This window comes from Camelus ferus, chromosome 7 (assembly GCF_009834535.1).
Source record: "Camelus ferus isolate YT-003-E chromosome 7, BCGSAC_Cfer_1.0, whole genome shotgun sequence".
In the NCBI taxonomy this organism is placed as follows: Eukaryota; Metazoa; Chordata; class Mammalia; order Artiodactyla; family Camelidae; genus Camelus; species Camelus ferus.
The window spans coordinates 52,551,695-53,705,127 of NC_045702.1; the positions used below are offsets into that span (position 1 = coordinate 52,551,695).

At 36.9% G+C, this 1,153,433-nt stretch overlaps 2 protein-coding genes, 3 long non-coding RNA genes, 1 other non-coding gene and 1 pseudogene across 15 annotated transcripts in view; 5 read left to right on the plus strand and 2 right to left on the minus strand.

Annotated features, from left to right (window-relative positions):
- The first annotated feature begins 35,942 nt into the window (after positions 1 to 35,942).
- Positions 35,943 to 37,286, plus strand: LOC102515966 (annotated as a pseudogene).
- A 48,868-nt stretch (positions 37,287 to 86,154) lies between these two features.
- LOC116665122 lies at positions 86,155 to 86,319 on the plus strand. The gene has a single exon (XR_004321693.1). It is a non-coding gene; the product is annotated as a U1 spliceosomal RNA (small nuclear RNA).
- A 102,486-nt stretch (positions 86,320 to 188,805) lies between these two features.
- Positions 188,806 to 777,301, plus strand: DGKB (diacylglycerol kinase beta). 6 transcript variants are annotated; one of them, XM_032483924.1, is made up of 25 exons: positions 188,806 to 189,240; positions 243,033 to 243,293; positions 314,225 to 314,301; positions 329,260 to 329,413; positions 342,109 to 342,249; positions 349,197 to 349,246; positions 352,481 to 352,555; positions 355,547 to 355,666; positions 364,192 to 364,309; positions 366,869 to 366,957; positions 367,039 to 367,155; positions 377,053 to 377,151; positions 402,399 to 402,434; positions 410,558 to 410,674; positions 419,943 to 420,016; positions 423,331 to 423,405; positions 443,095 to 443,180; positions 444,669 to 444,758; positions 450,407 to 450,567; positions 523,077 to 523,141; positions 614,558 to 614,648; positions 624,980 to 625,175; positions 746,660 to 746,780; positions 747,733 to 747,793; positions 773,507 to 773,614. In XM_032483924.1, the coding sequence occupies exons 2-25, from the start codon at positions 243,224 to 243,226 to the stop codon at positions 773,612 to 773,614; spliced, it is 2,391 nt and encodes a 796-aa protein (XP_032339815.1). In that variant the 5' UTR covers positions 188,806 to 189,240; positions 243,033 to 243,223. The 6 variants fall into 6 exon arrangements, with proteins under 6 accessions (XP_032339815.1, XP_032339813.1, XP_032339814.1 ...); XM_032483922.1 differs by lacking the exon at positions 188,806 to 189,240 and adding an exon at positions 317,981 to 318,001 and having other exon boundaries at positions 243,224 to 243,293; positions 773,507 to 777,301; XM_032483923.1 differs by lacking the exon at positions 188,806 to 189,240 and adding an exon at positions 317,981 to 318,001 and having other exon boundaries at positions 243,224 to 243,293; positions 402,402 to 402,434.
- On the minus strand, positions 307,114 to 328,416 carry LOC116664947. Its single transcript, XR_004321502.1, has 3 exons — positions 328,405 to 328,416; positions 323,651 to 323,658; positions 307,114 to 307,258 (listed from the first exon to the last, which is right to left on the minus strand). It is a non-coding gene; the product is annotated as an uncharacterized LOC116664947 (long non-coding RNA).
- A 113,416-nt stretch (positions 777,302 to 890,717) lies between the features above and the next one.
- ETV1 (ETS variant transcription factor 1) lies at positions 890,718 to 980,565 on the plus strand. 5 transcript variants are annotated; one of them, XM_014563381.2, is made up of 14 exons: positions 892,424 to 892,699; positions 892,798 to 892,994; positions 893,127 to 893,258; positions 894,095 to 894,182; positions 895,581 to 895,628; positions 905,182 to 905,235; positions 938,520 to 938,649; positions 941,264 to 941,452; positions 945,889 to 946,136; positions 962,525 to 962,593; positions 964,195 to 964,263; positions 967,481 to 967,650; positions 972,761 to 972,862; positions 977,794 to 980,565. In XM_014563381.2, the coding sequence occupies exons 3-14, from the start codon at positions 893,214 to 893,216 to the stop codon at positions 978,013 to 978,015; spliced, it is 1,434 nt and encodes a 477-aa protein (XP_014418867.1). In that variant the 5' UTR covers positions 892,424 to 892,699; positions 892,798 to 892,994; positions 893,127 to 893,213; the 3' UTR covers positions 978,016 to 980,565. The 5 variants fall into 5 exon arrangements, with proteins under 5 accessions (XP_014418870.1, XP_014418867.1, XP_032339819.1 ...); XM_032483928.1 differs by having other exon boundaries at positions 892,798 to 892,957; XM_014563384.2 differs by lacking the exons at positions 892,424 to 892,699; positions 892,798 to 892,994 and adding an exon at positions 890,718 to 891,071.
- A 74,639-nt stretch (positions 980,566 to 1,055,204) lies between these two features.
- Positions 1,055,205 to 1,153,433, plus strand: part of LOC116664951 — a 191,412-nt gene continuing 93,183 nt past the window's right edge. The window contains exon 1 of the long non-coding RNA XR_004321507.1: positions 1,055,205 to 1,055,376. This is a non-coding gene — a long non-coding RNA (uncharacterized LOC116664951). The remainder of the gene's footprint in view (positions 1,055,377 to 1,153,433) is intronic.
- Positions 1,112,588 to 1,153,433, minus strand: part of LOC116664949 — a 370,748-nt gene continuing 329,902 nt past the window's right edge. The window contains exon 5 of the long non-coding RNA XR_004321504.1: positions 1,112,588 to 1,113,352. This is a non-coding gene — a long non-coding RNA (uncharacterized LOC116664949). The remainder of the gene's footprint in view (positions 1,113,353 to 1,153,433) is intronic.

Below are 1,153,433 nucleotides of genomic sequence, written 5' to 3' on the forward strand. Positions count from 1 at the left end.
AATCACTGTCACAGAAGCAACATGAAAGGAGGGGGGAAAAACCCTGAAAAGAACACAAAAAGAGGAACAGCACTGACATTAATTGTACTAGCCCTTGGCACACCTGGCCATATAGACAGTTCTTCTTGCTTTCTGGCTAATCAGGATAATGACCACCTTTCTATGTTAGGGCTTTCTCTCTGCTCCTTGGATCTCTGAGTGGATAGAGCCTACCTCTCCCTGTGCAGCTGAAATCGTCATATTATTTCCCAGCCTCCCTTGCAGGAAGAGCACAGTTTCATACTCATTATTTCCCAGATGCCCTTGCAGGTAGAACACAGTTCCATACTCATTATTTCCCAGACGCCCTTGCAGGTAAAACACAGTTCCATACTGATTATTTCCCAGCCTCCCCTGCAGGGAGAACACAGTTCCATACTGATTATTTCCCAGCCTTCCTTGCAGGTAGAACATGGTTTCATATTCATTATTTCCCAGATGCCCTTGCAGGGAGAACACAGTTCCATACTCATTATTTCCCAGCAGCCCTTGCAGGTAGAGCAGAGTTATGGGACTTATGTGCTTCTAGACTATGAATTGGGTGCTAATGATGCAAAGAAGCGGGAGCTACAGAATTTTGTCTGAAAGAGTGGTGGGTACAGGGAAACTGAGCTCCTGAGGTAGAGTGCTGACTATGTTGACGGCCATTTCGGGCTGTGGGAGTTACAGTTTGTAGTGCCTGGGTTAGAGCGAGTGTCCTCCCTAGTTCAGTGCTCCAGCACAGTTCCAAGCATCATTGCTATATCATCTCTAATCTTAGTTCTTTAGCCCTTCTCATGAGGCTGTGTATTATTCAATATTTCATAAATTCATTTTGCTGCTTATTTCAGTCAGAACTGATTTATTCTGATTATAATTAAAAATACTAACTGATATACCAAACAATTATTTCTACATTATATAAGGAGAAATAATGTTAAAAAAGTCCATTCAAACCATTGGAAATTACTTTCCAGTCCAAATACTGTATAATGAATACGTTGAAGAATGATTAAATTGTTGTATGATGTGACTCTTTCAGGAAATTAGACAGAGCTGTTTGTGTGTTTAAACCATTCCCACTCTGAACACTTCTTTAAAATTTACTGAGTAGGTTGCTACATTTCACATATTAGGAATAGTATATTGTGAAACCATGTGCTCTCATATGAATTGCATTATTTTCTCCTTACACTCTTCACAGCACCAAGGCCAGTATTTTTTAAAAACATTTTATACTAAATTAATGTTTGATTATTAATTTATTGTTTGATTCTTTTGGAAATGTGTGCAGGCAGCAGAATAAAAAAATCACCATCATAGCTGTGAACATATGATCTGTTATTCTTACCTGTGAATGCCAGTTCAATATGGGATCTTGAATACATTACATAGAAAAAAAAAAATAACCTAAAACATTTTCTGTCGAATGAGCATTTAAATGTTGAAAGAAATTAAAATACTTTTGTGGCCAGTATTTGCAATTGATAATTATGGGATAATGTCTTAGAGTTATTTGGGCTCTATGTTGTGGAAACATGCTTAGAACAAACTTATGCAAAAAGGAGGAGATAAATTTTGAGAGTCCAGAAGTGTCTTATCCAAGCTAAGAGTAAAATGTATACTGGAGATTCATGATGGAAGTGAAGGAGCTAGAGAATCCAGGAAGTCAGTCTTTGATCTCTTTTTTTTTCTTGTCTTTGAGCCAATGTATCTCGTCACAGCTGCTCTTTTACGTCTCCTACATTGTTCTTTCTCTAGTTTAACTTTTTTATTTCTCTACAGACAGGTTTCTTGGGTACCAAATTTTTATCACCTCAGTACCAACTACCTTCTTGGTGCAAAATATCTGCTGACGTCATTTTCCCATTTCTTGGAGGGCATTTGGCTACAACTGAATCAAATGTTCACCACTGGTATAACCAATGTGGCTCAGATGGTGCAGTCACGTTTATAAATATGACTCCTAGGGACCCTTCGTATGAGGTTTTTGGTATGGAAGATGTGGATCTCAGGAAAAATGTTGGAAAGTTGGGAACTGGGTCAAAAATTGCGTTCTACAGATTTTAATAAAAGTTAAAAGGCATTCCATTTTGTTCAATCACTTTGCTATTTAAAACTCCTGGAAGGCAAAAATAACTCTTGTAATTCATAATACTTACAAAATCAATGCTTAAATTGCACTTAACATAAAATCATCAACTTGTGCTTGTACTCTGTACATTACTTCAGGGACTTCACTTGTATTCTCATGTTCCGTTTCAGGAAGAGCTCAGGAGGGAGCAGTGAGGAAGAGTAAGGTACGCCTAATCCCAACAGCAGGAAAATTTTATTGTCATTTCCCTCAGGAACCAGAAAAATATCTAAGTGACCTCTGCCTCTATCATTTCTAAAACCTGTGGAAAATGTTCTCTGAACATACATAATAATATCTTAGATATATCTAACACCCTTATGAGGTGGAAAACACGTTCTAGGAATAAAACAGCCCGAGAACTGATACATCAGAAGTGTTTTTAACGGACGTGGTGTAGCAAACCGCCAGCTGTTAAGTCTCTTCTATTTACGCAGGTCTCTGTGTAATCACACCAGGATAACCAATTATGATGCTTGGATGTACATTTTCTTTTCCTTTATTGCTTTCTTTTTATGTATTCTGAACATCTTATGTAGAACTTCTTATTTATAGTGTGCTTTGCAATATTTTTTCTAAGAATTCCCAAAATAACAAAGGAATATAATTGCATGATGCAATACTTAAGGCTGGGACAACTGGAAAATCTCTGAAAGTATTATTCCTCCCCCTTGTGCAGTTTGTTAATATTCTCTACCCATTAGGACAAGTAGAAAGAGACACCTCTCCAATTGATACCAGGTACCAGTTTTATATGTGTCTTGCTCACTCTTTTAAGGCTTTTCTGTTTCTTATCTGGCTCCTGTTTTCCCTAGGAAAAGCAAAGATAGGATTTTTTTTTTTTTTTAAATATGCATGCTAGCTGAGGATGAGCATAGGGAGAATGCACTAACCCCTGTTCTTTTCAAGTCCTGGACGTTTGCCCTGGAAACATGTAGTGAGAAGAAACAGAAGAAATGGAATCTCAGCAGAATTAAAAACAAAGCAATCAATCTCTACTGTGTCTCCCAGCCCTTTTTTAGAGCTTAAAGATTTTTTTCAGAGTTAAAACTTGAGATATTGTGAAAAGTGTATTTTAACTAAAGTCTTTGTTAGAGAAGGAAAAAGATTTCCCTCCACCCTTTTTTAGATCTTCTGGCTGGTCTAAGAATGAAATTGTCATGGGACAGATTAACATGAGAAAATCAAATTTAATAAGATCCACCTACATGCAGGCAATTGACCGTTATATGCAGTCCTGAACTAAACAGAAGGGGGTGGTAGGGGCCTGGGACTTCAGAGGGGAGAAAGATAATTTACAGGATGGGGAAGGCGAATATTTGGTAAGCAGATGTTTGCTGCACCATGCAGAAACAATGGGACACTTCAGGCCCTGCCCAGTTTTAACTGCCACACCCAGACCCATGTTCCTTGCAGACATCTCTGATGCTAGGGCTTTCCCTAGAGAGCTCTCCCTTTTATGTAAATTCTTTTAGGGAGTTAAGGGGGAGGTAAAAAGAAAGACTTCTTGAGTCTTCCATTTCTTAAAAATAATCAACAGATGACTGAATGAAGAAGATGTGGTATATACATACAATGGAATATTACTCAGCCATAAAAAGGATGAAATAGTGCCATTTGCAGCAACATGGATGAACCTAGAGATTATCATACTAAGCGAAGTCAAACAGAAAGGCAAGTATCACAAGATATCACTTATATGTGGAATCTAAAAAAAAGATACAAATTATATTTACAAACCAAAAACAGACTCACCAGTATAGAAAAGAAACTAGTTACCAAAGGGGAAAGGGCAGGGAGGGATAAATTAGGGGTTAGGGATTAACAGATATACATTACTATATATAAAGTAGATAAACAATAAGGAACTACTATATAGCACAGGAAACTATATTCAATTTCTTGTAATTACCAATAATGGAAAAGAATCTGAAAAGAAAATATCTATATATGTATGTATATGTATAACTGGATCACTTTGCTCTACACTTGAAAGTGAAATTGTAAATCAACCACACTTCAATAAAAATTTTTTTAAAAAAAGAAAGCACAAAAAAATAATAAATCAACTTAAAATAATCCTTATGTCAAAGAGACACATTTGAGAGGGTGGCAAATTTTGCTCCCCTACACCTGCAAACTTGCCCCATTCTAAATAGGTTTAACTCATTTCCCAGCCCCCACAACAAATAACCCAAAATATATTTTTATAATCTATCTTAAATTTTTTCTTTCATTAAGTACAAAAAGCTAGTTGTTTTGAGGGCCCTCAACTTTTGTGGTAATATATAGATGCTATTGGGAATCATATACCAAAAAAATATAATCAAGAAACCATCTGAGAATAGAGATGGGATATAGGACATATACACATATAAGTTGCTTAAGAACATATAGTTTCACCAAAACAACAACAGTTCAATCCTGAATACTGTACTTGGTTCTGCTCAGCATTTTGTATTTATTTTCAGGACTAAATGAAACATTACATTTACTTGTATTCTTGGTGTTTATCATTAGTGTTTGTATGGTCAGGCCACCCAGGAAGCCTGTTCTCTTACTCTCTGTATATCCCCTGCTCCACCAGTGCCGGCTTCACCTACACCCTACTCACATGACTGACCTTCCTACATCCTTGCCCCTACTCCAGCTATGATTGTTCTTACCAAAGGGGCAGTGACGGGCATCTGGTTTCCCTGGTAACCAATGAGCCAACCTGAGGTCAATTTCCCCTATAACTGTTAACCTCCTCCTGCCCCCAGAGCAAAGCCAGCCACCGTGTTCGCACACAGTGGGGTGTCACTCCAGGACTTTGCTTCAGACGTGTGAGCTCCTCGGATCCATTAAACCATTCACGTCTCTGTCACTGACTCCAGTCTTCCTTCTGTCTGGAAGCTGGGCGAGTACAGGCCTAGTAGCCCCGCGCGTGCAGCCCAACAGTGTTTCTTAAAAAGTCCCCATCGATTAAAGCACTGTCCTAAGTCCTGGGATATAGTACACAACTTATTTCCCTCCAGGAAGAAGATTAAAATTTAATTCAGAGTGGAAACATAAAAACAAATCAATTTTATGCCAGATCTTTATAAGCACAGCAGTCTGGGAAATTCTGCTTTATGAATGGACCTAGTTTATCTTAACTTCCCTTTGCTTTTGGATGTTAATTCTCAGAGGGGCTTGTAAGATAGACTCGTTGGTCTAGAAGTATTTCCTGCAGCAATAAAACTATTGCGATTCCATTGTAAGACCAATTCATGGGAAAGAAACAAAACTTGAAAAATCCAATGTGTTATAAGCATAAGATACAGGGTGAGATATCTCTTGCTATCTTTCATGGCTCGGTTTTGCTTTTGTTAATGTACTTTAAAAAAAAGAGGTTTCCCTATGAATGTGTTGCCCTCCATATGAAGGTTGGTTTTTGTTGTTTATCCTTTATGACATGATCAGAGAGTTTCCCTGAGGTCCCAAGGCCCCCCTATCCTCTAGCAGCCTTTCTCAAACTGGCCTAAGGAGACGAGTCACCAAGGGAGGGTTACTAAAATGTATATTCCTGGCTCCTCGCCAAAGTAGTGGAACAAGGGCCTTGTTCTCTATTAGCCACAATAGACACACTTCCTAGGGTCCACAATGCTTTTAGGATCCCCAAAATAGTTCTAATTTCTTTCAAAATTGGAAGAAAAATAAGCATAATCCAGCTTGGATACATATGTCTTTATATCAACAGTTATAAAATATAATGTTTAATAGTTTTTTATGGGTAAAAGAGGCCTCTGAAAGCAGAAGTCAGAACCTGGCCTTGCGTAGTAACCAGAGTATCTGCGTTTTAAGGAGCACAACGAGAACGGTTTTGAAACACTATTTGAGGAGTATTTTAATGGTATACCGCCTCTGGGTTCAGGCAGGGTTAGGGATATGTGATCACTGCGTTTAACACGGGATAAGAGACATTAGAGGGGGTAGACCACACACGACTGTGGGAGGCCCAGAGAATGACGGTGGGGAAAGGGGATTTGGAGGCCAGCCCTCCCGAGCACGGGGCGTGGGTGATAGGGTGGAGGCTGGCGGAGGAATCCAGGAAGCATGCTTGTCCCGCCGAGGGAGTAGCACCGAGCAGGCCGAGCCAGGAGAAGTCTGCACAACTGTGGCCTTTGCATCTGCTGGGGTGGGAGGCGGGCGTAGAGGTCACTGTCACCAGGGCTGGCAGCCTGCCAGGAGAACAGCGGGACAAGGGGCCGGAACAGCGGGGCAAGCTGGGATGCAGCGGCACGTACTCTGCGCCCGATCCTGCCCTCAGCTAACTGGATGCCCTTTGGAGAGTAACGACCATTTCACTCCGGCTCCCGAATCTCCCGCCCATTCCTCGCGCTGACACACAGCGGAAGGCCTGTAGGGGAAGGGCTCTGGGACGTGTAGTTCCCGCGTTTGGCTGAGCGGGCTGCAGGTCGCCGCGCCTGCTGGCTTTCCGACGAGGAGGCGCTGTCACGTGCTGCATCACTTTCACCTGCGCGGGGCCCGCGCGCCGCCCGCGCGCCTCCCGCCCTCTCTCCCCCCGCCCCGCGCCCGCAGTCAGCCCCGCGGGGCCGCGCCGCCTGCCTCGGCCTCCTGTCCCTCACGCCGAGCGGAGGCAAGGCGGGCTTGCGCCGCGAGAACTACTGTGAAAACGAATGAGCAAAACTAGTCGGTGTTTTGGTTTGGTTTTCAGTTGTTTGTTTTTTACCACAGTGTCGGGCACATGGTAAGTACTAAACAAACGTTACTATTACTAGTCTTTCTAAATTAGACCACAATTCAAGGAGTGACTGTAATAGGACTATAAAAATAGTTCTAAGTCTGCATCAAGTAACAGTGTTGTTTGCAGTTTTAAGAATTTAAATGCAGACGGAAGAGTCAGACTACCCAAAAGGAACAGTCATTAGAGGATTGACTTTGTACCAGCAGCTGTGAAAAAGCCATAGAAATCAAGGGAACAATATCTTCAGTGTGCTGAGATAATACAGAGAGAGTAACTGTCAACCTAAAACTATTTATGGAGAAGAAAAGCAGTATACATTTCATGCATAAGGTATTTACTGCTGGAGAAACTTTTCTTAATGGAAATTGTATTTTAGGTGGAAGGAACATAATTCTAGGAGAAAAAAAAACCCTGAAATGTAAGGATGAATAGTAAGCACAGATATTAAAGGTAATTAAATTTAAAATATTAACTTTACTAAAAACAGTATTACCACTAACAGTTTTAGTAACTGAGTCCTGATATACTTTCCCACTGAACAAGACTCACTTGGGTTTCTGTGACTTCTTTTGAGCCTTTGCTGTAGCAGACCTCCCCCAAATTTAGCTGTCTTGCTTTAGTTGGGGCCTCCCTCCTAACGGGTTGGAAAAAGATTCCAGAAGCTATGACAGGTGTATTCTAGGTTGAATAAATGTCAAAATAATAATGCTCAATCCAGTACAGGTGTAGTTTCTGAATCAAGAAAAGATTCTATGTTTCAATATTCTTTTAACCATTGCAATTTTTCAGGGACTGGACTCACACACACAAGACCCACACCCTGCCTCTTTCAACTACCAGTCTGTTCTCTGATTGTATGCCTGATTTTTTTTTTTTGATTCCACACATGCGAGAGATAACACCATATTTCACTTAGCATAATGCTCTCAAGGTCCACCCATGTTGTTGCAAGTGGCAAGATTTCATTCTTTTTAATGACTGGGTAGTATTCCATTGTATATATATTCCACAACTTCCTTATTCATCTATCCATCAGTAGACACAAATTGTTTCTGTGTCTTGGCTGCTGTAAATAGTGATGCAGTGAACATAGGGGTGTGTGTATCTTTTTGAGTTAGTGTTTTTGCTTTCCTCAAATAAATACTCAAAAGTGGAATTGCTGGTTCATATCATAGTTCTATTTTTAATTTTTTGAGGAACCTCTGTACTGTTTTCCATAGTGGCTGCGCCAACTTATATTTCCACACACAGTGCACCAGGGTTCCCTTTTTTCCACATCCTAGCCAACATTTATGTCTTGTGTTTTTTATAGTAACCATTCTAACAAGTGTGAGGTGATATCTTATTGTGGCTTTGAGGGACTAGACTTTCTGAGGTTATGTAAATCTAACTATGGCAGAGGCTACTACTTTTCTCCCAGTAAATATTCTTCTCTTCTTTGATAGAGACAGAGTTCCTCATTTTTAATTGGTCACATAGCCACCCAGAGAAGAGACCACAGTTGACAGTCTCTTTGGAAGCTAGCTGCAGCTCTGACATTAAATTATGGCTAATAAGATACATTAAAAGGTAGTGGATGCAATTTCCAGGATGTGCCCTGAAAAAGGAGGACTGAGCTGTCCACTGCCTGCTGCACCCAGTTATTAAGGCTAGACTGTGAATGTGGTGGTGAGCAGTTTTGGACCCTGAGGAGGAGAAGCCCACCCAAGAGATAGCAGAGCAACAAGAGGGAAGGAGCCTGGGTCTTTGACACTGTAGAGTACCTCCTCCATCTGGGCTTTCATGCTTCTTTAAGCCATTCTTATTTTATATCCGTTATACTTAGTTGAAATATATAATGTTAAATAAGTAATGGAGTGACTACAAAAGAACACGTGTAAATTTATAGGCACACTGAAATTCTTTCCTGAAAGCACTGCTTTAATCTGTATATTTTGTGAAAACAACATTAACTTTTTCTTATATGCTGTAAATAGTTCAGTAATTTTTCAAATAGTACTTTATATTTTAGAAGACAATACCATGATCATGAAAGCACTATAGAAATCTAGAGGGGAAGTTCTGTGTTGATGCTTTTATCTGTAAAGTGTGTGTCCTCCAGAAAAAAAGTGTGTGCCTTTAAGACTAAATTTTTGTGCCCTGTCCATATGTGTAGGTCATTTTAAGTAATAACCAAAATAATAGAATATGATCTTTTTGGTTTTGATTTTAATAAAACTGTAATGGAGTCTAAGAAACAACGCAACTAACATATCTAATCACTTCACTTTAATGAAGATAACTTTGACAAAAAATACCTACCTGATTGTTTCTTTTGTGTAGACAGACTCACTGTATAAAGCTAAGCTTTTTAAAAATATTAGGAAATGATTAAATTACACAATATGTAAGCCTACCTTTCGTGCAACACTAAGTAATTCCATCACATCTTTCTTTCCTTTAGTAATTCATTTAGAACTACAGTATTTGAGCCATATGTTAAGCTTTGTGTTTTATGTATAAATTATTTACATTCTAACCTTCTCTTAAGAAGCTAGTGACTTAAGTTAGATTTATGATAAAAAAAATACTAACTTTACAGATTAAGAATCAGTTATCAAAATCTGAGTCTACACATTTTATAGCATTAACTTGACAAGACTAAATGTTTATATTTCAAAAATTATAAAGCATATCAGAATGAACTATGTGGTTGAATTAACCATTTTATATCAGGATTATTGTTACTTATGTTTGAGTGCAGGATTGGATCTGCGCTTTATTTTAGTTTTTAGTATATTTAATAAATCACTTCTATCCTCAGAATAGAAAATCTTCAGTATCTTAATTTTCATAGGAAAACGCGGTTGTACAGATATTTTAATAAGAAAAATACCATCTTCTTTGTTTGTAATATAAGTTTTCCTTTCAAATCATTCTTATGAGCAACAGATTAGAGCATATTATCCCTAAAATTTGAAAATGAAATCAGAGGTTTCCAATTTGCTCCGTCTTGGAAGACAGTGGATGTAGGTCATAGCACTTGCTCTATGGTATGACCGTAAGATAATCATTAAATTTCTCTGTTGCAGAATATCCTGAAGAGACACGGGATGATAATCCTAGCATCTTCTCTTGTGAGAATAATGGAGATTGACAGTGAGAAGTATATGGAAAAATAGGAAAGGTGAGACTCGTTTAACCTAAGATTTGGTAAAAATAACGTTTAGGTTTCCTTTTAAACACTACAGTTTATTTTTTAAAAAATATGGAAAATACAGAAAAGACATTACCCGTAATATCACTCTCTTGAGATAACCATCATTAATATGTTAATATATGTCCATTGTGTTGTTTATTCTGCACATATAAGCCTTTATGTCTGTAACTTTAATACTAAATTTACAGTGTATTCATAATTTGATAGGCTGAGCATTTTCATACATTTTAAAATAGGCTTTTTAATAACTTTATTTCATAGGATTTTTGTAATCATTTTTTATTTTGGAGGTGTTCAGGAAGCAGTTATCTTTTCAAATACTATTAATAGGAAGCAAGTTGAAGATGGCACTTAAGACATCATGTATTTATTCAATATCTTACTTCATTTCTTTTGAAAAGTACAGGGCAGTAATCATGTGATGTTTTGACCCTACTGATAAAAATAAAGTTATTACGTCGCTTAGCCTGCTCCCTTGCAAATAAGACATAAAAATGACTGCAAGCACCAGTGACTCCTCAGAGCACCTTGGCACTTAAATTGTGATGATACTCAAAACTTTGTAGCCTGCTGTAAAGGAGCAGGTGTAGACAGGCATGTAAACACATCATTACAATTGAGGAAATGCTACTGTAGGTAAATATGTTTGGAAGCACCTGTCATTCTTTACTAAAAATATTCATGGACCACTTCCCACACACATACACACCATTGAGAATGTTAGGGATTTGAAAGAGTCATGAACTTCTTTTGTTTGTTTTATTTGTGTTTTGTTATGCTTTCCTGGGTAACAGATAAATAACCTTTGGGGTATTTAATTAATTTTTTAATCTTCAGTTTCTATGCTGTGAAACAGATTTAAAGAAAGTACTGTACTCTAAAGTTATTTAATTCAAATTTAATGTTTCCTTATAGATCAAAGATAAAATGTCAAATGGTATTGAGAAAGTCAAACAGGTGCTAATTACTTCGGATTATTTTACAGACTATTTGACTGCGTATTTATAGCATACTCATCTGCCTAATAATACCAATTTTAGCCCAAGTTTCCAGACTTTAAAACAGCAGTATGCTTTCTGGGTCTGCCAACAGTTTATGCATGTGAGAGAGAAATATTTGTAAATAAGATATTCAAGTTTAACATTGATGTATATCTTTTTATACAGGCCAAGTAATAGAAATGTAAAATTGTTCAACAGATCAGTGATAACAGCAAATACATGTTTTATCATAATTTGTTTATACTATGAAATTTCCTGTTGTATAATTTACAATGTATGCTACTTACCCATTTTTAAAATGTTCTTGCATTCTAATTCCTGCAAACTCCACCCTATTTTTGAGCATTTGCAAAATGAACAATACTGGGGAAATGTTCTCTAAGATGTAAAGTCATTCTGCAAATCTTCCCATCACTCCTTCCGTTCTAAGAAAACATGACATTTTAATGAACAAGCTGTTCTATGGTGGCGGAAACTCTTACCGTATATGTTTTACAGATTTTTACGTAAAAGATTTCCCTGCCAACTCCCTCTGTAAGCCTTGCTTGACTGAGTAGAAGTGTATTTTTGTTACTTCTGATTATGAATATGGCACCAAAGACCAAATGTTGGTATCATGTAAATATTCACTCTTTGACCAAAATGAGTTTTACTGTTACCACGCTAAGCACGTATAGTCTATGTGCTTTTTCGTATCTTAGCATCTGGTGGGCAAGGTCAGGTGTCTGAAAAAGGGAAAGAGCGGGAGAAAAGACAAGTGTAAAATACAGCCCTACTGATGGGACAGACAGATTGAGTGGCACGTGCTACCACCTCAGCTACCACCTCATGTCACACGTGGGTTTAGGGCAGCAGCAGCAGGATTTTCCAGCAAGTTCACAGAGCGTTACCTTGGGGATTCTATGGCTGTGAATAGAAGTTGACCTTAGAGAAGTCTGTCAACAGACAGTAAGATTTCCAGTTATTAGTCTGAGGTTCAAATAATAGGAGGACTCCAAATCCTTGGAGAAAACTGTCAGAAGAAGTACACACATCTCATCTAGTTGGAATTCCTAGATCGGTAACTTAGGTAGTTACTAAAAGAAGAACTAGGGAACAGGCAAGATTACAGGAGCCTAATAGTTGACCAAAGGCAATGTAATTTACAGTTGGATTGTTGAGGTTTAAATTCCTGGCTCTTCAGTTTAGTAACTGGGAGATCAGAGGCTGTGATTTAAACCCTTTTTAGCCTTTTGTACAATGGAGATGATACTAGTACCTATTTCATAAGGTTGTTTTGAGGATTAAATAAGATAATGGCTGCAAAGTAAGTGTCTTAGCTTCTTTTCTGGCACATACCAGGACATTCAAGAAACATTCAATAAATATTAGCAATATTATTGTGGCAAGATAACCACTCTGGTCTGTTGCCCCTGCAGTCCCCCTCTGCCTCTGTTTCCTCGACAAAGCCAGTATCCTTGGTGTTCCACAGCCTCAGGGGAAGTTGCGTTGCCGGGCCAAAAGTAAAAGCCATTTAAAAAATACATCTTTTGCCATTTGATCTCCAAAAGCCTTGGGAGGAAGGAATTAGGAGAAGAGGAAAATTTGAAAGAGCAGAAGAAAAGGCAGAGGTGTTTCCTCTTATCTAACAGTGGGTGAGAAGACACCAAAAATGAAGGTTATTAGAAGGAGAGTCTTTGGAGGCTGAACAATACATATCGGAATTCCCAGCCTCAGGACCGCATTCTTACTCCAAACAAACCGTGAAAACAGCGTTTCTAGATGAGAGCCTCTTCACGCCTATACAGTAACATGTTTAGCTGTGACTACTGTGGTTCAGATGTTAGTGTTGGCTTCCTTTTCCAGGCTGTATTTCACCAAGACCTTGACAGAGGATGGGGCCCTGATGATGGCTTAATTAGAATTTATTTAAATTTGATGATTTTAAAAGTGTTTAAAACGGCAATTTCCTGTGTACTTCAGTTTGTGGATTGTGATTTATATGTTCTACATTATAATCATTAGCACACACATGTGAGTAAGGACTAAGAGATTAGGAATATTACAAGAGTTCTGAACCTTTGTACTGAACCCCGCTACATAGAGCTGGAATTAAATGAATACCGCATGGGTCAGGTGATTTTTGACTTTGGAAATTAGCTGACAGGCAAAGACATACTGATCAACTTTTTGGGAGGAAGGAAAATGCTGGTTTAGGTTATCTTTACCATGTGTTTTAAGGAGCTCTGTTACTTTACAGAGTAAGAGTCTTAGTTCTAAGCATTTACAAAAAAATTACATATCACTTATGCTAATATCAGGTTAATTTTCAAAGACGATTTTTTGCTATACTTAGCAGTATTAAAATTAACCCAAATAATGTAACCACCATTTTTTACTTGGAAGTACATATCAAGTGTACTAATCTCGAAAAGAGTTGAATTTATAGAATTTCCTTTCCCAGCAATTACTTTGAATGGCCTTTAGGAACACAAAACAAAGCTAGATCTTGCCTTGTACATCGTTCTATTGTATTACTGGATTAATCAGAAGTTGGGGACATCTTCAACGAGACAAAACAAAAACAACAATGATAGAGAAAAGGAGACTGGACCTGGAATTGGGGCCTGCCTATTAACACCCGAAGGGTGAGGTTCCTCTCCAGGTAAATGCCATCGGGGCTGGGGTCAGGTGGCCAGACAGTGATCTATTTGAAAGATAGAAGTCCTTAGGCTCCTTAATTAAGGCTGGGACCCTAACAGGTGGCTAAATTGTTCCCAGTTGGCAGCTCCCCTGATTGCTGGGAGGAGGAAATGCATGTATCTCCTCTGGAAGATCACCAGTTATGTTTGACTCAATATAAGGCTGTAATCAAAAGCACCAAACACATAAGAAAACAAAGGGCCGTGAATGAGTCAGCAGGAAAAAAAAGCTGTTAGTTTAGGATCCCCCACAACCTCAGCTGCTGGAATTGTAGGGGAGGCAAACCTTTACCTTTACCTTCTTAGGGTTTTCTGATGGGCCTAAGAATTTAATTGATGTAAAACAGATTACCAGGAGAAAAGCAAGCAAATGTAAGTTTTATGTGACAGAAGGAATGAGCCAAAGAAATAATAAAACCTAAATACTTTTATACTAGTTCGAACAAGGAGAGGCAATTATGGAAAAGGAATTGAAATATATAGGGAGGCTAATAAAAGATAAGAAAATATTTTAGCAAGGTCTTTTCCCTAGTCTTTGACTCTCCGTCAAAGAATGTTTCATTTCTCCTGTTACAGGTGGGGACATCTTGCTCGTGGGGTTTTATCTCCTGTTCTGGGAAGAAAGAGGGAATTAGAATGCCTTTCTTACCGCTGCTGTTTTCCAAATACCTTTAACTGAAACTTATCCTTATGCCAAGGTGGCATATTTTGGGGTGGCATATTCTGACACCCTTCAGAGTCATCATATGTAAAATATAAAATAATCATATATGAAATATTTAAATAAAAACATGAAATTATAAAAAGAAAAAATGTAAAAAACGATTCAAAATTATTGGGAAATCTGGCAGAGCCAAAGTAAGCTTTAAGAAAGAATATAAGTATAGAAATAATTTTTTAAAAGTCAGTGTATGGTTTGAACTGTAGATTAGACAAAGCTAATGAGAGACTGGTGAACTGGAAAACGGATCTGAAGAAATTACAATATGGCTTAAAGAAGCAAAGGTATTGAAAAATTAAAAGACCAAACTATTTTGAGAGTAGAAGTCATGGTATATTTCTAATTTAAATCCCAGAAGGACAGAATAGGTGAGAGAGAATAGCTCAGAAAATGACCACTGAATAGCTGCTGAAAGATAGAGTAAAATGTAACCAACACTTAAAACTATTGTAGGGGAGCACAAAATGGGAAAAATAAAAGAAGATATTAAAAGATATGAGAGAGAAAGAGAAATCTTCTCAAAGGAATGTCAGTTTGCTGGACAGTTGTTTGCCTAAAGCAGTAATGGATGTGATTGTTATTAGAATAATATTTTAAAAGTGCCAGGAAAATAAGTGTCAATCTAGTTCTTTGCAGTTAACCAAATTAATTTTTATTCACTGTTGCATTAATTCCTTCTAGCTCAGTTTCAAACCCTGCGTGACTCATTTCCTACATTTCATGGCATATTTTTTATTCTTACGTTACATTTTTCTATTTATATATGTAATAACATACAAAATAGGTAATTTGCTTTGCATTTTTATTATGTCAAGTGCAATTTCTCTTTTTGTTAGTTTATTTTGACTTATTTTTAGCCTGACTCTCTGATTTTATTCTATTCTCTACCATTTCCTAACATGGCCAGCATCTAATATATTTAATGAATATCCTGTATTTGAATACATTTAGCTAAAATGCTAATTAATGGCAAGGATGTGAATCATTGGCAGCTCTTATACATTGTTGGAGTACATTGGAAATCAATTTGGCACAATCTTGTAAGATTAAATATTTACATACCAAACGATCCAACAATTTTATTTCTAACCTTCACCCGTTCTCTGCTCCCAAAAGATTCTCATCCATGACCACCAGCTGACAAGAATATTCATAACATTGCTATCAGGAATACAAAGTTGGAAGCAATTAAAATGCCCATTTTCAGGAGAATAAATATTATAAACAGTGAAAATGAATGAACAACAGTAACAGTTAACAATTTATATGAAATTTAGAAGCAATTGTGAGTAGAAGAAGGAAGTCAAAGATGACAATATACACTATATACTATCATTTTAGAAAATTCCAAAACAAAGTAAAAAGTACATGTCACCTAGAGTTGCATATGGTACATGACAAAGATAACTGAAAGTATGGCAAGAGAGTGATAATATAAAATTCCATCTAGTGGCTCCTTGTTTCATAGGATGCAGAGGAGTGGGTGGGAAGACAAAGATGGAATCAGCGGGTGCGCTCGATCTTAATTTGGGTGGTGGATTTGGGGAGGGACGTTTATTTTGTTATTGAGCTTCATAATTTACACATGTGATTATGTATATTTGTGTCAAATAGTACCTAATACCATTTTACAGACTTTAATTAAAGAACTGTCTTACCATTTTTAAGAACTGCATATAGTTTATGAATTATACCTTCGTGGGCATTTTATCTTTATTAGAAAGAGTTTCATTTTCCCTTGATCAGCTTCACTGAAGTGAGTTGATATTTTACCATCTCGGGCTACACCTTATTTGTGAAAAGCTGACAGTATTGGGGTAACAGTTTGTTCTGCTCCTCCTCACGTAACTGTTGGTTGTATGTGCGGTAATGCATCACCCAGACGACCCAGTTGTTTTTTAATGCTTTCAGGTTAATTTATGTCTCTGCAGTTTTGTATAGGATGCATTTCTCACATAGAAAATTGGAATTTTGTCTTGTCTGACCAAACTTGACGAATACTGATTCAACAGCTCATTGCCTCAGAATGTAGACAGTATTTAGGATGTCACGATTGTGATTTATCTTGTCCAGGTGGTACAGGGAATCTAATTACATGCCGTGTCTCTTACTCTTTGCTTAAATCATCCAGGAGTAAGTCAAGTCATCAGACACACAACGTGTACCTTGCCATTAGTAGTTAACTCAGATGTCACAGTTTTTCTGCGCGCATGAGAGACTAAAACAGTTCTCTGTCTTCAGGATGATCTAGAGGAACAGGTTCAGATATAAGTAACAATTATGGAAGACATAGGTACCAATAGTAGATGTGCTAAAAAAGAGATGTGTAATCAAGGGGGGAGGGGGTCGTTCTAATCAGTTCAGGGGGCTGGGGAGGTAGCAAATGGGTAGCAAACTTGAGAGTTGAGCTAAATTTGAAATGGGTGTAAAACATCATTTGTTGAGTAAAGAAGACAGAGCCTTACAGGGCCAGGCTGCAGCAGGAGAGTGTTGGGGACTCAGAAGTGATAAGGAGACTGTGGTTCACAGAAGGCAGTGAAGCAAGGAAGCAGTTTTTCAAGTTAAGTCCCTCTGTATTGTTTCACTGTCTCTTACCTCGTCTCTCTACTGTTTTTCTTCCTCAACACTATCAGATCACTCTTTCAAAAATACTTTTAGTCATGTCACTCCCCAGTAAAAATATTCACTGATCTCCCCTTACATGTGATAAAATATTTTCTGGGACTTGAACTCAAGGACCTTCTCAGTATGATCACGATAGTTCTTTTGCATCATCATTCCTCCCAATCTCCTACTACAAAACTATTTCATCGAAAGTGAATCTGTCCACTGTTGTCAGTCTTCTTTGATTTGCATTCTCTTCTGCAATTGATTTTATGTGTCTGTCACCCCTACGTTTCTACATGAGTCTCCCCTCACCACAACTTCACTCCCTTTATCATGTGTTTCAAGACCTGTATCAAGTCCTACTTCCTCCAAAACATTCTCCACATGCCTGGGGAACGATTTCCTCTTCAAAATGATCTGCAGTATAAAAAGTACAACACTAAACTATCAGCAATTTAAATAATAGAAAACAGAGAACATGGAAAGGGTGAAAATCACAAATACAAATAAAAATCTTCAAGGCTGGAGATCGTAAGTTGTCAGACCAAAAGTACCTACTGCTTTCCAAGTAAAATGTAGACAAAATAATTGCTCCAGTAGGTATCATTTTGAAATTTCTGGACAGCATGAATGAAGAGCATATTTAAAAATTTTCTAGAGGTACAAATTACTGACAAATGGGCAAAAAAAAAATCATCAGAAATTCTGCATTTTTGAAGGCTCTGAAAGAAAACCTTTAAATTCTAAGAAAATAATTTTCAACATAGGATTCAGTGCTCAGAAAAATGTCAGCTGTTTGGCGAATGTAAAAACCTAATTCTCAGTGATGAGTTAGCATAGCTCAACCTAGTTCTAGAGCCCAGGGAATGACTAGCATCACATCCTGATATTTCAGTTAGTTGCTGAGCTCTAATTTCATTTTGCAAGTGATTAAGCAATATTCTACCCTTCCTAGAGCACTGTTTCATTCACCAGTGATGGAAACTATTGTACAAATGAAAAAAATCTTCATTTGTTGATGGATCCAGTGTTTAAGCCAAGACTCTCAGCAGGCTGTGGAAAGAACCTCCTTCTGATGACTTTCTGAAGTTGCCTCCTCTTTAACAAAGTGGTTTCATCTATCCGCAAAAAGGATTTGAAACAGAATGATGAAACTATTGTCATTGAGAAGTTTGAGTTCTTGAAGCTTATTATTTTTATGTTTTAAAATTATTCTGCATAAACCAAGGTTCTATGTTCAAGGAAGTGAATTATTTTAAACAACACAACAGATGTGATACTCAAGTTAAGAATGGAAAGCATTGCTCATTCATTACTCACTCCTGGTAAATATATGTGTATATTCATAACACGCACATATGCCAGATGTCATATCTTTGAAATTAAAATGATACCATCATTTTTAACACCACATTTTTCTCATTTCTCTGTTCTTTTAAGCAATATTTCAAACACAAAATTTCCTTCATAGAACCAATGGCCAAGTGTATTAATTGCAACAGTTATGTAGATTACATGAATGAAATATTAATATCCTAATCTGTTCCCTTGTTTTCATATATTCCTTTCCTTGTTCATTCTTTGTGCTGTCATTTCCTTGATCACACCTCGCAGTAATTAGAGAACTTTTTTTCACATTGGAGCATTTTTAAGATGATTTCCAGGCTGAATCACTTTTGAAGGGGAGGGAAGGTATTGGGAAATGACATTGAAATGTGATACCAGCATTCATGAATGTGTTCCATTGTTCTCAAATATTATTATTTGTGGGATAGAAAAACAAAACAATAACAACGATAAAAAAAAGATTGAACCATATGTAGAAAAAACAAAAGTAGATTATTCATGAGTAAAGAAGCAAGCTTATTTTAAAAATGAGAAAAGAAAAAGAAAATAAATATTAAGAGTTTCTGAAGTATAATTGTCATAATAAATTTGGGAACCATTGCCCTAAACTAACTCAGGTAGTCAGAGTCAAATTAAGTATATTTTATGCTATTTAAAATGAAGTACATTTCTAGTTTAATTCATACACCAAATAAACTAACACATTACAATGCAAAAAGGAGGAATTGTATGTAGCATTTTACAATTTCCTATTTCTAGAACATATGTCCTGGATCCCCAACTTTTGTACAATGCAGGTTTTCTATTCCCCTCTTTAAATTAAACCTTTGGGATTACTCAAGCATGACTGATACACTTGGATACTATCAGGCATTCAATACACACTATGTGCCTTTGATTTACTTGACAAGTGACAACAAGGCTGCATTGAGCTAAGCACAGACACTGTCACTAAATGAATATTTGCGGGACCTGCCTGTGGTTATTGTCAGACCAGAGCAGAACTCTTGTTCAATATCCTGTCTGGGAAGCAGCCTCTACCAGATGCTTTGAAAGAAGGGCACAACCACCCATAATGCAACAGGATGGATATGCAGTTCTATAGCCCTGAGGAAAAGTGCTTCCTGTTGGCCCCAGGTGGGGAGCCACTCCTACTCTGTTCGTATTCCTATGAGGACTGGTCTTCTCAAATAATACATTTTTAAAGGACGTTTTTAGTAGTACAGACTTTACTTTTGAAGCACGAATAATACCTCCGTGATTAGGAATCAGTGCTGTGGGAAATCTTCAATTGGTCAGAATGGATTGCTTTTCCCCACTTTTCACAAAAAAATGATTATTTTATTTTAAATGTGATGTACAATACATACCGACTTTTGATGTTTTATTTCTTCATATCACATATAAAATAATTGGCTAAGCTACAGAATAGAAATCAAATGACTCTATATGCAGATTGAGAGGCAGGACATACAGTGGCCAAACAATGTGAAAAAATGTAACAGAACTCCAACCTGCAGCTCTGCGGTAACCAGCTCAGGAAGCCAAACAGTCTTTGCAGCGGCTGGTGCAGGAAGTCAGACAGCACCTGTGTAGCAGTCGCCATAATATGACTAACTTGGCCAGAGACTGCCAGCTTCCCTGTCCTGTCCCCTTCCTTGCCCGCCTCCAACTCAGGCTCAGCCTGAGAAAGCCAAGTGTGCTCCCCAAACTAATGCCATATGATGCCCCACTGTGTTAGCCCTCTTCCTGCCTCCCCCTTCAAACGATGTCCAAACAAAACAAAACAAGTACTCAGCAGCCTCCAATCAGTGTGTACCATCCACCGAAGCTTTTTCCTTTTACGCTAGAAAGGTCTCCACTCTGCCGACTGCCTCTACGTATCTGCCAACTGGAAGTGATGGTGACTCACTCCCAAGCTCTGAAAAACCTCTCTTTGTTCTCATTTGGGTGGTGTCCATCTGTTTCTATAGCAAGTTAATGTTCTTAAAATGTATAGATGAATTTCAAGTGTACTAGATTTAAATTAGTTTTGAGAGACTTTCTGAACTTTCAGGTGATTATTTCTGAGAAATGGATTAGATGTTATGGGTAACTTTCATTTTTACTACATACGCATACACACATATGTATTGTATGTATTGAGTATCATTTCAAACTGATTACAGAAGTATTTTGAATAATAAGAAATAAGGTTTGTTACATCAGAGAAGTCAATTTTATTTACTTAAAGAGCTAAGACAAATCACATGTTCAAAAGAATAATCACAAAGTTCCTAGCAGGCATATAGATGCATAATAGTTTCACAGACACACTACTAGTAACACAGTAAAATAAAATTTGTACGGAAAAATGAGGCGGAGGGTTTACCTAGGTTATGCTCTACTTTACTGGTGACTTTGATAACTGAGTAAGTACTTCGACTTCACTAAATTTACGCCTTTTTTTCTTTCTGTCCTTTTCCCTTGAAAGTACCCCCCCAACCCCGCGCTGGCCCCGGCCCCCAACTACATGGAGATAAGCCACAGCTGCTGCTTTTTGTCCCCCAGGGCATCAGGCATGTCTGTTATCACATGTGCTTGAGTTGCAGCCAGCTGTCTTCTCCTTTAAGGAGGTCTTCCTGGGGAGGAAGCACTACCAGCCAGAGGCAAATTGTTGGGTGGCGCTGTTGGGATTCAGGGCAGGCAAGACAGGAGCTGTGCTGTAAAACAGAGAAGAAAATAATCAGGAACTTCATTGAAGCCTTGTGGTTATTTCTCAAAACTAACAAGCAGTGGTTTAGAACAAGGTGGGTTAGATAAGAATATGGATGGCAAGAATCGAAGGCTGGGGACAAGGGCATCACCAAGGGAGAGAGGAGTGAAGATGAACACTGTCAGTTCCTGAAGATACAACTAGACAGAAAAGAAACTAGATGAATTAAAATCAACCTCTTTCACTACATTTCCAGGAATGAAAAATTAAGATAATTAGCAGACAAATTTACAACCACAGACTATCAGACTTAAAAGTTTCTGTAGGAAAAATGAAGTGAGATTTTGTGAAAATACTGACTTTAAAATAGAAATATTTAAATAAATATACCAAACCCAATTATAGATAATAAAACACTATTCTTAGGAATAATTCTAGTTTAAGCCTTCAATTTTACTTTAGTGATTTTTTTTTTGGAGTGCTTTAGATTTTTTTTTTTTCTCTAGGCCAGCAAAAGTAGATTATTATCATTCAGTCTTTGAAGGGGGAAAAGTTTGTTTCCAGTCATTAATTTACAACAGTTTTCCCAGTATCTTCCATTAGAGCTGATTTAATAAACATTTTCTCTATGTGAAAAGATCCTGTAGACCCTGTTACATATACTGGGGAATAGATTTGTTGGTAATTTATTTACCTATTACTCTCAGTAATTTCCAAAATTAAGAAAATGTTTGTCATTTCGGTACAAAGGACCACAACAATGCTACATTTTGAAAAGGATGTCTTGGGAAAGAATGAGTCTTAGAATTATATATTTACAAGTTGGTCTTTCATTTTTAGATTTGATCACTTGAATTTTATTTTTATATGGTACCTAGCAGGAGTACACAATCTTTTATTTCCCATAATTATAAACAGCAATAGATTACAATACGAGGTTATTGCAAGGATTTCATAGATGTTGTACTTCTCCTTAGCCAGTAGGCATGCCCTATGACTCATTACACTTGGATACTGTTTTTTACATCTTTCTTACACTTTACCGTGTACACTCTGTTTTACAAGCATCTCTTTTATAGTTACATTGTTACTAAGGTATATTACTATTAGCTTCATATATGAAACACTTCAAAGAGTTTAAGTATTTTTATAGAAATAAATAATTAGTGGGTATAAATGTCTAAATCAGAGCCCAAGTCCAATTTCAAACTGTGTGTAACTTTCATTATGCTATTTGTGTCTCTCCAGAAGGGGTTTAATATGTGCCTGGGTCCCAGCTCTTTCTTAGTGTAACATGTATGACTTCACTGAATGCCTGAGCCTAATTGTGAACAATCCTAGCATTTGCATTACGTTCTTTACTAATTCATATGCTACAGCATATCTAGGAAATACCAGGCGCTATCTTTGATGGTTTATAGATATCCTTTTTAATGCTTGCAGTAATTGTAAAAGATAGTTGATATTATCTCCATTTTTAGGTAACAAAATTGAGATTCAGAGAGATTAACATGTCTGAGGTCACACAGCTGAGAGAATTCACAGTCATGTCTATTTAATTTTATCCTTCTTTCAGGATCTCCTGCTTACTTCCTTATTTTTATGTGACTCTACTGTAACATCTTTTTATTTGCCCTGCACCCCAAGGACCTACCACTTGGTTAACTTATTTAACCTGACTATTTCTGTAATCTATTGATTTTATATAAATATAAAAATGTATATACACACACACACACACACACACACATATATATATATATATATCTATCTGTGTATGTATACCCATTGTCTGGAAGACAAACATAAGACATCTGGTTAACATAAACATTATTGCAAGAGTGTTCTTAAAAAAGAAGCATTGCCAAAGAAAGAGATTAATGATAGCTGAAGCATTCTAGAGTTGAGGCTGAGCAAAAGGTAAATCATGGCTGGGAGAGGTCTATCAACAGTTTATCCAGGGACTCACCTTTATGTATTGTTCTTTTTGTCAAAATCAGTCCCTTCTTTGCAATAAATTATGGGTCTCTTGACAGTGGTCTAATAATAGAAACCTACCTTTCTGGCCCCAACCTGCAGACCAGAAACACTCAGTGCCCGTCTCCCTCACTGGTCTCTGTGAATAGGGTGTGGAAGCGGGGTAGCGGAGGGCTCAGTTCTAGCCCCTGTGCTCCGAGGACAAACTTATGCATCTGGTTGCCGCCTCAACTTCCCAACTAGGAAGGAAGCTATTAAATACGTTTCCAGAGATACACGTGCTGTAGCATACTGTAGATTACTGATTTTACAGATTAGAGAAAGATTTGAGCTTGTACATGGAAGTATCTTGGTCTTGGGGGTAATGAAAATACTCCCAGTTGGTGATTCGTAGTTCAGTTGTCATTTGTTTCCTGAAGCCATCCCGCTCCAAAACACTTCCTTCTGTTGTCTAAATTCCACAGTATTTCATAACTTCATTATAGAATGTATGAAGCCCTGCTGCCATGACTCATTTGTGTGCCCTTCTCTGTTCGCTCTCAGCCATTATATTCCTGTTCTCCTGGGCAGCAGCTCCACTGGTGCTTATTCACTTATGTGACTCAGATGGGGCCATGACTTCAGGCTTTGTAGGAGCCACTACTTTTACGAACATTCATTGAATGTCTGAATGCAGCTACAAACAGTTCTAGGATTTTCCTAACGTCTTGAGAAGTGGTTAATTGATATTAGTTATCCCTGAATCTAATGTAAACTCTAAGCACTACTCCAACATTGTTGAAAAACGTTCATGTTTGGTTCTATGTAAGAAATTATGTGAATACTAAAGGGGTGGAGCGGAGGACAATACTATTTCTGGCTTCCTTCCAGAAGTCACAAGAATCTGTCAATGAATTGAACATTTTATAAACACCAAAAAGTTTTATATGATTCACATTAAGTGACTCTGGCCTCAAAAGTGTGAATTGCTCCAGTTTTTGTCTAGGGTCTTTGTATATCCTGGATTAATTTAGGCCAAAACCAACACAGTATGGACTAATGGAAAATTTTATTGTTATGATAATTGACAGTCCAAACAGGCTGTGAGAAAAGATCTGGGCTCTGCCTGTTGGGTTACACAAAAGAACGTTACCAAGGAGACGTCATGGCTACCACAGAGATAAGTGGCTTAGGTAGGAGAAAGCTGGTCAGCCACCAACAAGCAAAGGACAATGCTGTTAGCTGGTTTTTTGTTTTGTTGTCTTTGATTTTTTTCTTCCTGCCCGTTACTGCTTGTAACCATAACACGCTGAATGATTGTTGTGCAGTCACTGCCTTTAAACCAGTGATACCGTCTCCACCGAAGGTCTTCATCACAAATACAGTGAAAACTCTGAGCGTTTTAAAACATTCAGGCTATGCTATACATTAACTGGTTTGAGGCATTTCATAAGAATATTTGGGATTGGCTCGGATGCAGATTTAATAGAAAAGCTACAGAAAGTTGTGTAAGAAAAGTGTCTCAGCAAAGAGTACATCTACTTTATTATGGTAAATACTTGGTTTTACTGCTGCTCATACCACAGTTCTTATGTAACTAAATGAAGTCATCAAAGATGTATTAAAATCTGGGCCAGTTAACTTATTTCTCCAGTTCAACAGAACTAAGATAAAATCTGTTTTTTTAAAGCATAATGTACACGTTTGACCTTGTCCCATTATTCATCTGTGTTAGCAGACAGTAAGGCAGAGAACCTGAGAGGAGATGCTGGGAGATGGTACACGGGGTGATGGGAGAGTGTGAAGTTCCTTTTTGATTGTTTCAGTTTTCTCTGTAGGACACAAAATAATTATCTTAGATTGAAGCTTGGTTGGGATAAATGTTGGGAATGAAGTTACAGAATATTTGTCTTTGGAAGTATAATATAATTGCATGGAAGCATGAAGGGCCTGTGTATTGGAGACAGATGGTTAGTAAATAGGTCATGCGTCTCCCTCCAGCTGTATTCAGCTGCAAGGGTTCAGGGGTTAATAAACTGGATTTAATCAGTCAGGCAAGTTTGACAAAGTCAGGGAGGTACAAGGAAGCTGATGATGTATGCAGGGAGGTGTTTGTAATGACTGACCTTAGAATGAAAGCTGGGAAAGGAAGGAAGAGAGGCATCCACAGAGTGAAGGGTAGTAAAAAAGATGGTAGGGTCAATTTTAACATTGTAGAAATTAGAAGTATCAAATTAGAGAAAATTATCTTACCCGTATGAGTCTGAATACCCATTCTTTTTTTTTTTTTCTTATTTTAATTGAAGTATAGTCAGTTTACAATGTTGTGTCAATTTCTGGTGTACAGTGTAATGTTTCAGTCATACATACACATACATATATTCATTTTTATATTCTTTTTAATTATAGGTTACTGCAAAATATTGACTATAGTTCCCTGTGCTATACAGAAGAAACTTGTTTATCTATTTTATATATAGTAGATTATATCTGTAAATCTCGAACACCCGACTTATCCCTTCCTGTCCCCTTTCCCCACTGGTAACCGTAAGCTTATTTTCTATGTCTGTGAGTCTTTTTTGGTAAATAAGTTCATTTGTGTCTTTTTTTCTTAGATTCCACATATGAGTGATATCATATGGTATTCTTGATGTAATCAATAATAATCTGTCACTTGATTTAATTATATTCTCTAAGATAGGGTGAGCACATCTTAATGCTGGGCATAATTTACTATAAATCAATTATTTATAAATTATATGTATAAAAATTGTCAGGTAGCAATATTTCCAATTTATCTTAATTTCAGTAACCAGTCACAAACCAATTTACAATTCTTATATTTTAATCATTTGCAATTATGTTTTCCATTTTTTATTTCATTTGTCAACATTCCTAAGATTTCAAACATGGCAATACTTATACTATTATATATGTGTACAGCCTATAAATGGATTTTTTCCAGTTCTAAAGTGATATACGTATATTTCCCATTATCTGTGCATAATCAAAACGTCTCTGTAGCTAGAGGTGGCTGTACCAGTCAGGGGTACAAACAGCCTCACGCAAGTGAACATATTCAGTTTGTAAGGTATACTCTACCTAAGTCAAGTCTATCCATCTGTGTATCTATATTTGTATCCATTATCTATATTTCATTCTTCTATCTTGGATGCCTAGCATTCTTTCACTCCTTATTCATTTCTCCTAAAGCAAGTAGAAAGAATCACTCTAGTGAGATTCACATCAGTCAATGTGCTGCTCATATTAAACTCTTACAGAGGTCAAAGGAGAGATATCAGTAGCTTAACTCAGTGTTTTCCAGTGTTGGATACATGACAATCACTTGGTAAGCTTTTAAAAATTACTGACAGCTGGGCTCTGTCTCAGACCAGATCAAAATATTTGGAGTGAGGAAGGTGGAGGTATGGGCTTGAGTTCCCCACTTACACAAATCAAGTAAGATTTTCTAGGCTGCTCATCTGTTTCAGTTGTGGGGACACCAGTGATCCACTAGCCAATACGAAGATCTCTGTGGATCAGACTGTTTTGATGAACGTTATGACTTGGTGTCTAATAAAATAACTATGTTCACCTTGTGCTTGACAATTAAGTGTTGCCCGTGGGCCTCTGAAACCCCAGGATCTTAATTGTATTTAGAGATTCCTGTTTGATTACAGCACTTTCCTCTATAATAAATAGCTTACAAAGAAGAGGCACAATAGAGTTCCTTAAAAATGGAGGTGAGGGGCTCCCTTCATTATTTTTCTCACAGCCCTGGTTAAGAGAATGTCATTTAGACCCCAGGGGATATAGTTAAGGAGTGGGGTGGGTAAGAAAGCCTTACATGGTCAAGTCACTTTACCATTACAGTCATACTAAGCCTTTCATTAACTTCCTTTAAAGTATTCTAAGGAAGATATGGCACTTGAGTTTTATTTGATATAGATTATCTTTGGTCCATATTTTCATCAACCAACCAAACACACATACCATTCTCAACTCTTCAGACTAACACAGTGGATCTGGAATCTCAGCCTATCAATAAATTCAACCTAATCAAGCATTGTGTTTCTTCTACCCTAGTCCCACCCATGTTCGTAGGTTTCCACTAATACAAATGGTAAGATCATTTCTTTTTTGTGTATACTGCACTGTCTCATCAGTCAAACTTGGTATGTGATCTTTTGGTGCCTGCTGAGCCTGGAGTTTGATTATGAAGTCTGGAAGCATGGAGGGGAGGGGTAGTTGTAACTCTGAAGAAGATTAACACCGTTGGCAAGGCAGCTACTTCCGGGGATAGCCATTACACATTCTTCAGGTCAGGGAAACCTGATCTCTTCTGCAGCGTTAGAAGGGCTACTTCTACTGGCCAAGTGATCATGGCAGAATTTATGGCTTCAAAGTCTTAGTTTCAGTGAAATTTGCCCAGAAGCTTCTGTCCCTATTCCAGGGTCCTATTCCTTCCCAAACCATAAAGGTAACTTTAACAAAGGAAACTTGGAGAGGTTAAGAATTGAATTTGTGTTGTAATTCAGCCATCCATAAAATGAAACTTAGAGTTTGGTTTTCAGAAATCTTGCTGACTGAAGGAAATAAGAGGAGTCACAGAAACTTTGAGGTCCCTTATGTGGTCTTTGTGCTGAGAACCTAAATCCCTCTGCTCATGATTTTCCTTCTCCACATTCTACCAGCACAAGTGGGAGGCAAACAACCCCATTAGTCTCCTCATTTTCACTAACACATTCTACTGCAGCAAATACTTGGTCACCCAGAGTTGTGTCTTTAGACATTTAATTGAAGATTCTAGAGGTGAAATTTGTGTAATTGTTTTGCAACTGCAGCTGTGAATTACTGCCCTTTTCCCTGGGAAGCAGAGTTATTACTGACTTTAAATTTAATCTCATCAGAGAACCAGGGACATAACCCAGGATCAATTCAGAGAAACCAGCCTTAAGATTTTGTACCTTTAGAATCATACTTTGTACGTTCAATCACAAAAGTAGAATTAGTTTAGATATAGGCATAGAAAGATAGCTAGTGCAGGTATATATTATGGAGTTTTAAAATAAGAGATTTATCACAAATATTTGGCCTTATACAGGGTCAGGCTGTTAGGAAGAGAAGACAGATGAATAATATAAAAGTTGAATCTATAAAATTTCTATCAGAAAGCAGTGGAGATTATTGGGTAATCCCAATAAATTGGGAATACAGTTTTGTCCCCCAAGACTTTCATCCCCTAGTCATTCAACAAAACACTAATCTAGTGAAAGGAAGCTGAATTTTCCACCCCAAAATGTGCTGCTTTGGCATAAGAATTATATTGAACTGATTATTTTAAAAGAAACAAACAAACAAATAAAAAAAGAAGATACGAGAGAAGTTTGGAAGACCAAGTAGAAGTTGCCCTTTCAGAAGATACACTTAGAAGGGAATTCTCCATTTATAAGCGTGTCTCCTTCTCTGTTCCGGGCAGAGAAGGTTGCCTCTATATCTTTAGAGACTTCCTACCAATGGAGAAGACAAGGACTTGAATCTGCACAACGACCATACCCTTGTTTACTGTGCTTTGCTTGAAAACCTCCCATAACTGCCCCTCAACATCTCCTTTTGTCTTTAGCTCAGGATGGTATTTAAGGTAGTGAATTAGGCCATTTCAGAGAGTTACTCAGTTTTCCTAGGCCTCTTCCATGTGTACAGGAGCTATACATGCTATTAAACTTGTTTATTTCTTCCTCTGTTAATCTGTCTTTAATTACAGGGGATATCTCCACCAAGAATCTGGAAGAGGAGAGGAAAGATTATTTTTTTCTCCAACACTAGCTACTGCTGTGGAGAAATTTCGCAGATGTAATTGAAATTCTGTAAACTTTGTAAGGTTATTGAGGACGACATATGTCATTTGCAAATGAAGTCTTGATAATCTGTAGAAGTCTATTGAAATATATTTAGGTGTTATAGGTTACTGGGAGACAGGATGGGTTAAGGAATAGAATAAGAATTTTAAGATACACATCAAGATATTGTATTTTATCACAGTTTGTAACCATAATTAATAAGATAGTTATCAGGATTTCAGAATATTTAATTAGTAAGTAGTCAAAACCTGAAGTAAATTTTTGTACATCAAATAGGGAGAGCAATAGAGAAATGCCAGGCAACTTTAAGATTATAAAATGGTGATCTAAAATATTATGTTTCCCTGATGTATTTTCAAAACATTGTAAAATTGGTTGACTGGACTTTGAAGTTATATCTAAATGTATCTTGAATTTTATAGCTAGAATTTAAAATAAAACCTCAAATGTTATATTTTAAAATATTAAATTTCCCTTTAATAAAACTGAATTATTAAACCCACAATTTTTACATTACTCTAATGTAGCAAAATTGACAAGATCCAAGACTCCCCAAACCAATTGCCATCTTTACACTTAAAAGGTAAAACTACAAAAATTGCATCCATAAACAAAGCTAAAATGTGATGGAAAGCCTACTGAAGATACTGAAAGTAGAACAAATAGGAAGAAAAAGAGTATATAAAGAAATTACATCATGAACATAAAAACATGTAGGAAAAATATTAAATTAATTTGTATAAAAGGAATAAAGTGAGGGACTCTAATTAAAACTTGACTCCTGAATTGTTTCACATTTATCACCATGGCAATTTTCATGGGTATGAAACAGACTGTTTTAACTTCTGGCTTAAATAGAAGTTCAAGTATGTGAATGACAGTTCCTATTTAAACATTTGGTATTTTGCTAATTGTATTTGCCTTTGGTTTGGCGAATGTGTTTGAATGTCAATACACATTTGTACATCATCCTTTGGCGTAAGGAGACAAAGCTCTTCTGTAATGGCCTTCTCAGGAAAGTTAATTGGTTTAATTGAGAGAATGTATCTGTAAGGAAATCTCTGAGATATCTGTATAAATAAGGTACGAAGCCAAGGGCAAGTCTAGATCAAATTGTGAAGTGTAAGAAATGTTCTCAGTTCCTACCTGCCCTACTCAGGTGATAATTCCTCAGTGGAGCAGAGACCATGTGTTCAACAAATGGCTTCTGTCAAAATTTGCCCTGTGGAAACTTCTGGAACATGTTTGTCTTATATGGAGATAGAATCATGTGTAAAATGTGGCTAATAATATACACCTAGATAAAAAGTAACAGAATCCAGCATGACTTCATGTTTTAAAGGATCTCATAAAATATCCTTTTAAGCAAGATGTTAACCTTCATTAAGCAAAATGAAAGATTATTATTGAGAATTCAAACATTGTCCATCAAAATTGGGTGGTTCTATTTGCTTAGTTTGTAGTTTTGGAGTTTAGAAGAGTTGTACCATTATTCCCTGAAATTTTATTATACAAATAAAGGATTGGTCCACATATGGGTTTGACTGAGTATAAAAGTGGTGTTTCCTAAGTTTCTGTTGGAAAATTCACTTTGGGATAGATCCACACAAAAGAGTCCCTTTAGATAAAAAGTACAATGGAAGAGTGTACCCTTTAGCCAGTGTCTTCCTTCATAGTCTCAGCCATTTATTGAGGTAGTATTTAACATATGCCTGGCAGGTGAAGCCATATGGCACATGTTATTTGAATGCTTGCATGTTATCTACAGTGGGTGTGAAAAAAAAAAGCACTTAACCCAGAGGAGAGATTAAAATGAGCTTTTAAAAAAATGTACCTAAAGCACAGGTATATTTACAGGCACGGTCTCAATGTGATCAAGTAACTTCAAAATCCTTTTTGGAAAGAAATAGGTTACTTTTTTTTTTTTTTAAGCAGATTAATCATTTTTAGCAAGATTACATCTCTGAAAAAAATTTTTTTGAAAATGTATTTTATGCCTAGAGAAAATTGATGCCCAGCCCTTGTTTTAAGATAAAATTTTATTATCCTCCCAAGAAGATTCTCAAAATGAATTATTTAAATTCATATCAATATTCAAGAGATATCCATGGCAAATAGGACTTAAAAGAATGGAGGTGGTTTTTCAAAATAAAAAGTAATTTCGCAGCTATCAAAGGTTTAGAAATCCTAGATAAAGTGAAGTCATTACCAAAAACTGATAAACTTTTCTATTTGTATGTCCAATAAGTTTAAATTGAGTTAAGGAGGTGTGTAAGACTCCTCTTTGCAGCAATCTTTAATCAAGAAAATTTCCATCTTGATGAGCCTGTATTTATGAATGGTTTTGGGTTTTTGACCTACTAGTCCAGACTTTTCTAATACATGCTAATAATGTGTGATCCTGTTGTTTCCTATCTCAGATATATGACATCAAGTTGTGTTCATTCAAGTGAAATATGAACTCTAGCCTTGACTAGAGATTCATCAACTATTTTAATGTATACTTTTAAATAACCATAGTTGGAAGAGAGATATAAAGTTGATTTGTGATTTATGAGTAGCAAGTGATACCTGGACTACAAAACAATTACATCCTGCTCCTGACACTTAATGAAAAATTACCACTAACAACAGAATAACAAGATTGTAGTATTATTAGAAAAAACAGTCAACATTATCCAAAACGCCAAGAGAAATGGCAAGAAAATATTCTGCTACTCTGAGTAGAACCTTGATAATATCTGAAGTATTTACATCAGGTTTCCAGTAATAAGCAAAGTTCCTTATCCATGGCTTTCAGTAAAATACACAATTAAAACCCATACAGAATTTAATTTATTTAACCTGAGGCACCATAACAATTTTAGCCTTCTTTTTAAGGACGGAACTAGATTAAGTAAGTAGTTCATTTAGGCTGAAAAGCTAATATAAAAAGTAGAACATACATGTTTTAAGAGAATAACAAAGTCCTCTGAGGATCCTAAGGAAATCACATAATTGCAAGCCCATGAATGAACAGGGATAGAAAAGTTTTTGTTGTTATTTTCAGGAGGGAGCATATGAGTTGGAGTTGTGCATCTTATTCGTAATATTTTGACCAGTTAAGTTTGTGGAATGAGAGCATTGCAAACTAAAAAACACAGTGAAGAATGGCATGCATTTAAGAGGAGAGTCAAGTTACAAAAGCGAGGTGGAAGTTTGACTGGAAGCTTGTGTGTGCATGCGCATGCATATGCACCGTGGGAGTTCAAATAGAAATGAATATTGAAGCAAATATGAGGAAAGCAGGGGGAAAACACTGACAGGTGAGTCCGAGTTTGAGTAAATGAATGCCTCCCTCTGCCTTTGGAAGATCAATTCCAAAATAGTATAGAGGTCCACTAGATGAAGGAGGAAATAGAGAACAAAGAAATTGAAAGCTAATGTACATTAGTTGGTGGCATCAGAAAGGATTGGGGTGGGATGTGCTAGTCACTGAGAAAGTTACATCTGTAGGTTTTTGGAATAATTTGATGTAGTTTGTTGGAGACAATAAGATCAAGGACAAGGAGAAGTCTTTACCAAAGAAAATGCTGGAAAAATTAGCATTCGTTTCCCATCCATGTATGTTTCAGCTATGCAGGAGGCACCGTGCAAGGACTAGCGATACAGAGATATACACAGTGTGTAGTCTCTGCACTGTGAACCATAACCTCTACTTGGGAAGATGGACAAATAACTACCAGACAATGAGGTGAATGAGAGAGGTGTGAACAAAGTGCTTTGGAAGCACAGAAGCACGTATCTATCTGGGGAAACAGAGAGTTTCTCAGAGGAAAAGATAGCAAGTTTTCTCCATTTAAAAATGGAGCTGTGGCTGGATGGAATTTTGTGTTAAGCAATGCTTGCACTTCTGAAACACCTGGAGCAGAGTTTCCTTAATAGATGGAGTATATTAGATGAGTCAGGTGCGGCATAGAAACATCAAGTCATCAAACCTTGTGTATTCAATCACAGAGATGGGTTTTGCTATACATACGTTTTAAGTAGGGGAGAGACATGATCAATTTTCATTAAAAAAAAAAAACTTTCAAAGAGTAATAAGTTTGAAGATAGGAAGACTAATTAGGAATGTATCTTATCAGCCTAAGGTCAAGAGATCGAGATCAGATTAAGGCAGAGGAAGTGGGAACAGAGAGGTAGGAATAGATTCAAAATGATGATTACGATAATGATCACGGTGCTGATGGTAGTGATGCTGATGAGGATGGTGGTGCTGTTCCTCCTGCTCCTGCTGATGATGATTACTTTGGTGCACTTACTATTTGACATGTTCTTTGGAAAGTTTATCACACAAATCATACCACATAATCCTTACGACAGCCCCATCAGGTTAGACCTATGTTTATCTTCATTTGGAAAAAGAAAAAGAGGAAATTAATCGTTACAAAGTTTAAGTAACTTTTTTCAAGACTTTAGAAACATTAAAAGTTGAAAATGGCTTTTTAACCAGGGAATCTAGAGCTGCTGTGTTAGGGCCACTTTGTTATTTCATGTCTCAGCAAATACTTAGCAGTTAAAATGGTTAACTGGATGGTAGGGGATAAGCTGAATTAGGGTGGAATCTAGGATTTCTCCCAGTATTCTCACTTAGGTAAATAGGATAATGGTAGTCCCATTTACTGAGATAGATTGTTGGTAGATACCAGATTTGCTAGAATATTATTAGTTTTGGGGAGAACTCTCTGGTAAGATCTAAGCTGAAAATAAATTTGGATTTATCTGTCTAGAGAGAGAACCAAGTTACAAATTTTCTAAGGAGAGACTGTAGGGTGAAGAAAAGTATTTTACAGATGTGCAAAATAGGACCAGGAACTGATCATTACTGTATTGAGTCAATGAATTTTGAGGGTTTTCCAATTCTTTCCTTTTTTCAGTGTCTTGTGATGTTTTCTTGCTCTTTTGGTGACTTATTTTTTAAATAATCTGAAGGAATTTAACTCAACATTGCTTTATAAGTAGCCTTACCAGTAGTAGCTGCAAAGTTAGAACAAAATGTTATCCAAATCCCTGAGACATATAGGTCTTCAAACACATGTTTGGAGAATAACTTTCCCAGTACAATGACAATAATGTGTACTCATCCTGCAGTTCTACCTGAAATAAGAGATACCTGCCCCTTGTCATCTAATTTGGATGCTCATTCCTGCTCCTGTACTGACACACTGTAATCATGGTGCCGTCTCTAATTTTTACATCTTCACTAGCTTTCATGTGAGAGCAGCTGGACTGATAATTACAATTCTGTTGCTTCTTTCATGGGCATCAATTTTCATGTTCAAAAAGGAAAAACTGAGAACATCCTTTGAAAAATATCTTGAGCGCCTATAATTTTCCTTGTAGCAAACGTATACATTACGATGATTTTTATTATTAAAATTTAGGGTGATTAATCTCTAAAAGAAAAAAGTCAATTGTTTATCATGTAATCTTTCCATCAGGTTAAAAACTTAAAGAGACTGATAATTTAGATTAAAAACTTCCACAGGAAAACCAATAATTCTAAAGTTTTACTTGAATGGCTTCTTGCATTATCAGGATCACCTCTTTGGCAGCGTAGATAAAGAACCTTGCATGGCTGCAAGCTTGATAATGGCATTCTGTCACCATCGAACTCGCAAGGTGAATTCCCTGGAGGGGAAAGAGAATGTCTTATCCTAAATGGGCAGCTAATGACATACTTAAAAGCACAGCCAGTGAAAAGCGTTACTGGAACAAGCACTATACAAATTTGTTTGAGGCCTCGGATTCATTGATTTGTTTATGGAGGTGTCTTAGATTGATGTATCTTTTACTGCCGTTGCCGAGTATAGATTGAAGACCTATCGAGCACATCTTATTTGGTGAGAGTTCCCAGAGGGAGTATCAGAATTAGCGGCCTCCATCAATAATGTATGAGGGTATCCTGCTTGGTTTAAAACAAAACAAAACAAAACAATTATATAGGAATGGTTTCTCTAATGTTGTTTATATTGCAGCCAATTCTTATTGTCAGTGCTTTACCCTGAAGAAACAAACAAAACTGCATGTCCTTAACATTGACATGACTGTCCATCTCATTTGTATGTAATTTAGCTGTGTGTAAACAAAGAAAGTAAGTGAAGAATTAAGCAATTAAGGAGGGAATTGATTTTCTACCAGCCAAACTTGATCACCGTATTTTTTGTCAACTTTTCTCTGTAATGGCATTGATTCCCCACTTCCATGTCCTATGAGTATAAGTGAAAACACAAATTAAAACTGAAGCACATCTTTATACAATATGCAATCTTGTGTTTGAGCAGAGAGCCGATTAAGGTAGAAGAGGGTAGGAAATGAGACCAACAGTCCTAGAGGAGAGTGAGTACAGGTCAGTACACACATGGCCTTCAGTCGAGGATCTGTGAGACACCCAAGTGATGTAAGCATGAAAGTGACAGTCCCTTCATCCTGGAAGAGTTTAGAGTCAACTGAGACAAACTGACACTTAGGTATTTTTAATAGAATTTTTTACATAACTATTAGGATGAAGATGTACCAGAATCCCACACAAAACACTGAACAAACTAGAGGAGAACTCTAAAATGAAAAGAAATATAAATAGGAAAACGACAAACACATTTAAATACACTCCAGTGCACATATCCGTAACTTGTTAGTAAAAGAGAACATTTACTATATTTACCACATACTATATATTTCAGTGTAGTAGGAAATTATTAATGATAAAACAGATGAAAATTTCAGTAATTTTAAGCTGTCTTCATGTCACCTTATAATTGAACTATCTCAGTGATACACTTTTGGTCAGGTAGCTAATAGTTGTAATGATTTGGAGTTTATTGCTGGAAATTGCAGAAAAGAAGAACACAGTAATTTAGATTTATTTACAGATTATAACCTGTAATCTCTACTGCAGATTTAATCAGCATTAATCATCATACATTGGTGATGAAAATCGGACACTTACAGTTACTAAAAGTACAACAGTGTGCCCACATCTATCATACTATCTCATTTCACTTTTGGGATCTCTGTGATCTCCTTACTGTTGGACCAATTGAACTAAGCATTTGAAAAAAATAATTTTAAAAATATTTTATTGGTTTCTGGTCAAGAAGACAGAGTAGTAAGACCACCAGCTCTCCCTCTGTCACGATCACAGCAAAACCACAACTGACTGCTAAACAACCATCGATTAAAAAAAGACTGGAACAACCATTGCAGTACATTGAGCTCCATAGAGACAGCGCGGGGGCACATGAGAGCCGGACGGGCACTGGGCGACTCTGTGCCTCGCTGAGGAAAAAATAAACATGGGCAAAAGAGATCCTAAGAAGCCGAGAGGCAAAATGTCATCGTATGCATTCTTTGTGCAAACTTGCCGGTAGGAGCACAAGAAGAAGCACCCAGATGCTTCAGTCAGCTTCTCGGAGTTTTCTAAGAAGTGCTCAGAGAGGTGGAAGACCATGTCTGCTAAAGAGAAAGGAAAGTTCGAAGACATGGCAAAGGCGTACAAGGCCCATTATGAAAGAGAAATGAAAACTTATATCCCTCCTAAATGGGAAACAAAAAAGAAGTTCAAGGATCCCAATGCACCCAAAAGGCCTCCTTCGGCCTTTTTCTTGTTTTGTTCTGAATATCGTCCAAAAATCAAAGGAGAATATCTTGGCCTATCCATTGGTGACATTGCAAAGAAACTGGGAGAGATGTGGAATAACACTGCTGCAGATGACAAGGAAAAGTACGAAAAGGATATTGCTGCGTATCGAGCAAAACGGAAGCCTGATGCAGCAAAAAAGGGAGTTGTCAAGGCTGAAAAAAGCAAGAAAAAGAAGGAAGAGGAAGAAGATGAAGAAGATGATGAGGATGAGGAAGAGGAGGAAGAAGAAGACGAAGAGGAAGAAGATGATGATGATGAATAAGTTGGTTCTAGCGCAGTTTTTTTTTCTTGTCTATAAAGCATTTAACCCCCCTGTACACAACTCCTTTTAAAGAAATAAATTGAAATGTAAGGCTGTGTAAGATTTGTTTTTAAACTGTACAGTGTCTTCTTTTGCATAGTTAACACACTACTGAATGTGTCTTTAGATAGCCCTGTCCTGGTGGTATTTTCAGTAGCCACTAACCTTGCCTGGTACAGTATAGGGGTTGTAAATTGGCATGGAAATTTAAAGCAGGTTCTTGCTGGTGCACAGCACTGATTAGTTATATATGGGGATAGTAGTTTTTTCATCTTTAGTTGTCTCTGATGCAGCTTATACGAAATAAGTGTTGTTCTGTTAACTGAATACCACTGTGTAATTGCGAAAAAAAAAATGTTGCAGCTGTTTTGTTGACATTCTGAATTTGTCTAAGTAAATACAATTTTTTTTAACAACAATAAAAAAAAGACTGGAACCTATCAAAAAAGATCTTCTTCAACTGGAGACATAAAGAGGGAACCACAGTGGGATGATAAATAACAAGCTTATACTATATAGCACAGGAAACTATATTCAATATATCATAGTAACCTATAATGAAAAAGAACATGAAAAGAAATACATGCATGTACATGTATGACTAAACATTATGCTGCACACCAGAAATTGATAACAACATTGTAAACTGACTATACTTCAATTTCTAAAAGTTATTAAAATATTTTATCATTTATCTTAACTATTTTTAACAGAAGGATTGTGATGGTTAATTTAATGTGTTGATTGTGCCACGGGATACCAGACTACAAATTATTTTTGGGTGTATCTGTGAGGGTGTTTCTGGGGAAGATCAGCATTTGAATCAGTAAACTGAATAAAGCAGGTAGCCCTCCTTAATATGCGTGAGCATCATGCAATCTTGAGGGGCATGAGTAACAGAACAAAAAGGTGGGGGAAGGAAGAATTCACTCTCTGCCTGGCTGTTGAGCTGATACATTGGGCTTCTGTCCTCAGACTAGGACTTAAACCACGAGAGCTCCCTGTGCACTTGAACTAGAATTTGTACCATCAGTTCTGATTCTGCTGGTTCTCAGGCCTTTGGACTGAGGCTGAAACTACACCATCTGCTTTCCTAGGTTTTCAGCTTGCAGACAGCAGGTCATGGGACTTCCCAGCCTCCTTAATTACATTAGCCAATTCCTTACAATAAATCACATGTATATTATATAATAAATCATATCTCATATATATATATTCCTTATGGTAAATCGTATATTGTATATATGATCAGTGTCAAGATATCAAGATGTCTAGTCTTTCATGCTGCTAATAAAGAATTCTCATGTTGCAGGTCATCTGTGTGGAGGTACAATAGTAAGTTAACAACAGTTTCTCTGTTGATGAGCATTTCAGTTCATCTTTTGTAGCATGTATATATCATTGGATTTGTTATCTCACAAATATGAGTTAATTTGGTTGTATATTTGAGATTATCATTTTGCTTTACAAAAAGTTTGCAACAATTGACACTCATTTTTATCTTCAGGATATGCTAGGTTATGTTGACTTAACAAAAAAAACAAAATCTCAGATTAAAACCAGGTTTATTTCTCATTCATGACACATCTCTTTGATGGGTAACTGAGGGTTTTACTCCAGCTTTCCTCACTACAGGAACCCAGGCTAATCGAGTAATGTTCATCCAATCCGTGATTTGACAAATTACAGCCCACATGTCAAATACAACATGCCATCTGTTCTCATAAATAAGTTTTTGAGAAACAGCCACACCCATCTATTTACATGTTCTTTACGACTACTTTTGAACTAAAACAGCACAGTAAAACATGTGCATCAGAGAGCCTAAAGACTGCCAAGCCTAAAATATTTGCTCTGTGACCCTTTTCAGAAAGTTTATTGACCCCAATCTGTACATTTCTTTTGCTGACTGTGGTAAATGGAAAAAAATTGGGTCTGTTTTTTTTCTGGCTCTTAAAGTTTAATTCCTAAGTTGATTGAATTTCATCGCATTTTATCTTTTAAGCAAGGGATCATGTGTTCTATTTACTTTGACTTATTTTCAGGTTAGCAGTATCTGCCTGTTAATTTTATTTTGTAAGGACAGCTAAACTGAGGATAAAAAAATTGGATCACATTATTTTTCCCTTAGAAAATTTCAGTCTTTATTGTTTTATGATATTGAATATTGATAAGAAGTCTGAGACCGGTCTGATTTTCTCTTCCCTACTTCCCACAACTCTCTCCCTCTTACTTTTGTATGCAGAAACTATTTTATCTTGAAAATACAGCATTTTAACTAGGGTGTGTCTCAGTGTGTTATTTGTCCTGAATAAGCCAATCAGGCTTTTTTTTAGTAACACAATATCGCTTTTCAATATACTTACTTAATTCTTCCTTCATTGGAAGAAAATATTTATGTATTTATGTATCATAGTCAAGTTGATGCATAAATATATAAATATCTCTTATAGCCTTTAATATTTTTTCTATTCCATGTGTTGGGTAGATATCTTTGTTCCCCTCACCCACAATATTCTTTCTAGTTACCTTAGTTAGTTCTTTTTCCAATATTTGATGTTCACTGTAATTTTTAAGTCCTTTCCCTATGCTGTTAATTTATTTCAGCCATTTTAATTTTCTTTCTGGTCTCAGACTCATTGTTTTTATAATATTGTTGCTTGGTTCATGATTTTGTTCTTTATTTCTAAAATCTCCTATTCATTTGATTTTGTGCTTTTATCATTTCATGTTTACTCTCTCATTTCATTAGGTATGCTGTCCTTAAGTTCTTCTATGGAAACGACCAAAGCAATAGGGTTATTTTTGTGTGTCTGGATTTTGTTTAATCTGAAAATTGAGTATTTCATCACTTTGTGATTTTTACTTCTTTAGGTTTCTTTCTTACAGTGTTGCGGATAGATGTCATTCTGCCTCTTTTCTCCTTTCCTTTGTTTCACACTTGAACAATTTTACTAATATTTTGTTTTTCTGATACGATATGGTTCAGTTCTCCTTAACTCTTTTACTGCGTTATCTCAGACTTGCTTGTCTCCCATCTAATATTTATTTAAGAGATATGAATTGTTTATTCTCTCTGGTTTCCTAAGAGCCTGATCATGTACCAGTATTTGTGTCAGAAAAAGTAGGAGTGGGTTAGGGTCGAAAGTGCTAAATTAGAACTGTGTATTTAGTTTGAGAAGTGGAAACTTGTCAGGAGTTCTGTTACAGGGCTTATACCACCTGGTTGGAAAAAACTGTATCCTTTTTTGAGATAGTCTTGAGCTTTGAATTTTTTTCCTCAGTGCATTTGGATCCTTTCCCTTCTTGAAAACACACAGCCAGATATCCTTATCAATTGACTTTGTTGGTTTCTGAGTTAGGGAATTCCAGGATCAGCCAATCTTTACTCTGTCGCATTATCTAGGATGTTAAAAACTATTACAAATGTTTTAGTTTTGTCAATTTTGGAAATGTTTCAAATCATTTTTGGAAGCAAGTAATATAAAAAGTGATAGAAATGTTCTATCTTTTTGGGAGAAATATGGTTCTCCCATGTAAAATCTTTATCAGTAGTTTGAAAGTGTGACTTCAGGTTATGCCAACAAAATATCTTGAATTAAATTTAAACAAAGCCTTTTAAACAGATTTCTAGCATAGTTGTTTTTTTTTTTTTAATAATCAGTTCACTGCTTATTATGAAAGTAGTAAGAATATTAGCTGGCAAGGTAATATAAAATTACAATGGAAAGTTCATACTTGAGTCAAGTAGACTTGGGTTCACCGTTGGTTGCTTCTGACCGATTGACTTTGGGTGCCTCACTTTACATCTCTGAGCTCTAGTTTCCTCTTACATTATCTGTATCTTTGGGTGTTTGTGACTTCAACTGTTGGTGAAGTGCCTGGTATAGTCTGTCATAGAATGTCCTCAATAAATAGTAGTTGTTATCACTAGTTAATAATTTAGGGTTTTATTGAGTTTTAATAGAAGTGTAAAGTGACAGCTATCCTGTAACTTTGCCATAGATGTAAAAACATAGAGATTTACATACATGTTGTAGCTGCATCTTGCCACAGTAAGATAAGAAAACTAATTTTTGAAAATTCTGGAAGTCTGAAAATAAAACAATGTGTGTAATAGACCTGAAATAGTTCAAGTAAATTTCACTGTGCAGTGGAGGATAAATGATTTTTAAATTTTTCAGTTATTTTTTTAAACTTCCCCATTGATTCTCATTTGTTCCCACGTGAAATAGTAATTTCAGTTGAAAATCTCCTAACAAATTTGTATCCATTTTAATTTAGTTTAGAAAACTGAAACTTTTAACAAAATATCTTTTGGAGTCACATATTTTTCAGCTTTTCTTCTTTGATAATCAATTCTCTCAAACTTCCTTTGCTGCCAGTTATAGATGGAGACATGAAGTACATGAATTGATTAATGTACATTAAATTAACAAAATTGACTATTGAACTCTTCAAAACCCTTCAATGTCTGCCAAAAAAATAATTAAAAAATGTTTGGACAGAGCCGTCTTGTGCCTAAACAAACTAGTAATAACTAAGGATGTTAACATTTTTCTCAGTACATTTGTTAGTTTCCTACAGGATAATCAGAAAAAAGATATCTTTTCATACACTGGTTATGGGTGGTTCATTTTTTTCTGCTTATATTTATTCGTTACTTTTACATTTTAAAGAAATCAATAGAAAACATTTTAAAAAGCAAAAGCAAATTTAGTTTAAAGCTTTCTATAGGAAAAGTACACTTGAAAATAAGAACATGTGATTTACGGAAACATTTGATTTTACAGAGAAAAGAAGTTCTATAAATGACCCCTACCTAGTTACATTATTTCAGTGTTCATAGGAATTATGTTTGTCTGTTACTCATTGATTGCTTTATTTTGAATTTTTACCTTTTTTAGATATTCACTTTCTACTTATATACATCAACAAATCTATTTCCTTAGATATCCTTAGCATATCCTCCCAGTGATCTGCTAAAATCAAATTCAGAGGGACAGCTGCTATGAAATTTTGGCAGATTTTGTTAAACTTGAATTGCCTTTTTAGTGTCGCTATGGACCTGTGGGCCTGTGACTTTTAATCTGTTGTGGAAACAGAAATATTACATTACATCCATATTTATATTTTTCTATGAATATTTTTCCTGAAATAATTGATTTCTGCCTTATAATGCAAAATAAGGCTTTATGCATTATGAAGTGTTATTCATCATTTTACTGAGAAACTTATTTTCAGGATTCTAATAAATCAATGTTTATGTACAGAAAAGTTTTATGGGCAGTTCTTAATCTGTAAGTGCAGATTTCACAAAGTACATAACTTAAATCCTTAAGTGCAGGTTTCACAAAGCAAGACAACCTGGCTTTGAACCTCTGAGAAGTGCTTCCAAGTGATAGCCGTCCACCCTTTAATATCATTCCACCAGTGTGTGTCACCTGTCTTTCAGCACTAGTTCCTGCTAAGGATGCTGCTGTCTGTGGCAGGCTTACCTCTCACAGGGCAGCTGAGCTTCTCAAAAAATGTAATCACTATGTATGAAGCAATATAAATAAAAAGATAATGCATACTTACTGATGTAGAGGGTGTTCAGACTCTTTCATTACCTCTGCCTTTGTCTTTTCCCCCACTTTCAGACACTGTAACATCTCAAATGCATTCTGCGATGGGGAGATTATAAGCAGCATTCTCATAGTCATTACCCATTGACTTTAGACTTTGACAGTAAGGATAAAACTCAGCTGAATGCTTATGGGACTAAATATGACCTTTCATATTGTATATATTCAACAGAATCAACCCAAAATACATCATCGGAAAATGAATATTTAGTAATCCATTTTTTAGATCCAAGAGCCATTGCTCTTTGAAGGATCAGCTTATAACTATTTTTCCCATTCTTTATCTCACTCATATGACAATTATGATGTCGTACTTGGAAAAACCAGAGCCCTCTCTAAAATGGCATATGGCATTTAAAAATATAAATCTCCATTTTCAGTGCTTGAATAAATCTAATGATTTTTTTCTCTTGAGCAAAGAGACTTTAATGCCTTCCTGGTGTGTTTTGCAGAGCACTGGATCAACATCACACATGGAATATATTTGTAAAGAGACAGACAGAATTATGTCATACCCAGAAGGGATAATAATCAGGTAACAAGCCTGCATTTGCTGCATTAATCATATTTTTGTGACTAAGAGAATTAAGAATAGAGTTGGTTATTAGACTCACGATGACCTTGTTCTCAGTCTCCAGTTTTGGTGTTGCAAGTCTGTTGACCTGTCTGCACATTGTGTCATTGGTAGAGTGAGGGTAATAGTGCATAATACCTCCTCATTGGCCTAGGTTTGGAAAGTAAAATTCCACATTTTGTGTATTACTTGAAAACTTTCATACTACTTGGGTGCTGATGGCTCTCCCTGGCAAAGAAAACTGGCATATCCTCTTTATGATGATTTGAAGAGGATTTTAAGTGAATGATTACATTAATATTTTAAGGAAATTGCACATCATCTTGATTTAGGGTTATTAGCATTAAGTAAAAATAAAAATGTAGCTATTAGGGGTATTAAGAGTGAGGAAAATGATAAAATGAAATTTTAAGGAGAGGATCTGGTTTTACGTAAGATAATGTTACATTACACCTGGTAAAATATAATTTAGTAAATATTTTTGCATATAATTTAGCATCTAATTGGAAATGATAGTGACTAGAAATATCAGGGTTTGTTAATAAACTTTTGGGATAAATTTGATGAGACAAGTGTATTGAACAGGGTGATTGGGATACTCATTGTGAACAAACTGTCAGTTGAACTAGAATTACAAGCACTGCACTTATAAGATAATAATTCACATTTGTTAATTAAAGTCATGTAATAGTGATGCTCATAATTGATAAAACTCAAAGGAGTTTGAAAAGCCATGGATGAAGCCATGGAAAAGGCATGGATGACCTATTGAGAGATGGTCAATTTCTTAAATGATACCTCATTGCAAAGCAGATGCACGTGTCTGTCAGTGTTTGCTTGCATAGACAGAAGAATGCAGGATGGAGTAGAACCTATGTTTCCTTTTAAATTAAAAAAGGTAGATTTCGCAGCCATTGCTCATTTTTCTTGTTAGCAGAACCCCAATTCTATTCAGGCATTGGATAGTCAACTACTAAAGAGAAGGTCAGTCGTATATTTCAAAATGCACATACCACTGGCTAATTTTGCTCAGCTAAGCCAATGACTGTAATTCAATTTCCATGCTGATGGCTGAAACATGTAACTGAATTCTGGCCAACAGATACGAGAGAAAATCTGCAAGGGGGATTATGGAAAAGACTGTTACTCTCACTGATAACAGGGAAAAGTAGAGGCAAAATCAAATCTTCTGTCTGATGGATTCTTTCGTGACACCTGAAATTTTGGCAGTCATTTTGGGGAACATGAGTAGAGCTAGTATAAAAGAATTAATCAACATGCATGTAGTCAGGGAAGAATCATAGAAAGAATGACTCATTATGATGTAATATAGCCTGGTAAGTTAGCCAGCCATTCTGCCTCTGATCTTCTTTTTATATGCAGTATTGAGTTTCTGTGCTGCAAAGTCAGTTTGGTGTGGTTCTTCTCTTACTTGGTATTCAATGTATTGAAGCACTTACTTATGTTAGGCATTCTTTCTATCAGAGTGAGTTTGAAAGTACTGAAAGTTTATATCAGCGGCAGGGTTATATAAATCAGGATTGCATTCGTCTAAATTGTAGGATGACTTTTAGTTAATAGTACTCAAGTTTAGAACGGAGAGAACCTTAGATAACATTCCGATTTTTTATTTCCACCTCACCATTTTACAAAGAATACAGTGAACTCCAGAAATAGTAAACCAAAGATAGCTTAGCTTTCTGTATTTACAACTTTATTTAGAGCTATGTTTAAACACTTGTTTTTATTTTTAGTTCAATTTTATTTACATACACTGTGCTTTTTCTAGAAGCATAGCAACTAAATCAAATACCTGACTTTAATTATTGCCTCAAAGCCTTGTTGTGTAGTTGAGCCTTCTTTATAAAACTTGGTGATATTTATGAATTTTCCGTATTAACCAACAGACTGGGCTTAACTAGTGGTGTGGGGTAGTCACTGTCCATGGTGCTATAGTAGTGGAAAGAAGAAAAGAACTTTCTAATTATGACTTGATTCTTACTTTTTGATAGTCGACAGTCATAGTCCCACGGTATCATCAAAATAAAATTTATATACTAATTATTGCCCTTTTAAAAAATAACAAATTCATTACATGTGTCTTGAAATTAAGATTCTTAAATTGTCCTTATTTATTGTACTGGTAAGAGTTTAAAGATCTTCTTAATACATTAGTTTCTAGATGGTCTGTAAAATTTTTAAATTATAATGGGATAATATAGTAATTACACAATTGAGTTTTGCTTAGAAGTTGTCAGCACTGGTTTAGAAATTGCAATTAGATGTGTTTTCTTTAATTTTTTCACATATACTTAATTCACTATTATTTAGATTAAATTTAAGGAAAGTTTTGAGTTTCCTCAACATACTGTAATGTCCTTACAATGGCCAAAGAGACACTGCATGATCTGACCCCCCTAACCTCTTTCATGATCTACTGAGCTCCTCCTCTTTCACTTGTTACGGCAATAGTTGCCTTCTTGCCATTCCTGGAATATACCATATGCTCCAGTTTCCCATCTTAGCTCTAAATTGTTGCCCTTTTTCTTCAGGGATGCATGAATTCACTTCCTTCCAGTTGAAATGTCACTTTCTCTGGGTAGATGGCTGAAAATAAAATTGGTTAAAAATATTGACCATTTGATAAAAAGTCATATGAACTATGTTCATAAACCCCCTGAGCTGTTTTAATGTCACAGGTGATAGATGTACCATAAGCTTCTTTGACCCTAATAGCACAAAGCAGCTCCTTGTAGTTATTTATTCAGCTCATGTACTAAGACTTTACATATTGTTTTGCATGCATACAACTTGGTAAAAGGACTAATCTTTCCCTCACTTTAGAGATGAAAAAAGGACCAGGTAACTTTCCCAAGGCCAGTTGGCTTGGAAGTAGTGGAACCAGGGAGGGTACATGGTTTGAAATAATACATTTTTCAAATATCTAAAAAGCATAACATTTATTTTTAAAAATTACAAAAGGGATAATTGAGCTTCTCTTCTTCTCCCTAGCAAACTTTACACTTTTTTTTTTCTTTGCAAGTACTTTCGAATACTTTTCCAAGACAGGTCATATTATTTTGCTTCAAAATATTTTCTTTTTTTCCCTAAACTACTTTAAGATACAAGAATCTTTGTTCAGTCTTGTGAAAATTCAGTAAAGCATGACTTTCCATAAAAATATAGAATTTTGTGTTATCCGGATCTACAAAATTCTGTAAATTTAAGGCTGCATTGTTGAGTCCCAGGAACATCAGTTCTCACACTGATTCTGGACTCCAGCTCAGTTTCGGTTATGGCTGTATTTTTTTGTAAAGGATATGAGCAGTACCATTATTTAAAAGAGAAGAGATTGCAAGAATCTCTAATAATCCTGAAAGAGGAATTAAGTAAACTGTGAAGATCATGTCTGGGTATGATCCCAGTGCATCCAAGAAAAGATTCATGGTAACACAGGAACTTCTAAGTATCTCTGTATCACCTGAGCACAGTGGTATCAGCCTAGCTAATTTAGAAACTTCAACTATATTGAAACAACTGACTTCATTAAAACATGGTAAATTTATACCATGGAAATTCAGCTTTTGTGTGAAAATGACTTACATTAGTCCAAGACTACATTCTCTGCCCAAAAATATAAAGGCAATTCTTGAAACATTGTTATTTACTGACCCTGAAATAAACAGTTTTTAAAAATCAAAATTAAGATGAGAGTTTGAGAGGAATTTTTTTTTAAACTTAGGGAATATCTGTTATCATGATACTGGGCAAGCAGGAAGACTGAAGGGAAAATGATGAGGGCTTTTAAAATGAAGAATTTCTGAGGCACATATGCATAGGTGAAAACAAATGTTTTTCTCCTAAACTCCATGATTATTTGCTTTGAGAGACAGTTAACAGTAGTTTCCCACATATCTACTTGCTTTGATACGTTGCCTATTGAAGAAGCAATTTTGTGCCAAATAAATGGTTTTTCTGACCATGAACCTGATGGCTTGGGAGTAATTGCCCTGCCACAGTTTATTTATATACTTCATTCTACACTTCACTTTTTCCACTGCCTCTTAACCATCCCGCTTCAATTTGTAATAGTGGTTGATGTCTAAAATGTCTAGCCCTGAGGAGACAATCCTGAAATGAAATAAAACACTAGGAGCATAATGCCACCAGTAAATTAGACTCCTGATAGTTGAGTTGCCTCAGTCTAAATGGAATGAAGGTACAGCTTGTCCTAAAACAAAATTAAAAAAAAAAAAAAACTTAAAAAAAAAACCTGCATTAAACTGACCAAAAAAGAAAAATGGCTTGATTATTCAGATAGGATACTGCTCAGAAAATGTTGCCCAGGACTTGGTCTCTCTGCTTCTTAGCACTGATGGCAAAATCGCCTTCTTTTTGATCTAAGAAGAGCATGTGCCTTAACTTGATGCTTCGGTTACTTCTTATCTGCTGGCTGAATGGCATTCCCAGAGCCCCCTAGCATTACTCTAACAGCAGAGGTGAGCACAGGATAGTGGCTGAATAGCAACTGACATTTTAGTAAAATCTTTAATACCATTCAGACCTACTTAGCTATAAAATAGCTTTGCTTTTCTTTTCATCTTTTTTTCTCTTTCCTTACTCTTTTGCATTGTCATGAGAAAAGCTGAGGTCACCTAAATGCTTAAATATAGAAGCTTTCAGATATCATTATTGGTAAGAAAAACTATACAGCTGAATGGTTCATTGAAAATATTTGAAACCCAAAACTCAGAAAATGAAGTTTTAGGCATAAGGTTCATAATTTCTATAGAAGAGTACATTCTAGGTAGCTATATGGGCTTGAATTCTCTACTCCTTGTTAATTTATATACTTTTTTTTTTTTTGTCACTTTCGTCATCTGTCTTCCCCTGCTGCCACATGTAGTTTCCACAAAATGCTCCACTTCCCCCACACTCTGGGTTACTAGAATTAGAACTCTACTTTTTGTAGTAGCTCCAAAGAAAAAGCAAGACATGGTAAGCTCACTGAATTCAAATTTTATTTTGACTTTTTCTGTACGAGGAAACTGTAGACTAGATTAGAACAGTTTTTTAAAAATCAAAATTAAGACAAGAGCTTGCAAGGGAATTTTTGGGAAAAAAAACGTAGGGAATATCTGTTATCATGATTATCATGACACTGTGCAAGCAGGAAGACTAAAGGGGAAGTGGTGAGGATTTTTAAAGGAAAGAATTACTGAGAAGCATATGCATGGGTGAAAACAAGTGTCATTCTCCTAGTCCAGAAAACAAAATTTCTGAACAAATTTTCAAGATCTTACCTAGTCACCTCAAAGTTACCCATGCTTTCCATCACTATAACATGACACATTATGTAGTGATCTTTAGATCTCTAGAATCTTTAAATTGGAAGACAGAATAAAATTTCTGATATTTGCCTTTAAGGTAGTTTTTCTCCCTCCCTCCCTCATTCTGTCCCTTCCTTCCTTCTTTTCTTTTTCTTTCTTTCTTTTTTAACATTGTCTACACATTCTATTTCCAATTACCCCAGATTTTTGGACTCTCACAGTCTTTTAAATCCACATGTGACTGCCAACCATTTAATACCCATTCTTCACCAATCCCACCTTCTGAGACCAAGACACTGGAGCTAATTAGATGATACCTTAGAGACAGAGGCAGGTATCTTTGGTAGATTTCAGTGTGTTCCACTGTGTTTAGTAATTCACTCTCCGCTCATTGCTTTGTATATGTTCTGTTTCCCAAAGTGGGGAAGTGACTACCACCTCCTCCTGGGTGTGGCTCCCATGAAGATTCATGACTTTCAGCAACAGCTCACAGAGTTGACTGCTCCCTCTTTTGGAAACACTGGCTTCTCTAATTTACAGGACATCACACTTCCCTGATTTTCTTCTTACTTCTCTGACTTTTCTTCCTCAGTTTTTTTGTTTGTTTGTTTGGCTGTTTGTTTGCTTGTTTCTTCCTATTCCTCATTTTACCCTCTAATCTAAATATGGAATGTATTTGACTATGTTTTAGAACTTTCTGTTTACTATATACTACATAATAATGTATACATGATAATATATTTCCTCTCCATATACAATGTATCATCTCTCTGAGTAATGCATCTCCATATATGTAATATAGCTTCTCTACGTAGATGCTAACGTATCAGTCATTAAAATGCTATTGAAAAAAGGAACATTATATCCAAACAGATTCATGTGATATTAATTTCTAAAAACTTGGAAAACAGTTGTGATCAAATAGCATGTTATAAAATGGGTAATTTCAATATTAAGATTGTTTACATTTTTGAGAGGTGGGATAAAGATTTTTTTATCTTTTTTATTATTTTATATATTTATTTACTATATATGGTATATGTGTATCATAATTCACATAAACTTATACACAATAGAACAGCAAAAAAAGTTATTCTTTAAAAAGTAATGGATTAAAGAATAAAATAATTCTTAAAAATTTTACACATTACTTCATTAATGTTTATTTAGCTTATTTTTAGATACAGGTTTTATTAGACTCAATAGATATTACTATGACACTTGTGATGGAATGATAAGTGATTAACACATGATACATATTATAAAAATTTTAATCATATTTGGTAGTTCAAGTGACCAGATCACTAAGTTAAAAATATTGTTTATTACTCACTAAATATGCTCATCTACCTAACTGTATTTTCCATAACTCCCCCACACTACTTTGAACTTTTCCAAAGATTTGGAAATTGGAAGTTGGAATTGGAGAATTGGGAGACTGTAATTGGAACTGTAAATTAGAATCAAGGTAACATAACCTTTCTTAAAATGGTGTATCAGCCTTCTTTTGACACCCTTAATGCTGCATAACAAAAGACTTGAAAATTCAGTGACTTAAAATAAGAAGGCTTTATTTATTAGCTCATGAGCCTGCAATTCAGTGATTTAAACTGGGCTTGTCTCGGCAGTTCTGCTCATTTTGGCTGGACTTATTCTCGGAACTGGGAGTCAACCAGCTGTAAACTGATGTAAGCAGGCCGTGGGAAAAAGGGGGAAACCAGCTCTTTTTCACAAGTCCTTAATTGTCTAGACTGAGCTGTTTGTATTAGTGATGGCAGAGATGCAAGGGCACAACTGAAAGCTTGCAAGTGCTTCTCAAGCCTCTGTTTTTAAAACTCTTGCTAACATTCCATTGACCAAAGCAAGTCTCATGCCATAATCCACAGTAAGAGTCGGAGAGTACTACTTGGTTTTAAGTCAGAAAACATGGACATTGGGTGGGGAGTAGAATAAGTAATAAAAACAATCTACCTCATATGTTGTGAACACATCTTATGCTACTATAAGGGGCCACAGTCCACTGCGGATCATATTAAACTAAACATACAAAACATTGCTCCTTCAAAAATTCTCATTCAAGATGTATAGGTGTTCAGAAATCCATACAGATGATTGAAATGTATAACCTGTCTGAGAATCATTGGTCAAATAAAATTACTACCAGGATGGCAATTTGATTGACTTAAGCAGAGTATGCTTATATTTTTGAAATTGTCAAAACTGTTTACCAGGTTCAAACCATCCATTAAAATTTTGGGAGAAGTAAGCCATGGCTACAAGGGAAACTTTCTTCATTAGGTCTTGTGATTTATCCCCTGTGCTTTTCAGAATAAAAAAGTCAAGAATAGTAATATGTCTAACTTCAATAAAATGTTCCTCCTAGATGCTGTTTCGTGTTTTCACTTGTTTTTACTACGTACTTCATCTTATAAATCCTTTTTTTCCCCTTTATCCAGACTTCCCAAGGGATCCATCTTCATTCTATGACTTGTTCTGATTCAATGGCCTATTCTAATAATAACTTAGTGATAAACTCTGACTAAAGCCTGTGCCACAAAGTAATTTTATCTTTAGTATTTTAGTGTCATTTGGATTAATGATACGAGAATGTCATTTTCCAATTCCATCATAAAATGTTATTTTAGTATAAATGTCTACAAGCCAGGTTAAAATTACAAAAATGAGAAAAATATATATGAAAATTGATTCATGAATATATATAAATACATAGCAGGGCTCTACAAAGTTTTAATATAGGCAGAAACATAAACTACTTTTTTCTTTCCTCTTTTCCATTTTTTAATGTACTTAATTGGCTGGCTTTAAAATAATTTCTAATAAAGAAACTTGAATTCTTATTTAAAAAGGTTATTTTTGGTGGTCAAGAATATTATTGGTATAGTCACATTTTTTGTCTATCTTTGCTTTTGTTGTCTGTGCTTTGATGTTTTGTCTGTGAAATCATTTCCAAGACCAGTGTCATGAAGCTATTCTGCCTATGTTTTCATCTAGAAGGTGATGTTTAAGTCTTTAATCAATTTTAAGTTGATTTTTGTGTGTAGTGTAAGATCATGGTTCAGTTCTATCATTATGCATGGGAATATCCATTTTTTTCAACACCACTTGTTGAAGAGATAATCCTTGTCTCATTGTGTATTTTTGGCACTTGTGGAAGATCAGTTGATCATATGATGTGTGAATTTATTTCTGGGTTCTTTATACTCTGTGCCATTGGTCCAACTGTCTTTCCTTATGTGAATACCATACTTACATACATACAGTTGTAATTACTGTAGCTTTGTAATACATTTTGAAATCAGGAAGTGTGATGCCTCCCTCCAGCTTTGTCCTTTCTTCTCAAGATTTCTGGGTTATTTAGGGTCTTTTGTGGCTCCGAATTTATTTTAGATTGTTTTCTCTACTTCTATGAAAAATGCCTTTGGGATCTTGCTAGGGATTGCACTGAATCTGCAGATTGCTTTGGGTAGTATGGACATTTTAAATGTTAGGTTAATTTAAATGTTTACTTCCAATCAAAGTAAAAAGCTTCGCCACAGAAAAAGAAACAATAGATTGAAACAACTAAGGACAGCAGTAAAACAAATGAGGCCTTGAATAGACATTTCTCCAAAGAAGACATGTAAATGAACAAGAGGTTTATGAAAAGATGCTCAATGTCATTAATCATTAGGGAAATATAAATCAAAACTAATTAATATCAGGTGGATATTAAAAGGAAAAGACAGTAAGTTGTCACTGAGTATGTGGAGAAATTGGAACCCTTTACACTGTCGGATGGGATACAGAAATGAGGAAGCCGCTATGGAGAACAGTATGAAAGTTCCTCAGAAGACTACAGATAAAACTGCCTTATGATGCAGCATTCTCACTTCTGAGTATTTATCTTAAAAAAAAAAATGAAATTAGAGTGTCAAAGAGATACTCGCACTCTCATGTTCACTGCACAACCCAAATACCCATCGGTGGGTGACTGGATGAAAAATGTGATATAAACATACAAAGGAATATTATTCAGTCTTAGAAAAAAGGAAATCCTGCAATGTGTGAAAACGTGGGTCACCTTTGAGGACATGATGCTCAGTGAAATTAGCCATCCGCTGAAGGACAGATGCTGCCTGAGTCCACGCTGGATGCTTTAGGTACCTACAGTAGTCAGACTCACGGGAGTAGAGAGCAGAATGGTGGTTGCCAGCGGCAGGAGGGAAGGGAAAGTGGGAAGCTTCTAACCAATTGATACGAAGTTTCAGTAATGCAAGCTGAATAAATTCTAGAGACTTGCTGGGCACTGTTACACCTAGAGTTAACAGTGCTGAATTATATACTTAAAAATCTATGGAAGAGGCTGGATCTCATGTTAAATGTTACCACACTAAAATACAAATAAAAAAGAGTATTACTGGGTAAAGCAGAATTAAATGCCATATTTGAAGAAGCTATTTAAATGCTTGATCTACCTATTCAAAAGTTGAGGCCTGGTTTTGGAAAGTTGGGCCAGAGAAATTCTGAAATGCTCGAGGCGTGTTTCTTGGCACCATCTTGCATCACCTTTTCTGAGTCTGAAGCCAAGACTCATGGCTTAAAGAGCGGGATGTTGATTGTCAATGTGTTACTAATCAAAAGCTAAGCCCTCGGATTTCTAAACCAGACATCTTTGCAAAACCATTGCAGTTTCTTATTTTTCTTCCTGTATCAGCTATTCATCTCATACTCTGAAAAGCAGTGCATGACTTCATTCATTATGATCTGTGCTTCAGTTTGAACAACTCAGGAATATTCATCAAGATTTGCCATTAATCAGTTAAAGATGTTCATAAACAAAGCCAATGAATAATTCACATAAAATGGGGTACATGTGCTCTAACTGATGAATAATCATGAACTGATCTGGAATTTGTTAATGACTGATGAATATTTATCTCTAGATGGTACTCCTGTGCAATTCACAATTCCATGAAAACTGTCTCCTTTTAGATTTCACTGTGTACTTTTGCTGAAAATGCCTCTGGGACCAGTAAGTATCTTTCCTAAAGGATTATGATACAATGAAAATTGTGAATGTGATGTCATCTGCAGAACTTAGTGAACACACAAAAAATTGAATTTATTTCCAGAGTCTCAATCTGGCTGATTTTTACCTTCCCCATATGATCTTCCTATATGACAGGGAGATTGCTATGTGAAGTTCGCTTAGCTAGTCAGATGTGAAAAATTTGAAAAAATTAATCAAACTGAAAACCAAATGCCGGAAATAACATTTTCCTCAAGCAGCCACTGATCTTCTGCCAGGTGCAGAATGGGCTGCCCTTCAATGAATGTCTTCTGAGTGAGAGTGCCCTCTGGCCACTTGCAAATTGGAAATTTCACAACAACTTTGGAGTTAGTATTTATTAGACAGGAGATACTTCAGCCCAGAATTGTCATCAGCTGGCCCTTCTCAGGACGAGGAGAATTAACAAGCATTGCTTTTGGAACACTTCAAGTGTTCCAAGTGCTTGGCAGTCGTTTACCAGTTAATCCTCCTTTGAGGGAGGTCAGCCCTCGGCTTGAATTTTCACATGAAGTATTTCACACAGATGTGAAATCATCTCTGAAAGGCCACAGTGCAGCAAATCTGGGGTAAAAGAAATAATCAGAGACAGATCTGGGTCCAAGTGAGGAGCAAGAAATGTACGCCTTTGGTTTGCCCATGTGGACGTTCTTTCTGCTTGCTTCTCCTATTCCAGACACATCCAGGAGTCAATGGAGTCTTCGCTGCAATCCTGAGAGGTTGATGCCAGCATTGTCTCTATGGCACTGATGAGGAAACTAAGGCACACGGTGTCAATCAGTTGTTCAGTACACAGCTAGTAAGTGGTGGAGCTGGAATTCAGATCCATTCAGCAGGGCTTCAGACTGGGCTTGTAACCACTATGACATATGCCGCCTCTACTTCCCTGTGGTGCCTGTCCTGCTCTGCCTTTGTCCTGCCAATCATGGTCACGCCCCCGTATCCAGTCCACCTCGGCAATTAACTGTATATATACATTTCTGCCAAGTTTTCCCAACAAAGGTTGTTCTACGTCCAGTTACTCATTGCTTTTCTCTGGTAGGGAACTGCTGAATTACCCCTGCAGTGCACCTCTGGTTGTTCCCTTGAAGTCTTTTGAAAGAGAAGCCTTTGGAAATTCTTTTAAAACACCACGTAAGTAGAGACATACTGTGTCCCTTTTAAAAGTCTAGCTCTTTGGAAAAAATGTGGACTTTTTAGATCTTTTTTTTTTTCTCCAGAAGAATCCTGAAGTATATCTAGCCCCTTAGAAAACTGGGAAGCTTTGGTAGTTAAGCCAGGAGAGAGGATGATAGCTGACGGGGTGTGCACACGGTGGTGGTGAGGGGGCACGGCACCAGCAGGGCAGGTCGCGTGCTCTTTCAGACTTTCTGTCCACAATGCCAGGACGTTGTCAGAAGGGCAAGTGGGGTGTTCTTTTGGGTGATTTCAGGCAAATTACTTTGAGACTATAAATTCCACTGATGTCACACATTGGGTGGTTAAATTCCTCAATTTATAATGAAAGTCAATGGTTGCTATGAGGTCAATCTTTATTCATAATAATTCTTCCATCTGCGGAGAGATGGGGGAGACCTATTCTGCTGTCCTTAGAGATCAGGACTTTTTCCCCTCTTTAAGTGTTTATCTCTGGACCAAGCTTTTAGGTGTATACATACATTTTAAAGCATTTCTCCCCAACTACTATATACAAAATAGATAAACAACAAGGTCCAACTGTATAGCATAGGAAACTGTATTCAGTATCTTATAATAGCCTATAATGAAAAAGAATATGAAAAGGAGTATATATATATATAACTGAATAACTGTGCTGTACACCAGAAATTGACACAATATTGTAAACTGACTTTTCTTCAATAAAAAACTTAATTTTAAAAATAAAAAATAAATTTATAGTTAGCGTCAGGAAAAAAAGTAAATTCACAGTTGCCATTAAAAAAAAAAGCATTTCTCCCCATTTCATCAAAAAGATATTAGTGTTTGCATAATATTAATTATTTATAAATATTAGTGGTACAGTGGTAATGATATCTGATAGCTTCAAAAGGGCTGTGAATATGCAGTGGTAAATAGCATGATACGACAGAAAAAGGAAGTATGAAATCTATTTAAGAGGCTGAATTGGAAAAACTAGATTCCTAGAAACATTTCTAAAGTTACCCAAAATGCTGATGTTCATAGAATCTCTTTCTTTTATATGTAAGTTTAACATTGTCTCCCTAAGAAAGAATATCTGAGGATCCGTAGTCTTCTAAATAATCTGAAAATTTTGTGATAATTATTTTAGTCGCCTTCTTCATCAATATCCTGTATGCATTTGTCTCCAGATAAAACAGTCTGATTCAGCAGCATAGAGACATACCTTTTATTATTATAATTAATAACAATTTTAAAAGACTGATTTCATATTCAGTATTTTTCAAAAATGTTCTCTCAGTTTGTAACACTTTGTATGGGTCTCATCCATTACTCATACAGATGTTTCTTTTGTAAATCTGTTGTTGTGAAGAGACAGTTTTCTCATTTATATTTCTTAATTACTTTTAAAAATTATAATTGTTATTTCAGCAAAGTGAAATATGTTCTTAAAATAAATGTCTTGCTTGTATTAGTTCATTTACCCTCTGATATGCCTCTCTTATGTGGTTGCTTTTATTATCCCTATTTTAAGAAGGAAAAAAACGGAGACACCTAGACGTTTATTTAGTTACCCAGAGTTGTAGTTAGTAAGTGGCCAAGCTCAGGTTATACATAGGCTTTTTAAATATAGAACTTGCATTCTTAAGCAATAATTTATTTTTGTTTTATTTATTTTGTTTTATATTACATTTTCTCCAGCTTTATTGAAGTATAATTGACAAATTGTTTTGTTTTTAAACATCTAATAGAAGAACAGAACTGGTAATAAAAATGCCCCCTTTTTTTTCCCATCACCAGTTACTACTTCCCTTATGCCTTCCATCTTCCTCTTTTTAAAAACTATCTCCAAATTCCTAGCTAATGCAGTCTGTAGAGCTGTGCCTTTATTTTCCACTGTGAGACGTTACTTACTGACTTCCATTGTAGAAGAGGATTTAGCTTATAGAGTTCTTCCCTTTGGGACTCTTCTCGCCATTCTCCTAAAATATTAGTACCCAGCTTCCTGGTTAAGTCAAATTTCAGTGTTTACATTTTTATGGTTTTGCAAAGATTGCTCTCCCTTGAGCCATTGTCAGAACTCTAACACTTCATTGCTGTACTAAAGACACTAACACTTCATTTCTTGTGGAGTTTTCTTTTTCCCGAGTTACCTCATTGACTTTAGTTGCTTTTTTCTACACATTTATCACTAAGTCAGCACTCAGATGCTTTGACAGAACTGTAAAATTGTTTTCAATATGGTCAAGTGCTTCATATACATCTATAAATTTCACTATTTTTCCCTTGTTATGTCTCTCCTAGACTTCTCTGTCCCACTGCTCCCATCTGATCTGTTTATTCACAAAGCCTACTGAACATATGGCTTTGAAAAATTACCATTTATTCATCATCCTGAGAATTTTCTTCTTCTGTCTTCTCTTGGATCTCATGTCTTGCTTTGTGGCTTTTATTCCCGAATTTTAGTGGAGTATATTTTCTAAGAGATCAGGAGTAAAGCATTTAAAGAACTTCTATGTCTAATTATGACTTGGCTTTACATTAAATTCATAGAATTATAGTCTGGAATTATTTCATCAGCTGTTAGTTTTCTAGGTTGATTTGAGAAATATCCTACCAATTTTATATGTAATCATCTTCCTTCTCCGGAAGTTTCTTGGATCTGAATGTAGTTCTAAAGTGTCGCCATGATCTTGTCTGGCTTGCTGTGGTGTTTTTCTTCTTGTGTTATGCAGAGTAATCACAGAGACCTTGTAATGTGACAGCCTATGTGCTTCAGGTCTGAGAAATTTTCCTTCCCATGTCTTTCTTTGTTATCCCTTTTTGAAACTCTTAATTGCTGGTTAAACAATTTGATTGCTAAGTATTTATCTTGATCAGGAGTCAGTAAATGTTTCTGTAAAGGACTAGTTATTAATGTTTTAGGCATTGGCAGGCCATACAGTCTCTGGCACAACTACTTTTTCTCTGCCCGCAAAAGCAGTCATAGATAGCACTTGAAGGAATCAGCGTGGCTGTGTGCCAATAAAACTTCATTTACAAATACAGTCAGTAGACTGATTTGGTCTGCAGACAGTTTTTTGTCAACCCTGATCTTTATCCACATCCATTACTGAAGTCAATCATTAACTTTAATTTTAATAATTTTCCAAATTATTGCTATGGATTGTTGAGACAAAATAACTTAGGCACAAATATTTGCATAAACAAAACAAAACAAAACTATATATTCTTTCTTTTCATTGATACAACACTCTTATTTATTTATTTATTTTTGGCCCGATGTTCCAAATGAGGGACTTAATAATACTATTGGTGGCAGTCATCTAAATTTAATGTGAATGACTCTAGTATCATTTTAGCTCTTAGATTAAGGGGATTTCTTTCTTTTTTTCCAAATAGTTTTGTCTCTAAGAGCAACTTAATTGAATTTACTAGAGGCAGACTTCTATTACGGTAATCATGGACATTTTTTCCTGGTCACCTGGAATATAATGCAGTGCTTTTACAGTTTAATCATTATTTAATTGATTGGCTAAATCTAGGCTCATGAAGGTGTTTGATTTCAGTTGCCTAGAATTTAAGTGAGGTTTTAACATCTATATGTATCTTATTTTTCCTATGCAATCTTTTAAATATTTAATTGAACCTATGCTTTGAGCATATGGGACCTACCTATATTAAAAAAATTAACTCTACTCAATCTAGGTAAGCAGTAATGGATGTTGACTTACCAAATAGTTATGTATATTTTTTTGTCCCCTCTCACCATGAGGTATTTGAATTCAAAGCTTACAAAGAGAAAGGAAGTCATTAACACAAAAGTAGATTAACAAATAAAAGTGGTTAGTGTAAATAAGAGATGCTAGATTAGATAATAATAAATACCTGCCATGGATAGGGTAAGATATATTGGCCAGTAGGGGTATTTTATGCTAAGCAATCAACCAGTTCTTACTCTGTGAGATTTGATGGTTTAGGTATTTTAAACTTTTAACTTCCTTATATATCCACATAATAAATTCCTATCACCTGAATTTGGTTTTAGATATACTGGTAACCTAAAGAAACTTTAAAATGTATGTACAAATTATATAATGTATGATTAGCTATTCTTTTAAAGCTTGAAAGAACTCACTGGTAAGTTATATTATTCCAGAGTTTTATTTGGATGTAATTTTTGAATTTTTTCCCCACATTTTCTGCACTTGTTGATGTTTTCGTATCTTTTCTTTCTTGAGTCAGTTTTGTCGTTATATATGTTTAGAAAAACCAGTAACTTACTGAGACTGCAAATTCATTAGCCTGTGTATGGGCATGGTATTTCCTTAAAATATTCTGAATCACCTTTAAGTATATTGGAACTGTTCAACCATCTAAACTCTTCAGAGCAAAGGAAGTGTTACAAGAGGGGGGAATCTGGAATGACAGTGGTTTTTATTGTCTCTGAAAGTTAAAGTATTCAGTCACCTGGAAACATGGCAGAACTCTTTTGAAGGTTACGTGCTCAGATTACCTCAGAGTTGAAGGTGGCTTCTCGGTTGTTTCTTTGCAGATGTAAATAACACTTTTCACATGCAGGCAGGTATTATTTAACTGGCGTAAGTACAAAGGCAATTACGGCATAAATTCACCTTGAAATTATTTGAGAATTCTGATGTTCCTCAACACAATTTAGAACTGTTCGGCAAAGAGAGCTTGATTTTTTTGTTATTTTTGTTGTTCTCACATATAATTATGAGTCTGAATTTTCAGCATATATGGCCATTTAAAATAAAAATAAAATATAAAATAAAAATTGGTTAAATAGAAACAACTACATGTATATTTCCATTTTTCAAACTCTTCTACATTTTCAAATACTTATTTAAACTTAGATACTTATTCTGAAAATAACTTTTGACCAGAATTAAATTTTACTTTTGCTTTATTGTATAACTTGTGTTAATGGTTCTTTTTTTTTTTTCTGAAATGGTAATCTACTTTTTGACAAAAAAAGAAACTGTAGGAGAAATATGACTTTGTAATACTGTTTCTGTATTGCATGTAAGTAATAACTGAATTTAAAAAAATAATGTTTTATGTAAAATTTTGTAACTTTGAGAATTCTATGGCATTTTTCCCCAGGGAAAATAATGATCATCAGATTCCCAAAGGAGACCAACACACAAAAAGTTTTAAAATCACTGAATTACTTTGTGAGAGTGCAGTAATGTCCACATTGATTAAATAGTTTAGCTCTTATTTTTTTCTCTCATCCGTATTAGCCAACAGTTTCAGGTAAATAGAAGTACTCCTAGCAGCAGCTATTGCATTGTTTTTTCAATTAATAAAAATGTCTGTTTTTCACCATATACCCTGATTTATCATCCGATTTTAAATTATATTAAGTAATATTCTTCCATTGATACTTTACTAAGAGTTTTGCTTTGTAGTCAGGAATGGATGGTGATTTCTATTACAAAACTTGGTATCTCTTTAGTTCATGATTTTTGGCCTCCTTTGAACCATGTAAATGATAAATCATACTCATAGATTTCCTAATAGATGTTCATGAATTTCTAGATTAAAGAAGGAAAAAATTATCATAGGGCAAGTACAATAAATTTTTTATCCATTTATAGTGTCAACTGAATAAATGCACAGCCTAAAAGTTGAGAGTTATGTTTTATTTGGCGGGAGGACTGGATCCAGGATGACAGCCTCTCAGATGCCCTGAGGGACTGCTCCGAAGAGGTAGGGGAGGAGCTAGGATGCATAGGAGCTTTACAACAAACACCAGGGAGTTGGAACATTAAAAGATCACTTGTTATCTAAAGATAAACCAGGCATCTCAAGTTAAAGAATTTAGTGCTTTTCTATGTATGGGAGGAAGCAAGCATTTGGGCTCATTGAATTCATTCCTTTGACTAGCATCTAGCTCTCAAGGGCCAGTATCCTGTCCTTTCTTATTCTGAGTCCCCTCAGGGTGCACCACTGTGAGTGGCTGCAGAGGCTGGGCTGCAGGCTTGTCTTCCCTGGGGGGTGTCGGGAGCCGCTGATGACTTGATGGTTTCAGCATTCTCTGTTTACTGATATGGTTTGCAGTATTTTTCATTCACAATAGGCATATGGTATCAGCAAAGGGTTAGCTTTCATGCCTTTTTTCACTCTCAGTGCAAAACAAACCAACCATTAGCTAAATTGATGAAGAAAAAAACAGAAGGCATAAATACTTAAAGTAAGATAACAAGGAGAGAGAACCATTGAAACATAAGAAATTTAAAGAGACTACTTGGCAGATCTCTATGCAAATAAATTTGAAAACCTCACTGAAACGGAATAATTTCCTAAGAAAATACAGATTAACAGAATTAACTCTAGTGGAGTTAGACAGCTTCAACAGTGCAATTTCCTAATCAAGAAAATTATTACGGAACTACCACAGAAGTATCAGGTTCGTGTGGTTTCACAAAGGAATTCTACCAAACATTCCAAACCAGATAGTCTCATTGCTCTATGTATCACTCCAAAACGATGACAATGAAGGAAAAAACCTTTTAAATTCTTTTAAAAAAAAGCAAGTAGAACATCAGTAGCTTAGGTTCCTTCCTCTGTCTTCCCTATGGTTTTTCATCATTTGCTTTCATTCCCATAAGCCTATTGATGGGGAAGAAGTAACGTAGCGTGAGAGATCATAGGCTGCTATGTGGTGAATTATTTTTCTTTTTTATTCAAGTTGTATTAAAGCCTTTGCATTCACTGTTGTCAAACTATAAAGGGGGTATTATTTGTACAGAATGTAATTTTTCATTCTGGTTTGCTGCTAGGTGATTATTAGAGGTTAGAGGTGCATAGGCTGAATCAGGGCTCATTTTCACTAGGTGTATACTGCGGTTGCTTCATTGTTGGCACATGTTTTTAGTCCTTATGCCTTTGATGTACGTACTTGCTTATATTATAGTGTGACTTCTTTTCACATTTATTCCTTTTTGCTGTGAGTGCTACTTTGGCTAATAGTTATAATTCACCATCTTTATTTTTCATGATTTTCTTATGCAGCTTTTTCTCTCCTTTTATTTTAAAACTTTCTAGGTCATAATATTTATCTCATAAAGTTTGATGAGGGTTAAATGGTTTAATATATGTAAATCACTTAGAAAAGTACCAGATATATAATAAGTGCTTGACATTATTATTTTGTTTCAAGTAAGCAAAATGTAATTTAGTGTTTAAATTTAGTCCGTTGTGAAACTGTCAGTTTTTATTATGGATGTAAGCTGGGCACATCTCAAGCATGGTGGTTGTCAGATTCCTTCACCCTTACATGCCTCCTGGTCTTTTAACTGCCTGTTTCACCAGCTGGTACCATGGCAAGCACCCCACTTGGCCATGCTCTTCTGCCCTACCTGAGGCTGAAACCCAGTCTCATGACCCTCCCACTACTTCCCAAGAAGTCCCATGCCACATGGCAAGAAATTGACTTCCCCAGTAGTTGTCCAGGGACCAGCTAATACAACTGAAAGTCAGGGATAATCAGGGACATTAACTTCCCATGTTGTGAAGTTTGACCATCAAGGGTAGGTAGTTTGACCATCAAGGGTTTGACCATCAAGGGTAGGGGGGAGGGGTTGGGGAAGGGAAGAGATGCAACTAAGTTAAACTACCCTTTCCATATTTTCCCTACTTTTCTGAAAGGCAGTATTGCATAGCTTACTTAGAACTGTCTTGTTTAGCTGAGTTAATGGATGTGCCTCTTTGTGAAACAGTGGATGTTCATGTTATTTACTCATACTTTTTGGTCCTTGGTGAGTTATGTCCTAATTAGATGATTTCCATTGCATGATGATTTTCTGAAATACCCATGATCTCATAACTTAATAACTCAGTAACATGCAGTTTATGGGTGGAGTTTCGACTCATACTTGTTTTTCCATGATCAAATTATATGTCTAGAAAAACTCAATCGCATACTGATACATACATACATACATACACACATACATACATACATACATACATACATACATATATATATATATATGTATTCTCCCCCCCCCCAAAAGAATCTTTTCTCTGTCATGCTGGACCTGTTTTGGTACAGATTCCTAAGGTTCTGTGTTGTAGTTCCCCTATTGAGACTTACCAGAGACTCCAGTGGGCAGCCCTCTTCACCCAGGAAAACTCCAGCCCTGTCAAATGTTCTGGACAATATAGCATAGTTGGCAGGGGAACTTAACATATATTTTGGATTTGCTTCAGAACCCTCTTCCACTGAGATCTACCCACAGCTAGCAACGTTCCGCAACTTTTGATAAATGAGGCAGGACATTATTCTCAAGAGCTCCTTTCTAAAATCTCAGAAGGCCCCAAACTGTTGTGCTTAGTTTTCAGTGGCAGGGAGTACAATGTACAAAAACTTGCTCTTTATCTTAGATACTCCCTATCATCACAGACCATTGTCATTCCAACCCCCAAATTTCACCAAAGCTGTAAACCCCTCAGTGTCTATAGAATTTCTCCAGTAGTGTGCTGGTAAATATTTAACAGTCAGTTCTCTAGGCAAAGAAAAAAATGTAGTGCTGGTTTTTAGCTTTGTAAATTCTTTCCTGGAAATACTGCCACTGTGGCTGATTTCAAATTATCAAAAGGGCATCCCAAAATATGTACTTGGGAAAAGATATGCACATGTGGCTCCCCCAAGTCATTGTAAGCCAGCTCCAAGAAGTATCTTCTATATTCTGACAGGGAATTACCAGGGCATCTAGGGTCCTTGCAGGATTCTGCTCGTCAGGATCAATATGGTGGTGCTGGTAGTAGATTGTGAGACTCTACAGACCACATGTAAGAACGTCATGTGTGATGGCGTATGGAGTACCGAGGAAAATCAAAGTGTGTGGATATATTATGATAGAAGAGAACTAACCTGAACCTGAGATCTACATTGTACAGCTGGCCTTAACATAGAAAAGCAAACTGCTTTTGGCCTCCCCATCATGGAGCTCAGGAAGAGAATTTTTGCCAGTCGATTGCTGCATACTTAGTTCCAGAAGACTATGCAAATCCGAGTCATTCCATAATGGGCACAGCAGTTTTAATTACGATCACCATTTTGATAACACTGGACCCCTTTGCACCATCGTCCACCATGATCCATCTGTTTTTAACTGGAGGCCATGTAAGGGAACTGAAGAGGATATAATGGAACCTACCGCCCTGAATCCTTCATCTTCTTTATGTTGGTATACTCCTAATTGCTATATTATACATTAATATATTTTATAAGGGAAACCAAATATAGGTACAATAAAACTCTGATTTTTATTTTAATTATGAATGACAATTGTTTGGAAAGAAATCTGTGGTTCAAAGAAGTTTGTCATACATATATTTTTGAAATAGTAAGAATTAAAAACAAATTTTTTATATATTATTTTTTACAAATACAATTCTCTCCACAATATTTTCTTTCTTTATTCTCATGTAAGTGTTCAGAAGATAAGCTTTTACTTTTTAAACTTTCGTCAAGTATAATACATCAGCAAAGAATGTATCTCAAATGTCAAACTCAGTGAGTATTCACAGAATTGAACACAATAGTGGGCCTAGCACTTGGGTCAAGAGACAAGGCATTATCAAGACGACAAGAACCTTTCTTGGGTGCCTCCTTATACTTGATACCCCCATAAGAATAACTGATACCTGGACTTCTAAGAGTTTAGATTAGTTCTGCCTTTTTTTTTTTGGCTAATAATACAAATGAAATCATACTTAACGTACATTTTTGTTTCTGCTTTGTTTCAACATTTTACTTGTGAAATTTATCCATGTTGTTGCATGTAGCTGCAAGTCATTCATTCCTATTACTATGTAGTATCATTTTGTAAGGATATTCCATTTCAGTCACTCTAGAGATTTATAAGTAACAATGAATAAGTTGAATATCTTTTCAGATATTTACTGGCTTTTTAAATATTTAGCTTCTTTTGCAAATGCCTGTTTAAGTCTTTTGCATGCTCATCTATTGAGTTTTCTGTCTTTCTCTTACAATAAATTATGTTGAATATCATTTCTTTGTTATATATATGTGTGTGTGTGTGTGTGTGTGTGTGTGTGTGTGTACATGTACACATAGTGAAAATGTTTTCTTCACTCTCTGGGTTGTAGTGTCTTTTGCCAAATTTTAAAATGGTGATGACAGTTTGATTAAAAGAGGAGCTCTGAAAATTATATTTATGTATCTATCATTCCCTATTTATTTTCTTAAAGAGCTGATTTTATCCCTTGATATAGTCAAGAAAAAACATATTTTTTTCCAATATCTAAAAGAAAAGGTTTTTAATCATGGATTCTAAATTACCTGAATTATCAGACTGTTTTTCCCAGGAAGGGTCGTTAGTATACTGAGTAGTTTTTTTACCAAATGGTTAAAAGTTCAGATATATCCCAAATTAGCTGATTGTAGGTACTCGAATCAGTAATGTCACCAACTAATTTCCAAATGTCAGTACTTTGAGCAGATTATCTCATATATTGAATTCATTTTCCCCAAAGGATAAGCAACTTACTGTAATTGTCTCCTCTCACATTTTTTAGTAGACAAATTAACAATTCTGTCACTTTTTGGAGAATGCATATGTGTGTGTATGTGTGTGTGTGTGTGTGTGTGTGTGTGTGATGTATAACACACATACATACATATAATCAAAATAGTGATTTATTAGAGAATAAGAGGTGAGTATTTCAGGCTTGGAGAGTATTTAATTACTGGTATGAGTTTGAGAGCATTTATAATTATGATTTGCAACAAGCATGCAGGATTAAAATACAAGGATGTTAAATTTCCTCCAAGCAAAGACATTGATCTAAAGATTTTTAACTTCTTATACCCATTCACATATAACTACTTTCTCCTTGAGAGAATAAATTGGAAAAGTGTGGAAAAAGCCAACTGGAGTTGTTATTAGATACATTCAAGTACTAAATTTTTTGAAGTATGCCTCTAGAACAATCCTTATTTTTTAAAAAATCATTAAATAGTAGTATAAATAAGAGTGAGAATAAAGCAGAATAGGGAGGTAGTAATACCAATATTGTTTAGATTTTACAACTTTAAAATTTCTAGTCTTCCAAAACAACCTAAGATTTCTTGCAGATAGTGTTAAAATAATTGCATAACATTACTTTCTTCTTCATTGACTTCTTTTTTTATGACCTAGTGGTTTAAGAACAAAAGTAAATGTTTATTTTTCAGTTTCAATCCATTCCTTAGAGGACATCTTTTTTATTTTTTTTTTTCTATTGAATTGGAAATTTTAAACCCAAGGCCAAGTAAGTTCTCTGATGCATTAGAAACATATTTTTCCTCCAAGACCTTGAATTTGCCTAGGTGAATAAGATAAAGTCATAAAAAGTGGAGACATAAGATGTTTTTTAAAATTGTCTAACAGCCGGCTACTTCTCTAAATTGAAGTACTCTTTCCAAAGAAAATTCTCTTCATATATACACACATACACATACTCATGTATAAGAATCAGCTAAATTTAGTCACATGAGACACATTTTTCCCCCTTGGAGTTTTATTTCAGAAAATATAAAACCCAGCTGAAAGGAAATGGATTGCAGAAAATATATGGCATATTTATTGCCAAATCCATTCAAGTCAAATGGCTCAGTGGAGCCAGCAGTCATCGAGAGGACAGAGGGAAGTGAAGGAACAGAAATATCTACAGTTCATTATGTAACCAACAGAGAAATGTGATGCAAGAAGAGTGAGGGAGTTCTGACTGGGGGGCTCCCTCTGGAGTGGGCTAGGGCTCTTGTTACCCTCTGTTTTATAGGAGAATGCGACTGGGCCTCTGGTCAGTTCATCTGTGCTTGATCCTTTTTGGGGTGGAATGTTTCCTAATCTCAGTGTTTGAAGAGTATCTGTGGCCTGCTGGGAGCAAACATAGGGGTAGTGTCTAGCTCAGTGGTAGAGTGCATGCCTAGCATGCACAAGGTCCTGGGTTCAATCCCCAGTACCTCCATTAAAATAAAAAAAAAAAAAAGTAAATAAACCTAATTCTCCTCCACCCCCAGAAAAAAAAACTGAAAAAAAAGTTTAAGAGAAAGATTTTTTTAAAAGAGCAAATGTATAAATGTCCAAATGACTATTCTACTCTTCATGTTTTCACACCTGAAATGTTTTTGGACATTTCATTCTGGTAATTCTATCAGAATGAATACAGGTGGTTTTTAAAATTCGTTTGGCTAATGAATCAGCATATTTATATTACTTTTTTTTTATATTACTCGTCTTACAGTTTAATAGCTTTCTTCTCTGAAGTTCCAAACAAGAATTTCTACGTCGGAATATATATTCCAAAACCTTGTAGCCCTTTAGAAATAAGTTCAGCATCTGGATGACACCAACATCTTTGAATTATTAGAACAAACTTACAGTTTCAAAAATAGCACCAACATGTCATGCACTCATTGTGCAACACAGCCTACTTTTCTTTCCTTATACCATCCTTTGAAGGTGGCACAGACAATTGTCTTGTGTTTTTCCTCAAACTTTTAAATGTTATATAAAGACCCTTCCATAAAAGACTGCTAGGCCTACAACTACTGTTTTTGTAAATCCTTAAAATTTTTCTAGTGGTTGATAGAATTTGTGCAAAATGCAAATGAGGGCAAGGAAAAAAAAAATCACTAGAAAAAATTTAGAAACTCCTCAAAGCCAGAAAGCAACCCAACATACAGTCCGCTAGTCTACAAATTGGATTCTCTCTATTTTAGCTGACAACTTTCATTGCTACAGACAATTCATATTTTAAAAGTTTCCTCAGTCTGATACTCATAAACCCAACAGGAATGCAGAAAAAGATGTTTTCTTTTTCCATTTAGTGAATCCAGTACTTGAAGTAAAATTCTGATAAATCTATTTTTATTCAGAGTTTCCTGCTTCACCCAAAATAACAGAAAAATAGTCTGCAAATTTTTTTCTGGGAAACTTTTTATTGCTTTGATGCAACTGGGCTTCGTTGTAATGTATTTTGTAGGACAAAGGCATACAGCCCTTTCCTTCAAGGGATTATTCAGAAAGTGGACAGGAAAGGTGAGCAAGGTGAGTTTCTATTTTCAGCAGACTTTAGGGTATAGGATTGGTCTGTCTGTTCTCCATCACTCACTCACAGACCACCACTCTCTGACAGACCCAGTTGACGTGACTTAGTAAGTAGGCATGACCCATAGTGTCCGGGAGGATAAAAATACTTCTGATCAATGCAAGAGAGCAGCAGTGCCCTTGAGCATATCTGAGAGATTGCGTACTACCACTACATCTTGAATCTCTATCTTAGGTATTTCACATATATTTCAAGTGGACTTGGTGCTCAATTCCAAATAGCTGTGACCGTTTCTGGATACGAAAGAACAAAAAATTGAATTTACTTGTCTTAAAATATTACAACAAGAGAGAATTTAATTTAGCACCCTCCCCCCTCCTCCGCAAAATAGCTTTGCTGTACCAGATAAAAAATAATCTATTTTAATTTTTTGTAACTTTTTTCTGATAACAACGCTATGTACAGTCGGTGTAAACATTAAAAAAAAACCCAGAAATTAGAATGTCAAATTCACCTTCTCAAAGCATATTTTTCAAAAATACGAAAAGTTGACTTTTACATAGAATAAACATGTCAAAAAAAATTTAACTCATTAATGAAGGAACCAGTAGGATGTTAAATGTTAGTTACCAGTGCAACTGAGTATTTATATGCATTTTTTAAAAAGAAATGTTAGAAGATTTCTAGTTTAGATATAAAACTTGTTTATGTTTTACAGGCAACAAAATCACAATTGGGTGTATCTTTTCTCCCAGACAGAAATCTAGTAGTTACCGTGTCACATCATAGTTTTTTGAGCTCAACTTAAGTAATAAATTGCAGCGTCGAACTCAGGTACATTCTTCTGGAGAATTTAATAACTCTTGACTGAACCTATGAAAACAGTGCTTCAGTATGTCTTTGAAAGAACATCACGTACTTTCTTTTGCCTTTTTCCCAAATTTTGAATAGTTTTTCTTACCGGTTCCCCCATTTTGCTAAATAATCTCTAAAGAATACTCTTGATCATGAAGTTTGACCACATGGTTAGACTGCTTATTTATACAGTTACAGTAAGAGGTATTCGTTAACAATGTGTCTCCTTAAGCACACAGTTTGGCACAGTAGAGTAATTACTGAGCACCTACTGGAGAATTGAATCTGCCTAGAAATTTTCATAAAGGAGCTCAGTTTGGATTTTCACAAGCTTTCACATAATTTTTTCTTTTATACCAAGATCAGGAAACCAAGACCAGGAAAGTCTCTCCTGTCAGTTTTGGGGGATTCTACTTCTCTGAGGTATATAAAACCTGTTAAGGTCTACAGTCTGTGAGGAAGGAGCCTCCTTACTGGTGAGGCTAGAAGTGTGTAGCAGGTTAGCGGACCAGTTCACCTGAGAGGCCTCTGTGAGCCCCAGCTCCACATGGGAACTTGTTCCTGAAGTGTGGGCTTGGTGTACTCTGATTAAATGAGCAGCGTTCTCAATATGACATTCTAGCTATGATCTTGGATTCACTAGTGATGTCTACAGTTATATCTTAGTTAAAGGATAAGAGAATTTTATTTAACCTCTGCAAATAAGTATATTTTCATGAAAAGTGCAGACACTCAGAAATATTTTTCTGAAGTATGAGGAATCAAAGAGACTAGTAAATTGAAGATAGATAGAGATTAAGAGGAAGAGAATGGGCTTACTTATATACCATACCCATCAGAAAATACAACAGTGAAACTAAATCTATAATACTGCAAACAAATAACCACAAGTAAATTTCCCTTCTTAGTTCATTCAGCCCAATGAGATTAATTCTTTTACCGAGTCTTAGGTCAGCTTTCATATTTATAAAGTTTTCTGCTCCTGCATTAAAAAAAAAAAGGCCGTGATAGTATAGGTTTCCTGATATGTAGATTGAGTCTCCTGGTACAGTCTGACACTTGTCTGAATGATGGCAGCTTTAAGCTCCAACACCTTCAACTGTAAGTCTATTTCTTGAAGCATCAGTAGTTAAAAATACCTGCCTCATTACTTTCCAGGAGACTGAGCATACCGTTCTTTGTTGAAGACAAACATTTGCTCTATGTTCTATTACAGAGCCTTCAGGAAAGCATGGCATAAAAGCAGAAAACATCTGTAGATGAGACTGAAATCCTGTGCTTAATTTATTACAGAACCAATGATGTCAATGTGGAGAGAAGTCAAGTTTTTACTGAGTACAATGAATAACTCTTTCATAGGAATTTTATCAGTGTTGCTTCTGGGAATATATTAAAGACAGCGAGGACATTGACAAATCTTTAGGGTCTTCAAATCCATTTTGTAAATCGTAGAAGTCTCTGAAATATTTATATAATTCACAATTTACTTGTATAAAGTCATCATTTGGTTTGAAATCTCTTTCCATGCATTTTTTAATAATAGTGTTAAGCTAGCCAAGAAATATGGAGCATATCAAATGAATCTAATTTTTCTATTTCTCTTTTGATTAAGATGGGAAAAAAAGCCTTTTTTATTCCTAAAAACTCTCTGAGAATGCTAAACTTTTGTTTTAGATTTAAGAGACAAGCATTTTTTCCCACTAAATTTAGAGTCTGATTTAGAGGAAAGCAAGATAGAAAAGATTTAGCAAGGATTGATTAAAATAAGCACTTGGATGCTTAAGAACAGTTAATCAATGTGACAATATGATATTTTAAATAAACGTGAGTGAAGGAACCTCAGCTCCTCAGATATGAGTAAAGTCTTGTATAAATCTCCAAGACATGATAAAATCAAAACAAAAACCAGAAAATTATTTATTTATTCTGGTGAGGCAGGAAAACAAGCTGTTTGGGCATACCATTTTAATATCCCTTATTAAGAAATGACTTCATACTTCAATTATCACGTTAATTGATAACAAAATTCAGTTTCGCATTAATATGTGGCAACAGAAAGTACACAAACTCATTTTAAACTCTATTATTAATAAGACCATCATACTAAAATTATGCCAAATTTTTAATATGTTTCTTTGCTTTCCAGTTTTATTGTTCGCAGGCTGCTTATTGCTAAGTTAAATAAAATCGGCTTCTCTCAAATCTTTTGCTCTGCACACTAAAGTGTTTCCATTTACTTGACTTTTATCAGCTCTGGTAGTTTTTGTGTGGATATATAATATCATGTCATCCACATATAGTGACACTTTTACCTCTTCTCTTCCAGTTTGGATCCCTTTTATTTCTTTGTCTCGCCTGATTGCTGTGGTCAGGACATCTAAGACTGTGTTGAATAGAAGTGGTGAGAGTGGGCATCCTTGTCTTGTTCCAGATTTTAGTGGGAAGGCTTTCAGTTTTCCACTGTTGAATATTCTGTTGGCTGTGGGTTTGTCATAGAGAGCTTTTATTATGCTGAGATATGTTTCCTCTATACCCACTTTGGTAAGAGTTTTTATCATAAATGGGTGTTGCATTTTATCAAATGCTTTTTCTACATCTATTAAGATGATCATGTGATCTTTGTCCTTTCTTTTGTTGATGTGGTCTATCACATGGGTTGATGTGCGTATGTTGAACCATCCTTGTGTCCCTGGGATGAATCCAGCTTGATCATGGTATATGATCTTTTTTGTGTACTGTTGGATTCTGTTTGCTAATATTTTGTTGATACTTGACTTTTATATACTGTGAAATGACCTGACAAAATTACTTGAGGACAAACTGCTCTTTTTTTTCTTAAAATGAAGAACTTACGGTGTACCTACAGAGTCATTTTTCCATGCCATTAACATTCCTGGTCTAATCTCAAACATCAATCCTAATTATAACTTTCAGTTAGTGTAAGTTCTATTGCAAGGAGGAAACTGGAAAGTAGTGATTGATAACTGACAGTCAGTGCCAGGGATGTTGACAGACAGCAAAGGATACTGAGTGAAATAATGACTACCTGCTGATACCCACATCCCTTTTATTCATTCTTAAGGGTCTAAACAGACATGTTCATTAACTTGACCCCCAAGTATGGCCACTCTGTAACATATCAAAGTAACAAATAAAGGTATATATATATCCACATACACACACACACACACACACACACACACACACACAGTATTCAGTTTTATTTGATATTTCACTAGGTATCTAAATATTATTTTTTAAATTATTTGATTTAACATTAGTCTGACTCCTTAAGTTAAGTAAGGATATTGGATATTATATTAAGCTTACATATCAAAATGATACTGAATATTTGTTAATTCTTAATTAATAATGAATACTTACCAATTCCTAAAACACTAGCATATTTAAAGTTTCAGATGTCCAGTTGTTTTATTCCCCTAGGTTCCCTAATTCTTGGGTTCCCTGATATTTATGTGACCTGTGTTAGTCTCTATAAATTAATTAAACAAAGCCCCTTCAACTTAGGAGATTTTATAGTTCGATATATTGATATACTATGAAGGAAGAAAAGATTTCAAACTCACATCAAGAGGTACAGGTGTTTGCTAATTACAAACATAGATATATAGAGAACATGCAGGTTCCTTTCTACAACCTCAGTCACAAGTTAAAAATAAACACAAAAAAAGAAGAACAAACAAATCACTCAAAGGGCTGTTCTCCTTTCTAGTGGGCAAGAAATGTTTTCTACATTGAGATAAGCTCACAAATAGAAAATAACAGAAACAAAAGAACTAAGTAACAAGAATTCTATCATCTCTCACCTGACCGAAAGAAAAAAAAAAAGATTGCCCATCATCTCAGTAAAGATTTTCAAATGTTCCAGTCTTAAAACCAGAATCCTAATCATTGCTGCCACCCAGTGAGGAATTAGTTATTGGGCCATACACAGACCAGAATCAGAACCACACTTGATCAAGTATTTGAAGCAAAACAAAAGCAGAATCAGGGGAGAGCAGGAGCAGGGGCGAAGAAGAAGGGAGAGAGAGAGAGGGAGGTAGGTTAAAGTACTGTTGGCATATTGGCACTTGGAAATAACTAAGGATCCACCCACACCTCAATAAAATATCAAAGATTTAACATCCATTAGTGAGGAAATCACTTAAATGGAAGCAGTAAAGCTTATTTCAAGAGCAGATTATAGTTTATAGGCGGAGAAGAAGGCGAAAGAGGAGCAGGAAGAAGAGAAGAATGCTGCTGTAAGGATAATCTTGTTAATAGGTGCAATCCTGGGTAATGTCCTACAGGGCAGTACACACATAACCGTTTGGCTAGTTTGGTCTACCAGACAGAAATGGATAAGTTAATACGGGACATCACAGTTTGTGGGCTACAATTAAATAATAAATAGAAAAATAAAAAAGATACATTCTCTGGGGATCTAAGATCCTTCTTAGAAACGGTAAACAATGGCAGTAAAAGGGCATGCAGTGTTCTGTTTTTTTTTTTTTTTCCTATTTGCACGTTTGTGTACTATTCCTTAATGTCTTGTAATTTCAAGTGCCAGAGATTACTGTGTGGTGTATAGATTGTTTTTTCATACATATATATACTTATATTTTGGAAACTTACATGAGATCATCTAATATGCAGTTTAAGGGCTTCCCATTTTTCATGGTGGGTTATAAACTACCTGTTTCATATCAGATCTCCTAATTCATTAATATGGCCAAAAGAGTACGTATTTTCCACTTTATCTTAATATGTCTCCATTCCATAAATTACTACATCAGATATACATAGTAAATGTGTAAGTTTTAATCCTTTTAATCTTAAAGAGAAATAATTTTAGAACACAAGTATCTCTAAATTTTTCCTAGTAGTATAGTGGGAGGTGTTTTTGTCTTTTTGTGTTATTTTCAGTTGAGATATCTGTCTCAGTGGTCAGTGACTAAGTGATTTGTTAATACGCAAGTCTTTGAACCATGTTCGTTCCATTCAACCATTTTGTAAGAAAACGACAGATATTTGTGTCCAGCTAGTTTCTCAGTAATCGTGTGTATTCACTTACTTTTTCTTTAATTTGCTTCCTCTGCCAAGCAAGAGAAGATTGTGTTATTCTCTACAAAGACTCTGTGCAGTTTATCTAGTTTCCCTTAGGGGAAACCCTGAAGGCTACCAGTAATGTTACGATTTAACTAGAAATTCTTGAGATGAATAAGGAAGTTTTGAATGTTAGGAAAGGATGTGCAGTAATGGAGTGGGAGGAGACTAGAACGGGGAAAGAGGGAAAAGGAAAAAAAAATGCTTCAGATTGTCAAACCTCAGGAACAATATATATACTATCATCCCTAACACAATAAATTCATTTAGGTTTCTTGCTGAGCTCTCTTCTTTTATGATCTCTACAAATAATTTTAATATATTAGGAAATATTTCTATTGAAAATAATACATTTTTATTCTGTCCTTTTAATCCATAAAAGAAAACATTTCTTACAAAAAGTTTTAAATTGCCACAATTATTTTAAATTTATATTTATAGAGTTTATCTCCTAATAGTCTTAAAATTTGTGGGCTACTAAATGACTGAGATTTTATAATCTCTCCTCCTAAAATACACACACAATTTTTTTTTCATGTTATAGAGTTTATTAGGACGATTCTTTCAATTCAAGTGAATAATTTTCCCCAAGCATCTTTATACCCACTAAATTGCTGAGTTGGTCTGATTCTGGTTCTCAACACCACCAATCCTGGTCTAAAACCTATATCCTGATGCTAAACTGGTCTTTGCTATGCCAGACATTTTCCATTATGGTGAAATCTGTTAAATATCTCATTGGTTTCCTTCAGTTTGGTTTCCATTTGTTTTCCAAATCTGTCAAATCTATCTGTGTATATCCTAATGTCACTGATGGATTTGATTAAAAGTGATTTCCCCCAAAGTTCTCCCCAAAGGTGTCCGTATAAATGAGTGAGCACTATTCAATACTTGCAAGTTCACCTGTCAGGTGTTCTCCTTCTCTGCTCTTACCTAAAATAAGCACATTGCTACATGGGAATTTAATGCATAGAATAATAATTCAAGCTTTTTTTGATTTTTAGTATTATTTACATGATTTATTCTATGATATGATTGCTTAATATTTTGTTAATAAAAATAGAAATGTATAAAAGTTTCCATAATTTTTTCTTAAAACAATCAACCTTCTCACAATGTATTGCACAGAGTGTAACAAATTTATAGCTTGACACATTTCACAAGAAATGACGCAAATCATTGATATCTGGGGGCCTAGAGCTGATTACTAAATATTTGTTGAATACAAATATGCTCCTTTACTCCAGAAGCAAATTAACTGAATAATTTGTTACTGACAAACACGTTAAAATCAAACAGTTAGTTTTTAATTTGAGCAGTGTATTTTGAGCTGATGCTTCATAGTACTTTTCTACCCTTTATTAATATTACTGTCCATGCTCTCTGATACAATTGAAATATCTTTATTATTATTATTGATATGTTTTTATGTGTTTAAGTTTCATAGATACCTTATTTTTAAGAGGCCAAACACAGCTGTTAAAATATAGACACTTTGGGTTTTGGATGATATTATGATATGCACAGATAAATAAATACAAATACACTCTAATACCTGTATAGTGCCTATAGTTATTTCCATTGAGAGTCTAAAAGGAACTCTCCGTATTTTCATTTCCTTCTTCATGCTTCATAGTTTCCTTTTTCTACTGGAGTAATTCTATCAAATAAATCTAAAACAATGTTCAACTTTTTTATATGTGAATATATAATTAATACGTGTTACACAACATAAAATATTTTTGTAAGCCTGCTAAGTGCAAGTCCCCGTGAGAAGCTTGAAGGAGATTAAGAGAGAAAATAACACTCTCTTTAGAATACAAAATACTAAATAAAATATCGTAATATAAATCTAATTTATACATATTTTACACATTGGAAATTGAGATAAATTGCTAGGCTGGCTTCTTGGGTCCACACTTGCCAAATCATATCCAAAGTCATATCCAGTCTTAGGAATGCTTAATACAGTTCCTGAATGCCTTACACTTTTCAGTGCTCTATGTATTTCAAGGAGCTTTCAAAGAGAGTATCTTATTTAACTTTTACACCCTTATGAAGGAAAGTAAGTGGGAAAATAAACAGATTCAGGGTTGTAAAGTGACTTGTTTGGGGCCAAAAACGGAGTAAGAAGTGCCTGTGAACTAGCTTTAGACTTTGACTCCAAGTTCAGGCCTTTTTTTATGATGACTTTAGTTTCTTTTTCAAATATACATTGTTTATGCTGAAAATGAAACTGTCGGTGGATGCCTGGGGCCAGTTCTCTCCTTCACGGTCACTGGCCTCTTTGCTCCCTGGTAGAGAGGACACTGACATGCTTGAAGGACTATGTGTGGTGCACAGAATACAGATACATGGGAATCCAGATTCAGCTTTGATATTTTCTCACACTAACATTGAGAATTTGGACAAGTGTCAATTTCTCTGGCCCCAGTAGTCTGTGAAATGAAGAAACTGATCAACTAAATATTTGTTCAAGTCCATTCCAGTTTATTCTGTTCTACAAACTGGTTATTACTCTGTTACGAACTTGAACTTGTCAGCCAAATCATGGACCTTATTTGTCAGGAAGAGTTTCCATGGCTAACTCTTTATTTCTGTATGTTTCACTATGCAGATAAACGTCTAAAGTGTACATAATAAAATGATAAGCCTTCAGTTTGGATGGGAGGCCTCAACTGAAGAGCAACCATTTGTATAATCGTAGCACTTACATACCCTGGAGAATATCTTGAAAACACATGTAATTATTCTAAAAGTCGGTGTTGACCTTCTCTAAAGATACTACCTCCCAAACAATAAACAGGATAAATCATTTATTTATGAAAAGCTAATATAGCAAAATGACTGACTTTTATTACAAACTTGAGATGAAAAAAATCCCCCAAATCTTGCAAAGTATGTAAATATTATCAATATCTTGACTTGCCAGTCTTTTGGACAAGAACGTTTCTTTTCCAGATACGCTCAGCCTAAACTACTGTTATGTGACATATCAGATTGAGTTACATCATGTCATAAGACATACTTAGAAAGGTACATTACTTTAGAGTACAGTGGTCTCCCCTTATCTGAGGTCGCATTTTCCGTGGTTTCAGTTAGCTCATACTCAACAGAATTCTAAAAATATTCAATGGAAAGTTCTAGAAGTAAATAACTCATAAGTTTTAAATTGCGTATCGTTCTGAGTAGTGTGATGGAATCTCACACCTTCCCACCCAGGATGTGAGTCATCCTTTTGTCCAGTGTATCCTGCCCGTTAGTCACGTAGTAGGTCATCAGATCTACTGTCCTGGTGTTGCAGTGCCTGTGTTCAGCAGACCCTTATTTTACTTAATGTCTCCACTGCACGAGAATAGTGATGCTGGCGATTTGGCTGTGCCAAAGAGAAGCCAGAAAGTGCTTCCTTTAAGTCAAAAGGTGAAAATTCTCGACTTAGTAAGAAAAAGAATCATATGCTGGGGTTGCTAAGATGTACAGTAAAAATGTCTGCTATCTGTGGCATTGTGGTGAAAGAAAGAGAAATTCATGTTAGTTTTGCTGTCCCACCTCAAACTGCAGAGGTACAGCCACAAGGCATAAATGCTTAACTAAGATGGAGAAGGCATTAAATTTGTACAATGAGATAATCTGAGAGAGAGAGACCACATTCACATAACTTTTACCACAGTAGATTATTACAGTTGTTCTATTGGTAATTATTGCTGTGAATCTCTTACTGTGCCTAATTTATAAATTAAACTTTACCATATATATGTCTGTATAGGCAAAAGCACAGTGTGTGTGTGTGTGTGTGTGTATAGGATTTGGTATTGTTCTCACTTTCAGGCATCCACTGTGGGTCTTGGAACGTAACTCCCTCAGATAAAGGGGAACTACTGTGATACCCTTCTAAAATTTAGAGAAAAAAGCATCTCCTATCAAAGATATAGATGTGCATATCTTAAATTTCTCCACCTACATTTTTTTCACTAGGAGAAAAAATCAATATACCATAAGTATACAAGCAGATCATATATAAATTGAGGCACCCCATTACTGTGTCTTTATTAAACTCTTTAAAACGTTACTTACTGAGCAATTGCCTATATGAAATTTTTTTTCCTTGGGAAATAAAGGATTTTGGTAAGGAACATTTGGAAAATGGAGTGTTTAGAAGAAAGTGTCATCGCTTCATTCACAACAGATATACGTTGTCAACAAGGATTAGTTTTCATTCCTTGTTTGACAGCAAGTTAATCCTGTCTGCTTCTTCACTGCAGAGCAGTTCCATATGAAACCAGTGAGCAGATACACAAGCTTGCAGTCACAGAAGGTTTGGACATGATTACAATTTATTTGCCCAAATTTCTAATTTGTCTCACTGTGAAACTTTGTCTCTGATTAGATGTTTTTTTGTTTTAAGAGAGGCCAATATGTAGAAAAGATTATATACCAACTGTATCAATTTAAAATTTCTCTTGTTTGGATGTATATTTGCAATGGATTTGCTACGGCCAGGTTTTAGATTTCTAGAGACTCTTATCTACACTTACATTTAAGAACACAAGTGTAGAAAATTTGGAAACTATTTCTAGAAATATGAAGAAGATCGTGTTGTAATAGTTTTGAACTCTTGAAGATATGCTATAGAATAAAGCAAATAAACAATCTTATTAGTGATGTTTAACAGTTCAAAAGAAATTACAGCATATGTGGGGGAAGCGGAAAAGTTCTTCTTACCACTTAACTATTTCCTCAAGTACTTACTAGTCTTGGTAACTCTCTGATGCCTTCAAAAATAAGGTTTTATTTCTCTTTTTCCAGCTTTACTAATTGTTCTTGACAAGAAAATTGGTCCTAGATTAGCAACCCCCCCCCCTTCAGGACGCACATGTCTCTTTCTGAAAGTTAAAGATGAAACATTAATTATAAGATGATTTGACGATTTCAACTATATCAATAAACATGAACAATCAAGACTTCTGGTATAATAATAGGCAAAACTGAGTCATTCGTTTCAAATGACTCGACTTACTTCAAATTCACGTGTAGAAATAAAAGTCCTCATTACTTAAAGCCACACTATATTTTCTACTCAAGTCATTTGTTGATCTTAAGAGGCATACTTTATAATGGAAAATGGAATTCATAACAATTTTAGACACGTATGCACATCTTTTTATTTATTCTTTTTATACATTGTTGGATTTGATTTGCTAATGTTGTGTTAAGGATTTTAGTATCTATGTTCATGAGAAATATTGATCTGCAGTTTTTCTTTCTTGTCTGATTTGGGTTTTAAGGTAAAATTGGCCTCAGAGAGTGAGTTAAGAATAGTTCCATCTGCTATTTTCTGGAACAGACTGTAGAGAATTGGTATCATTTCTTCTTTAAATGTTTGACAGATTCACCAGTGAACCCATCTGGGCATGGTACTTTACCCTTGGAAAATTATTAATTAGTAATTCAATTTTTCTAATTTGTTTAGGCCTGTGGAGTTTAACTGTTTCTCCTTGTGTGAGTCTTGGTGGATTGCATTTTTCAAGAAATAGGTCAGCTTCCTCTTAAGTTATCAAAGTTGTGAGAATAGTGTTGTTGATAATATTCCTTCATTATCCTTTTAATGTACACGGGATTGGTAGTGATGGCTGGTCCTTCATTTTTATATTAATAATTTGTGTCTTCTTAGCATTTGCTTTGAATTCTTTCTTAGAGTCTTCATTTCCCTGGTTCTATTATCTTTCTGGTCTTGCATATTGTCCACTTTTCCCAGTATATCCCTTAGCATATTGATCATAGGTGTTTTGAATGCCCAGCCTTATAATTCTACATCTCGGCCACAACTGAGTCTGGTTCTGATACTTGTTTTGTCCCTTTAGACTGGGTGTCTTGACTTTTAGCACATGTTGTAATTTTTGTGAAAAGCCAAACATGCTGTATCAAGTTAAGGGAACTAGGGTAGATAGGCTGTTGGTGTGAAGTTTAGTGTTTAGCTGTCTAGGAATAAGACTGGGTTTACTTTTTGCTGTAGCTGTGATAGTAAAGGCTAAATTTCCTTTCATATCCTATTTCTATCTTCCCATATTGTTTTGGGGTGTCCCTAGAGAGTCCTTGAAGAGGGTCTAAGACTTGTAGTTCTTTTAGTTGTGATCCCTCGCTGTTACACAAGAGCCCTGTAGATGAGGTGGTGAGGTGTGGAAGAAAGGGAGGCATTCTATATGCCCATGATAATAGTATTTCTCTTCCCCCGTATTAAAGGCTGGAAAAGGCTGTATTTGTGTATTTCTCTTCCTCCAGGAATATTAGGCTTTGGTAAAAACCCCAGGTAGTTAGGCTCTGGTAAAATAGATTCTCCTGAGGGCACTTCTCTTGTTAAATGACAGAGAGCGCTCTCAGCATATTTCAAAACACACTTTTTCAGTTTTTTCTGCTTGTTATGGTGCAAGGACTGGAGTGATAACTTCCAAGCTCCTTACACGTTGGACCAAAAATCAAAAGTCCTCGCCAAGTTTTTACTATAAGTGCTCCTCGACAGTGTGCTCCAGTGATACCCTGTCACTTCAGTTGTCTTGCCCAGTGCTTCCACTGTTACAGCTATTTGTAGTTTTGAAAATCACAGGTTTACTTTTTTGACTGTCCTTAATGTACTGTTCCCATTACCTTGAAAATCCTGTCCTCTGCTCATAGCACTGACATTAAGGTAATACTGGCCTCACAGAGTGAGTTAAGAAGCTCACTTCATTGTAATTCTCACTGCGCTCTTGCTCTGTCTCCAGCCCCACCTCCCGCTTGCCGGCTGTCCTCCCTGGGCTTGTGCTAGCAGTCTCTAATAGCGCTTGTCACAGATGTTGTGCTGGTCCTTTAACTTGCTTGTCTCCTTGACCAGCCTATTTCTGTAACACTAGTACTTGTCACATAGGGGTTGTTCCATTACTGATCATCAAATAAATGGGTGAATAACACATGTAATAGACGCTTCACTATTGTATTAAATAGGTGAAAAGAATGATGAGGGGACTGAAGAATTTTTGAGTTTCATGGCCTATAGACATCATTTACCAGTCTCTTTATTTTAACAGTAGAGGGTGGGTGAGTAGGTTGTTCCTATGAAGCAACATAGAAGTATTTCTAAAACCACTGAACTTCAAGTCAGTTAATTTTTATTCAAAATCCAGCTCTGCACCTTAATAGTTGGTGTCCTTGACCAAGCCATGTAACCTGTCCAAGTGTAGGTTTATCTGTTTAAAGAGACATAACAGCCTCATGGAATGATGGCCTTGATAGAATTTTCACCCTCATGGGATTGCCAACCTCATAGGGTAGTTGGGCTTAACTAGAATACTCCAAAGGAGGATAATTTATTATCTGCATTGTTTTCCTCATGTTGGTTGTGATTTTGAAGTCTCAGGTCGTGAGGTTATTGAACAAACAGAAACAGAACTGGAAACCCAGTTTAGTTCACTTTTAGTTCTGTAGGTTTGATTATGGCATGGTTCTGCCTACATCCTCATGGTTAACCTGTGGGTCCCAACCTGTGGACTGGTTATCTCTGGCTATGCTCAGACTTGTTCATTTTCCCCAGTATGCTGTAACCTTCTCTACTTGTGCAGTGACCACAGCAAAGGTAAAGAGTACTAGCTTATAACTTGCCCTCTTTCCTTGTCCCATAGCCCCCCTGATGGTCTGTCCTAGTTGTCAGGGACTCATTCCAAGGTGTAATACTCCAGGGCTCTCTGCGGGACGTTGTAACCCCCAGGGTGCTGGCCAGAGGCAGTGACCACTGGAGCCACAGGGGACATGCCCTGCTGAATAGTCACACAAAAAATGTCTTTCCAGCCAGGCTTGTGGTAGCTGTGCAGTGTTCTGATGGTGGTGTCTCAATTATAGACATGAAACTCAAATGTACTTGATTTTTCCCTTGGAAATTTTGACTTGCTGCTTGAGTCGGAGAGTCACTTAAAGTCAGTGAGAAGGTTCGACCCACTATATACACCTTTGAAGCCCTCAGGGTCACCTGCGGTGGAGGCCAGTCCCTTGAAGTTACAAAATCTGTATTTGGTAGTACTTCGTAGAGATGCAGACAGGTCTACCTTTTCCCTGTGGGATACAGTGGACTTTCTCAATCAAGAATAGAAAAACAGAGTTGCCAAAAAGCTCATTTCAGGACATGATGGCTAGTCTTGAAGGACAGACACAGTCACTCAAAGGAGGCATCCAGCTCCCTAGTCTCAGATGACTGAGGCCTAAAATATCTGGAAGTCATTTCAGAAGAATACTTACTGAACAGAATCAGGAAGAAATGGTTAATAACTTTGATGAAAATGTTCAGCTTCAGGTAGGTTTTTAAAGTGGCTTAGCTCTTTGCCCAAAAAAGATGCTGAAAAGAAAAAGAGTACAAAAATTGAAGTAACAGGGAAAAAAAATTATAGAAAACATTGACAAACAAAGGGAACAGGAGGTGAGCTATAAGATTAAGGTGATAAACTTACCTGCTCTCTTTAGAGAAGATTACACAATGATGACAAGTTGGCCCTGGACAAAAAGGGTATCAAAAATGGAAGCCAAGATTGTCAGTCAGAGGTCAGTTTGAAGAAGCTCACTGATGCTGTTAACTTAAGTGTCTCCTTAAATAAACTTAAATGAAAGAAAGAGCAAGTCCCCAAACAAAGCAGGCGCCTTTCTGTGCAGTGAGAAAATGCACAGTTTGGAAGTGAGATTCAGAAGCTTCCCCTGCTTCCAGACATTGCCTGGGCTAAATCAGAAGATAAAATGCAGTTTTGCAGAAAATCAATGGAGGAGGGAATTTAGTTCTTAGAAATGGAGGAGAAACTCTACATAGCATGTGAAAACATTAGCCTTGTAGATCAGAACCTTGGCTTCTGTAGAAAGACGGCCAAAGACCTGGAGAAACAATTGGATATTCCATTTCCTTCAGTCCAAGGTGAATCAATTCCCAAGAGAAAAGAGCTCAAGAAAATGTGTTGGCTGTAATTTCGACCAAGAGAAAGCTCAATTATCTATGGAAAGAAAACGGTCACAAAAATTGGCTGAATTCGAGTTTGAAATGCAACTTTTTCCAAGTGACCCTTTGTGTCTACTGTTCCACATGTGGCCCAGAATACCCTTTCTCATCGGGTCCCCAGGAGAGCAGGAGGGATGCGATTAAAGGCTCAGGGATCCAGGGTGATGTGTAGGTCTGACTGAGGCTGACAGGAGCCAAATCCCAAACATTTACACACTCAGCAGGGTATCTGATTTGTTTTCTCTCTTTAAATTAAATTAATTCTGGTGGATGCCTTTTTGGTTTAACGTATTACTTAATTGATTTTGCATTTACTCTTTTGAAATTTTATACAATTATAAACTCTAAGATACTGTTTTCAGAATATAAATAGCTTTACTGTAACTTTAGGATATCTAATTTTATTGCTTTAGACCCTCTAGAATTAGATCATGTGATTATTATATTTTAATTTTCTTAATTGACGCCCTGTTACTTAAATTATAACTGAAGTTGGACCTGACCAGGTGGACATTTGAAAGATCGTTTCCATATGCTGTGAAAGGATAAACCATCTGTAAAAGTAACTTAATGCTTAACCTCAGTAAATATTGATGTCTTAAAACACCATAAGAAAACAACAACAAAACAAAATAAATACAACTACATCCCTGCTAAACTTATTAGTATTAGACAAATGATCAATATTTAAAATCCTACTGCATTTCCAAATAAAATCAATTTATTTAGGAGTTATTTTTAAGTGATAGTATTTAAATTGGCGTCAAAAATAGGCAATGTTTGGGAATATTCAAAATATGCAAAATATGTGTAAGAACTTTACAGTGGAAATCTACAAAATGTTACAGAGAGGAATCAGCCTAAATAGATAGCAGGTCACACGATGCTCGTAGCTAGAAAGCTTATAAGGCAAAGAGGTGATTTCTCTCTTAATTTTTCTATACAATTAATAAAATCCATATCAAAATTGTAGCAGTTTATTTTTGTGAAAATTAACAAAATTTTTCTAAAAGAGATACAGAAGTGTAAAGCAAGACTACTAGGACCAGGGGGTAGGGGGTGGGGGATGCGGAAAAAAAAAAAAAAAAAAAAAAAAAAAAGACTACTAGGACCATGGCCAGGTGAATTTTCTTTTCATAGATCACTTTCTTATTTTGGGGTCCCCTTCTTCTTATGGCAGTACTCTACTTCTACAACTTCAATGCTCTTTTTTTAGAGTTTCCCACATCAAAGCATCCACATTTCATTTGGTGAACCATACTCCACTTGGTGATGCCGTGGCCAACGCTGGAGCCAGCAGCATTTAGAGAAAGAACAGTTGTTTGCCACCGTTTGGCAGACCACATAAAGCAAAACGGTCCTCTGTCCCCTTCTGATGTTGTTTCCAGGGCTCTGTGGTGAACGCTCACCTTTTGAAGCTAGTTCCTATCTTTGAGCAGCATGGACTCACCAGTCTAAAGTTACCTTGTTTCACAGTCACACTGTCCCCGTATTTAATGTGCAGGCAACTCTATTAATTCATCAGTTCTCTTGTTTCCTGAGTCTTTGCAATCTGTTGAGGCCACTAGCACAGTTATTATTTTATTAGTATTTATTTTGGGCATTTCAATAGGCTTTTCAAAAGGAGTAGTGAAAAACCCGACTGTTTAGTCACCCATCTTGACTTAAGTGTTTCATTACGCAGATACATTCTACCAGTCTTTAACTACTGTTCAAATTGACTTTAAAATAATAAGCAAATTCCTGACTCCCAACTGTTGACTGAAAGTCAATGGAAAAACAAAAGAAACCAAAGCAGCTTATGTCCTTCAAAAACTTCACCAATGTTTTCTGATTATTTAGAGTTTTTATAAGCTTCACACTGAGTTTTTTCATTTTTAATGGAATTAAGCATCTCATACTTTACAAAAGGATTATATAAAACAAAGCCCTCAGTAAAGGACCTCTAATTTATATACCTATTGATTTAAGCTCTGGAATTTATTATTAATACAGCAAAATACAAGCGAGCATACCCTAAACATTATGACGTGCATTTATGCATCTTTATGAATTGGTTTCTTTCTTAGCTGGTTGCAGAACTTCCATAAAATTGAATGCCTGAAGGATTTTAATAGCGAATGATTGACTTTCCATACATTACTACTACTCCTCATCTCTATTTTCTTGGCACTAAATAATCTTAACCATAACAGAGTATGTTGAATAGTTTTGACATAAATGGAAAGTTGACCTACTGTTTGCAAAAGTAGAGCATTAGTCAGTTATAATAAAAATATTTGACTGCCTTCCTATAGGTTAAATATAAACTATCATGTATCCTCATTCAAGCATTTTTTAATATTCTTGGTCCCGCATCTCTCTGTCACTACCACAGTTCAGTTTCAGTTATTTCCTTTCTAGATTCTTATAAGACCTCTCTCTGTTCTCCTTATATCCATCTTGCTGTTGTCCACCATTTCCTACTTAGGAGCCAGAGAGATTCTAATAACATGCAAAAGAAAGCATCATTTTCCTACTTAAAATTCTTCAATATTTGTTCATTTCTTTTAGGACGAAAAGACAAAATTCCCTAAAAATGAAGAATAAGAACCTGCAGAATCAGATCCCTTCCAGGCTTTGCACCCTTGTCACCCTCCATGTTTCACTCATTGTAGTTTTATTTTACAAAACGCCTCCCTTTAGGTAAGATCCTAACTATTTCAGAGTTGTTGCATATGCTGTTACCTCTGCTTGGAAAATATTTGGCCCTTTATAACCAGGTTAGTCTCAGATTTATATTTCATCCCTTATGTTGACTCAAGAAACTTCTGATGGCTGCCTACAACCTACCAGGTGCAATGATAATATTGCAGATACGCTGATGAGAACATCAGGCACAGCCATTGGCCCCAAGGATGTCAGAGGCAAAACAGGAAAACAGGCCTGGAGCAAACACTTGCACAAATAACCCGACGATTATGGAAGTGCTCCAAAAGGAAAGCACATGGCAGCCTGAGAGCATAAAGTAAGAGCATAATGAGGAGGTTTCATCCTAATCTTAGAGATCAGGGAAAGCTTCCATGAAGAAATGATGATTAGTTGAGCTGTGGATGAGCAACAGTGAACCAAGCAGAGCAGAGGGAGCAGCAGCATAAAAGCACCAATATGGGGGAGATCTGGCAAGAGTGAAGAAGCTAATTAACTCTGTGATTGCTATGGAGTGACCTGTTCCCCGCAATCTACATATGTTGAAGCTGTATTCCTGGCAATGTGATTATATCTAGAGATGGGACTTTTAGGACGTAATTAAGGTTAAATGAGATCATAAAGGTGAGTTTCTAATCAGATAGCTTGGTGGCCTTATAAGAAGGGGAAAAAGCAGAGGACATAGCAAGAAGGTGGCTTCTACAAGCCAGGAAGAGAGGTCTCATCAGAAACTAAATCTATACTTACCCGGCAGGGGAAGGAGACACCATGGTCATGAAAGTGGTTTCCCAGGGGAGGCTTATCCTTGCCCTCTGGATATGCTGACTCCTACAGTTTCCCCAAATGTGGGAAACTCGACTGTGTAATTTGTGGTAATGGGGGACTGCGTTCTTGCTTTCCCCTGGGGAAAAAAAAAAAAAAAAACACAAAAAGAAAGAAAGGAATCAAATATGCCAGCACTTGATCTTGGACTTCTAAACTTCTGGAACTGTGAGAAATAAATACCTATAGGTAATACTAATGGTATTTTGTTACGGCAGCCCAAGAAGACTAATTGACTGATCAAAAGCCTCCTTGACACCCCCGACTACATCACTGTGCCCCCTGTAAACCAGTTGCATTACAACCTCCCCTTCTCTTGACCTCTTTTCTGTTTCTCAGTTCAGTTTCCCTTGTTTTATTTCTTCCTTCCATTGACAAACTTTTGCCCTGTGGCTTGGGAAAATGGCTGCTCCAAGTTCCACATTTACTTTATGAAGATTAACTTCCAGAGCAGGAATAAACTCCCCTTTTAACCCCCAATATTCATACAAAAATTTCAGAGAAGGGCACTGATTGGTCCTGCTGGGTCACGTGTCTGGCCATCGTAGGGGAGCTTGCCTGGGTTCTGTGCCTACTCTGCAGCCAGGGTCAGAGTCGTACTAGAAGAAGGCACCAGGGTGAGAACTGATTGCTGGGCAATCCGAAGCCATCGCCATGGTAGCCCAGCCCCTGCTTGGGCTTAACACCTTCCACCACGTTTGCGTCTCTACTTGACTCATTTCTTTGAGAGTAATTCCCTTTAAAAGGTGGCTCAGTCTTCTTTCAATATTTAGAAAAACATCACACTTTAAAAAAAACGCTGAGAATCCATTTACAATGTGGCTAGTGTAAACTTTTTTTTTTTTTTTTTTTTTTTACTGAATTTCAAGTATGTTACAGTGGAATACCTGAAATCATGTTGCACATTAGAATTCAAAAAGCATTCTTTAACTGCAAGAAAAACAGAAAATTGTAAGCCAACTTTTCCAGCTTTTGTAAGAGCCAAACCTTTTTCTGCACTCACTCATAAGACAAGAATTGGTTGTACTGACTTTTCCATTTATATTCAAAATTATCATTTCACCCATGAAATCTCTCAACACCTGGTAAATTCCTCCATGGAGAAAATGGTATATTTAAATATGGAAATATTTCACCAACGCTTGACAAAATCTATAATGAATAAAAATACAGATGAAGAAAATAAACAGTTGATAGTAAACTAGATGATTTTAGATAAGTTGGAATTTTAACTGTGTTATTGTAAAGAACTGCCAATATATGTGGCTTAATAATGAATTCTAGTATAGAAGGTGATGTTTTGCTCTATGCTTCGGGATCTGTAGGAATCATTCAAGGGTACAAAGAATATAAATAAATGCATAATCCTTGATTATCTGTGATAATGTAAGTTTAACTAAAACTTAAACTAAAACTAGCAACAGTTTTATTTAATGAGAGTGAGTGATTAACAACACATACTTACTGAGTGCGTACTCTGTGCTTGGCACTGTCCTAGGCACTTGGGATACATCAGTGAATAAAGCAAAGTTGCTTGCACTCATAGAGCTTACATTCTAGAAGATTCTAATAATGATTCATATTCATATTTATGTGAAAACTTCAAAGATATCGCAATAAATAAGGGACCCCTATAAATTGGCCCATATCTTGGCAAAGTCGGCTCATTTCATAGGCCAGCCTTCAGCCTCATAGGTATAGAAACCTGACGTTGAGTATACTGAATGATTCTACATCTCTCACAGCTGGAATTCAATAAAACTCACAGACACCAGTGTCTATAACAAAAACACTGATTTACTGGTTTCCATTAAAAACTACAAAGGCTGCTACATAGGGACTGAGCTCCCATATGCATTCTTTCTCTGTGGACAAAATAAAAGCCAAGCTCTAATCAGAAGATTGCTTGTAGAACATAAAATTACGGCATGGGAGTTGAAGAGCGATTTCACATATTTGAAATATCATATTTATAAAGATCTGCTAATATTAGCCTTCTATGAAGTGCTTAGCTTCAAGGGTTTTCTGCAGATTATTTTGCCTTCTCTAAAATAGACAGGTAGATAAACACAAACATGTTCACTTCTCATGGCTGATTCTAAAAAAAGCTTTCCGATTGTCCAGTTAGGACCATGATCCCTCAGTCTTCCCATTGTCCTTGCCTCAGACCCACCCACCTGGAAAAAGAAAAGGAGAAGGGTGCAGAAAATGTGCTTGTCTCTGCTTTAGACAACTGTATGATCTTCATGGCTTTGACCTGCCTTAGCAAATTCAGTGCAGGATTTCAATCTGGAACTCTCTTGTGTCTCTAAATATCCAATCGATGTCCTCTAATATCTAATTGATATGTTTTTCTAATTTTCCCCTCAATCTGTGGGATTTTCTTTATCTCTGAGTTTAATCTCCGAAAAATGGATTTTGCACATCTTAATAATCGTCCTCACTTTTTCTCCCCCATCACAGGTTTGTTATTATACAGACCTCTCACCAGTCCTTTCACTGTCAACTCTACTTTAAAGCTACTCTTCTTACATGTTTCTGGTGCATTCTCTGTAGGTAAGTTTGTTGTGTTCTTCAGTAACATCCCCAGTTATTGTGTCCTATGACTTTGTGAGGAGCTGAACTAAGTCTGGTTTTTGTACCTAACATAGTAAATGCTCCCCGCAAAAGACAATGCTTTTTGTGCAAAGGGTGGCACTTTCAATAAAGTGCAGCTGGAAAAAGCATTTGTGATACTGAATTACATTGTGGATAATTCATATACAACAAAGTTAATGGGGGCACTTGCCCTTAACGGATGACTATGAAACTGGCTTTTGATTCTCAGTGCATCCCAGGCTTCTCAAATTAACACTGGGAGCTCTGCTACACATCATTACCCAAAGTCTCCACGCCACGACCTGGAAGATGAACCTGACTTGACTTCTGGTTATCAGTATGTCATGGACTTACCCAGGACATGTTGCTTTACTAGTGAAATCATTGTTGCGGCTAGAATACTTACTTTTTCTCCTTTTCATTTGTTCATTGGTTTATTCAGTTAGTTGGTTATTTAGCTACTTATAGTAGAGATAGGGATACACCACTAAGGTCCCCTTTCAGGATCGTGGAGAGCCTGACAGCTTTAAATCCATCACGTCAGCCTCTGTCTTCGAACTGAGGACACGCTTTCCACAGAAGGGCCCCAGCCAATGAATGAGCGAGACTGTGGGTGCCATCAGGGTGTAGTCATTCTGCTCAGTGTGGGACTTCTCCATTAGGTAGTATTCATTTCCTGTTTTGTAGACTGAGCTACACCATGAATTGATGACTATCCCTTCCCAGTCCTGCCTCTTCCAATTTCCTTTCCCAGGTATGTCACCTCAGTAAAACTCTTGTCATCCTAATTCCATAGTCAGTGTCTCATTCTCACAGGGCTCAGTGGTACCAGAACAGGACTTTTAGAACTAGATCACTTCTTGCCCAGCTGGACATGATGACCATATATCAAGAGGACTGTGGGGCATGGACAGTCCTTAGCTCAAGCTGGCAGCCCATGTCACTGGTGCAAATACAGAGAAAACGCTGCATACTAAGTCAGTAGAATCTGTTCTTTGAAATTAAATATCTCTGATACACTAACTAAAAGGTATTGAAAGCCTAAAAGCTGTTAACAAATAACTGAAAACTAAATGTGAAAGTCAGAAGGCTTTATTGCCTACGGGAGAGAGAAGAAAAAGATAAACTCAGGATTTAATAGAGTTGCCAAGTTTCAAGGATATTTTAATATTCATTTGCTCAGGTCTGTTGTGCCAAGGTCATGACCCTGGTTGGGAGAATGTGGGACCCTAATACATGGGATCTTGGTGAACAAAGCCAAACATTTCAACTCCTCAGATTTCTCTGAACCCTCAGAGTCTCCCTAGGTGGCCAGTCCTCGCTATTAAGAGCTTGCGATCTCCCTGTGCGTGAAGGGACTGAGTCAGAAACCTCTCCCGACCAAGGCAACAGGGGCTGACCTGACGGTCTCTCCTGACCTCTTGTCTTGTCTTCAAGACCATCAGCAAGGGATAAGTAACAGCATATCTTAGGAATATGCCGCATATCTTAAGAGAGAAGGACTGTATATCAAAAGAGCTATAATAATTAGCTGCCAGGTATTGGCAGGAACTAAGGGGGTAAAAGTAGGACTCAATTTTGAGGGTGCCTGATCAAGAGGGTCACAGAAGATTGGATAAGAAAGCCTTTATTGACTTGGGACCTCTTTTGTGATACAGGATTTAACACACAGCAAGAACTTAAAAATTTACTGCTGGGGTGGTACTAGGAACCTTTAGAAAGTGATGGCTTTGCTGAAACAAGTTGAAATGCCAGAAATACTTTGGCAGACAGTTGAGAAGTGAATTAAAAGGCTCAGGGAAGTAGGCACAAATGAGTGGATATTCTGGGTAAAGCCTGATGGCCTACGAAAAGATTACATTTCTGGGAAGACCCAGAAGACACGCAGTTCACCAAGGTCATCAGCAAAACACTGGTAAGGGACACTAGCCTCACTGAGAAATTCAGTGATGCTTTTCTTCTGTATTTCCTGGATCAGAGAAGAAGAGGATGTCACAGAGCTTGGCTCATTTAAAAATGAAGAGGATGATAAGTCCATGGAATCATAGAGGCCGAAAGGAGGGGCTAGTCACAAATTGTAAATGATTCACAAAGTCAGAGTGGCAGCCTAGTGTGTCTGACCCTCAGAAAGTTGTGCAGGTGATTATGTTAACGTGGTGGCCCTAAAGGCAAGACAGACAAAATACTGCTTTAAATATATCTAATCTAAAGCAAGAACAGATGACATTGCTACTCTAAAAAAAAAAACATACTTTGCCAATTTTCTGGACTTGAGCCAGCTTTCAGACTCACCAGCTGCTGACCGAAGAGCTGAGTGTATCTCTGAGGAGGGACCCTGCAGTCCTGTAGTACGACCATGAATGGAGCTGTAACGATTCCCCATAAGTGGTGTTTTTCAGATGCTATCTTGACTCGGTCTTGAACTCTGGCTAAAGGCCAGTTAGTTTCTGACTGGTGTGAGGTGATACCTCATCGTAGTTTTGATTTACATTTCTCTGATAATTAGTGATATTGAGCATTTTTTCATGTGCCTATTGATCATTTGTATTTCTTCCTTGGAGAATTGCTTGTTTAGGTCTTCTGCCCATTTTTGGATTGGGTTGTTTGGTTGCTTCTTATTAAGTCATATGAGCTGCTTATATATTCTGGAGATCAAGCCTTTGTCAGTTTCATTTGCAAAAATTTTCTCCCATTCCGTAGGTTGTCTTTTTGTTTTACTTATGGTTTCCTTTGCTGTGCAGAAGCTTGAAATTTTCATTAGGTCCCATTTGTTTATTCTTACTTTTATTTCTATTGCTTGGGTAGACTGTTCTAGGAGAATATTTTTGAGATGTATGTCAGATAATGTTTTGCCTATATTTTCTTCTAGGAGGTTTATTGTATCTTATCTTATGTTTAAGTCTTTGATCCATTTTGAGTTTATGTTTGTGTATGGTGTAAGGGAGTGTTCTAGCTTCATTGCTTTACATGCTGCTGTCCAGTTTTCCCAGCACCATTTGCTGAAGAGACTGTCTTTATTCCATTGTATATTCTTGCCTCCTTTGTTGAAGATGAGTTGACCAAAAGTTTATGGGTTCATTTCTGGGCTCTCTATTCTGTTCCATTGGTCTATATGTCTGTTTTTGTACCAATACCATGTTTATGATAAAAACTCTCACCAAAGTGGGTATAGAGGGAACATATCTCAACATAATAAAAGCTGTATGTGACAAACCTACAGCCATCATAGTACTCAACAGTGAAACACTCAAAAGCTTCCCACTAAAATCTGGGACAAGACAAGGCTGCCCACTATCACCACTCCTATTCCATATAGTCTTGGAAGCCACAGCAATCAGGCAAGAGAGAGAAATAAAAGGGATCCAAATTGGAAAAGACGAGGTAAAAGTGTCACTATATGCAGATGACATGATACTATATATAGAAAACCCTAAAAGGTCCACACAAAAACTACTAGAAATAATCGAAGAATTCAGCAAGGTAGCAGGTTACAAGATTAACGTTCAAAAATCAGTTGCATTTCTTTACACTAATGACGAATCAACAGAAAAAGAAAGTAAAGAAACAATCCCCTTTAAAATAGCACCCAAAGTAATAAAATACCTAGGAGTAAGTCTAACCAAGGAGGTGAAAGACTTATGCAGGGAAAACTATAAAACACTGATGAAGGAAATTAAAGAAGACTTAAAAAAATGGATAGATATCCCATGCTCCTGGATTGGAAGAATCAATATTGTTAAAATGGTCACACTGCCCAAGGCCATCTACAGATTTCATGCAATCCCTATCCAATTACCCAGGACATATTTCACAGAACTAGAACAAATCATAATAAAATTTATATGGAAACACAAAAGACCTAGAATTGCCAAAGCATTACTGAAGAAAAAAGACAGAGGCTGGAGGAATAACTCTCCCAGACTTCAGATAATACTACAGAGCTACAGTCATCAAGACAGCATTCTAGCTTTATTAATGCTTTAATAATAGTTATGTTAAACATTCAAACAGCTTGATGCCAACAGTGTACCTAAATACACTTTGCCTTCTGTAATCAGCTCATTGACCAGCAAGTGTGGGTCGAGCACCTTTGTGCATAGTACTCTGCCCGGCACTGTAAAGAAGGGGAGAAGTAAACAGAAAACATACCTTAAAAGTAATCAGTGACTTGATCCATATGATGATTTGGAAAGTACCTCCCTTACACTGAGAAAATAAATGACAAATGTTCTTCTATAGAGTTTCAGTTAACGGTACAAAACAGTTTTAAATACAGAAAGCTGAAATAGTGGAAGTCGACTTTTGAGAAAAGTGGGACTCGTGTAAGTCCTGAAAGATCAGTAGCTTTCATTTTATCCCACCAGATCTATGTCTTAACAGGCTAACGTCATGCCCAATTTTTGTGTCTGCATGCATGCCAAAAAATCAAATCAAATCGAAATAAACCCAGTCACCAGGGACAATTTACAATGCAATTTCTTCAAAGCTAGTAAGTTTCTTTAAACTTTGTGTTATGTTCATGAACTTAAAGGCTTACACACACACACACACACACACACAGTTCTTTTCACATACAAAGTTCATTGATACAGCCAAAAAAATGGGGTTTTGAGTTTGATGATTGGTTGGTACTATTTTCTGTGCTTACTCTTGGAGATTTCTTAAAAATCTCCAGAGTATTACCCAGAAGAGTAAGAATATATGTACAAATGTATGCAAATATTCTAACAAGACATAGGTGGGGAGTGAAGTTATGATACAACTAAAACTGATTCCATTTTCATCTTGTTCGATGGCCCGCTTTACCATCCCCTGGGTAGATGGCATTCCTCTTCCTTCTGCTGGTCCTCCCTCTGCCTCCATCCTTCTCACAATAGAGTTACCTTGTGCTTTCCTCTGCTATATGCTGTGCTCTCTCCTCCCTCCTGTGGACTGTTCCTTAGTTGGTTTGCTTTTCCTATCAATTTTGGGTGACACCTAGTGCTCTATTTCTGAAACTGCTTGCAGTGACACTAGACTTAAGTTTATCCTTTGTACAAGGGCTGGTCAGGAAAGACAGATGTAGTTAAAAAGGAAAAGAAAAACTTTTAAATTAATTTAAAAACAATGACTTTTTAAAAAGGCAGTCAGAATAATTGTACTGAGTTGTTAACTATAGATATACTTGTGAATGAGGTTTTACAGTTTCCTCTATTTTTCAGATGTCTAATAATGTCCTTATATTTTTGCTCTTATTTTTGATCGATTTTTCCTTAGCTTGTTGAAATTTCTCTAATGTGCTAATATACAGTTTAGAATTTAATACTTAAATTTAACATTCAGTTATGGCATGGGAAGAAAAAGGATAGAGCAGTCTTTTATGGAATATTTACTTTGTAATTTATTTTTTATTTTTATACAATTTTGAAAGGTTACTTTCTATTTAGAGTTATTACAAAATATTGGCTATTCCCTGTGTTGTACAATGAATCCTTAAGCCTATTTTACACCCAATAGTTTGTACCTCCCACTCCACCCTCATACTGTCCCTCCCCATCTCCCCACTGGTAACCGCTAGTTTGTTCTCTGTATCTGAGAGTCTGCTTCTTTTTTATTATATTGATTAATTTGTTGTGCTTTTTAGATTCTACATATAAGTGATAATGATACAGTATTTGTCGTTCTCTTTCTGACTTATTTCATTTAGTATAAGGCCTTCCAAGTCCATCCATGTTTCTGCAAATGGCAAAATTTGGGGGCTGAATAGTATTCCACTGTGTATATACCACATCTTCTTTATCCATTCTTTATCTGTTGATGGACACTTAGGTTATTTTCATATCTTGGCAATTTTAAACAATGCTGCTGTGTACATTGAGGTGTACGTATTTCTTGAATTAGTGGGTTTTTTTTCTTTAGATAATTCCCAGGAGTGGGATTGCTGGGTCGTATGCAATTGCCTGGTAGTTCTATTTTTAGTTTTCTGAGATACCTCCATATTGTTTTCCACAGTGGCTGTACCAGTTTATGTTCCCACCAACAGTGTACAAGGGTTTCCTTTTCTCCACATCCTCACCAACATTTGTTATTTGTGTTCATTCTTTTTGATGATAGCCATTCTGACAGGCATGAGGTGATACCTCATTATGATTTTGATTTGCATTTCTCTGATGATTAGTGATGTTGACCAACGTTTCATATGCCTGTTGGTCGTGTACGTTTCCTCTTCGGAAAAATGTCTATTCAGTTGTTCTGCCCACTTTTTTTTGTTTGTTTTTTGGGGGGAGGGGTGGTGGATAGTTAGGTTTATTTATATTTTTTTTATTTTTTAAAGGCAGTACTAGAGATTGAACTCAGGACTTCGTGCATGCTAAGCATGCGCTCTACCACTTAAGCTATACCCTTCCCTTGCTTCTGCCCACTTTTAAATCAGGTTGTTTGTTTTTTTTAATGTTGAGTTGTTTGAGCTGTTTATATATGTTGGATTTTAATCCCTTATTGATCATATCACTCGCAAATATTTTCTCCCATTTGATAGATTGTCTTCTCATTTTGTCGATGATTTTCTTTTCTGTGCAAAAGCTTTTAAGTTTAATTGGGTCCCATTTGTTAATTTTTGCTTTTATTTCCTTTGCTTTAGGAGACAGATCCAAAAATACACTGCTGCAATTTATGTCAAAGGGTATTCTGCCTGTGTTTCCCTCATGAAGTTTTATAGTGTTGGTCTTATATTTATGTCTTTACTCTATTTTGAGTTTATTTTTGTATATGGTGTTAGAGAATGTTCTAATTTTACTCTATTACACATAGCTATCCAGTTTTCTCAGCACCATTTATTGAAGAGCCTGTCTTTGCTCCATTGTATATATTCTTGCCTCTTTTGTCCTAGATTAATTGACCATAAGTGAGTGGGTTTATTTCTGGGCTCTCTGTCTTGTTCCATTGATCTGTGTGTCTGTTTTTGAGCCAGTACTATACTGTTTTGATTGCTGTAGCTTTGTAGTATAGTAGTATAGATATCACACAGGGAGTGTGATTCCTCCAGCTCTGTTCCTCTTTCTTCTGACTATTTGGGGCCTTCTATGTTTCCATACAAATTTTTAAATTTTCATTGTTCTAATTCTGTGAAAAATGCCATTGGTATTTTGATAGGATTTCATTGATGCTGTAGATTGCCCCAGGTAGTGTGGTCTTTTTCATAAAATTGATTCTTCCAATTCAAGAACACAATATATCTTTCCATCTGTTTCTGTCATTTTCAGTTCCTTTCATCAGTTTCTTATAGTTTTCAGAGTATAGGTCTTTTGCTTTCTTAGGTAGGTTTATTCCTAGACATTTTATTCTTTTTGATGTGACAGTAAATGGGATCCTTTCCCTAATTTCTCCTTCTGATAGTTCATTGTTAGTTTATACTTTAGAATTTAAAACTTACATATAACATTCAGCAATACATAGGAAGAAAAATGACAGAGCAGTCTTTTGAGTGTCTAGCAGGGAAAATGGTTTTATCGCTTATTGGTTACACTGTTTTAAAAGAAAGAGAAACCTCAGTGACTTTTGTGAGTAGAATTTAGACACTGATGAGAAAATTTTCAAGACATAGAAAATGTATAGGAGATGCAGATTGAAAAAAGATGATATAAAGGAAAGAAGGAAGGGGAGGTAAAATTACATCATTTAGTCTTGATTCTCTTAAAATAAAAATTGAGATGGGAAAATGAGGTCTATTGTGATTTTTGCATATTTTTATCAATTTTATCTATCAGTTCTAGAATACTCCAGTGTATTCTCATTTTTTAATAGCTTCAGATTTTATTTTCATAGTTATCTTCCTATAGAAGCAGTAATCTGCATTTCCATAATTTAATATTCTACTCATCAAAGATCTGGAAAAATAGGAATAAAGCACAGTTTCCATACACAAGAATATTATTTACATCAAACCTCCCTCAACTACAGTGACATTCCAGTTAAAATAAATGACAAACAACTTCTCCATCACTCCCTTCTAAAAGGGAGCTTGAAAGGGAGGGTTTTTTCATAGATACTTATTAGGTAGAATCTTTCAATTCTCCACTTAAATATTATTTATTTTTACATATCGTAATCTAATATTCCATTTGGTTGTAAAACTATAAAAAAATGCCACTGTTTCCTTTATTTACGTTCATTATGCCACACACTTATATATTTGGCATGATAAAACTGACCAAAAAAGTGCTCAATAAATATCACAGAATTGCTGATTACTTGTGAAATGTACCATCCATCATAATAACATTTTATAGATATTTTCATGTAAAATTTTATGTGTAATCATAACCGTAAAAATATTGACAGATACTTTTTAATCTCCTTTTGTTTTAAAAATAGTGAAGCAAATCCGGGAATGACACTATTTGTACACCAAATTGCACTGTCTTACATTTAATAGGGCTCCCTGGAAGCATACATTCAATAACCCTGCATCCTTGTGTCAAACTCAGTCCCCCTTTTTAATTTTCTTTTGTTCTCTATTCCTCCTAATAGTCCTCTCACATTTTGTGTTTTGGCCGCCTGTTTTACACCCTCATCTCCATTTATTAATAATTCACTTCTAGTCACATTTTCCTCTAAGACTTAATTTGGTTCCCTCATCAACACCTGCAAAGCAGTGTATTTCGTTAGCAAAGAATTACTGAAATATGTGGACGTGTGAGTCTGTCTGAACTTTCAGCTGTGGAGGTGCTGTTTTTCCCTTAGCCTGTCTTGTTGAACATCATGTGATGCTCTGTAAGATCATAATTCTTTTGTCATTATGCTTTTGTTTATTGTTATGTTTCCTTGACTATGTCAGTCACAGCTGAAAATAATCAAGGGATTGACTCCGTCCCTGTTAAGTGGAAAGTCCCTCTGTGGTACTCACTAGGATTTTTAATGATGAGGGTGGCATATACACATTATAATTTAAGTCTGTCAGTGGTAACACACACATTCCAGCATCATTTAGGACTGTGCAGTGACTGAAATGTGAATGGACAGTAAGCAGGGCATTTCAAACACACTGCTGAATAATTCATTTCCAAATTCATTGCTTTAGGAATATACCGTATATTACAAAGTCTTGTCATAGAAACTGAAAAAACAGAATACATTTTTTATACAGGGTTAGAGAGACCTTTGAAAGTATCTTAAAATTCCACCTCTTTTTTCCTTTATTTTCTTTGAGTTGTTTGGCAATGGGAGATTTAATATAGATTTCAACACTATAAAAATTCTGAGACCATTACTGATGAAAAAAAGCATAAATAGAAAAATAATTATCTCCTAGTGAGCAATGAAAATGAGAGTGGGGAAATGTTTTGTAATTTAACAGTTGAACTTTCAGGAAATTGAGATTTTTCACGTATCTTTTATGATTAATTTTTTATTTTAAGTAGACAGTTGTGCAGCTACTTCATTGAAAAGTTTAAAATACACACAAAAGCGGGGAGGGTATAGCTTAAGTGGTAGAGCACATGCTTAGCATGCATGAGGTCCTGGGTTCCATCCCAAGTACCTCCTCTAACAAATAAATAAGTAAACCTAATTACCTCCCCCCACCAAAAAAAAAAAAAAAAAAAAAAAAGAAGAAGAAGAAGAGGAAAATACACACAAAAAACTTGAGTTTAGTTGTCCAAAGAGACTTAATCGATTTCCTGAGCATATAGTTTTTAGAATTAATAGAATTAACTTTTTACAGGCTTTTATGTATTTTAATGCACAGTATGAATATTGGCCTACTTAGTCTTTGTATTGTTATGCAGATCTACCAAATATGTTGGTACTAGAAGCAAATTTAACAATTACATGAGGAGTGTGGTATTTTTTCCCTCCCGTGTTTTTCTGTTTCATGTCTCCCAGCCAGGCCCCTGTGTCAGCAGGTAGCTGAGCTGTCTTCTTGTTCTCCCCGCTGTCCTTCTTTTCCTTCTACCTTTTTTGTTGTTGACTGTTTTTCCTCAGACCCTCTCAGCCTCTACTGACAGTTAGATTCCCTGCTCATTTAAAAACGAACCAAATTTTTTATATTGGCAATCACACTCCATTGGTCAATTATCAGTGTTTTTGTTTGCTTGTTTTTACTGCAAGTCTTCTATTATCAGTGAAAGGTGAACGTTCAACGTTCAGCTCTTTAACTCTGCACCATGGAACCTCAAGCACATTGAAAGTTTAGGGTGAAAAAAAAGCCCCCGAAAACCCACAGCGTCACAGTCCTAGACTGTAGTATCATAGGTCTACGTCAGGAATGCCTGCAGGACCAGTTGTTAACGTGAGCCATCAGATCACTAAGTGGGCTCACATTGCCCTCCACTTGTGGCTGAATATCTTCAAAACGTTGCCTCGCGTGTGCCCTCGATCCATTGACCCATCATTGAAAACTTCACTGAGTCTCTCGTGAAGAAGCAGTTCTATAAATTTTAGGTCTTTTATCTCACAGAAGCAGAGTTCAAGAATGTTTACCATATCATCATCGCTATTCATCGCCTGTCTCTACCCAACAGCCTGTTCGAAGTGGGACAGTGAGAGGAATAAGAGCAAAGAGCATCTCTCCCTAATGCTAGCAGAAACCAGACTTCAGTTAAACAAGATAAAATTTTAGTTTAGTCTATTTCCCATTGGACTAAAACTCCTGTAAGAGAGCAAATTAGGAAACATGATGTATCACAATGACCAGCAGAGCTCTGTGTCCATGTTAGTCCTTCAAAATGGTTTTGGATGTTATTGACAAAAAAAAAAAAAATTAAGTAAACAAGTACTATAAAGAAGTCTTTTGAAAAGTAAACCCAAGTTTTCCATCTGGAGAGTAAAGGTTTTTGTTTTGTTTTGTTTTGTTTTGTTTTATAAACACTGCAAAGAATAGTTTACATACACGGTTAATTTTTAGGAGATGCTTTCACCTGTAGATAAGAGATAACAATCAATAGACTGTTTCCATTCAACAACAAAAAAAGAGCAGAATGATTTTATTTATAAAAAAGATGAGAGGAAAACAAACACATATTGTTTTGGTAAAAGTAGTTTTTTTTTTCCTTTTAAATTAGCTAGCAGCCAGCAAAGAGGATGTTCAGAGTGTTCTGCCCTTGGGCAGCTCAGTGGGTCATGAAAGAAAACCATTTTAATTGTTTTCAGATTCTCCTCACAATCTTGGGCGCACATCTAACAGGGTGTCTCTATAATGTCTATAGTGTCCTTTCTTAATCCCGCCTTCTCAGGACTACACATGCTTCTCTTGTCAGAATTTCCCAAATTGGAGCTGAGAGTCACGTGACATGGCTTTGCTTCTTAAGGAAAACGATCCCATCTTTTGAAATGACATACTTGTCATTTCCTTATTCTTTGACTGTATTTTATAAAGTTGGGATGAGATTTCCACATCTGTCAGTAGGCAGATACGGTGTTACTGTGAATGAACAGGTATTCCAAAGTCCTGATTGCAAAACCAAACTTATGAATGAAACCCCTGCCACTAACAGATCTTCTCCTCTCTCAGTCTTCTCCATGCAGTTCACTTATTTATTTATTTTTAGTGGTCTGAGAAAAGAAACTCGGAAAGTGTTAGATGTGTGAGCGTAGCGAGCGTGCTCACTGCACAGCAGGGAGGTCCGTGTGGCTGGGCCAGTGTGGAAGGAAGGGCAGCAGACGCAGCAGCAGGTGAAGTCTCGTGTCGGGGGGGCCCTGCTCAGGTAGGGTTTTTAGGGCGTCAAAGAGCTCTTACTTTTGCTTGGGTGGATTTGATGTGGTTTGTATTTTAATAGGATTGCTCTTGTGGATATTGAGAATAGAATGCAGGCTTGAGAGGATGGAGTAAATGGAATCTATTGGTAGAATTCATTTGTAATAATCCAGGCAAGAGCTGACACTGGGACTGAAGAGGGGCCATGGAGGTGATGAGGATAGTCTGGATGCTGGATAAAGGATCTGTTGGTGGAAAGCATGCAGGGTGTGAGAGAAAGAAGGAAATGAAGACCGAGTCTAATCTTGTGCCTTGAACACTCGGTTGAAGCAGCTTTACTTGGATTGTGTGTCTGAACCTGCTGTGGAAATAGCTCACGTAATTTGACCAGCTGCATTCATTTGGATTACTCTGGCCATCTAGATGGTGTTCCAAACTTTTAAAAGGATGCTCAGTCCTACTTATAGTTAAATAAATGCAATTAAAACAACAGGGAGATATTTTTATCCTATTACTTTGGCAAAGGCCCCGTTTGATAGTACACAGAGTGATAAGGGCGTGGGAAGGCAGGAATTTTCATCCACTGTATGAATGTGGGAGACTAGTTTGGTAGGACCACAATGAGGGTGACATGGCAGTATCTATAAAAATTAGAAGTTCATATCTAGCTTTTAACTGGAACTTTTACTGTTCAAAATTTAGCCCAAAGATAGATTTGCAGATGTTTCATGCATATATATTGTGGCTTTTTTTCCTTTTGCAATAACAAAACACTGAAAGAGACCTAAGGACCCATAGGTTATTGTTTGAATAAACCATTCAGCCATTTTATATACATCCATTTAATACATTACTGTGTAATAACTTTTAAAAGGTACATAATTTATCTCTAAGATATATTTTAAGTAAGAAGTTACAGGTAGAAAATGCTTATACTCCGTTAGTGTTGAAAGATTTATATACATATTGTTATATAATATCTATGTATGTATGCTTTTATATGCATAGAAAATTTCTTGAAGAGTACACAAATGGTTAACAGATACAGCCTTTGTGAGGAGAATTTATTACCTCAGGAGAGGTCCTTTGGTTTGACCTCTTTTGCAGTGCTGGATTTTTTTCATGTATATGTATTATACATTTAGTTAATTTAGTTAAAAATACAAAATTTGACCATCACATAGAGATGGTATGACCTAATATGGACCACATTAATCTATAAATGTCCATCTCTTAACTGTTGACTTGTTTTAATTTTAATTTATTTGAAAATATATGCAGTGTCTAAGGTATGTGGTCAAAATTACCTGAATAATTGTTTTATTAAATATCTCAAGTTCTATTTTGTGCTCAAAATGAGCATTGAGTTCTTGTATGGCTGATAGAGACTAAAACATTGAAACACCAATGGCTTCTTATTTACTAAATGTGTTTGCTTTTCAGACTTGATTTGATCTTCTTGAAGCATTGTATTACATTGGCCACCACCTACTGGTAGTTACTGTATTCTAACCTTGCCTTCAAGACGACCACTTTTTCTTGATTTTATTTCTCCGCCGAATTCTTTTCCCTTCAGTTTTTTTGAATGGCAGCTGCTTATCCTATATGTCCTGCTTAAGGATTACTTCTCCCAGGATTCTGTCCAGGTTAGGTATTCTTAACTTGAAGTTCACAGACCTCAAAGTTGTTCTTATAATTCAATGATCTATGAACTTGGTTAAGAAAAAGAATTACAATTATATTCATTAACCTTTAGTGTAAATTTTGAATGCTGACAAAAACCACAGCAGTAGTAATAGTACCTGTATTTTTGTGATGAATAGAAATGGAATATTTTTATATCACATGACAGTGATTGTAGACACCTCATGTATCATTTACACCCACCACTAGTTTGAAATTACAGGAGCTATTCGGTTTTCTACAGGAGCTAGTTATTGATTTATTAGTAAAGAAGTGGATGTGTTTTATAAATATTTTGACAATTGTGTTTGAATAAGTGGCTTTCTTTGTGACCCTTTGTATTTAATTCTACACATTTAAATGAGTTGTGTAGGGCTCTCTTAGATTTTTCCAGTCGGGCAAAGGAGTTAATAACACATAAAAGGTGAAGAAAGTTAAGTCTTTCCATGGATGAGCACCTCACTTCCCGACTTCAGTTTTCATCAAGATTCTAGTGATCCCTGAATCTGTATCTTTAATAAAGGCTTCTTTCCTGAACTAGACCAGCCAGAAGTCTCACGGGCATGTCAGATTCAACTTACCTGAGTCTGGACTCACTGTCTGTCTACCACACCTCCCTCTCCCCATCTCTGCCCTCAGACCTGAATCCTCCTGTGTCCTCTCTATTTATTCATATTGTCTACATTCATCTAGCTTTGCAAACCAGATCACGCAGTCATTCTTTATTTGAATGGCTTAACAAGAAGGAAAAAAAATGATTCCATCTGGCAGTTTTTGTGCCAGGAGCTCTTTGGGATTTGCATCTCAATTTCCTTTTATCTTCATAACAATCCTACACGGAAAGGTTATTGGGCCCTTGATAGGCTGAAAAACACTGACATGGAGAAACTAGGAATTATTAAATGAAAATATCAAGAATCAAGTTCAGGTTTGTCTGGTTCAAAACCATGCTGTATCACAGAGGCGGCCCGTGCGGTCCATTGTCGCCGTTACTAGAAACTCGAGGAAGCAGGAGCCGTGCTTCTCCCGTTCATTTATTCTTTCTTTAAACTTGTATTGATCCCCTACCCTGCTCTAGAGGATCTCAGCTTTTTATTAGGAGGAAAGGTAAAGTTGAATGAAACAAGATAGACACTCTTAGGTACCTTATAGCTTAATCTTTTTACTATTTAAATATCTTTAGGCAGAGTGATTTGCAAAAACTGGAAAAATGTTTTAACAATTAATAGTGTAAAGCTAATGATACCAATTACTGTTAATGCCAACTAAAATAATGCGAAAAAAGTAGGTATGGCTTTAAAGCAGCGGTTACAGAATTTGTTCTGCTATCTTGAATCTGTTACCCAATCACGTTCTTATATGTGAACCCATTCCACTCAAAGTTTCCAGCACGACCACAGATGATAAATTTGCTTACAAATATGTAGACTACAATGACAGAAACCATATATTATTGTCAGTGATAAAATCTGAGTTTCTAAATTTTTCTCACTGTGATTAAAACAAACAAAACTAGACACATTAGTAGGTCCTTGAGAATTCCCATTATAATTGTTAGGCCTATATTTGGATATTCAAATAGTGTTTTCAAAATGAATTTATTATTTTCTAAAAAAGAATGTGTGCTTGCTATTTTTAAAAAGTGCACCAAATCCAAAAGGAAAAAGTAAAAGATCGCTTGGTATCTTGTATGAAAGTAAATACTGTTAAAAATTCGATTAGCAATATTCCAGGCATTCCTCTCCTGTGCCCTAAGAGGAGAGAGCATGGATAGATAGCTAGAAATACAGAGATGGAAACATTTTAATAAAAATTGGATTATACATGCCATTTTAATACAAAGTATAAATAAACAGTTGGTAAGCAAAAATGTATTTTTTTCTCTCTGAAAGAAGTTTAGTTTCTTAGTGTTTCGCAAACAAAAGGAGAAAACCTACTGCAGAGTCTGAAAATGTGTGTAGTTTCCCAATTGAATGAAGAAAATCTGTTATAATTGTTTATTTGACTGCGTCAAATATTGTCCACAAGCCATCCAGTAACACTAACTAGAGAAGAAAACATTAGCATAGGGTTGGCCCTCAATCACTGGGGAGAAGGAAAATCTTGTCCTGGGAAATAACCCTAGGAGCGGATCCATTTCCGTCGCCACCTTCACTCTCTCTTTTTCTCATGCCTAGCCTTGTTGTGGGCCTTTCTCATTGTCTCCTTCTGTGTTTACCACCATCATTCCTCCATCCATTCTCTCTTTGTGGAGCCAGAGGCCACCACTTGACAACCATTTGTCACCTCCCTTAACTTCCTCCTCCACTCACAGCCATAATAATTACCTTTCGGTTGACAGTGTCTGTTTCACTTGAGATTTATACTTTAAACATGACAGAATTAATGCGTCTTTAAACCCACGTAAGTTACTTCCACAAACTACGTGTCCTCACTGTGGCAAAAAGAGGCAGTTGCTGAACATATGTCGTTTTACAAATATTTAAAGGTGCTTTGTGTTTTTTGTTTCATTACAGTCTACTAGTCTCACAGAAGTTCTCAGAAAGAAATAAGTCTATTGCTCCCTTTTAAAAGAGAAATTTAAAGGGCGGTAGTTCCACGATTTACTGAGGTCCTAGAATATATTCTAACAGAAGCAGAACCAGGAACCAAATGACCTGGTTTGTAAAGCAGGACATTCCCCAGTACATCAGGACTCATACTTTGATCGCTGTTGCCTGTAAGGATGCAAGTAGTAAGACATTTGTAGGCAAGTACAGGGGAGAATATCACTTACTGCGTTTTAGTCTATATGAACTATTCATGCTACCACAAATGTATTTGAACTCCAGCAGATTATGGTTAATTTGATTCAGGAAAGGCATTTTACTTGATTTCTTTTAATTCACTGCAGTCATTTCCTTTGAGAAAGCTCATTAACTGAACCAAAAATAGAAGAAAAAGTTGTTCCATGCCATTTAGAACATTTGTAACTAGGTGCAAAAAAAATTTTTTTTCACAGCTGATTCTTAATGGAACCAAATATGATTATGCCTGCTAGAAAAAGAATTTTGTGTAGGCAAATTAAGTCTCTTAAGTTTGATTGACTACATTTTTATATAAGGTTCTATTTTTCTTCCTGAGCTACGAGGCTAATTTTAGAGACTTATAATTAGGTCAAAAGCTGAACAATTTAAGTATCCCTAACCTCTCAAATCACAGATCCTTAGTCCTAACTTAGAATGATTAATGATTTGTCACTCTGAAGTATAAAAGCAGGCTTAGAGAAATTGTTAATGTCGGGAAGTTATCTTAATGGGAGCCCCAATCTCTCTGTTCTTGGCACCTTTGCCCAGCCCTTTATGTATTCCGGGACCTGTATGTTTGCAGTCTGGCTGTCCTTCCAAATCCATTAAGACCAAGTCATTATCTTCAAATGTGATGACGATTTATCTAAAAATAGGATCTACTGATTGAGGGACTTCATTTTCCTCTGAGTTCTGTTCATTGTAATTGCTCTGTTGAGCTTATATATGAGGTAAGAGTGTGCCTCGTGGCTGCTTGGCCTTTGACACCTCCATGCCTGCTGGAAACAGAACTGCCAGCTGAAATCTACACTTAGGTTTCATGGCTTAACAGGCCCAAAAGGATCATTTTTGCACCATGGTTTTGTTTCAGGTTCATAATCCTTACAGAACTATAGACCATTCACTATAGCAGCTGTGGGGCAAATCACCAGGTTTTATATATTGAATCCAGGGGCCTAGAATGTCGAAGTGTGTGGCCTTGGCAATGATTTTTTTTTTTTTTTTTTTAATAATGGAATGAGAATGCTTCAGCAGATCTAGCCCTGAATTGTCTGGGAAGTGTTTTCACTGTACTGAAGGTCAGGTCTCACCACAAGGGTTTCTGATTTAACTGGTCTGGGCTGCGCCTCAGTCGTGGGTAAGTGTTACATGATCCTCAGGTGAATCTCACTTCTAGCCAAGGTTCACGCCCGCTGAGAGAGGCTCAGTGATCAGAGGTGTTCTTCAGCTGAGCAGGAGACGAGACACTGGGTATGGTCTAAGCTAGGGACCCACTTGCTTTCCCCTTCAAACAGGATCGCTGAAGAGTACACACAGGGTAAGGTAAATCTCGTAACCACTCTGTCTACAGGTTTTAGAAAAATGACCGGCACTAGTTATTTGACTTAGAATTCCTTCTTTTTGGTTATGATTAACCTCCAAATACAGTATTTATTCACTCCATTGATGTCACCAGGGTTTGGCTTGTTTTCTTTAGTTAAGTAGGTTAGGTTTAGTGGCCTTGGCCGCCGGCACTCCGCCATGCCAAAAGCAGGCACAGACATACAAATATCACAATTTCAACTTGTCTCTGTCCTCATTTGTTTCAAGGATAGTCTCGCTACCAAGTACTGTGAGTGTGAATACTTCAGGCATAAGAAACTGAGTTTGGTTTTATATACATATATATAAATTGCATAAGAACAAAAACCATGCCTTCCACGTAGGTTATTTTTTTAAAAAGGACCTATACTTATGTTGAAATTCAAGAGAATGAGCTCACAACTGAGCAAACAAATCTGAGGTTTTGAGATTTAAAGAATATTAGAAACTGGAAGAATGGAAAAAGATACCAAAGAAAGGATAGGAAAGCAATTGGAAAGCCAAGGTGTGGTAAAATATCTCAGTTCCCATTTGGGATGTGCATGTGTGTGGGCTGGCAAAGGAGTAGGGGCGGATAAAGAAAGCTTTCCCAGAAAAGGAAAATATTTTGTTAAAAAGGTAATATGTTTTTAAAAGTACTGGGTGAAGTGTAACAATTTAGAGGGCGGCATATGAGTTGTATTAGACCTATTTGATACAGTGAGGTTGTAAAATATATAATTTTGTTTGGATAAATACAATGATCAAGTAACTGTAACTCATGTATCCTTAGAACAAAGTGTTACAATCTTTTCAAACTGAGATTATTTTTAAAGAGTATCCTAATGCAAAATCTCTCCTTCCTTCATCTCCTTTCCCTAATCCATGATACTTCATACTAAGAAGGGGTGAAGTTTCCTTCTGGTACTCAAAAAAGACCAGCTGCTTTCAGTCACATAAAATGCATTTAAAAAAAACCCCCAAAACACTATGATCATTTGCAATACCTATTCTATCTTGAAATAGTTTTAGAGAACCTTGGCTAGTAGGTATACAGATTTTATACATGAACTAGAAAACTTCATGTATATTTCTTAAACATGTATGTGTATTTCTGCCTGGTGCTGCCTTGGTACCCTGCCCCTCAGGAACAACACTGAACAAGGGTGTGGCTGATACCAGGTTTGATGCTGCCGTCACCTGGCATCCAGGGGGAGTGCTGTGAAACTAGAGGAAAGCTGTAAAGCGGTGGCTTTTAACTGAGCATCGCACACTTCATGACCACCGTCAGTCCTAGCCCCTGCCACTGACGCGTTTGCATTTGAGTATCTTTGGGTGAAGGGCCTCCAGGGGGCGCTGCCTTTACCCACTCCCATGTTATTTGAATCTCAAATGATGACTAAGCAAGTTTTTCAAGAAGTTTTAGAGTCAGGCTGAAATTAAATGCACAGGGAGAAAAAGTGTATTTTGTTCTTGAAAAGCTTAAATGGATATCCATATACATGTGAATTATATACATGTTTATAAATCCACTTACTCCTACTGTAATTTAGGCATCATTGGTCCTAATTAGAAACTTGACTTGTTTTAAATCATATTTCTTACACCACTAAGTGCTTTACTGCAAAGAAGAAACTGTCCTTGATTTGCCGTCTATTTATTATGGAAATAAACGCTCGTTCAGGGCTTCATGGATTAATCATAGGGATGATCCTCAGAAATCCTTTTCCTACAATGTAAAATCAGATACTGTGCAAAAGGGAAGAGAGATGATGAGCTGTTTTTCTCGTCATGTGGACAATCCCATAGTCTAATCAATGCCTCGAAGAGAAAATTATTTTTTCTAGAGGACAGCTGTGGATGGGGATCTGGCTTAGAATTAGAAGACCAGGTGTTACTTCTGGCACAGCTGTGTGATATTTTGGGCTCATCATTTATCTTCTCTGACTCTGAACTCTCACTGGTAAAATGCAAGTGATCATTTTGCCTCATAGAGGAATGTTAAGGATTAAATTTTTAAAATCCTTTGTAAACTGTAATGAACTATGCAAATACTCGTTTTCTACTATTGTTATTACAATTTATTAAGGGCATATGATGTATCAAATATGTAACACTGCACACAGTTTTGTGCATCAGTAATTTGGAAAGCCTCCTCTGGGAGGTGTGTCTCTGGTCCTCTCGGTATCAGATGGAGCAGCTGGGACCAGAGGATCCACTTCCAACTTGGCTTCTTCACTCACAGGTCTGGTATCTGCTTGCCCCTTGGCTTCCCTCTCTCCACCTGGCATCACATCCTTTAGGACCTCTCCATGTGGCTTTGACATCTCACAGCATGGTGATCTCAGGGAAGTCACTCTTCCTATGTGGTGCCTGGATTCCAAGAGAGAGGAGCTGTCAACCCCAAGTCAGCAGAATTGGCACAGCATCCCTCACCCTGTATTCTACTGGTCAAAGCCACCTTAAGGACTGCACAGGTGCGATGGGGGGGAGAAACAGATTCTGTCTCTTGATAGAATCAGATCTGGCTTTGAATCAGATCTGACCCATTATCTCCTACTGCTTATATTCATTTTTCCTGATATGCATTTAATAAATGAACACTTACAGCTTCTTACTTGTACACAGAACATGCATGCACACAGAGCATGGTGTGCCAAGGCAGCTATGACCTGCCATTTTATCATCTGGAAATACCCAGTCACTTTACATTTGCACCTGTTTTTGTTACGTTGACCACTGAGAGTTGTGTGATGTTGAATGGAATGTCGAGGTAGGGGATTGTCACTGTTTTGGTGACGCCGCTCTAAATCTAAGGAACAATAGAAGTGTGATGCGTAAGACAGCCTGGTGATGAAAATATTTTAAGTCTTTGGTACTGTGGAGGCAGCTGCCTCCTCTGCGTGAGACCTGTCATCCTTTTCCTAAGTCTGAAGTGTGGAAATGCATTTGTGGCGTATGTGACATGTCAAAGTGGGCCACGTGGCCACTTCATTCCTTGGGATAGTTGACTAACCAGAACACATTCTTTCATTATGTCAGAGAGGACAGGATTTATTTTTCTAAAACTGACATGAATTTTCTTATTAGTGCTCACAGCTACAATAGCATGAGCTCTACATTGCGCTTTGTAACCATGACAGAATCTTGCTGTGGCCTCCCTTCAGTGTTCTTAAGTAGATGTTGAAGGGACCATTTGCTGTGTGTGTGTGCCCTTTACCTCATCCTTTTCCATTCATGCTACAGAACTTCCAGTACCAGTTTTCCTCTGCTGTTCCTTCTCTTTCCTTCTTGAGGTCTGTTTCTCCTAGCTTTCTCTGTTCATCTTCTGCTGACTCCCTTCCTGATAGGATCTGACCGCTCAGCGCAGTAAAGTACACCCCAGTAAGATTCGCATTTAAAAGTGTCAGGACCTTGAACCTTTCAAGGGACCCACTGTTCTCTGTCCACATTCCCATTCTCTTCCATGCTGTGAGATCTGATTTATACATGTGAGGGAATCACAGTCTCAAACACCTGTAAGTGCCTTACAGGAAACATGGATGAATAAGATGAATAATGCAGGCTGGATAGAAATAAAACAGGGTCTTCAGGGTCATCTGTTTTCCCCCTGTTTGGTTCAGTCATGAGTAAGTGGAAATATTTTTCTATTATAAGAAGAAATATTACCACAGACAGCTGACATTCAGGGTCACTGTGGAAAAGACAGTAGGGAGGGTTGGGGAGGATGGCAAATGGAACGGCCTAAGCCCTGTTGAAGAGGCCTAGGCATTACTCAGCTCCAGGTCACTAGAGTCTTGTGACAATGCAGGGCTGTTACTACTAGATCCCATTTTATTTAAAGTCGCCTGAATCGTAAATGTCGGTGACTCTTTAAAAACAAAATAAAATTCTATGTAGGTCAACAAAACATATCTTCAGGCCAGAATTTGCCCATGGACCTCTAGTCTATAAATTTATTCTTTTGGGGGAAGGGTAATTAGATTTATTTATTTATTCATTTTTTTAATGGAGGTACAGGGGATTGAGCCCATGACATCATGCATGCTAGGCAGGCACTCTACCACTGAGCTATACCCTCCCCCCTATAAATTTATTCTTGACTTTTGACTGTCATCTTCCTCTTTAGCTCTGAGATCATACCCATCTACTCCTGTGACAGCTTTGTCAAATGTCTAAAATTCGTCATGCTTAATACATCCAAATCAGAGCTCTTACTTTTCCCCGCTAAATCTTCCTTTCTCTGGAAATGGCACCATTATCAGCTTTGCAGCTTGCCTTCATCATTTTATTTCTATTCTTTCGCATAACCCAGTTTATCAACAGGTTATGCTATTTCTAATCCCCAAAATTTAGCTAGAACACACATTCACTTTTCCCCATCTTCACTAAAAGACTTCATGTTTGTTCAGTTTCACTTTCCTGGACCAATGCAATAGCCTTTAGGTGGTTCTTTCTGCCTCCATTCTTTTCTGTTTCATCCGTACTCTGTCAGCACTGGAGAAATACTAGACAACAAAAACAAAGACAACAACACGATGCCTCCGGCAGACTCTTTCAATGACTTCCCACTGCAGCTGGAATAAAAGCGACGGACTCCTCCACTGACCTCCTCTTTGTAACACCACTCCCTCGCTGAGTATTTTTGAGCCACATCAGTCTTCCCTGTGTCATTGAAGACAAAAGCTCTTGTCCATCTCAGAATCATCGTGGTGGCTTTTCTCCACTGGAGCTTTGAATAGTTGGCTGCTTCTCCATTTCATGTCTCAGCTCAAATGTCTCCTGAAGGAGGCATTCCTTGAGCATCTTGTCTCAAGTAACCCCTTCCACTCGGCTTCTCTCTATCACTTCACCTAAGTTACTTTCTCCATTAATAAACTACTGTTATTTTCTACTTTTATATGTTTTTATTAATTAACAACTTCCCCCCTGAAATGTAAACTCTGTTATTAAGGCAGAAATCTCATCGGTCTTGTTTGCTAGCAAAGCCATAGTAGCTAGCCTGGTATATGGTATTTTAGAACAAATATTTGAGGGAATAAATGGTTTGAATACTTAGACACATTTAGCGTGGAGACATTGACTATTTCACAAAAAGCTTTCATTCTTCACCTGTCCTGTGCTATCTGGCCCTGCCTACATGAATCACTGCAGTCAGCACCAGCCTGCCTCACTCTCTGGGAACCAGCCACGTAATTTCCCCCCCTCATTACAGATGTATTTCTTCTGCCCAGAATGATCTTTCCACTCAGACTCCTGTTTTTGCTCCTATTCTATTCTTTCAAATCTTAAGTGAACGTTGCTTCACAGTGAAAACCTTTCTGCCTGCTTCACATCCCATCACCTGAGACTTGTACTGGTTCCTCCAAGTGTGTGCTTTCATGTACTCGTCCTTTGTGTCCCTTATCCCAGTGATAATTAGCCCCTTCTCCTCTTCATACCTGTTTGCTGCCTGTAAGGATCAAGTCTGTCTTGTTTACTGCAACATTACAAAATTCCTAGGGCAGAGTTGAAACTAAATAAATATTCACTAACAAAACTTTGTTAATTCATACTTGAAAATATGGAACTCACTTTTCTGCCATTTCCGTCCCCCTAGAGTACACATTAATTAACAGTAACAGAAATAAATTAACATGTCACCCTGAATTACTAACACAGGACTTTCATTCCCTAAAAAAAGTCCTCCTCCATTATTTTTGAAAAATCTTGGGGGATTTGCCCGTGCACTCATGAACCGAGCCTGTCAGTCGCCGTGAGATCTTCTGTTTCCTCTCCTCCTCTCTGACCCGCTCCCCTATTAATATTTGTCACTTGAGCTGGGTGAAGGTGTTCCACTGCTGTCCCCCAAGCCCTCAGCAAACTGACATCCGTCTGTTCCTTTTTGGTACCACTGCCAGCCTCTGCTGCCGTCTGTGCTCTGGTTGCTCTGAAAGTGGCGAGTGCTTTAGCACATTCTGTGCGGACTCACTCACCCCGTGGAGTAATAATACAGAAAAGAGCAAAGCCTCCTTACTCCTTCCTGAATTACACCTCGTAACAGCAATGACCTCTTGTCAGCCAGTGCTCTGCAGATGTTTTAGAGAAGCATTTGACTATCTATTTCCTTATACTTTTTTAAAGTAATACCCACCTCTCTTAGGATTCAGGGCAAATCCATGAAGCCCTGAGTGAGACACAAACTCAGCGACCCATTCTGTGTTTTTCTCAGAATCGCTTTACCCTTCTGACAGCTGAGGCTTTGATGTGGTTCAGACACATCTCTCTGTTGGGAGGGTCTTCTTATATCATTCACACACACAGATATCTGGAGAGCATATTTCATCCATTTCCCAGGCTTCGAATACAGTTGAAGATCATCAGGATCCCCCCCCCCCCCCACCAAACTGTTTCAGTGAGAGAACAGACATGGCAGCTGGGCAAATGCAGACCTGTGTCGAAATGTAATGGGAAATGTTTGCAATTGTCGGGTAGGACAAATCATTTTCCCTCTACTCTTCTAGGTTCTTGGCTGGAACCCACCCCAACTCCCTATAATAAAAGACAGATTTAACCGGAGAAAAAGAAACAGAAGTTTAATAACATGTATTCCTCCTGTAGGCATGAGAGATAACCACGAAAACTTAGTAACTCTTCAGAGTGGCCAAAGGCGCCCCCTCAAATACTTTTTCCAGTTGAAGACAAAGGAAAGATGTGGGCCGGGAGGCTAGTTATGGGAGGCTACCAAGAAAAACGCTGTAAACAAGGGTATGAAGGGTTCGGCGGCTAAGCATCTATAGGTTGTTGCCTTCTCCACTGATAAGAGTTTCTAGAGATTTAGAGGAGGTTTCCCTTACAAGTGTCAGTTTCTCTTACAAAAGGGTAACTTCTACTCAGTTTTTAGACTCATGTTTTAGGGTGATGAATTCTGCCGTGCTTCCCGTGAGGAGCCACCCCATATTGTTCTGCATGCTGACGCTCTACAAAGGCGAAATAATGAATAGGGTTTCAGGAGCACAGAGCTTGTTACAGGCCAGGTTTCTAATGCCTTTATAGCAAATCTATCATAATTGTCAGGGATCCCAGCCAGAGTCTCCTTCTTTCTCCCTTTTCCCGTACCATCCCTGATGACTGCAAGGAATTTCATACGCTTATAAAAAAGGAAAAACACTGACGTGAGACCAAAGATTAGGGAATGGCGTGGCGTCTGCTCTTTGGCAGGGAATGTTTTTTCAATGTGTCCAGTGACTCAGTTTTTCCATAGAAAAAAAATTTCCACTCAGATAAATCTGACGTACTTTATGACCAAATGCAAAACAGGATGATGGACACTGAGCGGCCTAGAGACGGCCTGGCCAGGCCTTTTACAGCTTTCCAGGAGCCAATTTGAGCTCTGAGCAGTGAAATGCGTCAGTGCTTGAGAAAGAGAGAAACACCAGGTGAGAATTCCAGAGAGATCTGTTGTTAAAAAGGCAAGAGTTGGAACAAAATAGAAACCTTACTCTTAGAAAATTAGTAGCGATGAAGCAAACGGGGAGAGCAAATGTTTAAATCAAAGGGGATAAAAATAATTAAGGGAAACAAAATTAAACTGAAGAAAGATTTTGCCATGTCTAAGGCTCTGCTTGTAAATAAAGATCAAAGGGAAAAGTGAGTATGTCTAGAAAGGAAAAGCATTACTGTGAACAACCTACTTTAGCATGGATCTCCTATGTATTACTTTTGAAATATTTCTACTGCACGACTTACGAATGTGTCCACTTAGGAGTTGAAAGCGCAAGCTTTGTAATGTCTTTGCTGATTTTTACCACATGCAAGAGGTGATGGAATCTAACACTTCAATTCAGTGATGGAGGCTATAAGAAATCATTATTCACAGTAGGTACAGATGGATGTAAATCAGTTCTTAGCCTCAGATTCTTATTGTAATTAAATGAAACTCCCACCAGGGGGAGCAAGGGAACAAATCTCAAAGCCCTGTCCAGGCACCTTTCCAGCTGAAGGTACACTCGATTCCAGAGGGAACTGCTCAGTATTTTTCCTCCCCCCTCCCCCCGCCCCGTGAATCACTTGCAGCCTGTATTTCACTGTGGGAAGTTTCTTTGAGATTTATTTTCTCCGGTTTTTCAGCTGCTTTTTTTAGTTGTAAATCCATGCTATGGTTGAGCAGCAAAGCAATATTCCAGCAAACTCCAGCAGGGAAATATTTTCCTACAGGATTTCTAAAACGTCACATAGTCAGTTACAGGGGAGCCTTTCCTAGTGCCTTGCCAAAGGTAGCACTCTGGTAACTGAGCCTGGGGACTGGGAGAGAGGATAAAATTAGATAGGGAGGGGACACACTGTGTAGGGAAGTTCTGGGAATGCTAAGTGACTCAGAATGCTGAACTGGGGAAGCAGGCAGGTCAGCACAATAGATGCAATTAGCAAATGCAATTAGCATCAGCATATAAATCCCTCCCTCTTGACTTTCTTCTCTGTATTGCCAAGGCAACCCAGGCAGCCTCCTCCTTTCCCGCCCCCTCCATTCCAACAGCCCCAGTCCCCCGCCCCTCTCACTTACTGCCTCTGCCCTGGGAGTTGGTTTTAAACAGGTTGCACCTGGATTAGCACGTGTCTGGGGGTGGCGAAAGAGAAAATCGGGCGAGGAGAGTGAGGACCTGGGCTCTGCAGTTGAGATTTTTTTTGTTGTTGGTTCACATTCTTTGCAGGAGATAGCCTGTGCCAGTTTGGGAATATTTTATTCCTTTTTGTGATCCTCGGCTGTCATGAAAAATGCCTTTCTTTTATTGCAACATGGGAGTTTGCAGATGGAGAGAAGTTAACCCAGGCACTTCCCTGCCTGCTCCAAGTGTACCTTTTGCATATTTGAATCTGGCGTTAGAGCTAGTTTGTTGCAAGATGAGCAATGTTTTGAGTTTATTTTCATGGTCATTGATAGGCAGAAATTATGAAGAGCAAAGTAACAACTCAAGAAAAAGAAATGGGAATGACTAAAAAAAGTTACATATCTATGTCTGTATGTATAAACAGTAGTAACATCTGAGTGAGAGGTAGAATTGAAGGAAGAATGTGGGCAATTGAATTTTCTGAATTAAACAGTTTTGCCTTTTTATTAAGTGAATATATAATACTTTCAAAAATACAAAACTAACCCCAAAATGAAAAGAAAATTCATTTAAAAATAGACATCCTGATCAGATGGGGGAAAAAAGTAAGATGTAGAATCAAAATGAAGCCAATAACTCCAATAATAGCAAAGCCTTTCCCAAATGTTTCTGCGTGCCAGGCAGTATTCTAAGCCCTCATTTGATTCTCACAACCACCCTGGGATGTAAGTATTTTTATCTCATTTTTTTCAGATAAGGGAACTGAGGAACATAGACAACTTGCCCAAGATTACTTAGTGCTGTAAACTACCATGCCATACTGCCTTTGATTTCTCAAATTTATCTGCTATGATTTGTTTATAACACTGTTTGTTGATTATTCCATTAGGAGAGAAAGAGCAAAAGAAAAGTAGGCAGCTTGATAATATTAAACGTAATTAACCCTCAGGTCAACTTGACTTTGGTCTAGCAAATGGATTTTGGAGTCAGCCAGGAGTGAGTACATACCTAGGCTTCACCATTTAGTTGCCTGGCTGGCTACCTTCTCAGCCTCAGTCTCCACATGTGTGAAATGGATCGAATAATAGCTGCTTCTCTTCCAAGCTACCCACTCTCCTTTAGGTTCTCACCCCACCCAACCAGTACCCGCCTGCCGCTACCCCCAGACTTTGGGTAATTTCTTCCTTCTTGACAGAGAAAAAAGGACTTGATAAATTCATGCAGGTATCATTTTAGTTGCACCATGCCTTTCCTAGGGGAATTGCCACTTTAAAATAGAATCTGACTGGGAACAAAAATGCTTACCCCAAAGGCAAGGTTGATTGTGAAATATTGTGAGGATGAGATCCTTACTGCAACCACTCCCTGACTTGCAGTCTCTTTGTCTTTTGCATTTATCTACCCAAGCCCTCGCTGTACTTTTCTTCACATTAGTCATACATACAGCACACACAGAAATGTGATAATGAAGAAACAAGTGAGAGACTTTTAGAACATGTCACATACTTGCGTGGTCTCCCCATAAGTGTGTTGAGTCTTGGCTGACATGGATGACAGGACCCCAAATCAGGGCTCCCCAGTTTTTCAGTTGATTTTCCCTCCAGAAGCTATTTTACGGGGATTTCATATGCCCATTTCATTTTCCAGCTGTATTGAGACATGGTTGTTTTTTGTTTGCTTGTTTGTTTGTTTTAAAGGACCATGTTTCTATAGTGATGGAGTCCTCTACTGCAAAATGGGCTGGGGTTCTGTCTTCCAGCCCTGGCACTGATGGTGTCTAACTTTGTTACCTTGGGCAAGTCCCGTCGTCTCTCTGGGTCTCATTCTGTTCCATTTGCAAAAGTAAAGTGGCCTTAACCAGATTATCTGAGGTCTGCTTCAGATCCAATGTTCTTTAATTCTTTGTGTCTGTTACCTGAGGAGGCAAACAGCTCTCTCTTCATACGTAATTGAGAATAATTGTAAAAGTATCACACAGAAGATTGTCAAATGGCTTTCTGTCAGGAGGAGTTGGGGAACTATCTCATTTCTGAGATGGAAGCAGTATTATTTTAAAGCATTCTCAGTTTATAAATTGCCGACTTTTCTAAAGGTCAGTGTATTGAGCCTCAGAAATAAGTGTTTACAAATAAAATAATATCAATAACATGTTTTTGTAAGTTGGAATAAATTGCAGGTTTTGCCTCCCCCCAGGAAAAAGTCTCCTGTTGATCTTTTTAGCCTAATGGTAAACCATCAAGAAATGTCAATTAAAACCAGATGCATTTCTTATAACTCAGCGAAATCTGAGTAAGAGTTAAAGAAAACATCACTCCAAACAAATAGATCATTGACAGATTCCCCAGTTTGTATCATCCATTAACTTAGTTCTGTAATATTTATTTATTAAAAATCCATCACAGATGTAAATTTTCTGAACACAAAGGATGCATTTTATAGTCAAAATCAGCCTTCGATGAGTAATTTCTAAAAAGAATTTTATGCTCCTGCTCAAGGATCTAATTACATATTTGCCAAGGAAGGAATTCTTTTTTATAGGTGATTCTCACAGATTGGCTGTTTAAATGGTATTAATTCTTTTGTTCACTCAGTATACATGTAATGGGCCTACTATGCGCTGGGCACTATTGTACATATTGAGGACAGATCTGCAAACAAAGTCCCGAGGTTTATGGAACTTTGCGAGTTTATTTCATGTTCTTCTACGTGTCAAATGGACTAACTTAGAAGAAACTAGGGTGTGATATTGTATATTGATAAAATACATTTAGAAATATATATGTATTTTTTAATTGAAGTCTAGTTGATTTACAGTGTTGTGTTTCTGGTGTACAGCAAAGTGATTCAGTTATATATATATATGTACGTGTGTGTGTGTGTGTGTGTGTGTGTGTGTATACATTTCAGATTCCTTTCCATTATAGGTTATTACAAGATATTGAGTGCAGTTCCCCGTGCTCTACTGTATAGAAATGTCATTCTTAAACAGATCTTGCTGCCATCAATACATTTCGATGCTCTCTGTTATTGAGTACTCCTTCTCATGTTTCATTCTTTAACTCTCAGTGTCCTTGCCTGGCACTGCTAAGGAAGTTGACATTTTTAATTAGTTTTTCATAGACAAAGAATTTTTCAACTAGGCCAGTGAACCTTGTGTAGTTCAATAAACAGAGGTCCCGTGGTTGAGAGGAAAGAAATTGGATTAGGAATCAGAAGTTTAAACTCTGTCATGTACTGTGGACTCAAGGAACTTGGTTAACTTTCCTGAACTGAGAGGCCTTATATATAGAATGATTCGGTACTTCTTGAGGTTTTCTTAAGGCTTGAATGAAATTATATGTCCCATTATTCTAAACCCTAACAGGGCATCCTGTCATGCTAAGGTCTAAAACAATTCTTAGTTTTAAAAATGGCAACCAGATTTGTTGTAGACCTATAACATAATACATATACATTAAGGAGAATAAAAAAAGATAAACAGCTTTTAATTAACTTGAAAATTGTAATCCTTGCATCATTATGTTCATCAGATATATTGGATCAGAAAAGTCCCCACAACATATCGACCCATTTCTCTTTTCTTTAACTTGGTCCTGGCAAATCAGAATAGCACACTCCAAACAGAGCGTGACAGAAAAGAAGCTGTGTTTACCTCTGTTCATCTAGAAGAGGATGAGCATGGATAATTCATTTTAAAATGAGAGTTTTATGCATTTATAACTGCACACATGACTTATGGGCACATTTTCCTCATTTCTAGCATGACATTACCCTTCAGAGATGTACTCAAGGTGACAGAGGTACCACAGGTACGACAGATCAGCTCATCAGGATGTCTTAGGCTCAGTGAGATAATGAAATGAGATCCTCACTGAGAGATTTTAGAGTCACAGTAGAGAATGGAAAATGAAAAGCACTGTCCCTACAGATAAGTTAAAACGGCCTTTGAGCCTTCCACAGTAAATTTAAGGCCTCCAGTGGGCGGGCTGAGGTGACAGCAGTGCCCAGGGCGGAATGAGAACAGGTTACATACCAAGGGCCCGCCGCTCACCTCACGCAGAGCAAGCCATCATTTTGAGCTGATGTTAGCCTCATATTTTACCCTCTCTGTTTCCAAGAATGTCCTCCTACTTCTAATGTCTTTCTAGGCAAAGTGTTTTATCCTAGAATGTATCCTTTAATTATTTGGGGGGAAGCATTTTTTTCTTTATTTAGCATTCCTCATAAACAGTACAAGGCTTTGAGGAAACATCACAGAAACTTGGTGACTGAAAGAAAAAAACCTAAACATGATGGAGCACGTTGTTAACGAGCATTTCTTATTATCAAAGAAGTTGGTACCTAGTCATGTAATCCACATTCGAAAGTAATTTATGAAATCTTCATGTCGGCTTGGTGAAGTACCAGACGTAGCCTTTATGGACCTGGGAACAGCAGCAGGAAATAGACTCAGGTGGATCAACATTTAGGAGATTTTCAGAAATTGAATGAAGGAAAAACAAAACCAGATGCAAACACCACAAACGGTGGTTTTACATCATATCACCATGTAAATAAATGGATCAAATGGTAGCAGTCTCATATATAAACCAAATAAATGTATCCAGGGAAAGTTCCAGCTCATAAATTGGTATGTGATGTACATCTTGCATAAACGCCTCTGAAAACCGTTCCTTTCTTCCATGCACTAGCGATTCAGTGTTCAGTGGAATTATTTTAATAGCTATGCTGCGCTAAACGAACCACTTGTCTCATGCAGCCTTCCACCAATTTTGAGTAAGAAAAAGAGCCAAATTAGAAGTAAACTGTTAGACCATGGACGAAATAATAAGTAGGAGCCCACTAAAAATATGATTAAAGAACAAAAGCGTGAGCAACGCAGTTCTTAAGACGTTCATCTCCAGCACACGCAAACCGAGTTTAATATTTCAAGGAATAAATACAGACAAGAGTGAGTTGGAAATCATTGTCTAACCACAGCACACCATCTACATGCACAAACAGGGAGAAGGTAATCATTTTAAGAAAGTCTTGTTACTGGATCTAATAATATAGACTCATTCAAACTTCTTTCCTCAAGAAATCTTAGATTAACATTTATTTTGTCTCCTCAAAGGGCAACTTGAAGACAATTAGATAATGTGTCCTAAACACAAAAGTAGATCAGTTTGTGAATTCACTGTAGTGGATGTTGAGGTGCACGAGATAGAGCTCTCCTTTAGAACCAGTGCCCCAGTTCCCTCGGGAGCTAGGAGGAGGGCTCACAGCCCTCCCCAAGAATTGCCTCTGTCAAAGGGATCTGTCTCTCCAGGACAGGTGAAAGGGTGAAAGATTACAAAGGCTGAGCCTCCTCGCCTCAGTCTGGGAAATCCCTTAAGGGGACGCCAACTCCAGAGCTCCCCAAGGAATCAGGTCAGTCTTCCATGGTCACTCTTTCACAGTCTGCCTTTTCCCTCTGCCCAACCCTGCTTCCTTACCTCGTTTTTCAGGGGTTGTTCTGAAGAGTGCCACTCAATGCACCACATACCTACAAACGCCAGAACCTCCGGGTCTGCCTCCTGGGGTGTTGACCTTGGCATTACCCTTCTCCCTAGTTAATTATGGTTTGAACCTGCCTTCATTATAGCAGGAAATTGGAAATGCTCTGCATTTTCTCATTACTTTAGCATCATTTCAGTGAAATATTTTGCTCTTTATCTCAAAAAGTCTTATATTGCTTCCCTCTTTTTCCTCTTTCACAGTCTTGATCAAATTCTGATCACATTAAGAATCCAGGGCACTGACTTTTTCTTTTCTAGATGCATGATTTAATAAGGACAGAAAAATTTGAAAGGTCATGGAATCCAGTTTTAGTTGTAGTTTTCAAAAGGCAGTAGACCAAGAACACTCTTTGGTCTTCCAAATTAGCATTCGTCATCCCTACTCAAGACGCCCCTGTCTGACAGTTCATTCAGATTTATATTCCCAGACATGGGCTACTATAAAAATTAAGTTTAAAAGAAATAAACCAGGAGTTATATTAGGAGCAGTGCCAGTTGTATTAGGTACAATGTATATTTTTTGAAACAAATATACTAATAAAATAATTATCCAGTGGCTACTAATGCTTACAATCTAATATATGTACTTCACTAAGTACTTTTTCTATATTGTCCCTAAAACTCATTAATTACGACAAGATAAATAACATGAGTATTGTACAAGGAAGGAGAAATGAGCTTCATGACTATTAAGTTCCTGACCAAGATTTCATGTTTAGTTAGTGGCAGTTTTGAAGCCCATTGGTGAAGGCTGTGGGAACATACTGGTAGTAATACAGGGCCAAGTTTATTTAGCTTGATACAGTAAGGGAGAACACTCCACAGGCGAGCCTTGGGAGTTCATCAGTCTGCAGAAGTAATGACCAGCTTTTACAGGGTTTGGGGGCTTCGTTTGAGTGGTTTTAAGATGACTTACAAAACAGTGTCAGTTAGGATTAGCGGGCTGGAAGGAAGCAGGAGATATTTACTGATTGGTTATGGGCTCTTAGAAGAGAGATACTTTAACCATGGGGAAGTGTTCTCTGTACTTTTCCTTGGTCCACAAGTCTGTTATTGTAATATGTGAGTTAATACCCTCTAGAGGACCCATCAAGCTGTTTCTCAATTGACTTAATCCCCTTTGCCACGATCTGAAAGCTGCCACCGGACAGGAGCCCATTTTATCTATTCAGCTCTATCATGCTGCCTTCAACCTGGGCACAAATTCTAGAATATGTATGGATTACCATGTTTTCTTTAATATTTAAAACTTCATTTAAAATAATGTATAATGTCTGTTGATATGAGCCTCACCTTAGCCTTCTCGTTAGCCAGATGAGAATGTAGAATTTCCTTCTTCAGTGCTGGATGTCATTTACCACAGTTAGATGTACTGACCAGCATTAAGAGGAAAAAAAAGGGAATTTGGGAGTAGACAGCAGAAAAATGCTGTAGAATCATAGAAGGATGTGAAAACAAGGATGAAAAGTTGATTTTTAATCTCATATATAGTTAGGAATTATTGAAAGGTTTGCAGGTAGAAAATGGTATCATGAAAATACTAGTGAAATGAATCTGAAAAGCTACGAAAAAGATAATGAAGACCTGAGACCAGTAAATGGGGCTGAGGCAAAGACACTGCAATAGGTTTTTTAAATGGTAGGTGCTACAGAGCTCTGATATTAATTTTACTTCAGCTAACACAGTAGTTGAAAATGGTTCTAAAGTCTTGAACCTAACTGACTGAAGTCAGTGTTAGCTCTTTTCTAAAGAGGAAAATCAAATTGATCTGCTTTAGAGCCACTGATTTTGAAGTAAGTACAGGCTGACACATCTGCCTTTCTCGGTTTCTCCTAGACCTTGTAAAGCAGAGCATGAGGGATTTTGCATGCTCGTTATAACATTACAGAGTTTTGATTGACTGTGCAAGCGTGAGACATTCCTCTCCACAATTCACCATTGTGGCCACTGCAGAAGGATAGCACGGATCATCTAAAGACAGTGTATCCAGTTCGGAATTAAAATCTGGTGACATGGCTTGACAAGGGCTGTTTTCAGACATGTTAAGGTGATGACGCTGAAGTCAGGTTGACTTATTTAGGAGATGTTGTGGTTACCTAATGCTGTCTAATAAACTCCTCTACAAGTTAGTGGGTTAAAATAACAACTACATTAATAAATCTCCTGATCGGGGGTCAGAAATTCAGGCAGAGCCCACCTGGGCAGTCCTACTGTGCATGGAAATGAGTAGGATTCCCTGGGTGGCATGCAGCTGATGGCAGAGCCGAACCAGTGGGTCTGTGACGGCTGCACTGCCATGCCTTATGCTGGGTGGGGATTGCTGGAGGGCTGTGTTCAGCTGGGCTTCTCTTCCTTTCTTCCGGCGTGTAGTGTTAGGGCATAACCACATGCTTTCTCTGGCAAGGTGCTTGAACTCCTTATGTGGATGTCCAGGGCTCTTAGAGACCAGAGTGGAAGCTGTCCAGACCTGGGATAGTTTCACTGTGCCAAACTCTTGTTAGTCTCAGTTGTCATCAGCCAGCCTACGTGAAGGGGAAGGGCCACAAGACCCCTGTCTTACCAGGAAGAGTGCCATTTGCGGTCGTATTTAATTTGCCGTAGGAGAATGAGAAATTAGGTGAGGCCTCCGCTCACCGCAGCCTCCACCCTGGCAGGACCTTTCCCGGCTCGAGCAGAATCTGCTCACACCCTGAACACATCAACCCCGGGACCTAGGGGTGCTTGAAAGGCCCTACTCACGGAGGGTCACCCATCCTGAAGCCTCTAATGTTTTTTTGCTGAAAATATAATATTGGACCTTATCATGGAAAAAATGTAGCTTGCAAACAATTTAGACTGCTCATATTTACCAACTCTGAAAATAACCAAACTGACCTATAACACAGACAGTTAGAAATAGTTGAATGTCTGAGACAGCAGTATGTATTTAAACAGTATGTCAACTTTGCTTGTAATTTTTGGAGATCAGATGTTTTAATTTATTTAGATAACCTTTACCAGTCTCAACTGGGAAAAGAAATTGGATTCTTGAATGAGATTTTTTAACAATCAACTTCTTTTTCTCTTGAATATTTTTTACTTAAAGATATTTCCAAATATGCATACACATATATATATGTGGTGACTAATTGAAATAACAGGTAATTACCTTGTGCTTTTATTTTAAATCTGCAGTTCATTAGCAAGAACCCCAGTTTAAATGACAGACATCTTAAAAATGGGAAAGAGTTGCTGGTTTGTAAACATGTCACCAGGTTAAATTGTTAATTGTATAAGCTGTGTAGTTGGAAGTGAATCACAACTAAAGTACTTTTGTTTTAGTTAAAGGTTTTCATTGCTTTCATTTTAAGAAATCTGGGTTTTTGTGAATTATCTCTATTAATTGAATGTAAAAATGCCATAGATTATGATTTTCAGTCTAACTAGAATAGAAATACTTCCATATTTTCATAATTCTAAGAGGTCTACGTCCACGTTTGTAAAGCTGTGTGCTTCCTACCTCATTTATGGTAAAATAACCTCTCTCCTGCATACATTCTATAGTTGCTCAATTTTCAGAAAAAGATTATGAGAGAAACATTGTGAACAACTTTTTTCAAGTATCGGTAAATTATATATATGTGGTCTTTAAAATAAATGATATACACAGATCATCTCACTTTTTTTTCTTTTTGGACTGGAATCTCTTTCAGTTCATTTATCCTCTGGCATAAATGTTGTAAAGGGAAAAATATAAGTTTCTGATAAATAGTCACACAATTTACCATTTTTACTACGATCTTTGGGCAGATGATACATGTACTTAATATGTTACTTGTTTATCCTACCAGTTAAATATGAAACAATTGCATGTCTAGCACCGTTTCTTAAGAGAATTAAATAGAACTTTAGTATTAGTATTTAAAGAGATTTGTACAGCCCCTTAACTCACTCAGTAAACATTAATTGAGCTGCTACCCTTGTCAGACTCTTCTAGAAATGTAATAATGAACAAGACCAAATTAACCCCCATTGTTCTGAAGCTTACATTTGTACTAGAGGGAGCAGACGATAGAGTAAATAAAACAAGTGTATATAATTTGAGTCCATAATTAGTGCCATGAAGTTTGGTTCAGGGGAAAAGAGAGAGGATGATGGGCAGGGGGTGTAGGAATACTCTTTGAGCTCATGTGGTCAATCCAATCCTTTCCATGGAGGTGACATTTGACAGGTGCTAAATAAATGGAGAGAGTGGCACAAGGCATGCTCCCGCCCTCCCCCATCATTCTCTCTCTCCTTCCCTGACTAAATTCTTGTATGGCACTAATTAATACCATGAATGTATAACCGCGTATGTCAATATATGTCATATGTATCATAATATTGATATATAAAATGATTTTATTGTCTACTCCCTTGAATAGAATATGAACATAAAAACTGAAGGATGGCAGACATTAAGTCAGTCCTACTCACCATTATGTTTCTAGAGGGAGTGTTAAAAACATACCTAGTTTTACAGATGAGGCTACAAGGGCTCTTTAGTGATCAAGTGTCTTAACCAAAATCATACAACCTAGTAGAAGGAAGAAAATGAACATGTGCTGAGTGTTACCGTGTGCCAGACATCGTGGTAGGGTCTTTTGTATCTTACCTGATTTAATCCTTGAAGCAGCTGTCGTAGGCTGAATGCTGGCCTCTAAAATATCCACATGCTAATCCCCAGAACTTATAAATGACACCTGATAACAAAGAGACTCTATAGATGTGATTTAACTAAGAATCTTGAGATGAAGAGACTGTGTTGGGTCATCCAGGTGGGCCACTGTAATCACAGGGGTCTTATAAGAAGAAGGCAGGTGATCAGAGAGGAAGCACGTGTTACTTTGGAAACAAGAGGCTGAGGGGATGTGAGGAAGCCAGTATGAGCCAGCGAATGCAGGTAGCCTCTAGCAGCTAGAAAAGGCAAAGAAATGGATAATGCCCTGGGGCCTTTAGAAGGGGTAAGCTTGACTTTAGCCCAGTGAAACGAATGTGAGTCTTCTGGCCTCTAAAACTGTAAGAGGAACAATTTGCTTTGTTTTAAGCCGTCAAGTTTGTTAAAGCACTTACAGAAAATTCATACGGCAGCCCGGCTGGGGAACTCAGGTTAGGTGGAGGTAACTTGGTGAGTATCATCACATCTAGATGACAGAAAGTTGTGTCCTACACACTGAGACAACACCCCAAAGCTTGTAACTATGGGCGGAAATTGCTCTCATATTTTAGAGTGTCACGCAGTTATAAGTAATTCTTATAAGGACTTAAAGATTGGAGGGCAAGTTTTTGTTCTGCTGAGGTTTTTGATGGTGAAATATTTCTTCATGATAGGTTTTCACGAGCTCGGCATCCAGTCCGGTTCTTAGTGTCAGAGACCACCTGCTCCAGAGGGTCAGAGCCCTTTATTAATTAGACACCCAGCAGCACTCTTCAATCCCAAAATGCTCTGCCTCCTTCTCTGCAAAACAAGCCTAACGCTTCCAGCCAGGTAATTCCACACATGATGGCGCAGCGGTAATAATGCTTACTGGGATCTGAGATTATTCCAAAGCCCCGTGCTTTCAGCTTGGAATGATTGAGTATCAGTATTAGTGGGGTGAACTAGCTGAAAATTCTGTGCTGATAATTATTGAGGGGAGGCTGTCAAGCGGATGCACAGCACCTAGTCCTCTTTTCTGGAGGTAAGCGAGGCAGTTGACCGTGGTCCACGTGGCTTCTGTTTGGTGTGTCGTCCTCAAATCGAATCCCTTGTCTTGAGTGGACTTGCCTCTCCTCTGAGCCTTTCTTGTGGCTTTGATAAAACAGAAGGAGCCGCACCACGTGTTTCTTACATGTTTCTTCCCATCCACTCAACACAGCTCTTAAGACCCTCACGCTCGCCCAGCCCAGTCGGCCTGAATGAGGTCTAGAGGAGTTTGCAGACAGAGGTACTGCATCTGGGTTGTTGAGCTGTGAGCTCAGGCTCTTTCCCTCCCAAGGCAAGGTGATCTCAGAAAAGCATACAGAGACAGGCAGTGCCTTTAAGAAAGGTAGAGCGCATCTCAGGCCATGGTTGAAGGCTTAGGACCCACAGAACCTCATGGTCCCATCTTGCGGCTTCCTTTGGAGTAGAACACAAGATATTGCTTGGTTGAATCCCTCCAGGGTGGAAACATTCGTGTACATGATGACTTAGGCCTGTTTATTGCCTGTTGTCTTCTCTGGGTGGGTATATGGCTGAAAGAGGCCACCTCTGCAGAGAGCTCTGAGGGGGTGAAGTGGCTTGCACTCCCTTCGTTGAAGATGACAGGGATTCGTAGGCCAACAGATGCAGAACAGAGTAGCCCAGCTTGAGTCTTCTTGAATGTGCTCTGTCAGAGGGAAACTGCCAAGAAGAGGGTCCCCAGAGTCTAGCCCCCACATTGCTATCCTGTGCATTATGGAGATCTCCCCTAGTCCCCTGAAAAAATCCACACGTACACTCTAAGAGAGCCACCACATAGGAATGCCGTCATGAAAGACAACAAAGGCCAGGCGACAACAGTATGAGGAAGGAGAGACTTTCCTACATCTTCCTCCGGTTCCCCCTTTCTCACCTCAGTCCTAGAGGAAGCAGGGAAAGAAGGAGGATGATGAGGCTAAAGTGAAAGATAAGTAAAAATACTCTTTGTCACAGAAAGACTGAGCCATGGGCCAGTCTTGAGCTGTGGAGAAGAGAGAAACTCTGAATGGAATCAGAGATTGGAGCTCTGATTTAGACTAGATTGAACTTTTGAATAAAGTTGACTGAGGGTGAGTCATAATGATTGAAAAGGAAATAGCAGTGACTTGGAAGTTACAGGATTTGCATAATGTGCCATCAGGGCGTAGGGAAGGTTGATCAAAACGGAATGATAAGAGGAATAGTTGGTTAAAAATAAAGAGACTTCCAGAACACATTTTCATCAATTTTAGTTCGCTTATTAAACCAGTTAACCTCGTGGGATGTGCAGTGGAACAGCCAGGGCTTGAGACCAGATTTCCCACTGTTACTTTGAATGTGTTTTTATAATACCTTGTACAGTGCACTGATTTCAGTGGTCATCTGTCAGTTCTCTTCCTCCTGCCTCACAAAATCAGATTAACTTTAGACTTCCTTGGTGTGTGTTTCTTTTTCAATTTATTCCTTTAATTTCTGGTTTGCCTAACTTGCCACATTTTGTTCTTGGAAATTTTTCCATTTTTTTCATGCAACGGTCGAGTGGGAGAGAGACATTAGATGACAAGAAGTAATAAGATCTACTTCCAGGAGCAAACTTAGAGTATCTTTGATAACACAAAGAGAAGATTTGTGTTTCTTTAGGATTTAAGATTCTGTAATCTAAGGAGAGAAGGAATGAAGCTGGAGAACATTACTTTGTTTAAATCGTTTCTCAAGAAATTTAAGGTGTCCTGAATATCAACCAATAAAGAGGCTGTCATTTTAAATGATTCAGTCTTGGTTCTGTGAAATAGATGAAGAAGAATAATGGGAAACGAAAACCCTATGTTCAGTCATTAAGTGGCCTAAGGATATTTAGAAGATAATTAAATAAAAGCATCTCCCAAATAAGAGACAAATTGAAACACTAAATATTAGTAAAGCTGTTATACGAAAGTATCTTTAAAAAACGAAAGCTCTCTTCTTGGTCCCTTACTACTTGGGAATTGCTAAGAATCAGCATGTCTCAACTTTCCATTTCCTGCCTTAAGTTGTATTCCCCCTCCAAAAAAAAGAAAAAAAAAAAAAACCCAAGGCATTTAAAGTAAAATATGTTACATGTTTAAGGATGGAAATCTTTCTCTGTTCTAGTTAAATGCCATTGAAACATAGAGGTCCATCAAAAATGTTTTGAGCCTACTATATACATGTCATTACAGGATCATAAAGGTCTGTTCTTTTCCCTGTTACAAAATAAACAGTTCAGCAAGAGTCAGGTTGTCAAGTTTGGTTGGGATCTTAGAGATTATCTAGATCACTTCCCTTCCAGTTGAACTCAGTAGTCCAAGGTCTCTGATCTCATCAGTTACAGATTTTGAATCAGTGACCATTTCTGCTGACTCCTATCCAGTGCACCCATTCTCTCTGAATAGCATTTGTCATTTTTATCCTGGCTCCAAATTGCATATACATTCTTCCCCAGATCCCCCCCCCCCAAATACAAAATAAATTTTGGAATGAATTTTATTTTTCTATTTCTTATTTTCAGCATCCAAAATTCTGTCACTTTGTAAAGTGCCTTTTCCACTCCATCTTTGGTCTCCCTATTTCTTTTCCTGTAACCCTTAATGCCTTAATTATTCACACATTTGATCATCTTTGGGTGATACTGTGGCCTAGAAGCTGGGTGTCAGTTTTAGGAGAAATAGGACAGTCTGTAGGAAGATGACAGACCAGAGAACTTAGAGAGTTTGACCCATTTTTAAGTCACTCAATGTGCTTACAAGGCTGTGTTGTATTTTATGTCAAATTAGGTACTCATACCAGCATGAAAATAAGATAATTTTGATCAAGTTCTTGTAATCATTTCTGAATTAGATGGGGGAGCCTGAAGTTCTTTAACAATAGACTCAGAATGTAATGGCTGAAAAACAAGAAAAAGGTAAAAAAGACATTTGGTTCTTTCTATGTAATCATCTAGGGCAGCACTTCCCATAGTATGAGAGCTGTTAGGAAAGAAGATTCCTGAGTCCCACTCCAGATATGGAATCAGAAGCTCGGGTTTTGAGGGCTGGCAACCTGTGGTAAACACCTTGCCAGGTGTTTCTGATGCACATTCAAGTTTGACATCTATGGGGCAGTTTTCCAACCCAGGGAGATGCTTGTGTGTGGTGATGAAAGGGAGGTGTCTCTGCTTCACTTAGTCATTAAGGGACCCAACCTGACTGCATCTCTGCCATCCTCAACACGCCCACAGGGAAGAGGCAAGAGCACAGAGCAGGATATGTGCGAAGACTCATAGGACCGTTGTCAGGCTTCTCACCTACCTTTCGAGGAAATTTCAGCACGTGGTTCACAGCCACCTACAACAGAGGCTCAGAAATGTGATAAAACTAAGTATATTATGCCTCGTTACCACAAAAGAAGGGAGACAGGATTTCTGTGGACAGCTGGTAGTCTCTGCGACAATCACACAGTTATCTCGGGACGTTCGGGCTTACTGGGGGTTGGGGGTGAGTTTTAACTCTTCCTTCTTACCTTCCTACTGCTGCTGCTTTAGCTCAGGTGCTTTTAATCCTGGCACTGGACGAGAGTATCGTACCATGGGAGCTACAGTGAGAGGGTAATCAAGAAAGTGTAAAGGTTACCAGCACTGCTCGGTGCTGCCGAGAAATCAGTGAAATGAGCTCTAAAAGTGTCCCCTGAATTTGGCAAAATGACATAAGCTGTGTGGGCATGACGTTTGTTGGCAAATGCACAGGAGATGAGAAAATGAAGACAGCAAAACAAATAAATGGAGTAGCAGAGAGCTAGGGCTCTAAGGAAGGATGATACGGTTTAGAGGCCTAGGAATGATCTGATGGAGAAGACCTAGCTGAGAAGGTAAGATTGAATATCCAGGGAGAGGAAGTTGGGTAATATTCCTGAGAAGGTATAAGGGGGTCCGAACACACAGATGGGAAGTGTTACCTTAGATAGGAAAAGGGAAAAGTGCCTCTAATGGAAAAGGAAAGAAAGAGTCATATAGAGAAAGAGGGGAAAAAAAGTTGAAGTAATCATTGGGAAAACTGAGAGAGGAAGTTTCTAGAATAACACAGATGGATTGTTGAGCAGTCTTATAGACCTACTTGAAGTCACTGTACAAATCTACATAAAATCATTGTAATAGCTTGTTAATGTTATATTGGTATGCTATAGTAATTTGGGTGCTGTAAACTCTAAAAATTACATTTATTGGAATGTCTCTGTTAATTTTTTTTAAGCATTAAAAAACTGACCAAGGATAGGAAAACTATGATATTTTATTTTTTGTCTAACTCTGCTTAATTAATCTGTGGTAGGAATTCCCTAGTTAGCAGGTTTATTATAAATATAGCACTTTGTGAAATTCAGTAAGTCTCTCAAGTCTTCAAAATGAATACTCATGTGGGAGGTTTTTAAGAGTTGACATCATTTCCTCACATTTTATTGAAATTTTAGAAAATTCTGAAGAGAATCTCATCAAATGAATCAATATTTCATGTTTATAAAAAAAAGTAATTAAGAAAATTGAGTGCCTAATTTAAACATGCAGTTTATATGCCAAGAAATGAAAAAAATAGGCCATTCTCAATCATTAAATATATTTTTTAAATGAAGTCTCTAGATGCCTATAAATTGAGAAGGGATCTGGATATTTACCCAATGCCCAGCTTATACCCTTGTAACCTGGTTGCTGTAGGTTCTTGAACATAGTATGCGCTTCGCCAGGGCCCACCACGTCGCTCTGAAAAGTTAGCTTCCCTTTCTGGGCTCTCACACTCTGGTCCGTGTAGCATCACCCTGATCACTGCAAGTACCAGATGACCAGGGGTAACCCTTATGCTAATGATTCAGATCAGCCAGTCCTCACTCAGGGAGCCTGCAAAGCCTAATTCGCCCCACCCTGGCTGCCAAAGCTCCCCTACATAGCTGCCCCCACAGCTCTGCTTTGCTGTCTCCCCCTTCCTGGGTGCAGTTCCCGGGGTGGCCCTGCCCAGCGGCTGTCTCTCCTCGGTAGCAGTAGGTAACAGGACACTCAGCCTCTCATCTGCATGAGTCATCGCTTTGCATCCCACCGTCAAAAGGATTCTTAAAGTCTTATAAAACAATTGGCACTGGGGCCAGCACCACTGACTCTTGGATAGCTTCTTGGGAGACGGCTCTTGGCCCACTAATTGGCTGCAGACCACAGAGGGAGCTGTTTGGGGTGGAATTTGAGCTTGGGCGTAAGTCTTGTTGCCTGAGGCCACTTGAGCTGTGCTTTCCAGGCCTGATGGTTCAGTGGCTGTGCTTTTAGTCACCGGCTGTGTCTGGCAGAGGCTTATTCCAGGGGTACCGTCTCTTCCTGACAGTGTGTTTCTTTATTATGATTTGGGGCAGAGCTCTGGTTGGCCTGCGTGTGTCAGGGGACCCCTGCGCAGGCACATACTGGCTGGGCCACCCCCATGGTAGAGAAATGCCCCCCCCCCCCGTCTCACGTTGGCATTGCTCAGGCAGGGTTAGCAGCCACCTGTCTTTGCTGCTGCTGCTGCGTGACGTGCTGTCCCCAGGGAGCTTTCCTTTCCCTCGGCTCTCAGGAATGTCACAGGGTGCGCCCTTGGAGACTAGCTGCCCAGTATGTAATCCAAAGGGGGCCTCTGGTGTAAGGAAACCAGTATTTTATCCCAGCAACCCCCTTCAGAACACCTACCGGTTATCCAGGTACTTCAGTAACGCGAGGCCCGTGAGCCGTGTGCTTTGGCCTTCGTAAGGGCCCCAACAGAACATGTCAAGGGACTGATACTTATGACAGTGGGTGTCCCTGCACTGTCCCAGAGAGAGGCCGCTATTGTTCTCAAGTGCAAACCCTAGCCCTTTAGTGGTGGACTGGGAAGGCTTGGGGTAGAAGCCAGTTGTCTACAGGGCAGGCCGTAAGCCCCTTCCCCCACCACACTGGCAGCACCCACTGGTTGCCTCTCCTGAGATGCTGGACAGCTGGGCATGAAACGTTTGATGCTTTTTTCCTTTGCTGTTAGGGACTGCAATATGTTTCCTGAGCTTGCTGTTTACTTAGCTTGTGGTATGCTCTTGCTTTTTATCTATACTTGCATACCTAAAGGGAAATCTTATAAAGGTTACTGTTATCTGTGCCATTCTAAAAAGTAATGGAAATTATCGCTTCTCCCAGTGGGGAACTGCCTCATATTGGTCTACCCTTCAGTTGAACCTCCCCACAACACCCAGAGCCTTCTCCAACTTCCCCTCCCCCTCCAGCTTGCCACCACCACCTCCCACCCTGTTTCTCTGACCACTGCAATCACCCTTTCCCCTTGGTTATAAACAAATGTCGCTAACCTTTACGTATACCTTACTAAGCTGTCAGTTCATATTCTCCAACAACAAAACTGTACCTGCCACCGTAACTCAAGGAATACACCAAGATATTATTATCAAATACATATATATATATATAAAATGCGTTCTTTAACACACTTTATGACTCCACCGTGATGTTGTTAGAGACCTCCACATTTCAGATCTGTTTTTGCCGTATTAACAGGAAACATGGTTACAGGTTAGTAACCTACTTAAACTTCTACTTGTTTCCCTCCTTTTGACTCTCACAATAAAATGTTTTCCTAGGTAAATTAAGCTCTAAACGTCTCCTCTACTATTTTGGCTACTGGAACTCTTCAAATAATTGAGCTCAAAACTGATGTCAGGACAACAAGACGTCAGATGTAATACAGTTTTGTGTTTGAGCTGTTTTGATCCAGTTTTGAGGAGCTCATTAAAAGCTGGTCAGTTCACCTTCCTGAGCAGCTAGGCCCACAACCCAACCACTTCCCTCATTGGGCTTCCATATTTAGGACCACTGTACATCCATCCTAGCTGCTTCAGGGCCAGGAACCAGACAACTAAGGACAGCCCGTGTGCCCTGAGCCTGAAAAATCATTTAAATTAGCCAATCCACAGGGAACCCTGTAAACCTAGCTAGCTGCAGCCCCTTCCCCACGACGGTTATAGCTTGCTGTCACCCAGCGGGGTGGTGGGAGAGAAATCCTTGTGTGTCTCTGCCTGGCAGCATCTCTCCTCTGGAGCTCTGTGTAACCAAGAGTTCTCCTTTTCATCTGTCTGAGTGTCAGTGTGTTTTGTTCCTCTATCAAAAAAATCTTTAAATCTCATAATACATGTGGTTTATTTTCTTTTACTATACAGCAGTTACAGGAATGTTCCACCCAAATGTGAAGTTTCTAAATTCTTAGAATTGTCCCAAAGCAAAAAAAAAAAGTCACATTGAGTTACCAAAAAATTAGATAATACATTTCTGCATTCAATAAAGCCTTGTAAGCAAAATGTCAGAAGAACCTAAATGTCAAAAGAAGATTAAACTTTTATAGGCATTAATTCATCATAATCTTTCTCCTTTTTTGTCTCAGTATTTCTTCTATCCTTCTGTTCGAATCAGTTTTATGTTTCCTCTAATCTCGATTTCTTTGAGTCATTGGTATTCTGTCATTGCACTCTTCAATACACCAGCTAATAGTCAAAGTTAGATAAAATTAAAACATTCAAAGTTTTTTAATTAATTAAAAATAACTTTAAAATTAATTAAAATTGAAAATTTGTTTTCTGAGTTACACTAACCACATTTCCAGGTCTTCTGCTTGTTGCAGTTGTATCGGTCACTGCAGGAGAGCATTTCCTCCATCACAGAAGATCCTACTGGGCAGCTCTCTTCTAGAATACAGGTGCCTATTAATTCCCTTAATTACTTTCTGAATTATTTGTCAGAATAGATTTATGGAATATATCAGATATTTTAGGTGAATGTATGTTATCTGAAGAATAAGATAGGTCAATCTGGGAGAAAAAGTGATGGGAACATGTAGTTGGGGGAAAAAACATTTTTAAACCATGAAGACAGATATACCAATTATGATATAAAAGATTCTGTGCAAGCTTGATATCTCTAATCCTTCTAAATTAGTCTTTCTTTTTCCTTTTTTTCTTTTTCTTTTCCTTTTTTGTCTTTTTTTCTTCCTGAGATACTGTGTTATCTTGGATTTGATCTCTACTCTTTAGGGTGGTAAATGTTTTTCTGAACCTGTGTTTAGTAATGCAAAACACAAAAAAAGCAAGCATATGTTCTTCTGCAACCTCAAGAAGACTTCCTGGATGGGTCTGAAAATACGCTCCTGACAATATGGTTAGCCCTCCAAACAGAGCACGTGCACGATGTAAGCAGGCTATATCATGCATCCTTTAGGAGCGTACCTTCTAGCAAGTCTTGCTGGGTGAAAGTATGGTTACTTTCTCAAATATATGTGCTTTGTGGCAGGATATATTCATCTCAGAGACTGGGACATCGTGCTGTACACCAGAACTTTACCACATTTAAGAAACACTGTCTAGCACTGGTATTGGTTTTGAGCTAGCCTGAGCATGTGTCTGAAAATTGGGATGGCTCACCACACACCTGGCTTAAGAATAAGCCTTGATAAATTACATCTGCTAAGATGCAAATTATTTGATCTGCTCTTCAGAGCAACAGAATGTGGTCATGACCGTCAGCTCATTGCAGCTTTATATGTCCTGCGTGTGTACGTGTGTGTGTGTGTGAATGAGTGTTTCTAAACCTTGGCACTACTGATATTTGAGGCATGGGAGACCATGTTAGTCTTTGTTGTGAGGGTGTGTTCTATGCATTTCAGAGTGTTTAGCCATGTCCTCTACCTACTGCATGCCAGTAGCACCCCTCAGATCCAGTTGTGACAAACAAAAGTGTCTCCAGATATCAGCAGGTGTCTCCCGGGGGGGCCAGAATAGCCTGCATTTCAGAAGCTCTGGTCTATGATAATTTCTCAACAGTATGAATACATTCATTTATATGTTTCTCTAGGTGTAAATACAGCATGTGAACATGTTACCGACAGCATAGATTCAATATTCCTTTTGGCCTCCAGTCTCTCCACACTAAACCAGTCTAAGATGGTGCGGCATAAAGTAAATGCTCAAAACAGCAAATATCAAATCTATGACTTGTGATTGACTAAATGGAAATAGAACCCTTGATTGATAATACTGAATCAAAATAGCTCTATTAAACCTATCTTTATAACTAGAACCCTGAGTAAACTAATCGTTTTTAATCAACTAAAAGATGGTCCTTTCAGTGCAGAGAGAGGATGATGTTTGACCGTATCTAAGTCATTGTTTTTGAAGTGAAATTACAAGGCTGACACAGAAGCAGTGTTACTTTTTAGAGTCTAAACAATGAGAATGATTGATGAAGCAAATAACTGACTGAAAGTAATCCTGTTGTGGTTTTCATAGTTTATCTTCCACAAATTGATAGATTTTATACAAATCAGAAAATGTAAAGTAGGAAAAAAAAAGAACAAAAATAAACTTTTATGATTCTGTCATTTAGGTATGGTAGGGTCTACTTTGCCCGAGAGCCTCTGATATCTCTTTATTTGAATTAGACTTAATTACTTTTAGATAAAGGATTGATGAACGGCCGTATTCACACATTCATGAAGGACATTAAGGTTTCAAAATGAGACTGCACAACCAGTTACAGAGATATGTAGCCTCAATTAGAAAAGGGAGTAATTTTCCTCCAGATTTTAGCAAGAGATCCCAACATCATTCAACATTGATGAATTCATCAGTTCTTATGAATTATTATTTTAAAAATAAATCCTATCATCTTATGTGAAAAGTGTAATTATTGTATCATAGTTCATTCTTAAAATAGTTTATAAAAAGAAGATATTGTAAGTACACGAAAAACTATGACCCTTTTCTGTTTATGTAGTTTTCCATTGTTAATGTGCCGGTGACCTAAAAATGCATCTCTGAGAGGTTCTGTCAATGTTCTTCTCATTGCTTATTGTGATGTCAATCTGCAAAGCATCAGAGTAAGAGGTAGCTGAACTACTGTTAAGCACGGCATCTGAAGTTTCAGTAACAGCCCTTTGGCATGAAAGGTGAGGACTGGAAGTGTTTTGCCAAGATGCTGAGGGATGGAATCCAGAATTCAGGACTGTCACCACCATATCGCTCTTGGAGTCCAGAAAAATTAAAAAGGATTTAACGAAATAATTAAACTGAGCTCATGACTTGAGAAGCTTTGCATTTGGCAAAGGCGCTTGAGAGCAGGATCTTCCTTAGCAACCGGTTAATCGTGATCTCTTGGCTTGTTCACCAATATCTGCATCATCCATTCAGATGCTTGTGTTTTTAATCTACTTTTCATAAATACCTATATCCATCAAATTAGTCTACAGTTTTGGTCTGCTTTACCTGAGTACAGCCCATTTACCTGGAATATATTAAGTAGCATAATTGTCAGCATTTTAAAATGTAAAATGCATCAGGAATCAGCACTGATATTTTTCTCAGATAAATCGCTGCACTGATTACCATGAAGTACATTGATGTCACTATCACTATGACAACATTATGACAAGAACTAGTCACTCCAAGCTACCTAGTAAAAGGAATTGTCATCTATAATTCCGAATAAAATGTAACACATGTTAGAGCCTCTACTTTGTTGCATAAATTAGTACCTTAACGCTTAGGGAATGTTGAATCACAATTGGACGAAGACATCATTCACGTTCATGTTTCTCTAAAGGTAAGATTTGAATATTTGAGAATTTGTATCCTTTAACTTTTCAGTCAGTTTGAAAGGAAGCAGTTGTTTTCTCATCATAAGGAACTGTTTGAGGCAATAGGTGCCCTTCTCTTTACCTGTCTTTTTGTTCTGTTGGCTTATTTGTTTTGCATTTAAGAAAGCACAATGCTGTGATATCAGCGGATTAAAGAGGTGAGCTTTGGGATCTATTTGAAGGTTTTTGTGTGAAGCAATGTTTGAATCAGTCTTACTTACACCATCCTATACTTTCAAGATATTGCATAATTTTTCATTTTCAGCCTCTTATGATAGGAGTGAGTCATCCTCTTGTACTGTTCCATTTTTAATTAAGCAAAGATTCAAAATCTTCTCTGATTGTTAACTTTAAAAGTGACTTGACTCTCATATGTTCTCTGTTGCTCTCCCACCAAAGATGCCCTATAGAAAATAAATAAGGGTACGCTAAAGCCTTAGTAGGAAGGTCTTAGTCATCACAAATGCCATTCATCTACAAATGCACTGCTGCCAGTATTTTTAGATTATCCATGCTCAATTCTGTACTTGTTTTAGTTTGTACAGTAGCGTGTCAGCATTCCGACATTTGTTGTTTAGAGAATTGTATCACCACACGATATGACACGGAACAGTTGACAAATGGCAATTTTCCCAGTAATGTTTGCCTTTTTATTTGATCCCAAATAGAAACTCTTTAGAAGAATTCCTTCCTACTAAGACATGGTTGATTGCTAAAAGAACAAAAGGTGTAACCTATCTTGATTTCAAATGTCTACTTTTTATTCTGAGCAATAAAGAGAATATGACTGAAACATCATGTATAAATAGGAGCTGTAATTATAGCGATGGACACCGTGTTCCCTTATAACTTCTTAATTACAAGATTCTTGTAATGCATCATTTGGTGCTAGAGACACTGAAAGAAAAAGAAACATTCTTGGCAAAGGGTGTGCTACTCGGAGTATATTATTTGATGCAAAAAGTCAAGTATGTTTTTTTGTGTTTCTCAAGTGTCTATCTGGAACAATTAAGAAAAATAATTGCAAAAATTCAACATGGATAACATTTACTTATAAATAGCCTGAAGTTTCTCTGAGAAGTGACATGGTTAACTTAACATTCAATCTATATTTTTGGTGTCAGTCTCTGTATTAGAAGACAGATATACATGCTCTGATTATACTATTTTTGACTAGACAACTTTTGTTTTCCAAATGACTGTATTTGCATATACTAAGTATAGTACTATACTTACTATGGCTGTATTATACAATGCCTAGACCAAAAAGAAAATAAATATCATTTCAATAGAAGACATTTTGAATGTGCCTCAATAGCATTTTAAACATAAACTAAATACAGCTACAAAGAGAAGAAAAATAATCAAAAGTCTTATTGGGTATGCAGAAACTTCATGAGAAGAGAATCTCACACTTGTATTTGTAGTGGGGAAAAATCCTTCAAATTGATTGCTTTAAGAGATTTGTTTTCATGAGGCATAATTCCCTTGCAAATTGTAGTTTCTATTTTAAAGTAAGATTTAGCAGAGCATATTGTATATCACTAAAAAAAAAAATCTGTTCAGCACCATCCATCTAATCTATTTTTATCATATAATAACACAAGCATTCGATTTCCTTTATCTTATATGAAGTTAACCTAATTTCTACTATCTTCCCCCTTACACGCATACACAAACATACACATACGTGCTTTTGTGTTTATTTTCTGTAATCCAAATGATATATTTTACCATAATTTTATTTTTTACATCTCTCCATTAAAATTTTTATAGAAGTAAACCAATTTAAAACACAGTTTCCTAAGAACAATTTTTTATTTGAAAATTTAAGCAATGGTAGGTTTTTTTGGTAATCTCTGAGAGATCTACAACATCAAAATCATAAAGGAGTTCAAATCTTAGGAAATTTAGTTCAGATCTAACAGGATATTAATGATGTATTAAACGAATCACTTTAGTATGATGATTACTCCCCTCACCTGTTTTTTCAAATATATTTAAGTTCTGTGATTTTAGAGCAAGTCAGAAAGAGACTGGCAGCAAAGCACTCTTTTTTTTTTTTTCCCTGTCTTTTGTATTTAAAAAAATAAGTGTTTTGGTTAATTGCTCTGGAAATAAATAAAATTTGCTGTATTTGCTAGTTATAAATTTAGGACAAAAGGGCATCAAAATCTCTATGTTATAGATGGACTCTGATTTATTCCAGTTTGCCAGCTTAAATAACATCAAATAGCTTTTGTAGTACACAAGCAATCCTAACATTTAAAAAATATTAAATTTAAAATGGAAACTTTTTCTACGATGTATGTTAGGGTTATAAATCAAACTTTAATTTATTTGCAATGTGTGGTAAAAACTGCATTTGTGAGCAGAATGACAGGGGTTCCAGACACTGATGTTTATCACACCCAGATCCTACGGCAAAGTAATTCTATCATTATTTTACTTAAAGCAATATCATCTTGATTTACCTTAAGATTATGTTCTTTTATAAACAGTTGTCAGCATGATTATGACTTTAAAAAAATAAAACATTTTCATCAATCCAGGAATTTTTCCACATACAGTATTTTATTGCATTTGACAAGCTTAATGCTAATACACTTGATTATTTTTGCTTTCTTTTTCTTGAATAAACCTAATTGGTTTCACAAATGTTTGTTTTAAATTCAGCTGATTCTGTATTGTAGTTAGGAAATGGAAAATAGACTAAATCTTTTTACTCATCTACAAATCTTGAACCAAATAGCCAGTTAAAAAGTACTATGTTTAGTGTCTACAAAGGAGGTATCTTGTGGTCAGCATTTTCTCCCAAGAATACACTGGAAGTCTTTTGTTAGTATCATGCAGAAGTGAGAGAGGGGCAGGAAACTTTATTTTCTGCACCATAAATGAGATTTTTTTTCTTCTAGAAATCTCAGAGCGTGGTAAGCATAGGGACAACTTAAAATCTATTTATTGATGATATTTTTTTTTCGTGAGCCCAGGCACTCCCCAGCCTCTGAAGTGCATAGGCCTTATTTACTTGCTATGTCACCATCTGCCAGGAAATCTTTTGAGCTGAACAGAAGCAGCAGAATAATCCCACTTGCAGATGTTGTTCAACTGAGAAATTAATTCCAACAATTGAAATTGTCTTTTGGAGAGCACGGGTTTATTTATTTATTTTTCATTGTGATACGATAGTTTACCTTATCTGACTCCTTGGGATAAAGAAAGAAAATGCTGATTATTTTTCATTCAGATTTGCATTTGAAACTTCACTTTAGGGCCTTATACAAAATTGGTTCAAGTGTCCTGTGACACCTCCACACCTCGCCCTGCATTCTGCGCCAACCTAGTATGTATGTTTGGTGGGCACTCCAGAGAGAGCTCTGTGAATGGTGTCCATGGCAGGAGGAGGGCAGGGCCATCTTTTGGAATAGAGTCTAAGGAATACTACCCAGTTTGTTCTCAACAAAATTTGTTCCCCTGTTAAAACATGGATAGACTTCAAGGGGAAAAATCATGAAAAGGCAACTTTGGGGAATGGGCAGGAAAATCTGAGGGGCAGTTTTATCTGTTTGCTCTGTGAGATTCATGGGTGGGTGTTTTGAGGATGATTTGTGTCCTGTTTATCTTTTTCTCCTCCAAATCATGCATTCCTTAATTCTCTTTTTCTCTTGTGTCATTCAATTTTTAAGTTATTTATTCAGCTAACATTTATTGAGCATTTTAGCATTATAAGCCACTTTACTTTTATTTTATTTACCAAATTTGTTCCTTCCATAAGACTTTACATTTTCCTTTTACCATATTTTTATTTCTTCAACGAATTTGTCACGACTTGATACCATCCAACCAGATGTCTACATTGTCTGTTTCCCTCTTACAGATTGTACTTGGTGAGAAAGAAATTCTCAGTGTAGTTCATTGCTGAATTTTTCAGATCTAGAGGGTTGCCTGGCATCTAGTAATTATAATATGGATAGTAAATAATAATAATAATAATAATAATAATAATAATAATAATAGTAGTAGTAGTAGTAGTAGTAGTAGTAGTAGTAGTAGTAGTAGTAATAATTAATAGCAGCTACCTTGTGCTAAAATTTGTAAATGTTTGTTCAGTGAATGAATGAATGAAGCCAAACTGGAAGATTCATTGCGCTTAATTAGACTCAAATCATGTTACTGTACTTAATGACCAATTGATCTTATAAATTTTCACTTTCAAATAACTCAAAGTTGCTGTAATCAGAGGGTATCTGCAGTCACTTCTTTATATTATCCTTCCAGCACTTTTGTATTTGTCAGGAATTCGAATTACTTTTTGTGTATGTGAGACCTTAACTACGTATTAAATGAATAATCACTTGAGGCCCCCGGACCCGTAATTGTCTTTATACTTTTTAAGATGTTACCAAGAGAAGGGGAAAAAAAGGCCTCAATTCTTGTCTTACTCGAGAGAAAGTATTCAAATGGGAGACTGAAAGCATGATATAAGCAGAACATTTTATTGGTAGAGCAGAAGTTAGGAGAGTACACCTTCGAGCATTGAAGGCGGGCCCACCCAAGAGAGGGAAAAGGGAGCCGCTCCTGTGTTTCTCCTGTCCTGTATCCTGGCTTAGGGGTGTTCTTGTGATTGATGGACAGCTCACGTCCCTTGAGTGCTCAGGCACGTTCCTTTCCTTTGCGCATGCTCTTACCCATGATGCGCACAGAAAAACCTATGGCAGGGGCCCAAACCGCAATGCTAATTACATTATAATGAACGCTGAGTTATGTTAAGCTGGATCCTTCTTTCTACTGCACAGCCACAGCATCCAGTTCTAACTGGCTTCTCTGTCAGCACTCATTTAGAGAGAGTAAAACTCTGAAGCCCCTTATCCTAAGAGCAGGTGTACTGTTATCTTCTGGACTGCTCCCTCCTCTTTCCTCTCCCCCTTGCCCGGTGCTCATGTCTGTCTAACTGCCTAACAGTTAGACAAGAATCCTTAAAGAGAACTGATGGTGACACTGAGAGTCTACTACTGCTTTGATTCCACCACCATCTGCTGCTGGTGCGGTTGTTATTAGAGTTTCTGTTCATTCTTTTGCAAATGGCGTAATGCTGGACAGGACGGTGAATACCTGCTGAAGTGAGCAATGAACAATCAAGATAATTTTGACACATGGAAAATAAGTCCAGATAAAGGGCTAGAATTTTACAAAAATTCATAGAAACTCTTATATGTAGGTTAAAAAAAATAGTTGAAATATGTAATAAGAAAATGCCCAGAATGACAGTATTAGCGTGAAAACAAAAACATCACTGTCTTTGAATGATGCCAGTATATGGTGAATATGTGAAAAACATGAAATTTTATTGCTTTGATAAAAATATATGCTCAAATAAAGGATACCACACATTGCATTGTAAGATGGATACTAAAAATTTACTTCCGTTTTGAGAGGGTCATTTAAATTTAGTCTGTGCTTTTCCAGAACAAAGGGCCTGAAGTTCACCACAGGGAAGTCTTTGGGTAAAGAATGAGTAACTGCCTCTCAGTCAGATTACAGGGCGAATCCATGCACTGGAAAGTAGAAAGGTGTGGATGATACTCAAGTCCCTTCCAAGTCTGAGAATTGATTATTGGGTAAATTATTTCAGGCTAAAACAAACAAAAAAACCACTACAACATTAAAACCCAAGAAAGTGAACAGGAAAAGACAGGATCTTTTATTTCCAGTCTTCAAAGGTAGAGAATATATTAAATTTTTTTTCAATACCTGCTATATTTTAAAGAGCTACAAATGGGTAATTTGTTATCACGGTATTTTATTTTTCACTGTGAAAACAGCACTGGTACATGTAGCTTGATTCAGTTAGCCATCCACACAAACACAATCAAAGGTCTTTCCAAGGAAATGTTCTAAAGCCTCAGGTTAGGAACTCCTTAAAAAAAAAAAAAGTTCACATTCTTATTGTTGCTTATCAACTAAGAGCAGGCTTGTTTTATTACTGTTTCTTGACTTATGTGAGAGTAAGTCAGTGGAAGCTTGTTTTTACTATCTTAATATGTATTTTAGTGTTTAGTGGGGGGAAAAGAAGGGAGAAAAAAGATGAAACTTGTCTGAAATAAAAAGATAGGCGAATAATAGAAATATTTGTGAATTCTCTACTACGAATACCATTAGGCAAAAGGTGGACACAGATATTTCAGTCCTGAATTTTTCTAATACATGGAATATGGCTGACTGTGCGTCCACACTTGTATCTCCAGAATATTCCCAGGTCCCCAGATACTATTAGAGTAGTTACTGCTTTGGACTAAACTTAGACCTGTCTTGCTTTCTCTCGGTCTCTCAGTTTCTCAATACCTTTTCCTATAGTTATTTTTCTGTCCTAAATTCACCTAGTGATATTCATTAGTTTACATACTTTACTAATTTTTATATTTTAAAAAGATTGTTTACCAGCAAGAATAATTCAGATCTTTTAAAGCTCTCCAATTGCATTTTGCACCTGAAATTGCAAAATCACTTCTGAAATTTTGTCTAATAATTTTTATAGTTTTTTTTTTTAATTATGAAAAACATCTACTTTAAGAGTCAACTACATCTTCTAAAGTTAGAAAGCACTTCCTGTAGGGTGTGCTTGTAGGGTGAGTTTGTTTACATTATGTGGGAATTTTAAAATCCTCTTAAGATTTTCCCTGGCACATTTGGATTAAATTTTTCATTCAAAATTATTTCCATACGCACTACTATATATAAAATAGACAAACAAACAAAAAGACCTACTGTGTAGCATGGGGAACTGTATTTAATATCTTGTAATAACCTATAATGAAAAAGAATCTGAAAAAGAATAGAGAAATTTATGTATGTGTGACTGAATCACTTTGCTGTGCACCGAAACTTAACACTGTAAATCAACTACACTTCTGTTAAAAAATAAATAAATAAAAGTTTCCATCTTTCATGTAAAAAAATTCTGCAGATAACCAGCTGAAGTTTCAGTCTAAAACTTAAACTTAATATTAATTATGTAGTTTAACTGAAGCAATAACTTGCCATCAGGCATATCACTAAATTGGTTCATTTCAAGTAACCAGCTCCTCCCAGAATTTGCATTATATGTAGAATGAATTAAATATCTCAAAGTCGATTGTAAAATGTACAATTTATGCATATTATGTCTTTAAGAAGAAATTTTAAAGGATTTTAAGACTCTTCCATCATTTAATTTTTATATAATGTTCTATAATATAGATTTTATATGTTACATTTTGACAAAATTGTGTTACTGATCAAATGGAAGTATTTCCTTCTCTGATTCTCAGCTGTTTGTCTTTACAGCATCTCTGTACTTGAGTTGACCAAAAAAGGAAAATTAAAAATTAATTAGGCTGCCAGAGGTTATCATGGAGTGGGGCCAAGGGAAAAATCCAGCTCCGTCTCTCATCTGGTCACTCTGTTCTATGGAAGCTGCACAGACTCAGGCAGTATGCAGCAGTGATTGAATATATCCTCTTAAAAACGTCTACCATTCCTGTCTAATCAGGTTTTTTCCTTGAAGAAGGAAAATGATGCCAATCCATTCTGATATTACCAGCATGAATCACTAAAGAGTTATTTAGCAAAATTTTCCTATGCCTTTTGTGCTGTGCTATGTGAAATACTTAAAAAAAAAAAAAAAAAAAAAGACTTGTAAGACTTAGTCCTTCCATCAAGACCTATGTGTCTAATTAGGGAGACAATTTAAAAACCAAATGGTGTCTTACTCATTCACTCCTAGGAAATAAGAGAAGGAAGTGATTAGCATGGGCCGTTATAGTAAAATCATCATGGAAGAGGAGACTCGAGCCAGGCCTTGAGTGTCTGGGAGAATGGAGTTTGGTTGACAGAAGAAAGAAAGGCATGTCATGATGGGGGAAAATGTAATTAAACACATGGGGTCAGGAAAAAAAAAATTGAGAAAATCGAGTCAGGGAGTTTTTGAGTGTGCCTAATGTGTGTGAGTTGGAAATGGTTTTTAATATATAGAAGTGCTGTCAAATAATGGAGAGCACTGAATAGGCAAATACACGATTTTAGAGCTGGTGAGGTTTTTTCATGATGTTTTAAATTCATTTGATGGTAGGCCTGTATGAGTTTAATAGTGTGTGGATGGTTGTGCACATATGTTACTATCACTCAGTTCTATTTCATTTTTCTGTGTTTTGAACCAAATTGGATGTTTACTAATGATAATTAAGCAGTGTGTATATATGATTAATACAAACCACCACTGATCCACAATTAAGAGACACATGTTTCGGTTTTGTTTTATTTAATGTCTGTTCTAAAATTTGGAACATATTTTTCTTACAAATCATCCTATAATGATGCTCAGGTTTCTACCATCAGTCTTCAATCTCTAGTATCACTGATTGGGTTAAAGAAATGATACTTCTTGTCCTCTATCTCATTTAATAGGCAACAGTCAGTTACTTATCGGTCTTCTACACTGTTGCCAGCAGGATCTCTTTAAATAAAATTAAAAAAAAAAATTGTACTGCCCCCTTGGTCATCTAACTCCTGTTTAACGATTTTTAAAACAAAACACAAGGCCATTTTCAAAGTATACTAAGAGTCAAGAATAAAAGGAAATAGAAAAGGAATGTAAGTGGAGTCATGCTGGAGGAGAATTGAATAAAGAAAGAACCTAGAAAGAATAATTCCTTAACTAGAACGCACATTAAAATAAGCTGTATAATTCGTGTAATAACTATCACCTCCAAGAATGAGATTGCCAGATACGCAAGTGAGTTTATGGAATTGTAACATCTAATAAATCTTGAAGTTGGGATGTCATGTTATCTGATATTTGTCCTTAGCCCTTCTGCCTGAGATCCTAAGTCATGAAAAATTTACCAATGGCTTATATTTGATTTGACTTAATAGCAAAAGAAGTATTTGTTAGCATAACTTTTAAAATCTGGGCAGAGAAGATACGTGGATTCACTGTACTAAGCATACAGCATTCACATCAACTTTAAAATGAGTAAACAGATGATGAGCTATGTGGCATTGACACTAGGATTAGACTAGTCAGTATCATTTGAAGTTTTGGAGGAAAGTCACCGTTGTCATTGTCATTTTCATTCCTTGGCTGGATCTGACTTTTTTACACAAAATGGTATTTGTAGCTTAAATTTTCTCAAATTATAATTTAGACAAGTTTTTGCTGACATTGTTTTTTACTTTCAGTGATGAAATATAATGTTTAGAGGCTTTTCTTCTTCAAACAAAATTGATTGTGGAGGAATAGACCTAAAATGTTTAAATTACTGAGATTTCCAGTGACCTCTTTCAGATTGGCACGTTGGAGCAGATACTTAGTCAGCTAGCCTGGCAATATGTAATTTAGTAACAAAAATGGTTACTAGGTTACAAATGAGTTATGCTGTCCTTAGTGAACTGTAGGGCTGTGAATACCCAAATTAGTGTCCTCCCCCAAGCTTAAAAATATTAAATTCAAGAAACTGGATCAGAATGGCAGATTGAATGAATAAAGGCCTATAACTCTTGTCCACCAAAAATACCTTAAAAGGATGAAAAGTGTATTTAAAAGAAAAAAATCTCTACTATACTGGAAAACAAAAGAGTCATGAATCAGGTATAAAATCATTTTGTCAAAATCAACAGTCTTCATGTAAATCAGCTATAACCAAGTAGACAATGTAACTGAAAAAAAAACCTATAAAACATGTAGATATAGACCTATCAATAAATATGCACTGATTCTGTGAAGAAATTTACAATATTTTACTAAAAAAAAAAAAAAAGATCTGAGCAAATGGAAATGTATTCAATACCCCTAAATGTGAAGACACATTTGTAAAGATGTCAGGTTTCATCCAGCTTCCCTTCCCTTGGATCTCTAACTCGGTGCCATCACAGACAAAATTCCAGATGAAGTACTGAATCAACATCAGTGATTTTTCCACTGAAATATGGATTCCGGAAACAATGTTCAGAATGAAGCTTTGAAAGGATGTAATTAGGTTCTTTCTTGGCTTCTGACATAAGAATATAGATTATTATTGATTAAGAGGTGAACTGGGACATTTCCTTCTGCCTAGAACGTTAGCCCATCTGAAAGTACCTTCTCGAGAGAAGCTTCTGGGGAGGAGGAGGAGACCACAGTACAAACATGTGACAACAACATGTGAGGAGATGATAAACACTGGCCAAGGATGTGCATGGTACTCCTGTAGAGATGTTCTGCAAAGGCGCAGGTAGTTGAAAACCTTGAAATAATGAAAATGTAGGTTACTTTAAGAAAATGGAAATGGCATCTTTGGGACATTGGTTCACAAAAACAGTCGTTAAAGGAAGAAAATCAGGTGCTTTTGCCTTAAAATACTGAAACAAATTTCCTGAGGCTTAGACTTTCTGTTTTTTGTTTTTGTTATTTTAGTAACATCTTCTGGAAGGGGCTTGTGCGTGTGTGTGTGTTGGGGGGGGTAATTGGAGAGCTAATGTAATTAAACAGGGCGGCCATGAGACTGAGGTGGCTCTAATGCCTTGGTAGCCAAAATCAAATATGAGGAAACAAAACCCAAGAACAGCCCATCACAAACAGCCAACTAGGCTTGTCCATCTAAGGCAACGGCTTAAGCTGTAGCCAATCATTTTCCTTGCTTTGCTTCTCTGTAAAGGTCCCCCCTAACTCCTGTTGGCAGAGCACCCCTAACTGCATTTGGTTAGGTGCTGCCCACTTCAAACTGATGTATGCTCAAATATACCCTGAAATTTTAATGTGCCTCAGGTTTATCTTTTAGCAGTGGGTGCTTAACAATTTAGGAAAACCCCTGATTCCTTTTTATGTGCTCACCATCTGCCATCTCCTTTGTGGTAAAACTAAACTACTGTCTCTTGTAAGAGTCCTTCAACTGAAGAACCCATCCTCATGAGGTCACAAGAAACTCCTGGAGGCTTTCTTAATTACATCACAGAGAACTTTGCAGATGGAAGGGGAACAAATGCCTGTCACTACATTTGGAGATGCTGATGGATACGGTGATGTGGGTGCCAGGGTTGACTGGAAGTTGATCTAATTCTAGTGAACTGCTGCCAAAATGGTTTGAATAATATAAGAATGATTTAGCATTTGTATCAGGGTTTCAAATCAGTGCATTTAAATTGTACGTATACAATGTAACAGATTCTACTGTTTAACAGACTGTATAAACACAAGTGTTTATAAATAATCACTGATTGCCAAGTATATTTTTAAAAATATTTTAAAGCAGTACTTCTCCAGTTTTTGCTTTTATAGCACTATGGATATGAACTAAATTTTGAAATTTCACTCTACGTTAGTATTCACATATCATTCATATATAACTCTATAAATGAGACTGTTGGCTTCATTGTCAAATTATAGATTTTTAGGCATTTTATATATAATATTTTGGGACAGGTATAAAATCTGTAATATACAGAAATAGGCATGGTAATAAATCATAACAGTCTCATGCAAAAAAAAAAAAAAAAGAAAAGCTTAGAAAACACAAGATATGTTGATAGGTAACATGAGGAAACAGTGTCAAAAGCATTGTTAGGTGAATAACGGTTAGTCTCAGAAAATGCGTTCATAAGTTCTCCCCATCCTTTTAGGCACTCTTCTGTCATCTTTCTCAATCTTCCTTAGTTGGAATTAATCTCTCCATTTCTTTCTTCTCATGTTCTTTTGCTCCCCAGTGCTCACTTGTAACAAATTCTACGTTATATTATGATTGATTGTAGAAGAAAATGTCTCCAATGGTACGTAATGTTATTTATTTTATCCATCCCAAATGTATCACAAAATAAATAATTCGTTAAGTGGGTCAAAGCCACGTTCCACACCTTTGTTCTTGGGACATTTCTGGAAAGCTCCAAAAATAATATAGCAAGAAAGAAAAATAGGGAGTGTCAGCAATTTTCAAAGTTTGTCTAAGGATTACGAAGCAAAATATTTAATGAAACAGGACATGTAGAAATAGAAAATTTTGAAACCTTGAAAGGCTCACAAATTTGGGCCTTTGATAGACACTGAAAAACGTTAGCATGTGATTGACACGTGTCAAGCTAGGGATTTTATTCCTTTTGCTCTGGAGTTGTGAAGGCTGAATTAGAGGAAGCAAGGATGAGGGAGACAGGAAGTAAGGCTACAAGAATGTTTGTCTTTGTTTTCTGCTCATTTGCCTTTTTGTGTTTTTTTTTTTCGTGAAATGCCTTTTCTCTCTTCTTTTTACCTAAACGAAGTCTCATGCTTCAGACAACCAAAATTTCATCTTAACATCTGCTGTGCTGCACTCGTGGGTAACCTTATCTTTTTTCTCTGCGAACCCATATATTTTTATGCAATTTAATATTGGTCTGTGATGTTACGGTAATATTTCTTGCATAGAGACTGGAATGCTGTGAGAAGCTGAGCGTCTTAATTAAAAGCCGAGAAGCTGTCTTACTCATACATGTAGCCTCTTTGGTACAGATAGAATGCATATTAATTTGGGGATAAATGGAATTCATTAGACGCTCACCTTGACATCCTCTAAAAATTTGGGCCCCTGTAATATGTTATTACTCTGCAGCAGATTTTAAATTTTCACAAAGGCTTCCTAAAATCTTTACCAGTTATTGAGCAAAACTTCAATTGAACTAATTAAATCATGTCATATAGGTGTGCTGGTAATCTACTTTACTATAATAATACTCGGTCCTTCGGCAGATTTAGAGCTCTTTACTGTGTGGACATCAAGGTCATTGTGAGGAGGCAGAAGTGATTTCAATTTTGGGAAGATCTCATTGCATAAAGCACTGTATTTAAAATTCTTTAAAAAGTGTCAAGTATCTTACACATGGATGGCAAAGGCAATTATTTTAGTTAATCTCTCAATCTCTATCCAATTTTGCACTCTGTCAAAGCAGCCATTTTTCTTAAAGTTACCTGACATGGGTTTTAACATACTTTGAATTGTATTTTTGATACATCTGGTTATTGCCTGAGCTTTGCCAACCTTAGTTTCAGTATCTCTTTTAGAATTACCACTTTTTTCTACACCTGTCACTCTCCTCCAGACTGCATACATCTCACACTTGCCTCTTCAGTGTAACTTCTAGTAGTTCTTTCACAATACTTAAACTCAAGTGGCCTGAAATCAAATTAGAAGATGCCCACTTTCAGATATACTTCTGCTTATAGTGTTTGTAATGGTTATTACCCTACGTGGTATATTCATGATCGTATGTCTCATCTGTGTATATCACCCTGGCACAGTTTCAACTACTGTACCTGGCTCTCTTAATCATTACCTTCCTGTTTCTGTTGGGTGCTGAAATTTTCAAGTGTTTCTTTCTGTTCCTGCAGCTCCTGCACTCTTTCTTTTCAGGTAGTGTCTACTTGGACAAGCAACTTTTGGTTTTACTGAAGCTGAATGATCAGATTAATATTATGAAATGCTTTCCTCTGACTTCTGATGTTCCGCAGTCCTCTAAGATGCCTTTAAGATGTTATTGGACTCAGTCGCTTTGGACCGGAGTGATTCTGATGCCTCTTTGAGGGGCCTTGATTGGCCTTCAAGATAAGCCACCATCACTCCATGATGTAAAATTTTATAGGACTGGCTTTTCTGTTCTCAGTCAAGAAGGTTGACTCTATCTCCCAGTGAAAAGTTGGACCTATTCACATCGATATTAAATTCTGCCAAATACAGAGTTTGCAGCATCAGAGAACTGGACTCCACTGCAGATGGCACCAGGGCAAAAAAAGACATATGTAATAAGTTTCTTCCTCCCATTGACTTTAAGATACTCTACCATTCAGGAAGCAAATCCTTTGGCCAGGTCATTTTCCCTCAACGTGTGTCAACTTTTTACTGTACAAACAATCAAAACAGCATAAACCAAAATTTTCAAGGGAAACTCAAAGAGATTGAGCCTTGTGTTCATAATTCAGACAACACCATCAGACTACCATACAGCTGCCACAGGACTAGTTGGAGAGACATTTTCATAACCATAAATAGGCCATCCTTGGTTCCAAAGTGCACTGCAGCTCTGCCTCGGGTCAGTAGCTTCAGGGTTACAGCTGCCTCCCCAGAACTCTGTTAGTGTTCTACTTTGAAACCAAACAGTGCCTGGCAACCAGACAGGACAGACCATCAGTGGGGTTGGGGAAGGTGACCTGGTTTTATAAAATAATGATATCTAACTTTGATGTGGCCATGTCATAAGTAAAAAGAGTTATAATTTGTATAGTACATTGGGGAAATGGAAATGCCGAAGCAGATGAACTGTGACCACTCAAGGCCCATGTGGCCCAACTGGAAACCAGAGATTCAAGCAGTGCTATGCTCAAACCAAACCTATAGCACTAAGAGTAAATAAAACTAGATTTCTGGTCCTGGTGCTTCCTCTTCAATAGCTTCATGACCTGAGTCTTCAAAATTATAGCCAATATTTGATGAAAGCAATGCAGAAGATTAATCATTTTCTTATTCAGTATCTTATTTAAAAGGCTGACTATCCTATGAGGTTGATCATTGTCTTAACTCAGCCCTCAGTATCAGAATCTGAAAACCTTGGTAACTTAAACAATAAATATTTCTCACTGTTCTGGAGGCTTGAAGTTATATGATGTAGATGCCAACATTCAGTTCTTAGTGAGGCTCTCTTCCTACTTTGAAGATAGCCACCTTCTCCTTGTATCCTCTAATGGTGGATATTAGATATTTCAAGGAAGGGAAGTAAGATGATCAAATTTGATTCAAGTAATGCTCGTAATTTGGAGAATAAATTTTGAGAGGAGGAGAGTTGTAGATTGGAAAAACAAAATTCATTAATTGAAAAAAGAAAGATTGAAAAAAAGATTTTAAAAATACAGGTTAAAAAAAAGACTGATATATGAATAGAATACTTGGTAGAGTGGTAAGGGAGGCAAAAATCAACAGGACATACGAACAATTGGATTTAGTCATGGAAAAGACTGAAAAGTCAAAGATAACTTCCAAGTTACTGAGTTGAGCAACTTTGTTTAAGCTTATGCCACTCACAAAAGAAAGGAAAACAGAGGATGATCAAGAATATGTGTGTTAAAAAAAAAAGAATGTGTGTGTTTATTTGGGGTGAGGAGCTGGGGTTGAGGTGCCACTGAGAATTTCAAGATAGAAATCCATTTCCAGAAAGAAGTTAGATGAAGGTAAATTGCTCTGAGATCAAAGTTTTGCTTAAAACAAAAAGGTATGGTTCAAATAACTTATGAAAAGTTTGTAGAATGAAAGTGAAAGAGAGAAATCACAACATTTAAGAAATTAAGAGAATTGAGCTTGTAAAAGAGATTGAGAAGTGCTGAGTTTGACAAAAATTGTTCACACAGGTTCTCTCTGTTTCTCCTCCTATTCGCTCTGCAGTTGAAAAAAATATGGTTTCCGCCCTGAAGTTTCCATTGGATTTGCTCTTGCAAGTGATGTTTGTCGTTAAATCAAACGTGTGCTTTCAAGTCCTAATTTTATTTGACATCTCAACAACTTACCACAGTGTTGGTCTCACCTTCCTCCAACACTTCCTTTTCTTGCCTTTTATGACCTGACAGTCTTCCTGGAGTTCTTCCTAACTTTGGCTTCTTCTCTTTGTTTTCTGCTCTTCCACTAGCAACTCTCTTAATTTTAAATTTTCTTCAGGTTCAGTTGTATACTAGCTTCTCCTTGTATATGTTCCCCACAGCTTCCATGCATTTGGGAAAATATCTCTTACATACTAGTGACACCCAAATTTGATCTTGAACATAAACTTGTCTCCAGGGCTCCAGACATACACAGACAACTCCTTATCTCCACTTGGCTATCTAGTAGGCATCTGCATTATATATTTCATACTTTATAAATTTAACATATTTATTATACATATATTATTCATATCTCCTTTTGCTTTTACCTCATATCAAGGATATGAATAATTAATGGATTTGGTCTTCTTCCAGAATATGTCTCAAATATGTTCACATTTACTTATCTTGACACCATATCTGTAATCCAAAAAAATCACCACACCTGGATGACTGTAATAGCCTTCTATTAATTTTCTAACTTTCACTTTTTCTTTCCCTGCAGTTTTTTTTTTTTTTCTTTTTCCTCAAATCAGTGACTGGAGTGATTATTTGAAATGCAAATCTCATCATATCTGTACACTGCTTGAATCTGTTAATGACTTCCTATAACTTAGTATAAAATTCAAAACCTTGGTGTTCCTTACCAGGCTTTCATAATTTTACTTTTTATTTTTTAGCCTCACCTTAAACCTTTCTACCTGACATTTAATGTGTTTTTCCAAACTCTTTCCTCCTCAGTGCTCATCAATCTGAAGTGCTCTCTGCCCGCTACTAATAGGCTGTTCTCCTGGTTAGCACCATGGACATCAGCTGTCAGCTTACTAGAAGCGCAGAATCTCAGAACATAGTGAGCAATTTAACTGGGAGGTTGAAGTTCAGGGAACACTCCTAGGTTTCTGACTTGAGTAAGCAGACCTATGTCATTTTCCCTCTTCACTCCTACTTAAATTTGAAGTCCCAAAATAGATTAAAAACTTCTTTAGAAAAGCCTTCTTCTTCTTTTCCCCTAATAAATTGATTCTCAAATTAGAGCAGCATCAAAACCATCTGGAGGTCTTAGGAGACAGCGCATTGCTGGGCCCCACCCCCAGAGTTTCTCATTCAGTAGAGCTCGTGTGACGGGCTGAAATCGATGTTTCCAGCAAGTTCCCAGGTGATGCCAATGCGTCAGGCCCAGGCACCACACTTTAAGAACGCTTGCTCTGATCAGTAGTTCTCAGCCTTGGCTGCACAGTAGAAAAATCTGTTGGAGTGTATAAAAAACCCTGATGCCTGTACCACACCCGAATTCAACTAAATCAAAATTTTGGGGACCTTTCTACGGGTCCTGAAATTAATGCGGCAGGCTTCAGCCTTTTCAGATACCTGGGAGACCTATAATTAGCACACCGATCTCTGGTGGCTGATATCTTAAGGTAGCACACTTTATGTTTTATATTTCCTTGTCTCTTATCTCTGCTGAAAGTTCTGCTCTGTACTTGTTGTTGTTGTTTTACAGTTTGGAAATTTCCTTTACACTCTAGTGAACCCGGTAATGCATTACACCTTTTGCATGTTGTGGTTAATATGGAGACAATATATTTTAGCAGAGGGAGGGGGTTCTAGAGGATTGCTCTGCCGAATCACTATTTTAAACACTGTACTAAGTTCGAAACTTACAAAAAAAATTCAGTAGAAACTTAAGAGGGAAAAGTTGTTAAAAATGTTCATAATAGGTGAATTTAAAATAAGTGATCTTTTAGTTCTTAGCAAGAAAAACGTAAGCGAAGATAGAAAGGGTAAGATTAGGGTGTTTGTAATCTCTGTTTTGGATTCTCTGATATATTTTTCCACCTGAATCTCATTTTCTAAGACCCTATAAAAAATATTTTCATTCTGTTGACAAGTTTCTCCTCAGATAAGGAAAATGCAATTGTCAATATGTTATTCTTAGCTTTGGGAGCTACTCATTTAAAGAGCATTGCTTCAGGTGTGTTGGTTGAACCGGTAACTTTTTTTTTTTAATGATCCATTTAAAAAAGATTTTTTTTGTCTGTTTTAAAACAAGGTACTGGGGATTGAACCCAGGACCTTGTGCATGCTTAGCACATGCTCTACCCCTGAGCTATTACCCCTCCCTTCAACAAGTGGCTTTTCCTTCTTCTTTTGACCTTGAGAAGGGGTGCTTTTCCCTTTCCCTTTTCATAATATACCAGTTTGATGTGGAAGCCCATGAATGGGAAAGAATATTAATATGAGAAGTTCTGCAGTGACAGCAGTGGATTAATGATAATGGGCTGAGTGGGATGACTGCATCCATGGATATAAGGAAAACATGAGAGATGCTTGGACAAAAAAGATTTGGGGAAACTGAGTACATGCTGCTATATCTAGTAAAACTCGTTCAGCACTTGCTTTTCCCCAACTTCTCTTTGAAAGCACATGATAAAATATATATGATATAAATTAATATAAATATGATATTTTCAGGTTTGCTTGATTTTATAGCTCTTCACATGTATAAACCTAACAGTGTATTTCTTCTGTGGATATTACTCAGTACACACTACTATATGATCATGTAATTATATCAACTTGACTCCAGTGTGCTCAGAATAATTTCATTCATATAAGAATTCCAGTTAAATATGCATATACATAATTTCTGTATGTTTCAAAAAGTTGAGGATGCAAAAATTCTTATTAAGTAAAAGTTTACATTTGAATAATGCATCCAGAAACAAATGGAATGCCAGAAACATAAATTAAAAGATTCATAACAGAATGGTTTTGTTTTTCCATTTCTATATAAAGGAGTTTGTTTTACAAGCAAAGTAACAAATGGCTTAAAACAATTTGCTTGTTGCTAGGCTCTTAGATACTTAAACAGACCTTATACTTTTTAGGTTTAAGCATAACAAACTGAAGCATTAGAAAGATGCTTATTAGTAAAATAAAAAGGTGCTTCACTACAGAAATTAGAATTTCTCTTTTCTACTAGAAGTTCTTGACGTTGTAAACAACAAATAACTCATTTTTCAGATTTTCTCCCCTTTTTGCTAATCCTTGTCTTAACAACAGCCTAGCTATGTGGATTAATCTCTTTTTAAAAATATATCCTATAAACATCTTCTTAGCTTACAGCTTATTTTTTCTTGCTTGTTAGAAACAAGCCATTTTACACATATTTTTCAATTATTTCTATCTGATAATAAATATAAGGTGGTTAGTTTAAATTAGCAATCAATCAAGTTTAATAAAAATAGATTAACTTCAAGGAACTTGATTCAAATGTTTGAAGAATTTTGCCAAGGAGTATAGATACAGTGGTAAATAATATGGAGAAAGGAGCTTCAAACTGGACTTTGAAAAGACTGAGTGACATTCCTTTTTTGATTACTCAGTGGCTTTGGAATTGTGGACAAGTCATGTCTCCTGAGACTTCTCAATTTTCCCACTCATATGATGACATAGATTCTTTTGGGTGACAGACTTGAAGGAACATAGAGGATCTGATATTTGTGTGCGTGTGTGCGTGCGTGTGTGCAGGGACATAGTTTTTGAAGTGGGGTAAGAATGCTTTACTGAGCTATATCACATTTAAAAGATACAGGATTAAATTCCAAATTAAGAAATGGTAGATTTTATTTTTATGCAGTATGTGTATGTTTTGGAAAGGAAGTGAAATCAGTTTGAACCCAAAATTGCCATAAGTAGGATGGAGAGATATATATTAATACACCATCGTAAAAGCAAGTGGAGTTTTGCCTAAATAAAAAGGTGGTAGGTGAGGAAATGGTGAGGAAATGGAGAGTTCATTGATTTTCTCTGCAAGAATCGGTCCATGAATTTTTTTTTTTCTTTAAACTCTGTGTCAGCTTTCAAACTTAAATTCTATCAGAGGTGATAAGCAAATCGTGAAAAACGAAAAGCACAAATACTATAGAATCTATATGAACTTAAACTACAAAATCAATTAGGTAAAAATATGGAAAACTTAGCAAGAAAAATAATAGGTAGTATTTACATTCTCAACAAATCAAGATTATGAGTACAAAAACTTGTCTGTCAATATTTTATCTGTTAATAGCACAATCATATTAGATGCTTAATACATCTTCATTCTGGCCCATCTAAAAGAAAAATATTTAATTTACACACTGCTACAGTAATATCAATGCTAAAATATTTTCCCCTTGAAATTACAGTTTTTTTAGAACGTTAGAAACATGGGAAACTGCAGAAGAAAGTTATAACTCGACTACTGTAATTTGGTCATTTACCTGATGTAGATATATTACTCATGATATTGATAAATCATCAAAGATTAAGAATTTTGTTAATTCTTAATGATGACCAAAGTACAATAAACAAACATTAGTATTTGGAATATTGATGTTTGACACTACCTTGCTTTTTCATTTATCTTCATCTATGTCTAAAATGGTTGGATTTTTAGCAATAGAATATTTGTACTGTCTAATTGAGGATTAGGAGAATGTGTTCAGATTTAGTTCCTTTTGTGATGTGCGTACTTGTGTTGGTGTGTGTGCTTGTGGGTGAGTGTATGAGAACCAGTATAAATAATAACAATCATAGTATTTATAAAAGACCTGATTTTGGTATGTTTATTACTGGACCCATTTTTAATTTTGTACATAATTGGTTAGTTAATAACGTACAAAGAAGAAAGTGGGCAAATCATGAGTATATAGATCAAAACGTTTTTGCACATTGAACACACATGTCACCAGAACTGAGTTCAAGAAGCAGGACGTTACCAGTGCGCCGTAAAGTCTGCATGTACTCCCTTTCAGTTGTTACCCTTCTCCGACTATAAACACGCTCCTGACTTCTAACCCTGTAGATGAAGTCTGCCTATTTTTGAATTTTACATAAATGGAATTATATGATGCAGACATTATTGTATCTTTTTCAGCATGTATGTGTGTGAGAATTCATCCCTGGTGTTACATGTAGTTAGAGTTTATTAATTTTTATTGTTCCATAGTATCTGTTATGTGATTATACCACAATTTATTTTCCCATTCTCGTGTTCTGAAAATTGAGGTTATTTCCATTTTTGTGGTATTATAAATAGGCGGTTATAATCATATGTGTACTTGTATTTCAGTGAACATATGTAACATTTCAGTAATGTATACACTGAAACATTTCTTACTAGATTTTTTTTTTTTGAAATGAGAGGCAGTATTTGGGAAAAAAAATTGATTTTTCTCATCCTTTCTAAAAATTATACTTCCAACCTACCCTTCTGGTAAATTCATTGTACAAACAAAATGAGGCAGATTTAGTTGAGGTTTTTCCAATCTTAACATCATTGACTTTTTTGCACAAGAAATTTATTGGGTCTGCAATTCTGTCCTTTGTGTATTTTAGGACGGTTAATAGGATCCTTGGCCTCTACTCATGAGATGCCAGTAGCTACCTCCACACAGGCATAATCAAAATTATCTCCAGACATTGCCAAATGTCCCAGGAGAGGGGAAGGAGAGGAATGGCCTTTTGCTTAGAATTACTGGAATGGTATTTCTGGAAAAAAATAATAAATAATGTTGATTATGTGTACCACAGAAAAGAAATTCTGTGATTTGCTTCTCAAAAAGAGTTTCATAAATACTTTGAAATTTTTATTCTACATCAGATTTTAATATGAAACTCCCATTTCCAAAAACAATCAATGCCAGAAGAATAATTATTAAACTATTTATCTTAGGTTCCCCCAAATTTCATCATCAGCAGTGATTGCCCACTGTATCTCTTCACACATATCACCAATTCTTTATTAGCTAACTGCAGCATCAAAAAATTCTAATGCAAGCTATTGTGGTTAAGCGGGACCAAATAAGTCTGGGTTCCTGAATCTACCATTTACAGATTTTATAATAGTGGGTGAGCTAGTTCATCTCTCTATTTCTCGATTTCTCCCAGGTATGGGATATTGATGCCATTCGCATGTAGAGTTATTAGGAGGTCTAAATGTGATTCTCTGTATAAAGTGTGTAATAAAGCATTGGGATGATAAAACATGCAACACTAAGTAATTCGTTGTCAGACAATAAAGGATAATTGTTTAGATGTCATTGACAGTGAGCTTGAATTCACTTATTGGCTTCAAGAAATAACCTGCTGCAATAATAGAGTGACCTTTGAAGGGCACATTTGTTGGCAGAGTGAGGAACAGCCTTGTAAGGTAACAGGTTAAGAGCAATCCACCACTAAAAAGAAAACAGATAACGTTGTGAAAGCAAGGGTAGAGTTCTGTGGGCCAGGAGAGGAGTGAATTTGACTCAATAATAGTAAAATAGTAGTAAAATAATTAAGAGGTGATGGATTGGGGTATTTATTCCCTTTATTTTTGATGTAACTTATTTAACTGTACATTACTTTTAACGATAGCTGTGTTTGACAACTGCATCAAAACATTGTTGAAAATTCACTAATACAGTCAGCACTCATGAGCTGGTACAGCTGTCTTCATCAAACCACTCCTCAGTGATTTCACTGATTGTGAGAATCCATGAGTAATACATGTAAATGTGCTTCGTTAAGGCAATACAGGAACAACAAAGTTTTTTTCAAGAAATGTCTGGCACAAATATCACTGTAGTACCAAACTATCTAGAAACCTGTGTCTAAGACTCATTTCATAACAATAAAAATAAGGTGGAGGATTTCTTCTGGTCTGTGTGCTAAACATTCCATGAGCACAAGAATGTGTCTATAAAATAACCATCCAGAAGTAATCATTGTTATCTATGGTAGGCTACGCTTGATTTATTACTCATTATCTGACATCTTTATGGAGTTTATTTCCTTATGACATATTTTGTATAGTATTAGAATTCAGAAAAGATATTAACTGATATGTATAAACATGATTTAATCTATTATAAAACTAAGTCTTCATTAATAATAATATCTAATGTTTTCATCTTTCTAAGAACAATGTTATAATACAACAGAAAAATGAGCTTTCATTGTGTCTCAAGTGAAAGAATGTGAACATGGAATATTAAAAATACTTTTCTATATTAAATACAAAAATAAAGAAAATAAAATTTGCACATTTATCAGTAAGCCAATAGGTTATCCAGTTAACGTGGAGTAATTACAATGTGCTCGTTAAATTATTTCAAGTGTGAATAAAGTAGATTATATCTCTGTATTCATAGAGCTTTCATTCTGGGGCCTTTCATTTATTTCATATTATGTCATTTACATTTGTTCACTAAAAAGACATTGAACAAATGTTTTAAACTCCACATAAAGCACTAGCTCTGGCTTTGAAACGAATGAGGTAATTGCTAGGTAAGTAATTTGTGGTAAGAGGGTTGCAAATGAAATGGAGAGGGTATTTTAGATCAAGTGATAAAGGAAGCACTTGTGGAAAGATGACATTTGAGTTGAGGCCGAAATAAAATAAGAAGCTGAGCCATGCAAATATTTAGTGCTAGAATATCTGGAAGAGAATTCCAGGCAGAGAAATTTAAAAATTTTAAAAGCATGTTTGGAGAGTTCAAAGGACAGAGGGTAGTGTGTAAAGCAGGAGCAAACTAAGCCAGGGATGAGGAGTAAGTGGAAGGAGTAAGTGGAATATCCAAGGACAGAATGATAGATTGAAGTTATGACAGTTAAGCCCTGTTAGTTAGGATATGTCCCAGTATTAAAACAAAAACAGGGAAACTATGACCCACAATTGTCCCTTCGTCAAAAAAATACAAACATAAGAGAACTTTAAAATCAGATTGTTATTATTATTAATAATATAAATATAAACAATGCAAGTGAACAAGAATGAAAATAGTGTTATTTCTGTTAAATAAAGCCTTCTATATGCATTTTTATTATAGTAACCTTTCTTTGGAGAAAGTTACTTTGTTAATTCATTTATTTACTGAATATTTTTATGCATTATTTTTGTGTCAGGCTTTTTTTAGGAGTAAGAAATAAGAAGTGTAAAAAATATATCCTATTTTTTGTAACATTATATATTCAATTTTATACTTCAAAGTATTACATAAAGACACTTTCATATTCATGTGATATTCTAGCCTTCTAATATACTTTTGAAATTTTATATGCAGTTTTTAATGTTATAACTAAAAATTTAGAACTTGCATCCTTATAATAAATATTTCTGTATCTGTGGCTGAAATTATATTAGATTATTTTTGAAATATTGCTCATCAGTAGTTTGAAACATTATGGATAAGACTTAGAGTTTGGTTTTGTGAATATTTCCATGTAAGCAACCTGAAGATGGTATGCCATGACACTCATTTGGGATGCTTTAAGCTGCAAGTAATAGAAACCTCTCTGAGTATCTTGAGCAATAGGAATATTCATTCATTTATTTTTTCCCAAACCAGAAACTGAAGTTAGACAATTCTAGGATGGATTCAAAGATTCAAAATGTCAGAACATCACTGAAATGGCTATCATACAATTTTTTATTCTTCTCTCTGATGGTCCAAGGATTGCTTTTGTTGCACTGTGTAGCATGTCTTTGACCAGTCTGGAAGAAATGAAAGTCCCATTGCATGCTTCACTTCCTCATGTCTCTCTTTTTTTTTTTTTGAATTTACATGAAAACCTTCATCAGATACCAGTAGAAATTAGTCACTGGCAAAGGAGGACAGAATTGCCTATTTGGGACATCCCTGATTCAGAATCTAGGGTGGGGAAGAAGGCCAAGGTTACTTAAACAAATTATTTGCCTAATCTAATTTTTGAAAACAAATCTGTGATTCTGTTAACAGTGAAGTAAAGGTTGGGGAACATAGCTGTTGCGTGGGCAAGCAATAATAACTGTCACTTTATATTCCTTAATGTATTTGAATTGGTAAGTCTTTCACCCAATTGCAAAGATAAATCTGTGAACTAAATTAGCACAAATGAGCACAGCTCCAAAGAAACTATTACTAATTGGATTCTAAAATTGACTGTTACTAAAGCTGAGTTGGAAGTAATAATTTAATAAATTATGAAATTGCATCTTGTCATATCTATACTGCTTCCAAGCATCCCTTTATTAATTTTTACCTGGACTATTTCATATAATTTGATATCTTTCCATTGTAATTTAACCTAAAATCTAGTATAATTTTAAAACTTTTATGCAATCTCTATTGTAAGTGATTAGGAATTGACCTTTTTTGTTAGTTACTTCCAGAGGGTTTTTCAGAATCAAGAACAAGAAACCTAAGTTTGTATTTGATATTATTCACCTGTATTTAAATCATCATTATTAATTATCTAAAGACCACTTCAAGAATCTTATGTAAACTATAACCTATGACCATGGATAACTGTGTATGTTAGTAAATTATGAATACAATTTCTACAGTGAGCACTCACCATGAAATCCATTTAAGTACCCCTTAAGTCTGTGGACCTCAGGATAAGAATTCTGATTTAAATTAATATTTTTAAAAATCAGCTTTTAAAAACAAAATCCATCTAAAATCCATCTAAAAAAATCCATCTAAAAATCACACATTGAGTTATTTAATGAATAAGACAGTCTCTTCATAAAACCTGCCCCTTACAATCTCAGGCTAAGATTCTTTTTCATGACACAGAGCACTACTCTTTCAATAATTTATTTTTTACAAGTGCTGAAAAGATGCAATTTTTATGATGTGATCAGTTCTATTTGTAATCATTTCGAGCTGTCCATGCCCTGTTGAAGTTAGTTGACCTTTGCTCAGAGCAAGAATAAGTATGTCATCTCATAAATTTTCATGAAAAAAATAGAACTTTGTCTTCCTCACATCTAGTACTTAAATCATGCTCCTTACCATATGATCTGTACAGTTTAAGACTTCAAATAATAAATTTATATTCCCTCCTATCAAAGTTTTATTTCAGATATATGTTACTTGAACAGTCTAAGGAGTTATTAAAGCTCAATTAATATCATGCTATCATAAAATAAAATGCCTAGAATCTCACCTTACTGTCCAAAGATACATATCTAAGTAGAAATAGGATTTATCAATGTCCTCAGTCATTAAAAATGATAACGTGGGAAATGTTAAATTTTGAATAGTGATTTTGTGGTTTTGTCAAAATGTGGTCCCAGACAAATGTGTCTTACAGTGAAATATTTGTTGAGTTTCAAAGAAATGTTTATCGTTGTCTTTACAGCTTGGTTTTTACTTTCTACTTTATCAGACGAGGAAAAAAATGCAACTGAAAGTTTTATGTATTTCTTTTAGCTATGGGAAAAACTCAAGCCTAATCATGTGCTCACTCCTTCAATCAGCCCATCTCAGATGCCTAATAGTGAGTGTTTTCTCTAGGGCTCTGACTTGCTCTGTGTTCTGTTTTATCTCTTAGACATCATTTCTAAAATTACATTTAAAAGCCTTACAGGGCCTTTTGGAAATGGGCAACAAATGCATATTTTTAAGCAATTTAAAATTGTATGTATTTTGAATAGTTAGAAATCACATGAAGAATGTCCATGGATTTCTATATTGTTCATGGCATGTGTGTGCACATAAATATATGTGCCTGTTTGGGTACATGTGTGTTGTGTGTATGTTCATCTGCAGTAAAGCTGGGCAGAGAAAGAGGCCGTAAAAACAGTAGAGGAGAGGAAAGATGAGGAACAAATGATTTATTTATTGCTTAGTTTGTGTCAGCTTCTGTCTAGGCACCCTATATACCTTATTTCATTTAATCCTTGCAACAACACTGTGAAGCTGGTACTAATCATCTTCCTATTTTACAACTGAAATAACTAATTAGAGAACATGTGTTTTATATACATATGTATCTCTCACATATTTTGGGGAACATGTATATTACATCAATGTTTTTTGGAATGTTATAAAAGAAAGAACAATGAACTTGAGTTAGGAAATCTACATCCATATGTACATGTGAGTGTGATTGCCCAGAGACTGGAGCTGACTTGCGCAATTATGTTGACCATCCAATCTGGCTAGAGTTTTATAAATGTAAATATGTATGATGTCTTCCCTTTCAAAGGGTAACATCTTTCCTTAGGAGACCCCTCCCTCCATATAAACTGTACAGTCAATCAGGAGACCCTCCCTCCATATAAACTTTATATTCAGTTAGGATTTGAATACATCTATAAAAATTAAACTGGATGTACAAAAATAAATACGACATTTATTTTTATCTTAACTCCATGAGTAATAAATGAATCAGTAGATTAGTGTGTTGACAGTATGTGTGTTGTAAAAACCCTGGCTGCATTATGTATTATGTGAAATAATAAATATATGAAAAGTTAGGTTAATTATAAATCTAATCTTGTAAATATGATAATGTCATTACCATGATGCTCAATAATCTAAGGACGAAGTCAGGTCAGGTTGACTTGGGGTGAAAAACAATGAATCAGATCAAAAGTGGCATTTATAATACTCAAGCAGAAAGTCATCATAAGAAAATACTTAGTTAGCTCCAAAGTGAATTGTTAATGGAGTTCTGTAAAACTAAAATTGTATTTTATCACGTAATCTTCTAAAACTACCTGAAAGACAAAATTGAGCATGGTATCATTTATTTTTGCAAACTAACATGGGAGGCCCATAATTCTACTTGTCTACATTAATGAACTTTGTCCCCAAATTTTTAATTATTTTAGAAAATAGTTAAATCATGTATGTTGCCTTTCTTTAATAACCATCTGCTTTTCACCAGCCAAAGATTTCTGAGATAGCCAGGAAAATTCATTGCACTAAAATTTTTTTGAAACTTCTGAGTTTATCAGCTTCACCATTACTTCAGGTTTCTCTGTTCTGTTAAATTTTCTCAGAATTTCAGCATGGCATGCAGAATATTTTACATAGACAAAAAAAATCATTTTTACTACCAAGGTTAAGAATAAAACACTTGAGGGAGCTTTGGATATTACATAAACCACTAAATAGATATTATCAAAAATAAGTCCAAGTGATGATTTTAATATTGAAACCAGCTCTTTATAACATACAGAAAAAAGGTCTCATCTATTACTGTCTCTTTCATACTGTGGAAAAATACATGTTTACTGAGCACCTACTTGATGGTTGACACAGAATTAAATGTGTGGAGCAGAAATACAATTAAGGGATAGTCTAGCTCTGAAAGGTTAAAATTTAGTGGGGAAGTTCTTGTAGAAGCTTAATTTAATATGATATAAAGTACACACAGACTGCAGGAGGAGCCAGCAGGAAGAACATTTACCTGTCTGGAGGCTGCAAGTTATCTTTCCAGTAAGAATGAGGAAAAGTATATTTCTCTATGTTAAATCTATGTTAAGTATCTCTTACTGTTGCGTGTAAGAAACTACCGAATAAGTCAACTTGTCACCTCCAGTACTCAATGCTAAGTATGTTAGGTAAGATTCTATGGTTGCAAAATTTGGGGGAAGATTTATTTTAAAAAAGAACAAGAAGAAGAAGAAAATTAGGATCAAAGTTAAACCTTCACATCACATCACAGGAGGAAAAAAGTCAGGGCAGGGAGCTCAGGGATAGAAACGGGAGGCCAGGCTACAGGTCGCACCAGTGGAATGATTTTATTTTAATCATTCTCTATCCTGGTAACACTGCTAGAATATTCCTGAAAGGGCAAGTCTTACTGGCCCGGAAACTTGGCTTCCTTATGAACAGTTTCAGCAGGATCACAGGGAATGGGAGAGGGTTGGTTTCCCAAGGGGAGGTCTACGTCTGCTCCCAAATGAAGGGGCAAAGTACGCTGAGCAGGCAAACCGGGCTGCCCTAGGTTTACGTGCAGCCCTCACCTGTGATCTCTTCCCTCCCGAGTTCCTCTTTTCCTTCCTTTCCTGTTTCTTTTAGAGGGTAGAAGAATGATCTGTACAGACAAATCAAAATTGAGCAAGACATTTAAGGAGTGATAAAGGAACAGAAAGTACACTCTAGAGATGCCTGTCTCCAGCTCCCCTAGTCCGTCCTGTGGTAACACATGGAAGCTTCCCAAGACTTTCTTTACCTTCATCCTCCTTTCCACCCTGCTCCTAAAATAGGAGTCCCTGTTCATTCATGTGCATTACTTCCACTTGTGGTTTTGATCCAGTTTAAACAATTTTCACAAGGACTGTTCTCCACCCGTTTTCTTTATTATCATTTGTACAGTCTCTCCCCATCCAGGGTGTTCAAGCTTGCCCATTGCAGAGAAAGCAAAACAAATCTCTTTCAACCTCGTTACCTTCTCCATCAGTCTCTTCTTTTTTTTTCTCTTCATTGCTTTTTTATTAAAAATAAAATAATACTTTCTAGGTTCATTTACTCTTCCCTATTACCTACTTGTTGGTGTTTGATAAGGAATACTCCCTAAGTTGTTTTTAAAAAGATGCCTTAACTGACAAGTTAAATCATTTTATGTAGTTTCTTGTTCCTTATACTCTCAAGTTCCCTGTATTTTCAGACAGCACCAGTCTGAACCTTTTTTCTCTCATTTTTCGGGCACTTGGTATCTGATTATGCTCCTACCTCTGGCAGCTCCTCCTCTGCCTCTTCTGAGATGTTTCCTACATGACCCACCTCCAAAATACCAGTGGTTTCTAAGCCCTGGTTTTCAACCACTTTTGTTTCATTCCACTAAACTTTTCGTGTTTAAACACTCACTAAATTTATAGGTGTAAGTCTGACTTTTCCACTGCAGACTTTATTTCCAGCTGTTGGTTAGGGGTCTTCACCCACTATCATGCTGATGCCCCAGCCATGCCAAAATGAAACTCCTTTTCCAGGTCAAATCCAGTGGTCATACAGACACCTCTCTTTCTGCTAATAATATCACCTCTTTTCTTGTCAGCCTTGTTAAATACCTGGAGATAGTCCACATCACTCAAACTCCTGGCTCTGAAGAATCAACTCTTCTCGGTCCCTGATTGGCTGCCCATTATCTTTGGCCTCGATGAGCATGTCTCAGAATGAATTCCATAGTCTCACTACTCAAGGTGTGGTTGACAGACCAGCAGTATAGACTTGACTAGGCAGTGTTTAAGACATGAAGACTCCCCAGACCTTACTGAATACAAATCTACAATTTAATAAGATCCTTTGTTTTAAGGTGACTTGTTTTGACAAGCACTTTTCTGTTAAATACGAGCTCCATGAAATTTTGGAGTGGAGAGAGAGAGAGATACACAAAAATGGAGAAGGAGAGAGGAAAAGAGGGTGGGAGAAAGAGGGAGGGAGGGAGGAGGGGGGAGGGCAGAGGAAAGGAAGGGAAGAGGGTGTGGCAGAAAAGGACAGAAGAAGGTGAAGAGAAGAGCGAAAACATGTTGTTTTTCCTCTTAAATATTCACAGTGTAATTAACCTACTTAATGCCTTTCCATAGAGAAATAATATTCTGCATATAATATACTTAGAGGTCTTGTAAAGTGCATCGTATACACAGCCATTGTTCTACATTCACAAATCCTCTCATTTTCTATTTTTAAATGGAATCATTGCACTTATTCATGATTACCAAACCCAACTACAAACAACCAATGGAAAGATTTATTTGAATGCTTTTAGTCAAAAATTCATGTAATAGTTTCATTATACTATTTTTATTTTTTCAATCTTTTTAATTTTTTAGTTGATATTGTATTATTTTTACATAAACATTTTCAGCAAGAATTGTGTGGTAGGATATTTTTAGGGAAAAAAAAAATCCTTGATCGACATTCTCATGCTTGAGGCCTGTTGTGGAGTCTTGGCGAGACTCTTGCAATCCATCAAAACTTACACAGTTCATCCCACTGTTGCTGTAAGTGGAATTTTTTTTTTTTTCCTTCTTGACTTAAAAAATTCCACAGCGTGACACACTTACCTCTCTTACACATTTTCACAATAAATTCTGTCTTTCTTTTTGGAGATTTACTATTAAAAGCACCGTGAATTCACAGGTCAATAAGGCTGCCAAAGCCACTTTAAATTGGGATCCCACTTGCAAGCTCATTAAAGCCTACAGTGAGGCAGAACCTGGTCGCCGCTGATTTGTCAGCTGATAGTCCCAGAACAAAGAAGGCACTTGGATGCTTTCTTGTCCAATAAAACTCAAATAGGCTTTATGGCTTGTCTTAGCATTAGTAATGTGCTTTTAGAACCGCAAGACTCCAAATTTAATATTAGGCTGTAGGTAAAATTATGACTGCAAGGAAATTCAGTTATGTGGGTTTTCTTTTGTTTGTTTCAGTCACTGATAAAAATCATTGAATTAAAAAAGTTGGGCAAATGTCAAGAACAGATCAATATACCGCATGGAGTTTTAAATCAAGTTAAAGGAACTGATTGAAACAGACATTTCTTATTGTAATTTTTTGGCCTTGTCTGTTTTTCAGCTGCTTAAGTGAGTATTCATTTGGAAATACACCCACTTTTGCATATTATTTTCACAAGATAAAATGTATTATGTTAGGCAGAATATATTTTAGTGATACAAACAAACAAATTATGGTAAAATGTATTTTAAAAGACTCATTCTTGATTATTAAAATGAGCGTTTAATGATTTCTTATTGCTTGTATATTCTCCGTTTTAGGGTACTCAATCAGCACTTTCAAAAAGCAGTAGCTTAATCACACAACAATGACTGAAAAATAAATAGATGAAAATTAATTTTTAATGCAATGAGAACATGAATTGATAACTTATAGCCGTGTACTCCTGCCGTGTACTCCTGCACTCAAAGAGTTGATAATCAGATTATCAGATAATTGCTTGCATTTGTAAATAGCATACTTTTTATTCTCATTTCAAATGCTTGTTTAGCATATTGTAAATATATTTTTAACATATATGCGTACAAATAAATAAGGTTTGTTGTTAAAAGTTTTAAAGTGATATTCCTCTCCTATGAGCAGTTTATTCAATTAGTCATTTTAAATGTTAGAAATGTCAGAAGGGAAAAATAATTGAAATTATTCCTCTGCTGGTCAAATGGAAGTTGGAATTATTCATGAGGTTGCAGCACTGAACCTTGTTTATTGAATTCAGAGCTGACAGGTAATTCGAATGCTCACTTTTTCCTGAGGACATTGATCATCTGCAGATATAAAACAATGAAAGGGTATTCAGAACGGGTATCATTTTTTGTGATGCCATGAAGAAAAATTACTACTGACAGGACATTCTTTTTCTACAGAGTCAGGGGTGGATTCCAGAGAGGAACATATTGAGATGTCACATTGTTAGGTTGTTAGGGAGTCAGCCTTTCATGGTTCTACACTTATGTGCCACATTGATAAAAACAAAAAACGGCAATGCTTTGTAATTTTCAAACATCAACTGAATAGAGAAACTTTTCAGGACACTTGAAAATTGGATATGTTTGATCTGTTAAATATTAATCATAATTAATGAACAGAAAAACATCAAGTAGAAAAATTGAAGAAATTTATGTTCTGAAGCTAGTTAAAACTTTGCCTTCCTAAAATTAATGTTTGTGAGTATATGAACTTTTTCTTTTTCTTTTCTATCTTGGTATACATCAGTTTTGGAAATTCTATCACTTGATGAGCACTTAACATCTGCGGGACTGAAGATTTTAGCCAATAGTGAGACCCCTGAATTAGGAGACCTACTGAAGTGTGGGTCCTCGCCTACTGGCTGGAAAGAATTCACAGCTGAAGCAGAGGGACAGAGCAAAAACTGCTTTTATGTCTCAAAAGAGGAAAAGGAAGGAAGGTGCAGCAGCAGCAGGGAGATGGAAAAAAAAAAAACAAAAAAACAACACTCAAGTAAGGAAGTGGCATGCAAGCAGGGAGCCGTCAACCAAGATGGCCAGCAGAGACAGCTTTGGCCTGGGTCCGGCCTCGCGGACTTTTATGGGAGGATTCTGCCTTCGTGTTCTCATTCAGGGTATGATGGAGCCAATCCGTCCTTCTAGGGGCTTTTCAGTCCTTGTGCAGACTTTTCCGGTTGTTATCATGGCAATCATCAACTGTCATGGTGCTGAGGGTGTGGCATTTAGCATGCTAATACATTACAGTGGGCGTATAATGAGGCTCAAGGTCCACTGGAAGTCAAATCCTCCCCCATCTTGGGCTCCTTGGTTCTGAGCAGCTTTTGCTTCTTCTCATTGAAGTTGCCTCCTGAGACTTAGATAAGAGTAATTGGTTTCTATTTGAGGGAGGGGCAGGTGTATGATCCTGGGGTCAACAGCCTTGGTAACAAAAAGGGAAGTTGCTTTTAACCAGGATGGCTGCAGTCTGGTGGACCCAGCACCATCCCCCCAACTCCCCCCACCAAAAAAATCTCCAAAGATTCTGTTCAGCCATGGAAGTTTTAAAGGGAAACGGGGGAGTAATCTCAGTTAATGGTTGATATAGGTGGTCAGAGTCCTAGCCATCCCCCATGCCTGCAGGCTTGCCCTAATCAGCTGCTTGAGCCTGCTCTTCTATGACCCAGGGAGGCCCGGGACACGTCAGCTTCTCTGTAAACAAGAGGCGGGCGTTGTGGGGCAGGATGGGGGCAGGGGCAAACCACTGCGTCCTGCTCGGTATCAAAGACATCATTTCTACCTTGAAGGAGCTTGTGAAGTGATACAGTTGGCACAGTAATTATTTGAAGAAAAAGGCAGAATGTAGTCGCTTTGAGAGAGAGAAAACGGTAGATGGTAAATGTACTTTATTCATGCAACACACAGTTCCCATAGACTAGAATGCCAAGCACTACGCTAAGAATAAAAATTTCACTCTGGGGATAAGGAAAATCTTTATAGATAAATCAAATTTAAGAGAGGAACTGCCAAGGGTTGATACGATTTCCAGTGAGAAAGAACAGGAAGCGTACTCCAGGCATACAAAGTTGTCAGAATATAATGTGTGTGATGTTTACGTGTGTTCGGGTGATAGAGAATAATCTAATAGAGAATAAGCAGTGATGCTGTAGTAGATTCATCTGGAAACAAAGCTTTATCCTAAGTGGAGCCATTGTTTCTCAGCGCCAGGTTCACCACTTTTATAACATTCTCTGTAATACTGGGACTGGGAGTCTGCAAACTCCATTTCTGTGGTTTTCTTACTGTTTGGGAAGCAATGCTATGTGACTGGAAGGTAGGAGAAGAGAAAGAGCTCTCTTTCCGCCCGTGGCTTCTGTCAGTATGCTTTCAGCATCAGCAGACAGCGGCAGCTCAACTGCTATTTGGTTCTTCAAGAACCAGCTACATAGCACTTTCCAAGGCAGCCCAGTCATTATCCACAGAGTTCCCATCACACTCCTTCACCTCTTTGTCCTTTAGCCCGATCCCCAGCCAGGTTCCAACATGCCACCTAAAAGCCCCTTGGCTGTCATCACAGCAGCTTTGCTGAACTCTTGGTTTCTGGTGATACCTCGGGGACTTTGTTAGACTTAGGGACCTAACTACTACTTTTATATCCCATTTTGCTTTAGCCTTTTAACATCTGAGTAACCAATTATCTCTAGTAAATGATCTGTGTTTGAAAAGCCTAGCTTGGTTTCTAATTCTTGAATATCCCTTAACAGATAGGAAAAGCATTAGGAAATACAACAAATTAGTGACTATAACAAAAAAGAAACAGGCTCAGAGATACAGAAAACAAACAAACGGTTACCAATGGGAAGGGGGAAGGGGGAAGGGGGAAAGGGCAGTATTGGAGTAGGAGACTGAGAAGTACAAACTACTATGTATAAAACAAGCTGCCAGGATGTGTTGTGTTACACAGGAAATGTAGCCAATGTATATTTGGCAATATACATATCTTTTATAATGACTATGTAGCCTTTGGAATTGTGAATCGCTTTATTATATAACTGTAACTTACATAACGTTGTACGTCAACCATACTTCAATTTTAAAGAGTTGTGAGATTTTGCCCACGGAGGTGGCATAAAACAGTCATGTGTGTTATAAAGTCTTACAGTTTGCAGGATTACTAAAATGTATGAAAATCTAGTATGGTATTCATTTGGGAAGACTAAAAGTAATTCAGGTAAAGAGAAAAAGTGAATTGGCTTTGACAAAAGAGAGGTCTCTGGTGACCTTGTTAAGAGCGGTTTCAATGACACACAGAACACAGGAGGCAGAGAAGAGTGTGTTGAAGCACTGAGGACATTAATCCAGCATGTGTATCTCACTATTTAAAAAAAAGTTTGCTTTGAAAGAAGAGAGAAACTCAATAACATATGAAGAAGTATCTGTGAAAAAGGAGATTTTTGTAATCTCACAGAGAAAAGAACATGTTTATTTACTATTTTGACATGTTAATGGCTTACGTAAAATTCTGAGGAAATTTTGGTAGAATATTGCTAGGGTAAATAGGTATTTATATGGTTAACATTTTTCTGTGTATTTGATAAGTCCTTATGTTGCCATAATTGCTATTAAATAAATTTCCATAAACTCACCTACTAGGATGCAAGTTCCATGAGGTTAGGGCCTTATGTTTACTTCTGAATTACTAATGCCCAGCAGATAATAGTTGCTCACTAAATATTTGTTGAAAGACTCAATCTATATTTTAGTGTATCTATTTTCATTAACTATTATATGTAAATATAATTTAAAAATTTTGTATATATATATTTTTACAGACGTTAGTCAGTTTATAATGTTGTGTCAATTTCTGGTGTACAGCATAAAGCTTCAGTCATACATGAACATACATATATTTGTTTTAATGTTCTTTTTAACAATAAGTTACTGCAAGATATTGAATATAATTCCCTGTGCTATACAGAAGAAATTTTCTGTTTATCTATTTTATATATATATATATATATATAAGAAAATCATATCTATATTAGTTAGCATCTGCAAATCTTGAACTCCCAATTTATCTCTTCCCAGCCTCTTCCCTCCTGGTAACTCTAAGTTTGTTTTCTATGTCTATGAGTCTGTTTCTGTTTTGTAAATAAGCTCGTTTGTCTTTTTTTTTTTTTTTTTTTAAGACTCCACACATAAGTGATGTCATACTATATTTTTCTTTCTCTTTCTGGCTTACTTCACTTAGAATGACAATCTCCAGGGCCATACATGTTGCTGCAAATGATACTATTTTATTCTTTTTATGGCTTAGTAGTATTCCATTGTATAAATAGACCACATCTTATTTATCCAGTCATCTGTCAGTGGGCATTTAGGTTGTTTCCATGTCTTGGCTATTGTAATTAGTGCTGCTGTGAACATTGGGGTGCGTGCATCTTTTTAAGTTAAGGTTCCTTCTGAATATATGCCCAGGAGTGGGATTGCTGGATCATATGATAAGTCTATTTTTAGTTTTTTAAGGAACCTCTGTACTGTCCTCTGTAGTGGCTGTTATCAATTTACATTCCCACCAACAGTGTAAGAGATTTCGTTTTTCTCCACACCCTCTCCAGCATTTATTATTTGTAGGCTTTTTAATGATGGCCATTCTGACTGGTGTGAGGTGATACCTAATTGTTGTTTTGATTTGCAGGTCTCTGATAATTAGCAATATTGAGCATTTTTTCATGTGCCTATTGACCATTTGTGGGTCTTCATCGGAGAATTGCTTGTTTAAGTCTTCTGCCTGTTTTTAGAATGGGTTGTTTGGTTTTTTTTTGTTATTAAGTCATATGAGCTATTTATATATTCTGGAAATTAAGCCCTTGTCAGTCTCATCTTTTGCAAATATTTTCTCCCACTCCATACGCTGTTATTTTGTTTTGCTTATGGTTTCCTTTGCTGTGCAAAAGCTTGTAAATTTAATTAGGTCCCATTTGTTAATTTTTGCTTTTGTTTCTATTGTCTGAGTAGACTGCCCTAGGAGAAAATTGCTAAGATATATGTCAAAGAATGTTTTGCGTCTGTTTTCTTTTAAGAGGTTTATAGTGTCTTGTCTTTTGTTTAAGTGTATGGTGTGAGGGAGTGTTCTAACTTCATTGATTTACATGCAGCTGTAAAGTTTTCCAGCATTTGCTGAAGAGACTGTCTTTACTCCCTTTTATATTCTTCCCTCCTTTGTCAAAGATTAATTAGTCAAAAGCTTATGAGTTTATTTCTGGACTCTCTATTCTGTTCCACTGATGCATATGTCTGTTTTTGGACTAATACCATGCTGTTTTGATGACTGTAGCTCTGTAGTATTGTCTGATCTCTGGGAGGGTTATTCCTCCAGCTTCATTCTTCTTTACTGGTAATGCTTTGGCATTTCTGGATCTTTTGTGATTCCGTATAAATTTTAGGATTATTTGTTCTAGTTCTGTGAAAAATGTACTGGGTAATTTGATAAGGATCGAATTAAATCTGTAGATTGCTTTGGGTAGTATGACCATTTTTAACAATATTAATTCTACCAATCCAAGAACATGGAATATTTTTCCATGTCTTTAAGTCATCTTTAATTTCCTTAGTCAGTGTCTTGTATTTCTCCATATACATGCCTTTCACTTCCTTGGTCAGATTTATTCCTAAGTATTTTCTTTTTTGGATGCAATTTTAAAAGGGATTTTTTTCTCTACTTTCCTTTTCTCATATTTCATTGTTAGTGTAAAGAAATTCCACTGATTTATGTTAATGTAAATGTAATTTTAAGTAGGTTACTGTTGCCAAGTTGAAAGGACTTCTGCAAGAAAATTTTATTTAACTAGATTTTTCAAGTTCCCAAGCAGTTCCACTAGTTATTCTTGTCATATCATCTAGAAATAATATTATGAGAGGTATATTTGTAATAGCAACAGGAGAGAGAAAAAAAGCATAGGGCCCACTCATTGTGGAGAACATCACTCAATTAGGAAGCCATGGTCCTTCCCAACTCTGCAAAAAATCAGAACCCACAAAATCTAAATCGTCATTAAACAGGAGAGTAGAAATAGTCACCTTCCAATGAGGCCTACAATAGGAAACTCTAAAATTTCCTGTCTTGAAACTTGATGCTTAGTATAGAATGAGAAAAGAATAAAGCAAAAAAAAAAATTTTTAATGATTAAACAGGCTCCTTCATGAGTCTGAAGGTGAAATTTTCTCTAACTGGATGGTTTAAAACCTGACGTTCAGAATTGATATTCAGATAGTCCTGGGTTGGAAGAGTCTCTATTACCCTTCCAACCAGATGGAAGCAAATGAAAGTCTTTTGCAGAAAATCACATTGAGCAAGGTGACAAAGAACTCCTGTGATAAATTTTAAGGTAAAAATGAGATTTCTAAAACTTATGAACACAAAAAGAAACAGGCACAACCAACAAGAACCAGAAGAAATAATAGATACCAGATTCAAACTTGGAGATATTAAATACTGGGTACAGCAGACATAAAATATAAAACACTCTTAGTAAATATATTTACATACATAATATTAAGGATTAAATATATGAGAAAGAAGCACAAGAATAAAAAGTGACCAATCAGATTTGTCACACACACACACACACACACAAAAAACCATGTAAAATAATCTAGAAATAGAAATATTTTCATAGACGAAAATAAACCACACCAGGACTAGGCTTAGAAAGGTTAGGAAACAGGCTGACTTGAAGGTCTAGGTAGAAACATTTGAGGGTGTTTTACTGGAATTTTATCAACTGCAGTATCTTCACATGGTTTGGGAAACTCAAATTCCTAGGAAAAGAGTGTGACTGGCTTAATTTAGGTCCTGTTGGCCTTTGTAACAGGGTGTTTTTAATTTACATTCCAACAAATTGTATCCAAAGGAACCTCAATGTTTGTTGCCAGAAGAAGACACTAAATAGAAGTAAACAGAAACTAAAACAAATCCAAAAATCAACTCAGATGTGTTCTGAACATAGTCCAAAGATCTTAGCCTGATAGTCAACCTCTTCTTTTTTCTGACTTCTATATTTTGTTTTAGTGTCATACAGTATTCTAACACATTGTTGTATAAATAAAGTCAGCACATGAATAATAGAGTATGGTCCATTAATTTAATTATTCACCTTCAGTTTATTTTAACATCTGTGGTCTCCTGTCTTTTTTTTTTTTAAACGTTTTTTTATTGAGTAATAGTCGTTTTACAATATTGTGTCAAATTCCAGTGTAGAGCACAATTTTTCAGTTATACATGAACATACACGTATTCATTGTCACATTTTTTTTTTTCGCTGTGAGCTACCACAAGATCTTGTGTATATTTCCACAAGATCTTGTATATATTTCCCTGTGCTTTACAGTATAATCTTGTTTGGTCTCCTGTCTTAAGTTAAATGAAATACAGTGTTGTTGCAACTTGGCTTCTCTGGCTCATGGTACCTAGATGCTGACCCAGTAGCTTAAGGTACTCCTGACAGCCTTAGGTGAATATGCACATTTTTCTCAGATGATGTATTCTTGGAAAAGACAATATGTTTTTTGAAGGGTAAGAAAGAAAAGATTTACCAACTTATCCTGAATTTATCAGTTTTATTTATGTGTTGGTAATTAATAGATCATCCAACTTGAGTGACCGTCTGCCAGGCATTGAACTAAGTGTTGGAGCCATAATGGTTAAAACACACACAGACACACACACACACACACACACACAAACACACACACTCAAAATAAACAAACAAAAACCCTTTCACAATCCTGCCTCTCATAGAGCTTAAAATTAGTGAGATTGACAAATTTTAAGCAAATAAACAATAAATATACTATATAATTAATAATTATCCTAAGCCCTCAAAAAGAAAATATACTTATTCTTCAACCCCAGACTGTAATGTTTACATAAAGTAAAACCAACTGAAGTATTTTCAGCATTTGGACAGATCCTTACACAAACATATTTATCCATGCTGTGATAATTCTGGCAATGCTTCTAATTCCAATTTTTTTTTCAAATAACTGAAGCTACAAAGGCAAATAAGATACAGCTTTTTCCTCACTGAATTTACAGTGTACTGAGCCACAGTAAAACTAATTACAATGCTGTAACTGTTTCATTACGTGTATTTATTGTAAAGTTAACATAGTTATTAAAATGCAAAATTAATGGCTTTATTAGTTATTCTTTACCTTGGTATGAAATGTATCTGGTAGATACAAGCTGTGTTATAATAAATATATATATATTTGAAATAAATTATAATGCAAGAAAAGCATAAGAAATCCTGAATTTGTAGTTTAATGAGGATATTAAATTGTCAAGAATTCTACTTCTGAGTGATTTAAAGTTAATATAAATTACTCCATTTCAAGTGTTAGTTACATCCTGTACTGATTAAAAATAGATTAATCAATTATCTGTTATATTGCCTTAAGCATTCTAATTTCATAGCTTAAATGATATTTATCTGTTGAAGTAGAGAAGTGATATTGCAGAGCTATTAAGAATATGACATCTGGATTATAAAGATTATAAAGATTCTTGCCTTTGCCACTCATCCTTGAATTTGGTCCTTGGATAAATTACTTAAATTCTTGGTACTTTGTTTCTTCATCTGAAAATTATAAGTAACAACAGTATCTTCCTCAAAAGATACTTCTGATTGTTAAAGAGGTGCCATGGTACATTATATAGCTCTTAGATTAGTACCTAGCATAAAAGTATTTGTTCGTATTGAAAGTGAATATATTTTGCTGGACAAAAAGGAAACAGTTAACATAAATGTGTATGCTCTACCAAGCTTTAAAAAAAAATTTTAGAATAAATCTTTCCAGGAAAAAAAACTTTGCTTACTATAGGTGTTAGTTTTTCTGCTTTTAAAAGAATATCATATTTTTTGTTTTTTATAAAGTATCGTGACATCACAGCTTCCCAGGATTATCATAATGGGTGAAAATTTTTCCCTAAGAGTTTGAAGTCAATTCCGATTGATGTGAAAGTGCTTATATGCCAGTGATTCATGAAACTATTCAACCTCAAAAGCCATTTTTAGATAAATCATCCAGGGCAAATACAATGCCTGAATTCAGGTCATGCCAACTGAGGAAAAGTGACTGATTTTTTAAAAATATATTTAGTCATTGTCTGTTTTAATTATGCAATTTATTTTTAATTTGCAAGCTGACATGTAATGAAGCCCATTTTCAAATTCAATTTTTCATACTGGCCAAGGCACTTTAGTTTTAAACATTGGGCTGGGTATATTTATAACTATTTAGTAAGTCTGCAGTGAAAATTATTGTTCTTTCTGTTTCTTCTTATAATACTCTAAGAAGAGCTACAAAGGTGAATCCCCGAAAAGTAATGTATATGTGATATTGGTGTAGACAGGAAGAATGACAAAAGGCTAGAAAAAGGCAACACTGCACAAAACACCCCTTCTTTCAGATCTTTATGTTGTTTTTAAGAGTCTGACATTCAAAAATATGGTTACAGTATGAAGACAAAAAATTAATTACTGTAGGGTGAAATGAATTAGCTTTAATAGACATAGCTGTTTGGGAATTGTGCAGGTCACATACATGATCAAACTTTTCCTCCTTCAAACTCTTCAAGCTGGACACAGGGAAACCATAGAATAGAAAGCCATCACTAAGAAATAAGCATTCAATTAAAAAAAAAAACAACACATTTATCTGAGACTTAGAATGAGCTTCTCTATTTCGTGAACATGCTTTATTATTTCAGCATTTATATTTATCTCTTAGCTAGGATAGACTGAGAAGCTTAATTGAAAACATTCATCCTCAATTTTTCAAACTAACTTCAAGGACCAATACCACATAGATGACTGATTTCACGGTAGTGAAGATAAAGATGATAAATCTTGTTATTAAAATTTTCACAATCACACAGCATTTGTCTTTCCACAAAATACTCTGTTAAACCCTCCCAAGCCAATCTATATGTATATATATTTTTACTGCATAGTGCAGGTGGTTATAATTACTAATACAAATTTTAATAAAGATCTTCCTTTCAGGTTACCTGCTATTCTAGAAGTTATAGAAATCTCAGTTTTAATTTAATAAAATTTTACTCTAAGGGTAAATGACATGTAAGATATAATAGGAAGCTATTCAATCTCTTCCCCCACCAAAAAGTCTACACTGTAGACAATATAAACTATATTTAACCAGTTAAATAGCTTAAAGTATGTATTTGCTTGAAATTTATTGAATGCTGTTTAAAATATTTAGCTATTAAATGAAGACTTGTATATTCTCTTTCAAAAATGACATTTAAAAGGATCATTTGTTACGACACCGTATCAATGCAGTTGAAAAATCTTTGAGTGCCCTCTGTTTGTAGGCTCTGTGCAAGTATAAATATAATTTGGCCTTTAAGTCCAGTGAAAAGACAAATACATAAATGGCCTCTAGAGTGTTAAGGAGGATTGGGTGCTATTCGAGGGTTAGAGAAGGCATAGAAGAATTAGTTATATCTCCCTATCTGGTTGTTTAGAAAAAAAGAAAGAAGAATGTCATGACAGAATATGTATGCTTTGCCCTTTTTTAAGCCATTGGTCTAAATAATAAAATGGGTCAAGCAATATAAGATAAGGCCATTTTCAGGAATTTGTCCTGAAATTCACTATGTGGATAAACATTGCTAAATTAATTATAGTGTAATCCATGCCTGTCATGGGGACAGCCAGATGAATAGCTAGGCTGTATTAGAGTCTGCTCATTTACCATATAAAAGTTCAATTTCAAAACTATTGTTTCTTTATCACAGGCTTTCTATTTTATGCTTTAAATCGTGTTTTGCTGCATTTTCTATGGTTCTTTAAATGTGTATGTAGCTTAGGACTTCCGGTGGCAGCTTAAAAAGTTTAAATGAATGGTTTCTTCAGTAATTCATGTTATCCCTGCCAGTCAGACCTTTTTACAACACCACTTATCTTCTTTGAAGTAGGGGGGAAATCTCCCTGATTTTAAATAGTGTCTCTTAGGTCAGCAATATGTTTGCTGCCCCCGAAAGTGAATCATAAAAATTTTATCATCATTATTCAATTAAAAAATTAACTGGAAAGTTATGTACTTAAACATTAACGTCAGAAATTATGACTCCAATGAAGAGGAGAGGTAATCATTATAAAACCTGATTGTGTGTGTGTGTGTGTGTGTGTGTGTCTGTGTGTGTGTGTATGCACAGGCGTGCATGCATATAGGCACGTGTAGGACTCTACCAGGCAGTGTGCTTTACATGTGTCAGATTCCTTGCTTCTCTAAAGCACTCTGTGGGGTAGGTGCAATTATTATCCTCGTTTTGAGAGGGACCACGATGGCAACATAGGAGGCTCCTGAACTTCTCTCCTCTCATGGATATACTGAATGTACAGCTATGTACACAGAGCTGAGAGAAATCCAGAAACTAGCTGAGTGACTCCTCGACATCAGGGAACTGAAAAAATACCCACATCAAAATGGATAGAAATGGCTGAGACATGCTTTCCCCATAAATTCCATGCCTGGCACAGTGTCATACAATTAGGAGTGAACCCCTAACTCCCACCTTCTCCTTGAGGAGTGAAAGGTTTGAAACACACATCTAGTGCCCCAGCTTTTAAGGCTCCCACTCAAGGGATGAGTTCCCCAAACACTTAGCTCTGAAAGCCAAAGGCGCTTACGTCCACAAGACCAGCAGAACTACAGCAAAGAATCTGTTCTTAACAGGCACTTGAGCACTAACCACGGCTATCAGTAGGGCTCAGCACAGAGGGGGCAGGCAAAAAGACCATCTCTCTCTTTTCTTGGAAAGGATTTTGTTACATACATTACACGCTGCTGCCTGATCATCTAGCTTCTCATTTGCATACATCTAGGGGCTGGCTGTGATCTTCCATGTCGCCAGGGGGAGCCAGTGGTCACTTCCTCTGCTGCTGCGGCTTGTTCCCTCCAATGCACTCTAACTATAAAACCAGGTCACCACCATTTTTCTTGAAGTAGCTCATTTACATATCCTAGTGTCCCAGCTTTTATGACAGCCATCTAAGGAGTGTGACCCTCAGATCACCTGGCTCTGATAGCAAATGGGGCTTAATTCACAAGTCCTACATGACTACAAAAAAACAGAGTGGTTTTTAATTATTTACTTATCTTTTTAAATTTCAGCCTCATTGAGGTATAACTGACATGTAAAATTGTGAGATATTTAAAGTGTATATTGTGGTGATTTGATATATGTATATATGAGAAAGGATTCTCATCTAGTTAATTAACACATTCATCACCTCATTTTTTACTGATTCATTCATTCATTTTAGTGAAAACAAAGTTCAATTTTTTTCAGCAGATTTCAGTTCTACAATACATTATTGTCATCTATAGTCACCATGTTTTATATTAGACCCTCAAACCTTATTCATCTTATAGCTGAAAGTTTGGACCCTTTTAGCAACCTCTTTCCCTCAGTACCTCTCTGTCCCTGACTAACAACTTTTCCATTCTCTGTCTCTGTGAGTCTGACTTTTTTTTTTAAGATACCACATATAAATGATACCATGCAGTATTTGTCTTCTTTTGTCTTATTTCACTCAGCATAATACCATCGAGGTACATCCATGTTGTTGCAAATGGCAGTATTTTCTTCTTTCTCATTGCTGAATAAGGTTCCACTGTGTGTGTGTGTGTGTGTGTGTGTGTGTGTGTGTGTGTGTGTGATAAATACATACACATTGCATCTTCTTTATCCATTCATTCATTGATGGACACTTAGGTTGTTTCCATATCTTGGGTATTATGAATAATGATGCCATGAACATGGGAGTGCAGATGTCTCTTCGAGATCTTCTCATTTTTTATGGATATATATGCAGTAGTGGGAATTCTGGGTCATATGGTAATCTATTTTTAATTTTTGAAGAAACCTCCATACTGTTTTCCATATTGGCTGCACCAGATTATATTTCCACTCACACTGCACAAGTATACTCTTTTCTCCATATCCTCACCAATACTTGCTATCTCTTGCCTTTTTAATTATAGACATCATAGGAGGTAATATCTCATTTAGTTTTAATTTGCATATCTCTAATGACTGGTGATGTTGAACACTTTTTCACATATCCGTTTGTATATTCTCTTTGGAAAAATGTTTGTTAATATCATTTTCCCATTTTATAATGGGGTTATTTGTTTTTTGGTTATTGAGTTATATAAATTTCTTTTATATTTTGGATGTTAACCCCTTTTGGATACGTGGTTTGCAAATATTCTCTCCATTTCATAGGTTGCCCTTTTGTTTTGTTGATGATCTCCTTTGCTGTGCAGAAACATTTTAGTATTATGTAATCTCTCTTACTTACTTTTTGCTTTTGTTGCCTTTGCTTTTGGTGTCAAATCCAAAAAATCATTTCCAAGGCCAATGTTAAGTAGCTTACCCCTTTTATTTTCTTCTAGAAGTTTTAAGGTTTCAGTTCTTGAATGTGCGTTCAAGTCTTTAATCCATTTTGAGCTGATCTTTGTGCATGCTGTAAGATAGGAGTCCGATTTCGTTCTTTCACATGTAGTTGTCCAGTTTTCTGAACACAATTTATTGAAGAGATTATCCTTTCCCCATTGCATTTTCTTGGCTCTTTTGTTGTAAATTAATTGACTATATATTCGTGGGTTTATTTCTAGGCTCTTTATTCTATTCCACTGCTCTATGTGTTTGTTTTTATGACAGTCCTTACTGTCTTGATTAATATAGCTTCATAATGTAGTTTGAAATTAGAAAGTGTGATGCCAGCTTTGTTTTTCTTTCTCAAGATTGCTTTTGGCTATTTGGAGTGTTTTGTGATTTCATACAAATTTAGGATTGTTTATTCTATTTCTGTGAAAAATATCATTGGCTTTCTGATAGGGGCTCTATTTAACCTGTAGATTGCTTTGGGGAGTATGATCATTTTAATAATATTAATTCTTTGAATCCATGAACACAAAATATCTTTCAATTTATTTGTGTCTTCAAAAGAAGCCACTTTTAAATGTGACAAGGAGCGCCCCACCTCCATACTGTGGTTACACACTCATACTCAGCACAGGAGAAGCAGACAAAAACTGCTCATCTCCCAGTTTTTCCCTGAGAGAGGCTTAACTGCATGATTTCCAAGCTGCCGCCTGAGAATCTGGCTTCTAATTACCCTGTATCTGGGTGCTGACTTCAGTCATCCCCCTTGGGACACTAACAGGTCTTCACACACCCTCAAATACTGGGAGCCACTAAGAACAAAGACTGCAGCTTGGACAGTCACAAAGGATTGAGAGACAACCCAAAGCTTGATCAACAAGGTATATCTCCTACAAGAGACCAGTCTGTTAACAACAGGAGAGGTGACTGTCTTACCTTATGTTCAGAAACCAACAGAGAGAGTCATGGAAAATGAAGAAATAGAGGAGTATGTTCCAAACAAAAGAAAGAGATAAATCTGTAGAAACAGATCTTAATGAAAGATAAGTGATTTACCCAATAGAGAGTTCATGCAAACAAGCCAAAGAAAGCAGAGGTATCTATATTTATATCAAACAAAATAGACTTTAAGCCAAAGATGGCAACAAGGGACAAAGAAGGCCATTATATAATGATAAAGGGGACAATTCATCAAGATTATATAACAATTATAAATATTTATACACCAAATGTCAGAGTACCTAAATATATAAAGCAAATATTAACAAGATCTGGAGGGAGATATAGACAGCAATGCAGTAATCATAGGCAGTTCAATACCCCATTTTCAATAATAGTTTGAGAGAAAATAAGGAAACAGTGGACTTAAACCACACAATAGATCTAACAGGCATACACAGAACATTTATTCCAGCAGTGGCAGAATATACATTCTTCACAATGCCCCTGGAGCATTTTCAGGGATAGATCATATGTTAGGCCACAAAACAATTATTAATAAATTTAAGAGGATTGAAATCACATTAAGCATCTTTTGCCACCACCAGTCATGTAAAACTAGAAATCAATTATGAAAAGAAAATGGAAAAATTCACAGATATGTAAAGATTAAATGACATATTCCTTAACAATCAATGGATCAAAAAGAAATGAAAAGAAGAATAAAAAAAATCTTGACACAAAAAAAAGTGGAAACATCACATACGAAACTTATGAGATACAGCAGAAGCAGTTGTAAGAGGGAAGCTGGTAGAGATAAATGCCTACCTTAAGAAAAGGGAAAGACCTTAGATAAGCAACCTAAATTTACCCCTCAAAGAACTAAAATAAGAACAAACTAAATCCATCAGTAGAAGGAAGGAAATAATAAAGATCAGAGCAGAAACAAATGAAATAGGGAGTAAAAAGGTAATGGAGAAGATCAATGAAACTAAGTGTTGGTTTTTGAAAAGATAACAAAATTGCCAAACCTGAAAAGGTGGTCAGCATCACTAATCATCAGGCAAATGCAAATCAAAACCGCAATGAGATATACCTCCACCCTGTTAGGATGTCTGTTATCAAAATAAAAAATAAGAGTTAAATGCTGGCAAGGATGTGAAAAATGAGATCCTTGTGCATCACGGGTGAGAATGTCAATTGGTGTAGCCACTAGAGAAAAGAGTATAAAGGTTCCTCAATAAATTAAAAATAGAACTATCATATGGTCCAACATTCCCACTTCTGTGTATATATCCAAAGGAAAGGAAATCATTATTTGAAGAGATACCTCTGCTCCCAGATTCATGACAGCGTTATTCACAACAGCCAAAGTATGAAAACAACCTGAGTGCCTGTGGACGAATGAATGGATAAAGGAAATGTTTTATACACACTCCCCCCCCCCCCCCCCCAGATAACAGGACGCGCCTCCACCTCAGCATATGAACCTTTTCTGGCCACTGCAGAGCATCTGCTTCTCCTTGGCCTTTACCCTGTGTTGCACTTGCCATCCTGGACTCCCTGTCCTGTGTCCTTGGCGGGTGCCCTCCAAGAACCAGGAGGCAGTTCTCACTCAATGGGCAGTACTAACTGGGATGCCCTCCGGAGTTAGCAGCAAGGTCACTGCCAACAATGTTTATCCAACTGGAACTTTCCTCCTTTCTGTGGCCCCCAACACTCAGTACTTACCCAGGATAAGATATATATGTATAGTAGAATATTATTTAGCCTTAAAAAGAGGAAAATTCTGCCATTTGGGGCAACATGGATAAACCTGGAAAGGCATTATGCTAAGTGAAAAAAGTCAGACAGAAAAAAAAAAAATACTGCCTGGTTTTACTTATATATACAGTCCCCCAAAACATAATTGAACGTAACAGTAGAATGGATGTTAGCATTGGCCGGGGGTGGGGGAAATCGGGAGTGTCTGGTAAAAGGATACAAACTTTAGGTTTTAAGATGAATAATTTATGAGGATATAATGTATAACATGGTGACACAGTTGACAAAACTATATTGTATAATTGAAATTTGCTAAGGGAGCAGAACTTTTGTGTTCTCACAGAAAAGGAATGTCAGTCAAATGTGTGACGTGATGGATGTGGTAATTAAATCGATAGTGGGGATCCTTTCACAATGTATATGTACATCAAATCATCACATTGTACATTTTAAATATATTCCAATTTTGTCTGTCAATTATACCTCAATGAAGTTGGAAAAAAAATCCTCATTTTATAGATGAGAAAACTGATGTGTAGAAAGATAATTTTCCCAGAGTCACGCAACTAGGCCTTGACATACTTGGGAATCAAAGCATGCCTTTTTGTGCCAAAGCTTGCACATCTAACAACTGTGCTATTCCTAGCCAGATGGTCCAGTGGAGAGAGTAAATGGCCTTTCCAGCAATAAGCCATGGTGAACTACTCTGTTAGTTTCCTGTCATATAAAGTATGAGAATTCCACCCGATGAGGTCAAAAGGCCTATCCTAATTCAACAATTTTGACTATTACTCTTTTAAAGATAGTTCCACAAAATTATAACTTTTCTGACCTTCCCCTAACCTGCCAGCCTACATTTGCTGATTCACACATTGGAAACCAGTTGAAAATTTCCCATGACAGTCTGATCAATTTAGGAAATGTCTCTCCTTTCATTGTTTATATCACATTTGGTGAGGATATAAATTACGTTTGATATAGATTATAGCTATTGTATGTTTCTGAAACATAATCTATTTAAACAAAAAAATTAACTCCGAAGTAGGAATGCATTTGTTTTTGAGACCATATGTCCTTTAAAAGCAGTTGCTAAGACTGATTGGACTGTTTCTCTTTGCAGTGCTTTGCACTGAAACGATGCTCAATAAATGTTTGTTGAAAAAAATTAACACGAAAGGTGTTTTTAAGCACAGTTTGCATAAAGGTCTATGACTGAATGTGGATTCATATTGTAAGTACTGTAAATAATCTATGGTGTTTCATCTTTTAAGCTCTGTTTCTCATAATTTTTTGTTTGTTAATCTCAGAATTACCTTAGTTTGATTTGTAAAAAGTCAGTGAAGGTTGCCTTGACTGTAATCCCTGATTCGGGACTTACATTTTAGGAACACACACACACATAAATGTCTGAAATCCCATTTTCTTTAATCGTCTGCTGCAGTACCCACTAGACTCATTGCAGGTTTAGAAGTCATTAAGTGGGAGAAATCATGCCTTTCTTAGGGATTAAATAGTCCTAATGCTACTGGTTTGTAAAATGCTCAGGAAATGAAATTCTAGGGAATTGCATTGATTGTATAGTAGGAAACCCATTTTGGAGGCATACTGGGGACAGACATTTATTATGCAGTTTTGTGGAGTCTGTGAGTGATACGCCTGAAAGGATGCTTTGAGACCACAAGAAGTGAGTCACTTCCTTAAAGTGCCGGTTATTTAGCAGCAGAGAAAAGCCTGGAAGAAATTAAACATCTTTATTCCCAGCTCACTTATCTTCTCAGTGTCCTGCATTCATAGGTTAATTCATTTACTCATTTTCTCATTTATTAAAAAACTATTTGCTATGCATGCACCATATTCTGAGCACTTTGGTGGATGCCGGAGACACGTTAGTGAACTTAACAAAAAGGGCTTCTGCCCCTGTAGAGTTCACAGTCCTTTCACTTTTCTTTAGTGAACGAGTACCATTAAATTACTGAATTTAGTTTGGAAATACATGTTTCCGTGATAAAAGAGGTTTAGTTGAAAATTAAGAAATTATTTCCTTCTGTATTCCCATAAATTCTTGATGTCATTGATTAATGGGAATTTGTAGAGCAAGTTCATTTTTCTCCTACTGTCTTTTTTTAAGATTGGTTAATTATACAGCGATCCTTATGAAGTTTCTGAAAATTTAGTGGTGGGGCCAGAGAAGCATCTTAGAAAAATGGGCATGGGGTTACAGAGGGGTTATACATATTTGTAAGTTTTCCTACAAAGCGCAAAATCCTGAGTTAACGGTGTTGAGATACGGAGGGTCAGCCATCAGTCTCCAACTGAAGGTTTTTTCCTTTCAATACCAAATGTTGGGGATTGTGTGGGAATTTTTTTAAGAACGCTGTTTCTTATTTAAATCTCAGTAATGTTGTAAGCAATTTTTAATGTTTACTTAATTTTTTATTGGAGTATAGTTGATTTACAATATTGTGTTTCTGGTGTACAGCAGAGTGATTCAGTTTTATATATATATATACACACACATATACATATACATACATGTACATATACCTACATACATATTCTTTTCCAATGGTTTATTACAGGATATTGAATATAGTTCCTTGTTCTATACAAACACAAACGAACTTATTTACGAAACAGACACAGACTCACAGACATAGAAAACAAACTTATGGTTACCAAAGGGGAAGGGGATGGGGGAGTGATAAATTAGGAGTTTGGGATTAGCAAATACAAACTACTATATATAAAATAGACAAACAATAAGGCCTTACTGTAAGCAGTTTTTAAAAAGCCAACCACGTATGCCCATGACCAATTATTTCACTACCTCCTGACTCTTCCTTCTCTACCAAGACTGGATATTTCGTTTCCTGCTTGTCTGTAATAGATATATCTAATAAATTCTCTCTCTTAAGAATGTTTAAATTATAACTGCTCTTCCTAAATATATTTGATTTTTAAAGTAATAGTAAAAGTTAAGCCACCCCCACCCCCAAATTCTAAACTATGGAATTTCAGATTCTGATAATTTTAGTATTGAATAGGTTTGAAGGGCAGGATAACCTTCAGATCACATCACCCATGAATAAAGTTGGTCTCTGTATGCAATGTGTCTCTAAGTGGTGTATACCACTTTGGACAACTTCGTTTCATTGCACTGTGTAATAAGTATATAAGTTGCTCTTCGCATTTTTAATATTGATTGTGTGTGGGGTTTAGTAGTTATTTAATAGACAAACAAAAATATGTGGCTATTTGGCATCATTTTCATCAGGATTTTGACATTTGAAAATATAAATACTCTGAATTTACTACATTGCATGATTTTAAAAAGAAAACATTAACCTCTGTATTATTCTATTATAACTGCAGTTATGTTGGTTTTGGTAAATTGTTATTTATTGGATAATCAGGAAACACTTTGCACATTAACTGGCCTTTGTTTAGCTAAAGGCAGTGATTTTCTAATTTAAACAGATCAGGAGAAGATGAATTACTTAATCCTTTTGGGTTCCTCTCCTCTTTCTGGGTTGTATGTTACATTTCCAGGGGCTTTCTTCTTTCTGCGTTAACATCTGTCCAATTTAATCCTGATTTATACAACCCCTAACAACAGGGAAAATATATGGCAAATATGAAAATTGCTCAGAGCAAGGCGAAAATAATTAAAGGTGTTCATTACTAATAAAATCAAAAGGAATTAAGTTTAGTTTTAGCTCAGAAAATTGAATGCTGAAAGTAGATTAATAGTACTATTCCATTAAGGGGTGTATGTGTATGTGTGTATGTGAGAGGGGTTGTTCATGGTTTCCCCATCTATTACAGACTGTGAAGACAGACTATTGCTAGAGCAAATTAAGTTAATCATCAAGAAGTATTCTAATCTTTGGCGGTTTTGAGGACTTCTTTAATTTCTAAGTTCTGCTGAATATCACCTTATGTGAGAATAATCTGGAGGTAAAACAGGGTAGAGAATGAGCAACCAATAAAGAGAAAGGGAAAGTTCATAGACAGTCCTAACCTGTAGGTTTCACTAGAATTTGTAGCTAACAGAGATACTAATGCGTTGAAATCTCAGTCCACTGAGATTATAAATCTACTGAGATCATATATAAGCCAGGGAAGCTGAGAGCCACCAAGGCACGTGTATATCAAGATATTTTGCATTTAAGCTGGTAAACACACTCCTTAATCACTATCTGGTTTTGCACACATGCTATAAAATAGGCATGATTATTTACTGGCTTACATTTTTATTACCCTAGTGCGTTATTTTGCACAGCTGGCTTGAAATTTTCATTTTTATCTGTGCTCTGATTGGTTACCCATACATACAACTTTTAAAATATTCACCTACTCTCTCTTCTCCCATCTTTTCTTCTTTATCCTCATCCATCCTCCAGTCACCTGTTCCGTGGTTGCCAAGTTCGAATATAGCAATAGAGTGTGCAGCTGCTACAATTGCTAGAAGTGGCTTAGGCAGTCGGTTGATGAACAATGACCCGTCAGGGACCATAGTTAGTGGAAGGGGGAGGGGAGACAGGTATCAGGTTTCCTGATGGAGGGGAAATGTATCTGAATGGTAGTAATCGCTGTGAATCGAGCTCAGTCTTTCAGCACCAGCCACTCATACCTACACAGTCTCCTCCCTTATCTTAGAACTGGCCCAGCAGTTAAATAGCTGTAAAGCCCTGTCTCCCTGTCTCATTTTCCCTGAGTTCCAACAGCAATAGTAGCAACAGCAGCTGTAGAAGCGGCAGCCAGAGATAGGCAGGGCTGTTGCTTGCAGCCGCCGCGCAGATTCCCTCCTCCTCGACAGACACACACACACACACACACACACACACACACACACACACACCCCACAGAGATTTTCAATATCAACGCGTCTTGATATGAATCAAGGACTCAAAGAGATGAGAGAAGAGCATTAGTCATGGACAACAGGTATTTCGTCTCGGATAAATTCCTTTCGATGCTTATTGGTATGGATAATCAAATCATCATTCGTGATACCTAGCTTGAGTGGGAGACTGGAGGTGGCCGCAGTAGAGGAGGGGGAAGTGGGAGGAGTGAAGGGTGGGGAAGGGGACTGCCAAAGATGACTTTCAGGCTCCGGAAACCCACATCTTTCAGCCTCCGCTGTTTTTGAGTTGCAAATTGTCAGGAACTGGTGGACTGCAGGCAGCCCGCCGTTGTTGACTGGAAGTCAATTTCCATCTCTGAGACACTAGTTCGAATGGGCTGTGTGTTCTGGGAGGGGGTGGAAGTAGAGAGGAGGAGATGCTGGGAGCAGAGTTCTTGAAGCTCCACTCCTCTGGGGAAGCCGAGCTGTGAGGGAGCCTTCTTACAGAGCGGAGCGTGTGAATCGGAAAGGATCCTGAGAGCTGGCTAGTCCCAATTCCTCTCCGGAAAAGCAGTCGCTCCGGCTTCAGAGATGTGCCCAGCCTTCGCCTGCATCACGCTGCAGTAAGTTAAACTCGACACGGTTGGCAATGTGAGTGGCTTCTGGGTATGTGATGCGGGGGAAGGGAGGCTGACAAGAAATGGCGAGGAAAGTTAGGAAAGCAGAGCTTTGAATTCTCCATGAGGTATTCAGTCGGTTTGTCCCCCGACCCTTGTCCTAGCTATGCTGTAGTCAGGTTGCTCTCAGTTATGTACACACGGATACAGCTTGTTGGTTAGGTACGCAAAAAGTGCCCTTTTCACTGTGATTTTTGGCAACAAAACTGGTAAATGCGTTCTAGATTTAATGACCAGAATGGGATCCTGAAAGTTACTAATGGATAGCAGCTTGCCTTTTCAACAGAAAATTTGTGAAGAATCAGGCTTAGATTTTCTAGTGCCCAGTTAATTGTTACAAGTTTTATTCCAGACTTATCCCTAACCTGTAAAATAAAGAATTAAACAAAACAAAAGTCTTTGATTGACTTTAGTAAAGAAATTAAAATGTGAAGTGGGTCTCTAGATAACTGCTAGGCAACAGCCTAGAGGACACTGATGATACGATAAACATTCGAATACTCTCTAGTGGGTGGGACCGTGCAGGATTCCCCCAATTTCTTACTACTGCAATAATCCCCTCCAATTGCTAAACGGTGCCTTCCTTGTGATATGTGATTTCAAAGTGGTTTTTTCATATAAATGGCTTTATACTTGGAACCAAGCAGAGTTGTGTCCACTGGCAAAAAAAAAAAAAAAAAAAAAAGAGGCTTGAAAAACTTTCAAAGAACGACTTCTGAGTACTTAAGTTGCAGATAACCAACTTTTAAAAGGAGGTAAAAACAGGTCAGCAAGGGCCAGCCCATTGAAAAGCAAATGGACCAAGTGAATGTGCATGCAGGCAGAATACTAAAGCTCTTTTTAAGAAGGGAAACCAGAAATAATGAATCTAAAAGGTTGGGGTATTTCTAGCCAGGTCCTTTTTTATAAATGACTAGATTTTTATGATGGAGGGAAAAAAAAAAAGGGAATCTCAAGCAGAAAGTTCACACAAAAATACTAGACTTAGCTACAGGATCCTTGAAAAAATTACTGTATTAGCTGTAGTTTTCTCCAAGAAGTATTAGTGGAAAAACAGAGCTTATCTAAAAGAGAATCCAGGATTTTAAGCTGAACACTTTTATATGCTGCCATAAATTCCATAGGATAAAGGGGTATGTCAGCTTATGAAATAACTACTGTGAAATGTGAAAGTAATTCTGAAATTCTCCATCATTTGAAAAGAGGAAACTAAAGGTCCATCTTCTCCAATTATTTCAGTTTTAAATTGTGTTACTCTTTCTCTTATCCACCTAATCTTTATAATTTTATTTAAAGTAAAACATACTCTGAAGGTAATTTGAACTACTTTGCCTACTCACCTCGGGAATCTCTAGATATAATATTTGTGTTCTTATTGAAATACCCAATTTGTTAGAGATAACCAATTCTGCACATACATAATTGCTTGGTGCAAAAACTCTGCATATGACTTTGTAAATCACTGACTCAGATATAATTCAAGGGATATATTTATTATGATAGTGCATGCATAATGGTGGTTAAAAATTTTAGACAGTGAAAGAAAAGAAAAGAAAAAAAAATGAAAAGGTAACATCTATGAATATGTTTGGACAGAGTTTGCAAGCAGTTCTCTGAGACACTAGAACAAATCATTACCCAGACCTAAAGAGAATTTAGCTGAAGAGAAGAAAAATCAAGCTGAGACCCTGGTTGCAATCGATAAGAATGTAGATTGAGTAAGAATCTGTCAGAATTTCTTTACAGATGAAACTTAGGTAGGAGGCATTGAGTTTGGGGAATACCTTTGCTTTGCATTTTGGTTGTCCTTCTGGTAAACAAACCTCATATGCTATCTGAGGAGAAGATTTTCAATACTATGTTTGAAATAAAGCAGTTGTCTTAAGATTTCAGCCATTGGTGAGGTTTGCTGGAGTGACATCTGAACTGGAAAAGTATCCTATGACTCATGCTTTCCCTTGTACACTTGAAAGAAGGAAGAGTTGTGGCCAGACAAGCCAGACAAAGATCAGCTGGTCCCTCAACCTAATTCTGCCTGCTAGTAATGACTGTGAGCTTGATACATAGGCTTCAAATGACATTTTAAGAATATCCTTTCCTGGACACTTCTCTTCCTGGCCAACCTCAGGAATAGAATTGTACTTATGTATGCATGAGATTGTTGAGCACTAGTCTCTTTAAGAGTAATACCTTTAGCTTAGGAGCAACCATCTGGCAGAAGCTCTAGACAAGCTATTGAAGGAGCCTCTTCCTCCTGGCCCTCTCCTGTCTATGGCTTTTCCTTTCTCTTGTAAAACACCAACACAAAATCAGACCTCAAGTAAGAATCCCATGCACTTGTTCACCTTTAGGTATTCACTGTGAAATAGGTTCAGCTCCTTGATAGCTCCTTGGGTTATCTGCACGTATGACTTTCTCATCGCACAGTGCGTGAGTAGTTCCTAGTTACTGGGAGTGCACCAATGGCAGGCCCTGTGTTAAGCACCCTGTTTCTTTGTTGTTTAATCGAAATGTATTTGATTTACTGTATTATGTTAGCTTCAGGTGTACAACATAGCGATTCAGTATTTTTATGATTATACTGCATTTCAAATCATAAAATATTGGCTCTATTTCCTGTGCTGTATATTACCTTTTTTGCATCTTATTTATTTTATATCTAGTAGTTTATACCTCTTAATCCCCTTCCCCTATCGTGCCCCTCCCTAGGTTAAGCACTTTGAATGTCTCCTTATTTATGGAATAAAAGCTGTAGGAGGGAGATGACATTCTCTGCCATCTGTAAGAAACTCAATCCCAGAGGGTGTGAGCTAATTGCCTAAAGCAACGTATTTAGCAAATAGTGGACTAGGATTAGTCTCCAGGAGAGATTTTCTCTAACTCTTAATCGCTTTGCTAGTTTGCCTTATTAAATTGGTACTCTGTCATGGATCATGTGAAATGAGCTTACTGTTGTGCAGGTGAGTGGGCTGAGACTGCTTGAGAAACCATGTTAGTCAGGGGAGATCTCCAGCTCCACTGATACCCAAGATTGGATCTACCTAAACTGGAACCTAAATCAACTGCAGAGCCAAACTTGGCATACTTTACAATTCCAGTATCAGTGTTGTGCTCTGGCTTCATGAACTGTGGAAATGAAGCTGGGGACATCTTTGCCAGGAGGAAAGATGATGGAGTTAAGGGGATCAGGTGGTGGGAGGCTGGTACGAGAACTTGTCTAGATTCTTTGTTCTGAGAGATCCTGTGAAATGAACTCTCTGGGCTGTGTGTGAGGTAGGGATCTTTAAAATCACAAATAAAGCAGAGGCTCAAAATGCATCCTTAAGTAGTTATAAGGTCTGATTACAAAACTTAGAGTAGGCTTGTCTTCAGATAATCTCCTTTATATGTGTGTGTGTGTGTGTGTGTGTGTGTGTATGTTTAAGAGTAAAAATGATGATTCAAAGGAAAGTGGGGAGAATGGCCAGATGATGACTGAAGAGGTAAAACAGTGCTTGGAAATATCACTGGTTCTTGCATAAGCACTTTCTGAAAATTAGCCAGGAAATGAAAGGCCATCTTTAACTGGTGAGGATAAAAACAAAACGGTTCATTTAGGTAAAATTTGAAGTGTTAAGGAGACTAATGTGATTACTGTCACTTACCTTCTTATCATAGAAGACAAATACTAACAAGGGATAAAAAGAAAATGTTATGGGCATAAAGCCAAACAGTATTTTAAGATTGGTCTTTCTCAGCATGCTAAATTTAAACATTCTTCTGAAATTCTTTTTTAAGTATTTTCTGAGTCAACAATTTGAAATGGAGAACTTGCCTTTTAACAGGAAGTCTATATTGCCTTGTAAGTTTGAAACACAATGTCCTTGACTCAGTTATTTTTGATTGGCAATATGCCGGTCACTACAGATACAAACCACAAAAGCTGTCATCTTCAAAATCAAAGTACAGAGGTGAATGCTGCGTAAGGAGAGTTGATGCTACTGAACTGTTGTCATGTATCTGCGTGGTGATGGAGCTTTGCAGATACATTCGCGTTGTCAGCCCTGATTCTTTTGCCCATCTCTTGTCATTTGTGACACTGCAGGTTGAGGTTAGGGATAGAGTTCGTTTCAACGGTTGATTTTTTTTTAATTTTTAATTTTTAATTTTTATTTTTTTTAATTGAAGTGTGGTCAGTTACAATGTGTCAATTTCCGGTGTACAGCACAGTGTTCCCAGTCATGCATATACACACATATATTTGTTTTCATATTCTTTCTCATTAAAGGTTATTACAAGGTATTGAATGTAGTTCCCTGTGCTATTCAGAAGGAACTTTTAAAATCTATTTTTATATATAGTGGTTAACCTTTGCAAATCTCAGACTCCCAAGGGTTGATTTTTTGAAGATGGTGCCTTGGCTCTCTTCCCCTCATAGTTTAAAAATAATGACATATTTTATTGTGTGCTTACTACATGCCAGTTGCTTGTATAAGCATCTGGCACATTTAATCTTGGAATTACCCTTCAGGGATAATCCTATTACCATCTTCATTTCCATTTTATAAAAAAAAAGAACTGAGGCAGGAGAGGATTAAGTGACCTCAGTTCGGGATGCGTGGAATTGCGCTGGGTGTGAGCCAGTCTGGCTCTCGAGCCCATGCTGTTAACCAGAAGTCTCCAGGTCTGCTTTTCACTATCCCTAGCTCGTTACAACCCTCCGCCGTGCATGCTGTTTGTCCATCTCTTCTATCTTTGCTCACGCCTGTCTCTGTCTCTGTTTTCTCTCTTGACATCCAGATTGCTCTACTCTACCCTCAACTGTGAATGCTTAAGCTGATGATGCATTTGCATCCCTTAACCTTCTACTCTAGCGTCATGACCACTGGCCCAAGCACCTTTCTCTCTGCATCCATTGAAACGTGTGCTTGACTGTAACATTGGGTATGCTACAGAGAGCTGACATAATCTTATCTACATTGAGGAAGGAAATCAGGCCTTATTTATCTCTGGGACTTCAGTGCTGAGCATAGTAGTGACTTAACACATTATTGGAGCTCAAGTACACCCTTCTTTTATGAACTGAATGCAAAGCTCTAATTCAATTCTCTAAAGAAATGAGTAGTTCCACTTTCACAGTCTTTACCCCCCAGAAGACTAGAGAATGCTCTTTCAAATATGAGTTACAAGATCTGAGCCACATAGTAAGTTTTAATAAGTTGAACTCATGATAAGTGTTAAATCACTCAAAAGACATTTACCACCTTCTCTGGTATTGCGTATTTAGAATATATAAGGTAATGTTTTGGAATAGGACAGATGGCATACTTATTTTTAGGTCACAGTATTGAAGATTTTAATGATACCTAATTTCTGATACTATTGTACCTTTAAGGGGGGAAAAACAAATATTAGAATAAATGGTTCATCAAAGATGTTTTGCTGTGTGGGACAATAAAGCTGTGAAATGGTGCTTTTTATAAACTGCTTCTTGAACTCTTACTTCTTTTGAGGAAAAATCCTGAGGAGATTTTGGTTCAGTCATAGCTGACAAATGACTGAGTCATATGTGTGAGCAGGCATTAGAAACTTGATTACCACTAGAGAAAAATAAAGAAATGGATCATGGCAGGAAAATCAATCCCCGTTCCCCCTCCCCCAAAGAAGCATGTTCAGTTTATGGGATAATTTGCTTTTTACTTATTAACAATTCTGTAAGTTTCTCACAGTTAAGTATTTAAATACTATAGCAATGTGCACTGGGTGGACATCATGGAAAGCTGTCCAAAATACAGTATTTTTTATTAAAGGTGTCATCTTAGGTCAAATAATTCTATTTTGTTCTCTTTCTAATCCACATGAATTAGTTATGAAATGTGAAATTATAACCACAGAAAGGACAGATGGGATGAGAAGTGTGGTGGCTTTTTAAAATCTCCTTTAAATTTCATCAGCAGAGTAATCTCAGGGTGAGGTTACCCCAGTGAGGTAGCTAGACCTTCCTTTATAATTTATTTTCTTTTAAAGAATCTCAGCTTAGATGATTCATGATGAAGGTGAGGAGAAACTGATTCCATGTAAGATTTCTCAATATGCAAAGATACTGATTTGAATTTCATCGTTCTCTTCTTAAGCACTATGATGTAGGGGTTCAGACTTATTTTTTGCATTCAAATTGCCTAGCCGCAAATCTTTACTACTTGGATGACCTTGAGCAAGTATCTTGCATTCTGTGTTTTAGATTTGTGTTTGTAAATCAGGGGTAATGAAAGTGATACCCACTTTATGAAATTACATGATTTAATCATGTGAGGGGCTTATGACAGAGAACACATAATAAATACTCAGAACCTTAGCTATGCATTATTTCCTGTTTATTTGGGATGTTGTCTCAGATAAAGATTAAAGAATCAATAGCAAAGAAAGTGTTCCCAATAAAATCTAAACCTAAAAGTAGTTTTTATTTTAGTTTTATATTAATAAAAAAAAGACTCATAAATTCTATTAAATGTGATAATAAACACCTTCTACATAGGATCATCTTTACTTATTTTGTCCAAAAAGGTTTTATTGAATTACAAAAAAAAAAAAAAAGAAGTTAACGAAGGTCAGGTAGATAACCCATGTCCATGCCCCTAGGAGAGTGACTGGCATACAGTGAACCCTCAGAAATTTTAATTCCTTTCCTCTTATCTAAAACTAAAATGAAAAATCTTCCTTTTTTTTTGTCCTCTTTTTAAAACATAGTTGCAGCTACCCTTCACTGAGTGTCCAAAATGATCTTCTGTTTTCACCTATATTGACTACTCCGCTGTTTCTACCCAAGCAGACTGGGAAAATGTGACCTCTTAGGTGAGGAAATCTATTACTACCGAGATCAGCTCCTTTTGAATTATATGAACTGGAAAGGAGGAAGAAACAGAGGTGCTGTGGAAAAGCATTACAGGATCCTTGACCTGAAAACAGACTTCAAGCACAGAAGATGAGTTTGTAGTTTATTCAGCAACTTGTTTTGCTGAGACAGAGAATGTAAGGCCATGCTGTTCCTGGGCTTTTGACCAAGGAATCCCTTTGCTGGTTCTTTAGTGAAAAGAAATAAGATCTGGGGAATTGTCACTTGCCTGCCTGTCCTGGTGTGTATTTTAGAGATTATAAGCAACACTCATCTACTTCTGGGACATTTAAGGTTAAATAGGCATAGTTATTAAGACCATCACCTCCGGCACAGAACTCCTAACACCATGACGCTCTACTCTCTCTATCCCTCAGTCATGGATGGGCTACTGTCATTATCAGGCACTGGGCCAGGCTCAAGGAAGGAAGAGTAAAACGATGGACAGGTTCCTACAGTACTGAACTTCAGTGAAAGAGAAACAGAAGCAAACACACTGAGCAAGGAAGCAAGGACATGAGTTACTGTTGTAATAAGTTCTATGAAACAAACAGAAAGCTGAAATAGAGGACAGAGTTCCCATTTATTGGGGGACAGACTGGTTTCAAGACTCATAAGAACTCCTCCCCCCCTTACACTTTTTCTTTTATTATTGAGCAGGTCTCTGGTGTTAACAGTGAGTAGAAGGGGATTGTGCACCTGAAGGAATCCTGAAACCAAGACAGGTGAATTCACGGTGAATCAGAATTTCAGAATTATCGAGCAAAACATTTTCATTCCGTCAGAAACATGACTCCCACATCGCCTTTCCCTTTATCTTTATATTATTACAGGATTATTCAGCTTGTGGCAGTTTTTAAAGATTAGAAAAATGCAAGTACTTAATGTTGCTTAGTAACTTCTGTGGCCTGTCATTTTGGGCTGCACACAAACAACTTGTAGCTTCCCCACATTTGTCCCAAATGACTAGGATCGGGAAAGCGCACACACGCTGATGAGTCACTTTGCTCTCCTGTTGCTCTTAATAAGAGTGCTGATTACCAGGATGGGTGCTTTATTGTTATATAATGTTATTTGCCACACCATATGTCAGAACTTTCTAGCTGGCAAGTCGAGTTTCCTTTCCTCTCACACGTTGAAGAAAGCAGAGCATAAAAGCCATTCAGGGGAGGACTACTGTTTGGTTTCTGGTCTTTGGTTTTAAATGTACTCTATCCAAACTCTACTAGACAGTGTATTGTGAAAGCTAAGCGATAAGGTTTTTGAGCTTCAAGTGGAATTTTTGGAGCTAGTAGTGCTTCTACCATAAGCTACCTACATACCTGCTTGGTGGCACATTTGATGCTTGGATAACTATGTTACCCTGCTAAGAGCCCTTTCGGAAAAAAACAAAACAGAGGAATGGTTTCAATGTGGCTGTAATAGTATTGCTATTCTTTATGATTAAGTTCTTGAAATTAGTAACTCTATAAAAAAAAAGTAAACATTAAGAATCTTTTAGATTTGATGTATATGTCAACAGAATGGCTGTACTATCCTGACAGACATTTCTTCTCTCCTAAGAAGTGTCAAAACTGTACTGAAGGAATGGGTACCTGTATCTTACTATCAAGGAACATCCTGGATAAAGAGAATGTATCATACCTTCTTCCTCTTTAACATCTGTTTTGCTAATCCTAATGTGTTAAAATCCAAACTGTGTCAAGGCACGACAAAAAAATTGTTTGAGGAATGCTAATATGTGTGTTAAAAGAAGAAAAGGGAAAGAAAGCTTTCCTTATCTAAATGTTAAGCAAAATTAAATCATTTTCTATTTTAAGGACTTCTTATGATTCTCCCGATGCAAGTGTGTGTTAGACTATCTAGGAGTGGGATTTAGAACAAACTTCCCTGATCTGGTTTAATCACAGAATCCCTCCTTCTGAAAGCATCTATTAATATATCTTTGAAAACCCCAGAACACAATTTATTGTTCTATTGGCATTTAGTTATTCACTTAAAATTTTTCAAGCATCTACCATACATCAGAGGAGCAAGTTCTGGGAAAAAAAATTGTAAAGAGAACTTGGTCCTGACACTAAGTAGCTCCTGAATTGGGCGTTGGAGGGAGAGACATAGATGTAGAAATTATAACACGATGGGCTGTGTGTGGCATTAAAAGTAGATGCAGAGGATGTACATGTTAGGTTGCTATAGGAGATGAGGCAGTAAGACACTAAGAAATTAATCACAGGTAGTTTAGAACTTGAGTTGAGTCTTGAGGGAAATTTAGAATTTACCAAAAAAAAAAAAAAAAGGACAATAAAAGCATTACAAAGATATATTTAGAGATTATTATTCTTTCACCCCTCATGTGGAAACCGGTACTCCTTTCATTTATCAAGCATAACTCTTGAGTGAACAGTTGGCTACATGAGTAAAGAGATGAGAGCAGCAAACAGGAAAAGAGATAAATAAATTTTGTGGTACTAGATGGTAATCCATTCCTTGGGGGTAGATAAGAATCCATGGGATGAGAAAGAAGATAATTTTAGGAACAAATCCTGAGGAGTTCTAATATTTTAGAGTGTATTAGAGTAGATGATATTGTAAAGAATGAAAGTGAATTGTCAGCAGAGGAGGAAAGCAGTAACAGAAATTGTGGTCTTCCAAAGACCAGAGAAAAACATCCCATAAGAAAGACAAAGTAATCAGTGCTGCCAGATGTTGCTGAGGGGTCAATTAAGATGAGGAATGAAAAATACCCTTTGAATTTGAACACAAGGAGATCATTGATGATCTTAGCTGATAATGTGTTGCTTAAGTGATTGGGGTGAAACCCAAATGAAAATGTGTTTGAAGGTTGCACAGGCCCTCAGAAGATGGAGATTCAAAAGTTTGTCTATGAAGGTTTTGTAAAAAGATAGACTTGGTTCTGGAGAATCATGGAAGTTTGAAGGAACTTTTACTTTTCTAAGATGGGGTTTTTTTGAGTATGTTTAAATATGTATGAGAAATTGAAATGATTAAAACTGTAGAAGTGAAAAGGAACTGTTTGATGGATACCTCAGAATGTGGCATTGAATAGATTCAAAGACATAGGGGATATGAGCTGACTGTGACTAGAAGTAACAGTGTCTGAAAGCGAGGAAAGGAAGGAGAAAAAGTGCAGTCCGAATAGGTGTACACGTGTCTTAGTGCTAAATTGAGGATATTTCTGGAATTTAAATTTGCTTGGTAGAATTGGAACAAATGGAGAAAGTCTGAAGTTTTTGGACTGTGTTGGAGCACTTAATGACCTGAGACATCTACTAGAATGTAGACAATATTGGGGGCCATTTGAGTTATGAATTTACAATGGTAACAATTTACCTCAATGTATGACTCCTTTCAGTAGCTCAGGATGCTTCATAAACAAAACAGAGTTCATCCAAGATACATTGTTTTATTTTGCTTTGCCTTTTATGGTATCATCAGCTATCCCCTTTAGTATCATCTGCCATTTTCTTTATTACTCTTTCACGTTTAGAAATCTGGATGACAGTCTTCCTTTATATCTCCTGTCATTATTGTAATTGACAAAGCATATAGTTTTACAAGTCAATTAATACCCTACTGAAATTCCCTAACCACCTTACCTTTATCCATATTCTACTCTATTCCATGTTAACCATTGGTCAGTGACTCTGTTTGGACCTTAATATTACCTGAAACTTACATCTTTGAAATAATGAATTACAAAACAACCATCACCTCTTTCTCTCTACCTCCCACTAGTCTCTGGTACCTTGTTTTCTTCCAGTGACTCTGTACTATCCAGACAAGACCTAATATACAACCTAAATAGCTCTTTTCCCAAATCTCCATTCCTTTGTATTCTTTTCTTTCCATTTTTACATCTGGCAAAATCCTTACCCTTTCTCAATTGAGCAGTCTGGCTTTGCTTTTGCACTTGGGGTATTGAATGCTATTGAAAATCACAAAACCATGAAAACTAATGTCATCATAAATTTGTGATTTCCCATCTCAGTCTGACGTTGGTAATTCTTCTAAGTGCCCGTGTTTTATTTTCCTTTCCATTCTCCAGAGCAGCCTTCTCATAAAACCCTTCCACCCATGTACTTCATATTATATTTAAGAAAAGAAAGACTTGAGTATCTCTGCCCTCTTCCTCTTTGTATCATTTAGTTTCATTTCGGGGTATTGGCATTTAAATATTTTAATGAAATTTAGTTTTAATCTAAAAAATATTAACATTCACAATTACTTCAACCCAATTCCTCACTGCCGCCCACCTTCATTGATTTTAGACGAAGCTTCATTACATGGCCCCTCTTTATCTCTTCCAGAATGACTATTGCCACTCTGTTCTCTTCCAATTCAGTGTTCCTTTGACATTAAGCTGCTTAAAATACCCTTTCTGTCATGGCTCCTTTCTCACCTTACTTATACTCCATTGTATCTGCAGTTCTTTATTTTCTCAGTACTTAGAACAGTAGCTGGTACAAAGCAGGTACCTGGGAGAGAAAAAACCTGAGTGAACTTTGAAAATGCCTCTTTCTTGACTGGCGGTAGTAAGTTATCTAGTCAAGCATCTCTCTGGGTCAACAGTGTTTTCATCCTTCATTTTACTGTTAGAGAGACAGGTAACTATCTCCTTCGTTCTTGAAATAGTAATACTGTTTGTTACCTCCTCTCTATGTGTTTTTCCGTATGGTTTGTACTGATTCTGAACAACTGTCTGTGCTTCACATGTGTTTTCTCCTTGGTGCATAACAGTAATAAATACATTTGCTCATTCTGGAGGTAATAATTGTATGATTCTATTTTGAGAGGATGATATTCTTAATTTGACCAAATGTAGTAATTGAGACTTTCTTTTTCCAATATTAGCAGCCCAAGTTGGATTTAGGCCTTTATTTTATTTGTGACACATTCTGTGAACTGAGTATTGGCTTTCAGTTGTGAACCTGGATATAAGGAAGTAAAAGGGTTGGGGTTACTTTCAGTGCTTGACAAGAACAGGCATGGAGGCTTTGAGGCTTTCAGGAGGTAAACAGAAGGCTAGGAGGTCACATGTGTGGCGAGAATAGAAAGTAACCCAGTCTGTTTCCCCCAGCGCTAGGTCACTTTCTCAGAGCCTCGTTTAAAGGATGATGCGCCAATGACAGAGAAAATATTTTTCTCAGCCACATCGAATATTAGAAGAAATGTGGGAAAATTCTCTGGAAAGATTTGATTGTGATTTCCAGGTATGATTGGTGCGCGGGTGATCACTGGTTCAGATTCTTGGTTTCTGAAGCCCTGTCCTCCCTCCATTCTTTACATAAAAGCAGGTGTCAACTAGGGAGATAAATGAAGGCATTTCTTAGGGGGAAACCATCCTTTGTATCAATCTGACCTTGAGGTTGATGTATTCATAGCGGGACACCAGTCTACTTTGCAAGTATGCATTTTTCACTTATGTGTAGCTTTAGACATCGTAGACTGAAATTGTCTCTGAAATAGCTTTTGAATTTCTAGTATTTCTTTTCTATGTAATTTTACCTAAGCCATATAAAGAAGGTTAGCTCTGACCTAAAAAAGTATAGTCGGTCATTTTGCTTAGAACACAATATAGTATGTGCCCTCATTAACTTTATTTGTGGGATTTAAAAAAACACAGCTTCACGAGGAAGTTAAAACTGTGTGGAGAGAGAAGGCTTTCAGGCTGGGAAACAGATTTTAGGAATAGGTAAATTCTGGTAAGCTGATACATTGTTAATGCATGTATGTTTGATTTTTTTCACTTTTTTTAATTGGTTTTGTACATTACTGGAAGAGGTTAATATATTTCTGTATGCTATTTATTCCAGGCCAAGCAGAAAAAGAAATGAAAAACTAATTTTTGCTTTTGAAAAATGATTTTCTTCATAGGTCTCAGTTGAAGTTGGTGGAGGTCAAGTCTCCCTCTGTCTTCACTTGTCTGGATTCCGCTCATTCCACAGTTTGCATTTTTGTAGTTTGGGAGTGGGGTTTTCTTTTCTTTGTTTAAGACTTTTTCTTTCCCTTTCTACTTTCTGTTGCTGAGAGATTAATTACAAACTACTCATTGATTCTGCTGAAGACTTGTTCTTTCTTATACAATGAGCAAAATGTTGGTGGCCTGTTACTACCCAAGGGATGTTCATTGCTCTGTTCGCTAACAAGCAGTTCTGTTTCTGAAATCGAGTACTAATTGGTGAGATGGGCTTCCTGTCCCACCCACTTTGGGGCTGGAGGCAGTTTTCCAAGTGGGGTATGTGTTAGGCTAGAGCCAAGTCTGCGGCATTAGAGGTTTGAGGGGCCTGATGAAGCACAAGAAACAGAACACAGAAGCGTACATCTGTGGTGCAGCAAGAATGTCACTGAGAGGAAGAGGGCTGGCCCTTTAGTGCTGGCATGGCCCCCCACCTGGATGGTTATAAAAAAAACTAAAATCCTAGGGCTTGCACTGCATTGACTGGGAGGATTCCTCCCTCAGCATGGGATTCTGGTGGCACTGAGCTTCAGCTATGCCCTTGTGTGGAATAAAACAAAGCCTCAGGGAGCATTTACTCACTTGTACTCGCAAATCCTGTGTTTACTCTTTGCAAGGGTTATTTGCTGGCATAATTGTAAATTAAAGTGAAAGCCAAATGGAGCTGAGTCATGGTCCTAATTCTTGCCAATGTCAGAACCTGAACCAGATTTTCTGTTCTGACCCGCTCGGAGTCTATGATGAAAAAGATCTTCACTGGACTGGGCGTAGATTTCATGCCGCTTCCTGCAGAGCCTCAGCACTTCCTGGCTCTGGTGGCTCCACGGCGCTCTTTTAATTCATATTATACCCCCTTAAGTGCAAGCTGTATAGTTCTTGTTAACTGTTTCAGAAGTCGTTACATTTTTAAAAACTCTGACAAGCCAGTAAACATAGTTACCAACCCATATTAACTTACAGTTTCTAATTTCAATATTTAAATAAGAGGTTTCAAACACCATCTACGTGGAGCCAGTTTTGAAACTTAACTTCATAGCAATGTTCTGCATATAAGCAATGACCTACCCTGATAGCTTTCAGATGTATGGCTCTTTATTCACACAAAGATTGAAAAATGAAGAGGGCTGGTCCCTTCAGATTTCTCCCAATGGGTAAAAGAACTCTTTAAGTGCAGGGAAGAGAGGAGTTAGAGCCCTAGTTGATACAATGGTGCAAGAAATGTCAACACTCGCATATAGATTGAAGGGAACCCAGGTGCCAATAGTAATATCCACCACAGAGAGCATTCTTTGGGCATCTGTCTTTGTACCTCCACTAATTCCTTATTATTATAATTGTCATCAGTATGTGCCCTTACTAAAATTGGCCTTAAATTTATTAATAATTTTCTGATTGTCAGCTGTATTTACCTTTTATCATGTCTTGTTATCTTTAGCCTCTTCAGCATCTGCCATTTTTTGATGGCTCCCCTCACTGTTGCAACTATGTCCTCCTTTGTCATGGGTCGGACTGCACTACCATAATATTATTTCTCTTTATTCAAGCAGTCAAAAAGTATTTAATGACTATTATCTGCCAGGCACTCAAAAAACAGTGCTAGTCAAACACATAAATAGTTTCTGTACCCAGTGACTTCCCAGTTTAGTGAGGTAGGTTGGTATTAATAATCTGTTATTTAGTTTAATAAATATATTTGAGCACCTGCTTGTGCCAGGTTCTGTTCTAGGCGTGAGAAATGCAGTGTGAAAAATAGTCCTTTCAGAACTTACATTTTCTTGGAGGAGATGGAAAGTAACAAATATATAATGCACTTTTATATATAAGTGCCATGAAAAGTAATAAGCCAGGGCAAGAGTGAAGTGTTTGTTAGAGAACAGGTGCTAATTTAAATAATTTACTATTTTATATTTATTTTAAAAATATGTCTCATTCTTCTGTGTACATACTGCATTTGAAATGTCTTTAATATACCCAAGAGGCGCTGTTAAGTAGGCAGTAAGATAAACAAGGCTTAAATTAAGTGAAGCTGTTGAAGACAAAAATGTGAGCATCAACAAAATAAATGAACAAACCAAGTCAAACAAACAAACATGAAGATACAGAGAACAGAGTAGTGGTTATGTTACCAGAGGTGGAGAATTGGAAAGGAGGGCAAAATAGGTAAAGGGGATCAACTGTATGATGATGGGTGGATACTAAATTGTTGGCTGTGATCATGGCTATAAAATATATAGAAGTAGAAATACAGTATTGTATACATGAAACTTATATAATGTTATAATTCAATGCTACCTCAATATAAAAATGAACATTGTGTATTGTCCTGAAACCAAGAGGGATCACTTAGAGACTAAACGTAGATGGAGAAAGTCCAGTGCTGCACCTTGGGGTAAGCCAGCATTTCATGGGGTAGAGAAGAGGTGGAGGAATCTGCAAGGTAAATGAGGAGGAGCAGCAGGAGGAAGCCAGGAGAATGTACTGCCTGGGATGTCAAATAAAGTGTTTCGATAAGAAGGGGTTTTTGAAATGTGACAGTTGCTATTGAGAAACCAGCAAGATGACTGCAGATTGACCACAGGACTGGAAAAGAGAGGTCTTCATTGACCTTGACAAGAGCCGTTTCAGGGAAGTGGTGAGCACAAATCAGACTGAAGCAGATTAAAATTTGAGTTGTTGGTGTTAATGTAGAGAGAAGACAAATCAAGTACCAAGATACAGTGAATACGAGTATATAAATTGAAAGTTGTACATAAAATGAATGGTCCAAATACAACAGTATTATTTGACCTAATCAAAAGAGTTTGAAGGCTTTACCAAGTGATTATAAACTGAGGTCTGAAGGATGAGTTGGTATTGACTAGATAAAAAGGCCAAAATAGAGAAGCATGTAAGAAGGCTTTACTGCATGGCAAACTTGAGGGCTGAGGTGTATGCAGTTTGGAGTGGGTATTACGAGTTCAAAGAGGAGTCCAGTGGTACAAGGCTGTTTTGTCTTAACCTTAGAACATTGGGCATACTTGATGGTTTAAGGGAGGTGGGGATATGTGGACAATGTTATTTATGCTTTGATGAGATTCCTCTAGCTGTAATGTGTACAGGACAAATTGCAGGTTGGCCAGATGGAAGTTGGGTAACCCATTAGCAAGCCATTGTGGTAATAAAGGCGAGTGCTTATTTTAGCTTAGATTGTAGCAGTAACAGTGTCAGTGGGGAGAAAGATTAATCTGAGTGATGTTTAAGAAGTGAATAGCACTTTCGACAATCTGGATATGAGTAGATGAGGAAATGAGGTAGAGAAGTCAAGATGACCTCTAAGTTTCTGGCATTTGCAGTAGAGAGGCAGGGCTTTGGCACCAATTGAGAGAGAATTGGAACAGGAGTCCATGGGTTTTCTGTTTCTTTTGGGGGCCTTAATCAATTCAGTTTAATCACGTTGAATGTGAGGGACTTTTGAGCCATTTTCATCTGCCTGCTACACTTTTCTGTCTGTATATCTCACTGACTCCTCAAGGATGTTATTAAAACTGAGTTTATATTCGTCCTCCAAACTTTGTCCTTCCCGTGATCCAGACGTAGTCGTCTTGAGATGTCCCCTCTTCCTAGTACCCCCTCAGCTTCCGTATTAGTTGACTCAGTTCCATCTCTTGATCTTTCCTGTCTCTGTTCTATCTCATGTGTCTTTCTTCTTGTCCATTTTTACCCCCATCAGGCATTTTCAGATGCTTAGCTTTTACTCATCTGTACTCTTAACCTTCTATGTGGTCTCTCCATTTTCAATCCATTCCTTGCTTTACACTTCTTGTTTAATCCTCAGTATCAATATCAATATTAGATTCTGATTTTCTCCTGTCCTTGCTCAAAATAATTTTGTGTCTCCCCTTTTCTTTCTAAATAAGCTGTAGATTCACCTTGGCCTGGCATTCGGGCTAAAAGCAAATAAAACTTGTAGATTCTCCTTCACCTGCCGCACTTTATAAGGCAGGTGCTTAGGACTTCTTGGTTTAAATCCTGACTTTAACACTTACTAGTTGTGCAATTTTGGTTAAGTTGTTTAATTAGAGTTTACTGTTTTTCAGATGGGGTTAGTAATAGCAGCTCATTTACATGGTTGTTTTAAAGTCAGAATCCATGAACGTCTCTTCGCACAGTCCCTGGCACAGAGCTGGCTCTCAGTTAAGCTTCTGTGGTTATTGTGTTAGCCTCTCACTGCGCGTTTTACGCTCCGTGTTAGACTGCTTGCATCCTTCCACCTAGAATGCTTTCTCCTTCTTCTCTTGGCCGACTCTCCCCGCAACATGATTACTTCCTGTCTAAATTCTTTCATCCTCAAGGGCCAGCTCCATTCTCTTTCTCCAGTAAACATTCCGTTCTTACTCAGCCCTCCCCACTCCCCCACCTCAGGGTCTCCTCCCCACATTTTAAATACTCGTCAGCTCCTTGTCTGTAGTTGCACATGTCGCTTTCTTAGCTTTTTACCACACGTGGTCCTTGAGTACAGGAACGGTATTTGGGTAGCATCCGTAGCGCTTCCAGTATTTGCGAGCAGATGGCCGCAGTGAAAGTGGGCAGTTCCTTCAGGCACCTGCACAGATTCTCTCTTTTCCTTCTCACCCAGACTGGCTTTGGCTCTACTCCCCATCAAGAAGCATCAAGCTACCTGTCCCAGATCTTTTTCCTTAAGGATGGGAGCTTTCAAGTTGGCAATCTTCTAAACCAATCATTGCTAATGTGTTTTCCTGTGCTCTCAGGAACTCTTAGTACATTTAACTAAGCCCTTCTGGCAACAACGGCCCTCCTTTTGTGTTCCAAGTCATTAGTTAGGGGGATGTTTTTGGTGTTTTTTCCCCCAGTTATACATAATTTGAAGAAAGCAGTCTTAGGAGAGGCAGCTCAGCACCGAGCTTAATACTGTTCCACTCGGAGGTCTCCAATAATTGGCTTCTTTTTTTAAAAAAAATGTGCCATAAAAAAGAATATTAAATATCTTTTCTGTTTCCTGCCTAATTTCCTGCGGTCTGAGCACTGCCCAGCCCTGGCCTTTGGAGCATGAGCGGCCGTGTTTTAGGATGTTCCAAAAGCATGAATCAGGATTGATGCTCATTTTATTCATGGCTATACTTGGTGGTAACTTACACAGCCTGAGATGAGGGTTTATTTTTCCCCTCTGAAGGTTTCGGGGGTGTTTTTGTCAGATTTTGGAAAATGTGCTCTAGGAGCAGTGATAAATTGAGTGCTGCCTCAGAGAAAGTCAGGCTGTCAGAGAACATATTTATCTCAACGTTTGGGAAGCAGAGCAGGGTAAGTACCGACCTTTTAAAAAACCAGTGTGAAACTGTTCACAGGTAAGGGAGAAGGTCAGTCTGACACGGCTTTACAACCATTTTATTTATAATTTATGGACTGCCTTGGTGTAAAGAATATCTGAGATCTATTATTATTCAAAGATGAACTATCCCCCCCACCCCCACCCCGTGGTAACGTAGTACTGGGGAGAGAGCTTGCTAGCTAAATGGGTCTGTTCCATTCTGTTTTGAGAATTAATATTATGCTATAAGGGAAATAAATAATTATATATATTAAAAAAATGATCTCCCAGGTTTGCCTGAGGCAGAGGTAAATACGATGTATTGGAAAGTGGCTGAGTTCGTTTGTTTCCGTATTGTTCAAGGCTGCTTCCGCACTCCCACAGCAGAGCTGTGTGGCTGCAGCAGAGACGTAGGTCTGCAGCCCTAATGTAGTTACTTTCTGGCCCTTGAAAAAGAAAGTTTGTTGCCCCCTGGCCTAGCAGGAAACTGTGTCATACAAGGAAGTTTGTACTCTGTTGTCTGTAATGACATTCATAGGAAGCTCGTGATCAATGTCTCGTGATCGATGATAGACTTGTGATGGGAGCTTCTACTTATTAATTGGTATCTTAGTCTACTGATTCATTTGTTTGTTGGGTATAGTTGGATTTCAAATAGGGCTACAAGTGAAAAGACAGTAAATTTACACCTGCCTTAGTTACCTCAGGTATCGCGGAGTTAGGTATCCTTTGCAGAGCAAAATGTCAGTGAAACCTCTAGGTTCAGGTCCCCTCTTACAAGAGGTTTCCAAAAAGTGACTCTCCGACTTGTTCAAAAGTAAAGACGGTCTCAGTGGTTCATATGAAACCGTGAGACTTTGAGTGCAGACCCCTAGGAAGAACTTAAAGGTTATCTCTGCCTCTGTCTCTCCCTTTCCATCTCTATCTAACATCTCTTTCTTTGTGTGTGTATGTGTGCATGTAGTCTTCCATTGTAAATATCTGTTTAAAGAAACTAAAAAAAAAATGAATTTATTAATATTTCCTGTATCCATATATTTTGTATTCTAGTTATGTATTGTTTACTAACGCTCATTAATAATCATCTAATCAAATATTAGCACTGTGATAGGTACTAAAAAGGAGCAAAAGGGCATGGTTCCTAACTTCATCAAGCCCTCACAGATGGAGAGTGTACATATTTAATACATGGCAAACAAATTATTTATTTATATATATACACACACATACACATATATATATATATATACACACACATATATATGTATTTTTCTCTTTTCACCTTTTTATCTGAGAGGAAAGGTGCAAATCTTAAGTGTATGTCCCCATAAAATATTCACAAACTGCACACACCCATGTGACCAACCCAGATCAAGAAACAGAAAGTCGCCAGTGATCTCCTAGGAGTCCCCTCCTGGTCATCCGGACCCTCCAGGGAAAACCAATGCCTGCCTTCTAACCTCAGCGAATCAAACCTGAAGTTTCTAAATCATTGAGTTGCTAATATTTATAAATCAGGAAATTTGTATTTCTGCATCTTTTGAGAAAGCAGCTCTGGGCTATCCCGAGCCTGTGGACTCCCTTCTCAAGACTCTAGCCTGCGAAAGCAGGAGCAGCTGTCCCTTGGGGAGGGCGTGGCCAGCCACTCCAGGCCCACCTGGCTCACCTTGTTCTGTCACCTGCTGGCCAGCTGGTGGAAACACTTGCCGTTTTCCATCTCTTGGTGACAATTTCAATGTCTTTGAACTTTTGAGCACTCTGAGCCTTTTGTCTTTTGTACAAAGTAGTATTAGATAAATAAATAAGTACATCAAAAAGGAAAAAAACCATTTAATTACATATATAAAATTACAGATTTAGCTTGTGCCATTTATAGGAGGTAAAAACAGTTTGTTAACAACGGTCATGGTGTGGATAGAAGAGTCACAGATTATAACATAATCTTAACAAAGTAATGATTCAGCTAAGACAGAAAATGAGAAGTTAGGCAAAGACAAGAGGAGAGAAGGGAAAACATACCCCAGCGAATTCTCTATACATACATGATTACACTAAGTACTTCACTTTAATAACTAATTTTTTTTCTGGAAAGCTTGTTCTTATATGCTTACAAGTCACACAACTTTTCTATTCTTCTTAAAATTTCAGCCTTTGTGTTTCATCTAACTCACAGTTGGCCATGGCTTATATTTCGTATAGAAACATATATCAGAAGTTCAGATATTAAACAGGAAATTCAACATTGCCTATCAGTCTATAAAACAATCCCATCCCTTCCCCTCCTTCTTTCTGCTAGTGTGAGAGAGGAAGATTTGGTCCCCATATGGAGTTAAGATCTCAGTATATACTCTTGCCAAACACTCTATGCTTCTTGTGAACTGCCTCCTTCATTTATTCATTCTCATTCTTTCCCTCTAACCCTTGATTCCTCTTTCTCCTTCATACACTCAAATATATTTGTACTTAGTTTTTGTCTTTTTATCTCCAAAATCCACTACTCTTTATTCTCATCACTCTGCTTGAGACCACCAAAATCTCATCTATTAAAGTTAAAAATATGACCTTCATAGAAATAATAGATGAACACTTTCCAAAGATTTTATTCGACTCACTAATTAATGAAGTAACCAGTAAAATGCCTGGAATGATTCAAAAGAGAATCAGATGATGTGAAGTTTACAGAGTCGATCAAGGTTAATTTCTCTAATGCTCAATGATGTACAAAAAACAAACCAAAAAAAAAAAATGACAGAACCATAGAAATGATTCAACAGGATAAGAATAGTCATACACGTGATACTAATGGCTAAGCCTGTGAAAAGATGCCCAATCTCAACTGTCATGGAAACGAAATAATGACCATGTCACTACCACCACCAACAGCAATATAATCCAAAACTCACCCGTTAGATTGGTGAAATTTAAAACCATATAATAGCATCCAATATTGACAGGAGTGTAAAGAAATTGCTCTCTTAGAACTATCAGCAGTTCTGTAAATGCTATGGAATATTTGGAAAACATTTTGCCATAACTTACTAAAATTCAAATTTCCCATTATTTTTGGCCCATTGGCCCCATTATATCTTATGCAATAAAGTAAAAGTACTGGAATATAAAATATGGCAGGGATTTTTTTTTTAATCACAGCATTATTTATTATAACATGAAACTGGAATAAGGGCAAATAAACATCAGTAGAGATACGGTTGAGTGAATTACACTTCCATACAATGTAATGTTCAGTGGATATCATGAAGGATGAGTTTTAATTCCATTCTATTTTAATTTAATTTTTTTAACTTTCTTTTTAAAAGTTTTTAATTGTTTTGTCCAACTATTTTACTTTTTTAATTTTTATTTATTTTTTAAAATCTTTTTTGGGGGTAAGTAATTAGGTTATTAATTTTTTTATGGAGGTCCTGAGGATTAAACCCAGATCTCAGGTATGCTAGGCATGTACTCTACCACTGAGCTATATACCCTTGCCCTCTGTCCCCTATTCTATTTTTAAAGTAAGAATGGTGAGTTATAGAATGTGTAGTTTATGATCAAATTTTTTTCCGTCCAGTTTTATTGAGATATCACTGACATGTTGCACTGTGTAAGTTTGAGGTGTACAGTGTAATGATTTAACACACACAGTGATCATATCTTTAAAAAATAAAAACTAATACACAAGCAATATTTCCTATATATGATGAGGTTGTATAAGCAAAGTTATACACAGAGTTTACCAGTGATTAGATTAAGGCTATGAGGTTGATACAAGGCTCCTAAAGACATTTTAAATTTTGATACTTTAGCATTTTGTTAAAAAGCACATTACTTTTACTATTACACATATTAATTTTAAATAGTATAATATTTCTGCCCCCATGATCAAAAATTTTCAAGGGGCTTCTTATGGCATTAGGATACAATCCAAAGTTCTTACCCCCATCTGTAATTCCTTTGTGATTCAGTTTTGTTCTATCTATCTATCTTCAACAATTCTAGCATTCCTTAATTTTTCCTAGAAACAATTTCCTGTTTTTAGTTTGTTTTGAAAGTGTGATTCTTTCTGACCTTAAAATCTTTTATTCACTACCATACACTTTAAACCCACATTTCCCATACTTTGTTTGGCTGATTCCATTTAAATGTCACTTCCCTAAAATTATCACTTTGCTCCTTCAATAGAAATTATATCCCCTAGTCATGAACTCTCATAAGGATTCTGAAGAATGTAGTTTTTAATAGAAACCCAAATTGACATCTTGTGACGCTCAGAATTGCTAATATGAAGATTTTGAACATGCTGTGCAAGGTGAACTAGATAAATATTCATTAAATGTAATTTTTTAAAAGTAGAATCCTATTATGAGAGAAAACAAAGATTGGGCATCCAACTGTCACTTATTTCTTACGGTGACAACTTCTGGATTATTTCACTTAGAAAGAATTTCGACTTATCATACAAAAGTCTTACGTAGCAGGATTATTTCAATATGGGGTTAATTTACTTTGGTGAAGAATGAGTACCCTTGCTTGGTTTTTTTTCCCAGCTATTGGGGCAGTTCCTATAAAAGTTTTTGTTGGATACCAGAAAGGAGTTTTACAAGTTTGTTTACTGACATAAATATTTAAGGTCATAGGTGTATTCTTTGGACTTTATAGACCTCAGTCATTTCAGATAGTTAAAAAAAAAGTTCTAGCCACTTGGGTTAGAACCTTCCAAAGACATAAATATTTAGATAGAATGCAAGCACTGTTTGAGATGTTCTGACAAGATGAAGTATAAAATATCCAAATAACTTGGAAGAAGAGTTAAGTGTTTTATATTTAGGGAGCAAACTCCCATCTGAAGTGACAGAAATAGTCTGTCTCTTTCAAGTGATGTATCTGACCACATTCATGTACTGAATGCAATGAGTGGAAGTTTATCATATTAAATTGTTTCATTAGGTAGACCTTGCTAGCTAACCATAGATCAATCGGGCATCTAAACAGAATATCCTTTACCTCAGGTCATGAATATTTTGCAGCACATTAATATAGATCATTTGTATTTGTCATTATTTGGGAAGAGTTATATTACCTTGAGTTGTGAGCCCTTGTCTTGATACACAATACTTTGTTAATAAACAAATATATCAGAAATCTGTATGATATATTATTCTGTCTGGTAACATGAGACCTTGAGTATGTAATTTATTATTATCAAATAAAAGCATGGAGATTTGAGCCCTAAAATATAATGATTTATAGGTTTTATTTGTTGTTGGTGTTAATTTTTAAAAAAAAATTTTTAAATTTTTTATTTTTTGATTGACGTATAGTCAGTTACAATGTGTCAATTTCTGGTGTACAGCACAGTGTCTCAGTCATGCATATACATACATATATTTGTTTTCATATTCTTTTTCATTAAAGGTTATTACAAGATATTGAATGTAGTTCCCTGTGCTATAGCAGAAGAAATTTGTTTATCTATTTTTATATATAGTGGCTAACATTTGCAAATTTCAAACTCCCAAATTTATCCCTTGTCATCCCCCTCCCCCAGTAACCATAAGGTTGTTTACTATGTCTGCAAGTCTGTTTCTGTTTTGTAGATGAGTTCATTAGTGTCGAATTTTTTCTTTTCTTTTTTTTTTTTTCAAGAGCCCACATATGAGTGATATCATATGGTATTTTTCTTTCTCTTTCTGGAGATCCTCATTCTACGTGTAGGTGGTGTTTAAATAGTTGTTGGCTTTTGATATGAAGTTGAATGGCCTGGGGGATCTTATGACCTACAGCCCTTGAGCTAGAACATTTACAAGATACATAATGAATTCAGTAGGAGGAAAGTAAAATTAGTTTGTAAGATATTTGAATAGATTACATGATATAAATATCTATCTCTGGATTTTTATACCCAATGAAAATGTAGTGTATAAAGCCTTTTCACCAACTTACAAATTGTGCAGTAAAACGTGTGGTCATATAACTACCCTAGTGGCTGACATCATTTAAAGCTTCAGTGAAGGAATGATAGAACAATTGCAGAAGAGAAAGATAAAGCAATTGGGACAAGTTTTACTCTGCATTACTATTAATGAATGCAGATGAGATTTATAAACATGGTAGAAGTATTAACTTCTGAATTATTATTGGCATGAATTTTTCACTTCTTAGCTTGATTTATAGATTCATATGTCTAACAGTCAGACATAAAGAATTTTTGTTGACAGGCTGTATTTGTACATGTCCCTCTTTCACTGATAAAATATTATTGGCTTTTTTCCCCCTTAATTGGACAATTCCAAAGTCACCATAAGTTAAACAAAATGAAAAAGCTCTTTTTGCCCTTCTGTAAAAATTGGCACTAATATGAATTCTTTTTAGGACACATACTTACATAAACGAGACACTAGAGATACAAAAACAAAAAGTCATAAAATGATAATCAGTCCCTCAAGGCTAAGGGTTTGATTTAATTCTCCTATAGATGGTTTTTCCCCATAACAAATCAGCATATTTTTAAAAGCTTCAAGGCCCTATTACTTGTAGCACTCTGCATTGGGGGGAGTTACATAATTATTCCTTGGGAAAAGTTTAACATGTGAAGTTACCTTAGTAAATAAACATTTATTAAGCATCTATCACAAGCTTGATTTTTTTGGAGAACATTTCACAACAAATGAAGTTGTATATAAGCCAGCCACTGACATAATGCAGACCAGCATAAGCTGTGCACAAGGACGACAGAAATGCAATGCCAGAGTGATTGCTCTAAACTGAATTTTTCAAAAGAATATTTGAGTAGGGATGAGGCCAAAAATTTGGCAGAATTTCAGCAGTAATATTGTAGAGGGTGAATCACACATGGGACTTCTCAGAGACAGCAGTGCCAGTATGTGGTACACAATTATGAAAGCTCCCCTAGCATCTTAGCATTGTTTCGTAAGGAAAAAACTCTCAAACTGTGGTCACGTAAGTTAATTTATTTTTTTCACATGCAAGTCTACAAATATCACAGTTTTCATATTATCTTCTCAGCACTAAGCACAGTTCTTAGCAAAGAAAAAAGCATGGCGATCTTGACATTGTAGACATCGACTAATTTTTATTTCCTGGAAACAGAATTCGGTGGATGTTACCAATCTTCGTTAAATAATATGCAGTATATGAGAGAAGTAATTTGAAATATAAGTTAAACTTTTATTTATGATTTGATTTAATTGATTACAAATTTTTGCACCAAGCGTATTATAGCAGCGCTAGCACGTTTGACTTAGAAGTGCAAAATACGTAGTCCGGCTAGGCGAGGAGACACGTCGGTGTCATTGAATGATGATATGGAACATCATATGGTTCAGATTGAATATCAGTTGTAAACAAAAAACAAGTCCAGAAACGCAGCTAAGTTACATTGAGTTGAATTTGTGGCAACTTATAATGCAAACAATAACAGTTTAAAACTGACATGGTAGCTCTGATATAAATAAACACAAAAACCTAAGATGTATAAGAAGAACAGGTTAGGACAGTTGGTTGAGTTCTAGCTTGACTCACCTTAGTAGTAAAGGCAAAAATGTAGCCATGATAATTTTAAAGGTCTTATTATTTACTTGAATGATGCTGAACAGTGTGTTAGGAAAGATAAGTTCTTTTTATCATAATACTGGTCATTTTGAGATAGAGATATGGTGTGTGCATGCACACACAACACACACACACACATACACTTAGAAACCCAACATTTAGCATGTATGTGCATATTAATTCACATAAATTTCATATGATCTTTATTGACATTTTATGGAGCAACAAGATTGATGGTGATCTTGATGGTTTTGCATTATATATTTTTACAAATAAATGTGAAAATGCAAGACATCATACCAACTAATAGTTACCAAAAGTATTTTTAAAAAATTTTACAGAGGGGTACCAGTTGGGATAGTTCAGATGTAGAGTGTTCAGTTATCTCTGTGGCTTAATAAGAAAAAGCATGATGAATTCTAAGAAGTGAATGGTCAAAGTATTCTTAGATTTTTAAGCTACAAGCAGACACAGGAAGCAGAATTTCCCTTCTGAATAAGTAGCAGCATTTGGCATTCAGTGAGGATGTTTGAAAAGAAAATACAGTCCTAGATGGCAAATAGCTTTAGAGGAATAAAACTTATTTGTCTGTGACTTGTAGAGACAGCTTCATTTCTTCATAACCACTTCTCTTAGTATGATGCCGATCAAACTGTTGTTAAAGTATCTTATTCTTGTATGCTGTCCTGGCTTTCAGGGAAATTCATTTTAACTCCATCACATTGAACTTCTTAATGACACACCAAACTCCTCTGTAGATGACCATTATTTTCTCACACAGAAGAAAAATCCCTTACTATCCAAAGATGCTTATGGAATTACACAAAATATCTAGTTATTTTATTTTTTCCCCTTAAGCTAGCAAGATGAAAAAGAAAATTTAGGAAGGGAAGATATTGCAAAGCTATTTTTGCCTCCTGCTTATTTTGGAGGAACAACTTGAAAATTTACATGCAGGGGACTGTGTGATCTTAGTTTTATATTGTATCTAATAATAAATCTATGTAAGGGAATTGATTCAGAATAATGCCTGCAAGCTCAGGATACAGTGAATTTTATTGCAATTCATACTTTTTTCAGTTGTTACTAAACAAAGCCATATTTCAGATGACTTCAATCTTTTGTAGCAATACTCTGCCACTTTTTTTTATCATATATGTGTATATAGTATTATATATGTTCATATTTAGTGTTATATTTCAAGTTTTCTGTTAGTTACTGTACTTTAAAGTAGTGTAGTGTTTTTCCTCATTAGAATCTCATCGTGAGATTTTGTAGATAGAAGATTGGGATTCTCATACATTAGTCACATCTGATATAAGCTAAATGAATGAGAACAATGTGTTTATATTATTTACCTTAATGGATTGAATTTGGAATGTGGAAAAATATATCCTGTTTCCATTGCTAAGCTCTATCAACTAACTTTTCTCCACAGAAATTGTGTTATTGTAAATGCATGTTTGCTGAAATGATCCAGGAGTTCAGTTGTGATAACATAAATCCTGATTAAAGAGAAGTAGATGAAGCATTTAGAGTCTTGAGGCAGAGCAGAGGAAGTCAGGTCCTGATTTTATGAGCACTTTCAAAACAGAGCTCTCCGGGATAAGTGTGTGTGTGTGTGTCTGTGTCTGTGTGCATGTGTGTGTGTAAGTAGTAGTGTGCTGCGTAACTGGGTACGTGTCTTCTTCACCTTCAACCTCTGTTTGATGCATTGCTGTACTGGTAGGATTTTATTCAAAGAAGGAATGCTATTACTGAAAGTATTTTTAAATCACTGTTGTATATTTTTGTTTCATTCTTAATAACTCAGCATTCTGTTTTTTGTCACTTTCACTAATTAATAAAAATTATTATTCCATATTTGTGTACTAACTACCTATGTAATATTTAACAATTCAATTACCAATAGAATACATAAATACTGCCACTACTGAATTCTATTAGTTATACTTCTTTAAAGAAACTGAGTGACTTTTAAATACTTTTCACTCAATTCAAAGATCTTCAGTAATAACGAATATATAATTTTGGACTATAAGGTAACTTTGCCTAGAAATAGTGGAGTTCAGAATTAACTAAGTCGCTGTGCAGATACGTGTGTAAGGGCATGTGCGTTTGCACGTGTATGTATATGTAAGCATGTGCTTGTGTGGCTGTGTATGTCTATAAAGAGTATGTATAAAAAGTTAATTGGGACAGTTGATATTAGGTTGGTGATACTTATATTTGTTCTGCCCATTTGAAACATGTCCCACCAAAATCATAGGTATATTGTTCAAAATTTAAAAAAAAAAAAACAGTAAACCTAATGGGCTTCAACTTTTACTATTTGGTAAACTTGAGTTACTTTCTAAGTTTGTAGAAGCTGTGCTATTTTCCTGCCTTCTCTCTTTACTTTGTCATTGCGGTGGGAGTGTGGGGCACTAATACATTAAATATGTTAAGATGTTAATTATGGTATTATTAAGCAGGCTACTATCATGATTCAGAACAAAATGTGAAAATGTTTATTTGTTCCTTATACCAGAACAAGTAATGGCAGCTAAGTTGAGTGAGTGCGTATTTGAATGGAAGACTGCAGAGGGGTCCTAGAAAGGGGCTGGCTGTGTTGATTTGTGCCAAAAGAATAATTACCAAACAAGACCTTCCTGAAGGTAATTTATTATTTCTAAGAAGTTTACAAAAAGTTTTGAAGTTCTATTTTTGAGTCCGGGTACTTTTCTTCCCTTTTAAGGGGATTTGAATTTTCCATCACGTGGGTCACTTGTCGTAGGTGATACTCCTCTTTGATTACTTTTTTGAACTTACATTTTGGCATTAGATGCAGGGGATTACGTTTCAGTGTGATATGTTATCACTAAATAGTTGTATTCCTACTCTGTTGATGATTATCAAATAAAATGTTGAATTCTTAATTCCTTTCCCATTGGCTCCCATTTCAAAGTTGAAGAAACTTCGCAAAAAATATGTATTATTTCTAAAATGTAAATATTTCAGCAGGCAGATTTCTTTACTGGGAGCCAGGAGTGAGGCTTGAATAGTGTCTTAGAGAAAAGGTACCTCTAGAGGGCACATTTCTGAAAATATAAGATGGTAGACAAAGAAGCAAAGTTCATTTTCAGTGTTTTTGGAGCCATTCGGGTTCTCTAGATAGTGATGATGAGAAAAAAACAAAAAACAAACAAAGAACAGTGATGGTGTCACTGCTATAGAGACGTTCACCAATGTTGTACATTATTCATTCAGCCAGCATCTATCTAGTACCTATCCTAAATCAGAAACTGTGGCAGGCATTTGGGGTATAATACGATATATGACAGACACTTTGTCTAGCCACTTTCTGTAAATTCTGTGATTCTAGAGCAGATGAAAAATAAGTTTCATTACATATGCCAACATTAATCAGTTGGTAGTATTTGCCTCTAGTGCTTTGTACAGAGGAAACTTCTGGGCCTGCCTCTTGGCTTAACAGTAAAATATTTTAATTACTTATTTATTATCCTGGCTGTTTGAGTGCCTAGTGGTGGCAGGAGTATCGTGCATTTGTTAACCTTGTTCTATTATTTTCTTATTTTGAATCAGCATTTCATCAAAAAATAGGTATATACTACTGTATAGGCAGCATATTTATATAATGAACAACATGAGCAGATTAATAAATGATAGTTTTTATTTGAAACTGCAGAAATGACTTACTGATGCTGGGTTCTTCATCCTTTACAAACTCATCTTTATTTTTAGATCTCGTGAATCACCGTTTGCCCTTTGCTTCACAAAGAACTCAGGGAGGTTAAAATGTTCTTGAGAATCTCAGTTCTGTCTTGACGATAGCTTTATTTTTGGCAAACTGCCACATCCACGATAGAAGTTTTAGCAAAAAGCCTTAGAGAATGTTTACATTTCAAGCTTGTAAAGGTCGTTTAAGATAGAAGTACAGAATATAAATGGGTAAACATTACAATTCATTTTGATAATGATCACCTATTGTCTGTACCATGTCATCTGTTTTCCCCCATGCATAGCAATTAACAATAAATGCATTAATATTTTTACAAAATCTAAACAGTGTTGGACACTTAAAGGCTCACAGAATGGTTATTATTTGAATAGATGAGTGATCTGTGTGTTAGAATAATTTTTTTCAGCAGTCTGCTTTGCTTGTTTTATAAGAAACAAGATGCTTAGTCCTGAGTTCTCAGTCCCAATTCTAGATAATATTAGCATACCAAACATTTAGGCATACTGACATTACCAAAAGCAGAAAACAGCAAGCATTTTATAAATAATTAATAAACTGTATGGGACTGACCTTAAGGGTAGTAAATTAGGATAAGGTGAATCTTGGAACCTAGACACAGATTTTCTTAGGAAGTTCAGACTTCAGTTCGTCATTGTCAGGATTTCCATCATTAGAGAAAATGAGGAAAATACTTTTTCAAAGATGGTAGGGGACCTATCTGGAGCAAAATCCTAAATTATTTTCTAAAGAATTAGCTCACTGATTCACATGTTTATTTCATTTCATTTCACTCATTCAACATCCAAAGAATTTGTATACCTATGATGTAGGTTATAGGAAGCTGCAAGGTAGGATAAAGGAGACTGCAGAGAACACCTCAAGTTTTGATCTGTGGGATATCTAAACGAAAATCTCTGCTTAATATGTGACTCCGTGGGCTTGAATATTGGGTGGGAATTAATGGCTGAGATAAGGTTATAAGGTTTTCCAAATGGGTGCCAGTTGACCCATAGACGTGAGTGAGTTCACTCAGGGAAAAGCATGTGTAGCCAATGCTCTCAGGATACAATGCTGGGTCAAAGTGTTGCATAAAGAAAGAAGAGTTCTTAAAGGAAATTAAAAATTAGTAAGAAAGGTGGCCAATGGTTAAGAGAGAGTGTAAATTTTTAAAAAAGTAACTGTTGCATTATTAAATAGATAAACAACAAGGACCTAATGTAGAGCACAGGAACCTATGTTCAATTTCTGGTAATAACATATCCTGGAAAATAATCTGAAAAGAAAAAAACACGTAATTATGTATAACTAAGTCACTTTGCTGTATACCTGAAACTAACAGTGTGTATCAACTACAATTTCAATTAAAAAAAATTTTTTTAAAGAACAAATAAGTGTTGGATTATAAAACATTATTTAATATTATCTCCCAAATCGTTAACTAGACCTGACATAGCATGAACATTAGTGGGTAACCTTTTATTTGTTTACTGCTATGTCATGATCCATTTAAACTGACTGGATATGAGTAAATTATTATAAACACAAAGCAGAGTTAATTTAAAAAATCTGAATTTATTTTGTGTATATATAATTGTTTGAAACATAAATTAGGTATAGAACAGAAACCTGCCCACGTACAGTAAATGTATGTAATATATTTTTCCCTATGTTCCTTATATACAATGAACTACTTGTATATAATTCAATGAGAATATGCTTTCAGAAAAGCTTTTACTGAGATAAGATTGATTGTATTTCTTTTTTAGAAGTGAAGTACTTAACTGATGTGAACTGATTTGTTTACTGAAGAATTGATAATAATACTGTGATACAGCGTGGCAGCTTAAACATTTTCCGACAAATGGAAAGAATATTTTCCTTTTTTTTTTTTTCAGGAATGTATGCTCAGTTACAAAGTTGTGGTAGAATGCATTTGTAAAAAAGGAAAAGAAAACCTTTAAACTTTAAAATGCACAGGAAATTATAGACTCAGTTAAGCCTTAAGTTTCTATTTATTTATTTATATATATAATACATATATTTTATATTTATATTTATATGTATTTATGTTATAAATTTATATATGTTTATATTTATATTATACATATATATATATTTATATATATATATAAGTATAGTCAGTTACTATGTGTCAATAAGCCTTAAATTTTTAATTATCAGAGCATGATAACATCTCGTAGTCTCTAAGGTGGACCCCACTGTGAAATAAAAACCAAGACTGAATTCTTAATTCATTTCTGAGAATTTGCCAAGAATTATACAGACTGTTTTTGGTTTTTCATGACTCTTCTTGATGAGGAACATAATCTTTTTCCTTTGTGTATAATACTCCCTTTAATAAGATGCCATTGCGCACCTCCGTGGGTTTGGTTATTTTCCCGATTGCCATCCCAAGGTAGGGTTTGTTAACATTTCGTTTTGAAGAATTCTGACAGTTTAGATTATAATATCCAGAGGAACTGTCCTTGGAGTTGGATAAAAAAATGTTCTGTCTTTACCTCTAAGACTATCAGTGGTGAGGATTTCTTTTCTTCAATGTCTTCATGGAGCTGTTTTATGTCTTCATCTTCTTTGAGGTATCTGGAAATTGCATTCGTGCAAGGAAGCCAGGCGCTAGCCATTTGCTAACATTGACTGAGTGCTTAAATATGCAACAGGGTCTATGCTGGATTCTTGGGGCTTCGCTTTAATTTCACAAGGGTCCCTTGAGGGTAGGTACTGTTTTCTTATATCGTATGGAAGGGAGAATTCACCTTCTTTCCCACTTCTGAAGAGGGAGACTGGAAAATGGAAAATTAGAGAAGTTGAAGGGAAGAGAAATTGTTCATTGAAAGGTAAGATGTTGGGGAAACTGAAAGGAAGCCTGGAGGAAGGCATGAAACTGGGAGCAGAACCTGTGCTGCTGTGTGTGGAAAGTCTCTGAAGTCAGACTCGATAGAAGAGGGGAGAGGGGCAGGCATGGGGGCGCTTCAGAGGGGAGCCATGATCAGCAGGAGATTAAAGGGGATATTCTGCTTTGGAAAATGTGTTCAGTAGCTTCTTCTGTATTTTATCACAAAACCTTCCATATAGTCCAGAATATTGTCCGTGAAAGACTGACTTCAGGCGGGTTTTTGGTCAGATTAGATCCAGAACAGCGTCAAGTTAAATGGAGGTTACAGGTTGATGATAACCATTAATTAAAGATAGAATTCGGTCCAGGTCTGCCTGACTCCAAATCTCATACATACTTTGTTATCTACCTCATTTTATAAACAATTTGAAAATGGCTGTAAATCCAAAGGGAAGCACGTCCAAAGCGCTGCTGTGTCCTTTGTTGATGGTACATCCTGTCAGTTCTGACTGGACAGCTGATTTGACTGTTTTGACTGATGTCTCGGTGAGACGCCAGTCAGAGAGTCAGTGTTAACTGCGCTTGCATATATATTCTAAGGTACTGTATTTCCTGAGCTCTGTCTGCTGGTGGTATTTATAAAGACGATTCTCAAAGGAGTAAACAGAAGGCTAAGTTAGTTTCACTTTCTATTAAAAGTAAAGGAGAAAATGTGATTCATGTGAGAAATACATATATAGGTTAATTACATTTACTTTTAATAATGTATACCTATCAAGAGCTTTATTATTATTTTCCGCAAACACTTTTAAGCAAATGAGTTTGAAAAGTTAGGGTTCCCATTTCACAAAACACAGTCAGTTTTTAAATTTAAAGAGTAATTCAGTAAGTACCATCTCATAAAATGAAATACATTTCAAGAATGTATTACTTTTAAAAATGCAAGCAAGAAAATATTGGTCTTACTATATTTTATATGCTGCTGGAAATTAGTTCTTAAAGTGCTTGAAACATAACATATATGACACTTTAGAAAGACAATTTAAGTGGAAAACGGTTATTTTCTGAAAGAGTATTTCATAAATTTGTGTCTATAAAGTGTCTATAAAGCATTGCAGTGCTTTATAAGGGAATTTCTCAACCTTGGCACTATTAACATTTTGGGTCAGATAATTCTTTGGGGTTTGTCTCATGCGTCTCTGTATGTGTAGCATCATCCCTGGCCTTTATCCACTAGCTGCCAACAGCATCCCCACACCCACTCCACAGTCTTAATAATCAGACCTCTCTGCACACATTGCCAAATATCTCCTAGGGGCAAAATTGTCATAGATTGAGAACCACTGCCGTATCAAAATCATCATTTAACGCTACCTGAGTTTGCCTTCGTTATTTTAAGGCTTAATACTTAATGTGAGTCGTAATTATTACAGAATAACTTAGGCTTCTTATTTGTGCTTACTTTCCACAAGCTCTGTGTAATAGTGTAGCTCAGAAGGTCAGTACTAGCCCATGATGTTCTCCATCTGTCAATCAAGAAGACTATTTACTACTAATGAATGGAAAAAAAAAGTCTTTTTACTTGGGGAAGTTCTTCAGAAGAGTTAAAGTAGTATTTGTGGAGTGTTCTTCCTGTGAATGGATTTATTTTGCTGATGACTATCAATTTCATTGACAACTACTCTCCTTTTACTCGTTAGAAATGGAGTTATTTAAGGGAGAGCCCAATAAATTCAAATATAACTAACAAATTAGGTACCATCTGTATTCCAAACTTAGTTGAAATGATTTTAAAAATGTAAAATCAGATTAATTTTTCTTTGTTTTTGGTGGGGGGAGGTAATTAGATTTATGTATTTATTTTAATGTAGGTACTGGGGATTGAACCCAGGACCTCGCGCATGCTAAGCATGCGCTCTACCACTGAGCTATACCCTCCCCTAATTTTTCTGACTTAATTGTGTGAGCTGGTTTCTGTATGGGAGTTATGTCATAGTTTGCTGAATCTAGGTAGTGAGGGAACTGGGGTATATAGTAGGAGAAACAGGGACTGTAAATAAACAAGGACTGGAACTCACAGGTCTCAGAAATGTAAAATCATTTTATTGAAGTCATTTTCCTTAACTGTAACACAAATCCATTGCTCTTCCAGGGTCCCATTAATAGAATTAATATTTACCTGTGTCATTTATGATAATCTCTTAGTTCTTCAGTAGGTCATCAATTCTTTACGATTTTCGCTCTAGAATCTCTCTCGAGTTTGCCGTTTCCTCTTCATCCCCACTGCTGTGGCTTTTGTGTCTACCCTTCACAGAGACCTACTTGCACCTTTCTAAAGCTGCCTCACCAGCGGCTCTGCCTCTGGTCTTCAACATCGGTGCAGTTCTGTCTGGAATATGAACCACACCGTGAGATTCTCCTCCTGATATTTTTACGATACTTACCTATTGCCTAAAGAATAAAATCTTAGGGCATCAGCCTGGTTTCTGACTCTATTTTTTTCCCATTGCCATCTATCATCTCTTTGTCCATAGCCTCTGTTTAGTCCTGTCAAATGGCTTATAACACCCTTAACTATTACATGTGTATTCCTCTCTCTCTCTTTCTCTCTCTCTATATACATATTGTTCCTTTAGCTTGGCTAATTCTTAGTGCTTCTGTAGGATTCTGCTCAAACATCCCATTTTTTTGTGAAACCATTTCTCTAGTGACTAGGCATACATAGTTCTATTTTTATTTACTTCCTTGCATTTTAGGAATTTATATCTCTATGTACACACATACATGGGTGTATATATACAAATATGTATATACACAGTATCATTTAAATGATTTAAGAGCAAGGAGGAATACCTATAGAAATACAGCTATACAAAACTATTCTGTAAAATAAAGATGATTGTAATTATAAAATCACTTCTGTTGGCAAATTAAATTAAGGCAAAAATCCTTAAATAATTTTAATTTTGCAAAGTCAATGTGCCACTTTTAACTTTTAGATTTTAACATATACTACCTAAAACTTTAAAATTGTATTTTAATTCATATTATAATATTCTTATTTATTTATTCAACTATAAATATGTAGTGAATATCCATTCCTCTTGAGTTTGCAGTGAGTTTCCATTCTTTCATATAAGATAGTTTGTTGTAAAATTTTAGGCTTATATTCAATTCTAAAATTGGTAACTTTAATAGAGTTATTATTAGATTTTAATTTTTTTTACCATAATTGCAAACTATACCCAATATTTTTAAAAATTTAAATGAGAGAAAATATTTACAACACATAAATGATCCAAATGGTTAATGCCTAATATAAAGTATTAAGAAAACATGTAAGAAAAAACATCCCAGTGGGAAAATGAACAAAGTGATTTGAACACACAGTTCACACGTACAAAAAATTACAAATGCCTGATATAAAAAGTTTTGTACCTTCACTAATACTGGAAGAAGTGTAATTTAAAATGGTTTGCCATTTCTAGACCATCAAATAAAAACAAATTAAGAATAATTTCATTAAAATAATTCAGTCATTTCCTTAGGGCTCAGTGCCACGACCAAGCCTACACTTCCTGATTCTTTGTGCTGCTCTTATCATCACCTCTCACAGTGTCTAATATAAAATAGTTCTGTTGGAAATTATTTTAAATAATCATTCCTGAGGGAATGCACAGAGAAGAATCAAAAGTAAATTTAATGAATTTTGTGACCTATATAATACATTTGATGCAGCAGAACTAAATTGGTTGACATAAGACACCAATATACAAAAAAATGTAAAGATGAATGAGGAGATAAAACTGCACTATATGTTAAGAACGAAAGGCAGGAAGGCAAGAAAGAAAGAAAAGAGAGAGAGAAAGAAAGAAAGAACCGATTTGTAAGAGAATTGATGAGTTCCCTTTAGTTGCTCCTTTTGCTTTTTCCACCATTGAATCCCAGACTTCTAAATAGAACATACAATATTTAGTCTGTGTATAAGGTAACAGCAGAATGCAGTGGTTACAATGAGCTGAGAGGACATTCCTCCATGGGGCCCCATGAGTTTGAATTCTGGCTTTATCATTTATTCACTGTATGACTTGGGGCAAACTCTTCATCTCAGTTTTCTTATGTGAAATATGGAAATAATATTATTACCTCACCAGAAAGTTGACCACTGAATAAATACACAGGGTTAAACATGTACCAAGGTTATAGACAGCACTGGGTAACTGTAAGCTGTTGTTATTTTTTTTAGTTTTATTGATCATTACTGTTTTTATTTTTTAAACCATATCACAAATTTTAAAATATGGCTTATGCTGAAAGGTAAACATTTTAGCACATTTTTATATTAGAAAGTCTATTTAATATACATATTTTTGAAAGGGCAATTGAGCAGAAATATTTTTGTACATTTTATTGGATGCCTCGGGGTGTGAGAAATAAAAAATATGAAAAGTGAAAAACCCCATAAATTTATATGATTCGTGTATAAATATAATGGTCAAAGAATTGTAATGGCCTACTTGCAATACAAGTAGTGAAATAGGTACCTTTAAATAAAATGACATTTTGGGAAAATCACCCTGAATTTGAATTCTGAGTTTGAATTGCCCCTACAACTTTCCCCTTGCATTACTGCTAAGAATCATTTTCCTACCAGGATATACATAATACAGGGATATAATATATCATACATTCTTTGTGAAGGAAGTATTTGGCACCATTTAAAATTCTCATATAATATTTAGAATCTTAGAACTTTTAAAGAATGTCACAAAGTCTATGAACTTTCTCTCCAAAGTTTGAACACATATTTACAGAACTTCGCACTTATTAAAAGGAGGTTCAAAGATTCCCTGACAGTGTCCATGAACAGTTTAATATCCTGAGGGAAAGAACTCAAGGAAGGAGATTGCTTTACACAGTCCTCTAAATATAAGTAATATTTAACCACGCCGTTTGTAACTATAAAACTGATAAATAACTAACAGTAAAAGCATCTAACTGATTATATGTCTAGATTAATACTGTGTCCCTGAAATACTTATCTCAGGACTTACATATCATTCAGTTTTACAGGGTAATAAAAAGAGAATAGAATATGTCTTTAGAAAGTGATGCCAAAGCACCATTTTAAAATCATTTTCTTTTTCTTCCTGACTTATTTCAGTTTCTGTCTGTTCTTCACAAAATAATTTCCTGAGTACCAGCTTACTAGGTGTTATGTACACATATGAAATCAATAAATAATGAAGGGTAAACATAGATGTATATGATTGTCATCAGAGTTCAGATTTTGTCCAAGAAGCACGTATGTTATAAGAGAAGCAGTGAGTTACCAAGAGTGAATGATGTTTGTTTTTTTGTAAGAAAATAATTACTCCTTTATAGATCTAAACATTTTTAAATAGGTGCTTTCAGTTATAAAACTTCACAATTTCTAAAATGACAGAAATGGTAGATTATCTTTTAAGTATTTATTTTGCTGTCCTTTGACATCAAAGGAGGTATTTAAGAAAGGAAATACCTGACACATTATTGTTAGAATATATCATTGAAGTATGAAAATACAAAGCTTATGTAGTTAATGAAATTTTTCTTGTTATTTTGTCTGTGACAGTGAAAGTGAATAAGTAGATGTCATCAGATTGTTCCATATTTCTTGGTACGATTCTCTGGTCATAAGACTGTTTGTTGAAATCACCTGAATATTTGCCTTTGTTAACAACTTTGGCTGTAGGTTGTGTCTAATTGGGTGCCCTTAGTGTGCATTGGAAGTGACATTGTAACATAAACCGGATCCTTGGATCTAACACAATTCTTGTGAGATGTGCATTTACTGTATTCCAGGTATTTGCGTTGGTCAGGAAAGTTGGTGAGAAAGGAAGGAAAGTATTTATTAAACAACATGGAGTTTCTATAATTAAAAGACTAGTAATCTTCAGCGGTTTGGTAGGAAGAGACTGGAGAAGGAAATTTGTAAACTCTGAAAATGTCTTTTTTGCCATTCTACCCCACTGTTCACCTCTTTCCCCACTCTTGTGTAGTCTGAGGATAAAAAGCAGTGACTCCTGTACTTCTGCTCTCTTGGTTTATCTTTTGAAGTCTAGCTTTCCTAGTTTTTTGGTCTGGCTCACGTATATAGTCTGTTTCTGACTCTGAACAAACAAATAATTAATAAAGTAATAACAACATACGGTATTCCTTGGGTATCCGTGAGGGGTCGGTTCCAGGGCATGCCGCTCCCCACCTGAGGATATGTTTTCTCATATGACTGAGGACACAAATCTCATTATCGAGGCTAAGCAGGAGCCTCAGCTGTGACACTGCCTCCCGTACATACTTCAGGTCCCTTGTCCTGGTCCCAACCTCTTTCTGCTCCGATTTTTGTTTCCTTTCCTGGCATACACCCACAACTCGTCCTCTCACTGCTGATCACAATGTTCCTACTGCCTGGAAAGCCCTCTCTCAGGCTTCCTCTCTCCTGGGGAACATGTAATTCAAGGTCACACTTGGATTGGACGCCTCCTCTTTGTAGCTGTCCCTAATCTTCCCAGTCAGAACCACACTCCCACCTCTGTGCTTCCAAAGCACTGTTGTTCACCAAGCTGCCTCGTATGAAGATGAATGTGTCTAGGTCTGTCTTTCCAAATAGTCTGTGAGGTCACTGAGATCTGAGAACTCTGCTTGATGATGCTTATTTTCCCCGGAGCCTGTGGCAGTGGCATCCACTTGTCACTTGATGACTGATTTGAATACCTGTGCCTTATCTACTCTGGCTGGTTTTATTAACTCCCTTGCTGATCTACCTTGTCTCTATCTCTTGGTCATTAACTAAGGTTCTTATTCATTCCTCCTTCTCTTTCCTCTTACTCCTTGATCTGTTGCCTTCTGACACCATGACAACTTAGCATCCCTCCTGCCACTTAACTATAGTACACATTCCACAGGCCAAGCAAAGATAATCCTTTCAAAGCTGCCACCTCACTTACCAATTTTGTCTGCTCCTGTCCCGCAGGGCAGGGCCTAATCTCATGTAGAGTTTATTGGTCCCTTTTAGATGTGTCTTCCATTGCTTTCACATATATTCCTCTCTCTCTAGATACATATTTTCTATTTTTATTTTTCTCAGGAGATATATATTCATATCCTAAAACAATTATGAGAACAGTGTAATCACACTGGCTCTTTGATATGTATTACTGTTGACCTTCAAAGTCCTTTTAACTAGTTATTTCTTGACACAGGGATCTGTTGTGGAGAATCTCTGGAGCAGCATTGTATTGAGGCATTTGGAAGCAAAACATAAACCCTACAGCATGGTTCTTGGGTATTTTTTATAGTGTTGTAGGCCAGTATTAGAAAACAGTTTTACCTTCTCATTCTCCATCCTCACCACAGTCTTGAATATTCATTTCGTGTATTACATTGAAAATCTTAAATATTCGTTTTATACATTGCATTGAAAAATGCTGTTATAGGTCACTAGAGTAGGAACTTTAATTATAATTGAGAATCAGTATCATTTGAGTATTCCTTTTTAAAGGTCACAGGTCAAGTAAGAAATTTTCCATAGAGCAGAAGATTGATTCACTTTGGACATTTCTTTTTTCTAGATTTCTGTCTCTTGAGATACTTAGAATTACATACAGTATTAAAATGTTTAATAAATTATAAAATAAAAATTGGTAGATTTAAATAAGTTAAAATTATATATGTGTGAGCTCTCTGTATTTTCTGCTCAATTCTGCTGTGAACCTAAAACTGCTCTAAAAGAATAAAGTCGATTAAAAAAAAATTTAAGATCCTGACAACAAGATACCATCAGCAACTGAAATATACTTAAAGCAATAAACTTATACATGAAGAACCCCTATATCTGAAAAAGAAAAAGGAAAATAACCCAATAGAAACATGGAAAACTGTTACAAATAAGCAATGTATTTTAAGTGATGTCTGAATGGCCAAAATACACGTGAAAAGGTGCTCAGTGTCCTAGAATCTGAAGTAGGTGAATTAAAACAAAAATAAGGTACCATTTTATAACTATTATATTAGTCTTATAAACTCCTTAAGAGATTGCCACAAATTTTGCAGCTTCAAACAACATGTCTTAGTTTTGCCACATTAGGAATCTGGGCATAGCTCAGCTGAATTCTCTGCTCCAGGTTTCACAAGGCTGAAATCAGGCTGTCTTCAGGGCTGCATTCTATTCTGGAGGTTTGACTGGAGAAGGGTCTGCTTTTGAATTGCCTCAGGTTGTTGGCAGAATTTCTTTGCTTGAGGCTGTAAAATTCGCGGAAGCCAAGAAACAGAGAGAGAGAGACCTGGCCACTTCAATTCTCTGATTTCTAGACCCTCTTTCAAAGGGCTTGCTCACCTGACTAGATGGAGTTCACCCAGGAAGATTTCCTTTTGATGAACTTAAAGTCAGGTGATCAAGGACTTTTATTATTTGCAAAATCTCTTTGCCCTTTAGTGTAACCTAATCAAGGGAGTGACCATTGCCATATTGTATTGGTTAAAAGTAAGTCACAGTCCCCACTGCCATTCATGGGGAGAAGATTACCTAAGGGCATGACTCCCTGCGGTTCACTCCCTAGTGTGTCTTTCATACTCATATTATGGGCAAAAACTTAAGAAGCTCTCTAAAATAAGTCCATGGTGAAGACGGATTTGGCAGCATAAACTAAAGTGTACTCTAAAATCCAGCAACTGTATGTATAGTTATGTGCTTGAAAGGTAAATGCACAAATGTCCAATTGCATTTTTTTAATAATGAAAAATCAGACATAAAATATAAATTCCATAAATAGGAGACTAGATTAATCAATTTGATATATTCATACAATGAATGCTTTTGTTCCACAGTAGTGACAATGAATGATCAGAGCTTACATAAGCTTGTATACATACGCTGATATATGCTCTGGAAAATTTGAGTGAAAAGATATAAATTGTAGAAAAAGATAGTGTGACATAAATTATATAAAGTTTCAAAACATATAAAATGGTACTATACAGTGTTCATTTTATATGTATACATATAAATGATGTTACAAATGTAGTCAAAGAATACAGGAAGCTAGAAATAATACAAAGCAGTGTTAACCTCTGGACTTTAAAAAGGTGTGAGTGGGTTTGCGTGAGTGAAAAAAAAATGTATGCTTACCAATTGGAAAAAAAAAAGATCAGTTGTAACTGTGTACTTTTACATTTGTATTTCAGTGAGGAATTTTTTTGTGATCTTTGTGTTATAGTCTCCTCAAACAGTTTTTGAAATTTATTCTTGGATTTTTTAGCACTGAGAAATAAGCCTCAGGAGGTTAATAAGGAAAAGTTTATAAATTGAAAGTTGTTCTCTAATGAGTCGCTTTATGATAGTATCTTAAATGCTATCATTTTATATTTGATTGAAGCATTATTTCTATCACTAAAATGATAGCAACATGTGCTTCAGAGATTCAAGTGTATTATAGGTTTTGGAAAAGGTTAATTACTAGGATTCATTACATCACCTAACTCAGCACACTGACGATAAATACCGTTAGTATTACTACCAAGTGGTATTTTTTATATTGTCTTCTGCATGTTTTACCTACATTTTATGTTTTTTGTTATTTATGCCTCATTCTCAGGATTAAAAATATTTTTTTGAAGTGCACATGAGGTGCTCTTCAACAGAATAGAAAAGGGGTTTTATCAAAAGTCATATCTAATCAACATTAAATAGGGTGTTGCTATTTAGAGGTAAAAAGGATAGCAATAAGTTAAGTATGGAAAGAATCTGATCTTTCCAAAAATGCTGTACTATTCAAAAAACTTTTGGTGAATATCTGAGACTTAAAGAGTAAGTAAAGTCCTTTTTTTAATATACATTTTAACAAAATTCTTTTAATAAAATTTATAAAAATGAATACTAAAGGATAATTTTTGCAGCTTGAATTGTTTTCTTTTTCCACCCCCAAAGAAAATACAAAATTATCAGCACCCACACATACATGAACTCAAATCTTATAGTTCAGGAAGACGAAACACTCAATTCGTCTCTGACAAAATGTGTACGTGTGTGTTTGTGTGGATGAGTGTGTGTGTTTATTTATGTTGAGAGTTAGCTGTGTCTTAGTCAATGGAAATACAGATTTACATAATCAAATCTTCAGTTCTGCATCCTTTTCCTGTATGTCACAGACACATGTTTGTAACAAATATCTCAAGATTAAAGCTGCCTACCTAAGCGGAAAGGGTATACATCCTCTCTCTGAAAGAACTTTGAAGACAGAATCTGTTCGTTGGAAATAGATCTTACAGGATGACTGAGTCTCTCCCTGGATTTCCAAGTGCTGCTAAATTTAGGCCATTCTAACCAGGAGAGACTGAGGTGTGCTATTTCTCTGCTGATCTCCAAACAGCTGCTGCTGTTCACCAGTCTTTTTTGAGATATAGACCTGATTTAAAATATTACAACCTCGTTTCACACCTCGAAATCTTCTTCTCAGAAAGAGTAATTGAATTTCAATACCTTTTTTCAGAAACCTACATTGAAACCTTTGTAACATGGCTCAGTTTGCCACTGTTTCTGGTTTTTGAAGGATGTCCTGCCGGCTCTCTTGAGTGTGCTATACTGCATCATGTTGCTTCCAAGGAATTATTCCAGTTTAGAATTTGATTCATTTTTTTCTTTCTTTCTTTGGTTATAAAAACTCCTACTTTTTTTTTCCTTTAGGACGAGTAACATACACAGTAGTCTAATTTTGTTAGCCTATTTGTTCTCTCATAATTCTGTGGATAAATTTGTATAGGTTAAGAGTAAAAGCTTAACTTGTAAAATAAAAAAGAAAGAAATCTTTCTTTTAGTTAGGTCATCCACTATAATAAACATGCTGCCTCATGCAACATATTTAATGCTCCTGAGGTCATTTGTATTATCATTTTCCCCCAAGATGTGAATAGGCTATAAAGAAGTTAAATATTGTTCAAAGTAACAGTTATAGGACAGATATAGCTTCAAAGTTACCAATTTAGAGTTCATGGTTGAATTATGAATATTCAATGATGCAAATTGGACATTATCCTACAGGTAATAGAGAACCACAAAGGGATGTCAGATGTGGGACTCCCATATGCTGGTGGACTTTTTGAAAGTGTACCTTGACCGCAATGATGATAGTAGAATGAAGGGGGCTTAGGACAAATGAGTGAGGGGAGATGTCTTGAAGGTATGTAGAAATACAATGGCCAGAGGGATGGAGACGATGTATATTTTGCTTATAGAATGTCATGTAAAATTTAAACCAATCACCATTTTTACATCAATTTTAGAGAAAAATGGTTATATTCCAGAAGCTTGCCATGCTCACTTCTGAAAGTTTCTGGTAGTTTATAGTTTTGTAATTTATGGTTAAAAAAAAAAAGTCACTAATCTTGAACCCTTCCTTGGTCCTTTTAAAAGACATTTAATATTTTATCAAGCAGAGAATGGCAACATTTTATATTTCAATACTAGCAACAGAAGATAAAGCAAAGAAGAAAATTACTTTGTGTTTCTCAGTGCTGTTTTTGGTGAACCATGATGTACAATGGAAAGTTTGAGTTTTTTTAGTAGAAAACAAAATTGTGTATGGTCAAAATACGCATTCTTCTATTGCTGACATCTATCGCTGTGTCTGTAAATTGAATACAACTCTGTGGTTTTATACTGTGGATTTACTGCAAGCGTTACTTGTTTCTCAGAGCAGACATCAAATTTCATTTGGTAAAAAGGTCCCTAGTGTACTTCAATAATGATTTTCCTTTGGCAGTTGTGTACTGTAACTTGAAGTTGAATAACATCTTTAGAGTTGATTATTTTCTAGGGATTAAATGTTTGAAAGATGTTAGTTCCTTACGGCAATCATCAGTTTCCAGGAAGTGCCTGAGACTGAATTTATTATTTTTTAATTAATAGAAGAAAATTGTAAATATATGCATTCTTAATTCAATATAAACTCTGAATGCATTATATCAGAGATGCTTCGGGAAAGAAGAGAGAATTTCTGTTTTCTTAAGCTGGGCATGGAAAACAGTAAAGAGAAGTATGTCAACTTGTAATAATCAACATTCTAGGAAATAACTGTTTCTGTTGAAAACATCTCAAGTCAGACAGGTTGAAAAAAAGCCCTTGGCCTTCTTCCTTAATCAGTATTCCATCCTGGAGGTGGGAGAAAGGGGTTATCCTTTGTCTTTTTCATTTTCTTTTCTTTATTTGACTCGTATTCGTATTCAGAAAATCTTTATAGAAGATACAAATAGGCCTTGTTCCTTCTCAAAACATAACAAAATAACGATCTACAAAATGGATCTTTTCTCTTTCCGAGTACAGGGTCTTTGTCTTTTTCTGATGTATTCTGCTAGGTTTTTATTTTTTATTCCAGGGTTCTTAATCTTTTAGCAATCCATCACTGTAAAGTCCAAACCTGGGTTAAATATTTATACTCAGCTCTCAAAGATTTCATTCTTCACTTCAGAGGGAAATGGAAAATACACGGCAATATGAACTCGACCATATAATGTAAGAATGGTAAAATAAGAGTTAAACACACACACACGTTTTGCATATTTGGGCACATGCAAAATGTGATCATCATCATCATAGTAAAGTAATAGTACTTTGGTACTTTTTATGTGTGTCAAATATTGCTCTAAGACGTGTATTCTTTTTACTGTACCAGAACAAACCACAGAATACTCTGCTGCGAGACAGCCATTTTATCGTGCACATGGGTTCAGTGGGTCAGGCTTTTGGAATGGGCTTAATATTGGCTTGTTTCTGTTCCACTCAATTTGGTACCTCATCTGGGGAGACCTCCAGTTTGGAGATGGAGGCTACCTGACAGCTTGGGGTGGAATCAGCTGAAGGCATCTTGACTCACATACCTGGGGGATGACACTGGCTGCTGTTGACTGGGACTTCAGCTAGGCTGTTGACAGGTGCACCTACGCGTGGCGTCCCCAAGTGGGCTCTTCACATGGCTAGTTTGGGCTTTCTTCTAGAACATCGTATAGCGTCACTTGCACTGTAACCTATTGATTGAAAGGTAGTGATAAGGAGGAGGAGACAGACATCACCTGTCGAAGGGGTACAGCAGGATTCCAGGAGGGCACTTTACATTCAGTATCTCAATTTGAGAAATGTCCTACCCCTGTCATGATCACATTTTCACCTAATCTTCTGTCCTCTGTCCTCCTTAAAATCATGTGTGAAAAGAAAGAGAAAATACACTTCATTTTCTTAAAAAGAATCAGTTGAATAATAATCCAAGTTAAAAACCGTGACTACAAAATGCAGACAATACAAAGCTTGGTATATTTCCCTGTTTTGCATCACCAGAGATTTCCCTAAATTTCTTTTTAGATTTTTGTGTCAGCAGAGGTCAGAAATAACACAATTATTAACCTTAATATTAAGCCACTGAGATAATCTTCTGAAAGGTTTGTAGACTTCTAATCTATTTCCCTGATACGCATACTGTATATATGTTCAAATTCAGGACTGCAAAAATTATCTCAAATCCTTACTTACAAAAGCAAGGAGAAAATAACCTCTACTGAGAATCTTTTATGGTTATGCATTATGCACATGTTATTTCATGAAATGCTAATGCCCCTGGGAGGTGGGTGGTATTATCCACTTTTCATAAGAAAGGAATTAAACTCAAGTTAAGTGAATTACTTTATCTAGGAAGGGAAGACAGCTCAGAACCTGAATGAGGATACAGATCTATCTAATTCAGAAGTGGCAGGTTAAGAATGTGATGAATTGTCCTTTAGATGCCTTAGTTGACAAGTTAATATTTTAAAATCAGGCTGTTATAGTTTTAAATTAATGAAAAGTAGTATATTATTAGCTTTTAGCTCTGCCTGCTGTTTTTACTACATGCCTTTAGTGAGCTCCCTTTACTACATTTGTATATATTTTATTCATATCTTCTCACTGTTACTTCCCTCTCCCTTCATCATTGCCTAACTATTAGCTCTTCTAACCTCTGTCCACATTTCCTAAATAAGCCTTTTATTAAACTCCTACTTATCCATTTTAAGTGCACCGTCTGTTTCCTTTTGGGATCCTCAAACATGGGGTCCTTCACCAGGAAACAAACACTGAGATGGAGTGATGGATACAAAGGCTTATCAGGAAATTTTTCCTGTGAAAGATAAACAAAAGAAGAAAAGCAGGATTAGGCAGAAAGATCCTTCAAATAATGATTCATATGTAATACCTTAGAAAGGAAAGAAGAGGGGGCGTGCAGGTTTGGTTCTGAATAGCTTATGATAAAGTCTCAGCCACTCCCCTGGGGAGTTCTGGAGCAAATATGGCTCGTTAGAGGATTCCCACACTGGACAAAAATGGCATGACCTTCATACAGACATCATCTTTAGTCATTGACCTCTACCTGTGAAGAGCGTGACCTTGGTTCAAATGCTGAATGTATTCTGCAGGAAAAAGACCCAGAAGCTGCCAGCTAACTGCTCTCTTTGCAGCTGAATTGAAGTTCTTCCCTGAAGGCAGAGTTTAGTAGCACAGCTTCAGGGCTGCCATTATCAGGCAAGGGTGTGCATTTCCGCATCTTCAAATGTTGTCTGTATCGTACAGCTCACAGCGTTACTCCTCCATCTCTCAGGCTGCGCTAGGCTTGTCTCACTGTCTACTAGTCCTTTCTGTTTAAATGTCTCGCCACAAATTTAACACACCCCAAAACAAAAATACTGATTTTTCTCCTCTTTTCCCACCTGATAGTGTTCCAGGATTTGGGAACTTTACAGTCCACTTTTCTGTACCCTAGTGCTCGACCCAAAACTACAGGAGTCATTCTCGGTCCTCCTTCCTGTGCACAGTTCATCCTGTTCATTTTCAGATCAGGCTACAAAAATACATCTTGAGTTTGGCTCTTTAACCTTCACCTTTACTATGACTTTCCTAGTTAAAGCCACTGCCAGCTGTCGTCCAGTTCCTGGAACAGCCTCCTATTTGGCCTTCCTGCTGCAATTCTTGTCACCTTCCAATCCATTGATTAAAATGAACTTCTTCAAATAGATGCAGACCATATTTATCTCCTTCTCAGAATACGTCAGTGGCTTCATAATTTACTTACGATGTCATAGTTTCTAACTTATCATATGTCACAATCTGCTTACAGGAAATCCTCCATGTGGCATCTGAGAATCTCCATGATGTGGTCTTTACCTGCTTCTGCAGTCCAGCCACGTGCCCCTTCCCCTCCTGCTTACCAGGCACCAGGCTTGGTGTTTTGGAAGCGCTTCTCTGCTGTTTCTGTTTTTTTGTTTCTTTACTTGTTTGTTTCTTCACTTTCAGGGTTCTGCTCAGAATGTTCTTCTTCTCACTCAGGTTTATAACTGTTACTCAGCTTTCTGGATTTAATTTAAATAACACTTTTCTATGGGCTGCACTTTCCATCTCTCAGTCTAAATCAGGGCTCATGCTGCACTCTCCTGCATAATTCCACTACCTGTTTTTTGCATGTAGCTTATCACAATTTATAATTATTTATTTTTGTAGTTGGCTTGCTTACCGTAGACCTTTCCCTCACGCAAGATCCAGGAACTGTCTTACTGTAACTGCATCACCACCACTTGGCACAGTGCCTAGCATGTCAGCAGGTCTCAATTTAGACTTCTTTTCATGGACAAAAGAACAAATAATTATAAATCAAGTGTAGCGTTACTATTTTATTTAATGTCATCCTACTTTTCTTTCCAAAATTCTATGATCGCTATTTTGGCTCTCGTCCTTTTTTCTCCTGTGATTTGTTTCCATGGGTTACCTTCTCATTTAGAGTTTATGATCCTTGAGATGTAGAACATATTTTCAATCATCGTAACACCTTAAATTCATATACATACAGTCTTCAGTGTGCCTGGGTGTGTGTTAACTTTATTCGATGACTGGAGTCATCACATGCTGAGTTCTAATAAGTATTTAGGAATCTACACTTTATGTGACGAACAAACAACACAACGAACCCATCAAATCGATTTATGTAGACATTGCCTGTGCTTTATTCATGAGAAGGTTGATTTTCTTCCCTAATTATGGAGAATGTGTTTTAGTCCAGGCTCAGTAATCCAGAGAGCCTTCTCCAGCTCCTCCCATACAAGAACGTCCTGCCACCAGCCAAGCAAAGTGGCACATCCATTCACTGAGTGAGAATGTCAGAATTAGACCGCATCCCGACAGCCAGCAAAGCGGATCCTTCCTGGCTTTCATTTTTTGTGCCTGAAGAGAACCCGTTGCAGGGAGTGGGGAGTCCATAAAAGCACCATAAGGAATCCTGTTTTCTTTCCATACGTTTATCAAGAGGCAGAGACCATAAAAGTGTTGCTATCATTCCCATCTCCCTCTGAGGCATAAGGAAGAGCTGTGCCTCTTGATTTAGCATTGCACAGACCACAGGTGCCTTTACAGAGACTTGTGAAACATCAGATCAGCTAGTTTAAAGGTTTGATTAGGAAAACCGTTTCCATTTGTACCCCACATTATTATTATTATTATTATTATTATTATTATTATTATTATTATTATTATTATTATTATTATTATTATTATTATCCTTATTTGGCTGCATGTCACGTGTGAGAGTGGGAACTGTCAGAAATGTGAGAAACCAAAGGCTTCCATTAAGAGAAGGATGAGAAAGAGTTTTAGTCAAAGCATCCTGATGTTGGAATTAACCAAATCTAAGAACCGAAGAGAATTTACTTTGAATCCTTCAGGGTTACCTTACTCTCTAAATACCGCTTGCTAAAATGCAAGTTGGATGAGGTCAGTTCAGAAAAGCTGTTCTCGATCACAAAAAGTGAAGACCTAAGTTGTCAAGCTCATTCTAAATAAAAGAAAGCTAGGTAGTGTTTTTGTTAAGTATCTAAAAATAATTTAAATGCTGTCTTGAACTCTCGTGTAAGTGTTGTTATTATGAATTGCTTAACTGACATCTCAATTATGGCAGCCCTCGGGAATGGTGCTCATTTATACAAAGTCAGTTATATTTAACGACAACCAAAACTACGAACTATGAAATAAAGCTTTTTTTTTTCCCTTGTAACTGTGAAAGTTTTGTATCTCCAAGTACTTCTTCTGTTTATGTCCATTCAGTTGAAGGGAGGGGCGTGGCTCCTAGGGAAAGTGAAACCCACAGTGACTTCTGTTCCTGACTCCTTCTTTACATACCATTTTCTCTTAGTGTGAGGGCTCCTTCTAACTCTCCTACCCAAGTTTTTCATTAAGAAAAAAGCATTTAAGTGAATCATTCTATAAATATTTATATATACCAAGCACTCTTCTAAGCACTAGGAAAACAGCAGTGAACAGACAAAAATCCCTGCCCTTATGGGAGTTACATCTTAGAGCACATGAGAAGATGGTGACACAAAATCTAATACGTACATTCTAATGAAAATCAAGGGCAAATTCGATAAATGTTTTTAGTTGTTTTGTCCTTTTTGTGGAATCCCATCTGGGCTCAAAATCATTTGTGTTGCTCCTAAATCTAGTGTGAGGAGACAGACATTAAATAATAAAAATAAGTTAAATATTTGATAATAAGGTGTTATATTCAAAACAGAAGAATGACGGAGGGATGGTGTGTTCAGTTTTAAACTGAATGACTAAGTGAGACTTTATTGTGAAGACAGCATTCATGTAAAGATCTCAAGGATGTCAGTTAACCAGTCATTTTAAATTTGAGTGACTTATCTGAAACTAACTGGGGAATTTTAATAAGTTTCTGAGCAGATAGCCATGTGGAAAACTATAATTAATTAAGTAATTAACTGCTATTCTAATTTATTAATTAACTTGGTAATTTATTAGGCAGACCTGTGGAATCATCTCAGTTTTTGACTATACATGGACATTAAAGAATAAGCTGTGTTAAGGAAAGAAGAGAGAGCTCAGGGCCCTGTAAAGAAACTATCACAATAGAAGGGAAAGAGAAAGAAACTGAGTGAAGACATTGACATTAATCCAAAATGACATTTTCCGGAAGTAATCGGGTTTCTGGCTTTTTTTGTAGTTCCTTACTACCTTCAGAATAATGCCCAGATCTCTTTACTTAGCATTGAAATCCTTTCAAAAATTAGCCTCTTGTTAATTTCTCTAATAGGTGTGTCTGTATTCCAATAAAACTTTATTTACAAAAATAGATGATGTTCCAAAGTTGTCTACAGTCTGCTAGTTGCCTACCCCTGGTCTACTTTATGGGATTCTGCTATTCTTAGCACATGGTTTCCATTCTTTTTTTTTTCCCTGGAGAGGGAGGTAATTAGGCTTATTAATTAATTAATTAATACTTTTTTAACAGAGGTACTGGGGATTGAACCCAGGACCTATGCATTCTAAGCACACACTCTACCACTGAGCTGCATCCTCTCCCCCACATGGCTTCCATTCTGAAAGTTGTCTCAGTAGCATAAGAAACTGCTGAATTTGCAGCCAAGATGACAACATTCCAGGTAGGAGGCTGGAGGAAGAGAAAAAAAGGTTAAAAGTACATGTATCAGCTGTTTCCCCAAATAGAACCTTCTCGTATACCTCACCCCATGTCCGCTTTCATCTCACTGGCCACTTTTTTGTGCAAAGAACCTGAAGAATGTAATTGTTTAGGTGGGTGTGTTTTCATTCAATAAAGTTAGGGTTCTGTTACCAAAGAAGCAAGAGAGAATGGATATTGAGTGGGTTTCTGGGAATCTCTGTCTTATCCACCAGATTCCTATCACCTGTTGTCAGTTTCCTCATTTTGAAATGGGGGACTGTTAGCACCTCACAGAGTTGCTTCCTGAAGACTGAATGATGTAACACATGAATGTTGTTAGGAGAGTGCCATGCATACTGTAAACCTGACATATTGTTGGAATTAATATTATTTTCATTTTTTGTATGTTTTGATCTTTGTCGTATTTCCAGTGCCTGGAATGGTTTCTGGCACAGAAGAGATCAGTAAACAGTTTTTGGAATGAATAAATGAACAGCCATTATCATCAATTTTGATTTTGCAGTTGTAGGCAACAGAAACTGATTCTCCCCCTTACGCCCTTATTAAAATGATATTACCTGCTTCTAGAAGTGAAAAGATATGGAGAGTCAGGCTCCGACAGGGACAAGTATCCTGTTATTGCTGTAATCATTTAGATACAGCTATTTTCACCCTGTCCTTGAATAACTCCACTTAACATTTAAAGCCCCATGAAACAGAATCTGATGTTACAAATGCGACTGAATCATCTGTCTCCCTTTGGATAGGAGAGAACAGGACACCTTGTTTTATCATCCTACCAAAATGTCATGTAACTGGATAGAAGCAAAGAATTAGGATGAAATCAACGTGAAGAATGGAATCAGCAGGAAGAAACTGGGTGGAAAACACAAAGAGATATCCATCACATGTTTTCATTTCTTTTCGTTGGCATTGCTTCTACAAAGTCATGGCTGTGATGTAGGAGCAGCCCCTGGGAAGAAGAAAAGACCTAGCAATTTGGCCTCTGCTAATGCATCAGTAGCAGACTATCACCTTGTAAAACTGACTGCAGGAAACGTAAGCAGATGAACCAACAAGAAGAGGTGTTTGTGTGTGTGTGTGTTTTTAGTCAAAGTCAACAGAACAGTTAGGTCGTTTGGTTGATTGTGGAGAACAGTGGAGAGATACTGAAGAAGGTTTAGGCTAATGCCAAATATAGGTACCTCGCCTTTAGGTAATGGCATTTATATACATAAGCCTTCCAGTCATACAGTTTCATAAACTATCCAAGTAAGTTGTTTCTAAATGCTTCAATTTCTATAACAATTGCAGTGTCAGTCTGCTTGGTTACTGAGCAATTGATTACTGTCTCTGATAAAAAATTGAAACCAGATGGTTTTTCATTTTGTTTGCCTCTATAGGTGTAGCAATGAATGTAGGTCCATGACAACCTAGGGGTTTATTTTTAAGCATGATTCACAGTAGTTCCATCTACTATCATTATGAAAGTCTGTCAGGCATTTGGAATTGCTTTAATTTGGTAAACTTTATTGGGATTTTTACAGATGGTAAAATGAAAATTATTCTCTTTGTTTTATTGCTAGAAAATCCCAATTTATTTAACTCCCCAAATTGATTTGCATAGTTGCAAATATACGTGCTACCACTGATGAACATTCCAGACCATTATTGGAAAGCTGGTTGGACTAATGGATTGTATGTGCAGGGAACTCTAGAGCTTATTTACCTATCTTTAATGACTTCAGGGGGCGGGGGGTGGGAAGGGACAGACTGGGATTTCAAAATGTAGAATAGATAAACAAGATTATACTGTATAGCACAGGGAAATATATACAAGATGTTATGGTAGCTCACAGAGAAAAAAATGTGACAATGAATATATATATGTTCATGTATAACTGAAAAATTGTGCTCTTCTCTGGAATTTGACACAGCATTGTAAAATGATTATAACTCAATAAAAAATGTTAAAAAAAAACAACTCGGGTCTAGTTATCTATCATTTGTTTAGGTATTAAATAAATGATACATTTTTGATTGGTAAAAATGACACCCTTGTTTGCTGGTGAAATGTAGAGTTCATAAAACTGAACCAAAAAAACCCAAAAAAAACCTCCTTGTATTAAGTAGACCTTACACAATTATCTTTACACTTTGTATTTTTAATCATATTTTTTCTAGGATTTGGCATTAGGAAATATATATGATAGTGCCATTAAAGAGTGAACAATTAAAGATGGAGTATTATGCAAAATAGAATAGCTTTAAAATATATTATTTAGGAATTAAAAATCTTTAACATTCTATAACTTACCATTTTTTTCTTTTTAATAATGCTAATCTTTTGATCTTTATGTTTTTCTTTCTGCAGTCCTTTAAGACCTTATTGAAACTACAAACTCATGTCCACAGTGGTTTCCTGTTGACAGCTTGCATATTTTGAAAGCTTGAGGTATTTTATAATGAGACATACCATGTGGAAACTTTGAAGCATAGAATTCTGCCAAACTTCTGAAGAAAGAATTCCTCACCTGGTATGTAAGAGAACTCCCCACCGCCACCATGACAAACCAGGAAAAGTGGGCCCACCTCAGCCCCTCAGAATTTTCTCAGCTTCAGAAATATGCTGAGTGTAAGTATTTGTATTGATAATATGATTTTATATGGCATTTGCATTAAAAAGTATTTACTTACCAAAACAGATTAGAGATCCTGTTTAATAAATATAGGAATGTCTTTTGTATTTGCAAGTAATTGGATTTGAGACTCCTCCTTTGGCATGAAAAAAAAGGAAAAGGTAAACTTAAACATCAAGTCTAGAAGAAAAAGAACTAGGCTGATAGATGCAAAACTAAACTTGGAAACACTCCAGCTGTAATAGATGTGAAGCAAAGGGCAAGACAGCTTGGGAGAGTGGAGACGGGTGATACTGTCAGAGAGGAGGATAAATGGAAGTCAAAGGGAGAGTGAGATTTTTCTTTTCCTGTTTGTTAGTGTAACATTTCAGAAGGACTGGGGGCTGGCGGTATGGAGTCCTAGTTGCATCATGGAGTTGAAATTAGAGGTGGTAAAAGAAAGAGGTGTCAGGACGTTACACCAACTCATTTAGTGTGTGCACTTGTACAAAAGAAAGGCCATGGTGATTCGCTTTACAGTATGTGACTTTTACATATAGTAAGTTTCTTTACATGCAAACCATTAAATTTGATTCATAAGAAGTTGTTTTTGCCATGGATTTTGAAAAAACATGTCTGTTTCACAAGCTGAATTTTGAATCTAAATGGATAGCAACCGTGTCAGTCAAGGTGTTGAAGAGAGAACATGAAGCAACTAATAAAGAGGGGGCAGCAAAAGGCTGGGAACATGATGAACACAGGAAGTAACCATGAAGGTGGGAGAGAATGAAACTCAAGATGTGGGAAGTGAAAAAGAACCAATAGCCCCCGGTAGTAAAAGGGGCAAGAACTGAAGCAGCTGGAGATGCGTATGCAGAGAGGAATCGTGGCGAGGAGGGCAGACAAGTCAGGAGTGGTCTGAGTCACATTATGAAGGAGAGAAAGATAAGGATTAAACACAAAAGCGGGGTTTGGAATAACAAGAAATATAGGTGAATGAATAATAACACTCACATTTAGAGGGCACGTATTTTAAGACAGGAACATTAGTAAACACTTAGTGTACATTACCTGAACAGGCCAATTTCATAGGTTTCCCCAAACAGCCTAACTCGAGGGCTGAGGTGTTCTGGGCGAGGTTGTGCGAATGCTGGTGGGTATTTGCATGGAAGATGCAAATCCATAGAAGAACCGTGAATTTTCTCAGTCAGTGATAATAAAAATACAACAAGTATCACAGGGAGAGGAGAGAGTCAGAAATTGTTGACCTCAAAATGTGGTCCTCAAACTGAAAAACGGTTTTGAGCCACTGAAAGCATGATTCACGTACTTACTGCATGAGGAAAATTTAGCCTAAGATGGCTGAACTCTTGTCTGCGTGTATGCACTCAATGGTTTCTACACTGAGTAAAAAATGATTTACCCATGTTTTCCACTTTCTATATGCTCTTTGCTGTGGTGTCATATCCAGTGATCCAGTGTTTCCGAGCATCTTCTTTAGGGAGGGTACTCTGCTTAGAACTGCAGGAAATGCAAAAATGAACTGATACGGACCATCTCGTCTCAGAATTTACAGTTTATGAAGGCTAGAAATTAATGGATAAATACCTGTATCTACAGAAAATATTCCAAGTGCCACAAGCAAAGTTTAGGGTTCTGGAGGGCTTTAGTATATACAGCTAGAGATGAAGAAAGGGAAGTCTTCATGGAGGAAATAAGATTTGAAATGGATCTTAAAAAATAGTTTTAAGGGAAATGGAAAAAAATTGATATGGATTAAAAAAAATTCAGCATGTGTTTGAAAAAGTGAGATGACCCACATTTAGCCGCACTGCAAATGAAGGAAGTAAGTGGAGCTAAGGCTGTGAAAATGAGATGGAATTAAAATATATGATGCTTAACGTGAGTGAGGCAGTGAAGAGTAATCATGGGGGACTAGGGGTAGGGTGACGTCAACGGGGATGCTAGGCTCTGAGAAGCTTAGTTTGCAAACATGGTACTGGACTATGGTAATAGAGAGAGATGGAAGTCAGGCCAGTGGGCTGTTGGAAAAAATGTGGATGGTGAAAGATGATGAGAAAAGCATAGATTCTGATATTGTAGCATTAAAACGAACAGAGGAGAGCTTGGGCGGTAATAAAATATGAGAATTGAGAGAGACAGAAGGAGGGCGGGAGAGAGAGACAGAGGAGTTATAAAATTTAGCTCTAAGATTGGACTTGGAGGACAGGAGAGTTTGGTGACATAATCTCCCAAAGAAGGTAAACATAATAGCTTGGTTGAAGTTACGTTGAACTTAGCTGGATTATTAAGGTATATTTTCCAGTGTTTGGGTATTATAGGAAATATACCTATGGAAGCATTTGTATAAAACAGATAAATTATTGTGATGATAGCTACATGATCATTTAGAATAACTTTGGCTCAGATATTCAAATTCCATTTGCATTGGTAAATAGAATTTAATAATTAAGTATTAAAAATATTATAGGCTGCTACTTTTATTGGCTAAGGAATATGGGAGTATGTTTAATTATATCCTTAAAATGCTTGATTTAGTAATAAATTTGTGGAAATACCTAAGACAAGTGGTAATAAAAATTGTCATAAATGTATAAGTTGTAACATTGAGACAAAGATTAGTGAGCACTCAATACATGGGTAGTGAGCAGTGACATGGTGAGTATACGCATTATTGAAATGGATTTTATCAGAAGACAAATTAACTGATTAACTGTGAATGAAATAAATAGTGTGTATTCAATGATCATTAGACTTGCTACTCTTTTTTAAATAACCAAGACAACAATGAAAAGTGCTATACTTAATCCTCCAGGAAGTTTCCTGTGTAATTGAAAAGCAAAAAATATTTAAATTAGGATGTATTGTTGTGTAATAAATTGCCATTGTCAACACATAACTGAAAACAAACTTATTATCCTGAAGGTTATAAAAGTAGTGAATCTTCTATGCTATTCAGTACTTGCGGTCAGCTTATCAGCATCATTTAAGGATCAGATTTTTTCATGTTGCAATGCAATGTTGGCAAAGTGACATTCCCATAGTTTATTAGAAAAGTGATATATTGCATTTGCTTTCTTGATTTTAATTGCTTAATAACTTTCAATAAGAAATTGTTTATATGTATTCAATCACTAAATTCAAGGAAGTTACTGATTTAAATTTAAATTTGCAGCATGCTATAAAATTATATTTGATATATATCAAATAAGTGTTTTATATGTTTTGGGGGGATGTGGTAAGAATGTGGAATTCTTGATGATGGATTAGCTCCTGGACTCCCTACCCCAGCAAAACCAGATAGTCAGTGTTGGACCTAGATAGTACCATGAAGATCTTTTCCTCAAGTTGTTTGATGTTGAGTTCTCTCCACAATCCCCGTAATATATCCTGTGTCTTACTCTGTTCGGGCTGCTGTAACAGTGTGCCACAGACTGGGTGACCTATAAACAATAGAAATTCATTTCCCATCGTTCTGGAGGCTGGAAGTCTGAGATCAGGGTGCCAGCATGGATTCTGGTAAATTTCTTTTGGGCTGCAAATTGCCACCTTCTCCTTGTAGCTTGTAGCCTCACCTGGTGGAAAGAGCAGGAGAAGGGCTGCAAGCTCTCCTGAGATTCTTATGAAGGCACTAATCCCGTTCATCAGGGCCCCACCCTCAGGACCTCGCCTCGTCCTGTTTACCTCCTAAAGACCCCTCATATTGGGAGGCAGGGCTTCAGCCTGTGCGTTAGGGGAAGTCACAAAGTTTTATTCCATTTCACTCTGCAGCTATAAATGTTATTTCAGCTCCGAGGCTTTTCACATAATTAATTGGGACAGATTAGACTGATGTTGGCACGGCATCTCTGGTTAGACAGCTGGCCCATCAGACAGCTTGTGTTCAAATCCTGGCCTCACCATATTTTAGATTTTGGACTTTGGGTAAGTTACATAGCATCTCTGTGCCCCAATTTTTGTCGTTGAAAAATGAAAAAAAAAAAAACAACTATATTGAGTGTTGTAATGATTAATTTGGGTAAGTTAATATACGTCAAGTAATGAGACCAGTGCCTGGCACGTTGCAGGTAATACAGCTGTTTACAATGATTATCTTGATAGGGAGTGAGTGTGTTACGTTGACTGTGTGAACATATTGTTGATGAGTAAGTTAAAAAGTGCCACATTTTGGAGCATTAAGAGCTGGTGTCTTTTTTCTGCTACAAGACCAAATTCTTCCCACAAGGTAGAAGCTTCTGGTGCTATTGGCAGCCTCGATTCTGTGTTGTCCCCACAAATGTTGACGGCAGCTAATGTGAAGCCTGCTGCGGCTGCCTGCAGCATGCTGAGACCATGCTCCTGTTTAGGGTTTCAGGCTGAGTCACTCCACGGGAAGCGTTTCCATTGATATGTGGGAGAGGGGTATAATTTTCTTTTCCACTCTTTGTAAAAAGTCATCCAAACTGTTGTTATAAGATAGAGCGCTCTCACTCCTGCTGTGTAGAGAATTGAGCTTATCACGTTATTAGTCTGTCGGTGCTTCCTGCTGTGGTCTTCAGGCGCAGCAAGGGTTAAGAGACTCTGTCTTTTCATGGCTGACAACATTTTCTATGTAAAATCTACACGGTATTTCCAAGTGGTTCATTATCTGCCCACATGTTGTCATTTAGGATTAGCTTTTTATTTGCTATATTTAAAGTGTGTTATAGAGCATGTAAATTATTTTTGAAAAATACTGTGTTATTACAGAGGGAACACTTCCAAACTTTTATAAATTTCATACTGTTTATAGCAGCTGGCGTTGTAGAGAGTTGCAGAATTACGATGAACTTGTTCTTTTCAGTAAGGACCAGTGTGCCTAATAGTGGAGCTCATGTACAGTTTCCTCCGTTGGAGAGAGGCGCGTCGTATGGCTTAGTGGGAACAGCGTAGGCCTGGCAGGCAGACTAACATTTGACAGTGTTGAACCCCTGCCCTTTCTTGGATTTGCTGGTGGAGGGACCTTGGGAATGTTCTGCACTGCCTACGCCTTAGCTTTCTCACCTGGAAGAGGAGAATTCCACCTCCAAGTGTTGTTGCAGGATTTAATGAGACAGTCATCATCATTATCATAAATAATAGATTTTTAGTACCCTGTTCTGTATAATATGTAAGCATTAATTCATTTAATACTCACAATAAGAAGGGTAGAGCAGATGCTTAGCATGAGTGAGGTCCTGGGTTCAGTCCCCAGTACCCCCATAAAATATATATGCATATGTGTGTGTGTGTGTGTGTGTGTGTGTGTGTGTGTACACTGTGTGAAAAAGTATCCACAATAAGCCCTAGAGGAGCCAGGTATCTTTCAGGCAGATTATCAAAACAATAATAATTCATTTATGTTTCTTATAAAAATTGATGTGTTAATGAATAGGTTGTTAAATCCTGCTTCCAAAGGAGGGAGAACTAGAATGCAGGATTCAGGTCCTCAGATCTCCATCAGCCACAGCCATCTCTCAGCGGGTTTTTGTGTACAGGACAAAGCACAGAAGCGAAGCTCCTGAGTATGGCTTTGGCCCCCACATATCTTTCTGCTCTTTTATCCTGCTGGATTGGACTGGATCCTGTGTGGACCCTAAGAGTCAGATTTCATCATTCTACCCATGCGCCTGTCTCCTGTCTCTGGAACCTCCCCCACTCTTCCTTATGAAAAACGTGGGAGGGAAAAGAGAGGAGGATAAAACCAGGAAGCAACTGCAATATAAGATTTGGTGAAGTTCTTTTCCATATCAAGTAGCTTTCTTGTCCTGGGAAACGCCACCTTCTGGCATGATAATAGAGTTATGTCTAATGAGGCATGTTTTGTGCTTGATCCCTGTATGATGGGATAGAGGGGAGGGAGACAGGAGCCCTCCTCTCCTGTGTGTGTGCAGTTTATTGTTGAGCACGTATAGATACACACCAGCCCTCTTTCTAATTTGTCTTGATGGGATTAGCTTTTAGTTTTGGCCTGTGCCCTGTGTTACATTGGCTTTATTTTGGGAGGTGGCACCACTTAATGTTAATTACTCCCTTTGTAGGGGATGAAAGAATAAATGGCACAGATGTCATTTAGTGTAGTGGCTGAGCACGTAATTCAGTGTTAGGTTAAACCGGGTTTGAGCACCAGTGCTGTGATGTAAATGTCACATTTTTCACCTGTGTCCGAGGGTTGTGACGATGACTAAGTGTGAAGATGCTTATAAAGTGCTCAGGATTCAATACATTATTGTTTTTTTTCCCTGTAATTGAAGTATAGTCGATTTACAATGTCATGTTAATTTCTGGTGTACAGCATGGTGATTCATTTCTACATACATGTATGTATTCCTTTTCATACTCCTTTTCATTATAGGTTATTACAAGATATTGAATGTAGTTCCCTGTGATGTAGCGTAGGACCTTGTTGTTTATTTATTTTATGTATAGCACTTAGTATCAACAAGTCCCCAGTCCCCAGTTTATCCCTTCCCATCCCGTTTCCCCCCTGGTAACCAATAGATTATTATTTTGATGAGGATCATAATGGTGATGACTGAGGTAGTTTAATATCAAATGAGGACTTCTTACTCTTTGATATAAACCTACTCACTTACACTCCGAATGTGGAATGTCTTGGCTTGGCCCTGACACTTGGTCTGAAATTGGAATCTGTGACTCTATTTTAGATGATACGTCTCTCATTTCCGACCCTGTTTCTTCTGCTTCACATTGATTAACTCAGCAGTTCCTGGCTCTGACCCAGATTTTATTTCTGGAATGTATGTTGGCTGCATAATCCCTCTGCCTCGTCTCTGGCGCTGGCTCCTGTTTGTTGTACTGCTTCAGACCGAATTTCCTGTTGGTGGCTTCTCTGGGTTCCTATACCTTAGACTTTTCAATACTTAAATCTTATTAATAGTAAAAGAAAGTAATAACTATGAATGTCTAAATTTCCATTATTTTTGTATTCTAAAAATACATCGTTTTCAGTGATATCTTAAATGTCTATTTTTTCCTACTTTTCAGGCTTGATCCCTGTCTATTAGTTTTATTAAGATTTATGGAAACAAACTTTAATATTAAAGTTAGCACTTCAGTGAAATACTTTGGTCAAGGTGGGCCAAATTAGGCAGCGATCGAGGAATTCACAAAATCTCAGTGGCTTAACAGAATAGAAGTTTATTTCTTGTTCCTGTTGCATTTCTAGATCTGAATCAGCAAATGATTTAATTTTGCATTGTCCTTGATCAGGGCCCAGTTGGACGGAGCAGTCATCAACCTTAAAGATTGGCAGATGCTGCCACAGAGAGAAATGCAGATTTGTGCATTGGGTGCTGGCTCCGAAGGCTTCTCCCTGATGTTGTTAGACTTAACATTTCTTTGGGCTAAACAATCCGTGTGACCCCGTCTAACTTCAAGGGAGTAGAGAGGTGTATTCCTCCCATCTGCCCAGTATCGGGAGAGAAATGAAGTATTTGGTGAAGACTACCATGGTGGACAGTATCCACAAGCAAAATATAACCTGTCATTTACTTTGGAACATTAAGCAAGTCATCCAATCTCTTTAAGCTTCTGTTTATTCATGTTATAAAGTGAAGATAATCCTTCCTACCTATAAGTAATCTCTTACTTTTATTATTAATATTTGTACGACAAGTTATAGCAAAAGTGATCACATATATTCACAATTACTAAATTATATACTTCATCCTTAATTCAGTTAGAGATTAAAAATTGTTATTTACCAGAATTTTCTTAGTTGCCACCATCCACATAATAGCAGGAAGTGCCATACACACACATGCACACAAATACAAGTGTGTAAGATTCAGACTAAAGGAATTTAATTTTACTTATTGGTCATTCAGCCAACAGTATTTAGTACCTTTTACTCTTAGGCGTTATGCTTGGTTCTGTGTAATACGGAAATGAACACATGCTTTTTTCAATCAAAGAGCTTAGACTATTCAGAGATACAAACATGTGGCCAATCTGACTGTTACATATACAAGATTCTTTTTAGTTGAGGTAGAAGTGGCATATAACATTGTATTAGTTTTAGGTGCACAATGTAATGACTTGATATGTATTGCAAATTGATTACCACAATAAATTTAGTTAACATCTATCAGCACAAAGTTATAAATTTTTTTCTTGTGATGAGAACTTTTACTACGCACTCTCTTAGCAACTTTCAAATATACAATACAGTATTGTTTACTAAGTCACATGCTGTACGTGACATTCCTGGGACTTACTTATCTTATAACTGGAAGTTTGTATCTTTTGACCACCTTTATCCGTTTCACTCACCTCCTACCCCTCAACTCAGGCAAACTTCAGTCTGTTCTTTATAAGTTCATTTTTTGTTTTAAGATTCCATGTATCAGTGAGATTACACAGTATTTGTCTTTCTCTTTTCTGTTTTATTTTACTTAGCATAATGCCCTCAAGGGCCGTCTATGTTAAATGGCAGGACGTCCTTCTCATGGCCAAATTTTTTATGTATGTGTGTGTGTGTGTGTGTGTGTGTATAAAATTTTCTTTCTTTATTCTTTTCTCTCTGGACACTTAAAAAGTTGTTTCCATGTCTTTGCTATTGTACCTGATGCTGCAATGAAAATGAAGGTCCATAAATCCCTTCAGGATATTGATTTTTATTTCTTTCAGAAGTATACTCAGAAGTGGAATTGCTGGAAAATATGATAGATCTATTTTCAATATTTTGAAGAACCTTCCATACTGTTTTCCATAGTGATAGCATCAACTTACATTCCCATGGACAGTGTACAAGGTTCTTGTGCACATCCTTGCCAACACTTGTTACCTCTTATCTTTTTGATGATAACCATTCTGACAGGTGTGAAATGATATTTCATTGTGATTTTGATTTGCATTTTCCTGATGATCAGTGAGGTGAAGCACTTCTCCTGTACCCATTGGTACATAATCTGCAAGCAGGCATCCTTCTTTGAAAGAGTGGGTATTTCAGTTCATAGCCTCTGCACTGTGCCTTGGGGGTTAGACAGTTAACTGATTCTCTGTTACAGACTTGTGGGACCCCTGAACATAAATCCCATGGGACACGAGAGTCAACTAATCAAGGGGTGCGTCCCCTGGTAGCGGCTGCAGAAGCTGGGGCACCGGACGTGTGTGCAGGCTCCTTTCTGGTATATCAGGCCACCTAGGGCGAGGCAGAGAGAGCCAGCAACGGTGATGCCTGCCAGCCTTCCATCTCTGGAGAGCATTGCAGTCAGCCCCTAGATGTGTATTAAATTAGATGCTTGCTTCTCTGGCCACAGCTATTAAGAGTAGCAAATAGTCCTTTTTAATGGAGAGACTAAGCAACTTTCCTACACAAAATGTTGCATACTTTCTCTTGGAAGAAACTATTTTAGTGATTTAAAGTTCTGTATCACTTCATGTGCTCATCGCTGTGATATTGGTCATGTTAATGTCTACCCATATCTGTATCTTTTTATCCATGTACATACGTTTGATAAGCAATACATAATATATTCTCATTTTAAAATCTGAGCATTACAAATTTTAATCTGCTGTCTCTGCACTGGACCTGGGGTCTTAGCCACAGTGAGTCCTTCCTAGTCTGTTAAGAACAGCTTCTCAGTTCCCTATAGCCTTGTGGGTCTCCGGGATACAAGCCCTGTTGGCTTTCGAAGCTGGATGTTGGGGGCCCATCTCTCAGGTGTAAGTATTAAAAATCGGGGTACCATACGTGGGGTCCAAACCCCTCTACTCCTCAGGGAGAAGCTGGGAGTTGTGAGTTCCCTCTTGGTTGTGTGTCACCACAGTAGGGACGGGATTCATGACAAGATTGTGCCTCAGCCTCTCCTGCCTATTTTGGCGTGGGCTGTTTCTTGTTCGCCCCAGGCTTAGGGGTTGCTCACCTAGTTTATAGATTTCTATCAGAGGGAATTGTTCCATATATAGTGGTAGATTTGGTGTGTTCATGGGAGGAGTGAGTTCAGGAAACTCCTGTGTCACCGTCTTGAACCACAGCCTGCGCGAGACTCCTGGAGTGATCTAGCCCTTCCTCGTGTGGGCAGGCTTTGAAAGGGGAATGGAATTTTAATTTTAGTTGTAAGTATTGAATGGGGTTAAAAGAAACAGAGAAACTCCAAATAGATGTCAGAGCATGTGATGGAGACATGGAAGAAAGTGACACGTTAGGGACGAATTGGGAGGATTTTTGGTGTCTACACATATTTGTGTCTGAGCCTGTATGTCTGCACGTGGACAGACCTATCAACACTGAGGACAAGGCTGAGAATTCAGCGACAGTCATAAAATATGGATCCATGAATGTCATGAGTGAAACGTTGTCTATCAATGCATAGTCATCGGGAGAAATTAAAGATATTAACGAAGTAGAAAAAGAGAGAGGCAGAGAGAACGCTTACAAGCTACTCTTTGTAGAGTCTTAGCCATGAGAGGAAAGAGGAAGGCTCATAGGTGAAGCTAATAGGACAGAAGGAGAGGCTTTGCTGTTTCATATAGGCGAGAAAGGCGTGTTTATAGGAGGCAAGTGGGGCAGCAAGTAAAGGGAGAAACTTGGTGACGAGAGATTCTGAGCTTAGGACCAAATTTGGATCTTTGTCTTGGTTTTATTCAACTTTCTTACATCCTTCTCTGCTGTCTATGTTCTGAATATATTAGTTTTGACCATTAACAAGTTGCATAACCTTTCTAAAGTTTAATTTTCTCAACTGTATAATTAAGAAAATAGTAAAGCCTATCTCACAAGAAATGTTGTTCTACTCAAATGAAACAATATGTGTGGAAATGCTTTGTAAACTGCAAACTACCATGTGTAAGTTAATTATTGCCTTTGTTGTTGTCATTATTAGAGTGTTCTGAGTTCTCTCTACTATTTCTTTGCTTTTTCTGTGGTTCAGTATCTCTGCTTCTCCCAAATACACATTTCTTATTTTATTTGTTGAATTTTATAGTTTGCTTTTATGGAGCTATGTGAGAAATACCCTCTTGCTCCTTGTGGCCCAATTTTCTCCTTTTACCTCTTAGATCACAGTTAATCTTCAAATCCTGCAGCCTCTTTCAAAGCCTTGCCTAGGCTTCTTCAGGTGCAAGGATTATTTTCTCCTATCCAAAAAAGTATTTTATAAGGAAGAGCATTGCCAAGATTGTAGAGAGTCTGAGATCTTACCTTGTTTATAATGCAGTAAGTTACATGCTGCTGCTTCATGCAGAGGACACAAGACTCCCGGGTCAGGGAAGAAGGACTATTGATCATGTCACAGAAAACGACATGTACCTCTTGCTTTTCTTGGCTCCCCTACTCTAGTTCCCACAGGAAAACACGAAAAAGGGCCAGATGACCTTTGCACAAGCAGTGAGTTGAGTCATAGGAAGAGAACTTCAAGTTGAGGGAACGTGAATGTTCTATAATAGACAGTAAACAAACCTGCCTTTGGCTCAAGAGAGGGTCACAATCTATATCTCTCAAGGTTCTCACTACAAAGGCATCTTTGAAATAACAGTCTGGGAAAAAAAGGAGTCTGTGCCTCTGCTTGGAAAATCTGCAGAAACATGAAAGGAACAGTGAAAATTGTCTCCAAATAATTATAAGCTTATAATAGTGATTGCCGTCATAATCTGTTGTCCAAAGGTTGATGAAGACACTTATTTTCCCGCCAGGTTGCCTTTCAGTCCACAGGAGCCTCAGATTTGTGCCCAGAAGTCTCCTTGTCTTGGTCTCTGACCCCTCATCTTTACCTGTGCGCTACCACCTGGTTTTCAGGTCCATCCTATTTGTACCCTACATGTTCCACGTAGATGGAGACTCACCTACTTTTCTATATTTGTCCAGGGAGGATGAAGGGGAATCCATTTAGTTACTGGTATTTTAGAGCCTACCATGAAAAACAGGCTTAATTCATTAAAAAAAAGCAAATCTCTTTACAAAACGGACATTTACACACACACACACACACACACACACACACACACACACACACACACACACACACACACACACACACACACACACACACACACACACACACACACACACCCCTATACATCCTTATTATAGAATGAATGCAGAAAGGATCTGGGGAAGGGGGACAAATAGCTCCACTCCAGGCAGAGTCTACCCTGTTGCAGAATGCTTCAGAAACTCCTTGGAACTGAATGAATATTGAGGAAGCTGGTGACTTCCTGCCTCACATCATAAGTGCCTTTGAAGCACAACGTGTTACTCTTTGGGCTTCTGCAGCTGCCAAATGATAAATGGCTCCTATACCTTTTTAAGGCTTTGTTTCTCACTAGCTTAGGATAATTTACTGCCTCTTGAAACCTACCCCAAACTGAAGACAGTGGGAAACCTGAGCTCTCACATAAAACAAAATAAAATAAAATCAAGGAAAGAGTAAAATGCCAGTAGCCACAGCTTTGACTTGGACAGGAGAGTTCCCCAGATGTTTACAAAATTCTGCCAAATGCTTCTGGTTTATATCAGAAATGGGTATCAGAGGTTAGTCATGATATTTTAAAAATTCTGCCAAATTAGAAGTCTTCCTCTCGAAATGCACTCTTAAAAGGTCTGCCCTAGTTAGAAGGTATTCAAAGACGTAGACTATAGTGAAAGGAATCCCATAGCATGGAACAGAGGATTTATTCTGATTATTGGTGGGATATGCTTCGATGTGATTACTAAAATAGCCTATTACCAATAGCAAATTAACTGGTTATTTTGGGAAAATACTCATAAACTTTTTAAAACTTATAAGCCAGAGTGATTTTAAATAAACCTTTCTGGGAGGGCACATTTTCCCTTCCACTCCCATCATACTTACTTCACAGGTGCCAGAATTAAAAAAAAAAAAAATTAAATGTCTGAAACATCTTGGGCTCTTCTGGGCCAGAAAACCTGCACTGTGATGATCTCTAGTCTCTTTTCTCTTCCTGGTGTCAAGGACATCAGACATTGCTCTCAGCGTCTCCGGGAAGTATCTCTGAAGCAGCAATTACTGCTTCCACAAGCCATTTATGAGGCACGACTATGTGGTACCCCTCCATTTAATGATAATTTCGCCATTTCCAAAGTTACTGTACGGGAAGGGAGCCTTTTGGAACTCTTCCCTCTTCCCCCCGTTGGCAGCCATCATCATCGTGTTGAGTCCTGTGCTAATTTTCCTTGTATTACCTATCTCCCGGTCTAATTAAAAAAGAAAAAAGTAGAGTTGAGAAGTTAAAAAACAACACAAAACATTAACTCAAGAGTTCCTTAATGTAATCCCTCAAGAATTCTTCTTGGAGGAGCAGACATTCCTAAATTGATCATTGATAAAATTCCTCGTGCCCTGTAATTTCATATTGTGCCAATGTTTCTGCGTCCACATTCCACATAAAATGAGAGAACTCTTTCTCCTAACTTGTAGTTTCCCTTTTAGCTATTCTTTCAGGTCCTTGGGTATCTGACCATTTTCGGCGTCAAAAGAAGTTTGTACTATGCGTTTGGCTCCTTTTCACTGCAGTCTGTAGACTGAGACATTTGAAACTGCTCTTGTGATGTTTTTGACTTCTAGCTGACCATACAAGTTGACACAAAGGGAACATGGGAAGATGCCAGACCTCTCCTGTAAGAGGTAAAGAATAGGTTGATAACCTAAAAGAAATTGGAAGTGACCTTAGTTAGCAACATTAGTCTGGTTACACGTGCTGGGTCCACATGCACCGTTTTTCTGACTTCCTCATTCTGCTCTGGAAACTTCAGGGGCTTATCAGTGCAGTCAGCCCAGGTGCATATAACGGCACTCTTAGACCACAGGGAGTATGTCAGTAGTCTAGGGGAAATGTGGACAGTAATGCCCAGAGATAAGCCAAATAATAATAGTCTCCTGAGATGCTGTCTTGAATTCTTCTCTGTCTGTGCAGACACCTTAGGCTGCTGAAACTGCTTTCAGAGTATTGCAAGATGGTAGCTCCAAAAGGGCTCGATGGTAGGAAGCACAGCCAGATCCAGTAGGATGGAATTTTGTCCAACTCAATGCCAGAATCCATTGGAAACATAATTTACCAGCCTGTGTATGCTACACATTCCCCCCGACTGCACTGGTAGCAGTAGGTAGGGTGCCCTTTTGAAGGGGATCTGAAGGGGCACTTGCCCATGGTGTCACTTCTACTCATGTGGTGAGGATTGGAAATACTTTCTCCAGCCACCTGAAGTGTCCACCGGCATCTCAGCTCTCAATCAGACATATCTTATGAGTTGATGTATGACCCTTGCTTTTTCAACTAGTTTCCTGGGGTTTTTTTGTTTCTATTTTTTTCTGGTTCTCTATGATTTTTCTTGATTCCCCCTTGAATTAATAAAAACCAGAGATACCCAGACATCTTAGGGAGATTGATGGCTGGCAGAGCTTGGCGCTGGGCTATATAATTGCTCCTACCAGACCTTGGATGTGTCTTAAATGGTATTCTTTTCTTAAGCCCTCCTCTCTAACATATTTTGTAAAAAAAACTTTCTAGCGTATCACACAATTGCATCTATTTTATCTTCTTTTGCCCAGGTGATCAAAAACAGCATAAAGTATCTTAGCATTTCTTAACTGAATGAAAATTTGCTTTCTAAACTACTAATAGCACAGAGCTCAGTACACAGAGATGCTGCCACTTTCTCCAGTTCTCTCCAGATTCTCTCCCACATATACATTATCTGTCTAGCTAGCTATCTAGTAATCTATCTGTTTATCTATCTGTCTGTCTATCTATGCTCCACACAATATAGCTTGGTCTTGACTTTGGAGTAGAAACAGCATTCTCAAAGCTTATGTTTCTTCCTCAGGTCCACTGCAGAGTCCAGGATGTCTCCATGTTTTCAGTGCCTTTCTCCTAAAATGCTCTATGTCTCTCTACTGTCAGTTTAAATGCCACAGTGGAAGCTTCTGGAACTTTCTATGGTATCCCTGGATGTAGGTTAGACCATTCTACAGGTCAGAAGTCCTGGGCAATGCCTTCTCCAACAGTTCTCATGCCTTTACTCCATAAAATGTTTAAGGGGTGTTCAGGAACAGTCCATGCTTCACAAAGATTGTTTTACCATAAGTATCTGATCGAAAACATACCTAGAGTACAAAGTATGAGGCAAAACACTTGTACATCCGTTCTGCCCTTTCTTCTCCTGTTTTCCTTCCTCTCTCTTTTTGTAGCCCTTTGCAAGTGTCTTGGCTCCATCCTGCCTGAGTTCCACAGGATCAAAGCTGGCAAAATCATTATTTTGGTGTCCTATGTCGTCATGATCAGCTATTATTCATGGTTTCATCCCATGAGGGCAAAAGATAGCTCATGGCAGACTTTGGCTCTCTTTGTGAGTATTCAGAGTGGTGTGCTTTTAAAGCAAGCCAAATGTTTGCATGCTGGTACTTATTATCCCTCACATGGCATCTTGGATGGCAAATATAATAAACTCTCTGATACTTATGAAGAGTTTATCAAGAGTTTGTTATAAGTTACATTTTTCTATGTACCTATGCTTTAAGGGGGAGGAATAGCTCAAGTGGTAGAGCACATGCTTAGCAAGCATGAGGTCCCGGGTTCAATCCCCAGTATGTACCTCCTCTAAGAGTAATAAATAAATCTAATTACCTCCCCCCACCAAAAAAAGAAAAGCCATCTAAGTACCTATGCTTTAACTGTATTGACGTATTTAATCTCTGAAGCAACTCTAAGAGGCCAGTAATTATTATGATTATCTCCATTTTACATATGAGGAAGTGGAAGCCCAGAGAAATTGAATAACTTACCTAAGGTCATAGAGATAGTAAATTAAAAAATCGTAGTTCGAATCAGGTAGACTGTTTCTTGGATCCATGCACTTAATCACTCTGCTATACTGATTCTCTATATCTTATGCTTTGGGTGATCATTAGTTCAACAAACAAAATATAAACAAACAAATCACTCCAACAGGAATGGTAATAGGAAGGGAAAAATGAATAGAGAGACTAGGAAGTTCAAATTATTCATAGAGGATACGCATGTTTACTATGACTAGGAAGACGAAATATAAAGTATGGTATTTCTTGGAAGATGCTGGGCTGAGAAATGGATCATTTTCCAAGTGTTTTCAGTGTATCTTTTAAAGGCAGCCTTGAGATAGCTCTGATGGGCAGGGAGTTGGAGTTGCTTTGAAAGCTTTAAGAGACTCAGGGAAAAATCAGAGATTATGCGCAGAAGGTTCTGTGAAGAAGATACTTTTCTCCTAGGCAGAATCCATTTCCAGGCTTTAGTAGGAAGAAGCCTGATGAGGTCAGCCAAGTTGTTTGAGTAAGCATTTAAAGGCTTGGCTCATTTTTACTGCAAGTTTACCACTGCTGCTCTGTGCAAGCCCTGAGCAGTGCAGGCAAAATCAAATAGACTGCCTCAGGCAGCGGCAGTAACAAGAAGTGCTGAAGGGATAATCCAGTAAGTGGGCAAAGGGAAGTTTGCAATTGGAGAGTTAATGCAATTGACAACAATGAAATGAATTAGTCAGGAAGCCCAGGATACCTCTGTATTTGTGTACCCTCTGTCCTTCACCTCACAGTGTATCCTTGGCTGATAGAATGTAGAGATTCAAGAGTTCAGCTATGTTTTTGTTCTTAGTAGGTAGGGATTCAGTTATAGTTTTATTTTGAATAGAGAGTTGATTTTAAGGAAAGGGGAGATTGCCTGGATCATTTGTTTAACTTGTGAACCTTTTAATTTGTGTTTTTGGAGAGTGGGGGCAGTGCCTTCTTAGGCAGTAGCCAGTGAACACCCTAACTGAAACCCCATCCTGCTCTAGAGAGGAGCTCTTCAGTTCAAGCCCATTGGGCACCATGTGTTTCCCGCCACTCAGGGACACATGCAGAACAATAGCTGAATGAATGCTCTGTAACATCTCTGCTTACCTGGTACCTAATTTCCTTGTTTGTTTTGAATTTATATGTCCATTAAACAGGCTGTTTCTGTTGAGACTGAGCCATGTGGAACAGGTCATTTATTTTGAGAGTCAAAAGTCTAAAATTTATGATTTTATAATCAATAAAAATAGACTCCTAAGTCATGTTTTATATAACTTTGTAATATGACCTTGAATGACAGACTAAATCAATTTAGTAACTTTAGAAAAGCTAAGTGCAAATAAACTTAATATGTCTAATCTCTGGTGTAATTCACCTTGGTTATGACACATCAAACCAAATAACGAATTTCTCCAAGTCTAGGCCAGTGAAGAAACTTTTGAGGATCTTAATAGTTCTTTAGCCGTTATAATGTAGCTTTCTGAATTCTGATGAGTAATGAAGATATTTGGCTACTAATTTTCTTCTCCAAAATAACTAAATTTGACCCCTCGTTCATCCTTTCTTTTTTTTCAGCCTGTATTCTCTCTTCATTCTATTGCACTCCTATTTTTTCCCCCTCTAACACTATATTTTTCTTTATCATAGTCCTGAGAGAGAAAAAAATAGTATCCCAATTGGCAACAACAGAATTATTATGTTCTCTAACAGGGAATCTTACTTAATTGATCACTTGCTATTTATTTAGGGAGAAAAAAATGAGAAAAAGATTATGCATCTAAAAGAAAAGTCAGTGGGGACACAGGTTATGCCAATACAGATTGATGAGTAAGGACAATTAAATAAATTTGATTTTTAAAAGCCATATATATTCTTTGCAGGTAATCTGCAAAGTGTAGAGAAACAGGGAATAAATTTATTATCTTTAGTTTCACTTCCTTCTTGATTGTTAATTAAGAATGTTTTTGTTATTCTAGTTATTTTTGTGAGAGTTGCTTGTTGGGGGTAATTGATTTTAAATATTGCTTTTTTTTCTCAGTTAAAAAAATCATGATTTTTTGAATTTATCTCTGACATTGTAAAGCATAGTCAACTTTTTAAGTTCTCTCAGTTGAAATTATCTAAAATATAAAACCTTCTATGTCCTTGTAACTTTTTACCTTTAATAAGATACTATAATAACCATGCTTTCCCCCATCTAAAGACTAATTTCTGACACAGCAAAAAAAACATACTGTATTTGGTATACCAGAGGTAAATTTTTTAATTGAGAAAACATTTTTGAAATCTGCTGGTTTAGAATAAAACATTGTAATTGAAGACACAAGAAATGAGAATCAATAAATATTAAATGTTGTAGCTTATCTACATATTTCAATATTCTATCCATTACTTTAGTCATTTTTTTCTACTTAACTTAACTTTAGTTTGTACTGAGATCTCATGGCTTCCTCAATTAGATTTTTGAACAGTTTTTTTTTTCACTTTTCTTTTAATATACAAAGATATTTTAGGCTCTATACTTGTATGAAATAAGTAGATATAAATTTCACTCTTAAATTGTGAAATAAGTTGTTCACAATTGTTGACAAAAATTAATCAGTCGATATGAAAAAGAAGTGGAAATTTTTACTCCAGCCACACTGAGGATTGTAGGGAGTAGCATCTCAGAAAGCTCCAAGAGCTGTCCTGCCCATTAGTAGTAAAAGCACGGTTATAAAAGTTTTTTGAAACAGAGGGCAGTACATTAAATGATGTATATTGACAGTTTACACAATCCAGATCTGCAGGTGCACAGTGGTGGGTCATTGTGACCTCTTACAAGATCAAGAAGGAGGGGTATCTTTTAAGGAGCTGTCTCGCTGATGCTAGGAGAACGTTGCTCTTTCTGACTGAGCAGGTGTATCTGCCGATGGGCAGATAATGCAGATACACAATGCGCGGTAGAGGGGAAAGAGGAGGCCAGAGGGCAGAGAAAATTTTTTCATGTTTAATTTTACTTGTCTTGCCATAAAACATGAATTTTATCTCACACAAACTTTTACTTTAATTCCATCAACTCTTGCATTCCTAACTATAGACATATAGTTGGGACGCCATCAGTAGATTTGGTTTTACAATGCTGAGTAGGGGAAGTGTTCCCAGCCACAATTAAGATCTGTTTCCATAAAACATTCAGGTAAAGCCTGTTTAAATGAAAGGATTTTTATAAATCTCTTACATTTCTTTTTTTTTTCAATCTTATTATAACCCACATCAGAGCTTCACCAGTGGGTTTTGTGCCACAGTGCATGTCTCTTGTATCAAGTCCTGGAAACACCCTTTTTTCCTCCACCTGGGGACCATTTTACTCATGTTAGGTAGTTAGATGAGTGGGAACACGAGGCAGATAGGTGGAGTGGAGGGAAGACGGTCCAGGAGATGGCATTGTGCCCACCTCCAGCGTAAAGGAGCTTTACTTCCTCTAAATGAGTGCCAGCAAGAAACTGGTTAGAATCTGACAGCCGCAACTGCGCAGTAGTGACAAGGACCTAACCGGACCTGACACAGTGTTCATTGTAGTGTAATTAGTAATGCGCTTTAGGCCCCACCGTGGCTGCTTCTGTGTGCATCGTGGCTAAGGACATGCACAAAGAGAACAAACATGACTGCACACTCCAGGGGCAAAAGCCGTCAATCAAGAGACCACCTCTAAGCGAGGGTCTAAGGGACGGGGCGAAGACCACCGTTTTCCCTCCCTTGGAGCAGCCCGCCTCCCGTTCTTGGAGGTGTACTTTCCCTTTGCTAATTAATCCTTTAAAATCTTTTGCTGCCCAATGTTCCGTCTCCCATCTGAATTCTCTTCCAGGTGTGGCGTGAACTGGGGTCTTCTCCTTTCCCTTTGGGGGTGGCACTCATTCTTGTGCAAAGAGCTCTGAGTACCCAGTGAGGACTTGAGCTGAGGGACGTTGATCCTTTTCTTAATCTTTAACTTGATTAACCTGTCTAACTACTGACCTGGGTGGTTGCTGGTCAGATTTCTCCTAGTAATTTCTACCTTCCAGCTTTTAAATTTCTCCAAACCACAGTAAATAGAGCAGACTTGTTTGGGGACTGTTAACGTTGTGGGAGCCAGCCAGAGGTCCCTTTTGGCCTGTTCAACCTTTGTGTTGTATCAGAAATCTCTGTTTACTCATCAGTGTCTGTTTTATTTACGCATTTCGTAACAACCATCTAAAGATTTCTACCCTGCTGCGTGAGTCCTGTGACTCTCCCCTTCCTGCCTCCCCTTTGTTTTGCCCCAAACAGTATTCACTTTGTTCACTTTATTCTTTAACTAGCATTTAAGAACGTCCACCTTGTTGGGAAGAGTTTCTTTACTCTCCTGCCTGGCTTCTTCTCATTCTCTTGTTAATTAATTCACCTCATGTTTTTTTTTTTTTTTTTTTTTTTTAAGCATCCGTAAGACCCATGTGGGGAAGCTGAGACAGCAGTTTTAATAAGGCTTCCCAAACTGTGTTTTCCAGTTTTTCAACAATAAGAGTATCTGAGGTGCTCATGTGAAAGGGTCCCATTAATCACAGTGTTTACCATGACCTGGTTAGTGACCTCTGGGTTCTGTATCAACCCCAAGACGCTCTTCCACTCTGCACCACTCAGAACCAAAGACAGCTCCCAAATTAATGACAGTTGATCCTTGAGCAACACAGGTTTGAACCACATGGGTCCACTCATATGCAGATTTTTTTTTTCAATAAGTATGCACCTTTGTGTAACCAAGCAGGACCCTGTGGGGGCTTCCCAGGACAGACCCCCCACCTCCCGTATGCGCTGCTGGACATCCTCTCTGAAGTACCCAGGTAATAGTACTTCACAGTGGCCTCACTGTGCATCGGGCACACAAACTTGTGCTGGCTAACATTATCACTCCTCCTACTTCCCAGGCCTCTGTCATGAGGCTCTGCCAGCTTCGGAAGTTCCTGTGTCATGCCCTCTGCGAATGAATCCTTGACCCCCATTGCAAAGAATTCAGTGTCCCCTGCACTGCAGCAGATCTTCAAAAACCTACTGAAACCAGAGGGTACAGTCTGAAGGAGTTGTTTGATTTTGTAGATCAATATTATCGGCTTCTTGAGGAACCTTTACTGGAATGAATTATGGGAGTACGGTTTATCCTTGAACAATGAAGCGATGAGGGGTGCCAGTCTCCCACACACTTGGATATCCATGTATAACTTTACTGTCAGCCCTCAGTATTTGTGGTTCTGCATTCATGAATTCAGCCTACTTTGGATCTTGTACTACTAGTGTTACTGAAGGCAAGTTTGTGTGCCCAATGCACCATGAGGCCAAACAAACCAAAACATTGGAGTCTGGTGCAGAGAAAGGTTTACTGTCGGGCCGAGCAAGGAGGATGGGGTGGCTCATGCCCAAGAAAACCCTGAACTCCTTAAAGAGTTTCAGCAAAGCATATTTAAAAGCCAGGTGAGGGAGGAGGGTTGTAGGGTATGTGATCAGCTCTTGCACAGTTCTCTAATTGGTTGATGTTACCCCGAGGTAACAGGGCGTCAACACTTTCAACCCCTAAGCACCAGAAGATCTGAGGGCCATGTGCTCTTGATCATCAAGTAGTTAGTTGCTTCCCTTTGGTGGTGGTTTTTAGCATCTGAAAAACTGAGGACGTATGCTTGAGATACTATTATCTGGGTACTTCAGAGAGGAGCCACAACAAAAGATATGGGGGAGGGGTCTGTCCCAGGAAGGCCCCACAGGGTCCTGCTCAGTTACAGTAAGAAACAGCGAAGTGAGCCCTACTGCCTGTCCCAGGTGCTTCTGCTAAATTCATTTCCTGAATTTCAGTTATTTTCATGAGTAATCTGTGTACCCAGGACCTGGAGATCAGGCTGGAGTGTTCTCTGTAAATCTTGTAGGAAAAGGGAAGCTGAAACAGGCAGATGGGGCCAGATTTTGAGAAGAGAATTTGCATTAGATGCAGACATTATTTTTTGTTCTAAGTCCAATTTCTGTTGTTCCATTCTATTAAGGAGCTCGTAAGGCCAGCTGTTACGCTTCTTTGTGTCCTCTTTTCAATTTGATCTTTCCATAGATACCAGTAAGACAATTGTTTAGGATGAGAGCTCTCTAAAAAAATTTTTTTTAATATTGCAGTTCAAAAGATCCATTGCCTGGCCACTGGTGAGTAGCATTTCTTAATCTCAATAGTGATTCAAACCGATAAGCCTTTTTGTGGCTTAACCAAGGACACAAGAGGCAGCTGCAAGAAGAATGCAGTCCTTACATGATTCAGAACGTTCACTCCCAAAGTTAGCCTACGAAAGCAAGAATATTGGTTGTCACAGGCACTAAAAAGAATGGTGTCGTGCCAACAGTGTCTCCAGTTTCCTAGGAGAATGTAAGATGCCCCAGCAACAGACCCACTAATCTGCGACATGGTGCAGGGGCTACTGGGATGGGATATTTCCAGCGTTAACAGAGCAACAGAGGTTGAGATGACAATGGCCCATTAGGGGCTGGAACCCTCTTGTGACAGACTCTCCTGAGAACTGCCATGGGTTGACAAACAGAACGCTGCTTACCAGATCCACAGCCTATTCGTCTGTGCTTCAGATGCATGATGGTACATGCATCCTCCAACTGGGGGAGACCAGAGAGAATATTCTTACTGATAACAGAGCCAAACCATCAGGATCTAGAACAAGATTAAAGCGAAACCTCATACAAGATCTGCCGTTTTCCCCCTTATACAAACGGCATACAAAACAGTGACCATCCCTGGGAGGAAGAGGATCAATAGGAAACAAGAACACTCAGAAGAAATTGTCACCCAAGTCACTATACCCAAGTAACCAGTTTCACAAGTATTTTCTCCTGCTATTCTAAATTTAGGAAAGGAAAGGACTCCCACTTCCATCAGACCCTGCAGGCAGAGATTTGTAAAACTGATGTCATAAAAAATTTTCTCTTTTCTGGCTTTTTGTCAGAGGTCCCAGGATCCCTCAACTGCCGTCGCTTTAGAGCAAGCACGGTCTTGGCAGTGAAGGGCCCTTTGTGGGCTGCCCGCTGTAGGGTTGAAAACTTTTCCTTTCTTCCCTTTTAGATTCCTTGGCTGGTTTAATAATTAAATTGATAAAAGACTGATTAATGGGAGAAAAACAAACAAAAGTTTAATAACGTGGTTACCTCCTGTGTACATGGGAAACATCCAGGAGAACTGAGTAAATTTCTGAAATAGCTGAAGCATCGCCTTAAATAGCAACTTCACCTAAAGACAGATGATGCTGAGAGTAGGGAGGCAGTTATGGGAGAATTAGCCGGAAAAACACAGTAAACAAGGGTAAATTGGTTTTGCAGATTTAAGATGATACCTTCTCCATTGGCAACAGTTTCTAGAGATTTGGTCATCCTTCTCTTTCTGGTACAGTAAGGGAAACACCCCTACAAATGGAGATTTCTCTGATAAACGTAAATTTATTTTATATATGTAAATTACAAAAAAAAAAGTAATTTTTGTTCAGTTTTCAGAGCCTCACGTCTATCTACTCTTTCTTAAAAACAACCAGCTTAACATAATCACTATGGCAAGGAGGCGTATTTTGGAGTGGTATCTTTCTCCCATTAATCGGTCTTTTCTTAATATGATTATTATATTTTGTTCGTATTTAGTTCCCTTCTAAAACTCAGCTTTCATTTCCTTTAGATGAAATAGACGTGACAATGGCTTTAACTATCTTGTAGGTGACAGTGACGTGTAAATGTGTATCTCTGAGCCAACTGTCTACTCTCAACCTCAGCTCTAAATATGCAGCTGTCTAGTTGACATCTTCAATTGGATGTCTCATTGACATTTCACATTTAACAGATCCAAAATTGAATTTTTGTTTCCCTTCTGTTCCATCAAAATAAAACAAAAATTAAAGTACAATTCTGTTACTTCCTTAGGTTATTGCATTTTGAATGTGTACTGTTATCATCCCGTAACTTTGCAATTCGCAAATACATATCCAACTTGTAAACATAGCATTTAACATACAATGGGCACTCACTAAATGTGGATCTAATGAACTAATGAAATTTAGGGTAAATGGAGAAAATGACTCTAGTCTTTCTATATAGAAAAGAACATGGTGGGATGTTCCAAGAGACTTTGATACAAAAAAAAGACTTTTCTGACTTCGAGATTCCCCTCTTCCTTTTCATGGGTATGTCACTGACTTAGAAGTGAATGGACTTTTTTTTTTTTTTTTTTTTTTTTTAAATCTCCAAGTGATTAAGTGACTATGGGCAGACCTTTCCAGACTCTGGTTTAATATGTTTCCAGAGAATACAGACAGCTTCGCATACTTATTGTAAATACCTGAGATGTTTGTAAAAAGCCTAGTTTGAGATTATAACTATAAAATTTGAGTCAAAAAGTATTCATTGCACCCACTGCAGTTTCCAAGGTCTGACTTAATTTAACAAAAAGCCACGCTTTGCTCCAGACTTTTCAGAGTTCTAGTTCTGATCAGTCTCTTTCAGAGTTTTGGATTAACTTTGTTAAAGTTTCTTGCCTTAAACCCAATAGAAAAGTCATATCAAGGAAGGAACACTGTCCCCCATGGCATTTCATACACAACCCACTCACTTTAAACCTTCTCCACTTACCCATCCCGTGGTCAACGGTAAGTTCATTAAGAGTATTTGCTCCTTTCTTGCTCTTATCTTTGAATTGAAATAATCTGAATTTTTTTAACAAGCTTATTTAATACAGGACTTTAGCTAATTGGAAACCAAGAATGATAAACAGTATTTCCTGAGTATATGTGCAGTTAAAAAGTTTTTGAAATACTTCACAATACCCTACCCAAGGGAATTTTTGCAAGTGTTATAATATCAGGCACTGCAGAATACCACTACCACGTTGATTTTTTTTTTTTTAATGTTCTTACTGGGCTATGTTATAGAGATCATCAACTCTATCTTGAAATTAAGTGTGGTACAGGCAATTTGGAAAACAATGAAACACTAGTATATCCCAGTGTTATATAATACAATGTTGCCTACATATTATTACACTAAGGAATACGATTTCCTAGATGGTGTTTTTAAAAAGGGGGCAAATTTAAACTGGGTTTAAAAGGTTTCTTGTTGATTCAGAATCTCTATTTATAAAAGGTGACCGAGTATGCCCTAAAGTGTAGAGAATCATTAGATGATGGGTGATTGAAGGTAATTTCTACAGTGAGCTGGGATCAGGCAGTGTATTGAAAGAATAATAAAAAAAAAAAATTGTAACTTCTACCTCTCTTCTTCTACCTTCATTTCCTCCCCCTCCCCCTCCTCCTCCTTTTTTTCCCCCCCACAAGATCCCATAACATTATATGGGGTAAGAGAGGAATGTCTTCTCTCTGAATATTTCAGCCTATCCTAATCTTTGTCTTTTCGGAATTTATTACACTTATTGATTATACCATTCATTCGACTCTTCATTTAGTTTTATGACTTAACCTAGTATGTTTATATACTTTCTAAACTCTTAAGGTATGTGATACAGTGGTTAAGAACATGAGTTTAGAATTAAACTGCCTAGGTTTGAATTTTGCTCTACAAACTATACAAGTGTGGACAAATTACTTCATCTTTGGTCCTCAGTATTCTCGTATGTAAAAGGTGGATACATATATAGGGACATAGTGCTAGTCATTATTATCATTACCAGTTATTTTCAGTCAACACAGCAATTGATTTATCCAAATAAAATACATATAACTTAAATCGATGTCTCTATATCAATTTATCCCCCAGTATCATTATACATTAGGTACTCTCTGTGTTAGAAAAAATGGAAGATACTGGGAAAAAGAAATCAAATGTGGAAAGTGAATGAATCCTTGGCATCTCAAAATGATGGGGAATGAACCAAGGGAAACCAAGAGGAAGAGAGAAGTGGGCAGAGGAGTAGCATAAAGGAAAGAGCAAATAGCCTAATGATTCAACGCAACCCGTTCTTTTAATGAATAATTAAATATTGAATGCTCTATATTCATTTTTAAACTGCATAAGACCTGTGCCTGTTTTTGTAATAGGCACTTACATGTGACTTTTTGTTTCTGCACATCCTTAAAATACCGTTCTCTCTGGTGGTTTCCCATTAATATGCCGCTGTCTTTATCATCGTTCTCTTCTTGCTTGCAAAGTGGGGACTTCAACTTGACAACTAAAAGTTGGATTCAGAATCCCAACTGATGGAATCATTTGACAGGAGGCGACTGTATTCTTTAGGTCTTCTTTCCTTCACCAAACAGCTGTTGCCTCTGCGTCTCTTTCCCTCATGCTGTAGCTGTTTTATAGTTCCTTTCTTTATATTCTTTACTCAGATCCTTCCCCAGAAGTTTACTGACACGGTGGCAAGATGGCAGGAGGCAGAAGGGAAAGGGGCACCTGCAGGAGTCCCGTGGGCTGTTTCTCCATGCTGCTGGGGAGCATAGAAGGCCACCCGCCGGGCTCTTTACCGCCCTCCTTGATGTGGGCTGGTTGGCATTCTCATCACAGCCTGCTGGTTCAAGGTTCTAGAACTGCATAGGTGAGAGGGGGCAGAGTTCCGTGTTTGAGTTAGTAAAGAATAGAAATTGGACCACCCTTGATTTAGCCATTTTATTTTTATTTCTGGAAAATACCTTTAAATTACTTTCAATAGTCCCTTGTAGGAGGATTGTGACAATGGCCCAATTTCCCTTGATGTTTCTGAAACAAATGTGCTTAGTTGTTAAGGGCCCCCCTTCCATGAGCCTGTGGAGGTTTCAGGCTCTTAAGAATTCACATCCTAATCTTCTGGAACATTGGTATTATCGCAGTTTCCTAGTTGAAGTCACGATTTGTGTACCCAAGAGAAAATCTGGAGCTTTTCCCAGTTGGTATCTGGGTTGCTTTCTCTTATATTAGCACATCATAGAGCAATTCAGAATTAGACTTGGCAGATACACGAGACGCCTACTGGTTTTTTGTTGTTGTTGTTACCAGAATTGATTCTTGCTATCAGCATCATGCCATAATTTGTGGGCTTCTGCACGCACATATACATTTGTATTATTATATTTCACTGTGAAGTGATTAAAAATAGACTTTTACTTTGTACTGCATCATTATCTGTCAATATCTGTGGTAGGGATATAGGAATAGACACTAAGTAGACAATTGGTTTTGACAATATAATCTAAACATTGTGTCATTTGGGCTTATTTTAGATGAAAACATGCATTTCCCTGGTAAGAAGAAAAAATGTATGTTAATTAACATCTAACTCTGATTCAAATTCTAAAATGAGTATATTCCTGCAGAAGCATGGGTATTAGAGACCTCAAAAAAGAAAAAATTTTAAAACTTGAAAAATCAAAATCTGTTTGCTCAGTTTTTAAAATTACTAATCTCTCCTTGATCATTTTTATTGTCGTTAATCCCTTGGAAACTTTTATATTTTTATTTCTATTTGGTTGGATTTTTAAAAATGTAATAATAATGTCTGAGTGGATTTCATCCTTTTGTTTTCAAACTAAAGCCAAATATTGTACTTGGGCTTTTGTAATTTAATTCTTATTCTAGTGTAACTAGACGTTTATTATGATTGACAAATTAAAACTAGCAACGTTCACCAGACTATGAGATGCACTCCCAGTGGGACAAATAACTTAAAATATCTCAGTGGCATTTAATCATATATATTGTGTGTGGTAGAAGCAGCTGTAAACCAATATCCTCAGAAGTGAAGGTCAAGATCCCCAAGAGAGATTATCACCAAATTAAAGTAACTTGGAGATGAACTTCACGATACTCTTAGCCCTTGGTTATTTCCTGAAATCTCAAAAATTGGAACCGAGTTTGAGCTTTAGCAGAGATTTGAAATGAGGAAAATAAAAAGACAAATATTAATGCATAATATGAAAAGGGGCTTATTATGGACAGAAAACTCGGTCCATAGTCTGTGAGCTTTTATGTATTAAGTGTGTCCCATCAGCAGCATAGAATATAAAGTCTTACTTTTCATCAGGAGTTCATCTCTGAACAACATTTGCATAAATATATTGGGGTACCTAGAGGGCATCATTATTATTATAAGCGTATGTTGGTTCAGAGGTTTTTGTTTGTTTTCTGTTTGCTTGTTTTTGCTATTACAATAAAAGCATTCGCAGAGAATGTAGGTATCGTCTTGTAACATAATGCATCTATGTGTAAACCGGATGCTGTATCCTTGGCTTGCACTATCTCATGTAATCTTTACATCAAATTTAGGAGATCACACAATTTTTAAGAAGAGTAAGATTAAGGTTTGGGGAGATGGTACAGCTTTAACATGCAGTCAGAAATGGAACTGGATTCTGTCTGATTACACAGTCCATGCTTTTTTTACTCTTGCTATTCTGATGAGTGGTCCCAATTCTTCCTGCCTATCAACAGCTCGAGACTAGAAACAATGATCAGTGATTGTCTCAACAGCATCCAGCCATCAACATGGATAAGAGTTCAGAAAAGCTCGAGGCAAAATGGCAATCTGGAGAATGAAAAGAAACATATAGATAATTTCCTAATAAGCTTGCAGAGGGACTTTGTGGCTGTTCTTGCCAGATACCCACTACAGGTATATTATAACAGCTTGCAAGACAAGCCCTTTATATATAAAATCTGCATCTTTCTTCTTCAGTTTAACCTGAGATTATGGTTTCTCCATTTCCTGGTGCCCAACAATTCTGGTCCAGGGAGTTGTCTCCCACATATGTTCCCACCAGCTTCCTTGCTTTTCATGTACACAGTCTGTGATCTCATGACTCCTTTTTGTGTTGCTGTTGCTATAAGGAGTTAACAAAGGGGAGGAAAGAAGGAGTGTAGAGCCCGCCTGGTGGCTCATTCTGTGGTTTGAAGTCCTCCAACCCCCAGCTCTAAAAGGATTGGGTGTCCAGGAGAGCCTCTCCCAGAGATCAGGATGGCAGAAGATGAGACCACGACATAGCTCTTTCTGTTAGACCCTCTCTTAGGCAGCAGGTTTCCTTATGTGCCACGCACATAAACAAAAGGAAAACCAATGCCTGGAAAAAGTGAGGCAGACGTGGAGCAATCTATACCTCATCTTTTGGCATGGCAGAGATGTGTGAGTTTCCCATGGGTTAAATGGATTTAGTGAAAGCGGGCCAGGCTTGAGTTCTTTTGGAAGTGTCATTCCCCAAAGGGAGGGCTGCTGGTAAGGGGACCTTGGAGCAAGAACTTGACTAGATTAGGGTGGGAGGAAGGGGTGAGCTGGGGGCAGGTTTCCAGTGTCAGAGGAACATGTGGTGGGGGGACCTGAATGACTATTTCAGACTTGCACATGGAAGTGCTGGCACGAGATGCCTGCCCCGCAGTGAGTGACAACCAGCAGCCCTGGTCAGATGCAAACAGGGGAGCAACTAAGAGGCAAATAAACAGAACAAAAGAAAAATGTATCCCCTCTTTCCTATTCCCTCCATTTTAGGATTATAACTCTCTGTATTTATTTGTAGTTCATAATATTTCATATATAATTCATGTTTCATTTGTGATAATGGAGAACACCAAGAAAAGTATTAAATATGAGAGGAAAATAGTCAATATGAAGACTAGAGAAATTATAAACTCCTGTAATTGAAACGCTAGACGAGAGAGTAGAAGAAATCGACCGTAAACCTTAATTAATTATATAGTAGAATGTGCCTTTCTGAGCTGAAGAGAAATGTAAGTCCGCTGACCAAAGGGATTAATTAAATAGTTAATAAAAAGACACACTTACCTAGGATACTCTCATAATATGTTTTAAATGTGCAGAATAAGGACACGTTTATAAGCACTTAGGAAGGTAATTTCTAAGTAAGAACATTTCATTTGATCTAGTTTCAGAATTTCCCTCTTCAGACCCAATTTTTAGAAGAAAATGAAGGGGAATTAGTTAAACGTTGAATGGACAATGACTCCAAAATTACTAATCCAACTGCATTGCCATTCATAAACGAATACACCAGAGACCAACACCCAGATTATATAAGAGTCTGTTATCTTGAAATCAGTTAATCCTTTATTAATGAAAATAGTATTACTTGAAGAAATTCTTCCTTTTGAGAGTATTTTCAACCGCAGTAATAGGAATCCTGACTCCAGGTGGCTGCAATGCATATATGTCTGTATTTCCTCCAGTGTCGTCTTTCTCTCTCACTGCTTCCCATTTGTGTGATAGCTTGATGTTCCCAAGAGCAATCCTGGTTGGGGACAGTTGGGAAAACATGCCTGATAGGTATACAAAATATGAGAATTGTTTTTCTATTGCATTTAAAGCAAAAATTAAATGTTGCATTATTTACATCTGCTCATCTGTATTTCTCTTCTGTTCCTCCTAAGACTTGCTAAAGAAAATAGCTGGAAATAGGGAACACTGAATGTGTTAGAAATTCAGACAGTCAAGGTCTTTGGAATAGTTCTGGTTATTAATAAAATTATCATATGCTTCTCATAAATCTTTGAACACTCTAAATATGGCATTGAAAAATTTAGAGAACAGTCTTCTTTTGCTTTGGACATCAGTTCTCAAGATTTCATATGCTTTGTTTTCTTATTTTTAGATCATACTTGGTATATCACTGTGTTTATTTTTCTCCTTGGTTTGGGTCATGCATCCTTAGTGCCATACTTACTAGAGGGGAAGAAATTACAGTTGAATCCAAGTTGTGGATTAGGGATAAAAAGGAATGGAGATAGGAGAAGCACTTACTGATGCTGCAAAATTGCTAAGGTGCAATTTCACAAGGCTAAATTTAACCTAGCCAAGCACACATGGTATTTTAGTTGTTGAAATTGTATTGCTTTAAAAATGAGTTTCTAATACCAAGAATAGTTCACATGTGGGAGCTGAGAGAAGAACTAATAGAGTGAAGAGGGTTGAAAGATTGAAGCCTGGAGTATGTGACAAGAAAAATTCCAACCAAAATGTGAAACTGGGACGATTTATCTGGGACCCAGGGAGCTGGAGCTTAGAATATTCTACAGATACTCTTAATTTTCAGAATTCATTATGCTAACATTTCTACACATGAAATGACTTAATATTAAAAATGATGACCTTAGAAGAATAGGGTGGAATAAGATTTAGGCGATAAGGGACAAAAAAAATTAAAGTTTTCAGGGGAGTAAATTTAGCTGTTCTTTTAGGGAAAATGACTGTATATGCTACCAGGACAGAGAGGAAACTTATTTTATTTTATTTTACTTTATTTTATTTTATTTTATTTTATTTTATTTTACTCTATAAAGTGAAAGAAAAATCTGCCACCATTTTAAGGAGAGAAAAATAGGAAAGCTAAGTGGTCCACAAACTTAGTACAGGTGATAAAGGTGAAGGCCCAGGACGCAGATATTTGTACACTCGTATTCACAGCAGCATTTTTCACAATAGCCAAAAGGTGGAGGCCACCGAAGTGCCCACCAAGTGATGCACATATAAACAAAGTGTGCTTTATACGGAGGAAGAAATCTCAGCCTTAGAAGGAAGTTCTGCCACATGCTAGTACTTGGATGTACCTGAAGACATCATGCTGAGTGAAATGAGTCAGTTTCAAAGAGATAAATATTGTTACTGATTCCACTTACATGAGGAACCGAGAGTCGTCAAACTCCTAGGAAACTCCAGAGGGTAGAACAGGATACCAACACACTTAATAGTGATTTGCTTATGCACCAGAGTTAGTGGAAAACAGAACAGTCAACACAGTCCTAGAAGTTTAATATTGGAAATCTACGTAGACACATTTGTCCTGTTGGTGCAACACCCTGATAGCCGTAACATGTGTCAGGGGATGCTGAATGAAGGATCTGTTACTTACTTTCATGCATGTAAACTAAAGCAACAAAGTCATTTTTTCTTGAGGAAAGAACTACATTTACTGTTTTTAATGTTCCTCACTCCTTACCCTTTTATTTCCTAAAACACTACTGCATCTTTGGCTCTGAATTGTTATATATTTTTCACTTGATATCTGCTGCTCCAGGAATGTTTTCAGCCTGATTTTGTAAAACATACTAACTTCAAACCTAAGAACAAAATACTTTTTCGGCAAAAAAAAAAAAAAAAAAAAAAAAAAAATTGCCTACTCATATGCATTCTGTACTAATGAACACTCAAGTAAAGGATCCCCAGTGTGTTAGGGTATTTGTTGAGAAAAACCCTACATTTTTATGGGCTGCATGTTCCTGGGGATGGTGACACCTCCTGTCCAGTTCACACACTCCTTGGCCCTAGCTTCTGTGGCACTTGTCGCCTTAAACTTGATGTTTCACTCACTCATTTTGATATGATCTTGAAAATATGGCCACTATTTGTATTTAACCTGAAATATCAGGTATTAAACCCTGGTATAGAGCAAGAACCCTAGTGCTTATGGGTGAAGGGTTTTAATACTATTATAAATCAAATCACAATTAAAACTGTACATGTGAAAAAAATATGCTTAAATGCCAAATAGAAATAATGTAGTAAGAATCCTTAGATTTCCAGTTAAGACTTTCTTTTGAGATGCTCTGACCGTAGGTCTGTCTCTTCATTTTATTATACTTTTCCACAGTAGCTCTAAAGAGGACACCAGGAGAAAACTCGGCCTACAGAAAGTCATCACTTTCCCAAGTTTTGTTTGTAAAGTTCTGTTTATCTCCTGTTAAACATAAATGCTTTTCTATCCACATCATTTGAAAATTTCAGGAAACCGTAAGTGTACACGGAGGAGGGCTGATACGGCCACGCCAGTCCCGGAGCAAGAGGAACTTAGGGCTGAACCTTAATTGTCGTCTATCCTGCCGCCTCATGTTTCACGTGAGGACGTTGAGGGCTGGGTATGTTTCCTGAGTTCTGCAAGGTCACACAGCTAATTAGTGGCAGGTCTAGGGGAAGGACCTGGAACACCTGTATGTAAGTGTGGCTGTGTCCACTGTTTCTGAAGAGCCTCCTGGCCTTTTCTGGCAAAATGAAAGACGTGAATTAAAAGCAAATATTCTGCCCTTGTCAGTTTTCACCTGTAACAGCCTGTGCCTATGTTTTCCTTCCTTTTTATAACCTCTTGTGCTACATTATTTTTTCCCCCAATTATTATCTTCATCAAGTTTTTCTCCTGTACAAAACTCCTCCACTGGGTACTGAGGGCAGCTCAGTGTCCTTATACTGTCCTTGATATCCTTGAGAGTGCAATCTCTCTTTTTTTTATTCAGACTTACTACATTTCTTTCGGACTCTTCAGAGTTTCGGTGGAGGGTGATGAACAGTTAGTAAGTATTTATGAATGTTTCTTGATTAGTTTAGAGTCTTTTCTGTAGCTCCCCCAACCTGCTCACCATTGTGCTCCCTTTATATTGCTAATTGTTTATTACTTTTCTATAGAACTCTTCTTCCTTAAGAACTTATTTGGTTCATAATAACATTTTCTGTGTTGCAAACACTAACATTTTTTGGCAGTAGTATTTTGGGGAATGTTCAGGAAAGGATAATCTGTTCATAAACATGACTCACAGAAATCCTGTTAGTCTAGAATAGAGACTGAATAACCATTTGCAATGCATGAACCTAGTTTTAAAAAGGACAATGTTGGGACAACGGGGGATATTTGAATATGGTTTAGTTACTAGATTATGAATTGTTGTTAATTATTTTAGGTGTTATTACGGCATTGTAGCTTTGTAAGAGACAGTCCTATTCCTAGGAGTTGCATGATGAAGAATGTATAGGTGAGGTGTTAGGATGTATATAACTTGTTATAAAGTAACATCAAAAGTTGTATATACACAGATAAATGAAAGATAAACTAATATGACAACATATTACAGTTATTGAAGCTACTTTGAGGACATGTTTTTCATACTATGAGGTTTTTTTTTGTAACTAAAACCAAACCAAACCAAAGACTGTTATTTAGAGAAGATGCCCTAAAGCAGTAGCACTCAAAAGTTTCTTACTGTGGCATGTTTATTTGATGATATAATTATGGAGGAAGAGCTCTGGAGCAGAGATGAGGAGGACGTGTGTTGTTTCCAGAACTTCAGCACCATTCCTTTCTCTGTCATTTTTGTCATTTCTGATCCACATCAATGCCGATCTTACCTCATCGATGTGATTTGACACCATAGTTGATAGCTTTTTCTTTTATTCTGAATATTTCAGTTCTTCACAATAATCTCCCACGGGACAGAGAGGAAGGAAAATCATATTTGTTTTATGCTCATTCAAGATACCTAACTCAGAAGTGTGGGCTAAATTATTTATCAATTATTTTAAATTAATGTTAACTGTAATGGTATAGCTATGAAAATTAGTACTTATTTGTTCACTGTTTGTAAATTAAGTATTTGAGTCGGACACTATGATAGAAACTGAACATAAGACGGTTAACAAGGCACCATCTCTGTTCTCAAGAGACATTATATAGTGGGTGATACACAGGAGGGAATAGACAGTTATGCATGGTCTGTAAGGCAAAACTCTTGCAATTAGAGAGAAGCTAAACTCTAATTAGCTATTATGAGAAAGAGAGAGAGAATTTACCGACCTAACTGAACATTTCCAGGACTGATCTAGCTTTGTGCATAGCTTCATGCCCTCGGGAATTTGTCCCCGTCTTTCAGCTCTGATTTTTCTCTCCAAGTGCTCCACTGTCTTTCCTTCTGGTAGTCGGGTGGCTGGAGTCCCCTTACCTTACTGGTTGACAGACCTGGCAGAAAGAGCTGTCCTTGTTTCTAATTGTTCGGGGAAAACCCTAGGGCTAATGATGCTGAATGGTGTCTCACCTCACTTGCTCATCGCCACGTCCAGTGCTGTGGCTTTGACGGCCTGAACCTGTGTGATATTGTCATTCCTGTGATTGGAATATGGAGGACCTCTGGAACAACACAGTGTGAGAGTAAGAGCGGAGCAGATTCGGAAAGGAAATTGCTGGGTTACCAGTAAAGACAGGGCAGTCTGTGAATACCAAGCAGGCAAATACTGCAGCTGTTCATTACAGGGAATGAGGTGTGACAGTTACCAGGTGCCATGGGAGAGCATGCGAGTGACACTGTTCACCAGCAGACAGCGCCATGTGAATTATGGACCTGAGTACAATGCCGCATGTAAACATTTTCATCTTGCCAACTATAGCCCTAGCTGCCATTCACATGTTGTGCTAAAACACAGAATAATTATCCCACTTGGCCATTTGTGTTTACCTTTTCCTTTATTTGGAATCACATATTTACACGACTAGTTTTGAAGAACTAGGTGTTCTGTCATGAGCTTCAGTACATTTTGATTAACACAAGTACAAGACCCAGGTTCTTTTCAGGAACTTTAACATAGGATCTAGAGCTGTAGGATCTGGCAGTATAGTGTAATGCTAGTCAATAATCCTTTACACATATGAAAGAATATTGGTCAAAGATACTCAATTATGAGCTGGATGAAGAACACTTTCTGATCTTTCTGAACCTCGCTTTGAATTAAAATATTAGCTTTTCAGGAAGACTGCATTGGGAATTCAGCTAGAGTTGCAAGAAGAGTGGAATTTAAAAATTGCTGTGCGAAATTATGGTGGAGGAAACAGAGAATACCATGTCATTTGTAATATAAATTTGTAAAAATAACTTTCAACTATTTTTGGAGTAAAATAGGAAGAACTATTAATATCCTAGTGTATATAAGTAGTGGAATTATAATGTGAAAATTTGAAAAACTGGAAATGCAAGTACACTGCAATTTGAATTAGTATAAAGGTTTTTTCTCATACATAATTAGAAATATAGGATATATTTTAATTTAGATATAAATATACTTGAGATTCAACTTCTATGAATTCGTGGTAACATTACTTTGGAAGGACGAGTTAGACGCTTAAAAATTTTGAGAACCAAAAAGAAGCATACAGGTCATTTCCTTGGAATACTTAACAAGATGAAACTGTAAGTTCACACCCTTTCGTTACAAAATCTCAACTAGCATTGATAAATTAGATATTTCAGAAATTGAAAACAAAGTCATACTTTATATAAAAATATAAGCTATATACCTCCATGGACTAAGAGCTGGAGAGAAACATAAAATAGGATATGTAACTTAAGTATGTAGACATGCTGGACTTTGCTGTTAGACTCAAACGTATAAGAGGCTGAGACTTCAGCTCCCATGTACCAGTTTGAGACAAAAGAACCCCACAAAGAAGGAGATACCAGAAATGCAGTCAAAGTCAGAAACCGGGTGCCATGGTGAGTCTAGCCAGTTAGTGAAAAGAAGCTCGGAAATGACATACTTGCTCCTGAGGGCAATAGATACTGGAAAGAGCAACAGACAGACTCGTATGATTCCACCCACTGGCTTGTAACGTTTTCCATGATATTCCCATTTTCACTAGGTGGTGTTCCACAAGGCAGCAGCCTGCAGTGTGTGGATGGTGTACTACACAGTTCTCAGGGTTATCCCTCATATTGTGTCCAAAAAAATTGGTTCATTGGAGTTGTGTGGTCATAGCTCTGTGCTGTAGTCCTGGGGATGGCGGTTCACCAACCTAAATCTTGTTTTTAGGCTGGGCTTTAGGACTGAATGGAGGCAACTATACAATTTCTATAAGGAAACAGGTGAGAATAAAACAAGAAAGAAATCTTCCACTCACAATCTGCCTGCAAAATCTAAGTGTGATAACCAATAAGGAAAAAAAAAAACAGTAAAGTAAATACCCAGCCATTAAAGATCAACTCTAAAAGAGGAATTATAATAATTTTATGATTGAAAATGCTCACAAAGAACTAGAATTTATAGGCAACAACAATAACAAGACATAAGTGAATTACAGTAAATAGAAAAGTGAAACAGTTAAGAGGTGTATCTGAAAAGAGCCAAAGAAATTTCTGAGAAAGAAAATACACTGAGATATAATAAATGCAATAGGTGGAAAAATACCTATATTAGAAACAAAGAGATTAGAAAATTGGAAGATAGTGGCAGATAATTCTCCAAATGTAGTGCAGGTGAAGTTAAAATGATAAAGGAGCATTTCAAAGACACCAAGATTAGATTGAGAATATATAACATGTGACTGTTAGGAGGGCTAGAAACAAGAATGGAGGTTGACAGGTGATGTTTGAAAAATAATTTTCATGATTATCTAGAATTGAAGGAAGGCAGAAGTCTAATTGAAAGTGAACACTCAATGCTGACTCAGAAAATATATAGAGGGAGTAAAGGATGGAAGGGTGGATGGGTGGATGGAAGGGTGGATGGGTGGATGGATGGGTGGATGGATGGGATAGATAGAAATAGGTACCTACCTGCATATACACATACATACATAGGTACATAGATAGAAACATAAAAAAATTGAGACTTTAATGTTGAAAGTGCAGAATATGTAAGGAGAAAAATCTTATAAGCGATTGGATAAAAGTGGCATATTACCTGAACTGACTTTTAAACTCACCAGGGACAGACATCCTCTTCAATAAGAGCTATCACAAGACAGTGAAAAATGATTCAAAATACTCAAGAGCATTAACTGTAAATGTATAATTTTATAGATTGATAGTAATTGGTTCAAGAGTAGGGACAAATAAGATAATCAGTCTCAAAGTTTAGCACAAAAAGTCCCTCAGTGAAAGAACTACTAACAAAAATGCAAAAAACCAAACAAACAAAAGGACTCAATGTAAAGAAACAATACAGGAAACAATGTGGTAACTGTAATACATTATTGAGTGGAATAAATAATAAGTAATTTTTTAAGTTTTAAAAGAAAGGACTAATATTCTAGACAGTAGTTACAAGGGAAATGGGGGAGATGTTCATTCATGACTAAAATATGCTAACATTCTTTTGGAACAATAATAGAGAAATTAAACTATTTAGACATTGTTAGGAAAATTATATTAATCATTTATATTAAACATTTAAGATCAATCAATTTTAAAAGTGGTATTTAGCTTTCTAAAGAAAAATCATGGTGGACAAAACATACACACACACACATCCATATCCACACACATTACACCAGGTGATAGAAATCAATTCAGACAGGTTAACTCAGTCACGAAGGGATGATACCTAACACATCTGAAGGAAAAGGAGCCCATTTGATGTTTTAAAATCAACCCCAAACAAAGAAATGAGAAACAAGCAAGACAAGGTGAAATTAAAATAATGACAGGAGATATTTAGGTAAATTATTATCACCTCATGCACGCACACACGAACATACACACACAGTTGGCTAGTATGACAATGTTAGATAAAAGAATTAAAAGCAAAAGCATAAATAAGAATAAAGAAGGCTGTGTTCTTGGGTTGAAAAAGCCAAACCAATATAATAATAGATGGGGAAGATAAATCTCTCTTCTTAGAATGTTTGCACAAATGACACCGTCTCCAAGAGACTTCTGTTCTTTCCTTCCTCTGTTTAAATTGCAGCCTCACCCTAGCTCACACACTTCACACTCCCCTTACCCGGTTTGGTTTTTAACGCTATCACTTATAAAATGTTTTCATTATGTTTATAATTTTTATGAATAAAGATAAAATGCTGAAAGCTTTTATGAAAATGAAAATTTTGTGCAAATGTTAGGTAAATATATACTCTCTTCATGGATACATAAATGTGCAGCAAATGTATAAATATTTAGGATGGTGAAGATCCACTTCAGTTTTAGAATTTCCAGGTGGTTATTTCCAGACGGGATTGAGAGGAGTATGTATATATAGACTTGAGTGAATTTATAATTTTTATGTTGAATGTTATAAATAAATTGAAGAAAAACTGTGACATTTTAACATTTGTTAAATCTGTGTGGTGGGTACACAGATGTTAGTGATTTTATTCTCTTAACTTCTCTGATTGCTGTATTTCTAATAGAATGATCATTTCATCCATCAGAATTTGGTAAAACTTCAACCTTGTTTTATAGATAAGTTCATTATACTAAGAATGTTAACAAATAAAGGTTTGTCAAATATTCAGAGAAGTTCACAGAAATTAAAAATAGTATTTTATAGAATCTTCACAAAATAGGCTGAGAGAAGCCAAACACATACTATTGACCTATTAATATTAGACTGGCTAGAGTTTAATGGGTCTATCAAGTTAAATGTTGTAGCCCCCACGTTCCTACTGATTGCAATGGACATTTGCAGAAAAATAATTGCATTTGTAAAATTAATAACAAAAGAAAAATGAGAGGCAAAAAAGAATTACAGAAATGATTGCTCCTTAAAAACTAGGTTGCAGTTGCAGCAGTGTCAGTGATTTTGTAAATTGGAAATTAAATCAAGTATGGAGATAATTAGAATAATCTTACACCTTCAACTTGTCATAAAATAGCATACTCTTGACTTAAAAGGACCATAGATTAGGGGAGAAAACCCAGACTTTGACAGTAATTGTAACATTAGAGGTAAAATAAGAATTTCTCATGAAGATAGTTAATCTTATCATAATTCTTCTTTCAAAGACAATTTGTACATGTACTCTTTGAAAACACTGAGATATCTCTGATTCTCACAAGCAATATTAATCATCTTCAAAAAACTCTAAAGTACCAATCATACCAAATATTTGAGTGCTGCTTTAAAAATCATGCAACTTTCCCTGATTTCTGAAAGCTGAAAATTCTGGTGAGATTCAGAAACCCAGACAGAGAAGGCAAGGCGGGGTCCATGCATTCAGGAAACAGAAAGAGGAAATAGAATATTTGAATATCACAAATTAGAGGTGTAGGGAGAAAAGCCAGAAATGTTTTCTTGGGGCAATAGTGGTGAAATGACATGTTTTGATAAGGCAAGATGAAGAGAGGAATCCCATTCCAGTGATTTTGTCTTTTCTGAAACTGAGAAGTTCCGTGTACCATTTCTTATAGAATGCACTTCCTATAGGCTTCTACCAGAATGATTGCCTTATTTTCCTTCAAATTCAGCACAGTATTTATGCAGAACAGCAAATGCACCTTTTCCCTCTAGGAATTCTAAGAAGCTTCTCTAGCTTTTGTCTCCAATGTTTTCACCTTCTTGCTTTAAGATGTACATTATGCACATGTATGGTTAGTATGTAGTCTTCTTCCAAGAATCTCACCTGGTGACTTTGATCTCACATGACTTTTTGTAACTGTGTATATTTTCATGTACTTGACGTTTTCTTTTCCTCCTTAATTAGAATGCTAGTGCTCTGCGGAAAGAACATTTTTCTTTAGATTTAAGTATATTCTTAATTGTTGAATTCAATTAATGTATTTTAACGTGGAACTAATTTCCTTTAGAATTTTTTCTTATAAGAGCAATTATTATATTGTTTCCTTGGAGGAAATTTTTTTAGTGGATTGAATTATAAGTATCCAAATAGAAAAAGTATGAAGGGGTTAATGATAATACTGTAGCTTTTCCTTAAATCCATTTTGCAAAAAGATGAGGTGTCACTATATTAAACAAACCAAAAGTATTGTAATATTACGTTTACAAAGTAAGTTTCAAAGTTTGCTCAGCAGATCTTTTTTTTGTTTGCCTTGGTATTCATCTTTTGACTTGAGTCTACCGGCCTGGTTTTCCTGTACACATGAAGATATCTCAAGCTACCAGTGTTATCATTTAAAGAAACATTAGGAAAGAGATAGGTTTTGCCCAAAACAAATGAAACTCTTCCTTTAGTTCTGCCTATCATTGTCCAACTACTTGAGTTGAGACTCTCTTAGTCCCTATCCTTCTTTGGGTGGCTTCCAAGAGATACTGTCTGTCTATTTCCTTTTCACTTCTATGATAAGAGTGATAGTTATAATGATGCCAATTCTTAACGCTAATCAGACACTTCCTATGTGCCAAGTTCCTTACATTCAGCGTTTTATTTAATTTTCATTACATCCTTCCGAAGCTGATACCATTATTATTGCCAGTACAACTGAAATTCAGAGATGTTAAGTAACCTTCAAATATCACGTGGCTAGCAAATGAGAAAGCTAGAATTTAAACTCCAGATTGTTTGACCCAGTGTCCAGTCTTGTTCCAATTGAAAGGTTTCAGCTAAGCCTCCCGACCCTTTACTTGAATGAAACAGTAAACTACTGAGAGGCCATGCTAGACAGCCCTCAAGATATTAGCATTTTTCTCTTTAAATTATTTTTGAATTGGTTAGATACGTGTATGGTTGAAAAGTTAAACCATTAAAAGGGAGAATAATTTGAGAACTCTCTTTCCCATAACAGTGAGGCCCCATTCATTTATCTTCTTACCTCTGGTTCCCTATTGGTAACCCTTTTAGTTTCTTATTTACCTTTCCAGTGTCTCTTTTTGCAAATGTAAGCAAAGTCTAATATACACTATTATCCTGATTCCTTTTTAAACAAAACTTCTCTAAGGTATATGTATTTTCTTGTACTCTGCTTTTTTTTTTTTCACTTAACTAGTACTATTTCCATAACAGTATAGAAAGGCCTTTCTCATTATTTCTTTATGGCTACAATATATTCTTTATTACTGATAAATTTGTTCTCTGTCAGTTCTTTTATGACAATGCCCAAAGCTGTATATATTTGTTTTAGGAATTGGACAAAATCCTTCTTTCACTCCTGGCAGTCCTCAAATTCATCTCATATTTATAGATAATTACAGAGATAAAGCCATTTAAAATAGATATCTCAAAGATATAGTAGGGTGATTAAAAGAAAGTAAAATTATTGAGAAGCTAGGAAATTAATTGATAAATTAAAAAGTAGACTTATATAAGGATAGGTGTGGGAGACCAAAAAACAAATAAAAACAAAAAAACAAATATAGCTTAGTCATTAGGGTCAGAGAGACCTGGGTTGGAGGTCTTCTCTGCTACTTACTAAATGATTCCATGAACACAGATAAGTTGTTTTGCATCTCTGGTCTTCCTTTACCTCCTTGGTGAAATGGGGGAAATAACAGGTACCTGAGAAGATCATTGTGAGGATAAATGTGATGATTACTATGGATCTGAAGGATATATGGCATAGAGTAGCCACAATAATTACCTTTCTTCTCTCTATTGTACTGTTCAAGTTAACATTGCGAGAATATGAGTATTTTCTGACTGTCTGTCTTCCTCGTGTAATCTTGCCAATGAATAGTTTAAGATGAATTTATCTTTCTTAGTTACATCACTGTGGTTTTCCCTTGGACTGTTAGGTAGTCTCCATACTTCTACTTGGCTTTATTCTCTTTGTCTGCTAGGCTCCTGAGGATTTTATAAGAAGCATCTTAAGTGATCAAGGCCACCCACTGTTTTTAATCAGGGCCGCAGAACTGCAGGCAGCTGCAAAAGCAGTAGAAGGATAGCTGCACAACAAGGTTGAATGCTAATTGGATTTGGGGATTAGAGTGGCATGATTAGGCTCGGCACTTCTTCCTTCTCATATCTGGTGGCTGCTAGAACATTTTGATCTGGGAAGGCAACGCAAATGTTAGCTGTGAAGCAAGGCAGATGATTGTACGGCTGGCAGTCAGAGTTCTGTCAAGGCTTCCTGCCCTTTGTAAGCAAATCTATTCCTGGAACAGTAATAACCACCACACCCACCTACTTGGCTGTTTTTAAGTAATGCAGTGCTGGACATGTCAGAATATTCTTTAGAGGATTTAAACTGGCAAGATGCCCTCTGATCTGTGATGCATCGGATTGTCCAGGTTTAATTGCTTCGGAACGTTTGACAAAGGAATAGCCAGTAAGAAGACAGATGCGTTCATATTTTATTTCTAATGAAAACTATTAGATGCTTTATGTTAAAACTGAAAACAACCTTGATGAATCTTTCGGAAAAGCAGATTAAAGACAATTTTTAAGATGCACCAAGTAGTTTTCCCATTTATTTAGGTTTATGGATGTCAACGAAAGGAAGCTGATCTTTGTGCTTTTCCCATGCTTCTGCTGTCTCTCTTCAAGGACTGATTGGCGTCTTGCTAGGCCGTTCAGTGTTATTCTTTCACCCTCCTGCTCTCATAACCATGCCCATAAAGGTTATTTTTAAAAACACATAGTTGGATTTTTTTGACCTACGTGTGACACCTACTCTATTTGAGGTGTAAAGGTTTAAAAACCATATGCTAGCATAGCATATTCGTGTAAGTAATATCGTAAGTGATACACAGAAAACCAATCGCTTAGTCAGTCCAATTGCTACTTCACTATCTCTGTTAACTTTTCCATTAACTTTCTCAAGATTAGTGGCCTTAGGAAAACTACAGGTTCTCCCTGAGACTCAGTCTCATTAAGTTTAAATAACAAGAGTATGGCACAAGCTACATAGCAAAGCTCACATCATGACTGCATGAAATAATGTGTGAAAACATTCTGCGAAGTACTTTAGATGTGTAGTAATATGTTAACTGCTTAAAATTTTTTAATTTGCAATTTTCATCAGATCAGACAGTTCCCTCTAGCCTATTTTAAGTCAGTTCACTCCTGCCACATCTAGCCCCCTGGCACCACTAATTTGATTTTTGCATGACAGTTTTGTCCTTTAAGAGTATCATAAAAATGGAGTCATAGTTATTTTGTTTTGTTTTAATTTTATTATTGTTGTTGTTTTCTGGCTCCTTTCACTTAGCATCATGCTTTTGAATGCCTCCTTGTTGCTTGTATCAGTAGTTTGCTCTCATTTCTGTTACTGCACATTTCACTGTACTGATGTCCCACAATTTGTTTAGCAGCTCACCTGTGAACCGGTGTTCTGCAATTAAGAATGATGGTGCTCTGAACATTTGAGTACAAGTCTTTTTATTCATACATATTTTCCTTTCTCTTGGAAAATAAAGAAATGTGTGTAGAAGAAATATTTTAAACAATTATTAACAGAGAGAGTAAAGGATGTAGGAAGTAACTTTCTACATTCCACTTAATTGTCAAAATGACAATACCAGTAGATTATAATAACTTGTATATATGTAGTATAATTCCTAGAGCAACAGCTTAAACCTGGTAAAGAGATATACTCAAAAACATTAAAGATTAATCAAAATGGAATTCTAAAAAAATTTTCAAGTAGTCCACTAAAAGGCAAGAGAAAGAGAAAAAAAAAAAGCAGAGAGAACAAAGAGAAAGCAAAACAAAAAAAAGCAGACTTATGCCCTATATGTAAATTATTACATTAAATATAAAGAGTCTAAGTGAGCCAGTTAAAGGTTACATGGTGGCAGAGTGGACTGAAAATCAGGACAAACTGTATGCTGTCCACAAGAAACTCAATTCAAATATAAGGACATAGGCAGATTGAAAGTAAAAAGATTTTAAAAATTAATAATGCAAATATGAATCAAAAGCAAGCAGAAATGGAAAAAAATTAATATCAGATAATTTAGGTTTCAGAGCAAAGCCTATTTCCAGTAACAGAGAGGGACATTTTGTAAGAGTAAAAAGGTGAACCTGCTAAGAAGACAGAGCAGTCAGGGTATTTGCACCAAACAATGGAGCTTCAATATATGTAAAACAAAACTGGAAGAACTATAAGGAGAAATGCTTAAGCTGTCAGAAAAACAGGAACAGAGGGGGACATCCTCCACTTGCTAAAAAACATCTGCATAAAAGCCACAATTAATATTCTACTTAATGGTTTTCTCCCAAGACTGGGAACAAGGGAAAGGTGTCTACTCTCTCCATTCTAATTCAAAATAGTGTTTGAATTTCTAGCCAGTGCAATAAATGAAGGAAAGGAACTAAAAAGCATATACTTAGGAAGGAAGAAATAAAACTATCACTATTTGCAGAGGACATAGTTGTCTTTGAAAATTCTCAGAAATCAATTGTAAAAGACTCTTTGAATTATTCAGGGAGTTTATAAAGTTTTCAGGATAAAAAATAAATATCTCAATGTGTATTGTGTTTCTATGAATTAGAAAAAGACATGAACAGTGAAATTCAAAACAATATCATTTATAATTATTCAAAAATATACATAGATACAATTCTAACAAAATTTGCAGAAAACTTTTGGGCTCAAAACCAAAAATTCAGATGAAGGAAGTCAGATAAAAATCTAAATAAATGCACAGGTGTGTTCATAGTTAGGAAGCCTCAACATAGCAAAGATAGAAATTATCCCTAAAATAATATACAGCTTTAATACAATTACTATCAAAATTCTAGCAAGATTTTTTTAGTAAATGTAGACAGTATTATCCTAAAATGTATATCAAAATGGGAAACAAGCTAGAATAGCCAGAACAATTTAGAAAATGAATAAAGTGGGAGAAATTAACCTATTTAATTTCATTATTTTATTATTATATAGCACAGTAATTAAGTCCAAGTGGTATTTTCAGGTAAGAGACATAATTAATGGAGACTTAGAGAACACTGAAATAAACTCACAAAAATATGCCTAACTCATTTTTGATAAAGGTGCAAAAGCTCAATCAATGGAGAAAAAAGCCTTTCAATCAGAAAGTGCTTAAGTGATGAGGCATTTTTAAAATTAAAACAACAACAACAACAACAACAACAACAAATAAATGAGCCTAAACCTTAAACATTATTTTAAAAAGTTAACTCAAAATATATCATAGCCTTATATTTAAGATATAAAACCTTTAGGAGAAAAGCAACATAGAAGAAAATCTTAGGGATCTAATGCTAGGCAAAAATTTCCTAGATTTGATACTAAAAACACAATCCATAAAAGGTAAAATAGATAAAATGTACTTCATCAAAAATTTGTGTTGTGCAATAGACTCTCTTATGAGGGAAAAAAGGACAAGCTACGTATTGGGAGAAAATATTTGCAAAACACGTATAACAGAGGACCAGTATCTAAAGTATGTAATGAAACATCAAAACTCAAGTATAGAACAGTATAAACATTCCCATTAGACCATAGGCAAAACACATCAACAGACATTTCCCTGAAGAGAATATACAGATGGTAAATAAGCATCTAGAAAGCTGTTTTTTATGCAGGTGGCCTTAGATTTCTAGCTCGGTTCTTAGGAGACCTCTGTCTTCTTTGTTCTGCTGGCAGTACAGCAATGAATTGATTAGTAAAACTGAATTGTGAATTGCTATGACGTTTATGCCACATAAACATGTAGTTTTGTATGTATATATGATTTTGATGAACTGACTAGAAGGGAGGATGTAAGATATGTTAGGCAAGATATGTTACTGCGACACAGCCAGAACCTTGGTGTGTGACAGCTTTGCTCTAGGAAAAGAATGAGGCTCTTTGAGTAATGTGGCAGTCTACCCATATTGAGAAATCTTTCAGCGAAAAGCGTGCATTGAAATATATTGTTGTTGAATGCACAAGAAGTATGAAAAAGTCCCAAAGACCAAAAAAGAAAAAAAAAAAAAAAAGCTGACACAGGATGGGTAAAGACAACAAAAAGAAGCCAGGTTGCCCCGGGAAAAAGGCTAACACCAGAAAATTAAGCCAATCTTAAGTGCATAAATAATCAGAATAATTTCTAATGATGTCTAAAAAATAGATAAGTAAAACTCTAGTCAAAATAGCATACAATTTGGAAGGGAAGTGAGTAGGTTTAAAATGTTCAATGGCCCTTATTCAGATTTTATTAAAATTAGACTTTACTAAGGTAAATAGGTATAGTCTTATCTCAGGTGTAACCATTGAAGGAATACGTTACAGGATACAACATACAAGGCAGTAGAGTACAAAAAAGAACATGGATTGAGGGGAACAAATCAATAGACTGTGATCATTGAAAAAAAACACAATGTACCCTAATCACACTGCACCTACTCCAGGAATGAAAGCTTCTGATACTTAAAATGCAACGAATGCAACTTAGAATAACAGATTCACATTGAAAAAGAAGTAGTAAAAACATTCAGTGAAACTCAAAATATATCCATGATTAAGAATTCTTCGTAAACCAGAAAAACAAAAAAGTCTTCAACTTGATTGAAAGTATTTAACAGAAAAGCGTAACGTGTATTATTTTCAATGCCAAAAGAGCCCAAATATTCCCTCTAAAATCTGCAACTCCACAAGGATGCCTATTGTCACTACTTCTATTGAACAATTATAATGGAGGTTCTTGTCTGTAAAATAAAAAAAGAAACAAAAGGTAGAAGGATTGGAATAGGAGGAGCAAAATAAATAAATAGTCTATAGATAATGTGATTATCTATATTTAAAGTTCATGGTAACTAGTCTTACAGTGGTGATCATTTTGAAATGTATGGGGAAAATGACTCTATTGTGTGACACAAGTTAGTATAGTGTTATAGGTCAATTATACAAACAAACTCATAAACAAACAAACTCATAGAAAAAGAGATCAGATTTGTGGTTGCCAGAGGGAGGGGGTGGGGTGAGGGAGAGTTGGATGAAGGTAGCCAAAAGGTACAAATTTCCAGTTATAAGATAAATAAGTACTAGGAATGTAATGTACAACATGATAAATACTATTAATCCTATTGTATGTTATATATGAAAATTGTTAGAAGAGTAAATGCTGAGACTTCTCATCACAAGGAAAAAAAGTTGCATTCATTTAAGTTTGTATCTATATGAGATTATGGATATTCACCAAACATTTTGTGGTAATCATGATGTATATAAGTCAAATCATTATATACTGAAACTTATATGGTGCTGTGTGTCAATTATATTTCAATAAAACTGGAAGAAAGATAAAAATAGATTACCCCAAGGGAGGTTTTCACTTTTTTAGTGCTTTTATATATTTATTTCCAACTGGTTTGTACAGCTTTTGTAATTTTAAAAAATAATAACATTAGTGGTGAAGAAAAAAATTCAAAGATTTTATGAACACATTTTGAGACTTAATAATTGAAGGAACCTGGTACTTGATGTAAGAGCAATACAGAAAAATAACTCTATCTTCCAAAGCTAACAATCAGAAAATATAACTTAAAAGAAAAAAGGTATCATTCAAAATGACAACAAAAATATACCGTACCTAAAAATAAATCTAACAAAAGTAAGTACAGCCTAATGAAGAAAGTTGTAAAAGTTTAGGAAAACATTAAAACTGGCATAAATAAAAGGAATGAGATTTCATGTTCATGATTAGGAAGACCTAATATTGAAAAAAATCACTTATATCAATTTTCTACTAATTAAGCTATAGATTTAAATAATATTATAAAAAAGCATATGTAAGTGTTGTCATTAGTGAGATTTAAGAGAAAGCTGCCTCACAAAACAAGAAAATTTATGATGAAATTGGAACAGAGTTAGCAAGACATTTCTGAAATTAAAATTGTGATGTCAACATTGAAAAAAAAATTGAGTGATACAGTATATATATAGTTGAAGACCTTAATGCTCTGATCGTAAGTGATGGATCCATTTTGCACACAGGACAAAATAACAGAGAGATGTGAGGTCTAATATTTATGTAGTAAAATTTTGAGAAAAAATAAAGAAAGACATTTAGGAATTTTGAAAAAGATCTGTATAAGAAAATCATGCTTGTGCAAAACACCATGCAGACTAAGAAGTGTGGCGTGGTTTAAGCTGTTGATTGAATGTAAGAAAATGGAATCTACTTGATGCTGGAAACATTCTTTTTCAAATGGCATAAGATGAATCTAGCTTTACAGCGCCTTCCCTCGGGGACTAATCCCACTTTTGGTTAATAAGTAAATTGTTCTCTTATATGCTTGCTGTTATAAATGCTAAGTGGTTTTGAAATTTTAAAATAAAAAAATAAGCAAATTATTGGCATGTGTTTGTTAAAGTGGGCTAAGATGCTAAAGCAGAGAGGCCAGACTTTCTGAGATTTGAAGAACAAAGAAGTTTTTATCCTTCCTGCACAAAATAGGCAGGGAATGTTCCAAATCTGTAGGTGGTTCTACATCACAGGGTCATTTACTTTTAACTTCTCTCCCTTCCATTTCCAATAGACGCTAGGCTGGGTCCTGTTCATTTTCCAGCTGGCAAGAGCAGGGAAGGGAAGGCATGACGAAGGCATTTCACTATTTAAGTGTCCCCGTTTAGCATGAGCCCAGATCACTTCCTTGCATCTCATGCCCTGGTTTTACATCTACACCTGTAGGCCATATGCCCGGCTACAACAGTAACTGCAGAAGAGAGAACTCCCATCACAGGATAAAAATGTAAATGTAAAGATGTAGTTACGAAAAATTGGAAAAAGGGGTAGTGAAGTAAAGAGACTGTAAGCTAAACAATTTTCCTGGACTTCTTAAAGAACAGACAGCACATCCTCTTTAAGTTGAAAGGTCGAGAAATAGAGTTTCAGTGCACTCTTTGCAGTTACAAAATGCCAGTCAGAAGAACTAAAAGTGGTAATATAACCAGTAAAAATGTGAATATTTGTGTGTTTTGTGGGATATTCCTCTTCATTTATATCAGGTAATAAATAGGTATTGTGACAAGAAACATCACTAAACAGAACAGAAATGGCTAGGATAGTTCATTCTGGGGTTTGGGTGAGCCTTTACTTTTTACTTTATACTTTTTGGTACTGACTCAATATTTTAATCAAGTTACTTTAACCATATTACTCTTAAATGATGATTATAATCATAGTACTTTTATAATTAAAAATAGGATAATATTAAAACAGGGCAGCTATGTTTCTTAATTAAACCTTTTAAAATTTCCCTTTGTTATTTTAAGCAACTGACATAAAAATAAGAACAAATGTTTTTTTCCTACGAAATAATTTGTATTACATTTAAAAGTTACAAAAATTAAGTACATTTAAAATGCAGAGTAAATGTTACGGGCCAACTTCTTCAGTTGTCTTCTAACTGAAGGCAAGAAATAAAAAACAACGCTTTCTTCATTGACTGAATATTTTGTATTAGTAAATGTTACATGAAACTTCAACTTTTTTCTTTACTTTCTGAAAAAAAAAAATCCAAGCAGCTTGGAAGAATGGTTCCATCTGTAAAGGGTTATAGAGTAATTAATACTGGAAAATCAATTCTTAATTTATTTTGATACAATCCTATGAAATGATATTTGGTTAATAAGCAGCTAGCATCCTCATTTAAAAATAGATTTTAGTGCAATCTGTGTAGCACGTAAAAATGACTTCTGCGGAAGCACTTTATGTGCCAGGTGCTATGGGCAAAGCTGAAAATAAGTTATGGTCATTAGCTTAATGGAGCTTGTAATGCAGCATATAGAGAGGGTCCTACAACTGGAAAAGGCTTACGAATTGCCCAATCTATCACCTTTATTTACAGATAATGGAAATTAGGTCCAAGGAGCCTGTCTGCCCTGGTAGAGCAGGTCTCCTAGCGCTGAGTCGTCTTTCCACTTCAGGGCACTTTCATTCTTCAGTTGCTGCATCCTGTTAGTCTTTAAGAACGTGGTGCTCAGTAATCACTTTATTGCAAACAAGAAAAATAGAGAACTTACTAGTAACGCCTATGTCCACTTTATTGATAGCAGTATGGAATCTGAAATTAATAGGATATTTTTACTTGCATAGGATCATTGTAGTTAGAATGCAAGTAGATTTGCACCACATTTGAATCATGTCTAGATTCTATGCACGGTAACAGACATTTCCGCCTTATACACTGTTATGACAAATTAAATGGGTTGAAACTTGCTGAAGAACAAGTTAGCATGATGTAAAAAAGCCTTAAAACGTATGACACCTTTGATCCCTGTGTTCTTCCTTCAGAAATTTATCCTTAGGAGAGAATCAAATATGTTCTAAAGAGATGTATATATGTCATGTCTGCTATACTTTTAATATTAATATAATTTTAAGAGTAATTTTAATGTTTAAGTATAAGAGACTAGTAAATGAAACTATGGTATAGCCACACAGGGACACATTATTTAACCAATGCCAGTGATGGCATGGGTATATGTTTACTAACTTGAAAAAATATTTTAAATATATTAAGTAGAAAAGCAGCTTGAAAATGCCAGTAATTTGTAATTCCATTTTTTATAATTTCTGATGTCAGTTTTATAAATATTTATTGATACATGCATATTGAGCACATTCCAGAAGGATGTCACAACAATCATAATAGTCATTTCCAGGTAGAGAAATTGCAGATGATTATATCTTTTCATATTTAAATGCTTTGGGTTTTTTTTTTTTAATTGGCATTATTAACTATATGTTCATTTAAAAACACATGAAAATCTTAACAGCAAAGGGACAGGCCAGTTCACATGATGTCCATCTGGACACTGACAGCCAGGGGATGTAAAGTAACCTCTGATGGAAAAAGGACTTGGGAAAAGGAGGAAGGGAATTGGAGGATTCTAAGGCAATAACAAATTATTGTTTTTAATATCATAAATTTGCTGCCAGTTTCATGTAGTTGGCCATCTGTCTTGATTTATTCGGACTTCCTTAGAAAACCTAATAATTTGGAAGAGATTGTTGCATCTGACTACATGGATTCCTAAATTGGAAAAATGAATGATTGATACCCAATTATAATCTTACTGAGATATAGATAACATTTGCAAAGGGACGTTGTTAAAAAGTTAATCTGATAACCTCATTCAGGCTAATATTCAAGCAAAACCCATATGCTGTATGAAAATGACAATGTCCGTAATATATGAATAAGAGAAAACCTGAAATCTTTGGCACTCTCCATTTGATGCTGCCTCTTCCCAGCTTTTCTGTAATTTCAGATTTTGTCTGAAACAAATATCCAAACAATTTAGAATTGCCTTCCTAATTGTGTATGTGCTTGAGTAATGTGCCTTAGGTAAAGCTCTTGCTAGGTAATAATTGGAGTTTATTTTCATTTCTTGGAACTCTCTTAATTTAACTTTGGAGAAGATAATTTCCCTGTCTTTCTCAGATTTTTTCCTATCACAAAAATAACATTAAGGTGATTTCTCTACATTTTGTAAATCTCTTCTGCCCGATCATTAACTTGTCCTTATGCTGCTCCCAATTCTGTAGGTGAGAGCAAATACCACTAATACAAGTAGGGGCCAAAAACTAACAAGGCAGCTGGCCGTCACACTTTCCTAGCAACACAAGCCAATTTACAAAAGTCATGTTGTCAGGGAAGTGAACATACTGTCTTTTTTGTTTTCCTTTTTGCAGTAGACACTACAAAAAAATTGTGAGGCAACATAAGTTTATGAAAAATCACTGTCCAATAGAAACATGCTTTTATCATGATATTTCACAAGTTGCAATACAAAAGAATTTCCAGTAGACATAGGCCAACGGAGTCGTTTTTATTTATGGTCCATTTATACCTCCTGGTGAGCTCATCTGTGTCCACTGCAGAAGCCGCCCCTCATTCTCTTTCCCAGAACTTTTTCTAGGGTATAGGTGTTTGATTATGCATCTGTCTGCCCCTCAGCATTGATCATATCGCATTTTTCATCACAAGCCTGAGAATGGGATGCCGCATTTAGCGCAGCTGATAGCAGAGATTACTGCTCAGGTTTAGTTGGATCCTCTGATCTGCTGGGTTAAAATTCAGTACTGGTCTTGGCTTCTCTCACTCTGTGGTCTCTGCCTCATTCTCTCTTGGTTATTCTTTAGTTACTTTGAATTCACTGACTTTATACCTTCTGTTTCTACTTGGGAAGTGTAATGTATGCATCCCTTATTATCTGAATCTAATCTATGATTGAAAATGTGTTGACTATTGATTTTTTTTAAATAGCAGAGCCTCTATGCCGTTATTTTTAATAGAAAAAATAAAAATACATTTGGAGCCTATAAAAACACCAACCAAATTTTCCCAAGTAATAATAAATTCCGCAGCACCTATATAAAACTCAACAGACTTTCACATAATGTAAAGCACTAATTACTTAATGATTTATCACCTAATTACTTAGCACTTTTGAGCTTCTTAGTGTGTATGTGTGCAGTATATGATGGTACTACCTTGCAAATGGTTAGATACAAGTTACCTTTTCCTTCGAAGCAGAAACATGAAGAATGTTTAATATGTTAAAGATGCAGTAAATGACTCAACAAAAACAGCAAAGAGACAAGATAGAGTTTATTTATTTATTTTTATTTAAAAATTTAAAAAAAAATTGAAGTATAGTCAGTTACAATGTGTCAATTTCTGGTGTATAGCAGTCATGCATATATATACATTATTTTTTCATATTCTTTTTCATTAAAGGTTATTGTAAAATATTGAATATAGTTCCCTGTGCTATACAGAAGAAATTTGTTTTTTATCTATTTTTATATATAAGGGTTAACATTTGCAAGTCTCAAACTCCCAAATAACATCCTTGACACTCCCTTTCCCCTGTTAACTATAAGATTGTTTACTATGTCTTCCAGTCTGTTTCTGTTTTGTAGATGAGTTCATTAGTGTGATTTTTAAATTAAACTCTTGCAGACTTCTTGATTGAAGTTTGGTGGTGAAAAGAGAGGTGGAAGGTATAGTTAGAACTGCTGTTTGTTGAAGGGGAAGGGTGAGCAGGAGGGAGGGAGTTGGGGAACAGTGAGAGGGGCAGGAATAAACGCCCAAAGTTTGGCCATGTCCAAGTACAAGGCCATGTTCAAGTACATGGAACCAGTGAACAGTTTTTTTCCTGTTGGCTCTTTTGTCTCTAGAAATGGGTGGTTGTAAACTACCAACTGATGCTGTATACACAAACATTAGGAGGCTGAGAACTCAAATTCCACATCTGTTTCCATTCATTTTGCTTGTATCAATATAACTGGTGATAATGTGGCAATGTGAGGCTGCTCATATTCCTCTGACGACCACATACATTTGCCAAATTCGTTTTTATCTGCAGGATCTAAAATTTCTTTAAAGATTTGCATCAAGTAGTTTTGCTTTCTCTTCTTCCAATTCACAGCAGTAATTAAGTTGAACACATTTCTGGCTGTAATTCCTCGCTATTGCTTACAAACCTGTTCTGCAGCATTTTTGCTGTTCACAGTAGTAAATCTGGCCTCTATACTAGACCCAAGATGTGTGTTTGGTTAGCTCTCTTCATAAAAGTTTTGGAAGTTTAGCAAAAAAAAAAAAAAAAAGTGTATAACTGTCTTTTTCATACTTCTTGTTAGGTATGTGGTAACTGAGTCAATCAATTGAAGTACTTTCTTGCTCTCAGGGCCATTTCATTAATCCTTCATTAGCGCAAAATCATCTGGATTAGGACCTCCTCCTGATACCGCATCAGCAATATCGTGTGATGTGTCTTTAAGGTTGCCAGTAACGTTGGCTGTAATAGTAACAGTGGGAAAAGAAGATCCCAAGATCACTTGTGCATTATCTCATAATCAACAGTCCTAGAAGGTGGTCCCAGAGCAGACATGCCCTAGAGATAGCAAAAGAGCTGTTTGCAGAATTTTCCTTCTTCTTGAATTCTTCGGGGAGCTTTTTGATTAATGGTGGTGGAAAGCTTCTCACCGAGCTTTGACTCCTCCTTCACTGTTTAGATGTTACACTTTGGACCTCCTACAATATTGATGCTGAGGGCACGCTCTCCTTGGTCTGCTCCCAGGCAGTGACCAAGCACAGCGGTGGTGGTGGTGGTGGTGGTGGTGGTGGTGGTGGTCAGTCCAGGCTCCAGTGCCGTGCTCTTCCAGTGGACAGTGTTTCCTCAGGAGCTCCTCATTGGCCTGGTGGAAACTTCCTCAGAGCTGCACCACGTGTGGGGCTTGTCCACCCAGTTCCCTTCCTTCTTGTCCCCTTTCTCAAGTGTTAGACCTACTGTACAATCGGGAAAGTTCTCCCTGCCTACTTCTGCTCCCCTTTATCCTTCACAGATGTCTCTTCAGTATCTTGCATGTGCATCTCAGAGAACCTGAAATAACATACCATGTAATAAAAACTAGACTTTTCAGAATGCCATCAAGACTTCTGGGTTTTTCAGAGCAATGCTTCAAGGAAAGCTTTGGCTGAATATTATCTTTGAAGTTTCTACCTAAATCTAATGTGCAGTGGGTTGAATAGTGCCCTCAAAAAGGTATGTCCAAGTCTTAACCCCTGGAACTAGGAAGGTGACCTTACTTAGGATAAAGGTCTTTGAGAATGTCATTAAAAATCTCAAGATGAGCTCATCCCGGGTTTGGAGTGGGCTCTAAGTCCAATGACCCGTGTCTTTATGAAAGCCAGAAAAGGAGAAGACACAGAGAAAAGGAGGAGAAGGCCACGTCATGACAGGCGCAGCCATTAGTGTCATGCGTGGACAAGGCAAGAATTGCCAAGGATTTCCCGCAGCCACCAGAAGCTGAGGGAGAGGCATGAAACGAATTCTTCCTCAGAGCTAACAGAAGGAACCGTCCCGGAAGATACCTTAATTTCAGACCTCTGGCATCCAGAACAGTGAGAAAATACATTTTTGTTGTGTAAGCCACAGGTTTGTGATAATTTCTTTTTTTTTAAAGCAGCCTAAGAAACTAATAAGGAACATTAGCTTAACGTTGACAGGTTTGTGTCCCTGGCGGGTTCTCCCCCTCACACACCAACATGAGTGAGAATTTCCTATGTAATAGAAGCACATTGATGGATGGATTCCTGCAATTCACTCGGGCGGCTGCTGCAGCCTCATTCATCTTCTGTTTCATTCTTAAGTTGTACAGCAGTGCATAGACCTTAAACCATCTCTGACTGTTTTGTAACTAAATTCTTTTACAAAATCATCACCCTTAATCATTCCCTTCTTTTTTATATCTTCAAAAATATTTAAACAATGTGAGATGGGCCTTTATCCTATGAAGTGAATGGCTGAAATACAGCTCAGGTACATCAGAAATCCTCTCACTCAGAATAGCCAGCACATTTAGTTAGCATTTTTGCAGTTTTTTCTTTCTATTTGATTGCAAATTATGGGAAAGTCTGTTAGAAGTTGTTACAGCAGATGTTCCAATGTAAGATGTAGCGTGTAAGAGATACCATTTAATGAAAAGTAACACCATAAATATCCCTTTCAAACACAGCACAGCAGGGATTTTTAGAAAACTAAGCAACAGTATTCATGCATAGTGTTTCATCTCCAGTCTACTATGAGCAATACCTTTTTAAAAATTTTTTTTCTTTTTCTTTTCTTTTTCTTTTCCTTTTTCTTTTTGCTTTATTGTTATTTTGTTTATTTATTTTTAGGGGGGAATTTATTTGGTTTACTTATTTTCTTTTTTTAGAGGAGGTACTGGTGATTGAACCCAGGACCTTGTGTATGCTAAGCATGTGCTTTACCACTTAAGCTGTACCCTCCCCCGCACTGAGCAATAACTTTTAAAAGTGTAAAGATTGATTGTCCCATTGGAGCTAAATTTCTCAGGCTACAATGGTCAGTTTAAGCTTTAAGGGAACTTAACCAAAGCCATTGCTTTTCAGAGTAGTAAGTATAATTCTAAAAATATTTCTCAAATTTATTACCAACACTAACAGTGTGAGAGGTTCTAATGTCCTGGGGAATTTGATGTGCCAGAAAAACATTTTCCTTTACCTGACCTCAAATTTTTGCTCCTCTCACCCTTTTTTCAGTTAATCTGGAAGTGGGATTAGAAATTCCCATGTTCCTCAATCTGAAATTTCTGTTCAAAGGTTGGATAAGATTTGAGAGACGTAAGCAAGAGATGGGAACATTAGGAGGGGAATACCTAGGGGGTGTGGGGCTGAGTATCCTTCTAGGGTATTAGGAGATGTTCTTCATGAATCATAGACTGTTGTGGCTGGAAGAGTCCTTACATATTGTTGCTGCTAGTTTCCTCAGTGTTAGAGGGAGAAGACGGAGGTCCGTTTTATGAGAGGACTAGCCTAGGAGGTCATCCAAGTGCCTGGATCTAGAGTAATCCCACGCACGCTACAGCCCCCATTTCACATCGAAGCTTTCACAGCCTCCAGAGACGTGGTAAAGATGAGTGGGTCCATCAAGCCACAAGATAAATACGGCACATTTCCCTGAGTTCTGTTTTGAATTTAAAACTTGGGCAGAGTGTTTTGGAGTTTTATGTTCTTTACAATATGTATGTGAGCAAATGATATGCTTTGAAATATGTATGCCAGCAGAATGAATAGACTTTGATTTTTCCAGATTGCATAATATTGTGTTTGTTGGTAAATGCAGAGAGAGCTGGAAATTTTTATGGTCAGAAACTATTTGGAAAATTTTGGTCATTTTGTATTGTCTTAAAACAGGATATTATTAGCATGGGGAATATTGAATATACTGTTGTTTCCAGAATGTCTGGTTCCTTAATAAATATTTTTTAACCCACAAAAGGACTTAAAAAAATAACATTTTCATCTTCTGAACTAGGGTGGGTTTCAAAAGTTTTAATGGTGGACAGATTCATTTGTATTTAGTAACTATATTAATTGTAACTCATAGTTGCGTTTCATTAACTATTTTGATTGAAACACCTACAATGACTGTGCTTAATTGTGTTGCCTATGAAAGTGAATTTCCTATAATGAGATTGAAACTGATAATTACTACTTTATATCTTGGTTGTTGGTTCAAATAGGAACTTTAAAGCATCTAGTGAAAATACAAAAGAAAATGAAAATTGATAATCTGAAATTAAGGTTCTGGCAAAAAAGAAATTCACAGAGCTCAGTGTAAATCTGGCAGCACATGTGATGATAAGGGCTCACAGTTAATAACATTTAATGTACACGAGGTGCTGATCTCAGCAGAAGCACAAGAACATATTATTATTATTCTTGTTTACTAACAGCAATTACTACAAATAGTGAATGGTAGTTAATTAGCACTAGCCAATCTAAAAACCTTGATGTTTAGTTGAAAATGGGCTCATTAGTTTGAAGATTCCACTTGATAACTGTGAAGAAACTACTTGAACATTAGTGAATGAAATGATCATTTCTTGCAAATACATACACACACACACACACACATTCATATATATATATTAATCTAGTCTATCTTTCTGGAAAATACAATGAATTCAATTTGTAAAACTTAAAAAATTATAAAACCTAAAACCCACTGAACCTAATAAATGACCCCAAATCACTTTTAAAAAGAAAGAAATGAAAGATAGAGAGAGAGAGAGTAAATGAGCAGACTTTAAGTTCAAGGAGTGGGGAAAAAACATGTCCTCAAGGAAAGTATCAAGTATTATCTCGCTGTTCTTTTTCAGCCTCTGCAGAATGAGTTGAGTGAGTGTGTGCTGGCGTTGCAGAGCATCCTCAGACGGGCAGGAAAGAGCAGGGGAGGTGAAACGGGGACAAGAGGCTTAGCTTGCCTCTCTCGGGAACTAACCCTTTTCATTACTAATAACGATGGCTCCACATAGAAGTGAACTACTTGGGCTTTCTATTTTTCTATTGTCCATCCTCTGGACCAGGAAGAAGGCTGAAAAGACAATTGTGAAACAGAACCAGATGTTTCCAAGCATGATTGGCTGCTTGACAGAGTGGAGAGAAAATGAAGGAAAGGGAACTAAAAGAAAGACAAGAACCACTGAGGTTCTGTGAACTCGAGAGAAGCTCACAGAGAAAGCCATCTGAATCGCCAGTTTCTCTTGTCCGTATCGCCTGGGGGCTGATGCAGAGGAGGCTGGTGTCTGAGTACAGGGCGTCAAGCTCTGAAAAGCACCATTGCTGCCAGAAAGTGTTCTCTCAAACTGAAGGGGATGACCGGCAGAGTCCCGATGGACTCTTCCTGAGCGGAAGTAATAAGCCACAATCCACGTGCAGTCCCCCATGAGAAGTCGTTAAAATTGTCTCCTTGCTTCCTTCCTCAGCTCTCTTGCCCAGTCTCAGTCCACAGCACTTGGATGGAGAAACCATAACCCAATAATTATCACTCTCTTCCTTCTTTCTAGCTGCCTGCCTTCAGTGTGGCTGGGCAATCATACCACATTTCCCTTGTCCATTCACTCTTCCGTCTCCTGGGTGACTTTTCAACACCTCAGTCCTTTGCTCAAATCTCCATCATTTCCCTTGTCCTCATTTCTCAGCTGATGGCCTTTCTTTCTCTTTCACTGACCAAGGTAAAGTAATCATACATACATACACACACATACCTACGCCACCTGGACGTCTCCCTCCGCCAGCACGTGATCCCATATACTCTCCGTGTCTCACTTAGGTTAACCCCCCCTAAAGCAGACCTGCTGCGAACGAGATTGCATGCTTGCTTTTTCACTGAAGGGCACCATTCTAGTGGTTTTTCCTTCTTCACTGAATCATTTCTATCAGCATGCAATTTTCTCTTAAAAAATCATTTTGAGTCCTGTAGTCCAGCTTGTGCTCCAATGCTTTGCTTCCATTTGCAGCAAATTTTTTTTGAATGAGTTGCCTATATTGGCTGCCTCCCATTCCTCCCATCTTACTTTCTCTTAACTCACTCTGATTGGACTTCTGTCCCGACCACTAAACTGAAAAAGTTCTTGGCAGGACATGAATGACTTTATTCTTGCTAAATCCAATGTTCAGTTTCTGCTCCTCATCTTACCTGACCTTTTATGCCGCTTTGCTTCTCTTAGTCTTCTTGCATTTTCACTCTCTTTTCCTGACATCTGAACTCTGGAGTGTTCCGGGTCTCAGTCCTTGGTATCTTCTCTCTGCTCACTCTCCTTGTGATATCAGCCAGCTCTTTGGCTTTAAACATCATTTGTACACATAACACAGTAACACCCAAAGTTAGTTCTTTAGCCTAGACCCTCTCTTCAATTCCATGCATATGTATAATTGCTTCCTTGGTGGCTACACTTAAATGTCTAGTCGATTTCTCAAATATAGAATGGCTAAAACTAAAACAAAGGCCTCTCCATCCCAAGCCTCCTCCTTCTGCAGTGTTCCCCATTCGTGTCTGTGGCATCTTCACCCTCCAGTGGCTCAAATGCAAAATCTTTGAATCATCCTTGACTCTTCACTTTCACAACCCATATCCAATCCATCAGGAAATCCTTTTGGCTCCATTTTCAAAATAATCCATCATTCCTGCTTCATCACTAATAAGTTCATACAAAGTCACAGATCTCTGGACTGAGTTAATATAATAACTTTGTAATTATTTTCCTGCTGTTACCCTTGTCTTTTATAGGCTATTTTCAGTACAATAACACTCTCTTTTAAAAAACATCTTGAAATGATGGTAGTATTCACAGAAACTTACCAAAAGAAATAAAATGTACAGGAGGCCACATGTACCAGTTACAGATGGTTACATCTTACATAACTACAGTTTATAAAATTCTATCAGAACCAGAAAATAAACATTGACATAATCCACAAAGCTTATTCAGATTTTACTAGTTTTACATGAACAGAATGCTTCTTTTAAAACATAAATCAGATTCAAACTTTTGCCCAAATATCACCTTTCCACAAAAGTCTACTGCAACCTTGTTATTTAAAATGATAAACTGTGTCCTGCAAGCTGATAACCCCTCTTACCTTCTGCTATTTTTTCCATAGTTGTTGCAGTCTTTTAACTTACTACATTTATGTATTATGTTTGTTTTCTGTCTTCCTGAACTAGACTGCCAGCTACACCAGCCAGAATATTTTCGGTTTTGGGCTATGATTATTCCAAGTACTTAGAACAATACTTGTTCTAAACTCAATGCTTGCCTCTCAGATATTTGAAAAACGATTGAGCAATTGCATCTGGGAACTTTTGTTTCTGCTGTTTATCACTATTTGTTTTGAAAGATTTGTTCCTTCTCCCTAAAGTATATAAAATTTTATGTTGATTAGTTCACTAAATACAGTGTATGTGAGTCCAATGCTGTGATCTCTTCCCAAGTCCACATTCATGATGTCATGCTGGAGGTTTGAAATGGCCATAGTGGGAATATTTATAAGAGTTCAGTCAGCATACACTTTGAGTTAGCACCCTGCATTCTCAGCAAACATGTGCCAGTGCACCACTGAATCTGACCAGTCAGTTCAACCACCATTTAAAATTCGTAGTTAAAATTGTTTTCCCTATCATTTTTTCCTATTGTATAGATGAGGAGCTCAAATGCAAGTATATATTTTCTTAATGCATTTCCTACACAACACAGTCTCTATAAATTGTAAATTATTTCATGGGCTCCTAGGACAGTGTCCAGCTGACCTCACTTTGCTAAGAAAATGATAAGATAGTTTATCTGTCCAAAGATTTACTCTTACAGATATTTTGTCCAAGGCACTGAACACATCAAAAAGTTAAATATACATAGATGCACATATCAAAAAGTTAAGTATAGGTAGATGGAGAAGGGAAAAAAATAATAGTAAATGCAGCAAAGTGTTTGTTTTAAGGGCTAGTGGTTTAAAAATAGTATCAGTAAGTGATGACTATGAAAGGGAGAAAGGACATTTTCCTCGTACTCTCAAATCAACAGTTACTCTGAAATTAAACAGGTGTCTTTCCAGGTACATAGAGCTGCTGCAGCGTGTACAGCCCTTTCCTCTAAGCTAGTTTGGCCATCATCTTTTCAAGTTAGCAGTGATCCCAAGCAACTTAGCAGGAGCCTGTGGAGAGGGGAGTTGTACTCAGAACAGTTTAAGAGCTTATTTTACAGCGCTTCCTAGAATAGTTGTATCACTAGAATATTCTTCTTAGGATGTTTTTAAAAATCCAGGTGTATAGATTTCCATTAGCATATAAACTGCTACAATATGACTGTTCTTTTTATTTTCAGCAGTAGTTTCACATTGCGTTTCCAATCTGTTTGTACTTTTATTGCAATTCTCGCACAAGTGGGTATGAACTTCTGGCTCTTGATGGTGAGTTCTCCAAAGATCTTCCTCTGTAGTGCTAAGGTGTTTTTGCTGGTTTGTTATGTTTGTTTTGTTTTGTTTTGTTTGTTTTGTTTTGTTTGTTTTGTTTTCCTGCTGGCTACAATTTAAGCAGAACGTCTCTTATATCAGCTGGGGAGTTGAATGCATAGTAATATCAACTTCCGCATCTTATGGATTTTCAGAATGCTGTTTTTTTACAATTGTGACCTGAGGTGAGGGTAAATAAATTTTTGAATAAAATGTTCTAAGAAGTTTTTTTTTTTTTTACCCCAATAGCAGCCCATTGAGCAGCAACCAAAGTAGATGTACATGCACAGGAATACGTTGCCGGAAAATATTTCATAATTAACTCTCAGTTTCTTTGTGTATCTTTTTGAGAATCACACCATTGGTTGATTCAACCTTAGCTGAATATTAGAATCATGTGAGAAGCTTTTTAAAAGTCCCCATGCCTGAGACCCACCCCACACCAATGCAATCTTTATCACTCTGTTTCGGGCCCAAGCATCAGTGTATTTTAAAAGCTACCCAGGTGTTCCTACGATGGATCCAGTTTGAGTACAGAAACGAAATGCATTCAATAGGAAACGCGCTTTGAATTGTGATCTTTTCCCAGGCTAGCAATATGTGGCGGCAACAGTGACTGCAGCTCCGAGGCAGTCACACGATCACAACTTACAACCCACACACTTACAGCCACTCTGTCCCCACACAACCGTTCTGCTTTCCATCTTCAGCACAATATTCGATGAACTGCCTGAGACATTCAACACTTCCTATGAAAGCAGCTCTCTGTTGGTTGATTTTGCCCAACCATACGTTAATGTAAGTGTTCTGAGCACACTCATGGTGGGCTAGGCTGAGCTATTATGCTTGCTGGGTTAGATGCATTGAATGCAGTTTGGACTTATTTTCAACTTATGTTGGGTTCATCAGGATGTTACCCCATTGGAAGTTGAGAAAAACCTGCACTAACATGTTATGCGCATTAATGCTAGCTCAGTATTTTGACTAGAATGGTCTGCTCTTTAAACTGTTCAAGCTACACAACCCTCCTCCTCGGGGGTTGAAGCAGCCACTGCCAGGATGCTTCCCTCGGGGCAAAGGAATGATTTCTAGGCCACAAATATCCTTACTGATAAAGGGAAATATCTCTGCTGGGAGGTCTAGATTTTGAAGGAAATATTTGGGAGTGCTGAGTTGAGAGAACTAAAAGATGACTTTTGTATGTCCCATCTAGGATTAAGATTAAAGGCATTGGCTGCCCCTCTCATGTGGGCAGAGCTTTCGTTTTCCCCTAGAAATATAATGACCCCGCTGAAACAGGGACCCTTGGCCCTGTCTACTTTCGCAAATAAAGGACAAGATTATTAAGCTACAGTCAGTTCTTTAAAAATGTGTTATTTTTTAAAAAATGACAAATGAATTTTAATAAGTTGGATAGTCTTGGTGTTAACCAGTGGAATATAATGATCTTCTCACGGCAGCTATGACTATTATTTGGATAGGAAAACTCCTGGCCTTTTCTTTTAAAATATACTTTGAATCTAATAAAAAAATTTTCTCATGAGGCATAATGAGAATGTATTATTTACAGAATTATTTTTTTTACTTCTGTGCAATAGTCCTCTGTTTCTTTAATGTAACTTCCCCTTATAATGCAGCATAAATAAGTTTAATGTTTATTCTGTAATATGCATTCTTATAATAACTATATAAAACATATATTATGCAAATATAGTATAAAGTTTTCAAAAAGATAGATGTATATTCTAATTCCATTATGAAACAGAAACATAATTCTGAGCAAAAAAAATAAGATAGGGTGCAATAAAGCATTTCTAATTTAAAAAATACCCTTATGACTTTTGGGTTTTTTGTTATACATATACTTTTTTAATTGACAAGATTTTGTTCAGTGCTTTACTTTTTAAATCATTCATTGCAAGTGAATTGAGGTTATAACCTGAAAGCCTGAAGTGTTTTTGTTTTTTTTAATTTAATGGCATTTTTTTCTAATTTTACAAGCAATACACATTAATTGCAAATAACTAGGAATATATGAAAGCATAAAGTAAAAATTAAGTCACTCGCAATCCCCAACTGTCAGAAACAACTTGTTAGCATTTTAATGCATTTCTTACCAATGTCTACATGTTTGTTTCTTTTTTCAGTTACAGTATAATTTATGTACATCACTGTGTTAGTTTCAGGTGCAAAACATTGTGATTCAACATTTATATACATTACGAAGTGATCACCATGATTTACCTAGTATCTGTCGTCATACAAAGATACTACAGTATAATTGACTATATTCCCCACGTGAATATTTCACCCTTGTGACTCATTATTCTGTATCTCAGCTATTGTAAAAAATGCTGCCGTGAACATAGGAGTAAATCTTTTTAAATTAGTGTTTTCCTTTTCTTCAGATAAATAACCTGAAGTGGAATTGCTGGATCTTACGGTAGTTCTATTATTAATTTCTTAAGGGAACTCCGTGCTGTTTTCCGTAGTGACTACTGATTTACATTCGCACCAACAGTGTACTAGGGTTCCCTTTTACACATTTTTGGCAACACTTTTTATTTATTGTCTTTTTGAAAATAGCCATTCTAACAAGTTTAAGGTGATACCTCATTGTGGTTTGATTTGCAGTTCCCTGGGGATTATTTAATATTGAGAATCTTTTCATGTGTCTGTTGGTTATGTGTGTGTTTTCTTTGGAAAAATGTCTCCTTATCACCCACAAGCATGATATATTTTTCCATTGTTTGTGTTGCCTTTAACTTCTTTCATCAGTGTCTTGTAGTTTCCTGAGTACAGGTTTTTTACCTTCTTGGTTAGATTTATTCCTAGGTATTTTATAATTTTTGATGCAAGGGTAAATGGGATTGATTTCATAATTTTTCTACCCAAATTTTCTTGTTTAATACATGGAAACATAACAATTTTCTGGATATTAATTTTGTATCTTGCAACTTTACTGAGCTCATTGATGAGTTTTGCTGGGTATTTTTGGTGGTATCTTTAGGATTTTATAGATATAGATACAGATACAGATACAGATATAGATATAGATATAGATATAGATAGATATAGATATAGCGTCATGTCATCTGCAAACAGTGACAGTTTTACTTCCTCCTTTCCAGTCTGGATTCTTTTTGTTTCTTTCCCTGGTCTGATTGCTGTAGTTAGGACCTTCAATACTATGCTGAATATAAGTGGCAAGAGTGGGCATACTTGTCTTGTTGCTGATCTTAGAGGAAACACTTTCAGCTTTTCACTATTGTGTATGATGTTAGCTGTCATACATACAGCCTTAAATACATTAAAGTTCGGCCTGTTTATACCAACTTTGTTCAGAGGTTTTTTGAAATTATAAGTGGATGTTGAATTGCATTAAAAGCTTTTCCAGCATCTTTTGAGATGGTTGTATGATTTTTATTCTTGAATTTGTTGAGGTGATATATTGATACATCGATTGAGTTGTGGATATTGAACCATCTTTGCATTCGTTGGGTAATATCCCACTTAATCATAGAATATGATTCTTTTAATGTATTGTTGAATTCAGTTTGCTTATTTTTTGTTGGGGATTTTTGCATCTATGTTCAGTCTTGGGAGACTGTACATTTTTAGGAATTTTACCATTTTTTTCTTACATTTTTTATTGATTTATAATCATTTTACAATGTTGTGTCAAATTCCAGTGTTCAGCACAATTTTTCAGTTATTCATGGACATATACACACTCATTGTCACATTTTTTTCTCTGTGAGTTATCATAACATTTTGTGTATATTTCCCTGTGCTATACAGTGTAGTCTATTCTACAATTTTGAAATCCCAGTCTATCCCTTCCCACCCTCCACCCCCCTGATAACCACAAGTCTGTATTCTCTGTCTGTGAGTCTATTTCTGTCCTTTATTTATGCTTTGTTTTTGTTTGTTTGTTTGTTTTTGTTTTTGTTTTTTAGATTCCACATATGAGCGATCTCATATGGTATTTTTCTTTCTCTTTCTGGCTTACTTCACTTAGAATGACATTCTCCAGGAGCATCCATGTTGCTGCAAATCTATGTTGTCCATTTTACTGGCATATAATAAATTTTTTAAAATTTGAAATGTGTTCTTTATTTTTAATTTTGACATTTAATTTAACAGGAATATATGAAAGTTACATATAAAAAGTGACTGCTTGGGTGGTCACTGTGACAAAGAATAATTTACGTTCAAGTGATTTAACCATCTTAATTTTAATAAAATCCTCTCCTTGATGTGGCTCATACCTCCAGTTCTATTTTTAATTAGACTGCTATATCATGAACTAAATGAATATATGTATATATATATAGATAGAGAGATAGGTTTATTATTATTATTATTACTATTATTACTATTATTACTATTATTATTATTATTATTATTATTATTATTATTATTATTATTATTATTATTATAGTATAGTCAATGGCACTGTCTCAGTTTCTGGTGCACAGCACAATGTCCCAGCCATGCACATACACACATACACTTGCCTTCACATTCTTCATATAATTGTTCATAGTAATCTATTATGATTCTTCATATTTATGTGGTGTCATTTGTACCTTCTCCTTTTTCATTTCTGATTTTATTGATTAGAGCTTTTTTTTTTCTTGATTAGTCTGACTAAAAGTTTATTAATTTTGTTTAGCTTATAAAAGAAAACTGAGCCACAGAGAGATTAAATATATGCCCAGGGATATTCAGCCAAGAGTTCTGGAGCCAAGACTCAAATCCAAACCTATCTGGCTTTAAATTTTTCCATTACTCCATGGGGCCTTTGCAATTAGTCTGACAAATGTATATTGAGATTTTTTTGGAAAAGAGGCAAAGAACCAGTGAAATCGCAAAGGTAGCTCATTCAAGACACAACAGACACCTACAGAGAGAGGAGGGAAACTAAAGTGTTTTATTTTTTTATGTAGCATCTTTTAGGACCTGTTCGCTTGATTCTTCTATTTTCTAAACATTGCCAAATATACTTATCAGTTTATTTTTATGTCAGAATTATGTAAAAGGAATTGGATAATCCTTGAAAATCATGTAAAAATTCAGAATATTCCTAATTGTACATTTCTAAAATATAGCTAGTGAAACTCTCATGGCATTGGATATTATGTGACTCAGCCAAACATGAGAGGATTCACAGGGAGTTGGCACTTTAGGAGACCTCTGAAACAACTCATGCACTCGAGCAGGGACTAGAAAGATAAGCCATAAGAGAAAATCTACTCTTTCAATCCCCATATAGATTGTCTCTGTTCCAGTGTGTATCAGGGGTGTTTGCTGAACAAAATAGCTCCTGCTTTTAGGCTCACTACCACCTTACTTCTTAGATGATGCTGAGAGTGATGGAAAAGACGGCCTAAAGTGACCTCAGTCTTTCTGTTATGGTTATTAACATTAAATTACTTCCTGGTAAGATGGATATTCTAGTCAAAAGGCAGCAGTTGTTATCCAGTGTTCTTCTTCAAGTCTCCTGTCCTATTAGCCAAGCCAAAAATCGGCTCTGGAACTAGCTTTATATTTCAGAATTGCCTCAAGTCATGACCCTCCTTTGCTTTCTAGGAGACCCAATATTTTTGTGTTGAGCATCTGTCCTGGTCTTTTATCCCAAGGGTTAAATCAGCTGTTTGAAAGTGGCTGCCCAGTATTTCAGTTGCCCATCTTCTTGGAAGGTGAACCTTTGTCCCATTACAAACACATATTAACTCTGAATTGAACTCACAGCTCACAGCTGTCTGACTGTCTGGCTGCCTGCCTGGTTTTCTCAGCTTTGCTCAGCCCGGAATCTGTCACTCTGCTCTCATCATTGAGGCTAGGATGTTAGCTGAAATACAACTGAAATTATGCCTTTCACTCACTTCCTATCTTTTCATCTAGGCGTCACTTCCTTGGTATCTGTCTTTACCAGAGGGTAGGTCAGAGACAGTCATGCATCCTTTTCTTCACTTTGCTGCCCTAATGTTGTTTTGCACAGATGTGATTCAGAGTTGACATAATCAAAAAATTAGGAATGTTTATGGTGATAGGAACAAATCCAGGAGAGCTGCTGAATTACAAAATAAGTAAGTGTGTGTTCTCTGAAAGTACATAGAACATAACATTAGGTACTTCAGAATCGAGTGCAATTTGGGTATCCAAGCAGATATGTAGACAGTTTGCATAAGGGAATTCTGTTTAAATGATATGAGGCCAAGGCAATGTATCTGGAACCCTTTGGTGTTCCATACCAGAATCTCTGTCTACAGAATATTGGCTGGAAAAGTCAAGTCTGAGACAGATTGGATCCAAGAAAGGTTATTGGGAAAAGAATAGGAGAATAAGATAAGGCTCCAGTTTCTAAACTAAATTTTAAAGTGAGAATTGGATTGTGGGTAAACTTCAGATGTCAAGACATTAAAAATGGAACTTGGGAATTGGAAAAGGAACAAGTTGAGTTGATGATGATTCATCTGAATGTGAATCAGAGCTTCTTAAATTGTCCCAGAACAAGATCATCATTGAGCTTCACTTCATGGAAACAGCAATCACAGGAATGGAGATTTTGGCTCTTAATTTATTAATTTATTCCTAGTGGTCTCCCCAATGAGAATATCCCAATGCAAACTCTGGCCAGCAAACTGCTAAAAAATGACATGAATAATTTTGAAGACTGTTGCCTTCTCTGGGACATTTATAAATGATTACTGAACATGTTTTTTACTCCTATGTATACCTGAAATGAAAAGCCCATTTTTAGGCAATGTCTCTAAAGTTATGTAGAAGACCTATGTATAAGAAACCTAATTTTTCTTCTCCCACTTCCATCTCATCATGGGGCCAAACTATGGTTAAAACAACTAGTCTGTTGGGTTATGTTGTTCCCAACTTCACACATCTGAATATGTGTATGTTTCTGTAGGCATGCACGGAAGGGTCTGCATCTACACCTATAAACAAGAAGTAGAAGATGTTCTGCTAACTTAGGATAAATAGTGCTTTATCATCCACAGAGAAGAGTTTGAGAATCAGGAATTGGCTTCAGGTGTCTTTTTCATATAGAACCTTGTCTCTGAAGTAGTATGTTTCTGCTTAGGTACATGTCAAAGCAATTATCATAATTTGTTGTATTTTAGGAATAGCTCTATTCAGTTTAATTCCAATATTTACTGCAATTCTCCTGTTTCAGTTTTGTAATAAATTTAAATGCTGTGCAAAAATGAAAATGTACATTTTCTTCCCTAGGACAATCTACAATCTAGAAAGGAACACAGAATAACAAATTAACATTCATCATAACATGGAAAGTTTCTAGCAAAATACATACTAAATATATATATATAGAGAGAGAGAGAGAGAGAGGGAGGGAGGGAGAGAGAGAGAGGAAGCTGTACAGGCTTCAAGCATGTTACAGTGCATATGCACACACTCACACAAACACACACCGGAGAATTTCAACAACAAGAGAAACAACCCAATTTTAAAAATGGTCCAAAGACTCAAATAGATAGTTCTCTAAAGATATACAAATGGCCAAATAAGCACATGAAGAGGTGTTTAAGATCATTACTCATTAGTAATGACTACTCAGATGCAAATCAAAACCATTTTATATCCATAGGATGACTATAATTAAGAAAACTAAAAAATAACAAGTGTTGACAAAAGTATGGAAAAATTGCAGGCCCTCATACGTTGCTGGTAGGAATATAAAATAGAACAACCCTGTGAAAATCTGTTTGGCAGTTCCTCAAAGCGTTAAACATAGAATTACCATATGACCCAGCAATTCTCTTCTTAGGTGTATACCCAAGAGGATTGAAGCATATATTTGTACAAAAACACATGTATGTTAATGTTCATAGCAGCATTTTTCAAAATAGCCAAAACATGGAAACAATTCAAGTATACATCGGTGATGAATGAGTAAACGAAATATGATATTTCCATAAAATGGTGTACTTTTTAGCTGTAAAGAGGAGTGAAATACAGACACATGCTACAACATACATTAACCTTGAAGACATTATGCTAAGTGAAAGAAGTCAGTCAAACACAGAGGCAACACATTATAAGGATCCCGTTTGTATGATATATCCAGAACATGAAGTTTCTTTTTGGAGTGAAGAAAATGTTCTAGAAATAGTGGCGATGGTTGCACAGCATTGTGAATATACTAATAAACTACCAGACTGTATACTTTAAAATGGTTAAAGTGGTAAATTTATGTTGTGAATTTTACCACAATTTAAAAAGTACAATCACATCTGTATAAAAGTAAACAGAATTTACAACAATTTGCTGGTTAATAAATGCCAGTAAAAGTACAATTTATAAAATATAGGCATGATGCTCTTGATGGACATCTAAGAGTGAATTTTCTAAGAGTGTTTCAAAAGCACATTTGTAAACGTGTGTTTTGGAACTGGAAAATGTTATGGTGGTTCCAGTATCACTGAGGTTTGGGGATAGGGCAGGAATGATTATATTCAAATGCTAGAAAATAATGTCTACACCTTATTCTTTAATAGAAAACTAAAAGCCTTCTGTTTGTTCCCCATATTTTATTTTCAAGGTTGTTTTATCACTGGCATTCAAACCTGATTGAGTATTAAATGACATCAGTATTTGTTAGCTCTTGCTTTTATCTTACGTAAATATATTGTAATTTTGAGACTTCTTGGCCAAAACTTGTATTTTGATAACTATGAGAACATTATTTTAGTAGATGGAATACATATACTTTTATTATTTTTATACTCATTTTTTTAACGCTCGTTATATTTGGGTTCTTCCATGACATTATTTCCCATATTAATTAAAAAATTTTTGGTACCATCTTAATACAATGAAATTCCTAAAAATTATTTTAAAAATTTGAAAAAACATGTAAATTTTATATTACTTTTGGTAACATATCTAAACTTTTTTCTTAATTGAAATAAAATACATTGAGCTTCATGTATATTTAGAAAATTCCCTTTAAAAGTACCTGCAAAATACTAAGATGTATGGTTTTCTTCTGAATAGATTCATTATTGATGCTAAACTACACATTTTCTTTTTCTTATTTTTCCAACAGAGTTATTGTTAGTTAGTTAAAGGAGTGATATATGAAACATGCAGTGTGTAAATTGTAAAGTTCAACAAAGAATATCTACATATTATTTTTTTTAATTAAGCCTGTTTTGTTCATTTAGATGTTATGTTATCAAAACGGGAAAACATGCTACTTATCACTCACTTGTGCATTAATTGATTTTATACATCGGCAATCCTCATCTTGGGCAAAACATACTTTTTTCCGTTTCTTTTTTTGTGATTGTCTTTTCCAACTAAATATCCTTTCAAAAAGAGTAAAGAACATTTTGCACGTTTGTTTTAAAATTTAATGTCTGGTGATATTTATATTTTAAGAAGTCTTTGTTTCTGGACAGGGTTACATAACTGCCGTAGCATATATAAACAATATGTGTTTTATTTTTCTTATAGATTCCACAAAGAAATTAAAAGATGTTCTTGAAGAATTCCATGGTAATGGTGTGCTTGCAAAGTATAATCCTGAAGGGGTAAAACTTCTTTTTTTCTTTATATGTTTTATATAGATGTTTGGAGGAGAGATTTTGTTTTTAAACAACGATTTCTTAGAAATACATATTCATAAATGAAATGAAATTGATAATGAAATGCTATTCTGGAAGATACATGAATGGTGTACTGGTTTTTTCATCCAAAAACATTTTGCTAATGAAGATAACATTTTTATATTGTGTACTTGAAAGAATAGGGATCATCTATAGTCTATGTTAGGTTATTTTCCTAGAAGTCAGGACGTAGGACTAGGTAGAAGGGGAAAGTTTGCCTGACTCTCACTCTATGACCTGCATATATTCACCCCAAACAAACATCAGTATGGGGCAAGGGAAGGGAAGTATTCCCTTGACTGAAGAAAAGAGTCTGTGATGGATACAATTGGTCTATTACTTTAAAGAGGAGTTTAAATAAAAAGAAAGGAATTTCTATTCCCTATCTTGTTTTAGCCCGTTACCAGTAAGCTTATTAGTTCATGAAATTTTCTCCCTGTAAAAAGTTGATGTCTTGTCAATTGCTGCGGAACACCATACTTGAACAAATGAACACCATGAACACCGTGCCTTTTCCTTTAAGTATTTGGTAAATTACCTTGTGTTTAATGTTACCTGGGAGATGTTACATATTAAATGCTTGGTCATCATCGCTGTGATCTTTTGCAGCTTCACCAAATGGTAGTCAGGTTGTATGGGACTTCAAACAAACTGCCCTTTGCAGTTTTGCCTGGATATTTCATCTAGCCATCTAGGTAGATTTGTTTGCTGATTAAAATGTGGTTTGTTTTTTTAGTTATCATTGTCATTGCGGTTTTGAATGTTTACAAAAGCACAGTTCTTTATTATCCTTAATATTTTATTTCTCTGGGATCTATAGAAATTATTTTTTAGTCAAAACCCAAACTCTGAATTTTGACTTCAAAACTTTCATATTGCTCTATAATTTCCTTTTAGTATTTCCAATACTATTTTTATTCCAATAATTATTATTTTTCATGCTATAGTTTTTAAATTCTTTTTATACTGTGATACATAACTATACTTTAAAAAATTCTTTAACCTAAAATTAATTTTCTTTCTTAAAAATAAAGTTAAAAGTTTAGTGCCTGCAAATGATGTGGAAAAATAGACAATTTAAAGCCATACACATTTGCCTGTATCAGGGGCAAGACGCAGGCATGTGGCCTACATTTTTCCTCACATTTTATCTTCCTAGATGCTATAGAGTGAGAGAAAAAAATGTTGGCAGATAAATTTGTAGAACTGAAAATCTCAAAGACCAAGAAAGCAGAGTTGGAAAGGTAAAGGTGACAACTTTACGGAATTACTGTAAGACCCAAAAATGTCATTAATGTTTACATTCCAAGTCCCAGTTGAAAACATGCATGTTATCTAATTTACATGCAGAAAGGAAACCAGTTTTTTTCTCCCTAAAGATAGCCATTGGCTATAAATTCAATTGGAATATGATCTTGTTTGCAAAGTAGAGTTTTTGCTTCAATTATTTCTTATTTAAAGGACTCTCAAGACTTAGTCTTACTGATGTTCTATATTTCATGAGGATTACCAGTCACTGTGTTCTGGATTTATTGAGGTAATTACTAGATTCATTATAAGACATACATATGATGTCAGCCTTCAGTAATGTTGTACTTCTCCATAAATGCACAGATCTGCTCTTGAAATGAACTATGAAAATAATGAACAGTTGAAAAACAAAATGTTAGATCTCATTATGACCCCAAAATATTTCTAATTTAAGAGTGAAACCACTCTCTCACCTTGAAGCTGATAGGTATTTTCCCTTCAAGTGAAAAATTTAAAGTTTACGTGCTTCTCTTGAGCACTAGTATGTATTTTACAAAAGCCAATAGGAATAATTAGGAATAGTCAATGCCGAGAAAGAAATCTTTAAGACCCTGAGATTCTCTTCAGTACACGTCTCCATGAAGTTTACAGAAAGTTACTCTAATAGTATGAACGCATTCATACTGTCCACTCACATGCGAAGTCATCACTTTCTATTGACTGGTTAAGTTTAGCCTAAAGTAGGCATAGATGACTACCTAATTGATGTTCAAATATGTAAGAAAAACTACAAAAGTGAGTAATCTAGTCTGCTTTTAGAATAAATCACTAACACTTTATTTTCTAAAATGAACATGGCTGTGTCATCCATATAAAATGTATTTGCAAAGAGAGAACAACTTAAGTAGCTCTTAAATTGCTTCTCCCCTTTATAGAGTAAAGCTGCTTAAATGTTAGATGCATTATTTTACTTATCATTCACTTGAACTATTGAATTATAAAAGTTCTGTGCATTAAAAACTTAATCCAATGAAAATGTTTATTTGAAGAGAGAGTATCTTTGAAGTATAATATATGGATGAATCATTTATTTTTAATTCCTGTTCCTATTTTAAAGATCATTTGATAATCCTTCTTTGAGGAAATAAATAACAGAATCAGAAGATGTAAATTTAAACAAGTGACTTTAAAGATTCTTTAAGAATAAAAACTTAGGAAAGGCCTTGAAACAAATGTGATTATAAAGTTTTTAAATAAAGAAACTCATTTTAAGAAAAGTAACATGACTTTCCCAAGATTAACCAACTGGATTTAGGACAATAACCATACTTAAAATCTGGATGCTTGGAATCCCAGTTTAAGACCTTTCCACTTCACTTAACTGACTAGGCCATTAGAATGAGAGGGAAGGTCTTAGATGAGAAGGAGAAGGGGGAGTGAAAGGTATTTCACATACTTGAGTGGCGTTGCTTATGTAGTGAGTGTGGCATATTCCAGGGAACATAAGTGTTACTGACTCATGCCTAACAAGGTAAGAAACTCCTGTTAGTCTCCGCCTAACCGTGTGTGAATGAAACAAAGGCTACGATTAAAGGTAACTTGTAGCCGGCCAGTCCTAGTGAGAAATTTACAGTAAAGCACAGAACATCTCAGATACTATTTCATTGACATCTAAAGAGGTGGGAAGAAATTAAGTAGTGGCACATGTGTGGAAAGATATTTATCTTCAAAGGGATGGAAAGGCTAGGGATGTTATTCCAATAGAAGGAAACAGCAATGGGGAATAAGTATAATCTATTTTTATACGTATTATATCTTCATCTTCTCTGGAAAGTTTTAATCATACTGTATGCGTTTTTCATTATATTTATCTCATGTCAATTAGAACTGTTTGCTTCTTACTTTCTAAGATTGATCTAGTCAGGGATTCTCAATTTTTAGCTTGCAGCAGAATCACCTGGGGGTCTTTTTAAAACAGATTGTTGGGGTGGAGGGGATAGCTCGGTGGCAGAGCACATGCTCAGTAGGCATGAGGTCCTGGGTTCAATCCCCAGTCCCTCCATTAAAAACAAAAGTTAATAAATAAATAACCTAAAACAGAGATTGTTGCCTTCCCCCTTGCCCCTTAGTTTCTGTGTTTCCAGGGTGGGGCTCAAAAATCTATATTTCTATCAATTTCCCAGCTGATGTGAAGCTGCTAGTTTGGAACCGCATTTTGAGACCCATGGATCTAGGGGATGTTTTAAAATCAGTCTGTAACTTGACTTTTTAGTTAAATTATCGGCAATACGAGATAATGAGTATAAATTCTCTTACATTAACACGTGTATTCTTTCTTTCCTTGCATGCACAGAAACAAGACATTCTTAACCAAGTAAGACATTTTCTTTTCTATTAAATTCTGTCTCTTCTTTCTTTATTCTGATGTGAGCTATGAATTTCTCATCCATATCACTGCGCTGTACTTCTGAACCATAGAGAGTCATAATATGCAAGACTGTCTGTAATACTTATAAAGTTATAAGTGACTGATACTTGCTCAGATTAAGGTCTCAAATGGAACTGATGCTTTAGGAGAATTGAAAAGGGTCCAGAACACAAGCTTCAGTTTTGTAGTCTGTTGAATTTAATTTTCTGATTTCACCAAAAGAGAATCAGGCTCTGCTCAGACCCTTTATTTAATGAAAGTCTTAATTTATTAATTTGCAATGGGAAATTTTGAAATTGCTTTTAAACGCAATTGATAAGGGCTTTTAAAAAAAATTGGTCTACAGTGCTGTTAGAATCTGTGGGGAAAATAGAAGTGAAAAGCTGCTGATTTTTGCCCTCCTGGGAAAAAGAGTAACCCGTCTGTTGCTTCAGCCACTCTCTCCTGGTAAAGTCCAGTTTGTAAAGCAAGTCTTATGTCCATAGTTCAGTTGGGTGCATAGACGTACAACACGCTTTTGAGTTCTCTATATGGATTTTTCTATCCTACTAGGAATATATCTTCCTAAAATGCACGAGTTGTCTAAAACCATAATATTATCTCCCTTGGACAATACTGGATATATACTAGTTGCTTCTTATTCCCAAGTTTCCCTATTGTTTCAGGGACAAGCACTGTAATTTCATCCCCAACATGTCCCAGTATAATTAATTACATCAGAATGATCTTGACTGCCTTAGACATTCATCCTACATATTACAGTCTCCTAGGATGAGGCACAGCTGAAATGACAACTCATTGACTGCTGATTTTTACTAGTCTCTTTCAGAGAATGGCCTTTCCTTGATCTCATCCCTGACCTGGGTGGAAACCTATGAGCTTCCCCAAAGACAGTCTACATGGGCTTTCTGTTAATAGAAGGCAGCTCCTCAGAGTAAACAGTCACTTTTAGGAAGTATGCCCTGGCTTTTAATGGGCATTTGTTGAGCACCTTGGTCAACAAACACATCATTCTGCACAACCTGCATCTCTACTCCAGGCTGTCTGAAAACTAGTGTTGAAGTTAGCCTGTCTTTTCTTGGGGTCAGCAGAACGAGCTTCCACCTTCCTTTGTCTTATTCAGTCATTGTTCTGTATGCAGTTGTTTGGTAGGGAAGCAATTTCAGTAGCAGAGTAGAAAGAACGTGGAAAGCTGAGGGGTAGCCAAAGGGGGAAAAAAAAGAATGAAGGCATGCTTATTTATTTGCCCTTTAATGTGTTCTTTGTCTCTTACTGTTCTGTGAGTGTAGGATTTTCTCTTTACATTTTCTCTCAGTAGATAATTCTTGGCTCAAAGCTGAGTTAAGTTTTCATAGCTCCCTGGGCATACCTTATCTTTGTTCTCAGCACTCTGTACTGGGTTTATGTTAATGTGCATACCTTTTACATTCAAACAAGTGAGTTGCTTCAATCCCTTAATAAGAAACGGTGGAGTTCAGAACCTACATTTTGTGGGGCTACTGCCAAACATAGTGTTTTAATGTCTTTAGCAAGGATATACTGCCAAACATAGTGTTTTAATGTCTTTAACAAGGATGTTGACACTGATACAATTATTAGCAATGATATAAACACCCTTTTATTGTGAGGTATAATTGTCCTTCCTGAACCAAATTCAACCCTTCGCATTCAAGACAGCACCTGGAAAGTGTAACAGAGAAAATCTGGTCTTAGGAATCCAACTGAACTGAGTTCAAATCCCACATCGGCCACATATTAGCATGTCTTGGGCAAGTTACTTCATCTCTCCTAGGCTCGGTTTGTTCACCTACAAAAGGAAGAGCCCTATTGAGTTGTTAACAGGGTTAAAAGCGTTCAGTTCTAAAGTATAGTAAAATAATTATCTCTATGGTGTTCCACTGATGTTTAGAGTCAGTGGCTGCTGGTCACACTTAGCAACCAACATGATTCATATGAAAGTTCTGGAGTGTGTCTGAAAGGGGAAAGTGAGAATATCGGAGATACCCCAACCAATCCTGTGACCTTGAGTCAGAGCCTCACTTTTCTCACCTATAAAGTGAGGAAATAGAACGCTGTAACTCTTGATGTCTTTTCTAACGTTAATTTCCTTCTGCCGTGAGTTATGAGTGGAGGAAATGATGGGTGATTTGTTTCCACTACCAAGCCTGGTCACAATCTAGAATGCTGTCCTGGTGAGAGTGATGGTGTCTGTCGTATTGGCTCCATCTCCCACAACTGCGTAACTGCCAGGACAATGAGTTAGCGAGGAATAGTATGACATGGTGACCAGTATTTCAGCTTTACCTCCCTGTTCCTGTCAACGCAAGTTCATCTTGTTTTTATCAAACCTACAACCAGAACACAGTTTTGAAAACATACCACCAAATTGAATAATAAAATGCCTACTACAGTTCTGTGTTATTAACCTGATATTGACTAGGTATGAATTATTGTTGAAAAATATAATAACTTTTATTTCAGTATATGATCTTGAGTATAAGTTGTTATTCAGAGAATTGCTCTAGTGTAGAATGGAACCACGTCTAACACTTTGAGAAGATACTTGCATAGATACTTACGAGATTAATTAGTTATGTCGTAATTAAAGAAATCAATTTGAATAGCTCCTTGCAGGTTTCTAGTAATTGCACTGAGGATCAAATCTCAACATTCCCCAAAAAACACAGTTTTGTATCTATGAAAACGTTTAGAATTTGAGAGTGGACCATCTGCTACATCTTATCCTAAATTGAAAGCTTAGATTCATGATTTGACTGCTTGAAGTGGCCAGGTGACAATTTGTCACAGTTGATCTATTTCTCCCCTAACTTTCTATACCAAACCTACAGAAATTTTCAAATAGATAAATATTTAGGGTACATAAAATATGATTATACTACAGATAAATTTTCCCTATAGATGTTTTAAAAACAAGCTTAAATAATTTGAAAAATAAATTAGTAACTCTCCTTAGTTTAATAATAATAATATCCAGCTTTGAAGTTTGGTATTTAAATGTTCAGTGTAGATTGTTCTATCATTCCTTTCATAACTTTTATTAAATAATTTATATAAGAGTTGAAAATCAGGTTAGAGAGACAGTGATGCTAGGATCTTCAGGGATCCTTTCGCACTTTTCCAAGGACAAATTGAACAAACACTTTAGGTGTTTGCTCCACCTAAAGCTTATTTTTCAGATTTGACTATTGTTGTTTGTGTGTTTTCACCATCCGGAATAGGTGGGTTTTTTGGTTTTTGGTTTTTTTTGAGCCTAAGGGCACTGAAAGTTATTAGGGGAAAGTAAATCTGGAGATTTTTGTAGAAAGGTTTAGAGTGTCTAAGTATTTTAAGATTTTTTAATGGGTAAGGGAAATCATAAATAATATTCTAAAGTTCATCAAGTTAAGTTTGCCATTTAGAAAAATACTTCTAGAGCCAATGGGAACAACAGGCTTGAGTTAAAGAGAAGACCAGGTATGCGTTTCCGAAGCAGTGCAATCAAATGACAGAACCTGGGGTGGCAGTGGGGATTGTAGTGGAGCTGGGTCCAAATTTAGAACATGTTTCAGATATGCAGTCAAAAGTAATAGGTTACCCTTAAAATGTCAAAAGGCAAGGGAAGAGTTTCAGTCAATTCAGAGTTTTCAAGATTGTGGAATTGAGCAGAGATAGTTATACCATTACTTTTTATTTTTATACTTTTATTTCCCTTTTCCTGAAATGTCTAGGTTATTGACAGACTAAATACATTTGATAGTGATAAACTAAACACGTAGTTGTACTAGGTGTGAATATTGGAAAATCAAAATCTGTCTATAAAATTATACTTCAATTAACTATAACATAGTAGATTTTGAAGTTAGAAATATTTAGGTCCTTGGTGCTAACTAGGAGTTTTTGACCCTGGGCACTTGACATAACTTTCCTAAGCCCCAGCTTCTTTGTCTATAATATAGGATGATACAGCATTATACTCACGGAGTTATTGAGAGGATTAAAGGTATAGTGTGTGTACACATAACATACTTAGTGCAGTTCCTAGAACACAGTAACATTTAGACGGCATTTCCATGATATGTACCAAACATTTAAAATGAACATCTAATTTCATTTTTCCATTTATGGATAATAGAGAATGTCACTGACTATAAAGATTAAAAGGAAAGATTGGAGGCTTCAAGAAGGAGTTAGGCATAAAAACACCCACTAGCGAGAGAGAAACGTATAGGAAGTGAGAAGAGCATTTGGAACAGAAAAAAATTATTGGGTTGCATCCCAAATGCATTTATGTCGTGTATATTGTATACTGGATATTGTATCTAGTCCTGTGGGAGGAACAGAAATGGTCAAGATGATCTTTGCTATCAAAGAGTATCAGACTAATAAATACGTTTTACAAATTGCTGACAAAAGGCTTCAACTCAAGGCAATCTTAAGCCCTGCAAATAATTAGTGGATTCTCTGACCCAATTGTAAAATCTCAGTCTCTCACTCTTGCATGTTGGCTAAGTGTTTTGTGGTCTTCTACATTTTCTCATTTTGATGTTTCTTCCAGACCTAACTATGGTAGATTTGGGTCTGGATGGATTAGAAGGAATAGAATTTATGAGAAAATATATATTTGAAACCATTCCAAATTCTTTGTTATTTTGTTATCATTAGTCTGGTTGATTTTGTTTTGTTTTAACCTTCTGCAATATTAAATCTATAGCTGTACACTAACATACTTTAAAATAATCTCATTTGAGCTTAAATGAAATAATATATTCCTGAAGGGAAGTTTTTTGTATTGATCATATTTCATAAATTCTTATCATCCCATCTGAATCAATTTTCTTTCTTGCTAGATTTCCTACAAAGAGGTAACTGAGTGAATTTTTTTTGTACTGTTCTTGTGTCCATACCTCAAATGTATAATGAGGACCTCCAACGTAAAAGACACTGCATTATGCACTATGTGATGCAAAGTCCTGTTGGATCTTACAGTCTAGCAGGGAAGAAGATATATTCATAAGTCTACCTGTACACATGTCTGCATTAGAAGAACTCCCTTTGGAAATTTTCTTTAAAAATAAGATACAAATAGGCAATAATTAAAACCTGGCATTACTAATGAAATTTATATAGGCATAGTTGTGCAATAAATCTTTATTGGGTTCATTTTTTGAGGAGAAAATAACTTTCAAGCCTTTAGTGTGCACTTCATTAACAGCTAACACCAGTTCTAGGGGCAACACTGAGAACTAGATGAGGCAGCGTCTTTAAGTGGATTCCAGTGAAGTGCAAAATTTAGTTGATTAGAGACTCTTGATCACAAGGTATCCTGAAAATCATAATAAAAATATTCTGCTTAAAATTCTTCCAACCCATTATTTGCATTGTATAATTACTCAAATAATTTGGAGTAGCATTGCTTATTTTTCTTGCCATTTATGATTTTTTACGGGAAAATACTCTTCTAGTTTTCTCTCTACTGAGTTGTAATAAATGTTGGTCTTAGGTAGAGACAAATACAATTAATAACTTACGAGCCTCTGAGGCAGTAAAAGTAATTTCATCTGCCAAAATTGGTTTTTAAAAATTCCAAGTTTTCACAGTTTCCCCTTTTCTTTTCCAAGGGGTTTCTCCATGGCAGATCTTCAGGGAGCTCTTAGAAATTTGAATAATGAACAGTCAAGTGCAGCACACAATAAGCATGAGAAATGAGACAATTAAAAATGCAATGTTTTTTCTAAAAGTACTTTCATGTAAAAAATGAGTATTTGAAATCTCAGAAAGTTAGCCTTGCTACACATTAATTTATATACTTTGGCTCAGTGGCCTTTACATCAGTTTTCAATTTAACATAATTAATTAATGATATAAATTAGGAAGCAAAATTTAAATGGAAATGGTGAAAGAAAGCCTCTAACCAGTTTAAGGTCCTGCCCACCTCATTTGGTCAGAGTTCTTCGGCCCAGCAGCCAGTAGTGCTGTGTACATGGTAAGCACTCAGTCAACACTTGCTGATAAATAAATTAAAGTCATTTTTTTGTTTGTGGTTTTAGCTAGTTACTTATAGTTTAGTGATTCATTTTTGTCTTTTAAAGATCACTTACTAATTAGCTTTGTATACACATTTGTTAGAAAATGTGAAAATTGGACCATCGTTTGATATAAAAGCATTTCTATGGCTGTATGATCCTTATTAAAATATGTCAGATCATGTGATTTCCTGTTGCAAACCCTCCAATAACTGCTGCTCTCACTATACCTTAAAGCCATAATGCTTTATGGATGGTCCAATAGATCTTACATGGTCAACCTCACCCCACATACCACCAAAGATCATATCTTTAACCTTATCTTTCACGGCTCTAGTCCTCCCTCCATCCACTCCAGTCTTCAGCTCCTTCTCACTGGCTCCTATAGAAAATCCTCCAAAACAGGAGCATTTGCACCACCTCAGGACCTTTGCACCACCTGCTTTATCTATCTGAAGCGTTCCTTCTCCATATATGTGCTAGGTGCTCTCCCTTATCTCATTCAAATCTTTCTTCAAAGAACGTATTCTCACTACCTGATCATCAAATTTAAAACTGTATCCCCCACCAATATATAAACTTTTTCCTTTATTTTTCTACGACATTTAATACCAATAGACATCATAGATTTATCCTATTTATTTTGTTTTTTTTCTTTTTTCCTTCATTGGAAGATAAGCCCCCTGACAGAAGGACTTTAGTTTGCGCTGGTAATATCTTTACCCGAACACCAAAAACAAAGCCCATTACAAAGGGAATGGATATACAAGGAACATTTGCTGAATATGAGAAAATTGTCATCCTGAAACTGCCAAAATAAGTTAATGATGGAATGACGACATTTATTTTCATTCACTTTGAATCTACTTGGATGAATACTAGAGTTATTTCTTCAGTATTAGCAGGGATTTAAACACCAAGAACCCAGATGGTCAGATATAATAATGAAAGGCATATAGAAATGTGTTTTGGATTTATGCCAATTTGGCAGCACCATCTGAGCAGCTTCCTCAGTTTGTATTCTTTACAGATTCTCTGTGTTATCTCCCTAAATAGACTGGCTGCTCCTTAAGGAAAAAAAAATGAAAAAGCCGTTTGCAAAATTTTAAATATTGTTTGGTGCATGTGTCTCTGAGCTTACAGCCAATTCAGTTTTTTGAACACTCATTCAATTATGTCTGATCCTCTTTCTTCCATTACTATTTCGATTGATATGCATATAAACGATCTCATTCTATTTAAAGGTCACAATCTTCAAAAACCAGTTCTAATGCTGTTCCATGACAGCAGCAGAAACCCAGACACATACATTTGGAAATGGCCTGCTGAATCATGAGATAAGGAAAATGTCTAGATTGAGGACAATATCCACTTAGAGAAATGTTTGGTATTTTGGACAACACGATTTTTAGAAAGGATTTGAAAATCTTTTACTGGTAAGAAAGAAATGGGTTAACCAGGAAAGTCATTGAAGACTAATTCCTCAATGAATGGAAACACTGAAGCAGCTATTTTTTGGCTTAAAGAACATTGTAAGGTGTGTGTAATGGCAGGAAATGTAAGAGAAAGGAAGTTTGCTCCCACCGACACTGTAAAGAAGTCAAAGGAAAAAGTTTACATCATTAGGAAAACGTCAGTAATAAATAAGATGACGTCATCTGAACTAAGGAAATTTTATTCAATTCTTAAGAATGTCTATAATAGGCTTTTTTTTTTAAAGTAAGATAATCTATTTTTAAATGCTTGCTTTCTGAAGGCAGTAATTTGCCAATGTTGCCTGACAGAGAACCATTACAGCAAAATATCTAAGATGCAAAAAACTGAGGGTTTGATTTGGAAAAATGCAATGAATTTTCCAGTTTTTGGACTAATAAAGAGAAGGGAAAATTAAGATAATTTAAAAAAATCTAATTTCAAACCAATGTGCCCTTTTATTTATTCCTTTTTTTTTTTTTTTTTTTTTTTTTTTTTTTACTATTTGATTTATTTTACATCCTACCTGCCCAGGGGAACACTAAGTGCTTTACATTGTTTTATTATATGTTGTATTATATTTAGGCAACAATGCTGAGCAGTTGAATGGAGGAAATTGAAGTGTCAAGCTGTCAGAGAATAAAACTAAACTGTTTTTTGCTTGCCGAGTAAGGAAGAGCTGCAACTCTAGAGAAAGTTCAGAACATTTTCCTGAGAACTGAAAAAAGAAAGACCAAGGAGAAATATATTCCTTCTTAAAAGGGATATCATACATTAAGTTCATTTTTTTTTCCCTTTTGGTTGGCTGTTTTTCTGGTTTTCATCATTAAATCACAAGCACCTATTTCAAGGAGGTTCTATGGGGGTTATGTAAGGCTCTATAAATATCACACACTTGGGATGTGGCAGAATTTTCCTTGAAAGAGCAGATAAATTTCTTGCCCCAAGTCACTCAAGTGGCGAGCAGAGGTATTGGAATATGAAACCAGATTGTGTTATTCTGAAGCCCTTGTTTCTGTTTCGTTGGTTGGCTGGTTGGTGGTGGTGGTTTCCTGTGTTACCACGTTAAACTCTTGGCTTGAAATACTTTTGTTTTAAAATATAATCTTATTGCAAAAGAAGACGCAGAGAGAAACTTAAAGCAGTTAGTCTTTTGTTCACATTTTATTACCAGCTTTCTTAAAAAAAGAAAGAAAGGACAGAAAGACAGAAAGACAGACAAGGAAACAAAAAGCCCACCAAAAGACAATGAATCAGGTAGTGATTGGTTAAATGCAAGTAGAAACATTTAAGTTAATGTGGTTTTGAGGCTCATTCTTTGAATACTATAAGGAATTCTTCCTAAACAAACCAAGAGGCTGATATACTATTATTCTCATTTATGGATGAAATGTCTGAGGTACAGAGAGCTTAATAACTTGCCTAGTGTCACACAGCTGGAAAGAGACGGATCCCAGAGCTCATCCAGGTGTTCTGACTTCATGCTTCTAGCAACTGCTACATTTCCAAAGGCAATGCTGGCAACAAAGGCTGAGGGTGCTTTAGAGCAACTACAAGTAACTTTTATTCTAATCACAGTGCTTATGAATATGTTTATCATACAAATTTCTTATAACTTTGCAAATAAAGTTAACTACTGGTTCCACATGGGCCTTCATGTATGTTGAGGGTTATTGATCAGTGTTGTCACTCACCCAACCGAATGTGGATTACTTCTCTCTCCATAGGTCATGTCTAAGGAACCCTGTTAGTAAGAAAAGGTATCCCTACTCAGAAAAACATATTTGGGTACACCAGTCTGCCTGTTGTCCTCATCTGCGTGTTTTGAAATCTTGCCTTCATCCATTGTGGCAAATTGCTTTTTGACGGTCCTCTTATAGTGGGGAGGGTATAGCTCAGGGGTAGAGTGTGTGCTTAGCATGCATGAGGTCCTGGGTTCAATCCCCAGTACCTCCATTAAAACAAGAATTGAAATTTTTTCTGCTAATTGATGCTATCCTGTATATTTTCGTATTACTCATTGTTTTTAGTTAAGTTGTCAGTCCACTAGTAGAATTTACAATATTTTGTGGTGGTAGTGATTTATTAAACATGGAAGGAAATGAAGGCTTTTTATTGCCACCAGTATAAATATCTGAAGTGCCTTTCTGAACATGAATACGCGAAAGAAGTCTAAACTTAACTAAAACTATCAGATTAAATTGTAGACAGTCTTGAAACTGTTAATAAACAAAATGAAGTCTTCGGTTTTGGTTTTTGTTGGCTTGAGATTGTATTAGGTACAAAAACATACACAGTGCGTATACTTAATAGGTACATGATCTAATCTACAAAAACGTACTTTTTCTAATGATATTCCTGCATGTCTTACTCCATTTTAGGTTTATTCAGAATAATAGAGTAATCAAAATTGGTCATTCTCTACCACCTTATCCCAATATTATTACATAGGAGAAGTAGACATTTTGTATCCAAAACAGCAGTTTATGAAATTCATTTCATTCTCATCTGCCAAGAGTCTGAACAAAATTCAGAGCATTAGTCTGCCAAGTTTTATTTTTGCCTTATTTTTAGTTTCATTTCAGTTATATTAAACTGAGTAAGAAAAAAAATGCCCTTCAAGGGCCTCCTATGAGGGCGTATAGCCCTTGCAACTCTCCTGATCTGGACAGGTGTGGCTTTATTCCAGCTTCTTCTCCATAGGTGTCTAGTCTCTTCAAGTGACCTACTGGGTAGGACCCGGTACACCACCACTGGCTTCTCTTCCACGAGGTCTCATCTGTTTCTCAGGCAACGTTCATGCATCACTGTCCCTGTAGTCATGAGGAGTGTTGTCCAAGCCCATTACAACACCACTTCCTTGCCTTTGCCCCAAAGCATCTGCACCCTTGTCCTCAGTTTCCCAGGCAGGATCCAGATCCTGGCCCACTGTTCCTGGCTGCTTGGAGAAAGCAAGTTCTCTTAAGAGCTCCTGTGAAATCCTCTCATTAACTGGAGGATAGAAAGTAGCTTCCATCACTATTTCCCCAAGTGAACATGGAGATTCTCAGTGTAGCCATGCTTCTCTGCAAGTCAGTGTCTACTCTCTTTGAGTTCTGCAGTGAGTAAGAGTGGGCAAGGATCTTGAAATGGGTTTTCTTTGAAAATCTGCACAGAAAGTTTTAGAATTTCACTTTAGAATTTTTTTATCCATTGATCTTGATGTTAGGATGAAACTTTAATGTTAACCACCTTCTCTAGTTGTCAAAAACAGTATTTGCTATTAGAGGCAAAGAAAGGAGAAGAGATACCTTTCTTCCTGAATATTCATGCTGTGTTCATGACTCAGCATTGGCGTCTTCACGTGGTTGTCGGATTTAATCATCGCAACAGTTCCAAGGGATTGGAAATATTATGCCCAGTTTACAGAGAAGGAAATTAAGTTTCAGAGAGTAACGTTTTTAAGGCCACACAGGTACTGTGGAAATAGAAATATGTGGCTGGAAAACTCTTGCTTTTCCTGCTCCATTACTGTGGCTAAGACATACAAATCTAATTTCTAGTGTCAGCCTAGGACTGCCCAGTGTGTTTCTCAAATAGTAACTTCCTTTTGTAGACCTGAGTTTAAGAATGTTTGAGATCATTTCTACTACTACTGAGTTTGAACATAGCGCAAAACCTTAACATTGGCTGAGTCTTAAAATACATGTTTAAAATTTTTTTTTTCAGACAATAGATTTTGAAGGTTTCAAGTTATTTATGAAGACATTCCTGGAGGCCGAGCTGCCTGATGACTTCACAGCCCACCTCTTCATGTCTTTTAGCAACAAGTTTCCTCATTCTAGTCCAATGGTAAAAAGTAAGCCCGCTCTCCTGTCAGGTGGTAAGTTTAATTACGTACTTCAAAAATGTGTGTATTGCACAAACCTGAAAGGGAAAAGCCAGTATCACGTTCTCTCTAAGAGAGAGATGATTTGCTTAAAAATTATGTTTGTTGCAGGATTTATGCTTTCATACTAAGATTATGTGAAGTATTTAAAATATCTCCAATATAATAATAGCTAAATGAGAGGAAATATACTTTATCACCATTCATTACTTGTCATTCAGTGTCTTTGAGGTCTGTGTTTGGGTCATAATTTTTGGAGGTACTTCTGTCAAATATGGGAAAGCACTCTTTTAAATGACACATATATAATCTATATGTAGTCACAAGGCAGTTATGTCTAGAAAACGTAATATTTAGTATTATCTGTGCAGATTCCCAGTATACTTTCATATTTTGAGATTTGTAAGCTCAGAACAGAGTTTTTTGGGTTTTTTTTCTCTTAGATACTTAATTAAATTTCTGTCCTCATAGAGATGGTTGGTTCTCTTACTGTGTGTAGCTTTGCAGACAGGTCTAATGCATCACTACCTGTTGCTGACTGTATCACTCTCCATGCAATCAGGGAAGCAGGAATCTCGCTGTGTAACTTTAGGGCATGTGAACTGGGAAACTGGTTAAACAGAGTTGGAGAATTGAAAAGGCAGAGGTGAATACAGAGGTTTGCAGAGATAGAACCACAGGAAGCACTTACCTCCTCCAAGCTGGAGTAATCAAAACCCAGAAGCCTGGAGGAAACACCTGTTGGAGCTGGGAGACAGAGTTTGAGCAGGATGTTGCCTGGTAGAGCTCACCTCAGGACTCCTGTGGAGGCAATGCTTCCTGGCAGGTGTTGGCAGCTCAGGAGCTCCAGGGGGAGCCTGCAGCCCTAGAAGTCAGACCTCTTAGCAGCGTCACCATGGTGTGCAGGACCATATGGCGGGAGCTCACTGTGCCTTCTCGGTGTGGCAGTGAGCTGGAGAGGAGAGCCTGTTGCTACTGGAAGCGGGTGCTGCAAGGATGGAAGCCTGGAAAGATCTACTAGTAGGTGCAGGTCGACCAGCAGGAACCAGTCCCTTCTCCCTCCTTCCTTCCCATGTCTCTCCAGTGACCCCAATGTGTTTCTGTCTGGCTATGGAGAAATGTCATGCACGGCAGTGCTTCTCACACTCTTTGATCTCAGGACTCTTTGAGGCTCTTGAAAATTATTGAGGACCCCAGAGTGCTTTTGTTTATATCTGTGATATCAAAGGTGAAACATTCTAAAAATAACAGTCAACGCATGGGATGTTATCAAAAATCACATCTTTATGAAAAATGACTGTTTTAAAAAATAAAAAACAGTGAGAAGACTGGCATTGTTTTACAGTGCTGCAAATTCTTTAACATCCAACTTCATAGAAGACAGCTGAGTAGCCGTGTCTGCTTCTGTGGTGTCAGATCATATGTTATGTAGCCTCTTGAGAACTCCACGGTACACTCAGGAGAGAATGAGAGTGAAAAGCAAATGATACTTTAGAAGTGTCATTGATACCATTTTGAGTTTACAGATCCCCTGCAAGGGGCTTAAGGATCCCAGCGGAGCCGCTGGTCTAGCGACTTCCAGCCGTAACATCACAAAGGAGAATATCAAAATGTGGGTAAAGAGATGATGAAAATTTTAACAACTGGCCCTCTGATACATAAAAAGTTGAAAACATATCATTAACAAATAGGTGATATATATAACTGAATCACGATGCTGTACACCAGAAATTAACGCAACATCGTAAATCGACTGCACTTCAATTTAAAAAAAAAAATAGAAAAAAAAAAAAAAGAAATAGGTGGTTGAGCCATGAGCAACACTTGGGCAGTCTGATAAAGAGTCCACACTGTTGTTCCACTTCTCCTTCTGTTCATGGAGTGTTTCTCCTACAACAATCACATGTTGCTCCAAGCTTTCTAAAGCAGATATACACCTTCCATATGCTCTATCTTGGTCCCTGCAAAATATAGAACAATTATTTTGTTTATAACCTTTAGCTACTGATACAGTATTTTAGTTCCTTAAGGAATCCCCCTTTCAACATGAGTTGAGAGGACGCCCCACACCGGCTGTTCTTGTCCGGGTGAGTCCCGTTCCGTCTGTCCTACAGGGTGGCTTCAGAGCTGAGCAGTGTTCTGGACTGAACAGTTTAAAATGGGACAGTTTCTTACTTGGATCTAGAAATGAAAACTTCTGTGTTCTCTGTTTCATGCTAGAAATAGATTCTGCATTCCTTAGAAGTAGCAAAATTGTCCCTTATTTAAACTTACATGAAGCAATACTGTCCTTGGGTTTTGAGAAAGAAAGAGCAGGAATATTTTTTGACATATTCTCTCTCTGAGTAATTGTGTCAGACTTGGAGGAAAGAGAACAAGTTTAATGACTTAGGTAGTTTAGCAAGAAGTTCACATCTCAAACCCCCCTTTCTTCAGCTAGCATACAGTAGGTACTACATGGAAGATGCCTGTTTTACAAAGGGTAGAAATCAAAGCAGGTTTCAAAGTGAAGAAAAGAAAGGAAGGAAGGAAGGAGGGAAAGAAGAAAGGAAGGAAGGAAGAAAGGATAAATAACAGCTTGTACCTAAATGGGACAATCACATATCCTGCCAAGACCTACTTGAAAGGAATTGCAGAATGGGCTTGCAAGATGTAACCCTCATGTAGCAACAAGAAATTAAACTGTGAGTGAGGCCTCTTCAGATTCTGACCTCCATATTTTAAAACGTAAAAGGACAATACGTCCTCTGTTAAGACTGTTTCTAATCCTGTGGACTTTTCAGAACTACCTTTGATAGTTTTTTGTTTTGTTTTATTTTGTTTTGTTTGTTTGTTTCTTTTTTTTTCCTGGGGAATAAGGACCACAGGACAATAATAAAATTTTTCAAGGCCTTGACTCAGAAACTGAAAAAAATCAGTATATTTTTATTCCTAGAAACTTGCTTTACAGTAATCTATCTACACACGATGTATGCATGGTTGAAAAGTCACAAATCATTTCTGAATAAAGAGGTGCTGTAGTCTGCTTTGTGTAGCCTGTCTGAGAGCTCACCGTATTTCATGGCCACAGTGCCATCAGGAATATATGGTAGCCAGTCTTGATCCTGCATATCAGCTGAGCAGTGAGGGTTTCTCAATAAAAGGAAAAACTTTTTGAAAGAAAAAACTATTTTTTTCTAATTAATGAAAAATAATAAAGTATTTGGTAAAAGTAAAGCGTTTAGTTTTTATAGAATAAAATATTTTTAAATAATTATAAATAGTTACAAAGGTTGTGTGTGTAGGTAGCTGTGTTTTGTTGAATTTGTAAAATCTAATGATCCATCTGGCACTTCCTGTGGTGGATGATATATTGTTTGGAACATTTGTTGCAGTTAAGTGTCTCTTGTCACCTATTTAAATATAAGATGATTAATTCTGCTTCTCCCATGTTGGACTTCTAATGTTTGAATTTATCTCCAATGTACCATCTTCCCAGCTTTCTTACAACCTCTCCTGGTTCATTGTACCTCCCAGATCCCTAATTGTTCACCTCTTTGCTAGTCCAATGGCCAATTTCTGATCTTACCTTCATCCCTAGAATCTAACACTTAAATTATTATCTTTATAGAATTGTTCAATCATTTGGAACTTTTTTTTTTCTGTAAGTGGCTCACAAACCCTGAACCATGAATCAATATTATGATCCTATATTTCAGTCCCTACAATTTGAACAGGGAGAGATCTCATAAATATGCAGATTGTCGCCACTGTAGATTGCTAACACCCACTATTAACACAGCTTTAACCCTTCTTCAGCTTTTAAAAAAAACTATTCTGTAAAGTATTTTTTCTTCATACTGCCTCTTAGATCCGCTAGGTTAAACTTTTCAAACCTCCTTTCGTGTCTTCCTATCTTTCCCCTCACTTTCAACAGATGACATTTTTTTCGTATCATACCAAAAAAAATAAGCACTGTCTTAACATAAAATGCCTCAATTATTTCCCACACAACCCAAAACTGTTTCAGCAACTCACAGAGAATACATATTAACTCTATTCCAGATGGAGCTCTTCATCTGAGTGTTCCATAAGGCATCAAGCTAAATGCATCTGAAAGTCAAATAATTATATTCTACCCAAACCTGCCTCTGTTCCTATCTTCTCTTCTGGTAAATGGAACCCAAGTATCTATTAATTTCCCAACCCTTAAGTTGTAGCCTCTTCCTCCCTTTCACTGCCTCACTCCTCATATTTAGTTAATTACAAAGCGCTCTCTGTCACTCTTTGCAACTTTTTCTCAAACATTCTGCCAGTGTCGGTTTGAGTCTTCACTGTTTGTGTCCTAGACTGTCGGTTAGCACGGCTCCCAGCCTTGCCCTGACTTCCCATCTGCGAAATGCTGCTGCCATCACAAAAGCCTGGTTATGTTAGTCCTGAGTTCCCAAGTTCTGGCTTTCATAGGCACCTTGCAGAAGGGTTTTTAAACTTTAATTTTCCAAGTAAGCTTAAATCCTTGATATATAAATCCGATTAAAGCAGTGTTGCTTTGCTTTGGGGGGAGGTGCAGGGAAGAAGTGCAGGAGGTCTTTGTGACTCTGCCTTCCCCTGCCTCTGGAGACACCCCCTCCTGAAGTGCCCTTAGTGAGACTTCAGAGCCTCAAAAGCATCTCTATTAAGAAGATGATAAAATCTGAGTTCCGCAGCATTAGACACATGCCATGTAGGATAGGGAGTCTGCTTGCCGTCCTCATTCTCTCTAATTCTCTGCCTCTTTGCCCCATGCACCCATGCCCTTTGCACATCCGACTGTTTGCTGTGACTTAAAACCTGGCTTCTTTCTCCTCGCTCAGGACTTTGCTTTTCTGCATGGTGTTTCCCCTGCCTATTTCACAGCACAACCCATCTCCTCCAAGCCTCAGCTCATGCTTCACTCTAATTCAGTAGCACGGGCTGTGTTCCATGCTAGGAAGGCAATCGTCGGTCCGATGGGATACCTAGAGAGTGCATCTGGGGAGCATCCCTAGCATCCTTGTAAAAGTCACACCATCTTCCTCTTGTAGGGCAGCTGGTACACCCCCCCCCCAACTCCCACCTATGACAGTGGCCGCACAGAAACTCCTGGACTCAACCCTCTTCAGCTAAATTTTTTTTAATTTTTTGTATAAGATAGCAATTAACAGCAGTTATTAATAACAATGACTTTCTCTAAGAATATGACAATTAGAAGAGAATGGAATATGATTTATTAGCTGGTTCAGACGCTCATACTGTATATGCCTGTTGGGCTCCCCCGTGTCTAAAACATTGACTCTGTAATAATAAACATCTGTTTATTAGCCATAGGTCAGTATAAGAGTTTTTGTTGTTCTTTCTTATTAGCTGCTTTATTGGGTACAAAGAGAAGATTTTCATAGCACTCCTTAACCAGATCGTGTAGTGAGTTGACCAGTTGTGTCATTTAATTCTTCATTTTATTATTTTATTAATCCATGCACCCGGCCATTCATTTTTTTAAACACACTGTGTGCCAGGAATTCCACAAGAAAGCTGAGGATCCTTTAGAGCCAAGGAGAAAAACAGACAGTTAGGCGATCAGTTATATGAGAATAAAGTAGGTGCTGTGCTCTGTTTATCAAGAGCATCTGACTGAGATTTTAACCATAAATTGAAATTATCTAGATTAAGTCGAGGTAGGGGCAAATGCAGGTGGGAGTGGAGTGGAAGGGAGTTCCAAGAAGAGAAAGCAACATGCAGATGTCTATTTAGACATTACAATCATCTCCCATCGAAGGACAGTGCACAAACTATAAGCCATTCAGTATTTATTCATTCAAAAACATTTATTGATCACTTACAGTGTTCCAGGTACTATTGAAATCCCAGGAGTACATCAGTGAGCAAAACAGAGCTGCTTCCCCCTCAGTCATTTACGTTCTAGTGGGGAAAGAAAGACTACCACACAAGTAAAAAATTGTGGCATGTTGACTGGTAATGAGTGCTGTTGGCAAAGATGAATCAGATAGAAGGTGCAGGTGGGGGCTGAAGATGACTGAAAGTCTCAAGTTTCTCATGCCTGACTGACCCTGGGATCAGGGTCATAAGGAGGTCATTTTTGATGGTCCCAGAGCAGACCCTGGAAGCATGGGGTCACAGCCTGGAGGTGGGGCGGGGGGAGCGGTCCTGGCGGGGTGAGAGGGAGCTGCAGGGACGTGGACTGACTGGGAGTGCGAGAGGCTGGGTCTGTGCCGTGCCTCCGCTCGGTTGGGGCAGGTGAAATGACTGGAGGGGAACAGCCGAGAAGAGACAGACGGGCAGGCAGGACCCCGTGGGGAAGAGTGTTGTCCGCCATGCTGTTTTAAATTGTATCCGAAAGGAATTGGAGAGTCATTATAAGGATGTAAGCCAGAAAATTATCATGATGTCAGTTGTGTGGAGGCTCTTATGAAGGCAGAGGAGGCTGAAGGTGTGAAAAAGGGCAGAAGATATGTAAGACTGAGAATAATAAAAACTGTCTGAAAAAGTCAGGGTACTTTATCTTTGGTCCTCTCTCAGTGCCCATTTGATGTGGCAGTAGTTAATTGATTTGTGCTGTGAAGTTAGTCTATCAATAATGGTATTTAGCTCTTTTTAGGTTTTCTCGACAACCAGAGAGTTACACCACAAGTTCTTTTTTTTTAGACAGAAAAGGAGAAACAATACCTTTTTGCCCCTCAGGAAGTTGACCAAGTTAAGAATAGAAAATCATACGTTGAGAAGGAGGTACTTAAACCTTGGGGAAAATGTTCTTTTGCCAAATGACCTGACTGAATGTTCTTGCCGAAAGACATGCTTCATTAATTGTGCTGAGAAGAAACTATTACTCTTATCAGAACTGTCTTAAGGATACTAAAAATGTGTGTGTGTTTGCGCACACACGTGTGTGTTGTGTAAAGTAGCTTCACAGGTCTGTTGGGTCTAATAAGGCTATGAGGTGGGAAGATCCTTGGTGCACAGTAGGCATTTAAAATTTATTTGTACATTTATTAATGTGGATATACTTACTACTACTATAGTCTGTGCACCTTACATATAAATGCTCCAGAAACAAAAGAATTTCTATCCTTTGGCCAATTAGCATCTATTTATATCAGCTGTTCTATTTCTTATGCCTCCAGAGTTCCAAATTCGCGTTTCTAATTATTCGGCACGTACACACGCTTCTCACAAACATGTATTCTAACGGATGGCCCAAGGACTGATCTGATCGGAATGGAAGTTTAGAGCTCTCAGCCATGGCTAGGATTTCTAATTTCCTTTCAAAGGTTTATGAAATAATCAATGTGTGTATTCTCAAGAGTCTTGAAAACCAGACTCTTAAAACCAAAAGGTCATTATTGAGAGGCAGGAGACAGATTCCTCTGATTTATTTTTCCTTCCTTAGCCTCACAGAATTCTACTTAGAGCATAAAATCCCACTTGGAGCTGCCTTTTGAACGCACTACTTGTCTTTGCCTCTGTTCGCTCACTGTAAAGTGGAGATAATTACATCTATCTTACTGGGTGTTGTGGGACTGAGTCGTGTAATGTATTAGGTACGTCACAAGTATCCTGTGTTTTAGGTTGAAAACACAGGATAAAGGTCAAATTCAATGTCTTTTTTTCCCTGAGGTGTCATACATTCTCCAAGGGCATAGTAAAATTTAAGAAGTAGTATTGGAATTTATTTTTAAATGTGACAAATACAGAAGTTTTGGTAGCATGACTTCTTTCCATATGCTGTGGTTTTATACCCATGCTTAGGTCTATTCAAGGAACCGAGAGCGATTCAACCACCTCTCAGTTCTCTACCTGGAGACAGTCATCTGCATTTTGGTAAATTGATTAAGATTCAGTGAAAACAAAAAATCAGTTCTTCATTCACAGGGGGCACATTTCACATGCTCAGCAACTTAATACTACTGTATTGAACAATGCATAAATAGAACATTTCATTGCAGAATATTCTACTGGACAGGACTGATAGGGACAGCTCTTGTTTTTATTGCTTTTGAAAAGAGCCCCAAGTTTGGCGTTTGCTGGCCTGTCCTCAGCTGCTGCCTCCCGGAATTGCTCCATGACCGTCAGTAGTTTACTTTGCTCTCTGACATTGCACCCTCTGCCCTCCGAGATTAAGTCGCAGGATCAGATAAGCCCCCGGGCGAGAGTGCTGCTGGGACCCAGTCAGGAGTGTTCCTATACTTGCTCCTTCACGGAGCTGGTTCTGCTCTTAGAACATCACCCCCAAAGACCCGCTTCCCGCCCTGTTCCTTATAATTGCTTGTTTGGGTATTTCTGCCGACGTCCAAAAAGATGAAACCCACGTCATTCCCTTAGAGGGATTTTGCTGCCTCCAGTCTCTTGTCAGGGACTGTTTCCCATTGCCTGTCCTCGCTTTATGAGGAATCACCATCTATTTTAAATTTTGTATCGATTTATAACCCAGTCTGTCCCATCTTGCTGCCATTTTGTCCAAGTATAAAAAATTAAAAAAATAATAATACTATCCTACGACAAGCGTAGTTGAAAGGCTAAGTCTAAATATCATGAAATGTATGATAATATTAAATAACTGTTGTTACTCTTGATTATTCTACTCATCGCGACCACTAATACGGACATTGGAAGTATGAGACGTGATTACACTGTGTGACAAATTGCTTCACGAGCCTGATAAGTTTCTGCATGCTAAACCTGAAGAAAAAGTGGAGGAGCCAGATTGCCACAGTGTTTTATTGCCTTACAAATTTAGAAATGTAATTCATGTTACTAGTTTTGAAAATTTCTTTTTACTAGATAAAGGGGAAACTGTGGAGATAATCCTGCCATTTTCATTATCTGGAATGCAGGTGTTGGAAAATAAACTGGAGCAGAGGCGACAATTGAAGATGTACCTAAAACTTACTTGCTAATAATTGAACCTTGACACTGCAATTTAAAGTGTCTATTAGAACAAAACTTTTTAGGGTATGGTTTAAAGAAATGGTTTCATTTCAATGTAATGAAAATCATGTGTTTGAAGAATATAATAGTAGTAGGCAATATTCCATTTGACTAACGCCTACTATTTTTGTGGTTAAAGCTTTGAAAAGAACAATGTTTATATATATATATGAAATCATCGTAAAAACAGAAACATGGTGTCAAAGTATAAGATAATTATTTCTAATAGAACAGACTAATTACAGTGCCTATTTTTCACTTTGTTTTGTACTTTGTTGTCCATCGTAGTATATATTATACGTGTCTCTGGGTGTGTGGACAGAAATGGTGTGTGTATATGCACAGACACTTGCCTCACTTTTGTGGGGTGATAGTCAGAGGAAACAGTTAACCTCGGGCAAGTCAGAGAACCTGCATATTGCGTGTCAATCACATGAATTTCTGAGCTGAATACTGACCTTTTGAGGCAAAAGAAAGAGTGCGTTTGACCTAGCTTCATGTACACTTCTAACACTGAAGAGGGTTTCACTGAGGATTGGATGGATGGGTTGAGACGGCCTTTGCTAAAGGGACGTCGACTTCGGAGCCTCTTCTTCAGAGGCTGTTACTGCTCATGAGGAGCGCTGGGGTCCGTTTCCCACCTCAGCTCGCCGAGGAGCGGCGGCCCGGAGACGAGGCTTGCTGCGGCCTGCTGGCCGTTGCGTGGCCTGCTTTGTGCTCTGCAGACCCACAAGCACAAACGGCTTAAAAGGAAAAGGGCTTTTCGCGGGGGCTGTGAACTTCCCCAGAGGGAGATAAGTAGGGGGAACGACCTACAGCCAGACTGAGGGGCAGGAAAGAGAATCCTAAAGGGTAGAGTAGGGTGTAAAAAATAACGTCTATGAAGACAGATTGAGGCCCCAGGGCCTGCTTTCAAAATAGTAAGTGAAAATACATGAACATCTTTTGCTGTGGAGCAGACAGTGGACTGGTCCAGGGATGGGCATTAGGAACAGGAACAAACCTGTGAGCTTCTTCACTTCACTACCTCAACATTTAGTAAAGTCCAGCTCTATAACTTTTTTGTTGTTGTGAAGTAATCGTGAAAAGGGTTTTTGGATGCTTTTTTAATTTGATGCACCCTGTAAATCATTGCAAAAAGTATATATTTTCCCTCCCAAATTTGGCTGAAACTGGACTGAGGAAAAGGCAGTGAGTTCTCCATTGTGTGTTGTCACCTGTGCCCACCCTTTCTTCTTTTCAATGTAAAACTGTGGCACAACTAAATGCATGGTACAGCTTTCCGTTTACAACATGTCATGAACAGAAAATGGGAAATAGTCCACTCATTTTGTCAAACAAAAATAAATTTAGTCCAGTAACATGTTTCTTCCAAAAAGGAGCGTCACATTTAAATCTGTTTGTGTTCACGTTCAGTATACACGTTACGTACAGGGAAGGCAAACAGAAAATCATGTGAGACCCACATTCTCCAATGATCTATATTTAGCATTCCAAAAGCTGATAATGAAATTCCATCCGCCTTCGTTTTATAAATGCGGAGGATCATAGATAAGTGAACATTGATACGTGGACGTGTATAGTACCTCCGACGTGCTTCCTAATGAACGTGATGGCGTGCACTTTTTATTCTTTTTTTGTTTGGGGCTGAGTTTCTGTGCGAGAAAGTTAAATCGAGCTGATGACATCATTTCAGTGCCATCAGGGGGAGCGCAGAAGAGAGGATTAGCTCACCAGGCAGGATGAGTTAGGTCATAGTTTATGCAGCCGTAATTCAAGCGCGGTGCTCTCCAAGGCTGGAAGTTATAGTCATGTCAGGGGTCAACGCCAGAACGCCTTTTGTCATAAGCTGGGACTGCTTACTCCTGCAGCTGGCTGGGCTTTAGTTGGTTAGTGGGGATTAGTCAGGTGGGTTTTTTTTTTAAAGCTCAAGATTGCCTTCAATGCTCTGCCTTTGGTTTATAAAAATTACCCTTGTCCTTTTGAATCAGATATACAGTGACACTTCTGGTAAGGAGGGAAATCAATTTATAATACATATATATCTTGTTCAATAACTACAAATAGAAGTAGGATTAGTATGAAACATGACGTATTTGAAATAAGTAAGATTTTGGTAAAGAAATGAAGGAAGGATATAAAGCAGTGTTTTTCATACTGTGGATTGTGACCCATTAGTGGGTAATAAATTCAATTTAGGGGGTCTTTGACAGAATTTTAAGAATGAAGAGGATGAATAGGTTAACATAGAAAATATTGGATCCGTCATGATACTTACTGGTGTGTGTGTGTGTGTGTGTGTATTTGTGTTGGATCAAGATGTAAATTGTTTTTTCTTACTTTTTCTTACTATTAGCCTTGAATAAAAATAGTCTGTAAGTCGTCAGTGTAGACTAAAGAGGATGCATTTGCTAGTTATGGAACTCTGGGAAATTCATCTCACCAAGTCTATTTCTCGTCTGTAAAATGGGACTAGTGCAGTCTGCAGCACAGGGTTACTGGGAGAATTAAGTCAGGTGATACATGTTAAAGTGCCCAGTACGGTTCCTGCCACAGATTATGCACTCGATAAACGGCACATGTTATTAGCAGTAGCATTGTGACTATTAAATTAATTAACTTAGGACTTTTCGTAATGCATTACATTTTTGTACCTGGATATCTTGAGGTGGCTGAAGGAGAGGACAGGTGTTCAGTCAGTTATCGTCATAGGAAAAAGACTAGAGAAAGACGTGGCCAGGCGGAGGGGTGCTGGTGAATGATAGGCTGGTAGAACTGTGTTTGCCTAAGATCATTCTCTCCCTTCCAGTAACTCCTGGTTGACTGGGATTCTAATAGTCATTCAGCCCATGAGCCATCTCACCCAAACTCCTTTTATAGGGCCAAGTGTACCTCAAAGAATAATTGGGATTTACCTGCAGACCTTCTCAGATATGTATGATCTGGTTTCCGAGGCTTCTCTGTAAGATGGAACTAACTATTGTGAAAGAGTTTCAGTGTAACTGTCATCGGCCAGGTAATCTGCAGTCATCCGCTGCTGTGAACGGGCACTCGAGTTCTCTACCTTTGTCCTAGAGTAGGTGCAGTGAGTGGTTGTCAGAAACAAGGTGTGTGGACCATATTAAAACCAAACAGCAGTTTATATTGTTACCTCCCTCATTAAACCTGTCATATTTATCTGGATTTTTGTTTACGTTTCCTTTCTCTCTTATGGGTGAATTCCTTGATGGCAAAAAGGATGTGTTATTCATGAGGCTGGCAAATATTTGACATAAATACATGCTTTTAGGTATGAATGATTCCTGATTATCAACATAAAAATCTTATTGTGACAGACTCACAGTCCTTTAGATTTTTGTGGAAGACCGGTTATCAATCTCCCCAGCTGACTTATAGCTGTCAGTGTGTAAAGCAGAGAAAGGGGAATAGGAAACTAGTTCCTCACACTTTGAAATCTGTCTGCCAGCTCAGCCTGGGCAATAGAAGCCTGACCGGACACCCTCCGGTGGGTAGGCAGAGCAGTCCCCGTGTCCACGGATCCCAAAGAGCTCCCCATTACTTACAGAAGCCATAGAATGTCGGTCTCTGCTGTGCTGGAGACCAGAGAATTTGGCTATTTTATGTCTAAGAAGATGTACAGCTTGCTACATGCTCTAGGCAGTCTCTCTCTATTTTCTTTGTTGTTTTTTTTTGTTTGAGAACACTATGAATATTTTTAAGACTATAAAGACAAATATTTTTTTTTCCAGGTCTGAGAATGAGTAAAGGTGCCATCACGCCTCCCCGCACTTCTCCGGCAAATACGTGTTCCCCAGAAGTGATCCATCTGAAGGACATTGTCTGTTACCTGTCTCTCCTTGAAAGAGGAAGACCTGAGGATAAACTGGAGTGTATGTGCTTCTTCATTTAGTTTATTTATCACGGTTGGGTGGGGGAAGGGACTGGGAATGGACAAACTTAAAATCGCATCTACTGTGGTTGTCTAAATTTTTATTAAATAAAGTGACCTTGGTTAATGATAATAATAATAAATCCCTCCAACTGAGAATCAGACCATTACAAGATATTAAGAATCTATCAATTTTAGGCTATTGTTGATGAAGTACCACTCATTACTGAGTATTTCTCGAGCATGATTGTCAAATGACATTTTAAAGATCTTACCCAGTTTGATAACAAGCTGATATTGAAAGCTATCCTTTGAGTTGTTTTGGGGAAAAAAAAACATTTATTTCTAATATGTGAAGGGATCTTCCTGTTAGTCAGAAAAGAGGTTCCCCCTACGCACTTAACTTGAGCCTCTCTCTGGAAATCTTCCTTGAAATCTTCATCACCAATTTTCTTTACTAGGGGCAAATAATTTCTTAAATTTTAGCCAAACATGAGAGTTTCAATTCTAGGATTTGACTCTGAATATTATAAGCAATTAGACTCTGAATATTATAAATAATTAAACAAAAGCTTTGTTTCTTCTACCATATAGCAGGCGTGTCAGAGAATTTCTATCTAGTTGAAAGGAAATAATTGCTCTTTTATAAAATACAGTGACAGTGCCCCCTCTGGTGGCAAACTGTACTCATTGCAAGGCAAGAACATCAAACCTTTACTCTAAGCATGATGATTTAATCATCTATTCTGTCTCCAAAGCCCTTGTCAGATATAGAGCTGATGGTTTGTTCCATAATCTGATTAACTTCATTATATTTTATATCATTCAAATGAATTAAAAATTCTTGCTACTGAAATGATAGTGAAGATAATGGACCCTAAATGTGATATTTCTTGAAGCAGATATAGAACATTGTGACATCTCAGAATTATTAGATAGTATGTTTAATTAAATTTCACAGTAACTTGTTGATAATTTGTATCCTACTAACAAAGAATTTACCATAATATTTGAGTCATGCCTGCTTAGGTTATGAATAAACCACATGAACATCATTCTTCAAATGCGTATTTATTAGCTGTAAATGTTGAATATTTGCACTTCAAGATGTATTTGTATTCCTAAGAACCTACAGAACACTCTCATTCCAAAATAAATATTATTGCTCAGTGAGTTTCTATTGAGGTCATGGCCAGAGAGTTTTCTCAGGTGTTATCAGGACCATGTTTAGGATGATTTTAAAAATACAGAGACAAATATTCTTTTCCAGATCTGAGAATAAATAAAGGCACCATCGCTTCTCTCCAACATGGTCTTTGTGTTCCAACTTAATTATTTTTAGGTCAACTGGAAGTATTATATGTGTGTGTCTGTGTGTATGTATATACACATGTGTATCTATATGTGTGTATGTATCTGTATGTGTGTGTATATTGTCTTTACTTGTGTGTATGTTTTTAAAAACAAATCCTAGGTAGAAATCCTAAGAGGCATGTTTTCAGTCCTCAGTTTGCATCTGTGAATCAACAGTCTTTGTCCACAGTGATAAGGTAGAATTGTTAACCCACAAACGATAAAAGAAAAAACCAGGATGAATCACATCAAACCTGACCTGCCGCTTACCTTTCTTCAGTGTTATCAGTCCCCTTCCCTCTGTTCTTTGAGGTTTCCAGCTCTTTCCAAGCTCATACCAGGTGCGGTTGCATTTTCCTTTTCTCTTAGCCATTTTTTAGACTCTTCTCATGGAGTTGTGACAGCCTGGCTCTATTACTGCGATTTCCCCCAGAGTCTTCAGAGTAAATGAATTTCGATTTCAGAGGCACATTAAGGTTCCAGCTTTGTTCTAGTTCTCTTCTCTACTGTCTTCAGGTTGGGAGGACCTTAACCTGGTCCTTAATCATCTGGAGCTTGCTTTTGTGTGTTTGGTTGGTTGCTTGGTTCTTTAAATGCCAGTGCGTAGCCCTTTCCTACAGCAGTTAGATCAGAATCCATTTCTTTCACTCGGTTTCTTAGCCACACACTTACACGTCTTTCCCTTCTACAATCACCCTTTAAAAATTCCTAACATTGTTAGGAATTCCACATATTCTAATTATAGAGTCTTTCAATAAAGGTTTTTTATTTAAATAAGAATTTAAAGAAATTTGATGGTTGTTAATTTAATATATACTTATTTCCAAAATAGTTATGACTCAACGGACACAATATATACTAGAGGAAAGAAAAGAAGAAAATAATTTAACTTAACACAGAAATAGATAATGATCAAGCACCCAATATAATTAACATTTGTAGGTGAGTACTGTTTTTGAATCTTAATTTCCAAGTAGCTAAGCAGAAAGAAGTATATACACCTTGGCTGAGGCCAGAGGTTCTTGGGCTTTATCACACGTAAGAGTCACCTGCAGGGCTTATGAACACACAGCAAGCTGGGCCCCCACTGCAGGAAGCGCGATCCCGCAGGTCTGGAATGGGACTTGGCATCTGCATCTCAGGCCATGCTGACTCCAGGGACCACATTTTGAGAAGCATTGGTTTATGGCATTCCTTCTGTCCTATGAAAACACACACACACACACCATCACACAAGTCATCTGAAATGACAATTGTTTCTTGGACTTGAATGGTGGCCGTATTTGACAGTTTCTTTTACCTGGGTTATTAGAAAAAGTAGTATCATTGTTTTAAATGTTTATAAAAGGAAGACTTCCCTCCCCAAATAACGTTTCATAAATCTGTTCAGAGCTCACCACCACTTCCTATCCCACCTGGCTTTTCTGCCAGGCATTTACAAAGTGTTTAGAATGAAGGTTTTTCTTTGCATTGAGAGGAAGCTAACAAAAGCTCTTGAACTTCCTACTGATCATATGTCATCTCTTCTGCTGCTTTCCTTCATTCCGTGCTAGTTCCTCACTGAGCTCACTGCCAGTACTGAGGCCCTTTCAGGTGAAAGGTGTTTATCCACTTGCTCCCGTGGACCCTTAGAAAGTGCGTGTGTGTGTGTGTGAGTGTATGTGTGTGCGTGCACTGAGGTTGTGGAGCGGAACCTATTTTTCTCTCTCCTTGCTGGTGTTAATTACCAGCCGCCCTGGTGCACAGATGAGAACGTTGTATCAGGGCTGATACGCCCTCTTCACCTCAAACCAACTACAGCCCTTTATGGAGAGCCTTTCAGTACATCCCTCTGAGTCTCCTTACATTCCTTAAATTCTGTCACCTCCCCTCTGTCTTCTTTCAGCCACTGACTCTTGTTGCAGTGCCCCCAAGCCTTGTAATTTCCCAAGAATGCTCTTATCCTAAACTTTTAAACCCTAGTATTTCACTTTGACCACAGTGTACGTTCACTTCTCACTTTCCCAGTTTAATGTAAATAGGGTATAGCACAGTGCTTAGGAGCCTAGACTCTTCATTTCACTAACTGAGTGAGTCTTGGCTTTGACACTTACTATCTGAGTGATTTGGGCACATGTTTAAAACCTCTTCAGGCCTCAGCTTCCCCAGCTGTAAAATGGCATCATAATAATGTCTGTCTTTTGTGTTTGCCGTGGGGATTAAATGAACCAATATTTGCTCACATACGTTCCTTCACATTGTTAGTTTGTATACATGTTAAGCGAAATAAGAGTCAGCTAAGAATTCTTGTCACTGCCCGCTTCCCTTCCTCCTGAGCTTGTCTGCTTCTTTGGGGCCCCCAGTGCCTTTAAATGCAGGCTGACTCCATAGTCCACGGTGTCAGTCGTTCTTTCTCACTTAGTTCGGGCACCCAGTGTATTGGCTCATATACTGATTTGGCAGAGATCTAGTGAAATAAAAATGTGCAACTCTGTGGATTATATCTCTACTTGAAACCTCAGCTGGCCTCCAGTGCCTTCAGCATTTGTCTGGCCATCGACTTCTAGTTATAGGTTTGTTTGGCTGTTTCCTGGCTTCAAACCCCAGCGTATTTAATCATCATCTCACTCACTAGATAGCAGTTCTTGCAACTTCCTCTCATGTTACCTAAAGCTTGTCAAACTCTGTGTCTTTCCTCTTTCTCTTTTGACTCAGGATAAGCGTGTCCCTTTGATAGTTCCCTGTTGAACAGTACATAAAAGTTAGTCCTTGATGTAGCGTCTGTAAACTAATCTCACTCCACAGTTTGACCCCAACCTAGTTGGCCAGTCTCACGTTTGGCATTGACCCCCGTACACATGCACAGCAGTGTCCCAGTTACAAGAATCCACTTTTCAGTCAGACAAACTGAACTTTTCCACCTTCGTGCCTTTGCTTATAATGTGCGTTTTCTGGAGGTGTATATCTTTCCTACTGTGGATCGTAGTCAGTCCAGTCTACACCTGAAGCCTGGCTCGCATCGTGAAACCTTGCTATCTTCATTTTGCTCTCCTTCCTTGTAGCCTCGCACTGTGTATAACTTCTCACACTGCACCTACCCCTTGTGTGTGTGTATTTCAAAAGATAGATGCTCAGTAAATGACAGTTAAATGATTGTATTGAAGTCGATGGGTGCTTGACAAGAGAAAAACAAAGTGAACTATTTCAGGCATTAAATAATACTACATTTATAGTTTAAAATACTTGGTGTTCACATTTGGGTTAGTGTTTATCAAATTATTAATGACTTAACTAGAATAACTTTTAAGTTAGTTTACATTTACTGAAAATATGTTCACTAAAAAAAAAGAAAATATATGGAAAATAGATCATTGACAGACAGATAATGAAGACTAACCTGTATGTTTAAGTTACTGCTATGTACAGTAATAATCTTAGAACCACTGAAATTTGACATTGAAAAAAACCTTAAAGATCATCTGGTCAATATTCCTCTAGTGTCAATGGAAAAACTAAAGCCCAGAGAGAGGGGTTATTAATTACACCAGCAGTTTAGCTACCAGTGATTGAAATGCATGATTTTTTACCTACTGACTAAGTGTTCTTTTTATTCTGCAAAGCTGCCTTTCCTTGTTTTTATTATTGTTCCTTTTGTGAAAAAAAGGGGAAAATATTGGAGCGTTATGTTAGATGTCAAAAACTCTAAGCAAATTGTTTTCCCCTCTACCCTTATGGTTTATTAAGTAGGTCTCGAAATATATAAAACAGTAAAAAATTTATGAAGTAAAGTAATTCTGGCTTAAATGCCTTCTAAAAAATCTTCCAATCTTTAAAAACAATCTCCATATTAATATTTCTATATCATTATGCAAAGTACAAAAACACCAGTATATAGGGTAGAACATTCAATGAGAAAACAAATAGATAAAAACTTGCAAATCTTTTGTAAAAGACACAAATTCTAGGTATAAAGGATTACCCTCATATTACATAATGTGCCTTTCCTTTGATCTTTTAACCAAATTCATGTGTGGGCACATAATTGTTTCTACATAAAGTATAATTACATGAGCGCAAAAATAGAAAAACAGTGGGTTAAACTAGTTTGTAACTTTGTAACAGGGACCCACCTTTGGAATCTATCATGTTGACAGTTTACTTTTCATATTGGGCTTACATTACTTTTGTACCTAAAAATCTATATCCTGATTATGTTGGTTTTAAAAATAAGATCTAAAAAAAATTTTTTTAACTTAAAAAAAGACCTATTTGTTCAGTGATTCATTTGACCTTGGAGATTAACTACTTTTAAATTCTAAGAATAGTCTTACTGTAATGTTTGAGATAGATTAGTTTTATCAATATTTTTCAAATATGATTTTAAAAGGGAAAGGGCCTATAGGATTACCGAGCCAAATAATGTTTTTATTTTCCACGGCATTAATAACTGCCATATTTTCTTTGCTTGCTTGGTTTCTCTATTCTTTTATAACTAGCTCCCTAACCCTCTGCCCTAAATTCTGTTTGAAAACTTGAGCTCTCCATCTGTTCTCTCATCTTTTCATTGTTAGTTACCTTTTCCTTAATTTTACTTGTTCAGTCTTTCTGGAATCACCAATTTTGGATGTGAAAACTATAAGACAGAACTTTGAGTTATTATATATATTTTTTTATTTTCCTGTTTTCCAATTTCTTTTTTTCCTCTTATGTCTTTCATTTGACGTCTGGGACTTCTGCCTCTATGATTTTCACTCCTTCTGCAGCCTCTTCTGTGGTCTTGGGGCATGCGAGTTATACAAGGGAGTCCCCAGGCCAGCCAGGGACCTGTCACCCTGCTTTCCTGAGCGCCTTACCACGGAGCCAGCCCTGGCCTTCTCCTTGTTTCATTGGTGCAGAGGAATTACCTTATGCAACTACATCTCATATTTAAATAAATACACTGTGATAGCCATGATAATAACACATTTATGTCTTGGAGTCCTCCATCAGAAAAATTCCCTTATTTTGCATTAATTTTTTTTCTTTCCCATACTGCTTAAGGATCAGTGAAAACAATGGCTTATTTTTGTGTAGTGCCCTGGAGCTACTGATGCGCATTTGTGTGTTATCACCTCACTTAACTTTCACAACAGATGTGTGTCTTACCACGGTGATTATTCTCAGTTTACAGATGAGAAAACAGTGTTTCCCTAAGCTCATCTAATAGTGAATGGCACATTCCAAATTATAATTGATTTCTAGACTCTGAAATCAATTTTTTTCTTCTTACCCACTCAGTCCTTTAATATCCAGAGTCTAAATGTCTGAACTCTTCGGTGGTTTTTGACTTTCCATTTAATGATCTTACAATAAACAATTTGGACAGTGGTGCTTTGTAGTGTTTCCTAGCTATTTAACAAAAATGGATAGAATTTATATTTGATATCCAGTATTTTTATTAATGATTAGTTCATTTTTAAAGCTTGAGAAATGATCCCACAGATAAATTGCTTTGAACAGGGAGAGGATTTAGCAGTATTTGTTTTCAACAGAAAATAAATTTTAAAGAATATGCCTTATTCTAGCATTGATCTTCCTTGCCCGTAACCTTGCTTCCAACACCTCTTTTGTTTCTAGTCATGTTTCGCCTCTACGACACGGATGGAAATGGCTTCCTGGACAGCTCGGTAATTTTTTTCTTCAAATTTTCTGTGAAAATTTCAAAGTAGTTTGTTCTGAAAAATGCAATGAATAAATTTATAGCTATTACCACAGAAGACACAATATAATTTCCATGAAATCACACAGCATTTTTATCATCTGACTTTCTGAGAGTTTTCTGAGGAAACTGTTATGATTACAATTGTTCTATTGAATAACTTTACTACAGAAAAGTGACACAGAAAGATTAAAAAAAAAAAAAAAGAAAAACTTCTACCTTGCCTGAATAAAGCATAAGAGAAATAGGAGGCCATTGGTCTAGAAAGGGAATATGTGTGTGTGTGTGTGTGTGTGTGTGTGTGTGTGTGTGTGTATCAGTGAAATTTGGCACTTAGGAAAATATTGAGAGTACAAGTAAAATTTAAAGGAATTATAAAGTCAATTCAATCATTTTATTATTTTCCCATTGTTTAAAAGTTTTCTTAGTCATATACGCTGTTGAACTAGGTAAACAGATTTAAAATTGCTTTGGCAAACTTCCCTTTTTAAAATGGCTCATCCGATTTTAAATGCAGCTTTCATTCTGTCTATAGTTTTAGTCTTAAAAATTAGTAGAAGGAAAATACCATCTCTATGATTTGACTGAAAGCAATAATTAGATGTTTATTTTATTTGTATTGTAGGTAAATCATTGGCAGTTTTCAGAGAGTAGTTAGACTCTTAGTTCTCAAATCAGAGGCTCACAGGTACATCCATCTCAGATACCATCAAATGATCCCTATTCTGTTTAATGTTTTGCATATTGTATCATTTTTGTTCTATGAAGGAAGAATAAGAATATTAACAAAGTAAGTGTCAAGGTGTGGAAATTTTGAAGTACATAGGTACATTAAAAGCCAATTTTTGATGCATTTAATATTGATTAAAACAGACATTATTTCTGATAATGAGTTTCTCTCATCATCGGATATACCTCCCCATGGCAGAACTCAGACTTTCACAAGCAAAGCGATGATCTTGGAGACTTTTTTATGTAACACTGAGTAGGATAATGGTGCATTAGCTTCTCCAGAGAAAGATGAAAATATATAATTCCTACTCTAAGAAATGGCCACCTATCTGAATTGGTGCTGTGATTGTGGGATGTCTTATGTTAAAGTCTCTCTGATTTTTCACAGGCTATTATTTTTAAGTGCCTAGTAGTATTCAGTTTTCCATCTAGCGGTATTAAGCCATAGGATACATTTGCTCATTTTCTAGGCGGCATTTCACGGCTAGGAATTCAGATTTCTTCTCCATATTTTAATATGCGTATTGTAGCAACTTCTTACTACAGTAATGCAAATTATATTTTAGTGTGGATCTGTTTTATTTAGTTTTCTTTTTAATTACATTAAAATAATGTTTCTTTACTAGGCTTTTAGCCATGGGTTGGCAGCTGATTTGAAAATTCAGTTGAATGCTTTTTTTGGTCTCTGGCCATTTTTTTGGTTAACATATAGTAGATTACTAGCAATATTTATAACTACACTTCCAATATTAAACACTGAGCTGAGGGTAAATAAGTTTGTTTATGATTCAGTTAGTCTTTTTTGTAACGAAAGGTCTAGTTTTTAATTTGTATGGTTTTCTCCACACAACTTACTGCCCTGGTATGTTTCCTTCAGTATCAGGTTGAAATTACATCTTCACGTGTCATTTGTCTTTGAAACTTGAAAGTTTTAGCTGTTCATATATTGGAGAAAGAAGAGAGGAAAATGAATACTTTGGAAAATGTTCGCTGTGTCTGATACTACTAGTTAATGTTTATTGATCACTTGTGATATGCCAGATAAGATCAATGTATTTTATATAATAGCCTGTTTAATTTTGGCAACAGCTCTATGAACTAGGTACTATTAGAATATCCATTTTACTGTTTAGGAAGCTGAGTCTTACAGAGGGCACATGCCCACACAGCAGTCACCAAAAGTAGTTTCCGCTCCTTGAAACACATACAGAGGCTTCAGTCTTTCCAAACCACTACAAGCAAAAGTAAAGTAGGTGGAAGATTAGCCACACACACACGCACACACACACGCGCGCGCGCACACACACACTAATTTCTAATTCCAAGGCTTGTTTTTAAAATTTTTTTATCGGTAATAAGTAAACACATTTCTATTTGTATTGTTTTGGGGACAATGTGTGTTGTATAAATAACATTTTTGTGATTGCATGTGTTTTTTGGAGAAGAGTAGTGTAACTTTCATCAGTTTCTCACAGGTTCTATGACCTCCCAAAAGAAAACCATTTTTGCCAGGTTTCCTTCCTCATCCTACGTATATTAGCCACATACTTCAGATCGGAGATTTGAGTATAATAATTTTTTATTAATATACTTTCAAACCTTATTCTTTTATATTTTTTATATTTTCAAATGCAATGCTATAAAACACCACCTTTAATTATGTCATTGACTGACCACCCTTAAAATGATCAGCATTCACAAAGCATATTTAATCATTTCTGGAGATACAGAAAAATTTAAATATTAAATAAGTCATTATAAAAATGTTTTAATTTATTTAGCCAAGCCATATATATTAACTAGCAGTTTCTCAAAGAGTTAACTTTGAGCAGAACAATGTAAAACTTGAATCTAAAATTCATTCCCCTTGTAAAATAAGCTCTATGTACACTTAGCCTTCAAACCTTGACCCTGAACACTCCTCTAGCCGAACAAATTATACCAGTAAATGGCTGGAACAGTTAATACGCGTTCTCAGTGTATCAGAATAATAATAAACCTCTCAGTTGCCCTCAAACACTTCCTTCCTCCCGTCCATAACTGTTTGCAAGACACAGGGTCAGGATGCTTGGTGACTTGAAAATCACGTCTTGTGGAAATATGCATGTGGCTACTTTCATCAGACACTGCTTTTCAAACAAAATTTTTCTTAAAAATCTTCTAGAAGAAAAAAAATCCTTCTTTGTATAGCTGTGCCCTCTCCTGGTGACAATTTCTAGACAAAGTACAAAGTGAATTTGCTTCCTGGCTCCTCTTTTACGTGTTGTTACTTAGAGCTTTAAAGAGAAGAGGTAGATGTTTACTTATTTATATAAAATGCATCGCATCACTCCTTCAGTTTCTGAGTGACCAGTTGAACAGAACAGTTCCTGTCAGTGAACGCTGAAGAACTTACTGAGACCTTGCATTCATTGTCCCTCCCCCCACCCCGTTTCTCCCCCTTCCTCGCCACCCCCCCCCCCCCATCCAGGAGCTGGAAAACATCATCAGTCAGATGATGCACGTGGCCGAGTACCTGGAGTGGGACGTCACAGAGCTTAACCCAGTAGGTACATGAATGACTTCCCTGGTGGCCGCCTTCTAGGGGGCCTCTGTCTCTTTTGTCTCTTTTGGAACTGTAATATATTACTGGCATTGATTTTATCTTTTGATAACTCTAAGTTACTATTTCGAATCAGTAGCCGAAGTGGATTCTGAACAGGAAAAGGTGTATGTCATTTTCTGAAACTCCTGTCAATAGCTTTTGCTTTTCCTCCTCCTGGAAATTAATTTCAATGGTGGTCTTACGTACACGCAGGTGAATAGAAGCTGCTGAAGACATGGCTAATGTCATGCCATAAAAACCTCAGAGCTGACATGTTTTTTATGATCTCTATGATTTTCCTTATCTGGGAACAGCTAAAATAGTGACTCTAAAAGAGGACGAAGGTGATTAAGGAGATGATGATGGTGGTTTACTGAGCACAGTGCTCTGTGTTATCCTTTGTGTGTGTGTTAAGGCTCACAACTCTGTGAGGTAGGCACTGCTATTTTATTCATTTTACAGATGGTGAAACTGCCATCCCAAAATGAATGGTACTTACCCAAAGGTCTTCAGCTAGTTAAAGGGTGAGCCCGGAAATGCTAATCCGTTGTTTAAAGAAATAGTATCTAACAATGACTAGAAGCACATTTAAAAAAACCTTCTTATTTTCAGTCGATTTATACCAAAGTTACAACATTATTCAAAGATGTATTAAATCATACTTGATTAGAAACTTTGGCCACAGGTAATGTTTTAGGGAGAGTTAACAAATGTTATTGATTTTAATTTCTCTTGGAAACGAACTAAGTTTAGCAAATTGCACATTAATTAAGTAAATACAAGTCAGTTTTATTTAAATGGTTTACATTTTATATGAACTCAGAGAGCCTATTTAACCACAGAAATTCACATTTATGCAGTCAACACAATGGTGATGGCATGATTAAGTGATGCAAGAGCCCTAACGGCATTCCCCTTGCTTTGCAAACTGATGCTGTTAGAGGGTAACCAAGTCGGCACTGTCTTCTAAAAGGAGGACACGTTCTTAGCTGGGATTAGGATTTTCTGAGGTTTAACTCTACTGTTTTTTTTTTCTTTCTTTCTTTTTTATGTGGAAATGCACATTCTGTGACATAATGAATGGCAGATAATATTAACAAAATTGTAGTTTATATATGGAATAACAAAGTAACATATATTTAATGCTAAGAATACCGCTTGGTTCATTGTAATACTGTTTTCACTGAAATCAAAGGACTTCTTATAAATTCTGCTGCCTTTTTTGGTTAGTTTAAAACAGCATTCTCCATCCTATTTAATGTAATACCTGTGAATAGAATTCATCTATCAATCAAGCCTCTGGTCCTCATTGGAGTAATACAGGGAAGGGGATCTTTTTCAGTCAGCCTTGAAAGCAGATGGAGGCAGCACCACATCACAACAGAAAGTGTTTGGTGGTGGGGACTTTGAGAAAGGGGAGATCTGGATGCTCTAAGGAAGGGAATAGTTGGTGGTCGGGCAGTCTAATGAGGACAAATACCTTTTGGAAAATACAAATGATAAACTATATCGCATCATTAGTCATTTGTGGCAGGCACTGAGAAGTCTGCTTCTTCTCTGGGTAGGATGGATAGTAGAGAGTCAAGATAAAAGACTTGCCTTGTGCACTGTGTTCGCTGCCATAGTAACGGCCTCCTGCTGCCTAATGATGCACCAGCTCTCCCCGTTTTAAACGTGTACACATTTGCACACGTTGTCTGACTCCTGATGAGTCTGCATAAGTTAATAAAGAGAATTGTACTTTTGAGGTTGATAGCAGTTAGTAGGGGAGACAGAGATGTCCTAGGAGATCTTCTGCCATTTTACCAAATTGTAAACAATTTTCCTTGTCTTTCATTTTGAGGATAATGAAATAATTATTTCAGCATCATTTTGTTCCAAAGAGTCTTTTGCCCATACCTCTAAAGAAGTTTGTTTTCATGAAGGAAAATAATCTGATTTTCAAATACTTCCTGAGGAAAGACACCAGTCAGCCAAGTTCAGGGATTTTTTACAAACAACGCTTCTGTCAACATATCAAATATTCCATTTATTGCACCTTTTCAAATTTTTGTTTTAATGCTCTCTGTATTTCTTTTTTTTCCCCCCAAATTGATTAACACATCCATATTAGATTAAAATGGTGAGTTATTTTGTACTGGATTCTACCACGTTTGCCACTTTGGGGCCATTAGATGGGAGGTGCTTCACCTTCCCAGCAGCCAAGGGTAATATGTTTACGCAAACATAATTTCTGCTAATGTAACATGAACAACACCTATAGTACACTTACTATGTATGCTACGGACTCTTCAAAGATACTGTATTCATGCATTTAATCTTCACAACAACGCTTTGAATTAACAACTAATATTAGCACTATACAGGCGAGAAATAGATGTATTACAAGCACGTACTGTGGAGAACATTTTGGGACACTCTGTGCAAGTCATCTTTAGAAAAGAAATCTAATCAAAAATGACTAGACTGTTTAACATGTTGGCTCTATTAAGTTCTGATAGGCAATTAAAAGCAACTTAATTCCCCCACCCCACGCCACTTAGCAAAGAATTATTTCAGCTCTTTGCCATGAAGTTAATTTGTTCAGTCATTACCTGGCATATATTTGAATTAAAAGAAGACTAGGGAAAGCAATTAAAGGCCATTTTTGTCCTTAAATTAAAGATATCTTCTTGTTTAAATTGTACCGTTTGGTGACAAAATACTAAAAAGTTGAGCAAGGATTTCTCAAAGTTGATCAATGTACATAGTCACGTTGTAGAAGTCATAACAAAGCCACTGTATTCTCAATAATAGGGTTAACATTGTCCCAAGTTATCTAGCTATTTACCTCAACTCTTTACTTAGCAGCTAGTCACAGTTTATCTTAACCAATTCAATGCAGTACTTTGTTGTATCATGTGACATTTATTTTATTGATGTATTTCAAGTTTTTCCTCATCTTCACTCCAGATCCTTCATGAAATGATGGAAGAAATTGACTATGATCACGATGGAACCGTCTCTCTGGAGGAATGGATTCAAGGAGGAATGACAACAATTCCACTTCTTGTGCTCCTGGGCTTAGAAAACGTAAGCATTTACACAGAGAGCATGGCCTGGTGTAGGGTTGTCTTTGACACATTTTGATTATAAATCGATCTGGTCATTTTCTACCATTAAGTGTACAGTGAGTGCCCGGCCCTTCTAATGCGTGTGCCACCGTGCACTTTAACAGTAACTCCTTGTGCGGGAACAGTTGCCATGAATAAATTGATTCATTTTAGGTATTAGCTTATTATTTAACACATAATTTCTCTCTTTAGTTTCCTGCTATTTAAAGTGCAATCTAATTTTTAAAAATCTCAGCTGTCTCAGTTTATTTAATGCAAGAAACGCCCCAGTAGCATTGCATTCTGTGGTTCTTGTGGTCTCCACCCATTTTGTAATCCCCGTCCCCATGAAGATCTGTTTTATTGATGATCAGATCAATACTTGAAGGAGACAACTATATATCAAGATGATTGATAATATATATATATATATATATATATATATATATATATATATATATATATATATATGTATTTTTTTTTTTTTAAAGCAGTCTCTCAAAATTCTTCCTTCTAAGTTTGCCGGTTTTCTTATATCAGTGCCTCCCGTCATAATTAAAACTGGTTTGGGAATAAAGTAGACCAACATGAGATCAGAATTTGGTATGATAATGATTTTGAAACCAAATCTTGCTCACCTAGTCTTGATGTGAATTTCAGTAACAGTTAACTTAAAAATCCAATGAGTCAACACTAGATTTTTGTATCTAGCGTTAATAAAGAAGAATCAACTCTAACATGCATGTAGTAAAATATTTACTTAGATTCAAGGAGTTTTACTGATGGAAAGCACCACATGTAATATTTAGAGTTTTGAGATGCAAGAACACAGTGTCTCCTGCTTTGCTGCTGACCCCAAAACCTGTCATGCTTCTTCTTACCAGCAATAACAAGTTTTTTAGATTCAAGACTATACCTAAGTTATCCAAGACACCGAGATTTTTAAATGTCAGTCCTCAGGAGATCTTGCAGCCTGTGTTTGTAAGACATGTGAGAGTATGTAAAAATATGTTTGTACACATTCACATAGGCGTTTGGGAATATATAAATGGGCTTTGGGTCGGCAGAATTTGTCTCTGTTTTGCCTGGATCTTCACGTTCTTTTACGTTCAGCTTAACCTTTACCCTTCATGAGGCCCATGGGATTTTAGACATGGTCAGAGGAAGGAAAAGAAAAATTACTAATAGATGATAAATCGGCGGAAATTACCCTTAAATAATTTATTAAAACAAAGATAATCAATATAGATCTCATTGTTAATAGATACATATTTCTACATTTTGAAAATTAATGAAGCAATGGTTTTTGTATTTAATGTCCTTATACTGTACATAACCTCATATCTTTTTGTAATAACTGACTATATATCTATCATAAATATGGGTTTAATTTTTTAATATGCCTTCTGACAAAATACATATGTAAATCAGGCTGTTGGGAGAAAACTGACAAAATGTTAACTTTGTAAGGTTTGGTGTATATTCTGTCCTGAAAAATAGTTGACAAATGACTATTCAAGAAATTCTAATGATAATGGTTCCCTAGAAGGGAATTTTATAGTTTTAAAGCTAACGTTTTTAAATTCTAAATACTTATGGAAATTCTATTTTGATAGAATGAGAGAATATGCAGGAATGAGTAAGTCAGTCATTTGGTTGGACAGGCACGTGCAGAAATTGATACTTTTTAATGAAATATAGTCAGCTACAATGTGTCAATTTCTGGTGGATAGCACAATGTTTCAGTCATATATATACATACATGTATTCATCTTCATAAGGAATGGAGACTTAGTCATCTATATTTCAAGTATCACAAAAGGATTTGGAAGTATTAATGTTTTTCTTTGGAAAATAATGTTTAGAAAATTCTTTAGTTTTGTTCATAGATACAGATATTTTTGAAATTATGAAAATAGCATGAGTAAACATAATCCACAAATCTTTTGGATTTAACTAAAAATATTTTAAACCTTCATCAGTTTCTAGTGTAGCAGTAACTGTTTCAATGGAATGATAATTTTTTCATTAGTTTCAATCAGGTTAATGATACATAATTTACTTTCAATTCATTCTTAAATTTATATTTTATGTTTTTAGTTAGGAGGTTCTCTCTCCCCCCCCCCGCCCTTCCGCCACCCGGAACCTAATAGGAGAAATCAGTATCGGATTTCAAAGTAACCGAAAGCTGTGTTCCAAAGCTGTCTTCCCAGTGATGACCACCAGATGGCAGGGCAACCTTGGTTAACTCCTATAGGTCAACTTGAATATGAGATTGGAAGTTTCCCTTGTAAAGAACAATTCTGAGAGTAATATCACTTTTTCTTCACTTCTTAAAAAGATTATACAATAATCTTTTTAAAATTACCTTTTAATAAAATAGATAAGCCATATAATTAAGATCACAAAACCGAGCCTCTGTTTGTTAAAAACAGCTTTTTAAATCCCAGGCATCATAAGTTTTGCACAAAGCAGGAATGAGACAGTGATAACTGAGCGATGAAGGCCCTCTTGTTGTAATTGAGACTTATTTCCTTTCCTGTAGGCAGTTAATGTGTTATGTTATTACCTATAGAGAATTTGATTCATGGTTCCATTGCCCCCCCCCCCAACACGCCCCACCTCCCACCTTTGCTTATCAGATTGGAAATCTAGAAGCTTTAGGTTGAATTCAGCCATTTATTATGGGGTCTCTCTTGTTATGTGGTCCTATATATTCTTGTCTATTGTCAGTCACGAGCTCAGGGAGTTGATTCTAAGTGATGTTAAATACCCCAGTGTATTTGAAAGTGACTGGTGTAGTAGCCAGATTACACAGATGAGAATGTTGCCCTGGGAGAGCAGCCTCACTTGTGATGTAGGGCAAGGCAGTTGTGATTTTATTATAGTTCATTTTTCTCCATCAACAGAGTTTTTGAAACTACTCTGTTTTAACTAATATCTGTTTCAGTGCCAAAATCAGAAGTGTCGTTTGTCAGAACCTAATTCTTTATCAAATGCTAGAGAGTAAGAGTCATTTCCTTTCTCTTACAAGAAATCCTTCAAACTTCACGATCCTTGATCTGAAATGGTGTAACCTCTTACCATCTAAAGGAAAATTGAGAGTTGGGGTGGCATATGTGATTTTGATGACAATAAAAAAAATATGCCTGAGACTTTGTCATTCTTCCCTCAGCATTCATCTCATTGAAAAATTACTTTTTTATAAAAATCTTAATTTTGAATGAAAATGTTTTTCTGTTTTAAATAACTGTATCTAACAATAAACTCTACTCTGGCAGTTGGCCAACTTTGTCTGTAAAAGGGCAGACAGTGAATAGTTAAGACTCTGTGGTACATCAGGTCTCTGTTGCAACACTGTAATCTGCCAGTTTAGTACAGAAGCCACAGACACTACTTAATGAAAGAACAACATTGTGTTCCAATAAAACTTTATTAACAAAAACAGATTATTGGCCAGATTTGACCCATAATTTGCTGATCCCTGCTTTATTTTATCACTAATCTGTCACATGACAAACAATGAGTTTTAACTTGTTTTTAATCATTTTGGAAAATGAAATCTTATATCTTTTACGTAGCTCAGTTAGACCTGCCCCAGCAAGACATGAGGACTAGTTAATTATATTATACTCTACTATAGTAGCAGTGCATTTCATCAAATTGACCTTCACCTTGGCTTGGTTATTAACTAACTAGGTCATCTTGCGCCAGACAGTTATTCTCTCTGGACATATAAAAAGAAGTTAGTCAAGAGTATCCCTTTCTTTTTCTAACATTCTTTCAGTTCAAATGTTCTTTTTTTCCTAGATAAATAAGATAATTATTAATGCTCCAGTTTCTGAAATCTGTCATCTTCTATCATTATTAGATTTTTCAAGGAAAATTACTAAATTCATATTATCATAAAAACAGGAATACACACTTCAATAGGAGACTGGCTTAAAATAAGGATACCTTAACTTCTTTTTTTGTTTGTTTTTTGTTTTTTGTTTAAGTACAGTCAGTTGCAATCTGTCAATTTGTAGTGAACAGCACAATGTTCCAGTCATGAATATACCTACATTTATTCCATATACTCTTTTTCATTAAAGGTTACTACAGATACCTTAACTTCTTAGTATTAGATGGTCGTGCCCACATCTAGTCTGTATTATTTTTGAATGAATACATATTTTGATTTCACTATATGTGCTCACAAAATCTGATCTTTAATCCCTATGTGTAGTTTAGACTTTGCCATTGATTGAAATGTTTTAGGGCACTTTTTTGCCTGACTCAATACAGTAAAAGTAGTTGTTTGGTTTGCCTCCTGATTTCTGATATGAAATGTGTCCCTGATGAGTATGGTGGAGGGTAGAAGGTGATGTATTCTTGATAGACTAAAAGCTGTATTTGGAAAACTGATGTTTTACACTTTATTTTTTAAAAACTGAATTTGGTTGAGTTGTTCTGCTGTTTATACATTGCTCAATCTAGAAAGGAGTTACGAAACTGGCTAAATCAGATAATTCTTGAGATTCCAGATAGGGCCATTCAAGAAACTGACCATGTGATGTCACACACAGTTGAATAGGCATTTGGACCTGATGAATGTCAGGGTCTCAGCCTGACATCAGAAAGTGGGGCCTGGAGATAAATAGTTGACTGCAGCTCCATTCAGAATTGTACAACTTCTCTCTGCATTTTCTCTGCCTAGGACTAAACACTGCTCGTTTTGTTGTCTGAAAGAGCAGTTTCTTTCATATTGTTATTATTTCTGGGAGACCTTGAACAGAACAGGAAGGTGAATTAGAGGTGCTTTTTATTTAATGAGTTGCATTCATTAGCGACGTTAGCTCTTCTATGTGTTATAAGTGATGTCAGTGGAAACGGGGGCCTGGCCAGGTGTGAGGACAGGAGCATTTCAGCTGTGACAGCAGTGAACTTTCTCCTTGAGGTCTTTTAGGGAAAAAATGATTTTATTTATAACAGCTGTAGTTCACTTGAACCGTCTATGTGATCTTGGAGGCATTTAGAGAAAAACTAAAACTTTTGAAAAATCACTGGGATAATGAAGTAGGTTTCAAAATTGTCCAAAGAGCGTTCTTCCCTTTGAAACCTCCCTTTGACACACAGAGGATGAGAAGGCGAGGGGGAACCTGGGGCTCCATGACTGCAGGCCCCCCTGGGTATCATGACACGTTTCTTTGACGTCAGCCCAGAACTGAACTGCTTCATGATAAAATGCAGTATTTTCCAAGTATCAGGAATCAATGTTTATGAAGAATAATATCTGGTAATGAAAAAAATCAGGAGAACACAGTTTTTATGAATAAAGTGTTGTAAACCTCCAGACAGCTTTCTCAGATCTTTTGGCTGAAGTGCTGGGACGTTACACAACCCAGCCCAGTGATGGCAATAATATTTGCTGTTTATATAACACCAGTCTTCTGAGGAGCTAAATTGACTTCACAGGTATTGTAAACCTCACACCACGGCCCGGGCGAGGAAAGTGAGTACTTTGATTTTATTAGAAAGGAAAATAAGAAGAAAGGTGAAATGGATTATCCACATTTTCATCAGGAGCCAGGAATCCAGCCTTCCACATTTTCTCTTTATTCCTCTTTTATAAAAATGGATTCCCTTCTATGACAATAAATATTTATTTGTGATAGAAGTACTAATAGGACTATGTTCTTCTGGCTGATAGAATATTGTGAGGGACAGATTCTCCCCCTCCCCACTAAGTTTGCCATCTAAATAAGACAAACAAGACAGGACATGAGACTACAGCGTGTCGGAGTGTAATTTGCACTGCTGAGAAATAGTTGGCTCCTGGTTTCAATTTCTTGAAGTCACATACATATTTCATCCTTTGCATATTTTGGCGATGTATCCGGCTAAGAGCTATAAAGCGATTTAATTTGTTTTTTTGGTAAAGCATTTTCTGTCTGGGTAATGGATTTGTACATCAGTGGCAGCCTGTAACATGGCTAAGTGTTCTGATTGACAGAACACCCACGTTCAGACTTGTTTATCTTTTGATAAGGAAAATGCCAGCTAACTTAGTCCATATGTGCTCTTCCACAGGATGGGGCTTATTCACATGTAATGGACACTCAGTTAAAAATGAAATGACAAGGATTAGGAGAACAGTCATCCACATGAAAATTAAATTTTCTTTTTTCTCTTACACTTGAAAACTAAAAAATTAAATTAATTAAACAATGCTTAAAGCTAACTTGCAGTGTATTTTTAAAGAATGAACCTCCTTACCTAAACTTTTAACATCAGAGTGCCTTATTCTTACATGAATGAATAGAAATTTAAAAATCTAGACAGTTTGGGAAATACAGCAAAATTAAACGAATGTATAAAGTATGCCATTCACATAATGAAGATATTAGAAATCTTACGACTCAGGCAAACTGGAACTGGCTTCAGAAACTACTAGAAAACCTATGTCTTAAGTTTTGAAAAAAAAAACTGCAACGCCAATGTCCTCTGACAGCCTCCTCACAGCATGTTCTGTGTAAGGGATTTAGTTGAGAGCTTGTTAGTCCTTTTTCAGAAAAATGAAGCTGAACATTATCAAGAACCGTGAAGGGGCTGAGAGGTACCGTACCAGCAGGTGGACAGGCTGGCATGCCACAGGTTCATAGACGCCGGCAGAGGACATGAGCACCTGGGTCAGCAACAAAGACTTGTTTACTCACAGCAAAGAAGTGTTAGCCGCTTCACGTCTGAGCCGGGGCTCCTGGCCCATGAAGTCTCTTAGGGGCGATGGAGAGGGACCCAAGTAATGGCTGTGCACAGCGTCAGGCTTCGGAACCCCTGGCTTGGGGAAACTAAATCTTTTATAATATGCAGTAGACAAACCTGCCTAACCTTTGGTTCAAAAGGAGAGATTCTTTTTATTATATAGACAGTAAGCAAACCCGTCCTCTCCTCTGGAGGGAGACACATCTCTATTGTTCAAGGCTCTGTGTAATTCAGACATCTTTGAAAAGATAGCCTGGAAAAAAAAGACAGCTCTTCTGCTTACAAAATGTGCAGAAATTCAAGAGACCCATGGAGAATGATCTCCCAGGAAGCATTTTCATTAATGTTTCATATTATGATGCAAATTTGACATTTCTGGTTCTAATGTAAGATTTAGTTACTATGGATTTAATTGGGTGCTTTAGATCCGGTGGTTTTATCTCTTGACTGGGAGTAGGAAAATGTGGTTAGGAAGTATTATTACTACTATTTTATTATCAAGAGAAACAAGATGATCTGGACATGTTTATCTTGCCCTTGTACCCCAGAATTTGTGTTAGCTCCCCAGCACATAATAGGTGCTCAAAAAATTAATTAGGTCATTGTGTTCTAAGAAATATGGCAACTTGTATAACCTGAAAAACTTTGGCCAGTAATGGTTTCTATACAATACAAACAAATGATGTCTGAAATTAATCTGAGTTTGATATAATTTGGTAAATGATTTACAAGTACTACATGTTAATACAGAAAACGATAATAACAAAAGTAATGATATATAATAACTTCATTTATTATCTTGACCTCCTTGTAAGGGATTCACGAGATTCATAAGCATCATATTATTTCACTTTACTTCAATGTTGACAATGCAGATGGAAGTAAGTGCCTGCTGCGGAGTAGCTATTAGGATGTTATGTAGGGTTTTACTTAGAAGAATAAGTAATAATTACAGTTGTTTTGTTAGAATGTGAATTAATTAAACCCAAGGTTTTATTGTGGCAAATAACTAGAATGATTGTTATAAATAAGCACAATAATAGAATTTTAATATTGTTTCCATCTTTTTATAAGATTAAAATATTTCGCAAAGGAGGAGCAAACAAAATGATAATGTAATTTGACACTTCAAAAAGTTTATTTTTAAAAATTTGCTATACGAGACATACAAAATATATTGATGTAAATCATAACATATAAGGAATCCCCCCACTAAAGCCTTAGACTAGCACCAGTGACTTACCTTTAGGTGTTATTTTCCCATCCCATCCCTCTGCCTCCTTCTAAGATCTAACCACCATCATGAAATTTGCATATTTCTACAATTAAGCAAGGGTAAATATTCTATCCAGGTTTTCCTTTCTCAAAATCTTCCACTGAAGAGTATTTCCTCTTTCTTTATTCATGTATTTGTTTATGGAATCATGCGGAGGGTAAGGTATACCAAGGTGAGGCAGACACATCTCTGTTCTTGTGAGTCCTCAGTGTGGCCCATGGTGATGGTTTGGGGCATGCTGTTGAACTGCTGACATTAGGCAAGAATTTGTAGGTTGCCATAGCACCCGAGATCTGTTAGCAGGATCGCGTTCCACCAGAGCACATGTGTTTTTCTAGACTCCGTGGCGATCTTGGAGAAAGTCAGGGATGAAATAACAGATTGTCTTCAAATGCTTCAGTCCAGCTCTGAATTTTGTTGGCACTTCCCTAGCCCACTGTTTATTTCATTAAGTGAAATCTGTTTCTCTTAAACGGCCCGTGCAGAACGTGAAGGATGACGGCCAGCATGTGTGGCGACTCAAGCACTTTAACAAACCCGCCTACTGCAACCTTTGCCTGAACATGCTGATCGGCGTGGGGAAGCAGGGCCTCTGCTGCTCCTGTGAGTACGTTCGCTTTGCCCGGACATCATCCCCTCTCCTGTGGAGAGGGTGATCTCATGGAATCGCCCTGTTTGTACATGGACTTAAGACATAATCCTGACCCTTCCTGAACTGAAGATTTATGTTTCCCACTGCAGTATGTCTCTGAAGGTTTAGGTCAGAGTAGTTTGAAGTTTCTTCAGTTTTGGGAAACCCTCTCTTTGACAAAGAAATACGGACATTTTCCAATTCATTAGCCAGTTTTGTCCCACTGTAGTTTAATTTATTTATAATTCCCATTTCTTCTGGGATCATTATGAAAATAGCCACTGGTCTCTTGCATTTCTAGCTTACATTTTTTTTTTGTCCTTTTTTCATCTAAGTTAATCACTTAATTCACATTGTCTTCCTATAATGAGCCAATCCCTTTAAGTCTTTTAGAAATAAGTATTGATTTATCAATTTGCATTCATGTTAAGAAATCACAGGAATAGAAACTAGTCTTATACCTCAGGCATGTGATGTTTAATGCTATCAGGACAAAACTCTTCACAGATGGTTAATGGATATTGGAACCCAGAGCATTGCCAGTTCATGAATTGTGGCCATTATTTTCATTTCAGTACATGCATTTTTTCAATTTTTATTTTATTCTGTTGAGTACTGCCCATTACAATTGTCTGATAGTGTATGTAACGGTTTATAAAAGTCACCTAAGCTTTTTTAAATAAACAGCACGTCAGCCTAAGGAACTTTTAAATCCCTTGATATCCCTGTTAAACAGAGGAAATACTGAGTCCTTCTCACCGAAGTGTGACATTCTCTTTTGTCCAGCAATTTGTCCATCCATTCCCTTTTCTCCAGTGTATGGAGTTACTGAAACTGGCGAGATTATTAGACACATCCTATTTCTGTGCATTTATATTACATCTGATTTCTTACCTAGCTTCCATGTGATATGTACCTTTCAGATGTTATTTTTAGCTAGCAGCTCCTCTGATAACGTATTTGAGAGTTATCTTTCTCTCAGATACATCACTTGACATCAAAAATCATGTTTTAGTGCCACTTTTAAGTGATTTCTTAAGTGTTTAAGGATTTTAATAAAGTTCTATGTAGTGTCCTTGTGTGACTTCAGAGGGCAGTTTCTGGTGGCCACATTTAAAAGGCTAGTTACACCAGAACGTTCTCCATGTACAAAGGAAGTAACTTATTTTTAAAGTTTTATTATTTTTAAGGGAAAAAAAATTCATGGTACATTCTGTTGATGGGAGCTTATGAAACAAAATGATAACTCTCTAATAATGTGAGTGGTGTCATACAGAGTGAGAATTATGCTCACAAATTTAACTGACTGAGGTAGCGTAGATGCATTCAACGTTATTGCCAATATGGAAGAGAAAAGAAAGTACCTTTCTTCCTCAGTGTTGCCAAAGGAAATCACAGATGTGGCTATTTGGGAAGAGGTTTACTATGCAAATATCATGTGGATTTGGTATTTTTTATTCTAATTTCATGCAGTGACTAATTTTTGTTTGTTTGATTGGGAGAGCGACCTTTTTTTTTTTTTTAACAACAATATAACATTTTTTATTGATTTATAATCACTTTATAATGTTGTGTCAAATTCCAGTGTAGAGCACAATTTTTCAGTTATACATGAACATATATATATTAGTTGTCACATTTTTTCTCTGTGAGCTACCATAAGATCTTGTGTGTATTGTTTTTTGTTTATTTTTATTCTTAGTGCATTTAGAACTCTTTATTTCGAATCAGCATTTTATTAAAGAACATCTGTATATGATCCTAAGTTATATTCAGAATTAACCCATGAAATAATTTGAAGATGCTTTAAAGTGTGTGTATTGGCTTTATGTCATTTTTAATATATATGTATCTGTGTATGTATATACATATATACACAAATGCGTATGTTTGTATATGTGTATATATACATATTTGCATATACATATAAAAATTTACATATATATATCTCATATGCTGCCCAGGAAAGGTTGTTCCTTTTGGACAAACATGATGACAAGATGGAATGGACTTGTACTGAACGCCTGGCATGTATGATCAAATCTATTCTCTGAAAATAGACTAATCAGCCATTTAAGGTTTAGATAAATCAATAGACAAAATCGCATAAGCTCGTGGGCTTTTATTCCCATGACTGCCAGCTGCTCTCATGCCTATACTTTGTAAGACATGGATCTCTTCCTTCTAGCAAATGACACCCAGCCATTTGGCAGTCATCAATTTGTCTTTAATATTTTTGTCATCTGGGAATTATTGTGAAAAATTTGAGTGGGGCCTGATTTAATCAAGCATTTCCTGCTCTGCCGTGACAGAGGAGCCTTGGTTTTTCACATGCATAATATTTCCTGTGCTAATTGGCTTTTGTATTCCACGGTCCAAACAGTCGACCTGGACTTTCCCTTGATGTGGCTGATGGGATTGATTAGGGACTAGTGGAGACAAGATGAGCTTCTGTTAACGTCATTCTTTCTCTGTAAAACTGCAGTCAGGACCGGGATTAACTCGCAACTTGTGTACCTGTTTCCTTTCAGTTTGCAAGTACACGGTCCACGAGCGCTGCGTGGCCAGAGCGCCTCCTTCTTGCATCAAGACTTACGTGAAGTCCAAGAAGAACACGGACGTAAGTGTGCGGCATGCTTGCGCTCTGAGGGGGGTGTGGACGGATGTCCCCTCTGACCGCGGCGCTCTTGTCCTGTTCTAGGTGATGCATCATTACTGGGTTGAAGGCAACTGCCCGACCAAGTGTGACAAGTGCCACAAAACGGTGAAGTGTTACCAGGGCCTGACAGGACTGCACTGTGTGTGGTGTCAGATCACAGTGAGTAACGGCGGAGGAGGCACCTCCGGCCTTCATGCACAGTGAAGTCAGCGTAGCCCGTGTTCTCCGAGAGCCCCAGCGCAGAAGGGCGGCCTGAATTTTAGACTGAGTCCAGGCTAGCACAGAATCATGGAGGCTTCTTCTCTCATCTGTGGCTGCCAGTGGGATAAGGGTCAGAGTCAGATTTGTCCTCATAGAAGCCGGAGTTCTGGAGCTGGTGACAGCCTCAGAGATTGCACTGCCATGAGGCTTTCAGACCGGGCGCTGTGGCGTCCTGGGACTTGCCGGGGAGGCAGGCCGACTCCGTGACTGGAGGCGCGCAGTGAGCCTGTGGTGCTGACGCGGGTGGGCTCCGCTACCCCTCCGCCCCACAGCACTATTTTGGTAGAGTTTTCTATTGCACGTGTTGTAAATTTATTTTGATCACAGAATCTCTGAGCTTAAAGAGGGGGAAAAAAAAAAGAATAATATGGTCCAAAGACTTAATTTTATAGTGAAGATACTAAGAGCAAGGAAATCTAAACACATCGTCGGTGACCACGTGGCTAGGTAGAGATGCAAGAGGGTCCATATTTCAATTCTTGAGGCTTCCTAAAAACTCTCTTTACTCTTCCTCACCACATGTTGTTGCCTTGCTCCTTTAGTTAAATCATAAAGTGAGGCATGAGAGGTATGGACATAAACTCTTCCTACTCAGGGCATTGACAGTCCTGATAAGAAGGGATCACTTGGCCTTCCCTGGGTGACTTTAGCATCCCACCTGGCTCGCATGATTGTCACAGGTGCTTCAGATAACTTCTGGAATAAATGCAGTTGTTAGATGGTACCTCTAGTGTTTCATGTTGTATTTCTGGAACTTAATTAGAATACACATTTTCAAGAATAGCTATTTTTTTTTTTTTTTTACATTTTTATACAAAAACCTTTAAAGGGCTGAATTTTTTTCCCCTTTTGGTTTTGTTTTCTTTTTACAACTCCTGTATGACTCATCTTGTTAATAGGACAAATTGTTCTTGCTTTTGTGAGAATGAAACAGTAGGGAGCGCTGTTTGAGTGAAGCAAATAAGTTTCTCTGTAGTGCCCCTCAGTACCCCTCCCACCACACACACCGTTTAAAAAACTTTCTTTACACACACACACACACACACACACACACACACACAGAGTATAATGAGAAAAACAAACTGTGACTTGCATTTGAAAAGTACAATTAAGTACTTTTTTTAAATGAACTCATTTTCTTCAATCATTTTCAGCTATTCCTCGGTGAAATTATATTTACACTTGAAATTTCCTCAATTATGAAAGACAGTTTTATTATTTGAAGTGTTTGGTTATTACAATAAAATGTCTAACAATGATTTAAATTACACATATGAACTACCTAAACATATTGAGTTCTCAGTTTTAAGAAGGCCACAACTATTTCATTTTGTAAGAAATTTGTGCATGTTAAAAAGTATTAGTTTTCTTTTTTTCTTGCTAAGCATTTATAAAAATTTAGTTTTTGTTTCAGATCTTGTAGGAGCCTTTTCCTCTTACTTTCCCCACAAAGTACACCTTTCATTTGTTACATCTTTACTTTAACATAAAGTGAAATTAGAGAATATCAAAATTATCTCTTGATTTTCAGGTTATTTTCTCATCCTTCATGTATTTCAAATGTAATGCTTAGATTTGTTATTTTTCTTTCCTTTTTTATTTCTTGAAAAAGGAAACAATTTAGTATTTAGTGTCTGAAGAGTCTAAAATATACATTTCTGCCTTCCTAATACAATAGCTTTTAGAGATTCTAGAACTTTCTTTGACTCCTCTCTTCCTTTCCCCATTTGATCTCTATGGAGTATGTCTTCTGCCCTTTTCATTCTTTGGGAATCACTCTCCTCAAAGTTACCATTGCTGATGGACTCATACAGATACTCAGAACATCCTGAAATGTTTTTCTTCCCTTATGTTTCATTTTGTTTTTCTTGTTTTCTTTCTTTTGTTTTAGCAGTTCCTCTCATTGTGACTCCAAAATCTGCATTTCTAGCCCAAGCACTCTTCAGTGACACATTTCTATTTGGTCTTGATCCTTGACCCAAGACTTGTAGGAAATTAGGCCCTTCCTTTTATAGGATGGAAGGTGCCGCCTCTGAATAAACTATGCTTTTTGAAATCCAAGGATTTCATGTCTAATTCAGTTCAGACCACATGCCACTAAAATCTTATTCCTAACGAAGGGTAAATGTATACACGAAGATGACTCTATTTGTCACTATGGCAAAGCACAATATAAACGGTAAATGCCTCTAAGTCCCAAGTTCTGCTCAGGATGCAGACTCACCAGGGAGCAGATCAGGGGAAAGTGGCTGCCCTCTCGCTCCGCTCTCCCAGCTTCTGGCTGACTTCCACCGTTTTGCTGTAAACCATCATCTCCAGGGGTCCTCTAGGTGTTGGGTTCATGGAACAAGACTTGAAATCTTTCAAAAAGTCCTTATGTATCCAGATAAAAATATATATAGCCTTCTCAAAAGTAACCTCAGCCTCTGTGCACTTTGGGATTGTTAATGCTGAGCAGCCATAAGAATTCATTTATAGATGTACTGATTGTGTGTCTGGGTTAAACAGAATATATTTCCCTCAGAACAGTTGCATATTTGGTATAATCTCTACTTTCTTCTTGAACCATTGTATGAAAATTTTAGTATAAAGTTGTCCTACTCTTGACTGACACTCCCCTACACTACTGGTTGCCTTTAAACAGACTGACTCTGCTTTCTTATGTCCTTATGCTTCTTGGAAAGTGCTATTAATATAGCAAAGAGCTAGCAGAAGTGAAGGTGGTGGAATCTGCGGCACCATCAGTGCTGGGCTTTAGGAAAGCCCATCTAAACAGAGTCCATGAGGAACAGGTTGCAGAGAGAAACAAAGAGAATGCAACCTGTCTTTGTTTCACTGGTTTCCCAAATGCCATCACTTCCTTTATACGTGTGACTTCTGGAAATGGCTTGAGTCTGATAAGTTAGATTGATTAGATTTTTTTTTTTTTAAAGGAGGCAATGGGTATTGAACCCAGGACCTCGTGAATGCTAAGCATGCCCTCTACCACTGAGCTATACCCTCCCCCCAAGAATGAGCAGATTCTTAAGAATCTCTCTGTCCAACAACTAGTCTGGTAGCTGTGCATTCATTGGCCCGGTATGTAAAAAGCGTTGGCCAGTTTCCTCATTTGTAGAATGGGCTTAATGTTATCTATCTTGTAGGATTATTATAAGAATTAAATTAATTTAAAAAATCTGTCTAGATATGTTTAGTGCAGGACCTCATACGTAACAGTGCTCAGTCATTGACATTTATTACTATAGTGAAGGCTAGGTAAAATGTCACATGGGGGCACAAAACCGCACCCCTGGCTCACAGAGGGCACTCCATGAATATCGCTCATGCCATCCCTCTCTCACTTCTGGAATGATCTGTAGTTGCCTCATCTAAGAATAGCACCTGGGTGTTCTAAAAGCATCCAGAACCATGTGGTCCTGCATATCACTGAATCCTAGATAGAGCTGATTGATTTATATTCACAAAGAACAGCTCTTTCCACCCTCTCTTTTCTATCAGACATGGAATGCTTGCTTTGCATGGCTTGCAGTCATTGGAACTAGAGTTCGAAAGCAATTTCTTTCATCCTTGTCTTTCACCTTCATCCCACATATTCAATCTACCATCCTCCTTAAAATATCTCCCTCAGATTTGAGTTTTTGTCTTCACCATTCACAGCCCAAGTGCAAGCTCTTAGCACCTCTTAACTAGATTAGAGGCAGAGCTCTTGGCTCATGTCCCTGACAGAAGGTACTTTTCCTATAACGCAGGCTGTAACCCACCTCCAGAATCATCTTCTGAAAATACTAGTTTGTTATCATATGCCACCTTCAGCAACCTGTAATAGTTCTGTGGTGATAAATGCAGCCTTCACTGCATCCTACCTCGATCTAGTTTTCAGTTCCCCAAGTACCAGACCCAAACCTGAGCACACGACATGTGTAACACCCCCCTCTGTGCCCAGCCCCCACTGCAGCCGTGTGCATCTCTTGGCCGGCCGCTGGGACAGTCATGCTTCTTTCCTGTTGTTTTACTCCTTCTTAGTGCCTTGAGTGCACCCACCTTAAATTCTAACTACACCGCAAGAACCAAATTAAGTTCCATATCTTCCTTGAAATTTTCCTTGACACTAATATTTCCTTTTTTGGGATACTTTCTCTTCTGTTACTCCACACCAAAGGAAGGATGGGAATGCTGTCCAGCAGTGTCCTGTCTACATGCTCACATGGTCTACACTGCTAGATGACATTTTTATTCAGCTCCGAGTCCAGTGTACACATTTTTTCCTAAATTCTTGATGGAGTGTTGAGTTTAGAGGCGGTCCTCAATAATTTCACCTTAATGACTGATATACTATTCTTCCTGCTCAATAGTGAATTTTAAATGCATGATTTAAATTGTTTTTAATCATTCTGTGATACTCAAATCTGCATCAGATTTACAAGCATAGATGAATACTTAAAGATTAAAACAAAGTCAACACCCCTTTTTAGTCAGTATTTCTGGCTTCTTGATATTGCACTGTTTTGCCATCTTGTAGATATAAAGTTAGGCTCTTAGAACTGAGTTTTATCTCCTTTTGCAAATCTAGCCATTTGATAAAACCAGAAAAACCAAGGAATAAATTGGGAGTTTGAGATTTGCAGATACTAACTACTATATATAAAATAGATAAACAGCAAGTTTATATACTTTATAGCACAGGGAACCATATTCAATGTCTTATAGAGACCTATAATGAAAAAGAATATAAAAATGAGTATAGGTACGTACGTATGTATTATGTATGTGTGTATGTGTGCATGTATATATGACTGAACTATTATGCTGTACACCAGAAACTGACACGACATTGTAAACTGATTATACATCAATTAAAAAAAAAAAAGAAAAAAAATAGAAAAATTCTAAGTAAGAACAATATAAACTATCTTCTAACATTTAGGCAGCCACTTCGCTGTGTTTTATCATTCGGTCAATAGGGCTGGGTATCTTCATTGGTTCTCTCTTTCTCCACTCGCTTACATTCCCTGATCCTTAAGATCCCACTATTTGTACCTGCTCATTCCTGCCATGAACGTGTTTTCTTGACGTTCCATTTAAAACATGTTATCATTTGTTCCTAGTTGTGGTAAAATGTCCCTGGTCAGGCAGGACCCTCCAGGATAGGAAGGTGACGTGTTTCAGTTGAGTTTGGCAAAAGAAAGCCTATATGATGGCTATGAATTATTTACTTTCGGTATCATGTAGGGCTACTACTTTAATTAAAATCATAAGCTCCTAACAATAATGTTCAAAGGTTTCCAATGCCTTTGCAAAAGAAAGGTTTATGCTTCAGCAAGTGCCAGCATTGACAGCACCTGAAACAGCAAAATGTTAGAGACAAAAGAATTTATAAATCGACTAATATTCCTCTAAATCAGGTCTTCATTTTTCTCCAGAAAAATGACTTATTTCTCTTTATTCCTCGAAATTCCCATGAAAATTTATTGTCTATTTTTCCTCCTCTGACTTGTTAGATGCCACTGCTTTCTTTTCAGTACAATAACCTCACTCTTCTCAACTCCATCCCATAAGCGCGCACACACACACATACATGCACACACACACATTCACACATTTTCTTTTTCTTCCTCAATTGAGACAGCTTTTTTCAATAAACATAGATCTGGCTCTAAATTAGGTGCTTGGAAATTGTCATAAACTCTGAAATTATTTCCAAGTGTTTAATTCACTTCTAGGAATAGCTGGTTCATATTTTATGAATTTCCTCGATACGGGACTGATTCCCTTAACATGAATGGAAGTTTCTAAACGTATGATAAAATAATGACCTCAGGATTTCTATGCCTTACTCTTTAGAAATGCAAAAATAACTGAACAAAAATAAAAATATTTTTCAAAAGGGAACAATTGATTTCTTTTCTCTGGACTCCCTTGGCCATTTTATTTAAGAGACAGAATTCATTAATATTCTAGCTTACTTCTCTTCGAGACAATTGTTGGACTTCAGTATCTTATTGACACCGAGAAAGACTCGGATAGCTCTTTTTTTTTTTTGTAAAATATCATAGTGACAAGTTTAAGCAACTTTTTAAAATTGCTGATTATGTTCCTTTTTTTTTCCTTTTTACAGTTTTGTTGAAAATAACATACATGCAGAAAAGTGTAAGTTTCCTAAGGGTAGAGCTCAATAAATTTTTCACAAATGAACACCCCATGTATCCAGCACCTGGTCAGGAAACAGAACATTACCAGTAACATAAGATAGTTTTGTGGGGCAGTGATTTTAAATTCTTTTACATGGTTTTTCTTTTGTTGACATTTGCTGTCTTTTTAAAAAAAATAGACTGTTTTTTAACAGAAGTTTTAGTTTCATAGCCAACATGATGTTCACTTTTAATCATGATAAGCAGTCCTGGGAACCATAAGCATTTTCTCATTGGCTTTCACATTTTGTATTTTGTCCTCAAGTTTGTCTCTGAGAATAAACTACACCTGCTATACAAATTGTGGAATGACCACTATTTTCCAACATGGTGTCCTCAGCTTTGATGCACCTGGCTACTAATGATGTCATGATGTCGATGGATACCCAGATATGTTTAGCAGTTGCCAGATTCCAGACTTAATAAGAGTACAAGGTACCCTTGCACATTTTACAGCCTTCTTGGGGAGGATAATGTTCTTGCACTGCGTGTTGCACTGTTTCCCTGATGATGATATGGTTACCGGCCTTCTTGTAGACCTTGCTACAGGCTCCTGTTCTGGCAACACTCTGCCTTGCAGCTCCTTAGAGAAAACTCAGGGATATGGACCATGTGGCGATCCCACTGGAAAATCCCATGCTGGTTTTTTTGCTCGGCTCTGAAACCCTCGAACGCCAATATGAAGAGTTACCCCTTTGCACAACACATTCTGTTCAGCTTATCAACTGCGTGATTCTACCTGAGTCCTCGATTCCTTCTTTTTGGCTGGAAAACTAGCCTGAATGCCAAAAAGCTGTCATTAAATTCATTTCTATTATCTTTTCTTATATCTGGTAACCCTCAAATGATGATAGAGAGAGGGGAGCCATCCCTTACCCTATCAGTTTCAGATGGTTAGAAAAACCTGAAATGGAGGCCTGGAGGAGGCTGAGACCCCCAGACTGTGTATCTATGATCAGTGCAGGCAGAACAGTTCAGCATGCCCCGCCTCTCTGTCCTTCAGAGTCACATGTGAAGCTTTGCAAACCACAGTCAAAAGTGAAAATGTAGTACTTTCTCGCTTGGTACACACAGAATTTTTATCTGGGATCTCTTTCTTTGTGGTGGCTTCTTAGAGTCTTGCATTGTCATTTTTTTTTTTCATTATGATTGATTAGCCTGTGTCCTTTATTTTTTAATTTTTAAATCATTTTTTTATTGAAGTACCATCAGTTACAATGTGTCAATTTCTGGTTATAGCACAATGTCCCAGTCATGCATATACATATATTCATTTTCACATTTTTTTCATTAAAGTTTATTACAAGATATTGAACATAGTTTACTGGACTATATAGAAGAAACTTTTTTTTTAAATCTATTTTTATATATAGTGGCTAACATTTGTAAATCTCAAACTCCCAAATGTATCCCTTCCGACTCCCTTTCCCCTGGTAACCATAAGATTGTTTACTATGTCTGCGAGTCTGTTTCTGTTTTGTAGGTGAGTTCATTAGTGTCCTTTTTTTTATTTGTTTGTTTTTTTTAAGATTCCACGTATGATTGATATCGTTTGGAATTTTCTCTTTCTTTCTGGCTTGCATTGTCAGTTTTAGACTAGTTGTACAGGATCAAAAAGCCAAAGCTTTTTCTCTGTGACACCAAAGGACAAAAGAGCCTTAACACACACAGTTTGTGTTTGATTTTGTTTCAGTTTTCAGAGTGACCTGTATATGCATTTCCTAGGGTGGGTAGCAAAATACCACAAAATGAGAAAGGAGATTTATTCTCACTTAGTTCTAGAGGCTAGAAACCTGAGATCAAGATGGCAGCAGGGCTGTGCTCCCTCTGAGCACTGTCAGGAAGAGTCCTCCCTTGCTTCTTCTTGTGTCTGGTGGTGGCCAACAATCCTTGGAGCTCCTCCGTTTGAGGTTCTAGCACCAAATCTCTGCCTCTGCTGTCACTGGGCCTTCTCCCCTCCAGGTCTGTCTTTTTATGTCTAGATTTTCTCTTCTGGTAAGGAAACCAGTCATTGGATTAGGGCCCAGCCTAATTCAGTATAACTTCATCTGAACTTTAATACACCTACAAAGGTCTTACTTCTGAATTAGTTCATCTTTGCAGGTACCAGGAGTTAGGATTTCCACTGGGGAAAGATCCAATTTAACCTACAACGCTTGGTAGCCCATATGTCTAAATCTAAAATTTATTCTAAGAAAATTGAGAAGTCCAATAAATTGATAATATATGGAAACCGGTCACTAACTTTGTTTTGAGGAAATGATGCATGTTCATTTGTGAAACGATGTCCCTTAGTTTGGTTCTGTTTTGCATGTGGCTTCAACTACCTCTTTATCTTCAATACCTTTTGCCTCTTGAGAAAGAGCTGCAGGGCCTGATCAGATTCAAACACTGGTTAAAAGGAGTTTACTGTGCCACTGAGAAGCCAGGCTGCTAATTATGGATGAATGTGGAAAGGGACTTTTATTTCACGTAATGTGGCCCAATGTGCATTAATTACAGTACATGTAGCCTTCACTCCAAGACAGGGCATTACTATGATAGACGTTTCAGATTCAAGGACAACAGAAATACCTCTTCTGTGGTGGTGATCTACCATGGTAGATCGTGGTGGTAGATCAACACTTCTTAGACTCCTATGCTTGGTTGCTAATTAACTGTTACGAAGGTAGGTCTGTTGTGGAAATTAATATAACCATGACTTAAACGGGGTGCCTTTGGGTTCAAAACTGAAAAATGAAGCAACTCCTTTTTGGTTTTGAACAAGACCTGTTATTTTATTAACATGTATAATTTGCCTAAAGTGTGAGTATTTCATATTAAATCGATACAGAGTAGAGGACAGAGAAATCCCTAGATGCCTTGAAACAACTACTACTTTAGCAATTCTGTATACTTTCAAGAACTATCACTCAATTAAAAAAAATCACTATTTAATGCACTATGTTGTAACACCAAGGTTGATAAAAATAACAGTTTGGGTCCATACATGCTGGAAACTAAATTAACATGTTATATGATTCTATGCTAAATGTAGAGCTGATAAATACAATATAAAGATAAATTTTTCTCATCGTAATCATCTTCTTATATTTATATCCTGCTCCTACTGAGATGAATCTCTGGTTACATTTACATATTGAATTACAAAGTTAAAACTAATGATGGGATCAATTATGCCCCATACTGAGCTGTGCACTTTGGAATGACTTTGAGAAAACAGGAGGGTCAAAAAAAAAAAAAAAAGCATCCGCAGTGCACAGTGTTTTCAAGATCACACTAACAGATAAGCAAAATAAGGGCTGTAATAGACCATAATGTGTGCTTGTCAAAGAAAGCAGATTTTTGGGTGGAAAACCTAAAGCACATTTTTAATACAAACACTTCTGAGAATTAGAAAATGCATAGGCTGGGCTACAGGCGTTGATGAACAGTTATTAAAGGCAGACTGTACCAGAGCAAGTGTACTGCGAATCCCTTTATGATGTTGTTTGCTTGTTCTTGGAATACTTATAATGTAATCTGCTCTATCTCAGTAGAAGTGTTGTCGGCCTCGTGCTTGCTGTTGTCCTGCACATCTGATAGTGTCCTCTTTCTCCTTTCATAGCTGCATAACAAATGTGCTTCTCATCTAAAACCTGAATGTGACTGCGGACCTTTGAAGGACCATATTTTACCACCCACAACAATCTGTCCGGTGGTGCTGGTGAGTTTCTCCTTCTCATCATTCTGCAATCACTGGGGGCTTCTAGGGCCAACTGGTGCACGCTGCCACTAGATGCTTCCAGAGATCATTTTCTATCGAGGCAGGACTCTATAGATGTAAAATACCTCATTACTGCAGACAGGACCCCTCTGCCCACTGTACTTCCTTTTTCCTTCGTGGCACAATAAACGTCTTAGTAAGGTATGCTCTAACCAACGCTGACTCAGGTTTTATCACTTAGTCATGTGGTACTTACCAGAAACTTGTACAGGCAGAACACTTCCACATTTTACATGTTTTATAGATCTAGCTTACCAGAATAATGAAGTTACTCTTATGGGCAATTTTGCTGGAAACGCACAAAATACATCTGCAATGTGGAGGTCTCTCATTCTGAGTCAGCGGCTACTTAGAAAGAGAACACGTAGCTTGAAGAAAGCTGTGCACTGCCATTAGGTGCATTTGTTTCTTGTTGTTCGTGGAGAATAAATTTAACGACCTGCAAAATAATTACTTGATTCAATAAATATACAGGTGAAAAATGCATAAGTAGGCATAAGTAAGGTAACCCTGAAAAGAACACATTTTGATAGAAAGAGAAGCAGGCATTCAGAGATGATACTCATATTACATTTCAAAAATCCAATTTGTTTCTAAAGTGAAACAGTTATCTTACAAAGCAAACTGTTTTATATCCGTAACGCAGTTCTCATTTTTAAAAACAACATGGAATTTAAGCAGCTTGGAACTTCAGGTTTATAGAATTAAAGTACAACAACTAAGAAATGCTAGATAAATACTTTTCTAAAGGTCAACTTAGAAATTAATCAAATTACTCAGTTCGCACCCACTTATGATTCATTTTGTAATTATCTGTAAAATATTGTTTGTATTTTAAATGCCTTTAGTGAAAAAAATATTTAAAACTCTTCATTTTCTCAATCTACAAATATAGAGCAAAGGAAAATACCTGCATGTTGCTGAGGATAGCAGTAACTTATTGTAAATTTTCTTTCTTCATGTCTGATTTATTAGATATCCTATAGTAAATAAGGTTGATTAAAAATAATGAGAGCCTTATTAAAATACTTGACTTTTTAGTTGAATTTGGTATGATTTTTATTCTTTTGGAATATTCTCTTAAAGAGAAAGGACTTGTAAAATTTTTATATATTTTCATTCGGTTTAAAAAATTCAGTCATTTTATTGGTTGAGTTGTACCCTTGATTTTAGATTTTTTAAGTTGAGGAAGAAATTGATGATGTCATTCTATTATCCACCCATCTGGGTAAAAGCCTGCTTAATTCAGTGAGCGGAGGGAGTGTTTCTTTGGCTCACTTTTGTCACAGCCTCTGGTCATACAAGGTCAAACATGAGATGGATTTTTTTATTATTCCCTCCTTTCTTTCTTCAAAAGAATCAAAGGTAAAGAGCACGTGTTAAATGAACGTCTTATCTTCTACTGATCTTGCCAACTCTTTTATTGCTTTTGTAGACACTGTTGGTTCTGAACATTTATTTTCAATCATTACATTTTCCTGCAGTTTGAATTATGATTTGTAGCTGAACATTTATGATGTCATCCTTTCCTTAGTATTATCTGCTCTGAAGTATTAGGCACGCTTAACCACCTCAGCCTTCACAAATGTCTACCTTTCATTGACCCATTAAACCACACTCTCCTGATTCTCCTTCTGTTACTCTGGATGCTTCCTTTTAATATCTTCCTTGGATTTTAGGACTTCAGCCTGCCCTATGTTAGCTCATCCCGATGCTCGCCCCTCACCTGCCACAGCTTTCCACTATTAACATTCTTCCCGGTGGGATCTTGTTTGTTCGTCTTATTTTATTACCATGTTAATGTGTATTAAGTTCATCCTCCTCTTCTGAATCTGAAAGTTGTAACGCTGCAACCTGGAGCTTCCATGTTCTTATATATTCCATTGTTGCCCAATACACTATTATTATTATATTTGATAACAATAACTCTTAGTTATTGAGCATATATACTACACCAGCCTACTATGCTAAATATATTAATGCACTCAAGAAGTATTTGAGTGCCTAGTATGTGCCAAATAGTTTTATCAGTAGAAGGAAAAACAATAAAAAACAAAATCAAATCTTCACCTTTGTAGAGTTTTCATTCTGTGGGGTGAAACAGGCAACACACAGAGCAATACATGTATTATTTACTACCTGGTTGTATTAAAACACTGGCGGTATTTAAAAACTCAAGGACAAAATTAAAGCAGGAAAAGAGAAGAAATGCTGGGATTGCATTTATAAAAGAGGCAGTTTACCAAAGAAATAGTTGAATGAAGAGCTGAGAAATGAGGGGGTCACCCCTGTGTCTCTCTGGGGAGAGAACTTTGTAGACAGAGGAGTCACCAGAAGAGAACAAGGAAAAGCTCAAAGGCTGGAGAAACCTGACGTATCTGAAGGGCATCAAGGAAATTAGTGGCTGGGTCAGAGTCTGTGCAGAGAGCAAAAGTAGAAAAGGCCAAAGATGTCTTAAGATTTTCATGTGTGTAGAGCAGTTTAGGCCATTGTAAAGTCTTTAGCTTTTATTGTGAAGTTGTGAAGTTGAAAGCCATTAGAGGACTTTGATCAAAAGAGAGAATGATCTGGCGTATTTTTAAAAGAACAATCTAACCGATATGTAGAGGGAATGACTATGGGAAAAAAAAGACATGACACTTAGATTTTCTTAGAGAAATAGGAAGCTTGGTCATTGCTGAGAGGAAGGATGGTATGAAGATTCTGAGGATCTGGAAGAAGTTACACAGCGGTCACCTAAGAGAGTGGGAGCCACATGGATCAAGGGAATGCCATATGATTGGCTGGGAATAATGAGCAGTCTCTTCTTAATAACTGTAAATTTAGAACAAGAGCATTAAGCTTGGATGGGTATATTTCTCTGGTCATATTCAGTCATATTTCTCCAGTTAGGTTCTAGCTCCAGGAGTAGACAAGGGCCAGCCTTATGGAGATGGTTTCACCCGATACGATGAAAGGAGAGAGAAGCAAAGAAGTAGAGATTGCAAGTGTGCAAGGTGTGTGCAAGGTGTGTGCAAGGGCCTGATTCCAAGGATTGGCCATGGAATTTAAGCCGGGACACATGCAAAGTAAGGGCAGTGATGAGTGAGGTACAGTAAGGGATGTTAGGAAAAATATGTTGTGCATTACAGTGGAATTAAAGATTGTTGCAATCAAGGTTATTTGTGTCAAGTTACAAGAATGAGTGAGGTAGCAACTGAGATTATGAAAGCGCTGTAGTTGTTGGCGATGGTGTGTATGAGTTAATTGAATGAGCACAGTGACTCCATAAGATGCAGTGTTGTAACTATCCCTATTTTGCATGTGAGGAAACAGAAACGGAGAGATTAAGTTTCCCCTGTCACATGGCTGTGAAGTGGCAATCCAGAGATGGGCACTGAACTTAGCATTTCTGCCCTTTTTTCAAATCCCAATATAAGCCTTCTCCTATTTGTCTTATGTAGAAACTTCATACCCAATTCCCAAGTTAGAAACCTAATAATTATCATTGATGCATCATCTTGAAGATCAAATTAATTTTTAGGCAGCTGATTCTGACGTTCTTAATTCTTTCTCTTTTCTTCAGTCCAGTTGTAGCTGTCCATGTGTCACCCACAAGTTGTTCTCCAGAAATGTCCTGGTACTAGTAACATGACCACGGCATCATTTCTTTTCTGTGCCTCTTCCACAAGGCTTCTTGGATCCACTCTCAAAAATACAGTATTTTCCTGCTTAAGTATTTAAAAATATTTAAACTATTTTTTAGTGATTCCTTTTTGAATCCAACCACCTAGCATGGGAAACAACGCTCTTTAGCTGACTCAACCACCCAGTCTCTCACACACCACCTTATACACTAGAAATCAAGGATTTAAACCACTTGTAATTCTCTAACTACACCTGCTTTCCAAAGCTTTGTGGTTTTGTACATGTTAATAAATTAGCCTAAATCACTTGGCGTTAAAATTTCCACTGCCTTGCTAGGTAGAAATTAAAGGTTACTTTCTGATCATGGAATGAGTACATTGACTCTTAAACCCATTAACTATTTAAATACTAAAACTTTAAACAAGTTAATAAAGTTGTTCTGTACACAGAATTGCTTAATGCGCTTCAGCTGATGGGCTCTGAAGCTTTTCAATTTGTGAACTCTCATTAACATTCCCAGGAATGATTTCACACTGCATCACCTGCTGTAAAATTGTAACCTTTCATTGAAAGAAAATCATTAGTCCTCGCAAATAATGATCTTTGTTTTTTTAATTCCTTAATAACAGTTTTCTTTGTTCAAAATGTAAGTCTCAGTTTCTCATGATAATGTTCTCTAGGAAGAGCAGGTGAGTTTCAGACTCAATTATTGCAAAGTGGCCATCAATATCCTTTCCAGTTCATTCTAGAAGACATGAGATGGAGAACTTAAGACATACAATCTTATTGAGGTTTTCTGTCCCTTCCCTTTGACCCTGTGGTCAGGAATTGGTTACTGAATGAACAACATAAACTCATTATGGGTCCCTAATTCCTAGGCGAAGCATCTTAACGATGTACTTCCATGTCAAGGTCTATAGAAGCAGTCCTCTTATATTTTAGAACAGCTTTTCAGGTGTTATTTTTATTTATTAAAAAAAAAAATGTCTGAACCTCTCTTCTCAGCCTTCAGTCCCTCCCCAACACTTATTAACTTTAATGGTTCAATAGCTGTGTGCTCACCTGTTATGAAGATTAGCAAGCTAAGCATCTCCTGTGCACTGATGACATGCTTTTACAAGCATGCGCTAACAACGGCTTCCACAGAGAATTTGTCTTGATAGTGCCTACAGCCATAAAAAATGGCTTAAAACCAACACCTCTGAAATTAAAATAGAAATGTAATCAGTGATTCTGTGCATCAGATATAACCACTGATTTCTGGCATTGCAAGTGGTTTCTAGCATATTTTGATAATACTATCAGAAAATTTCATTGCTTAAACTTTCTCAAGATTTTTTTCTTTGTGTTTAAGTATTTATACTGCTTTCTTTGATAATTTTACAGCAAAAAAAAAAAAAAAAAAAAAGATTACAACCATAGTCCATTTACTGCCGTATTGAAGACAATTCAGAACCATTTCCAAAGACAGATTTCTGGAAGGTGTTTCCTCATTCCACCGCTGAATAAATGCTCTACTAAGTCAGGACTCTTGCTCAGCAACTTAATTCCTATACAAGGTCATTAACCCTTACCAACTGATTGTCCAAACAGATGTTCTGTCTTTATTGGATTCCATCAAAAATGCATTCTTGATTCTTGTTATGGATCGCCACACTCAGAAATCTCTGCTATCTAATCCCAGTCAAAGTGACGATGCAAAAAATTATAATAATTTCTTATAAGACTTAGCCTTATGAGCTTGCAACTTACCCTCTCTTTTATGTTCTAAGTTTTACCCCCTAACCTAAGGCAGACTTGATCCATGTTGTTTTAGTCATTCATCAATTTGTTTAATTAAATTTGGAATGACTCATCGTTATGTCACCAAACTGCATTGAAAAGCTTTTTAAAAAATCATATGAAGCCACCTTGTTTTAACAAAAAAAGTATATTGTTGGAGATGCCTTCGTTATGTGACAGAAATCCCTCTCAGCTCTGTTTCATGTTATCTTTTGGACCCTCTGAGTTTTATTACTATCATATTTTATCTTCTATCCTTAAGAAGCATGGCATTAAATTTATATGCCAGTGTGACTATGATGCTGGCTTACATGTTATTTATTTCTATGTGCTAATCTGTAACTCCATTGCTATCCCGTTCATAAATTTCTTTTTACTATAATGGCCTCATTTAGTACTTTTAAAATTGTTTTTGATAGTACATAAATTTGTTAGGTCACAGAAATCAATAGACTAGGGTAGAGTCCCTTTGATTCTTAGAGTAATTTTATAGTGGAAACTGTAAATTTGATCCACTTCTCTAGAACTATGAAATAGTGTTATGTTCATTATAAATTTTATGTACTTTTTGAATGATCAGGCAAACTGGGTCTCTGGTTACATATGTTTTTGCGATGATTCTTCAGTTTGGGTTAGGCTTTTATTTCATTAATTCTGCCACTATCAACAAATGAATACTTGAGATGTCTCATGAAAAAGTAGCTTTTTAAACTTTCTATTTGAACAATGAAAGCATATCATCATAAAAATTATTTCTATTATACTTAACTGTGATTTAATTTAGCTTTCTCTGTATATAAAATAATAATTTTATAATATAATTTAAAAGCAAGGCTGTGTTCTCTAAATAAAGGTTAATTACTTAATAATTTTCTGTATCAACATGTTAGTAAGGTTGATAAAATATAGGGATTATAAAATGTTGATTACTTTAAGCTTGAGTTTATATTACATATAAGTATCTACTCTTCATATAACTGTTATGGCTGTGCTATTACAGTATTTTTAAGATCATTACTGATATCAGTGTATGTTATTTTTATATACAATATGTGCAGTGTTAGATTTATTTTGCATTTTCTTCGTTTCTTTCCTTCTTCGTTTCTTTCTTCTTTCCACGAGCTTTTATTAAAGTTACTGGAGCTTAAAATTCAGATAAAAACAATTCTTTTATTTACTATAATTTCGAGTCTGTTGGGCAGGACAGGCAAGCAGATTACATATTACGGTGGAATAGACATTAACTTTTGGGGGCTTTCATAAAGAGAATCTTCATCCATCCTGAGAGTAATTCAAAGAGATAATGAATACTTCCTTGAAAATATGATGCCTGAGCTGAATCTTGAATGAAAATAAGGATTTGGCAAATGCAGAGCCAACTTTGTATGAAAAGTCTAGAAATAAGAGAGTATAGAGTGAGATCCTGAAACTGTAAAGTGTTTCTTAAGGCTTGTGAGTAAAGGTGAGGCTCAGAGAGCCAGACAAGACAAGGTCTGAGATAGTGAAAAGCCAGGCCTTTCTTGTCAAGGATTTGGGCTTTATCCAGTGTAAACAGGAGACTACATGATCAGGTTTGTGTTTTAGAAAGATAATTCTGCTAGTAGTGTGAATTACAATAAATTTAAAGCAATGAGCAGAGGAAATATGAGAGTGTAATTACTGGGTTGTAAAGCAAATAATCAGGAAACACCAACAGAGGAAGAAAATGAGGGAACCAGGAGAGAAGATTGTAGCAGAAAGCAGAGTATTAGAGCTTGATTTGATTTCAGAATAGATTAGTTCCAGAGAATGGTCAAATCCAGTATGCAGTCATGGATCTGGGTAGCTCAGCTGGTGTGCAGAGGAGTTTCACTAGATGTCAGGAGGTCAAGGAATTCTGCGGATGGTTTATTGTATGCTGTCCGTAAAACCACCCAGTATAATTACAGGGTGTTGATGGAATGGCTATATGATGGTAATGAATAAGGGTAGAGGGAGGAAGTATTAGAGTCTATGAGTCTCAGTGATAAGAGATTCTACCAGGGGGCTGGAGGAACAATGCTAAGCCAAGAAATTCTATTAAGGAAAAAAAAAAAAAACAAACTGTAGGACAAGTAATGTTTAAGAGAATGAGAAACCTCTTCAGAAGTGTTACAGGGAAAGTGACGTTGAGTTAGAAAGAAAAAGGATGATTTGTTCATTTTGAGCATAAATTCTAGACAGCCCAGTGAAAATTTATAGAAATGAAGTGAGGTATGGAAGATCAATTGAGGAGAAAAAACACAAATAAGCATGGGATGGTGACAGCCAGAAAAGATAGAAGACTAAAAGCTTAAATTTCTAATGTAAACTCGGTCTGTAGGCAGGTTGTTTCTTTCAAGTGGGTACGCAATGGTGACAAATGATTTATGTCCAGAATATAAAAATAGCTTATGTAAACGAATAATAAGTAACAAACAACCCAATCCAAAAGGGTAAAAGACCTAAAAAAAATTTGAATAAAACATATACACACACATAACCTATAAACATGTGAATAGATGCTCACCATCCTTTCTCATCAGGAAAGTGCATATTTCCATCTCAAGAGATAACAGTACACACCTATCAAGATGACTAAGACAATTACAAATCCTGAGCTTTTGTAAAGATATGAAGCCATCAGATTGTTTGTACATTGCAAGTTGCAGAGTAATTGGTTCAACCCAGTTACTGTTAGCAGTATACGTCTGTATTTGAATCCTGGCCTTTTCACTAGTTTTATGACATGAGGCAAGTTATTAACATCCTGTACCTGTGTACTTCATTTGGAAAATGGAATTAAATGAATTAATTCATGAAAACTTCTTAGAACAATGCCTAATATATAGTCATTACTCAGTCAGTATCATCTGATATTACTATTATTTAAAGTATTATGTTGAACCAGAAAGTGAATTTAATACTTTATTATAAGATAACTATGCATTTATTAAGTAAAGTGTATAAACACGATGTAAAATCAAGAGAAAAACATTTAAAAATCTCTAACAGTTATATAGAAACCACTGTTAATATTAAACAGAACTACTATTAAAAATTTCCTCTTGATTTTTAGGTATATATTTTTGACAGTTTTGTAATTAAACTTGACACATCACGTGACGTCCTAGTTTTACATTTAAACTGATATCATTAAGTGTTTTATAAATTACTGTTTACTATGGCACATCATTATTAATGGCTGCATGAAATCTCATTATGTGAAGCTATCATAATTTAGTTGAAACTGTTTATATTTAGCATGTTTGCAATTCCTTATTTTGTTCTTATAAATAACACCTTAGTGAACATCTTTATGAAGAGTGACTTCTCCAGGTTACTCTCTAATCAACATTGGAAAGTATCATTATTTTCCCATACTATGTTCTTTTGATCTACAAATAAATCAGATTTTACAGCTTTTTAGTTCTTTCTGTACTATAAACAGATTTCCAAATCAGGAAATAGTGATTGAAATGCACTATACAACCAAAAACCAGTTTTACACTAAACTATTAATTATTTAAATATTTTAAAAACCAATTTAGCAGGATTACTTTATCTTACTTTTAAACAGACATAATATTATCAGAATATACAGTAAATGTAATATTCATTGGCAGGAAGTTGATATGATATAAAACAAATAACATGTTCAGCATTGTGCCCCTTTTGGACCAGTTGTGGTATATTCTTCCGGGAATACTTTCTCTTACTGTAGTATCTCATATTAACTTAAACTAACTTTTAAGAATGCCAACATAATAAATAATGAGACACAGAGAAAGGAAAATAAAACTATTTAGAAAATGTAAATTTTAAACATAGTCTTTAGATTTGATTCAAATGGTTCCACTTCTCCCTCCCTTCTTTCCTGTGACTCTGCAGACTTGGCCACGTGGTGTTGGTGGTGCCGAAGCAGCAGGCTATGTTATCTCTAGGTATAACACTCTCAGAGAACCATATGTCTATAGTAACTTTTCCTCTTCTTCCGATCTTGCTTGCTCTTCCACAACTATAAGAGTTCTACTAAATTATGCATTGTAGATATGGTGATTTAAGTCTTAAATAGCATAGAGTATGTTAAATCTCCCCTTAGAGCATGTGTTTAACCAAGTCCCTACTCCTCAGTAATGTCAGAGACACATCAGGGAGTGGAAGTAAAGCATGTGTTTCTTCCTCAAGTCCAACTGTTATGGGCTCTTTCTTAGCCCTAACCATCAACAGTTAATAAGGACAACTTCAGTACTAAACATCCACTGATTAAAAGAGGAAGGGAGATATTTGAATTCTCTGCAATTCTGAAACTTGGATTTTGAATTCCCTGTAGCCTTATTTCCTACTCTAGTTAGAGAGCTCCCAGAAGTGTAGAGTCTGGTGGAGAGGTGTGAACAGTTGGCTAAGGATGCGACTTGCTGCACTGAGCTCCAGTTTTTATTTAACGTCATTTCAGCTGCTCTGCCATTCTTTCCCATTTACCTCCTTAACCTTAACCATAGTTACTGAAGTCATCTATTTTCTTGAAAATTCTTTATGTAATATACTATGGGTTTGCGCCTATGCAATTTTCTTTTTTTGTCTAAAGAGTGGGACAAAGCCCATTGTCAGTGCTCAATAAATGTTTCATCAATGTCATTACTTAATATTCATTTAATTAATATTCATTATAGATCAATTCATAATTGTCATCATAGTAATGATAGGCAAGAAGAAATCTCATTCTTCCCATATTTTCAAAATCTAAGACTCTAGTTCATGGTATTAGTCATAAAGGATAGCTGCTTTTTATTTATTTTTTTTTAAGTATGTAGAATTAAACTCTGAATGTTCTTATATCTTTTTGCCTGTGATTTTCTGATTCAAAATCCCATGAAGAACACATTAAGCACTAGACAGCTATAATGTTATAAAATATGTGTAAATCCGTTTTGTTGAGCATAGTCTTACAGTGTATATGTATATATGCCATATTAAAGTATATTGAAAGGACATAGTACAAGAAATCTGAAAAGGCCCCCGTATCACGTAGTGCCGATTCCTCACTACACTTGTGAAACGAACCATTTATCTGTTACATTGTCTTAGTTACATTGGTTTTTCTGGTTTATGAAGAACACATCTTTATGCCAACCTGGGCTATATTTTACAGAATACGTAACTTAAAAGCAATGTCTAGTATAGAAGAAAAATTTCACTTATCATGGTTACTTACACTTTTTACCTAATGAATATGGTAGAATTCTATTTTTAGAACTCTAAACTATGCTTTAGTTTTTTAAAAAAATTTTTATTGAAGTATAGTTGATTAACAATGTTGTGCTAGTTTTTGGTGTACAACGTAGTGAGTCAGTTATAAATATATATATTCTTTTTCATATTCTTTTTTGTTATAGGTTATTAAAAGTTATTGAATATAGTTCTCTGTGCTATACAGTAGGACTGTGTTGTTTATCTATTCTATATATAGTAGTTTCTATTAGTTTATTTTTAATAGAACTGTGAAAATATTCCTACAAGTTTCTGTGATATTTTATGACTAAAATATTGCTGTACCCAGAGCAAGTTATAATTTTCTAAGGAAACAGTCTTGCACCCTCTAGGTTTTGTCATGATTTGTAGAAAATCAAAAGCAGAAGGCTAATACAGCATAAACTGGAAGTTCAGTTACTTGACATTCAGGTAGAAATCTAAAACATGTAGCCAGAAATGAGCATTATCTCATGGAGGATTAATGAGAAGTATTAAAAATATTCAAAATCTAAAATCTATCAAACAGACTTAAACATAACAAAGACTATTATATATATATGTCTGATGCAACAGTGAGGGTGTGAGATTATGTATTAGTGAATTACTATTCTACAGCTCATTAAAAAACAATCTGCAAGGCAGTTTATATGAATATACAGTGAGCAGCAGTATAAAACATAATAAGGTCATGACAAAAATAAGTTAGAAATTCATGTCACGATATCCTAAAAAGTTGAGAAATAATTTACACATTTGTCCCTGATTTTCTTAGTAGCCTTAGAAAAGAGGGGGACATATTGGCTTGAGAGTATTCCTGACTTTAAAACAGACCATTCACTTAGAGGAAACACTTTTTCTTATTACTGTTGTTACTGAGACCCAAGATAATTTTTTCCACCTGAAGTTGTGTTGGTAGAGGACTACACTTCAAAAATATTGCTATAATTGGTATAGTAGTGTTTCTTTCCTTTGGTTTTGCTGTCTTATAACAACTGTCCATACATACTGATGGCTTATTGCCAAAGTGAATTTTAGTGTAGGTAAGTCTACCTAATGCCAAAATAAACTAGTAACCATTCTGCAACAAGAAAACAAAGAAGTAAGCATAGCGGTTCAAAGTTAGGTGGATGCCATACATCATTTACTGCGTTAAGCAGAGGAAAATGTTAGTAATTTTACATGACCAAAAATACTAAAGTAAACATCTATTTTCCAATATAATGATTTGAAAGGAATATCTAAAAGGTGAAGAAAAGATGTAAAAAAATGCCTTAGCAACAACTGAAATATATCTTCACAGAGAAAACTCAGTGTCGTGGACAACTGAATTGGTAATTTGGAGGAGAAAGTTAAGAAGATTTCCTATAATGTAAAGGAGAATGGCAACAAAGTGGAAGGAGACCATGCTACCCCTAAAGAAAAAAATTAGAACTGAAATATCCTCTCCAAGTATACTGAAGAAGATCAGGCTGAACTGAAAAGAACCTATGTTTCTTGATATTCACTCGTCTATTTAATGCAATTTCCATGCCATATTTTTTTGCTTGACAGAATGTCTCCACAGTGTGCCTGGAAGAATAAATGTGTATACACACACTGTAAATTCTGAGAAAGAAGAGTAATAAGGAAAGAGCTGCTTTAACAATCCCTAAGAATGTGTTTACTAAAGCTGTAGTGATCACAGTGATGTAAGAGTGGCCCTAGAAGACACAAAGCCCGGCAGAAAGTCTAAAACGTACTGAGCTGTATGTTATGGTTTGGTATATGATGAAGGTCGTAGGTCAAATCTGATATGGGCTAGTGGAGGTCAGTGGTGTTGAGATTACTATATAACCATATGGGAAGCTAAATTAAGATCAATTCTACTTTATAAAACCCATTCTAAAATAAATCACGCACGATTAAAGATCTAATTTTTGCCTGCAGAAGGCATTTTTACCTTTTTCCTAAAAAGAGAAAGATAAAAAGTTGGCAGCCTTGACCTATCAAAAGTTTCTTTAAAAGGTAAAGACCGAAACTTGCAAATCAAGATAAACACAAGCATTGTAACAAAAAAGCCCTGTTTTAAAAAAATCAATGCATATAACTAAAAAAATGATTTCAAAATTTAAAGCTTATAAATGTTCAAGAATAGCAAATTAAAAAATGAGATATTCTTTTTCTATCCCTTTTGGCAAATATCTTTTAAATGATGCTGCTCAGTGTTTGCAAGGACGTACAAAATTGGCTATTCTCGTTAAACACTGGGGAGACTAAATTGCCTCACACCGTGCCATAAAATGTAAACCTTTGTGTAGGTATTTCTGCTTGTCCCTTCCAATTGAAGATTGGGGTTAGGACAGGGCAAATATCGAAATACAATTTCATTATAGTAGAAATAAATGCTTTATATCATCCCATCTTCTAACTTTTAAATTTTGAGTTCAACAACAACAAAAATCAGAGTCCCTTCACCACTAGACGTTTAAGAATAAATTCCACCTTGCAAAGGCAACCTGTGGTTTTAATGATTCCAGATGATGCAATGCTGGGGATCATAACGTATTTACAGACATGCTTTCCTCCGTTTCACCGTTATATAACTTGTCTGTTCTCAAATTTCACTTGTAAGCTGAGCAAGAATTGATTCATATATATATATATATACTTTTGTCCATCCATCTATTTCATGCATAGTGCAATGATTTTTGACTTAATCCTGTCTTTGTTCCTTCATTTAACCTGTTTTCCCTTTCTGTGGAATGAGGATAGTTTAGTTCTGTGGGAGACATTGATGCTCACTCCTTGCTCTTTAGATGATAAAATCATTTTAAATTCTGTTCCTGATAATCATAGGTTTCACCAATTCCTCCCCATTTTGCCGAAGGAAACCCAAATTCTGGAGGAGTACAACTTGCCACCTAGTGTTCTGTTCCTTATGCTGTTTCTTCTGTTTCATCCCAATCACAGATATTTTCAAATTATTTCATTTGGTTACCAATCCTCCAACATCCTTGTGTTGTCCAAGGCCTATATTCTTCCAGTTTATTTCATACTAGCATTTTCTGCCCCTCTCTGTCCCTAGACCTCCCCATTTTTCTCCTTTTGTGGCATTTGTCACATCTAATAGTATATTAATTTGCCAACTTGAAATTGAAAAAAACAAAACCTCACACGAAGTGTATCCCAGCATGCGTGTGTTGGGTAGCACTTGACAGCGCCCTCACTCGAGTCCAGCACTTGAACTTCTCGGTTTTCCCTCTTAGTTGCGTGTCTGGCATGGAACCCATACCAGCGGAAGAGCTGTTCTTTCTCCCGTGCAATGCTGTTTGCTAAATTTGTATATGGATGTGGTCTTTGTCTGCCTCTTAATGTGGCCATCAGCATAGGCAGGTGTGAAGGACACTCACTGTGCCGCATAGCCCTCCTCTTCCCTCCTCAGTCCATGTTATTCTCATTTCTGACTGTAAAAAATGAATCTGAAAACTACTCTGACCACCTATCCTAAATCCATTGGCATTCTTTTTAGTTGGGTTGCCAAGGAGCAGACCATGAACCGGGGATTTAGCTGTGTGTGATATATATAGAAAGAACAGTGTTTCTTTATTATAAAAAAAAAAACCTTTAAGGAAGAAAAGCAGGAACGGAAAGGGGCAGGCTTTGAGCAAGGGCGCGATCACAGAGAGAGCTGAAGCCTCGGCCGGAACCTTGGACTCTAGGGCAAAATCATATCATAGGATTGTTCTTAACTTGAAACAAGGGGCTGCCATTTTGTAACCCGTATTGGTCATTCGTTAGCTGATCCTGAGCACCAGGGCAGGAGGTGCTCCCTGGAGAGCCTGCCCCAGCGAGCAGAGGATGACTCTGCAGAAGGTGGGTCAGCTGGGGGTTCTCAGTAGTGGACACTCAGAGCAGCTGGGGATAGGTGCCCGGCCAGGCAGCAAAGGATCTGCTTTGGATCACCAACAGCGTCTACTAAACACTCTTTCCAAGAATGATCTGCTTTTAATCCCCTGCAGCATTTGACAGTATTTGAAATGCTGTTTTCTCGTATTCTGTAATACTCATCTAAGACATGTCCGCTAGTGTTTCTTCTGACTCTCTAGCCACCCTATCCATGTTGCTAAATTCCTAGTCCTTTCTGTTCTTAAATATGTGTAGATTCCATTTTTAATTATATCCTCATGTCATTTTGCTCTGTATAACTTATCTCATTTGATTTCATGACTACAGTGAATATATCTATGTGTGTCCTACCTTACCCTTCTAAATCCAAGCACCCAGCTTCACGTAGTGAATTTCCCCTCGGGGGTTCCAAAGAAGCCTCCAAACCAACACAGCAGGAACTGAACTGAACTGAACCTGTTTCCTTTTTTATTATTATTATTTTTTTGGGGTGGTGGGGAAATTCACATTGTTTATTTGTTTGTTTGTTTGTTTAGTGGAGGTGCTGGGGCTTGAACCCAGGATTCCATGCATGCTGAGCACACACTCTTCCATTGAACTATATCCTCCCCACCTGAACCTGTTTCTTGTTAAACTGTTCCCTGTGCTCACTGAATGGCACCACTGTCATTACTAGCGCTCACACTGAGGATTTCTCTCTTTATCTCTGGCACCTAATTCAATTGAGATGTAGTAGATGCTCAACAAACATTTACTGAGTTAATGAATAACAGCCATTTGGGTCTTTTGCTCTCATCAGTCACCACTCTTTTTCCTAAGTAAAGAAGAAAATACATCAGACAGTGACATAAATATCAAATACAAATCAAAATGAATACGCAACAGGAAAGTTTATTATTCAAATCATCGATCACCCATGATAATTGAATTTTGTTGTTACAAGCTCATAAAGTTGAGTTTAAAGTGTGTGATGATATGATATTCTTAGCGGACATCAAATTAGCATTGTGTTTAGTTTCTGGAGTGGCTTTTGAAGTATTTTGTAATTATTACTAAATTATAAAAAGCTAGTGTTTCTTATGTTGTTGTAGTTATAAGAAGTATCCAATAGATGGTACTGTGAAATGCCTAATATTTAAAATACAAAATAAAGTGATATTGCAGGTAAAGAGCTTAAATGAAACAGTTTAAAATTTTGAGGAGAATTGAGACATTTTCCTGTGAATATTAAATTATATTTAAAATAAGATTTTAAGAAATATAGCTTAAGTGACACAGTAGTTAATGTGAAATATTATAAATATTCTCTTCATGTAGCTCAGAAAATGAAAATTGATACTTACCATAAAATGCAATTTTAAAATTGTTTGTATTGCATTAGTAGAATTTTTTTCTTTTTGTGGTGATCATCCTTAATAAGTGTGGTATTTTAGTTAATGTTACACGAATCACAGCATTTTCAGCAAGCAACTATAGTTGCTTGTCTTTGTTACTGAAGTTCTAAAAAAATTGTTAATATTCAAAATAAAGCAAACCTGTGTACAATAATCCCCCTTCTTGCTTAGCAAGAGTTAAGTCCATTATTTCTTTCAGTTTTTGGCCTCTACCAAGATCGGTGTAATATCTGAATGAAGTGTTATGCCATTATTGTATATATAACATGCCATCAGAACATTTAAAAATATGTATTTTTATGGAGTTAAAATTTCTTAACAAAAAGAAATAATTAGCCATAATTTACAAATTGATCGGAGTTTGCTTCTAAGATGTATATGATAAAGAACAATTTGTAGATGGCTTAATTTACCTTAGAGTCACTTAGAATTTCCATTATAAATTTCCATTACATGTTTATTTGTAAGTATGAATACCAAATTTTGCTTATCAGAATGAAGTTTTATAAAACATACTTCTGAAGCGAAAAATGTCTGAGAATTTGACAATAATACAGAAGGCTTGAAATTCTCTGTATATTTTGCTCTACAGAGATGCTATATATAGCATTGAAAACTCTTGCTATTGTTTATGATAATGTTCCTGAATACTGCTGAGTATTCCTTTATATGATGGTTGTCTACTTATTAATTCATTCAATAAAATTTTATTGCATATGACAATATTCCAAGTATTTAAGGAACCAAGACAAACAGCTTCTAGGAAGAATGATTTTATGTGAATCAGCAGCTTCTTGTGAGATATGCATCTTATGTCCTTTGGCTTCTGCATACATTTACTATTTTTTCCATGTTTTATATAACCTGAATGTGTATATTCTTAGGTGCATAGGAATCGTCTGCTTAAAGAAAATATGCTAACAAGATAGCTCGAGCCAGCCTGAGTAACTGAGGCTGTTTTCTCTATTAAAAAAAAAGAATAAAAATAACCAGTGCTTTGGTAAGGCTAGGCTTTTTGAGCCATCGTCTCCTAAGCCAGATTTGAATAAATATGTCAGACTCGGAAGGAAAATGTGTGAGATGAACAACTAATTGCCTGGATATTTCATGTTAGAAATGACTTTCATTCACTAAGTATGTTCCATGTGATGATAACAAATTTGTGGATTCATCAGGGAGTAATAGGGCCTCTGGAATTTTACCCAGATTCTTTAAGATGTTTGTGTGCATCGTGTATTACGGTCTTTTCAGAAACAACAGCACGAACCAATTCGTGTACTCACATTTCCTAGCGTACTGGATGTATGTAACGCTACATGGCAAAGTTCCTGCTTGAGCTAAGTGGGTTTAAATATAAACTGTGCATGCAGATCTCAAGTGATAGTCTCTTAATAGATATCAGATAATCTTTATTGCTGCCCTCTTTTATTTCAGTAACATTTTAATTAATTCACACTGATTGAATAAATGTACATGGAGACTTGTTTCCTAATGAGGGCGCATTTAGAGGAAAGGTTTTGCATCATTCTGATATCCTGTGGGTAATTATATTCTAATTATATGGTCGGGGGAAAAGAGTCTATAACTCAGCACTGATATTGTTCATTGGACCCAATTAATTACATGCACATAATGAAAGTTCATGATAAGGTTGACTGGCAGTCAGTGTAAAATTTTAACTCAATTGAATCTAAGCCTAATGTGAGTACAGAATTGGACTTTAACCTGGTTAGAAAATGCTTGGTGTGAGATCAGTGGGTATTTAGAGGGGCAAAGGATGAAAGCAAATTTCATTATAACTTGTTTGTTTTTTAATTCAAGGTCTTTTCCAAGATTGATGAATAGGAAAAATTAGCAGCCTAATGCTTTAGTTCTAAACATTATTATCACTATTCTTACATCACCTACAGTGATTCTTCTGTATTTTGAAAAGCAACAGTACAGTAATGATACAATGATGCATTTCTAGAACAGATTGATGCATTTGTTGAGAGAGAAAACTAGGCATAACAGGGAATATTATTGATTAATTTTATGAACATAAAATTCAGTAGGTATTCATCTATTTTATTAGGATGTTTTTAAATTTCAAACCAATTGCATTCAGACTCCTATCCTCAAATTCACAAACATAATTATGTATACATACACATACCTATAAATAGGTAACTATTAATTACCAGTTTGTAAAGTGAGAGTTCTAAAAATAATGATACAAATGACCTTACTTACAAACCAGAGACAGACTCGTGGACAGTAGAAAACAAAATACTGTTACCAAAGAGGGAATGGCGGGGAGCGATAAATTTGCAGTTTGGAATTAACAGATACAAACTACTATGTATAAAAGAGATAAACAACAAGGACGTGCTGTGTAGCACAGGGAATATATGCAATACCGTATAATAACCTATAATGAAAAAAATCTGAAAAAATATATATACACATATATGTGTCTAACTGAATCACTTTACTGTACACCTGAAACTTACACAATATTGTAAATCGATTATACTTAATTAAATGAAAATTATATTTCATTAAATAAAAAGGAATAATCTGAAAAAATAATCCATAAGACATGTATGTTTCCTTTAGAAGTGTGTTTTGGAGAGGTTTGAATCCGATGTTTAATACTTCCAAAAGAATCTAAAGCCATGGTCTAAATATTAGCCGCCAGCCTTCCTTTACTCAATTTCGTTGTTTTCTTTGCTCAGGTATTGGAAGAGAGGGTCTCTGTCATTGAGAGGACTCTCTGCTTCCAATCCTCACCTCTTCTTCTAAGCCTTTTCCTCTCTCTCCCTTTTCCTACATTGCCTTCTCTTCTTGACCTCTTCTCTCCCCTCCTGCATCTTTCCTCCTTTCTCTCTCTCTTCTCACAGCCCTCACATAATGTTCTCATTAAAAAATAAATCTGCTGGGTCCCCTCTCCTTATTAGTAACAAAGAAGTTTTCAGATCATTTGTGTTCTAAGGTTAGTAGAACAGTTACCATTTATTGAGAAATAAAATTTGCCAGACATCCTTTTAATCCTAAAGGTAGATGTAATTATGATACCCCTGTACATTAGAGCAAAGTGAAGCTTAGAGAGATTAAGAAATTTACCCAAAGTCACACAACATGCAAGTGGCAGAAGCACTACCTGCCTTACCCTGAATCCCCTGTTCTAAACCTATTGTTTTATGTTCCTGCTGCCGTCCCTTAAGATCGGTGAGGCATGAAATAAATTTAGGGGACCTAAATTCAAAAAAGGAATTGGAAGAAAAGCAGTAAAGCAGAGTAGAATGGAAGTGAAGAGAGAAAAGAATAACAGATGAGAGAGTGGGGCACACAGCGTAAGTGGTCTTTGTGAAATTATTTTACAAGTGAGTAAATATACAAATATTTATTGTGGCTCACAGCCAGAAAGAAATTGAGCAACACTTCTTTTATCATCTTGGCTTCTGGTAATTTTATGAGACCTAAGCAAGTAGGGTAGCATTTCTAATGGTTTTATTTCACTAGCTAATCAAGTATTTAAGACGATAACATAATTCTTACGGATTGCTTTTATAAGTAGAAATCCATGTTTGAAATGATTTGGATTTTGCTATAAAATATATTTTTAATATTTTTTATTGAAATATAGTTAATTTACAATGTTGTGATAGTTTCTGGTGTACAGCATAGTGACTAAGTTACACACACACATATATATATCCTTTTTCACATTCTTTTTCATTATAGTGTATTACAAGTTATTGAATATATTTCCCTGTGCTACACAGCAGATCCTTCTTGTTCATCTATTTTGTATGTAGTAGTTAGTATCTGCATATCCCAAACTCCTAATTTATCCCTCCTCCTGCCTTTGGTAACAATAAGTTTATTTTTCTTTGTCTGTGATTCTGTTTCTGTTTTGTAAATAAGCTCATTTGTGTTATTTTTTTAGATTCCACTTATAAGTGATATCATACGATATTTGTCTTTCTCTGGATTACTTCACTTAGTATGATAATCTCTAAGTCCAAGTTTGTTCCTGCAAATGGCATTATTTCATTGTGTTTTTATGGTTGATAATAATTTATTGGAAACATTTGGCACCACTTGGGTTTCCAACTGTCCATTGCACAGGGTGTATGTTTCCTCAAGGTTCAGTGTGCTTATATTCTGGACACAGACATGAATATTGAGGAAGCTGTGAAGGATGGAGCCTTACACTCCCTTCTCTTCAATATCTCCTGAGAAAAACTCTGCAAATATGCAGAAACAATCACATTTACAAGAGTAAGAATAGAACATTTTTAAGGAGAGGATGCTGGATAAGATTGCAACATGTCTATCTTCTAAAGGATTTTATTGTTGATAGTCACCTTTTAATTAGATATGTCAAAGTGCCAGTGGAAAAGGAAAACAGTTTATGATTCTTCTAAGTGACATACTTGTCATATATTGAAATAACCTTTGATTAAAGATGTTAATAAATATAATCATAGTATAAAAATCATTTTTTGACCCACTTCCTTTTATAATACATATTATGTTCAGGTTATGTGAGTATATATACTTAAAGATCTGCAGACTCACAAAAGGTTAAAGAAATTATGAAGCTTCAATGTAAAAATAAAATTCCTGGAAACCAAGTACGTGTTTAGTTTCTATACCTGGAGATAGTTGCCCTCAATACACTGTATTATCATTGTGTGAGGAAGGAACAGCTTCTCTTAGGCCGAGGCAGTGCACCATTTAAGGAAGACAGTTGTTCTTTTCCCAAACCTGCTTTCCTGTCTCTCACTTTTTTGATGTCAGAGATATCCAGTTATACACACGGAAAACACGTTTTTTTAAATAGCTTTATTCGGCCCCTTTAGGTTTACCACTGCGCTAGAAGTTATCCTATGAAATGAATCCATACTGATATCTAAGCCTGTTCTTGCATCCAGAACAAGGATACGTTGTGGTTGTAAATATTTGGCAGTGTTCATCAACATTTTAAATTAATTTGATTTCCAGATCACTTAAAAAGCAGAGAGATGGCCACAGGAAAGGAACTGTAAAAAAAAAAAAAAATTCTTGTTAAACCTCCTGTTGTTTTCATAAATGAAGTGTGGACAGGGGAGCAAGTAACTTTATTTTCTTGGCTAGTCATCTGAACTTTCTGATTCACAGTTCTCCAGTCTGCAAAATGGGGGGTCTTGTTTTACTGGGAGGACTAAATAAGGTCATAAACATGAAAGAGACTTAAGAATTTTAATATTCTTATCTAGCATAAGGTGTAATTCTGCTCATTTTACTTTATCTTGAAATAACTGATGACCCTTTTAACGGGAGTGCTTTACTCTTAATTGTTTTAACTAAGTCAAACCTCCAGTAATCTCTCCAGCAAAGATTTTTTGTCCTTAGTCCTACGACAACTTGGATTAAATTGTCAATTTAAAATGATTACATGTTAGAAAATACGAAGACAAGAGATATCTCAATACTTAAGAATAATAGGAGTTTAAAAAAATTCTTGACATTAGGTTAAACTTAATAAGTGCCCTGAAGGCAAATGCATCTTTTAAACTAATTATCTGTCCTGTGTATTCTATTTAATATTAAAATGATACTGATTAAGTGAAATCAGTCCCATTCCTCTCTAGTCACACCTTCACATTGGATTAAATAAAAAATATACAGTTCCTGTATTAATTCTGATTAAAAATACATTACATTTAGAGTAAGACACTCATGATAATTTTCGGAAAATGAAAACATTTACTCTGTTCATCCTTGATATTTAAAAAATATATACAGAAGAGTGAAAAAGAAGTATGTAGTATCTGAGTTTGTTTTGTAACAAATTGCTTTTTCTTTTACCCGAAGTCCATGGTTTGCTTACTGGAACTCAGGTTTAGGCTACTGGTGAGCATGTTAGTTTAACATACACTCTTTGCCTACACATCTTGATTGAAAGTGAGCTCATATGCATGTTGTTTTTATCACTCTTTTTCTTGGAAGGAACTTCTAGTGTTGCTCTCAGACGGCTGAGCATTGCTGGAGGAATTCTCGGAACCGGTGGCTTTCTCTCTTACATATTTATTACTTCTGGTTCTAGCTGAGCCCTCAATTTTGCTTGGTCCTGTTCCCCATCAGCTGCTTTCCCATTCTCGGAGAAGCAGCGACAAAGTCTCTATAATTTCCTTGCGTTCTTCCTCTCACTGCCTCCCTGCCAGCTTTACTCGCCCTCAGTAGATAACTCACATGCCCACTAATCTGAGAAAGATGAAGCCTGCAAACATGAGTATCTGTAAATGACAAATTCTCTACAAAAGTGGTAGCAAAATAGCAGCTCGGCTTCCATTTCATCCCCTAGTGTGTTTTGGGCGGATGCCTTAAAGCGGGATTTGTATTATCCGACTCAGCACAGTCTTTGCCTTTTGTGGCATCAGGCCTGTTTGTATTACCCTCTTGGCTCCTGTAGGTTTTTGCATTTGAAACTCCTGTGAGTGCAAACTCAGACCTCTTTCTCCATCATGAGTCATTCCTTCAAAATGAACAGATTTGGAAAAGGCTAATACCTGTCTGTGTGAGCTTCTGTCTCATCTGAAACATTATTTTTCAGAGAACCCCCTTTTAGTGTTTATTTTCCAATGGCCCCTCCCTGTCTCCCTCTGCTTCTCTCTCCCAGCAACTTTCTTACCTAGATTTCCTCATCTTTATAAAGAGAACTTCCCCTCCCACACTCTACCCCCATGCTGTTTCGACCAAACTTCTAGAAACTTCATGTTTTCGCTGGATTATATATATACACACACACGTATGTATTTTTTTCATTGTAGAAACATATTTTCACTATTTTCAGAATTAGAGGATGTAGTATAAAGGTAGAAAAAAAAGATCAATTTTTCTCCCAAATTTTATTACAAAAATTCTCACAGTACAGTGAATGCAGTGTATCCCCACCCTATATGCAGTAATTGTTATTGTTTCAGTCATTCTTTATATATGTATGTATACTTTATATATTTTAATCATTCTTTATATATGTATGACTGCAGGCATGTGTACACATTTCCAAAGTAAACTGCAGGCAGTGTAACACCGCATCTCTAAATACTTTAGTAGGCATGTTCTACTATCAGAGCAATTTTCTGTACAATTGCAGTACTATTATCAGACCTGAAAGTATTAACAGTTCCATCATATCAATAATTATCCTGTCTATATTCAGATTCCCACAGTTATCTCAAAAATATCCTTTATAGCCTTTACTTTTCTTTGGTGGTAGAGATGGGGTGGACAGGAGCTATTTGAAGTTACTGCATTGCACTTGGTGGCTGTTCTGGACCATTTGCTAGCTGTAATCTTTTCACTTGGCTTTCCATTGCCTTGCTCTGTACAGACATATGAAGAGTAAGCTTAGACTCTTGCTGATGTAAAGGACATCTGAGACTCATGCCCTGGAGGCTGGTGGAGGGGCATTTTGGTTTGATTGCTTGAGAGTCTCTGAGACTTTCCCAGGCCAACAGCATAGGATAAGATAAGGCACTTAGAGGGTTAGCATGGTGGCTCAGTGGTAGAACACATGCTTAGCATGCATGAGGTTCTGGGTTCAATCCCCATTACCTCCATTAGAAAAAAAGAAAAAGAAAACGATAAGGCACTTAATCAGGATTTGAGGAGATCAAACACTTACATATTATAATAAAGATGGAAGGGCTACATTTGTGTCTTTAAATGTTGATTCAAATCCAAGCTTTAACCAAGAAATAAGAAAGAAAGATAGTAAGGCTGACAAAATGCTTTGAGCTGTCCCTGTTGGAAGACGGCACAAACATGTTCCCCATCACCCATTGCCCCAGGTGTAGACCGACTTGGACTCAGAAGTCAAGAACATCTCTGAAATCAGGAAGCTTCCAGTGAAAGTTCTACCAAACCTATTGTCAATCTATCTGAGAAACAACAGCCATTACCCTCACAGGCTTCTCCTGTTGATGGCATAGTTGGCCCAAGTTCATCCTCCCAGACTTCATGAACTATTTTGACTAAAAATCTGTATTTTTTTTTACTTATATTATGTAAATATCTTCTAAATAGAGTTGTGTTCTTGGACACTTTAATTTTCTCTCGGGCTGCCCCGGACTTCTTCTCTTGCTGTTGCACTTTTGGGTGCATTGTGTCCTTCTTGTCCTTCTCTGTAAGAGCAGCCATGAAGTCTTCCGAGGCCTCATCACCTCGTATGTAGCTGTTTATTCTTTTGGGGTTTTCTCCCTTCCTGGAGTTCTGCTGGGTAAGAGGGGAAATTAATATCTGTGCTCCCATATTTTTCAGACCCATCTTGGGGATCCGCCTAGAGTCCCCCTCACATAGCTTGGTCCAGGAGAGGAAATGCAAGTGCGCTGACCGCTCCCTTCCTTTCAGAGTTACACAAATGTCCAAGAATTCCTAGCTTCCCATCCGCCTGTCCTCCTTCCCCCAACCCAGAGACAATGAAAATCTTTATCTAGTATTATGTGTGTGACTTACCAACGATTCCTCCAAATTTGTGTTTTATGTTATAAGGTCCCAGAGGACACAGGCTTTTAGATTTTGGTAACCTTTTCTGTTTCTTGCCAGAAAAAAACTTCCCCAGTGTGACTCAGAAAGAAAGGGTGGTGGGTAATTGAAGACCAACCTTAGTGTATTTCACCCAAGCTTTTAAAAAATTATTCCCAACTAACATTTGATATTTGTTTATTTGTATTTTTACTAATATTAATGGAGTATATATGTATTTTTTATTTCCAGAGTATCACGAAAATAAAATCAAAATCCATAAGCTCTGGTGACCTCAAAAAGACACTGAGTATTTTTAGAAAGCACTGAGAGTTGGAGCAGAAAATGAAATAGTGGGCTGGGTAAATGGGCAACTTAAAAATTGGTAGGAATAGTTTATGAAGGATAATGGAACTTGGAGATGAGTTCTCATTCCAAAGTATGAATGTAATACATCAGTGTTATTGTAGAGAGGTCTGTGAAGCTGATCAAAGAGTAGTCTACTTTAAGTATGTGAAATTGTATTTGAGATACGTAAGCCTACACCCTTATCCCCTCCGCATCTGAGTGTTCCTTATTTCATGAAAAGATTTTTGCTTATTAATGAAAGCAGAAAAATTATGACCAGGAAATGCATTTGTAATGTATTCATTTATTTCACAGGTGGGTAGTGATGTAAGAACCTTCACTGGTATTTGTTTTCAGTTTGACTTTTTTTTTTTTTCAGTTTTAATATGAACTTCTCTTTTTCAGCAGACTCTGCCCACTTCAGGAGTTACAGCCCCTGAGGTGCGTAAGCAAAAAAGGTTTTCACGCTTGCAATTATAGGTCATTATACATCTTATATTGTTATAAAGAACATTTGGGGCTGTATCAGTGAAGTGCTAATATTAATTTGTATGTTTCATTTTTTCTCATATTGTGATATTTTGAGTTGGGATCTTTATATTTTCATGATGGGGTAGACTTGAAACCTTTCCAATCTACCTTTGTGACAAGCATTAGGGAAATAAGAAGCTATGTGGAACAAAGTATACAGGAAAAAAGAAAGGTTACTTTGTAGAGTTTTGAGCAGTATACAAGAATAGCCTCATTCCTATTTGTCACATTCAAACTCTGCAGAAAACCCCAAACAGTTCACTCCTGTAAGCCATTAAAATGTAGCTTTCAAGGATAGTAGATTGAGAAATTCTTACTCACTTTGAAGTGCCTATCCTTTCAAAAGAGTATGTCTCTGGGGAGGGTGTAGCTTAGTGGTAGAATGCTTGCTTAGCATGCATGAGGTCCTGGGTTCAATCCCCACTACCTCCAGATTTAAAAAACAAATAAATAAGCCTAATTGCCTCCTTCACCAAAAAAAAATTTTTTTTTTAATTTGGGGGAAAAAAAGGGTACGTCTGCATGAATCACTTAGCCTATGACATTGCATTGAGAGTTACCGGAATAAAATATAGTCACAGAATAAAAGACTTTGATTGAAAATAAATCTAGGCATTGCCACAACATTTATTTTCAGTAAGGTGTTAACTTTACCTGAAGTTAATAAAGCAAAGCTTCCACGTTGTTCAGTGACAATATCCTATTCAGTTGTTATTATCTCTAAAGGGTATGCTCAAATGGTACTGTTCCTCTTAAAATGATAATTTGAATCTCCCTGTTTAGAAAAATAGTATTCATAATTTATGAATAGTATATAAGAGTGTCAATTCATTTAGAGGATATTATATTTGCACAAAAATGTAGTAACTGCTCTCCCTTCTCCCATAAAAGTATTTTCAAGTCAGTGTAGACTGCCTCATTAAAATTTTTAAAAATTTCATTTTGTAACCATAGATAGACTTAAAAATATACTAGGAGCTCTGATTGAAATATAGTGTTTCTATTTCTAAGAGAGATATTAAACTGTTTTTATATTATCAGTTAATACCATTATTATGATAATTATTGTAAAATAGAGAGGCTACATTACACACCAAGGTGACAAAGGTATTAGGAAAGTTTATCACTTAGACTGATTATTTAAGTGTAAAAGAATTAACTTGACACTTTCAGATCCTTGAGTTTATTTTTGCTCCATCACAGCTCATCAAATAGGTACAGTGTCTGAGGTTTAAAGTTTTCTCTTCTGACTTGTTAATTTCAGAAGGCCTCCAGTATGCAGTTACACAGTTTGTATCATTATAGATTGAATACATAGACCAAAATTGCTGCTTTCAAAACATGCTTTTTTTTTCAATCTGTTAATTTTTTTTCTCTTCTATAAAGATTTTAAGAGTCTTCCTACACTACTCTTTTTTGGCAAGATATATTGGCTTACATTAACTTAGACTTTCCATCATGTCAGAAATCATTCTATAAGTTTTTTTCCCAACTGTTTTGTTCCAAAAATTTCTTTAAGCCCATGCATTGATATATATGTGGGTGGTTTGTAAATATACGTACACATACACAAGAAGCCTTATGTTCCTCTGTCAACAACAATTACTTGTTGGTTAATTGAAAATGTGGTTATATTGTATGTGGGGGAACTTATGGAGAAATATATGCGTTCCTTAAACATTTTACTTAAAATCTGTAAATGTCTATTCGTTGACCACACTTTTGACATAGGATCAAGGGCTTTTCTATGTGGACCCATCTACTGTTTGGAAATGGCATATATCATAGCCTCATCACCCATGATAAGTTTCAGTTTTCATTTGTCTTAAAGTATAACAGAAGTATTCACTACTTTGTAGAAAGCTATTTGTTTATTATTGAATGTGATTGTTTTCAGTTACTTTCAGTTGTCTTAAAGTCTAAGAAAAACTCGAGGACATTTGCGAAGCAATTTTAGTGTTAATAAAAACTCTCTATTTGTATTATTAATTCTCAAAGCTTTTACAGCCATTCTGTCCAACTCAATTTGACCACTTTTCTTGTACCCTCAGAAACACACACACACACACACACACACACACACACACACACACCACACACACCCCCACACCCCTTGTATTATCGTGTCTTTCCAAAGAAAGCAAGTAATTTTTCAGGGACACCACTCATTTTACACTCACAACTAATGGTTTGAGTGATAATTAAATTTCATAGTTTCAATAACAAGATAAATTCTACTTAGAGCTTGCATAAATAGATTGTTGGCTACATAGAAATCACTAGGTTAAGCATTTAACTCAACTAGTAGAAAGAGATGATGAGCATGGACATACAGGAGAGCTGTCTGTTGGCTTTTAACCTTCAGATTATTGTGGCCATCAATTATGACAGTTTACAGAGAGAGTGGAGGGCGAGTGAAGTTGAGGTCCATATACACACACGTAATTTTATAATGGCACGACCATATGCTCATAAACAGCCCTGATTAAATGATTTTAGCATAGACCTTCCTTCCCATTCCTAAATTTCATTTCTACCAATCAGGATTTCTTGAACAGAAATCATGTAAGTTGGACACACCCAGTATAAAATTGTTCTTGGAAAGACTGCACATCATGGGTGATGTGCGAAAACCTAGGTTCATGAATCAAATTGTAAATTGTACCTTCAAGCTGAGTTGGTGAGTAGCACCTGCAGGTACTTTAAGACTAGGATTAATTCTGTCTAATTTCCTCCTATTAGCCTATAAAAGACTCTGCCCAGATCATCGAAATTATCCCAAGTTATGGTGACTTAGTAGACAAGAAAAATACTATAAAGTAAATAAAATACTTCTTCACAACACCTATCTTTACTACACTCTAAGCAGCATACCTGTGTTAAACTTAACAATAAAATATAGCGATTTTTTTTAATGCTGTAAGAATTACTGCCATTTGCTGAGTGCCTAATTTATTTATTTAAATTTATTTTTAAAAAGTACATATTCAGCTAATGAAAAGAAATGGAAATCTTTACATCATTTATCTTATTTAGGTTTAGAACTATTTAAATTTTCTTTTTAATCAAGGCTGCTTTGCTACTTAGCACTGTTTTGCTGCAACTCCTAAGGATTTCTGGCAGATTTAGAACTCTTGCCATTTTTGAAGTGAATTAGATTCTCTTGGCAGGAAGATGTTCAAATCCCAAGATAAGGTTACGATGATTACAGGTGCAGCACCGTGGCTGTCGTTAAGTTGGTTTCTTGGAGCTCGTAACCCTTTTAAGCCCTGATGAACATGGTAACATTTCTGCTTCAGGAGGATCTTTCATACTGTGAATATCCATGTGTTCCTTGGGTTAAGATTCTAGAGGTCCTGGGAGATCCTTGTGGCCTAGCTCCAGGGGCTGGATGGGCTGAGTCTCCATTCGGGCAGGTGGTGCAGAGGCAGAAATAGCAAGTTCCAGGATTCCAGTGAAGGATGCTGTTGGCAGCAGGCAACCCCCACCCCCACCCCCACCCTTTGCGGCTTTGTAACAATCAAGGTGCTTTGCCACTGCCTGTCTCTCATGCTGAGATTGGACAAAAAGAAGAAAACCTTGTGCTTGAGGTAATCATCCCTTGCTGCTTGTCCTTTGTGAGTGATCGATAACAGCAGGCTTAAGTATTGTGGTAAACATCCCTTTTTTAAAAGCAGTTTGCAGTAACTTACAAATACCCCACCTCTGAGAAATCAGCATGATATAGAAAAAGATGTTTTTTAGGGCACATATTTAAAGTGACGTCTTTTTATTTCATTTATCCCATCTTTCTGTTTTCTGTGAGTGGTCTTTTCAGCTTTTCTTCTGTGTTTCTTATTATGATGAATCATTTGGAATTCTAATACAATATATTCCCCCGTTAAGGTCTGTTGTGCTACTTGGAGAGTCTAAGGACCACAAGACATGGAATTTTATATTTAAAGTGTCTGCATGGCAAGCATAAATGGTTGATATTTGAAAGTGCTGAAATATCAATAACTGTATTTTATATTTTGTAGTTATACATTCTATATTTTTACATGAATTTTCTTTTTTTGGTTAGAGTAGCTCTTTTCAGTGTTTGAATAATTTCTATTGATTAAAGCAATAGTTTTCTAACTCTTTTTATATCTGGGATAATTTATCTGGCAGAACGCAATTTGCCTTAATTATCACAAAGGAATTTATTTAGGGATTTAGAACCCCATAGCTTAAAAAAAAAGACGTGAACGTTAAGTGATAATAATCCTGCTCTATTACCAGAGAGCAATTTTATCCTGAATAATGATGCAGCATAAGGTTGGTGAGCTCTTCCTGAAACTTTTCCAGAACTACAACATTGGAAGTAACTTTTTTAAGTATCATAATAGAACTCTGCCAGTCAGGGTTAATTAATCCCTAAAACAGGCCAGCAAAATTTTTGTGGGCAGTAGATTTTTCAGAGGTGCAATAGTTTCACCCTTCCTGTCCCTCTTATCTGATAGGAAAGAAGTAAAGATTTTCTTAGTGGAAATAGGAAAAAAGTGTCTAACTACCCTCCTGTTAGCTTATTCTGCTTAAGTAAAAATATAGTGAATATCTCACAGAGACTTCTATACAATGTAGAAATAAACATAAAACTAAAAAGTGTAATAAAAAGTACACCTTGGAAAAAATTAAATGGTTATGAGTCTTTCCTCTTTTAAATTGTCACCCCTGATTAATTCCACAAATTCCACCCACTAAGTATGTTTCCCTCAAAGAAACCACTTGGTTTTCTTGGGGGGGGGGTGTGTTTGTGTCTGTGTCTCTGTGTGTCTGTGTGTGTTCACACAAATGCTAGTTTTAGTATTATCCAGATTACTTAATAAAATTCACCTACAGATGGATATACTGAGGATATTTTTATTAATTGGTTATATGCTTCTTTCTTATAATTCTAGACTTCAAAAATAAAACCTTATCAATTGAAAACTCAATTTAGAGTTTTAATATTTGCTTTTATAGTCTGCAGTCATTACTAGAAAGCATTAGTGTAGTGTACTCCACAGTTTACTCAGAAGGGTGAATCCCTGGAGAGACATGAAGCGACTTAATCAAGTGAGATCTGCTGGCTGGAGATTCTTAGCACACAGGACTTTCCCTAGCTGAATGCAGAGCCAAGAGTAAAATAATGGTAGCAGATGATTTGGTAACCTTTTACAGACATATATTTGTATGTCTTAAATTTCCAGAATTATGTTTATAAGTAGTATGGTCACAAACAATGAGTTTCAGAGTGACTACACAACTTAAATGTTATTTAATTCTTTTAACTTTAGCATTTGGGAATTAAATGCTAAATAACAATTGTTGGATTCCATGGTAGAATATAAGGCAGATAAGATGAGGTGTATCTTTTATAATGTAGATTTTTATGGAACATTCTTACCATGTTTTATTTACCTGCATGTTAGAATCCAGAAAGAAATTATTCCCATTCTCACCACTAGTGTTACCATGCTTGAACTCAACACAAGCTATGGATTTTCACATATCAACATTGAGCTTTACTTATTTAAACGTATTCCTAATGTGACTAGTGGATTTTTTCATACCTACGTATTTGGAAATATAAGAAATACTTTGCATAATGGTAATATTAATGAGCACCCTAATGGGAGAATCAGACGTGTTTTACATTATTCACAATAAGCTTCATTTATTGAGCACCTACACTAATACAGGCACAATGTTAAAACTTCATACATTTTCTGTTAATCTATACACAACTCTGTAAAATAGATATTACTAACTCCACTTTGAATAAATTCTCTAATGTTACACAGTAAGTAGCCGAGATGGGATTCTACTTTCGTTTTTTGACTCAAACTTCATCCTATAATTCACTCATTTTATGTATTATATGCTTAACTATATGTGGACAAAATGTAATTTGCAAGTTTAGAAAGAATGACCTATTTTTAAAATATCAATATTTTTGCCAGAAATTATGTTCATAAGAAAGCACTTCATTTCCCAAAGAATTTGAGTTTCAGGAATCTTATTACACCATCCATTTTCAGCCACACAAAAAATATATTCAGTGTTTTTGCACCATGAAATTGCAAGGACTATAAAAGGACTATACTGATTAGCATTTATTTTGGGCCAAGAAGTTTTCTGTTCCATCTGGCCCTAATATATTTAAAAAGAGCTTTACTTCTAAGTCCACTTAAAAATATTTTCGTAAATCACAGTAATTGAAATGATACTCTAAAAAGCAAATACAGAGACTAGGAAATACATATCTAAATAAGTGATAAGAAATATGTGGCCTTAAGCACTTAAGCACACAAGGCAGACTTTGCTAATTGATCAGGACAGTTTTTTTTTTTTCACACCAAGCCTAGACATGCCCCAAGAATCCTTCTCAACACAATGTTTCAGGCACTTTACAGTTTTTGATTTTTTCACGTTAGGATTCATTTGTTTTTCGATTTATTCATACTGACTTTTTGTCGTCAGGCACTGATCTAGGATCTGATGTAAAACAGTGAGGTAAACGGAATCCTTTCTCTACGGAGCTCTGATTAGAGTGTCGGAAGACCAGCATTAAATAGATAATATTTCAGTTAGTAATAAATTTTATACACATGCTGAAAGGAATAGAGAAGCCTATCTAACATTTGACCAGGAGCAGCCCCAACAAATATACAGAGAGGAGCTGTCCAGCAAGGTGCAGAGTGATTACAAGAGCTCTGTATTAAGAACACGTTGTTGTGATCAAGGAACAAAGATGAGGTGAGTGTAGCTGGAATGCAGTGAAAAGGGATAAGTGTGGTTGTTGTATAGTGAATTGACTGTAGGGAGAGGAAAGATGGAAGCTGATTGATCTGTTAGGTTATGATTACAATAATCAAGGCAAAGAAGATAAGGGAGGCTTAGACCATGTAATGATGGATGTGCTGAGTAATCATCCAGTTTTGCATTTATTTTCAAGGTGGGTAGGCAGAAAATTTATTTTAAAATTAGTTTTGGACATTTCAGTATTGATGTGCATTTTATATGAATTTTAGATGATACTCAGGTTGCGGGGGAGTGAAAGGGCATTTGTATATAGGAGTTAAGGTTTTAGCAAGAAACCTGAACAGGAAATATAAATTTAGAAGTCTTCATTATCAAATTGAAATTGAAAGCCTTAGGTTTAAATGAAGTTATCTAGGGAGTGAGTGTGGATAGTGAACATGAGAGGTCCAAGGAAGAGGTTGAGAGTTACAGATTGTAAAGCTGGAGGAGGAACCAATAAAAAAGACAGTGAGAGAGCTGTTAGTAAAGTAAGAAGACGTCTAGGAGAACAAGTGCCCTGGAAGCCCACCCAGTAAGGCAGGTTTTCCAGAGAGGAGATGTCACTTCTGTCAAATGCTGCTTAAAAGTTGAGAAGAGAAGGACTGACCAACAGGTGAGGCAAATGAGCAGGTCATTGATGATTTTAACAAAAGCTGATTTGCTGGATTAAGTCAGAAAAGTTTGTTGGGTTGGGATGAAAAGAGAGTGAGAGGAGTAGAAATAGGAACAGGAAGAAGACAACCATAAAAAAATGTTTATTACAGTGAACATAGGAATTAGCTGGGATGGAATGTGTGTTTTAAGTTTTATGCTATTCTTGATATAGCTTAAAGGTCCGTCACATATTCATTTTCAAAATTGCATGCATTTAGAAGCATTATTTCCAGTGCTCATTACCAAATGCTTCAACTTATAATCCTGTATTATTATCTGTACTGTTGTTTATGAAAATAATTTGCTTTAGTTGACCTAATAACTTAATACAGGCATAATTGGGCATAATTGGGATAATAGAGTTTGGTTTTCGTTCATATCCTTTCTTTGATTAATAGTTTGACCGTGCATCTACTGTATAAATTGAGCCAGTGGAAAGCACTAGCTTTCTAGTATTCACTAGAAACTCCAAATTAGGAAACTGGGCCCAAGTGTGTAGCCATGAAATTCTTCTGTATGTTGTTCCTTGTAATAAAACAATTCAACATTTTTATGATTTTTTTTCCTTATAGGAAAGACAAGCAACAGTGAGAAAAGAAAAGGGTGGTTCCCAGCAATCAAACAAAGTAACTGACAAGAACAAAATGCAAAGAGCCAACTCCGTTACTGTGGATGGACAAGGCCTACAGGTATGATTTTTTAAATTTAAATTTTAGTAGCTTTCATATGTGTTACTTTTATGATCTTAGAGGGTAATACATCCAGCTATCAACACAATTTTTAATGTGCAGATTAGAACAAATTCAGAAAATATTTTATTAATTTATCAAGATGTCAGTTTTATAGTTGATTGACAGTGACATTCTGATTAGATTAATCATTGAGGATATATCCATTTAAACTCGAATTGGTAAGAGATCTTTTGTCATTCTGAAGGTTTTGCAAATTATTACTAACTACACACGTTTGTTGTATACATATGTATTTATTTATTCCCAAGTGTACTTTCTCCATATATATTATATATTTATTTGAAAGAGTAATTTTGGGGGCGAAAAAAAATCTTTACAAAAAAATAAAATGAACTCTACTTGTGTGGAATATTTTTTCTAAATGAATAATAAAAATGAAGACTCTATTATAATTTATCCCTACCTTCCAAAATTTTAAGTCAAAATGAAAACCTCATGTGTATTTCCAGTTTAACACAGGTGCTCAAAATCATGTTTTGAGTATTTAAAAACTTCTAAATTATCCCTAGGGTCTCCAACATCAACAATAAGATTTCTTTCCACCTATATTTAGGGTAGTCTATAGATTGAATATATTATATTTATTTGCTTCTGTTTCTCATCAAACATGAAAATAGTTACTTTGCTTTTATCTGTAAAATTGTAGAGGTTCTTTTGGTTTTGTTTTGCTTTCCTGTCTATATGTTCCTCTCTTCCAATCTCTAATTCCTTTCCGTAAGAAGATGCTGTGAGTTTCAGGATCTCCAAGAAAATTTACACACCTCTTAACCAACAAAGATATGTCACAGACTTGAATTAATATATATGATTTTATATCTTCTTTTTTTATTCATTACTTTGTCGGTGATTCTATGGATTATGCCCTTTATATGCCTTAATTTACAAGCACAGTTCAGGCACATATAAATAAATAAATACAACATATTGGGAGTAGAAAATCTTATATGACTTATTAAACTCAAACGGAGAAAGAGGAAATCCTGAGTGATAAAATTAATACATTGGTTAGAGAGTGTAGCCATTAATTATCGAAAGAGGAAATGAGGGCCAGTACCTTTTCAAAGGCATATCTGTGTGTTTAGCAATCTCACTGAGAGTTCCAAATATGATATCTGTCCACAACTTTGATAGCAAAAACTTTGAGTTTGTTAAATGAGCCTGTGAATTTTATCGTGTCAATCGCAGATACTGAATAGTTTGAACACTTAGTCACTCTGGCTTCCCATGATGAAAATAACAACAAGAGGGAAACCTAATTTTGAAATTCAAGTGTATTTCACACATGGCCAGGCACATACTTCTCCACATGGAAGGGAAATATGCATCATTTGAGAACCAGTGTAAGCTAAGCGCTGTGATAATACTTTATGCATGTTAAGTGGCACCTCTCAATAAGTGTATGAGATAAATATTAATTCTCAATTCTGTCAATAAACATATAAGAAGTATTATTATCACCACATTTAAAATGAGCATACTGATGTTCAGAAGTAAAATTATTCCCCATTAGTGAGTTTTGAATGAAGACTTAGAGTTAATGTGTTTTATTTGTAAGATACTCTGTCTCCTTGGATTAACAAATTGTAACAGGTATAGAAATGCTAAATTTCTGACCACCTTGCTTTCCCATATACTATTATATTGTTGCAGATTTTTAAATAAAAGTCAGCATGCACTGGAATTTCTTCACTCCCAGTTTTTTAAGGCTGGTGTAATTACACCTGACTTTACTCAGACATCAAAACCAAACTTAAATGGTGCATTCAGAGTATTTTAAAGACTTTAAATTGACTTTAAATTTAAAGACTGTAATTTGACATAACTATGTAAGTTGTATTTTTTAATTCAAAAAGAATAAAAAATTTTCAATCTTACTACAACTAAATTAGTCACATTAAAGCAATAGGTGATTAACTTTCTCAGTGAATATATTTTATCTCTCTAACCAGATAATAACTTCTCAGAACTTTCTTTGACATAAAAGTGTCAGGTAAAGTTGACACTTAGCAAAGGGTGTACATCAGCTCTTATAAATCAGCAATGAAGAAATACTCTAATCATCATTATAATATTTTGAATTTTAAAAAAATTGTGTATAATCATGTGCACTAGTCTATTTCACCTAAGTAGAATGGACTAAAATAAAATATGATACACATAGATATTCACATAATTTTGGAGAAAATGTGAAAAAAGTGAAAGAATAATATTGGATAGCTATTTCATACAAAATGGAAAAGTAAGTATTTTTTGTTGTGGTAATCAATTTTAAAACAAGAAAATGGTTATTCTTTATCAGGGAAGATAAAAAAGGATCTTCCAGAAAATTAATATTTTCTGTGAGTTTTAAAAAGTATGTATCATGAAAAGCATTGAGTTGCAGCCCAGTTTGCATATAAGTCAGTGACAGAAGAGATCTACACTGCTTAAAGACTATTAATCATAGTTAAGCACATTCATCTTACTTCTTTCCAGCTAACCAGCATAATGATCAGGATTATTATTTCTAATTAGAGGAAGTAATAGATCATGTATAACCTTAGGATGAGTCTCATTAATTAACGCGAGTCCTAGGGGACTTCAAATAGAGGTGGTTAGGCACTTCGTCTTTGTCATCGCTCACACCATAGGTTTACACTTAATACATATGATCAAATGGAGTTGAAACTACAATATCCGAACATGCAAGAGATGGGAAAATACAGACGATTATCCACATGTGAACAAATACGTAGAAAAGCAGAACAGTTGTTTAAACTGCATTAAGCTGATGTTAACTTGTCCCTAATTATTCTCTGAGAAAAATTTCCAAATTAAAGCGTCACTTGGGAACCACAAATCTAGTTTGTAATACTCTTAACAAAAGATGATAAGGGGAACCTTTATACTGAAATAGCTAAAACTGAACCAGTGTTGTTGCCACCACAACTGCTTTCCTGCATCCCTGTTGCCTTTCTTATTTGTGATATCTCACTCTTATAGTGACCAAAACTGTAAACTGAACTTACATCTATGCACTCTACCCAAATGTATAGCGTGTGTGTAAAAGTAATTCCTTTTCTTTAATTGACATATGTGTGTGTGTGTGTGCGCACGTGCACGCATGCACCCACTTTGGAATCCTTAGAACTGGTGATTCTTATAGTCAGCTCTTCATTGTCATTTTAATTCCCTCTAAGTCCATAATTACTACTCTAAACTTTGAGTATTATAACAACCTTTAAACTGAGTCCGTGTCTCCATACATATAATGTGCTAGGTTTCAAATGTAATGGAAAAAAAGTAGAGCTGAATAAGATAAGAAGTGTGAGCGCTGTGTATAATTTTAAGTAGGATATGGGGATTAAGTCTCATTAAAATGAGAAGAGTCAGGGACATCTCTAAGAAGTTTGCCCATGTAAGTGAAATGATGGAGTTGCCATTGACTGAGATGGAAAAGGATCTGGATGAATCAAGTTTGGAGAGAAATTTCTGATGCTGTTAGACATCTAAATGGAAATGACAAGTAGGCAGACAGATATATGAACCTAGAATTCAGGGGTGAAGACACATACGAATTTGGAAGTGAAAGGCATATCGATGACACTTACCACCATCAGATAAAATAAGTTCACTAAGGGAGAGAGCTTATGTAGAGAAGAATGGTTGAGCTGGAGTCCCCCAAACCAGTCTGACTCTGAAGTCAGGTTCTTCGATGTTTACTATAGATGAGTGAAGCATTTTTGGCTTACAAAATAGACATTTATTTTTCTTAATTCTTGTGGCTGGAAAGCTGAGTGTCCGGCATCAGGGTACCAGCATGTCTGGGTTCTGGTGATGGCCCTCTTCCTGGCTTGCAGGTGGCCTCTTCATGTCCACACGTGGTCTTTCCCTGGTGCAGGCACCAGTCTTATGACCTGACTTGCTGCTTTCACATCTCCTGAAATGCCCTGGGAGAGACATTTCATTTGCTTGTGCACAACTATGTTCGTTTTTGCTATTTATTTAAATGCTACGTATAGGCATCTGCAACATATGGTTCTGGCCAGATGAAGCATGTGTGTTGCATCCTGCCTACGGAAGGAGCTTTGCTTTGGAGAGAGTCACCTGGGCCAGTCACCTTGGCTTTTGTACCCAATGGCCTTGGTTTTTTTCTTTGCCTGTTTATGATTTTGTGTCCCATGCCCCTACTCTATCTCTGCAAGCAGAATGTCAGGATGAATGAAACTGCCTCTTTATGTAAGTAAATAAAATCTCACATGATTAGCTCTATTCTGTATAGAGGAGAATTCAGCATAAACTGTCCCCTGCTGCAGTGCCCTTCACGCCAAATTTATAACCATTCTTCAATATTTCAAGTACCATGTGTGCTATAAAATATTCCTGAGCGCTTTCTCCCATCATCATTATTTTCTTTATTATACTGTATTACCCTATCTCAGTTTTTTTTCAGAAACTGTTTTGGGATGCTCAGGGTTCTATAGAGATGCCTCAAGCACAGTAGTGGGGTGATGGGAAGCTGAGAACAGGTTCAGGGTCCTTTCACATTTCAAACAGAGCAACTTGCCTTTCAGCTGTTTTAAATACTGTTCCACTTGAAATTATTTCAAGTGCTGTATAAATATTGTCTTCCAAGAACAAATAGTTTTAGGCTAACAGAATTTTAAAATATTTGTGTTTTTGTCTTACTCTTCCCCATCCCACTAAAATCTGTAACAAAATGTGTATGATATTTTAGGATGACAGTAAATCAGCTTTCAAAAGAAGCGAGCCTTATGTCTTATTTCAGACTTATTGTATGAAAGTAAAGATTCAAAACCTGTTCTGTTAAAGACTATAGTAGATACAGTTTAAAAGAGAATTAGTGAATATAAATTTATACATTTGTGCTATCTAATCCTCAGATCCCATTCGAGTTTCATTCATTATCTCAATAATGGCTTTTATAACAGAAGAAGCTAGTTCAGAATCATGCTAAATTCCCAATTTTGATGGTTGTGTTATGTTTATGTAAGAGAATGTTCTCATATGTAGGCCATCTGAAGGTAAATGGATGGAGCATCTTTTTGGCAACTGAGTCTCAAATAGTTCAGAAAAAATATATATTTGTATAATTCTTGCAACTATTCTATAATTTGAGATTGTTTCAAAGCATACATATAAATATATCGGGGAAGGATATAGCTTAGTGGTAGAGTGCATGCTTAACATGCACAAGGTCCTGGGTTCAATCCCCAGTAAATAAACCTAATCACCTCCCCCCTAAAATACAAATATCACTGTAAATTAAAAAAAAAGATCGTTAAGATATTTCCATAAAACTGTGTCAAAATCGGACATCCTGAGATTCAGAAACTGAGAAAACTGTATTCCTTTAATATACTTAAATTTCTTTAAGTATATATGATTTACATCACAATATAAATTCACTCCGAGGGACTGATTTTTGAATTCTAGATGTTGGTTCTTACTTGATTTAGACCTCAATGAAAAAACAGGATCTGGAATGAAATAGATTAAGTTAACTGATTGAAATAACATAATACTTACATTTTTATCCTTATCTCAGACTATTAAATTATAAGAGGATTGACTGAAAATGATTATGCCCATATTCAATCATGAGAATAATATAATATAAAATAAAATGAAAAGTAGAGGTTATTCATGGATTTTGATAACAAGTCTTGATTGTTCTTTACTCAAGGACTAGAAATATTAACAAGTTTGGTGAAGAATAAAGTTGCTAGGACTGGTTCTGTCTGTGTTCAATTCCTTGTCCCCATGGTACTTGTCTTTCACATCAATTGCAGTTAGGTTCTACAGCCTGTCACAGGGAAACAGCAAAGACAAGGAACAAACATAACTGTGCTTTAGATAAGACAGCCAAAACCTTTTATCTCATGTAAATGAAGATCAGAAGTAGGATCTCCAGAAGCAGGGCTAGTAAGACAGTTCCATGTTTCCACCAGGACTGGTACCATCTTTCCTGTCCTCTATCTGTGGCATCTTCAAGATCACCTCATGATCGAAGATAAGTGCTGAATCTCATAATACCAAATTTCATACTGGCATCTAGAGGAAGATGACTGGAACCTCTCACTTTTCTTTTTTAAGGAACATATCTTGAGTTTCTATAAGACCTTTCTGTCTTAGTCTGCTTGGGCTGCTATAATAAAATACTGTAGACTGGGTGGTGTGAAAAAATAGGTATTTGTTTCTCACAGTTCTAGAGGCTGGTAAGCTCAAGCACAAGGTGCAGGTAAGTTAGGTTTCATGCTGAAGCTTCCTGTTTTGCTTGTAGGTGGCCGCCATCTCTCCCTGAGCTCACATGATTGCATCTTTTTGAGTGTATGTAGAGATCTCTAAAATATACCCAAATGAGTTTAATATAATCTCATGTAATGGTAACCTGAATGTGGAATTTTGGAAAGATCATCTTGATTAGTATTTGGGTTCAGATGTTACGTTTTGCTGAAATCTTTCATTTACCTTGAGAATTTCACCTCTATTTAAAAATAAGGAATAACAATTCAAATTAAGTGCAAAATCAAGTAAAATCTACTTCTATTATCCTCACATTTTGCATATGAAACCATTAGGAGTTCTATTTGATTTTGTAATAGGATGAAAAATAAAGGAAACTGAATACTAGTCTTTCAGATGGAGGTGTGTTTTGGTGTTTCAGTTTTTAGCTTCTAATGGGCCAGATGGGGGTGGGGGGGGCAGAGCACTTTCTGTACAAGAACTGATTGAGCACATGAGTTCAGGGGAGCAGAGCTGGGAAGTTCCTAGGAATCCAGCTCACCCTCTCCTCTCTCAGCTCACCCTCTCCTCTCCCAAACAGTGTCCTCTTTACAAGGGAAAGTAAAACAGAGACAGAAAGAACAGATTGTAATGAGAACAAGTTAGATGAGAGTAGGGGAATTAGGAATATTTTAATCAACCTTCTTGTATAGTGTGAATATTTTAACAATTTCCCAGTGCCTATATGCATTTAAAAAATGGCATTTCATTAAGAATTGGAGGAAAATATGTTGGTAGAATATTTTAACTAAAATTGTTTAAACAAACAAAAGGAAGAACATGATATGGTGAGATGGTTATTTTTAATCGTCTCTTTAAATATTAATGGCTGCTTTCTAGGGGAGAACTAACAGGGCAATAAAGGACACTTGGAATCTACTTTTAAAAAGTAGGTTGATTTAAAACCTTTCAACTTAATATTTAGAAGACTCCATTAGTTGCATATTTTTGTTAAAATATTGTGTTATCTAACTGTACTTAGATGGATGTTTTATAGGTGGTGCAGAAAAACAGATGTGGGGTGTGAGCAGGGCTGTGTCCCAGGCTTCAGTTGAGCCCCTGGGAGGTGCCCCGCCAAGTGTGGGTCCTTGGCTTCAAGCAGGAAAGAATTCAAGAGCGAGCCACAGTTGAGTAGAGGTAGATTTATTCAGAGAGATACATTGAAAGGCAAGAGAAAGGCCATGAGGTGTGGGGTTGGGTGCTCAGATTAAAAGTTGGTACACACTCCATAGACAGAGTGTGGGCTGTCTCCAATGGAGAGAGAAAGGTGCCTGCGAGGCACCGTGTTTCTAATTTTTATGGGCTTCATGGCTTCATATGGTAATAAGTGGAAGGACCAGTCTAAGTAGCCTGGGGAAGGGGCTGGGATTCCCAGGAAGTTGGCCATTTCCCACTCTTTAACCTTTTGTGGCTAGCCTTGGGACTGCCGTGGTGCCTGTGGGCATGTTATTCACCATGTTAATATATTACAATGGACGTATAATAAAGCTCAAGATCTGCTAGAAGTCAAATCTCCCACCATCTTGAGCCTCAAGGCCTACTGGGGGTTGAATCTTCCACCATTTTGATGTTAATTGATGTATCATTGCTTGAATGGCTGTGCCCTGCCCCCTTCCATCCTGCCTCATATGTATACATTGAATAGGAATACATTTATTTAAAAGAGCTTACCTCTTAACACTGAAGTCATATAAGATACAAGTGTTACAGGAAACGACAGGCCAGCCAAGAAACAAGCACCACTCGGAGGGTTGGAGCACTCAGATGTATTACGCCGGCGGGCTCAGAGGGGCTTCTGCTCCAAAGCTCTGAGCACCTTCAAGATGTGCACATGAGGTTTTATAGGGTAAAGTACAAGCTTGGGGTATTCTGCCAATAGGCATGGAACAGCTTTAGCAGCATTATCATCACAAAAGTGGAGGCGGGGAGGCAGCAAATCAGCATTCCAAAGCCAGATATGTATCTTTGAAAATCCAGCTGGCTAGCAAAAACACATAAACAGCAAACCAACACTAATTAACCTAGATTTACAAGTTAGTCTAGCAGAACTCAGATCAGTATTCCAATACTTAGATTTGTGAGTTATCTTGTTAGACCAGGCCGGTTTTTCCTTCACACAAGTTCTCCTTTACCGCTCTGAAAAACAGTTTCCACCCCCAGCAATAAAGTCCTATCACCTTACCGGCTTTATTTCTGTTTATGAGACTTTTCACTTCTAAATATGTTTGTTTATTGTCTGTTTCTCCACTAGAATTTAAGCTCCACTAGGACACGCAAATTCTCTGTTTTTGTTAAATTGAGAAATGTGTAGTGATGAAAACAGTTCATGGTGTGTAGTAGGGACACAGTCAATTGAATGGATTCCTGTTTAGCCAACAGAATGCTTTGCTTCCCAAGTGGGAAAAGAAAGCATTAAGGAAACACTATGAAGATGGAGATTCAAGCAGGAAGTGGTTTCAAAGCATCTTATTTAAATACTATTTCATAAGTGATTGGGAAAATGAATTCCATGCACACCACAAAGCTCTAAATTAGGGATCATCTGTAAACGCAGGGCTCTCTGTAATTTCGTATCTTTCTTTTCCTCTAACCTTTTTCCCCCCACTATCTTCTGCTTTACTCTGGCTGGTTTGTTTTTTGTCCCACAAATTGTACCTGTTTGCATAGCTGCCTTCCCTCTAACAGGTACCTAGTTACACACAACCTTTCTCAGTGGAGTGGGTATTCCTGTTGGTATATGGTCAAAGCACAGGATTTAATTAAGTTATTAAAAGGGTCTATCCATTATCTATCCACATTACGGAACAAAAGAACCCTATTCCTGACTTTGCTACTTGGCATTTCATGACTTAGAAATAACAGGGAGTTCTCGTTATATATAACATAAATAACTTATCCACATATTCTGCTTTTCTTCTAGATCACTCCTGTTCCAGGTACTCATCCACTTTTAGTTTTTGTGAATCCCAAAAGTGGCGGGAAGCAAGGAGAACGGTATGTTATTAAAAATCAGGTTTATTTTCTGTTATATATCTGTAAAAAGCTAAAAAAAATTTATGGTGTAAAAACATTTAAAAACGTTTACTAATGTTAATGTGAAGCAAATGGTGTTAGCCTCAATATGTGACACTATGTGTTGATTTGATGTCTGTGTTTTTACAGTTGAAATTTTAATATAATAAAGGCCTTTTGTAAATATTTTTATTATCATATCATAAGTATCTGAATTCTCTCTAGTCTACCTATCACCCCTAGTCATTAACAAAGAGCTTTGCATACAGTGTGGCTTCATAAATACTGTTGAATGGAAATTGGTTCTCTAGATGGCTAGCACGGTGACTTCAGGTAAATCATCACCCAGTAGTGAGGGGCAGAATTTATATTTAGCTTCTAGACGAAATATATTATAATGATGTTCTGCATGTGCGTTTGGAGAACATGATGCTGTATATCCTGGAGAAGTGCAGTATATTCATTCTGAATAATAATAAGCCACATTAACAGGTTTCTGGGTATTCTTGTGGACAACATAAAATTTTCATTTTTTAAAATTAATGATTAAATCATAATATTTAAGAAAAAATCTGAAAAGCATCAAATTGAAGAGTGAATTTTATGCTCTTCCTACGAAGGAGTGTGATAAACAAACATGCATCATACCTGTCTCAATTTCTAGAAACCGTCATTAATCCCAGCCAAAAAATGAGCAATCAGATAAAAGTCCTCACACAAACACTGTGATAATAAGACAGAAATTTCCACTGTGGTTCACCAAATAACGAGGATGAAATGTTTCCATGAATAAGAGAATTTTGTAATTTCCTTTCCTACCATTTAACTTTCTAGCTATATTTCATTCAAATGAGGAATGGTCATTTTCTAATCAACTAAAATATTATTTCTGCTTAAAAAATTTTCCCTTTTATCTGTATAGTAATAATATTTGCTCTGCTTAAACGTGATAGAAATTATCTTAAACTAGTGGTCTAATAATATAAAATATTTATAATGCCTTATTAAAGAGAATGGTTGCCTCACTTTTAGAGATATAAAATAGTAATTAAATAATGATGCTTAAATTATTTTCTCCTTCAACACTCAGTGTTAGTTGCACATAGTATGGATAACTTGAAAAGAAGTAAATTCTTCACGTGGTAGATGAGACTTGAATTCATGTTGGAAATAGAAACAAATGAAGTATCAAGTGAAAAAAGTGTATTTTACCTGAAAACATTCCCCTTAAATTAAGGTAAATGTAATCATGTAGAATGACCCTTAACTGAGTATCTGCCTTCTCCTTTTCACAATACATAAAATTTTTTTTAATTAAAGACTGAACATATATAGATACACTAACGTCATCAGTAAATTAAATTTCATAGGATAGAGAGGATATTTGAGTGCTCCTGTATACATATCCACTTATGTTTTGTCCTTTACATACTAGCAGGGACCATTCAAAGTCAAAAGAATTGTAAGTATGTTTAAAAGAGATTTATTATGAATGCAATCATAAATTTTCCTGAAGGCATACAAGGCATCTTTCACAAATAGTGGGATTCTATTCAGGGTTTTCCTTTCCAAGTATTTAGGATTTTTTTCTTTGATATATTAAGTGAGCAGCAAAAACATAAAAAAAAAATTATACATTCAAACAAAGTTAGCTTCCCTTGCCAGTCAACAGGTGTCAAAATGTTCACACATTATTCATTCAGTTGGCAACACCTCAGGGAACCCAGTCTTTGCTAGGAACTGGGGCTTAAACGGAAAACACAGTCATCCAGGGAGGAGGACACATAGATTTACTATAATACCACAACACAAATGCTAAGCTAGGAATGTTTCAAATACAGGTGCCATGGAAATTCAGAGGAAGATATGATTAACTCTGGATATTCAAAATCTAGCTTTTGAGCTGGTTCTGATAGAAGTAAATGTTTGCCAGGTGAAGGAAGGAAAAAGATCTGTGGAAGGCTGTGGTGTTTTTTAGGGAGCCACCAGATAGGCAAGGAGGTTTAAGTTTAAGAGGAAGAAGAGGAAAGAGGGGACATAAATTATTTTAACTGTAATAAAATATTTTATATCATAAGTAACCTGACACTGGCAGGAACTTAAATCACGAGAACAATATGACTCTTCTTAAATAAAAGTATAGAAGAAGGCTGGATAAGGAAGATTGTTATAGAGCTGGAGAGACAACTTGAAAGCCTGAACTAGGCTGGATGGGCTAACCAGGTGTGATCGACATGACTCAGAAGGTACAGGGTGTCTCCTCTTCGGGTTCGGGTACCGGGGAAAAGACGGTACTGAGAATGACTCTAAGATCTTTCTCGAAACACTAGGTGATATAACTACTCAAGATCTAAAACATAAGGGTTACTGCACAAGGGAGTGGGAGGATATAAGCAAGATATAATGTAGTTTCTATCAGTTAAATAATATGGCTGTATTTGTAAAATACATAGTGATATTTTCACATGTATATAAAAACTAGTTTTAAAAATTATATATAAATATATATTTAAATATATATATATTATATTATATATATATATAAATATAAAAAAATATCCCTTCACTTTGATATTTTGGCTCAGAATTCCAATATGGGATGTGTGTGTATTTAGAAACATTTCTGTTGTATTTGGTATACAAAGATTGATTTCTTTCAGAAAAAATTGTTTAATATGTGCCTGTTGAAATAGCTTAGTAGTTTTGTGAGCTAGCTGATCAAGATGATTGTTTATGTCGAAATAATTAAGCCGATGAGGTCTCATCTTTGCTTCCATACATACATACAAGGTGCACAGTCCCACGTTACAGGCAGGATCGATAGCTTTCATCTCTGTTAGTTTGGCCCAATAATGTGTAAATTTCACAAGAATCTATGAAAAGATACTTTACTAATTTTATACTGATGTTTTAAAATATTTATTTGAATTCTGTTATAACCTAATAGAACATACTACTACAGAGTGAAAAAGGAAGCTGGTTAACAAAGAATGGAAATCACCATTTTCAAAAGCAGGATGGAGAATGCCTTAAGTGCATATGCATATTTAGAATGCAGATATCATTATTTCTAATTTACCAACTATATTGCCTTTATACTACTACTAAGCCCCTGTTTAAAAAAGCCTTACGTTCTTATTGAGTGGTTATACTTGTAATATTATTAATGCAAAATTTATTAAATATATTTAATTACAACCATATATGTAATTATAACATTAAAGGTTGCTATTTATTTAACAATTTGAAGGTATCATTAAATTTCATTTTTTTCTTTCATATTTTCATCTTTATAGAATTTACAGAAAATTCCAATATCTACTAAATCCTCGTCAGGTTTATAGTCTTGCTGGAAATGGACCAATGCCAGGGTAAGTCAAAATATAATATCATTACCATTAACTCATTTAATACTAATTATTAAATAAGCTGCCTGACATGCCTAGAAATAATGTTATTTGAATACAGAAGCCAGATTAATATACAAAAAAAAAACATTGAATATCAACTACGTAAGAGAAACTAATTCAGGTGCTGTTTTTCAAAATAACCTGTTTCAAGCACATTTTCCCCTTTCCTGAATATTGTGAAGTGATCCTTATGCTACTACTTCTCATAATAATAATAATCATCACACTTACAAACATACACCTACATTAGCTGGATGCTTCAACTACTCAACCATCTACCTGAGGAAATGCTGTCCTTGCCTTTCCTTGTTAAATATGGAACATACTACTCCAGAGTGAAGAAGAAAGCTGGTTAACAAAGAATGGAAATAACCATATAAGTTTTTATATTAACTACTTATAAAATCTAATAATATCACTCTCTTATTAGCTACTTTAAGAACAGGCAAGATGTAGTAAAATAAAACTATTTTTTCAACAGATACCATATACTTCTGATGTCACAAGTATGCACTAAAATAAACTGTCATTAATTTGGCCTAGTTAACTAATTAATGTCATCTTCTTCCAGTGACCTGTTTTCTCCCTGTCAACATAAGAGTAAACATTAGACCAGATAAAGTGGCAAAAAGCTGTATAAATAAACAAATTTTTTTAAAACATCAGCATGATTAAAATACATCTTCTAGGTTAGTCTCAGAAACTGGACACCAAATGTTAAAATTGTCTCTTAAATGCTCAGAATAAAATTTATGCCATTGTATCTTATGTAGGTTAAATGTAAATAACATACAGTTAATTAGCACAGGCTCCCACAATTCAGCTCATCTTTTTCTTCCATTCCCTGCTACCTGTACCGGGGGCCGATTTCCAAATGCTGAGCAGTGATCCGTGGAACCTCCTGGCTGCAGGGGCAGGCTCACCATAGGAGTTTAGTTCAGAGCACTGCCTTTGTCAAACTCCAGGCTCCACAATGTAGAAGTTCATGATCAGATTGTTGGCTCTGTGAACCACCTGCAGGAAGTCCCAGTCTAGACAAAGACAAGCAAAAGTAAGGTCTTGATATTAACACAGAAGCTCAGTCAGGATGGATCTTTGTCTTTGTCTCATTCTTTAATAGTCTCTGAAGTTCAAAGAAATAGCTTTTATTCTGTGGGATTAAGGAATTGTGCACTAAGAAGTTGAGCCATTCCAAGACCTCTGTAGCTGTACCAGACCAAGCAAATCTGGGATTTGCTTATATTTTATAGTTAAAATAAATGCCTGCTGGGTCTGCTCTAATTATAGACCTCATAATTTAACCTCCCTGTGTCTTCATGGTCTTTTCTGTGAAACAAAGGTATAGTACCTGCCTCATAGGATAGCTTTGAAGTTAGATGGGATGATGCCTATGAAGCATCTAAAAATGTGCTTGCCACATAGTATGTCCTCGAATAATGTCATTTGTTATCAATATCATTGGTAGTAATATTAATTAACAATTAATAATGATATGATCACTTTGTAGCTCTATGTAAATATATTGCAGTAACATTGATTTTAGCTTTGTTTTCTCATTTCATTTTTTCTTACACTACATTAAATATGTATTCCGTGTTTCCTTTTACTCTTTTAATGTTAGGTATCCTATTATCTACTCTATTTTAATATTTTGAAAAAAATAAAAGTAACATAGGAACTTGTGAAACTCCACACTATAATGAATATTTTTTAGAAATTAAGATAAAGGTCTCACTTTAAGCATAACCACTTCTCAGGGATTATTATTGCAAATTGTGCATAAACTCCAAGAATTTCTATAAATATGAAACTTAATGTATGTATATAATGTATTTACATACATATAATGTATTCATATATAGAGACACACATAATATATATGTTGCATAGATAAATAGATTTTTATATAACTTAGAGTATACTTTTTATTGTTCTGAAACTTGCTTTATTTTTTTACTCAAATCATTTGATGGATATTATTCGTGTTCAGTAGATGATGATCAGTTTCATTGTTTTTAAGAGCTGCACAATATTCCATAGTTTTGTTAGCTGTTCCACTATTGGTAAATATTTAAATTGCCTGCACTTTTAAATAATTACCATATGTGCTAAGTTAACATCTTCATCAATTTTCCATTATTAGAAAGTCATATAATAGGTTGATACATGTAGAATTGCTTGGTTGAAAATATTTTCAGTTTTATTGACACAACATTGTAAACTGACTATAAATCAATAAAGAAAAGAAAATATTTTCAGTGTTAATTGTTAGCTACTATACAAAAAGTTTGTATCAAATTATAATCCCACCAGCAGTATACAATGTTTATTTCCAACAACCTCCTTTAAATTGGCTCCCTTCAGTAATTTTCTTTTTTGTCAAATGCAGTAGATGAAAGTATATCCTTACCTTTTTACTTGCATGTCTGATCAGTTTTAAAGTTGAACATTGCATTAGTTAAATTCGCTTTCCTATAAACAAAGAAATATACTTTGGCTTATGGTCCAAAATAGAGTTTATTAGAAAATTATGAAGTTGTTCATAGAATTAATGGGAAAATGAACTATGTTTCCAAAAAGATAGGAATCAGGACAATCTGAGGAAACAGTAGCGAGACTAAAAAGACAGAGTTTCATAGGAGTTATTGCTAAGAGAAATTGATTCCAATTGCTTCTGGTGTTCTCATTTCTCAGTTTAAGATTCTTATCGCTGGGAGAAGCACATTTATCAGTCTCTCTTGTTTTCCATGTCACAGCCTTGGCTACTTTGGAATCGGACATCTTGACTAACAGTCCATCAAGACTTAACTAAATTATTTGTTTCCTCAAAGCCAAATGAGGATGCTATAACCTGAGGATGAAAAATGAATTCTTGGTAGCAATAGACAATAGGTGTTCACCACAGTCCAACCACTGGGCTATGCAAGATTCCTTCTTTTCTGAACATACAAGTTAAAAAAAAATACCAATCAACATATTGCTACTACTAAATACATAACCAAAACCACACATCCTCTGAAAATGTAGACAACCCAAAGTCTCAGCTAGTCACTACATCCAGCTTTGTTCCTGGTTCTCTGAAACACCTCTGTAGATGACTGATTTCTCCTTTCTCTTCATCCATTTGATCTCAGTATACAGAAATTTAAGGAGAAAATTATACATTTAACTACAAATACGAATTTCATTAAACGCTGTTTTTAATAATATAAAAAATAAAACATATGTAAAGTCTGCAGCCCTGGTTTTGCTACTGGTGGAAAGCTGTAGCTGAAATACACAACGTTTTCAGCTTCTAAGAAATGTTTACCCAGTGCAGTGACTCAAACATTATTAGCTGATGGGTCTGGGATTTTGGCAGTACTGCTTGTTTAGGACTGAGTTAGCCTTGTTTACTCTTAGTGATAGGCATGCTGGTACATGACAGAGTTAGTGCTGTTTATCAACTATCCCCAAGGCTCTACCCAGACACCTGATTTTGACTTCTGTCCTTTCATCTTGGGTATTAAGAGTAGCCGTATGGCTCTCTGTCACAATAACTGTGGACGGAAAATAGATTTTCCTCTCTTTCTTTTCCTGTACCACCATGACTGGCAAGATTCCGGGTATTGGTTTCTGGTTAGCTTGGATCACAGAGTGCAGACAGGGAGCGAGCCCCTCACTTACCCATGATCTGCATAGAATGAGTGATAAATACGCCTCTGTGAGGTTATGCCAGTAAGGTTTGGGGTTGTTTGCTACTGTATATAACCTAGGCCTTGAAACTAACCAGTAACTGGAATAGTACTCCCTGTTTCCTCTGTATAGAGCAAACCTATTTCTCCTTGGGAATCAGAGGCAGCTATACCATTTAACAGCATATTCAGGCAGGAGGGTACAGCTCAGTGTGGAGTGTGTGCTTAGCATGCATGAGGTACTGGGTTCAATCTGCAGTAAGTCCATTAAAATTAATAAATAAATGAACGTAACTGCCCCCTCCCCCCCGCCAAACACACAAAATCATGAAACAGTATAGCTGTCTCTTTGCCTGTTTGGCTAGTAGTATGAGAAGCCTCAAAATGTCAAGGTGTCAGTTTCAGCTTTTATTTCAATACTTTGTCTCCTATGCCTGCATTTGTCTTTGATGTTAAAACATCTAAAGCATAAGAGTTCAAAACCAAGGTGGTAGGAAGCAAAATATTTTGAAGTGAATATATTAGTCAGTGTATTTTTGTGAAATAGAACCAGTAGTGTGTGTGTGTGTGTATTTGGAGAGAGAGATTGTAAAGAATTGGCTCACATTAATTGAGGCTGACAAATCTAAATCTATATAATTGATGTTCCAGTTTGAAGTCCAAAGGCTGGAAAGCTGCTGTAGAAAGAGAAAGAGCCAGTGTCCCGATTCAAAGGCCATCAGGGTAGAGCATTCTGTCTTTCCTGGGGTCAGGTCAGCCTTTTGTTCTCTCAGGCCTTCAGCTGATTGGATGTGGCCCACCCACATGAAGGAAGGCAGTCTGATCTACACAGTCTACTGATTTAAATGTGAATTGCATCCAAAAATAGCCTCACAGAAACAAGCCAATAATGTTTGCTTAACTATTTGGGAATCCATGGCCCTGCCCATTTGGCACATAAAATCAAGATTCACAGTGTAATTGTAAGTTTCAGTCACCCAAGCTTACATATTGGTAGCTCTCCAGAAGCACGTTTTCTGAATGGAGTAAATCAGCATCATATTGTTGAGAGCACAGGATACAGCTGTTTGATAAAATAAATATATCATTTAAGTCACTCCCACTGATTCAGCGACTGGGTCTTTAGCAGGCTGTCTCCATGTTCTATGGACCAACCGCTTCTCCCTGATGAAACATATGAGAAGGCCTGTACGTCCCAGGGGCATCAGCCCACTGTCTTTCTTCCTTCTTTGTGAAAGACGTTCCTTGAAAGGAGACTGAAGTATGTGAGACGCTCTGACAGTGTATAAGGCATTCAGTAATTCAGTTGCTGTGACCATTGACAAAGGCATCATGGGAAGGAAAAGCAAATCGAATTTGTAGAACATGTGTCTAGTTAGTGAGAACAGATGGCTGCAGTTGCATTATGGAAAGGGGCCAGGAAATTTCGGCTACCCCTAAGTGGCTGGCTTTGGTTCCCTTGAGGGATAGTAACATATTAGAAGTCACTAATTGGTTCCTGTGATGACAACTGAATACTCCAGAGTCAGTAACCACTCTTCTTATTGAAGATAAATTCATATTGTTTATCTCTTCCATGGCTTCCAACCCTACCAAAATGAACCTGAGTGTTTTGAATACTCACTGAGATTGACTAAGAAAAAAATGCTAACTGGCATTTCTTTGGAGCAATTATGGCCCCAGTTATGGGTCCATTCTGAGAAATTCACTTATATAAAGTCTCCTTTCACCCCTTATTCTCCATTCTCATCATTTCTAAGTCCTTAGGCATGTAAGATATGTTATTAATCAGAACTGCTGATTTAGTATGTTTCCTCAATTCTAGACATCTCTCTGTCCAGAAAAGGTAAATAGGAAATTTCATTGTTTGAAATACTGTACTGCCCCCTGGCCAAGGCATTCTTTCCTGTCCTCACATTATTCCCAGTGTGGTTGTGCTACCACAGCGGTCTACTTCCAGCTGCTCCTGATATGTCATGGAGAGGCACTGGTAAATCGGTTTGTTCATCCCTGAAAAATGAGAATGGAGCAATCCCTCTGAGGACATAGATATGGATGGAAGGTAGGTTTGGAAGTGTAGCCAGACTCAGACTATCTGAGGGGTCAGCCCAGGAATTTCAGTCTCTTAAAAGCTCTCCAGCCTAGTATGTGGAGGCAGCGTGGAGAACCAGATTGAGTACATTAGTTACTATAGAATAGCTGTTATAGGTCATATTGATATGCTGCAACAGAATAACTTCCCAATTAAATTGATAATAATCACTTTAAATTCTTAGACAACCATTAGTCCTTTGCGCTACCATTTTTACAGGTTGCCTCATATGGATGAATCGGTAATCTTTGTGTTGCAAAGATCAAAATTCAGATTCAAATTCTAGAGAAAAAGTGTCTCATTGGTCTAGATTTGGCCACATGCCTACCTCATTCTTTGGGTCCATACAGTTGGTTTCCTTGTTTGATAGACCTACCGAAACTGTATTTAGCAAGTATGTTTCCCTGTAATCAAATGAGGCAAAAACAACAGATGCTCCAAACAAGCATTTTTTTCTTACATATACTAAACTTTTGATTCCTTAAGTAAAGCATATGCTCTTTTATTTGCCATCTTCCTTTTGATTTGTCTTTTTCATGTTCATTTTAAGATCCCATGGCATAAATATTAACATCATCATTTTATCTATGTTGCAAATGTTTTCTTCTAGGATGTTCTAGGTGCTTTCAGTTTATATATTTCTTCCTTTTTAGTCCACGTAAACATATAAAATGTTCATTTGCTAATTCTATGCTGAATGGGTTCTTAATTTTAAGTGTTAGGAAAGCCTTTCCTCAAGCTAAAATGATGGACGTATTCTTGTATATCTTTTATTAATTTTACATTTAGCTTTAAATTTCTAACATTTAATCTTTAAAGATGGCATATTTCTTAGAAATGCACTAATATATTAGGATGGGGTAGGGATGAACACTTTTTTTCCCTCAAATTGAAATCTAGTTGCCCAACAAAAGTTCTGTCATTAGTCCACTCTTTCACCACTGATTTGATGGACTTCATCTATGGTGAAATAATATATTTTAGACTATTGTTGCCCTTTCTTTTGCGTCATTGATCTAATTGTTGATTCTTATGATAGGCTTTTATGTACTATAAGTCCCTACTAATTCTCTGAAGACTTTGTGATATTTACTCTCCTCAATGTGATAAGTCCATGTGTCAAGTTTTTAAAGTAATTTTTGAATCAAATTGCATTAAATTTCTAGTTTGATCATGATTGCTAGGAAAATGCCTTGTTTTTACCGGATGCCAGTGCCCATGCTGCCTGGCCAGTGGTAGACTTGCACTTATTAGAGAGTTGTTCCTCTGTTGTTATCCAGGGGACAGATGCCACAGGCAGCTGTTCTGAAACAGGACTCTGGCCAGGCTGTGCTGTAATCCCTCACTTACCCCGTGGCGGCCCTGCTCACTTGTTCTGACTCCTCTTGTCCCTGTTTCGTGCTGTCCCTGGTCCTGGGTTTGGTGGGCGAGTTCGTTTGCAGTGGTTTCCTTTCAATGGATTGCTTTCTAAGTTGTGCTATTCTGTAAGGTCTCCTTACTGATCAAATGCCCATTGAGATTTAATTCCGTCTCTGTATCTGGTTTATTACTATTCCAATGCTCCTATAGGTATCCTTTTTTAAAATATGTATTTTATCTGCTAACTTGAGCCGCCAGTTATTCATTCTTTTAAATTCCTTTTTTCTGCATTTTTCCTCTTTACCATATTACACTTTTAAATCTTTCATAATCATCTCTTCTGTCACTCTATCCTTATTTATTTCTTCTTTTGTAACATTTGGTTTATAGAATAGATGCTTTTCTTGACGTATTGAAACTCTGCTAATCCCTGGTCTGAATTACCTAGTAAATACCAGAACTCTCTGGTCACTTCTCATTTGTTTCCAAGACAGAAATCAGTGTTTGTTTGTTTTCATTTTATCTCCTTATGTAAATTCTCTCCCTCTGATTCTGACTGTTCTGTTTAAAGATGTCGGGAAGTAGAGTCTGTATCATGTAAGTTGTCTCTTGCTGATGAAACATATTATGATATAATTGAATAAATTATTTGGAGGTATAATTTAGTTTCAAAAGATGAGATAGTAAAATATATATATTCCTCACTGGTTTTCACAGATTTTTTTTCCTTTCACAACTGTTAAAATAAATATGTACATCGCTAGCTGCTGCACTCACTGCATATGCTAATGTGACTTATGAAAAGTTAATATCAAGTTTTTGTATACTTGTGATATTGGTTGTTCCCTTCTGACTATAAGCTTTATGAAAGTACGGATGGTTTATTCTCATATCATCTCTAAAATATTTAAGTAAAAAATAAGTATTTATTGATTTAAAAAATTATACAACAAATATTTTTAAATTTTGTAAATTATTTTCCAGATTTTTCAGCATAGTTAGGTGTAATGAATTGTTTGTGAGATAGGTGCTTTATAGAAATCTTTGGTTTCATCCACCTGAACTAATGTAAAGTATATAGAATTTAAAAATAAAATTTAACAGTCAACCTACAGATTCACATGTTCCAAGTATCATACATATTTCCATAGTAAAGCCCTGCAATATATTCTCTTGTTAAAATAAATTTGGAATTTAGAAAATACATAATGTATTCCACAGATTTCATTACTTTCTTTATTTAAAATATCATTTTACGGAACAAAGTTTCTACCATATTTTGCTTAAGTAAAAGCCCTCTTGAATTGCAACTTAGGACCTATTGCATAAATCTCTCATTATGGAGTCTTGTTATGTCAGAGGCTGAACAAAATCCTCAAAACGCTAAGTGAATGTTCATCAATATTCACTTCATCTCTACTGGAAATTTCCAGAAAAAAAAAAAGCGTTGCTTTGCTGATGTAAAAATAAAGCACTGAACTCCCCCTTTCAGTCCTAATGATCAATCATAAAATATGATGCAGATGAATTTGCAATCTCTCCCAATTAAATCTGTAAGCATAATTCTGTCTCTGCCTTGATCACTAGAGCAACTGAGTTTGAGAATTGATATATGTTTCTGTATTAAAGATCTGCACATTATACAAGTAACAAAAATATGACATGCTCCTACAATTTAGAAAGTCATATAACTGTCAGCCTTGGGGAAGAATTCCCCCATTTGGGGTATTACAACTCTATAATTACTTTCCATATATATCAACAAATAGATTATGACTTAAAGACATTGAAAAATCTAAGCTTTTATTATTCACTTCACAGAGAAAGGAGAAGCTCAATAGCAATAGACTATAGATCATGTGTTACTGTTTAGAGGTGATTACTTACCTAAATTCCCTGAACACTCTAAAAAATAACATTTTCTCCTGAATTAGTTATTGGAAATAACCAGTTCGTTTGTGTATATCCTCTTACCTGTTTCTTGTTTTATTCTACAAAAATCAAGTTTCTAGTATGTAACAAACGATTTTATTTGACCGTCCTCAGTTTGCCTAAGCCTGCCTAGCAATCTCCTTGGCACAACTTTACCATCAGCCCCCGGGCAGTTAAATAACAATGTCTTACTAATGAGTGAAAATAAGAAAATTCATAAGAGATGATTATCTCGGAATCCTTTAATAGTGATAATGTAGTAGCCTCCTCCTCGAATTTAATTAGGAATAATAACAGTGAACTATTGAATTCTGTCCATCGTTATTCAGATAGAATAACGATACAACAACTAAGTAAAAAGTGAAATGGTAGCTTAGCAATAACAACAACAACAATATATAATAATAGTAATAATATAAATTTATTGAACATACTTTAATTCAATGGCTATCAGATGTCAGGAGAAAGTCGTACCACTGCGCATCCACTTTGAGCAAAATGACACTTTTTCTGTCCTCATGGTCTTATATTTTAGTGAATAAAAACACACGTTAAACTAATAATACATACATATATCAGGAGGGAAGGTAAACAGAGTGTATCTTGGTAAAAAGTGTTTTGTGTTTGTTCGTTTAAATAGGCTGAGCAGGGGAGAACTCACTGAGTACGTAGCCATGAAGGAGATGAGGGAGCAAGACATTTAGTCATCTCATAGAGGAACATTTAGAGCGGAGGGAGGGGTGAGAGTGAAAGCATCATGATGGGGGGAACATTTGATGTGACTGAGGAACATTAGCGAGAAGGCCTGGGTGGCAGGGGCAGAGTGAATAGGGAGAGCACATGAGAATGGTCCTGAGAGGCCAGGTCACATAGGGTCTTAGAATTGCTGTGACCATAACAAGGTTTACCTTGTTTACCCGGGGCTGTTAGGTTTCCCCGGGACTCTTCTGCTTTATTCCTGGTATTCTGGCATATACAAAACACTGTCACCTTATGAGTTAGGCATTTTCTTAATTTGCAGTTGAGGAAACTTATGATTAGAGACCTGAAAAGATTTGCTTAGGGTTTTAATCTCATAAAAGAGCAAATCTATGTCTGTTGTGCTCCAGCACTCTCCTTTTAAGTTCTCGCCTGTGTTCCCTCTTTTCATGATTTTGACCATCAGATGGACATAGATTGCTTCTGAGTATCTTCTTCCATCTCAGATTTCTCTCCACAGCCCCGTACAGATGTACTTAACTACTTAGTCTACATTTCCATGTTGATGTTCCATAGGTATCTCAAATTTTACATTCTAATACTAAACTCATTTTCTCACCCTTTTCCGAACTTGCTCACTGACTTTATTCACTAACTTGGTGAATGGAGAGACCATTCACTTTCCTGTTCCCTCTGAAGATGTTATTTCAAGCTGGCCAGCCTTCCTTTCTCATCTAATCACTTTCCTAGCATCCTGTATCCCCCTTCCTTCTTACGTATTATCCCTTCACTCAATTCCTTCATGTTTGTCTCCCAGTTCATCAGCAGATTAGTTTTTACCATTGCTTTAAAATTCCACTCAGGTGTCTCTGTTTTTACTTCGCCCACCGTGATCTTCTTCATTTAGTTTGCATTAACTTTTTTTAAATGAACATCCCACAGTGGCCTGAAATGAATGTTTTCTTGTCTTTATTCTCACTTAAGCCAGTCAGATACTTGATGGTAAGGGCTCCATGTTGCTTTTGAATGTCTTGAATTTAACCCATGCACTGATACACAGTTGTGGGTAATAAATGCATATTAAAAAAGTGAATTGATGCATGTGCTATATCATTTATAAAATTACTTTTCTAGGTAGATGGATTATCCATTAATGTATCTCTCTTTCTTAGGCAATTATAGCTATTGTTTTGTATTTGATCCTAGTCAAAATAACTTTTTTTCTTCATAGACATCTAGATTTATGTCCTAATTCATAATAACTTCTTACTTCACATTCTAAAGTTAACTTAGTAGAATGATCTGGTGCATACAAAATAAAAACTCATCCTGATAGTTAATAATGAAAGTGTTAGGATAACAGAATGGATTTGAATAGTTTTGCCAAACAGACCCAAGCAAATTAATCACTTTTGCTGCTACATAGTAGGGGTTAATTTTGGACTATCCTTTGGGCCACAGACCAGATGTTTGTGCTTTCTAATTGGAGGTATTAAGAATGAGCTTTTCCAAGTTAACTTCTTTGAAAGATCGTAAATATGCCTAGTTTCTGGCTACATTAAACTCTTTATTGTATGTTTCACTTCATTCTTCATTTCAAATTGTTGGTCAGTTCTATTTATTTTGTAGTCATATAACTTACAAACTGAAAAGAAATGTTTTAATTGCATTTCCAAATGTATACTACATGTATGTTATATATGCATATGTATATACACATGCATATGTAGATGTGTGTACATGCATATAGTACTTTGAGAGATGGAGACACACATTCCTGACCATAAACTTGACTGCATATTTTAGCATGAAATATAGAATGTAAATACTGAGTCAAATTAACTCCCTCACACTTTAGCAGAAAACTCTTATATTTATAGATGAGTGGAAAATAACAAGTTAATTCGTGTTCTTAAGGTACTTGGCCCTTAAATATATGTGTGTGTGTGTGTGTGTGTGTGTGTGTGTAAGATTCTAAAAGGGTTACTATTTTCCACATACCAGAACACATTTATACTTTAAAGTAAGCTCTTTTGAAGTGTTGTATTATACTAGTGAAATCATGAATAGTTTCAATAAAAATTTCAAAACTATTTTAACTATTACTTTATTTTTATTCACTCAAAAATGACTTGAGAGAATTTGATATTCCTATTAACACATTCATTTTCCAGTAATTATGCACGAGTCAAAAACAAAGAACAAATATTTGGACCACTTTACAGGTCCTAGTGTTACTGACTTCTTTCTAATTCATTTTACACTAGGGAGAATATTAAAGTTAGTTAATGAGATAGCATCACAGGTTTCCCAGGAGTGAATATTCTCTCATTTTCTGTCTTTCATTTTCTCTTTGTCATTTCTCTCTGTCTCTCTCCCTTTTCTTGTCCCTCTCTCCTTCTCTTCTAAAATATATGTATGCATACAAGATGTTTTTGAGATTTTCAGTGATAATGAAATTAATGCTTCAATTATTATATGGCTCATTGGAATGTATTTTTTTCTCTAATACTCTGTAAGTTATTTTTGAGTATGATGGAAACAGTGTTGGAATTTACTGGGTTTATAATGATGAGTCCAAATGACCTATTTTTTCGTAAGTATCCCACTTGTCTACATTAAATGCCCCCTAGACACTATAAATTTATCTTTCCTACAGTATCCTCTAAAGACTAGCCAAATTTGTTGAAACAGGTGCACTCCCTAATTCACATAAACTTTATGATTTTTCAGTAAAATAGAGTACATAAGATACAAGATGGGAGGACATGGTTATCATTAGTTTTACCTTAGGCTGAAATGATACAGGAGGAACATAACAGTTGTTGAGTCATCACTTTGAAGCTGACGTAACCAATTCTCACAGAAAAAGATAACATATACTCCCCCCGCCCATTTTGTAATATATGAGATAGAAAAAAAATTGGAGTACATAATTGCTTCATGCACTTTTTTTTTTTTTGCACATATTTTTTAAATTGGCTGCAGCATCAATAATGATCTCAGTGACACCAAAGAATGCATAGATGCAGCCTAGGTATTAGAAAACAAGATGGAAGGTATTAAGAATTGGTTTTCTTGTCAATAAAAATACTTTCAAAAACAATAGTAACATCACAGACCAGAAAATTCTGCCTGATTTTGGTGAGAATTGTAAAGCCATATAATCTTACAACTGTAAAAATAATATATAACAGTGTATAGAGAAATATGAATATGCATTGAGCTGAATAATAAGCAATAAGTATGCTTGTTTCTGGCTCAAAATGCTTAAATCAGAATGCAGACCTTTCTTAAGGTAAGCTCTTGAATAGGCTATTTTTTTCTAAACCAAGAGGAGGAAAAGAAGGAGCAAGAGAGTTGGTAAAATATGATGAAGTCATTTTTCCATCTTTCAACCCCGTGTTTCTTTAATACCAAGGAATGAACATGTACAATTAAATGAGCATTCAGTCTGCATTACTCTGCTAACAGTTTTTATGAATCTTATGTTGGTTTCCTCTATCAATAAAATCTTATAATATGCAATGTGTAATATGTACACTAGTAGCCATACATCTATTTATTTTTATATGTTCAATCTGATATATCAAAATTACATATAAATGGCAGTATCATTTATTTTCTTTAAATAATAAAATGTGAGATTGGAATAAGAAGAAATTCCTACATATTGTCATTTAAGAAATCCGATCATAAGACACCTTCTCCATAATGTAATCAGTGCTGCAGTTTTTCTTCTTTCTTATGAAGTTTTTCTCGTGTGTTTTAAAATACTATTGTCAAGCACAAATGAAAACTTCCTAATTTTTCTGTATCAGTTTTATTCTAACACTTATTTAAAATGAAAAGTAGACTTCTGAGACTTAATTGAAACATTCTGATTTTCTTTCAGTGGTCTTACGCATCATAATCTCACCACCTGCTTTTTATAGGACGTGCTGTAGTGGTGGCTGTTGAGCAAATGCAATTAGAAGGCATTGGACACAGAGCTACTAAATCCTACATCAGCGTAGGCTCTCTTTCATATTTAGCTGTCACAGATACAACACTCTCTAGGGGAACCAATGCCATAATGACTAACATTGAAAATTCAAGAATCATTAATCTGCTTCGAAAATCATTTTAAGTTTCAATTTTTACGAAATTTTCCTTAAAATGGCACAAAAATAAATTCAGGAGCCATGTAGGATTATTTTATTACAAAATGTTTATACTTACTAATTCTTCAAGTGTAACTTTGAAATCGACAGGGGGAAAGTATAGTAGACAACATAGTGCTAAAGTTCCCACAAAGGGGAATCTTTTCAGACCTTCCTCTTTCCCTCATCCTCCCTATTGTTAGGATGACTTAGGAAGTGGGAGCCTCTCATCTGCTGGTCTTTGCAGCTCAATGAATGAAATGTCAGTGCTCATGCAAAACCACCCCCAATTTTGACTCTTGCCAAGTCTCTTGCATTTGTTTGTTCTCAGTCAGAGCTGTGTTTCTCTGCATTTTCTTTCCCTGATGCCGTATCAGTCTCCCAGTAGTTTCAGATTGGAGGCAGGAGATTTCTCATCACTGTCTGTCCAGCCTTGCTTGTTAGAAAATTCTCTTAGTGACTATTTTGCTGGAACACTGTGGGTGGGGGAGTAAAATAGAGGAGTGGCACTCTGACCTATAATATATACATATACTCCTTTTAATGAAGAAAATTACCAAGTTCATAATACCCTCTGGAGAGTAACATGTAATTTACATACACATTTTGTTTATTCCTTAAAACAGCCCAATGAAGCAGATGGTATTAATTCCATTATAAAGAAAAGGAAGCTGAAGCTTAGAATGATTACATAATTATCCAAGGTTACTATTCAAGGAATGAATGAAATAAGGAATGAATGACTCTCTAGGGAAAACTGCATGGCTCGAGTGGATTAAGAACTTTCGATAGAGAGGTCAATATTTCAATCCATTTAGCAATCAATTTATGGAGAGTAAGCTGGTCTGACAGTCACATGGGGTTTATGTTTGGGGGTAGGATGCTGCTGAAGAACCAAAGATGACAATTTTAAAAGAAAACAAGAATGAATAACAGATGAAACATCTTCATGGAGTAGAAGAGCAATGGTGAGTCACATGGATGGTTAGGGTTTCACCAGAAACAGTGATGGTCAACTTTTCAGCTCTGTGGTAAACTTTTCAGTTACTGACGTATTTGAAAAGCTTTTGTAGGCTTCAATGATCTGATGTTTGAAAACTTAGGAGATAGATTAATGCAGACATATAATGGTAAAAACTGATTTAAGAAGAATTAGAAAACATGAATTTTTTTCCAATAATTTTAAAGGAATTGAAACAATTATTTAATGCCTCTTAATTTTAAAAAAAGAAATCAAAGACTCACCAGAAACTGGATAGACATGTAAGTGTACCAGTTTTAAAGAACTTCGAAAATTATACTGATGCCTACAAAAAATGGAAGATAAGGGCATGCTCTGCAACTCATTTTATGAGGCAGAATAATTTTGATAAAAAAATTAGAGATGGTATGAAGAAAAATAGTAAGTCTATTGTGTTCATGAATATAGATGAAAAACTTATAAATAAAATATTAGCAAACCAAACCCAGTTGTCTATAAAAATATTAATAAACAATGTCCAATTTAGGTATATGAAAGTATTATAAGAATGGTTTAATAATGTAGAAATACATAAATGTATACCCCCATTACCAATTAAATGAGATCAACCATATCAATATCTCAAAAATTACAGAAAACAACACTGATTCATAATAAAAATTACTTCTGTGTAACAGGAAGAAAAGAAAACTTTATTAACCTTATAAATGGTGTCATTCAGAAAAGAAGAAAAATAAAAATCCCTACAACAAACATCATCTGAAGTGGGGAAACTCTGGAAGTATTCCATCCAGGAGCAAGATATGGATGTTCTCTGTGAATGCTCTAATTCCACGCAGTATTGAAGCTCTGGCTAGAACAACGAAATAGGGAGAGAAATAACACTTCTAGGGATTGAATAACACTAATAGTACCATTGTTAAAGCATATGGTACAATTGTTTACATAGAAATGCAAATGAATCTACAAACAAAATACAGGCAATAGAAGAAACAAGAGTAAACTGGCTGTTTATAAGACCAATACATAAAAGTAAAAAAAAAAAAAATATATATATATATATATATATATATATTCTGCAGTGAAAACATTAATTTTAATAAATAATTAAAAAATTTAATATACCAGCAAAAACTATAAAACAACCAAGGATAAATTTAACAAAGTTTATGTAAGACCTACGTCAGAAAAATTTTTAAATTTATTGATATTAAAGGATATCTAAGTAAATTTAAAAATCATATATTCATGGATGAGGAAATCAGTAACATCATATAGATGTTATTTCTCCTAAAATTGATCTGTATAACTAATTTTTTTTTAAATTGTGATTTTTTTTTGTTTTTATTTTTACTTTCATGGACTATGAGAAATTAACTTTAAAACGTATATAAAAAAGCAAAGAAGAAATGGTAGCTAAGATTTTTCATGCCCAATGAGGTGTGGACAACTATGCAGCTATAGTCATGGTATGAGTGGGATACTCATGCAGAGATGGACAAGTTCATGAATAAAATAGAGGTCAAAAAGAAAAATACCCATATATGGAAATTTGTTTTATGGAGAATTTGCATGATAGAAAGTTGAATTATCCAATACATGAAAAGATGGATTTCAAAATGAAGAGAAAAATTGGTACACAACAGCTGAAAAGAAGGAAGGAAGGAAGAAAAGGAGGAATGGAGAAAGAGAAAGGGAGGGCAGAGGGCGGAAGGAAGACAGCGAAGAAAGGAAAGAAAGGGATCCCTTCTTGACACCGCCACAAGAGAATACAGTGAATATTTTATAAGTACTATATATTCCACTCAATCATCGATATAATACCTAACACCATTATATCTTGCATCACCACATAAAATTTCTATGTAAAAAAGTAAAACTGAAATTTTAAGAGAGTATATATGATTTCTTTTCTGACCTCTGAGGAAATAAATATTTCTTTAAAAAATAGATGTAAAGTGGTATCCATTTATCAAAAAATTGATAAATTTGTATCCATTAAAACTAAAATCTTCTTAATTAAAATACACATTAAGGAAAGTAAAATTAAAAAAAAAAAAACTTTTCCACCTGTAGAAGGTACTTACAAAAACCAAACAAACCAAAACGAGTTAAAATCAAGAACATGTCAAGAATTTTTACAAATCAACAAGAAAAGTAGAGAAAAGAAACAAAAGTTATGAAAAGACATTTCACAAATGTGGAAATACATAAAATTCAGAAGTGTGACATTAGAAATTAAGAAGTGTGTTAGGAGGGGCTGAGCACAGTGTTTTCTGCCTTCCCAGTGGGTAAACGCCTTGGTATAACTTCTCTAGGAAACAGATCGGCATTATCTTGTAAAATTGCATATAAGTACGCACTGCTCCAAAAGTAGTCATTGTCCATGAGCACTGGAAAGTGTGTCCAGTAATGCATTTTTTATAAGAGCATAAAACTAATCAATCTAAATGTCCATTGACGTGGATTTAAAAGGGTACATTCTCATGAATGGTAGTATATACAATAGAAATAAAAATAACTTCAACTGTACATGGATGGAAATTCAGTGATTACATGGAGGAGTCTTAGTCACAATGCTAAGAAGAAAAAGCAAAATATCATATGGCATGCATATGATAACCTGAAATTTAGAATAATGCTCACCTTTGTCAATGAGGAAGGAGATGCTTTAGTGAAAGAAAACTGAGTTACACGTGAGTTACTAGAAAAGTTCTACCCTCTGGGGTGGGCAGTTGATACATAAGTGTTTATTATATATAATATAAGCAGACTAACCTGTAGTCTGGAAGAAAATATTGCAATATGTCTAACAAATGTTAAACAACCACAGTACAGTACCTGAGGAAATACATGAAAATTTCATGCTCCAAATATTTGTGGCTCGTATTATCAAGGGGTGGGGTTTTAGTTGATTTTTGTACATTACTATTACATTTATGCACTGTTTGTATTATATTAACAAATTGTTTTTTTCTAATGATGCTAATTTAAATGAAAATAACACTCATAATATGTAAAGAGTTTATAAGATAATAGTAAAATACAAGACACTTCATGGAAAAGAGGTACAAGGCTTGAAGCTGCAGTTCACAAAAGAGGTCCCACATGTTCTGTAAACTTACAAAAATATGCTCAACCCACTAGTATACAGAGGAGTGTAATCTCACAGTAATGGCGCCATGCTATTTTTGAAGAAATATAAAGTGGTTTGTGTGTAGTGTTTTGGAGTTTCGGCTGAAATGTACACTCACACCTTGTACAGTGGGAGCCCTTCAGAGGATAACGTGATGTAGTGGGACATTTCCCTTCTGGAAGATTAGCCTTCAGACATAATGCGCGTGTTCACATAAATGCACTTCAAGTACTGTTAACTGCAATATTTTTTTGTGATAATGAAACACTAGTTTTAAAGTACATGGAATGACTTATTTAATTGTAGAATATACACCCTATGAACACAGTCACTAATTATAAATCCAGATATATCCACTGACATGGAAAGATCCCTGACACTTTTAAGTCAAAATAATGCACTTCAATAAATTAAAAGGATGTATAGCTCACCCCATTTATGTTTAAAATATGTATGTGATCCAGTTTACACGTACATTTATATATGTAAACATATAGAAAACTTTCTTGATGACCGCATACAGTTGTCCTTTGATATCTGCAGAGGATTGGCTCCAGGACAATCACAAAAATAAACATTTTCAGATGCTCTAAGTCCCTTACATAAAATGGCATAGTGTTTGGTATACTTTAAATCATCTTTAGCTTACTTGTAATACGTAATGCAATATAAATGCTCTGTAAATAGTTGCCACTCCAAATTCAACTTTTGCCTTTTGACACTTTCTGGACTTTTTTTTTTTTAATTTTAATATTTTTGTTCCCTGGTTGGTTTAATCCAGAGAACTGGGCCCTGCAGATATGGAGGGCCGACTATATTATATTATTATCATTTTCTCTGGGGCAAAAAAAGTGAAGAGACACATTCCAAATATTTCTGTCCTGTTTCAACTCTTTTTTTTGCAAGAAAATAGGCATTTATGATTGTATAGCTGGCCATCTTGCCTGCCTTTGTAGTCCTCCCCAAGGTGGGTTCCGTTAACAAGCACGCTGCATGCAGTCGCAGCAGAAGCGGTGGGCGTTTATCACAGCTGACCCAGCAATTAGTCTTGAGTGTTCGGGGTGGCACACGCTGCCCTCCAGGTCAAAAGCAAGGGGAAGCTTGGCTTCTATTTGCAGATTCAAAGTCAGAAGGAAACACTGAAAACAGTTGGCTAGAACCCCAAGTGCAGCCTGATCAATTTTTCCCAGTAATGGAAAAGGCAGAAAACTCTTAAAGATATATTTACCAACCTTATAGTTACATTTAAATAATTATTCAAAAAAGAATTTTTGATTAATAAAAATTATTAAATGGAACAGCGTTATATATGTCACTCTGGATTATGTGAACTGTATACAGATCACACTTGGGAAATATCTTAGCAAAATTATTAAAGTGTATTAGTCTTATTTTTTAACTTTAGAATTGATAAGAGAAGAAATATATATTTATTATAGAATCTAGAATACATTGACAATGTTTAAATTTATACACGTATTAGTACCTTTATCTTAGGATTTTATTCTAGGTAAGAATTTAATATTTTTCAAGAAAATAAAAAATTTTCCCTAGATGAAATGCTAAATGTACAAAACTAAAAATGTCCTACTTTTGAAATATCAATCATGCGCTGTAACATGCTTATCTTTCAGGTTAAACTTTTTCCGTGATGTTCCTGATTTCAGAGTGTTAGCCTGCGGTGGAGATGGAACTGTCGGGTGGATTTTGGACTGCATAGGTAATGAAGACATATTTAATTTGGTTGGGTGAGAGGGGCAACCTTAAATTCTGTGTGTTCTATTTATTTAATGCATCCATATCTTTGGACACTACAGTGGTATAATTAGATGTCTGGCAGGTTGCACACTGTTTACTGGCTTAGTTTAATCTTCTATATTTCAGATTTTTAACTGACAAAATAATTTAAAATTATCTAGAAATCCTTCTTTTCTCATTCATTTCTCATGGAATTTAGTAAACCCTCAGGTATTTCCAAATGTGCATTCATCAATTCTTTTTTAAAAACAGGCCCTTTTACAAAAAAGGAAAGAATTGATTCAAAAGAGGTTTTGCTATCTATATATATTGAAGCAAACTTTTATTTAGTTAGTGCAGTTGAGAATATTCTACCCTTTCGTACCCTCAAAAATGTTAAATTAAAAATGAAAACATTTGTCAGCACACTGTTGGTTAAGCATCTAATGACTTTAATCTATTAACATTAAAAAAAAACAGGGAAAATTGTATTCTTTGGACTTCCATGAACAATATTAGTAGTATTAATATACTATATATAAGGAGAAAACCAGAATTCAAGAATTGCAAAAAATTAAAGAGTTGCTTTGAATAGTAGCTGAGGACTTGAGAGAATTATAGTGAAGAAAGTAGAATACTGTTGGTTTGCATCACTCCCAAAGTCTAGACCTTGGCTAATACAATACAATAATACGTGGCACATCTCTAAGTAGTGTATTCCCTCCCCATTCTTATACAAAGACATCTACTTATTTTGAGGGGCTGAGAAGGCAGAAAAAATAAATAAAAAGTAATATAGGTTTGTGAGATTCATTCAAGGCATATTATGATTTAAACAAAAGCAGGTGGAATTTCAGTGACAGATAGCTTTACTGAACCCAAAAGCTACATTATGTAAAGATGAATCTCAGTCAAAACCTTGTGCCATCAGAGTTATCCAGCCTGTATGTTGTTGACTCTGGCAGCACCATGAGTGGGAACAACACAACCAAGATTAGTACTTCACTAGCTTTTAGAATTTGACTGTTTTCAAAATATTCTATCCCTTGAAGTAGAATACACCTCGAGTTGATACTGCAAAAGGACTGCATGTAGGAACCTACTCCTGCACTCTGGTGACGTCCCTGTGTGTGTATTCCTATGTTGCATATTCCTGCACCATTGAGAACTTCAGTGCAATTTAATCAAGCTCCCCATAGTTTTTAACTGTGTTAATGTATTTAAAATGCTTTCCTCATGTATAAGTCTTGAAAATTCCTGTCACTTTGTGACTTAGGGCATTTATTTGTTTTATAAATTGTTAGAAAGATACCCAAACTAATCATAATTTATAATTGTATATATCTATAAAATATAACTTTTTGTTTATAAGTACCTATTGGAATGCCTTCATTTCTTGCCAAGCTGCCTTTTTTTGTTATTGTTGTTCTATCTGTGATCAAAAGTTTATTTTAACTTTTCAATTCTACAGAAAAGGCTAACGTAGTCAAGCATCCTCCAGTGGCTATTCTGCCTCTTGGGACCGGCAATGATCTAGCAAGATGCCTGCGATGGGGAGGAGGTAAAATAAAATAGCTAAAACAACAACAAAAATCTTAAGACACAGAAAAATGATGCAGAACACACCTTCCCCCAAAAAACTAAATCCAGCATTTCTTCACTGTATGACAGCTTGCATGTGATTTTAGCAAATGTAATTGTTGTCAAATATATAGGATATAATTTTGAACAATAATCTGAGCTAGAAAGAGAAATAGTGAGCCAAGCCTTAGACTGTGAGTGCTAATTATACTCTTGACGGGGCAAGCAAGCTTCCATACCTCTCTGGTTTTTGGATTTCCAACTTAAGACATGAGATAAGCATGGATTAACTCTCAATTAATGTTCAGATTTTTAATCTCTGAGTTATGTGGAAAAATCACAAATAAAAGGGGAAAAAAATGAAAAACTAATGAATGATTTGTCCAGGAATGAATATAAGATGTAAGATTTTCTGAGACCCACTGTACACCAGGTGGCATGTTCTATATTTGGGATACAAGGTTAAGAATAGAAAACAAGGTCTGTTTTCAAAGGGGCCTTAAATTCTAGTGAAATACAAAGTCATGTGTAAATGGTGAGACTTCTTTCTGACAAGTAAGCTGATAACATAACGACCCGCCTCAATTAGGAATTGACAAGATGACAGAGAGAGAACCATAATGGGTGGATAATAACAGAGCCCTCTGGAACTGGGGATGGATGTTATAGGCAAAGGGAACATCAAGTTCAAAGGCCCAGAGGTAGGAAGACAGTTGACATAATCAAGGAACTCAAAATGGAACAGTGTAGACATAACGGTGAGTTAGGGGAAAATTCTTCAGGAAGAGCTCTGAAAATAATTTGAAATGTCATTAATAAGCTCTACTTACCTGAAGATAACCAAGAACCATATTTTGCTCAAAGAAGGAAGAATTGAATCCTAAATATTTTTAGCATCTAAACTCACTTAGAGAAGTTTGAAAAGTGTCTACTAAGACAATGTGAATCAGAAATCCTTGGGGAGCTTGTTAAAAATATAGTGGCCTGACCTCACCTCATATATGCTGAATGGAAATCCTCTGGGGGTGGGACCTGGTCAGATGATTTTCTTTTTAAATAAACTCCATGGGTAACTATGATTTACAACAAAATTTGAGAACAATTCTTCCATGAGTACTGGGCAACTTGTGACTCTAAGATGTATATATGCATATGTATATATGACAGAATTTGAGTCCCAGTTAAAAACATGGTATCTGATATATTTGTAATTTTCATTAAGGATATGACTTAGTAAAAGAAAATTATAAAATATTGAGTTAAATTGTATAGAATCTAAAGTTAGCTAAAGATAGAATGAAACATTGCTTATGAGATGCCCATATTTGCCAGTGTTTATATATATATATATATATATATACACACATTGATTGAAATAAAGGAAATCATGCATGTGGCTTCTTGTATATTCCTCTGCAAAATATTTTCAATATTTGAAAATTAGTAATTTTAGTTTGGGAGGGGAGGATATAGCTCAGTGGTAGAGCACTGTGCTTAGCATGCACAAGGTCCTGGGTTCAATCCCCAGTACCTCCATTAAAAAATAAATCTAATTACCTCCCCTCCACTTCCCAAATAATAGTAAAAAATAAATTTAAAAAAGTTATTTTATTTCAGTTCCAAATAAGCAAATGGCTTAAATCTCAAAATTGATATGGATTTCCGTTTTGGATATCTCGTAATTATTTCCTTATAAAACAATTCAGAAGATATTATTATCTGTGGCCAAAGACACATGGATTGTAGTATGTCAAGTGTACATTGATGATGAACTCTTTGTGAGTGTCTGGCATGTTTTGACAGTGTTCAAGATGCTAGATACAGAGTGAGAAAATAAACAGAGGGCTCCTCCCTTTTGGAGATTACATTTTCATTGAGTACACAGACAATAAATCAGTGAACAATGAAATATATAATTACAAAATTAGAACAAGGCTATGAAAGGCTCAAACAGACTGTATTTTTAGAGAAAAAACAGAGAGCAACTATTCAGCTAGATTGTTAAGAGGGCCTCTCTGAGGAAGTAACATTTAAGCTGAATGTAAATTATGAAGGAGAAATTGCTCTCTGTAAGGACTGAAGGAAGGCTGATGTGACTTTAGAAGAGGTCATGGGGTGGTGGATAGGTTTGGAGTGAGGGAGGTGACTGATAAGACATTGAAGAAAGAATCAGGAGTCAGATAAGGCAGGGTCTTGGTTGTCATGGTAAAATTTTCCATGATTGACTTTGAAACAGAGAGTGCAACTCTTGAGTTCAAAAGCAGAGTGACACTGACATTGATGTTTTAAAAAACAGATTAACTTTGGGTTTAAAGAACTGTTATGAAAATGTGGAAAAGTGGAGAATCATAGTTTTTAAAACAAGAACTCATAGTTGTAATTAGAGAATAAAGGGACTGGGTCACGGGGTTGGTGATGCAAATGAGACAAGTGGACAAACTGGAGTGACATTTTTCAGGGAGGGACTGAGAGACCTGGCCAGGGGACTGGAGAGGGGCTTTGGGAAAGTGAGGTACCAAGGGAGGCTGCAAGATGCCCAAGGTGAGCAATTAGGATAATGGACGTACCGTTTGCTAGAGTTTACTAATAAAGAAACATGCTCTGGGGTGGGATTATTTATTGTCAGGCATGTAATCTTGAGCCAGTTGCTTAAACAACTGTGTCCTTCAATCCTCATCAGAATTTGAAGAAAATAATAGTTCCTGCCATGTAGTTTCTCATACGCGACTATCAACTTGTTTGCCCAGTGTCTGTGCTGAGTCTTCTGTAATGCTACGATTTATCATTATGCTTAACATTGGGAAAGGAAGTACTTTATTCAACTGATAATCATTTAGTTCACTTAATGTCACTGGAATATATTGACTTGGCTTATTTTTTGTGAGTGTATCTCCATATTTTGAAAATTTAACACTGTACAAATGTAGTATAACCTAGGGTATTTGAATAAAAACAATTTACATTCTTATAAAATTTTTCTGGCAATAGTCTAATAAAAGTCTGAAGATTATTGCAAAAAAATGCTGTTTTGTGAACAGTGAGGGCGTAAGGGACAGAGTTTTAGATGGAGCCCACTCTTACAAATATATTTCGTTGTTTTCCTTTGCATGATTTGATGTGTAAAAGTTTCTATGACTTTAGATAGATTCAGCCATTATAACAGTGTATCATTAAATTAAAGATAAATACTATTTATGTTTTCATTTTGTTTCTTAGCCTAGAGTGATTATAGACTTTAAAGCAAAAAAATGGAAGCAAAATATTATCCTTTTCTGGAAATTTTTGTTTGCATATTTAGTAAGTTTAATTTGTCTTTTAAAAAATATGGTCTTCTGAGTTCAGGAATCCTATTTCTAGTTATGAATTACTATTTAACAAGCTTGAGTATAGAGAAATAGAAACGAATAAAGCGCAGATATTTGTTAAATGGGGACTACAATTTGGAATTGTTCACCTCTGTGAATTACTTCTGGCCTGCAGATATGATTCTCTAAATAGATTTATTGCCTCTCTCTTTCCATTTTTACTTGGCTAGTAGGCTGATTGATACTAAGCTTTTTCATATTTGGCCATAAAAACTTGGAGAACATACCCAAATGGTAACGAGTTGAAGTTGACTGACCCTCCTTAAGCTAGCTGTGCTAATTAATTTTCACTAAATTCATTTCTATTATGTTCTATCTTGGTCAGTTGTCATTCCTACATTTTTCCAGTGTTTTGTTGAACCATGCTGCTATTAACCACAGACATAGCTGAGGACAAGCTCCATGTCTGTCTTAAAGCATTATCATTTACTCGTATTTCTGCTGAGCATGTGTATATTATATTATATATTATACAACATTTCCATTCCATATTATATAGTATTAGTTTAATATATGTAAATTTTTTTATACCTGAAGACCATTATACTTATTTTCAAACAGGAGTAGACTTTGCAAAATAGGTGGAAATATTTAACTATTTTTTATTCAATTCATTAGGGAAACATGGATATATAAGATTTATTTGACAGGCTTTAAAAGAAATTAAAAATTAAGAAAAAATAAACATTGAGAGTGAGGGTAGAACAACTAAGAAAGATCTGAAAAATAAGTATACTTAATTATTATAGTCTTGTAGTTTAAACAATTCAACGCTTAATCACTGAGTATAATTATATGCATCTTATATATGTTCATAATTTTTGAATTATGCTATAAAATATGATGTGACTTCTATAGAAATAATATTAAATACTTTTAATGTTTATATCCATGTAATCATTGTTTGTTGTACTCTTTACTGTTGTATATTAAATAGTGCATAATTAGTTTTTAGACCTGTGTGAGGTAAGAAGTAATGGTAGGCTGTAAGACAGATATTTCTAGTTTCTGGCTTTCTCAACCGTCTAACAGTTAATTCAACAAATACACCATAAATGTAATTTATTCATCTTTAGAAAATGTTGGCACATTACAGTGTCTATTCTTTTTTCTTTTAATCCAATTAGGTTTCCCAATGTTATGTGTGCTAGCACCTCTAATGAGGACTCATAGCCTCTGGCATTTACTTGTTCGATGAACAAATTATTAAAATATAGACTGAAGGTGGGCACAGGAAAAAAATCTAGAAAAACATTGTTCTAACTCAAAATATCATTTCATACATATAGAGTTAGAGAGATATTTAACTTAGTATCATATATCAAATTCGGTGCTTATCATCAGTGTTACATTGTTGACAACTTTCCAGCCTTATGTCTCATGTACTAAGACTTTTTATGCATCTTCTCATTTTTGTCCTCATTTAATTCTTAGAACAAACCTAAAGTTTTACAGAGGAGGAAACTATTTAAAAGGTTAAAAGCAAACACTTAAGTAACACAGACAGGATCAGGCTATGGTCTTAGTTAACTATAATGTTAGATATCTATAGATAGATTTAAGAGAAAATATAGTATTAAGTGCTAACTTTCTTTCGGGCATGGGGGCTATCTATAGTAGATTTATTTTGAAAAATGTGTTTGTTGAGCCTTTACTGTAGGGCAGCCTTGGTAAAGGGAGCTTGTAGGGAGAAAGGTGCAGATAACTCCAGTGCAGTGTACTCGTTCTGAGGCAAGGCTAGTTTTGAGAACTCTGTTCTGTAGGTTTGTGTAGAAGCCATTATTTCGGGAGGTTGGCTTCTGGAAAGAAGTGTTATCAAATATAAAACCTGCAGAGGGCGTGGAATCAAGGGACGAGACGAACATGGCATCCAGGGTTTCCTTCAGCTTCAGGGTGGAGGGTGTTGTCTTTCAGAGGGAGAGTTCACAGGAGGATGACACTGATGCGGGTCATGAATTCCATTTTGAGACCATTGATTTAAAAAGTTCTGTAAGGGGTGTGCAGTGGAGAGGTTCATCAGGCAGGTGGCTATATTGAGAATTTGCACCACAGGAGAGAAATATGAGTTGGAAATTAAAGCTAAAAAAATAAATTGGCATGAGTATAATAAGATTATGGTTAATTTTTAAACGTGTCAGAATTTGCTGTAAAAATGATTTATTTTGGTTTAGAATGATATGCATTCATATACTTAAACATATATAAATACAGCTTTTGTTATTTAGTTATATATTTTCTCAAGATACTTGTTTTTCCCCGTTAGGTTATGAAGGTGAGAATCTGATGAAAATCTTAAAAGACATTGAAAACAGCACAGAAATCATGTTGGACAGGTGGAAGTTTGAAGTCATACCTAATGACAAAGATGAGAAGGGAGACCCAGTGCCTTACAGTATCATCAATAATTACTTTTCCATTGGCGTGGTAAGATTTTCCACTAACTGTTCTTTTTTATCAGTCCTGGATAATCACTGATGTAAACTCTTAAACTATAAAGATTTACAGATTATAAATAATTTATTTTATCTTTGTGTTAGCAAAATACCTCTTCTAATGGGAAATAATAAAGCTTATGAATTTATTTCAAGTCAGAGGATCAGCAATTCTTTTTCTTATGTTAAACATAGGAAAGAAACTATATATTTGTAATTGGCTTGACCATTTATGTTACTAAAGTGAAGCTTAGAATGGTTTATAAGGTAGCTATAAGCTACATTTCCGTATTAGTAAAAATGTGAAAACAGTACATCAAATTTTATCTTATTTTGAGATCTATATTATACTATCATAACCTATTAGGTTTTTACACATAGACATTATTTTTAAATTTATGGTTAGGTCTGAAGTCTAAGAAAAATGCTGCTACAATTCTCAAGTGGTTAATAAGTCAAAAGGATAACTTTTCACTTAATTTCTTAAAATCTGAGAACGAAATTAAAATATCATTTGGCAATTAAAAGTTATTGAAATTTTAATCCCTAAGGTATTAATAATTTTAACAGTGATTTTATATACATGTATATGTATTACCCAGTAATTATGAAGTCTTAAAATATATTATCTACAGCATTACATTCCATTGAACATATTCGCCCAATATTAACTTATGTCATTATCATTTCTCTCTTACGCTCATACACACACACACACACACACACACACACACACACAACTAACCAACTATAAAAAGCTTTGGTTGAGTCTATGAAAGTAGGATTCAAGCTACCTGGGTAAGAGTCATTTAGCAATTTTTTCTTCTTAGTGTCCATGAGTTGTATCATGATGGTTATTATTTTCTGTCTCATAAATAATGTGATTATACATTTAAAAAGCCTTATATAATGATATATAATGAAGGCTAAATATACAATTACTGCTAACACTATGATAATGATTATTACTATTTGTAAGAAAAATGTAATGCGTTTGATCCATAAAAATCCTATTTATACTTGATATGAATATGAGTAACAATAGTTTAACAGTTTTATTGGCAAATAACTTAACACATAACATAAGTCACTCATTTTAAGTAAACCTTTTAATGATTTTAATAAATCTATCCAACTTTAGAGCCTTTTCATCACCAAGACAAGAACAGTCATGCCCACTTGTAGTCAATTCTGGGTCCTTCTCCGAGCTCCAAGCAACAACTGATCTTTCTACCTCTAAAATTTGCCTTTTATGGATAGTTCATATGAAAGAAATAATATGTAGTTTTTGCATCTGGCTTCTTTCACCTCACATAATGTTTTGAGGTTCTCCTATATTAACTGCATAAATGCTGGATGTCTTTTATTGCTAAGTAGTATCCCACTATATGGATATATCACAGACTGTTTATTCACAAGTTGATGTACATTTGGATTGCTTCCTGTCTTTGGATATCATGATTAATGCCACTCTCCTGGGTCCCTTTAGTGATTTTTTTTTTTTTTTTTTATTTTGGTTACTGTACTTTTAAGTCCAGAATTTCTATTTGGTTGTCTTTTTCTGTTTCTAGGTCTTTAATTGGTATTTTCTATTTGAATAGTCATTGTTGTTATGCTTGCCTTTATTCTTTAAGCATAGTTTACGTCAGTACTTTTGGTATATTTATAATAGCTATTTTGAAGTCCAGCATCTATAATCCATTAGAGACATTGTTTTTTCCAAAGTATGCATCATGCTTTCCTATTCCTCTTTATGTCTGTTGATTTTTTTGTTGGAAACTGGAGATATTATGTAATACATTGTAACAAATCTGGATTTGGATTCTCCCATGGGGGTTGCAGTTCTGGCGTTTGTTTAGGGATTTCTTTGCACTAATTGTGTGGATTAATGCTGATGCCTCAGGGTTTTTGTTTTTGTTTTTTATTCCTGCTTTTATATTTATCCTGGCCTCTAGGAGTTACTTCTGTGTCAACAGGCTTGACCAAAGTTTGTGCTTAAATGACTTGAGATAGTAAGTCCTCATCCTTTTGCCGCTGGATCTTTGTGTTCATTGGGTACACATACAAAGTGAAGGCAATTATTAATCTGATTCAGCTTTTAATCCTGCTGGCCCTCTTGTCTCTTCTGCTCATGTACAAGGCCTCCCACTTAGCCAAGGATGTGTAGCTCACTAGAGCCCTCTTGGGTCTTTTCTGAACATACATGCAGCCTTGCACATGCATGTAGCCTTTCAGACAGCCAGGAATATGTGGCAGCTAATCAAGGCCTATTATGGCTTATGGATCTCCCATTTAATATCTGGGGAGTTGGCTGTTAGTTTCTTGCCTTAATCAGTTTCACAAATCAAGCGAGCTGCTACACTGACTTTTCTTACTCATTTGCCAGAGATTACTGTTATTTCAGATACCTCTCTGGTCCTTGGAGTTTTCCTAGCAAATCGCGTTAGCTCCCCTGACAGTAAGGTGGCTTACTTTCATAACTTGCCGCACCCTGGGAGAACTGTAGTGCTGATGGCGTTGGAGGGTAAGGTAGCCGCCTGAGGCTGAAACATCATAGCTTACCAGCGTTCTTATTTTAGGTTCAGTAGGTTTTATCGAATAAATACTTCTCAGTTTATTATATGGCTTTGATCAATTTCCAGTGGTCCTCAACTGAAGTTATTTCCTGTCCATCACAGGAGACATTTGGCAATGTTTGGACACAGTTGTGACTGCCATGGCTGACCGAAGATTGTAGGCAGCTAGTGGGTAGAGGCTAGGGGTGCTGCTAAACACTTCCAGGTCCTAGAACAACCCCCCAAACCCACAAGAAAGAATTAAACAGCTCAAAATGTCAATGGAGCTGAGGCTGAGAAACCCTGATATGAAGAAATAGAAATATTAATTACAAAACTTAAGATGCTGGCAAAGGAGAAATGGCTAAGACATAAAGGAATTAGAAGGAAAGCTATAATAGAAATAAGACAGGAAATACAGCAAAGAATAACAAGATCAAAAAAGCATGTTAGATTTTTAGAGTATATTAATGAAATTTTAAAAAAGCTGGACTATTGAAAATAATCAAGTCTATTGCAGAATTAATTTTATACAGGTATTATAAAGAGATTTGAAAATAAACAATATAGAGTGAAAAAAAAAACCCAAAAAAACCCCATAGGATCAAAAAGTAATAACCCAACTAAAAGTGTATTAGTTGTCAAATATAAAATCAACTTAAATATTTAATAATATTCTATCAGCAATATCAGTAAATTTACAAAAACAGCAATCAAAAATTGGAAGTATCTAGAAATTAATAAATAATATATGAGACCTATATATAGAAAATATTGAAACTCTACAAAGATGTGAAAGATCAAAATAGAGACATTTCTGTTCTTAGATGGGGTAGCTTAATATAATATGCAAATTAATTTACACTAGATTTAATCTAGATTTTATGACAAATTTGAAAAACTTTTTTTCCCAAAATATATATAACAAAGTAGCTAAGTTAATTTTATAAAAAGCAATGGAGAACTGTTTTACCAAATCAGAGACGCTACAAATGAATTGGATCATTATAATAAAATGATACAATGAATGAATAGATGAAAGAATCAGTGGAGAAGTAGAGAGACACATACTGAAACTCAGTATAGATGTGACCCAAAATCTCAGTGGAGAAATGATGGTGCTTAGTTGATGTATTCAAAAACCAGCTTCCTGGGGGAGAACATTTTCTTAGAACTCTGCCTTACATCAGATGCTAGATGTATTAAAGTACTAAATTTGAAATGCAAGGCTCAGGACCTAAGAAAAGAATATGTAATAGCATTCCTTTATGATTTTGATGTAGAACAGAATTAAACAAAGTAGATTTTAACTGAGATTTCTTTAGAAGGGTCCTGCTCCATTGGACGTGGAGCCTTTTTCACTGAGGATGACATGAGAAGTAGAGGTGTGAAGAGAGGGAGAGCATCCCTCCCTGAAATCTTTGCCTCTGCCCCAGCAACACAAAGGCTCAGCACTCGGGCACAATCCCGGCAGCAGACCTTACAGAGAGTTCAAGCTTTGGCTGTGACTCAGTTAGGCTGCTTTCTACTTAGCAACTTGTATTCCTTTGCCCTAATGAGTGGATCTGGAAATCAACAAAATGAAATGAATCACCTTTATCAAGCTATTCCTGAATATATAAGAAGTAGTGGAATTGGACATTAAAAATTAAGGGGGACATTTCAACATTTTTGCTATCACCAGCATTAGAACGCTTAATATGGCAAATAATTTGTATTTTAAATTATCTCTGGGAACCCTACTGCCTGTAGTTACAAGGAGGTCTCAAAGCTTGACTCTACTATTAGTGTAGTTTTCATTATTTCAATGATTGCCCTTCATATACTGATTGTTAAGTGCTTTATACTTTATATAAAACCTTGCTTCAAATTTTTAGAAAAACCTGTGAGGGTCAGAAATATATGGATAAATATAATTTTCATATGCATTATGATATAACTCTTGTATTAGTCAGAGTGGGTTGATTATTGGCACAACTTCAAAATATTAGTGGTCTGACAACATCTAAAAATTAGTTCTTCTCTCACATGTTAGGACAGCATGGCTGACATTTGGGGAGAGGCTCTGCTCCTCTTGGTCATTGACCCAGGCTTCTTCCATCTTGTGGCTCCATTCTCCTCTGGATACCCAGAGTCGACTTTATTCAACAGCTGGGTGATGAAAGAGAGTGAAGTATTGGAGTGTTTTGTTTGTTTGTTTGTTTGTTTAATGGGCCAGGCCTGGAAAGTGTTTAACATGTAACACATTGGCCATCTTAATCAACTTGTTGCAGCTAATAGTAAGGAAGCTGGGAAAGGAATTTTGACTGCCAAGGAAGAAAAGGGAAATTGGCAAATACCTAGACAGTTTCTGTTAATTCTTTCTTTGTAATACCTTTCGATTTCAGCCAGAACAATTAGAAATAAGTAATCCTGAAATCATAATTAACTCTGAAAATAGGTATTCATTGACAGTGGTGATCCTTCAATAAAAGCATATTTATTTAGGGCCTCTCATGTGCCAGATTCTGTTTGCGGATTGGCAGTGAGCAAGACAGAAGAAGTCTGTGTATTATTAAACTTGTATTATAGTGAGGTGAGAGAGAATCGTTATGAGAGGTGGAACAGCTGGATGTGAGAAATATGGATTACAGAAATTAATAATAAAAAATGTTATGTGCTACCCTTCATTCTGATTTTGCACTTTAAGATAACTATAGATAATCCCTCAAAAATCACAGAAAATTGTTCACCCACTGCATCGCCATCAAATTCAAATATGCCGTTAATTTTATCCTCATAGTTGATTCCTCACTTATTTGCTTAATAAACAAAAAGGCTAATAAGTACCTCAGGTTGCGTCCTGGAGTTATAGGAATGAATTAAAGAGACAGATCACCATATTATTAGAACTTGGAGTTTAATGGTAGAAGCAGCATTAAAAAAAGAAATGTACATACAAGTTTTTTGGAAAATCATGTATATACTGTGAAAGAAAACAAAAGTTACCATGAACTAGAGTAAGAGACAACAACTTTAGATCTCATAATCAGGGAAGGCCTATATAAAGAAGATACATTTAAAGGAAGATCTAATGAATACAGGTAAGTGAGCTGGACACTAAAGACAGGGAAAGAGCACACCAAGCAGGTATGACTGTATGTGAAGAACTTGAGGAGAGAAAAGGCTTAGTGTCGTCAAAGACCCAGAAGGTCAGTATGCCTGGAACATAAACAGAGGTGAGCACGAATGGTAAAAAAGGTAGTGGCAGAGGTGGCTGCTGCCCTGTCTTGAAAACTCTTGGAAGCCACCATTTGCTGTTTGCCTTTTCAGAGGCATTGAATGATTCAATGAATATAATCAGGAAAATGAAGTAGTCCAACTTATGTACAGCAGGTCTATTACCAGAGGTGAGTTAGATATTAATTGAAAGATAAAACAAGTGTCATAAAAATGATACACATGAAGTCTGATTATTTCACTTTAACCTAAAACCTATAAGCATAACTGAATTGACGTATCTTCCCTTATAAGCCCAGCTAATGTCATTTCTTTGAATGTGGGTCATTGACTTGGGTTCTACAAAGTTTGCTCGTATAAATCACATTCCATAATAAACCATCTGTGGTTTCCATTTTTAGTTTCTTTTAAGTGGAATAAAACCTCAAAAGATACTTGTGAAGCAATATGACTATAAATCCTTCTAGATTTTTACAATAATTTAAAAACCCTTTTGTAACGATCTCTCTTACATATAATTCTATAGCAATTTCAGAATTACACTTTCATCAACTTTTCCCAAATCATCTTTGTTTTCATATAAAATGCTTTTTTGTAATCATATTTTCCATTTATATAATATGTAATTAAATTACATGATTATAATAAAAATTAAAATTGGCATAAACAGTGCTGGAAACAACACAAACGACTCTTGGCAAGCATAAACCTCAAAATGTGGAAACACTACCAGACGGTAGCAGCTGAGAGGGGCTGGAACTGAGTCAGTTACATGTGCTTCAGTATCCTCAGTGGTCAACAGGTAGGATGTCAGCGGGCGTCTTCTGGGTGAGGCAGGGACATGCATGTCCCTCTTTGGTTCCCTGTCTGCTGACAGGACCGCTGGGACCGTAGGTAAGAGGAACTGGAGCCAAGTTACAGAGCAACTTCAGGATCCATAGATTGTCTGCATTTGAAGAAGCAGTCACCTCCTCCAGTCTTAACTCTCTTGTCAGCACAGCTAGGGATTCTGAGGCTCTCTCAGAACTTGTCTATAGACGCACCCACTCTCCATTTCTTGTTAGGTCTTTGAAAAGGTGGAGGGAGGAATTCTTACGCTTTTAAACTTCTCTCCAGCCCCAAAAGCATAGCTAAGGAGGTGCTGAGAGCCTCCTGCGTGTTTTCTTTGGGGCAGCGCCCTGAAATACTCAAATTAGGGTACCTACCCCAATCCCCCCGCCGGAGTGGAGCCAGCGATCTGCAGATGCCCAGCGGCGGCCCGCAGAGGCTTGCCCTCCTACGCGGGACGCACGCACGGGGCACGCACGGGGCGCAGGCCGCGGGGCGGGGTCAGGCGCGCGGGAACCTCGCGCAGGGAGCGGCGCCTGGAGGGCCGGGTGCCCGGGAGGAAACATCATGGAGGCTTCCCTGGCAGCTCCGGGGCCGGCCTACCGATGGAGACCTTGCAGGGCTTTGCAGGCTCCATTGCTCCGCTGTTGAGTTGCAAGCCCTGTTGGCTGGGAGTCCTCCTCTCTCGCAGCTGCTCCCAGCGTCTTCTAATCACGCGGCTGTGTTGAGACCCTCGGTCTTCCTGATGAGGCAAGGAAAAAGTGGCCTGTTGGGCAGCGTGCTGCGAGCTTTGAGAAGCTTAACGATCACGACGTTCCCACTTGCCCCCCTGGGAGAGACCTCGGGCTGAGTGGGGCTGGTCTTGGCACTGAGCTGTGCCACTCTGGGGAGGTAAAGGGAAAAGTGTTCCTACCCTCTTCAGTGGATCTGTTCTCGGATTTTTTGCTCCAGTGGTGTGCTGGAACTTCTCCACTGGACTCCCTGACTCCCAACAAAGGTACTGTCGTTCCCGAGTGTCAAAAACCCATGTTCTTGTGGGGAGGTGGTGGAAGAGGGGGAGATGATGGTTGAAAATTCTTATTCCGACGTCTTGCTGTCGTCACTGTCCAAGATTTTTTTTTTTCCTTAACGAAAGGAAATAAGTACACAGCATAGTATATTTGAAGGTAGAACCACAACTGTGGGAAATATTTTTTAAAATTATGAGTATATCATTTGCTTTTATGCCAGTAAACTTTACAAAATGGAAGAAATTGAATCCCTTCCAACCAAATAAACAGAGCTGAAATTTGCTGAAGAGGAAGGGGAAGGAAATCTAAGCCAATAGTTCTCAGACTTAAGCATGTATGAGAATCACCTGAAGGGCTTGTTAAACTGCAGATTGATGGTCCTCATACCCCGGCTTTCTGTTTCAATAGGTCTGAAATAGGGTCTGAGAATTTGTTGTACCAGGCTCCCAGGTGTTCTAATATTACTTGTCCAGGATCATACTTTGAGAACCATTTTTCTAAGCACATACCCAAAGAGAAAAAGGTAAAAATGTAGTAAAAGAATTATTAAAACTGGTTGTCATTTTAAATGTTCTTCCACAGCACAAATAATTCTTATATTCTAAAAGTTATTCCAGAATATAGATTAATATAGAATGGTTTCCCATTCGTTTTAGATAGCTAGCAAACCTCAATATCAATACCTCATAAAACATAACCCCGCAAAAGAACATACACACATGAATGTAAATGCAACGGTTGCAAACAAAAAAAATCAGCAAATAAATTTAGGAATTATATTCAAGGACTAAAACCTATTGAATTTATTTCAACAAAGCCAAAATGTGTCAGTAATAAATAGCATAATTATTTAACTTAAATAAAAACCAGGTTTACCATTTTTTATAATTAAAACTACTGAAATATATGTAAAACATATTTACAAATTAATAGTTACTTAATAATTATTAAAATAACAATTTTAAAATATTAAACAAAGAATTAAATAATAAATATTACATTAAGTTAAATGTTAAGAATTATTAAATAGGAAATAAATAAAATAATTGTGGTCTTAGAGGCATTCCAAATAAAATCAGGAAGAGTACAGGGATTTTTCTGTCATCACTCCACTTAACACTTACAGAAAAATGAGCTAATTTAATAATTAAAAAATTAAATCTCATATAAACATTGAAAAGTAACAGACAAGATTATTATTTGAAGGTGATATGATGACATATATGTTAAATATGCATCAGATAAAAATAAATCTAGTGAATCAACCTTAGTTTCCAAATGCTAGATAAATATACAAAAAAATCCCTGAAACTTTCCTTTATGAAATTATCGGTTAATATGTTGGTATGAATATAAATTTAGTTAACAGTATCAGGAAACTATAAAATACCAAGATTTTCATCTAATAAGAAAGACACCCAGCTTATAGGGAGAAAACTGAATCATTTAATGCAGATGTATAAATTTAAGCCTGTGTATGTCATCTCATGTTCCTATATGGGAATATTTAATAATATTAAGAAATGAAGTCACCTCTCAAATTAATTTACAAATTTAGTTTATTGCTACTGAGCATTCTAATAGGATTACTGATAGTTGTTTTGATAAATGGTGATTTACAATTAGACAAAAATGCCTTTAGAGTTTTTTCAGATACTTAATATCCTATAATTGTGTTGTACACCAGAAATTGACACATTATAACTGACTATACTTCAATAAAAAAAGTCCTATAAGCATCAATTTCCTTGCTATGTACAAAATACTATAAAGTTGCTGTAACTAAAATGTGTTAGCACCAAAATAGAACATAATATAAAATTAAACCAAAAAAATTACAAAGATATTCAGAGAATTCGTATTTGTAAAATGTTGAAACTTCACATCATTGGCTAAGAATGAAATGCACAATAAATTAGGTGAAAGAATTGGTTACTCATTTGGATGAAAATAAATTTATATGCCATTCATGTCCACGTAAAATATACATCAAATAGATTAAAATTGCAAATTACTAGATCTTGTATATATTTCCCTGTGCTATACAGTATAATCTTGTGATTTGCATTTTTAATCTGTGCTCAATGAATATATGTATGTTCATGTACGATTGAAATATTGTGCTCTACACTGGAATTTGACACAACATTGTAAAATGACTATAACTCAATAAAAAAAGTTAAATAATTAAAATGCAAATTACATCCTATGTGTTAATATATGATACAAGGTAATATTAACATAATGGTATCTTATAAGTAACATCCTCATAAGATATTAGAAGAAAATATAGAAGTTTAGTGTTCAGGGTAGGAGAAACCTGTTTGAGGCAAACAGGAAAATTAGAATCCATAAAAGAAAAGGAAATTGCAATTACTTTTCATAATCTTTCTTTAAAAAAGATACGTTAAAGCTCTAACAAAAATCAAAGAAAATATTTCTAACACAAGTAATAAACATGGTGTTAGTAAGCTAAAATATGGAATTCTTAATAAAAAAGCACCAATTAGAAAAATAGATTAATATTATGGAAATTATAAAAATAGCGAGATAAAAAGATTTCTAATGTTATTAATTTATAAGAAAGTGCAAAATTATGCAATGGGGTGTGATTTTTTTGCCTTTCAGATTATTAAAAATTACAAAGTTGATAATATCTAATGTCAATGAGTGTATACAAAAATAGGCACGTTCATACTTGTGTGACAGGTCTCTAAGTTTAAGTAACCTTTTGGAGAATAATGTGATGGTATCTGTTAAAATTTAAAATGCAAATACCCTTTGAGCCACAAATCTCATTTAAAGATTCCTTTGAACAGAAATAAGTAATGGAAAAGCCTAATCCGTACCAGTTATATCTGGTGACGTACAATTGGAAACATCCTAAAAGTTTATCAACTTGAAAATGATTTACAACAGGAAAGGAGATTCTAAAATTACAAGGTTAAATCACTAAAGTACATTGTCTCTTTTTCTTCTATTGTGAGTAGGCATGACATAGAAGCTATCTTAAGGTGGTGTGGGGATCAGTTAGGGACTTCCAGAGCTCTCATGAGAGTTATCTAGCACTGATGATGTAAATGTTAAGGGCGATGATGGTGATAAAACACGGATTTTTTTTTTTATGCAGATCTGTCTCTCTAAAAACATATAAATCGATCAGCAGACATATACCAAAGTGTTAACAATATTAACCTCTGATAGGGATATGGAAAAGGATTCAAACTTCCTCTTCTTCCTTAGTGTTATTCAAAATATTGATGGGCCATGGGTAATCTTTCATATTTCACAGGATTAGTCAAATGTATTTAAATGTTTCTAAACTTGCTACCATGATGCTTAAATTCTCATTCAGATACTCACTCTAACCTGCTCTGTAGTCCTGCCTCGTACAAAATTATTTTAGTAATGATTTGAGATTTGATGTACTTCTGCTTATTTTAAGTGGATGGACTGTACTAAACTGTAACTGCTGTTCTGTTCTTGTTTCATGTAGTCTCATTCATTAATTTATACAACAATTTATTTATGTTCACTATGTGCGGGACAGTCTTTGAATGTAGATGGGTATAGTGGAAACCAGTACTGGAGAACAGAGCAAGCAGTACTTCAGTTCTCTTTCAGTCTTTGTTTTCCTAGAAGGTGAGACAAACAAGTGAATTTCAAGTAGTGATAAGTATTATGAAGGAAAAGGTGCAAGGTACTATGACAGAAAGTGACTAAGAGCATGCATACCACATAGAGTCTTTCTTTCACCTCTTGGATAGAAAATATTTTTTGTTTTGTGTGACATTATTTGATGCACTTTTCAGTATGATTTTATCTGTGCCTGGCTGCCTGTAGCAGACCGTGGCACATTTCTTCTGTTTCAAGTGTTCCGTTTGCTTCATCTTTTTTTTTTATTGCGTATAATGGACATAAAATGTTACGTTAGTTTCAAGTGTAAAATATGATTCATTATTTGAATACACTGCAAAATGGTCATGACTGTAAGTCTGGTTAACACCCATTACCATACATAATTACACAATATTTTTTCTTTTTCTTGTGATGAGGACTTTTAGACGTACTTTCCTAGCACCTTTCAAATAGGCAAAGCAGTATTGCTGACTACAGCCATTATGCTGTACGTTACATCCCCATGGCTTGCTGATTTTATAGCTGGCAGTTGATACCTTTGAAGCCCCTTTGCCCATTTTGCACCCTGTCCTCCTGGCAACCACCAGTCTGTTTTTTGTATCTATGAGCATGGTTTTTGTTTGTTTCATTGTATTTTTTAATTCTACATGCAAGTGAGATCATTTGGTATTTGCCTTTCTCTGGCTGACTTATTTCAGTTAGCATAGTGTTCTCAAGGTCTCTCGGTGTTGCAAATGACAAGATTTCATGCCTTTTTTGACTGGGTAGTATTCCATTGTACACTTATACCCTATCTCCCTTACCCATTCATCTATCGGTGTGCCTTAGGCTGTTTCCGTATCTTGGCTATTGTAAATAATACTGGTACAAACCTGGAGACATATGTTATCTTTTCAGATTAGTGTTTTCTCCATTTGCTTCTTGATTAGGCCTTAAGTATCCCAAGGGTATCAAGATCCTCATTATTATTAGCCTTAAGACCGATGGCTCATTAATTTTATTTTTCACCTTTCTGGTTTTGTTGATAACTGTGATTTCCCAATCCAGAAATGCACTGACCCTGCCTGTTTATGTTTCTTTCCTTGTGACTTTTCTGGATAAAATCCTGATGGGAAACATGCACAACCGGTAACTGTAGGACCCACAGTCCATGAGAGTCACCTGCTCAGAAACATTCACGTTTCTCACTAGTACAGAAAGCAGGAGCGACTGCATATTTAATATGCAAAGGGTATAGTTCAGATTAATAATTGCTGCCTCACACACACAAAAGATCATTTTAAGTCTCTTTAAACATTAACTCTTTCCTGCCCTGTGAGTTTTCATTCACCCCAGCAACACACTCCGCGTTGGCAATAAAGAGAGATTAATGTGTAACATCAGGGAAGGAGGAGTGTTGGTACCAAGGTATTCCTAGTGGAGGATTCAGTTAAACGGATCAGCAGAATATTCCTCTTTGGGGTCATTGACTAGGATTTATAAATGTCATTGTTGAATAAACATTGCTTAACTTCTGATGGTGGATACTGTACTTACATTAGTATAAAAATGTAAAATACTGAGTTATCATAGTCATTTAGTGCCCTAGTTCTGATTAGTATGTCAGTCACAAAGGAGTTCATTTATTAGTTTATTCAACAAATACTTACTCAGTGCCTGCTGTGATACGAAGATGAACATTGTGCCAGATAGAAGTGAATTTCCAGCATGTTGGGGGTAAAACATTACACACGTGCATCTTCTCTTAAATGTAGCTGGAAGAGACACAAATAAGTAATAGTTCAGGGAATTAGTTTTTGTCCGTTTAAACCATTAACATATTTATCTTGTTATTTTAAAGTTATTAAGTTATAAAGAACATAATAATTTATTATAGGGAGCATCTAGGCCTCCAGAAATGGATATAAGGGATTTTTAGCACATATGTCAGCAGTTACCATATTGTTTCATAGTTGGAGCATTCGGCGTATAATAAACCAAGTATACAAACATCTGTGTTACTTTCAAATTAATTTGTGGAGAACAAATTTTAAGACTCATTTTGAGGCCAATTGCAGTAGCAATAATAGTATGATGTAGAGTTCCAACCATAATAAATGTGAAAATAATGAAAGATTTAAGTAAACCCATTTCTTACTAAGTGTATCAGAGATCATCTTTGCAACTGAGAATATGCATAATTATGCATAATTAAAACCTATGAATTATCTTCCCCAGCCCCTAGGTCTCTGAGGCTGATTCTGAAAAGCCCATGGATTAAATCCATGGAAATGCTTCCACTAACATAAATTATATCTGACTTGCTGACATGGATAGATATTCAGCCACAGAATAGTGCTCATGTAAGATCATCTTAGCCCAATTCTGTTTTCCCTACTTAGAGTATTGATTTTGTAGCAGCTGTTAATCATCTCAGTAAGTTCCAATTTGGACAGTCTTCAACACAGAAGTCAGCACTGTGAGCAGAAACAAGCAAGGCAATAAGAATTTCAAAGGCTTCTGGAAAGGTCCTCCAGTTTTTATAGAACATATCCAGAAACAAATTAGTATCACACGCTGTGTAAAAAGCGAAAGCCAACATGAAAATGAAAACCTTATTCATATTAGTACTTCTGAAATTGGAAATGTTTCTGTGCTCACTGTGGAATTACTCTCTGAGTCTGGAAGAAATCTGACAAAGACAAGTGGACTTTTAGTGCACCATATATATTACCACCCAAATGTCCTATCAAATAGATATTTGCATAGTTATGATTTAATAGCCTTCAGCCTTAGTCAGTCACTAAGAGCCTCTTATTCCTCCGGTGTAGGAAAAATGTGACTACTTAATTCTCATAACCGTAAATTTCAAGTTAGTGGAGTAGTTACCCACCAGAATTCCTTTAGTCATCAGCCCTTTCTTAACATTACATATTTTCCTATGCCTTTACTGAAAATACAAAGGAAATATCTTAACTGTAGACATTTAATTATGATCCCAGACTGGTTAAGAACACAGAGTTTTTTTATCTGGCCCTGAAATCAATAAAATTAGACTTTGAATATGATCAAAATCTCTTTTTAAAAATATCTCATTTGCTTTGATTTGTCCATTTCATCTACCTTTTTATTATAAACATTAAATAATTTTTAGGCTGCCACCTTTTATTACTTTAAATTTGTTTTGGCAAATTCTGTTGGTCTAAAGATAATACTGTTATTAAGCCAGCAATAATTGTTATGTGTTTTCCTAATTGAGAAACTTAGATTATACATTTGAAAAATTGAAAACATAATTCTCATTATAGAAAGATACTATTTTGAAATGTATTTTTCCCATTTTATGACAAAAAGAAATTTTTAATGACATTAATACGATCTTAGTATAAAATGTATTTTCTGGGTCTCCAACTTCATATTTTTATTGGAAGATGCTGTCTCAGGACATTTGTTGCTGACATAGGTTATTTATCTCAAGGAAGATTTACAATATTTGAGTAAATTGTCAATCGTGAAAAGATTACTAGGTCTCAAGTACTGTGATAATTTTACTTAACAGCAATTTATTTTACCTACAAAATTTCAATGCAAATTTGATTCTCACCATCTTCTTACAGTTACATACTGTTCCTCTTTTATTGGTTAGGCTACATTAAACTCCTTAGTAAATTATTTAAAAATAATTAAGTGACTTATTCTTTACTGATTGATAATTGATTAAGCCTCAAACAGAAAATATTGAGACTTTTTCAAAACAGATCCATCATAAAAAAAACCAACAGTGAATACTCTAATTTGATTTTACCCATAAAACTAAAACCCCTAAATTAGAACATTGAATCAGAGGCTGAAACAAAATTGTTGTTCATGTTTTATTAATAAATTTTCAAGAATTTCTCTTTCATTAAGCAACTGATTGCATATTTTCCAGTTGTCTTTTATTTTTCCCCACCAGGTGTTTTAATGTTCAGACTTAAATATTTTGAGTTATTTTTCCTGCATTTTCTTCATCACTCAAGAAAGTTTACAGTGCGTTTTTATTATTGATACAATTTTTTGATCTCTGAACATGATACAATGCAGTGTTTAAAGTATTTAAATAAAATACAAAATGTTAAACAGAATATTTTAAATTCAACATATATTTGGGGAAAGAAGAAATACAAAACACACATTACTTTTAAATAAAGGAAGTCTTTATTTCAGGACATTTTGAGTCCAAAACAAGTATTTTTAGTTGACCCCACTTAATCTCCCATTTGCTGGACTGATGCAAACTGACTCTGCCGTCTTTCAATGTAGTCTCTCACATACCACTCTTCTCGGACTCCTCTGCTGTTGTCACCCTTGACCTTCAAACTTACCAGTTCAATAACACTCTCTCACTCAGTATTTTTTCGCCACTTAACATTGAATCATTGTATTCTTGAATTTCTTTTCTCACTTCCTTGAACTTCCTCAACCCCATGCCCTCTCAGGTCTTAACAGTTCTTTTCTGACCACCCTCCTGAAGATGTGTCATCTTCCTGTGCTGTTCTAGTTTCATCTGCCCTTTAGTTGTTGATGATCACTGAGAGCATTTTCCTGTTCTGTTCTTTCCTCTCCGTATCTGTCTGGGTTGTTTCATTCCTTCTCATGATTTCAAACATCATGTGGAAAGATGATAGCACTCTGTCATCTAGACCTCTTCTTGGAGTTTCACAAATCTCCACAGCTAATCAAGGAATTCTGATGATTCTGTATCTGAATATCATCTAAATCTTTTCTGTTTCTCTTCTTCTCTTTCCCCTTCTTTTCTTTTTCCTTTCTTCTCTTTTCTCTCTTTTTTTTCTTTTAGTTTTCTCTTTCCTTTCCTTTTTTTTTTTAAGTGCCTAAGGAGCTCAGGTTCTCATCACCTCTCATTTTCACTATTGCAGTTAATGCCTCCTCATTGTTCTTCTCTGCCTCCAGTCTTAGTTCATCAAATCTATGCTCCACCTAGGCAACCATGCCTCCAGTGGCCTAATGTTTCATGCAAATGAACTCCAAGTTCTTTATCATGTTCTGGCCCTGACACATCTTGAGCCTCATATTTATTTGGGGAGCTGCCAGTCATTTCTGAAATGCTTCTTCCTGATCTGTGGGTTTGCCCGTGTCATCAGCTCTGTGTGGGTGAAGCTGGCCACTTTAGTCTCCTGCCTGCTCCACCCCCCCGACTAATTTCCCCAAGTATATCCACTCTTTTCTTACTTGAAAATGATAAGGTTAGCTGTCATTTGTGAATAATCAGCTCAAGCTACTTTTCCTTAAAAAGTCTTTCCTGAGCTACCAAACTGGGTTTGCCACTCCTTTTTGGTACCTCACATTAGTCTTCACATATCTTTATTTAACATTACTTGCATTTTCACGTTGTCTTTACAGTCATCTCTTTGTCTTTCTTCCCCTAGAATCTGAGCTCCCTTGAGATCAGGAATGTAAGTTATCCAAGAATGCCTACTCTTTGCACATACATTAGCCTGTAGCAGTTCTCAATAGATATTAAATGATCACTTACTATGAATGAATACATGTTCTACTGTCTTCCAAGCTACAGACAGATCTGTTTGATTCTTCCTCTTGTTCATATTTAAGAACGTTCTCATTGTTAGAGAAGAGCAAACACTATAACATTCCCATCATAATTTAAACAAAACTTACTAGTTACATATAAAGGTAAGCATGTTACTCTTCAGAAAACGTCTAACAGCTTTAGGAAATAGGAATATTAAAAAGCTACCTAATGTGCATAACGGAATTCATAAGGTGCCGTTAATTTTCTATACATACGTTTCAAAGCATGAGGTCTTCTCCAAAATGCTGTAAAATAGAGGAGAGGCCTTTGTCTGACTTGAATGATTGTTAAAAGAATTCTGATTTTCTTACAGTCATTTAGTTTCTGAGACATGGACTTTCCTAATGTTCCGTAGCTAATTTAATCTTACCTGGTTTTAGCTGTCATGTGCTTTAATGACTAAACTTGCAAAATGTATCACAGCTAAGGATTTTTTTAATATTAAAAAAATCCCTACCCTCTTGCCAAGAGCTATAATGCTGCAAGTGACAATGATAAATGAGAGTGTATGCCTGAAGATGTAATTAATCTGCAACAGGGTCAGAACAGCTCCTTAGGTAAATGAAACTAAATCAGCTGTGTAGTCTATAATTAACTTACAACCATATTAGTCCAAGTGTAATATTATTCATTATATATGTAACGTATTATATTCTCCATACCCAAGTTGTAATTTGCTTGGTAATGATTAACAATTCATCTTAATGTTTTCATCATATTATTGTAACATAATTGTCATACATTTTCATTTTATTCCATTTACCGTTTCCGTTTGAAAGGCAGGAGTAAATGTTTATTCTTTACATTGTATGTACAGAAATGAGTAATTTGAAAATAAAGCCTAATTTCTTGTGATTAGATGACTTCTTGCTGGCACCACGCATCAGGTCTATTTTGGATTCTTGGAGAAAGTGGAGATGTACACAATAAATATTTATTCAGAGCGGAGCTCTAGCATTTAGTCTGCATTGAGTACGTGTTAGTAAGAAAAATTCAGAGTAATTAAGTAAGGGATTATTGACCTTTCAAACTTGTAGCTGATTGTTATTACATACTCATCCTTCCATATTGAGCATTGAATCCTTAGCAAGTTGAGGCATTCAGTGATTGTTATGGGTATTAGCTAACCAGGAAGGAACTGACTTTGTGCAAAGTATGATGCTTTTCTGGACATATTCAAGTACATTTTAGGGAAGTAGGAAAGCAATTGAGACTCAGCACAGAAATAAAACAAGTTTTGGTGAGAACTGCTTGGAATGCACGTGAGCAAAAGCCCCACACGTGCTGGTTTAAGCTGAAATGGATTATGTTGACTCCCATAACTGATCCAAGAGTGTTTCAGGCTTCAAGGTGGGTTTAGAGGATCAGCATCATCATTGGTACCATATTATTTCTTCTGTCTCTTGGTTGAGTTATCTTGGATTTCTCTTCTAGACTGGGTTCAAACAGTATTTTCTTAATTCAGTTTCTATCTCCCATTTTTGCATCTGCTTACCTCAGACTCATCCCAGCTGGTGGGAAGAAAATCCCATCCTGAAATTCTAGGTCCATAGTGGAAAGACACAGTCTTACCTCATAGTCCTAGCAGCAAACCCTAGAGTGATGCTTCATTGAAAACATTTTGGACCTACATTCAAGATGGGCTACATCACTTTTAAGGTCCAGTGCAAAATGAAATAAAGAGCCTCTTGTTCAAAAGTTGTTAATTTCAGGAAAGAAGCAGTAGAACATTAAAACTATTGAAAGACCCTCCCGATGGTGAGGCCCTTTTTGACTACACACGTCCTGAGCCCCTGAAGCCAGCCCTGCATGGACTCATTCCTGGAACAGTCCCTGTGTCCTGAGTCACTGTCACACCAAAGAAGGGTGGTGCTGATGGTGATAAGTTTATTTCTACCTAAATCACAAGGAATAAGTTCCCCTGTTGTAAAGAGAGATTTTATTATGAAAAAAGGGGGAAGGGGTACTTGAAAGGCAAAGCCAAAAAGTTGCCTACCAGAAGTCATTAAAAACTTGGGAAGTCCCTAAAGAAGGAAACTGTAAGATTAATTCAAGTAAAAATTGATTCAAATAATCGGTTTCCATATACATGCAAGTAACTGTCATGTTGATGAGAATATTACTTAAGTACCATAATAAGTGATATTTCCTCTAAAGAGGACTGCAGTATAGCTGAGAAGATCTGAAAAACTATGAAGAAAATTGAGTTGTTATTTTTTACTTAATATTTTTACAGATGCAGTTACTGGATAAAAGCAGAGTAACAAGTTAAATAAAAGTAATATGTATGATTGCCAAGATAGACTAAGTTATGCTGAAAAAACAGACCCTCAACATCTAAGGGCTTAAAAAAAATCATAGGTTTGTTTCTTGCTAGTGTGTTGTGTACCTGTCAGAGTCCAGAAGGGACTGTGTTCTGAGTGTGCTAATTCAGGGGACTCAGGCTGACAGAGCCTTCCACATCTGGAACCTCTCCTTCCACTGTGGCAGGGGAAGATGCTAAATTCAATACTGGATTTTAAAGGCTTTTACCAAAAATTGATACAGAACACTTTTACGTTTTATTACTAAAGGAAGTCTGCAGCCACAGATACCTTCAAGGGGGCAGGGGAGTTTATTTTTACTGTGTACTCATTAGAAAAACCAGAGTATTGAGAAACATGGCTAGGGATTAGTAGGGTCAGCTCTTTTGTTTAGAAAATGATCAGTTTAATCTCTGCCCCACACCCAGTACATTCATACCCTGACTGAGGATGCTAACTCTATAGTCTCAGACAATCATGTCCAGACAGGTCCAGTTTCCCAACCTCTACCTTAATCATGCTTGTTTCCTCTTCAGGAGGTGAAAAGTGATGTGCTTCAGTTCTTTGTGTGGCCTCTCTTGACCTAGAGCCCTGGATTAAAAATAACAATTCTCTACCCACTTTCCTACCTGATACATGATGAGTCAGGAACAGGATAACCACAGTACATGCTCCCTGAAAGGGGAAGAATGGGAGTGACCCAGCTGACTCTGATTTTTGGCAATTCTTAAAGGCTGCTGAGCATAGAACTGTGAGGGTTCCAACTCTAGAATGTGTCATGGAACCTAACTAAGCCTTTCTCCTGCTTTCCAGGGACCTCATTGTCCATTGTTCAGAGTTTCCATTAGTCTTTTTCATTATCCTCTTTGTCCACATTTGGGGTAGGCATTTGGAAATTGATCTTTCTGGAGAGATGTTCTGTTTTCTCAGCACAATTTCTGCTCATAGATTGTTGGGGCCTCATGGGTCATCTCAGTCTGGTAGACTTAGTCTCTTTAGGTCCATGCTTTTTAAAAATACCTTGCCTACTTAGTTGATTTGTTAACTGTTTGATTCTAGTCAGCAACATTGTCAAATACTGGTTCCCACAATTCGTTTTAATTGAGGCTACTTTAATTATATGAATTTCAGTTGGAGACTGTCACCCTTAGTCTTTTTTTCTTTGAGCCATCTTTTGCAATTAAAAGAATTCACTATGTGCCACACACATTAGCCTGACTTTTCTCCAGTGCATGTTAATCTTTCAGAAGTTCTAACAATGTGGATGAAGACCATAACTTTAATCGCATCCTTATCCTGAGGCAATTTAATAAATTGGAAGTTTTTAATAATAGGTATGAATCCATATATTCCTTTGCAAGAGCTGAGTTTTAATTGGCTTTTGTTTTTCTAGAGCTGTCTCAATTTTATCTTGTACTGTATAGTATTGAGGAGAAATTTCTTTTTCCAACCCTAATGAATTCTCTCTTTATATTCCATTTTTCCATTGAAGTGTAATTGATTTACAGTGTTGTATTAGTTTCTGGTATATAGCATAGTGATTCAGTTATACATACATGTATATTTTTCAGATTCTTTTTCATTATAGGTTATTACAAGATATTGAGTGTAGTTCCTTCTGTCATACAGTGGGATGTTGTTTATGTTTTATATATAGTAGTCTGTATCTGCAAATCCCAAGCTCCTAATTTATCCCTTCCCACTCCTTTCCCTCTGGTAACCGTAAGATTGTTTACTATGTCAGCAAGTCTGTTTTTGTTCTGTAGATCATTAGTGCCCTCTTTTTTCTTTGTTTTTAGATTACACATGTGAGTGATAGATATTATATGGTATTTCTCTTTCTGGCTTACTTCACTTAGAATGATGATCTCCAGGTCCATCCATGTTGCTGCAAATGACAGTATTTTATTCTTTTTTATGGTTGAGTAGTATTCCATTGTATAAATATACCACAGCTTCTTTATCCAGTCATCTGTTGATGGACATTTAGGTTGTTTCCATGTCTTGGCTATTGTAAATAGTGCTGCTATGGTGAGCATGTATCTGTTTAAGTTAGAGATTTTTCCAGATATATGCCCAGGAATGGGATTGCTGGATCATCTGGTAACTATAGTTTTAGCTTTTTAAGGAGCCTCTATAGTGTTTTCCACAGTGGCTGCACCAAACTGCATTCCTACCAGCAGTCTAGGAGGTGTCCCCCTTTTCTACACCATGTCCAGAATTTATCATTGGTGGACTCTTTAATGATGGCCATTCTGACCGGTGTGAGGTGATACCTCATTGTAGTTTGATTTGAGCATTTTTTCTTGTGTCTTTTGGCCATCTTTATTGGAGAATTGGTTGCTTGGGTCTTCTGCTCATTTTTTACATTGGATTTCCTTTATATTCTTCTACTTCTAATTGAAGTACTTCTCTGCTTCTCTTTAGTTCTTTTCTGTGCTTACCTCTTTCTTGGAATTTGTTGCCAAGTATCAGCAGTGGCAGCGTGTAACATATACTCACATTAAAAAAAAAAAAACAAAACTTCTCTCATAGAGTTGACAGTATTTAGTGTGTCATCCTCTTTTCTTCCTCCAAGGTGTAAGAAGAACCATACCCTTCTTTCCTACTATCTCTGATAATAGTTTCCTCCTTATGCAGCATCCTTGGCCTAACTGCTAAACCAATGTCATATGTTTTCTCCTTTACTTTTTTAAAAAAATCATGGCAATATCTTCCATAAGATAACAATTTCTTTTACAATGTGGTAACAAAATGCGCTCCAAATCTCTGTGGATTAAAACCAGTTTATTTTTCATTCAAGCTGTGTGTCCAGCGTATGTTGCCAGGATTCTCTGATCCATATCATTCGCATTCATGGACCCACAATTGGCTGTTGTCTCCAGAACTTGGAGTTGATGGTTGCCTTGGCAGCAGAAAAGTGGTGCAGTGAATCACACACTGGCTCTTCAAGGCATCTGACTGACAGTGATTATCTATCACTTTGCTTCACTTCTGTTTTTTTTTTCCCTAAAGCAAGTCACATGTCAGCTCCTGATTTCTAGCGGGACCCTGAAAAAGGTGAAATGAAATATGGGCAAACAGCCCTAATGACTCTTTTAGTTAGCATTGACGCATGAAGAGGAGTAAGGAAAAAAATGCAGTTTTAGAAAAATCTGTCAGAGAAACAAAACCTTTAGCAACAGAGGGAGATGAGAGGGGAGGGTAATAGAAAGGGTGAAATAGCAGGTATAAAGGAAGTGGGAGACATTCTTTCAAAAGCTGAATTTTTTAAAAAAAATACATATTTTGGCATCGACATGAAGAAGCATCTGACAGTAGAAATACAAGTGGGAGTGAATGAAAGGGAAAATTGACATTTGGGAGCAAGCCTAAAAAGCAGAGAGAAAGAACTGACTTGTAGGGGGAAAAAACAGTGTGATAGGCCTGTGAAGCAAAAATGGATTTCTATAAAAGAAACACGACCAAGGAGTTTGACACCCTTATCCTAGAAGAGTTTTCCTGTCAATAACAGCATGTGAAGTTTTTATCATTATTGTTATTCATGCTCCAGTATTTTTGACTACCCATACAATCCAAATAATGAATGTGCTAGATAATTTAGATGTTCTTTCTTTGATAACTAAATTTTTTCCATTAGACACAAAATTTGACTTGCATATCAGCCATGTTAGAGACCCATAGGAATGATAGATGTTACAGACATTTTTTTATACACAAAAGTGAGTGAAACTCCAAACATATGTTAATGATTTTTAAATTGCTATAATGGAGGTCTTCTGTTATTTGAATGATTTTGTATTTTAAGTTTACTCACTTAGTTCTGTAAGCATCTATCTCTTGTAAGCATGTATCTCTTGTATTCAAGGCTGATGAAAACCACTATTTTGCTAAACATTTATAAATACAAAGGTATATAAATTTCTCCAGCTTTGTTGAGATATAATTGACATATAACATTGTGTAAGTGTAATTGCACAGCATGTTGACTTGATACCCTTATATATTACAAAATGATTACCACCGTAGTGTTAGCTAACATCTGTACCATGTCTCATAAATACTATTTCTCTTTTGTGGTGGGAACATTTAAGATCTATTCTCTTAGCAACTTTCAAGTATATAATATAATACTATCAAATATTATCACCCTGCTGTACATTACATCCACAGGATTCAATTCATCTTATAGCTAGAAGTATTTGTCACATGTCTCCCATTTTCCCCACTCTCAGGCAACCATTCTAGTTGGCATTTCTATGAGTTCATCCTTTTTAGATTCCGCATGTAAGTGATATCATATAGTATTTGTCTTTCTCTGACATAGTTCATTTAGCACAATATCCTCAATGTTCAGCTGCTTTATAAACAGCTGAATGTTCTTCTTTCTCGTCCCTGAATGCTATTCCATTGTATGTATGCAAAATAAAACATGACATGGACGTGTAAAGTGTTAGCGCTCATAGTATGAAACTGTGCAAATAAACCTTTACCTTTGTCTCAGAATCCTTAAATGGATTTCAGTGGACCTTTCTATTCATTCAAAGTCATCACAGCAAAGTCAGCTAAATGTAGATTTGGGAGCAGTTTAGCTGTAGAGACAGGGCATTTTATTTGCTCATCACTATCTCCTGACGTCCCCTGTCCACAGTGGTAACTGAGCTGACAGTTCTGCTGGAAAAGTCGAGGCTTGGTTGAAGTCTCAGGAAGATACTCCGAAGCAGAATCTTCCCAAACAGAAAACCCTTGAATTATATGCTTGGACTCCTGGTAGGCGGAAGTATTATATTCATATTTGAATGTCTGCATCTTTTGCCTGTGTAAGAGGATTGCAGTTACAGGTTGGTTCAGGTGACCAGGCAAAATGGTGAAATGCAAAACTGGTAAAATTATACAGAAAATCTTTTTCTCCAGAATCTTTTAAGGGAATGTAGGAATTAAATAGCAAAATAAAGTATGCAAGAGTTTTTTGGACAAGAAGAATAATGTGAGCAAAGTTATGAAGTGGAGAATTTAGGTAGTACAAGCCATGTTTAGTGGAGTGTCACTCCTGTGCCTTGACAGGGCTGCTTGCAGGGGAGAAGTCAAGGAGCATGTGAGAGTTCAGAATCAGCAGTGTGGTTCACAGTGGAAGAATTAACAAGGAGTTTGGCGGTAAAGATGTAGTCTATAAGGAGTCATTAGAAAATTTGGGAAAAAGCACTTGAGCATTTGCAAGGAATGTTGTTTTTAGGAAGAACAGTCTGACTGCAGCTAAGAAAATGTACTTTAAAATGGAAGCAGGGAGGCCAGTAATTAGTTGAGGCTAGCAGTTTCCGTGGTTTGAGATGATGATGCAGTGAAGCAGCATAGGATTATTAGAATGGGAATGTTAGAGATCAAAATGTGCTGAAGCCCAGAGGAACGATCGAGGAATTTTGATAATCGATTTGAATTGAGGTTGACATGGCTATCAAAAATGTTACAACTTCAGAAACTTTCTCTAATGTACTGATTCCGTTGGAAATTCAGGTCTATTACACAGAAAAGAGGATGTGGTAATAAACATTTGGAAGTCGATTAATGTGGATGTGACTGGGAAAATCCTGCAGAATGTGAAAGAAAGTGGTCTAGGACTGAGTTGGATAGTAAGTCATTTATGTGCTTTGGGAGTTTTAAAATCTTTTCATTGCTCCTGTTGTATAGCTCTCTTTAAATAGATATGTCTATTGTTTCTTAATTCAAGACCTCTAAAACACAGATAATTACTTTAAAGTGTGTTATTCTATACATGTATTTGTGGGGGTGAATATGAGTGATATTTTGTCTTTTATTACTTGTTTATCCTCAGAGGGCTCAGTTCATTCTGCTCCATTTGTCACATTTAACAAATATAGCAGGATATATTGCCTACAGTTCCCCTCTTCCATTTGGGCACTAAGGTACTGCCAAATCTTCTAATCCAGTTTAGAAGCACTTTATGGTGCCTTCCAGTGAAATAGTGCTATAATTGACCTATGTTTGTGAACGATTTTCATTTCAAATTTTATTACCGTAGAATCATAGTTATTGTAATACTACAGCTGCCATTTACTTGAGTTATTCTTTGCTCTCACGAATGAAGGAATATCACAAATCTTGGGACAGGGCATCACTAGTCATAGGCGTGTGTCTGGAAAAACAAGAGAAGGAAAGAGGCAACATTTTTAGTGCAGTATTTCTCAAAGTGTAAAACCATGGGCACTGTGGAGTAGTTTTTGTTCACATATGTTGCACAAATTTGAAAGTAAGATTAATTGCTATTTTCGTAGATACTCTTATACTATTAATACTAATTGCCTTTGAAAGATTATCTCATGCTAAAAGGACAGTGTTGGTCAGTTTGTCCCAGAACATGTTCAGAAACAAGGTAAATTTCCTCTCACCTAATATTTTCATAATATTTGTATTTATTGCTTATGTGTTTTAAATATGCTTTGCCATTGTTACTGTTTTTGAGTTTTATCCACAATTTATTGGAAATTAACCAAAGCCTCAGAATAAACCATTGGAATATAAATACAATGATGAAATCAGTCATGAGGTTGTAACTCAGACTGAACCAGACAAGTCTAGAAGGTAAAACTGGGTATTCTCAGAGAAGCAAATTGGCAAGTGTGATGACTTTGCACAAGCAGCCAAACAGAAAATGATATAATAGGAATTATGAAGATAAAAATCTTTTAAAATTAGATTTTATTGTATTAATGATTTTCTTGCCTTGCCCTAGAGCCTTTTAGGTTAGATATCTCTGGCAATTTGGGGCATGAACTTTTGCTTAATTTTCAAACAAAGCACAGTAACCCCTCTGGTAAGCCAATTGAGTTATTTTAGAATAATCATAATATAATGTTTACAAAATTGATTACTATCATTTTTGCCAAAGGCAAGGAAGAGAGACCAGCATTTTCAAAGGCATCATTAAAGTCACATTTTTGTAGTAAATATGTCACACGGTTACTGAGAGATTATAACAACACCTGCAAGGTTAATAAATATTACACCCCCAAAATTATGTATGGGTGAATTCCTTTATCAAATGATACTGCTGATTCTAGCATAATATCATTGGCCTATACTTTGGAAGAGCAAACTCAGGGATTTTGCATACTGTCAAATATTTTATTTAAGTGAAACCACTGATATGATACAGGGCTTTTTTCTGCTTTATCACATGAAAGTTCACGCTATGGGAGATAAGTAAAACTTATTTTACAAATTATTATGGAGAATTAAAAGGTATATTGTGATCAGTAATTTAAAAGTCTGGATATTACACCCTGAAGTGGTTACCCCTGAAAGACAATCCACATACTGTGACTATTTAGTGGTCATATATACACCTGTGTGTCAAATCAACAGTGTGAAGGTGAACAAAGGACATTTTCTCAGTAGAAACCTTTTCAGTGCGCCATTTGAGGAACTGGATAGCAATTCGAGGAATTTTCCTTTCTATTACTGAATTATTACCATCTTCAAGAAGACTGTAAGACTGTACATAACATAAGCTTTTTTGAGTTAAAGATGAATATTGAAAAATTCTTGTGGACAATGGTTGTAAGTAATTTACTCGGGTTTCACATCTCAGCAATATTTTGAAAACATTTAGGAAATATAATTAACATATCAGAGAGTTAACCTATTATAAGGGTAAAGTTCAAGTGATTTTTATTCAATTTCTATAATTGTGCAACTGTTTGCTTAAAGCAATTTTGAAGCATATTTGTCATCCCCAAAAGTTCCCTCCTGCTGTTGAAGCCAGTCCCTGCTCCACCTCCAACATTAGGCAGCCGCCACTCTTCTCTCTGTCTCTTTTGTTTCCTTACCTTATTGCACTGGCTAGAATCCAGTGAACAGGTGTACCTGCCTTGTTCACGATCTTAGGAAAAAGACACTCAGTCTTTGGCAGTCATATTTGAGGTTAGCAATTAAATTTGAGTGTCTTTTTGAGAAAACGGAGGAAGTTCCCTTTTAATGCTAGATTCTTGATAGGTCTATGTCATGGTGAGTTTTATTGGATTTTATCAAATGATTTTTCAGTATCTCCTGAAATGGTAGCATTTCACATGTATCATTTTCCCCCTGTGCACTGCTTTAGTGGCAACCCATACATTTTTTACGTGTTTTGATATGTGTTCAGAAATTTTCTAGTTTACTTCATGATTTCCTCTTTAATGGGTATTTAGAAGTGTGATATTTACCAGATATTTAGGGATTTCTCATTTTTTTAATGTGGTTGTTTTCCAGTTTTATTTTGCTGTGACTGAAGTGTGTCCTTTGATGACAGTAAATTTAAAATAGTTGATATTTTTTATTGGTTTACTGTATAGTTTATCCCATATAATACTCCTTGTGCACTTGAAAATAAGGTGTAGCTTCTGCTGTTGGGTGTAGTGTTCAAGAAACATCAGCTTAGTCAGTATGGTTGATAATGTTGTTTTAAGTCATCTATTTTTGAATTGTTTGAATTGTTTTACCTGATAGTAAAAGTAGGGTATTTAACTCTCCAAATATAATCGTTGAACTGTCTATTTTTTCTTTCAATTTTTGTCAGTTTTTAGTTTGTCTTGAAGTCTATTGTTATGCATGTATATGTTATGCTTGTTGTGTCTTCCTTATGTTTAACCATTTGTTAGTATGAAACTTTGTTCTTTGCCTCTAACAGTATTTCATGTTTTAAATTTTAATTTCCTATATGTCACTATACCCACCCAGCTCTCTTACGAGTTTCTATTTACATGGCTTAGTGGTTTTCTACTCCTTTGCTTTCAAACTGTTTGTGTCTTTGAATCTGAACCATGTTTATGTAGACAGAATATAGTTGGATCTTGTTTTGTAGTCACACTGAAAATCTCTGCTTTTTGATACAGGTGCTAGTCCTTCATATTTCTATAATTATTGATATAGTTGTGTTCACACCTGCCATTTTGTCTTTGTTTTCTGTAGGTCTTACGAAATTTTGTTCCTTTGTTTATCATTTAATGCTTTTTTGGTGAATTTTAACAGATTTTTGTTCAGTATCATTTTTATTTCTCTAGTTGTTTTTACAGCACTTGAGGTATAATTTACATAGTATACAGTTCAGTCATTTTAAGTGCACAGTTCAGTGGTTTCTTTGTATTCATTTGAGCTTAGTAACAACAACTCCCATCTTTAGCCACAGACGACCACTGATATACTTTGTCTCTGTAACTTTGTGTTTTCTAGACATTTTATTGAGATGTAATTGACATACAGCATTGTACAAGTTTAAGGCATACAGTATAATGATTGACTTACATACATCATCAAATAATTACCACATTAAGTTTAGTGAACATTGATCACTTCATAGAGTTACAAAGTTAAGAAATACAAGAAAAAATTTTCCTTGTGATAAGTTCTTTGGATTTATTTTCAACAACTCTCATAGACAACATACAGCAGTATTAATTATATTTATCATGCTGTACATTACATCCCTAGTACTTATTTGTCCTATAACTGGAAATTGTACCTTTTGATTGTCTTCATCCAGTTCCCCCTAGCCCCACCACCTGCCTCTGGTAACCACAAATCTGATCTCCTTTTCTATGAGTTTGTTTGTTTTGGGAGTATAATTGACTTTCAACTCCGTGTTAGTTCCTGGTACTCAACACAGCGATTTGATATTTCCATGCATTTCAAAATGATCATCATGATAAGTCTAGTCACCATCTGTCACCATACAAAGATATTACATAATTATTGACTATATTCCCCACCCGGTACGTTTCATAGCATGACTCATTTATTCTGTCAACTGCAAGTTCCCACTTCTTAATCTCCCTCACCCATTTCTCTCTTCCCTCCTAACCCCTCCCGTCCAGCAACCACCTGTTTATTCTCTGTATCTGTATCAATTTTATTATGTTTGTTCTTTTTGTTTTAGATTTTATGTATAAATGAAATCATACAGTATTTGTCTTTCTCTGTCTGACTTATTTTACTTAGCATAATACCCTCTAGGTCCATCTACGTTGTTGCTAAGGGCAAGAGTTCATTCTTTGTTATAGCTGAGTAATATTCTATTTATATATATATAAAACAAATACACACACATATACCACATCTTCTTTATCCATTCATCTATGGGTGGACGCTTAGCTTGCTTTATCTTGGCTATTACAAATAATACTGCAGTGAACCTAAGAGTTCATCTATTTTTTCTAACGGGTGTTTTTGTTTTCTTTGGATAAATACTCAGGAATGGAGGTGTTGGATCATACGGTGGTTCTACTTTCAAGTTTTTGAGGAATCCCTATACTGTTTTCCATGGTGGCTACATCAGTTTACATTCTTACCAATAGGGCAAGAAGATTCACTTTTCTCCATATCCTTGCCAACACTTGTGTTTTTGGTAATAGCTATTCCGATAGGTGTAAAGTGATATCTCATCATGATTTTGATTGGCATTTCCTTGCTAATTAGTGAAGCTGAGCATCTTTTTGTGTGCTTGTTGATCATCTATATGCCTTTGGAAAAATGTCTATTCTAGGCATTCCTTATAAATGGAATCACAAAATATTCAGTCTTTTGCATCTGATTTCTTTCGTTTACAATGTTTTAAGTTCATTAATATTATAACATACATCACTAGTTAATTTTTTTAGTGTTGTGTGGTGTTCCACTTTATAGTTATATCGAATATTGTACATCCTCTCATTAATTAATGTGTATTTGAATTATTCACAGTTTGGGCTATCAGTATTTATAAATAATGCTGCATTCACATGAATTCCTTTGTGTAGACCTATATCTTCATTTCTCTTAGATTCCTAAGACTAGAAATGCTTAGTTGTTTGGCAAGTATCTGCTGAACAATTTAAGAAACTGTGAAACTGTGTTTTCAAAGGGGCTCTGTGCCATTTTACATCCCCACCAGTATTACGTGAAAAATTGTTTCTCCACATCATCACCAACTCTCAGTATAGTCTTTATTTATTTTAGCCATTGTGATAGGTGTGTAGTGATACCTCATTATGATTTTAATTTGTATTTCCCTAATGACTGATGATTGTGATCATTTATTCACATGCATGTTAGCTATTGATATATCTTCTTTTCTTAAATATCTATTCAGATCTTTGTCCCATTTAAAACGTTTGGGTCTTCTGTCTATTAAAAGAGAACCTTATATATTCTTATATATTTTATACATATAAAATCTCATTATCAGACATATGTTTACAGATATTTTCCTCTAATCTCTGACTTGTCTTCCGTTTCTTAATGGTATCTTTAGATGTACAATAATTTTGGCTTTAATGAAGTCCAATTTATTAACTTTCTGTCCATCTATTTTGGTATCATATCTAAGTCCTCTTTGTCCGACCCAAAGGCCATGAAGATTTTCTCCTATATTTTCTCCTACGGGTTCTATGGTTTTAAACTATATATTTAGATATGGAATTGTTTTTCAATTAATTTTGGTGTATGGTTTGAAAGAAAAGCCAAAGCTCATTTTTTTTTGCATACTAATATCCAGTTATCCTATTGCCATTGTTAATCCTCTTATCCATTGAGTTAATTTGATGTTTTTGTCAAAATTCAATTGACCATAAATATAGGGTTTATTTTGGGACTCTTAAATATGTTCTGTTGGTCTACATACCTGTCCTTATACTAATACTACACTCCCTATTGCTTGAGCTTCATAGCAAGTTTTGAAATCAGAAAGTGTAAGCCCTTCAATTGTATTCTTTATAAAATATTCTTTTGACTATTCTGGGGCCTTTTTATCTCCACATGTGTTATAGGATCATCTTGACAATTTCTCCAAAATGTCCTACTGGCATTTTGATAAGGATATCATTAAACCTATAGGGCATTTCAGCAGAATTGCTGTCTTGACAATACTCATTTTTCCAATCTGTGAACATAAAATCTCTCTCACTTTATTTAGACTTTCCTCATTTCTCTCAGCAGTGTTTCGTAATTTTCATTGTACGGATTTTCCACTTTTTTGTTAAATATATTCTTAAGGCTTTTAGTCTCAGGAACTATTATAAATAAAATTATTTCCTTGATTTTACTTCACGAGATTGTTCATTGCTAGCATATAGAAAAAATTGATTTTTCTAGGGTTGATTTTTATATATTCCTTTTAGTAATTTTTTGTTGGGCTTATTAGGTTGGGATTTTCTACATACAGGATCAAGTTGTCTGCAAATAAAACATAGGTTTCCTTTCTTCTTTCTAATTTGGATGTTTTTAGTTCCTTTTTTTCCTTTATTGCTCTAACTATAACCTCCAATGAAATGTTGAATATAAATGGTGAAAGTAGATACTCCATTTGGTGTGGTAGTTTTTCAAGGGATAGATTCAACTGTATTTGAGGACACAAGCTTCCCTTTATATGTGTTTGCCAATATAGAAATAATTGCAAAATATTTGTAACAATACTTGATAATATTATTAAACAGACTGAAATTATTTTTATTCCATATTGTATAACAGGTGTTGATACGCTTTGCTTTAGATTTAGATTATTTAGCTCTACTATATACATATATTTTAAGTTACCTTATGGAGGAAACAGCCTGGGTGAAATAAACTGGGAAACTTAATTTGTATCCATTCATGATATTTTCTGGCGGCTTCTTTATTTTATGAGAAATGTCATCATACACAAGAACAATGAAATAGTAGGGGAAAAGGAGAACAAAGGAGAGGTTTAGTCTAGTGATAAATTACATAAATGATTCATGGTGAGATTGTTTAGAAGTCAGTTTGAACCACCTTGCTGTCTTTTGTATGACGGCCCGTTTCTTAATATAATGTGTAGCTTGATCTCATATATATTTTTATGGGACACTCAATATTGTGTGGTAAATTCACATAAAGCATCTTTTCATATTCTATACGTGCTATTCACTTTTCAGCTTTTCTTCTTTGTAAAGGAGATAGGAATTTTAAATTGTGGGCTGTATCAGTTAAGACATGGTCAAGGGAGGAGGCAACTTGAGAAGAGTCATTGTATATACAGAGTGGCTAGCCATGTTACTTGGTAGCTCCCTTCCTCAAGCTGACCAAAGGCATTACTCAATGCATGATCTTTATTTATTACCTCCCAATTTTTTATGCTTTATAAAACAGTGTATAGTGATTTATTTTAAAAATGAGTAGTGTAAAGGTTCTTTTGGAAAAGCAATTATAAATAATTTTTAGTTACTACATTAGAAAATATAGCCTTGATAAAATGGCATTTGTGTCTTAGAAGGATTATTGACATTTTTATATCAGGCAGAGACTTTTAAGGAGATCTCAATCAAAGAAAATAGTTTAGTAATGATATAAGAATTAATCAGTACTGATCAAATAAATTACCCCAGTCCATTTTGGATTTCACTTTATGAGTAGCTGCTCAAGTCAAAAGATTAACAAATTTTTAAGTGACTACTAATAGCATTTCACTTGTACCTAGCTAATTGTACAAGACAATATTTGAAAGTACTTTGGATTGCAATTTATTGTAGTGTAGAATTCCTTGGAGAAGGAACATAGCAAAACAATATAAATCAAGGCTTAATCTAAAAAAAATACTTCAAGATGTATATTATGTTTCATTGAGATGTGGAAGAAAATAGACAAATACTAAAAATAACATTAAGACCATGTTGAAAAATATAGCAAAGAATTTGAAAGTAACCGAGTTCCATTTTGATAGCATTATCATTTCTTTGGATGCTGTCTAATCACCCTTACCCTTTAGGCACGGAATTTTTGTCTGTTGCTCAAAAACATTTTTCATGGAGAATGATAATATTACACGTATCAGAATTCCATGGTGACATTATATACAAAATGCCGATAATTACTTTGTGATGGAATCAACATGATCTTTATTTCAGGGCTCATATTATTGGTTGGTATTTTCAATCATATTACTAAAGAAGAAATAGTTACTTAAATAGATTTTACAGATTATAAATGTTTAGCACCATTCTTCAACAAAATAGTTGATCTTCACCCTCGGCAAACATATGTGTAAACCATATTCCCTTAAATCTTTCTTTTGGTACACATCTTCACCACTCCACAGTTTTTGTATTTGTTTAGGAGGTTTTGACATTCAGCCTATAGCAAATAAATTTTCAGGGGAGAATCTTCTCTTATTCCCTTTCCAAACTTAAAGTAGAAGGTTTAAAATAGTTTTAAGTAAATACCTTTAGTATGTTTCAGTATCATTGTACATTGTTACCCAGACAGTTACCGTGTTGTTTAGTAATTTCAGGAGGAAGACGGTGAGGATGTGTAAATGATCCAAGTTAGGTCCTATAGACAGTAGTGAAGTTAAGCCACACTCTTGGTTTGGATTCAGCCACTCAACCCCAGTGCAAATGATCAGTTTCTGAATTTCAGCTCCTTTGACTTCTCTCAGTCTCAGTTATCTGCCCTGTCAGGTATTTTTAAGTAATATGTAAAATAGTTACATGAATATTAAAAGAGACGGTAGGCCTGTATTTTATAGATAAACCACCACAGTTATTATATCAGATACTGATTACCTGTCTTGCAAAGTATATATCCCCATTCATGTATTTTTCTAATGAATTGTGTAATGTTGGTTACCCTGTTTATGCTTTGTTAGTATAATGTATTGATTTTTTTCTCTTATCACTTTATAGAATGTATATTACAGTATAGCTACTCTGCTGTTACTGGTGAGGAGAACCACAATACAAATACAATTTCTATGGATCACTTCCTAATTATACTTCAGGTTACCTTGCGGTTCAGTGACTAATCATCATGTTACGTGCAATTTTTATATCTTGTAAGCCTGCAGTTTAAGAGACAGAAATAATCAGATAATTAGTCTTTGATTACATAGTACTCACCCTGCTCTTAAATGTACTTAAATGGTCAATAATTACCATGTAATTACAGAGCAATTATTGTAGTGCATTCACACCAGCATATATAAGGCACTGTCAGTGATTTCATTCCCTATGTTTAGGGATTTATGACTCAGGCGTGGAAAGGTCACTGCAGGCTGTGGTAGGGAGGAACTGCCTGAGAGAGTGGGTCACATTGTAAAGGTGAGAGCAGGTGGCCGTGCAATAGAAAGGCCTATTAACGTAGTGATGACTAGTGTTTAAGATTTTTAACGTGGCTAATAAATATAAAATATGTACAGAGAGTTTATATTAACTGTTGAAATTTTCTGTAGTCCGTCAGTTTGTTCTTTTCAGCAAGTCATTTTTGCTGAAGAATCTCTTTTCACTTTACCCAAAGGTGCTTTTTGAGGGGCTACTAATAGACCATTTTAAATTACATAGTACAAGGTCCACACAATAAAAATTTCCATCTCATTTCCCTATATAGCAAGAAGCTTTAAGTGCCAGCACCTGGCACTCAGCAAAAGATCATAGTTAGCACATTTTCTTTTTACTGAGTTGTTGCATGGCAAGAATTGATTATTTTCCACTTTGAGAGTTAAAGAAAATGGATACTTTAAAAATAGCTTTACATGGCTGAATTTCCTACTGAACTATGTAATTCTTTTAATTCTATAATTTGATATTTTCTACATGTTTATTTTTATTACAATCATGTTTTGTTAAAAGAAATTGGCATTTTTGGTGTTACCATGGAAAAAATGTATATTAAACCCAACCAGACGTATAACATTTATGATAATAGTGGCCTACACTTTATTTGAAACTTCCAAAAGTAATTTAGACAGAGTCAAGCATGTATAAAAGTCCCCAGAAAACGTTCAAGTTGATAAGCATTTTAACCTTAATTCTCTTAGGGAATTGGGTACTGCCAAAATTTACAAAGTTGCTAGTTCACTGGCAATTTGGATGTTTTACTTTCACCAGTTTTAAATTTTGGCTTATCTTTGATGGACATGCTAAAAGCTAAGGTGACCACCAAACAGGAAAAAGTGTTTCTTGGTGTGTACGTCTTTAAATGTTCAGGTTTTACACTATTCCTGGTGCTTTTCTTTCTACAGTGGGCGGGGCTAACCAAATGAGCTTCCTGTGCAGTTGTAGAGATGAAATAAATCAACCAGAGGTCAATGCTAAGATAGGTAAGCAAATTCAAGGTAGTTCAAGATCATCTTTGAACATAAATGTTGAGGATATTTAGAATAAGATAAAAATCCTCAAAAGCCAAAGAAATGAATTGAATATATTATTACTTGTAGGCTTTGTAAGTACATAAGAGTAAGGTCAGTCAGGTCTTCAAGCCGTCACATTTAACATTATCATTCGATATTTTACAAAGGAGGGTGAGAGAAATAGGTGAATGCTAAGTAGTTAAAAAGTAAGTTTACTCACATCAAATTGTGTGTGCATGTGTGTATTTACATCCGACCAATTTTGGTTTGCATATATTAAGGTTTAAAATGTATTCCTGTTCTATGATGAGCTGTTCTAGATGAAGAAGGGTCAAAGCAAATTGATGATAAATGCATTGCTGGCCATCCTACTGCTTCCCTGGCTTTATAAGCAACTTAAGTTTTCAGGCAGCAGTTTGTTGTGGTGCTCTCTGAAGAGCCTCACATTAAGCACACATTACTTGAAATTATTTAATTTAAGAAATATATTTAATTGAAAAGCTTTTCTTATCCCAGTGCCTTTCTTAAAATCCATTGTCTCTTTTAGTTGTTTAACTCTTCCTGTTACATGAGTTAGGAATAACTGAAATTTAGGCAGATGCAAAGGAAAACATACCTCCTAGCACTGGTTCTCAGCAGAGGGTAATTTTGCCTCCCCAGGCACACCTGGCAATGTCTGGAGACATTTTTGCTTGTCATAGCTTGATAGGAGGGATATTATTGACATCTATTAAGTAGAAACCCTGGGTGTTGCTAAATATGCAGCAATATACAAGACAACCCTGTACAGTGAAGAATTACCCATCCCAAATTCTGTAGTCCTAAAATGGGAAAACCCTGCTTTCAAGGAATGATCATACATTTACCTGAATAGTTTCTAACTAGTTTGTAACTAATCATATGGAATTTTAGCAGAATGGGGTTTTTTTTTTTTGTCAAAATTATTTAAAACATACATAAATGAAGAAAAATTACATGCAGTCGAGTTTGAAAAAACATTACACACAACATAAAGTAAAAATCAGTCTGCCTGGCTTTTGGGGAGTAAGAAGATACTTTTCAACATGTGTAAAAGGCTGTACTAAGTCACTATCCTTAATAACATAAAAATTCTAAAATTTTCCCATTTAATGTTATTTTTCTTCAGATATTTTCCTTCATAACTTGACTTTGGACCTTCCTGTTATGATGCTATTAACACAGATTAATAACTCTTGGAAAGTATGTTGGGATAGGTTGGTAGCGTAGGAAGTAATAAAGAAGACTGAAATATTTTTACTGTTGCACAAGCGAAACTGTTTTACTCTACCTCCTGATCATTTCTTTTGAATTGTCAGTGTTGCTACGTCCATCACAGCAACTGGATCATCACATCTTGCCTTCTATCAACAGTTATGACTCTAATTTAAAGGTCATTAGACCAAGTCACTTAAGTGACCTGCTAAGGACACGTACCCAGTCATTAACCAAATGAGAGAGAGTTCCTCGTTGGGCAGAATGATTTTTCCTCTGCTGCTTAGTGGAGACAACTTGATAACACTCTTTTCAAGACATGGTATAAATGTAGCAAAAGAGTATAATTTCCAGAACAGTCACTCTTGTTTCCAGAAGAGTCTAACTTAAACTACTCAGAATTTTTTTTTTTTTTTTCCGTTTGAGACTAAGGTCACAAATATATCTTAGAGCTGCCCTGGAACAAATGAGATGAATTTTGGGATCCTGCATAAAGAAATTTTTAACCGTAGTTGGAGGTTACCAAGATCAGGGTTGCAGAGTGGACAAAAGAGGAGATACTGACCTACTTGTCTTAGAGATGTTTGTTCTGTTTGTATTTATGGCAGGTGCACCAAACCAGAGATAATAAATTAAAGTAACTTATAAAATTGGTTCAAAGTAGCAGCAGTTAGAAAAAATAATAACTGTTTACTATGGAAACCTTGAACTATACCAGAACATGGAGAGAAGGGTTTAATAAAGGTTGTGTACTGACAAAGAAGCTCCAATAATTATCAAAATTTTGCCAATCTTTATTTTATCTGTAATTATTTTAGTATTTATCTCTAGCTGCTAAGGGCATTTTATTTACTTAACAGTTACCATGCTTTTATCATATATAACAAAATTAACAATAATTCTTCATATTTCACAATCTCAATAAGAAACAAATGTCACATTCAAATTGGGATAATATAGTGTAGACTTTAATGAATGAACTATTTTTAAATATGTAGGCAGGATTTGGAGATTACACAAGTAACAAGTAACCTGGCCACATTCAGTAGCCTGGCTTATATTTGAGAAAAGGGTGTTGCTTTTACTATTTCGTTGTCTGGAATTCATGAGACCAGTTAGTTACCTACACTCAGAGAAAGGAGCTATAACCAGTTTGCTGGGAATGCCATATTCCGGGAACACTGGATTTTTCTTTCCAGTTTTAAATTTAAACTGCTAATGTATCTCCTAAGAAATTGTTTTGCACTATGAAATGCATCTTATGTTTTGGATATAACACAATAAATGTAAAATACAAAAATTTAATAGTCATGTCTCAGCTCATATTAAATCAGTGTTTGACATTTCCAAAGTGGCTATTTGAGGAGGCACAAAACAGTTGGTCTATCCAGTATGCTTCCATGCCTCCATTCAGAGCTGGGGTCTGCAGAGAGAAGGGCGGATTATTACCTCTGGTCTGTATGTCTAATAGTTTAATAAATATCTCTATCTAGGATAGCATTTAGTTATTAGAGAAATATAGTGTAGATGATATTGCAGTCCTTGTTAATAAGATAAGGAGTCTAAAACAGAGAAGGGCTAAGTGACGCTAAATCACACAGCGAGTAGTTAGTGGAAGTGGCATTCAAGCACTGATGTGTCTGACGGAAACTCAAGCCCTTTCTTACCGCAGTATGCAATGTGTCGTACGAAACATACTCAGCAGCAGTTTGATAACTTATGAATCATTAATACTTGCAGAAAACATTTGTATATAATGATTATTTCCAAACAAGATGGCATATGACTATTTTATTGACATTATTCATATTACACTATGTTCTAATTTGTAAACATTTGTGTTTTATATGTAGCTTTGACTTGGTGTGTAATTTTAACACAAATATTGTCAGGGATTCTGAGCTTCCTGTAAGTAAGACTACCTTCTGGATTGCTGACTAAACTGTATAAAGGAAACTAGTTCTTCAGTGTAGAGCAGTGACCTACTTTTAGTCAATCAAGACGGCCATCCCTGTGACAGCCTGAATGTAGCATGTCTCGTACCAGCTTTTAGGAAGACTATAACCTCTTCAATTTAAACAGCTTTCATGAACAAGGGAAACGTAAGTCTCTTCTTAGATGGTTTCCGTGATACCTTCTGTCAAAGGAGATGCTGTCAAAATTAAGTGATTTTTAGAGGACTTATGACCGATAACTAATGAATTCATTATTTAAGAAAGAGGTGAAAGGATATGATCCATTTGATCTGGAGTCTCAGCTTCCTATTACTGAAGTTTATCTTTTGTTTTAGCATCATCAGTGATCAGCCATTTAAGTATAATTCTGACTCCTTTGGCTTCAGGAAGCCTGATGTGATAGATGGTTATGGGGCTGTTAATGAAAGTTGGGTTTGGATTCAACTTGGTCAAAAACTTAGTTCAGATCTGGTCAGTTTCATACTCTTTCTTGTCTCAGTTTCTTCTTCGGCACAAGAAGATGTGAGGTTTTCTGATCTTAAGTTCTGTCATTTTTAAGTGATCTTGTATAAATTGATCAAAAGTCAACAGATGGCATGACCGAGGGAGGTGTCAACAAATCCTTTCCCCTCCAAAACAAGTATAAAGCTGGACACACTGTTCAGTAGCAGACACTTCTTTGCTCTAGAATTCATTCAACCAAAGACATAAAGTGAGCAGTGTTGATTCATGAGAGAAGTTTGAACTTCGGTAAGAACAATTCAAATCTATAGCATTTTCATCTGGATATGGGCCTACCGCTCCCTCCCCAGCTGTGTGGATCTGGCAGTTAAACCAGGGACGGGCCTGTCTTGCTGCCACTGCCACGTGTGGCTCCCAATGGCCAGGTAGACTGTCCAAGAATCTGACAGAGAAGTATGGGGGGTCAGACAGACATAAAGGGCTTGGTAAACCTCCCATATATTCCAAGTAGACAAGAACTTATGTGCATATTCATAACAGAATAGTCCCAAGCCACCCACGCATCTCTGGTCTATAAAGCCTCTGTGTGGCAGGAATGTCTGAGAGCCAAATAACTAGTAAAAGCCTGGACAAACCTGAAAACACAGCCTGAAGCATAAATGCACTGAGTTACAAATAGATTCATCATCAGGAAAAAAAAAAAAGGCTAAAAGATAGTGAAATAATGTATTCAAAGTACTGCAAAAGAAAAAACTGTCAACAAAAATAATGCACTTAGCAGTATTATCCTTTAATAGTGAAGTTGAGTAAAGGTCTTTCCAGATAAACAAAGACTGGACGTTTTCATATAAGATTTCTTGCCATACAAAAAGCACTAGAAAAAGTCTTTCAGGATGAGAAAAAGTGATGCTACTGGTGGAAGCCTTTGTGACTTTGGGTTAAGCAAAGTGTGCTTAGACACAGTAGTTAAAGCATGACTCATCAACCAAAAAGGGATAAATTGGGCTTCAATAAAATTAAAAGTGCTTCCCCTTTAAAAGACTCCATTAAGAAAATGAAAAGATGAGGTAGGGTGGAAAATTATTTGCAAATCATATATCGGATAAATGACTTGTATCCAGATTATATAAATATGAACACTAATAAGACAACTCAGTTTATAAAATGAATAAATGACTCGAATAGACATTTCACCAAAAACGTTGTTTTAAAAACCTAATAAGCATATAATTAGCACAGCATTATTAATCCTTCGAAAAATGCAAATTAAAATTACAGTATATACTGCTAAATGTGCAGTAGGAGGTCTATAACCAAAACCTGGATCATGCTAAGGGAGGGAGAGAATGTGCAAAACCTGGAGCCCTCATTAATTTCCAGGAGGTAACATGAAACAGCCACTTCAGTTGAGTTTGGTGGTTTCTTAAAAATTTGATTTCATACCTAGAAATACACTCAGGAGAAATGAAAAGTTATGTCCATGCAAATACTTGTATGTATTTTATACTTCAGTGTAGTTTAGAAAATTTAATGGATACTCATTTGTTCCTTTTTATAAAAAGAGAAGACCTGGCAACGTAGGCAGCTGGAGCAGCAACAGCACCTGGGAACTTGTTGGAGATGCAGATTCTGAGACCTTACCCTAGACCTGCTGGATCAGAAGCTCTGGGCAAGGCATTCAACAATCTACATTTTAAGAAGCCTTCCCAGGTGATTCTGGTACATGCTGAAATTTGGGAGCCACACACCTGCATATCCCTGAAGTAGCATGGTTCTCTCCTTGAGAAAATGTTCCTATATCCTAAGCCCCCACCAGCCAAATGCTTTTCTTACTTTTTTTTTTTAAATTTTGGATAGGTGAATATTTTTTAAAAGCAAGTGTTGCATATAAAATTCTAAATTTTATGTTTCTCTTGAAAAATCACAAGATGAGGCAGTGGTTCTCTCGCGTGCAGCAGTGTTGAGCTGGAGCAGATTTTGTGTATCCCTTTGAGAGAGCATGCTTCTGTCCCACACAGCTTTCTTCACTCATCTTCCCTGTATCTGTGGGTCTTCTAAGTCTGATTTGCTTATTCTCAATCTTTATTGTATCCCCCAACTACTTGAGCACACATTACAGATTTTGGAAAGTACATTGAATTCTTCAAGAATGCAAGAAAATATTTCTGTATGCAAGAAAACATTTTTAAGATAGTTTTGCTGTAATGATTCTGTTAGAATATGTAGAGTTTGATTTTATAGCCATATTTTCAATTAGTTCAATGACTTTATTCAAATTATGTACTTTTCGAGGGGGAGGGTTCCTTTGCCGCTTCTTGTGCTGGGAATTCCAGTAATAGATTACTCATCCCTAGAGTAGATAGTTTTGTTTACTTGTGTTGTAAAACAGTTGTTTTCTCCTTTAAAGAAATCTAAATTCTGTGGTAGCAATTGGGAATGAGAAATCTTTTTACATTTCTGTAATAACCATGTCATTTATTCTTAATCCAAGGAGCTTTAAGAAAAATAGCCAAGGTGATTATTCAGATAATTTAGTGGTAAAGTTCTTATGTTTGGATAAGAAGGCAGAAGGTTGAGATGTTGGCCACGTTGTAGCAGTGCTTTGTGACTACTTTGGCATTAGACACTTGAAATGTGAAATTTATTTACCTTCTCCTTGATTCATAGATTTTTTTGGTGAGATGCCTAAATCCTTTTTGAAAAGAGTGATATTCAAGTTAGTAGATTAATGAAAAGATAGTTTAATACATTTAAATTATTAAGCATGTTAGGTTGTTTGAATCAGTTTCTGATTTATTCATAATCACAGGGTGGGGAAGTGTTTGATCTGCCTGTCAGGAACACCAAAGAGACAATCCATCTGAAAGCAAACAAATTCTTTCCTTATTATCAGACCTTGAACACTGCCACTGCTGATTTCGTTATTTTCCTGACAAATAGCCACAGAATCCGCTATCATCAGTTTCCTCAAAAATGTCGAGTAATTTTCCTGTAATTGTTAATGAGATAGAAAAATATAAAACAATATACTTATGTCATAATGAATGTTGTTTTTGTTACTTGATTTTAATGATTGTTAATTGACTTTCTAATGCTCTAAACATCAGCAAGAAATTTTTATTGTTGAGGGAATGTCCAACTCTGAATGGGTCATCTTGAAGTTACCATTCTTAATCTATTTATTTATTTTTTAAGTTGGAATTTAATAGAACCTTTCTTGTAATGTTGTAGTAAAAATTAATTGAGGACATTTAACTTATTGCTATATTTGATATGGGATAAAATTAAAAGTATGTCCATTTGATACAAAATAATATCTTAATATCTGTTAAGTAATATCTTTGTGATTCTGATAAACATCTATTTTGCTCATAACAAATATTTAATCACTTGCTTGTTTTATAATTAGATGACCAATCCTTAATAAATGTTATATTCAAATATTTAAACAAAATATTATTTGTAATTAAAATCAAATTCTCTGGGAGTGCAGGTGATAGTTGGAAACATTCATACATTGTTCAGATAATGCAGTTGATAGTTATAGAGTTCTGCTTGTGTGTAGCTTATAAGAAAGTCCAGTTTATGTCCTATTTTTAAAGTTATTTTGAGGTGGGACTATGATCCTCATGATATATTTTTCATTTGTCAGTGCTGAACTACAATTCTTGAATTTTGGGAAACAACTCTTTTTTTTTTTTTTTTTTACATGGTGGGAGGGGTACCTGCATGATTTAAAAAGTAGATCAAAGTTTGGTTTATTATTTACATCACAATTTAGAAAAATGTTATAGAAAGAATTTCATTGGCTGGAGCTCTAACAGTCTTGTGATTTAAATAGTACCTCAAATATAATCAATTCTCAAGTTAATTAGTAGGGTTTTCATTGGCATTTTATATGTTTAGCATTTATCATTTATCTCATGGATTTAAAGGTTTTAATTTGCATTGAAAAGAAATGGAACTTTAAAAAGAGAATCACATTACTTTTTTGGTAATTAACTGCCTAGAAATGTCTGTAGCCTAAAAGCAGTACCAGCAAATTTAGGTACAAAGTAGCAGGTAGAATGTTTTAACCACTAGTAGTAACCAGTGGAAGACACTAACTGCACAGAACATTTTTATATTTAGCAAACCATCCATATGTTCACCATTTTAATTTCATTTTAACACTCTTTCATTAAATGAAACATGATGCTAGATCCTAGGAAGCCATACAAAGATGAACAACATAGAGTTCTACCTGTAAAAGCATTTACAACCTAATGAAACAATGTGTTTCCTTTGTATTCCAATATAAAATTTTGACAACACTCGAGATAAAAAATTAGCCTTAACTATAGTATTTAAAACTCAATAGGTATTTTGAAAAAAATCTCATTTTAGTAAAATCATTATGTTGGTATAATCTGAAATTATGGGTAATAATTAACTAAGTCTTAATTGCTTTCAGAATTAGACTGACTGTGGCTGTGTCTTAAGGTCAAGTGAATAAACTCAAAAAACTTCCCCTCATTATACTCACAGAGCTAATTCATTTGAATTTATTATTTTTAGTGAGAAATTACACAACAGATTTGCATTCAGTAGGAGCAATAAGCTGTTGACATAAATATGATTGCTCTAAATGGACAGAACCATCTACCATGTCCATAGAGATTTAAAAAAAATTTTTTTAGTTTTATTCTTAATTATATGTAATACCCCCAAATGTGGTCAAATCTACTTAATACATGTAGAAGATAGAATAATAAAGTATGGATTCTGTCTTAATCATTCTGCTCTATTAAATATTAAAGGGCTATTATTAATAGCACTTTTATAATGGATGTCATTTTCTACCTTGAATGAAATCTCATCTCCTTTTATGTATTCATTGCAGAAGTTACATAATCTTTTCAAATCTGAATCTTGCACCAAAGGAATTTTCTTTAGAGTACATACCATATTTTCTTTGTATCTGCCCCAGTCCTTGACATGTAGTAAGTGCTTAACAATGACTTGGTGAATGAATCAATGATGACATAATTGAATGAAGGAAGGAATAAAAAAAAAAAAAGAGAGACTAAATTGTCACCAAGCAAAATCTCTTTGTTTACTTCAAATAAACTGTTTTCAGGTTTTGTTGTGTAAACTTTTGTTGTCAGGGAGATTTTATAATGTGTGGTCTTTCAAAGCCTGAGTGATGGTGAGCTTTGTTATAATTGAGTTCTACAATATATTAATGGACAGGGAGTCTCAATTATGTTCAGTAGGGAAAATTGATAAAACAGTAAATTTTTACAAGTTGTCTATCTTAATTATAATTTGAGAAATCTGAAAAGCACTATAGTAGCTTCTTTGTTTTGGAAATGGCTGTAAGCCCTTTCTAAAACCTGAGCTATCTATAGGAATGTTTTAAGACAGAAATAAAAGACTGAGTTTTCAACGTGAGATTTTAGAAAGAAGATTTAACACCTAACGATATTCTAATCTGATCTCATATTCAAGTAAACTTCATGAGTAAGCCTATTTCTTAATGTTTTAATATTTTTTTCAAGAAAAACGAAATTATGATAATGAAAACTTTCCAGGATAGTCTTTGAATATGCATCACTTGTTTCAATTCTTTGTGGTAATCCAGTGAAGCCAAATTACTCTATCCTGTAGGAGAATAAGGATAAGGTGGTCTTCTCAGACTTGAGTTTCTGTGACTATGTTTTAAGGTAAACATGAATATGGTTTTTTGGAGGTATGTGCTCAGCATTTGGTAAATCAGATACATCTATAGACAATGGACGTACATTAACCAGGAGTCAAGACTAAAACAGTGGTGTGCTGTCTAATCTTAAAAGAGACTAGATGTCTGTTTGTAATATATGCTGTGGAATTTAAGAAAATGATGGAAATATAACATGATTTAACCAGCCGCTTAGAAAGGACAACTTACTTTCTTCTTGCTAGGTTGAAATCTTGCACTTATATGCCAGTAGTCATTTAATAAGCGGTCACTTCAAAATTCAATGTAATATTCCTATTCACATCTTAAATTGTAAATGTGACATAAATAAACTAGTTGAACTCTATAAAATACCATGGTGATTAATAACATAATAGCAATAGCACTGGTTTTGGGGTCAAGGGACCTGGGTTAAATATGACTCACTCAGCCACTGAGAACATACTGAGTAGGTTATCTAGGTCCTAAATTAATTTTCTAAGTATTTCAACCTTAAGAAGTTCAGTATCAACTTCTCTAAGAGATGCTATCTCCAAAACCAACAGGGATTGTCCTTAGTGTAGGTAACGAGTAAGGTGAAAGAGAGATCCTGGGGGTCTCTCACAGTAGGTCCAGAGGTCCAGGCTGCAATAATTACACCTCATCTGTCCCCATGTCCAAAATCCACTCCTCTTCTTTCCCTATAAAATGTTTTCCTTCTAATAGGCACCTTCTGGAGATTCAGTAGCTTAACCTAACTGTCAATTTAAGAAATCTCAGGCAAATTGTCAAAACAGCCAGGAAGGGATTCTTTAAGTAGATAATCCATTTTAAGATCCTCAGATCATACACTGTCCATGTTACATGCTCACAGGTCCAATCCTGATAATAAAGTTTACTAGTCTATAAAACACTGCATTTTTTGATCACACAAGCAGGAGAGTCAAAGATGAATATTTAAGAGAGCCACAATTTGAAGGCTGCTGTTCAGTCTTTGGTCCTAGCATAGAGTTTACTGACATCTGTCTTCTCTTTTTATTGTACAGTGTATATAATTAAAGCCAAGATATACTTTTTCCTTTTACTTACAAGTGATTTGTTAGAAACAATTGTTTTTAATGCCTTGCCTGATTGTCTCCTGAAGAGTCACCTGGGTAAAGACCAAAGACTAAACACCATCCTTTGTAGAGTTACTGCCTTGCAACCATCCTCAGCGGCCAAAGGTGGCTTTAAAAAATATTTTATAAAATTAATCTGTCACTGCTAGATAATTGTTGACAAATCTGTGTATCTGTAAGTTTGTACTGTAAGCTTAGGATGGACAAGTGTTTGGACTTCCATGTCTGGGAATTATGCCATCAATACCCACAGTTGATTCACATGTTTTTTTTTGGCTCTTTCCCCTCATGCCATCTGTGTGCTTGGCATTTTGCCTGCTCGCAAGTTGGTCAGACCTGTGCCAACATCATGGAATATCGATGGATGGTACATAGAATGCTGCAAACTGCAGCATTTTAAAGAGGAAAACCTGCTTCAGGGGGCACCACATTGGTTCAACATATGGCCTTCTGTGGATCCCTGAGGAGAAAGGGTGAACAAAGACATGGAATCTACGGACACTCCCCAGTGGCAGCAAAAATAAGAACACTGTGAAAATCTCTGTGCAAGTACCAAATGAAAACACCTCGCACACCTTATGGCTTGATGTGTTTAACGTTAAGTCATATGTGGATTTTCCATGAACATGTGGGTTAGTAAGAGACCATTAAGATTTTTCCATGGCACATTTAATACTTCAGGAGCATTTCTGACAGTGTGCTCAGGGCAGTTAGGTATTCCCTTAAAATTGCAAGATTCCTTGGAAAAAATACTAGGGCTGAAGTGCTACTCTTGTAAGTTTTGAGGGCCAGAGAATAAGATGCTGAAGTTTGGAACTGTCATGAACAGCACTGAAAAATGCATTGATCTTAACTGTTCTGTGTCCACAAGTGAGACTTTTAATATTATATAGTTGTTTGAATTAAGCATACTGTGCTAGGTTATGCTGCAATGACAAACAGGCCTTTAAATCTCTGTGGCCTAGGCCAGTAGAAGTTATACCTTGTCCACGGGTTGGGCAGTTGTCCTTTAAATAACCCAGGCACTTGCGGCTAGTACCTCTGCTGTCTTATAAGTGCAGTGTCACCTTGGCATCATCCTGCCTACAGATGGAGTGAGAAATAGGGCAAAAAGAAGGAATCCTGGACACGGAACTACTCCTGGCTACAAGTGATACCTATTACACCCAGTTCCTCCACTTATAATCTACTGGCCAGAAGTAGCCAGTGGCTAAGCTGCCAGGAGATGCAGGAGAGAACGGAGTATCAGGCAGTGTCAGCAGCCCTGCTATAGCAGATGATGTCAGGACGTCAGCAAAGGTGTGGCAAATCCAAGGGAGTGATGATACTCCTATGCGTTCACCTACTAACAGATCTTTGATCTTCAGGTATCCTAGGGGTCCCAGGTGTGATCTCGCAGGGCTGTGCATGGCGTTCTGATTCTGTTTCCAGTGCATTGCACACTCTGTGGCACAACTTTGTTTTTTGAATGAATGAGTGAGTGAATGAATGAAATCTGAGCCCCTGTTTTATCTGTCAGCTCAAAAGGGATTAAATAATTGTCCTACATTTCCAAAGTTAGCCAGATGTTCTGACTCCTGATACAGCTCTGTGCTAATATAGAGGCACTGACTTTGCATATTTTCTACCTTGTATAAATGTTATGAAGCTAGACAACCTCATTGTTCCCTGTGAGAAGTTTAAAAAATGATCAAGAAGTAGTTTTTGACTGTAGGAGTTTGCCATTTTGCCTCCCCAAAAATGTACTTTGCATGAAGGTCTGGACTTGCTCTGAGCATGCTCTGTGGAGGCAGGACAACATCCTTCCTGTGGGTGAGTTTACATTTATTGGTTTGTGGGAGGCCTGGAGTTATGTTCTTCTCTAATAAGAGAATTCTGCCAAAATCTTTGTTCTGAGTTACCAGGAAGTGTGGTTAGTCAGAGTGTAGTGTGCTGTGAGCTCGAAAATGTACATTTAATAATGCATACGTCCTGCTTTGTAGCACTTACTCTTGAAAATACGAGGCAGACCTACAGAAATATCTGGGCATGGCTAAAAGTGAACACATTTTAAATCACACTACTGCCAGAGGAAGAGTTGCTCTGTCTTTAGAATCGGCAGTGACAGGACCTAGAGATTAAAGTGCACCGCAGATCAGAGAGGGAACAGATAATTTGCATGAGGACGTTGTAAAGAAGCAAACATACGGGGCTTTGAAGCACCACTCGCATTTGTACTGCCCCAGCACCTTCTGTTTCCACATCTTCTTGAGCAAGGGTTGATAAAAATTTGTTTTCTGTTTCATGAAGAAGAGTCTAAAGGACATTTAATCAAAATCTAAGGCAAATAATTTTATACATACATGATTCAGAGGCAATATTAAATTGATATTTTGGGGGTGAAAGTTGGATAACATGGACAGAGCACTTTCAAAATCTTCACAAGGCAGTGACCTTGTGACAAGTAGAAGGTAGTCTTCAAGATAAGGAAGGATGGGTGTGGGAAATAAGATTAGGCAATCTTGAAACAAATGACACAAAAATACATGAAATAAATAGCATATGATTGCAAGAAATGGGCTATTATCTCTGAGCTCTGTGTCTTGACTGCAGTGGGGGGCAAAGGAAGAACATGGGAGAGCTTTACTGTGGTGGGGAGGCTTGTTTTCTGCTTCTGACCTTTAGAGAGTAGCACTTACTGAATTCAAGTCCTTGTTACCTCAAGGATTTGGAAAAGGTTTAGAACATTCAGGGGATGATGATTTATAGGATGCGCTAAGTCACACTGACCACACTTTACCTAATTTGTTAGGTTGAACAAAGTCATTCAGTTTTCAGTGACATGTAGACTAGTGTAGCTAGAGTCAGATCTTGGGAATTATCCACTGAAATCCCCGAGTGAGTCTATAAAACAAAGATCAATTTTGGTTCAATTACAAACTTTTTGGTGAGAATCCTGTCTTTCTTTGGTTTTAAGAAAACCAGGACTTTTTGGTATGCTTTTGTTTTCATATATTGGCTCCTTGTTGATGCACATGACTACTTGCTTTGGAATATTTGTTCACTTTAACAAGACGAAATGGAAGAGTACTTAAAATTTTACAGCACATAAGTAATCACACATCTCAAATAGATGAATGATGCCCCGTGAATCACAAGGAGAAAGCTATAGGGAAAAACAAAAGTCAACAAGTTCATTTCTAGATACCTCTTAGCTATAAACCTCTAACCATTCTTCATTTGTCAATACTGAACTTTAATGAGCCCGGATAAGAAGCTAGTCAATGGATATCCATTTAGCTAGTGATAATCTGAACTCCAGCTGATTGTCCTAGCAGCTGTGTAACTTCATTACCATTAAAAAGGCTCACAGCCAAGCCAGCTGGTACCCAAACCAGCTACTCAATACACAGAGCATATCTATTTGTTGGTTTACACATCAGAATTACACAGGATCCGTGAAAAGTTTAGAGTATGACATAGAGTCTGCATAAAGATTTAATTTAAAGGGCTTATCATTACTATGCCAAGTACAGCTAGTTTGTTTTGTTTCTACTGTGATGTAGTATATTGTGGTTGTTTTTGGTTTTTCCATAAATGCAGCCTCCATGCAAAATTTGCATTTAGATACCAAACATAACTGCACATCATAATTTCCCAGTTAAGAAAACATCTTTTTGGTTGTGTTTGTTTTAGTGCTTACAGCAGTGCATTTTCCTTTTTTTTTTTTTTTTTTTTTTTTTAAGGCAGCTTTGACAGAAAACAGTTTCAGAAACTTGTTAATAGCTAGTGTAGCTTCCATCTGGCCCCTCCTTTCTATCCCCAGTGCTGCTGTCTAGATCAGGCTTCTGGTGGCTCTCCTCTGCACTTTTGCAAAGCTTTTCTAACTGGACTTGGCCCTGTAGTCTCTCACCGCTTCATGTTACTATTAGAAAATTGTCTTGAATCTCATCTTGATTGAGTAGAGCAGTGTTTGTCACATAGTCTCTGGGCTGGAAGCACCTGGAATGCAGACGTTAAGCCCCTTTCCAGACCCACTGAATCAGTGTAGGACTTGATCTTATTCACGCTAACCTTTCAAAGCCATGTCTGTCATAAGACTATCACAGGTGATTCTTTCCCCAAAGGTACTCCCAGTTTAATAAAATGATTATCACATCTACTTAAATAAAAATGAGTCAAAATGTAGGTCATAAGATAGGTTCAGAGTATGTGAAAAATCAGTATATATAAATAATCCATGCAGTGTTATAGTAGAGAGGAAGAGGTTTGTTAAAACAGGATCTCCTCTTCAGGACAACACAGTAGACAAGGATTGATCAGTTTCTGGAGAAGATAATCACATAAATATGGAGTATGGGAAGGAATTTTAAGAAACATGTCTTGTCAACTATGTTTCTTTTTTAAGAACAGTCAATATCAGGTAGGTTCAGCAGTAGATCCTAGTTTTTCTTGTATGTGAAAAATTGAGCAATAAAAAATGGCAGAGGTGGAGGCATGCAAAAGTTTGTAAAGCAAGGACTCACAACAACATATCGTCACTTAACATAAATTAGATCCCAGAGGGGCACAGAATCCCAAGGGGGTAAAAAAAGGATAGGAATTTAATTGCTGCGATGAAAGTAAGAAGTCAAAAGAAGGACAGAGCCAGGCTTTTGAAATCTTGAGCTCTCTAGCAGTGCTGTCATTGATTCTAGTTTTCTGTAAGTAAACTGATCCTTGAAGGGAAGATTGAAGGAGTTTGAGCTGAGGGTAGTAGGAAGTTCTTCAGTGAAGGAGAAAGGAAGTCTGAGGGTCAGAATACTGGGTAAGGTTTTTTCAAGACAGTAGGAATGGACTTTGGATGGTGAGTACAAGCTGCAAGCGGGGCTTTGCAGTTGGGCTGCACTGTGATGGGTGCAGTGGTATAGATCATATCATATTTTTAAGGACCGTGTATTGGCATATTTGCTGCAATTATAAAACCCAAGACAATCTAAATCAAACTTTGAATTAAGTTGTCAATCTGATGTCAAAATTTGTTATCTTTATATTTCTATCAACTGTGTTTTAGGCTCCGACTTTTATAAATTACATTTTAGTGCCAGAAAAACAGCTATTACCAAAAGTATTTCAGAATTATAAATGAATACTGAAATGACAGTATAGGTGTGTTTGGCTTGCTTAAGAGTTATCTATTGCTGTGTAACAAACTACTTCAAAACGCAATGCTTTAAAACAACCATCTTGTCTAGCACACAGTTTTGTAGGGCAGAGATTTGGAAAGTGATCAGTGGGTGATTTATCTCTGATTCATGGACATTCACTCCGGCAGTTGGAGCTGGAGGATCTAATTCCAAAACAGGTTTCCTTGCCCACATGTCTGGTACGTTAGTTCTGCTTGGCTCTTCTTTCTCCCTCCAGGATGGTAAGGCCTCTCCCCTCTATCTCAGTTCTTAGAGGTCTCAGGTTAGTTGAGCTTCTTACATGATGGCTGGGTGAGTCGCCCTAAAAGCAGTTTTCTAAGAGAGATAGGTGGCAGCTGCAAGGCCTAGAATGTCACCTCGACTGCACTCTGTCAGTCAGGCTAAGATTCAGGAAGAGAGAAATAGACTTCACCTTTCATTGAGGTATGACGTAGGTGATCAGATAGGTATAGAATTTAAAGACAGCCATGACACCCGCTACTGACACAAGCCACATTTACCCTCTTGCCACCCAGATTTATGGCCATCTCATATGCAAAATACACGCAGTATCTCCCAAGATCCCCAAAAGTCCAAATTCAGGTGCAGGTATAGTTGAGATTCCTGAGTGCACTTTGCCAGGTACAATTCCTTAAGTATGGTTTATCTTGAAATAAACATCTGTTGACTAAAGAGACAAGTTATCTCTACCTTCTTTACACACCCAATATAAAATGCCTTAGCATAACAGCCAGAGATATTCCCATCCAAAAAGTGAGGACATGCAAAGTACAGAGCAGTTGCTGGTGGTAAACAGCAGTTCTGAATTCCAGCAGAGCACACACATTGTCAGTTTCTTGTTTAGCACCCCATTCAGTTTCCTGGAGACAATTCTCTGAGGTCTTAATTCTACTGTCTGAGTCATTATTTCTTTTCCAGAAAAAAAAAAATAGCCCGTATTTTCTGTTACACCATTTTCTCAGCCTGCTACCTTCCTGTAGGTGGGGATTCAATAACTTCTCATTTTATGCTGCTCTCTCCCTATCAGCGCAGCTGGAGAAGTTCCTTTAAAACCTTCATGCTTCCTGTGTGTCAGATTATAAATCCACTCCGTTAGACAACCCCCATACCCTTGTATATCTTCCTGATAGACTTTTCTCTAACTTGGGTTGCCTAAGCGGCTGCTGTGAGACGGTGCCCTTAAGATTCTTAAAAACCTCATTAACTGAAAGTGTTTATAAAGTATGCTCTTAGGAGTCTTAGAAGCCCCAGTAGACAAGACCTTAAAAATGTTCAGGTCTTACCAAAGAATCTTAGTAACAACCTTGTGATCGTAAGCTTGAATCCATACATTATTGGTAGTGCCTGGATTTTATCTTTTCTTTGAAGCCAGTCTTGAGAATATTTTAATAAGAGGGACTAAGAGTGAGGAACAGTTTTTTTTTCAAGCCCATCAAGTCCTGGTGCATTATTTTTTTTTTTTCTAAATTTTGCTTTTAAACTTAAGAATCTTTATTATTTGATCCATCTCTCCCTCCCTCTCTCTCTCCCCTCTCTCTTACATTTTATTATAGGCAACTAGAAGATGTGAATGCATAGTTTTTTTTTTATATTTTTCCTAGAATTGTTCACAACCGTATTCATAATCTTATTAGATACAACTCCTGTCTTCCATGTAACAAGGAGAGGGGATGTTGCTGAGCACATCACGAGTATATATAACAAAGGCCTCCTCTCCTTCCACTCTCAGTAACATTCCCCTCCCTGGCTTTCAGATCCCCACCCCAGGCCCCCTGAAGGCCTTTGCACTTCTGCCCATCAGCCAGTGCAGACCAGCATTGCCGGCAAAACGCTTACAATATGTTAGGTTGCTTATGTTTAGGAGAAGCACATATCCCTTACTTTTTGTTTTTATTATTGTTAACAATGATAGTAAAATTAGAGGGGTGGAGGAGAGGATGTTTTACAAAATGTATGAAAATGCTGCTAGAGTTCCTGCTTGTACTTCTGGTTATTCCACTTTAGGAAAGTTATCATAGAATGCTTCACTTATGTCCATTTCCTTATCTTAATCCCTTACACCATTACCAAACGTCTATTAAAAATTAAATAAGTGAATTAAGAGTAAAAAAAAATGAGCAATTTTTAATTCCAGAGAAAAGTAAAGTTTATTTGAAAGGGTAGTCAGTAAAAATATGAAAATCTTATGAACATTTTATTCCAAAAGATGAAGCTTAAGATAACGCAGAGTCTAGATCACTAAAGTTATAAAGGGCAGAGGTGTTAACCAGATTAAAAATACAAGAAAATAAGCCATTTTTTAATTCTTTAAGGTTAACATTGATTTAGAGCAAATAAAAACTCACTGAAGAATATTTTTTATAGAGCATAATTGGGAAAACAAAAAATATAAAAATATTTGAAGAAGCTACAATAGATTTATGAATAATAACTCCAAAAGGGTAAAGAGGCTGTTGAGTTATAGTCTCAATTCAACTTACTTTATTTTCTGACTTGCGAGGCTGACCTGTGTGAGAAGAAATGTGCCTTCCCCTCGTTGCCAGAAAAAAAAAAAAAAAAAACCCAAAACACCAGGATAAGCCAGGAGTCTGATTGACTTTGACAGTTCTCTCAGGCTTTCTGGTTTTGGTATGTGTAAAAATATATAACTGCCCTAGCCTTTATCTTACTCCACTACACCATGCTTTAACCAACGTCTCCCGTTTGCTTTGCAGAAAGTATTTGATTTCTTTACTAGTTGACATTAACATTAGAATATGTAGTATAAAAGGTAGATGCTGGGAATCAAGAGACACATTGCTGCCACAAGTTCATGAACTATTTACAAATCATCCCGTAGAGGGTGTTTCCTTCAGTTTTCCTCCTTGTAAAAGACAGTTTCAGCAAGCTGATCTGTAAGATTACAAATTTGTGGTTTTATGATTATGTTAATCTATTCCTGCTCTGGGATGTCTTCATTTCAGGAAGCCTTGGACAGGAAGATAGAGAATTCAAACCAGAATGAATCTTTTGGGAGTGATATTGATAGCCAGTAAAATGATGTCTTTGTAGATTATGGTAGCAAAAAACTCACCCATCTTTCTCTAGAAGAGTTCCCAATGAGCAAAACAGGCTGAAAAATAGAACCTTGCATTATTTTAATCAAATGAAGCCTTGCTTCCCACCACAGCTGGTAACTTTCTGCCCCAAACAACTCCTAGATGCCAACTCAAAACAAGCTGAGTTATATATCTGGCCAAAAAATGAATAAAAAGAACAGAAAATATGAGCATAAATGCATTTGCAGCATTATTTGCAACATTTTACCACCACCTTTCATTTATGTAGTAGTAAGTTCATCGTTTCGAAATAGAATGAATCACGGCTGTCTTTTTAGATTGAAGCCCATCTCTAAGATACACGTTTTCCTCCTTCTGTTTAAGAACTTATGATGAGGACCCAATTGTCAGTCAAATCCAGTTGAAACTCTTTACCTTCAGACTGTCAAAGCCCTTTAGGTTCGCACAGATGTCTTTTCTTCCTCTTCAAAACCAGTTTTCTTCTAGCTTCTTCTCCAAGTGACTCCTCCCCTTGCCTGTCAGTTATAATCCATTTCCCACATGTGAGCAATTGATAAATATAAAGCAAGTAAGAAAACACTATCACTGTTAAAGGTCATCAGTAGTTTTGACATTTCCAGTCTGTTGGGACGAGTATTTTCTCTTTGAACAATGCAAAGTAGTTTGGTCCTATATGTCCTTGCTGGCAAAACCTGACAAGCGCTTATGGAAAAATCCTATACTCAGTGAAAGAATAGTACACGTTTTGAGACAAAAAAGCCAAAACAAAAACAAAAACAAACCCAACAAACAATTGCCTGAAATAACTTTCAGTAGACCTTAATTCAGATGATTTAATATGAAGTAAAAAGAATGCCTGTGTTTTAATGGAGAAGACTTGCATTCCACTCCTGGTTCAGCACTAACGTGTAGGCAGGTTGTTTTGTTTTCTGGACTCTGAGTTTGAATATCTAAAACTCTTCAAGTTTTTAAAATTCCATGGCTTGTTACCTGTGCTATTTTTCTTTTAAATTTGTATCTCCATGATTTTATAATACTGTGTGTTAATTAAGTTAGCTATTTTAATTATCCTTAATAGAGCAGTTTTTTTAGTGGATCACTTAGGTTTGTGAATATATTTTAATGAGCCTTAAAGACATTTAAGCAAAGTAAGCACCTTTAACAAATGCTGTTAAGGAGAATGTGTAAGGTGGCAGATTTGCTTTACCAAGACAATGTCTATTTGCTTTAAGAAATACTTTTCACAAATTGAGGAAGAGATGTAATGGGAGATTATTCCTGTACTGGCCTTAAACCTTTCAAATAAAGTGTGATTATTTCCCCGTGTAATTTAAAAGTATAAGAGTTTAATTCCGTGCCAATGGGACATAAAAATCTAAAATAAGTAAAAACACCTTTAACATATATTTTCATTAATGAAGTTAATTGTACAACAAAACTTTTGCTTTGAGGTTTAGTAGTGCTAGAAAGTCAGTGGTCCTTCCCTGAGTGGCATTTGGTGATGGAACAACAGTTCTTTCAGTGTTCACTGATGTTGTGTAAATAAGATAACCAGCCATAACCTGGAACAGAGGAGACAATTGAATGGGGTTAAAATACAGGTCAAAGCCAGATACTGGTTTTGCATCATTGCATGATTTACCCAACATCGGTGAACCTGTTTGCTTGGCTATATGTATAATAATATGCAGCCTGCGATAACTTCAGTAGATTATGATTATTCCAGGTGATCCAGCCACATTTTGATTCTGGGTCATTTGCTCTGGGTCGTTTAATGTCTCTAGGTTATGTAGTGGAGGCTCTTTAAGCTGACTCGTCCCTGGACTTGACGTGTACTGGGGAACAGAGTGACACATTCTGTTAAATGCCCTGTTTGACGAACCCAGGAGTATAGAGTTGACCAAAGAAGGCACTCTCTGTGATATGGGGAATGGAGTTCATGGAGTTTGGTGTCATTTTCCAAGCGAATACTGCAACGTCAACATGGAGGCTAGTGTTGAAAACTAAGGATGTTTACTTTCCATACCACTTTCCTGCCTTACACAGTCTACATCTTGAAGAACCCTCTTATATTTTTACAAATACATTCCTATCAGGTATATTAATTTTTGGTACCCTCACTGAAAATGGGACTGCATAATTACCAGAATAATTTTAGTAGTAATTGAATTACTATAAATATCTAAAGCAAGTCTTCCCACTTTCTGTTTTCTGCATTGTTGCAAAAAATACTGCTGCTCCTTTTCGCAAGAACTTCAGAATGTTGTTCCCACCTCTTTGTCACTGTTGCATCCCCAGTAAGGTTCAAAGAAAAATAAGACAGGGAAATAACGATTCACAACTGTTACGATTTTCCTAAGCACAGGTCTGTTTTGTTTAATTTTGTTAACTTGGAACCCAGCACAATATTTGGCACATTGTAAGTGCTCAATAAATATTTATTCAGGAAATAACTTTGAAAGATAGTTTTATGAAAATAGTCATTTTGAACAAATTATCCATTATAGTATACCAGTGCACCATTCTTTTTTTGTCTGAATCTCTCTTATTTGAGTAAAAGAATCCAAAAGGTACTGTTTGTGAAGAAATAACAGCCATTTGTAACCAAGAGCCAAATACTCATCCATCTTACTGTCTCATCACCTTTTACATTTTTAATATGCCACTGAGGTTTATCTTGAAAATCCAAGAACAAATTGCTTCAGGCAGTTATTATAAGTTTGACCATATGGGCATTACTTCTGTAATCTACATTTGAAATAAAAAAAGACAAATCTTATGCACATGTTTCATAGAACATGAACTATTTACTTCTTAAAGGCAAAGCAAGAAAATGCTACTTCAATAAATTTTAAAAAATGCAAGTCAGTAGGTTAAATATTAATTTCAGTGTCTACAATAATGGGTACGTCTGCTATTTAAGGAAGTCATTATTCTACTGTGCAGTCAACAAGCATATTGATTAGAATTAATTCACTGCAAAAAGTCTCCAATCATTTTTAACATAAGTTTTCCTCTTTAACAGTAGCCTGAAGCTTGTCTTTCTTTCTTTTTTTTTTTTTTTTTGTGGTCAATTTAGCAACAAATTTGCAATTAATCATTTGCTGATTGCAATGAATGGTCTGTCAATAATATGCAGCTCACATTGCTTAAAAGGGTTATACTGAGCTTTATTGTTTTCTTGTTGTCTCGGGAATGCTTTGTCTAGCTATATTTCCTAGAATGGCTTTGAATAGTCGTTTTGAGGTAATGCACGCCAGTTTTAAAGAGACACTGCAGGCTGCTCTGAGGGTATTAATCAAGATATGCCCTAACTTCATTTTGGCATTACAATATTTGGACATCTGTTCTAACTCCTTATATGTGAAATAAAACTCATACCAGATAGTAGAATAAATGAAGGGTTTCATTATCTTAAATGTCATAACATTTGTTTGAATTATCATGTGTAAATTTTAAATGCTGAAATTGTCATCTTGGTTTTGTTTCATCTCTTTTGCTGTCCTTTCAAAAGACTATGAGACTGAAACATTCTTCTATTCTATTGAGTTAATAATTTAAAGGAAATAATTTACAACTTTATGCAATAACAGTGAAATTGTGGATGAGCTACATAGTCTGGTAATTTCTGAAAGCATAAATATTTTACTGAGAGAAACATACCCTTTTAAAGCACAAAAGGTTTCTTGTTATAATGGCAGATATTTAGTGACATGGTACATTTTTAAAAAGCCATTTGTTGACTGTTGTTGTAGTTCTCTTTGTGTAATGGTATTATAGATTCCTAGGTATTCACTTATTAAAGGCTTTTTCCATTGTGTGTATCAGGAAAGACTTGTCTCTGAATTCCATGGGGCCGCTAATTAGTGGCGCCTGCATTTAGAGGCTCACAGGTCAACTCGAAATATAATAGGAATGTGTTTGGACTTTTCACCTAAACAACAAAAACAGTTAACTTGATCCTGATAGACAGCAAGAATATTATCAAATTTGACTCAACTACCTCTTAACACCTTTGTCTTTCTCAAGGGCTTCTTGTTAGTTTGTTTATTGAACCAGTATTCTTATCATGGGAAGATAACTGTTCATCATGAAGTCATATCATATACATCCACTCGGCTTGCAGACACTAGCAGTGCTAGACACTGGTTTCATGTCTGTATTTTTTTTTTCGTTTTACATTAGAGGGAAAGAATGGCATATAATTTGACATACATGAAATGATTTGACTAAATCATGGAAGCAAAGTAGTGTTTTACAAATGTATAATTTTGAATATCTTTAGAGAGCCATAGGCGCTTGCATCCTTCTATTCACTTTGCATATTTGATGTCAGAGTCAGTGATGTTTTTTGCCTAGCAAAGCACTTCAGTCCAAGGTGCACCATAATATTTTGTTTGTGAGACTGATTTAAAGTGGTTACAATTCTGAACAAATGAAAACCATTGTAATAAATATTGCTCATTTGAAAACTGATGAACAAAATGTAGATTAACTTCATATTCTTAAATTTGTGAAGACTGAGTAATTTTGTATCTCCTCTTTTGGATAGTGGGGTGCTGAATTACTATCAGCACAAAACAGAAAAAAATCATCCTGTTTGAAGCATTAAATACAGTTTGTTTTAAGCTGTTCATACATTTTGAATTAGGCGTCTAAAATCTTGTCATTTTATAAAGCACTAGATAAACTAAAATACTCTATTAACATATAAGATAAAAGTGGTAAATACTAAATGTAATAGAAATGTGAAAGTAAAACCTTTATAAGACAGTACGATTTGGTTATATATTTTCTCTAAGCAGGGAAATTCATAATTTTAGTTCAAGAGCATTTTTGTATGTATTAAACCTTCAAAGATCTCAAGAAATTGATATTAACATGTTGGTGCCAAAATATTATGGAACTTTTTGTCCTTTCATGTATTTATGGATCTTATATTGGTTTATGATATTTGATTAAGATCATATTCTGTTTAATTGCTCTGATGAGTAAATACTCATGTAGGTAAATCTGTGATTTTTTTTTCATTCTTTGAGTTAAAAGTAATAGTTTTATATGTGGAAGTTTTCATGGTGAATTAGTCCAGTCATACGTAGAAAGTTCTTTTTAGTTTGCAAATAGCAATATGGAACGTGAAACTCCATTTTTAACCCGTAATTTATTCAAATAAGCATATTTGAACATTTCTTGTCTGCCTAGTCATAGAACCATTTTGCTAAACACATTGCTATAAGACTATTTTATCAGTAATAGCAACACTAGGCAAATACATCTCTAACTGTGTTTGCATAGGTTAAGAATTCAAAGTAGACGTATTGAAAATGGTTATGTCTGTATAAGAATGTGTGATAGTTTTATCTTCTGCAGAATTTGACTGTGGTTATCATTATTCATTATAACATACAAACAGTATAATTAACATATTTTTCATTTTTCAACGCCACTCAGGTTTAACTATTTTATTTCCATGCACTTTAAATACGTACTTTATTGTTATGATTTTTTTTATTGCTATTGGATGTGAAATATCAAAATAACTTAAATTTCTTGGCACTTACTTCTTTTCAACGTGACATATGTATCTTCATTTTGCAGGTTCAGTAATTACATGGGGTACTCAAAACAGTTTGTGTTTGTGAAATTACTTTATAATGGCATTATAGATATAAATACTTGTTACTTGGAAACAGATGAGTTGTGGAAGTAGAAGATCCTAGATTATCTTTAAATATTTGTAAATATTGAATAGATTTGTAGAGGCTGGTAAGTTTTAAAGGGTAGAGTGGCCAAAGTAAAAACCACTTTTCTAAGTAAAAGGCCTTTAAAGGTAAGCCTCAGATTGGGAACTTCCATGTCAGAGAGTAATTACTACATTTAAATGAGTAATGGTACTTAGGAGGGATTGTATTAGTCTATTATTATTAGCAGAAAAAAAAAAAAAAACATTGGGTCACCCTTGTAGTTTATGTGGGATATGACCACACCTAGGCTAAGATGAGGACAATAGAAATGAAAAGCTTCAAGTAGATCGACAGTACTGGTTATTGACTAGCTGTGGGCAAAGAGGAGAAAATCAAAAATAACTTGAACTGTGAATGTGAGTAGCTAGGAGCAGGATGATGGCATCATGGATGGAACTAACAGTTTGAGAAGAGGATCCACTTTGGGGGAAAGATGAGGCTGAACTTGAACTTTCAGCGTGACGGAATAAAATACGGATTTGGAATCATGAAACTGAATTTCAAGAGAGCAGTCAAGGCTGCAGATACTGAACTAGATTTTGTCAGAATAGTTGAATGCTGTCATAGAGTGTGACCAAAGATGGGGAGGTTTTAAGACTATGAGTTGGGAAGAAATGGAGGGCAGTGTTGCAGGAATCAAGAGAACAATCCTGAAAAAGGAGTTCAGTGATTTGGGGTTATTTTCTCATGCAGTGAACTTTCTAATAACTTTGATCTCTCCTCAGACTATCAATGAAATATATCTCAGTAGCACTCAACAAAGGTCTTAAAACAAATAATGCCATATTTTTAGAGGCTTAAATTTTAAGAATTGCTGGAAAGATAAGGGAAATCCAGGGACAAATCAGTAACTGTATCAGCTTTTCTTGTATGAAGTTACTTTTCTAAAGGAAATATTCTAATTTTTAAAATACGTATCCATGTATTGTATACAGCATGCAAGTGAGGAGTGTTTTTAATTGATATATTTAAAACATAATACATGTAAGTATTTAAAAATCTTATGAAGTCAACATCTTACACTTTCTTTACAATAAATTTCCAGTGACAAGCTTTACTATAGCAAATCTAAATATAATGAAAAAAGCAAATTACCATTATCAAATATTTTCTAAATTGCAGGTATTAGTTTGAATCTTTCACTAAGTGATTTTCTTACTTAATCCTTACCATAACCTCAAAGAGAGGAAGTAGTTTTCCTAGGAGTCCATGGCTGGCAAGTGGCAGAGAAAGGATTCAAAGCAAGGACTATTTGATTCCATGTTTCGAATCATGTTTGGTTTTTTTCCCAATGAAAAATTGAACGGTTGTTTACTTAACCTACATTAAATAACGTAAGAGTAAACGTTGTTGAAATAATGAAGTAGCAAAATCTGAATTATTCATCATCATCATATGTAAACATTCCAGAAGTTTTTTGTATATTTTATTTTAAAATTTTGTATATTTTATTTTAAAATTTTTAAAGGGAAGATAAATTCTAGGAAGAGATCACTTTTTTAATGTTATAGCAACATACCACATAAGTTTTTTTTTGAGATGTTAGCACGCATCCTAATATTTTCTAGATGACACAGACTTTCTTAATATTCTCATTAACTGTCAACCTGTTGCACTATTTGTTTAATTATTTAAAAGTTATTAACACTACACCATCACGTAATTATAATTGCACTTAAGTTCATGAATGCCAGAAATAACTTTAAATAGGCTTTTAGTCATTCAGCCTTTTAAAGTCATAGGTAGTGACTGTAGTCGAATCACATATTTTACCATAGTATTTAAGCACGGCTATTATTTTGTGTGTGTGTGTGTGTGTGTGTGTGTGTGTGTGTGTGTAGGAGATAAAGCCACCTGCACAGGTGAGAGAAGACTGAGAATGTATAATATGTCCAGAAAAACCAAAGTTGCTGTGTGAAACACAATCGGACAATTAGCTTGGAGAGGGCTTGAACAAATTCCAAATCCAAATCAGAACCCAGTAAGACGCCATCAATCAAAGGTCATACCTGGAAAGACATCAGATCTAGAGCAACTGTGGAAAACTGAACTTTCAGCTCAGGCTCACATATCTGTCAAGAGGAGATTTGATTAGCATTTCCAAACCTGTCAAGTTACAAATGCTCAGTTGTATTCTAAGGAAGATCTTATATTCTTTTTCTCCTAGGGAATTTCATCCTGAAAAATAAATGTTCCCAGTAGGAAGGTTCTATAGAACAACAGTTTTAAATATATCACAACGATTTTAAAACTAAAATAGTTTTTTAAAATAACTGCTTGAACTGCTTATAAAGAAATAGACCCCTGCAGTCCTGTTTTGGAGCATGTTGAATTTAAAGGATGACCTGACAGAATCTTTCACCTGTATTTGTATTTCCCTTGAACACAACTCATGTTAGCGTTGTCAGCACACTCCCATTCTCTGGCTCCCCTAAACTCTCCAATTTCAGTGAAACTCACTGCTTTCCCTTCCGTTCTGTTGCCTCCTTGATAGTTTCACTCTTGTTGAAGACACAACACAACTGAGTGCACACCATATATAGTAAGTTCCCTTTCAGTAAGTAGCCCTCTGGGGATTGGTATTGTTTTTTGTTATTTCATTATTTTATATTTCATTTTATTGTCAAACGAACGCTGACATGAAATCTAGCCTTTTAAAATGTTGTGTCTGGTGTATTACTAACCACAGGTGCAGTGTTATAGAGCAGATCTCTAGAGTTTATTCATCTTATTTTTAATTCTTTTTCTTATGTGACTTTTCTCCAGAAAGTCATTTACAAAGCCATCCAAACTTTCCTTTTGCAGTAGATGGGGAAGAGAGAAAAAATTAAGCGGGCAAACAGCAGAGGAGGAAGTTGTGGGTCCTTGTGTGTTTACAGTTTGTGTTCTATCACGGGTAGTGTTGTATACATTATAACATTTAAGGATTATGTCTTAATTTGCCCCTATGATAAATCTTTTGTAGAACATGCAATACCGAATTGTGTGTAGTAACTGCTTGGAAATGGCATGCGGAAGACACTTAGGAGTTTGGGATTTTATTGCTACTTCTCTTGTGGCTCTCCCAGGAACACTTCCCAGGGGTTTGTGATTCGTGTAAGGCAGAGATTAAAGTAATGTCTCCAATATTCATAACTTCTGTGCGTCTGTGTAATCTGTATTACACTAATAAATGTGACAACTGTATTTACTTATCTTCAAAGAAGTCAAAATGCAAGATACTTTTCCTTACTTAAGGATTAAGCCTTTACTTTTAGGTTGAAAAAACATGACCAAATATTTTAAAAGTTACTGAAGCAATGTTTGATATATGATCTTTTATTTTTTATTTATGGGTTTTCTCTCAGCGCTTTCAACTAAAAAGCTCCAGACTGGAGCTCCCCCCTTCCTCCCCAGTGGGCCTGCTCTTTCCTTCAGTTCATCAAACCTTTTGTAAAGATCGCTCCTTTCTCTGTTTCTGCTGTTCATAACAAGGTCCATCATAGACTAGTTACAACCCTGTTTTGGAGATGTAAAAGCAGACTAACAGGAACAATATTCCTTTATAATTTTAATTTTTTCTAGATATTGCTATTCTAAATACTGAGATATTTAATTTTTATATTACATTAGAAACAAAGTAATTTTGTCTCTGAAGTTTGTTTGCAAATTCACTTACCAGTATTATTCATTGACTAGGATGATGTCTTAGCCCTTTATCCTCGGTAAAGTCCCAGTTTACTGATGCAGGAGTTCTGTGGTCGCTTTGTGTGATTGTAGCCTGAAGGCATGAGGTATTTTTTGTCAATGGGATTTTCGAGTCAAGTTCTTCTAACAAGTTAGGTAAATTAGGGTCTGTGATTATGGTCTCAAGCTACTGACTTACTGCTTTTATTCTCTTCAAGGAGAGAATATGATTACAGGAAAGGACAGTTAATGTTATTTATTCTTGAGAACAAATAATAAGCACAAATGCATTTATTTACCAATTACCAATCGGTACCATTTTGTTTTCTAACATCACTTAGGAAATACATCATTCATTCAATGAAACCTACTCTTAGAATTATGAACACAAGCTGCTTCTCCTGATTTTTGGAATAATGTTGGTTGTTTTAGGAAATATGGGATGCTAATGGTGTTAACAGCAGTTAATTTTCAAATACCTGTTGACAAGAAAGTGATCAAAAGGAGCATTAAGTGATATATCCATACTGGGATGAATAAGGAGTCACATTGTAAGCTATGGATCAGGAGATAAAAGACTGACATTGGCTGCCCTTCTGGTGAGCTGCATAACTTTGGGAAAGTCCTTTAAACCCAGATAGATATTTTCATTCTGAAATAAAGAGATTAATATCTGCCAGTTTCTGTCAAAAAAGTAAAATTATCTAATTTAGCAAAAATAATGAGGTCAAAATATATAATTTTCCAGAAAATCCTTTAGAAATCAATTTGCTCTGTGCAAGTATAACATTTTGTGATTTAAGCACAAAGAAAAATAATTGAGTGAAATGTTTCTCAGAAATCCCCATTACAGAATTTACAGACTCCCTATCTTTATGATTTCAGAAAAATGAGTTCCTACAGAATTTATCTAGTATATTCTAGATATATTGTGTTTGGTTTTGTGGAGCAATAACAAAATTAACAAGTTTGGGGCTTCTTTTCTCAGGAGGACATCTGGAGGAATTCTGTTCAAAGTTACTGTGGTGACCAAGAGGTTTTAAAGGACCAGACTCCTTATTTTTCCCCTGCAATTTTCAGCATTGTGTTTTATCCTTATGTTTTCAGGTTTTCTTCTTATACCTCTTAGGAATTACATCCACATTCCTATGAGTAAATTAGCGGTGGTGGAAAGTGGAAAGGAGTTGTAACTAGATCACCATTCCTAGCTAGTAAAGAGGAACCCTGAGGATTTAGAATTTGTTTGCTTGCTTGCTTACATGTTTATTAGTTGGATACATGGCTGCCCAGATTAAATGAATTCTGTTGGTTAAAAAGAGGAGGGAAATAGATATTGGGAAGGTGCCAAGCACCTCCCACAGCCCAATTTTATCCTTTTAGGACCAAAGTATCTTAGGTTGGTATGCAGTTTTAGGAAAGGAATATTTTGTAGAAAAAATATGAAATCTTCCTAAGGGACTTTCCTGTGTGTATATTTGGAAGGTCAGAGAATGAAGACAGAAAGGAAGAAGAAGGTGAAGGGAGAGAAGTGAGAAAGAGGACAGGAGAATCAAGTGTTCTGCAGTACTTTTCAGTGAATTTCTACCCTAAGATGGAACAAATAAATAGAATATAAGCTGTCACATTTCATTGAAATAAACCAAACTATTAGTATCATTGTTTTTCAGATATAAGGAATAGAGTCATATTTGGACATCATTCCTGTAAGAAAGCTAGAATCATTTTGAAAGCAATTGCCTTTAGAGACAGTGGAATGCATGGCTATAAACTGTTTACGTGTGTGTATGTTCTGGTTTATGTTTTGGCTGCTCTGACTTGATGACTTTATGTCAGAGTATACAAACTGATGAACCTTCAGTTTTTTTTTCTTTACAGTAGTATTTATCTTACAGATTTAAATGGGATAAAGACTATATAATTGCTCCTAGTTCCTATTGCTTGGTGCGTCATTGGGATTTGGCACTCATTGACTTTATGAATATTTTATAGAGAGCCTTACTTTCGTACTTTTTTTCATGAGAATTATTCTAGTTCTATTTTTTGTTCTATTAAACTACTCACCTCCCTGCACCTATGTTGTCCTCCAGGGAACTCCCCCGACCTCCATGTTTTACATGCAGACTTATTCCCACCCTCACCTCTAATGTCTACTCCCATCCCTATTTACAGACAGGAAATAGAAATTCTGTTGTTTTCTAAGTTTCAGCTCCCCTCTTCACCCACCTCAGCCCCTGCTTCTACATACTTACTGCCTCTTCCTCCACCCCACCTTGCTCCAATTTCCTGGTTGCACTCATATCAGCTTCACCATTCTCAGCTTCAGTTTAATGACTGATAATCATACATCAAGTGTTGACAGATTTATTTCACAAAGGCAAGAACTTTTCCTAATTTGAGATATTATAAAAAAAATGCTACCCCATTTCTACCCCCCTGGATATTCAGAGATAACAAAAGTTTTCTTTGCAGATTTGCTGAAATTACAACAAAATTCTGAATACATTTGCAGCATTTTAGATTGAATGAGTACCGTGGTCACCAAATCAAACTCAGGCATAAATGTGATTGATGGATCCAGCCCTTCTGTTTTAACTGAAGAATTATCTTGATTATTGAATATAATAGATAGCAGCAAAACACTTAGGATTTCCAGAAACTGAAACAGACTTTTAAGCATCTAATTGACTATGAAAGGAAGAGTTAAAAATATATGACATTGACTTGATTTTTCTTAACTCACAATCTCAGGCAAATTTAGTAGTTATAATAAATATTTTAGTATTTAAGTTCATATACTTACTTTTTTTTCAAATTGGGAAAGACGATTGCAAACTATGAGGAAAGAATTCTACAGAGAGATCAAGACTTTGAAAAATACACATTGGAACCCCACAGTATTCAATGTACACTGGCAGACTTTGGAAATGTTCTAGGCTGGTGTGAATCTTAGTAAGGCTTTTTCGTAAATTTTTTCTGGTTGGGTGATACTTAAGGAACTGAATTGGTTCTGTGTTAGACATCATCAATTTTTTTCTTCTATGACATGTTACTCTTAGACTAGTAGTTTTCGTTTGTCATGTATTCAAGCAATGCAATGGTAGCTTTCTTGTTTTGTTTACTACCAGGCTCTATGCCAAGGGATAAGGATCCTTAGAAGAATATTATTTAATTAGTATTTACTTGGCGAGGTAGATATGAACTTTTTCCTTTTTTCAAGTGAGGAAACAGCAGCCTGGAGATAGCATGAGTGTAGCAGAATTGGAACTGTCATGTGCTCTTCGTGACCATCATGTCTGGCTGTGCGCAAGCCTCTGCCTGCCTTGCTTCAGTGTATTGGTCCCTCTCTTGTGTCCTTATGCTGTAACATCACGTGTGGTATTCCAGGCTCTTGTGCCTGGAGTCCTAGCCTGCTTTCATCAGCTCTGGTCCTGTCGTAGGTCTCAGATCTGAGACGGAGGTGACTTCTTTCTTGTCAGTCATGAGGAGAATATCTTCCCATCACTCTGACTGATAATCCCTCTGTAGACCCAAAGCAGGATCAACAATTCATGAATGATTCTTTAAAATCTTCAAAGAACAAGTAATTCCTATGCACTAATAACTATTCTGGACCATAAAGATGGAAACCTTCTGATTCTCTGTATTAAGCCAGTGCAGCGAATATCAGTATCTGACAGTCTGCCTTTGAAACAATCCTATTTGTTGCTACTGGTACAGTTGTCTTAAATGAAGTATTAACAAACAGTAATATTATGTAATTAATACATTCAGGTAAAGATTGTCCCGAGAGCAAAGATTGTTTATTGCAGATGAGAAATACATTATTGGGACTATAAAGTCTTATCTAAAATTTCAAAATCTAACAAACCAAATTTTTTTTTATTATTGTTGAGGCATATAATCTGAACTGACATGTTCTTTGCAGCGTTAATTTATCTTTCTTTAAGTCAATATTCATATGTACTAGTACAGAAATATGTGAATTTTAATTACAACGTGATGATTTTGACCCTTTGGCTTTTCATTTAACATATCATATATGCACAGTATAACCTTTCTAAAGTCCTCAGGGTTTTAAACATCAAAACATTGCTGTCTCTAAATACTTCATCTAATGCACTGTGGAATTTATTTAGTTTACTATATCAATAAACCAAAAGAGAAAATCATATGAATCTCAAAGTGATAAATATGTTTCAGTAATAATAATAGCTAACATTATTTGCTTCCTTTATGCATGCCAGACACTGTTTTAGTTCTCCTCCAGGTACTGGAACTTCACATCTTCATAATAAAGCAGGTACTATTAGAATCATTCCTGTTCTAAACATAGGAAATGAGAACACTGAAAGCCTGAGGAGACTTTTCAAGGTCAAAGACTTGGTTAATTTTAGAGCCAGCTCTCGAACCCAGGCAGTTTCACTCCAGAGTCCAAGTTCTTAACACCTCTGCTCTGCAGATTTTCAGTCAGTATCTGGTGGTTATTAAACATATAATTTTACTCATTTGTCCTTTAATTAAGTCCATCAAAATTTGAGTGCTTGGTCTTTCCCAGGCTATTTGTGATATGGAGGTGAATAAAACAGGAAAAAGACTGTGAAGATGAATGAATTGGGACAGAGCTGGGAACATCCATTAAGTCTGCACCAGAACTTTCAAATCCTATAGTGTCATCAGAATTGGCAGACCCCTCGGCTAAAGCAGATGGTGCTGGGTCATAGGGGTTACGGCTCCAAGAAAGTAAACCACGGCGTGTTTACTAGAATGGTGAAATTTAAAAGGCTGTCAAGAGTTGGTGTGGATGTGGAGTCATAGAACTCTCATCCGTTACTAGTAGGAATGCAAAGCGGTGCAAGTACTTTGAAAAATAGTGTGGCAGTTTCCTATAAAGTTAAATATACACATACCGTATAACTCAGCAGCCTCACTCGTATTCACTTTAAAGTTTTAATCACGCATGTCCACAAAAAGAATTGTGCTCAAAATTTCATAGCAGCTTTCTGCATAAAACTCAAATGTCATTAACTCATGAATAAACAAATTGGAATATATCTGTTTAATAGAATACTACTTGGCAATAAAAAGGGACAAATCACTGATCCTGAAACACATGGCTGCATCTCAGAAGCACTGTAATAAGTGAAAGAAGCCAGGCATAAGAGAGTACTTTTAAATGCCATTTATAGGACATTTTAGAAAAGGCAAGCTATAGTGGTGGAAAGTAAATCAATGATTTTTAAGTGTAGAGGAGGGACTATACATACACACGCTTTCAGTGGAAACTTTCCATATCACGATTGTGAAAGCATTAGGATAATTTTAGGAAGTGTGCTCTGTAGCTTTTTCTTTAATTGTGCACTTAAAATGTAACATTTAATTATGCACTTAAACTTGGTGAATTTTATTATATGGAAATAAAACCTCAGATTTCAATTGGAAATCTTTAAAAATATTCAACAAATGAAGTGCCACGAACTTCAGCTTTTAAAGCTCTTTAACAAATTTGCAATTATTAAAGGAAAAAATGCTCACACATAAAAAGACACTGTGATCTATTCATCTATAATGAAGAATGAATTGAACTGTTTCAAGAAATCTCAATGAAAATTCATCTAGTATACAAAGTTTAATTTACAATTCCGTAGTTGCATTTTGGAATAACTCTTTATAAAAATACTCATTTATATTTGGCTAGATTTATATTCTGTCCCAAAGTGGAATGAAATTGAGACAGTCATGAATTTGGTATAATAATAAAAATAATAATACAGTTTTCAGAAATAAAAACATTATTTGACTAGTTTTGTAAAAATATTTGTCAGAGAACATTTCTTTAGATTTTAAAAGGTAGTACCTGGGACAATATTTGGGCAAATGCATTTTACACTTTAAGAAAAGGATCAGTATTGATACGTCCTCCTCTGGTAGAATTTGCTATATACAGGCTCAAGTATCTCAGTACTTCTATTTTCTCAATTAAAAATGTTACATTCCACATAAAATAATTAAGCTTTTCAAATTAATAACTTAGAATGCAACTTTGGGGATTTACAGTAACTATTAAAAATTTTTAAAAAGCCCTCACAGAAAAAGGAAAAAAATTAGTCTTCAGAAAAATACCAGTGCAGAGTATTACAGAGAAAACTAAGAAGCTGATTCTCTAACATAAGTGCATGTGTATATGTTGATGTATATGTGTCTTGATACATGTATATACACTCTACTATATAAATTACTATATAAACCCCTCTACTTACTTTTTACTGCTTTAAAGATCAACATAAATGATATTTAAATATATTTTGTTTTAATAAAGATGGATATGTTTTATTTTTATTTCTTAGGTCTGATTTTATTTTTTAATTAATTAAAAATAAAGCTATTTTATAAATTCAGGAAGTAACACCAAATTGAGAGTCAGTAAATTACATCTTTCAAAATGATACAGTTCACCCATGTTTTAGCACCCCCTGCTTACCTGGAGTAACGTTCTAGTATGGACATAAGATATATGAATAACCCAGCCATACAGAGCACTATGACAGTGGCTCTCTGGAATAATCTCAGTAAGTCTGCACCACACTACTATAGAGGGGTATCAGTGTCCTCTTTTAAAGATAAGGGGGCTGTGACTTATGGTAAATTTGTTCAAAGTCACAAGTCTTGGAAGTGGAAGTCTGTCTGGATTCAAAGTTTGTCAATTCTAGGGTGTGACAGTGATGCTGATTTAATTTCTGTTCCCTAAAAATTTCAATATATAGAGAAGGAAACAGCAAACTTTTATATAAAAAACCAACATTATTTTAGCTTTTCCTTATTTGGTCCCTTTTTAGAGAACCTTAAGTGTCTCTGAAATATGGTTGCTGGGTAAGTTAGCAGGGTTTGGCAGTTCTCTTTCAAGCCTCTTGGGGTTACGCCAGAGGGTCCCATGGGAATTTGGTGTGAATTTTCATCCAAATGAACACCTGCTGTCATTGTTCCTCATCCATCCTGTGGTCAGCAATGCCAGCTCTCTTTGTGGTGGAACCCATTCAACACAAGGAAAAGGCATGCCAGTGTCCCTCACTGTCCCCCCCGCCCCCCCCCCACACACACTCTTTCCTACATGATTCATTGCCTGAGTAGGTTGGAGACAGAGGAGCTAGCATTAAGTTTAACTTTGGCAATTTGGTGTTCTATGTTCCTAGGAATCTCCTCAGTTACAGTCCAGTCTCCTTAAATGGTCTTCTTTTGATAACTCTGTCTCCTCTCCTCTTTTCTCCTTTCCTCTCTGCCTCTCTCTATCCTATTTATGTTGCTTTGCAAAGAAAGAGATCTGTTATTGCAAACATATATTCTTGTAAAGCAAATTATAGTACACATCTACTTTTAAAGTCTCACTTCTCTAACTTGGCAGAAACAAACAGTTTAAGCTGAGGTAAATTCAGTGATAGTCTCCCTGTGGTGACTGATGTTGATCATTCATTCTTAGTACTAAATTCATATTTCTTTGCTTTTGTTTACTTGGTCTGTTGCATGTATGCATTTAATTTCAAGGCATTCCAAACTGATTTTGAATCAGATTAGAGATAAAGTCAAAATAAGTGATTTTTTTTAAAATTAATTACTGATAATGCCACATAATATATCATAAATGGGCAAACTCAGTTTTTTCCTGTTATTTCATACCACAGTAAGACAACTTCACATTCAAAAAATATATAAGTATATTTATGACATATTAGGATTTTTTTAAAAAAGAAGAAACTCTGTGCCTGGGTTTGAGAGCTATTGGACCAATAAAAATGAACATCTTGATATTCTTATTAGCAAGCCAGGAAACTGACCATGTATATGTCAATTTCTAAGATATAACATTATTATCTTAGAATATGAAAACATAGAATTTTTGTAACTTTTTTATTAAGTATTGTTTCAGAACGCACTTATCTGTATCTTTGTGTCCTTTTCACTTGTGGATTAATTAAATTTCTGAACAATTTTTAGAGGATAAGATTGTACAGAAACAGTTTCAGTTCTATCCCAGCTCTATCTTGCATGGAAAAGCAGCTCTCTGTCTGCCATCTGCAGCGGGCATTGGTCCCTCTCTTGTTGTGCCTCATGCTTTGTTATGCATGAGTAAGCACATTAGCCTTTTCATTTCATTCATTAGACTTTTAATCCTTGATTAGTGTTTTCAGGATTCTTTCAAATACACAACTTCTTTATTTCCTTTGTACTCGGTTTTTCTTTTTCTTTCATCTCTGCTATGAAACAAAATTAACAGTTAATCACAACAATAGCCCCATTTCTATTGAGACAACTGGTAAATATATTAGTTTCTCGTTGGAGCAATTAATCATGTGTAGATGAAGAATAGGAAAGTATCTCGTTGCTTGGAATAGCAGGGGCAACTGTTAAAAGTCAGCAGCAAGAACAATCTGTGCTTGAAATATTCTACCAATTGCACACATTGTGTGATTCTGTCTCATAGAAACTCTGAATGAATGTCCTACAAGGAAGAAACATCCAGTAGGGTTCATAACTGGTGCATTTGGGGTCTCAGAACCTAGTTACATTTGTCACCAGCTATCCCAAAATACATTTTTCTCTTTGTGGCTTTTCTCCATTAAAGCAAGATATGTCAGAAAGTTGCTTGCGGAATGAACAGCTAATAATTACAGATCCAGCATACCCTTAGCAAACTTTAAAGTCGTGTGTCATACTTACCTTTACTAGATATGCAGTCTCACATTATCTTTTAACCCATAACTAATCTCAAAGGACTAGGAGCTTCTCTACCTGATTATTTCTCTACTTAAGCTATGCTAGCTCTTGCATTACAGATTTTTCAACGACTTTTTGACATTTTTGTTTATATGAACCATCTTAAACATATTTTAAGCATGAGGCCAGAAGCAATTATTAAAGGAGATCAATAAATTAAATAGAAATCAATTCTTAGAAGTAACTATGAGAAGCAACCATTGGTGACTAAATCACACTTGCACAGAATTTACATGGATTACACATTTTTCCCTAATTTTAGAACACCTTCTTGGCAATGATACTGTTCAGGAAAAGTTAACTTTAAAATGTTATTTATCAAGTTTTTTCTATTTTAATCTTTATTCCCACAAGATAATAGGATCGTAACCTGTCCCATTTTTCTTTTCTGTTTCTCTCCTTAGGATGCCTCCATTGCCCACAGATTCCACATCATGAGAGAAAAACACCCAGAGAAATTCAACAGTAGGTAAGATAACAAAAGATGTACCATAGTGATGATTGTGGTTGATGAATCATGTCATGAAAAAACAGAAAAAGGATCACTATGTGGTATAAAGCGTTTTACATACAATGGCTGAAGAAGGTTTGGTGTGTGTGTAAGTATTAAGATACAAGTAAGGGAAGTTAGTTTTTCCTGTTGAGTTTTAATGAGGTTATAATGGGAATACAATGTGATCATCTGTAAGCCCATTCTTACATGCTGAGAAGAAGGATTTCAAGTGTAAGTTGAAAATAACATTGTGTGAAGATAAACTGGAAGTCTCTGCCTAGCTAAGTGTGTAAGGGGTGACCACCCTAACTCCCAAGACGAAAAGCACGGGGCTCTGATTTGCTCATGCTGAGTAACTGCACATTGCGTAGGTATCAGAGAAGGCCTCTGATCTTCGCACTGTCAGTCCTGCATTGGCCTCAACTTAATGGAAAATAAGCCAGAGAAATACCAGGGCTGACAGAAACTACCGTTAAAGACTCCTTAAAGGTGAACTGCTTTGATGGCCAGATTTACTTTTACCACGATAGCAATATGCAGACATTGCTTGTTCTGGAATGCAGACATTGACACCTTCTGATATTCAGGGAAATAAAGCTTTGCTTTGTTGTCTTCTGCATTTCTAGAAGAAAGTACGGCTATCTTCACCCCACTCCCCTGAAAAAAATGGGGCAAAAGAAGTGAATCATCGTTTTTGGCTTCAGTTATACCCATTTCTAGTCTGTTCATTTCACAAAGTTATGAAATCATAATCAACATGTCTGTACCTATATTTAAGTAATTTATATATTAGTATTCAAAGCCAAAGTCCCAATGGCCTTTTGTTTGGCTTGGTTGACTCTGTGCTCTGGAAGTTACAGACCAACTTATAAGACAGCCACTCCTGGAAGTTCTTCTGTTTATTTCCATTTTGTCATATACTCGTACATAGACATGATTTTCTTCCATGTAGTTTCAAAATGCTGTTAAAATGTGTTTTAAAACTCTTTTAGATTTTTCTCAACTCTAGACTCTTTAGCATACTATTTTATACAAGAACCATCATGTTAAATAGTTTCATGATTAGTGAGATCCTGTCTCATTTTTTATTATATTGATCTATTTAAATGTTTAAGCAAAACATTTGACAACTTATTTCTCAAACGTACCTTAGGTATTGCCTTGAGATCTTTCTGACCCTGCAAATGATAGATCATGATGTTATGCTTTGCTTTTTCTTTCATAGTTCAGGCAGCTATAATTTTTGTCTTAAAGAAAATGGAAAAAGTATATATATGAATATGCATGCACATAATATCTCTAGAAGGATTCACAAAAATCTTTTAACTTTGATTCCTTCTGGAGGAGGAAACCAAGTGGTTGGGATGGATACTGAATTTTTATTGAATTTGGATTTTGTGCCATGTATATTACAAAATTAAGTCAAACATAATCTCATTAAAATTTTGCACCTGTAAGTTTTCTTTATATCTAGATTAAAGGGATACTTTCATTTTATAAGATCCAATATAATTTCATGAGGCGAAAATAAATTGAAACAATAATGACAATATATTCACTTTATAGTATATTTCATCACTTGATGATCCACCTCGGATGTCCTGGAAATGAGCATGTTTATTAATGTACCTAGAACCGTATTATGTAATCAGCTATGCTTATCCCAATGCCATTCTATGAAGCATTCATGTGTTGATATTCACATATTAAAATAGATTTCAAACCAAAAAAATGCTATTTGAAAAATGCTGCAGGCAGTGTACTCCTTCAGGAATCCCACAATTTTAAAGCCCAATGAAGACTACAGAGAGAAGAAAGTTCAAGGGGGGGAAAGTTGTGTTCCAAGCTTATTCAGCAGAGGAGAGAGACAGGGGAGGACAGAGGGAGGGAGGGGAGAAAACCAGAGAAACAGGAAGAGGGAGATATGCAGAAGGGAGGAGGAGAAAGGGGAATTAAAAGTATAGTGGAGGGATATCTGCATGTTTATGTGAGACTCAGATCGGACAGTCTATATGTAAGAATGCCAGTATTTATGATCCTCCCTCAGGTGTCAGAGGCTAATGAATTCTGTTCTCCAGAATAATTTTAATTCTTTTCACTACTAAAGGCTTTATTAATCACATATATCTACTCAAATTTTATTATCAATTGCAATACTAATTTACAACATTCCTCACTGCCCAATAGATGCCATATGCAGCGTGTTCATATACCGCACTGTGTTTTATTCGATGTGAAAGTGCATCTTACTGAAACCTATTTGTAAATTTAAGTCACAGGTAAATCTTGTTTATACTTTAAAGGGATTATCTCATTTGGAACAGTAATAACATAGAAAACACCTTCTAGATTGACACAGGTCACATGTTTCTATTGTGAGTTCCAGGAATGCCAGGAACGTAGTAGATGCTCAATGTATCATTGTCAACTGTTTTTAAGATAACAGTCCGCCCTAAAATTACATATATTACCAAGTTAATTATCCATGTACATTTCAGTCTGTACTTTGGTGGATTGTCTTTACTCAGAGTTACAAGCTTTTAGGTCATTCCCTAAACGATAATAAAACATATTCAGAATATGAAAAATTATAAATAAATTTCTGTGAGGAAGACATGCCAGCTTGCTGTGCACAAGCTATTTCATACTTACAAGGACAGATTTCCAGATTTCAACATTGAGGCACATTCAGTTATAGCTCTTTCATATTTTCAGGAATTTGCAAATGGATTTTTTTAAGTACTCCTAATAATGGTGTTTCAGATCAGATCTCTTGTCACAATAAATCATATGCCATTAATATTACCCTCTAGCATGCTCACCTTGGAATTCATTTATATTTTAAAGAACATGATATTTCTAACATTATCTTAAGGAAATTAATTACCAAAATACATAGTTCTGCTCTCTGTTCTTCTTATGACAGAAATTGAAAGAACTGGGAAAGATAATGATTTTTCCGGTGGTGCTTAAGAGAGTGCTAGTTGAGAGGTTTATATTACATTCTTTTCCGAATTTCTATGTAAATCTAAGTTAACTGTTAAAAGGAAGTATGTTGCTCAACTTTCTAAACTTTAAGACAGTCTTCAATCAAACTGAATTTAAATAAACCTTTCTATTCTTTTAGGCTATGAAAAATAATTAAAATATCTATGCTACTATTATTTAAACCAGTTATTACATAATATTGGTATTTAAAATATTTATACAACTTGATTATTACTATTTACAGTCATACTTAGGGTCCTAATTCTTATACATTACCCCTCTCTGGGCTTTATTTAGATGAAGCATTTTAAGTTCTTGCTTTAAAGAAATGATACTAAAAAAATCATAGTAACAATTGTATAAAAAAGACTCAAGTATTCATCTATTAAAATTATAAAGGGTTATAATAATTTTGGAGAAACTGCAAAACGGTTGAATTCCATGAGTAAAAACCCTGTAACACTGACAATAACTTATAGATAATATACAAAATAGAGTACATTCTTACTATAGAAGTATTGGTGGTTTACAAAGATTTCTTATTAAAGTCATGAGTTTAGTGTTAAAGAACCACTCCAGAACGCTAACACACAACACTTAGTAACACATTTGCTGGCCTACTCTGAAGGGTGGCAGCACTCCACAAAGGTACTATTTCATTAAGTCACAGTGACTTTTTGAAAGTGTCCAGTCTCTAACTCCCTGAATGGGACAAAGATCATTTTCTTAGCCCCTTGTTCAAGAGGTGAGTGCTTCGTTTCTGTACTACTTTCTGCTTTTCACGAAGAAATCTACAACTAGAAAACCGAGATTGGTGTGCTAATTAAAATAAGGCAGCGTAACTCAGAATCTACGTAGTGACATCAGTTATGACAAGAGGGCCTTGCATTCTAAATGTGCGAAGAGAAGAAACAAAACTGAAAAATTGGTATTCTGGACTGATAATTTGATATTACTATATTAATAAAGCCTAATTTTGAAAAGAATGTATTGCTCTCTAAGTTACCCAAGGGATTAACAGTGTACATGAATTTAGAAAATTTGACTATGCCTTTAAGATCACACTCATTTTGTTAGGTGATTCTTGATTTACTTTTTTTCCTAATAATTTACTATGCTATTGTATTCACATGGTTTCATTTCTCTGTGGAAAACGATTGAAATATTTGTCTGTTCTGAGCAGGTAAAAGTGTGAATGGTTGAGTGAGTTAGAGCTGTATGCACACTGGTCTGGGGGATTTGATTCATCTGAATCTTCCTACATTATTTCCTGGTGTCTTTAAACCAGAATGCTCACTTTGGTATCTGAGCTGTTCAAAATCATTTTTGTGAGGTGGCTCTTTGGAATAGAGCGAGTGAGAACTAGGACATAAATAAGGAAGAGATTCAACATTTCTTCCTTTCTTCTTTGCCTCTTATTCCCTCTTTTAAAACTTTGTTCTCTCTCAATTTCTTATTCCTGCTTTCTCTCTCTCTGTCTCTTTTTTTTTCTTGTCCCTTTATTTTTGACACTGCAGTGGAGTAACAGAAAGATCAATGCGGATTCTGAAGTTTGGAAAAAATATTGCTATCTCCTTTTGATTTGGTTAATTCCTTATTCTGCAGACATTTATTCTTTTAATAATTCTTTTAATACGATAGGCTTCCAGCTAGACACAGAATCTTTGGGATCTCTAAGACAAAAGAGGAAAATGGACTTGGGATCTTAGATGATTGTAGGTTCTGCAGGAAAATATAAACTGGAAGGAAAGCCCACTTGTCACAGTGCATAGGGAAAGATGTTTTCTGGAGCTCCCAAGTTAAGGTGATCATTGAATCTAAAGGATGTGTATTGAAGCAGGGGTTGCTTATGTATTCTCTGATTTAGCTGAAGAAGAAACATTCATTTCCAGTTTCTGTTTGCAAGATACTCACATTTTATTAGTATCATCTCTATGCAAATGCTCTAAACATTTTCCTCCTTGATTTTGCCTTTCCATTCCTAGGATTTGTGTTTCTGCTTTACATGAATTTGCAAGTGTTTTATGCAAAAATTTTATATACACACACAAACACATATACACACATGTACATACTCACTTCCTAGGATACCAGATTAAGAAACAAGATTTATGAAGCACAGCAGTGTTTCAGAGATATCCACAAAATCAACTGAATAATCCAAGATAGAGTATTTTCTTACAGGGAAGAGTGCTAAATAGTAAGAAAGCAGTTAAGAGAAGAATTTCTGCTCATTATTATGGATTCTGTGCCCTCATAGAAATTTTCAGGAAATAATTGTTAAATTAAAACACTAAAGTAAATTATTTCTTGTTTTTTTATAAGCTGACAACAAATATATATATGTATATAATATACTATAATATATAAATTTATGTATATAATTTCAACTAGTCCATAATAAGTTATCTATTTTAAAGGAAAATCCAAAGATAAGCTTAGCCAGCGGTTAAAGCTGCTGTTGCTAAGAACCCTATCCCCAAGCTACCAAGTGTTTTTGTGTTGACAACACTGACTCTCCTGTTTCCTTTGTGTTCACGTCAACTCCCTTGTTAAGCATTAGCCTCTCTAACTGTAACAAGAACTGGTTATGCTCTGGGGACCAAGGGGACCCACTAAACTAACTGGACAGTGGATAGCTTAGCGTGGAAACGAGCCTCTTACATTGCCCAATGTCTATGACAGAAATTATATTTTCCTTTGATGTTCACAGATAATCTATAGACTAGCATTTGGAATTGGTTATAGTTCAGTCGTTGCATTCTTTATATAAAGTTAGGGCCATAGAAGTTAGCAAATTTGATATGAAGTTTAAATACCTGATTTATAACATCCAAATACTTTAGGATTTACTCCAGCAATAATATAATAAAAATGTGTTTGGTTCTTCTAGAATAAAATATATTGATTCTTCGTAAAATTTACCCCTGGTGTGGAATCTTGAGGACCCTGATTATATCACTTCTATATAGGACATTATTAAGTATAAAGTCAGTCTATCTTGAACTCTTTCCAAAGAGGTTAATCACCTCATTATAAGGTAATTTTACCTGGAAAGTCATCCCCGGCATGGCTAATTGGAACTAATCAGGTGCTCTCCGTGGCTTCTTGCTCTACCTAAGCATTAGTTCCTAACGCTTTTCCTTTTGGAATACATGTTCTTATACGGATACGTTCAGCATTATTTTCTGACTGAATATATTAATTCTAAAATACCAACTTTGAATGGCTGATTTACTTAAAGGTTTCCTCACATACATTTTTCTTTGAAGAGAAGGATAATATGCAGCATTTTGAAGTGTGTATTTTCTGCTTTGTAGATCTCCACGATCAATGTTTTCACAAAGTAGGAAATCTCATTCAAGCAACCCTCCTAATCCTATGTCCTAGCTCTAAAATTGAAGAAAATACTTCCTTAATGGGTGCGTTTCTGAGCAGAGTTAGAAAGTTGAAGTATGAAACCTTGATTTATTAGGAACTTTTAATGTTAATTTGTTAAAAATCTCTCCTCACCTCAGCTTCTAGCAAGAGAAATAACAGACATGTTATAGCTTTATAGGATTTTTTAAGATTTTGCTTGGCAAACACTTACAACGAGCCAAAAATAGACTTGCCAAGGTATTCCCTTTACTGTTGCTTCTTAGCATATTTTTGCCACCATATAATGAATTCAGTTTCCTCCTCTTTCCAATAAAATTGATCCTGCTTTGCTCAAGCCCTCACTGACAGCGTCCTAAGGCTTGTTACTGCCCTCCTGTCTCCTCCAGGTTCTGCTCGGCCTTCAGCTCCAAAGCAAAAGTCGTTATGTGTTCTGCTTTTCTTGTGGCCAAATTGTCATATAAAGTTAATTTTCACAAGCACTTGCACATGGCTTTTCTATGTGGCCTGGAGTTTTTCAGAGTGTGGTGGCCTAAGATACCCAGACTTCTGACATGGCAACTCAGGCCTCCAAAAGTGAATATCCCAAAAGAACAGGGAAAAGCTCATGGCTTTAGCTTTGAAAGTCACAGAGTTTCGTGTTCTTTATAGTTTTTATTGCTTGAAGTGGTCAAAAGCTAACTCAGATTCAAAGGGAGGGGACATAGCTATCACCTGTCTATGGCTCACCTATGTGGCAGTGAGCCATATTTCACCACACACTGAGTTAGACACAGCACTCATCAGCAGGGGATCTTAATGAAGAGTCAGACCTGGATCTCCTTGATTTAATCCTCTTCTCCCCCAAACATACATAGTTTGCTAGTTAGGACTCTGGAACCTGGCTTCCTGGCTTCAAATCTTGGCTTTTCTCCTTTAAAGGTCAGTTATGTGACCTTTGGGCCCCAGATTGCTAATCAGTGTAATGAGGATTAATACTAATGATAGCAGTTTGGGGGTTTGTTGCTAGATTTTTTTTTTTAAATAGAGAACACTTAGAAGGTGACTAGCAAATACTAAGTTTCTGATAAATATGAGCAACTATGATTCATGGCCTTTTCACTCACTGCCTACAACTCCCACAGGACCCTCCAGCTGTCTCTCATAGTTTCTTCACCTTGCGTCTCTGATTGTTCTTAGAGAGTCTGAATTACCATCAAGGCTATGTTGCAGACTTCTGTTCCTGGTGAGTGGCAAGGAACGTGGCCCCTAACAACAGACCTGGACACCCGCGACACATACGCTCGGCACCTCTCACAGTGTCTGTGCTCAGTCACCTGAGCTTCAGGGCAAGTGTGACCCAAAGATAAATAAAATTATCAGGTATTACTTTCATTTTTCTTTTATTCTCTGGTCTTTGCCGCCCCCTTCATTTGTAAACTTTGTCCTCAAACTTAGGTTGTATTAGTAAAATGTTTTCAGGATTTACAACTACAGATCCACATTGTCCAGAGAGAAAGAGACAAAGGAAGTCCTGATGTTCACTCTTACTGGCTCTGCCTTTGTCACATGCCTGCCCCTGGAACAGTCACTTTCACCAGAGGATGGAAATCACTTCCCCCCAAACCATGGAGATCTCTAGATTGAAACAGAGGGTGGCTGGGAATTGGGATATAGATGCTACTAAGTGTTCACTCTACACACTGGTAAGCAGTTATGATCATCAGTTACTAAACCTGGCTTCTTACTTATATTACAACATTTTAATTTTATTTTTGACTTTTTTTAACCTGTTCTTTTTTTTTTTTTTTTTTTTTTGATATAAATCTGAATACTGCCTTAAAGATTTTGGTCTGAAAGTGTTATTCACCAGAAAATATCTGATGCTCTTCTTACATATTTATTATTTCAATCACTGTTGCCAGTAAACTGAAATTATTCCACCTTCTGCTGTTTTCCACTGGTACAAAGCTTAGCTCTGTACTTACCCATATCCCACCAGGATGTTGATCACAAAACAAGAGCAAACTTATCTGAGTGCTCGGTATTGAATGGATAGCCTACATATATTTGTGCTTCTGATTCCTTCTCTCCATCTCCACAGTGCTCATTTCCAACATCCCCCACTCTCTATAAACCTTCACTCCTGGAAATGATTCTGATTTATACTTCAGTGAGAAAAAATAGAAACCATCAGTTAGAAAAGGATTAACCCAACTTCCAAATGACAAACCAACAATCTGTCTACATCAACATCCATCTTTCCCTCATCTTTTCTAACCCACCAGATGAGTTAGCCACCTGTTAATCTACAGCCAGTCCCTCCGTCTTGTGAGCCATGTCTCCATGCCACCGCCATTCTGTTTCCTCCGATCTTGAAGCATACTTTATCCCTCTCTCCCAGATTTTTTTGTGTCCTACTACTGTAAGCTCCTTCCCAACATGTTCCCAACGAGCTCTACCTAGCATTTCGCTTCATACTTTAAAAAAGTCTTGATTTGTTTTTCTTTAGCTACACCTGATCTAACTTAATCTCTTTACAACCAAATTATTTGAATAAATTTTATACACTTACTCATTGTTCATTCATTCCCTTATGGAAACCAATCTAATGTGGATTCTCTTTCCACTTAAGTGAAGCTGCTCTCATTAAGGTTACAGAAGATCTCCAAGTCACTAAATACAGTGTGTACACGTTTTTCCACTTTTACAGACATTAAATTTGAATTTGTCAGTTACTCTCTCTTTCTAAAATTTCTGTTGTCTTGATCCATAAAACACACCATCTTACCTACTCCTTCTAAATTTTGAGCTTTACTTTTGGTTCATTCTGCTGTCTAGCAAAGCCAAAATTGTTAGTGATTCTCAGAGTTCTGAGATACACACTTTCCTCAGTTTACACCATCTTCTCTGATCTCTTGAACCTTCTTTGAGAGCAATTTTTTTAAAAAGCTAACCTGCCTTCCTTTATTAAGCCCATTGATTTCTCAAGTCCTTACTAGTTTACAAGACCTTCCACGGTCAGGTTCCTGGCCTGACTTTTGCTCTTTTCTCTGTCCTTGGCTGTTTCTGCCCTTCTCTGCCTTTAGATTGGCTGTTGCTATTCATTAGAATGATCAACTTGCGCTGTTGCTGTTTCCTAAGGATAGTCCTCTCTTGTTCCATCAACCAGGTTAAGCTTCCAAACTACCTTCTAGTTTCTTTTTGTGTATTTTGTAGATCAATAATTTAATGAGTTTTTAATTCCTTGATGAATTTTGATTTAACTTCCTGGCTCTTCATTATTCCAAACTGTACTTTAATTCATCTACTAATTCATGATAGGGTTAGGAAGGAAGGGACCACAATTCTCGGTTATTAAATTTTGAAAGACTTGAAGATCATGTCAGAGACAAAAGCTGGAGAATAGATTTGAAAATTGCATAATTCTGTCTTGTGAATATCACAAGTGAAGGCCTGTAGGACTCAGGCCGTGAGATTTATGTTATAATCATAGACCTGATGTTACAGAGTCTCCAAAGTGATCTGAAACATGGGAAAGTTTTATTTAAAAATTATGTATTTTTATGGCACTTTACGGGAGTTTGGCAATAAAAGCCCAGCACTTAGATAAGAGACTAATGTTGGAATTAGGGGTGCATGAGAAAGAACGACAATTGCATTAGACCATGAAAATAGTAATGATAAAGGAAGAGCTCACTGATGGCTATTTCCAGTGTTCTTTCTAGTTACTAGAATTTTATATTTTTGTTTTTAGAAATCCGATTATGTTTTTTGCAGAATTCCAATTTTTCACAGTTCTCAACTTCAGTTTTTCACTGTAGGTTTCATTACATACCAAACCTAACAAATTTATAGAATTCTTCGTGCTGAGTGAAGACTATTTTTGCTTATGTAGGCACATGTATGTGGCTTTCATTAAAGTCATAGAAATGAAACCAGATGTTTATTTTGTTTTTGAGAATTTTTTTTCAAAGTTTGATATTTTTGTTATGTCTCAACTTTTTTATTGTGATAAAATATATATAATAAAAATGTACCACTTTAATTTTGTGTGTACAGTTTAGTTGCATTTGGTACATTCACATTGCTGTGCAACCATTACCACCATCCAACGCCAGAACTTTTCTTTCTTTCCAAACTAAAGCTCTGTACCCGTTAAACAGCAACTCCCTTCGTCCCCTCCCTCCAGTCCCTGATGACCGCCATTGTACTTTCTGTTTCTAGGAATTTGATTATCTCCTATAAGTGGAACCATGCCATATGTGTCATTTTGTGAATGGCTTCTTTCACTTTAGCATAATGTCTGCAAATTTGGTACATATTGTAGCATTTTTTTTTTAGCATACTATAGTCAGACTCTCCTTCCTTTTCAATGCTGCATAACATTCCATTGTGTGTATACACTACGTTTTGGTTTTCACTTATCTGTTGATGGACATTTGGGTTGTTTCCACCTTTTAGTTATTGTGAATTACGCTGCTGGGAATGTTGGTGTATAGATACCTGTCCAAGCCCTAAGCTCATTGTTAAAGGTACTTTTTAACTTTCTGCAAATTCACCCTAAAAGGAGTTACAATCTATGTTGAAATAGTTTTATTCTATTAGATACGGCCTAGTATACATGGGTCTTCAAATAATTAGGTGAATGTGGATCTTCGAGTAAGAAAGTCAGTATGTATTCTCTGGGTTTTATTTTCATCCTGAACTGTCTCTGTTTCTCTCCTTGTCTCTCCTGTCTGTCTTTGGCATGGAACAGAAGAAGAAATATTTATTCAACACTGATTTTTCTTTATGGTCTATATGGGTTTCCTTATTTTATTTTAGAATTTATTTGACTTGCTGTGTAACACATCTTTTAAAATTAGGTCTCTACTCTGGTCTTCTCTGAAAATCTTTCTAACTGCTGGGAGAAAAGTTGAGTACAAGTATTCAAGAAACATCACCAAATAGATTTACCCTATAACCAAATAGAAATACTTCATGTATATACATCAAATATGTATATAATTTTCTTAGACAAATATAAACTCAGAAAATTAATCACTTTTCAGCTTATGGCCACAATTTTACTTTTCTAAGAACAGTCACATATCATTTATTCAGTAAAGAATTAAAAGTTTACACATTTATATTCCTTTACTTATAAAAACAAAATGATTACTACCAAGTTTTAGAAAGCAAAAAAAAAAAACCTACAACTTTAATACAAACAGCCTGAACACAATGTATTCCATTATTTTTAATGTGTAACATGAGAGGAATATTTATTACAGGTCTATAATATAGAAGTGCTTGGAAAATAAGGAAGGTTAATAATTAAATATCCTTCCTGCCCTTGAAAAGGCTGCAGGCCAGTGGGGAAGACAAACCAAATGTGTAATCACAATAAAATGTGGTAAAGACTGTGACTGAAGTTAAGTGCAAAATTGAGTGCCTTGTGCTACCAGGAGGAAGGATCTATTTCTGTCTGAGTCCATCCACCCCAGAAGATGCTCTGCTCGCACCCAGGTCCACTGCATGCAGCATCCTTACCAAGTCCCTCCACCAGAAGTCACACTTGTTGCTTCTGCTCATGTGAGGACTTAGTGAGGCAGCCACCCCGAAAGGCCTGAGCTCAGGAAACTGTAGTCTCCCACTGTGAGGTCATGTGCCCACAGAAAACCTAGAGGCTCTGGTGCACACAGGAAGGAAGAGAAGTGGACACTAGAAGTCAAACCATGGTCTCTGCCAAAATCTTCATGTAGTGTAAACATGAGTTGGGATTTTCATGCAGTTTAGGATTCTTAATTCACTTTCTCAGCTTTAGGAAGTCAATTACAACTAAATTTCTGTGGTCTTCATCTTCTGTTGCATCTGCTTAATGAGGTAATAAAGATACAGATGCCATTAGAAAACCTTGCATAAAAAACCCTGTTTGTAGTGCAAGCAATCAACCTCACATTTATTAGTTTTATCAGTTTAAATTTTACATGTCCATTTATCTCCAAGCAGAGTATAAGCCACTTATGCCCTCTTATTTGCTGGTAAGTTTATTATTTGCTGTGATGGCATAATTTGTTTCATTTTATTTTTACACATAGACATAATTCAGTTTTTACATGTACTTTTTACGTATTTATTTTCATCATCCTGTCATTATTTTTTTTCTTATTTAATTCATTGCTATTTTAATTTTAAGGCATATTCAATTTACAAAGGTCACTTGGAATTTTGATAACAACTTCCAAGATACAGAAACATTCATGTCCTGTAATTCATCTAATCTGTGAGTTTATGAATATGAAATACATTCATATTCATTCTCAATTACTTTAGTCTTATTGGCTTTTCTACATTTCAAAGCAGATGCTGTTTTCTTTTTGCCTAATAATCTAAACCATATTCAAATATACCTAAACTATATAATGAAAAACAATATGAAAAGGAGTATCTAACTGAATCACTATGCTGTACACCAGAAATTAACAGAAAATTGTAAACCAACCATACTTTAATAAAAATAAGTAAGAATATATATCTAAACTAACTCTATGATATAAGGGAAATAATGCAGAGTCTAATGAAAACTCTGTTGATATTTCTTTATCTATTAACTTGTCAATCTCTATTAGAAAAATAATTTCATTAAGAAAAACAACCTTGAATTACTATGAAAATTTTAAATAATGCAATAGTTAGTACTCATTTTCATTAAGAATTCTCGTAGCCTAGGAGATAGAGTTACAAATCTAATAGCTGTCTTTTGTTCTAACAATGTACTATGATAAAACTCACTAATGTATCTTAAAGGCTGCACTGTGTCCCAGATACTCCACCAAATGATTTTCCTGGATTATTTTATTTAATCCACACACGGCCCTAGGATGTGGTTATTGTTATCATCCCTGCTTTACACATTAGAAAGCAAAGCCAGAATTATAAGGAACTTGTCTGGCTTACATATTCAGCAAGTTACTAACCATTCTGTCCAGATAAACAGTTATGTAATGCATATCTACAAACCAGAAAACATTTTTATTGCTCAGGGTAAAAGATGAGTTTGATACCATTCTAGACTCCTAGGGTTTGTGGCTTAGTAGGGGAAAGGTGCCTGCAAACAGATACACATATGGTACTGAGAGATAAATGCAGTAATCAAAATATCATACATAAGGATACAAAGGAGAAAATTGTTTTCACGTGGTGTGAGAAAGGCTTTGTAGAAAATAAAATGCCTGAACATGGTTCTAAAAGATGAAAAGCCACTTCACAAAGTGAGTGTGGAGTTAGTAGAAGGAATATCATGTGTTAAGGTAAACTGGAGCACTGGTAAAATCCAGAGTGATAACTGGGTTATTTGGCTGGGTTTGGTAATTTTCAACTATACCAGATATAATCAGTGGCAGCTATGATTTTTTGAGGACACTGACTTAGTGTCTGTCATTGGTGAATTATATTCTCATACATTATGAGATCTAATTGCATTACATGTAAATTATAGTAATACATGTTCTTATACATAGTTAATTAGCAGCTTTCTCGGAGGCATTTATTTAGCATTCATTTAAATTGTTTTGTTTGTTTACTTATTTAGACTATTTTATCAGAAGCTACCATTTATTATTTAGGCATATTAGCTGACTAAATTGTTTCTCTAATTTTTAGGACAGGGAATTTAAGAATCTACCTTTATTGTGGCCCTCACAGAGACTATCACTTTGATAGAATGTTGGGAATTCAGTTTAAAGTTCAAGTTCTTATGTAAAGTTTCCACAGATTTTAAATTTCAGAAAGAAAGAAGCTTTAGGACATCCTTGCAGGCAAGCCTTGAAATGTCTCTAAGTAGTTTAAAGAAGCTGAAGAATCCAGCCAGCAGAGGGCGCTGGCCCACATGCACTCAGTCATTGCCACAATCCTTGGAATCCAGAAAACACAGGAAGAGTCCTTTCTTAATAAGCACACTGGCAAAATAATTGTTTTGCTAAGTGTTGCATTATAGTATATATTTATATATATGTAACGTATATATTTATACCAGTAGTCCTTCTCTTGTGTAAATATGCATCTCTTTTAGCAAAGTGTAATCTGAGTTGTCTTTGAAAGCCAGCTAGCACTTTTGAAAGTTTGCTATAAAATGCCAAAATCTGAGCAATCTGTGGTGAGAGATCAGAGGTCACTTGTGTTCCAGAGTCCTGCTAACTAATTAAGAGGCTTTGATCACATTTGACAGACAAGAGCAGTTTTATTTTGATGTGGAAAGGACATTACTTAAAGCAAACTGAAAGTCAAAGTTTTGGTATTCTTTCTTAATTGTAGCATTACTAATTTAAAAAAGCCAAAATGTCTGAAATAGTTTCCTAATTGGAACTGAGGGCATAGTAAGAACAAAAATCTTATTTAAAAAAAATTCTTAGATAATTAAACTTAGGAATAGCATTATTTATGATATAATACATAAATTGTGTATAAGATTTTTTTTCAGCATACCACTTTGGTTTAGATGTATTTAATGATCTTGAAAAAAATATTATTTTATAAATACTAAAAAAGTAACACTATATTTCTCTTAAAAGCATTTTATCAGATCTCATATATATTTATTACTATAATTTTTTGATTTTTCTATTTAGATAAGAAAATAAAGAAAACATTTATTTTTAAGCACATGGATACTCTTTAATGTACAGAAATTATTGGCAACTGTGTATTTTAGGTAATTGCTTAATGTCAGTTAGGCTTTGATGATACAGGCTTTTTTACATGTCCTCTTTAACCTAGTACACCATGATTTCTTATAATATTATAATATGTAGCATACTTTTAAACTTGTGCACAATTAAGTATATGGTATACCTGTGTAGTATCTTTAATCTTATTTTTAAATGCTATTGTGAAATATGTGGGCCTCTTACGTTTTAAAGAGGAGTTAATGCTGTCATTTGCTACTTTATGATCCAACACAAAGTATAGTAAATTGTTTAGAAACCTGTGGGAAGTTAATTTTAATGTTTAATAGTGTGTGTGTGGGGGGGTCCTGTCTCTTTTCTTCGTTTGATGAAGCTTATAACAATTTTATTTGCCAAGATGATGATTATTTAATAAAGTGACAAACTGTCCCACTGATAGGATACATTAATTTGCTTCTAAAGCTGTTCCTTGTCCTCCATAAGGTGATAATTAGGTTTTCAGATTAGAATAAAATGATCACATCACTTACGTAGATGCTTGTTAAAATATATTTAATCTTTTATATAAACGTGAAACAATTAAAAGCTATAAAGTATTTTTCTATGTGAACTTTTTAGGTGAATACAGCTAATATACTGAGTTGATTTTAATGTAGCACTACTCGTTGGAAGGTTAACAATTGGAAAAATAATGTAAGAAGTGATTAACTTTTGAGCTAAAGCAATGGTATTAGGCTTTGCTAGAACATCTACCTAATAAAACAGGACTCATTCATATCCTGATTTAATTTCTTGCTCTGTCCACACAGAGTGTGCAGTTTAATCTTTCAAATGGCACATAGAATAATTTTGTGCATGTATATTAACACCCTCAATTTCTGTCGTTGAGAGCTTAAATTATTGTTAGACACTCCAAATGGTTACATTTCAATTTTAGCTTTATATTACACAAAATTAACTCAGTCCCACAGCTCAGAGCCTGAAAAGTACTATATGGTGTTTGAATTTCCAACAGTGAAAACGCAATTTATAAAAACAGAACATAGACTGACGTTTTTAAAAGAAAGACTCTTTCATTGCATTGGGGTTGATGATAACACATTGTCTCGAAGTTCTACAGTCCAATCTTCTCTAGTTTTAAATAACCAAAGGTAATTTCCTCTTCTTAAAGTTTGCAGAGTATTAAAAACTTCCCTAAATCTATTTCCTGAACCAAGTTGGAGAATGTTCAGTGCACATTCATTTAAAATACTTTTAAACGTTCTGATTCAATTACTTTCAATAGAGTGAAAAATGTTTGGTGTAGCTTTGAGTGCACAGCATGAAAGGTTGGGTTTTAGTTAGGAAACATACAAAATTAGTTCCTGTGCAAAGGTAACCTCTAGAGAAATATAAGTAACCAGAAAACCTTGTTGAAGGCCATTACATGCACTGGAAATGCCACGTGCTTTGTACATGTTATTTACAGAACTATAATATGACATAGGTGAAGTTATGGTAAGACAGTGGCAACGTGAAATGAAAAGAGATTTTTGTTGATACTGTGCAAAAATGCCACATCTGTTTTTATTCATTTGGCAATTATTTCTTTGGGGGAGCTTTTATACAGCTGTGAAAACCTAGAGAGTTTTGTACAAAACAATTTGACAAATATTCATGATTCCACACCAGTGAAATGCATTTTAATTTCATTCAGAATGTTCCAAGCTCTCTAGCATGTAAACAGTAATAAAACTCATACTGAAGTTATTTCTGTGATTTTTTAACTCCATTGCTCAAATGATAACCGCCAGATTTTCCTGGTCCTCATTAAGAAACACAGGGAGTTCTAAGGGGAGTTTACTTAAGAAAAAGTAGATTGATGATTTGGAAGTTTGGACCTGACACATCATGATGTCATACTAAATGCACACAAATGTGTGAATTCTGATTCTGATTCTTACCAGCTCTGAAGCTGGGGTAAACCACTTAGAATTACCTTCATTTTATCACTTGTAACAACAGAAACATTTCCAGAATAACAACAGAATTCCTAGTTCTCAGGGTTGTTATAAGAGTAAATTAAATTGAATAATGCATAGGATGTAGCTTAAGTAATACCATTTTCTTTCCTTCATACCACCATCAGAATTTACTTTCAAAACTATCATCTGACTTAAGTGTGTGAGGAACATTGATGTCCTAATGTAAGCTCCAGTAATTTTCTGGAATTTAGGAAGGCAGGTCAGAAATATTAAGTGATTTGTAGAAAATGGTAAATGGGGTTGGGAATTTTTGAAAAGTTTACTATTTAAAAGGTAGCATGCACCTGGTAGTAATCAATATGATTTTTCTATGTAATGCAGAAATGATATAGTAAAGAGAGCACAGACTTCGGATTAAGCTATGTCGTAATTCCTCATTGTGGAAGTTACCGCCTCTGTAAATTGGAATGATTTTGGTAAGACAGCTCCCAGGGTTATTGTAGCTATCCAGTGTGATAATGTTTTTGAACAGACTACACAAGAATTGGCTCAAAATTGTTTCCCAGTCAAAATCATGGTCAAAAAGAGAAGAGAAGTTTGGTAGAGACACACAGAGAATGCCATAGAATGAAGTGGCTTCTCTAGATGGGAGACCGTTTTTCAAATTATACTTTCCTACCCCAAACGCAGAGCAAGATATAAAGACCTCACAGTGTCACGTAGCAAGACTGATGAGGGATCAGGAAACTATGGTACACACACCAATTGCCGTCCTCTGCTTGCTTTTTGAAAAAAGTTTTGTTGAAACACAGGCCAAGCTCTTGCATTTTACTGCTATCTGTGTCTGTCTTTGAACCACAAAGGCGGAGTTGAATTCTGACAGAGACCATGTGATCCACATAGCCTGAAGTGTTTACTATTGGTCCCTTTACAGAAGAAATGGACTCCCTTAGAGTAGATGGAAAACTGTAACTATGGAGGAAAAGTTCGAAAGAGTGTGGCTAGATATCAGAGCTTGTGAAACGAGTAGAAATCTCTGTAACCTAGGAACGTACACAGTAGATACAGCTGAGAAATACAGTTTTCCCCACTATCCTGAAGTAGAGAGTTCCTATGAAACCCTTGTAAGCCAGAGTGGTGTATTGCAGAGAAGCTTGCTGATGGATGCACATCTTGCTAATGGTTGCACAAAACAATCCAAGACAGAGCCCAGATGCTCACAGACATAGTTCAAAGCCATGGTGACTTGACGCTGGGAAGCTGAGTGAGATGCTCGCAGGGAAGGAGGGCAGCCGGCATTGTTACTCTGCTGCCAGGGTGCTCACTGCGCCTGGAACAACTTGCTGCAAAACAAACCTGAACGCTGCTTTTGCTTTTCTCCTCTTCTCGTCATAAAAGGGAAATCCTCTTAAGATTTCTTTTTGTTAGGGAAAACTGATACTAATAGAGGTCTTTCGCAGAAGTGAAGTGACAGAAAGCGAACTTTCCAAAGGGTGGAGGATATGTGTACAGTGGATGAGGAATTTAAGTAGACCTGGGACCTTCAGTAGTGTGTGGATTTGGAGCAGTGGTGGAGAACCTTGAGATTCTCTGCAAGATTAATGCACTCCAGTTCGGGTCCATATGTCACCCAAAATCGTGAACTAGGACAAGGGGTGAAATAGAGACTCTCAAGTGTTCAGTCTGTGTCCTTGTCAGCTTTGCGTATTTGTTCGTTAGGATAGGCAGTACGTACCAGAAACATTTAATTCGATCTTTGGAATGTCTGTAGAGGTGACAGGCATGCACTCTGGAACCTGACAACCTAAATCTAAATCCAGGCCCCTTCGCTTGCCAGTTGCCTGACCCTGGGCAAGCAGCTTAGCCCTCTGTGTGCCTCAGTATCCTTCCTTGTAAAAAGACAGGACAGTAGTTTCTACCTGGGACAGTAGAAAGCGGTGTATGAGGTGCTACGTGTAAAACTCAAAAAAGAGTGACTGGGCTGTTGTAATCACTGCATGCGTAATTCATCGCTACTTCCGTTTCCATGCACATGCATATGTTAGTTTGTATTAGCTATCTCATTTATATTTACTACTTATGATTTTCATTGCATAATGTGAAGTCAGTCTCATTTGATCTTCTTTTAAATATATTTATAGGACACTGATTTAAATTTACCTTCAGATAGGTATGTCTCTTTGGACAGATGGAATCTTACCTGAAAATTTCAGTCGAGGAAGTGTATTATAAAATGGTTTGCAAACAGTAGCTCTCCGAATGTTAGTTGCTATATAAATATTTCTTTGGGGCCTTAATAGATGAAATGAAGCATAAATATTTTTGTGCTAAAGGACGAAATTTGCAATTCTAGGGTCATAGGTTTTTCCTTAATTTGAAAATAAATAGTGTTTTAAAAACACGTAGTTGAATAGTTTGGAATTCGTATGAGAATAAAGTTGTTATAAGACCCTCTGTAATTATCTGGTTGTTTTTGTGTTCTAAGACAATTTTGGAGCCTCAGCATTTTTTAAATACTGAAATACATGTGCACACTGATTTACAGTTTTAAATTTGCTTTTATGTGCATTATTTTATGTGATCTTGAGAAGTTTAAGCACAGAGATGTATGCCATGCATGCTCTTTTCTATTTGGCAGGAAATATTGCAAGCATATTGATGGTGATAATTAATATTTTCTAAACAGTCAGAAAACAGGTGTACCTTTCCAAATAAATTGCAAAACAAACTTGTTGAATGACTTCAAAAAGAACTAAAAAAATGTAAAGTGGAAATTGTCTTCAAATTAGGAATATTGTTACAAACAGTTATCATGTTAATTTTTTAAGATAAAAGTCATGCTTTATTCATCTTTATATTTTTATTGCTTATCAGGAGCCTTAACACACACTAGACATTCAGCATGCATCAAATGATACAAATATTAAACTTCTCTTGTTATCTTTCAGTGGATGTTTTTAATGATTTCTATCTCAGTGTTTGTGGGATAGAATTAATGGTAAGGGTAGCTAAGTTAATTTCACGTTATTATATAAAAATTACTACCCTTGGCAATAGCCATATTAATATAGGCAGTAAAATATAAAGCAATCACAAGTCAAACTTGCAAAACTTTCTTTAATTTCTGTAATTGATCTCATCTTGTTTTTGAGTCACACTTTTTACTGATGGACTAAACAACTGGTTTTGTCAATTAAAATACTTGTCTTTTCAGACTTAAAATTTTTTCTCTTTGATTTAACTGCACAGTTTTTGTAGGTATCATTCTCTACTCCCTGGCTTTATCCTGCGTTCCTTCCCAAAACTACGTTTGGATACAAAGGGCATGCCATTTTCTCTGAACATAGGGAAAGACTCTGTCTCTGCTTTTTATGACTGGACGCCTCCTTCACCATCGCTCCCTCGCTGAGCCTATGGCTTGTAAGGCACAGAAGTATGAAAACATTGTTCTTTGCTCTCACGGACAGAGTCTCCCAAGGCCACTGCCCGACTCTTTGATTGCCTTGTCGTACGTGGGTATTTTCCTTTTCCACTCTGGGTGGTTCACCTGAAGAATGAGGGGGCCAACACTTAGACCTAAGCTCTTGTCTTTCCATCCCCAGCACGTTAGCTCGCATATGGTCACCCACCACTCCCCGCCCAGCAACAGCAGGGCTTTGCCCTTCCGGTTTGGCAGAAATCCCCACTGTGTCTCCTTATTCTATGGTTTCCCTGTATTAATTCTTCTGTTCTCAGTCTTCTGGTATCTGTCTCTTGATCTGTACATCCCTGCTGTGAATACACAAATAAGGCCGTTGATCCTTCAGCAAGGCCTGACTTGTGCACAGGTCAAAAATGCATGTCTTGATTATTACCTGGATGAGGCCATCCCCCAGAAGATAATGCATATTGTTTACATAATGAGGAAGGGAGTCACAGGCATTCAGGATTTTGTTATTAAGCTGCATGACGACTCATGACTCTAATATTTCAAAAATAAGAAATTCTTCCCCGTATCTATTTTGCATAATCATGAAATATATTCTTGTAATTTTTTTTTGTTTGGAACAGTTTATCAAAAATATCAGAAGATCACAATTAGTTGTTGTTGCCTAGAAAGTAATCTATAACCAACTTTAAAAATCAAAGTCCACTAATTTAAAAACAATTCACTACATTGTTTACTTTCTACACTATTGTATGTTCGTAAAGGATCCAATTAGATAGTTTCACTGAACATTCTCCATGAGAGTTTGGCACAAAACCTAGATCAGAATAACTAACTGGGTTGGCTAAACATTTTGATCTGAGAGTCACACACAAATTAAATGTTAATTCTCTTACTCTTTTGAAGCTGATATTTCCTTAATCTGTCATGAAAGAAAAGCTTGCAAGAATTGCTGTTACATTAAGGGAATGTAGATGTTTGGGGGGAGGTTAAATACCACTATAAATTATTTAGAAGATATCTTATCTTAAGGATTTTGTAATGGTAGAATATGTCAGCTGTGCTCAAGAAAGTGGATGTAGATATTATAGGCAATTGAAAGTAGTAGGTGGTTATTTTAGCTGGAATGCCTCCCAGAGCAGATGGTTTTTTAGGAGTTTTTGAAGGAGAAGAGCAAGGTGGCCTGCCTGGCGTATATTAATTGAGTGGCTGTTCCAAGTGTAGGGGGTGGTTGGAAGAATGTGTGATATCTTGAGTGGGCGAATGATACAAACAGGCGTAACTTCAAAATAACCTGAAATTTGCATCCCAGAAGGCTTGCAGACAATTCACAAAGACACAGTCTCGGCCGTAAGGAATCAGGAAAATGCAAAGTTACACAAACAGAAAGTCAACATCATGTAAAATAGAACTTAGCCAATCGTGGTCAATATTTTCACATTTAACACTTGGCTATTGCTTATCAACAGAAAATAATAATTTCTTAGTTAGGAAAACCATACTAAAACTACTTCTGAGTTTGTGTTTTAAAAGAACAGATTTTATCAAGCATTTAAAAGATATGTTTATTAACTGCTAATATTTTAATGTATATTTGTATGCATAAATTATTTGAGAAATGATATGTTTTAACTTACTGTGTAATCATTATATTCCATTTTCTGAGTTTATAATGACACTTTAAATTTATTCCATTCAGCCATTTCTTACAGACACCATTCTAGTTTAAATAACATTACCCCATGCATGAACTGCTGAAAATTTCTGACTGAATTTAATTCCCAGTCCGTCCAGTTCTTAAAGCACATCTGTATGTTGCACTCAGATTGATTTTCTTAAAAATTGATTTTGCTCATTCAACTTGATGGAGTCATGGATAGGAACACAGAATCCGGAGACAGACTGCCTGCGTTTGAGTTCCAGTCCTGCCTCTTCCTAGTTGTGACCTTGGGCGACTGACTTCTCAGTTCCTTAGCTCTCCAAGTATGTATCAAATTCATAGATAATAAAATCACTTACCTTACCAAGTTGTTGTGAAGAATAAATTAGTTATTATTTGCAAAATATTTTAAACAGTGCTGGACACATCACCAGGGCACTGGAAATGTTTAGCTAAAGGTCATGATCATGGTCAGAAAACTTTAGGACTCCCTGTTGCATAACAGAAAGTTCAAAATTCTTAGGGAGGCTTTTGAGGTCTTTTCAGCCATCTGTTGATGGTTGAAATTTTCCTGTCTTCACCAACCTTGTTTCCGCAGGCAAACTATTCTAGGCAGTCTGTATTCTGTTCATCTGGTACTTTGTTGCTTGCATCTTTTAATCTCTAGCTTTCCTCAAACTAGGATGGTGATCCGCATTCTAATAGCACACCTCTCTTTACCCACAAGCTATGCACTAGATGACACATGGCATTCAGATATGGCCTTTAATCCCACCTCCTGTATAATGTTTTTCTTTTTCATCCTCTTCCTAAGTTATCTTCCCCTTCCAAATTCCTCCAACACTAATAGCCGAAACCAGGCATAGAACAACATGGTGTTGTTACTAAGTTGTTTCTGTGATTCATAACCCCTCTGCAGCTAAGTTGCTAAATTCTTCAAGAGCATAGTACCAACACTCAGTGTATATAGCCTTACATGGCGAGTATATGGTGAGTGAGAAAATGAATAAGCAGGTAAGTAAATGCATGCATAAATTGAAGTATCCAACAAGGGATTTCTTGTGTTTTAAAGAGATCCAAAGGCCTAAAGTTCTTGGAATTTGTGTCACTCTGTCAGGTTTTAGATAAGATCTCTTTAGTCATGAGCCCAGTAAAAATCAGATACATAGCTTAAGATCCCCAATGAAAGCACAGAATTAATGTTTCTTGAGATCACCAAAGTCGTGGAAAAGTTTTAATACACGTAGAAGCTTAGAAACAGCTAATGAGTGATATTTGGGAGAACACCAGTGGGGGTGCTGTGACAGAGGCGGCCGTGGTAGCCTTGCGCGACTATTAGTGTAGGTCTGTTCATAACTAGAAGGGTTTTCATTGTTTCAAATTTGAGATCTAGGTATGTTGGTAGTTGTATTTTAAGTACCTATTTTGCTGAGAAAATATAAAATGATACAAAGTAACATAAACATGCTAGTGCTTCAAAAGAAGTGCATTTTACAATCTAATTAAAAATATATGTCTTTGGAAATTATCAATGTGTATAAATGCAGAATGCTATTTCTACAGATGTTTTTCTGCAGACCCATTGTAGTATATTGATGGACCCTACCCATGATCCACATTTTGGAAGCTATTGGAATTGAGCGTGGCGTGAAGGAGGCCAAATTTTTGAGCTTGCTTTTATTTGAGCCTCTACATGTCCCTGGACAAAACTCTTACCTACAACCCTGGACGAAGGACTTTAAACGTGTCCTTAGATACAAATTGAAATACAGAAATACAGAAAGCTCTTAGAACAGAAGGCACAGAAGTTGGTGTTTTACCGTAATTTATTGGATGTATTATTATTATTCAAAAATTTGATCATCTGTCAGTGTTTAGTTGAATTGTTTTTTAAATTGCCATTCATGATAAAACTGTTTCTGGCTGCATGCCATGAATTAAAGCCGTATGTGGACTGTGTAAAAGCTAACAAAGCAAGTCTCTGTTAGAGAAAACTATACCTCTTTTCCTTACCAGATCACACTTAAGGAGTTAATAGAGCAATTGATAAAGAATGAAGTAACAAATTTACCTAAGTGCTCAGGAAGGTTTGATAAGGATCTTAGAAGAGATTTGAAGGATGTGCAAATAACTGTCCTAGAAAAGAACACATTTTGTTTGAATGGAACGTTAGTTAAGCAGCTGCTTTTCAAAACAAAATTTGTATGGCTCTTGGATCTACTATCGACAGTATTTTCTCCATGCCTTTTAGAACACAAATTTGCTTCAAAGCAAATTCCTTATGTGAAGTATGGGGAGACCCCATACATTGACTAACATAAGGTTGCAAGAAGTGTTTGGAGAAAATTTTGGTTGTGATGTGTATAAAGAAGAGGCTAAACAGCCAAGGAAGTCAGTGAAACATGGCTTTTCCTCATGTTACAAATTGTGGTGATTGAAATTTAATTTTAAAGTTTTTTGTTTTGTTTTGTTTTGTTTTTTAAGTAAAAACAGAAGCCTTTGAACAATTCGGTGTAGACATCCTCTTCTGGTAGGACTTTGAATTCTGGGGAGTTTCTACAGCAAACAGTAGTTGAGTTTCACAGAAGGCAGTACTTCAAGACTTGCTTTAGGAAAATCAGAATTCTACCAAAAAGTAATAACATTTTGATAGATGCCTTGGTTTATAAGAAACATGGAACTTGTGGCTGTGTTTAATGAATGTATGTCATTAGTGACACTTTACCTTTCAAGGTGCAGGGTTCTCTTTATGATCCCTGGAAATAGTTTCCACTTTTTTAAGATCAAAATGATTTCTCTAGTCTTATAATTCATATAAATTATATGTTATAAATAATCACGATTAATTAAAGCCAGAGTTCATACATTTTAACTTCATTTTGGGCTCCATTATTATGGCTTTTTCTCCATCATTTCCTTTCTGGTTCTTTTTAAGTATATTTCTGAATTTTATGTGTCCCATAAATCATTATTAAATAATTTGGGAAAATAAAAAGAAATGACTGTTGCAAATTCGGGGGGATATTGCTATTTGGATTTTTTTTAGTATTGATCAAGTTTTGCTTTGATAATGATTGCTAGTTTCACCTGCAAATAATAAAGCAATGGAATGTGGGCAGTCTTCCTGAAAATATATCCAGAATATATAGTGGAAACAGGAAATCAAGAAATCAGAAGCTTTACCTCTTCATGTTAATACTAAAGAATTTCAGGAATGTCACAAGGGAGTTAAAATGCAGAAATCAAAATAATAAAATTAAAAGAATATTGTATAAAGAACTTTATTACAGTGCATTCAAAAATGAGAACAATTTTTTAAGAAAAATATAATTTATGAAACTGACAACAAAAGAAAAGAAAAATGTATTACATATAAAACAAAGAAATTGAATCATTATTTCATTGTTATTATTATAATCATTACTGAAAAATACTCAAGGAAAAGTTAATTTCAATAGCATACATACCAACTAGAGGGTATAAAAGAAGAAACTCCTATCCCCTCATTTTGTGATGTTTGAATATATTGATAAAATAATCCAAGACAGAATGAGAAAGGAAAATTAAAATCTGATTTCACATATTAACATAGATTCAAAATTCTAAGTGAATACTTGGAAATCAAATCCGAAAATAAATATATTTTAAAATATCAACTACATTATAACTAAGTTGGATCATCTCAAGAGTACAAAGATGGTTCAAAATTAGGATATTTATTATAGTAGACATATATCAAAAGTGAACATGTTTAAAAATAATTTATTAAGTGTCTCGTTAAAATCAAGAAAGAAAAGCAGTAATTGAAATTAAATATCTACCCCTATTAAAATCCTTAGCAAGTGGGAGTAAAAAAATAAAGAATACCCATTAAAAAATTTAACCAGACATAGTGATGACATAATGATAAGAAATGGAAGTATATCCTTTTGATTGAGGAGTGATACAGAGTGGCTTGCAATCTCATTATTTCTGTAGAACACTGTACTGGAAGTTAGCACTAGATCAGTAAGTCAAAACATGAAGTGAAACAAAACATAAAATTTATTATAACTGGGAAAGGAGAAGCTAGATTGTCATTTTTCATATACATGATTATATGGAAAGCACTGAGTAGTCAATTTTCAAATTAGAAATAATATGACCCATCTGATATTTAATGGGTAGTTACCAAATGTAATTGCGAAGAAAGAGAATTAGATCCTATTTACAAATATGTCAGAAAATACAAATTACATTGAGATAAATCTAACAAAGTTGCATAAGACCTTCTAGAACAAAAAAATGATACATTTATGGAATGGCATTAAAACCCTATTCATTAGTAAGAAGATTATCATCAAAATGTCAGTTCTTCTCAATTTTAATTCATTTATAATCTTAAAGGTAATTTAAAAAAAGAAACTGGACAAGTTTATCTTAAAATGTGTATGAAAGGCAAATGTTTAGTAGCAATCAAGACAAAGCAGGAGAGTTTGCCTTACCAAATATCAGTATGTATTATGAAGCTATGATAATCACGACAGTGTGGAATGTGGTATTGGTGCAGGCACAGAAAAATACTATTAGAAAGGAGTGCCTGGGAACATGCGCCCCTACGCACACACAGGAAAGCATGATATATGACAGAGACAGTGTTGTAAATCAAAAAGGAGATTATTTAGATTATATTGGGAGATTATTTATCCATTTGGAAAAAGTTAAATCAGATGTCTATTTCATATCACAAAACTTAAAGTTAAAATTGACTTCATAAGAGTCGAAAACTTCTGTATATCAAACAGTAGCAAAGCAAAAGATAAGCTGCATCTAGGGAGAAGGCAGTTGTAATGTCTGTAACTGACAATGGATTATTATTTAGAATATAAAAAGGTATTTCTCTGGTCATGAACAGAAAAGTGAGTTATTTTATATTAAAATGGGCAAGCAGTATGAAAAGAGCACTTCTAAAAGAGGTTAAGTAAATCCCCAATAAACACAGGGAAGGCTATTCAGTTAGTTTCAATTAGTAAAAAGCACATGAAAAGCTACCATTGTATAGCTATCAGACTAATGTAAACTAAAAGTCTGACAATACCAAGTGTTGGCATTGGCATGCATGTGGAGCAAAGGCAGATCTTAAATACTGTCCGTCATGCATACATTGACAGAAGCACTTTAAAGAGCAGTTTATTCATAGAAAGTTCAAGATGTGCATATGCTAAGACCCAGCACTTCCATTCCTAGGTTTGTCTTCTAGAGGAATTCTCACAAATGTATGCTGGGAGAACTGTTTAAGAATGTTCAACACTCTTTGCATTGTTTACACTTGTAAGATAAATTGGAGTCGACCTACTGTTCCATCAACAATGGATCAACAAATAAACTATGGTAGCAAATTCAAACTGTGGAATATCATTCAGCAGTGATAATGAAAGAATTTGAGTTACATCTGTCAACCTGAATATATCTCCCAAACCCCAATGCTGGATTTAAAAAGGCAAAATGCACGAAAATACGTATCTCTGATAACATTTTTAGAAAGTTTTAAAACTTGCAAAAAGTCATGTACGTTTTAGAGGTTCATACATACATAAAGCATAGTTCATGGAAATGACAGATGCCAACCTGAAGAAAGTGGTTATCTATGTGGAGAGAGGAGGGGGGTAAGTAAAGAGAAGGTCACAGGGAGCTTCACTTACATTCGTTGTATTCTATTTCTTCAGTATGTGAGGGGAACACAGGTATTTTTGTATCATTTTTATTTATCATTGTGTATCTAAATATTTTATATTGGTATATTATTAAAATATATTATTTATTTATACTATTAATATATAATTATATATTATTTATACTATTATAAACTATAAACATACATTTCAATACAAATTTTTATTGCCTTTACATTGAAATTCTTTTTAAACAAACATTTGCAAATGCCATAAGAAGCCTCATTTTCTTCTCTACAATGTTAACCAGCTTATACCAGGAATGATTGTGATGGAGAAAAATTGTAAAGAGGCAGTTTGGATATAAATACACATAATAAAAACAAGCCTCCTTAAGGAAACCACACCTCTCTATCACATTTGTTTCCCTTGAACAGACTTTAGTTGGAGATGCATCATTTTGGCTATGTTTTCAATGGAATATAAGGCACTTTTGCCTCGGAAGGAGCCTGTACTGAAAAATAATAATAAGGCTTTCCCCATTATTATGTAATTTCTTCATCATTATAGGATTTGAAATGTTAGAGAACATCTTAGAAATTGTTAAAGGTTAGAGAATATATTCTGGTCACTATATGTATTTTTTTCTTATTAGATTTTAAAACATGGAAGTGTTAACCTTTCAAAAGGTATAGAGAAGATAATTAGGTGATACTTAATTGTCTGTTTCTTTAAGGAATGTATTTCTGGATTGAAACCTATTCTTGCTGCCAACACTTACTTAAATTGCTAGAAGGACATCTTGCTTTATAATGTCAGCTCTAACTTGAGATAAAATAGTGTGTTTGACTATGCTGTCATCTATAATTCATGGCCACTCCTAAGTGTAGTTCATTGAAATCTCACCCATGCCCCAACCTCTGTCACTCTAGGAAGCAAGATTCACTGCACTTTTCTTTCTGTTTTTATCTAAATTATTGTGTTACCTGTACAGTGCATTTGGGTAGTAAATTGTTCTCAGTAAATATGTTTAAGTCTAGCTTGACAGTATCCCTTTAGTAAGAGAGTCTGCATTTACTTTTTTTTTTTCCTTTTTAGAACATGATCACAAAAACGACACAGTGTTTTTGATGGTTTGTCTACTAAATCCTCCTCGAAATGTCACACGTTTGGTTAGACTGTTTTTTTGTTTTTGTTTTGGGTTTTTGTTTGTTTGTTTGTTTTTGGTTTTGTTTAAAAAAAGGCTACCTTTGCTCTCTTGACCTACTGATAAGACTCCATCAGCTTCTCTAAGGAACAATGGCAATGTCCAACCTGATACCAAGGTGGAGAGCTTGAGCTCCATTTTCTTAACTGGCTGTTCTACTGTTACCCTGACAAGTTGGATCAGCAATCTGTCCAGTTTTAATTATTTTGCCCTAGTATCCCTGAGTTTCTATTTCGTTTAGGTAGACAGATACTTACAGAAAAAGGTACTTCAAAACTTCAGGCTTGATAATAAAGGCTTTGCCTTCTAGATACTATCACATGTTAATTCATTTGTTGTTTTGTTATCTTGCAATAAAAGTTTTAAATTTTGTAATTTGATCTTTCCTATGGTAAGGGTAAAATATGAAACTCTAGGCTGCAATATCTTTGCCTTATTTTTCAGTTTCTTTAAGGCCTTTTCTGCCTTTAAAATGCTTTCCCTAGAATTCTCTATAATTGTGTCCTAAGAGACTTAAGAGAGAACCCTAGGGGAAATTTGTGGAGTTGCATAAGAGTATAGAGTAAGTGGGGAATTAACTTTTAAAAATCTCTTGATAAGGTGTTAAAAATAGTTTTTTTTTAATTCCCCAGAGGGTCCTTTAAAGACAGTTCTCTGTCTTGAAAGATTCCCTTTCAAGATGCCAATTAACACAATTACCTTAGTTGAAAACATATTTAGAAGGTATGTAATCAAAGTAATAAATCAGTTAAAGAATGCTGGCATGTGCAGTCACATTCGGTAAGTAACTAACTTCTAATGAGAAACTTTAAGGAGTATGTTTAGCATATGCTTTAAAAGGACAGCATATTTTCTGTAGAGTGGGTATTACTCCTCAGCTGAAATTAAATTTTACTTTTCTAATCCAGAAACCGATAAACCAGTAAGAAAATGTGTAGGAAACTCAAAACCAGTATAAAAGCATGAATAGTTCTGGAATTATTAAAGTCATTTTATGTTAATTCTGCAATACTGAGTAATATAAAATGAATCTCCACTCTCATGCACTTGGTTACTGAATCAGTCAAGCCCAGCTTAATTTTTAATTATAGTCACTTTTTCTGGGTCTTAATATAACTTTTTCCCCATTGTTGTTGTTTTAGCTCCTTTATATATTTTAAAATGAAATGCTTCTCCATAAATCATAAAGTCTTGGTTCCCAGAAAAATATTTTGTGCGTAAAATAAAATTTATGGTTTGCTGAGGTTGCAGTTCTTTACTGCAGAAACACACAAATAAGCAAAAAGAAAACTGAAAAAGTGAAAGAAAAGCCCAAATGCCAATTGAGTTCAGTTCATTAAGGAAGGTGAAATTAGTTGTCTTAATTAGTAAATTCTGTGAAAGCATTTTAACAATAATATAGTTTTTAATAGTTCCTTTAGATAATTTCACTCTGAGGTTCATTAAAACATTTTCTAAAGATTATATCCACTTTTTTGGGGTTCCAGTACTTTTAATAATATAATACAGCAAGCTCTTTAATTAAAACAAAGGTCAGCTTCCAGGAATTTCAGCTAAGGCTAGATTATCTTGAATGAATTTTATGATAGAAATAGGTATTCAACTTGGAAATGAATCACTGGGAAGTCACTAAGAATGAGATGAAAAACTTAGCTCAAAAACAAAAAGTGTATTTTAGAAGAGTGGCCTCTCTGGCAAGAGACTAGCAAGTGATCAGGGCTTCATAGCACCCTGTCGCTAAATGGACACCTTGCCAAGACAACTGTCCAGGGAGTCAGAAATATCTATGAAGTCGGGGGCAGGAATTCTCAGCCCTCAGCCAAACAGGAGGTGCCATAGTCTATTTTGTTGGTAAATGAATCCAACTCTTGTAATAAATACTAGATTGTTGAATTTAATATTTAGCTTCTATTTATTTAATAATGCTCTTTTCTCAGAGTTAAATATTCAGTACTATTAAAATAAATAGGAACTAATTATTGGTATTTGGAATTTTTTAAATCCTGCAATTTCTAATTAGTATGCTAATACATATAATAGGGATAGTTAGGCATTCAATTCCATTTCAAATATTTTTTGCTTGAAGACTAGTGCTAATTTCTGTTGATCCTTCCTCTGGTATTGTTCTAAATCATGATCAGTTACAGTCCTCGTTTGCCTGTATTTCCAGAAAAGAAATGTTAGTACAGTATGTGCCAAAATCTAACAACTGTACCTGATTGTTGGGAGCTTGGGGCATATTTCCAGAGATAGTTTTCATAAATAAACTCACAAAACTTGCTTTTTCACAGATTTACAATAGAAAATTAAATAACTCTTATTTGCAAAGATAATTAAAGTTTCAGATCAATAAAACCAACTAACTGCTTTTTTTCTTACATGAGGAAAGGAACATAAATTGGAAGAGTATGTGGACAGGAGTACATAGACCGTTGAAGATAATATGACACTGAATATTATGCGGGGAGCTTTGTCAAGGCATTATTTATTAATGTCACTGATTGTTGTAATAAAAGTAATTAAAAAATTATTTATTAATGAACTGAAAGTTTATTTTTCTAGTACTATAATTGCATTTACTACATTCATAATCCCCCTGTTGGGCCAGTACAACGTGCTTTTCAGAAGAGATAACTGGAATTTAGACAGTTGAATAAATTTCTTGACATCAGATACTGACCAATTGGGGGAGCATGAACTGAACTTAGGTCTGACTGACTTCACTTAGTCCTCTGCGTATTGCTTCCTTATCCTGAAGTTTGTCTTACATCCGAATCACATACAAACTTAGAGATTTCTTTTCTAATTGTGATGAATCAACACACGGTCAGATTATAATTTTTCCTTGTGACAAGAATAAACAGCAGCAAAAAGAACTGAGAGCAGTGCTTATTTCTGGACAAATAGGAAGAGATGTTGAGTTAGGGAGGGATTGAAAAGAACTAAAAATCTAGATCAAGAACTGATTTGAATTAACTGGTGTTAATATTAAGGCCAAAAAAATAAACAAGCAAAAGTAGGGACATCAACTTTTCTGATGTTTCTCCATGTGGTAGTTTTATAAACTAGAACAGCGCGACTTTTCTGGTGTATGTATGGATTTGTTGCCTTCATATTATAATTTTTTTGTTGACAGAAGCTGAGGAAACCAAAGAACCTAAGGTCACACAGCAAGTTAAAGTGCTTGGATTCACAACCAGATCTCTCTGACCCCTAAAGCCTATAGTTTCAGGTCAAGTTTCCTGGAAAAAGAGATTCTAAAATGGAGATTTGTATCCGGGAACTGTACTGGTATCAAGAGCAGTGAGGGAGTGAAAGAAATTGGATTGAGTAGAGTTGAATTTTAATGAAATCTCAAAAAAGGCTTCAGCTGACCTCATGGAATGTTCTAGAGCTGGAATGGCCCTTGAGAGCAGTTCTTAGAGCAAAGGGCCAATTTTCCTTTTTTAAATCTTAGATTGACCAGTTACCTTCTTCCCTGGGAGAAGCTGTGATGTACGGCTTAGAGGCTCTTCCCTGCCCAGCTGTTGTCAGCTGTCAGTATTTCCAGCAGACAGGGATGAAAACTTTAGTCTTCAAATGGGGGAACTAGAAAGATCACCAAAACATCTACTGTTCTCCTGCCGCTTTCCATCTGTGCTTCCTAGAGTTCCTTCCATTCACTGCATTTGATTTTCTTCCCTAGGACTGGTTTGTAGGCTTCATACTTCCTTGTCCCTCCTAGGTGATACATCTGGAACATGTCACTTGAGAAATAAAAATGGCTCGGGAGTAGAATGGAGAAGAGGAAGGAGGAGGAGAGATAGAAAGGGAAGCATGATATGAAGGAAATGGGGGAAATGAAATTAGGACTGGAACAAGGCTAAAGAAATCAGAGCTTTGGCAGTGGGTGGAGACACATGGGAACCACTTCTCAAATGTCCTTCTTTTTGAGGTTATGATTAATGAGTTATCTCTTAGAGGTCAACTTCTTTGTATACCTTTTAAAAGTAATGGCAAGGAAGTCTAGTGGGTGGAATTCAAGCCAAAGGCCATGATGGGGAAGTGGAAGCCATTCAGAGAGATAAGTGTCACAGACCAAACCTGGGGAAGTAGGAGTGGAATTGTGAATAAGAAACAGAAGAGTTGGAAACAGTTTAGGGCTGAATCAGTGTAGAAGTGTTTCCTGAAAGAGCAAAGACATTTGGGAAAGACTGCCGCAGACATTGGTAGTGTTTGCAGCCTGGCTTTTCACTGGGAGGAGGTGGTGGTTCATGAGTACATGACTCTAGGATGGGTTATTATGTGGACTTCTCATTCCTTTCTCTGCCAAAAATTGGATCAATTCTTAGACAAAGGGACAAAGAGAATCCTTTATAGGACCCATAGGACAACAGCAAGGACAGAAAGTCACAAAGAAATATTTCTGATTTGATGGTAGCAATTTCCCTACCTACCAGTGATAAACCAGTAATTGGAAGGGCTTTTGTAAATTGGGAATTTTGCATGTATATATGAAAGCATATTGAAGCCTATTTTTATCATCAGAAATAAATAGTAAATATTAGAAGAAGAGATAGCACCATTTTTATATTTCTAGGCAAGCACTTTCATTTTCCACTGAAGCATTTCTGGCATAGCCTTTCACAGCTAACAAATGTTAAAACATTGCAAATGTATATTCATAAACAATCATAGAAAGTATAAGTAAAGATAATAATAAAAGACATGATCTTTCATACCGTGAATTCGTGTCACTTTCCTGTGATTACGTTCATATGTTTTTTTAACTTCAGTGTAATTTTATAAGAAATCTCATATAAATCAATATATACAGTGTTCCTCAAGAACTGATCAATTCTTGTATGGATACACAGCTATCAATTCTTAGTAATAGAGATAAAACTTAATCATTTTAACTGTTGAATTAAGTGTAAAACTATTTAAAATGTCAAAAAAATTTTGTTTAATTCTTAATTACAGTTAAAGCTTAACTATTAAGGCCCCTAGAACATTGCCTTAAAGAAAGTAAGTACTTAATGTTATTTGATAATCATTTAAAAGTCTACTCTGTAAGAGCTACCAAATTGTTTCTTTGGTTCATTAAATGGTTTCGGAGCTTTGAAGTAGAGTACTTTGAATTTTCAGACAGGTTCGGCAGCACAGTGTATGTCTACCCTCAGGATAAGGCTGATCCAATTAAACTCCTGTTATTCAACCACACTTTCACTCACAAAAGCAGAAAGTTTCTGTTTCAAATGACTACAGTATTAATTGTAAAGTTGCATCACACTGGAGGTGATGAAAATGGGAGGTTTAAGGAACTCCAAACGGAGATAAAGGTGATATTGTAGAACAGATGCTAGGTAAGATCAAGTGCTAGGCCAGGAGAGGAGGCACCGCATCCAATGAGTCAGGGGAGAAAGTGCACCAGTCATGGAAGGAAACATCTGAGGATACATAGCAATGAACTAGAAAACCAGAAGGCAGTACAGGGGAGAAGGGACCTTTTACACTGCGAGATGATCAGAGATCCAGGAGATCAGCCACAGCTAAGAAGGTCATGTCAGCTGATGGAACAAGCAGGACAGGAGACTGACCACAGGGAAATGATGCTTTAGAAGAAATTCCTCTCTGATATAGGCAATTCTAGGTAGATATTTCTAGGTTCAGTATTTCTAGGTAGAATTGAAAACAAATCTATAGGTAGAATTGTCTACAGCGGGGTTATAGTTAGAAAATAAATACGGTGTCCCATCAATACAGTTAGATAAATGTTTTCATAGAGAATAGAGCCTAGTGGTATCTAAGAGTTGGACATAACAAAAACTTATTGACTCAGTGTATTAGAGACTTGGCTTGGAATGTTTTATAAATTATTAGTTATAGAAATAAGAAATTTCAGAACTTAAAACTATGGACCTGGCTTCTAATAATTTATTATGAGTAAGATTAGTGGAACCACAGCACATGGGAAACGGTCACGGATTCTGTTTTTGGATGTAGTTGAAAAGCATGATATGTTGACAGATTAAGATACATTCCATGTTTAAATATGCAGCAATTTATTTTAATGATTCAAAAAATAGATAAAAGTGACATGAATCTCAGAAAATTAATCAAAATTTAATAAAAAATATTAGCCATTCAAGAAAAAGCATCTTAATTTGAAATATTTTATTTATTTTTTATTGGAGTATTTTTGATTTATAATATTGTATTAGTTTAGATGTACAATATAATGATTCAATATTTTTATAGGTTATATTCCATTTAAAGTTATTATAAAATACTGGCTATATCCCCTGTACTGTATAATATATACTTGTAGCTTACTTATTTATGCATATTAGTTTGTATCTTTTAATCCCCTATGTCTATATTGCCCCTCCCCCTTCCCCTCTCCTTACTGGTAATCATTAGTTTATTCTCTATATCTGTGAATCTGTTTCTGTTTTGTTATATTCATTTATTTTATTTTTTTTAATTCTGCATATATCATAACATATACAGTATTTGTCTTTCTCTGACTTAGGTCATTAAGGCTAATACATTACTTCCAGGTCCATCCATGTTGCAAATGGCTAAATTTCTTTCTTTTTTATAGTCAAGTTATATTCCATTATGTATGTATACCGCATCTTTTTTATCCATTCATCTGTTAATGGACATTTAGGTTGCATCCAAATCTTGGCTATTGTAAATAATACTACTATGAACTTTGGGGTGCATGTATCTTTTTGAATTTGTGTTTTCTTTTCTTTGGATATGTGCCCAGGAGTGGAATTGTTGGATCATATGGTAGCTTATTTTTTAGATTTTTGTGGAGCTGCCATACTGTTTTCCACAGTGGCTTCACCACTTTACATTCCTACCAACAATGTACTGGAATTCCCTTTTGTCGACATCTTTGCCAACATTTGTTACTTGTGTTCTTTTTGATGATAGGAATTCTGACAGGTGTGAGGTGATACCTTATGATTTTGATTTGCATTTTCCTGATGATTAGCTATGTTCAGCTTCTTTATATCTGCCTCTTGCTCATCTTTATGTCTTCTTTGAAAAATTGGCTATTCGAGTGTTCTGCACATTTTTTAAATCAGGTTGTTTGTTTTTCTTATGTTGAGTTGTATGAGCTGTGTATATATTTTGGATATGAACCGTTTATTGATCATAGGTCGTATCATATGCAAATTTTTTTTTACATTCAGTAGGTTGTCTGTTCATCTTTTTGATGGTTTCTTTTGCTGTGCAAAAAGCATTTATATTTACTACTTCCCTTTTGTTTACTGGTCTGGGATGCAAAGAACAGAATTGATTAATCAAAGCAAATTGAAATGAAATAAAAGTAAAACTGAATAAGACTTTAGAGAAAAATGATATATATCAGAATAAGTTATAAATTATAGAGCCTAGAACTGTGCCTAATATATAACAGCATTAAGTAATTGCCTATTATTGCTGATTGCCAGTTGAATAAATTAATAAACCTATACAAAATTAATATTCTGGAAGAAAACAACTGCACAGATTTAAAAAAGTAATAATGATACAAAGATTTTTCCAGAAATGGATGTAGACTTGAGTTTACAGTTTTATAGGGCCAAATTTGTTTAGAGACAGATTAAAATGAAATTACCAGCACTGAAACATACCATATTACCATAGGTTTTGAAATATAGGAAAAGATTCTCTAGAGTATCTGGGCAAAAAATTTCAAGTTCACTCTAAAGAAAAACATTTCTGGTTGGTCTCAGACATCTCACAATAACATTCAATTCTAGAAGATAGTAGGTAAAATTACCTACAAAATTTTTAAATATGTAAAGAGTAAACCCAAATTTTTGGACACAACTATACCAATATTATTGAACATGCAAAAACATAACTAAAGGTAATATAATGAAAGAACTACAAGTTTCATAGAAATAATTTAATTATAGACTGAGAATAAAGCTCTATAAACATTGTTTACAAAACAAAATGAAAATGTAAATAAAAACAGAAGCTGAAAGGTTAATAGATTTTGTTTAAAAAAATTCAACTGAGTTAATTTGAAGATCTAATTGGCTTATTCAATAATTCAATAATTCATAAATCAGACAGCATTCTGTCTAGCAAGTAGAAAGGCACTGCATGGTGCTATACAAAATGGAAGGCTTTTAGTGGCAGAAACAGGGCAGGACAAGGTTATTAGCAAAAGAGAAGAACAGATTGTTCCAGGCAAGGTCACCTTCTCTCAGGGACCAAGAAGGGCAGGGGTCTTATCAGACAGATTATCTCAAGAGGGTTGATCAGGAAATTCCAGACTGATTGGTTTAAAATTCTGCTCCTGAGAGAGGCTGAAAGTTCAGTTAGGTTAGGTATTAAGTTTTGATAGGCCGAAGCAGAAGTGACTCCATTTTGGGTCACTTGTTTCTTTTTAACAATTTTATTTAGATAGTGAAGCAATATAGGTATATAAATATATTTAATAATGTATGAATACATTTAGTATTAGTTATTGTAATATATAAAGTAATTTATTATAAGCATAACTGTTTTAGCTTATCTTAGTTAAAATTTTAGTTGAAATCATAAGTAAGTCAGAAAAGTCTTTATACAGAGACTCTTAAGAAAGTTGTTCAAATAAGTGCTTTTGGGAAACCAAAGCACTTAGTCCCTTTGTTTGTCCTATTCAGCTGAATTTAATCAATCCTTATTTGAGAAGAATTGGATCTAAGACATGAAGATTCACCTAAATATGCATAATAAAATAATTTGCAAGGACAACTTTATCATTAGAAATAGCAAAGTGGTCATCCACTTATATTAACCATTGTTTTAGCATTTATATGAACATTATGGTCAATTTTAATTTTCGCATTGGAGAAATGTGAGTTATTCAGACTGAATAGTCAAATAGAAATAAAATATTATAAAACTGAATTAAAGAGGAAACAAATGCAGGTTAACGGAAACTTGAATGGATAAATTTTTTTTAGTAAAGTAAAATAAATAAAGAATAAGGAAATGGCTTAAATATCTTCAGAAGACTCTTAAATGATATTTTTTAGTGATAAAATAAATATTTAAGAAATACTACTACTGTCACTTTATTTTTACTTACTTAAAGACAGTCATATCTCTTAAGTCTATTTGTTTCATCATTCTTTTATTATTTAATAAGTGAAAATTTACCTGACCCTTTTTTTTTTCAGTAAAAATGTGATTTGAAACAAATCTATCTGCAGGATAAAAAAATGTAAGAATTCAAAGCCTGAAATAATTAAATATTTACTTTATCAATTTGAATCTTAGTCACATGTCTAGAGTATTGTGCAAATTTTAGTAAGTTACTTAAGTTCTCCAACCTTCTGTATAAAAGAGAAAAATTAAAATCTACTTCTTCAAATTGTTTTTAACATTATGAGATAGCATATATAATACATTCAGCAGAGTGCCTAGAATATTAATATAATACTTCCAGGTAGAGAATGATGGAACTTAACTCTTTTACATAAGGGAGATCAGAGAAAGCTTTTTGCTAAGTGGCATTTAAGCAAAGACTTAGAAAAAGGAAGGGGATGTGACATGCAGAAAATCTGGAGGGAAGAGTATATTGAGCAGGGAGGACAACTGGTATGAAGATCCATTAACAAATCCAGGCTTGATATATTTAAGGCAAGGGGGCAGTGTGGTAGGAACAGAGTGAGCAAAAGGAAAAATGGGGTGGGGAGAATGAGGAAAGAAGAGCAGAGATCCAGGCCAGGTATGGCCTCATAGATGGTGATGAGGATTAGGTTTTACTGAGTTAATCTGGCAAGTTGTAAAGGGTCCACTCTGGTTTCTGCATGCAATAATGACTGAATAGGAGTCAGGATTTAAGTGGCAAGACAAGTTAGGAGACTATTGCCCAAGTCTAGGCAGGGAGTGATAATGGTTGGACTAAGGTGATGGTGGTGAGTGAAGGGGATGGGATGTGGCTGAATTCTGGGTATGTTTTGAAGGTGATAGTAATGAGATTCACTGATTGATTATAAATGTGATATGAAAGAGAAATAAGTGGTAAATTTAACAATTTAGGCCTGAACAACTAGAAAAGGAGTAGAGGAATCATTTATTAATGGGAGAATATTATAGGACAACTAGATTGATGTGGAAGAGATTGAGTTTTATTTTCAGTTTATTTTCATGTACCAAATTCAAAGATTGCAGCAGTTATTAATGTTAAATGTATGTCCGTGGTTCAGATGTAATCACCATTGTGTGAAAAGTCAACGATTTCAGTTAACTCATTTCAGAAATTCTACTTTCTGAATTTTAGTTCAGCTTTACATGGAATGACATTCTCATGAGTTGAAAGGTGCAAAGCTATTGCTAATTCTTTCAAAATATTTCCCAACCAATTTAATGAACTACTAAGGAGTAATTATACAGTTAAATAAAAAATTTATGCATAACTACATTCATTGGCTTTTATATACTAATTATGGACCAGATGATATTTGAGCACCGATTTGGTAAAGACTAAAAGTGTAAGAGTTATGAAGCCATTTGAAACTCCTTAAATGTCAGATAATTTTATTAGTGTTCATGTAATTAATATTCCATTGCTGATTTCAAAAGGTAAATAACATAATTCTTTTTGACAGTTATTTTAAAAGTAGGCTATGTTTTTTATCTTAACATTTCAGACTGGAATACCAATACCAAGGTGCATAATAAGATTAAAGACTAGTTTCTCGGATGACAAAAATATATATTCTATATTTGAAAATCACATAGAGATGGTCTGTTATTTACTGTCTAGCCATCTGGCTATCTTGTCATCTAGTTATCCATCTATTACGTGGGTCAGCTATCCTTTTCCTTTAATTTACCAAATCATAATGGTGTTCTCTAGAGTATAGGGATGGGTAGAGCATGATCAGAATAAAGTCTGAGTCTCAGCATTTCCAGTGTTACACTATATAATATTGTATTACTGATTTTGTCCTTCAGAGCCTACTTTCCCATCAAAATATGCACTGACCTTATAGAGTTATTTTGGGAAAACAATGAAATGATAAATAAGAAGAATTTAATACCATACCAGATATATAGAAAGAACTCAGTAAAGGGTGCTTGCTGTTAGTATTCCTTGTATTGCTATTAATTATTATCATTGTTAGAATTTGAAGAATCTATTCTATCTGTAGTGTTTTCAATGACCCAAACTTATGCATGAACAACACAGTACTAAAAAAGTCTTAATGGGGAAACTTTTTAGCACTTAAGATTAAAAATATCCTGTGAGAGAAACAGAATCTTTAAACTACACTATCAAATAAAATATAACAAAGACATTTTCTTTTCAAGAAGGTCCTTTGATACTTGAAATAAATAAAGCCTGGAAGTTCTTTGTGTTCCCTTGGTGCTGTATGTGAATAATTGTGGAAAAATTGGATGGTCTTTTACCTGAATAGAATATTCATGGATTTCAAGCTTTCCTGATTCTGAAGTAAACATCTAAAGACAATATATATTCCTATTAAGTCTCTTTATTCCTTTATATAATAGCAAGAGTTTTTGTTTGCACACAATTTTTGCAATGGCAATTCTCAACAATTAACAGGACAAAAATAAACTTCAGAAAAATCAATATGAGTTTATTCCCATTGAAGGGGATTGGCCCTTCTTTTGATTTTTCTAGAAGCCAGCAAGCAAATTCTGAAGTACAGTGATACTTTGTTGACACTAGATTAATCATATTTGGAAACAATTGAAAGGACACTGAATTTAATTGTGTTTTTCCTTTTAGGTTAATGGAACTGAAGAGGGTAATGTGATTCAGCAAATTGATAAAGGAGAATAGTTGTCACAAGTGCATTTTTTAAAATAGGTAAACACAATATATCAATATTTATATATATCCATTCTATAAATATTCTGATTATTTTCCCAGGAGAGTGTAATAGCTTTTTTGGATGTGAAGGAGTGCACGAAGTGAATTTTTATGGGCTGTTACAAACTCCTAAAAGAAGGGTTTATAATGGAAACATGGTGAGACATTTAATATCAGTACTGAAATAGGTACTTTTGAGTCCCATATTCGTTTGAAAATAGGAACAGCAGTCAGCGTTTCTCCCAGAGGTATCTTTTCTTTAGCTGCATGTCTAAGTGTGTCTAATTACAGGAGCACTCTTTGTGCCTATTCAATGTTGATACTAAAAATTGTTTTCCATTACAACAATATTCTTATTTCAGTTAGAGCTTTTAAAATATGCCCTACTCGATAAAATATCTGTGGAAATTATACTTTGAAATTGAGTGAAATGTTTTCCATTGATAAAGATTGAAAGGCAGAATGTCTCCTTTTTTAAATTAAGAATCTAGAGACAGTTGACCCCAGATATTTGGATAACTTATTTTAGAACAAATATCCACTTTCTATTTTATTTGACCAAAAAAAAAAAAACATAGGGTAATAACAAATAGTATGTTTATAATAGTTTACAGTTTACTAAGTACTTTTAAAATAAATTATTTTGTTTAAGCCTGATCAAAATCCGGTGAGATGCAACTCTTTCCTTTCCTTTCCTTTTTTCTTTTTTTCTTTTCTTTTTTTCTTCCTTCCTTCCTTCCTTTCCTTTTTTATTTTTTCTTCCTTCCTTCCTTTCTTTCTTCCTTTCTTTCATTCTTTCCTTCTTTCCTTCTTCCTTTCTTTCCTTCCTTTCCTTCCTTCTTTCCTTCCTTTCCTTCCTTCTTTTCCTTCCTTCTTTCCCTTCCTTTCTTCCTCTTTCTTTCTTCCTCTTTCTTTCTTTCTTTCTTTCTTTCTTTCTTTCTTTCTTTCTTTCTTTCTTTCTTTCTTTCTTTCCTTTCTTTCTTCCTTCCTTCCTTCCTTCCTTCCTTCTTCCTTCCTTCCTTCCTTTTCTTCCTTTCTTTCTTTCCTCCTTTCCTCCTTCCTTCCTTCCTTCCTTGTCATTTATTTATGGCCAAACGGCTAGTAACTGCTAGATACAAGGCTTGACTATTTGAAATCATTTGAGTACCAACATCCCTGTTCTTTAGAGTTGCATTCACTTTTCCAAAATACCACAGGACATTTCAATGACTGAATACATAAATTTTGAGGAACTATTTTAAAAATTAAAATGAACATATATACATTTGTAAAGTATGAGTGATTGGTTTCTTTCCTATCAGCTAGGCAAGGATTTAGTTACCTAATTAATACCTAAATTGAAATAAATCAGCACCTCGGCGATATATGGTTGAAGCTTAAGGACAGTGCATTCACTTTCACATTCAGATCTACTGTGGTGATTCGTTTTTCAGTTCAGAAGTACAGAGAAAAAAACAGATTGTGAAGGCTGTATTTATATGAGACAGAGACCCGAAAAGTTGGCTCACTGAATTTATAGTAAGCAGAGAGATATTTTACCCAGATTTTCTCTAAAGTAATTTTCTCAAATTTATATTGGTAAATGAAACCGAAATCTGAAAACCCTCCTGCACTTCATCTTTAAAAGACTGAAGATTAGTAAGTAAAGGATTTTTCACTAGATTGACAATATATTTTTAGTCATATCATAATGAAAATATCACCACCTAAATTCATCTTTGATATAGACTAGATCATACTTATTTTTTATGTCATGAAATCAAGTTCAGGATCTTTACTCTCATTTTAGCACATCTAGAAAAGGAACTTTTTATTAAACATTGGTTTTCTATGCGTAGGGCTGCATTTTAATTCAAATTTTAAAAATACATAAAATAAGCAAAAATATTGATGTTTTGTCCCTTGGAGTTTCGGGCTGGATGTACTCAAGAGTGGCAAATGTATTTGTCACGTACAAGTGCTGCAGTTTCATCCAAGTTGACATCATTTAAGAAGTCGGATGGTCTCCTCTCTTCCCCCATTTCCCGTTCTGCATGTTCCAAGTACCAGATAGAATGTCCATTTCATTCTTTGGTCTGGCTTCATCTGGCCAAGCATGTATCTTTTTGGCAGCACATGGACCACAGTATGGAACACAGGGCTCTTGGGACTGTTACTTGGTGTTTAGCACTCACTGTTCACATGCTTTCTATCTTGAGAGGGGAAGAGCCATTTTTAGAGCTTATTAGGAGCGTCTAAATCTAGTTTAGTTGTTAGTGAACAATTTTCCTGGTCATGGTTTTATTAAATTCTGCTAGAGCACCATCAGTGCTATGCCAGTATCTTTACTTTGAATAATTTCAGCACAGTTGCATAGAGAACATCCAGTTTAGTGATGACCACCAAGACCTACCTAACAAAATATTTTTTTCACTTTGTCTTGAGCCACATAGCAAGTATCAACAAATAGATGATTACAGTTGCCATCATTATGACTAAAAGCCAAAAAGGAATTATGATTTGAGCTTTTGCAGAACCAAAATGTGTATCTCCCAAACCCTAGTAGTTTTATAACTGATGAGAATTGGATACAAAAATATTTTAGGATGTATATACATATGTATGTACACACACACACACACATACATATATATATATATATTTATTCCTCTAGTTTGGATTGCAGCATAATTTTATTCAACTTTTCAATAGGTTCCGAACCAAGAAATGTGTCGTATATCATATTAACTGTGCTCAGAGTTTACTCAGACTACTTTCTCACTTTATTTTCTTCCCTTTCCCATGGGAGAGAGAATTTTGTAGAGGTTTATTTTGGGTATGCTTTATTAAATTAATGAACTTACTTTTTCAAAAAAAATAATCTATTATAATTGTGTAAAGGATTTTTTAAAATAGTACAGATATTCTCCTGCCCCAGAGCCAATTCTAAAATACTCCTTCCTCTGCTCCTTCAGTTACAGTAGTCATAGTCAATGATGGGCTTCTCAATGGAAGTGGGTCCTGTCTCTGTGATGAGCTATACAGAATATGTGGCCTGAACTATCATGAATGTTTACAAATATTTATATTTCAAGAAGCAGCTTTATTTCCTGATTTCACATTCAACTAGCTCTTACTGAATACCTTTTATGTTGTTCGATCATTTCACATGTTTTACCACATTTTAAAATTTATTTCTCATAAGCCTATGATGTAAATATCATTGTTCTTACTTGATATCTAAAACATCCAGTTCAGAGGATAACAAGGGATGATGAAATTAACACAGCTATTAAGTAACATACCCAAGATTAAACCCAGGATTTTTCTACTCCAAACCTCATCATTTTAAAATGCATTTCAAAGTTGTTTGTGTGTTTTATTTGTATTTGTAGTGGAACAATATATTAAAATAAAGAAATGGATTGATATAAATGGTCAGCCTTTCCATAGTTTTTTAACAGTAGTAATGGTAACTAATAGTTATAGGGTAGTTGCTGTGTACCAGACATTGTTTCACTTTGCATTATATCCTTTATTATTTTATTTAGAGGGAGTTGATATTACCCTGCCATAAAGGAGAGAACTCTCTCTTCCTGCCTCCTTCTTTCCCTCCGTCCCTTCCTCTCTCTCTCTCTTTCCCTATGTATCTCTCTCTCTCTCTCTCTCTCTCTATATATATATATATGTACACACACACACATGTATATGTGAGTGTATATATAATTTAGATGTATTTCAGAGAAAAATCTAAAAGCATTATAGTCTGTACTTAATGAGGGATATAGAAATCTTCACAGAGTCCTATAAATACCACTGTGCTGCAGAAAGCTACATTCATTCATAATTAGATGATGACTTGGCATATTACTAAATGTTTGTAACTCCCTCATTTTTCAAAAAACACCAAATGGGTACATGATATATTCAAGGTTTCCATCCAAACTAGGTTAAATGTTTTGTTTTGTTTCATTTTCTCTGCTTTGTTGCTGAATGTAATATACCCTCAAGTATGCAGAAGACACAGCTGTCCAAGCCATCCTACTCATCCAGAGTTCTGGAAGGGAGAGCTTTACCGAAGTTTATTTTGAATTACTTCCTAGCATAAGGAGAAGTATATAGTTTGCATATAAAAAATAACTACCAGAAATAATTTATTTTACTTCCCAGTTTTCACGTTTGTGCAGAAATTTAAGCAAAATTGAACGATCCAGTCATTATTTATAGAGTTCCCTAAATTAAGTGAATGATTTTTAATCATTTTAAATGTCACTTATCAAATCTCCCAGAAGTTCAAGAATCATTTTCTCCTAGGTGAAGGAGAAAGGGAAATTATTCAGAAAGTGTATCATAGATTTTATATTCTGAATAGTGGATGCTTCATAATTCCAACCGTTCTTGCTACTCAAAAAATTCACAGCTTAACTCACTGAACCAAGATAGCTCTAGGTTTTGTTATTTTTCTTTTAGTGTTTTATGTGAACGCTGAAGGCTCTAGATATTTCAAAGTTACTGTTTTTTTCTAATAGTATCTACATATAACAGTATCAAAATAAGTATAAACACTGAAATCTTTGATGTCATGCAATTCATTATTATAAGTACCCTCAAAATATAGAACCCTTGAAGTTTAGAGAAAATGGGATTTCAGAAAACACTTAATCTTTACTAAAAACAATATGGGAGAAGAGAATTTAAATGCCTTCCCCCAGGTCATAGAGTTTTACTGGAAAAACTAAAACATAATATCTGTTCCTCTGATCCTAGTTTTTTTTTTCCATTAGATATGTGTGTCTTTAGTATCAGTGATGTGCATGGTAACTGTTAGAATGTGATAGTATCGAATACTCAAAGCAAAGGGAAAAAGTCATCACATGAGTGATGCCTGGTGAGTAGAGCACAGACTTGTCCATTGAAGGCATGAGTTGCAACTTAGAAAAGGTTTTCTGAGCGGGTTGCCAGACAAAGGAAATGTTGAGTAAATTACTTGGAGTTATAGAAATTAACTAATTTAAACTCTTCAAGAATGGATTTAAACCTAAGAGCAAGATTTTGGTTCTTGCTTCATAATATAAAGAACATTTTAAAGTACATATTTTCAATCAGTGTATAGTTTACAAAGTTAGGAGGTAATGGTTAAGAATGGAAGCAATTCCCTCTTACCTTCCAAAATTTCAGAAGTTACCCAGTTCCATGAAATATAGCTGAGAAGAAACACCACAGAATCTTATTCATTTAGATTTAATGAAACCAAAGCAAAGCCCTATTTAAAAATACATGAATATAATCTGACTCAAAGTTAATGATTGATTTCATGCATGAAGCCAAACCAATTTTAATACTTACTAGAAAATACAAATTACAAAAAGGAATAGACATATTTACTTGTAATCACATTATATATCATCTGTTCATTATTTTTACATGCTTATTTTAACATGTTTACATCAAGAAATATGTGTTAACTTTTAAATTCATTCTCTACTGATACTCTATTGTAGTGTTTTGTTTGTTTAAACATAGATTACATGAAGAAGTCTCAAAATGACTAGCTGCCTTATTCAGAGTATTTAAATCATATGCAGTTGTAAAATTATGTGCACAAGAGAGGATTTTAATGGATAAGTTACACAGGGGATGAAGGCAAATGATGGGCTTGTCAGAAAAGTGAAGTGCCCTTCACACGTCCCTAAGGCTGGAGAATGTCACTTCACACCTCTGCTAAACTTTTCAGAATTAAGTCGAGGAATGTGTGGAGCTTTTATCCCCATTTACAAGGGACCTGCAATACAAAGTTGTGATAATCTCATGCTATACAGATACTTCAGTGTATTTTGTTTTTTCCTTACAACATGCCTTTCCTCTTCTTTTGGTAGCAGAAGTAAAGAATTCTAGAAAACAAACTTCAGTGACCAGAGGGAAAGGGGGAGGGATGGGTTAAATTGGGAGCACGGGAATTTGTAGATACTAACTACTGTGTATAAAATAGATAAACAGCAAGGTCCTACTGTATAGCACGGGGAACATACTCAATATCTTGTAATAGCCTATAATGAAAAAGACTATGAAAAGGAATACATATGTATAAATGAATCAGTAAGCTGTATACCTGAAATTAACACATTGTTAATTGACTGTAGTTCAATAAAAAATTAATAAGTGAAATAAATTTAAAAATACTAACATTGTAAGAGAAATACAATATAGGGAAATTATTTAATTAAACATGTAAAGAAACTAAAGTTCAGACTAAATAGATGACTGATCCAAGTATCCCTCTTTATTATTGGCAAAGACGAGAGCAAACCCTTGTACCTGACTTCCAGGGAGGAGCTTTTCAGTTGTACCATACTGTCCCATCTCCAGAACAATTTGGTGTCACCGAATAGTCAAATGGCCTTCTTAATATCATGAGACACTTTACATCTCTTTATTTTTAATTTTTCAAATATGTTTTTACATCTTTCTAAAGTCTGCGCTGTTCCACTTTCAGAGGGCAAACTGCTTAACTCCCTTCGTGTTCCTTTTCCTCACTTACCTCTGACCCGGCCCGGCCCAGCCTCTTACCGTGAGCTTTCACTTTTGAAGCTCTAGCCTTTTGGAGAGGATACACAGTAGTCCCTAATATTCATCTACCTCATCTTTTTATTGCTATATATTGAAACTTCTCATCTTTTGCTAGAATCTGTTTACTCTTTTCCTTGAATTACCTGTGAAAGATTGTAACCCTGTCAGCTTAAAATATGTACAGTGTGTTAAAAACAGTATGACTGTTGTTGAAAATAAACAGTAGAGTTCAACCTTTAACTTCTAAGAGCAAGTCTCTATTCTTAATGCCCTCAAATCTCTCTCATTAAAAAACAAATTCTACTTTTATTTGTATAGCTTATGCCCTTCTAGTTAATACTCTTTGTTGCCTCTCTTATTTGTAGCCGAAGTACTAAGGAGGTTTTCAGTATTTTCTATTTCCACTACTCAAGTCTAATCCAGTCTTGTCTATATCAACCACTCTTGTTGTGGGCACCACTGACCTTCGTGTCACTTTCTTCAGTGAGGCTTCTTTTAACTGCATCTTACATGAGCTCTCTGCAGGATTCATTACGGCTGGATACTTCTAGAAACACACTTTATTTTTCACTTGGCCACTATGATACCGTATCTTCAGCCAATCCTGTTCTATCTCCCCTTCAGGATTGTTCTCCTGAAACAGCCAAAGACTCATTACTAGGCCCTTTTACCTTTACTGAGTCCCATATGTAATTCCCAACTTAATGTACAATCTAGAGCTCTCCTCAAATCCAGGCTGATTTATCCAACTGCGTCTTTGGGATCTGCTCCTGCATATTTGGAAGGTAATTCAAGGTCAGGGCCTGTAAAACTGAATTAATAATTTTCCTCCTCAAACTTGATGACCTTCTGACATTTTCCATCTCATGAATAGCAACACCATGCATCTCATCATGCAGGTTAGGGTCCTGTAAACCTTTTGCACTGGCTCCCTGTCAGTCAGTAGCATTCCCTCTCTGTGCCTGACCCTCTACTGAGTGCTTGAGTGTCTGATTATTTCTTAATTCTCATAACTATGTGAGGAAGATACTATTGTCTTCACACTGAGCTCTCCATTTCTAGTCCATGGCTATATCATTTTAGTTTTGCTCATAAGTGGCTTCTAGATCCATCACTTCTTTCCATTTCTACCAGCTCCTTCCTAATCCAGGCTTCTGTGATCTCTCACTTGCATTACCCAGGTGACTCCACAGTTCTCTTCACTGACTTGCTCACCATCAATCTGTAGCCAGTGATATTCTTCAGACAGATCTCTGATCATTTCACCTATATGAACACCTCCTTAAATCTTAATAATACCCTATAAACCCTGTGGGACCTGTCACTCACCTGACCCTTGCACCTCACTGGGCCCCACACTTATCTATTAAAACCACACCACAGTCCCTTGCTTCTTTCCAAATCAAGGTATTCCCTGAGCTGTCTTTCCTCCAATTTTTACTCTGTTTATCTTGCTCTTCCTTCTGATTTCAGTTCAATTCCATCTTTAGTGGGGAAGTCTGACCTACTTTCTTTTAGAAGTCACTGTCCCTATTGCATGCTTTTCTATACTTCTTCCCTTTGTAGCATTATCCTAGTTACAATTTGAAGTCTAATTATGAGATTATCCTCCCAATATCTGCCCAATCTATTGTTTGCTATTATACAGATTTGTATTTGTCTTTTCCAAAAGAATTGTATCACCAGAAACAAGTATGGTATCCACTTAATAGCAGGAATTCATCATATATTTTTGAATAAATGAATGTTCATAGACCTCTGGTCTCTGCTTACACATACACACTGTTACATATGTGCATTATACTGTGTTCACACATGGCCTACACACATAAATACCTACCCTTACAAGTACCTCATACACTTATAAGCAGAATTGTGATGATAAAACATGCAATGTTTATACAGTGTGATTTTTTTGTTATATCAATATGGCCTGTTTTTACTAAAAATGTTTATAATTTTTTTCTGTAGTAGTACTTAAATAGCCATACATTATCCCACCGTATGAATGTGACAAGATGTATTAAATCAACCTTCTCTTATTTTACTGTTGGAGATGATAACTTGGTTAACATCATTAAGCTCTGTTTATATCTCTAATTATTTCCAGAGGAGAATGATGAGACACTAGCAGTTTTTATCTGAAGGGCAATGCTTAGTTGCATGTTTATTATATTGTTTATTTGACAGCCATCCTGTAAGGTGGTTATTGTGATCCCCATTATACAGAAATGTAAGTTGAGACTCATTGCACAAATCAAGTTACTGGGATTATATCACAAACAAGTGCAGACCAGTAATTTGGGTCATAGACTGATCACAATAAGGCTTATTAATAATAGGCTATGTTCACTTTAAATTTATTGATGTTTATAGTCAGGCCCTCCAGTGGTTTTATAGTAATCTATACTAATGTATTTCTGTGTCTATGCCATCATTATTATTGCAGTTACTATTGTTAACAAGGAAAAATATTTTCTCTATATAAAGATATAGTAATTTATTTTTAATACATCATTCTGTATTTGAATACAAGTGAGTAAGGTTCAGTACATTTGTATCTTTCTCTGAGTTGCCTAGTCTTTTATTATGTTTATTGGTATAATTTTTAATATTATTGATTCTTCAGAGCTCTTTCTATATTAAGAGCATTAATTGTGTACCTCACATATTGCAAATATTTTCCCATTTTGTCAATTTTATTTTAATTTATATGGAGTATATGTGTGTACTTTTAATGTTGTAGTCATTTTGACTCTTGCATAGCAAATAATTCAAAACTATATGCTTTTATTATATTCAGTATTCAACTTTTGGAAACATTTTGATGATGGATAAAGGGTAAATAATTCTTGAAAGAAATATGATGGAACACATAAATTATAAATGTGGTTGGTTATATAAGTGAATGCAGATGAATTTATTTTAGATGTGTCTTACTGAATAAAAATGTCTTAGAGATAGGAATAGCTAAAGGTTTTAGAAATAGAATAAATGTACACATGAAGTGAATTTGGAACAAAATGAATAGAAAGTTACCCATAACCAGACTTTATAAAAATATACAGCTATTATAAATTTTAAAATATGTTAAACACTTCTGCTGAAAGATTATTTTTAAAAACTATATATATGCTGCTGTAAACATTCTTGGTGTGATTAAAAGGTCAGGAAAATTGTTGGAAGAATAGCTAAGAGATTTGAGTATGGATAGGCGTTTTGTTAACTGTGGTAGTATAGTATTCTCTTTGTTGAAATCCAGTGAGTATCACAATAATCAACAAACAAATAACAAATTTTTCAAAATTTAAGTTTAAAAAAATCAGTGAACTATAAGAATAGGATTATAAAATAAGACAGAGGTGGCAATTGTTCCATGAGTTTGGAAAATTATTAGGTATACCTCCAAAAGTGTTCTGCTCTCACCTCATACAGTGTTGGCTCCTGATGACTAATAATTATCGATGTGGACTCTAGGAATTGAAAAGTGATGTCTTCCCAGAGTTGCTGGACTTTGTGTTCCGTACGAAACTACTTTAGAGTTGGTGATTCTCTTGTCTCTAATGTCTATCTGTGTCAATACCCATAATTTCCGATAAGAATATATTATCGGCAGTAGTACTGTTGATAGACTGCTGAAGAAAATGCAAAGGACAAAGTGACCCAAGTCCCCCTTCCCTCACCGCCAGGGGATGGGAGCTTCTGTTCTTACATTGCCTTACTGTCCTCTCCAGACTGTCACCATTCTCTCCTCTTTTAGAGGGGGAATCTTTGAAATTTAACACCTTAATTCAGCTGATTCTCTCTCCTTATTGTCCGTGTGTGTTGACCTTTCATTCACTTCCCAGTAGTTTCAAAGGCCCATCAAGGCACCTGGTTTATAGCATTTGTCTTCATTCTTATTGCATCATCCTTTGAATTCTTCACTCTCTGTCTTGAATCACAGACTTTGCCATTTGATTTCTCAATACAATGTATTAGAAAAGGTAGATTCTTTTTGTCTACCGCATTAATTTCAGTTTGAGTCATACAGTTTATTTTGGCCAATGGAATGTTAGCATATATTAATTGAGTTGAGGCTTTACTTTGTATGGTTGGGCTTGCCTCTTGTGCTCCTGTCACCCAGAATGGGAGGAGCATGCCCAGGTGGCTTCTTTTCCATCAGCCTGCTTCTAGAATGAACAACATAGAGGAGAACTAAATACTAGAGCAAAACCTCCATTCTGGCAACTTGGAGCCCAGTGGCCCAGGTGATTCCAGCCTCAATCTGACTTGAATACAGTCAGATTGAAGACCTGTGGGCATAAAACAAGATGTTTGCTATTGTACACCAGTGGGATTTTGAAATTGTTTGTTAATCAGCAAAGCTGATTAAGAGATATTATAAACTTTAATACATTTGGTGAATCTAAATCCATATAAGAAACTTTTTAGCTCCCTAGGATTGTACTTTCTGGAACCCATGAGCTAGAAGAACTTCCATTTCCATTCTGTTCACCTACTCCCTGTCATATTCATAAAGCGAAATGTATCATTGCCCCCACTCTCTGACTTCCATTTTATGTCCTTTTAGCTCACACTCCTTCACTCCTCCTTAACTGCTCTGTGACCTCATAGAGATCTCATGTACTTGACGCCTACATTTTCTCCCACAACTATCAGCATCTTCTTGAACTAAATTCTCTGTTTAGTGCAGACCCGTAGTCACTCACTTGACTAAATCCTCAACCAATCTGTTCCTCTTTCACTTGCTGTATCTTTCCTGAAAACCCCAAACATAGATCAAGTTACAATTTATTCTCTTTACTTCTTCATTTGGATTAGTAATATAACACTTCGGAAAACTGTGTATAACTTAAATAACTTCACAAAATGAGATGCAAATGTGGGATTATCTCATCTCATATAGATTACTTGTTCAAGATGCCACTGAGCTTAATAGCGGAAAGTGCAGGATCTTCTAGAGGTTTCTCTCACTCTGTGCATTTCCCAAGATCTCAGGGTTTAGATAGCCCCTAAGTCAGCCAGTTCTTTGCACCCTAAGAGCCTGATTTTTTTCTTCTTTTTTTAATTGAAATATAGTCAGTTACAGTGTGTTCATTTCTGATGTACAACATATTGTTTCACTCATACCTGTACATACATAATTCCTTTTCATGAGCTTGTTTTTCTTTTAAGAAATAAAGATCACCAGCAGAATTTCTTTCTAGGTTCCCTTACACAGCCATCTTTCTGGAAGTCAGCCAGATGGAGCTTGTAAGTGTGGGCTTGACCAGGAGTATCCCAACTCATAGACCTAAATCTTTTGTCTGAGTTTCCCATTTTCTTATATCAGGGACAGACAGTGTTTTCCTTTATATCCCTAAACATATAACACTTCCAAATCTACCCTCTTTCCCTTCACAGTAGGGTTCTTTCCCCCAGGTATTAAAGGAGGTGAGTCTTAATGACCTGAAGGGTCTTCTGCTAGTTCTGACCCAACATTGTTCTCAGATCAGTTGTTGTGCTTTGCTTTTTCTCCTAGTATATAGGGGACTGAATTCTTAGGCTGTATTTGCCAGGCTGTTGTGCCATCAGGCATCTGATTTGGTTCAGCCACGGCAAGTCATCGATCTATGGGATAACGGAGGAAAGGATAAAGGGGGAGTTTAAAGATCTGTCTCCTTCCCTATACCTGAGCCAGCATATCTAGCATGTTTAGCAAGTGGCTGTATCTCATTGGCTCCAGCTCCCTCTGGACAAACAACCTCAGATTCTGTCTTGCTGAGAGAACCTTTTCCTGGGCTCTGGTCATCCCATGTCCCCTTTCTGTCCCTACAGGTTAGAGGTAGTGGCTTCCTGCTCTTGCTAATCTTGTATTGCATCACCAGCCCTAGCTTATGGTCACATCTATTCCTAGAAGACACCAGGCCCTTTCCTGCCATAGTTTCTTTGTCATTCTTGGGGTTCTGATGTAGAATGGCTGTTCTTCACTTGGTGCATGGAGAGCTTCTTTCCTCTAGGTCTCATCTCAAGTATCTCCTTGCAAAGCTGTCTCGGGCTTCCGTTTTTCTCTATCACATGGAATCCTTTCATTCCATGTGTCACAGTCCTTGTAGCTTACACGATTATTGTTTTACTTGTGTGTTGACTCTCTTCTCCAATTGGATTATAGCTTCATAATGACTGAGACCTCATCTGTCATGATTATCCCTTTAGCCTCAACACCTAGAATGGACATATTAGACTTATACTACGTATTTCTTGAGTGAGTCAGAGACCGAATGAATGAATAAGATCTGATTAAGGACCTTAGGAAGGCCATTTTATTTAACATTTTATTTAATTCTTACTGCCAGCCAATGTCATAATTACTGTTATTAACCGAATTTAACAGGTGAGTACTCTGACATTTATAGAGACTGAGTGGCTTCTCATGAGTTATTGCAAAAGTCATAAGATTAATTAACTTATTAGAAAGCTAATAAATGGTGGAATCTGTAAAGAAAGAGGTTTTTGTGACTCTCTAATCCATACTCTTTACCAGAATTTATTTGATAAAATAACATATAAAATAAAGATTGACAAGACCATGTAAGAGAATTTTTCTCCCTTGTTTTGCTGCATATAAAATGTCTCAGCTATCCAGATGAGCAGTGATGAGTAAAGGTACTAGTTTTGAGAAACTGGATGTGGAGTTGATTTAGAATGTGGAGATCAAGAATTTGGGCTTCTACACAGTACATATGAGATCTAAATGGTGACGTCAGATGACCTGTTGGATTCAGGGGCTTTAATGTGGGAATCTGAGAACAACCAAGTTCTGCGTAGTTCTTTCAGCCTCAGAGGTCTGTGAGATTATCCACGGACTATCAGGGAGAGAATGTGGACACAGAGCACTCAGTGGAAGCTTGGATCACACCTATGTTTAATGACTGAGGAGGGAGCAAACTAAAGAGACTTAGTGGGAGTGGCCAGCAATGTAAGGAGAAAAGTGGGGAAGTGTAGATTCATAGACATAAACGAGGAAGAGTGATTCAAGGAAGATAAATTCGGGTCAAGGCAGAGGAAGCTGTGACCAGAGCAGAAAAGAACACTTCTGGCATATTGGAGAAGACTGAAGGGATGAGCTGAGTGAGAATGTGGGGGATGAGGTAATAGAAAAAGTGAACAGAGACCTCTGCATTGGGAAGTTTCTGATGAAATGAGGCTGCACCTCTGTTTCCATCACTGGGCTCAGTTTCTGGCTTATAGTGACTACCCAGTGCATGTTAACATCACATGACAGGATTGCATTGAATACTGAGTTATAATTGAATTTGAGGAATAATTGATAGAGTGATCAATTGAGTGTATATGCTAATTAGCTCTCAGGGAGACTGAATAATGAAATGAAGTCCATTTGTGGATTTGCCCTTCTAAGTATCTGGTGCCAGCAGATTGGAAAGGTATGGATGATACAGCCTAGCACTCAATAAAGAGAAGATAAAGATAACATTTTTGTTTCAGATGTTTGAGGAAGAAGGAAGGGCATTGCCTCTGAAGGAAGCAGGTTAAGTGGAGACTGCTGAGCGTGTGTGAGAATGCATCTCACAGCATCAGCATTCAGCACTTTCTAACCTACTCTGTTCTTACTTTTGATTTACTATCTGTGTTTAACTGTAAGGGGAAAGTAGGTATTTAGTCTTTCTAAATCAACTTGGCATATTAACAGTACTCATTCCTTTGGCCAAAAATCCACCCACTTCTTTCTGACCTTGTAAAATGTATGGCCTTTCTGAAAACTCTCTTCCTCAAAGGAATTCTTTACTTCTGTCTTAAAAGGAGGTCTTATTCTGGTGGCTAGGAAATTGTAATAATTAGATAAGTGGGGTGCTGTTATAATGCAATCTTACTTTTTACATAAGAGAAAATTAGATAGCATAATCACTAAGCAAATTAACAAAGCTTAGATGAGTGTCACAGGTCTTGATTTTAGGTGTCTTTAGCCTGCCTGATTTCATGATTCATGTAGGTAGGGTTTAGTGGTTTCAATAACAATCTTTATCAAAGAATATTTGAAAAGAGCAAGGCGGTGTGGTGGTTAGATAGATGGAAAGCAGTCATATGTAAATCGCTTCCGAGGTCTTTACATAAGAAGTTTACTTCCTTTTTGAAAACTAATGGATACTGTGGGACACTAATTAGAGTTCCCTAAGAGTTCTCCAAGAGGAGTTGCATCGGAGTTGATGTGAATTGGCAGAAAGCAGCATAAATTGATTTGATCACTAAAAGGCCTTGCATTTGGGGCTTTTTTTTTAAAGTGGAAAATGGTTCCCCAATGAAAACATATATCATAGGAGAATGAGAGGAAGAGAAGATAAAGAAAATTGAATGGTCGTCGCTGATCAATTATTCAGAATCAATTATGGTTTGCTAGGGAAAGCATGCTGTGCCAAAGCCAAACCAAACTCAGGCTAAGCATGAGAATTAATTACTTCATGCTTGCATATGGCTAGAGGAAGGAGGACATGGTATCTGTTGGGCAGAAATGTACTGTCCTGTAAGAGCAGAAAATGACTATGAGACAAGGTGAGACCTTACTCCAGAATGTCAGGCATTTTGTTATTAAGGAAAACATTCTGAATTCAGTTTATGAGAGAAGTATGTAAATGTACATAATTTATTTCATAAAAACCCTGTATTAATCAGAGTTCTGTAGAGAAATAGAACCAATAAGGTAGATATATATTACAATAAATATATGTAATATATATATACATATACATACAATGTGTCTGTGTGTATATATATATAGAGAGAGACAGACAGACAGATTTTAAGGTATTGGCTCATGCAGTTAAGGATTGTAGGGGCTGGCATATCCAAATTTCACAGGACAAGCTGACAGGCTGGAAATTTTGGCTAACGTTGGTGTTACAGTTGTGAATCTAAAGACTGGAAACTCAGGTAGGATTTCTTTGCTGTACTCTGGAGACCAGACTCTGTTCCTCTACGGGGACCTCTGGCTCTTTTCTAAATGTCTTCAGTTGATTAGATGAGGCCCACCCACATCATAGAGGGTTATCTGTTTTATTCAAAGTCATCTGATTTAAATGTTAATCACGTTTAAAAAATACCTTTACAACAGCATGAAGACCCATGTCTGACTGGGCATCATAGGCTAGCCAAGCTGACACATAAAATTAACCATCACACTTACTGTACCTACTTATGGCCCAGATGCTTGCTATGGATAATAACCTCTCATGTTTTAAAAACTATCTTTACATACTGTCATAGCCATAAGTCTTAAATTCTTTCAACAGTATTGCAAGTTCAGCAGGGAGGCCACTTTGACTCCAGTAATACAAATGAGGAAACAGAATCATTCAAAACATATAATTCTTAAGTTGTGGATTGAAGTCCACATCCATTGTCATGAAGAATTTAATTAGCAGCCAATAGGAAAAAAAATTTAACAAGAAAATATGATATTGGAATTAAAATTAAGCATTATTTGATGTGGGTAGGTGTGTCATCTTTATCATTGAATTAAAGTTATTCTATGTATTTGAATTTGTAAGCAACCTTAATTTAGCTTGAAATATTTTCACTTATAGAAATAGGTGAATGGTGATAAAACAATTTTGATGGTAAGGATGATACTGTCTTCTCCTTTTTTTTTTTTTAAAGCCATTAAAATCACAAAAAATGAAACGGATCTACTTCTCTCAGATAACCTGTATCTATATTTAGAGAGAAGGAGAGAGACAGAATGAAAGAGAAAGTGATAATTACCATTTCTTGCAAAAGAATCTGAAGTACTCCTCCCACTGAGGGAAACTGAAGTCTTTTCCCCACGCCTCAAACAAAAAAGGGCAATGGCTCATGTTAGCTGAATAGAGTATGTGTGTGAGTGTATGCAAATTGTGGGTTTTTTTTAATCCCTGAGATAAATTTTTTCCTCTGTGAAATCACTCTTATTCACAGGTATCATACATAGAGGAACAAAATTTTCTATCAATATTTTAAAAGTCTCCCCCAGTGAAGTAGTATTTCCCTTTCGCTGCCATTGAGTTGAATTTTTTTGAGCTGAGAAAGATTGAAGTGTCTCTCCATTTTTAGAGAGTGAATTGGTTAACTGTGATGCTAGAAAGACACTGCTATACTAATTATTTGAAACATTTAAAAACTGGCCTAATGCAAGTGATTACGTTTGGAGTTAATGAAGCACTGATTCCCCTAATGTAGTTGAGTAAAGGAAAGAAAGATCTTTTGCCAATAAAAATCTCATCAGGTGATGGCCTTGACAGAACATCCCACTATTCCTGTCAGCCAGAGCTGTCATAAACAAACCACTGATGAGACAATGACAATAATTAACACTGTGTTAATGGGATATGGAGCCTCACAGTTATTTTTTCAGCTACAGTGAACTGAACGAATGCCAAGCAGTGCACATGGCTTAACATCATAACATGTTTCTCTTTTATTTACTGTGGTTATGTTGGCTCTCTTGAGTTTCAAAGAGATGCTTCCTTAAGCTCATGGAATGGTAGATAAGGATACTAGATGCTGGAAATCTAGCAACTATGTTCATATCACCGTTAAAGGTTAAGAGTGAAGAAACTGGCTTAATCTGCACTTTGTTTCGGTAACACTATGGCAGTTTGGCTCTGCATGATGGAAGACATTTGGATTATGATTGTAACTCTAGGGGAGAACTTTTTTTAAAAAATTGGAATTTTGTATCATTTATATGTGGAATTTAAAAAAAAATGATACAAAGGAACTTATTTACAAAGGAGAAATAGACTCACAGACTTAGAAAACAAATTTATGGCTACCAAAGGAGTACAGGGGAGGGATTAATTAGGAGTTTGGGATTTGTAGATACTATTATATATAAAATAGATAAACAACAAGGATCTACTATATAGCACAGAGAACTATACTCAATATCTTGTAATAACCTATACGGGAAAAGAATCTGAAAAAGTATATATGTGTATGTATAACTGAATCACTTTTTTGTACACCTGAAACTAACACAACATTGTAAATCAGCTATACTTCAATTTAAAAAAAGTGAAAAGTTTGAACCTAAAATTAAAATAATTAGAGGCAGTGGATTTTATTAGACATGTTATCACTGGTAGAGTCAGGTTATTAAATTCAGGAGAGGTGCTGGTTGCTGCTGCTAGAAGCAGGCGTTTTGGTGGTGATTTCTGTAACAAGACATCACGTCTAGTACAGGGCGGCCAAGGATAGCTTGGCATATAGTTTCCTTTAAACTCCCTTTACTGTACATCTCTGGACCCATCATGTTAGTCTAACCTGCTTATACTCCACTGTATTTTCAAGTGTATATCCAGAAGATCTCTACCTCTTAGCATTGCTACTTCTCAATAAGGTATTTATAGGACAAGTGAATACTTTCTTAAGCCACATTTCAGTCTCAGTAAGTTTCATCTTACAGAAGGAACAAACATGGTAAGTCTAGACAGATTTTTTTTTTTTTCATTTTAGCTTCTCTGCTTGAACTTGAATCAAAGGAAATAGCTGTATTACATAAAATGCATTCACTTGTAGAAATGGAAATGTTTTGATCTCTATTAAATACTGGGAATTTAAAAAAAAAGTTTGAATGTACTCTGAAAAGTGGGATTATTTTTACCATCCTGAATGACAAATCTTTTTGAACAGGCTTTCCAGCAATTAGTCTTGCTCTAATGCTATTTCTACACTGGCAAGATGAAGTCTGTTACTTGCCAGATATCTGGAGAATATGGTGCTTTCTGTACAGGCACCGGCTTTTGTCCAAAAGCCAGAGTATGTGCTTGTACTTGGCCAGTGTAGAAACAGCAGAAGAGGCCTGGAGTACTCAAATTTTCGTTGGGTTAATTGGATGATTTCTCTAAGGAATCACCAGTTTACTCCTCTAAGAGTCACAAATTATTAAACAATGCAAGGAAGTCTGTGGGTTATTGTATTTACTGAATATGCATCATGTTTGGTATTACTGAGTTAGAAGGAAGTAAAATCATGACCCTGACTCTAAGGTAGACCATAAAGGGTGTTTTCATCTTAGACTCAATTGAAGAGATTTCCATGGTACTTCAAAATGGATTTTTAGAAAACTATTTTTACATACACTTCAGTGTACAAATGCTTTTCTTTTTTTGGTAGTCTGTTAAATACTCATGTAGAGCTACCCTTAAAATGCTTTGAGAAAAATTCTGTTGTTCTTGTCAAAATTCTTGGTGGTTTTCATAATAATCTAAATTTTTGTTAATATTGTCATCATGTACCTCTCTTATCAAAAGGAAAAATCTCTGGCAGTAGGAGGATTGTTAAATTTTTTTTTTTCATTTGTCAGATTCAGAGGCTTCAAAATAATCTGTTCCCTGTTCTCTTTTTGAGAGAACTTCAAGAGAAATGGCTTTTTCAAAGAATACCTTGTTGAAGTAGATTTTCTTTGCCATTCTGGAAACATACTTTGAATGTCACTATAGTGTGTCTCAATTAAAACACTAACAACTCAAAGTTTTCTTTTTCTTAAGCCAAAATCAAAGCTCACTTCTTCATGGAACTATAGGGCAATCACTGTATATGATAATCAATTTACTTGTTTTTTCAAACTGTAGTTCTTGGCTATAGAATTAGTTAAAGGTTATAATGTGGTTTAATATGGAGTCTAAATGTTTATCTTTGTCTCTGTTATAGACATTTTTTTTTTAAGAATTGAGGGTACTAAGAATATTCTTAAGTATTGATGATAAAATATACTTATTCTGGATTTACCTAATATCAGATAAATACTTTTGTCTGATATTTAGGTTTTTGGAACAAAATAGAGCTATAGATATTTATAATTATTGAAGAACTGAATGCTCGGATGGAGTGGTAAATTCTTCTTTTCCATAATTAGATCCATATCCAAAAATGTGGTGGATATATGAATATTCATATTTATAACAGTAGGTACTAATATATTGCTTTATGTACTAAAGTGCTTTCAAATACATTCTCAAAACCGGAGACTACTTTTGCTTTAGGAAAAGTAATGGTGGTGATGCTAATAGTGGTAGTCCTATTTTACCAGTGAGAAAATGGGGCTTAGAGAAGTTAAAACATTGATGTAAATTTATACATTTTATAAATTACCGGGCAAATTCATTAGACTCATATCTCTTGATTCAAAATTTCTTCCTAATAGCATTATACCTTTTGTCCATGTCTACCTCTTGTAAATGTGAGTAGGTATCCCAGATCTGCCGAATTTGCTGGCATCTCTCATCTCAAGATGACTTGTGAAAAATTGTACTGATACAGCTCCTAGATGTCCCCTAGCCTCAGGTTGGGCCCACCACTGACAACCAACTTGGGCACCTAAATGACTTTCAAAATCATGGCCTTCTGTAGACCAGTAACTTACTTCACTTTTGTTCCTGCATTTTTTTTTAGTTATAGACTATGGGTTAGTCTAGGCTCACATTACTTCATAGATGACTTCAGATAATAAATGTCAACCGCTCTTCATTCTAATTCCACTCCCACGATGTGTTTCTAACCACTCTTTTCTCTACACCCTCATGCTAGCTCATCAGAGAGAAATTACTACTAAGTCCTTCTGTTGATGATTTGCCCACTTGAGAAGAACAAAATGATAATAAAAACGGAGTCCAAGGTTTTGCCTTCACACATGCAAGTTAGTTTTCCTTTTTATAAAAGTAATTGTAGCTTTGCCTCACTATTCATTTTCAAAATGATAGTGTGCGTTTATCAAAATCATAAATGTGATTTTGTGCTCAAAGCATTGATTGTCAGTTGCTCAGCCTTTTGAATGAATTATACCTTTAGAACCATATACCAATCATAGTGATGTCCATTATAAGGTATCTTTCTCTTTTCCTAATTACTCATTTTGTATTCACAAGGACGTTTTCAAGGCCTCAGCTCATAGGAAACATAGGAGACTATTTATTGGTAAATGTGGTTTAGCATAATGTTTCACAATGGATACTATAAAACTTGACATTTCTTCTTTTCTACCATCTTTAATCTTTCAGCCGGTCATTAACATTGATCAAAATCATTCAAGAGGATGAGATCAAAGTAGATATTTAGGTAGTTGTGTGCAGTGTGTGAGCGTTTATGGTGCTTATGTCACATTTTCTCCAATGCATAAAGCATTCTTTGAAGTGAGTCCAATATTTATATCAATGCTAACTGTTAAGAGATTGCAGTAAAATTTGGGTATCAAACCAGACTTCTTGTTCCCCCATTCATCTTGAAAGAGCATAAATACAAAAGGAGACTTCCAATTCTTTGAAAACAAAGTCTAATTGTTGGGCAACTAGGAAGAAGTAAATTGATCTAAAAGAGGTGGAAGACCCAGAGATTACACTGGCTGTAAGAAGGCAGCCAAATAAATACTCTGATTAGCTGACAAGAACAAGCCACTTTTTTTTCATACGAAAGCTAAGAAGCATAAAAGAAGCAGCATTAAACAAAACACAACCAAACAAAAGTGAAAATGTATAATGAAAGATGGTGATACATGGCAAAGAAGGGTCCATTGGCCCAGGGTGGGAATGATACAGGTCAATGGTAGTGATGGAAGTGGTGAATGAGACTAATGCTAAAGAAAATGAACAATGAAGAGGCATAGTTGGAAAAGCAGCTTTTTTGGTAGAAGGACACATTAGTTCTGGACTCGAAAACTCGTGGAAAGCATAGATTAGAGGTGAGCTACCTTAAATGAGAAAAAGAAGCAAAGAGCTAACTAACCACATTAGAACCTTAAGATATACTCATAGGTTATTTCTAATGACTGGGTGATGGAAGGGTGGAAAGGTGTAAATGTGCAGATGCTTCTCTGCTTGCGAAATAGTCTGTGTGTTCAGAGTAGGTCAGCCACTGTGGTGAAACAGACTCAGGGCATCAAACATCCACAGTTAAAGCAGTGACAGCTCTTATTCCCGATACAGTTTTGTACCAGTAAAACCGACATTTGTAACTTCAGCTCTTCACACAGTATTGCACAAGTATTAATGCTAATAATGTAGTCTTCTGTCATCAAGAAAGTGTAACTCACATTCTGACAAGCTATATAAAATTGCAAGGAAACACATAACCCTTACAGAGATTTCCATGCCACTTTGTGTAAATAAATATAAAATTGTCTCAGAAAATTTAAAAAGTTCCTTGTACAGAATATTATATCCCTTCAATATTTCCTGTGTAATATGGAATAAATAAAAAGCATGGGAATTAATTAGTACACAACATCTCAGTTGAGTTGAGAGTTCTCACTGCTCTGAATCCGTCAGATGTAGATAATACAGCAACATATTCTGTCTCTTTTATTCAGTGAAAAACCTGTACTTTTTTATCCTGTCCCTGGTCTTCAGAGTTTTATTACTCTGTCAGCTTAGTAGCTACTTGCATAGCATGGCAGCTTCTGCTATGGAAGAACTGGGTATTGTCACCCTACTATGAAATGCAGTGAGAAGGGCTGTAAGACACATCACTTACAGCATTTTAAAAATAAAAGACTGAAGCTTTTTAAATATGCTGTCTGCTTTGACCTGCATATCATCAGTGTTATTAAATATTATACCATTTGAAAAAACTGAAAAATCCCAGTCGGCAGACAAAAACTCCTAACAGTCTTTTGGTCAGTGGCCGCATAGAGCTGGGGTTCTTCCTGCTTTGGCGTGAGCTTGAGTGTGCTTTGTACTAAATCCCAGTATATAAGGTTTAACTCAGAATACTTCTGAATCCATAATTAATGAGATTCCTAATGGTAAGGCAATGTTCTTTCTTTATCTAGAAAATGTAATCTTTTAATAATTTAGATACGTGGCCCAAAATATTTGTTTTGATCACTTAACCACCATGCAGAGATAGACTTCTGTGCCTCTTATTTCCTGTAAGAGACGCTACTGTGTTTTCCTTGACACTAATTATTTTTTTCAAATAAGTAGGTCTTCAGTAAAATTTAGAATAATGCTTGGGATTTCTCAGGTAACAGTTTACAATCATACTAGACTCAGAATTTGTATTTACTTTCATTTAGTTAATATATATACAGTGTATTATTTCCTAACTAACAAACTCTTTCATAAGAAGAAGAAGAAGAAGAAAATTGCATCTTTTTAGAGGTGTGAAAGGTTGACCTGCTCTACCATTCTTTGATGACACAGTCACATAATTACATTCCAGGAGAGCACACTTCACTTCACTTATTGATGGCTCACAATGGGAAAACTATATTGAAGGCAGTTCTTCAAATGCATATTTTATAACCAAGAAATTTTATGTTATTGAAGTGATATATAGAGTAGCTTGTACTGCTTACAATGAAGCCATTTTTAGAGGGAAAAATATTTACCCTTTTTCTTAGAGAAATTTAATAGGTTAGGCCTAAATGTTCAAGGATTTTACATTATCTTAAATTCTTGGAGTTTATTTTATTACCAGTCAGATAATTTATATCTTGGTTTCTTTCAGATAAAATTAAGTGAATAATAAATTAATTAAACCTAAAGATGACTTTAATAGAACCAAGTACCTAAAATATTTCATATTTGGAATTTGTACATATTTATACATATGGTAAGGTACGTATCTTTTCGTATGGTAGGATTAGTTAGATGTAATGGTTCTCTAAAATATTTTTATCTGGATTTCAAGGTGCTAAAATTCTCCTTTAAATCTCATGGTGAATTTGAACATCAACATTTTATAATAAGCTACTTTTAAAATTTTTACCTAGATCTTTAACTATAAAGTGGAATTTTTTTTCTTTTTCTTAACTTTATTCCAGAAATAATATCAAACTATTAAATAACAGATTTATCTATTGAAAATTTTAAAAGTATAGTATTAAATGTATGAAGACATACTTTTAACCAAAACTTGCTATGAATTACAAAGGTTATTTTAAGGATTTTTAATAATGTGTGAGCAAGGAAAAGAGCGAATGGTGGGAAGGGAGTGAGTAAGAGTTATTAGTGAAAATACTTCATCTTTGTGTTCATTACCATAAATCAAAGGCACTGTAAGGTTTCCCTTTATGTTTGGAAGAACAAGCTTTTTATTGACTGTCTTTCATAATTAATAGCATTTACTCTTTAAATCAAATTAGTCCACTTTTCCTATTAAAGCCTTACTGTCGGATCATTTTTTAAAGCACAAAATGACCTTGACAAAAATGAAGGATCGATAATATGTTGATTAGGAGACTATTTGCTCTAATAGCAAATGTTTCCTCGTCGTTAGTTCCTGTTGCCACACTCTCAGAGGTCGTAGTTCATTACTATCTCCTGGCCGTGGTATTTTCTACACACAGGAAAAGTTGACCATCGTGAACAAAACACTGATGGATTGACTTAGTCATATATATAGATTTTCTTAATACTTCTTTAATCAGCTCATTTTGGGATTCAAGGTTGTGCTACAGGATATCCATCAACTGGGCAGGAAGAGGTGAACAATATGCCGGAGAATCTAGCCTCCTCAGAATTTCTTGAGGTAGAGTTAATCAATGAGGGGTAGAGGGACCATATTTTATTGCAGAAAGAGAAAAGCTAAATGTGATTGACGTTTCGGAAAATCCAAATATGAGCCTTGATGGGGAAACCGATAGCATGGAAGAAAGTGCACACATAGCAGCAAGTTATGTTGGTGTTCATGGTTTGACATGTTGAAAAATGAAGCTAGGAAAGGTTGTACCTAAGCCCCGGGAACCCTTGCTGAATGTAAGAAATTTTCCTACAAAATGTGATTTTTAACACAAAGGGGTTTCCCTTTCACCACAGTTTGAACACAGGTATTTATGAAACGACACATTCAATAAACAGAAACCATTATTGATAAATTTTTCATCAGCAAGATATGTGGACTAGCTGGTATAAAATAAATGTAGTCAAAGGAAAAAAAAAATAATTTGCTTTGGGTAGCCAAGGGGAATAAAGGACAAATGAGATGCAATTAAGCACGGAACAATTTAGTATAATCCTAATAGCAAAGTCTTTAATGATGCTTTGGTACAGATGAATTTGATTTAGAAATATCTCCCAAGTTAAGTTGTGGAAACCTCTCTCTTCAGTCACTTAAATTTGGACAGGCCAAAGTTATTATGCTGAATGAGAAAATTGGAACCTTGGAAGGGAACTAAATGACCTAATTGATCTTCTTTTCCATCACTGATTTCTAGATACTACAATGAATGAAATGAAAAAAGGTTACTTTTTTGCTGTAAGACAGAACGAAATGAACTGAACTTATAAGTGCTTATCTTTTAAAGAAACCCAGCATAAGGCTGTGTCTGTAGTCTTTCTCTTTTGGCCTGTGTCACTGGACTCGTATTGTTCTTGGTCACCTGGTTCTGAGGTGGTGCACACAATATTCATGTTATATAAATCAGATCAGCGAGCTTGCTTACAGTTTTTTTTTCTAGACTAGAATAGGAGTTACAGTTTTTGTCCTGATTTAGAAAAAAGTTAGTCATTGGAAACTATAAAAACATTATCCTTGGCTGCTCCATAAGCAACTGGTAGACCAGTAAGACCGGTAGATAAATGGTGAGGGGAACACCAAAAGAATAAAGGCCCCAAAATGTTGTATCAGCTAAGTTAGCAATGTAAATATCTTATGATATTTAGGGAGCAGAGTAATACCCTGGAAAAAGAGTTAGCAAACTTTTTCTGTAAAAGCCAAAGAATAAAGACAGGATTTGCAGAACAAGATGCAAAATTGAGGCTATTATGTGAATTATTACATAATAGAAAGGAAAACAAATTCTCATACATTTTTATTGATAACATTAAAATAGAATCTTCATTGAGTGCTGTGTTGGAAATACGTGTTTGCTACTGAGAAAAATGGATTTTCTATTTTTCGGGAGTAACATTTTGCTTAATTAAGATTCAGATTTTGTATTCCTTGCCATCAAATCAATTGCTGCAGACGTACGAGATATACAGAAACATGCTTGTTTTAACCTGCAAACCAAGACTTACTGAGTCCTATCTTAAAATACTTTTGACCTAGGGCAGAGTTTTATCTGTGGAAGTTTTATCTCCTGTGTGGAAAAATTAGGTAAATTCTTAACCCCAAAGTTACCTAGAGTATCTATATTGGTACCCCAAAGTAGATCTGTACCTAAAGTATAGCATAAAGGTTTTTATAGTCAATTGGACGTGATCAAATGTCCTAGAATTCTTATTTCTTTTTAGTTTTAATTGTATGTCAGAACCAATTTTTGCCAGTGGGATTTGGAATTTCCAATAGAAGTTAACCAAAATCATTTATTTTCAACCACTCTTCACTCCTTGAGTGCAGACAACAGCACTAAATCTGTTTCATTTACTGAATTCACTCCGACAGTGTCTCTTGATGCCTTTGTGAGGCCCAAATAGTCTAAGCTTCTGCTACAGAAACAACATAATTGTGTGAGTTTATATTCGTATACATTAGTTTCCTTATTGTTTATACATTCTTCAACAGTTATGTGCTGAATACATAGTATGTTACACTCACTGATAACTGAGGACACAGAAATATTTTATGCATGCTTTTCTTAGACAGGTGATTACATCATGATATTAACTAGACAACAAAGTAAGCTAGACCCTTACTACCTTTTTTATAGCACTGTCAGCTAGTAGTGACAGTTCCCAGATAAAAGCTACAATCATATAATCTTAAAAAGTTTTGACTAATAAATTCAACCTTTTTGACATAACAATATTTTCTATATAGATCAGTATTTTTTCAAACATTAGAATAAAAATGAAGCAAATAAAAGTAGAAAAATTACATGCTTTAACATTTCTAAATCAGGCAATATCAAAAACATAGACAAAATTTTCTGGCCAAACAAAACATGGTCCAGAACTGTCTGGTACTGTCAGCTATTCATACCACATTCTTTGAGGAAACACATGAAATTTATATTAAAAATGTACTAGGAGCTATTGCTCTTTTGTGTATTTTCAGACAGTTTTAATGTAACTTTATCTTAACAAGGATGTTCAAGTTTAACTAAAGAGAAAAATCAATGAGTTTTCTAAATCAGTTATTTGTCTAGTTCTAATATGATTAGCAGAGTCTCTCAGTATTCTATGTGTCCGATCCAATGTTACAATGAGAATATAGTAAGAATTTTTCAAGCATTTCCTTTAGAGTATGTATATTACTAAAGAATTAGAAGTGTAAATTTCAAGTGTCCATATATCATATCTGAAAGACACAAAACACGACCATTTTCCATTACCTTTCAAGTTGCCTTCTTCCATCCTCCTTAGAACATCAGCCCTCAAGTGAGATGGAGAACATGAAAGGTTGTGGGGAGAGAAAGTTGGCACAACTTGTTAAGTGGCAAAGTCTTTATTAAGTTCGTGAGACTCTCGCCAAAGACTTAAACAAAATACAGCAAAAAACAAAATAAATAAATTTGTACATTTCCTTACAAAATTAATTTTAAGTGAATTCTTAAAAGTGGATTAATTTGATATTGTTACTAAATTTATTATTTTAATCACAAAAATACTTCTAACTAGCAAGTGGAGATAATAAATGTGCCAATATATTACTGGTGTCATGTTGAGTATTTTTAATTTAATTTTTCCTAAAAGCAAATTTCCAAAGAATTAAATATTTTCTCTAATTTAAGATCAAATTTATTTGAAGCTAAACCAAACTTTCCAGAAACTGAAGAGATGAGTCCTTAAAGAAGGAAACAGCCAAAATCTCTCCTCAGAACAAGTCATTTTACCTACTCTAAATCAATACTAGTTAGTTGCTGCACTTTCTCTCCTAAATGAGTGTATTTTACAGACATATTCCATCTTCTAAATTATTTTATAATATTTTACCTAAATAGTTATATTCCCCCTTCTCAATCCTGTTGTAATAGCTTTTTCTGAAGTGAAATTGTGGGAAAGATCTCTCACTAAAACATAGACCAAGACAAAATGAAAGATACCTGGGGCTTGGATGCATGAAAAATAACCCCCAGTTTTTTGTTTTATTGTGGTGGTGGTTGTCATTTTGTTGAAGAAACATCCTGTGCTCTTTAAATGTCTATATTTGAAATTTTAAATAAAAATAATCCATTTTTTTCTCTGTGATTTGTTCAAGAAATCAATAAAATGACATAAGAATGAAGTGTATAAAATAATTCAAAGATAAGTTATTCCTTCACCATCACTGTCTCATATTAAACCACGGATCACACTTAAAGGAGAATTTTAGTTTATCACGCTGAAAAGGGAAGAAAAAAATAATTTCTTCAAGGAAATCTCTTTTCTCCGAGAGTCTCCTCTTCCAAAAACCTCAAGGACTTTATTATCAAGTTATTAAAACAACTTATTAAAGTGAAGTTAATAAGGATGTGAGAGATTTTCGTTTGTTGCCGTAAAGACAGGGAGGTATTTTGGTTTGCAAGTTCAGAAGAGAAAGAAGTGCTGAATAACTCTTACCATTTGAACTCACACCAGTATTTAAATAGATGTTAAAGAAGAATTAGTAGGTGTAATGAAAGATTCTGTTAGCATGTAGCTTTACGGACCTATCATAGTTGACTCAAAAGTGGGAAAGTAGTATTTTCTATCTGGAGACAACTGTGATATATGTCTCCTCCCGCTCAAATTACTGCCCACACCCCTACCGAGGGTTTGGAGGTCACTTGCCAACCCGTCCAGCTTCGAGTCGTAATGTCCCCCGTGTATGTTGGAAGCGTCTCCCTGTAAAGGAGGGTGAATGGCATGCCCTCATCTTTTAACTTTAACAAGGGCCGTTGATGGATGTGGTCCATTTAAATGTACAACAGAGAGCTGGACTAGATAACGAACTTATTATTCCTCTCGGAGGATTATAGGTTAGCCCCGAAGGAGTGCAGTAAGCCAGAGCAAATCCATATCTCCTGGCTAAACAATAGCCAGAAGGCTGACTAGAGATATTGATTTACTTTCTAGGCCATTTAGGCCTTAATGGCGGAGAAAAGCTGAAGTGCTGTTTACTTTTCTGCCAGAATCGACCAAACAACCAGTCCATTTTTTACAGGTTTTTGATTGATTTCGCTTAGAGGAATTAGAGGTGATTTATTTTTAAGCTGAAAGCAACTCGTAAATATCTTCAACGGCCCAGGTTCCCTGAGAGGAAATGTTAAGTGGAAAAACTTATTGAGAAAGACTTCGTTGCAAATCAATGGAAACAGGTATCAGGCCTCACTGTGAGCAGTCAGATGTCAGACACCTTTCCAGAGCCCTGGCAGGACTATAATCTCATCCCTTCAGCTCCTCTCCTTTTGAAAGCTCCCAAGTTCACCAGGCTTGAATAAGTGTAATCGCCTGACTGAATTTCAGCCAGATGTACCCTGCTGACTTTCAGAGGGTCCTAGATGGGACCACGTAATGGTGTGCAAGGCTCGCGTGGCGCATTTTCGATGTTTGATGGGTGAAAACAGTAATTTATCACATAAGGGGCAATTTTCCATGATTCCTTAATCCCACACAGAAAATGCAGAACTCCAACAAAGGAATGAAGCAGGCGCACAAAAGAGGGCTCATCCCAAATGCTCCCACATTAGTCTGAGTTTTAAAAAGACATCAATTCTGAAATCAGTGGTAATATTGAAAGATACGCTTCAACAATAACAACAAAAAATGGTTTGTGACTTACTGTTCACTCAGGTGAAATATGACAAGGCTGTAATGAAAGGGTAGTTAGTATTTTAAATACTCTTTCCAAGAGGGCTTGCCTCCGTGTTTAGGATGAGTTAACAAAGGGTAAAGGACAGCCCTTGAAATTCTGTGCGAAAGTTCTCTATCCTTTGTTGGCAGGAGACAGAGATGTGCGGTCACCAAGCTTCTGGTTTCATCTCTGTGCTCTTTTCTCAGTTGTCATAACCACGTCCACTGTTGTAAATTTTTTGAATTGACGCTATTGAGGAAAGTTGTCAGAGATGTCTCTTAATTACCCACGTTACTGAGAGTGTTTTTAACAATCCTATTGTCAATAAAAATCCATTGGGAACTTTGCATTCATCAATCTACTTATTCTTACAATCTTCAAAGATAGACAGTCATCTTTATTTCAGTAGTACCTTCTTTTCCTGACAAGAGAACTGTAGTTGCATATTGTAGAAAATTTAGATAAGGTGTAACATGTTAAGTATTAAAAAGATCACTCGTAATTCCTTCAGCTTAGAATAAGCACTGTTGTTTTTGTTGTTTTTGGTTTTTTTTTAATATTTTTTCTCTCAGTCTTTTTTTTTTTTCTTAGCTCAGCTTTTTATGTGTACTTGCTTAATATATTGGAACAACCTTGTATTGTTTCACTTAATATTATTTCAGGAGCATTTTACATAATCCACAAAAGAATTTTCCTTGAAATCATGGTTTGACTCTTTTCTAGCAGTGGGTGTCTGAAAAGAATACTTCTCCAACTGACAGCACTCACCTGTGAAACGGGAAGAACAGAGCGCACGCCTCATGAGATGTTTGAGAGCACAAACATAACTTTAAAAAGTAACAGGAATGGCGATCAGTCATTTGAGTTGGTAGCTCAAAAATTGTTTAAAACGAATCTCTCACGTATTTTGCTTTCACAGGGTAAAATGTAACTCCCTGCCTGTCTTCTGCTACTTCTATGATTTGCCATTAAAATAGCAAGCACCACTTAGAGAAACCATAAAAGATATAGAAGCCTCCTATTAGATAGGCCTTTTAAATATAATAAATGTAAAGATCTAATTAATGTTAATAATCTGTTTGCTTCTCTGTCTGTTCCCCCTTTCTTTTGTCCTTTATTTCCCCTGTCATTTAGAGGAGGCCAGGCCTCCTGGGAGAGGAGCTGACCATGTCCAGTTGATAAGCTTGAAAGACCGTATTTGCTGGCGTTCACCAGAGGGACAGTTAGCTGCAGCTCTGTTGTAATTACTGCAGACCGAGGGCAGCAGTAACTCACGGGCTGACGATTGACGCTTGCTTTCTCACTTATCTCTTGCCTTTTACTAAAAATCTGTGCCACTATTTCAGCTACTGCCGCCTGGTTGTGTCATGATTCCTGTGGCCAGAAACACCTTGTCACCACACGTCTGTTTTGCGGAACGAGGACACTTAGTTGGAAGGGAGTTGTGTTTAACACAGCCATGCGTTAGGGCAGAAGGTCCCGGTCCCCCTGGGTCCCTGACTGGAGAGGTGAGAAACGACTCATTCTTCCTTTCATCCCAGGAATTTACATGGCGGTACTTGCACTGAACAAGTATGAAGCTCAAAGAAATTTATTTCTGAAAGTGAAAGGGATCAGTAAAGAAAACAACAGCTGTTATCATGGAGCTGAACTGGATCTGAAAATGCTAGCTTAAAACAATGATTATAAATGCAGTACTGCGTCATGACATTAGAAGCTTCCAGGCCTAAGGCACTAGTTCAGAGCAGAATTTCCCACATGCCATGTGGAGCTGGATTTTTGAAATAAATTAGTGGTTCCCACATTCAAACAAGTTCATAGAAGCCCCACAACTCTCACTGTTAGACATTCACCATCAAAATAACATTTTAAAGGCTCTGTGGTGTTTTACATCTTAGTTTTTTACTAACTTCTCACTGAAATGAAATATTTCCTTCAATTTGAATGAAGACAATGAGCTCCTGTAAGGATAGCCACACCTAAGACTTTGTCCCCCATGAAAATCACAGATTTTTCATATCACATTACAGTTGTTGGGATTGTTGTATTATTTATACTTGTGACTATTTCAAAATTGTGTTAGCTGTTAGGCCTACTACTCAATTTTGTTTAATGTGTTAACAAAGAAATACATTAATATGCTACAGATCTATTTTTATATTTTGATCATTGTACTTCAGTATAATTCACTTCCTTTGAAACCCCATACTTTTTGCCTTACGTATTTAATGACTTTATTCTGAGAAGGGATCTCTAGTCATCAAAAAGGTCTGTCACACAAACACACACATACGAAAATGATTAAAAGCATTGCTGTAAGAAAACTCATTAAACTCTGTCTAATCTAGTAATCTCTAAACTTATTTATTTAGGAATCCTTGTTTTTCCCACCAATGACCATGGTGGAATGAGTCATCCAGGGAACACTGTTTTAGAAAATTCTGGCATGACCGTTGCTTTACTGACCTACTGTCTTTATTCGAGAACCCTGTCTATAACTGGCTGCCTCAACACACTGAGCATGCCCAACGTTCACAGGTTGCTCTGCCACCAGACTTCTCCAAGCCTGTGCCACCCTTGTATGCAGTGAATCTCCACAGGGATGGTGTTATGATACCATAAGCATCCTTCCCCCAGTTCTTTTGGCCGTGGAATCCTTTGACAGAACTCAGGAGCTAGCATTTAACATGACACCCGTGTGTGAAATACTGTCAGTACATTTTAAGTGATGAATGGAAACCTTTGAGTTGCTAAGTGCAGGTAAAAATGGTGTTTTGGCTCAGGAAAACAAAAGAAGAAGAAGAAGGAATATAGCAAAGCTACCACCACCAAGACTCTCTTCCAAGGAGGGTGATTGGCAGTCAGCAGCCACTCGTCCAGGCTCTCACTTGCCACAGGCTTTCTCAGCATTAGCACTGTTGGCACTGGGGCCAGATAGTTGCAGTGGGCCTCTGTGTCTGTGGGCTTCAGGATGTTTCACGGCACCCCTGGCCTCCAGCTACTCAGTTCTGCCATGTACCCAATGAAGGTAGTTACCGACAGTACATAAACATTTGAGGGTGGCTGTGTTTCCATAGAACTTTATTTACCCCAGACCTTGGCAAGTCAGATTTGGCCAACAACCTGTATTGGCTCACCCTTGCCTTAAATGCTCTTTATTAATTTTAGGTCTAGAATAAGGAAAGATGATTTCTAAGAAACTGTTATTTTATGTATTTGATATACATACAGCTAATCATTCAGCCATACTAATTTTCAAAATTGGCATCGCGTCTTATCTCAAAGGTTGTTTACATAAATTAATGAATCAGCTTGGCCTATTCTTCACTGATTGGTCAACGTTTTGGTACCTTGTGCCTGAAAGTAAGGTGGAAATGAGTAAGTGGGTTGTTACAGAAGTGCTAGGCAGTGCATTCTTCATCTTTAAAAGCCTTTCAGTCCATGATTGATGATGACCAAAGACAGCCGCAAAGTATAGTCAGTCTTGGTTCTTATAAACAAACTACGTGCTTTTTTAAAAACATCAGTATGAATGCCAATTACCGTGTCCTCTACAGACAGGCTGTGTGAAATGACACATTCCTTAGCCATACTCCCCTTTCTCCTTAGAACGCCAGGTTTAATTCAAGGTGATACTGAATTCAGCTAAAAACTACACTTCCCAGCCTCTTCTGCAGTTTCGTGTGGCTGTAAGGATGCTTACAAAAAGGCTGACTGTGTATTGAATACCCAATAATAAGCAAGCATCCTTCCTGGATGTCCCACACGACACATCTGCTTACGTGTCGTGACTGCTGTCCACCAGAAATTGATGCAACATTGTAAACTGACTATATGCTTCAATAAAAAATAAAGAAGTAAAGTTGACTAGGAAGGAGCTTTTTTGCTCCCTTTGGCATCTTAATTCATGTGTTTCTGTACACAGAAAGGGGAGCATGGAAGCTGGATTTGGCAAGAATCCCCAGAAGGTCCAGGGATCCGGGAGAGGGGCCCAGCCGATGATGGTACATGATTATTGATGGGAGACAAGGTCCTTCATTGTTACCACAGGCAATTCGGGGTCCTTCCTAGGTGTACTGTTTTGATATGCACTGTTTTTTACACATCCTTTGGGGCTGCATCTGTTACTAAGTTTTAAATATATATTACCAGGTTTTATTAAAATCACTTAAGTGTTTTCATCCCTGTCCTAGAAAGATAAAAGTGTACACGAATGAGTTTTAAAATAAAAGACAAAAGCATCGCCCTCAAGGAAAGCAAGTCCATCCTTTAAATCATAAAGCAAATCAAAAAAGTTTAACAAGGCTACCATCTTTGCAATTTTTCATTTTTCATTTTAAATTAAATCATGGGAATAAAACAATTTTCTTTTCTCTTTCCCTCTTAAGAGCTTAGTACATTATAATAGATATGACATTGAGTGATTGCTAAATTAATGAAACCTTTGTTAGAGTTCGCTACAAGTTTAGAGATAGATTTATAAAAGGTACATTTGGCTGGCTGGCTGCTCAGCCCTATTTTGTCCCTCTTAGCTTTGAAAGAGCCTAATTAGGAAACAATTCTGCACAATGGGTCAAAGGGTAAAATCTCCTGAGAGAGGACTCAGAATATCATGGCACAGAGCTGTCTCAAATTTAGGGGTTCTCATGGTTCAGAACCCCATCCTGTAACTCAGGTGCTGTTTTATCATCATTACTTGAACTCTGCAGAATGCAGAGACCGTCATGCACTTACATTTCCTAAATGTTGGCTTAAGTTACAGAGGCCACAGGCAGCCTTGTGCCATGGGTCTGCTGGAAAATTTCTCCATGGCTTTGCGGGCCAGAAAAGAGCCACAGACTCTCACACCAACTGCAGAATTTCTCTTCCAAGTTCCGTCATTTATAGAAAGACCACTTCTGCTTTAAGAGACAATATTACAATTTAAGTCTGATCAACCTCTCCCCAGGCTTCCTGCATGGAAATATCTGGTTCCTCCTTTATCACCCTAGAAACTTACTTAGCACAAAAGTGTTCAGAAAATGGCTTTACGTAGGTTTAGATTTGAGTAAGCAACACAAAGCTGCTGAAGGGGCAGGGGTTGGCAGAGTCATGTTTTTTTAAGGCTTTTATAATTCCATTCCCTAAAGTTTAGAGCAGTGTAACAATGGTTTCATTAATTTGTGAATCATTCAGTGTCATCTCTGCTGTAAAGTACTGGACTTTTAATGGGTTTAAGGTGAAAGGAAAATTATTCCTCTGATTTAATTTAAAATGAAAAATTGCATAGTTAGTAACTTTGTTAATTTTGGAGGGGAGGGAGCTGATAAAATCTTCATCTGATGTGAGGCTATTTTTGTGATTAGAGTGTGCATCTGTTTTCATAATCTTTCTTGTGGCAAGAAAGAAGGAAATGTATTTAAAATATTGCATGATGGATTAGGTTACTTATAAAATTAAAGGGAGTTTTGAGAAATCTAAAAGGTTCCTATGGTGCATTATCATAAGGACTCTGGTACCTTATGAAGAATTCAGTCTACCTTCGATTTCAGCCACAGCTGCCTTGAATGTTCTGTGCCAGCTGGGACCCCCCTCAAGTGGCAGCCTTCTGCAGGGGCAAGCTGGGTGCCCACTTGTTCTCTGCCTCTGCCTCTGCCTCAGAGCTTTGATCTCTCAGCAGAAACTAGAGAGACCGGAGAGGCCACTTCTGCTCTCTTCCATCCTGGATTGTCTATATAACACGTGCACAGCTGGTATCTTTACTTGTAGGAAACTGAAATGATATCATTCTTGAAACAAATTGGAGTCAGCATTTCCACCCAGGTCTCTGTGCTATCTGCTCTGGTTCAAATACTAAGACCTCCATGGTAAATTGGAAATGTGTTCATGTGTTTATTCAACAAATACTTAACGGAGGATTTACCCAAATGTGAAGCATGTTGTAGGCACTTGAGGATATAGCCATGAAACAAAATCATTGTCCTCAAGCAACTTTCAGTCTTTTGGGGGAGCCAGACAATCAGCAAGTAAAACATCAATGTTTCAGAAGATGGAAGTTCTACAAAAGACGGCAAGGCAGGGATTACCAGGATGGGGCATTGGTTGTAATTTTAAGCAGAGTAGCCAAGAAGTCTTCTAAGAAGATGGCATTTGAACAGAGACCTGAAAGGCATGTGGTTATTTGGAGGAAGAACATTCCAGGCAGAGGGAACATCAAGTACAAAGGATAAAGACAGGTTTCTGCCTGTCCTGAGCAAAGCTCAATAATGAAACCAATGCCTGACCTTGAGCTAATAATTTATCCACTGTGTCTCAGTTTTTCCTTTTGTAAAATAAAGGTAATACCAGTAGCAATATCATAGTGAGGAGAGAATATACCATTTTACATAAGGCACATAGTATACATTCAGTAAATGCTAGATCTTATTATTGTTCACTCAGCTTCATCCATTCAACTCGAAAAGGAGAAACACCAGTGAAAGGGATGGATTCAGCCAATTGTGTATCAAAAAAGAAAAAAAACGGTCACATTGGCCTGAAAGGCTTTTCCACCAGAATCTCAGCTTTTCCTCAGCCTTCAGTTGCATTAGCAATGGCCTCATTGTGTTGTTCTGGCCTTGATGTGTGGTATGTGCCATGGACCAACCATTGGAAAGTATCTCTTTGGACCAGAAGCAGAGAAGATGATAAGAAACCTGTCTAATCACAAAGGAAAAGTGAAGTATGTGATGGTGTATAAAAAGAAGGACTGACTTAGTTTGGGTCAGCCAAGGCTGAGAAGAGTAAGACTTCTCTAGGTGAAGATGAGAAAATGAAACCTCTAGGTGGAGGGCGTATCCTATGTGAAGTTTCTGAGACAGCAGGTAGACAGTTTTTCCCCTCCTCAGGTGACATTTAGCAATGTCTGGAGATGTTTTTGATTGTCACACGGGGGAAATACTACTGACATATGGTAGACAGAGGCCAGGAGTGTTGCTGAACATTCTGCAGTGCACAGGACAGTTCCCACAACAAAGGATTCTCTCGCCCTTAAATATCAATAATGCTGAGATTGAGAAACCCTGCTATACAGCAAGAAAGTGCTTTCACATAAGAATAAAAGAATGAAACAAAGATTAGTCAGTTCTTTGCTATGTATTAAGATAAACGAGAGTAAAAGACAGATCACAATGAAAATAATACATTGTAAAATGTATATATACAGGTGTTCCTCTCCCTAATAGCAAATTAGGTTCTAATAAGTTAAATGCCAACATACCTGGGATACTGCAGTGTAAATTTGCAGGAGGCAGGATGATGGACTGAGGGTTATTAAAACCCACTCATAAAATAGAATCAGCTCTAATTTTGTGAATTCTTATTAGAGTAGCAAAACAGAACATACCTACATCTCTAATATCATGTCCCCCAGTATCTTGTTAAACAGTAAAATGTGCCTGTCTTCTCAATTTTAAATGAAAACAACTATCAATTATTTCATGTAGACATAGGAAAACACAGTTTGAAAATTGCATTTGTGATCTAACATGATAAATGCTGGCACCAAAGAACTTTAAATAAACATTTAAAATAGTTTACATTTAAAGTCTGTCATTTATAACACACACTATCTAAGGTTGTTATTAATCCTGAAGGTTGCAAATATGATTATAGTCAGGACTTACAACTTGGGTTTACATGGTTCTGGGCACTATGAATAGATTTCAGGAAGACTGTAAAACTCCTGTGGTTTTAGTCATAATCCTTTACATCTGTGTCGTGTGTATATTTCATGACACAAATGTACAGGAAGACTCATGACCCTCATCGAATTCTCAAGGTATCCATGAATTATGGAAAGTTAAGAACCGCTGCTCTAAGTATCCACCTCACAGAATTCATAAATCTATTTACAGACAAATGGTTCTCACGTCTAAATTTCTTTGTAGTGCTTTCTGATTTTATTTTCACAAAAGTGAGAGAAAAGACTTCTTAGCACTTCACTAAAAATTCCTGCATGCATGGTAACGAGTGGGGAAGGATGAAGCCACATTAAGCAGGGGCTGGTAGGGAATTCAGGTTGACTCAAAGTTAATAGAAATCCCACCTCTCATATTTGCCTGTGAGTCCTGGTTCTTGCTTTTGTATTATTTGCAAAGGGTTAAGAATATAATCATTAATAATCTCGGGGTAGATATATGGTCCATGTCTTACATTAGGACATAGAAAAATGTCAATATTTTGTCATGTGCTCAGACATGAATCCCTTCTTTGTGATAGAGAATGTGATTGATACTGTAGATTCTGGGTCGTCTTTCCTCTTGTCCCTCTACTTCTGTCCTGATTCATATTGTGGGTGTCACCACAACAGTGGTTGAGTGAGGCATGAAGTTGAAGATTATGATGACAGAGACAAAAAAGTCTTAGAAGACATTGTCATCTTGATTGATTGTCAGATGATCTGAATCTAATCCCATGTCTGGCACAAATTCAAGCCAATATAGATGTGGTTTCCTCATTCACTGGGGAGGGGGGGAGATCAGTTATTTCTGCTCTAAAAGTGGGATTCCACAATTATAAGTTTATTCCCATTGCTTAATTCTATAAATATTGAGTACAACAAAGTCTAAGGCACAATGAGGGAGATTAAAATGAAATTGTCATGAAGAGTCCCTACCCTCAAAAAGATGACTGTCTAGGAGGAAACCGTAAGTGATCATGCTATTTTACAGTGAAACGTTTCAAAAGAAAGGTATGGATTTGATGTTGACAGCCAGTGTCATAAAGTGGTATTAGGACTATCAAATATATTCATTTGTGTGACACATTTGCAGATGGTGACCTTCTATATGATAATCTTGGTTCATTTCCTCAGAAAATTCTGTTTTTCTGAAGTCTGTTGCTCCACGACTTTTGGTTCTCAAAATTTATGCTCCCGTACAGTCTGGGCCTGAGCTTCATTAGCACCTGATTTACCATGAGTGCAGATGGTTATTGGAAATAAAAAGTCAGCCATTTCCTATGATTAAATCTCTCATGGGCTGCATCTCTCTCTTAGCTATTTCCTTACTATTGCATATGATTCATTTGCAAGCTGAACAGTGATTATTATACGATTGTTAAATCTAAAGTGGAAAGGAAAGTAGATTATTAGAAAAAGTCTAGTAGCTTATTAATATATATTATGTGCTACAATGAAATGATTTTAGCGAAGTATTAGCAAGATGATAGATTTATGGATGATGAGAGAAAATTACTCTATTGTGACGATTGAATGTAACAAAAAGAATTCAGAATTTTTCTTTTCTTTCTTTTTTCCTTTGTGCTTGTCTTGCTTGAAAGGGTTCTTGCTTAAACCAATAATCTCCCCAAATGCTTCCTTATCCTTCTGGGCAGTCATATTATTGTGAGTCTAATAGGCAAAGGAAGGGAACTCCAGGATTGTTAATTTGCTATGTCTCTTGTTTTTTGTTTTGTTTTGTTTTTTTGAGCTGAGAAGAAAGCAAGACTTTGTTCCCAACAGAAATATTTCAGTGATTTTAGCTGATTGGAAATAATTGACTGTTACTCTTTCACTTAATACTTTTCTTTTATGGAACAATAAGAGTTTGAGAAATTTTATCTCCCCTTCAGAGTTTTGCATACTCTTTATATTATATGGAATTAATCAAGTTGATGACCACATTGTGCAGTCAACTTGTACAACAGAAATGTGTTGGTTTGCCTGGTTATTACTGTATTTAACTGCCCTATCATATTCCTTTTCTTCTATGTGAAAGTCTAAATTGTTCAATTGAAAGACAAATATGACCACAATTACCAGAGCTCTCTCCTCTCTAATTCATTTCCATTATTAAATTTATTTAGGTTACTTAGTTTCAGCTCTGAGGGTTTATATATGCAAGAGTTTTAGCCATGAAATTCAAGCATTGCTCTGCTGACCTTTTAGGAACATGTTTTGTTGCTATTTCCTTAATGCTCATGCAGCAAGTAATTGCATCAAAAAGAAATAATGCACACACACAAAGAGATACAAATTCCATATAAGTGCTGCTGCTACTAGCAGTTTTCATCATAAGACAGATACGCCGTCCAGCTGAGTGTCTGGCCTGAACCTACAGCACTTGCTCACAGTGAGCTTGCGCTCGCTCTGTCCATGGTTCTTTGGCCTCCTTCAGTTCCCTTTGGGAACCTGCTTTCTGTCACAGGGCCTTTGTGCTGACAGTCACCTGTGCCAGAAATGTGCTTCCCTCCCAGTAATTGTAACCTCTCATGAAATATTTTCACTTTTCTTCCTTTCACATAGTAAATCGGCAGTTTCACAGTGTTTGTGTATTTGAGGAATGACTGTCTTTCTCACTGTACTACTGTAAGACAGAGTCTATAAGGCTGAGTTTATGAAAGCGTTTGTGACCTTTGTATATGTTGTGCTTAGCACATTGTAAGTATATAATACGTTTTTGTGTCTTTTATCTGTTTCTGCTTAGCTCACCACACCAAAACTTAGTGCCTGAACATGACAGCAATTTATGATTTTTAGGTTAGCTAGGCAGCTCTTCAGTGGCAGTAAGCCATTGGTTGAGCTGGGCCTGGGCTCAGGTAGGATATTAGATCTGCCTGTTCACATCATTTGCCACTCTGGGCTCCTTCACAACAGGAAGATCTCAGGACAGTGCTCTGAGAGGGAGGTGGCCTTTACGAGACCATTGAAGCCTAGGGTCTGGAACTCGGGCAGCATCACTTCTGTTACATTCTGTTGGTCAAAGTAAGTCACTCAGGCTAGCCCGGGGGTGAAGAAAGAGAAGTGCCGCGGGAAGGGCGAAGTGGCTGTGGCCCCACTGTATGGGGCATGCGTGCAGGCCTGGGAAGAACGTGTGTCCATTAAACAGTCTACCACTGCATTCAATAATACTTCAATTAATTATAAACACAGTTATAGTGTAGTTTTGAAGACTAGTACAGGAGTTGGCTGATTTAAATGTTTTATGTTTTGTTGTATTTGTTCTGGGGTTTTATTTTACATACCCTCTGCTCTAAGAACGATAAAAGATGGAAAGAGGAAGCTCACTAACTCTGAATGGTAACAGGTAATCTAACCGCACATTTAGACAAAGGCTATGAGCAGTATAAGAGCAGGGACTTTATTTTAGGCCCTGATGAATTTCCAGCAGCTGGAACAGTACCTGGCATATAAGAAGTATTTAATAAATATTTGTTGAATGAATGAGCAAAAATAATAGGCACTCTTTTGTTTTGCCTTCCCTTTTATCTTCCTAAGGAAGTCACTTTTTTTTTTTTCATCTGCCTCAAATGATTAGGTTCTAATCTTTATAGGGAAATAACTGAATAAGAAATAGAGCTCCTGCTCACATACGTAATTCCATGGACCCATAATAACAAACTCTGGCAAGATTTAGCAATACTAAAACATTTTATATAAAAGCATGACTACGTTATGATTATTTTACATTTGACCACTCACTAAAAAGAGCCTCCAAGAGATTTTTTTTATATTGATAGATTAAAAATAACAATGAGATATCAATTGCAATCTCTGTAATCTGTTCAGAATAGGAAACATCTCTAAATGAGCCACTAACTAAATGAGTGATGATAAATATGCAATAATATTCTGGATGAAATGACTTCCATGCTGTATCTAGGTTCAGACTGTAGTACTACTTTTGTGGATAGGGTGTCGTTTCTTTCTGCCTCAACTGAAAAATACAGGTAATTTTTTTTAATTTAAATTCTGGAAAGAATGCAACATGTTGCTAAATATTTTAATGTAGCGAAAAATGTTGGTTTATTGATTTGTTTATGGTAATGCAAATTGAAAATAGCTTTATCTTATAAAAGACCTTCAGCTATAATTCATCTCCATTTATTATCTACTCATTTGGGCATAATTATAAACAGGAAGAAAATAGTGTCTGGTCTAGGTGTATTTTTAAAATAAAAAAATAATGCTAGAGAGAAAAGGAGAGGAAATATTTCTTTCACATCTGTCTTAGAATTATCCAACATGTACTTGAATGTACCAGCACAATGATTAATTCCCAAATAATAATGCCTACATCTGTCAATTAGTTTATATACAAGCCAGCCTGAATATTTTATATAAATTATAGCATCTTGACTGGAAACAAAAACAAATCATGATATTTCAGGGAGTCATCTGGGTCCCTCAAGATATAAATCAGTGGCAAAAAATGCAATCTAAATAATAATGGGTTTACTGATTCATGTGTTGGACTGTATAATTCTTCAATTTGATTTAAAAATATAAGTATTTCCAATATAACTCAAGTAGTCTGATTTCTTTCTTTATCATTTTTATATAAGATAATGAATGTGTTTGTAAAATGACTCCTCCATATCCTTGGAAAAAGGGGTATTGCCCATTTTTTAGTTTTAGTGTGAGAGAAGTTTTAAGGTGAACAGCATGTTCAAAATGCAAAGTTGTGCTTCTTGGTACAGAATTGGAAAAGGACTGCTGATGTGTGAAGAAAAACAAAAGGTAAAACACTTAACTAATTGTCAGAGAAGAGAAACAAGTTTTATTAGAAGTTTTTGGGTTTTTTTAAGTTGTGAAGCTGTGGTAGTCTTCACAGAATATAGGTAAGGGAAACAATGTGTGAAGGAGCTAGAGAGGTGTAAATTTTTTCTTTATTTTTGCAAGTTTTACAAAATATAGCATCTAAAATTGGTTAGGAGAAACAGATGAAAAATGTGGCAAGGTATAGTATGTTCTAATGGTTCATAATTACTGATTTAAAATTATTCTGTGATACTGAAGATAGTAATAGAAAGGAGTTAATTGGCCTTTCAGTGATGGAAAGTAAATATGTTTTTCAGAAATATTTGTATCATCTTTTTCACATGTCGAACTCCTTATGTTGTATCTGAAATTGCTTTGTCTAATAAAACTGTGATTTCAGATGTCATTAATATTTTAATATGCAAAGCAAATGCCATTAAGCAGAGTTATTTAGTTTAATAGTGTTGACTCCTTGTAGTTGTTAAATGCACAAAGTTACTAGTTAATTTATATTCTGGTTGTAAGGACTTGTCCGTCAGTCAGGACAGAGAAATTGAGCTCTTTTTACTGTAAGTCTACTGAAACTATTACACTTAATTAACTTCCCTGAAACTAAGTAGGCTCTCCCTAAGTGTATGTTGAACTATACTAACTCTAACGAACCCTTATACTCTTATACCTGGTACTTAAATAACTGATGGACTTAGTACATTCAGTGAAGGCAAGTAAGAGAAAAAGAGGGATGCAGACTGAGACAGAAAGACAGAAAAATAAACAAGAAAGTCAGTTGGTGAGTAGTAAAAAGAGAGGGTGTAGCAAGCAATTCTTCCACTATCTAGCACAACATATTTAATTCATATTATCCAGCTAATTGTCCCAACTGCCTGTGAATGCTGTTTGGGCTTTCCAACAGTCCTTCCAGTGGGCAGTATCCTGAGTGTGTGACCATAGTCCAGTCTCATCCTCATTTTGGGTAAAGGAAAAACATACTTGTATCGTGGTATATAGGAAGTGATCAGGCTCTTACTCAATTGCTCAAGTTTACCAAATGGTAAAATTATATATACCACTTAAAATAGAGGGGAGGTGGTGGTCGTCCCATTCCAGGGAGTAGGATGCATAATTCCAGAATTCAGTATATCATATTCATGGTTATCAGAATCCATGTGAAGCCAAATTAACTCCAGATTGCTTGATAACTATGGAATTGGAGCAAAGGATGGATTGAGTAACTGTCACCTCAAGTCTTTGAAAAATCTGGCCAGTTTCCTTCCTTAAGGAAGTTTTGCTATTCCCTTTTATTGTGTACACTCTTAAAGCATCCTGTAAACCTCCTGTTTAGAACTTAGCAGAATTAATATTCAATCATTTCATTTATTTTTTCTTCACTAACAATTAAGTGTGGTACAAGCAGAGATTTCTTCTATCCTTTGTACAAATGCAATTCCATTGCTGACCACAGTAAGATGTCCAGAGTAGGTGCTCAGAATGTTGTACAAAAGAATTTTTTCCCACTAGAGAGGAGAGCATTCTAGTTTCCTCTGATACTCAGTTAGGCATGGAGACATGCTAATTCATGCATTTGCAGTGCCTTCCTCTTTGTTTTTAGACATATTGAAGGGAATTACTGGGTTGTGAATATTTTCTATTTATGAATACAATAATCCATTTAAATAAAGAAGTGCTTTATTTTATATTGAGGCATACAAACTTAGATTCTCACTATCAATTTTGCCTAGGCTCTACTGAGTTTCAATTTCTATTAGTGAGAAATACTGTAACTTAAATATTTCTGCACATACTTTCAGACATCATGGTATATTTTATGAGTTCAGATATTACCCACTGACTCCATTTCTAAGTTATTGGGTATAGGACAGGGGAAAGGTGAGAAGTATGAACTTAGTAGCTGCTTACTTGTCTATACAGATTTCATTGACTATGATAAAAGCATCAGTTGCAGACTTGGGGACATTTCAGAAAGGGATGTTTTATGAGTTTTCTCCCAAGATTATTTCAAGTATTTAAACATGGAAATCACTCTTAGGAAGTTTAGGGGGATGGCAAGTCAGATGAGGAAAGCATATTCAGTGATATTTGTGTATCTAATCACAAAATTAGCACAGAGAACCATGCTGAACAGAAATTCTCCACCTTAAGTCCTTTATTTCAGTTGCCACTGATTTCACATGTAGCAAAATAGTGTTGTGTAACAAATATACCAGTTCATTTAGATTTTCCAAGAATGTATGTGAAAATTCTCTTTTAAAACATAATGGACTGTGTTGTCAATGTACTTTAGGCTGCAAGTAACAGAATACACAAAATAAATCATAGGAGTCTATTCGTAAATCTCACATGAGTAAAAATCCAGAAAGGAACTGTTTTCATAATTGACTAATTAGAAAGTTCAGCTCTCTTCAGGAATCTGGGTCAGCATCTCTGGGTTTCCCTTACCTTTCCCTTCATGATTGCTTCACTTCCAATTATAATATCCTTCCTTGACAACATGCAAAAATGGGGAAAAATAGGCTGAGCTTTCACATTATTCATGTCTCTGTTTCAGAATGGACAATCTTACCTAGAAGCCCACAATATATTTCTTTCAGGTCCCAGTGGTCAGCTCTAGATTACATTGTCATTTAGTTGGCTTATTTCAGGAGAGGGGAATTAAGAATACTTTTAAAATAGAAATGTGAACGTATGAGCCATTTAATGTTGGTGACCCATCTGACCTCTAACATTCCACTTATGGCATAGAAAAATGTTTAAGGTGATGCTGCATTCATTATTATATTTAATGAGAGATAGTATGGTGAAAATGCTAGAATTTCCTGAGTTAGATTTTGCTGCTTTGCAGGTGATGTTGGGTGAGTGACTTCTAAACCTCATTGGGTTCACCTGTAACAATGCCATGCTCAGTCACAATAGCAATTACTGCTACCACAAATTTCATTTAATCTCCTTAACAATGTTCTTAAAGAAATTTTTTATGATTATGAAATATTTATTTTAATAGTAGAGATACAGTTACTGAAATACATTTAGTTCTAAACATGTTTGGACTTCGTATAAACATATTGTAGGTTTAGCTTTACATTTCGTATAATTATGAACTTATCATTGCTCTTTGGGGACTCACTATGTATATGTGCTTCTTTCAAATAGCCTCTGCAGTGTGGCATTACTACTGCTTTTATACTTTTATACTTTTCCATTCTAACTCTCCTAATTATTTCTAATGTGCAGTAAAAGGCAGAGAAAAATATTATTTAGAGAAGAAATAATTATCACTATTGAGAGAAAATTCTTATACACAGAAATACTCTTGCATAACCACATATTTTTTTCTTTTTTCTTTTTTAAAGAGAATTGAAAAAAAACATACTAAATATTTGATCTTTGAGAGCATCCTTTTCATATACTTACATATGGGAAACTTTCTTTACACTTATAAAAGTAATTCAGGTTAAAAATTGTGTTTTTAGAATATCCATCTTTTTTACATACTAAGATGGAATATTTTATGATTCTGTCTGAAGTTTCTGTAGCTTGCTTCACTGTCTCCTGGGAACTTAACAAGCATATCTTATGAATGAGCATTAGATACAAGCATTTTTATGTGTCATTTAAAAAATATTACATCTTTACCTGTTGTTTGCAAACATGAAATATATTTGCTCTCTTTGGTGTGAATATAAAATGTCCCCACTGTAGTCATTACCGTCATGTTTCTTCCTTATGAAAAAGATTATCAACATTATTCTCTTGCTATGAGAGAGTGTACATTCCTATTTTTTAAAAAATGGGCTTGAGAGTTTCAATAAGATGTAATTCTTTTTATAAAGTATAACCATATAGAATATAATTATTTATGCCACTGGCATCTTCATATGGATAGTTATTGTCATAAAATTATAGTTTTAAATTGCTGTAAGCAAATAAAGAACTATATACTTCAGTGTTTGATACTATGATTTTTATAAACTGGGGTAAAAGGTCTCATTCATTCCAATGTCTCAAATGTTGAACTATCTTTTTCGTAAGTATTTATTAGTGAATTAACAGTTGCCAATCAAAAGGAAAAAAAAATAAAATCTTCATTTCATTCAAGTTGGGTTTGGACTTGATTCTTAGTAAGCAGATGACACTTAGTTTACAGGAGACTTCAAGAAGTGACAGACAACATAAACTGCAAGTGTCCCCTATCTTTATCCCCTGCTCACCTGTGGTTGTTGCAGTCAACCCCGCTGCCCTGCCAGCTTTCTGTTTCCCACAGCTATCCTGCCAAATGTTTCTTCTTCCTTTTGCTTAGAGCTGAATGAAGCTTTCAGGGACTGCTTGTCCACTGGTGAAACCATGTTTCACCAAGGCCTTTCCATTTGATTGTGGGTATTTTTAAGAGTAATACCTCACTACGTTTAGGAATAAATGAGTAACCCTGTAACCAATGCTTGGTGTAATGTCTTTTGGCAATGAAAAATAAAACTGAATTGATTCTATGATGTAACTGTACCACTTTAAACACTTATCCTATAGCAGTAGGTCAAGAGTGCCATGTCTCTCATCACCAGCATTGTTACCCAAGTTCAAAATCCCTGCTGTGTTTCTAGGGTAGTTTATTGAATTGTGAGACTGATTTTTTTTTTTTATTAAAATAAAGTCACTGAATTGTTAGAAACATGGTTCTCTGTGAGAAAATAATTTTAAGAACTGATTTGAAAATTACTATTGAAATGCTTTCATACAAGACAAAAGTGAAAGCAAGCTAATGTAAAATATGAGATTTGTGAAACATCTTTAATAAGTAAAAAATACTCATTTTAAGTTCATTTTAACTACTTAGGGCATTATGATTTTGCTTTCATTCAAAAAAACAAAGATCAAAGGGTTTTATTTTCTTATCTAATAAGCATATTATTCCTACAGTATAGACAGAATCGCTTAGTTAAGGATGCTTAAAAAGGGATTCAAATGTCTAATAGAGGACTTCAGTTATACATATATATGTTTATTTATGTATATTTAAATGGTCTTATAGCTCTTACGTCACCACCACTAAATACATAAAGATACTAAAAGAAGCATATTTTGAGAGTTAAGATTGACCTTTAATTTAAGAGTAATTTCACTGAACTAAAATTTTCTGTATGTTTATAACTTTTGAGTTTTCTATAGTAAGATAATTGAAGCAATTTCACCCATTTTATCTCGCATCTTTGTTGGAAATGAGCTCCATATCTAATTAGGTTCTTTGGTATTCTTTCTGGGAAATGCACCAGCAATTCATGTTTTGTTTGTTTTGTTTTATGTTTGCTGCATTAACATTATTTAGCAGGCAAAAGTAAAACAAAAAACAAGCAAGAAACAAAAGGAACTATGTAAACCAGGAAGAAAAGTTCAAAGGAAAATATATTGCTCGAGTGTAAAATGCCTATTTGAAAGTTCAGAACTTGTAGAACTGAATATTAACTAAATTTCATAATGACAAGAATGACTTTTTTGCTTGAGCAAAGTCTCTGATAGTTCACAGTTTCCTGAGGACATGTAAAAGAAGCAAAATTACTGGTAGTAAGAAAATGCCTGGTAAATGGGAACTAATTTCATTTTTACCTGAACATCTGTTGGCCAAGCACCTTAAATGTTAAACTGAAACCTGTAGTCTTACAATTAAATTCATTGAGATCAGGTTTAATATATTAATGACTTAAAATGATAATAGTATGAATAACTCTTTTTTTGTAGAACATTTGTCACCGTGCCTGTAATCACAAAATCTGGCTTAGAACGCAATAAATTTGGCTTTGGTGTGAACATTTCACAATGGGTTAAATGTCCAGTCACCTTGTTCTTAAAATTCAAAGCTATATGTTTTCTCTGACAAATTTGAGTTTGAATTATTTGGATCATTTTCTAATGTGAGCCATAAAAATAAATAGCATACATGTGTAAATGTGCTTTTTTGCATTTCTACAACCTAAAGATCAGTTTGGTTGAAAAAAAAAATAAAATTTAACAGCTTTTAATTTGTCATGTGGAATCTGATTCTATGTGCTTTTTATTACCTCCATATATTTATCTAAGTGAAACATAAAATGGTTGTAATAATGGAGAATTTAAAGCAGCTTTAGCACATGAGCAGTAATGCTAACTAATATGGTGAATAAAGACTGAATGTAAATTCCTCAGAATTTCTGTTTCTTGTGATGTGTTTGCTAAAGTGAGTGTGTCTTGGTTAGCTGGTGCAAACTCCTCATCCTGATTAAGCTATGAAGAACTTTGATGGACAGAACAGGAAGGAGTAACCATTGACATGCAATCAGAAGCCATATATTATTTATGTGTATGTATGTGTGTGTATATATATATAAAGTTTAATTTTCAGACTGCAATACAATATACATGGCATCACAGAACTTGTCAAAATATAAATCCATAGCCCTTCTTTTGCTGGAGTAATGCTTGAATATTGCCACATATGTCTCTAGAGATAACTTATATGTGGCAGAAATCAGTATAATCTAATACCACCAGTTCCTATTGAATCTTCCTCATTTATGTCTCTTGAATTGAGCCTCTCTTTTCCATTTCCTTGCCACTTGGTTTAGGCCTTCGATTGTATTTCATTTGTACTATTCCAGTAGCCACATTTCTGTCCACAACACCAACATTTCAACATCCTAGCCCACTTACTCATTTATACCATTTATTTATCCATATAACAAAGCTGGCCACGTGGCTCCACTGCTAACAAACTTCTGTCAGCATCCTATAAATCTGTAATACCAAATCTAGACCCTTTAACTTGACATGCACATTCTGAAAAAGACCCTTGTTAGTCCATACTTAGCAGTCTCTGCAGTCACACTCCACTCCTAAAATGCCCAGAATCTGTCTCATCTTCTTGTTTGCCTTCTACTTATCCATTAGAATGTCCCCTCCTTTCTAAAGCTTCTAGACCCCCCCGGTAAAAGTAGGTGATTCACTGAAGTGCTTTTCCACAATAGTTTGCTCATATTTAGTTTAGAAAATTAACTTTGTAATTGTTGTATATGCCCATAATCTTAAACATTCTGAGCTCCTTAGAGATAAAGATAATCATGTTCATATTTGTATCTTGAGAACTAAACATGGTAGCATATGAAAGTGAATGTTCTCACTGAATATTTGTTGAATGAATGAATGAATGAGTGAATAAATGAATCCAGGAAGGTCTGGATAAAAGGCCAACAGAAAACTGTTATTAGAAAACTTGAACGTAGAAAGACAATTCCAGCCATAAAACATCCACTAATTATTATTCTAAGGTGTCTTGAGACCACATCATACAGAACATTTTCCTCTCAATTTGTTGAGTGATATGCTTTTCATTAGAATAATGAATCAAAGGAAAATATTTTTAGTTTTGCATAATTCAATGTATAAATTTGTAAAAGTATCTCTCTTTTGTAAAGTAGATTGTAATTTAATATAAACTAACATTTTGACTCAGGCCCACAGATCTTGGTGTTAAATGTTTGCCATTGTTCCATCTAACTAGCTATCATCTATTTTTATCTACTCAGATATATTATATCAGGCTAGAATCCAAGGAAGATATTCTCTAGAAAAGAACAATGATTCATGGTGCTAGAGTCCTATGAAATTTATATTGGTCTTCAGATTATTGGACTGAATATGGTGATTGATGTAAGAAGGGCTGATGAAAATTCTGTAAGCAAATAAAACCTTGCATGAGACTAAATATTACTGAATATGTCTAGATAGAGAAGATTACTTCTGTAGTTTGTGATTCCATGTAATGTTCCATAACAAATTAGGGTTGAATTAAGTAGTAAGGTCCTTGCCAAATATCTTTTTAATGTTGAAGTATTTTATATTTTAATGTGAAAAGTACATATCAATGTTTACAAGTAAAAAATAACTTGGTGAGAGATATTTGAATATCATTACAAAAATTTCTGTTTTGCATTTATGTATGAAAACATGTATCTCATTTTACCTATATTTTCTTCTAATTGAGGGCATGATACCCGTTAGACTATATATAATTAAAAACTGCAGTTTCTCATGAGAATGAAACTTTAAATCCAATGCTGGGTAATATAAAAATCTAGTCAACCTTTGTAAAATTACATTAACTGATCATTAATTTAATTACCTGGCACAAGGAAACAATATGGCCATTGGACTGTAGGAGAAAATAAATTTTAAACATCTTATTTCCAGATTAGATACTTAAATAGTTTAAACTATATTTTCTTTGCAACACTTGTTACAGTGATCAAATACTGTTATTCTTTATTTCTTTTATGCTGTATCATAATTTCCCACTATTGTTCATATAAAAGAGGACAATATCTTTAAAAAGTAATTAATAGTTATCCAAAAGTTACTAAATTTTATTTTGTGGATAACCACTGTTCTTTTACTTTTTAATATGCTATCCAACTATGCCAGTTTCTAATGACTACATAGCCATCTAGAAAAATTGAGCATGTTTATATTTGGTCTCTTTTTTCTCATGGAAAACCCAAACTTTTTTTTTTTTCCTTCTCTCTTTATGACTACAGAGTGGCTGGTCTAAAATCAAGTCATCTAAGAATAAGCTAGGAATCATAAGCACTAAAACTATATTTTAAAATCTGGGTGACCAGTATTATAGAAAAGCCAGAAATGTACTTGAATCTGTCAAATCAGCACATTCCTGTAATCCCTCCAGGATAATCATATAATTTGACACCAACACTTAAGCTTTGAAAATTATGTGACCATCTATTACATAATGGATGGTACATGTCCTCCAACCTTTTCTATCACTGACACTACAAGACAGGCCTCCCCCATTTTAAAAAAAATCCCTTCTGTTATTGATAATTGCCTAAGATGTGTCTTCCTTTCCTTTTTTCAGAATGAAGAACAAATTTTGGTATTTTGAGTTTGGCACATCTGAAACTTTCTCAGCCACCTGCAAGAAGCTACATGAATCTGTAGAAATAGAAGTAAGAAAAATGAATTATCTTTATAATACTATGAAATGGCTTGAATTTGACTTTGAATATGTTTGCAATAGGCCATGGAAGGAGGTATATGTTGAACAATTCACATGACTTTATCCAAGATTCAAAAATGTCACTTTTGTCTCTCATTGAGAATCTAGCACTATCTGAACTAGTAGCATATGAGTTTGAATATGAGTTGTTTTAATACAGTATAAAAGAATGAAAGGTGGACACAACTTTAGAAATCAATGGAGAAGTTAATGGGCATAGTGTGGACAGAAAAATGTAAGATAAAAGAAAGTAACTGAAGGGAAGAAGAAAGTTACAAAACATTAAAAAAAAATTATTATTTTCAGGTGTCAATATCTTATAACCTTTAAAACAGAGTTCACTAAAATTGTACTCACTTTCATGAATAAAGGTTAAAAAAATATACTTTTCCACTCCCATTCCCATTCATTAACTAGCTTTTCTCCATTCCTGGGGTTGCCATTTCCCCATTATATTCATAGGAAGTGGAAAAGCCAAGAAAGAGAGCAAAGATAGCAAAAAAAGATACACTTTAAAAAGATTTGGAGCAAATAGGTCTACCAAAAAAATGTAGACATTGTAGGACTAAAAATTTGGAGGGCAACTTTTAACAGAAAATGTCTTAGTTTTATTGAGAGAAAGGGGATGAAAGAAAAAGGCTAAGTTATATTTTGATAGGTGGTAAAGACAAATCAAAGGAGCAGAATTATGAGACAAGAACACCTGATGACTAGATGATATGAATTGAGAAATAGTGACCTTCACACTTTTCATTTAAAAATAAATACATAGCTTGTCTACTGAGACCTAAATTATTAGTCACATATATTCAGGTAATAAGTTTGGTAAACAGAAGTCATTTTGGACCATGAAGCATAATAATGGCCTGGCTAGGTTCATCATTATCCTGACTTTTAAATTTACTGTTAGGGGTAATAACCTGAAAAGTGGTACCATTTCAGAATATAATCTTTTTGGACTTTTTTCACATCATGAATGGTGAATAAATTGAAGTGTTAGGGGTAGAATTGATTGTTGTGGAAAGGAAAAAGCCCCTCATGACTGAATCGGATCATAACCCTGAAAAGGAATATAATTACAAAAGGTGAAGGATTTGGGCTCAAGATGGACTTTCTTGACTGCTATTTGTGATGCTGAATATGGGTGCATGTTTATATATATATATATATATATATATATATATATATATATATATATATATATATATATATATATATAAATGTGTGTGTGTGTACACACACATATATATACTTATATAGTTGTATTTATAAAAAATGATCTAAAATCTTCCTTTATCGTCAAAACTTTTTATTAAAAAATTCATAGTATAGTGGATTTTGAGCATTTTCAGAAACCTATGCTCAAAGAAAATCTGAAGCAGAAAGCAAAAATGAAAAAAAAAATTGAAATATGACTTGTGATTGAATGTAGGGTAGATATACTGAAGCTTCTTGGACCTCTCCTTACCTTATCCAACCACTGAACATAGATTGAAAAAAATCATCTAAGAGAGAGATTTCTTGTTCAAGGATAGGTAAACTCAATATTGCCATATTTATCTTTTGGATGCAATTTTAAAAGGGAATGTTTCTTTACTTTCCCTTCCTGATACTTCACTGTTATTGTAGAGAAATGCATCTGATTTGCAACTGTTAATTCAAAAAGATGAAGTGTATCCCAATGTTCATAGCAGCACTATTTATAACAGCCAAGACATGGAAACAACCTAAATGTTCATCGACAGATGACTGTATAAAGAAGTTGTGGTATATTTATATAATGGAATACTACTCAGCCATAAAAAAGAATAAAATAATGCCATTTGCTGCTACATGGATGAACCTGGAGATCATTGTACTAAAAGAAGTAAGCCAGAAAGAGAAAGAAAATACCATATGATATCACTTATATGTGGAATCTAGAAAAAGACACAAGTGAACTTACTTACAAAACAGACAGACTCACAGACATAGAAAACAAACTTATGGTTACCAGATGGGGAAGGGGGTACAAAGGACTAAATTGGGAGGTCAAGATCTGCAGATACTAACTGCTATATATAAAAGAGATAAATAATAAGTTCATATTGTATAGCCCATTGAACTATATTCAATATCTTATAGTAATTTATGGTGAAATATAATATGAAAATGAATATGTATGACTGAAACATTATGCTGTACACCAGAAATCGACACATTGTAAGCTGACTATATGTCAATAAAAAAAAAATACAAAAAAATATTGTCGTGATGTTAGTTCTTCTGAACTTGAGCTAAAGATTTATTATACAATCCTGATCAAAATTCCAGCAGATTATTTTGTGACTATTAACAGACTGCTTCTGAAGTTTATGTGAAAAGTCAAAATACCAAGAATAGCCAACACAAAATTGAAGGAAAAGAACAAAGTTAGAAGATTGACACTACTCAACTTCAAGACTTACTATACAGCTATACTATTTAAGACAATGTGGTGTTGGTGAAAGAAAAGACAAATCAATGGAGCCCAGAAATAGATTTCTCTAAATACAGTCAACTGTTCTTTGGTTAAGGAGGATGTGGATCATGGACCTAAATGTAAAATGCAAAACTATAAAACTTCTGGAAGATAACATAGGAGAGAACCTAGATGGCCTTGGGTATGGTGATACCTTTTTAGATAAAACGCCAAAGGTGCAATTTGTGAAAGAAATAAAAGACAGACTTCACTGAAAGTAAAAAATTCTCTTTGAATGGCAGTGTCATAAGAATAAGAAAACAAGCCATACATTAAGAGAGAATATTTACAAAAGACATATGTAATAAAGGACTTTGTGTATCCAAAATATACAAAGAACTCTTAAAACTCAACAATAAGAAAATAAGCAACTCTATTGAAAACTGGGCCAAAAACTTTAACAGGTACTTCACCCAAGAAGATATACAGATAGCAAGTAAGCAGATGAAGTGATGCTCTACATCATATTTCATCAAGGAAATGCAAATTAGAACAAGAGTGAAATACCACTGCTCACCTGTTAGGATGTTGAAAACACCGGAAGCTGGTGAAAATGTGGAGCAACAGGAACTGTGATCCGTTGCTGGTGGGATTGCAAAATGGTACAGCCACTTTGGAAGACAGTTTGGAAGTTTCTTGCAAAGCTAAGCGTACTCTTACTGTATAATCGAACAGTCATACTCCTTGGTACTTACCCAAAGAAGTTGAAAACTTCTATCAAGACAAAAACATGCACATGGATATTTATAACAGCTTATTTAATGATTGCCAAAACTTGAAGGCAAAGAAGAGGTCTTTCAGTGGGTGAATGGATAAATAAGTTGTGGTACATCCAGACAATGCAGTAGTATTTATTCAATGCTGAAAAGAAATGAGCTACCAAGCTGTGAAAGGACACAGAGGAACCTTAAATGCATTTTCCCAAGTGAAAGAAGCCAATCTGAAAAGACTACATACTGTATGATGCCAACATATGATGTTCTGGAAAAGGTAAAACTATGAAGACAGTAAAAAGATCAGAGGTTGCCAAGGATTAAGGGAGAGAGAGGGAAGAACAGGTGAATTTTTAAGGTAATGAAAATACTCTGTGTGATGCAATGGTGGTAACTTCAAGTCATTATACAGTTGTTGAAAACCAGAGAATGTACACCAAGTTTGAACCCTGATGGAAGCTGTGGACTCTGGGTTATTATGATGTGTTAATGGAGGTTCATCAGTTGTAACACATGTATCTCTCTGGTATGGATGTTGATAATGGGGGAGGCTGTGCATGTGTGAGGACAGGGCATTTATGGGAAGTCTCTGTACCTTCCCCTCAATTGTGCCATGAGCCTTAAACTGCTCTCAACAATAAAGTCTTAACTTACAAAAAAAGAAAAAAGGAACAAACCAAAAAACATGGATCTGTAGTATAATATTATTTATGTCACAAAGTGGAAAATGTTCAAGGAAAAGTTTGTATCATGAAGCAAAAGACATTTGATGAAAATAGGTAATGGATAACATTGATTTTAACATTACAAGTGATAAAATTCCATGATTTTGTTCCATGGGACTTTACATCTTCGGGAAAGACTCTTTAGGGTTGTGGCTCTACATCCTCCCGAAGTCTGAGCTTCTCAGGTCTGCATTTACTGCCTTCTTCTTGGCACCACTGCAGGAGCACTTGTAAATCAGAGCTAGTGCTGTGCACTCCCCATTCTGTTGTTGCATATCTTGAAATTTTATGTATTTATCTTAATTTTGAAATGATGTGTGTGTATGTGTATGGATGGTAATGTAAAATCTGCTTCTCTATTTACTTTTTAATGAATCCAGTCTATCATATTAGCAGAATACGCCTTTCTACCCTCAAGGTGACTTCATAATTAAATATAACAAAAACAGCAATTTGGAAATTTGATTCTGTTGCTGTTGCTTCCTGTTTGGCCTAAAATGATACCAACTATGGCTTGAAAATATAAAACAGAATAAAACCACTTCAGTACAAGAGTACCTCAAGTAATGGATATATATTTTATTGACAGCTTCTTCAAAACAGACCATTTGCTGTGTGACCCTTTAATTCACATCTCTCTTTCATTTAGGAAGATTTTTTTCCCAAAAGAGTGAATATTTGGAATAATATTAATATCAAGGGGCAATAGTTGATGATAATAATAGCTAAGATGTATCTATTGTTAAAAATACCTTATGCTTGGTGCTAAACAACGTATATAAGTTACCTGATTTAATCTTCCTCAAAATCCTATGATTTAGAGAAATTGTTATATCTCCCCTGCAGAGATAAGCAGATGAACATTTTCTTCCATAATTAAAAAAGAAATGAGAATTGTGCTGCTTGCTGCCAAAATATTTAAATCTAAAGGAACAAATAAGTTGGATGGATGGATGGATGGATGGATGGGTGGGTGGGTGGGTGGATGGGTAAATAGACAGATAGATACATAGATAGAACAAACAAAGGGGAAATTTGTAACTTTAAGAAGTTCAGCTATCCTCTAACTTCAAAACAAAAGATAAACAAAAAATCAAATGAAAAGCTTTAAAATTACAAGATAATGTACTAAAAGCAAAGTTTGTATTAAACTATCTGGGGCCTGGATATGTCCCTGAGAATCTCAGGTCAACATCTGGAATTGAAGTCTATAAAATTCATGCATTTTTAATTTGTTCCATGTACCAGGCAAAGTTCATGAAAGAATAAAATGGCCCATTCTCCTAAAGTATTTAAGTCTTTTGGTTCTTGGTAAGACTTAGAAGGATGGTGAATTTTAAGGCCAAGAATTTCCATCCTCACATACTGACCTTTTGTCTTAATGATTGTTTCTATAAAATCTGAATGAGCTCAAGTATTGACAAATTGCAAGAAGAGTGTCAGGGACACAAAATAAATTAGCAGGATTTGAAAGGTAAGATTCTGATTGTGCAGTACCCTGCAAAGCACAGTTACTAAAGTCAGGGGGCAGATTTTTGCAGCTTTGTCTTTGCCCCACTTCTGTCAAAATCTTCCTGCGTGGTCCTTCAGCATTCATTTAGAGAACCTTAGCTCAGTCTTAGCCCTACCAAAACCCGATCATGGAGTGGAGGAAATGGAACTTGGGACTGGACATTCTTTTCTAAATTTTATTGCCTTTGTTGAGTCATAGTTGACCTACAAAAAGTTGTACATATTTAATGTGCACAACTTGATGAGTTTGGAGAAAAGAACATATCCATGAGACTACCATCATAATCAAAGCCATAAGCATTTCATCACCTCCGAAAGTATCTTCCTATCTTCTTGATATGTGTGTGTGTGTGTGTGTGTGTGTGTGTGTGTGTGAGATAAGAACACTCAGATCTACCCTCTCTTCTAAAGCACCCCAGGTGATTTTGTTTTGTTTTGTTTTAGTTTTTTTGCAATGAAATTCCAGAAGCAATGATGAAAGGAGATGTTACAGTTGTGGACCTCACAAAGATGGTCATAGGAAACAAAAATTGGACTCATCAAGTCCAAAACAAAGAATAACTCCTTATTCCATGAAAGAACAAGAAATGTAGTGGGATCAGGTGGTGCTATCATTTCATTATGATAAATACATTGTACTTTCCCTTACTGAAGAGAGTTAGGAAGAAATGAGGTAGGTAAAAGGTGACCAAAGGGAAAAATTCTCTTCTGTGTTTAGCAGAAGTTATTTTTAATGAGATAACTTTTGGTAAGAATTTTAATATTCCACCAATAATTTCTGGCTTTCCCAGAAATTAAAAGGGAACCAGGAAAAATTAAAGTGGTTTTCTGCTAACACTTTGGCCTAATGCTTGATATCTTGAACCAGTAATAATATTATTATTATTATCAACATATTCAGCAACTGTGTGTGCACATCCATGGTGCCAGTCTCAAATTTTTCTGTTTTCCATATTTGCTTCTGTCTTCCTTCTCCTTTACCTGCTATATCTCCCCTTCCACTGTGGAAAATATCTTGGGATTATCTGCAATCAGCACTTCTGTCACCATCACTGGACTGCCAGCTAACACTAAAATTATCTGAAAGGCATACTCTGAGCCCCTATGTCACACTGTGTTTTGTAGATAAAAGTTATAAAATGCATTTGAAAAAACATGGAGCTTAATCACTGGAGAAATGCAGAATATTGTGGCCTTAAACATCACAAGAGGTACCATTAAGGCATTTGTGTATATGTGTCTAGTATATTTAATTTTTTATGTGTGTCTATTTCAATTTGTAGGGTTGCTGCTGCAGTTTTCTGGAAAACATAAATGATTTTGCCTTATGAGTTACATATGAATTTGTAGAAACTCTTCTAACAGCAGGTTTAGATAAGTCATTTTACTCCATGCCATTTTAAACAATGAACAACACAATGTTTATATATTTCATTAAGTAAAATTATGAATCATTTTTATGACTTGGGCATCGAATTAGACTCACTAGGGGAAAATATTTACGGTTTCTCATTAATCATATCTCATCAGGTTTATTATTCACAGTTATGGCTCTCCAAAGTTCTTCAAAATACTATTTTGAATATTCGTATCAAATAACATATTTACTGAATCTGAAACACTAAATTCATATATAAAAGCTTGTCTTTAATACTTCTGATCCCTTTTTTTTTTAATTGAAGTGTACCCGGTTTACAATGTTGTGCTAGTTTCTGGTATACAGCACAGTGATTCAGTTATACATACATATGTATATATATATTCCTTTTCATGTTCTTTTTCATTATAACACTTCTGTATGAAATTGTGCAGGGTATATTTGTAAACTGTGGTTAAAATACATTGGAAGAAAATTTTAAACCGTATTCTTTCCTTTTAGAGGAATTTGTCTCTGGAATAAAATCTTTCATTTCAAACTAAGAGTGGACAGTGGCATCAAGCCCCACACTCTGCAAACAGCCCCCCTCGCACTATATGTTAACGACGTCTTTTCAACATAGTAAAAATGTTCAGGATTTATTGACTAACCGAGGCTGTTAGCTTTTAAGCTTTTATATATATTTTCCTCTGTAGCTACCTTTTTAAAAATCATAAATCTTCAAGGTGGATGAAAATATTATCTGACGCAGTCTTATGACTTGTTTACACTTCATCGCCTTCACCTCAGCTTTTATTTCCACGCGCTCAGCCGGTGTGCTACGATTCCTGGTCTTCATCAGACCCAGCGCTGGAGATTTCCAGACTAATGAACATAACGTTAAAGCAAACAGAGGAAGGGAGCCTGGGGTCAGGAACTAGTGGAAACAAACCATTAATAAATGGGCATTTATGTAAGTACATTATCCTGCGCTCATAGGAACTTCCGTGTTCTTCGTCAGTCCTTTTTTGGGGGGACTTCTTAAGGATTTTTGTTTTTCTTTTCTTTTCACTTTCAAGAGCGCTACTTACTGTTTCCTTAAAACGACACGTGACAAGACTGTGAAGGGTGAAAACATGAATACTAGTACCCACTGATGTTTTTCAGTTGTCAGATGTGATTCCCCTAGTTCAATTAAAAAAAAAAGCCTATTTGCAACGTGCTCGCCTTTTCTGCAGATGAACAAAGGAATACTCCTGCACTAATTCTGAAAGTAACTTGTCACAGTGGGGTTCGAAGGCCTAGTCAAATAATTGTCTTCGAGCACTACCTGCTGTGTTCAATATTGAGTGAAAATGGAAGCCGGGCCCCAACTCCAGCTTATTTCACGATTCTTCTGTTATTTAAATGATTTTAGTCAGTTTGGGGGAAGCCAGACCTTTATAAATTAACAGCAGGGAAATACCAAAGGTGTCAGATTGCATATTTATCATCTTTTTCGTGTAATACTTAAATATGTATTAAGAAGTGACTGACATAAATTAGGCAGATTTCAGAAGCCACAGGCCGTGGCTTGTAGAGGACCCCCTTCTGCTTGACATTTCATCCTTGTCAAAGATCAAATTATTTTAATTTAGGCTGCAAATTATAAGGAATGAAGACTTCTTTGTGGGAATTCCCTGTGGTAATCTGACTTTTGTTGTTACTGCTGCTTGTCAGTGTGCAAAAGATATAATATGCATGCAAATAAGGTTAAAAAATATGTACTATCTAATTATCCAGCCAGTACATTCCACTTGAAGACAGTGGGAGGCCTGACACACAGTATGTGTTTGATTCATTGAGGCCTGCAGGGTATTTACACAAGATTACTTTTAATTATGAAATTAATATCTGTTTATCTAGAATATATAGCAGTAAGTGAGTATACACATGAGCAGAATTCTTTAGTAAAAAGAAATCATCTTAATTTACTACATGAAAAGGAGGGGAAAAAAATTACTTGTTTCTAAGGGAGAAAAAAAAGGCATCAACCAGACCTTGGTTTCACCCTCGTTGAAAGAAATTGAATGAAAACTTGGCACTGTCTCTAGAATTTGTTTCTAGCCATGCCAAGTAGGCTCAAGATAGGTTGCTTTATTTCACTTTTTATACTTTGGTGAGCCAGATACAGTACTAGATTCAGATGAGGAAAATGTGAAAAAAGAGAGGATTTTTGTTAGTTTGTTTTTTGTTTTTATAATTTTCGTGGCGCATTATCTCTTTTTAGGTTCAAAAATCCTGGTTGCCATGAGAAAGGGTATGATGAAGTCAGTGTCAGCTGTTCTGGGGTTTTGTTGTTGCTGTTTCTTTGTTTTGTAATAAGACATGGCAAATAAAACAGTCCCACTGCAGATACGCTTTAATTTATGAAGTGCACACCCCTAACAAAGTTTGTAAAACACAGATATTTATAACTCATCTTGACTTAGAACTGAAAATGGGAGAACACTATCTGGGATATATTTATAATAACTACTGCTTTAGAAAACTTAAAGCAAATGAGTAAGTAAATAATAATTACAGAAATACAGTATGGCCGTGTCACTTTCCATACGTGTCCATCAGTGGAAGAATACGGAAAATTCAAAAAAGTAGAAAGTGACCACTGCATATGGCAAAGAATTGTCTGGAAAGCATAGTCAAAAGGGTATTTTGTCACCAGACAAGCAAAAAAGTCTGGCTAATTGTTTTCATTTTCCAATCTATTGTTAAAACAGCTGTAAGTTTCTGTGCTGATGGATTGGAGATCTTCCTTTCAGTGCTGCTACTCTTGGTATTTCCTTCACTCAGTCGGCCTGGTCCTTCACACTCGTGTAGACAGCGTGCCTCTCACTGCCTTTAACACTGTCCTTGGAACTTAATCTAGTCCAAGAAATCATCCTTCGCCACTCCAGTGTAATTCAGATCTCTCTGAATCGCCGTTTTCACTTTTTCTTTTTTCAAAAGTCTCTTGAGCCATTTCTGTCTCTACCCGCAAAAATGAGACCATGAATTATGAATTTTGTTTATTTTCCCCCAGTAGTGCCTTATGGTGTGTTCTAAAGAGGAGACAGTCGCTAAAATTTCTGCCTGAAATTTGACCAGACATCCCAGAATCAACCTCCTTATAACACACTAGAAATTTGCAGCTGGTTATATATGCAGACACTTAATAAGTATGTCCCTTGCAAAGGTTTTCTTACTATAAACAAAGATACACTCACTGATGGTTTAGTTTGATCGTTTATAAACACTATTAATGATACCTGGTAAGTGTTATTGGCTGCTTTATCTTTTATACTGACATTCAGGGTAACCATTTAAGTGTTCTTAAAAGGTTTATTTAGAAAGAGCAAGATTATAGATTAAAAATTCTTATTAAAAGATAAGGAAATGCGAAAGAAGAAAGCTAAAATATCTTATTGTTTCTGTTTTTCTCACTTTACTGATCAGTGCGATGGAGTACAAATTGACTTAATAAACATCTCTCTGGAAGGAATTGCCATTTTGAATATACCAAGCATGCACGGAGGGTCCAATCTTTGGGGAGAGTCTAAGAAAAGACGAAGCCACCGCCGAATGGAGAAAAAAGGATCTGACAAAAGGACCACGCTCACAGATGCCAAAGAGTTGAAGTTTGCAAGTCAAGGTAAGTCTCCTAACGTTTCATTGTTAAGTTGCTTCCTGCTTGGCTTTTGAGGGCTACTTCAAAATGAAAGAGTTTTCTATTGCACTACAGTCCGTATATGTATGCAGTTGTATTGTTTATGATATCAGATATACATGTGTGATTCTATTATACTATAATAGATTCTAAAATCATGTATAAACTGGCTATATTTTCATGGATTTTTTTTTCTCCTTTTTTTGGATATATCTCTTTCCAGAAGGAATAAAATACATATGATATTTAGTGGAAAATAATATAGGCTATCTTGTACCTTAAATTCTGGAATGTGATTGTCTTGGTCAGGATGTTTGAGTTTGCTGTAACAGGGGCCTAGGTTAGACTCTGCTGAGGTATGTTGCAAGATTTTTTATTCTTGACTTTCTGCAGTCAGCCTATGATTTTGAAGCCATCTTACATTGAGCTGTTGTCCGAAATACCATATATAATGGCATGTTTAAAAATTCCACAGTAAATTTTGGTTATCTGCTTCTAGTTTTCCAGAAATTTAGTAACAGGTAGAAGACCTGGAAAAGAAAGGGCGAAGGACTAACAAAATAGGGTAGAATAGCTGCGGATCAGCTTTCAACTCCATTGTCATGTAATTCACACTGGGACGTGACAGTTAATTCTTGTTGATAGATTTTATAAAGAAAGATCAAATTAGTAGTATTCTAGTAATTGCTCATGCCTCAATTTATGAACACTATCCATAATATTTCTTTTACCTTCCGGAATCTACATCATACCATTGATGGCATTCAGATGGCCAAGAAAATGTATCAACTCAGCTCAATGTAGCAAAGACAAAATATGAAGAGGTTATCGCCTTGTGGGCCCAATAAAAATAATATTTCTTTAAATAAATAAAACTTGAGAATGGCTGCTAGGCTTGATGGTGGTAGGAAATAGCTTTGTTTTGGTGTCTTTAGGCATCTGATTCAAGTTTCAGCAGCAGGCAGTGACTTCTGTTATATGGAATGTGGTGACCATAAGGTTGACAAAGATGGATGGAGAACATATTAAGTATCCACTAGAAATATGTGTTTATTACAACCTGCCCCTAACAGAAGGTTTTGATGCCCATTAAATGAATAGGTAATCCCAAAGAGGTAAAGTCTGAGGCATTGCATAATTTAATAAAAGAAAGTTTCTATCAAATTTAAAATGTTTCACACTCAGGATGAATGTATGAAAACATGCAGGAAAATGGTTTTTTGAAGGAGAAAATGCATAGAAAAAATGAGTAGGTTTGTGCTATATGAATTTTAAAATGAGGGGAATTGGGTATAATTATTAATTTCTAGGAGTTGTTGACACTAATATTGCCTTTATACTTAAATGTAAGTTAATTGATTTCTTAAAAAATTTATGAAAAATTTCTAAGTTTTAGAATTAGTCCAAAGACCATACTAAGATCACACTTAAAAATCTCTGCTTCTCTCCCAAGGGAGTTAATGAGTTCATATGTGTTACATAGTAACTTAGTCCATAGGGTTAAAAAAGACTGTTATATATATGATATAAATATATAATAATTTCTAGGCTTTTTTTCTGTTTGGTCACTACAGATTGTACTTGGCATGTCCTTTGCATGTAGACATTCCAGACATGTATCTGAATTGATTCTCAATGCTCAGCTGCCAGCTATATTCACCCACCGAGCTGTTAAAGTTTGTAAAACTCATGGCTGTGCTCTACCGGGACAAGTGTCTGTACACTGTGGAGCTACTGCAGACCTGTGTCTGCTGGTCCCACTCACTAATCCCCCTCTATGTGCTTTTCTGAGGAATACACATTTGGAATAAAGCACAGGCAAATCGGCCAGAAGTGCTGAATAGACTTGTGAGTGCCCATAACCCTGGGAAAAGGTCTCTTCCTATTCTGCCTTCTTGCTTAGTACTAAGGAAGCATTAGGACCAGGTTTCCATAAACTTGGGAAAGAAAGAAGTGAGAACCTGCAGGTTGGTGACTTAGGAATACATTTTTCTCAGTATAAAGCTGGGGAGAAACATTAGAAATCAGAGTTCTTGAAGGTCGTTGTGTGAGTAATAACCAAAGTGTGTTTGTAACTGATTTGGCTCAACTTTTTCTTCCTTCTTAAACTGACTATGCTTGTAAGTTTGGATTTAGTTTCACATGTACACAAAATGATTATAGGTATTGACTTTAGAAATGAAATATAGGAACTATAATTCTGGCCCAACAAGTTTCTTTAGCCCAGATCAAATTAATGATTTCACTCTTAGAAAATACACAAGGAAGTAAGTGAAAAAAACTAATAATGTAAATTTCTTCTTTTTAAGATGCACCTTCTTGAAATCTTAACTAACAGCTTTTCTGATATGCCTCTGTAAAAAGTTTGAAGTTTAAACTAATTTTTTTTTTTTTTTTACTATATCAGAATGAATGCTTGTCCATAAACTTTAGAAAGCTTTTGGTGACAGGGAGAGGGGGGAAGCGTACCTGGCTAGATTCTTGTAATAAAGATAAATTATTTTATTTAGTAGAAGTATTTAAATTAAGAAAAAAGTTACAAGTTCATTTTAATGAGAAAAAAAATGTCAGACCAAAGGTACATCATGATGTTTGGAGTATTATATACTCTTTTATGCTTTGCTCTGCATGATCTGGGACTCCTGCACAATTTATTTGCTTGAAGTCCTTGAGGACACTCACAACATAAGATCATAGTCTCTTCAGTGAATAAATTCACTGATTGGAAATTGACAGTTGATTTAATTCGAGTTGATCAAAATTATAAGCAGTTAATTTAATTACATTATTGTTCCAGCAAAATATTCTCAAACAGTTGGAAGCAGTTCTAAAATGTATTCATATATTTATGTAATTCAGTAGACATTTCTTTGCGGCTTTGTCTTTTTGTTTGGTTTGGATTTTGTTGTAGTTTGTTTTTCTTTTCTTCTTTTGGAAGTACAAATGAACGAATCGTATACAGACGGCATGGCCTTTAAGCAAAACGATGAAAGTAGGCCAAGTAGGTCCGCAGTGCTCCTTAGCCTTTGTGTTCCGTCTTCCCCTTGTTTTCACTTGCTGAGTTCATCTTTGCTTCTTCTTCTGCATTAAATCTAAGCCTCAGAAAGATGTCTTATAGATTCATTCACATTAGTGTATAAATGACTGGTTGCAGGTGAGAGTAAAAGTTATTTGAATTTTAAAAGAAAGAAAAGCCTTCAGCTAAACCATTATTTTTCAAACTGTGTTCTGCCAAGTTATAACTACAATTTTTCAGAAGTTCTGTAAAAAACTTGCATTCATATTCATTTTTGCCATATTTTAGGGCAATAACCAAAAAAAAAACCTATAATAAAAACTCACAAACGCGCATTCTATAAAACCGTTTTGTCACATTGACAATTCCCAAATCATTAAATTGTGTTCCCAGGTGAAAACAACCTCCTTTCCTCCTCCTGTTCCATTTCCTCTTCTTCTTGCTGATGGGTGGACTGATCCATGGATGGATGGATCAAAGCCTAGTTCTGCATATCCACACACGTGCATTTGTACACATATACACAGCTAAATAAACACACAAATAAACAAATAACTGTGACATTCACTGGAAAGTCTGTACCTCTGCAACGGTCATTTAAAATATACCTTTGCATGTTTGATGAGGATAATTGTACAAATGGGTTGGGTACGTTACCACCACAGCATATGTGACTCATAAGCAATTAGAAAGTCCACAAGCTCAGATACTTCTGTTTGACACAAGTAATAAACAGTGCATAACAATCAATGGAAGTGAAAACAAGGTGACAATACTAATATTTTTAATAAAAATGGAAATCATTTTTCAGAAAACTTTTTGCTCATAAAAAAATTGCATTAGTTAGCTAGTTCTCCAAAATGATAAGCTTGTACTAGCTTATATATCAAGTGTACTTTTGTCAGAGATTTATGATATAAACATTCTCACGACTGCTGCTAAGGAGGCAGGGGTGAAATTGAAACAAAGTTTCAGCTAAGTATGCAGAATAAGATAAATTAGACTGATTGAAACTTGAATTAATATCTGAACCAGACAGCAAGTAAATCTGTGTTGATGAAGCTGAAAAACTGTTAAAAGGATACCTGTGAAAAATGTTTTTTCTTTTTTCAACCAGTGAGGACCTCTCAAGTAATGTGAGCAGTTTTTAGAGATTCTAATGGTTTTAGCTTTGAAGATACAAGTCCAGCTATACCATTTTCCAATAATGAACCCAGAATGAGGCAAGACTGCCAAGTGAGATGTAAGAAAGTTTGTGTCATTTACAATGACTTACCTGTCTGGTTCAGGATAGTCCCAGTATCGCACAACAAAAACAAATAGCAGACATCAGTGAAAATTAGGATGCCTCGGACATGGCAACTGCCTTCGTCAAAATAACTCCATTGTTCTCATAGATTGATTATATTCCATGTGTTCCCAATTTGAATCTCTAAAGTGTATTTGTACAAATACAATTCTAATTTTTCATTAATTTACTGTTTTTTAAAAACATTGCTTCATTTGAAAAAAAAAAAAAAGAGAGAGAGAGAGAAAGTTGACTGCTTTAGAAAGTTTGAAAACCACTGAGCAAAGCACTTACATTCAAACTGTGGAGTTTCAACATTTGCCAGAGGCTAAGGGAGGTACTGTCAGGAACAGCTGGACTTCCTGCTTGAAACATCATTCACTAGGTGACTGTCCACGCCACATACGGATACAGCTAGAAAAAGTTTATATTAAAAACTAATTAATATGTGATATTGTCCATGAAGTTTTCAGTGATTTTATTTCCATTTACCAATGCTAATCCTTTTCTTTGAGCGGAATGTCTCCAAGGGTAGTGTGCACTCCACTGATGGAAAATTGAGATAGTTTAAGCACTACACAGGTCAAGAATTTAAATCTAGTTTTTGTACGTACTATTACTGTTGAAAAAGGGGTACTTTTTTTCTTAATTTGTAATTTAAAATAATTTTATTTTTAAAATAAATTTTAAAGTGAAAATAGAGCAAAAGCCAAAACTGAAAAATAATAGAAGAGGTACCTGGATATGGCAATACTTGTGAACGTGGTACAAGAAAGCCTAACGTAGAGGAAACTCTGCTAGGTGAATACCACAGATTTCTCCACATCGTATAATTTGTGTAGCCCCAATTTTGAATACTTAGTGTAAACATTATTTTTATTCATCATCATCTTGCTGAAAACTTACTATATATCATTTCCTCCAAAATGAGCTTTTCCGTGTACGTTACACTGCACATTCCCCTACCTCACTTTATTTGATGTCTGTGCACTGTCCCAGGGAAAACTAAAACCCTGATTCTTTTAGGAGCTGGAGGGGAGAAACTATGTACCTGATTGGCTGTCAAGGAATCTCTCTACATCAAATGACTTAGTTTATTTATTTATTTTTTTGAAGTTCTCAAGAAGTAGGAAGGGAAAAAAAAGTCAATTCAAACCAAATTGATCAAACAGAATAAATGAGTTGATGTCTGTGAAAGCTTGACAAAACTTGAATTTCTTTTGCTACTGAAGATAAACAAGGTTATTGGCTTCAAGGTCTTTACCTTTAAAATGAGGACTGTGTGTGTTGTCCATTGCATTGCTTAGAAAATTGCACAAAGACTTTAAATAGTAGGACTCTAATACCTCCTACTCCTTGTGCAAGTTATACTTAACTGGAAGTTGATGATAATGGACATTGGTCATGCATTATTATCAGTTTTTCTAGACATTTCTATGGGTTATCTAGGGTAATTTAGAAGGCAGTGTTTTAAGTTGTCTAAATATAACTGCAACATTCATTTTAGAACTGTAGATGATGTGTTTGGCATTCAAACACCGGCAAGCAGAACAATTTCCAAGCATTTAAATTCAGTGATTAAATCAATTAAATTTAGAAGCAAGAAAAGGATTTCATGCTGCATTATTATACCTGGATGTTAAAATTGTTGAAAAAAGATCATGGCATTTGAGATGTTGCATTTTACAAAAATCTATGCATATACTAATACCATGATAATTTCGTTGGTTGAAAATAGATAGATCCAAACATTTGCTCTCTAGTAACCTTTAAGGAGATGTCTCAAAATGAATTTCTAATTGGTTGTTTTTAAACTACCTCTTTTGAAATTTTCCAGCAATGGATAATGCGAATAATAGCAGGTACCTAATATTGTTATCTAAATACAGAAATTCCTGTTTGCATTTGAAGATTGCATCCTATACCTGCATATCTTGATGTATTGGTTCTCCATTTTTAACTAAAGACATTCGTTAAAACTTATGAAACAGCAGTAAAAAGAAATTTAAAAATACAAGACGTATTTCTTGTGTGTAAAAATGAAAGGGTATTTTCAAAAATATAAGGTCATGTACTCATATTTGGTCTAGCTGTCCGATAAAAACGTATGTATTTTTAAGAAACATTTATGAAATTTCTATTTGTCGTAACACTAGTAAAAACTTCAGACAAACCACTGGCCTCCTAGAAATTTGGAAAGCAGAAACCATTAATATGAATAAATTAATATTTTAGTAACAAAACCGATGATAATCTTTAGAATATTCTCATATCCCTTCTGGAGCTGTATAAAATACCATTTTATGACTAGGATTATCACCTTTCACCCCAGGTTCAATGGTCAAATGTTCTGACATGCAGTATAATTCTAGCAACAAAATATGACATGCAGTATAATTTTCTAGAACTTCTTATAGTAAAATTGGTAAGGCCACAAAATCATTTGGGGTATAAGAAAGCAGATACATAATCATTTAAACAGGAAAGTGATATTTTCTCACACATTGCAATTAAAGGTTTATTCTTGAAAACAAATTGAAATGAGGAAAATAGAGAAAACCCAGGGAACGGGTAGGTAGGGACGGCAGAACAGGGAGCGACTTGCTTTCACCTAATGAATCTGGGAAAACTTGAGAAAAAAATGAGATTTTAGTGGCAGCTACATTTTGAAAAAATACATGATTTGGCAATCAATTTAATAGATGCAAGGGCAGAAGGAAAGGAATTTGTTTCCTTGAGGTTTTCAGTTAAGGTTCAGCTGTTACCTTCTCTGACTTCTGAAGCAGAATACCTTCTTTAGTTTCAAAATGCTAATGCTATTCTGAGACTCTTCTGTATTTCTGGCTATTGATTTTAATTGTGACTTCAGAGAAGGATGGAAAGTATAAATGCTTTAATGGGTCATTTCTCTATGATGTTGATGTCAGTGATAAAACAACCATCTTACTTGTTTCTGTGATACAATATCCCATCCTCAGTCTCTTGGAAATAATGGTGGGTCATCTAACCCAGGCTAAAACTGTGCTATAATTTTCAGTAAATTTAGCCTATGCGTGGTAGAAATATAAAACATATTTGCGAGTGAAATAAAATTGGCTGATTTACAACCCTCAACTAATTAACACTTGTAGAGCATGCTTTCAAATAGTCATCACATGAAGCTTCCGAATATGAGACCAATCTTAAAAGGGTCCTAAATACAAAGCCCTATAATAATTTTTTCATTTGAGGTTGGTGTTTTGAAGCTCAGGTATTGGATGTGTTCCAGGGAATTTAAAATAATTACTCTATAATCAGCACATAGGAAAATAAACTAGAGGGGATTCTAAAGGAATAGTAGGCGTGAAAGAGCTATCAAAAAGACATGAAATCAGCTACATAAATTTTTAACTATGATTCTATTTTTTTTGTTTGTTTGTGTTAAAAACCATGTTTTCTTTTCCATCAAGATAGAAAACAGTCGGCAAGAAAAACTATAATCTCATTGAGAATGAAAATTTAAGTGCACATTTGGAGTGACATTTTATTTAGAGATAATCACGTCATGCCAGGAGAGAACTTTTATTTTACCCCTCTCTATTTAGAAGTACTATTTTCTTGTTACCTTAGTGGATGTGGCGAAAACACCACAATCTAGTACCTGTTACTTTCAGGCATTTGTCTAACTGCCAAAGGGTGCAGGGGGCCCAGCAGAGATCAAAGAGACCTGATTCTTGAAAGAATGAAACCCCACCATCCACTTTCATTATCTTTGTGCTGTGTGTATCTTTGAGTTAACTAAAGCAACTACCCACTGGAGTTCCATTGCCACGAATTCAGTTTTTACAAATACAGTCTTTCATTGTATGGAACTAGTTAACATAGAAATGATAGCTTCTTGGACAGAATCCAGCCAACTCTGTTTTTGTGGAAATTGATAGAGATTCGTTAGATCACTATTTCCTCTGCACTGATTAATTATTCTCCTGGTTTAATAGCGTTATATGGCTCTTCCTTTGATAAACTAGATTCATAAACTGGGGGTGGGACGGGGGTTGGTGTCTATTTTATGCAGTGCCTTTTGGCTGCTGTGCAATACAGCTGTTAATCAGAGTGAGCTAAAGATTGAGGCCTGAATGTTATAAAGTGACAGTCACTTGAAAAAAGACTAAAAATCTCTATGGATAAACATAAGTAATTTAAATGAGCCCTAGGGAGCTTTTCTGAGAAAGTTCAAATGCCTGATGGATGTTGCACTGTTACCCTAATTATCCCATAACATGGCACAAAATAACAATCTCATTGTGTCTTTTTTATTTACAAAGCTGCTCTCACCCGTTATCATTACATTTTTTACCTGTTCAAGTTCTGAAAGATTGCTATTCATTGAGAGATTCATTAAAAGAGAATAATTATATTATATTTCACAGACTGGCAGAACGAAAATGTATCTTGAACAGTTCCATTTCCCTGAACAGTTGTTTATCTCAGGGTTGAAGACAAGTCTGTTAAGTATCTTCTACCCTTTTTAAACATGTCAAAGCTAATCATTAATACTGAAATTAGTAATTTGATTCTGATTTAATGAAAGAATCAGCTGTCCTTTGTAGAACTCAATTTCTGTGAATGAAACAAACATAATATATTTTTTTAATTTTGAGTAACAAAAAGTATTTAATTATCTTTTTATGTACAATGATTTTAAAACCATGTCTCTTCTGATAGTTAAAGCCTTAGCATATTGACTCTTTCCCTACCGATGCTTGAGAACTTGTACTTCTCCATCCAAAATACCATATCAGACATTTTCTTACTAAAGATGTGGCATTCACATTTTCAAAGTATCTTATTAGGAGAATAATAGGAGAATAATAAGAGATTAAAAAAAAAATCAACCATTATCCAAGAATGTTCCATTTTAAAATTTACTGCAGGAAAGGTTCATGAGCTTTGTGACTAAGTGTCTTGTCAAAATTAAAAGGAAAATCACGTGCACAAAAATATGACTTCAATAGAAAATAGAGCAAAGACATATCACCTCCTATTTGAACATGGTAGTGCTGTGAAATGAGCTATTCGTAGTCACGTGCACGTGCATACCTTAACTCTTATCTTAAATCTGTCTGGTAAGTAAGTGAGCAATAATGCAATAATATATTAATCATTGATGGTTTTGCCAAGCTTTCTACACTTGATGATAAGCACTTTCTTCCTAAGAGTCCTCATACTGTAGTCTTGTCTTAACTTCGCCCAGACCAGCTCACTGAAGTACCCCGGTGTCTAGGGGGCTCAGTGGGAAGCAAGAAGTCAGTGCATCTTTTAGTCGGTATAAAAGCATGAAAGATGCTATTTGATTTTGAAAAGACAGTAATTGTATCAAATTTAAATAACAGTTTTAAATGTGTGTAGGATTTGAAGAACTCTTAGAGATATGGAATGAGTTCATCTGTATGTCTCATTTTAACTGTATGTGACTAAAACAGGCTGACATATTAACAGTGCTATTTTGAGTCAGAGGTTGAATATGAGGCTTTGTATATTTGTGTAGTTAGGTATTATTTTATAATTCTTCACTAATACATTTTTCTGCCCTTTTTATTAATGAAACCTATTTCTTTTAAAGGAATTGTATAGGTCATTATCTTATTTGTTTTGTTATGATAGTCTATTTTAGATTTCCATTGCTCTTTTTGTTTTGTTTTTTAGTTTTGCTGTTTGGTTTCTGAGTATTTTATATATGTTACTTTTGTAAACTTATTATCCAAAAAAAGTTGATACTGTATTGGCACAAAACTTTCCTACAGATCTTCAGAAGCTACTGTCTTCTGATCCCCAAGTAGGTGTAATTGTGCTACTTTCCAGGTGTTGGGGTGTTCGAAATATTTTGTTTATGGTGGTTAGTTTCTTGGTGTCTCATTTCCTCATGCATTCCTCTCTTCCTCTTGGTGAATTATGGAACCCATTGTTTGCTTTCTGCACTCCCTTTGGTTACACACCTTCCAGCTCTCACTTCCTCACAATGATCTTAAGATTGTGGTGCCACAGGACTGACTCCTTGGGAGCCACATACACAAACTGCCCATGACCACACTCATTGAGTTTGCAGCCGAGACCAAGTCACCTCAGCAATGAGTTCACATCGTACCTGCTGCTCCTAACCTTCTGTCTCCCCCCTGACTGCGTTACTGGTGATTCACAGAGACGTGTATTAGAGCCCTCTCTAAAGTAGGTTGTACCAGAAAGTACCAGCTACCTAACAAATTAGTGGCATTGTGGGGTGCTGCCTGCCGGGTGCAAATAAATTGTAAGAGAGTACAGGGGACAGATGATTGGCCTTAGCTAGGCTGCAAAACTCTTTCCAAACTGGTACTGACTGTGTGCCAATAGATGTGGTAATAACTGTCAACAGGATTTACGGCCCTTTAATGCAGACTCAGTAAGCAAGGGAGAGGTGGAGCCCTGTGATTCTATATGAAGCTGAGTGTCTCCTGCCTTTCAGGCACTCTTCCTGGGCAGCAGGGGTGCAGATGCAGCACAGGTCACTCACAGCTCTCACAGAAGCTCTTTGCCTGGTCTCAAGACTTTGAATTTTTATTTTATTGTCTTGGCATATGTTGCTTCACTCTTGGTAGTGATTGACGCTACTATTTTTAAATTAAAAAGGAAAAATTCTCTCAGAGTTAGAGTGTGAGATATGTAGGTTCTCATTAAATGTAGAAAGTATAATCCTTGTTCATATTTTTTTGCCTTCTGAGATTAAGTTTTATCTCAAATGGCAATGCCTGCTCTTCCTGGACAACCATAGTGTCGATTGTCTTTAAGAGTAATATGTCCCTTGAAAGAATGATTTTCTGTTTTTCATTTCCATTGTTGCCGATGTCAGGTCTTAAGTCTAGCATTGTCTCCGGGTAAACCTTTCATCTGTATGTATAAAATGGGCATATAAGTCTTTCTTCCATAAATGATCAGTGAATGAACAGATTATGCTTTTATTAACACTTTTTTTCTCAATCTAACTATTTTCTTGATTAACTGATGGTTTCTGTCTTCATTAGGAATTGTGTAGGATGGACCAAGCTTTAAAGATTGAATGAAACAGGAATAAGCTTTTAAATTGAGCAAATTGATTACCCTTGTTTTAACTCTTTTTTTCCCTAAGGTTAGTGGATAGGGTTTTTAAAACATTTTGCAATGTGCTATGTATATTTAATGGACAGATAACAAAGAACAGTCACGTTAAGACCAGAATGCACAGAAGTCATTCACTTAGTAGTTCAGTATGTGCCCAGCCAGTCTGATTTGTGACCATTCTTCTCATGTACTCCACTCAAGCCCAAGCCCAGGTGACAGTTTGGATGATCACTGCGTACACCAAGCATGGTACCCTCTCAGAGCCTTTACACTGATATTCTCTCTACCTGGAATATTCTCACCTGAGATCTTCGCCTCATTTCACATGGCTTCTTCCTCACTTCTTTCAGGTTGCTGTTAAATATACTCTCTAGGGAGAGACTCCCCCCACCACGTATCTATAACATCATGCCATCCCCTCACATACCCTAATCCCTGTCCCACTAGGTCTTATCCTTTTAAAAACCTGAACCCTTTGATGAATTATAACATTTGTACAGAACATCATACACATCATAGTAGTTGTATAGATGATGGATTTTTACAAGTGAACATGTCTATGTAGTGACCCTTCCAGATCAAGAAATAGAATATTACCAACCCTACAGAACACCCCCAACCCACGCCCTACTCAATATCCTGGCTGCTATTGCTATAGATAAGTTTTGCTTGTTTTTAAATTTTATATAAACATAGTCATATAGCATATATTCATTTATGTCTAGCTTCTTTAATTTCTTATTTTCATTATGCAGTCATATTCATTATATTAGTATACAGTTTTTTTTCCTAGTGTGGCGCTACTATAAAATCTACTGCTGTGAACATTATTGTACAGGTCTTTTGACAGTGTATATGTATTTCTTCTGAGTATAGACGAAGAAATGAAAGTTGTTGGGCCATAGAGTATGTGTATGATCAGCTTTAGTAGATATTGCTAAAAGTGGTTGTATCATTTTGCACTCAGCAGATAAAGCTTCCAATTGTTTCCATATCCCCACCAATACTTTATATGGCGTTTCTTTTTAATTTAGCCATTCTAGTTCATTTCATATTAAGTGTTCATGTTACTGATGACTAAGGATGTGGAGCCCCCCTTTATGTGACCAGGTTATTTGGATATCCTCTTTTTATGAAATGTCTGTCAAAGTCTGTTGCCTATTTTTATTGGATCTTTTTTTAATTGGAGTTTTTTATGTATTTGTATTTGAAAAACCTAGAGTCATTTGTTGGTTCTATGGGTTGCAAATATACCCTCCCACTGTGTGGCTTGCCTCTTTATTAATGATGTCTTTTGAAAATCAGAACATCTTGATTTCATTTAGTTGAAGTTTAGTGTATCAATTGAGTCCTTTTTTTTGATTGCTTGTTATCAGTGGTTAGTTGTTTTTTTTTTAATCTTTCTAACATCTCCTGTGTTATTTTGGAGAAGCTTTATTTGTTTAACTTTGACTTTTAAATGAAACTGAATTTTGTGCATGGTTTAAGATGGAGGTCAGGAATAATTTCTTTTTGCATCTCATTATTCAATTTATACCGCACTATTTGTTGAAAAGGCTCCTACCCCATTGCTCAGTGGTAACATAATCTTGATTCAACTGTCCATTTATGTATTAATTTATTTCTGGACTCTATATTCCACACTAAAAATAGACAAACTTCTCCACTGTCAGATGATAAATACCTTAAATTTGGGGTCATGGGCTTTCTGTCCCACTTACTCAGCTCTGTCGCTACAGTACCACAACATGGGTCATTAGGAGTGATGGCGAATAAGACCACTTGTGCTTTCTTATTTTTGTTCCTGGAGCCATGCATTCTCCTTATTGGGAAGAAAACACCATGCAGTAGTTACTAATTTAGGATGTATACTGTGTTTGAAGGGTGGCCCCTCATCGTTGCAGGATATCATCTCCTGATTGGTACTTTGGCTGAGTCTTTAGAAAGCATTCCACTTTACTATCACTTCAGCATTTTTTGGGTTGATGAAGTAACTGGACCGGTGTATTCCATAATAATATGCCCTCTGCTCTACTCATTTTCTGAAAGAGGGATCCCTTGGCAATATGATGTAGTTTCCTTTATCAGCTAGCTGTGATAGTCTGTCTGTCTTGTTATATTGTGGAAGAAACTCTCTGGTGGGTATTAATCTATGATACAGAGATCTTCAAACTTTGTTCCCATTCCTTTAAATCCATATGCAAGCATCTTTGGAACTCCTTGTCCAGATATACATGAGTCTATGTATATTCTCACCTTCGACTACTCCTCTGTCCACACAAAGGATAACTCGGTGTGCCTCCCAGAGCTCTGCTCAGTGGGAGGAACTCCCCTCACCTCTGTCTCTTATGATGCACTGTAGTAGATCAGCAGCCTATTTTTGATGCTCACTAACGTGACAAGACAAAACATCTATGAAACATGCTTAAGCTTTTTCCTTCTTTGACATTGAATCCTAAGAGTTAGCTATATGAGGGAGCCGCAAGAGAGGTGCTGGTCCAGCAGTGGTAGAGATCAAGGCCACCTTTTCATTCAACTTTTCATACTTTCTGGCCCTACTCATGTCTGACTGAGGTACACCACTTCCATCTTGCAATGGATTTCTGAGCTTCTGATTTAAGGGCTCCTTCTCTGTGCATTATGGCAGAGGTCAAGAGAGTTAACTAGAGCCCCAAACTAGGACTCTGTAAATTACTATTATCTATACCACATGGATCTAAACTTATTTTCAACCTCCTTTCCAAAAGAGATAGAAATTAACACATTCCCCATTTCAGTGACTGCATACCTCACACTAAAGGCTGTTACTGTGCTCCAGAAAAAAATACCATATCTGGGAAAGTCAATGCAATTGAGACTGTTTGGTAAAGTTTACAGTTTTCCACTGTCATATGCCATGATCCAGCCCTTTTTGTTTAATAGTTACTAGACTAGTGTTGTAAATGGGGATATGACAGAGACTCTACCTCTACCTTCTTTAAAACTCGATGGGTGGCAAGAATTAATAGTTATATATACAGGACCAGAAACCAGTGTAAAGGATCTGCCAGTTACCAAGGATGCGCAATCCGACAGTGCATTTGGAGGTCTTGGAAAAGACCGCCTGGTGGGTCTGTGGACCGCTGTGCGCCAGATCCAGGCCAGAACTCCGTTTATCATCTGGCTCCCATGTGCCTTCATTGGACTGTTGGGTCAGTTTGGGTCTCAGAGTGGCAGTTTTAGTTTTGACTCTGAATCAACAATTGTTAAAGGTTCTGGATATTTCTCTTTACCTGTTGCATAGTCATTTGAGTAAATGACCTTAGGGCTTTTTGGGAAAAGGCTGGGGGAATTACTGCTTTATGCTCTTCTTTTCATATTGCAGGGTCCTTCCTCTTAGAGATCTGCCCTGCCTTTCAGTAAATAGTCTTCAAAGAAAATTCTGAGAATCCACTCAGGTCTAGAAACTGGGCAAGAGATGGTAATTGGGGAGCTCAGGGGATAGAGGAGGGAGCAAGGAAAGAAGAAAAACTTGCCCTAGCCTTCTTTTTTTAAAATTTTTTTTTGAAGTATAGTCAGTTTACAATGTTGTGTCAATTTCTGGTGTACAGCATGATGTTTCAGTCATACATGAACATACATATATTCATTTTCATATTCTTTTTCATTATAGGTTACTACTATAAGATATTGAATATAGTTCCCTGTGCTATACAGAAGAAATTTGTTTTTTTATCTATTTTATATATAGAAGTTAGTACCTGCAAATGTTGAACTCCCCATTTTGTCCTAGCCTTCTAATCATCTATTCTTGGCCTATTTTCATTTTATAAATTAAGCAACACCCTTGGTGGCTGTCCATCTGTCTTGCCTTCAGAGACTCCGTTTTCTATTTATTTACTCTGTCTTTTTTCTTAAGGTTTCACCTCACGTTTGCCACTCCTGTATTCCTGCTCATGGCAATGATTGCACCTACCTTTCTTCAGGCCATTAAGTGCCGCGTCTTGGTATTTATCATTTAGAGATTCTGTTACTCCCATTTTTTCAGAAATTCCAGTTCTGGACTCTCATTTCCTACCCTGCCCACAGAAGAGAGGTCCCACCGAGCTTCTCAGTGGTCCTGGTGTCCTTCTCCATAGCACATTCTTCATTGTTTGGTAACCGGAGTGTCTCATGGGCTGTCCTGTAGGTTAAAGTTAGCTGGTGGGGTTCCTAGCCTTACATACATATTTTTTCTCAGGCATGCCCAATACACTGAGTCTTCTGATCTCTTCCTCCTTCACCTCCCATGGCAGTTTTGGAATTTCTACCTCACTTAGCACAGATCATAAATTTTCCCAAGCTTCCAAGAACCATCCAGCAGCTGTTAACACCATTTCTGAGGATATATGCCAGGGTTTTAAATTCTGTGTCACAGCAGAGTACTCTCGTATCAGTTTACTGCACCTCAGTGTCTGTTCTGTCACCCGTTGACAGGACCTCTCAGGACCCATGCCATGCATACCCTCCCAGCTCCCACAGAGCCTTCAGGACTTCAGCGGTAGTCCCTCTCCTCTCTCAGCATTCCCGGAGCTCTCTGTTCTAGTTGTGCTGGTATTTGACTCTCAATGTTTGTCTGGTTGTCAGGGGGACTGATGGCAGCAAATCCTGAGGGAGGGCAAGGACTATTTATAGAAACCTGCCCTGGGAGTGTGGAGAGTAGTACATTGTAAAGAGAGGGGAGGGCCACTCTTCACAGGCCCAGAGAGGATGTATCCATATATCACTATTGCAGCTTTCAGGGTTCTGATCATGGACTGGAAGACTGGACTTCTCTGAAGTCCGATGCTTTTATAACTAAGCCCCAGCCCTGGTCCTGAGCTCTCCTTGCTCTCTGGCAAGGAGATCCCCTTAAATTTTGCAGAAGAAGCCCTCTGGCTTTGACCTTTTGCCTAGGATTGGTGATTAATCAGTATGGTACTTGCTTTCGCTAGAGCCATTTAAAAAAGTTGTCTGGAAGATCTACTGTGTGCTAACCCATGAATAAACACAATGAACAAGAGAGTGCTCTGCCCCAGCAGATTATCTCATTTAATCCTAACAGTCCTGCGAAGGAAGCAATATTATGCCAGTTTTTAAGATGAAGAAACTCAGATCGTGTATCTTCAGCAGTAGAACAGAGAGCATGGAGACTGTTAGAGACCTGCTTATAGTTGAGATCAGTGTGCCACATATTTTTAGCTTATTCTAGAAGCAAGACCTGATTCTACCCTGTCACAGTCTCTAAGGGCTTTCATCCCTTCCGTCCCCACCCCACCCCGATACACTTATTTCCCCTTTGTCTACCTTACTGACTTACAGTTTCACACTTGTTTCTAGGTTTACCTGTTGCTTTTTGACTGTTGTTTAATGTCTGAGGTCCTGTAACTAATTCCATCTCCTCACCTCATCCATATTAAACACGATGCTTATGCCTCAGTATTACTCTCTCTGTTGTTAAAAGATTTGGCAAAGATGTTTGTGATTAAAAGAAAAATTATATTTGTATTTTGGCTAATCTCTGAACACATACTTCTATACCATTAACTAGCATGTTAATATTCGCAATATACTGTAAAAAAGATTTAGGTCCTTTCATAATCATTATTAAAGAAATCTATTATAAGTTAGTAAGTATAGAAATGATTTATACCTGAATATATTCATTGCATAAAGAGAAATTATGTAAATGTCCAAATTTAGAGAAAATGTTAAGATAATCGTGGCATACCCATTAAAAATTGTATGTTGAAGTTATGTTTTGTTTTGGTTTACATTTTCACTTGATTTTTTATTGAGCTATAATTAACATATGATATTGTGTAAGTTTAAGATGTACAGCATGTTGATTTGATACATTTATGTGTTGCAATATGATTGCAGAATTTTAATAAGATTTGAGAATGTTTGTGATGTGGAATTACATGAAAAAAGCCTGATGTAAAACTACATAAACAGCAATATTATTATTTTGTTTTTAGTGTATACATTCACACGGAGTATATATAGAAGTGCTTATCTCCAAAATAATGAGATAATAGATTATTTTTACATTATTTTTATTTCCTCAAATTGTCTAAAATTAGTTTATTATTTTTCAAAACAGGAAAATGTTATTTTAAACATTTTATTTTTAAAAAATCTTATTGATGTTTATCCCATAAGCCCTAAGCCAGCAGGATTAGTAATCAGTTGATACATCTGAGCTGATGTGAAGTATACTTTCATATAATTTCAAGATGTCAATATGGGAATATTTCAGTGGCTTAGAACAAAACTAAAGAGCTTATATAAACTTTTGGGTAAGATATGATGATATGATTTTAAAAGAAAACGAAAAGCTAAGTCAGTGATGCATTTACTATGTTCAGGGAAAAGTACAGTGGATATAGTTAGCAACATGTAAATGAAGCAAATTACTTGCTTTAAATCTGCTAACATTACTGTTATTCATATTAACTACTAATTCTGAGCTTTTCTTCACAGAGTAGTTCATTTATAAGTTGGCATTCTGTACTGTATATGGTAAAGACTTTTATTCTATTTGTCCACATATGGCCACATTTCTTTAATCCTAAGAAAGTTCCAGCTGTTCTTTTCCTATATGCATATGTAGCAGCCAACAGCTCATCTTTCATTTAGAAAATTCTCTAGTCTTTAACCTTTACTGTTATTTGACTATCCAATTAATATGCCCAGTCATACATTAGAAATATGTGAAAACTAGAATTAAATGTCTCAGATGAAAGCTTATAACACCACATCATTTTCTATGAAAGACTTTAATTAATTAAAGTCTGAAAATATTAAATGACTATAAGCATTTTTTATACTATTAAAATTCTTCTTTTTTAGAAATTAGAGATAAGTATAGTTTGAAATAGTGATAATAGTTGTTAGGTATTTGATTTCTACTATAATACTCCAAACATAAAATTAAGCATATTACTCAATTATTTATCCATTTTTTTCTACTAATATTATTGTACTAGTATCATATGCAAAGCAATGTGGTAAATTTAAATAGAGGGTAGAAAATAAAATTAAGTCAGCAGTTATAATAAAGTGTGGTCACCTATAGGGGGAAGTACTTACTGGTATGTAGAAATGCACACCTGGAGCACCAAAGCTTTTTGAAGAGATTAGAGAATTTAGAAAATACATGATATTAAGCTTAGACTTGAAGAATGAGAACGAATCAGGTGCTCAAAGAGGGAGAGAAGTGTTTGTATTCTTCTAGGTTTCTGGTGGGGCAAGAAGACACATTTGAAGAGCTAAAGACATTCAGCATGAAGTCACAATAGAATTAGCTCATTATTGGCCTGACAGCCTGGATTGTCTTTCTCTCCTGCTAAACTGTAAAAGTCATGAAGTCAGGGAACATAGCTCTCTCATTTCCTCTTGTATTCCCAGGACTGCGCTTGGTTCCAGGCACTCAGTAGTAACCCAGTGATTATTTGGTTGGGGGGGGTCGGGGGGGAGAGGGGGAACAGGAGGACTGGAAACCCATGAGACTAAGGACAAACTGTGCACATCACAGGGATATATTAATGCCAATCTTCATAAAAACCAGCCATTTACAGGTGAGGAAACTGACTCAGCTTCTAAAATAGTGCTCAAACTCAAACTGGGTATCTAGTGAAGTGAGGTTGAGAACTCAATTCTATCTGAAGCCAATATGGTTTCCAACCTCCATCGTAACTTTCATGGGGCAGAGGGTAGGGACAAGCCTATTTCGGAAGCATAGAGCCTAAGGATCCAGGGAACATTCACTTCAGTTGTCTACTCTGTCTACCCACCTACCCAAACATTCTGAGAAAAGACACTTCACTTGATAAAAGCCTAAATATAAACACATAATAACCATTGAATGGCTAATATTCTTTCAGTGTCTGTTTTATTAATAAGTTATTAATATTGCCCAGAAAAAGTAATCACGGTTTAAATCCCAGCCAAATCTTGGAACATTAACACCCCCTTCCTAGAAACCAAATGAAAAATCATTAATCCCTCCACTCTTTCGCTGTTCGACTACCACCTTTTATTTTATTCCCTTCTTGCTCACTTTATTTTAGTTTTATACATGGTTAAGCTTTTTGTTGGTTCTAGTCTATTTAACTTATTTATCTTGTTTTACTGGCTATCTGTCTGTCTGTCTGTCTGTCTATCTATCTATCTATCTATCTATCTATCTATCTATCTAGTGTGTGTGTATATTTATATGTGGGGGTGGGGAAGAAAGACTCTGACTGACTCAATGCCGCTGAGATAAAACTGAATGATTCCAAATAAGTAAATAGCTTCTCAAACATTTTAACTGCTTTAGAATGAATTTTTAAAATCCTACGTGGGGCTATCAGCTCTAAGGGAAAAAGAAAGAAAAAATATCACTTAGATTTCAGGCTAACTAGATCAATAAATTTAATCATTCAGACTTAAGTCCTAGAGTTAAACTCGGTCTCATCCATTCTTTTTAAGCCTTGAAAGTTCCTGTGCTTTCACTCTCTGCTATTCTCATGCAAACTGACATTAATCACTTAGATACATGTTTAAACATAAATGTCTGAAGAAAAGGAAGCCAAACAGGCCGGCAGTCTAGTCACCTTGTCAGGCTATGGCAATCACTTTAGAAACAACTGCTTTCTAATATTTGTCTTTTAAAATAAGAAACCTGAAAAGGCTATAGTGATTGCTACCGTGAAAAGACTGTTAGCAAATCAGGGCCTTGAAATTATGCGGATGCAATGTGTTGGAACACTGCCAAGAAGACCTTCTAGTCCTGAAGCTAGTGGCAACTTTACCTTCTGATGGATCACGAACCATAGATCTGTAAATGAATGCTGCTCTTAAACATGTTCAGAAAGTTTTGCATTTCAGCATTTGAGCAGTGATTCTGGACATTCATCCACATACATGGGAGAGGTCACTGTCTTTAAAATCAGTTCATTCTAATCGTGACTGCCTTATTGTCCCTCATGCCAACTTCAAACCTCACTACCAGAGATTAGACCCCTACTTAATATAATTAGAAATGAGATAAGAAAGAAACAAACAAGTAAACAAAATAAAAATATTGTACAAGTAGATTAACTAATGAGAGCTAATACCAACAGCAGAAAAAAAAGAAGTAAGGTAAGAAGCTGAAATAGCATTTTTATGAGATATATATGTACTTTGAGGGGAAAGTCACAGACAATACAGTAACAAACTGTGTAAACTTTAAAACTGGAGGCTGCCCCTGTCATCGAAATAGTCCTGTAATATTTCCAAAACTAATCAGTGTCAATAATCTAAATTCCATAATGGTTTTCACTAGGCTTAAAATAGGCCTACTGTGTCATAAAATGGACAGTTTTGGTTTTTTTTACTTTATCAAGAAGTTGAAAAATTCCACCAGATTTCCATTAAAATTCACAGTATACTGAAATAGACATTTCTCAGTTTAAAAAAAATTGAAAGTCAAATGACATTTATGAACTCACTACTGGACACTGAACTGGCAATGATTACATACCAGGGGAAATCTCTGTGAGCTGAGCTCTGGCTAACATTTGAAGAGACAACAATCTGCTTGGACTCTAATGTAAAAAAACTATACCAGCAATTTCTTTTCTCGAAGCTCATCTCATTACCTGGCCTTCTGAGGCAGAAAACTGGATGTAAGTGAATGCTGCGAGGCTTAGCACAAAGTGGGACTGTGAAATGTTATATATTATGACAAGAAAATCTGGGAATATTGCAGAAATCAAAATGCTCTTAATGGTGCAATAAAAAAAAATCTATAAAACACCGCACTATAAAAATAAGCTGTCTTACATTAACTGGGTATAATGATGCCAAATGTAGAACCCTGACAGCCTAGGCAGATCTCAAAATAAATAAATAAAAACTAAAAATAAAAAGATAATTCATCTGAACAGTAGTCATTTGAACTTGAAGCAAAGACATAAACCTTGCCTTTAACATGAAGAATTAAAGGTTGATTTGTTCTTTTCGAAAAAATTGTTTGCAACCTCCTCCTTTGCTTAAAGTTTATGTGTGTATGAGGGTGTGTGTGTGTGTGTGTGTGATGCTAGTTCTACAAAAGGAAGCTGTGTAGACTAAGAGACATGTAACAAAAAATAAAATAAGAATGAAGAAGCCCATTTTGCAATTCAGGATTTCATTAAGACATTAAATTCTTTGTGTATGTGGTAGCATTTCCCCTCTAACACTTGATAGATTCTGTAATCTTCAGGTGACTTTCATGGTGGCAAAAGAAGTGCTCCAAGCAAAGAGCAGATAAACTCTGCTGTGAGCACTAAGCCACCTACACCATGAAGGCTCCTGGCTCCATCACGCTTTATAACCAAAGAGATGACTAAGTGTTTACCTGGAGCCCGTGTTTCAGTGTAAGTGGCAGTTGACCTTCGGTATCTCTCTCCCTGTTTGGGCTGGCTTCCTTTGATGCTTGTAAGTTAATATAGTGTGCTGCCATGATTCAGTGGATGTATTTAAACTTGACCACATGCACAGTGTGGCTGGATCAAGACCATGTTTGTTCTGAACAAAGGAACAGCAAACAACAAAGAAAAAAATGAAGTGGGAAAGTAAATCAGTGTTCACACAGTAAATATAGCAAATAAGTTATTTGATAAAGTGGAAAGAGGCACAGTGTTAAAAGGATCAATAATCAATAAGATAGATGTAGTTTCTGAATTCAGGCTAAATATCCATTTTTTATTGTGGAAGGGTGAATATGGTTTTATGTGAAACATCCTTCCTAAAAATAAAATTAAAAAAAAAAAAAAAACCTTCTAATTGTCCCATGTCCCATGAAGGGAAAAATAGTCATAACCACCAAGACAAATTTGTTTAAAGGACATAGGCAATTTAAAAAAAAAAATGAAATACAGTAACATTTGTCATTATGTTACGTTACATTACAGATGAACTTTGTCATTAAAAAAAAGAACAACTTTGACATTACTACCTACAGTCTTTCCTATCCTTGTTTCATAACATCTCTGAAAGAAATACTTCATTCAGGTGTGCCAGAAAAAAAAGTCATTCTGAGAACTGGCACGGGATGCATATGAAAATTTATCAAAGTTAATTCTCAATAACTGGGATAAATAAATATCGTTATTGCCTTGCAGCATAGCTATGATAACCAAATTATATAATGAGACCTTAGGCTTCTCCTACCATCCAGAGTAAAATAGACTAATCTTGAGAATCTTAAAGATGTTTTTTCTTGGCCAGAATTCATTTTGGTTTGATAATAAAGACCAAAAAAACACTAACTTTCGTAGATCGTACATAATAGCCAAGATTTCACATTAAGTACAAGAGGAAAGATATACACAAAAACTTACAAATTCAGTTTCATCAGATGGAGCTTCCCAATATGAGGGAAAGAAACAAGGTGATAGAGTAATTGGTGGGTGGCTTTCAGTTCAGAATGAGTGGTCAAGGAAGGCATCTCTGAGAAAGCTACAATCAGGATGAGGCTGAAGAATGAGGAATCAGGTATGTGACAGGCCAATAAAAGGGAGTTGCTGGAAGAGAAGGAAGTTTAAGTGCAGAAGACGCTGCTGAGTGCAAAATTTCTTTGTCTGCTTGAGCAAGAGTGAGGAACTCTGTCTGCCTAGAGTGAAATGAGCAGGAGGAACGCGGGCAGTTTCTAGATGAGAGAAGGAGACAGACAGTGGCACATGATTGGAAGGTTTTCAGTAGGGAACAACATGATCTAATAAACAATTTAAGAGTCTTAGAATAAAATGGAGCACACATATATACAAGTGTCAAAACAAAAAATGCACTTCAGTGATTTATCACAGAGTGATCACCTGTGTAAACATCACCCCTAAATAGAACATTGGCAGCAGCCCAGGTTCCCTGTGTCCTATTTTCATTTGCAAGCTTCTACCCACCACCATGGAAACCATTATCCTGACTTTGATTATAAATGCTGTCTTGATTCTCCATCTGATTTTAGCACCTAAGATTGCATCCCTAAACATTGTAGTTTAATTTGTGTGTTGAAATAAATGCAGTCATTTAGTATTTATTATTTTTTATCTACGTGTCTTTATTCGATACTACATACGTGAAATTGGCTCATTTTGTTGTCTTACGGCTTTAGTTTGTTCGTACTTGTTGCTATACACTATTACAGAGACTGACAGAATCAAAACAGATGCAGTCCCTACGAGAGTCTGCCTAATTCTGGTTGGCTCTTATTGCTAGAGGACTGTCATTTGGGGTCCCAAAACAAAACAGAGGGTGTTTTCCAAGCCTGGAACTCAGTTCCAAGAGTCTGACAGAAGCACTGTTCAATCTATCAGCCATACCTCCCGGAATCAATGAAAGCTCACAGGGCAAAAGTAGTTCACCTCCCTGGGGATCTCCATCCTTATTCAGATGGTGGCCCAGTTTCTTCACTCTTCATAGCTTTTAAGCCTTCAGGTGGATAGATACATACATACACACACACATGCACAGAGATGCACACATATTTGTACATGTCTGTGTATGTATAATCACAAGAATATGCTTATGTACTTGCATGTGTATGTATTCAGCGGCACTAGTTCTCTGTAGAGTTGGCCCAAATTCCCTAGTTCTTATTACAATATGTGTCCCTAATTTATATTTCTAAAAATACTGACTGCCTTAAGCAGAATGGATTTATTTAAGTGGTAAGAGTTGAAGAAAGGATGTAAACTAGATCAATAATGCTGTTGTCTGTGCAATAGATGAAGATGTCTTTGACTGGTTGTGATAGCTGTAGAGAGAGATTTTCTCTTTAGGTAGAAATCTCAGGACTTGCCAGTTGTTAGGATATGAGGGGATGGGAATTAGAGGAGTTAAGGAGCCTGATTTCCAAGGGGAGCTCATGTCAAGGATCAACTATTCCCAATCCACTGCAAGTAGATATCTTAGTAAATGAGATTATCTTCTTTGGCGTTACACTTTGGCATTTGATTTTAAAATATATTCTCAGATTTTTGGTTTTGGAAATACATAAGATGATGCATGTGTTAAAACAAATAAAATGTCAAATATCACAAATAGATAAACTAAAGGGAAAGTACGATCTTTTATTTTTAAATCCTTGGCTATTAAAATCACGTCAAATATATACACATATATTGCAGGCAGTGAGAGCCATATGAAACTTGGATGCCTAATAGTGTAGGACAGCTAAAATCCAATCAAATCTGCATCCATTAAAGGATTTCCTCAAGAAAACCCATCTGGCTCAAAACAGAATGTCGTCTTTGACTGATAAACCAGTGTCTAATGAATTTCTCTGCTGAGTGAGTCATTGAATTCAACAACCATTTGCTTTAGTTGAAATGAGGTACCTTAAAGTTCATTGTTGACGAGAGAAATGAAAGTATTCAAAACCAGGATACTGCAAAAGAGTAGAGCCATAGAGGAGATGTGTCTATTATATGTTTATTACAACTGGATTCTGGGTGTCTGTAAGGAAGTCATTATGCCTTAAGATTAAAGGCAAGAATGGCAAGTCTTAAAAAACAAGTCTCAGAAAACAAAATCTAATTTAGGAATGAAATATAAAGTTAAGATAAATTTTTTAATTTGACTAAAAGTATTCAGAGATTTATAGAGTAGTTAATTTTATCAACCAGGTTTGTAAATATTAATTACTCATAAAAATAAATGATCATTTTTTACACAGGGCTTTTAAACGTGGAGGAAGTAATACACTAGGTAATTATATCAGTATCATTGTGTGTATCAACCCATGAATCATATCATTAACCATTTAAGAAATGTTACAATAATAATTCATGAAGAAAGAAGAGAAACGGGGCAAATAAGGTACACTTTGCTATTATATTTAAAAAATTGGTGACACCTAAAATAGAAACAAATATTTGTTGAGTTAATTTTGCTAGGACATATTTACATCACATAGAATTGGAAAATATTGGTGGACTTTGGAAATTATCCTTGAGCCATTTTATAATTCTTAGTACATTTCTTTTGGCAATCATAAAAGTGCAATTACACATTCTTCTGTGTGTGTCTGGAAGTAGCTGGTATACAATTATAGTGACCTTATGTCCTGTATTTGGGTGACCATGGCATTTTCAATTACTTTCTTCCCACGTTTCCAAATACAGGGATTTTTGTGGGATATTTTGCTTTTGTTTTGGCACAGTAATCTTAACAAATACAGCACAAATGATTAATAGTAGCTGGATAGACAGTATTTCTCAGGAGTGAGGAGTGGACGAGGCTATACCTCATGAGGACCTGTAACACATTGTGAGAGAGGTAGCAGGTGTAAAAACATCCCCTAGGACAGTTTATACACTGTGGCCCCTTTTCTGCCTTTCCACAAACCCATCATACACTCTTCTATTCATTCAGGCAAACCATGGGACTCAGTCTTTGATACCTAAAATGTTATCACCATGGGTTTACATTGTGTGTAGGAGTGTGTGGAGAGAGAGAGAGAGAGAGAATGAGAATAAACTATAAGACTAAAATGTGGGTAACCTTTTATGGTGATGATCTAAATGAAGCACACTAGTAGTTTTGTTAACTTTATTTAGCCTTCTGTATTGAAACATCTAGTTTTTACCCCCAAATTTGTTAATACATGCTGCAGTTTATTCATTCACCCATTTAATTTTGAGTCCTTAAAATGAATCAAAAACTATTGTAGAAGATCATGATACAAAGAGGAAATGACTTGTTATAGAAATGTAATTCTACATTTACATAGGCAATTTTTCATTTACTTTTCTCCCTGGAAACTATACATTGTGGCCAGTCTGGAGCCATTATAAAACATACCTTTCTTTTTTCTACCTGCTACTTCCTACCTTGCCTCCGATACACCACTTCCACAGATGCCACCTTTGTACCTTTGCTAACTTTGTATAAATATGAATTAGAATTATGAGGATTGGTTAGAAAATAACCAATTGTAGAAAATAACATAAAGCTCATGAAACAAGGTAGAGGGAGGGGTGAAGATTGAGATACTTATTTACTGGGAAACAAGAGTAGGCTCTATGTTTTTGAGAGAGTGGGCTGAAAGTAAACTATCCCAGAAAAACATGTTCAAGAAAAATATAAGTGAGGTTGCAGGTCCTATAGCCTTGAACTCAGAAGATAGAGATAAATAAAGATCTAAAGCACAAAGACCTTCAAACAGATTCATGTTAGACAAATGCAGGTTTGGGGCTTTGGAAAATTATAGTTCAAACACACTTTTGGTCCCTGAAGCTCCTTTAAGAAATAAAAGGAAATAATATTTTCATTCAATAATTATAAATAAAGAAATCTTATATAAATAGGCCTGGTTGATGAAACATTTATTTGTGATTGAATTTCAGCCAAAATGGGGTCAGAGAAGGATGGTGACATATGCTAACAGAAAGTAAAATACGTTACCAAATAGTTCCTTCAGTGTGATGCCTTTTTCATTAAAAAAAAAAAAACTGTATATTTTCTATACGTGTAATCATTCCTATGCTCATTAAATATTTATGCTGAACTTACTACGTACCAGGAACCAGTCTATATGCTCTGGAAACAGTTACAATCAAGAGAAATCAGATTTCTTTTATGAAGCTCTTGGGAGAAAAAGAAAACAAAGAAAGAAATGTGATACCCCTTGATAAATCCCCTCCCTCAACAGCTGGTCTTCTCCATTTGGAGAAATTTCCAGAACCTCCCTCCCTTGTCTAGAGATTAGGTAACTCTTTCTGGTTAGTCTCTTCTGAACTCCCATAAAATCTTCTGAAACCTGCGCTAACATTCTTACCCTGTGTGATTCTCTCCTTAACCTTGAAAGCCACTCCTGGGTCCTATTCTTGACTCTACCCCCAAGGCCATGCCATAATAGATCTTTCCATGGTTGTATAACAGAGAGCCACCAAAGCACTTCACAAGTTTTGATAAAATGCAATATCTGTTTCTAAAGAAATTATATAAAAAGAAAAATAAGCAGTCTCTATTTGGTAAATCACAGTAAACTCATATCAGTACAAAAAAACAACTGTTTTTTATCATTCTTGTTAAATTTTGGCTGAATAAGCTTACACTCACCCTGATGTCCTTCTTATCTCTTATACTTTCCATTTGCAATATTCCAACATTTCCAACTCTTCAGATTAATCATTCGGCACAGGATGGCGTTCTTTGTATTAGACTAGCTGTCATTGGGGTCTGCATGCTGTTGAGGGAGTGGATCGCTGGCTGTGACTTTCCAAGAAATACTTGGGAGTGTAGTAAACAGAATAATGCCCCACCCCCGCCCCCCAAGATGCCTACATCCTTATCTTTGGAATCTGTGACTATGTTGTTACCTCGCAAGAAAAAAAGAAATTGCAGGTAGAATTAAGGTTGCCAGTCAACTGACTTTAAAATAAAGAGATTAAACGAGATTATCTGGGTGGGTCCAGTGTAATCCCAAGGTTCCTTACAATTGGAAGAAGGAAGTAGGAGAGAGCCACAGCTGACAGTGTGAGAAGGGCCCAGCCCAAGGTCGCTGGCTTTGAAGGGGGCTTAGAAGCCCAGCAACGCAGATGGTGTCTAGAAGCTACAAAAGGCGAGGGAATGGATTCTCCCCTAAGCCTCCAGGAGACAACACAGTCGGCCAACATTTTGCTTTTAGCTTATTGAGACCCATGTTTGACTTTCGCCCCTCAGAACTGAAGGATAAAAAATGTATCCTTATCACTGAGTTTGTGCTATTTGGTCTCAGCAACTGAAAACTACTAAAGGGGAGGAAAGGCGGAAAACCAGACTGCACACAGTCAGAGAGGAGAGTTGCAAAGGATTCAGCAAGAACAGCGTATCAGGGCTTTGAAATGTGTTCAAAGGGCAACAGGAAGCCAGGGAGAGTTTTAAAAGTAAACTTAGTCTGCTTGTCAGAGCCTGGATTATAGGCAAGCTGGGAAGTTAGCACTTAGAAAAAGAAGGCAGATAGAAAAGAGAAGGACGCCCAGGAAGAGAAAAGGAGGAGACACAGAAAAATACCGGAAAGCCAAACCATATGTTACCATTAGCCACTTTGAATGGTGACAGGTCAGGTAACGTATGTGTTTTCTTTTATATTTGTTTCTTTCTGTTTTATAAGTTTCTTTATTGAGCACATTTTTACATGGTACTTTAAGAAAATAACAATAAATGGTATACCACATGGAGACTAAATCAGCCACAAGTATGAGATATTAGTACCTATCCTGTGAAAGAAAAAGATGACATTGGGTAACCCATGATGGAATAAAATTCAGACACCCTGGGAAGATTTCAGTTTTCCCTGTTTGCCGTCATTTTGGCAGGTACAAATAGAGGCTGAGCCCTGAGATATTTTTATCATGCACCTGCAAACACAGATAAACTGGGTTTTTTTGACATGATTTCTGAGGAGTTTGTCTATTTTTATGTGAGCAAATATGTAACAAGCTTTATTTCTGGACTATTCAATAATTGCTGTTTCTAAGCATCATGTATGGCCTAAATTAGTAATGTGGATGTTCAACAAAGACCAGTATCTCTAATTTAACTGTAAAGAAAAGCATTTTTTAAATATAGACTCACAGGACATGTCAGTAGGTGTCTACTGAAGTTGTTTTCTTTCTTTTTTTTTTTTTTTTTTTTCCTCTTTTTTCAACTCTCTCATCCTAAGAATGATTTACACACCATCAGTTGAGTTTTCTCGGTCTGTGTTTGGCCATCCAGAAAACCCAGGACCCTAGATGACTGATTTTTGATCCAGCATTTTGTATCATGTAGAGATGGCCCAAGAGGAAACCGGTAGTGGCCAAAGCTCTGCAGGTTTATCTTATTCATTCTTTAATGAAGTGGTAGCCATTGTCACGACCAGCAACTCTGAGGAAACTGATTTCCAAACCCAAAGCCTCTCATCTCATAGTTTGAAATCAGATAGTAGGTATGCAGACACTCTCTCTAAATGCAGATCGGCTAATGGTTTCCTTAGGGGGCAAGCACAATCATCCATAAGTAAGGCCGCTCAGAAGCTGAATTAGGATGAGCCATTTAAGAAAATGTACTCTCACCTGCTGGTTTAAGGATTGATACTCCTAAAGAAAGAATGGTATAGATCTGCCCCAAAATTGGTTTCCTATTTAGGGATTCCAGAGCGCTGTTGAAATATGCCTTTTATTTTGTAACAATTTATTAAAAAAAACACAGACAGGTTTGAATTCATATCAATCCAAGATACAAATACAAGCAAGCAGAGTTCAGCTGATACAGAATGGGAGTATCGCTGGGACACTTTTCACAGCTTGAATATACTTAAAACACTGTGAGAAAGGCAGCCTTACCAGGTTGTACATCCTGAGTCAGTGCTGACAGTGCAGCGCCGTTTTGCCAGGGAAGACCCAGCACGGGGAAAAATCTACCATCGATGGAAATGCGGTGGATGAGCAAACTTCTCATAGAGGGGGACCTTTGAACTTAAACATATAATTAGTATCTTCCCCAAAGACATTCACAATTATTTTTTAAACCAAAAAGATTAGACCAGAATGACTTCGCACAAACACGACGAATAAGTTGTCACAGTTCCCCCTGCTTTCCACTGCACTGCTAAGCCTAACATTCAGACTTATAAAGCGAGCATTTGTCTCTCAGAGATTGTGCCCCTTTTGTGAAGAAATTGAAAAGGAGATTAATAGGAGATGTTACTAACAATTTCCAGAAGTCAGTCTGTCTGACACTCCTGAGATTAGCTCTTGGCTCTCTGTGCCGATGTTTGCTTTGTTGTCTAAAGTGACATCATGTTCTGCTGCTTAGAGAAGCCAGATGTTTAGAGCAACAAGATCTTTGTTGCCTACTTACAGGGTTTGTGATCTTTACTGGTAATGGAAGAATTTCCTGCTTACCTTGAATACTTCATCTGGTTGTATCCGTGCTATTTACTATCTACTCCTTAGAAGTCTGTGAACATTTCTGAGAATAAAATTTTAAAATTGAGACCTTTATCTGGTCCCATAAAAGTGATTACACTGAAATGTTTTTCTCATCAAAACAAAAATGGCAGAGACAAAGAGTTTCAGGCTTCCATTAGGCCAAGGTCTTCAAGTTCCCAAAACTATGAATTCCTTTAAGACTGATTGGAGCGTTTCCTCTGAGGAGGATTTAGGATTCCTGAACCAAAAAAAAAGTTGGGGTTACCAATGAAGAAGTCAAAATCTGAGAAGATATTTTAGAACCCAGTTCACTTCAGGCTCGTGGCTCCTTGAGACATAGATGAAATTCTTTCCTGTATCTTGGCCAATTGTAAAGAAATCCCTTGAATTTACAAGTTAGGAAATTGTTCAGTATTTCACCTCTCTGTACTTAACAGTGAAGAGCATTTGTCTCCTTTAGGGTAGTGTGATTATTTTGGCACTTCCCCCCTAATACTTTAAGGGTGGCACATTGGATCTGTTATCTGTGATCATTTTCCTTGCCCATGAAGTCATAGTTCATCCAAGTATCTATTAGTCCAACATTCCTCATTTAGTCCACCTTGCTGGCAATTCCTCTCCCTCACTCCTGGAAATTCTGTGGCCTGATGCTAAATGTGCAGAATCAAATGCTATAACCCAATCCAAAGTGTAGGTGGCACTTTTACGCACTTGGCATACATGACAACCAGCGTGGACCCATCAGTATGGGAGGATGCTCACAGACACAGGGAAGGAAAGGAGAAGCTCTGGCTTGACCCGAAAGCCCAACACAGGCACTGGCTGAAAAGCTGTATTCCTGTTCCAAGCAACTTCAGATTTTTCAGTGCACTGTCTTCTGAGAAAGAGATTTGGAAAATGGAAGAGTAATCTCTTATCCCTCATTGTGAACGACATAAAATTGAATTCTAGAAACTGACTGATTGAAAGTTATTTAGTCTTCTGCAGTTTGAACATCTTGTAGAAGGGTGAATTCTTAGACTTTACTTTTGGCATCAGAAAACCTATAAACTCAGAGAGATGAGAGTTAAATCAGTGAAGAAAGGCCAGCTCAGTTAACTGGTTGCATAAAGCACCCAAGGTGTTGGTGACTTAACAACCGTAAAGTTTCATTTTCCATTTGTGCTACACACCCAAGATGAGTTGTAAACTAGCCACATTATTTCCTTCAGTCTACCTGGAACATTGCTAGTTGTTGCAATGGGGGAAAAGAGCACATACTAACTATACACAGGTTCTCAAAGTTTCTTCCCCAGGGGAGACACCAACTACTTCTGCTCACATGCTATTTGGCAATGAGTCTCATGTCACACTGGAGGTCATAGGTTATCTGAGCAAATGCAACACTTCATCCTATCAGGGGAAGTCCATCACCACAGAGAGCAGTTTATCAAGGCAGTTCCTTAAAAGAAGGTAAAGATATGTTTCTCTAACCATACTACTCTTATAGAATTGCTTTCATTAGGTTTTCTTTTCTTTTGGAGGGGGCCATTTTCTTATTTTTATTTATTTATGTATTTTTAACATTTTTTTACTGAGTTATAGTCATTTGACAATGTTGTGTCATTTTATTTTTTTTTAATTTTATTTTATTTTTAAAGTATAGTGATAAATAAGGGAATTTTTTTTTTTTTAAGCTAAAACTAAAACAGTAGGGGGCGTGGGTATAGCTCAGTGGTAGAGAGCATGCTTAGTATGCGCCAGGTCCTGGTTTAATCCCCCATTACTTCCAGTTTAAAGAAAAAAAAAATCCAAAACTAAGACATTGATTTCTTAATGGTATTATCTTATTTTGTTATGGCATATCACCATGCCTAAGATAGAAATTTGTAAGTAATTACTCTTTCAAATCACTTATAACAAAATATTTACTGATTAAATGTGTTATTAGCCTGTATCTATCATCTTCAAAATAGAACGTATAAATGGCCTGAAGTGTTTAAGTTTTAAACAGGATTTTAGTATGGTGTGTAATATAAATGCATAGTTATGCAAATGTATTATTTTTGTTCAGAAACTGCCCATGTTGTGAAATGCATTCATTCAAATACATTTGCTTCAGTTTTCAAGCATTTTACTTTTATTGATACTCTTCACTGCAATTTTCCAGTTAAAGTCAAGAATCATTGTATTTGTCTCACTTCTAATGTTCCTCCTCCCTTACTCTGAAAAAAAATCCTAAAAATTAGGTGATTCTTTTCAAGCATGAGTCTCCGTTGCAACATTTCAAAACCATTTCAAAAATATCTGTAATAAATATTGAGATCAATATTAAAGCAGTCATCTCTAAATCTAGAGTCAGTTTTAAAGACTGGTTATATAATAAACCATGTGTCTTGGGAAAAGTAGGAGAAATCTGTTCTTAGATTCTGAAGAACTATGCCAAAGAACAGCATGCTACAAACAGTACTCCAAAACTCTGCCGTCGTCACATCTTTCTGTATCACTGTATGTGCTAAGGGCTAAGTGTTGGCTGAGACCCAGCTCATGTGGATGCAATGGGAACCCTTGCATCCAGGAGCAACAGTGCAGATGGGTGTGGGCTGTTCTTTCGGGTAGCAGAACTAGACTGACCCACCACAACACATCAAGGAACTTCCTGCTTGGATGTGTCTGTCTGTGGGGAGGTTTCCAGCTGGTCTATTTGCTATACATTTGGATGCTTTCATGTAAACAATGAAAACATTGAGGGAGTTGCCCATGGAGTCTGACTAACAACCAAAGGCTGACTTTGGCTACTTTGCAAAGATGAAACGATGAAGGTAAAAGAGATGAGAAGAAGGGTGTGAGTAAGGTGGATGGCTAGAAACCAAGAACCCATTAACACATCTTAGAAAGACAGGTGGTAGAGCAATCAGTAAAGTCTTAAATCCAGAGTTTCCTTTTTAACTTTATCAGATATATTCAACACACTCAAAACCCAGTTTTAGTCTATGTGATATTTGAACTTTCGAGTTGGTAGGGTCTGATTAATACATGCTGACTTAAGAAGTTAACAGATTTATTTTTCTAATGAACAAAAATAATATATTTTAAACCATATTCCCAGAAATGTAGTGCTGAAAGAGATGGTCCTCCTTTTCCCCCACCCCCACCCAAAATAAACAAGTGTCCGTGTGTGTATATATCACTTTATGTAGGAAGATGTGACCAATAGCAAAAGTAATACATGTCCATAAGTGGTTAATTGTTGGTTGCCAGTGAAGAACATTTTATATTGCTGGTGCCTTTTTGTCCATTGAAACATTTTTTTTACACTGAGGTTTTGGCACATATTTTATAATTCTAATAATAACTAAAATATGTTAAGTTATAATATACTTATGTATTTATAACTGCAGTTATTGAAACACAGTCTGGAATCTCAGAAATTATCCAGACATTTAATGTTCAGTGAACTTATGGAAGTTTCCCATCCAAAAAGATCTGAAAAAATGTGTTTTGCAACATAACTAAAGGACTGCAAAAATGAGGATTTAGAGCAATGAAAAGTATACGTGAATAAGTCAGTTGTAAGCAAATTTTTCCATTATATGAATGTTTACCCAATTCTCAATTCAGACTCCTGCCCCTCTTTTGAAGATCAGTAGTTACCATAAGAGATTCTGAAATCCAATTCTAGACTTTGGCAGCTCTCATATCCTTTAGTGCAAGACATTTGCACTCCAGTAGTGCTTTCCCATTATTCTTTCACTTTCTAAAGTCTAGATGCCATGAAGTTCATATTGTCACCATGCTAATATGTAAGGCTTTATTTACATGTTAGTTACAGGAGGTAATTACAGAGTTACTCAAGTTTGTCCAGTTACACGTACTCTGCCTTTGCAAAGCATTATGGCAGAGTGCTCAGTGAAGCACACTTTTTTGATAGACAGGAAGTGATACCACACAGTGCTGGGCAAAGCTGCCTCACAGGTGCTGTGCTATTATGTAAGATAGATTTCACAACTGGCTTCCCACGGTGGCTGGAGAAAAGCTCAGCTGTACACTCGCTCTAATTATGAGTAATGATTTCTGACATTGCAAACTTTGTGGGTCAGTGGGCAAAGCGGTCTCTAGCATCTAACTGCTGTCACCTTCTAAAGGTAATTAAAAAAAAACCAACAAAAACCAATAGTAGTCCACTGATGTATATACAATTTCTAGGAATACAGAAAAGGCAGTTCCAAACATAGGTCTCTTTTTAAATTTTTTTAAACACAAAGAAGATGTGATATTTAAGTATTTGAAGTTACTCCAGAAATGCTGACTGCCATTAGGGCTGTTAAGGTCAAGGATTTCTCAAACATGTTAAATATGAATTTGTCTCATAAATATGTTCTTTGTTTCTCTAAATTATTTATATAACACCTTCCCACATACACAAATATACCTTCCAAAAATAGGTAACATAACTGATGTCAAAAATAAAAGGCATTTAAATGTCCATCTTTGGCACATCTGATGTCCAGTTACTATACAGTGTGAGTTATTAGTTGCAGTTTGGTACAACCATCACTGAGCCGAGCCCCACTGATACGTCATCCGCAAAGTGGTCTGTGGGATTTTTGTCTGCAAGTAACATTTCCCTGGCCTCTGCTAAGCCATTGTGTATTTAATTTTAGTTCTTTGTCCTGAGTCATTCTGCTGTACTTAGAATGGCTTCGAGAGAGATGAATAGGATGAACAGCTTAAACACCCAGGAGAAAGGGCATCTTCTCTGTGAGACATTTACTTACTGCACCCCTCCCACCACTTCGCTCCATTAGCACTTTGTAGCCCCTCTATTATAGCAGTAATTGTGGTGCAGTCAATCAGTGACTTTCTGGAAAAGCTAGCAGGTTCATGTCTTGTTCAGCTTTGTAGCACCCATGCAATGGCAGTCCATCTTAGGAGCTTTAGTTAGGGCATGGTGTACATTAGTGGCCAAATCAGTTAAATACATGTATTAGGGACCAGGATTAAATCAAGTTACTTTTTATTCAGTGTAAAGCAATAATGATCTCTACAGGTACAGAGCGAGAAAGTGTTTCTAAGTAATGTTTAGAAATACAAGTTGTCAATTTATATTTTCAAAATAAACCTTTAAAAATTTTTAAAGCATTCTATTTCTTCATCTGTAAAACGTAGACTATAATAGTGACTTCACCATTTGATTGTTGTATTAACTGAGATAATCCACAAGAAAGATCTTAGCAAAGTGGTCAGCATATAATATTCTCTAAATATTAATGAATATTATTTTTATATTACTGAAATGCATCAAAGGAATAACGGGAATAATGACTAGTAATCAAATAATGCCTGCAAAAATTTAGTGTGTATTTTCCAGTAATGTTTTTAATATGTAAATGATATATATATATGTGTATACATGTGCACACACACACACAAACAATAAAAATTTGGAATAGTACCATGTATTTAATATTGCAAAACTGAAATTTGCAGTTAAAATGTAGTCTGGGGTATCTGCTTTATACCATAAATATATCTTAATAGAATTTCAGTGGTGTGATAGAATTTAATATTCTAACACATAAATCTACTGTAATTTAACTCATGTTTTATCATGTCTTTATTAACTAAAAAGTACTTTCAGAAAAAAGTAGATTGTCAAGAAGTGTTTACCTATTAAAGAAAGTTCATTTCTGGGGAATGGGTAGGATTTAAAAACATATGTGGTTCTGCAGTTCACCAAGATTGATGAGCAGGTTTACTTGCCTTAATTATAGGGAATAGGGAGCTGTGTGGTATCGTTGATCAAAAAAAATTTCTGTCGCTAAACAGTGAAGTTGTAGTTGATAGCAAGAGCAGATTATATACAACTGTGCCAAGTTAAGAACAAAGCTTTACTACTAACATGACAGTAAGATGAACTTAATACATTCTGATTTTTGAGGAATTGAAAAAGAGCAAAATATTTTCTATATACTAATAGGTCTATCACCACAGTATGTGAGGCTAGCAACTAAAATTGTGAATGAGATTTCAGAATTTCTTGCATTTAAATTCATAAAGAATAAAGAAATTACTCTATGAATGAAGAAGTTTAAAAGACATGATTAAATGACAGTTTAGTTTGTTACTTACAATTTGCATTGTCCTAAAATCGGATTAGCTTCATAATCATTATGAACTAGCTTTGGAGATGTGTTACGAAACTTCTGAATTCTTCTAATATTTTACTGGCAGGACATCATTGTCGTTGTGACTTGCTAAGCACCATTAAGAACTGCTAGTTGATTTTGTTAAGAAACTCTATTTTATTTTAGTTGTTTCTTGTCTTCTCTCAAATGTTCAAGGCAGAGGAAGTATGTCTGTTCCAGCAGGCAAGAGACCCTGCGTGAATTGAAACTATTAAAATTTCCACACATGGACTTCATTTGACTCATTCTACACATGCTGCAATTAAGTGTTTGCTAAATGTTGCTTTCCTCTCTCTGAATGAAAAGCAATTAGAGGGAAAAAATGTGGAAAGATTTTGGTGTAAGCCTGGTTTAGCTGAAGAAGTAGGCTCATGTTGAATTACTACCAAGGACTTTGTGTTCTGTTGCTGGGGGAAAAAAAGCTCATAATTAAATACGAGTTCAACAAGTTTTCATACAAAGACTTTTTATTGATTAATAACCCTATATCAGGACACGTGGTAGGAGATGGGACAATAAAGATTTATGAGATATGGTATCCACCTCGAGATTCAAGATACATACATTTAAAAACAGGATAAAACAACACAAAACTAGAATACAGTGTGGATAAACGAAGACGTTAAGTCTATTCAAAGCAGTGGTCACATAAAAAGTGTTAATTACTTCTGTCCAAAAGTGGTAGAGGGAAGTTTCAGAGGTGGTGATGCTTAATCTGAGTTTTAAATAAGTAAAGAGGAATTTATCTTCGCCAAAGGAGGAGGCCATTCAAAGTAGCAGAAACTGCATTTGTCATAGACTCACACACAGGTTGAAACAGTATAGAGAAACTGACTTGAATGAAAAAAAGTATCAAGTGATAAAGATGATATAAAAGGCAGGTTGAGAGGAGTCATTTCATAGAGGGTCTTTTATGCCATACCAGCGCACTTGAATTTGGGATAACTAGAAATGACTGAAGATTTTTCGTAGAAAGTAAGTTGAAGAAGTATGCATCTTAGTAAGAAAACTCTGGCCAGGTATGTGAAGCTAGGATTAGTTGTTACCAAGAGAAAAAATAAGTTAAAATTTGGTGGCTGTTGCCAAAATCAGAACGAATCATTGTATGTTACCTGCAAGGAACCTCTTGGATAGAGTGCCAAAATCCGAAGGAAGAAGGAAAAGGATGGAGCTGTCACATTCTTTGGGAGAGCTGCTCTGGACCAAGAGGGCAGCCAGTGACCATACCTTTTTCCCTCAAATCCTGGACTCTTCCTGCATTGGAAGCATGCAAGTCACGATCCCCTCACGTTAGCCAAAGCCCCTCCCAAGTACATTGCCCAAGCCATCGCAAAGGGACATATATGCTCAAATCTAGGACAGTCTTCCACAATACGATGAAATATGAATGTGCTTCCAATAATTTAAATCCCTCTGAAAAAAATCATTCTGTGAGTAAAATTTTGAAATGATTAACTCTAGATATTGCTTATCTGTGGTTACAAAAAGAAATGACTAATAGGCAGATACATTTTTTACAAGCACACACACACTCGCCTGAATATGAACCACTTACTAGAAACAGAAACTTTCTGAGTAATATGTAAGAACAATCTGAGAACATGCCTTCTCAGAACAAGAGAAATGAGCTTAGCCAGTGGAGACATGCACAGCATTTGTATGTACAGTTGTCATTCAGTTACAGTCTGTTGTCTGTATCATATTACATGAAGACCCACCATTATATAATGCTAACCAGAACAATAAGATCCTAATCATCCCCAACCCCAGCACTCCAGCCTGGCTGTCAGGAGCACAGTGTGATAAACTAGAAAGCCCAGATGCTTGATACAGACATATCAGCTGTGAGTGTCAAGCAATCAGCCTGAATCCATAAACTACACATACACATCAGTTTCATGTTCTTACTCTATTGTTGAATCTTGTCTAAATGAGATCACCAAACGCATCATCACGTGTTCCGTTGAGGAAAATTGTGATCCTTTTTAGGAATTTAGAGCTAATAGTGGGGCAAACATACTGGGTTACATTATCTTCATCTACTCGTTCAGCTGTACCCAATATCCTATTATCAGAAACATCCTTTCATTCACCTATTTCGTGCACCCCCCAAATAGGCTCCCTGATCTCAATGCTACCATCTACAAACTTTGTATCTTTCTTCCCCTTTTAAATATTTCATTATTCAGAAGGGATTTGCAGTTGGAATTTAAGGATGCTAGGGCAACAGCCATTTCTAAAAGGTAAGTCAAATTGTTAAGTATCAACATTGTGCGCTATGAGCATCTCCTGGTTCTTGTGGGATTCATTTTGTTAAATGGAGACACTAATGGTTCAGAGAAAAAGATGTTTTCAGTCATGGATGACATCTGGTTTAAACAATAAAAACAGAGTGGAAATAGACATAGTGAAGGAGGTTCTAACAATGCAGCAGATAAATATAAGTGCTGTCCAGTGCAATCTTCAGCTGACTATGTGCATAGCTTCTTCGAAGACATAAAACTCAACCAAAGGGGGAAAAAAAAAGATTGGAAAATATATTTTTCTGATTTAAATCTTTAAATGTTCTTTCATAGTGGTCATCTATATAGATTAAGAAAACACATTTCTTTTTTTTTTTAATCATATTAAGATTTTTCTTCCAACTGATAATTTTGCATGTGTGTATTATGGTAATAACAACGCCTGGCATTTGCTTAGAATTTTTCACAATTAAAGAACTTCAATGAGAATCTGTGGACAAACGCCTTGGCAACCTGATTGGGATATTGGAAGTTCACGTTCATATATCTTTTATATTTCTTCAAATTGAGATACCATTGATTCATCTAATTCGCCAAAAAAAAAAAAAAAAACCCATACTATCATCATGTGTTGTTTATGAAAGATAATATGTAAGTGACGTAATTAATTAGGAAGAATTGCTTTTTAATCTCATTGCTGCCCTTCATATCAGATTAAATTAAATCACATATGCACATATAGTCCTGTATGCTTATTTGCTTGTTTTAAATCAAAGTGTCAAGGGAAGTAGAGGGCAGAAGACAGGTAACTATAATGCTAACACACAGAGCGAGGATGGTTTTGTGCACGATCTTTCAATAACTAAAACAGGCAAGAGCACAAGAATATCTCCTCTGCTTTCTTTATCCTTATTAGCAAAGGTTAAAGTTTTCTTCCAAATGGAGAACATAGTGTTGTTAGATTTTTGGCACATCACAGTGCCACATCTTACCCCTCCCCCCTCAGCACCAGCATAAATACGAAAGGATACTGGTGAAACCAATGTATTCGGAGCTATTTTCTGTTTTTTCCTTATAAATCCCTACTAAAAGCTTTTGTGTTTGGGGCATTTAAGCCGAGAATACCTTTTTTGTAGCGCTCTCATTCAGAGCACTCAGGCCATGTGCTCTGTCATTACTTTAGAATGGTAATGCTCTCCCTTTAAATGATGCTTCCCTTACCCCTCAAAGGCACCATTGTCTGCCTGGGATCCTCAATTCGGTTGCTTTTAGCCCCTGATAAATTAGTAATGGACCAGAATAGGAGGCATTGTGGCTCCTGTGCCCTGTTATTAAATTGTGGTTTCGTGCTAAAATGTATACACCGCAGCCTCTGTAATGACAGGTAACAGTTTGACTAATTGGACCAGACTCCACAGAATCAGAGAACTGTGAAGGTCTTCAGATTCCATGCTCTAGACATTGTGTGTTTTCAAGGAAGACTGAGGCCTTGGAAATTAAAAGACTTGCACCAGAACATAAAAATAGCAAGCAACATAGCTCGGACCATGGTATGTTCTGTTTCTTATTATTCCCCTTTGAATGGAGGTTCCCATATTTATTAAAATATTAAGAAAATGAATTTAATATTGGCCAGAGACTTTTTTTTTAAAAAGGTCTGAGAGTCTTGTTAATATTTTAAATAATTTAAAGCAGCTTTAAAAATTTTTTTTGGTTAATCATCGATTCCTAAATTATCATTTACTTATAAGAAAGCCTGTGTTCCTATAGGATTCTAGTATTTTCAAAACTTGTCCTTACAATCTTTTCCCTTCAAGTTTGTACCCATATTCTCTCAGTTAAAATATTGTCTTTTCTGTAAAGTAAGATAAGATAATATCTGTAAGGAAGATACTGTTATCTATGATTTACCCAGTTCTAATCTGAACCCTAATAGCTGTATGTTTAAACTCTCTCTCTTTCTAAAAGTCACTTTCCACCTCATATTTTACTTATTTGTTTACATGTTTTATCCCTCCTATTAATCACTAGAAGCTTTTGAAGATAAACTTCTTACGCATCTTTCAAGACCCCACAAGTTGTAGCCATGGCTTCATAGAAATAAGACTTCAATATATTTAGTTAAAAAAAACAATGTTGTCTTTGAAAAATAAGAAAACATACATATAAAAATATTTTTCATAGGGTCATATAGGGAATTAATAAAAGAGATGGGACCAAAATATTGTATCCATTTACTCACCCCTTTAACATTGTACTACTTGGGCAAGGACTCAGAATGCCTGTACCACCTATTCTGAGAGGAATAGACTTCCCCCATCTCTTCCTGAAAAGGCAGTGTTCTGTGACCCCCGTGCCCCTGTCTGTCCCAGTCACAGCTGACTGGTTAAAAGGGTGGGCGGTGCCCTGAACCAAGTCACACATCACAGAGCCTAGGCTGAGGGCGGGCTTAACAGCTGACACACGTGTGATGTATGGAGGTTTGGGAGAGGCTGCGGTAGCCAGGGCTGGCTGAAGTTGGAGTAAGTAGAAGCTGTGATGCAGCACAAGAGCCTTGCCAGGAGGAGTAAAGAGAGGAAAATGTAACATATATGCAGTAACAAGAGGAGATGCCACCAGAGACCAAATATGCAGTCTCTGAGAGACAAACAGTAAAAGGAGTCTGAGGCTGGAGCAGCATCGCTTTCGACAGCTATACTTTTCTGTTTCCACCATTGTCCACGTGCATCTTGGAAATGAAGCCCCTTTCCCATGAGGTACATTGAGGAATATCCTTTTCTTGTAAAAGCAATGTAAGCTTTATAATCAACTTAGTTAAAGGCATAAGATTCCTTGGCCCCCGATTTAGAAAAGTCCGTATAATTCCATCTTTTCACGATGCCTGTCTATTAATTCCTCTATCTTATGGAATGTTACAGGATTTTTAATCAGATAATTAAATATTTGTGACCTATTTTTTTAAGAAGTGTTATAAAGCCTCTCTTTAGTTAATTCTAAGATTTATTTTGGATTCAAATCACGTTCTAGTATTTCTCAGGAGTGAAAACCAAATTTCCCTAAAAAATTAAGAAGATAAACGTATTGCATCTAAATAAAAGAGTTTCTGAATCTCTGAACTGCAGTTCGGTGCTGGTTGTTTTCAGCTTGGCGCTGTTTCCTCTGATCTAGCTAACGCCTTGGCCTGGATTGCTCCCACACTGCCAGAATATGAAGTTGCATTTTGAAGGAAAATATTTAGTTTCTGTGAGACTTGGAGGAATGATGAGTTCAAAGAAAGCCCCCGAAAAAATACAGTCTTTAGAAATACACACTAACTATGACCCACAGCCATGAAATGTGCAGTAGACTGTCACTTCTAATTCAGGACCAGACAAACCAGTGAAGCTGATTCTTGGTGAGTCCTTGAGCCTGCCACTGATACTTTGAGAAAATGTTCAGAAATTCTTTGATATTTTTGCATTTAGAGACAGCCTAATTCTCCTCGCCTTGAGTGCAGAGTAGACTTGGTGGCTCAGTGCTAATGAACAGCAGAAATTGCAAGTTCTGGTGTATGGCTGCAGAGACTTGGTCATGAAAAGGCTTCCTCCTTTCTCTCTGATCCTTCCCTCTGCCGTGTCATGAGGTCCCTATGGAGAGATGCACATGGTAAGCGACTGAAGCCTCTGCGCACAGCCAGGGAGGGACTGAGGCCTCCAGCCAATAGTCATGTGTGTGAGCCATCACAGATCAGCCCCAGATAAACCTTCAGATGCTTGGTGACAACTAGGTTGCCACTTCAGGGGAAACTCTGAGGCAGAGTCATCCTGTTAAGTCACTCCCAACTTCCTGACCTGTAACTGTGAGTTTATACATAGTTGGCTGTTTTAAGCTGCTAAATCTACAGATAATGTGTTGCCCATAGTACACTAATATCTAATACACTGCCCTTACGCCCTACAGAGACCGTCAAAGAGACTTAATGTTCTAATATGCAAATTATTTTTCAACAACCCTTTTCTATCAGAAGTGTTCCATAAAGTAACTTACTTTCAAAATATTCAGCGTGTGTTCTAAATATTTTATGCTTTGTAGGGGTTAAATGGATTAAATTGTTCAACCAACAGAAGACTTACCTGCTTTTCTTAAAGGAAGAGCAAAATTAACTTTCTCCAAAACTGATTAGTAATGCTAGGAATTCCCCAAAATTCACCATTAACTAACATATTAATTTTATGTCTTAAACTGCACTGGTTTCATTTTTAAATTTTAAAAGAAACCAAGTAGGAGATGAATTTCCTGTATGTTTTTACTTTGTTATTCTGAGAATTCTTTGGACACCTCTTCATTCTGAATTCTAAATCAATAACCTTGAATATGCTTGAAGCATCTCTGTGTATTTTTATACATGTATAGGAATACTAAAATGCGTTTGTTGTTTTTCATTCCATTTTTGTTTTATTTATTTATTTATGGCTGTGGAAGATGAATTCCTCCCCAGAAGCAGCTGCCTGTGGGTGGTGGGTGAATTTGCTGTTTAGCTCACAGAATCTTTATAAGATGACTTACAAAGTGCTTTATAATCTGATGTGAGAGAAGTATTTGGAGTGTGTGCGCATCATTTTAATGTTTAAGATAGATGTTTAAAATCTGAAAATCAGATAGTTCTATTCAGTGCTTAGATCAGTGGGCTAGAAGTTAACAGACCTGACTTACTGCCAAAACTAATAAACTGGGTAGTACTTGGTTGGCAACCCTGAGTTTTTTCTTTAGCCCTGGAATTAACAGACTTAATTATTTCAGTATTTCCGTGTACCCTTGTGGATCATTTTCTGATTTAGATGTTTGTCCTATTGTAGCCTAGCTAGGAGAATGGTTCTGAAATAGTTTGATGAAAGAGAATCACAAAATGGAATGTCAACCCAGAGAATCACACCGTTACCCTGTCTTCTGGTTATTTGTTGCTGTATAACAAACCACTGAAAGCTTAGTGGCTTAAAACAGCAACCATTTATTACAACCCATGATACTGTGGGTCAGTAATTTGGTGGATAATTCTTCTGCTCTGTGTGGCATGACCAGGTCACTTAGGGGGTTCAGCTTGACACCTTAGCGTGGGGGGCTGAAAGGCTGGGTTGATCTGGGTCCACCTAGTTGTCCATGTAGTTTCAAGAGACAGGAAGTAGAAGCTGCCATTTTTTCCTAAGGGCTGGCCCAGAAATTGGCACAGTATCACTTCCACTGTTGTCTTTTGTGACAGTAAGTGACAGAACTTACTAGGAAAAACATGAAAGAATATGTGGCGTCTTTAACCTGTCACACCCTAGAAGACACACAAAGACAGGCACTTATACCCAAATATGTCTCATATGTAACAGATATCTCCAGAGGGAAACCAACTTGTTCATCATCTATATTTGAAATGAAATTGGCTTTAAAATATAAAGTTATATTCATATGACAAAGAAATTAAAACAAACAAAAAACTTCAGTTACACTGAAGCACATTAGCTTGCTTACGTGTTATGTATTTTAATGCTGGTGGTGATTGTTAATATCAAGGAAATTGTTTAGACAATGATTAGTTTAAATTATGGGGCTGTATTAAAATGAACAATATTGTCCGTTTAGTTAAACCAAAGTGTATTTCTTTGTGTATTAAAAGGCAGCCAAACCATTAAAATAATCAGAAGGCAAAGATATCTAAGGATATGGGTTAATACAGTGAAATGTTGTCATTTTATTTTGAGCATGTTAGACAAATAATGGTGGATATATTTTGGTAGTTTGGTATTTAAAGTCTTGGTACAATTACTTAAAAGGTCAAACACACAGAGAAGCCTCTTTACCTATAGCAGCAAAATGACATCATCTCTAGCCTTTATAGCTACAAACGTTTTTCGAAGACAGCAGTTTATGGGTGTTCTTCTAAGAATTAGTCGATGTATTAGCTTCCTTTAAAATACACAGCGGCAGCAGCAAGCCACATATATTTTATTTGGCCTTGCTAATTTTCTCCGAGTTCTAGGAGCTATGGATTTTTGAGATGTTTGGCTGAAACTCAAAATGAAAAATCATTTTAAAAAATAGAAAAGCATTTCATTCTTTAAAAAATGCTAAAAATATATGATGCAAAATGTCATAGTTTGGCTGTAATAGCAAAATTCTTAGAATCAATCAGTCAAAAATAACTGTGTTATTTAAGCGAAATTTGAAGGCATACAAACTAAAAACAGTATTTTAAAACCATCTTTAAGAGCTTGATGGCTTCTCTACACACTGATAGCTATTTGCCTTGTAAAAATAACAATTGAATGAGCACAGAGAATAGGCCACCATAGAAAAGGTTGCCTTTTATGTACCAATAACATGCACTCAAAGCATTTACCTGCTTAGTCTGGGCCAAGGGCAAGAGGGTACTTCAAAAGCAACCCTAACTCCCCTATATTACCACCATTCTCACTATATAATCCCCTTGCAATAAAAGCAAGCATACTAAAACTCACATGAACACCCCAAATTGAAAGATAAGACATTCTATGCATGTTTACTGTGACAGAAAGAAAGTGATGTTTAGGAAAAAGTACAGAAGTTCTTGACTCAATCATTTATTCAGTTTTTTGTTTATTCATTTATTCAGAATGTATTTATAAGGAACCTACTGTGTGCCAGATGCTATTCTCAACCCTGGAGGTAGACAGAAATAGACATAGTTCTTGCCTTCCATAGAGTGAGAATCTAAGGAAACAGATACACTAAGACAGTTTGAAAAATGTGGTTACTAGGTCAAGAATGGGATTTCATGGGCTCCTAACTCAATCTTGGAAACGTGGGGAGAGGTTTCCCAAAAGAAGTCCCAGAAGGACATTTGGGAATTAGCTCCACCAAGGAATGGATGTGGACGGCACAATACAGAAGGAATATGAAAATGTCCAGAGGTTAGAAAAGATGCGTTAGTTGGAGCAATTAGCACAGTCCAGGGTAGGTAGCAGAAGAGAATGGAGGTTTACGTGGTAAGATGAATAACATATGAACTGATGCTACTAAGCAAAAAACAAAAACAAACAGAAAAACAAGGCAAGAGAACAGGAAGTGTTCCAAACATAGAGGGACGTACCTAAAGCCAAACAATATATACTAATGATTAGGACCAGAGAAATAAGCACAGCCGTCAAGTCCCAGGTATGAAAATGAAAACTTGTATCCAATACTTAATGAAGTTATTTTGAAAAATTTTAAATCTGACATGATCAGCTTTGTTTTTAGAATGAGCTCTGGCTCGGGAAAAAAAAAAAATGGACCAGAGACAATAAGATTAAGTTGCTGTTTTTTGAGTGGGATGGAGGGTGGAGGAATAGTGGGGTTGAAAGCTGAAAGGAGAAACCTGTACAGCTCTTACTAAGAGTCTTCTCAGAGTCCTTCCAGATTCTGCCCAGTCTCCATCACAGACAGTGCCATGTATTTTTGGGTTTATGACACAGCAAAACCCTACTTCTGGTGAAGTTTCAGTTTTAGTTACTTATTACTGCATAATAAACTAACCCACATTTTAATGTCTTAAGACAGCAACCATTTCTTCCCTCATGATTCTGTACATTTACTAGGCTCAGCCTGGCAGTTTTTCTGCTCTCGGTGCTGTTGGCTGGGGCCATGAACATCCTGGTGCACAGAGAGGATAAACCATCAAAGATGGCACTGTGACAATGCTGTGCCTACGCTGGGACCCTTGGGCAGATGGCTTCCTTTTCCTTCCTTGTAGTCTCAGGCTCTCATTCTCCACATGACTCCTCTAAAGTTCACTCCAGAAGGGCAGTCAGATTTCTTCCACGGTGATTCAGAGTTCCTGAAATTGCAAAAATAGTAGCTGCTTGGCTTTTTGAAGGGTTAGGCCCTGCTCATTGATGGTCTCTGCCGCTCCAGAGAGTTGAGTGTATGCTGAGTGAGAACCTTAATCGCGATCAGGATGTAGGAGCATCTTTTTAGGATCTCTGCCTGGAAAACAAGACAGCAGGAACATCCCTAGATGTCCCACCAAGTTCCATAGAAGCAGGTGCTTTCATTTGTCTTCGCACTTAATTAATGTAGAAACCAAGGCTTACCTGAGACTATTTGGTTTGATTATTTCAGAGAGATTTCTAATGAAATGCATGGCTATTAAACAAAAATCAATCTTTTCACGGTTTCCTCCTTCACTTGGATGTAGGGTATGTCATCACAAAATAAAGAACATAATAGTCACAATAATGCTGCCTGCTTTTGTAGGCTTGCAAACTCACATTTTACTCAGGTATGTAGAAAACAGTTTATTTTACCAATAATTAATCGAGTCTAATTTATTGCCATCTGCTGAGTAGCAGGAAAATAAAGACATAGTCCTGTCTGTTTTAAAATGTGCTTGTTAATGACACTTCATGAATCTCTATACATAATTTTCAGTCATTCTAAAATAAAATGTGCAGCCCCTCAGAGTTCTTAATTCCCTGTCCCCTTCCTCAGATTTCTCCCAGGATCTCATCTGGACATGTGATGGGAGGGGTATGGCCTAAGTTATCTCATGATGGGAAGGGCAAGTTTGACTTGTTGGGTAAAGGGTCCTCTGGCCCTCTTGGGTCTCAGGGCAATAATCCTTGTCTAGTTCATTGTAGTTTATCCAGTTGGTGTTCTAAGCTATAGTTGGATTCATTTTAATGTGGCTTGACTGATACGAGCTGGTTTGGCCAGATTTCTGAGTCTGTCATCCCATATCCATTTCCTATCCAGGTGTTTCACCTTCATCAGCTTGAACTGTGCTTTGCAATAGCCCTGTGGCAGCTTCCTGACTCTGTACCCAGAAGTCTTCCCAGCCATTCCTCCAGGGACAGTGTATACATCTGGGTTCCATCCATGAGATGGCTCAAAAATGTAAATTCTTTCTACCAAAAACACCATTGGATATTGAGTTTCCCTTGCTAGGCTGAGAATTCAAATTCTGTAATATCACCTAGGGAGCTCTTACTCTCCAGAGGGCTCCCTGTGCGCTCAGTACACCTATCTTAACCTGAGGCCAGAGAAGATAAATCCGTTATTAATCATTTAACTCATAACCCAGGATTTATACAAAGTCTTCTGTAATGTATAAAGCACATTTCACTAAGCATCATCTTATTCTCACAGTTTGTCCATAAGTTTTTTAATTAGGAAGCTATACTGGAAAAAATTTATTTCTGCTTTTTGTTCTTAAGGACATATAATGCCACTTGCTTTTCAAAAAGGAATGTAGAATGTAAGCTTTTGAAATACTACATGTCTAGTTGAAAAAGAATCAGACAAACAGATAGGAATATCAAATTCTGGTATATAAAATTTAAAAAATAGTACCTCCAGATTATTGTATCCTTTTTAAAACATCAAAAAGTTATATTCTATCTTAGAATAAAATATATAAGATATGTTTTAGTTTTGTTCATAACACCTATTTGAAGGAAGAGAACGTTGCTCAATCATTTTATGTTTCATCTTGTATATATCACATATGAAATTGATTATGGAGTAATTGAATCTAAATATAATGTCTATTTTTAGTCCTAATTGCGCAAATCCAGTCAATCACTGGAAAAGCAAAAATATCAACTCATCTCTAAGTGTTTTTGAATAGATGTGTCCAAAACTTCTGTCTCTCATCCTTCATCGTAGAGTATATAATATCTAAAGTTGTCAAAGGGAGAATATTACATTGCTTGGAATGATTCATGCCAGCACTTAGTTATTTCTGCATAAAAATATGAAGGAGCCAGCTATACATTATGGAAACTATTGCTTAAAAAATAACAAATCCAGCCTGAGCACTCATTGCTTTATTTCTATGATACCAAAACATTTATATTTGCCTTTTTTTTTTTTTTTTTTTTTTTTTTTTTTTTACTGAAATGACAGATTTTTGCCACTGTAATATTTGTCTAAATTACTTTGGTATTGGGCAACCCAACATGTTGAAGAAAAGAATGAAAACAATTCCTTGCATAAGTTAAAGCGGTTAAAACATGGTTAAAGGCATCTAGCAATTGCCCAGTTCATTTAGTTGATTTTCTTAGATTCTGCACGTGTACATGCAGTCATTCTGAAGAGCCTTTGTCATTTACTTGGTTAATTTGATTAAGTTAGCCACTAGCTGCACTTAATGAGTGAAGTCCCAGGCTTGTATTTTTATGATTGTTTTCTTGATTTTTATTTGCATTAAATGTGTAATTGACAATATTCTCTTTTTTAACTGGATAGACAAAATCTTAATGGGCAATAAATCATCTCTTTTTTGTGGGCTTAAAGCAAATTTTAGTCACAACCTTACCTGAGTTAAATGTTAACATTTTGGTTAGTAGTAAGGCTCACTAAAAATGAAATGTTACTGTAATTCCATGGTATTAAGTGGCCACACTTAGGCCAAAGAGTTGCTAAAATTAACTAAAAATACCTAGTTGCCTGACCTTTAATAAGCTGAAGTCTCAGTCTTAATTATATTGGTTGAAAGTTCTTAACCTAACTGATGTAATAAGAATTGAAAGCTGGAGAAGCTGCCTTATTTTATTATTGGTAATAATTCCTATTGTCTTAATGATGAAAAATGTCTAAGAGTTCTTATAAAATCTTGAATATCATGAAAACAGCAGCCTCGGCTATCTCTGAGCCCACTGGCTTGTGTTGCTGGATGATCACCAGCAAGGTTAATTTTAAACTTGCTAACACAAAATAGTAACTGGAAAGCAATTTGTTTCATTTTTTTTTCATAGTAAAATTATGATGGCAAACTGTTCACCTGGGAAAATCCAAATTCCTATCATAAACATAATGCTGCTTATAAGGAGTACTAATGATATACTTTATGAATTTTAATTTCTGTTTGGAAGTCAGCAAGTGTGCATTCTATAAATGTAAACCATCTGTTGGCACCTCCTAAAAGACTAGATTTCAGTCCATCCCAACATGAATTATTTATTTTGATGGGTTTCTCTCCTAAGCAAATTCAAGGTTTTGTGTGTGTGTGTGTGTGTGTTTGTGTGTGTGTATGTATGTGTGTTTTAATCTGTTTTTAATCTGCAGTAAAGTTTCAAAGTCAGGACATGCATAATTGCCAACCAAGAAGATAAAGTACTCAACAATTTGAAATGTATTTATTTTACATAATAAGATGCTGAAATTATGAAACACCATTTAACATTAGATCAGAGGTGAAAAGAGAAATGAGAAGAAATGCAATAAAAAATTTCTGTAAGATTAATGTTTCAGTGGCAATATCAGAAATTCCTATTACCAAAAAAGGGAAACCCATAGCTTTCCATTGACAGTCTCACATGTTCCATATTTATAAAGCAAATGCAATGACAATGAACCTTTAAAATACATTCATTTAACTAAATGAACATTTACTGTATTTTGAACAAATACAAAAAAAAATCTCATTGGGATTAATTTAACAGACCTTTTTACATTGCCAGTATTGCATTTAAAAAATATAATTCTTATTGATAAATATATAAAGTAGCCCTTATATATCACGTATTATTGCACATAGTTGTACTTTTCTCTTTTGAGTTTGCATTTAACTTTTTTCTGTCAATGAAAATTTTCATTAGGTAGGACAGAATAGTCAATGCTCATTAGTTAATGTGAACTCTACTCCAGGTAGGAAAGAGATGGGTGTCCAAAGGATATCTCAAACTGTGTTCATCAGGGAATGGTATAAAGTTCAAGGGGGAAAAAGTTGTGCTCTAGGATAGTTGCTTCAAATAAAATTCATAAACAAGGACATCAGGCATCTAGTTACAAATTAGAACAGGACTGGACCCAGGCTTTAAGAATCAAAGTTTTCTTGGTTTAAAATAAATACCTCTCAGTAATAATTTAAAAGCTGCAGATTTTCCTAGGGCTAATTACATTTTTTTTTTTTTTTTTGAGCGGTGGACCCTAGTGGAAACAACACATTTACTCTAGAGCTCCAGATCCTTTTCTCTATTCCTTATATGGTCATTATTCCATTTTGTAACGTGGGCAAATTAAATCAGCTGTGAAAAGTCTGTCCCTCTTTGCACCAAAGACCAAGTTTCTGCTGTACATAGACTTGATTGTGCGTATGTGTATTTCCATAACACTTGTTGCCATTGGAGAGCTACAGCTGCAGTTACCATCTCTGGCTTGTCCCCTCCCATCCCTTTCACCCTCCAGCAATTTTTGTTCTCTTCCATTCAGGCAGATTTGAACTGCTTAAATGTTCTTGGATTATGCAAGGAAGCTGTAGGACAAAGTGGCAGAGAATATCCTGTTGCATTTCACCCTAATTTCAGCAGTCTGTAAATCTTTGAAATTGTGTCTTTAGTTATTCCTCTGGGCAGCGAGTCCAGAATGTATTTAATTCAGATGATTTATTGATTCCTGACTGAAAAAAAAAAAGTCTTAATGCACCAACAAAAAGAATCTGTATTCCTCTTCTCAACCAAAGTACCTTTCCCAAGCGCAGTTCTCCCTATTCCTAACACAAACACAAAGTCTTCTTATTCTCAGTACCCCTCAAAAATTAAGCTCAACCACACATACCAAGTAACTGGTCTCTATCACAAAATCCTGCTGGTTTACAAACTAATGAATGTGAACAGGATTTATTACTATAAAGTCATTTCACAGTTAAAGGAAAGTTCTCTTACTATTATGTATGTCAGCTTGTACTCATCATGGTCCTTTGGCTCATTTAGTTATCCTACTCAGAGACTCTTCCAAATAAAGAATGCTGTTATTTTGTATGGGCATCATTTAAAGTCTGTTTACTAAGATAATTTTTTTTTAATCTGTGTTTTGTTAAAGGTGGAAATCATGAGTGCAGTCAGGGCTCAGATAACTTAAAGCTTAGGCCCAATACAAGTTGCTCTTAGTATTTAATTAGAAGGGACAGACATGGAGAAAGCAGGGACAAGGTATTGCTCCTGGCCCTGGCTCACCCTTCACTCACTTTTTTTCTTAATGTTTTTCATGATGCTGCTACTTACCTTTCCCACTGTACTTGCAATGTATAGTTTGTAATCTGTCCACTCCTTCTCTATCTTCACTGTGAATATCCTAATAAAACCATTATTCTCTCTCAAACTCCTGCAAGAACCTCCAATTTACCTCCCAGAGTTCACTCTGACCACTGCCCACTATCAACACAAAAGCCAGAGTCAGCTTTTAAAACATGTAAACCAGATCATTTCCTTCTCCCACTTAAAATATTTTCTTGTAAAATAGAAGAGTTGCACTTCACATATTGAAAACATCAAGATGAAATTAAAATATTAAAATGGAATTATATATGAGATGCTATAGATTAACTTTGAGTGTCAGTTTACGTGGTACATGGAGGGAACATTATCTAGCTATAATATAAGTACTAGGGATGAAGAAACATTGGAAATTGTTGAGCTAATAAATCAACTCAGAAAGTTAGGAAAATAGTAGAATAAATGCAAAAACATATGAAAGAGAGAAATAATATAAAAGGTAAGAGTATAAGTGAATAGAAAACAGATTTAATAGACAAGCAAATAAAACAAACTGATTCTTTGAACATCTAATGGAATGGAAAGAACTGCTAAGGTTTTTAAAAGGAATGATAAATAAGGAATGAGGGGAATGATAAGAGAACATTGTCATAAACGGATTGAAATAGGAGAATTTCGGGAGTATCAAGTTGTTCACGAGCCTCTGAAAAGTCAAGAGAAGAGGGACTGAAATGTATCTGCATTATGTCTCGCGCTTGGTGATCTTTGCCAGCACAGGTTCAGTGGGGTCAGAGCCCAAGGTCAGAGATGGAATACAGTTCACAGAAAAGTGAATGGCAAGTGAGGAAGTGTAGAAAATAAAGTGCAAGTAACTGTGCTGAAGGCTTAGCTGTGAAGGGGAGTGGAGGAACCAAAGCTGGAAGGATAATCCATAAAGATGAAGGGCTTTGTCACAAACTACAGTGAAGTAATCAGTAGAGAAGGAAGTCTGGGAGCTCAAAGTAGGCACCTATAGTATCCTTGTGTGTGAAAGTCTTTGGAAAGGGCATCGTTTTAGCCTTGTTTTTCACACTTACCTTTGCAACAGTGCAGAGGTCTCCAAGTCACCTCTGGCTGTGCTTTTTGTTTTGCAGATCTCTGAAGCTATTTCAAGAAGTTTTTATACTTTTATCTTTCTTCCCACCTAATTAGGGGCCAAGGGAGATGCTTCGAGTAGCGTGAAATGTCTTTAATTGAATTCTATGTGTTGGTCTTTGTCATCATAAGAGTATACATGTATTGATTCTGCTGATTGCATTATGTGAGGTAGCAATAGGAGGGTGATTAATATTAAAATATTTTAATCATTAAAAAACCTCTAATTAAATTGTTTTATTTTTGCCAAGGCGTAAGATGGGAATGTTTTCATCTTTGTTGCAACATTTATATCTGTCTTTCCGTACGACTTTTCACATTTGTTGATTGCAAGTGATTCGTAGCCCAGCAATGGGGAACAGCTTTAAAAGAAGGTGAATTTAATTGGTGTGACACCACACTTAGACTTCATCACATTGTCCTCCACGTGTGCCTTTTCTTTTGTAATCCTCTTTCCTGCCATAACTCATTCTTTATTTGAAAAAAATTATGAATTTTTCATATGAAATTAATATGATGAATCAAATGTGGGACTTCCTTCAGTTTCTGTTGGTTGCCCTACCAAGTAGAAAAGAAAAACCCTGTTGTTTACACTTCTCGGTATTAAAGAATACTGTTCACTCTTGGGAAATCATTATTATTTCTAAGTATGTGCAGTAGGAAGAATACTTTGTGAGATATTAGGGAAGAGTTTGAGATGTGGTTTAAAAAAAAAGGGAGGATACTCAGTTGAGTTCTGTTTCTGATTTCTTGTCTTACTTTTTAGGATAAACTTGATAACATACTGCTGTATTTGCCCTGGAGGAAAAGCAGGGAAACAATGAAACAAACACAATTTTGGACACTTAGTAAAAGGTTTTTAAATATCTAGTAGTAGCTTAGAATAATAATAATTAAAATATATGAACTGCTCTGTCTGTGTGTGTGTGTGTGTGTGAGAGAGAGAGAGAGAGAGAGAGAGAGACAGAGAGAGAGAGAGAGAGACAGAGAGAGAGGGAGAGAAAGAGGGAGAGAGATTGATTAGACCTATAGAGAAGCACCAGGGTGTGGAGAAGATTTTGTATACTCTTATAAAGAACATGGAATACTAACTACTGTGTATAAAAGAGATAAACAAGTTTATACGGTATAGCACAGGGAACTATATTCAATATTTTGTAGTAACCTATAATGAAAAAGAGTATGAAAATGAATGTATGTATGTGTATGACTGAAACATTATGCTGTACACTGGAAATTGGCACAACATTGTAAACTGACTATACTTCAATTAAAAAAAAAAAGACTATGCAGTCCATTCTGGGATTCAGCATGACGGCAGTATAAGATTTTCAATTCACATCTTGATTGTTTCCCTATCCCCCCCAAAGTTAGTCATTCCCTGCGTGTTTCAGATTTTGCATCTAAAAAATGTAACTGTTGTTCTTTTTCTCCTTCCTCTTCTTCTCTTTCTCCTTCTCCTTTTGCCTCCTCTTCTTCATAAACTAAAGTAAAACCTATACGCTATTGAGTATAAACAGCCTGTTATTAGAGAAGTGTTTAATAGTTATATCGGAGAGCCAAAAATAACTCAAAACCTTTTCACCCATAACGCTCATGAGTTTAGCAGCTGCTCTCTGTCATCAAAGGGTAAAATGTATTTTTTCAGGTCCTATTAAATTGGTCATCACTGGTACTGGACAAGCATTTGCACTTAAACCAAAGTCACATATCTGTGCACAGAGTATTTGGGAGAACAGTGGGCTGTGGAAACTGCCTCACACAAGGGTGCTGCCTAGCAGGGGTGTCCACTTCAGAGGGCGACTCACTGACTGACCCAAGCGGATCTTCTCCCTTGTGGAGTTGGAGAGGTAGGAGCAGGAGGAGAGCCCAACGAGGAGGACTGTGAGAAATGGAGTCTTGAGTGTGGCAGAATCAAGTGGCATCCAAAGAGTAGACACACACTTCTGAAAGGCAAACAGAGGAAGGGGAGAGTCGTTTTAATTCCCAACTCCAAACAGAAAAAGATTTCTTTTGAAGATATTTAAGACATTTGTCCTCATCGCAATATTCAAAACTCTAATCCCGCAGGAAGGAAAAAAATTGGTTGCCAGGGAGACTTCAGACTTAAGAGCATTAAGGGTAAAAAAAAAAAAAAAAAAAAATAGGGAGCTGTAGCTATTTCAGCGGTTAATAATCAATTATGAAGACTAGGTAACATGGGCCCTCAAGGAAATGCTAGATAGTTCAGTGTTGATAGCCCAGGGCCAAACGGCTGGGACCCAGAGGAGGTACAGACCCAAAACTCAGGGCACTGATCTTTGTGCCACACTTCTTAAAGTTACTCCCAGTTCCTTAGCCAAAAAAACAAAACAAAAATAAACCAAACCAAACCAAGACAAACAAACAAAAAAACTTCATAAAATTAGATTTGAAAAGTCACTGGATACATTCTCTAGAATTACAATGTGTTGCATTGTTTTATAGTAAATTATATGCCACTCTTAGTACAGAAGATGGATTTAGGCATTTTCAGTACAGTCTGCTAGGCAGTGGCACAGTGATTAAGAATGTGTACAGAAGTTCAGTTTTCTGCTTTGGAATTCTAGCTCCTCCACTTATCAGCTGTGTGATGTTGGGCAAAATACTTAACAATTCTGTCCCTCAATCCCCTCATCTTTAAAATGGGATTGGTTTTTCAAATGCATAACATAAAGCTATTGTCAAGATAGATGTGAAGCACTGAGAGCAGCACCTGGCAAATAAACAGCACCCGATAAATGGGAGCTATTATACATAGATTTAATTTTATATAGCATACTGAAATTTAAAAAAAAATTGAAGCTGTGTTACATATAGATCCCTGGGCTGGTTGTAGCCTTTGTGAACATTGCAGACAAACCAGCTAAGAAATGTCCCTTAAGAAATCTTTTCTTTCAATATACAGAGAGCCAATTTATAACCAGAATGCCAGTTCTTATTTACGATGAGATATAATTATCAAATAAATCTGTTTTCACTTTAATCTAGCCAGCACATCCTCTTCATAAGGCATCTTAAAAGGAGAGTAAAATTATTATAAATTTGTTGATAAGCTTGTTCCTTAGTTAAAAGAACTTAAAGTACTGTTACTCGCTAAACCATTAGCCCTGCTGAGGGAATCATAACATTTGTTAAGTTGGAGGCCACTTAGAGAGTCTCCACCTTTTGGCCAGCATCGACTTTTGGAAAGGATCCTCCTTTTCCTATGCTTAATTGGCTTACCTCCCTTCTTTTAGTTCATGAGGTATTTTCTCCAACAGGGTGTGATGCAATTAAATACGTCATTTTTTGTTGTTATCTCTGCTTAATCAATTACAGGCAAATTTCAGTCTTCTTTGCCTGACCTTACCCCTAAGTAATAATAATTAGAGTTTGGGGCTTTAGTAAAATTTTCAGTAGAATACTTACTGTAGCAGATAGACTTTTATTATTCCCAAAGGTGATCTCAGTGTGTGTGAATGTGTATCTGTGTACTGCCCAAGTATGAATAAATCTGATGGGGAAATTAGTTTCAATTTTTGGGAAGGTTCCTCTGCAACATTTCCATGAATCTCATTCCTCCATTCATTCAAAAATTGTTCCTTACATCTCTCTTTCTCCCTAGATGAGATATAAAGAGTAAAGGTAATAAAATGTGTGGAATAAGGAGTGGTTGGTATTTAGTGACTTTGTGCTTGAAGATTTTATGAAAAAATGAGTTTTGAGAAAACTATTAATAAGAACAATGATGGTGGGTAAATTCATTCTTACTTTTTTCTTCTACAGCTTTTTAATATTCTTCTCATTATTCAAGACCTGGGTCATGTCCTACTTCCTCTTTAGATCTTCTCCAATCTTTCTCATTTTGCCTGAAGTCACCTTATTCTCTTTATATAATAATAAGCACCTGTATATATAGAGTGGACTACTACTCAGCCATAAAAAAGAATAATGCCATTTGATGCAACTTCGATGGACCTGGATCATCATACTAAGTTAAGTAAGCCAGAAAGAGAAAGAAAAACACCATATGATATTACTTATATGTGGAATCTAAAAAGATGACAAAAGTTAACTCATTTACAAAACAAAACAGTCATAGATGTCGAAGTCAAACTTATGGTTACCAGCGATGAAAGGGGATTGGAAGGGATAAATTGGAAGTTCAGGATTTGCAGATACTAACTACTCTATATAAAATAGATAGACAGCAAGGTCCTACTGGATAGCACGGGGAACTATATTCAATACCTTATAATAGCCTATAATGAAAAAGAATACGAAAAGGAAAATATACGTACATATATAGAGAGAGACACACACACACAACTGAATCACCAGAAATTAACAGCACATTGTAAATTGACTATATTTCAATAAAAATTTTTAAAAAACAATAATAAGCAAGTAAAGCGGATCTCTGCCCCCACTCAACCCATAGACAAAATCTCTCATAATACCTTATGCATATAGACGGAAAATACCAGTAATAGGAATTTAGATGTAGCAGTCTCCAACTCCTTTGTTTAATAAACAAAGAATAAAGTTAGAAGGTTTGACCAATATCGAATAGCAAACACGGGAACAGAAATCAGTTATTATGAATCCCAGTTTAGGTTCTTTATGGCAATGTGTGTAGAAATAAAGAAGACAAAGTGAGCATCATTTTGAAAGAAGAGTTGACCATATTTTGGGCTAATTTGAGGAATAAGCTACAGTCAAAGGTGATTATAGTCTCAGTTTTATTGGGAGGATAGTTGTTTAAGAGGGGAGATTTTTATTTATCAGATACAGTGTGCCAAGGAACTAATCCAGCTTGAATATTTTATCTCTAAATGAAGTAGTTGAATAGCAATGTGCTTTGGTGTACTAATGCTTCAAAAGACGACATTCCTCAATACAGTTGGTTTTGGAAACTGAAATGCCGTATCGCAGTCTAAAAGTGTGGTTCACCTATTTTGAACTCTGTCTTAGGTGGAGGAAATGCTGGTGATTTCACCACGTGACCTTGACTTTTAAAGATAAAAATCAGGATATCTAAGTTCGTTACTTGATTAAAAGCTAACAAAATAGCATCCGTCTAGTTCTAGGAATTTTTAAATGTCTCCGTAGTGCTTGTTTCTCATCACCAGTTTCCATCACTTATTCCCCTCCTTTGATGTGCCTGCCCCTGAGGGGAACTAAAAGTTCAGTTCTGTTCACAGAAGCCGTAGGTTTCCAGACTTTGGAGTCACGGTGGGCATACTTTGTCAAGTGACAGTTCCCATTTCCCATGTGTTAGCGGCACTGGACACAGCTTTGGCAACATTTGTCTGACCTCAGAGCAATGTGCAAATTTCTCCTGAAGTCTCTCCTTTTCCATTTTAGTTTTTTTCTTTTTTGTTTCTTTTTTTCCCTGAGGGAATGTAAATAGCCTAAAAATAGGCTTAATGCATTTGCTTATGGATTTTATCATTTATTTGCAGTTAGTGTCTGAAACTGCTTTTTTAAAAAAAAGATTATTCTATTACTATAATTCTCTTTCATATCCTTTTCCATTCTCCAGTCTTCGTATTGTCATTTTTATTAAGAAAATATTAAGAAATATGCATATGTTGCCTAGTTCCATGAGTCCAAATTCTAAACATTTGCAGTATTTCAGGAACACCCGGAAAGCTTCATATATACATATGTGTATATATTTAAAACCTTCATATGTTTGGGTGCAGTTTTGTCTGTTTACTGTTGCTGACACTTCTACTGAATTTAGAAGCACTGACATCACCTTCAGTTATTGTTACTGACTTGAAAGTTATGAAGGGTACAGTTGAATTTAAGAACCATGACCTTTCTTCAAGGTCACCAATTAAATTTTATGACTTACCTTATGAAAAGCTGGAGTCAAAAAAGGAACCGAATAACTTTTTCTCCCTTCAGGTTGTAATATAATTTATGAACAACCGTCAGGATTCGCTCAAAGTATTTCCACAATGTAAGATATTGCTTTGAAGGGCCTGGGTGGCGTTACTGGATGAATTCTGACCTAGATTCCTGAGAGAAGCAGGCCTCACGGCTCTCTGCTCCTTCTCAGACAAACAGTAATCTGATTCTCAAGCACAGAGAGCTGTCACGATGTGTGACCTTTACTGTGAGTGATAGGAGTTCTGCCAAAGTGGAGACAGAATTACCTCTTACCTCGAGGAAAGTCACTCTTGAGGTCACTTTCAGGACAGTGTGAGGACAGGTGCCCTCCTGCTTCTCTGCCCTGTTAGGCCTTTCTGTTTGGCTGATTTACCCAACGTAGGGTGCACCCCGCTCCAGTAATTCAAAGAGAACTCATCCTCCACTGGATGAGATCAAGACTGGTAACCACCAGAGACTGGTTTCTGTGAAGGAAAATTATGTCAGCCTGCAGGCAGGTCAGGGACTGACAGAGTCAAAAGAAATCAGCATAGGTTTTCTCGTTCATCGAGCATCACCTGCCTTGTAAATACGGACCAGAGCATGTCGATTTGCTTCACATTGGCCTTTCTGTGCAGATGTGTTGAAAAGTGTAAATTACTGCAGGTCAGTAACCTAATGCAATGTGTCCTATTATCCCAACTAGTTATTTTATATTTGTTACTTCTACAAATAAGTTATTGCAAGGAATTTTCTTTGTAGTTCATTATTTAATCGTTAATTTACAGTCATTTTATAATATTTATAAAATTATTTCTTTCTTAGTATTTTTTCCTGGACATCACATTATATTTCTAACACTTGCCTTCTTTCTGTTCTTATGTTTGCATAAATGTTCTCATGATATGTTTTAATTTGTACCATTTTTTTGGTTAATTGTATATAAGCTGCTTAAAAGTCAGCTTATTTCTTAAGGACAATTTTAGGACATACATAGTAAATGTTATAGGATATTTTTTATATGTCATTTTTCATAAGTTGTGTGTGTTGAGTTTAGGAACATAACATTCACATGTTTAATTTTAATATATTAGGTTTTACTTTGGATCCCCCTTCATTTGGTCAGAGTATTTAGGATTTTGATAATCTTTATAGAATTACGGATCATGGAAGAAAATGCTCAGGTAAAAATCATAGATGGGAGAAATTGTATGTTTGAACTACTAAGTGAAAGTCAGGCCACTGATTGTTTTTCTATTGTGAACTTTGATCTGATATACAATATGCATAGGAATTATTAATATTATAATTTATAACAATGATAATAATGAGTATTTAATTTGATGCCCAGGGAGCAAGGTTAGAAGAAGAAAGCTCAGTGCATTTAATTAATGCTCCAAAGAACAAAGTAAGTCATAACATGGTTAAGTCAGTTCCAGATCTTTTCTTCATGACGCTTGCGTTCTAACCACTAGAAGACATTTACTCCCAAGAGTCAAAAAAGAGGACAAATGTCATGTGGATATTAAGGCCATATCTTTGACCACAGCTACTTGAAAACAGCTTGGAGAGACACACCCAAAAATGTTTGTGAGATGATTAACTCGCAGATTCTGCAAATTCAATAAGGAGCACACATAAAAATTTCCAGAAACTTCTGTGACTTACGAAGTTTTTTTTGAAAGCACCCTCTAAACTGTGATCGTTTCCTGAAACTGTGGCTTAGCTTATTAAGAGTTAATAACTGAGTGACTGAAGGACTGCAACAAAGAGCAAGATGTCAGAGCAGAGGCAGCAGCTCCTCGCCTCTTGCTTTCTCTCTCTTTTTTAGCTGAAAGTAAATAGGAGACCCAAATGGCAGAAGCTAAGTCCTTTCACCAAGGATCTTTCTTTGAGGGAGGGAACAAAAGGTAAGGGGCACTTTCTGACATTTCTGCTGGAGGGGACTGAAAGAAGGAAGTAACTGTTTTTTCTCCTGAGTCACCTTGTGCTGTGGCGACAGCTCTGATGATAATAAGGAAGCACGAATGTAGGTTTCTGGGGAGAATCCTGGATGTCATGGGCCAAAATAAAGTCATTTTGCCACTTATCACTCAACGATAGCTGAACCACTCCAAAGATAATAACTTTTTAAATAATTCAGCAGTTGTTTAAATGTTGACACTTCTTGGTTATTTTGGATGCGATGCAAGCGACTTGTTAAAATTCTGTGATTTTTCACCAGTGCTACCAATTACTAAAGAAAATTTCTTTTAAATGGAACGTAGGCTTTGGAGGATTGATTTGTTATCCATTTGCAACTATGGGATGTAGAAGGTTGAAATCATTTAACAAAGAGAGTTAATAATGAAATCTCTTAAGCATGAAAGTGTTTCCGGATTAATGGCAATATATTGGCAATTCATAATTGGTGAGGGAGGATGTGGAACATTTGCATACCTCTACTATGCTGTCTTCTCCGCTTCCTCACTTTTTCCTTTCCATTAAAGTTTTAAGCACAGCTTGTGTATGGTGGCCAGTAAGGTAATCAAATTATTTTTAAGTTATATCTCTTGTCAACTTAAGTGTGTTCCTATAGGGTCTATAAATTATAATATGGTAAAATACATGTATCTCTATAGATTTGTCTTTAATCTCCAATCTCATATTAATCCCCTATACCAGCTAAATTCCAATTTCATAATAATTGGGGCAGCTGGAGGGATGGTCTCATCACCAGCGACCCCAACTCAGCATTGTTTTGGAAGTCATCACCTATCTTAATAGGCTCCGGTAGAAGTCTTTGGCATTTAATGAAAGAATTAGTACTGCTTTACATCTGAGAAGTCCTTTAGGCTTCCAGAGCATGGAATATTCTGAATCATTCAGATAAAATTCCTGCCCTAGTCAGACCCAATTTTGCATGGCATTTTCAACATTTTAAATACAACCATGCCTACATAGTACACAAGGATTTTATCATGATTTTCATTTTTTCATTTATTGTGCTTATCAAAATTGAAAGAATCGCAGATTTTCATGATTAATGGGCCTTTTTACATTTGAAAAATGACACTGCAGTTGCCTTTGAATGGTTCTTTATGTTTTTTATAGTTATGAAGACTTACTGAACAAATTGACAAGTGTCTGAATAAGGAATATAGCAAATATTCCTAATAATCTACAAAGTCATCTCGTGTAAATATATGATGATATCGCAAAGAAACAAGTGTAAGCGTGTTCTGAATACATGCGCTTGTACAGATGTCTTGCTTTTAATTTTTTTTAATTGTTTTTCTGTACCTTCAATTTTTTTTTTCTGAAAATAACCTAAGAGTTGTACTTTGGGCCCAACCTAGTGTATTGAACCAGATACTTAAGAAATATAGTTTCAGGAGACAGTATTAATCATACGGAGTTGAAGTTTTTATTCTGGAGTGAAGGGAAGGGCTGCTTTGAATCTATAAACCCTCTGATATAGAAGGTAAAATTTTTGTATTCTGGGGTAATGGACTTTAATTACTAATAAAGTCGTTTTTAATTTGGGAATACAGTAATAATTTAAAGTCACACACAGCTATGCTTACATAATCGAAAAGTTCCAAATTGCATTTTACTCTCTGAGGCCTGCAGGAAGCCTGGGGCAGCCACATTGTGGGGATTCTTCTGGCCTGCACCAGGCTGGATGGGTGTCAGGTAATTGTAGATTCTAGTCTAGGCTCAGAGAGTCATTGACCTTTTGACCTTAGCACATCATTTAACACAGTACTCTTTTTTTCTCTTAATATGAAAATGCTAATTATCTACCTAGAAAGATCAGAGGACATAATGGATGAATAAACACATAATAAAATTATGAAGTGCTATATAAATGTAAGGAATTACTGTGACTGCATTGCTTGAGATTTTAGTATTAAAATGTACAGTCTACAGAAAATTGCACAAGGCAGTCTGCCGTGTAAAGATCAAGCAGTAGTGAGCTGTTTTAGAAAGCACTTTTTAAATTCCATTCTCTCAAATTCTCAAATTCATCATACCTATGAGCTTTAAACTTTGCTGGATGTATTTTAACATTTTTTAAAACTTTTTTGAAATCAGCAATAACGTTCCTAGAGCTGTAAAATCATGATGTTCCAACTGCACTTTTTTTTATAAGCTTTGTACCCTTTTCTTGGTTTTATTGCCAAAACAACCCATGGAAACAAAAGATGCAGAAAAGATATGAAAGGAAGTAACGACTGCTGAGCAGTTATCCTGTAGATGAATAATAGACAAGTACATAAACAGATGCAAGCCTGACTCGGATGCAAAATGAATGAGAGGAAACAAGCACCAAATGCAGTTACAAAGTTAGGCTTTGGGAGTGGGCATTCATCTCGCTCCCTCGGAAGACGCTCTATTGCCGACAAAACAAAATCCCTCTTCACTGTAATATAATCATGGCTTTGTATGTCTCCATCTCCTTTTGACAAGTTAAAAAAAAAAACATTTTAAATCGTAAGACAAAGCTTGCGAACTTTCTTAGGCTATGTTCCTATGGTACTTCAACAAGCATCTGAAAATTAATCAGCACATATACGTAGAGATAATATGTAGTTTATCAACTGCTACTTGCTTTAAGTAGTACCCAGCTGCTATTTTGATGTATTATTTTTCACTCGGAATTACCTGTTGTAATTAACTGAATTCACCTATTCCATGGTAGTTTGTTAGAATGGTAGAGAGTTGAGAAAGAAGAAAATGCCTGTAAATTCCTACCGTAATGTGATGAATCCAGTTCATAAAATGCAGCATTGTATCACTGTGAAGTTAATTAAGTGGCTTTGAGGGTTTCTGTACAGCTACCTGCCTGGGAAACCACAGGTGTGGGTACACCCTCCTTATCTTCTGTGTCTGGTCCGGGTTTGCACCTTAAAACAGTTGTCACCTCAGTTTTAAATATCAGCAGGGATGGTATGGCTCTTGTGATTCACTGGTGCTTCCAGGTCAGTAGCAACGATGCCAAGACTGTTCTTGCTCATCAGCCTAACCCAGGGAGATAGGGCCAGGAGGCTCTGGAGGACACAAGGACCAAGCCGCCACCACCCAGACACCCCACACAGAGAATATTGCCTTTTAACTTCCCTGCTTGGGTTCAAGTTCAACTCCACTTCACTACTCTCTTCAGAAATTAAAAACTAACCCTTCATCCCATACTGTTTTGAGGATGGTTATTTGCTACAAGCATTGTGAATTTTGTTTTACTCAAATCAGAAAAATAAGTTCTTGGAAAAGTTATTGTAGTTGAGCCCAAAATTTAGTCCTGGGATTTCTGGAAACCAAGGCTCAAAGAGCATAGTTCTCAGTAATTGTCATTTCTGGTAGAAGGAAGTTCATGGGTTTAAAAGAAACTGTTATCTTTCACCAGCCTCTGAGAGGTATTCATCCTATGATTGTATATGTAGAGGATATCTACCAATTTAATATGTATGTTCAGAATGGGTAACATGAAAATTACCTTTTAGGTTTCAGTGACATATATAGTAATAAAAATAAAATATATAGTAATAAAAATTTTTAATAATTATAAACTCTATCAGGGACCATAGAGTTCTTGATTAAGTTATGTGTTTAAATTAATATTGAATGAATGATTAACATTCACTAAACACTACAAAGGTTATGAAGGAAAATATATATGCGAAATTTAAAAAGTCTTTATATCATAAAAAGGTGAACTTAATGATAATTTCTAGTCTTTGTTGTCAAACTAATGATGTGTTTTGTTGGCTTGTTCCATCTCAGGTAAATCACATTGTTAGTTCCTCCATATAAACCATTTTGTTGCTTTCAGACCTGTTTCTGATTCTTATTCAAAATGTCTTGGGTAAATTGCATGAACCCTATATGAATTCAAAATCAAATGGCATTTTGAGAAATCATCTTGAATAATTATAAAATACTAGAAAAACTAAAGCTTGTATCGTATACACGTACTAAAGACAATATTTTCTCACACTGGCAGCTATTTGGTGGCTACACAGGCACATTGGTGGATTGAATGTACTACCCTGAAGAATAAGCACCTCATTTATTATCATCTTCACAGCTGGTCACATGAAAAAAAATACAAAAACCAGAATGTAATAAAAAATAATAGGAAGTAAGGGAAAAAGGGAGGAAGGAAGAAAAGCATGAACAAATTGATCACACCATTCATGTCCATGTTTCTTGTTCCACTGGAGTCCATTTCAACTTTATTCTTTATATTTATGCACGAGTAATATATATAGGTATTTTAGAAAGAGTAACAGGTTATTATGAGTAATGAAGATGGAAAAGTGTTAGGCAAGTGTAGTGCTGGACTGTAGGATGTTAACTATGGCTTTTAAAATAAACCTTATTTACGAGAAGAGAATACATGTAAGAAATCTCAGAAAGATGTTTCTCTCTACTCCAAGATGATTACTAAGGTTAGTAATTACTAAGTGCTAAGTAATTACTAAGATTAGTAAACCAGATTGATTTATTGGTCTTCTACCATGTTGGCAAAAAGTTAAGAAAATAGAGGATAACTATTACATTAAGACTTAAGAAAGGAAAAAAGAAAAGTAACCAGGAGGAAAACAAAGACATAATGTTAAATTATGAAGATGTTTAGTGTTCTACTTGCTTATTTTCACTAAAACTTGTTTCCATTTAGTTTCAGTGTTTTTGAGATTTGATTAAGCTACTAGTATTGCTGGTGTAAGAACTGAATCGGCTTAAGTGTGTCGAGTTGGTAAGTTAAAGTTGATAAACCTTTTGCTTACTATGTCAGAAGAGAGAAATTTGGAATTAAATTACTTCCTTCTCATGTATAATTCATAGTTGAGAAAAGCTTAATTGCTTTGATTTTTAGAAAATTTTATGAACTTTATTTTGTTTCTTTCAGATGAAGATTTCCTGCTATTTCTAAAATTATTTCATTAAAATTACGAGACTGTGTTACATTTATCAGCTACATAAAATCTTACTCTCAGTTTGATTTTTATTGAACACCCCAAATTGTCCTTTTATCAAAATATGTAATATTTCCTTTTTTTCCCTTTTTATTCTTCAGTGACATTATTATAAATTAATGTTCTGGAAGGCATTATTGTTCAAAGGATCTCTGGTTCCTTACTTGGCTTTGCCAATGTTTTCCCGGTTTTTTTGGCAGAAATAATTATTTATTATTTCTTCTCTTCCTTAATTGTACTGAATACTCTCTTCACTTTTCTCAGAAAATTGCTGTGCGTTCCCTGCTTATTTGGGAAGTGATAAGCTGTCTTTTCTGTTGATAGTTACTTGTTCTGATGCTTGGTTAAATTGTAACAGTTATAATTCATTTTAAATGATGATTATGAAGCATTATTGGTTCTTTCAAATGATACTTATAATTTGAAAAGTCAGTAACTTGCAAAAATAGTTACATCACTCTTTAAATTCTATTTTAAAATCAGAATTAAAATGCATATTTTGCAGTAACTTCTAACGAAAAAAAAGTATCAAATGAGTAAATGACTTCATTTTTTATTTATTTTATTTCAAAACTCAGCCTGACTTAGTATCATAAATTGCATATATGTGTGCGTTGTGTGCACTGCATGTGTTCATATATGTGTGCACTTGCAAAGAGTAAACAGTCCAGAAATGTGGTTTGCTATTTATGCGTATCATTTATATCACTACAAAATTTTATAGCTTCACATAACAGCCAAATTAACTTCAGGAAGCTAAAAATTAATGTATTGTTTTTAAGTATGCAAGGATAGATTAGCTTTTGAGAGGGGAAGTTGAAGCCAAGTTAAAGACAATTAGTTGGCATTTTCAAATACACTTAACTGTTTAGCGGTGATTTACTTCACATGTTTCCTGATCACATTTTAGCAACTACCATATACAATGTACTGCAGTTTTAGTTATAAAATTTTGTTTATGAAATTATGAGCCACTCATCTTCCAGAGAGGAGTGATCAGATATTGGCATGCTACTTCACTGATGCTGATGAAACCTCTAATAAAATTGTTATTCACTCCTGCATCCTGAAATAGGGTGTCTTTTCCTGAAGCCTTTCTCTGTTGTACAGAATGACAGTTTAGTTTCTTAATATCAAATTCTTCTGCCTATTCCAAGCAAAACAGATGGTTAAGATAATTATAATGGAAATAGCATGCTGAGAAAACTGTGGAGAGACTGTGCTCTTCTTTTATCCTGCCTTTTCCTCTTTCTAAAAACAGTGGATATAGGTGTGGGACAGTAAACAAAATATGCAAGTCAAAAAAAGTGAGTTCTAGCTTGACTCAGTGGAGATGACCTGTGAGACTCAGATCAAGTCAGTTGACCTCCATGGGTCTCAGCTTCCTCTTCTATAAAATCGAGAGGCGGAGTCATCTACTGAGGTACAACCTCAGCATTCACCTGGCAAAAGCTTTCTGGAGGAAGAGGAGGGGGAATCAGCTTGAGCAGGAGAAGAGATGGTTCCTTCAAAATCCAACCCAAGTTACTTTTTTGTTGACCAAAAGAATTTTTATGCAAAAGGCATTTCAAATGTGTTTAAAACAGAGAGCAGAAATGAATCTGAAATGCCTAACGTATGCTTTTTCAGCACTTTCTAGCAATTATGACAATTTAGGTGGTTATGTAAATTACACAATTCTTGTAAAATGACATAATTATGAAATGTTGGGGCAGAAACGAAAAGGATTACATTGCTTTAAAGTGAATGCTGCAGTGATATAAGACTGGGAATACACCCCCTCCATCACCTTCCTTAACTCCCTTGGGATGTTACTCTTGCCAGTGGAAAAGTATCAATAGGAAGTAACTTTCCGAGGGTGTAAGTAATGATAAAATCTGGATAAGGTGGTGTAGTACAAGGAGGCTATTTTAAAATGATTTTTATTGTTTGGATTCAGATGATTAAATCCATGTTAGCATTAACAAGCCATTCATATGAAACTATTTTCAAAATATTTATTGCTAGCAATTTATTTGGCATTTGGAGTATTTAAACCATATTTAACATATTCATAAAAATATTAAAAATTTTGAAAAAAAATTTGTATTTCACTTAGCATTGTATGGTTCACATTTTTGAGAAGAGGAATATTTCATTGGGGACCTATTGCTAAGATAGTCCCAAATAGTCTAAGAACCATAAAAGGACATGTGTGTGTTTGCACATTTCAGAAACCATAGTTAGTTTTGGAGAACAGTGTATGAAATTTCTTTTCCATTTTAATCTGCAGTTAATACTTTATCCTTAATTCCCCAGTCAATGAACAGTGACTAGTGTGTGTGTCACTGTGTTTGTGAAGGGAAGTAGAGGACTTTTTTTCTTCACTATTTTTGTCATATGTTGAATTTTAAAGTCCATCGCCACGCTCCCTGCTTCTCCTCCACGTGGGACAGTTTCATGCCAAGGAGAGGTAAAGGGACACACAAACGTGCAGGCAGAGGTTTGTAGTTTACAAGGCCCATTACTTGTCTGGCAAGGAGTTCTTTGAAGATACCTTGCCTTCTAGGCATTTTGGGTTTCTTTTTCTGAGCCCCAAACAGGTAGACCTCTCACTCTGAGGTTCATAGTTATAACTGCCCTTGCCTAGTCTTTGTCCAGTTGAGTATAGCCGTGATGTGGGGAGTGACAAACAAAGGCTTCATTTCCAGCTCTCTCTGCCTTTGTGGGGTAATAGTCGGGAAGGCGGAGGCAGGGGCAGGGGGCATTCTTCTCTCCACTACCTGGGGGTGCACCCCGCTCAGTCTCCCTGTCGTCTGCTTCCTGTTTCCTGACATTTGGTTTTTAATCACAGAGGTGATTTTCCTCTGGGATGACCTGCCCCTCTCCCAGCTCCAGATAGCTTGTACTTAGTATTCTTAGATAATGATCATCATCTGTCGGCGATGTACAGAGGAGCATAGAGTGTTCACTTCAGTGGGTACAAATGCATGTCTACCGTATTCCCTTCACCTTGGCGATTTATTCCCTGTACCTCTGGGAATAGTTATTACTGAGCGGTATGAGCCTCAGATGAGGAAGAATTTTCCCCAGTCACACCCTCTCTCTCACACTTGCTTAAAAAACAAAAGGAACAAGTGAGAACATTTACTTTGCTGAGTTTGCCACTAACTCAGAGGGGTGAAAAATGAGGCCTGGGACTCAGAGGGACCTCTGGAAGGAAATTCTTGGACTCAATTTATGAGAAAAAAGAAAAGACATTGGCATGAATTTTTCATTACAAAATAGCAAATAGGAGCACCCTCCCTTGGCTAGGATATAAAGTCCAAAGAAAAAGAAAGGCAGACAGACTTTGCTCTTCACTCCGTGTCCCTTCAGAGAGTCCCGCTTGTCATTGGTGACCAGACTAGGGTGGAGCATTGTCTGAGAAAACCGTTTTTCCACTACTTCCCCTCTGTGTTCCTTTTCTTCTTTCTTTGTGAGCTCATAGCTTAAGGCAAGCCTTTTTTTTTTTTTTTTTTTTTTTTTTTTTTTTTTTTTAACACATAGGCTTGCACTGTCTTGAGTCCCCTTCACGTGTTCCCCTCTGTCTTCCAGCTCTAGCCAAGACACCTCAAGAAATCATTCTTCCTTTTTGGAACCATTGCGGCAAAATATCAAGCATGGATAATAAGCTGAGTTGTCTCTGTGTAGCCAGGACAAAACGCTCTTTTGAAGTGGCCGGCGGATGCTTCCTGTTGTTCTGCATGTTGTCTAGATCTTAAAATTGCTGGAGGTTGGAAACTGACATCTTAGGGCCTGTAAAGAGTTTCTGCCTATAAGATGGAGGCTGGAATTTGTCTGGAAATCAGGCACACTCATTTTTCTGGGAGTTGCACTTTGGAGAGCTCTTCTGAGTTGTTCAGGTATCTCCCTATGGCTTTGAGATAAACCTTGAACTAGTAAAATAATCAGACTAACTACAGTAAATATCAAGTTTGATTAGTGTATTTTGGGGGCTTCCTTAGCAGAATTGGGCCCTTGAAGAAGTTAGTTTTTTGCTTTCTAAATTAAGAATTTGAGCTGATCTTTTCTTAGTGCATGCTACATGCCTGATAGTATAGGATTGAATCACACAGATTTTGAGAAGCCGTTAGTCTTCTTTAAAGATTTGTTTGCCTTTGTCCTCAAGATCTGGATCGCCCTGTTAGCACAAGGGAAATTTTCTCCCATAGCAAATGCCTGGTCACACTGTCAGTCATCCCAAGTTCACACAGACACACACACACGTATACACACACGTACATACACAGAGTCAGTGTTGGGCTCCAGAGAGAAAGAAAGCTCTTTTTTCTCCCAAACTTGCTCTGGACTTTGAAGGGAAGGAGTTTTGAACAGTCATTTGTCTACCAAAGACAGATGGCTTCTGATAGTATGACCCAGGAATCCCGCTCCTGGGCATATATCCAGAAGGAATCCTACTTCAAAATGACACCTGCACCCCAATGTTCATAGCAGCACTATTTACAATTGCCAAGACATGGAAACAGCCTAAATGTCCATCAACAGATGACTGGATAAAGAAGATGTGTTGTATTTATACAATGGAATACTATTCAGCCATAAAAACTGACAACATAACACCATTTGCAGCAACATGGATGTTCCTGGAGAATGTCATTCTAAGTGAAATAAGCCAGAAAAAGAAAGAAAAATACCATATGAGATCACTCATATGTGGAATCTTAAAAAAAAAAAAAAACATAAATACAAAACAGAAACAGACTCATAGACATGGAATACACACTTGTGGTTGCCAGGGGGGTGGGAGGTGGGAAGAGACAGACTGGGATTTCAATATTTGTAGATGCTGACAGGCATATGCAGAACAGATAAACAAGATTATACTGTATAGCACAGGGAAATACATACAAGATCTTGTGGTAGCTCACAGCAAAAAAATGTGACAATGAATATATATATGTGTTCATGTATAACTGAAAAATTGTGCTCTACACTGGAATTTGACACAACATTGTAAAATGACTATAACTCAATTAAAAAATGTTAAAAAAAAAAAAAAGACACATGGCTTCTGAAGCTTCAACCTTGTGAAGAATTGAGGGTAAAGAGGGTCATAGGTAGGGCTCCCTGGGAAGGCAGACTGATGGATACTAGAGAAGGGGATGTTTAATATCCACTTCAACCTTTTACTTTTCTTCATTTAATTCTCTTCTCTTAAATCTTTATTTAATTGTATCATAGAGGGAAGGCGAATTAAGGGAGAGGTAGAAGGAATACAGTGGTATTCTGAGGTCTGAACAAGTGGTCCAGAGGTCGCTGGAATGGACCAGTAAAAGAATCTGGTCACCAGAACTAAGCACCTGGCAGATTTGTGTGGCATGAAAGCATTCCCAGGAATTCTAAAAATTATTAGCAGGAAAATTCAGTAAATCCTAATCAACTTCTCTCAAACCCAGAAGATGGGGCTTTTGCTAAGGACAGACTTGATAACTTTGGGATATTTGAATAATATTGTTGATAGACTTTAAATAATATATACCCTTTTCTTTAGAAATGACAAAATTGCACATCAACTAACCTTTTATTTTTCCTCTTTGAAAACCAATGAACAAGAGTTTCTTTCATTACAATCACAATATAGTGGACCTTCAGGCATTCTCAGAGAATATAACACAGTAATTAGTTTTAAGCAGTAATTTTCCCAAATAGCAGAAAATTATCTTCCATTCCATACCAAGAGACCATATATAAGTACATATACATTCACAACATAGATATATATACCCACATATATGTGTATACACACAACATAGCATATATATGCATACACAAACCTACACACATGTAAAATTTGATTAACTTTATAGTGTGCCAAACTATTTCACGAATTTCTGAAGTTATTTTATGAATTTGTGATATAGTCAAGTCTTCAAAATGCTAACAAGTTACTTTCTATGGAGTAGTTTTCTTTTATAGGAAATTGTCAGAAACTATGACATCACCTGAATAGTCCTTAGAAAGTCAATTCTTGCTTAATCCAGTCTGTCAACCAAAAATGAACAACAGAGACTTGATACTTGTCCTCCAGAAGAATTACAGCATAATAATGAAGATACAAATAATTACATAGTCATTATTTAATTGCAGTAAGGGTATTTATCATAGATCTACATGTTAGGGGCATATCTCTTCCGATAGGAGAGGAAGGGTGACTGCCCTGAAGTGCTTGGACTTAGCAGGAAATACGGAGAAGGCCATTTTGCAGACAGATATAACAGCATGTGTGAGAGTTATACTGCAGAGAGAAGGTTGGTTCTTTATGGGAACTAATATAAGGAAAGTAAACAGCAAAGAGAATGAAAGGGGAAAAGACTAGTGAGGATGATCTAGCAAGGACAGTAGATCGACTGATCCAGCAAGTTTGTTCTGAAGTTTAAGTTAACATTTTAAAATACTTGTGAATCTGTGTTGCTATAGTGAGAGGTGGCAAAGTTGTTAATGTTACAATAATTCTCTGGTTAAATCAGTTTTTTCACTTGAAATACTTTATTTATTACTCTATCTTATCTCGATAGCATTAATTTCTCCTTTCTCTTAATTTGTGGAGGATTTTTGACTTTACAGCTTACCTCACATAATAATTCTTCAATTAATGACTTTTCAACAAAAGAGCCTTTGAAAATATATATTGTTTCTCAGACATGATTTCTTTTTTCCCATTGAAATGACTTTTCCAAAAAAATGTACTAAGTGACTAGACCATAAGAAGTTTTATATTGGCATTACTATTTTAGACAAAAATGCAGTCACCATTTTGTGGGAAGTCACATTTTCTAATAAAATAAACCGTGCCAAATAAGTTTGAATTGTGTGAATTGGCCAAGAGAGACTGAAGAGAAAGCTTCTTTTACAACACTCTAAGCGAATCCTCCTGTTTTGAGGCCATCATTTGTTAAGCATTTTTGGTCCTAATAATGTTTTCTGGTTCCTGGTCTGACTTTTTTAAAAACGTATGTTAGTGCAATTTTAGGTTTACAACAAAGTTGAGAGGTAGATAGATTTCCCATATCACCCCTGCTCTGCACATGTGCAGAGGATCTCTCGTTATCAGTATCCCGCACCAGAGTGGTACATTTGATACCATCAGTGAACCTCCATTGAGACATCATAATTACCCAAAGTTTATAATTTACATTAGGGTTCATCTTGGTATTTACATTTTGTGCATTTAAACAAATGTATAATGACATGTAGCCACCATAATAGTCTCACACAGAGTATTTTCATGGCCTTAAAAATCCTCTGTGTTCCACCTATTCATTTGTCCCTCCCCGCTAACACCACTGATCACCATAGTTTTACTGTCTCCATAGTTTTGCTTTTTCAGGAACACCATATGGTTGGAATTATACAGTGCATAACCCTCTCAGAATGGTTTTTTTCCACTTAGTAATGTACACTTAAATTCATTCCCTCCATATCTTTTCATAACTTGATAACTCATTTCTTTTTGGTGCTGAATAATATTCCATTGTATGAATGTATCAGAGTTAATATATCCATTCACCTACTTAAGGATATCTTGGTTGCTTCCAAGTTTTAACAGTTATGAATAAAGCTGCTGTGAACATCCATGTTCATATTTTTATGCAGACCTAAGTTTTCAACTCCTTTGAATTAATACCAAAGAGCGTGATTGCTGGATTGAATGGTAACAATATGTTTAGTTTTGTAAGAAACCTCCAAACTCGCTTTCAAAGTGGCTGTACCACTTTGCATTCCCACCAGCAATATATGAGAATTCCTGTTGCTCCACGTAGTTGTCAGCATTTGGTGTTGTCACTGTTCTGGATTTTGGCCATTCTGATAGATGTGCAGTAGTATCTCGTTGTGTGTTTAATTTGCATTTTCCTGAGACAAATGATGTGAGGCATCTTTCTATATGCTTATTTTTCATCTGTGTATCATTTTGATGTGTTGTCTTTAAGGTCTTTGGTCCATTTTTTAAATCAGATTGTTTGATTTTAACTGTTTGTTTTTTAAGAGTTCTTTGTAAAAGTTCTTTATCAGATGTGCCTTTTGCAGATATTTTCCCCTAGTCTGTGTTTGTCTTCCAGTTCTCTTGATGTTGTCTTTTGCAGAGCACAAGTTTTAATTTTAATGAAGTTCAGCTTATCAGTTATTTCTTTCATGGATCATACCTTTGGTGTTGTGTCTTAAAAGGCATCACCATTTCCTATGTCATCTGGTTTTCCTCATATATTATCTTCTAGGAGTTTTACAGTTATGTATTCTGCGTTTAGGTTTGTGATCCATTTTTACTTAATTTTTGTGAAGAGTCTAAGGTCTCTGTCTAGATTTATTTTTTTAATGTGGATATCCAGTTGTTCCAGTACCATTTGTTTAAAAGACCATCTTTGCTCCATTATATTGACTTTGCTCCTTTGTCAAGTATCAGTTGACTGTATTTATCTTTTTCTAGGGGATCTCTTTCTAGGTTCTCTGTTCTGTTCCATTGATTTATCTGTCTTTTCTTTCACTAGTATTGCCCTGTTTTGTTTACTATAGATTTAAGTAGTATTAGTCTTCTAACTTCAGTTGTTCTTCTCCTCCAACATTGTGTTGGCTAGTGTGAGTCTTTTGACTCTGCATGTAAACTTTAGACTCAGTTTGTCAGCATCCATAAAATAGCTTTCTGTGGTTTTGATGGGAATTGCATTGAATCTATAGATCAGTTTGGGAAGAACTGACACTTTGACAATATTGAATTTTCCTATCCATGACCGTGGAATAGCTCTCCATTTATTTAGTTTTCTTTGATTTTGTTTTTTATCAGAGTATTATAGTTTTCCTCATATTCATCATGTACATGTTTTGTTAGATTTGTACCTAAGTACTTAATTTTGAGGGTGCTAATGTAAATAATATTGTGGCTTTAATTTCAAATTCCATTTGTTCATTGTTGGTATATGGGAAAGCAACTGACTTTTGTATATTAACATTGTATCCTACAATGTTATCATTGTTTTAATATAATTGCTTATTAGCTCTAAGAGTTTGTGGGGGGGTTTTGTCTCTTTTTTTTTCTTCAGGTTTTCTCTACAGATGATCGTGTTATCTGAGAACAGAGACTGTTTTATGTCTTCTTTCCCTGTATTTATACAATTTATTTCCCTTTTTTTTCCCTTTACTGCTTTAGTAAGGACTTCCAGTATGACGTTGACAAGGATCGGTGAGAGGGGACATCCTTCTACCTGATCTAAGTAGCAATGTTTTGAGTTTTTCACTATTAAGTATGATGGTAGCTGTTGATAGTCTTTATCAACTTGAGAAAGTTCTTCTCTGTTCCTGCCTTACTGAGAATTTTTATCAAGAATGGGTATTGGATTTTGTCAAATGCTTTTCCTGCATCTATTGATGCAGTCATGTGATTTGGTGTTTTTCCTTGTTTGTTTGTTTCTTTATTTGTTTGTCTGTTTGATGGAAGACATTAATTGATTTTCAAATGTTAAACCAGCCTTGCATAATCAGGATCAATCCCACTTGGTCATGGTGTATATTTTATCATTTCTTTTAGACTCAATTTGCTAATACTTTGTTGAGGACTTTTTGTCTAAGTTCATGAGAGATAATGGTCTGTAGTTTTCTTACAATGTCAATGCTTAGTTTTCGTATTAGAGTATACTAGTCTCAAAATGAGTTAGGAATTATTCCCTCTGCTTCTTTCTTCAAAGAAATCATAGAGAGTTGGTATACTTTCTCTCTCAGGTGTTTGGTAGAATTCACTGTTGAGCCCATGTGGGCCTTGAACTTTCTGTTTTGAAAGATTGTTCATTGTTGATTCAATATAATAGATTAGTACTCTTTAGAGCATCTGTTTCTTCTTGTGTAAGTTTTGGCAGATTGCACCTTTAGAGAAACTGGTTCATTTCATCTATATTGTCAAATTTGTGAGCACAGTTGTTTATAGTATTCCTTTATTATGCTTTTAATTTCTATCACATCTGTAATGATATCTTCTCTTTCATTTTCTGATATTATTAATTTGTACCCTGTTTCTTTCTTCAGTTGGCCTGGCTGTAGGCTTTTTGATTTTATTGATCTTTGCAAAAAGCCAGCTTTTGGTTTTATTGATTTTTCTCTATTGATTTCCTGTTTTAAAGTTCATTGATTTCTGCTCTCATTATTTTTCTTTTTTACTTTGAATTTAATTTGCTTTTCTTTTTCTAGTTTCCTAGGATGAAAAGTTGTATTATTGATTTTAGATCTTTCTCCTTTTGTAATATGTGCATTCAGAGCTATAAATTTCCCTCTAAGCACTGCTTTTGCTGAATTCCACAAATTACAAGTTGTATTTTCATTTTCATTTAATTCTTCTTTGACCTATGTGTTATTTAGAAGTGTATTGTTCAATTTCCATATATTTGGAATGTTCCAGTTATCTTTCTGTTATTGATTTCTAGTTTAATTCCATTGTGATCTGAGGCAGACATTGTATGAATAAGATTTTTTTAAATTAAGGTGTGTTTTATTGCACAGATTGTGGTCTATCTTGGTGAATGTTCCATGTGAGCTTGAAAAAAATTAGAATTCTTTCAGTGTTCAATGACATAGTTTATGGATATCAATTTTATTCCATTAATTGATGGTATTGTTGAGTTCAACTGTGTCCTTACTAATTTTCTGCCTGTGGATATGTTCACTTCTGAAAAAGAGGTGTTGAAGTCTACAAGTATGTTAGTGGATTCACCAATTTTTTTCTTGAAGTTCTATCAATTTTTGCCTTATATAGTTTGACACTGTTGATAGGCACATACACTTTAAGAATGGTTGGGTCTTCTTGGCGAACTGATACCTTTATGATTATGTAATGAACTTTTTCTTATTCGTGAAAACTTTCCATGCTTTGAAGTCTAGTCTGTCTTATATTAGTGTAACTACTCTTTACTTTTATTTTGACTAATGTTAGCATGGTGTATTTTTCATCTGTTTACTTTTAATTTATGTGTCCTTTTATTTTAAGTGGCTTTCTCATGGACAACATATATAGTTGGGTTGCAGTTTTTGATCCTCTCTGACAAGCTCTGTCTTTTAATTAATCCATTTAGACCCTTGATATTCAACGTGATTACTGATACAGTTGGAGTAATAACTACAATATTAATAACTCTTTTCTATTTGTTGCCCTTGTTTTCTTTCCTTTTTGTGTCTTCCATGCTTTCTTTGCTTTTTGTGGTTTTAGTTGAGCATTTTGTATGATTCTGTTTTCTCAGTTATAGTGTTTTGCTTTGTTTTGTCTTATTTTCTCTAGTGGTTATTGTTAAAAGTCCATTTTCAAATGAAACTGTACCACTTCATATGGGTAATGTGAATACCTTATAATAATAAAATAATCCTAATTTCTTCCCCCATCCCTGTATCATTGCTGTCATTTATTTCACATAAGCATATATATATGAATACATTGCTGTTATTATTATTTTGAATAAACTGCTGTTAGATTGATTAAGAATTAAAAAATAAAATTTTTTCTTTTACCTTCACTTATTTCTTCCTGATATTCTTCCTTTACATAAATCTATATTATTTTCCTTTTCTCTAAAGAACTTTTAACATCTCTTGCAAGGCAAGTGTACTGGCAAGTAATTTCCTCTGTTATTTTTGTTTGTCCAAGAAAGTTTTATTTCCTCCTTACTTTTTGGTGGATAATTTTGCAAGGTACAGATTTCTAGGTTGGTTTTGTTTGTTTTTTGTTTGGTTTTGTTTTGTTTTGTTTTGTTTTACCTCTCAACGATTACCCCTTTAGATATTTTATTCACTCTCTTCTTGCTTGCATGCTTTCTGAGGAACAGTTGAATGTATATCTTATTTTTGTTCCTCCGTGGGTAAGGTGTTTTTTTCTTCTGCCTTCTTTTTGGATTTTTTCCTTTGTCTTTGATTTTATATAATTTGAAAATGATATCCCTGGGTATAGGTTTTTCTTGGCATTTATCCTGCGTGGTGTTCTCTAAAATTCCTGGATCTTTGGTTCAGTGTTTGATATTGCTTTGGGAAAATTATCAGTCATTATTCTTTTAAATATTTCTTCTGTTTTTCTGTTCATTCATTCCTTCCTTCCTTCCTCTCTTTCTCTTTCTTGTCCTTCTCATATTCCCATTACATGTATGTTACACATTTCATTGTGATCCAGCAGTCCTTGGATATTCTGTTCTGTGTTTTTCAGACATTGTTCAGATTTTTTCCTCAAGCCCATAAGAGACTTTTTTTTTTTTCTGTTTCAGTGATTTCTTTCTTTAAATCTTGAGCATTTCCTTTGGGGTTCTTTATTAGGATTCCCATTTCTCTGCCATGTTCTCTGTTTTTGCATACTGCCCACATGAGAGCAATAGCACATTAATCTTAGTGTTTTTTTTTTTTTTTAAATTCCTGGTTTGATAATTGCAACACCCCTGTCATATCTGGTTCTGATGCTTGCTTTGTCTCTTCAAATTTTACTTTTTGGTTTTTCCAATGCCTTATAGATTTTTCTTGATAGTTGAACACAGTGTACCAAGTAAAAAGGACTGGTATAAACTGGCATTTAATAATGTGGTAGTGAGTTGAACAAAAGGGAGCATTCTGTAGTTCTCTGATTAGATCTCAGTGTTTTACTTCTCTTGACTGTGAACTTCAGAAGTATTTCTGCTGCCTTCTCCCTCCTTAGGTGGGTCATAATGGCCGGAATGGGCTGGAGTTGGGTGTTTCCCTTTCTCAGGTCAGTAAAGCTCTGATAGTACTGCAGCAGGTTAGGCTGTGATTAATTAGTCTCTTCCGTGCCTCAGCAACTCCCCCCACAAAAAAATGGTTCTTTTTCCCTTCTCATGCAGGAAGCCTAAGGAGATTTTTTTCTGATATGTACTATGGGAGTCTGGTTAAGCTCTTGGAGATATATTGCACAAGATTGGGGTAGGTCTCTGTGACTGGAGTCCCCTGGAGTTTTTAACTCAGTTTTTCTCACTGAGCCTCCAGCAATACATCAATTACCATTTAGCTTTTCCTACCCTGGCACTGGTTTCCCCAGCAGTTTTTGCTTGTGAGTTGAGTTCCACCTCAGGAAACCTAGACTCCTTATATTTGCTTGTCTCTCCAGTCTTCGAGGTCAGTTTACTCTGTGTTCTCTCTCTTAGGGATCCTAAAAAAATTGATTTCTCAGTCTATTCAGCTTTTTACTTATTTTCAAGACAGAGTGGTTGACTTCCAAGCTCTTTAGATATATGGAACCAAAAATCTCCAACCTCTGTGACTTTAAGTTAGTTTTAGTACATATCAGTTAAAATATATATACATAGTGAAAAAAGTGATGCAGTGAGAATGAACTTTCCAAGAACCAACTCTCTTTCATACTTCCTCCACCAACCATCTCACTATAAAGTTTTGTTTTTTTAAGGAAAATTGAATTTCACTGAATTGTATTTTATGTACAAACTAATATTCATTTACTTTTGAATTATTATTTCATATATACTTATTATCTATTATTCAATTCTTTTTTTTTTCTAATAGTGAAAATTTGGTTGTCTTGGCTTGGGATGGAATACATCATAATTTTTCTCACTACACTAATTTTTTAAATTATTTAACTACTTTTCACAGAGAGGCATTGAACAAAACATAAATATATTTTGTAGTTATTGATAAAGCAATATTCCATAAAAATGAAGCCAAAGAATCTCTTCCTTGAATGGCATAATTTTTTTGCATTTCTATTATGGTATGAATTTAATAGAGTAAAAGAAATGAATGAGATATGCATAAATATGTACATACATATCCAGGTACATTCTGATATATGTATAGTAATAATAAAATAATTTCATTAAAAAGTCAAATGATACAGAATGATTAAAGTTAGAGTACATCTTCAATAAATAAATGATCAAATCTGATTTTTATATAGAAGGTAATTAAGCTTATTTGTGGTAAATATAAATGTGTTCTGCTTCTGTTGTGTGGAATATACAGTATAAAGTTATAGTTTTACACATAAATACCTTGGTTTTCTCTTTTGTAAAATGTAGGGATCAGGCTACATTATGTGTAGACTTCCTTTCAAATCTTCACTATTATACTAAAAAATTATATATGACATGTGATATATATTATATATCATATGTGTGTGTGTGTGTGTATGATTTCAGTACTACCTGATCATTTTCTCAAGTTCTTAATTAAATTGATATGGTCAGATTTATAATAAGTTACCCTAAATGCTTTTCTTCTTAGTTCATTGCCATTATTCATAGAAAAATACTCTAAAACACACACATAAAGAAAAAAAACTGATGCTGGGTAGTTTTAAGCTTTAATCTTCTTTGTAGGTAATGGAAGTAGCGAGGTTTGAAACAAGATAAGTTTTGAAAAAATGTTTAATATGTTGCATACAGTGGCAGAGGTTATCCGTCCTAGAAAACCATACTGTTTGTTTTTCTCTAATGATTTCTCTGATTGCCACAAAGGACAAAATCATCTGCCAGTTTTATATTTGCTCACATCTACTCTTATGAGCAAAGCCACTTTGCTTTGTGGGTAGTACTGTTTGGACAGCCATCATCGTAATGCACCCAGTGTGGTCTTAGACTTCTGTGTGTGTGTATGTGTCTGTGCGCATGCACAGGCACTTGTGTGAGTGTGCTATCAACGTAACTGTAAAGATGTTTTTGGACTACCCATTACTAACTTTAGTGTCTTTTCAAATTAGAGTCTTTCGGTTTTACAAAAAAAAAATAATGAGGTACAACTCCCAGTGACAACAGATGGACCACTTCAGGTTACAGCACTGCAATAATAAAGGGTACATTTTCTGCTTTAATTTAGAGAATGTTGCAATGGGAAGTGGACTGTGTGCCAGAGTGTATCCACCAACAACTTAGTCTTTGTCCTTCAGTGTTGTCAGCCTCTATATTTATTTCCTTCAAATTGAGGAAATAATCAATAGCATGCATTGCAGCTGTTTCTGTCCTGTGGTCACCAGGCAAACAGGCATCAGTTATAAAATAATATAAAAAGAAATTGCAGAGAACTGTGTTATCACTGGAATTACTGAGTCACAGAAGCTGCTGATGTAATAACCTTAGTCTTCAAAGCCAGAAATTCTCTGTGTTGCTGAAATTGAGTTCTCTGAGCTTAAAAAACATGAGTGTTTAAACCATTCTGCACAGTAGCTAGTTCAGCATAGATAATGGCCTGATGACTGTTGGCTTAATTGATAATATTCTTGGGAGAAACAACTAACAACAACGAGTGAGCTTTGCTAAAATATTTTATTTTAATATTTTTCAGTAGCACACATAGTTGTCCAGAATTCTGAAGACACGTGATGTTGTTTGCAAGAAGTAAAAGAGAATAGATCAGACTTTAACAGAACTTTCATAATTTAAGTGTCCAGTTATTTTTCCTGCTTTTTATTTTTTTTAATGAATTTATGGATAAATGTACATATGTATATGTGAAATATATATAAATTATACACCCTTGTTCCATGCTTTTGGTATCTGCATGTTTTTTTCATAGAGTCCAACATAAAGGACTGGACCAACAGACAAGATTGCTGACTCTTTCTCCTCTATCCCTCCTTCCTTCTCTCCCCTCCTTTGTGTAATTTTAATCATGGTAGAACCCAAGGAACCTTAATTATTCAATGGTTGAAATGGAAATTCAGTTGATTCTTATTTCCTGGTGAATTGACCTTAGAAAATCATTTTGGTTATTTTTATTATGGTTTTTTTGTTTGTTTTTTGTTTTTGTTTTTGTTTTTGTTTTTGTTTTTGTTTTACTTTGCATCAGCTAGTTTTGTTTGGCTGTTTGCTCATAGATTTCTCTAGCAGCTTTCACATTTGGAAAATGTTTTGGAACTCAAACATTTAGCCATTATGATTGTTTGAGTAAAAATTTCAATGTAGAATGAACTAATGCTTTGGCAACCTGTCGTCTAACCCTGGACCTCTCATCAAATGGCTGTATGTTCTTCGATAAATAACTAAACTTTGTAGATCTCAGCTTTCTTATCTTTAAAAAATTAAATCATTTTTACCACATGACATACTAGCTGCTAGCTTTAAAAGTTTATGATTTTAAGTAAATGTTAAAAACAGAAATTCCTCATCTCAAAAGTAATTACAGACATTGATTCTAATAGCATAATGTATTTTTCACATATGATTCATTTCATGTATTATAAGTAAAACAATTAGATATTGATAAGTATTTGCTAATTATCTGGAAAATTTGGCCAGCACATGTTTGGTGAACTCTGATTCAGTTTGACATGTGTATGAATTATCAAATAATTATAAAAATATTTACTTTATCATTTGCTTTATGATTTCTAAAAGATCACTAAAAGCTTTCTTCAAGGAAAATAAGTCATGAATCTAAAATTTAAAAGAGAAATTACAGAATGCCAATTAAAATAGTTACATGTATAATTGCTTTAATTTAAAAAAGATACTAAAAACCCATTTTTTTCTATCAGTTTGGTTGTAATTCACATTTCAAACCTAAATAATCTACATGCCTTTAAAAAGTCTTAGAGTCAGAGAGAGAGAAGAATATCTATTTTGCTTACATATAATCTTCTTAACATTCACATGCCAGATGGTGTTTCATATCAGGTCAGAAATAATGAAGGAATCTGGCTTTAAATCTAAGAATCTGGGAAAGAAATGAGTAGCTAGGGATTACATATTTGTAATAGCATTTTTCCCTGAAATTCAACCATTTGTAATAATTTTTGATATGCTTCTGTGTGTGTGGATTTATTTTTACTTATTTTATTTCTATTATACCTTGTTGGGATTCTGAAAGGTTATTTATGATGTGATTAGACATTTTCTCAATCCTTGGATCTCTATAGTCAAGTAATAATTTGACCTTCAGGTATTTCAGATTCAGTGACTAGAACCTGGAAAATCCATGACTCATGGGGAAGGAAAAATAAATAGAAATTCTCTTAAGTATGGAGGAGAGTAATATTTTTTAATTCATTTTAGAGAAATTGTAAGATTAAATGACCTGAACTCTTCTGATAAAAAAACAAATTTCCTTTATGTAACAATAGCACATTTCATAAGCATAAACCTGGTTGATTTTAGAGAATAAATTTAGGCCTTTGTGTTGTAGGAAAAACAAAAATGTGTACTCTTCATTAATCAACTCATTTTTATTATTGTCTTGATTTTTATCACTTCCTTGTAATAGACCATGTGATTATCTATATACTCTTAGGTAACCTGATCAAAACCAATTCATCACAAAACTTAATTCTGTCAGTCACTCTCCTTTTAATGTGTATATGTAATAATTATCTGGTTCTGTGGTCTTGCATCTAAGCTATTAAAATGAGGGCAGACATTTCAAGAAATACATATGGCTGAATTATGTAAATCCAACCCCAAATCTCAGCCCACTCCCCCGCCAAAAAAGGTCAAAATTCTTCTAACATGATAGCACAAAAAGCTCTGTGAACTCACTCCCTAGTGAAACTGGTAAAAATTGTTTGAAAAAATTGTTGTCTATAGAAATTGTCTTAGGGGATCATTCAGAGTCCCTGAAATGTTATAAGGAAGGCAAACATAGGTCATATAATGAACTAATTAAGAAACAGTCAGCAAAATTTGCTAAAACTACTGTGCCCTGCCCCATCAGTTGCCCATTTAGGTCATAAAGTGGAGGTGTTACTCAGAGAGAAGTATGCTGTTGTCCCCACTTCTGCTCCAGAGCTGTAGTTCAGAGCTTTTTGCAATTGAAAAAAAAAAACAAAACAGATTATAAAACAGAGAGCTCCATATCTCTTCCCATAGAAACTGACTTCATCTGCAATAGAATATGGAGGAGTTCAAAATGAAGGATGTTCTCAAAACCAGTGGTGGTTATGATAAAAGGCAGTTGGGAAGAGATTGGTAGATTCATTGGAGATACAGACTAAACTTTAAGTTGTCTACTTTGCTGGGGAGAATCAGGCATACATGCACCTGGAAAGTGCCTTCCTTGAATCAGAACAAATTACAAACAGAAATCTCATGAACTGTTCCTTCAGATGATACCAAGTTTGATTGGATCAATCTGTAAAGCAATTTATGCCTCAGGGCACTGTTGAAAATAAGAGCACAATAGACTTGTCAAGTATTGTACCTGAATATGGTAAGGGAAGGAGACAGTCAAAGAGAGACCTTGCATTGTTGAGAGAATGTTCTGAAGAGATAAGGAAGGAGCCAGGATACATAGGAGTTTTTGCAACAAAAACCAGGTAGTTGAAACATCAAAAGATTACTGTTAATTAAAGAAAAACCAAATGTCTCAAGTTAATGAGTTTATTCCTTTTTTAGCACTTTTCTATGTATGAGAAGATGCAAGAGTCTGGGGTCATTGAAGTCATTGTTTTGAGATGCACCTTAACTATCTAGGACCAGTGTTCTATTTTTCTCCACCCTGAACCCCCTAGGGTGCACAGTCACAGGTAGCTACAGTGGCTGATGGCTTGATGGCTAAAACATCCTTTGTTTACTGATAATGGCAGGCAACATTATTTGTCCTTATAGATAATATCAATAAAAAGATAAAAATTATTTTTTAAAAAAAAGAATGAAATTTAAATCCTGAGACTGAACAGTGCAGTAACTGAAGTGAAAAATTCAGTTGATTTGAACTGAATTATTGACTTGAAATTTTATTAATAAAGATTATGCAATATGAAGAATAAAGAAGAAATGAAGAAAAATTCAATGCAGAGATACATAAGACACTATCAAGTGCACCAAAATATGCATAATTGAAGTACTAGAATGAAAGGAGAAAGAAGCAAAAATACTTTTAAAAATAATAACTAAAAACTCCCAAATTTATTGAAAACATTAATTAACACATCCGGGAGGCTCAACAAATTCCAAGTAGTATAAACAGAAAGAGATCCACAGTTAGACACATCACAGTAAAAATATTAAAACTAAAGACAGAGAAAATCTTGCAATCAGCAAGAAGAAAAACCACTCTAATTTGCAAGGGAATCTCAGTAAGATTAATAGGTGACTCCCCATCAGAACAGTGAAAGCCAGACAAAAAAGGGGAATAACATATTAAATGTGTTCAAAGAAAAGTATGTCACCAAGAATTCTATATTGAGCAGAAATGTGTTTCATCAATAACGATAAAATAAACATATTCCCAAGTAAACAAAAGCATGAGAATTTGTGGCTAACAAACCCACTTGACAAGAAATACTAAAGAAAATCTTCAGAATGAAAGCAGTTGAGCCATATAGTAATATGAATTCACACGAATGTATGAAAGATAATAATGTAACTATAAAATATAGCGTATTTGTATATTTTTCCTTTCTTAACTGATTTAAAAAGCTATTGCATAAAACATTATGCATATAATGTATTATTTGACCTATAACATATAGATATGTAATATATCTGGCAAAATAGTACAATGGGGATGAGTGATCTAAGCTGTTTTGACTAAGGAATTGATTCCAAATAACTTGATCCACAAAAACAAATGAAGAGATTTAAAAATGATAAATAAGGTTAATTAGCAAAAGCTGTATTTATTTGCTCCCTTTTTTTCTCTCAGCTTTTTTAAAAGACAAAATTATATAAGGTAATAATTATAAGTGTATTATTAAAATATTACATTTATAAATATAATAATTATAAAAATAATATCACAAAAGGGTATAACAGGGAATAGAATTACAAGAGTAACATTTTTATATCTCACTGGAATTGAGTTACTATAAATTTGAAGCTGATTCTGATATATTAAGATGTATAAGGTAGGCTTTAGAGCAAGTACTGACATTGCTAAAGAAAGTACAGTGAAAAAGTCATTAAAGTAATTAAATCCTTAAAGTAATTGAAATACATTAGAAAATATTCAGTTGCCCCCCCCAAAAAAACAGTAAAGAGGTACAAAAAAGATATGAGACATACCAAAAGAAATGAAAACAAAATGTCAAATGTATAGAAATGACATTAAATATGAATGGATTAAACAACCAGATCAAAAGGCAGAGATTGTCAGAATGGAGAAACAAACTAATAAACAAAGTACAAAAACCACAGTCTAACTCTGTCGTGTCTATAGGAGACACATTTTAGATTCAAAGACTAAAAATAGACTGGAAGTAAAAGACTGGGAAAAGATACATCATACAGACGGCAATCACAAGAAAGCTGGAGTTACTGTATTACCACCACAAAGAAAAACAGACTTTACAAAAGGAATATGACTTGAGATTAAGAGGGACATTTTATAATGATAAAGGGTCAAAGGATATAAGTGTTACAAACATATATGTTCTTGACAGGAGTGTACCAAAATACATGAGGTGAAAACTGACAGAAATGAAGGGAGAAATAGACAATTCAAAGATGGCCAGAGACATCTGTATCCTACTTTTAATAATGGTAGAACCACCAGGTAGAGGCTCAGCAAGGAAGTAGAACATTTGTACAACACTATAAACTCCTGTGCAACCTATAGAAATATGTATATATATGTATATAAAATATATTTAATATCTGTACAACACTCCATCCAATAACAGTAGGCTATACATTCTTCTCAAGAGCACTGGAACATACTTCATGATAGACTGTATGGTAGGCCATAAAATAAATCTCAGTAAATTTTAAAAGGCAGAAATAATACAAAATATGTTTTCTGACTACAGTGAAACAAATTAGAAATGATAATAAAAGACATTTGAAAAACTCACTAGTATATGAAATAAACAATATACTCCAAAATAACCAGTAGGTCAAGGAAAAAAATCAAAAGGGAAATTGAGATGAATGATAATAAAGATGAAACAAACCAAATTTATGGGATGCAGTGCTTATTAAAAGTGGGAAAGTAGTAGTATTGAATTCATATTTTTTAAAAGGGGAAATTTCTCAAATCGATAAACTAACCTGTCTTAAGGCAATGGGATAAAAAGAGCAAACTAAATTTAAAGCAGGCAAAAGGAAGGGAAAAAGTAAGCTTAAAGCAGAAATTAGTGAAATAGAGACTGGAAAAGCAATAAAAAATGAGAAAAACAATAATGAAATAGACAAGTAGAAAAGCAATAGAGAAGATAGAGGAAACTAAGACCTGGTTCTTTAAAAAGATCAACAAAATTAACCCTTCATCTTGACCAAGACAAAAAGAAGGTTCAAATTAGGAGGCTCAGAAATGAAAAAGAGGATATTACTACTGATCTTACGGGGAAAAAAAAAAAAAAAGACTCTCTCAGAATACTATGAAAAATTATTCACCAATAAATTACATAAACTGGATGAAATGGATAATTTCCTAGAAGGCACAAACTACAGAAACTGACTCATAAAGAAATACACAATATGAACTGATAGGTAAAGAAATTAAAATAGTGTTGAAAATTTATGAACAAAGAAAAGAACAAGCCCAGATAGCTTCATTAGTGAATTCTATTCAATAGTTAATGAAAAGTTAATATTAATTATTCACAAACTGTCCCCCACCAAAAAAAAGAGGTGGAAATATTGCCTAACTCATTCTGTGAGGTTGGGATTACCATGGCACCAAAATTACACAAATAACAGGAAAAGAAAACTGCAAACCAATACCTTTTATGACTATAGATGCAAATATTCTCAGCAGAATACTAGCAACGTAAATCCAGCAATATATAAAATGAATTAAATACTGTGACTTAGTATTATTTATCTCAAGAATAGAAGTTGGTTTAACATCTGAAAATCAATTTAAGTAATACATGTAGCAATAGAGTAAAAACCAAAAATCACATGATTTTCTCAGCAGACACAGAAAATACATTCAACAATGTCTAATGTTTTTTCATGATTAAAAATATTCAACAAACTAGGGAAAAAAGTCTCAACCTGATAAAGGGCATCTGTTTAATATACAACCCACAGCTAATATCGTATTTAACAGTGAAACATTGCATACTTTCCCTTCTAAGAACAGAAATAAGATAAGGATGTCCATTTTCATCATTTCTATTCACCATTGTGTGGGAAGTTCCAGCTCGGACAATTAGGAAAGAAAAAGAAGTAAAAGGCACCCAGATTGAAAAGAATGTAGTAAAATTATCTCTATTCTTATATAACATGATCTTGTATATAGAAATTTCAAGAAACCTGCTGAAATACTATTAAAACTGATAAGTGAGTTTAGTATGCTTGTAAAATATAAGATCCTTAGATAAAAATCAACTGTATATCTAATATTTGGAAATGAGTCAAAAAATGAAATTAAGAAAACAAGTTTATTTATAACAGCATCATAAAATAATAAAATGTTGAGAATAAATTAAACAAAATTCAAAAGTCTAACTCTGAAAACTATAAAACATTGTTGAGGAAATTAAAGAATATCTAAATTAAACACTTCATGTCCATAGGTTGGAAAACTTAAAATTGTTAAAATGGTAATACTCTCCAAATTGATCTTCAGACTTGGTGTGATCACTATCAGAATCTCAGCTGGCTTCTTTGTAGAAATTGGCAAGCTAATTCTAAAGTTCATATTGAATTGCATGGGATCCAGAATGGCCAAAGCAATCATGACAAAGATGAGCAAAGTTGGAATACTCACACTTCCTTATTTCAAAACTTAGTATGAAGCACTAATAATCAAGTCAGTGTGGCACTTGGATAAGGACAGACATAGATCATATGGAATTGAATTGAAAATAATCCCATGTGTCTGTGGTCAACTGATTTTTGACCAGGGCACCAGAACCACTAAATGAGGAAATAAGAGTCATTTCAACAAATAGTGCTGGGACAACTGGACAAGCCACATGTAAAGAAGTTAAACTGCACCCTTACTTCATACCATATACCAAATTTAACTTGAATCAAAGACCTGAATGTAAGATCTGAAACAATAAAATTCTTTTTAAAAAACAGGAGATAGATATTGATTCCTTGCTTTGAAAATGAATTGTTGTATGTGACACTAATAGCATAAGCAACAAAAGAAAAGTGTATTAACTGGACTTGATCAAAATTAAAAACTTGTGCTTCAAGGGGCACTATCAAGAAAGTGAAATGACAGCACACAGATAAGAAAAAATAATTGTGATTCATGTCTGATAAGGGACTTGTATCTACCATATATAAAGGACTCTTACATCTCAATAACAAAAAGATAAATGACCCAATTCAAAAAATGGGGAAATGTTCTGAGTAGATTTTCTCCAAAGGAAATATATAAATGGCCAATAAGCACATGCAAAGGTGTTCAACATCATTACTGATCAGAGAAATGCAAATCAAAACCACAGTGAAGTACTACTCCACATCCACCTGGAGAGCTAGAATTGAAAGGTCAGATAATAAGAAGTGTTGAAGAATGTGTGAAGAAATCATAACCCTTATACCTTGCTGATTGGGTTACAAAATAGTGCTACCACTTTGGAAAATAGTCCTACGTAAACTTCAAGAGAAATGAAAGCATATGGCTACACAAAGACTTGTACATTAATGTCTATAGCAACATTATTTATAATAGCCAAAGTGTGGGAACAACTAAAATGTCCATCAATGGATGAAGAAACAAAATAGATGTTCACACAATGGAATATTATTCAGCTATAAAACGGAATATAGTATTGATACATGCTACAATATAGATGAACCTTAAAAGCATTATACTAAGTAAAAGAAGAAAGTCACAAAGGATGGCATATGACTCCATTTACATGAAATATCCAGAACAGACCAATTTTACAGATACTGAAAGTAGATTAGTAATTACTGGGGAGAGGGTGGGACTGGGAGATTGGAGGTTTAGGGACTAAGGAGACAATATCTTAAAGATACAGGGCATCTTTTAGAGGGGAAGAAAATACTCTAAAATTTACCATGGTGACTGTGTACGTATCTGTAAATATACTAAAAAAAAAAAAAGAATTGTGTGCTTTAAATGGGTGAGTTGTATGGTATACAAATTATATTTCAATAAAGCTGTAAACAAGAAAGTTTCTGTCCCAGGAATGGTGGTTTAGCTCCTTCCTCAGAGAATGTAATGTAATATTTTAGTCTAGAAAGTCCATAAATGGACAAAAGTATAATCAACTTCCCCTTATCTTCCTTTAAGCCATCTCTTATTCATTATGGGCAAGAGCCACTTCCAGAGCAGTCCAGGCCTTCATTCCCATTAGCATTTGCCCTTTGGTCAAATCACAGGACAAAAAGAACGTTTCTTGGCAGACAGCTTTAGACCACCAACAAATTCACCTATGAGGTTGAACAAATACTGTGGTTTTCACTATTTTTTATGAGAGCGAAATTTTCATTTAACTGTTGAGTGCTTTTGCAAAATGTTGAGACATACAGAGTAATCTTGATCAAGATTTATAACTCTTTTCTAAACTATGACTTTGTACATATGACTTCAAGTGTCATAGCTAAGTGAGGCTAGAGCTCAAATTCATTATCTATTTGGAAACGATTTCAAATTCTTGCTCCGTCTCCTCTGAATAAACCAATAAGTTCCTTTTTCTGTTCTCTGTTTTACATATATTAATGTTAGAATATCTCATATTGAAAATGATTTTTTTTGCTTAAATTATTTTTGAAGACTGCAGTCTTAGGAATACAGAGCTATGTAGGGTAGGTGTACCCATGTTTATATGATTCTGCTCTACCAAATAAAACTTTGCTGATTTCAAAATCAAGTGAGCATTTCCACACTAGTAAGCGTTCTAACAGGAAACAGATTGAACACTCAAGTATGGATATCTTGAGGAGGGTTTATTTACAAAAGACTTATTACAAGAGTATGGAGTAGGAACATGGGATCAGATGCAGTGGGGTTGTCACCACCCAGACCTCAATGGATAAAGGGAGCGAAAAGAACAAGAAAAGTGGGGAAAAGAATGATGGAGTATCAGATGCCTTGAGAGGAGCGTAACTTTCCATCAAGTCTCAGTGCACCTAGCAAACTTGTAGGGACTTCACAGGAAGAGAAGGACACTGAGCTCTACGTGGAACATTTTCATAGAAGTCTATGTATGGGAGAATGATGCCATTCTTTTCACACTTCATGTCTTTGCTTTTACCTTATTTTGAGTTCTGTTTCACTGGTCTCCAGTTATGTCCCAGCTAGATCTTTTGGAATTTCCAGTATGATCTCAACAACCTGATGTAGGCCTAGAGGTCTTTTAAACTGTCTTCATTTTTAAAAATTCTTGTTTCTTTTTTCTCTTCAGCTCTAGTGATTTCCTCTATTCTGCTTCTAGTTCACTGATCCATTCCTTTGTATCATCTAATCTACTGTTGATGCCTTCTAGTGTATTTTTTAAATTTTCACTTATTGTATTCTTCAGCTCTGTTTCGCTCTTCTTTACATCTTCTAACTCTTTTATAAAGTTCCAGCTTCTCACTGTTTTTACCCATTCTCTTCCCAAGCTCTTTGAACATCTTTATGAGCATTCCCTTGAACTCTTTATTGGGGAGATTGCTTATCTGCACCTCACTTATTTCCTTTTCTGTGGTTTTATCTTGTTCCTTAATTTGGAATATATTCCCCTCTACCTCATTTTGCTTGATTTGCTGTTTTTATTTCTGTGTATTTGGTAATTTGGTGATGTTTCCTGGTTTTGGAGAAGTGGCCTCTTGAAGGAGACGTCCTGTGCATCCCAGCAGTGTATTCATCTCTTATCACCAGAGCTCTCTGCTCTACAGGTGCCTCCTATGTGGGCTCCGTGGGCCCTTCTGTTGTAGTGGGCTGACTACTGTGGTCCATCAGATACACATGGCTGGCCCCCAGCCATGCCCTGCCTTGTGCGGAGGCTGCCTGGCCTCTGATGGGTGGGGCTGAGTCACAAGGCTGCTGTCTGTGGAGCCCCAGGGGTTCCCGGGGCTAGCGGTAGCCCACTGGTGGGTGCACCCAAGTCCTGAAGTGGGTGGTTGCAGAGCTGTAAGTCCCAGATTTGGTGTTAGCCTGCTGGTTAGCAGGGTGAGTTCATGACATGACTGGCTGCAGGGTCCAGGGTGTCCCAAAGCTGGTATTGGTCCACTGGTGTGTGGGGCCAAATCCCTGAGCAGGTAGCTGAGGGGTCCAAGGTGTCCCACAGCTCATGCTGGCCTGCTGGTGGGTGGGCCTGTGTTCTCACCCAGCTCACTACTTGGCCTGAGTCGTCCCAGTACTGGTGCAGAAGGGCTGGTGGGCAGGACCCATGCCAAGTACTCATAAGCTAGAAGAAGTTTTTAAAAATGGCACTTGGCAGCTCTAGTGTCCTCGTGATAGAATATACTCCCTACAGTGGCTGCTACCAGAATCTGTGTCCCCAGGATGAGCTGCACTTGCCTCCTGCCTTCCTGGAAGGCTCTCCAAGATCAGCAGGTGGGTCTGACCCGGCCTTCTTTCACATTAGTGCATTTTCCCTGGATGTTGGAGCATGTGACATTTTGTGTGCACCCCTTAGAGTGGAGTCTCTATTTCCTAGTCCTCTGGCTCTCCCAAAAAGTAAGCCCCAGTGGCCTTCAAAGCCAGATGTTCCAGAGTCTTGTCTTCCCAGTGCAAGACCCCCAGGCTGAAGAGCCCATTGTGGGGCCCAGACCCCTTGCTCCTTGGGGAGAACCTCTGAAATTGTAATTATCCTCCTGTTTGTGGGTCACTCACCCAGAGGTATGAGTTTGACTTTACCACATCTCTACCCCTTCTGCCTGTCTCATTGTGGTTCCTTCCTTATATCTTTATTTATTGAAGATCTTTTTTGCTTTTCAGGTCTTTCTCATCAATAGTTGCTCTGTAAATAGTTGCAATTTTGGTGTGCCTGTGGGATGAGGTGAGCTCAGGGTCTTCCTGTTGTGCGCTCTTGGCCACTCCTCTTCCACGTAGCAGAATACCATGTGATGGTAAATTATTCAATGCTGCTTCTGAAAATAGTTCTTTTCTAGTTTCTAGAGACACCTGAATTTCTTGACTCCTATCACCATTCTTCCCACTCTGATATTCTCATTATAGACTTTTATGTAAACCTGGTATGTTCGAGTGTTTCAGAAGTGACAGTGGTCACAGAAGATTTGTGAATTCTTTAGATTACAAGTCCAGATTAGCAATAAAAAAAATAGTTGTGATATTGCCTTTCTTCTAGATTAATGAAAGTGGGAAAAGTGAAATTACAGAGATTGCAACTGGAGTACAAGCTTCATTGATTTGGCATCTAGAAGAAAATCCATGTATCAAGGAAGCAAACAAAAATCTAAGTATTAAACTTAGTTAAGGTAGAGAAAATTAGTGGGCAGTTGCTCAGAGTTATTAAAATTATTACTGGAAAAGATGACATTATTTATAAATAAAATTTTGAATTATTTTCACTTTTAAAAATGTGGTGTTCAGATAGTATTTTGGAACGCTCATGCATGTCCCTTAGGAATATAACGCACTTTGGATCTGTAAGGGGCCTTAGAGGCTCTGGGTCTTTCACGTGTCATTTGGTGCATTTGTTGGGTTGTAAAGAGAAAAATGACTTTCTCAATCTATTCAAGTTCTCATTCAATGGTCAAGATGAAGTAAGAAGCTAGTTTAGAGGTTCAGAAGAATTTTTCTTAAATAATATGTCCGTGTGTTTTTTTTATTAAACATAATACATAAAAATTGATAAAATATACAGAAAATATGTACTGATGAAAAGGAACAAAATGCCGTTCATAATTCCATCTTTCAAGACAACCATGACCGACATATTGATACAAATTCTTCAAATTATTTTCCGCACACGTATCATCCTCCCCAGATCCTTCCCCAACACGCTCATTGACAAAAGTGGTAACCTACTATGTATATTTTCATAACCACCTTTTTCATTCTATAATTTGGGTTTATAATAATTATCTTAAACAAAATTTGTTACACATGACATGGCAAATACACCAGCACAGCTTTAAGAAGTCCCAAAAATATTGGGCATGTCTGAGACTTGAGTAACGTTCACCCGTATTTTACCAGTGTCGTTTTAGTTTTTCCTAAACACATTCTTTACTTCCAGCTTCAGACCCAATTAAAAAGGTAAAGAAAAGAAATTAAAATTGTGTCCCCTTATTATTTTTCCCATCATGCCGTATTTTTCATTTCCTTCACAGTATTCATTACAGTTTGTCAATATATGTCTTAGTATTTTTTTAATCTATCATCCTTGTTAGACAATAAACTCCAGGAGAGCAAAAATGGTATCTAATTGTTTTCCGTCTTTAAAGCCCTAGCAAAAGGCTTGACACATAGTAAGAGCTTGGTAACTATTTGTGAGTGAATCTGCAAATCAATCTGCTTAAAGAAATAATATCCAGGCCATATGTACACAGTAGCACACTTATAGAGGAAACGGGCTTAGCATTGTATAAACAAATATGTTTGACTTTTGTGAATAAAACACATGCCTTTCAAGTCTGTGTGTGTGTACATATGATTTCAGTACACAGAGAAGTAATGTTAGTAGTAATCATACTGGATGAGAGCTCTAATACAAAATCAGAATGCCTGCTTGCAAATCCCAGCTCTACCTTTAATAAATTAGGCCAGCTAATTAACTCTGTATCTGTTTTCTCATCTGTAAAATGGAGATCCTTGTACCCACCTTATGGCACTATTTGAGAATTAAATGAGGTAAGACATATAAAACAGTTACATGTTTACTATATTTGTTAAATGCTCAAAATATTCATGATTATATTTTTACTGTTGTTATCACCATGCTTGTTATTATTTGGGGCTCATCTGCATGGATAGGCTGCTGTGGAATTTGACAGAAAGGGAATGTGCATATAAGAGACAGAAGAGGGAGAATGCTAGTATGCATGCTTACTGTGGGCTTGCACTTCGTGAGGTGCTTTCACTGTATTATCCATGTTTTACTCTTGAGACAAATGTGTCTCAAAAACTTTAATTTTCTCCCAGGCTTATTAACCACCTTGTCACGCATGCATACTGAAGCTACAAGTTCCTGTGTATGGAACTGCTTATATTTGTCCTAACTTGGCAGTATTCTTCCTGTTTTCCCTGTATGACAAAATCTCACCGCATCCCTCAGCCACCAAACAAGTCTACGTTTTCCTCAGGACTCTGCTTAAATGGTATACCTCCAATTATAATCATTGCCTTCCTGCTTGTGTCTTATCATTTGCCATCCTGATGAGGGTGAGTGTTTATGGATCAGCTCCTCCATTTCACCATGAACTCTTCCGACTCTCTCAGCAGCATCTTTGCCCTGGGATAGCACTTATTAAGTGTTGAGTGGGAGGAGGAGCAAGGAGTGTGAACAAATGGAAGCCAAGGCAGCGCTGTGTGACTCAAACCTGTGAAGCAGTCAGTGGAATTTTCTCTCAACTTTGTGCTGTGTTTCCTTAGTTCTTGCTAATTTGAAGTTCGTCTAGGTGAGGATAAAGCAGCAGCTTGTGCACTTAAACTTCTCTTGGTGTTTTCAAATGTGTGCTATCTTCTTGCAGGTAGGATCATGCACCCCATTTGAAATTTAGTTATTTGTTTGGCTGTAATTATGTGACAGAAGAGAGCAAAATAGAGGCAAAAATTTTTTTTAGAAAAATATTTCTAATTAATAGGATAAATATGTTTGTTGCAGAAAAGAGAATATGGAAATTAAAATAACTAAAGTAAGAATTATATATTGATCCTACTACCCAGAAATAACTGCCATATAGCATTTCCTATAATTCTCTTTTTTATTTGTATTGCAGTGTACAACCAAAACACATTTTTAAAAATTTCTTATTTCCAAAACATGAAATCATAACAAATTTCTTTGAAAACATGAATTTGAAGTCACATATGGGATTTGATTTCATAAATGGATGAACATCCCCAAAACAACACAGTGACATATTCAAGCAAGTGAAAAGCTATGTTTGCTATAGAAAATGAAGACAAGAGTGTCATCAGAGCTAGAGAGATGAGCAAGGACAGGATAACATGGAGCCATGTTGGTCCTGTCAGGGGTTTGGAGTTTTGTCCTAAGGATAATCAGAAAGACTAAGTGTGTTTAAGCAGGGAAGTGATGTGATCGGATCTGCATTTGAGGGAGACTGAGTGATGAGAGGCTACCAGTCAGGAAGTTATTACAGTTGCTTTGGACTAGGATGGTGGTATCAGAGAAGAACACAAGTAAAGACGTATGAGGAGTAACGGAAGGAGCAAATGGAGGGAGATGGAGACAGAGGGAGAGAAACCTGTACAACCTCACTCTCCTAATAAGCAGGGAAAACCAAACTAAATCAGGGAGATACCATTTTCCTCCTGCTTGGGAATAAAACGGAATGTTTATTACTATAAATCATCGGCCATAATATGAGGAAGACTGTATTCTCCAAACTCTAATGGTAAGAATATACAATATATGGCACTTGCCACCATTTGATAAATGCTGGTGAAAGATACAAGAATCCTGGATTACTGATGAAGTAAAGATTTATACTCATAACAGTAACGATAGCCGGAACATCAGCAGTTTTGCACTGGTTCCCCAAGCCCCGATTCCCCCAGGACAACACAGAGAGGGCTCGGTAACATTCGCCTGTGCAGTGGGTTGCCATTTAGGGAAGAACTCCGAGCTTAGGGGAAACATTATTATACTGTAGAATAAGCATGCCTTCCTTTTGCTCTGGAGGAAGGTACGTTATCTTCTCAGACTGTTCACTGTGCATCCTTGAAAAGACAGTGCAGAACAAGTTCAGACAAAGCCTTACTTTCCAGACATACAGAAATGTGGCAAATCCAGAAAAGAACTGTCTCCCAACACTACTTGGGAATATAATCTGGAAGTATCCGTTAAAACTATATTCCTCAACCTTGAGAAACACTCATGTAAGGAGCCATTTAGAAAGATACTTCCAGATTATTCCAGCATTATAGTTGAAAACAGGAGAAAGCCCAACTTTAAATAGAAGTCTAAGAGTGGGATATTTACATTGTGGTATTTTGTGCATTAATTAAAATAAGACAAATGTGTATATTCACAAAGAGGACTGCAGGACATGGTTTTGTCTAAGTAAACCAAATTACAGTGTATGTTACCATTTTTTTGTAAAAGCTGACATACAAAGTAATTCATATATTTGAAATTGAACTGGTACATTTATGAATACACGTAAGAAGAGACAAAAAATTTGGACGACTACACCCCAGATTCATACAATTTTACCTCTAGATGGATGAATATTAGAAGGAATGGAGGTTTTTTATTAAGTACATATTCATGTATGACTTGTTTAATTTCTACAAGTCTTGGTAATTGTTAGATTTGGGGAAGGAAAAAGATGTCAAAGATGACTTAAGTTTTCTGGCTTAATCAATTGGGCAGATGGTATTGAAATGTGAAAGGGCTGAGAACTACAGAAAAGAAATTGGTATTTGGGGAGGATGATGGAAATATGAGTTAACCTCAGAAGTGTTGAGTTTGAAGTACTCATGAGTCATTCAAATTCAGATGTTGAATGAAACTTTTGTTGTTAGGGCTGGAAGTTAGGAAGGCTGGAGATTAAAAGGGGTAGGTCAGCTACAAAATGGTGGTAACTGAAGCTATATTTGTGAATGAGGATTTCTAAAGAAAACATATAGTGAAAAGAGGACTCAAGACAAAGCCGTGCAGAATTCTATCCTGTAATTGTTACAGGAAAGAGGGAGAGAAAAGGAAACTAGGAGTAAGTGCTCAGAGATGTCGGAAACAAAACAAAACGTGAGGGTATGTCACAAAGCAGAGGCTAAAGAAAGAGAAGGCATGAGAAGTAATCGTCACACATGTCAGATGCTGCAGACATATCTATTAGGGTGATGAAGTCCTTTGATTTTAGCAGCAGAAAGGATGACTTAAGAAATCAACATGATGAATTTTAGTGAAATGTTAAGGGACAAAAGTCAGATCTGAAAGGTTTGAAAGGTAAGTAGGAGGGAAACAAGGTAAGGAAACTTGTAAAAATGCTTAGTTGAGAAAAAGGAGAGCAATGGTGAGGGTGATCATTGTAGGGGAATAGAGAGCATCTATAGAGGTTTCCTTTTAAGGACAGAATCCTGAGTGGATTCAAAGTCAGATAGATGGTAAGAGTGCAGTGGAGAGAGAGGGTGCATGAAGGTTCAAGTAAATGCGACAGGATGATGCAGGTGGAAACTGGCCAGCTCTATAACGAGCCCACAAATCCAGTGCAACAGAAAACAAAGGGGAAAGGGTGAGTGCTGGTTTGGGCGGGCTCTAACATGGTAGGAGGCCGAAGCAGTGCCCCTCCAGAGACTTCTCGTTCCTCTGCAGTAGGTGGTGTGGTCATTTCTTGAGGGCAAGAGAGATTTGAAGAGAGGGACGTCATCTTTGTGTGGAACAGGTTGTTGGTTATGTGAAGCTTCCTGTTGTGGAGACTGATGGGTGGATGGTCTCCACCAACCTCACCCTACCCTCACCCTGATTGTTTCTAAGCATTAGTTGTATGTTGAGGCTTTAAAACTCTGTTGGGATTCTCGCCTTTCCAAATTTCAAAAGTCTGTTCTTTTCCTGGCAATAATATTTAGAGACAGAATTTTAAACTGAAGAGCTAACCTTTTTTGGATTAAGCACATGGATTTGTATCTGTCTACACTGAAAGGGCAAAAACAGCCATCTTCCTGGAGTGCTGTCTGCTAATCAGTCTCGTAGAATTGGCTGGCTGCCCTTGATCCTGAAAAGAATTCCTGTTCGCTTTTGTGTCGAATTAAAGAGTCAGGCATTTGCCCCCCGTAATGGAGGCATCGCTACTTCTTGCTTGGCCACTGCACCACCAGATGTAACATATAAATACTCTAATGGATAGTGGTGGACGAGGAACACAGGAGATAATCTGATGCAGGCAGATGCTAGCAGTCAAGATTACTCAAGCTGTATTGAAATTTCCTTTGCACCTGGCACTGGAGGTGTTAGCCATGCCAGTTCAATCCCCCCAACACAGATGTTCTTGTTGTACCACTTTGTATGGGTAACATTTAGGTTTCTGTTCAGCTTTGCCATGGTACACATAAATACTGTAATCCAAGACCACCCATTTATTATGCACCTGCATCTTCAGCCAGATTTCTTTCATTCTTTTCAATGAATACTCAACATTTTAAAAAAAAAAATGTGACAGCTATAGGGTGAATAACCTTTTGTGTCTGCCAGATAACTTAACAAAATGATGATGATGATAAAAATAACAATACCAGATTCCTCTTCATCCAAGAAACAAAAACGATGTTACTGCAACATGGAAGTAAACTGAACCATGTTTAAGCCAAAGATATTTTGTTAACTTCCCTATTAAGCTTTCCTTTATTTCTGAGTAGTGTAGCAGACAGATAATATAAACAGATTATTTGGTTCAAAGCTCAGTTCTCCTTTTTTTCTTCAAATGGGAGACTGGTAGAGCTTACCTCTTAAGAAGAGCAGATTTTCCTGTATGTGAACCTCTGAAGCCCCCATTTTAAATTAATAGGAGTGGAGCTCTGTGCAGCTGGAGACTGGATGTGACCTCCTGAATATGGGATAAAAAAACCTTTGGAGGGAGGCAGGATCATTACTCTAGAGAACAGCCGTGTGTAGCTGCTGTCCTACTGAAGTAAGGAAAGGGCATCATAATGTTTTGATCTTGTTTTTGTGGTTGCAAGCAGGGTCTATATCCTTCGAAATACCAAATTTTGAAATATCTCTCTTTAGGAAAAGGAATTTCATTGCTACTTAATTTTGGTTTGGGGCGAGAAGGAACTGCCTTTCATTATTCATTTGAAACAAATAAATGTTTAAACATGAGCTAGATTTTAAAAATTGATGAGTGGTGATGGTTTTTAAAGTTTTTTGGTTTTCATCAGGAGTAATAGTTTCCCAGATTTGTATTCACGTACTGCTTACTTCTCACTCTGCATACAGCTACGGCTATATTCTGTCTGAGGCTTGCACGCGGGCCCCACAGAGCCCAGGGAAACAGTGCACGCCGTTCTCTCAGTTTTACTCCAGTAATTTAGTAATTCGCTGTGCAGAAGATGTAGGCTCTCAAGAAGCCAGCTAATTAAGAGATGGGGTGGAAAGAAGAGGACAATCCAAGAGGAAGAATGGAAAAGCAAAAGAAAATAAATGAAAGAATAAAAACAAGTCATATCCGGGAGGCTGTGAATGTCCTTTTGTGTTTTCTGACAACTCCCGGGGCACTGGGATGGGCCTGAACAAACACTCGCAGTGGGTGCATTGAGTAGTGAGAGACCCAGGCTAGCCGCACCGGCTGCCTAGCGCTGCTCCATTCCAAAATGAGAGGCATCAAGCTAGAATATAGAAGGAGGTGGAAAGAAGCAGCAAAAGCCAGTTTCCTTAAATATGCTCAAAATAACACAGCTCTTTCCATTGACAACTCTTTGATTCAATACGAAAATGCTGTCATATGTGTATATCTAGGCACAAAGAAACATCCATCCATAACTTAGACGAAAGAAAGGAGATGATTTATAACGAGGAAGAGATCAGGGCTGTCTGGCAGTCCCTGGCATCCAGTGAAATGGGTGGGAGTTACGTGAAATAGAACTTGAATTCCCATGAATGCTTCCTGCTTCCTACTTCAAACATGAGAATTAAATCGAATACACTTCTTTATCCTAGACTGGTCTTTGTGCTCTTTGAGTTTCTAAGGCCTTCCAAGGCTGCACTCCCACCCCAGTTCTCAAATCCAGCATACTGATACTCACTGTTCCTCTACAACTTTTGGAATACTTTCCTAGTTCAGTGAAATGCTTTTATTGTTAACGATGTCAACAGCAACTCCTGCGGACCTGTCAAGTAGCAAGCAGGATGCTAACTGTTTTGAATATGTTCTCTTCATAGGTATTTTTATTTCATTTTACAAACCAAGGGACAGGTGCTTGCAAAGAGTAAATGTTTTTTCAAGGTCACACAATTAGTAATATACAGAGCAACAATGTGGACTCAGGTCTCATATGAGAAAGTGTGCAAATTTAATCACTGCAAAACTCTACTGAGAAGATCCTAGAGCAGAGCTCTACAGACAAAATTCTATTGACATGTTCAAGGATCACATGAGAAATTGTGTTGATAAGTCATAGTTAAATTTTGAGGTTCTTAATTTTTAAAAATATATACTTTACTTTACTTTGAGGCTATAGTGTTGGGATCTATTTTTTCTTCTTCTCTTTTGTTCCATATTTCCACTCTCACCCTCGCTGTTTTCCTGCCCTAGTTCCCAAGTACATTAATGTGGTGGCATTAAAAAGGTTGCCACCTCATTATAATAATCATAGTTTTACTCTGACATACATATCAGGATTGTTTGCTGCAAACAACAGGATTCTTACTTGTGTAAGGAGAAAAAAATTAATTTAGTTAATTATTTTAGTAGCCCCAGAGTCTCTCCAAAGCACAGAGAATCAGTCTTAGAAGCCACTCTGCCAGGAACCACAGGCAAAGTATGTCACCTAACTTTTCCACAGAGAACTTTACTATTACTGCTTCTGTGTAGGAGTCCAGTACGTTACCATAAAGATGCAGGACACAGGATGCTACCCTCTGACCCTACGCCCTCAGGAAACAATATCTCCATGCCATCCTGGCCAGAAAATTTCTGCCTGACGCCTCCTCCTTCAAGCCACTGCATTCCAAACTAAAGCCTCACATCAGTGCACCTGATGGGCGAAGCCTCTGACACATGCTGGTGGATCACACTGTTGGGTCCCATGCTAATGGGTCATACGATGACTCCAGACAAGGCTGGGCACATGAGCTTCTGCTCTCTGCTGAAGGCAGAGTTCATCTTCCTGCAACATAGGAGGAATGCTTTAAAAGTGTTGGGAGCAAAAAAGCCTAACAAATAAGAGAAATAATATGAAAGTTTAATTAAAAGTTATTTTCAACACTTACAGTCTCCACCTCATACTTTTATACCCTACTACTTAAGTTTTCTGTGTCATGTCTGTCGTTCTCTTAGTTGAGTATTTGCTAGTAACTGATGTAAATTGAACTTGACTCCTATTGTTTTATAACAAAATTTATTTACCTTATCAGGATCCTACTACAGAAATAGTTGCTACAAATGAATTTTATCCAGTGTAAGGTTTACTTGTATCTTAGGGTTTGTTGAACTTTAGCATATATTATTTGATCTTTGCAGTAATCCAATAAGGCAAGCATGATATATGACATTATTTCCACTTTGCAAATGAAAGAAACTGGATTTCAGAGGGGGCATGTGATTTCTCAATGCCAAAAACCGAACTATGTTTCATAAAATATTTCGTCAGAGGGCCAACAGTCCTGTCACATAAGTTCAGGCTCTTTAACACAGTTTATAAAACCACATGACCAACATTTACTTACTTTTTGAGCCTAATCTGCCTTTTCCCTTCTAACCCCCAAAATCCCCTGCTGCAGCCATATTGAATAATTTCTAAGTTATTTTAAGCATCAGAATTTATCTCATCTTTCATTGTGCCTTCACACATGCAGTTGCTCTGCCTGAAACCACCATTGCCTACCTGTTCACCTGGCAGAGTCTCATATTCTCAGGTTGTTACTATCATGTGACTTCCTCCGGGAAATCTTCCCTTAGGGTTGGTTAATTTCCCTTCCTACGGACTGCCAAGCATCTTGAACTTAGCCCCACCTTAATCCCTGTCACTTTTCTCAGCTGGTGTTTTAAAGCTGGATTCCACTCACCATCCTCTCATTATTAGGCTGCAGTCTCTATGAGGACACATACCATGTCTTCATAATTCCTCTCAAAAACACCCACTTCTTTAAGGAATTGACAGCTTTTGGTTAGTACACATAGTTGTCTTCTGAATATGTGCATTATTAAATTAATTATCACCTGGTTAGTATAAAATATCAGACATGATCTTATTCAAAGTCTATAGCTTTTCTCACATCTTTCTACCTGTTTATCTTTCTGTTTGCATCTCTGTGATATAACATTTATACATAATAAATGATTTGATTTGCCTGCCTGTATTTTGCCATTCCCAATTTTACAGATGTAGTAAGCTTCTTCCACATTCTAGCCTGGGACTTTTTGCAGCTAGCATTCTAATCTCAGAAGACAAAAATCACAAATGCTCAATGGGGCCAAAAGTAAAACACTGGGTAGGAACTTGGTTGAATTAGATGAGAAGATTTGCAACGTTGTAAGTCAGCCCAGTGTTGCCAGATCCTCCATTTTTTCAAGAATCTTAAAATTACATGTTTATGTGGAATCTACTAATTTTTTAAAAATGTTAACCAGAATGGGAGAAAATATTTGCAAACTATCTGATCAAGAGTAAATATCCAAAATATAAGGAACTCCCACAACTTATGAGCAAAAATAAAACAGAAATGAAGTAGGCATTTCTCCAAAGAAGACATACTTGTGATGAATAAATATATGAAAAGATGCTCAACATCACTACTCATTAGGGAAGTGTAAATCAAAACCACAATGAGATATTACCTCACACTTTTTAAGATAGCTGTTTTTTGTTTTTTTTTTAAGAAAAGTGTTGGCGAAGATGTGGAGGAAAGCAACCCTCAGTACACTGTTGGTGGGAACGTAAAAATTGATACAGCCACCATGGAAAACAGTATGAAAGTTCCTCAAAAAAATTAATAGAACTACCTGTATGATCCATCAATTCTACTTGTGGGTATATTTCCACAAGAATTGAAATCAGAATCTTTAGGAGTTACCTGTATTCTCATGTTCATTGCAGCATTGTTCACAGTAGCCAAGACCTGGACTCAACCTAACTGTTCATCAGTAGATGAATAGATTAAGAAAATGTGGTATATACATACAATGGAATATTATTCAGCCTTAAAAAAGAAGGAAATCCTACCATTTGTGACACTGTGGATGGAATGGAAGACATTATGCTAAGGGAAATATGCCAGACACAGAAGAACAACTACTACATGACCTCACTTACATGAGGAATCTAAAATAGTCACATTCGTAGAAGCAGAGAATAGAATGGTGGTTACCAGGGGCTGGGGGGAGTGGGGAGCAGAGAGGTGTTGCTCAAAGGGTACAAAGTTTCAGTTATACAAGAAGAAATAACTCTTAGAGATCTACTGTACAACACGGAGCCTATGGTTAACAACACTGTATTGTGTACTTTAAAAGTTTGCTAAGAGAATAGATCTTACGTTGTGTTCTTATCACCAAAAAAAAAAAAAAAAAAAGAGGAGAGGAAAGCTGTGGAACTGATGGGTAAATTTATGGCATAGATTGTGTTGATGGGTCCTGGGTATGGTCTGATTTCCAAGCTCATCAAATTGTATACATTAAATATATGCAGCTTTTGTATATCAATTATACCTCAATAAAATGGTTTAAAAAAAATTTGACAGATTAAGAAAAAGTTAACCACAATTAAAAAATTGAGAACATGTTATGGTACGGGTCAAACAAGTCTGTGGACAAGATTTAGCCTTCTGGCCAACAATTGGTAACTTTTACTCTCTGAAGAGATGACATAAGATGTCCCAAAGAAAGAGGAACTTCAGGGGTAAGGAAGGAGAAAGGAAAGGTTCTGGTAGGCCAGCCAGGAGAAAGGGTTACAGTGGATGGGTCCTAAGAACAGTGTAGACCCACAAGTGGCTCCCTAGAAGAGTCCTGAGATGGGGGTAAGGAGTCCTCAGATGGAAGGGCAGGGGGAGAGACCAGAACAAGTCTCAGCAAATTTCCTTAGTCCCACATGTTCATGGTGTCAGAATGCAAAGTCGTACACCATGAGTAGCAGTGACAATATGACTAAGAGTGAGGGGTGGTTTTCAAATTTTCCTGGCTGTTATATGATCTTTAGAGAGGAAATTTGTCTTTAAAATACCTGAGATGGAATTTACTGATTAGAGGAAGTGATGGGAAAATGGAGACAGAATTAAGTTGACTAACAGGAACTAAAAACTATGATGTTTTTGTCAAACACCTAATGTTGGCTCGCTCTCGCTCTCGCGCTCTCTCTCTCTCTCTCTCTCACACACACACACACACACACACACACACACACACACACACACACACACACACCCCTATTCAAATGGTTAAAGTTTTTCCAAGTTAAAGTACATTCCTTCATTTCAAAGAATGGCATGAAAATAACTACTAGAGATAAAGAACAGAAAAATTCATGTAATATATTTATTTTCCTCCTTGAATTGATGCACCTGAGCATACATTCCCTTCCCATACCCACGACCCTGCTTTTCATATCCTTTTTTATGTGGAAAAGAGTTGCTGCCCTGTTGTTACAACAGGGGTCTTGGCTGTTTCATAATGTTTCAAAAACACAACATCCTTTTAGCAAGTTCACTAGGAACTTGAACCTTTTCATTCTCATGGGCAAACAGCCAATGAAGATTTTTATGAGACAATTTAGATCATATTAAGTCCTCACCAAATCATAAACCCTATATTTGCTCAGCAGTTTCTTATTTCCCAATTTAAGATGTGTGTGGAGAGTTGGTCTCATGTAACGGATTGAAGTATGGTCAGCAACTTAACCAAAGCCCTCAGGCGAATGATGTTTTTTACTCATATTTATCTAAGTAGACATACATACACACTTAGAAAGTTCCATTTACCAAAGCTACTTGTAGATCTGTGTAGAAGGGCCAACAGCAGTTAAGCTGTGAGTCATGTTGCAGGTGAACACAGATGCACATAGTAGGCCTCAGTGTACAAGTTGCCATGTGTTAAAATTTCATCTACTCTAGCAGTGTGTTGACATGTGTGACAGAAGCACTGTCCTACCCTCCTTTTAAAGTACGTGAGTTAATATAATGTATATCAATGGTTTCTGTAGATATTAATTAGTTGAGAAAACATTAATGGACAATATGTTTAAGTATCATTACATCAACTCATTTTCCTCCTTTTTACGAATATGCCTGTCTGTGAGCGCCATTTCCAATTTAATATTTTCTCAAATAGATGACACAGGGAAGCTCAGTTAAAATGACAAAGGGGAAAAATACCCTGAAGTTCCCTGGTAAAGGAGAGCAGAGGGATGACACTTAAGTGCCTTCTATGGTTATCGAAATACTGCCCATCATCAGTTGGCATCAAGTTCTTCTTTGCCCCACGTCTACTGAAGCAGGTGAAGACTGAACACCACAGTACAACTCATGGAGCCATAAACTCTGTGAATGCCTTCATCTCATTTATCCCCTCAGTAAACCTCTTCGCATTTCCTGCAGCTTCATGACATTTTCCAGGGCCCCGGTGATTAGGGCTGTGTAGGATGTGTGCAGTAAACCCTGAGGAGACACCATTCGCTTGACGAGGATGTGAATGGTGACCTCAGTGTTATACAGGCCAGACAGCTGCATGCACCGGCCTGTGGGCTTGGTGACCTCTAGGATCAGAAGCTCTTCTTTTTGTTACTATATTCTGCCTGACTCACTCCAATTTAAATACTGTAATGCTAAACATTCCGGTTTACATATATGAACTTCCTCTAAGCATGGGTGAATCATTGCTGCCCTTAGACTTAGTTCATTATCAAAATAGAGGAGTAAAAGAATGAGGCAAAATCAAAATATTTATCCATCTCTAAGTGCTATTACTGTTTTTGTAGTTTATTATTTGCTCCTCACTCCAATTTCTTATTGGCTAATCCAACTATCATTATCAGGAAAAATCCTGAGAGTGTTTTTATGTATGTCCTTCAAGGTGGTGCAGAAAAAACTGTAGAGTATAGAAAGAATAAAAGTTGGAACTTTTTTTTGGGGGGGGGGCTACTGTTCTTTTTGATACTGGCCCCCAAGCAGAGATTATTCGCACATCTGTTGATTTTTTTTCACGTTGCACACATTTGCACCTTTTTTTTAATGTTGACTGAATCACTTAATTGTAGAGGAGCATTCATTTTAATGTAAATCTTACAGTATTACATGAGTGAATGTATGAAAATAGCTTGGAACAGTTTAAATTGGGCAGAATTCTGCTTTGATCATAATGTGCCTCTTCAGCATTAAAATAAACTTGCAACATATGCTGAAAAACATGTGTAATAAGTAAGTGCCTCTTGCATGGTGACTTCTCAGGAGAAAATAAATCATCATTTAATAGAATTCAAAATTCATAAAATACTTCTAACAACTAACAATGTGAGGATATGATTAGCATCTTATAATGGCAAGTATATGGCTATTTCTGATTTAAAGGAAGAATTCTTAAATTTTAAAAATGTATTGAATTATAGTCACTTTTGGAAATATTTGAAAACAAAACTTTTAGTTGACAGTATGTAACACTGGATTATATTGTTACAGACTTACTCTTAACTTATTTATGCTATTTAAAAGATACCAAAGAATGTGGCAAATTGATTTCAATCTTTGGTCAGTAAAAATAATGACTTTCTCAAGATTTGTGAATCATGGTAAAGATTGAGAAGAATTAGTAATGACAAATGAGTTTCCAAAACAAAATGAACAGATAATAACAGCTTTTGCCTTTGAAAATGACCTTGATGTTATTAATTAATGACAGTTATTCAGAGACTCTTTCCGTCAGTATCCTTGGGATGCAGGGAGGAGCTGTGATATCCTGAGAAGAACCCTAGAAACCCTGATTTATCTTCTTCAAGTTCTTTTCCCCTCCTGTAAAACTGTAGTAGTAAGAAATCTTCCATTTTAAGTTAAAAAAAATTCATCTAACAATGGCTTAAGCATAGTTCTTAAGTACTATGAGTGTATTAAATCTTGAAAAAATGGGGGAAACTAAACAGAACCAGATAAATATAAAAAGTAGCTACTACATGAAAGATAATCTATCACTGTTTACTTTAATCAAAAGGAATGTTTTTGTCACTTCAAGAAAGTTTCATTAAAATCATGAGCCATTTTTTTCTCCCAGCTAGTACTCCTTGTAAAATAAATTTAAAGGTGAGTCTGTCTTTCTTTTGGAGACGCTTATAAAGGGCTATCAGAAAAGCTTGAAGTGTACTTAATACAAGACGTTATTACTCCTTCAGCATATGCTTACTGCTTGTCTGCTCTGTGCCAGGTTGTGCTTTTGGGGATCTCAGAACAAAACAAAGTAACAACAAACCTCAAAGCAACATGGTATATGACTCTCACCATAAAGATTTTAAGTTAATTTGGAAATAGTCTTCATGTCTACAGATATGTTTTCTCCAAGCAGTCCTCTCTGTGGAGCTTCAGAGAGCTCTGTGAGAATGTCCCGGAGGGCCCATGGTATCAGCATATCCTAAACTAAACTCACTGTGTTTCTACTCCCCCCGCCCCCAACTTGGCTGATAGCATCACCATGGGCTTGCCTCACGAGCACAGACCTGGTCATCATGGTGCCTTCTGACACTCCCCACATCCCAGTTCATGGTACCGTCTGTTCTACCTTCTCCATAACTTTCCCCATCATGCACATGGTTGTCACCTTACTTAAACTCCTTGTCATTCCTCACCAGGATTATTTCAGCAATACTAAGTGGACCACTCTGCTTCTTACCTCATTTCCTCACAATCCATCTTCCACATGAGTCTCTAAATATGCTTTTTAAGTTTCATTTTAGTTTAGACATCTTAACTGACCCCCAGTCAACTGCAGGGGAAACCCAAGCTTCCAGGCAAGGTTTAGAAAGCCCTTTGTGGCTGAGTCCTCATCACCTCATTTCTCGTAGTCTTCCCTGGCTGTTTATAATCCAGGACAATGGAGATTTTTATAATCCACTGAACATACCATGTCATTTTAAAGTCATTTTATTTGCATATACTTTTTTTTTTATTCTGGAAGAGCTTCACTTAACATCAGGAAACTAAAATTTACCATCAATATTGTCAGTCCAGAAAGACTTTCCCTAAACTTCTCCTGTCCCAAGTCTCTCCACCCCAACTACCATCCATACAATTAAACACTTAATACTTTTGTCACTGTATCCTTAGAATATGTGTCTGTTGTAGCACTAATTACACTACATCACATCACTGTAACTTAATTTCCGTCTATCTCTGTCACCTGCCACAGTAGCTGGCATGTATTGATCTACTGAGCATCGTTTTGGTCCTCAGTGTAACTTCGTAATATGAAATAAATGGATAAATGAACAAATGAATGTTAGGTAGCATTATGAAACACTATGTATGACATAACAAAATATGGAGATGGAATTTAAGCCAGGAAAAGAAAAATTCTTGCCAAAATTCCTAATCAAGATGGAACAAAATGAGAGCATCAGAAATTCATAATAGCTATTAAAAATTAGGTTACTTTTGTGAGTTGTGGAGGGGGAGAAAACTCAAAATTGGACTGAAATATTGATAAAGATCGTGCTCAGCAGTGAGAAGCTCCCACCTAGCCCATTAGGCCATGAGAGGACCAAAGTGAAAAGTGATGTGTGTCATTTTTTAACTGCTAGGTCTTGCATCCAGGGGCCATGCTCTGTGAATCTTCGATACCATGCTTGCAGCCTCACAGTGTAGATTGAGTACCAAAAGGGTCATAAAGATAGAGTGTTTTTTATAATATTTAGCGGTGAGTTGATGACATACAAGAACGCATTACAGGAGAGATGTTACTAAACTGAGCCTTAGAGGATTAACAATTTAAGGAAGAGAGAAGGAAACAGCTTTCCATAATATTGGAGAGCAAAGTAGTAGCAGTCGGGCCTATGTTAGCGAAAAGAAAATAGTAGTTTGAACAAGGGATGAAAATTTGCATAGAGAAGTATTGGAAATAAAGTTAAGATCAGGGATAGCTGAATGCCAAGGTTCTTGCCCTCTAAGGAACACAAATCAATGAGATGTGTCAGTGAAAGGAATGATGACACTGAAGTACCTTGAGGACAATGACAGTGGCCACAGTCTAAGAACCGGAAGCCACGGCACTCAGGTGTTACACGGTTGCAAGTGGGAGAAACCCAATTCAACTGGCTCAGTAAAACTAGACCATTTTTCTTTTAAATGTTCACATTTAAAATGATTTTAAAAGTAACAAAATGTATATATTTGCTCACGTAGCAAAAAAAAGTGATGTCAAGATTGGGGAATGGCTGAATCTCAGTGCTCAAACCATTTCTTATCCACAATGGCTCCTCCCCTTGCTGTGGTAAGTTGCCTCCAGGAGCTCCAGATGTACACTTGCTTTCTAACCTGCAGTAAAATGATGTGACCTTCTTTCCAAAGATTGTATTCAGAGGCTTTGTTTATGTCTTGCTCGCCACTGTATACTTTGCACCTAGCCTAGCAACTTATACATACAATTTTAATATTTTTCTTTGATTTTTTTTTGTATTGACATTTTTGTTTTTGTTATTCCTGAGATTATGAGTGGTAAATAATACATCTTAATTTCCTAATATTGCTACCCAGAGACCTAAGGTATTGAATACTTTGTCATCATTAGTACATTTATTTCAAAAATCATAAAAAATAACATAATGACATAATTGTATTAATTTAATAGCTTAATGAAGATCTTCATTACAGCAGCCCATTTATGGTGCAACGTTATTCTGCGACCAGTGCAATCCCACTGAACCTTTGGTTCTACTGTATCTTGGCTCCTAGAGCAGCTGGGTGTCATCTCTTCATCCCCACTCTCCGTGGAAATAACACCAGTCTGGGCCTTATTTCTCCCCCTGGGTTCACGGCGAACCCAGTCCTATCCCACGAAGCCTGCAGAGTGCTGGCCTAGCTTCTCTCTCCCACTTTGACTCTATAGTGGAAGTGTTCTTTGCTTCTCCCGTGGAAACTGAGAGGTTCCAGGGACTGACTTCATTGTTGTGGGTAATAGTCTTGGGTCTCTGACTCCAGAGATTCTTGTCTTCTGCCAGATTCCCCCAAACTGTTGGAAGGCTAACGTGTCAGCTTTCAAGAAAGGTAAACTCTCAGATGCTTGACTTCTTGACAATGATGTCAATTCCCTAATGAAAACTTCTCTCTCCTAGGTTCTCTCTAGACCGTCTCTCTGATTCTTTCTTATTACTCTCATTCTCTGGCTTCAAAAATTTCTTCTTTTTATTGATGATCCGTGCAGAACAGATTCTTCTTACTTGCAACTTAAATTAACTTTCCATTATGAATCTGTGTAGTCCCAAATGCTAGTTTCAACCCTTTGTTGAGAAAAAAGGAAAGAACTGAGTATCTGGGTACAGCTCTGAGATTCTACCAAATAATTCAGTTCTTTGACCCTATCCCCACACACTTCAGGCCCAGAGATACGACTTTATCGGTCCAAAATGAGTCCCGAGACTCATTTTCCTTGGGCCCATTGGTCTGTTTCACACCTGGTGACCTTAGTTAGGTGGCCTGCATCAGAGAGACGTTCCTGTTCCATCTGTAGCATTTGCTCGATCATGCCTACCTTTGCACTGGGTGGATGCATACCTGTGAACTTGTCAAACAGAAACCACTAGTACGTATTCTTTGAAACATGTACCTCAGCTATACAAATGCTATTGGAGGAACAGATCTTTCTAATAATATTTTTCCAATGAAATTGATACTCATTCTGCCTTTTTAGCCAATGAAGAGGAAAAACATTAATAGGAAGGCTCTGCCCAGGAGCTGTAAACTATCTGGTGAGAGTGGCGATCGGTCCAAACACATTAAAATTCTATTTTCCTCCCCAAGTGTTTGCTGCAGATGACCCCCACTGATCTTAAATATATTTCTGTATCTGTAACTGAATAGAGGTTTTCCGTACAGCATGTTCTAATGGCACTCTGGCCTTTCGCCAGCAAGGCACTGAATAAGGCTATTTTTAAAATACAGAAACTGGGAACAGCTGCAGCAATCAAATTTGATAAAAACAGAGAGGAACTTGGCTTTTTTTTTTTTTTTTTTTTTTTACGGTTTGTCCAAGTTTAGACTTCTTTCATAGAACTGCTTTTGTTCAGTTGTATGAAGGGCTACGAGACCAATACAGTGAAGCCCTTTTAAATAAATAACTTTTAAAAGAATAGTCCTAAATAGAAAAAATTGTCTTTGTACCAAGAGGAGCAGCGCAATAGCACTTTAAACTATTTTTTAAAAGGATCTCTCTCGTAAGACGAGGTGAGAGAAGAATGAGTTAATAGTAAAGTTTGTACTATGCAAGAGGTTTTGGCTTCCCCCACTCCCAAAGGCACTCCTTGAAAGGGGAGATAAAGTCCTTAGTTTCTCAGTGTTGGAAATCGGAAAGTTTTTGCATTTAACTTCTCTTAGCTTCTCAAGTGTTGTCAGGGGTGAAGGTACTTCGAATGTTCCATTTTTACTTTTCACATTACTGTTAGTCATGAATGTTGCTGTATTTCCTAAAAGATGAATTAGCATCAGTGCGGTTCTTTTATAAAGATAAAATGACATCCTTTTTCAGATGTAAAGGAAAAGTTTTTCACAGAGACCTTTTGTACTTATCTGAATCCCTCAACATGTCTACATACAAGGGCTTATTCTTCATTTTTTTTTTTTAAATCCAGGCTCTTTGGAAACTTGTCAGTACATGATTAATAAGCGTCATGAGGTGAATAGACACTGAAAATCTCCTACCCAGTGGTAGGTTACAAGTCCTCTCTTCTAAGTGATTTCACGTGTGGAATGGATTTCTCTGCTAACTTCATAATTGACATGACAAAGGATATTGTATTTCGTATAAGTATTTACAAATGGGATTAATTTTAAAATCCCATCCAAATAAAACTACTTATGTCAACATTAATTCAATTTAGTAATCCAAGATGTAATATAATTCTTTTTCTGTAGCCATAAAGTCATGAAATAAAATTATCTTGCTGCATAAGGAAGAAAAAAAGGGGGATATATACAAAATTGAAGAATTCAGATGTATTTGAATCTATGCTAACTTGTTAACAGGTAGCCTGTTAGATATGTTGGCCTGTCTGTCTATAATCTGTTACAAGCTTTAAAAAAATGAAAAACCAAATTAAGTGGTGTCTTCTCTAACTTGAATGAGTCAAGAAGTGCTCATCTTGAAATGGTGAAGCAATGATGGCATTAAGTGTGTTGTGAGTGCTTTGAGACCGTAACAGTTCTGTCCTGTTGTCTTGTCCTGTCTTCAGTTAAGGGAGGGCGGGGGTTTGGGGTGGGGGTCCTCGCTCCGGCAAAACTCCTTAGACACACACACTGTTCTAACCAGAAACTGTGACATTCCTCTTGTGCAGAGCCTTGAACTCAGTAGGTTTTCAAGGGCCCTCTGGCAGGACACTAGATTTCAGTATATAATCCTATATTTTAACCGCTGTCAAAAAGTTCCAAAGAAGATTACTGAGATTTAATTCTATTTAGTCATGTAGCCTCTTTTCTGAAGACAAACTGCCAGGAGAGTAAAATTTCCTCCTGACCAGCAGTGCTTTTATGCACAGAGCCTGAGAAAGCACAATAACCCCAATATAATAGTCTCTCAGTCTCTTGCTAGGAGTACAGCATTTATATGTAACCACATATAATTGGATATCAAAACCAGCTCTGTTATGTAGGAAAAATTTTAGTGTAAATGACTATTCCTCACAATTATATTTTGTCTTTATTTTAATTTTCAGCCTTAAGTGTGTGAGTTCAAATGTTATTACCATGTTTTAAAAATTTTATTGTTTTTTCCTTTCCAAGTGAATTTCAAGTCTGTTTCAAGTATATTTCATTTTTTCATTGAAACTAAAATAAGGAGACTAGAAATATGCCATTATATTCTATAACACATTTCAAGAGAAAGACTGATTTTATAGTGCTCCTGGAAATTGAATGTAAAGACGACATAGTCATATAAGCAGCTTGGCACTGCCCCCTAGGAAGTTGGATTTTAGATTGTTTTTTAATTGCTGGGACTCCTTAATTCTTAGGAGAGGAAGGATTGGTGGTCTCCTGGTGACTTCGGCTCCTAGCTGGCATCCGTGTTCTGGGGCAGGATGCCCCTCCAGAAGTTACTCAGAATTTGCTGACATCAGCCTTCATTCATGAGCACTCGCTTTGTTGGGTGATGGCGCTAATGTGAGGAGACACGTGAAGCAGCTTGGTTTATGGAGGAGGGCAGGGGAGGCATGGCGCTGTGAAAACATCCCCTCACACACTGATGGCTCATTCACACAGAAAACAAGCCACAGCCTTCAGTCCCTGCACAAAGCTTAACGAGAACAAACTGACTCAGGAACCCAGGAGAGGCAGTGTTCAGATCCCTGCGAGCTTGTGCTCATAAACCCTCTGCTTCCATTTACTGATACTGCTGTAGCAAGACATTGCCGCGGGAAGTCTTTAGGCTGACTCTCAATGGGCTTTGGGAACGCAGTGCTTATGATTTCTTGGGTAGTGGGTCCTGAGGGGAAAGTCATTTCTCAGGGACACCATAACAAAGTGATTTGCAGGCCCTGAACTACTTTGGTCACAATAGGGAGGTGGTTGACAATACGCTGCACTATGATTTCTGGTCTCTTTTTTTTTTTTTTTTTTTTTTTGATCCATTTAGGGAAGTTCAGAATTTTAGAATGAAAATACATGAAGTTATAGTCAGCTCTAGCTGGGTGTTTAAAAAAAAAAAAACAGATGGCTTTAAAAGAGATGATCAAATCTATTCTTTTAAAGCCAAGCATGTGATTGCACTGTGTGTGTATATATATCTTGTATGTACCTTAACAACTTATTTTTCAGATTTCAACAGGGAATAGGATCTTTCACACTGCTAGATTTTCCAAATAACACTACTTAATCCATTTGTGTACTGGACTCTAACCTTTTTAGTTTTTACTTTCTAACCACTTTGGATTGAAACCCTTTCAAAAAGTATCCTGCTTTTGTTAGCCTTCTTCTAGAGTCTCTTCGGAGTATAATTCCATACACATGACCTGGTATAGTCACTGTGAATGAGAGTTTTATACTGTCTGATAATTTGGTGACAAAATCTGAAATGATTTAGTGGTAGGACTATGAGTGGCACCATTTTATGGTCTTATGTGTATTTCTTTGTGATAATTCTCTTTCATTACTGATAGCACTTAATTGGTTAGTTCTTACTGTTGTCAATGTGTATGATAACTTGGATTTTGGAGTCATGCATACCTAGTTGGAAAACCAGATTTTCAGCTATGTGTGAAGCCTTGGCCAAGTAACATAGTTTCCTCATCAATAAAAAGAGGAGAATAAGGCCAGCCTCAAAGCATTGTTGGCAGTCTTAAATGGGAAAATGCCTGTAAATGCCTTAGCAGAGAGCCTGCTCATAGTAGGTATACCATATGTATACTCCCCATTTCCTTGATAGGCCTATAATTGTATAGTATGTTTTCCGAGGTGCTAAAAGTTTGCTTTAGTATGTACTTGTACTGTGAAACACAGAGTTCATGTTAATAAATTTTTCCTTCAGCTCTCTCCACTCAGCCCCATTTCTAATTGCTTTTTCTAATTTATGGAGGTCAGGGAAAACAGCTATTTATGCTCATGAGGAGTCTAAATTAAGAATCAATGGGCAATAGATGGACATGTTAGAAAAGAATGCTCGAAGCATTCACTTTGATGGAGGGATTTCATATATTCCTCGGCTTTATAAAAGTTTATTCTGGCTCCTCGGGCACGTTTCAAATGTTTGCTAGATAAAAGAGGCGTTACTGGAAGGCATACAATCTGTCCACACTCGGAAGGCACAACTCCATAGCTAGCTTGGTGTCACCCTGGCCAAAAAAAGGGCTTAATAGGTGGTGATACAATTAGCAAATTATGGTGATGACAAAATGTCCTGCTGAGTCGGTGAGTGTATCCCAGGACAGGACGTCCCACTGTGTCGCAGCCTGTTGCTGGACACCGTGCACAAAAAAAGTATGCCCTGCCCTGCCCCACCCGCTTCCTTTCCCTTCAGTACACACCCTATTCAACGATATGCCAAAGTGCTACAACCCACATTCAGTCTGTGTTTGTAATGCATCCTTTTCTGTTCCCTACATATGGCAGTCTGAAACAATTACATAATGAGACATATTATCAAGGAGCAACTGTCAAAAATGAGGAGACTAAGCTATGAATAAATATTACTCATTTATTAGCTGTGCTGCTTCTGTGTTCTCGAACCTGTACAGTACTCCTGACTTTCAGATTTTGTATTTGTAACCCCTGATTATCATGTAACAGAACACTGCAGCGCTAACAATGTTCAGGAAAAGATACCCCAAAGCCAAAGGCAAGTTCACTCTGAAGAAGGGTTTCTTACCATTTTTGTGCTATAGTCATCTTTGCCAATCTGGTGAAATCTACTGACTCTTCTCAGAGTAATGTTTTTAAACTCTTAAAATAAAATATGTAGGCTTACAAAGAAAACCAATTATATTGAAACGCTGTTAAAATTTTGATTTAGTAATATGTGTGCTTCTTTATTAAAAAGTTACCTTAAAAATCTAACAGGGGCTCAAGAATTATTAAGATTTCAATGTAAAAATTAGTAAAAATAGAATTTTGAAAAATATTGCAACAACTACAGTGTGTTATGGAAATATCTGTTATATCTATCAGTGACAACATCAAAGGTATTTCTACTACAACTATGGTGTCTTGCCTAAACTTATAATTGAAAGAAGTGCTTGACTTCAATTACATGTTAGCAAAAAGAAAGTTGTATTTTTCTGCGTTCAGAGTCATTGACCCCCTGTTAAGGCCTTTGCTGTACTGTGACCTAATTCAGGGTATTTCTTTAAGTTTCTTTCCTCTGAAGCACCTCTTCTAGACTTTCTATTTTAAATATGAAAATAACAAGTTTAGCAGATTCTCTTGCCTCCGTTATATCCATGGAGCCATTTGGAAAGATATGTTAACTTTTTTCAGAAACATACTAATTTTCCCATTCAAAAGTATTATCTCATAACATTAAATTAAACAAAAGGGGTGTCTTCCTCAGGATGGACGCACACTTCCTAACGTCAGGATGTCAGGATTTTCCCGTGCTCAGGGGACGACTGACAGCTGGAGCTGTCACCTAGATCTCCAGGTGTGGATGTACCTTCTGCCTTCCTATCCATGACTCTGCTGCTTTTCCTCACACTCAAGAAAGCCAGTGAACGCAATGACTGAGCATAATGTTGAATGTTAAGCTACTCTTGTTTCTTTGGTAATAAAATTTTTTTGGAAGCTTTGCTATTTCATGATTAATAACAAACTGATAATGAGAAACGTCCCAATATGTATGGGTATGGTGAGAGTCCACGGTTGAGAAGAGCTGGTTTTGCAGACCAGTGCATACCTGAGGAATGAGTGCTGGGACATTGTGTCTTTCAGGCCACTGTGATGCCATTTAGCACTTACAGTAGTAGTGCTCAGTGGACTGAGAGAGAGAATGTTTATCTTAAGCATAGGTTGGTACTGTTTCTCTCTTTTTTCTAAATTGAAGTTTAGTTGATTATACAATGTTGTGTTGGTTTCTGGTGTACAGCATGGTGATTCAGTTGTACATATACATATTTTCTTTTTCATACTTTTTCATTGTAGTTTATTACAAGAAATTTAATATAGTTCCCTGTGCTATACAGTAGGACCTTGTTTATCTGTTTTATATATAGCAGTTTGTATCTGTTAATCCCAAACTCCTAATTTACCCCTCGCCCTCCTTTTCCCCTTTGGTAACCGTAAGTTTGTTTTCTATGTCTGTGAGTCTGTTTCTGTCTTGTAAATAAGTTCATTTGTATCATATTTTAGATTCTATGTATAAGTGAAAGACATATAGTATATGTCTTTCTCTTGCTGGTTTACTTCACTTAGTGTGACAATCTCTAGGTCCACCCATGTTGCTGAAAATGGCATTATTTCATTCTTTTTATGGCTGAGTAGTATTCCATTTAATTTATACACTACATCTTCTTCATCCATCATCCTAAGGTACTTTTTCTCTAAATGTTCAAATAGTAGACATGTTAGGCTTTCTGGGCCATATGGTTTCTGCTGCAGCCACTCTCCTTTGCCATTAAAGTGTGAAAGCAGGCATAGACAACACTTAAAAGAATGAGTGTGGCTGTGTTCCAATAAAAACTAATTTATGAACACTGAAATTTGAATTTCATATAATCTTCACATGTCACAATATATTCTTTTTTGAAAAAACAATTTTCATTTGTAAACATGTATAAACCATTCTTAACTTGTAAGCCATACAAAAACAGGCAGTGGGCTATTTGGTTCGTGGGCTGTAATTTACAACTCCTGGTTTTAAGTATGGAAGCAATAGCCAGATAACAGACCAATTAAGGAGGTGAATCTGGTTGGTTATGACATCCCAAGGGGGGCTACACTTAAAATAAATTTTAGCTAGAATGTGAAGTGAGGAAGTTTTTGATGTTTCTATATGACACCACATATAGAAACAGAATTCAGAATTATATAGACATTTCATCCAAAATCAGTCAGGACCCTGATCTCAAAGACAATAGGTAAGAGGAAGCAATTGTACACAGACATTGCAGGCTGCTATATAAAAAATGCAGAAGTGTTATGGGAGCAAATTTATGCAGCACAAATTTAGAATTTTCTTTTTATCTAAACAGTTAATTAGAAAGACTGTGATATTTATTTACCTTCAGCGGACTTAGTAAATATTTCACTACTTCTGTGGTTCTTTGTGTTCGCAAGAACATGAAAGTTTGAGAGCCTAGGTCTTCTAAATCCATATGAAATGTCTTTATCACCAATTATTAAGTGTAGAATTGATTTTCAGGGCATCTTTGCAGGGAGAAAAAACAAATACAAATTAAAAGAAAGAAAAAAATCAGAAGGAGAGTGGTAGACAGCAGCAATATGGTGTGGGTGTAGACAGTCCCTGTAATTCATGGAAAAGTTAAGGCTCACAGATAACTCTGTCATGAGAAAGTATTTCATTTCTTGTAGAATAGTTCCCATCAACCAGATCGCTACAAAAATTAGCATAAAATTTTACCTATGTGAGGATCAGGCAGCACAGAATGTGTAATACTAAATATGAACTTCAGTTTTGTGGTGGTTGTTGTTGTTGTTTTGTAAATATCACCAGGCACACATCTGGAGTTTTAGTGCTTGCCACAATGTAGCTTTTGGGTTGACATATATCTAAGAAATGCGTGTATTAACAGCCAGCCTGTAGAGCCAAGCACATTTTAGTGCCGGCTACAGCTGAAAGAATATGTTTCCATTCCTTGTCCATCTGTTCTTGGCGACATCAATTTAAACTAGAAACACAGAATAAGTTTCATGAGAAATAAGTCTAAATCGGGTTTAGCACAGCAAGGTGAATGCTCTGAACAATTATGACTTGTTAACATTTGATTTACTAGCTAGATGGTTGTGTTTACTTGAAGAAATCTCATGCTGCAACTAGAGATTAAAGTTTAAAAAATATTTTTTTAAAATCAGTTTGTTTCAAAAAATACAGTGGCCTTCACAGAGAACAAACTTACGGTTCCCCAAGGAGAAAGGAGAGGAAGGGATAAGTTAGGAGTTTGGGACTAACAGATACAAACTACTGTATATAAAATAGATAAACAGGGTCCTCCTATAGAGCACAGGGAACTATATTCAATCTCTTGTAATAACCTACAATGAAAAAGAATATATATGTATAACTGAATCACTATGCTCCACATCAGAAACTAACGCAACACTGTAAATCAAGTATACTTCAGTAATTTTTTTTTAATGTAGTGGTCTAGCCACATTTTCTATTTTCAGATCTTATATTAAATTTGCCAAAGAGCATGGGCCTAGAAAACTTAGAGCTTTCAAAGTGCTATTCACCACACACTTTTAACTACGCTGAAAATATATCATTTATACTGAGGTGGGAAGCCCCATAAAAAGACAGGCAGGAACCCAGGCAGGGCCACTACTCTCCTGCCAGCACCATCTGGTTCCTTGGCCCAGAGGCTCTATCTCACTTTTTGCCTCTGAAACGGCTTACTTACCCCTAAAATTCTATTGGTTCCCTGGGCTCTTGTCTGATTGGTTATTTCTTTCATTCCTGATTGGTTATTTCCTTCACTCCTGATTGGTCCATTTCCCTAACTTCTGATTGGCCCATTTGTAGTACTTCATTTGCATGGAGCTCACTCCTGATTGGTTATTTCTCTCCCTCCTGATTGGCCCATTTCTACAAAGCTTGTTCCTAATTAGTCAACTTTCGTTATACCTCATTTGCATATGATGTTGCAAAGTGTGAACTGGTAGCCTATGAAAGCCAATGTAAACCTACAGGCAGGGTCTAGAGCTTGGAGCGTTAACTTTTCTGGGCACACTGGCAAACTTGAGTTCTCCAACTCTCCAAGTGCTGCCTGGTCTCTTGCCCGGATCCAGGTTGCTGTCACAACTGAGCTGTAACACCGATCTGTAACACTGAGCTATAACATTGAGCTTTAACACATTTTTCCAGAATACCTCTGAACTTCTTGCTGAAATGGAATCATTAGTGGGGAATGAGGGCTTTCTGTGCAAAGTAGAGTACATACAACACACATATGCTTCTTTTTCTTGAAATCCACCCTCAGCTATGACTGTTACATGGTTATCTTGTATAACCGGCATGCCCTACCCTCAGCTACTCTGTCACCCCCTCCAGCTATTTTTTGCTCCTAGAACAAGATCAGACTTTCTTTGCATTTGAAAATACATAGGATTACATGAAAATATCACTGTAGAAAAGGACCATATATGGGCACCTAGACTCTTACCTTCAAATCAGGGTTCAGGGATCCTGACATAACTAGGTAAGCAGAGGGGCTGTGTGCTGAGACCGGGTTCGGTAGTTTTTACCGGTGCAAGTGCATCCTCTACATTCCAGCGAAGTGAAGACCTGGTTGGAGAGGGACCTTGCAGCTCACACAGGCCCTCTCTCCCGCCCTATGTGAGAAGTGTTTCTATAATTTTTTAAAGTATCTTTTTGGTGTGACTGATTTATCATATAGCAACGTGGTTATGCCTCCGAGTGACTGGATCCAAATTTTGGCTCTCTCTCACTTCCTGTGTAAGTGAATATGAATAAATTACTTGACTTCTCTAATTTTCAGCTTCTCTATCTGTAAATTCTAATAATCATATTTATCTTAAACTGGCTTTTTTGGTGCACAAATGAGTTAATCTGTAGAGAGTGATTCGCCCAGTGACGGGCACTGAGTAAACACTCAAAAAGCAATACCTAATACTACTAGCCTTCTAAGAACTGTCCTGTTTAAAAAGAAAATAGTGATTGTATTGTGCTAATTATCTGATTTACTTCGAAGAAGAATTCAGTAGCGTATTCCTTATCAGAAAAAAAGCGTTTCAAGAAATTAATAATTGTTTCTTGAACTTCTGCACAAATTTACCTATGATTGTGGGCAAGTCACTCAGTGATTTAGGGCTCAAGTCTTTTTATGTTTCAAGTGAAAAACTTTAATTCCATGATCTCTAAGGTCTTTTGTTCGGGTAATAGAACTAAATCATGTTTGACAGCATATCCTCATACTTTATTTATAGTATTGAAATGTGTATTTGCTGCCAAATGTCTGCTGTGGGATGTATAAATGTTCCATATATACATGTGGAATAACATGAAGTTTGTTGATGTTAAAAACTACTGGTATATTTTTTTTTGGTATTATTTGGCTCAGAATCCATTCTTCCCATTTTGTTTTAGAAGAAGCTGACAGCCCATCTTTTCCCACAGCACCTCAAGGTTTAGTTAAACTGAGAGTTTCAGAAGTAGGCCATCTTTTCAATAGTTTTAGCACAGTATTGGTGACAGAGAAACTTTCTTTCTGCAGTAGCTTTTATTTTTCATTTTCCTAATGTCTAATGACATTAAAGGGTACACACAGGCATATGCACTGTAACTTACAAGGCTTCTGATTTCTTTCAGATCTGAGTGATCAGCTGCTGGAAGTGGTTGGCTTGGAAGGAGCCATGGAGATGGGGCAGATATACACAGGACTGAAAAGCGCTGGGCGGCGGCTGGCTCAGTGCTCCTCTGTGGTCATCAGGTAGCTCTTTCTAATTGAGAAAGGGGGTGGACATGACATAAGTACAAATTAATTAAAATTATATAAGACTCTGATAACGATGCTTGTTTGAGCTGTGCCTCAAGTTACCAAGGATTAATACTGATATATTTCAAATTAATGGAAATTGGCTGAACTTACAAAGTTTTGGTTCACTGTTACTTATCAGGTCTGTTGGAATTGGATTCTCTTTTGTTGAGACCATGGATACACTTGTGACATACAAATTGTATCCCCTCTAATCTGGTTCACACTCAAGTTTATTTTACTGAAGCATTGAAGTACCGGGGAAATTATTCAGTGAAAACACTATTAACACCATTAATTTAAATTCTTTCATAGAAGAAAGCCCACCCTTTTTTTCTATAAAACTAAATGATGAGTAATTATAAAATACAATTATATGCGTGTATTACATTTAAATGTTTTGAAAAGGCATGTTTTCCAAATTTTACCTGTAGAAAAAAGGTTTGTTTTGACCCCGAAGTGAAACCACAGATTATAGTACAGGTGTATATATATATATATATATATATATATATATATATATGAAAGTGTTGCTACTGGAAAGTCTGAGACATCAAACACTTTCTCCAGGTTTGCCATGTGGGTGTGAAAACAAGAAGGCCCTTTTGGCTGTAAGAATTCTGATTGTGTCATTAAGCATAAGCTCTACATTTTCCTTTGGGCACCCAGAATTTTTGTTTATATAAACATATTTACCAGGAAGCTCTTACCATTCTTGTAACCAGGATATCTTTCAGGGTATTCATTTATAGTTAAGAGTTGAAATCCCTTTCAAAAGAGATAACTTTAGGGCAGAGCCCAGCCATTACCATATTTGTGTTCCCTGGTCTCATTGTCTTATATCGGATATTTAGTCTGTTACGTAAAGTATTTCAGTGTTAAACTTAAAATGAAAAATTTTCCCTAGGACTAGCAAGTCTCTGCCAATGCAAATCGATGGGGAACCATGGATGCAGACCCCATGTACTGTGAGTACAGAATAATGAAAATGTCTATATATTATATACTCCCCAAACTAACCAACCACATACTCCTATAGATAAATAATCACAATATCTAAGCTTTGGACCTATCGCTAAGTACCTTTTCTTTTCCATTTTTTATGTCACAGAGCCACTGCATTCAGATTTTAGGCACTATATGCCCTTGGCAGTGATTGAGCTTTTGAACGTTTGTGTTACCTTTAGATACCATAAATGAGTTATAAACTCTGGAACTAAACAAAATCGTTAAAGTTCCTCTTAACCTTTCTTGTACTTGCTTCAGAACACCTTATGAGAAAAATATTTATGGGACCTTCAAACATAATTCTCCCTGAATTTATTACCCATCTGTTCTTCTGCCTCCATTTGGGGATTGGACGGCTTCCTTCTCTATAGAAAACACCCATCATAGCTGTTCTCTCCACAGTGAAATATTATTTAAGTCAGATGTTTAGCTCTACCCAAATTTAAATTTCTATTTGTATAGTGAATATTTTATTGCATTTCAGTAATATGCTAGGTACTCCTTTTGGTGCTAAGAATGGAAACATGATGAGTAATATAGACCATGATCACTAGTAAAACATTGAATAGTAGAATGTGGAATAGAACATATTCAATCAAATAATTATCCTCAAGGAATTTACATTATAATAATAGGAGTTTAAATTAAGAAAGCAAGAAAGACAAATACATATATAATAAATATAACTTTTGATTGCAGTAGTTTTGAAAAAATGATGAAGAGGAGCTGGGTGTAGTATGAAGAATGCTTTGGCTGAGTGGATCTGGGAGAGGCCTTTATGAAAGAGTCAAAAGTTCAGTGTGTTAAACAGTAGGAGGATGGTGTGACCAGAGTTTTTAGAGGTAAGGTGAGAGTGGTAAGAAGTACAGTAGAAAAAATGGGCAGAGGACAGATGAAGTAGAAAAAATGATGGTAAAGAATTAGCATCTGATTCTCAGCGCAGTAGGAAGCTATCGAAGGCTTAAATCATCCGATTTACATATTTCAAGTTCGCCGTAGCTGCTATGTGGAGAATGCGTTGTACTAAGGTTTATTAGAGTGGTCTGAGCTTGGGCAAGGATAGTGGCCAGGAAGTGAATGGATTTGAGCTACATTCTGGAGGTGAAACAGGAAAAATTTGCTAATAAATTCCCTTGGGGTGAGAGGTAGGAATAAGGGAAAGAGATGAATCAAGGTTAGCTCTCATCTGTGAATGTGGGTACCATTTACTGCATAGTTGAGATTGGGAGGGAAAATGGTTAGGGAGTGGCAGGGGAGGGCTTAATCTTAGATTAGTACAAGCTTTGTGCTATGTGCATGGTGTTACATGGTTACATGTGACTATTCTGTTGCTGTTGTTTGTTTTTTTTTTTTTTTTTTGAGAAATAAATGACATATGACAATATATTCGTTTTTATTAAATATTCACACAAACTCTAAATAATGAATATCACCATTTTTCAGATGGAGAAAACTGAGGCATTGGACGATCAGATAACTTACTCAAGGTCAGATAGAGGACAGCTATGGAACTCAAACCCAGGACTCTTTGATTGCAGCCTATTCTCTTAAACACTAGTGTAAACAACTGTAGCTGCTTCCAAAGAGTACAACTTAACATTTAAAAGAGGAATTTTAATTTTTACATTTCCAGTGGTTTTACTCTGATGCAGTTGGTTCAGTCTTTGTGTACAGACATAAATACGACTTTTTGTTTATTCCTAGTATATTCCTTTTAGCTAATTGAGCCCCAAGTTTGTGAAACCCATTAATTCTGTAGTAATAATGTAAAACAAACTTGTCTAAAATCCTGTCTAGACTGGCTACTTCCTATGCCTTCTGCTATCTCTGTACTTGGTTCCTAAATATCCTTTAAAAAGAAATCCTGTTCCTCCTTTTACCAGCATACATACATTTACATCTTTTTTGTTACTCTTCACTCTTCCAGTGACACTTATGAGGTCACATTTACACTCACATGGATATTAAAGGTGTAGTTTTCATTGTTGCCAGTGGTGGTGGTGGTGATGGCAATGATCAGGATGATGATGGGGGGGTAGTATGGTTGTGATGGTGGAAACGGTAGTGAAACTTGTGGTGATGATGGTGATGCTAGTTTCAGTGGTGGTGGTGGTGGTGGTGGTCCTGATGCAGGATGGCAGTGGTAGTAGCCATATTCTTGTCTTCATGAAAGGTCACTTTTCGTCAGCCTGGGTCGCAAAAGAATGAATGAAATACAATGAAACTCAACACCTTCCATGAGTATTCTGCATCCTTTTGGACTTTTCTCAGGGAGAAGGGAAATTTAGTCCTTTTGCCATGTTTTAAGTCAAAAAGGATTAATGGCAACAGTAATATCTGGCACTTGTTAAGCTTTTAGTTTGTACCATGTACAACTTGAGATACTTGGCCTGTATTAACACATTTAATTCTTTCAAACACCCTATGATAAGCTTCATTTTATGGATAAAGCAAGTGAGGCAGAAAAGGTTCAATAGTTTGCCTGATTCCATACAGATGGAAAGTGGCAGAGTGGAAACTGAAATGCACATAACCTAGCTCCACTGTCTGCCCTTTTCACAGCTATTCTTCACTCTAGATCTCCACCCATAAAGTTCCCGGGCCATCGTGTGACCTGCCTCTGCAGAGTGTGACCTTTGATAAATCACTTACTGCTGCTGTCCTGCTTTAAATAGCACATGTCTATTAAAGTCTGATTAGTGGTTTAGAATACTTTTAGCTTATTTTGCATGAGCACTTCTAACGACTCTTTTGTTAACTCTTCATTTTATTAGTAACAAGATATTCATTTCACCCATTAATGCTCATAATCTAAACAATTGTTAAATTAATAATAATTTTATATAACTCATATTTAGTTTTCTCTCCGTTAGTTTTCTCAAACTCTTATTCATTTGAAACATTTACTGCAGTCTCCGGAGGGCCAAGAACTGTATTAGACTGTGGTTCATTATTGGTATTTCACATTCTGGCACATTCTACATTTCCTAGAACCACATGGAGTTCTGAACTTTAAATTTCACTTTAACTGAAGGGAAGATTTAGCGTTCATAGCATTGGGGTGGTTTAACTAAAGAGTGTTCTTTGCTTCAACTGAATAACACAATGTTTTCCCACAGAAAATAAAAATTGGTAGAATGTTAAAATTCTTTGCTGCATTTAAATATCCATAAGCTGATACCCAATTTATGAAGGAATTGCTTTAGATACAATTTTAGAGCACAACCAAAGTTCTGCTTTTCTTTAAATGGAATATATAAAATGGAAAAGCAGGGGATAAGTGGGTCTTGATTCTTACATCAATTAATACTTGAAAGCAATCAAAGTAATACATATTTCGGAAATGGATGGTGGTGATGGTTGCATAAATGTGTGAATGTACTTAATGCCATTGAACTGTGCACTGGTTAAAATGGTAAATCCTATGTGACATGTATTTTACTGCAATAAAGAAGTAATTGAAAAAATTAAGGTCATATTTACTTACAAATGTTACCAGACCTAAATTCAAATATCAGGAAAAACAGAAACCGAAGAGCTTAAAACTGTCTCTTCCAATATATACTTTGTAATTATTTTTAGGACCTTTTAAATTATCTCACTATAAAGTAGTCAACAGAAACTTGTTAGGTACTCCTGTGTTCAGTTTTGTTAATGGTCACTGAGTTAACGGAGAGTGGATGTTAACCATTCAGTGGTTAGCTGTGCTAATAACAATAAGCGTATCAAACTAAAGAGACAGTTAATCCTAGAAGACTTTATATTGAAATAGTTCATGAAGAGCCTTTCTTCAAGGGGGACTCCAGAGCCTTACTGTTTTCTCCTGTCTATCTTCTTCCTCCCTAGTCCTTCCTCCTGACCACTTCGAACCTCCTGACTCTCTCGTCAGTATGTTGCTGTTCTGAGGAGAAATAGAGTGGCTTGGGGAGGAGAGAAGGAAGATTAGTAATATACGAGAGGCCCTGCACTAAGTCAGACTTCATTTTGTATCTGCCCACCCAGCCCTCCCACCCAATTTATTACAAGGGATGGGTGCCTAATAAGCTTCCTTGAGTGGGGAGTGACCACACTAAGCCTTAAATTCAGTGTAACCAAAATGGGCTCATCGTGCACCTCCTTCCGTCTCCTTCCCACCCAGTGAATAATGAATGACTCTGTTCCAAAGCCCCTGCCCCTCACTTGACCACACTGACCTAGTGGGGCGCACTGTTTCCTATACCAGAGGCCTGGGTCATCCTCTTCTTCTCTCCATGCCCTAAAATTCAGTAGCTGTGCCCACATGATACTGTGTCATATTTCTGGACTCTTCTTTTTATCCCTACTCCCACTGCCCTAGATTTGGCTGGTTTCGTTTCTCTGTCACTCCCAGCTATAGCTACACCAACCTTTCCCCATCTCCATCTTTCTTCCCGTATTTAAATCCATCCTTTGCTTTTTCTACCAAACGATCACTGTGAAATACTAATCTCACCATGACACTCTTCTACTTAAAACCTTAATTACTTTATATCTGGTAAAATATAATTTGAATCAGGCTTCCTGTTTCATTGACGTCATCACTTACTTCTCTTCCGAATTTCCATGTATTTTCCTCTTCACTAAATACACTTTCTTCTTCTTTGGTTGAGTTACACAATTCATTCCATGCTGTCACTTCATCATAAGCCATTTTTGAACATCGCCCCTTTCTCCACTCCATCCCATCCCTGACCCTAGCTAGTCTAAAAGCTCAGCCTTAGTGCTTCATAGCTTTATCAAAGAACTAACTACGTTAAATGGAAATTACCAGCTTTTCTGACTAACTTCTTGGTAGACGTAAGCTTACTGAGGTAAGGCACTATGAACTCGGCCCTCTCTTCCGCCCCACCCCTTGCCTCCACCTCGAGCATAGCACTGTGCCTCACACATCACTGGGCTGCCAACTCCAAGTGCATTTTGAATTTGTGAGTTTCTTAAATATTTCTTGGGGTAGCATAACCAGTTTTAAAAATTCTTTCCACTAAATCTTTCACTGATCATAATGTAGGTTGTCTAGCAATTCATTCACATATTTTTCCTATATACATACATGTAGAAGTTATTTTCAGTTATCTTTATTCACTTCATCCTCAAAGCAAAAATTTTGAATGTATCAGAGAAGAAATACTTTCTCAGCCTTGCATGATTTAACCTCTCTGTTTTCTGATGTAGAACTTCTTTGGGCCGCCTCCCTCTGCATTAACAATTATGCATTCATTTTTCACGTCGTATAGGCCGCGTTCTGTTTTTACTTTGAAATACTAATGGTCGTGTGTTAGTTGTTACTTGGGATACCTTTATGAAAAGTAAGGCTGAAGAAGTTGTAATGTGATACCACTCTGCGTGCTTTGTCTGTGATTAAGTCGGAAAGGATTCCTGAAGCTTTCTTCCACGAGGTGGAGAGTGGGAAGGACGTCAGGAGCAGATCATACGGAATGGTGAAATGACCACAGGTAAACTATAATGACGCGTCAAAGTGAGAGCTGAAGTCGAGGCAGCCTCTGCAAAGCACTGACAGGTGTTTTGGTGTCCCTTTGCCTGTCTTGTATACCTTCCTTACTAGAATACTTCTCAGCACTCTGATCCATCCACTCAACCCATCTCAGCTTCCAGTGTTAGGTACTTCCAAGGCTCAGCTCAGCCCTGGCCGGTGGTCAGCCAGTCCCTGCCAAGCCTGGTGGTCTTGCTGCCTTAAGTTTGACCGCTTTCATTCTTGGTACAGAATACTTGGTCATTTAGTGCCCGAAGAGCAACTGCGTCCCTCAGTCCCCATTTCCACCGTGTGGACCATTCTGTGAGATGCTGTTTTCTGACTCAGATCTCGTGTTCCTCCTCTGGCTGCAGCATCTAGTTGACTTAGACACTGGCTTGACACCCAGACTCCATTCACTTGCACCCTTCTTAGGAGGGCTGGATCTTCTTCCCATTGCCCTAGACACTGCAGTTACCTGGAGTTTATCTTCATTTTGACACTTGTTTTTGCAAAGGGAACTTACTCAGCACAACTTTAAAATGCGAACTCTTTAGAAAGAGGAGCAGTGTTTCGGGACCTATTATATTTTTATTTGTGTGTTGTAATTATTTTAAATAATCATAACTTTAAAGTGTTGTTTAATTTTTAATCATTTGCTAAAACATAAATAATACAAATAAATCTCAGGACATTAAGATAGAAGATAAACATTTTATAAATTTAAGATTTCCTAGTCCCAAGAATTTCGTAATATGTAGCTAAAGCCTGATTGAATTTCCAGAATGTTTGGATGTCCTGGAAATGTTTGAAAGAAACTATGGCACTAATGCTTCTCAATATTCAACATCTTTTACCATGTACCAGTTTCCATTTTATATATTCATATTCATATTTATTTAATCCTCAAAACAACACTGAGAAGTCGGTAAAGTTATTATAACTCCCATATCATAAATCACTTTTTAAACCTGAAACAGCTAAGCCAAGCAACTTGCCCAAAGCCACACGGTCAGAGGTAGAGTCGGTCAGTGGGTTCTAATGCCTTTTCCCTTAGTTATGCTTTGCTGCCTCATTCAGTCACTTGTATCAGCAATCAACTACAACGCTGCCATTTATACCAGAATTAAATTCTTTTTCACCTTATTTACATTTTTCTCTTTATTTAATACGTTATTTCTTGCTCCTCCTTACAGCCAGATCTATCCATCACATTGCCAGAATGACTGCTGCGCAGCACAACTAGGGTCGTCTAACTCCCTGACCTCAAAGTTCATTGCCTCGTTACTTCACAGAGAATAGCATCCGGGATCCTTGTCATGGCGTTAAATCACTCTCCCAAGGCTGCCATCAGCCAATCGTTCTTCATAGGAGCCATCTTCCAGAGGCTTTCTACTTATGCTGCTTAATTTTGTACCTAAAATCCCTATCCCCTCTTTTTGTGGTTTAGAAGTAGACACATCCTCCTGGCCTTCAAGCAGGCTCCCAGAAAACCTGTGGCTTCCTCCAGCAGTTCTCTGGGACCCATGATTTGCATTTCTTTCATTTAATCTTACCTACAGTTTATTATTTTGCCTGAATTAATTATCCTATCCTGTTGGGTTAGATGTATTTTCATACATTACTTCAAAATCTTTCTGGAAGGCGATGGGATATAAATACATATATACTAAAAATAAAATAAAATCCGTTCCCTCAATGCCAAGCTTAGCAGCAATTTCCTGATGAAGCCCTTTTAACTCCCCATCTGTCTGAAATCTCTGCCTGATCCTTCGCACTCCTGTGACTATCTGTTGGTATCTCCTTAATGCCATCCCAGTGCCTAGCCTTGCATTTCACCTGTGCAGGCCTGTGTCCAGCTCTTCAGACTTCATTGTCAGCGTTATAAGATTCCATCCTTAATTCCTCTTCATACGTCATGTGGTCTTTTACATAATGTGGTTTCTGATGAGAAGTCCACATCTGAATCCGTGCTGTTCAACATGCAATACATCATTTTTCTCAGGCTGCTTTCAGGAATTTTCTTGTCTTTAGTTTTCAATACTTCGATTTTGGTGAGTCTGGGCATGGATTTCTTTGAGCTTACTTATTCTGTGTTAGTTTCTTTGAACTTCTTAAATCTGTAGGTTTATGTCTTTTGCCAAATTGAAAAGTTTTCAGCCATTATTTCTTCAGGTACTGATGTAAGCACCACACTTTCTCCTTACCTTCTAAACTATGATGACATGTTTTAGATATTTATTAGTATCTCAATCTCTGAGTTTCAGTTAATTTTTTTTCATTCCTCTTTGTTCTTTCTATTGTTCATATTGGGTAATATCAGTTTGTCTATATTCAAGCTCACTGACTTTTTCCTCTTTTATTTCCATGCTGTTCTTGAGTCCATACAGTTAACTTTTATTTCAGTTGTTGAGTTTTTCTGTTGTAAAATTTTCTCTTGGTTCCTTTTTTAAAAAATATCCTCTATTTCTCAGCTGATAGTCTCTATCTTACCCTTCATTTCAAGAGTGTCTGCCATTACTTCTTGGGGCATGGTTATAGAGCTGCTGTGAACTTCTTGTCTGGTAATTCCAACACTGTCATCTCAGGGGTTACATCACTGGCTGCCTTTCCTCTTGAGAGTTTTTGAGATTTTCCTGGATCATCATAGGTTGAGAAATTTTGGATTGTCTTCTAGATACTGTAAATATTCATGTTATGAGACTCTGGGCCTTGTTTAATTCTTGTGGGGAATGTTGGTTCATTATTGTTGTCATTGTTGCCATTTTAGCAGGTAAATGACCCAGTTAGGTTCAGGCTGCGAATCCTGATCTGCTGATTGTGAGTTGTAGTTTCAGTGTCAGCTCAATTTTCAAAGTCTTTGCAGTGTTATTTGGATTTGTCCTACATGTACAGGATCCACAGGCTTGTCTTGAACCTGTGTGGTGATCTAATTCAGTTCTCTACATTGTCAGTCTGCTTCTTAAGGTTAAGTCTATGCATACACAGCACAGGGGTAAACTCAGGAGATCACATACAACTTCAAGAGTTGGGTTTTTTGAGGCCCTCCCCACTCCAGGACCTCTCTGATGTTTTCTGACTCCCAGGGCTCCTGTGGTTAGTAATCTAAGACTTTAGTTTCTCTGCTCTGCTATGTACTTCCTGATAGAGCATCTGCCCTCAGGGCCCTGTGGTAAGGGGATAAAGAGAGAAAAAAAAATCAGCAGGTATTTGCCCATGCTTTTTGGACCATAGTTTTATGGGTTAGAGAGAGGGGCTTTCCATCACTGGAGTGGTAGGCACGTTTCACTGCTATGGAGTTGCCCTAGGGAGATGGGAGAGATTGGGGTGGGCCAGGGGAAGGGGCAAAGTGACCCTAGATGCTTCTCTCACCCACTCTGACCTTTCCCTGCAGGTCCTTCATTTCCTACCACTTGCACCAGCAAGAGGGCTTTTCTTGGAGCTCTCCGTCTGTACTTGCTACACAGTTCTAGGTTAGGGGCTGCCTTTAATTCCAGCCTGGGAAATATGAGAGGGGAGGAAAAACAGGAAGGTCATCACTGGCTCGGCGACCTTTCATGCCCCGGTTTCCTTCCCCAGTCTGCCTGCTGTCGTTTGCTTTGCAGCAGTCCTCAGTTAGCTGCTCCACACATTCTGGGCAGTGTTTGCATTGCCTTCAACCAGAGAGACAGGGTAGGGCGTGCTTGCTTTTTGACTAGAGCTGAAAACACCACCACCCTCCTTAGATTTGGGATTTGGCTGTTTTGAGATCTGCCCGCGTACTCACCATTGGATTAGTATGTTACTAGCTGGAAGTGCTCACTTGCCAACTTACAGATTTCACAGAATAGTCCCCATTTACGTATCTTTCAGAAAAATTCTGAATAAGTCTGGGAAATACCCTACACCTTGAGTCATAAATCTTATGCATTTTGAGAAAAATTCATTAGTTTTTTTTTTTCCATTCTTGTGTCCTGCATTTAAGCAGCTGAGACCACATTTACCTTCTTGCTTGAGTGAAAATAATTGACCAAAAAAGGAATCAATTTTTCTACTCACCTATAAAGATGAAGTTAAGTTTTAGGGATTTCTTTAGGCAGTAATGATGTGGATGACCACATGAGATACGGGGTTTTTTTAGATTACTTTGTCTGTAGGCAAACATTTTAAGACTATTGCAAGTAATTTATGTGATTGTATAGGAGACTCCTAGACAGTGGAGGTGAGATTAGTTATATGTTCAAGGTCATGAAGCAAAGAGTTACAAGTCTGGTACTATTCCGAACTTGCTTTTCTACTCGCAAACCTGTCATCAGTTCATTAAGCTTATTTGCCTAACGATAGAAAGTTCAGGGAGGAGAAAATAGAAGGTCTCCGAAGCTCTCTGTAACGCGCAGTCCTGACTGAAGGAGCACAGGTGTCACGCGGGCAGCTAGGCAGCACGACTTACTCTGGCAGCTCTGACCACAGCAAACCAGGCATAGCGCACTCAGCAGTCAAGAAGCAAATTAAACCGTTTTAAGAAAGAGATTGTTTTACTGGCTTTTCAACCCCCTTGTAAGGCTGAATATCATGAAAGGCCTTTCTGCTTGAGAATACCATTTAAAGGAGAATTTCGCATAACATTTTATTAGGAAATATGGTAATATCAGGTGGATTACCTTTTCCCATAGTTTATGTGCTTACATCTCTCTTGGTTACTGAAGATACAGTAAATATCTTTAAAGGCAAAGTGTGGATAGAACAATGTTTCCTGACAAGCAGCTACTGAAGCCTAAACATAAACAGTGCATGAAAAGACTTATAGGGAGAAAGGGGCAAATTTGACAAGTAGGAAGATAGAATGAGCTTATCTTTACGGCAGGTGGGTCTCGTTATACCTACAATCTGGGTGAACTGATCACAGACCTGGGAACTACACACAGATTGGAAATTACAAAGCCTTACCACTGTTGTATTATAAAATCTCTACCATTTTAGGAAAACTTTTGTATGTCACCTTTTTATTTGAAACCCACTCTGGGTTTCAATATTTCGAAAGTTATTTTGAGCAAGCTGGCTTCCACAACTGCAGTAGTAAAAGCTTCTCTAGCACTTAGCAAAAATTCAAAGGAGTTTGAGGTTAAAAATATTTTCACTCCTTGAAAGCAGTGTTTTATGGGGTTTCCATAAGGAGAGGAGGAGAAAAACACTTAGGAATGTTACTATGCAAAATGACTCTATCCCAATGAGTAGAAACAGAAATAAAAGCCAGAGTCCAGGGTCTTACATTTGTTGTATCAGTGACCTCTGGATTTTAGAGGATTACTTAATCTTGGACTTATTTCCTTATTTCTAAAACCAGCTTCCTACAAATCGCAAGAGTATTGAAGGGTTGCTGAAAATTACTACACATCATGTTTATCAATACTAAGTTATTAGTTATTTCATGGTGTATATCAAGTATTATTATATTCATAAAATACACCTGAATTTTCTTCCTTTTTGTTGTTTAGAGTAACTCCCTTGTTATCCTGAATTATACAGGACAAAAAAAAAAGTTAAATCCATGTTATTTTATGTTGGGACAACATTTGACGTCTTTTTGAGATTTAGACAAAGTGTTATAGAAAATGTAGCAGTGACTTTTACTGTTTTCCTCTGATCATTTACAGATGAACTCATACTGGAAAAGGATTTCATTTCACCATACTATTTAACATCTTTTGTAGTTATCTAAAGGGAAAATTATATTAAAACTCATGCAGAATAGAATAGTGCATGTAATCTCCAGGTTTAGCTGACTCTTGAATCTCCCAAGACCCTTGCCTTAAGTCATTTAACTTTAAGTAGTATTAAATAACAGTTAATGCACCAGGTTGATTTCCTGCAAATTAGTCTTATTTTGAAAATTTGGTAAGAATATTATGTTCTCATTAAAAGTTACACAGCTATTGTAACAGGATACTTTCTGCCTTTGCAGACATATCATTTTTAAGGAATTGTAAGCTTAGTTTAGAAGGAGGAAAAGAACAGACAAGGGAACATGTGTAATTTTAGTGATGAAAGAAAAAGTATAACTCATAAATGATCGGTAGGAAAATGGTTAACAGGAAGATGTAGACAAGGAGTATTTTTTTGATGTACCTGGAAATCGCATTTTGCCTAATATTTAGTTACAAATAAGGATAAATCTTAAAGAAAATACTGCCTTTTGTTATTTAGTAAGTCTAAGTCTTGATATTTTGAGGAATAAAAGAAAATAGTCTTCTGTCATCTTGAAACATATTTGAATAAGCAGATTGCTGTTCTGGTAGGTATATTTTTTAAGGTGTGAGTGGTAGTGAGACTCCAAAAGCAGTTAAATAAAACATAAACTGAAAGCATCCTTTTACCTAAGACTTCGTTGGTAAATGCTCCTGCATAAATTTGTATTTCTAAGCCTTTTTTTTTTTCACCCAAAGACTGGCACGTTACTGTTTAGTGGCATTATTTTGTGTGTTCCCCTGTTACTTATGTATTAATTAGCCTTGTTTACCTGTGCATGATTTTTTCCCAATTTCACAGCAGTCGTTGTTTTTGTAATCGACGATGCAGTTTACTGCATGCGTGCTTTCCGGAAGCACCAGTCTCTTCATCTCAGACTGTTTAAAAAAAAAAAGGGTTGGTTGTGACTAATTTCCAGTTAATTTGCCGTGGTTACAGAGAACAAAACAATTGCACCTGCTAATTAAAATTTAAACTATTCCAAAGTGTCATCTTTAGGTGTCTGTGGAATATATAATTTCCATTTTGGTTCCTTGCTGGATCTATAACACCCGTGAGCTTGACAGCTCTATTAATTTAAAGGCTCAGTAATACCTATTAGTACAAAACATGAAAAAAAAATACCATTAATCATTTATTTTAATTTTGCAGCTCTGTCATTTTCTCAGTATGTTTTAAAATTATGATGACACCATAATGTGCACAAATCGACCTGGATGAAGGGGAAACGGATCACACTACTTAGGAGAGACACTGAAGTACATTATTAGAGCTTAATTAATGCCAAACTGATTAGATTTGATTGCATTTTACACAAACATATTTTAAAGAAATTTTTCTTACTATATTATATTTTAAAAGTTATCCCAAACAGGTTATGTTAATAATTAGACTTACCTTTTTATAGTTCTTTTCTTTAATACATTCTGTTGAAATATTGTGAAATAAACCTACATTGTTCTTTCATTTTTCATTTTGAAACCTGAATTAATCTATTCAGTTTCAGTTTAGAGAAGTTCATTTCAGGTTAGCCCAAAGATAATAGTGTCTCTCATAGCCGTGTTCTTTGATAGGCACTCCTAACCCAAATTAGACACAATGTCCAAAAACATGAAAGGGCAAAAATTGAAACGAGAAATATGCTAAGTATGTAATACCTTATGCATTTATATTGATGTGATCCAGGACTGTTAAACATGCTAAAAGTGATAAAAATTGTGTGCACAGAACATAATTTTGTCATTAACTTTCCAGAGGACCAATAGTTATTTTATTTATATTTGCATCTAGTTCAAAATTGAACACTTCTCTAGAATGGGTAAAGTTAATAGTCTCCTAGTTGATGGGCATCACCTGACTGCTGTGTGGATTTGATTTCTTTCTTTCCAGAGTGGTGAGACGTCTGTCTTCTGGTGGATGCAAACTATAGAATTGCGAAGCCTGAGTCTGACTTCTCCCACATGTGTCTTGTGGGAGACCTTAGCTAGCTCTTCATTTCTTCTGATTTTGTGTATTAAAATTAGGAAATATGGCTAACATATTCTAAGCTTTTCCTCAAAGGGAAACATCCTGTATTGCTGAAAGTTTTAAAGAATAAGCCTTCTTACCCACTAACAGAGCACAGGGTCGAGTTTCCTAGAGATATTCCAGTCTATTCCAAGGATGGGTTACCAATTTCAAATAAAAATTTGAATAAAAGAACTTAATACACTGAGTAGAATTTAATAATGTATTGTTTTCCCTTTTTGAATATCCAGACCATAGTTGCACATGTCTTAATTAACGAGACTCTAAAAATTAAAGAATTTGAACGTATTCCAGGCATACCTCAGCAATATGGCAGGTTCAATTCCAGACCCACCATAGTAAAGCAGATACTGCAGTAAAGAAAGTCACATGAATTTTTGGCTTTCCCAGTGCCTATAAAAGTTATGCTTACAGTATACTGTAGGCTAGTAAGTGTGTAATAGCATTGTTTCTAAAAAACAATATGCAGACCTAAATGAAAAAATACTTTCTTGCTAAAAATTGCTAACTATCATTTGTGCCTTCAGTGAGTCATAATCTTGCCATTGAGCAAGGGTCTTGCCTCAGCGTTGATGGCTGCTGACTGATCCGGGTAGTGGTTGCTGAAGTTTGGGATGACTGTGGCAGTTTCTTAACGCAACAGTAAAGTTTGCCACATCTGTTGACTCTTCATTTCATGATTAATCTCTCTGTATTTGGTAGCATTTTACCCACAAGAGAACTTCCTTCAAAATTAGGGTCAGTCCTCTCAAACCCTGATGCTGCTTTATCAACTAAGTTTATAGAACAGTAGAAGCTCTTTGTTGTCATTTCAACAATCTTCACAGCATCTTCACCAGGAATAGTTTCCATCTCAAGAAACCACTTTCTTTGTTCATCTGTATGGAGCAACTCGTCATCTGTGGAAGTCTGACCATGCGATTGCAGCAATTTAGTCACACATTCAGGTTCCACTTCTAATTTAAGTTCTCTTGCTGTTTTAACCACTTCTACAGTTACTTTCAACACTGAGGTCTTGAACCACTCAAAGTCACACGTGAGAGTTTGATCAACTTGTTCCAAACTCCTTTTAATGTTGAGATTTCTACCTCTTTCCATGAATCATGATTGTTCTTAATGGCATCTAGAATTGTGAATCCTTCCCACAAGGTTTTCAATTGACTTTGCCCGGATCCATCAGATGAATCACTATACATGGCACCTGTAGCCTTACAGAATGTATTTCTTGAATAAGACTTGAAAGTCAAAATGACTTGCTGTGCATCTTCATCAGAGCTCTTGGGTGACCAGGTACATTGTCAATGAGCAGTAATATTTTGAAAGGAATCTTTTTTTTCTGAGTACTAAGTCCCCACACTGGGCTTAAAATATTCAGTAAACCATGTTGTAAACAGATGTGCTGTCATCCAGGCTTTGTGGTCCCCTTAAACAATTACAGTAGTAACAGCAAAGATCATTGATCACGGATCACCACAACAAATATAATATGAAAAAAATTGAAACGTTGTGAGAATTACCAAGTGATAAAGACATGAAATGAACAAATGCCATTAAATGGTGCCCATAGACTTGCTTGATGCAGAGTGGCCACAGACCTTCAATTTGCAACAGCAACAACAACAAAAGCCAGTATCTGCAAAGCACAGTAAAATGAAGTGCAATGAAAGGAGATATGGCTGTGCCTTGTTTTATCCGTGTGACAATTCTGTGGGGTGGACAAAGTAGACAGTATTAAATGTTATTTTCAGTCAATACATAAAAATTAAAGAAAGAACACAACTGTTTAATCTAAGCCAAGTCAGTGATTCATATCTTCATTCCTTCAACAAATTCTTATTGGATCCCTTCTTTATGAAGGTGGTGACATTTTGCCCTAGAGTGCTATAAAGGAGAGAAAACAAAACAAAGAAATGATCTCTGAACTCTTTCCAGGTATACATTTCTCACAGAATCACACATATGTGAACTTTCAGGCATGATATAAGGTCTGTGGAGGAAAGGTTCATGGTGCTATGAACTGTGATACTGTGGTACCATGGTACTGTGGTAATAGGAGAGGGTAGATTAGAGAGATTTGACCTCATCAAAGGAAATCTAAGAAGACTTTCAAAGAAACTCAAAGTGAACCTGAAAGCTCAAGGATGAGGATCATATAACTAGGCATGAGGAAGGGAATAGTGTTCTCAGTGCAGGGGGAACAACATGGGGTGGGAGGGAGCATGATGTTTGCAAAGATCTGAGAGATGAAGTGATGGACGTGCAACAGAGGAAGGGAGGTGTGGGGTAAGGCAGTCAATTCAGTGGGAATCAGAGCTGTAGGAGGTTCAAGCCCACAGGGAGGATCTTTAGCTTTAGTTTAGGATTCATGTGGAACTAAAGCAAGTTTAAGTAGGAGAGCGATGTGATTAGATTTGCATGGTGATAGATCATTCCGGGCAGGGAATGGATTGGAAGGGAAGGTGGTAGCTAGTTAGAAGATCGCTGCTATTGTTCAGACCTTAGAATGGTCATGACAGAAAGACACCCCCCCCACCACCACCAAAAAATAGTCAAGAGATACAGAAAATGTTTGAGGGATAAAATTGATCAGAGTTTCATGTCAAATTGTTGACTGGATTACCATGAAATAGTTTAACGTGGATGAGAAAGTCCTTCAGTTGCTGCTATGATGCTTCAAAAAAATAAGGGTACAGCTGTGTCTGGGAATTGGGTCATTAAAGTTTCTTCTCCTAGGACGTCAGAATGGGCTTATTGGTCTCCCTTGGTCTGAAAAGCCCAGACTTCTGTTTGTAAATGTCACGGTGGATTTTTTTTTTTTTTTTTAAAAGTCTTTTTGTTGGGTAGGTCTGAAGCGTGACATGTGGCTGAAATCCTATCAGGTGCTTCTGGCCTCCTTAGGAGAAGGCAGATGACCATAAATGTCATCTCTCAGTGTCACCCAAGAAATTCTGAAAGCCTTGTCTCAGATGGGAGAAAGATTAACAAAATGTGTTTTCCACTTGACTAAACATAATTACACTAAAAATAATAAGGAACATTTATTAAGCACTTACATGATATGCGTAGCCTCAGTGGGTACTTGCAAGGGTTCTGTTAAGTCCATGTATCATCATCCTCCTGTAATAAATAGAGATTGAGGCTCAGAACTGTGAGCCCCTTTGGCCACTGGCCAAGCTGGCACTCAACCCCGTGCCTTGTGTCCCTGAGCCTATGATCTTAACCACTGTGCTATATGAAAAGACACTTAGGAACTGGTGTGCAAAGTATTACCCATCAAGAAGAGGAATCACAAGTTGTGAATATTGGGAATTTTCTCTGGTTATGGTCAAAGAGGGAAATTTTTTGTGTGTTATTTTGTTTGTTCTGTTTTTGTTTTTATTTTTGTTTAAATTTCCCCCATGTGGCCAAAGATTGAGAGAGACCCTAGGAAAAGAAAAATAAGTTACTGGGTTAAAGTTGTAGATAGAATTTTTATGTAGAGACATGGAAATTATTTATAAAAAAAAAAAAAAAAAAAAACTCTTTTGAAATGTCATTGACCTTGTCTGGCAAACAACTTAGAACCGTAAAATGAAGGGAGAACCAAGATTACATCTTAAAAGAGATTTCAAATCCAGGTGTGAATGTGGCCCCTGCAAGGTGGCCAAATAGCCTATCACTTGCAGGGAAGTTTCTTTTTCTCATGACCATAGCTACTTAGAATTCCTGGGAATTTAATCAGCAAGTAAAGCTCTCAACCCATTTTTGAAAGATTTGATTGTAAATCTTTACAGTGATTTCTTTGAATTTGATGTTAGGTCAAAGACTTTAACATTAAACTTGGAAATGGCTATCATTCCAGAAAATAATAGCTGAAATCATAAAGGAGCTGGCACAGGGATTTTAGAAAATTACGTTTCATTGCTTTGCTTTTTGGCAGTTATGGACCTGAAAAATTTAGCATGCTCTTTATTCTGCTGTCATATGGCTTCCCTACACGCCTGAACTCAAAATGGTTTCCATTATTAGAAGGAGAGAATCTTATTCCAGAATCGAGCTAGGTAACTTTTAATGTTCCAGATAATTGCTAAATTAAGCTCTCCCCACAGATATTTTATGGCATTTATTTTGCTCTGAAAACCCCATTCATTTTTAAGGTAGCCGAATAAATCCAGTGATAATAAGCTCTTAAAGAGATGAATCAGGGAAAGAAAATTGGGGCTAGATACAGGGAGGATATTTCAAAAGGAAAATGCTACCTGCTGAGGAACTTTCTGAGAATCACAATATTATTAAGCCCACCCTGGTGCAAAGCAGTAAAGAGATTAAGCGTTGAAGCCAAATTTGATCAGCTGATATGTTATCAAAATTGAGAAAGCTCGTATGTATTCTAATTCAGAATTTTCACAGAATGAATTCTGTTGGCACACAGGATTGCAGAGATATGCCATATGAAATTCTTTCCACTTTCATCCATCTTTTAGCTATTGACCCATTGAGTCATAATTTTAAATTAAAATTCCTTTCTTCCACCTCATGCCTCAGCATTCTAGATGTCATTTCCTTATTGGACTGTAATTGCATCAGAGGTCAGCAAGTTAGGGTCTTGGACCCGATCTCTGCAGGTACCTATTTTTGCATAGCTGAAGTGTTCATCTTTTTTGAGGTTTTTCAATGGTTAAAAAAAAAATCAAAAGAATAATGTTTCATAATGTTAAAATTACATGATTTTCAAATTATTATTGGAACACAGTCACGTGCATTTTTTCCCATGGAGCGTACGTATACTTTTGTGCCATCATGGCTGAGGTGACTTGTCACTGAGACCTCATAGACCACGAAGCCTAAAATGTCTGCCATCTAGCCCTTTATGCAAGACACTTGCCAGCCCCTAAATTCCATGAACAACTACTTAAACATCCTACAGTATATAACTCTCAAATATGGTTTCTAGATTTAGAATGAGTATAAACAGTTTAGCTGGTTACATCACCTACATGCAAATCACTGTGTCATCTGAATGTCTCAGCCTCATGAATAGAAGAGGAATAAGCCACACTGAAGAGGGACTGGAAATGTTTATACGATGGTGGTACCTTGTGGTTTTTCCCCTACCTCTTTGGCTATCTGTACTCATATTCTTTTATAGGAAATCATTCACCCATTTCACTGCTCTGTGTCCACGTTCCCCGGTTACAAGTTCTCCTGTTTGTTATTTACATTTGTCCTTCGGTAATCTCTTCTCAGGGGATGATGTTACTTACATTTATACCCAGATCTGTCTCGAGACCTCTTCTCCCTTCTGAACACCAGACATACATATCCCAAAGATACTGAATATCTCCTTTGGAATGTCACACTCAACAGAGTTTATTAACGTCCTGGTTCCCACTCCTGCCAAAAATATATGTCTTTCTATAAAATGCATCACACATGACCACAGCACACATGACAAACAAAGCTAAAAGCATGGAGTTTATACTAGGATCTTTCTTTTTTCCAGTACTCCACACATCCAATTGTGTCTTGCAGATTGTACCTCCTAGCTATCTCTCAGATCTTCCCTCAGTTCTGTTCCCATTGCCACTGCCACGACTAAAATCCATCTTACTTCTTTTCTGGATTCTCTATTTACCTCCCATCTGATCTCTCTGTCTCTGTTTTGGCTTCCTTAAGCTATGCTTCCAGAGTGACATTGCTGAGACTCAGCTTAATTATGCCCTGTCCTTCCCCCATGATCTAAATGGCATTGTTTTGTGTTCCCATTGCGCTCTGGTAATACCTCTGTAGCACAATGCATGTCACATCCTACTACTGCATATGTTATTGTCGTTAGACTATGAGCACCTCGATTATGGTTTTAAAAGTATCTGTTCAACATAGAGAACAAACTCATGGTTACCAGGAGGTAAAGGAGGTGTGAAGGGATATATTGGGAATTCAAAAATTGCACCTCTTGGGGAGTGATGGAAATGTTAGCTATCTTGATTGTGGTGGTGGTTTCATTGGTGTATACATCTATCAGAATTCATCGAATTGTACATCTGAAATATGTGTAGTTTATTATACAGGAACCATACCACAATAAAGGTGTTAAAAAATAAAAAGTAAAAGGTATCTGTTCAACTTGGAATCCCCAGTACTAAGCTGAAATAAGCTGGCATCTAGTAGATTAACAATAAAGCTGATTAAAGTTGAGTAAATTAGGTTGTTTTGTTATGATAATATTAGCTCTAAGCCATATGTTTAGGTGGTGGGTATAAGAAGATGCTGGTCATTCATTCAGTCAGTCAGTCAACAGATTCTTGTTGGCCTTACCCCTTAGGAAGAGAAGTAAAATGACAAATAGACCGGAGCTTCTCAAATTTAAATGTGCATATGAATCACCTGGGATCTTGTTACAAACAGAATCTGATTCAGGTCTCAGCTAGGACCGGGGAGTCTGCGTTTCTAACAGTGATGTCAGTGGACCACATTTGTAGAACCAGAACACTAGAGTGCAAGACAGTTCCTTTAAGAGAGATTGCTGTTGTTCATTTATTTAACACTTGTACCAAAATCATATATGCACGTTGAGAAAAACAGAATGGATAGACTTGCAAGAAAAATAGCCAGCATCTGTCCCATTTTTGTGTCACCAGAGCCCCTCTTCGATTGCTTGGCTGTCTCCTCTGACCGTTTGCTGCCTGTCTGTAAACAATACGCTTCGATGTAATTTTTTGACCTGTTACTTTTAGGTGTATTCTACTTCCTTTATGATATAGAAAAGTGGCTTCTAACACTCTTACATTACTCTATTTAACTCTCTTACTAAAAGTTAATATGTACTGAGTGATTCTTATGTGCCAGGTATCATTCTAAGCATTCTGTGTGTGTTAATTCACTTGGTCCTTACAAGAAACCAGTGAAGTAGACACTATATTAAAGTCTCTATAGTACTGATGAGGGAACTGAATTACAGGTATTTCCCCAAGGCCCCCAGATAGGAAGTGATGGACCCAGGCAGTCTGATTTTTAACCATTATGCTGTTCTGCTTCTGAAAAAAAAAGATGTAATAACAATTTAAGTTAATGATTGAGATTATGAAAATGTTGTCAACTGTAGAAGCAAGTGCTGACAGAGAATTACATTTTTCTCTCCTATAAAGCTTTTAGAATCTCTTTTTTCTTTCTTTGCACAGTCATCATTACAATAACTCATTTTTTTTAAAGCTACACCATATCAATTTATCCATTATCTCCACTTCCCTTCTTTCTATGGCAAAAGCCCTTCCCTGCAGGTTTCTTTGTAGGTTTCTTACTAACCATCCTGGGTCTCAGTTGGACCCTCTGTTGTTGTTTCTAACAAACTTAATTTTTAGAGCATTTTTAGGTTCACAGTAAAATTGAGGGGAAGGTACAGAGATTTCCCATATACCTCCTGCCCCCACACAAGCATAACCTCCCCACTAGCGACATCCCCAACCAGATACCAAATACCAGAAAGGTGTCTTTGATGCAATTGATGAACCTACATTGATGTATCATAATCACCCAAAGTCCGTTGTTTACACTAGGGTTTACTCTTGGTGGTGTGCGTTCTGTGGGTTTAGACAAATGTGTAATGTCTTGTATCCATCATTATTACATCATAAAGACTGTTTTATCACTGCCCTCAAAGTCCTCTGTGCTTCACCTATTCATTGCCCTCCCCTCTAATCACTGGCAACCGCTGATCTTTTTACTGTCTCCATAGTTTTACCTTTTTCAGAATGTCATGTAATTGGAATCATACAGAATTTAGCCTTCTCAGATTGACTTCTTTCACTTAGTAATATGCATTTAAGTTTCTTCTATGTCTTTTCACATCTTGATAGCTTTTTTTTTTTAGCACTGAATAATATTCCTTTGTCTGGATTTACCACAGTTTATTTATCCATTCACCTATTGAAGGGCCTCTTGGTTGCTCCCAAGTTTTGGTAATTATGAAAAAAGCCAGTATAAACATTTATGTACAGATTTTTGTGCAGACATAAGTTTTCAACTTCTCTGGATAAATGCCAAGGAATGTAATTGCTGGATCACACCATAAGAGTACATTTAGTTTTGTAAGAAACCTCTAAACCATCTTCCAAAGTAGCTGTACCACTTTGTATTCCCAGCAGCTATATTTGGGAGTTCCTGTTGCTCCACATCTTCGCCAGCATTTGGTGTTGTCAGTGTGACCCTGTTTTTTGAACCTCTTTCTTAGCTCACTCATTTGTTTTGCCAGAGAACACCCTCAAATATGTTTTAAAGGACATATAAAGGGTAATCTCCCTAGATCCTTTAGTGACTGAAAATGTCTTCATTGTATCCTTGCATTTAATCGAATACATTGACTAAGTATAGAGCTCGAAGATAAAATTAACTTTTCCTCTGGGGTTTGAAGATATTTCTCTGTTCGAGCACTGATGTTTTTGAGAAGCCTGATGCCATGCTGATTTTTATTTTTCTGTAAATGATCTGTTTTTCCTCTCAGAGAGCATTTAGAATCTCGATTGTGTCACTGTGCTTTGAAATTTCAAAATAATATGTGACTTGAGCCAGGCATCATTAAAAAGTCCAGAAATGATAAATGCTGGAGAGGCTGTGGAGAAAGGAAGTCCTCCTACACTGTTAGTGGGAATGCAGTTTGGTGCAGCCGTTAGGGAAAACAGTATGGAGATTCCTCAGAATACTAACAATAGGCTTACCATAGGACCCAGCAATCCCACTCCTGGGTGTATATCCAGAGGGAACCTTACTTCAAAAAGATATATGCACCCCAGTGTTCACAGCAGCACTGTTCACAATAGCCAAGACATGGAAACAACCTAAATGTCCATCAACAGATGACTGAATAAAGAAGCTTTGGTATATTTATACAATGGAATACTACTCAGCCATGAAAAGAATAAAATACTGTCATTTGCAGCAACTTGGATAGACCTGGAAATTATCATTCTAAGTGAAGTAAGCCAGAAAGAGAAAGAAAAATACTATATGATATCACTAATACGTGGAATCAAAAAAAAAAAGGCAAATGAACTTATTTACAAAACAGAAACAGACTCACAGACATAGAAAACAAACTTATGGTTACCAGGGGGAAGGCAGTAGGAAGGGATAAATTGGAAGTTCGAGATCTGCAGATTCTAACTACTATATATACAATAAATAAACAACAAATTCATGCTCTATAGCCCAGGGAACGATATTCAATATCTTGTGGTAACTTATGGTGAATATGAAAACGAATATATGTATGTTCATGTATGACTGAAGCATTGTACTGAACACCAGAAATTGACACAACATTGTAAACTAACTATACGTCAATATATATATATATATAGAGAGAGAGAGAGAGAGAGAAAGAGAGAGAGAGAAACTAAGCAATCAAAATCAGGTTGCAAAATGCCTCGCCCATAGCTGGTGCCCAGTAAATATTTGATGTATTAACAAACAACTAAGAAGTAACTACTGACTCTTCAAAGATACAAACACTCAGAGAGAGCCTAATGTTTGGTTTGTGTTTTCAGATTGCTGAGACTTAGTACATTCTGAAGTCTTTGGGGGATAAACTCTGCTCTTTATTCCATGTTGCTTTCCTAGTAGATAGCCAGTTCTCAAAAAATAAAACCACTAAAAAATACAAGAGCGTGGAGTGTGTATAAAACAGGTGTCTGAGTCATTGTTCCATGCCTGGTGAGGCCCCCTTAATCGGGTTTCCCTGGCATGGGCAATCTTAACATCAAGTCACATTTAAATCTCTACAACTCTCTGAAGTCTACACCTGGACTTTCTGTGACTACAGCACCAACAATTAACCTGGACTGGAATTATTCTTATCTTTATTGGAGTTGTTTTTAATTCTGTTCAGATATGCAAAGACCTGTAATTATTCAGTGAGATAAAGTATGCAGAGACCGTGGATGCACAATAGACATTTTGTGAATTTTAGTTTCCTCTGTGTCATCTCCCCTAAGCCAATAGTTTCCCATGTTTATAAACAACAGACAAAAAGGATGAAGATTTCATTTTTTACAAAAATAATGTTAGCTTAAAGAAAGGGTTGTGTACTTTGACCATAGGAGTGATTGAACAACCAAGAGGACAGGTTATGGATAATTGTAAAAATAGGACTGGCCGTTACCCTGCTTAAGAACTATGAACTAGAACTTCGAGGTAGTCAGTAGCATGGATTAAGGGTCCCACTGTGTCAGGAGCCCTGAATGAGATACTGTGCTGTTTTTGAAAGGAACAGCTACATGTGATTTCTTTTAAAAGGGTTTGCCAATAACAAGATAAGTTGTGATCAAGCAAAATTCGAATACCTAAAAAACAGCAAGAGTAAACAAAATCCCATACACAGTAATTCATGGTGTTTGGGCTATGCTTTGCTGTAAATTGATGCTCACCTTGTGTAAGTGACTAGAATGATGCATTTCTTCGAGGGTCTTAACAACCATAGTATCATACCCTCTGAAGGATTTAGTCCAGCAACTGTGAATCAGAAACCTGTCATTTCTTATCTTAGCTGCTAATGTTCTGTTTGCATCTGAGGTTATTATATAAGTAATACATGATAATGGCATCGTCAAATACTCATTTAAAATGATATTTTTGTGTAAAAAGATTTTATTTTCATCATTAAAAAGTGGTACCTTTCTGCTTAGCCTCCTATTGGAGCATCTATAACCCTACTGAATGCGCTTGTTAAATTTCTCCTTTCTTACTTCACTAGAATTTACTGGGGACAGAGATTGTGCTTTGTCTGTTTATTAAAAGTTCCTGGTAGTGTCTAAAGCATAGTAGTGGCTCAATACATTTTTTGAAATGAGTAAGTGAATGGATGATGGTGTATTCAATACTGTGCAAAGCTAGGATTCAGAGGAGTTACAAACATCTGTGACATAAGGTGCAGTGTATTGAATTATTACAGGAGAAAATCTGGTCGAGATCTTTTTCAGTCTTCATAGGTAGGTGCATTCTGGCACCTAAACTAGGTGGCTGTTGATCCCCCAGTTCATAAGATAACAAAAATAAAATACAGTGAAATCAGATATCCAGAGAGTTTGGGGCTGGTTTAGCCTGGTGGCCTTTTGCAGGGGCAATTTATTTTTACAGTGAAAAGAACACTGAATCTTCCCAGAAGAACCTGATTCCAACAGAGTTAAATAAAGTTGTTCATGTATCCAGGTTTTTGGCATACTTTTGTCTTTCTAGACCGTGAAGTAAATCTCCATTTCCCACAAGCCCCACTGCTGACTTGAATGATCCTGTCCATGTGACATACATTTTTTTTTTTGTTTCATTGCTATCAGTGAATGACAAGTGAGGGATATTCATTTTAACTTGAAAATGTCAGCTATGCACTTTAAGAGATATATTTTTGCAGCTTTTAATGAGGTGGTGTTTCTTTTTGAAAGAAATGCTCATCTCTGATGTGGGTGCTGTGCAGGTGACAACTGATATTTAATAAGCGATGGGTCTTGTATTAGTCTCGGTTCTCTAAAGAAAATGTCTCAGATTGCTTTTGAAAAACTCTTAGCGTCACTAGCCCAAAGGCAAGATGTGACCTTTTTATTACATAATGAGAATCATTTATTATCTTACAATGTATCTTAAAGTCACAGACAAAATGCCACTCTGATAATTGCTTTCAATTAGCTTTGAGCATAGCATATATTCATAAAATGTCTTCTCTAATTTAGACTTGAATTAGAGAAAATTGCAGACATAATCTGCTTTAAGGTTGTCTCATTTAAGGTGATTCGTAGTTTTATCTCGAAGAAATCAAAAAGAGTAGCTTTAGAACAGTCTCTCAAAGTGTTTTAAGCAGGCCTTTCAATATTTGAGTCTATTCTATTACCAGTTAATTAACAAATTAGAAAGCTAGTTCATCATTTCTGACCTTTTATGCACGTTAACTTTTGACTTTCATTCTTAATGATTGTTTTGAAATTAAGCCTTGCAGTTCGTGCTGAAAGAGAGAAACAATCTGATTAGCAAGGTAAATAAAGCTTGCCTTGATACCAACCTAGTGCATCTTAATGTTGGGCTGTAACTGGGATTCTGAATAGTATAATGGTGCATCCTCTCCTGTCTTAAATAAGTAATACATAACTAATGGTCAGTAAATTCTACTGGATAATCATGTGGCATAAACAAGGAATTTAGGGGTGTTATTATAAGTGAGGTTAGATGTAACATGGTATCTAAACTGTGATTTCAATTAAACTTCATTTCTTATTAGTTCCCCGAACATTGCAATATGGTTTAAATGCATGTCCTTATCTCCTTTAAAAATATTTTTGAAATAATAGGAAGTCTGAAACTACGTTTTACACTTGTGGTGTTTCAGTAACTCGTGAGATATTATTAACCTTAACACAGATTTTCAGAAATTGGTATTCTATCTGGAGATGACGCTGTTTCTTTTTCTCCCCAGATAAAAATTATACACAAGAACCAAGCCCCAATGCTGATGGGCCCCCCTCCAAAAACTGGGTTGTTCTGCTCCCTCGTCAAAAGAACAAGAAACCGAAGCAAGGAATAATCCCGCCTCGTTTCGCTCTTAGAGATCTAATTAGCATAATTGAGCCATGGAACACTTATGCTGGAAGTCTTTGAAACATTTCAAGTCTCCTGCTCATGCAAAATCATGGAATTGGTTTAACAGTTTTTGTTACTGAGCTAATGTAAAATTCAGCTATTAGAAAATTTATTGTCTCAGTTTTTATAGGCGTCTTTGCATGAAGAAAGCAGAAGTTGACATGGAGTAATACTGCATAGTTTTGTTGCATGCATTCCCATAGATTTTTATGTCTCCTACCCATTCCTTCCCCAATTTCCATTTACTAACCTGTAAGAAAAGCCCATACCACATAGAAACGGAAATACCACAGGAAATGTGATTCTCCACGTGACTGATTATTAATTAGCACTAATTAATAATGCTACATTGATCGTAACTGCAGACGGCTATACTTTCCCCTTCTAGAATCAAACCGCGTACCAGTGATCTTTGACCTGTGACTTGAGGAGAAATTTTAATTGAAAGATTTTATTACATAGTTGTCTACTTGCTGTATCTAAATAGTTGTTCTTCGACATCTTGAGGCTTCGGAGTGGAATTTAAAATATCAGGTATAAAGTTTTCTTGTGCTGAAAAGTAGAAAATGGTTTTAATTTTGTTTAGTCTTGCTAATTCCAGACATGAGTGAAAACCTGCTGCTTGGTGGTAAAGTGAGTGACTATGACAAGCCTTATTCCCTTCTGCATGTGAATCTAGAAGAAAATTCATAATCGCAACAGCAACCAAATAGATGTTTGAAACTATGTGCCTAATAAGCTGTGTTTCCCACCAAAGATTCAGAAAAAGATGCTTGAGAGAAATGCGTTAATGCATAATTAATTAAGCTTTGTGGAGAAAATTTATGATTCTCATGATTAATTTTGTGATGACTAAAACTCTGGAAGAAACATTAATTTTAATTAAAATTCTCACCTTTCACAGACAAGAAGCCATACAATACAATCAAAGCTCAATAGCTGATTTCTTGCTTTTTTTTTTTTTTGTCAATTATAAATATGGGTCTGTAATTTTTAATGGCTCAGTTAAGTACACTTGAGAAAGTAAATGATCGTGCCAGTTCCTTTCTAGTATAAGTTGATACCTGTAATAATAGTGAGCTCATTGAAGGCTCCCATGCATGCAATTAGCACCCTCCCCTCACCTACTCCACTCCCATCTCTGTGACATTTCAAGTATTTACTTGGAAATAACAGCCTCGATCGTTCAGTTTTCATGACATGGTTGGATTCTCTGACTGAAGAAATTATGGAATAGTATTTTTTTAAGTGTTTCATTAAGTTTATGATATAAAATGAAATGCTATTCTGAGCAGCTTGGGTATCGTTCATTCATATTGACCTGCATCCCATCATTGCATGTTTTATGTTTTCAAACATGCCATGAGGAAAACTAGTGCTTGACATGCATGATTTATTGGCTCCTCTCTCCACTCTGCACTAAAGTAATAACGATTTATCAGTTCTGTTTTCCTACTGATTCATTCATCTTTGAGTAACAAATAGCATTGAGTGATTCTGTTGAACATAATCCTGTGCATGGATCTATGGATTTCAAGTGAAATTGCTATAATTTTTATTCTTTGGTTTGAAAACTCAACTGAATGCTGCTCTATCAAATAGCTACTCTCAAGCAATGTGCTGTAATGGAAGATTATGTAGAAAGCGTATTCTTTTAGTGTTCCAGGAACACTGGATGGTAAATATCAATCAACAATAAGTTTAATTGCTTTGAAAATAAAAGCTTTTGAATAAATTAAGATATAATTTAGCATTCTCAGGAAAATTATCATTACAAATGCAAATGTTGCACAGCAATCACTTGCCCTAGTATGATAAAAAAAAAAAAAAAGTTATTTGGCGGAGCAGTAATCTAGACCAAAAGAAATCTCAACACAGTAACAAATGCATTACTGCCGTAATGTTTCACAACACATACATTGATTTTGTGTATCTATGGTTACAGGTAATAAATATTTTCACATAAATCGACAACATTGTCTACAATGGACAGGCAGGCTTTGTGTCGAAAACATACTCTGAAGCCACGATTTATTTTGTGTTTAGTACAACATATAATTATTTCTTGGCTACCTTTTATAGTATATAGTTTGAAGGCAGCAACAGTTTGTGAATCATTCTTAACAATCTGTGCGGTGTAAAGCCGTTGAATAGACAGTGGGATGAGAGAAATCAAGCAACCGGCCTGTGGGACTCTGGTGATTGAAATCACAGGATGCAGCTCTCCTTCGGTGTAGCTGTATATCTATAATTAGTGATCATCGTAGTTACATTTTTAGTCGGTAGGATTCATGGGTACCCATCATACCTGTTCAATGAGGAATCAAACGTTACTTTCCCCAACTCATTTTCTAAAGATACGGACGTGCTTGCCCTTCGAGTGCACTACTCCTGGGGTGTGGAAAGTAGTTTTTAAAAACCTCCTTCGATGGTTTGGAAATCAGAGAAGATATTCTTCCCATTTTTCTGACAGCTTCACGTGAAGAATGTGTATTTTAAGAAAAATTCCAAACTGAAAGCTCTATGGTATATAGAAATATTAAATAATGAATGTTAGCTTTGTAAGATGGAAACTGTTCTTGTATGTGTGTGGGTGAGTGTTTGCGTGTTGGGTCAATGTCTTTTAAATACAGTAGACATGGCTGTGTAAGGCTTTAAGTGGATGGAGCTCTTATGTGAAAATTATACTGGGATTGCAGGGTCAGAGGAAAAGGGAAAAAAGAGATATGCACTTTTCTAAATATTGCTGTACGCTGAGTAGATAAATAGGGATTCCAGAACAGGCCTGAATAGCCATGCTTCTAACAGGAAGGACAATGTCTGTGTAGAACTAGGAATTTTAAAGGATGTAAATGTATTTCTCTACTTACATGTGTATGCCATGTGTGTCTGATGCTAAGAGTGCTGGTCAATTTATTGTGGAAGAAGATATCTTGTAGAAAGTGAAGAAAATACAGAATTTTTTAAAAATATTATTTTTAAACAGGTTATGTTATTATAGCCAGAATAAAGCAAAAGACTCAGATATTTCAGGTATTCTGCTGTAGGCAGAGATTTAAATCCAGTGAGACTTAATGGATGTTGTATATTTTTTTCACATTTTGTTCTTTTTTCCTTATTTAGGGGGATGGGAACCCCTTGTAATTTTCCAGGAAGAATCTATTTTGAATCTCAGACTGTATTCTACTTGAATGAGACAGCATTTTTTAAATGGTCCCATTCCTTTTTGTGTCAAAGTTAATTTGTTGTTAATTGGCTGTAAAAAGGAAAATGTACCTTTCTTGGCAAAAATAATTCCCCAAAGAGCTATTCAAACACAGTACATATATTCTAAATTAAAATATTCAGCTCTTGTAATATATGTTGAGGATGTAAAATTTAAATAAATAAATAAATAAATAACAAAAACCTGCAAAGGAGCTTTTATTTTGTGCGCAGAAATCACCCCTTAAATCTCTCAATTAGAGTGCATTCTGTTTAAATAAGGTTTGAATAAACTCACATGTAAAGGATTCTATCCTTATTGTGTTTAAAAAACATGGAATTCATTTAATTACACCATCTTAATTATTTTCTCAGAAAGTGTCATATACAGTATACTGGTTTTTGAAATAAAAATGTTAACCACTCAGTTGTGTCGTTGCTTACCGCTATTTTGCCCGGATTTCGTCCGTAAATGAACTCTTCCAGGAATTGCCCTCAGTCCACCCAGGTGAATATCCACTGGGGTTCCAGACAGGCCTCCTGTCTTGTGTCATGAAGAAAGGAGTCTGGATATTTAGGGACTGAATTTGGTGCCATTAAGAATCAAACCATTCTGCATTGTGGTGTTTTGGCCCCAAGCTGCTGCTGTGAACATTATTTCACCAATTTCAGAGATTGCAGGAATGCCAGTGAGCTGGATGATAGAATCTTGGAGACTGAAAGACCAAGCTGGGGGGTCCATGAAGACTTACGGTGAATTTTCTGGATGATACTGATTTTTAATTTTATTTGTGTAACCAGACCGGCAAGTATCTCATGGGCACTGACCAGGTACAAGATCCTTTACAAAGGGGCTGCAGAAGTTAAAGAATTTTTTTTAATGATACCCTCTCTTCTCTTAGTCCCTTTGCATCTATTGGAAGAGTTAAGTAAATGACCAAGGTAAAAACCAAGGTAGGCAAAATGTGATACATATTCAAATGAGGAAGGATGATTTGGTTGAAGGAATTCAAAAGATCCTGTAGAGAAGATAAATCTTCAGATGTCTTTTTAGGGTAACTAGATTTCTACATGAGGAGAGAAGTGGAAAGAACACACTCCTGAATCAAGAGACAGTGAGTGCGGGCATGGGGTTGGAAATCGGGTCCTGGATGCGTCATTGCCCCAGTTCATCAAGAGGTCAGGGAATTTATAAATTAGGCATTTGGGTAGTGGCTCTACTTAAAATAGGAAGGAGCAAGAGAAAAGGAAAATGGGGGAGGGGGGTGGGAAAAACTAAAGAAGGTAAGTAATGAGGGAGGGGGAGAGAATGAAGGCAAACCCCAAAATTAGGATTAAACAACTCTCAGAATTAATTTCACATTTTTGGAAGAAAGAAAAAAATGAACAACTCCCAGGTAGTCTGACTTGGAAAGCCTCAGAGCAATGTCTGGCCATTTTACATTTTCAGAGAGTTTTGTTACAGTGTACTTGAATAATGTAAGTAACTCTCTAAAACTTACAGAAAACTAAAGTAACAGAGGATACTAATTATAAAATGTGTTAATGCTAAATGTATAAAAATTAAATATTAAAGGATACACATAAAATAATACAAGTTAAAAACTCAGAATAGAAGACTAGAATAATAGAAAATTCGCAATAGACTAATAGAGTAATCTAACATCTTACAAACGGAAGGATAGTCCTAGCAGGTCCAGAAGTCTCTCTCACTCGCTCCATTTTTTTATCCATATATCCAGTTGATCTCAGCAAACACATTGAATCAGTTGCTCCAAGAAAGAAACATTGCTGATTAAGATTGTGTTAATCTAAAAGTTTTAGGGACTTTATAGCATATTGTTGAAAAATAGATGTTTGCTTAAAGACTATCACTCAGGATGTATATCTACATTTTTTCTTTACTGTAGCACCGTTTTTAAGATTCTGTACCCTCAAGCAGCACCCATCAATCAGAAAGGATGCTTCTGTATCTTTCTTGCAAAGGGCTAAAAAAATTAAACACTACACAACCCCACAAAATATTCTTTCAACGTTATATTAAATGTGGAAGACTTTTCCACCGTTGAGTTCCCGGTGCCTCTCCAGCTTCCCAGTGAGGCACATTCCCTTCCTCGAGGGTTTGTTCGGCTCCATTTGGAAGGGTTTCTGGAACCAACTTGTCTCTGATGCATTAGAGTGAGTTTTTCCGGTGTGTCTTGTTTGTGCTCCTTTAAGACTGTGACACCTGTGCTAGGGTTCTTTTACTCTGCATGTTAAATGGTTCCTTACCTGATTCTCTCATTGTTTCATCCTTAGAAAGCCAGGCTTGGGTCCTAGTCACTGCTGTTCACCTGGGGCCATCCCCTGTTAGATATCCAGTCGTATTTGAATGAATAAAAAGTAGCCACCAAAACAACTCCCAAGTCCCTATAAAATGTACTGCTTGTTTCAGAAGAAAACACATGAAAAGAAAAAAAAAGTCTATATCTGGTTAATCATAAACATTGACGTCAACACCACAAAAGAAGTTATTTTATCATCCCTTGTGTACTTTGGCTGAATAAACTTCACTTATTTAAAATAAATCCTAGTGTCCTCATCTCTTGTCACTTTCCCACAGGCAACAGTGCAGTATTTCCAACTTTTCGGTGAATTCGGTAGCCAATTACATCACACTTCAGCCCACAAGTGGCTATCATTAGGCCAGCACAAGGTCTGCGTGCCTGTGCCAGGAGTGGGACTCGTGGACAGCTGTCCCCTATTCTCCAAGGAACGTTGGGGAGATGGTAGGCAGAATAATGGTCCCCAAACGATGGAACACCCTAAACGTTGGAACCTGTAAATATATTATGTTACATGGCAACAGGGAATTATCGTTTTGGGTACAATTAAGAGTGCTGATCAGCTGACTTTAAAGAGGGCTCTAAATTACCCAGGTGAGTCCAATGAAATCTCAAGCGCCCTTCAAAGTGGAAGAAGGAGGCAGAGGCAGAGGTGAGAGTCAGAGAGGAATTGGAAGGCGCTGCACTGCTGCCTTTGAAGACAGCAGAAGGGAGACCACCGGCCAAGGAATGTGGGGGCCTCTGCTTGCTGCAAAAGGTAAGGAAGCGGATTTTTCTCAGGAGCCTCTCGAAGGAACACAGCACTTTGATTTTAGCCCAATTAGAGTCATTTTGGACTTCTGAGTGGTGAGATAAATACGTGTTGTTTTAGGCCCCCAGATGAGTGGTAATTTGTTACAGCAGCAATACGAAACTAACATAAGGAGACAGGAAAGTAGAATAAGCATGTTCGGAGCTGTGGCTGCATGTGGGTGCCTTTTCAAATAGAGTAAAAGTTCTCTCACTTTGTTTAATCCTCCCTTCAATGCTTGTGGATTGCCAGAGTCCAGTCCGTGTCTCACCTTGGACCGTGTGTAGATACACTTATGAGCAGGGGGGTTGGGGGCGGGGAGAAAGGGAGAGATTTTATTTCCTAGTTCATTCATTTTGGAGTGATACTGCTCTTGCAAGAAAAAAGTGAAAAAATAAAATCACCTGTTGTGATGAGACCTATTACGCTGAAGACAAGGATCTCAATCGTTTCTTTCCAGTGATATACTTAATCCTTGGTTTCAGTTATTTGTAAGTTTGCAATATAAAAATGATTGTTCCCCCTTCTCGGGACGTTTAAGACACTTGCTACTATTGCCTGTAGGAATGAGAAAAATAACAAAAGGTGACGGTAAATGAGAGGTTTAGAGTACTCCTCAAGTTAAGTTTGTGATGTTACGTCTGCCCCACATTTTCCTGAACAATCAGTTCGTGAGTTCAGCTTCAGCTGGAGCAAACGGCTGAGCAGAGCCGGCTAATGAAGCCGCCCCGACCGTGCTGGGTCAGGAGCCCTACTTTTGCATTTGGATCGCTACCCCAGTTTGGAGCCTTTTGAAGAGTGTGCTTGGCAAATGCTAATGAATTTAAACTGGTCTATGTGAAAATTACTAGGTGTTTGGAAGGGGGAAATTAAAGTACTTAGCAAATATTTTACAGTGGAAAAAGACTTTGTGGGTCTCTTATCTTGTTCATAGATCAGAATTTCCTGAGTCAAAGGAAGGTTGCCAGCCAGATGAAAACATAGCGTGTCTTTAACTTGAGTCCTTTTCCTATCCCAGAGCCTTCACTGTTGTGAGTTTTACCTGTAACCACTGCCCTCCACACACCTGGGAGAAATTAATCAATTTAGTCCTCTTTTTGGTAGTTTACTGACAAAGATTCCATCCTTAAAGTTCAGGATCCCCAGACCTCTTTTCCAGCTAGGTCTCAGCTTTTGGACTTCTTTGTCTCTGCCTTGTCCAGTTTTAGCAAGAATACTGGTAACTCACTTCAGCCAGGCTCCCTCAGCCTCTGTGTCTGCTCACTCTTGGACGTGGGTGCTAACCAGGCTTCTCAGCCCCCGCCCTCCCCCAGCTGGTACCTGCTCCCCCCGCCTGCCTCCAGTCAGACTCCTCCCTTGCCCTGGATGCTGCTGCTTAGTGATCTTCCATCCACTAACCCCTACCCTGCTCCTTAGCTGTGAATTCCCACTTCCCCATGCCGTATTTAGAGTCGAGTCCAGTCTCTCCCCTATTGTAAAATTCCATTGCTGTGGTTCTGTTACCAGACCAAACTTGGGCCTGCTCGTCTGCACAGTAAAGCCAGTCTCCTGACACTGGGTTGCGGGGAAGGAAAGTACCCCTTTGACTGCAGGGCACCAAGCAAGGAGTCCAGGCAGCTAGTGCTCAAAAGGCCCCAACTCCCTAGTGGGTTTCAGGGAAAGGTTTTTAATGACAGGGAGAGGGAGAGGGTTATGGGGTGCGTGACTGGCTCATGGACATTTTCCGATTGGTTGGTGGTGAGGTATCCGGGAGTCAGCATCATCAGCCTCCTGGTCCCAGCCAGTCTGGGTTCTCCGTGCTTGAGGTCAGCGTGCAGTGAACTTCATTCACCTGGTGGGGGTCTCAGTTTCTGCAAAACAGCTCACAGGATATGGCTCGGAATATTCTCTATAGCTTTTGAGGAGGAACTAAAAGGTCCTTGACTTTGTTTAATGGCTAAACTGTTACCGTACTGTCTTGCTGGATTGTTTTCCTTTGCTTCTGCATTTTCTAATCTCTCTGATTAAATGTATTTGGAACTTGGGGTTAGCCTAGGAGGCTAAAGTTTCTCTACAAACAAGAGGCACATGGGGGATGTGGGCGATGGTGGGGGTGGGGGCCTCTCCCAGGAAGGCCCTGCGGGGTCCTGCTTGGCCATGGTTCCTGTACCTATCCTGATAGATAACCCCCTGCCCCCAGTACAGTCTTCCTCACTGTGCTTTAACAAGTGGCACTGAACAACTTTTTCCTGAACATTAGTCTTTGGGGTATAATGGCAGTATGTTACCAGAATCTAAGGACCGTTTCAAAATTGCAGTCATATAAAATAATATTTCCTTATGGGAATTCACCTGACATTTCAACTAATGTAGATCAAATACAATAAAAAAAATTTCTGGAAGAGAGTGTAGCTCAGTGGTAGAGTATGTGCTTAGCATGCACGGGGTCCTGGGTTCAATCCCCAGGACCTCCATTAACATAAATAAACCAAATTATCTCCACCACCACCCCCAAAAATAAAAATAAAAACTTCAAGTCAGAATGTAGAAATAATTGTTATTGTCCATGTAAAGACTTAAGAAATTGATGATTTGCAATTCCATAATATAGGCAGCTGTAAAAGGGCCATATGCCCTAGATCCTACCTGAGCTTACCTGCAGCTCTGGACCATTCTGCAGCACTGACCCTTCTCTGCCTGAGAACACTCTCCTGCAAGGAAGCAGACGTGCCCGGCATGCCTAGGTGCCACCTAGAAGTGCAGCACAGTCACCTCCCCAGCTCAACTTTCAAACTTCCAGTTGGGAGTGGAAGTCCCCTGATAAATGTCCCAGCCTCCCTTGTTCTTTTTGCTCTGACAACTCCGAAGTGGGGTTTCTTAGAAGGTGCCCAGAACTGACTGAGCCCCAGCTGCCCGCAGAAGTAGCCCACTCATTAATGTACCATTTTTTTGGCTTGTCCTAGACCTCTCGCTTTCCCCCCTCTCTCATATTGGCTTCCTGGCATTTACCTTGCAACACCTAATCTCAGGCTCTGCTTCTGACGGAGCATTGTTTTGAAAGAGCTTTGAGCTAAAACAAAGGCAGTACTAACGTCCCACCTAAGCATACTGATCTTGTAAAGAGACCCATATATCAAAGGTTACGGGAAAAATTGCAAATCAAATGCCTAAAGAGGCCACGAGGGTGTTTGAAGATAAATTGGGGCATATCAAAAATTTTCAGAGTTTATTTGAGCAAAAATTGATCAGAATTAGGCAGCATCTAATTTAGCAGACAGAAAGAAGCTCCAAGGACCTGTACCAAATGAAAGACTTGGATAGTCAGAGGGTCACAGAATCAAAGAAGTTATCAGGGGAAAAAGTTGAGTGGTTATTGAAAGGTTACTTTCATTTAGTGAATGGCGGGACTCTTATCAGGCGGATAACCAAACTAGTGCTGATCCGGAGATGCCTGATTGGTTGGTTGAAGATCGCATTTCTGGGAGGGCTGAAACTACATTTCAGTCTCGGTTTGGTCATGTGAAGCTTAGCATAAGCAACTCCATTTTGGGCCCGTTTTTTAAAACAAGGGTTACATGAAGACTGTAGCCCACTGGGTAAACCTTGTACGTGGGCATGGGATCGTGGCCAGAACTAGCACGCTCACGCCTGGTCTATAGGGCGCTGTGGCCCATCTGGGCAAGCAAACTCACCAAATGAGAAAGTTACACTGGCATTGCCTGCTTCCATTTTTTCAAGAGAAGTGGGAATCTAAGATTTTTATATGAAGTCTTCTCATTTTAAAATGCTATGGCTAACAAATAAAAAAGCAGAAACACTTCCTTAAACTCCAACCCATGGGCTCAATGTATTCATTACCTTTTATTTAAGAATATTTTACCTTTGTAACTGTGAGTTCTGCAGTCAGAAGGAGAACTCTGCCTACTCAGTAATGGTGAGACTCACTGCTATATTACCACCCTTGGTTCCCTGCTAAGAAGTCTGGATCATTGTTGATAAGAGTTGTTTCAACTGAGATTAAATATGCCAAAACCCTGACTGAGACAAAAATGATGTGTATCTGTTATTGATTCCCCTAACAAATTTAGTACATGTTTATGAAATGCCTATGATCTCAGAAAACATCCCTGAATAAAACAAAGGCTCTTGTCCTCATGTGGGTTATAGTCTGGCTAACAGGACCAGCAGAGCATCTCTGTAAGCTACTTTAAATGGCAACATCTGAAAGTTGTAATTCAAAACTTTCTTAAGGCTGTACTGTGGGAGCTTATAAGCAAGTACTTCACAGCAAAGACACTAACTTTCATATTATATTATTCGGTTTGGAATATTTTTCATTCTTAGTTTTCCTAATCAATTTTTATTGACTGACTTTCACTCAGGACTTTTACTGAAAGGACTTTACATACTGAAAGGAAAGGGACGAAAAGTCAATATGGTAGATTTTTGTTTACATTACAGAATGTTACTATTTTCAGTTATTGGAGTTGAAGATAATCTCCTTATGGTCATATAGCCGAAAACGAAGAACTGAATGGAGGCTTCACCTTCTACAGAGTACCTTTCACTGCTTCCTGCATACGTGACTTTTAAGAGTCAGGTAGTAACGATGTGCCAAAGAACAAGTATCTTTGGGCTTCCCACATTTACCTAAGATTTAAGGAAAAAGTTTATGTAAAAACCAAGACAATTCCATATACATGTTTAAGATGGCACAAATATTAAAGCGAAACTTGAGGTTGGCGGTAGTTCATTTAAAATATTCCCCCAGCTTCCCTGGTTTATGCGATCAGAATTTCAGAAGATACTTTGGGGAAGGCACCGCCCCACGCTCAAATCTTGACCATCAGCCTGAGCTCATTTCTAAGCTGCAGACCTGTATCCAGCTGCCTGCTGGTGACGCCATTTGGATGTTCCACAGGCATTACAGACTCGGTGTGCCCAAAACTTGACTCGTCTGCATTCTCCGGTGACAGCCTTCTCTCCTGTCTCTATTTGCTTTTTCCCTTAATGGAAGCATGACCCAGTCTTTCATATCTCATCAGTCACCCAGTCTTTTCTATTCAGTTTATTTCACATCTTTCCATTCATCTTGTACTTCTACTCCCACTGCTTTTGTCTAACTTTTGGTCCTTACCTCTGATCGGAAATTTTCCACCAGTTCCCAAACTGATCTACCCACTTTCACTTTGTTCTGCTTTCAATGATCCTACCACATGATGCAAGAATTGTTTCTGAAACACCCATATATTATGAATATGCTACTAATACACATTGAAAAATGACTATATACTGAGTAAAGTGAACTACTTTTCAGACAAATGTGAGTAGTTCAAAATTCTTACATGATAATATTTTTACCGTCTTGCATTAGGGAGGAAAGAACAAAAATAATAGAAATGCACAGGAATAATCTTTGCAGAGTCACAGTCCAGAGCCTAGTCAGGCATGCGGCAATGATGAAGGGACTTTTACCACCACATGGGTAGGAAAAGGCCGAGTAATAGCTGACCTAGAAGACTTCCAGCACTACTGAGAGCTCTCCAAGGACTGGCAAGACCTCCACCCTCGTATTTCCTATTTACCCCCTAGCATCCTTGCAGTCTTTGAAAGTGATGGCTTTTAATATCTTATTGTTTATTAGAGAATCCATTGATATATTTCAAGCCTGTTTCACTGCCTTTAGTGAACTAACTGTGACTTATAAGGGAATTGGTGCAAGAAATAATGGCTAATAAAGGAGTTTAAAGCACTTAGCATCTATAAAGAGCTGCAGATGGGCTAAATAATATTTTTAGAATGTTGATACCTATTTGTAACTTTTCCTGTGCTCTCTAGTCACTGCATACTGGGAGCTCTGTTTTCACATCTGTGAAGAATGAGTTAGGTTTTGGCTTGTAGTATTTCAGATTACCTTAACATATGCAGTTCTAAATATCTGGCATTTCTTTTAAAGTTGTTAGATCATAGATATAGTTTTTTTCTTGTTTTCAGTATGTGCATTCTACCTTATAGAGACTTTCCTAGAGAAAGACGCAAGTTTTGTGTCTCATTGATTCACACACTTAACACATGCTACCTCACACACAACTTGGCAACGTAAATTTACCTGAAGAATGGGAGAGTCAGGTATAGCCTACACTAATTTCAAGGCATTAAAATTCATATTGCAGAAAGGAATTTAAAATATTCTTGGAAGATGCTCTTTGAATTTTTTTTTTAAATTTTCATATGAGAAAACACAGGCAAAATAGAGATTCCCTTTTGTTCTTGCAGCTGGAAGATCAGTGCTGATCCAAACAGATTGTTACTTATTAAATGCATAAATTAGAGTTTCTAAATGATCCTTTGGTTTCAAATAACTTTTATATTTGCTGCTAAACACATAGTGTTAACTTTTAAGAACAAGGACATTTATAAGCTCAGGAATAAACTCCTCACTCTTGATCTTATGTTGATTTGAGTTATTCTCCTAGTTTATAAATACTCCTTCATTGAGGACCTCTGTGAACTTTAGAGAAGGGGTAGTAGGCATTTGAAAATAGAAAGTGACAACATCAAATCAGTGTACCCTCCTAGAACTCAATTTTCCACTGGCTTCTAGTCCATATAATTTTTAAAAAGCATAATAGCATCTAATTTTGTTACTATTGTTGGAAATTTAGAGCTCTTTTGAGCTCATTTTAGAGCTACTTTGCAATCTGACTTTTTTTCCAAATTTGGAAAATTGATTTTTAGTAGCTCATTTTAATTTTTAAATTATGTATTCCTTTCCTAAGTCTTGAGATATGTACATCAAATACGTGACTAGGGTTCTCGTTCCCTGGTATCTTTATCTGGACAAAAATTCATTCTCTGGTATCTTTGTCTGAACAAAAGCATTTATTTTCTATTGCATTTTAAATTTCTCTACATTGGTTCTACACTTTGTACATTTTAGAATCAAAAAAATATTTAGAGCTGTAAGAACCCCTCATTCAACATATTTTTAAAAGTTATGCCTCTGTAGCTTTGGTTCTTTGGCTACATTCTCACAGTTAACTAGGAATAAAACACCCACCAGCTTCACAACTACTCCCATCTCCATAAATAGTTCAATTTGGCAAAAAAAAAAAACAAAAAACTGAGACTTTTAAAAAATAAAAGAATTCTCGTCAAATCTGAATTATCCAATAAAATAAAAGTGTATGATAGAATAGTTATTTTCAAAATACTTGGTTTTAGAGAATACTATTTAATTTGGGGGCCATTTGCATAATTGTTTTATTAGGCAAATATTAAAACTACTTTGCTTCTTCTGAATAAACAAGACCTGATAATAGGGGTAACTGAGTGTGGTTGACAGGAACTGGCAAAGTTCTTCAGATTATGTCTTGGGTAAAATGCAAAACCCCAAATCACGTAGGTAATTGAAAGTTATAATTGAAATAACTGAAGATAACAAAAACAGCAAGAGGACTTAGTCATGCACAGTAACTATTGAGATTATTTGTTATTTTAAACGTTTAGGCTTCCAGATTCTCTCGTTTTTTGGTTTAGAACACTTGGTTAAGAAACATTGCAGCCAGGTATAATGTTACCTAGTCAAAATGGTAAGAGTAACAGTGTAACTTTATTTGATTCTTAGATAGGGAAAAGCATACTTTATTTTAATTAAAAATGCATTTCTTTTAAAAGGGATTTGAAGCAACTGTTAACCAATAAAATAGAGCCCTTAGTTCAACACTGTCAGTGTCTCATACATAGTTTGTAATATACTTACTCACGATCAGCTTATCCCTATCAGCTTAACATAGCTTTTAAATTAGGGTCAAAATTCTTTCACAAGGCTTGTATTCAACCTTCAGTTCGCATGGAAGTGACAGGTCAGTGTACCTTCATTCACACCGCCACCTGTGTTTACACAGTCACACACTCCCGCTCTCCTCCTATTCTTCTGATGGTGTCTGGATCACTTACAGTGTGCTGTCAGTGGATTAACAGTCCTACAGAGTCCTACTCTGACAGACAGAGAAGAAAATGGGCATGTGTTTAATCTTTGACCTTCTCCATCAACTCATGATTCAAACATAGTCACGTATCATTCATTTTTTACGATTGATTGCTCTGATTTTCCCATTTCTTGTTAGCACTGAAGCCAAGTCCTATCTCCTTCCAGTGCAGAAATCACCAGGGTCTGGTAGTGTGAGGAGAAAGCGGGATGGGAGGACAGCTCAGAGAGCAGGCAAGAAGAGTCTGGATCCATGCAGTTGTGCCATTGTTTGTTCCACTAAGTGACAGCACTGAAGGATATCAACAGACCCCTGGTGGCAGTGCCTCCGCTGGTGCAGATTCGTGAGTGCTATGGGAGTGATGGCACCCCAAGCATAGGCTCTGAACTTCTGTGTTGCTTCCATTATGCACAGTGTTTGGCCATTTCCCCCCCAAATATACCAGTGCATTCAGTGTTTGTTCTGTTGGGGTGGGTTTCCTCCTCCCGGTGAAAGCTATGTTCACACCAGTTCTCTTTCATTGCTGCTTAGACCTCTATGCATCTTAACCTAAACATCAGCTTGGATGCTAGCCTTCCTCACAGCTATTTCCTTGTAGGAGTGAGGTGTTCTTTCCCTGCCAGTAGGTATTTCTGAAAACATCCTACTCTGCTCTTGTCTCTTTACCTTTAAATCTCAGGGAGCAAGGGGTTGAGATGTCTGTCTGATCCCACAGGGATGCCTGTTGCTTTTTTCCTGTGGCTTGTGAGCAACCTCAGGAGATCAGTCAGGATGAAGTCACGAGAGGTTCTGTCCTAGCATTCTGCAGGTTTCCTCCCCTCTTCAGCTCCTCCCTTTCACAATTCCATGATATGTATCTACTCACCTGCAGCTCTTCTGCACATGTATACATGTATATATATATGATCATAAATCCTGCCTGATGAGGCACCTTCTATTCCAGGATGTGTATACCAATCTGGCCTTGATCAAAACTGCAAATTCGGCAAAGCTTACCTTCCTTCAGTGTTTCCCATCTTCTTTCAGGGTCCCCTTGCCAATCCCAACTATAAATAATTGCATTCTGCCAAAAGTGCTTAATGTTTCCCACTGGTACAGATCTTCCTTACCTCCAGGATCAAGAAATTGATAACACTGTTTGTGTTTGTAGGCAATACTTATAACCAAATCTTTTACATTTGGAAATTGAGGTTGTACAAAGTACTTCCTTTAAGAAACGGTCTTGGGCAGCAGAAATTTGACTGGGTTTGCAGTCAGCCTGACTTGACTTCAAATTCCTGAGAAAAAGAAAATGACAAGAAAAGGAAAGAAGGAAGAGAACAAGAGTCCAAAGACGAATGAGTTAAAAAGGAAAAGCTACATTGGTACTTACAGTTTCTTCTTTCTGTATGTGGATTCTACCACTTGGAAACTACAGTGAACAATGTGGTATTTATATTTAAAGGGACTTGGCCATGAACTTGAGCAGTATAAATAATGAATACTGAATTTTTCAAAAGGTATGCATAGTGAAACTTGAAGGGAAAAAAGTATTGAGACTTCAAACTTGAAAAACAAAAATCTTTGTAACATAACAAATAAACCAGATGTCATCAGGAACAGATGCCAATGAAAGTCCTCACCACTGAATTTAATCGAAGGAAACGTCGTCTGTAACCATTTCCTTCCATGAAAAAAGAGGCTGACCGGGTCCTTGGGATTCAAGTTCCTGGTGTCTGACATGAAATCCACAAGTAGAAGCCAACTTAAGTAAAAACTCTTGAAGTGCTAAAAGAAAATGTGTTAAAACTAGGGAGATTTACTTTATATCATAGAGGAGATTTAAGAGCATTAAATGAAAAGAGATAATTTGAGAATTCAATTTTTCTGTAACTCTAACTTAGTTTGGATTATGTAGACCTTAATTCATGGTAGTTAACGCAAATGGTGTTTGGTTTTCATTGTTGGGTTTTGTTTTTGTTTTTGTTTTTTGAGTCAATAGCTTTCTCAAGTTTATATGTGTGCATATATGTGTAGTTTATAATATATATCTTTATTATTTATTTACTTACATCTATGTAACAATTCATACACACACCTACATTTCTAACTTTCCTGTGAGTACTGGATTTACAGCCCTGGTGGTGACACATTGCATTTTCATAGATACATATGTTAATTTATACTGAAATAAGATGGGCTATTTGTCAAACATTAATCAGTTCTAAGAAAAAATATTTTCAGATTCCTGGAAGTTTTGTAAAATTTGCTTTCACACCAGATCAGAAGAATGCTTTTTTTTCTTTTCACTTGTGAAGTTTTTTTTTCAGTCATTGGATAATGGCCTAATTTTTTTCTCAACAGAAATGTAACTCTTCTTTGGGAAGCAATTCAGAGTAAATAAATTATCACCAGGCTTGGGTTTTGGTAACCCAAGTGTTAAAATTAGTAAATACCACAATCTGCCTTTCATTTCTATGCTTTCCTGCTATTTACCAAGTGTCTCCTTCTGTGCCATAAATAATTGAGAGTTCAAAGTGAACTTTGCCACTAAGTGCCAGAAAGCTCCAAATCATGTTGATTTCGTTTGTTACTGTTTCTCTCATATAACCAGAATCTGAGAGCATTCCACTTGCCCTCCAGTCTTAAAAGTATTCTTAAAATGCCAGCTGTAAGCTTTCTTCTAGCAGGGAATAGAAGGATGATTTAAATATCCTAAGTGAATTGATTATAGAACACTTTTTATATGTATTACTAGTAACAATTTAATCCTCTTACTATATACAACTCATACAGCAAAATCTACATTGGACATGTCCAAAACAGAGAAAAATATGAAAATTCAATATGGATTGATTTGGAAAGGGACTTATTGATTTGTTATTCAACAGTGGCATCTCAAATGTAAGAGAATTGAAATTTACATGTATTTTGAGTCAGTGTGTACATAACAACCTGAAACCCTTGAAAGAATGAAACATGATTTGAGTTGACTAGTACTTTTAACAATGTCTCATGAATAATTTTACATACTTACTCCAGCGTGTTGTGAAAAGTGACACAGCAGATTCTTCACAGTCGTGCGGAACATTTTGCCTACTTGAGTGTAGTGATTTCCTTATGCCAAAAGGTAGCCATTTCCAGTGATTTTTTGTTCTCATTTATATGACCTTGAAGCCCTTTTTAGAATGAGAAGAGGGCTAACAGAAAATCTAGATCATGCTTTCATTTTAATGATGGCGGAAAGAGAATGTCAAAAAGTTTTCATATTGTCAAAGTTACAAAGGTAAATTGCAACGGGTTTGGAATGAAAACCACAGGATACTGGTGGCCACACTACGGCCTCTTAGGAGAGGAGGTTGGTGGGATTCTAAAACCCTTTCACAAATAGGTACCACAGACAAGTTTAAGATGTCATTAGTAAGGTGTCATCAAAAATAAACAGGACTTCAGAAGAGTGTGTAACATCCTGTCTTACTTGAAACCAAAATTGGAAAAATTCTTGGTTCTACTGTGTCTTAAATCAGATTAGAAAATATCCAGAGTTTGAAAAAGTAGGCTAGAGCTTGTTTACTTTTTATGTCCGAGGAGTTGTGTCTATCTACGTTTTCTTTATTTTCTGAATATAATGAGAATGATACTTAGCGCCCTTGCTAACTCTCTCTGTGCTGTTTGCTCACTTACAAGACGCCTACTACTATTTTAGTTCTTTGTGCACCCTGGCTTTGATGGTTGCCTGCAAGAAGTTAACCCGGTGCCTGTTCTGGTCTTCAATTACTGATGCTAAGTGATTAGCTTTACTAAATAATCATCTCCTAAGATCATCTGATTCAGTTACTCTTTGACATAAGACATCTTTTCTTGTTCACTTCCATAAACTTCTTAGCTACCGTGCTCTCTAGTAAACACTGAGAAGTTGATCATGAAAGGGAGAGAGACTAACATGATATCTTTCATGCACCTGAAATAAGGCAAGCATTGTCATAGGTGTTTCATATATTATTCACTTTGATTCTCTCAAAAATCCTACAAGGTAGGTATTAAGCCCCCCCCCCTCCGCCACTGTCTTATCACAGACACTCGGTTCAAAGCAATTGACCAGAGTAGAACCTCATAGCCAATATAAGAGAAGCTGATTTCAAATTTAGCTGTGCCTGCTTTTTTTTTTTTAAAGTACAGACAGTTACAATGTGTCAGTTTCTGTACAGCATGATGTCCCAGTCATGCGTATACATACATATTTGTTTTCATATTCTTTTTCATTAAAGGTTATTAGAAGATATTGAACATAGTTTCCTGTGCTGTACAGAAGACACTTGTTTTCAAATCTATGTTTATATATAGTGAGCTGTGTCTGCTTTTGGAGTCTGTCAATTTTCTAGTCTGTCAGGTGATTACAAAATCCAAAAGATTGTGTAACTTTAGGGGATAAAGAACTATTTTATTTTAAAGAACTGGTAGAGAGACAAATTTTGTTTAGAGCACATAAAATTCCATCCCAGTGTCATCCAGCATCAGTGAACAACAGACTGAATATCAACTTCTGAGTGTTGTTCCCAACTTGACTGGACTGTAAATGATCAGGTAGGATTTAGCATTTTGAAATTTCTGTCTGCTATTATTTCACGTGCTCTGGTATTCCCTTTGCCTCCATCAAATGCCAAAAGTGAACACACACACACACACACACACACACGGAGTCATCTGCCTCACTTTCTTCATGAGAGACTGGATCTTTCTTTCTGTGTTAAGAATCACTCCTCGCTATGCAACGTGGCCTGATTTCCTACCAAGTCCCTTTTCAGGGTGTCTCAATAGAGCCTTCAGGACACTTTCTAGGCCCTTCAGAAGCCCTGCCCAAATAAGTTCTAATTTCTAAACATTGAAAATCAACTTATGAAGAAATTTCTTCAGCATTTATGCAAATAAGATGATCATTTGCTTTTGTTTAGTTAGCAGTGTGTTCCAGGTGATATGCTAAGCACTTTGCACACATTACATTATCTAACAGTTAATACAACAGTAGATCTGGTCCTTGTCCCTAGTTTTCAAGTGGAAGTGGATAAGCTCAGAAAGGCAAGACTAATTACGCAAAGCAAATGAATTAGTAAGAGAAGACTCAGGAATGCCACCTAGAACGAGCAGGGATGCCCCCACGTGCTGCCTTACAAAGCTTACACTGGGTGAGCAAAGTCCTGAACCAGTCAGATGCGAGCCTAGGACCATCACCTCGGTGAATCTGCACAGGCAACAGGGAATTTTTCCTCCCTTCCCTGTCCCCACCTTTTCCCAATAAGAAAATAAAAAATCGGGTACTCAGGACTTTGTGCATGAACAGATGAACAACAAGGACCTACTGCGTAGCAGAGACCTATTGTCAATTTCTTGTAATAACATAATGGAAAAGAATCTGAGAAGAAAATAAATAATGTGTGTATGTATATGTATAACTGAATCACTTTGCTGTACACCTGAAACTAACACTGTAAAGCAACTACACTTTAATAACTTAAAAAAACCTCTGTGCAGGGCCAGCAGGGACCTATGATAAACGATCATCTCCTTCGCATTTTAGGGTTAGGGTTAGTGTTAGGCCGAGTTAGTCTTACTACCCAGCATCTCTGTAACAGGATCAGGTACTTCACTCATGGAAGAAACCCTCTTGCCATCTTCATCCTTGTTTTATTAAGTGTGCTATCTTTTGAAACCATAATATTTATGTAAAACAAAAGGAATAAAAATCTCCCCAAATTGTACACTCTAAAATACATATACTGCCAAACTTTCCAGCTGATGACATGAAAAACATTTTAAAGTTTAGTTACGATGCATGTTGTTGGGGAAATTTTGGATTTGTTCTATTAGTGCTCAGATGGCTGTAATGAAGACAGCTGCTGGGGAAATTTGGCAGGTGTACAAATGAAGTTAGAACCGTACATGTTTATCACTTAGATGCTGCATACACCTACTATTCTTCTTCGCCAAAAGATAACAATTTCACATTTTAGAGGCAATTGGCTTTCCTTTTTTGTCCCAGAGGCTCACCAAAATTCAATAAGTTTATTTTAGTGAAAACCACCTTGCTGCACTCAGCATCTTGCCTAAGCAAAATTCCTTAAAATAAAATGAGCAGGAGCCATTACTGCAAAGTGAACAAAGCCAAGACGATCATGAGGCTATTTCTCTCCCAATGAGCTCATTACTATTAATTTCTCCTGTCCTTAGAGAATATTTGGAAAAGCAAGTTCATCAGGAGAGTGAAATAAATGTAAAAACAAAGTTAGTAAAAATATCTCTCCTGTTCAAAATTGCATCCTCATAAGGTGGTCCCTGAAGGGCACCAACTCTCCACGGCAGAGGCTCCGAATACATATTTTAGATAAACAGCCGTGTGTGACTCCGGGAGGTTTTGACACCAGTGACAAACAGAAGCTAAATGTTTGTGAACCGCCTCAGCAAATACACACATTGCAGCAGATTCCATTCTCAAAAAAACTTAGGACTTTCTCTCCTTGGAAATCTTGAGAGACTCTGTAATGGGAAAGAATAGTAATAATAGAAACCAAAAGTTAAAAATAAAGGATGACATTTAAAGACGTGCTCACTGTGAGTTAAAGTCTTTGGCAGTCCCTCCCCTGCCCTAAGGAGGGTCGGTGGCCACGTGGGATACAGGATGGGGCATGTGGCTAGGGGGCGAGGCTTAAGGTGGGAAGAGGGGCGTGGATAAAGCATCTCCTTTCTTTGCTACCTCCTCACACTTGGCTTCTGAACCCCAGCTCCTCCCCTTACAAACTCTTTGACACTGGCTTCTACTCAACTCTCAGTACTCTCGTTCTTTACCTATAAAATGAGAACAGTAATTGTTCTTACATTCTAAAAATAAGATATTAAATATAAGTAGCCTAGGACAGTTTCTTGCATGTGGGAAGATCAAAAAAAAATGTTAGTTATTCATTTTATGAATTTGGACAGTGTTTTCTGTCTTCTGTTTATCCCCAAATGGAGAGTATGGAAAGGTAAGCCCAGACCTGCTTCTCTTGCCTGTGAAAAGTCCGGCAGCACGAGGTGAGGTTTGGAGCCACAAAGCAGGTGAGGAGGAAGGCTGTGCCCACAAGTATCTGAGGGAGGGAAGTATTCTTTTTCCATAAGCTAAATATTCCATGCTTTCTTAACACTTGAAGGGAGTCTATCTTCAAATCTAAGTTTGGGAAGAAGATCATGGTAGACTGTTGTAGTTCTATTTAATCTGAACTTCAAAGAAGCAAAAGGGATTTTCTTAATTCATACAAGGTCCAACCTACTTTGCTAGGATGAAAGGCCAACTAGGGACTTGGGGCTGTTTGCAGCGTTCTCGGTCACATACACGGGCTTGTCCAGGGGGCCTGTGACAGCACAGGATGCCATTGAAAATCGGGGGTTTGGGATTCTTGTTATTGATGTAAAGACAACATTTTAATTCTCCCCCAGGCACCTCTCATCCCCTCTCATGTATCTGTCCGTCTGTCTAGCTGTCCTTCTCCAAATGATGGTTCCTTTCTCAGCAGGGAGAATTTTATCATTATCAGAACTTCTGGCCCTTTTCCCTGATGAGCTGACTTCACGATAGACCAGAGAAAGCATCCACACACCCAGAACTGGAATGTTCCTGGTTAGCTGTCGCAGAGTAAAGCTGTCAGTTATTTCAAGAACAGAAACACACATTTCAGTCAAGTAGCTGCTCCTTTTCAATAGCATTCAAGCTGCTCGAGCTAGTAAAAAATGGAGATTAAGAAAGCGTTATTTCATTTAAACCTAGGGTTGGCCGTGTATTAAGTAATGATGCATGTGTGTTAAAGCCCATAGCAGAAAATTAAATTTAATATTTGACTTCCTAGGGGGAGGGTGTAGCTCAAGTGGTAGAGCACATGCTTAGCATGCACAGGGTCCTGGGTTCAATCCCCAGTACCTCCTCTAAAAATAGATAAATAAAAACAAATAAACCTAATTACCACCCCCATCTCTGGAAAAAAACTAAAAAAAAAAAAAAAAAGTAATACTTGACTTCCAGTGTTTGAGAATATAGGTTAAATATTTATATAGCTGGACATCACTAATAAATGGTTACACATCTAGACATCACTAATGGAAGATGTTCAAAGCAAATGCTCTAAACCAAAGATGAGGTGATCTTTGAAATGTATATACACTCATCTTTATTCTATAAGATTGAAAAAAATTAAATCATAAATGACCTTTTCTTAGCCTACTTGACAGAGATTGAATAACCAATAATATCAAGTATGTTAAAACAGAAAATAGAAACTCCCATCCCAGGATGCACACTTAACTAACCTCTATGTTTCCCTGAGGAAGGTCTTGAATAAAACCTTTGCAGAAAAAGGCTCTGATCCTGATCAACCAAAAAGTGGGCGGGGGGGTGGGTTGAATAATTTATCCAAAGCTGTCAATTCACACACCTTAATACATTCTTTCAATGTGAATGCCATAACACATGAAAGTTCCAACTCACTGCTTTTCTTTTGGGCTCAAACCTTTTGCTTCTGAAAAATATCCCAACAGTAGCTAAACTCTGGCATGAGGAGGAAATCAGGGAAGAGCATCCAATAATCAACACTCTGAATAGTTTTTCAAAGATTGTACCTTATTTGTAAGCCTCTAAATAGTTTTTTTCTCTTCTTGGGCATCAAGTAAGTGCATAAAATGAAATGCATTTTACAGGGATGGGTTTCAAACTTGAGAAGTTTAATTCTTTTTAAATTTACTGCATTGCCCACATTTTATTTGATTGATTTTCTCATGAATATATTTCCAGGTGTAGCAATTGTTCCTCAGCTATAAGCAAAGCACGGTATGTAGCTTTTACCTGACTTCCTGAGTAAACCACAATCCAGTCCAAATGCTTTTTGTATATGATGCAAGCTATTTGAATGACAAAATAGTACTCAGTCATAAATGGTAGAAGAAAGATGAGCGATATTGGAACTGCTCTGTCTGGTTCTGTTTAGTAGACATTATGATGGTTCAGTAAAAACTGATCACAGAGGACGTTAGTAAAAAAAAAAAAAAAACCTGGGTTCTAGGGAGCCATGTCAGGATATCAATATGTGCAAGAGTGGAAGAGCTTGGCACAAGTGGGTGTCCAACTTGGGACCAGAGACCAAAGCCAAGAAATGCATTACACTTCATTATCCAGTAACACACACCCAGTCACAAGCACACACACACGAGAAAGGACTGAAATACAATTCTTGTGAGATAATACTTGCCGTTATTACCTGTGACATTCTTGTGTTTTCTAACCTATCCTAGCCTGCATCATCTCATCCCAACCTATTCTATTGTGTTTGACTTGTGTTGGAACATCCTATGTTTGCCACATGCTTACTGTAGTCTTTGCTGTGCATACAAATGATAGTATTTGCCTCAGCTTCATATTTCTTGCTTCCTGCCCTGGGGCTCCTCACCCACCTCTGCTTGGACTAGAGGAGAACACCAGTAAATATGATGATGAATAAAACTGCAAGTGTGCTGTGATCATCTCATTTGGGGTAATCTTGGATTATGAGGGGACAGGAGTCAGTGGAAGAACACTGCTCTCTCTTGGATTCCTCTTCTGAGGCACAAGACTCAAGGCTTTTCAGAGTTACCCCAGTGGCGTCTAGCCCCTGTTGCCCACAGTGATGACCAGGATAATGCACCTTTGGGTTATTTTTTCCCTCTCTTCATGACTTTACAACTCTTAAGTCCCCAATGACTGTTTCTTGGGATCAGATCCCAAATAAACCACTTGCACATATACTCTAGACTCAACTTTTGTTTTCTGGGGAGAGGGGTGTGGGAGGGACTCGGGCTAAGAGATCACTTGTTTTAAAAAATGCTGGTTATATACTGATTTTTATGATTCATTATTATTAGTTTGCAAAACAGTGATCTAGACCTTGGGAAGAAGAAGAACTCAAGTGAAAAGAATGATTCCTAGGTGATGGCAGAGGTGAAGAATTCTATCAGTATGAGAATTTTGCAGAGTACTCATTGGTGAATGGTACTCAAGAGGCAAGTGTTACATGGCTGATACAAAAACATTCTCTACTCTCTATTATGTATCGACTCCACTCACTGCTGCCTCCTTTGTGACTTCGTTTGAAGACAGCATGTACATCATGTATTTTAATTCAATTTAACCAATTTATTGTTTCTACAATGCTGAAGGTTGGAATGTTTCCAGAAGAGAGCTGAAACATACCTTGTATCTCTTTGTAATAAGAACCTGGAAATCTCATAGGCACTGCTGATGCTTTCAAACTTTTTGTTAGAGGAGATAAGGGGACTGGAAAGGAAATAAAGAAATTAGAAATGACAGTGTGTGTGTTGGGGGTGGTTATCATTAGAGAAAAGATGGAAATAAAATTCAATGGCTTGAGTTAAAATTCACAGGAAAAAAAAGCATAGAAAAAGATAACAGAGTAGCCAGTACAGAAACAACTGGACGAGTATCAGGAACACAAGATTTAGCATCTGATTCTTATTTTTATTCTTATTTTACATGAATGCCCAGGGAATGAGAACCAGGATACACATGAAAAGTCTGTGTATGTCCACATAGACATTGCAGGGCTTCCCTGATCACTGGGGAGGCTTACTGGCCATGCAAATTTCCTCTTCTGTGAATTTTATCCTCTTATCATTGCACATCAATCTGATTGTTAGTCCAGGGATCTGCAGAAGGTTTTTTTTTTTTTTTTTTTTGCATATTGTGAAAAGTAATCTTCTGTCACTTACATGTGTTGGAGATAGTCTTCCTTCGTTAGTATTTCAAAGCAGTCTCAGTAGCAGCTAACAGACTCTTTACTTGCTGTAGGCTGAATTTAATTCAAAAATAGAAAAAGGCCCTAAAAGAGGACACTGACAAAGTGTAATCTCTTGTAGGTCAAAGGGTCCAAACTTCCAGTTGTAAGATGAATAAGTTTTGAGGATCTCATGTACAGCATGGTGAGTGCAGTTAGCAATACTATGTTACATACTAAGAAAGTAGATTTCAAATGTTCTCATCACAAAAAAGAAATGGTAATCATGTGTTGGAGGTGAAGGCCAACACCATGGTGGTAATCACTGTGCACCTTAAATTTGCATAATGTTATGCCAGTTATATCTCAGTGAAACTCAGGAGAGACTTCAAGCCAGGACCATCCACTCATGCTGCTCCCAAATCCACGAAAACACAGAAACTGAAAGATAAATGCTGACCGTTTTCAGCTACTACGTTTGGGGATGAATTGTGATGTATAGTAGATGACCGATGGAGCAGCGATGCCCTGTGTTGAACCGCTGTGGGGCCCCGCCTCACCGGAAGGACGAGCCACACTAAAGAGCCCTTGGCATCGTGGAGCAGAATGCCTCATCCCAGTGGCCATACAGTGGCTTCATGCCGCAGGGCTGAAGGCTGCCCTCTCTCTGGGTAGGTTCAGCCTAATCAGGGTTCCTGGCTTAATGCCTGGAATGATGCAAAGGGAAATGTTTTGCACTGACAGTTTGGCAAAGACACCAGCTCTACTCACTTAAAGTCATATCACGTTGAATACGGCACCTAACTTCTACACTTCAGCTCTGTAAAAGTGAAGTGAGTCTTTGCCTGTTCCCAACTCAAGTAAGGGAACACATGTGAAAATATGTTCGAAAAAAAGTGAAAAGCTCTGCCCACATCAGTGACTGCTAGTCCTCTGCACCTTGTTTAAAAGGTGAATGCTGTCTCCTGCTTGCTTATAAATATTGATAAAACTTTCCATCTTTCTTGGTCTGAATTACTGGACATATGTGTATCTCATAAAATTATCTTCCATACCTTTATGTTCCCCCTATGTGAGTATATGAATTTATTCAATTTCAGCTTTAACTCTGAAGCCACAGAAAGTATTCCTTTCCTGAACTAATTGTGCTCATGTTTTCCCTCCTCACCATCGTGTTGTTGGCCTGCCATGTCTATCTGGCCTGAGAAGATCCTATATCTTCACTCTTGTTCATCTCTGTACCCTGTGCCACGAACCACCCAATGTTAAATACCTCTAAAGGAATAAAATTAACACACTTCTAGTACATATCACTCATATCACCATGAATATTAAATAAAACCAATATTTGGCAGAATTAATTCAACTCATTACTTTGTGTAATAGAATTAATAACATAAATACCACTAATATTTGTATTTTGTGTCAGGCTTTATTTATATTCTGCTGGGAATATAGCTGTGAACAAAGCAAAATCCATACATTCACGGGGCGTTTAGTTTATTAGTGAGTGAATGCAGATCATAGATAAACTGTTTAAAACACACAGAACATTAGATGGTGCTATTGAAAAAAATGAAGGAAAGAATTGTAGGGAGTGAATGGAAAGTGCAATTTTGAATAGAGTTGCCAAAAGTCTTCATGGGGAAGGAGACATTTGAGCCCAGATCTGGTGGTGGTAAAAACTGAGATATAGTTCTCCAGAGAAGAGTATTGCCCTCAGATGAAGCAGCCAGAAGACAGACCATCAGGTGGGAGCATGTCTCTTTTGTTTAGGAAAGAGAAAGGAGATTAATGTGGCTGAAACAAGGAAGAGAGGAGATGCTGGAACAGATGAAGGCAGAGGTTTTAACAGGAGTCCAGATCTTTTCCAGTGACTTGGCTTGAACATGGAATGAGATGGAAAGCCACTGAAGAACCATGAGCAGAGAGCTGATCTGATCTGACTTAGATTTAACAAGAAACACTTTAACAGTTGTGATAAGAACAGAGTGAAGAGGCCCATGGCAGATGCTAGGTAATTGTTGAGAAGTTTTGGGCATTAATTGGAGTGAATAAAAATGGAGACTTGGACCAGAGAGGTTAAAAAAGAGGTGATGAGAAGTGGTCAAATTCTAGATATATTTGAAGGTAGAGCCAAAAGGATTTACTGGCAAATTGAATTAGGATGTTAAAGAAAGAAAATGATTCTAGAGATTTTTGTCATAAGCCACTGGAAGAATGGGATGGCCCTTAAGTGATGATAAAGATTGCAGAGAAATCTGTTTGGGGAGGTAGAGTGCATTTTGTAATATGTTAACCTGAGGAGGCCCATGAGACCCTTCCATGCCCAGGTGAAAATGACAAGTAGGCAGTTGTTCAAGTTGAGAGTTCAGGGATAAGGTCTGGGCTGAAGATGTTTGTTTACAATTTCTCAAGATTTAAATGATCTTATGGTTGAGACATATGGAAACAAATATGCTGATTAAAAAGAGAAGTGGTCCAAAGATTGAGCCCCAGAACACTCCAATTTTAGAGATAGGCGAGTAGAGGAGAGGAGATCAAAAAGAGCTTGAGAGTGCCAGACACCGACTGCAGCAAGGGGGAGACTAGACAGGACAGTCTCATGACATGAAATCATGGCAGTAAAAGCTGGATTTTTCAAAAAGTAAGAAGTGGGAAAGTGGCCGACTGCACCTCTGGGAGAGGAATATGCAGTGTGTGAAGGAGCAGATCTATGCCATTTGACATGATGCTGCAGGAGGCAGATTTCAACTTGTGCTAGAAAGTGGAGAGTGTGAGGGATTTTGCTGATGACCTACTGTTGGTGGACTGATCAGTTAAACATTTTCATGTTACTTTCTTTAGTAACTTGATTATACATCCAAGAAAATAGGTATAGAAGAGAAATAACCTGTACACATGCAGACACTACGGAACCAGAGCACAGAGCAACTGCACTAATTATTCACCTGCATCTATGCACTAGTGAGCCAGGTGGTGGATTTGAGGGCGCAGAGTCAGAACAGCCTCTGGTCTTTCTGAACCATTTTTAGTTCTGTAGCTTCATAGTGTTTTTATGATAGAGAAAAGCTTATGTTCCATTACTGTAGTCAGATGGAAAGTAAGAAAATGGTATAAGATTTTGAGAATAAAATAGTAACTCTCATATCAAATGTAAATTTGGCAAGCTGATAAAAAGATATCTAAAACAAGCAGCGAGATAATAAAGAAGTGGGGAAAAAACCCTCTGCTAGGCAAGTTGTTGCATTATTTCCCCCACTTTTTGCTCAACCTTGTTGGGCTTTGGCTCTTCCAATATATAAACTGAGAGGGTCAGACCAGACAAAACCTAAGGTCCTGATTCTGAAATTCTAGTATCTTAACCTACTGACAAGGAAAATAATTTTAAAATGTTTTCACATAACTTTCCTTTACACTACTCTGCTTTAAAGCATTTGAAAATTGTTTGTTTACGTAGCTGGAAATTGAAGGTCTCCATAAATAAATATTATTTTTTGTTCTAGAAAGCAAGGCAAAGAATGACATAATATGCCCATACCAAGCAAAAAGAACAAAATTTATCATCTTTTCCCAACCCCAGGCAAAGGAAAGCATCTCCCTAGTTATTTCTCTCCCCCAACCATTTCTAAGATATTTAATAATCGGCATTATAACTGATATCCTATTAATCTTTAACCAATATAAATCTTAGAAAAGAATGATAAAAGGAATAATGGATGATACCGATGAAAGGAAAAAATGGTATAACATTAAATTTGAAAAGAGAAATCTTTTCTTTAAAAAAGTATGGCTGTAAGATTTTACCCTTTACCTACCACATGAGGCAGATGTGAAATAAACAAGCATTATGTCCCCAAAGTATATTCTGCACTGGGGATTTTGGGGGGACATATTAAATGAAGATTTAGTCTTTCCTTATATATGCCCTCAAATTACAGCCTTTGTGAACTGAGTCTACAGTTGATAACTCTCAGTAAGTTGGGAACACGGTCTAGAGCAGTGCAATCCAAAGTGAGATCAGAAGATTGGCCGCCCACTTGCCGGTTGTCTCTTGCCAGTCTGCAGCAAGATAAAGACCTTGGCAGAACGTGCATGGTGCAAGAAAGAGCTTGTACCGGAATGCAAATTACCTACATCATGAGTTACACCCTTAATTTCAGCTGCTGTTTTGTTTTTGTTTTTGTTTTTCTTATTAAGACTCTCTCCACGAAGGCAACAGTGTGTTGACTTCCGTTCAGTCACACTCATGGACCGCCTCATAGACAAGAACGTTGAGTAGCACAGGCAAAGAGATTAAATGCAGAGGGCCTTTCTGCTAGCTACAATGCAATATATTTAACCACTCTAAGTTCTTCACATTATGGCATAAATTAGTTGTAATATAGATTAACTTCTCTGTAAATTCCTTCAAGTCGTTAGCATTCACTGCCGGATTCCCAGTACCAGGCACAGAGCTAGACTTCAAAAAGTATCTGTTGAATGAATTAGCTGCAAAAAAAAGAGAAGTAAATATTACCTTGAGACTGTTTATTCCATTATATCTAAAAGCCATCCATCTTCAATATGAATTCATATTACTTTTTTTAATTTTTCAACTTAAGTGGAGAAGTATAAGAATGAAGTCCATAGTAGAATATACACAAAAGAGACATTTATCTCCATCAACTCAGACTAGATGCTAGAGAATGAAAATATTAATATCATGATGAGTTATCTGTTGCTGTTACCAGGACTTCCAGTACTGTGTTGAATAAACATGGTAAGAGGGGGCATTGCCTTGTTCCTGATCTTACAGGAAGTTTTCAGATTTTCACCATTGAGTATGATGTTAGCTATGGACTTGTCATATGTGGCCTTTATTATGTTGAGATTTGTTCCCTCTCTACCCACTTTGTTGAGAGTTTTTATCATGAAATGATGTTGAATTTTGTCACATGCTTCCTCAGCATCTTTTGAGATGATCACATGCTTTTTATCTTTCATTTTGTTGATGTGTTACATCATATCACTTGATTTGCACGTGTTGAACCGTCTTTGTATTCCACTTGATCCTGGTGTGTGATACTTTTAAGTTACTGTTGAATTCAACTTGCCAATATTTTGTTGAGGATTTTTGCATCTATGGTCACCAAGGATATTGGCCTGTAGTTTTCTTTTCTTGTAGTGTCCTTGACTGGTTCCCCAAAACTTTAATCTCCGGAAAGAAACACATTTTCAATCCCTTATAGCTTCTATGGGTCATGAATTCAGGAGCAGCTTGGATGGGCAGTTCTGGCTTGACATTTCTCATGATACTGTAGTTTGATGCTGATCAAGTCTGAAGACATCTGATGTCTTGACTCTAGCAGAAGTATCCAATTTCAGGATGGCTCACGTATATGACTGGCAAGTTGGTGCCACTTGTCGTCAAAAGGCCTCATAAACCTTCCTATTACGGTGGCTGGCTTCCCCTAGAAGTGATTCTAAAAAAGCTGTTCTTTTGGTGGCCTCACCTTGATTTTTGCCACACTTTGTTTATTATAAATGGTTCACAAGTCCAGCCCACATTAAAGGGTAGGGAAATTAGTCTCCTCTTTGTAAAGAAAGGACTGTCAGTGATTTGAAGAAATGTTTTTAAATCACCAAAGATTACTTGAGAGATTAAAATTTGCATCATTTTTTACTTAAAAGACTAATCACTTTAATCTAATAGCTAGTAAATTCACTGAAACATGGTTGGCTTTTTCAATAAATTGGTCTTTCTTTTTTTCTTTCTTTCCTTTCTTCTTTTTCACCTCCTCCTCCTCCAGCTCCTCTCTTTTTTCCTAAAATCTACTATTTTGCTCAATTGACTACCTCAGTTGTCTCTTTGGGAATCTAGTAGACATAACTTCAGTGCTTTTTGCAAGGTCACCCAACAAAAATGTGGAATTCATTCTAAGTTTTCCAAGTGACAGAGTCACTCACACAATTTTTAGTTATTTTGAGATAACCCATTAATGACAGCAGCTTTACTTTTTTCCCAAGGCTTTGTGATCATGAATATAAGATCCAGGGAAGTGAGTTTCTAATGAATATAAGACAGACAGTGGGGTGGGGGGGAATTTATGAAAACTTCAAGTGACAAGGTCAGAGGGAGAATTTTGTCACCCACACAGTTTAAAGCTAGATGCATGATGTGGTAAAAGAAATTGAATTGATGACTAGATAATGCACTACAGACCTTCAAATAGCAGGAGCAAAAGTCATTTTTTCTTTTATTTCTTATTTATTTTAATTAATAATGCATGATGGTGATCTCAGCAGTTTAGCACAGCAAGTTCCAATTCTCTCATTTTCTATCTGCGGCGCAGAGATGTGACTCTGCCATGAGCACAGGCTGTGGCATTTGTTATATAATGAAAACCAAAATCGTATTTGGGGTGGCTCACCTTTTGAATTTCTCTGTAATAGAAGGCTACGTTGTTGTCTTTGGCAAAGAGATGATGTCATGCCATGTCTTGTTTGAGATAAGGGGGTAAAGTTGACACAGAGAGCAGAGGCGGTGGGGTGGGGCAAGAGAACCATTCTGTGAATACTGATTCAGAGTTCCATAGAATGTCATAGCCAAGGCATATTAAAGAAGTAGAAAATACTTAAGGCATTCTTTTAGAACTACTATATGTACTACGAACATATTTCATGTTTAATTTCTAGTAAATTAGATTCTGAAAGCTAAAATGTTTAGCCAAGACCAGCAAAACTTCTCAAACCTATAAATATCTTTGCTTCTCTCAAGCTAGGTTTATGCTGTACTTTCCATCTGAATTTCAGTGCACAGGGATCAAAGACTGGCGTCAAGAGAGCTTTCTCTGACCTTGAAGGTCAGAAACTTCAAAAATAGTGCTAATAGAATAAGAAATACCAGAAAGGTGCTATCCAAGGCTGTCTGTGTGTAGTGCACACTCAAGCAGCTCAGTAATTTTCCCACTGATTATTTATAAAGTAGATATTCTCACCCCAACCTGCACTGGAAGAATTTTTCAATGGTTTCTTAGGAAAAATAACTTCAGTCCCCATTGCTGAAAAACAACATGATTGTCAGTGTGTGTTCTATGCAATTTACAAAAATAAGAATGGCCCGTGAGCACAAAAGCAGTGCTAACTCTCTTGTATTACAGCATAGAGCATCCTCCTACACAGCAGTTTGATGCAGCAGACAGTTTTCAGACTTGGGAAAAAGAAACAACCAACTGAGGATTGATGCTTAGATTCATTCCCCATTTTAGGGCTCTAGATTTTAAGTGGATTGTGGAGAAAATGAAAAGTTTCATTCAAATGATTCTCAAGAATAAAAGAACAGTAGCCTTTTTGAGCAGAGGGGTAGAGCAGACTGCATAGGAATGTATCACAGAGTTTAAATTTAAACTTCTGCCACAGGTAGATAGTGCTAACCCCTATGGAAGAAAAGACTAGTTGGATTAAATAATTTAGTCACACAGACAATTACTCTAGCACAAAAACAAACATTTCAAAGTCTTAGATCATTCTTAAAACCCAAAGAGCTAATTTCCATTGATTTTTTCCCCCCTTCTCCTCCATCTTTTTTCTAACATGGAAGAAAGAAAACCCTAAGAATAGGTGATCTAAGAAAGACAAGAGAAGCCCTACCTGAGTTTTATCAGACTAGGTAAGAGCTGAGTTCATTGCTAACAAGAGACATCACTGTCATTTTTTTTTTTTCATAAAGGGAAGAGAGTCTGCTAATAAAATGAAAGTTTTCTTTGATGAACCTAAGTTTCCAATTAAAATCTTTTCATGATTTGGGTGACTATGGAGACACACTAGAATCTATTGCTGTAGCCTAAAGGGAAGTGGGCAGGAAACAGTTATGCTGTAAAGTTTTGTGCCATTTCAGGTGGAGTGAAGAATGGAGATGCTGTTTGATATTGCAATTCATGAGGTATCAAAGAAGGCTTATGGGCAAAGGCAATCTGAAAGTTTCTTTCTTTCATCTAAAAGACAGGTCAGACCATAGGTTTCCTCCCATTTTTTTCTGAGTAGGAGAAGAGTACAGAAGAGAGCAAAGAAAATATTCAAAGTAAAGATACAGGCACAGAGAGAGGGCCTTCTCTTTCCAAGAATAAAAGATGGGAGAATTTTAAGCCGAGTGCACAGTGAAGGCGCGGGTGGTGTCACTAATTCCAGAATTGTCCAGAGCAGCTAGAGCCATAGAAATACAGGTAACAAAGTCTGAGCAACAGCAGAAATAAACAGAGAGAGTCACAGACGTGGGGCCGGTAGTGCAAAGCTCAGGGACAATATGCAAAAGGGATGCAGAGAAGATGATTGTGTTTATACAGAAATTCTTCCCTAAGTTCTTGGTTTCATCCCGTGAGAAGAACGTGTGTGTGTTTGTGTGTGTGTGTGTGTGTTCATGTGTGTGTGTTTTACTCTCATACCTTAGGGCCCAACAGTTTTGGGTTTTAGGGATCCAGAGAGGAGATCTTCAACTTCAGAGACAGCAATTTTGCATCATCTGAATTTAAATGTATATCATTTATATACTTGTGTGTGTGTGTGTGTGCGCGTGTGCGCATAGGTGTAGGGAAGGGATAAAAGGGAGCGGATGCTATTGAGCACGAGTGGTGGACCTGAAAGGCAGCTCTTTTCGTCTTCCTTGACTAGGAAAGAAAGATGTTTTGATGAGGTCAGTATAGTTTTTTCAGTGACGACACGTGGCCCCTGTTTGATCTCGGCAAGAGGGAGGCGGGGTGGAGGCGGGATGCGCGTGAGGCTGTGGGCGCAGCCGCAGACTTCTTCGTGGACTAGCCTGCTGCACTTGAGGTTCACCTCTAAACCTCTCGGAGGCATCATTTCTTGACAGAAATAGGAAGAGAAGGTGTTCACTGGTTGTGCATTGGAAGGAGAAACAGTAATAATGGGATTTTCCATGATTTAAGAAGCAAACACTCCTGGGTTCCAAGCACCTTGTAAACCTCAAGCATTCTGCTGTAGAGCGACAGAGAGATCCAGACCTCTCATAACTGGGAATCCCAGTCAACTTAATTTGCCTTGAAATAACAATAGTCATACTTCTTGCGCCTGAATGTTGAGAGAATACCCATTAAATACATAAATTGTGCTTAGTAAGTACACTGTGGAATGTTTGCTGTCAGTTTTGTTTGGACATGGGTTTTACTTGTCCATGAAAACAACATGAAAACTTTGGAGACGTGAAATGGACAAACTAACTGAGGTTTCTTTTCTATGGGAAAGGGAAAAAAACAAGAGTAAAATGGCAATAGAAGCATGAGGGTATGCCAGAAATAAAAAGAGATTCTGTGATGTGCTGCACAATGAAAAATAAAATGAATTAAAGGAATGACAGTCAATGGCTCTGTCTCTCATATCTCCAAAAAAAATGTGGAGACAATGAAATACATAGTGGAATACAATATTGCCAAGGGACTTGGACATCCCTCAAAATCTTTCCATGATACACAATTCCTGTCTTCTTCTAATGCTTTTTACTTACTTCTTTTTTTTTCTCTCTTCCACTGTCTTGATTTCTTCAAAATGTTAAACTTTTATCTTTTGGCTAGCAGATGTCTCTCAATTTTACCATTAAAAAAACCAATTCTTCCCGACGTTTACTACTATTTTCTTACCTACGTATTATTCAAACTTACAAATTCTTATTTCTTATAATTTTCCAAATTTAATCTCTGGTTTTAATTTGGTTATCTCTCTCTCATTTCAGTCAATTCTGTTTTGTTTAAAATTTTGATTTCATTTTGGTTTAATGTTTTCCCATCTTTTTATAATCTTATTTCCTCTTCTTAAATTTATCTGTTCTTTGTTTTTATTTTTATGACTTATGTTGATCATAGCTGAACAGTGGAGACAATGGCCATCCTGCATAAGAGGATGGTCTCTGTCTTTGGTCTTCCTGTTCTGATGTGTGCCACCTTGGTTTCCCAAGCCTTGTTGTATTCACTTGTTTGTTTTAAATAAAGTACTTGTGTATGAGCAGAATGATCTAGGAATCCAATTTAGTTCTTTCCATATATGCATAATTAATTATCCCAGTGTCATTTATTCAGTAGTTTTGTCCCAATGATCTCTAATCCCATCTCTGTTAAATATCATATGTTCATATAGGTGCTAGTCAGCTTCAGAACTCACTATGAATTTTTTATTGATTAATTTTTCTAAGGTAAGAAATATATATAGAGAGAGACAGAGTACATGTATGTATAAGTATATGTAGTAATATTCAGATGCCTACATGTATGAAAACAACCATAAGAAAAATCAAGAGAAGTCAGGATTTTGGTTGCATGGGAGAATTGGATAGGAGATGCATCTGAGAGGGGCATGCAGAGGACTGCAGAGTTGCTAATAGTAAACTGTTTCTTAGGGTTAGGAGCATGTACATATACGTTTACTAATAGCTATTAAATTATCTATCTATTTGTCTGTCTATCTATCTATCTCCATGAATATCTTTTGTACCTATGCTTTCTTTTTCAACAGTAAATAGATGAGCAAGAAAATGATTTATTTCTCATGTTTACTAAAATGAAAACTCATGTGGAATGAAAGGTAGGGTTTTGAGATGAAAAAACTTAAATTCTGTTTTGTTCAGTGAAGTTGCAAATAGCTGTGAAATATTTAAGTCCAGACAGACATTCAGTTCTGGAGCTCAGAGCAGAAGTTCATGCTGCAGATACCAGTTTAGAAATCTCCAGCCTGCAATAAGTATGTAAGCTAGGGAATGAATGAGTACAGAGGAAAAGAGGGCTGAGGACTATGCTCTGAAGGGAAACTCCCTTTGGGAGTGAAGGAGAAGACAATGAATTAGGAGAAAGTTGTTTGAGAGAAGCCCACAGGGGATAATATTTCAAAAACAAAACCCAGTGGACAGAGGGAGGGTGTAGCTCAGTGGTAGAGTGCATGCTTAGCATGCATGAAGTCCTGGGTTCAGTCCCCAGTACCTCCATTAAAAAGTAAATAAATAAACCTAATTACCTCCCCCCCAGCCCACCACCCCCAAAATAAACCAAAAACAAACAAACAAAAAATAGTGGACAATCTTAGTAAATTATGTTGGGAAATCAAGGAAGACAAGTTCAAAGAAGCATTTGTTTTTCCCCAAGGAGGTCACTGTACCCCTGACAGGAGCAGAGAAGTGATGGGAGCCATTTGGAAGAATTAAAGAGTGACTGGAGAGTTTTTACCCTAAGAAATTCCTCACGAAACCCATCTCTTGTCTCCTCAAATATAGTAAAGCTTATGATAAAATGTGTAAGTAGTAGTCAAACAAGCAATAATCACCCAAATGCAGTAAGCTGGGAAGAGGGGGACAGTCCTACACATAGGATTCTACACTAGAGGCCAGAGGAGAGAGAGCCCGGCACGGACCCGGCCCCTCCCTGCGGCGGTTAACTTCATCTGCCACTTGCCCGGGCTAAGGGATACCCAGGACACTGGTAAAACATTTCTGGGTGCATCTGTGAGGGTGTTTCCAGAAGAGATTAGCCTTTGAATCAGTAGACTGAGGGGAGAAGATGGCCTTCACCAATGTGGGTGGACCTCATCATCTAATGCATTAAGGGCACAAATAGAAGAATAATCAAAGGAGAGGCAGACTCGGGCTAGGACATCCATCTTCTCCTGCCTTCTGACTTGGGAGCTCCTGGGTCTCAGTCCTCTAGACCCTGGGTATACTGGCAGCCTCCCCATTTCTCAGGCTTCTAGGCGTAGACTGAATTATACCACCAGCTTTCCTTGTTCTCCAGCTCCCAGACAGCAGATCATAGACCATTTTGTCTTCTGTGATGATGTAAGCCAATTCCTATAATAAATCTCCTCTTTTGTGCATCAGTATTTATCTTACTGGTTCTGTTTCCCTGGAGAGCCCTCACTAAAACATGCTGGTATTTGCACAGACAGTTCTGAGCAATATCCCAAAATTTTGAGTGAAACCGCCAAAGGTGGTCCATTCTCTTTATCTTCTTCTGATCATGAAGCAAAGGACTTAGCATCTGAAAAGAGTGTTGCAAAGTGGGAAAAGAAAACAAAGAAGATGGCTCTGATCGAAAGTCCTCTGGCACCAGGACTATACTTTGCCCAAGAAAAATAATTTTGATTCACACAGGGACAGAATTAAGACAACACCTGATTAAGGCAGATTTACTGGAGGCAAATAAACCTTAAGCTTCAGGTTTCCCTCACTTACATGCATTCCTTCTAAGGCACTGAACCTCATTTTACTTTCATAATTTTGTATTATGTTCCTTAACAAGGGCCCTAAAATTTGTATACACTCACTAAATGTCAATTTACCATTGCTTATAACTAGGAAGAGTAAACCTTCATAGCGAACACAAATGCATAAAGGAAAAAACAGAGATTCTGCGGCAAACTACACCACCACCTCCCCTCTCAGGACTGTTCCCTATCCCACTAAAACTGAGTAGAGACCATTTATTCAGCCTCCACACCCTTCCTCAGGGGGAAAATAAAACAAAGCTGGCCTCGATACTACAGGAAGATAACCAAGTTACTTTCACACTTCGCCAAGCAAATGGGGTGATTAGATAGAGACAAGCAGGAATAAGAAAGAAAAAAGAAGAACTGACGTGGTAATGAAGCAGACATACTATAACACACCATTTAAGGTAAGACAGAGAGCATGAGAAGAAAGAAAAACAGCTCACCCAATAGGAAATCATAACTTGACGAACAAAAGGCAGCTCATCACAATTGCTTCACATTGTAGAACACGTTGAGAAGTGTGATTCCTGTAAAGTAAGAGCTCCAAGATGAGTGATTAAAAATTTTTTTTGAAAATAATTGCAAATGTGAGGGGAGGTGAGGATTAAAGCATCATAATAGAATTAATAAATTAATTAGAAGCAAAGAACAAAAATGGCACAACTGAAAATAAATTGCTGACAGAGGGTTTGAAATCATCATTGTAGATATAAAAAAGGGCTTACAGAAACAGAATGAAGCAACTGGACATGGATGATAGAGCAAGATAAGCCAGCAGTAAGTATAATTTTTGTTCTTAAAGTAGAAAAACTTAACATTAGAGCAGAAGATTATTTTAAAATTTAATACAAGAGAAGTTCCATGAAATAATTAAATCTACAAGTTGAAAGAAAATATTTAAGGATAATTTGATGTAGAAATCTCAAGACCAAATTATATGCTAAGTCAGATATTTAAATATTATTTTGAAGAGGTCTTTAGGGCATCTAGAATTGAAACTCAAATCACCTACAACAGGCAAAAATCGGGTTCACATCAGAGTTCTCCTCAGCAACCTTTAAAGCCAGAAGAGAATGAAGTTATTTTCCACTACATTCTTAGAAAAGTATGATCCAACAATGTTATGCCCAGCCAAAGGACCGGTCAAATATAAAGACAACAGGGATATATTCTCAAGTGTGAAAAATATCAGGGAATAGACAACCTACCCATCCTTCTTGGAGGGAAAAATGTTTGACAAAGAAATTCACAAATTAACAGGAAGATGAACACGACAAAAACAAAAACACAGAATGATTAGTGGTAAACATTAAACAAGAAAAAAACAGACCAATCATAAAAAACATTGAGAATTATTATATTTATAGAAGAGGTAAGTCATAGGTTTGCAGAGTATAAAATATTAATAGCAATATTCAAATTAAGTAAAATGTTTAAAATAATATATATAATATGATTCTATTTTTATAAAAATATTATTCATTTGTTATATGCATAGGATGATATATGCATTTGCTTTATGTAAAGGAAAGTAATTTCAGGGGAGTAGTGTTTGGAGATTTTTTTCCCCCATAACTTTCATCTTTATAATTTCTCTGCAAAATTTGATAATTTTATAATTTATTACTTTGAGAAATAATAAAGTGATTTTATTATTTAATAAAATAAAATAATAAAGCCCCAAAGCAAAAATTCCATATGTTAACCAGCATTAACTAAGGGTGATAGACATGTAAATGACTATATTCTTCTTTGTGTTTTTTTCCTGCTGTGTTCTGAGTCCCTCACCCCGCCCTACTTTATGGTCAAAAAATTATAAAACATCCATGTTAGTAAAGTGATAGAAGGTGTAAGTGTAGGAAAGTATTTGAAAAAAGTTTGATTATGAATGAATCAGAGAAAATGCTGTAACTGGGAGGAGATGTGGAACTAAGGCAGGGTTTTTATTAAAATAGAGGAAACTAGAGCACGTTTCTGTGCTGATGTGAAAGATCCTGTGTAGCTAGGAAGTGACGCTGCAGGTGAGATGGAGATCGCTAAGTGAGGGACCATAGTTCCCGGAAGAGGATATAAAGGATGGAACCTGGAGCACTAGCAGGATGATTGTCCTTAGACACCAGGAGGGCTAGTCATTCTCTTGTGACAGACGAGAAGGGAAAAATGGGCACAAATGTAAGCAGGTCGTTTAGGAATGGGAAACGGAGGGAATTTGATTCTGATGGCTTTAATTTTCTTAATGAATTGTGTATTACCTGAGAATACGGTAGGAGGGAAGAATATTATGTTAGAAGAAAAATACTAGTTATTATAACAAAACAAATCCCAAATTCTGGGCAGCTAAAATTTTTTTAAACATGTATTTATTATGTACACAAAACCTATGCTAGTATTCCTTATAGGCAAGTTATCTTCCTCATAATCACCCATGACCCAGGTTCTTTCCAACTTGCGCCTTCACCATCTTCTAGGTGCTCGTTTTGCTCTTCCATTCAGCCAGCAGATGAGGAAAGAGAAGGACTGTATGTAGAAGACTCTTCATGGGCTATGTCTGAAAGTGATGGATTTATCTTCTGCCTCCATTCCATTGGTCAGAACTGGGGAGCGTGACTGCTTCTAACTGCAAAGGAGTCAAGGGAATAGAGTGAGCTTGTGAGTCCAGGAGGAAAAAAAATGATTTGGAAAGAAACTAACCAATTTCTGCCCCAAGTTAGTGGTATAAAGTAAGTTCAGACTAAGTCAGTGTGAAAATCAGCCTATTTGAGATGTCATAGTATTGTGGGGCCACAATGAGTGCAAATCAAAAAAAAATTAATAATGTTAAATTTTTAATAAAAAATGTATAGCAAACCCTCCTTGGCCCTGGTGGGTGATCTCTATAGCTATGCCACAGTTCAGTTTAGATACAGGGAAGGAAGGTGGTAGGACTCATCCAGACCTACTATTTCCCTAAGTGAGTGAAATAGAGGGAGAGTCATGCAACCAATTGAGAATATTTGCAAAAGAGAAAAGTTATTTATGGACCATAGAAACCAGGCTGATCTAGGAAGCAGATGGATATTGAAGAAGTGATGGGTTTGACACATTGGGAATCTCAATGAGGTCAGATATTTGTAGCCGTAGCAATATTTGATAGAAAAGCTATAAAAATGAAGTTGTTGATCTCACAGTGGATTGCTGTAAACTTCTATTTTTAAAGTTTCTGGTGATAACAGGGTTTATGCATATTATTGTAAGAGAGAATGCCAGCAGTAGAATGGATATACAGATGATTGGAAGAGAGAACAGCAGAAAACTAAAAGTCCAGAGGAGAGGATTTGTACATATTGAAGTTTTAAAGAAAAATGACATGAAGTGGGAGAAAAATTATTAGCTGTAAGTTCTAGCCGTCGATGAGTGAGATGGGTGAAAAGAAGACTGTTATGTGACGGCATGAATGAGAAGGATAAAGGACCTTATCCAGAGAAATACATGTGAAAATATGAAATTGAAGTAATGGATTTTAAGTAATAATAGAAAGTAAGACATTCTAAGTGGTATGCCTCAAACCTGCGGTGAGTGAGAAATGAAACAACCTCAAATTAAGAAAAGGAAGAAGTTACTTCAGTAGATATCTGGGTTCACAAAAGGCAGGGAGGAGAGAAGAAAATTCCAAGAGGAAGTTAAAGATTTGGGGGAGCTTTCCAATCACAGTGGGTGATCTAGTAGTTGTTGCAGAGGTGTTGTGAACATGGATGTGTGGGTGCTTAGGTCAGGTGAGTGGATATCAAGCCTGGGGATGAGACTAGAATGATAACGTACAGCCTGGAAAGCTCCAGCGTCTGGCGGTGACTGGGATGAACAGAGATAGAAAGTATGATGCAATTATAAGGTTGTATGGAAATAATACTCCTACTAGTGTTCTGGATTCTTGTGTGAGGAAGCTGCTCCAGCGTGAAGGGAGATCACGGAGAAAATAAAAGAGACGAGACAGATGTGCGAATATTTGAAGGGTAAATGTAGGGTTATTGGTGACTGATTAGGAGAGATAAAAGAAACAAAAAAGGATGACTACCTCATTTCTGGTTTAACTGATGGAATGAATGGCTGTCAGTGTCAGTATCAGACATAGGGCACCTCGCCCCAGGAGCGTAAGTAGTATGGTCTGGTTTTGTTTTTGAAAGAGGAAAAGGGTAAGTTAATCATTCAAACGGAGATGTTGAGTTACATACCTGCCAGAAAGTGCAGGAAGGATGTCTGGGCTGTGGACAGAGAAGAGCATCAACGCTATGACTTGGGTAGGAGGGGAAGGCAAACAGGACTCAGAAGGACAAGCCAGAGAACTAAGAGAAAACCCACCAGGGACTTGGAAGAGCCTTACAACAAGAGGGAGAGAGAAATCAGTGGGTGAAAAATGTCGACAGATAAACAAGCAAGCAGGTTCCAAAGTGCCAACTGATTTGTGTGACGCAGGACACACAGAGTTCCCTCTTCTGTATTTGCCTGTAATTCTCTGGAATGAGACTCTACTAGATTTTCAGATGTCCTGAAAATCATTCTATTATACTCAGATATATCTTAATTTAATCACTGTATGCATAATCTATTTCTAAAAGATTGTTTATATCAGATGGAGTAATTTAAATAACACTATTATCAGATAATATATTTAACTATAGTAGTTTAAAAGCACACCAGCCTCTGTAAATGTCATTTTCAGTGCACGGGCTAGTTCAGTTTTTTTAGAGTATACTCTAAATACTCACCAATGGTGGAGAAATAATTTGTAAAGTAAAAGAATCCATCACAGAGGATCATTATGCACCACAGTTTCTACATGAAATGCAGTATCTCTGGGAACTGAGCACAAATCTTTCTGGATTGGTAATAGGAATTTCCATTCCCTAATAAAAATGACTGTACGTATAGTAAACATACCTGAAGTATTTCCTCAAAGGGAAAAAGGTACCACTCAAAGTAATAAGAGTGAAACTCATTCAGGAAAAGGAGTTTATCCTAAAACTGCTATGGATCCTGTCCGATCCGCAGATGCTCAGTGACAATAATCAGAGTTTACCAAAGAGAAGCTGAGGCTGAAGACACAGGGAATCCTTCGGCAATTTAGGAAATGCCCCTCTCAAGTCTGACAGCTTTACTAACACTATTTTTTTTTCTCCTACAAAAATTACATTCAGTACAAATGCGTATCTATTGTTTGCTCAGTACTGTAATGACTTTGGACCCAGCAAATTCAAACTTTGTTTTACAATATAGGGCTTGGTGCCAAGTACGTGTCTACTTTTTAGCCTTTATCCCCTTCATTTCCGTTTCTTAAGGCAGCCCTAGGTTGGTAATATATTTATTCCATTGCTGAAATGTAAGGCAGAGATCTGCTTGTGTGGGTTACAGGAGTCCCAGGTACTCGCCCTTTAAGACTGTCTAGATTATTCTCAGTTTTCACACCACAGAAATCTGCATGATCATACTTCCACTCTCCTTTGGACGAGGATCATCAGGCAGCCAAGCCAGTATTAGAAGGTCAATGTGGCAACATGGAAAACAAAAATCTCACGGGGCCAGCCATTCGAGAATTTGTTAAGCTTTCTTGAGTTTGTTCATTGTTTAGACAAGCAGCTTCAGTAGAACTATGTGTGAGAGCTAAGTGGTATAATCTCTCAGACCTGCAGACCAAAGTTGATGGCAAAAGTTTTTTTTTTAAAAATCAATCCTCTTTCTAAATGAGGCAGTCCTTTACATTTATCCTATAGAGTTAATTATTTCTTTTTAATAATAAAAACAACACCAAAGGGAATATTTTTAACCAGGATAGCTGATTAAGGGGTCCTCTGAATGATATATTCCAATTCTGATGAACTAAATTAGCTTTATTACTTCTAGAATTATGGTTCCACCTGACTGACAATGGAATACATTTCTAGAGAGCCATAGCATAAGTGGTTAAGTATATGAGTTTTGTAACAAGACTGTGTGGCTTTGAATCCCAGCTCTGCCAATGTCTGTGTGACTTTGACGAAGTTACTTAGCCTCTCTGTGCTTCAGTTTCTGCATCTGTGAATGAGAATAATAATGGCATCTCTCACATATGGTTGAATAAGGACTAAATTAGTTAATATATGTAAAAGAATTTAGGACCGAGCTTGGCATGAATTAAGTCTATCTTAATGTTAGCTACAATAGATATTAGCCTGCATAAAAAATTTCCCTCTCATTTTCAAAAAGGTAATCTTGCTTCTTCTTAAATTCTGTCAATTTGTTGGGCAAAGTTCTATCATCATCTGTTATAGAACATCTGGCAAAGGAATTCCAGAGGATGTAACTAGAATCTGGGGAGCATTACTCATAGGATTATTCAACAAGCATTTATGAGGTGCCTACTACTTGCCAGGTGGATTTATTAAGTGCCTACTACATGCCAGGCAGCTCCTAGATTCTAAAGTAGGAAAAAGTAGGTCTGTGCTCAGGGATGGCTTCATCACATTTGCAAGCCCACAGGAGACAGGTCGCCTCGGTGAGCGATGGGTGCCGGGGTGCGTGTGTGCCACAGGGACCGCGGAGCAGAGAGCTGTGGAGCCTGTGGAGTGGAGCCGGTGAGGCTCAGAGGGAGTCCAGTCTGAACAGACCCTGAGGCCTGACTACAAACCTCAGCCTGTTTCAGTGTTGGCACATCTTAACACTACTAAAAAGCTCTGCCCTTTCAAATTAAGTGTCCAGTGGAGCACGATCTAGACACCTCTCCCACAGTTTTAGGTTCAGGGTCACAGCAGCTCTAGACAGACGCCTTGCCCCTCTTTCATTCTAGCAGAAGTCACGGATGAATACAGTGCCTGAGTGATGTGTATGATGGAGCCCGTTATTTCCCTCTCCTTGCATTTCTTCACAGATAAAATGCCGCAAACATTATTCTCAAGAATAGAAGGCTAAGGCGGGGTGTGGGGGATGCTACAGATATATCTGAAAACCATACTGGATTCAAGTGACAGAGTCCTCTCAATGGATATGCAGTTGAAGGGTGGATGAAACCGCAGACAGCCGTCATAGCGTTTAACTTTTCCCATGTTTCAGGCTAATGTTCAAATCCACAGTTTGATCATGTTTGGCTTGGCAGTCACATCCCGCTCAGTCTGAGGGCGTGTGGCAGAGAAGAGAAGCCAGGAGGCTCGCAGAGTAGATGGAGCCCAATTTCTTACTCATCTCGTGGCAGAAAGGCTTTTCAATTTTTTTAGTGTAATGCTGCCAACATGTAAAGTAAGGAGCAGCTGAAGTGACTTAGAATCACCTGCAGATACTTTGGGACCTTGATACTTCTTTTCTGGACAAAGAACATCCGCGGAAGCATGGCAGCTTAGAGTTAGGAAGGACACACCTGAGTTTATTACCCCACCCCCCCTCACCCCCCGCAGTTGAAAGAGAAACTATCCAAACCCTAAAAGACCAAGTGCCCTGAACAAAACCCCACGTTGATCTGGTACCAGAATCAAGGCTAGAATCCAGATTTGTTGAATGCCACTCCACTTTTTTATTTTATTTTCCACTACAACATGAATTCTTCCTGATAATTAGGAGTGAAATACCATAGAGACTTCATGTTCTGATAAAGTGCTTTCTGAGACCATCTTAGATTCAAGAGCACAGCTCTAAGCACGTATTTTGTTCTTTCAAATGCAAGAGAGTATAACTGAAAAATGCCAGTGATACCTTCAGACTTTTTAATGCATATGGGATAATAGTTTATTTATACAGTTATTAAAATAAATGTCTCCAAAAGCCTATTTTCTTCTGAAGTTCCATATTTCATACTATGAGTTAGTTGCTTTTCCAGATTTTACTGAAGTTTTACTTTTCACAATAAGGTAAGAACAAATTTTGGACTATTGAGAACATTTGCTGAGTCAGGTTTACAAATCACGTCTTCTTTTCATGTAGAATTTAGGGTGGGCTTGACAGCCTCAGACTTCCAAGCCACTGTATAATTTGACACTCCATTGTGAATTTACCCAAAATGTTACTTTATGATAAAAACATTAATATTTTTAATGACTCACTACCACTAGCAGCTTGATTTCTTTCCAGAGTCATCTTTCATAATGAAACAGTTCTGTAGCACTTCGCTAGGATCTTATAAACTGTAACTGCGATGAGAACTCAAAGCCACACTGAAATGTGGGTGCTTTGTGGTCATCTCATTCACTAGCGAGAGCCCATTCCTACTCACTAGCCTTGTGCTATAAGTCACTCATTCCCACAATTAGCACAATTAAATATTGCTGTATAACACAGAAGTAAAGAATCTCTGAATCTAAAGCAATGAGTTAAATGTATCATGTCAAGATAGCCTGTATTTTTCTCATTACACCCATCTTCTAGCCTGTACCTCAGAGAGGGCAGTGTTTTCCCCACATCACTGGTGAAAACTGAATTAGCATCAAGTTTGATTATGTTGAGTGTGTCCCTGTGTATCTTGCTAAACCTGCTGTATACACAAAAGATGTTTCAAGACCTGCAACGTTTTCCAAATTAAGTGCGGCACATTACATAACGGAATCCTTTCTTCTCCCTCTTTCAACTAAAGAACTTTTAGCTGTTAGATAGACTGAGTCTCTGAAGAAACCCTTCAATGATGTATTCAAAGTATTTTGGGAATGTTGCAACAAAACTTCAGCAAGTTCATTCTAATAGGTGAGAGCTTATTTCTGTGATCACGTCCAAAATTTTTCCCTTTGCAGTTCTCCTCTCTGTGGTGAGGGCTTTGCTCCTCTTCTGAAATGGGCTCTTTTATCTCTAGGTTATGTATCTTCAATGCAATTGTCCCAGGTTCCTGCTGAGCTTCGTGGTTCTTTATTCCACTTCTCACTGGTTGGTAGCAATCTCTTTGTGCTGAAAATATTCCTCTTTCCAATAGGCAAGTCCTCCTATCTATGTCAATATGACTTAATCTGTAACTGTATTGGTATTTTGAACTTTGGATAATTTATAGATTTGATAATACGTGGGAAAGACTGCAGAATAACCTGTCTCTGAGGCCACAAATTATATGCAATCTTTTTTAATTTATGGGTCTCAAACTAAGCCTTGTAATAAATTTGAGATTATGAACCAATCATAGTAAAAAACAATTGCTTCTTAGAGTTTGCATTCTATATTTGCTCTAATATTCTATATATGTTTAGAAATGAATGCCCAAATTTAGATGATGTAAAAAAAAATAACAGTTTGCATTTTCACAGGGTCTCACCCTTTCATTTGTGTTTCACCAAGACAGCTGTCTAATCTCTTGATATTTATTCTAATAGAATGAAAAGCTTCCTTATGATTTAATAATATATCAAAAGGCAGAATTTAAAAGCCTTTAGTTACATGTTAAAGAGTAATTTGAAAATAGTTTGCTTTTCAAACCTCATTGGTAAAAATGATTGACTTCATATAACCCAAGCCTTGAAAAAATATGTATCATAGTTTGAAATAAGTGTGAGAGGTCTATTTTTAAAAAGGATATTATGTTTGATTGAAATGTGTTAATTAACATGTATTTCCTTGGTAATTCTTCAAAAATAGACTTATGATATATGATCTAAATCAAACTAAACAGATTATTTTCTGGGGCATTTGCTGAAGTTTTCAAAAGTAAAGCCAGTGTTTTGAGGTTGGGGATGGTATTACTAACCTGGAATTGTTGTGGCCATCTCTCTGCTAGAGGATGGTTGCCAGAGAATAAAAAGAAATGATAAGAAATGGAGATTAGAAATGGAAGAGAGAGAACTTGGTTTAGCATGCCTGATCACTCCCAGAAATTCCATTTATAAAAATCAAGATATTCCACTCTGCTTAAGCAAAAACAAACAAATGATTAAGATTTGTCTGTCGTGGAAAGTTGACAACAGGAAAGAGAAAGAACAAAGCAAATAAATAGAACAATTAAGCCCATAGAGAGGGGGTATGATACAGTAAGCGCAAAGAGTTTAAGAATTATACTTTCACAGTGATTTGAGAAGTTACTACAAGAAGAAAAAAATTTAAAGGAAATGGGATTATAGAAAAGAATCAATGTATGAACAAGAAACAGTTCAAATGCCACTGCCAAGGTACAAATTTACTAGCGTAAAGTCATATAATAAATAGATGAAAAATAAATAGTACTATATAAGATAAAATCAAATTTCTGTAATATAGAACAAAACCAAAAAAAATTATAGGTATCAAATTGAAAGACATAAAGAATGTTTTCAGAAACTGTAGCTCATCTCTAGAGCATAAGAAGGAAAAGAATGAAAAAGAAGAAATTTAAAAGCAAGGAAAGAAAAAGAAAAAAACATTTTCCCAAAATGAAGAAGAGAGTCAAGTCTTAAGATGGGAAGAAATATCAAAGACAAAATTGAAATATAGAAAAAAACCTTAGATATATTTAGGTTCAGGATGAAACACATAGAATATTCTAGAGGCAGACTTTATTTAAGGCAGAGCTTCTATAGAAGCCCAAAGATAAGAACACTGAAGATAAACATCAAATCTCATAGTAAAGGCCTATTTATCTCAATTCCTGTTACCTTATACATCATGTCTGGCTTTAAAAAAAAAAAAAACAAAAAAACTACAAGGCATGATAAAAGCTAGAGAAATCGTAGTGTGGAGAGACAGAGCAAGCATTAGAACCAGATGCAAACGTGACAGAGATTTTGGAATTATCAGACTGAGAATTTTAAACAGCTACAATTAACAGAGAAATGCAAATCAAAACAATAATGAAGTATCACCTCACACCAGTCAGAATGGCCATCATTAAAAAGTCCACAAATGACAAATGCTGGAGAGGCTGTGGAGAAAAGGGAACCCTCCTACCCTGCTGGTGGGAATGCAGTTTGATGCAGCCACTATGGAAAACAGTATGGAAATTCCTTAACACAGCAAAGGAATGAATCAGTGAGCTTGAAAGTATGTTAGGAAAATTTGCCCAACTGAAAAGCTAAGAGGAAAACAAGAACAACAACAAAAAAAGGGAAGATCCAAAAACTGTGGGACAGTTACAAAAGGTGTACCATATATATAATGTGAATAACAGGAAAAAAGAGAAAAAAGTATAAGAAATATTTGAAGTAATACTGGCTAAAAATATTTCACATTTAATCCCAGAAACTAAACCACAGACCCAAGAAGCTTAAACAATACCAAACAAGATAAAAACTGAACAATCTGTGCCTAGGCATATCATGTTCAAATTGTGGAAATCAAAGAAAAACAGAAAATCTTGACCTTTTCAGGTAGACGATAAGAATTACATTATACACTTCTTCAGAAACCATGCAAGCAAGAAGGGAGTGGAGTGAATTATTTAGTATTGAAGGAAAAAGAAAGCTTGAGTTTTAGTCTGACCTTCATCTCGGTTTTGATTTAGAGCCTGCCAGATCTCTGTTTCCCTGGTCCTGAAACCCTGGAGGGGATTAATTTCCACTATTATTAGGTTTTGAGCTTAGTGTTTTAAAGTTCTACCTTGTGGAGGTTCAAAATGTCACATCTATCTTGAGGCAGAGATGACCATGAGTTTGAAGCAGTCCCTCTAGGAGAAGTTTCTCTTAAGTACCAGAAAGCTACAGAATATTTCACTGTGCCTTTAAAATGTTTCCGACCGAATCCCCAGCTTTCCACACCACCCCAGAAATCAGCAAACATCCCAGGATGGGAGCTAACCATGAATTTGAGATTCCTCTGACAGCAGTCCATCATTTAAGAACGCACAATTGTTTAAATCTCTGCTGGTTTCCCTTTCCCCCAGCAGGGACCCTCTACCTAAAATGAGTTAACCTCAGCTCATTCCCATATTTGGCGAATGCTCCCAGGAAAGAAAACAACTAGGGGTCTGGCGCTCTCCAGGAGGGCCCTTTCATTTCTGGAATTTTATTTCACTTAGTCTTGGCTAATCCAGATTACTCTGATGTTCTGAAAATTGGTTTCATTTGTGGTATCCTTTCTTGGTTTTAGTCATTACAGTGAGACTGTTGGCTTACTGCAATGTATTACATGCAACTCAGAAGCCATTTAATCCCTTAAAATATAAATATATAAAAAATATGTCTTAAATACATTTTATAATGTAGTTTCAATGCTAGAATAGAAATATAGGTTATTCTTTGTTTCCGAAATTAATACACATATACTGGGTGTACATACTTTAAAATGTTTCACAAATATTGATACACGATCAGTAGTATTTAGGGATCAGTTTATGAAAATCATCCTGTTACTCTGCCCCAGAAGCCACCAGATCTGATTTCTTAACTTGTTCACAAATCTTCTCCAGAAGAAATTAAGCTTTTCAATGGTCTTTGCTGGAAATGACTGATATGTAAGTAGAATCCGATCTTATATGACATAAATATCTACATAGATGTCCTTAAATAAAGATAGCAGTATTCTGAACTGGAGGAATTTTTTTCTTGAAAGAATGATGCACTATAGGGGCACTTTTCAAAAAAAGAATCATATTCCTTCTGCTGAGAACTGTTTCACTTATTTAAACTAGTAACCAACATAGCAGTTTTCTTCTTGTTGAATTCTTGACATTCACAACAAATGGCCTTGTTAAAAAATTTTGTTTTCTACTATACAGGTTAAGTAAATTGTCATGAGCTTTATCCTTCATAAAGCGAGCCTAAAGTTGCTGTTCAATTTCTTAGTGCTGCTTCTACATATCTTCCAGATGTTTCTATCACCAAAGTTTTTGAATATCCACTCCTTTATGGTGGCTTTATATTTCTCAAACTTCAGTAGGTTTTTTTTTTCTTTTTTCTTTTCTGTCTCTTGTCTTATTTTACTTTCCTAGAGCTATTCTGTCAAGCTTTTTGTGCTGTCTGAAAATCTGGAAATAAAACTTTGCAATGAACAGTCACACTTTCATTGCTGGAAGTCTGTTCACTTGTGAACGTCTCGTTCTTGCCTTTCTACTAGGTATGTTGAGAAACTGCGCTATCTGAGTCTGATGAAACAGATGAAAACTGAGCATCAGAATACTCTTGGCATGGCTGCCCCAAGCATCGTGGGGCCTTATTTCACCTGTGCATTTGTTTTACCTTTATTGGGCTCAGTGCCTTTTATACTCCATGTTGCCAAACTGTCTTTGACACAAAATGAGAATCAATGTCCTTTCAACAATCATTTAACGTTTAAATGCTTTGGTGCAAAAAGGGTTCTTAACATGAGTTCTGAATTTTAATAAGGCAACATATTTCTTTTGTATACCTAGCCTTGCTTTGACTTGAATTAAATATGATTTAGGAATCTTATACTTTCTCTTGGCTGTCATACACACACACACAAATGAAACAGATCTACTTTAATTTATGAGGTTCTAGGCTTCTGTATCCTAAATTCTGACTCCCTTACCGCAGACATAGAGAACATCACCTTGCTGTATTTCTATGTTCCTTTCTCTTAAAATCTTACCAGGACATGATTATTATTTAATTATTTTAAATAATTAGAAATTTGCTAGAATATTAGACTAATTTTTAGGTGAATCATTTAAATGTAAACTAGGTTTTGTAGTTGGGATTTTAGATCAGTACATGAATGAAAATAATTGAATCCACAGGTTTTCAAATTGAGCCAAGTGAATTCTCAGTCATTTAGAAGAGTCCTTTTGAATGGAGGGCAGGGGAATGAGGACGATACAAGTAAGCAGGGTCCCTGTAGCCCTTCCTATCATGATCGGAGAAGCTTGACTCTCACTTGTTTTACACGTTATGTTTCTCTGTAAGATTTGATTTTAAAAAACTTTTCTATGACCTTAAAAAAGTTAAAATTCCTGACATTATCATTACCTCACTCTGGATGTTAAAAAACAAAAACATACACTAGAAATTGACATAACACTGTAAACTGACTATACTTCAATTAAAAAAAAAAAAAAGAAAGAAAGAAAAGAAAAAGGAAACAGAAGACCTGGAGATGATGGACTTTCTCAGAGGCTAATTCGCAACTGACTCATGAGAAAATTGGGAGTTTCTCGTAACTTTAAGTTTCATGGTCATTCAAATGGACCAACTAGAGACCTGAAGAAAGTACAGAAAATTATAAAGAAATACATGAATGCATCAAATTTATAACAGCATTTAAATTAATAAAGAATTTGCAGAGACACTTATAAAACATGCCATTTTTGAAAGAAAAGATTTGCTGATGACTTTAGAAAACTGTCACTTCAGTTCTGGAAACATGTGCATGTGCTCCTTGAACTGGCTGAACAATTACCCATGTGGAAGGATGGCTGGTAGAAATATTTACAGCACTTCTTACTTAATGATTCTTTTTCCTCAAAACTATTCTGAAAATTCTCAAAGTGTTCAATAAGCATCTCACCAAAAAACAATTTTTAAAATATATTATAGTCAATAGTCATTATCCAATATGGTACTAGCTATTCTTACTTGGGATAAAGGTCTTGAAACCACTAAGGTAGCTGGACAGACAAGTCTTTCAGTGACACTGTAGAAAAGAATAATAATTGATTAGTGTAACTCTACTGTTGGTGTCATAAAAATTATATAATAAATGGAAGAATTATCAGATTTTTAAATAGCTTTCATACCATTTTTAATCATTTGGTATACATAAAGGAATAGATCCTTCCCCTATATTCCTTAATATCTAATAAATCTTTAGCAAATCTGTCAGCATGTACCTTTCTTAGAAGGAAGAATAGAACTAAGGAGTAGAAATCTCTTTGGTAAAGGAAAATGGGCCACAAATGGCCTTTTACAAAACTTACTAGTATTAGGAGACAGAGTATGCAATTTGGGCTCAAGTGTGCATTTATTATGGTGGAATAATAGATTCAGGAGTGATAATGTTTCCATTAGTCATTAACTATTCACTTGTCTGACAACATTGCATAATTAGACAATTAAGATACTCTACAGATTACATTTTGTACTTCTGTAATAGCCCCTGAGGTTGGTATGGATTTAAGCAGACAGTGGGATCATCCAAAAAAATTAGTACAAACTTTCTTGTATCTTTGTAGTAACTTGACAATTCTTCTGTACATCTGATCTTCAGCTATCTGTACTTCATAGTATACATCTACTAAGTAAGAACTATAGTAAGTCTAAAAACTCTTATCAGTAACCAAGTCTGAATCTTCTTCAGGGTAATTCTCCTCTGTAGGCATAATGACCTGAGGGGGTTTTCATTTAATCTGTCAATGCATGTGATATCAGTATCAGTGGGTTTTCTTAAAACAATGTTTAATTGTAATAGAAATAACATATAAAGTTTACCTTCGTAACCATTTTTCAGTGTACAGTTTAGTAGTGTTAATTGTATTTGACTGTTGTATAACTCATCTCTAGAACTTTTTTGTCTTGTTAAACTGAAACTCTATACCCATTATAGAAGTCCACATTTCCCCCTCCCTGCCCAGCCCCTGGAAACCACCATTCTACTTTCTGTTTTCATTATTTTGACTACTCTAGAAATCTCACATAGTGGAACCATATAGTATTTGTCCTTTTGTTACCGGCTTATTTCATTCAGCATAATGTCTTCAAAGTTCGATAATATTGTAGTATGTGACAGTATGGCCTTCTTTTTCATGGCTGAATAATATTCCATTGTATGTATATACCATCTTTTCTTCATTCATTGATCTGTCAATGAATAGCAGGTCTAAGCAGGATCATACACTGTACTCCTTTATCTAGTGGACCTAAAAACTTTCTGTTCAATCCTCAAACCATCTCACCCAATATTTGGGTAACTTACTGAAGACTAGGTCAAGGGACTCTGATCTTCATGTCAATTTGCTGCTTGTATTACAAACTTAATGCTGAAAGGGAGCATTCTGGCAACCAATAGTAGAGGCTCATCAGAACTTTGCTTTGTTATTGTTCTAAGTGCAGATTAAGCATAAATAACTTGAGGTTTAATACCCTAGAACTATTTGAGGAGAAAGAGTTGGAAGTTCCGGAATTTCCTATAAAATTCCACCAAGCTTTTGGTGAGCACACTGTCAGCTTTCTCTTTTGCATTTTTAATTAACCATCTCAAGACATCTGTGTGATTACGTCCCGATTAGCTGCCTGCTTTTATCGTGGTGAAGTCTCACATGAGAAGCTGGAATAACTGACCCGTGACTGGTCCTTTTACCTTTTCCTGAGGTCCTATCAGAAGAGTCACTGCTAGTGCCTTGCTAACAGGACTCTTTTTATTGCAGTATAGTTATAATTTGGGTGGGGGACAGGCATCCCATTAGGGAATTTGTTTTCACAAGTGTAGAGGGTCCTAAGCAGGAACCTGTGGGCCTGATAGTTTCCTCTCTTACTGAGTGACATCAGGCAGCCTGGTTTGGTAAAACCCCTGCCCACCCATCAGGCAGTACCAGCAAGGAGCAGTGAGAGCCCCAGTAGCATAAGATAAACTAAGAAGACCAAAATAAAACCACAAAGGCTTAAAAAAACACCCACACCCCACAAAATTAAACTTTCATTGAAACAACAGTCCACAAAACTAGGCTAGAATCTGCATGTTAAACAGGGTGACTGACTCCTAAAATAGAAGATTTAAATTGGAGCCAGAGCCTCCTAACACAATGGATAAAACTTGTAGGGTACAAATGAAAATCACTTATCATAGTAGGAATTAGGAAAAAGTTGAATGAAAAACAGACAACCAACTGATGGCAACACTGAGATAAAATGGATGTTGGAATTGTCAGCATTTAATTTAAAATGGATGTCATAAGGACATTTCAATATCAGTTATAAATTGTCTTGAAACAAATGAAAATAGTAAACTTAGGGAAGAAGTGGAAGTTATAAAAAAACAACCAATGGGGGAAAAAAAAAAGAACCAATGGAATAAAATGGAAAATACAGAACTGAAAATTTCAATAACAGAAATAAAAACTTGCTGGATTGGTTCAGTACTAGGCTGTAGATGACACAGGATCACCTGTGTGACAACAACAGATAACTAACATTCATATCATTGGAGTTCAAGAAAAAGAAGAGATAGTGAGACTAAAAGAGTACCCAGAGCAAAAAATATTTATACTAGTAGACTGCAATAAATATAATGTATATATTATAATATCCAGAACAACCACCACGAAAGCTTTCAAAGAGAACACTCAAAAAAATCATAAATAAATCAAGATGAAATACTAAAATATGTTCAAATAATCCAAGGAAAGGAAGGAAAAATGATAAAGAGGAATGAGAACCAGGAAACAAACAATGAAATGATAGAGTTAAGCCCTAACATAGGAATAATGATCCTAAATGTCAAGCAAAAGATAATCTGGCAGAGAAGGTTTTTTTAAATGGCCCATGTATTATTTATAGAAACTCATCTCAGATTCAATGACCTAACTAGGTTGAAACTAGAAGCATGAAAGAAGATATACTGTGTAAACATTTATAAACAAACAAACAAAAAAGAACTGGATATGTAAATATCCAATAATACAGAGGTCAGAATAAAGAAAATTGTCAGAGTCAAAGAAGGAAGAGATAAAATGATTTTTTTTTTAAATCAATCTTACTGGGAAGATCTATGATCATAAAAATATAGGCACCAAACAACTGAGCCTCAAAATACATGAACCCAAAAGCTAACTGAGCTGAAAGGAGAAACAGATCAATTCCCAGTTATACCTGGGGACTTCAAGACCCTCCTCTCACCAGCCGATAGAACTACTAGACAGAAACTCAGCAAGGATATAGAAACAATGAACAGCACAGTCAGCCAAGAGGACTCAACTTACGTGCATAGAACATCCCCCCAACAGGAGCATATGCTCATGGGAAATTCATCAAGATGGGCCATTAAGAACACCTTAACAAATTTAAAAGAATTGATATCACACAGTATGTTCTCTGACTTTTAATAAGTTTAGCTAAAAGTCACTAATGGAAAGACACCAGGATAATTTCTAAATGTGTGGAAAGTAGACAACAAACTTCTAAAATATAGCATGAATAAAAGAGGAAAACTTGAGGGAATTTGATATACAGAGAACTGAAGGAAAATTAAAATATAACAAAATACGTGAGGTACAGCTACAACCATGTGAGGAAAATATATATATATATATATATATAGCACGAAATGCTTTCTTTAGAAATAAGAAAAAGTCTCAAATCCATCTTCTAGGTTCCCACATAAAGATCCAAGAGAAAAGGAAAGCGCAAAAGAAACTCAAAGAAAGTATAAGGAAAGAAATGAAGATAAGAGCAGAAATCAATAAATTAAAAACAGGGAAACAGTAGAGAAAATCAATTCAGCAAAAGCTGGTTCTTCAAAAGAAATCAATAAAATTGGCAAAACGCTAGCAAGATCGACAGCAATGAAAAAAAAAGACACAGGTCACCACTATCAAGAGTGAAATAGGGGCTATCACCACAGACCCTCTGGCCTTTAAAAGAATATTAAGGAAATGGGACAAACAACTTTATGCTCATAAACTTGCCAACTTAGAAGAAATGGCCCAATTCCTGGAAAACTGCAGACTAACCCAACTTAACCAAGGTACAACAGATTATATGAATAGTCCAATAACTATTTTAAAAATTGAATGCTTATAAGCTCCCAAAGTCAAAGTCTCCAGTTCCAGCTGGTTTCACCGGAGAATTCTACCAAACAGTTAAAGAAGAATTAACACCAATTTTATAAATTTTACACTATCTATGTCAGAAATAGAAGTGGAAGGGACACTTACCATCTCAATCTGATGATGCCAGAATTACTCCAATAATACTCCAACATGTAGACATTACAAAAAAAATTACAGGCCAATATCTGTCAAGAATTTATACATAAAGGTCTTCAATAAAAATATTAGTAATCCCTATCCAACAAAGTATGGAAAAAAAGGTTTTTACCACAGCCGACTGGTATTTATTCCAGAGACGCAAGGCTAGTGGAACATTTACATATCAATCAGTGTAATCCATCCTATCGATGGGTTGATGAAGAAGTCATGTGGATCATATCAGTTGGTGCAGAAGAAGAATTTAACAAAATCTAGCACCAATTCAGGATAAAAATTTCAGCAAATTAGGAATAAAAGAGAACTGCCTCAGTTTGCTCAAGGGTGTCTGTGAAATAGGCATCAGTGTCACAGTGCTGAAGGTGAAAGATGGGCCTTTCTCCCAAGATCAGGAAGGAATGAGTGTCTATGCTCATCACTCCTGGAAGTTTAGTTACCACAGGACAAGAAGAAGAAATTGGAGGCACATCGCTTGGAAAAGAAGAAATAAAAATGCCCTATTTGTAGCCAAATGGCTGCATCAGTGCCAGCCTTCACATGTGTACACCATACTGTCCAGAGAGAAAGGGCAACCTCTCCTTCCTGTGCCCCTGCAAACGTTTGACTCTGACATTTGACGTTTGTGGCCAGGAGGATGTCTTGCTCTGAATGGCTTAGGTCTCGGGTGCTGACCTTCCCTGAACTATGTACTTTGGCAAGGGTGGAGAAATTATTCTGGTGAATTTGTGCCAGTCAGGGCCTGCACTGGAGCTGAGGAGTATCTGTGCCAAACAACTGAGTCACCATTGTCAGTGGATAATTGGGAGCTTGGCAGGGGGACAGTGCCACTCACTTCTTAACAAGGAAATCCATCTATGGAAATGACACGTTCAGATAATGTAAATTCTATAAAAAATATTCCTCAGGTATTGTGTTGGATACTGGCTGTAGGTAGGGCCTGTGCTGTTTTTAGATAGGATGATCAAAAGACATCTTAGAGAAGGAACTGTTGGAGCTGAGGCCTGAAGGATACGGAGGAGCGGGTCTTGTGAAGAGCTTGAGAAAGAGCAGTCTAGGCAGACCAAGCGTGGTCCGGTTGCTTATTTCACTGTCCACCTCTTGTACAGATCGGGACAGCTGCTGAGATCAGGGGCCATGTTGGCTAACTCCCTGCGATACGTAGCAGGGCCGTGCAAAGATTAGGGATTCAAATATTCCAGATTAAAGAATGAAGAGGAGAGGGATTCCAAGCACAAAGACCCCGCAGTGAAATGCTTTGGAACTGCCCCTGAAAGAATGGAAAAGAGAAAGCTGTTCCAGGCCAACAGGACAGATGAACAAAGGCATGTCACTTGTAAGAAACAATGGACAATCTCAAGAGAAACAGATGGGGCATAATGTGCGGTAAAAAGGAAAGGAACTTAAATAAATAGCATTGGCTTCAATCACAGAGAGATTTAGAATCCAGGTAGAACTTACCTCTGGTGGCCTAGGCGGTAGGGATGCGTTCTTGGTTCTGGAACAGTGAAATAGGATGATGAAAAACAGTTTAAATAAGACTATTCTGGAAGGAATGCATAGGCTGATTAGATTGATCATTATGATCTTTAATTATCATATATATAAATTATATATAAAAATTAATGCTACTGAAAGGATACTAAGTAACCCAGACTGTATTCTAATAATATTAACTTGAGGGGTTACTATGAGTTAAACATTATTCTAAGCAATTTACATGCACTTATTTCATCCTCACATAATCTTACGAGATAGGTCCTGTGTTCCCATTTTATGGGTGACAACTGAGGTACAAAGAACTAAGAAAATTATCCAAGTTCAGCCAGAAAATAAGATGTGGGTCTGAGTGGAACTGTACTCTTAACCAGTATTTGATGCTACCTTTCCAGAGTCCTGTGGAAATAAAAGGCTTTTAGAGTTTTCAAAAGAGCAGGGAAGGACCACATTTGGACTCATACACAGAATATTCAAATTGCAACTCAGTATCTCTAAGGAATAATTGAACTTTTTTTCCCCAAATGTCATCTATTAGCTTTTAGACTATCCTCTCCAGAAATTCAATTATAAAAAAAAAAAAAGGCACAAGAGTGTCCCATTTCTAGGCATATTTTTGTTTTACTCTTTTCACCAATGTCTTTTTATCTAGAGCCTTAGGTATTTAATATTTTTTCCCTAACATCTTTTTTTTTTTTCCTTTTGCATTCAAGTATTTTTCACCAACAGTCTATAATTCTTACTCTTCAGGGAGTTTTCTTTCAAACTTTCTTATTTCAATTTTGTTGAACACTTAAAATTTCTGAATACCTTCGATTTATCCCCTAAACATATAATTCTACTTACAAATAATATGTTTGAGTTAGGGAATATCCCCACAAAATACTGCATATTCTCTAGAGTAGGAATACTTGCATTAGAATTACTCCATATGTTCATAAAATACATAGTTAAATGATATGTATTGCTTATTTCAAGAGAAATCGTTTCTGTGGTAATCCAAATTGGTTCTCCCCTTCTCACCAAAACGCTCATGCCTTTATTCTTTTTATCTCAAGATAACAGAAATGTCGATCTCAGTTGAATACTATTTCAAGAATATTTCTTAAGGCATTTAAAAAAGTTTTCCCTTACATTTTATTCCTTGCAATAAAAAGGTAAATTATTCAGAAAGACATATTTAGTGAGTCCTTTCAATGTCACTCCCTAATGTGACATGACCTAGCCATAATTTTCTTTGAGGCGCTTAATATTTTGGTACTAATTTTTAATGCTCTGCAAACATCTTATCGATTGCACACTATAATGTTTAATCAGCTTTTCTAAGCAGAAATGCTCTTCATCTTTTCATGTTCTATAAGATGTTTATCTGTAATTAAAGAGTCAGCTGTACTGAAAATCACCATGCTTGGCTCTTTTTAGTATTATAGCATAATTATTGATTGTTAGACTACTTTTAATTCTCTCTTGTTAGTATAGACTACATCATTTAAAAATATTTATTATATAAAAAAATCCCCCAGAGTATTGTATTACAGCCATCATCTTTTTTTCCTAAATCTATTCAATATTTTTGTATCAATGCAAATCAAAAAAAAATTGTATAGCAAAAATTTTAGTCTGTTGACGTAATTAATGACAAAGTATGTTTAAATATAGAAGGGGCTGATATGTCATAGGACCTTCATTCCAAATCTCCATCTTTTAAAGTTTTCTGTGCCAAAGTGGACCAACATCTGTGAATCTAATTTGTAGAAATTTGTTGGGCATACATCTTAATGAAGTCAATCATTAAATAACTATTGAAGATATTTTGTATTTTTCTTTAAGAATTGACTTGGAGCCCCAGAGCAGATGGATATATGAGGAAAATTACTTGCTTTCTCAAAGGATAAATTAATCTGCATGGCAAATAACTCTTCTGGGGAGACTTAAGCAAATTCTGTTTGAATGTTTAGATATTTACTCTTTTTATCTATCTTTGCTCTTGCTCATTGATTCATGAAACTGAACGGAGTTAAAATAGAAATAGGGACACATTAGGCTTCTCTGAGTCAGTTATTCCACATACCTTTAACCTTAATTATCTTGGTTTGCCCTTCTCCTGTGGTTGTTAAATATTATAGCATGCAAAACTATTCCGGGTACTATCGACAAATATGTCAAACCTTGTGTTCATCAAAACTGACCTAAAACCTTGGCACGTGCAGTCAGGTCTAGGCCTTGAGGTCAGTTTCATGAAATTCTGTGGGAGTCAAAGAAAAGGGCAGAAGCATCTAACTCTCAGAGAAAGGTATCAGCTAATATGTCCTGGCTGTTTGAATCCAGCTCTTGTGATCACAAGATTAAGAAATTCATTAAAGTTAGCCCAAGAGAAATGGAATGTACTATAAAGAGTAGTTAGGGAGTCATAGCAATTTGAAGAGGGAAATTTTAGGGTAAAGAATGATTAAATTATAACAGGTGAGAAACTATAAGGATATACAGAGAACTCAGTGGGTTACTCAAGGGCTGGAGAACAGTGTGCAATGAAGGACAGAGTTGGATAGGGGACCCCCAGGTAGGCTTCATAGCGTGGTTGCAACCCCCTGGAAAGTTTTCAGGGTTACATAGGCTACCACAGAGGCTGGGTAGGCAGGGATTAAGGCTGCAGCCAGCTGAGATTTCTAAGAAAGTGAGGGCACGGCTTTCACTGGAGAATTGGAGCCTGTGGTGTCCACGTACAGGGGTCCTGGGAAACAGCCCTTCCAAGGTGCTCAGGCGAGCCGAGGCAGGGGCAGGGCGCAGAGGGAACCAGAGCACTGCCGGGTCCTACAGTGCTGTGGTTCACAGGCAGGGCTGTGGGAGACAACCATGCAGGTCATGGGCTGGTGGGCAAGCACCCAGCGTGGGGAGCATCAAGTACAAGGGGTTCATGGAGAGAAGGTCCCCTAGGTGGTCACTGTGAGGTCACTGAGGGACAGCAGGTTCTGGGAGTACAACTGGGACAGAGTATTGATGGATGTCCCGCCACGTCCACCACTGACAGAACGTACAACAGGACGAAAAATAAAACACAAAACAAGAGGTAGCACCCGGAATCGGAAATCTTCTTCCTCCCTCAGTGTCTCTGCGGCGCCCTCTACGGACACAATTTAACACGTGCTCCGTGTAAGGGAGAAATGCTTGACATCAAATCCGTTATTGCCAAGCAGGTACTGAAGGGTGAATTTGGAGCTGAGGGGCAATGAGGTGGTAATGGGCACGAAGGTGAACAGAATGAACCGGATAACTGAGTCTAGAAGATCACAAGCCATCAAGTCTGCATTAGTTCCTTTTTTTCTGTTTCTCTCTCTCCTGACTGTAAGTCTTTTCAAGATCTCTCTCTCTCAAATATCTTACATTTACCCTTTTCTCCTCACTTTTGGGTTCCTTCTTTATCATTTTAACCTGTACATGGCCACGATAGTCTCTCTGACTGCTCTCTGTGTGAGACATTTCTGCTTCAAGTTCTGTTTCTAACAGGTACATTCTAGCAGGACGTAATGTCCAAGTTCGTGAAACATGGAATCTGTTTAGCAAAGCTGATGGTTTTGCTCCAGACGTCGTTAAGTGTATAGATCAACTGTCCTGGAGACCACTCCTAGTCTTGCTGGTTCTGTACCTGGGTGCAGGTCACCTAGAAGAAGGCGTGGCTCCCAGGAAAGGCTCCTCGGCAGGAGTCTAGAGAAATAGTTCCCCATGGATCGCAGGGGAGGAGCCCCAGGCTGAGAGGCATAACGATTGATGATGTCTCTACCAAATTGGCTATATATAATATATAGTATATACATATATTTAATACATGGCAAATTATTTCATAGAAAGCTGTCAACTCTAAGCACTTTTATATTTTATCCCGCTGAGATATGTTACAAATTGTATTCATAAAATTCATTTTCCTACCTCATAAAACATTTTCACTGGATCACCTTCAGTTTTTTTCATAACTTCTCTTTCTGGTATGCCAACATCAAGGTGGATCCAAGAAATATAATTTGTAATGGAAGAGTTACATCCTGATTCTTCTTTGACATCCCTTCCTGCAATGCTTAAGATCTATACGGTTGCGAAAGAAGGAAACAACTCAAGTTAGTTAGAGTGAGAAAGGGAAATTCATTATCTCATGTATCTGAAAAATACTGGTTTCAGTTACTGACGGATTCCAGACTCGAATGGTGTTAGCCATTTCTGAGCGCAGCCTTCCTCTGTGCTGACTCCGTGCTCTATAGCTCTCTCTGCGCGAGGGCCCTCAATATTCCAGATCGCTGTCATGTTAAAAAGAGTGTCAGAGCAGTTGCAGGCCATGGTTGCTGCCCACAGGAGTGACAGTCAGCAGTGGACACCCGGGAGGGCCAATGTCACGTGGCCCATGTAAAACCACAGAAGAGTTCAGTTCTTTCTGTGCGTTCCTTCCCTCCTTTCTGTGGATTTCTTTGGCTTGTATGTGAATACGTGATTATCTTTTTAGCTGAAAGGGCAGCTAGTTTACAAACAAATACCCATTGTGAATAACCTTTTGATAAGTGGATGCGCACTTCATGTGATGTAAATTGAGTTAGAAAACACTTGGTTTACTTATTGCCGCTTTGCCATACCTTACAACTATCTCTATACCAGTGGTTCTCAACCAAAGGCAGTTTTGCCTCCCGGGGGATGTATAACAATGTTGGGAGACATTTTTAATTGTCACAACTGGGTAGGGAGATGCTTCTCCGCATCTAGTAGTAGAGGCCAAAGATTCCCCTAGACATCTTACAATGCATGGGAGAGCAGCCGACAGCAGCAAAAATTCAGCTTGAATTGTCAATTGTGTTGAGGTTGAGAAGCCCTGTTCTACCAGATCATGCTCCCTTCCCTCTCTCTCTCTCGTTCTCTCTTTCTCTCTCTCCCTCCCTCCTTTCTCTCTCTCTCCCAAATCTATGTATATACCTAACAAAACTTTTCAACCCAATATGCCAGGCAGCAATTCCAGTAGGGACTATAATTGGCATTCAAAATGACACCTATTGACTATGACCTGGAGCTTACTGGGGAAGTAGTCATTATACTGGGCTGCACTCTTTTGGTTGCATGTGACATAAACAATATTTCATCTCTCATAACCAACAAAAAAGATCATTGATATAAGATACTATGTCTCATGAGCTCAAGAACAAGAGTGTGCCTTCTTGATTGGTGGGTGAGAGACACAGGGATGCAAATAACCACAGGGTGCTCTCTGCATCTCCCAATATTGCTTGTCTTTCGTTGGCTTTACTCTCCACCTTTTCATCTATCAGGCAAAAACAGCTCACTTTTTACATGTTCTACTTGTCATCAGAAAGAGACAAATTTATCATTTTCGGTGCTGATGCTGAAAATCCTGAGACAAGATTCTGAATAGCCAGACTTAAGTCAGATGCCCGTTTTTGGACTAATAAACCATGAAAACGGGAGCAGAGAAATACTGTGCAAAACTGCTCACCCACTTCCTCCATAAGCATATGTATAAGGGCAGAAGATAATTTTCAGAAGAAGGGCGTATTGGCCATCGGTCTCATAGACGTCCCTTATAGTCATGTGGAGGGAGATTGAACATCTGGAAAGTCACACCTGTAGATCCCCATCCCCTTATGCTGTCACTTGATCAAAAAATTCTGATTGTCTTCGATAAAAATACTCTCAAAAAACTCCAGTAATTACTCTTCTAAGTGTGTCACTTCTTTTCTAGCATGGACTCCCACTCAAAGAAAGAATTAAGTAGTATAAAACAATTCTGTGAGTTCAAAGTAATTGGAGAAAGTCTATTCGACTATTGAATACTTGACTGTTTTTAAAAGACATTTAATCATTTTTTAAACATGCAACAAACTCAACCAAGTAATGTTGAGATTCAGACTCAGAGCCTCTCCAGGACCTGCCTTTGGTTTGAGGAAGCTGACTTTTCTTTTGCAGTTTTAGCCCCTCTAGCAGCTGCCCTGGTGGCTGGTTGGCTGGGTGGACTGAAGACCTGGCTGTTACCACAAGCAGGGCTACTCTGCATGGCTTGGCTTCCAGAGCTCCGTGGAGGAGCTGACACCTCTCTTGTAATTGCATCACAGTTCAGCCTCTCCCTCTGCCCAGTCTGGCTCCTCTCACCCCTCCCAAATGTTCTTCCCCAAATTAACTTATTGTTTAAAAAAAAATCTCAGAGACTTTCCTGGGGAGACTAGCCCACAGTACTCATTTTATAATCATTCAAAGTTTTATATAAAACGTTATATTAAATTGTTTTGATTTATTCCAGAATTAACCAAACAGAAGCTGGATAAAATAAAAATGTAAATGTGAAAGGTAAAACCGTACAATTTTTATAAGAAAATATAAAACAATTTTTATGAACTTGAGTAAGAAACAACTCTTAATAAGACTCCAAAACCACTAACATTAAAAATGATTCTAAAGTGTCTGTTCATCAAGTGATACCACAAGAAAGTAAAAGTAGCCACAACCTAGAAGACAGTATTTTGAGTCATATTAATAGTAGCCGATTACAAGTATCCAAATTAAATCTGCACATTAATCATTTTAGAAAGTCAAACCCATAAAAAAGGACAAAAATAGATGATCAGCTACTTCACAGGAAAGTTTCATACTAAATAATCATATGAAAAAGTGTTCAGCCTCACTAGCACTCAGGGAAGCACCTATGAAGGCTTGATACTGGTTTTGCTAACTACATGGGCAAAATTTAAGAAGTCTGAAAATTCTTGCTTTGGTAAAGATGTGCTACCATGAGAACTCTAATTACCTGCCAGCTGGAATGTGAATTGGTTTAATCCCTTTGGAAAACAACCTGGCATTGTTTTGCACAGTTGAAAGTGACAGTAACCAAAGATCTAGCAATTTCATTTCATGGTTCATATTGTAGATACTTCTCTACAATAGGAGACACATTATTCATAATAGGAAAAAAAAACTGGGCAGAAGCAAAATGTTCATGAGCAAGAGAAATGAGTAAGTAAACCGTGATAGTCACTCTGAAAGATTATACAGTAGTGAAAATGAATTAACTGCAGCTACACAAAACAACAGGTATGAACCTTAGAGACATCATGTTGAGTGAAAAAAAAAAAGCAAATTACAGTGTATGTTTTTCTACAGCTTAAAAACTAGTAAAACTAAACAACATATTGCTTAAGAAGATAAACATATGTGGTAAAACTTTTTTTTTAAAGAAGGAAAGCAAGGGAATGATAAATATAAAACCCAACATAGTGCAAATTTTTATTACAGTGGCTCAGGGTTTGAACAGGAGAAAGGAAAACATAGTTTCATCAGTGTTGATAAATTCTACTTCTTGAAGGGGGACTGAGGGTTTATTGTATGTTACCTGCTTTGTATCTTTCCTGTATGCTTCATGTATATACTTTTGTGAGTATTAGTATTACATAATGGTTTTTTTTTTTAAAAGAGAATTGTCCACATAATTTGGATACTAAGTCAAACCAACCAACCAAAAATAGTATGAGAAAATCAGGGAAATGATTAAACATTGCCTGACATTAAGAGATTAGTGATAGTGTTTTAGGGCTGTGTGGCTATGGTAGCTTTAGGGTTCTCTTTTAGACAAGCAGTCTAAAATACTTACAGGTTACATGATATCATGAGTGGGGTTTGCTTCAACCTCATCTGGGGGCCAGAGTGGTATTGGGGCCGGGGGTGGTGGACTGTGGTGAGAGGAGACTGGGCCTGTGTTGATCGTTGTTGAAGAGCATGTTAGAAAGATTTATCAGATTAGCCTTTCTACTTGATGGTAAGTTTGAAACGCCTATAATAAAAAGAGAGCAAAAGAGACAAGCAATTTCTTTCCGAGAAAAATTTTTATTAAATGAATTTTAACTATGATTTTATTGAGTGACAATTAGTCTCTGTTAAAAAAAAAAAAAACACTTCTACAGAAAAGGCAGAGTCACTTCCCTTCTCCTTGATAATGTTACCCTACTCCTCTCAGTCCAGTTTACAACTATTTTATGTCAATATTCAGTGCCACCCAGGCCTACTAAATGTCTTCCGTTGGAAAGCCTCTTGCTTTTCTCACTTAATTTTTTCAACAGCCCGCCCACCTCTCATTTCCACCAACTCCAAAATCCCTAACAGCTCTCATGTTTCTTAGCCCCTTTTTCACCCTACTCCCCCCACAAAGACCCTTCTGTACATGAGCACCTCTGTTTCCATGCTCAGACTCTTCTAGCGAACTTCACAAAGTGGGTAGAAAGTTGTTCCTTCTAATCCAAATAAACTCCCCTTTCAAGGCTCCTCATCTCCAGCTAAACCTTCCCTTACTCCTCTAGACTTCAAGGTCCTCCCTCTTTGTTGAAATACTTTCTCCCTTCGGCATTTGTAATGCAGTAACTATCTGAATTTCCCTTTGATTCACTGACCTCTCCTGCTTGGTAATCTTTTCCAACTTCTGTTTTATTTGATTCCAGAAGACTCGAACCCACAAGACTCTTTCTTGCCCCTTTTCTTTTATTTATGAAGGAAGCTTATCTTGGCCTGTGTTTATTATCTAAACACCAGTGACTCTAAAATCTATATCTCTAACTCTGATCTTTTTCTCTGAAAATCCAGAAAACAGAACTATTGATTATTCTCCTTACATTAGTCAGTTTGTTCAGGAAAATATTAACCAGTCTAAGCATTTCATACAGGAAATGACTTAATTCAGGGAGCTAGAGATTTAGACAACCATTAGTGAGACTGGGGAAGCCCCAGCTGGAGATGAAACTAGGATGGGCTGGGAACTCAGAAGTGACTGTTACAACTGCGTAGGAGGCTATCTGGAAGCCACTGGGGGAAATTCTGTCTGTCATCTCCAATAGCAAAGCAGCTGCTTATAGCGGTGGTGGAAATATGTCCTTGCGCTGTAGTCTCCATGTATGTTTATTACTTTTCTGTAATATTTAAGAGTTGCTTAAAAGTACACCAAATATACAGTTACCAAAACAGCTAACTTTTTCCTTCTCTGTCCCTTTGGATGGAAGGGGCTTCAGTGGTTCCCACCTGGCTAGAACCGTAAAAAACAATGTACCAGTAATTGGTAACATAAGTATTGGATATGTCAGTCCTGCAGCTTGTTTTCCAAAGGTCACTTTAGTTTGATCAGTTCAGTACATTGCACTCATTGTTTCACGTATTTTCATTATATGAAATCTTCCATGTGTCAGAGATGATTTAATCTATCTTAAGTGTTGAACGGCTCACAGAACTTGTATATTTACAGCAATTCAGAATTAGCAAGGAAGACATTTCACAAGTGTTTAGTGTTTATATTGAGGTGCTCAGGTTGGACTCAAGTGGTATAAAAAGCCAAAAAAAAAAAAAAAAAAAAGTCCCATGAAGAATGATGTCTCCTCTTCCTTGTTCACCTTCCAATTCAGGCACTAGAGTCCCTCACTGGCAGAACTGAAATCAGTAACTGTTGAAAGGTGACTTGGAGCAATATAGAATTCAAACAATAAATAACATTTAGGTACAACCAAACTTCTCACTCCCCAGTCTTTCTAATTTGCTAAATAATGTTCACTACATCCAGTTGTTCAAGACAAATTCTAAGGTTTAGGGTTGATTTTCTTTCTTTCCTGTGCAGCTCACACCCAGTTCATCAGCGAGTTCCATCAACTCTATCCCTAAAATTCTCCTAAGTCTCCCCCTTTTTGCCAACTCCACTGACCCCTTCCTCGTCTAGGCTCCATGTCTCACCAGGATGATGGCTGACTGCAGCAGCCCACTAATTTGTGGCCCATCTTTCCCTTGTGTCTGCCTACAGCAAATGCAGCCAAAGTGATCTTCGTAAATAAGATCGTGCCACTGCTCTTCTTAAGGACTCTCTGTGGTTTCCTCTCCCACCTAGAGAATAGTTGAAAATCCTCAGTTTAAGGATTCTGACCTCTACACCTCAACCACTAGGCCCTATCATTAAATTTCCTCAAATTTACCCAGTTTATTACACTGACCTGCGATATTTCTCCCCCAATCTAGAATAACACCTGGCACTTTATTCTAATTCTCTTTATAGCACTCATCGCCATCAGAAATTCTTTTATTTACTTGTTTATTGTCCATCTCATCCCCCAGCCTTAAGTGTCATACCAGCAAGGACCTTGTTGAATTTGTTTACTGCTGTGGCCTAGTGTCTACAGCAGTGTATGGAGATAAAAATTGCTCAATAAATATGCACTGAATGACTGGCCACTCTAGCATGCACTGTGATAATTGTGCTATTTGTAAGATAATTATGATGTCTCTGATGCCATTACATTTTACTGAATACATCAGTTTTTATGCCATAATTGGCCCATGACTCTTTCTAAGTGACCATGCCATGTTGATAGCCTCTGCTGAAGATTTAGTCCTTGGGACTCTGTCTTGGACCTTGGTGTAGCCTATTTCTTTGCATAAATATTGGTAAATATTTTCAACTACATGAATTAAATAAAAATTATTATTTGGAATGCATGAGATGAGATAGCAGTATTTCTTCCATTATTTTCTAAATGACGTTGTGGAGGAAATGTTAAATCCAAATTATTGCTAGTGGCCATTAATCCTGAGATAAAGATTTGTTGACAAAATCAGTGGAATATTACTTTGTCTTCAGTTAACATTCCAAGAAAAAGAAAAAAGTGTTGGTCCTCAGGAAACCATTTTGTACTATAAGACACTTACTGCCATTGTAACCAGATGGTGTCATAGAAGTGTGTCTGAAACAAAGACAGCCAATTCTTAGACTAGCCAGTTACCTAAATTGTGAAAATATCTGCTAGAGAATGTTATATCTCTTATGATTTACTCGTAGGAGATGGAGAAAAGCAAAGGCAGTGGGAACTGAAGCTGATGGTTCATGATATATGAAGCCAGAAGTGGGGTGTGGGGAGGGGGATGGATGGGGACTATGTTCAAGTGAAAGGCATGAGAGAATAAAACCTATGCAATACAGAGAAAATGTATTGTCTGAAAGCAGGTTAGCAGGATGGGAGAAACGAGTGAGGCCTGCCCAGAGTTGCTCAAGCAGGTTAATGGTTCAGTGGGCAAGTGGGGATCTGTCCGCCCTCACTGCCCACGTCCCCTGAGCTGGCTTGGAATTGCCTCATAGCTGACGTCAGAATGTCTTCCTGGGTATATACAGTCACAATCCCTTGTGCATAATTTGGAGAAGTTTGTCTGAATTTCCCTTCTTTATATCAATATGAACCTAACTGGATAGCTCATTGTTCTAATTCCATTTTTTTGTCTTGTTATTTAGTCTTTTATTCAACAAATATTTATTTAGCAACAGCTATACATTAGGCACTGTCCTAGATTTTAAGACAGGATGTTGAACAGAAAAAGACAGGCAAATCCTTGGTCCTCTAAAAATGACATTATAGAAAGGGATATACTATAAAGAAGGTGAATAAGTTAAATATACCCTAGAAGATAGTGATACAACTATGCAAAAAAGAAAAGGAGGTGGAGGAAGGGGATGTGAAATACCGAAGGAGGGAAGGGCACTGAATTTTAGATAAAATGGCCAGAGTCGGCTACAGGGAGATGGCTACTTTTGAGTAACGACTTGAAGAAAATAAGAGCATTACTTTGTGCAGACTTGGGAAATTCTAGGCAATAGAGGGAGAAACAAACACAGAGGCCTAGTGCCAGGTGTGTTCACAGAATAACAGAATAAGGGAAGGAATGTTAGGAATGAGGTCAGCAAGCCAGGGGAGGGGCAAGTGAGACGAGGTGTGAGAGAGATGGGGAGGCACAGGTCGTCAGGAGCCTTTGCAGTCACAGTACAGATTTTGGCTGTTATTCTGAGTGAGGGGGAATTGCCACTGGATGGTTCTGAGCAGAGAAATGGCATGTTCTGACAAGTTTTAACAGCATCATTTTGGTGATGATGTTGGTGACAGACTACAGGTGTCTAAGGAAAGAAGAAGGACAAATGAGTTAAGAGGCTATTGCTCTAGTCAAGGTCAGAGCTGCATGGTCTCTTTAGACGAGGGTGGTGGCAGTGGGTGTGTTGAGAGAAGCAATCAAATTATACACGTATTTTGAAAATATTACTGAAAGGATTTGCTTTTAGGTGAGTTTGGGGAAGTGGGGTGGTGACTGAAAGAAGAGAATGAAGATTTGGGGCCTGAAATGGGAAGACGGTAGGAGGAGCTGACGTGGGATGAGGGAGCAGGCAGGTATATCAGAAACTCAGTCTTAAGCTTAAGACGCGATAAATTTAAGATGCCAAATCTAAGGGGAAATGTTAAATAGGCCAGTGAGAGAGATCTGGAGTTCTGGGAAGCTTTCTGGGACAGAGATATATAAGTCTGATAGATAATCAGAAAGGCAGGTGGGTAGACAGAGGGACAGACTACACAGTCATGAGACATGATGAGATTCCCTGTTCCCAGCCCAACATTTAGAGGCCAGTAGGGTGAGGAGGAAAGCAGGTGAGATGTTGCAGTCAGCAAGGTTAAAGCCAGGAAAATGGAGGAAAGGGAAATACCAGCCCGCAGTGCTATCCCGGAATCCCAGAGAAGGAAGCCTTTTTCAGGAAGAATAGCCCGCAATTTTGAATGATGCTAGTAAATCACCTAAGATGAGGGGCAGATGGGAGGTAGACCAAACGGGACTGAGGGAGCTTGAGGAAGTTCTCTCCTGAGTTTCTACTTTCTTTATGGAATAGAGAGCAAAGTCATCAGCTGAGGGTGAGGATGGAGGGACGTGTTATGTTTTCACTGTCAATGTCCAACTACAACGCCTTTCACTTACGAGCAGGTACTCAGTGTTTACTATGTAACTGACAAAAAAAAAAAAAAGAGTAACTAGAAATGGGTTAGAGGCCCCACTCTAGTCCCTATGATGCTGAGTAAGCCACTTCCTTCCTCCACTCTTTAAAATTCAGTTTTCTCATTAATAAAGTTAGGCTATTAATAGCTACTTGGTGGAGGGAAAAAAATCCCTGATTAATTGAATTTGTGGTAAAGTAATTAGGAAATGATGAGTCTTGAGTATTTAGTACCTTTGTTTCAAATATAATTTATGTGATTATAAGTTATATAACTTAATATTTAATTTCATTAAACTTATTTCAGAAAACTTAGCAGTCGGCTCTCAGGAACTGAGACAGGCTGGTTTCAGGACACCACTGTATCTAGTTCTGAGTTTTAGTATTTAAATATAATTTTTTAAAGTGTGTGACACTACTAACACATTAAATGACAAGACTTAGCAATACATAAAATCACTATCAAAGTAGTGATGAGCATAAATAATAGTTCGTGGTGTCACCAACAACTGTAATGTGACTTTGAAGGATCTGAGTTCTACTGATGATCAAGTTAAGGCAGTACTACCACTCTTCCCTATGTTTAACATTGAAGGAAGTGCTAATTTTCAGTTGGTGAATAATGAAACTCATGGTGTGGTTTTTTCCCCCATGCAAGTTCACACAGCCCTGGAAATCTATTTATGGACCGTGGGGTTAGTGGATGTGGCGTTATGACCCCCTGAAGTCAAATTTTAGTTAAAAATGTCTTTCTTGTGATAGCTGCAATTTAGAGTATCTTCCACTGAATCATTTAGTCTTTCAGATTCCTTTCATAGCAGATGCGGCTTTGATTCCTCACGGTTCTTCCTTCCCATCGTGTTTTTGATTCAACTGGGAACCTCTGTGAGTGCGGGTTGAGTGGCCAGTTTGCAAAGAGGCAAACATGTCTCATTTTTTTCAGTTTACACAGCATGACTAGAATGTACTGTTTAGGTGAGGAAATTACAGCCCGGACTCTCTACTGCCTACCAGTTACATGTCTGCTTCACTTTTCATTTTAGAAAGTTCTACCACTTCCTTGGACTAGTTGTGCCATGAATTTTTGCTTTTAAAGAATGGGCTGAATTCTCACATGCAAGTATGAGTAAGACTTCGTTAAAAAAGAGAAAAATGAGATGCCCCATTTCACTTCCCTCCATGAGATGCTTTGAAGATAATGTACGAAAAAGGAAGCTTAGATGCTAAGCATTTAAGTCTTTTTGTTCTAAATCACAATTATTATGCAGTTAAACCTCAATCTGATTTTCTGAAATTTAGTCCATAGACTTTTATGTTCATATCATGTAAAATATTTTCTCAAACATTTCCCCAAATTATAAACATGTCAGTGAAATTATGTGCTTTTTTCTTCTCTGAGAAGTGATCACTGCTTGTCATCTGTATGGCCTCAAAAGCCTAGTGTGTCATGATTTTCATTTGTTGGTAAAGAATGGAGTTATAATGCTTAGCCAAAAGGATTCCGTAAGAGACGACTCTTCTACTCCTTAACTGTATGTAGCTCACTGGCTACGACTCTCTCTAAAAGAATTATGGAACTGTTTGTAATTTTTGTCAGCACTCTGGTAGCCCCAGGAAGAAGGAACCAGTTGTGCTACTGACCTGAAAGGTGCTCATTCATTTGGATATTTCATACAATGAATGTTACAGCATGCTGAAAATGAAAACATAACGTGAAAAATAAGACAGGAAAATGAAATAAAGTAAGAACAGAAAAAGTGAAGACTAACTTCAGAGTCAACAATCCAAGAGATAGACACTCTCCTGATACCTAACAGTGTAGGACTCTAAGGTCTGAAACAAGATGTGGCTGCTCATTCAGAAGTAGCCTCAACAAGTTGTTTAATGGAAACCTACTGTATTGAAGATGGTGTCAGACCATTGCTGTTATTTCAAAAATGTGAAATGATGTCTGCCTTTGAAAACCATGCTCCCGAGCGTGTCTGCATCTTCATATGGCTATCTTATAAAAACTCCAGTTATACAGGACTCGAGGGCCACCCTACTACAATATAATCTGATCTTAACTAATGACACCTGAACATCTTCTATGTGCAAATAAAGTCACATTCTGAGGTCCTGGGGGCTTAGGACTTCAACATACCTTTTTTGGGGGTGTGGGGAATACACAATTCAATCCATAACACAGCAACTCTGTTGACGCAAGGTTGCTTTTTTCCCTTATTGAATCGTGTGTTAAATTTCATAACAACAATCCGAAGAATAGTCAGTATTCTTTTAGCTAAAAGTAACTGCAACCCAACTTAAAAAGAAAAAAAGTTTTTGATGGGATGTTCACAGAATTAAAGAGGGTTGCTGAATCAGTGGGAGGCTCTGGGAGTCTCTCTCGCTGCCTCTCAGCTTGGCTCCCCCCTAGGTACCTGCTGTGTCCCCTCAGGCTTATCCTTGCATTACCAGATACGGTTACCAGAAGCTCTAGGGCCATGATCTTAAGTATTAAGAGAACCATACCACCCACTTCAGTAGAAAAAGCATACAGAAGGGTTCTGAGTGCCCCTGGCTGGAGCCTGGACAAATGACTCTGGCTGTATAAGGTGCTGTGGTCAGGACCTAGCCTAGTCATAAGCTCAATCCTTCTGTCCAAGGTGGTAGGTCTGTTTGCAAACAAGAGGAGAATTTGGCTAGACCTATGAGTTTTCTAGGACAGCCATACAAATGTCACAGGCTTTAACAATAGAAATTAATTTTCTCACAGATCTGCAAGCTGGATGTCCAAAATCGGGGTGCTGTCATGGTTGATTTCTTCTGAGGTCTCTTTGCTTGGTTTGTGGAGAACTGCCTTCTCTCCTTCCTCTGTGTGCTCATACATCTGTCCTAAAATCTCTTTTTATAAGGACATGAGTCATTGCATTAGGGCCCATCAGTATGACCTCATTTTAATTTAATCACTCTTTAAAGGCCCTGTCTCCAAATACAGTCACATTCTGAGGTATTGAGTGTTAGGGCTTCAACAAAGGATTTGGGGGGAATATAATTCACTCCATAACAATAGATAAAATCTGATAAGAGCCAGTAAGCATTCATCTGAAAATCACTGTCTCCTCCATGGCAGGTTGTCAACTAAACAGACAATATCATAAATCCTTTCCAAGAATCTTACGAAGTTGACACTATCATTGCCCAGAATTTCACACATGAATTTAAAATTTGGAAAAGCAAATATTTTGTCCAAGGTAATATAGGAAAGTTGAGACTCAAACCCAAGTTGACCTGGTTCCAAAATCTACATGCTCAACAACCGCATTGTAATTACAGAATTTGTTTGGTGTTTTGCGTTTTGGATTCTGGCTTGCATTTGTTTCTTTCTTTTCTCTTCTCTTCTCTTCTCTTCTCTTCTCTTCTCTTCTCTTCTCTTCTCTTCTCTTCTCTTCTCTTCTCTTCTCTTTTCTTTCTTTTTTTGTAAAGGTGGGAAGTGATGCCAAAACAAAGAACAAATTTAAGCCCTATAGTTTCTTGCATTACAGGCTTTTGGGGGCCTTAGACAAACTGTTCAGAATTTCCAAATTGTCTCTTAATAATCTTAGTTCATACCTGCAAACGAGGCAGATTATTTCAGGGGAAAATTGATAAAATTGTTTCTTAAGAAAACATGAGAAGTTTAAAGAACATTCAGTTGATGCTGTGGCAAAAACGTATTTTAAATGGAAGCTTGTCTTGCCTGTACACTTTTACTTGGAGAGCTGCATTCATTGGCAAAATGTAAGTCTTCTCTCTTAGTCAGTGGGTGACTAAAGATCATATCACTTTAGTGGCATCTATAAAATGGCCTTATATTCCAAAGGCCAAAATTCAGTACATTGTATCTCAGTTGGAGCATTTCTTAATGTTTATACTTGTATTTCTCAAGCACAGAACTACAGGAAATCTTTTTTTTTTTTTAAGTAGTTTTAGAATCTCATTGCAAAAATAAACTACACATTAACAATATACAATAACAAAAAACACATTGTTGCTCTCTGTAGCTCACCTACGCTCCTCTTTTTGGGGGCAGAAAGAAGTTGTGGCTGGCTGTAACACCAGGCTGATACTTTATGCAGAATAAAGGGGGGAAGAGGACCACATTCACTTGTTTGCTTACGGATGATGTATGCTCCAGATCAATATCTGAAGCCTCACGTAAGGCGAAATGACTGAGCAATTTTATTTCATAATAGGTTGTGGAAAGTGACCACATTTTGCATTTCCTGACTTTGTGGTGCTTTAGGGCTTTCAGTGGCTCCATCAACATAAAGAAAATGAGGGTCTAGTGATCTTCACCTTCATAGTACTGCAAAAATACATGGAAACGCCAACAATCAGGAGGAAGCAGACAGATCTATACGGTAGTTCAAGTTTCAGTCCAAACTCCATCTACATCTTCACATTATTTCAAAGCGCTTAAAACTTTTAAATGTTAGGTAGGCCAAACTATTAGCACTTGGAACTTATTAGCTCTCTGAAAATTAATGACACTGCATTGTCTTTGAGCACAGGGACTGTTCTTTCGAATTCAGTTTGTTAAACTGCCTACACTGAGTTCATCATTTAATGGATGGTCATTTACTATTAAAGTAGCTTTATTTATTGAGAAAAATTAAGTTCAGAATTAAGAACTTTATGACATTCTCAGTTCAACTTTTTGAAAGAATGGGATTGACGTAGAATATGTCTGATCGTTCTTTTTTTTAAACTTTTTATTTTTTTGTACAGTTTATTTCTATTTATTTCTGGGGGAGGTAATTCGTTTCTGTTTTTTTTTTTATTTTTAGAGGAGGCACTGGGATTAAACACAGGACTTCATGTATGTTGAGCATGAACTCTACTACTGAGCTATACTCTCCCCATGATCATTCTTTTTTTTTTTTTGCAGCTTTTTCAAGGTATACTGACCAATAAAATTATAGTGTATTTAAAGCGTACGTGATTCAGTACACGTTGTGAAGAGAGTCCCACCAAGTTAGTTAACGTATCCACTAGCTCACATATTTACTTTTTTTTTTTTTTAAGAACTCTTAAGTTCAACTCTTCTGGCAAAATTTAATTACACAATACAATATTGTCAACTATAGTCACCACATCATACATTAGATCCTCAGACTCAATTCATCTTATAACTGCACCAAGCCCTATTTTCCTCACCCCCGTAGCCCAGGAAACCACCTTTCTACTCTCCATCTCTGTGAGTTTGAGTTGTATTTTTTTTCAAATTGCACATAGAGTCAGACATGTGCCTTGCATTCCATAGGTTACCTTTTCATTTTGAGAATGGTTTCCTTTGATGGGCAGAAACTTTTTAGTTTGATGCAGTCCCTTTTGCTTGTTTTTGCTTTTGTTGCCTTTGGTTTTGCCATTGAATCCCAAAAAATATATCATTGCTAAGATGATATCAAAAAGCTTACCTACTATGTTTATTTTTAGGAGTTTAAAGGTTTTAGGGCTATGTTCAAATCTTTAGTCAAACATTTTGAGTTGATTTTTCTGTATGGTGTAAGATGAGGGTCAATTTCATTCTTTTGCATGTGGAGATCCAGTCTTCCCAGCACCATTTATCAAAAGGCTATTTTTTTCTCCATTGTGTATTCTTGGTTCATTTGCTGAAAATCAATTACATAGATTTATTTCTGGACTGTCAATGTTGTTCCACTGCTATACACGTCTGTTTTTATGACAATACCTTCCTATTTTGATTACCATAACTTTGTAGTATAGTTTGAAATCAGAGATTGTGGTGCCTCCAGCTTTGTTCTTCTTTCTCAAGATTGCTTTGGCTATTTGAGGTCTTCTGTCGTCCCATACTCTGTCTGATCATTCTTAATATTCCAATGATCTAAGAGACCGATGAAACCAAGAGAGCTGCCAGGATGGCATAATAGAACATTATGCACATACACATATATTAGGATTTGATGTTGGACACTCAGTAAGATATTAGCGAAAGAGTAAGACATATGGTATTTACCATTAAGGTTAAAATGTTAATATATCGACTTTTATTATAAACGAAAATGAGACAACTAGTATTTGATTTCTATTTTACTGGTATAATAGCTAAGATGGCCAAAAAAAAAAAAAAAAAATTCAAGAACACGCCTGGCAGAACAGAGATAATGGAAGTGAAGGAAGTAACAGCACACTGCACAGAACTGCACAAGGCCCTTGAAATCACTATGCTTGATCTCCTTATGTCTGGGAGCTTACTAATGACCTAGCTTTCTAGCTAACTCTCCTTTGGGTTTTTTTTTTTTTTTCTTCTTCTTTAGTTTGGTCTCTGGATAAAACAGAGAGTTTCTAGCTCTTAAGTTACCAAAAAAGGTGTAGCTACATTGCGTTCTTGACTGAAGAGCAGCCTGTTAGCACCACCACTAATGAGAAAAATAGAGGAGATTTGGCCTATCATTGGTTATCCGTGACTAGTGGCAGAAACTTTGAGGCTTACGTAGCCATGGTGATACATAGTTCTTTTGTTTCCTGTTAATACAGCGATACAACATTTGGATATGTATTGCTCCAAGTAAACCTCAGAATCTGCTGAAATTTAATATGACCCTGTCTGAACTTTATATATGACCTTTGGTCTACACTGGGAATAAGCAATAAAGTGCCTTGCTCCCATCTATTTTAATTTTATTCACAATTCCATCTCAGAAAGGTTTAAAACATATTCAAGTGCCTGACGTATATAACCCTATGTTATTTTGATTAATACGTTGGCAGTTTTACAAAATGTTTGTTTTTAATTACCAAAAGGAACCAATCCATATTAAAAATTAAATGGTTGCATTTTTTTTTAAAACTCTGGCTGCTTATTAAGGTAGAGTTAGCCATAAAAACATTTTTGGCTCCCCTACAACAGAATAAAGATTTATCTAAGCTACACTATTAAAAAATCCATTTAGGCTGTCAAGAAGTATGTCAAATATCAACCAAATATGATTTAAAGGTTCAAAGCCATAAACGAGAAATATTCCTTGGACTGTTGTAGAATCTCTATGGGTTTAGAGAGTCAGAGGAGAGTGACAGTTTGGCACGAGGACAAGAGGAAGATGGACGGGTGTCTAGGCGAGCAGAGTTTGAGGGCTGGTCAGAGTCTCCTGTGTGTGCCTGTTGCCTGGCCCAGCCTTGCTATGGCCTCCTCTTTCCCAACTCTGTTTCCTCTACGTGTGCATTCCTGTCGAGTTTCTACGCCAGTTCACCTCTATAATTATGTCTTTATTAGTCTCATTTTAAGTATATTTTGTATTGTAATTCCATTTCTCTTTTCCCCCAGGACCACTTACCTTCTATCAAATACACAGGCATTGATCATTTGCCACAATTTCTAGGGATAATAAGTGATAAGAATTTGATTCCAGTCTTCAGAGAGCTCAGAAACTGACAGTTGCTGGGAAAACTATTGAAGAAGAGCTAGACTATGAATAAAGCTAGACTATGAATAACCCTTTACAATCTCACCTTTTCAACTTTTTTTATCCTGGAATTCCTCAAAATACATTACTTAGTCCTCACAGTCTCTTTTTTGTCCCTAGGTCAAAATTATTAGCCCTCATTCATAAATAAGTAAAGTAGCATGCCTTGATTTTCAGTCTACCGCCATAGCCAGTAAACAAATAGCATGAATGTATAATCTTAGAAGTTATATTCTTTGTCTTCTTTGTGAAATCAATGCTATTTACTCCATTTTCTGTTAGACTCTAATATCTTTTTAAGGAATCAAACTTACTTTTGGCAGTAATCCCACAGCCAAACAAGGAGGTATACTCAAGAGAAAATTCAAGAATTTTTGTGCATGTAGAAATAATTTGTTGCAAATTTAGTGTTTACAATTGAATTGCTTTTGTGAAATTGAAATACTTACTTAATAATGGTGTTCAGTACCTTCTCCCTGATGTAATACAAACACTATAATAACTCTAGCATACAGAATTATACTCAGAGTACCTTTCATATTGGATGAATGAACACCTCTTGATACAGCTGCCAGGGTCCTGACAATGGTATCCTCTTTTCAGAAAAGCTTAAAGTGAAGTGCTCCAGCAGTGAAAACTAGTCTATATATCTTGCTACCTTGGGCCTCTCGTTCCAGAGGTGGCTGAAGACTCAAGTTGAGCCAACTCAGATACTGCATTTTAGAACAGGCAGTTTTGAACCCAGAGACATGGAAAAGGGAAGTCTAGAGGGTTGAATCATATTAATGGCAGTACTTAGCTAAGTAGCCCATAGCTGACTACTTCTGAGGCCACTTAAGCTACCATGAACACAAGACTTCTTGAATATCAATCATTCATCTCTTCTAGGAAGGCAAAGATATATTACATTATCCTTCCAATACACTGTCTGCTGTGTTTGAGCTAACAGGAAGTAATATTAATAATTGCTTTGAGAATATAATAAAATAACAGACTTTTAGAGCTGAAAATGATCACATTTATTTCATCTAAACCTACTGTTAAAGACAAGAAAACTGAAACACAGAGAGAATACATACTTTGCCCAAATTTATGAAAATAAAAGGTGTGTGTGTGTGTATGTATGTGTATATATATATATATGTTTATACTTATGTTAGCATTTCCTCCCTCAGTACAATGTGATGACATGAAAGCTGGTATATTTCATCTTTTAAAGAATGTTATCCACAAATTGATATAATTCGTTTTTTGACTGAATTGAAAAATTGACCTCATATGACATGATAAAATATTACTTCCTTGGATTTAAGTTGCTAGAAATAGCATTTGAAAATGGCTTTCGGTCATTTTGAAAGAGCATACAGACTTTGTTGAAAATTTGCTGAATTGTTTCTGAAGTTCATCAGACATGGCCCCTTATGTCTGATGTTGACAAAATGGCCAAGATAGTAAGCGAAAAAAGGCAAAGTACATCACAAATACTATTATTTTACGAGAATAAAAGGAAAATATATTTATGTTTTGTTGTTGCATAGAATGTCTCTAGTAAGAGGAATTGTCTCCAGTGAGAGGTTAGAGAAACCGGGGGAGAAGTGTACAAAGAGATTTTCTCTGTATTTCCTTTTGTAAATTTTATAATACATGTACATATTACCAAGTCCTGAAAGAAATACAGTTCATCAAGAAAAACAAGCATCTGAAAATAGCTAAGAAAATTGTAGGAAAGTGACAGAAATCATGAGAAAGGACTTGTATTATTAAATGTTAGAATAATCTATAGAGCTACTATAATTAAAACAGTGTATTACCACAAGACAGATAGAAGACTAGTGAGGCAGAAGGGAATGAAGAATCCAGACAGAGAAATCTAATATGTGGGTTTTCAAAAGCGGATGTCAAACTTTGAAAACATTTACTAAACCTTGATACATAACTAGCAACAACAAAAGAATGATAAAAGTACTAGAAGAAAATATATGATACCACTTTTGTTGCTGTGGGTATGTTAAAATACACCATTAATAAATTTATTTAAAAGCAGATAAAAACTAAAGAATATGGAAGAAATAATAAGGATGCAAGCAGAACTTAAAATTTAAAAAAATTACAAAAGAGGCTCAACCAAGGACAGGAAAAGTTTACTTTGTAAGAAACTGATGAAATGTACAATCTTCTAATAAGAATGGTGAAAAAAAAGAATAAGATAATTTGGAAACTGTACATAATTAGGAATATAATACAGAATAAAATAGTAAGCAAACACAAGGAAATACCTTATTAATATTAAAAATATACAAAAAATGGAAAATTCCTAGAAAAAGAAATCTTACCAAAAGTGACTGATTAAGTATGAAATTTCCTATATCCATTAGTTAAATTTAACTATTAATTAAAATCTTCTCACAAGAAAGGCACCAGGCTTAACCAGTTCATTAGGCAAATTCTACCAAATATTTCTGGAAAAGATAATTGAGAACTTATATAGACTCACCTAGATAAAGAAGAAAAGTTTCCCCAATTATGTTGAGACTAACTAAGGGTATTATATTGCCAAATGGTATTGTACGAATGAAAACTACCTCTCATATACAGAAGCAACATCCCAAACAAAATATTGGCAAAGTAAATCTAACATGTAAAGAAGATAATAGATAATCACCAAGTTAAGTTACTCAGGGAATAAAGGTTATCAGCAGCAGAAAATTTCTAAATTGCATTTATACATTAACAGATAAGGAGAAAGAAAAAAAAAAGGTCTTCTCACTAGGAATAAAAAAGCTGCTGGAATATTCAAAAACCATGATGAGATCTCTTAGCAAACTTGAAATAAAAGAGAGCTCTCTAAACTATAAAAGGTATCTATTAAAAACAAAGAAAGAAAAAACTTAGAGTAATCATCTGACTCAATGATAACAAGATATCAGATACTAGACCAGAGAGCCCATAATCTGATGGGCTCACAGCGCCTATTCATACAAGCTCAAAGAGAGCCCATTGTGAGCATCTCCTCCCTCTTCCTACATCCAAGAAACTGCTGGTAGCTTGAAATTGGCCATGGTAGAGTTATTTGCATCACTGAAACTGGCAAAAACTATGAATCAAGAATTTCGGAGTGGAAGGTTGTGGGAAAGACCACAGCGCTCAGTAGGAGGGAGCTGGTTTGTGAGAATGACACAGATGAGAGGGCCAAATTAGATCGATTAAAGAAGAAAAATAAATAAACAAAATAACAGTTGGGGTGGAAGAAGTAAAACAGTTATTACTTAACAATGTTATGATTGCCCACATAGAAAAAGCAACTAAGTACATGGATCATCTATTATAACTAAAAATATGGTTTAGCAGTTTTTGAACATAAGAGTAATGACTGAAAAGAAATGAACTACAGCTACAAATACCAACGAGAATTACATTTTAGACATATATCATTGAGTGAAAAAAGCAAGATACAGAAGAATACACAGTACAATTCCATGTTTTTAGAGTTCAAAGGCAAGCAAAATACAGCACTATATTGTGTAAGAATACAAACATATGTGCTAAAATTATATTTTACTAAAAACAACAAGGAATGAGAAAAGAAGAAAATTTCAAGATAATGATTATGAAGTGGAAGGAGGAATAAACAAGTGATGAGGAAATAGCACACAGAGCCCTTTCATAAGAAAAATGAATGCAAAAGATATTAGGCAGGTAGAAAATATTTGTAACAAATGTAACAGATCCACTATTGAAATATAAGTATAAATAGTTACAAAATTTGCCAAATTAATAGATACAAAATCAATACAGAGAAAGATGGCCCAACTCAGAAAAGGGCAAAAGTTATATACCAATGGTTACTCCCACTAAAAATTAAATAAATACCAATCAAATGTTTTTTATCATCATAGTAATAAAATTTAAAAATATTCTGGCATGGATTATTGGAGAAAAGATACTCTCAAGAACTGTTGATGAGAGTACAAATTGATAGTCTTTTATAGCAGGTAAATTTTGTTTTCTTATTACTCAGTAATTTTACTTATAACATTATGCTCTAGTGTAAAAACAGTGTAAGTTTGTGCGTGTGTGTGTGTGTGTGATTCCTGCACCATTGATTGTAATGGGAAAAAAGCATCTTTCATGTCTATCAGTAAAGAAATCGCTAAATAAAATAGAGGAGTATTCTGTAAGCTATTAAAATTAATGAGATAGAGCTATTTATGTTGGTCTGGAACAAGGTCAGTGATATAAATTTATCAAAATCAAAATACATGGCATGATGCCAGTTAATGATGGGAACTGAAGAACAGAGCGATGGGAGTTGGAAATTGTGGTGGGCAAGTAATGGTTAACAGTGAGCGTCTCTGAGACTTGGGGTTAGAGGAAAAGTGTGGGAAGTTTTCACCTCTTACTTGATTATTTCCTCCCAATATGATGTGACTATGAATAGTTGTTCACCAACAATAGGATATAAAAACATGTACTAACAAAAATAATAATTAGTGACTTCTCAATATTCTTGCTGATTCTGAGGAATATGTAATAAGTACTTGAAGCATGGATTGCTTAAGTGTTGGGAAAAGAAACGCGTATTAGGAGCTGAAGTTATTGTAATATGAGCATTTTACTTTAATACCAATGTTTTTTCTGTTTGGAGAATATGAATTTAAAAAGCTGGCCATTTTGGTCGTTAGTAACTGAGGACAAATGCCAAAGCTAACAGCTGCTGGGAAGGAAACTACTTAAAGAATCCTAAAAACCTTATTTTGATTTTTTAAAATCCTCATTAAGATGTCGAAAATTCGGAATAATTATGTTTATATATTAAAAATGGATATATACTTATGTCTGTAAATCAACTTTTATATAAATATGTTTTCTTATATGTAATATATATTTAAATAAAATTTATATAAATGTCCAAGTTAGAGATTCATTAGAAAGCTAGGGAGTATGGGCACTACATGGGTTACATTGTCACAAAAGACTGCTAGCTACAGTAAGGATCCAGAATTTGGAAGGGAGAATGTGAATTCCTTAGACAGATAGTCCAGTTCAGAGAATATAGAAAAGTGTTAGTGATGGATGTAGCAGAACACACATCTGCGTTGCTCGAAAGACCTCAAGGAAATGAGTGCCACTTGTGCCAGCCTGGGGACTTCCAGCTGGGAGAACCGAGGCAGGCAGGGTACATGCACGCTGCTCGTCATGGTCTTGTCTCCAGCAGAGCTGGAGGGACGCACTGGAGAAAGCGTGATTCTTCCAGCTCAGCAATTCCCTCCTCTACACTTAACCTGCCTCGGTAAAGTGACAGTGCCACATCAAACAATGGCCACTGCTCAACCTGAGTGGCAAGAACCCCATTCTGACCTTGTCTGCTCAGAGTGTCTCCTGCTATCCTTATTCCATCTCTTTAATGTTGACCCGATTTGCTTGCAGGCTTCGTGATTCCATCTGCAAAGCTTCCTTATAATTAATCTTTTATTGACAGTTTTGTTTTAATACTTTCTGTGATCTCTCATCTACTAAATTTATAACACAAAGGTCTTGTTACTGCACAAGTAGTGGAGGGATTCACAAGAATGTGGCGCTCTCTCTCTAGAAGTAACTTTTCACTGTTAACATACTGGAGTCAGACCCAGGTAAGAGCTAAATAGAGAACAGGGGGCAGGGAGGGTATAGCTCAGTGGTAGAGTGCATGCCTAGCATGCACAAGGTCCTGGGTTCAATTCCCCAGTACCTCCATTAAAGAGAAGTAAATAAAAACCTAATCCCCCCTGCCAAAAAAGAGAGAGGTTGGATCCACAGAAGTCTCCAGGAAATTGTCTACCTTGCTTATGGGACCTAGAGTTTGTCTTTATCCTGCCACTAAGGTACAGGTGGGTTAGGTCATGCAGCCTTCTCCTTGTTGTGTAGTCATATTTCTCTCTGAAGAGCCTGAAATATAAACTCAGTTAAAAATGCAGGAGGTTGGAAGGTAACCATAGATTTTTAAACCCACAGCTGTGGTAATTTATCCTCCCAGGAAAGATACACTAGTTAGGATGCTGTTATAAATGGAAAACTCTGAGGGGAGGGAGCCGTTTGAGTCTGAATAACTCTGAAACGAAGTAATAACTTCACAAATAGAAACTTCAGATGAAAAAGATGTATGTACCAGAGAGGAATAAGGTGAACTAGATATTCTGAATATAGTATGAAATTTTCCATGTGGAGGTAACTGCTGAGGTAACAGGCTCTGTTAAATCAGTGATGCTGATTATTTTTTTCTTTCCTCTGCTACTCCTTTGGCACTGCTTCTTTTCCTCCCCCTCGAGTTTCAGTATCACCCAAAATTCTGCTTCTCTGCTCTTTGGCTCTCCTCTCTGTTTATAAACTTAGGCTACCAAAGTGAGTCACTTATTCACAAGCTACTCCCAAATACACCATTTAGTCCTGACCACTCTGTTACACAGTCTACAAATTGTGAAGATGGGTTCGAATCCTGTCCTGGAAGAGACAGTAAATATCACATAGCCTGTGTCATTCTTCGTACCGATCCCTTTGGCCACATCCTAAATCGACAATGGTTCAGCATACCCCTGAAGGCTTCCTGGGAGAGAACATTTTATAAATTTTAAAGAATTCTTCCTTGTATTTGGCAGAAATCGACTCTGAAACTTTTGCACACATATTTCATTTGATCCATAGAGTCCATAAAAAATAAGTGTAGCATCCTCTCTACGTCCCAACACTTTGGATGTCAAAAATAATACCCTAGCTCCTGTGTGCTGTACCGTAGACGAACCGTGCCTGATTTTCCCAACCATTCTTCAAGCAGCATGGCTTGGAGTAAAGAAAGCAGGTTGCAAAATAATGGTTAGAGCTTCTTTGTGTGCACATGCCTTTGCTGCTTTTCACAAGCAGAGGGGGGTATGGTTTCTCTACCACTTTGAATCCGGGTTGGCTTTGGGACCACTTTGACCAATAAAATTCAGTAGAAGTGATGTTATGAGAGTTTTGAGTATAACTTTAAAGAGGTCTTGTTGCTTCCACTGTCACTTGCTCGGAGTCTGAGACATCGGTGTGAAGAACCCTGGGCTAGTCTCCCTGAGGATGAGAGTGGCTCAGCTATCAGCCACCACCAGTGCTGACAGACATAAACGAGGATTCCAGTCCCAGTCTAGATTCCAGATAACTGGGGTTGCATGAATGGCCCCAGACAAGACCAGCAGAAGAATTGGCCGGCTGAGCCCAGTTCAAATTGCTGATTTCCAGAGTCATGAGCAAATAAAACGATTGTTGTTTGAAACCACAAAGTTTTGGTGTGATCTGTTGCCCACTATCAATAACTGATACAGTAACTTGCCCACTACTCAGTCCGTTACTGTATCCTTGGAGTATCTGTTCCTTTGAACGTATGATACAGAATACTGTATTCCCATTTACAATCTGACTAAAGCAAAATAGATCAAAATCAGCCTCTTTACATTACACATAATTCATCTTATTTATCAATGTTTTAAAATTGCTCAAAATTTGATAGCATCACATTTTCTGATCTATTACAACCATTCTTCATGTATCAAACTACTTTAGACAAGAAAATATTAAAATATGCTTAAGACATTTTATGAACTTCTTTAAAAATATTAGTAATTGCTCAAATTTTTTCTTTCATTGCTTCTTTGATAATTTAACTCCCTTCTCTTTTCTCTTGTCTCTTTCTGGAAAACTCTCTGTTAAACGTTGGTCATTAGGATCAATCCCCTAATTTTATTTTTCCTTTACTTTTCATTGCTTCTTTGTTCTGATTTATGAGATTTTCTGTTTTTATCTTTCTACCTTTGATTTAGAGTCATTGTCATGTTTTTAATTTTAAGAGATTTCTTTTTATTCATCATTGCTCCTTTATAATAGCATTCTGTTCCCATTTTGGTGATGTAATAAATATTCATATCTCTCTGCTGCTCTTAACTGTAATGTTCCTTTTATTTCCTATGTTAGGTCTGTTTCTTCTAGGTTCCTGTTTTGGGGTTTTCTTGTTTGTTTTTAATGTTTTATTGGGTATCTTTTTCCTTTATGTCAGAGACTTTCTTACAATAATTAGTGATCTTTAGCTGACAAACCACATCTAATAATAAGATGCTGAAAAGCTGAGAGGAGCAGTGGGGGCTGGGAGGAGAGACTGAAGAGGAGAGACAGAGAGAGTGAGGATTGAGGACTTATGCTGAGTAACTGAGATCCTCATCTGTTAATTTTGTTTTGTTTTCTATTTTTTCCTCCTGGACTATTTGTCTCTCAGGAGAGGGCTCCTCAGGCTTAGGGCTGGTGTTCTGGGAGCAAGGGAAGTAAGCAAGCCTAGAGGATGTCGAATGCCCTGTGCTGGCTGTAGCTTGACCTCCTTGCTCCCTTCCTCTCCAGCTCCCCATCGCACTGGGTGTCCCTGAGCTTCTCTGGCTCAGTGACTTCAGAGTAAACATCCATTCTCTACTAATTAGGGAGGCACTGAAGGGATGGGAGGCTGTGAGAGAGTTGGAGCCCTGGGGGTGGGGAGAGGGCCAGCAGAAGAACTGGCCAGCTGAGCCCAGTTCACATTGCTGATTTCCAGAGTCATGAGCAAATGAAATGGTTTTTTATTCATCATTGAAACACATTTTATGTGAAACATACTTTATATGCAAACTCTCAACCAGTCCTCGCTCCCATGCCTCACTCCTTGTTGCTTCCTTGTTCGCTTGCCTTGATCCTTGCCTTCAGCTGCTGAGTCTTCCTGGTGTTTGGCCATCTGAAGCTCGGATCAGCCTGTTTCTCTTCCGGGCCCTCCTTGGCAGGCACTTTGCACTTGGCCTCCTTCACTCATCTAAGTCTCCACCACTCCTTCTGCTTCCCAGCTTCCAAAAGCATGCTTAGAATTTTGGCCCATCAGTTCTCCCCGAGTTCTCTGCAACCTTGTGAATTTGTACCTTTTTTTAAATTGAAGTGTAGTTGAGTTACAATGTTGTGTTAATTTCTGGCATACAGCATAGTGATTTAGTTGTGTGTGTGTGTGTTTTCATATTCTTTTTCATTATTCACTATTACAAGGCATTGAGTATAGTTCCCTGTACTATACAGTAGGACCTTGTTGTTCATCTGTTTTATATATACTAGTATCTGAAAATCCTAAAGTCCCAATTTATCCCTTCCCACCACCTTCCCCGCTGGTAGCCATAAGTTTGTTTTCTATGTCTGTGAGTTTGTTTCTGTTTTATAAGTAAGTTCACTTGTGTCTTTTTTTAGATTCCACATATGAGTGGTATCATATGGTATTTTCTTTCTCTTTCTGGCTTACTTCTTTTAGTATGCAATCTCCAGGTTCATCCATGTAGCAGCAAATGGCATTATTTTATTCTTGTTTATGGCTGAGCAGTGTTTCATTGTATAAATATACCACAACTTCTTTATCTAGTCATCTGTCAATGGACATTGCTTCCAAGTCTTGGCTATAGTATATAGTGCTGCTATGAACATTGGGGTGCCTGTATCTTTTCAAACTGGGTTTGTACCTTCAAAAATTTTTTATTGGCATTTCATTGTTATTCTCAAGAGCCAAGGATGAGTGATGAGACAAATAGAGATGAGGGTCAGAGATATGGAAACATTTAAATTAAGGGAGCATATAATGTTTTATTTAAACCCTACAAATTGTCTATTTCTTCAGTTTTCTCCCTTTAAAAGTGTTGCCAATAATAACACTAAAATAACTTAAAAAAAAAAAGAAATCTGAGAAAGGTTACAATAAGTTTTCTTTTTAAAAATATATGCCACCTCAGTAGATCTATAGATATCACTTAAAAGAAACTAGAACTCTTAGACTTTGAGGGTGATTTTATTACAGATCTGAAATATGCCCAAACTGAAATGCCACAGCGTATCATCATCTTGGTCCTTCATTCTGCAGTCACCATGCTTTAGATCAGGGTCAACAAACTATGATAGCTCCTGGGCCAATACCTCTTTCGTGAATAAAGTTTTATTGGAACACAGCTACTTCCATTCACTCACATATTGTCTGTGGCCACTTCGGTGCTGCAAACACTGGTAGTTATTACCAGAATTGTGTAGTACAAAATCATTTATTCTCTGACCCTTTACAGAAAAAGATTGCTGATAGCTGCTTTAGATGGCTAAGATGCAGGAATATAAGAGTTCATGGCTATTTTGTTGAAAATTAAATACATAAGTGGAGCATCAGATGTGAAAGAATAGCAAATATTCTATTTTTAATTCTGAATTAAGTAAAAATGATTATTAAAATTATGTCACCTCTTAAGTATAAAAGGCAGGTGAAAATAATACCTAAGGTGCAGATTATATTTGAAACATATTAAAGTCAAAATCGATTGTCAGAAAACTGTCTGTATCATTCATCTAATTACATAAAGGATCAAAGTACCTGGCAACCTGCATAAATTCTTTTACTTTAATTGTGGCTTATACAGCACAACACAAGGGATAAAGGACGCCTGAGTTTGACTCTTGTGGGTGCTGTTAACATACTCCATGGCCAAGTCACAGTCCCTCTAAATTTAAATTTCCTTGTCCATAAAGACAGGGGATTAAATTGCATGGTCTTGCACCAACTATGATTCTATAAGGTTGTGAAAACAGTGAGTGCAATTAATATCCTCCTCACTTGCACATGATATTATGAGGCTGTTCCATGGGTTTCAATATTTAAAAGAAAAGCATCAAGCACTGAAATGAGGAATACTGAGGCTTTGGCGATACTCTGATTCCTCTACTCCTATCCTTTATTTGGGTTGCCTTAGAAAAATCATTTATGCCATTCCATGCACCAGTTTCTTTTTTTACTAAAGCAGCAATAATAGTGTTTGTATCTTTACTATATCAAGATATACTATTCTTTTTGGAAAAGCTATTTGGAAAGACTTGAAAGAAAAGAGGTACACGGATATTGAATTTTGTTTTTAAATTAATTTAAATACTTACCCTTGCCCTTTAAAATACTGTGTATAGCATGCAAATTAAATGCTAAATTTTGCATAGTCCTTACTCATGTGTGAAAAAATTAGATATTCTGCATCGTAGACAACTCTTCTGAAATAATGTCACCATGTAATATCACTGTTAGCTTTCCCAGCTGAGAAATGCTGTTTTCATGAATAGTGATAAGAAAGGAATTTGAATGGAATTTTACATTCTCATGCCTTGTTACATAAAATTGTCACTCAAGACTATAAATTTTATCCCTTTTATACCAAATATAAACTATCAATTTCAAATGTGTAGTGTAGATTTAGACGCATTTCTCCCTAGTTAGCTTTTAAATGTCAGGTAAACAATGTTAGGTAAAGAGAACTCCAAATGTGATTACCTGGTATTAGATGCATTTAATCAAAACCATGACCCCTTTCTATTAACATATAATATTAAAAATCTTGCTACTTATGCACTAGAAAGCAATTGGAAATCTTTGCCTCAGTTATCTAACTTATAGTAAACTTCTAACAGAATAAGAATTTAAAAAGGTCTGGACTTTTCAATAATGTGGTAAAATTACTTCTTTTTAAATATTCTTTCTTCATGTTGATATTTATACTGGTAATTTTAATACTCAAATTTTATCTGATATTTAAGTAGAAAATAGGAGTTCATATTAAATACACTAAATATTTCATCAGAGATAATAACTTAATGAAAAAAATACTCTAAAACATACTGTTCAGTCTTTTTTTTTTCTTTAATTTTGTTTATCTGTGGATAATATCATGGTTAGGAAAATGTAGTGCTGTTCTTGAAAATCCTGCCATTGCTTGTTGAGTTGAAGTTACTTATGTAATATTTATTGGGAATCTGTAAAGTTCCCTGGAAACCCACAAAGCCAGATCTTTGTCTGAAGGCATGTGTACTAACATAGCAAAACTTTACAAGAAGTTACTAATGAAGGCAAATATTTTATCAATATGGAGTTCTTCATATAATAATTTTGTCCTTTGGACTTTCTCACTTCCTCATGTATTTTTTTACAGTCATAATTTAGGTACACGTCTCTGGTCTTGCTTCTGTAATAATGGTATATTTTACCTATATCCTATCATGCTCACTTTTTACTTCATTCGTAAAGATTTTCTAGGTTGTCTGTAGTCTTCACCACAAGTTCCTGGAAGCTCAATCTTGTTAACTCTTTTTAAAAAAATTTTATTGATGTGTAGCTGATGTACGATTTTAGTTTCAGGTGTACAGCAAAGTGATTCATTTATACATATGCATACATATATATTTTCTTTTCAGATTCTTTTCCATTATATGTTATTACAAGAAATTGAATATAGTTCCTTGTCCTCTACAGTAGGTCCTTGTTGTATATCTATTTTGTATATAGTAATGTGCATCTATTAACCCTCAGCCCCTAATTTATCCCTCCCCACCTTTTCCCCTTTGGTAACCATAGTTTGTTTTCTATGTCTATGAGTCTGTTTTTGGCTTGTAAATAGAATTTGTATAATTTGTTTTTAGATTCCACATATAAGTGATATCATATGATATTTGTCTTTCTCTGTCTGACTTACTTCACTCAATATGACAATCTCTAGCTCCATCCATGTTGCTGCAAATGGCATTATTTCTTTCTTTTTTATGGCTAAGTGGTATTTCATTGTATATATATACACCACATCTAGTTTTGTTTCCCTCTTTTTTATACATATTTAGTGTTATATTTTTTTGTTTTCCATCTGAAATTATACTTTGACTTTTTACACAGTGTTTCTCTTCTAATCATTCTGAACATTGCAGCCACCATGACATTCTTACCTTAACTAACGAATAAGCTCCAGGATAATTGAGATTTACTTCTTACCTGCTGATAAAATCCATAAAATCAGAACTGATCAGGAGAATCCTGCAGTTCACCAAGCTAGCTTCATATGATTTCTGAGACACTTTCTATCACGCATGATGCTTTAAATTCATGGAAATATATCACATAGCCTAGTCTCAGCAGCAGGGTTCTGAACATGCTACTGATTTTAGGACAACAGTGGATTCCTGTCAAGTTGATGTGAGATCACTACCACCCTTGTTGCCCCAGACAACCTCTTAGGATTTGGATGCAGCCTTTAAAAATCAAAAATCTCTTCAATGTGTCTAGCCCAAATGGCCTGAGAGGGTACAGCTCACACGTGGAATAGCCCAGGAGCCAATGTGATTGAAGCAGAGTGACCAAGGGGAAAACGACAGAAGAGAAAGCCAGATGTGTGACGAAAAGGGCAGTCCTTTGTGGCGGGCAGCTTTTAGGTTGGCTTCCGGTGGTGTCCACCTCCTGGTATTCATGCTCTTGTGTCACAGCCAACCTGCAGCTGCGAGCAGGACCTAGTGACCTGCTTCTAGAGAAGGAAATACAACAGAAATCCTGGGATATCATTTCCAAAATTATGTTTTTAAAAAAAGACTTTGGTTCCAAATTTGTATACCTTCCCTTACTTTCTTGCTTGCCACGTTGTGAACTGACTGAAAGAAAGGCCCGGGGCAAGAACTGACGGAGACCACCATCCAGGAGTCAGCAAGGAACTGAACCCTGCCAACAACCCCATGATTGAAGTGGGCCTTCCACAGTGGCTCGTTTCCTTGAGACCGCAGCACCAGCTGACAGCTTGATTATAGCTTTCTAAGAGACCCTGGGCCAGAGGAACAAACTAAGTTGCACTCAGATTCCTGACCTACAAAAACTGTAATTTATAAATGTTTCTTGTGTTAAGCCTGTAAGTTTTGGGGTAAGTTGTCACATAGCCGTAGATGACTAATACATTATTTGAGATCCTATAGACCATTGTGATGACTTTTCATCTCTCTGGGTGGGATTAAAAAAACAAAGCAAAACAAAAAAAACTCTTGCAGAATTTTGAGCAGAGTGATAACTTATACTTTTAAAAGGATCATTCTTGCTGCTCCACTGGGGATGGTTTTAGGGGAATAAAGGCCTAAGTGAGAAGAAGAGTGTCATAGTACGTTCACACTGCTATAACAAAATATCATAAACCGGGTACCCTGTAAGCAGCAGAAATGTGTTGCTTACTGTTCTGGAGGCTGCACGTCTGAGATCAGGGTCCCAGCACGGTGGGGTTCTGGTGAGAGCCCGCTTTCTCCAGCTTGCAGCCTGCTGACTTGCATCCTCCTGTGATGGAAGAGACCATGGAGCTCTGCAGGGCCTCTCTTACAAGAGTGCTGATACCACCCACGAGGGCCCCACCCTCATGACTTAAGCATCTCTCCAAGACCCCACCTCCCAATACCATCACCCTGGGCACTAGTTTTCTACATATGAACTTGAGGGGACATCAACATTCAGTTCAAAGCAAAGAATTAAGAGGCTTTTGCTCTAGTTCAAGTGAGAAGATGGAGGCTTGATCAAGGGTGGAAGGAGTGGAAGGGTTAGGAAGTGAGCAGAATCTGATACATTTGAAGAAAGAGCCCAAAGGATTTGCAGATGGACTAGATGTAAGATATAAAAAAGAAAGAAAAATGTCAAGAATGTGATGTCCCAAAAATGTCTGGCAGGATGAATCTGCCATCTACAGAGATGGGGAAGTGATGGAGGGAGGGAGCTGAGTTTGGGGCCTGTTTGTGGAGTAGGCCTAGTGTGCATGCAAATGAAGCTTCCAGTCATCAGCTGAATGTGGAAGTCAGGTAGTCAAGGGAGAGGGCCCAGTTGCAGGCATGAATCTGAGAACGTTCAGAATACCTCTAGGTGGTATTTAAAGCCTTGAATTAGGATGGACCACGTAGACCTTATGTATCAACAGGAAAGAGAAAAGATCTAAGGGCTGAACTGGGAGTCTGTCCAAAATTTAGAGCTCAGGTTGCTGAGAAGTATCTCTAAGAAGGAGCCGGAGAGGAAGAAGACTGCAGAGAAATGGGAAGACCAGAAGAGGGTGGTATCCTGGAAGTCAAGAGGAAAACACGCTGCAGCTCCCTGGGTTTAAGTGCAGTCATCAAACGCTGCTGACAGGTCACATGCAGCAAGGACAGGGAATGGAAGATTACTTTTAGCAACATGGAAGTCATGTTGCTTGGTGACCTTGAGAAGAGCATTCTGGTGGAGAGTTAGGGTGAACTGAAGAAAGAATAAGTAGAGGGCAAGTTTAAAAAGTACACATAAATCTTTGATGGAGTATTGGTGTAGAGGAAGAGAGGGAAAACATGGTAGCTTGAGGAGTAAGTGAGGCGGAGAAAGATTTTTTTCTAAACTGAAAAGAAAAAAGCAACATAGGAGTAATGCATGCTGATCATTCGTTTAAAGAATGTAAATTGTTGCCAGAAAATAAATCAAAAGTTGGAAATAGAAAGTCATTCCATGAAAAAGAAAAATGCGCTTAATTTCTTTATTTTCATAAGAAAAATCTAATTGGGATATTGAGTGGCATTGTGCTAAATTTATAGAATTCACTTGGAATGGATCAACATCTTTGCAATATTGAGTATTCGCATCTGCTGTCTCTTCCTTTATGTGAGTGTTGTATAAAAAGATACTCATTTTCTAGAGATTTTTCATATAAGTTCTGTCCATTTTTTTAGGTTTATTACTTCTATTTTTTTATGGTGAGTGGGATATTCTTTTTATCCTCATGTATTTTTTGATAAATGTAAAAATATTATTGGTTTAGATTATTTATTTTGTATCCACTTTTTATAATTATACACTGATTTTAAACAATTTCAGTTGGTTCTTTTTGGTTTCTTAATAAATAATCATATCCTAAGTAAATAATTTTGGCACACTATTTTCAGTCTTCCATTTCTATAAACCACTGCCAACTCTCTACGTGTTTTCAAGCAATCAGAAAGTTTATACTGAAGTGTAGACCAGAGGACATATGTAAAATGGGATCTTGATATATCTTCTGTCATGGTCAAATGTCTAGCCTCTGTGATAAACATCTTTTTTTAAAAAAGAATTAAAGAAATTCCACCATTCTCATTTGATGCATTTTTCAAATACATATGCTTTATCATATATCAAACTTCCATGGTACTGAGTAGACTTTAAATTGTTCCCTTATTCTTTAAGGGTTAATAAGTTCCTGGAGGACAAAAGAAGATACACAGCAAACTGTACACAAACAGAAAGGAAAACAGAGAGATCAGGACCCACCAGAGCCCTGTGTACAGTTTAGCATAGTGTCTGGGATGTAATTGGTTCTCCATGAACTTTAAATAAAAGCTACTTCTAAAAGGCCTAGAAAAAAATAATAAAAACCATATAAATTGGCCTTTTTTACTAAGCCTGAAATTCAAAGGAACTTTTTCTAATGCTATCACTTCCACTTCCGGGAGCAAGGGAGAACTATCACTACATGAAAGAGTGTCACTGATAAGAAAAGCAAATAAAAATTCTGTTATCAGTTTAAAGTGACAACATGCTGCCACCACCTTTTCCTCAGTCACCATCTTCAAGAAGCAATAACACGGCACAGTTGTTGGGTTGAACACTGGAAATTTACAACTGATGACAGGTATCAATTGCTGCTCCAACTCTGGAAATTTTTCATGTTCATTTCTCCTTAAGCTTTAGGAAGAGAAAAAAAAATCTATTAAGGGTTCCCTCTTTAGGCCTGTTTCTCAAAGTGGCGAGAATTAATGTCTGTTCTGGGTTGGCTGGGCTTTGAGTAGTGGCCCGTAACATATTTAACTCATTTCCTTTTCTTCAAGCAGCATAAGCTACTGCTACTTCCATTATTATAGGAAATGTAGATGAATGACTAGCCCTTGAGTCTTAAGAAAAATAACCATTTGAGCCAAGAGATTGTTAAGAAGAATAAAGTTAAATCTGACTTTTGACTTTTAGCATCTTTTCTTGTGAACTATTCCTTTCGACAATTAATGCTTCGACTTCCAGACGATGAGTTTATTTTGAGCTGTCAGTTTGAAGGCAGTGAGAGGAAAATGTTCAAGGCAATGATAATGTCCCACTTTAAAGTCCTTGTGTTTCTGCTTAAGTAGTTATAATGACACATGCTGTAGAAATTTCCTATATTTATTTTAGAATTACTGCTATGGGCATATGTATTATTCTTGGTAGGATGGGCATCTTCATATCTAGGGCATCCCACTATGATGACTGATTATGTTCCAGCTGGTCTTTTTCTACTTAGGAATGAAGTTTTTCACTGGAGTGAATTTAATCAGACAATCTTGTTAAATGTGGCACTGGTCCCACTCAGTTGAAAGTTTTGGAAAGCGAAAGTATAAGAAGAAAGACAAAACCTACCGTCTTTAATAACGTGAACTTTTCCAATGTGGGTTCTAAAGTTGGACAGTCTTTGATCCATATCCTGAATTCATCACTTACTTAGCTCTATGACTTTCAAAGTGCTGTAAAACCTCTCTAATTCTCGGTTTTCTGTAAGTTGGAGAAATAATGTTAATAGCTACATTTTAGACTTATGATAAGGGTAAAATGAGATACTGTATACATGTATCTAGCCAAATGGGCAATAAATGTTTTCTGTTATTGTCACTATTATATTTTCCAACTAGTGTCAAAGAATGATTTGCAAACCATCTGCATTGCTATTACTTGAGGTGCTTATTAAAATACAAATGCAGGTGTCTCTCAACACCAACTGTTTCAATATCTCTTGGTTTGAGGCCCAGAAATTTGTGTTTTTTACAAGAAATCCAAGTGACTCTTATGCACTTTAAAGTTTGAAAAACATTACATATTATATGTAAACACACACACACACACACACACACAATGTAATATTACTCAGCCATGAAAAGGAGAATGAAATCTTGCCACTTGTGACAACATGGATGGACCTGGGGGTACTATGCTAAGTGAAATAAGTCAGATAGAGAAAGACAAATGCCAGTAGGACTTCACCTTCATCTAAAAAATAAAACAAATGAACAAGTATAATAAAATAGAAACAGAGTCATAGATACAGAGAACAAACAGGTAGTTGCCAGAAGGGAAGGAGGTTGGGGAAGGAGAGAAATAGGTCAAGGAGACTAAGAGGTACAAAATTGCAGTTAACAAAATAAATGAGTGATGGGTATGAAATGTACAGTGTGGGGAATATAGTCAATAACTATGTAATATCTTTGTATGCTGACATATTATTACTTCTCATGGTGATCATTTTGAAATGTATAGACAAATAGAATCATTATATTGTATTGTAGGTCAGTTCTACCTCAGAAACAACCCAGCTCATAGAAAAAGAGATCAGATTTGTGATGATCAGAGGCAGAGGTTGAGGGGAGGGGGAATTGGATGAAAGCAGTCAAAAGGTACAAACTTCCAGTTATAAGATAAATAAGGACTGGGGATGTAATGTACAACATGACGAAGGTAATTATCACTGCTGTATGTTATATACGAAAGTTGTCAAGAGAGTAAATCTTAAGAGTTCTCATCACAAGGAAAAAAATTTTCCATTTCTTTATTATTGCATCAGTGTGAGATTATGGATGTTCACTAAACTTACTGTGGTCATCATTTGATGATACAAGTAAGACAAATTATTATGCTGTACACCCTAAGCTATAGTGCTGTAATCAATCTCAATAAAACTGGAATAAAAAATAAAATTAAAATGTTTGCTCTCTTCTCCACTCACTTGAGCTCACACTCTTTGAAAACTGCCTCCAACTCCCCTTGAGTTTTCCTCATCTCTTTTCATCCTGCTTATCACCAGCTGAATCTTTCTAGAACTCACTAGACACTCTTCAAACTTTTAGTTGTTAATCATCCGCTACATAGTAAAGTCTAAGCTCCTGAACCTAGAAATCAAAATCCTCAAAATATGGCCCGTACCTCTCTTTTCAGCCATATCTCTATCCTGTCTGACTCAGTGTAATCCACCCACAGAGAAAAACCAGCTTTTCAAGTAACTGGTTCTATCTTGTTTCAATGCCCTTTCTTCAGTCAATAAATGACTTGAAATTTCTTCACATTGAAATCATGTTCACCAAGATCCAGTGTGAATGCCACTTCCTGCCAAGAGCTTTTCCTGATCTCTCCATCTGGAAGGAATTACCTTATTAAAGCTCTTAGTGACACTCTTATAACACTTAGATTCTTCTTTTTTGTATTATGTCCCCTGTTAGGTTTTTCATTTCTTCCAGACAAAAAACACATCATCCGCTCTTCCCCTTCATCTCTTATGGTTCTTGGTATAAATTCTGGATTCAGGATGGTTGTTTTAAAGTAACAGCTAGATGCATAAATGGTCGTAATGTGTAACTGGCAATAATGATTTTCTAGGGGCACTCAACTTATGAAATATTTCTCTTTGGTGCTTTTAATTATTCTTGAAATACAAAGGTGTTCTTTTTTTAATGGGAGTATAACCGACTGACAATGTTGTGTTAATTTCTGGTACAGAGGTGTTCTTGCTTCACTGGATGTATGTGGACCTTAAAAACCACCCCATCCAAAACTAGCACTATAGTTGAGAAATATGAGAACCATGACTTGCCCAAATCATACTGTGAAGGATAACACTGGGTCCAGAAGTTGGACTAATTCTCTGTTCAAGTAATTTATTCATTTATTTCATCATGAATTAGTAAATTTATTTTTCACATTTGTATACAGGTATTGTATAAGCTTAGGAAACTAACGCCCACTATTCTTCAGCTGGACCACATTCTTCAGCTGATGTAGCCTCCAGATCATCTGGGCGGGGCTGCAGACTGACAGCTGGGTTCAGGTTTTCTTCATGTGTCTTCTTTCTGGTGGCCCAGCTAAAGAGGCAGGATCTACCCTGGGGCATGGCCTTTTTTCCTTTTTTTCTGAATTGTCACACTATCATTTCTGCCCACATTCCATTGGCCAAAGGAAGTCATTTGGCCAAGCCCTGTATCAATGCTCCTAATGATGAGAACCCCCAAATCATGTGGCAGAGTGCATGGATACATAGGAAAGATGTGAAGAACTGAGAACAATAATCTACCTATTACATGTATATTTATAATTTGTTTTTATTATGTTTAAATTCATATTTAATATCTGAAATATGAATATATGTCAAAATGGCTTACTTCTAAAGATACAATTATAGATATCCCTTGTAACAGTAAAACTTAAAATAAGTGAAAATTAACTCATATAGAAATTTAGTTTCTATAGCTCCACTATGAAATTGGAAAAATACAGATATTCAATTTTGTCTTCATACTTGACAAAATGTTTATATGACTGACCTACACTAGCTATTTTTATTACCCATAATTCCATTAGTGTGAGAAATTACAGCAGTTTCATGTATGCTATCAAGTTAAATAAGTAAAACCGCGTTTTCAAATCGTGAGGAATTTGGATTTTGTTTTCAGTTCTCACCAAACAGGAGAATGAAGAGGTGTAACTTTTAATCTTTAATAATAAAATTCATGAGAAAATTACTGAAGAACTGAATTTGTAACAATTACCCTGGTTGATTCTGATCCATATTGCCCTAAATCAGTTTCAGTTAACACTTCCTTAAAAGGGAAACCTTATGGAGCATGTTAACATAGATACACTTAGAATATTTTACACATTTGAATTGACTTCCAAATGAAATTAACATCATTAAACAAAATATTCAACATTTATTAATTTTTCCAAATCTTAGCCTTCCTGATTGCCAGTGATGGCCTACAGTCTAAGCAAAATATTAAATAAGCAAAATATTATATTTTATGCAATTTTATTTCAAGAAGCCTACTACTTTCCATGATACTTAATAACATCAATCACTATGCATTTAGCTATAATTTTGTTAATAATACTGAGATAGTCAAACCCTTAAATTCCTTTCAAGCTCATCATATACAGGATGGAACAGTTTTAGAAACCTCAAAATAATAAGGAGAATTTAGGACTCATTTAATGGTTTAACTGTTTTTTCCCCCTTGGAAATTAACATGCAAGTAATAACTATTAAATACCAGTCATACTTAAGATTTTGGCTTTGAAAATTGAAGATAAAAAGTTGACTAAAATGTGTTATTGTAGCAAACTTAAAGGTTAAATACTGAAATCTCTCTCTCAGTTACTTTATATCTGTTTGAGTTGGCTATCCAACCCCAAAATCCTTAGGCCATTTTTTTTAGAAATTTCTTGTCAAAATGAGCCCCCCAATTCTGACTTTTTTCTTTTGCCACGTACAGTTTAATAACTGCTGATTCTCTCTCTCTTTTTTTAGGAGTTTTGAAGAGGGTAACCCATCAGGTATGTTATTTCCCCCCAGCTGCCATGGGTGGAGAATAGGTAAGAGAGGTTCCATAAGAAAATGGGGCTTCCTAACTATCATCACATCTTTAAAGAAGAAGCACAAAACATTTATTTAGTTCAGCCAATTTTGATTTTCTTCTGTCTCTATAAGGTGGGGATGGAGAGGCAGGAAGAATAGTCTAATTTGAAGTAATTTGTAGTGAAAATAAATTGTTTATTTTTATGTAATTACTCAATGTTTTATTGATTTATTTTAACTAGAGTTTAAGTCTATATCAAGCAAGACCAAGAGCTATGTGAAAATTACTCTGAAACAGTTGTCAACCTTAGCAGTGTTGGTGTGTTAAGAAATTCTTTGGCTTTTATTGGAATTGTTTATTCCTATTTATAAGGAAAAGTATTTGAATTTCTCTAATACTAAGAATGCTAGACTGGGAGTTAATGCTAATTTACTAACATATATGGTGGTAAGAATGGGAATGTCTGTCTCTAGATCTTTATTTCATTTCCTATAGTGAGGAATTGGTGCTGTATCAGCTTTAGGGTCCCATCTGATAATAGATTACTGTAATAATAAAGAATTAAACTTATCCATCATTTTTACATACCAATATTCATAATGATCAAAATATGGAGTATATTCATGGCAATCATACATATAAAACGTGACAGGATAGTTTATTGTTATATTAATTTGTTTTCTGTTTTCACTGCTATGGAAGGATCAAGAAGAACAATGGCTACTTTTACTTTAATATCTCTGTTACATTCCCATTCTCATTTCATTAAGTAGCCAGAATTTATGTTCCTTTTGTTTCTTGAAGACAAGCTCCCTCCATAGCTTATGTTTTTAAAAGATTCAGGTTATTTAGGGGTTATGCTGGAGATTGGAGAGAGAGGGAAAAGAATAGGGGAAGATGCAGGGCTGAAGAAGCATCAGAGGAAGGGGACTGAAGACTACTGGACTCATGATTAACAGGGGTCTGTGTCTTAGTCCTTCCTGAAACCACAGGAGTATGGAAGAAACAGGAAGAGTTTGGTGAAGTACATGGGGCTTCCAGGGATCCTGAAGGACTTAACAAAAATTCCTTTGACTGGCACTACTTACCTTCAAGAAGAAGTGATTACCAAACCATAAAAGAAGAAAATAAGAGAAGGAAAGAAACAGAGAAGAACTGCAAAAACAGCCAGAAAACAATTAACAAAATGGAAATAAGCATATGTCGATCAATAATTATTTTCAGTGTAAATGAACTAAACTCTTCAATCAAAAGGCACAGAGTGGATGAATGGATTTTAAAAAAAGATTAATCTATATGCTGCCTACAAGAGACTCACTTTAGATGTAAGGACACAGACTGAAAGCGAAGAGAGGCAAAACGATAGTCCATACAGTTGGAAATCAAAAGAAAGCTGGAATAGCCGTATGTAATCAGGCAAAATACACTTTAAAACAAATACTGTAATAAGAGACAAAGAAGGGCATTACATAATGATAAAGGGATCAATCCAACAAGAAGATATGACATTTGTAAATATTTATGCACCCAACATAGGAGATCTAAATAGAGCAAGTATTAACAAACTAAAAAGAGAAATAGATAGTGATACAATAATAGTAGGGAACTTTAATATCCTATTTACATCAATAAATCGATCATCTCGACAGAAAATCAATAAGGAAACATCAGCGTTAAATGACATGTTAGACTAGATGGACTCACAGATATTATAGAACATTCCATACAATAACAACAGAATACAGTTGACTCTTGAACATGGATCAAACAGCATGGATCCACTTATATACAGATTCTTTTCAATAAATATATTAGGAAAATTTTTAGTGATTTGGAACAATCTGAAAAAACTTAGATAAACTGCATAAGCTAAAAATATTGAAAAAATTAAGAAAAAGTTAGGTATGTCATGAATGCATAAAATACATGTAAGATATACAAGTAATATATAAAATATGTATTAGTCATTTGTTTGTGTTATTTGTAAGGCTTCAGTCAACAGTAGGTTATTAGTAGCTTTTAGAAAGTGGAAAGTTGTGCATGAATTTTTGACTGCATGAGAGGTCAGTATCCCTAACCCACGTGTCATTCAAGGGTCAGTTGTACACATTCTTCTGAAGTGCACATGGAAAATTTCCTAAGATACATCATATGTGAGGCCATAAAACAGTCTTAATAAGTTTAAGAAGACTGAAATCATATCAAGCATCTTTTCTGACCAAATGGTACGAAACTAGAAATAATTACACAAAGGAAACTGGAAAATTCATAAATAGCCGAGATTAAGCAACATGCTATTGAACAACAAACAAGTCAAAGAAAAGATTAAAAAAAAAACCTTGAGACAAATGAAAATGGAATTGTAACATGCCACAGTTTATGGGATCTAGCAAAAGCAGCTCCAAGAGGGAAGTTCATAGAGATAAATGCCTACCACAGGAAACAAAAAAAGGTCTCAAATAAACAACCTGACTTTACAACAAAAGGAACTAGAAAAGGAAGAACAAAGCCCAAAGTTTATAGAAGAAAGGAAATAGCAGACTAGAGCATAAATAAATAAAATTAGAACTATAAAGATAATAGAAAAGATCAATGAAACTAAAAGCTGGTTTTTTGAAAAGATAAGCAACCAAGATTGATAAACCTTTGGCTAGACTCACCAAAAAAAAAAAAAAAAAGGGAGTACTCAAATTTTAAAAATCAGAAATGAAAGAGGAGCTATTATAAATGATGTACAGAAATATAAAGGATCATGAAAGATTACTGTGAATAATTACACACTAAAAAAACTAGACAACCTAAAGAAATGGATAAATTCCTAGAAACTTACAATCTATCTACACTGATTTGTAATGGAATAGAAAATCTGAACAGACATTGATTATTAGTAAGGAGACTGAATCAGTAATCAAAATTCCCCCAATGAACAAAAGTCCAGGACCAGACAGCTTCACTGGTAAATTTTACCAAACGTTCACAGAATTAATTCCAATCCTTCCAAACTATTCTAAAAAAAAAATCAAAGAGGAAGGAACTCTTCCAAACTATTTTTTTTAAGCAAGGCCAGCATTGCCCTGATACCAAAACTAGACAAGGACATCACAAGAAAAGAAAATTACAAGCTGACATTCCTGATGAATATAGATACAATAATCCTCAACAAAATATTGGCTAACTGAGTTAAAAAATACATTGAAAGTTTTATACAACACTGCAATCAAATGAGATTTATTTCAAGAATGCAAGAATAATCCAACATACATAAATCAGTCAATGTGATACATTGAATGAACAAATTAAAGAGTAAAAGTCAAAAGATCATCTCAGTAGATGCAGAAATAGCATTTGACAAGATTTAATATCCATTTGCAATAACATCTCTTAACAAAGTGTGTATATAGAGAACATACCGCAGTGTAATAAAGGCCATATATGACAAGCCCGTGGCTAATGTCATTCTCAATGGTGAAAAGCTGAAAGCTGTTCCTCCGAGACCAGGAATAACACAAAGATGCCCACTCTTGCCACTTTTATTGAACATACTTTTGGAAGTTCTAGCCAGAACAATTAGGCAAGAAAAAGAAATAAGTCACCCAAAGAACGTTAGAAGTTAAACTGCCACTATTTGCAGGTGACATGCTGCTATATATATATATATATATATATATATAATATATATATATATATATATATATATATATATATATACCCCAAGGGACTTCACTAAAAACCTGTTAGAACTAATAAACTAATAAACAAATTTAATAAACTTGATACTACAAAATCAATGCATGAAAATCTATTGCATTTCTAGACACTAATAATGTCAAAGAAATTAGGAAAACAAACCCATTTACAAGTGTGTCAAAAAGAGTAAAATTCCTGGAATAAACTTAATTAAAGAGGTCAAAGGCCTGTACACTGAAAACTATAAGATATTAATGAAAGAAATCAAAAGTGATAAAATAAATGGAAAGAGATTCCATTCATTTCATGCTCATGGATTAAAAGAACTAATAATGTTAAAATGTCTATACCACCCAAGGCAATACACAGATTCAATACAATTCCTATCAAAATTCCAATGGCATTTTTCACAGAACTAGAAAAAAAAATCTTAAAATTTGTATGGAATCATAAAAGACCCCCCTAAAAGCCAAAGCAATCTTGAGAAAAAAGAGCAAGGCTGGAGGCAACACTCTCCCTGATTTCAAACTATTACAAAAGCATAGTAAATAAAACAGTATGGTATTGGCATAAAGGCAGAGGTATAGATCAATGGAACAGAATAGGCAGCCCCCAAATAAACTCATACATACATACATGCTCAATTAATTTATGACAAAGGAGCCAGGAATACTCAAGGGGGAAAAGACAGCCTCTTCAATATATGATATTGGGAAAATTGGACAGCCACATGCAAAAGAACAAAACAAATCATTAATCATCAAGGAAATGCAAATTAAAACCACAATGAGATATCACCTCACCCTTATTAGCATGGCCATTATAATAAAAGACTAGAAGTAACAAGCGTCAGCAAGGATGTGGAGAAAAAGGAAATCCTGGTGCACTGTTGGTGGGAATATAAATTGGTGCAACCACCATGGAAAACAGTATGGAGGTTTCCCAAGACATTAAAAATAGAATACTGTATGATCTAGTAATTCTACTTTGAGGGTAATTTATCTGAAGAAAATAAAAACACTAACTCAAAACGATATATGTATCCTTATGTTCATTGTAATATTACTTGCAATAGCTAAGATATGGAAATAATCTAAATGTCCATCAATGGATGGCTGAATAAAGATGTGGTGTATATATACAATGGATTACTCAGTCGTAAAAATGATGACATCATGCTATTTCTGACAACATGGTTGGAATTCAAGGGCCTTATGCTAAATGAAAAAGGTCAGATAGAAAAGACAGATACTATACATGTATGTATGTGTTTGTGTGTGTACACATATAAAAGAATAAATAAAAAATTAGAGAACAGAATAGTGGTTGCCAGAGCTGGGGGTGGGAGGTAGGAGAAATGGAAGAACTGTTTTTGATCTTTTTTTAAGTTTAAAAAACTGCGTAAAAACTAAAGCTAAAGAAATTAAAATATACTTTATTGTTTGGGGAAAAAATGGGCTTGGATATTGAGCATGTGGTTAGAGTCATCCTTGACTAAAGAACTGAAGCCTTCTCCCATTTCCCAGTTGTCTTATAAAACTCCTGGATTCCTGTGTAGTCCTAGAGAGGCAGGTAAGTATTGCCAGAATGACTGAATTTGGATCTCTCACCAGCCGAACAAGAAGAGGCTTGGAGTCAGATTCAATTTGATTTAGTGACAAGAAAGATAACATGCCATTTCTTGCTCATGAGCACAGAAACTGAGAATTATAATGGCAGCAAGTACTGAGCAATAAAAATTCTTTTGAAAATTGACTATAAAACATAACTCTGAATAGTTAAATAAGGATTACTTTCCTCTGTTATAAACATCAAAAGGCAAAGTTCAAACTATATATATATATTATATGGACATGTATGTTCCAGTAGAGTGAAAATAGTGTTGTGTTTGGTAGAATGCTGCATGGTAGGGAAAAACTCCCTAGAATTTTTCAATGCACAGAAAAATTTAAAGCTCTCAAATTTGTTTTTACAAACCCAAGGGGTGAAACGTAACATTAAAAAAAAAAAAATACAGCATTCTTTAGTCCTTATCTGTGTACATCACTACTCATGCAAGAGATTTGCCTCTACAAAGCTTGGTTATTCTGAGAGACAGCTCAGTGAACTTGTCACCATTTGTGAGGTAACGGTGGCAAAAAGCTCTCCTACATATCAAGTATCCTGCCTCTAGTCCCAATTTCTGATTTTGCATCCGTGGGCTTGGTTAAATTGCTTTACTTTCCTGATTCTCAGTGGTATCATCCATAAGTTAAAAAGATTATAATGAGAGATTCCAAAGCTTCAGCTCTTACATTTTCTATTATAATGATAATTTTTCCAAATACTTTATTTCCCTGGGCTTTAGCCAAATATCCTAAGAACCGTCATCTTCACTGCCATGCATGTATTAATCTTGCCAGTTAAAGGAATTGCTACAATGATTCTCTCATCAACTAAAAATTTCAGAGTTCCCTGTTCTTACTGTCTTGAGAGTGAGTTATATAACAAAGTGAGTCTCAATACGAGTACGTTAAACTTGCACCAGTATTCGAGCAAAAGCAACATTACTTACTTCATTTTATTTACGAGATGCTCCCCACATGTTTTAAATTGTTTCAAAGGAAATCAGCACTCAAAGGCTCTCTTATGTTAAAATTATCCCGTTAAAAATATGCTGCCCACATTGATGCCAGATACAGATGATTTAAGCATCACCTTTTGGTCTACATATTGTATTCCATTCACTAAATATAAGGCATGTATTTACGATTTTTTTCAAAAATGTTTTTCTAGAGGCATCTGTCAAGCATGTGCCCACTGCTAACGAGAGAACCAGGATATCAGAGCCCCAGTATTCTTTTGAATTTAAAGATCTATGTTTGCTGGAAATCAGTTCAATAATTGTATAATCACAGTGTGCATACATGTTTTGTATGTTAGCCTTTATCAATGGGGATTGTCTGCCATATTTTAGTGAGACTAAAACACAGGCATCTGTTTGAACTCTATATACTCAGATGAGTCCATAGGATTTGAGGAAAGAAAGCAGAGAAAGATAGTAATTCCATTTTATAGTTAAAAAACTGAAGCAGAGACATAATTGAGTCCACAAAGTTATGGAGTAGGCAATGTTATATCTAGAACATAAAGAATCTTAAGCCATTGATCTTTCATTGAATGAAAATACATTAAGTCAGATGGATTAATTCTCTCAGTAAAACTTCCTGGCTATACTTTGTACTTACCAAAGTGCAAGAATATTTAGTCAAAAAAGTAAGTTTTCACCCACTTTCTAAGGAAGCTATAACACAGATAATTAACATAAAATATATAATATTGGGGGTGGGGGGGGTGGGGAATGCAGCCTGTCTTAGGAAGTGTCTATGCAATTTTTACATCTAAACACCAACGAAATAATAATTTTGATTTCCTTAACCCAGAGAAAATAAGCTAAGTGGCAAATTGTAGGAAAAGCTTATATGAAGAGACAAATATGTCATAAATATTTTTCTCCCCCAATATTTAAAAGATATGTTTAAATTTATATATTTTTGTATATACACATAGATTTACTCTAAAGAACCATTATTTTCAATCCCTGATTTAAATCCCTTTTCTTTATAGACTTAAAAATCATGCCCATATATATAACTTCAGTTTGAAAGCAAAATTTTTATAATAATATATAATCTACCTCCTGACACTATTAGCAGCTACTTCCTAAATTCTATGTATTATATTCACTTTACCATACTAGAAATGGAAATTACCCTCCTCTGTTAGCCTTCCATTAAAGATACGCCACTTCATTGAATTAGAGACTTTTGTTGAACATAAGCCAACCATTAGCATGAGATTATGAATACCAAATGTACATCTGTGTCCCACTCCCCTTCATTCTTAAAAGTATGGGGGAATTGGAGAGATTCAAGCATCCAAGCAGTCCTGCCCTTAGACAAGAGGGCACTCAGCACTTGACAAGAACCCACACTGATACGAGCTTTCGCTCGTATTTGTGTCCCCAAATATTATTTGGTCCTGAAGATATTAAGGATGGACTTGCATTTAAATGTCATTTCAGCCATGCTTGGTAATGACCGCTGGTCAGAGATTCTTCTTTAGAGCCTATGATGTATATAGCAAGTGGAATTGCAACTTATTAATATTTCTCTCCTCCGCCCTCGTTTCCCCCACCCCACTGCTTTTGTTTTTCACTAATGGCTAAGGTGATAATACAGATTGAAAAAGATTTGTGCCTGTGTTGATTAGTAAGAAAGTGGAGAGAAAGGTACTTATTTAATGATAAAAGATTTGTATTTATGTTGAAGGATTTCCTTAGTGTTCAAGTTTTGTATTTTCTTGCACATTTTGGATCAAGGCAAGGACGGGATGACACTGTGGTCTCCTCAAATACAGCTGTTCCTCCATGGAGCTGGAACTGTGAGGCCAACACTTCTGGATTCCAAGCAAAGGTGGTCATGATAGGGGAGAACTAAAGTGCAAAACTGCTGGTGGAAAGTTAAGAAGAAATAAAAATATATGTAGGGCTGCAATTATTAAGTGTACCATAAAATGGTCATTTAAACTAAGAAAAACCTTACAAACTGGAGGCTATTGTTGCCTGCATTTCAAAAATGTGGAAACAAGGCTTAGAGAGATTAAATCACCTGCTCAGGAGCACACCGCCATTAAATGGCAGAAGCAGGTTTTGGAATCAGGCAATCTAGCCCCAGGAATTTAGCCTTCTAGATGTCCACCTTCTCTGATCTGAATGAAACATGTTTTCTTTTTCATTTGTCTTCCTAGGCAAGGAGAAGCTTGTTTCTAGTCAGAAAAACTTCACCTCCACTATCAGCTTTTTTTTTTTTTTAATAATAAAATAAACTGTTATGAACGACTAGAAAGTGACTGTGCCAAGCACTGATCTAAGTGCAGGACAGAAGAGAATGCCTTTCACCCTTTTATCAGCTCTGTGATGCAGGTATTTTATTATCCCCGTTTTGCAGAACAAATAACTGCACAGACAAGTAAAGAAACTTGCCCAGGGTCACACAGCTGCTAAGGAGAGAAGCTTGGGTTCGCAACAAGGCAGCCTGGCTTCAGAATCTACATTCCTAACCGGGCTGACTTCTCCATTAGACACGTAGACACGGTGTCAGGGGCCCACCACATCTTAGGGGGCCATAAAAATGTTTTGAGTTTCTTTTAAAATCAGAAGCAAGAAGAGAATTTAATAATGCTGAATATAGAATAAAGATCATATTGAACATATAATAAATATAAATAATATAATAGTGAATATATAATGAATTCTTATGCCAACAGTCTTAAAATGTAATAATATAATTATATGTTTTAATTATTAATTTTTTAATGGAGGAAGTAGCCCATGAAAGCAAAGACATTGAGGACCCACAGAAATCAAGCATAGCCATGGTCTTAACCACTGTGCTAAGATAACTCTCATTAATAAATAAAATTTACGAACACTCTTCAGTTTAGTTATGGGAATAACTTTCCCTAATAGTTGTCTGCCTATTATTTAACATTTTTCATGTTCCCCAGGTGATGATATTCCATTACCTCTTCCAACCCAAAAAATTAAGAAGTAGGAATCTTCCTCTTTCTGCAAGTATCACTCATGACTTCTAAACCACATACTGAACATCATAAGGGAAAATACCTGTAGACAAATAAGGCATAGGTGAGGTCAATCTCACAAAGCATAGGGCTGAAGTCAGGCGAATTATTTTGCTAGGCCTCACAGACTGAGTGGAAATTCAGATTGTTTTCTGAGGGGAGATGGATGACGTAGGTTTGAAAATGTTCTGAAAACTATATGGTAGTTTAGAATGTTGTTTCTGATTTGCATTGATGTCAGGCTTTGTTATAATCTACATTTATTTCTTTTTTTTGGTATATGAATATCCATGCTTTGCTGCAGAAGTGTTACTATATGAGATTCCAGGGTCCCCTACCCTTTTCTGTCTTATGCAGTGTGCAGTATATTGAGGTACTTATTTCTCTTCTGTATTCTAAAAAATAACCAGGGTTTCACATACAAGGTTGTGGGCTCATCCTTCAGTTTGGGGATTCAGGTTAGGAGAGCAGGTTCCCAATTCTGTCCCCCAGTTAAGTGCCTGTACAGGAAGATCTGTTCACAAGTTGTTAAGGACTGACTATTTATGTTGCTCCCAAATTCATATGTTGAAACCCTACCCACCAATGTAGGAGGGAGGAGGAGTCAGGCAACAAAAACCAGGGCATCTATGTGACCAAGTGGGAACAGTTTCAACAAGCCAAGTCCATGATGAAATAAAGCAGACGAGTACGCTGGAGAGGGAGGGATGGGGGCGCGTGAGGGAGTCGCGGAGGGCCCCTCTGAAGGGCCGCTTTGCTGACACAGCTCTCCTTCTGGCGTATGCTCTTCCTTTGGTGGGGGTGCTGTATTATTTACGTCTTCCTCACTGAACACACCGCCTGGGACGCCGTGGCGATGAATATGCTGAGAACTGCTGGGAGCAGCTGCTCTTCTCCCTTTGCTGAATAGAGAACTTAATATGAGGAAATAAGTGTAAACTTCAGCATAAGGGATTTCGTTTAGTTATTACTAAGCATATCCCAGTCCTGAAGTGTGAAATCCCTATGTGGTGTGGCAACTTGAAGTTCTGGATTTCCTTCAGGTCTTAGTTTACGTGGGCTGCCATAGTAAAAAACCACAGACTGGCTGAACGACCGAAATTTATTTGCTCACGGTTCCGAAGATTGGAAAGCCAAGATCCGGGTGCCAGCGTGGTCCTGTTCTGGTGAGGGCTCTCTTCCTGGCTCTTCGCTGTGCCCTCACGTGGCTGAGAGGGGAAGCAAAGGAGGCGGCGAAGGAAAGGGGAGAAAGAGGGAGGGAGGGAGGGAGAGAGGGAGAATGAGACAGAAGCCTTCTCTTCCTCTTCTTCCTCTTAATATGAGGCCACTGAACCCGTCATGAAGGCCCTACCTTCAAGAACTAATCGGACCCTCATTACCTCCCAAAGGCCTCATCTCCCAAGGCCATCAGATGAGGGGTTAAAACTTCAACATGTGAAGTTTTTTGGAGGGGGACACAAACATTCAGTCCGTAATGCTTTGTTTTAGCAGCTTTAAAAATAGGGTGTGTTTAATAATTACAGTCTTCCCTCAGTCCTGTGACAGGAATACAACCATGAAGAAGACAAAGTTCCTGTTCTCCTAGAGCCTTGGGTCTAATTGTGGAAGTCATTTTGCCTAAATTAGAATGGCAAATAAATCTGTTCCATCTGTGATGGATTGGACATTTAAAAAGAAAAAAAAGTTCTCACAGTCAGCCTCTAAGCTGACCCCCAGAGGTGCCAGCCTCCTGGTCTTCACACCTTTGTGCCAGCCCTCTCTCACATTGTCCTAGTCTGTACAGCCCACGGCATGCAGCAGAATAGATGGTCAGTCACTTCCAAGATCAGGCTGTAAAAGACTGTGATTTCCATCTTGAGCTGTCTCTCTTGGATTATTTGCACTGGGAAGCCATGTCATCATCAGCTCTGTGGAGGAACCCACACACAGTAAAAATCCGAGCCCTGCGGCAAACAGACACAAGGAACCGGGACTGCCAACCACCTCATGGGTGAGCTTGGGGGCAGATTTTCAGCTTCAGATGACTGCAGCTTCAGCCCACAGCTTGACTACAACCTCAGGGGAGAGATCCTGAGCCAGAAACCCCCAGCTAGGTTGCTCCCAGATTCCTGATTCACAGAAACCATTAGATAATATAGGTGGATTGATTTAAGCCACTAGATTTGAGGGTAGTTTGTAAGTCAGTGATGGACGCCTAATGCAGGTTTTCCGCTGCAGATAATTGGAGGGACAATGACCTAGAGTATTCTTGATCAGTGGTCAGATGCAGAAAGTTTAAGTAAGAATTGGTCTACTCTAAGTAAGTATGGCTCTATGTGTTGGAAAATAAGGAGAGAAGTGATGGCACTGATAACAAACTAAATGAGCTATTGATGCCTCTTCCAGCTGTAAGACCGAATTACCCAGAATCCAAGCACTAATATCTTGCTATTACATCAGGAATGAGTCAAATGACAAGAGCTATTTATAATGAATGTCATGGCCTTTTCCTCTGTTTTAACCGATAACACATTATTTTAAGAATTCTGAGCAGATTTCAGTGGGAGTGAGCTTGAGAACTTGTACGTGTATAGGAAAAGTACCTTTGTTTTAACTCTAAATGCAAAGATTATTTTTAGAGTTCATCCATACACATGCCTGAATCCCTGGGTTCTGCTTCTTGAATACCTTTCTGATAATACCTTCCTTTATTGACTCGAATGATGTCAAGAGTATCAGATACAAATCTTTCCCAACAGAGGTAAGACTCTCATCATAAACAACTTATTTTTCTGGGTGGACTCTGTTGTTCCCGAATATGGTTGATTAAACCAATGAGCATTAATATTATTTGACACAATAGAAATAGAGTAATTTCAATTTAGAATATAAAAGTGAACCAAGAATAAAAAGTTGAGTTGTATTTAGAGAGTGTCATACAGATACAAAGAAGATTTGTAGCTTTCTTTGATGTGCTCACATGAAATGCCTGTAGTCAAACGGCTATTTTTAAACTTGAGAAGAAATTCAGGACAAAAGGAACACTTTAAATATAAAAGAGACTTCAGGAAGATCACAAAGGAGTGAAATCACTATTACAAAGTTCAAAGACACGTTGTTCTTCAAATACCAAGAAGCTGACTTAAGGATAGTTGGTGACCCTCATTCAGGGAAGACTTTCTAAGTTTTTAGGAAGTGATGGACATGAGGCTGTTCTTTTGCCCCCTTTTCAGAAACTGTTTTGGACCACTTTTCTGTTTTACTTTCTTGAGACTAATCCCTCTGTCCCTGTATTGTGCATTGCTATCAAGCAACAGTTTCTCTCTCCTTCAACTACTGTGCCAGACTTTTTGAACTCAGCAAGGCGATCTTAACTGCAAAATAACTGGCTTGTTGCATCAGGCATCACATGGGCCGACCAGAGGCAGGGAGAAGAATCTGATGTGCTGGTCTCCTGCCTGAGTAGGTTAACTATTGGAGACCAGGATTGGCCCCCACATAGAAAGGGAGCTAGAAAATTAATTTAAACATGGGCAGGAAGTCAGGCTGACTGTTCCAGGTGTTAAGGACAGTTCTAAACATCATCTAGAAGATCATAGGGATAGATCTGTGACATCAGGCCAACGAGGGCTGACCCAGAGAGGAGAGATCTATCATCTTATGTCAGAGAAAAGCTCTAACAAACAGGACAAGAAAGGCACCTTCCATGAATATCAACTCTGGGAGGCAGTTTAAATATGTTAGCTCATTTCTTCCTTATGGCAATTTTGGAAAATAGGTTTTAGATCCATTATATAGATGTGGAAACTGAGACTCAGAGACATGAAGTCATCTGGCCTGTGTTGGAGCCAGCATTCAAATCTATGACTGTCTGAAGCCAAATCCTCTTTTCCACTACACTGTTTTTTGTTTTGTTTTGTTTTTTCCTATGAGTGACTTCAACACAGCCATTGATTAAAAAGATGAAAATCAGGAGATTTCTTTCATAAGGGATCCCAAGGGCATCTAGTACAAGCCCTTCATTTAATACATTTAAAAAAGAAAGAAAGAAAGTTCACATTGGTACAAGTTGTGAGTCTGAATGATACACTTCAGCTACTTTGCTGTTGGTCACATAAATATCACATATTTAGAAATCACAAAGAACGTTTCTCAGTGTCAAAAAAAAAAATGAAAGAAACCTATACATAGGAAAAGTATATTCAGCTCAGTGCAGCTTTTGATTTTCTTTTCAACAACAATTTTAAGAGCAAACTTTTATCTAAAAGCTATTTGTCCTCGGGTAACTAGCCCTTTTCAGTTGTCCAGTGAATTTTTGTTTGTTTTCAGATTGCCTACAACATTGCTTAGTTAGTATTTGATATGTGTTCATATCTGTAGAGTAAGACAGTTCAATAGCATGCTAGCCATGCACTGATTCATTCATCCCCCAGCAAGCGTTCAGCACCTTCCATGTGCTGGTGGCTGAGAACACAATTGTAATGAAAGTCCTAAGGAGTTTATTGAATGAAGGACAAAAGTACACATTTACATGGAGTTTAGAGCTATGAAAAAATGCCAGCTCTGAGAGGCCACAAGAAGAGGTTTTTCAAATGCTACCTTTGGGTTCAGAACTGGGGAAAACAAACTATTTCCAGGAAGACCACCCAGAGGAGGTACTTTGGGAAGCCAGCCTGGACATAGTCCTCCCAATGTGTACTACACATAAAGGATGAACTGTATTGTTAGTGATTTAGATTGTTTTAAATCAAGTTGTGTCCCAGGAGAATAAAGTTCATTTCTAAAATGGACTTCGAGAATCCTTTTTTTCCCTTCTGTCACTAACCTGTGTTTTACCTTTAAGGAAAGCACCTCAACTGCACCTGCATCTCTCACTGTGGTCCTGGAAACAGCTACAAGGGTGGAGATCAGTGAACGCAGCTGGTATTTCACCATTTATTTTAAAGTTACCAATCCCATGCCTTCAAATCTAAAGGAAACGCAAGTGTTCCTCTTTCCAGAGAAAGGTAAAAGATTTATGTTTTGTTCTTCGCTTATTATTTATTCCAAAATTTATGTATCACTCAAAAGTTAAGATCTGCGATACCTAGATATATTGTTACTCTATAAATGAAAGTTTCTCTGAATCTTACAAAACTAAACTACTAATATGCTCACCCTTTAAATAGATTAAAAAATGGCTATGATACATGCACATTGTAACAAACCATTCCAAGTGCTAGAAGAAAAATTTAATTATCTTTTGCTTCATACCTCCAACCAGACCTAATAGAGGTAGATGTAACTAATAATAAAAGGTGGACATGTATTCTTCTGTTGGATGTTAAAAAATCAATACTTGTAAGTACATATAGGACCTATGGGAAGAAACTATAGGTACGTATTATACATTCTCAGTGGGGTGATATTACCCCCAAGTGTTGAACATTTGTTCTTGGAGGGGTAGATGTTAGGTATTATACTAATTTTTGACCTTCTAAAGGATTACAGAACATAAACGGATATATAGTAGATCTATGGTATTAAAATTTACTGAGAAAAGGGTAATTAGGTATACAAAAGGTCCAAAAAGACTCTTTGGGGGGGAATAATGAACAAATGTTGAGACGCACTGGAGTATATGTATATATACACACGTCTCATGCGGGTGTGTATATACACCATTATGCACTAGTTTTTCTTTTGAGCAAAAACAAATTATATGATACTCTGTATTCTACTCTATCTCTTGCTTTTTCACTTACAATGCTATGTCACAGGTAAATCAGGTTTGACACATGCAAATGCTTACAGAGGTCAGGTGGGTAACATGAATAAGAAAAACAGGGCTTAGGGAAGCCTGTGGACCCAAGCTCCTTTACAAGGGATGGAGGTATTCCGCTCCAGCTGGCCGTTGCTATTTGGGAATTTGGGCTCAGTGTTATCATATGCTCAGATTTGTCAAGCAACAGTGGAAATTCAAATTTTATGTGTTGACACTGGATTTTCCATGGGTGTCAACATTATGTGGGTCAAGCAAAACCTGTCCAAACTACTAAACATTGCAGGTCTCCCTTTGGACTTCTGGTAGAGGTCCAGCTCAGGGTCTGTCCAGAAAGATTCAGAAGCCAACGGCAAGAAAATCCCCTGCAACAGAGTCTTCATGTGATGTGCTTGCTGGGCCCCACTTCAGGCCTAACAAATCAGAAACACCATGGATCCACTCTGAAATCTGAATTTTTAACAGTTTCTTATGTAATCCCAAGTCTGAGAACCAAGAATATAGCATACTTTTTAACAGCTGCATAACTGCCACAATTCAATCCCAAAGTTTGAAATGATCATACTACATTGAAAACCATTTCCTTATTGGTGGGTATTGAAGTTGCTGCCAAATTTTCCCCACTATAAAAATGCTTCAGTAAATGTCCTTAGGCTCATCGCTTTTACTTTTATTGGATAGATTTCCCAAATCAGGATTATTGGGTCTAATTTTAAGGTCTAATAGATATTATACATTTTAGGGTCTAGTAGATATTGTAAGCTTATTTTTGAAAGGTTGCAGAAAGTCTCATTCCAACCGACAATGTATATGAGTGCCCTTACCCCAAAACTAACATCCTTGGATATTAGATTTTTTTTTTCTACCATGATGGGATACAAATGTTTTTAAATTTTTTTAGTGAATAATGTCCTGACTTCTAATGCAGTTAAGAATTTTTTTTAACCACATGTTTGCATTTCCTCTACTTGGGGACTTTAGAGATATTCCCCTGCTGACAGTGGCACGGTTAGAGTAGGAACCCACACTTCCCGCAGTGTCAGTTTCCTTGATGACCTGACCTTTGTCCCAGGGTCCACTTTCCTCTCAAATTCCTGCTTCTCTTCCCACAGGGAGTCCACTACAGCCACCAATTATCTTTCACCGTCCTGGCAGATTTCTAAGTTTTCCTTTAAAATTATATTCACCTGTTCATTTCCTTTGCCCATTTGGCTATTTAATAGTTTATCTTTTCCTTATCTATTTGATATAGCTCTGTACAAATGAAGCCATTAACAATTTGCTTTATATAGTATTTTGAAAAATTATAGAAGTTACAATTTACTTAATAATCAACCCAACTGAACAAATTTTATTTAATTTTAATCATATTAACCATTTAAGACAATTAGTACCATTTTATGTATTTATTTTTTTGCTGCTTTTAGAAACAGGCTTTATTTAACATCATGCATTTTCAGTACAATGCTATAGTAAGTTAACTGCAGAAAAGCCACTAGTGAATATTATTTTATTTTATTAAATAACAGCAAAGGAACTATAAAGATTTAAATAGCTTTATATGCAATTTACAAACATTCCAAACTCAGAGATGGATTTTTATGGAAGGAGGTGGGGAGGGGGGCAGCTTTCTCTCAAGAGCTCTAATTTCAAAACCCAGATGGAATTTCAAAATACAAGTAAATAAATGTCAAAGCCTCTTGGCCCCTGCTCAGCCATTCTATGCCTGAAATCCTGCCAAAATGAAATTTTCCATTCAAGGAGGACTGGCATTTACTAAGCTGATTTTTTTCAAGACTCGCTTTCAAAAGTAGTGGAAACTTTGGGCAAGTTTTGACGTTCCTCTCTGTGGATAGAACAGCTGTTTCTGTAGACATTTTCCACAATGGTAACATTTTCTGAAAAATGAATTTTCAGCCCTTCCAGTGTCTTCAGCCACTAGGTCTCCTGGTTTTTCCCAGAGCCCAGCATGGAAGACAAACAGCTGCCCCGCTAATAGCTAGTGTCTCACTAAGTATTGCGGCACAAAAAGGACAGAAACAGAAAGGACAGAAGAGAAAGTGGGAGAGAAGAGGGAGCATGGCCCGATAGGTCACTTGCAAAAGAGAAACATTTGTCTCAAAACTGTATGCTGTTTTGACAAAACTGAGCTGTAGTGAGTCTGGCTTGTCTCCTTATTCACATATCATATTCAATTACTGTTAAGATCAAATAGTTAAAAGCTGAGTTCGTTTAAAGACTCCAAAGGGAAAATATGGGGCCCCTGCAAAGCGTAGTAAAATCCGAGGATTAACGCTAGGCTTCTATCAGTCAGTCCAGCGTTGGTGGGGAGAAAGGGCAGTGCTTTGGGGGGGCCTGTGAAAGAGTAAAGGCTTGGGAAATGGAAACTAAAACTGTCGGCCAGCGAAAACTTGCAGTGTTCTTGAAAGAAGCTTTTAAAGTTGACTGTGGGGAAAATCTAAGGTAGAAATGAAAATTACAGAGCGTTAAGTGAGAAAACTGAAATCCATTTACAGTTGAACTCTTCGCTCATCTAAAAGCAATCATTTGAAGCAGCAAGCAAAAGTTCCTAGTTTATCCTTATGGCTTTCTCCCCGCTTTTTTTAATTCTCTACCTTTTTTTTTTTCTTATTGTTTATCTTTTCTTTTCTTTCTTTTTTTTTTTTTTTTTTTTTTTTTTTTTGCAGCTTTTCTCGTATGTAGTGCACCCGGGAATTATCCCCCTGTGAACCTTCTTTTAATTTCTGACTTATTTTTTCCCCCTCTTTTGGTTGCTCTCAGATCCAAGACTCCTTTTTCTCATCTTCTAGTATTTGTTCGGTGACAGGACAAAGAGGAGGTAGCGAGGCAGAAAAAAGTTTTGTGGTTTGGAAAACTTGGGCCTTTGTTGTGTCATTTCCCCTGCCCCTCCACGCCCCCAACCACGTGACCAAGAAAGGCCGGAATTTTGTGAATGGAGCCGAAAGGTGGCTGCGGGGGTGGGGGAGGCTCCGCCTCCTTCCCTGAAGCGGCCAATCTCCTAGCGGAGCGCTGCGGGGTCAGCAATAAACAACAATGGGCTGGGGACAGGCGGTACGTTATTGGCTGCGGCGGGAACCTCGCGGGGCCGAACCCGAAGCTCCGCCCCCTCCCGGTTACCCTGGATACCCGTCAGGCTCCGGCCACAGAGAATGCCTTTGGAAAGTGTTGCTCAGATTACAGGGGCTGAGTTATCCCGGGAGTGCTGGGCGGCGGGACACGCTTGCTCTTGGCTCCGGGCCTGATTGCACCCTCAGAAAGTCTCCAAGAGCCTCGCTATCCCAGCCTTGAGGCCCAGGCTGCGTCCGAACCCCTCCCTGGCTACGGTAAAGGTGCAGTTCCCGCTCAAAATGCTTATAGGTGCGCTCCTTAGCACCGGCTGCTCTCATTTACTTACTTTCAGAGAGTGCACTCTATGTGTCCTTGCTATCCGTCCACAGTTATTGTTAACCCCAGTAATACGTTATTTTGTTTTTAATATTAAAAAAATGTTTTTTGACCCTTGACCTCCACGGGTCAAGATTAGAGTCTTGTGCGCTCACACTCCATTTTAATACGGCTCCAACAGCGTTCCATTTAAGGAAGGAAACGTTCAATTAGAAACTGAGAACTGCAGCACGTTTCCCAACGGGCAGAACAGCTGCCGGAAACGTCCTTTGGTCTCTAGCTCTGGTCGCCACCGGGATCACAAATGAATTTCAACACCACTGAGTCCTGGGTCCCATTCCCGAGGCCTCTCATCCCCGGTTGGGCCGAAGCTTCTTAAGTGACTTTGCAGCTGTAAGCCGCATAGGAGTGTCAGGGCAAGTGGTTTCAGAATTGTAGCCCTCACTTTTTAACTTCCCAGTCATTGTCCTTGAAACCCGACCCCCTCGCCTCTCGCCCCTAACTCCAAGCACTGACTGTTTAAAAGCTGGACAGGAAGTGAAAGCGTCAAGTACAGTAAGTGACACCCTCCGCCTCCGTGTGTACGTAACAAAAGCTCAGGAAACGTGCGGGTCCCTAGGATATCTGAGCTACCCCAACCCATCCCCGCTCCTCCCCGCTTCCCCCGAGGACTGGAAACGCCTTGTTCCAGTGTGCGTGCACACGTGGGACAATTTTTATTTTTATACTTTTCCTCGCCTGGATGGCTCTGTCGTTCTCCCAGTGCTCTCTCCCAACGCAACCCCTCCTAAGAAGCAATTCCTCTGCTTCTCCCGGGTTCTTCTTCCATAAGATTCCTTATTGTACTGTCCTGTTGTGAAAGATTTACTTGAGGATGACCTTTAAAAAAATGTTTTTGATAAACCATAACGGTAGTGGTGGGTGTTGAAAAATGGGAAGAGAATTTGGGCCAAAAGCTTAGTGGGGACTAAGCTATAGAGCAAGGGGGGCTCCTTATCAGATTAAAAGTAGAGAGGCTGGATATCTTGAGGAAGGGGAGGTGGGGGACTAAGGAGGCACGGTCTTGGTGGATTGCACTTCCGAGTATGTACCTGACCCGAACGAAAGTGCTTTAGGAAATCGGCCCAATAGTGGACTTAACACAGCAGTAAGGAGAACTGGCGACTCGATACACATGGCTTCGGTGTCCCCGGGCGCCTTAACAATAAGCAGCGGTTTAGGACGGCGGTCGATTTCCTCTGTGGCGTTTCCAGGCTGTGGACCCCGCGCCAGCCGGCAGAGCACTGGCTTGGGCAGAGGGGCGCGGGAGATTCACGGGAAGGGGCAGCAAGCCTCCTGATTGACAGCCCGAAATCTGATCTTGTGAAAGAGACGCGGAGCCAATGGGAGGCAGCGATCCATCAGTTTGGATTGGAGGCCCCTGGAGGAGAAGTAGAGGAAAAACCACCGAATTGAGCTCTGTCAGAGGCGCTTTCGGCTTCCAAGGGGGAAGTGCTGGGCAATAATTAATGTTTTTATTAAAATTGGAGGGAATTTTTTGCAGCCGTTCGCCTAGCGTGGCCTTCAGGTGGGTCTTTCCAACAACTTTTTATGTCTCTCCAGATAATTGCATGGTTATGGGTTGCAAAAACTATCCTTATGAAAGAGGTGACTCCCTCTCTTTAGTCCCGTTAGGTGCAAAGCAAGTCTCGTTGATCGCCATTGCTAGTTTTGCACACGTTTGCGAATCAGAGCTGCCCGGGGTACACCGACCGCGCAGGGAAACATCGAGAGTGTAAATAAATACATCGCCTCTTGTTCGGATTTTTGCTACTGCCGAAAATATGTAAATTGTGAACTCTCTTGGCTCTCTTTGGATCCAGGTGAAGGAGGCGGTGTAGGGAGGGTTATTTTTGTGAATGGGACTGCCGGAGGGTAATTAGCTATGCAAATTCGAGAGCTTCATTCATGATTTTTTTTTTTTAAAGCCTAAAAGCCATCTTGTTCCCCTCTAGGTTGATAGAAGTCCAGATCCTGAGGAAATCTCCAGCTAAATGCTCAAAATATAAAACACTGAGCTGAAATTTGCGAAGAGCAGCAGCATGGATGGATTTTATGACCAGCAAGTGCCTTACATGGTCACCAATGTGAGTGATCAGTTCGAAAGTTGCTGTTTATAAACTTGACTCCGACGGAGGGGGGTGGGGGAGGAGGGAGAGAATGAGAAGGGAGGGGGCAAGGGGGTTGGGATTGCAGATACTTTATCTGCTTTGTTGCCACTGTAGGGCGACTCTGCTTCTAGAAGCCCAGTCTTCAAAATGAGCTTACCTTTCAGTGATTTGGATAAGGCATAGTTTTGTTTTTAAGACCCCTTTTTCTGATGAAAGTGCTCAAGATGAGTGGAAGAGGAGATGGAGGGCAGCAGCAGCTGCTGCACTCAAAGTTTTTGGCTGGGTTTGTCTGCCACATTGAAAAGAATGAAGTTGAGACAAATGCTGACACTTTTGTTTACATGGGGTGTTTTTGTTTCTTTTTTTCTCTCATTTTCTCTCATATTTTTCATTTCACAGCTCTCATTTTGTTCTTTTTTGGGGAGGTTGTCAGAGAGAATAAAATTCACTTTTTTAAAAATCTAACTGATCCAGCCTAAAAACGACTTTAAGTGTATCTGCTTAATGTTGTTTTGATGCTGCGATACCATGCATATGTGACTGATAAATAGTAGTGTATGATGATCGGCACTGGGAAGCAACTCTCCCTGGCTGTTGAATTCTCAGCATAAGCGTTCACTGTCAAATGAACGCAGAAAATGAATATGAGAATGGATACTGTGGACTTCTATTTTTCTATATAGGGAGGGGATCCAGTAGACTTATGTATGCATGTATGTTTTGTGTGTGTGTGTGTGTGTGTGTGTGTGTGTGTGTGTGTGTGACATCTGAGGTTTACATTCTTTTAAAGAATTTTATCTTTCCCTTTGTAGAATCAGCGTGGGAGAAATTGTAACGAGAAACCAACAAATGTCAGGAAAAGAAAATTCATTAACAGAGATCTGGCTCATGATTCAGAAGGTGAGGTTTGATTTGGGGCTGAATCCCCTCTCTGTACCTATACTTTCCACCCTCATAAAGAAGAGAGGCACTTCAATGTTACCTTAAGAATAATAAACTTTCAAGTTACTGCGTTTAACCAAGACTTTTATTTGGAGTAATTAACATGATGTGACAGTTTGCGTTGAGGGATATTTTATGGCCCTGTCACAAATGAGTGAAAGAAGGAAATGAGAGCTTAACAGTGACATCCTTCTTTTAATCATTCTTTTGTATTTAAGTACCTTTGTCCATATGGCATATAAGTAACCCCGTACACTAAGGTAACAATTTTAAAATATCCAGAACAGTGGCACAAATTAGGCAGCTTTGTATCCTGCTTAATTTCTCCTTTCTCCTATATTAGAAGTTGAGCAATATAAGTGATGGTTTGATTTCCCATCCCTTTACACGGAAACCATATCCTGTTATCAAACTTTTCCTGGATGATTTTGATGACTACATGATGAGGTCATTATATCTTGTTTATAGACATTACAGTGTTCACTCAATTATAATTAGGGCCTAATTAATAATTATAATACCTATTTGGGAAATTAGGTTACAGATTCTTTTTATAAACTGTTGGTAGGAGGTCAATATATTATGAATTATTCCAGCCATATGGGGGCATTCATAATAAACTTAATATACTTAGATTTAACCACCAAAGTTCAGTTTGCCATTTAGATTAGGTAGATTGAATTCTGAAACGTCCTCAACTCTCCATGTAAGTATGAAGAGTATAATACATTGCACACCCCTGTCCCTCCTGCTATGATAGAATAATACAACGTTTTGGACTTGAAAATAGACAGATGTCAGGGAATTATCTCTCTGACTTTTGTAAATCTATTAGCGTAGAAATTTTCCTCTAAAATCTTGTATTTAAAGTTGTCCCTTTTAGTTTTGCAGCATTAAACCTGAAAGCAGATAGGACTTTGAGAATTATATGATATACTGTTACATCTTTCATGTAAGATTCGGAAGATACAAATAAAATATTTTGCAGTCTTTCTACTCTTTCCTCTACTATTTTAGCAAGAGTTGAATATGTTTACAAAAGGTTTCTGTGGATAAACACACCTTAACCTCAGCCTGTTTGAGTTCTAGTGTATGTGTTTTTTGGTATCACTGAGCTTACTTATTAAGCTGTTTGTTAAAAAGGGGGAAAAGATATTGATAAGTATTGCTTAATAGGCATCAAAATGGGCAAGATTATTGATATAATTAAGTTATGAATCCTATTTTCTTTTTATATTGACCCCCCCTCCCCAAATTAAGTTAATATTTAATACTAATTTCATGACAAACATTTCCTTTTAATGAAGCTCAGGGGTTTGCAAATCTTTTGTTTATGTCTTTGACTTGCTTTTTTAGAACTCTTTCAAGATCTAAGTCAATTGCAAGAAACATGGCTTGCAGAAGGTAAGGCAAAAATTGCTTTAAAAGGAGGGGGAAAGCAACTCTAGAAGGGGAAGAAAAAAAAAAAAAGTCCTGAACTTGCTGTCTTAATGTTCAGCCCAATTAATTGAGCTCTAAAAGAGCCACCTCATGTGTCATGCATACATTAGAGCCTCTGATGAGTTTGTCTTTGGGGAATCTGGGACTGCACTACCCAGTGTCATCACAAATTACCAGGAGAAATTGCTTCCAGCTCACAATCACATCTGCTTTTGGCAAGAACTAATGCACCAAGACTTCAAGTTCTAAGCCTCTGTTCAGATTTTAATTGCAATTGATCAGGTTTATATTATTGTACCTCGAGAGACCTCCTAGAGCCAGAACCCGGCTTGCTGTTTCCTTTAGAGCGGCGCATATCATTATTTGGTGTTCTGCTGGAGGACTTTTCTGATGGCAGAAATTAGTTTCTCTGGGTTCATCAGGACGGGATGCTTCAAGATTTAAGTGCAAGTGTCTTCTTCCCACCTTGTTCACAACACAGAACGTTAGGTGTGTATCCAATGCTAAGGAAATCTATGGCTTTAAGATAAATCTTGGGGGGATCTGAGGATTTTAAAACTGTTTTCTATTCGTTACTATTATGTGATGTTTGTTGAAATTGACCTTTGCTGTTATGCCACTTTTATTAGGATGTATTAAATATAGCAAGGAGACATTTAAAGGCATTACTTTTATTTTCAATTGCTTTTTGATAACATTTCATGTTGCAACCTATTGTATCTTTTCATTGTGTGAAACTTTTATTTTATAGGAACAATGAGGTATTGCTGTAGTACAGTCTTTGACAACTTGAGAAATGCCTAGTGTTGAGGGACTTTTGTTGGCGTCTATGATTTGAAATTTTTCTATTGGGTTTGTTATGATAAATGTGAAATATTAACTTTATCTTATGATGTGTTTTGTGGGAAACATAAAGAGTAAATTGTAGCTATTTAAGCGCTGAGTATAATTGTGTTATTTCTGTCTTTACATTGAATGGGAAACATGCGATTTGGGGAACAGATTTTTAAGGTGGTTAAAAGGAGAGGGTCTCTAAATGAAACCCAAGAATTGCTGCTGCTACTTTGAGGCAGACTGCTGTGTTTTCTCGGGTGGTCTTGCTTGCAGTTAGTTGATCAAGTTGCTGTTAGCATGTAAAATAAGTTTCTTTGTTTTGCTGATACTCTACTTCTTCCAAAGAGCTTCTGCAATCTTGATGAACCTGTTAAGTTAAATAGCTTTTCCAGTAGCCCTTTGAAAGGGTGATTGTATTTGTCTGTTAATGAAAGGTAAGTATTAATGAAAGTTTTAGTTATATTTAAAGGTCATTTTGCTTGTCTCTGTAAATGAAACTTATTGCAATAGATTACTTATTATTGCAACATAAGCCATATAGTTCAAACGTAACTTTTCAAGGAAGATTTGCACAGAGGCTCTTGCGTTAACTTCTGTCTGTTAGTTTTGCAAAGTTGAAGGTTGTGAGAACATTACACTTATGAGGGAATTTATTCGCTTATCCAAAATAACTTTAAAATATCTATTTTAATTGTTCTGGAAGGTTTGTTGGTTCTTAAGATGTTTAAGTCTCATTGATTCCAAGTCAGTGCACTTGCTGGCAGATTTTGAATGTGCATAGCAACTCTTTTCCTGGAATTTAAAAATGTGGAATGTGTGACAGACTCTTACCATTTTATAATCAGTTTCAGTGCAGTGTTTTACTTTTGACTTGTTTTGTTTCTTTGCCGCTCGGATAAGTGATTTGGTAATTTATCCGAGTTTATTTTAAAACTCTGCACTGAATATTCTTACCCGTAATAATTAACTTACCTGTAAATCAAATCTGAAGGATTAGCTTTATATAACATAAACCTAGAAAATGACTGATGTATGTGGCAGAACATGGACTTTTACTTAGAAAATAATTTATAAGCTTAAGTAAGGTCAGAAATTAATCCTCGGAGTGTTTTATTGAATACCCAGGTGGGCTACTATTTAGAGACTGTGATAAGATTGCATTTTAGAATAATTTAAACATTTTTCAGAGTAGTTCACATTAATCTATCCTATCATGATACAAGCATAACATTAATATGATTTTTTAAAAGCATAACATTAATATGACTTTTTTAAAATCTTGTACTAAGAAGAGAGGTTTTTTTCTTTAACTATTTGTTAATGGACTAAACATTTATTTTTCTTTTATTTATTTTTAGCCATTTTATATGTTATTTCCATGAGCATTTTAACTTAACTTTTCCCACATCTTAAACAATATTAGCTAGGAAGAGATCTCAAAATTACACTAGTTTATTCATAGCTAGATTTGTCCATTTATGTCCATTTGTCCATTTAACTTCTGGACCTCCAGAAATTAAAACATTGCCAAACTGGCAGACTATGAACCGTTTGCATATTTCTTTTCCTAATGCTTCGTCGCCAGGAAAGTGACCATGGAATTTTAAGACATCTTGACCCTTTTAAAAAAGATCATTGGCAATTAACCAAAGTTTCTCCCGTGGGTTAGAATCCCACTGGGAAGATAAACAGTTCTAAAAATCTTATTAGACATGAGAGTCAAGTTAGTTGTAATGTGTCACATGAAAAGTACATTTTAAAAAAATTATCTAAGTTCCTAAATCCTTGGGAAAGATATGTCCTAGCAGATTTTTTTTGTCCTTTAAGAATTTTTATAAGGTAGACCCAAAGTGCAAGATGGACTAGTCATAGGTAAATCATTACAGATTATGAAATGTGTTTTATGTCCAGGGAGAAATGGGCATGGAGAAGGCAGGACTTGCTGGAGGGTGGGGTTGGAAGCAGTGTTTTCAATTCACTAAAGTTCTCTCCAAAAAATAGGCTTCCATTCTTCCCTCAAATTTCTAAACAGGGATCAAAAATATGTTTTTGAAGAGAAACTTTATACTGGTATCACTTTCCAAGTACTAACGCTGCAATTTGAAGGTTCTTTTAACATATATACCACAATTTAAAATAATCACATCTCATTTGGAAGAAAATTGAAAAGGTAATGTTTTCAGTGACCACAATAGCAGTTAAAAAAATGGAGAATATGCTTATTTTTAATTTTGCCACAGTCACTTTATATTTGTAATTTTACTGTGTACAATTCTTTATTGATTCTTTGACTTTTGAATTAGATTGCCACTGACAGAAAGGCACTTCCAATTATTTGATCCCATGAAACAATGAGTTCGAACAGCAATGCTATCAATGTCAGGGTAACGTCCTGTTTTAAGTTGTGCTTTAATGGATAGTGTCCTAGAAATTCTTAGTTAAAATGGAAACTTTGAGGTGGGGGGCAGAAGTGGAAGGATGTAAAATTAAGTTTAAAAAAAGAATACATTCTTCTAAAGTTACTCATTAAAGCTTACCTGCTAATACAACTTAAAGAGAAATAGTACATTTCGTGTGTATCTCATATAAATACATAGCGACTTTTGAATGTTATTTTAATGTGGGTCTAGAGGTTTCCATTTATCAGTAATATTAAGGAAAAATGTCAACAGTGTTTCACCACCATCAGAAAAATATTTTTCTGTTGCGTTCTAAGTCAGGATTCATGCTGCTACCACACTTGAGTCAAAGTTTTGCCTTCAAGAGCAGCCTTTCTATACCAAAGGTTATTATCTCAGACCCTCATGCAGATGAGCTTTATTTCTCTTTTGTTTTATGTGACCTTCTGGTAATAGTCAGATTGACTTCAAAGTAGAGGCGTCATTCCAGCTCTTTCATTCACTTCGGTGGCTGGTACTAAATTTATATTCAAAATTATTTATTATGAATTTTCTTAAATAAGATGTGCTGTTGTTACTCATTATACCTAATGTCATCCACAAAACACAGTAGTCAAAATGAGCTCATTTTTTATTTTTCAACAATTAGACTGTTTCTTTTTGAAATAGGACATAAACTGGGTATGTACTCAAGTTTTGTTTTGTTTTGTAGTTTACCGTGATGCAGCAAAGAGAAAAGCCTTCAAAAACTACATTATTTTATGTGGCTTAAATAAAAAAGGAATTGAGAATTAACTATTAAGTTAGAGAAGTCCTGTACTCTTTCTTGGAGTTCAGCAAGAGTCATCTGGGAGGGAGGAATGGGGGAGCTACCACCCAGCTTTTTCTCGTACCAGGAAATACTCTAAAATAGGAAACAAAGACTTCTCATTTGGACTTGATAAAAGGACAGCAGGTAGAGTTAATGTCTTCTATTTCTAAACATTTATTGGAATTATACAAGTGCATTTTTGTCTAGGGTCTATTTGCAAAACAGAAACATTTGTTAAAAATAGGATTTGGATTGGGTGCAGCCTAGAGTTTTTCCAGAAGATCTTAATACGTGTTCATGAAATATTGCTGAGTTTTTGTACTCTTTCTTGAATTTCATAATATAACTTTATTCCCTTTGACTTGTGTGCAATCTTGTAATAATAATAATAATAATAATAATAATAATAATAATAATAATAATAATAATAATAATAATAATAATAATAATAATATACAAGTCAGCTCTCAGTAGCATTAGAGAGAATAGGTGGCTAGTAACCACAGCTCTGAGCTACCCTTAAGTTTTCAAGTCACTATCTAGGGTAGTTTAGAGTCAGGAAATTGAAGCTGATTTGAGAATTAAGACCACTAAAACTTACCATTTTCTTTTCTTTTAGTGCGTATAGAAAGAAGGCCTTTATCAAGTATTAAAGAGGTTTCTGTCATGGGGAAATAGCACCCCTTTTTTGTCTGTTTGAATACATTTTTACTTCTGCATTAATTAATGCTTATAAATTGGTACAATCATTTTAATGTTAGAAGCAGATGTGGTGTAAAACCAGGCTTAGTGGTCTCATGATTATTTTGTTCCATGGCCGGCCAGCTTGATTTTAGAATTAAACAAAATACTACTGTGTGAGGGTTGATTTTCTTGTTTCACTTTTATTTAAAAGAAAATTCAAATTTCTTCAGAGAAGCCTGTTTCTCACCCTGTGATCCAGAGTGAAACACTACAAAGTTCTTCAGTAATCTTAGAGTAAAGAACATTCGAATAATAAGCACGAAAAATAAAGGATTTCTTCAGTGGCTTTTCTTTTTCCTTCCTTCCTTCCTTCCTTCTTTCTATTCTTTCCTCCGTCTCTTTCCCTCTTGCCTTCTTTCCTTCTTAGTTTTGTAGATTCAGGTTTCTGTGACAAGTTACCCTCTAAAGCAGGAGAGGTTAAATATATATGTATGGATTTAATTTTGTCATTTATTTAAATGTGTGCCTTAATGGATCTGGGCGGTATTTGAGATAGAGCAGTAAAATTGGCGTGTTTATATTGCAAGTTCAAGTCGACTTGCTTGAGCTCTCTGGAAGGGTGTGACATGAAAAGATTGCGGTTGGGCCACATGGCTCACGCTGGACTGTGTTTTTGTGAATGGAGGCAGAACTCCAGCTCTGCCTGCTTGTCTGGAGGAATTGCTGAGGAGATCAGCTGTCTCATTCACGGGCAGAAAGAATGACTCACACATCTTCCTGCCTTGTTTGGCTCCAGGTCATTGTTACAGTGGATAGAACTGGTTTTAATTAAATATTAACCCCTTTTCAACTTGACATGTGTTTCATTTGTAATTTTTCCACTTTTTCCTCTGCTTTAAAAGAAAACCTGACAGGCGCCTGGCACATAAGAAAAAGGGTTTTTTTTTTTTACTTGCCTGCAGCCAAACTTGGAAAATATTTAAACCCTCACCTTTGCTGAAGTAATGAATATTACTTTATTTAAAGGTTGAAAATAAGCACAAAAATAAAAGCAGATCCCTCCCCTAACCCTGTCCCCTACCTGGGAAGAATTAGGTAAGAAAGTGTATTAAAATAAAAAATGAGGGTTAGTGGTTCTGTGACATCAAGACCGTGATGAATAGTTTGATCAGTTTCTTTCTCATAATACGTACTGCTGTATAGTAAAAAGAGAGAGAAAAAAAATAACAACTTTGGATAATAATCTAGCTAAAGCAAACAGCTAAGAGTGCAGACACTACCCTTTTAAAGCCCAAGTCCTGAGACTCGACAGCAATTTGTCTATTAATGTGCATGATAGAAGCGCTCCAGCTCTTACCAATAAAATCCACATGCTTAATCTTCTTGAAAGCCTTTTATTGGTCTTTTGGTATATACTTTCCCTTCTTCTCCTTTCTTACCCTTCCCTTTCCTCTTTAATTATGGAGTGTGGGGAAACATGTTCATTCCCCAAAGGTGATTATTCCAAGCAGAATTTATAAAAGATAGCAGTGAACAACCTTTTTTTTTTTTTTTTTAGATTGGCCTCGATTATGAATTTTCCACTTTGGAGTTGGTCTGGCTTGCCACAAATTTTCAGGCAGCTGTAGTTTGCTACTTTATAGAATTCCCATGAATTGAGTGGGGGAAAAAAAAGGAAATGTATAATCCGAGTGTGGCAATACTTTATCATACTTTCCTTGCCCAGATCCAACGTGTGTTTTTCGTTAACTGCTTCCCTTTTACTCTAACTTGGAATTAGAGGTATACTTAAGCCTTTGTCTATTTAAGTAGCATGCTGCTTCATTTGGTCTATTCAGTTTCTTAAGATTAGCGTCTGTGAAAATGTGAGTCATATGTTTTTTGTTAAAATTCTGTAATGTGTTCAGGCATAAGTGTGAAGTATTTATTCAGTATGTTAAGGAGTTAGAACAGAAATAGCAATTTTTACAGCAAGTCTTATTCTTTTTACAAATTGTTCGACTGTAGCTGTTTTCTGGATATTTGTGAGGTCTAACTTCTGATTTCTTCTGTTCCTAAAGTTTGGCCTTTCTTTTCCCAAACCTATCTCAATGCACACACTGATCCATCAGTGATTTTTTACGCCTTTCATGCAGTAATATATATCATAGAGCTGCAACTTTGTCTTATGATAAATAGTAAGAGAAAAAAAGTCTGGCCTTTAGGGCATTCATACCAGTGTATTCTGTTACAAATATATTTTTGTTACTCACCAGCTATTTTTGACTATTCCTGTAAAGGGAGATTACATTTTTATTAGATTCTTGTAAGTGTTGGCTTTTTAAAAGCATAGTAATTGCTGTGGTTGATCATTTTGCATCTCAATAGTTATGTCTGTTTAGCTGTTAATTTAGAAGGGAAACCCAAACATGTGGATATGGTAGGAAAAATGTGCAGGATTTTGATTCTGTCTGCCCACTGTTATTTATTAAATAGACAGTAAAAACATTTTTGCAATTTTTTTTGTTGTTGAAAAGACTTAATTTTAAAGGATAGTCCTCCACTTACAATTTAAGTCTGAGAAAAATCAAGCTCACTGCAATGTCGAACAAATGTTTACAACCGAGAGAATGCTAAGGTACAAGTTTTAGATGTCATTTTTGTCCATCTCCAATATAATTCATTAGAAGTAAAGATATTAAACTTGCATTGTAATGATTAAAGTTTTTTTTGCATGAATTGAAAAAAATAGGTGGGTGATGGAGGTTTGGAAAGAAGAAAGTAACGTTTCTTGAGTATCCGGTACTGTGTCTGGCATTGTGTTTAGACTTTTTTTTTTTTTTTTAGATTGTTTCATTTAATCTTCACAAAAATCCTGTATTATCACTGTTAAACTGATAAGTAAAACGGAACTCAAAGAGGTTAAATAATGTTACACAATTTACACAGCGTAATGTGGAACAGTGAGTTGAAGTTGGCTTGACTTTGATTAACCTTGGTTCAGATATTAGTAGAATCTGAAGAAAAAGCACCTCTTCCTCCTGTACAGGCTGATCAAATAGGCATCAATTCTAGTTTGGAAAAAAGTTCCAAAGTTTTTTCAATATTTTTGGTTTCATTTAGTGGCAGAGGATAGAATTTGTCTTTACTAAGCTTAAGTATCGGTGTAGAGAAGACAGTTATTAGAAAAGAGTTAAAGGCCAAACTGTATATATATTGGTAACAGGCAAGATTATCATTTGTTCTTCTCTTAATAACATAAAACTTATTCAGCCAAATATTTGGTTTTAAAAATACTATTAAATAAGCTGTTAAAAAGACATTTTGATTCTATGAATCTTGTATTCCTTTTTATACAGAATTTTTAAATACAGAATTTCCTTTTATACGGATTTTTTTCCTTAACTCATTCAATTACCAGCCCAACACTCTTTCAACAGAGACTGATTATTTTAATAAGAATTCCCCTCACAGAGCAGGCACTTTAAAAAAAAAATTGATGTCTCTCTTAATATGACTTGATTGGATAAAAAGTTTCAGTATTAGCTAATACTAGTAAAGTAATACTAGCTAATCAGATTATAGCTAAAGTTAATTAGGATGATAACTCATTATATTTTTGCTGAATTAAAAGTGACCCAACTTCTATTTTGTGTAGTTTGTGTGTATGTGAGTGTGCATATTTGTGTGTGCCTGTGAAGAGCCGTTTTTGTGTACATTCTGTCAATTTGGAATAGGTTATTTTAAGGTCTAGGATCAACTGTGATAAGAATATTCTAGAAGTGAAAGATACACTTGTTTTGATTGCCAAATGCATTAAGTGCTTGCTATTCAGTATTTTTTTCCTTTACTAAAAATAGGGAAGTCATCTGACATTAGGACTGATGAAACAGTGACATTCTTTTTGTTAGTGCTGAATAGTCACCAGGAAAATATTTTGCAGGAAAAGATGGAGTTTATTTATTTATTTATTTTTATCGAAGTAAAGTCAGTTTGCAATGTTTTGTCAGTGTCTGGTGTACAGCATAATGTTCAGTCATAGATACATTCCTTTTCATATTTTTTTCATTAGAGGTTACTACAGGATACTGAATACAGTTGCCTGTGCTATCAGTATAAACTTGTTGTTTATCTATTTTATATATGCAAGTATCTGCACATCTCAGAGTTTATTTTTCTTATTTCTTACTTTTATTATTGTGACAATCATCATCGAGATCTAATATTATATAGGACCAAAATTAATGACAATCTTTCATGTAAAAAAAAGTCATCACACTCTTTGGCCAAATTCAGGGCAAATGTTTTTAACTGTGGCAGTCTAATTTGCGGTAGACCACGCACATCAAAAGTGGACATTTCTAAAAAGCAGAGGGATGTGTGTGCTGATGGAACATCATTGGAAAGAATTGTGTGGTTATTTTAAATGTATGGCTTAAGCACTGGCTGTAGGTGAATTGAAATACTTTTTACTCCATTCTTGCAAAAAGAAACTCTGCTGCTAATAGAATTCCTGTAGCTTCTTTTATTTTACGTGTTTCTTTTATTTCCATCTGGCAGGTGAAATTCAGAGGGACTCCAACTGCCACCATTGTATTTCTGACATATGTGTTTTCTGGTTGCAATTGATGATAACTTCTATTTCCCCTCCCGAGCATTGCTGTCAATACCATTTTAAGTAGGAATTCACTGGCAAATAATCATAGGTTTGGTCTCAGCCTAGAGAGATCTTGTGTGAAAGATCTTATGACATACTTTATTCCTTGGCAGTTTCTCTCTTAATTTTTTTTTTAATTTTTTTTTTCCTCAGCTCAGGTACCTGACAATGATGAGCAGTTTGTGCCAGACTATCAGGCTGAAAGTTGTAAGTATAGTATGACTCGTCTCTTGAATTTGTCACTGTTTCCGTCTTTCATTCTTTCTTTGGGGTTGGTCTCCACTTCCAGTGTCTGTTCTTGCGTTGTGTTTTATGCCTTTTTAGCTTATAGTCACGAGGTGATTTTATTTGTCATGTTGTGACATCCAGAGAATCCCTGTATGGTCTGAGCAGAGCTCCAAATAGTAGTTAAGTAAAACCAACGTGATTAAAAGACCGTTCTCTGTTTGGTTAATATCCTTGGCGAAGACACAGGGTGTGATCCATGAACGTGCAAATGTTTATTTCCGGTTTTTCAGTGTGTTCACCAGGCGGTCTGGGTGCTCATGGGAGATATTCAGTAGTTAAAATCCTTATGAGATTATTTATTGCATAACACAAAAATTCTGGACCGAACATTCTTTGGCTTATTGTATTACTTTACATTCATGAACTTTCACCTGCTTGGATTTCATTTTTAGCCTCGATTTCTGCTTCCTGGTTGCTGTAACACAAGTGGAAGTAGCCACTGGCTTCCCTCAGGACCCTTTCCCTGTTTGTTTCCCCGAGCCTCGCTCCGGGCCTGACTGTCAGAGTCCGCGTGGGGAGTGACACAGAGGTACTCCCACCTCTTGCCGCAGAGTGAGGTTTCGCCTGGACAGACAGGGTTGCCTCGGGGTTTGCTTCTCGTATTTATGCTTTGCTTCTACCAGCAAACTGCAGCTATTGACCTGACGTGTGAATAGTAAAGAAAAGGGTATAAATGCCATCTCGATGATAAAACTGACCTGATACAGTGGTGTTCTGTTCGCACCCTTTAAAGCTCTAACTCGTTTCATTTTTCCAGACCATTGACAGTTTCACAGGCGGCAATAGCGGCAGCAGTGACAGATGCTAGTGCCCTGCAACTTCTCCAGCCCGTATTTTCACACCTAATATCATAAATCTAATACAAATACCTATGGTACTTTGTGGAACAGATGTTTGGGAGCGATGTTTTCAACTTGGATGTTTGGTATCTTAAATTTCCCAGGTTCAAGTGTTACAAGAGGTTTCTTCCAGGTTCTTCTCCCATGTGACAGATTTTAGTTCAGCGTCATTGAAAAGTGTTTTTCATGTGTGGTAAAATATACATTACAGAAAATGTCTCATTTTAACCATTTTTAAGTGTGCAGTTCGGTGGCAGTCACACTGTTGTGCACACATCAACACTATCCATCTCCACAACCTTCTCATCGTCCCTGCCGAAATTCTGTACTTACTGAAAAATAATTTGCCACTTACCCCCGCCTCCAACCCTTAGTAACTGCTGTTCTATCAGCATGATTTTTGATCAGAGAAGAGAATTTTGTGTACTGTTTGACATCCGAATATATTTATTAGACATGGGATTTCAAGAAACCTATTCAGCTAATGTGCAGACCTTAAGTAGAGACTTCTAGAAATTCTCAGCAGGATGAGCGCTAGGCAGGGGCTCCCTTCTTTGATAATGTGTGAGAAGAGAATGGTCACATTTCTGCATTTCCCCTCCTGTGGGGCACGTGAGTTCTTTCTCAACACTAAACCTGCTATCTGAGTGGGAGAGTTCATCTCATGGGGTCATTTTACATCTGAAGAAATTGGGGATGATTTTAATATTCTGCCAAATGCCAGGGTAAAATGACTACCTAAAGGGAATTTTTTACTCTTTTTTTTTTTTTTCTGATTTGTCCTCTTTTTGGTTTTTCATATTCTTGATTCATTCATCTCCTTGAACTCATGTCTTTTGGTCCATGATGTATGATTTTTTTCTTTCTCTTTTTCACTCCTTTGATTACATTCCTTCCCACTTCACTCATCTTCCTTCCCTTTCTTACTCTTCCTTCCTTCTCTATCTCTAACCCTTTCCTCTTTGCTTGTACCATGCCAACATGGACCCATAGACCTTTCTGTGATGATGGAAATAATCTCTGTCCATCCCATTCAATATAGTAGCCACTAACCACATTCACTGTGGAGTGCTTGAAATGTGGCTAATGGGACTGAGGAAATTAATTTTTAATTTTATTTAATTTTGATGACTTAAAATTTATATAAACCCATGTGGCTCTTGGCTAGCATAGGGGTCAGCAGAGTTGTGCAGAGCTGTGTCTCCTGCATTGTTTTCTCTAGCTTGGGTCTCCAGTCTGCCCCCATCTACTGGACATCAGCCTGTGATCCACTCCTGGGCTCCCTGCACAAACAAGAACAATGCAGGACCTCCGGACTCACCCTCTAGCCCTCAGCTGAGCATCAGCATGAAACCCCATTGACACAGCACCCCCAGTTTTCCATGTGATGCTCTTCATACATGGAAGTAGTTCGTACTCAGTAAGACCACTGGTGTCATCTTTATATGTTCTGCCCAGCATGTCCCTTCAACTTCTGTTGACTTTCTAAGTTGATGGCATCCCCGAACCAAGCTGCAAACCTTTCATTTATCTTCACTCCCTCCCAGTTCTTTACCATTAACCTCCCTTTGCTTACCAAGTTGTTGATTCTACCTTTCAACTGTATCTTCATTTCCTGGCCTCTACTCCATCTCTGTTTCACTGCCTTCATTCCCACCTGCTCACAATCTGCTGCCACTGCACTTGGGAATCAGCCTTTCTGTTGGTCCTGCCATCAGTTTTCCTTCCTTCCAGACTCTCCTCTGCAATGATATTAACACACAGCCCTCTGACCTTGTTAACTTTCCCCTAAACTTCCTTCAGGACAAAGTCCTAATTCTTTAGCTGTACAGAACATTGTTCTATAACCTGGACCTTGACTACTGTTTGAGTTTTAACTCTTGCCATCCCAGACCCTGTTCCTCCCCATTCTCTAGACTGGAGCCTTTCTAATTTTTCAGTTTTCCAAATAGAGTGGGCTCTTTCATGCCTCTGTGCCTTTGCACATGTTCATTTTACTTTAAACTTTTTTTTTTCACTTTCACTTTGCAGTCTGGTAAACCTCCTGTTGCAGGCTCAGCTGAGACTCCACCCCACTGAGATCTTTCTCGACCTTTCCTTGCATCCTTACCCTACAGAGTTAGACTCTATAGCACCTTGTACCTTGTATTTATTATGATATTTTAGATACATGGCGGTAAGTTTGTGAACTTGGGGATTAGGAGCATGTCCTATACCGTATGCTGGCATGTTTTAGAAGCACAGTAAGTAAAATTGTAATCATAACCATGATCAGCTCCCTGGTGCTCATTTCCTCTGAAGTATTTTCAAAGTCCTAACTCCCTTCTTAAGGTAGAGACATATGATCATGCCTTAAAGCAATACATATAGTCTCCTTCTGGGAAAAAATGCTGAAACCATGAATGTTTAACCAAGCTTTTTCAAAATGCTGAAATTTTGTCTTCCTGCCATACGTGAACATTTACACTTTAGCAAATATGGCTCTGGGACTTGTGAATAAAACACCTAATTAGAAAGGAAACCTATAAACAAAAGTCAAAATAAATCTGGAAGAGTCTAATTAAAAAAAAGTAGAGCAGTGATATATTTGAAGTTTCAGTGACATAAAGGACTATTGTTCGGATGATGGTGACCAGCTAATTTTTGTCTTCACTGAGGATGGAACTAGAGGGAAATGATCTGAAAAGAGGAATAGGGCATGCAGATTAGGTTCTAAGGAGGATCTCTGGATGGAGAATTTTATCAAATACTGGAACTGAAAGGCTATACTGTCTCCTAAATGCCCTTTACAAATGTTTGATACTTGTCCGTCTGGAAAAGCTTAGTTGGGCAGAGGGATCCTGTCTCTAGGAACAGAAAGAAATTCCATCCCCCCTGTGTGGCTTGTCTATAAATTCTGTTGGGCTTTTTTTTTTTTCAAATGTGAATAATCAGATTTTCTTACATACCTCAATCAAATAAAATGCTTCTGCTTTTGCTTTTATTGCTTTAGTCCTTTGGTAAATGTAGGTTAGGAGAATGAATGGCAAATCTCTGCTCAACACTACATTATAGAATATACATTTGATGGTAACACGTATAAACATATGCTGAGAGTAGTGAACAGGGCATTCGAAAATTGTGAAAAATGAGATTAAACCGTAACACTTGGGTATTTTCTAAAAAATTTCCCAAGCATTCCTTATTTTTATTTATAAGGTATTTCAGTTGGAAACCTGGAATCTTAATGATGTTATGCTATAGTTTGCTAACCTTTGAAGGATGCTGACTCTTGAAGCATGTATAGACATTAAAAACAAATGAAAACAAAAAACACCCTGCAAGCCCATCCTAGGAAATGAATGCGGGGTCAGAAGAACAATTATGTGGCTCTAACAGATTGTTTCTTAGAAATGATGTCTTCCCAAGGTAGATACACAGTTGTGTATGAACTGAATTTTTGTAAATCATGTGTTTTAAATTCAATACATCAATAAGCTTATATTTTTAAATCATTGACTTTAATCTAGTTCTATCACTCATCTTTTAAAATCTGCCACCTCTCATTCTCTTCATTACAAAGTTGCGTGTTGTTATTTTTCTAGTTAGTTCATTTCCCTTAGATTACATTTAGTTCCTTTCCATGTTTTCTCTACATGATTTATGTGATAGATGATGTTCAAATTAACATTTTACGTTCTCCCAGAACCTTCCAAAGGGTATAGCCAGGGTTATACAAAATTCCTGGCAGGACAGGTCTTTGTAACCTTACTCCTTTCTTTTACACTCCAGAAAGAACACTGGAATGCAAGTCAACTAGAATGATGTCATTAAAGGAATAATAACCTTGATTCTTTTCTGATATATTTATGAAAGTCAATTTTAAAAGTTGGCAAATTTCTATACTTGAACCAAAACAAAATTCATGATACAATACCAATACCAGTGACCTATTCTGAAAATCAAGACAAACCGGTGTGGGGAAACACGGTTGTTTACAGCCACTGTTACATGAGTGATACTTTGTTTACATAAATGAAAGTCCTAGCTGTACTTCATTTTGTTAGGAATTTTTCAAAAAAGAATAGCACTTCGGGTGTTTTTCTGCAGTGAAGAGGAGGAAAAAAATACCTTAACAGATTGCTGGTACAAATCTGCTTCTGGAAAAAACAAAAACAAAACAAAACAAAAAAAACACCTGAAGTTAGACAGGTCTGTGTAGACCTCACCTGAATAGTACTTTTGCATAAAGATGCACTTGCCCTGGATCAGAAAGTTCCATTTACGGTTTGTGTTTCTTAATTTTTGGCCTTTCTACTAGGCTACCTTCCTGCGTTCTGTCCCTTTTGACACATACAGTGAGTACTTTGTAGAGTTTACTTTTTGATTAATTTTTTGGATGTGACTTATCAGGAAGACACTTGTGTTTTTCCACCTGCTTTTACCAGATGGTGAGCACATATTTACAGAAGAATTCCATTTCTGGGATTTGAGACATGGGTTTCTTACTGTGTTTTGTCTTCTTTTTTTTTTTTTTTTTTAATTCTTTTTGTTTGTTTGTTTGTTTGGTCTTGTTGGGGTTTTTTTGGATGGGGGGATAGGTAATTAGGTTTATTTGTTTATTGGAGGTACTGGAGATTGAACCCAGGACCTTGTTCATGCTAAGCACATGCTCTACCACTGAGCTGTACCCTCCCCTAGGTTTGTCTTCTTCGAAAACATTTTTTGAGGCAAATTTAAGCATGTCACTGGAGTCAGACTCAAACGATCCGTTTCAAGGATGAGGAGCTCCTTCCTTTCTCATCAGGGATTGCATATATGCCTGAGATCCACGCAATCGCCAGCCTTGAAGTTTGTCGCCTCTGTGTGTGGCTTCTCTTGTTGTTTCAGTTGGTTTGGGTCTGTTTATTCCTTTGTTTTTGCCTTTTGCTTTTGTTTTTTTCACCGTTTAAATATTTTATCAAAGTAGTATATTGATAGAATAGGGGGAAAAGGCACAAATAACATCATTCCCCATTTTCCACAGGCCTCTTCTCTAGAGGAAATCACTTTTTCCCCCTTTGGAGTTGGCCCCCATACTAGATAATATAATTGTATCACAACTTCTTGATTTATCAAGTTTAGAATTTTCTCTGTTGTCCTGTTTGGATGGATAAGCATTTTGGGTAAGTTATTTTACTGAAGGTAATCGGCTGTGTAATTTTACATGAGTCCAGGAGTCCTATTGACACTTGAGCACGGAGAAGCTCTTCTGGGAAGCTTGTTCTCGTGCAACTTTCTCTTCCCTATCCCATGAGAGCTTGACGTCTTATGCCCGGAATGGGCCCCAGAATTTCTAACAAGCAGGTGATTCTGATGTGGGCATTCCAGAGAGCACAAGGTTAGACGTTTTGCCTCTCCTGTCATTTACCCATTTGCAGAGTAAAGCTCTTAGCATCTCAGTTGTAAGCAACTAAGTTGTAAAATGGACTGTGCTAGTCATACACAATTCATTATGCCATAGATAGAGCGTCTGAAAATGCTTATAGGTAATAGATCGTCATTTTATTATTGGAATATACTAGGGAATGCAGGCTATCTGAAAATGGTATCGGCGGAGCCCTCTCTTCATTTTCATCATTTTCACTAGAGTTATTTGTGTTTTCCAATACCAAAGACTATTTTCTTCTTATTTTCTCTTACCTTTAGCTCTCAGAGGGTCCTTGCTGATTGCAGGTCCCTGTCATACTTGAATCAATTCTAGTTGAGAAGGATACCCAATAAATTGTTTTGCCTTAAATAAATTTTCCCAATCTGGTTAGAGAGAACCATGCACTAGGGCGCCCGCCCTGCTCCAGGTGCCTCCCGTAGGGCTTCTTGTCACCAAAGGGTCTAGTCTTCCTTCGGTGGTGCACAGTGGCCATGTCTGTGCCTGTCACAGTTTGGAGTCCAGCAGCCACATTTTCAGCAAAACAAAATTTTTAGTTTGGCGCTTGCTTGTTTTACAAAGAACATATTTTTCAAATCAAAATAGGAACCCAATGGAAAATCAGCTCCATCTTGCAAGAATTACTGTTTTAGATAACCTCCCAGGAATCCACCAAGTTCAGCAGAAGAAATAAAATCTAAATTCTACACCTTGGGCATGTTTCTTAACCTTTATCTATTTATTTGTAGAGTGACAAAGGAATAATAATCTCTCAGACCCAGGCCACATTGTGATTCTGTGACTCTTGTTCCACACTCAAGGGAAAAATAAGTTTAACATCTAAATATGGTAAATGCTTGCTTGAACGTGGAATTTAGAAAAAAAGATAATTAATAGGCAAATATATAAGTAGGAATTACAATAAATGACTGTGTATTTACAAGTAAAAAGTTGCATCAATTTTATTAAAATCTGCTATAGTAGATAGATCCTTTTCACAATTTTGGTTTTCTCAGTTTATTCTTCCTAAGGTAGATAGTTCAGACTTCAGGCTAAAGTGAAAACCAAAAAACAAAGCAAAACACTCCCTTGCACCAAAAATTGGGGTTTGTTTCATTATAGCTGAACACTGAAATTATAAATCTCAACCCAAGATTTTAGCTTTTTGTTTCCTTTTTAATTTATCCTTCTTGAATTCTGCCTTCATTGCAACAAATTATAATAGAAATTAACTTCAGAAACATGCTCAAAGGGAGTATGTCAACACATACTTTCCACTCCTGCCTATAATTAGTAACAAATTATTTTGAGAAGAATGATCTGTGTCATCTTTGGTTGAACTTTATTCAATATTAAATAAGCATGTTGTTGTGCAGTAACTGGAGTTATTAGTCTTAGAGCCAAACAGCATTTGTTAGAAAATTTAGGTAAGGGAGGAAAGTGGAAAATTATTTGCAGAACTAAAATTTTATTCTTTCTTTTAGTATTTTTAATATATACACATAGTACATACCTAGTGGTGAATAAAAAAGCAAACACGACATTTGCTAGTACTTGAAAATAAAGCCAAAGCAGTCATGAAAATAAGTATATTTTGGGGCCACCATTTCATAGGATATGTAAATTTCATGGAGTCAGGTATAAAAAAGAGATGAAGAAATAATCTGAGCTAAATGAGTACATGTAAATCTTTATGTCATAATTGCATGTTTAGTGTTTTTATGGGTTTTTATTTATATCATTCTTTTTTCCCATTTTTTTTCCTTTTATAACATTAAACATCTACTTAATATGCACAGCACATACTTGCTTCTGTCTGTTATTGAATTTTCTCCTAATGAGGGTTTGTGCTGTGTCTCACCAAGTAAAAATGGTCGGTTTGATGTGGTTGCTTTTTAAAATCTTATGAATTATACCCCAAAAGCACTATTTGCAATGACATTAGCTGAGGCTATTGTTAACTCAAAAATATATTTATTAACAATTTACCCGGAATGGCTAGATGAAAAATCCTATTTATATCATGTCCAATTGAACTCTAAGAAAAACTACTTTTGTATAATGGTTTTTGTAAGCAATCTTTAAATCTTACTTAAACCTGAAGTTTAGCCAAGAAGTTCATTTTGCTGTAGATGCCACATTGTTAAACCGTTCAGAGGTTTGTTTCGTAGTTACTCCAGGCTGTTGGATTTACAGGCCTGTTAAGAGTGATTGTTAGATCCCGTAGAAGAAGTTTGAATTGTGATTGTCCCTTTACGTCTTGTTGGGAACCATTATATTCCTATTTCTGTTTGCAAGTTTGGAATGCTTATATATTCTTCCAAATGTGAGCCATATCCATTATCTTCATTTTTAGGATTTAAAATATAAATAATAAATCTTAGTAGTGTAACAATTTCTATTTTACATATGAGATTTTAATTTAACTTGTCTATTCATACTGACATCTGTATAATTGGATATTAAGGATGCTAAGTAGGGTTTATGAGACACTAAAATTTGTTTATTCAACAGATATGTCTTGAGCCGTGTTCTATGCCGTGCTCTGTTCTAGGCACCAGTGATACAGTTGTGGACAAGTCGGAAAAATACCTCCGCTCTCCTAGAGGTTTCATTCTTACTGCATGTAACTGACAAGATCGTATTCCTCCCGTGTTAAGGGGTGTGAAACTGTAGCAGGGGTCCAGTGTATATGCGTAGTCATTGTGCATTCAGACTCTGATCCATGATGTTCTGAAGAAAATGTACTTTGGTTTTGTGGGCTTTTTTAAAATTTAATGTTTATTTCCACAAAAAGCACTCTGCTCAAATGTGTAGCCACTGGATTTCCTAGTGGATGACTGTGTTCACACCTGTTTAGCCTAAGCCGAAATCCCTGAGATGGGAGACTAAAAATACTATTTTACGGCTTTTAAAAAATTACCTACTGTAATCATAATGTAGCAATATTAATATATGCAGTGTATGAACCTCCATTTTTGAGGTCACACTCATCTTGAAGTTCATATGTCACTTATTCCGTGATTATCTTAGCATTAATGACTTCTTGGTGCCCATAAGTGCTTTATAAACATCTCAGTTTTAACACTCTTTCAATTGGTCTGTCCATGTATGATTCACATGTTGTGGGTATTCTGTGGATATGGAATTGAATTGGGTGAATAGCTTCTTGGGTATTGAGACCGTTTTAAAAAACACATTCATGCACAGGTGGCTCAAGTTATTTGAAATCTAATGCAAATACCTGCTTTTATATCCCCACGTTTCACTTTTCTTTGTGGGATAATGCAAAGCTGTGTGCATTTACATAACCCTAGAGTGAAATCTCAGTGATCAGATTAGGGCTCTCTGATAAAAATTATTTGAGACTCATGATTTATAATACATTTCTCGGTGTAATCTCTATTTAGCATGAATACCCTGGCATAACTTGGTATCGTTCCCATTTTATCCAGAGAGAAACCTAGTACATCAAATAATCGAATAACTAAGGCGTGTGATGACAGAGATGACATCGCTCAGGCCCCAGGTCTTTCTTGCTTTCTCTGTGGGGGTCTCCCTTTGCTGACAGCCATTCCTTGGGCTGCTTGTGCAGGTTTCATAACTGTTACTACTTTTGGGGAAAAAAAAAAGTACATTACTAAGAAAGAATGTTCTTCAGATAGCACATCAATATTATTTGAAAATTCTTCTTATCAAGGTGTGACAGATTGAGAGAGACCAAGAGAACCTCTTCACAGGGGCTGGTCCCAGGAAAGATGTTCTGGGGACTGGAGTGAGCGCATAGCTGCAGGAAAGTGAGGTGGGAGGACTTGGTGTTTGGGAGCTCTGCCAGTTCTCATCTGGGCTACAGTGCTTTTTTCCCCCCTCTTCCTCAAATATTTTATCTTACTTACCCAGCGTTTGAGAGATTTATGACACCACCATATATTCTCATGTTGTTTATGTGTAGGTCTTGACTTCAGAAATGTCTCGGACGTGGCATATTTCCCTGCAGTGGCGGTGGGGAGCAGCAGCATTTGGGCTATTGAGATACTAATAGTAGTTAGCAGCGCGGGGAGTACTGGTACTAGTCACAGGAGTGGGATTCATGGAATTGCCAGATAGTAGTAAATATTCATGAAAATCCTAATGCTGCAGCCTGAAGAGACAGTGTAGATGAGTGATGCCAGCAGTTTTATTTTAAAGATAAGAAACTGATCCAAAAGTGTTATTGGGCTGTCTCTGATTTTAAAAAGAACGATTCCACGCTCTTACCTGTGGGCTGGGAAAATAGTAAATAAAAATTACATGCACCTAGACGTTCTCACTTATTAGCAACCCCTTCTGGATACATTTTGCTCAGAGAGAAATCTAAATCCCACTGCGTCCGCTTTTCCCTCTGAACTGTCCCAACACTGACATTGAATCCGAAATCACAATATGCTCTTCTTAGATTGTCTTCCAGCCACAGAGCTGCCAGCAGAAGTTCTGTCAAATACTCTCAAGGCCACTGGACTCTGTGAAATGTGGCTCTTTCTTATCAAGCTACGTGGATAACATTGAAGTCAACCCTTCAGTAGTGTTAGCTTTCCCTTTGAAATGGCGGTCATGCTGTGAAGTGAACTTTTGCTGCGTTCGAGGTTGTTTTTCTCCATCCTCATGGACACAACAGCCCCATTATGTTGATTTGATTTGATTCTCTGGTCCCTGGCACTGGGGCTGGAACGTCAGGGGCCTCGGTTGTCTCAGCTCACAGGGCGGCGGGGAGAGCCCAGTAACTGGATGTCATCGCTCCGTTTCCCTGGCTGCTTCTGCCTTCTTGAGTCTCTCCATGTGCTTGTTTTCTTCTCAGATAATCAAACCTTGTCTTCCTTTCTGAAAGCTCTACTTGCATTCACTGTTTTATTGCAGATTAAAGGCTGGTGCATTAGAAGGTTATCAGCTAGTCAATACACTTCAGTTATCCCATCTTGTGATAAAGCTGTTTCATCGATCAAAGTCAAAATTTCAGCCCTTAGCTTTTAAATGGCCATTCCTGAAGGTTTGGATAATGTCCTAATGGACCACATAGCCCTGTCCTCGTATGTACATGTAGAGGTAGTCATACGAGTTTCTGTGTGTGTGATGTACACACATGTAGATCTACATATAAAAATAGCTATCTGTATTTTATTTAAATGTTGCATTCTCACTTAAAATTCTTGTCACAAATTCTTACAACTTTTGTCAAATTCTTATCATCGGTAAACTTCCCTCTCCCTTTCTGTCTAAATATATAAAACCTTTTTTTTTGTTAGGACTGGTATTCAAATATTTTCTAAACCTCCTAAGGTAAATTTTCAATACTTGTAAATGTGGTTTAAAAAAAGATGCAAATAGTATGATTACGAAGTCAGAAAAATACTCTTATTTTCATATCAGTTATATAGTTAAGTGGATAATAGTTTAAGAATCTTAAGATTTGGCATCTTTATTGTGGTAGAACACAGTTTGTTCTTTTGGTTGAGTTTCTACCATTGCTTTTTTCTAAAATCAGTTTAGCCAACAAATATTCATAGTGCCAGGCATTATGCTCAATGCTGTGGAATGAAATTTAAAAACAGTATTAGTGATAATTCTAATCTCTATATTTGTTTAGCAGTTTAGAATTCACAGATCGTTTTTCACATCATACATCTCATTTGCTCCTCACGATGGCCCTGGGAGCTACGCAGAGCAGACAAGACTCACACAGCTTCAGTGAGATTCCCAGAGCCCCACATGTAGTAAATGGCAGAACCAAGACTTACCTTGTAGCGTTTTCTCTTGTCTGCCTCTCAGTAAAATGTCCCAATCCATCATTCATTGAAACATTATGACTCTACAAGTAAATAAAATACATAGAAGTACTTTTACCACATGCATGTATATATATATATATATATAAATTCATATATTTGTATGATATAATAAAGCAAAAATGGAAAACATCAAAATGCTTTATTATTTATAGATTTCCTCTAATTTATAACATAATATACAAAATGACACCTACGTGGAAAGCAAGGGTGGAGTACACAGCCCTTTAAGTTCCCTATTATTCTACAAAAATCTTCATCCTCATGCTTTAAATTGTAGAAGAGTGGTTAAGTCCTTTGTATACATAAGCCTTCAGCTTCAGGAATCCTGAATGTTTGCGTAACAAAATAATGAAACTCTCAAAAGAGACTTTTAAAAGCTTGGTTTGGGGCACTGTTTATCGTTGGGCATTGTATAATTTGGCCAAAAACACTTCCCAGTATTATGTTGAAATGAATTGCCCATCGCAGTTGGCTTTTTTGGCTGGTTCAGCTTCTTTATATCATGTTCATATCATATACCCTATTCATGCTATTTTATAGTGTTAATGCAGCAGACACTACAGCCTTATTATATAAACATGATGGGATTCTTTCAGGGGACTTAGTACAACATAGTGCATAGAGCAAGCCGTTGGACCTACGATACCTGAGCTCAAGTCGCTGCTCTTTACTAGGTGTGTGACTTTGTATAAGCAGTGTAAGATCGTTGTGCTTCAGTTTCCTCCTGTTTAAAGCAGAGACCATAATGTCACCATCTCCAAGGATAAGTTGAGCGTTAGAGTAACTTGTGTGTGTTTATATAAAGTGTATAAGTAATAAACTGTACTATGCCATTTTATATAAGGGATTTGAGCATCCAGGGATTTTGGCATCCAGAGGTGGGGTCCGGGGGTGGGAGTGGTTCTGGAACTAATCCCCTGAGGATACCTAGGGACAACGATGTATGTCTGGCACCTAGAAAGCCCTATATAAGCATTTATTCTGTATATACACAAATATATATATAAAACATTCAGAATACACAACTCATAATATTTCACAAATGCATTAGTTTTGATCAACCTACCTTTCTGTATTGTTTTTTGTTGGTTGGTTGGTTTTTGCCCTATTCAGAAATTACGTCTACATCTACCAACTTACAGGCTGCATCTGCATATACTGTAAAATAGTTGTAAGAATAACCCGACCACATACTGTTGGTTACACTAAGCAGTTCAGTGCAGATCCACAGTGATATTGTCAGAAGATACTCAGAGGTACTGCTTCCTTGAGCCCACTGTCATTTTGACTATAAGGATTCATAAACAGAAGGTCGAGATGGAAATACTCGGTACTTGAAAATCAGGCCCAGTTATAAGATCGGTTTGCATCTTATGTTTAAGTTTATGCGTTATGCATTCTGGTTGATCAGGACACCCTAATTTGTGGGTCTAGCAAAATTGCCTGCATCTTCAATGTTTCTGTTGAATTTGAAGTTGATGTATTCATTGAAAGGGAAAAAAGTGTTGATTTTTCTATTAAGATGCAACCTTTACAATGCAAAGCTATAATAATTATAGTGTTCACTCAGCCTGAAGAAAAAATTTCACCAGTTAAATAGCAATAATCAAGATGCGAACTATATTAGAAGGGTGCTAATTTTATGATCATCTCTTACTTAAATAATAAAAATTAATCCCCAGGACCCTTGCTGTAACACTGCTTGGATGAAATGGTATTCAGCTTTAGATACAGCTCCTGGAAGCCCGTTTAAAATAATTGTTGCTTAAGATGTGAGTGACCTAAGATCGTCCTTATAAAACAGGGTGAATGAATTAGTATGGCAGTGTGTTTGCTCCAAACATTGGACTGCATGCTGAATTTAAGAAAAGTACATTATAGCTGTACCTTTAGAAACTGGAATTACCAACATCAGATGATTGTTCAGCACAGAAAGGAAGATGTTAGAGTTGCTGTCATCTCACAAGGCAGCGTGTTGGCTTTGGAGCCCGGACGTCTAGGTTCAAATACATTAAGTTCCACAGTTTACCATATTTGTGGTCTTGGGCTAATTAGCTATCTTCTTTGAGCTCTGCGAGGAAAAGGAGAAAGGATATGGGTTGACGTGATGAGTAAACGAGATATTTTATGTCAGGATTTTGACATGCAGGTTAGTATTTGATAACTCGGTAGTTCGGAGAAGTAAGATGTGAGCAATAGCGATACTGTTCTGAGGCCAGAGGATTTTGTAAGCCGCAGTGACAGTTTCAGAATAGTAACAGCAATAATACAGTTAAAAAGAGTTCAAAATGATTGCATTTGATCGACCTTGCAGTGAAGAAATTTGGTTTGTGATGCCATTCCTGCTACCTACCACAGGCTGGGAGTGTATCTACCTTAGACAGAGGGAATCCAGAGATTTTTGTTTCTCCAGAAGTAAATGTCACCCTCCTTTCCATGATGCTCCATTAACAACCCCAGAGGAGGAGACACTCCAGGTATAGCAGCATATACGTTACAAAACCGCAGAAGAACCTCCTTTGTCTTTAGTCTGTGTGTTGAATTAACTACGTGCAGCGCTCCGAGTATTTCTTGTAAGAACGATGAACACTGTATTCATGATTCACAATTGGAAAAAAAGATGGTTTGACCTACCACATCATCTTTAAACCATGGTTTAGGGAGTCCTTCCATTTTAAAAATTGTATAAACTATTTATTTACCAACTTACAATGCCAAGATAAAGATAGGCAAATGTTGAAGTCTTTATTTATATGGGATACAGTTTCCATGCAGAAAATATGTTTTCAAAAACCCAAAAAGCATGATCCCTGAATTCAAAAAGCATACCAGGAATTTGGAAGAAGAGGGGTTAAAATACAGGAGAGTGAGGAGTTACCAGATCAGCTAAGAGTGCGGGTTCTGGAGTCCTGCTGGTTAGGCTCAGTGCCCCATCACTGCTTTCTAGCTGGGTGACCCTGGTGAATCACTTAATCCCCATTCACTCCCATTTCCTCAGCTTACACAAGGGATTTCAGTAGTAAGGATGTCATAGGTGTGGAACAGGGCTCAAATAAATCAGGGCAATCATAATTATCAACACCATTACTCTTAAAAGTTAACCATAAAAATGCTACATGATTACAACTTAAATGAATGTTACAGATAATAAATTCTATTTTTTTAAGTAAGAGATTAATGTAAATTGGAATAGTTGAGAATGGCTTCATGAAGAAAATGAAACATGACCTGGAACTAGGGACCCAGACCCATGGAATGCAGTGAACCCAGGGATTATCCACCCTTCATGGCTAATGCTTGCTTAGTGCTCCTTGTGTGCTAGGTGCTCTGCTAAACAGGTTATATACGCCTCATCCAATCTTCACAACAAACTTAGATCGTGGAAATAGTATCTCCTTTTTTCTTTTTTAATGGAGTTACCAGGGGTGGAACCCAGGACCTCAGGCATGCTAAGCATGTGCTCTACCACTGAGCTATCCCCAACCCCCATCTTTTTCTTCAAGTGGGAAAACTGAGGCACAGAGTAGTTAAGTGGATTGTTCCTGATCACACAGCGACCAGGCTGCAGAGCTGACTCTAGAGTTTGCACCCATCACCATCCTCCTACACTGTTCCAAGTTGAGCTGGGCACCAGAACTGAGGTTGTCAGGGCAAAACAATTTGCTCAAGGTGACAAGTAGTGACAAAAGTGGAACTTAATCCTTAGTACTTAATTTTCAATATTTCTGTGCTTCCAATACCACAGTTGGCTTTTCATGATTTGTATGATTTACCCAGTCATGACGGGGGGTGTGGGCTGTTAGGTGAAATGAAGGCCAGGTATTCATTTTTCAGAAGTGGGCCTGAGCATTTTGGTCCCTCGGAGAGAAAGGTGTTTGAAGATTCGGTGTTCACTGCATGGTGTTAGAGATGAAGTTTGATAGGTCAGTGTAAGTCAAATTTTGTGAGTCAGCAAAAATCAATCAAATCTATCTGAGTTTATTGCTAAGAACAAACAGGCCAGCCTGGAAATTTCTGAGCATGAAATTAGATGTCATGTTATCAAGGAAGAGAAAGTGGAGAGAAAAAAACCAAAGGGGCATAACATATATCTTTTGTACATAGGTTTCAGCATATAGGCACACTGTAGTTAATCATATTTAAAACAAATAGATACTAAATAATACTAAACCAGTATCAGAAATTCCATTGTTATGTCAGTGGAATCTAATGTGGTAAATCAAAGAAATGTGCAGTGGCTAAGAACTGAGATGCACGCATTGTAAGTGAAGGAGGGAACCAAGCTTTGTCTGACTTAATATCTATCCCCATGCGCAGCCTCAGTTTACAAAGCCCTATTCACTTCAAAGGGGCGAGGTGGGGAATGCAAACCAGGCCTGTTATGTTTGTGATCGTGCACGTATTTTGCAGGCAGTATCCATGTGCTTCTCCAAAGCTCATCTTTTCTATTTGCACACGTGCAAGGAGAGCTGAGTACTCTCTCATCTTCATATTTTTCTAGTTCCTTACAACTGCTGATTACAAAGGAGGGCTGTGTAATTCTTCTTTGTGTGTTTAAGTGCCAACATCAGCTGCTGCATGGATCAGCTGGCTACAGCATGTGAGGCACCTGATAGTCACTTTACGCCTGCAGTTACAGCAGAAGCGTTTGTTGCCAGAGCTCTGAGTTCTAAAGGGCGAGATTTTTACTTCATTACACAGTGTAAAAAGGAAATTTAAAAAGAAATCCATTCCACTCATGCGTTCCCTGCGTTGTGTTGTGCTGGTAAACCGTTAAGGGGCTTGAAAGAATGCTGTTTGCTGTCATTGTCTGTAATTCTCTTTGATCCTTAAGTTGGAGAAAAATGATTATTCCTGTATAATGTGTGATCTATCGCAGGCATTATAATATCTGTTCATTCACATGGGCATGCTGTTAACATCTAAGAGTCTCAAAAGGCTAATTTTAAATAGGTGCTTTAGGTTGACATACTAGTAAATATAGTTTTGACTGTTTAAAAGAAAGCAGTTAAAGATTGGAGTGCCTTGATTGGATATACCTCCTCACTTAAGAATGGAAATCCAGAAAAAAGGAGATTCATTTATAGACACCGTACATCTTTAATTTTTAAAATCCATACGGACTAGTAACTAATATTTAAGTGAAATTTATGTAAAAATCAAATCTAGGGCAGAATTTGTTTCCCAGTTAGGGCATCTATATTTTATGAATAACAGAAAGGCTTGCACTGTGCAAGGATTCGTATGATTTGGTAAGTATTTTGATGTTATCACAAAATGCTTTGCCCAAAATAGAAGTAAAAAGATTCGTAATATCCAAATATTAGTGCCTCTGGGCTGTGATTTTCTATTTCCAATAACACCTGTACAATCCTGCTACCTAGCTACACTCTATATTTTACGTTTAATGTGGTGATCTAACTTCCCCTAATTGGCAGTTAGCAAGTCAAAGTAAAAAATATACATTGGAAAGTTGCATGACACTATTGCTTTGGGGCCAAACTTAGTACCCGATGAGATGTCTTGGTTCCTATCAGAGAGAGCTGGTTCCTGAAAGATCAGAATGATCTTATTGCGTGGGGTTTTCCCCTGTAATGTAGCCTTAAGGATGCACTTGTGGGATCAGGCAATAGTGAGGTTCCAGGGCAGAAGCAAAGGGAGCAGACATCCTTTGAACTAGTGGGTTACATCAACAACTCAATGCAGTGTAATGAAATTTGAAGGCTAATTTTTCTACACATAGTAAGAAACCCTTCTGGAATACTATAGGTAAGGTGAACATTAGGGAAATGTCTTGGTTTGTAAGTGTATGTAATTAATGAATAGTTGTGTAATACTTGATTTTATATTTTCAGGTGTTCCAATGGTTCTGTACCCTTGGTTCATATCAACTAAGTCACATATAATTATAACTTTATGTAAATATGCCTTAATATAAATTGGGCTGCAGGGTACAGAGATCAGATTTAATGAGCGTATCCACGATTAAAGCACTTCTCAGTAACTGTTCATTATGAAGACTGTGAAAACGGGCAAGAGTAATCGCTTAAACTCCTCATGTAATCCCGTCCACTGACTTGGTTCATTTGTGATTCATAACTCCCAACTGTTATGCCGATTAAAAATTATAGATGTGTTCCTGTAGAAAAAAAAGTTTTTTAATCTAACTGATAATGCATTTTTTAAAAAAGCTTACATTCAAAGCAAACAATCTATTAGAAATTAAGTTTATTAAGAAATCACAAAAATCACTTACAGAATACTAACATCCTAAAACTCTTCCTTCCAGTAACAGTTTTCTTGGGTTTATGGTCCTTTAGCTGTGGAAATGTGATCTGTGTGTACACTGATCATTTACATTTGCTTCCTTGCAACACTTGCAAAGTAAAATAGTTTCTTTTATGCTATACCTTCTGTGGCGTCTCTTGACCATTTATTTCATGGCTATGGGTAAGCCTGTCCAAGGCTGTCTTGGTTGGTTTTTTTTATCAGCCTTCAGCTTGTTTGTGTCTTAGAGTTTTATTAATGAAGGCTGGACTTGTGTAAGTAGAGACTTTTTATAGTTCAGTATTCTGATAGCACTCTTGTGCTGTAGATGTTTTTAAGTTAATGTTTATTGTTAGGAAACGGCAAATGGCCTTGACTGGCATCTGGAGGGGCTGATGGTATTGTCACAGTTTAAAAAGCAAACCTTGCTACTTAGCTGTGAGTTTTACTTCTTAAGAAAGTCTTATGGGCTTCCATAAGGAAGTTTGGTTAACAACATTATCTCCTGTATGAAGAATGCACTTTCCTTAATGTTTCTACACAATCATGAAACATTTTTCTCTTCATTAAGGCTATTTTGGGTTAAAAAATGTGGCTCCCAAATCATAGTATTTACTTTTCCCTCTCATACGTCTTCCTTTTCTTGGGAAGGGTTCCTAATTTGATGCAGTTAATTGAAGAATGGTAATTTCTCATGGAAACTGCTCTAATATACATTGAATTACATATTACAGAGCATGTTTAAAGAAAACCCCCAAATTTGTTTTGGAGAATAAATGATAAAAATTTCATGCCAAATTGGCAGTTGGTTTAAGTAAAATGTATTTGCAGGATTTACCTTAGTCAGTATTAACAGCTGTAACCATCGAGGCCAAGTGACAGATAATTTCTTTTTAAGAAGGTGTTTATTGTCAGGAAAATTGCGAAGCTTCCGTTGTAATTACTCTATCTTTGTTATTTTGGCAGCCTGTAAAGTTTTATTGGCATTTACTGAAAGGTACTTTTTTTGGTCCTAGCCAGCTGGCTTTCTTTTTTGGGGCAAACTTTTCTTGCTCTTGTATTCAGAACATATTTTCAACTTTGATTGTCTACTGGTGGGGTCTTTTGGAACAAGGAGCCAAGTGGCTAATAACGTCTGAACTGTTCTCAATCATGTCCTGGGAGTGATGTGAGGAGACCGCAGGTGTGCCTCAGCCATTCGAGTGTCGCCTCCTGCTTACCCAGGGTATCATGTGGGTACTAAAGTGGTCGATTTAAGACCCATGCAAATTGTAGGCTCTTTTCCCATACAGCCTGGAGGAAAAGTACGTTGAAATTCTGAATCGAAAGTGAGGATTCACTGAGTTGAAAGAGAATAGAATCTTTCAAGCAGTTCAGGCCCATCCAATCAAAAGTGAAAGGCTCTTTTCGGGAGGTGAATATCAAAACAAGTAAAGCACACACCTCTGAAGAAGAGGAACTGTCACAGAATTTCGTTAGACTTGTGAGCGTGACAGACGGGTTTGAAATTTCAGCTGTCTTGGGGCCAGTATTCACTCTGTAGGCCGTGTACCGGTTCTCTTACCTCTGGGCTCTTCCAGATCATGCTGATAAATGTGAGATGAATTCTAAATTAAGAATTATACTAGCTCTGAAGACCACAGTAATAAATTCACTGAAGCAAGTATTTGCATCACTAATTACTTAATTCATTGCTTTCAAAATAAGACTGGAGAAAATTGTTATACTTTATTTCATGAAAGCTTACTTATTTGACTGCTTGGTAGTCAAATGATAAAACTTACTGATCATAGGAAACTGCTGGTCTTTTTAGTAATTATTATTCCAAAGTGATGACAGGCGTATTAGTAATTGGCAGTCTTCTCTGGCAATGAACTATTATCTTAATCTTGTTTTTTTATGTTACTATGGTCTATAGAGTAATTAATGCAAATTTTTATTGGTTTTATTTTACTTATTTTTATTCTTTTAAATTGAAGTATAGTCAGTTTACAATGTAAAATTTTAGGTTAGAGCATCTGTGTTTGAGATTTAATAAAAAGGAAAATTAAAGATTGCATTTCTCATTTACTACTTCTAAGTAAAATGTCCACAGATGCTGCCATCTGTCTTGATTCTTCTCTATTGTCTGTTATCTGCTTGCTTTCTTTTTTATCAGTAGATTTCAAAGAATATGTTTACCACTTTTTTCTGAACTGTTTGTTAGAGATCTGTGCAGACAGTCTGCCGAGGGTGGCCCTCTGGGGTTTGTCCTGGAGAGCCGGAGGAGGCGGGGTGCAGGGGAGAGGGCCACTTGTACATGTCCTTCCTGTGGGGAGGACCTGTCTTCATGGTCACACAGTAGTGAGGACAGAGCCCCCTTGGTGTCTGGGAATTCTCCGGGGCCCATCTGTCCTAAGTATTCCTTGGAACCTGTTCATGCTAGACTGAAACGCACCAGGTAGTGTTAAGATCTTCCAGCTCAGCTGGGAATAATAATAGATACTGGTCAGTTGTTTCCAAAAGAGCTTTGTCCATTATTTGAAAGAAATTACAGAGAAATAATACTTATTCTTGTAATTTTATAGGGCTTCAAAAGGTCCACGTGAAAGCACAGTAGAACAATTTCTGCAGGAGAGGTGTTTTCCGTATTTATAAAGGTCACAATTAGGTAATTTCTGAGGTAGGGCGGTTTTGGAGGGGTGCCGGTTTGGGTGGGTGTCCTGATTCCGAACTTCGTTTCAATTGATTAGATCTGTTTCTCAGATCGCTGCAGCTTGTTCAGCTTTTATGCCTGCCAGTTGGATATGAAATGCTCTGTGTTTGGGCTCCCTGTGTAGAATTTGTTTCCAAAAAAATAGCGTCATGCTGCTCTCCATCTACTGGACCAGTAGGGGTGGGAAGATCTGACTTGGAGCCAATGCAAAATGCAAAACTGATTAGATTTGGATTGTTCATACATTAGCCCTTCCTCTGCCTGTTCTTCCCCTTTTCCAGATGGAAGGACCAGTTTCCTCCCAGGGCACTTCTCCTGGCAATTAGACTGAAGACGGGGATCATTTAGCACCACTCCTGCTGAACTACTGTGATAGTGGGGTTAGGCTTTAAGATTTAGAGGAATGAATCCACACAGTTTGTACGTGGTCTCTTTATTTTTCAGTTAATGGTGCTTGTGATGCTTTTAAATTAGGAGTACAACTTTTTGTCTTTTGACTCTGCTTTGTGTTGTATCAGTATAATAACATTACTTTCTGACGTCAACTGGGGAGTAGGTGGTCCATGAAGCACCTTTTAAAGCGTCAAGTGTTTTAAAATGTTAACTGTATGTACGCCTTTCTAATGTGCATTATGTACCCTCCCTTCTTGAATATAGTAGATTATACCCAGTTTTGCTTTTTCATGGTGATTAAGGCTCATTATGACTTCCAGTGACCACCGCTTGCTAAAATGCAGTAATGGCCTCAGTAATTATTGAGATGCTTAGATCTGTGTGGCCTCAGAATGTTAGACCCTCCGAATTCTGTGTGACGTCTTTACATTTTCCTTTGAGATCAGTAGGCAGGTACTTATACCCAGAGTTACGTTTTAGAACTACAAGGCAAGATTGCTTAGCCTGATGCTTTCATTTGGTAGATTAGGAACAGAAGCCCAGAGAGGTTGCACGGTTTGCCTGGGGTCACACAGCTAGTTAGAGATGGAGTAGGGAACTGGGTGCAGATTACTTGACTCCTCATCCAGTGCTCATTCTACCGGGCCACCCTGTTTACTTTTTCCTTCTGTCAGGGTACCTTCCTTACAGATTCTTCTCAGTATGTACATTTTTTGGTCTTAGTAGTTGTCTGACATAAAGTGAAATTGGAGACAAGGTGAAATAGAGAAAGAAATGCAGTAACAGTCTGATGGCTGAAGTTTTGCTCCTGTCATTAGTCAGCTTACTTCTTTGAGTTTTAGTTTGTCTTCTGTGAAAGGAAGTGGTTGGACCAATCATGGTAATAACTAACATTTCCTGAGTGCTTACCATGTGTCAGGTATAATTCTACATTCTCGTGTGTGTTACCTCATTTAGTTCTCACACAAACCCCATGAGGAAGATCTGTGAGAAGCCCTATATTACGTAGGGAGAAGCCAAATCCTGTAGCTGTCACCTAGTTGACCAGAAGTCCTTATCTAGTAAGTAGCAAAGCCAGGCTTCATCTTTATGCCAGCCACTGTTAGTATGTTTCTGGGTGATCTCTGAGCCCTCTTCTAGCTGTAACCCCTGTGTATTCTGGGTGTGAATAATAACACCAGTAGCCAGCGTTACTGAGTACTTACTATGCACTTTACGTGTACAGTGTCCCATTTAATCCCAGCAGCAACTCCGTGAGGCAGGTGCTGTTATGCCCATTTTGGAGAAGAGGAAACTGAAGCACAGAGAGGCTTGCCCAGTCTTAAGACTGGTAAGTGGCAGTGGCAGGATTTGAAACCAGGCAGATGTAAGTATCTGCCAGCCTTGCCACTGTCTCTTATTGCCTGCAAATAAGTACTTGAGTATGTAAGCCACAGCATAATGTGAGTTGTTTTAATATTTATTTTTGCCTGTTAGAGGTGTGTGTGTGTGTGTGTGTGTGTGTGTGTGTGTGTGTCTGTGCATACGCATGTCCACATGTGGAAACTTATGAATGATTTCTTAGCTATGTGTAGATCAGGTATAGAAAACACTCATGCCAAGCGTAGAAATGAGGGCTGTGAATTCAGTGCCAGAGGTGATGGGGTGTGGCGCGGTCGTGATGGTGGGGACTGGGGCAAATAGGAAAACACGGGTCCTGGCCAAGGGGGAAGCTGATATTGAGCTCAGCCAACCATTGCCCTGCTTTTCAGGCTGGAAAGCGGATTCAGTGTTGCTGGATACTGTGCTTTTTCTAGAGAAGCCAGAAGTTTGGATTTTTAAACCAGAAAAAGATTTATAAGCTGAGTTTTAAGTGATCACAGCTAAGTGAAATGATCTGAAACCACTATGTGAAGCAAACAGAAATGCTGGCGACATGTGGTTTTGGATCCTCAGAACTGGTGGATAACCGCCCTTCAGATGAACGAGACTTGGCTGCATCTTGGTGTTTTGTGAAGAGAGGAAGGGCCCAAATCCAGAATACTTGTCCCTTCTGCTCTGTCTGATAAGACGGCATAATGGTGCTTTGCATTGTAGAGAGAGTTGAATTACTAAGTGTACTTATAAGAAATAACTGTCTTGTGAGGCCGTGGAACATCATCAGAAGACGTTCCTCTGTAGACTGGGAGGATTCCTGGCTTCTGATTTCAGCTCTGTCCTGAGCGTTGGTTTCTAAGTCTGTAGACATCCGATTCTGGTTAGTCTGGGAGGTGCAGGATGACCTCTGGGACTTTTTCAAACTATGTCCCCTCCTTTGTTCAGATTGATATATCCCCTGGCAGGACAATGCAGGGACGCCTGCGACAGAGTGTGGAGTCCCTGTTACTGATGGGAGTTTGGTATTAGGAACAAAGTTTGATATTCCCTTCTGAGAAATGCATGGTCTCTCTGAGACTCAGTTCCAGTTTCCAAACTGCCCAGGCAGTTCCCTGCAGGTGCCGAGTATGTACTTCAGGAGCCACGTATGGGCAGATTTTGATGACTCTTTGCCTTCCTCTAATTAAAGCAGCTTCTCTTTTTTATCTTTTTACCCAGAAGGGCATCCATGAATGATTCCTTTAGTACAAAAGTTTCTGAGTACAAACACCAGCTCAAGCCCTAAGACTTGATCATTTCTTTAATGTCTTAAATTCGAAAATTCTGAGATTGACAGCGAGGGGTGAATCTTCCTTACTGTACGTCTGTGATGACTCCTGAGTGGTCCTGTGTGTTGTCCAAATAACATCAAAGGGCTAGCGAGGTATTGGATCCATCCCCACTGGTACTATTCCTTTAAAAACACTGTATTATCTTTTTTTTTTAATAAAAAAATTCTACTTCAAGAATATTATATAAGGAAAAATACATGTCATCTTGCTGTGCTATGGTCTAAATTTTTGCCTTGGAAATACGATAGGTGAATGTGTTTACAGATGCTGCAAATAATGGAAAATCATGAAAACTGGAATCAGGGCCTCTGTCCTTAAATGTGTTTCAGTTTGCATTTTGATAGCAGTTTAGAAATGTTATCGCTTGTTTTGTCACAGACATAATTCACATCTTTCTTCAGGCACTGTAAACAAGAGAAATGGTTTAATGGCCCCATAAAGGCACTCTGCTGATAGCTGAGATTAGGCCCTTTAGTAATGGATGTCGGTGTGTGTATGTGTGAGTGGTCTGTGTACACCGTGGGGGTGGGGAGGGCTTGGAAGAGGTAAATGTACTGGAAAAGAATCTTTGAGAGGCTCAGATGCAGCCGAAGTGCCTGCTGCTTTTCTGTCTGTCTTGGAAGATGGATTTACGGAGCATGTGACACCATTGTCTTTATTCGTACACAAGCCTTCCCCTTTGCTTCTGGCCGTTAACCGGGTACTAATTGAGGTCATTCCCACCCATTTATCACCTGAAATTGAAGTGATATTAACTGAAAGTGAATGTTTTTCATCTCGGGAGTGTATTTCCAACTACATATATCTGTATAAAAGGCTACATGCATTTTTCATGCCATACTTGTATCTGGTCTTCAGTAATCTAATTTATGTATGCCATTTATTTTTTCCCCTTTTAGAAATTTTTTTTTTAATTTGCTGCTACAGCCAAGTGAAAAAATTTTACAAGCACTTTAGTGTCCACAGAATGATTTCTCATTTTATATTTTGTAGACAAGTATAAAAAATTCTCCACATTATACAAACCCCTGGCCTAAGGAAAGACCTTGAAATTCCTCAGAGCACAGAAATTTGTAGTGTTTTAGAGCCTCGATATCATGTCATCTTGTTTGTGTTTATTCCCATAAACTGGCCGCACAAGGCTGCACACTTGATTTTGAGAGTCAGAGTAAACACGCAGGGTTAACAAAGCAAAATTAAATGTTCCTTAAAAACTAATTTAGCTATAACCTATCACTAGCAGGTGTCACTGTGCCATCCATCCACTTTTTTTCTCTTTATTTTTTTTTTTTGAGTTATAGTCAGTTTACAATGTTGTATCAATTTCCAGTGTAGAGCACAATTTTTCAGTCATACATGAACATACATATATTCACTGTTGCATTCTTTTTCGCTGTGCGCTACCACAAGATCTTGTATATATTTCCCTGTGCTATACAGCATAGTTTTGTTTATCTGTTCTGCATATGCCTGTCAGTATCTATACATTTCGATCTCCCAGTCTGTCCCTTCCCACCCCCCTCCCCCATGGCAAATGAACCATCCACTTTTATATTTCCTTTTTGCTTTTTCATTGTAGACTGTGATCTCAAATGGGGATCAGCCAGCTTTTTTTCTGCAAAAGGCCAGACAGTAAATATTTTAGGCCTTGTGGGTCATAGGGTTTCTGTCACGTATACCCGCGGTAACTCAAAGCAGTCCAAGTCTATACCTAAATGAATGGGTGGGACAGGGTTCCAATAAAGCTTTCCGCGCCAAAACAGCTGGATTTGGCCCACGGGCTGCAATTTGCCAACCCCGGTTTTAGAACATCATACAGCAGACGATTCTAAAACAGAGTTTTTGAGCAGACCAGAAATCTCACCATCAAAATCAGGAGACTTTCATCAAGGCTCTGTATTCCCAGCTAGTCTTGATGCAGGAACTACCGATGTGATTCAAAGACATACTTCTGTTTAGATAAGAAGTAGTTAAAAATGGGATGTGTTTCTCTTCTCAGGGTAATTGTCTTCTGCTCACAGAAATTGCTACTCTATTTCACTCTTATGATAAGAGTAGGGAGGGAAGCCGAGGGAAAGGTCAGGGCCAAGACAACTTATTGCTGTACTTACATTCACTGTCCACATAGAGAAGAGGACCCATCACTTGTGACATTTTGGTTATCAGAGTTGAGGGGAAGCTTTCGATGCTGGAATAGCAGCATTTTTCCTTCAGTGGAATATGAGTGGTGTGAATTTTTAAGTGCCTTTGGTCATAGCCATAAATTGAAAAAGGGCAGAATGCCTAAAAAAGCAAGCATGAATGCTCTGAGAAGTGTTTTCATTTAGATAGAAGTGCCAAGAATATATTATTAAGGTCATATATACAGAAATATGTTGCATACACATGAATTAAACTTCAAGAAGCCTGGCTAATGTCTTTATTAGAGAGAATTTTTCTTTAAAAAAATAAAACCCTAAATAAAGCTCCAGTTGGACTTCTATGAGCTTTTGATGGCCGGACTATGTCTTTTTGGTCAGCTTCATTCTATAGTTCTGTATTCCCTCCCCCTCAGCACCTGGCACAGTGTCTGGGCCGTAGTAAATGAATGAATGAATGAATGAATGGATAAAGCCAAAAGCCCAGGGCTCTAGTCCCTAGCCTGCTGAGTTAGTCCTTAGATCTTGTAAGATATGAAGCTTAGCTTCTTTATGCCTTAAAATTCTTTTTTTTTTTTGAAAAATGGGAATGCTAATGTCCTTCTTGTCTTGAATGATGAGAATCAAGAGTTGATGAATATTCTTTGAAAACTTTATAATACTATGTAAATTTGAGGATTTAAAAAAAAAAACTGTCATAGAGTTTTCTATCACTATCCAAACTCACCCACAGTTAAGTGTGTTGACGCCTACAGTTAAGCATATTATCTTTCTTAGCAAGAAATTTTCACTCTAGAAATATAAACAAAAACTCAGTTCATAGATTTTATTGTTTATTCTCTGGACTGACCTGAACCATTCAGTTCTAACAAGCACGGTCTATTTGCAATTTGGTGGTACCAGAAATTACTGCAGGGTCCTGATTGTTTAGGAAATTATCCCCCTATGAGCAAATTTCTAGATTCATGATCTCCATCTATATTGGAGGTGTTCATATATGCTTTATTATTTGTCTACCCTGAACCAAAGACATGGTCATATACCAGCATTGTTGTGTCTGTAAAACCAGGGGCATTTCTCTGCTCCAGGAGAATGATGACAAGACTGTGCCTCTGTCCTAAAATGTAGGGAGGGGAAAATGGCAGCAAGATGATGCCTGACAGCTCAAAGTTCTAAAATGAAAGCAATCACTAACCTAATAAATACTTCACAAGGACTGCCATAACCCCAAGTAAACTTTTTGAATTAAGAAGTGATTAAGTTTATTTTGGAAGAGCATTTTTTAAAGTCCTGGTATTTTGGCGTCCTTCAGTTTAACCATTAGAGCAACTCAGTCATTGTAAGTCAGCCTTAAGATGTGGTTTTAAAGGTCAAGCCTCCATCAAAGAAAAAATGCAAGCTGCATCTCTTGAGAGTTCTTTCGGTTTCTCCTCCCAAAGATTTGATTGTCCGGAGGAGTTGCGGGTCATAAAAGTTTGCATGGAAACGTGTTTGAGGAAGACGGCAGATTTCAGAGATAAATGATCTGAACTGTCTGAAGCCAGGGATAAGGACATCATGTCATAGCATTTGGAACCATCCCTTTTTCGTAAATGAAATGAAGGAGTTAAGTCGCTTGATGGGATGCACTTGAAGAAGGAAAGATTCGCCGTCATTAAAACTACAAACGCTGCCGACGCCTGTAGCTCTACGCTCCGACCCAGGCAGGACCGCGCAGTAAGCAGAGTGAATGCACCTAGCAGCCTCAGCAGCAGGCTGGAGCCGTGTTCAGCGAAAGTAATTTAATTAGTGTTGATCATGACTCCAGATGATGGTGATTTGATAAGGAATAATTTAGTACTTAACAGCCTTTTACATGCACCAACTCCATGTGGGAAGGTAAAGCAAATTGCACAAAATGAATGTGCTGCTTTCGCTTGTGCCTGTGCCAGTGAGCTGGAAAACTGCCCTGTTTCCAGACGCTTCAGCCGCTCAGCCGCTCAGCCTCTCATCCCTGTGATGAAATCCCCTGCTCAGCTCAGCCCTCTCTGGTGGGAGTCTCTCTACTCCCCTGACTTAAGAATACATAAGAGAAGTCATTTTTTGTCATCTAAAATCTCCAGGAAGCAGAAAAGAGAAAATGAGGAAGATAAAGTTGCACGCGATTCTTGTGCAGAATGTCGAAGATCATAGGTTGACTTCTTGTTTCTTCCTCAGCACAGCAATTAAAAAAAAAAAAAAAAGAAACTTAGCATTTGGCTTATGATTAGAAAAAAAAGTCTTGTTTCCCCAGACCCACGGTGATTAAGAGGCCCACACATGTTGAAAGTATTATGGAGGGAAAAGGGAGCCCTGAACTTCTTGGAGGACCTGTGAGAATCCTTGAGTGTTGGCATCTCACAAAAAGGAAGATGTTGTTTGATTGTTTTTTGAAGTCTTTTCCAGTACTGGACTATTTCAGTGTGTCGCACACTGGGTCCAGGTGTTGCCAAGCATCCTAATGGATTTGAACTTCGCTTGATGAGCATCACCTAGAAAATTTAATACAGAATCCTGATCTATATCCCAGCCCTAGTAAATCAGAGTTTCTGGGAGTGTTCTGCTAGTTTGCTAGGAACTGTCATAAGAAAGTACCACAAACTAGGGGGCTTAAAAAAATGGAAATGGATTGTCTGTCAGTTGGCTAGAAGAGCTAGAGGCTAGAAGTCAGAGATGAAAGTGTTGGCAGAGTTCTGAGGGCTATGAGAATCTGTTCCTCTTCCCCAGTTCTGGTGGTTTGCTGGCCACCTTTGGTGTTCCTTGGCTTAGAGAAGCATCACCCTGATCTCCACCTTCGTCTTCACATGGTGTTCTCCCTGTGCCAGTATCTCTGTCCTAATTGCCCTTTTACAAGGACACCAGTAATACTAGATTAGATCCCACCTTAACAACCTCATCTTAACTAATTTTGCAGATAAGTCACATTTGGAGGTCCTGGGGCTAGGACTGCATAATAAAATTCGTGGGGGAAACAATTCACCCTATAGTGGGAATAGGGAATATGGGAATTCCTGTTTTGTTTCAAAATTTCCCAGGTAATTGGATGATTGGCCAAATTTGGGGATCCCTTTTTTAGGGATCAGTTTGTGTCTGAGAACACTCTGGGAGCTTAAGATCTTTCTTCTAAAGCCCCTTCAGGAAGCTCACAGGGCCAGTCTGAAAGCACTGGCGTTCCAGGTGGTGTTCCCACAGGGATGGCTTGTGCCTTCTGCGTCTAAGGTTGATACTAGTGCACATCTTGATAGGAGGCTTACTGTCACGCAAGCTGCCCTTCCTGATGGTGTCCCAGACTTGGCATTCCTCCCCCGGCCCGCCCGGAATTAGTTATCCCGTGAAGTTGAAGCACATGCTCAGATGTGTCTGCAGCAACAGGAGGCCAGACCTGTTCAACTATCTTAATTAGTAGAGCGTTGCCTGTTGTTCCTCATATTTTTAAACCTTCTTATGGAGATATACGTTCACTGTAATGCAAAACTCTTAAGTTTATAGCTTGATGAATTTTATATGTGTATGTATTCGTATAACCATCACGCAGAGCAAGATGTGGAATACTGACAGCACCATAGAAGGTTACGAGTACCCTTGGTCGGTCATGACTGCTCCTGTCTATCAGCAAGAGACTATTTCACTATCAGTCAGTTGGGTCTGTTCTTGAGATTCGTATATTGTATACTCTGTTGTGTTTTTTTTCTGCTCAACATCTGTGAGACTCTCTGTGTGTCTGCATGTATCATCAATTTGTTCCTTGTTATTCCTGTAGAGTATTCCATTGTATAAAGGAAGCACAAATTATCCATTTTTCTGCTAGTGAACACTGCAATTTTTCCAGGTTTTGGTATGATGAGTAAAGCCGCTATGAACATTCTTCTACATGTCCGCTGGCAAACGTATTCAGTCCTTTCTCCTAGATATCTGCCTAAGAGTATAGTTACTGGATCATAGGGGATTTTTATATTCAGCCTTAGAAGATACTGCCAAAAAGTTTTCCAGAGTATTTTTTATCAGTTCGTACTCTCGGCAGAATATGTCAAAGGTCTTGTCTTAGGTCTTCTTCAAATCTTGCTCATGCAAGTTGAGCCATTCTAGTGGGTGTGCAGTGATACCTTCATGTGGTTTTATTTGCAGTTTCCTGATAAGCAAAGATGTTGGGTACCTTTTTGTATGTGCTTCTCTTGTTCATTTGTTTGTTTTGCCATCTGGATATCTTCTTTTAAGAACTGCCTGTTCAAGTCTTTTGCCCATTTTTAATTGGGTCTTTTATTTTGTCTTATTAATTTGTAGCACTTCTTATTATATTGAATATGATTTTTTTTTGTCAGATCTTTCTATGGCAAATGTCTTTTTGGTGCCTGTAGTTTACTTTGCATTCTTTAAATGGTATCTTCATGAAGAGAAGTTCTTAATTTCAATGAAGCCTAATTTGTAGATTATTTTCTTTTACGGTTAGTGCTTTTTGCATCCCGTTCAGTAATCTTTTCCTACTTCCTGGTCCCAAAGGCTTTTAAAATACAGGAATGTTGAATGTAGTAGCCTCTGATATGTCTGATATTTTGATTAATATGATAAACTTTGCATCACATTACCCTTCATTACCTTTTGAGTTCTTATCAATTTTTATTTATATAAATTAGATTTGATTTCTCAGGTATAATGATTTGTTAACTTATTTGAATTACAAACTGAGTTCCTTTTATGTTGCTATTGCTTTTTCTTAGGAAAATGTAAAACCCAATAGTTAATCTAAATTCCTGAACTTGGGTATATACATTTTGTTGCATATGTTCAAATGAGTAATAAATAGTTGAAAACTATTTGGTAAGAAAGCAACAAATGAGTGGTTAGTATATTACAAGATTGCATCATACAATATTTGTCATTCTAAGTAGCACCTACACATACGCATACACACAGAGGGAGGGAATTTCTTATAGAATACTACTTTAAATTCTTTGTGACTTTTTTTTCACATTTTAAAAATGTTTCATCATGCACATTTCACACTTAGGTAAAAGTGAAGAGACTAACATAGTGAACTCCCGCCTACCCACCAGTCAGCTTTTAACATTTACCAACATTTTTCTAATTTGATTCTTCCCCCATACATGTTTTTCTAGAGTATTGTCAAGAAAATTCCAGAGAACTTAATTATTTTATCTGTAAATATTTTAGGAATCTTTAACTTCAAATCCTTTTTTAGTACAACTGCCACTTCATTATCACATCCAACAAAATTAACAATAATGTCTTAAATATCTAATACCTAGTCCACATTCAAATGCCTTATTTATTGCAAAGCTGTCTTTTTTAGTAGTTTTGTTCAAGTCAGAATCCAAACAAGTCTTCATGTCGTAATTGATTCTTGAGTTTCCTAAGCCTCTTCTAGCTTGATGGTTAATAAATTATAACTTTCTAACTTGTTAAGGTTAATGAACATATGTGCCCTTTGCCCATGAAGACACATGTAATTTCTCCTTTGTTTCTATTCCTCTGCTCTCTATTTTGAATAGGCAGATTAAAACATACATTAAGTTTTTAAAAAATACTTTGAAATAGACCGCTCAGTGAAATAATTGCATTATTATTTATTAAGTTTTCCTCAGATAACTAATTTTGGTGAAATTTTTTTGTTTCTCTGGCAAATTTGTTTTCTACAATGTTTCAAGTGGCTCTTGGGTACCATTGAACACTTCTGTCAGAATTCTGTGCATGTAGAAACAAAGAGCATTTATTTTCCTGGAGCTTGATCATTATTGATAACAATTCCTTATATTAAAATTATGTATAACATTCAAGCTAGCACAAGTTTATAGTGCCACAGTGTCATAATCAGGACTGGATGGCATCACAGACCACAGTTTCTCTTGTATCTTCCTTAATAGAGTACACACTTAATATTTTGTGTTTTAATTCCAAGTTTGACAGGAGTTAGAATAAATACCCAAAGTGTGTCCTTCTAGTGTTTATCCTTGATTTTTCATAATTGTGCATATTGTATGAAAATAAAATTCATCATCATGTCTATTTTCCTTTATTTTTTCATTAATTTTCCATGTATACTAATACTTCAGTCATGATGATAGGATTTCTAATATGTAGTTTTTCAGCTTCATATAGAAGAACAAAAATATATATTCTTATTTATTTATTGGTTTGAAAGCTATGATTCCACCCAAACATACATATTTCTTTCTATTTTATGGTATAGTCTATATTATATTAAACATTAATGACATATGACTAAGTTATGAAAAGGGAGAAAACATCATTTGATGAAGAATGATTGTTTTGTGGTGGATTGTATATGACAAATAACTGTAACATAGTTCTCCCAAGTTATCTTCCCACTTCTGGTAAGCAGTTAGGCAGGTACTTTTTTCTGTATTTTTATACATGAGCATTGGCCTCAAAGATGTTGAGTTTTTTCTCCAGTGTATTGTTTAGTTACCCTTAGAACTGCACTTGTGTTTTCTTTTTCATAGTCCAGTTGCCATTCCATTAAACCAATACTATGGATGCATTTGAGATATTTTCCTTTCAGGAATACATAATGTTCCCATCTTTAGTTAATTCCTGGATAATGAGTTGCACTTTTTCTGCTTTAGTCATTGGAAATCTCTCTGAAATGTTTTCAAAACTTACTTTCTGAAAACTGAGCTTCTAGTGTTATTAATATCAGCTAAGCCAATTACAAGTAATTCATTTTACCTTAAGTGATGAGAGAGAGTTCAAGCACGCATTTTATTATGCAATAAAAGCAAAAAAAAAAAAACAAAAAACGAGTGTATGGAGATTCTCCAGAATCTTTTCTGGCATGAAATTCATCAAATATGATTGTTCTTATGCATGTAAGTTAATATGAAACGGTAGTGACTTTTTAACCAAGAGGAGGAGAGGAGATGATTATACTTAACTCCTAACTACATTTCACTTCTGTGGGTATTTTTATTTTGTTTCCTAGTGGCTTTTCATGGCCTCCCACTGAAAATCAAGAAGGAACCCCACAGTCCATGTTCGGAACTCGGCTCTGCCTGCAGTCAAGAACAGCCCTTTAAATTCAGCTATGGAGAAAAGTGCCTGTACAACGTCAGGTAAAGCAGTCAGGTGGACGCAGGGAGCTCGGTGGTTCTTAGGGAAACAAGGTCCAGAATGATACAAAAATCTCAAGTCATATTTTCATGTGTCACATCTTCAGCATATAACAAGCTAATCAGGTACTGTGTTTAGTAGAACTCTGAAGGACATTTTCCCATTCGACCACATACTTTTTAGAATCATTTTAGAGTAATAATTTTCATCCAAATCGTTAGTTGCTTTTCTCCTGCAGTGCCGCATCCAGGGATTGAAAAGGGGGTCTTCCTTGGCGTGAGCAGCTACTGAAAGTCCTCAATAGAAAGAACACATTATGCACTTTAGATAGAGTTTGTAGGAAAAAAATGAAACAGTTGGCAGGTTGAAGCATTGCGTTAGTTATCTGACAGGCTTTGCAGATGATCTGTAAGATGTGCTTGTGGACAGTTGCAGCAAAGGTGGAGTTTTATAAGCCTTCGCAGTGGCTATGATTGTTAAAAAGCCAGTTGTGTCTTCTGATGATAATACAGGGTGGAGCAGTAGAAGTACATTGTTCATTTGTTAGAAAATTTGATATCATATATGTTCATTAAAAACCCTTCACAGTAAATTGCATTCTGCTGCTTTTTATACTGGCCTCTAATTGCATGAGGAAAACATTGGCTTTGTGTATTGTTTATTATTACTCTCAATTATCATAGAAACTTAGTTCTTAAAAGGAGTTAGTTTGGAAACTTATAAAAATGATTACAGATATTTGCAGTCTTATAAATTATGTTGATTTAGGCTCATATTATGATCCAAGGGGTCTTTCTATTTTCTCATTTACCCCAGATATTCAAGATTCAGGAAATTCCAATCTGTGCAATCTCCCAGCAGCTGACCAATGCCTGGGTAGTCTATTGCTATTTGTTCTTGCAAACTTGTCTTTTCTGTCTGCTTTCCTAGGAGGCTCACCAGAGCCTGAAATGATGAGCCAGTTCAGTTGAAACGGCAAAGCTTTTACAAAGAAGATTTCATGTAGAAGCGAACTATTAAAGCATACTGAGTTCAGATAAAACAGTATTGTTCGATCCGAGTTTTACTTTATAGGATTTTTAATTTTGGCATTTTCTCCTTAAGAGGACTATTTATGCACAGAGTAATTACTTAACATATTGAAGAATTTTAAATTAATGAACCAAATAGGTAGAGAACTGTCATTGTCCTCATCCTTGATCAGTAGTGTGACTCTGAAATAACTCCTGCTTTGTAGACATATAAAGAAAGACCTATCTGACTTTCATAAACTAATGGTAGAAGAATAATTGCCTGAATATTTTGAGATTTTTCTAGGGGACCAGTAATTCCCACAGTGATACATAGATTAAATTCTATTATTTCCATTTCTATACAAATAATGTAACTCAATACAGCATTTAATAAAGGGAAAAAGTAACATCCTAAGGCAGAAGATGTATCATTTTTTTTTACATGGGAATGAGACAGGTGAATCATTTTATAGAAAGTGAGTTCTCATTCAGAAATGTTGGTAAAAGAAATAGATAGAACCAAACATAATATGAGTATTATTTGCTTTAAAGCAAGAGTAGACTTAGGCAGCATGTACGTGCTCCTTCACTTCTGAAAAGTATTTTTGCACTTGGATGTAATTTTGTTGTATAGATGGAGCAATAGGATAAATTATTATGTAAGTCAATTTTTTTAGAGTTTCTTTTTTTAAAGAAAAAGTATATATTCATGAATGCTTTTTATTTTACAAGGAAATACAGTATTTTAATCTAGAAATATCTTTTTCTGTTCAGAAACTTAAGTAAAATTTGTTTTTAATAAAGTATTTTTTAGACTGCAAAAATTAGTTAAATCACATTCTGGAGATCTGTGTTTAAGAAAATTTAAATTCATACTATGTATAAAAACAAGCTTACTCATTTTATTCTTTTGTAATTGTCTTTAGAAGTTAGACTGTGTTAATAGGGTTTGAGTCTTAAGAACACTATTTTGTACCTAATCTTATGCTCCAAGAAAGTTCAACTATGTCAGAGACATTTTAATTTGCCTCATAAATCTTTATCATCCCATGTGAGGAAGTTGATGCTAGGCATCATTTATGGTGCATAAAACATGAAAACAAGGCAAAAGCACTGTCTTCTTAGAATTCTGCCACTAAAAAAGGCAAGCCAGGTATGATCAGCATCTTGTTAAACTTATGTCAGTTCCTATTCTAAAATCTTATGTAAGATAGAAGGATTATGGTATCAGAATTATTTAATGATTTAGAAAAGATCTGTGAAACATGCTTAAGGAGACATATCAAGAATAGAAGGAAATAATGCCATGGCTTCCAAGGCCAGGGATTTTCCTTTTCCCTAAGTTGTTTCCATGTATATTAAAATATATATTTTTTATGTTTATGTTGTTATCCAGTCATACATTAATTATTCTATTTTCGGCCAAGGTGTGTGGCACTTTCAAAGATTACATGTTCTAGAATTGCAAAAACCAAAAAACATACAATTGTCACTTCCTTGTGACTTAAGCTTAAAATATTTCTTCTTGCCTTGGGCTGGGAAAAAAAGTGTTTTGATTGCTCCAAAGAAACAAATGTTCTCTTTTCTTCTGTTCCTTGGGTAGTGCCTATGATCAGAAGCCACAAGTGGGAATGAGGCCCTCCAACCCCCCGACACCATCCAGCACTCCTGTGTCCCCACTGCATCATGCATCTCCAAACGCAACTCACACTTCGAAACCTGACCGCGCCTTCCCAGCTCACCTCCCTCCATCGCAACCCATTCAAGACAGCAGCTACCCCATGGACCACAGGTAAACTACAAATACCACTTAAAAAAACCCAAAAAACTATTTTTAGCATTCTTGGAAGAAATTCCTATCACCAGTTCCTAAGACCTATAGTAAATTTAAGGTGAGCATATTAATTTTGCACATCTGTGCAAAATATTTTTAGAAAGAGCTTGCTCTGTCTCTAGCTAGACATAATTTGTGGAGAAGGTCATTTATAAACATCCCTTTATAAACATTTAAATTGGTTGCTAAAATGGAAAATTAATCCATATACTGACATTTGAACATTTTCCTTTCGCTTTGCTTGAATTAAATTGCTTCACTTAAACTTTAAATCAGATCATCCCATTTTTATGAGCATATGTGTGTACTTGTTCTATAAAGTTAGGAGACTAATTTTAGTAGGTGGCTTTTGGAATTAGGTTCTTTACCTTCGACTGAATGGTTTAGCTGTACACAGTTTTGCAGAATAGGATATATTTGATGAAACTATTTCCCCTCCTTTCCAAGTGATGAATATTTTATGTCAGAAGATGCATGACCCTGGACACTGGGAATATAAAGTTAAAGAGATAGAGATTGAATTAGTATTACTTAGAAAGGAACAAAGCAAGACAGAATACAGAGCTAGAGAGAATGCTGTGGCATGTAATTCTCGACTCCTAGAGACGAATAAATTCATATTTAAATAAAATATCGGAGGACCTTTAGAGACCTTAGTAATACAGCTTAAAACATGGGTCAGTTACATGCAGCATCCTTTCTTCCCCTTCTACTTTGTACTTATGTAGAGCCAGGGGTGTGCTGGTCAATGGTTAGCAACAGGCTTTATGAGAAAAATCGAAAGACCAGATGTGGAGCATTTGATGAGTCTGTGATGTAGGTATTGTCCCCATGGCTGACTCCAAGCTGTCAGTGTAACAACTCTGAATGTAGAGTTGGAAAAAAAGATACAGTAACATGCCATTAAAGCATATTCTACCAAACAGATACAAAAGATAGAACCTCAAGAGAATAATTAATATAATTAGTAGTAAAATGTTGTAAAATAATTAAAAAGTGATGAGTTTTGAGGGGGTTTTTTGCCTTTGTTTTCAATATAATTTTTTTAAATTATAAATTTACATCATTGAATTCTTAACAATGGCTGTGTTTAATAGCTGGCTCACGAAATTCCTGAAAATTTAACAATAAGCCAGTGCAAATGGGCTCTGACACACCATGATAAAAATAACTCAGCTGGAGGAATCCTCCACATCAGCAGAGGAAACCAGAAGATGTGCCACTGGCAACTTTCTGAAAATAAGGGAATACTCAGATCTGCTATTTATAGGTTCTTTAATGGGACTCCATCTCAAATTCAGTAACTCTTTTGGTATGAAGGGCTAAGATAAAAGCATTCTTTTCCAGTGTAAAACTAAGTAACGTCTTTCCTACCTTGCTTTCCATCACTAAGTCCTCTTGGGCTTTGGTTCCGAAATGCTAACTGTGATCTTTCCTTTCTTGCCCCTTGGCCTTGAGACTCCGTCAGAGTGTCATGGTATGTGCATCTGTGTAAACAGTTTTGTAAATACAGATGAAAGAAATCTTATTGCTGGGTGGGCCACGAGACAGATGCACATTGTGCGGGATGACAAGGAAAAAGAGGATGAACAAGAAAAGCACATTTTGTTTTGTCCGCCTCTGGTGACTTCCCAGAGGTCTCGGTGCCCAAGGCCCTCACCCTCCGCTTGGCTGCCGGCATTCTAGATGGGATCACGGGCGCTTGGTGCAAGACAGTTCTTTCTTACACAAGGTGACTGCTGCACAAACAGGCTGGCTGTTTTGAGGTGACCTAACTTGAAATGCTTTAGCCAAATCCATTTTAGTTTCTCGACTTGAAGTCAAATATTTGAGACTGAGAACAGCCGGCCCGGAATTCGGAGAGGGAAGCTCGGGGTCTTTTCCCACTGCCCCCTGCTGGGTTTTGAGGCCAGTACCAGCTGGCCAATCCCAGGAAAATCTCTGAAGCCGTATGTTTCTGGGGAGGATTTCTTGGAGAGCTCCAGCCAACAAATGACAGTCCCTCAGTTATAAATGGCACATTTGCTCTGGGAACAGATCCTTTCCCCAAATAGCCCCCTCCAGCCCAGGCACCCCACCTCACTCGGGGCCCGCTTGGTGGCCAGCAGGGCTGGACCCTGCTTCCTCTCCTCGGCTTCATCCTGCTCCTCGGGCCAGCCCTTTGGCACTTTTTCCCGAACCCACTGAGCAGAAGCCTTGTCTGTTTTTCTCAGCGTTTCCCACCACTTGGCTGCTGTTTTTCTTGATCCAAGAGTTCATCAGCCCACTCTCCTTACACATTAACTCTCTTCCAGAAGCTTCCCGAGTCACTTTCTCTTTGCAGTTGATCAGAAGAATGACACCACACACTTGCGGTTTCTAATGAGGCGCATGTGTTTGATACAGACAAGTCCTCAGCAAGGACCAGCTGGAATCAGGTTGACTCGTAAAAACAAGTGGCTTGATTTTTTTTTTTTTTTTTAAACAAAGCTTTTTGTGGAAGTATTATTAACTTCCTTTTAAGGCTTCACAAGGGAGCCAGTTTCTTATTTTAACTTCTAGTTACAATTTTCTGATTCACTCCTTGACAGTTCTTAATGATAATTTCTGTTTCTTTTTTCGGCTAATGAAATAAGCAAGAGAAGGGAAATGAATGCAGTGCCAGTCAGCCTAACTGTTTTGCAATATCCGAGTTTCTAAGTTTATTTTCTGCAGGTGTAGGTGGAATTTCAGTGCTTTCTGTGGCAACCAGTAAGGCTGGAGTTAACTCACGGGACGGAGGGTTCTTAGAAATGCGAAAGCAATTGCTCTGCTGGTTTTGTTTTTATTTTTGTTTTGCTTTTACCTTATTTTCATTTAACATCGCCAAAATTAATTGTTAACTTTCCAAATTAAAGTCTCAGGAATGCTTTTAGGAGGGGAGCAGGGGAGTTAATAGGCTTCCATTTGCTCATAGAAATGTCGGATAGGTTATTTTTAAGCACTCGTGGGCATTTTTAGAGCACTTTTAAATCTTTAATTAATCCACATCTTTGTGGTGGGTCAATGATATTAGGACGAGAAATGCAGAACTGAATGATTATGTGATTAGCCAATCAGTACACAGAACAACCAAGAAAGAAGGAGCATAAAGACTCGCCCTCAGACCTTCTGCCGAGTCCTTAGAGGTCCCTCGGGACCTAACAGCATGACTGTCCCAAATCTACGGAATGCATACATCGTATTTCCATCTTTGGAGGTCTGCTGTAATATTTTATGCTTATTTTTATCAACATGATATTTTCTTTGAAGCAGTTAGAAGCCAGTGTGTTCTGTGCTGCTGTTTGACCATAAAGAAGTGGTCTTTTACAAACGAGCCTGGATTTCAGTTTCCAGTTTAATATCTCACTAGAATACAATGTTATTTCAGACAATGTTGAAGATTTAAGAGTCCTGCCCATTTGAGAAGAAAGTCATTCCTTTCTTACATTCTTAGTAACTCATGGTAAGGGAAGGAAAACCAAGAAGTAGATTTTTATTTGGTTGATTTTTTTATTTGTTGATTAGTTTGGTAACAGAATTAAAAGAGAGCGGATACAGTTTGAGATTAAATTCTATCTGTTTTTTCTTTTGTTTTTTCTTATATGTAATTATTTGATATCCTCTTACTATGGAAATTTGGTAAATGATGTAATTGATTGAGAATTGGCCATTTTAACTGTTAGGGTGTGTATTTTTTGAAAATACTACACTGCTCTCCTAGCCCTGCTCAAGGCACATCTTTAACTTTTTATAAAAATATACTGAAATGATGCTGAAAGCAACTAATTAGAAGGGGAACACAAGGCATATTATAATTAAAAAGCACAGTGCTACTGACCCAGGAAGGAGAAATCTAGTCTTTGTTAAAGATTTACAGTCCAAGTCAGCTGGTATCATGTTCATTAACTAAGCAGTTAAAAATCATCCCAATATGTTATTTTATCTTTTTCCCTTTTTTAAAAATTGAAGTATAATCAGTTTACAATGTGTCGATTTCTGGTGTACAGCATAATGTTTCAGTCATACATATACAGACATATATTTTGTTTCATATTCTTTTTCATTATAGGTTACTGTAAGATATTGAATATAGTCCCTGTGCTGTACAGTAGAAACTTATTGTTTACCTATTTTATATATAGTAGTTCGTATCTGCATAGCCTGAACTCCCAATTTCTCCCTTCCCACTCCCGCCCCCAATGGTAACCATAAGTTTGTTTTCTGTGTCTGTGAGTCTGTTTCTGTTTGGTAAATAAGCTCATTTGTGCCATTTTTTTAGATTCCCCATATAAGTGAAATCATATGGTATTTTTCTTTCTCTTTCTGTTCTGCCAATATTTGAGTGAATATTCCTTGTTACCATTTTGTTTGAAACGTGCTCTCTTATTTTCTAGATTTCGCCGCCAACTCTCTGAACCCTGTAATTCCTTTCCTCCTCTGCCGGCAATGCCGAGGGAAGGACGTCCCATGTACCAACGGCAGCTGTCTGAGCCGAACATCCCCTTCCCACCTCAAGGCTTTAAGCAGGAGTACCACGACCCCGTGTATGAACACAACACCATGGTGGGTGGTGCAGCCAGCCAAAGCTTCCCCCCTCCTCTGCTGATTAAACAGGAGCCCAGAGATTTCGCATATGATTCAGGTAGGCCCACGCCTGAAGTTACGTTTGAGGTAGCTTTTCACTTGCTTGTCAGTTTGACGAGTATTGGGCTCAGACTGGGTGACTCCTGATGTGTGTGTTTGTGTATGTGGAATCATTCTGATTTAGGCCTTCTTTGCATCTTTCTCTCTAGGTGAAGGGTTGGCCTATCAGACCACTTTGGCATGAGCTGACGGTTGCAGTCGTGTCTAAAAGTGCAGTTAGTCAAGAGAAAAGTGCAGTTTATAAAATCAGGCAGGCCCTCAGCCCGAGAGAGGAGCATTCTCCTTCTTTTCTTGGTTCTGGGCTTTCTTTCCATTTTGCTCCTGCAGCACTATTGAATAACAATGTTTACAGAAATTAATACTCTTCTGTATTGGGTAACTTATTGCTTATAACTCTTCGTTTGTTTGTTTTTCTTTGCTTGGTGGCCCAGAAGTAAGGATTTGTACATATTAGGAGAGAAACAGCAAAAATACAGACTTACGGTTTATTCATAGAGCTGAGCTCTAGCCGCACTGAGCCAGAAAGGCCCCACAAAGTAGTATATCAAGTAATATCAAGACGGAGAAGGGGGATTACCTGAAATTAAGGAGCATTTAGGATTATGGCTAATGTTACCACCAAGTATGCCAATATTTGACCTTGAGAGCTCAGAAAAATTACTTAACTCATCTGTGCTCAGTTTTTCCTGTTATAGTCTCAAAATCAGGACACGTGCTTTTCCGACATCTTAGCACTTTTGGAAAAAATGTCAAAATAAAAGCTAACACTCAGAAGAGAGAGACCAGTTACCTGCAAAATATTACTAACGTTATTGTAACCGTGGTCAGCAGGTGGTTGTGGGCTTGAAAACATTTGAAAACCATGTGGCTTCCTTTCATTTGGATGCCAAGTTACAATGTTCTTTATGAAGGAACTATTCCTTCTCTGGGGAGATATCTGCTAAGGTTTCCTATCAGTTCTAATTGATGAACAGAAATTGTCTCCTGGTCTTAAATTTCCATTACCTAAAATTACCTGCTTTATTATGAATTGGCCTTAAAGCTCAGCAAGAAGGAGCCTAAAACTGAGAGTCTCCCTCTGGCCACTGTTTCTCACTGGGCAAAAGCCCAAGGAATAAAGAGGAATTGCCCACTGGGAGGCCATACCTGCACTTCCAGCAAGCGTACCAGCTACCCAGGACCCCTGAGTTCCCTGCCCAGCCAGCCCTGAGTCCACTTCCAGGGCCTGAGCAAGTTCACTTCGGGCCTGCTTTCCTGTGGGCAGAGCGCATGGCTCCCATGTGTGTCTCTAGGTCCAAGGAGGTGGCCCAGGGGCAGTGCTTGTGGGAGGGTGGGGATGGAACCTGGACGTGCCCAGATGCTCGGCCCGTGAGGCCCCCCTGGTATGGAACAGTGTGGGCTGGAGGGGTCAAAAGAGAGGCAGGAGGGGTGTGGGCTGAGGTCTAAAAACTGGAAACTGGCTCCACGTCATCCTCCTTCAGTGCTCATCTTAAGAGATTTCCTGAACTTGTAGATTTGACCTGGCCTTCCAAGTTGTTATGATGGCGTAATTTCAAGGAATGGGAGGAGAGACCGTATTTATCAGATTGTTTGGCTGGTTTATAATATTAAACATTGAAACATATGATGTGAAGGCCTTTGTTTGAATACTTGCCCCAGGCCCTGTGGTTTGGAGGCCATTCGAAAATGTACCATAGTGGTTACAGCGTAGAACCTTCTCTATTTGTGCATAATTTATGCCTATAATTAAGAACACTACACTATGATGGGCTTTATTATAGAGAGGATTCACTTTTCTCTCTAAACTTCTAATCCTGTTAACTAGTGTTCTCCTTATTCTCCAAACCACCATTTCACTTGCTGCACAGTTTTTTTGAATTTACCATGATTTCAGGAAACTTTACATGGAAATGATTTAAAATAGCCCAAATAATTGGTTCGAAAAGATTTGTAGGGCATAGTGTTTAAAATGTGTTCTTTGTGTGTTCTAGAAATGTTTTTATGTGTATAACCTGAACAACATGAACAGTAAAAGCATTTTCTTGATTCTGTAGTTTGCCACATGTATAAATTCCCCTCATATTTATGTTGTATATAAAATTATATGTAACTTGGTGTTGAGGATGTGTAACTTTTCTTGAGACGATGCGAACCAAACAAGGAAAAGATTCAAATAATACAATGAGGGCAAAAAAAAAAAAATAGGAGATGGCGCTGTGAGGTTTAATTGTGTTATTTGTGCGCGATACGTAAAATGATGTTCAGAGTCAGTCGCTGTCTGACCCTCAAAAGCACAGATTCAGTCACTTGTAACCTGAAAAGCATAGTCCATGCCTTAGCTCAGACTGCTATAATGAAAAATGCCGTCCACCGGAAAGCTGAAACAGCAGACCTTTACTTCTCACAGTTCTGCAGGCTGGGAAGTGCGAGATCAAGGTACGGGCAGGTTCATGTCCTGGTAGGGCCTCTCTTCCTGGCTTGCAGAGGGCCACTTCCTCACTGTGTCCTCATGTGGCAGAGAGAGATGGAGCTCTGGTCTCTCTTCCACTTCTTATAAGGACACTATCCCACCGTGAGGAGCCCCACCCTCATGGCTTAACCTCATCCTAATTACCTCTCAAAGGCCCCTGCTCCAAATACCATCGTATCAGGCATCAGGACGTCATCGTGAGTGTTGGGGGATATTTAGTCTGTAACAGTCCAGTATCTTATTTTCAAGGTACATAGGGCATGTCTTTTGTTAAATTGCCGTATACCTTACAAATGACTTGTACAATACTTGTTTAATATTTGAGAAGCTGTTCATTTATATTGCTTTCTCTCCTCTAAATTATATTTCAGATTGCTGAAGTTGTACACCACCTTTGAATTCTAATTTCAGTGTTGCCCATAAGATACAGTTCAGATTTGCTTGAAGAGTTAGGTAGAGGTGGATCTTCTGGCTGTGGCCTGGAGACCTGTAGTAACTGTGTAACCAGGGCCTATGAAAAATTAATCTGTAGGTATCAAAATATGTTTCACTGGCCACCAAATTGCTGTAATTAACTTGACACGTCTGTAAACGTCATACACTGCCGTCAATGAGTCTGATCTCCAGATGCTTTGTTGCGTTGTCATTCGTTCTTTCATCCTTGCTGAGAGCACATTAAATAACCTTTTTAGGAAATCTGGTGTTTTTATTACCAAATCACTGAGTTCTTGGTTCACTAACTGATGTTGAACAAATAGCACATTAGAAAATATCTTATGTGATTTAAGAACAATGCAAAAGGCGTTTCCTAGTCTGTTTACTCAGCATCTATGATCTAAAGGTTGTCCTTTCAGGAGGCCTCTAGGACTCTTTATTACTTAATTTCGTATAACATAAATGTTGTGAAAATAAAAGAAGCTTTGTAAGTGAAAAGGCAACATGATTATGTGCTAATAAAGCCTGACATTAATTATGACATGGGAAATGGAAGGTCTATTAGTTATAATTATAATTATAGGAATGCAATTTCAACTGCTGAGTATTTAAGCTAAAAAATTGCAAAATATTATGTTAGTAGAGTAGAAATTTTTATTCAGGAAAAGGGAAAAAAAATTTGGATCAGAAGACACTGAGGAGATAAAACATTGATTATTTAGGGCCAATTTGGTGCACCAGTGCAGTGGAATTATGATGACATGATGATATTAAGTTCTCAGCAGTCCAATTATGTCTATTGTTATTTTCCTTCTCTGTTTCTCTAGCCTAATAATGCTGCAAAGAGCAGGACACGGGTTTTTTGTTGGTTGGTTGATCTTTCTTGAATCCAACATGATTTCCTCTTTTTTTGCCTCTATGGCCAAGTGGCTACATAAAAAGAGTTGAATAGGCATTGAATGCTTCGTTTGGAGTGCTGTGTGCCGTGCTCGGGCTTCCATAAAATCATGGCTATCTTCTCAAGATCATGCTCACATATGAGGTTTTACACGTTCAGAATGCTCAATGAGGTACAAATTTTAGATACTCAGAAAAATGTATTTCATTAGAGATGTAGATGTTTGTTGATTGGTCTTTTGCTTTGTTTTCTTTTTGGATTGCTTAGGGTAGTATTTCTAGGAGGCTGGTGGGCACATGAAACTAAAGTTTGACTCAAGAAAATATCAGCACACTGTGTTCATACACTTTGGTATTTTCACACTCAGGAAATTATCTTACAGAATGAGAGACACACGATGAATGTTTGGTGAGGGGGATTATTATAAATATAAAATAATTGAATGATAGTATAAGTTATGGCTCTCTAAATCAGAAATATTACACAGTCATTAGAAGTCAGGCTTTAAAAAATATTTAATAAAGTGAGACAAGTTTTAAAAAATCATTATGTATAAAGCATGACTCATGCAAAATAAGACCCAGTATGAAAATCCTGTGGTTATGTACTTCTGGGACGGCCTTAGAGACGGAGGAGAATTAACATGCGAGTGTTAACATGGTGGGTGTCAGGTTCATCCCTGCACTGCGCTTGCATTCCCACCATTTCATGCTGTTATGTTCCCTTTGCACTTTGGGTGTATCAAAAGTCTTAACCTAGGAGTTGATTGGAGGGACGAGGCATTAATAAGGTGTTTTTAACCCTCAGGGCCTATTCTGTTACCCTAATTAGTTCAAAAGATGCCTCCAGACCATGTGAAGGAGCAGTTTAACCTAGAAGCTGGGAATGAAGAGAGGAAAAGAGAACTTTCAGGTCATAAAGATGGTTTCCAAAACAAGTAAATGGGAGAAACTGTGTCATTGGAGCTTTGGGAAGAAGAGAAAGGAGACATAGAGGGGAAGGGAGAAAGCTGGCATCATATTTTCCTAAGAAAATGTTTCTATATTTTTTAAATTGTGTTTTTAGGGCCCTTCCTAAAGGGCTGATGTACTGATGAGGGCCTCTGTGAATTTGGAGGCATGTTATGTTTATGCGGTCATAAATGCTAGCATTATTTTAAATTGGGAAATGGACACAGATAGCTGTTCACATACTCATGAATCTTTAAACTCATGAAAGCTCTTGGAGATCACGTAGTTCAGATTCCTCCTTTACACCCTGGCTGTGTGGATAAAATGTCCAGGACTCATTCGAGATAACCTACCACCATCTACACATGTGTGAGGGGAAACAACCCAAATTAGAACCAAGATTTTCTTATTCTTAGCTTAGCGCACAATTCACAGTCTGTCTTACTATATAATTGTCCAAAATAAATCCACAATTTACTAGATATATTATTGATCCTTTTCTCACTTTTTTAGACTGAGTATTTTTCTATGTTTTTTAAAAAATTGCACTGTGATCCGGGGTAATCTGCATTAAATGCATCTGTGTTAAAGCCTAAGGTATGCTTTCCTAATGTGTTCGTCTCATATTAGTCTCCAAATTTTCTTCTAATTGTTAGGTGCTCACTGTTGTAAGATAGGAAAATATAGAAACTCAAATGATATTTAGGATTAAAATGCATTCTATTTCCTTTTTAAAAATATACCATAAACGGTCAAGAGTTGAGATTGTCCCTGAGGTAACTTTTCCTAACAGTTCTTTCAGAAAAGGCTGAATAATAATTAGAAGGAAAAGCAGCAAACCAGTGGCCTTTCCAGCTCTAAAATCCTTTGGTTGTATGAACCTTGAGTTTGTCTGAGCCTTCTTATTGGACTTCACTCTTTGTTAAAACATTTGCTAGATTGATGGCTTAAAATTTAACGAGAAGTCATTTTCAAACTTTGTCAGCTGAATCCATTTTTCAGCAGAAAGCTTATGAATGAAGGACTGCAATATATAAAACAGATAGAAAGAAAGCTTGCATTTGGAAAAGTAAGATAGGCCTTTTCTGTCTTCTGTTTTTAAGTCCCTTCATTTTTGACCCAAGCATCCCCTACCAAGTTCTCCACACACTTCTTTATCACCTTTGGACTTTGATGAAGGCCAATGGACAAAACTTTCAATTTAGAGAATAATGATCTATCCTTAGCATGTATAAAAATTGTGTGCTGGCAGAGAAATGGTGAAATAAATGCAGAAAAAATGTTGACCTCATGTTGAAGATGTTGAAACTAGGAATATGTTTAACATTATTTGTCAGAGACAGGCGCACATACTCACATAGGCCCGAGCTGGCATGTTAGTCCTAAGAGTTAGAATACTCTGGGGTGTCTGATATGGCAAGAGAAGATTTTTGTGTTGTAAATGTGATCCTGCGTTTTGCTGTGTGGGCGGGTGCTCGTCTTAATCATCCAGCTTACGGAGAGGTGAAGTAATTCCTAATGCTGCTCTTAGTCAGTGTTGCTTGGGATTCCCCTTCCAGAATTTATAATATGGTTTTAAAGTGAGAGTTACAGGATGAAGCCAGTGGATAATAGAGCAAGAAACACATACTTATTTTCTGTAGCCGCATAGGAATATGAATAAATAGTGCTTTCTGTGTTTGGAGATGATTTGACAGGGTCTTAATCAACTGACTCAACCTGTACAAAATCTAAACAAACAAACAAACAAAAACCCCCAAATTCAGAAGGCTAAATGTACTCAGTAGTTTATCCCTAAACTATTACTGTTATGATTGTTACTACGATTACCATGGTATATTATTTTTTAATGGTTTCTCATTATTTATTTCATAAGAGGAGACATATGTTTTAGGGACATTGACTTCATTTATATTTTATAATATATTTTCTTATATCCTTTGTGAACAGTTGAATTATACATAAGTAAACAACCAAAAATATTGTTCAAGAAATACAAGGAATGCAGTTATTACAAAAGGAAATTGTTGAAAAGGCTAATTAAAATTGGATTAAAAAAAAATAAAGTTGGATAGAACAGAGAGGGTAGAAATAAAGGCCACTAATATTTATTTTGAACTTCCGGGCCTGCCATAAACCAACTTCATCCTTTCCAAAATGGAAGGAAGACCCCATGATTGACAATAACTTTCATTTTTTTTTAATTTAAAATAGAGCGTTTGGAAATATTCAGCTTTACTTCATCATTTTTACTTACATAGCTTTGAACCACTTTGAAAACTAATTCTTGAAAGAATACTGAATTTTCTTTAAAGCCTTGAACAAAGAATATTATTTAGGAATTAGTAATTCAATGTACATTCACTTTTCAGTGGTCTTGCTCTGCTCCATATTTTCCTTAGATGGTAGATTATAGAATTCCTTATCATCTCCTCACTTGGCTGTGTCACGTGTTTTAATTTTAGTTCGAAGTTTAATATGATGGTAACTTTATTCTCTACCATTTTATTTGCCAGGTATTAGATATTGGCAGGTAAATATTAAATTATCATAATGCCATAGTAGACAATCCTTCCCACCTTTCAAACCAAAGACCATGCAGTTTTCATGTTTGTCCCCATTCCTTCTTTTATCGTATGGTAGAGATCCCATGAGATACTGTTTAGAGATATGTTCAGGGGTTGACTGCCACTGATTCCTAGTCTGGTCATTGGAAGAAAGAAGTGTTTCCTTCCCTCTTGAGTCCAGGACCAAGTTACAGATGGCTGATAGAACCCATTATGTATTTTAACAGTGTTTGGTATGGGGCTGACTTTACAAATCATTCTCATAATTGCTCTTTTTTTTTTCCTCCTAAAAACTCTAGATATTTTTAAGTATTACCATCTTTAGTAATTTCTAAGGCAGCAGTGATTATGGTCCCATGAACTCTGGCTTTTTGTACCTGATATTTAACACTCCCAAAGGCCAAGCCTTGGCCCTACTCCATTACTAAGAATCATTTGCTTATGGCCACATTTTTTCCTGAAACATGGTGGCTCATTTTTCCCCCTCCTAACTTTAAAACTATTGTCCAAGAATTTCAAGTAGAGGATCTCTTGGGAATGTAAAGGAATGAGCTATCGATCCTTCAGAAAATGTTAACATTCTGTTTCTCTAACATCCAAAGATAATTTTCTTTTACTGAGCCAGTGATTTGTGGACTAGTAGATCACTTCATCTCTGATTTTTAGGTGCTTCATTTGTGAAAAGTGATGGTGATGTCTTTCCGATTGATTTTGTTACTATAATAGAGGTCATGGATTGGCTTCCCAATTTGACTTCGCTTTCTATTGCTTAGCAGACGTCATATGAGTTTTCCTCATTCGGTGCTGAGTTAAAATAGCAAATCTCCCAAAACAGTACTTTGGCCCACTGTATCAGTTTTTCTAAGAAATACTTAAATATGCTCTAAATCTACAGTTACAGTAAGTGGCATTGGCTAGTGATTTGATTTGAGAATTGAGACCAAGGTCTGGATTTACTCTTTATGCATTAACACAGGTCAGATGGACAGGGACTGCATTTTAAGTCAGTAATGGAAGGCTGAAGGCTGTCTTAAACCAATCATATCAGTTTTACCCATGACTGATTGATCCCTAGGGGCAGAGCCCTGTAAGCATTTCTTTTACATGAATGGACTCTACAGAGCCTGGAGTTTCATTCATAAAATGGAGACTGAAAGGAAACGCACATACACACACACATACACTCCTACTCGCTGGAATGTCCATTTATACAGAGCTGAAGGGTGTAGTGTTCCATCAGCTGCTGCCTTTGCCAGTTGACTGGAAGTAATGATTAATGCTCATTGGTCCCGCCTGCATGTAACCTGACACTATTTATGGCCTTGCATGCTCCTAATGTATAGTGAATGAGAAGACAACATTCTCAAATCAGAAACATAAACAGGAACTGGTGGGTCTGAATTCCATTCAAATATGTCATTTCAGCCACACAGTGTTTGTCTAACTTGGATTTTACAGGCAGGAAAGGGGGAAGGGAGGGATAATTTGCTTGTGAGTTGTACTAGCATGAAAAAAGGGAGTTAGAAGAGGGAGGGGAGCATACTTTTTTAGTGTGGGATTTTTAGCTTTTTAGAGAAAACAAGCAGGATGCTTCGGCTCAGAACTGCCTGTTTTGAGTGGATGAAATGAACACACAACTGATTTCACATGTGCTACGAAGATCTGCAATTAAATGAGACAGTTTAAGGAGGCACATTTGGATCTCTCCCCGTATGTTTCATAAACGTGAGCAAGAGAGGGGAGATAAATATTATTTATTTTTTAAAGTATATGTTTGAGTATATGTTTTTAGGTTTAGAACATTGTTACAGAATTTTTTTATACTTAAAGGATCTCTATTCTCAAATGACTTAACTACTTAACAGTTTAGAGGAAAGGGAGACTTTTTATTTCATAAAATATTTTTCCCTAACATATGCATAACTTAACTGAACCCTTTTGAGGAATTTTTGTCAGATTAGATAGATGATTATTGTTTTTAGTGTGTGTGTGTATGTGTGTGTGTGTGTGTGTGTGTGATTTTTCTATTGTTTCTAATACAGTCTGGAAAATTTTAGAGACATATTCACAGATACATATAAGAAACTGAAAGAATGACATGCACATGTCATTGTGATTTAGTCGCTCTTTTCCTAAATTTAGAGAAGTATCTTTGACTGGTCAGTTCTGATAACCCTCCTCTTCAGTGTGTGGGCCTTCGCAGTTCATTGTTTTCATCCACATGTTTTTGTTATTCTTAGCGTTAACAAAAATAAAACCACTCACTTTGCATAACACTGGGAACGTTTTACTGAATCTTAGACTGGATACCTATTCGCTATCAGTGTCATTTTGAGCATGTTTTATTTCCTCTTTTGACCTCAGTTTCCTGATTTATAGAAAGGGGCAAATGATTCCTCTACCCTTTGGGTTTTCATAAGGATTAAATTGGCTACGTTTGTAAAATTACTGATACAGTATTAGGGGTGCAGACAATTATCATAAGGATTTCTCTTGGTAGGATTTTATCCTAACTTCTAGAGATTTCCTCCAAGACTGTTGCCAGCCCTTGAATAAGATGCCTCTCTTATTTCTAGTATTTACAGATATGCTTGGGTACTAGAGGGTAAGACGAAGAGATACTTTCATGTTAAAACAATCATCCCGTGCGTGGCCCACAAGGTACTGTACCATTGTGCTCTTTCTGACGTAGTGAAACAATCGTACTGAACTAACTACTAGTATTACTCATGTTCAAAGCAAGTAGAATACATCGTCTCAATACTGTGGTAACCCAAGGAGGTATGAAAGTGCGAGGACAAACGATTCATACTGATTTGGTTTCAAATCGTGTAAATTGCAAAAATCATTAAAACTTCCCCTCTTCAGAAATCTTTTGTGGCCCATTTTGGTAGCTAATGACATCTTTTCTCATAGTTTCTTTTAAACTTCTGTTCATTGTCAGAGTACAATAATGGCTAATAGTCAAAGTGACAATTGCACTTACGTTTCCTATCTGTTCAACTTTCTTTTTAACTCTAAATTAATAAAACCTTTCACAGGCTTATAAAACGTACACAATGGTGAGCTGGTCCTTATTTATGCAGGATACTGTCTCCCCAAAAGACCCAGATGCTCACAAGAGAAGTCTGTGGTTTCTTAGGTAAAATTCTATACTGTTATTTCATGTTATTGTAGCCTTTAAGTTTTAAAAGCATCTGAATTCAGATAACTGCATTACTTTTCCCCCCCTCCTAAGATTTTGCAAACACTATTCTAGGCATACAAAGACTAACATCGTTCTCTTTCTGTCCTCAAAGTCTGTCAATAGTGGATTCAGTACATCTGAGCTGTGGTAGAAGAAATATCTCTGCAGATTTTCATTATATATTCACAGTTTACTAAAAATCCTAATGAGAAAGCTCCCATTTAAGTGTGAATGAGGTAATACTAAATTCATCACTCTCTTTTTAAGATTTCAGCCACCTCCAGCCTTTCCCTCTTCACATGAGGTTCAGTAACTAAGACGTAGTATTCACATAGAGCTTTTGTGACTGACAACAAATAGGTCTTATAAAACTGGAGTTTTTTGCCATCACCCTTGCTTCAAGTAAATTCAGACATACTAACACAGGGCCTTATTTCTAGAGTCAATTACTTTCAGGTTTGTTCTCTAATAGAAAGATTGTCTGGGTGTAAAAAAATCCTTACATTAGCATCCTTTTCAGGAAACTTCATAAAATACAGTTTTCTTGATTAGCTACACAAAGTCTAGTCATGTGGCAAGTGGCAATGCAGAGGGAAAAGACACTACACTAGTTTGTGTGTGAATGCTTTTGGACTTAACTACATCTTCATAAAGCTCGTGTTTTTTGTGCACTCTGGAAAACCTCTGGATTTTGAACATTAAACTGTGAGTTGGCCAGGAAATAAGAGGAAACAAACAAAAGAATGAAGTTTAAAACAGATAAAATTGAGACGGGCTCTGTCGTAGTGATCATCTTTCTTGAATGAGATTTATGTCATGAGTTCTTGGTACAACCAATATTTCTTTAGATGATATGTAAATGTTTTTGAAAAACTTGTTTAGACTCCTTTGTTTACACTGAAACACACACACACACACACACACACACACACACACACAAGCACATTTTTCATCAGTTACCTGTTCACGTCAGATGTATGTCCACACACATTTTGGCCTTAGTCTTTTAATGTCCCCTGGTTTTCCATGATCAATGTGCAATACACAACATTAGGTGGATTTTATCTTGTCATATCACCTCCTCAAGGATTAAGGGTGTAGTCAGTCCATCTTTGCATTGCACACTCACATGAAAGCAAAATTACATCAAAATACAATATTGAGCATATTCCTGTCTTACTGGGATTTCTCACTTACTCTCAGAGATTTGAATGCTTCATTAAGTATCACACTGATTATTTCTACAGGAATTTAACCACAAGCTTCAAATCAAAGAGAGGTGCTTTTCCACCTTTGTTTGGAGTTTACAGTCTGAAGTGTCTCCAGTTTTGTACACTACTTGATAACGAACAATCTCAACAAATTGTAGGGATGTCTCATACGACTGTGGCAAATGGTTTCTCTCTGGTCTGGCCTGTTGTAGCTCCTAGAAGCTTCAGGCAAACCAGGCCCTGAAGGAAAGGGAACCTTCATTCTGTACCACGTGGCAGCACATATGCAAATCAGAGAAGTGCCCAGCAAATTCATAACTGCACTTTGTGGTCAGGCCTTTGGTAAAGCCTCCCAAATCAGTATTATGTTTCCCAATACAGCTTTTAAATGCAAGTCAGGAAACAGAGAAACCAACTGTTTAGTTTCATACCTGCATATCTTAATCTAAAGGAAATTTTAACAGCGTTACTAAGGGTGAAGATTAATTAAATCAAGCGGTTTGGGGTGTTCACTTACTCTTTTTAACTTCCCCTCCATTGACTAGAGCATTAAAATGACAACAGTGCTTTGCTGCTTTGAATTTCTGCAGCATGTTGGATCAGCTTTCATCACCATGAACTCATCTGTGACAAATTATAGGCAGTTTAGTTTCCGCAAGCTTATTGGGCCCCATACTAATGCCACATTGTACAGCTCTTTGATCCATAAGTTTCAAAATAATAATAAAAAAAATCTGTTAGCCTAAATTAAATGTACGTAATTCAATTTACAGATTGAATTTAGAACTTTGTAAACTAAAGTCACTTAGCACCAAATATGAGGGGGTAAGACTGTAAAAAATAAACTCAAAAAAGAGACCTCCAAATGTTTTGAAAATGTAATCACACTTCTCACTTAAACCTTTTAAATCATACATTTATAAATCATACATTATGATGAATTTTAAATCAATGTATTTTAAATGTCATAGGTTAATAGGTGGATTTGTGAGGAACAGTACTAACAAGCAATGTAAACCATCTCAATAGATACGTGATTTCAAAATAGCAAATTAAAATACAGAAATAATTTTGGTACATACATTTTTCTAGTCTTAAGTACCCTGTTTCCTGCTGTTTAAATACTTGTGAAGTTCACTTAAAAATAGACTGTTATGGGTAAGAAGTACCATACCTTGAATCCTCACTGTTCGCACACACTGGGCAAATTGTTGCCCATGCCTGACCTCATATGGATTCCGACAACCCTTTGAAGGAAATCAGCATTATTCCCATTTTATGGATGTGGAGGTTGAGAGTTAGAGATGTTAAATGACTAATATAATGTCATGCCCCCACAAAATATCAGACCTGAGATGCAAAGCCGGGTCTGTTAGATGACAAGGTGCACGTCTGTAATCACAGTGCCGTACCAGTGATCCTAAGGTTATAATTATGGACGCACATAAGGGCAGGGTAAATACGCTGTCATCCTAACATCTGTGCGTGGGTTAAACTACAGCTTATTATTGTTGCTGAATTATCTAAGTTTTATTTCATGCATAAACGTAAATGAATACATGTGAAATGCTTTCACTCCCTGCTACGAAACACTTGCCTTTGAAGTCACCGCGTAGCTAGTTTGGATCTTAGTTGAGCATTTAGCTGAAGTTAAATTGTAATGCCAAACTTCATTGGTTGGATTTTTTTATTAGATAAGGTAGAAATGAAAGCAGCAGGCAATTTAATTAGCAGTAATTTTTCTGGGCAAGTCATTACTTTGATGAACTTCAGAGCAATGTTTATGGCTCCTAATTAACCATGTTAGTCATTTGATTGAATAATCACTTTGGAAATGTTTCTACAATTTGATTAGAGTCTGACCCACTCTGATAGTCATAAATTAACTGATATCACTTTAGGATAACATGACTTTAGTTACTTTAAGGGAATAAACTCCTCTTAGCCATATTTTTTCAGGCTTCTCTGGACCTTAGAAAGGACACCAATTTTAAGGATAGATTGGATTTAAACAATGCTGGCCAAGTGTCTCAATTTCAGGAGCGTGATGTTAATTTTATTTACTCTGGGGTGTAATAAATAGCATTAAGAACTGGCGTAAACACAAATATATCCTCATCTGTGTATTTTTTTTCTCCTAAATTGCTGTTCAGTGCCTTTTTTTCTTGGAATTTAGACTACAAGTTGGGCCTTTGGAATATAATGGAGGTTCTGGCTTTAGCCTTATTATGAGTCATTAATTTATTGTGACTTAATTTTAAATCAATAGAATTTGAATATCATAGATTAATAAGTAGAATTTGTGAAAAGTATTATAGAGAAAATACAACAAAAAACAGTAAGTCAGCCAGGTCAGCAGCCACATGAGTGTCGGTGAAGTTAGCCATCAAATCCTGTCTTTGATGTCAAATGTCTAGTCTTCCAGGATTCTGCTTATTTTGTACTATGTTGGAGCACTTCTGTAAGCTGTTCCTTCAACTTGGAACACTGGGTTCCTCAGAAATGCTTGCGTTCCCTTTCTTCCTCTTTTCCTCCCCCTCTGGGGAGGGAAGGGCTATGTTTAGTCACACTTATGTGTAATAGGGTTTAACCTATACGTTTTCCTCTCGCTGCCTCTCGAGCCAGCCAGCTGTTTTTACAGCCACACTCCAGCTGGGCAGCAGTCAGTAAAAGTATTTTGTGGTGGGGTGTCAACACCCGTACGGCAAAATGCCTGCCTCTGAGCAGCTGGTAAGCCGATGGCAGAGTCATTAACGCGCCCTCCCTTCCCGGCCCAGCTGCATGAAGGACCTTACGCCTTGGCGAGAAATCAAAATAAGCTTAAAAATTAAGTTGAATTACCATTGGTTAAAAAGTTGGGATAAAATGGATTGCTAGCTGTTTGATAACCCAAAAGGTCAACTGCACGGCCACCCTCTCATAAGCCCTGATAAAGGCTTAACCCTGCCTTTTTAGGGTCAGAATTACAAACCATATAATACTTTATGTAAAGAAGAGACATGATGTAATAAAATGTTTGATAATGAGTTTTCTACTACGTTCAGCGGGTGAGTTATGGATGCCTGCATACTCTTCAATGTTATTGCTATTAGGGATGGCCACTAAGATATTTCTGACTAAAACTACATGACATAAACTCTTTTTCTGTGAAATCATATCTCATATTTAGGTTTAAATTCATCACCAGGCACATTTTTGGAAAGTCAGATGGATTTAAAAAATGGAACATGCCAGACAAGGAAAGGATACTCTCTGGGCCAAATAAATAGTGCTGATTTGTCTATTACAGCATGAACGTCTACAGATAAAAACGTCTACAGATATAAAGAGTTAAAGGTCTTTAGATTCCAATTTACTTAAATGTTATTACTTGTTCAGAAGTCATGTACCTACTACAAGTGGTGGAAAGGAGGACATATTCTTATATTAAATAGCACACTTATCGTATATATTTTACACATTTATTTTTGTTTATGTTGTTTTAAAAACTTTAGTAACCCATACAGAAGCTAGGATCAGCTTCATCACATTTGCACATTCCTTTGGAACCTACGTTACATGCAGGGTTGGGCCCAGGTTTGTGGTCCCTCAAGCTCGTAAAACTTGGGGAACCTTCTGAAAGAAAAAGAAAATGAAATGACACGAACAAAATTAGGTATAGGGTCTCAGGAGGACTCTTGCAAGTGGAGGGGCTTGAGGTTGAAACTTCATTGTCTTCACCGTGACTCAACCTCTGGTTATGTGAGTGAACTTTTATATTCAGAATCAAAGACCCTCGGGCTGTAATACAGTTTAGATGGCATCTGACTCAGCCCTTTATTTTATATAAGCTTAGACGCGAAATGGCTTATCTCAAGTCATGTAGTTTTATTAGTAGTAAATAAAGAACTTGAATTTTAATCTTTTGTCTCCTAATGTCTATTTCTTCTCTCCTGTATCTAAGCTACTAAACACATTAGATACATAGCCATCACTATGACTCAAGTTTAACCATTAACCAAGTTTATTTTCTCAGGGATAAGTTAACTTGGTCACATAGGCAAGGCTTCACTCTTAGGGTAATAAAAGCATTTGCTGTAAAATTGTTGGATTTCTCTTTTATAGCCTCACTGGTTTTGTATATGACCGGTGTGCTTAACAGCATGAAAAGCCAGTCATGTTTTTATCTGAGGGAAAAAATAGCAATCACCTTAATAGTTTTAAGAGTTGTAACAATTTTGTCTTTTCATAATTATTTCTATCCAGTGTTCATGAAAAAAAAAAAACTATGAATAAGTCTTTTATTGATCTTTGCTTTGAATGCCATGGGTTATACACATTTATTCCACAGATGTCCTGAAATGTCTTTTAACTCATGACACTGTTTATTTTGAGGACACTGTCACATTTGCGTGGGGTTACTGCTCCAGCCAACTTTAGTAAGGTTGATGTGGGTAAAACCCTGAATTCACACGCCTGTTCACGATAATTAGTGTTCACCGTGATTGATTTCTCTTCCTTACGTTTCTTGTGTGGTTCCTGCCTGAAACGTTAACTATGTGTTGACAGCTTCCCCTCCTGGAGACTCGTGTCAGTTTCTGTTACTTTCCTGTCTGCGCTGCGTCCACTGATAACAGCATTCTCTTCAGCTCCAGAATTCTCTTTGACTAATGTTGTTTCTTCTTTCAGAAGTGCCTAGCTGCCACTCCATTTATATGAGGCAAGAAGGCTTCCTGGCTCATCCCAGCAGAACAGAAGTTAAGTTTTCCATTATTGACACTCTCGTAAATACCTGTCCACACAATCAGAAATCCTAAGGGTGCTGTCACATAATCATGATATTCTATGGGAAAAATCACTATGTCCACTAAACCGTTATTTTAAAATTTGTCTTCGTAAAGTTAAAGGAAGATTTTTCAGGTCTTGATATCTTGTATTTGGTTGTTAACATGAGTCATATGCATATAAACAACTGAAAAGTGGATTTCTCTGTTCTTTCTTGCCAACAACCACATCCTTTTCAAGTGGAACATGTGCTTTATAGATCACCCACCTTACTGCTCTCTGCTGAAATGTATCTTCGAGGAATTTTCAGTTTTGCTTCAGAGACCTAAGTCATTGTTTTGAAATAAAACACAGTAGATTTAAATACACTCACCTTTAAACATCCTGGATTTTACATTTAGGACAAGTAATTGTTAAGAGTGGACTTTCACAGAAGAGTCCTACAGAAAGTTTTTGTTGTGGGTGTGTTTTGGTAACCATGGTGGGAAAGTTTTGTTCTAATGGACATGATACCTGCAAAGTAATGGATAAAAATGATGTTATCTGGATAGAATCCCCATTAAAGTATTTCTGGGATTATGGTCATGGTCCTTGATGTAAACACTGTGTATCTTCAGTGAAATGACTTAGATCCATCCTTTTAGGTTGAGTCTAGCATTGGTTGATTTCTGTGAAGGACATTAATAGAAGTAACTCCCTGTGTTTAAAGGATAGTAAAATAAGATAGTACGTCCAGAATATCTGAGATCAAAATTTCTGCACACATGCAATGTAATTCTCGTTGCTGTTGTTAATATTATGTACCTATCGCAGAGACCAATACATTTGAGAAATAAAACTGTGACTAATCCACATGAAATTTCTGCCTGGTGATTAAAGATAACAATAATTAAACAAAGGTCTCCCACTCAAGGATATTTGGGGGGAAAATAAAGGCTATTTGGGGGAGAAAATGTTGTGAAAAATTGTCAGCTTATTTTGCATTTTTTCTGGGGACTTAGTTATGATATAGTGGAAAAGGAAGGTTCTTTTTTTTTTTTTTAATGCCTTGGTTATTGAAGGTGAAAACATGAGATGGTTAACCTAGCTAAATATTTCTGCAAGGAAGTGAGGAGGTAAACCTTATCTGTTTCAGTTCTTCAGGGTAGTAATGCAAAGTAAATGTCAGTAATTCAGTCTGATTTCCCTGTCATCTGACTGAATCATGAAACTTGGAAGAGAATGGAAAAGATGATACATTATAAATCCCACATTTGCCATGAGCTCTATGCTTGGGTTAATAATAAGAGAAATAGCTGACTCTCCTCCATTACTTTGCTAGGCACTCTTCTAAAGTTGCATATATTAATCCATTTAATCCTTACAACAACCCTCTAAGGTAGGTGGTTTATTAACATTCCCATTTTATAGATTAGGAAACTGAGGCACGAAGGTTAAATAATGTATCCGAGGTCATGGAGCTGAAAAGTGGAGGAGTCCTTTTCTATCTCCATTTTTGTGTTAATGGTTATATTTTGAATTGTTTGTGAGCTTTATTTCTGTCATGAATAAATGTCTCCCATTTCTCCCCACAGGCTGCATGTTTGAAAAGGGTCCCAGGCAGTTTTTTGATGACACTTGTGTTGTCCCAGAGAAATTCGATGGTAGGTTTTTCACTGTGTATCAAGTTCTGATGTTTGTCAGAGGGCGTAGAGAACTCACCCTCTCCTCTCTTGAAAACAGTCTGCATCACTACTGGAAGATTTTTATGCACATCACTTAGCATGCACTCAAGTCTTGCTGAACTTTACCTCTTATAAATTCCCTTTCCTTCGCCCATTAAGAAGCTTTTTTCTTTTGTCCTATGAGAGATCCCATTTTTAGAGATATACACAGTCTCCTTCTCGCTGAGCTTTATGTAGAGTGAGAGGGCCCTTTCCATCGCCCTGCTGAGCACATGCAGCTTGTTGTTGGAGATTTATTGAAAGCTGATCCCATAATTAACAAAGCAGAGCAGAAAGCATGCTACTGTGGATGCCCAGATGACTAATGCAGGCTCTTTTCCTTTTATTGTTCGTGAAAAGATGCATTATGGAACACGGGAACAACATAGCTGCCCATTCAGTTAGTGGTGGTTGAGTCCTCCTTTTCTGCTCTTTCCCTGGGAAGATGTTCATCACTAATGTGACATTACTTTGTAATTGCTTAAAATGGAGTTAGGAAAGCATTGCCTTTTTCATATCCATCGCTGTGGCACTGGAAATGAAAATATCCACCCCCCCCCCACCCTGTTAGAAAGGAGTGTCAAGTTGGATAGAATCTTCTTTTCTTGACAAAAGTGGCGGAGTCCGCATCTCCGAGGAGACTTGGGTAAAAAGTGAACAGCTAATTGACTTGGTGGTTCTTCGGCGTGGTCTCCAGATTTCCTGCTCTGATTGTTTCACAGGAAACGAGCAGGGGCCTTCTGATTAGCTGATTGCACGAACTTTGGGGATCATGCCTGTAATGACTCGGTAGCTCTCAGGAGTTTTTAATTGCCATTATTTAAACAGCGAAGTGCATGCGCAGATTGCTTCTCAGTCTCTAATTAGTGGCTTGAAGACTACTGTGTTCCCGAGGCTTTTGCTGCTTACACTTCTCAGAAGGGGTGGGACGTCTTGGGAAGATCTGTTTCTTTCGCCTCCCTTTAAATTGCTGAATTCTTGCTAAGTTCACGGGGTTGTTTTTGTTTGTTTTGTTTTGTTTTTTAATACCTTTATTGTGGTATGATTCCTGTAGAGTAAACTACACATATTTCAGGTGTATAATTTGATGAATTTTGATAGGTGTATACACCAGTGAAACCACCACCACAGTCAAGGTACGGATCACTTCCTCAGCCTTATTCTCTAATAGACGTTAGTTTAAACCTTTGAGATTCAAAGGTGTGACCTGCGTTTACTTTACTTAGTACCCTCAGCAGAGCATCAGAGTTCTTAAAATCCAGCTTTTTTCTCTTGAGATAAAGCATAAAGTCTACTTTTGGGAATGACCTTAATCACTTTCTTTCATTCTTAGTGAGTTTAACATTTTAAGAAATGTAATAATCGGTATGGGCATATAAGGAAGAAAAATAGCTCAAAACTGTAGACAGGATTATGATTTAATCTAATAGGGTGAAGTCAAAGTTACACTAATGTTTGGGGAAACTGTCTTAATTGTTTTTTTCCCTTTGACTTTTAAATACTCCTCAATTTTATACTAAGAAAATATTTTTGGAAGATAATATTGGGCTTATATTTTATAAGGACTAGAGAATAAGAAGAAAGAAAAACAAAAGGTTATTGTTTCATTGCACACGGCCAGTAGGATCAATCACATTTACAGGCAGAAGCAATCCAGAGATTAGAAAATGTGACAGTGTTTCACTCGTTCTGAAAAATTGCTCAGTTACCCCCATGAAAATTTGTAAATCTCAGAAGGAAATACTGAGATAAATAAAACTGTCATTGAAATCAATATGAAGAGACATTTCTATATTATATAACTTAGACCAGAACAACATAATGATTTTTTAGCAGCTATTTAGTGAATAATTTCATTTTGGTTTAGGGTTTTAAAGTGCTGTTCTTTCTGCAAGTATTTTGAGAGGTGAATTTCTGTTTCCTGACCAGAGGAAAGTTTTAAAAAGCTTGAGATTTTCTTCTGTTTTATAATTTATACTTAGTGTGACTAGATCAGCTTAAATATATTGTCTGAATCGTTTCTTTAGTGGAGGAGAGAAATTCATGCATTAACAATGATATGCTTGTCGGGCCCTAGACATTCAATCCCCAATGTGACCAGTTCCACATATTTTTGAGATAGATTGCTGGAGATAGAAGTAAATAATCAGTAGTTATGAAACTGAGTTGTGTTTTTGTGTGTGTGTTTTCTTTTAATTTGTTTGTTTGTGAAATCAAGATTTCTGGCCAAATTTATACCAAACAATTGGAGATGAATACCTTTACTGCTGTAATCTATTTAACAGATTTTTACACTTCATATGACTAGCAAGCAAATGTAACACAAACAAACCTTTCTTGTTTAAAAATATAGATATACTGAAGGCTCTGGTGTATACATGTTTGTTTGTGTGCATACATTTTTACTGGACTTTTAGAAGAAGAATAACAAGCTAAATTCAAGTGAGTGAAATACAAACAGGAGATAAAAATGATAAAAATTTTCATTTGCTGCCAATTGAGAAAGAGATAGTGCCCGTGTAAAGGTGTGGAAGAAAGATGGTATGTTGGTGATCCAGTATGCCCTGAATTGCCATTGACATTTTCCTAATTTGTATAACGTGCAGATTACTTAACTGAGAGTTTAAGATGCTATTAAATTTGCTTTGAAATATTTGCATTACAATTTTCAATAGTTTGTCATGTGTAGGTCAGTGAGGTATTTACAAATTATAATTTGCAGAATTTAATTTGTGCAAATAAAATGCCCAGAGCTTAAACCTGATTACTCCCTCTGCAATGTTGCTTAGAGCAGTGAGTAATGGCATTAACAATGAAGCAGAAAAGTATGATTAGATACTGTAGTTTTTAAGAGTGTCTAATGATAAAGAATTTATACAAAGGTTTTGTAAGTCAGTGACATCTATGGATTTATTCCGCACTTGTGTGTATTTATATTGACCATTATATGTTGTATATAGTTGTCCATAAGTTTGTAGATTCCTGACTTGTATTTAACTTTTTAACTATTTTCAATTCCTATTTAATGGTAACATTGTATTTCATAGAAACCCTTAAAGTGGTGTGGTTTAACTATTTTAGTGATTGGTTTCATGTAAATTTTATGTGAGTGTCATAACATGGCTAATAATAGAAAATTAAAAAATTTTTAATTTAGGAGACATCAAACAAGAGCCAGGAATGTATCGGGAAGGACCCACATACCAGCGGCGGGGATCACTTCAGCTCTGGCAGTTTTTGGTGGCTCTTCTGGATGACCCTTCAAATTCCCATTTCATTGCCTGGACTGGGAGAGGCATGGAGTTTAAACTGATTGAGCCTGAAGAGGTAGGTTTAGTAGATTTTCGGTAGGAAAATCAGATATGTTATAATAGAAACATATATTTGATCCATATGACCAAAATATAGTTTTTAATTTTAAAACTTTCAGGAGACCTTTTGAATTAAAAAGTAAGCCCCCCCCCCCCCCAAAAAAATAGCATGCATACATTTCAAATAAGAAATGAACATGTTGCAGGCTTATTCCAGTTGAATACCATCCTATAGAATTTATTGAAGAAAATCAACCAGAACATCATTAGCATAATCCTTTATTTGAGAATGCAGGGCTTGGGAAGTCTCTTGAGATGCTGTTAGGTTGGGGGTGTTTGATGGTCTTTGAGGAAGAGAGGGTGGTCTGTCACAGTTCAAGTTTTGGTTAGCAGTTATTATTTGGATAATCTTGATTTTTGTGGAGGGGACTAGAGAGGATCATTTAGAGACCAAAGTCACGTGTAAGAGGGTGAGGACTACTTAGAGACCAAAGTCATGTGTAAGAGACACAGCTGTGGGGGATAAATGCACACAAGGGTCACAGTGGACAATCCTCACTCAAGTATTTTTTAGGAGACTCAGACCTGTAGGAACATTGCTTCCCTTTGATTATTGGTGCCGTCTGTTTCAGTGTCACCAGGATACCTATGCACGCTGCACTGGAGGGTAGGAGTAAAGTTTAAAATGTCACCATAATACCTAAGAAATTACCAAAATGAGAGGACTCTAGATAGAGATAATATGGGTAAATGGAACAAACACCTTTCAACTAAACGTTCAGCTGCCTTACCTGCTCCAACCCGTCCCCATGGCGCCTACCAATGGAGTACTTTCCTTAAGAACTTCTCAGTTCAAGTTTTATTCTTTCCAGGACTAGTTTCGGCTTAAGCCTACTATTATTATTACAGCATAACCTACCAAATAGCTTTTTGGACCTCCAGAGAAAGGTGTCTTTCATATGAAATGTTTGTGTCTTATTAAAGATGCTTTCTCTGCTACTATTAAAACTGACTGATCCTCTTGGCTATAGGATCTAAACATCTCAGAAAAGTTGAACGATTCAGCCAGATATCCACCTATTTTTTAACCCAAAGTGATGAGTTTCATATAGACCAGACATCGGCATCCTAGGCTAATGGGCCTATGCGTCCTAAATTTTCTGTTATATGAAACTACGTAGTCAATCATAATCGGGTAACAAGCCCTAATTTGATATCCAGAAGATAAGGTGATATTACTCATTAAGATTTAAGAGATTATGTGACTCAAATATGTATTAAATAAAGTATGAAATACGAGGAGCTAGTTAACACAGTTAAGTCTACTCCGGGTTATGTCAATAACCTGGTAGCACGAGAGGGTATTTTTGCATCTCCCTTACGCCGCACCAAGCACGCATGCGCAGAGAGCTCACTATCAGAATTGGAAAGTATCCATTCTCAAGTATGCGTCTAAAACTTAATTTGGCTGTCAAAGGAAATTCATTTTTATGTAGACATACTTAACTAATGTAAGTGAAAGAGCCGCGAAAAAGTGAAGTACCAAAAATCGAGACTAGAAACACTTGACGTGACGTAATTTGAAAGCCCTTTAACGGATGCGGATGTAAGCTCTTCAGCTCATGAAAGATGTTAATCGCTGCAAGAGTTGGTTCATGCTGGAACTGAGTACATTCAACAGGAGTTTGTATCAGACAGTTACTGCCCTCCATCTGTGATTAAAATAAGGTAAGCAGAAGGAGAATTTTAAAATTTCTGCCATATATTAAGATGGGGGAAATTTCTGAATAATGTGATTATGCATCTACTCAGAAGTGTAAATCTTCTTATGCAAGTGATTAAGTTTGTTATATAGCAGTGGTTGATTTTTAAGATGGTCAAGTTTGAACAAATAGAATAGAAGACTTGACCAGAGGACCATTAAGTTGCATCAAATTGTGAATTTCTGTGATTTCTTTTTTTAATGCCGGGAAGGAATACAGTTACATCTGTTCCATACAACAAACCAAGACTTACACACCTTTTCTGTAGTCAACTCATAAAGGAAAGAAGGGCTGGGTAATTCAGAGTCAGTAGACCATTTCCAAATAGTAACCAAGTCCCTGGAGATTGTGCAATAAGCACTAAATGTCTCCTAAGGCCCTTTGTTCAAAATGAAACATTCCATTTCTGATTGTTATGTCGCTCACTGTTACAGTCGCTTCCATCAGGCAGTGACTGTGCTGTTTATGTTTAAATTTCTTCTTTGGGAAGTGTTTGTGAAATTTCTTTAGCCTGTGGCCCATGGTCACCCATTTCTTTCGACTCCCCAGCAGTTCTTTGGGAATCTGTGACAGCACAGCTCATGAAAGGTGGCTCTGAAGCCATCCTTGTTGGAATTACTCATTGGTTCAACTTCTTTATATATCATCTTGCAGCTTAAAACGGTATTGAGTGAGACTGCAGTCTTACGCTGATGATCTGCTCAGTGTGTTTAGCTAACTTTAGCAAGCTTATAATCTCTAATATCTCTCTTTTTGGAGATATTTGAGATAATAAGATGTTATTTATTTATTTATTTTTACATTTTTTTAATTGAGTTTTAGTCATTTTACAATGTTGTGTCAAATTCCAGTGTAGAGCACAGTTTTTCAGTTATATATGAACATACAGAGATGTTATTTTTGAATTAATCATAGAGCCTAGGGAATTATTTCAAGGAACAGCTATTAACATAACAAAGTATCCATAGGACCTAGGGCAGAAGTCTTTGGATAATGTTCAAGCTTGCGCTAGAAGAGTTATCAAGATGTCTGGTAGCCAGGCCCCGAATGTGGTTTCCAGGTTTGCTCTTGCATCTTCAAGCATGATTTTAAAAAACAAATTGAATACTTGAACTATTACATTTTCCTATGTAATTTATTTGACAATAACAGTAAATGCTATACAACCTTGATCTTTTCACTCTCCTTACTAACAGTGAAGTTTTCATTTGAAAGAGTGTTATATGAAGTCACTGAAAGTTATGCCACCATTGTACCTGCTCCGTGTTGAGCATGGTACCTTGGCTTATAGTGGTGATTGGTGGGTGTTCATATGTGAGGGCTGAATGGACTTTCTTAGTTTGTCGGTAGGTAGCCTGGAAATTATTTACGTTGTCTGTTAATTTTAATTTTCAGTCTTCTTAAAAAAATTTATTGTGGTAGGAACACAACATGGGATCTATCTTCTTACCAAATTTTTAGTGTACATCCAGTATTGTTAACCGTAGGCCTGGTGTCATACTGCAGTTTTCTAGATCGTATTCACTCATCTTGCATAACTTGTCTGCATCTCCTAGGCTTATTGGTATGTCCCATTTCCCTCAACTTTATGATGAATGTGACATTTAAACAGCTCTTAAGAATAAATTTGATTGCTCTAAAATGTTTACTAATACCCACACTGCTGAGAATTAACTGGCATCGTAAAAGTCAAATTCTGCTTATGGTGTTAAAAAAAAAACCATCTTCCTCTCCCCAGAGACTTCCACTGTGTTGTCTTAAAGTTTGTTAAAGTATTTTACTTTCTAGGTGCCTCCTGGTGAATTTCTAGAAAAGAATCATTTATAAATGAATAAGTGTTCAGAAATTGTTGTTCAATTTCAGGAGCTATTGATCATCCATTCCCATGTCCCTCTGGGTTTGCATGCTGTTCAGTTGTCATGTCTCTCAAAGATTTACTGATGTCCATTGTTAGCTTTGTAAAAGACATTTATGTAGAAAGGATTGTTTTCACTTCTGATTGCCACCCTCCCATTTCACTGTTGCTCAGAACATTTACATTAAAATGAAGTTTATTTTTGGAACATTAAGATGTACCTGCCACTGTGACTGTCTGCTTGGGTACACAGTTAGATCCCTGTGACATCACATCTTCCTGCTCTTAAAAAAGTGCACTGATGATGCCTGTGACTGAATTACACTGTATCTTCACTCAGCAAATACAAATCAGTGAGAGAGAATAGCAAGGATCACTGTTTTTTAAAGTAAAAAAAACAAACTCTGGAGAAAGATAATTGCTAATAGAGACAGAGTGATCTCTCTGCAAAGCAGTCTATTTTAGTATGTGAGACACAGAGACAACTTGGAATTCCGTGGGCATAAAGGGAAACACTGACCCTATTAGAAAATGCTCTCTCGAGGTTGCCTAGGTATGCATGGCAGCTGCAGTTTCTGCTCTGATTAAGCAAAAGTGGAAATTAATGAGGATGTGGCATTAACAGAGGGTTGCAGAAGCAGGCCACCCTGCTCTGGATACTGCTGCAGCTAGCCAAGGGTGGCGGTGAGGTGGGGGATGCCTAAAGCTCTGTTGAAGAATTCTGTTTGCCAGAGAACTTGCTCCTCCAGAGCCACATCATAAAAAGCCCTGAGATTGTTCTCCAAACAACAAAGTAGACATTCTGCTTTAGAGATTTCTGTTTGTGCACTCACATACACGGTGACCTTTTTCACTTCCTTCTTATTTTTAGCATCCAATTACTATTCTCTAAATGAATGCGTAATTCCCAGTTTAGTATTGGCTACAATTTTATTCTGATGCTGCTGCAGGCAATAAAAATTATTTGCAGTTCAGCTTACTAATTTGTCTACTCTTTCCTCTGCTGCACACACTAGGGCACTTGTTCACTCTCATTTTGTCTCCAGCAGGATATCTTTATTCCTTTGGTTTATTAAAACCTCAGAAACACCTTTACAAAGAGATCACTAAATTGCTCTTGATCTGTAGTTTTTATCTGGGGGAAAAGAAAAGGGAATAGGGAAAAACAGCCAGGGTACCTCAGAATGGGAAATTTGCCTCATTTTGGTGAATTGCAGCCTGTTCATTCCCGTTGTAAACACATTCCCTTATTTCCATTTAATTTTGTATCCAAAACAATAGTGACAAAGAATTCTACTGTGATGTTTCAGACTGATCTCTAAACGCCTGGTTTAAAAAGCAAATCAGGACACAGGAAATACACATCAGGATGGCTTTTGCCTCTTTACTTCTGTCTTTGGTTTGGATGTGTTTTGGAGGGGTTGGAAATGATTAATTAACTAATTTTTTATGAAATCTGATGAGAAGTTGATACTTAACACTACGGTGTAATTCTGTTTTGGTGGCAGGTGGCCCGGCGTTGGGGCATTCAGAAAAACAGGCCAGCTATGAACTATGATAAACTTAGCCGTTCACTCCGCTATTATTATGAGAAAGGAATCATGCAAAAGGTGAGCAGCTAATACAGCATTAAAATTCATTGAAATGTTGCACATTCATCTGCATGTCATCTTTTAAAACCCACACATCATTGCATTGCTGAAGCAAGGATTTTGCTCACTTTAACATATGCTTAGCTCTTGGTTTTGTGATTGTAAGCCTTTCTATTTATAAATTCATGGGCATTATAGACAAATGTGTAATAATATCATATACAAAGTAGTAGACGTTCTTGAAGTCCCTACTTTGCTGTATTTGGTTAAAAAAAAATGTTGTTTCAGTACTAGTATTGCAAGTATGTATCCTCAGAAGTTCTTGCTATTTTGCTCCATGCTCCACAGTTGTATAATTTTGAAAATTAAGTGAATTCTTCCCTTCTTTTCCCTTGTTCTGATTCTTAAAACATTCAGAACATTTCTGGTTCTCATTCTGAAAAACATTTTCTTGGCCGATTTCATTACTTGATGGCTTAACACCTTTAAACAATTGATTAAAAACAACATTTGATTTTATTTTGTTGGTAGAATGGAGTTAAATTTATTTTATTTAAAATGAGTGTTTCTTAATATCTCAAAGGAGCTTTTTAAAAAAAGAATGAGATAAAATGATTTGCACATAAAGTAAAATGTACAATTTTTGAAGAAGGTAATGAATAAATGAATAAAAATAAAACATTTGGATATTTGTTACTGCTACATCCTTCAGCCTTGCGTGTGTATTCAGCCTAATTATCTGTGAACTAAGTTTAGGATTTATTCACTGTGAACATTATTACAGTTGTATCATGCGTCCTTTGCTTATTTGGAGGGACATGGACATAGTTATATATTATGACATATTTTTATGTCACCATAGTTATGCCAAGAAAAGCTAGACTAGTTGGGCCATGAAACTTAATAGAACGGAGGGAAACGGCATCATAGAGTTTCCTAGACCGAAAGGAATCAGTGCTCTGGAACTGGCCAGCCCGGAAGTTAGAACTTCCAAGATCCTTAAAAGATACGGCTGAACTGGATTCTTAATTGCTTCCTGTTTCCCTGACTCTCACCTTCAAAATGGATAGCCAGTTACTACTTGCTTGTCTTGTCTCCTCCATCTCAATCCTGGAGTCATCTTTAATTCGTCTCTTTCTCTCATCTGCCACTCCCATTTGCAGCCAAACCCTTTCAGATACACCCCATTCCTTTCCTTGTTGTCAGCATCTTCCTAATTTGGCACATTAAATGGGCTGGCACAGGAGGTGCTCAATAGTTCCCCTGGGCGGTTTTACCCAGTGGTGAAAAATGCAATAGTGGCTTAGGTTTGCATGCTAGCTTCTCACTAGATCACCTTTTTCAACAGATTTTTCTACTACCAAGTAGTGGTATTCTTACACATCACGTTGCTGTGATTATAAATGAGATAATGTACTAGAGACACTTGCATTGTACCTGGTGCAGTAAAAATCTTCAACGAATGATAGCTGTGAATGCATCTCACACCCTGAAGCCAAGGCATATTTATTTAGCTTCTGTGCCTTGACCATTAGTCCCTTACTAAAGGGAGCCATCACTGAGAGCTAAAAAGTATCGCAAAATATCTAATCATACTCCAGCTTTTAGACAGTGTTTGATGGGGTATCTCCAGGATGGCACATCTCGTCTTAAATAGTCTCAGAAGTGTTCAAACTTATGATTCTTATTATGAGTATAACCACTTCCATGTTCCCATTTATTTATCCAGTTATCACATATCCCACTTGTTTACCTCTTATTTTAATAAATTAATAAGTCAGATGCTATCAAATCATTAAATAATGGCATAGATGGCGAAATACACATAAAACTGCTGTGGCTTCTCACATTTTCCCTTATTAGGCTGTCACTGCCAGAAGAAATTATTAGCAACTATTTATTTATCAGCTAATAAAGGATAGCAAAATGTTGCCCAGCACAGCCTTTTTGGTGTGTTTCATAGAAGAAAGAATAAGTCATTTAATGGTGAAAAGTGCAGAAGTTGAAGTCTGCTTATAACTAGCACAAATACGAAGGCTTTTACAATTTTTGTAGATGTACATGTTTACTCATCCTTATAGGAGTTGAACTGGTCAACTTGCTACTCTTTGATACACCTGTGACTCTCATTGCTTCACTCATATTATTTCTGGTTTTAGAATATCTTGCCTTCTTGGCTTTTCTTGATAACATATGTATGGTTGTAATGGTTTAAGTAAGTTCTAGTATAGCCATTCATAGGAAAATTATGCAGTCCTTAAAAAAATGATGTAGAGTTTTATGTTTTAATGTGTAGGGGAAAATGTTTATCTGACCACACTTGTTTATAAACTTAAAATTGTGTGTATGTAAAAGAAAATTAAATGGAAACATTAGAAAGTAAAATAAAACCAAGTGGATCAAACTTGAAAAAAACCTGATTATTTCAGTAGTTGTGAAAGAAATAAGAAACAGGGTTGTAATGTTTATTATACCTTATACACAGTCTATGTACATGCTTCTATTCGAAATTTAGAAATGCCTAGAAAAGTATATACAAACATTTCAACATTTTATTTATGGATAATATAATCATTGATCATTGTTTCTTTCGGCCTAATCCGTAATTTTTAATTTTCTTCCAATATCCCTGTATTACTTCTGAAATTTTAAAAGTTAACACATAATTTAAATCTCTTTCACAGCACAGTTTCAAAAGATATCTCCTTGTTTAATTCTGATTCATCTGTCCTGTGAAATCCATGTTTTACCGATCTCAACATTGCATTTGTGTATACTCCGTGTGCAGCATTTTCCAGATGTTATTGTATTACTAATAGAAGACATTATGTCCCTTGGTTGCTTATCAGCCCTTGTTCTAAACTCTGTGGCATTTAATGTAGTCCAGTAAATGTAGTACTAGCCCTAAATATGTTTACTGAAAGGAAAAATAAAAGGGTGAGTCAAGGCAGAGTCCTTAAGAGATTTTATAACCTTGACTGTATATTATTCACCTTAATTCCTCACACTCATTTATCAAGTTATTTCCAATTATAACCAGTAGCCACAGGTTGGACCAAACAGCCCAAACAGCTTAAAGCAAAGGCCTCCTCCTCAGAAGCCCCTCAACAAAGCAAAGCAGGTTATTAAATGATCTGCATTACGCAGGCCATTTAGTTGTTTCTCAGAATGCTTTGAACAAAGGGAAAAATGGAACGTAGGATTTAGTCTCTTTGGCTTTGTTTCTGCTATTACCCATTTTTATTTTTACGGCGATGTCACCATTTCACCTTTAGAGACTTAATTTCCTATTCATAGAGGGCTCACGTGAATAAATGTAGGGCAGACTCCGCTGGTTGCCCTGCTCTGTGCTGGAAACCCATGTCCACCCTCCAGCAGGCTCTCCAAGCAGCCATTCCTGCCCCCATTTCACAAAAAAAGGGGACCTGAGGGCAGTTTATGAAACATTCCCAAATTCATGGAAACCAAGTACTGGCTGTTTTCAAGCCTAAGGGTCTTCGTATGACTTGGATTCTCTAAATCGGTTCCTTGTCCTAGGCAGTAAATATCCGGGGACAGAAAATCTTCTCCCTCTGAGTCCAGGCCAGCGGGGCTCTTTGGTAGTTTCCTCTTTTCCTCCCAAACGTGCACAGAGGGCGTGTAAGCCGTGGCCTCACCATCCCCCATGTCACGTAGCAACTAGCCGGGGTGCCGAGTAATTTCCACCTTCCTAAAATCACCGAACTCTACATACCCACAAAAAGTTACTCTCAAAGTTAATACAAAGACCTGTATTCTACCACCCCCAACCCTCTCCAGGATTTTCAGAAGCTCAACATTGTCTGCTAGTGGCAGAAGGTGCGGGAGACAGATTTGTTTAGTTTTACTCAATTTTTTATAATTTCCTGGAGAAGCATTACTCTTTAAAAGTTAAGCTTGGGACATGTCATTTCCTACCAGTTCTGCTACTTCTTTATTTCAGGTAGCTGTCAAGTTTCTGTTTCTCGTTTCCTCTCTTTGCATTGTGTATTTTAAATGCCTTTCAATTTTTCACACCTCTTACTTCAATTTGACACTTTATGCTCATCCTTAACTTCTGTCTAGTGCACCTAGCTTTCATTTTTAAAAGTGATGTACCCAGGATAATGCTGCCCTCTTGATCCATATTTCATTTAAATAAGGCTATGTATCTTTTTCTTATTTTCAGATGAGACTATACAGTGCAAAATAAAAAAAATAGAGAGAGAGAGAGAGAGAAAGAACATTTCACCCTGTGAATCAGTGAATCACTAGTCTAGTCTTATTAGGAACACAATACATTTTTCTTTTCAGGTTTGGAAGTTCAGTTTTTCTCCAGTTTCAGAAATGTAATTTTGAGAAGAAGATGCTACACTTTAGAGGTCTGGTTATTTTATAAGCACCATAGATATTACCTTTTAAAACAGAGGGAAAGAAATTTCAATGTGAGATGTCTGCATGAAATCATTGATTTTTTTCCCCTCAAATTACAATGTAAGTTTACATTTATATTAAAACAAGCAAACTGCTAAGCTTTCTAGTATGTGTGGAATGAATGAAATTATCACACAAACTCAACATATTGCATTTCCCTCCATTGAACTGTAGTTTAGTCCACAAAGTCCACAAAAAGAGGATTTTTTTTCCTATGTATATCTCTTAATGCCTGGTTGCTTTTTCTTGTTATCCACCCTTTCCTGGTGTATTAAGCCATGTGTTTGTTCATTTCTTTCCCTGTCCTTCCACAGCCAAGGATGGTGAAGATGAGGTTTTTTGTTTGTTTGTTTTTGTGTTTTCCTTTTAATTGAGGTATAATTGACATGTAACATGATACTAGTTTCAGGTATACCACACAGTGATTGGGTCTTTGTATCTATTGCAAAATGCTTGCCACCCTGGCTGCCATCCAGCACCCCACGTAAGGACGGGTTTTCTCTTCCATGTGTTCCCAGGTGGCTGGAGAGAGATACGTCTACAAATTTGTGTGTGACCCCGAAGCCCTCTTCTCCATGGCCTTTCCAGATAATCAGCGCCCGCTGCTCAAGACCGACATGGAGCGCCACGTCAACGAAGAGGACACGGTGCCACTGTCTCACTTCGACGAGAGCATGACCTACATGCCCGACGGGGGCTGCTGCAACCCTCACCCCTACAACGAAGGTTACGTGTATTAACACGGGGGACAGTCGGGGGCCTCCTCGCGCTTCTCCTCCTCTTCTGCGAGATGCAGAGAATCTCTGAATTCTCTTCGATTTTTGTTTGATTTTCGTTGTTTGTATTTTATTTTTAAATAAGGATACACAAAAAGGGGCTTCTCCTGTTGCATCCTTCTATGGTCTGCCATGGACTGCGCACTTTATTTGAGGGAGGGTGGGAGTAATCGAAACATTTATTCTGTGTAACAGGAAGATAATGGGTGAATGGGCGGGGGGGTTGGGGGTTACTTTTTACTTAGGCTTGGGTGGGGGTCCTACAGGTTTTAAGTATGATGAAGCTACATCACGTTTATTTGATTTCATAACAGCATAGAAAATGTTCCTTTCCTCTGGGTATCTATGGTACAGTTAATTCACATTGTGTAAATATCCATTTGGAGACTCTTTGCCTTGGGCATTTTCCCCTTTCATTACTGAGTCTCCGCAAGGTGTACAAAAAAAAATCTACTGTAAAAGGCAGTTTAATTGTTAGAAATGACTGTTTTTGCACCTCTTGTAAAAAGGTATTTAGAGATTGCATTTGCTGTTTTTTGTTTTGTTTTGCTTTCTATATGACTCACAGAGGATAACCATAAAATGGGTAATTCTCTCTGAAGCTGAGTAATCATCATGACTGTAAATGAGGGGCACAATTTTGGACTCTGGCTCCAAACTGAGTCACAGGCCAGTAGCAGTAGACATATCTGGTGCCACCTTGCTGTTTAGATACAAATCATAGTGTCATTTAAATATTTTGAAGCGCATTTCAGTTAAATAATGGTATTTTTCATGGTCCTTTAAGACCTTCATTTAAATGTTAAATCTGGGATCACAATGAAGCAAAAAAAAAAAAAAAAATCTGTCTCCTTTCACTTCCTTCAGTACATAAAAACATTTAATCAATAAGAATTAACTGTACTAAATCACATATTATGCTGTTCTAGATACAGCAAGCACTCCTTAAGAAAAATATCCAGTACACTAAATAGGTACTATAGTAATTTTTAGACATGGTACCCATTGATATGCATTTAAACCTTTTACTGCTGTGTTATGTTGATAACATATATAAATATTAGATAATGCTAATGCTTCTGCTGCTGTCTTTTCTGTAATAGTCTCTTTCATGCTGAATTTACTATGACCATTTATAAGCAATGCAGTTAACTACAGATAGCATTTCAGGACAAAATAGATGACTCGAACCATTTATCGCTTACAAAATAGCTTATGCCATGCTATGCTCGAAGCAGCTTTTATGCACATTGACAAAATGAAGAGTAAGCTTCAGCTTGCTAAGGGAAACTGTGGAAACTTTTGTAACTTTTGGTGAAATGGAAAATTATTTACAAACTGTCGAAGAGGATGAGGAAGTTGCTGTGTGACATAGTGCTGGCACTGATACTACCCGTCTTGTTTTGGACACTCGTGTATATGTGATTGGATTGTTTGAAAGAAGATTTAAAGATCGAAAGTTTCAAAAGTTTTTGTTTCGGTTTTGTTTTGTATTTGGAGAAAATACGGAAAGCAGGATATATCATTCCATTCACCTTGAAAAAAACCATACGTAGATGGGGTTCCAATAGCTTGCTTAACAATTCAAGCGAAAAACATGAATTTTGTTCAGTCCATCAATATCCCAGAGGACGAAAAATGTTTAGAGAGTCATTTGCAAAATGTTTAAGAAAAGTTCTAAACACAAAGCCAATATCAACCTATGAAAGCATTTCATGATGAGACAGGAAAAATTGCTCAAAGATGGTCTCCCAGCTACCCATTTTCCAGCAAGACATGGATCACAACTCATGTCTCTAAATTGAACAGTTATTGGGAAACTGACCTACCAGAATCGATACTACTCACATTTAATCCTGTGAAAAAACATATTCTAATTTCAACACATGTATGTAACCGGTGATTTCAATGATTGTCCTACATAGACATCATATGTCCTTAGGCCCATGATGGGCTAGTAAGTATGCCTTAAAAATCAGAACTCCTCCCCACCCCCCCACTATGCTCGTGTGACCATTTACAGCACTTAGAGTAAAAACAAATTTTAAAATATTCACCTAAAGTTTTATTGGAAAGAGGATTGACATATTTGGAGAAATTGAAGGAGAAATTGAAAGTGGGTCTTTAAATATGATCTAAATGAGAATTCCATTGAGGATTCTTTCTTTTTCATTCTCTTTTTTTCTTCTAAGAATTCTAGTTCTAGTTTGGCATCGGGAAAGAATTGAGCTGTGTGTTATTTTAAGGGATCAAGGAAGAATCGGTATTAATTATATAGTATTTAAGGACAAACCATATATTTTTCTGTTTACAGTAGTGACTCACTGAATAAAATAAGTAATTGGCCGACATTAAGGGTATTTCCAATACAGAAGTGTTCAAAACATTGCATTATAAACTCTTTTGGGAAATGTATCTAAACTTTTTTTTTAAGTTCTGTTCTTATTCTACGTTTTGTTTAGTTGTGTTTTCATTTTCAGATAGATTAATAAATCTGGCAGCTGATTTCTGCAAGATTCTTGTGTTTTGAATTTCTAATTGAATTGGCTCTTCAATCATAGAGGTCAATGATACAACATTTCCTTTATCTTGGTAAAAGAAACTAAAGGAAGTATCTCCCTTCGTGTTTGCTGCCTCTTGATGCTAATACCCAACAGACTAATTACAACAAAGAATGTTACATCCCAAATAACTAATGAAAACTGTTTTTTTAAGTTATGCCTATAATATGCTGAAAAATAAAAATTCACACAGCTGACAGTGCAGAGCAGTTTGCTCAAATCATGGAAGGATCTTGGAGGTCATTTAATTGAAACTTCTTTTTATAGATTTTTATCAATTTCCTATAGATGCTGTACCGGATTGCCACAAACTTAATAGCTTAAAGCAACACAAATGTATCCTGTTATAGTTCTAGAGATCAGAAGTCCAAAATGAGTCTAAAGGGGCTAAAATCAAGGTGTCTATAGGGCTTGTTCCTTCTGGGGGATCCGGGGAAGAATCCTGTGCTCGCTTCTTCTACTTTTAGAAGTTGCTGACATTTAAGGCTCCTCGCGTCCTCACTGCTTTCTCTGCTTCTGTGGTCACATACCTTTCTCCTCTACTGTAATCAAATCTCCCCCAGCCTACCTCTTATAAGGACACCTGTGATTACATTTAAGTTCTACCCAGATAACCCAGGATAATCTTCCTATCTGAAGATCTTTAACTGAATCACATATTCAGAGTCCCTTTTTCCAGATAAGTTATTCACAGGGATCTGGAGATGGATATGAGGTAGAGTGACTTGTTTAGAAGGATTTATGTATTGAAAAAAGCAGTTTATGGAAAAACAGAGTTAAAGATGAGAAGATTTGATTAGTAGTGGATGCCCATAGAAAGAGATGTTGATTTTAGAATGTTCCCTTAAAAGTATATATAGAATAATTATAGTTTATAAATTCATATAGTTATCAATTCATATTGATTCCAATATTCTTATTTAGTTCCATTCCAAAATTATATTTATGTTTCTATGGGGAAGACATTTTTAATTCACTTGGATGTATTAAAATTATGGTTTGAGAAAACATGCTATGAAATTTATGGGATTATAGCAAATTAAATATGCTCAAAACCTAAGTCTAAAATAAAAGCCCAGAAACTGAAAACATTGCACTTTCGTGATCCCTCTGGAAGGTGGCACATGAAAAACTGATAAATGGCATCTATTTTTTTTACTTTCTTCTAATCATCTGAATCATTTAAATCATTTATTTCTTGAGTAAGGCACTTGGGTCATGTCTTTGTGCTCCTGTAACTTCCCACGTGTAATTCTTTCTGGTAATTTAGGTCCTAGTACATTTGACAAATCTTTTCCTAGTTCTGTGTTCTAATCTCTTCAAATATATTATTTCACTTAATGTGTTCAGCCACTATACCAGGAAGAAATCAGGGGAAAGGAAGGATCTAAATTATTTAAGTGACTCCCAGCTGGCATGCATGACATATGGTTCTGCCCCATCTCTGATTGGCTTTGTCTGAGGAGAAGCTGAGGCTAAAGACAAAACCAGAATGTCGAGTCAAGATGTCATGGATCACAGGTAAATTCATAGACCTTACTTTTTTGTGTAATCTGGATCTAGCTACCTTCTTGATTTAAGTTCCTAATGACTTAAACATGTATGTGGCAATGACTCACATTTTGCTGAAACACAGTCTTATTTAAAATGTATTGCTTTAACCACTTTTGATTATAGACAAATCTGAAAAAGAGATCAAGTACTATTTAAACAACAGCAACATCAAAACATGATTTTTGCACGTGTCTCTAAGCGTTTAGAAATCAAAATGAAGTACCACTTTGTTTTTCTACTGGAGAAGGATACAGCTTAATGATTCTGAAAGTGACAGGTCAACCTCTTCAGGAAGTTGTAAGCACTGCCCCCGTGATTTATGATATTAGACATGACTTCTGAAAGTAGTAGATCTCCCAGAAAACTTTGAAAGGATGGTAGATTTCAAGTCACATGATTCAGAAGAAGTAACAAATGCATTTTTAAAGTAAAAAAATAGAACTGAAATCATATTGCTTTTAATTTTTAAAAAATATCCCATTGCTTCAGAGGAAACTATGACACCTTATGTGTATTAACTTTTTTTTTGATTAGTCAGTACAACCACTGGTCCTATAGCAAACTTAATGTGAATTTAATGGACAGAAGAAAAATGTGAGGAAAAAATGGGAAGAAAAAAAGAATGCATGTTGTACTCTTTAAACTGCAAAATGCTATCCTGCTTTCAATACTGCAAAAATATATTTAAAATATTGAAGAATATTACTCTTTTTCTATTTTAAGAAGTTGTACTAAAATATGTATAACATAAAACTTGCCATTTTAACCATTTTTAGGTGTATACTTCAGTGGCATTAATTACATTCACAATGTTGTCCAACCATCACCACTAGTATCTCCAGAGCGTTTAGATTCTTTTTATCCTTAAATTATTTTTAAAAAATACTACAGGAGATGCTTTGTTACATGTTAGAATCATAAATGTAAAAAATGCAACCTTATGCTTTCTAATAATTCACATTTCTTATAGTTCCTTTATTAATAGATGGGCCCTGATTTCATACTGTAGTTTAATAGCATTATTAAAGAAAAAAGAAAGAACTTTATGTATAAACACTATTTCTACAAAGTCCCAATCATTGTTGCAGAGAAAAAAATGTATTTAGATAACAAGCTTTTTGGGTGTTTTGAAAATAACTCAGTTATTTACATCTATGTTAACAAATAAAAACAGCCCAGCACCTTAAAACAATCCACGTCAAACAGTGAGCTGATTTTTTGCACTCGTTTCTTTAGTTTGAATGGACAGATTTGATTAGCATATCATAAAGACACAAACAGATTGAGGCTATGCTTAAGCTCTTTAAGACAGTGATCATTTCAGACCATATCCTTGAAATATGGTACTTAATCACATATAGATTAAGGTGATTTGTTTAGAATCACTCACGGACTAAATTGTAGTTTATTATAGGAAGAGCAGCATCTGAAGAGATAAGATTCTGATTTCTTTTTTTCTCAGGTATATAATACCAGGCCCAAATTTGATAGCATTCCAAATTTGTTGATTTTTCTTGTTTCCTGAAGAGCTTGTTTTGCATGTGTAAATAGTAAATGTTACAAATAACCCATAAAATTGCCATTTAATTATTTCACATCCTAACCTCTGAAATTCAGTACCAAGAAAACTCTGACATAGAATCAACTGAAAAAAGACTTCTTTCCTAGAATTTACTTAGTTTCATAAAAATCTGTGCTCATAGAAACCCTGAGGCAGTGGTTCTAAAACCAAAACAAGGAGAAATATGAAAATGAGTATTTGGATAATTTAGATCCCAAAGGAGAAATGTGTTGCACACAGATATATTCACTGAGTGACAATTAATTCAATCATATTAGAACAGACTTTGTATTATTTCAATTTGGTCTATATTGGGAAATTTATTGATTTAGTCTCTCAAAATCTCCAGTTATAAATCTTCTACAGATTGATATTAAACATTGCTGTAAGATCAGCTGACAGTGTACTTTCTGCATTCAAATTAAGTGCCCCACCCTATAGGTAGACTCTGTGGAATATATAGTAGATTTATAAAACGATTTATAAAACTAAGTAAGACTAACCCACACGAATCTAACCCACACTTAGAGAACTATATGATGTGGTATATTAGGCTGAAATCTATTACATAGTGCATAGACTATGCAAAAGGAGTATGGTCAAGAAGGAGCTTTAAGAATGCTAGTGACAGTGGGAAGCAGAGATTCTTTTATTCAATTCTTTTATTCAATAATGAGTATTTACCTTCAATCATGCCTCTTACTATAAAAGAAAGGATTTAATCAATCACTAAGTGTAAGTCTACGTGGCCCATTGTGCAGAAAGATGTTGAACATTTAACTAAAAATCAAGGCAAGGCAGACTGCCGACTCCCTAACTTCTGGACTGCCTTGACCCTCAGCATCCTGATTAAAAGCATTTATCAAGTGCCCACTTGCTGTGTATGTGAACATACTGAGATTCCTCACTGTTATGAAGGGGTCATTCTATTCGTTAGTATTTGACGGTCCAGGCAACAATAACCAACTGATTAGGAGACTTTCAAAGCCATGAAGCCCCATTTTGTAGAAGGTTTAGCTATCTATGGTATACACCCTGGCCAACTGGCCCCCTGTCCACAACCTACTACTGATGCAAAAAAAGGACAATAGGGATGAGTACAACATCCTTCTAACACTGAATTACTCCAGTCTTTGATGCATTCCATCGGATAGTCCATTGCACTGTCCCTTTCATAACAGAGAGCTTAGGAGTTGCTACCAGCTTAATAAGTGCCTCAGTTTGCCTGGCATGGTCCATGGTTGCCTAAGACACCTATTATCCCCACATATTAACAGGTCTCACTTTTATTCTCAGAGTTTGGAAAATAAATTCACTCTTTATCTACACCCTAGATGAGAAAGCTTGGTTAAAATGCTCTTCTAAGTTTGCCTTGTACAGCGACCTTTTGTGATCGAATCATCCCATCATCACTCCAGGACAGATATCCCTCACAGGGAAACTTTCCTGGACCTAATAACATTAAACTTTTCCCCCCTCTATATCTGTGGTGGCCCACAACAGTTATCATAAATTTTACTTTTTGTATTCCTGTATCTTATATTTTATCAGTCAAGAGATGGTGGATGTTTATTGGAATTAGGGACATGGCCATCTATCTGGGTTTTTGTGAGGCTGAATGGATAGATTTAAAATTCTGTAAACTTTGGATATGTCCTCATGAAAATGTCCTCTACCCATAAGTGGAAAAAGAGATTAGTAGAAGAATAGTGAGTAGAGAGCAAAGCTGATGGAAATGATAAAGAAGTTAGCTTTAAAAAAAATCTTAGTAGCAAGAAACAGTTATCAGTCTATTCAGGTCATCATTACTGAAGTTGATGATTACCAAGTGTCTTTCCATACTTGCATGACTTTACTCAAAATTCAGAGCCCAAGAGAGAAAACCCAAGGGTTTGCCTTAGTTTGTTTCCTCACTCCTTGCCTGTAAATGGGCATGGAGTCTTCCAGTCCCATCAAGCCCTTGCAGGATGGGTGAGAAGTAATTGAGCAACTGGAAACTTAAGTAAGAAGTAGAATTGTCAGCTGGGTGTCCAGTCTTTTTCAAAGTCCCTAAAAATGATATTATCATCCATTTTCAGAATGTGAAAACTACTGAGTATAGAATGGCCTTTTTGTTTGTCCATTTCCTTCAAAATGGTTTAATTCCTACAGGACCTTAAAACCTGCTGCTATGGTAATATGCATAAAAGCAGTGATTAGCAAGAACTGGAAATACTTACCAAACTCCAGAAGAGTAAAAATCTAAGAGAAATAATGATGAAAACAAAACAATATGCATATAGGTACGATATTAGTTTCTGGGGCTGCCATTACAGAGTAGCACCAACAGGGGAGTTTCAACCTCAGAAATTGACTGTCTCAAGTTCTGAGGCTAGATGTCCAAAATCAAGGTATTGACTGGGCTGGTATCTTTTCAGGGCTGGATCTGCTCCAGACCTCTCCCCTTGGCTGTAGTTGTTCTTCTTTTTCCCACTTCTTTTCATATCATCTTCCCTCTGCATCTGCCTCTGTGTTCAGTTTCTCCTTTTCAAAAGGATACGGGTCATATTGGGTTAGGGCTTACCCTAATGACTTCATTTTAACTCACCTCTCTGTGAAGACCCTGAATCCATGGTTAAATCATTTCACCTGCCTTCACTAATCAAGGTGGTTTTAAGATTGGCATGTCCTTAGGCAGCAAGTAGCTTACAAAAACATGTTTGCATGAGTTGTTTTCTAGGAACTAGGAGACAGCTGCCTCTAGGCCCTGAAGACTGGGTAGGACCGCCCACCCTCCAACTGGCATGCGCGGGTTGCCTCTCGGCCACCTGAACCTGCAGCCGCCCTTAGCTTAGTTACGCCTGCGCAGAACCACAATTACTGCACCTTTTCCCAATCACCTTTCCCCACGCTCCCGGTGCCTCGAACTGCCCTGCTACGTATCACGTAAATACCCAGAACCCCTTGCGTTTGGGGAAGGAGGTTGAGCTTTGTTTTCCCGCCTCTTCGCTTAGCTGCCTCGCGAGTAAACCCTCTCTTTGCTGCAAACCTCGGTGTCTCAGCGCTTTGACTTGCTGCCCGTCGTCAGGTAAGGCAACCGGCTTGGTAGCAACCCCATCTCCAGATAAGGTCACCTTCTGAGATGCTGCAGTAAGGACTTGATGCCTTTTTTTGAGGGAGGACACAATTCAACCCATGGCAGGTACTTAAAGTTGAGCAAAAGTGAAAGAATTCATTAAAATGAAATGATTATCATCCGTTACATGTGAGATTTAGGCTTAAGAGAGAAACTACAACTGTATCTTTCTTATATGACTAATACGGATAGAGAGATTGCACAAATATAAAGGCATTGCCCTTTAATTCTCAACGGAGATATATGAAATAAATTTTATTCTCACAGTCCTTTTGTCCCCCTACCAATGAACACTTTTCCTAAAAAGATGTTATAGGAAAATAGGAATAAAGGGATTACTCACATAATAAATTCAATGAAAATCTAATAAGAAATTGTAGGGGTAATAAATGGGAAAATAAGTAATATAAAAGCAAAAAAAGAGAAAGGGGTACCCAGATGAAATTAGTATGTTCTTTCTGTTCCCTGGTTTTTCCGGACCTAGAAACTAGCTACGTGCCAGGAGGAAAATCTGTGAACAAAAACACTATAGACTTTTCTGAGTTAAAATGAGAAGTTAGATGAGGAAATTTGCGTTGAGCACTACTTATCATTTAAGCACCATTGAGCAATAAGCAGCCTGGGTTTACACAGAACAAATCATGCCAAACAAATCTGATTGCTTTTTTTTTATTGAATTACAAGATTAGTGGATGACTGCAATGTGGGAGATGTAATACATTTGGATTTTAGCAAAACATTTGATACAGTATCTCATGAACTCTAAAATGAATTCAAATAGTCAGGAATATTAACACCGAGGTAAGGAATGGAAATGAAATGAAGGATTGCAAAGAAAAAGAAGTCATAATCAACCGTGATATGGCAGCTTGGAAACACATCATTATAAGGTGCTACAGTGAGCACGGGATTTATTCAGGACATATTAACATTCACACAGCCTTCCCAGGCTTGGTAAAAAGAAACTGGAATAAAGGATTCAGAATGTGCCCCATGATTTCAGACAATACATAAAATCAATCCAGATTTGGGGGAAGGAAAAAATAGATTTGGCTTCATTTTTGATGCTTTTAAAAGTAGTTGCTTATATTATTGGATCATTTAAGTCTCTTAATGCTGTGCAATTGTATAATGATGCTGTTATTTGACCTCTCTTCTGTGTCTCAAGACAAGCTGATTCTTTAAGTTACCCATATTTTTACAGATGGTAAGTCATACTACACTTTAGTATAAGCCTGCTTGCCCTTACGCTGACGATTCATGAAGAAGATAGCACAAGCTCTCCTGTTTGCCTGACTTGTTTAGTATTCAGAAGATTTGAATCCCACCACCATGTGTGGACTTCAAGTTAGATACTGCCCTCAAGGTGCAGGTTAAACGGATACCTAATTGGATAAATAGGAAGGTGTAGAAGCATTGCAATGAAATTCACAATTGATACTAAATTGGGAGGTGCTGCTAAAAGCAGTTAAGGCCAGTAAAATTACAGTGGTACCCTGGCACAGCTGATAAGTGTGTGTATCAAATGCAAAGCACAAGAGTCGCTTGAAAAGGAGAAAAATATTCAGCATTAGTGCTGGAGGGTGCAATGAGGTGACAGGAAACAGAAACTTGCCTGTGAGTTTGCAATGTCAGGTATCACCCAAGAGATGGAACAGGATGTTTGATTAATTAGATGAGTTTGGAAAAGACTCATCAGGTTCTAATATAATGCTAAAGTCCCTTCTGGAAGACTGAGTTAATTCCCTTTGGAAACATCCTTTCCTAGAATAGCAAAAAGGTAGAGGGAAATCAGAGCATAGCAACAAAGAATGATTATGAGGTGGCAGGATTGACTCATGATGAAAGATCAAAGTGTGTGTCATATTGTTAAAAGGGAAAGGAATTATGAAGTAAATCTGCAGGGTATAGCATCCATTAGTAGCAAGAGAATCAGTATTTTCTAAAGAGCAAGAAAAACACTCAACTGGAAAAACTGAGAATCAATACACTGATAACCACATTAGTAAAAAATTTAAATCCTGGGAAGGAGAAACACTGTATCTGAGAAAGAGCCTTCAAAGTTCATCCTTTGATTAAAGAACTGACTCAAGAATGTGCCAAAAAGTTAGAAATGCCATGGCTTTCTGAACAAAGGTTTGTCAAGAACTTAAGAATATTCTTGACAAACTGATTCAATAACCCTACTTGAATAAAAATTCAACCCCATGTACACTTTTTATGTATTTATTATGACCATGACTATTGAATCTGTAAGTCTCTCTCTCTTTTTTTCTTGAGATGGAATTGACCTGCGTGTTTTTAAGTGGGTTTTGTGTTCCAGTGTCCCTGCGAGAACAATTCTCGAGCAAGTCTCTCGTGCACTGTAGGATGTATAGCACCTGTAACCCCAGACACTACATGCCAGTAGGTCCTCCAGTAATGATAAGTCAAGCCCCTACATGCATGCACACACACACACACACACGCACGCACGCACGCACGCACGCACGCACACATTTCTAGGTGCCCCTAAGGTCACCCTCTACCCGAGGAAAGTTCAAAAAAAGTTTTAAACACATTCACCCTAGCAAGCTCAATAACTAAGTTTTCCATATTCTGGTTTATTGTCATACTTGCTTGGGGAATTCAAGGGCCCAATGTCACAAGAGCCTTGTATCAGTCAGGATCAATTAGCTTGTGCTAAGTGGCTTACAGAAACAAAGTTTAGTTTTCCGTCTATAATATACCCACCGTGGGTCATCTGCAGTCCTGTTTCAGACTTTCTTTTGATGGTGTAGTCTTACGCCAGAGCACTGATGATACAGCAAAGGCAAACAGGCCGTGGTAACCACCTGCTGGCTCTTGGAGCTTCTGCTCCGAAGTTACACTAGCACTTCTGTTCACGGTCACTGGCCATGCTTGGGTTCCAGGGAGTGACGATATGTAACTTTTCTGCACGGAGGGGCATTTGATATGAATAAGCAAACCGTCTTTGGCTCTTAATATTCTTTTTGAATTTCAAGGAAAATACCATTGGAATTGATTGTAAAAGTTTCCCATAGTGAAAATGACACCTTTAAACAAGGTGTTGGTCCCTACACTGATATTCAAAGTCAAACATTTAGGAAAACATGAAACAGAACTGCTTTGCATCTGGCCACACAGAAGTTTCCAGAGATGAGAAGGTCAAAATTGCCACACTAGAACTTGTCTCACTGACTTCACTGTTACTGAGGTATTCATTTTGTTGTGTTTATAAAACATAATTGTTTATATACTTGAACATATATTGATTGAATAAGCTCTGAAGATGACGAAAATAAAGAAGGCACAGCTTCTTTTGAGGAGCTCATAGTCTTGTAGGCATGAAAGGCAGAGACCACTGACTATAATTCAGTATGTGAAATTCTGTATAACAAATATCTACTACGCACCTGAGTACAGTTATGAGAGCAGTCAATCTTCCGTGAATGAGGATATGGAGACATCTTTTTAGATGAAGTGATGTATGATCCCAAGCATATAAATTCGGTGGACAATTTCAGGCAGATAAGAGGAACTGGCACGTGAGAAGCAGAGAGGGAGAGAAAATCTAGGATTGGCAGAATCCTCTGGGAAACTTTCTTAAGCTATGCATCTCAGTCCCCCAACTAACCAACAGCCCAGCAGAAGAACGCAGGAGGCATGCTCCTCCTGATAAATCTTCCAAGATGATCGTGACGCACGCACAGCCGGTAGGAACACCACCACTGCTCCACGTTTTGATCTATGAGATCTGAGTTCTTTAATATTGGAATCACTTGGGGTATTGGTTTATATAAAGATTCCTGAGTTTCTGATTGAGTAGGCCTGGGATAAGTTCCAGGAATCCTATTCCCATGTGATTCTGCCCTAAGTGATACACCAACCTCAGCTGGGGGGATGGAAGATACAAGGAAGTATGCCTGGAGTCGAGGTTATTGAGAGAGGCTGAAACTAAACTTTGAAATTCTTCCGTGGAAGGATAAGGGGTTCAGGAGGCCTGTAAGTTTGGAGGTCCACTATCCTACCTACCACAACATGTAGGCATAGAATTCATGGAATTACAAACCAACAGAAAATTTCAATTTTACTGTATGCTAATTGTACTCATAAAATAAAATGGCTCAAGTGATTTCTAATAAGAAGCAAGTTTTAGAAACAGCTTTTGGCTAAGGTGAGTCACCAAAGACTATTAAGCAGAAGCGTGAAGAGTGATGCTTTTGCTTTTGTAGCTGTGTGCAGGGTGTTTTGGGACCTCTCAAGAGTGGAGAGAAGCTCATCCATTAGGATGCAGTTAGCTGGGGCAAGGGATGGACGAGGATCATAATTAGACCCCGGAGCCTCCTTCCCTAGGAACTGCGAGTTCCTCTGGGGAGAGCCGCAGAGAAGGGCCCTGGGTTGTAGCTCCTCCATGTCCTCTACCCAGTATTGGTCTCTGCTTTCTGTGTTAAAAGCACAAGGAAATTGTGGAGAATCCAAAGTTACCATCTTTACATCTGTCCTCAAGAAGCTTACACTCTTAACATTTCCGAATAATAAAGAGAAATAAGCCTGGAAAGAAAGGGTGTGTGGGAAGGTTCTGAGTGCAGGTCTGAAGTCAAAACAGTGGTACCCCAGTGTGGAGAGACTGCTTTTCCATACACTGCCAGTGATGCTGGGGAGGTCAGCATCCTACCCACACCTGAAACAAGCTGATTGGATGGGCTTTTAGGTTCTGCCCCGAAGAGTAGCTACCGTCCTGGCTCATTTATAAATGACGGAGGAGACTAAAGGAACAGGTCTATTTAAACAGGTATTCGGTGTTGTCACTCATTGTTGAACACCATGTGGGCTTGAAGACGGAAGACCGGAGATGGGCCTTAATTGTCTACCCAGCACAATCCACCAGCAACCCCTGATGAAATGCACCAGGGGTGAGGCTTCAGAGCTTCCAGCTGGAGGAAGTTGACCCTTTACACATTATTAAATACAGTACCTTTGGATGTATTTGAATACATTCATGTATTTAGGCTAGTGAATCAACCTGGCTTCTGTTACCAATGGCTCCAGACACAGGTCCTAAAGAAGCAAAAGATTGAAAAGATCAAGTTAAAAGAACACAAATAGCCCTCTAAGAGCTCAGGCCTCCATCACTCTGGGTTTGTTGGAGTAACTGGCACTGAGAAAAGGAGGGTATCTGAAAACTTTTGATGCCAGTAGAAACCACGTAAGAGGCAGGCGCTGGGTCCGGTAGCATTGCAGCAGGACCAGGAGGGGATGGGGGCTGGACAAGGAATGGAACAAAGCAAAAGGAGTAGCTGGCCAAGGCCAGCAGCAGCCAGAGCAACAGGGAGGATCCTACCTGGTTCTAAAGTTCGAATAGAGCCAGAGGCAGCACACCAAGTAGACAACACCAAGGAAAACCAAAAGGAAATTTCATGTCATGCGCTAGAAGCTTCTGAACAGAAGGGGCAATTTCTCCTGTGCACAGAGAGAGCATGTTATGACGGAAATACTTCTAGCATTTACAGAAATTTGAGGTCTGGGTTGACTTGTGGGAGAATTAGAGACAAATAAAACCTTCTCGCAACTCTTGGCCACTTCCTCTGTCTCTAAAAGGCTTCCAGGTACTGCTCTGTCCTGCCTTTTGGGTCACTCCTGTCAGTCCCCTGTGTGTGTTCTCCTCGCTCGGCTGGCCATCCGTGGCCTTTTTATGGATTCTCCTTGCATTAGCTCTTTGAAGCCTGTGGTTCCAACCACCACTTACTCTGATGTATTCTAAGTCTTAATTCTTAACTCCACCTCCAAATCCTACTTTTGAGATTTACTGCTGGACATCTCACCCTGGATATTCCCTGTCTCTGTCCTCTAGAAGCAGAAGATAAATCATCCTGGGCTGGGTTGACTGGGACATGCTCTTCTGTAAAGGCTAACCAGCCACGGAGTCTAGATATGTCCACTGTCTCCTGCTGCGAGAGGACTCGGTCTTTCGGCTCTGGCTGAGCTGTATCCCAACTCTGCCTGTGAGCTGGTAGAAGGGAAAAGAAGCGTTGTGTCATATGCTTTGTTTCACCGCTGTACTTAGGCTGGAGAGCTAAAGTGCTTAAGAGAGTGATGGGTTAGAGGAGAGGGATAAACACTGCATGTGGCTGAGAGGCTGGCCCTTCCCCTGAGCTCGGTCAGGTCTCAGATTGAGTTCTTCTGTGACAACCGCAGAAGCTGAATATGGGGGAGCTCTGACTCTGACATTCAAGTGTTCACAAGGGAGCTATTCTTACAAACGTGTAGTATTCTCGGAGGGGATTTGTATGGCAGACATACTGTCAAGACTGACTTGGACCCAGACAACTCTTGAATTTCATGTATTTTGTCTACAGTTTCCCTCAAGAACATTTTTAGTTTTGCCTCAGGCTCTGTTTTCCTTTCGTGTCTAGAGTAAGCAATCTGTCTAATCCCAACGTTTGCTACCTAATCTGGAGGTAATTCTAGAATAATCGGGTTATAACCTGATTTATTGACTGGGACGACTTTCTGTATTCTTGTGTAGAATTTTACATTATGACTTTTAAAAGTTATTTGATGCCTAATTGTGTTGATGTTCTATGATTTATTTAACCAGTTTTTTGATTTGGATACTAAGTTGCTTCTAGGCTTGTGGGTACGTGTGTGTGTGTGTTACAAATTTTAGATTTATCTTTGTATTTTTACCTTATAGTTTTTTGTTTTTTGGGTTTTTTTTTTTTTTTTTTTTGGTTGAACTCTTATGATTGAAGGTGCTGGGTCACAGGATGTGCTGCTGTGCTATTGTTTTAACTTTTGATGAAGTTTAATCAACCAGCAGGAAATTCATGTCAAGGTCATTTTTGAGAAAATAACAAAACCATATTCCTGAATAAAAGGTAACCATGCAAAAACAAATCAATGAAATTTTTTCAGTTAAGTGACTGGACGTTCAGGGCAGTTTGTTGACTACTAGAGTAACTGACTTATTTCTATCTACAGGGACATGTAAATACACTGTGGGCTAAGGTGGAACACTGGTCAAGACCTAGGAACATTCTTTCCTTTCTCTTTCTGAAGAAAAAAATACTTGTTTCTCAGAATGAGTAATATTTTATGTCCACACAATCCCAAAGTGCACGCAGACCTGGCATAACTATTGGCACCCACAGAGGATGAACACCGTGGTGTAGCTCTGTATACAGCAGAAGAAAGGAGAAAACACCAACTGTGTGTTTGGAGCTCAGGGAGGCAGCACAGAGGAGGGATGAGGGAAGAAATCAGCAGAGGGCAACAAGACAAACGAGACATAGAAGGTAGGTCGTTGACCATGGTACACAGAGGTTCAGAAAGTATAAGGTCAAAATGAATTTGGGTAGAAAGAAGGAACCTAAATATTCAACATTGGAAAACTGGTTAAATACATTGAGACAATTGATGACATTTGAATACAGAGTCTACACTATATTATAGCATTGTACTGGCATTAAATTTCTCGATTTTGGTAATTGTGCTGTAATATACATTTAAAAAGTCCTTGTACTTAGGAAATGAGGGTTAAGTGTAAAGGCCATGATGTTTGGAACATACTTTGAGATGGCTTACAAACATATGTGTGTGCACACGCGCACACACACACACACACACATTGTGCACATTATGATAAATTAAAAAGGTGACCAAATGTTAAAAGTTAGTAAATTTGGGTGAAAGAAATAAGGGAGTTTATTATAATGTTACTGCAGCCTTTATGAAAATTTGAAATTATTTTCAACTAAAAAGTTGAAAGAGAAGAGAATAAGAATATTCTCTATTTCTTTGGCTAAAGTTATTCAAGGATGAATTTGTAACACAAAATGGACCGATCATAACTTTTCTTGTAACCTTTCTGTTATGATCCAGCATCAAAGGCTGTCTTTGAGGTCACAGTACTGGAAGACGGAAGTTTAGAACTTCTTATGCAGCCATATGAAACCTTTTCATTTGGCAAAGTCCTCCTCTGCTCTGTGGGACTTTAAGCGGGCTGCTACAGAATTAGACACTTGACCCATCTTTGGGCCCTCAGTATTTAATTCAGGGATTAGCCTGGGACCAAACCCAGGTCGATCAGAGTGCTCCCCACGTTCTTAGCAAGGACTACTGTGGGTAACTGTCTCTTGCCTTTGGAATTTCAATGTTAGAATAATATAAATTTAGAATAGCTTGGGTCCATATTACTAGGTCTCAGAAGGACAGCTGATTTGCAGCAAGAAATAATGAGATCAAATATGTAAAATTAAGCAGAACTGAGTGAGAAAAACGTCCATAATGTATTTTTAATCCTTGGTCCAATGATGTCTGAAACCTGAAGATCAAAGCACAGAGTTCCCAGTTCTAAACTATAATGGCAGCTGATTCCCTTTCACTTTCAGCTTCAATTAGTATATATTCTGCAGTCGTTGGGTTGCATATTCTAGATGTATGTCAGATTGGTTACTTGTGTTGTTCAACTCTTCTGTATCTTTACTGATTTATCTGTTTGTCCTATCAATTGCTGAAAGAGTTGTTTTAAAGCCTTTCAGTATAATTGTGAGACTGCTTTTCCATGAAAATTTTTGTGATTTTGAGGCTATGTTATTAAGTGTGTACATATTTAGAATGACTATAGTTTCATAGTGGTTTTACCCTTTAATCGTTGTGGAACGTCTCTTTGGTCCTTAGCAAGGTATCCTACCTTAGAGTCTGCCTTGTCTAGTATTTGTGCAGTTTCAAAAGCTTCCTTTTATTTTGCTCAGTAATTCTTTCATCTTTTATTTGTGGCCTTTTTGCATTTTAATATTGAAAATAGGTTTCTTGTAAGCTGCATTTATGGGAATTCAGTTGTTTTAAAGTATTTAAATCTTCATCTTTTAATTGTAATTTTAGTCCATTCACATGTAATGTCTTTACTTATATATTGGTGTTTAAATCTACCATCTTGCAATTTTTTTCCTGTTTCTTCTATCTGTCCTAGGTCCCTTGTTTTCTTCTTCTGTCTTCCTTTCTTTGCGTTTAATTATTAAATTCCACACCCATCAGATTGTTACACATTCTTGTACTATTTTTATTATTACAACACTCCTTGACATATTAACATCCACCTGAGAGATTATAAGACTTTGTGACTGAGTAAAATCAAATATAAATTAGTAGCTTTGTTTTCCAGACAATACAAAGACCTTAAAACACTATATATATTATATCTTAAAACACTGTGTGTGTGTATACTCACATACATACATATAAAACCTAAAACATTACATTTAAGTAAATAACTATGTTTGCCTGTATCTTTCCAAATACATTGCTCTTACAAATTTGTTTTTCTTCATTTCTATGCTTCCCTCTTGTATCAATTTCCTCTGCCTGAAAAACTCCCTTTAGAATTTATTGAGCAAAACATATGGATAATGAGGGTGTCTGATCAGAGATGAACATAGCCCTTTTCTGGAGACGCAGATCAGGGATAATTTATAGCTATGTCTAATTCATTCCAGTTGAAAAGTTGGCAGCAGTACTTAGGCGGCTGTTAGAGTGAACAGTCTCATAGACCTCTCCTGGTTTTTGACTCTACAGCTCTCTGCTGTCTTAGAATTTTGGCCCCAGTTTCTAACACTAAATGTCAAACTTCCAGATCTTTATTTTGGATGCATAGACCGAGAAATGCATTGCTTCCTGTCTGGCAATCTACTTGACTTCTCTATGGCCAAAACATTCACCCAGGGACAAGATTAACCAGAGATTAATCTGGTTAAACTCAAACTCAGGAGGCTGGAAGTTTTACTGAATGATACTTACTGGCTGATTTATCTTAAAAATAACCCCCTAAATTATGTGTACTTCCCAACTCCATGGCAGTTACAAAATATCTTTATTTTTGTTTTATGCTTAATCAAGTTATATAATTAATTTTCATGAAAACACTGAATCATGTTGCTGATTTTATAAAATCAAGATCATTTAATATTTTTTGACATTGGTTTTCAGGATCTGTTAATGTGTGTACATTCTAGCCAAGTAAGAAAAGTCACTGGCAATTGTTCAGTGGGTCTTGTCTGCACTGTTCAACCATAACATCCCTTTCAGTGAAAAATCACCTCATGTTCTCCACGTAGAGTTCTTTGTTGCCGAGAGTGTGCTTTATACCTGAACAGCCTGGTGGAGTTTTATTTTGAGTTTTGTACCTGCTTCAAAGATTGCTGGCACACAGGTAAAGCTTTATGAAAATATATGGAGGTTGTAAGTGCCATGAAAATGCAATTTTTCTACTCTTCAAATATACGTCTGTAAATGATGTGATTACTGATTTGTTGGTAACAGTTGCACAAGAAAATACCAAGACCTACATCTTCCCTGCACCTCCACTCACATATCTCTGACACGGAGCAGAAAAAGCACAAATAGTAGATACTTTTCAACCAGAGCTCTTCACACCTGATGGTGTCGCGACTTCCGTGCGTCTCTCCATTTAGATCGTTAGACTAGTGTTGTAAGTAGGTTCCTTATCAACTCTGACTCGCTCCCACTTGCTTTGAACTGAAAACAGGTAAAATGATACTTTTTGAAGGACCACACTCAAAAGAAAAAAAAAAAACTCTCCTTTTACAAGTTGCATTTGAAGGAAAACCAAATGCACCTTGCGGCAGAATCTTTACCTCTCTTAGTCCATCGGAGAGATGAAAGCTGGCCACCCTTTTTACCTAAGCAAAAGCTTCAGTCTGCTCTCGGGCTTTACAACCAAGCGTTGGGCTATTGTATATTGATTGTGCCTGAGGGCACCTCCTTGTGGAGAACAATTGATTTTTCTTTGTTAGCAAAGTGATTTTAATAGTCTTGCTACAGGCTGTCATGTTTCAAGGCCCCCGAAGCAAGACGCACCTGTTACTAGAACTTAGTGATCAATCGCTCAACCCATAGAAAATACTCCTGTCTGCTGTGCCCAAACACCTCCGCCGCAATTACTCAGAAGGTGGCTTTAACTTGTTTTGATAAATAGGCTGCCTACGCGTCTCCAGAGGGTTATCTTCAGCGGTTTTACCTCTGAGCCTGAAGTTAGGTGTTTTGTTAAATTGCCGCTAAGACAGAGTAGTGACAAGACCAGATTTTTGCTGTTAAATGCTAGTTTCACAGCAACATGCCAAACTTCCTTGCCAAAGAAACTGGCCCCAGATAAAGGTCACTGCTTTGAAGAGTGAGTGATGATAATAACTCTTTATATTGCCCTTGATATTTGAAGACAGCTCTCTGGCTAATTGGGTGGTGTGACTGAAAAGTCAAAGGTAGGATCTGGGGCTTTCTTTGGTACAGTTGCTGTCTGTTCTCCTTGACCAGTAGTGACCACTGTTTCCTGAATGTCATACAAAGTGCCCCTTATTATTTTTATTTTTATTTTTATTTATTTATTTATTTTACCTCTCGAGATATCTGGCTCAAAAGATTTTTCTGTGTGTGTATGGAGGCCTCTCTGTGATCTATAGTCCTGCTAACTTCTTTGAAAACTTGTAAGTCTTTCAAAATTGTGCCAGCCGTTTAAGCATGTGGCTGTCCTACACAGCAGTATTATTAGCTACTCTGGTTTAGAATGTTGTGTGGATTGTCTTAACTTTCAGTCACATCCTGCCAAGTATGGATTCCAGGCCATGCTTTCTAAATGAGGCACTTGGACAGACATTTGCAAGAGATTAGGTAACATCCTCAGGTTACCTATGTATGTAAGTGACAAAATCAGTATCTGAACCTAGTCCACCCTCCTAACCACAACATCATGCAGTTTCTCAGCACTGTGGCGTGGCTGTGTACTAGACGGTGGAGGGCCCTTGCCTGAATCCCCACCGCATGAAAAATCCCGGGCCCCCTTAAGGGGTAGAACCCTACTTTTCGATCCAGCAAACATTTTGGGGAGGTCTGCGCCATGTTGTGCAGCATGATAGACTTTGGGGAGGAAATACCAGGCTAAGAAAAATACGATCCCTGACTTCAAGTGGGGAGAGGGGATTGTTACCAAGGGGCTCACAGGGGGAAACACTCCCTCGGCCTGGAGGTAGGAAGCTGTTGAATGAAAGATTCTGTTTTTGTAGGAGGCCTGGAAACACAGATGGGTTTGTTATAGGTTTAATTGTGTCCCCCCACCAAGTCATATCTTGAAGTCCTAGCTCTCAGTACTTCACGATGTGACGTGATCTGGAAATAGGGCTTTTGCAGATGTAGCCAAGTTAAGATGAGGTCATTAGGGTGGGTCCTAATCTAATGTGATTCATGTCCTTATAAAAAGGGGAATTTGGACACACACAGGGAGAAGGCCATGTGATGACTGGATTTCTGCTGCCAAAGAATGATAAGATGGCAGGCAAACCTCTAGGAGCTAAGGAAAGAGGCTGGAACAGATCCTCCCTCACAGCCCTCAGAAGGAAATCACCCTTTCTAGAGATGTCTGGAAATTTGCTAAGCTTCATCTCGGATATTTGGTTTGCAGGACAGTGAGACAGTCCTTCTCTGTGGCTGGAGCCCCTCCGTCTGTGGCATTTTGCTATGGTGGCCCAGGTCAACTAACACAAGGATTATAACCAGAATAATGTCGGAGAGAGAGATTTTGTTTGTTCTGGCAGCAGACAAAGGGGATGGGGAGTAAAATTTGAAGATGACATACTTGTAGTTGGAGGAAATAGTAAGATGCCTCTGAATATTTCTGGAGTGAGCAGCCATGTGGCACTTTCATAATTGTGCTTTAGGCAAATTAACCTCACATCATAAATTAAAGACCAGCAAATACTGATTCAGCTGGCTCTGAAATTTTTTGCAGGTGGAAGTCAGTCAGAAAGAAGATACTGCTGCTTGCTCAGAAGGTTCTTGAAAACTGAACTTTCTTTAAAGATGTAACCAACTCTGCCCCTTGCATTTGTGGATGAGGGGAGAAGCCCCACTCGTCCTGCCTGAGGAATTAGGACCAGGGATAATGATGCAAGAAGCTAGATCAATAGGAGGAAAAACATTTTAGAAGTTTCTCTTTCCACCTGTTCAGGCCTTTTGTGGGTAGAAACAACAATAGACAATCAATCAGCAGACCTGAATTTAAGAGTCAGCTCTGCAGTAAACTCTATAACCAGGTCGGTAAATTTCTCCAAATTTCTTGATTTCTGTTTTTTTGTTTTTGCTTTTTTTTTTTTAAAGACAGTGGTGGAGGTACTGGTAGTTATGTTCCTTTCAGCTGCAATCAACAGTCTCTTTAAGGAATGTGGTGAGTTTACTTTGACTTTAGATGGTTTTTGTTTCATCTTGCATCATTTTCTCAGTGTTTTTAAAAAGGCTGAAGTAACACAAACTTCTGACTAACCTAGAACACTTTAAGAATTTACCCATCTGATGCTAATTCTCTAATTAATTGAAGTGCTCATAGAATTTGTGTGATGTCCACAGGGACACAAATGCTCTGAGTGTAAATAAATGTGTTGCAGTCACAGCTGTATGAGGGAAAGAGGCATAGCAAATGGGGGAAAAGTCAGAGACTTGAAGGGGAAAATGAAAAGTTCAGAAACCAAGTGAAATCTCAGAAGCGTAAACAGAAGTCCACTTAGAAATGGAAAGAGGAAATGGGCGAGTGCAGGTGGAGACAAAGAGGAGGGTCAGCGTAAGCCAGCAGCATCCAGGCGATGAACAGGTGCAGCGAAAGAGGTGCAAAGATGAGTGACGTCTGTACACTTCACATCGAGGGGCTGTTTCTAGCTCCGTTACCAAGGGGACTGTTCTCACTAAGTGAAACTAATCAGGGCTAATTACTAGCATCCAACAGTTTTACAGGGGTTAAGGGTAAAGGAAGGGAAAGCGGTGATGTGGGCTTACATGCTGTTGTTATAGGCATGTTTTTGTGACTGAACAAATCCTTTGCCACAGCGGTTAAAAGGAGGCAGGGGTCAGCACACTGTGGCCTTTTGGGCCAACCTAGCTGTCTTCTGTTTTTGGAAATAAGCTTTTATTAGAATACAGCCCTGCCTCTTGTATACTGACCGTCTAGAGCTGCTTCTGCACTTCAGTGGCAAAGTTAAGTAGTTGCTAACAGAGACCTTCAGGCCCCCAAAGCTGAAAATATTTACTATCTCACCTTGTACAGAAAGATCTCTGACCTCTGCCCTGAAGGGTCTTTAACATGCATTTTAGAGAGTTCTTGCCTCTGGAAATGTGATGGCTTGGGTTAAAATACTTTTCCTGCTGCTGCTAACTCTGGTCTTGGACTAGACACTGCCACTGTTCAATTTTCAGTCTCCTTCAGGTATAAAATGGGCATAATAACAACCCTTCTCTTCTAAGGTGGTTGCTAGGATCAGCTGCAAGCAGCACTGGCCCTGATTTTCACATCCATCTGTGCTATCATATTGCTTCTCTCCTGCTGTCTTCCGGGGACGACTGCAGTTGGTGTCACTCATGCTGACCCTTTACTAGATGCACTTGTGACTGCCAGGCCTTACAAGAGTCCTCGAAGTTCCAAAGTGTCACAGGTATTTTGTAGCAGGTTAGAATAGAACACCACCATTCTGTTTCAGCATTCGGTAGTGACGTACCGAAGTGATGCGTGTTGTGCTCCACAGTTTTAAGGTTTTCAGTGAAACTGTCCTTTTGGTTATATCCCTGAGTACTTCCTTTCCACTAGGATTTCCAGCTGGAAATCCATGGTGCTGCGCCAGTGACAGCCTGACAGGGGGGTCACTTTTCTCAAACGTGTTGTATGGGATCAAGTTGGTCCTTGATGGCTCTCTTTTCCCTTGGAAGGTGTTCTCACCCTGGAGGCTTCCCAGTTCCCGATGCAAATAGTCTTTCCAGTTCCTCATCAGCATTTTTACAAACATGACCAGGATATCTGAACTCCAACAGGTGACACAGTCTAGGCTAAATCTGGTCACTCCTTTGCCCTTCCTAATTCGTCTAAGCTTTATAATATTCAAAGTAGGACTAGCTGAATATATTCAGAAATATTTGATGTACTTTAAGATAATATCAGTGGTTAATATTTACTATATGCCATTTACTAGATGCATTTACTGTAAGCCAGGTCCTGAGCTAATCACCTTAATGTATTATTTTATTTAATCCTTGAAAACTTCCAAGATGTTGTCATTATTCCTACTTTATACATGAGAGCTAAGTCTTTTTAGAAGGATTATATCAGTTGGTTCACGTCACACTTAGTGGTAGCACAAAGTTGTGAAATCAGAGCCTTTTAATTTCAAACCCCATACTCTCGAGCATCGTCCTGTACTATTTTTCAGCATCAGTAATTGTTCTGGGTTTGAATTGTGTCTCATTAAAACAGATAGGTTGAAGTCCTAACTACAGAGTGTGGCTTTATTTGGATTTAGCGTTGTTGCAGATGTAATTTAAGTTGAGGTGGTACTGGAGTTGGGTGGGCCCCTAATGGGGGTGCCTGGTGTCCTTTTAAGAAGACAGCTCTGGAAAGAGACAGACACATGGGGAGAACCCCATGTGACAAAGTAGGCAGAGACTGGACTCATGCAGCTGCAAGCCAAGGGATACCAAAGATTACTAGCAAACCAACAGAAGCTTGGAAGAGGCAAGGAACCCTGTAGGTTGCAGAGAAAACAGGAAACCTGACCCTGCCAACCACTTGATCTTGGACTTCTGGCCTTCAGAACTGTGAGATGGTAAATGTCTGTTGTTTTAAGCCACCCAATTTGTGGTACTCTGTTATGGCAGCCCTAAAAAATTATTATCATATTAGAGATGGAGAAACCTTAAGGAGAAAGATGCCACGATGCCATGAATAGAGAACAATAAATCCAAGAAAACATAATAAAACCCAAGCGGGACAAAAGACTCTAAATAAAACAACTTTCTAAGGAGGAAGAAAAGAGGAAGAAGAGATGAAAAAAAAAAAGATTATAAAGTGAGATCTCTGATGACATCTGATTTTAACAGAACATTCATGAAGAATGAAAGCAGGAATGTCAAACCAAAATAAACAGATATCTCACGATGAACAAGGTGGTTTAAACTTGGTGGTTTGGTGGTGGTGATCTGGGTGCAGGTAGTTACGTATAACTAAAGCCCAAAACTAAATAAATACAGGTTGGATTTAATGTAAACTTCTCAAAGATAAGATGACATCCAAATGTGGCGTTCTGTAAATGGCATCCAAAGAAGAAAATAAACTAGAGCAGCACTTCAGACCTACAGCCATAAATTGCCCCATAAAAAAAATAGCTGAAATTGCTCTCTATCAAAATAGCCTATCATTGTGCCCTGCGTTACCCCGGCTGAACTCACTCTCCCCGGTATTGGAACGCAGCACCAGGGAGTCCCTGTTCCGCAGCTGACTCACACCAGTTACTATGCATTTCCATGTGGTTCCAGATAATAGGCACATCCTAACAGGGAGATGTCTCCAACAATTCATAAAGCAGTTAAGCCATTCAAAAGCATGTAGTTATTTTTCTTAACCCTAGTTAATTTGAAAATGGTCAATCTACCTATGAAAGGTAGAGTTGTGTATACAAGAAGCACGTGAATTATTAGGTGTGCAAATGCTTTACATCCAAAGCCATGGTCCTTTTTTCCTCCTTGCCTTGCACCTGCTTGGTATTCCCTTCCTCGGATCTTGTCTACCTGACCAATCCTACTCTTCCTTTAAGGGACAGTTTAAGAAAAACTTTGTCTGTTGAGCCTCTGCAAACTGCCTATCCCTTAGTCCATGTCATGAATCTCTCCTTGGTGCTAACAGTACACTTTAAAAATACTGTTATCTGGCATGTTTGTGTACTTACCTGCACAATGTGAGCCCCTTGTGTGCGTGGCCACACCTTACTGGTATTTGTGTCCCTACCTACAGTGCAGTGTCTGGCATAGAGCAGCCACTCTCCAAAGAGTGAATGGATGAACAAATGTAATTTGAGAAAAAAATATTAGGGGAGATGCAAAAGAACTTAAAAATCATATTCAGATCTAGAGAGAATCAAGGATTGGGTGAGGACTCAGCCAGAGAATACTTTGAGAGGACAGTAACACTAAATGCCTTTTCCTCTTCCACCTTATGTTGAAAGGTGAATCCTCCAAAAAATGAAGCCAAGATCATGGTTAAGAGGATTGAAAATCGAAGATCAGTGAGGTGGCTCTAAAAGGCACTAGACTGCTTTCAGTGAATGCAAGTCTTAAAGATTAGTTGAAGGGCATTCTAAGGTCTTTTTAAAAAATTCTTTCCAAGCTACTAGGTTATTCTGATTCTTCACAATGTCGACCAAGAATTCCTTTTGCCCCTTTCAGTGCTATCACTGTAGCCACATGTTGATGATCATGGACGTTAAACAGTACAGTGGCCCAATTTTTATCTTTCCTGCCTTGGGTTTGTTTCCTCTTCAGTCTGATGCACTGCCTTGTTCGTGTCATCCCTCTATTTGGAAATCTTCACTCGTTCCCTACATGCCTCTGGATTGAAGTTCATCTTTCTTAGCCTTCAGTGGCCTCTGTGAATTCATCCCAACCCTTGTTCCCATGTCATTCCTCATCATCCACCAGAAAATCCTTACTTCATTTCACGTTATTCTTTGAAAAAGGCTTAATTCATTAAATGTATCATTGAATATAACTTGACCATTTTATTTTTGAATGAATGTTTTGATGCTTGCTGTCAGCTGCTAATGAAAGAACCCAAACTTCCTGCAAACGTCTGTCCTCTCTCCTGTCCCCTTGATACTTGTCCCATCTTTGTAGTTCCAGCAAAGTCTCCAGCTTTTCCCAAGAAGCTGTGTTTCTTCTGAGAAGAACCTAGTGAAGTGGTGTCAAAGTTTGTGTTTGTCTACTGCTCTAGGAGGTTCTATTTTACCCCAGCTCTGGGGTGATCAGGCATACAGTTAGCTCCTATGTCACTATCAAACTTGTATCACTTAGTTCATAACATTCCGTGTGGCACTTAGATAATTGGCTTGTTAGCTTAATGATCCAGTTTGGTTGGATTATCTCTAATAAACTCTCAGCATCATAACTATTCCCTTTATCACTGAGAAAAGCCTGGAACTATGTTTCCTAGAATTTCCTTATTGCATGTCTCTGGATTAGAGTTTCCCAACGTGAAACCCATGCATGAGATTTGGAATGTGACTAGAAGTAGCTATTCTTCTTCGGCAGGAGCAGCCAGACCTGTGGACAGACACAGTTTGCCTTGCAGCTCTAAGCTGATGTCTTAGACGGCTAGGGGTGCCGGAACAAAATGTCATACAGGGCACGTTTTAAACAACAGAAATTTACTCCTCACAGTTTTAGAGGCTGGGAAGTCTAAGAGCAGAGTGCCAGCCTGGTCAGATTCAGGTGAAAGGTTTCTTCTACCTTGCAGACAGCAGCCTTTCTGCTGTGTCCTCACATTGTGGTGGAGGGTGGGGTGGGAGTGGGGACTGGGGGTATTGAGGCGGAGAGCATGCTAGGAAGCAAGTTCTGGCCTCTTCTTCTTCTTCTTATAAGGGCACTAATCCTATCATGAGGGCCCCACCCTCATGGCCTCAGCTGGACCTAATTACCTCCCAAAGGCCCCACCTCCAAATAACAAACCCATCACATTGGATTTGTTAGAGCTTCAGTCTATGAATTGGCACGGGGGACACATTTCAGTCTTTAGGAGACGAGACGCTGAGTGGAGGCGTTCCAGAGATCCTTGAGAGCTGCATTGCCTTCCCGCAGAGCTGCTGAGAACTGTCCAGTTTGGTGCTTTAGGTTGAGATGGAAGACAGTGGTCTCCCCGACCTTAGCTCCCCAATCCTCCCAGTGATTTCCTGCGTTGAAACCCTTCACACCTAGAATGCACAAAGCAGCTTTTGTTGAAGGCAGAGAGATGAGAATGCCTGCTTCAACCAACAGGCAGTATTGCCACCGTTGCTCTCTGGGTCCTGCCTGGTGTTGTGACAGGGTCCTTGCACTCCTGCACAGCTTGCTGTTATACCAAGAATGCAAGACCCTGCCTGCTATTTCTTGAGGTTGTGTTCACAGACAGCAGCTGTAACAAATGAGGTGAAGTCCCCCTCTGTGACCAGCAGCAGGCTTGCCTACTGCTTGCTAGGAAAGTGGTAGATCCCCAGCACAGGTTCCTTTGCTGCAACACAATGTACTGAGTGTGCAGGCATCGATCTGGGCCCTCTGCGCCAGCCCCTGGACTTGGGTGGGGGCGAGAGGACCTGACCCAAACACAGTGATGCTCATGCCACTTGCTGTGTCTTGCATCGTTAATCAGTCCTTGTTCTCTAAACCAGGAATCTCTTGTCTTCTGCCAGCATCTATGAAGCAAAAAGAGGCCAACTGACTAGTTTTAAGTGGAATTGAATCAAATTCCAAACTTGACAACTGGGATACAGTTTGCATCCCAGATACTAACAGAAAGGCACATAGCTCCATGCCTTTCTTCTTATACTAGGTGCTAAGCCTCCTGAAGACAGAAATTTCTGTTTTATTTTGTTCACCTCTGTAGTCCCAGAGATCTGTATACATTGCAATTATAATAGCATTCATTAAATAGTAAGTGAATGAATTAATGAAAGCAGTGGATACAGATTACTTTCAACTCATCCGTACATTCACTAGAATGCCTCAGGGTCATTGTAGAAACACAGATTAACATGATGCACCTCTGGAATTCTGATTAGGAGAAACTTTGATTTTTTTTAATTGTGAGAATTAGTATACCAGAATTTGTCAAGCGGCTCATACGTTGTAGCTTCTTAAAATTATCTACTTTTCTACCCCATTTTTCCAAATCATTCATCCCCCCTCCCCAGTTTTGTTGAGATATAATTGACACACAGCACTGTATAAATTTAAGGTGTACAGCATAATGATTTGACTTACCTATATTATGAAATAATTTCCACAGTTAAGTTTAACATCCACCATATCATATAGATATAAAAAAGAAAAATATGCTTTATTGAAAATTATGAGAATTCTTTAGGATTTACTTGCTTAACAATTTTCAAGTTTACTACACATAAGTGTTAACTATGGTCATCATGTTGTGCATTACACCCTTGTTGCTTATTTATCTTATAACTAGAAGTTTGCACATTTTGACCCCCTTCATTCAATTTTCCTCCCCTGCCATCCTGGTAACCATAAATCTTATCTCTTTTATTATAAAGTTTTCGTTTTCTTTTTCTTTTTCAGATGCGATATTTATCTTTTTCTGTCTGACTTATTTCATTACCATAGTGCCCTCAAATTCCTTCCATGTTGCTGCAAATGGCAGGGGTTTTTTTTATAGCTGAGTAGTATTCCATTGTATGTACATACCACATCTTCTTTATCCATTCATCTGTCAATGGATAGCTAGGTTGTTTCCATGTGTTGGCTATTGTAAATAATGGTGCTATGATCATAGGGGTGCACATGTCTCTTCCATATATTGATTTTAATTCCTTTGGATATATATCCAGAAGTGGGATTGTTCAGATTATATCTTAGTTCTGTGTTTAATATTTTGAGGACATTTCACACTGTTTTCCATAGTAACTCTACCAATTTATAACCCCACCACCAGTGCACAAGCATTCCCTTTTCTCCACATCCTTGCCAGCATGTGTTATTTCCCGCCTTTTTGATGGTACCCATTCTAACAATATAAGGTGATACCTCATTGTGGCTTTGATTTGCATTTCCCTACAATCAGAGAGATTTAGTACCTTTTCATCACCAGTTGGCCACCTTGGAAAAATATCTATTCAGGTTCTTTACCTATTTTTGTTATCAGATTATTTGCTTTTTTGCTATTGAGTTGTATGAGTTCTTTTTGTGTTTTGCACATTAACCCCTTATCAGATATACAGTTTGTGAATATTTTTTCCATTCCATAGACTGTGTTTTCAATTTGTGAATCGTTTCTTTTGCTGCACAGAACTTTTCAGTTTGACGTCGTCCCACTTGTTTATTTTTTATTTTGTTGCTTGTGCTTTAGATGTCATATCCAAAAAAATCATTGCCAAGACCCATGTCAGAGAGCTCTTTTCCTATTTTTTCTTCTAAAACTTCTCTGGTTTCAGGTCTCATTTAAGTCTTTAAATCATTTCAAGTTAGTTTTGTGAGTGGTGTAAGATGGGGTCTAGTTTCATTCTTTGACGAATGAGTATGCAGTTTTCCTAGCACCATTTGTTGAAGAGACGATCTTTTCTTCATTGAGTTTTCTTGGCTCCCTTATCAATTACAAGTTGACTGCCATGTGCTTGTGTTTATTTCTGTGCTCTCGCAAATGGTTCATTTTCTAAATGAATCATAAACAACCTTTGCTCTCTGGATAGTTTTTCCTCAGGTTAAGAATTTCAGCTTAACAAAGCTCAAAAATTATTGCAGTTTTCATAAAAATTCCTGACTGTCCTGGTAAAATCTGTGTGGAATAAAATTAGGCATTTATACGATGAATTCAAGGCACTGTTATTTTTCTTGCCTACTTAAAGTAAATGTATTCTCATTGTGAACTACTGTTTGCTGAGAACCATGTATCTTGAATGACATAGATGGCACATTTCCTCTTTTTTCTGCCTCATCATCTCAATTGGAATAAAGTTACTTACCTTTATAATTAATGCTTTTTATACCAACTGTGAAGGTTGTGAATTTTCAGGTAAATATTCTTTTCCAGGCAGCCCAAAGATCGCCCAAAGATTCCCTAGAAATTCAATGATTAATTATCACTGGAAGCTTCTGCCTCTCAAGTCTAATTGTTGCCCAGTCTCTGATTCTATAGCTGAGAGTCATGATTCCAAAGCCCCATCTTAGAGAGCTGGCAATAGGCCATGAAAGTAAACCAGTGGGTAAGAGTCAAGTGAAATGGGCCAAGGTGGTGGGATTTACCCGCCTTTAAAGTAAGAGCTTAGCTCTTTGGTTTAGGAATGGCAGAACGCATTTTGGTTTTAATTTTCTAATTTGTGGTTCTAAATGCCTCAAGATTTAGTCAAGGATTAAGCCTGTGGTTTAACTTCCTTTTTCCTGGGGGTATGAACTGTTTGAGTCAAGCCACCAACCCATATCCCTGCAAATGAAACATATTTGCATTTCTCGTGTGTGTAAGCCTAGTAAATGTTGATTGCTTCCAGCTCACTGACACAGAGCCCTGTACTTTCCATTTTGTTACCAAATAATAAAACCTCAAACAGAGGCACTGTCTCTGGGCTTAACAGGAAGCATGACTCACACCTCTAACCACCAGAGAAGGGAAGCAACAGTGATGCACTTAGATGGTTTAAAATGCACATTAGCATCAACTTTGTAACATGCATTAGAAACAGTCTTTCCTCCTGAGCATGGTTAAGGGCTGAAGGGTGGCCTTACTTCCGTATCGGAGTGTGTGAAATAATATATACCTGTGTTCCACTGGTCCTGGCAGAAGAACCCTAGCACAAGATTTACTATTATACGTTTGCTTTTCTGCATCTCTGCTTATGTATTAAGATTTTGTTGTTGTTCTTGATGTAAAAAATATAAAACCAAAAGAAAAAAAAAACTCATGTTGGCTTAAACAACAAAGACAATGTTTTGAATATTTTGGTTCACATCTAGGTTAGTGGACTTTAGGCAACATTTGATGATCAATATTTCTTTTTTGATGACTCTATAGTTCTTTCATTTTCTGAGGTTGTTTCTTGTTTGTTTCCTTGTTTGGCCATGGTGGGAAAATGGCTGTGGAAGTGTCGGGATGTATGTCTGTAATATAGGATCTGGCATAATATTTTATCTTTAATCAACTATTGAAACAAAGTAGTAGGCTTTACTAATCAGACAAAATTAGGTCACATCCCCTCCTTTGACCCAACCACCAATCACTGTGCACGATGCTGTGACTTAGGCCTGGACCCCCGACTCTCCTGAACTTGTGCAAGAGTGGAGCCACCTCACAGACTGAACGAGGCCACTCAGTCCTCTCCCCTCATCCCTGGAGCTAAGACAGGGTGTCACTGCCAACGTCAGCCCAACCAGATCACTGTCACATGGCACTGACATGGTACTCACAGGGAGGAAACTCAGGGCCCGCTGCACTGTCTTGGCCTGAGATTGAGGAGTTTTATGTTGGAGACTTAGCTTTATCCAAATTATCTTTGTGAGTTTGCCAGATCTCCAGATCTGATCCCTCAGTTATACGTTAATTCCTTTTACAGAGGATTTTTTTTTTTTTTTAGACTGAACTATTGGGCTTTTGGTTGTGTTTTTAATTTTTTTTTTTTTTAGGAAAATTCGAATCTAGTTCATGCAACCTCATTTGAAAACCAAAAATAATTCAGTCACTTTAAATGCCATATGGAATAAATAAATGTTTCAAAACAAATCAAACTTAATTCCCTGTAAAAATCATCAGCATTGGTTATTCCGATTAAATACGCAAGGCCAGCAAAGGCCAAGGCTTTTGGCAGGCCTATAAAGGAGAAATGAAAGGAATTAGAAAGCAGGAGACTAAAGTCACTTTGTGAATTAGAAAGTGATGGCAGAATTGTTATTTTTGTAACTTCCCAGAATAAAAAAAATGTGGGCTTGCAACTGAAAATTGGCTGGTGATCACAGCCTGGCAGACTGAGCAAGGGCACTTGTACTGTGTACTTGGATCATCCAGACTCCGACTTACATGAGCACACGCTGAAAATAACCCAAACTGGAGGGAAGTCTTGCCGCCCCGCTCAGTTCAATTCAAGGAACCAATATTGATTCAGCAAGCTCTCTGTCCCAGGCTTAGCGCTGAAGAGAGGATCAAGAGGAGGACGACACTGAGCCTGTCAGCAAGGAGCTTCCTACAGTAAAGAAGTGAGGCAATCACCTAACATTAAAAAATAATTTTAAAATGCAAGGCCCATCTTGAAAGGAGAGAGTGTTTGTATTTCTTGAGTGTCAGTAGGGATGTCTGCCGTGTATAAGGAAACTCATATATGCCAGATAGTGTGTCTAGGATTTTATAGTCTTAAAAAAAAAAAAAAAGCAAACTTTATCATTTTAACTTAGTGATAAAATCATGGCCAGACAGAACAGCTTACATGTCTTGCCCAAAGTTATCTTGTTCCCAAGTAGTGGAGCCATACAAACTGAGGTTTTCTGACTTTAAAGTGAATCCTTTCCTCCACCCCATGTGGCCTTCCTCAGAACCTTCTCCAGATTAGCAGTTTCAGCGTTTTAGTCAAACATCAAAGTCAGACAGAAGTGAAGGAAAACTAAGGTCTTCACCTCCAAGGAGATGAAAATTGCACAATGTATCTCAGATTTTAACAACCCAAGAAAAAGATTTATGAGATACATATATATCACAAGACAAAAAGCAAAAAAATCTAAAGAGTAGGTGTGTGTGTATATATATATATATATATATACACACCTATGTAAATATATTCTATATGTAATACATAAAAAGTAATATAAATACACATTAAATATAATATATATACAAATATTTACTTTTTAGATTTTCCACGTTCTTTCTGTTTCTCGAGTACCACTCTAGAGGGGGAGAAATTGATCCATCCCTACACCAGAAATTGAATATTTATTCCACAAATAATTGTTGACTGCCAGCTTTGTGTTAGTCACCAGAGAGACGAAGTTCACTAAATGAATAAAATAAAACTCCTTCAGGAGTTTATAATCAAGTAGGGAAGACAAATTCATAATCAACTGCAGTTCAAGGTAAGTGCCATAAAACAGAGAGATTGCAAGGAGAAGAGAGAAGTGGGGAGTAAGGGAGAGGAGGAATGGGAAGTTTCGCAGGTGGTTAAATTGAGGATTGAAGAGTTCACTATGCTGATAAGAGGAGATGGAAGAGAACTCCAGGCAGGAGAAATTGCTTTTACATAACTATAGAAAGAACATGTCACCTTGGCTAGATTTAGGCAAACTTTAGGTTGAGGTGAGATTTAGTTTGTTTTTTTTGTTGTTTTTTTTTTTTTCCCTGTATGTCAGTGATCTCTAAAATTTTGACTGTGAAACCCATCAGTAAACATTTTTGAATATGAACATCCAAGATGTGTGTATTTCTGTGGTTTACAGTGCTGTTTTCTTCTGTAAATATAGGCAAAGCTCAACTTATGTCTAAATTTTAAAATCAATGACAGCAACAATAGTAGTTATAACACTAAGTGCTACCATTTATTGATCGAAGAGCTTTCTTCCAAACTATTTTAAGTGCTTTTTGTGAATTTTAAGTGCTCCTGTGCCCTTTGCAGCAACCCTATACAATAGATGCAACATTAACCCTTTCTCGTTACTAATGAGAAAGTTCAGGTATAAATATACGTTTTAATTTTTTCTACCCACAACTTCATAGGTCATTTAGAACTCTCTATGGTAAATGTTAATAGGGACTAGGTTTGATGGTGACACACAAAGTCTGTATTGAACATCCTGAGGAATTTTAGAGGTGCTTGAAAATGTGTTTGTGTGTGTAAGATTGGTAAGAATCAACGTTAAATGTCATTGAATGTGCCTTCCTGCGTTTGGTTTTCCACAAAATAGTTTTTGCATTCCTGTAATTAAACCAGGAACCCTTCTGGACCTTTATTTTCTGTTTACTAAAGTTCATCTTTATCTACTGTGATTGGGCAACTCTGTATTGTTTTCCTCAGGCATTTTTCAAAATAACATTTTTCTTTTCAAATTATAAATGTGTCATCTTTCCAGAAAATTTGGGGAAAAAAGAAAACTATGAGGAGAAAATCATGGGTGCATATTCCACCAACCACAGAAACCACCGTTCACGCTGTGGTATAGACGTGCGCCTTACCAGTTTCTTGATATCCATGGTGGGCTCTTGGCTGGTGTAGTCCTTCAGCTAAGGCCTCGCTCCACCTCCTCACTCCTTCTACATCAGCACATTTTTCCTTTATACATGGGAATTTAGTTCACTCTTTGCCAGCTTTAGATATGGTAATTAAGCCAGATTTCATTTAAGATTGCTTACTTACTGATCTCTGGATAAGAGGAAATTTTCAGCCCTTTGCAAGAAAATTTCTCATAATTTCCTTTGAAAGCCAACGTATTTATGAGAGTGCTTTGCAATAAATCCCTTTCTTTTATATCTTCTAAATTAAACCTACATTGTGTTTTGAAGTCTTTGAAAGTTATAAAAAAAACAGTTGTTATTCCACCCATTCCACTGTACAAAGATGCCTGCCCACAAGAAGGGGAAGCCAGTTAGGCAAACATGTAAGTGGAGTAAAAGACGATGTTCTTGTAGAAGTGTGTAGGGCCTCAGTGCTGGAATTAGTGTTAGAGATAGGAAGACCACCACGAGAGTATTCATAGGTCATATAGATGTGAAATACATCTTCTGATAGGCTTGTGGGTGTCAAGACGACGAGCAGTTTAGAGCGAGGGCTCCGGAGTGTGTCTGGGAGTGGAGAGAGACTGGAGGAAGGCAGAGAGGGAGACAAGAGACAAGAACTCAATTATGGGAAGCCCTGATGGCCACACAGAGAATGAAAGATTTTAAATGGAGGCAACAGCAGCAGATAAACCTGGATTTAAGTCCTAATTTGTCGAGGTCCTCAGCGGTAATTTTTTTTTTGTCTAGAATAATAATCACAGGTAACACTTGTAGTTTAGACTTAACACAGCTCATAGCACAGCCAGTTTCAAATCTCAGCATTCTAACCTCAGAGACCATGTACCTGGCAACTCCATGATAATAACTCTCCAAACGAGGGAGGACTGTGAAGGCAAAATTAGGGGCCTGAGCTCTGGAGGCAGAATGCCTAGATGAGCTATTCTCAAAGCATTGTCTGTGGGCCCTGAGAGTGATCAGGGTGGTTTCCGAGATGCTTTCATGAAGTTTGCAAAGTCAAGATCTTATAATAATGGTAATCAGCCATTATTTGCTTATTTTCAGTGTTGACAATTGTGCTTACTGTATAAAAGTAATGGTGGATGACATTTCTGGTGTCTGAGCAGTGAGGTCAGAAGGATAATTCCCATTATCCTCTAAGAAATTTGACTTTGAAGATAGGTAGGATAGGTGCTGCTAAAGATGAAAAAAAATATGGGAAGGAATATTTAAAACTTTAAACAGGTACATAAATAGATAAATAAGTCATTTTTTAAAAAATGGTATTGACTTGAAATTGTCTATCACTGGTGTTGAAGTAGGCAGATGAGTGTTTGATGATGTGAGAATTGTAGAAATGGGATCCAGAGTAGAGTTTAGGAATTAACATTGAGCAGCAATGTTGATAAAAAAGATGGCCCAGTGAGGTCTACTCTATACTATAGGTGCTCTAGCAGGTGTTGGCTATTCATTATCATAGTTAATATTTTCAAAAGTAGGTAAGTAGGGGAAGAGATCTTTTTTCTAAGATCCAGGGGAAGAAGGAAGTGTGGCTTATCTATGGATAAGTTAATTGGTATAGGTTTGAATTTAAACTAAATTATTGAAATTCCGAGAGGAGCAATACCGTGGAATAAACCAGGGAGAAGGAGCTGACCATGGTTTAAGGAGCTATAGTGGGCAACCTCTAAGATGGTCCCCAGTGATCCCCATTTCCTGATACTCACTCCCTCATATGTAATTCCCTTCCTTTGAGTGGGGACAGGAACCTGGTGGCTTGCTCTTAGTGAATATCATGGAAGTGATGGGGTGTTACTTTCAAGATTAAGTGATAAGAAGACAGGCCCTCTGTCTTATTCTCTGTCAGATTGCTTGCCCAGCCAGAGGAAGAGGCCAGTATTTAGTACCAGCCTGCGGCCAGCTTTTGGCTTCAGTGACTTAAACCTCCACTAGAGTGTAATGCTATTTTCTTCAATAATGTAAAAAAGAAAAATCAGTTATCAGATGGTGAAATTCCATTTTGGATACACAGATGTAAGTTTTATGCATTTTATTCACAGTCTCAATCGAGTGTATCTGCTATTTGGCTACTTACGTACATGTAGAATTATGAGAAACTTTTGTGAAATCTACTTGCTTACCCCGTCACCCCTTTTTATATCCTATTGGTAAAGACTATTCTGAATGCAGTTATAATGAAGATGTAGCTGGCATATTTCTCACCCGCAAATTCAGAACTTTGATTCTGATCTGATGGATTAAAACTGCATATTTGTCCCCTTCTTAGCTGCAAACCCAGATAAGAAAAGATGCTCTAAGATTAAAGAGAATTGCTTTTTAGTACATAGGCAGATTTTTTCCCTCTTAACTTTTAATTTAGCTTTAGATAGAGTTAAATGTCTATTTCCAACTATCCGTCCATCAACCCATCTATTCATCCATTTGTTCAACATATACTTAGTTCTTGAATATCACCTGAATTCAAGTGCACTTAAAAACAGACAGGTCCTCCTTTACAGACATCTCAGTACCATTACCATCCTAAGACAAGAAAAAAGCTATTTTATGGTAAAAACATATTTAATATTATGTATCAAATATTATTTAAGCTCTGTGACTATTGGAAAATTTTCCTTGAAATAACCATCAGTGAGCTTTCTTTCCCCTCTTCCTCCTCTTTTATACTTGCCAAATATAATCCAGTATTAAAAGTTATATTACAAACATGTCCCTGAATCAACTATCCATAGGAAAATAAAGATAGATACTTTTTAAGCAAGTGAAAAAAAATGCTATTCAAATGTTGGACGTATTGAAAAATAACATTCACATAAATTGTTTGAACAAGAAAATATATTGAACAAATGTATGTTTTGAATCCACTGACTCAAAACAATCAAAGGAACGAATTTGTTAAGCTGATTTTAACTTCTTTTGTCAGTTCTTACTTGAGGGATTAAAACATACTGGAAAATCAAGCATCTTGGTAACCATAATGATCAGTTTTACTAGAGGGAAAAAAACCAGACATTTCCCATGTTCCACATCTCTGAAAAACTGCACAGTTACCTATGCTAAGTGGTTTCTGAGTAAATGGATTTACAAGGACCCTCAACGAGAATGGATAACACAGGTGACTTTTTAGACAGCATGTGAAATTTAAAGTAAATGATGCTAAAAATATGCTACACTTGTACCTGGTCTCTGCTCCTACAGTAAAGTGATCAGAGCAGTTCTTCCTTACCATCAAAGCAGATGGCTCTAATGATTTTTCCAGCCATTGTTAATTCATTTGCAAACAACGGAGATCTGTCGGCAAATGTGTACTGAGAATGAGATGTTACTGTTCATAAATGCTGCTAAAGTTTGTTTTGTCCTATCATTACTGGAAAATGGTGTTTACCTAAGTTAAATTATTTGTGTGAACCATCCCTGTGACAGTGCTGCAGTTATAATAAATTACCTGGAATGTGAAATGAACATCACTTGGGTAATGTGGTTGTGGTAAGGTCAATTGACCTCATGGAATAAGTGAGTACCTTTATGTTTCTTAGATTAAAATTTTATGAAAGAAACATTAGGTCTTTTCCTATTTCGAGAATATGTTTACTGGGATATGTTTGAGGTATCCTCCATAAGACACAGAAAATACTATATAAAATATCAATAAATTTTGAATTATACATTTTATAATATTAATACAAGTTATTTGAATAGTTTACATTTCAAATAAGAGATTATTGAAAACATCCAGCACACGTCATTCAGGATAAAGCCAAGTAAGCAAATTTATCAAGGCTTCTGTTACACACCAAAACATTTGTATGTGTTGATTGGGCATTTTTTTTCCAAGTTGTTTGTCAGCTCTGGTTTTAGCCAAAGAATAAGTCATAAATAAAATACATACTGTTATTTGCTTGGTAATAAATGCAATCTTCTGCACCTGAAGTTGAGTTTTCGAAACTTTTCACAAGACTTTGCGTTGTTTTATTTTATCAATATCTTTATGGCCTCCAGTTAGAAGGTGATTGGAGATTTTAATCTTGTCCATATTCTACATGACAGACAGATCTGAGGGAAAAATCTTCTTTCCCAGAACAAGCATTTATCACTTATTGATGTGAGTAATGTTTCCAATTAGGCTACACAAGCCTTGTTTTCTTTCTTAACTGATCTTACTTGGGTTAAAATATGTTTCATGATTTGTGATTGATGGTTTGCCAGATAAATCATTTAAAAGGTAGCAAGGATAGGCAAAGGTGTTGGGATGCCTCTGACTATAATAAATAACATGAGATACGTGTTAAGAAAACTGTGAAATTAGATATTGAGGAGCGTTGATGCTTGGGGTAGTAGATGCTTTGATTCAAGCTGGAATTATAAGTAAAATAAAGTTATATTCTGAATTGCTTAGACCAAGGAAAGTTACGGGTGGTATTGGTGATGGTCTGTCATTGTTTGTGTGTGTGTGCTCTAATCTAATCATTGTTCACCTTTCACTACCTAGAAAAATATTGACTGCATATTAATAATCACTTTGATTTGAAACATGCCTATGATCCAAACTTCTAAATAATATAAACACATAATAGGTAATCATGTTAGCCTTGACTTTAATTTTAATTTTACTAAATCTATGTAAAGTAAAATGTACCCTCCAGGCATGTACGTCACAACTAAATAAATCAAAATAATGGCACAAATAAGCCTTGTAACACTTTAACGTCCATATCTACTTTGAGAAATATCTTTTACTTTCATTGCTGATGTCTCTTAAGAAGAGTCTCTTTAGGAAATAAAATACTATTTTACTAGTTAAGCTCACCAAAAAAAAAAAAAAACCAAAAAACCTTTTTCTAATAATGTGTACTCCTTGAAGAAAAGTGTCTGATTTTATTATAAAACAAATCATAGAAAACAAGTTCTTCTACTTGTGCAGTTTGAGAGTAGTATGAGTCATTAAATAGAATTTGGAAGTGATAGTCATTCAGTTGTACGAATCAGTTGTTACTTCATTGTTTGGCTGGTATCTATATTTTCACCTTGGGGAGAATCTCTACAAGAAATCTCCCTGCATTCTAAATAACTTAGCAGGAAAATGTTTTTTCTGAGCTTGTTTTCCAACTTGTGTGGTTAGTTAGTTCATTCAAAATATATGTCAAGCCCTTACATGCTGCAGGTGCTGGGAAGAAAATGCCAAACAGGAAATTGCCCTAAAGAAATGTCACTCAGTCCTTTATGGTCCATGAAACTTGTATACCATCAGGTAACTTGTAAAGGTGTGTGAGTTTTTGCAATTTAACAAATCCCTTTATGTAGCACAGCAAGTGAGGGATAACCTGCCAGGTTCAAATTCTGTGTGTACTCAACGCGGATTGTTTAATGCCAAGATTGTCGGACAGAGTATGATGTATGGAAATTCTGTGCTTTAAAAATGTGTTACTGTACTTCAACTGAAGAGAAAACATAACCCTACAGAGAGAGAACTAGGAGAATGTTCAAGACAGTGAAAAGAATTCAGTATCTATTTACTATCTTGTTGTGACACTGGACCGATATTTTTAGATCTAGACTTTCTCACCCATAGTGAAAATTGTAGTTAGTACCTGGGAGGTAACTGCTAGGTAACCTGAATTCTTAGAATTAAGGTTTCCCTCTGAGAATGAAATTAGACACAATCATCTTGAAACAACTGAGATCGGCCAGCTATAGAAATCACTGAATTAAAGTAATAATCTATGACTAAAGGGTCTAGAAATACCTAACACAAATTTTATGACTAAGTTATTGGGTGACTGCCTTAGCATAGCTAAAGCTATCACAGGGTCAATTTTTGTTTGACTCTATCTGTTTTTTTTTTTTTTTTTTTTTTTTTAGAAAAAGGCAGTATGTTGTAAGAAAACTTCAAAAAAACCCAGCAAAATCTCTGGTAGTTTTGAATGTCCTCATCTTGGCCTGCGTATACCATCTTTTTTTTTTTTCTTGCTTACCAAGGAGTTGCCTGATTATTAACTTGACTTTCATATCTCTGTTAAGACAGGCTGTGGCCATGTGTTGATCACAGCTCTGATAGGGGTACTCTGATATCTTTAGAGGCTGGATTAACAGTAAGCTGTAAATTGGATCTGGTGTAAGAAAGGAAGTTGTGGCCTTTGGTCAGAGTGGAGAGAGGATGATCTGGCTAGGCTTCAAACAGGACATGTATGGGGACCACTTTGGTTTATAATCCCTGATGGATTCTCTTATGCAAAAACAAGAATTCATTGAGTCACAATGGTTAAAGGAGACTTAAGATTTCCCTACTGTTTCTTTGTAAACAGAAATAAAATTTACTTGGTGATTAAAGTGTATATGTGTATGTGTAGATATCTATCTATATACACACATATGTGGACTTACACATATACATTTTATACTGATATCTACATGTGTCTATATACATGCATACATATATGTGGGTATGAGTACATATATGTGTGGATGTGTATATATATTTATCTTTATATATTCCATGGATAACAACTTAAAAAAAATAAAACCAGGATCATAGTCTACTCTTGCATCCTAGAGATGATACTGTCTTTTATATTATGTCTGAATTTTCATCAAATCACTTGCTCAAGAGAGTTCCTCAAACATGGAATTTTGCGCTTGTCAAACTTGTTCTGGAGGTCTTGTACTTTAAAGGCAATAAAATATTTTAGGGCCATTTGTGATTTCATTTCCTAAGTACCCTGAATGTGGAACAGAAGCTTAGTTTCGTCAGCTCAGAAAGAGCTCATTGATAAAGAAGGGTTTTCCATAGTGTTTAGGTCAAGCAAATGCCCCTAAAATAGCCCTGGGCAAAGCTTTTAGGGAGCAAGATAAGGCCTTTGGTAACTGCTAGGAATATGATCTCGTGAGTGTCTCATATTCCCCCTTGTATAGGAGCAAAGAGTAGGGCGGGGGGTGGAAGTCACCCTGACCCCTCCCCACTTACCAACTGTGCCCTGATTGAACCCATCTTGAAAAATCTGCTCCCTCCTGTATACTGATTATTTCAGAGAGCTCAGCCTTAAACTCAGTGTGCTGTGATAATCCCGTGTCAATTGAATCGGTTTAGGAATGGCCAATCTGGGCCCCAGAAACGTGGGTAGATGTTGCTGAGTGACTGAGGATACAGAGCTCCACCCCTTTCTAAGAGAGCTGGCTGCAGCCTGCTGGTTCTCTCTTCCTGGATGACATGGATCTTGGAACTGCAGGGGGAGGCTTAGACAGTCTTAGATCGAACTTGACACTGAGGGAGTCAAGGCAGAACTGAGGAAAAGGAAGTGTCTTAATGATATCCTGGAGCTGCTGAGTCAAAGCAAACTCGAAGCCCAGTCTACCTCTGCATCATCCATGTGTATAAACCAGTAGAGTCACTTTTTGCTTAAATCAGTTTGATTTTCATTTTGTTTCTTTTTTTTTAAATTGAAGTGTAGTTGATCTACAATTAGTTTCAGGTGTATAGCAAAGCGATTCAGTTATACATACACATACATATATATTTTTTCTTTTCAGATTCTTTTCCATAGTATGTTCCTACAAGTAATTGAATATATAGTTCCCTGTTCTCTACAGTAGGTCCTTGTTATTTTCTGTTTCCTAAAATACAGAATTAGTGAGCTGAGGATGGGTTTCCAGACTTAGTATGGTCCTTTTCTCCCTTTTTCATACTCAGATGAACACAGATTGCTTTGCAGTCATTGAACCTGTGCCCAGATACCCTTTGCTTTGGTTCAGCTTTGGCAAAGGATGGTGATTCTTGGTCTCAGCCATGAGCTTAGCATTGTAGAGTAGTGAAAGGGATTACATTTTTAACTTGGAAAAAGAAGTGAGTATTCTTACTGTTTGTCAGTTACACATCAATAAAGCTAAAATATATATAAAAAAAGAGGTGAATATTATGAAATCCTTTTATTTCTGGAAAATGGCTATAAAATACACACCATAAGTAACTTTCGTACATCAGTACTTTACACTGAGGACTGGTTGCAAATCACTCACAGAGCTATGCTTTTGTAAAGAGACAGATTTCCTACAACACGATGACTTTTGTTTCACCTAGAACAGAAACTATGAATTCTTCTTTCATTGTGATTCTTTGGACAATATCACTCTCATAGTTAGGAATGTCATGAAGAAAAGGCAGCAAGCCTCTGCACGAAGTGCTGTGAAATTCATTCGTGAGTAACAGCCATCAACTCGTTTATCTGACACAGTGCCCGCAAGCATGGTGCAAAGATACAAAATCAAGGGAGAAATGGGAAAAAAATCTAAAACAGGCCTGGAGGAGATGTGCCTTTGAACATGGACTGGTCGGGGTGGTGCACAGTGACACTAGCGATGGTTTGAGTGAGGATAATTCAGCCTGAATCTTCATGCCTGGTGCCAGAAAAGCAGCTGGCATCATGGAAGAGATCCCCTCTAATGAAGCAGGGTAGGAGAGGCAGTGGCCTTTAGCACAGAAAGGTCTTGATTTGCAGTTTCATAGGGAACCAATGTGATGTAGCACCAGCATGCTGTCTGGCACCCAAATGTTGGCTTCCTACTTAAAACAGCTCTTTGTGTTCCTGTAAACAGGGGATTTCGGTGCGAAAAGCTGGAGCAACCAGAGAGGAACAGAAGCTTAAGAGAGGCAATACCATCCTACAGCTGGTGTTTCATTGAGTAATATGTGAAAACCCTTACATGAGATAAACAGATTAACCTGAAAACGTATTACCAGTCGCATTCTGCTGTATGGTGCTATTGACTAGGCCATAGTGGCTCTTTGGAATCACGGTCTCTGGCCTTGTCCTGTCTTTTTCTGTGCTGGGCTCTCCTTGGCCAAGCTCTCCCAATGGCAACAGTTTCAGATATAGATGAGAACTCTACGTATATGCCAAAAATGGTGATTGAAACACTCACTGCAGAACGTTTATAAGTCCAGGATATACACTGAAACAATAAAGAAAAACAAAGGCCAGGGGTGAAAAAGGGTTTAGAAGAACAAGCTAATCACTTAATGAATGTAGCTTACCTTTAAATAGAAAAGACGTGTAAATGACCCTTCTAAGGATGAGGTGTCCTTGTATATTACACTTTTTACCTCATTTTATTCTTGTTTTAAAAAAATCTACTCTCTGTTCTTAGACATTAGACATCCTTTTCTCACTGTTGTCTTCAACAGGCTTATTCTAGAAGCTGATTCTGATGATGACTGACATCTTTCAGGGGCCTTGGAGCCACTGAGAAGATGCCAGCTCACATTTGGTGATTTATTTCTTTTAAAAAATCAGTAATTTTTAATAACTCAAGAAGGATACTTTTTCTAAAACATGTTGAAGAGAACATTTTATCAGTGACAATACTGAGCCCTGAAACAGTTAGACTGGAGAGGAATAAATATGAAAATAAAAATAGCTGAATGCTGAATTGATGGAAATAATCAGCTAATTGAGCTTCATGGTACACATTTGAATTGGGTAATATAGATATTATTATTTCAACTTTACACATGGGAAAATTAAGACAGTGTTTGAACAAAATTAAACATTTGTGGCTGGAATAAAGGAAACACCTATTTATGTGCTTCTATTATGTGTTATGCAGTATTCAAACATAACATGCTGTGTGATTTGATCCTTGTGGTGAACAACTTAAACACAGTGGCTTAATGCAACAGAAGATGTTTCTTGTTTGCACTGCATAACCAACATGGGTCGGTAGGGATGCTTTGCACCTATTCAGGGACCCATACCAATGGAGGAAGTTTAACAATCACCAAAACGGGATGGAGAACAGAAAGAATTGTCCACTGGCTCTTTGTATCCCTTGAGGTTTATTGATATATAACTGACATATAGCATCCTATAAGTTTAATGTGTACAACATGATGATTGGATATATATATATATATATATATATATATATATATATATATATATATATATATATAACATGTATCAAATGTTCACCAAAATAAGGTTAGCTAATATCTTCATCTCACATAATTTTATTTTTTTGTTGTTCTTACTATGTTGAGAACATTAAAGTGTTCTTTAATAGCAACTTTTTAAGTATGTTAACTGTCATCATGTTTCACATTAGATAACTGGAACTTAATGCATCTTATAGCTGATAGTTTATGCCCTTTGACCAACATGTCCACATTTCCCAACTCTCCATCTCCTGGTAACCATTTATCCATTTTGTTTCTGTGAGTTCAACATTTTCAGACTCCACATATAAGTGAAATCATATAGTATTTGTCTTTCTCGGTCTGACTTATTTCATTTAACATGGTAAAGATTTTATTATGAAAGGTGTTGACTTCTGTCTTACGATTTTTCTTCATCTGTTGAGATGATAATACGACTTTTTGTCTTTCATTTTTTTAGTGTGATGTATCACATTGATTTGTATATGTTGAACTATCCTTGCCTCCCAGAGATGAATCCCACTTGATCATGGTGAATAATCCTTTTAATGTGCTGCAGAGTTTCATTTTTTTGTATTTTCCTGAGCATTTTTATACCAGCTTTCATTAGGAATATTAGCCTGTAGTTTTCTTTTCTACTGTTCTTATCTGGCTTTGGTGTCAGAGTAATGCTGGTATGTAAAATGAGCTTGGGGGTATTTCTTCCTCTTCAAATATTTGGGAAAATGTGAGAAGAATTGGTGTTAATTCTTTTTAAAATTTTGGTAGATCTCACCTCTGAAGTCATCTGATCCTGGGATTATCTTTGTTGGGAGGTTTTTGATTACTAATTCAGTCTCCTCACTGGTAATTGATCTGTTCAGATTTTCTGTTACTTCATGATTCAGTGTTGGTAGTTTGTGTGTTTTTAAATAATTTATTCGTTTCTTCTAGGTTATCCAATTTGCTGGCATGTAATTTTTCACAGAAGTCTTTTGTGATTCTTTATGTTTCTGTGGTATAAGTTGTTTTATCTCCTCTTTCATTTATAATTTTATTTATTTAAATCTTCTCTCCTTTTTTCTTGAATGGTCTAGCTAAAGGTTTGTCAATTTTGTTTATCATTTCAAAAAATCATCTCTTAGTGACTGATTTTTTCCTATTGTTTTTCTGTTCTGTATTTCATTTTATTTCTGGTCAGATCTTTATCTACTCCCCTCTGCTAACTTTGGCTTTTTTGCTATTGAAGCCCTCTATTGAACTCTTCAGTTCAGCCATTGTATTTTTTCAGTTCAAAATTTCCATTTGGTTTTTTATGTTTTCTATCTCTTTAAACTTCTCATTTTGTTCTTGTTTTCCTGATTTCATTGTAGCTCCCTTGTAGCTCTCTGAGCATCTTTAGAAAAATTATTTTATTTTATTTTTAAAGTATTTAAATTTTTAATTGAAGTATAGTCAGTTACATTGTGTCAATTTCTGATGTACAGCATAATGTCCCAGTAATTCATATATATACATATATTTGTTTTCATATTCTGTTTCATTAATGGTTATTATGAGAAATATAGTTCCCTGAGCTATACAGAAGAAATTTGTTTTTTCATCTATTTTTATATATAGTGGTTAATATTTGCAAATCTCAAACTCTCAAATGTATCCTTTCCCATCCCTTTTCCCACCCCCTTTTCCTGGTAACCATAAGATTGTTCACTATGTTTGCAAGTCTGTTTCTTTTAAATTCTTTGTTGGGAAATCCATGTATTTCCACTTCTTTAGGGTTAGTTACTAAAAGATTTTTGTGTTCCTTTAATGGTGTCCTATTTCTCTGATTGTTCACAATCTCTGTAGCCTTGCATAGGGATCTGCACGTTGGAAGAAGCAGTCGTCTCTTCTAGACTTTATGAACTAACATTGGAAAAGAAAGACCTTCACCTATTGGTGGGAGCATGATGGAATGTGCTGAGGCCACGGGGTGCAGGGTGCCAGGTGCAGGGGTGTGTGGTGGCTCCATGGCTCAGGCCGCTGGTGTCCACAACATCTACAACTGTGTGATCCTCAGTAAGTTCTCTGAGGATCCACTTGAGTGGCTGCAAGGGCTGCTGGTGTCCTCAGCAGTGCCCTCCAAGTCCAACAGTAGAGACAGGAGCAGGCTGCAGGAATACCTGAGTTGGCAATGTGATATACTTGGCTGTGGAGATTACCTGTAGTGGCAGGGGCCGATTGCAGACACGCATAGTGGTGAGGGGCCAGGGTCAGCAGTAAGGGGTGGGGCTAACTGCAGGTCCCCTGGCTGTCGGTGTACACTCCCGTTGCTGCAGAGTCTTGCCACAGGGCAAGCATAGCAGTGGAAGCCAGTGTTTCAGGTTAGCCCGGAGCCAAGCAGGTGCATAACTGGAGGGACTAACCTCAAGCTGCACATGGTGGTTGAGGTCAGCCATGGGGGATCTAGACTGATGTCTGGTATGGGTGTAGCCAAAGAGCTCGGGGGGTTGGGGCTAGCGGGTCCTAGGCTGTGGTGGTGGGGGAAGGAGTAGGGAGGGACTCAGGTGGTTGGCATCTACAAATGCAGTAACCTGTGGGGTGAAATCTAGTGAAATCCACAGTAGGTCCCTGGCAGCTCTGCTGGCCATTGGTTTCTTTGGCGGCAGTAGGGGCTGAGGTCTTCTGCAGAGAGAATCGTTGGGAACTGTGGTCACTCCTGGAGCTGGTATTGGTAGTCCTTGCCATACTTCCTTATTCCTAGTTTTCTCTGTATGTCCCAGCTTTGCTAGTCTCTGGGTGGGGTGAAACTGAATTGGGTTCTTTTTTGAAAGACTGGAGAAATAGGTCGCTCACCTCACTTTGCATTTCCTATCCAGGGAACCCTTTCTAGCTGGGAGTTCCCTCTTAGTGCTGAGCAGTGTCTGCTTGGAGGATGGGATGATGTGGGCAAAAGGAAGCTATTCTTCCTCCCCTTTCTGTGTGATTATTCTCAAGACTTTTCTTCCACTATGTTGCTGAAGTTTCTTAAGTGGACTCCTGAGCTCTCCTAGAGCAGTTTTTGTTCACAAATACCTGCCTAATTGTTGATCTTTTGGGTGGTGGGGGGAATGAAAGCTGGAGTTTACTACTCCACCATTTTGGTGATGTCACTGTCCATTGACTCTTCAGTCATCCATTCAGGGAAATTCACATTTCATTGACTAAATGTGGCCACACCTAACGTTAAAAGAGGTGGGGAATTACAGTCTTACTCTGTGTTTGGAAGGAAGTCAGACTATATTTTGAAAAAGTTCTAGTGATCACCACAGGCTTTATTATCTTGAATACACCAAGAGTCAGAGGGATGAATTAACTCACCAAAGAGACTTACAGACTCCCTGACTTTTCTCTGCTATTCTTATCAATACATGGTCTCTCACTCCCTAATCATAGACTTGAAGAAGTATGGCCTGATGCCTTTTGGGGTTTAAAAAAACACTACAGCTAATTACTACATAAAGTTTTTTGTCTGTTTAATAAGTGACTTGTAATCAAAGACTTGAAATGAAAGAAAAAACAAAAACAACAGTGCATAGTCACTTTTTTCATATCTCTTTTGATCTTTATCCGGACTCTGATTACTTCTAAATTTTCCCTTATTTACCCTGTAAATTCTTGCATGCAGGGATTTGAGACTTGGAGATTTTAACTCTTCACATTTTTATATCTCTGCCATCCTTAGTTGAAAAGAATAAGATAAGCAAGTTAAAAACAGTCATTGATAAGCCCACATAGATAACATCTATAAGAATTTATAAATAAGCAGTTAAAGAGTTAAGAAATTAAGTAAATTATATCGTGAGAGAAGTCCCCAAACTGACAAACAAAGCACGTTGTTGTTTCACATTTAAAGCAAAATTCATGGATGTGGGAGTATAGCTCAGTGGTGGAGTGCATGCTTAGCATGTATGAGGTCCTGGGTTCAATCCCCAGGACTGCCATTAAAAAAAAAATCCCCCCAGAAGTTACAATAAATCAAATCCTGAAAAAAAAAAAAAAAAAAAAAAAGCAAAATTCACGACCTCTCTCAGTAGGCTCTGAGCTACTGAAGGGCTTCAACCCCCAGAAGAAAATCTTCCTCCAATGCACGGCTCATATTTGGTCAAAGAAAACAAAGGTCAAGAGAGATTTTATCAGAGAAAAGAATTTTGAGAAACCCAGTTAAATGGTTGAGCAACTTAGTCATTGTGAGGGCGGAGAGTCAGGGCTCTTTTCATTCCCAGGATAAAGCCTATGTTTGGATTTGAATTATGATTTTCCTGAGTCCCCTTTTCAGACATTATCAAAGATAATTCTGGTTACCCTCCACCATGGTATACTGATTATGCTCAGGGTAGCTAAATTAATCATGTTTCATGGTGTGTTTATTGGATATCAAGATGTAGTAACTGGGCAGTTTTGAGTTGTCTCTTGGTGGGATGGTGAGACCTTTTTTGGTTGTGTATGGGATAGTGGTCTCATATAAAGTCAGGTAGTTTTGAACGTTTGTTTTGGAAGAGTAGCATGCAAAGATACTGACAATCAAGGAACAGAACATCAAAGCGTATTTCAATTTTGGTCTGCCTTTCACAATCTCTGTAGGAAAAACCCCTTTAATCATCTTAGTCCGTGTGGTTTAGGTAGCCTGGTAATTGCCACCCGTACCCTCCAGCCTAAGCATAAGCAAAAGACTTAGGGTTGTCTTACGGAGAGTGTGCCATCCTCTGACAGAGAAATTGGTTCAAGGAAGGATATTAATACCCAAAGAAAGTGATTAGAGTCAACTCTGGAAAATCAGAGGGAACTCTTGCTAAATAAAACATGTTCACTTCTATGAAATTGCCAGCAGTAAGGACAGTATAAAGCTAGAACTTTGAGTGTCTTTTTAAAATTATGAATATTAACTTCCTGAAAAAAAAAGGTTATGGATCCTACCCTATGAGAGTGTTATGAAGATTGTGTGATGTTTATGTAAACATCAGTTCATGGCTTTGTCTATTTTATGGTAGACGTACATTAAATGTTAGTAAAGTATAAAGATGGGGGTAATGGAGGGATTTCAGAGTTCCGAAGAATTATATCTCTACAAAAACATTGCCTATATTGTAGTATTTGACTCATCCATTATTTCCGATTATAGATATATTTGGATCACTCAGTATTGAACTAATCAAAGAATCACTACAAAAATATTCTCTGCGACAGATAAAGGGTATGACAAATTGAGTAAACTTTATATATCAGTAGACTGGTATTAAATACTCTGATGTTGATTCTGGGACCTGCAAGTTTTAGAAGTTGTTCAACCTATTTTTAGTGTGAAGTGCATTTTATTTCATCCAGATCCTTTGATGTCACTTCATCATTAATGGAATACATGCCCTTGTAAATTTAGTATTTGCATAACAAGAGAACATACCTCCTTGTACAGTGTCAGTATTTTTAAGCATTTTTAAGTTTCACTCATGAGATTCATCAGAAGAGTGTTAATATGTTCTATGAAGAGACCCATTTTAAAAGAATAATTCATCCCTCTGATGCCTGTCTTGGTCAGCTTGGGGCGCTGTAACAAAATACCATAGATGGAATGACTTAAAGAACAGATAATTATTTCTCATAGATCTGGAGGCTGGGAAGTCCAAGGTTAGGGTTCCAGCGTGGTCAGGTTCTCTGAGAGCCTTCTTTCTGACTTCAGCTGAATGCCTTCTTGCATCCTCACATGGCTAAAAGAGAGAGCTCTGGTCTCTTCCATTTCTTCTAGGGCCACAGATCCCATTATGGGGACTTTTCCCTAATAACCTCATCTAAATCTAATTACTTTCCATTGAGCCCACCTCCAAATACCATCACACTAGTATTGGGACTTTGCTGTATGTATTTTGGGGGATACAAAAATTCAGTCCATAGAAGTCCCTTACCTCTACTCCCAGCAGTTTCTTGAAGGACTGTTACTCTTATTTCTAGTCACTAAAAAGATAGGCAGCAGATTCGATGCTGGTAATAATTGTCAAATGCAAAATACCTGCTGCTAAACCTGCTGTTAAACCAAACTACTGTCTCAGCCACATGGGCCGTATTTCTGATACTGAGCTGCTTTTCTGTGTTGTTCCCCAAGAAGGCGAGAATAAGCCTTCATTCAACCCCAAGAGTCATGATTTAAACTGTGATCTCATGGTACTAGGACTATTAGTACTAAACACACAATATTAGATATTTTCATTTGAATTTTTTCAGGAGGAATTGGTGAATGGTGTTGGAAACTAAAAAAGTTGTCAAGTATATATTGTAGGTATTTTTCTATAATTTAAACACAATGACTGGCATCCAAAGAATGAATGTGCTGCTTATGAAAATCGTCTTTTATTCTTCATGTACCTCATGGAGTCCATGTAAACACTCAGATCAAGAACACGTCACATCTGTATGTAGACCATCCTCTAGCTAGTTCAGTTCCGTTAGGCCTAAGGATTAGGACTCAGTTTCGTTTTGCATCTGCATTTTGAAAAGTTAGAAATGAAAGTAGAAGAGAGCAAATGGGCATCTCAAATGTCTCAAACAGAAATACTTAATTTCCAAATGTGAAAAAAAAATAGGTTTCTATAAAAAAAAAAAATTCAGATGACATGGAGGTTTTTGCAAGGCCTGATTTTGTGTCAGGCTGTGTAAAACTGGATCACACAGTCCAGACAAAGGACACGGTGAGAGAGGGAGAAGAAAGTGAAAGACAGAGATTTTTAATGGATGATTTTTTTTTTTTTACAGATAATTCTTTTCTCTCCTTTCAGTTTTATCTTTGAGTTTGACATTTATGGACCCAAATAACAACATTAGAATTCTCTTGAGGATAATCCACTTTGGGTCATCAGAGCCACTGGATTCATGAAGACTTAACTGGAAAGATCTGAGGTTAGCCAAAGCAGGCATTTCCCAACTCCTTTTGACTTGAAAAAACTCTTCAGTGGGATGTGTCATTCCACATAGCCTGTAGGGCTTCAATCTTTAAAACAATTTTGAGTGAAATATAATAACTATATTTTAAGTAGATATATATTTACATATGTAGCTTTGGATTAATACATTATCCAAAAATATAAAATATTTTAATGCTATCTTGAGAAATAATACATAAAAATATCAATTTTAACCTTTTCCATTAAAAATTTTCATTTTACTTTCATTTTAAAGGTTAGCATTTATTGAAAAATAAATTCAACAATCTAATAGTGCTTCATTTTGGGTTTTTAAATAAATATTTATAAAATATTTTTAATGTGTATAATAATATGAGAAAAAAGTGCCATTGTGACGAGATATGTAGAGTTCTTGCCCTTTAAGAATTAGCTGATTTATTTTTATAATTTTTACATTTTGTTTCTAACTGAATAGATAAAAAGGAGATTCAAGATGTTATGTGAACAGTGTACAAATAACATATTGTATGCAGTATAATTTTTATTTCCCATGATTCTGAGCCGTGTTTAATACTCATTACACTAGCTTATGCTTTTCAAATTGATTTTTGAAGTACAAAACATACACAAGAATTTCGATCTGAAGGGAAAATTGAACAAAATTTGCAGAATTATATCATTATGCTCCTAGTTTCCTTATTGCATTTCAACATCAGTGTTCCTTGAGCTTCCTGCCTTTAACGAATGGCTAATTATGGATATAAATTAAACAATATTTGACTGAGAATTTAAGAAAAAGCACTGTGCTGTTTAAGACTGATGGACTGGCTAAGATTATCAACTGAGTCAGATATTAAGTGACTGATTCATGAGCCAGCTCATCTGACCTCCTCTGAACACCAAAGAATGCTCGCTTGAGTAGGGTCTTAAATTCCTCCTTCCTAAAGGAAACATTTATTAAATAATTACTTTATTTTTGACTCAAGTAATAGAAATTTCAATAGAGACTAATATTGTCTTGAATTATGGGGACTGGTAGACCTGAGAATTAATGGTTGGGAAAAACTCATCTAATCTAAACTCTTGAGTTTCCCCTGGAAAAAACAGACCCAAAGAGTATCGTTGCCAAATGTTTAAAGGTAGTTATGTAAACATCTAAAAACAACTCATAGATATTTGTTTTAAATCATTATTATTGGCATTAACAGTTTTAATCATGATTTATCACTAATAATATTGAATTTTTATTTCGTATCTTTATTATTGTTATTAAGTCAGGATAATAAAATTCAGTTCCTCTCCTTAGGGTAATTAGATTATTATTAACATTAAAGTTATAGCAAAATTTGACATTAGAGGACAATCGTTAGCATTTTCTATTTATGAAGATTAGAATATCGTTTATTTTCTGCTGCAGCACTGTGCTAGGTTTTGCACATAGCCTTTGAATCTTAATTATTTAACTAAATTGTGCTATCTCACGTTAGAAAAAATTCTCAGAATTTCTGGCACTGATTTTTCAAAAATATATTAGTAATTTGGACTCAAAAACTGATCTTAAAGTATAAAAGAGTAAAATAAGAAATGAGATAATTATTAGTCATGTTTATAACTACTCAATTCCTTGCACATAGAAGATCCCAGATTTGGACAGAGAAGTTCACATTTTCCACTCTTAGGTTGTTCTGTGTTATGCGTATCAGTCAAAGTACAACAGCAAGGCAGAAATCACAAGTATTTAAAACACAGGGAATTAAATATACAAAATGGATTACACAACTGATGGAAGAGCTAAGAAGCCAGACAGATGAGGAGGGTAAGATAACACAGAGATCAGTACCAGCAGGAGATGACCGCCACCCCTGAAGTGAAGGATGCGGGAAGTGGAATTCAGGAGACGAGGTGGATCTCTTGGCCTGGATGGAGCTATGGAGGAAACAGCCACTACTGAAGATGGTATCCAAGGCAGTGAGAGAAGGACAGAAATAGCGGGGTTTCTTCTGCCCTCCAGTTGCCCACGGGTGCTTCACCTTGACACAGCTCACACAGAAGCACCATCCATTCCTCTGCCCAGTCCCCCCTCTTCAGCACTGGGATACAGTGCAGAGATAAGGAAGACTCATGGAACTCTGACTTTTTTTTTTTAATGGACAATGGGGACAACGTTAGTGACTTCTTCTGAGATCCCAACAGAGTTTCTGCAAAACTTTGACACACATCTTGTCATAATTACTTACTTGAAGATATGCCTTCCTCAGTGAGTTGTGACCTTCTTGAGGAGAGAAGCCATCTTTTTATTGCCAGCGCCTGCAGTATCATCTTATATACACCATGGATCATGTATATATGGAGGTATGGAAAATTAATCTGCCACCTCCTGAAATTAAATGCAACCTGAATGACAGAAGCTAGAAATAGAAGATTAAATGTTTCTGGTAGCAATGCCTTTGCCTCATAGCTATATACGTTCATGCATCAGACATCTCCTTGGGGGAGTTTTGGCTAACGTCACTGATGCTTTCATAAGTAAGGAAGCCCTTAGTAAGTGCAAACCTCTGCATCTGAAGATTGGCCCTAAACAGAACAATGTTTGTGGGTCATGATCATGGTATGTAAGACACAAACTTTTCCCTGTATTATTAATTTTAGATTTAGTTTGATATTATTACCTGAGCCAAGAGTCAGTAACTTCCTGCTCAATTTAACATGACTTAAGAAAGGGCAAACATTGTCCCACATCTCCATGTGATTTGTTAGAATCATGGCCTTATTAGGCAGGCATCACTAGAGTATACGCCAAATTCTATTGAGCTTTCTTCTGTGTCTCAGTCTTAGGAACTATTTGTTGAGTACTAGCAACAAAGGGAGCTTCTAAGTTTCTTTGTCCTTTCTGGCTTGTGTATGTTTCACAGATAGAATGCTGACACTGAGGGTTATTATTGAAGTGTATGTTCTATTGACTCTGGCTCCTGATTTAGAAGAGCCACAATCACTTTCAAGTTATATTTCCAATAAAAGTGTCCCAAGTAAGCTCTGTAAAGGTACATTGGACCATATAGATTTTCTCCCATGCGTTTGTTTACCCTGCAAATGTTTATTCAGTGCCTGCCCTTTTCCTGTATTATGTGCTGAGAATATACAAAGATGAAAAAAAATGTTCTGCATTTGATCTTCAGGAAGCAGAGGAAATTCAGAGTCTCATGGAAGGTGAACCCCAAAACAAGGGTTTTTAAGACAATATACAAGCTGTTCTAGTAGAGATGTACAGAAAAGGTTTATTAGAGATGTTGACGAAGGCTTCACACAGGAGAATGAGTTTGAGCCAATGGGATGAGGAACAGAAAGAAGAGGCAAAGACGATTTGCTAAGACCTGGAGGCATGGAAGAGCATGCGATTTTTCAAGGAACTACAATTATTGCTTTTATTGGATGAGGGGGAGGCGAAGGGGTTGAGGAGATGAGACTGAAGAGGTAAGCTGAAGCAAGGATGAGGATCTTTCTGTGCCAGCTCAGAAGTTTAAATTTTTGTCTTGTTATTCATAATAAGCCACTGAAAATTTCTGAGCATGGTACAGATATTTCAAAGATTGTTGTTGTTAGCAGTAAAGGAAATGTTTTGAAGTGGAGATTAGGCTTAAAAACAGGAAATCTAATTAGAAATACATTTTAATAATCAATGAGGAGTCTTTCAGCTGAAACTCATTAAACAGATATTCTATTAAGAGCAAGCCAAAAGGAGACCAGTCGCTGGGCACTCAGAAGGAAAACATGGTTATTGGGCCCTGCCTTTGTGAAATCACAGTTCAGTGATGATGAAATACAATACAGCGAGGGCGATAATGGAGCTGGAGAGAAAGAGGTAAACACAAGAGAAGATTGAAAGTGGGTGAAATTGGACTTCGGGACTGCAGTATGTAGAAAGGGACTGAATTGTGTCCCTCCCCCCACCATCAAATTAACATGTTGAAATCCTAACCTGCGGTACCTCAGAATGTAATGTTACTTAGAAATAGGGTCACTGGATGTCATTAGTTAGAATAAGGTCATCCTGGAGTGCAGTGGGCATCTGGTCTGGTATGATTGGTGTCTTTGTGAAAGGAGACATTTAGGCACATGCACACAGGGAGAACATCGTGTGAACATGAAGACAGAGGTCGAGGTGATGTGTCTACAAGCCCAGGGACACCAGATGGTCAGCAAACCACCTGAAGTGAGCAGAGTCATGGAAGAGATTCTCCCTCACAGCACTCAGTGGGAGCCAACCCCGCCAACACTTTGTTCTTGGACTTCTAGGATCCAGAACTGTGAGAGAATAAATTTCTGGGTGACTTCAACAGCCCTGTTTGTGGTATTTTGTTCCAGATGTCCCAGAAAACTAAACTAATACAGATGCTTCTCAGGTTCCCAGCTTGAGCAATTTTAGTTTATGGTAAGAAACATGATATGAACTTGATTTCTTCCCATTATGTGTCATTGCAAAGGAAGATCATTTCTTTTCTGCCCCCCTTCTAAGTTCTGAGACTGCTGCTTCCATTAGTAAACTTTTACTGTTCTTACCAATTGCATTTGACGCTATAAATGGACAGAATCATGATTTCTGGTGCCAATAATGATTCCTGTTTCAGATGCTATGAGTTTACTACAGTCCAGCCCTGAATCATTTGCAGAGTTCTGCTAAAAATTTGGGGAAAAAATTAAAAATCCCTTCAAATTGTTCTCTTGGCTAGGCCACGGAGTTTTGGAATTAATGGAAATAAAGTGTATTCCCTGCTAATATAGTTATGTGAACAACCTACGTGTATAAACTCTCAAGCAACTCGATGGTTTATTGCCTTATAATACTTTGAACTCTAGCTTTTAAAAAAACCACCAGAGTCTTTTAGCACTTTTGCTTGATCTTTGCAGAGTACTATGAAAATAATAATAAACTTCTAGGGAGAATAAACAATCTGCCTGTGACAATTGCCCAAGTGCCTCGTGGCAAGTCTAGTCCTTTCTGCTCTCTTTAAAGTTGCAAAGTGCAAATTGCTTTGTAACAGTAATATATTCTAGCCAAACTAGGGGGAAAGTGCGAGTTTCACTTAAAAGTTGAGGTTGGTGATTGAATCATCTGAACTTCATCAGTGGCTTTGTGAAACTGGCTCTTTTCTAAGGAAGCAGTTTTTGCCTAGGAATCAGATGTGAAACTATTACTGTCTTCTGTTACTGTTCAATGAAAAATAGAATTGGGGAGGAAATATGGCGATGCATAGCTAATATCACATTTTAGAGGACATATTTGCATAGATCATAATGTGACTTGGTAATTACTGTTCTTGTCATTCAGAATGTCACATGTCCTCAAAGCAAGCAGTGTACTGGCCTTCATTTAGTGTAGAAACATGAAGCTCTTCGCGCCAGAGTAAAGGATGGATGGAAATCAGCCCTTTGTGAGACTGTCCTCAAGGAGAAGTGCTTTCAAAGGACTCGAGAATCATAATGTGGACATTAGTTACCCTCAGGCTCCAATTTTACCTTTTTTATGTTTCCTTTTCCCTGCCATCATTCTTAGGTGTCATTTATATGAAGGAGCAATGTGATCTCACTCTTGAAGTTGGTATCTCTCTGTCTTTCAAAATTCATTTTCTTATAAGCAAATGTGCATTAAGCACAGATTCAGAGGTTTTGAAAAATTATAGCATAGTACCTGATCTCTGATAAAATGACTAGAAATGATGGTTTTATTTTCTTTTTACTGATATTTGAGAATTGGCCCAGTAATTTTGCTTGACTTTAATAATACTCCACATTCACCCTCCTTAAATAGGGGTGATCCTTGATCCACTCTGACATGGCTTCTGATTGTTCCTAATTGCCAACTGAGGTCTTTCCTATCGTTTATTTTTTGGCCCTTTCTGCCGTTTTTGCCATTGTTGATCCTTCTGTTCCCTCTTCTTTGGGCTCCTGTGATTAGTCATTCTCCTTGGTCTTCTATCTTGATATTGCTTTTTTGCCTTCTAATTCATCTCCTCTTTCATATGAGTGCCTCAGGTTCATCATTGGAGTGTCTCATCTACTCATAGTTTCATCTTCCAAACTTAAATGTGTAATTCTAACCTCTGTGTAGACTTACACATCCCAGAGCCTGCTGGTCACCACCAAACAATTGTTCCATAGGAAACATATCTGTGATATGTCAAAAACAAATTTGCCTTCCCCTACTACATTTCTCTCCACATCCCTCTACTTTCTAGCACCTGGATGGAATCATAGCCAGGAAACTCACATAGAAATTTGTGAGTAATTTACTCCTCCCCCTTATCCACCACCCATGTATAATTAACTATAGAATACTACTGATTTTTTAAATCCCAATCCATCCCTTCTAATCCATCCCTATGGTCTTCACCTTGGTTCACGTCCTCATTATCTTTCATCTGGCTGCTTCCTCTTTATTAGTGTCTTAATTGGTCTCCTTTCTCCATTCTTGTGCCAATCAGATCAATCTTCAACCCAGCTGCTAGAATGGTCCTTCAGAAATGCGGATTTAAACATATAACACTCTCCGCTTAAAGCCTTTCAGTTTCTTCTTATAATTTAGAAGATACACCCTGAGCTTCTTAGCTCAGTGCAAAAGCTCTCTCATCTAGTCCTTACCTAATTTCCCGTCGTACCTCTCCCTTCCCTATGCCTTACACTTTTTGCCTCAGCAAAGCCAAACTGCTTGCATTGTCAGACACTATTTAGTTCCTCTGTGTCTTTGCTCTCACTATTGAGAAGACTCTCTCCTTTTCCATCCTTGACCTAGGTAATCCCTGAGAACTCAGGTGTCGTTTTTCTTCCAGAAGCCTTTCATTGCAAACTGTCTCCTGTTCCCCACAGGGTAGAGCAAGTATTCAGTAAATGTTTGTTGAATGAATTACTCCACTTCGTTTTGTTGATCGAAGGGGTGGACCATCTGAAAACATGTCAACATAATATTAGAACTACTAATGCTAATTTTCAGGTCAATGTAAAATTAGTATTCTTGCACTGATTTATTCCACGTGGGGTTATGAATATAAGACTGAGCTCTTTACTCCTCTTGGAATAATTGTTTTCCCAACCTTGGTGTAATTAGTTCCTCTTTTTAGCATCAGATGTTGGCTTCATATGCTATTTGAATAAGTAAAAAAGATTTGTATAAAATTCCTATAAAAATTACAAATTATTTATATATATGTTTGTTTAAATGTGGGGACTCAAAGACTAAATTCTTGCTGAAAGGTATAATTTAAATTGTTTTTCCTTAGTTTTGCTAGGCAAGTTAATAGTATTTTTAGTAGGCTCACTCTTGAGATGAAATTATAATGCATATGTCGAGATAGTGACTTAAAGTCATGGAGACACCTATAATTCTTTTTTATTTATCCTCAATTACATTGATAAGTTCATCAGTTTGTTTTCCTACTATAGGAGACAATATTGATGGGGCATTTGAGTTATGATTTGCCTTATTTAGAAGTTTGCTCTTTGGATTATACCCTTGAAGGTCTTGGGTCATATAGACTGAAAGTTTATAGACTATCATTCTTCTAGGAAGAAAAGCAAAACTCTTTATAGGTACTCTGCTCATTTCAGCAAGAACAGTGATGCTGAAAAAATTCTCTCAGATTTGTTCCTGTCATTTTAATTAGGTCGGTGAGTTTAAAGAGTCCAATAATTGCCTTTTAAAGTATATTTTTAAAGATGTGCCTCTTCCCTGTTGTTATTACAAAATATTTGATACCAAAAGAGTACATGTAATGTATGCATGTAAGTCATGGAGCATGTGATTAAAGCGACCATCCAGGACAGGATGGTTCTCCCTGGCAACAGAACTCCTTCAGTATCAGTCTTAATCCAATGGAGGCAGTACAATGAGATACTTAGATTTTTGTTTGAGCCTTTTCAGCAGGTCCAAAAACAAACAGATAAAGAAGGAATTTTGCCATTTCTTCAATGTTTGTGTTAGTTACCATGAGTGAATGCTGAACTGGCAGAGGCATATACATGTACTACAAATGATTCAATTAATTATTTTTTTTAACTTTGTGCTACAGTGTAGAAGTTTGATTTATTTTTTTCCTGTGGGATGAAATCGTCTTCAGTATTTCCAACTAGTTGCCCATCTGTCCACCATGATCTTGCTTTTCTGGTGTCTTTGGGTTGGGGGGAAGATTGGTTGTTGGCACAGAAGTTGGTGTTCTCATCATCCCTGTAATACTGGAGAAGGACAGTAAGAAAAGGGATCTCTTTGTCTCCTGGGTGTCCCTCTAGCTGATACTGATTTCAAACATAGAATAGGTAAAGCGCTGACCTGCTTCAGAATGATGCATGAAGTGGCAGATGGTGGGATCGTATTAGAACCAGATTGTTCATGCCCAGTCTCATGCCTTTGTGCATTTCAGCTGCTATTTTTCATTTGTTATAAAAATGCCATTATCTTGACCAGTAATGCAGTTTCTCAGATATTTTGCAATCCTTAAAGGCTTCTTTTTCAGAGAGCCTGTGCTGGAACACCACCGACTGGGCCTCGTGTGCATCGTATTAGGCTAATGTAGGGTGGAAATAGCAAATTGACTTTGATAACGGATTTTCAAGTGTGCTCTTTGTGGATGAAATGCTGTTTCACTTATTATGATTTTTTCAGGCAGTAATTTATTTGTAAATGTCTTGACTGCACTTTAATGCCACTCTGTCTCTGGGGGTGAGTCTGTGATACAACCAGTTACAGAGATAACGAAGTTAGGGATCCATCCTCACGTGGCATTTGTCTAGGGCCTGAAACTTTTTTGTCTTGTGACAGCCTGACAGGAACAAATGATTCAACCGGAGTTAGCAGCGTAAGGGTAGGAAGGCTACCAATTAGCATACAGTTGCCCAAAGGCATTATATGTATAGGCTCTTTTTATAAGGAAGTCAGATGCTGACATTCTGGCCTGAAGAGGCATCTTAATATCTTTTCTGCTTCTGCGGATTTAAACTCCTGGTGGTGGTGGGTGGTGCTGGGTTGAGGAGCCAGCGAAACAACGTGGCCTCTGACTGACAGGGTCTTATACCCTGGGAGCTGGTTTCTTTCTAAAAAATAAAAAAGTGAGTCAAATATTTAGGACACTCTTACAATAGGGGTTTTTATTGTCTTTTTTGAGTTGGTGAAAGTTCATGTTCATACGTAGATTGTCAGAGGGAAATTGGGTCTGGACTAGGGCTCGGCAAACCTTCTCTGTACGGGATCAGACAGTACATGTTTCAGGCTTTGTGGGCCATATGTTCTCAGCCATGACTACAAGGTTCTGCTACTATTGTCTGAAAGCAGCCATCAACCATAAACGAATGAATGAATGTGGTTTATTCCAATAAAACTTTATTTAAAAACACAGGTAAGGGGCCATGTTTGGTGCCCAGGCCATGGTTTGCCAACTCGTTTTCTAGGTTAAGTGGAAGAGGGCTCTGCAGATGTCTGCCCCACCGCACTTGCTATCCTTTTTCAATAGCTTTGAAGACAACTTAGCATGTGTAATTCAAGTTGTTCTGGCTCAGGCACCTTCTCCATAGATTTTGTAAAGTTATACATTTAACACACTTGTCACTCTCATCCTCCACTAGTATGCCTTAAAGGTGATTTGAATTTAAGACATATCTTGAGGGACAGGATATCAGAATAATCTTGTAGTGCTGACAACAATCAGATAAGTAACGTCCTTTAGAGAGAGAGCTATGACTCTCTTGAGCTAAAACATTTGGGATGGAGTTTGATAGTATTTTCAAATACTAGCCTTCAAGGGCTGATGGTTTTGTTTTTCAGGCAGGTTGACTGATTTCACTCTCTGTCTTTTTCAGTTTTTGCTTTTAATTTCTTGCTCTCCTCCCATCTCCCTTCGCCACTTGACTGTATCATACTGGGTGACTGGTTGCCGAGGTGCTGCGTCACCTTCTGTAATGTTGCTTGATCTCTGATTTCCCGTGAAGCACAATGAATCTTACATTAGACTATTCTGAGTCAGGTGGTGCACCATCTGTTCCCGGGCCTGGAAAACTGGAGTAACAGAGAGCAACAAAAAGCTACAGCTACCCTGGTTTTCAGCAGAATATTCATATTCACACAGTGAGAGAGAGGAAAAACAATTCTGATTTTAGGCAGGGTAAAGTTTTATTTTCCTCACCATCCCCTAATAGATTTGACATGAGACCTTTATTAAAATCATTTGACACATTAGTACATGCGTGGAATGGAATAGGTTTGGACCTATTTGCTTTTGTTGTTCTGGGGTGATGTTAGATTTAAGTGGTTGGGAATGGTTATGTAATTGTACCTAATAGCTTCGTTGCATGGTGCTACCCAGAACACACGAGTGCAGCTGGCAAGCCTGGATCTTGAAGCTGATAGCAGGTAGCATATAACAAATTGAAAGAATAGAGGCCAACCAGAGATCTCCTGGCTGCCAACTTGTGATAGCATTTTAAAGCCTGATCTAACCTTCTGTTGAGAAAATGAGAAACCCATTTACCACTCAGCTTTAAATCTCTGAGCTAAATAATTAACTATAGATAAAACTCTCTTAACTATACATTGCTCTGGTAGTAATGCATTCAAATTAAAAGCAAATCGCTTTTATAATAGACCCATCAGTTTAAAGGCATGTATATACTGGAGTTGCTAAGACATATGTTCATAATGCCTTAAAGGTCCACCCCCATTAAGGTCACAGATGCTGTCAAAATGCTATCATGAGTTCCCTAAAGAGCACACAGATTAGAAAAGGGGGGGGGCAGGACATTTTTTGAAACTATTTAAGAGTTCATTGGTCTTCCTGTACTTTTTTGTTTTCACCAGGTATTTTTGAGAACTGGCATTCACTAGGAATCTAAAACACTGCCAAAGAGGGGAGGGGGAGAAAAGAAAAGAAAAAATTCTGCTAAAATTGAGGATCCTATAAAAATAAATGAGACCGAAAACTACTCCGGTAAATTCTATAAACTGCTGGTCCTCCCCGTCAAAACCTTGGGGAACCACTGTGGAGTAGCCAGTTCTGTTGCATGCAGTTATTGAAGGTTTTTCCGTTTGGTATTGACCATAGCATATCTGATACCACGGTTTAATACAAAACTCAACAGCTTTTGCAAGGCTTTGGGGCAATGAAGGCTTATCCAATTGCAGGAGGTAATGATAGGGTGGACTCTGTTATCAATATAGATAAATAGATGTCTGGTTGTCAGAAACAGTTACGCAGACTTTTTTGGCTTCAAGAAGATACATTTTGAGGCAAAAATTGGACTGTTAGAGGCAGTGGGTGGAGAAGATGTGATGCTGTTTTAGGCAAAAAGGACATGGAATGGTTAATTCAGTCCTGCTATCTTAAAAACAATTTTTTTAAAGCCTTACAATATTTTTTTCTACTAGAATTAATAGAGAGGCAGTCCCAGCCCAGCAAAAAAGGTTTCAGATAATGAGATCAGCCCTGCTTCTGGAACCCCAAATGTAATCTTGACATATTTATAATAACCTTTAAGAAACTTAGGAACAACAGCTCACTGTTGCTATAAACAGCATGCTGTTTATTTTCAGAAGTAAAAGTTTAATATGGAAGCTTTAAAAATCATTCTGCTTGCACGAAGGATATTTTTAGAGTTCCAAAATTAATGGTGCAGTTTTACGTGATTTTTTTTTTTATCTGAACACTCTGATTTCCACCTTTTCACTCCTGTATGATCCTTCCAAGGGACTTCTGAACTGAAGGCCTTTGATTTCTCTCTATGCAGCCTTTATGTCAAAACCTATGTGGTTCTTGGACCAGGGAATTTTTCACAACATTAAAATAAAAATAGGCATTCTAACCTTTGATCTGCACCCTGGTCTACACAGCTGTGTTTTTCATGGATCCAGGATCCACGGTGCCAACCGGGCAGCCTGTCAGGCAGTTCGAAAACCTTCCAGAGAACACACTGCAGATGTCTCTTTCTGATGTCACTCCTGTTTCCATTCACTTGACAGCAGTGCAATTCAAGGACTCCAAAATCTACACAAATTCATAAAGGTGGTGTGTATAGATTCAAAAATAAGGAACTGAAGCAATTATCCAAGCAGATCAACCAGTAAGATCCCTGTGACTTCAGAAATTTATCCCCTGGCCCATCTCAGAATTGTTTTTACTTTCCTTTTTGTATGGCTCTACTGGTTTTCCAAAACATCTCTCTTAATCGGCTTTACTGTTGCAATGAAGAATTCACCATGAGGTCTTAGTGAGTACCGTGATGAGCATATTGTGTAACTAGTACCTAACTGTACACATTGCTTTGCAACCCATCATCTCAATGATGAGTTTGCCTTGAGTACCCCTCAAAGTAGAGATGTTGCATCATCTCTACTTTGGTAGTGTACAGCCAGAATTTTTTTTCTCCTATGCAAAATTATCTTTAATTTCCTTTACGCATTCTTCCAGGGACTTACTGCTATTAAATTTAATTGATTTAATCTGAAAAATTTCACAATCAGAACTGAACTCTACATAGTAGGTAGGACAAATCTTCATGCTACCTCAACAGCTCCAGCCTGAGGATGCCTCTATCTCTCCATACTTGGAAGCTCATCCTTTCTTCGTTCCCTCTTGGTCCAGTTTGAATTCTGGATCCACTGTTTCAACAACTCTCTCAGCTGTGACCTAACCCTCTCTTTCCCCTTTGCTTTTTCATCATGTCCAGGCAAATAATCAATTCTGGTTTAACTTAACTGACCTCTTTATCTGTGCTAGTAACTCAGTAGCACAACATAACTGAAGAAACTAATAAAGATAGAGGACTGCTATGTTATTGGTATATCTCATTGCATTCTTTACAGGTACTCATTCCTAGATATGTCCTGTCAATTTAACATGATAATAACTCTTGAATCTTATTAGAATTATTCATGTGCACTGTCACTATTCTTGTTCAGACCATCATGATTTCTTTCTAGATTCTTTACAGTTATCACCTGACCTTCCAAGATCTACTCTCCACTATCCCTGATTCTGTTTTTCTCCAAAGATCTTTTTTAAAGATGCATATCTGAGTAAGTGCCTCCCCTGCTTGCAACCCTTGAAAGCTGCCCATTGCTCTTAGAATAAAAACCAACATTTTAAACCTGTCCTATGTGATTCTTCACAACTATCACTTGTCTGTCTCTCTGCACTGTACTGGTACCATCTTCTTGAGGTACATTGACCTCTTTCACTACCTTGCATATTTTCTGTCTAGTCCTTTTATTTTCTAAGGTAGACACTGTACAACCTTCTGACCTCAATTTGGATATCCTTACAGAAGAAGGTGCCCCTCACACCACCCCTAGTCTACTTAATAGCCCTTGACCAGTGACTGACCACGATTATAAAAACGTGTGCCTTGTCACCTCAATGGGAGGCCAACCCAGTGGTGCAATTCATGCTCCAGAGATCCCTGTGGTATTAAGCTCAAGATAGTCTCTGGGTGAGTCCACAGTCTTGCTTAACCCTCTTCCCTACTTACCCTGCTTCCCTTTCTCCGGTCTTCCTGAGAGCACTCCATCAGGAAGTCACTTGAACAAGAATCCTGATCTCAGGCTCTGTCTCTAGAAAATTCAGGTAAGACAGAACTCTATTTTTTTTTTTACTACACTACCCAAGCCTTTATTTGTGTACTTGTGTCTTTGATGATTATTGTTTGTCTTTGCCACTAGATCACAAACTCCCCAGGGCAGGGATCAGGTGTGTTTCACCCTCCATTCCTCAGAGGACTGGACACAGAGTTGATAGACATTCAATAAATAATAGTTGAATGAATGTTAAATGAACCTAAGTATCATTATCCTGCCTCACTGAGGGGCAGGGCTGAACTGCAGGCTTCTGGCCAGTTCCTTTTAGGCACAGGGATGTCCACTCCAAGAAAGGAAATAGAATCAGAGGTCACATGTTTACTCTTTGATCTTTTGACCTCCTTACTCTGTCTAGCTGCATGGAAATACTGAATCATACAATTTTCTCTTATTTTGGCTAACTACTTCCTGCCTAACTTATCTTTATATATGCCCAGTTCTTTCCAATGGTCAACTGCTCATTCTAATGGTCAATCCATAACCCAAACATGTTCTCCAGATCTGGAAGTATATGGAATGTTTTATATCCCTACAATTTATATCATTAGAAACATCTTTATTTCTGTGAAAAATTTTATCATGCCTGAGTTATTTCTAATTTTCCTGTTTCCAAGTTTCCATTTCTGTTGTTACTCTTTCATATCACTAAAAAGCATGCAAGCGTATCTTCCTGTTAAACTTTTCATAAAACACTAAGTAACTGTTACTCAAGATTACTCTTTCTGTAATACTTGATAACAGTTTCTCAGATTTGACACTCAGCATTTGAAAATAAAAATTTGCATTTCCATTATATTCTTTGAATTATATTTAATTTTCTATGTGTTTGTCTATATGTAAAGATGAGAATACTAAATTAGCACTTTGTTAAAATAAACAAATTCCTTTCTGTAATTACTTTCTCTGAAGTAAAAAAAAGAATTGTGAGAAGAGTGTTACGTATTTTGCAGGGGAGCAAATTAGAGCTCATGTGTCACTATACTTCTGGTAAAATTTCTCCTAACAGTATAATTACAGAACAGATTGAATGATTGGACTTGGGTTAAGGGAATAGTTAGAGTTCACAATCTGGTACAGTAATGAAAAAAATTATATAAGAAAATGTTTATAAAATTTATATGAGAAATATCTTCTCTTAAATATGTCTTCAAATTTGGTTATGGGTTTGATTATACCATTGACAAAAGAAGTTTCCAAAGGGCCAGATAATTTAGCAATAAAATGAAGTAAATTTCAGATTCTGAAGCATATGCATTAAGCTCAAACAATGCCTTGCCTCACCTAAGTCACTATTTAAGACTTATTACATATGGTTTGAGAAGTATGATTTCATTCTCAGTCACTGAAAAGAGAGGAGAAACACACCAACTGAATTTTTTTTTTTTTAAGTTCCTAATTGTGGTTATCCTTACATCATGGGTACCACCATGTGATAATTGATCTGTCCTCTGCCCTCGCTCATGTTGCGATCAATTAGCAGCCAAAGGTGGAAGCTGTTGTTTAATTTCACACACACAAAAGTCTCACAAATTCCTGGATTTTAATTATTAAAAGGTGGTTAGGACTGGCATAAATTTCCACCATCCTGGTGTCACTTGGAACTAGTTTTGCAAAATTAAATATATATTGTTAAACGAAAAAATTAAAGAAAAATAGTAAAAAAAAAAAAATTAATGATACTTACTATTAAAAAATCTAAAAACTCCATTTGATTCAGCTTCAACTTTGAACCATTCTTAACTGAAATGTGATTGAATGGTCATTAAATGAACAAAAGCTTAAAAATATCCTCAGTAAGTGGCTAATGGCTATGATAGGTATTTCTCTTGTACAAAATGAGGAATAATTAGCAAAACTGATTTCACTTATTGGGAGGAAAACATAGTAAATATATAGTCATAAGTTTGTATATCTAAGAATAAGCCACAAATGATTTCAAACTTAAGTTTAACTAACACAATGCTAAGGAAGGAAGGAGGCACTCTGTTACAGAAAAGAAACAAAACTTGTTTAATACAGATTGTGTTGCTTGCAATGTCACATCTATTTATTAGGAAAATATTTTAATAAATGCTGACTTCTCTTAGTAATTATAAACTCTTCACTGAGAGTCAGTAAAAAAAACTATAGACCTGTCCTGTCCATGTTTTATTATTCAATATGTTATGTTTTTTCCACTTTGTGGTAAAAATTCACTTGCATTCCCTTTCTACATTCATTTCCTACTTTTTTGTATTACTGGCTGTTACAGAATATTTTACTTTCATTATTTTTATAAACTGGTAGATGTAACATTTATAATTTTTGAACCATTACAGCTGAAGTTTTGAGACACACTCTGAAAAATGATGATTGAGTTATTTTTAACTCAAGCATAGACAAATTAGAAGAGTTATAGGAAAGTGATGGGAAAATTTAAAACAATTTTTTGAGTAAGGACTTACATTAATTTTAATTTAGTGCTATTTTTACAATTTTTTTTTTTTTTACTAATTGGCTCTTTTCTTTTTCCTCTAAGAATTCAAGACAAAACAGACTGTCGCTAAAAACATATATGATTTAACTGACTTCCTTATCATCCTGACTATCCCATTTTATACTCCAAAAGGATATTTTCCACTGCCATAAAAATAAACATCGTTTTTACTTCAAATAGATTGTAGAAAGTGACTTAACATTATGAGAAATCTATAAATTGATCCCAAACTTCAAAGTTAGTTTTTCAATGTTGAAAAGAAAATTATGCAGAAGAAACATCTGTTCTCAACACATGAATAGACCTGGCAGGATTTTCAGAACTGTTACATAACATGCATGCCAGTGTGCTCTGATAGGATTCCCTGGGTTGTCATGTTCATAAACATCCCGGAGGGCTAATTCCTGTCTTCTAGCACTCCTATGAATATCTAGAATATAAGACACATTTCCAATAGAGTATCTTAGTAGAAATTTTCTCTTGTTTCCTCTCTTCCGGGGCTTTTCTCAGACTCCCGTGTTTCCCCATGCTGTGTTATTTTATTATAACTGAAACTCAATGACTGTTGTGTGTCTTCAGGTACAAAGGAGGGGGTCAGCTTCTTGAAAATTTTTGGATTTTAGGCAGTTTGAATTCATATCTCAGGAGCAGAAAATATGATTCCAATATACAATATTCCACTTTGATATTGTCAAATATATTGAGTAAATAAGGAACAGTCTGTAGTGTCTTGATTTCTACATTTGTTGATGAGGGCTTTTTGTGATATTGTACCAGATTGCTGAAAATCTTAAAAAAATTGCTTAGTAATTAAGTTTACTTTTGGTTATAAATTTGTTTTTACATTGATCAGTTAAATAAGCTGTGATGGCTTATAGTTTTCAACTGATTAACAGGTACCTATTGATCACTGTATACATGCTATGTGATTAGAGAGACATAAAAGAAAGAAAATACAGAGGGCTTGATCACTGGTAATTTGCAGTCTCCATCAGGAGACAAGACTAACATAGATGAGATGGTAACAAAACAGAAATTTGCCAAAGGGGAAACAATGTATTCAAATTAATCAGAAAAGGCTATGAGCAAGAGTGAAATTTGAATCAGCCCTTCTTGAGTAAATTGCATTTCCACAGGCGGACAGGAAAGAGGAAAGCATTCCATGTGAGTCAAGGAGATTTGTGCATGAAGGCAGATTAAGTTAGTCACCCTGGGTACCTATATATAAGTAGAACTGCAAATACATTGTGGAGGAAAAACATCATTGAATTAGAACATGTTGGAGAAAATTATGTTTCCTAGAATTTCTTTCAGAGAGAATGAATACTCTATATTCTTGGAACACTGCCTTGATAAGGATTGGAGTTAATGTGAGTGATTATTAAACTTAGTTCTGTGGAGGGCAGATTTGGTAAGCTTGTTTGTGGGGGGGGGAGGGGTAGTACTGTAAGTCTGATACAGCTAAGTTACTTGGGACACGAGAGGGGTCTTTTTCCTGCCTTTTCTCAACCTGTACTTGGCTTCGGCTCTAAAGGAAAGTCAAAATCTATTAGAAGATGACTAAGTTGCTAGCATAACTGGGGCAATGGCCACATCCCTGCCCATGCTGTGCTCTTGATGCTTTTCTGGACGTAACTGGAAGGCTGACATTGTGAAAGACCAAGACTAATGAGGAGGAATGAGTGGACACTGGAGAAGAATTCAAGAGCCAGGCAGAATGAGTTGTTGGGATTTGCTCTGTTAGGACATGAGGGTAGGCACTTGACAAGGACAGTAGATGTGTCATTTAAAAAAGAACTTCTATTGCCTATAATGAAAAACAATGTGAAAAGAAATATATGTATGTATATATATGACTGAAACATTATGCAGTCCACCAGAAACTGACACATTATAACTGATTATACTTTAATAAAAAAAAAAAAAAAGAAAAAGAACTTAAAAGAGAGGTGGTGCCCAGACAGAGAACAGCTCTCATGAGATTGGGTATAAGCTATGTAAGTAATTCAAGTGTAAGGTGATAAATACTTCGATATTGATAATGACTAACAGAATGAAATGGAAGAGTTACATGCAAGAAATTCTTGAAATTAACAAGTAATGGGGCTTAGAGAGAGCTTGCATGTAAATAAAGTGAAGAATTGAAGATGATTTTCCAGGTTTTTGCTTAAGAAGATTCCTAGAAATGGAGTCACTGAAGGGGAGATACTTGAGTGAGAAGATAATATTAGACTTTGAATATATGGAATTTAAGATTGACAAAGCGAGATCCATGTGCTATTTTTTGTCTAACATCTGCTAATGTGTTGTATTATGTTCATAGTGTAGAAATTGTGTAATTTAAGGAAAGAATGACATTTGTCACAGTGAGTAAAGTGCTTATAGATAAATCCCAGATAAACTGATTAGGAATAGTTTTGTGTGTGTGTGTGTGTGTGTGTGTATATATATATATATTCCTTTATTTTTAATTTCTATCTTGATGAAAACTGATAAAATCATGGCATGTATTGACTTATTTGATTAATCACTATTCTATCATATTTCTGGCAAGTTACTTCCTCTGATACATGGAGGTTTTATTTTGGGATTAGGGGCTGCTGGGTTACTCATTGTCTTGGATGATATATTTCTGGCGTAAGAGTCAACATGGTCCTGTTTTTAAAAAATAGGTATTTATCTAATTTATCTCTTTCATCCTAGCAAAAGTCATACCAGGTGATCATTTAAAACAATAACCAATTTGCCTAATTTTAATCTATAATGAAGAAGATGGCTTTTTCAGTATTAGTAGGGGAAACAGCATAACATTCATAATAAATTCATTCGTTGATAAATCACAATAAGAATAACAACCACAAAACTTTAAAAATGATTTGCTCTATTTTTAAAAATATTTAAGTCTTTCTTTCCAATGATAAGAGCAGTATTTGCTCTTTGCCATTAGTCAAATGATGAGGTTCAGGATCAGACACTATCCCAAAATGCAGCACCTTGGCATACAGAATGGCAGAAGTAGGAAGGTCACTCTGGCCTCCTGCCCTGCCCTCCTGTCCTCCCCTCCTCCCCTGAAAAGAGTCATAAAAGTCTCCTGGGAGGGATGCCCTCCCTTACAGAGAGGAAAGGAGCGTTCGTATCTCCAAAGACAAAGGGATGCTAAGAAGAATCCCAAGAGGCTTACTGTTGCTCCAGTGTAACACACTTACCTCTTAGTCCTTCACGTGTCCTGTTTCCGTACATCTGCCTGCACGTCTTCAAACCTGGCATAAATGTACTCAGGTCTAACTTTTTTTTTCAGGTCCTCATTTCCTCATGAAAGCTCCTGTGTCAGATAAAACTTCTACTAAATAGTAAATACATTTGTATGCTTTCCTCTGTTAATCCATCTTCATCAGTTTAATTTTCAGACCCAGTCAGGAAACCTAAGAGAATCAAGGAAAACGTTTTCTTCGCGTGTGCAAGGGATATATTAGAAGGAACAAAAGAATATGAAAAGGAATATATATATACACATATACATATGTGTATATATATGTGAATCACTATGCTGTGCACCAGAAATTAACACAATGTTGTAAATCGACTGTACTTCAATTAAAAAAAAAAAGAAACTCCCCCATCCTCAATTCTATTTGCCACCCCCTGCCACATCTCAGGAAACTAATGACACCCTTATGTTAGTCTTTTTACACTTTGATTTACGCTCATATAAACGTTCACAAACAAGCATTGAAATATTTTTGTTCCCTTCCTTTTATTTTAATGTAATCACTTGGTAAAAATTATACTGCAACTTGGTTTTTTTCTTTCTTCCACTTAATCAAACCACATGTAATTATTTATCAATACATGTACATTCTTTTAAATATTGAAGGAAACCAAAGTATGTCATCCCCAAATAAGCCACTTTGGCACATTAATCAATTTTGAGTTAAAGGCACTTAGGAAACAGCAGGTACAAGGACACTGTGACCTTTCTTTCTCCTCCTGAAAGCAGAAGATAATCCTCCCATGTGAAGGGTACCCTCCCTGTACCAGGAGGGAGGCAGGCTTTCTTATCATTAGAGACAGGGTTTGTGGGGCCGAGAAATCTACACAAACTTTGTTAAACTAATCCTTGTCTTCCTACCTACATCTTTACCGTTTGCTACCCATAGTCCAAGCCCCTTTGTTTTGTCAATTTTTCATAAATTTATTGTTTCTTTCTCTAAAAAGTATAAAAGCTTCCTACTCTGGGTCTTCATTCTCTTGTGAAAGTTCCCACATACATGTGAAATTTAATAAAATTTGTATGCTTTTTTTTCCTGTTAATCTATCTTAAGTCAGTTTGATTCTTAGGCTCAGCCAGACACCCAAAGAGGGTAGAGGAGAATTTTTCCTGTCCTGCAATAGCTTTCCGATATTCTATAGCACCAGAATGTGACCAATTGTTCATGATTTGATGACTGTTCTCTTTGTATCTCTGTTATTTTTAACTGGTAAGGAAAAATAGAATAAATTTAAAATTGTAAATATACAATATTACTAAAAATACAACTAAAAATCACTTATAAACTGGTACATTTATATCTGTATGATACACTTTGAACAAGCAAATCTCCTTTCAAGGATGTATCTTTTTACCCTAGCAGGCTTTCAAAAAGTCATGGAAATTTATGTTCTAACCCCCAGAATATGAGGGCCTATTTCCACATGTAGCCTACTAAGTTTTTTTTGTCTCTGCAAACTTAATGTGTGCAAAATGGTATCTCACTTCATTTTCCTGATGACCAGTTACAGTAAGCATCCTTTCATGTTTATTGGCCATTTGCCACTCTTGTGAAATGCCTGTTCATATCTTCTGTTTATTTTCTGTTGGGTGATTTTGTCTTTTCCTAATTTTATTATGAATATTATTTTTTTTGTTTTCATATATATCGCAGGACAATTTTCTTTCAAGTGTCTCATTTGTCTTTTGACTTTAACAACTGTATCTTTTTAAATATATATATATATATTTTTAAAAAGTAGTCAAACACATAATTTTTTCTTTTTTGGCTTTGAGTTTCCATCCTGGTAAAAGTTTACCACCACCTGAAGGTTATAGAAATATTTTCTAAAGTTTTCTTCAGTTTTTAAAATAACTTTTATTTTTGAACACTTAAAACTTCATTTCATTTAGGCTGTTAATGTATGTCCTGAGGAAGTGCTCTGTATGGTTTCTTTTGGGGTAGACAGCAACTGTGCAAGAACTACACAGCAAATTAAAGATCTTTTTCTTATTCAATTAAAGTGCCACATTTATAATATATTACCCTCCCAAATACACTTAAATCTATATCTAGACTCTTGAATTTGTTTATTAATTTAGCTGTTTGTTCTTGCATCAATTTCATACAGTTTTAAATAAAGAGTTATAATCAACTTTACCATACTCTAGAATTAATAATCCCTCATTTTCCCCAAAAATTTTTAAGAAATTTGTACAAAATACCTGTTTGTAAGACACTTAAAATCAATTTTTAGAATCCTCCTTAACCAAATTCTCTAAAAATTTGATTGGAAGTACATTGAGTTTACATAATAATTAGAAAAGAACACATTTTAATTTAAGTGTTCCCACCCAAGCCCCTTGTATATTATATTTGATAAATTTCTATCTGTATTATACCTATCTTGTTAAATTTAGTCTTAAGTATTTTACATATTTTGACCATGAAATTCAAAACCACCAATAGCCACAGATTAATAGGATTAAGAATACAACTCCACATCAAGGTAATTTTAGTATTCAACTATTTGCATTAACAGAACATTATTAGTCCAGAAAACTTTTGCCCAGGATAATAACATTGGACATAATTGCATTGTTTCATTCCAGGAATTTTCAGAAATTTCATTTATTCAAAGAAAACATTACTCAACTTGCTCTCATCAGGATAATAAACAGCTCCCTTCTCAGAAAAATTAATTTGGTCATCTGGGCTTTCCTCTTTAAAACTTGCTTCAAAATCCTCATTTCACTATGCCTATCAGTTCTAAACTATTATATCATAAACTTTGTTCCATCTCAATCAGGACCTCCACCCTGCGTGGGAATCAAATCCCCCCAAAATTTTAAAATATCCCTCCTTTGACTTTCTCCTGCCAAGTTTCTACTAAGAGTCTATGGAGGTGGTGTTCTCCCTTAAGCAGAACAATTAATTAGACTTTGCTTGATAAACAGATTATTTTGATGATCCCTTCAGTGAGGTAGTAGTCAACAGTTATTACTGTGATTTTCTTCTCTATTTTATTTTCAACTGCCCACTTAAATTATACAGCAAAACTATTGAGTTTTGCAAGTTTATTCAGCTACAGTGCAAATCACTCTTTTAAGTAAAAGATTTATAAGAAGAATCTTTTGGATTTTCTTGTCTAAAAACAGCCATATAATCAGAAAATAAAAAATACTGTTTTTTCTCAATTTTATATATTTATATATACTACTTAAAAAACTTCCCCTTAAACGCAAGTTGAGTAAATATGGTGATAGTGATTATCCTCTTGTATTTCTGATTTTCTTTGGACTATTTCATTTTAAATATCTGATTAATACTTAAAGTATTTTTTGTAGTTGAGAGTTTTTTTTTTTCTCTAGTCCTGTTTCTATTAGAAGCTTCATTATAAATGGTTGATGATCTTTAGCAATGTGTTTTGGCATTTATTAATATAATCTTACAGGTTTTCTTTTTTTGTCAACATCAAACATTTCTTAATGCTGAACAATCTTTGCTTTAGTAGAATTATAATGCAGTGATGTGTTTGCTTTTTAAGGACTTTTAATGGTTTTATGTTGACACTTTTGAAATTGCCAGTATTTGACTACTTGTGACCTAAAATAGACAATTCTTTGTGGTTTAAACTAAATAGCAAGTGCCCAGTAATCATTAGATACAATAGTCTTTTTTCTTGCCTTTGACCTCAAATTGCCCTCTGTCTGATTGTTAAGACAGCTACTCTACTTTCTTTTTGTTTGTAATTCTATGATTTGCTCATTCTTTTGTTTTCAAGTTGTCTTAAATATTTTATCTGTATCATTTGTAAGTGGCATGTCACTGGAGTTCCTTATTTCATTCAACCTAATAGCTTTTGCCTTTGAATAAATAAATTCAATCCTACATATTGTGATAAATGATATTTTAAAATATTTGCACCATACTCTATGTTAATTATTGAGTACATTTGCTTCCTTTTCCCTTATTTGCAACTGGTTTATCCTATGCTGACTTGATTCAAGTTTCTTTCTCTTCCTCTATTGCTCTCTACTTTAAATTGGAAATACAAGTACTATTGTATTTCTCATTCTATTACTGCTTAGGTTCCTGTTGTAACCATCTATGTAAACATGTACCTACATCAGTGGAAATTAAACAACTACTAAATCTGCACAATGGTTCACATCACTGGTTTCGCAAAATCTTGACTGAGGAAGATTTTGGAATGCATTTACTTCCCCAGCTCCTGGATAAGTAGTTTGGATTTGTACTTATGAACTATAGTGATGTCTATGTTTTAAAAATCATTACTTAATACTTTAATATAATGACTCGTCATGTAATTTCAAGTATTTATATACGTATAAGTATTTTAAAAAAATCATTGTTTGACACTCATTGAATTTTATTCTCCTTTATTTTGTTGATGGTGTTCTCATTAAATGATCATTTGGTAGGAGCCTGTCCAGTATTTTCCTCTAAGAGTATGGTAGGTATATACATTATTTGTTGCATGTCAGAAAATGCCGTTTTTTGCTTTCATGCGCATGATGTACTAGGTGAAAGAACTGCTGTGAAGAGGCTTTTAGTAATGTGGCAGTGATGTGTGCGGAGGGGAATTGTTTTCTAATGCTACGAGCAGGCCTTATTCTTTGAGCGAGACTGTGCCCTCGAGCTCTGAACTTCACCAGTGCTTCTCAGAGTCTTTTTCTTTAGGTGGGACAGGGTGAGAGTTGGGTATTTCCCTTCCTCCCCATGTAAGGCTAAAGGGAGCTGGTGTGAGATACTGCCTTCTCCCAGGACAGTTAGGCTCTGATGATACCCCAGCCGGTTAGGCTTGGCTAACTAGTTTCCCCTGCGTGCACGCCTTGTTAAAACGAAACACGTGTCCTGCTCCAGCTAAGCGTTCCTCCCCCTCCCCCGGCGCGATGCACGCCGGGAAGTGTTCCCCGTTGCCTGTGGGAAGCTTGCCGCACTTCTGGAGGTACGCCTTACCTCACGGTGGGTTCCCGCAGAATTTTTACCTCTCAGAGTTGTCCACGCCGAACCTCCAGCAGTTTACCAGTGAAGAGTTCAGGCTTTCCCTCCGCGTTCCTGGGGTGGTTTCCACGTGCGAGTTTCTGCCCCGTGGACCTGGACTTCCGTCTCCGCCGTCCGCCTCTCAGGTCTGGGGGCCGGTCGTCTCCCCTGCGGCCTCCTCTCTGTGGGTCCAAGAAAAGCTGGTGATTTTTTTTTTAACTCTGTGCAGCTTTGTGGTTGTTGAGACCCAATGGCGTCTTCCAGTTCCTTATGGTGGGGGTGGGGGATGGGGGATGGGGAGGGCATCACTCAGCATGCACGGGTCCGAGTTCATGCCCCGGTACCTGCACTAATTACCCGCCCCCAAAACAATTCCTTATCGGTGGCACAGGAAACCGGAAGTTCTATAATAATTGTATTTTTGCTAAGAATAGGACTTTGAAATCACAGTTCTTTCCTCAGAACAGATTATAAATTTATACATTTTGTCCCCTAGAATTGAAGATTAGAAAGCTGTTTCTAGTTTGACTCTTTTTTGTTTGTTTTCATCTATTTTTTCTATCTGAAAGCTTGTAAGTTTGTCTTAGAGTTCAGTTATTTCATCAGTTTTACGTAGCAGTGCCGTCTTTAATTTATCATAACTGGAGATTTTTCCAAATTGAAAATTTGTGTTCTTACTCAGCTAAGCTAACGTTTTTTATATCATCCTTCCATTAAATAACATATTTTAAGCTTATGGAAAGATAGAAAAAACGTTATAAGAAACATCTGTGAACACATTACTGAAATTATAATTTAATTTTACCTTATTTTCCTTTTTTTCATTTACATATGAAACATTAGAGATACAGTAAAGAATATCCGAAACCAGTAAGTTCTCTGATCATATTTTCTTCTCTCTTTTTTCAGAAGTAATCATAATCCTTAGTTTGCTGGTTTCTAGTCCTATGCAGATTTTTAAATGTATCTTTCTCTCCTTTTCTCTGTCTATAAATACACATACAAATATAGTATTTTATGGTTTATAAAATATATGTGCATAGAATCTTAGTGTATTTTTAACCCATGTACTTTTTTTTCTTATGTATTAGGATTTATCCATATTGATTCATGTGTTTCTGTTTAATTCATTTTAATGTAGTATTCAACTACATGAATAAAAATTTAAGAAGTGGGCTGTCCCCATTTTTCCATAATTTTGAAATCAACTCCTTGTATATATGTGCAAGAGTTTTCCTGTGGTGAGTTTTTCTGTATTGCTTTTTCATATTTACTTTAACCATGTTTTTATTGGGTAACTTAGCTTTTTCTTTTTGAGTTGTAATGCTCTTTATGTATTTTAGATACTAATGCCTTGTTATTTATGGAATAAATGTATGGAATTTATTTTCTCAAGTATTTATGGACCGTTTGTTATATATGAAATACAAATATTTTCTCCCAGTCAGTATATTTGTGATGTCTGCTCTGATGGTTTGTAACTTTGCTTTGCCTTCCTCTACGTATAGGTAACCTCAGTACAGCACAGACAGATTTGGGGACCTCTCATTCTGTGGCAGTCCTGGAGAACCTCTACAAGAAGATCAAGCAGGAACAACTGTGAGTATTCTATTTGGGAATAGGGGAAGGGCTTCTCACTTTTGGCTTCTTATGACCAAGAAGAAGAGAAATGGCTTCTCTTTATCGTGGGCCACAAATGATTGTTTATGAGTATGCTTTCCTCTAGATTTCTTTTAGCAGCTAAACAAGCCACCTTTAGAGGAAAATAAAGAGCAGAAACCCCTTTCCCTCCCCAAATCTAGAGTCTACCAGTGTCTGACACCAAACCATAGCTCAGTAGCCTTAACCCTTGGCTCTGTTGGCCCATCGATTATGTCCCAGGCATTACTGACAATGGCATACCTAACTGCATTTCTCTGGAGTTTTTACCATCAAGGTTAATTAATGCATTAAGCCTCTTTAACAAGGAGCTGAGCGGAAGACAAGGGGGCCAAGTGTATAAGCTCAGGCAGCCATTTTCCCAGAATCGTCTTTCTCTTCCAAATACTGGCTTTAACTTAAGAAATAACTATGTATAATAGATGCTTGGAGGTAGATTATCTCATTGTCTTCAAGCTCATTATCTGCCTTCCTCTGACTTCTTAGCTTTTCCAATTTGCAATAATGAGGGAAATTAATCCCAAACTAGCCATCTTTATTTTTCCTTTTTTTTTTTTCCATTAAATGATTTGGACTTTAATAAGGTTGCCACACTTGACACAACAGTGCTTCTGTTGTGATTCCTGTTACCTGTTGTGACCCTTGATCTCATTGCCCTGGAGATTAAAAATGATGCACTATAAGGAGATGTTTTCTTAAAGTTAGGGAACAAGAGTAGGAAGAGATTGGGCTCTGGTTCAGTGCGTCTCCAGTTTTAGTGTACCTAAGAATCACTAGAATTTTTAAAAATAAGCAAATTTTTGGATACTGCTACCAGAGGTACCAATTTTTTGTTAAGATTGACAGATGTACAATTTTTTACTGAACGTTCTAAGTTTTGACGTAGATGCTCTGTAGATTAAAGTTGGGGAAGTCACTGTTTTAGGGGGATGCATTGAGCTTTATTTGAAGAGTTCAAAAGGATTTTTTGAAAGAAAAATAATCATCTGAGTGATGGAAAAACTGGGTCATAAGATGCAGAAATTCTCCATTCAGTTTGTGCATAGGCACTCTTTCAATCTGGGACTCAATGTACATATGTACAGAATATATTCTGAAACTACTCAGGATAAAAAATAGATTCCTATTTCTCCCACAGGATCTCTGTGTAATGTCATTTCCCTCATGCATATGGTCTGCGTTGCTCGCTCACGCACTTACTCATTGGTTGTCTTGAAATTGCCTTTGAATTGCTGTGTGATGATGACAGAATGGGAACAGACAGTGCAGTGCTAAAGACAGATTTCTCAGGTCCATTATTTCCCATCCATATTGGAAACATTGATTTTTTTCCTGCAAAATCCTACTCCCTTAAGATGTCTCAAGGGTAAGAGGGGGTCCCCTGGTCATATAAGTTTAGCAAAAATTATATAGTCTATTCTGCTCTTGTGGATTCACAATGCCTATTATTAGCATATCTAGGTTCTGAGATGTCCTGTAGTAGAATATATGATCCTTGGTGTTAATGTTTATACTGAACATCGTTCTTTGGTTCTAAACTGTTGATTTAATTTAAAAATAAGTTTTTAGAATACATTTTTGTTTAGTGTCTTCCAGTTAATTTAAATGAGTTTTCGTGATAGTAAGAGTAAACTCTATAGCTTAGATTTTGCCTTATTTTCCTTTGTTACCTAGTGTTGAACTCAGTATTTAGTACATAATAAAATCAAATCTTTTTTTCCCAGTAAGCATTTGTTGAATGAATGAATACATGGCATTTGTCTGGTGGGTGTACCACCGCAGTGGAAGGACTGTAGAAGCCACAAGTGACAGACAACAGCAGCACTTCACTCTGTGACATGGAATCATCCAGTGTTTACACGAACACTTCTGTGCCTGGAAGTTCTGCTGCTTTGCAGATGTCTTTTTCAACTAGAGAGAATAATCTTCCTATTTTAATAGAGGGAAAATTCATTCAAAAATGGCTTTTATGATTGTTGATCATCGGGACTGTTTACCACTGGGAAACCACTGACAACCTGGTGCCAAAGACAGAAATCTTGAAAATATCAAAAAAGCAGCGTAGTTCTGAAGTATAGAACTGATGTGTGAGGATGACATCACCCCTGGTCAAGTTCTCAAACAGATTAATAAGCAGTCATTTTGTGAATTCTTAGAAAAGAATGCTGTAATCATAGAATACATTTTTTAAGGAACTAATGCCAGACCAGAGTCATTTCCTTTTTAGGCAGTGTTTTTTGGACTAGAAAATCTCGGGAATGCTCTTATAGACGTATTATAGCTGAATTTTGGAAAGGAAAGGCATTTGACAGTTTCTCATCTTTATGTTTAAAGACAAGATGAAAGTAGGATTATGGGAAGAGTGGGACTTACTGACAGCTTTGTGGAGAGACATGAATCAGACCCTTGAGCACAAAGTTTCTAAAATCTTTCCCATTTCTCACGACTGCACGGTTATTTGCTATCTGTACCGTTAAACCTTAAACAAGCTCCCCCATCTCTACCTCTTTCTTCTCCACCTCCTTCATGCTTGCATTTTGCTCCTTCTAACTCTTCGAGTTCCACTCCCATTGCCCATTGTAATCCTCTTTGGAGTTACTTCTCTTCAGATCTTCTCACTTTGCTCGTGTTTGTTAAACATGTAATGGGAAGAATAAGATTCACTTTCTGATGCATTGGGAATCAGAGCTTTTCAAAGGCATTATAAAACAAGTTCTGTAATTTTGCAAGAAGTTTGATTCAATTCACAGCTCATTCAATTACTGTTAAATTAGCCAAAAAAAAGTGAAACATTACTGTGGATTATTCATAACAAGTTAACCATTAAATTATCATCTGAGCTAGAGTAAATATATAAAAATGTATCATCATAGCAATTTTTGCAAATAAGTTTGTACACAGAATTCTGTTCCCTTGCCCTGTATGAGCAGAATTAATTACACATATGTGAGTCCTAGTTGAAGAAAGCCCTATTTACCAGAAAGTTAGAAATTGCTGGTGTGGGAGTTCTATTCTCGCATCTGAACTTTCATTTTTAACCTTTCCTGTTTTTTGCATGTACACTTCAAAGACCATATTTAATTTCTTGTTCTTTTTAAGAAAGAACTTTGGTCTTCTTAAAGTCATCATTTCAGAAGGCTAGCTAACAATCACATAACAAAAATAAAAATGTACACTGACTTCATTCCTGCTCTAGTCTGTCACTTCTCAGGAAGCGTTTGACCTTGGCTTATGATATCCTGGACTGAAGTAGGTAGCTTCACTTACAGTTGTATTGACTTGAAGTATTTGTTCCTGCCACACTCCAGCTAAACCTTTTCTTTGGTCCCCAGTAGTTCTAGACATAGCACACTGCTCAGGACTCATGCTACAGTCCAGTGGAGCTGGAGTCAGGCCTCACCTGTGCTGCTTTGTATCTGTTTGACTTGAGACAGGTCCTTTATTCCCTCCTCCTCATTTTTTTTCATCTGTACATATCTGGCACACCCCTTGGCACTCCGCCTGTACTCCAGAACCCAAGCACTTATTTTCTAGCTGCTGAGCATGTTGGAGCCAATGAGTAAAAGCTCAGCATCCTCCTGGAACTTGCCCTCTGTCTTCACCCAAGGCCAGCCCACATCCAGTGACTGGTCATTGAGGGGGTATAAATGCCAACACCTGGCCCCTTTGCCTCAGTTCATTCAGTTCTGCAGGACCATTTCAGCTCTAGAACATTCTGGGGGAATGTCTGAGAGCTTTGCTGTGGCTACACCACAGCCCAGCTCCTCCCTCCGTCCAATCGTCCTCCCCTTCCCCTACAGAGGTCCGTCCTGAGACACATGTTCTGATGAATTTCACGCATTCTGACTTCTATCTTGGAGTCTACTTCCGGGGGAACCTGATCTGTGACAGTGACAGTCCCTGCCTCATAGGCATGGTTGTGAGGTTTAAATGAGGTAATGCCTTCATAAATGTTAGCCATTACTATCATCATTTTTAGTAAGGATGTACTTCTCAGTTTCTGTGTGTTTTTTATGACCTTGAATGTCTTGAAGAGCGCTCTTTGAGTGTTTTCTAGAATGTCCCTCCGTTTGGGTTTACTTGGTGTCTTTTCGTGATTCGGCTGGGATGCTGAGTTTGGGGGAAGACTGTCGCAGTGACTGCGATGCCCTCCTCCTTGCCTTGTGTCAGGGTCGTGACACCAACATGGCATCACTAGTGATGTGAAACTTGTCGCTTGGTTACAATGGTGTATTAGTTTCCTACTTCCATGGTAACAAATGAGCATAAACTCCGTGTCTTAAAACAGTGCACACTTATTGTCTGACAGTTCTACATAATGGAAAGACAACACGGGTGTCCCTGGGCTGAAATCCAGCTGTCGGTGGGGCTGCCTTTCTTTTGGAGGCTTTAGAGAGACTGCTTCCTCCTTTTCTAGTTTGCAGAGGCTGCTGTGCTGCTTGGTTTGCGCCATCCCCTCAGCATCTTCACCTCTCCCTCTGACTGACATCTTCTACCTTTCCTTTCTCTTTTAAGGGCCCTTGTGATGACATCAGGCCCATTGGTTAATCTGGGATGATCTACCTATTTTAAGGTCACTGATTAGCAACCTTAATTCTCCTTTGCCATGTAATAGAATCCATTCTCAGTTTCTAGTGCTTAGGCTATAGATGTCTTTTTGTTGAGTGGAAGGTCTGCAAACCATATATAGTATCTGCAAGGTTTCTCTACTATAAAGTTACTAGTTTTTCATACATATTTTTCAATCAGTTTTCTGTGGAAAGAGATGATAATAATGTTTGCCTTGTCAGATTATTCAGAGGATTAAATGACCAAATATAGTGAAAGTGTCCAGCACATGGTCCCAGTGGTAGATGAACTTTAATCAAAACAATAACTCTTTCTACAGTTTTTTTCCCTCCAAGGTAGTACTGTGGTTATTCTTGTTTGTGGTAAGATAAACTTACCTAATTCTACATCAATTTTATTAAGTATGAATTGTGTGAAGTTCCCATGTGTACCCGAGAGGAGCGTACTGACCAAAATGTATCTAAGATAAACCAAGTTCTTCATTAACAGTTCTGATGTAGCCAAGAGACTTGTATGGCTCTTAAAAGTTTGCCCAATTCTATCCATGATGGTCTCTGGCAAGCTTTTTATTATGCTTATTTTGAACTGATAAATGTGATAACTTGTTTGTAAGTCATTGTTATTCATAAGCATGTTCATTTATCCTGCTCAGGGCAATGGGTAAGCTAACTTTTAGTCAAGACTGCTTGATAGAGATGTATCTTGGATAAACCAGATGTGGGATTTACCATGAGACAAAAGTGTCCTTATCCAAAAATAAAGGGTTTTTGATGTATAGATGTGATTTTATGTTATACTAAATAGTTCTTTCCTTGAGCATATTTCGTCTGAGAACTCACTTCTTGCTGCAGAGTGGAAGAAAAGGAAAGTTACAGAGCACTGATTAGTCCTGACCTTGTAAGCAAGCACTATTGACTCATTCTTGTTTGCAAAATGAATGGGGCTCATTTACAATGCTCAAACTGAACATTAGTGTGTGGGCAATGGAGTATAATGATGGTTTATATTGGGGCTGAAGTTCCTAATCCTTCTGTTGGATTACAGAAAGGAAGACACTTGATATTAAAAGCTGTGTGTGTATATATATATATATATATATATATATATATATATATATATATATATATATATATAGTGTAAAACATAAAGGATTCAATATTTTTTTAAAGCAGTGAGGGAGAATCAAGTTTTGCTTAATAAACACAGAGTACCCTAGTCCTGCTATTTTATAAATCTTGATTGACTTCCTCCTTCAAAGGGAAACATGTCTAAGGCAGGACCTACATGTAGGTGATGGTGGCTGTTTTTTAGTAGATATTTGATTGACTGAATAAGAAAAAAATTTCAAGGCACAGATGTGAAGACATTTCTTGGCCCCTAAGCTGCTAGCCCTCTGGGGTTGTAGAGGTCTCCTTTTCCAAATTAAAAGTCTCAGGGTGTTGTAGGAGACAAAAACCTGAGTCAGGTGGCTAGAGAAAGGAGTTGGGGTTCCTTCTCTGTCACTCCCACTTACATGAACTTGAACAAACCACCTTACTTTTCTGAGTCTTGGCTTAATAATTCTAACGTAGACAAGATGAGTGACTTTCACATTTTTATTAAAGTGTATTTTCAGTTGGGTCTTTTTATAAAATGAAAACTTTTCTGAAGCGAAAGCACTATGTTTAACCTGTGTGGTCCACTTGAAGCAGGGAAAAATACTGGCCTTTCTTTCAGGACAGCCTTTGAAGCCTTTCCTGAAAACGAGGGCATCCAAAAACCATTTTTCAAACCACTGAAATTAAAATCTACCAACAGTCATTTCAGCTATAGGATTTGATCACCTGTCACCTACGCCAGTAATTGTCAACCATGGGGTATAACCTTGTGCTGTGTCCCTTGTGTTACTGGTCGTATTTGTCAGCAAAAGAAAACCTAGTTACTGAATGAAGCTCCTAGTCCCAGTGGATTAATGCAGTGTATCAGTTCTCATCTGCTGTGTACCCAGTCACCCCAAAACTCAGTGACTTATGATAGACTCTTGTTATTTCTCATGATTCCGTGGGTTAGCTAGGCAGTTAGTTTGGCTGGAGCAATATGGCTGATTTCTGTCATGAACTGGGTGTCACAGTAAAAAAAAAAGATGGTCATCTGTATGGAGGACAAGGCAAGAGTCTCATCATTAACCCGCAACATTGCCTTTAAGTCATTGGTAGGTGACTGGTAATCAGTCCTCTGTTGTAATGAAAATACTTAAGGCTTTCCTGGTGCTGTATCTTCTACTCCTTTTTCAACTCTTGCTCTTCTCCACACCTACTTTCCTCCTCCTTTCATCATGTTGTAAGGAGTTTGGGCAAGAAATGACCTAGCACTGCACTAAAAGGTATCAGTTACATTGTTTTGAGTAGTCACTGGGCTCTATTTTAAGACAAATGGAATTAATACAAGAAAACTGAAACAATTGTTAAATTAGAGAAAGTAGAGATCAGATTTGATCTCCCTGACCATGAGATTTAATCCTAGAGGTAAATACAATGACCATTTTCCAATTTCAGAAAAAAAGTATGTATAACAATATAATTATGTTTTGGATATATTTGTGTGAATTTAAAGTGTACCGTGTTTACAATGTGTTGATTTGATACATTTATTTATTGAAATAGGATTACCACAGTAGTGTTAGCTAACATCTCTATCACATCATATGATTATTATTTCTTTTTATGGATGAGAACAGTTAAGATCTTTGTCTTAGCAAGTTTTTAGTTTATATTACAGTATTTGTTGACTATACTCGCTATGGTGTGCATTAGCTCTCCAACACTTAAAAATTTACAATGATTAGATAAGTAATCTTTTTTTAGAACATTTTTGATTTATAATCATTTTACAATGTTGTGTCAAATTCCAGTGTAGATAAGTAATCTTAACACCTCCCCAAGGCTTCGATCCCCCAGCCACTAGTAACCACCATCCTACTCTGTTTTTATGACTTTGACATTTTGAAATTAAACATTGAAATGATAGCTCTACAATATTTGTCTTTTTCTAACTTATCTCACTTAGCCTAATGTCCTCAAGGTCCATCCACGTTGTTGCAAATAGCGTGTTGTTTTTTCTCATGGCTGAATTAAATGCATATAATTCTATAATCTTCTCCCATCCTCTTAATTCATTCATAGTTGATGGGCACTTAAGTTGTTTCCATATCTTGGCTACTGTGAATAATGCTACACGTAAACAAGGACATGCATATATCTTATGTTCTCTCCTGTCTTCTTGATGCTAGCCATTCTTACAGGTGTGAGGTGATAGCTCATTATGCTTTTGATTTGTATTTCCCTGATGATTAGTGATGTTGAGCTAATCCCTTATCTTTTCATGTACCTGTTGGCCATTTGTATGACGGTAGAAAAATGTCAATTTAGATTTTTTGCCCATTTTTTAATTGAATTGTTTGGGTTTTTGGTAATTGAATTGGATGAATCCTTTCTATATTTGGGTATTAATTACTTATCTGATAAAGGGTTTGTAAATATTTTCTCCCATTTCATACATTTCCTTTTCCTTTTTTATTGTTTCTTTTGCTGTGCAGAAGCTTTTGGTTTGGTGTAGTCTCACTTGTTGATTTTTGCTTTTGTTGCCTGTGCTTTTGGAATCATATCTTAAATATCAGTGCCAAGACCTATATCAAGGAGTTTTTTTTTCCTGTTTTCCTTCCAGGAGTTTTATGGTAGTAAGTCTTCTGTTTAACTCTTTCATCCATTTTGAGTTAGTTTTTGTGAGTGGTGTAAGATAGGGGTCCAGTTTCATATTGCTGCACGTGGTTATCCGTTTTTCTCAACACTGGTTTAAATCGAAGAGACTGTCCTTTCCTTGTTGTATAGTCTTGGCTCCCTTATCAAAAACTAGTTGACCATATATAAAGGTATTTATTTCTATGTTCTCTATTTCATTAGTATGTTTTATGCCAATAATAAACTGTTTTAATTACTACAGCTTTGTAGTGTGGTTTAAAATTGGAAAGTACAATGCCTCTGGCTTTGTTCTTTCTCAGGATTGTTTTGGCTCTTAAGGGTCTTTTGTGGTTCCATGAAAGTTTTAGGATTTTGTTTTCTATTTCTGTGAAATGCCATTGGAAACTTGATAGGGGTTACATTGAATCTGTAGATGACTTTGAGCAGTATGGCCATTTTAATAATATTAATCCTTCTTTTTCATGAACACGAGACATCTTTCCATTGTGTCTTCTTTAATGTATTTCATCAAAGAGTTGTAGTTTGCATTGTAAGACCTCTCTCACTTCCTTGGTTAAATTTATTTTTAAGTATCTTAATGATTTTGATACTATTATAAATGGAATAGTCTCTTTTTCCTTTTTTTAGATATTTCATGGTTAGAATATAGACACGTAACTGACTTTTGTATGTTGAATTTAAATTCTGCAACTTAACTGAACTCATTGATTAGTTCCAACAATTTTTGGTTGAGCCTTTAGGGTTTTCTCTATGTAAGATCATGTCATTTGCAAATAATGACAGTTTTACTTTGTCTTTTACAATTTGGATACATTTTATTTCCTTTGCTTGTCTGATTGCTCTAGTTGGGACTTTCAGTACTATGCTGAATAAGAGTGGTGAGAACAGGCACCTTTGTCTTGTTCTGATCTTAGAGGAAAGGTTTTCAGCCTCTTACCATTGAATAGAATATTAGCTGTGGGTTGGTTGTATATGGACTTTATTATGGTGAGTTATACTCCTTCTGTACCTAATTATTGTGAAAGGATGTTGTATTTTGTCAAGTAATTTTTTTACATCTATTGAGATCATGGTGTGATTTTTATCTTTCGTTCTGTTAATGTGGTATATCTCATTTATTGACTTGCACAAGTTAATCATCCTTAATTCCCAGGGATAAAGTCCACTTGATTGTAGTGTATAATCCTTTTAATGTGCTGTTGAATTTGGTTTGTTAGTATTTTGTTGAGTTTGTGCATCTGTATTCATAAGGGATACTGGCCTGTTTCTTCTAGCATCATTTTCTTGATATGGTATCAGTGTAATTGGCCTTGTAAAATGAGTTTGGGAGTGTTCCCTCCTCTTCAGTTTTTTGGAAGAGTTTGAGAAGGATTGGCATTAATTATTCTTTAAAAGTTTGATGTGATTAACTACTGAAAATCCCATCTAGAACTGCACTTTGCTGTGTTGATAGGTTTATATTGCTGATTAAATCTCTTTACCCATTGGTTTGTTCTTATCTTCTATTTCTTCATGATTCAGTCTTGGTATTTTATATGTTTTTAGGCACTTAACCATTTCTTCTAGGCTGTTTAATTTGTTGGTACATGATTAGTCATAGTTTTTTATTTTAACTTTTTTTTTATTGAGTTATAGTCATTTTACAATGTTGCATCAAATTCCAGTGTAGAGCACAATTTTTCAGTTATACATGAACATACATATATTCATTGTCATGTTTTTTTCACTGTGAGCTACCACAAGATCTTGTATATATTTCCCTGTGCTATACAGTATAATCTTGTTTATCTATTCTGCATATGCCTGTCAGTATCTACAAATTTTGAAATTCCAGTCTGTCCCTTCCCACCACCCGCCCCCTTGGCAACTACAAGTTTGTATTCTGTGTCTATGAGTCTGTCTCTGTTTTGTATTTATGTTCTTTTTTTTTTTTATTAGATTCCACATATGAGCGATCTCATATGGTATTTTTCTTTCTCTTTCTGGCTTATTTCACTTGGAATGATACTCTCCAGGGACATCCACATTGCTGCAAATGGCATTATGTTGTCGTTTTTATGGCTGAATAGTATTCCATTGTATAAGTATACCACAACTTCTTTATCCAGTCATCTGTTGATGGGCATTTAGGCTGTTTCCATGTCTTGGCTATTGTAAATATTTAGTGCTGCTATGAACACTGGGGTGCAGGTGTCTTTTTGAAGTAGGGTTCCTTCTGGATATATGCCCAGTAGTGAGATTACTGGGTCATATGTTAAGTCTATTCCTAGTCTTTTGAAGAATCTCCATACTGTTTTCCACAGTGGCTGCACCAAACTGCGTTCCCACCAGCAGTGTAGGAGGGTTCCTTTTTCTCCACAGCCTCTCCAGCATTTGTCATTTGTGGACTTTTGAATGATGACCATTCTGACTGGTGTGACAGCCACACTGACTGGTGTGAGGTGATACCTCATTTTAGTTTTGATTGCATTTCTCTAGTCATAATTTTTTATAACCCATTGTATTTCTGTGGTATCAGTTAAAATGTCTCTTTCATTTCTGATTTATTTGTTTCTTTTTTCTTAGTCTAGTTAAGGGTTTGACAGTTGTGTTTATCTTTAAAAAAAACAGCTTTTAATCTGTCTTACTGTTTTTATGGTCTCAATTTAATTAGTTCTATTCTAATATTTGTTATTTCCTTTCATCTGCCTACTTTGGGCTTAGTTTATTTTCCAGGTTCTTTGAGAAGTAAAGCTAGCTTGCTTGTTTGAGATCTTTCTTGTTTCTTAATGTGTGTATTTACTGCTGTGAACATCTCTCAGAACTGCTTTTGTAGCATCCCATAGATTTTTGTGTTTGTTTACATTTTTATTTGTTTTAAGATTTTTAATTTCCTTTTTGGTTTCTTTTTTGACTCATGGATGATTCAGGAATGTGTTGTTTTGTTTCTACACTTGTAAAATTTCCAGCTTTCCTCTTGATTTCTAGTTTCCTATTATTGTGGTCAGAAATGATGCTTGGTATGATTTGAATCTCCTTGAATTTGCCAAGATTTTTTTTGTGGCCTGTTGTATGATCTTTCCTGGAGAATGTTTCATGTACACTGGAGAAGAATGAGTATTCTTCTGCTCTTGGGTGGAATTTTCTGTAAATGTCTATTAAGTATATCTGGTGTAATGTGTAATCTCAGTCCAGTGTGTTCTTAGTGATTTTTGATCTGGATCATCTACGCATTGTTGAAAGTGAGATATTGAGATCCTCTCCTATAACTGTAGTCTGTTTCTCTCTTCAGATTGCTTACTATTTGCTTAATATTTTCAAGTGCTCTGATTTTGGATACATGTATATTTATGATTGCTATATCTTCTTGATGAATTAACTCCTTTATCATTGTATAATAACTTTTTATTTTTTTGTCTCTTTACTATTTGGGGCTTAAAGTTTATTATGTCTGAGTATAGCTAGTCTTGCTTTTTTGGTTTACACTTCCATGAAGTATCTTTTCCATCCCTTCACTTTGAGCCTATGCTTGTCCTTAAAGCTGAAGTGAGTCTCTTATAGGCAGAAAATAGTTGGGTTTTGTTTTTTTTGTCTATCCAGCCACTGTGTGTCTTTTAATTGGTGAACCTAATTCATTTACAATTAGAGTATTATTGATATATAAGGAATTGCTAATGCTATTTTATAGTTACTTTCTTGCTCTTTTGTATTTTTATTGTTTCTTTTATCCTCTCTTTCTTTTGACCTTTGTAAGTGGGTGATTTTCCATGGTGGTAGTATGCTCTAATGTCTGTGTTTTTTCTTTTGTGAATCTGCTGTAAATTTTTGCTTTGTGGTTACCATAAAGCTTACATAAAACATCTTATAGATAAAGCAGTCCATTTTATGCTAATAGCAACTTAACTTTGATTATAGACAAATTTCTCCTTTAATATATTTTTGTCACAATTTATCTTTTTATGTTGTGTATTTACTAAAAAGTAATAGTGGCTATAGTTTTAACAGTTTTTCCACCAACCTTCATGTAATATTTACATGGTTAATTTATCCTTATATTACAGAATTAGAGTTTTCTAAATCTGACTTATATTTCATTTTAATAGTTTAGAAAATTTTTTGTATGTTTTCATGTTATTGTCATCTTTTCATTTCTGCTAGATGAAATTCTTTGAGCTTTTCTTGCAAGGCAGATTTAGTGGTGATGAACTCATTCAGCTTTTGTTTCTCTAAGAAAATCTTTGTTTCTCCTTTATAGCAGAAGGATAACTTTGCCAGATACAGTATTCTTGGCTGATAATTCGTTTCAACACTGTGACATGTCATTCTTCTCCTTCCTGTCCTGTAGGGTTTCTGCTGAGAATCTTTCTCATAAACTAATGAGGGTTCCTTTGAAGGTTACATTATTTTTTCTTTTGCTGTTTTTAGGGTTCTTTTTGTTTTTGATTTTTGATAATTTCATTCTAATTTGTGTTAGGGAAGGCCATTTTCATTGAGATAATAGGGTGGTCATGTAGCTTTGTGAATTTTAATGTCTGAGTCTCTCCCCATATTTGGTACATTTTCAGCTGTTTCTTTAAACTTTCTACCTCTTTTCCCTTCGTTTCTCCTTTTGGAACCCTAATTAATCTAATACTTGATCATATAGGCTATCTTTGCTCCTTTTCATTCTTGTATCTTTTTTACTTCTGACTGGATTATTTCAAAGTACCTATTCTCTTATCGTTGACTCTGTCTTCTGTTTGATCTGTTCTGCTATAGATACACTCTGCTGCAGTTTTAATTTTGTTTACTGAATTCATGAGATCTAGAATTTCTCTTGGTTCTTTAAGATTTTTATCTCTTTATAAATTTCTCATTTTGTTCATAAGTTTTCCTGGTTTCATCCAGTTGTGTTTCTGTGTTTTCTTGTAGCTCATTGAATTTCTTCAAAGGAGCTAATTTGAATTCTTTATAAGCCATACTGAAAAATTCCATGCTTTTGAATTCAGTTGTGGAGGATTATTATTATCTTTTGATGATGATATGTTTCCTTAATTTTTCATTTTCCTTGAAGCTTTGCATTGCTATTTACACTTAAGAAGCAACAGATACCTTCTCAAATCTTTACTTGTTTTCTGATGGGAGATAATCTTCTTTGGTTTTTCTTAAATCTGGTACTTTCTCCAACCTTATATGGATGCATCTAATCTACACTTTTTACTCCTTTTTTGGGTCAGAATTCTCAATGTTAAATATTTTCTCTAGTTCTTACAACTCACCAGTATTGCTACTGGAAAACTTTTTCTTTTTTCTTTTTTCCCCCCAGAAGGTGCTACAGCTAAATGTTGAAGTTTCTCCCTTGCCTATAATTCCCAGGCTTTTTTTTTTTTTTGAGGGGACTTCCTGTTTACTGGACCTTGTTCTTGCATCTACAGTCTGAATTGTACACAAGGAGTCAGCTTCAGAGGTGTGGAGCTCTGAGTTGAGCATTTGGAGCATTGGCAGTACCTGTGGGCAGGTAAGGGTATCCTTGAGTGAGGCTCTCCCAGTGACTCAAGGGTGAAATTTCTGCTGGAGTCCCAAAGGCAGTCAGCAGGAACTGTATGTATCTAATGCCCTTTGATATTTATATCTGCCCCTTTCCTGTACTTCCTTCCCTTAGTCCTGAAGGTCCTGCCTCAATACTCGTGGGTGTTGCAGGTAGAAACAGGCTTCTTTAGCAGTGTCCTGCACAACTTGGGTAGCCAGGTACTCATTCACTGCTCTCTTTTTCCTGCAAGAGTGGTCCCCAGCAGCTTGTTCCTTCCAGGGCTATGCTGCCTCAGGGGAAGTGTGGTGTTGGTAGAGTTCCTCTTGTCCTCTTCAGTGGGTCCAAACTTGTATTTTTTTTTTTATTCCCTCAAATGAAATACTGGAATCTCTCCTTAGGAAGGCTGGACTTCGACATAGTCTCTCTCATCTCTGGGTGTCTGCCCAAGTCAGTCCTTTACTGGTTTTCCCTGACTGACATTGAGAAGGGCTGTGATCAGTTTGCAAGCTGATGCTGGCTCCATAGTAATACCAATGTCTGTCTGCCTATTACTCAAATGCCTGCTTGAGTACGATGCCTCCTGTTCCCTTGGTGTGTGGTGCTGGATCTTGCAACTCACACAGAAGTTCTCTTGTTTATGAATGGATGCCAAATTTCTTGTTAAAAAGTGGAGACAAAAAGGAGAGATGTCCTATGCCCCATGATGCTGACATCACTCCCTAAATATATTAAATAGGTGCTATATGTGAGTATGTGTGCACCTTTGTGTATTATGTATAAGTGGTGCTAAATCCTATTCTACAAGGTAATACTAAAACATTTCTATATCCCTTTGGTTAAACCTTGAACAGACACACACACATAAACACTAAAGGTGAACTAAACAATATGTATATATCTGCATATATTTTAGTATATGTATTGAATAATATATAATAAAATCATATGATAAATGAATAAAATTATATATGACTGTATATGCACATATTTCTAAGAATTTCATTGATGATTGTGAAATAAAAGTTATCTTCACTTTACATATGGAGACACTTGAGCTGTCATGCTCATTTTATTTCTTAATAAAGTGATGTGAGTGATAATATGGTGATGTAAGCTATACTTCTAACTAGCGAAATTCCTTTTCAATAAAGACAATAATGAATAGTATATTTTTGGGGCTTTGTTCTCCATGACACATCCTGCATTCCCCATGAAATCAAGCTCTTAAGATTTCACTGTCATTGCTCAGTCTTAAGAGGACAACCCTACACCTGACTTCTACTAGCTGTTTTTGAGTGCTGAGGTAAGAAAAATAACAAAGTGTATTGTTGCTGTTTTGTTACATGATAGAATTGCAAACAGCAAAATTACCATTTTTTTAACGATATATCCAATGATAAGACTTAGTTTTAGAAAGCCAGAAAAAACTACTCTGAGAGGTTTTCCCCCCATTTGCTGAAAGAAAAGGCAAAGGATGAGATCAGAAATCGTAGTGATGGACAAAAATGCACAGGCTTGTTTGATAGCCTTAATTAGTGGTCTTGTAATTGGATATCATGTCACTTGTCATGTAGCTGGCAGTGTTCACTGAGAATACATCTAAATCCTTATTCTTTCACTCCCTCTCCAACACTGTCATTCATTTGGGTGACAATTCATGCATAATATAATAGCCCTGGGGTGCAATTAATTTTAGCAGTTGCACAATTTAGTAAGAAAGAAAAAGCATCCCTGGTATCACGTGTGCTTCGAAGGTCAGATGATGCCACAATTTGCACGTTTGTTGCGAGACATGAAAATTAGCAATTAACATAAATATATTGATTAACACATGGATAGATTGACATATTAATGAAGCTAATCATATTTTGCCAGCTGTAAGTATTCTTTCTGTCTTCTACAGTGAGACATATTACAATTACTTAAAAAATGAATTGAATTAAATTTGGAATTAATGGTACTTGCTGTATGAGGTATATACTGGAGAAAATTAAGATGGGTCCCTGCTGTAGAAAGTTAAAAAATAACTTATTAAAGTTAAAGTACTGTGGTACCTTGGTACTACTCATGTATATCAGTGATATATTTGTATAGTTTCCACCTTTGTCATACACCTGATGTCTCTCTCATTCCTTGTTTAATAGCTGCCACTGCCTGTCTTTAGGCCTGTGAACACCTTTCCTTTTGACTAGTGCCGTAATCTCATATTTGGATTTATTTCAGTTTGTTGTTCAGATATTGCCAGAGGGATATTCCTGAGTCACACATTTGATTCCTGATCCTCTGTTGCAGCTTTGGGATACAGACATAAAGTCTGGCTCCTGGTTAAGTGATGGTAATAATTGAGCTGTTGATATGCACCAGTGGTTTAATGAATTACTCTTACTCTTATCAGGTAGGGATGTTTCTGTGGTGAGTAGAGTAGAGTGCATGAAGTTTTTAAAGTACTCTTATTATTGAGGTTGTTAATAACTAACATCTTTTGAGCACTTACTGTATCCCAATCATTCTTTAAAGAGCATTACATGTATTACCTTATTTAATCCTCTCTTAATTATCTGAGGTTACTAGAAGCATCATTTCCATTTTATAGATGAATAATCTGGGGTACAGAGAGATTTACTGTTTTGCCAAAGACTAAGTAGCAAGTAATAGATTTGTGCCTATGCAAACTGAATCAAAGCTTGCACTTGTTCCAATAAGTGTGAGGGAAGGAAAGCGCAAGTGATGGAAAACCCTAGAGGCTACCATTTGGTGTCTTGTTTTATGTAAACTTATGTAACACTGGACATTTGTGGACTAGCTTTTGCTTTGGTGTTTGGTTAACTTGGAGTATTAGGATTGTCTTTGTTTAACCAGAGTCTGTTTATTTTTTGGTGTTAGCTGAGAACTGGAAGGTGTGATCTGATCCCAACCATTGTAAGTATAGGTCACTTTGCAGTCAAAGTGAATGACAGATGTTAAGGGTTAATATCAGTACAGTGCTGTGTACTGTGTAACAGATATTACGTGCACCATTTCACTTCTCAAAGTAAACAGAGACTTTCGCTAGTTTTTTCTCTTTCAAGGCTATCTGTAGGAATACTATCTCTGACAATAAACTCTGCAGCCCAAAAGGACAGATTTGGAAAGATTTGTTTTAAAAAATGGATTGTCAAGTAGTAGTTAGTAGTTATCCATTTCTTTATAAGTTAGCATTAGTTTCCTGATTGCAAGTGACATGATGTTCCTAGGCCATGAATTTGGATCAAATTCACTGTTTTCAGTTGATCTGTCCAGTGGTGATGCCAAATAAAAAACATCTGGCTATTTAGAGAACTAATTGGAAGAGCTGAAAATTGCACAACCTCTGTTGATGAGGCACAACTGCCAGGGTTGGTCTGTTTCGGAGGAGTGAGGCAAGATCCCACGTGTTAGCTTGTATGTTTGTGTTACTTTTCTGGAGAGGGCGAGCAAGGAGAGCATTGGGGAGAGGGCAGGGAAAAGAGGATACTGAACATGGAGTCGAATTGTTGGTAGTGAGTGGAACCTGGAGAAGTTGTGATGTTGTTGAGTGTCAGTTGAGCGCTGTACATGCTGTGTGGTCTTCAGGTCACACAGCTAATAAAGAATGAAGTGAGAATTTGGGCTTAAAAAGTAAAAGCCAGGGCTTGAAGTTTTCAGTACAGTACCCCACCCCCTAATTTCTAAGATAAAGGCTAGCTATCTAACATGTGTGATGTCATTTAATTCTTACACCTGCCCTTCCGTTTTACTACCATTGTATAGATGAGAAAACAAAAATTAAATAATAAAGTCTGAGGATTTAACAAATTAGTTAACTTGCCCTAAGTTGTTAGAAGTGTGTATTTTCAAAGTTAAAAAGAACATATTTCAAAGGTTTATCAAAGCCATGTTCTTAAACTATAACTAGCAAGAATGCTCTAAAGACTTTTTATTTTAGATAATTTATTTTCTGGAAATCAACTCCAGAGACCTGGTATGGGAATCAACCCAACTCCTGTGTCTAGGTGGTTCACTTCTGGCAACTGTCTTTGACCATTTAATCTTTTGTCATTACCTGTGTATTGCCTGTATCTAGGTTACCAGGAAATTTAGAAACAAAACACAGCAAAACAAGAGAAAGAGCCAAGAGCAAACACCTCTTACGTAGATCTGAATTACTCAGAAATTTTAGTTTGGTCATGGAGTAGCCCACGCAGATATTGGAGATAAAAATATATTTTCTTTGTACCTTATTTCAGTAATAGTGGTTTATTTTACCCCCTGATTGCAAGCCTTAGAAATAATTATTATCTTTGTTCTTTTAGTTGTAATTCCTTGGCTGATTCTACTAGGAAATACAACAAATCATCTTCATTCATTCATTTGACCATGTTGTAAATAGTAAATGGATTTTATTGGCTGGCTTACCGTATATATCACATATACCTGAATGTAATGAACTGTCAATAAGTCCCAGGTGTGCTTCACACCAGTTTATATGAGCATTTGATGCTTCTGAAGCCATATGCACATTGGAAGCCACTTTAGGTTACAAGCAATATATATTTCTTCCTAACTAGCATCAGAAGTACTCCAGCAATAAATGTGCTTCTATAAAAAACACTAAAGGTGAGATATTAACAGAGGAGATTGTAATTATGGAATCAAATAATTAAGTAAACACTGAGAACATGATGTACCCATTCAGGCGTTTGAATAAGACCTTACACAGAGCTACCCATGGTAGTTGTTTTATGGGGATGCTAAATGGGCACAAACAGTTGGGTAATTGAAAAAAATAGAACATTGGTTCTCAATCAAAAGTAGTTTCAGCATCCCCGATTTAAAATTTTTTTCTCTCTCACTTTCTCTGAATGTGTGCATAATGTTTTCTGTTTGACATAATTGATAAAAATACAGTATACAATGACCAATATATTAGTAAAGGAACTTCTTTGTATTATACAGTAAGTAGAATGAATGATGTGTTTAACTCTGTATTTTTAACTCTGGAATCAAAATGTTTGTGACAACTCCTGGTCCCACAAGGTAATAGATGTGTAATCTTGAGCAATTTATTTTGCTTCAGTGCCTCAGTTTATGGCCGAGTCTGTAGAATGGAATAATAATAGTGACCTAAAAGGGTAGTTGTGAGGATTATATTAACATCTGTAAAACATTACCTGCTCAAGAAATAGGAACTTTAATAATGATGATGTTGACTATATAGTGTGAAGTGTTTTAAGTCTCTGAACAGCGTGGAGCCAAGAGAATAAAAGTTTGGCCAAATTTGAGCATGAGGTATTTTTAAAGTATCTTGTATTCAAGTTCTTAATCATATTTAGTAGGAAATACATTAAACAATTTAAAATGATATAAATTAGCATAATGAGGGCAAGGGGGAGGAAAGGAAGAATAGGCATGGGAGGAGAAGGAGGAGGAGTTGGAGGAGGAGGAGAAGGACCTGAGTATCTTGATGACACAGCCTTGTAAAAGTTTCTCTTGTTTTTTGGAGAGAATTTGCCAACCTGCAGATTGCTCTGGATGGGGAGAATTATGCTAATCCTGGACAAGTGATCATGCTTTTAACTACCTGCCTTGTGGCTCCACAGCAGTGTCCGGCACTATGTTAGGCACTGAAAAACGGTGGAACATGCCCCAAAATATGTGTGGGGGAAGGGGTGATGGATTTGATGTTGACCAGGTGGACAGAGTTTGAAACATGGATGTCTTGAGCATTTTCAAAGTAGCCCAGAAGACACATTTAAAAACAAAAGGGGAGATGAACACTTGAAACTAGAAGATACAGGGTTAGCTAAGTTAACATCTACAGTTGCTGTTAAATTGTTTGGATGCAAGTGGAAATAGTGTGTATCTTTTGTATGTTAATTAAGACAAAGTCCACAGAAGAAGTGTATGAAACAGAAGGAGAACTCATGTAATTTGAAACCTAATGCATGTTATCTATATAGCATTCTGCTTTTCTATTGGTTATATTAGTGTGAAAATGAGATATAAATTTGGTTTTCTGTTGTTGATCAAATCTTAATTTTTCTGCTTACTAATAAACTTTCTACTGGTTATGATGTTAGTGTAAAAATGAGATATAAATTTGGTATCTTGTTGTCTCTCACATCTCAATTTTTTTGCTTACTAAAAAACGTACTACTAAGGCATCAGCTTCACTGCAGCTGATTAACTTCTTAATCTTTTCTTTCTCTTTTTGGCTTCCCTACTAGTACTCCTTGCCTCCGACTTTGTCCTCTCCTGTAGATACAGGGCAGTCACAGCTCGAGGCCCCAGTATCAGACAGCAGCCTGGGCTTGAAGACACACTTCTCTACTTCCTGCTTCAATAAACTTTGACACGTGATATGACTTTCTGGGACTCAGTTTCTTCAACTTCAGATGGACCTAATAGATTCTGCTTCATAGGGTTGTTGTCAGGGTTATATGAGTAAATCTGTGTGCAGTGTGTAAAAGTGTGCCTTGGACAGTGAAGTGCTCAGTAAATATTAGTAGTATTGTTTCATCTGACCCATCTTTCTGAGGCCTGTCAAAAATCATGTTTCATTTTGATCCAGTGATTTGTATTGAGACGTACAATTCATTCAGTTGGGGCACCTGAATTAGCTGCTTCTGTGATGCTACAGGCTTCCGTTTATTAGGAGAAGGAATGACTTGCCCATCAGTTCTTGGCATATAGAAAGGCCACAGTGGCACTGGAGATCATTGGTAACTGTTGTTGTAACTCCAAAAAGAGTGCTAGAACTTCTGTGACAACTTTTTTTTTCTCCAAGACACTGTGCCTGCATCTATGTTAGTCTGTATTTTTTCTTTTCAACCTTTCTCAGAATTCTGTGTCAGGAAAACTTGCGTAGTCATTTCTGTGCTCTCCATTCCCACAAGACTTACATAGTCACTTTATGAATTTACTGTTGTTTTCTTGAATTTGGGATTTTTAAGCTTCTGAGACTAGAGTCGACTATTTTAGGGATGTCTCAGTTTCCTTTGGCAGCTCTTGGGAGCGGGTGGAGCACATAATTGAAGTTCAGTAAAGACGGGCTATCTGCACAAACGTACACCGGAACGTACATACACGTGGCTGAAACATATTCTCCCTCGTAGCACGTTAGATGCTCTCATTTGAACAGGAACTTTCTGTACTTTTAATGTTTAGTTAGTATTATCTGTTTCCTTTTACTAACTAATATTAGACTTGAGGGCAGAAATCGGCTGGCCTTAAAAATTAATGATGATAACTGATATCATGTTAAATAACATAAAAACTAATGTGCTAACCTCATGGACCGCTTTTGGTCCTCTAGTAGCCTTATACAAACATAGCCTAGTTGTTTTCGCTTCTACATCAATGTGCAGCATCATTAAAACATCACTTGGAGAAATTCGTGAAATCCTAATAAAGTCTAGAGTTTAGTTAATAGTGATACCCAATATTGTAGTCTTAGTTTTTTGTTTTTTTTTTAATATTTGTGTTGAAGTATCGACAGTTTACAAGGTTCTATCAGTTTCTGGTGTACAGCACAATACTTCAGTCATATAGAAATCATATATCTATATATTCATTTTCATATTCTTTTTCACCATAAGTTACTACAAGATACTGAATATAGTTCCCTGTGCTATACAGTATAAACTTGTTTATCTATTTTAAATAGTAGTTAGAATCTGTAAATCTTGACCTCCTAATTTATCCTTTCCCACCCCCTTTCCCCATTGGTAATCATGTTTGTTTTCTATATCTGTGTGTCTGTTTCTGTTTTGTAAATAAGTTCATTTGTCTTTTTCTTCTTAGGCTCCACATATAGGTGATATAATATGGTATTTTTCTTTCTCTTTCTGGCTTACTTGACTTAGAATGACATTCTCTAGGGCCATCCCTGTTGCTGCTAATGGCATTATGCTATCATTTTTATGGCTGAGTAGTAGTCAGTGTATACCACAACTTTATACAGTCATCTATTGGTGGACGTTTGGGTTGTTTCCATGCCTTGACTATTGTAAATAGTGCTGCTATGAACATTGGGGTGCATGTATCTTTTTGAAATAAGGTTCCCTTTGGATATACGCCCAGGAGTGGGATTGCTGGATCATATAGTCTTAGTTTTGATGAATAAACCATGCCAGTGTAGTATGATAACATTAAAAGAAAGGCTATGATGAGGAGTATATGGGAGCTCTCTATACTATCTTTGTAACTTTTCTATAAATCTAAAATTATTCCCGAACAAAAAATTTACTTAAAAATGAGTAAGGAAAAAGCAATAATTTATGAATTATTACAAAATAATTTACAAATGAAAAATAAAAAGTAAATAACTGGAAACAAGCTAAATGTTTAAAAACAGGAGAAAATGATCATTGAATTTCCAGTGACATATTCACCAAATGGCATATAATACAGTTATTAAAAAGTTTTATTTAAAAAAATGAGAGAAATATAAAATGCTTTTGATATTAAGTAGGGAAGAACTGTAAAGAACAGTATGTGCTGTCTGATTACAACTATAAAGATACATTAATGACAGCAGATACATCGAAACTGTCCTCTTTGGACAGTGAGATTCTGACTCTTTGTCACGGTTTTCTAAATTTCGATAGCTTTTCCTCTGGATAATCATTGAAGGTGAAAGAGAAGCTCCGAATAGCTGAGTTTACCCACCAGGGATGTGAGTTAAGCCATGGTAAAAGAAACACTATATTTGACCATGACTTCCCCAATTTTAATGAAAAAATACTTTTGTCAAAAAATTTTGAAAAACTTTTGGGGAGTGGTCAGAATGGATGAAGGTAGTCAGAAGAACAAACTTACAACTATAAAATGAGTCCTGGGGTATCATACACAGCATGGTGACTATAGTTAACAATACCATATTACATATTTGAAATTTGCTGAGAGTACACCCTAAAAGTTACTTCAAGAAAAAAATGTAGCTGCATGGTAATAGATGTTAACTAGACTTAACATGGTGATCATTTTGCAATATATATACACATGTACATATATTAAATCATTGTGTACACCTGATATTAGTATAATGTATATTCACGTATTTTAATTTAAAAAATAACACTTGTTTTATCTTAAGGATATGACTTATTCTTCAGTCTTGGGTACTGGATTTGTGTCAATTGTAAGTACTCTCAGCTTCCAAATGTCACCTCATATCAAATTGACCAATTTCACTTATATACAGCTGAATACCCTGAAAGCCCCATTCAAAACTTGTTACCTGGGTACATTCACATAGGGAGAGGTGGAGCCCGAAGTAACTTACACAAATTCAAAGTACCACTGTGGTTTAAGAACCCAAAAGACAAATTGCTGCCAACAAAGGGCAATCAAGTCAAACGTGCACTGTAGTTCTGGAAATGACCTTGAGTGAACAGCCATGGTTTTCCTCTTTCCTTGAGCCTATGCATTCTGGCATCATTAACAGTAGGGCTTTGTGGTCCATATGGAGTCTGGCTGCTATCTCCACACTCTCGGGATGCTTGCAAATTTCCACTTCTTGTATCCAGAGAGTCCATCCCAAGATCAACCTCTTTCTTTGGGGGTATAGGTATCCCCCTCTTTTCTGAAGCTTGCTTGTACAGCACACCTACATTAGTACCTGTCTTCGCTAACTGAAAGAAATCTAAAGAGGATTTTCACCTTTATGAAAAAAGGCAAAAACTGAAAATAGTGCTCAGTGCTTGTTTGGAAGCAAGCCCTTATCAAGGCAGTGTGCGTCCTGAGCTGTAAGAGTGGCACTTCCAAGCTCCTTCCCTGGGAGCTACACTTAAGCATCTCAGCACCAGGCTGCCGTAGCTTTGAACTGTGTATGTCAGCATCTGAGCTTTATCTTCATTTATTTTGTACCTCCATTAGCAAAACAGGTCCTAAGATAACTGCTGCTTCCCTTTACAGCATTTTGGCTTAGGAAAGTTTTCAAGGAATGCTCTGCTTTTTGGCTATTGGGCAAAACCTCTGTATGATTTGATCAATTTCATTTAGAATAGGAAGAAATAAGTAAAAATTGTTGGAAACAAACATAAAATACCAATATTATAATGGATTATTGATAGTGTTCTGCTTCATATGAATAAATGCTATGTAATTTTTGTCATGTATTTAAAATTGCTTTAGAGTACTTGAAACAAATGCTGTTTCCAAATGAAAACAATGTGATTGGGAATTACTTTGCAGTTAAAACTTTTTCACAACTTTAAGCCTGATAGTTGGAAATATTTCAATGGTAAAAACAGGATAGTTCTGGGAAGCATACACGGAAACTCACATGTACCAGGTCCAAGCGCAGAGGCAGTGATTTCATAGGAACCTGGGCCAGACCTGCCTGCTGGATTTGGAGGGTCTCCTGGGAATGTGGGGGACAGGTGTGGCTCACTCAGGGCACATAAAAGCTGGTGGTGGACGTTCCGGGAGTGTTAATCTACATGAGCTTTCCTAGAGGCTGAGATCTTGACTGGATCATTAGCACCAAGACCTAGCCCCACCAACAGCCTGTAGGGAAGCCTCAAGCTAAACAACATACAGGGTAGGAACAGAGCCACACCCATCATCAGAATTCCTAAGCCACAAAGGCCTCTAGACACAGCCCTATCCACCAGGACCAAGCTTCACCCAGCAGTGGGCAGGCACTGGCTTAAACCTGCATAAGCCTCTAGTCCAGCCTCATCCACCAGGGGCAGATATTAGAAGTAAGAAAACAATAATCCCAAAGCCTATGGAAGGAATCCACAAACCCATAGAAAGATAGACAATATGAGGTGGCAAAGGAGTATCTTCCAGGCCAAGGCACAAGATAAAATCCCAGAAGAAGAAATAAGTGATGAGGAGATAGGCTATTTATGAGAGAAAAAATTTAAAGTAATGATGGCTAAGATGTTCAGAGACCTCAAGAGGACTATAAATGCACAGAGCAAAGTTTTTAGCAAAGAGTTGGAAAATATAAAGAATACTCAAACAGAGTTGAAGAATAAAATCACTGAAATGAACAATACACTGGAAGGAAGCAAGAATAGACTAAATGAGGCAGAAGAACGGGTCAATGAGCTAGAAGGCAGATTAGTGGAAATCACTACTGCAGAACAGAAAAAAGAATGAAAAGAAATGATGATAGTTTAAGAGAACTCTGGGACAACATGAAGTACACTAATATTCCCATTATAGGGGTCCCAGAAAGAGAAAAGAGAGAGAGAAAGGACCTGAGAAAATTTTTGGAGAGATAATCACTGAAAACTTCCCCAACTTGGGAAAGGAAACAGTCACCCAAGTCCACGAAGTACAGAGAGTACCACACAGAATGAACCCAAAGAGGAACACACCAAGGCACACAGTCATCAAATTGACAATAATTAAGGATAAGGAGGAAATATTAAAATTACTGAGAGAAAAGCAACAAATAGCATACAAGGGAACTCCCATAAGGTTATCAACTGATTTTTCAGCAGAAACTCTGCAGGCCAGAAGGGAGTGGCACGATATACATAAAGTGATGAAAGGGGGAAACTTACAACCAAGAATGCTCTATCCAGCTAGGTTCTCGTTCAGACTTGATGGAGAAATCAAAACCTTCACAGATAAATGAAAGCTAAAAGATTTCAGCACCACCAAACCAGCTTTACAACAAATATTAAAGGACCTTCTGTAGTCATCAAACCATAAGAAAAGAGAACAAAAAGAAGAAAGAGAGATTGAAAAAACAGAGAGAGACCTACAAAAGATTGCTTTGGCTGTTCGGGGTCTTTTGTGGTTCCTTCTACATTTTGGAATTGTTCTAGTTCTGTGTGGAATGTCCTGAGTATTTTGATGGGGGTTGCATTGGATCTGTGGATTGTTTTGGGTAGTGTGGCCAGTTTGATAGTGTTGATTCTTCCAATCCAAGAGCACAAGAAATCTTTCCGTTTCTTTGTGTCATTTCGGTTTTCGGAGTATAGGTAACCTCCTTGGTTAAGTTTATTTCTAGGTGTTTTGTTGTTTTTGATGTAATGGGAATGTCTCTGCCAGTTATAAAATTCTGGTTTTTGAAGTGAAAAAAAAAATAGTGAATGAAGCTGCAAGTGGTAAAATAGCCTTCTTTCTAAAGGGTGAGTTGTATTGTGAGTTGTATTGCAGTATATATATATATATATATATATATATATATATATATATATATATATATATATATATACATACACACACACACACACACACACACACTGCACCTTCATTTTCTATTCAACTAATGATGTGCACTTAGGATGCTTCCATATCTTGGCAATTGTAATTCCATATCTTTACCAATTGTATCTTGGTAATAAAGTGTTTCTGTTAATAGCAGGGTATATGTATCTTTTGTATCTTTTTGAATTAATTCTTATTTTGTGATTGGTTTTATTTCTTTGATAACTATAAATTTATCATTTAGCTAAAGCTCTAAATGTTCTTAGAATCAATGAACAGTACATATATGTAAATTAAAAATATATGTGCAATAAAAAAATGTGTTAAGCCATGAAAGACATGGGAGAAACTTAAAAGACGTGTTACTAAATGAAAGAAGCCAGTCTGAAAAGGCTACAAACTGTAAGATTCCAACCATATGACATTCTGGAAAAGGCACAGCTACAGAAACAATAAAAAGATCATGGTTTCCAGGGCTTTGGAGAGAGGGAGGGAGAGAGGATGAATAGATGGAGCACAAGGGATTTTTAGGGCAATGAAATTATTCTGTATGATACTATAATGGTGGCTATATGTCATTATGCACTTGTCAAAACCCATGGAATGTACAACATCAAGAGTGAACTCTAATGTAAACTGTGGACTTTGGTTGATAATAATGTGCTCATGTTGGTTCATCAGTTGTACCAAATATGCCACACTGATGAAGGATGTTGAGGGTAGGGGAGTATATATGTATGTGGATGGGGAGGGCTATGTGAGTCCTCTGTATTTTCTGCCCAATTCTGTTGTGAACTTGAAACTGCTCTAAAAGAATAAATTGTTTTTTTTTTTTTTAAAGGGGGGGGGTAGATCTGTAACATATGTGTAAGTATGAGGATGTTCTCAGCTAAAAGAGACCATGGAATACTTTCATTCCTTGGGTCTGAAGGTAGATACATATTTAGAAGCAAAGACAGAATCAACTGGACAATTTCCACCACCAAATGATAGGCAAGCCATGTCCTTGGAAATCATGGTGTTATGTTCCTTCTCCCTTGGAGGTATTCCATCCTTAAAAATGGAATGAGGTATATTGACTGCTTTATCACTGCTTGGGTAGGACTTAGACAACATTCAGAAAATGGAAATCACTCCAGAAGCCCCTCCCAACTCTTTGAATGGAGAAAATCTTGATAGGAACTCACCACTTGAAAAGGGTGTGTGTAAAGGGATCCTTGGAAGATGTTCAACTTTTGATGAGATAGCACCTTGGATGATTTTCAAGACCTGGAGGGGTCCATGATGAAGAATCGTGCTGCTTCCATTAGTGTATTTTTCCTCTTCGTGTTTGCAGACAAAGCTGAGAATCTGTCCAATTTCTTCTTTGGCTAAGGTAGTCTTTATTTTAATAGAAAGGCTAGTCAATTTGGCACATTTGCAAATGAGAAGAGCAAATGAAAGCAAGTAACATTTAGGTAATTCTCATGGCCAATGGGAGACAACTTTGTGTTTGAGATAGCTGTACTTTAGATCTTTTTCTCCACAATAGTTTACCAGTTTGGGAAATGATAAAAAAAAGATTATGTCCTGTTTTACAGCTGCTAACCACCAGGTGATTTTTAGGGTTCATTCTGTGAAAAAATTTAGTTGAGATATTTGAATCTAAAAATAGAATTATGCCTTTATATTTCATACAATTTACCATGTCAATTTTCAAGTTCTGTGGTGTAGACAATTACCAATTAGGTTGATGGCAGGGGTATTAGTTTTGGGAGTTTCACCAGCAATCATTGATTGGCTCTTAATTTAAAAACTGGAGAGTCTCGATATGTCTTAATATCAGATTTCTTTTTTTCGTGAACTTAGAAATGTAGTATTAGAAACATGTACCAAGGACGTTTACTTAGAACTGGTTCTCATTAGTTGGGCACTCTATTACTTACTGCAACTTGATGAATGTTTTACCAAACTTTAGGTAATAAGCTATATTTTTAATGAGGATTGTTGTTACTCTTTAAGAACAATAACAATTAAAAAATCTTGCAGAAGTGTAATAAAAAACATAAATGCACAGTCACATTTGTTTATATAACTTGTGATGATTGATAAAGATTACAATACTCCATGATAGTCTATGACCCGTGTATCTAAAAGGCTTTAATTTACATTTTACTATAAATGCTTAAATAAAAATAAGTATTTATCTTAATAACAATATTAAGAAGTATGTTAATTAGCTCTTAATATAGTTTATTGAAAATAGTTCATACCTAGTGAAATTTAATATATTAGTAACTGGCATAACTTGACTAGTAGGGGAAGCAAACACAGATAGAAGTGCAAATTCTAAGATAAAATTGTTTTCAGGCCTAATTAAAAAAATTATCTTTATAATAGACATTATCTCTAAGCTTCCATTGTCACCCAAAGGCAAAACATTTAGTTTCAGTAGCATGATCAGAATTAGAACCGAGTACACATGAATGATTCACTGTGATATTAGTGAGCAGATTCTTTGGTAGGGGTTATGAAATCATAAGCTCAAGGGAGACTAGCCTAAAATGCAATTCCATTCTTTCAGGAAATGTCTCCCTTAGACTCTAGTCAAAGCCAGAGAGTCTGTGTAGAGCCTCCTTAGTATTACCGTTGGTGAACATCCTTGAACTGGTGGATGAGTTCTGTATAGCGTGTTTAATTAGGGCTATTGATACAACCCTGCTCAGCAGGGCAGGTCCAGTGAAACTCTCGATTCCCAACCTAAGATGAGTTTCTGTAGGTTCCAAGGAGGGAAAATAATACTTCAAAATAAGTCAGAAAGATCTCTGGGGTTCTATTTAACAAAAAGGTAGATGCTGCCTTCCACAAAATGGCTTTCCTGTGTAGGTAAACCATTCATTCGAAAAATCAAATAAGCTATAATAGCATTTTTGCTGCAGAAAACTTCATTGCAGTGGCTCCTGTCCTACTTTTCCCAGTGGAATGTGAATTCTTACACCCAAAAGCCAAAAACAAAACAAAACAAAGACAACCAGACAAACCCCTACCCCCACAAAGTTACTGTTTTAAGTGATCTGTCTCTGAGGTGGAGTTGAAATGGAATATTCCTTTAGCCAGTGGCACAGACGGGCATTTCTGGATGAGATTCTGCCCCCTTGTAGTGGAACGTGATGTACATTTTGATTCCCTGGCATGTCTACACTAACACCCATCTGTTAAGATGGCATTGATCCTAAAAAAAAAAAAAAAAAAAAAAAGTGGTTTGCCAGGTTCCCAAAATCCTAGGTGTCTGGCATATGTATACATTTCTGAAGATATTTTCCAGAATTTAAAAAAAAAATCAAGAGTTTAGCTTACGGTGTTTTCTCCTAGAGAATAGTTTCATTGCTGGGCCATTATAGGCAATTCTATCACTAGTATATAATTATGAAATTTTAGGTAGAAATATCCTTCTGCTTGATATTGAGAAATCTGCATGTGGAAAAAATGTCACTGAAACTTACAGCAAATATTAACTTGTCCTATGTGTAAACAGTCCTCGTTCATTGCAGCTGCTCTTTCATGAATACCTATGTTTGTGATTATTTTTTTATCAGGTTATTTTTATCAGTTCTACCAAGTATTCCATAAGGTGGTTTGTTAGAGAAGAGAGCATCCCAGAGGACTGTGGTGACCGATTCTGAGATGGAAATCCATACCCCATAAACTTGGCAGGGCAGCGTTGATCACCCGACGTGGAGAAGCTCAGAAATAGCTCATGTGTATGTCTGGTGATGGAGATTCTAGAGAGCCTAGATGGAGATTGGGAGCCCTTAGGGGTTGATTGGATAATTTGGTTACTGAAGAGGTGACATCCTGTTGTTGCTTAGCTACAGGATTCTGAGTGGCAGCTCTTTTCCCTCTCTCGTTTCCTGATGTTTTGTTTTTGTAAATAGAGTTTCTTGCAAATGAGGGTGTCTCCATGTAGATGTTCACATCGCAATTGTTTTGTTTTGTAAATGAAACAGTATTCGAGGGAGGAAAAAACTGGGAGATGTAAAATTTGGAGAGGAAGTTCCTCCTTGGGATCCAGAGCTTAAGTAGATTAAATCAAGTAATATGAAACATTGTAGACACATGGTTTTGGTATACCTTTTGCAAGATTCAGCATTTTGAGTTAATAGCACTAGAATAAAATCTTCTATCTTTTTAAGAATAATGGCTATGTATTGAAAACATAAACACCTGTTACATATACATGTATTGAAAATCATTGATAGTCTCCTTAATGGAAGGTTTTCAAAAAAATCAATTTCAGATCTTTTGTATATGTTCATGTACAATATTTCTAAGTTTGATTTTTGACTACATTTGAGTTAAATTCTTTAATCATTTTTTTACCTTTGGATGCTAGCTCCTGTATCAAATTCCTTACAACTAAGGTATAATGAAAGTTCCAAATGATAGCCTGTATTTTTCGTATCAATATTCTATAAAAATCATCACCATCAAAATTACATTAAATAAGGTATTTATTTTATAGTGTTAAAAAAAAGGTTATTGAGTTATTGGGGGTAAAATAACAAGGGGTTCTTAATACAGTTCCATGGAAAGATACTTAGTTATGCTTAGAGACTCATTGCTAAGAAAAGTCATTTTATCACAATTAAATTTATAATAAGAGTTAAGAATAAAATCAAGCACAATAGTGGTAGGCATGGGTCTATTTACACTTTGTTCTTTCACAGTAGCACAAAACAAATTAAGAGGTTTTAATCAACACAGAAAAGTTCTTTCCAAATCCAAACAGCTGGTCTGAATAATTTATTCACTTTTTATTTAAACAATCTGCTTTCATTTTTTTCTCATGTAGCGTTGCTATTCTAAAACTACAATGCCTCATCTCCAGGTTGAGAAACATGAACCTGATTTCCCTGATAGAGGGAAGTGTGGCATGAAATAAATGTGTTTGTATGTTCCAAAGAAGGAATGAAATATTATTAAACTGAAGGGGAAAATTAAATGTCTCTAGAGAGTCCTAGCATGACTGTGCTATTCAGGATACACACACGTAGTCAAAGGACTAGGTGCTGGTTTTGCTCATATTTTAGCTCAAGTCTTTGTATTTTTGTTTTTCAGTTTTCTTTCAATAGGTAAGGTGACAAGCAAAGAGCAGAAGACTCAGTGATATGATACATGCCTTGTACTGAGTTTGTTCAGAAAAAAAAAAAGTTATAGCTATTTCCATGACAATTTAAGAAGGACCTGGGATAATGTGTTGAATACAGTTCCCTGAGCATCTGTTGGGTTTGTCTCTGTTCGAGGGGAGTAAGAGTCTAGTGTTATGACAGACTATCTGCTCAAGTGAATTGTTCTGCCTCCCTCACTATTATTTCAAGTGGATAATTCATTCTTCACTTTCCATTTGAAAACATATTGATGTAGAGTGGGATAGGCAAAGAATAGTAACAAGACTGCTATTAAGAAATGAGCTCAGGGTTCTTTCTCTATATACAACGTGGGGCAAAATGCAGTAAGATCCTTCCTTTGAAGGCTGACACATCAGCATGGAGTCGTTTGCCTTTCCAGAGTATTAGCATTCTTGCAGGAATAAGTGTTTAGACTTCCACGGCGCTGATTTTGAAGGCTGTCACTCAAAATCATTTATAATGTCATAGCTAGAATCTATCAGAGTATACAGTCTAGCCAAAAGATAATGTAGGATGGTGGTGGGAGAGAGCACAGGCTTTGAATAAGGAGCTCTTGATTTGAATCTAAAATCCAGCACTTAGGACTCTTAGCCTTGTTAGTTTCCTTCTCTAAGCCTCAATTTCGTCTTCAACAAAATGGAGTAATAACAGTGCCTAACACAGAGTCAAATAAACTAACAAATATGAATTATTTGACCTTGTACCTGGCATAGAATAAGCCCTTAATACATCCTGTTTTACCAAGGTATTTTCTGTTGAAATACAACTTCACTACCCATAAGGACTCTTAATGTACAACTCCATACAAGTAAAGGTCCCCCCTGCTTAAGATTCAAACTTAGGCTCCTCGAGACCATAAAAATATATAAAATCTTTCGCTTTTTGTCTTTCTTTATATGTGTGTGCATATACATATATATAAATATAGTCTGTGTGTATTTTATATATATATATATATATATAATTTTTTTGATTGTTAGAGAAAATTCCATGACTTCACAAAACTTGAATTTATGAGATTGTTAAAGGGAACCATGGGAGTAATATTGGAGTGAGGAGAGAAAAAAAAGAAATTGGTGAAAAATCAACATAAATAATCTCTTCCACAGAGTGCAGTCATGAAATTTCTATATGAAATTTGTTATTCTGTCTTCTTCCAGGGAAGCGTTACTTTTTCTGCAAGAAACTGTCAACTAGGAAAATATTCTTCCACAGTCTCCCTTGTAAAAATAGTCCCTTGTTACACACATAGAGCTACGATAGTTTAATAAAACAAAGAGTGACTTGACGTTGCCAGCGCTCTGTTGTTTGTGTTCACCTGTGACATTTACAAGTGAAGACGTACAGAGCTGCCTTTTGTTTCCTGGATAATAGCTCAGGTGTTAAAGATGAAGTTGATTCAGTTTTAAATGGCATGCTTTTCTCAAGCTTTGGAAAAAGTAATGGATGGATTTTCTTCTTCTTTTTCCATAGCTCCAATATACACACTGCAAAGTCATGTCTAACTGTTTAATTTTACAAGTCTGAAAATACTGGATTTAAAGCTTAGGTTTTAGTTTAGGTTTATTCTTGGTGTCCAACCCTGTCTAAACTTTCACAGGCAAATCGGAAATGAAACACAATTGAAACTAAACCAAGTTTTCTGCCTGAAAAGGGGCTTTAATATTTCATTTTGTGTTTGCAGACAGAATCTAATGAAAACGTGATTTTATACAGATTCCTTGTGTCAATTATTCCCTGTATCCCATCTAAACTGATGTGTGCATTCAACGTGAAGCTTCATTAAGGATCAAGCCAAGTAGTCTTTAAAAAGTACAGGGTTTTGGTGATAGACAGATGGTGGCTTTCATGATGTCAGGAAGTGTCAGATATTATGGTTGGCTGCGGAATGGTGGCTACTATCCAAACAGATTGGGAAACAGACAGAAAGAGCAAGAACACCATTTGTTTTATTTAGATACATTGTGAACAGAAGGAAGCAAGACAGAGCATACTTTTACACATCTTTTTTCCACTCCTTGTGAAAACAGTTTAGGATTTGTTATGTTATATTAGCCCTTCCATTATGCAGAAACATGTGAAAGCCAGAGATGCTGGGTAAAGAATTGGTCTCATTGTGATTTTCTATGAAGTTTGTTTATTTTTATTTTTATGGAATGTGATTTAAAAAAGAAAATTCCCTCTTATTGGAAATGTCAGATGCTTGAAACAGAGAATGGAGAGGAAGCCCTTTAGAAGTGCTGTATTCTTAAGAGAGTTTGGAGAGAGTATTGACTTCATGACCCAGATGAGTGATTCTGAGAATATTATCAAAAAATTTCATTCCCTAAATGGAAGGTGCTTCTTCATGAAGATCTGTAGATCAATTTCTGTAGGGATTTAATTCCAGCTGGCAGCCAGAGGGCAGCATCAGCTTCAGACAAATAAGTATATTGGGTCTAGTTATAAGTTTAAAGTTAAGAATTCATCGAGCCCTAGACCAAGGTTTCAGGGCACCGTACGGTAACTGTGGGGGCCATCTTGATCTTAATCTAAAAGAAGATGTTAACTTTCAAGCATATTCAACAGACAAAATGCCCTTAAAACTTCTGTTTTTTGCTATTCACCTATATTCATTTATGATCGTAATATTTTACTCCATCCCTTGGGAGGATAACCACAGTCTTGGCATTTTTAATGGTTTAGAGATCCAGTGTCACTATCTGCTCCACAGTTGTGTCCCCAAATCATGGTGAATGTATTGAAAACTTGGTCCCTGATGTAACTGCTCATATGTTTAAATGTGAGGGGCCCATATTAAAACACTAAATAAGGAAGGACGTATGTTACCCACAGAAACTGATTGTCTTGGGTCATAGAGAATCCAAGGATTTGGGACCAGAAGGATACTGAAAGACCATGCTAGACTAGTGGTTTTCGCTCTCTGCTTCATGCTTTATAGACTGCTTGAGGGGCTACTGTGTAGAGAGAGTGAGAGGTCAGGCCTCCAGTCTCCCATCTCTGCTTAAGCTAAACAGCTGGCAAAGTGAGGAGCCTTTCCAGCCTAGGGACAAACAGAAGCTGGAATCTTGGCTTAAGAGGCAAACATTCCATTAATAGAAAAGTGGAAAGCATTTGGCTAGGGCTGAGAGTTGGGCATGGCTGCATTTTAATTGCTCTCTAAGTTCAAGCAGGAGTCAAATTCCAGAGAGAGTTACGGGGATAACTGTGATAAGGTAAGAGCAACTCACTCCCATCCCCTTCCCACTCTCTCCCCCCACCTCAGAACTGGGATTTGGATCCTGATGTGACCAAAATACCCAAAAGCTTTAAAGAGACAGGAGTCCTAAAAATAAGAAATCTCAGCCATCTTTGCAGGATCCTTCATAGCCCCCACTTCAAAAAACAAAGAAACTAACAAAAACCACTGCATAGGCAGTGCTTCAGCCAACAATATCTAAAGCAGTGGAGGCACCTCCTTTGGGAAGGAGGTAAACCACAGCAGAGTAAGACATACTGTGAATTCTCCTCTGTATAATAGTATCTAATGTTGGCAAAAATTGAATTTTTTTTGAAGTATATAGCATGCTATGGCTTTTGGAATTTGTGGATACAGATTTAGAAGACCATTTACAAGTAAAATATTTTACGTCTATAAAGGTCATCTGCTCATAAAAAAAAATGAAAACTCTCAAATGCTTTCTTTTGTTTGTTGAGGCAAGCACACACTTTACACATTAAGGAGAGAAAATATGACACCTAGTCCGTAGAAATCCCGGCCCTGGATTGTGGGTAGGGGCTAGAGTAGACAGAAAAGGAAGATAATGCAGACTCTTTATGCTAAGGGCATCTCTGACTCAGGAGATGGAGAGCAAATCTCATATAATTTCTGCAGAGTTTTGGTTTATGCAGTGAATTTTATTGCCTTAAATAAAATTAATCCTTGTTCTACCTTGGAAAGTATCTGAACCACTTGACAGGTTAAAATTATGTTTCTCCAGAGCACAATTTTAATATCAGCTCTGGTTAGGACTCATCAACCATTGAAAGAACTCTTGTAAGGAGAAGTGTAACCTTAGAATATTTGCTGAAGTCATTAATTTATTATCATGGAATTAAAATATCTGGGAGTCATCTTAAATCTCACTTGGACTTTTCAGAGGTAGCACACATTGAATCTATATTAAAGTGTGGGCTATCAGAAGAGAAAGCATTTGATGTATTATTTATTGCTGAAATGTTAGTTCATTATTAAGTTACAGACAACTACATGGAGAGTTATATGTAAATTAAGGTGCCACTGCTTAGCAGTTCAGTTCTTATTCAGAAAAGAAACTGGGGCTTTGTTTCAGTGTAATTTTTTATGAACTTTAGAATTATTTTTATAGAATGTGATTTAAAAAAAACCCTCTCTGGAAATACTGAGTGCTTGAAACAGAGTGAGGTCATTTTAAGCTTTATAAATTTTTTTTTCTAATTTTGACAACAAGAAAAATAAACTTCTTACTTTACAAAAGTGGACAAAATTACTTGCCCAGTTAATTGGTGCTAGATCCCTCATTAAACCCAGAGCTACAAACTCCTGTCCCAGGATAATTCTGTCAAGATCACATGAATAATTCTATATGTTATCATTCAAACGTCAGCCTATTTATACACACTTACTAGTTGAAAACAACATTTATTTAAAACACGTAGTTTGGAATTATACATCATCCTTGTTGGATATTTCCGGATCCCACATGCCTATGTGATAACAGCATGGAATTGTTCAGTTGTACATATAGTGTACTTGTTTTATTTTTATAACACCAGCTTCTTCTTGAAGTCCACAGAATTTTTGCCTCTTTAGGGAGAAAGGGAGAAACAGATGCTGACTGTTTCGTTTCTGGGTCCCCGAGTCTGATAGGGAGAGCTGAACCATGGTAAATTGGGAAGAAAACAATACCTGAAATTCCTTTATGTTAAGGTAATATGTAGAGATGACATGTTAATTCTCTTAAGGAGAAGAAGAAAATCTATTTACATTCTTGTCATTCAAAATAGCCTAAATCGATGTTTTAACACGTTTCCTTGTGGTCTGTTTCTCCTTTTACATATTTTCCTTTAATTATGTTACATACAATTACTATTTTATGTTGGAATTTTAACAGTTGGTATCCTTGAGTAGTGCAATTAGTGCTAATTTTATGCTCTTCATTGTAATTTCTCCAATAATCAATTTTTCCATGATTTTATATTTCTTTATAGTTGGAAGAAAGAGCTTAGAATAATGAAAATAGGAACGTCAATAAGGCAGCAGTTCCTAGGTAGATTTGAGTGTAGGAAAGTAAGGAAACATAGTACTCTCTGGGACAGAGACTCTTGGTAGGAAGAGGAGGAAAATGAACTTCAGACTTCCCTACCTCTGATTAAGAGCTCATGTGATACTTGTAGGATCTGTCTTCCTTGCCTTGCCTTGCCTTGCCTACCTTTGGGTTGGCTCCCTTCTCAGACTCTGTGGAGGAAAGTTACATGCTTCAGCCTCACAGAATCATCACCCATGCAACAGAAGGCTATCTTTCCGAGTAACTCAGAATCCTGTCATTGAGTAGTTTTGACACTGATTGACTGCAGGGGTGTGCCCACCCTCAGGACCACTTGCAGACAGGACGGGAATAGGCTTACTGGTTTTCCTTATTTTATATTTTCAACTCCTGGAGCCTAGGGATAAAGTCTACTTCATCTCAAGAGCATGGATGAGAAAGGAATGAAGAGTTTACCCAAATCAAAATTAAAGTAGCTTTCCCATAGAAGAGGGTGGGTGGTGGATACTGGGAAGGAAATATATACAGTCCACTCGAGTTTTTAGGACAACACACTCTCCTTAATGTTCTCCTAGCTCATCTACATACTTCTTTATGTGTTTCCCCACAGACTTTCTATTGCTTCCCATCACTCAAATGTTCTCAGATACTTAGCTGACTGCTCAGTTCATCTCCTGTCTTGTTGCCTCTTCTCACTATACCCCTTAGGCAGTTTGAGCCCCTGTGAAAGCTTTAATTTGCATATATGTGTTCAAATACTTACTAAGTCTTTATTTCTATCCCAGCCTTTTCTCTTTAGGTTGAGGCTTTTACACTGACATATCTAATAGACATTTCTACTTGGATGTCCCCTAAAACTTGTCCCATAGAGAAAGTCTTGTCTACTCTGAATTTTTGCTTTTCACCTTCTCTTAAGGAATATCACCTCCTCTCTCATTTTTTTCTTTTTTTTTTTTAACATTTTTATTGATTTATAATAATTTAACAATGTTGTGTCAAATTCCAGTGTAGAGCACAAAATTTCAATTATACATGAACATATATATATTCATTGTCTTATTTTTTTCTCTGTGAGCTACCATAAGATCTTGTATATATTTCCCTGTGCTATACAGTATAATCTTGTTTATCTATTCCACATTTTGAAATCCTAGTCTATCCCTTCTCATTTCTCATGTCCAGTAAATTTTAAGTTCTACTTCATTATTTTTTGATAATATCAATGTTGTGCTTTCTCCCCTGCCACTGTCATGTCTTAACTGCCTTGCAAGACTGGTTTTCCAGCCCACAGAGGGGAGGCTGAGCTCCACCCTGATCCACCCTACCCTCTGGCCAAAGTTGACTTTCTTTTCTTTTTTCTTTTATATATATTTTTTATTGAAGTGTAGTCAGTTTACAATGTTGTGTCAATTTCTGGTGTATAGCGCAGTACTTTAGTCATATGGGAACATATGTATATTCATTTTCATATTCTTTTTCACCATAAGTTGCTACATATAGTTTCCTGTACTATACAGTATAAACTTATTTATCTATTTTATATATATTAGTATCTGCAAATCTCGAATTACCAATTTATCCCTCCCCCCTCCACCAAGTAACCATTAGTTTGTTGTCTATGTTTGTGAGGCTATTTTTGTTTTGTAAATAAGTTTGTCTTTTTTTTTAGGTTACATGTATAAGTGATATCATATGGTATTTGTCTTTATCTTTCTGGCTTATTTGACTTAGAATGACTATCTCCAGGTCCATCCATGTTGCTGCAAATGGCATTATTTTATGCTTTTTTATGGCTAAATAGTATTCCATTGTATAAACATACCAGAGCTTCTTTATCCAGTCATCTGTTGATGGACATTTAGGTTGTTTCCATGTCTTGGCTATTGTAAGTAATGCTGCTGTGAACATTAAGGTACATGTATCTTTTTGAATTAAGGTTCCCTCTGGATATATGTCCAGGAGTGGGATTGCTGAATAATATCTTAACTGTATTTTTAGTTTTTTGAGGAATCTCCATGCTGTTTTCCTTAATGGCTGCACCAGATTATATTCCCACCAAGAGTGTAGGAGGGTTCTCTTTCCTCCACACCCTTTCCAGCATTTATCATTCATGGACTTTTGAATGGATGGCCATTCTGACTTGAGTGACGTGATACCTCATTGTAGTTTTGATTTAAAGTTGACTTTCTAAGATCTGATCATGTCAGTCCTTCTGTCTAAACTGCAAATGAGTGCCATTTCATTCAGGATAAGACCTTTAATGTTGTTTGTGAGGGACCTTTATGCCCTAGTCTCCCCTTAGTTCTTAGCCTTATCTCTGATCACCCAAACCCTGAATTATTGAACCAAACAGAACAACTTACAGCAGCTTGGATGTACTGTTTCTTCTTTAATTATCTCCAGGTATTTGCATGTATTATCAACTCTACCTGGGAGATGTACATTTTAACCCAATTATTTTCTGTTTCAAGATCATTTCTGATGGATAAACTTTTCCAATCACCTCCCATACCTGCTCTAATAACTGGTTATATGTTCTTTCCACCCCGCAGCCAGAGTAGAGTTTTGCACTCTGTTTTGAAATTCTTTTATCACTTGACTTTCTTGCCAAGCGGACTAAAAATCCATTGAGGATAGGGACTGTGCTTAGTCACAGTTGTATTTCTAGCCCCTGAGACAATGCTTGGTACTTAATTGTCTCCCAAAATAATGTTTGTTGAGTGGGTGAAAGCTGTTGTTGCAAATAACCCCTCACAGCAACAGAGAAGTTGTGGCTTCTTAAGTTCATCCCATCAGTGACTTAATGTGATGTGGCTATAGGCAAGTATTTTAGTTTTATAGTCAGACTGTTAGATTTTATGCAGATTTTGGGGACAGAGTCAATCAGGATCGTCCTGCTAAAGAGGGCCATGCTCCTTTATCTTCAGGAGTTTATCAGCATCAAAGGAGAGAATTCTTTTTTTTTTTTTTCTTTAAGTACCTATATAACCTCAACTCAATAATGACAGATTGATTAGGTTTTATCTCTGAAGGGAGCTGATGGCCTAACATGAGGGCAGGAATCATTACCTTCAGGTGGTCATTAATCCCTGTGAAATATCCTTCCGTACAGTAATTGCTCTTATAAATTGAAAAGTGGAAATATATTTATGCAAGGCCGAAGATTTCTGTTTTCTGCCATTTCAGTTGTATGTGTAAGAAGGTATTTCTAGAGACTTAATGTTCTGTACTTAAGCTTCTCAGATTGCTTAATACAGGTTTCCACACTCAGCTTATATAGTGGATAAGATTTCCTCCCTCATCACTTCTAACCCTATGATCAAAGCAACAATCAAACTCCATTTCATGTGAATGCTATTCTGAAGGACATTTGTACCTTTTCCAATAGCCAGTCTTCCTTATTACATGGCTTGGTAGCCATGTTTAAATCTCTGGTAGCCTGTTTATATATCATGGGTTTTTTTTTATAATAGGATTCTTTATTCTTATGGAGGCAAAGCTATACAGTGAGAGCAAAAAAAATTTGCATTCCAGACTAGCATCCGGTTGCTAGTTTAAATAGTGTTTTGTTTGAAAATTATTGTTTTTATTTGCTATGAAGGCTAGTGGTGATTTATTTCTGCAAGCATATATAATAAAATTGACAGGTATATGCTGAAGAGACTTTCGCATAACTGATAAATTATTTAGTGCTTCTGTAGACATGTTATCAGGTTTGTTTTCATGTGGAATGGCAAATAATTGAAGGTCATTTATTTTAACTTGTTTGTGGCTGGTTAGACTCATATCTGATCCCACTTGTGATCAAGAGCAAACATTGGTGACACAGTTGGCCAGATTATGTACTGTACAGGAGAAAACTCACACTATGGCTGAGTGATTGGATAATTAGCTTCGTCACATTTGCAGTACATTCTGAGCAACCAGCGTTCTTAGATCATGGAATTTGAGTGCTGTGATGGTCTGTGGGTCTTTCTTTGCAAGTGGCCTCCCTTTCACAGGAAAGCACATTCCCTACAGGTGTATTACTTTTCCTTTATCCTTGAGTAGAAGTGTGAATAGAGTTAATGAATCTGGTAGAAAGTGCAATATTGTCCCTTAGGAAAGGAATCATCTGTGTTTCACAGCTGATAGGCTGTTATTCTTGAGAGGAGTCCACAGAGTTCTATGTTTTCCTGCTTTAAAAGTTATTAAAATAAGTTGGAATTTTAATTGTACAGACGTGCTTTTGCGTTTTAGTGTTGTCATCAAGCCAGCTCACCTGACTCTTGGACAGTTGGCTTTACATTCCTTTAACATCAAGTCAGCCTGATGACATGGGTCTCGGTCACTCGTTATTTCTTATTTTGCACCAAAAATCACCTATGTGCTAACCATTTTCCTTTGTATTTTGCTTTTATAAGGTTTCCATTTGGTTTAGTGAATGTACTGAATGTGTTTTAGTTTGCAAGTTTCAAGGGCAATTATTTTAGAGTTTTTTAATCTTGAAAGAGCTGCTGGAGAAACCATATATATTTTTAGAAAATATCAGTGACAATGATAAGAAGAGGACTTGAAATAGTACTAGATGTGGAATCAGTCCGCTTTGGTTTGAATTTTGGCTCTCCCAGAGTTCAGCTACTTTATTTAATATAGATGACTTTATTTTTCTAGGATTCAGGTTGTCAGAAATAAGAGCCTCACAGGCATACAGTGAGTGTAAAGTCTTTGTGAAAGTTCTTCTCATAATGTCTAGCTCCTGATAGGTGGGCAAGAAACAAATGTTTTTTTTTAATATATATTTTTATTGAAGTATAGTCAGTTTACAATGTTTTAGTTTGTGGTGTACAGCATAGTGATTCAGTCATACATGAACACACATATGTTCGTTTTCATATTGTTTGTCACCATAAGTTACTACAAGATATTCAATATAGTTCCCTGGGCTATACAGTATAAATGTGCACAAATCTTTTTAAATTAATAATTAAAGTACTACCTAAATTATAGAAACCAGGCATTATTTCAAAAGACTAAAGCAGAAAAAAGCATATATTGAAGTCTGAGCTACAGATGAAGTTAGTGTAAATTAATCTGAAATAATGGAGTTATAAAGAGTCTAATTTCAAATGAACAGCAAACTACACTGAATTCCACGAATTTTATCTCACTCCTCTCCCCAGGTTAATGTTTGCCTTCATAAGGTTTTGTTTCACATTGAGGAAAGGATTAGAATTTTAAAAACCCTTGACAAGTTAGAAAAATAAACTGCCAGATGACAAGCTGAACTTTTCAACAACAAACTTCTTTGTATGGCAAATACTGTAGAGAGAAGGTCTTATGTAGAGTAAGGTTTTTAAGAAGACAAGAGATTATAACATTCTTTTTATAAGTTAACATTATAATTATAAAGCTTCAAAACATTATGTGAGTATTGCAGAAAGATATGAAGGAATAAAGAATTTATGAGAATTTGTAATTATAAATCACCAGTTCATGTATCACTTTTATGCATTAATTCATTTAATAAATATTAAGAACGCTTAATGGGTCAGGTACCGAGCGAGGGTCTGGGAAAGCCAAAAGCCAAGACAGAAATCAGTCTCCTTCCCTTTCATTGCCCTCCATGGCCCAGTGAAAAACATAGCTATTAAAAACATTTTATATATGTAGTAAATGTTATCTAAGGAAAATTGGAAGAACTAACAGTATCAATAATAGGCCAAGGACTCAGGAGAAAGTTCCCTTGAGTCTGACATCTACAAAGAGTCAGTGTTAACAATATTAGCAAGCAGGCATGGGGGTATGCACACGTGCACGTGTATTTGTGTGGTGGGGGTGGGGTAGGTTTTGGGAGAGAGGGAGAGGGAGAGAAGGGTTACATGGAGAGGGTGAACGTACATTCTAGACGTAGAGAGAGAGAAAGAGAAATATAGAAGAGTTACATAGAGAGGGTAAATGTACATTCTGAGGCCTGGTGATGAAGGCTTATGTCTGTGGTCTGCAGTCTGCAGTGGAGAGGAAGAGAATGGGTGCTGGAGAGAAGATGAAGTGAAAAAATCATCAGAGACAGCTCTTGGAGTATCTTAAGCCTTGAGAAGCATTAAAGATACTGGTTAAGGAGAAGGCACTGAAGCATTTTAAGCAGGGAAGTAATACGATCAGGGTTATTTTTGTTGTTGTTGCTGTTATTGTAAAACTCAGTTTTGATAACTCTGTGGTTTGTTAAGGTAATGTCTACTTTGCATCCATGTAAGTAACAAATGGAATGGAGCACCTGGAGAAGAGCAAAGAAAAAAAAAAAACTACAAATTATTTAACAAGTTAAAAAATAGTTGGGTTTTTTGGTTGTTTGTTTTGTTTTGTTTTGTTTTTTTAAAGAAATTGTGTAAGGGGAAAGGGCTGTAATATTCTAGGACAATGCTTCTCAAACTGTCTGTGGTGGAGGACTAGTTTCTTTCCTCCCACCTTTTTTTTTTTCAGTCTGTCACCGAATGACACTTTCATGAAATGCAGTAAAGATGAATTACTTAGAAAATAAACTTAAAACAATACATACACAGTGAAAGCTTTAATTTTTTATTAGATCCAACAGACATAAAATTGAATCCATAAAATTGAATCCATAAACATGATCAGAACAAACGTAACATAGAGAAGAGTCACAAAACCGATATACATTGCTCAATGGAAGTGTGTGTGGGAGTGGGAAAAATTGGGAGTTCAGGGTTTGTAGATACTAACTATTGTATATAAAATAGATAAACAGTAGGTTTCTTCTGTATAGCACAGGGAGCTATACTCAATACCTTGTGATAGCCCATAATGAAAAAAGAATATGAAGAGGATATGAATCACTATGCTGTACACCAGAAATTAACACAATGTTGTACGTCGACTATACGTCAGTAAATAAATAAATAAATAAATAAATAAATAAATAAATAAATAAATAGGCTGGACCAAAGGTAAATTTAAAGTAAAAAAAAAAAAAAGGGTATGCGTGGGTGACTAAAATTTCTGTACTTCACTCATGCAGACCAGTTTAAAAAAAGAGGCCACAAGCCACAATAGTTTACACACTGATAATGATATTAAAAATTTGTTCTCCAAATGTTTTAAGGTTAAGAAAAACAGAACAAAATTAAGTTCAGCAAGAAGGATATCAATACGGTGTAGAGAGACATGGAACTGAAAAAAAAGAAAAAAATCCAAACTGTATAGTTCCGTTTTTATCACAGAATAGTGAATTCCTCTTTCTGTGTTTACAAAACGGCTTTGGTGTCATCTTGCTGCTTCACAGCCCTCCCAGCCCAGGAACATCACGTTGACTTTCTTGTAGGCAATAAGAACTAATGAGCCTGACTTTTATTACTTTCTAGAATATTATGTTATAGTGGCCAGGTCAAAAAGTCTAGTATTACTGTGCTTATACCTATGTTCTGAATTTTGTGAAACATAACATGGCAAAAGGGTGACTGCCCTGTTCAGTTAATACTTGCTTTTAATATTGTAGATAATAGATAAAGCAGGGAAAGGGTTTTCAAACGAGCAGTTAAATGGTTATATGGATGCCAGTGGAAGTTTATAAAAATAATTAAATGGTCATATGAATACCAGTGGATGTTAAAACTTTAATATAATATAGACCAGCAATAGGATTCATTAAGTGGAACATTTTCTATTTTTCCTTAGGCATTCATTAAATTACTTGTTAATTCAGTCCATCATTATTGAGCTTCTATTATCAGCCTATAAGTGTGTTGAGAGCCAGAATTATAGAAAATATGACCTCCTGTTTGAAAACTGCTCATAATCTAGGGAAAGTGGACAAAAACATAAGTAACCGCATTGTGATGGATTAACCATTGAAGAAGCAATATGTATAATAGAAGTTTAGTTTCAGGGAAGACTCACATTCTTCTAGTTCCTCTCCGAGGACTAGGCACTTGTCACTGTGGGACATCTGAAGTTCTGTAATATAAAATAAGCCCAGCAGATTTATTTTAGGGCTTGATAGAATTTCCCAAAGTCAGACCATGTTCATCAAGCCAGTATTCTTAAACTAGCCTTCCCAGTTTTGCTTTGTTCTTTTTCCTGTTGAAACCGTTCCCTGTCATTAGAATCCAGTAATAATCAATTGGTTATAATCAAGTAGTAATAATTATAATAATATTGTTAATAAAAATAAGTGCAATTTCTTGTCTGTTATGGGCCAGTCACTTTACAACTTTTATTCAGTTCTTTCAACAGCTGAGAGGTATGCCCATTTTACTGATGGGAGATTAAGTTAATTTACCTAAGATTATATAGCAGTTATGTAGCAACAAAAGAATTTAAGCACAACAGCTCTGCTGACGCATTCTCCAGCGTCAGTCCATCACTAGGATTTTTCTAGAGATTTCTGCCCTGATACCCCAGTCTTTTATATTGGTGCCTACCTGCATTCCAACCCTTTCCCTTCAAGAAACAATGAAATCCATGAGTTCTCCTCCAGATCTTTATTTCTCTGCATTGCCTGCTCTCAAGAAAGAATCAGTCTGTTAGATTATGTTGTAGAACTGATGAACTAGGCTTCTCTAAATCTGAAACTGTACTTTTTAAGGTCATAACCAGATTCAGATCTATTTTTAAGATAAGTCTTGAATATATCAATGTTATCTCTTCATTGAAAGAATACATAATAAATAAAATTGATGTGTTCTGGTTGTTCTGTAGCAAAGTACTAGAGAAAATGATTTTTAAAAGCTGTTAGTTAAGCCCTATTTTGCTTAATATTGTAAATTTGCATGAATACTTGTTTTCACTAGCCTGTGTTTGGCAAGCGTTGGGCATTTTAAATTAATGAATTTCCCAACCACTTAGAGAGGAGATTTAAAACCAAGTTTACTCTCAAGATGTAACTTGAGACTGAGTTATACCAGTGTTTTATTATTCCTAATGGCACCAAGTCAATCCACAGATACTTCATCCTGCAATTTTCTAGTGTTATGAAAATGCATAATGTTAATCATTGTAATACTTTATAATCTGACCATAAACCAATGTTTAGAGTCAGTTAATCATTGTATTACTTTGCTTTAGGTAATTGAGTACATTATCATAATGTAGCAATCTATTTAATATAAATTTTAAAGTGAACACAATAAAAGTTGTATAGCATTAATATATTATGCATTCTAACCTAAAATTTTAAAATACAGCTGAAGTTTGGACAGAGTTCAGATGTTCTCTGACTTTGGTTTCCTCCATGAAGACTTAATGAAGGTCAGAGAAGTAAACTATTATTCTACCTCCGATTATTTCTGCCTCCCTTTCATAACCTGTTTTGGCGGAAAAAACAAAACAAAACAAAACAAAACCTTTGGGCGTCCTTAGAATACTGCTTAGGAATCAACAACTGATTTTTGAAAGAGTGCACTGCCATTAAGGAAAACCCACCCATGTTTCCACAGAAGATCAGTTAAGTCTGTGAGTAGTTGGCAGCAATTTCACTAACGTGGTAGCACTTCTCCTATAAATGACTTCAAAGAATGTTTTGTAAACACTTTTGAAAGTAACACAATCATTTTAAGACAGTGGAATTGGACATTACCTTTGTTTTGAAAAGAGATGTTTATTGAGTGGCTACCATGTCCCAGGCCAAGTGCTAAGTACCGTCTTTGACACGACCACCCTTAATCGCCTTCGTAGGTTTGGTATAACGATTGCAATGTTGGGATATAAAACTTGGAAATCTAGTAATGCCAAGCTGTGGTGTTAGCTGGATTTTTAGAAAGCAGTCAAGAAATCTGTGTAAATAGGGACTTTCCCCGTATTCTTTGTATGATAATGAAGACTGTGGATACTGTACACAGTTTAATGCCTCTCAGCCACCAGAGTCTCAGCATGAGCATTTCATATGTCCATACAGATGGGACTAGATACCTGATTCAAGGAACTGAGATAGTATTATTAGGAGTCAAGGGCTGTATATGTGTAGCTGTGTGGTCACGTCCAGTGTGGATGAATGTCAGTCAAGGTAGTTTCTAGATGACAGTCTCAATTTCAGCCAAACTTCACTAACAGTTGAGAAACAGCTGGCAAAGGAAAATCATCTGTGAATTTCTCCATGATGGCTGCAATTACGTGGCTCACTTGTGTTTCAAGAAATATTTTCATTGCCTTTAATTCCTCTCAGGATTATTATTCCTAAAGAGATACTTAGAATTTTAAAATGTTTATGTGTACTTGTCCTATCTGTCATGGGAACTGTATTGTAAAAATTTTCTGAGAACTTGTACTTTTTTTCTTGCTTTTTAGTCCCTACCAGAGTATGTTGAATATTGGAGAATGAAACACATTCGTTTCATGAAATGATTGAAAAATGTTTGCTTTTTTCCCCCCAATATCTGTTACAAAATAGAAGTTTCTCTAAGGAATGCTTGGATTAGAGAAAAAGACAGTGAACAGCTAGGAACTGCTTAAGCAATCATGAGACACCGGGGGGAAGCTAGACCAGTGTTTCCCAAACTTGCTGCACATTAGAATCACCGGCTGGTCTTCTACCAATTTCAAAGCCAATTAAATAATAAATCTAGCAGGTGGATAGGGAGTGAAACTCAGTATTTTTTCAAGTTTCTCAACGATTGCAGTGAGCAAAAAAGTTTGGGAAACATTGAGCTATTTTATTATTTATAATGGGAATCATTTTCAGACTTGGCTTTACTCTGTTTAAAATAAATCCTTCTCAGATTAAATATTTTCATGTAATAGTTTTGTCCAAATATATAGCTAACAGTGATTCAGTACAGATTATACAATACACTGTGCACCTTTTGTGAATGAGTGTCTGAAGACTGGGTTGTGAAACCATAACATTTCTTTCCTCTCCACTTTAGAAAACAAAAGATAAATAAATAAATGGAGTATTTGGAAAAACATGATAAACCTAAATGGTAAGATTCACTGTAAAAGAAAACTATAATAGAATATTTAATGTCGGCAGTGATGACCATACAGTTATACTTGAGCAGTACATTTTTCAACTGTTGTTTTTGATCGCTAGTGACTTTAGAAGAAGCTTATTGTGAAAATTGAGAAAAAGCAAAGTTAGTAAATAAGGAAAACTTTTTTCTCTGTCATGTTTTTTTCCAGTGCTTTGGTTAAGAAAAGTATATGCAGACTTAATAATACTGCTGTTAATAAAAACCTGTTAAGCGCAGCAACAGCTGCTATTTAGTGAGCATCTATTCTTTTCATAGATTCCGTCTATTCTTGAAGTTGACTATGGTTCCTGTCTTGTATTGGAAAGGAAATGGACATTCAGAGAGACTCAGTAAAGTATGTAACTGATAACACTTATCAAAGCTGGGAGAGTAAGCTAGAGTGGTCCAACTTAAAAGCATATGGTATTTGGCTTATTTCATTCTGTGTCTCTAGGCACAATAGCTAAATTTGTTCTGACATCCTCCAAATTTACACTATTTCTTCCCGTATATCTGCCACTTATCTGTGGACTATGATGATGGAGTTCAAAGAGGACTTATTACCTGGCCTGAATGTGATCTTGTTAAAATCAGGAAGGTGTGTGTTTGTTTGTGTCTTTCCTCGAGTGTGCAAATTTTAAGTCCGGTTTTACACATATAAGGGTGAGATAAAAACAAAAATTGACTGCTGGTAGGGATTAAAACTGTTGAGCTTTTGGAAATTGGCTCATTCCTGTGTTTGCTGCAACCAGTCTGGTGCTTTGTGTCACACTTCCCTGCCATAAGCAGGCACGTTGGCTCTTTTCCTAGGGAAATTGTTTATCTTAAAACACGCTCAGAAGACACTATTGGCTAAATACTGGTTATCTGTGTTTTCTGCTATAAGGAACCTAGTATTGTAATCGTTGTACAATTCTAATGGCTTCTTATGTTCAAGTGACAGCTATCCAACTCACACTAGCTCAAGCCAAAACAGCAACAACCACAAACAGAACAAACTCCTATGGGTTTTTTGGAAGGATTCTGAGGTAGCATGAACACTGAAGTAACTCCTGTAAGATTGACACTGCTTTGGGGATCTTAGGGGTAGACAAGCAGGCTATATCTTCTCTAGACTTTCTGCTTTTCTTCATAATTCTGTGTGTGTTCACCTCGTTCTCTTCTATCCCTTCCGGTAGTGAAGAGCGTGTGTGTATTGAGGGGACTGGCACGGGGCCCAGGGGTGAGTACAGCTTCGTGCCTGTATCATGTCAGTTTAGGGATCTGCAAGAGGAGAGAGTTCTCACCGTCCTTATTCCCATTCCAAAGGTAGAAATACCCCAGGGAGTATTTCTGCTTGTCCTGGCTGGGTCCTGTACTCTGTCCTGAATGTGTCACTATGGCCAGGCCGGGGTTCCATGCCCACTCCCCAGAGTCCTGGGATTGGTACCCTTCCCCAAACTGCAGAGATGGAGCAGAGAGAGAGCTGAGCCTCAGTGGAAAGGGAGGAGTTCTCTGTAGAAGGGGAAGAGGAAAGAGTGCCTGATGGACTGAAACAATAGGTGACAAATACACAGGCATTCTTTGATTTCTACATAATGATTTAGTCTCTATGTTACTTGGTAGATATGTAATAGATTTAGATTATAAAGTAGGTGCCTTACCTACTAATTCAAAGCTGACTGAGGACATAATTATGTTGTTGTAAACATAGTAAAACTAAAAGTAATTAGGGTGTTTGGCTGTCATTTTGATTTTGAATGATAAAAGTGTAGTATTTTGTGTTAGAATGGAGGTTAAACCAAGGCCACTCAGTCTTACTGAAATTACTTCTCTGAGCCTCTTATGTCTCACTAGTTAAGTAGGAAAATAATAGTACCTGGTAGGTAGTATTTTATATGGATTCAATGAGGTCATTTATAAAAGCTTTTAGTCAAGAACTTGCCATATAGTAAATACTCGATGTGTGTTAATAGTAAAACCAAGTAACCAAGTCTAATAACAAAAAATCAATAGTTAATCATAAGTTAGAGATCAGAGTGAAATTATGCATTAAGCTATTCACAACAAGCCTCATTGTATAATATGTGTGTATGTGTATATTTGTATAATATGCATGTATATATATGTGCATATATATCCAGTATGCCCGTTTTGAAGATGTACAGCATATTATAAATCAGTATGAACAAGGCATGAAGAATTTCAACAGACGCTATTAACGTCAACTCTGTTTTGATGTTTCCCACATCACTGGCCAGGACTTGAACCTGTATAGTTTTTATTTTTTAATCTTTACTTTTCAAATTCTATTCCACATATGTATGTATTTATGGAATCCTGAACTTAGTTCCCTAAAATAGCCCTTTATGAAGAATATTCTATAAAAATCACTTGTTTTGTTTTAAAAAGTATGAAGACCCACATATTATAAAGCTTTTATAACAACATATTTGTATTTTTCTCAGCTCCCTGCATCATGTAAAGCAGTTATCTGTAAATGTATGAAACATGTGGAAATAATAGTCTATATTATATTTATTAAAACAATAGCTGACATGTCCAGTAAAGACAGAGTATTTGAAGTTAGTTTCATATTCAGTTAACTAGGTATATGTGAATGGGGAATTGATGCCTTTGTTAAAATGCTTTTACTCAAAAAAAAGCTTACTCAACCTAAAAACAGAAGGATGCTTTATTTTGCAAGACACAAAATTGTTTTTATTTTTAAGAAAAAATATAATCATTGACCACCAGATGGCTCCCATATTTTTAAAAATTCAGCAGAAAGAGTGGAAATTCTATCCAAAATATATAAACATAGATTTAAAAGGAAGAAAGTTCAAGGAAGTGATAGAACCTGTGAAAATCTTAAGCATACGAAAATAACCAAGGCTCCATAATTTTTGGAAATTTCTCTCTCCCTTTAAAAAGGATGACGTATATATGAGCAGCATGATTCGATGTATCTTTCAGATTTTCATTCTGTTGTTTGGAAATAACCATGCAGTGAGTATTTCAAGATGGAAGAAGAAGTGTTATGTAGGAAAAACTGTTCAAAATGTCAATGATAGCATGGCTTTTGTATTTTTGTATTATAGTTTTGGATAACACAAATAGCATGTCTCACCACTAATAAAAGGACAAATCTGCATGCTTCTGTGCTTATAGATTTTGTCCTGGGACTAACTATGTGTTATTGACGGGGCATTTTTAATGACACCTCTTTATTTAAGTATCATTCCACAGGGCATTTATCAATGATGTTAATATTTGTGAAAAAAGTTCTCCATTAAACCAAATTAGTTTTGACCTGTGTCAAAAATGGAGCCAATTTGCTATGAGGGACATGTGTCACACATCGCAGCTCAACTACAGACAATGCTGTTCCCACAGATGATGTTTAATACTCGTTTTAATAGGTAAGCTATTAAGATACAAGACTGTGCGCTTATCGCTCGGACAGGTTTTTTTTTTTAAGGCTAAGCCATCCAATTTGTCTTTTTATCGTTAAAAGCTTTGTGCAGTTTTGTGATCTGTCGTTGCTGAGCCGTTGAGCTTTCAGCACGTACAGTTCTATTTTGAGCTTTTTTTTTTTTTTTGGTCAATAAAAAAAGGCGTATGCTTCCATGAGTCATCCTAGCAGAGCGGACTCACAGGCAGGAGCTGACCTGCCCTGCTGCCCTGCTCCTGAGTTTTCCCTACATTGTCCTCATTAGCACAGATCTTGCCCCTGTGCCTCACACCACAGAGAAACCAGAAATGTGGAGACAAGGTCTCCTGAGCCCATATGGTTTTATTTGTGTTCCGCTGGCACAGTTATAGTCATACAGTAACCAACATAAATTTTTAGTTTTATTATCACCTCTAAAAAGAGACAGAAATGTGAAAATTGAAGCCAGAAGGTTTGTATCACAGGATTAATTAGGCAGGGCCAACTGGAGTCTCACTCCTCTTGGCAGCCAGTGCCTCAAGAAGGTGCCTGCCTTCAATTATGGGGCGCACAAAGCAATTAAAAACCCTGTTTCTTTTTCCTGAGGTGTTACTTGTTACTTGATAAATCTCTTTTGAAAATTCTCTGGGGAGCTGAACTGGCTGGAGGTGCAATCTACTGGGGTAGATATTCATGAAAAATTGATTTTGCTCTAGCCTAAGTGCAGTAGGTTTAAAATAAACCTGAAAGGAATGAACACTGCGTTTCTTGGCTGACATTTTATTGGCCACTTTTTTTTTTAATGCACAAAAGAGTAGATAATTAAGAATTGAGACATTATGGATCTCCCCCAGCAGATATGAATCGGTCAGCTGTCCCAGGCATTTTCTCCTAAGTCACGCTACACATTTGATTAACCTTTTTCACAGGGCGATTTGTACAATTCTACGGACAAAAATGTGGTGTGCATAAGTCAGAATTAAGTGCATGCCTCCCAGAACCCACATCCCCTTTCTTAATAGAGAATCAGCTCTGTATGAAATTATATCTTTCTATTTGATTTATGTCCCAGTACAGTGGGATTTGAAACTTGGATCTGTTGTATTTTTTCTCCAAAAGGAACTTTTCTTGCTTTTTTGCTGTCAGTTCCAAAATCAGGATAATAATGTAATTCTCAAAAATACCTATAAATATTCAGAAGTAAGCTTCAGTTGTCTTCTGTATAGCTAGTTGTGTGGACTGGGATTTCCCCAGCTTGTACGTAAATCACCTAGCTAACCCTTTCCTCTGAAATATAAATAATTTAAAATATGCAATAAGTACAGAGAATAACTGGTGCAAAGAACAGTGCTCTATCAAGACATATGGCTTTGAGTTTTATCAGTGATCTCATACTTCCTGTTGAGAAGAGAAACGAAATATTTTTTAAATCAATAGACGAAAAACCATAATTGTAAATACAGGAATGAGACTCTACTTTCACTTAAAAAGCCTATTATGTATGATTTAATAAAACAACAAAGACAGTAATAGACTTCAGTCTGTGTTGCTTTCCATGGGTTGTGTTTCTGCATTACATATGTTCATTTTAAGAAGGTTAAACTCGAAGTTAATTATGATAAAAAATATTCTGTCTCTTCCTTACTTTTTTAGTTGTTTTCTTTTTTCCTCTTAAGTTTGAATATAACGTAAAGGTTAGGCTAATTTTCTTTTTTTTTTTTTTAACATTTTTTATTGATTTATAATCATTTTACAATGTTGTGTCAAATCCCAGTGTTCAGCACAATTTTTCAGTCATTCATGGACATATACACACTCATTGTCACAGGCTAATTTTCTTAAAGGATTATTTAGTGTCAAGATAGTAAAAACATTTTCACTAGTGATTGTCATCAGAAAAAATTTTGCAGTCTTTCAGTGAAGACAAAGTTTGGGAAAATAGGACTTTTGAAATCTAGATTCTAGGCATTAGAAATTAATTCTGACAAGTTCTGTTGAACTTTATTATGGCTTGTCTGTTAATGTGATTTGCCATTTCTTGAGAAGGCATGATAATGTATTTTTTCAATATGGGCCAAGTGTGATATATTTTTCATCCTTGCCCAGTGACTTAATGGCCCTAAATGTTCATTAGAAAAAAATACCAGGATAACAGTCTAATAATAAATTTGAAAAGGTACCAGAAAATGTTTGCCGTTTCCTTGCATGTTTCCTTTAGTCCTGGCTTAGAACTTTGAGCAATAGTTACTTATGTGAATGGAAATACTCTTAAGTGAAGCAGTCTGAAGAATGCAGTCTGTGACATGGTAATTATTTCTCTTGGAACACTGGCCATCGGTAGGCCTTTGGGAAATAGGGTGATTGTGGGTCTGAGATCCTTTTATGATTTTTTATCCTTTCCTTTGAGCTGTCTACTATGTTTACTGCTTTTCATGAAAATCTTCAATGCACACTGGATCACCAGATGGCCCCACGATTCCCATATTGTGGTATTCAAGTGTTTGTATATCCCCCGCCCACGAGTGTAGCTGGGACCTGTTAATATAAGAGATTTGACTCTCGTGATTAGATCATGTGTTATGGCAAAAGTGAAGGGATTTTGCAGATGCAGTTAAGGTTCCTAATCAGTTGATTCAAGTTTATCAAAAAGGAGATGATCCTGGATGGGCCTGATGTAGTCAGGTGAATGCTTTAAAGGAAGGACTGGAGGTCGGAGACTTGAAGCAGCAGAAATGCTCCCTCTCCTGCTAGCCCCGAAGAAGCAAGCTCTGTGAGTCCTATAGCTACTAGGAAGTGAATTATGTTGACAGCACTTAAGCTTGAAAGGGGTTCTTGAGGTCCATGTATGACCTAAGCCGTAGTCCACTCCTGATTTGAGCCTTATGAGACCTTCAACAGTAAACTCAGCTAAGCTGTTCGTTGACCTGTGACCCATGGAAACTAGGATATAATAGTTTGTTACATAGCAACAGACAGCTGATACCTCCAACACTACTGTTCATGTCCTAGACATCTATTTTCTAAACTTTAGTCAGGATATTAGTGCCGAAGTTTGTTAATTGGCTTATAGACCACACTGGATAACTCAACAACAACAAAAAATGTCACATGCTAGAAACAGTTAACTAGGTTTCTCAAAGACTTAACTCTTCTAATATGTACTTCTCAAACGCTTCTTTAATCTCAAAGAAGAATTAACATAAGCAGTATGTTCCAAACCTCTTAGGAACATTCCCCCCTTCCCCCCACCATATGGCAACGTAAGAAAGTAGTGTTCTAAGGATTGTCTTTTAGGAGAGGAACTTTTGGGTCAATTCATCATCCTAGTTTAAAAACCAGTACCCCTTTCTCTCTAAAGTTGAAATATTGTAATATGGTTGCATCCTTGCTAAAACTCAATATAGATGAACTATTAGCTTATCATTTGGATTCACGGTGTGTGTCTGCATATGACAAAACACATAGATTATATAGACTTTGTTCCCAAAACTTTTATCATGGCATTTCTTGTAAATGAAGTGTTTGGAAAGGAAAAGAAAGTGTTGCCAGGAAAGATTTTTCTTATCTTCAACACAGGGCCATTTTTGAAGCCTGTGTCCTTCTTACCTAATAAAGTTCCCAGAGAGTCAATTTGCTTCTCCCCACTGGACCTCTTGAGATCATTGCCGCAGAATCTGTGTGAAGAATTTGTATACCCTTTCCTTCATTTTTTCTACCTCTGAAAATTAGTATATAAGTCTGAATGGTGGGAAAAATAAAATTAATGGAAGTGGGTATTGATTAATAATGTTTAACTGAATTAATTTAAATCGTATTTTTTTACTTTGATCTTACTAATTTTAGTCTGTAACTTAAAACAATCACTGTAATATTAGTCTTGTGTCTATAGATTTGGAGTCATTTTTCTCCTGAGTACCTCAGTATCCTGTCTGGCATTTGCACGAGAAAAATAAATGCTTAGAACATTGTAGAAAGTTTATAAAATTAGAATACTGGAGACTTGACCTGTATTTCAAAACGTTGCTGAAGTTCAAATTTATCTAAAAGATAAAGTTGTACAAAGATTCTAGTCTGTTGGGTATTCTCACTGAAATGTTTAATGTCCAGGTATTGTTTTCAGATATAGCAATAGTAATTTTCCTCTCCATTCACTGAAAATCATCCTGGATTGGAATGTATGTGTCTTTCTCCATGCCTATGCTCTTATTTTGTTGTCACAAACCAGGGGGAGGAGGTTTCATAAATAAAGAGAAAGAAATTGGACTTTGGATAAGTCTAGAATTTCTCCAATCTGGCCCCTTTGATGTTTTAATAATTGTCGGAGGGGTCGGCCTGTGTCTCTGAGGACATTTAGCGGCATCTCGGGGTCTCTCCCTGCTAGATGCCAGTAGCACCTCTTCCAATAGTTGTGACAGACAAAACCGTCTTCAGACAAATGCCCCATGGGAGACAAAATCCTTTCCAGTTGAGGAGTACTGGTATAATTATACACCTTCAACAATTTGGAAATTGGTTGGTTTTATTTTAATTTGAGGGCATTTGGTTAATACGTTGAAATGTTCTCTCAGTATTGGTGACTTGGTGCTAAGTAAGCCAGATGGCATTTTTGGTATTGCAGTTGTTTGCGTGTGTGTGTGTTTTAATTTGTTGTGTTTGATCCATGTTAACAATCAGGGCACAAAACTAGTATCTTTTAGCACTTGTTGAAAAAATACTGTCTAGCATATAGTTTTTAATGTATGTAGTAGTAAAACTTTGAAAGCACTTAGGATTATTGTCAAAATAGGATGCTTAGAGAGGGTGGCAACTGGCAAGAGCTGAGCTAGCACAAAGGCATATTTGGGAGGCTCGTTGAGCTTATGGAAGCTTCCTGATTTGCTCTGCTTGGGCTAGAAATCAAAGAAGTGACATTTGATTGATTGAAAGAATTACTTTGTCCCTGTTCCCTGTCCTTACTTTCCTTCAACTGCAACAGGTGGAATTGAGCAGATTGCTTAAATATTACAAAAAATTTTGTTCTGGTTTGTGGTTTTGCATCATAAGATGATCTTAGAAACAGAGTATCTTATGTGGTCTTGTTAACTGCTCTTAGAATTTTATTTAACTCATTCTTCAGCTTCCTGAAAATGAAAAGTTCCAAGATCTGGAAGAGGGAAGAGAACAGGATGAAAATCCCCTTTTTGCTAATTTCCTGTCAGACTAAGTTAAGGAGAGAATGGGTCAGCAAAGACAATTTTGACCAAGGGAAGAGTGTCAATTAGGCAGTAATTTACACCCCAGAATAGACAAGGGATGTAGGGAAAATAAAGTGGGTCAGTGACCTGACTCACCCAAGTTCCCCGATCAAGGCTGCTGATTTCTTGAGACTGCAAAGAATCTCAGGGAGCAGGGGAGGGTGCATCTTTTTTTGTGAGGAGTTCTCTCAGAAGACTGCCTCTATCCTGAAGAATGACTTAACCGATTTTTCGTATAATTATATCTTTCACATTACACCCTCGTAGTAGTTGCCCCAAGATCGCTTCCTCTACTGCCAGTATATCTGGATCAAGATGGCTTTTTGAATCAAGCCACATGCTGCTCTCAGGAAATTCCTCTAACCGCCCGTTCTTGTATTCTCTTTCCCAAGTCACTTGTCCAGAGCCTTCCCTTTCTTGTATTCTCTTTCAGTGCCATTTGTGTTTGCTACTCTTTACTCTTACTTGAACACAACAACTCATTCTTTCAGAGACATGTTGATAACTATGAAACACCCAGAATAAGAACCAGGGTGTAAGCTATGCAGCTCTCCGAAGATGCTTATGCATGTGTGTAAATTCATGTACAGATAGACATACGTATGGGAAGGGCATTATCTAACTTTACCCACAGTGTTAGGTACCCACAATTTTCCTCAGAAGTCTGTCAAGCTAAATGATTTTCTGTATTTTATTTCATAGCAGTAAGTAGACTTTTTTCACAGTTTTGAGTATTACTCTAGTAATTCCTTCCCTAAAAAGGGATGGTCTACTCAAAAGATAAATTGCAGTTTATTTTAGAAGAACGAATTTTCCTAAATTTTTAAAAGATAGTCTTTTAGAGCTATAAAATCTTAAGGTTAAATATCCACTGTTGATTTCATTATGTGATTTTTAACACGGTCATTTAATATGTCAGTAAATAATTTCCTTTGGATCCATAATACAGCTAAGTTATTACAAAATCTGCTTTGTAGCAAATGTTCTTTTGAGGTTGTTGTGTGTTTGGACAATGGGCATAGACAGTGCCTAAATGGATGTATTGTTGTTTGAGGATCCTTTCTGGAAAGAGTAAAATATTTTTCTCTCACCCTGACTTGTGTACTGTTTTCCTTTTCATCAGCAGATACAGGTAATTTCAACCTTTACATACATTTTTTCTCTATTCATTTACTGTTTATTCTTCAACTACCTCTACCTCTACCAGTCTGGCTTCTTCCCTGTCAGTTTGCCGATCTATTTTTGCTAAGACCACCTCTGACTTCCATGTCATTAAATGTAACAAGCAATTACCAGCTGTATCTTATTTGATTTCTCATTAGCACTAACCTCTGTGGCTCCTGTCTCTTCCACTGGCTTAGAGGTCACTCCCAATCTCCTCTGTTCCCTTCTACCTTTATGAACATGTTTCACAGATTCTGTTGCCGTCTTCTGTTCTTCTGCGTAGCAGTTCTGAAGTCCCAGGATTCTCTTGTCAGCCTCTTTTCTTTCATGTAACTTTCTCGCCTGTTAAGTCTCTTCCGTTCTCATGCCTTTATTCCCGCCCACACACGGACACCCCCTATTTCAGTTACTTACTGTCTCATAACAAGCCACTCCAGAATTTAGTAGCCTAAAACAACAACTGTTTTATTATTGCTCGCTGGTCTTGGTGTTGACTGTGTTAAGCTACATGGCTTTCTTACCTGATAATGTCAACTTTGGTCGCATCATGTGTGGGATCAGTTGTTCTGGACGGCCAAGATGGCCGGTTCACATGGTCAGTATCTGATGCAGGCTGGTGGCTGGGAGCTCATCTGAGACTGACAGTTGGAACATCAGGAGGTGTCCCGTACATTTGTCGTGGGCACTGCACAGCGTGATGACTGAGTTCCCAGAAGTAGTCTTCCAAGAGTGAGAAATCCTAGAGGGAGGAAGTAGACCACCCTATAAGTTCTCTTTAAAAAGTCTATCTGTGATTGGTACACTGTCACTTTCAGTACATTCTGTTTGTTAAGCTGTCACAGGGGTAATGCAGATTCAAGAGGAAAGGGAATAAAGTCCACATACTGATGGGAAGAAGAATAAAAACGGGCCGTCTTTAGAGCAGCTACAAATTATGTAAATTTGTCTTGCATGCAAGATACCCTCAGCACTCCCCAGGAACTGCGAAGTGTCATCCCGTTATTGCATCAGGCTCAGAGTTCAGCATCTTGTTATCTAGTCAAGTCCAGGTTGAGATGAAGTGCATCAGGTCCTTCCTGATATGCAAAGCTATAGACTCTGTCATAGTCAAGTTACTTGACTGCCACAAACACAATATACCACGGTGAGATGAGGACAGTACAATGAAGACTCTCATTTGCAAAAAGAGGGAAGCACATAGTAGTCACTGGTCCACAGAAATCTTGAAATTTACCTGGGCACATGCCTGTCCCTTGGTTAGGAGTCCTTATGACTTTCTTGGATGGATTGTGCATGCCTCTTGCCTTTACCCTCTGTGCTCCCATCTCTCCCAAATGGGTCATCCTTGGCCCTAAAATCTACCCCGTGTATGCAGGTGAGCAGCTTTCTTAGGCTGTGTCCTACTTGCTAGAATTTGGGGTCTCAAAGACTTGTTTTAATTTTGAGTGATCAGTGTTCCTTTCAGTACAGGCTTAGAAACTTTGTGGCCTTCCTGAGTATAAAATTTGAGTCCATTCTATGAGACTAAAGAGCTGGAAATTTCTTTGAAAAAGCCCTCTTTGTACCTTGGACTGAGTGTTAGAAGCCTGGTTGTCTAGAAGAATGTTTCAATGAGGCATACTCTTAAATTTTTCTCAGTTCTTAACAAAGGTTTTTACAGCCACACAGTTGAGATTTTGATTCTAAGACTGCATTTGTATTGGCAGTGCCTTGGAGTATCTTGTAAAAGAAACTAATTTAGAGGATAATTTTAATAATAACTACTGTCCAATTATTTACAATTTTTTTTGGGGGGGGGGAAACATGGAAAGGGTGTGACACACGCAATCAGTCTTAATCTATAGTGATCTAGTGATAACAGATCTTTTACTTGGAAGAAAAGAAAAAGAATTACAGGACTGGAATACACTATATCTAAAGGTAGATTTCTCAAAGAATATAGTTACCCATTTTATGTAGAGGATTCACACTAAAGGTACTCCCATCCGAAGAGTAGCAGCTTTCAGTAACAAATGAATGAGTGATGTAAAGTATCTTACAGTTGCCTGAAGTGCGAAGCAGCGTTTTTAAAATTTCTTCATATCAACTTTTTTGAAAGGATATAATTAAATGAAATGATCTGCTATGTCTCCAATTGATAGATAAATTATTAAAGTCGAGTTATAGTTTTATGCCAATTACCGTAAATCAGATTTGTAAACAAGGTAATATTATCTATAACTTGATCAGATTAGATTCAGTGTGCCAAGTGTTGACAAAATAACCTTAAGAAATATGACATTACTAATCACATTTCATAGCATTAGATTGTAAATGCTTTTAATCAACTTAGTAATATGAAAGTAAAAGGATGCAGGTTAAGTTGAAATTACAATATAATATACAGAACTTTTGAAGTTATAAATGAGTCTACAAGTTAGGAAAGGGGTAAATAAGTATATTAGGAGATAAGGTGATAATTGGCTTTAGAGAATATAAATTGCCTTTACGTGTGTCCATTTTCATTTGTCGTAAGACTTGAATTCTCTATGAGTGGTATTATGTAATAGCTGATCTCTAATATTCTTTCTGCGTGAGACAGTTGATGTCAAGCTTTTCTTCCATAAAAAATTTACAAGGTTTTAAAGCTTAGCTTTGAGACTGGCTGGTAGTTTTATGAGTATCTCTTCACTACTTTGTCTACAAAACGTACACCATAATGAGAGTACTGCAGTTACTGCAAATACCACAAATTAGGGTTTCCTGTCTCCCCAGAGTGCTGATGGCAGTACGTTTAACAGCATTATAACTGATTAGTAGGTCCAGTGAACGCATACTCTGATACTGAAAGTCAAATATAATAACTTTGATTTGCTTAGAATCCTTCAGACCAATTCAGTGTGAGTCAAATTTATAACAAGGGTGAGCAGACGTTTTGGTCCTTTCCAAAGGACGTTTGGTCAGTGCCAAAATGTCCTTGATATTTGGTCTTCTCCAAAACCATTTGGTATGGATCAATATGATTATGTTTTAGATAGGATCAGATGTCAAAGATCTTTTGGCATGAACCAAATATCTTATGGAAATTTTGGAGAGGTAAAAATGTCTTGTAAGGATAACAGCACGGTGATAGAAACTCTTCGTTAAGTGACGGCTAGAAACAAACAAACCGAATAAAATGGAAAACAAAGCCACTGTCCAAATGATGGAGATATTCTCTAAATATTAAAAATGTGTTCTCAATTTTGTGGGGCTTTACCTTTTTTTCCCCTGTGAAAGTAAACCATTCTATATCTCAAAGTTTCTATATGAGAAATTACTATATTTCTTAGTTGATTCCAACAGTTTTTTTTTTTTTTTGGTTGAGCCTTTAATGCTTGTATGCGCTCACTCTCTCTCTCTCTCTCTGTCTCTCTGACTCTCTGTCTATATATATGTAGAAGTATAGTCAGTTTTCAGTGTGTCAGCTTCTGGTGTACAGCTTAATGCTTCAGTCCTACATGAACATATATATATATTCCTTTTCATATTCTTTTTTACGATAAGTTACTTCAAAATATTGAATAGAGTTTCCTGTGCTACACAGTATGAACTTGTTGTTTATCTATTATATATATATTAGCTAGTACGTGCAAATCTCAGACTCCCAGTTTATCCCTTCCTACTCCTTTCTCCCGTTGGTAACTGTAAGTTTGTTTTCTATGTCTGTGTGTCTCTTTCTGTTTTGTATATAAATTTGTTTGCCTTTGTTTTTTTGATTCCATATATAAGTGATATCTTATGGTATATTTATTTCTCTTTTTGGCTTCCTTCACTTAGAATGACCTTCTCCGGGTCCATCCATGTTGCTGCAAATGGTATTATTTTATTCTTTTTAATGGTGGTGTAGTATTCCATTGTATACATATACCACAACTTTATCTAGTCATCTGTCGATGGACATTTAGGCTGTTTCCAGGTCTTTGCTATTGTAAATAGTGCTGCTATGAACACTGGAGTGCATTAAGGTTCCCTCTGGATATATGCCCAGGAGTGGGATTGCTGGATCATATCATAAGTCTATTTTTATTTTTTTGAGGAATTGGCATACTGTTTTCCATAACAGCTGCACCAAACTATATTCCCACCAACAGTGTAGGAGGTTCCCTTTTCTGCACACCCTCTACAGCTCTTATCATTTATGGAGTTTTGTCTCTGATAAGTAGTGATATTGAGCATTTTTTCATGTTCTTGTTGGCCATTTGTATGTCTTCATTGGAGAATGGCTGTTTTAGGTCTTTTGCCCATTTTTGGATTGGGGTGTTTCGTTTTTTTCTTGTTTTATGTTGTATGAGCTGTTTATATATTCTGGAGATTGGGGTTTTGTCAGTCTCATCTTTTGCAGATACTTTTTCTCATTTTGTAGGTTGTCATTTTGTTTTGCTTATGGTTTCCTTTGCTGTGCAAGAGTGTATAAGTTAAATTACGTCCTTTTTTTTTTTTAATTTTTGCTTTTATTTCTATTCCTTGGGTAGACTGCCCTAGGAGAGTATTGCTAAGATTTCTGTCAGAGAATGTTTTGTCTGTTTTCTTCTAAGAGGTTTATAGTGTCTTGTGTTATGTTTAAGTCTTTAAGCTATTTTGAGTTAATTTTTGTGAATGGTGTGAGGGAGTGTTCTAACTTCAGTGATTTACATGCAAATACCCAGTTTTCCCTACACCATTTGCTGAAGAGACTGTCTTTACTCCATTGTATGCTCTTGTCTCCTTTGCTAAATATTAATTGACCATAAGTGTGTGGATTTATTTCTGGGCTGTTTATTCTGTTCCATTGATGCATATGTCTGATTGTTTTGATTACTGTAGTTCTGTAGTATTGTCTGAAGTTTGGGATGGTTAGTCCTCCAGCTTCGTTATTTTTCTTTAGTATTGGTTTGGCAATTCTGGGTCCTTTATTATTCTGTATCAATTTTAGGATTATTTATTCTAGTCCTGTGAAAAATGTCCTGGGTAATTTGATAGGGATTGTATTAAATCTGTAGATTGCTTTGGGTATCATGGCCTTTTTAACAATATTTAATGTGTGTTAAATAACATTTGATAACATGATTGTAGAACAACCTAGCTGTATTTGAAAATTTTATTTGCATTTTCTTGCTTCTTAGTGCCGTTGAGGATAAGTACCCAGTTTGTTGGGCCATGAGTCTGAATATTAGTAGTACAAGCCCAGTGTAAGCCAGGGCTGTGCAGCAGGAGTTTAGATCATGATGGGGACACCACTACTAGGAGAAAACAGTGCCAGAGATGGATAAAGACAGAGAAATATCTTGAATCCTTTCTCTCTTGCCGTCCTCAGTCTTCTGTCAGTGCCTGCGATTGGCCAGTCTACCCCTAGCCTGAGATGGAGGAGCTAGTTACATAGTTTGCAAGGAATGGCTGTGGAGATAGGGAATCATCAGCAACTAGAGCCTTTGCCCAGTTTTATGTGAAGTCACTGACCTTTATTTCAGTAGTAATTGGCATGAAATTTTTCCATGTTTTGCCAATTTTATATTACAAGGTTGCAGATAGTCTACTCTACATGATTATCTTTTAGTTTTATTGAGACATAATTGATGTCTAGCACTGCAGGAGTTTAACTTGTAGAGCATAAGGACTTGACTTACACGTATTGTGAAATGATTATCACAATAAGCTTTGTTAACATCCATCATCCTGTAAACTTAGAAAAATAATGTTTTGCTGAAAATGAGAACTTTCAGGATCTTCTCTAACAGCACCTTTCAATATACTGTCCAGCCAGTGTGACCTATAGTCATCAGTATCATCACATTGTATATTACATACCACGTAGTTACTGTAGATTTGTGCCTTTTGTCCACCTTCATACAATTTCTCCACTCTCTATGTCTGGAAACCACAAATCTGATTTCTTTTTTTTGAGTTTGGTTTGTTTGTTTTAGATTTTACATATAAGTGAGATCATATGGTACTTGTCTTTCTCTAACTTATGTAACCTAGCATAATGTCCCAAGGTCTATCCACATTGTTGCAAATGACAGGATTTTCTTCTTCTATATGGCTGAATAGTATCTTATTATATTGTTTCATTATATTATATGTGTTCATTATTTTATTATATATACTTACATATAATAAAGATACAATATAATTTATACATACACACACACACACACACACATATACATATCCTGCAATGAACAGAGGGGAAACATGTCTCTTTCACATGATGCTTTCATTTCTTTCCAATATATAGCTAGAAGTGCAATTGTTGGATTATATGGTAGTTCTATTTTTAATTTTTTGGAAAACTTCCATACTGTTTTTCATAATGGCTGTACAATTTCACAATTCCACCAAGAGGATACAAATGTTCTCTTTTCTTCACATGTCCAAATTTTGTCTCTTATCTTTTTGATGGTAGCTATTCTAATAGGCATAAGCTGATATGTTATTGTTTTCATTTGCCTTTCTCTGACTGTTAGCGAGGTGGCGCACCTTTTCATGTCCCTTTTGGCCATCTGTACATATGTTTTGGAAAAAATGTCTATTTAGGCCCTTTCCCAAACTTTTAACTGGATTGTTTGATTTTGTTACTAATGAGTTTTGTGAAATCTTTGGTTTTATATTAGCCCTTTATGATATATATGACTTTCAAATATTTTTCACATTCCTTAGCTTATCTTTTTATTTTCTTCATTTATTTTAGCATGTGTAAGCTTTAAGTTTGATGTAGTCTCAGTTGTTGTGTTTTTTTGTTTAACATTTTTTTATTCAGCTGTAGTCATTTTACAGTGTTGTGTCAAATTCCAGTATAGAGCACAATTTTTCTGTTATACATGAAGAGACACATCTTCATTATCACATTTTTTTTCACTGTGAGCCACCACAAGATCTTGTATATATTTTCCTGTGCTATGCAGTGTAATTGTGTTGTGTTTTTTACTGTTGTTGTTGCTTATGTTTTAGATGCCATTATCAAAAAATCATTGTGAAGGCTGTGTCAAAGTGATTTTTTTGCTGTGTTTTCTTTTAGAAGTTGTGTAGTTTCAGGTCTTATGTTTAAGTGTTTAATCCATTTAGAATTAGTTTTTGTGAGTGGTGTAAAATAGAGGTCTACCTTTTACATGTGAATATCCAATTTTCCCACTACCGTTTATTAAAGAGAATATCTTATCTTCATTGACTTATCTTGGCTCCATTGTCAGATATAGGTTAACTATATATGCATGGGTTTATTTCTTGGCTTTTGATTTTGTTCCGTTGGTTTATGTATCTTTTTATGCCAGTACCCTACTGGGGGGGTTGTTTCTTCCAGTTTTATTAGGATGTAATTGATGTATAGTACTGTATAAGTTTAAGGTGTACAGCATAATGATTTGACTTACATCATGGAGTGATTATCACAGTAAGTTTAGTTAACATCTATCATCTTATATACTTATGAAGAAAGACAGAATAATGGCTTTTAGGGTGTGATGAGAACTTTTAAGATCTTCTCTTTCAGGAATTTTGAAACATACCTTACAGCAGGGTTAATTATATTTATAATGGTATAAGTTCTATCTCTAGTATTTATTTATGTTATACCTAGAATTTTGTACCATTTGACCACCTTCATGCAGTTCCTCCCTCCTTCCACCCCTACAAATCTAATCTCTTTTTTTGTGAGTTTGTTTTGACATATAATTGACCTGGAAACTGTGTTAGTTTCCGTTACAGAACACAGTAATTCAATATTTCTATACATTTCAAAGTGATCACCATCTAGTTACAATATGTCATGATACAAAGATATTACATAGTTATTGACTATATTCCCCACAGTGCACATTTTATATCCATGCCGTTTATTTTCCACTGTAAAGTTATAACTCTTGATTTCCCTCACTTACTTCTCACCTGCCCCATCTTCCTACTCTTTGGCAAAACCTATTTGTTCTCTGTATCTGTAACTCAGTTTATATTTTGCTACCTTTGGTAATGTGTTTTTTGTCTTAGATTTTACATATAAGTGAAATGGTAGTGTATTTGTGTTTTATTGTGTGACTTCCTTAGTTTAGTGTAATCCCATCTAAGTGCATCCAGGTGGTGGCAAATAGCAAGATTCCTTTTTTTATTTTTTATAACTGAATCATATTCTGTTGTATGTTTCAGTATCAGTTTATTGTTAAAAAGAAAATTTTGTGCAAATGTTAGGAAATACCAGGATGGTTCCGTGAAAGTGCCAGGGGAACTGTCCTGAAAGACATTTCATTTTAACAGTATTAATTCTTGAAGTGTATCAACGTGATATATCTTTCCATCTGTTTGTATTATGTTATTGAAGATGTCTTTCATTAGTGTCTTGTAGTTTTCTGAGTACAGGTCCTTCACGTCCTCAGTAAGATTTATTCCTAAGTATTTTATTGTTTTTGATGGGATTGTAAATGGGATCGTTTCCTTAATATACAGAGATCTGTTGTATTTCTGTTGCATTTCTGATAGTAACAATGAACTATCAGAAGGTAATTAATTTGTATCCTGCAACCTTGCTAAATTCAGTGATGAGCTTTAGTAGGTTTTTGTTGGTATCTTTAGGATGTTTTATGTATAGCATCTTCTGATACTGACTATCCCTATCCAGCAATGTGTTCTGTTGATTTAGGTCTTCCTTGTAAATTAAAGTTTCTTATGTTTGCTTTTGTTGCTTTATTAGTTCCAGATAGATCTATCCATTTCCATGAACTTTACCTTATTTTTCAGTGCTTATTAATATTTTACCTGGGAGTATTTGTACACTTGTATTTTAAGTGTTTTTTACTAATGAAGGTAGATATCCAACTTTACATTAACACATCAGAATTTTGTGAAGTCCATAGTTTCAGGTAGGGTTCACTCTTGGTGTTGCACAGTCTATGGATTTGGATAAATGTATGGCATGTTTCTAGTATTGTAGTATCATACAGAGGATTTTCCCTTCTCTAGAATTTCTCTGTGCTCCACCTGTATAACCCTTGGCATCCACTGATCTTTTTACTTTTTCTATAGTTTAGCTCCTTCTAGAATATGATACACTTGGAATCATACAGTATGCAGCATTTTCTAGTTGTCTTATTTCATTTAGTTCTATGTGTTTAGATTTCCTTCATGTTATTACATGACTTGATAGTTTCTATTTAGCATTGAATGGATTTAAAATATTTTGTGTATCCATTTAACTACTGAAGGATATCTTGGTTGCTTCCAAATTTTGGTAGTTAAAATGAAGCCACTGTAAACATCCATGTGCTTTATGTTTTGTGTGGAAATAAGTTTGCAGTTGCTTTGTGTGCACAACAAGAAATAGGATTATTATGTCATCGGTGAAAAGTATATTTAGTTTGGTAAGAAAGTACTACGCTGTTTTCCATACTGGGTACACTATTTTTGTATTCCGTAGTAATGAATGAGAGCTTCAGTTGTTCCACATCCTTACCAGCATTCAGTGTTGTCAGTATCCTGGATTTTGGCCTTTCTATTTTAAGTGATATCTCATTGTTATTTTAGTTTAAATTACCGTGATAACATATGATATGGAATATCTGTTGATATGCTTGCTGTCTGTATATCTTCTTTGGTAAAGCGTCCATTAATGTCTTTGCCTCACGTTTTCATAGGATTGTGTGGGTTTTTTTATTGTTGTGTTTTAAGAGTTGTATATATATTTTGGATAACCGTCCTTTATCAGATGTGCTGCTTGTGAGTATTATCTCACAGTCTGTCACTATTCTTATGTATGTCCTCATATGTCATTGACAGTGTGTTTTGTAGAACCAGAGGTGTTCATTTTAATGAAGTCCAGGTTATCGATGATTTTTTTCATGGATTGTGTCCTTGGTGTTCTATCTAAAAAGTCATTGCCAAAGAATTATTTAGATTTTTTACTTTCTTTTCTAGTTTAGGATGTTTGCATTTTATATTTTACATTTAGATGTATGATATTTTTTGAGTTCATTTTTTGTGACACATAGGTCCATGTGTAGCTTCATTTTTTTTTTTTTCCATTTGGATGTCTAGGTGTTGTAGTACTGTTCATTGAAAAGAGTATCTTTGCTCCGTGTTATTGCCTCTGCTCTGTTTTTAAAGGTTTGGTGACTATGTTTATATGGGTTTGTTTTAGGGCTCTATTGTTATGTTGAATTATTTGTCTATTTTATTATTATCGCAGTGTCTTGAATATTGTAGGTTGAAGTTGGTTAGTGTTAATCTTCCACTTTTGTTCTTCTTTAAATTCTAGAATTAGTTTGACAATATCCACAAAATACTTGGTGAGATTTTGATTGGGATTGCTTCAAATCTATAGATCAAGTTTGGCAGTAGTGATAAATTGATACAATATTGTATCTTCCTATTTAGGAATGTGGAAAATATCTCCACTTAAATATTTTGCTTTGATTTCATTAGAGTTTTTTAGTTTTTGTCACATAGATCTTATACGTATTTTGTTAGATTTATACGTATGTGTTTTATTTTTCATGGTGTTAATGAAAATGGTCTTGTGGTTTTTTTTGAACTTTTTTTATTGACTTATAATCATTTTAGAATGTTGTGCCAAATTGCAGTGTAGAGCACAATTTTTCAGTTATACATAAACATTATGTATATATTCATTGTCACAATTTTTTCTCTTTGAGCTACCATAAGATCTTGTCTATATTTCCCTGTGCTATACTGTACAGTCTTGTTTGTCTATTGTACAATTTTGAAATCCCAGTCTATCTTTTCCCACTGTTTGGCCCTTACTCAGCCATAAAAGCCGACAACATAATGCCCTTTGCAGCAACATGGATGGCCCTGGAGAATGTCATTCTAAGTGAAGTAAGCGAGAAAGAGAAAGAGAAATACCATATGAGATCGTTCATAAGTGGAATCTAAAAAAAGAAAAAAAAAACATAAATAGAAAACAGAAATAGACTCACAGACATAGAATGGTATTGTGTTTTAAATTTCAAATTTTACTTGTTCATTGCTGGTATACAGAAAGTGATTTACCTTTGCATATGAATTTTCTATCATGCAACCTTGCTGTAATTGCTTATTGTAGGATTTTGTCATTGTTGATTCTTCAAGATTTTCTACATAAAAGATCATGTTATCTGTGAACGAAGACCATTTTCTTACCAATCTGTATACCTTTTATGTTGTTTCCTTGTCTTACTGCATTATCTAGGACTTCCAGTAGGATGTTGAAAATGAATTAGGGGTACATCCTTTTCTTGTACCTGATTTTAGTGCAAAAGGTTTGAGTTTCTCACTGTCAATTACAAAAACTTACAGCTAACATCATACTTAGGCCTTATCAAATTGAGGAAGTTGTTCTCTCTTCCTTCCTTACTGAGAGGTTCTTTTGTTTGTTTTGTTTTGTTCTGTTATTATAATGGCTGATGGATTTTGTCACATTCTTTTTCTGGATTTATTTATATCATCTTTTTTTGTTTTCTGTTTAGTTTGTTGATATGATGGATTACAGTAATTTATCTTTAAATGTTGAATGTAGCTTTCCATGCCTGGGATAAATCTTATTTGGTCCTAGTATATAATTGTTTTTGTATATTTTTCAATGTTGTTAGTTAATATTTTGATAAGGATTTTTGTATCTATGTTTATGAGAGATATGCTGTGTAATCTTCATTTTCTTATAAAGCTTTACCTGGTTGTGGTATTAGTGTAATTTTGGACTCGTAGAGTTTTGAAGTATTCTGTCTGCCTCTATCCTCTGAAAAAGAAGTAATGTAAGTTTATTCAGTGTTTAGTAGAATTCACCAATGAATTTGTCTGAACCTGGTTGTTGTCTGTTGTGGTTATTAATTATTGATTCAATATCTTTCTTTGAATAGGCTTTTAGCTGTTAATCTATTTCATCTTATATAAAATTTGACAGATTGTAGTTTTCAAGACACTGGTTTATTTGTATCAACTTTGTGGGTGTAGAGCTGTATATGGTATTCCTGTATTATCTAGTGTCATCTTTGGTGGCTGTAGTGATGATATTCTTGTCTTTGATTTCTGTATGAGTCATTTGTGTCTACTGTTTTCTTCGTACTTAGCCTAGGCACAGGCTTCTAAAGTTTATTGTCTTTTTCAAGGAGTCTGTCTTTGGTTTTGTTGACTTTGTCTACACTTCATAGTTTCAATTTTTTTTTGTTTCTGCTTTAAATCTAAAATAAGCAGAAGATAATAAGATATAATTAACTATTTTCCAGTTTCTAAATGATTTTAGATCTTTGTTCTTTTGTGAGATATATCCAGTTAATGTTGTTTCGAAATGTGTTATTTAATCTGTACATGTTGTTGAATTTTCCATTTTTTTCTGTTAATGGTTTGTAGTATAATTCTGTTGTGATCTGAAAGTAGATATGGTACAATTTCTACTGTTGTTGATTTGTTACAGTGTGTTTCATGACCTATAAAGTTGTCTATCTTGGTCAATGTTCTGTTTGAGCTTGAGAAGAGTGTGGTTTTTTGTTATTGTCATATAAAGTAGTCTATAGTTGTTCACATTCAGGACATTGTTACTGTGAGTTCATCTATGTCCATACTGATGTTATGCCAGCTGGATCTGTCTGTTTCTGATAGATGTTTTCATTACTGAGTCAGAGGCTGCAACACATGTCTATTATTTTTTGCTTCATGTATTTTGATGCAGTGTTGTTAGGTGTACACATAATAAGAAGTATTATGTTTTCTTGGAAAATTGAGTCCTTTATCATGATGTAAACATGTTGCTTTTAATCAGTTTAATATTTTTAGATTAAGAGTACCTTTTGAATGTTACCTTTGTAGGTACCCTAGGAGATAGAATGATGAATTTGATAGCCTCATAAAAATAAGTTGAGTCAAAGATATTTTGGGGAAATATAGGTAAACTCAGAAATGGGAAATGAAGGGATATGTAATAGAAAAGAACATATCTGACTGTATAGTAGATTTGTTTCTTTGGCTGTATCCTGGTGCCCCCTTTCCTAGGGTTACTCTTGCTAGCTCTGTACCTTTTGTAAAGGAATGTTGCCTTTTGACTGAAATATACAGGTGAGCCAATTCTTAAGGCTTTGACGTTTAAGGATATTACCACTTTTGTACTTGTAAAAGATAAGAAGTGGCAGAATAAGAAAACAAATGTTACTTTGTAGAGGTTTTAGAGGTGCACTATGACCTGACCCAGGTAGACAGCTACAGGAATAAAGAATTTGTACAGCAAGAAGTTTGCTACAGCCAACAATAGTCCTTCCTCTTTTTAGTATAAAAGGAGCCTGAATTTTGATCTGAGTAATATAATTTTCCAAGACATTATTTGGAAGTCCATCAGACCCAGAGGATGGCAGACTAAAGTCGGTACTCCATGCCCCAACACCTCATTTGGTGAGTTATTGGCTTGTCCAGTGTGAAGCAGGAGTTTGGACACAGTAACAGGTTTTGGTGAAGGAAGCCTGGAGTCTTGCTACTCGTGTTCAACTGGCCGCGCTTGGGGAATTTTCAGGTGAAGCCCTAGAAGCTGCCAGGACCACTTGTCCTGAGGATGTTCCCTTTAGGATTCTCTGCAGTGGCACCAGCTGCCCTAGTGCTTGGCAGGTAGAGCATGGAATCAACATCGGGGGGCCCATGGGCTCCTTACAGCAGGATAAGTCACTCTGGTGTATACAGCATGGGTTCATACCTGTAATCACATTCTTAAGAGAAAGATGAACAATGTGTGCTGCAAGAAGCTGTTTGGCAGTACATGTACATAACCAAAGATCAACCATTTGTGCAAATCCAAACTTGCTATGATAATTAGGTTGTTTGTGGTCTCATGTGTTATTGGTACATGTATCCCAAGACCAAATGTTAGCATTTATTTTAGGTTTTTTGTTTGGTACCAAAACAAAATGAAATGAAAATCCCAAAGGACATTTATCCATTTATAGCCAAGGTAGTTGTAGGATCCTTAAAAGTTTTACTGTTGTTAAATAGAGGAAATAAGAACAATTGTTTTGTTTTCTCTCCAGAATGTCTGAGAGTCGGATGTTCCCAGGGAGAATGTAAAGATGCAGCCTGGAGTGTCTCTGTGTGCCTATCTCCCTGCCTGTCTCCCTGCCTATCACTTTCGGACATGCAGCCTAGAGTGTCTCTGTGTGCCTATCTATCTACCTGGGGAGTGAAGCCTACAGTGTCTCTGTGAGCCTATCTCCGTGTCTATTTCCCTGCCTGTCTACCTGGGGAGTGCAGCCTAGAGTGTCTCTGTGTGCCTATCTACCTGGGGAGTGCAGCCTAGAGTGTCTCTGTGTGCCTGTCTACCTAGGGAGTGCAGCCTAGAGTGTCTCTGTGTGCCTATCTCTCTGCCTGTCTACCTGGGAGATGCAGCCTAGAGTGTCTCTGTGTGCCTATCTCCCTGTCTATCTCCCTGCCTGTGTACCTGGGGAGTGCAGCCTTGAGTGTCTCTGTGTGCCTATCTATCTGGAGAGTGCAGCCTAGAGTGTCTCTGTGTGCCTATCTCCCTGTCTATTTCCCTGCCTGTCTACCTGGGGAGTGCAGCCTTGAGTGTCTCTGTGTGCCTATCTCTCTGCCTGTCTACCTGGGAAGGGCAGCCTAGAGTGTCTCTGTGTGCCTATCTATCTGGAGAGTGCAGCCTAGAGTGTCTCTGTGTGCCTATCTCTCTGCCTGTCTACCTGGGAAGGGCAGCCTAGAGTGTCTCTGTGTGCCTATCTATCTGGAGAGTGCAGCCTAGAGTGTCTCTGTGTGCCTGTCTATCTGCCTGTCTACCTGGGGAGTGCAGCCTAGAGTGTCTCTGTGTGCCTATCTATCTGGAGACTGCAGCCTAGAGTGTCTCTGTGTGCCTGTCTACCTGGGGCTTGCAGCCTTGAGTGTTTCTGTGTGCCTATCTCTCTCCCTGTCTAACTGGGGAGTGCAGCCTAGAGTGTCTCTGTGTGCCTATCTATCTGGAGAGTGCAGCCTAGAGTGTCTCTGTGTGCCTGTCTACCTGGGGAGTGCAGCCTAGAGTGTCTCTGTGTGCCTATCTCCCTGTCTATTTTCCTACCTGTCTACCTCGGAGACTGCAGCCTAGAGTGTCTCTGTGTGCCTATATCTCTGCCTGTCTACCTGGGAGATGCAGCCTAGAGTGTCTCTGTGTGCCTATCTCTCTGCCTGTCTACCTGGGAGATGCAGCCTAGAGTGTCTCTGTGTGCCTATCTCCCTGTCTATTTCCCTGCCTATCTACCTGGGGAGTGCAGCCTAGAGTGTCTCTGTGTGCCTATCTCCCTGTCTATTTCCCTACGTGTCTACCTCGGAGACTGCAGCCTAGAGTGTCTCTGTGTGCCTATCTATCTGGAGAGTGCAGCCTAGAGTGTCTCTGTGTGCCTATCTCCCTGTCTATTTCCCTACGTGTCTACCTCGGAGACTGCAGCCTAGAGTGTCTCTGTGTGCCTATCTACCTGGGGAGTGCAGCCTAGAGTGTCTCTGTGTGCCTATCTACCTGGGGAGTGCAGCCTAGAGTGTCTCTGTGTGCCTGTCTACCTGGGGAGTGCAGCCTAGAGTGTCTCTGTGTGCCTATCTACCTGGGGAGTGCAGCCTAGAGTGTCTCTGTGTGCCTATCTCCCTGTCTATCTCCATGCCTGTCTACCTGGGAGATGCAGCCTAGAGTGTCTCTGTGTGCCTATCTCTCTGCCTGTCTACCTGGGAAGGGCAGCCTAGAGTGTCTCTGTGTGCCTGTCTACCTGGGAGATGCAGCCTAGAGTGTCTCTGTGTGCCTATCTCTCTGCCTGTCTACCTGGGAGATGCAGCCTAGAGTGTCTCTGTGTGCCTATCTATCTGGAGAGTGCAGCCTAGAGTGTCTCTGTGTGCCTGTCTACCTGGGAGATGCAGCCTAGAGTGTCTCTGTGTGCCTATCTATCTGGAGAGTGCAGCCTAGAGTGTCTCTGTGTGCCTATCTCCCTGTCTATCTCCCTACGTGTCTACCTCGGAGACTGCAGCCTAGAGTGTCTCTGTGTGCCTATCTATCTGGAGAGTGCAGCGTAGAGTGTCTCTGTGTGCCTATCTCTCTGCCTGTCTACCTGGGAGATGCAGCCTAGAGTGTCTCTGTGTGCCTATCTACCTGGGGATTGGAGCCTAGAGTGTCTCTCTGTGCCTATCTCCCTGTCTATTTCCCTGCCTGTCTACCTGGGGAGTGCAGCCTAGAGTGTCTCTGTGTGCCTATCTATCTGGAGACTGCAGCCTAGAGTGTCTCTGTGTGCCTATCTCCCTGTCTATTTCCCTGCCTGTCTACCTGGGGAGTGCAGCCTAGAGTGTCTCTGTGTGCCTATCTACCTGGGGAGTGCAGCCTAGAGTGTCTCTGTGTGCCTATCTCCCTGTCTATTTCCCTACGTGTCTACCTCGGAGACTGCAGCCTAGAGTGTCTCTGTGTGCCTATCTATCTGGAGAGTGCAGCGTAGAGTGTCTCTGTGTGCCTATCTCTCTGCCTGTCTACCTGGGAGATGCAGCCTTGAGTGTCTCTGTGTGCCTATCTACCTGGGGAGTGCAGCCTAGAGTGTCTCTGTGTGCCTATCTACCTGGGGAGTGCAGCCTAGAGTGTCTCTGTGTGCCTATCTACCTGGGAGATGCAGCCTAGAGTGTCTCTGTGTGCCTATCTCTCTGCCTGTCTACCTGGGAGATGCAGCCTAGAGTGTCTCTGTGTGCCTATCTCTCTGCCTGTCTACCTGGGAGATGCAGCCTAGAGTGTCTCTGTGTGCCTATCTACCTGTCTATTTCCCTGCCTGTCTACCTGGGGAGTGCAGCCTAGAGTGTCTCTGTGTGCCTGTCTACCTGGGAGATGCAGCCTAGAGTGTCTCTGTGTGCCTATCTACCTGGGGAGTGCAGCCTAGAGTGTCTCTGTGTGCCTGTCTACCTGGGAGATGCAGCCTAGAGTGTCTCTGTGTGCCTATCTCTCTGCCTGTCTACCTGGGAGATGCAGCCTAGAGTGTCTCTGTGTGCCTATCTCTCTGCCTGTCTACCTGGGGAGTGCAGCCTAGAGTGTCTCTGTGTGCCTATCTCCCTGTCTATTTCCCTGCCTGTCTACCTGGGGAGTGCAGCCTAGAGTGTCTCTGTGTGCCTATCTCCCTGTCTATTTCCCTACGTGTCTACCTCGGAGACTGCAGCCTAGAGTGTCTCTGTGTGCCTATCTATCTGGAGAGTGCAGCCTAGAGTGTCTCTGTGTGCCTATCTCTCTGCCTGTCTACCTGGGAGATGCAGCCTTGAGTGTCTCTGTGTGCCTATCTCCCTGTCTATTTCCCTACGTGTCTACCTCGGAGACTGCAGCCTAGAGTGTCTCTGTGTGCCTATCTACCTGGGGAGTGCAGCCTAGAGTGTCTCTGTGTGCCTATCTATCTGGAGAGTGCAGCCTAGAGTGTCTCTGTGTGCCTATCTCCCTGTCTATTTCCCTACGTGTCTACCTCGGAGACTGCAGCCTAGAGTGTCTCTGTGTGCCTATCTACCTGGGGAGTGCAGCCTAGAGTGTCTCTGTGTGCCTATCTACCTGGGGAGTGCAGCCTAGAGTGTCTCTGTGTGCCTGTCTACCTGGGGAGTGCAGCCTAGAGTGTCTCTGTGTGCCTATCTACCTGGGGAGTGCAGCCTAGAGTGTCTCTGTGTGCCTATCTCCCTGTCTATCTCCATGCCTGTCTACCTGGGAGATGCAGCCTAGAGTGTCTCTGTGTGCCTATCTCTCTGCCTGTCTACCTGGGAAGGGCAGCCTAGAGTGTCTCTGTGTGCCTATCTACCTGGGGATTGGAGCCTAGAGTGTCTCTCTGTGCCTATCTCCCTGTCTATTTCCCTGCCTGTCTACCTGGGGAGTGCAGCCTAGAGTGTCTCTGTGTGCCTATCTATCTGGAGACTGCAGCCTAGAGTGTCTCTGTGTGCCTATCTCTCTGCCTGTCTACCTGGGAGATGCAGCCTAGAGTGTCTCTGTGTGCCTATCTTTCTGCCTGTCTACCTGGGAGATGCAGCCTAGAGTGTCTATGTGTGCCTATCTCCCTGTCTATCTCCCTGCCTGTGTACCTGGGAGATGCAGCCTAGAGTGTCTCTGTGTGCCTGTCTATCTGCCTGTCTACCTGGGGAGTGCAGCCTAGAGTGTCTCTGTGTGCCTATCTATCTGGAGACTGCAGCCTAGAGTGTCTCTGTGTGCCTATCTCTCTCCTTGTCTACCTGGGGAGTGCAGCCTAGAGTGTCTCTGTGTGCCTATCTACCTGGGGAGTGCAGCCTAGAGTATCTCTGTGTGCCTATCTCCCTGTCTATCTCCATGCCTGTGTACCTGGGAGATGCAGCCTAGAGTGTCTCTGTGTGCCTATCTACCTGGGGAGTGCAGCCTAGAGTGTCTCTGTGTGCCTATCTACCTGGGGAGTGCAGCCTAGAGTGTCTCTGTGTGCCTATCTCCCTGTCTATTTCCCTACCTGTCTACCTCGGAGACTGCAGCCTAGAGTGTCTCTGTGTGCCTATCTCTCTGCCTGTCTACCTGGGAGATGCAGCCTAGAGTGTCTCTGTGTGCCTATCTCCGTGTCTATTTCCCTGCCTGTCTACCTCGGAGACTGCAGCCTAGAGTGTCTCTGTGTGCCTATCTATCTGGAGAGTGCAGCCTAGAGTGTCTCTGTGTGCCTATCTCCCTGTCTATTTCCCTACGTGTCTACCTCGGAGACTGCAGCCTAGAGTGTCTCTGTGTGCCTATCTACCTGGGAAGGGCAGCCTAGAGTGTCTCTGTGTGCCTATCTATCTGGAGAGTGCAGCCTAGAGTGTCTCTGTGTGCCTATCTCTCTGCCTGTCTACCTGGGAGATGCAGCCTAGAGTGTCTCTGTGTGCCTATCTACCTGGGGATTGGAGCCTAGAGTGTCTCTGTGTGCCTGTCTACCTGGGAGATGCAGCCTAGAGTGTCTCTGTGTGCCTATCTACCTGGGGAGTGCAGCCTAGAGTGTCTCTGTGTGCCTATGTCCCTGTCTATCTCCATGCCTGTGTACCTGGGAGATGCAGCCTAGAGTGTCTCTGTGTGCCTATCTACCTGGGGAGTGCAGCCTAGAGTGTCTCTGTGTGCCTATCTACCTGGGGAGTGCAGCCTAGAGTATCTCTGTGTGCCTATCTCCCTGTCTATCTCCATGCCTGTGTACCTGGGAGATGCAGCCTAGAGTGTCTCTGTGTGCCTATCTACCTGGGGAGTGCAGCCTAGAGTGTCTCTGTGTGCCTGTCTATCTGCCTGTCTACCTGGGGAGTGCAGCCTAGAGTGTCTCTGTGTGCCTATCTATCTGGAGACTGCAGCCTAGAGTGTCTCTGTGTGCCTATCTCTCTCCTTGTCTACCTGGGGAGTGCAGCCTAGAGTGTCTCTGTGTGCCTATCTACCTGGGGAGTGCAGCCTAGAGTGTCTCTGTGTGCCTATCTCCCTGTCTATTTTCCTACCTGTCTACCTCGGAGACTGCAGCCTAGAGTGTCTCTGTGTGCCTATCTCTCTGCCTGTCTACCTGGGAAGGGCAGCCTAGAGTGTCTCTGTGTGCCTATCTCCCTGTCTATTTCCCTGCCTGTCTATCTGGAGAGTGCAGCCTAGAGTGTCTCTGTGTGCCTGTCTATCTGCCTGTCTACCTGGGGAGTGCAGCCTAGAGTGTCTCTGTGTGCCTATCTATCTGGAGACTGCAGCCTAGAGTGTCTCTGTGTGCCTATCTCTCTCCTTGTCTACCTGGGGAGTGCAGCCTAGAGTGTCTCTCTGTGCCTATCTACCTGGGGCTTGCAGCCTTGAGTGTTTCTGTGTGCCTATCTCTCTCCCTGTCTAACTGGGGAGTGCAGCCTAGAGTGTCTCTGTGTGCCTATCTATCTGGAGAGTGCAGCCTAGAGTGTCTCTGTGTGCCTGTCTACCTGGGGAGTGCAGCCTAGAGTGTCTCTGTGTGCCTATCTCCCTGTCTATTTCCCTACCTGTCTACCTCGGAGACTGCAGCCTAGAGTGTCTCTGTGTGCCTATCTACCTGGGGAGTGCAGCCTAGAGTGTCTCTGTGTGCCTATCTACCTGGGGAGTGCAGCCTAGAGTGTCTCTGTGTGCCTATCTCCCTGTCTATTTTCCTACCTGTCTACCTCGGAGACTGCAGCCTAGAGTGTCTCTGTGTGCCTATCTACCTGGGGAGTGCAGCCTAGAGTGTCTCTGTGTGCCTATCTACCTGGGGATTGGAGCCTAGAGTGTCTCTGTGTGCCTATCTCTCTGCCTGTCTACCTGGGAGATGCAGCCTAGAGTGTCTCTGTGTGCCTATCTCTCTGCCTGTCTACCTGGGAGATGCAGCCTAGAGTGTCTCTGTGTGCCTATCTACCTGGGGAGTGCAGCCTAGAGTGTCTCTGTGTGCCTATCTCCCTGTCTATTTCCCTACGTGTCTACCTCGGAGACTGCAGCCTAGAGTGTCTCTGTGTGCCTATCTATCTGGAGAGTGCAGCGTAGAGTGTCTCTGTGTGCCTATCTCTCTGCCTGTCTACCTGGGAGATGCAGCCTTGAGTGTCTCTGTGTGCCTATCTACCTGGGGAGTGCAGCCTAGAGTGTCTCTGTGTGCCTATCTACCTGGGGAGTGCAGCCTAGAGTGTCTCTGTGTGCCTATCTACCTGGGGAGTGCAGCCTAGAGTGTCTCTGTGTGCCTATCTCCCTGTCTATCTCCATGCCTGTCTACCTGGGAGATGCAGCCTAGAGTGTCTCTGTGTGCCTATCTCTCTGCCTGTCTACCTGGGAAGGGCAGCCTAGAGTGTCTCTGTGTGCCTGTCTACCTGGGAGATGCAGCCTAGAGTGTCTCTGTGTGCCTATCTCTCTGCCTGTCTACCTGGGAGATGCAGCCTAGAGTGTCTCTGTGTGCCTATCTACCTGGGGAGTGCAGCCTAGAGTGTCTCTGTGTGCCTATCTCCGTGTCTATTTCCCTGCCTGTCTACCTCGGAGACTGCAGCCTAGAGTGTCTCTGTGTGCCTATCTCTCTGCCTGTCTACCTGGGAGATGCAGCCTAGAGTGTCTCTGTGTGCCTATCTACCTGGGGATTGGAGCCTAGAGTGTCTCTCTGTGCCTATCTCCCTGTCTATTTCCCTGCCTGTCTACCTGGGGAGTGCAGCCTAGAATGTCTCTGTGTGCCTATCTATCTGGAGACTGCAGCCTAGAGTGTCTCTGTGTGCCTATCTCTCTCCTTGTCTACCTGGGGAGTGCAGCCTAGAGTGTCTCTGTGTGCCTATCTACCTGGGGAGTGCAGCCTAGAGTGTCTCTGTGTGCCTATCTCCCTGTCTATCTCCATGCCTGTCTACCTGGGAGATGCAGCCTAGAGTGTCTCTGTGTGCCTATCTCTCTGCCTGTCTACCTGGGAAGGGCAGCCTAGAGTGTCTCTGTGTGCCTATCTCCCTGTCTATTTCCCTGCCTGTCTATCTGGAGAGTGCAGCCTAGAGTGTCTCTGTGTGCCTATCTACCTGGGGAGTGCAGCCTAGAGTGTCTCTGTGTGCCTATCTCCCTGTCTATCTCCATGCCTGTCTACCTGGGAGATGCAGCCTAGAGTGTCTCTGTGTGCCTATCTCTCTGCCTGTCTACCTGGGAGATGCAGCCTAGAGTGTCTCTGTGTGCCTATCTCTCTGCCTGTCTACCTGGGGAGTGCAGCCTAGTGTGTCTCTGTGTGCCTATCTCCCTGTCTATTTCCCTGCCTGTCTACCTGGGGAGTGCAGCCTAGAGTGTCTCTGTGTGCCTATCTCCCTGTCTATTTTCCTACCTGTCTACCTCGGAGACTGCAGCCTAGAGTGTCTCTGTGTGCCTATCTCTCTGCCTGTCTACCTGGGAAGGGCAGCCTAGAGTGTCTCTGTGTGCCTATCTCCGTGTCTATTTCCCTGCCTGTCTACCTCGGAGACTGCAGCCTAGAGTGTCTCTGTGTGCCTATCTATCTGGAGAGTGCAGCCTAGAGTGTCTCTGTGTGCCTATCTCCCTGTCTATTTCCCTACGTGTCTACCTCGGAGACTGCAGCCTAGAGTGTCTCTGTGTGCCTATCTACCTGGGAAGGGCAGCCTAGAGTGTCTCTGTGTGCCTATCTATCTGGAGAGTGCAGCCTAGAGTGTCTCTGTGTGCCTATCTCTCTGCCTGTCTACCTGGGAGATGCAGCCTAGAGTGTCTCTGTGTGCCTATCTCTCTGCCTGTCTACCTGGGGAGTGCAGCCTAGTGTGTCTCTGTGTGCCTATCTCCCTGTCTATTTCCCTGCCTGTCTACCTGGGGAGTGCAGCCTAGAGTGTCTCTGTGTGCCTATCTCCCTGTCTATTTCCCTACGTGTCTACCTCGGAGACTGCAGCCTAGAGTGTCTCTGTGTGCCTATCTACCTGGGAGATGCAGCCTAGAGTGTCTCTGTGTGCCTATCTCTCTGCCTGTCTACCTGGGAGATGCAGCCTAGAGTGTCTCTGTGTGCCTATCTCTCTGCCTGTCTACCTGGGAGATGCAGCCTAGAGTGTCTCTGTGTGCCTATCTACCTGTCTATTTCCCTGCCTGTCTACCTGGGGAGTGCAGCCTAGAGTGTCTCTGTGTGCCTATCTATCTGGAGAGTGCAGCCTAGTGTGTCTCTGTGTGCCTATCTCCCTGTCTATTTCCCTGCCTGTCTACCTGGGGAGTGCAGCCTAGAGTGTCTCTGTGTGCCTATCTACCTGGGGAGTGCAGCCTAGAGTGTCTCTGTGTGCCTATCTATCTGGAGAGTGCAGCCTAGAGTGTCTCTGTGTGCCTATCTCTCTGCCTGTCTACCTGGGAGATGCAGCCTTGAGTGTCTCTGTGTGCCTATCTACCTGGGGAGTGCAGCCTAGAGTGTCTCTGTGTGCCTATCTACCTGGGGAGTGCAGCCTAGAGTGTCTCTGTGTGCCTATCTACCTGGGGGATGCAGCCTAGAGTGTCTCTGTGTGCCTATCTCTCTGCCTGTCTACCTGGGAGATGCAGCCTAGAGTGTCTCAGTGTGCCTATCTACCTGTCTATTTCCCTGCCTGTCTACCTGGGGAGTGCAGCCTAGAGTGTCTCTGTGTGCCTATCTATCTGGAGAGTGCAGCCTAGAGTGTCTCTGTGTGCCTATCTACCTGGGGAGTGCAGCCTAGAGTGTCTCTGTGTGCCTATCTACCTGGGGAGTGCAGCCTAGAGTGTCTCTGTGTGCCTATCTCCCTGTCTATCTCCATGCCTGTCTACCTGGGAGATGCAGTCTTGAGTGTCTCTGTGTGCCTATCTATCTGGAGAGTGCAGCCTAGAGTGTCTCTGTGTGCCTATCTACCTGGGGAGTGCAGCCTAGAGTGTCTCTGTGTGCCTATCTACCTGGGGAGTGCAGCCTAGAGTGTCTCTGTGTGCCTATCTCCCTGTCTATCTCCATGCCTGTCTACCTGGGAGATGCAGTCTTGAGTGTCTCTGTGTGCCTATCTATCTGGAGAGTGCAGCCTGGAGTGTCTCTGTGTGCCTATCTACCTGGGGAGTGCAGCCTAGAGTGTCTCTGTGTGCCTATCTACCTGGGGAGTGCAGCCTAGAGTGTCTCTGTGTGCCTATATCCCTGTCTATTTCCCTACGTGTCTACCTCGGAGACTGCAGCCTAGAGTGTCTCTGTGTGCCTATCTACCTGGGGAGTGCAGCCTAGAGTGTCTCTGTGTGCCTATCTATCTGGAGAGTGCAGCCTAGAGTGTCTCTGTGTGCCTATCTCCCTGTCTATTTCCCTACGTGTCTACCTCGGAGACTGCAGCCTAGAGTGTCTCTGTGTGCCTATCTACCTGGGGAGTGCAGCCTAGAGTGTCTCTGTGTGCCTATCTACCTGGGGAGTGCAGCCTAGAGTGTCTCTGTGTGCCTGTCTACCTGGGGAGTGCAGCCTAGAGTGTCTCTGTGTGCCTATCTACCTGGGGAGTGCAGCCTAGAGTGTCTCTGTGTGCCTATCTCCCTGTCTATCTCCATGCCTGTCTACCTGGGAGATGCAGCCTAGAGTGTCTCTGTGTGCCTATCTCTCTGCCTGTCTACCTGGGAAGGGCAGCCTAGAGTGTCTCTGTGTGCCTGTCTACCTGGGAGATGCAGCCTAGAGTGTCTCTGTGTGCCTATCTCTCTGCCTGTCTACCTGGGAGATGCAGCCTAGAGTGTCTCTGTGTGCCTATCTACCTGGGGAGTGCAGCCTAGAGTGTCTCTGTGTGCCTATCTCCGTGTCTATTTCCCTGCCTGTCTACCTCGGAGACTGCAGCCTAGAGTGTCTCTGTGTGCCAGTCTACCTGGGAGATGCAGCCTAGAGTGTCTCTGTGTGCCTATCTCTGTGCCTGTGTACCTGGGATATGCAGCCTAGAGTGTCTCTGTGTGCCTATCTACCTGGGGATTGGAGCCTAGAATGTCTCTGTGTGCCTATCTCCCTGTCTATCTCCCTGCCTGTCTACCTGGGGAGTGCAGCCTAGAGTGTCTCTGTGTGCCTATCTATCTGGAGAGTGCAGCCTAGAGTGTCTCTGTGTGCCTATCTCTCTGCCTGTCTACCTGGGAGATGCAGCCTAGAGTGTCTCTGTGTGCCTATCTACCTGGGGATTGGAGCCTAGAGTGTCTCTCTGTGCCTATCTCCCTGTCTATTTCCCTGCCTGTCTACCTGGGGAGTGCAGCCTAGAATGTCTCTGTGTGCCTATCTATCTGGAGACTGCAGCCTAGAGTGTCTCTGTGTGCCTATCTCTCTCCTTGTCTACCTGGGGAGTGCAGCCTAGAGTGTCTCTGTGTGCCTATCTACCTGGGGAGTGCAGCCTAGAGTGTCTCTGTGTGCCTATCTCTCTGCCTGTCTACCTGGGAGATGCAGCCTAGAGTGTCTCTGTGTGCCTATCTACCTGTCTATTTCCCTGCCTGTCTACCTGGGGAGTGCAGCCTAGAGTGTCTCTGTGTGCCTATCTCCCTGTCTATTTCCCTACGTGTCTACCTCGGAGACTGCAGCCTAGAGTGTCTCTGTGTGCCTATCTACCTGGGGAGTGCAGCCTAGAGTGTCTCTGTGTGCCTATCTCCCTGTCTATCTCCATGCCTGTCTACCTGGGAGATGCAGTCTTGAGTGTCTCTGTGTGCCTATCTATCTGGAGAGTGCAGCCTAGAGTGTCTCTGTGTGCCTATCTACCTGGGGAGTGCAGCCTAGAGTGTCTCTGTGTGCCTATCTACCTGGGGAGTGCAGCCTAGAGTGTCTCTGTGTGCCTATCTCCCTGTCTATCTCCATGCCTGTCTACCTGGGAGATGCAGTCTTGAGTGTCTCTGTGTGCCTATCTATCTGGAGAGTGCAGCCTAGAGTGTCTCTGTGTGCCTATCTACCTGGGGAGTGCAGCCTAGAGTGTCTCTGTGTGCCTATCTACCTGGGGAGTGCAGCCTAGAGTGTCTCTGTGTGCCTGTCTACCTGGGGAGTGCAGCCTAGAGTGTCTCTGTGTGCCTATCTACCTGGGGAGTGCAGCCTAGAGTGTCTCTGTGTGCCTATCTCCCTGTCTATCTCCATGCCTGTCTACCTGGGAGATGCAGCCTAGAGTGTCTCTGTGTGCCTATCTCTCTGCCTGTCTACCTGGGAAGGGCAGCCTAGAGTGTCTCTGTGTGCCTGTCTACCTGGGAGATGCAGCCTAGAGTGTCTCTGTGTGCCTATCTCTCTGCCTGTCTACCTGGGAGATGCAGCCTAGAGTGTCTCTGTGTGCCTATCTACCTGGGGAGTGCAGCCTAGAGTGTCTCTGTGTGCCTATCTCCGTGTCTATTTCCCTGCCTGTCTACCTCGGAGACTGCAGCCTAGAGTGTCTCTGTGTGCCTGTCTACCTGGGAGATGCAGCCTAGAGTGTCTCTGTGTGCCTATCTCTGTGCCTGTGTACCTGGGATATGCAGCCTAGAGTGTCTCTGTGTGCCTATCTACCTGGGGATTGGAGCCTAGAATGTCTCTGTGTGCCTATCTCCCTGTCTATCTCCCTGCCTGTCTACCTGGGGAGTGCAGCCTAGAGTGTCTCTGTGTGCCTATCTATCTGGAGAGTGCAGCCTAGAGTGTCTCTGTGTGCCTATCTCTCTGCCTGTCTACCTGGGAGATGCAGCCTAGAGTGTCTCTGTGTGCCTATCTACCTGGGGATTGGAGCCTAGAGTGTCTCTCTGTGCCTATCTCCCTGTCTATTTCCCTGCCTGTCTACCTGGGGAGTGCAGCCTAGAATGTCTCTGTGTGCCTATCTATCTGGAGACTGCAGCCTAGAGTGTCTCTGTGTGCCTATCTCCCTGTCTATTTTCCTACCTGTCTACCTCGGAGACTGCAGCCTAGAGTGTCTCTGTGTGCCTATCTCTCTGCCTGTCTACCTGGGAGATGCAGCCTAGAGTGTCTCTGTGTGCCTATCTACCTGTCTATTTCCCTGCCTGTCTACCTGGGGAGTGCAGCCTAGAGTGTCTCTGTGTGCCTATCTATCTGGAGAGTGCAGCCTAGAGTGTCTCTGTGTGCCTATCTACCTGGGAGATGCAGCCTAGAGTGTCTCTGTGTGCCTATCTCTCTGCCTGTCTACCTGGGAGATGCAGCCTAGAGTGTCTCTGTGTGCCTATCTACCTGGGGAGTGCAGCCTAGAGTGTCTCTGTGTGCCTATCTATCTGGAGAGTGCAGCCTAGAGTGTCTCTGTGTGCCTATCTCCCTGTCTATCTCCATGCCTGTCTACCTGGGAGATGCAGCCTTGAGTGTCTCTGTGTGCCTATCTCTCTGCCTGTCTACCTGGGGAGTGCAGCCTAGAGTGTCTCTGTGTGCCTGTCTACCTGGGGAGTGCAGCCTAGAGTGTCTCTGTGTGCCTGTCTATCTGCCTGTCTACCTGGGGAGTGCAGCCTAGAGTGTCTCTGTGTGCCTATCTACCTGGGGAGTGCAGCCTAGAGTGTCTCTGTGTGCCTATCTCCGTGTCTATTTCCCTGCCTGTCTACCTCGGAGACTGCAGCCTAGAGTGTCTCTGTGTGCCTGTCTACCTGGGAGATGCAGCCTAGAGTGTCTCTGTGTGCCTATCTCTGTGCCTGTGTACCTGGGATATGCAGCCTAGAGTGTCTCTGTGTGCCTATCTACCTGGGGATTGGAGCCTAGAATGTCTCTGTGTGCCTATCTCCCTGTCTATCTCCCTGCCTGTCTACCTGGGGAGTGCAGCCTAGAGTGTCTCTGTGTGCCTATCTATCTGGAGACTGCAGCCTAGAGTGTCTCTGTGTGCCTATCTCTCTCCTTGTCTACCTGGGGAGTGCAGCCTAGAGTGTCTCTGTGTGCCTATCTACCTGGGGAGTGCAGCCTAGAGTGTCTCTGTGTGCCTATCTCCCTGTCTATTTTCCTACCTGTCTACCTCGGAGACTGCAGCCTAGAGTGTCTCTGTGTGCCTATCTCTCTGCCTGTCTACCTGGGAGATGCAGCCTAGAGTGTCTCTGTGTGCCTATCTACCTGTCTATTTCCCTGCCTGTCTACCTGGGGAGTGCAGCCTAGAGTGTCTCTGTGTGCCTATCTCCCTGTCTATTTCCCTACGTGTCTACCTCGGAGACTGCAGCCTAGAGTGTCTCTGTGTGCCTATCTACCTGGGAGATGCAGCCTAGAGTGTCTCTGTGTGCCTATCTCTCTGCCTGTCTACCTGGGAGATGCAGCCTAGAGTGTCTCTGTGTGCCTATCTCTCTGCCTGTCTACCTGGGAGATGCAGCCTAGAGTGTCTCTGTGTGCCTATCTACCTGTCTATTTCCCTGCCTGTCTACCTGGGGAGTGCAGCCTAGAGTGTCTCTGTGTGCCTATCTATCTGGAGAGTGCAGCCTAGTGTGTCTCTGTGTGCCTATCTCCCTGTCTATTTCCCTGCCTGTCTACCTGGGGAGTGCAGCCTAGAGTGTCTCTGTGTGCCTATCTACCTGGGGAGTGCAGCCTAGAGTGTCTCTGTGTGCCTATCTCCCTGTCTATTTCCCTACGTGTCTACCTCGGAGACTGCAGCCTAGAGTGTCTCTGTGTGCCTATCTATCTGGAGAGTGCAGCCTAGAGTGTCTCTGTGTGCCTATCTCTCTGCCTGTCTACCTGGGAGATGCAGCCTTGAGTGTCTCTGTGTGCCTATCTACCTGGGGAGTGCAGCCTAGAGTGTCTCTGTGTGCCTATCTCCCTGTCTATTTCCCTACGTGTCTACCTCGGAGACTGCAGCCTTGAGTGTCTCTGTGTGCCTATCTACCTGGGGAGTGCAGCCTAGAGTGTCTCTGTGTGCCTATCTACCTGGGAGATGCAGCCTAGAGTGTCTCTGTGTGCCTATCTCTCTGCCTGTCTACCTGGGAGATGCAGCCTAGAGTGTCTCTGTGTGCCTATCTCTCTGCCTGTCTACCTGGGAGATGCAGCCTAGAGTGTCTCTGTGTGCCTATCTCCGTGTCTATTTCCCTGCCTGTCTACCTCGGAGACTGCAGCCTAGAGTGTCTCTGTGTGCCTGTCTACCTGGGAGATGCAGCCTAGAGTGTCTCTGTGTGCCTATCTCTCTGCCTGTCTACCTGGGGAGTGCAGCCTAGAGTGTCTCTGTGTGCCTATCTACCTGGGGAGTGCAGCCTAGAGTGTCTCTGTGTGCCTGTCTACCTGGGGAGTGCAGCCTAGAGTGTCTCTGTGTGCCTGTCTACCTGGGGAGTGCAGCCTGGAGTGTCTCTGTGTGCCTATCTCTCTGCCTGTCTACCTGGGAAGGGCAGCCTAGAGTGTCTCTGTGTGCCTATCTACCTGGGGAGTGCAGCCTAGAGTGTCTCTGTGTGCCTATCTCCCTGTCTATCTCCCTGCCTGTGTACCTGGGAGATGCAGCCTAGAGTGTCTCTGTGTGCCTATCTACCTGGGGAGTGCAGCCTAGAGTGTCTCTGTGTGCCTGTCTACCTGGGAGATGCAGCCTAGAGTGTCTCTGTGTGCCTATCTCTCTGCCTGTCTACCTGGGGAGTGCAGCCTAGAGTGTCTCTGTGTGCCTATCTCCCTGTCTATTTCCCTGCCTGTCTACCTGGGGAGTGCAGCCTAGAGTGTCTCTGTGTGCCTATCTACCTGGGGAGTGCAGCCTAGAGTGTCTCTGTGTGCCTATCTCCCTGTCTATCTCCATGCCTGTCTACCTGGGAGATGCAGCCTAGAGTGTCTCTGTGTGCCTATCTACATGGGGAGTGCAGCCTAGAGTGTCTCTGTGTGCCTATCTATCTGGGGAGTGCAGCCTAGAGTGTCTCTGTGTGCCTATCTACCTGGGGCTTGCAGCCTTGAGTGTTTCTGTGTGCCTATCTCTCTCCCTGTCTAACTGGGGAGTGCAGCCTAGAGTGTCTCTGTGTGCCTGTCTACCTGGGAGATGCAGCCTAGAGTGTCTCTGTGTGCCTATCTCTCTGGGGAGTGCAGCCTAGAGTGTCTCTGTGTGCCTATCTACCTGGGAGATGCAGCCTAGAGTGTCTCTGTGTGCCTGTCTACCTGGGGAGTGCAGCCTAGAGTGTCTCTGTGTGCCTATCTACCTGGGGAGTGCAGCCTAGAGTGTCTCTGTGTGCCTATCTCCCTGTCTATCTCCATGCCTGTCTACCTGGGAGATGCAGCCTTGAGTGTCTCTGTGTGCCTATCTATCTGGAGAGTGCAGCCTAGAGTGTCTCTGTGTGCCTGTCTACCTGGGGAGTGCAGCCTAGAGTGTCTCTGTGTGCCTGTCTACCTGGGGAGTGCAGCCTGGAGTGTCTCTGTGTGCCTATCTCTCTGCCTGTCTACCTGGGAGATGCAGCCTAGAGTGTCTCTGTGTGCCTATCTCCCTGTCTATCTCCCTGCCTGTGTACCTGGGAGATGCAGCCTAGAGTGTCTCTGTGTGCCTATCTACCTGGGGAGTGCAGCCTAGAGTGTCTCTGTGTGCCTATCTCCCTGTCTATCTCCATGCCTGTCTACCTGGGAGATGCAGCCTTGAGTGTCTCTGTGTGCCTATCTATCTGGAGAGTGCAGCCTAGAGTGTCTCTGTGTGCCTGTCTACCTGGGGAGTGCAGCCTAGAGTGTCTCTGTGTGCCTGTCTACCTGGGGAGTGCAGCCTGGAGTGTCTCTGTGTGCCTATCTCTCTGCCTGTCTACCTGGGAGATGCAGCCTAGAGTGTCTCTGTGTGCCTATCTACCTGTCTATTTCCCTGCCTGTCTACCTGGGGAGTGCAGCCTAGAGTGTCTCTGTGTGCCTATCTACCTGGGGAGTGCAGCCTAGTGTGTCTCTGTGTGCCTATCTCCCTGTCTATTTCCCTGCCTGTCTACCTGGGGAGTGCAGCCTAGAGTGTCTCTGTGTGCCTATCTACCTGGGGAGTGCAGCCTAGAGTGTCTCTGTGTGCCTATCTCCCTGTCTATTTCCCTACGTGTCTACCTCGGAGACTGCAGCCTAGAGTGTCTCTGTGTGCCTATCTATCTGGAGAGTGCAGCCTAGAGTGTCTCTGTGTGCCTGTCTACCTGGGAGATGCAGCCTAGAGTGTCTCTGTGTGCCTATCTCTCTGCCTGTCTACCTGGGAGATGCAGCCTAGAGTGTCTCTGTGTGCCTATCTCCCTGTCTATCTCCCTGCCTGTCTACCTGGGGAGTGCAGCCTAGAGTGTCTCTGTGTGCCTATCTATCTGGAGAGTGCAGCCTAGAGTGTCTCTGTGTGCCTATCTCTCTGCCTGTCTACCTGGGAAGGGCAGCCTAGAGTGTCTCTGTGTGCCTATCTATCTGGAGAGTGCAGCCTAGAGTGTCTCTGTGTGCCTATCTCCCTGTCTATCTCCATGCCTGTCTACCTGGGAGATGCAGCCTTGAGTGTCTCTGTGTGCCTATCTCTCTGCCTGTCTACCTGGGGAGTGCAGCCTAGAGTGTCTCTGTGTGCCTGTCTACCTGGGGAGTGCAGCCTAGAGTGTCTCTGTGTGCCTGTCTATCTGCCTGTCTACCTGGGGAGTGCAGCCTAGAGTGTCTCTGTGTGCCTATCTACCTGGGGAGTGCAGCCTAGAGTGTCTCTGTGTGCCTGTCTACCTGGGAGATGCAGCCTAGAGTGTCTCTGTGTGCCTGTCTCTCTGCCTGTCTACCTGGGAGATGCAGCCTAGAGTGTCTCTGTGTGCCTATCTCTCTGCCTGTCTACCTGGGGAGTGCAGCCTAGAGTGTCTCTGTGTGCCTATCTCCCTGTCTATTTCCCTGCCTGTCTACCTGGGGAGTGCAGCCTAGAGTGTCTCTGTGTGCCTATCTCCCTGTCTATCTCCATGCCTGTCTACCTGGGAGATGCAGCCTTGAGTGTCTCTGTGTGCCTATCTATCTGGAGAGTGCAGCCTAGAGTGTCTCTGTGTGCCTGTCTACCTGGGGAGTGCAGCCTAGAGTGTCTCTGTGTGCCTGTCTATCTGCCTGTCTACCTGGGGAGTGCAGCCTAGAGTGTCTCTGTGTGCCTATCTACCTGGGGAGTGCAGCCTAGAGTGTCTCTGTGTGCCTGTCTACCTGGGAGATGCATCCTAGAGTGTCTCTGTGTGCCTATCTCTCTGCCTGTCTACCTGGGAGATGCAGCCTAGAGTGTCTATGTGTGCCTATCTCCCTGTCTATCTCCCTGCCTGTGTACCTGGGAGATGCAGCCTAGAGTGTCTCTGTGTGCCTATCTACCTGGGGAGTGCAGCCTAGAGTGTCTCTGTGTGCCTGTCTACCTGGGAGATGCAGCCTAGAGTGTCTCTGTGTGCCTATCTCTCTGCCTGTCTACCTGGGAGATGCAGCCTAGAGTGTCTCTGTGTGCCTATCTACCTGGGGAGTGCAGCCTAGAGTGTCTCTGTGTGCCTATCTACCTGGGGAGTGCAGCCTAGAGTGTCTCTGTGTGCCTATCTCCCTGCCTATTTCCCTACGTGTCTACCTCGGAGACTGCAGCCTAGAGTGTCTCTGTGTGCCTATCTATCTGGAGAGTGCAGCCTAGAGTGTCTCTGTGTGCCTGTCTACCTGGGGAGTGCAGCCTAGAGTGTCTCTGTGTGCCTATCTCTCTGGGGAGTGCAGCCTAGAGTGTCTCTGTGTGCCTATCTACCTGGGAGATGCAGCCTAGAGTGTCTCTGTGTGCCTGTCTACCTGGGGAGTGCAGCCTAGAGTGTCTCTGTGTGCCTATCTCTCTGGGGAGTGCAGCCTAGAGTGTCTCTGTGTGCCTATCTACCTGGGAGATGCAGCCTAGAGTGTCTCTGTGTGCCTGTCTACCTGGGGAGTGCAGCCTAGAGTGTCTCTGTGTGCCTATCTCTCTGGGGAGTGCAGCCTAGAGTGTCTCTGTGTGCCTATCTACCTGGGAGATGCAGCCTAGAGTGTCTCTGTGTGCCTGTCTACCTGGGGAGTGCAGCCTAGAGTGTCTCTGTGTGCCTATCTCTCTGGCGAGTGCAGCCTAGAGTGTCTCTGTGTGCCTATCTACCTGGGAGATGCAGCCTAGAGTGTCTCTGTGTGCCTATCTCCGTGTCTATTTCCCTGCCTGTCTACCTCGGAGACTGCAGCCTAGAGTGTCTCTGTGTGCCTATCTCCGTGTCTATTTCCCTGCCTGTCTACCTCGGAGACTGCAGCCTAGAGTGTCTCTGTGTGCCTATCTATCTGGAGAGTGCAGCCTAGAGTGTCTCTGTGTGCCTATCTCCCTGTCTATCTCCATGCCTGTCTACCTGGGAGATGCAGCCTTGAGTGTCTCTGTGTGCCTATCTCTCTGCCTGTCTACCTGGGGAGTGCAGCCTAGAGTGTCTCTGTGTGCCTGTCTACCTGGGGAGTGCAGCCTAGAGTGTCTCTGTGTGCCTGTCTATCTGCCTGTCTACCTGGGGAGTGCAGCCTAGAGTGTCTCTGTGTGCCTATCTACCTGGGGAGTGCAGCCTAGAGTGTCTCTGTGTGCCTGTCTACCTGGGAGATGCAGCCTAGAGTGTCTCTGTGTGCCTGTCTCTCTGCCTGTCTACCTGGGAGATGCAGCCTAGAGTGTCTCTGTGTGCCTATCTCTCTGCCTGTCTACCTGGGGAGTGCAGCCTAGAGTGTCTCTGTGTGCCTATCTCCCTGTCTATTTCCCTGCCTGTCTACCTGGGGAGTGCAGCCTTGAGTGTCTCTGTGTGCCTATCTCTCTGCCTGTCTACCTGGGAGATGCAGCCTAGAGTGTCTCTGTGTGCCTATCTACCTGGGGAGTGCAGCCTAGAGTGTCTCTGTGTGCCTATCTACCTGGGGAGTGCAGCCTAGAGTGTCTCTGTGTGCCTATCTCCCTGTCTATCTCCATGCCTGTCTACCTGGGAGATGCAGCCTTGAGTGTCTCTGTGTGCCTATCTATCTGGAGAGTGCAGCCTAGAGTGTCTCTGTGTGCCTGTCTACCTGGGGAGTGCAGCCTAGAGTGTCTCTGTGTGCCTGTCTATCTGCCTGTCTACCTGGGGAGTGCAGCCTAGAGTGTCTCTGTGTGCCTATCTACCTGGGGAGTGCAGCCTAGAGTGTCTCTGTGTGCCTGTCTACCTGGGAGATGCATCCTAGAGTGTCTCTGTGTGCCTATCTCTCTGCCTGTCTACCTGGGAGATGCAGCCTAGAGTGTCTATGTGTGCCTATCTCCCTGTCTATCTCCCTGCCTGTGTACCTGGGAGATGCAGCCTAGAGTGTCTCTGTGTGCCTATCTACCTGGGGAGTGCAGCCTAGAGTGTCTCTGTGTGCCTGTCTACCTGGGAGATGCAGCCTAGAGTGTCTCTGTGTGCCTATCTCTCTGCCTGTCTACCTGGGAGATGCAGCCTAGAGTGTCTCTGTGTGCCTATCTCTCTGCCTGTCTACCTGGGGAGTGCAGCCTAGAGTGTCTCTGTGTGCCTATCTCCCTGTCTATTTCCCTGCCTGTCTACCTGGGGAGTGCAGCCTTGAGTGTCTCTGTGTGCCTATCTCTCTGCCTGTCTACCTGGGAGATGCAGCCTAGAGTGTCTCTGTGTGCCTATCTACCTGGGGAGTGCAGCCTAGAGTGTCTCTGTGTGCCTATCTCTCTGCCTGTCTACCTGGGAGATGCAGCCTAGAGTGTCTCTGTGTGCCTATCTCCCTGTCTATCTCCCTGCCTGTGTACCTGGGAGATGCAGCCTAGAGTGTCTCTGTGTGCCTATCTACCTGGGGAGTGCAGCCTAGAGTGTCTCTGTGTGCCTGTCTACCTGGGGAGTGCAGCCTAGAGTGTCTCTGTGTGCCTATCTCCCTGTCTATCTCCATGCCTGTCTACCTGGGAGATGCAGCCTTGAGTGTCTCTGTGTGCCTATCTATCTGGAGAGTGCAGCCTAGAGTGTCTCTGTGTGCCTATCTACCTGGGGAGTGCAGCCTAGAGTGTCTCTGTGTGCCTATCTCTCTGCCTGTCTACCTGGGGAGTGCAGCCTAGAGTGTCTCTGTGTGCCTGTCTACCTGGGGAGTGCAGCCTAGAGTGTCTCTGTGTGCCTATCTACCTGGGGAGTGCAGCCTAGAGTGTCTCTGTGTGCCTATCTCTCTGCCTGTCTACCTGGGGAGTGCAGCCTAGAGTGTCTCTGTGTGCCTGTCTACCTGGGGAGTGCAGCCTAGAGTGTCTCTGTGTGCCTGTCTACCTGGGAGATGCAGCCTAGAGTGTCTCTGTGTGCCTATCTCCCTGTCTATTTCCCTGCCTGTCTACCTGGGGAGTGCAGCCTAGAGTGTCTCTGTGTGCCTATCTACCTGGGGAGTGCAGCCTAGAGTGTCTCTGTGTGCCTATCTACCTGGGGAGTGCAGCCTAGAGTGTCTCTGTGTGCCTGTCTACCTGGGAGATGCAGCCTAGAGTGTCTCTGTGTGCCTGTCTACCTGGGAGATGCAGCCTAGAGTGTCTCTGTGTGCCTATCTCCCTGTCTATCTCCCTGCCTGTGTACCTGGAGATGCAGCCTAGAGTGTCTCTGTGTGCCTATCTACCTGGGGAGTGCAGCCTAGAGTGTCTCTGTGTGCCTGTCTACCTGGGGAGTGCAGCCTAGAGTGTCTCTGTGTGCCTGTCTACCTGGGGAGTGCAGCCTGGAGTGTCTCTGTGTGCCTATCTCTCTGCCTGTCTAGCTGGGAAGGGCAGCCTAGAGTGTCTCTGTGTGCCTATCTACCTGGGGAGTGCAGCCTAGAGTGTCTCTGTGTGCCTATCTCCCTGTCTATCTCCATGCCTGTCTACCTGGGAGATGCAGCCTAGAGTGTCTCTGTGTGCCTATCTACCTGGGGAGTGCAGCCTAGAGTGTCTCTGTGTGCCTATCTCCCTGTCTATCTCCATGCCTGTCTACCTGGGGAGTGCAGCCTAGAGTGTCTCTGTGTGCCTATCTCTCTGCCTGTCTACCTGGGAAGGGCAGCCTAGAGTGTCTCTGTGTGCCTATCTACCTGGGGAGTGCAGCCTAGAGTGTCTCTGTGTGCCTATCTACCTGGGGAGTGCAGCCTAGAGTATCTCTGTGTGCCTATCTCCCTGTCTATCTCCATGCCTGTGTACCTGGGAGATGCAGCCTAGAGTGTCTCTGTGTACCTATCTCTCTGCCTGTCTACCTGGAGAGTGCAGCCTAGAGTGTCTCTGTGTGCCTATCTCTCTGCCTGTCTACCTGGGAGATGCAGCCTAGAGTGTCTCTGTGTGCCTATCTCTCTGCCTGTCTACCTGGGAAGGGCAGCCTAGAGTGTCTCTGTGTGCCTATCTATCTGGAGAGTGCAGCCTAGAGTGTCTCTGTGTGCCTATCTCCCTGTCTATTTCCCTGCCTGTCTACCTGGGGAGTGCAGCCTTGAGTGTCTCTGTGTGCCTGTCTACCTGGGGAGTGCAGCCTAGAGTGTCTCTGTGTGCCTATCTACCTGGGAAGGGCAGCCTAGAGTGTCTCTGTGTGCCTATCTATCTGGAGAGTGCAGCCTAGAGTGTCTCTGTGTGCCTATCTCTCTGCCTGTCTACCTGGGAGATGCAGCCTAGAGTGTCTCTGTGTGCCTATCTACCTGGGGATTGGAGCCTAGAGTGTCTCTGTGTGCCTGTCTACCTGGGAGATGCAGCCTAGAGTGTCTCTGTGTGCCTATCTACCTGGGGAGTGCAGCCTAGAGTGTCTCTGTGTGCCTATCTCCCTGTCTATCTCCATGCCTGTGTACATGGGAGATGCAGCCTAGAGTGTCTCTGTGTGCCTATCTACCTGGGGAGTGCAGCCTAGAGTATCTCTGTGTGCCTATCTCCCTGTCTATCTCCATGCCTGTGTACCTGGGAGATGCAGCCTAGAGTGTCTCTGTGTGCCTATCTACCTGGGGAGTGCAGCCTAGAGTGTCTCTGTGTGCCTATCTCCCTGTCTATTTCCCTACCTGTCTACCTCGGAGACTGCAGCCTAGAGTGTCTCTGTGTGCCTATCTCTCTGCCTGTCTACCTGGGAGATGCAGCCTAGAGTGTCTCTGTGTGCCTATCTCCGTGTCTATTTCCCTGCCTGTCTACCTCGGAGACTGCAGCCTAGAGTGTCTCTGTGTGCCTATCTATCTGGAGAGTGCAGCCTAGAGTGTCTCTGTGTGCCTATCTCTCTGCCTGTCTACCTGGGAGATGCAGCCTTGAGTGTCTCTGTGTGCCTATCTACCTGGGGAGTGCAGCCTAGAGTGTCTCTGTGTGCCTATCTCCATGTCTATTTCCCTACCTGTCTACCTCGGAGACTGCAGCCTAGAGTGTCTCTGTGTGCCTATCTACCTGTGGAGTGCAGCCTAGAGTGTCTCTGTGTGCCTATCTACCTGGGGAGTGCAGCCTAGAGTGTCTCTGTGTGCCTATCTCTCTGCCTGTCTACCTGGGAGATGCAGCCTAGAGTGTCTCTGTGTGCCTATCTCTCTGCCTGTCTACCTGGGGAGTGCAGCCTAGAGTGTCTCTGTGTGCCTATCTACCTGGGGAGTGCAGCCTAGAGTGTCTCTGTGTGCCTATCTCTCTGCCTGTCTACCTGGGAGATGCAGCCTAGAGTGTCTCTGTGTGCCTATCTCTCTGCCTGTCTACCTGGGAGATGCAGCCTAGAGTGTCTCTGTGTGCCTATCTCTCTGCCTGTCTACCTGGGAGATGCAGCCTAGAGTGTCTCTGTGTGCCTATCTACTTGTCTATTTCCCTGCCTGTCTACCTGGGGAGTGCAGCCTAGAGTGTCTCTGTGTGCCTATCTATCTGGAGAGTGCAGCCTAGTGTGTCTCTGTGTGCCTATCTCCCTGTCTATTTCCCTACGTGTCTACCTCGGAGACTGCAGCCTAGAGTGTCTCTGTGTGCCTATCTACCTGGGGAGTGCAGCCTAGAGTGTCTCTGTGTGCCTATCTCTCTGCCTGTCTACCTGGGGAGTGCAGCCTAGAGTGTCTCTGTGTGCCTGTCTACCTGGGGAGTGCAGCCTAGAGTGTCTCTGTGTGCCTGTCTACCTGGGAGATGCAGCCTAGAGTGTCTCTGTGTGCCTATCTCCCTGTCTATTTCCCTACCTGTCTACCTCGGAGACTGCAGCCTAGAGTGTCTCTGTGTGCCTGTCTACCTGGGGAGTGCAGCCTGGAGTGTCTCTGTGTGCCTATCTCCCTGTCTATTTCCCTACCTGTCTACCTCGGAGACTGCAGCCTAGAGTGTCTCTGTGTGCCTATCTACCTGGGGAGTGCAGCCTAGAGTGTCTCTGTGTGCCTATCTACCTGGGGAGTGCAGCCTAGAGTGTCTCTGTGTGCCTATCTACCTGGGGAGTGCAGCCTAGAGTGTCTCTGTGTGCCTATCTCTCTGCCTGTCTACCTGGGAAGGGCAGCCTAGAGTGTCTCTGTGTGCCTATCTATCTGGAGAGTGCAGCCTAGAGTGTCTCTGTGTGCCTATCTCCCTGTCTATCTCCATGCCTGTCTACCTGGGAGATGCAGCCTAGAGTGTCTCTGTGTGCCTATCTACCTGGGGAGTGCAGCCTAGAGTGTCTCTGTGTGCCTATCTACCTGGGGAGTGCAGCCTAGAGTGTCTCTGTGTGCCTATCTCCCTGTCTATCTCCATGCCTGTCTACCTGGGAGATGCAGTCTTGAGTGTCTCTGTGTGCCTATCTATCTGGAGAGTGCAGCCTAGAGTGTCTCTGTGTGCCTATCTACCTGGGGAGTGCAGCCTAGAGTGTCTCTGTGTGCCTATCTACCTGGGGAGTGCAGCCTAGAGTGTCTCTGTGTGCCTATCTATCTGGAGAGTGCAGCCTAGAGTGTCTCTGTGTGCCTATCTCTCTGCCTGTCTACCTGGGAGATGCAGCCTTGAGTGTCTCTGTGTGCCTATCTACCTGGGGAGTGCAGCCTAGAGTGTCTCTGTGTGCCTATCTCCCTGTCTATTTCCCTACCTGTCTACCTCGGAGACTGCAGCCTAGAGTGTCTCTGTGTGCCTATCTACCTGGGGAGTGCAGCCTAGAGTGTCTCTGTGTGCCTGTCTACCTGGGGAGTGCAGCCTAGAGTGTCTCTGTGTGCCTGTCTACCTGGGGAGTGCAGCCTGGAGTGTCTCTGTGTGCCTATCTCCCTGTCTATTTCCCTACGTGTCTACCTCGGAGACTGCAGCCTAGAGTGTCTCTGTGTGCCTATCTATCTGGAGAGTGCAGCCTAGAGTGTCTCTGTGTGCCTGTCTACCTGGGAGATGCAGCCTAGAGTGTCTCTGTGTGCCTATCTCTCTGCCTGTCTACCTGGGAGATGCAGCCTAGAGTGTCTCTGTGTGCCTGTCTACCTGGGGAGTGCAGCCTAGAGTGTCTCTGTGTGCCTATCTACCTGGGGAGTGCAGCCTAGAGTGTCTCTGTGTGCCTATCTCCCTGTCTATCTCCCTGCCTGTGTACCTGGGAGATGCAGCCTAGAGTGTCTCTGTGTGCCTATCTACCTGGGGAGTGCAGCCTAGAGTGTCTCTGTGTGCCTGTCTACCTGGGAGATGCAGCCTAGAGTGTCTCTGTGTGCCTATCTCTCTGCCTGTCTACCTGGGGAGTGCAGCCTAGAGTGTCTCTGTGTGCCTGTCTACCTGTCTATTTCCCTACCTGTCTACCTCGGAGACTGCAGCCTAGAGTGTCTCTGTGTGCCTATCTACCTGGGGAGTGCAGCCTAGAGTGTCTCTGTGTGCCTGTCTACCTGGGGAGTGCAGCCTAGAGTGTCTCTGTGTGCCTGTCTACCTGGGGAGTGCAGCCTGGAGTGTCTCTGTGTGCCTATCTCCCTGTCTATTTCCCTACCTGTCTACCTCGGAGACTGCAGCCTAGAGTGTCTCTGTGTGCCTATCTACCTGGGGAGTGCAGCCTAGAGTGTCTCTGTGTGCCTATCTCTCTGCCTGTCTACCTGGGAAGGGCAGCCTAGAGTGTCTCTGTGTGCCTATCTACCTGGGGAGTGCAGCCTAGAGTGTCTCTGTGTGCCTATCTACCTGGGGAGTGCAGCCTAGAGTGTCTCTGTGTGCCTGTCTACCTGGGGAGTGCAGCCTAGAGTGTCTCTGTGTGCCTGTCTACCTGGGGAGTGCAGCCTAGAGTGTCTCTGTGTGCCTGTCTATCTGCCTGTCTACCTGGGGAGTGCAGCCTGGAGTGTCTCTGTGTGCCTATCTCCCTGTCTATTTCCCTACCTGTCTACCTCGGAGACTGCAGCCTAGAGTGTCTCTGTGTGCCTATCTACCTGGGGAGTGCAGCCTAGAGTGTCTCTGTGTGCCTATCTACCTGGGGAGTGCAGCCTAGAGTATCTCTGTGTGCCTATCTCCCTGTCTATCTCCATGCCTGTGTACCTGGGAGATGCAGCCTAGAGTGTCTCTGTGTGCCTATCTACCTGGGGAGTGCAGCCTAGAGTGTCTCTGTGTGCCTATCTCCCTGTCTATTTCCCTACCTGTCTACCTCGGAGACTGCAGCCTAGAGTGTCTCTGTGTGCCTATCTACCTGGGGAGTGCACCCTAGAGTGTCTCTGTGTGCCTGTCTACCTGGGGAGTGCAGCCTAGAGTGTCTCTGTGTGCCTATCTACCTGGGGAGTGCAGCCTAGAGTGTCTCTGTGTGCCTGTCTACCTGGGGAGTGCAGCCTAGAGTGTCTCTGTGTGCCTGTCTACCTGGGGAGTGCAGCCTAGAGTGTCTCTGTGTGCCTGTCTATCTGCCTGTCTACCTGGGGAGTGCAGCCTAGAGTGTCTCTGTGTGCCTATCTACCTGGGGAGTGCAGCCTAGAGTGTCTCTGTGTGCCTGTCCTACCTGGGGAGTGCAGCCTAGAGTGTCTCTGTGTGCCTGTCTACCTGGGGAGTGCAGCCTAGAGTGTCTCTGTGTGCCTGTCTATCTGCCTGTCTACCTGGGGAGTGCAGCCTAGAGTGTCTCTGTGTGCCTATCTACCTGGGGAGTGCAGCCTAGAGTGTCTCTGTGTGCCTGTCTACCTGGGAGATGCATCCTAGAGTGTCTCTGTGTGCCTATCTCTCTGCCTGTCTACCTGGGAGATGCAGCCTAGAGTGTCTATGTGTGCCTATCTCCCTGTCTATCTCCCTGCCTGTGTACCTGGGAGATGCAGCCTAGAGTGTCTCTGTGTGCCTATCTCTCTGCCTGTCTACCTGGGGAGTGCAGCCTAGAGTGTCTCTGTGTGCCTATCTCCCTGTCTATTTCCCTGCCTGTCTACCTGGGGAGTGCAGCCTTGAGTGTCTCTGTGTGCCTATCTCTCTGCCTGTCTACCTGGGAAGGGCAGCCTAGAGTGTCTCTGTGTGCCTATCTATCTGGAGAGTGCAGCCTAGAGTGTCTCTGTGTGCCTATCTCTCTGCCTGTCTACCTGGGAAGGGCAGCCTTGAGTGTCTCTGTGTGCCTATCTATCTGGAGAGTGCAGCCTAGAGTGTCTCTGTGTGCCTATCTACCTGGGGAGTGCAGCCTAGAGTGTCTCTGTGTGCCTGTCTACCTGGGAGATGCAGCCTAGAGTGTCTCTGTGTGCCTATCTCTCTGCCTGTCTACCTGGGAGATGCAGCCTAGAGTGTCTCTGTGTGCCTATCTCTCTGCCTGTCTACCTGGGGAGTGCAGCCTAGAGTGTCTCTGTGTGCCTATCTCCCTGTCTATTTCCCTGCCTGTCTACCTGGGGAGTGCAGCCTTGAGTGTCTCTGTGTGCCTATCTCTCTGCCTGTCT

Bases quoted from the DNA above. Each gene is read 5' to 3' on its own strand.
- DGKB (XM_032483922.1), top strand. From the start codon at position 243,224: ATGACAAACCAGGAAAAGTGGGCCCACCTCAGCCCCTCAGAATTTTCT. The intron at 352,556-355,546 runs GTAGGTACATGA...TCTTCACTCCAG, and splicing joins ACGTCACAGAGCTTAACCCA to ATCCTTCATGAAATGATGGA. The intron at 402,435-410,557 runs GTGCGTAAGCAA...TTTTCCTTATAG, and splicing joins CAGGAGTTACAGCCCCTGAG to GAAAGACAAGCAACAGTGAG.
- ETV1 (XM_014563384.2), top strand. From the start codon at position 893,214: ATGGATGGATTTTATGACCAGCAAGTGCCTTACATGGTCACCAAT. The intron at 895,629-905,181 runs GTAAGGCAAAAA...TTTTTTCCTCAG, and splicing joins AGAAACATGGCTTGCAGAAG to CTCAGGTACCTGACAATGAT. The intron at 967,651-972,760 runs GTAGGTTTAGTA...TTTTGGTGGCAG, and splicing joins AACTGATTGAGCCTGAAGAG to GTGGCCCGGCGTTGGGGCAT.